Source organism: Periophthalmus magnuspinnatus, chromosome 14 (genome assembly GCF_009829125.3).
Source record: "Periophthalmus magnuspinnatus isolate fPerMag1 chromosome 14, fPerMag1.2.pri, whole genome shotgun sequence".
Classification (NCBI taxonomy): Eukaryota; Metazoa; Chordata; class Actinopteri; order Gobiiformes; family Gobiidae; genus Periophthalmus; species Periophthalmus magnuspinnatus.
Genome location: NC_047139.1, coordinates 11,745,775 through 12,859,135, shown reverse-complemented (window position 1 = coordinate 12,859,135; position 1,113,361 = coordinate 11,745,775). Strand labels below are relative to the sequence as shown.

General features: G+C 38.6%; 8 protein-coding genes across 13 annotated transcripts; 2 read left to right on the top strand and 6 right to left on the bottom strand.

Annotated features, from left to right (window-relative positions):
• Positions 1-2,552: 2,552 nt before the first annotated feature.
• zgc:171929 (uncharacterized protein LOC100124596 homolog) lies at positions 2,553-6,296 on the top strand. Its single transcript, XM_033977738.2, has 4 exons — positions 2,553-2,675; positions 4,262-4,476; positions 5,193-5,382; positions 5,963-6,296. The coding sequence occupies exons 1-4, from the start codon at positions 2,576-2,578 to the stop codon at positions 6,280-6,282; spliced, it is 825 nt and encodes a 274-aa protein (XP_033833629.1). The 5' UTR covers positions 2,553-2,575; the 3' UTR covers positions 6,283-6,296.
• A 5,892-nt stretch (positions 6,297-12,188) lies between these two features.
• On the bottom strand, positions 12,189-43,785 carry LOC117381936 (myotonin-protein kinase). Of its 3 annotated transcripts, none has more exons than XM_033978992.2 (16): positions 43,566-43,785; positions 42,517-43,119; positions 29,714-29,805; positions 28,670-28,753; positions 27,931-28,026; positions 27,360-27,508; positions 26,978-27,071; positions 26,012-26,209; positions 24,721-24,969; positions 24,190-24,269; positions 23,987-24,083; positions 22,978-23,210; positions 21,951-22,075; positions 14,002-14,036; positions 13,799-13,873; positions 12,189-13,483 (listed from the first exon to the last, which is right to left on the bottom strand). In XM_033978992.2, exons 2-16 carry the CDS (start codon positions 42,674-42,676, stop codon positions 13,376-13,378), a joined length of 1,875 nt encoding a protein of 624 aa, XP_033834883.1. In that variant the 5' UTR covers positions 42,677-43,119; positions 43,566-43,785; the 3' UTR covers positions 12,189-13,375. The 3 variants fall into 3 exon arrangements, with proteins under 3 accessions (XP_033834883.1, XP_055082737.1, XP_055082738.1); XM_055226762.1 differs by having other exon boundaries at positions 42,517-42,794; XM_055226763.1 differs by lacking the exon at positions 14,002-14,036 and having other exon boundaries at positions 13,361-13,483.
• A 5,488-nt stretch (positions 43,786-49,273) lies between these two features.
• LOC129456782 (protein LBH-like) lies at positions 49,274-59,020 on the top strand. Its single transcript, XM_055226553.1, has 4 exons — positions 49,274-49,315; positions 53,548-53,623; positions 55,114-55,337; positions 57,062-59,020. The coding sequence occupies exons 1-4, from the start codon at positions 49,290-49,292 to the stop codon at positions 57,177-57,179; spliced, it is 444 nt and encodes a 147-aa protein (XP_055082528.1). The 5' UTR covers positions 49,274-49,289; the 3' UTR covers positions 57,180-59,020.
• Positions 59,021-78,771: 19,751 nt separating this feature from the next.
• On the bottom strand, positions 78,772-126,962 carry LOC117382023 (dapper 1-like). Its single transcript, XM_033979099.2, has 3 exons — positions 126,526-126,962; positions 82,890-83,019; positions 78,772-80,864 (listed from the first exon to the last, which is right to left on the bottom strand). Exons 1-3 carry the CDS (start codon positions 126,775-126,777, stop codon positions 79,183-79,185), a joined length of 2,064 nt encoding a protein of 687 aa, XP_033834990.1. The 5' UTR covers positions 126,778-126,962; the 3' UTR covers positions 78,772-79,182.
• A 1,197-nt stretch (positions 126,963-128,159) lies between these two features.
• On the bottom strand, positions 128,160-174,355 carry LOC117381874 (protein Aster-B-like). 3 transcript variants are annotated; one of them, XM_033978915.2, is made up of 19 exons: positions 174,302-174,355; positions 164,899-165,172; positions 161,278-161,298; positions 152,891-152,975; positions 148,725-148,828; positions 148,549-148,644; positions 147,563-147,643; positions 147,355-147,470; positions 143,117-143,312; positions 142,399-142,594; positions 141,383-141,526; positions 140,729-140,847; positions 139,738-139,880; positions 137,908-138,011; positions 137,084-137,284; positions 136,150-136,237; positions 135,106-135,213; positions 134,092-134,212; positions 128,160-131,738 (listed from the first exon to the last, which is right to left on the bottom strand). In XM_033978915.2, the coding sequence occupies exons 1-19, from the start codon at positions 174,322-174,324 to the stop codon at positions 131,646-131,648; spliced, it is 2,313 nt and encodes a 770-aa protein (XP_033834806.1). In that variant the 5' UTR covers positions 174,325-174,355; the 3' UTR covers positions 128,160-131,645. The 3 variants fall into 3 exon arrangements, with proteins under 3 accessions (XP_033834806.1, XP_055082681.1, XP_055082680.1); XM_055226706.1 differs by lacking the exons at positions 161,278-161,298; positions 164,899-165,172; positions 174,302-174,355 and adding an exon at positions 154,255-154,901; XM_055226705.1 differs by lacking the exons at positions 161,278-161,298; positions 164,899-165,172; positions 174,302-174,355 and adding an exon at positions 154,255-154,895 and having other exon boundaries at positions 128,168-131,738; positions 143,117-143,336.
• Positions 174,356-201,569: 27,214 nt separating this feature from the next.
• On the bottom strand, positions 201,570-351,410 carry LOC117380907 (CXADR-like membrane protein). Its single transcript, XM_055226765.1, has 7 exons — positions 351,075-351,410; positions 221,071-221,228; positions 219,217-219,409; positions 209,717-209,884; positions 206,544-206,666; positions 204,157-204,298; positions 201,570-202,203 (listed from the first exon to the last, which is right to left on the bottom strand). The coding sequence occupies exons 1-7, from the start codon at positions 351,118-351,120 to the stop codon at positions 201,801-201,803; spliced, it is 1,233 nt and encodes a 410-aa protein (XP_055082740.1). The 5' UTR covers positions 351,121-351,410; the 3' UTR covers positions 201,570-201,800.
• A 115,735-nt stretch (positions 351,411-467,145) lies between these two features.
• Positions 467,146-475,173, bottom strand: smfn (small fragment nuclease). 2 transcript variants are annotated; one of them, XM_033978356.2, is made up of 7 exons: positions 474,880-475,173; positions 473,749-473,832; positions 472,831-472,908; positions 469,561-469,672; positions 469,368-469,476; positions 468,579-468,632; positions 467,146-467,414 (listed from the first exon to the last, which is right to left on the bottom strand). In XM_033978356.2, the coding sequence occupies exons 1-7, from the start codon at positions 475,153-475,155 to the stop codon at positions 467,285-467,287; spliced, it is 843 nt and encodes a 280-aa protein (XP_033834247.1). In that variant the 5' UTR covers positions 475,156-475,173; the 3' UTR covers positions 467,146-467,284. The 2 variants fall into 2 exon arrangements, with proteins under 2 accessions (XP_033834247.1, XP_055082489.1); XM_055226514.1 differs by having other exon boundaries at positions 468,579-468,638; positions 469,374-469,476.
• A 36,996-nt stretch (positions 475,174-512,169) lies between these two features.
• LOC117380906 (kin of IRRE-like protein 3) lies at positions 512,170-1,041,641 on the bottom strand. The gene is made up of 16 exons (XM_055226425.1): positions 1,041,312-1,041,641; positions 716,144-716,293; positions 693,689-693,838; positions 658,960-659,117; positions 627,112-627,262; positions 605,028-605,133; positions 561,602-561,750; positions 558,944-559,071; positions 550,615-550,741; positions 544,071-544,171; positions 539,079-539,277; positions 532,959-533,066; positions 530,551-530,619; positions 522,247-522,356; positions 521,628-521,714; positions 512,170-514,320 (listed from the first exon to the last, which is right to left on the bottom strand). The coding sequence occupies exons 1-16, from the start codon at positions 1,041,379-1,041,381 to the stop codon at positions 513,844-513,846; spliced, it is 2,340 nt and encodes a 779-aa protein (XP_055082400.1). The 5' UTR covers positions 1,041,382-1,041,641; the 3' UTR covers positions 512,170-513,843.
• Positions 1,041,642-1,113,361: the final 71,720 nt, after the last annotated feature.

The window sequence follows — 1,113,361 nt, the reverse complement described above, 5'->3', positions numbered from 1 at the left end:
AAATCTCCCGTAGAGTTATAAAGGCTGCTGCTGTCCATTTGAAATGATAACACAATCAAATTCTACAACGTGAACGCAAACTATTCTGTCTGCTTGATCTGGCTGTTGCCTGTTGTATCCTTGTTTAAGTCAGGCATTATCCTTCTAGGAAGCAGCAGCTCTCGTCCTGTGATTTCCATGCTGCAGGACACACAGACCAGTGTTTTGCATACAGTTAGAGCGCAGCTCCGGCCAGCACAGCACACAGTACAGCCAACAGTCCTGGAGACGCTAACAATACAACAGCAGAGGAGAGAAGAGAAGTTATGAAGGGTAGTGGAGAAAGTGAAATGAACCAGTAATATTAAAGACTGTCAGTCATCCAGTCAAATGGTTAAACGAGACCTGTTATACAAAAAATAGACCTTTCAGAGCTTTTAACCATGTTATAATCATTTTCCTTCTCATTTACCCTCTCAAAGTTGTATTTGGAGGGATTCATGCATGTTGGAGTAATCTTTATTCTCCTGCATTCAAGATGTTGTTGCCTCAATCCTCCCACGTTACATGGCCACTACTCTGTTCTTACTTTGTAATCAAATTTTCTTAATCAGTGATACCCATAGGATTTAACAGCATCACAGAGCCATTTTGCGGCAGTGGTGACAAGGCCCAACAATTTAAATATCAGTGATATAAAACTGATAAAACACAATGACACACAATTGACACACATTTGTCGTAATAAAATATGCACAATGTCGACCAAATAAAGACGTAACATTTAACACTTTAATTAGCTACTCTGCAAAGCAATGCTAACGTCCATTTCCTTTGCAATGGTGTAACCTGACACAGAAAAAGGCGTGTCTGATTGTGTTCTTAGCTGGCTACGGTACAGTTTGCAGCACGCCATCCGCCTGGCGTTCTTGGAGTGACCTCTATCACTATTTGCATTGATGATGCTTAGCCTCTGCCTGCGCTGCCATTTGCCTTGCAGAGTGAAATCAGGTGTGCGCAGTTTATTTTCCTCTTGCACTTTCCACATAAAAAGGACTCAATATTGTGTAGTGCTGTTCCATTAAAATAGTATTTTAGCAATGAAAAGTTAGAATTCACCATTTGTAGTAGTACTTTCAGGTGTGCAGAGCCTGTATGTTGTATGGGTAATTTGGCATGTTCACTGCATATTTAGGCTAGAAAAAATGTTAGTCCTAAAACAAATTTATTGAAGTGAGTCTGACTAATGTAGATTTGCTTACAACTGACTTATCTTTTGACTTATGGGATCTTCGGATGGGTTTGGTTTGGTCTCTGACTGTCTTTTGTTGAGTCCTGGTTGGCGTCTTGGATTAGTTCTGGGTATAGAGTGCCAATTAAAGGTCCTATATTACACAAAACTTACTCTTGTAAAATTTAAGCCATGGTATAATGTTGTTACCTCCTCAAAAACAGACCTGGAGTTGTGTTTTGTTTCATTCACACATGTTTGAGTAATCCTTTAATATCAGTCTGATTGTATCTCCTAAGCTCAAAACCTCAATCTTGTTATGTCATGAAGTGGTAGTTTTACCAGTTACCTTTTACTTTCAGTTCAGTAAAGATTGGCAATTCCAGAGCTGAAATGATCCAAATGATTCTAGTGAAGGTGTGTGGAGTTTAAAAAACACAGTGGAGCACTTCCTGTATTACTACATACATTCTGCTTGAGAGAAGAACTCAGCTTGTGTGAAATGAAACAAAACACAACTCCAGGTGTTTGTGATGAGGAAACAATATTATAACACAGATCAGAAAACAGTGTAATATGAACCTTTAAACATTTGTCAATTTAGATAAAAGAGAGTCTGCAAAGGACAAAATATCCTGTCTTGTTATAGAAAGAAATAAGTTTCATACCTGTAATTTAGACCTCTGCAAACATGCTCTGAAAATCATGGGATGCGTCTAGTGTTTTTAAAACGTACTCTACTTGCAAAAATAGTCCCCTTACCTAGGTATGGGTCACAGGGTTAGTATCTTATCCAAACATGCATGTGAGGGGGAGGTTCAGGACAGCCCAAAGTGCCATCACATATTGTTTGAGGGATTTATCAACGGTTCACAAATACTACCATCTTTTTATTAACTTTGAATACGTTTTAGAAAGTGGCTAATCCCAGAGGACAACTGCAATAGAACAGAGCCCATTAAAGTAGAATAGGCTAATTTACCTAGCAGTTAAGGCTGTGGCTCTCCAGCGCTGCTCCTGTTACTCAAACGTGCCTTTTGTCTGGGGCCGAGGGCTTGGTCCGGGGCCTATATTTGCATGCTAAGGGCCACTTGAATGCGAAGCTCTCTGGATTTTCACTGCCTGACATGCAAAACCAGCGGGGGACCAGTTAAAGTGGCGCACGCGTATACTAACTCAGGACAGGTGGATTTACAGTAAAAAAAAAAAACTGCCTCCGCCTCTCTCAGTTTTCTTCCCAGAGAGTGTTATGAAAATGAGCAGTGATTTTTGCCCAGGAGATAGCTTAGGCAGGTCACTTTAGGTAGACAGCAGCTTAAGACGAGGTGGTTGGAGTAAAATTGGAATTGGGTGAAGATTTGGAAGATGCCGAGAGCGTTTTTGGTGAAGAAGAAGCGGGGAGCGTGTGGTGCCTGGCAGTGGAAGGAACCGGAAAATGTTGAGTTTAAAGATGATGATTTATCTGGTAAGAATTTATTTATTACAAAAATGTCAAGTTTATGATATATTTTAATAAAAGTACTATGTAATTTCTGGTGGGGGGTCAGCTACCTGCTTTCATTCATGGAGAGGTTATTGCTTTGCCTGAAATGTTCCACTGTGTTGCATGAAACTTTTATTTTATTTATTTGATTACAGGTGTTTTTATTGTTTAAAAAAAAAAGCATTCTTACTGTGAGCAGAATCAGATTTGGCCTGCAGGCTCACTCGGCTTGGTGTTGCCGAGTTAGCAACACCAACGTCAGTTTACCACAGCACCTAAGTGATAGTCATGTAGTGTGCAAGGCTGGTTGAAACTAAATTGGCAGCAAAAAAAACAATCCCCCTGCATCACAATGGGTCAACTGTCACTCACTCAGAGCCTTATAGAGGTTGACCAGTTAGAGAAGACAGCTGTATTAAATAGAGCAGTTGTTTCTGGGGACCCCTGGGAGGCCTCAGAAACATTATGGGAGGGCTCAAACAGCTGCACAACAAGCAAGTGAGAAAATTTAACAATTAAATCTAAAGAAAAAACATTACATATTAATGTTTTTACATGTGTAAAATATTATTATAGGGGCCCTGTATGATCCTCGTATCGATAGGGGGGCTGTGGCACAGCAGACTTTGGGAATTGCTGCAATAGAGAAATACAAAAATTAAATACCAAAGAAATAGAGAATCACAATGTGACAATATCACAAAATGGTAAATTGTCAGAGGGATCAGATTACGATTAGATTTTTATCACCATATCGCCAAGCCCTAATTAAAATAACATAACATATTTAATTATGCCTTGTATGTGAAAACAGCACCTTCATTTTTTTGTCTAAATAATTGAATTTTATTAGATAAGCAACAAAACATGTACAATACTGCATAACAACAACACTTGATAGACATCTAAAAAGATTTAATGCTTTATAAGATTATTGGATTTCACATTACACGACGTGAGGAATTGAAATGGTGAAACAGCTCACATTGTCCAATGATCAATTGTGGCTACGGCAAAAGTCTGTCAGAGCGAATATCAGTCTCTGTGTGTTTAACAGCTAGTGCAACATGCTAAATGTAAATGAAAGGGAATCAAGGAGAGATGGTCCCGTTCACTCCAGGGCTCTTCTATTGTTTGTGTTTCTATCGATTGTGTTTACTGTTGGCCACAACTTGATCATAGACACAGTAAGAGGAGGACGCACTCTGAGACCAAGACTCCAAAATATCAGACAGACTTGATATCAGTCTCAGCTCGTCTTTGGTCGAATGGTGATTCTGAGTTTGATCGTTATCCTACTCTCACTGTGAGACCTACAGCTCATGATTTTTAGCTGTGGCTGAAGGTTTTCCCCACAATCAGAAATATTTTATTGCAGATGAGCAAAACTGTGTTGTGGACACCCAGCTTAGAAAAAAACTAGAAGACTAGTCAGAATTCTGCCATAGGATTTGTTTGTTAATTGCATCAAAATCATATCAAACAATTCTAGCGGGACATCTTTGCATTTGAGGGCAGATGCATCAAATTCTCGAATTCCTATTAAACTAACTATATTGTTATTTCAGGTCCGGACTCTTCAACAGATCAGTCATCAGGAGCAGACGGCCAGCAGTCAGCCCCTCCCCCAGCTCCTCCTCCAGGCTGTGGAGCAGCAGCTGACATCCGAGTCCCTGTCCCTGTGGTGTGTTCAGGGTCTGATTCAGCTCAGGACTGGCCAACTCTCATGCTGCGGAACACGTACTACCACCCCACTGCTATGGCCCTTATCAGCAGAGCCAAGGTGAACAGACTTATTATCATTGTCATTTCCTATTATTATTTATACATATGAGTACTGTTAGACTACTCATTTTACATTGTTAAGATGATTACACTTACGATTTTACAAAAAATAATGTTTTCAAGTTTTTTTTTTATTTTGGTGAAGTTTATAGTTGTACCTCCCAGTTGGACATGGGCAGCAGATTTGACATAGAAGTAATTTCATTTAACTGTTCAACTCTTACCTGACAACCATAATGTAAACAAGGACCAAAACCTGTCTAAATTGCACAGTGGTTATGATTATACTAACAAATACCTTTATTCTGTTAAATAAAAGTTTAAACTAACAGAAAAATGCCTTTCTTGTATAAAGTTTCCCTACATTTCAGATGGATTTTTGATGACATAGGTAGAGGTATTCTGCTATATAAATCTGCTACTTCCTGTATTTTTGTACTTTTCCCCCAAAAAAATTTAAACATGAAATTTTCCCATGTGTGCACATTTAAATACACACTCTAAAACATAGGTGTTAACTTGAAAACTACCACATTCATAGACAGAATTACCCAAACATGTGTGAATGAAACAAAACATGACGAGGTTACAACTTTCTAATATGACTTAAAGCTTGCAAGAGTGTATTTGTGTAACAGAGCACCTGTAAACATTAGTGTGTAATGCAGTGTATTTTGTATTATTATTTGTTTCTTTTTTATTTGCTTGTTGCAGTCGCGTCCTCGCAGCTCCCCCAGCTCTGGAGACTTTGTGTGCCAAGTGTGCCACAAAGTGTTCCCTCTGCAGCGTATGTTGACCCGCCATCTTAAGTGCCACAGCCTGGTGAAGAGGCATCCCTGTCGCTACTGTGGAAAGGGCTTTAATGACACCTTCGACCTCAAGAGACACATGCGGACTCACACAGGTACAGCACTGGAAATTCCACTACCACATTTTAATCATTTTACTAGCAAACAGGAAAGATCTTGGAATTCCTACTTGGAAACTAACATTTCAGAGCCCCAAGTTTGATCCGAGGTCAAAAGTCTAACATGGCTGAATATTGACACAACTTTAACTGCTGGTTATTTAACCTATAACACGGACTTGGGTTGAATGAGTAGCTGTTAAATATGATGTAAATGCAATGATTCCGATAACTTTGTTTGTAAAGAAAACAGAACAATCATATAAGCTATTGTTTTTCATAAAGCATTGAATTTATACAGTCTTTTATGACACTCAAAGGCCTTTACGGTGTTTTATTCATTCACTCCACACTTGGTGGTAGTAAGTCACAGCTGCCCTAAGGTAGACTAATGTAAACGAGGCTGCCTCTCTGCTTCATTGGCCTCTCTGACCACCACCAATTGCTCACACACTAGATTCATATTAGACAAAGCGACTGAAGTGTCTTGCCTAAGGATACAACAACTGCAAGAAAGTGACATGCATTGCCACATCCTCTTTAGTTAAGAAACAAACTCCCTTTTCTCATTCTGCAGGCATCCGACCGTACAAGTGCGAGCTGTGTGACAAGGCCTTCACTCAGCGCTGCTCCCTGGAGTCTCACATGAGGAAGATCCACGGGGTGCACCAGCAGTACGCCTACCGCCAGCGCCGCTCCAAGATCTTTGTGTGCGAGGACTGTGGCTACACGTCCAGCAGACCCGACGAGTACTTCCTTCACGTCAGACAGTGTCACCCTGGAAGCCCCGCCCTGAGACGCTACTACCGCCGCCACGCACAGGACAACAGCAGCTTCAACCCTCAGGAACGCAAGATCAACCCCTACTTACTCTACTCCAATCCCTACTACATGTAACAATATAATATTCAACCAGGACAGACTTAAAGGTGCACTGTGTAACGTTTCTGATGGGCACTTGTCTTCATAGAGATGTTAAAACTGTTACAGCTCGATCACTTGGCAAGGCCGTAGCAACATGTGATGTGTGTTCCATTACGTACAAATGAAAGGTGAAGCCAATTCCCATATTAAGGTACATACCACGTTTATGTTATGACATTTGTCTGGTGTCCTTTAGTGGTCCCTAGATGCACACCATAGGCAGTTTGGAAATCTCAGCTGACAGTTGGTTAGCCTTTAGCTCAGATGGCACTTTTACATGCTAATTATGATCTAAAATAAAACACCAAAAGCTTTACACACTCATCAATGACTTCTAACAAGGCTTTGATGTCACTCAAATGTGATCAATGTGTTGGTACCATCTGACACCCTCTGGATTATTAATAATTTGTGAGTTTTGAGGGCTAATGCTAACGAGTATAGGAAAAGCTACAGGTGACTGGCTCCAGACTAGCTGAGTAGCTAAGTAGCTGATAGCAAGAGCATCGAACACCATGTCTACTAATTATATGTGTATGATTAGACATATATATTTTGGATTATTATATCTTGGATTACATTATTCAGATAAAGGTGTTTTTATAGCTATATAAATAGCTTGAAAAACATGCATACTCCATTGATCTCACCTGTAAATTGGCCTGGTGGCATAATTTGCTTGTCTCCATGGAGATAGAAAAGGAAAAAATCTCCAAGGAGACAAGCAGATGGCAGACTCTCTACCAGATAAGTGACATAAACTTTAAACTTGAACTTTACTTTGAGTGAATTTGTAGACTCGCGCTTAGACCCAAGAGCAATGTGATGAAGGGTATGAATAATATATTTATATAGGACAAAAGAAGAGGACAAGGTTGAGAAGCTGAGGAGGCTGGTGGTTCTGCTGCTGCGGTGAGATGACTGTAGGTGTTAGTTAAGAGGCAAAAAGCAAAAAGCTGTGGTTGTATGTATGTATTTTTTTGTTTTGTTTTTTAAGACTGTTATGTAAATTGTTTCTTATTTTCTTATCTAAATGTTTGAAAGTGTTTATAAATCAGCGTGTTACATAAATTATTTTAAGTTGTTCCAATAAAAAATAAAGAACTAATAAAAGGTTCCTACAAAATTGTGCAACATTGTCTTGACCCTTCTACAATTTATTGGGCTTATGGGCTGCACTCATCCTTATGCAGCTCAACAGTCCCCTCCACTTTGAAGTCCGCTCTGGTAAATTTTTGGAAATTTCAAATAGCCTATTAAAAGTTCAAAGGCATTTCTGAGGCTAACCAGCTATGTGCTGACTCTTTCTCACTGACGAGGTTCAGGGCAGGGAGTTTAACAACTGACTTTGTGCAAATGGGAGCAAATTTTGTGAATTGGAAATTTCATTATTTTGCATCTGTGCCACGCAAAGACCGTGAGACATGTACAAACATTTTTTATGAGTTTTGATGCCCCACTCCTGCCCCATTTAAAAAAATAAATAAATAAAAGTTTAAAAAGACTGTTAATTAATCAAAGTATCATGCATCAAAAAGGTGGCAATTTGTGAGATTTGGCGATTTTACTATAAGAATAACATGGAGAGTTTCTGTCATTGCTGCAGCTACAACATAAAAACAATATGTGATAGGTGTCATTGACTTTTTTGATCAGGATCAAAATTTTGAGCAAAATTTCAGAAATCTTCAGAATGTGTTTGGAAAGTGAGGAATAACTTTGAAAACAGTTTAAAATGAACTAGTTCTGTGTCTCATTTTTAAAAGTAAAAATCATATAACTTCATTTTGTTACTGCTTTCAACAGGTCGTCAGTCAGAAGTAATGTTGAGTGATTTTTTTAAAGAAAAAATGGTTTCATATTTTTACTGCACAAATAAGTGCTGTTCATAGACTTAATTATCTACAGGTTAATTTAAATGTCATTTTGTTGATAAACTTCCTTAAAGAGAATGATTTAAAATCAGAGTTGACTTGTTGGGTAGTTTCCTTGTCACTAGGAGACCTTTGGTGGTTTCCAACGGTAGATTTGCGTCCTTATTTGCATATGGGTGCATCCGATTCCTGGGCAATTTGCTTAGAATCAGACGCTGATTTTTCCACCTGCTATTGAGCCATCAGTATCACTGCAAAACTAGTGTTTAAAATGTGAACTTTGAACAGAATCCTATTACAACATAAATTGCAAATCTAATCAAAATCACAAGGCTTGTCAGAAAAATGTCAATTTGATATTTTCCCCAAACTGTTCTGCCCTGATATAGTTATGCAGTTCCATGGATATTATGAATGGAGTTTCAAATTGGATATTATTATTGTTTTTGTTTTTGTTGTTGTTTTTAACTACAGAACAAACCCAGGAGTCAGTCACAAGTATCACAGAACTATTTTGCACATTGCTTTTTATTAAAGCTCAGCAAATAGTATAAATTAATTAAGACACAGTATTTCAAATTTTGTTGTACACACTATTAAAATATTACTGAATACAAATTTGAGCACACGCTTATTCAAAATCCACACGGCTTATCACTTCATATTTATATGTTCATACATAATATTCATGTACAGCATGTATATCAGGTACACTACCAGTCAAAGGTTTGGACACACCATCTCATTCAGTGTTTGTTTCTTCATGTTTACCACTTTCTACATTCTATACACAAAGAAGACATCAAATATATGATGTAAGACATATGGAATTATGTAGTAAAGAAAGTTAAATAACTCAACTAAATATATCGATCCATCCATTTTCTTCCATTTATCTGGGGCCTGGTAGCAGGGCAGCAGTCTGAGCAGGGATATATTTTTAAATTTTTATTTTATTTTTTTCATATTTTATATTTAATCCTCAAAATGCTCACCCTTTACTTTGTTGAGAATGCTCCAAAACCTTGGCCTTCTCTCGGTGAGCTTTTCACTTTGCTGAGTTTTTCAGGGTCAAGAAATGATGAAAGAGCAAACCAGGGTTTAATGCAAAGGGTGGCTATTTATTTATATTAATGACAAAAAAATAAAAAATGTCAACTATTTTACTTACTTAGGTGTTACTCTCGATCCAAACTTAAACTTTAAGAATCATGTAAAAAAACTGTGTAACTCCTTAAAATTTAATCTGGCAAATTTTAGATACATACGAGGGTCTCTTACAACTGAGGCATCAAATATGTATTTAAATTCTATGATCTTGTCACGTTTTCTGTACTGCATAACAAGCTGGTCGCAGGCTTGCAAAACAGCTCTAAAGCCTCTTGAATCAATGTATAAATGTTCGCTAAAGATTCATGACAAAAAATCCAGACAGTATCACCACTGTCAGATCCTCTCCAAATATGGTTTTCTAAACTTTAATAATCTGTTAATATATGCGAACATCTGTCTACTATTTAAAATTATTCATGGTATTGCTTGTCCTCCTCTAAGAAGGTTTGTCTCACTGAGCTCAGAAAAAACAACTCGAGTCACTAGGGCGACCTCTAGAGGAGAGTGCAGCGTTCCAAAACGTAGGACTTCTTTTGCTAAATCGGCTTTCTCGATCGTTGCTGTGAGTCAGTGGAATAGTTTGCCAAATGAGATTATAACATGCACAAGTTTTCAAAAGTTTGCACAGGTGACAAAGGAATGGCTAATATCAAAGCAAATTTGCACTCATTAGTGAATGTGTGTGAAAGAAAGAGTATTTGCACATTTGAAATTGAATGTTTGTGTGTGAATAATTTGGTATGGAAGTGTGTGTGTGAGCTGAATGTTTTTAGAAATGTCGTATTTGAATGTGAGATGTGCTGTATTTGATGTATGTATCATAGATGTACAGGTTTCTCATCCATCTACACCAAACTTATTTACTAAACATCAGCCTGTCCAGGGACTACAGGTGGAAATTAGCATCTATGCTATAACCTGGCACCAAACATCTCTCCTTTTTTTTTTAAGGTCAATGTAATGTTGTGCACTGTCCCTGTTTCAAATAAAAGCATACCATACCATACCATACCATTTTATTTATTTTTATCTAAAGCAAGTTTTGAGTTATTTTGAGTTTATTTCCATATATGTTTTCATATTTCCAAATGTGTCCATTCAACGTTCTGATGCTTTCAGTGAGAATCTACAATGTAAATAATCATGGAAATAAAGAAGAACCGTAAATGAAATGAATGAATGAAGTGTATCCAAATCTTTTTCCTGGCAGTGTACTGTATGTATGTATGTATGTATGTATGTATGTATGTATGTATGTATGTATCAGTAAAACCAGTGACAGCCTTAATGTTCAGTACATCTCATACCAGACTCTAGAGTGCAAATGTCAATATGACGTGAGCTAAGTATAAAAATATAACAGCATATTGTTTATACATTGATCAAAGTGCAACATGTTTCACGAAAGTGCCTCATTGTTTCATTAAAGGTGCACTGTGTCATTTTTCTAGCGGAGGGTCCACCACCCACTTTTGTAGCTTTTCCTGAAATATCCTGAAAGGCAGCATGAAACACCACTCGGCCACATTTCTCTTTAGCAATACACACCTCTGTATTAAAATAAATGCCATACTGTGGAACATCCAGGTAAAGCAATAACATCTCTATCAAAAGATATAGATGTTATTGACCCTCTCCTCCTCCACCCGCCTCCCTCTCCTCCTTGCCTGGCTCTCATCCTCCTCGCCCGGCTCTCCTCCTCCTCACCTGGCCCTCCTCCGCCCCCCTCCCTCCTCCTCATCTGGCCGATTTTTGTTTTCTCTGATTTTTCCTGTTGTTTGATTTTCCTGTTTTGTTTTTGTGTGTAGGCAGCACGGTGGCTGAGTGGCAACACTCATGCCTCATAGCAAGAAGGTTTGGTTCGATCCCCGGGTCGCCCAGGCCTTTCTGTGTGGAGTTTTGCATGTTTCTCCCCGTGTCTGGATGGGTTTCCTCTGGGTACTCCGGTTTCCCCCATCAACCAAAACATGAACGCCCTTCAAGACAACCGTTGTTGTGATTTTGGGCGTTACAAAAATAAAATGAATTGAATTGAAAAGAAGTAGGTGGGGACTCCCCCTCCCCACCCGAAAAGTAGCATAGTGCACCTTTAAATCCTGACACATCCCCCCAGTAGTGTCATTTACAACAAATATTAAAGATCCAATATTATGCATTATGTAGGCTATTATTGTGATATTTTTCCAAAAGCTATAGCATTGTCATCTTATTTGAGTACTTAAAATAATGTATAGTATGATCATAAAGTCAAAGAATTTAGTCCACCTTAGTCCTCAGTGCATATAAAGGAGGTAGTGAGCTGGATATGGTTCATGGTGAAGGCCACAGGAGCTCAGAAATGATCTGAACGAGTCAGATGTACAGGTAAGGGTGTTCATAAAAAGGAAGGGAAACCACATCTTATGTAGAAAGGTAAGTTTCAGCCCTTGAGAAGGAGACGTCTGCAGGATGAATAAAGAACAGCATCCACATGTGTTTCATTTTGGAATAACAAAATATATGTAAAACAGTGTATTTGCATAATATAGGATCTTTAAACCACATGCATTTTTACAAGTGCCTTCTTTCGACACACAAAAACATACTTTTTACACAGTACAAACCAGTCTAAGGTGCAGATTCAGTCAAAACACCCAACTCCATGCACTGTTGTGGTTAGAGCACTCATAATACGCCTTTACCTCAGACATTATTCAAGTAAGTTTATAGCCACTGCTGGACTGCACTGCAAAACGGAGTTGTCACGACTTGAGTTGAAAATATTCATTTTGAGAGTGTGTGTATGTATGTGTGTGTATGTATGTATGTATATATATATATATATATATATATATATATATATATATATATATATATATATATACATATGTATAGATTTATATTTTTCGAAGACCATCATGCTTACAGCTTACTTTGCTTACAGTTTTACAGTTTTTTTTCAACTGCTGTAACAGTAAAGGCAAAATTTTGGCACAAATTTCAAAACTTTTCTCTCAGGCAGCAAATACTCATCATGCTCGCACAACCTTATCCATTTCCAAGCCTTTTCTCAAAATTACAAAAACCTTTTTGCAGAACCTGATTTGACACATATTTACAGCATATGCTCTGCAGAAACAGTACAGTACTGGTCCTACTCCATCACACTACACGTCTAAAAGTGTTGTAGCATTCTCCGGCCAGCGTCTGGATGATGGTTAGATAAGTTTATAAATCTGATGACTGTGTTTATATTTGAACCACAAAGTGTCCTTTTTACAAGAGCGTTATATGTTTTGTTCACAAAGTTTACTTGCTCTAACATTTTGAATTGTTTTGTGTCTTGTGTGAATAGTTTTGCAAAGTGTGCTAAAGATTTGCCAGATTTATGAAAAGTTTCAGAAAACGTGCCAAAGTGACTGAAAAAAACTGTACTGAAGCATTATATTTTATACTACCTTTAATTAAATATACCTATACCTCACAGTCAGAAATATACTGTAATGATCTGATATTTTGTGTTTAGTTCAGAGTTGATACCTATTGTCACTTTTGTAACTCTTTATGTGTTGCTGTTAATGTAACTGCTCTTGTGTGCGACACTTGGTTGCTATGTTGACAAGCCGATGTGAAGATTCTATTCATCATTTCCTGGTCTGTTTAGGAAACTGGCTTTAGTGAGTTGAGACGGCTGTTGTTTTGCTCTTGTTTTGGCGTGGGTTACAGCCTACAGTAGCCCTTGTGCTCAGAAAATAAACAATCAGAAGAAATTTGGCGTGATTCCTTACACCAGAACGCTACAGTATTTAAACAAAGTAACTCATTTGGCCTATAAATTAGATAAATCAAAACTAGTTAAACTACTCAAATCAAGACAAACATTCTGAGTTCAAGTCATGTCACTTTTTTGCAGTGTAGAAGTTGAGATAAGGCAGTTCAGTCTGTATAAGTTGACATAAGGCAGTTCAGAGCTCTTCTCTTCATGTCCTCCTTATTGCCTGGGTTAAATTATCTTTGGATGTGAGCTTGTCCACACACACATGACATCTGAAGCTCTGACAGTCTTTGCCTGCCATGTTATCCACTGTGGTCAGTCTCAGCTACACACTGCAGACGATCTCAGTGTCACAGCGCCCTCTTTTGGTCAGCATCTTCCCTCTGCAACACACCAACAGGTAGCACTCACTCCTCACCTGTGGCCGGCGTACCTAAAAGCACATGGTTGCGGATTATCATACAAGTAAATATTTTAAAATCAATATACATTTACACATATCAATTTTATTTGCCAGTTGCCAGTGCCTTAACCTGTAGATAGAAAGCCACAAATTTACCTAGTTTTTTATTGAAATGATCAAAAGATGACTAGGGACAGTTAACAATTCTATTCAAACACCATATACACAGTTTAGTTGCAAAAAAGGGAGGATTTATTGTTTAGTTCCACTTTCAATGTCCATTAATTAACCATATTTATCCAACTAAATACTTGACAAAAGAAGATCCAGTTCCTGGTAACTTACCCTGTGAAAGAGAAGCATGTGCCTGTGGAGAGGGATCACCAGCGGGTAGTGGCAGACAGGGGGCGATCTCTCCCTCTGAAACACATGATAGATCAGTCAACAGGATGCAGTTGGCCCTCTACTGATATGCTTGCTATTTTTGTAATATAAATTATTATAATAACGAATAGTAAAACATGTAAAGGTGTAAATAATGCGCTTACATCTGCAGGTGCGTCCATACAATGTGCAGGCAGCTCTGTGTTTGGACGAGAGAAAGCATTGTCAGACGCCATTGTGATAAAGCATATGTTTGGAGTGTTAGCATGTTAGCAGTAGCATCATGAGCACATGCATAATATGAAGAAAAGTGACAAAAGTTGGCAAAGAAATGTACATGCTTTTACAACTGAAAATACACAGGTGTATCTGTGATATTATGTGATAGTACAAACTATAAATAGTGAAATAAGAAATAAGATTAGTGTCACTTCAAAACAATATTAATCAAGAAGAAGCAGAGGTGGGTAGCCAAAAATTGTATTCAAGAGTAACATTACTTCAAAATAATAATAATAATAATAATAATAATAATAATAATAATAATAATAATAATCAATGAGAAGTACAAAGTAGTGGTCCATGAAGTTATTCAAGTAAGAGTAAAAAAGTACTGTGGGAAATTACTAAGCCTACTCAAGTAATTTTTTAATTTAAAGTGAATGTAATTGGAAGGATAAATCATTAAATAATTATCTTTAGCTTTCATAGATCATTAGTATTTTTCAAAGGTTAGGCGACTTGTAGACTTTCTCACTGTGTGGAGAGTAACCAAACTTTTACTCAAGTAAGATACTGTTACTGTAAACAAAGTATTCCTCAAGTAGGAGTAAAAGTATGGTGTTTGAAAACTACTCTCAAGCAGGGCTAGCCCAGCCTATAAGCAGAGTAAGCAGCTGCTTAGGGCCCCATTTATATTGGCCCCATACATTTATATTGAAAATAATGTTTGGAAAGTTTTTTTTCTGAGAACTAAATGGCGCTCGGTTGTTTATACTAGTGTACATATCCCTCTAACTATTAGATGTGTTTTATTTCCAGTAGATAGATCAGTGGTTCTTAACCTTGTTGGAGGTACTGAACCACACCGGTTCCATATGCACATTCACTGAACCCTTCTTTATTGAAAAATAAAATGTAATTTTTTTCAAATTCAAGACATATGTATGTTTTACTGGTGCACAAAATAAACCGTGCATTAACATCACTGTGTTCAAAGAATAAAACCAATACAATGCATAAACTCACAACAAATTACATACATACCTTTTAACAAAGACATGACCTTTTTTAATACTACCACACTGAAATTATTTTAATTTTGTATTGTATTATGTATTCCAATAATGAACTTATTGCATTTATGCTTTTTATTCTTTTTAACATTTTAACACACACCCATCATCTAATTTCCTTTAGGCTACAATAATAATGAATATTTACTGCAAATCAGTGTGACTTCTGTTGTTGCCTTTGAGAGACCAGGTCAGAAATGCACGGCTTCACCTTGGCCACTCTCATGTCATTTTCACAGCAAAGTCTGTTTCTTTTCTTCGTTTTTATGTCGTTTTATGTTTTTATGCCGTTCAAAGTGACAGTATTCAATGACCAATACACACTAAGAGGAATCTGTATCTGCACACCCAGCTGCTCTTTTACTGTACATTTACATAACATATCAAAACACAATATATAAAAAATGTATTTGTAAATAAAATATATTCAAAACAAGTGGTATGGGTCAAAATAAATATATATTTACAAACCACACACTGCAAACAGTGAACAAACACACACACTTCAAAATGTAAACAAATACACACTGGAAACTAAAAATACACTGTACATGTGACAGTCATTCTGTGACAGGGGTTGGAGGATCGAGTCCCGCTCGGACCAACGTCTGTCATTGTGTCCTTAGTTTTGTCATTGTGTCCTTAGTATTTCATTTGATTTTTTAAGCATATCTTTTTAACTTTGTGCATGCCCTTATTTGTATTTGTATTTATTCAGTGTGTTTATGTTGCACTTTTTCACCGAAGCAAGTTCCTAGTTTGTGAACTGTGTTCACAGACTATGGCAATAAAAGTCTTCTGATTCTGATTCTGATTCTTAGGCAAGACACTTCACCCAAGTGGTGTGTGTGTGATGATTGGTGGTGGTTGGAGGGGGGCGCAGATTGGCATTAGCTAATGCTAATGATTACACATAATACACATTTGATCCACAATTAAGTCAATGGCAGAATAAACCACGCTTACCGATCAGGAACAGCATCCAGTCCATCAAATCATAAGGTCCTCTGTTCCTCAGTCCACCGTGAGATCTTCACTCGGTTCCACGAACCGCTCCAGGTCCGAGATGCCTCTAGTTTAACTTGTACAAACATCCACAGTGTCCTCGGTCGCCTTTGTTTTGTCCGTTTCGTCATGTTTAAAACGCAAAACTGCTGCAAAACAGTGCGTAAAACGCAATTACGCGCGCGTAATTTTACGCGCGGATCTTTGCCGGAGAGCGGGCCGTCGGAACATTAAGGGGTTAAACACTTAGAATCTTCAGCGAGTTTTCATTCCACGTCGGCCACATCGGCTAAAACTCTGGTAGCGGCGCATGAGGACGCCTGACGTTGATAAAATTCGCAAATACGTATGTGAATCACATAATTGTCTGGAGCAGCTCGTCCCCGGTCACACTCACTGACTCACATTGAAAAATAGCGCAGAATGAATTGTTGTGTGTTTATTTTCAACTCCGGTTCGATTTTTTTGTGCGCAGCACAGATTTTCCCCTCAAGGTGTGCTCTGGGTGTGTTGAGGCAGCAGAGAGACATTTGAATGGCTGTTTTACACATAAAAAAACCCCTGAAAGTTAGTGAAGTTCAGTTTATTTAAAGTTCGGGACAATGCATGAAGAGCCAAGAGGAAGATCGTTTTGGGGAAAGGGGGACTTTACAGAGAGGAGCCGAAATATGTCCAACTTTACGCCATTGGACCTGCAGATAAAAAAGTGAAGTTGGACGTGTATATTTCTGCAAGACAGGACACACCTCAGAGGACAGAGGACAGACAGGACACACCTCAGAGGACAGACAGGACAGATCTCAGAGGACAGAGGACAGCAGGTGAGTCCGTTTATTACATTGGCTGTTTGTGGTTGTGGCTTGTCTTGTTGTGGTAATTTATTTAGATAAGCACCTGGTTTAAATATTTACCACTTCCCTTTGCAGACTGCGCTCCGAGCTAACGAGCTAACTGCTAACATGCTAACTGCTAACATGCTAACTGCTAACACGCCACTGTTAGCATAACAATGACTGTTGTGTTACTTTTACCGCGTCACACTTTCACCATCATGGACAGGCTGTGCGTCTTTTAAAAGCTCTGTCTCGTCTTTAGAAGCCGCTCTGTTCAGTCGTTCGTCAATTATAATAAGTTACACTGCAGCACAAGCAAATAATCACCAGCCACTTAGCAGCATTAGCATGCTACTATTGTAAACACAAGAACTGCGCTGATATCCTCTGTGAACTATAAAGACATTTAGAGTGCTAAATATTTGTATATGTCATGTGACAGTCACATATGATGACAGCTGCGCTTAATGTTCAGCTCTTCCAAATTATCTGATGATTATAAATCTGATGTTGTGTCCAGATTGTTTCTCTTACGCAACTCTTACATTGGATCACTTCTTTGTACTTCTTGAGTGATATGATTGTGAAGTAAGTGTACTCTTGCTTAAGTAGAGCCTCTAGGGTCTTTTTTTTTTTTTTTTAAATAAATGGTTGTGATGATGTCTTAATCTTGTCAAATATGAATATGTAGCACTGCAGTGGCAGGGCACCCGAGGGCAAATTCAGCTTAGGGCCCCCTGAAGGCTAGGGCCCTGATCTCAAGTATTTTATTTTTTTAAAAGAAATTACTCAAGTCAGAGTAAAAAGTATTTGGGAACATTATTCGGGTAACAACGATTTTAAAAGTCAGGACACAACATCTGATTTAGCTAAAGGAACAGTCCAAGAAACTGCTCAAATAAAAAATGTTCAAATAATTTCATATTGCAAAGATAAAGCTTTTGTCACTTGTCACTTACTCACAGAGGGAAGAGTAACCAAAACATTTACTCAAGTATAAGTACTGTTACACTTGATATCTTGTATTTTGATAGAGATGTATGTAGGGATGGGACGATATTAAATTTTAGACTCACGATTATTGTGGCCAAAATAATTGCGATTAATGATATTATCGTGATGATTATTAACCTGTTAACGTTCCAACGGCCCGGGCCTACTTTACAACTTTATAGCAATGTACATACACTTCTGCATCACCCGCACAAACAATCTACACATCAAATTAAAGCTGCGTGCTTATCTTTCTGGATATGCAAACCATTTTCACCTGCAATCACCACAGTGCTGACAGGAAAGACCTTTTTTCAGAAAAGTCACGAAGTGTGAATCTGGACTTCACTTACCATTGAGCGCTCTGGTTCTGTCAAACATCAACATATTCACACAAAGTTGGTCTCATTTGTTCCATAAAGGTCCAGAGAATATAATCCAGTAAAGAAATTATGTCCACATGTCCTGCTGCAGGAATGTACTCCAAATATGAAATCTGCTCCGTCACTTCTTTATATTTCTTTTGTCGATTTCAGTCATAATAAACTTCTGACAGCGCCAACTTTGTTCGGTGCTAAACACACGTGTTAGCTTGTGATTGACACCAGTGTTGGCCAATAAGGTGGGGGTTGTGGGTTACTGAGGCCGCAGACAGCGAATCAGTACTACAGATGACTGAAAGTTTACGCCCCACTCTTCCCCTTGTAGAATCAACCAATTACATTACACACATTTAGTGACGTTTTCCCCTTACAGCCACTGAGCAGTGGAACAGGATGATGTATCACATGCCATGGTTTTTCATAAACAGACGTACCCGGAAGAAAATGTGTACTCCTCAATGCCATGCTGTCAAAATGGACCAGTCCTTGTCGCATCGGAAGTGACGCAAGTGCCCGTCGACGAACACTTACAACGATGCAATTAAGGCACTTTGGTGAATTGGGAAATGGCCGAAGCCGAGTGGATGCAGAAATGTGTGCATAATGGCACATTTTACGCACTTTGATCGTACGTGATCGAGGACACTGTGAATGTTTGTACAAGTTAAACTAGCGGCATCTCTGACCCGGAGCGGTTCATGGCAAAGAGTAAAGATCCCACAGTGGACTCAGGAGTAAAGGACCTTATTTTTTGATGGATTGGATGCTGTTCTCGATCGGTAAGCATGGTTTATTCTGCTATTGACTTAATTGTAGGTAAAATATACCGTGTATAATCGTCAGCATTGCTTCTGTGCATATAGTGCGCATTCAGACCATGCACTCTGGCACATTTGTATTCAGCTGTATGAATTAGACTTAATTTGTCTATTGTTTAAAAGGTGTTTTATTCTGCAGTTTGCATTATTGTAGGTAAAAATATAAGATGTGCACACATTAGCATCTCATCTGTGCGCACGGGTGAGGCGCGCACTGGCACGTTCCTGTGGAGAGTTACGGATCAGACTTTGTTATTGTTGATATCTGACAGAATATAGTTCAGATAGAGATAAGCACAGAAGCTACAAGTGTCAGTGCTATGACAGAGTGGGCAAACACCAGAACTAACATCTAAATATTGTTATTGGAACTGGAAACATGAGCCAGTGTGGTGCCGTACAGGCGATTATAATCGTGCGTGATGATCACGATTATTAAAAAATGCCACAAACGATTCATTGCGGACCTTTTTTAATGCGACTAGCGATATTATCGTATATCGTCCCATCCCTAGATGTATGTAAGCCTTGTTCCCATCGCCTTCGTCATGTCTCAAGCCAGAATAAAAATGATCATCCAATTAGATCTGTTATTTTTTTCAGTGATTCATGTGAAACAAAGGAGCTCGCTGGTCACCATTGGTCATCATTTTGAATAAAATCAAACTTGTCTCATCTCAGATTAGTTTAGTGAATGAGTGCTTTGCTCGTTCATTTTGCAAATATAAACAAAGTTTTTGAGTCCCATGTGCTATTTCTTTCTGTATTTTTTTCCTCATGAGCAGCCATATTAGTTTTGATGCGTATGGATCGTGCTTTCCCTGATTGGCTAATCCATCAGTTAATCATGTCCATCTGGACTCGAGGAGATTCACCGGTGACCAGGCTCCCGATTTTGTAAAGTAAAGTAATCCCACAATATCCCCCAATATTTTGCAAATATACCCAATTAGTGTTGTCACAATATTAAAATTTCAAACTTAATTTTGATACAAGGAATAGACTCGATACCAATTCCGATATTACAATGATACCACTATGGTCTCATATCTATGTAATCCCAGCACCAGGTAGGTTCCATAGTGGTCCATGTGCATATACTATACTCTGAGATTTGATACAGGTTCATTTCTGTCCTGTTGATGTGACTTTTTAGGATCAATACTTGTTCAAATGAGTATCTAGTTTTGATACTAGTTTTAGGATCGATGGGTAGCTGGTTTTCGATACTTTTGACAACAATATTTGCAAATACTAACAGCTCCATGCACCAATTTGTCCAGCAGGAAGCGCCTTACCTCCGCACAGATTTACAGCCCACGTCCCTCCGTGCTCCATCAGATGGGGGCTATTCTGGGACTATTTACTCTGACTTGGGCTCAGTGTAAGCACACGCTGTGAGCCGGAGCACTCTGTTTACTCAGAGCGTCTCATATTGTCTGGAACCCATTCCAAACTGCTGAAGAAGGACTGACCGTAAAGTGCCTGCTGTGCGGTGGTCTACTTCAGATATCTGCTCAACTGAAAACAGGGCCAGGTCAAAGGGACTATATTGCTCTGATAAGAGAGCATTTTCTGAGATAAAAGATAGAGGGCAAGACAGGGATGCTTTTTAATATGGATTTTTTTATGTGAATTGGACATCATCAAAACATCCCAAAAGTCATTCATACCTTAGCTTAACACCTTAAAAAGAAATCTTACTAAAACGACCCAAACTGAATCTGTTTCTCCATTTGGAGTACCTGTACAGAAAAATGGCTGGGTTGTTTATAAAGGCTTCTGCTGTCTGATTGACTATAAAAAGCTATGCACAGAGGGAATTCTAATTTTGAATACTGTCTAAATGTTTTGGGGGTAAATATACAGTAAGAAGTACAGCTAATGTCTGAAGGGTTGGTCTGATAGACTAACCTGGCTCATACCAGACTGATATGTGTAGAACTCAAAATTGAGTTCTACACATTATCAGTCTGGGATGGCTCTCACTGAAAGCATTTGGAAAACGCAGTACGCCATTACAATTATTTGAATCTGATTGGTTGAAGCATTACAACAGCAGAGAAACAAACTTTTGTTAAGTGCAGCTGAGAGAAAAGCTCAAACATCTTTTCCTTCACAAATGCACAAAGCGCTTACCTCTGAATGTTTTCCAAAAACAAAATAGTCTGTATTTAAAGTAGGCTAAAGTACGTCCATTGGCATCATTCGTGTTTGTTTTGGTTTGTTTAAGTGCTTCACCTTTGGCTTCCTCCCAAACCATAATGCTGCCCTGAGCCGGACCAGATGGTTTCTCGGGAATTTGTGAACCAAATTTATCACGAATACTGTGAGAGTTCATCTTGCTGCGCAGGTCACTGATAGGTGGTAGATTGAGAATTTTTGGGGGTTTTGACAATTTTCTTTTTTGAATACACAGTAACATGTCTTGTCTTGAAAGTAATGATCTGCTAGATATTGGATTTTAGATTTGCTTTTCCTACTGTCTGTCAGCATCACCTTGACAAAAGCAATGCTGCAAATTTAGCTTAATGTTGTTTAATCGCTTGTTTGGACAAAGCATCCCTGATTCAACACATGGAAATGATTTGAATAATCTCTTTGCCCTCAACAATGCTTGCAACAAGGCCAAGTGAAGTGGTATCATCAAAATTAGCTGAAAATCAAATGCACAATGAAGACAAAGAAAATTGCAGCTATATTTTTGATGAGGAAAAGCTAAAAAAAAACTACCCCAAAAACTACCCAACCACGTGTGAAATTAAACAAACTGAAGCTAGTGCTACCTTCTTGTAGGTTTATCGGACTCTCGTTTAAGGCCTTGGTGGCTCTGCAGTCGTTCAGTTCTCCTCTGAGCTTGTCCATCTCTTGCTCCAGCTCACCACACCTCCTCTCCGCCTCCTGCAGACGTCTGGAGAGAAAATAAAAACACATTTATATGGGCAGTGCACTTGCAATTTTGTGCCATGACTTCAGGACTAACTTAGGCCAACCATAATGATGTAGTTTGTCAGCAATGGGTGTTCAGAATAGGAAGGAGACTATGGCAATGAGCTCAGGTTTTGGTAATTAATAGATCTGATATGAGGATAAAAACAATGTTTATTTAAAAACAATAAAACAAACTGCATTTGTTTTAAAAACTTGAAAAATTATTTTTTTTTTTGGGTAAATCCTTACTTTCCTAATGCATTCCTAGCGCTGCCCTTTTCTACCCCAGTTGTATCACTTTTATTTTTTTGACTGTCACACTAAAATCAATAAATAGTCTCAGATATAACCTCAGGAAGAGTAGCTGACTCACTACACTGCAGATAATGATGATTTAAATGTCTTTCTTATTTTGTACAGCACTTTGAATTGCTTTGTGTAAGAATTGTGTAAATACAAATAAACCTGCCTTGCCAGATGCTAATGGGGATCAGAGTAAACGATAAACAATCAGGCGGTGGACAGGAAGCTGTGAGTGGATGTCACTGACTAAATGCCCAGTTGTTTTGACATGTGGATTATTTCTGTTTGGTCAGTTTAGCATTATGTTTGTGTAATATTTATTAGCATTGAAACTTCATTAGCATTATGACCACTGAACATAATTACTGTTCTAGTGAGCGGAATAACCAGGTGCACTGTTCACAGCAATGAGTTTATAAGCGCTTTTCACAAGACCAGAGCAAAGTTTGGCCATCAATGCTAACAACAACTAGCAGGCTAATAGCGCACACAAGAGTAACTACAAAGCAATGTTTCCGTGGTTTATTCATATATTAAGGTCATTTGTAGTCCTCGAGTCAGGTGCATTGGTGCAGATACCTGTGCAGGTCTTCTTGAACAGTAGATATGTGGGTATCCTCCTCGTCCTCTGTGGTTTGAGTGGACATATTGGACACAGATGGGACAGTGGACACAGTTGTGGACATAGTGGAAATTGTGGACACAGTAGTGGACATAGAGGAGACAGTTGGCCCATGTCCCAGAGATACAGGCAGCTGCAGCAGGACGTTCAGGTTATCAGGCAGAGAACCCCGGAGCTGCCAAAGCTGCCTCTGAGCACAACAGAGACTTAGTAAGTGCTTTTTCATACTTCATTTGGACTCTTTTGTTTTTCATAAACAGTCGTTTTTCAGAAAGGACTTCTTTTATATAGACCTGTTTTCTCATACCTGACATGCTGCTCATGCTTTCTGCAAACTTTCTCAGAAGTCATGTGATATTACTGTTATCATAACGTGTCACGCCAGCTAATTTGACTAGTCTGTGTGAATAAACCATCGACACATCCCGGTAATATCACATGACTTGCGAATATATGGTTTGTTTAAAAAAAAAACGTTTTTTACTTTGATACATTTTAGAAACATGATACAATGACTTTATATATATACCATTTCTAAAAACTTCAAGAATATTACAGAGCATTATTCATTCAATCAACACTTGAGATGTCAAGCTACTGCTACTGCCACAACTGCCGTGGGGCAGACTAACACAGATGTGATTTCTTGACCATTGCAAGTGAAGCCTCTTGCCCAAAGGCAAATGTCTGTACTAAGCTACTGCTACTCGGAGAGCAGATTGTGCACAACTAATGCCTGTCCCACTTTACAAAGGCAGTTATGATGTGAGCGAGATAAAGTAGGGCACTTCTGCTCAGTGTCTGGATCCAGACCAACAGTAAAAAGAATAGGTGCTCTGGACTGTGCAGCACAGCTAAACACAGCTCACGAAATAGTGTGAAGATCAAAGAGACACAATTTTTATTAAACAAAATTGACACTCTCTGTTACTGCCTATCAAACGTGTCAAAGGCTTGTCTCCTCACCAGTTTGTCCGGGGTATACAGCCTCTCACACTCCCTGAGCCGTGTGTGGTCAATCTGCAGCATGATGTCCTCGCTGCGGTCCAAGGCCCCCGTCTGGCTGTAAAACAAGTCTCAGTTAAACAAATATAAACACATGTAAAGCAGAGCAGAGGGGCTGTGGTGGGGCTGAAGTGTGGAGGTGAGGATGAGCCCAGTAAACTCACCTGGTGGCAGTGTAGGAGTATCCAACAAAAGCCAGGTGCACCCCCACAGGAGCTGGCTCCATCAAGTCTGAAAGAGTCTCCTGAAACAAACGGATGTGAAAAAGAGGAGGTCCAATGAATTAATGTTTGTAATGTACTCTTAGCATAGCTCTTTTTTTAGTGCATAAAAGTCTGTTTCCCTTAGTCAAAGCTACTCACTGATGTTACCTGAAATAATAACACAAACACACAGCTTATCTAATTTGGCAAATTAACTTTGGGACTGATGTGTAAACTGTCAGAGACCAGTGTGGAGTTTTGCTGTGCTTTTGCTAACAATAACTAGCATGCAAATGCACCCTTCCTTATTGTCATTAACATGTAGACAATACACAGCTGACTTATTTTGACCTCAAGAGCTGCTTATACAATATATCTGTACTGGAGCAAGACACGTTTTGCATTTTGGGGAAAAATTGTGTACAGGACCTTTAAAAACTATTGCATGATTAAAACTCATTTAGCAAAATATATTTGTATACATTTCAGTACCATTTCACTCAGGCAGTCGTCCACTACATCAAAGTTGGACGTATCTGTCGGGTTGGTCACTTCTGGTTCGTAAGGCGCTGGGGCTTTGTGCAAGGAGCTCCAGTCCACTCCACTGAAAAAGGGGTGTGTCCTAAAGTCGCTTAGGCCCCTCCCACCCAGCCTGACGTCCCGTTCGCAGATTAGACCCGTGATGAACAAGTGTGCCCTGTCCGAAAGCTCCGGGCCAGATGGGGGGAACTCAAAGTACTCCTGTGAATTAAAACAACAGCACAGCTCTTGTAATCTCCTCTTTAAATGTGTTCAGTGATCCCAACTTCAAGCATGTGCCACCCACTGTTTGTTTTATAACAGAAATGCCACAAGATAAACTGTTAGTGGCATTCGGTTACCACTGGCGACAAGCAATGTTTTGTAGCTTTTGTGATGTTACGTAATGTAGTGGTACGTATGTCCTTGGTTTAGATTTAGGATGGAAATGATAACAGTTTCAGGTCATTATGGTGGGTAATGCTCAGTTACATTTATCCAGTTAGATTTAAGAAATTGTACTTTTCAGAGTACTTCTCTTGCAGCATACTTTTATTTATTACTTGAGTAATGTTTTTATTGAAACAACAGTATTCTTACTTGAGTCAAATTTTTGGTTACCTTTCCCATCGTGTGTAAGTCCACAAGTGATAAAAACTTTATGTTGACAATATAAGATGATTTTTTTGTGTCGTTGCACAACTCCTTCTGACATTGTGTTTTTTCAATCAATCTTTTGAAAATACCAGGTTTTGTGTATTATTTAATGTCAAATTACATTAATTTCAAATTATAACTCATATGTTATGTCCAGACAGTTACTGTTAAGTAAGTAGTAGTTTTCCCAAATACTTTTAAACTTTTACTTGAGTGATTTCTAAGTAATGTGTCCAATATACAGATAGATGTTGAAACATCAGGTGTCTTATTCTATACTTACTATATTTTTTTAATTAAAAACATTTTGAGAACCTTTGCATTATTTCACATACAACATGGATTAAAATTGTTCATCAGCTCTTGCTTTGCCATATTTTTTATCTTAAAATTTTGAAAAACAGGACTAGTTAATCTTAAACAATTTGCATTGGTCCAAAGTTATTTCAGCATGCTAACTTCCTGATTATCAACCAATATACATTTTGCTAACTTATTTTGACCTCAAGAGCTGCTTATACAATATACTGTTTCAACACAAATTTAGCTCAAATACTTAGAAAAATTGGGTACAGGCCCTTTAAATATACACATCTGTGGTCCTGACCTGAAAGTGTATGATCTTGGCATAGGTCTCTGTGATAGACTCGGCGTAGAACGGAGTGCACCCGAGCAGCATCTCGTAGGCACAGATGCCCAGGGCCCACCAGTCACACTCAAAGCCGTAGCCCCCTCCTCCATCTATGGCCCTCAGGATCTCAGGGGACAGGTAGTCTGGGGTCCCTACTGCCACCGTCGAATGGACCTGAGGAGAGCAAGCACTCATCTATGTAAATAATACAGTTAAGGAGCTAGCAGGGTATTACAAGACCATAAAGGCAATGTACATGATTTTTACTGTCTAAAAAATGTGAAAAACAGAACTGGTTCATTTTAAATGATTTGCAATGGTCCAAAATTATTCCTGACTTACCTTATGCATCCTAATTATTTGTTGCAATAATTTAAGTGTTTTTCACAAAACTTTTGCCATCACAGTAAAGCTAACACTAACTAGCATGATAACTGCACACCTCCTGATAAATAAAACAATAAAATGCTTTACAGAGAGTACACAGCGGATTTATTTTGACATCAAAAGCTGCTTATATAATTTATTTGTTCAAGGGTAAGACAAATTTTGCTCAAATACATGGACAAAAGATTGAATAATACAATTCTGTTCAAAGTTCACAGCTCTGGTTAATCTGGGTTTTGTTCTGGTTTAGTCCTGGATTTATTTATCATTATATTACACACAATTGCTACAATCCTGCTAAGCTGAAAGCATTAGCATTGTAATATCATTATTATGAAAATAATAATGTAATAAAACAAAATCACAAAAAGAAGAATATTTATTTTTCCTATCTTAACCAAAATCATGATTTTGAAAACCAAAATCATGGTATGAGCCATCTTGTAGGGCAAATAGCAAACAGTTGTAAACTAGCTCGTATATACCATTATATTTCTTATAATGCAGTATTACAATTATGACCAAGATTGTGATTATGACTACATGTACACTCACCAAGCCATCCTCAGAAAGCCGCAGACATGAACCAAAGTCCCCCAGTCTGATGTGTCCGTCTGCAGTCAGGAGGATGTTGTCTGGCTTGATGTCCCTGTGGTCAAATTGAGATAGATAAGACAAGATAAAAATGTGACTCTTTTTGAAGTTTGGGCTGGTCTTTTAACATATTAGAGTTGTGTTTACATGCACAAGGCCATAAACTGGTTTCCCGATAAGTCCAGAAAGTTATCTCTCTTAATTTGTAAACAAAGGGATATCAGTCTGGTCACCTCCATTGTGTTTCGAGCTAGGCTCAAACACAGCCGTCCAATCAGATTTGTTTATTTCAGTGATGCATGTGAAAGGAGGGAGCTCATTGGTCTTACATAATTTTACTCACCTGTGCACATATCCCAGTCTGTGAACAGAGTCAATGGCCAGTACCATCTCAGCCAAGTAAAACTGAGCCATGTCCTCAGGCAGACGGTCTCCAAACTTACTGAGCAGCGTCAGGAGGTCCCCGCCCACATAGTAATCCATCACCAGGTACTGCAGACACACACTCACAAATGTCACAGCAATCCAAACCAGTAACCAGGATTAAAAATAATTGAGAATAAAAATGTATTTTGCGGATGTGTGGATAATATATGTGTGACTCTTGATGATGAAGTTTTGGCTCTGACCCCCACTAATGTTTGTATGTATGTATGTTTGTTTGTTTATTTGTATGAGTTTATTGCTGTGACAAAAACAAAGCATAAAATTAGGCCTTCCTTACATTAAGCCTTCCATACTCGATTGCTTACATAACCATAGGTGAGCAGAATCCTATTTATCACTGATTTATTAGTATGTAAAACCTTTTTAAAATAAGAAAAACTATGATTTCTATATTTAATGAAAATATTTGGCTATCACAATCAAATGTTGAAATGGTTGCACAGTACTATACTAAAGGAGGTCCATACCAGATAGTTGTCGTCCTGAAAGGCATAGTGCAGTTCTGTGATCCAGCGGCGGTCTCCCTTAAGCAGCACTTCTCTCTCCTCCTGGTAACACGCGGTCTGCAAATTAAAGACATTAGCAAAAGGTTTTAATGGTGGTTTGAGGGGCAGTCAATACCTTCTCGAGGTCGCTGTGGCTAAAGAAGTAGTTCACTATGAAGTATAGCGAATAAACGGGTAATGCACAAAATTGGAACACGAATTTGAGTGTTTGGGGAAACGCCATATCAGACAAATAATATTAAAGGATGTATGTAGTATGTCTTCACCTGCACATAGAGGACACACATTTTTTTTTCTCATTCTCAGTATATAGACAGGCCGTGCCTCACATGAAAGCTCAGAACCTCCAGAATTCACTCACTGAGCTGCAGAGGCTGCACTAGCTCTGATTAATGTTTGGCCGAAGGTGCTGGGGTTTAGGTAGTGCCGATTCAGATCAGAGAAGGTTTTTTTAGGTTTAAACCTGGATTTTGGCATTGAAGCTGGCTACGTAATTGAAAGAATCATGTGAGGCTGATTCTGCTGTCTGATTGAATAATTGTCTTGAGAACCAAAATCATAACATAGACATGTTCAATGTGATAACAACTATAATGCTTATTTATTTTTTTATCAGTATAAGCTCTATTTCATTTAAACATGATCAAAATCTTACATACAGTTCCTTTAATATTTCAATTTCAACTCTATTTGTGTTTACCTCTCCCCTCTGAAGCATGTCCCACTTGTTCATGATCTTCAGAGCGTAGACCTGCTGAGTGCTGCGCATCCGAGCCACAGCAACCTAAAGGGAGGAGGAAAACGTATTTACTACTGTTCAGCAGCAATGTCAATATATCATGTCTTGAATACAATTGTACTGGGTAATGAGACTGATATTGTATAGAATTAATTATATTATTAGGTCATATTTTGGATCATCTGAAATACACTGCAGGTAGTGTTATAAACTGTATAATTTGTTAAGAACGGCTATGTTTACATGAACACGAAAACCTTGTTATTACCTGATTTCTGGACCTGTAAGGTTATTTAAATGACTACAATGTGAGTAATCAGAGAGTCTCATCAGAAAGAAAACTGATGATTTTGCTGTTTACGTGTAATTTTAATAATATAAGGAAATCTGATCATAATTGGATTTTGAGTGCACATGTAACCACAGCCAGAGGTCAGTTCTAATCTAATGGATCAAGTGCATATGAAAGGTTTTTTTTTTCTTTTTAATCTTTGTTATACTTCAGTTAAGTGGCAATTTGTGGGAAAGGGCATTTTGGTTGAGTGCTCATACAAAATAGCTCTTATCTCATCAGCATTGAAAACTCCATCCAAAATGCAGGGAATACACACAAGGAAGGCATTTCTCTGGCTGTTTAAACTTTCATTTAACAAAACTGAAAAAACTAGGCCACATTTGTTTTAATATCATTATATTATATATATATATATATATATATATATATATAAAATTTTAACTGTGTTTTTTTTTAAATAAATAGTTATATGCACTTTAATATCAAAGGCCCTATACCAGATTTTTACTGTCTTTTACCTTCTTCACCATCATTTGCAGCAGTCTGAATTCATTTCTCAACACATTCCTTGCTTCCTAATTATTCACCGCAATGAGTTTGTGAGCGCATTTTTCACAACTTTCTGTAGCCAGAGTTTTACATTCATGGTAACACTTACAACAACTAGCATGCTAACAGAAAAAAATGGGTACAGGTCCTTTAAGTCTCACCTCACTGAAGGTCCCTCGTCCAATCACCTTGAGAATGTGGAAGTCCTCCCTCTTGATCCTGGTCCTCTTCACTTGTCGGACCAGAGGCTCAGCTGTGGGAGATTACAAAAACATTAATAGTTATATTTTACAACCCCGTTTTTAGCCTTGACATTCAGAAGAGAGACTTTCCACAAACACCACATAAACAAACTTCATATTGCAGCTGGATTCTTCACATATGCCACTGTGTTCTATTTTCGGCTGTTGTTGTCAACCTATTTTTGGATGGAAAACTCAATTTTGTCAACGTCGTTTTTTTGCTGAAAGCAGTCCATACAAGCACATGGCTCCATAACTCTCCAGGGGGCCCAGTGCTGATTGCACAGTCGTTTTTATGACAAGATTGTGCTCCACTTTACTCAATGTTAAAGATTTTTTCCCCATGTATTAAAGCAAAATGTGTCTTGCCTCAGTGCAGACACATTGTATAAGCAGCTGTTGAGGTCAAATGATGTCTGATGTGTAGCGTACTGTCAGCATGTAATTATAAAGCCTTTTATTGTCCGAGAATCAGGAAGTGCACTGTTAACTTGGTAGTTAACATTACGTGTTGGCAAACTCTGTTCTGGCTTCTGCAATTTGTGAAAAGTGATTATAAACTCATCGTGGAGAATAATTAGGATGCTTGAAATGTACAGGGTAAATGAGGAATAACTTTGGACTACTGCACTAGTTTTGGTTTTTGATGTTTTCAAGACAGTAATAATCAGGTAAGCCTCTAAAATGGTAGTACTTTAGTGTCAGTTTTTGTCAGTTGTTATAATGTTATTTAATCTGTAAAACTTGGCACTTATCCAGACTTAATTTAGTAAGAAACAACTCTAAACACATACTGTCGGAAAGCAGTCCCTCTCTTCCCGTTTACACTGGTGCACCTCTGACACACTTTCGTCTCACGGAGCAGAGGCAGCGGAATGATAATAAAAATATAGGTCTGGAAAATATGCCAGGATTCGTGAATAATGGCTGCTATTTTTAGGCGCCCCCGCAGACACAGACAGTTATTGTCCAAGAGGAACTCCCTTTATGGCAAGCAAGTCATCTTCACTGGAAAATACTAGAACAAGGAGGAGATTTGTGTGGGCTGTACACATGCCACCGGACTGTACAGCAGCCAAAGCTCTAATTAAACATCGTGAGAAAGTCATGCTCATCTTTTGATAAAAGCAATTGATTAGTTAAAGGGCCTGTCTTACACTGTTTTCCGATCAATGTTATAATGTTTTTTCCTCATCCAAAACATAAGTTGTGTTTTGTTTCATCCAACTTAATTCTATAAACTTGACCTTTCTTTGTGCCGAGATACGAGGTAAACATGTTCAAACAAATATTACTGATAATATTATTATCAGTTTTACTGATAACGGCTGTAATGTTGATTTAGTGTTAACTACAAAAACAGTAGACATAATGTCTACGCATGATGTTTTTGGTGTTCAGTGTTTTGATTTTCAAGATGATTATCCAATCAGAAAGCAGAATAAACCTCACATGAGACTCTTATTTGGGTTGCTACCTCTAGGCAGACATTAACATCTGTCAAGGGACTTCAGATGAAAACAGTCCGTCTTGACTAATTCTGGCATATTTACAGAAATGTTAATTAATATGTTCCTGAAATAAATAAATAATGGAATCTATGCACCTGCAGCCAATTATTTGTCAGTGCTAGTAAAGCCTCTGCTGTGGTAATATATGCTGTCCATACACTAAAAATGAGAAAAGCTGCTGTGACTGTATTATCATTTTTCAAGCTGTGAGAGTGCAGGTGACGTTCAGGTCCTTAAATGACTCGCCCTGATCATTAGAGATCATAGAGTATTTTTTACAGATTTAGCCATACTTTGTCTCCCCTACATAGATGACTCAAATTTATTTTGCACAATAAACTCCCACTATATTTCAAATGGCAATGAAACACACCAACAAAAGAACAATATGCTAGGCTACTAAAAAAACAGTTTCATTGTTGACATTCTGATAGGGGGCAAGTTGGCATATGACTTGAATAGAGCTGTGCAGATAAACAAGCTAAGTCGTGTTAGCGCTAGCAGACAGTCTGACAATGACAAGCGCATAGGACATGTCAGGACAGGTCTATGTGATGCCAGTGATGATACACACCACCATGAGACAGTCAACAAGCACAATATGAACCGTAAAAAAATTATTGTACAGGGTAAAACAATGCCCTCAACTGCAAAAAAAATAAAATAAAAAAAATATATATATATATGTAAACAAAAGACAAGAGGACATCTAGACCTTCAGCATAAATGAGATATAACCAAGAATATGTTAGAGTTCCCATATTACGCAATTTTATGTTTGCCATAATGTTGTTTCCTCCTCACAAACACACCTGGAGTTGTGTGTTTTTCATTCACATGTTTAACACACAAACCCTGCATATTTAGGCTGAGTTCTTCTCTCAAACAGAAAACACACTGTTCCACCTTGTGATGTCATGTGGTGATACAGGAAGTGCTCCACTATGTTTTTAAACTGCATACATCTTCACTACAATCATTTGGACAATTTCAGCCCTGGAAGTGAACGAAAGGTAAAACTGAACTAAAAGTGTTAACTTGAAAACTACCACTTCATGACATCACAAGGTGAAACAGAGCTTTTTGAGTTTTGCGGAAAGGATTACACAGACATTTGCGAATGAAACAAAACACAACTCCAGTCATGTTTTTGAGGAGAAAACAACATTATAACATGGCTTTAAGCTCACAAGGATAAAATGTGCACAATATAGGACTTTTTAAAAGAACTGAATCTTTTTGTTTCAAATTTGTATGCATTTTTTATGCTGATTAACGCTGAACCAACATAACAATTATCACAGCAGCAGAGCAGGCAATACAAGTGAGAATCTTTTACACAGAAAAATGTGTTTGACATTATAATAGTTTGTTTTTTCATTATTATTATTATTGTAATTAAATATTTGATGTAGATTCTGCATAATTTCACAGGGTATAACAGTCCCACTTTCAGTTTCAACCATTTTAAACACATTTGAGCGTTAGTCGTTTCGCTTGTATTAGTTTGTTGTAAAGTTGAGTTCTCATATTTGTTTTTCTCAAAAAAAAATATAAAAAGAGCCAGTCATTGTTATTATTTTTTTATGAAAGGATCCAAAACATTCCAATCCTGTAAGAGCCAAAAGTCCCACCACTATCCCAGACACTTGACTCATTGTCATAGTGCATGTTCAAGGGCAAATGTTGGAAAGCTATGTAAAACAACTGCCTGACACTATCACACGTAGTTGTTTCTGTGTCATGGTGCAATATCACAGCAACAGAAAGGACTAAGTGGGCGGAGCTAGTGGTTCAAACTATAACAGGCCCTTTAACCAAGATTAACAACTTGAACAAATTTCAACAGCAAAAGCAGTTACCTGCCTAGGGACAACAAATGGAAATTTGCTTCTTTGCTATAATCGGGCATACTGTATATTAGTTACAATGAACTTGTTAGAGATGTTTTTGATATACTCTGTCAAATAAATAAATAATTAAATAAATAATACATTTGGCCACTGGTTCTATCTACACATAACAGAACTAAACTGAATGATCCCACAGTTCTTAAAAAAATAATAATCAAAAATTTAAAAAAAGCCACTATAAAGATGTCAACTTGGTAGTTATGAAGATGATGAAGTGTCTCACAAAATAACTTGAAAGCTCAGTGACATATTTTACTTTCAAAACAGTTCATTTTTGGGATATCAAATTTCCATAGAGATTTGTACATAACATTTATTTGGCAGACATGGCACATATTTTGGTTAAAGTCAACATGGGATCTTATTCTGCAGGAAACATATCGTTGCTGTTCTGTTTTAGTAAGCGACATTACTGCTGTATCCACATGATGAAGCTGGGCCATTTTGGCATAATATCAAATTGGGATTTTTCTGACAAATAATTGCGATTAGGTTTGCAATTTTTGTTTAAGTATTTGGTTCTATTCAAAGTGCACATATTAAACTCATGCAGAAATATTATTAAAGACAGGACAAGAAATAGGAAATGCTGAACTAATCCAAGAATCGCATGCATTTTGGGGAAAAAAACAACATAATAACAAACACTACAGAGTTATCCGGGGTTTTTTGACAATAAATGGGATATTTTGTTGTCTGCAAAAGATTTACACAAAACATGCGAATGAAACAAAACACAAGTCCAGGTATGTTTTTGATGGGGAAACATGGAAAATAGTCTAATTACAGTCTTTGCAATTGCTAATTGTGACCATTTAAATTTCGTTTCTATTGCAATTATCTTGCAGCCTACAAGTGAAACTCTCAAACACTTTTTATATGTATTTTTTATTATTACTTATTTTTATACAATTTTATACACAAATGCACAGCCTCGTACAAAGTATTCATGACCAAATGTGGCTCAAGATTTGAAGATGCATCCCTAGGCACTGCAATATGGTGAGGCACTGGTTTAAAAAATGGGTCAAATGCAGAGGGCAATTTTTCTATCTGTAAAAAAAAACAAAAATATAAAACAGAATGACAATTCACTTGTATTTATTGGGTAAATCTGTGTTGCAGGATATATTTCATTTAGAATTACAAAGCTGACAATGTGACTGTGTATTACTTAAAGAGGAGGCAAAAATCTATTTGTTTGAGGTTTCTTTGAGGTTTCCATGCTGTAACGTTGCTTCCTCATCAAAAACATGCCCGAAAAGATTTTAGATGTCATCCTTACATGTTTGAATATTTTATTTTAATTACTTTTTTAATGAAACTTGATTTTGTTGGAAGGCTGAAGATGAATAACAACACTGTCTTACAATAACATCTTATGACATGTGCATGCTGCTGACTCTATACTTGATTTTTTTCCATGTAATTGAGTAAAATTTGTCTTTCCCCAGTACAGATATATTGTATAGGCAGTTCTTAAGGTCAAAAATATGTTCTGCTGTCTGGATGTAACTATAAAGCATTATATTGTCCAAGAATCAGGAAGTGTGTGCTTAACATGTCAGTTGTTGTCAGAATTACCGTGACAGCAATCTTTGAAAGTTGCGAACAATGCTTACAAACTTGTTGCGGTGAATGATTAGGATCCTCGGAATGAATATGTAAGTGAGGAATAACTTTAGTTCATTTTTCACGGTCTGCAGGGATCTAGAGTTAGACCAATATTCTATTCACATATCTTGCTGCGTATCTGAAGTGAAGCAGGAGGGACAGGCTGTGTTTGTGGCAGCCTAATGGTGCAGTGAGCCTACAGTGAAAACAGTGGGGCTGGCAGGGCTGGTTCCTCTGTGTGTTGACTCTGGCTCCGATGCCCTGCCCTGATAGGACGCCCATGTAGGGAGTCAACAGGCCATGCAGCTGTACAGAACACAAACACAGCTATATACAGACTGTGTACAAAGATGGGTACCACACACAAAATATAGGGGTATCTGAGGTAGGATATTTATTTATTTATGTTTATAAGTACTTTTCACAACTGTTAGAGACCAGAGTGGAGTTTGGAAGGGGTGCACTTCCTGATTATCTGGCAATAAAATGCTTTGTAAAGAGGTGCTTAGTCAATAAATCTGTACTGGTGCAAGACAAATTTTGCTCAAATATATAAGAAGAAACAGGTTCTTTAAGTTCAGAAAAATCAACTGAATGAGATTTGTGTAGGACATTGTAATTAAACCTTGTCCTTAATTGCTAACACATATTTAGATCGCCATCTTACCTTTTGTTTTGAAAATGCTATATGCCAAAAACAATGTACTAAAATGTTTAATAAGTTTCACTTTTGTTTTTACTGCTCTGAGTCCCCGCTCCCTTTGCTGTCTGTGCTATGTCAGTCCCCCTTCAGAGCGTTATCACAACACAATCACTATGCATTTCACTAATTAAACTAATGCTCATCACATCAGGTTTGTGAAGTTGTAGTGTATTGTTTTGCATCCTGCTTTTCTATATCTATGGAAAATTGTCATGTGGGAGGATGGCTGACGTAGGCTTGTGGGTTGAGCATTGTACAGGGTCATACTGGCATGTTTTGGGTCATTAGAATCTGCATTGTAATTTGTCATAGTGGCCCCCCAACAGTATCTTACCTAGGGCCCACTAAAGGCTGAAAACGGCCCTACATGGGAACAATAGAATACTATGAAGACTGATTGGACTGACTTCGGGTTTACAGAGGTTAATATGGAACCCAATTCGAGTCATTGCTCTCTCCGGTGCGGTGTAATCCTTTCGGTACAACTCATCAATCAATGTTCGGTGAAATTACATAGAGAGATTTGGCATGTCAGATTGTAATATTTGTAATGTAAAATGTGTAAGTGTCGCATGTACCGCATTTTATTTTCACATATACATAAAAAACAACTAAAATGGGGAACCAGTGGAGCTATGTTTGTGAATCCAAAAAAATGCCTTGGCACACACTATTGTTGTGTCCTTTAGCAAGACACTTCTCCCAAATTCTGTCTGAAAGGGTCTCTAATGCAAGAAAAAAAAAAAAAAAACCTTGCAAATCCCCCTTCAACGGTTCAGTCATTATCATTGTGCTAAGCAGTAGTCCAAAAAAAACTTGGTGACAGGTTTTTGGAGAGGGTATTAAAGAATTTAAAGCCACAGTATGTACTAAAATAAAAACTTTTTTTAAATATGGGTTGTGTTTATTGCCCTGAAAAATGTAGAAAAACATGCATCCTTACTATGAGCGGGCTTGCATTTCCACAAACCTGACTTATTTAACCTGGAGGAGGGCTTCTTTCTGCTTGTTTCCATGGAAATGTTCCTTCAGCTGTGATCGTTTTTCAGTATGGCATAAAATGTATCTATGTCCATGAAGAATGTTCCAAAATATGGTTTTAACTTTCTATTTCTATGGATTCATGCAGATGACACCTTCAGAAAGATACATACTGTACCTTTAATGCAATTCAGTGATATGATTTGCCTGTTTATTTTAGGCTTTAATCATAATTGAACTATGTGAACTTCATATATCATCACTTTATTTTAGACAATTTTGATTTCCTGTCTGCTCTTAAGGAAATATTAAAAACACAAACAATAAATCTGTGTTGTAACAGTAATAAATTAACTATTTTGGTTGTTGAAAGACCTGATTTTTACTGTCTTAAAAATATGAAAAACAGAACTGGTTCACTTTAAACGGTTTGGAGTGGTCCGAAATTATTCCTCACTTATCTTAATCATTCTGAGCATCCTAATTATTCACTACCATGAGTGTATGATGAGTTTTTGCTGTGATGGTAAGGGCAATAACAACTAGCATCCAAGTAGCATCGTAAGTATTCACCTTGATTAGTTTAAGAGTCTAAGATCTTTTCACAGACTGTTTTCCCATGATGGTAAAGCTAACAACAAACACTAGCATGCTAATTGTCCTGATTATCAGACTAAAAATGCTTTACAATTAACTGCAGACTTCTTTTGACCTCAAGAGCTGCTTATGCAATATATCTGTACTGGGTAAGGGTAAAAAAAAAAAACACATAGATGCCATTTAAACAGTATATTTACATTTGTATTGTTAATTTAACAGTATATACATTCCCAAAAATGTTCTTGAACTTTTTGATTGCTCCCAAAAGTGCACTATAATGGGTCACCTTGCTCTTAAAATAACATTCTTGTAAGTCAAAGTCAGCATGTAATAATTAGTCCAATGCACTCTATTTATTCAAGTCATATCTCATCCCAGTGCGATGCAACAGCAGGGGCAGGTGTCATGGAGCAGAGCCAGAATCTGTGCACACCAGAACAAATGCAGACGGTATATTTAGGCCACACGAAGACAGCATACGAGCTAAAACTAGCTACTCAGCAATGTTTAGGATTAGTCAGTTTGACAGGTTAGACTACTCATTTCATTAAAACGCACGTAATATAATTGAGCCCAAGCCAAGGGATGAGAATTGTACTGGTAAGGGACTAGGTAAAACTGCGTCCAGCCCCCAAAAATCTAAAAAATCTAAAGTTGTAAACAAGAATGGACATGCCAGAGACCAGAATTTGATGAGCTCTAATTTTGAGTGAAGACCAAGAAAAATCAACATAGAAAGTTGGCCATATTGGTTCAAAACCCAAGTTGACAAAAGCACATACCATCTACTTTTTTTCTACTACAATTTTCATCAAAAACACTTGAATTTTGGCCAAAAGACACTAAACCCATGTGTGATTAAGTATTATCAACAAAACAAGACCCAAATAAATAAATGAATGACATGCAAATCAAAATGCTAGGCTATCTAAAAAAAAAAAAAAATGGCTCTCTTGCGCCCTCTTAGTTTTATTTTGTTTATTATTTCTGATGTGTAACTATCAATGTCAGTCTAGTTTTAGTTGTTGTATGAGAAAAATAATGGTCAAAAAATGTTCTTACTCAGCCTGACAAGTATAGTATATACTGCAAGACTGGGGAGAGTAGTGATTTAGGCGGAGTCTTCACGGTAGCATTTTACATTGTTTTGTTTTATTTAAAGTTTTACTTGTTGGTTTGGACATGGGCAGCAGATATGACATTTGTAGAGATAATTCCCCATACTAGAATTACACTGAGGTTGTTTAAAACCAGACTTATAGTGAGTAAGTGCTGACAATGCACAATGTAGAGTGTAAACATTGCACTGACACTCATGGTGGTGGCTCGCCCTGTGCGGTCAGCAGTGCAGTGTTAGCTTACATGTCCTTGCTGCTGTTCAGAGTCATTGGGGTCACAGAACACAGGGACCTTGCTGGTGATCAGTCTGAATGCTATTTCACACTGACAGCATAGAAATCCATTTAAAGCAGTGTTAAAAAGCCCAGTAATCCCACCACTGTCACCTGTCCTGTGGCTGTAAATGTACCCCTACTGCATCTTACTGCTAAGACCAATGGCCCGTATCTGTAAAGCTTACAGTCAACTGTGAGCAAGATATATGACCATAAAAACATTTGCGGTTACTCTTTTTGTCATGTTTGTTAATGCAATTTGAAGTATTCTGGATGAGCTCAAGAAGACATATTATGCTTTTGTCTGCTTTATAGTTATAATCCATGACAATCGTGGGTCATTATGTTGTATTTTGGACATTTTAAATCGCAATATTCATCTAAAATGACTTAAGAGAAATAAGTCAGCTGATTTCTGAATTGATTTCCATTGAGGTACTAGGATCTGATTACTGCCTTCCCTTTTGCAATACATTGTCTTAAAAGTCATTCCAGCAAAGCACTGCATGGCTAGCTGCACATCACACTAGCAAGCAACGGATTTCTAAAATTTGTGGTGAAATGGTTATGCGACGCTGGTGAATTTTATGTGTATCACCATTTAAGAAAGTAAGTACAGAGTAGTGGGCGCGTACCGGTGGCATGAAAAGGGGGGTAGATCGAGCCAATTGAATAGAGCAAAATTACAAACATGCACAAATTACTCTAATTATGTCTCCTTTAAAGGTTGTTGTTCCATAGCATAGCGTTAAACTTGTCAATCTATATTCAGGTGTTTTTCTTTTTAAGGTCCAAGGACCCACCTCCAGATCTTGAGCTAGTTTTGGTTGGGACTATCTGGTGGATTGTCCCTATTGTGCATATTTTGGGTTGATGAGGTGATCAGGAGTACACAGAGGAACCTCCCCAGCCCCACCCCCCCAGACACAGGCAGAACATGCAACCTCCACACAGAAAAGCCTGGGAAATTGGGGGATCAAACTCGGGACCTTCTTCCACTCAGCCACTGTGCCACTGTTAGGAAAATGCATTGAAAAACATGCATTCTGTCACAATAGAGATGTTATTGCTTTGGCTGAATGTTTTACAGCGAGTCTTTATCCAATGATAGATGTTTTTATAGCTCAAAAACACAATGAAAAACATCCCCCTTGTAAGTGCTCACATACTCCCAGGGGTCCCTGTTCTCCTGGTTGGGAAACAGCGCTCTAATGTAAGACACTCAAATGGACATGTTTGGCCTATGACACATTGTTTTAACCTCACTGTGCTCCGTTAATACCTCCAGCCTCATCTTTAATACAAACACAGCCCGCGTCAGAGCTCATTTAAACATGCATATGCAGTAAGGAATGGAACGCTTGACTGGCCCAAAATAGAAGCATTCCAAAAGTGCACTGCGAATATTTATAACTACGCTGATTCAAAATAAAGATATGCACTTGCTCTGTTCAGTTCATGCGCAATACTAAATTATATTCAGTTAGTTAATAGATGTGATTAGTGCTTACTTAAAGGTGCATTATGTGACTTTTCTGATGTCTGCTTGTCTCCATAGAGAAGTTATTGCTTTACCTGGATGTTCCACCGTTTGGCATTAAACATATCAGCCTCTCTGAAGACAAGCAGCTGAGGAGACTAGGCTATGTTACAAGCCAGATCTGTGGAGAGGGGCTTGTCTTGAATGCATGTTTTCTTGGGACTTTTTTGCAATGAAATATGCAAGATATATACTTTTAATGCCATAGAGTGGAGCATCCAGGCAAAGCAATAACATCTCCATGGAGACGAGCAGATTGTGGACCTCACCAATTATACTCTAAATACGAGTTAAAAGTGCATCATATAACGGTAATACATTATATACTGGCTTCCAATCTTATTCCAAATTTCTAGAGTTTGTAATTTACTACAGTGGAAATGTAGGCCAGATGCCCTCCCTACTGCAAACTATAGTAAGCCATATTGTTGAAGTGTTACACAACAGCAGTATGTAGTCGTGAGAGTGTGATCAAACCACCAACCCATACTGAGCTATGCAGTCAACTTAATGTTCACCACTGTTGTCCTTTATCATAACATTGCTAAAAAAACTGTTGCTATTTGAAATTATGTTGACATGATTTCTGTTGAAAATTACAGACTGGGAGTTGAAACTGCGACTGTGAGGTGAGAGGGCTAACCACTGTCACTGCATTTAGGTTGATGCTGTTTCTCACTGCAGCTGTTGTACATCACCCCAATGCGTTTAACACTTCCACAGCACACATTAGCGTCATAGGTCAAAAATGGCTCATGTGGTTGACCTGAATGATGAATGTCATATGAGACATGGTTTGAACGAAGTCACTACTGTATTTAAAGGTGCAATATGTAACTTTTCTAACTTGCTAGGCTATACGCTATGAACTTAAAGGTCCTATATTGCACAAAGTGACTCTTGTTGTGTTTTATTTCATTCAGACATGTTTGAGTAATTCTGGATTATTAGCTTGTCTACATTTCCAAAACTCAAAAGGCTCTGTTCCACCTTGTGATGACATAACATGGTAGTTTTAAAATGAACAGCTATTAGTAGAGGCAATTCAAAGGCTGAAAGTATGCAAATGATCCTAGTGAAGGTGTAAGGAGTTTAAAAACAGTGGAGTACTTCTTGTATTACCATATGACATCACAAGGTGTAACAGAATGTTGTCTGTTTGAGAGAAGAACTCATCTTAAATATCCAGGATGTGTGTGTTAAACATGTGTAAAGAGAAGACAAAACTCCAGGTATATTTGTGATGAGGAAACAACATTATAACATAGAGCAGAAAATAGTGTGTAGTGGGCCCTTTAATGAACTGTAACTGTATTGATCATATAAAGTTAACGTTCCACTTTATAGGGTCATCTTTAACTGGGCACATGACGGTCGGGTTAATGAATATCAAATCAAGTAAAGCGTCAAGTCTAAAACACCGAGGTTGCTTAGTAACCTGTGTTATCAAAAACACTGCTGCATATCAGGAACAATGAGTTGACAGAATGATTAGAAGGAGGACTGAGTAACACTTTATAACAGCCTTAACACAAAATCACATTGAGCAAATAGTTTATAATGAATGATTTAAGCTTAGTAACTACTTAACTAATACCGTAATTAGCACTTAACTTGCAATGAATTGCCCTGTGCTGGATAAAGTTACTCATAATTATTTCATACGTAGTTACTCATGACCTAACTTTTTGTTTGAGTATTTGTACATGTCCATTTAAGTATATGTAATTTGTTATTTTAAAGCACTATTCAAACATTAAGTATATGCAACCGGTATAGGTCTGAAGAAGGACAAAAAATTTACAGAAAGAGGTGGGAGAACATGTTTGAAATAAGTGTATATCTTTTGTAGAGAAGATTTTAAACTTTGTGCCAGGTTTTGTTTCATGTGGACAGGCCCAGTATAGAGATATGAAGGATAAAACAGGTCAAAACAGAAACAAAATAACAATTAAAAGGTACTACTATATAATTCTGACCTGTAGTTTAAACTAAGCAGGAGGATAGCTCAGAATTCTATGGTAGTATTTGCTCTTGATCAGATTGTAGATGTGTTGACCTGGTTTATGGTGAATATCTCAGTAATTACTGGGCCTGTCCACATGAAGTAAAAGCTGGCTCAAAGTTCAACATGTTCTCTGTCAGCCCAAATGAACAAAAGTGAAAATATTTATAGAAAGTGGTCCCAAAAATGTGCTTGTTGTCAGCTGAAAGGACTTCAAGCCATAGGATTAATATGGCAAGTCTCAACAATAATGACAAGGTTCTACATTTGTGGACCATAAGTTTGGATATTTCTATCAAAAACAGTGCATCTCCCATAGAGTTATATCGTCCCTTGCCCTCCATTTTAAATTATGACATTATCAATTCCTATAACATGAATGCAACTTATAAAACATCATGATTTTAAAGTTGTGAACATGTGTTACTATGCAACATTTAGCTAAATCCAATGACACTCACCCCATTGCAGAAACCTGCACACGTACTTCTCCCTGGCGAACGGCGACGTGCAGAACTCTTGGTAGACCCCCACGAGCAGATCCAGCAGCGTCTGCAGTCCCACCGGCCCCGTGTTCTGGGCCCCTTCCACCGACTCCAGCTGTCCTTGGCCCTTAGACATCCTTTAATGCCTTTAAAGCGTTCACCTTCTTCATCAGCACCATCCCAGCTCTTTCTCTCTCTTTGCCTGTTTTCGAACCCCACCCCTGACAAGCTGTATGTCCCGACTTCCCTCACTACTTCAACAGACACATCCTGTTTTACTCTTCCTATGTGATCACTTTCTTCCTCTTGCTAATTCCACCAAAACGTTTATGCTAGTTATTCTTCGGTCAAGTCTTCTGTAATAGCATGCGGCAAGGGTGTCCATTGTCTCCAATTTTGTTTGTCTCACTGGCTTTCTGTAACTTCTGAACTACTCAAAAAAAAATTTTAAAGTACGATTCAAAACATCAAAAATAGTTTACACCATCCACGTTTTTGTCAACACCATCCCAGATCTCTCTCTCTGCCTCTTTTCGGACCCCACCCCTGGCAAGCTGTACATCCCGACTTCCCTCACTCCTTCAACAGACACATCCTCTTTTACTCTTCTTACCTTTCCTTTCTTTCTCTTGCTAATTCCACCAAAACACTTATACCAACAAGTCCTTCTGTCTTCACTCTTCTCACAACTCTTCTCCAAACTTTTAATTCCTAGGCCTGTCACGAAAACAAATTTTAAAGGAAATATCGACAATAAAATATAATATTGAAACTAATTCAACTCCCTGTCAAATGAGTAAACTCTGACTTAAGATTATCCCCAAAAAATATACTAAATGTACAAAATAGTTTAAGAAAAATGTAACTGCAATAAATACACAGCACAATGTAATTATGTATTTAGTGTGTAGCTATAGTGAGTCAGTTATTCAAAGTCAATATAGTATTTACAGTGACGGACCAATTGAACTATTAACAAACAGTCAAAATAATTCTGTTTTACAAATGCCACAAAGTCTCTGTACCTGTTGCTAACTGTTTAAATAACTTCTCTTCCTCTTCAGAACAGGAACCAATGACCTGTACAGCTGAAAGTACTTCCAAGGGGACCAAATCTCTTGTTTTGTCAACCTGCTCTTCCCCGTGTCATGTTTTCCGCCGGTGGTGTCTCCTCGCTGCTAGTCCATTCGTGTGTTCAGTTCAGTTGGCTGGTTCCTCTGTCTGTACGCCTGCAGGGTCAGCTGGTGTGTGTCTACTGCTGTTTCTGCCTCTTCTCTTTCACTCCTCCCCAAAGTTTTTTTTTCTTTTTTTTTTTTTCATGTGAACTGGTGTTGTTATAAATAAAGCAGATTTGATACACCACTGGTCTGTAACTGTTTGTACTCCCTTTGTAACTTTTGAATTTATTATTTAAAACCACAGTATGTAACATTTTAGACAAATATAACTGTTTTTCACTTTGGTTGGGTTTATTGCTCTGGACAAATTTTGCATACTGTGAATGGACTTGTGTCTCCACAAAACTGACTCTTATATGTTTCATGCTGCAAAATCTCAGGCATAAATATTTGCAAAGTTGTAAGTTAACAATGGCATACTGCTAAATCACTTACCTCAAAATAACAGAGCTTAGGAATAGTGTTGTTAACTACCGTAAATTAATTCTATTTCTACTTTGGGTTGTATTGTAAATCAGACACTTATCAATGCTTAAATGAGTATCTAGTTTCAATACTAGTTTTAGCAAGTATCAAAACTAAAAAAGTCACAGAGATGAACTTTCCTGAATATTTTTAGAATGATCTTGAGCTGTATCAGAACAAGTATAAGACACATACTTTAGTACACAGATATAAGGCCACATGGTAATAGAAATGAAAGTACTATGATTTAATGTTTAAAATGACATTCTATTGTCTAAATATCATCGCGGTATTGGAATCGGTATTGAGCATCGAGTCTATGTTTTAGTATGAAAATTGAATTTTAGTTTCATGACTGTCAACATCTACTGTAGCAGCACTCTTACAGATACACATTTGCCATTTGCCTTGTATCAATACCACTCAGTTTTACAATTTCCCAGGTATTATTAAAATAGAATCCCAAAATTACAGCTGATTTGAATTATTTACTAATAACCTCATAACCCATAAAAATGAAGTTATCAGAAGCCACTGAGTATCAAACAGTATAAAGTAGTGACCTTGAGTTACAAATGTTACAAAAACATTGTTTCATTTACATATTATCAAGAATAATATTATGTATTATTTACTCCTACATCTTTTTTCCAGTTAACAGATTTTACTTTTGGCTTTTACTATATTATCAAGAAAAAAACTTGTATGTATTTTAGATTTAAATTTTTTGTAAACTGTCTTTCCATAATACTGCAGCTTAACATAACATAATACATGATACAAGCTGTAACACTGGATATGTGCATTTTGTGTGGTCCACTGTGCTCAGGGCGGGAGTGTGCAGGAAATGCAGGTTGCCAAAATAAATCCTGTTTATGAAGGCTGCCTCAGTGTACACGGCTCATGTGTGGTAAATAGGCACTGGGCACATACACAGAAAGGTTCATTTCACAAGTTAAAAAAGTTCTGTCAACACCATGGTTTATCTGGCAGAACAAATCTAGTTAGCCACGCAAGAACTCTCCACTCACAGCAAGAAGGTTCTGGGTTTGATTCCCGGGTCGTCGGGGCCGTTTTGTGCTGAATTGACATGTTTCTCTCTGTGTCTGGGTGGTTTATCTCCAGGCACTCTCCAACCCAAAACATGAGCAACAGGTAAAAATCCCAAGCTGTAGTACCACACTGCTCCTGACAAGTTGTCCCAGTGTTAAAGTAATTGCATTTCTCTGCTATACCAAGGGCCCTCGCTGCCAGTTTAGTGCTTGTTATGTTCGCTTACGTCAGCAGAGGTATAATACTCCCTACAACGTAAACAGCCACATTAGACTGTACTAGACTGAAATGGACAACACTATCACAATGTCTTAAGGATTCATGTCTCCTGGTTTTGGGTCCTGCACTGATGGTAAATGAACTGCGTTAGCCTCATGTCTCTTAAAACTCTCAGGCTACTTCAGTTTATTCTACAACAGACACTAGTTGAAGGATGGGTCAAATGCAGAGAATTTCCATCACAAGGGATCAATAAAGTGTACCTTACCTTAATTTTAAAGCATTTCATTGTCCGATAGTTAGGAAATGCGCAGTTAACATACTAGTTGTTGCTATCTTTCTTTAAAAAAAACCTTCACGGTGAAAAATTAAGATGCTCAGAATACATAGTAAGTGAGGAATAACTGGACCACTGCAATCCATTTAAAATGAACTAGTTATTTTATTCACATGTTAAGGCAGTAAAAATCAGCTGTAGTACTGTTAATGTTACTCTCTTCTTTCTAGTACTGCTCTTGTTTTATGATCACATGGCATCTACACCACCCAGAACATGTGATATCATTTGACTCTGCAGGCCGTTGCTTCCTAAACCGTTTTTCCTGTTACCCGAAAAGTGCCAAATGTGGTATGACCTAATTATCCATCAGACTTTGTATAGAGCACATCTGTTCCACACTTGACTGCTCCTGACCACTTATGCAAGGTCCACGTCACACTATGCACACTGCACTTCAAACATACATACTTCAGGCCAAAATCTAGCCGTGTAGTATTCCACAATGACTTGACCTCCATCTTTTGTTCAAAGCATTTGTAACATCAGAAAGAGTGTTTGTGACCAAAATTAGGCAAGGCACGTTTATTTGTACAGCACAATTTGTACCCAAAGTAATTCAAAGTGCTTTACAGAATAAGAAGGACATTAAAATCACAATACAAACAAATCAAAACATTAAAAAATCATCATAAAATTAACATCTAAAGCGTAGAGTGGAGAAAAAAAACCTTTCAGGCTCAGGTCAGAAGACTTTTATTGCCATCATCAGTGAACACAACTCACAAACTAGGAACTTTCTTCGGTGATAAAATGCAACATAAAACACCGAATAAATACAAATAAGGGCATGCATAAAGTTTAAAAAGATATGCTTAAAAATAAAATAGTCTGAGAGGTAGATATATACAACCTCTTTCTCTCTTATGCACTAAATGCAGCTAAATAGAAGCGTTTTGAGCCTTTCTTGTCCTCCACCTGCGTTTCCGTGTTACTGAAGACACCTTATGCTTTTGTCTTCTGTAATTTATGACATCGCATTACTATTATATATATTGACACTGTAAATACAATATTGACCAAAGACAACCAGAGGGGGCATTACTCTGTTACATTTACTCAGTTACTTGTACTGATTCATTTAAAAGAAATTGTAGTTTTCAGAGTACTTTCCTAGCAGCATACTTTTTACTCCTAGTTCAGTGATAATTTTATTGATTTAACAGAACTCTTACTTGAGTTTTGGTGACTTTTGGTGAGTAAGTTTACAAGTGACAAAAAGTGCTTTATGTTGACAATAAATACTTTGAAGATTTAACGTTTCATGCACCGTTCCGTCAGAAATAAGGTTGTTTTTTTTTCCAATTTTTGCGACTAGCGTTTGAAAAAAAAAAAACAACCAAAAAAACATATGTTTTGTTCTTCCAACTGCATTTTAAATCAGATGTTATGTCCTGACAGTTCCTCTTGAAGTTACTCTTACATGAGCAATAGTTTTTGCAAATTCTTTTCTACTCTTACTTGAGTAATTTCTCGGATTACTTTGTACTTTTACTTGAGTGCTATTATTTTGAAGTAATAGTACTTTTACTTGAGTACAATACCTGGATACTTTACCCACTTCTGACAATGCCCTAATGAAAGAAACAAGTCAGCTGATTTAACAAAATAAAACAACACACTGGTTTCCAGCTTCACAGTACGTCACCATAAATGACATAACGACAAAGTGACGTTCTGCTGTAGTGCCACCTATGGATACAGATCATGTAAAAGAGCACAAATTGGAGCTGGAATGACAAAACACAAGGCGTCTATGGGGGGTTGGTGAAAATTGGAATTTTCTGAGAAGTGGCATTGCTTGCAGGAGAATGAAGATTGCACAAACATGTATGAATGAGTAACTTTGAGTGGGTAAAACATTTACAACAATAGTAAAAAGCTGGTGGATTTTGCATAACATGTCACTTTTAAACTGATCTATCTTGCTTCTTTTTTCAGTTATTGAATTTTTTTTTTTAAATTTATTTTAGCAGCTCTATTTGAAATGTTTTTAAGGTTAGGTGCTTAGTGACACTTTACCAGACTAGTACCATATTAGAAAAAAGTTTGTTTTATTCCATTGTCCACGCTAGATGTTGACAACAGTATGTGAGGATCAAGGCAGGGTTTAGGGCATGGGTGGGCAAAGATGGGACACAACACAATATCTAAAATTTGACTCAAGCGCCGGGCCAGGATATATATATATATATATCCTTTTGGTCACACTAAGAACACCCACATACGTATTTATTTTAAAGTGGGACCCCTTCAGTTACTTGAAATCGGAGCGGCCACTGAAAGCAGCACAAACTTAAATTTGACCAGAAAGTGGCAAATTTACCTACTTTGCACTAAAGTTGCCAAAAATAACTAGGAATAGTAGAGTATCCAATTAAAACATCATATTATTATTAGTATGGGCCTTTATTTAACCAGGATAGTCCCGCTGAGATTTGGAATACTGTATACACAGTTTAGTAGAAAAGTGGATTTAGTGTTTGGTTCCACTTAAAAAAAAAACAGTTGTATTGCAGCTACAACCCAGCCAAACACAAAATAATCTGGTTCAGATTATTACTGTCAAATCTTGTTGATTAGAGTCCCTCGGCCGTCCAATCGGCTTTGGAGCTGCAGCTGCTGTTTCGTAATCTACCGTGGCATGGGCAAAGCCAATGTCCAATAGAAAACAGTGCAGCACTATTTAAAGGGGAAACCTGTACGCGCTGAAGTAATCTGCCCAAATGTGATGAAAATATGCAATTGGCAAGGTGTGAAGCAACCTCGCCTTTTAACCTCAGCTACACTGCAAAAAGGAAAGAGAAAAAATAAACTGTAGTATAATTTATTGAGAAAAAATGCTGTGTCTAAATAAATTGCATTAACCTTAAATATTTAGGTGGAAAAATATTAAACATTTATGTGCACTTTTCTGGTAGTGCTTGTCTCCGTGGAGATGTTATTGCTTTGCATAGAAGGCTGGGCTTAGACTAATCTGTCTACTAAACCAAATTATAGGTCAGATGATACTGAGGAACAGTCCAATCAAGCAGGTGGCGGGCCCTCCATCAACAAAAAGGTTCCATAGTGCCCCCTTTAAAGCCAATATTTAATTCAGAAATTTAAATAATCTCATAACACAGTCAACCCTAAATCATTAACTTTCTGAATTGAACAAAAAGTCAAGAAAATGTTTTGTTTTTGTTTGTTTGTTTAATGCAGTACGTCTCTCTCTCTCTGTCTAACCCTCCTCTGTCTCTCACATGTTACGTCAGGGCCCGGGATGGTTAATTCAATGTGACGCTAAGCCCGTCCAGCTCAGAGCTAGGAAATCGGACTGACATTTGTGTGTATGTGTGTGCGTGACCGTGTGTGTGCGTGACCGTGTGTGTGCGTGCGTTACTGTGGGAAAATGAAAGGGAGGGGGGGCGAGGGGGGAGGAGCCTGGCAATAGCAGAAGTTGCATTGTCAGAGACGAGACAGTTGGATTTAACAAGTGGATATTCAGTGTGGAGATGAGCTGTATTCCGGCATCGCACAGGTAAATATTTTGTTGTTTTGTTAATTTTATTTGCAATGATTTATTTATTTTATGTATTTTTTGTGAGTTTTGGAATGTATGATATTGTGTAGTTAAGGATTAGGGCAGAGTTTAACCGAATGTGATTTAGCAAGTTAATTTGTAAACTTTTTTACCTCAACTTGGAGAGGATTGCTACTTCAATATAACTCATGTGTTAGTCCTTTGGGATTTGGTAAAATGCGTCTATATTTTTTACTTACTCTTCTGTTGTATTACATCTTTGTAATTTTGCATAAAGTGAGTATTTTTTGTCATATTCACATTTTTTTCAAACAGATTTTCCAATACACTGCTGTGGTCACCTATTTACATTTACCGTTCATATTACGAATATATTCCATATAATAATACGCTGACTAAATTATTGGAAAAACTGTAGCATTTTCAGAAACACAATCTTTTAGTTTTTAATTTACTACTACACAAGAGTTTTCAGTTGCCTCTTTAATGTAGGTCTAGTAGGATATTATTTTACACTATTTCTATAAATTCAAATGTAATTTAAGCCACAGTATGTCACTTTTTAGCCAAAAAAACCTCAACATGTTCTTCATCTTGGTTGTTTTTCTTGTGTTGGAAAAAACTTACATAAACATGCGTCCTTTCTGTGCGCGGGCTTGCATCTCCACGGACCTGTTTCCTACGTAGCTGGGAGAAAGCACTCCTTGTTTCCATGGAAATGTTTTTCTTTTGGCTATAATATTCCACACTATGGCATAAAACTACTCCTAATCTACTTCTTTAGAGAATGTCCCAAAGTATGGTTTAATTTACTATTCACATGGAATCGTGCAGGTGAAGAAGAAAGATACTTTCTTTAAACTCAGGAAAGGGAACACATCTGATATCACTTTGAGCAAACAAAACAGTTGTTGTTTTTTTTGTTTTTTTAAATAAAATATCTAATCTATTTTGTTAAGTTAAAATGGCTTAGGCTACTATTATCATTTAAAAAGAACTATTCTGCACTCTTACATTTATAAAATAACCCATTACAATCACAAATGAGTTACCAGTGCTTTAACCTGCAGATAGAGGAAACATACAAGTTTCATGTAAAGCTCAGAACCTCCAGAATTCACTCACTGAGCTGCAGAAGCTGCACTAGCACTGATTCATGATTGGCTGCACGTGCTGGGGTTTAGATAATGAGGATTCAAATCAGAGAGAGTCCTTTTAGGTTTAAACTAACTGGATTTTAGTGTTGAAACTGGCAACCCAAACTGGATAATCAAGTTTATGAGCTTCAAAATCAAATTTTACATGTAGTTTCTCTCAGTTCATCAAGCCACAGTCATGCATTCTGTACCTACCACTGATGAGAATATACCAAAAATGTGGTAATTAATTTACATTCATTTTTTCAAACATTAATTGTGGCAAATGCTTTAAAATAAATAATATATGAAGCATATTATAGTGAATAAGGGCTAAACTGGATTGTTCAAGAGCTTTCCAAATCCTGAGAGTAATTTTATCCAACCTGGAATTGTAAATGAGATTACACTTCGCTTCCTTAGAACAACCTTATTGTGTACCAGCCTGCCTAGTTGGTACACAAGGCGGGCTTTTTTTTTTTTTTTTTTTTTCCAAGTATTTGAGCTTTTTTTTCTTGCTGCAGTACACACACACACACACACACACACACACACACACACACACACACACACACACACACACACACACACACAGATATACTGTATAAGCAGTTCTTGAGGTCAAAATAAATCGGCTGTGTACTGTCTAGAGGTAAGTATAAAGTGTACTGTCTGATAATCAGGAAGTGCTCTGTTAGCATGCTCATTGTTTTGCATTACTGTGATGGCAAAACTCTGTCTGGAGAGCTGTGAAAAGTCATTAGGGAGATTAAACTATTTATTTAAATGGTAATGGGTTGTTTTCTGCAAATGTAGAATTTTCAAAACAGCAAAAGGGAACATGGTGATCTAAATATAGAAGTGTAATACCCCCTCTTTAAAAGTCTACATTTTACTCTCCATTGGCTGTGTTTATATGCCCATAGTAGACTTATGGTAAGGGAACACTTAAAACATTGTGAAAAGCTTGTAAAAGTCTATTTTACGTAATATGTCCCCTTTAAGTGATGAATGTAAACGTCCACATTAATCCCTGACATATTGAAATAGGATTTTTAAGCACATCATGAAACTGCTGCACACATCTTATTTATAGCTTTCAATTAAAAAAAGTTACTGAGAGGAGAGGGAGCACTTTGTAGCTTAAAGTTTGTCATTAGTGAGTCTTTAATGAAGGGCTGAACTCTTTGGCACAGCATTGGTCTAATCGGTTTGGCCTGTTTTCCTCTGCCCTCTCCTTGTCTCATGTAAGTCCTCTGCACGCGCTCACTTGCTCCTCTGCAGCTCCTTAAATCGTTACATGCTTACCTGCAGATTAGCATATTAGCACACACAGGTAAACATTCAAGTGTTCAGTCCGTGTACACATGTTCAAAGATTTAAAGAGGGGGTATTATGCAAAATTGACTTTTTAGAGATTTCTACGTTAAAATGTTGTTCCTTTATTAAATGTTGCTCCTGATCACTCCCGGGCACTATTCAAACCCTCCTTACAGTTAGCAGTACGAGCACATGCCTCTTGTACAAGGCTCAGCCCACAAGTCTACATCACCCTTGCTCCTGTACGGCCTTTTTTCATCAGTATACAAAGGCAGGATACAAAAACTTCACAAACCCGATGCGATGTGCAGTGGTTTTATTAGGGGGATGCACACTGATTGCATTGTAATGGCACTCTGAAGGGGGAGTGACTTAGTGCAAGGAGCAAAGGGAGAGACTCAGAGTGTCAGAAATGAAACTTATAATGAAACTTATAAAACATTTTAATAGTTGTTTTTCGGGAATATAGCATTATCAAAAGTAACATGGTGAACTGAATCTTTTAATAACATGTGACAAAAGCATTTTTAAGACCCAGAGTTTATTTTTAATCAACTGGACAACTACAAGTCTTCCAAGTCTGCAAGTTATTTGAACAAACTGAAATGCAAAAATACTGATTACATACACGGAAGAAAAGTAGAACTTGATTACTTCCCACAAAACCATTGTCAAAACCATAGTGTTTACTGGATAAAATTCATACATTGGATTTATATATAGCTTTTTTTCAAGACACCCAAAGCACTGTAAAATGAATTAGACATTCCCTCCATATTCAAGGTGGTAACAATACTGTAGCCACAGCTGCCCTGGGATAGACTGATGGAGTCGACGCTGCCAAGGCTGCTGCTCCATCCAACACCAATTTACACTTAAAGTAATCCGGATGTACAGAAATAAACCATCATAGAGATTCTTTGGTGGCCATTATTTCTTGGCAAGTTTCTGCCCTGTTCTAATTAGTACTCACAGTATTTCAGTTTATCAAAGTAACTAGGGCAAAGGAAGCCTTGCAGATGTCCAGATGTTAGCAGGCAAGACAAGACAGACAATTTTTCTGGTGTAGGGTCTGCCACCTGATGGTCTCCATGGAGATGTCGAGTGTTTCACAATATGGCTTTTGACTTATCAGATTGTATTGCTCTGAAACAATGACTCTGAATCTTTTTCTCCCAGCAACTTCTTTTGGACCAGTGGATACGCAGGCAACATTCACATCTTCCCCTTCTCTTACCTGAGAAGATACAGTTATAAGAAAAATATATAATTTCCTAACAAAGATGTTATTGAGTAATCATTTTTGAAATACATAAGTAAATAACATGCCATACCTCCCAACCTACTTCAGACCTCTTTTTTAAGAACCTCTGGGGACGGCCTGAGAATCTTTATGGACCAAAATCTGGGTCTTAACAGACAGGTTTGGAATGATCGCTCTAAAACACCTTGAAAAATAGTGTTTATACAGTGAAGCGGCTTGCCTCTTCACTCATCTGATCTGTGGAGAGGCAAGGTGTGACTTGGCCTAGCACAATCATTTGCTTTTCTCCATGGAAATAGAGAAGTTTAATGACGGATGGGGAACATTCCAGATAAACAGGTAGCGGACTTTGTAACAAAAAAGTTTCATAGAACATCTTTAAATATTCTTTAAAGTAATTATAATGGACACTACAAAAGGAAGTTGTTTCTGCTCACCGCTGTCTGGTTGTTTTATTTAACCTTTATTTAGTATAACTTTGTTTACATGTGTTTCTATGTGTTTTTCAGTATGACCCTTATGGGGCAGGTGGAGCCGCCGCTGGAGGAAGCAGGTGGGCAGAGGAGAGGGAGCAGAGCCTATCAGGTGTGTGGTCATTCTGTCAACTTCAATCATACAGACAACCATATAATCATCTCTGAACATAGACTGTATTAAGAAGTGGACTAAGGGAGTGTGACATCACCCATAGTGTTCGGTTCCAGTCAAATGAAGCTCATCGAGGCTCCCAGTTATAGTAGCAAATTTGGAGCCAAGTTCCATATTTGGAAATCCAACCATGAATATCATAGCAACCAAAGAACCAATCCAGAGCGAGGCTGTTATAATAACGCCCCTCACCACTGGTTCGGTTGGGGGCGGGCGATTAGAAACGTTGTCAGTCAAACCTGTTGCTAAGGAGGACACAATAGTGAAATAAAAAAATCGGTGTCATGTGGAGCGGGTTAATATGAACATTGACAAGTCTGACAGCAAAATTTTTTGAAAGTTCTAAAAAGTGCTTATAATTAGAATGCTCAGAGTGCATAAGGTAAGTGAGGAATAACTTAAGACCACTGCAAAAAGTTTTTCATGTTTTAAGACGGTAAAAATCAGGTGCTCTGTAATAAAAGTATATTCGAGAAAGTTAAAAATTTAAAAAAAGAATTAAAAAATGCCCTTCAGAGGTCTATCTTGTAGCACACCAATGAGAATGTAAATTCTTTTTAAAAAGACTGGATTAAAATTGTGTTGTTGTTTTTTTTTTGGTATTATATTTTCCAAGTTGAGAAAATAAAGAGGCTATGGCTAGGTCTTGAACTTTTTAGCCAGCCCAGATTTGAGAGCATTGTGTTTATACTCTAAAAGAACAGTTTAATGCTGCGTGGGGAGCTTTGTTCTGCATTAGTTGGAGTTTATCAAGATCTTTCTTTTTAGCATTTGCCCATAAACTCTGACAATAGTCCAGTTGAGATTAGTCGTTTTTTTTATTTTACATTTTATATAGTTTAGAGGTGTTTCCCACCTTGACCTTGGGGTCTCCAGTTCGTACTCTTCACATATGCCCACCTCTTAGTTGTGCCGCTCCATGTGTGCTTTCCCTGCCAGCATCTTACACCCTGCAGTTATCCTGGATTGTCTCAGGGGCCTCTTTGACAGCCTACACCTTGGGTCTTGTCTGGTGTGGTAGATCTGGGCCTCTATCGCTCTGTTGCTCAAGGCCTGCTCCTGTGCAGCCAGGATGAGTGACTCTATGTTGTCCATCAGACCAGCTCTCTCAAGCCATTGGTAGGATTTCTTGATATCAGCCACTTCAGTTATGTTCCGGTGGTACATTCTATGCAGGGGCTTGTCCTCCCATGATGGTTCCTCCAGCACCTCTTCCCCTGTGCTCCACTGTCTGAGACATTCACTGAGCACATCATCAGTTGGGGCCTTGTCCTTGATGCACTTATGGATCTTAGATGTTTCATCCTGTGTGTGTGTGTGTGTGTGTGTATATATGTATATATATGTATGTATATGTATATGAGTATACATTCAAAACAACATTGCTTCAGAGTAAATTTTAAGGCACTTTCAAACATCTTTCCCAGATTTTTCCGGAGACCAATGACTCGGACTCAGACACATACCCGGAGGACTTCCTGTATCGTAGGGAGCGTCTACCCTCAATCGTCGTGGAACCCACAGAGCAGAGCGAGGCGGAGAGCGGGGAGCTGCGCTGGCCCCCACGCACCAGCAGCACAGAGGGGGAGGAAGAAGACAGCCAGGTGTCCCAGGGCACTGTGGAGGGGGACACAGAGGACATGGACCAGGGGTAGGAACAGTCATACAATAATATAGCTTTAAACACAATAATAATACAGCTATAATACAGGGGTACACACAGTCATGAGCTACCAGCACAGGCAATTCTAATAAGGCTATCACACACAAAGACATAGGTCCATATGTCCATATATTATGTAACCAATGACAACACATCCTTGGTCAGATTATGTTGTAAGTATATGTGTATTTACATATGTATTTCCTGCACAATAATCCCTTAGTCACTTCCTGTGCATTGTACATCTGCCACTCCTCCGACAAACGACATGTCCTCCCTCTATCTCACAGGACGCTATAGTGATCTTACCACAGGATGTGAGACCACTGACCAAACTGGACAGCTTTAAAGGGGCCTATATTACGCCCTGTTGTGTCCTCATTAAAAATAGACCAATATACCAGGAGTTGTCTTCTATTTAAAACACAAATCCTCCATATTTAGGCTGTGTTCTTCTCTCAAACTGAAAACACTCTATTCCTACTCTGTACACCTTCATTTGAATAATATGAATTATTTGGATAATCTGGAATTGTCAAACTTTTAAGCCACATCTATTGTTTTAGCCATCTTTACTCCTCAGTACACCAGACGATATTGTCTCAATCTCAACAGAACAAGTCCAATGAGGTCTTCTGGTCTTCTGATAATTTATTTTAATAGATTATTTTTTTATACCAAGGTTTAGTTTGTTTTCATACCTGTGGGTTTCGACAGCTCAATAGCAGTCTCACAACAGAACAAAAGGTAAAACAATCACTTTTTAAAGGCAATTTATGGTTATTTTTATGTATTGTAGAGTAAATCATTTCATTGTGGCACATAGGAATTAACTTTAAAACTACCACATCATGACATCACAAGGTGGTACAGAGCATTTTGAGCTTTAGAAATTACGCAAACGTGTGAATGGAACAAAAAACAGCTTTAGGTTTTTAATGAGATAACAGCATTCTAACATGGCTAAAAGTTCAAGGGAGTAAGTTGTGCATAATACAGGCACTTTAAACACTTTGGCTACACCAACTCCACCAGTTGCACGCACAAACAAATAAACATAGGTGACATGGTGCTGAGTGGCTAGACTTCTGCGTAGCGTGGGTTTGTTTCCTTCTGGCACTCTGGTTTTCCTCATGAATGAGGTATTCCTTACCAAGCCAAGCTGAAGCTCGTACTAAGCCTGACACGATAAACGATATATTGACTTATTGTTTAATATATAGCAGATGGAACAATCATTTTTTTAGGTCAATATTTATCGTGGTGACTTTTTCTTTGTACCAGTGGAACATTTTTGGTTATTCATTTGCCAATATGATAAGACTTGAGCCATAGAAAGTTTAATTGAATAAACTAAAATGACAAACTAAACTTAAGCTTTGCATTCTGCTATTTATTTATTGGATTTTTTTTTAATAAAAGTGTGAATTGTAGACTACCTTTTTGGGGATAATTCTGTTTTATGGTTTGCTTTCAATATTATCGTTTATTGTCTATATTTACTTCATCAGTCTATGGCTGAAGGTGCAGGCCTAGCTTATACCTTTGAAGGATGGGTCACATGCAGAGGATGTTTCTCCACGGGGATTAATCCAGTACACATGACCTTACAGTAAGTCTCACAGGTTAGGGTGGGGACGTTTCCTCTGAGCCAGTGCCACCTCAGCACTGTGTGGAACATGTGTCCAACATTCCTGACTTTCTCATTGCAGCTCCGGCTCCAGGAAGTCGTCCATTGGGCCGTCCCAGAGTCAGATGTCCCTGTCCAGGCTCACTCCTCCGGCCTCCCCCACACCCCCAGAGTCGGCCCCACCCTGTCTGCGGAGCTGAGTCACCATAGCAACGGCATCAGTTAACCCTTTGCCGCACGGAGCTTCTTTGTTACTCGGGAGTTTGGGTTCACATGTCTGTAGTGATGTTCTCCTGTCGCTGCTGTGGCCACTGACACTGTCAATGGAGCATTAGCATTTACACTGCTAATTATGCTAACCTCCTCCACTGCCTGTACTACAATACAGGGGGCGCTCACACCCTCAAACCCTGGCATGACAATACTGCTGTTTAGACAATCTCCTTCAGTAGTTAGTATTTGAAGCATTAAAGGTAGTACAAAAGCCCATACACGACACAGTTTTAATCTTTTAACCATATTTTGATGCTATTTCCTCATACATAGTGATGGTTTCAGTAATTCTGCATATTTTGTATGTCTATCTGTCTTTCTCCTCACTGCTTTGCATTAGTTTTTTAAGTCCATGTTGCCAGATTAGTTATAGCACCCTCTGCTGGCATCTTTCATACACCTATTTCATATCTATTAAGGCCTGAAGGTATTTTATCTGTCGTTTTCAGACTCTAGAATGTTATTACATCATACTTTGCCATAAAATATCCAAATGGTAAATGCACAAATGTTGAACTCTGTATTAAATATGATTGGCCTATTCAGTGTTGTGATATCATGCGAATACCAGCAGTTGACAGATTTATTATTATTTTTATTATTATTATTATTATACAGCTATATTATGGAAGGTTACAGTGTCAAAACTAATTAAAAAGTCCTATATAACGCACAATGCAGGACCTTTAGAGTCATGGCGCATGTTGAGAGACTGTCCTAACCCCGTTAGTTAGTTCTGCTTCGTACTTCCTCTGCACTTTACACAACCACAGCAGTTACAATCGGTGTAAAAAAAACTGTTGTATGTTTTAACTGGTTTAGACACTTCCTTTTGGATTGCCCAATGTTTTCATGCACTTTTCTTGTCCAAAGTGAGTTTTTTTTAAGACATAATAAAGGCTAATCTTGTAAAACCTGCAATATGACAAACAACTGCTCAATGTGATGTTGCAGGTTGGCATCAGTGACATTTCTGTGATTAAGACTCCAAAATGTTATTTGATTAAAGCAACAATATGTGCATTTTATGGTGAGGGTCTGCCACTTGCTCATTTCCATGGAGATGTTATTGCTCTAATGTTCCACAACATGGTTTTAAACTGTCATATCATGCATTTATTCTATTGCTTGTCTCAATGGAAATAGATGAGTTTAATGATATGATGTTAAACATTCCACACAAAGACATAACAAGTCCAGGAAGAATGACCCAAGGCCCTGACAGAAAACCTTTTTGCACCTTTAAGCAGAGGTGGGTAGTACTCAGTTACATTTACTTACTACATTTACTTGAGTGACTTTACTTTTCAGAGTACTTTTACTCCTACTTATGTAATATTTTTTTATTGAAGTAACAGTACTGTTACTTGAGTTAAAGTTTTGGTTCCAACTGGATGTAAGTGACAAAAGCTTTATGTCGACAATATGAAATGATTTGCACATTTGTGTTTCTGGCTCGGCTCTTTCAGATATAAAGTATTTTTTCTCATTTTTGTTTCAATCCTTTGAAAATACCAGTTTTTGAGCATTTAATGTTTTATTGTTCCACTTCATTAACTTCAGATAAATTCAGATATTATGTCCCAACTTGAGTACAAGTTTAGGCTACTCTACCCACCTCTGCCTTTAAGGAAATGTAATAATTAGAACATAACCATTTAACCATACATGATTTGCATTTTTTTGTGTGAATTTGTAAATTGTAATATATTATCTGTCTTCGTCTTATTGTTATTTTTATTCAAATTATTAATAAAGAAATAACAGTACTAATGCTCTTGAAACATGTTTTTTCCATAACAATTTCCATACCCATTGGTACAAAATGTTGTCATTGTTATTTTTTTTAATGTTCCATTACACTATACCTCTAAAAGAAATCAAATTTATGATTGATATTATGATATTTTATTTATTTATTTATTTTTGCTGTGAATAGCGCCACTTTTGATTTACAGCACTCCATACCAAACAGCTAAACTAAATATTTTACATAGCCTCTGGCATTGGGTACCTACTACACCTAATACAATTACTATAACATACAACACACACCATTCACACTTAAATATAAATGCATTATGTTGTATGTTCTCTATAGCATTTCAACAAAGTCGGGGTACCACAAGGATCAGCTCTGTCCCCGCTGCTTTTTGATCTATGTCACTCACTACGTTTACATTTACAGCAAGAAAAACAAATAACTGGCCTAAATGTATGTAAACCCAGAGACTTCAACATCTGGAGAAGCAGGTAAGTACTTATTTGAATACCTGCTGCATGTATCCACGCAGTCGTATCTACATTAGGGGCAGAGGAGAGGCATTCAACTGCGTGGGGTAAAAAAACAGCCAGGTGTGACAAGCTACAGTCCCTCCACCACGTATGAGCCCTTTCTCCCAATCATATATGTATGATAGATGTTTTTATTAGTAGCTTGATTATAGCTGCAAAGAGTTAGTGCTAATGCTAAATTACTAGAAGCCTGAACACCTACTTGGTTCTTTGTTCTACCTGTATGTAGACTCTCTGTGAATGTAAGCGTAGTGAATGCCTCCCACGTGGGCAGACCTTATCGTGGTGATGCTTATCAAGTGCCTCCTCTACTGCTACTGCCCCGGGTTAGTGGTGTGATGAGAGCTACACACCACCAGAGGGCAGCAGAGCAACACTGTGCACATTATAGGTTAGAATACTCATTTCATTAACACATATTAACATATATATGAGATTGTACTGAAAATCTTGCCTAGTTTTTCTCCAGTTTTTCAATTTTGGTTTGGTGAAGTTTATGATTTTACTTCCTGGTTGGATACGGGTAGGAGAGGTAATTCCATAACTGCAATAATTATGTTAACAACAAAACTCAACTAAATTGCACAATAGTTATGATTAGAAAATAATACAAATAAATGTTGACACCTTTATTTTAGGTGAATGTTTAAACTGCCTCAAAAATGTCTTCTTTTCCATAAATTGGCCATGTTTTTGGATGGAGTTTTCAGTACTGATGACATAGATGTATTCTGTTTAAGAACTCACTGCTACTTCCTGTATTTTTTCACTCTTTTCCCACAAACTGCCACTTTACTGATATAAAACTATGATACATACTTACCACAGGAGCTTCCCATGAAATTTGCACTTTAAAATGCTCCTTTAATCTACTAGGCATATATTTAAACATAGTAACATAGTTAATAGTAAAATATGTATTTTAACCCTTTTTTTTTTTTTAATAGTAATTTTATAGCAGCTAATTCATTTTGGTTTTGAGGTTTACATTGCCAACTGTCTAAGAAGGTTTAGTAGTAGTAGTAGTGGTGGTAGTAGTGGTAGTCGTAGTAGTAGTAGTACTAATAGTAGTCTTAGTTTTATTGGTAGGATTTGTGAGGGCTGTATCCTTCAAAGTTACAGTGCACAATGTGGCTTATAAAAAAACACAATGAACTTTTATGAGGTGTCAAGTGTAATTAAGCCTGTCAATTAAATCGGTTTAATTAGTCAACATTTCTTGGTAAAACAGAGACATTACATTTTATAAGAAGGGCATGTGTGAATAACTGAGCTGTCAACAAAGCTCAAAACATGTAAAATGGGTTTTGTGGGTTGAAATCTTGTCCTGAATCATTTAATGTATGCAGATGTTGGTCTACTGCAGCTACTCCACATCTGCTCAGCTTATGGTGTGGAGCATGATATATAATACAACTAAGAGTATGATCATGATCTGTACGACCAAAGACGACAAATACATGAGAGATCCTGATTTTTTCCTGTCAAATGTTGTGTAGAGTGTTACAACAGAAATGAAATATCTTGGGCATGTCATCACTGCGGACATGGCAGATGATGATGATATTCACAGCAGTGCAGGAAGTCGCTCAGGAAAATATTCTTATGCACAAGTTTGATTCTTGCTCTGATGGTGTAAAGTGTTCTTGTTCTAATGATGTAAAGTTTAGTTCTTGTACAGATGGTGTAAAGTTTGGTTCTTGCCCTGATGGTTTAAAGTTTGGTTCTTGCTCTGATGATGTAAAGCTGATGTAAATCAGTAAATCATCTTATATCATCTCATATTGTACACAGTTGTACACTGCCCACCTCTGGACTCATTACAAAAAAAAAAGTCAGTGTGGCTTTTTAATGACGCTTTACGGGTGGTCTTGAGGAGGCTGCGGTGGACTATTGTGACCGAAATGTTTGTCACTGAACGAGTGAACATTTTGCAAGCTGTACTAACAACTTTAATGTACAGTTTTATTTGCAGGCTTGAGTCGGAAAATGAAGTAATAATGCCACAAATATTAGATTCAGTGAAATATACTTCAGTCCAAGATGCGGAGACACTGGTATGGGTAGCTTTTTAAAACATACATGTTTATTGTTTGTATTGTCACTGTCCTTGACTTTTTTTAAAAATGGACCATGAGTCCAGAATAAAGATTAGTTGATTTGAATAAACTAATTAAAGGTACCGTACCTGATTTTTTTTTTTCCATGAATTTGAGCAAAATTACAGTATAGATCTATTATAGAAGCAGTTTTCCAGGTCAAAATAAGTCTGCTGTGTACTATCTGCATCTAATTAAAAAGCGTTTTATTGTTAGATAATCAGAATCAGGAATTGTATTTGCATGCTAGCTGCTGTTAGCTTTAGTGTCACAGCAAAACTCTGCACTGGTTTCTGAGAATTGTGACAAGCGCTTATAAACTCATCATGGTGGATAATTAAGATGCTCAGAATGCATAAGGTAAGTGAGGAATAACCTTGAACCACTGCAAACTGTTTAAAATGAACTAGTGCTGTTTTTTCACCTTTATAACATGGTAAAAATCAGATACAGTGCCTTTAAAACCAAGTTAGTGAATGTGAACTAGGGATTGGTAAAAACGGGGGTTGATCAGAGCAATGATGTCTGGAATGAGAAATATAAAGATTACTCAAACGTGCATGAATCACTCTAAATACAACATTGAGAGGGTAAATGAGACGGGAAATGATTATAATGTGGTTTAAATCTACTTTTTAAAAAGTTAACTTTTAAAAATGTCTCCTTCAATTTGTAGTTTTATTTGTCAATACTCACTTTTTATTTCATTTTTGCAAAAGCAGAAAAATTACCTTGACAAAACTAATGACAAAATGTATTCCACATCAAAATAAACTCAGCTAACACTGTTTAAGTCCTTTGAAATCCCCCATACCCACAATGCACTCCTCCATCATGCTGACTGCGTACATTTGTGTTGACACTGCATCAGAGAAAACATCCCGGCCCTGTATGTGCACCCCACACTGTATCAACATGCACTCTGCAGCCCCAAGGCATCCTGGGAAAATCTGAAACACATCTGAAATATATGTAGTTTTATCAAGGAGTCATCAACTTTTGGTTTATAATCATTCTGATTCAGATTAGTGTAAGTATCAAAATCTAATTTGAAATAAAGAAATGGACTCGATACTGAATATTGATACCATGATGATAATTAAAAAAAAACTCACACTCTTTCTTTAGACAATAGAATGTGACTTTTAACATTTAATCATAATACTTTCTTTTATATTGCCATGTGTCTTTATATCCGTATAATCCCTCAGTTGTCCAGGTAGGTTCCATGGTGGTCAATGGATGTATACTAGTCTACGTGGTCTTAAATTTGTTCTGATACAGCTCAACATCATTCTAAAGCTATTCAGCAAAGGTTCATTTCTGTCCCGTGAATGTGCCTTTTTTAGTATCAATACCTCCTGAAATAAGCATCTAGTTTCAATACTAGTTTTAGTATTGATTAATGTCAGCTTTTTTATTTTTTATTTTGACAGCCCTAATTCGGATGACAGGAGCATGTCAGCATTCCCAGACTCTAATGTAGGATTGATAAAGTTGTATGCTGCTTTATTAGTTGTAAGCAACATTAGATTTGCAGCTACACATATATAACAGTGTTTACAATATCATGTTGATGGGCAAAAATTGCATATGCAAAAGTCTCAATGTATAACAGTTTGAAATATATTGAACAAGTCAACTTAAAGGTCCTGTACCCAATTTTTTCCCCATATATTTGAGCAAAATGTGTCTCGCCCCAGCACAGATATATTGTATAAGCAGCATTTGAGGTCAAAATAAGTCTGCTGTTCACTGTATGCATCTAATTACAAAGATTTATTTTCAGATAATCAGGAAGTTCTCAATAGTATGCAAGTTGTTGTCAAAAGCTCTTATAAACTCCTCACAGTGAATAATTAGGATGCTCTGAATGTATAAGTTAAGGTTGTTTCTATGGAGATGTTATTGCTTTCCCTGAAATCTTCCAGGGTATAGTATTACTTACTTATCTATCTTGTATTTATTATTGCAGTTATTTTTTGTAGCTAAAAACCCCTGCAACACTTACATTCTTACTGTGAACGAGATCGAACCCGTAACTTGGCCTGTAGACCTCACCTTTGTTGTGCAGGAGTTCATGATTTCTTTGATACATGGAGGCAGAAATATGAAGGTAAATGAAAGGATGAATGAAAGTGTGATTCTTGAAAACAGTTAAAATTGAACCATGAGATAGGAACATGCCCCGCCCACTTAGTCCTTTCTGCCACTGTGATATTGCACCATGACACAGAGACAATTGTCCCGTGCCTCTGGGTTAGTTGTTTTCCTCATTCTTAGTGAACAATGTGCCTGATTTGATTGAAAAATGGTGGCTACCCAACAAAAATGCTTTAAATAATGGCCATGGTTAGGGCTACAGTTTAGGTGAAGTTTCTATCATAAAGGTTTTACAATCACAACTGAACCTGCGTTGCCAAAGCCGAAATCTGCAGATAGAGACACATACAAGTTTTATTCATTCTCAGTATTTGGACAGGCCTCGTGTGAAAGCTCAGAACCTCCAGAATTCACTCACTGAGCTGCTGAGGTTGCACTAGTTTTGTTTAATGATTGGCTGTACGTGCTGGGGTTTAGGTAGTGACCATTGAGATCAGAGAGACAGTTATTTTAGATTTAATCCAACTGGATTTTAGCAATATTTGATTTGAACATGTTTACCTCGTATCACAGATAGATCAAGTTTATGCAATTTAAAATGAAAATCTTATAGTTCCTTTACTTATTTTTCTGCATTTCTGATACACTACAAAACACATACATTTATCTAAACTTGGAGAAAACACTTCATACTTCGTGACCTATAACTCTGTAACTCCTATACACCGGGTCATCACTGTGTTAATCCCCGTCTAAACCAAACCAGGCTCCTGCACCCCACCCGACCCCACCTGACCCCACCTGACCCCACCCGACCCCACCTGACCCCACCTGACCCCACCCGACCCCACGCTCCCACGCTCATTTATGCTGGATGAGTCGTAGTTTTCTGAGGTTTAACCCATGTTTCAACCTAAACCAAGGAGAGAGGGAGGGAACGAGGGAGGGAGGGAGGGAGAGAGTGTGAGTCAGAGAAAGAGAGAGATTTAGGAGGAAGAAATACACAGAGAGGGGGACAGAAAGAGGAAGAAAGAGACAGAGAAACTGAGACAGAGAGAGAGAGCAACAGAAACAGAGAGAGAAGAGAGGCGAGAGAGGGAATAAGGGAGGGAATGAAAAATGGAGAGAACGATCTTTTTAAATTATGTATATATGCTTACAATGGGTAGACGTTGTTTATAGTGAATTTTATTTGCCGTCACTTAAAATTCTCTATAAACGATGGATGGAGAGAAAGAGAGCGTTAGATAGGGAGGGAGAGAGTGACTGAGAGAGAGAGAGCAACAGAAACAGAGAAAGCGAGAGAAGCGAGAGAGGGAAAAAGAGAGAGAGCGGGAATGAGAAAAGCAGAGTGAGAGCCACAGAGAAAGCGCAATAGAGAGACAGAGAGGGGGAGAGAGAGAGGAGACAGAGACAGCGAAACAGAGAGTGAGAAAGCAACAGAGAAACAGAGAGGGGATGAGAAAGAGGGAGCAACAGAGAGAAAGCGAGCGAGATAACGCAAAAGATAGGAAGTATGAGAAATAGAGGAGTGAAGCGTAGGAAGGGGGTACTTGACTGTTTTCAGATTAGGTCCAGACTAAACATGAATAAGACCAAACAATGACAACTAAATATTTCAAAAGTCCAAACCATATGGGAAATCACTTACAGACACAAAGATACACATTCTGTACAGACTGAGTATGAGCAGAAGGGGTTGAGTAGCCAAAAATTGTACTCAAGTAAGAGTAACTTCAAAATAATATTACTCAGATGCAAGTAAAATGAGGAACAATGCGGAAACTAGAGTGTATCTTAAGGAGCGGTGCAACAAACACAAATGTTCAAATCATTTCATACGATCAACATAAAACTTTTGTCACTCTCTCACACCCCCCATCCTCTCTCTCTTATCCTCTCTCTCCCTAAACCGCCCTCTCTCTTATCCTCCCTCCTACTCTTGCCTCCCTCTCTTTTTCTCCCTCACTCCACCTCTCGTTCTTCCTCTCTGTTATCCTTTATTTCTCCCTCCTACCTTTCCCTCTATCTCCCCTCACCCCCGTCTCTCTTATCCTTTCTCTCTCTTATCCTCACCTTCCCTCCTCTCTCTCCCTTCCACTCTTCCCTCCCTCTCTCTTTCAACCCCTTCTCTCCTTTCCTCTCTCTTTCTCTTAGTCCTCCTCTCTCTTATCCACTCTCTCTCTCTCCGTCCCTCCTACCCTTCTCTCTCTCTTACCCTTCCCTCCCTCCTTTTATCTCTCCCTCAACCCCCCTCTCTTTCCCTCCCTCCTACCCCACCCTACATCTCCCTCTGTCTCTTTTCCTCTCTTTTAATCTCTCTTCCTCCTAACCTCCCCCTGTCTTATCCTCTCTGTCTCTCTCGCCCTTCTACCTTTCCCTCCTTCACTCTCTCCCTCATACCGCCTCTCTCTTATCCTCTCGCACTCCCCCCATCTTGCCCCATCTTTTCTTCCAACCCTTCCCTCCTCTCTCTTTCTACCGAATATCCCCTCCTCTCTCAACTTCCCTCTCTTCCCTCCCTCTTTCTCTCCCTCTCACCTTATCCTCTCACTCTCTTATGCTCTCTTTGTCCCGAATACCCCCTCTCCCTCCTTCCCTCCCTCCCTCGCTCATAGACTGAATATGCAGGGCCTTAAGTGAACCAAAAGTGAGTAGAATTTGGCAGTTCAGAACACAGAGGAGTTGATTTAAGGAAATGTTGGCCTAACGGTCCAATTTCTCAATCCAAACAAACATTATTGCATCCCAGTTAAAACGGATTACCCAATAAAGTAATACAGAGCACATGCCAGGTGCTATGTGTTTCATTTAGCTACTTTTATAACAATGAGATCATATAGTGAGGTCATAGGATGGGATTAGAACCATTTTGTTCATTGTAGTAGCGGATCAAGGTGGTTACGGTTATTTTTAGAATCATAAAATTAAAGGGCCTCTACCTTGTTTTGTTTGTTTTTTTTCATAAGCACAAGTAGCCTCTGCCCAATTTAAATCCCCATCGGAGACGCACGGCCGCTTCAGTTTGCGCCTTGCCCCACCTCCTCCCCAGCAGATCCCCTCGGCTTTCCATCATCTCATCGTCCCCTTCACTCGCCTCAGCCTCACCTCCACCGCATCCAGTGTCCGGGCCTTGGGGGAAAGACATCTCCTAAACGTCATCTAACCGGCCGCGCACTTCATCACCGTCTTCTGCCAAAGATAACTCATTCAATAAAGCTGACTAATAATGTTCTTTTGTGTCTGTCTTCGAGTCTTTCCAGGTTGAAATATCGTATAAGCAGCTCTTGAGGTCAAAAAATGTCCACTGTGTGTTCTCTGTATCTGATTATAAAGCGTTTCATCATATCAGAATTAGAAAGTGTGTGTTAGCATGCTAGTTGTTGTTAGTGTCACTGTCTTGGCAATACTCTGCTCTGGCCTGTGAAATGTAAGCACTTATAAACTTATCTCTGTGATTAATTAGGATGCATAAGGTAAGTGAGAAATAACTTTAGATCACTGCAAACAGTTTCAAATTAACTACAGTTGTCCCTTAATGTTTCGCTTTTTACATGCTTTTTCACAGTGTGTGAGCGTGCATTGTGTTGTGCGTCCTGATTAGCTAATGGACTTTAGACCATTGTCCATCAGTCTACTCCATGCCGTGTCGAAGGTACGAATAATGCATATATCTAAGAAGGATATGTGAGGAAACTAAGACTACAGTGGACAGTTTTAGAAAAATCCATTTTACGTTTTGCTGGTTGAAAACAGCAATAATGATCTAAAACAGGTTAATAATAGAAACAAGTTCCGCACTACACCCATCCAATTAAAACTGTAACAAACTTGATGAAGCCTAAGAAGAAGAGGCTCAAAAAAAGAAATATGATGCGTTTAATTTAGAGGCCTTATAGAGTGAGTGTTGGTGGTCAGATGGGCAACTGTGGCTACAATAGAGAATGGATAATGCACGAAGTAGTAAACCAACTTTTAGCATCTGGAAAAGCGCTATAAAAGACTATTATTGTTATTTGAAGCAGATTAGCTGTTGCAACATAACGTATCTATTATGGCAGTGGGTTCATAAACGATTACAACCCAATAGCAGCATTTTCTGTTAATGTAATTCATCCTGATGAAATACAAACATTATTCTATTATCAGAATGGTCTTTTGGAATGAAGAGCGTCTGCCGAGGTCATTCACTGGGTATTTTTAAACCCTGGGCTCTTGTAGAATAATGAACAACTATTATTTGATTAGATACAAACTGATTGGTTAATGAGATGTGGTTGCCGAGTTACAGTCTAAACATGTCCAGAGCCAGACGACATGAAGGTGAGGATTCAGCTGTCTTCTATTATGTCTATATTGCTGTGTTATTTTTAGGAACATATTTTCAAAACTTTTCAACTGTGGGCAGAACCAGGACTAAGAAACACTCAACACTTTGGGTTATCTCTGCTTAATGGGTTGTATGCCATGTTTACTTATAATACTGACTTTCATATGGCAGGTTTAATAAATATTTATCATAGTTTTACAGTATTAGCCTTTTTTCCATTGGCAGGGGTCACTTGGGGTCGGGTTGGAGCAGGTCCTTTTGGTGTGACTCCCTTTTGCCAAGTTGAATTTTCATGCTCCTGGTACGGCTCTGGGTCCAGGGGCAAATCTCTGCTACGTGAACAAATATAACTTGTGTTTTCTTATTAAATCAAATTTAAATTGTATCTGAATAATATGTAATTCTAAGGTAGATCTCAGTGAAAAATCAAATGCAAATTCGAAATAGAAAAATGTTTATAGTTAGCTTTTTCTGCATTTATTTCACCTTTCTTTTCTTCTACACCATGTTTTAGCATGTCTTTATGTAATGCAGAGGGTTTGGCTCTTGTTAGATGCATTACACACTGGAAATATTATATTTTACATTTATACACTAGTGCCATGCATCAATAAACAGGAAACAGCTGCTGCTAACATTTCTCTCTCTCTGATATATATATCAGATATATATATATATATATATATATATATACACACACACATACATATATATACATACATATATATATATATACATATATATATACCTGCTTATATAATATATCTGTACTTGCTCAAAAACATAAAAAAAAAAAACTGGGTACAGTCCCTTTAAAGTAACTCCTCTCCTCTTGACTGAATAAAGACAGCAGGAGAAATTGGAGGAGGAAGGAGAAATCAGATCTGACTGGAGCTGGGGAGATATTTCAAAAAGTCTGCAGAGATTTTTACACAAAGTCGGCAAAGTTTGAGTAAAATCAAGCACAAAATAAAATAGGTCAATCACTCTGGGCATGTCCCCGAACGTGCCAGAAATAAAGGTTCTGTGTCTCCTCTTCCTCCTCCTCTTCCTCTTCTCTGTCTCTTGTCTACGCTAATCAAAACCAGATGGACTCTCCGATGCACGGGGGGCTCACTGGCTCTCTGTTCTCCCCCCGCCCTCGAACGCAACGCGGCCGGAAATAGTCCAGGTTCCAGGCCCTGAAGGCAGCATGTCTGGACTAACCGCTTACAGATGAGGGGATGAGGGAGAGAGGAGAGAGGAGAGGGAGAGATAAGGATGGAGGGTAAGTTGCTTAAAGTATGACAGATTAGGCAACATAATTCACTAAATGTAGTTATTGTATTTAGGGTATTAAAGTGCATATGGCAGGTTTTCATGTTTTTCTTATTATGACCTGGTTTGGTGGGATAAAGCCTGTGGTAAATATTTATCATAGTTTTACATCAGTGTCAGTTTGTGGAAAAGTTTAAACTATTTATTTCACTAAAGGATGGTTAACATTATGGTTAAGGGGTTAAAAATCTTGTTTTCTCAATTTTTAATTTTTTAATTTTGGCAAAGTTTATCATTTTAGTTCCTGATTGGACATGGGCAGCAAATATGATATACATAGAGTTCATCCCATAACTCTTACCTAACAACCTTAATGTTAATTTGTCCTTGGATTATGGATAGACTTTTGTTGATGACATAGGCTGTGTCTGAATGCCCTCCCTAGTCGCTAACCCTCATTCACTATATTCATGAGTTTTAAGCAATGGTAACAGTCCTCCATGGTCATAGCAACTGAGCAATTCAAATCAAATTATTATATAATTTGAATGGGGAAAGGTCCTCACCGGATTCCTACAAAGTCCTTCAAATCAGGAAGGAATTATTTGCCTGAAACCCATGACTAGCTCTGTACTGTATAGCGCCCTTATTCACAGAGCTATTCACATACTCAGCTCAGTACTAGTCAAACAAGTCTGCTGAACTCTGATAAAAGTAGATTTCTGCATAAGGTTTTTGTCAAGATGGAGCTCACGTAAACGGCCTGGATTAATCAGATTTTTGTCTGAGGTGTGGAAATTATGGCTTTAACACCTCAATTGAAGGTAAACGGCTAATATTAGCAACTTTACCCAGCAACGGTTTATTTAATCCTCTGGTCACCTTCAAAATTAGGTCATGTTTGTCACTGTATTTTTAAATGGTCATAAAATACACATAGATAAATATTTTTTTCTACTTTCAAAACTCAGATCTCTTCATTTACTTCTGGTCAAGTCTCAACAGAACCTGAGTTACCAGTGATTTAACCTGCAAATTAAAGGACAGGTTTTTTCTCAGTATATGGACAAGACCTCCAGAATTCACTCACTGAGCTGTAGAGGCTGCACTAACACTAATTCATGATTGTCTGCAGGTGCTGGGGTTTAGGTAGTGACCATTCAGATCAGAGAGAGTTATTTTAGGTTTAAACCAAATGGATTTCAGCCAAAAAAAACTGGCAATCTAAATGAGAGACTCATGTGAAGCTTTTTTGGAGAACCAAAACACCAAATTACAACATAAATTAATTGTATTTATGAATAAATCAAGGTAATGAAATCTAAAACTAAAAACGTACACACAGTTGCTTTTAAGCCCTAGTATCAATGAACTATAACTTTACACAGCCAGCTCTGATGCCACGGTCTACTTGAGTTTTTTTCCATAGATTGTATATTATTAGAAGCATTTAAACACAAACTATAGGATTTATGCTTGAGGCGGTATACTGTTTTCTCACAAAAGCCTGCTGATCACCCGCTTCCTCTAGTGCAAAGCATGATGGGAGACTGCCCACAGAGTGACTCTATTGAATAAAATCACACACACTTGAATTGTACGCATGAGGTATTTTGAAAAGTGTAGTGATATAACGAATCATAACGTATTGTGAGCCCTTGGGTGTGGAAATATGCAAGAGAGACTGCATAGACCATAATCCTTTGCTCTATTTCTGTCTATTGTGAACGAGTTGATGGTATGAGACAACTTTAGTCTTGATTCTTTAAAATGCATTGGGTAAAGTGCAGTTTAGGTGAGTAGGGATCGCATTGCTCACGCGACAAGCTTATTAAAGGTCACATTTTTCCATGTATTTGAGCGAAAGATGTCGTGACCCAGTACAGATTTATTGCAAGCAGGTGTAGTTGTTGTTAGCATTACCATGACGGCAAAACTCTGGTCTCTGAGAGGTATGGAAAACTGTTTAAAATGAACTAGTTCTGTTTTTCAGGCTTTTAAGACAGTAAAAAACAATAATAGCGTCTTTAAGCAACAAGGCCGCTATGGTAATGTGTCCTTTAAAAATGCACAATGTAACTTTTCTGGTCGAAGTCTGCCCCTCACTCATCTCCAGGGAAATGTCATTGTTTTGCCTGCAATGTTTCACAGTATGGCATTAAAAGTTGTTGTTTTTATTGCCTTGAGAGAAAAAAATCCTGTTTTAAAACCGGGAGCACTGGGAGCAAAGTGCATTTCCACAGATCTGACCTGTATCTTGACCTTATGTTGTCACCTGCTTAATGTAAATAATACCATACTGTGGAAGATTATACCCAAAGCCATAAGATCGCCATGGAGACAACCAGGTAAAAGCCTCATACGAAAGGTTACATAGTCCATCTTTAACACTAAATCAACTTTTTGCTACTAAACTTTGTATATAGAGTTTTAATAGTATTGTCTACTGTTTTTAGTGTTGTTGTTTTGTTTTTTTTTGGCAATTTGAGAGCAAACAATGAATATTTGCAGCTTTGTGTTCAAAAACTGCTGTCTCCAGTGGCCAGTGCAATTTCAAGTACTATGCGACATCACACAAAACTGCCCTAATTACAGCCAGGTGTTTCTGATTGCAAACAGCTGGGGACAGAGATTGAAGGGAAAGAAATTGAAGTGTGGATCCCTGTTAGACCAGCCACACTGTTCACACCCCTCCTCCCCCCTCCCTCTCTTCTTCAGTCCCTCAGGTACTGCCCAGTTTAGCAGCACAATTTGACATGTGGGTGTGGACAGACTTTAGTCCCACTTTAAAGGTCTGTAATGCTTTGTTATTTTTACACCACTGGCATCTAATCACTCACATTAGTGTTATGTCACCTGGCCACACACTCACAGTCACAGTCCAGGGCAGATTTGCAGCGTGGCAGTCCAAAGCAGTGAGTGAAACTGGCTCTGCACTGGTCTTTCACTGATCCCTCTCTGTTCCAGTCCCATTTCCCTCATGATGAAGTCACACTGTAGGAACTGGTACTTCTGTCATAAAAACAGCCAAGCCCTCAGAAATCCCCTCCAAGTCTCATGTTCCTGCTTTGTGCACAGTTCAGTAGCAAGATTTAGAGCCATAGTGATGAATTGGACATTACCAAAATACATTTCCTTTTTTATTTAAAGGAACTGTATGTAAGAGTCAGATTTTTCCATAAACATGACCTAACTGTTATAAGGTAAACATGTTTAGACTAAATATAGCTTCTACTGATAACAATTGTAATGCTGATTTACTCTTAAAGATGGGGTATTAAGTTGAGTTGAGTTTCTACCATGTTATAACGTTGTTCCCTCTTCAAAAGCATGTCTGAAGAGGTTTTAGATGTCACCCATGCATGTTTGAGTAATCTAGCAATCTCCCCTGGGCACTATTTAAACTCTCTTTACAGACACGTGTGCGATTTTGTGCAATGCTCCGACCACAACCCTACGTCACCCATGCTACTACACGAAATATACAAAAACATGATATAAAACTGTACTTTGCAACCTGACAAACCTGATGCGATGTGCAATAGTTTCATTAGAGGGATGCACGCGAATTATGTTGTGATAAAGCTCTGCAGGGGGAGTGACTTAATTCAAGAAATGCTAAATCGCAACAACAAAAGTGCTTAAAAAACTTAATTAAACATGTAGTATGTTGTTGTCAATGAATTTTGCTTTTTCAAAACAATAAAAGGTAACATGGTGATCTAAATATGTTATGTGCTGGCTTATACCATAAAGAAGTGTGGTATTCCCTCTTTAATTACAAAAACATTGGACATGATGACCAAGTTGTTTATGTTATAATCTGGTGTTATGGTCGTCAAGGCGATTATCCAATCAGAAAACAAAACAAACCTCAAATGAGTCTCTCATTTGGGTTACTGGTTCTAATGCTAAATACAGATGGTTTAAACATAAAAGGACTCTCTGATCTGAATCATCACCACCTAAACCCCAGGACTTACAGCCAATCATGAATCAGTGCTAGTGCAGCCTCTGTAGCTCAGTGAGTGAATTCTGGAGCATCTGAGCTTTCACATGAGGCCTGTCCATATACTGAGGATGAGAAAAACTTGTGTATGTGTCCTATATCTGCAGGTTTAGGCACTGGCAACCCACATTCATTTGTGGCTGTAGCACCTGTAAGTGTGAGTGCAAACTACATACAGTTCCATTAATACAATTGCACTTAACTGAGTAGTTTTTAAACCTTAGACCTACTTGAGTAATATATTTGAGGTGTAACGGCTGTCTTATTTGAGTAAAAGTTTGGATTACTCCTCCTGCATGAGCTCTACAAATGACAAATGACAATATGAAATTATTTTAAACATTTGTGTTTCTTGCTCTGCTCCTTCAGATATGATTTTGTTTTTCTAATTTTGTGATCTATCATTTAAAAAAATACTGTTTTTGATCTTCCAGTTACATTAACTTCAAATGACCAAACGAATGTTATGTCCAGACTTTGAATTAAGTAGTTTCCACAAACACTTCAGGAGTTATTTGTTGGACCACTACTTCACTAATATTTGTTTTGAAGTAACACTACTCTTAGTTGAATACAATTTCTGGCTACTCTACCAACCTCTGTGGACTTCAAACGCTGACTAAGGATTATATATAAGAAGAAAATGAACTAATATGAATGCTGCTGCTGCAAGCGCCAAACCAAAAAGCCACATGAATGCTAATAGCTGATGGGGTGATTTTGGAGTTAACGTGGTAAGTAATGTAATAGCGCTGTGTGTCAAAATGGAAGCGCGTGTAGTTTTTGGTTAATATGAAGAATGACAGCTGCGTACAAGTGGTGATAAAACATGGCGCCATAGCTGCTACTTCTGTGTGGAGTGTTACTGACGACCAAAAGCCAGGTCTGGACAGCTGAAAGGTTCCAAGGAAAGTAGTTGGATATTAACGTTGTTTTCCTTTTCTGTATACAGTATGGAATATAAAAAACGTTCAGGCTTGTAATAAGATAGAAAAACATACAATTATAAAAGTTAATGGCGCTGTAGCAGATTTTGAACAAAAGAATTGGTTCATTTTAAATGGTTTGCAGTGGTTATTCCTCACTTACCTTATGTGTTCTAAGCATCTTAATTATATCACTGTGATGAGTTTGTAAGCACTTTTCACAGCTCTCAGAAGCCAAAGCCGAGTCAAAGTAATGCTAACAGCTAACATGCTAACAGTGCACTTCCTGATGATCGAACAATAAAACGTTTTATAATTGCATTGACAGGGCATGGCAGACAGAGCTGCTTATACTATATATCTTTACTGGGGCAAGACACATTTTGCTCAAATACTCAGAAAATTTACATTTTTTTATCTGACAATAAAATGGAAAAAAATATTGTTACCCTTATGTATTAAGATTGAAATTATAGTTTACATTTTATGGTGTGTTGTGAATACTGAGCCTTGACTGACTGAATTGGTCAAGTTCATATTATTCATTGATACATGAATATTATCAATGCCCTGCTCCTCAGAAATAATAAAATACAAATTTGCAAACAAAATATCAGAGTTTTAATGGAATCCCAGTCAGTAACTAGGTCATTTTACACGTAGTACACTTTTTGAGGATAATACTTTGCCTACCTACCATTTACAGAGCTTTTATTTGTATCGGGATAATATTTGACCAGAAGCATCAGCAATTTTACTCACAAAATGAAATGAAGTACTTTGATCACTTCAGAGAATACAATACTTTCACTGTATTGTTTTATTTTGACAGTTTGTGGTGTGTCAATAAGCAACTACTTCATACATGCAGCTGTTCAGTATTGTAATTAACTATTTTATTATTCTCTTTTACACAACACAACTTTTGGGTCACTTTTTTCAAACCAATTTTGAAATCACTTGTGGATATTGTGTGTGGGCTGAGGCTTACCAAACAACACCTAAATGTGTAAGAAAACATGTCACCATGTTGTAGTATTTGCAGTCAAATCTATAAATGTACCTATATATATCTATAAAGCCACAGTGTGTAGCTTTTTGCCAATGTTTTTAGAGGTTTTTAGGCTTGCATCTCCACAAACCTGACCCTTGAGAGGCCTGGAAGAGGGCGTCCTTCTGCTTGTGTCTATGGAAATTGTGTTTATGTTTCTCAGTATGGGATAAAACAAATTTATCTCCATGAAATATGTCCCGAAGTGTGGTTTTAATTTTCAATTTCACCTCCAGAAAGTCACATACTGTACCTTTAAACGTCTCTCCACTTACTTACATCCCAATCTATTCTCCGTCTGTCCAATTTGACCAATGAAATTTTTACAGTGGAATACTGGCCACAAAACACCAGTGCCATCATTAACCCTTAAACCAGGCAACATTCCCACTGTGCCCATAATTTACCACTTAGCCCCTCCCCCTCCTCGCCCCTGCCCCTCCCTGCAGCCGGTCATTCGCTCAGCGACTCCACCGACTACCACATGTGTGTAGTACCTGGGTGACAGTACTTGGGTGGTCCGACCTTCCATTGGGTGACATGCAATGCAGTAAATCAGATGCCATACAAAGCCTTAGCCATACAATTGTATTTTTAAAACAAGAAAAGAAATACTTTATCTTTTATGTTTTTTTTAATACATTTTAATAAAAACACTGCACAAATTTTATACAAAAAAAAGTTACATCATAATAGTTTGGCTAGTGCACTCTTTGATAATACTGATGATATTCAAAGTGACGACATAAAACATTCTTTGGTTGGTAAAGTTCTGAACAGTTGAGGGTTAATTCAAATTGGGTGAGACGTTCAAAGGTCATTTAGAGTTCACACTTGTACATGCAACATCAAAAATGGGACTAAATCCAGAATTAATCCTGGACTAAACCAGTACTAAAACAGGACCAAACCAAGTCTACATCAGGACTAAACTGGACTGACACCAGGACAAGTGTGAATACACCCTTTATGGGAGCTTAAAGGAGACATATTATGCTTTTGTCTGTAATATAGTTAGTCTATGATACATGTGGATTATTATTTCACATTTTAATTATAGCAAACTGCATTATTGATCTAAACAACTTAAAGCCACACCATGCAACTTTTCAGCCAAAATAATGACTACAGTAAAGCATGTTTTTTTTCATTTTTATGTTGTTTTTATTGCACAGAAAAACATGCCCGCGGGCCTGCATTAACTCCACAAATCTGACTCGTACTCGGCCTGGAGTAGGGCCTTTTACTTCTTGTTTTGATGGAAATTTTTGTTTTTGTTGACTATAATGTTGCCATACTTCCATGTAGAATGTTCCAAAGTATGGTTTTAACTTTCTATTTCCACGGAATCATGCAGGTAATGTCCCACATCCAAACATTTCCATACTGTACCTTTAATTATTTCCAACTTCCAAATGAAAAATACGGTGTCAGTTTTTATGTGTCCCTTTACGGAAGGTCACTCTAACAATTCTGTGCATCACCAAAAATATATGTTGTAGAAGTAAGTATAGAGCAGGGGGCGTGTATGGGGGGTAGGGGAACAGCACAATTTTCTTGATTGCAGGAAAATAAAGATAAACATGCATGAATCAGTTTACACAACTTTGAGTGGGTAAAGAAAAAACGCTAAAAGTCTATTTTGCATAATATGTCTCCTTTAAAAGTCATGTGAAACATTCTGTGAAGCTGTACGTTTACAGGTTAAGAGAGATATTACAGGAATTACATTTTGGCACACTTTACTTTCTGTAAATTAGCACATGTAAAAGCTTGAACAGCTGAAGGTTCATTTAAGATTTAGTACTACAATATCTGTAGTCCTACCGCAAATTACGTTTAGAAACTTGAGTAATTGAATCTCGTTGCCAAAACCTTCTATTATGTCAGAAGAACCGACCACAGGAAGACTGTTTTAACAATCAGCTCATTCAATAGCTAGTCATTTAATGCACTGCCGCCATATTCCCCCTGTATGGGACATAAATTACAATACACTTAAAGGCGCTGTACCTGATTTTTACCATCTGAAAAATGTGCAAAACAAAACTAGTTCATTCAGAGTTATTCATCATTTACCTGATGCATTTTGAACATCCTAATTATTCATCATGATGAATTTATAAGCTCTTCAAAATTGGTTTCTATTGTAAAGAATAGGCTCGATGCTCAACTAATAAAAAACTCTCCTTACTTAGGCAATAGAATGTGATTTTCAACATTAAATCATAGTACATTCTTTTGTATTTCCATGTTATATCATATCTGTGTAGTACCTCAGTTGTCCAGGTAGGTTTTCCCTGGGCAAACACTACTTTATGTTGTCTAATGTTTGTTCTAATACAGTTCAAGATCATTCTAAAGCCATTCAGGAAAGATTCATTTCTGTTATGTGAATGTGTCTTTTGTAGTATCGATACCTGGTCAAATTAGTATCTAGTTTCAATAGTAGTTTTAGCATCAATTAGTATCTGGTTTTCGATATTTTTGACAACCCTAGAGATGTGTCACAGTAAAGCTAACAACTACCACGGTAATTGATTATCAGACAATAAAATGCTTTCTAATCAGATGCAGACAACAGGCAGCAGACATATTTGTACATCAAGTGCTGCTTATACAATATGTCTGTACTGGAACAAGACACATTTTGCTCAAATACATTGAAAAAAAATCTGGTACAGGGCCTTACCAACATGTAAAAAGTATTAACTAGACTATCCATGTTAAGTTAGTATTTGTTACATTACAACAGGAATTTCATCATAACAGGTAGACATCATGTGAAGGAAATACAAGGCCAGCACAGCACTCATATAGTTCCATTATACACAGTTAAGGAATCTCTCAATGCAACCCTGTAATGGAAGTATTTACTACAGGTAGTTCCATAAGTCGTCTCTTATTAGTGGGAATAGGTTTTCATCATGGTGCTATTCAGTGACCAATGTGGCCAATAAAAGTACCATTTTATATTTAGGATAACCTTAATAATACCTTTTATTTACATATATTCATTTGTAAAGTTTAAAGGGTGATGAGTTTTTCACATTGTGGTCTATGTGTACCTGTGGGTATTGAATGAAATACTAGTAGAAGTGGAGTGAGGGAGCGTGACGTCACCCATAGCGTTCGACTTCAGTCAAATGAAACCAAATGAGCTCAGCAATATGGTCAGTCAAACCTGTTGCTAACTCTGTTCATATCTTGATCTACAGATAAAATGGCAAAATAAAAACACCAGGACATGTAGAGTGGATATGAACATTTTAAGGTGTGAATGACAAGCCTGAAAGCAGCAGTTACAAAGAGAGGAGCGACCATTTTTCACTAGAATTTGCCGATGGAGCCGAATCGTGCCCAGACTCACTTCCTGTTTGAAACACGACCGCTAGCAGGCAAGCTATGTCCATTTATATATAAAGTCTGTGGTTACCTGTAAACAACAAACTGAAACCCACGAATAAGCCAAAAGAAATGAGCTTAAATTCCATATAAATCATAGTTACTGTTTTGTGAATGAATTAGCTGCTGGTATGATGATTTCTATTACTGAAAACCATAATATTAATTGCCGTCTTCCTCAAAATCTTTATACATACACAGCTAAGAAAATGAAAACAAAAAGCACACCGGCAAAAGCAAATTCCTTCATTTGTAACATCTTAAAGACCATATTAATTTATTCATCTTCTAGTACCTTTATAAACATTTTGTACAACATACTGTAAATCCCACTTTACATATCCCAACATCTCTGGTTAAAGGTCCTTTGGTGAGTCTTTTGCCATAACCAGTTCACTAACTCCTTTTAACCACCTTGTTCAAACATTCAACATAGCCCTGTCCGCTCTTCCTCCTTACACAGTAGTCATCACTTTGAGCGAACCAGTGCGGAAGCGTAAAATCTTCTTCTTGAGCGCGTGTGAGGCCTTAATCTTGACGAATGCCTTCTGCTGCATAGGTCCCCCGGGTGCTGCTGCTGCTGCTGCCGATGGGGGTGGATGGGCCAGCTGGGGTGGTAGCTGTTGCGGCCATACAAGCCCCCCGCTCTCATCCGAATCACTGGACAGAGAGCTGGAATCCGGAGACTCCGCTTCACTTGTACTGGACTCGGACTCGCCTTGCGCCCCGTGGTGGTAGTCCTCAACCGGCCGACTGTCTAGCTGGTACTCCATATGCTGGTGATGGGAATGGTGGTGGGAATGGTTATGGTGGGGATGGTTGTGGTGGTTGTGGTGGTTGGGTGCGGGGTAGGCGTAGGAGGGGTGCGCCGGACGGGATTTGCGGGTGCGCTTCGAACAGTGGTCTCTCTGGTTGGGAGTTGGGTGGACCTGCACGTGCGTCGGACCATGTGGTTGTTCAGCCTCGTCCTGGCTGAGCTCCAAGGATGACTGCCAACGTCGGTAGTTTCCATTGCCGTGGTGATGCTGCTTCTTACTTTTGGACTGGCTACCCCGACTACCCCTGCTTCCGCTCCCACTACCCGCTCCGTCACGCTCTACCGTGTTGTACTTTCGTTCAGGTGCTCTCTGCAAACTATTTTCCGATTGCGACCTGCTTGCCTTTTTGCCTTGCTTCCGAGCTGCGCCGTTTTTGTCGCACTTCTTGGCGCTGCTTCGAGATCTTGATGGTTGGCTTTGGGGCGGTTGTGGTTCTTGATGATGGTGGGTTCTTTCTGGCGAATACGTGCTCCGGTTAAGTTTGGAAGCTCCGGACGTTTTATGGTGATGGTGGTGATGGTGTGCATATGCCCTGGTTGACGCTCGACAAGGCTGGGCAGGGATGTACTCCGCGTTGACTAGATGTTCTTCGGGCGGGGGAAGTTGCTGAGGTTTGGGTACCGCCGGTGAGTAGCCTCCTTGGAAGTTCTGGGGTGAATCGGGTTCGCTATTGCTTGAGTCCACTTGGGTCGGAATCACCCTGCAAGACGGATATTCTAACGATATTGACCGATTGGGGACTATCTGAACTTGCTTGGGTTTCTGGTATGGACCAGGTTGATGTTGGTTTTGCGGAAGGTGGTGATACGGAGGTGGTGGTTCGTCAATATAAGTAGTTCCTTGAAACCGTTCATGGTCCAAGTTATGGGCAGCCAGTTGTGGCATTCTTTCTGGAACTTGCGATTGAATGAGAACTGGAGAAGGAGTCTCAGGAATCACTTGCACAGGCACTTGCTTTGGGGAATGCTGGTCTTCTTTGCGACATAAACTACTCTGCCTCACCACGCCAGTCGCACGGGCATCTGGTGCTAAGCTAGTACGAGGTTTTGTAGGCCTTGGTGGTAGGGCTTTGCGATGGATCAGTCCAAAAATATAGGTCTCTGCCTTTTGAGCTTGCTGGTTACCCTCTTGACCCTGTTCGAGGCTCTTGAGCTCAGCCAAAGCATCTGCAAACAATGTACTTCTGGCTAAGTCGGAGAGCCAGGTGTCCCGGGGCTCAGTGTCCACGGTCCCATTTGGGGCTGATAAGGAGCGGGGAAACCTCTGATGGAACATGAATGGTTCAACAGGTAAGCCATCCTCTTTAGGTGGAGAGACTTCTGCAAAACACAAAAAATACAGTATTAGTGCAAAAATAAAGATAAAAAAAATGCTACATTTTTTAGTAATAGAATATAATTTTCAGATACAACATAATTTTACTTTCTTTATCTTAGCATGAGGTTTAATATTCGTTCTGACAAAGCTCAAAATCATTAAAAAACTCTTCAGGGAATCTGAAATTTTATCCTGTTAATGTGACTTTTGTGGTATCGATATTTGCTCGAGTGCTCGAGTATCTAATTTCGATTAGTTTTAGTATGATTAGTATCAGATTTTTGATACTTTTGACAACTCAAGAGTTTGTTTTTTTTGTTTTTTTATTATAATAAAAAACATAATTTTATTATAAATTGAAGCCGGCAAGATTATCTGGTAGAAGTTTTTGACTTGACTTTGTGTTTCACTTAAAAAGAAACAAATACGTACATTAAAGTTGTGCTCCATAATTTGGGGAAAATATCAAATTATGTTTTTTCTGACAAGCATTGCAATTGCAATTTGTGTTCACATTTTAAATGCATTCAAAGTCCACATTTTAAATGCAGCCAGAAAAATTGTCAAAACGACTGACATATGAATAAAAAAAAAAAAATCACATTTAAGAACATGGTTTTACAGATCTAAACAAACTGAACTACAGGGTTAGTCGTTTTTATCCAGAATAAGACAGAAGATTTTATTGTTTGTGGAGGAAATTATGGTATTTCAAAAACTGTAGCCTTTGCTAATTGAGTCTATTCAAATTGTGATTTGATAAAATTAATCTTGCAGCCTTAACAAAAACAAAGAATATTTTGATTAGATAGAAACCTTTGTAGGGGGTGACAGTGGCACAATGGGTTAAGTGTCACCCTCAAATAAGAGATTGCAGGTTAAAATCATTCATTTTAGCAGCCCCCCAACTTTATTAAACATTATCGACCAATAGAATGCTGATGTCATCTGAAACCTAGCAATTAATAACAGTTTAATGGGTTATTTCTGGGCAATCTATCAGACACGACAGCAGCTGCTAAATTTTTAAACAATCGAATATCCATTTGTGCTTTTGCCAGACCCAGGTGTATAATAGAACCATTAGAAATAGACAACAGCCTTTGAATGCTTTAAACAATCCTTTAGCTGTGTCAGTGAGACACAGAATGCATCATAGATTGGCCTGTCCCTTATTTGTGCATTTGCCAGACACTAAAATGCCTCCGTAATTACCCCAGGGCATGCAGTAGGACCAGGATCAATGTTGTAATACAGAAATAGAGTCAGATAGTGTTCGTCTGTGGCACTTATAGAGAAGTAAATCAATGTTTAATGAGCTCTGGAGCTTATTTAAGCCTGTTAAGCAATATAGATCAAAATGTATAATATACTCTATTTACAGTACACTATGTAACTTTCTGGAGGTGGCACATCATGATGCCATAGAAATAGAAAGTTAAAACCATACTTTCTCCATGGAAATAGATACGTTTTGTGCCATACTGTGGAAGATCATAGCCGAAGGAACAACCTTTCCATGGATACAAGCAAGAGGAGGCCATCCAAAATTTTTCTAAGCAATATATACAAAACAAAACAAAAAGAAAACCAAAAAGACAGCCTTTATTTTAATCTAATTTTGTTGCTACATACAATGGCTTTAATTTTAATGAGTCAGCAAAATAGGAAGTAATACGAGTAATTTCAATTTCTGTAGACCACAGGTTATCAGAAAGTGCATGGTTAGCATGCTAGTTGTTGTTAGCATTACCATGTCTTTGAAAGTTGTGAAAAATGTTCATAAACTCATCTCATGGATAACTAGGATGCTCTGAATGCATATGGCAAGTGTGGAACAAGTTTGGACCTCTACAAACAATTTAAAACAAACTTGTTCTATTTTTCACTTTTTCAGACAAACCAACAAGTCAGGTACCGCCCCTTTAACATGATTTTCAGCAGCTATCTAATTTGGACAATTGGGCCAAAATGAGTTACATAATTGTCCTGATTTGGGTTTTTGGAGCCAGGCTTGACATTTTTACCTGCGGGGGGTTGGCTGTCATCCAGGACGGTGGGCAAATCTGCTAATTTCACCTCAGCGTTCACCTTCAGCTGGGCCACATGCTGTTCCAAAGACGCCATGATACCCCATGGTGTGCACTGCAAGCTGCTCTGAAAAAAAAGAACACAGAAAAGGCTAAAGTTAGACATTGGCGAAGGAATGTAGTTTCCAATACCCTACCATTATCCCAAACATGACAGGAAAGCTTTTATTTTAAAGGTCCAAGCTGTCTTTTCATCTGTCAGAGAGTGGAGGTGATCCAAAATACACTACGGTCTAAAATCTCTTTGACATTTTCGCTCTCCATGTGGGTTATTTGGTTGCTGTAGTGATAGCCACACTCCATTGGCCCGAACTTTGCAAAAACTCAAGTGAAGTATGATGTGGAATGTGAGATGTTCTAGATGTTCTAGAGGTCTTTTAATCAATAGCCCCAAAATAAAATGGTTTATGGTTCATGAAGAGCTGATAATATTATACAAGAACTGCAACTAGGTCTAAGAGGATGAAAAGGTTCGGTATGAGGATTAGCTATTATTCATGTGGAAATTATTTTATTTATGAAAAAGAACTTGAGTTTCATTCATTTGCCTTTGATTGTCTATCATTTTACTGCAGGAGCATTCCCCAATGGAAAAAGTAATATAGCCAAAGGAACAACATTTTCTATGTTTTTCATTGTAATAAAAACACCCACAATGATTTTCTCTGACTAAAAAGTTTTAACAGTGGAGCTTTTTTGTGACATATATAAGGCTACTAAAATTTGTATTAGTTTTTTCTTGAATCGTGATGACGTACAATGTATTTATCAGTCATATTGCCTCTACCTAAAGGCCAATTCACACTTCATAAAGTGCTGGAAGTTTGTCCTTATGCCTTTAGCTGTAAGAATAGTCATTTTGTTCTTGCAGCTTGTTCTCGACACATCAGCTTTCTACAAGCCAACAAAGTCAGTGCACATTCACTCTCCATAGGATTTTACAGTGATCTAAGATACTGACATTTAGAGACACGCAAGTCTCATATTGTCACCTGCGCTGTATGATTAAAATCCGATGTATAATAATAATAGAAAACTCAGTAGGAAATGCAATACTTTGTTTAGTGAAAAGAGCGTAATTGGAACACAGTGTTTGGGGTTGTTTGCATGTCTGAGCTTTGGCCTGGATCCTGTCTGTTTCCACTGCAGCTGCTGTGAGTGCGACCAGACGACTGCTTTCAACACTCCCTCTCATACATAGGCATGTATCACAGTGTACAGCCCCACGGTATCCGCGGCACCAGGGACTATGCATGGTCTAACCGACTACACTTAGTCTGTCTACATCTCCACAGCTCAAAAAGCTCTGTTCCACCTTGTGATGTCACGGAGCAGTAGTTTTTGAGTTAAAAGCTACCATTCACCTTTTGTTCAGTAGAGATTGGCAATTCCAGGCCTAAAATCATCCAAATGATTCTAGTGAAGGTGTATGGAGTTTAAAAACACAATAGTGCACTTCTTGGACATCCACATGACATCGCAAGGTAGAACAGAGTGTTTTCTGTTTGAGAGAAGAATAATACGGGCTCTTTAAGTTGTTCAAACCAAATATAGCTTTTCTTTATAACAATTTTATTCATCATTACAAAAACATTGGGCATGATGTTCCATTTATTTATAATTTGGTGTTTTGGTTCTGTTTTGGATTATCCTATCAGAAAGCAGAAAGAGCCTCACAAGAGTCTCTCATTTGGGTCGCCAGTTTAATGCTAAAATCCAGTTAGTTTAAAACTAAAATGACCTGATCTCTGATGTGAATCCTCACTACCTTAGTATGAAATCACAAAAAAATTATATGGAAACATTAATTTGAAGCAAGTACATCTAGCCAAAACCAAAACAAGTAATTCATGATGTTACAGTTTTCTGTAATGTAATACTGTACATAGCCAGCAAATGCCATTCAAGACACCCACAGTATTTTACAGTGCATTATTCATTCACTCCACACTCGGTGGTAGTAAGCTACTATTGCAGCCACAGTTGCTCTATGGCAGACTGACAGGCTGCCAATCTGCGCCATCCACTCCTCGGATCACCACCAACACTCACACACACCACATTCATACTCTTGACATTATCTTTGGTGTGGAACATAACTCTAGTAGTTACCCAGGCTGTATTTGGCATTCTCTCCTATTGTGAATTTTAAACATGTAGTGGTCACTTTAATCTCCATAAACTTCAATGGATTTTCTCTGACAAACATTGCAACTATTGGTTCACATAAACAACAACATGGGGAAATCTGCTCATTGAAAGTCCTATCCAGAGGGCTTACACATCTGTATCCTCTCATCTCAAGAACACAATTAAACACATTTATTGGCAGTGCGGATACAAATAAATTGTGATAAGAGGTAGGAAAGCACGCACAATACAAAAACATATCCCATTCCCTGACTATGGGTAAGACCACATGCTCTGCTATCAAAACAATGGAACAAAAACAGTCCTCTTTCTCCCTCTCACACACAACCACTTATATGTGAGCCAAAGGATGGGACGTGCCTGAAAGTTAGCCAAAAGCTGTCCAAACAACCTAGCAAGACATAGAAGGCGATAGAGGCACAGCAAGACAACGGGGGAACTCAAAACATCAGCTGTATTTGAAAATGACTTAAAATAATAAAATAGTTAAACGCCCTGTATCCAGTTTTTTCCCCATGTATTTGCGCAAAATTTGTCTTGCCCCAGTACAAGAATATAAGGAGATCTTGAGGTTAAAATATGTCTGCTGTGTCCTGTCTGCATTCAGCGTTTTATTGTCACAGAATCCGGGAAGTGTGTGTTAGCATGCTAGTTGTTGTTGTTGCACAGAAAAACTCCACTCTGGTCTCTAGAGTTGTGAAAAACTCTTATAAACTCATCACGGTGAATAATGAGAATGTTTTAAAAGCATGAGATAAGTGAGGAATAACTTTGGACCACTGCAAACTGTTTAAATTGAACTACTCTAGTTTTTCATGTCTTAAGACAAGAAAAATCTGATACAGCGCCATTAAAAGCAAACAAAACAAAACAAACAATAAAAAAGTCAGTTCACTTTTTGTATTGTATTGTAATGTTCTACAATGTGGCATTACACTTCAATCAATCAATATGTATTTATTCAACTTCAGGTGTTTTGAATGCTAAACATACATTGAAAAACATGCATTCTTACATTGAGTGGGGTCGCCTCTCCACAGATGAGACCTATAACTTGTCATCTGCTTGCCTCTATGAAGATAGACCATACACTTCTCAATGGAGATGGCATGTCCGTTATTTAATTTGTGAAATTGTTACTTAAAAGACCCATATTGCACTATTTTTTGATCTATGTTATAATGTTTACTCATCAAAAACATACCTGGAGTTGTGTTTTATTTCATTCACACATGTTTAACGCACTCTGTATATTTAGGCTTCTTCTCTCAAACAGAAAACACACTGTTCAGCATTGTGATGTCCACTGTGTTTTTAATAGGGATACACCAAACCAGCTTTTTCTGTTCCGATACTGATGTTGATATTGCTGATACCTGATATCAACTGATACTAGGACAGAGACTGAAAAATTGTCAGGATCCCAGTCTGTTCCTGTGTTTTCTGTGCAGTCTTTCCCCCTCCCTTCTGTGTCTGTGCCTGAGATTCTGGCACCACCCACTACACACCTGCAGCTGATCAGCAATCAAGCCTCCACCTCTGGAGTATAAAGGGACTGAGGATTTCTGCACATGCTGCCAGATTGTCAGTGTATCTTCAGTGTATCCTCTGTGGTACAGTTCAGCTTGGCTCAGTCTGGTTTTTGGTTATGTTCCAAGTATTCAGTTGTGTTTTCTAGTTTTTTGCCAGATCCCATTTCTTGGACCTACCTTGCACCTCCGCCTCTGACCCAGCTTCTTCCAACCAGCATTCACATTTTCTTGTTTGTAATAATGTCCTCCAGACGCTAAGACAGAATGTTCAACATGGATCAAACAGACTCTGGGCCGGACCAAACGCTACGCTGAGCATTTTCGCAACACGAAATTATGATCGGATAATACGAACAGAGTATCTGGGCTGTGCTGGAATGCAATCAAGCTCTGACACAACAAGTCACTCAGCTAACAACCAGGTTTCTGCCTTGCTCACTCTCCAGTCTTCGCCCCTGGAACATCCGCTTCTGCGTGTCCCCCGGAGTCGAGATGCATGGATCCTAATCCGTACTCAGGTCAGCCAAGCCACTGCCGTGGTTTTCTTTTTCAATGCTCCTCTATGTTCCAACAACAGCTTTACATCAGACTCTGCTAAGCTCCGTAAAAAAAAAAAAAAAAATTATTTCCTTTTAAACATCATAATAACATAATAATGTATAATCTCTTTCCAAATGTGTTTTGTAAAAATACAAGTTTAATATTATGAGATGTTTTTGGCCAACACTGGTCAGTACATTTTCTTATTACACAAATTTTATAAAAATTTTACGAAAGGTAACTGTTAACATGAAAACTACCCCTTCATGACATCACAAGGTGGAACAGAGCATTTTGAGCTTTGGAGATGTAGACAGACCAATAATAAAAGATCACTCAAATGTGTGAATGAAACAAAACAAGTTCAGGTATGAGCAGGTAACAGCGTTATAACGTGGCTTAAAGCTCACAGTTTTATGTATTATAGGACCTTTTTAGTGGAATATTTGTCACACATTTTAAAACTCCAGTCTAAAATGTCATCAAGTCCTTTTTTAGGTAACTGATGAGAAACTGACTATACTTTATTTATTCATGTTCTTATTTTAGAATTTCTTGTATTTTCTAGTACTGCAGCTTATTATTGGCTCACTTAGTCCATACTTTACTTGGCTGTCTGGCTGCTTCTCCAGACAGTGTATCATTTTACTAACCACTGTAGGACTCCTCATGTAATCTTTTAAGCACGTATTCTCAAGTCACTATTAAATAAAACAACAATCGTAAAGCAAGATACAAACTGACACCTGAATGTTGTGGGAATAATTCTGGCTGTCTTTCGTTCTTTATATTGAGTGATCTTGCCCAAGGACACAAACATGTTCTGACCCAGTGTTTCATAAGGGTCACTGTCCTGGTTTGGTTTGAATTTGATCCTGGGTCAGCCCTGATGTAGACTTGGTTTAGTCCTGCTCCAGTTTTGATTTATTTTTGAAGAGTGCACATTGGCAGAAATACCCACTAAAAGTAGGGATGGTTTAATATAGATCGATGTTTACTTTTTTGTTTTTTTACCATGTGTTGTACAGTCTGCAATAATGAATAGACCAATTGTTAAGTATAAACTTGTGATTGTTATCTGGACTATACAAAGAGTGGGACCAGCTTTGAAAAATATTGGTACTGCATTGCATGGGAATTACTTTGATAATGCTACCCAAAATCGTACAAATTGGCCAAAATTGATATTAGCACCAATATACTGCCAGTGTCTATGGAAAACGCACCATATTTCTGACATGATAAATACAGGTGCTTAATATTTGCAAAAATATCAATATTGCAGTATTGGCTGATGCAATAATCAATATTGAAAAGAGGTTAAGTGTTTTTGGAAAGTAAAATAGACTAAAAGGCAGATTTTATTCATGATTTCCCTTAGCGTCTTGGGTTGGCATTGGTTAATCTCTTAAGTTCTTATTTTGACCTAGTTTGACTATTAAATCAAGGTGCATGTAACCAGTTCACATATCTGTATAATTACACAAAATTATGCTTTGTTTTATTACGGTTTTGTCCATACCTGGCGTTTGATTTATTCTCCAGCTGCTTCTTCTGTATTTTTGTTTCTTTTTCGTGTGACCTTCACCTTGCCCCTCGTATAAATTTGGGATTTGACCACTGCCTCTTCCCTTTGGGAAGAGGTCAGCCATCTGTTGTAATGATTTAAATGTCCTTTTGTTATTATTTTTGTCTTTATTTACATCTGTAACAATATCTGACTTGTATTTAAGTTGATATGAAGTTCTGTTTTTAATTTATTCATGTGAAGATGTGCGGGAAGATGCTAACTCCGTCCATTATCTTCTCCCTGTAGTTTGGGCTGGACCGATTAATAGCGGCACATGTTGATCCTATTTTCTACTATTTAACCAGATTAAACGGAGAGTGCTTTCCAAAAGTTCCCGTGGCTACTTTATGCTCCACAAACAACACCGGTCACACGTGTGCCTCGTTTGCTTTAATATAACTGAACTTACTGTGCCGGAATATCACAATAATATCATTACCGTGATAAAAAACAAAATTATTGAATATCGCATCTTTTTCTCATTGTACAGCCCTAATGACAATCTCTTTTGCCCTCAGCCTGACTAACCACCGTGCTTTGTGGTGTGTGACCTGTGAACTTGGGTCTGTTTGCTTTGGTTGACGGCCCCCTAGAGTGGAGCAGAGCCAGACAGAGGAGCTGTGGTCAAACCCGCAGCAGTGGAACAGGCTGCCTCTTCAGCTAAGTACTCCTCCATCTCCGGGGAACCCTAAAACTTTACTGAGAGCCCATTCTTTTTCACTGCTCTCTCTACGGGTCAACAAAAGAGCTTGTGTTGTGAGGTTTACACTGTTTTTTTTGGGTCTAACATCTGTTTACCTTTGATTTCTGGCATACAAATGACATGAGATTATTATATTATCCTTTCATTTGGCTACTTGGTTATGACACACATGAGAATGGGATTTGAAGGGGTTATATTACGCTACTTTCTGATGCATGTTGTAATGTTGCTTCCTCGTACGTAAATAAGTGGAGTTGTTTTGTTTCATTCTCACATGTTTAACACAAACCATAAAGCATTACTCAAACATGTGTGAATGAAACAAAACACAACTCCAGGTATATTTTTGTGGACGTAACAATTCTAACATGACATAAAGCTCACAAGAGTCAATTTCTGTAACATGGGACCTTTTTAAATGTCGCAGAATCAACACAAAGACAAGGGGGGCATGTTTATAAAGCTGGATAATTTGTGAAAAAGCGTTAATTTTTTTTTTTTTTAACCAAATTTTCTTTAAAAAAAGAACATTCATCTGCAGTTCTGAACAGGAAGTGATTGGATCAGTTTCTGTTAAAGACATTTTAGCTCAATATTGTGTTTTACAGTAAATAAAATGTAAAATTATTATCTCTGTATGTTATAGTTTCAAAAAGGACAAAATGTCTTCTTTAAAGTCGCTGTACCTGATTTTTTACTGTTTAAAATGAACTAGTTCAGTTTTTCCACGTTTTTTAAAACTATTTGCAAAGGTCCAAAGTTATTCCTCACTTCATCCTAATTATTCACCTTGATGAGCTTAGAAGCGCTTTTCATAAATCTAAGACCAACGTTGAGTTATGCCGTGAGGGTAAGGCTAAGAACAGCTAACATGCCAACGCACATTTCTTGATACTCCACCAATAAACTGCTTTATGAGATGCGGACAGAGAACTCAAGAACAGCTTATACAATATACCTGCACTGAGCCAAGAGTCAAATACATGGAAAAAACCTGGTACAGAACTAAAGCAACATTCTTTTGTCTACAATGCACAGTGTTATTTGCCTCTTCAGTCATACTCCTCCCTGCATGGATTCCATAAAGCTTTATAATGCATTTAATGAAAACAGCTTGTGTCAGCACCAGAGACATAGAGATCTCGGTGTGGTGAGGTTGGCCCCAAAATCACTCCAGGAACCACTTCCCAATCCACATGTTTCTACTTTGGCATAAAACGTACCAAATGCTCTATCTGAAACTTTAATACCACCTTATTTATGGTTTTGTTACCAGATAACAGACTAAAATGAATCAAAAATGACACGGTAAAGGTTTTGAAGTGCTACTATTTGTCAAAAGTAATATCCCGAGTTGGAAAGTACACAATGGACATAAAACAGTTGTAAGTGGTCTAATAGAGTTGGAGAGGAAACATTGGCGCTACAGGAGAGCTATAAAGAGAGAGAGGAGGTGACCAAACATGGAGACAAAGAGTGTAGTGAGGAGTGGGTTGGAGAGCGATGGGAGATTGGAAACAGAGAGAGGAAGTGAAAAGGTCTATGGAGGTTTTGTAGTGAGGTAAACGTGATCTTCAGAAAGTCTATGCACCTAAATGGTCACATTTACAAAGCACAGTCAAAAGTTTGGATACATGCTTTTCACATTTCATACTTTAAATGAACACATGGCAGTAGTAAACAAAAATAAACTTGTTTTACTTTTGTTTTTTTTAAATGGCCACCCTTTGCTGTGGTCACCAGTTTGCACTTTTTGCATTTCTTAACTTCTTAACCCTGATGTAGGACACCTGTAAAGTGAAAACCATTTCAGGTAACTATCAAGAAGCTCACTGAGAACATCAATGGTTTGCATAGCTGTCGACAAAGCTACTTTGAAGAAACTGAATAAAAAAAATATATATATAAAATGTATTGAGTTATTTAACTATGTTTTAATTACTACATAATTCCTTACATCTTGTACCATATATTTGTGTATATAAAATGCAGAAAGTAGGAAACATAAAGGGGAAAAAAATAAAATGAAATGAATGAGGTGTGTCCAAACTTTTGACTGTCACTGTACCTTTAAGGCACCGTCAAAGGAGTTTACATCATTCAACAAACACACTCAATCTGATAAGGTCAAGCAAGTGTGTGAAGTGTCTTGCCAAAAGAAGCAATGTCATTATGCCGTACCAGAAGTGGAAATCAAACCTAATAAAAACACCAACCTAATGGCAAACAAATACCATCTGCCACGCTCGGCAGGCAAAACTGGAAATGGGAATTGAACTACCAATCCTTTTGATCACCACTTAATACATGCTGACAATCATTCATACAATGCCACAGTGGGTGAAGTGTCTTGCCCAAAGACATAAGGTTGAGAGAATCAAACCACCATGCTTTTTGATCATCACCTAATGCACACATCCTTTTAATTTATGCATCACGATTGTAAATTAAGTGACTTGTCCAAGAACACAAGATTAGTATTAATATATTGCACACCTAAAATCATTCCTTCAACAGAAAGGTATTAAAGATCTTGCTCAAAGACACAATGTCCACATTTGAATACTGTTATAGGTATAAGAATCGACTTCTCATAATCACCCAACAAACATAATCAAGGCGGATAAATCATGTGTTTGTTGAAATGTCTTGCCCATGGACACAAAGACAGTCAGTATGGTTCTGGTTTGCCCGTATCCACTCTAGTTTCACTCTGCATTTTGTCTCAGCTCTGTGGCCTTCTCTGCACCACAACAAAAGCGAACCCAAACATCTAACAGCTGTGGTAGAACATCTTACGCAATATTTGGCCCTACACTAAAGAACGCACCATTCAAAACGCTTTATTTTAAGAACATTAAAAACTTCAAATATCCCAACATTAAAAGGTGTCGTAATGATTTTCGTGAGCCAACTGCACACTTGTACAGCAGCAGTGCTCTGGTAGTGATTAACTGTTATACAACCCTGGCATAAATAGTTTAGTGTAGGAGCAGAGAGTGACTGGATACTGTAACCTGCTCCGTTTGAGGGTTAATCACCTCAAAGTTGACACGTTTCTGAAACTGCACAGCTGTCTTATTCTAATGCATGCATATACCCATATCCAACATGATTAATTACTTAAAGGAGCTGTATTTGATTTCCTCTAGTTTGTTTTAAATGGTTTGCAGTAAAAGGTCACATTTTTATTTAGAGCGCTTTTCCTCTTTCAAGGCACTCAAAGCTCTTTACATCAAGCAGCTACCCATTCACACACACTGGGGGCGAGGTGGGCTAAGCCTCTTGACCCAAGGACACAACAACAGCATTCACCGCCAACCTGTGATTTTTATGTCAGGAGTGGGATTCGAACTGCCAGCCTTTTGGATCAGAGGACAAACACTCCACCAACTGAGCTACCGTCGCCCCACAGTGGTTCTGAGCATCCAAATAATTTATATAATTTATGTGATGAAGTGGTTTTCACAGTTTCAGAGGCCAGAGTGAAGTTTTACCATCACGTGGATCATAACCGCGCACTTCCTGATTATGAAGAGAAAACGAGTTATAATTAGATGCAAATTTATATAATATTATCTGTACTGGGGCAAGACACTTATTTTTATTTATCAGAATGAGTTTATTGGCACTTTTCAGAACTTTCAGAGGCCAGAGCGTTCTGTTGTCACGGTCATACTATTGCTAACAACCGCCATGCTAACAGTGCACTTCCTGATTATCTGATCAGTTCTGATTTTGACCTCAGTTGCTTATACAATATCTATACTGGAGCAAGACACATTCTGCTGAAATACATGGAAAGAAAATGGATACAGGCTCTTTAATGAATTTTAAAAATACACTATTATTTAGGCTACCTTTACATAGTCATAGCAAATGCTCATTGTTTTCTTTGTCCCTGGCTAAGTGTGAGAACCAGACAGCTTGTGTTTACCCACTGTTAGGTCACTGGAAAGGATTTCAGACAACTGGAGAAGCACGAGCCTGCCATTTGTTTTTATAAGCTTGCTTTTTTGCACTGTAATGAAACGCAAAACTTCATATAATACCCCCACCGAGTAAAACACACCACGACCCAAGACTGGTACAAACCGCACACATTAGCGACCCGACACGCATAATGCTCGTCAAACTTACCCCATTTTACAAGTCCTCCTCCTCCACAGCTGTTCAGACCCAACCATGCAGGTATTCAGTCCGTCATGTCATTTAAAGGGCCCGTATTGTGCTATTCTCCGATCTATGTTAAGATGTTTCCTCATCAGTAACATTTTATTTCATTCACACATGTTTAACACCCAAATCCTGCAAATTTAGGCTGAGTTATATAAACGGAGATCACTCTGTTCCACCTTATGATAGATGGTAATACAGGAAGTGCTCCACTGTGTTTTAAACTCCATACACCTTCCTTAGAATCATTTGGATGATTTCAGCTCTGGAATTACCTCCCTCTACTGAACAAAAGGTAAAAGGTAGCTGTTAACTTGAAAACTACCACTTCATGACATGACCAGGTGGATCAGAGCAATCTTTGGAGATGTAGACAGACTAAATCTGCTGGATTACTCAAACATGTGTGAATGAAACAAAATACAACAACTGGCATTTTTGACGAGGCAATGAGGTTATAACATGGTTTAAAGCTCGCAAGAATCCATTTTGTGTAATATAGGCCTTTTAACCATCGGACGGCATGTAACGAGAGATTATAGTTATAAAAGAGGATAAGTGCGTGAAATTCCGTGTTTTTTCCCAAACATAATCAGGCCTGCGCTGGCCCTGGAGAATGGAAAGCTGTCGCCGTTGGAAGACCATTGTAAACAGTGGTGAGTCGAAAGCCGCGCTAAACTTAAACACTGGTTCCAAACTTTCCTCATAAGAGAGACCGCAGCCACAAGCGGCGCTGCTCTGGTTTGGGCAGGTTGCTATGGGAATGTTTAAAGAGCCTGTAAAAGATTTTTTTTCTTCCCATGTATTTGAGCAAAATGTGTCTTGTCCCAATACACATATGCTGTATAAGCAGCTCTTGAGGTCAAAATAAGTCAGCTGTGTAATGTCTGCATGTAATTATAATATATTTAACTATCTGGGAATCAGGAAGTGCACTGTTATCATGCTACATGTTAGTATAACCGTGACCGCACAACTCCGTGCTGGCCTAGGGAAAAGCGCTTGTAAACTTCAATAAATAAAATGCTCGGCATGCATAAAGTAAGTGAGAAATAACAATACGAACTGTTTGAGATTCAGTTATTCACATTTTCAAGATAAAAAAAAAAAAAACTGGTACGGTGCCTTTAACACAGTGTGAGTACAATATGTTGAAAGATTTCACTTTTGAGTTGATTGAGTTGGCTAAAGTAGTGTATTCATATAAACAGTACGATAAGCAGAGCAGCCAAATGCTAGCTGATTTATTTTGACTTGGAATAGGCCTACTTTGGGTAACTGGATGTGATTTCACTTTAAAAGCTAACATGTTGCATTGCTTCACTGTACATCAAGTGTATTAATAGCCTAGTCATCACCATTACGGCATTTAGATTAAAACAAATGTAGTGAAGCTCTTTTCAGAATATTTCTTTCAAAGATTTTGCATCTTTAATAAAGAATTGCAGAAAAAACTGCAAAATATAGGGTACATTTTTAACAAATTAGTGTGAGAAACGGTGTATATGCTAGCTGCTGTGGCGTCTTGCACATTGCCACCAGCTGCTACATGCCAGCGCCTGAAATGAATGACACAGATTTGATAGTTATGCTGTAGCAATTAGCAACACACAAGCTGAAGACCGCATGCTAGTCCATTAAGAACAGTTTGTGCTAGCAACACTCGCATCTAAAGAGTCCTGTTTTATACAAATTTGCATGGTGATGTATATAGGGTAATGACTCAGGATTTTGTAATTATTTATTGGGGGGTGTTGTTGAAGTATTTAAAGAAATCAGGACCGTTCTGAAAAAATAAACACTAGTACCCCCATAAATATCGCTTCCGAAAACTGATAACAAAGTATAATTCTTTTGATAACAAGTTTTTCTGCCTGGTGTTTGGAAGAGCGCTTTACAAAGTTACTCAATTAGTGTGACCACAACATTGAAAAAAAATGTAGTTCTCCTCAAATAACAGCTTTTCAATATGATTTATGAACATTATAATTCTGATTTAAGATAGAAAATCATGAAAGCAGAAAAAAAAACCTCCAAAAAATTAAAATAAAAAGGTTCTCTCAAGTATTGTCCAAATTCGTAGTACCTGCACACCCTAGCTACATACATATTCCTTTATTTGACAAAACAACTAGGCCAACATGACCAAAGAAGAATCCGTAGTCCAATTAAATATAAACAGTATGCAGCTGTAGCTTGTTCTCGTAGCATTAATCAACTTTGGCAGGCTAATTACATCACCCAAAATGTAGGTAAGTTCGCGCACAACGTGTAGCATCATCGTTAGCTAAAAACAATGTTAGCCTACTTTGTCTTGACTTGTCTAAAACTAACTGAAAGAAACAAGACCTGCACATTTGTGATGACAGAAATCGATGATAGATTGCCTTTTAAACAGCCTGCAATCAGTTTGACTCAGGATAAAGTAAACATTAAAATTACAGGACGAGGTTGTTGTTTGAATCCTTGCGTTGTGTCTAAATTGTGACTAAATGGGAAAGCATTACCATCTGTCAGTAATGTGACTATGGGAGACACCTAAGGCATCAGCAGACATTACAGACACATGTGATTCACCTCGTCATGGATGTCTTCAGGCAGCGGCTGCTATAACACCACCATTGTCCGTTAGAAGTTTTGTTTTTTTGCATTCAGTTGCTCTGGTTTTTTCTGTCAAGGGGTTGCTGTATTGAAAGTCTTGTGGTTGTAGTTTGGTCATTTTTTATGCCAGTACCAACTTCAACTTCAGGTAAGACATGAAGTAGAAACCCTTTGGTTAGAGGATGAGTCCCCTATAATCAGGTACTGCACGTTACACTGGTAACTGCGAAAAACTCTTATAAACTCATTTTGTTGAATAATTTGGATGCTCAGTTTGCATAATATAGTACTTTAAAATGAACGTGTTTCTTTTTTCCGCGTTTTAAGGCAGTACAAATCAAATGCAGCACCTATAACACAAAATAAAGTAAAATATGATAAGAATAACAATTTACAGTACACTTGCTTACACTGTAACTTTCGAAAGCACATCAACACATTTGTAATGAGCAAATTGGTTCAAGTGTCTTGCACAAGGATACAATGGCCAAATACATCACTAATACTAACATAGGAGAATATAAAGAACACATATTATCCATTCTTGTGACTTTAATTCCCTTTCAAACATGATTTTGGTCACCTTGGGGTAAGTATTTCACATTCTAACTCCCTCTGCTGTGAGCAATGGGAACACAATTTGTCCATCGAATGTGTCCAGTGATGGTTTATGGGCTTAAAAACGGCGCAAGAGACAACTTTGGAGTAATGGATTAACGAAACAGGTGTGAACAAAGCAAAAATACATCTCCAGGTATGTTTTTCATGAGTCTACAACAGTAGACTATATAAAAAAAAAAGTTCTTTTAATAGATGACTGCTGACTGATGGATGAGCTGCTGGCCTTTCTAAAACAAGCATAAATCATGTTGACATTCAGACAGTGGCATCGCGTTTTTTGGTTACTTTTGCAATATTGTCAAAACGCAAAGACTTCTGCTGACCCTATCCCGTGATGTCCATAAAGCATGTCATACATATGTTTACACCGTCATGATAATGTCTTTACAGAGTTCATTAGACAGTGGTGGAGAGTCATTTGTCAGCACTGTTCCTATGGGCTTTCCTCAGTACTCATGCACACTGGAATGTAGCACGCTGCAGCTGTTATGTAAAACAATCAGCAGGAGACGCCTAATTGAGAGCATATGATTGTAGCGGTTAGCCTAGCGTCACCCTCTCACAACAATACAGCTCTAGGACAGCAGCACAAGTAAGAATACAAACTGTTTCATGTCAAAATTAGTAGTATTTCTTAATATACTAAACATAGCGCTCATTCAAAAGTATTCTGACCATAGACTGTGTATAGAAGTGGCCTGATGAAGTATGTCATCACAAAGGACTGAAAAACATCATGGATTTCTGCAGTGAATGAGTGAAGCACTAAACTGTCGATCTGAGGTGAGGGAAATGTGATTTGCTTGTAAATAAAGGTGACCAGTGAGCTCCATGTTTGGTTCTGGCTTGAGATGCGAAGGAGGGAGTGGTGACCAGAACTGAATTACAAGCCTGACAGCAGCAGTTACAGTAAGAGACCATGATTTTTCAATAGAAAGTGAATCACGCCAATGCTCACTTCCTATTTTCAACGTGGCGGCTAAGAGGCTAGCTATGTCAATCTATATATTAGCTATATATATATATTATAGTTTTTACATTGTTTTTGCTAATGTATCTCTATGTATCTCTATGGTTTTTACATCTGGCCACAAACATAAAGATTTTGACTTTCAATTCCAAGCTTTTTAATAAATCCTATGTTATTCTGCACTAAAATTCACAATTCAAAAATATATGTGCATTCTTTAGTATAATATGTGATGGTATTGTATAATGTGATTTGCCAACACAAACACACCATAAAAAATAGATTTTTTTTTTAATTCACACAATTAAATAGACTTCCTGATTGGTGAAGTTGTCTCCTTCTGACCTAAACAAATAGCCATGCTGCTAATTGGCCATTTAAACATGCACCACTCCCCACTATTTCCAGCAGAGGGCATGAGACACTCCAAAACAACTACTTCTAAACAAACATATCTACACTCATATTTAAAGGCTCTGTATCTGTTTTTTACTGTCCTAAAAACATGAAACTAAAATGTAATGGTTCATCTTAAACGGTTTGCAGTGGTCCAAAGTTATTACTCACTTACCTTATGCATTCTGAGCACCTTAATTATTCACCATGATGGGTTTGTAGGAACTTTTCACAAATTTCAGAGCAGAGTTTTGCCATCAAAGTAATGCTAACAACAACCGGTATGATACCGTGCACTTCCTGATTAGTGGTCAATACAGCAGACCTATTTTGACCTTGTGTTTATGCAGTATATTTGTACTGGGGCAGGACAAATTTTGCTTAAATACATGAAACAAATGGGGTACAGGCCCTTTTTAGACCCTTTCATACGTTATTTAAACATCTGATAACATCCACCTCCACCAATCATAAAGACAAGATGATGTATGAAGTGGGTAGACCATGATCAAACCTCCCCATAGCTAGCTCAACCTACAGAGAAAGAAACTCAGTCGGCTGCCATTTTTGCCCAGACCCTCATGTTTATACATAGCCTAATTAGCTATTTCTGGTGGCTAACTTCCCCGTTGCCCATTAAACCCATTTTTTGCGGTCTGCTCCATTTCCTCTGCCAGAACTTGCTCATGTTGTGTACAAACATCACGGCTGTCGGACACGCTGTTTCAATCCGGGCCACACACAATCACTGCCGTTGGAATCATTTCAGGAATAATTTATCTCCTAGATGAAAACTTGAGATTACAAACAAAATCAAATTGAAGTGCTCATAGTCTTTCCCATCTGTAAACCATTGTAATCATTGATCTAGGCTTATTAAAATGCTATTAATCATTTAAAGCTGTTCTTTCTGGAAGCAAGGCAAAGCTAAATGTCGCGTCAGCTAATGGGATGTCGCGTTTCATTAAATCTATAATAAATTACAAATAGAGATGCCACAAGATGATGACTGAGGATTTGGGAAGCAGCAATAACCATTTTAAAGGTCCTGCCTTACACAAAATGGATTCTTGTGAGCTTACAGCCATGTTATGTTGTTACCTCCTCAAAGAGTTGTGTTTTTGTTTCATTCATGTTTGAGTAACCCTGCAATATTAGTAATCTCTGGCCGAGAGACATAGTCCCTGCAGCGAGTGCTGGGTCTTTCTCGTGGTCTCCTCTCGATGGGACATGCCTAGAATACCTCCCTAGGGAGGCATCCTCAGCTGACTCTTCTCGTCGTGGAGAAGCAATGGCTCTTGACCATAGGTGAGAGTAGGAATGTAGACTGACTGGTAAATCAAGAGCTTTGCCTTTTGACTCTGCACCGGACTGTTGCAGTGAAAAAGGAGCTGTGTCTGTTGTGATGCTGTCGCTGCACCAGATCCGCCTGTCAATCTCACGTTCCATCCTTCCCTCTCATGAACAAGACTCCAAGATACTTAAACTTCTCCATTTGAGGCAAGGACTCCCCACCCAAAGAGGCCAAGACACCTTTTCCAGTCTAGAACAATGGCCTCAGATTTGGAGGAGCTGATTCTCATCCCAGCTGCTTCACACCCAGCTGCAAACTGCCCCAGTGCCTCCTGCAGGTCCTGGTGCGATGAAGCCATCAGAACAACATCATCTGCAAACAGCAGAGATAAGATCCTGTGGTTCCCAAACTGGACCCCCTCTGGTCTCTGGCTGCGCCTAGAAATTCTGTCCATAAATGTAATGAACAGAACCGGTGACAAAGGGCAGCCCTGGTGGAGTCCAACATGCACCGGGAACAGGTCTGACTTACTGTCGGCAATGCGAACACAGCTCCTGCTCCGGTCATACAGGGACTGGACAGCCCTTAGCAAAGAGCCCCGGACCCCATACTCCCAGAGCACCTCCCAAAGGACGTCATCTGGAGAATGCATTCCCCACATTCACAAAGCATATGTGGACTGGTTGGGCAAATGGCCTTTAGCCCTAGACTGATGGAGAGTATAGAGCTGGTCCAGTGTTCCACAACCAGGGCTAAAATCACACTGCTCCTCCTGAATCTACGTTTTGCCTATGGGTTGGATTCTCCTCTCCAGTATCCTTAGACCTTACTGAAGGTGAGGTGAAAAAAACATAAAATGAAGAAAATGAACTAATTCTGTTTTTAAATGCTTTTCACCGCATCAGAGAGCAGAGCAAGATTTTGGCAACACAGTGATGCTAACAACAACTAGCATGCTAATCATACACATTCTGATTATTGGATGATAAATAAAACGCTTTATAATTTGATGCAGACACTTTACGTATTTTGACCTCAAGAGCTGCTACTGCAATATATCTGTACTGGGGTAAGACATATTTTTGCTTGAACATATGGAAATAAATCAGCTACAGACCCTTTAATACTGCAGTAAAACGTCGGTTATACACATCAGAAATGTATAGCAAGTGGCTTACTGGTTTGTGTGTGTGCATATGCAAAACTTAAGCTAGTTTTATGTCTACCACAGCTCACATAAAGAAACCCAGTGTGCAACTTTGGGCAACTACTTCCAAGGACCACACTGCTTCAATAGTTGCTTGTTCCCCCTCCCAAACGCGCACATATTTTTCATATTCATACACACATACACACACTCACTAGGCCTGTAGTGATAGGCCAAAGAGTGGCATTTGAAGCAGGGGTCAAAACTGCCAGGCATTCCCCTCGCCACACAATTAACAGTGTGTGCTTGGAGTTTAACAAGGCTGCATTGGACCGGGATAGGGAGCGAGGATGGGTCATAAGTCTGGTGTTTAAAATTAATATGTAAAAGCATGTGAAATATGCGACAGCTGTGCGATGGGTGGGACAGTACAGGCAGCTGATGTGCCCACTGTCCCTACATAAATAGGACAAGTGAGGTTAAGGGATTATACGACAGGAACTACTTTGGCTGTGTACGATATTGTTAGTAAGGATGGATAATGTGGTCTACGTTGTCAAGTTCAAATGAGAAGCAATTGCGCAATGGAGCTAACTTATCTGAAAAGAAGATATATTATGCTTTTAAGGGGATTAAGCAGCCAGAACCACACTCTTTGACAAAGCTTTACTAAGACGAGTGGGTCTAGAACTGTATCCTGCCTCCCTGATTTCAGAGGGTATGATTGACAGGTGAATTAATCAGTGAGACGCAAGATCCATTCATGTCATAATAAACGTGGTGGTTCAGGATTAAAAAACTACACAGAAGACTAAGAAACAGTGAATGTTTCTGTAGAATCAACGATCAAAGTACCAAGCTCTTATTTATCTCTGGTTTAAAAAAAAAAAAGTATATCTTGTTCTGAAGGAGAATATTACGCATTTGAAAAACATGTGATACAAATAGAGGCTGTGGTTGGTTTGTCACGCTCTACGCTCCGATTCCAGACTCTTCTGGATTTGAACAGAATGTACAAGAGACTGGTGGGACAGGCAATCTATCCATGGAGCCAAGCTAAGTTACAAGCTAGGTCTGTGGAGAGGCAACCTCGCTCACAGTAAGAATGCATGGTTTAAGTATTTTGGTGAAATAAAAGCACCCGTAAAAATGAATGCTAGATGTTGTTTAATCCAATACCATTGCTATGTAAAACCATCATAAAATGGTAAAAGGCTTGGTTTCACATATGTTACCACTATGAATTCTACAATCTATATTATATTCCTGATAAATACTGTCCCCATTGCAGCACACCAGCCATGTAATGATTTGGCTGCTTTGATGCCAGATGTCGCTCTTATAGGTTACAACGAGCCAGTAGGCCATGTGTGTGAATGGTCTTGCTCAAGGACACTACTGTTATCACTACTGCTAATGCTGCTACTTTAACAACTACTATGGAAGAAGTAGCACTGGTCTAAACGGCATGGTATGACATGAGGATTGGCTATAGCACTCTTGATTAAAAAGATCCAAGATCAATCCATCTTGATTAAAATTCCCTTTAAAGCATAACCCTATGCAGAAGTAATCCTGCAATGTTACCACTACTAATGCTACTAATACTCCCACTCCTTTTACCTCTTTATTATGGAAAACCAAGTCTGCATTAGAGTTATCAAAAGTATTGAAAATCAGATACTAATCAATACTAAAACTAGTACTGAAACTAAATACTAATTTGAGCAGTTATCAATACTAAAAGTCATGTTCATAGGGCAGAAATGACTCCTGGTGAATATCTTAAGAATGATCTTGAGATGTATCAGAACATGAATAAGACCACGTAGAGTAGTATACACCCATGGACCACTAGGGAACATACTTGGATGACTGAGGGACTACATAGATATAAGGCCATGTGGTAATATAAAAAAGTACTAGATAAATAGTGTTTTTTTTATTATCATCATGATTATAATTTGTACTAATTGTTGAGTGATTAGTGCTGTCACAATACAATAGACTCAACAGTCTGCATCAGGATTAACTAGGACAAAACCAGGACTAAACCTTGTATGAACGCAACTATTATTACTACCAATACTACTTAACCTATTAGTACCTATTACTTGTACAGTATTTTCACTACTGTATACCCAGTCTAGACTTAATTAAAAAGTCTAGAAGCATTCCTTTAAATGTTATATGCATTTGTGAATATAGGGCAAAGTGGTTAGGGGTTAGCCACAAACAGATTGATACACTGTAGGGCACGGGCCTTAATATTTCTTCTGGACTCTAGACAAGCCACCTATTGTCAGCACTCAGCACCCAGCGGTAATTCCACCACACTATGTTTACTATGTATGCTTTTTATGGAGATTTTATATAGAGCAGAGCAGGAAAGACCCATTAGACCGGCTGTCCATAGGGTTTGTGTGGGCCACCGGCAAAATTTATAGCCTCTCCCCAGACTTACAGCCTACAAAAATAGGCCAGACATTTTTGTGAATAGGTTTTTTTTTAGCTTGCTCTCACCAGGATCTGTTGAAGCAGAGTAGATATTGTAACACTGTAGATGTGTTTAAAGCTCTTACAGTTTTAAGAAAGGCATTACAATCATAACTGAACCTGGCTTGACAGTGCCTTAACCTGCAGATAGAGGACCTCATTCCCAGTATATGTCTTACTTCATGTGAAAGCTCCAACCTCCAGAATTCACTCACTGAGCTGCAGAGGCTGCACTAGCACTGATTAATGATTGGCTGTTGGTGCTGGGGTTTAGGCAGTGACAATTCAGATCAGATTAAACCTTTTAGGTTTAAACCTACTGGATTTCAGCATTGAAACTGGCAACCCAAATAAGACTCATGTGAGGCACATTCTTCTGATTGGCTAATCGTGTTGAGAACCAAAGCACCAAAGCTATATTTGATTTGAACATGTTTAACCTCGTATCTGGGGACATGGTTAGGTCATGTTTATGGAATTTAAAATCTAAATCTCACATACAGTCCTTTTAAAGAAAACATGTGGACAAAGCACTCTATAAAGCTCCACCCAGTCCACCCTAGACAAGAGTTTTGACAAAATTAGCAGGAAAAGAAATTTCAATGGAAGATTTGAGTCATCGGTAAAGCAGTGCAATTAATCGCTTAGTTGAAACAATGTGTATGAACTGTGATAAAGACATGAAAGTGCACATTGCAGTGATCAGTTTGGGAGTTTTTCAGTCAATCCTGTGCAGTGTTTCAAACTGTATTATCTATGCTCATCAGTGCGGATGAACTACCCAATTTTGTCAAGTAAAAGTACAGATACAGAGGCAAAAAGTATCATGTGAAAAAATCTTAAGTCAGAGTATTTAAGTATCTGTTTAAAAATATACTTTAAGAGTAAAAAGTAAAAGTATTTAACACAAGTGTTGTTAAATGTAGAGATACTGATTTTTAAAAAATCTATATTTTGGTCAACGGTAGCAATACGAATCAGTATCTTAGTTTTTCTTATGAATTTTGTTTATGTATTTTTGTTTGCTCAAAGCTTGAACTCGAAAACAAGTCAGGATGTTTCCACAAACATGGTAAAAATAACCCCTCAAATCATATGAAAAGTACGTTTTACTTTTCAGTCCAGTTAAAAAATGTAGTGGAGTAGAAAGTACAGATACCTGCTCTTAAATGTAGTGAAGTAAAAGTAAAAAGTATCTACTGTAATATGTACTTGAGTAGAATTTTTAGATATCTGTACTTAAGTGCAGTACTTTACTTTTTGTGCTTTATCGTCCACCACTGATGCTCATGAACCCTAATAACAAATGGCCATGTGTTTTTAGTAAGAAAAACGGTTATTGCCCAACCCTAGTCATATTTTCATTTCAACAGTGATGGAAGATTTTAATTCTGCAGAAAGGAGAATTTAGGGAGTGAGTGAGTCAGCTGAAGATTTGGCATTATTTGATATTTATATGCAAGAAGGCAGATTAAACTCATGATTCACAAGTTTAATCTGTCTAATATGTCACTGTTTCCTAGTAATTTATTTCTATATATTATAATTATAATAATATATGTTTTTGCCTGAACTCCTGTGCAGTATTCTTTCAAGTGCAGTTTGGGTTAGATACGTAAAGATACGTAAATAGTTTTGAGAGCTTTTGCCGCGCCCCCTTTTTTAGTCAACTAATCAATCAGCAGAACATGTCTTTAGTCGACCAAGAATTTCTTATTTAGCAGTAAAGCAAAATTCTTCAGCTACATATAAAAAATTTCAAATGGCATCTGATTTGAAAATGTCCTTTATCACATAATTGTTTGAACTATAGCAGCTTTATGATGGCCAAATGCAAACATACCATACCATTCTGGCATGTTTGATTAACACCACTATGAAAAGCTCAAGTGTTCAGATCCATCTTGTGACATCATGAGGTGATAATCCAGAAAGTGCCCTTTTGTGTTTTAAACTTCACACATTCAAATATCTCAACTTTAAAGGTGCTCTACCTGATTTTTACTGTCTGAAAAAATGTGAAAAACAGAACTAGTCATTTTAAATGGTTTGCAGGGGTCCAGTTATTCCTCACTTACTTTATGCATTACAAACATCCTATTTATTCTCCATAATTATTTTTCACAACTTTCAGAAACCAAACTAGAGTTTTGCTGCCACATTTATGGTTACAACAACTAGCATGCTAACCAGATTCTCAGACAATAAAGCACTTTATAATTACATGCAAACGGCACATAGTGGACATATTTTGACTTCAAGAGCTGTTTATATAATATCTGTACGAGGCAAGATAAATTTTGCTCAAATGTATGAAAAGAAAACTTGGGTACAGGTCCTTTTAATGCAGCAATGACTCATTTACATTACTTCATTCCTCACTGCACTAGCCGAAGACGTAATTGAATCATATTTCTTGTACTTGTTTTCCATTCACTCAATATCCAATGGAAAACAACATCATTGTGCTACAGTCACAGTTACAGTTTACCCTATTGACCTAAAATAGCCCCATGTCTAAAGCACAGGTCCAGGCAAACATGTCTGGTATGTTTTCATATAAAGAAGACCATAATCCATATGTGTAAAGTACATGTGTTGTGCAGCTTGTAACACTAATGACTTAACACTGTGGACAAATGAATTCAGCAGTGGTAGCCAGAAATAGTTTGCAAGTATGTTGCTCAGTACTAGTGTTTTTCACGATACTAAAATTTCAAACACTATTTCAATACTAAGGAATAGACTTGAAACTCAAAACCGATTCCAATATCATCATGAAACACTTTCTTTAGGCAATAGAATATGAGTTTCAACCTTAAGTCATAGTAAATTCTGTTATATTGTAGTCTTATATCTGTGTAATCCCTTAGTCATACAGGTAGGTTCCATAGTGGTCCATGGGAGTATACTAGTCTATGTGTCTTATACTTGTTCTGATACGGCTCAAAATCATTCTAAAGTTATTCAGGAAATGTTAATATCCGTCCTGTGAACATGACCTTTTTAGATAAAATACCTGCTCAAATAAGTATCTAGTTTTGACAACCCTAGTCCAAAGAAGTCATTCAAGAAATAACTTGAGCAAGACTGAAAATGCATTTAGGGAAACTACTACTCGAGTAAGAGTTACTAGAAAAACAACGGTCTGGTTGTCTGGAGAGCTGATCTATAATTTGAAGTTAAAGAGGTCAAAATGAGGCCGCTGTGTACTGACTGCATTTAATTATAAAGCCTTTTTATTATCTGACAATCAGGACGTGTGTGGCTAGCGTACTAGTTGTTGTCAGCATAACTGCGACAGCAAAACTCTGGCCTCTGAAGGTCGTGAAAAGCACTTATAAACTCAGTGTGGTGAATAATTAGAACCACTGTAGACTGCCTTTTTTCTACTTTGTTGTACTTTTTTATGAACTAGCTCTGTTGTATGCTGTATGTTGTTGTATGTATATCTGAGACAGTAAAAATCAGGTACAGCCCCTTTAAACACCCAAACAACAGGCTCCTCTCCACTCTGGAATGCTGTGTTGATTTGTTTTGGCCTCAAATTAGATTTACGCTTTAACATGATTACACGCAAGCGGACATGCAGGCACTGTGGCCAAGAGTCTGGAGGTGAAGTTTGGATAATACCAGACCAGTTTCGATCTTTCATAAAGCCAGGGTGAAGGGCCAGTGACCTTTGAACCTCAAATCAGGAAGTTGGAAAAAAAAGTTTGTTATTCTTCATTTGCCCCCATCTAATCTGCCCTGTTCTCACACAACAATAACCTCATGTTCTCGACATTTTCAACCAACCATATCTGTTGTAATATTGATATTGGCTACTTTCTATAGGTAAGCTTATGTAATAAGACCATAACTAGATACTCTTTTAAAGTGTTAAGTATAAATCTTAAATGTAAGACAAAGTTGGACATTTCCTGAGTATTTTAGGATGGTATATATCTACACATCTACGCAGATATAGATGGATATCAGTCTGGTCATCAGTCCCTCCACTGCGCCTAAAGCCTGCCTCAAACATGACTGTCCCATCAGATTCGATTATTTAAGTGCACATTGGTTCTGCAGCGAACTGCCATAATTGTTTTGATATGGACAGATGTCTCTGATAGGCTAATTCACCTGTCAATCAAACACCTCTGAAATCTGAAATTCACCTGTGACCAGACACATCTTCATAAACTACTGAATGAGTGAGTATTCTGGATACCAGGTAAACACGTTTTCACATCTAGGTATTTATACTTTTGACACCCCTAAATGTAATTGTATCTCAGACTTTTTGTACAAAAGTTATGTTTTCAATGAACACTTCACCATATCTCTCATTTAAACTAATTGGGTTGTCAAAAGTATTAAAAATCAGATACTGATCAAAACTAAAACTAGTACTGAAATTACTAATTTGCACAGGTATCAATACTAAAAAGCCACATTCAGAAGACAGAAAAGAACCTTTCATTAATATCTTTAGAATGATCTTGAGCTATATCAGAACAAGTACCACATAGACCAGAATACACTCGGGCGTACAGCACAGACAGGGCTGCCCTGAGGACAAGTATCAGTGCTGCCAAAAAACAACACAAGAGGTGTATTGAGGCGAGGTTTGACACTGCCACAAACCCAAGGCAGGTCTGGAAGGGCATCAGGGCCATCACGGACATGGAAATCACCACCTCCCTCAACACCTCTTTTATGCCTGCTTTGACACCGACTCTACCCTGCCCGCCTGCCCTCCCTCCCCCCTACTGATTCTGCCCCAGTCCTGAGCACGAGGTGAGATGTCCCCTCTACAGCGTCAACATAAGGAAAGCAGCCGGACCAAAGTAAGTGGTGGGTGGGGTGCTCAACTACTGTGCAGTGGAGCTGGTGGACGTCCCATCCAGCTTCAAAACAGCCACAATAGTCCCAGTCTCTAAACAATCTAATGCCGCATGTCTAAACGACAGACTACAGACCTGTGGCATACACCTCTATCTCTGCCAAATGCTGTGGACTAGTCATAAAACACATCAATACCACCGCAATACCACCATCACTCGACCCATACCAATTTGCATACAAGATGAACAGGTCAACAGGAAATGACATCACCATTGTACTTCACACACTACAGGAGCACTTGGAGTATAAGAACATATATGTGCGGCTCCACTTTCTAAACTTTCAACACTATCTAGCCGTAGAAACATCAGTCAAAACTAATGTTGAAATTCTGAGTGCTTTTTACTGTCATTGTGGTATGAGAATCAGTATTGAGTATTAAGCGTATTCTTTAGTATCACTTAATATCAAACTTGATTTTGATACTAAGTGCCAACACTAGTGCCAGCCCCACACGGCCAGCTCAGTCCTTGTCATCTTGACTTACATCATCAGGGGTATAATACTCCCTACAACTGAAGCATAGGGTGACTGAACTGCACCAGACCTGAATGGACAACACTATCACAATGTGTTGAGGGTTCAATTGTCTAGGTGCAGGTTCCTGTACTGATGTGTATAAACCTGCGTTAGAACTCCAACTCTGGGGTCAGAGCTGGGTACTTTTAAGAGTACTTTTCTGGTAGCATACTTTTACTCCTACTTGAGTAATATTTGTATTGAAGTAACAGTAAAAATTCTGGTTACTCCACTGTCAGTAAGTCTACAAGTAACAAAAGCTTTATGTTGACAATAGTAAATTATTTGAACATTTGCGTTTCTTGCACTGCTCCTTCAGATATAATGTAGTTTTTTTTTCTCATTTTGTGCCTATTTATTCAAAATACCAGAGTTTGTGCATCATTTAATATTTTGTCCTTAATTTTACATTAACTTCACATTATAAAATCGATGTTACGTTACTGCTAAAGTTACTCTTACTTGAGTAGTAGCAAATACTTTTTTGTTTTCACTTGAGCAATTTCTTGGACAGCAACTTTGTACTTCTACTTGAGTAATATTATTTGGAAGAAACGTTACTTGAGAACTTGAGAATTTTTAGCTATTCTACACACATCTGCTGCAATACAAGTTTGCGTCTGTAATGTTGTAATCAAATATATTCACGACCTTTCTGCTGTCCAGATGAACTGATACAGTCATTCTATGGTGGGCGTTTGGGCGGAGGTCGGAATGCACAGTGAAAAGTCTACTTCTCATCCACCGCACAGAGATGTGTTTGTGCTGATAAGAACATGTAAGTCCAGAAATAATAATAATTGTGAGAAAGCGGTTACCATGATGACAAAAGGTAATTGGTTCAAAGATGTTGGTCACACAAGTTGTTCATTATGTGGAAAGTTTGGAGAAGTAGTTAGACTGTGTTAGTTTAAAGGTGCAGTAAATTTTTGGGTGTAGGATCTATCATATGCTTGTTTCCGTGGAGATATTACTTTGCCTGGAATGTTCCTTGGCATTTAACTGATTTATCTCCATGGAGACAATTCGGTAACATCACCAGGCCAAGTTAAAGGTCAGAGTTAAAGCCCAGAATGCTTGGCATGGCATTAAACTTATCTAGCAGTTTTTACAGCTCATAAATACTGAAAAACATGAATTCTTACTATGAGCAGGGTCACTTCTTCAAAGATCTGACCTGTAACTTGTGGAATGGACACATCAATGGACACGCTACGTCACTTGTCTCTGTGGATGCACTGCAGTTTAATGCCATATGTTGGAAATTCCAGCCAAAGGAATAACATCTCTAGGGAGAAAAGCAGGCGGTGTGCTCCCCACTACAAAAGTTAGTGCACTTTTAAGCCACAAAACACCAGTAGATAAATAATACAGAAACATTTAATGCCATACTGGGGAGCATTCCAGGCAAATCAATAGCATCTGAATGAAGACAAGCAAGTAGCGCAACTCCAACAGGAAAAGTTACGTAGTGCGCCTTTAAAGTTCAAACTGGAGTTGGCATACTGTTTGGTAATTTTCTCCATTGCATGCTGTGAGACATTAGCTGCCATTATAAGACAGGAAATCTACTTGAGAAGTGTTAACCAACTGGGTCATTTGCCGGTCCAAAATTGCACAGATTTTCCAGACTGCATTTTCCACGGTCGTCAATGGATTCTACAGATTATATTTCACTTTTGAGTATTTTGACAGACGCAGGGACAGAGCATTTTGGGCTATGTAAACAAGATGAGCCGAAGATGGAAAGTAAGTAATTTCAGAATGCTTAAAGGCTGTGTTTTACTGTCAAAGCAGAACTAGTCCATTTTAAACGGTTTGCAGCGGTCCAAAGTTATTAGTATCACTTATCTTATGCGTTCCGAGCATCACAATTATTCACCGCAGTACATTTATAAGTGTTTTTTTTACAACTTTCATAGGCCATTGTGGAGTTTAGTTGTTGTTAGCTTTACCACATCTGACTTTTGACCTCAAGAGCTGCTTATAGAATATTTCTGCATTGGGGCAAGATATGTTTTGCGCAAATACATGGAAAAAATGGGTGATGCAATTGGTTTAACGCAGTATAAATGGAGAGGACAGCAGGGCATCTGGTGTAAACATACCAATGATTTACTGCACGGATTGCTGCCACTAAATGTATTTGAGCGAAACTGTCTTGCCCCAGGACAGACATATTTTATAAGCAGCTGTTGAGGTCAAAATATGTCTGCTCCTAATTAATTACAAGGAGTTTTATTGTTCAATAATCAGGAAGTGCGTTAGCATGCTAGCTGCTGTTAGCTTTACCATCATGGCAAAACGCTTTACTGGTGTCTGAGAGTTGTGAAAATCAGTCCATCACTGCGAATTACTAGGATGCTCGAAATGCATAAAGGTAAGTGAGGAATAACTTTGGACTGACCGTTTTTCATGTTTTTTTAGCACCTTTAATGTAACTCCAAGTTTCTCTACTCTCCCTTCTACACACATTTACATCTGAGAGTGATTACAAACTGCATACTTATCCACACTTTAATCCTGGCTAGTGTTATTTCTCCAAACACCTTCCACATGACCCAGGCTAATCCGTAGCTGCTGCTGTTCGTGTTGTTATGGTTACGTTGTGACTCCGGGTCGGTGAAGCCCACCCCTTCCCTCACCCGCACGGCCCCTCGTGTTAGCCTGACCCCTGGGTGAGCTGATGACCATAATAACTTAAAGACTCCTTAAACACGGCAGTAGTTATAAACCAGGTTGTAACACGGTTTAGCATCTGGAAGTCTGTGTGTAGTTGTAAAGGTTGGGCTTGGTGTTGAACGTTAGCGTGGGGGCTGTTAGCAGGAGAGGCATGTTAATGGAGAAAGTGTCTGGTCCAGAAAGAGAGTAGACTTTCAAAATGGTAATGCATGTTTGAGGTGACTTACTGTGGCAACAGGGATTCAATACAAAACAAAATATAAGTAAAAAGTCATGTTTGGATCACCAATAAGACCTCCGTTGAGGCCCTAAATTGAAATGTTAAAGACACAGTGCCCAGACCTTAAACTAAAACACGAGCAAATGTTTAGAGGAAGGGTAAATTCTGTCTCTATTCTATTCCCACAGTGCCATACAGCAAAAGGCTAACAAAAGTCATATTGTTATTACGTTCTTATATAACAAAAATAAAATATTCAAAACATATTCAAACTGCCCACTTGCTTTTATATTTCAGTCAATGTTATGAGGCTGAACTAACATTAGATGTGTAAAAAAGCTGCTGTATCTGGTGATTCACCTGCTGCCCACTCATACTGTTGTTTTACCCCAAAGGCAATTTGGTTATTCAGCTATACAACTACTCAAAACAAGTGGCACAAAAACATATCCAGGCTTATGTTGGAAAAATATCAGCCAACTATTTAAAAAATATAATTATACTGAATTGTATTACATTTTACTTTGATTTTGATCTCATGAGTAGATATAAAAGCTGACTTTCTGTTGAAAAGATGATAACATGCATAAATCACTCTAAATACAACTTTGAGAGGGTAAATGAGAAGGGAATAACTTTTAACTGCTACTTTAATCACACACAAGCATTTTTATAAACAAACCATGTATTCCAACACGAACATTTATGACAGTATTTTAATTATAATCCAATAATCAACTATCACAACGCTTTTTTTGTTGAAACTGTCAATCGTTCAATGCTATGAGCTTGTTCTTGTTGACACATTAACCATGACCCGCTGCACTCCCCCCTTTGTGTAAACCAGATGTGTTGCCAGTCCAAATATGGTCGTCTCATCACAGGACGGAGGTTCATGTTGACTGTGGGTGACCAACAGGCAGAAAATCAGTGGTCACCAGGGCACGCTTTAGTCTGAGAGCGGGGTGAAAGAGGCCATGTGCAGCTGTTGTTCTCTGCATGAGACATAGCACTGTGAAATGGAATGTAATGGTTATCACTATTTGAACTATGGACTTATATGTAAGCAGCTTAAGGAATACTTTTAGTTTAGTGGTGACCAAAAGAATTCACACATTTCTTGTCTTGCCCCGGATATATTGTAAAAGTAGCGTCAAAATGTGTTCTGTAATGTAATTATGAAGCATTTTTATATTGCCAGTGAATCAGGAAGTAAGACTGGGGTGTTGTAAGCATGATAGTTGTTGTTAGTGTTACTATGACAACAAAAACAGTGAAATAATTGCATTTCTAGGAGTGCGATGTCACCCACAGTGTTAGGAATTCAAACTACGAGTATCATAGCAACCAAAAAGCTAATCTGGAGCGAGTCTGTTGAAGGTAACGCTGGTTTAGCAAGTTGTTCATTTTAAAGACAAAAAAATCAAGTTTGACAGCTTTACAAAATCTGACTTAGTTAATTTTGATGTCCAGTTATATTTTCCCCAACATCTGGAATCTCAAAATACAAAAAAAATTCCGAAATCCAGCAATCTGTCTCTGTCTTAGTTCAGTACAGGTTCAAAAAGTACAACTATTACTTTGTACAAGGCATTTCTACAGTTTAAAAATACAACAGAAGCAATAATATAAAGCAATTATGACTTAATAAACCATTTTAAGACGCCTTGGACTGACAAGTTCTTAGCAGAGTAATGCAGCTACCCATACAACCCCACTAAAACAAAAAGTAAAATGTGCCCACTTATAGCATCAGCATAATCTTAGTGGACCTCACAAACGTCCATACCCTCGTAAGCTCACCGCATACGCTAATACGATTGGACAATGTTTACCCCTTACTTTAACCCGATTGGACAATACTCTACACAAAACGAACTTGCTGATGCCTTCTCTTTCCTTAACCACACTTGATCCTTCCTGGAAACCCATTGATTGTAAGCGGAAATCTCCTCTCTGCTTCCTAACTCGTTTTTCCCTGATTGAAAACAGACAGTAAACGAATCCTAGGGGCCCGTACCGTTGGATCCTGTGACTTGCATGTGCATCGGGGGCCCCTAGAACGTATATTTCATTTGAACAGAGGGCCTTTGAAGCACTCGTGTTGCCTTTGTTGTCAGCAGACTCAAGCGACCAGCGGTGAATTATGTTTGGCTGCGCTGGGCTTCGTTGGTTTAAAGTGTGGTCGGAAAAATGGGTCTCGCCAGTAACATTAGATTTGCTTTAGCTCTGGTTGAGAAATCTTTGAGTTTCATTTGGATGTTATGACGAACCAAATCTTGTTACTGTTAAAAATATTTTACTTTGACGCTGTTGACACGGCTCATTTTAAGTGCATATGACAGGTTTACATATCTTTCTGATTATTACTTGGTTTGATAGATTAGAACATTTTTTATCTTAGTTTTACATCAGTTAAGTAACAGTTTGTGGAACATAGTTGAGAGGAAAAGTACAAAAATACAAAAAGTACAGCATACCTCGACCTGTCATCAACTTCTCACAGATTAAAAATGAATTTAACAAAATAAAAGTTGTTTTTATTAGTCTAATCATAACTATTGTGCAATTTAGAAGTTTTGGCCCTTCTTATTGCGGTTGATATAAGTAAAAATGATATATTACGTCTACGCTAGTCCTCTCGATAATTACTATATTGACTTATTGTTCAATATATAAAACATGGAACAATTATTTTTTGTGGTCAGTATTTATTGTGGTAGTTTTTCTTTAAACTAGTGGGGAACTTGTTGGTATTTTTTTCTGTTCTACGATGAGATTTAACATATAAAGTAGAATAAATTACTTCCATTACTCACTATGTCGATGCAAACTAATGCAAATGTATCGCAGGTCATGTTTTTTAACTTAATATTGTTCACTTCGAGTAGTTTTTGGGGAGAATCCTGTTTAAGATTTTTTGTGTCAGTGGTATAATTTTGTTTCTATATTATCGTTTATCGTCTATATTTTCATGAGCAATGTATCGCTCTTCAAAATGTCTTATTGTGACAGAGATACTCTATGCATGTCATATCTGTGAACTGTGTCCAACCATAAAGTAGAAATATAAACCTAACCAAAATAAAATAAAAACTAGGCAAGATTTTTTGGTAAAATCTTTAATCTAATAATGAGTAGTCTAACCTGTCATATGCATTTTTGTCAGTGTCACATTTTTTGCTGACCATTCATTTTTGCTGGAATACACAAACCACCGTCCTAACTTGAAACGGTCCAACTACAGCCGCTAATTTGTATCACATGTCTCTCAAATGTGGAAGACATCTCCTCTCAAAAATTCTCGTAACATTCAGAGTAACTATAACTTCTTTCCTGAGATGAATAGGAGTTTATTGCTTGGCTTGTTGATTCTGCTGAAACCTGCGCTGTTTATTAGTCATCTGCGTAATTCCTTTTTTATGTATAAGCCTTAGACTGTATATATAAATGGACATGACTAATCTGCCGCGTTCCAAATAGTGAGTGATCATAGGCGAGGTTCCGACTCCATCGACTCCGCTGGCTCCAATTCACTTTACATTGAAAAACTGTCGCCTCTTTCTGTAATTGCTGCAGTGACCCTTGTCATTTTGGTCTTAAAATGTTCATATTAACCGCTCTACATGATCCTGGTGTTTTTATTAAGCTATTTTGTCCATGATTCAAAATATGAAGGTTAATATCAGACAAATCAGGCGCCTTCTTTCCGCTGGTGTTGGCAAGGCTGTCAATCAAACCTGTTGCTAAGTGCCCACTTCGTGCTAAACCAGAGGTGCAGATGGGAACAGCCTCGCTCCGGATTTGCTCTTGGGTCGGTTTGATACTCACGGTCAGAACTCACCCCCAAATTCACATTCCCTATACCTGCTAGCCTCGATGAGCTTCATTTGACTGGAAATAAGAGTGACATCGGCCGCAGGTTTCAGCTCCACTTATTTATCATACAGTCTATGTTGTAAGCCGCCATGTTTGTTTTGACACAGATGGACCATGCATCTCTGATTGGTTAACCCGCCTGTCAATCACTCCAAATTCAAACTGGGGGTTCTGTGCGGTTCTGGCTGGCAAGGTAAATGGAGTATTTTCTATCTTGCAGTCAAAAGTATTAGTAGCTACAGTTTGGACATCTCTGCAGTAAATCATTAAGATGTCAACCAAGACCCATCCTAATGAACCACTAAGGTATAATTACCCAGTCGTCGTAAAACTGTTATCTTTTGACACCCTCACCTTAAGCTCACACATTTGTCACCTCTTAGTACAACAGCTGTGACAGAAAGTAGCCAAGTGTTGTTTTTCTTTGCTAAGACCCCACAAGACAAGACCCCTCCCCCATTGCATACACGTTTAATCAGCGCGCTAGCTAACACGTAAACGCTTTCAAAACAGATGCGTTAGCGCCTGGATGTTTCTGCAGGGCGGTAAAGACAAGATGGAGTTTTTAGTTATAGTGACGGGAGACATTTCATACACTTGCAATCGGTGCGCTGGCTAACACGTTAATGCTTTTAAGATGGCAGAGACAGTGACGGGGGAACATTTCACACTCGTTCACACACAGTTTGCTAGCTAACATGTTAACGCTTTCAAAACAGTTGCGTTAGCGCCTGGATGTTTTGGCAAGATGGTAGGCCCAAAATGGCAGAGTTTGTGGTTACAGTGACAGGGAAAACACACACTGTAAATAAAAGTGTATACAAACGGACTGCAGGCTGCTAAGGAGACACAACAGTTGCCGGAGAAGTGCTGAAGTCTTGATAACGGACAGCTGCTACACAGGTTGTTTAAAAGAACCTGATTTGGCATATTTATCTTGCATAAGGAGCTCTTGAGGTCAAAATAAGTCTGCTGTGCACTGTCAGTATCATAAAGTTTTAGTTGTTTTTTTTTGGTCAGAGAATCAGGAAGTGTGCTGTTAGCATGATTGCAGTTATTAGCATTACCATGATGACGCTCTGGCCCACCTCATACAACCCCTATAGCCCAAATACCACCCATATCCAAATTTAACCCTTGCCCTATGCGCCTCTGCTTGCTTTACTGTTGCTCCTGTTGTACAATGGACCAGCTGCCTTGTGATAATTACCCAGACCCTTTTCCATTCTAACCTATCTGTTATGATGTTTCTAAGCAGGGATCACACACCGCAGTGCTCTTTACTGTCCCAGGACGTCTGCATGGGGAGAGGGGTGTGGAAAGGGGTGAGAGGAGGGGAAGGGGGGGCTCCAGCTGCTTCCTCGTGTCACATGGCTGTCAGCTCAGAGCCCAGAGTCTGGTAATAAAGGAATGCGCGCACACACACATACACATGTTGGGTTTCCATGCTTTCTGGGAACATTACCTTGACTTACATTCATTTCCTTTAGAATAATCTTGACTTTTAAACCTTTACCATAGTTACTACAAGTCCAAATATAACCTTAACCCCTAACCTTATCATATTATAGCCCACACCAAAGACAAATATCACAAGATGCCTGCCAAAGCAAAGCGAGATGTTTTGGCAATTTTATGAAGAAAGTCTTAGCATGCATAATTTAAACGCTTGGCAAAATCCTCATTCTCTCTTCACACTCTGTAGCCACAGCAGCCCTGGGGTAAACAGTAAAGCTAAGAACAACTAGCATGCTAACACACACTTCCTGAAACTTAGACAATAAAAAGCTAAGCCGATAATTCAACGCAATTCAAAGTTAACATTTAGTCTCTCCAGATACAAATGTATTGTATAAGCAGCTCTGAAAGTTGTGAAAAGCACTTATAAATCAGTTGGCTAAAAGTGAAATACACATTTTTTAATCATTTGTGACACATTTCAGGCATTGGGGGCCCTCTGACAGCTTGGGGCCCTACGCAGCTGCTTAGTCCATTTATTGACCCTAAAGGTAAATTAACTAATTCTGTTTTTCATGTTTTTAAGACAGTGACAATCAGGCTGTTAATATAATCCAAATCATGTGTAAACCAAAGACTAAACTACAATTCTAATGTTTCCAAAGTACTTTCTCGATTAGCGCATCTCAAGCTAACTCTTAAATGTAAAATTAGGCAGATGGCTGCGGGTGAGGTGTTGTCTGGCAGTCACATGACACATCAGTCTGTGCCATTGGAAACACGTGTGGTGCGTTAGTATTAATCAGAACAGTATTACGGTAAAGATGTGCAGTGCCTGGTGAGCGCCAAAACAGTATTGTAGAAGAATGTGTTTACCCTGAAGTGTAATCCTGTGCTGATGGAGAGAATCTACAGGGTGCACATTCCTACGCAACACCGGCACACGAGAGGAGACTTTGCCTTATGGAAGCTGTAGAATATAGTGAGGTAAATTTTGGTTCAACGCCTTTGCACTGGAACACAGCTGAAAGCCGTGGGGAGTGAAACAGGTTGGGAAATTATAATTAATAAAAAGTTAATAAAAAGTTAATAAAATTAATAAAAAGTTAACTTTTTTAGATGGCGCAGATGCTTTATAGATTGGATGTCAATACTTTTGATAAAAAACTTGAAACTAGATACTCATTTGAACAAATATTGATACTGGGGGAAAAAAAATACATGAACAGGACCAAACTTGACCTGTTCTGGAAACTTTGTTTGCTGGTCGTTTTCAGTGTAAAAGACACTTGGTTTGAATTTTTCCAGGACTGTGATGCCACAGGTAGTAACCCTGGCCATAAATCATCGCTAGACTTGTTCTAAGCATTTCTGCCATGAAATAACGTTCATTAGTGCTTTGTGCTTATATTACCCTGTCAGGGCATGTCAGTTATCAGCTGGTTTAATTGTTTTTCCATAGGAATTCTCTCTGCTGCCAGGAGATGGACCTCTACACCAGATTCGATTATGGTGAGAGCCCAAACTGAAATATAATGTCTGATGTTATACACGGTCATTATTTTAAGTTCTAAAACATGAGATGCCAAAGCATATGTACTCAAGAACATGTTTAAAGGCCATTGAGCCTCACTCATGAAGTGTTCTTACAAACACACACTTAATGTACAATTGTGAACATTTTTGCCATTCACAAAATGTTTTCTTAACTGAAAATGTTCTTCTGGAAGAACAAATCAGTCAGGAGCACTTCTACTACACAAAAATTATACTGTTTTAGAATATTATTACTTTGATAATGCAACACAAAGTTCTAATTCCTACATGATTGTATGTTACTTATATTTAAAAAAAATCTTATGCACAGTGCAATACAACAACAATTATGAGGAGTTTTCTAGAGCATGTAGTCTATTTATTTTATCAGACTTTACAGGCTGCAAGGCCTGTCCCAACCCCAGTGTCCCCATATGGGCCACTGTCACAGGCCTATGCCTGATCACTGTGCTGGACTCAACACTTCCACACCTCTATCACTCCCCATGACCAGAGCGCACTCACATGAGCCCCCCTCCCCTGCCCCCCTCCCTCATTATTTATCGCACGTTTGCTACTTGCAGAAAGCTTGATAAATAGCCCTCATTTATTTCAGTAAGTTGATGACTTAAATATACCCCCATTGAGTGTGCTCATGTGTGCTTGGACATTTTTAATCACCAGTGAACCTGTAAAACAGCGGTAGTTGGTAGAAGCGCTCCACCTGACTTCCTCATTCATTCTCTCCCTCGTGCTTTCACATGCAATAATGCCAAGCCCATATTGGCCATATATAAAAGTTTAGAAGACACTGTATATGAAGTTTAAATGAGTGTTGGATGTTGGTGAATTAGGCGCAACTGTCATTTAAGAGGAAATTTGGCAATAGCATCTTCTTATTTTTTTAGGAAAACATTCATGAATGAGGCCCAATAACATTACAACTAACCTAACATTTTTATTACTTGTTAGTAATGCTAAATAATAGAAATAAGTCTTTTGAACATTATAAACTAACAATAGGGTGACTTTTGTAGCCTGAATTAGTCCATTAGTTTAAAATCTCTGATGGCTCAGTTAGACTGAATGTATGGCTCTGTATGGACACTATATCATTAACTGAGTCATCTGTGGTGGTTGGACTTGCCATTGGTGCAGAATGACAGCCAGTCTGCCCCAGGGCGACTGTGACAAGTTAAGCCACCATTATCAGTGTAAATAAACATAAGTTTGTAATGTAACAGGTCTTCCATTTTCCACTTATTCACATTGGGGATCATGAGGCTCTGAAGGGGCCTTAAACAGCCCACACTCTCTTCATATACACAGTGTAGTCCATATCTAGTGATTAGCACAGATTAGAAGAATTATGATTTGATTCGAGTTATGAGTCCAGGGCAGTGAGTGGAGCTATGATAAATATACACATGAACAACTGAGAATTCAAGCCTGACCTTGGGGTGGGGGGACAAAGAGCGCTCTGAGCAGAGGGGGCGACAGAGGACAGTCCAGCTGGAATGTGCACCATTGGAATCTACTGAATAGAATGAGCTACAACATGGAATAAACTTAACATGCACAGAGATGAGAAGAATATATTAGTTACGGACACTGTTACATATTTATTTACAGAACACCAACATAAAAATGTATTCTGGCACATTAAGTGTGCTAAACAAGCAGGTTCAAATCATCTTTACCCCAAAACCTGTCAGACCACTCTTGTCCTTGTCTACATGCAGGTCAAAGAACTGAATAGATGGAAAAGGGTGACGACGTTCAAGTGCGTCTAGTAATTTAGCACTAGCACCAAAACATTGCAGATAATTGCTAGTGTAATGATATATTAAGTACCGGTACACAAGTACACAAAATTAAGACATGCTAGGAACTGCGTTACTCACAAGTAATTTCCTTTCTTTGGTGTTTATGAAATTCTGTTGGATTACGGAATCATTCTAGTTGTTGATTATTATTCAGACTCAGTTACAGGTACAAGTCCTGCTGCCAAATGTGTACACTTGACACTAGTTAGTTAGCAGAGGAGCAGCTCATTGGGATGATTCGGGTTTGTGCTCTAACTATGTACTATGATTTTAGATGTAAATTGTATGTACAATTACATACCTAGAATTATACTCTGTTAAAGTACAGGTTCAAAGATCTAAAATCCACTTAATTACAATAACGTGAGTATTTGTAATTAATAACTTTCCACCCCTGGGTACAATACAATTTAAGTGTAATTCTGCATTTAGATTACCCCATATCTACTATATTTACCTCCTCCTTGTTAACAGGAAATCCCATAAACTTTTAACACGTCTAAACCAGAGCACGGCTCAGCACACTCCACGCTCCACTGGCTTCTGCTGCTGATAACTTTCTCTGCCTTATCTTTACAATGCCCCCTCCCTATGTCTGCTCCTGTCTGCCCACATGCCACTGTTACACAACCAGAGATCACACTTCAAATGTACGGGAGGACAAGCAGTCATCAGTGGCAGGAGTGTGTGAAAGTGAGAGGAATATAGTAGTGTACTGAAAATGAGCCAAATGTTCTAGACTGAAAAAGACACATTGTGCTTTTGTCTGCTATATAGTTGTAATCTGATACCTGCGGATCATTATGTTATATTTTGGACATTTTAAATCGCAATATTGATCGACCGACTTAATAAAAGAAGCAAATCCGCAGATGTCCAGATTGGAAAATTGTGGTGCCCAATGAAGTATTAGGAGCCAATCCCTGCCTGCCATAAAGAGGCAGACGGGAATTGGCTCCGGGAATTGGTGTCCCTCCTATGGATAGCAACATTTGTGCCAAAATGACTACACGATGCTGCAGAATCCAATGTACATCACTGATTAAGAAAATAAAAAAACTTTGAGAGGGTAAATAAAAAAGGGAAAGTATTATACCATGGTTAAATGCTCTAAAAAGTTGTCTGCTTAAAGAATTTAGTATTTAGCAATATTATTTAATTTGGTTTAGTTGTTTTGTCTTGTTTATCAGAAAACATTTGATTTAGAAATATTTCAAAATATATTTCTGATTTTAGATTTTGGGGGTAAGAAATTTAATATTCAACATTTTCTGAAATTTAGAGTAATTTTCTTTCTTCTCTTTCAGAGGTCTTTTTATAGAATAAAGTATTTATAATGCAGCTTTATAAAGTAGGATTATACAATTTAAGGAAGTGTATGTAGTCTGCTCTCTTACTCTTGTAAAAAAGGTATTACAATCACAACTGAACCTGGGTTTCCAGACCCTAAACCTGCAGATAGATACATACAAGTTTTTCTCATTCTCAGTATATGGGCAGGTCATGCCTAATGTGAAAGCTCAGAACCTCCAGAATTCACTCACTGAGCTCCAGAGGCTGCACTAGCACTGATTAATGATTGGCTGCAGGTGCTGGAGTTTATGTAGTAAGGATTCAGATTAGAAAGAGTCTTTTTATGTTTAAACCAACTGGATTTCAGCAGTGAAACTGGCAACACAAATGAGAAACTCGAATGAGGCTCATTCTACTTTCTGATTGAATAATTATCTTGAACCAAAACACCAAATTATAACATAAACAACTTGACCTTCATGTCTAGGGTTTTTGTAAATAAGAATAAATCAGCATTAGAGTTGTTATCAGTAAAATTAATTTGATTTGAACATAATATCATACATAAGAATAAATACAAAAAATCTTTAATTTAATTAATTAATTTTTTTGCAGTGTCACATTATATTTCCTGCCAATTCCTCCCTTATTGTGAAAACCTTTCATCTCTCGCCAACAAGGACATCCAAATAATAGTAAAAGACATTATTTAAGACTTGTGAGACGTTTTAGGGGGACAGTTCTGGACAGTGTCTACAGAGCGGGGGTGGTCCATAGGTTAGGGGGACATAAATCGTCATAATGCGCCTGTCAAACGTTGTGTCTTCAGTAATGTTTATATTAAAGTGTGAACACTCAAAGCCCCGGAAGAACCCAGAGGGACAGGATGTACTGTGGGATCTGTCTCTGTAAACCAAATGTCCTTCAGGAGAGAGCTAATGGTGACAGCAGCTTTGGAGATAAGACATAGGATACAGCAGATGTTTAGCATGCTCTTCTATAAAGGCCCCATACCCAATTTTTTTTACATGTATTTGAGCAAAATCATCTTGCCCCAGTACAGATAGAGTATAAAAAGCAATAATCAGGAAGTATGAGTTACCTTGATGGCAAAACTCTGCTCTGGTCTCTGAGAATTGTGAAAATTGGATGCTCTGAATTCATACGGTAAGTGAGGAATAACACTGGACCACTGCAAACCCTTTAAAGTTTCACGTTTTTAAGACAATAAAAATCAAGTACAGTGTCTATAAAGCAGAGGTAGAATTGCTATTCCTATTTAAAAATGTTTTACTGGATGAATCAGAATCTCAGTATCTCAATGGTTGCTGCTTCCATCCTTGCTCCATCCAGTGCATACTTTTGTTCTGTCCTTGGGCAAGACTCTTAACCAACTTATCTCACTGGTGCAGCTGTGTGAATGTTCACTTGAAATGCCCAAAAGTACAGAGTTTCTATAATTTAAATACCTGTACCCGATTTGCATTTGAACAAGTTTGTCATTACCGATATATTGTATAAGCAACTCCTGAGATTGTGGCCTGTCTGCATCTAATTATAAAGCATTTTCTAAGAATCACAAAGTGCGTGTTAGCATGCTAGTTGTTGTTAGCATTATCATGGTGGCAAAACTTCTCTCTGCTTTGTAAAAGTTGTGAAAAGCGCTTACAGACTCATCAGCGTGAATAATCAGAATGGCCAGAATGCATAAGGTAAGAGAGGAATAACTTTGGACCTCTGCAAACTGTTTAAAATGAACTTGTTCTGTTTTTCACGTTTTTAAGACACTAAAAATCCAGTACAGGGCCTGAAGAAACCATTGCACAACTGACAGTACAGCAGATAGCAGAAGATGTATGTCTCTTACAATGATCATACCCAGCTAATGGAACCATAAAGTGCATTAATACTAACATATCTGCTGAAAAATGTCCTCGTGGATATCGTATAGTTTATATCTCAGCATCTCTGGATAAATATTTGCCTAATTGATGCCACAGCGCTAGTCTTTCACTTTCTCATATATCATAAATACTTGTGCTATCATCTGCAGACTGCATTAGCCCCTATAGCTCCCCCTTCTCAAAAAAACATGAAGCGGCTGCGTCCAGTTTCACTCATGTTGCTTTTGGACGCTACTTCAAAGTCTCATGGCCTGCTTGCTTCCTTGGCTCCTCGGATACAATCTGAACTCCAAAACTCTGGAAAGCTTTCTAAAAAACAAGGACTTTTAACACGAATGTTTATAAGGTTTATGTGGAACGCGAAGGACGCACATGTCTGGGTAGTTCATTAGGACAAATGTAGAGGAGAAACTAACGAAGCTAGCAAGTGTCCTTAAATGGTAATGACTCTGTGGGTTCATAGCGAAGTGCTGAGGTCAATGGTAGGATTAGACGGGATTCAGGAAGACAATTAGTGTGGAAAGAGAATAGTTCAATTTCCCAACTGCTGACAATAGTGGGTAGAGGTAGTACATTTAAGTAAGAATACTGTCTGCTACTTAAAAAATATTATTACTCAAGTAGAAGTGCAAAGTGGTAGTCAAAAACGACGCAAGGAAGAGTAAAAAAGTACTACTTAAGAGTAACTTTCTAGTCTTGACATCAGATTTGTAGTTTAACGTGAATGGAAGTGGATTAACAAAACTTTAGAGAGCATTCGTTTGGTATTTTCTAACAACAGACCAAAAATATTTGTAGGAGCGATGCAAATATTGTCTTTTATCACTTGTAGATTTACTCACAATGAGAATAGTCACCGACACTTTTAGTACTCTTATACTGTCAATTACCCAAGTAGGGGTAAAAGCATGATATATGAAAATAAAAAAGCTGCTTAAATAAAACTACTTGAAAAAATGCAATTATGTACTAGTCGCCACATCTGACCACTGATTCAAAATTTCGTGGATGGTTTTATTCAAGTGTTGAGATACTGTATTTCCTTTTCTAATATGCAACATCCGTTGTTGAGAGAATAAGAATGTTGTTGAGACTTCCATGGCTGAGTGGTCTTAGCAGGGTCAGAACATGGAGCTTAGTTGATACACACTTGCACCCAATAAAAAAGTTGATGGAAAGAAGAGCTAAAGACTAATATATGATTTGCTGCGTCATGGTTGGAGTTGGCCTCAGTTCACTTTCCATGTATCTCATAGTTTTGACTTGGTTTTCAGCTACAGAACCTTCCTGTATCTTCTCTGTAGTAGAAATGCAGCTTATGTCAGTTTTGGTACAACTTAAACCAGGATTAAATCTTGAGTAAACCAGGTCTGATGTTAGAATACAAAAGGACCAAACAAGGACAAAAAAGAGGAGATAATCTAAACTTGTGAGCAAGATCTAAGTGCACCAACATAAAATACCACCAGAAAGAGCTTGGATTTCCTAGCTCTAGTCTAAACTACAACAAACATATTTTTCTTATCTTATATATGAAATTATTGTGAGTAAAATATGTCTCCACACACACAAAACCCACTTTGTCTGGACTTGAAGGTTGAACATGCTTCTTGCTAGTTTCCAAGATGTGCACAACCAAGTGCCACACTATCTCATTATCTTGTTTCATAGATTTGTAAAGATTTAGAAAGCATATCAAAGACTTAGCTAGTTATTAAGCTAATTTACATCTAACAAAATCAAATCAGGGCTGTGAAAAACTGAATCTGTCTTTTATAATGTGTATTCTGTTTACACTGAGGATATAACTCAAAAACTCTGGATACAGTTAAAATTTTTTGTGTAGCCTATTTTGTGCCAGAGGTGGAAGAAGTACTCAACGTTGTTACTTAAGTAAAAGTACACAGGAGCCAAAAATACTTAAGTAAAAGTTATAAATACCACTTTATGTAAAAAGAAAAAGTACTTCACATAGATTTTGTTAAATGGATAATATTAGTATGAAATGTTGAGATTTCAGTCCAGTTCAAAAATAAGAGTAGACTGGAAAGTACAGATACTCAGATACATGCTCTCAGATATAGTGAAGTATAAGAAAAAGAATCCATTGTACAATGTAACCTACTAAATACCTAATGATCAGTGGCAGAAGACATACATGTTTAAGTTAAAGTACAGATACAGGAGCAAAAAGTATTGAAGTACATGTTTAAAATGTACTTTTTAGAGTAAACGGTATTCCACAAAGATTTTAGATAACTATTAAAGTATCAACCCTGGTGATCCTGATGAAGAATTGTACAGATTTTTTAGTCAACAAAGGTGAATAAACTGATTCCTTGTACATTTTTATAGCCTGAATGTTTGTTTGCTCAAAGTCAGGAAGAAGTAAAGTACTTTTACTCTTGTACTTAGTTACTTTCCACTGCTGACTTGATCTAATTTGCCACAAACCTGCTCCTCCACTCCAGAGGTGGGTAGTACTTAGTTAGAATTACTTGAGTCATATAATCATATAGTCATATTTTCTAGCAGCATACTTTTACTCCTACATTAATTTATTTTACAGTGTAACAGTACTCTTACACACAGTCAGAACCAAAACCTTTACTCAAGTAAGTCTGGAAGTAACAAAAGCTTTATGTTGACAATGTGAAATGATTTGAACATTTGTGTTTCTTGCACTGCTCCTTCATATAAGACTTGGTTCTCATTTTTGTGTCTGTCATTTGAAAATAACAGATTTTGTGCTTTAGTTAACGTTTTACTAATTGTAAATCAGATTACGACAGTTGCTCTTTAAGTTACTCTCAATTGAGTAATATTTTTCCCAAATACTTTTGTACTCTTACTTGAGTCATTTCTTGGACTACTTTTACTTCTACTTGAGTAATATTATTTTAAAGTAAATTTACTCTTACTTGACTACAAGTTTGGCTACTCTGCGCACCTCTGCTCCACTCTCACGCGCAGTTAACGCACTATCTCCTCTTTGGCACGTTATTTCTAAAAGCCCCTTATCAGCTTAAACGGTGCAGTTCTTTGTAACCTTTTCCCACTCAACCCACGTCAAAACTTCTGCCTGCTATCTCCACTCCTGCCTTTCAGTCCACCGAGCCCCTCTTGATACCCCCACACCACGGAAACCCCCGCCACCACAACTCACGGTCTGCAGCCTCACGCCGAAATCGGGTGCGTCTTGCTCCGTTGCCCGTAGCGCAGTCCAAGCCGTGCGCCCCGGAGCTTCGTCCCCGAGGCACAGCGCACTGAGGACCCGGCTCTCCTGCCTCTGTTTCAGCAGCTCCAGCTCGCACAGCGCCGCCAGGCTGGCCTCCAGGCGCTCCTTATTCCGGCTTCGCTCCTCTTTGAACGGGAACATGAGTCCGAATGACGCCGGCGGTTCCAGACTGGCAGACATCCCCGAGTACGCGTCCTCCTCACTGGTTTGGGTTAGATCCGTGACCGTGGTGCTCCGACCCCATTACCCCTCCTCCTTTACGCGTGTACTCCGTGGTTTTCTCAGCTCTCCCGGGTCAGACTGAAGCACTGAAGGCTCGTCTCCAGTTGAGAGTGCGCCGGGACAGCTGCGCGCTTTGCTGTTGGAGGAGGGCTGTGCGTTATGGTATGGAGCAGGCGCTGCGCTCTTGTTGGCTCACTCACTTATGTCACCTTGGGAGGGAAAAATATAACTGAAAACCACATCAATTCTGAAAGCATGTGATCGTGTTGTCAACATAATTAGGAAAACTGAGGAAAAAGAAAGTTAACGGACTGGAACAATATGGCACGTCAAGATCAAGAAATGGTGAATTAACCAATTATGGATTTGCCCGCTGCTTATAAACGTAATATCTGTCTTTATCACACTGGTCCACGCTGGCTAGCTTACACGGACTGCTAAATATGACTTTGAGTGGTAAGAGAGCAGACACATAGCTTAAACATTAAAAAGTTTAATTCTACAGAACAAATTCGGTCGTTTCAGCTTTTAGGCAGTTATAATCAAAGTTGGATCAATGAAAACTTACCAAAAAGCTGCCAATGTGATATGAGACTAAATCTTAGGGTTGGCAAATAAGTGTAGATATATAAAAGTTACCAAAGTGAAGCTATTCTTTCGTCTGCCAGCGTCAAAGTGCGACAGAAAGCCGAGTGCGTCATCTGGAGGTTGGATCGAGCATTACGCACAGTTGGGTTTGGATTTTAGATGAAATTTCAGGGTCACAAATAATTTCTAACTATGAAAAAAAAAGAAATACATGTTCTAATTAGTCTCCATTGTACTTAGATTATTGTTACAATGTAGTTGATAAGTGATACAAAAACTAGGTGTATGTGTATGTAAGTATTTCCTCACGTAGTGTTCTCCCATGTTAAGATAGGGTTCACAGTAAGTAATTCAGTTTATTTGAAGTTTTCCAGTGAAATAAACAGAAACCAACATGAAAAATATGCTTTTATTTTATTATTGTGCTTTTAAATACAGTTTAATTCGTATTGTTGCCTTTCTTCATGTATATGTATGCCCTTAGTTAGAACTAGACTTCAGTCATGGTTTAGTCCTATTTTAGACCTGATTTAATCTACAGAGCTAGTTTATATATGGTGAGCCTAATTGCAGTTGTGTCAAGTAAAAGTACAGTTACATGGCCAAAAATGTGCTTAATTACAAGTAGAAGTACTTTTGGGGAAATCTCCAAATTGTTTTACTCTTTGTGTAAAATGATTGATGACCTCTGTTCTAAATTATCCCAAAACTATTGTGACAAATACTAAAATCACACAATACCACACCAATATTTCATTCATCCCCTCCTTTTATTCATTCTGCATCACAGGCCTCTTTGAGCGATACTTTCGGTTGAGTGCGTTTGGCCTGGGGTCTGCTGCCAGCGCGTCCCCAGGAACCAACTATATCTATACACATCAATCAATATGCTGTACAATATGATCATATAAATAACCAGGAGTCATTTATGCAGTCAAAATAAGTCATTTCCAAATATAGGTATATGCACATACAAGGCTACACAACAGGTGAGCTGGATGAAGGCAAGACACAGGAAGTACACTTTGGATTGTCATGGAAACGAGGGACATATTATGTGATACATCTTTAATAATTCCGATATTGTATCATCTATGCTGGCATTAAAATCCACAGTTAGAGACATTTACCACTTGGTCTAGTTAATTAAGGGTCTACTTTCTTAAAATACCCATGCGTTATATCGGTCCTCTAATAGTACGTGATAGCATTCATATGACAGCCATGCATTTCATATACAGCAGAGTGATTTGGTAAGATGCATAAGGAAAAAGATGGAAGTAACAAAATGCAATGTTTAAATGGCTTTTGGGTTTGACGTTCCATTTAAAATAATAGCATAGATTGTATGAAAATAAAGTTTTATATTTTATAATGGAAACAGATTGGTTAAAGAGAGGGTATTGCTCTTCTGTGAGGTATGGTGATCTAAATTTGTCATGTGTTAGCAGTTAATGTTACCTTTTATTTTTTTGAAAATACTATATTTGCTTCAAACAATGTATTAACATGTTTAATATGTTTCACTGTGGGCTGAGCATTGAACAGAATTGTACTGCTAACATAGTATCAAATATCATATCAAACAGTGCCCGGGATTGCTTGCTATGTTACTCAAATGCATGGATAACATCTTCAGGCATGTTTTTGACAAGGGAACAACGTTACAACAAGACAAACCTCCAAAAAGTTGACTTGCATAATACCCCCTCTTTAAATATTTTCACTCTGAATCAAAAGCCAACACATTTAAATAAAATATGTGCGGAAATGCAGAAACACAAAATTGTAGTTTAATATTTATTTTATATTCTTTTTAGAAATGTATAAAATATTTGGATTGTTCAAATGTTCGCATTTAATGTCAACATGAAATTGTTTGACGCTTTTATTTGTGTGCATTAAATTATTGCATTGGCCTATCTCTAGACGTAAAAGCTAGATGTCTATCCAGCTAAATTCACTTGGTCAGTTGTGACCTGTGCAAAGTCAGCCTTCATTCAAGCTAAGTCACATTTGGGCTTAAAGGGCCTGTACCCCATTTTTTCCATGTATTTGAGCAAAATTTGTCTTGTCCCAGTACATAAATATATATATTGTATAAGCAGCTCTTGAGCTCAGAATAACTCCACTGAATGCTGTCTGCATCTAATTAGAAAGCATTTTGTCTGATAATCAGAAAGTGCGTGTTCGCATGCCAGTTGATGCTCTTCTGCAAAACTCCACTCTGACGCTTATAACTCATTACGACCAATAATTACGATGCTTGGAATGTATAAGGTAAGTGAGGAAGAACTTTGGACCACTGCAAATTGTTTAAAATGAACTAGTTCTGCTTCTTCACATTTAAGACAGTAGATGTACAAGGTACAGGGCCTTTAAAAAAAAATCTAAAAATGGAAAGAACATGTGCATTTCTACATTTCAAATATAGTCTCTGTAATTTTTAACATTTTTACTTTTTGGTTCATCTTTTTTCATATGCCATTTATCCACCCCACTGTGTCATAATAATAGTGTTGAAATTACATTACAAGTGATCAACATTTCACATACATGATCATACACTGTATTCATGTTGCCAGGTTGAGTGGAACATGTGGGGTGGGTGACACTTTTGTAAGCACGTAATTCAAATATGTAAAAATGATGAACAATCTCGAACAGTGTCACAGCTATACTTCACATGGCTGTCAAAAAGAGTTGGAAACATGCCAGCTGTTAGTCAACTATTAAATAATCAGATACAATTTTGATTTTATACAAGTTCATTTGATATTGCATGGAGTTATAGCTCATACTGTTAGTGAGACTGCCATGTTAGTGAGTTGAATGGAATGAGGCAAAGTTGAAACATGTATACAGGTAGGAAAACAATAGAACCAAGGAATTTAGTTTAAAGGAGACATATTATGCATTTTTCTCTTTGAAGGGCCCATATTACGCTATTTTCTGATCTATATTATGTTGTTTCTTCACCAAAAACATACATGGAGCTGTGTTTTGTTTCATTCACATGTGTTTAACTCACAAACCCTGCATATTTAGGCTGAGTTCTTCTCTCAGACAGAAAACACACTCATGTGGAAATACAGGAAGCACACCTTACACCTTGACTAAAATCATTTGGATAATTTCAGCCCTAGAATTTCCAATCTCTACTAAATAAAAAGAAAAGGTAGCTGTTAAACTACCACATTATGACATCACAAGGTGGAATGGAGAATTTTGAGCTTTTGGAGATGTAAACAGACTAATAACAATAAAGGATTACTCAAACATGTGTGAATGAAACAAAACACAACTTTAGATATGTTTTTGAATAGGTAACATTACGGTATAATATGGCTTAAAGCTCACAAGAGTCAATTTTGTGTAGATAAGACCTTTTAAAATATTTCCTATATTGGAATTTCACATTTAATTTGTATATAAAAAAACAAACACAAAAATCAGCACATAGCTTTTCACAGAGAACACTTAGATTAAAGGTCTGATGCTCTGTGCTAGCAACATTAGTGAGTGTTGAGTAGATCAACAGCTAATTAGCAACGTGATGCTAACATTAAGATAACATTAACATTATGATTATCAATTTAGTAGTGAAATGGTATTGGCTTTAAAACACAGAGGAGCATTTTCCTGGGTTCAGTCATTTACATAAACACTCACATAAATTGCTGCTTTTAGTCTGTTAAAAAAAAAAAAAAGCAAAAGGAGTCAACGAAACAAAAAAAACAACTTATGTTTTGATGAGAACAATTTATAAAAACTTATGTCAAGTTAAAAGTCAACTCTGCATAATATATCTCCTTTAAGAAATGCTTTCCAGCTGTCAAAAACATGAAACACACAAAAATGTATAGCACAGCGTATGTTTTCAGGGACCCGCCCTGATTCACTGCATATGTCCTGTTAGGAGTTAGCCCTGATGCTAAGTGTATTTTATTTTACAAATACTGCTAGCCTGTTAGTTACCGTGGTTTCCAGTTTAACGGATTCCCAAAAGAGGGGAAAATGCGTTGTTTTTGCAGCACTAAAATAGATTCTTACGGCTCGAATATTAGCTAACGCAGCATGCTAATATCGGACGAAAAAAAAAAAAGCAAAGAGTTTTTTGCCGTGGATGTCCAGACTGTTGGAGGTCACTTGAGTTGTTGTTTGAAAAACCTGGACTGGATCAGCGGAGGAGGCGGAGTATCATAGTATATTGCACATGTAGTCTGTCCGCCTATGGGTCAATGGGGGTACTGCACTTTCTTCTGGGATTGGGAAGAGGAGGAGTCCCTGAAGCCGATGTTTTTGTGGAGGTTCACCAGGGAATCTCTGAGCTGCAGGAGAGATAAAGAAAGGAAAATCATGATACACTGAAGAGTTGAACTTAAAGAGCCTATACCCGATTTTTTGCCATTTACTTCAGCAAAATGTGTCTCAGTACAGACATATTGTACAAGCAGCTCGAGGTCAAAATTAAGTCCGGTGTGTACTGTCTGCATATAACTATAAAGCATTTCATTGTCTAATAATCAGGAAGTGAGCGGTTAGCATGCTACTTGTTAGCTTTACTGTGACGGCACAACTCCACTCTGGTCTCTGAAAGTTCTGAAAAACAAGTATAAACTCCTCACAGTGAATAATTAGGACGCTCAGAATGTGTAAGGCACGTGAGGAATATATTTGAACATGAACTAGTTCTGTTGCTCATGTTTTAAGACAGTAAAAATCAGATAAATCAGGAAATGTCAGTCAATGTAATGTCCCCAAAAAGCGTGGAAACATTTTTAAAAGTTTGCAGTCAATTAATAATAATTAGATATAGATACACGCAGCGGACTTGGGCAATATATATGTTTGGGGCAAGACACATTTTCTACAAATATGTGGAAAATGGGGTACAGGCCCCCAACATGAGCTGCAAGATTAATTGCAATCAAATCAAAATCATAATTTGCAATGTGCTCACTGTGTCCATTCAAAGGCTGCACTTTTAAAAATACCATAATTTCCTCCACAAACAAAAAAAAATCCTATTCTGCGTAAAAACAGCTAATCATGTATTTAAGATCTGCACATGTTCTGAAATGTGATTCTTTATATTAGTTTGTCAGTTCATATTCCAATCTTTTTGTCAATTCTTCTGGATGTGTTTAAAATGTGAACTTTGAACAGAATGTTGTTATTAAAACAAATCACAAATCTAATCGCTATGTTTGCCAGAAAGATCTTTTCTCAAACTGTTCAGCTCTAATCCTAAGTGTTATGCTTGTTGTATCCTGGTGTGACCCCGGGGCTGTGACAGTTCCACAGTGAAGGATAAAGCCACCATCCACTCATGTTTGTTTAAGCAGGCAGAGCAGACAGCTACCATAAAAGTACAACTCGGGTTCCTCTGTTTACCCCAGTGCAGGCCAGTGGGGATATAGTGTACAAAAGAAGGACTATGGGCTATAAACTGATTTGGATACTGCCTCTCTTCCCAAAGCAGATATTTATTGCAAGGTTACCAAATCTAAGTACAAGTGTTTGAATTATAACGTTAACTTATTATTGTTGGCCGTACTGAAACAGCTCAAAGGATCATGGACACTGCTGTTTTCCATTCCACTGTGACAAAGCAATGTACTTCAGTTCTCGAAGTTTGATAGTGTTACAGAGCAAACTAATATTAATATGGAATTTTCATATTAAAGATGGTAATGATTAAATTTGCAATATTTGAGTTCATAAACTCAAGAAAATCCATCTTGGCCTGTGTTTTTTTCCAGCTGGATTAAACAAATCTATGCACTGTCTTTGTTTTAAATAAACAAAATAAATAGACATATCCCAATCGAGAGTGTCATCCCAGATTGATAATGTGCCAACTCAATTAAAAGAGTGATGTAGATTCGATGTCAATAAACAATACCTGATTGATTCATCAATCATCTGTGTGCTTTAAATGTACAGATTAAATGCATTTATTAATTGATTGATTATATAGTGCAATGAGTTTGCAGTGTTCTTTAATGACAAGGTTCGGAGCATTAAAAATGCCATCTGGTGCTGGGTTAGACACTTAGAGCTGACTCACTTTGCACCTGTAACTGACAAAACTGTCCAAGAGATTGTCACCAGTCTGAGTTCATCTACATGCTGCCTCGATGTGTTACCCACTAAATTTCTAAAGTCTGTGCTCAACAGTTTGCTATCACCACTCACTCACATAGTTAATATGTCACTTCAATCTGGAACATTCCCAAGCGCTTTGAAAACTGCGGTTATCAAGCCTCTCCTAAAAAAGAGCAGTCTTGATGCCACAATATTGAACAATTATCGACCGATCTCAAATCTGCCGATTTTAGGCAAAGTCCTCAAAAAAGTTGTTTACCAACAACTTAACTTCCTCGAAATGAACAACTCCTTTGATGTCTTCTAATCAGGTTTTAGATCCCACCACAGCACTGAGACTGCTCTTATCAAGGTGACAAATGACATCCGCCTGAATGCTGATGCAGGCAAAGTCTCAGTCTTGATCCTGTTAGATCTGAGTGCTGCCTTTGACACTGTGGATCATGGGATCCTCTTACAGAGACTAGAGGACTGGGTGGGCATCTCTGGTACTGCACTAAACTGAACAGTTACATAGTGCACGTGTAAATCTGAGATAAATATCTGCCCCTGGTCCAGTGCTGTGAGTGTCACCTGATCCAGCAGTAACACAGAGGACTTGATGATCTCCTTCCACTTATGCAGCTCGTTGTCATGGAAATGCTGTTGAGAGTCCAGGAGCTGCACCCACTCCATCTGAGTCTGAGGGGCTTTGCTGAGGGGACACAACATGTGACATGCAATGACAATGTAATCAGTCATTCTACAACTCTAGACTCTATGCTTTTGTCTGCTATATAGTTATAATCTATAACACCTGTGGATCATTATGTTGTATTTTGGGCGTTTTAAATCACCAAAAAGAAACAAGACTGCTGATTTCTAGGTTGGAAAATTGTAAAAAATGTGCTACATGCTGTCGGCTCCTCCTATGGATAGCTGCAAATCACACTAGCGAGCAGACTTTTTTTTTTCTTCATTTGAAGCATATGTGTGTCACTAATTAAGAAAATAGACTTGGCATCTTGAATCCAGGAGAATAAAGATTACGCAAACATGCATGCACCACTCTATACACAACGTCAAGAGGAGAAATGAAAAGAGGACACAAATATAACATGGTTAAAAGCTCTAAAATGTCAATTTTGCATAATTCCTTTCGTTCTCTTTTAAGAATGTTTCATGTGTGTTACATCTTTACTTGTTTGCTTTACAAAGGAGAGTATCGGCTCTACACATGAAAGGCAGTGTAAAAATGTGGTGCTGTCTGTATTTTCCTCTGAGCTCACCTAATATTCTATTACACAGGTGTCTATAGACTTCTAATGGTGCTGCTTTTTCTTACCTATGTTCCACCTTATGGCATTAAACCCACTAATTACCAGGCCAAAGTCAGATCTGTGGAGAGGTGACCCCACTCATAATATGAATGGGTGTGTTTTTCAAGGCCTTTAGGCATTCTTTAACAATAAGACACTTATAATAGAATATATGTGGCATAGATATGTTTAATACCTACTGTGGAACATTTCAGGTAAAACAGAAAGCATTGTGGTTTCCTTTTAATTGTGACCAGTGACCACAAAATGAAAATGTTGCCATGGTTACCTCTCCTGTGGCCTCAGCCCGTGAGATGCCGTTAGACTCGAGGTGGTGTATTCCAGCATCCACAGTTTATAGAACAGCATCAAGTTGAGAAATACCAGCAAAATTAAACTGCAACACAAAAAAACACACATTTACTTCAATATAGGCCCACAGAAGTACAGTATATAGTAACCACAGAATCAGCCAGGTTTTAGCAAAGTACCTTATACAGATCCTATTGGATGCATAAAAAATAAGGACAGGCAAAATTAGAAAGAAATCATACAAATAATATAAAGTCTAATGAAACAATTAAAATCATACTTAAAGCTGCGGTACCCACATTTTGTGTATAGGGTAGAGTATAGGGTAAAAGCTACACTTTGAGACAAAATGAGACCACTGTGCACAGTCTGTAGCTAATGATAAGATTTTGTATTTCAGAAGTGTCCAAAGCAGTGTTCCGATCGTCTGTGCTTGAGTGGTCGACCTCAGTTTAAAGTGGGACGAAACACCTAAACTCTGCCCACGGCCACATCTCTAAACTGGGCTAAACTGGGCAGCACTGAAGGATTAAAGAGAAGAGTGAGGTACAAAGTGAATGGTCTAACAGTTATCCATGCTTCAAACTCTGCCCATGTAGCCAGGTGTAAACAGAAACACCTGGCTGTATTCAGGGCAGTTGAGCATGATGTCACATAGTACTTGAAACTGCAGTAATCACTGGCGGCAGCACACTCCTTTTTATACATTTTTGACCACAAAGCTGCAAATTTACCAGGTTTGTACTAAATTTGAACTAAAATTGCGAAAAAGACCAGGACAACAGAAGACAAAATAGTAGTGAAAAAAGTGTATTTAGTGTTTAGTACCTACTTCCTCATTCTGCGGAGTGAAAATTAGGTAACCCAGCTTTAAATTAAAACTAAAATTAGACAAAAGGTCTACGTGACTTGCCATGTTCAAAATACTAATTACAATTTCACATAAATACAGATAGGTCAACGGTCTAGGATTTAACAGTCACCCTTCAGATAAGTGAGTTAACACAGAACTCTTACTTACACAAGGCTTATAAAAAGTAATATTTTGGAGAAGCTGTAAAGTGCCAGGCCTCCTGTAGAGTCCGAGAGGTGTCTAGTCTGTGTGGAACCTGAAAAAAAAACTTTATTTGTTAAACACAGGACCTCAACTAATAATTTGTAACAATATAACAACCCTGCAAACACTAAGGTCACATAAGAATATTAAAAGTTAACTTTCACAATAACATTACATCACTTGACGCCATGGATCTAGTAAAAAATCTGGAGACGGTACTGCTAACTTAAACCTGTCCTTAGTCCTGAGTTGGACTAGTAGTCAGTCCATTGGCATTGCAGCAAAAACATGCTCTCATGCCCAGAAAATATTTTTCCCACAGAGCGCAATGTAAAAACAAGCTGCTTTTGTTTGGCTGACAGGGGCCTAAAGCTTTCAAAAAGGTTGGATTTTGTGGCAGTTATTTTCAGATCTTACATTTTTTTCTCAGTACAAAACTGCTTTTTAACAGTCAGCTTGAGCTCGCTATGATTGGCCAGAGTGGTCATGTGGTACTTGAGACTGCACTCCTTGCACATGCTTGCATGGGAGAAAAGCACTAACGCGCATGGTCAGGATGTGCAGTATCTAGCCGCCAAAAAGCTAAGACACTGAGCTCGGCCTGTTAATTCAAACTGGCGACCATGTTCAAGCCCTGAGGGCTTACTTGAGGCATGTTGATAAATTGATGTACCGATTTTGACACTACACTGTGCCAGCTAAGTCAGTTCTTGGTCAAACTGGGTTAAGACAAAACTCGGATTAAAGTCTAACTTGAGTAAAAGAGATTCTGACAGAGCAGTGCCTTTGCTTCACCCTCCAGTGAATGTTGATGACAGCTGCAAACTATTAATTTTAAACTACAGTGATTGTAGAATGTTTTGATGTCCCACAAACTCAACCCATAACGTGCTCGTACCTGCCACGTGCTTTATGAGGTGCATGTCTTCATCCTCCTCCTCCTCTGGTGTGGTGACAGCTCCTTTGGCTCGGTCCACACTGCTGGAGGGCCTCAGGTGATGGGAGAAGGTATGCCTCCTTCTGCGCCCACTCCTCATGCCTTTGCCCTGGGGCGAGTGCGCATCCAGCAGGAGCAGCTCCAGCTTGTTCAGCTCCAGCTCTGTGCACAGCGGGAGGCAGGGGTCAGTGCATTGTTCTCGGAGAGCAAAGGGCTGGTTATGTAATGTTTAAAGGAGACGAAATGTGGGTTACATAGTACTTTTGGTTTCCTTTTCTTGGTATTCCATGTTTTATACTTGAAGCTATGTATGGTAGGGATAGTCAATTTTTTTTTTCCCCAATAGACACATACTCCCTTTACACACTTTGGCAACACAGACATATTTTAAAATCTATGTTAAGACCTGCAGAAGTGAAGTTGCAGTAATATTCACAAATTTACTTTTGTTTGATTGGAGTATTTTAATCATCTTAGAAATGTTGTGTAACATTTCTAAATTGATTAAAAGTCCCCCAAAAAAGTTAACAACTACTTCATCCTTTCCTGTTTCAGCGGCAATAATGCCATCTGCTGGAGTTTTTTCATAACAAACATTATGACATTTAACTCTAGAGGTTATGTCCTAACACATAAATTACACAAAAGGAAATACCTAGAACATGGTGCCCAAATAGCCCCATAAGTGCATATTTAAGGACATTTAATATGCAAACAAAACTACAGTTGTGGGTTTAAGATTCAGTATTATTTATTTCCTTATTTATTTAAATAAGTCAGCTGACCCAAGTGTCTAAAGTACTCGTCCAGACCGCTCCAGAAGCTTCTCTCGATGAAGGTTTTGACCAGGCCCCATGGTTGTTTCCTGTAGCGCAACTCTGTGGACACCCTGGGACACACAAGCGCACTGGGTGTTAGTATACTTCACCAGGAGGCATCTTAAATATGAGGGGCTGCTCAATAAAATACTAACCACATGTTCCAATCATACTGAATTACTTTTTCTCTGTGCTATATCTTCCATTATTTGTTTTAACTCAATGTGGAATCTATTTCTGAAGATTATTTGGAGATGACTGGGCTGGGTTTGTTCAGAATAATATAATAATAAAGCACCTATATTATTCACAAGAGTTTTCTCAACTACACAGTTTTTGTAATTGAAGAGCTCTCATTCACAGCACATATAAACCAAGCCTGTAAAACTGCATTTTTCAACCATAGTAATATCGCTAAAATCAGAAATATCTTACCTTAAAGTGACACCGAAAATGTATCCATGCATTCAGGCTAGATTACTGTAATTCCCTACAAGCCATGTGCCCTAAAAGCTTTTTAAAAGCTTTCAAATGGTTCAAAATGCAGCATCCAGACTCTTAAAAGGAACTAAAAGAACACATCACCCCAGTGCTGGAGTCTCTTCACTGGCTTCCTGTGTAGTTTAAAATTTAATTTAAACTTCTCTTCCTGACATAAAAAGCCATAAAGCTATCTGCAAAATGCTATAGTATTATAACATCCAAACAGAGCACACCGCTCTCAAAATGCTGGACTACTGATTCCTAGAGTCTAAAATCACAGTAGGGAGAGCATTCAGCTGTTGTTATGGAATCTGCTCCCTGCCCATGTTAAAGAGGCCCCAGGTCTCTACATTTAAGACCAGACTTAAGATGTTCCTCTTTGAATTAGCTTATTCCCGGGCCAGTTAGGAGCAGAAATAAAACCCACAGTTTTAGTTAAGCTGCCTTGGAAGCATATACGCTGGAGAAAGTATGGTAACCTGAGTACTCCTCTATTTCCTCCAGCGTTAACTGTCAACAACATTCACTATTCAGTTCATTCGGGTCTGTTCATTGCTATTTACAAGTTGTTTCCTGTCCCACTCCTCTCTGTGGAGTGCAACTGTTTCAGATGCCTTGCCGCTAACCACCCGGTGATGTCTGGACCCTAGATACCCCTCCTATGTCCTGACCCTGTGCAATGGATCCAGATCCTCTCTTTCCCTCACCTGGCTGGATGACTCCTACCCTATCCTGGAAGAGCCCCCTAGGTCCCGGGTTCAGGCTGCATGAAATTCATATAATAAAAAAATACGAGAAGAGCTCAGACAGCACACCATGCAGTCCAGTGGTGCTGACAGAGGTTCTACGATGCTCTGGATGAAATTTGTTCTATTCTATTTTTACCAGATGCTGAAGCTGACCGAAAGCCTTTTCCCTTAATGAATAAAATAGTTATTGCGTGAACTCGTGGTCTCGCATGCGCAGCTTCAAAGGAGATGACTGCAACAGTACAGCAGAGCCTCTGGTTCTTATGCGAGTATCATTCTGGAAAAAACAAAGTGGTCCAACACAAGAGTCACAGCTGGACTGGGTGCTGTCTGAGTGAGGCATTAGTCCTCCTTTACACTCTGTTCTCGCAGTGACACAAATCAACACATACTCCTATACAGGCACATGGCATCGAACCACCAACCAGTGCGCCAGTGGGTCTGACCACTCTACCAAAAATGTTTATGCTGGATGCAAGATTTGAACCAGCAACCTTTAGATCAAAGTACAGACAAAGCCCTATCATCTGGCTGTAGCAGTCCATAGAGTCTTATAAGCACAGACCTGAGGCGACACTTGTTCTTGGCCACTCGCGTGAGGACGTAGCGGTTGACTGTGTAAAAGTAATCGTGGTATGGGACGTCGTGAGCGTTCACCTCTGCGTCAATCACGTAGCACTCGTTCTCCTGACTGGCTTTGTACAGAGTCTGGACATGCATAAGAACAGAGAGAAGTCAGTTACATCCAGACTTAGAGAGACACACTCACACACACACACACACACACACACACACATACACACACATTCTGACTAAGATGACTTTCTAAACATGCCCTTGGTCATGGAATAAGTATTTCATATGTTCTAGCTTGAAATGTCTGCATTTGGAAAATGTACTTTATAAATTACGCCTCTGTTTCAAGTGAGACATTTAGCTGAGCTCCCTCTGCTGTCTGCAAAGGTAATAAGCAATGGCAATGTAAACAAATGAAGTTCTTATCCTCTGTGAAAGCTATGCAAATAGAGCCATGCATTTGACCACAGAATGAGTCCACTGATGGGTTATGGTTAAAAGCTGGACAGGAGAAGTTTGGATTTTATCTGTAACACAATTAACTGGCCAAATACGAACAAACCATTTTGCGTGCTACTCAGAGAAGACAAATTTGGATTAATGGATTAGTTAAACAAGCGTGAAAAATGAAGCAATAATACAACACCAGGTATGATGTCTGGCTAATCCAGGTATGATCCATAGTAAAAGAAAATTTCAAATCTGTCAACTGGACAAAAAGTTGAATGAGTGAAGATGTTTTGATGCTCATCCAAACTGCTTCTTCAGTTCTGCTAGAACTCCAGAACTGAAGGAAGGGCTTCAATGAGCAGCGAAAGATCTTCACTTCTACAATTTATTGTCCAGTTGACAGATTAAAATGTTTATTTTACTAACTCCAGGTTATTTTTTGACATATAACATAAAATCTCAAAAAGGTACATTTAAACAATTGGACCAAAGAATTCCCACTTCTGCTGACTAGTAAAGCTGCGTCCCACCTGTGTCTCAGTGACTGTGGCTGCCTTGGGGGCCAGAGGGTTGTTGAGGGCGATGCTGTACATGAGTTCTCTTGTCTGGTTTCCATCTGGGTCTTTCCTCCACGGTCGGTGCACAACATCTGGGATATAAAATAATTTACATATGGAAGTCAAATCCACAATTTCTACTAAACAATGATTTGACTAAATAAAAATACAAGTGTGTTGGTTGTGCAGTAAGACGAGCTACATTTGAAAATCATTGTTTATTTGTACAGCACTGCATGATACTGTCCTTGTTGTAAAATAAAAGAACTGAAACGCTGTGTCTGAGAAATGACCTGTCCAGCGGTGGTTTGTTCTAGAGGAGTTTACTCATATAACTTCTTGGAGTAGTTTTTTTGACTCGTACTTTTACTCCAAGTTATATTTTATTTGAAGTGACTGTACTCTTACTTTAGTAAAAATGTGTGTTACTTTTTACTGTAAGTCTACAAGTGACTAAAGCCTGATGTTGACAATATGAAATTATTTGAACATTTGTGTTTCTTGCACCGCTCTTTCAGATATGATTTACCGTAGTATGTCTTTACTTCCATTCCTGTGATTGATCCTTTTAAATCCTAAAATACAAAACTGAAGACTAGTGGCAATTATCAGATCACAGATTAATACCTGAGAACCTCCTGCGCTCCAGAAAGTCCCTCATGAAATCAGACTCGGAGAAGAGCAGGTCGTACATCTTGTCTACCCCCAGTCTGTACACGGAGTTTAGGTACTGGCGCCCGTTCAGGTCCTCATGGAACGGCTGCACCTCCCCTGCACGTGGGAATGAAGCAGTGGTAAGATACACATGTTTAAACTGATTCCAGATAACAAACTTCTAATCTGTTTACTTTGGAAGACTTGCTTCGACTGTGGGACAACAATCTGCTGAGATTAGGCAAGATAAATATGGATTTTTTGAGCCAATATGATATCTAATATTTGGCCTGCTGCTGTGTGCGATAACGATATTTAGCTTTCAAAATCCACAGCGAGGCCTGCAAATTCATCACAAAATAACTTCACTTTGTAAAATAATAACAAACTGTATTTATCTGGAATACATAATAATTTCTTACATGTTTTTGTAAACATACAGCCGTATAACACTCTTCTGTTTCCATTTTAATCTTAATTCAGTTAAAAAAGCCAATATTGAAGCATCGTACCTAATATGGATACTGACACTGGTACCGATATATCGCCCATCCCTAGCTGAGATCTTTTTTTTCCATATGGGCCTGCAATTTAGTCAAACTAGGCCTGAATATTTTTTTCTTTTCCCTATGTATTTCATAAAACGTCCATATTTCATCTGGGAATTTAGGCTTCATGTGAGCTTTAAAAATATAGTTTAATCCCCTTGGACCCACAGTTTGAGAAGCACTGCTCTAAACCACTTTTAACTTGCTCATAACACATAATAGGATTTGAAAGATTTTAGTGCCAATATGCTAATATAATTCATGGTGGTCCACAAAAGGCCTGGGATGAGAGGGGAAAGGTGCTTGAGTAATATATTGGACATTTTCAACTCAGTAATGCATTGCATAGCATATTGAAAAATGCAATACGGTACTATAATTTGATACTTTTGTGGTGCGTTACTCCCAACACTGACTAAGCTTGTAGTGTTGTTCTGCCACCTTCGTCGTGCGTCTCGGAGGAGTCGCTGAGCTCGGTGGGCAGGTCCTCATTGTCGTTGAGGTCCAGAGAGGAAGGGGGGATGTGTGGGGTGAGCGGGCTCCGCTGGTTAGTGCGGTTATCGGGCACAGACAGAGTCATGGGGTCAACCTCCGGAACAGTACTGCAGACATCGTCCACTGGAGGAGCCTCGTACTGCTGTAACAGAAAAAAATGCAGGTAAAAAAATGACGATATTTAGCCATTTAGTTTGGTGATTCATAGATTTGTCGTCCTGCCATTTAATAATAAAAAAAAAACATATATTTTTTTAACCAATGATCCCATGAAAACTCATGTCAAAATAAATTAAAGATGAAAACCTTAATACCCCCTGTATTATGCAAAATAAAGCTTTTTCTAACATTATTCCCTCATCAAAAACATGTCTGAAGAGGTTTTAGATGGAACCTACGCATGTTTGAGTGTTTTAACAATCTCTCCTGGGCCCAATTCAACTCTTTAAGGTTAGCAGTATGTCCTTCTCCAAAGCTCAACCCACAAGCCTATGGCAATTTTCCATAAATATACAAATGCATGATACAAAACAATACACTACAACTTCACAAACCAAATGCGATATGCAGTAGTTTTGTTGGCAAAATGCACGGCATTGTAATGTGATTCACTGATGTTCAATCTATTTCTCAAGACACAAGCAGTTGGTGGTATGTTGCTTACAGGCAGTGGGGACTCGTTGCTGGGCAGGTCTGGTGGCATGGTGCTGCTGCTGCAGAAGCCTGTGTGCTGCGCGGTGGGGCTCACGTCGGCCTTGTTCTCTGTGCTCTTGTGGTTGTCTGTTGGGTTTTTGGCCGGAGTCTGGCTGCTCTCTTGGTTCTGCTCTGGGCTCTCCTCCACAGGGAGCTCCTCACAGTACCTGCACCAGGGAGACGGACAACAGCTGTAGGTCAAGGTTACACGTCTGTGGCACGCTGCCGGCACTGGGCTACTCTCATGTGGGGGGTGAGGTGAGGAAGGAGATGGCATGGAGGACCATACAGATATATTGTATAAGCATCTTTTGAGGTCAAAATAAGTCAGCTGTGTGCTATCTTCAGGTAATCAGAAAGAACTTTATTGCCTGGTAATCAGGAAGTGCACATTAGCATGCTAGTTGTTGTTAACTTTACCATTGCAGAAAAACTCCGCACTGGTCTGTGAGAGTTGTAAAAAGTGCTTATAAGTTCATCACGGTGAATAATAAGAATGCTCAGAATGCATCATTTAAGTGAGGAATAACTTAAGAACACAATGAGTTTAGCTCTTAATGTCAAAATGCTCTGGCCTTTCAATGTCGTGAAACGCACATCTTATAATCATCACTAGTACAATACACAGATATTACTTTATCTCTTGTTCCTGAACTTTGCGTTGCAACATTTAATTTCTCCATTGCGGGAAAAAAATTGTTCTCTTATCCTGTCTTATCTTCAAGTCATTGCAGAGATTCATTGCTTTGATGCTGGGAATGCATTAGGAAAGTAAATTCTGACTTTGGAACAGGGTTGATACCATAAGACGGTAAGAAATAAGTGTTTATTTACAATTGAGACAATATAATATTTGATGCAATTTGCTGTTAGAATAACAAATATAGTATAAATATGTAGTAAATATTACCCATTCACTACAAATGAGTGCAAAAGTAATTGTAATCATTTAATGGCTAAACTAAAAAGTGGTTTGATAGTTATTTCTTCACATTTGCAGCAAATTATAACATGTAGTTTATTTTGGTGAAGTGAAAGGATACAAAAACATTAATGTCAAAAATAAAGTTTGTATGGTCGTTGAGACTTGATTTTTGCAAGATCACAAAATTGTGTAATCCAGGAGATAAGCTATTGACGTTTTTGTGGTTCTGTGCTTCCCTTTTTAACCTTAAGTTGTGTCAAATGTGTGAGAAAATGTTATCTCAGTGTATCAATGTGTAAATATTTCTTACTCTAACCAAAACAAATATATATTGTATAAGCAGTTCTCGAGGTAAAAATAAGTCTGCTCATGAAGCGCACTGGAATGCTAGTTGTTACCTAGCATTGCTGTGCCGGCAAATCTCTGTTCTCTGAAAGTTGTAAAACGTGCTTATAATCTCATTGTGGTGAATAATTAAGATGCATAAGAATGCATAACTGAGGAATAGCTTTGAACTACTGCAAACCTTTAAAATGAACTAGTTCTGTTTTTCTGTTGTACCTGTTTACAAAACAGGTACAGCACCTTCGACATAGCTTTAATAATTCAGTGCAGTGCATGGCCCCTCCCCGAACCGCCACCTTAACGTGGTGGAGGGGTTTGAGCACCCCAATGATCCTGGGAGCTATGTTGTCGGGGGCTTCATGCCCCTGGTAGGGTCACCCATGGCAAACAGGTCCTGGGAGATGGGTCTGACTAAGAGCGGTTCAGAAGCCCTACATGAGGAGAGAGACAGCAAGGCCAGTTACGTCGCCCGGACTGGCGTTACCGGGGCCTCACCCTGGAGCCAGGCCTGGGGTGGGTGCTCGGCAGCAAGCGCCTGGTGGCCGAGCCTTTCCCCACGGGGCCCGGTCGGGCCCAGCCCGAAGGAACGACGTGGGGCCGTCCTCCCGTGGACCCACCACCTGCGGGAGGAGCCATGAGGGGTGGGTGCAGAAAGATCTGGGTGGCAGTCGAAGGCGGGGACCTCGACGACCGGATCTCCGGACATGGAGACTAGCTCTGGGGACATGGAAAGTCACCTCGCTGGGGAGGAAGGAGCCTGAGCTTGTGCGGGAAGTTGAGCGTTACCGGCTAGATATAGTCGGCCTCACCTCCACGCACAGCTTGGGCTCTGGAACCCAACTCCTTGAGAGGGGTTGGACTCTCCATTTCTCTGGCGTTGCCCGTGGGGAGCGGCAGCGAGCTGGTGTGGGCTTGCTCATTTGACCCACAGCTCAGCTGCCACGTGTTGGAGTTCACCCCGATGAACGAGAGGGTCGCGTCCCTGCGCCTTCGGGTTGGGGACAGGTCTCTCACTGTTGTGTCGGCCTACAAGTCAGACAGCAGTGCAGAGTACCCCACCTTCTTGGAGTCCCTGGGAGGGGTACTAGACAGTGCACCAACCGGGGACTCCGTTGTTCTCCTGGGGGACTTCAATGTCCATGTGGGAAATGACAGTGACACTTGGAGGGGCGTGATTGGGAGGAATGGCCTCCCCGATCTGAATCCGAGTGGTGTTTTGTTATTGGACTTCTGTGCTAGCCACAGTTTGTCCATAACGAACACCATGTTCGAGCACAAGGGTGTCCATCGGTGCACGTGGTACCAGGACACTCTAGGTTGGAGGTCGATGATCGACTTTGTTGTCGTGTCATCTGATCTCCGGCCGCGTGTCTTGGACACTCGGGTGAAGAGAGGGGCTGAGCTGTCAACTGATCACCACCTGGTGGTGAGTTAGATCCGCTGGCGGAGGAGGAAGCCGGACAGACCTGGCAGGCCCAAGCGCATCGTGAGGGTCTGCTGGGAACGTCTGGCGGAGCCCTCTGTCAGAGGGGTCTTCAACTCACACCTCCGGGAGAGCTTCTCCCTGATCCTGGGGGAGGCTGGGGACATGGACTCTGAGTGGGCCATGTTCTCCACCTCTACTGTCGATGCGGCTGATCGTAGTTGAGGTCGTAAGGTCTGCGGTGCTTGTCGCAGCGGCAATCCCCGAACCCGGTGGTGAACACCGGAAGTAAGGGATGCCGTCAGGCTGAAGAAGGAGTCCTATCGGGCCTTGTTGGCTCGTGGGACTCCTGAGGCAGCTGATGAGTACCGGCAGGCCAAGTGTGCTGCGGCTCAGGCAGTCACAGAGGCAAAAACTCGGGGTTGGGAGGAGTTCGGGGAAGCCATGGAGGAGGACTATCGGACGGCCTCAAAGAAATTCTGGCAAACCGTCCGACGCCTCAGGAGGGGGAAGCAGTGCTTCACCAACACTGTTTACAGTGCGGGTGGAGAGCTGCTGACCTCGATTGGGGATGTTGTCGGGCGGTGGAAGGAATACTTTAAGGATCTCCTCAATCCCACTGTCATGTCTTCCAAGGAGGAAGCAGAAACTCGGGACCCGGAGGCGGACTCGTCCATCACCCTGGCTGAAGTCACCGAGGTGGTTGGCAAGCTCCTTGGTGGCAAGGCTCCGGGGGTGGACGAGATCCGTCCTGAGTACCTCAAGTCTCTGGATGTTGTTGGGCTGTCCTCTCCGGGTGGGTGGTGAGTCTCTGCCCCAAGTGGAGGAGTTCAAGTATCTCGGGGTCTTGTTCACGAGTGAGGGAAGGATGGAGCGTGAGATTGACAGGCGGATCGGTGCAGCGTCTGCAGTGATGTGGTGGCTGTATCGGTCCATTGTGGTGAAGAAGGAGCTGAGCCGGAAGGCAAAGCTCTCGATTTACTGGTCAATTTACGTTCCTACCCTCACCTATGGTCATGAGCTCTGGGTAATGACCGAAAGGACAAGGTCGCGGATACAAGCGGCTGAAATGGGTTTCCTCCGTAGGGTGGCCGGGCACACTCTTAGGGACAGGGTGAGGAGCTCGGTCACACAGGAGGAGCTCAGAGTAGAGCCGCTGCTCCTACACGTCGAGAGGAACCAGTTGAGGTGGCTCGGGCATCTGCTCAGGATGCCTCCTGGGCGCCTCCCTAGGGAGGTGTTCTGGGCATGTCCCACTGGGAGGAGGCCCCGGGGAAGACCAAGGACACGCTGGAGGGACTATGTCTCTCGGCAGGCCTGGGAACGCCTTGGAGGAGCTGGTGGACGTGTCCGGGGTGAGGGAAGTCTGGGAGTCCCTGCTTAGACTGCTGCCCCCACGACCCGGCCCCGGATAAGTGGAAGAAAATGGATGGATGGATGGATGGATGCAGGGAGACTCATGGCCAAATGTTGGACAATGACATCATGACAAATTCTGCTCGTATTTAGCACTCACCCCATAGTGTTGAAGTCTTCATCAGGGGGAACGTAGTCTTCATCATCACTGGTGAGGCCCAGCTCGTTCCCGTAACACTGGTGGACAAAGTGCCAAAGCTCCTTTGGACATAAAGGCTGAAGGGAAAATAGTCAAGAGAAGGTGAGTAACTACTTCCAACGCCTGACGTTTTAGAGTTTTCTTACCTTACCTTTTAGAGTTTTCTTACCTTTTCCATAAGAGCATTTTGCCACAGTCTGAACATCATCATGTACGTTCGGTCCCGAGCCCCGAATGAGGTGAAAAAGTGCTGCGCAGAAGATAAAGAACATATGATCAATTTGAAAATATCTTTAGGGACTTGACGGTAGTGTTTAGTTTGTATTTTTGTAGATGGGGTGTTACACTTCTGTGGGATATCAACACACATAAGATTTGGATAATTTTATTGTTTTGAAAATGCTATATTAATCAAAAACAACATATTAACATGTTTAAAAACATTTCAATTTAGTTTTTGACAGTCTGAGCCCCTAACCCTATTTTTTTATGTGTGCATTTTAGTCAAAGATGCAGACTGTCTCTACCAGGGGAGTCTTGATCAGTTGTAGAGGTGAAATGAACATTGCTGTGAGGCTAGCATGCTACCCAAAGTGCACAAATTCAAAAGTCCGTAACCAAACCATTCAGGTGTAGGTACTGTGAGCAATGCTTTGACAGCGTCAGGCTCAAACACTCCTTCATACATCAGTCTATCCTAAAACAGAAAGAGGAACTTAATCCATAAAATGATAATGGTGTTATATTAAAAGTGGAAGATGTTTTGTGTTAAATTCCTGTCCTGTTTGTTCATCTCTGTGTGTGATGTTCTGGTATTGACATTGTCATTGCTGTTTCACTGTGAAAGTAATTTTGGACCTACAATCTGACAATAAACTATCATCTCATCTAATAATCTAACCAAACAGGCACTAAACCTGGAACAAAATCCTGACCAGACCACTACTTAACCTGTACTAGAACAGAACACCAAACCAAGTCCACATTTGGACTCAAACTGTGCTAAAACTAGGTTAATAAAATGAGGATAGTAAAAAGTGTGAATGCACCCTTAAAATAAACAGACAGCAAAAATCTTCTAGCACAAATGCATAGGAAAGGACAAAATGAATATATCCAACATTAGAGTTTATATTTCTTTAAAAGTGAACAAACCTTCTCATTGTTGGTGCACAGCTGGATGGCATTTGGAATGAGGCGGGCTGTCTTCTCCTTAGTCATGGTGCAGATGTCCTTCAACTGGACCATGAGCTGCAGTCAAATGCACATGTTACGTTTAGTTCTTACTCTTAGAAAACTGTAAACATTGGTGGCTTTTCCAGAGCCCTTACCAATGTTTCCCATCGGAAAATGTTGCTATAAAAACAAATCCAGTTTTCTGAGAGGTAGAGGCGTCCTTGTAGGAGAATGTCCCGCTGAAGGGCACAGGAGTAGTCTGAGGGCAAAACAACAATAAACATTTATTATTCTAACTGTGCCTGTTATTAAATTGTCAGAATATGAGAAAATATTAGTTAAACACCACATATTATGCATTCTTGTGGCTTTAATTTTCTTTTAAGCATGCCTTTGGTCACCTTGGGATAAATGTACGTCACATTTAAAATAATGTTGGAAAATATACTTAATAAACTTCACCTGTTTCCAATGAGACATTTAGGCACTGGTGCTCTTTGCTGTCAGTAAAAGGAATGAACATTTAGAAAGTAAACAGCTGAAGACCTTTTCCTCCATGAATGCTATGCTTGCGTTTATTGTAAACACAATTTGACCGCAGAATGAGTCTGGTGATGATTTATGGGCTTAAAACCTGGACAAGAGAAGTCTGGAGTTTTATCTGTGACACAACTAAACAGTTAAATGCAAACAAAGCATTTTTTTAGTGCTCAGAGAAGATGACTTTGAATTAATAGATTAATAAAACAAGCCTGAATAGAACTCAATAAACTCCAGATATGTTTTTCATGACTGAACTGTATAACATGGTTAAAACATGATCAATTTTGCATAATATGTGTTCTTTAACTGTATTAGTACACCATAGCATAACTAAGTAGTTTTGTTTTTTGTTTTTTGCCAAATTAAGTTTTAGTCTCCAGACCATACTGTATCTGTAGGCGTCATTGGGTCTGTCCTCAGCTAAGAAATATTTTACAGCAAAAAACCAAACTGCCCTAGCCACCCTACTGACATAGACACATAATTTATTTAGTTTCTCAAAAACATAAAAAAAAATACTTATGGTACTACTAATTATGGCAATTATGGCATAAAGCTAACAATGTAATACTGTTGTTATATCCTTGGGCAAGACACCTGCCTTACCCCTGGTGTCTATGTATGTTATGGTATGAGTAAGTATGTGTTTATGAGTGCAAATACAGGACAGTGGATGTCCCAAGGCTACACTCTGTTTACATGCATGTGATAACATGCACTGTTTCAACCAAATAAAACCATCTGAAACAATTATTTTGGCATAATTGATTCTTCCCCCTTTCTCATCAGAACACAAAGACCTTACACAATGTTATCCCATTTAAAGCCACAGTTTTAACTTTTTCAACCAAAAAAATTGACATATTTATATATATATATATATATATATATATATATATATACCGTAAATTTCGGATTATAAGCCGCTACTTTTTTTCCACGCTTTGAACCCTGCGGCTTGTACAGCAGTGCGGCTTATTTATGGATTTTTTACTGGATAACGGCCCCTGGGTTTTATTTTCACGGACAAGCCTTCTACACGTGGCAGATAAATATGGCAAAAACAACTTAAGTGCATTAAAAAAATACAACTCACCAAACCGCTGCATCAGAGGGAGCCCTGCGCTGATTATGTGATTATGTCTACTCTGCTCCGCAGTTTCTTTCAAAAACTCTAAAGGCGTATTGTTTAATCCCAGGTGCTTATTCTCCATGTGCCAAAGCAGTTTTGAAGGTTTCATTGCCTTATTTGCTTTTCCCGTATGTTACGTAGAGCGGACTGTGCGCGTGAGTCACCTGCAGCGACAAACCCAGATTTTAAGTGGGCATTGTCTGTTAAATTTATCTTTCTTTTTCTTGGAGGTGTAGTCTCCTCTTCTGGCTCCTCAGTTGTCCTTTTCCCCTTTGTTAAAAGCTCTCCAAAGACTTTTGTTTTGGCTCATTTTCACTCGCTTGTGGCTCTACTTTTGTGCGTCGTGTCTGATGTGTTATACGTGATACGTCACCGCGGAGACAAGAGCAGATAATATACTTGCTACTACATCAAATAGATTTCTGTGGCGATTTCCAGCAGGATTTTCATGATACATCTACGGACGAGCTTATTAGTGTGTCATTAGGGACGGGCCAAAGTTGCTCCTGACCCCTGTGCGCACAACGTCTGAAAATCAGGGCTCTTTACGCAGGACTGTGAGCTGTGTCTGTGTCTGTGTCTGTGTCTGTGAGACGTGAGCGGTGTTTGTTTTGAACATTGTTCCGCGAGTGTGACGCTTATTTTGAGCAACGAAAAATAAGAAAATATAATTTTATTGTAAGATCATAATAATCTTCCAATTTAAACTACAACAAAAAAGAGCTAACACAAATAAAATACACTTCAGCCACGCAGAGCCGCAGTATAAGGCTGAAAGAGGCGCATACGGCTCCGGAGCCGCGGGTTGCCGACTCCTGAAATAGAGCCACTGCACGTAAGCTCGACATCAATGAATCCAACTTGGTCAATGTAAAAGACGACAAAAGTTTTCAGAGGAAATAAAAGCAGATTTTCCGTTTTGGTGCAGTTTTATTTTCTAAACCTGCAGATGTGTTCATCCCGTGTTGATGTCGTGTTGGTTCCAATTTTCAGGCAAAGTTAAAAAAAAGCGTGTCAGTGCACCGTCTTTCTGTGTAAATATCTCATGTTACAATATGAAAACCTGCGGCTTTTATTCAGGTGCGGCTTATATATGTACAAAATTGATTTTCTCTTCAAATTTAGCTGGTGCGGCTTTTAATCAGGTGCGCTCTGTAGTCCGAAATTTACGGTATATATATATATATATATATATATATATATATACACACACACACATATATACATATATATATATACACACACATATATATATATATATACACACACACACATATATATATATATATATATATATATATATATATATATATATATATATATATATAATTATATATACCGTATTTTCCGCACTATAAGGCGCATCGGAATATAAGGCGCACCTTCAATGAATGGCCTATTTTAAAACAAATTTCATATATAGGGCGCACCGCATTATAAGGCGCATAGAATATAAACTACTGTAGTATCTGGGGTTGTGTTACGCATCCACGAGATGGAGCTGCGCTAAAGGGAATGTCAACAAAACAGTCAGATAAGTCAGTCAGTCAAACTTTATTAATAGAATAAAAAAAAACGTTCTGAAAACTTTGTTCACTCACAAAACAAGTTAATGCATCACAATATAGTAACTCTCGAAATAGTGCAACGCAATAACAATAACTCAACGTTGTTCAAACGTTAATGTCCATATTCACAATATCTCCCAGCCTTGTTTAGTTGTAAACACGTGAAAGAAACACGTAAAGCTCACTTTTTCAGTTCATTCCTCATTCACGAATCCGTCGAGTTCTTCCTCTTCAGTGTCTTTAGTTGAACAGTTGGGCGAGCTCATTCAAAGTGCCCGATTCCGTCTCGTCAAAATCGCCATTATCCGTGTCGCTGCTGTTGTCTAACAGTTCAGTGACAATTCCTGCCTTCGTGAAGCTCGGACCACAGTTGAGACTGATATATCAGCCCAGGCATCCGCGATCCATTGGCAGATTGTGGCGTATGTCGCCCGGCGCTGTCTCCCCGTCTCCCCGTTATCCCTATAGCGTCGGATCCTATCGTCGCCGTTAGACTCGCGGTTACGGACTTTCCAGCAGCGTAACTCCGCGCCCGGTCGTGCTCTCATGTAAATTCAAACGGCGTCTCAAAGCGGAGACATGGGGCTATTAAATATTTTACCGTCATTACGGTAATCTGCCTCTGTTGTCCTGAAGGTGACGAATGAGAGCGTGGGGCTGCGGGGATTTTCCCAGTCATTTATTCGATGCGTAAAAGAAAAAAAATACGGATGGATGTGTAAAATAGAAGTAGTTGTGTGAAAAAATGCAGTAAATTCTGATACTTCGTTTAACATGATTTTTATGGCTAAAAAATAATAAAAGTGTAGGTCTAGGTGAGCTATACTGGCCCATAGTGTGCTCAGTCCTTAAAGGGATATTACCGCTATTACTTCGGAGACGCCTCCTGACTACGGGTGTCATAATTGACCAATATTGATCCATATATAAGGCGCATCGGATTATAAGGCGCACTGTGGGTTTTTGAGAAAATTAAAGGCTTTTAGGTGCGCCTTATAGTGCGGAAAATACGGTACATATATAATTTATATTTAATCTCTTGTGTATTTCAAGTTAGCAATGCATTATTCTTGCTCACCCACGATGAGGCGTTCAGTGTCGGGCAGCTGTTTGAAAAGCTTCCGGAAGTCTTCATTCCGCTGTTTGTAAGTTGGGCTCAGGACCTGCCAAAGACATAGACAACAAAACTTGTTCAAATACAGACTCAGTGTAGAATAGCATCATTTACATAGGCAGTGTAACATGTTTGAACAGTAAAACACATTAAAGATGAAAACAGAATTAGACCAGTATCTTGATGTCTATAATTTTATATCACTTAAAAGAACGGTACGTAGCGTGCACTCTTACAGTTTTTTTTTAATGTACTCTATTCACAAATGAACCTGATAAAAAATGTCACTTTTGCACTGAAAAAATCTCTTAAAAACTGAGAATTCCACTAAATGATATAAATATCTGGTTAACTTATATTACACTTAACTACTACAATTGAATGATGCGTGACAAGTTTCCAACCAGTAATGCAAAAATGAATCAATATATTCAAGATTTTTCTATTATTTTAGAAGGGATAATTTGGACAAAAACATATTTTTAGCTTGTCCGTACAAATCCATAATCAAGTATTTCTTGCACTCAGAAATGTAATGCATGTCTGTTAATCTTATCTTTCCTCATGAAAGATTAGGCTGTGCCACCAGGCCAAGGCACAGGTCAGATCTGTGAAAAGGTGACCTTGCTGACAGTAAGAATGCAGGTTCTTCAGTGTATTTTCAAGGCAATAAAAACAACTCTGATTAAATAAATTCCAGGCAATCCAGGATATGGAGCATAGTCTTTACCAAAAAAAGTTACATAATGCACTTTAATAGCCTATACTTGATCAAATTTTGCACAATTTATTACCACAACAGTTTTAAATTCTATAGCCATCTAATGGCAGGCCTGACAACTGGTGTATCTTTAATTGATACTTGTTTTTAAAGGTGCACTTTGTAACTTTTCTGGTAGAGGATTTGCCATCTGCTTGACTTCATGGTGATAATGCTTTGCCTAGAATGTTCCACAGTATGGCATTAGATTTATCTACCTTGCATTCATTCAGTTATAGATGTTTTTATGGTCAAAAATACCTGCCTGCTTCCATGGAGATAGGTAAGTATAATGTTATACTTTGCGACATTCTAGGCAAAGCAACAGCATCTCCATAGCGACAAGTAGGTGACACACCTTACACCTGCAAAGTTACACAGTGTACCTTTAATAACCTGTTCAAGTAACCAGAGGCTGTGACAGTTTAACAGTCCTTTAAATGTCAGGACATGCCGCAGGGCCTTTAACAACTACTATTAGCTTTAGCTTTGACAAGATATAAGCTAGGTTAGGTTTAGCTTTCTCCGCCCAAATGTTAGCGTAAACCATATCCGTTTAGCCACTTACAGCTGGGACCTGCTCGGATCTCCATTCCTTCCTCTGTTTCCCACCGCGTTCCAAATCCCAGAGCAGTTCACTATCAGAATCCATAGAACTATCTGGTCCCATGATGGTCTGGTTATCAAGAATTGTATTTCCAGAAAGCCAATGTGTCATAATTGGGAAAGAGCTGGATCACATGTTGTACAAACTTGCATATTCAAATACTGTCTTAGTCATTGAGATAATAATTTGAAGGGAAAAAAATGGAAAAAGTCAAAAATTCAAAAACTACACATCATATTCAACTTCATTGATCACACATAGAGGCAAAACAAGAATCAAAAGCGCAAGAAATTCACTGTTGCATGGGAAAAAAATCTCTTCAAAAATTGCAAAATTCTCAAAATTTATATTCATATTTTTTTAGCTTCTTCAAATACTTATCCTGCGTCGGGAGTAACCATTCCTCTCTGATCCCACATGGAAGAAAAACCAATGCATAAATCCACAAGAACTTTCTGCATATACTTTCTTGCTTGTTCACAACCGCAACAGGGCTCAAAGAGAGGTCTAGTCAAATATGTCCGTGCCCAACATTTTCCAAGAAGTTGTATTCCAGGTATCCGTGAGGACTTTTGGCTGCACAATTCAGAAGATTCCTCCTCCTTCGCTGACATTGTTTGGAGTCAGTTGTGGAGGAGAGGAGTGGGCGGGGCCTCTGTGTGTTTTTGACTGAGAGGGAGGTCCTAGGAGAGCATGGGTTCACTAGAGTTCATTTGGGAAAATTGCACTGAGAATGTTTTTCAATGTTTGCTTAAAGTTGAGCTTGTGCACGTTTTATGGAACTCTTAACCTCATCTAATTGATTTTATGTTTTCCGAAGAGAAGTTTTAGCTGGGTTTTCGAATGTAAAACTTAAGTTGTTAAAATGTACAGTTTGACCAGGAGTAACCCCGCATAACAGGAAGTAGGGGGAAACCACCAGCTTCCAGGAGTTTCTGTCTGATTATTAGACTGGTGTTGGGAATGTGCTTATTTGGAAATGTTACTCTTGTTATTTCAGATAATGGACTAGGGTTGTCAAAACTATAAAAAAACCCGATAGTAACTGATACCAAAACTAGTATTGAAACTTCATACTCATTTGGGTGGGTAGTACTGATACAAAAAAAAAACATTCACAGGACAGAAATGAACCTTTCTTGAATAGCTTTAGAATGATCTTGAGCAGAACAAGTACCGCTTAGACTAATATACACCCATGGACCACTATTGAACCTACCTGGACAACTGAGGGATTACATAGATAAGGCCACATGGTAATATAAAAAATATATACTACGATTTAATGTTGACATTCTATTGTCTAAATAAAGAGTGGTTTTTTTGGGTTTTTTAAAATTATTATTAACGTGAAATTGGAATAATTGAAATGGAGTTTGAAATTTTAGTATCATGATAACACTATGAACAACTCTCTACTAGAGCTGTAGTCATTTGGTCCATCATTTCTAAATTAATTGACAAGCGGTTATTTTAGTCTACTCTGGCCTTTCACTTATGAAGATACTGTTTACTAGTACTTTGCTTTGGGCTTTTACATTATAGTTTTTGTGTGAGTTCATAATCATTTTAATAACCTTGTTTTAGTCAATTAATCATCGCAAAGGGCATGTCTTTAGTCAACTACACACCTACTTTCTACAACTACTACAACTTACTACCTACTACTACCACCATAACTGCCACTACCCTTACTACTAGACTGCAACAACTACTACTAATAAAATGCGTATTAATAACAATCTACTCTATGTTTTTTCTTTTTATTTCTTTTTATTTTCTTTGCTTAATTTTGTTAAAATTATTACATTTATATAACACTGGACCTCAATCAACGGAGCCACTTCCACAGAATAGTAATAGCATAGTAAAAATGCAATGTATAAAGTGTTAATTGTGAAGCTTAGCAGTTTTTGGAAAATCTTAGCAGTGCAGCTACTACACTTGTTCTAATCAAATTAAATTTATGACATTAGCGTCATATTTTTTTTTAAATCTGTTCATAATGTTTTAATGTAAAGGTGAACAATTTCATTTTTTTTACTATGGCATTTGTAGATAGAATAATACATCTCTTTGCTATAGATTTGAGTGCTGGGTTTCTCTTGTAACCATAGACTGTATATATAAATGGACATAGCTAACCTGCTAGCTGCCAGGCTCCATCAGCTCTGGCTCCAATTCAGTTTACATTGAAAAACCATCGCCCCTCTCTCTGTAACTGCTGCTTGTCAAACTTGTCATTTTGGTCTTTAAATGTTCATACATGATTCCGGTATTTGGATTTATTGGTATTTGGATATTTTGTCCGTAAATCAAGATATGAACAATGAACAAATCAGGTGCCTTCTTTTCCTGAGGTCGCACCCGCTAGCTTTTGTAACAGGTTTGATAGACAGCACTGCTAATGGGCATTTTAGTATCGTGACAAGACTAGATGAAACACTGAGATTTATGTTGGTCTGAATTGACTCTCTAGGAACAGCCTTCACTTCATCATATCAGTGGCTTTTCCAAGAAGCCTATGTGGCCACATTGGATCTGTTCTGACATACACAGAGCCTTACATGAGTGCGTATTGTGTATGGGTGTAAACAAGCACTCAGTGCCAAACTCTACTCCTACGTCTGCTCCCCCTTCTGATCCCTCTCTTCTCGGGCCTTACTATGTCTTTTCAGTTAGTCTTCTGTTCCCACACACTGTTTCAGACCCCAGATTAACAGGGAGGGGGTCGAGACAGATTCGTACAAAGAGTTGAAATAAGAACAGGGTACACAGGGGGGTTACTATCAGATGTCTTAACTCTTAATTTAAATACAACATTACAGGTTCTCCAGAATTACTACAAGAAAAATTACATGTGGTATAAAGGGTGGATGATTTTGACAAAAATTATATATATATATATATATATATATATATATATATATATATATATATATATATAAAACATTCGTTTTGTATGCTATCTACTATAAATATGCTTTTCACGCAATTCAGACATGTGGCAATTGTGCAAATTAATCTTGGATCAAAAAAAGCTTTTGCTTCAGATCCCATCTCTTGGTCATTAACACATGAACAAACCAGATATCTGGTAGTAAAACAACATCCAGTTCCATTTAACCCAAATTATCCGAGAAATGCACCAAATAATTTGTCAAGCTTTTCAGGAACAAACAGTTTTTGTGATTTGCTAATTGTGCCTAGTCAAATTGCAATTTCGATTTGATTACGATTAATCTTGTAACCCTAGTTTTAATGAATGATTTTGTGTAACAGCTCCATGAGTTAATTCCAGCTACTGAACATTGAGTGATTCAACTGCCACTGATGCCACCTATTGTTTCTGACTCTGCCCTGGAGCAATGCACTGCACACTGCACTACAGATCAGAGTAAATAACAGCATTATTTACAGCACAAATGAATGCGAATTTCAGTACATGATAGGGGTTGGATTGTTGTGGATTGTTCATTTATATCTGGTATTTCTGCTTCTTCAAAAAGCAGTTATTGTTTTAAAGATTTTTTCCATGTATTCCAGGAGCAAAATATGTCTTGCTCCAGTACAGATATGTTGTATAAGCAGCTCTTGAGGTCAAAATAAATCTGCTGCGCGTTGTCTGTATCTAATTAAATAAAGTGTTATTGTGCCATAAATACAAAGTGCTAGTTGTTAGCTTTACTGGGACAGCAAAACTCCACTCTGGTCTCTTTAAGTTGTAAAAATCACATATGAACTTATTGTGGTGAATGATTTGCATGCTTTAAATGCATAAGGTAAGTACCGGTAAGAAATAACTCTGGACCACTTAAAATGAACTAGTTCTGCTTTTCACATATTTAAGACTGTAAAAATCAAATACAGTGCCTTTAAATCCTTTACAGATTTATTGTGTAATCAAAAAGTCCATATAGATTATATTGTTTGCAACATGTCAGACCCCTGGACAGTGTCAGCTCTGCCTCCTGAACATAAACACATGATGTTGAGCGGTGAGGGGCAGACCAAGGAGAGCGCCAATAGGGCAATCGAAATGAAATTGCAAAGGCTGCAGTTTTTGAAGTACCATAATTTCCTCCACAAACAACAAAATATCCTTTCTTATTCTGCATAAATAACTGCAAACTCTGTAGTTGTACATGTTCTGAAATGTGATTCTTGTATTAGTTTGTCAGTTCATATTTCACACTAGAGATCAACTGATATGTGTTTTTTCGGCCAATTGTCAATTCTTCTGAATGTTTTTAAAATGTGAACTTTTAACAGAATCCTTTTATTGAAACATAAATCACAAGTCTAATGACTATCACAGTGCTTGTCAGATTGGATTTCGATGTTTTCCCCAAATCAAATTCTGAGAATTCAGCCCTAAGCTCTGCCATACGTGCTTCTATGGCAGCGCTTAGGGCTGAATTATCCCAGCGTCAGACAGTCTGAGTCTGCCTCTGTCTGGAGATAACAGTTTCCTGGAATTCTTCTTTTTAGTGAGACAAATGTGACAGACAGAAAAACAAATATTATGTTTATGCAGAGACAATGAAACAAATGAGGTCACGCATAAATGTGTTTTGTGCCTCCAAAACCAACAAAAAAATACAAGTTCAGGGTTAATGCAAATTTGTATGAATTATAGGTCATGCATTATGTGGGAGCTCAAGTTATTAATATTATATTATCTAATATGAATCTGTGTTATTTTTGACATGAACTGTTAATAAGGTTCAGTCTCATTCTTTTGATGATAAAAATCATTATAGTGGTTTTAGTCTAGGTTTAGTCAATGGAAAATTTCTGCTAATTTAGTCGACTAAATCCACAACATGTGATATTCTATAATTATGTTTTCTATTGTAATAATTATCTTATTGCGATATTTTAATATTTTTTGGCACAATAAGTTCAGTTAATTTAAAACAAAAAATGTACATGCCTTAATCTACTTATCGAACTGTGTCAAAATAAAAACTTAACAGACTAAACCAAGACCAACTCCAGTCTAATGTAGGACTTAAAGTGGGGCAAAACACCTAAACCCCGCCCACAGCCACATTTCAAATAGAGGTGCTAAACTGGGCAGTACCTGGAGGACTAAAGAAGAGAGTGAGGGGGAGGAGGGTTGGGGTCTGTAGGGATGCACTGATCCATCTTTTTCAGTTCCAATATTGATACTTTGACTTTAAGTATCTGCCGATACCTGATATTAATTGATACCAGCGTAGGGAAAATTGCACTTATTTCCAACTTATTTTAAAAACACTTATTACAGAAGAGATCCAAGTGTGTTATGCAACAGCTTAATTTATCCTACAGAAAAACTACAGAACAGTTTACTATGGCTAAAGTTGTCAAAAAAGACTGTAGATGCTATTAATACACAGTTTAGTAGTGAAAAAAGTGGATTTAGTGTTTAGTTGCACTTCATTAAGACAAGTCATGAATAAAATCTGCCTCGTCTTCATTTTACTTTCCAAAAACAGTGCACTTCTGTTAAATGGAGAACTTTGAGTTATTGCAATATTGATTGTTGTGTCAGCTAATATTGCGATATCAATATTTTCACGATATATTGTGCAGCCCAACAAGCCCCAAACACCAAATTGGATAATTTGGCGTTTGGGGCTTGTTTGGCTACACACTGACTTCTTTCTGTTGACAATGTCATTTTAGAGTCCAGAGCAGCAGATGGCTGTTAAGCTCTGCCTATTATTTTGGGGCAGATTTAGATATTTTTACCGAAATCATGTCTAATTACTACACACTCAGTTACAATCTGTTGTTTTGTTGTTTTAATGATAAAATAATATACTAAATAAGATTTTACACATTTTTCATCCTGAAATCGTTACAGGCATCAATTTTATTTTGCAGTGGGGGTCCCAGCCAGGTCAGTTGCGCAGCTATTTTGGGGGTCCTGACCATTTTCAGAACCCCTGTAATTGACCTTATTCTACCCCACCCACTTTTGCCTCTAAATGCTAATAAACTGCACTTTCTTTGTGGTTAAGCAGGAATCCCATTCATTTCAATGGAGAAAAGTTCACATTTTTAATGTGCCCAGGAGAACTGACAAAAAGACTGAAATACAAACAGTCTTTACAGAGTATGTATTTCAGAACATGTTTGCACAGATCTAAACTACAGCATCAGTAGTTTTTAAGCAAAGTAAGACAGGACATTTTGTTGTGGATGAAATTATGGTACTTCAAAAATGTCAGACTTTGTGATTTGCTATTTGCATCCACTCAAATTGTGATTTTGACTAGACTGTGATTCAGCTCCAACCAACAAACAAAAATCCAAATGACTACAGAAAAACAACAAGATAAAATATTACTGCTGCATGGTACCAGTTTTAATGAAGTTGCACAGTAGCAAAAGCCTTTACTGACTTCCAAAGTGAAACAGTGCCCTCTTCTTGTAGCTCACAGTACTACATTTTACATACTGTATTATAAAACAACTTATCTCAGAAGACAAACAGAAGAAAGGTGGGTAGAGTAGCCCATAATTGTACTCAAGTAAGAGGAATATTACTTCAAAATAATATTACTCAATTAGAAGTGGGGTACAAGTATTTGAGACAACTACTACTCAAGTAAAAACAACTTAAAGAGTAAATGTCTGGACGTAACATCTCATTTATGGTATTTTCAAAAGATAGACTCAAAAATGAGAAAAAGTAAATCATATCTGAAGTAGTAGTGCAAGAAACACAAGTATTCAAATCATTTCATTTTGTCAACACAAAGCTTGTAGACTTACTCACAGTGAGAAGATTAACCAACATTTCTACTCAAATAAGAGTACTGTACTTCCACTAAAAATGTTACTCAAGTAGGAGTAAAAAAGTATGCTGCTAGAAAAGTACTTTAAAAAGTTACTCCAGTACCCAACACTGACAACCAGATACAGCAGCACATTGCTTTTCTTAGTAAAAATGACTTAATTGTATTATTATTAAAATGAAAGGAAACTTACATTGTACCAGCTCTGGCTCTTCTGTTGTCAGGTGAAGTGGACCATAGCAGAGGTGAGGCAAAAAAATCACAGGGAAAAAAGAAAAATAATTATTAGCAACCACACTGCAGCAAAAACAATAGATTATTACAGCTAAAGTACAACTAAAATGGTTTAAATGTTTTACACCAAGGTTAGCTTTATGTCACCAAATCGGAAAATATGTAATGGAAGTCAAATGGGAGCACTGATACATCCTTCTTTTTCCTTTGAGATAATTTATTATATTTTTTGTACCGGTATTTATTTGCTGTGGCTGTGAATAGTGAATTAGCCAAAGCAATATTTTGAAAAGAGGTGGAAAGTAACTAATCACAAATACTCTCGTTACTGTAGTTGAGTAGATGGGGTAATTGTACTTTTTTGAGTAGATTTTTAAACTTGTACTTGTAATCCATCCATGTAATAGTAATTAGTTACATTTTAAATCATATAAGTTTGTGAGTGCTGTATTTAGTATAGTTACTGAGTTACTTTCCACACCGACAAACACACAAAACATCACTCCATCACCTGCTCTGATTGGCCAAAGCTCAGTTAAAGTTACTTGTAGATTGTTTTCAAGTTCCAAGTTTTATATAAAAGTCTGATTTGTAATACTTCTGCGTATGCATACTTTTAACTTTTACTTTAGTACAATTTAGGTAGCAGTACCTGTACTTGTAAATGAGAACATTATTAGTTCATTAAATACACATTTTCAGCACTTTTCCACCCCTAATATTGAATGATCAATTACGATTTTCATAATTGATCATTAGTGTTGCTAGAGCTTGCTGCTCCCAATTAACTCTCATTTATTTCTACTTTGGGACACAAGGGACATAGAATATATTGTTCTTAAAGCTGGCAATATGGTTGGCAAGATTGATTAAACTCTTGACTGTAACAGCAAATCAATAACAGCAGTAATAAAATGAGATTAAATGCAGTCAGTGCTTACTTTAACTAGGTTTAACTTGTCAGACTGAAGGGAGCATGCATGAACAGAGACACATGGGCCATGCGTATGTGAATGTGAGATCAACACAGTTAGATGCAATTATGGAAGTTAAGCAGTGGTGCAGTGAATATACTAGGGTATGGGAGTTTGAAAAAAATATATATACTGAAAGTAAAAATAAATAATAAATTACATTACATTCAGTAAAAATAATAATAATAATAATAAAAAAAACAAAACAAACATAGGCAAAATCTTAAATAATAGCCCATTTTCAACTAAGTAAACTAAAAATTATTTCAGTCAACCGGTGTATGATCATTGAAATGTAAATTATAATTAAATATCAATTGTACCATGTTAATTGTATTTAGGCCTATCATGATTTTAAGTGTGGTATATTACTACAGAAAATATTTGATTAACAGTGACACTTGCACCATTAGTTAGTATGATTTATAATGAGTCGCAGATGTTAGTCTAATATGATAATACGAGAATTTGATGTTGTCATAATTACAGATGAAGGGCATGGGTCTATATAATGCTATGGAAGATTCACTGTTTTTGTAAGCAATATCTTAAAATGACAATCCACAAATATTGAACATTATCATTATTTGTTTGGATCCTCAAACTGGCCATATTAAAGGGTCCATATTGTGCTATTTTCTGATCTATGTTATAATGGGGGTATTCCATCTAAGTGGCTTAACAAGTCCAGGCTATTCTGAAATCTTGAGCACCCCATCTCCAAGCCTCAACTCATTCATGAAAGACATAAACCTGGGTCTAACCAAAGCTAATTCAGGCCTAAAGTTTAAACTGCACTCCTGGTGACTCTGGGAAGGCCAGATCAATGGAGTGAAAATGGGATCAAAAGGTGCATCAGTTGTTGTGTTTTTTATGATCTGACGAGAGAGAAGCCAGAGTGCGCATGGACAATAGTTTGTTATAGAACACAGAACTTTACTGTTCATTCTGATCCGATAAATGGTACAAATTATATCATTCATCTGTCACTGTACTGAAGCATAACTCAAGAGTAATAGCTAGTAATTATCATAACAGGCCAAGCTGTACTGTAAATTGAATGTTGTGTAGGGTTAGGGAGGGGGCTGTTCCCAGGCAAAAGCAAAGATCCAGAGAAGAATGGTGCTTACTTTAGTGTGCCGCCTGTGAGACTATAGCATGCATGAGAAAGAAAAACAAAAACAACAGATTGAAAAGAACCAACAAACACTACACAGAAGGATGAAATGAATGTCGGTGATTCACATGGTTCAGTGTAAACAATAGAAAGCAATTACATTCATGTTAAATGGTTAATAAATAATGGTTGATTCATAATTTTGGTTGCATATGAATGTAAAAACCATGGCAAAATGACAAAGACTAGTAGCCTACTTTATTATACGATCTTGTGTGTATATTTTCTTTGCTCTACTGGGAAACTTTTGGCTATTTTAGGCTATATTATAAGATTTAAGGTGTAGAAATTGGAATAATAAACTTCTATGACTCACTACAGATGCAAACTACGTACTAAAGTGTTTCAATTTGCTATTTATTTATTGCAGCTCATGTTTTTTTGTTTTTTTTGAAATTTGAATAGTTTTGTGGTTTAAATCTGCTCTTGGGTTGTTGTGTCAGCGGCATACATTTATTTCAAAGTTATAGTTTATAGTCTATAATTTCTTCAGGAATATATCAAACTTCAGAATGTTATGTGACAAGCCTAAGTGTCCCTATTTTTGACCAGTACACGTTAACAAGGAGGGAAATATATTGCCATTAAGGAGGGAAATATATTGCCATTTGTTTAGCCAAAATACAGAAAAGTGCTTGAAAATGACCAGAAGATGGAAAAAAAAAATGTTTCATAGTCTCTGGATTTACATAGGCCTACAGTCTCAAAAGTAAGTCGTGAAAGAGGTTTTTAGGAGCCATGAATGGACGAGTGCATAATCATTTTTGAAAATCTAGTCACCGTAAGTTAAGACAATGATTTGATCCCTGCTATTGGAGAGGATGGTCACAAAATAGGTAACTTACATTATTCTATATTTTCACTTTTTACATTAGAACGTTTGAAATAGTTTCCAGCTGGATATAAATGCAGCAAGTAATATGAATTGACGGTAAATATCACAAACATATAATTGTTAATAGTAATTACTAGGTTACGTTAGCATAAACGGCTAAGCTAAAGGTCGGTGGCTATTTATTTACAGCTAATAGTTAGCATTAGATGTTGCTAATTGCTATGTTATATTTTCACTTATTACTTATATTTTCTTATTTTTGCTCTATTATTCTTTGTCACAATCTATGACTTCAAACTGAAATACGCATGTATCAAGTAAGTGAATTAATTTCTTTTTGGCTAATGCTAAATTGTACCGTTAACTAGTCTACAGGGCATGTGTAAAGGGCTAATTTTGTTCTAGTTGTATTCGGTGAAATTGTTGAAATAAATGTTGCTTTCTCGTGTTCACTTTCTTGTATTACTATGCCATGTCGGTTATTACATGATGCAAAGCCATTTCTGTTACTACATGCTAATTAAAGCAAGCTAATTACACCGTTAGCATCTCTCTCCACTGCAGCCGTGCTAGTCAGCCGTTACCCCACCTCACCTTGGAGTTCTTGCCCCCGGTGCGGCCGCTGCTGTTGGTGTGCGTGTGGTTGGGCTGGACGGGCTGGGAGTAGGAGCGTTGGTGGTGAGGCTGCGGGCCCTGGTGCTGCTCGGGGGACGTGGGTGATCGGTCCGAGGCAGGCTGCTCCGAGCCCTTCTCCACCATGGTGCTGCTGCGGTCGGCCGTGGGGATGTGCAGAGGCGTGGAGGAGCGGGAGCGCTTTCGGAGGACAGGTGAGCAGACAGGGGTGCTCCGGTGGGAGTTAGTGGCAGTACTGAAAGCAAACAGTAAACCACATACAGTTACAGAACATCGCAGCAGGTGCTGTAAGTGATTCCTATGCCAGTTTGTTTACTGTGAATTAGCCTAGCTGCATCCTTAAGAGCCAAATTGTTCTGTCCCTAGCATCTTGACCAAGATCAGAAAGAAACCAATCCAAGACAGACTGGCACAAGCAGATTTGATATACTATAATACACTGGAATAGGCTGTAATCTTTTTTGTCATTGATCATAAATGTTGTGTACACTACTCTACTATCAGCTGTACTTAAATTACATTATTGCAGTGTGCAGAGGCATCCCATATCAAATACCCATCACATCTGAAAAACAAACCCTTTTGTAGTGTTTATTAGTCTTGTCATAAAGCTAAAATTTCAAACTCAATTTCAATACTGCAAGGAATCGGCTTGTACCGCACTTCCGATACCAGAATGATAATAGAAAACACTCTTTATTTAGACTAGAATGTAATTTTCAGCATTCAATCGTAGTACTTTCTTTTATATTGCCATGTGACCTTCTGTGTAATCCCTCAGTTGTCCAGGGAGGTTCCATAGTGGTTCATGGGCATATACTACTCTTTGTGGTTTCATACTTGTTCTTATACAGCTCAGGATTATTCTGTCTGATAATCTGTCCTTTGAATGTCACTTTTTTTTAGTATTGATACTCAAATCACTAACTCATTTTGATACAAATTTTTACTATCGATTAGTGTACTTTTGACAACTCTAGTGTTTATACAATTTACCTTAAAATACCCCATGCTTATAGTTCTATTTTTGATGTTTATAGGAAGACAAATTCCCTGTACTGATTATTATAAACAAACAAGTAGCTACTATAGAATTAATCTGCATAGGATTGGAGCTGAAAGCTCTTTATGTGGACAGAGGTTCCTATGGAACAAGTGTGTCGTATATTATGAGATCAGTTTCCTAATATAAACTCTAGTTAGGAGTTTACGTAACTCTATGTCCAGAAGAGCCATTTAATCTACCTTTAGACTACACAGTAATTGTTTTTACACAACAGCTGTGCCTATTTATGCCCAAAGTAGTGTGTGCTGTTCTATTATATAGATATATTATTTATAGATATGTAAATAAATCTAACAAACATAGCAAGCGTAATTAGGTGTTTTCACACAAGGCTCCACCCTGTGTTTGGCTTTGCCAGACAAAAGCTGCCTCTAATGTCAGTTTAAATAAAAGCCAGAATAGCACATCATACGTCACATTGATTGGTAGACCAGAGCACTGCTGACAGTCAGAGTGACCTGGTCCTGTCCAGCCTTCTTACTTAACTATACTTTTAGTAGCAATTAACCTTCCATTTGGTATCACGAGTTCTCTGTAATGTTTAATAACTGCCCTTGCTTAGTGTCAAAGGTCACACTAACAAAGCTGGCTGCAGAGGTCAACCTAGGTCCTCGCAGAGCCACCATCATCACTACATCAATAGTGAGTACAGTTAGCGTCAATAGCTTTGCATGGTCCTGATATATTGTGGTGCCAGTATTGACGGATGACAGCAGCTTGCTCTTATTTAACGCTTAGCTCTTCTCTGAAAGGCGTGATCAATTTCCACTAACCACATTACCCTGTGACTGTAACAGGAGATACCCCATTCTGTGCAAAAAAAACAAAAAACAAAACACCATGATATGTAAATGTTTGTTTTGTTTCTATGTATTTGACCATGCTAGATTTGGACCTGCAAACTATCAGATGCAGTGATCTAAAATGGTGCAAGGTGACACATCCAATCCTAGTTTCTACAATCAAAACAGCACCCAGCAAGACCATGGCGACTAAAAAGAATTGTACTGTAGGCTATGGAACAAGACATCTATTATTATTATTAAAAGAGACACTAACCAACCTGGCAGCCATAGACAACCTCAGCCCATCGCATCAACCCGTTTCATTCAGCCATTCATTCAAGAGCATGAAGAGGAGGAGACAAGCAAGCTGGAGAGGAGGAAGATGGAACAGCGATCCTAGCTAGCAAAAGCACCTATCTTAAAAAAGAACATTGTTGCTTTGCTAATCCACGGTACGCAGTTATTTTTCCTCTCTTTTGCAGGATCATTCAAAGGCCATCGGCGCTGCTACAACTGCATAGCCCCCTCTATTCTCAGCATCCACCCCCCGCGTGAAGCCCGGCCGTGCCTGATTGGATGAGAGCGGAGAGTGCCAGTGACTACTCCAGGCATTGTTAGCATTAAGCCCCTCCCTGCTTGGGCTAATTCACGAGCGGCATGAATGAAACGGGCTGACGCGCTTTAACCCTCGCTGTCACACCATGAGTAAGACCCCTCCCCGTTAAAAAGACCGCACACACAGAGTGTGTTCTCTAGGCTTATATGGGGAAATCAGCCAGGGTAATGTGTCTGCTAGCCGTAATGGGGGTCTAATGTGGAGAAAATGGGACTAAGTGAATTGAATCTGATTTTCCATCTCAACATCACCCGGGATGCAAGGAAATTTGCTGACATATTTAGATGCCTAATGTGCATACCAGCAGTCAGTGAGGCTGGTCAATATATGGGCAAACAAGAGGCATAAGAAAAACAGGAACTTAATGCTGAACTGGCCAACAACATTTACACTAAAACGCTATATTAAATGCACTTATACCAGGGCCTACCAACCTTTTTATACCCGAAGTTGTTCAGGGGCTACCAAATATATAAAAAAAAAATTCAAATTATACTAACCTCTATCATGCCACAAAGTTATGCTTTTAAACGAATTTTGAGTTCCTCAAATGTTTATGATATGTACAATATATACTACAGTTGTATTTTGAAAGGGAGTGTATACAGATGTGTGCACCACATATTTGCACTCTGTGCGATACTGCTGATGTTCTGCTTCTGACCTTTGACTTCAAATGAATATGTGCAGTAACTCTGGATTACTATGCTGACCCATGAGCAAACAGACCTGATTCATCACCACACACAAAACATAGAATTAGTTTTACATTTTGACTGATCATAACAGAACAATTTGATATTTCAATACCAGCAAAGAACATATCACAACATAAGTCACAGTGCATTTGTTCAAGTCTGTTAAGTCTTAAAGGTGCACTATATAACTTCACCAATGGCGGGTCAGAAACCTCCTTTTCACCGTCATGCTCAGAACAATAACATCTCCATGAAGACAAGTAGCTGGCGCCACCACAAAAGTTACATAGTGCACCTTTAGGTCTCTAAATCACTGAAAAACCATAAAAACCCAAGCGTTCATAAAATATATTAATGTTGGCATGTCCTTGTCGATACCACACCATTCCTCTTTATATTTATGTATAGATTTAGACAGCCATAAAGCATTCCCCCTGCCTTGTCCCATCTTAACAATTTTCACATTTTGTCTACTGTACTCTGCCCCGTCCCGTGTCCACCGCTGATCCCATTCTGTCGACTAACCCAGATTTCCCCTCTCTCCCCCGGGACAGATCTCTCTACAATATGGCCTGAGATCACAGCAGCCAATTGAGATGCTCCACCCGACCCCCCAGACTGCGCGTCGGCCAATCGCAGCCAGAGTGGAGGATGAAGTGCCAGGGATGCAGCCAATGATTATGCAGCGAGTGGAAGTGATGAAACCGCGAGGTAGTGTTATTGGACAGAAGCAGGAGCTAAAAATGCACACAGAGACACACATGCATTAATTATTAGGGGTGCTGTAAATACAGTCAGGCATGTAGAGTGTGGAATATGGAAAATCAATTGGAACCTATATATGCGTGGTTTCATAATATGGAAACAGTCATTTTTTACAGTGGCTTATGTTGTTTCCAAACCCAAGACTATCATATACTTTAACACATTCTTAACAGTATTTTGAAGATCCTGTACCTAATTTTTCTGTCTTAAAAATGTGAAAAGCTGAACCATTTTAATTTGCTTTTAACTTATGCATTACGGAACATCCTAATTATTTACCACCATGAGCTTATAAAAAAACAAAAAAACAAAACATTAAAAAACAAAACAAAAAATGTTTCCATTTTTATTGAGAATTCTTGATTAACAAGTTAGTATTGACATCTCTACAAAAAAAGCAAAATTATAACCCCTAGAGCATGTATGTGATAGCAACTTTGAATCAAGACAATTGTATATCATTGCAAAGCTTATTTTTATAAGTTGTTGAGTACAGTTTGCAGTATAGAACAGTTTTTTTCCCCATGTAGTTGAGCAAAATTTGTCTTCCTCCAGTACAATAGCAGCTCATGAGGTCAAAATAAGTCAGCTGTGTACTGTACTGTCTGGATCTAATTTTTAAGCATTTTATGGTCCAGTAATTAGGAAGTGCACGGTTCACATGCTAGTTGTTGTTAGTATACTGTGATGGCAATGCAGAAGATTTGCATCTGGACAACTCCAAACAATTTAAAATGAAACCACTTTTAAGGTACTACAACAGGCTACTTGTAACATTATCAATTATTAACATGTACAAAGCTTGCACACTGCTTGGTGTGTTTTATCTTTTTTAATCTAGTCAGTGCACTGAAACAAATAAGGCAGCAGTGGGATCCAAACAAGCCATTCTAGTTGTACTGTAACTTGTTCCTTCTTAAAGTGCATGTGACAAGTTAGACTCATTTCGCTTTGTAATTTTGGTTGTTTATCATTTTACTTTCTGGTTGGAACCAGACAGCAGATGTGACATAAATAGAGGTATTTCATTTTAGAAATACACTACTTTCTGTATTTTTCTACTTTTCTTCTCAACTACTGACAGCCACTTAACTGATGTAAAATGATGATAAATATTTATCACAGGCACTATTCCACCACACAAAGTCATAATTAGAAAAACCTCAACCTCATATGCACTTTAAATTTGTCCATGTCTTGTCTCTAGATCAAACGTCCTATCCCCAGTGGACACGGCTCCTAATTCGCTCGTATTCTTAGGTAAGTCAGCCCCACTTTGGTGCAGTGTTAATAAGTGGCAGAGGTACAATGATTATGACAGCTGTCCCTAAAGGCAGTCCTAATTAGATAGGACAGGAATGCACCTATTATAATTCACACACATACACACACGTACGCACAAACTGGGTAGAGTTTCGTGTACTACTGCAGCTGCTGGCACTGCTTTAAATATGGTCATCATAATATAAATGTAGAAAAAGGTAACATTGCCAAACTAGCTGCAGAATAGGCTGGGTTCACGTGACATCACAACATTGTAGACTCCCTATAGTTTAACACTGGGCTGGGGGACAGGTCAGAATTCTGTCATTGGATTTGCTGTTTATCTATCAGCTTGCAGATTTTTTGACTTAGTTTATAGTTAATATATATTTTGGATTTTTTTTCTCTAAAACATTAAATCTCCTCTAGAGGTACATAGGCTCTCAAATTATGACAGAATCAAAATCAAATACTATTGGGGTTGTCAGAAGTGTAGAATATCAGATACAAATCGATACTAAAACTGGTACTGAAAATAGATACTCAATTTAACAAGTATTCATACAAAAAAATAAATAAATCACATAAACATGACTTTTTTTTTCTTCGTCATGGCGGCATCAAAATTGGTATTGAGTATCAAGCCTTTTCCATAGTAGCGAAATGGAGTTAGAAATTTTAGTATCGTGACAACTCCAAAACCTATTGATGTACTGCTCTCCAATAGAACAGGCCATGTTAGAATGATGATGTTATAATCTCTGATATAGGGCAGGGGCCTATGTAACTTGTGAAAGAAATATTCAAATTTATGAACCATTAAACTTTTGGCTTGTCTTTGCAACTGACAAGAATAAAGTTTTTGAGGTTAAATAATAGCACCACTTTCTGAAGTTATGTGTGAGAATATTTTCTTTTTTGTTTATTTATACTGACAGAGAAGCCATTTAACTTCGTGCCACTTTTTGTTTAATAGCGGATAGGCCCAGTAATTACAGAGATGTTAACCAGGTCAACAAATCTGCAATCTGACTCTTAAGCAGCAAATTCCAGCACATAATTCCAACCCGTTCTCCACCTCAATTTTAAACTATGGTGATTCTAAAATGTTATGATGCCACATGAACAAAACCTAAACAAAAAAGTCAAATTAATTCAAAAACTATGTATTTTGTAGCCACTTGTGAAAGGAAAATGTAATTATTTATTTTAAAATGTAAACATATGTAACAAGCATTGTGTTGTGGGTAATAGAGTACTTACTGTTACAATTTCACTTTGAGAGACATTCTACTGCTACAAACAGAAGCATTGCTACATCCACTTGAAGATAGCTTCCCAAAAACAGGTCCATAAAGGCGCTGTACATGATTTTTTCCGGGTTTTAAAAATGTGAAAAACAGAACTAGTTAATTTTAAACGGTTTGCAGTAGTCCAAAGTTATTCCTCACTTATCTCATGCATTCTGAACATTCTTAGCCACCGTGATGAGTTTCTAAGCACTTTTCAGAACTCTCAATATTTCCTGATTATTGGACAATAAAAACTTTCTTATTAGATGCAGACAGTACACAGCTGACATATTTTGACTGAAGAGCTGCTAAATACAGTATATCTGTTTTTGGACAACGCAAAATTTGCTCAAATATATGAAGAATAATTTTATAATGGTGAAAGGTAATCAAAAACTTACAACCAAAACATCTTCAGCCTACCTGCAAAAAAATCGTCTGCTGTGTAAAAACATACCGATATTTTTATATTTCAGGTTCCTACAATCTTAGAAAATTGTAGGAAGGTAAATCTATCAAAAATGACCTACTATTTTTAGCCCAGAGCACTGAATTCTTTCACAAAGTTGAACAAAAGGGCTTCTATGATAATTCTCTAACAACATTTGTAACAACTTAAACTTAAATATTATAATATTATAATATTTTGATAATTAATGAATAATAATTTATTGTCCGATAATTTGAAAGTGTGCATTTTATGACTGAAAATCAGATACATCATTTTTAAACACTTCTTCATACTGGGATTTCACTGTAGCAAGCAGCAGTTTTTTGTTTATGGATTTTTTATTAGGAATGGCTACTAAACATTTTTAACCCTATGAAGGCGTAATACTCTGAGTCTTCATTTTTTGCTACTATAAGTACAAAGAAGTGGGCGGAAATAGGGGGTACATGAAAACTGAAATTTCTGAGCACACAAACCTCAAATGCAAGGACAGTGCAGAAAAATACTAAAATATGTTTGAATGAATCAAAATGCAACTGCGACTTCGCTAATGATGAAGGAGCACTGTTGCATACTAAAAAGCTCAAGCAAGTAAATTTTAAATAATACCACTTTAAAGGGCCTACATTACACTCATTTTTAAATCTTTGTTATAATGTTGTATAAAAATATGACAAAGAATAAGGGTCACATAAAAAAATATATATATATAAACATGTGGGCGCTTTGAGAATAAAGTTGTAACATTTCAACATTAAGTCAGAAGTGAATGAAAATAAAGTCACAATTTTACGAGAATAAAGTTGTAATATAGATATCATAGTCATAGCCAAAAGTCGACATTTAGTGATTTAGGATTTGACGCCGAATCAAAGCGAATGCAGACTGCTAAGACTGGTGCTTGGATGAGTTAAAAGTTTACATAAATGCCCATAAAGGAGGTCAAACTTTGATATGCTGACATTATACACATCCCATATGTTTGTAAGTTATTAGACAGATCGCCACTGCAGTTTAGATGCCATCTCTCTGCTCTTACGCATCAATCACAAACTGTTGAATGAAGTAGGGTACATTTTCTTCCTGTAGAGTGACCAAACTCCTCCTTGGAAAAAGACTGCAGAATTTGTCACTCCCTGGGGCTCATTAGGCCTGACACAGGCTGTACTCCGAACTGCAAACAGGTGGTCTCAGTGTGATCTTTAACCGTACTCCACTCCGCTTAGCTTCACTTCTCTACTATTCTAAATGTGGGAACTTTCCACATAAGATATGCTCATTGTGGATAATTTCCCTATAACTTATGGAGCCATGCGCACTGGGCTGCCCCGGTTTTACGCACCTAATCTCTATTGTCACTGCACTGTCCTGTTTCTGTCTCCAAATGTGCACAGTTTAGTCCAAGACACAGAGCTCAAACTGGTTTCAGTCCCTGACCCCAAATTCTTTATGCAGAATCGACCACAGTGTATTGTAGGTCTGGAGCACTGCATATACCCTGTATCCATGGATGTTCCAGGTTCTGTGTAAACATGAGCTGCCGCTGTCTGATTGTGCACAGCTCCACAATCCCGTAAACAAGTGTAAACAAGCATAGAAAGCGCAAAGCCAATGGAACAGATTTGGTGAATACATTTGTTGCCCTGCCCTGTTCAGCTACGTGCAGAGGTGCATGAGGGTCATACCCTCATGCACCATTAAATTACAACTTTAATGTCATAATGTCATAATGTGATATTAGAACTTTATTCTTGTAGCGGCTGCATTTTTTTTTTTTTTTTTTATGTGACCCTTATACTTGGTCATATAAAAACAGGCTAGGAGTTCTGTTTTGTTTCATTCACACATGTTTAACACATAAACCCTGCATATTTTGTCTGTGAAAAACACTGTTCCACCTTGTGATGTCATCAAGTCGTAATACAGGAAGCACTCCACTGTGCTTTTTAAACTCCATGCACCTTCACTTGAATCAATTGGATAATCTGCAGCCCTGGAATAAACACATTTTTTAAGTCATAGCTATTGTTTTAGCCTTGTTGAAACGTCTTCGCTTCTTGGTGCACCAGAAGATGATGTGGAGTTTCTGTGGCATGCTCAGCTGAATAAAAGGTCAAATAAAAACCTTTTTAAATACAACAATTTTAGGGTAGGGTTTAGAGTAATCTACTGTATTGGAGATTAACCAGTTCAATTCAGCCTAAAAATAGGTAACTTTCAAAACTACCACTTAATGACATCACAAGATAGAAGAGACCATTTTGAACACTGGAGTTGCAAACAGCACAATAATGCCAAATTACTCAAGCACGTGTGGACAAAAAATAACTCAGAATTTGCTTTTGATGAGGTAACAAGATTCTAACATGGCTAAAATCTCACAAGAGTAAACTGTGTGTAACATGGGACCTTTAAAATCGCCCCTTACCAGCTAATCTTGAATCCCCTCATCAAGACGAACTGCGCTGTCCGGTAGCCATTGTCGGGTCTGCCCTTCCAGCCTGCCTCTCACTCATGCGCTGCCATGTCTCGCTCTTCTCGCTGCAGGTGGCTAGTGATGGCGGAGAGGGAGTGATGCAAAGTGGAACTGGGGCTGGTGAGCTAGCAGAAAGCTCCATTTATAACGGGCCGCCACGCAGGCAGGACATGTGGAGCCGAGTGGGGGACAACCTGCCTCCTGCCTCTGCCTCTGCCTGTGCTGCTGCTGTTCCCAGAGCCAGCTGAGAGGGAGGGGAGGGGGGTGTGTGTGCGCATGTGTGAGAGGAGAGGTAGGTGAGCAGTGAGGCTATGACAGACTGTTAAATGTGTTTTCCTCATACATGCAAATACAAAGCATTAAAAGTCACATGTTTTGCATTGTTTAGACTGTTTAAAGGAGATCTGATCTAGTCTTTTAAAGGAGACTTATTATGTACAATTTTCCCTTCTCATTTACCCACTCAAAGTTGTATTTTGAGTGATTTATGCATGTCTGAGTGATCTTTATTCTCCTGCATTCAAGACAATCTGCCTCCATTTTTGTCACCACAAAACCCGCTTTCTAAGATGAATTCTCATAAATTTTCTCTCAACTGGATATAACAAACTTAGTAACGAAAAGTGACAACATTTTTTGGGTTTATTCCTCGCTGCGACGCTTCGATCAATCAGATTAAAATATTTGCTAATTGCTTTCTGCGAGAGTTGTTCCAGACTTATAAATGTGTAGAACTCAATTCAGAGTGCTACACATATTAATCTGGTGTGAGCCAGGTTACATGCCCATGCTCTGCACTTCATTCTCCAATTTTATTACTTTATTGGTGATATGAGTAGGTTTTAGCAGCATCATGTAGCCATTTTGGCGTAAATGTGGAAAAAAATCTGCTACTCGCTTGCGTGATCTGCAGCTATCCATAGAAAAGCAAGACAGTATGTAGCACTTCGTTGTGATGACATTTATGGCGACGTACCCTAAAGGAGCTGGCAGGAATCAGCTCCCACTGGGCTCTGAAAATTTCCTAGGCTGAAGTCAGTGGACTCTTTTAAAATTTGTACTCAACTAAGAGTTAAGAGTAATTAACATTATAAATTGTGCTTGAAATGTATTTAAAATATGATGTGTGATTTTACAATTAGAGATTTGAATCAGTGGCATATACTCTGCACATTGGCTGTTGTTGGGTTAGACGAGTTGGTGCAGTGCAGTGTTTGTCTGTCTGAGGGCATTCCCTGGCTCTGGAGGATTACTGTGTGCTGTACCAGAGCAGCTGGGCTCTAATCTCCTCATACATGTGTGTGCAGTGTGGTAAACAGTGTGGGGCGGACACAGCCAAAGTGCATGTGACACTCGGAGCCGTCTGCACACGCCTTCTGTCTGTCCTCCCAAAACCTCACGAGTCACACTACCCACAGTGCACTGCTACAAGGGATGCCCACTCATCCGCTACCATGGAGACGTAGTAAAAGCTATGCACATGGGGAGGGTAGTCTTACAATTTTTTCTTTCCTGGAGTGTGATAGAGATGTACAACTAATCACAATTCTAAACATGTCAACAACATTTCTAGTAATGCTCTATTCATTTACATAAAAAGTTGTACTTGAAAATACAATTATCTGTTCAGAATGTGTGCTTATTCTATCATGTAAAATCTGAATGAAAGCCACTCTAATCTACAGTAGCTTTGAAAACAATATTACTAATACAAAATATTTTACATTACATACATACATTTTACATACATTTTGACAGTATAAAAGAAATTGTTTGAAATAATTGTGATTTCAGTTATGATCCAAATACTTGGTTATGATTTTTGCTGCTCTAACATTTGATGTTATATCCAGACAGTTTCTCTTGCAATTACTCTTACTTGAGTAGTAGATCCCCAAATGCTTTTTAAACTCTTACATAAGTTACCGGTATTTACTGGAACACTACTTTGTACTGCTACAGTTTTTTTCCCTTGGGGAAGGGGAATAGTGTCGATATACGTGAAGTGAAATATACAGATAAAGTTACCCATGAGTGTGAAAAATCCTGCACACATATATAATTCTAAAAGTGTATATGGCCATGTCTCCCTTGTGATTCTAACCCCAGCTCTGCAATCAATATAGGCGTTTCTATTTCCTCAGAGATATTGAGCAGATGAACCACAACCTGCCCCATCTTTGAAAAGAGAACCCGCCTCGTGTAGCATCATGGCGGGCCTCATCGATCCCACGCATTAGACATATGACCACATGGCTGTATTGCAGTAGCACTCAGAGTTTGACTAGAGACTATGCTAACAAGTGTATCCTGCTGCGGAGCCCTGGGAAATAACGTCATTAAAAGGTCCTATTTACAGCAGCCAGAATCCATTACAGCAAGAGTGTATGTCTGACTTTACTAGACTTAGTGACGAGTGGGGAGAGACATTCACCAAACAGTGAGGGCAGGGAATTAAACACAAATCAGCCAATTCAATTCAGCCAAATTTGCAGCCACAAACCAGCTATACAATTATTATGCCAGATGCCCTGTTCCAACCATCTTAATAATCTTGACTATATTATATGGGACCAAAATAAAATTTCAAGTATGAGTAAACATGTTATAAAGACACAAAAAATCACCCTCAATGTATTATGTAGATTAAGCAGGTATAAAATCCTATCCTACAAGGCCTCCTCCTTCAGAGCATAAAATCTGCATCAAATGTGGATCTCACATGAGCATCACCACGACTACAAAATAAACATAGGACAAAACCAAAGAGAAATAATATGAGACAGACAAAAGCTATACAATGATGCAATAACTACATGAAAGAATATGAAATAAGTATTTTGAGGCATAAAATATATTTAAATCTGATGTATGATTTTAGAGTTAATTAAATTCAACTAAATTTTACTCAACTACAAGTACATGACACCAACTACTAAAGTATGGTGTCAAAAAACTACTCAGCGACAAGAGCAAATTCTTGAAAAGGTTAGACAAGTAAGTGGAAGTTGAGTAAATGTGAGTACTGCCCACCTCTGGACACAACATATGAATTTGAATCTGAGTCTGAACCAGTTAATCTATTTAGTATGTGAACACTCAACCCACTGTGCCACAGTTTATTGTTTATTGAGAATTAGATTTTTACTTTATGTTGTAAAAAGTGGATCATTATTACTTAAACTTTTTGAATAATTATGACTCAAAAAAGTTGCCAAATCTAAGCAGGTAAGATGACTTTGTGACTTCTCCTGCTTGTCTAATGCCATACTGTGGAACATTTCAGGAAAAACAATAAAATTACCATGGAGAACATCAGAAAAGTTAAAAAAGTAGGGCACTCCCAAATAATCACGAATAATTTTTTTCACTATGGATCATACCTGGACGATTGCACAGACATAGTTAGGGATGGGATGCAATTAATCATCCGTGGCATTTTTTAGTAATCGTGATCACACGATTATTATCGCCTTTATTGTACCAGACTGCCTCATGTTTCCAGGTTCAATACAATGTTTAGATGTTAGTTCTGGTGTTTGCCCACAAGGGGGCCCTCTTTCATAGTAATTAAACGTGCTTCTGTGCCAATGGCTCATGGCTCCTGAGCAGGTAGTGGATCTCATTTATATCCTCCACTCAAGAAGGTGAAGTCTGATGTGTGGAATTATTATGGCTTTAAAAAGCAAGACCAAAAAGGCCATGAGCCACAGATCTGCAGAGTCTGCGGAAAAAGTTGCGGCTCCAGGGCAAACACCAGCAACTTAGATCATGCACATTTATGAGACAACCATCCTGCGTTGTTTGACAAACTTGAGCCGATAATGTCCATCGTAAGTAACATGCTATGTAAAATAATTATTAAATGTAGTTTGTATAAGTTTAGATTTGTATGAAAAGTGACACGTGTTTGTGTCTCTTTGCTATCGCTAGGTTAGCGCTAGCTGAATAGCATTTTGCGCAGCTGATTGCACAGATTGCCATCAGCGCATAGGGTTTTACAACAACCGTGAATAAATCTCAATACCTATAATTTAATATTAAATTATCCAATTTTAAATGGTCTGTATTCATAGTGAACTGACCTGCTGCGAGCCCAGTTATAACAAGCTGCTGTTTTGTGGCTAAAAAGAGAAAAATGGTCAATTTGATTTACATTTACTGAAGTATAGTTTGTCGTTGTTGTAATAAATTTGGAAAATAACAGCCAAGGTAAAGTATATTAACCCTCTTATATGTTTTTCTTTCAATTATTTTTTTTAAATACATAGACACTACTAAAATAAATGTTTTCAATGTTACTTTAAAATGGGGGTTATATCAGCGTGTAACACTCTTTTAATGTATTTGTGTTTTATGTTCTCCATTCACTGTTAATTGGACTTCAGCAAAAAAAAAAAAAAACAGTAAAGGAGATTGCTCAGACACTTGCAAATTGCATGATATTTACTGGCTAACGGCCACCCGGGGGCGCTCTCTAGCAGTAAATGCAAAAGTGAGACAGACATGGGGGAAAGAGTATGCACTGAAGAAAACACTAGTTTTGATTTTGAATTGTCATTTTGCGCATCATGCACACACCCTCAACATGGAAAACACACGAAGAAATGCAAATGATGCGAGAAATTGATCTGGATTCAAAGAAGGAAATAGAGCCACTGCACGTAAGCTTGGTATTAAGGAATCAATGGTGCGACGTTGGAGGCGGCAGTGGGAAGAACTTATTCGATGTAAAAAGATGACAAAAGCTTTCAAAGGAAATACATGCAGAAGGCCCGTGTTGGTGCAGTTTTATTTTCTAAACCTGCACGTATGTTCATCCTGTGTTGATGGCGTGTTGGTGCAGATTTTCAGGCACAGTTTGAAAAAGAAAAAAAAAAGCATGTCTTAAATTAAAACTCAAGAAACCTCAATGTATCGTCTTTCTGTGTAAATATCTCATGTTACAACATGACAAGTGCGGCTATGTACAAAATGTATTTTCTTTTCAAATTTAGCTGGTGCGGCCTATATTCAGGTGCGCTCAAGTCCGAAATTTATGGTACATGATGTTTTAGTAACTTAAAAAAAAAAAAAAAAAAGCACTCCTTTTAATAATAATCTTGATATCATTTATCAAGATTATTTATTTTCATTATTTTGACCAAAATAATTCCAAGTCTAAATTTTAATATCATCCCATCCCTAGACATAGTAGATATTCACAATAACGCAGTGTTCTATCGTCTCTTAACATATACACTGAATGTCAGATGTCCACCTGCGACCAAACTGCAACATTGAACTACAAAGTGTGGCCAGTGTTGCAGATTGTGTTCCTCCAAGCAAAACTAGGGTTAAAGTCAAAATCATCTGCCCCATTTACTTTAATCCTCCATTTCCTTTACTACTGTACATCTACAGTGAATAGAAATACTACTTATTAGGGTCGTTAAAGTATTGAAAATCAGATGTTAATGGACACTAAGATGAGTATTGAAACTAGAGCAAGTATCAATACTAAAAAAGTCACATTCACAGGACAGAAACAAACCTTTCCTGAATAGCTTTATAATGATGTTCAGCTGTATCAGAACAAGTATAAGACTAGTATACCCCCATGGACCACTATGGAACTTCACTGGATGACTGAGGGATTATACAGATATAAGGCCACATGCTAACATAAAAGAAAGTACTAAGATTTAATGTTGAAAATGGCATTCTGTTGTCTAAAATGAATAGTCGTTCTAATCAGTTCATGGAATCGGTATTGAGTATCGAGTCTATTCATTAGTATTGAAATTGAGTTTTTAGTATCTTGACAACAGTACTACTTATATCGTACAAATGTGTACTTTAATTAGGGATGATTTAGTGAATTTTTAAGCCAATATGATATACAATATTTGTCTTGCCGCTGTGACCAATATTCAATGTTTTTTGGTACAAATGCTAAGATTAAGAAGTCCAAAGCATAGCATTTATCTTAAGTTATAGTACAGTAAAAAATTTACAGTGGCTTTTGCAGCGTAACTTGTTGACTAACTGATATAAAGAACATGCCCCCACCCCTCACCTGGCCTTTGTTAAGGCTCACCTGAGCTCTCTACTATTTTGTTTTTTACTATTTTATCACACACCAGTAGTGGTGATACATGAGAATATGGTGGGGTCGGCCAATCTAAATACAGATGGTAACTTTAATGTGAATTCTGCACACAACCGAATTACAGTTAGAGCTGCTAAACTGAGCTGTACCTGGAGTATTAAAGGAAAGAGTCAGGGGAGGATGGGTGGGGCTGGAGGTGTAAGAATAGTGTGATTGGTCTAATAAGTATCCACACTTCAAGCTCTGCACCCAGGTGTTTACACCTGGCTGTAATCAGGGCAATCGTGTTGTGTTATATAGTACTTACACTTATATTTCTAACACAAAGCTTCAAATTTACGTATTTGCACTAAAGTTGCCAAAAGGGACTAGGGACAGTAGATAATGCTATTAAAACAATGCAGATTTTAATATAGTTTATATAGTCTATAGTCGACTCTACAACCTCATTTGTGACACATTGACAGTCCATACATATATTTACACTTCACCTCCATCTGTATCAGGTCTCACAGGAGCAGCTGAGGAGAACCTGCAGATTCACAGCTGAGAGAGGAGCCCAGCGCGCAGAGGGATGCAGTGCCAGGGAAAGTGTGTCGGAGCATTTGTCACGTGCGGTAAGCTTGGGATCAGTGCAACCGGCGGACAGCCAAACACTGACTAAAGGGGAGCGCAGGACTCCAGTGGAGCTTACTTTGCGATTTTGCTCACCAATAAATTAAACAAGAAAAGCCCAGCATCACTAGGCCAAGTAAACAATGGAGCAGAGTGTGCCAAAACTCAGGTAGCGACTTTATTATGTGTGACAGCGCCTGGTTAGTTTTAAGTCAATACTATAGTGGTTTATTAAAGGAAACAGTATTGAATTAAATGAGCTTTTACACACGTTATAATGGTTCCCTCTCATCGTTAGCTTAGTTTGATTGATTCATATATATTTGTGTAATCCTTTATTGCCCTCCCAGATAAAAAATATGTTGTTGGCAATAGGTCTACAGATGCGTTAACTTTCATTAAAGGAACTGTATGTAGCCTGCGCTCTTACAGTTTTAAAAAGATGATACAATCACATCTGAACCTGGTTTGCCAGTGCCTTGCCAAAATTGCCGATAGAGTCCACATTATAAAGTTTTCTCATTCTCAGTATATGGACAGGTCATGCTTCATGTGAAATCTTAGAACCTCCAGAATTCACTCACTGAGCTGCAGAGGCTGCATCAGCACTGACTAATTATTGGCTGCTCGGGTTTAGGTGATGAGAATTCAGATCATTTTAGGTTTAAAGCAACTGGATTTTAGCATCGAAACAGGCAACCCAAATGAGAGACTTGTGTGAGGTTCATGCTTCTTTCTTATTGGATAATTGTCTTGAGAACCAAAACACCAAATTATAACCTAAATAAACGAGACGACATGCCTAATCTTTTTGTAACAGAGTAAATCAACATTAGAATTGTTATAAGTAAAAGCTATATTTGACTGAACTTGTTTACCTTGTATTTGTGATAGCTCAGGTTGAAGATGAAATTTGTAATCAAAATCTTACATACATTTCCTTTAAACATCGTAGGCATTCAAATATGTAGCATTGTTGTGTAAAATTCTACCCCCTCTTGTTAAACTTGAACATTTTATTATTTTAGAATGCACAGTGACAATTTCTATATTGTGTATTTCTTTTAAACGTCTCGTACATTTACAGGATTGGTGCTGTGAATTTGAAGACTGCCATCTCAGAGTACTCATAAGCTGTAAGTATGTGCATTATCTCATATAAAGTTCATAGTTTTGGTGTGAGGTAAACTCAACTTGAAGAATGTAGATAAGAATACCACTCTAATATATGAAACTTAATGTGTGAGCTAGACAAGAAAAAAATGTAAGGAAAATGTTTCTACTTATCAAGACCGTATCAGAACAAATGCAGCAGCAGATGCCATAGACCAGATTTTGTTTATATAAAAGTTATATTTAGACCCACCAGCAGAGGGCAGTAAAGGATTTTTACAGTTCAAACTCAGGTCAATCATTGCCCCATTTTTTGTTTTATTTCTAGCAGAAAATTAAACAGTAGGCTTGTTTTTTATTTTGTTTATTTGGTTAAACACTAAATACACCAAAATTAGTAAATGTTCATAAATATTTTCATATTTTAGTCCAACAACCTTGGAAAATTGACAACAGCTGACTGCTCCTTGTATCTAAATCTAAAATGGCACTTGTCTGATTTTCCTACACACACACACACACACACACACACACACACACACGACATCAACTCAGGAAAGGTTCAGTTTTGTCCTATTCCTGTGTTTTGTTTTTTTCAGTGTTGGTACTTGATCAAATAAGTATCTAGTTTTGATACTAGTTGTATTATTGATTCATATCAGTATTGATTGAACTATCCTACTCTATTCACAAACCCTGGCTGCTTCATTCTTCAGTGCACAAGCAGTTTATTTAATTCAAGCCTGTTTCCAGACACATACACACAAAAGATGAAGTATTCACTAGTAGTAAAAAAAAAAAAAGAAACTTTAAAGGACACATATGCAAAATTGATTTTTAAGCATTTTATAACAAAGTCCCCTCATCAAAAACTCACTCTGGAGTTGGATTTTGCTTCTTTCTTGTTTTGTTAATTCTATTTACGAGGTTGTTTTCTAAGTGCTCACAAATCTCTTTCAAATTTTCCCAGATAGGTACGTCACAGATCACAAACCTGAAACTCTCCTGCACAGTCACTGGACTTGTTCTGAGCATTTCACATGGCACTATTAAAATCTCGTATTCTTTTATTCATTTATTTATTTTTGCATTGTACACCTAAACACCATGCCGGAAATGGAGTGTAGTTTTTTTCCTAATGTTATACTAAGTTAAATGGCCCATATTATGCTATTTTCTGATTTATGGTATAATGTTGTTTCCTCATCAAAAACATACCCGGAGTTTTGTTTTAGTCATACATGTTTAACACACCAACCCTACAAACAGAAAACACTCCCACCTTGTGATGTCATGTAGTAATACAGGAACAGTTTGGGGTTTTTTTTGTTTTGTTTTTTTTAACTCTGTGGACCTTCACTAGAATCTCTTGGATAATTGCATTCCTGGAATTGCTTGTCTCTACTGAATAAAAGCTAAAAAGTAGCGGTTAACTTGAAAACTACTGTTTCATGAAATCACAAGGTAGAACAGAGCATTTTTGTGGTTTGGAGACGTAAACAGACTAATAATAAAGGGTTATTCATGTGTAAATGAAACAAAACACAACTCCAGATATGTTTTTGATGAGGTAACCACATTCAAGTCTCGGCTCAAAGCAGAAATAAGTAACTTTAGGGGTAGCGCCTCCCCTACAGGTTGCTTGTGAAAATTCACTGTCGTAAACATTCTCTGCACTCTCCACCTTCCCCATCACTCAGATGAGCGCTTCTATTTGTTTTCACAAAGCTGGTGAACACTGTACTCAACAAATTGTCTCAGATGGTTAATTTGACTTTTATCTTATGCATAAGCCTCTTGTAAATATATATTGTGTATGTGCTCTATGAGGCTCGACACAGGTCATGATGGTGGTATAGATGTGGTTTGGGTTTGCCAACATTCGTAACTATAACCAGAACACAAAGTTGTTGAAAGTTAATACAGCCTTACACACTTTACATCGGGGCTATAGACACTGACTGTAAATGCTGCTTGGCAACAAAGAACACATGTAGCTGCGTGCACGTGCACAAATCCTGCAGATGTAACTGGACGCTAAAGCAAACCATTATTCCAATTACATAACTAGAACAATGATACCACAAGTAATGCATATAACACTTATATGATCAATAACAGCATGGCTAGATCCGCATCGCTCTTGCACCCTTCTTTCCTTGAGCTCTCTCCATTCCTCAAACGCCTTCCCCATATTGACTTTTGTGTGAGTTCTGGCCCTGTCCCATTCACGTTTTCTTTTTCCTTGGGTCCTTGGACACAGGCTTCCTCTGTCTTTTAGGTGGTTGTGCCATGGCTGACACCGCACAATGAATACTGGACATTTATTCTTGTAGTGAACTGTGGACAGTAAAGGGTGTATCACTAGCTCGTTTACCTGTATGTATGCTAAAGTGCTGCAACGCAATTTGTCTATCATGAGAACAGACTCCAAAAGTTAACTGTTGGCTGGTGGCAACTAAGTTGCATGTCTGGTTTTTCTGCTCAGAGACAGCTGGGGGAGCCAGAACCACCTTTTTAACCACCAGAGAGACTTTGAAAGACATTAAATGTGTTAAAAATGTTACTTAGTTCTGCTTTAAAGCTCACAGGAGTCAATTTTGCATAATGTAGGACCTTTAAAACATTAAATGCTAATGCCAAGGTGAGCAAAAGCATGTTTAAAAGCCACAATAATGATAATTGATATATTCACTTAAAGAGAAATAATCCTCTCGACTACTAGACCCACAGTCTCAGTAGTGTTATTGCTGAGAGTCAGGTTCCAGAGGTGAAGCTGCACCTGGCCAGAACAAAACACCCCAAACACTCAGTCCATAAAAGCACATCATGACCGCGTTCAAGTCAACAAGGTGAAAAGAGCTGAACACAGCCGCATCCAATTCTACAACATTAAAAGAGCTGATTCTGAACCTTCATAAACAAAAAGAGCTTTATTTAGAAATGTCATGTCAGCAAAGCACTTACCTCAGCCTAGTCCCACTATCAGACCTGGAACACATAAGGACGTTAAGCATAAGTATATTGTAAAGTAGGACTTAGGGTTGTCAAAAGTATAAACTTTTCAGCTACTAATCAAAATTAAAACTAATATGGAAAATCGGTCTCATTTGACCAAATATTAATATGAAAAAAGTCACATTCACATGACAGAAATGAACTTTCTTGAATAGCTTTAGAATGATCTTGAGCTGTACACATAACACATAGACTGGGATACACCATTAGAGCACTATGGAACCTGCCTGCAGGGATTATACAGATATCAAAAACATAAAAGAAAGTACTATTATTTAATTTTGAAAATTACATTCTATTGTCTAAATAAAGTGTGTTTTTATTATCATTGTGGTATCGGAATTGGTATTGAATTTCAAATCAGTTCATTAATTTCTAAATCGAGTTTGAAATTTTAGTATCGTGACAACACTAGCAGGGCTGCAACGACTAGTGACTAGTCGACTAATGAAATTTATCTTATTTTGGTAACCATAATTGTTATCTGAACTCTACAGACTATATAACGCAGACAGTGGGATTATTATATCAGAATGTCAAAAAAGTTAGTTTTGGATTTTTATCAAATATAAACTTTATTTGTATTTTTTTCTTTCTCGAAGCCTTTATATCAACTTTACCAGGTTAAAAGTGTACTTAAAATTTCAATGTACAGCAGAAATAATCATTAGTTGCAGCCCTAAAGCTTAGGGATATTGTACAAATTCATCTCTAATTAATGTATAACATTTGGTTAAAAAAAATGTATTAGTAAATAAATAGTTAAATGGCATATACAAAGCTACAACTGTAGCAAATAGCACCAACCACCTTTAAAAGCTGTCAATGCAGAAGACCCAAACTTGATAACAAATGTAAACTAGTTCAACATCTCATTCTGAACAAATAATATAATTAGTCAATTCAGTTTCTAAGCAATTACTTGTAAGATTTATACTAAGACTTCATTCATGAACTGGCATACCTGGACCACTATGTTAACACCGCTCTAACCAAACACCAATTAAGACCAGAATGATGCTGCTCTTCCAGTGAGGTGTTACTGAAGCAGACCTAACAGAGCGGACACTCACTTGACCCGGTGAAAGGGCAGCCTCTTGCGGAGAGAAGACACCCGCAGGTGACAGCTCTGGCCCTGCATCACCATGGCGACGACCCCTCCGCTCACTGCAGCGTGGCGTACTCACTCCCATACGACTCCCTCCGAACTGACCCAAAAGCCAAGTCCATACCTCTTCATCCTCTCCGCTTCAGTGCACTTCCAGACCTACGCTCCTCCACGGTCATTTGTCTGTTTGTTTCGGCTCCCCCTGGCTCCTCCTCCTCTCCCTCCTCCTTCTCCTCCTCTCACCATCACTGACCCATTTCTTTAGCACACCTGCGCGCCAGTTGCTGCAGGTATATACGTGGGTTTGTGGCGTCACGGAGCGGCCCATGGGACGCAGCATGTTCCCGCATTGCATTAGTCACAAGCTGTCTTCTTTCTCCAGTAAACTCTCCGCTCTTCTTTCCTCTGCTCCATACCGGCAGAGAAGTGCGCACTCACATCTCTATGCAAATGAGTAAAGTATGTTGTTGACCACAGCGCACCGATCACGGCCCGGTGACAGCGGCGATGAAGGAGTGGTGCAATGCAGCAGCGAGAGTGCGACATCATCACTATTGGATGAAATATTGGGTCCATCAGGGTTCATAGGATTAATTAAACATGTCACATGTTTGAGAAACCTATCTGGACTCGACAAATGTACCATCACCACATCAAATTGTACTCGTAATCTTACTAAATCTTACTGACAGCATTTACAGCCCATACTCTATCTAGGAATTCATATTAAGTGGCTGGGTAGTCTTAAAGGTAAGCTACTAAGTGATACTATGAAACCTTTTAAAATTGCATCACCATTACGTTTAAAGTGAAAGGACATATTAGTTATAATGTTTGATGCCATAATATATCTTTTACAAATGGAAATTGTTAACTGTTGAATCATATTGAAAGATGCTGTACCTGTCTTGAAAAGGTTAAAAAACAAAAGTAGTTCATAAACGGTTTGGAGTGGTCGAGTTATTCCTCACTTACCTTATGTATTCTGTGCATCATTTTTCACTTCAGTTTATAGGCGTTCTTCACGACTTTCAGAGAACGGTACGGTACGCTTGCTAATCACACACTTTCTACTACTCTGAAATGATTGATAATTGGATGCAGTCATCACACATTGAACTTATTTTGACCTCAATAGCTGCTTATACATTATATTTGTTCTGGGGCAAGACAGATTTTGTTCAAATACATGGACAAAAATCAGGTATAGCCCCTTTAAAATAAAATGCTAAGACCTGAGACCCATTGACCTCCACTTCTAGAGTCAGTCATCGACTTAAAAATCTCAAGTGTACATTTTACACTTGGCATTCCACATTAACTGTACGTGTTGCAGTGTGGAAAAATGTACTTAAGAATATACACAGCCACTTTCAACTTTCTTTACTAGTCCTTAAACAACAAACAGTAACCAGTAATACATTATGCCCTATTACACTTGAACCTAGGACTGATATTGCTTTCAAATGCACAAGTAGGGATGTACATCACTTACTCCTAATTTGGGCTCAGAATATTGAGAGGCACACACTCGCAGACGTAAACACATTTGCATAGTCATAAATCATTTAGACCTCCACCGGAGCACAGCGCCGGGCTGCTCTCATAAAGAATAAATGCAACGGGGAGCGGGTGACTGAGGCCTGGATAACACCATTACAAGCGCTGTAGTTTTGGCATGATACTAAAATTCCAGTTGAATTTTGATACTAAGGAATGGACTCAATACTGATACCACAATGATAATTAAAAAAAAACTTATTTAAACAATAGAATGTCATTTTCAACATTTAAATAGTAGTACCGGCTTTACTTTTATATTACCATGTGGCCTTATATCTGTGTAATCCCTCAGTGGTCCAGGTAGGTTCCATAGTGGTCCATGGGCGTATACTAGTGACTAGATGACTGTTTGTCTTATACTTGTTCTGATACAGCTAAAGATCAGCAAATTAGGAAGGATTCATTTCTGTCCCGTGAATGTGACTATTTAGTATTGTTCAAATAAGTATCTAGTTTTAATATTAGTTTTATTATCAATTAGTATCTGATTTTCAATACTTTTGACAACATTTTAAAGCATCATACTGGAGAGAAAAAAAGCATGTTTAGAACTTGTCAGGATGTCGGAGAGCACTGTAGTTGATCTTATGGTATAGTTAGTTTCACAGAATGGGATACACTTGTTGTCTACTTTAGTGAAGCCTAGTCAAATCCAGGTCTTGTATCTAGTAATGGTGGTCACTACTTTCAACAGTTTAAAGAAGACAAACTGTGCAATTTCAATTGTTTAGAGCTTTTAACCACGTTATAATTGTCTCATGTCTTTACAAGCTTGAATCATCTTTATTCTCCAGTATTGTAAGATGTCATTGCTCCAATCAACCCCCATTTTCACCATCACTGGTACACACTCATTGCTCTGTACTTACTTCTTTCTTCAATTTTATTTTCTTAAACGTTAATACATGTAGGATTCAACTGTGTTGCGTAGCCATTTATTGTGATGGTTACTGTGACAAACCATAAAGGGGCATAAAGGGGAGAGGAATCGGCTCCAAATACCTCATTGGACACCACAGTTCTCCAACCTGGAAATCAGCAGACTTGGTTGTTTTATTAAGTTGTTTTAGCTCAATATTCTGAACTAAAATGTTCAAAATACATCATAATGAGCCATGTCATAGATTATAACTACACTCACCTGAAGGATTATTAGGAACACCATACTAATATAGTGTTTGACCCCCTTTCGCCTTCAGAACTGCCTTAATTCTAAGTGGCATTGATTCTACAAGGTGCTGAAAGCATTCTTTAGAAATGATGGCCCATATTGATAGGAGCATCTTGCAGTTGATGGAGATTTGTGGGATGCACATCCAGGGCACGAAGCTCCCGTTCCACCTCATCCCAAAGATGCTCTATCGGGTTGAGATCTGGTGACTGTGGGGGCCATTGTAGTACAGTGAACTCATTGTCATGTTCAAGAAACCAATTTGAAATGATTCGAGCTTTATGACATGGTGCATTATCCTGCTGGAAGTAGCCATCAGCGGATGGGTACATGGTGGTCATGAAGGGATGGACATGGTCAGAAATAATGTTCAGGTAGCCCTTGGCATTTAAGCGATGCCCAATTGGCACTAAAGGACCTAAAGTGTGCCAAGAAAACATCCCCCACACCATTACACCACCACCACCAGCCTGCACAGTGGTAACAAGGCATGATGGATCCATGTTCTCATTCTGTTTACGCCAAATTCTGACTCTACCATTTGAATGTCTCAGCAGAAATCGAGACTCATCAGACCAGGCAACATTTTTCCAGTCTTCAATTGTCCAATTTTGGTGAGCTCGTGCAAATTGTAGCCTCTTTTTCCCATTTGTAGTGGAGATGAGTGGTATCCGGTGGGGTCTTCTGCTGTTGTAGCCCATCCGCCTCAAGGTTGTGCGTGTTGTGGCTTCACAAATGCTTTGCTGCATTCTTTGGTTGTAACGAGTGGTTATTTCTGTCAACGTTGCTCTTCTATCAGCTTGAATCACTCGGCCCATTCTCCTCTGACCTCTAGCATCAACAAGGCATTTTCGCCCACAGGACTGCCGCAGACTGGATGTTTTTCCCTTTTCACACCATTCTTTGTAAACCCTAGAAATGGTTGTGCGTGAAAATCCCAGTAACTGAGCAGATTGTGAAATACTCAGACCGGCCCGTCTGGCACCAACAACCATGCCACGCTCAAAATTGCTTAAATCACCTTTCTTTCCCATTCTGACATTCAGTTTGGGGTTCAGGAGATTGTCTTGACCAGGACCACACCCCTAAATGCATTGAAGCAACTGCCATGTGATTGGTTGATTAGGTAATTGCATTAAGGAGAAATTGAACAGGTGTTCCTAATAATCCTTTAGGTGAGTGTATATAGCAGACACAAACGCAGTAAGTCATCTTTAAGAGTTAATTTGTAACATATTTACCATGCATTTTTAATGAATGGAGTATACATGCTGTTTGCCCTTCTTTTCTTAGTCCCCCCACAACTGTAGGAAGAAAATGTAAATCACGAGACTGACATGTTTTGTTTGAAAAGATAGATGCTGTAACTTTGCGCAGGGAAGTCTGGAGTAGACTTGTAAATGGACTTTAAAGAGATGGAAACATATTCAAATGTAAACAAAAGCTGATGTATGTTTTTAAATGAGAGCTTAAGGTACACTTAATATGGTGACATATGTTAAGACCTTGTAGCTCACTGTATGTTAAGATAAAAAATGAACTTTCCTGAAATAAAATGACTCTTAGGAGTGATGGGGGACTCGCACTTAAAGGCTGTGTACCCAACTTTTTCCATATATTTGAACAAAATGTCTCTTGCCCCTGTGCAGATATATTGTGTAAGAAGCTCTTGAGGTAAAAATAAATCCATTGTGTGCTGTCTGCATCTAATTAGAAAGCATTTTATTTGTCGATAATTGGGAAGCACAACCTGTTAGTTGTTGTTAACTTCACCGTCGTGGCAAACTTTGCTCTGGTGACACTAAAACTCCACTCTGGACTACTGCAATTTGTTTAAAATGAACTAGTTGTGTTTCCCACATTTTTAAGACTGTAAAAATCTGGTACAGAGCCTTTTATCATGTATTTTAAACACATTTTTGAAGTTACTATGTGGAGCCTATGAGTTTTTTTTAATGAATGAGAACATGACTTCTAGTATTCAAGCCATTTGTTATCTACAATGCTAATATTTGTATCCACTGTTAGCATAAATGTGGTTCAAGAGTCTGTTGTCACAACTGTCAAAGAATGTCAAACATTTTCTAACCTACATTTTTAGAATGCTTTTTTTCCTTTTTCAATATTGTGTCAAAGCCAGTTCAAATAAAAAAGTCACAGTCGATAGGGTTTAGCTAAGGACACCAACCACTAACTGGAAATTGTCCTCCGTTACCAAAGCAATTGAGAAATTCTAATAAAAATATTGAAACTATTGAATGTGAAAATGTCCTCAGAATATTCTTCAAATCAGATGCTTAGGCAGTCCATTAAAATTAAATACAGGGGAAAGGTTCAGACAGAGCAGTGCCTTTAGTTATCATCACACCCCCAGGGATTGTTGATGACATCAGTATAAAGTATCAATAGACTCTGACTCTTTGGTCACTGTAAATCTGCAGTTTAATGAATCTCATGACCTTGTCCTGGTTTGGTCCAGAGCAGAGCCGGACACACACACACAAACGCACACACTCTTTATGAGGATGAAGCCTTGGACTGCCACCTGGGACTAAATTGTGCTTTTCTGAAATATAACGTCGGAAACCAGCACTGGAGTCATGCAGGGTCATAGAAAGCTGACGGGAAGAGTTAGACCTTCTCTGTTGTAGATCTAAAATTGTAGTTTTTGTATCCTACTACTTTCTTATGCTCCTACTACTACTGCCTGATACAAATCATATTTTCTTTTGTAAGATTAATGAATTTGTACATTATCCCTGACAAATAAAGAAGAAAGAAATTCCTGTTATTTGATGATTGGGAGACATAACGTAGGAAACATTTTAGGATATTCTGAAAGGCTTCATTGAATACAAGCCTGTGTCGCGGCGTCACATGTAAGGCAGAGGTGTGTAGTGTAGTCAAAAATTGTATCTAATAGAGATGAAACATGCAAACTCAACACAGAGGCTCGAGTGGCACAAGAGTTGAACCCGGAATCTTTTTGTTTCGAGCCGTGCTAGTCACTCAGTCACCATTCCACCTGTGTTGCTGGGTTTCAGATATCACCACAACATTCTATAGGTCAATACTATTTAAAACAGATGGAGGCAGCTAAAATGAACATTGTTAAAAGCAGATATGGTAATACAGTGTGTTCTAGGTCACTAATCGAAATGATCAGGCTTAACATTTGGGAATAGACCTTTTGGATATTTGATGGCAAAGTACAATCAGTGTAATCAATAGGGAAATCTGGCTCTGGAAGTATGACATCATCACAATCAAGAAGGTGACAACCATAAATGCCAAGCTAAACTCCAGTTTTAATTCAGAATAAATACCCCATATTACACTATTTTCTGATGTATGTTATAATGCTCTCATCAAAAAAAACATACTGGGAGTTGTGTTTTGTTTCATTCACTCATGTTTAACACACAAAACTTTGCAAATTTAGCCTGTGTTCTCTCAAATGGAAAGCATTTCCACCCTGTGATGTCATGCGGTAATACAGCTGTGTTTTTAAACTCCATCCACCTTCACAAGAATCATTTGGATGATTGCAGCTCTGGAATTGCCAGTCTACTGAACAAAAGGTAAAAGGAGCTGTTAACTAGAAAACTACAACTTCATAACATCACAGGGTGGAACAGAGCACTTGGAGCTTTGAAGATGTAGACAGACTAATAATAAAGGGTTACTAAAATATACACAAATTGAAACAAAGCACAACTCCAGGTATGTTTCAATAAGGTAACAGCTTTTTAACATGTTTAAAAGCTCACAAAAGTACATTTTTTATAATATAAGACATTTAACACAAAACTCATTGGTATTGGTACTGGATTGCGACACTTGCCATAGTATTACTTGATGTTGGATCGTAACAGAAATCATAGCTATTGCCCAAAGTATGTATAGTTAGAAATGGTTATACACTACAATGATTACATGTGCACTTGACACAAAATTGACCTTTAATATTGTCAATAAAACAACACCGTAGCCAACACGGACTGGTTTTAAGAGATTGTATCTGTGTTACCTTCACTTGCCCTCCATAAACCTACCCATTAAAAGCTATTAAAACTATAAAACACTCATCCTCATTCCTGTCCTGTGTCACAGCACAGCACAGTTCAAACCTAATGTCCTTAATGATCACCTATAACTACAAGCCCCCTCTCAAACATGCTTTTATCAGCGCATCACCTTCCCCATGTCCCATCCTCAGGGCTCACGGGCTGTAGAATATGATTATGTTTAAAGTTTTGATGGAGGATGAGGACATAATGTGACTCGGGGTATTCTTTTATTAGGAATACCCCTCCAAAAAACGACCAAAACATTTTAAACCTGGTATAAATTTTTTGTTAGGGACCACAAACTCATAATAGATGGGTGGTGGTTATAAAGACGTTTCAACCAAGCTGTTTATTTGCACAGAGAAAACAAGATTTCTTTACTGTCTGAAAACAGTTTACAGTTAGTTATTAAGTAAGTTATTCCTCACTTGCGTCCTAAGCAATTTTCAGAACACAACACAGCGACAACTAGCATGCGAATCTGCGTCTCCTAATTTTTGGACAATAAGTTGCTTTATAGTTAGATGTAGACGGTACACAACAGACTTATTTTGATCTAAAAAGCTGCTTATGCAATATATCTGTACTAGGGCAAGACTTTTCATCTCTCAAAATGTCCATGTTTTTGAGCAAAAAGAGTGCATTTCTGCCAGAGATTTGTGCACTGCCCCATACCTCAATCATAAACTGTTGGCTTTTTATATTTTTATGATGCTCTGTAGCCACTGCCCAAACCCATTCGTCCAAACCAACCCATCACCATAAAAACAGAGCCACGTGACTGTCCCTGGTGAAGTCAGTTGCAAATGTCAAAACAGTGACTGGAATCTCAACACAGCACGGACACACTGACCTTTGAGTAATTAACCTTTATGAGCATTTTTTGTTCCTCCAACACAGCAACACTTCAAGGCCAGGCTTGCTCCTTCCTGCGTCTGAGGTGTTGGAGAAACCAGTTATTTAACCAGCATTAGAAAAGGTCGGCAGTTGAATTCCGATAACCAGCATTGCATAGTGTGACAAGAGACACTTTATCACACTGGGGTATAGGGATACAAGATTCATCAAGATCGAAAGTAGCTTGGACAACTGGTAAAACCACTACAATTTTTGCAGGGCCATAATTTCTTCTGGACGCTTTTAAAATGGGAAGTTTTATCTGCTTTTATTAAAACCGCAATGCTTGTCAAAAAAATGCATACAATATGTCAGCAATATTATTATAGCACACATTTCTTTTCTTGTTAATGCCTTTATATTCTACATTTAAACTTTTTTGGTATAATACTCCCTACATTGCCAGACTGGACTTGACTAGACTGGAATGGACAATACTGACACAATCTGTGCTATCAAGACCACCTAGTGAGCTCATTTTACTTATTAAGGGTGGTACAAAAAATCATAAGTTCGATTCAGTTTACCCAGGCTGTTCTGTGTGGTCTTTGCATGTATCTCCCCATGTCTCGGTGGGTTTCCTCTAAAAACTCAGGTGTCTCCCATCAACCCGAAAGATGCACAATCGGTGAATGTCCTGTCAAACCGAGCTGGAGATGGGTCCCACACCCACTGCTCCTGACAGGTTTGTACATTTCTCTATGAACACATTTAAGTATTTATTAATCTTAAACTTATTTTCTCCTTTACATTTCCTTTGCATACTATGTTAACTTTGTATTCTCTATGTGCTCAATCAGTTGAAATATTCTATCTCACATACTGCAGTTACCATCCTGCTCCACAAGAGAGAGGTGTTGGCTTCACAATAGACGCCCCCATGTATCCATTGAGGATATTACAACAGTGAGGCCAACACATAATAATTGTGTGGATCTCAAATACAAGCCCCAATTTGAATTTTATGTAACTTTTTAATGCAATAATATAATATAATTTTGAACGTCAGTTTTTCACAGATTTTTTTCCCAGCCTGTTTATAGGATAGTTCCAGTAGTCAAAGCGTCTTCTGAAATCACTGCTCTAAAACTACTATATTATACATTTCATTAGCAGGCCAGTATTTCTGGAAATATTATATTATATAAATGCATTAGAATTAAGTCCTGGACATTCTAATCGGTCTGTCCCTGTGTCACAGCTCACACTTCCATCGTTAAATAGAGCTGACCTTTGACCCTCGATCTCCACTGGGGTTTTTCTGGCTTTCACTCTCAAAGTAAGTTACCACCTGTATTCCCTTGGTGCATGTTAATTTGTTTTGTTTTGTTTTTTTAATCAAACTAAAGTCAGGAAAAAGTAAGTGTAGTAACCTTGAAGGCTTCTTCTTATCTGAGCAGGGTAATACTCACATTTACGTGCATGACTTTTTAAAAGAAAATGTAAGAATGAATAGTTGATGTCTTGGAGTAGATTTTCAGCTAGTACTGAATGATTTTGGTAAAATATCATTGTGATTTTTCCTGACAAGCTTTGTGATTGCAATTAGATCTGCAATTTCTGTTTATAGGATTATATTCAAAGTTTGCATCTCAGAACCAATCAATGTCATTGCTCCATCTCATTATGACATGAAGTGAAAAACTAATACAAGAAGAAATAGCACTTACGTACACCAAATGGTTCAGTCTTTTAATTCACAAGATTTGAACAGACAGCACAAAAGATTTATTGACATCTATTTGTAAATCTGATTTATTTTAAATTTTAACTCAAAAAATTGGTTGAAATTAGAATTTTTGAAACATCTAGTTTACACAAGTACTAAATATGATATAAAAATATGGCTCTAACCATTTTTCAGATTCATGTCCAAAATATGTGGAATTTTGGCCATTGTTACGTTTAAGATGCCTTATTTATATATGAGAACATTGAATAAGTAATTCGTTTAACATTGACAACTCTATAATATTTTTCTAGTGAGGATTAGTAGTCTGATTCGTTCCACCTTGAACATGAATAAAAACAGGAGTTCTCTGTGCATCCCAGTTCAAAGTTTTATTGAAAAACCCAAAGAGGAAACAGTACTGTACAACTGTACATCTGTCACAAGCAGAGGACTTTGTACAGGGGCTTTTTGGTTGAGACTCTTCCAACACGTGAGAAGACACAAGTCCCTTTGGCACTGTGCTGCTGCCATACGCCACAGTTCCTATTTACACCAATCACATTTCACTGTGAGCAACGCATACAGCAAACAAAGCAAAAATAGATATTTATGAATTTACACAGTGACTTATATGACCATTACATTTCATCTATAGGAGTAGTATTTTTATAGTGTATAAGCTTTGAAAAAGAAATATGTATCTCTATATAATATACGCTTCGACAAAGAAAAGTCTCTTCCTTTAGTTTAGTATCTGTAACATGCATATAACCACCATTCCATTTGTCTTTTTGTCAGTACTTTACCAGTCGATTTCTGGAGACACTTAACACTGTATGCATTGAACAAACTTCGCAATTCAGACTTGAGATGAATGACTACACTTTCTGTCATAACACAAAAATAATTACATCCTCTTAAACATACCCTTTAAAGAACACACATTATGGAAAATGTACTTTTTTGAACTTTTGACCCTGTTATATTGTTAACCCTTTGTCATAAACACACCTGGAGTTGTATTTTTTTTTTGTAATTAACATCCATTAATCCAAAGTTGTCTTCTGAGCTCTCAAAAATACTCAGTCTGCATTTTGCCTGTTTAGTTGCATCACAGATAAAACTTCAGACTTCTCCTACATAATATATAATTATAAAATGATAAAGTATATTTTTCAGATGTATACATTACTTAAAGTTAGAAAATGCGTAATATTTAAACCAGGGTGACCAAAAGCATGTTTAAAAGAAAGTTAAAGCCAGAAGATTACAAAATATGTGTTCTTTAAGTTCATACCTGCAGCAATTGCCATGTATTTCCCAATTTTGAATAAATATAAGGATACATAACTTAAATAAATCACTTAGTATGTTTTTCGCACATCAAGCCACTGTAAAAGACCCTGCATCATCCACCTGGCCTCGCTCGGGTGGCTTTTAGGGGCATTATGGGAGATAGCGGCGGTTGTTTTTGGTAATCAGGAAGTCTCCCGTGGGTGCTGTCATCCTATCCGTCTCGTCTCCACACTCGAACGCAAACCCAAAAAATCCCATAGACGACTTCCACCGCACAAATTGGCTGCTTTATCAGACAAGGAAAGCTAACGGCCCATGACGCTATAGCAATAAGTCAGTATTTCACATAGCTATGTAATCCAAGAAGAATCTGCAGTGGAAACCTCATTTTGAACAACTTCTTGCCGATGTGATAACGGGGGATATTCTGTCAGGCCGCCATGACACATCTAATCCATTTTCGGCGTGTGGTTTGATCCAATTTGGAAGCCCCGAGCTAAAGAACAAGCTACGTGTGCGGTGTTGGGGCAGCCTAACTCGGGATCTACAAGGAGAGTTCTAGTAGTACAAACGAAGGAGGGAAAAGTTTAATCGAAGAGAAAAACGTAAACAAACAGCTACACAAGTTTTAATTTAAAGCTTAATACCTGAAAAAATACGTCTTTTGAAAATCAACTTAACTAACGAATAGTAAACATCAGGTTCCAATATTGCACAGTTTCAGACCAATCTTGCCTGTTGATTTAAACTTTAAAATACATGATACTTTTGCATATGTGCTTTCATTTCATAATTAAAACTATTGATTATTTTTCTCTTTACAATAGTTGCTCACCGGCCCTAATTTCTTGTTTCCATTTCATTGTACAAAACATCCAGCAATGAACCCAAATGCTTCGTGCTACGTTGCTAAATGCTGCAATGCTAAAGCTAAGTGACATCTCTAGTGGCTACTTCACAAATCTTAACTCACTAGAACTTCCTCTCATATTGTAGTTATGGGTTGTTTGAGGATAAGGGCACCTTGTTTGCACATGTTTGCTTATGTTTATTCAAGCCATGCCATCACTATATCAATTTACTGCCTATGGACCCGCTCCAGGCTGCTTTTATAGGCTGGGGGCTTGTCCATGCTCCTCCATATTGATTGCACTGCCCTCAACCAAATGAGTATGTAAAGTGGAGTGAATACAAGATCTGAACTGCTGTGCTAGTTGTAGCCTTATCTTTTGGCCATAAGAGTGTTTTAAGTCTCGTCTTAAGACCCACTTTTATGCTCTGGCTTTTAACACCGTGTGAGTTGTGTGGTCCTCTGTGTTTTTCTTTTCTTTTATTTCTTTTATTTATTTTTATGTGTTTTATTGATTTTATTGATTTTATTTTTTTTATGTCACTTTGTCTCTGTGCAGCACTTTGGAAACAATTTGTTTATGAAATGTGCTATATAAATAAAGTGGATTGGATTGGATAAGACAAAATATATAGAAATAATGGCACTGACATTTGACCCAATGTAGTTATGGGGTAGAGTTGTCAACCTCATTTTACCCAAAGAAGATCTGTTATTTTCCCAGCAATTATTTTGATTATAAATGCCATCACAGACTTGTAGCACAGACTTATTACTAAATCGAGATATTATAATTTGTAGAAAAAATTTTGAGAAATAAGAACATTCAAATTTTTTCAATAAATTAAACTTGAATTAAAGTTAACGAATATTTGTCATTGCTAGTCTAGATGTAAAATTGTCATTTCCTCACAATAACTGACAGGAAACATGAAAATAATTAAAGCAATATGAAAACTTGCTAGGCTGCACAAAAATACAAAATCAAATAAAAGAAATATATAAAAATAAAACTTGGTGAATCAAAGTGAACCAAAACTCGACAGTTGCTGTTAGCGTAGATGGAAAATTGTAATTTCCTCACAATCGAACGCTTTTGACAGGAAGCAAGAAGATAATGAAAGCAATTTGAAAACACTTTAGGCTACAAAATAAAAAATACATACAAATAAAATTTGGTGAATCAGTGTGAACAATGTGTCAGTTGTTGTTTGCCTAGATGAAAAAAATGTATTTTCCTCACAATAATTTCGACACTTTTGACAAGAAATATGAAAACATTGAAAGCAAGAATTGGTTTATCATTGTCGCTGTCCAATGGGACTCGCTAACCTTGTCACCAACTCTGTTCCCAAACCCACTTTTCCCTCACACTTGTCTATTCTGCAAGATTGAATCCTCACTCCTCTCTCTATCCTATCTCTGTTGGCAGGGAACCACAGTTACATGAAAGTAACTTCGGCATTAACCGGGACAATGAAAAAAACCCTCCTGCCCTTGGACGAAGGTTGTGTGAGCACTCGCACCCCCCCATCCCACACCCAACCCCCCCGGACAGGCAGAACAATGCTCCTTGCCAGATCCAAGTGCCCTGGGACCGAGCGAGGTGAGTTGAAAGAGGGAAGGGATAAGAGGCAGATTACGTTTGGAAGCGCAGTGGAATGTGATTGAAGATTGGGGACCGCGGTAGGCCCTATGGAGGAAGACGAAGAGGAGAGGGTCTGTCCATGTGTCCGTTATGGCTGGTATGCGGCAGGTCAGTTATAAATGGCGCCCGGCCCGTGAACCTACATTACGCCTGATTAGTGTCATGTTCCTTATGAGGGAACATAAATATACTATTGTTCATATATGAGTGTCAACGTGGGCATGTTCTGTACAACCAAAGGCACTCCGGACAATTTGTTAGCTATCGTGAGCCTCATAGCAGAATTTAATGCCAGATTTTATTATTTTGTGGGGGAAAGTTTTATTTATATATATATATATATATATATATATATATATATATATATATATATATATATATTTTTTTTTTTTTACTTTTTTTAAAATTTATTTTTGTTTGTGGTACTGGCAATTTCAAAACACAAAATAAAATGAATGATAAAATTACCAAATGTGCAGTGGCCTAGGCTTATTGAATGAGATCATTTTGTGTACAGCCAAATAATTTAACTACTCCAATTTACTTTTCTATGTATAATATTCATTTCTATGTGAGTTATCTTAGTAGTTGTATACCAGCGCTTTAACACTGTATCATTAAATGTAATAGGTGTGCGCTAACATTAATTTACCATATTTGTATCAAAAATTGTCATATGGTTAAAGTCAAAATTTGTATCCATGGCTTTCATCTTCCTGTTATATTATTTTGAGGTTTATCTCTAGTTTATAGTTTATCTCTATATTAACAGTGCTAATTTTTCTAAAACCCATGGATAAAAGGCTGATAGTACATTTGAAAGTTATGTATTAAAAAAACATTACGTAGCGTAACAAGCTTTCTGATTGGCTCTGGGTATAACCAATAATACACAAAGGTGTGACAGCGTGACAATTATGCTGTGAGGCTGACAATATGTTAAAGTGTCCTGCATTTGAGCGATTTATCCTTAAATCTAATTTTTGCTACAAAATAAAATTCTGTTATATATATATATCGCTTCACATTCATACAGTCTGTTCTCTAATGAAGGGACAATGACGTTTATACCTTCATAAAGTGGCACTTTCTAAAGCAGACTTATGCTATAGTCCAACAATCCTCAAAAACACCCAGGATCTGGTTAGATATTGTAAAACAAATCAATACAATGCAGTAAATACAGAAGCTAAGTCATGAACTTTTCCCTTATTTCTAATTGTGTAATGTGCTATCATGTATCACTTTACTAGAAATCAGAGAAACATATTCATTTCACCTTTAACATAATGGCAAGTCTTCTTGGGATGTGTCTCAAAATCAGATATTACTAAATCATACTTATAGACCCTGTATTTTGCGCTAATGTTGTCTTGCCCAATACAGATAAATTGTATATTGTATAAGCAAATTTGAGGTCATGCTATTTGTTATTGGGTTCATTGTGATGGTCTATGAAAGTTGTGAAAAGTCCTTATAAACACATTGGTGTAAATAATTAGGAATTGTTGCAATGCATTGAGTGGTCAATAATTTTGGACCTCTACAAACTGTTTAAAATTAACTAGTTCTGTTTTTCATGCTTTTAAGACGGTATAAAACGGGTGCAGTGCGTTTTAAGGACTTATTAGCAAAATTTAGCTAATTTTGTTATATTGTTGCTCCCTCATACCTAGAGTTGTATTTTTTGTGTTTTCTTGAATATATCACTGATCAGAAGCCAAATTTGGTTAAAATTCTCGACATCTACTTCTTGGCAGCCTGAAATATTTTTTTGAATTTTTTTACTTTTTCTCTCAGTTTTGAAGTTTTTTGGAGTTAGATCCATGACTTAGCTTCTTTTATACTTCTAAACCTACTAAAAACAGTTTCATCTTGCTGAGCACAAAACAGATTCTATGTTGAGTGTCCAGTGGAATGGCTATGACTAGAATGACTTTGGCAAACTGTACACATGGAAATATGACAGAAACGTGGAGACAGCAGAGATGATAGAACTCATTAAAGTGGATATAATACGCAGTTTGTACAATCAACACCACTCATCCCAATGCAATATCAATGTCGTGTCATTTGAAATTAGCTTGAGGCTGTAACTGGAGTTTTGAAGAGTTTCACACACCTCCGTAGTCCTTATATCACAGTACGTATTTTGCTTTCGTAGCAATACATCCTTCAATCGGCCATCTTGACAACAGTTCGTCAATTTGTGGAGGGTAAAAAATAATAATAGATTAATGGTGAAGAAGATTGTCCCAAAGTTTATAATGAATAGAGCTGGTTGCCATGTCCTGAGACTTGAGCAAAGGGGGGAGAGGGTCCATAGTATGCGCACCGGTCTACACAGTCTGGAAGGCCTTGCTCTGGGCTGGGATCATGACCGGAGTGGCCCCCATGCGAGACAGGTTGGCGGGGCTGAGTTTGGGCGGTGGGCTGGGCTTGGAGGTGGTGGTGGTGGAGGAGGAAGAGGGGGTGGGGCGTGGCTCGGGGGTCTTGGGGAGGGTCTGGGAGTACCCGGCCTGCTGGGAGTACCCGGGGGGAGACTGGGAGAAGCTGCCGGGGGTTTGGTGGCAGTTCTCTTTGAGGGCGGCCACGGCGGGCACGCAGGCTCGTTGGGGACGCGGGGGCATGTTGTGGACCATGGACTGGGTGGAGGAGGTGCCCGAGCGAGAGCTGCCGGAGCGGGACGACGATAGAGAGTTGGGCTTCACCAGTTTGGCCTTGGGAGCCTCCGCGTCCTCCCTGGAACACACACACATTGGATGAGTTTAAACATAAAATCGAAGTTTTTATTTATACAATAGAAAGTCATTTTCATCATTAAATCATTCTTTTATTTTATCCTCTGGTCTTATATTTGTGCCCTCAGCCGTCTAGGTAGGTTCCTTAGTGGTCCATCATGGTCTTATACTTGTTCTGATACAGCTCAAAATCATTCTAAAGATATTCAGGGTTCACTTCTGTCCTGTGAATGTGACTTTTTTTTTTAATTGTTCAAATGAGTATCAAGTTTTTATACTAGTTTATATATCGATTAGTGTCTGATTTTCTATACTTTTGACAACCCTAATTATTGGGCTTATTACGCCTATTATATTTAAGTAACTTATTTTATTTGCATTTATTTTAATGCTTGATTTTAGGAGGAAAAAAACATCCTTGTAATTTAGACCTGTTAAAATTAGGCCACAGCGCTATGGCTTAAAATTTGTATTCACAAAAAAAGAGAACATTTGTGATAACAATAACTTTGACTATTTCCGCTATAGCTAAGATCTTCCTCCACTCCTCACTTATCTCTTTCCTTATTAGTGTTTTTAGCTTAGCTTTCTGTAGAGCCTCCACAGTCAGTGTTTAAGTCGCTCTTGACTTTAGCGATACCAATTAGCCACAATTCTGTCTACCTCACATTTGACAAAAAACTGAGTACACATGCAATTATCTCACGATATTCCAAATTGCATCCATGTACAGTATATATGACCAGATATGATATGGCCCAGCCCTAATCACTGTAATAAGAGTATAGTTTTATATACAATTTCTAATTCTGAATCTTTTATGCACTTTTATATACCGCTTCAGTTTTCTTCATCTGAGAACTTTTTGATAGACTACCCCCGCTGTTCCAACTTCTGACTCTTAGACGCTGCACTGAGCCACTGCAGCTGTGCCAGTGAGGGGCAAGGTCTGTGGATGAGGCCTGAGCCGTGCCTGTGTCTACTATAGACAGAGCATAGGAGTTTGTACTAAAGTAATTTAGCAAAAATGAAGTGAGAAATTAATATTTTAGTTTGACTGCAGTTAAAACAGTTCATGAGTTAAAACTAGTTAATTAAATTGAGAAGAGCAACCTTGATGAGAATAATTTAAAGCTGCCATCTGTAACCTTAACAACAAGGTCAGGTCTGCCAATTTAATCACAAATGATGGCTTTAATGACTTATTTTACCTGGATAGATTATGTGATTTAACGGCTTTGTTTTGTATCGTCAATGGAGTTGGAGTTTTTCTTATATATAGGCTATACTTCAAGTGCCACTTTTTACTCCGCTGGCAGATAATTAAATTTCTGAACTTTTATGGAAAAAACAAAACTGGAAACAGATAAAATGATCTTGATCTTTGTCCTAGTCTTCATTGTGTTCAATCTAAGGCTGTAGTCAACAACAAAAAAATCTTGTTTAACTAAAGACATGCTCTTCAGATCGATGTTGCAGAAGCTTTTAAAAGTATCACATATCTCTGCATCTGACCCAAACTGCACTCACAAGACAACACCTGCACACAAGTTCATGCAAAAACAACTATTCATGCAGAAAAAAGTGCTAAGAACAGATGGAGCAGATGAGTTTAATCTGCCTTTTTACAAATAAATACAAAAAATAAAAAATAAATCTTCAGCTCACTCTCTGTTATCAACTTCTCCTAAATCCTTACAATCTAAATAAAATGATGATAATAATAATAAAAATTCTGGTCGACTAAGACACCATTGACAGATTTATTGACTATACATCTTGAGTACTACAGCCTCAGTTAGATCAAGGAGATCTCTCTGCACTGGCTCGTTTGGCTTCGATAAATTAAATAGTGCGTTAACCTCAGGATTTGTTGTTGTGACGTTCCAGGAGTTCATGTGTGCAGTGCACTTTGTGTGCAGATGATGTAGGAAGTGGACATTGTCGTCCGTACCTGATTTCATTGGGTGTCTCCTCCTCCTCGTACTTCTTCATCTCCTTCTTGCGGAACACCAGCCAGATGATGAGGATAATGAGGAGCACACCGAAGGACACGCCTACAACAGCACCGGCTACCACGCCCATTCCCCTCACATCTGTGACAGTACAAAACACAGTCGTCAAAAGTCAATACTATCGTTTGAATTACAAGTCCACTTTGTTGCTATTTGAACTTCATAAAACCATAAACTCAGAAAACACTGTCCTTATCTCACCTTCGTCCATAACCTAGCTTCAGGCAACTTTCCCACCTCCTCCTCTGTACTATCTCCGTGTAAGTCATTCAGTGCCTGTAGGAAGCTCCCGATTGATCGTGCAGCGTTCGATAAAGAGAACATCAGATTGAGTTGTGTGGCTCTTGTTAGCTCCTCTGACCACAATGCCATTAATAACACAGCCCTTATCCAATCACATGTGAGGACTGTCCACAGGTGAAATCCCATGTTATCAGCCAACGAGCAGCATAGAGGTCATTCAAACATTACCGCTAATAATTGGCTATGGATGTAAATTGATAGACGTTTAATTGGTGGCAAGGGCTAATGAAGACTAATGGATTTGAGCTTTTTTGCATTTTTTTGTATAGAGTGAATAAAGTAGCTCCATTTAACCCTATCCTCTGCATCCTCTTCTCATGATTCAAATGTCAAGTCTTCTTTCACTACGTTCATAAATCTCTTCTTCGGTTGTCTTCCAGGCTTCTCAATGGGGAAAAATGTGACAGATACTGCTTTAGTCCTGCTTTAGTCCTGCTTTAGTCCTGCTTTAGTCCTGCTTTAGTCCTGCTTTAGTCCTGCTTTAGTCCTGCTTTAGTCCTGGTTCAGTCGTGCTTTTGTCCTGGTTTAGACCTGGTTTAGTTCCTGGTTTAGTCCTAGTTTAGACCTGGTTTAGTCCTGGTTTAGTCCCCAGTTTAGGCCTTGTTTAGTCCTGCTTTAGTCCTGGTTAGTCCCCAGTTTACTCCCCAGTTTGGTCCTAGTTTAGTCCTAGTTTAGTCCTAGTTTAGTCCTGGTTTAGTCTTGGTTTAATCTTGGTTTAATCTTGGTTTAGTCTTGGTTTAGTCCTGCTTTAGTCTTAGTTTTGACCTGGTTTAGATTGGGTTTTTTCCTGATTTATACCTGGGTTTAATCCAAGTTTAATCCTGGTTTAGACCTGGTTTAATCCTGATTTAGATATGAATTGGACCTGGTTTAATCTCAATTTAGCCCTAATTTAGACCTGGTTTAGTCCTGGTTTAGTTATGGTTTAGTCGCTTTCCACAATTTTCAGGTACCAGAGCAGAGTTTGCTGTCATGGTAATGCTAACAACTAGCATGTGACCAGCGCACTTTCTGATTCGTGGACATGAAAACTCTTTATAATCAGATGCAGAGAGCACATAGTGGACATATTTTGACCTCAAGAGCTGCTTATACAATACACATGTACTGGGGCAAACGTTGCTCAAATACATTGGACAAAAATGGTTTCAGGTTCTTTAAGTAGACACTGCGTTTGAGGAGGCTACTTGAAATCAATTGCATTTATTTCCTCTGCTAAATATAAAATTGCAAAAATACAGATAAACTTGAATCTTTTTGTGACTGGAGAGAAGAGTTGCAACACCTAAGACGATTTTGTATTGTATTACTTCGTCAAGGTTTTATTTTATTTTGTTCTAGTTTGTAAAAGTTTGATTTGAATGAAAAAACTAATTTTGTTCCTTTCCTTTGTCAATATTTAGTTTTATATAAGACAATAGACAATAAGACAATTTTAGGACAAGATGAACCTTTTTGTACAGGGACAGTGCACAGCAGGACATTAACCAAGACAAGTCATAGGAGAGATGATGGTGCGAAGTTATAGTATAAATGCTAATTTACTCCAGAGTCCCTGAACAGGTTGTAGGAAATACTGAAAACATAGATTCAATGTTTATAGATAAATAGACCTCAAATAAACTAAACAGATATTACCTACGGTCACATTGTTCAAATACTACGCTAAAAACAACAGACAGCCAAACACATAAGCCCATGTACTTTGATCCGCTCCCCATAGCCCTTTACACCTTCTATAAAGGCTCTACATACGCACACACGCACAAACACACACACTCACAAACATTTTACTGATCATTCAAGTCACATTCACCCATAATGTGTGCAAACTAGTTTAAACATAACTCAAGAGTAATTAAAACCCCAGCCCAAATAAGAGCTTAAAAGTTAAAAGAAAGAGAAAAAAATCATCACAGTATACTGGAATTCACTCGTACAACCCTGCACGATGGATTGAGTCTTGTTTGTCCAGTATGTTTGATTGTGGAAAAGTAGAGGTCAAAGGTGAAAGGTCACTCACAGTGCATCTTGACCTCCACAGTGCAGCTCTCCTCTCCCACGTCGTTACTGGCCGTGCACTTGTACACTCCAGCACTCTCCTTTGTTAAGTTTCTCAGTGTCACGATCTCTGGGTTCTTCAAATCTGGAAAGAAAAAAAACAATGTGAGCTAAAATACAAAAATTACTTGAATCTCTAATTATTATTTTGATGTATGTCATTATTTCAAACACTGTTGAGATGTTTTAGTACAATTACAATATCAACTTATCGTTCAGTATGTGACAGCTGGAACAACATATTTTGGGGCTCAGTATTTATCATCAGTACTTTATGTTGGCAATAGTGGGGAGATTTGTGCCATTTTTATGTAATAACGTGAGATTTGAGCTGTAGAGAGTTGAATAAATAACTGCTATACCTAATTATCGGTTTATTCTGCCATTTTTAATGATAGTCTATTTAAAACTGGTTTACTGGGATTATCCTGCTTTATGAGTGTTATAGAGCATTTTCATTTATCACAATATATCTCTGTAGCCATATATCGTGCTTCAAAATGTGTTATCTATTCTAAATCAATATACCAAATTCAAATCCAGTATTTTATTCATCCTGGGTGTAGTGAATACTAAAATATACAATCCTCTGTCAAATAATGTGCTTAAGTATATTAACTCAAATTGTGAATGTAATATGTAGTCAAGCTCTTTCAACTGACAACAATCATGTCTTTGGGGTATGAAAAATGTCTCCACTTTCTTAAGGTATTGTGAAATAATTTTTTTACTGACAAGATTGAACTTTGTGGTCAGAATTCTCAGGTGAAGTTTGCTGTTTAACTGTCAGATTGCAGATTTGTTGACCTGGTTTAAGGTTAATATCTCTGTAATTATTTGTCTTAGCTACATGAAATGAAAACTGGCACAAAATCAACAACAAAAGGGAAGGGAAGCCTCAGAAAGTGGTGCTATTATTAAACTTCAAAGGCATAACTGTTGTTAAAGGGATTTTAAGAAACACGATTAATATTTCCAGAGCTGTAGTCCTGTACTCGCTTAGTCAATTGGCTGATGGTGTCTAATTTTTATTAGTCAACACATTTTTTGTTGGGATTGTGCAGATTTTTGTACTATACCAGAAAATAGAATTAATTGTTTGAAATCTTTCAAGATTTTTGAGTGATTCATAAGTTTAATCTGCCTTTTCACACATAAATACACCCAATCCCTAACAAATAATGATAAGGGAGACTGTATAAAGAAGTGGACTAAGTGAGTTTGTGTCAACCACAGATTTTGGCTCCAGTGAAATGAAGCGCGACGAGAGTAGAATTTAGAGCCAGGTTTCATATTAGGAATTCCAACCATGAGTATCCTAGCAACCGAAGAGCCAATCTGGAGCGAGGTCAGTAGGAACATTTTAAGACCAAAATGACGAGACACAGTTACAGAGAGAGGCCCAGCAATTTTCAGTAAATTGAAGCCAGAGTCGATTAAAATTGAAAGTGCACCCATGCTCACCTCCTATTTGAAACACGGAGGCTAGCAGGTTAACTATGTCCATTTATGTATACAGTCTATGGGTTCAACTATTCTATTTTGGCTATTTCTGTCAAAAACGGTGAATCTCCCATAGAATTATATTGGCCCATCTGAGATTATGACATCATCAAATTCTACAACATAAGCACAACCTTTTATGTCCCATTGTGTGAGATTGTTTAGACATTCTTTCCATTTCAAGTGCACTTTGCTTGGGAAATAAAATATATTGAACTAATATTGAATCAAGTCCCAGCTCAGTCAATAAATTTAAGCCAAATCATAGAATTTCAAGTAATTTTAACCGACGTAGATATCCTTCTTTTGTACAAGAAAGCACTTTTCTAAGTTAGATTTAAGGCAAGCAGGGCAGATGGAGAAAGTGGGTGATGAATTTGAGCAGACAGGGGACTTTCTTGTGTGGGACGAGACAACGCAGTCAGCACAAAAAGCCATAAAAGTCCTGAAAGAGCTGAACGTGACAAGTGGCAGTATTCATTTTTCCCGACTGTACTTGAACTCGCTGTGCCATCTCCACCTGATCAGGACAGGACCGGGCCCCACGGCGATAGCACAGGAGCATCGGTCTCACGGTGAAGACATTAGAGCAGGATTCATTAGATCAGTGCGGAATAATGTCAGCAAATACACTGTAGGTTCTCTTTTAGCTTCTCAAAGTTTAGCATTTTTCTCCTGCGTCAAATTAGATTGCTTTCCTTATGGGAGATTCGCCACCTGTTTGTCTGCATGGAGGAATTATTGCTTTGCCTGAAATGTTCAGAGACAACGTATTAAACATATTTATATATATTTAATCTAAAAATTAGGGCTGCAGTCCCTTAGTTATTTAGTCAGTTGATGGTTGATTGGGATCTAAAAGACGCACACTTCCCTGATACTTTACAAAGATGTGAGTGCTGGTTGCCAAGTTCAGTTAGGCCTGATTGACAGGTGGATTAGCCAATCAGGGACACACACGGTCCGCCCAGATCAAAATAATTGTCTGCTTGTGGGGAAAAACTAAAGGAAAAAAAAAAAATCATAGGGTGCTGAAAAAACATTGCATATTTGTGCAGAACCAATGAGCAAAGCACTGAACTCTGTGAACAGGAGGTGAGAGAAATGTCATTTTGCTCAAACTGTTAAATGTTGATGACTAATGAGCTCCTTTGTTTCATGTCTGTCACTGAAATAAGCAAATTTATTGCACTGCCATGTTTGAGCCCAGCTCGAGGTGCAACAGAGGGAGTGATGACAAAACTGATGTCCTTCTGTATAAAAAAAAACAAAAACACAAAGAGATATCATTCTGGATTTGTCAGAGAATGTTGAAGGTTTCTTATCCAACCAAAATTTATATTAGTCCCTTTCAGTCGATTTAATTAATACACAGTGCCTATCTTTAGTCAACAAAGAAGTTCTTTGGTCGATTACTAGCCCTAGTACAAACGTTGGCTTGTCCTTGTTGAGAACATGTTTCATCACATATACATTTGATAATCAATTTAAAATTAGACATTCAAAACAAAGAGATCTCCCCCAGAAAATTGGAGGCTATAGAAAAATACAGTTTGTGTTTTAAACCACAAATCACATCAATGAACTCCTCATTAAAGAACAGCCAAACATAATAATACATTAAGATCTTACCTATGAGAGCCATGGGGGGTAGCTTGCCAACGTACTTGCCCTTGTCCAGGACCCTCTCCCATTTGTAGTGAATGGGGTCTGAGCCGTCAGACGACTTACAGCTCATCTTCACATCTCCCCCCTCCAACAGCTTTCCCTCCATCCAGCAGCGCGGCTTTGACGGCTTCACTGCACACAAACAATCAAACAGTTGTACAGTTACAACTACAAATTATATTACAAATTACAGTTGTAATTTTGACCAGTAATACACTTTGGTATTTTATTTGGTTAAGAATCGTATCTATAAAGATCTCAATGTACAATATAAACCATCATTTGACTATATGACTGATTGAAAAAAATAATATATAGCAGACCTATTATACAAAATCTACACTTGTCGAGCTTTTAATCATGTTATAGTTGTTTCCATTCACTATTTACCCTCTTGAAGTTGTATTTGGGGTGATTTGTGCTTTTGAGCAGTTTTTGATTGCTTATTTTCAAGACGTCATATTCATATTGCTGATCAACTCCTGTTTTCACTGCCATCGCTACACGCCCAATGCGCTCAACCTACTTCATTCTCCATTCTCCTTCATTTTCTTAATCGGTGATACGCATAAGATACGGCAGCATCACATAGTCATTTTGGTACAAATACTGACTAAATGAATCTATTACTTGCTAGTGTGAGCAGCTTTCCATCGGAGGTGCCAACAACTTCACAGCTCTTTGTTGTGATGACATTTGTGGCGACGTTAGCTCCCACTGGACACCACAATTTTCTAACAGTGAAATTTTATCAAGTCATTTTAGGTGAATAAACTGATTTAAAATGTGCAAATTAGGATCCATGGGTCTCATAGATTATAACTACAACAGTATGTCTTCTTTAACCCTCCAGTCACCTTCAAAATTAGGTCACATTAATCATAATTTTTAAAAGGCCATAAAATCCACATCGATTGTTTCTACTTTCAAAACTCACATCTCTTCATCTATTTCTACGTTACTCATACATCTGCATGCCTTTTATATCTGACGGATTTTGTTTTTACATTATAAGGCTATTTTGCTGTAAAAGTACACCCAGAAAACCATGAAAAATAAAAAATTCAAAATTAAAAGAGTGAAGTGGAAAACTTGAGCAAAATTTATTTGAGCTTAGTGTATGTTAATAATTCATGGTAGAAAAAAATGTGGTGCATCACTGTGTTTCGGGAGAGGATTATGCAGAAAACGCTCTTCATCTACTTCTACTACTACTCATACATATGCAAACTTTACATATATGTTATATTTTTACACATTATAAGGTGATTTTGCAATAGAACTACACCCAAAGTAAACAAAAAGTGGAAAATTGCAGGCACATTTCATGATGAAGAAATATTTGGTGCGTTACTATGTTTTTTGAATGGGAGAGGATTATACACAATTCCCCATTGACTTCTATTATAAACACGTCATGACTAAAACAATTTTAAGATGGATTATAATATAAATCAGGACAAAACTGGTTGTTTTGAAGGTAACGATGCTCTGTGGGTCCAGCACTGTGACCACCTGTGACACCTGTATGAACATCAAAACAACCATCTCCCCTCTGACCCACACAAGTCTGGCAAATATATTTTTTAAATATTTTTTTGATGTGTCAAAAAGTGTAAATAAAGACAGAGTGTTAATAAAGTCATTTCACAGTGGCCAATTTGAGTCAGAAAATGAGTAGAGGCTGTAGTAAAGAGGAGGCTCTTGATGATGTTGTACAGTTGATTGAAGAAGAGAATCTCTGCAGCCAAGATGAGTCAGAAGAAGAGTGCTCAGCTTATAGAGTAACCAAAGAAGATCTCAGCACAAGTGTGAAGAAGGTGTCGGTAGAGTAAATAGAAAAGTTGGAGGCTGAGGAGGAGGAGAGGGGATAGAAAAGTAAAGAGGAGGAATAGAACAAGAAGGGGGAGGATGACAAAGAGAGGAAGAGTGATGATGAGGAGGGCCAAGAGGACAAAGAGGAGAGTAAAGAGAGGAGTATGGGGAGAAGGAGAGTGAAGAATAGGAGGATGGAGTGAAAGGGGAAAACTCATCAGAACCCCCAACCATTTTTGCCCCGTCTGGTCTAATTCTTGGTCAAAGTTGATATGATTTGACCAGAGTTGTTTCACCCAGGTGGATGATATTTGATGATATAGTGTAGTTCAATAGATCTAGTGAATAAACAGAAACTGTAAACAAACAGATGTGTTAGTTTCATTGTACTTAGCCTCTCCCTTCAGGTAGATAAATAAGGCAGTGTCCACCAGCAATTTGACCAGAACTGAAGAAGCCGCTTGAAAAATCTTCACTCTAAAAATCTTTTTCTTTTTCTATGGATCATGCCTGGAGGATACCTGAGGGATTTCACAGACTCCCATTTCGTTTAGATTAAGGTAAGTCTGCAGTTGGTCATATGCAACCTTCTCTAAAAATTTACACAAAAAGGGCGACTTTGAGATGGGTCTGAAGTTAGAAACATTATTTGGGTCAATATTAGACTTTTTGATGAGTGGCTGGACCACAGCATGTTTCAGGGCAGTAGGAAAACAACCAGACATCAGAGACAAGATCACAGCATTAACAATATAAAATCCAATAGAATCAAAAATGTTTATTTGGTTTATGTGTTTACATAATCCTCTAATGCACCAAATATTTTTTCACCATGAATTATTGACATATAGTAGGTTCTAATAAATGTGGCTCAAGTTTTCATTTCACTCTTTTAATTTTGAAAATGTGTGTTTTTTCTACCTTTTGTTGTTTACTTTGGATTTACTTTTATTGCAAAATTGCCTTATAATGTGGAAATATAGAATGTGTATATATAAAGTCTGTACAAGTATGAGTAGAGTAGAAATAGATAGAGATCTGAGTTTTGAAAGAAAAAAAATATGAATATGTGAATTAGCTGGTCCTCAAGGGTCCCCAAGGTGACGAATGTATCCTTTTGCTCTGGCCTTTGAACTTAATATGCAAGGTCAAAATTCATGGTGGCATTTAAACATTTTACTTGTTCCATGATAGTGTAAGAAATTTCACATGACAGACCTCAATACAGCCAGAAATATTGATGTTTGAAAGAAAAACAGTTTCTCAAAAGGACCTCAAGGGCCCCCAGGTGGTCAGAAGGTTAAGTTACAGCCCCAAACACACTTTTAATTTCCACATGTAATGATCATTCGCATCATCCAATGTTCTTCAAATAAGACATATTGGATGGCAGGACTTGGTTTGCTGGTGCAGGAGTTTGCTTTCTGCCTATAGTTGTTCTGATGCAGTCCTCTATAGTCTGTCTCATCTCACTCAGCTGTCATTCTCTGAGACGTCTCCCGCCCACAAGTCTTCATCTGGTCTCAGGCCTTTTGAACTCTTTGGACTGACAGAATACAAGATGCCCTCACGCTCTCTCTCTCTCTCTTTACTTTCTCTCCTTCTCTTCCTCCTCCTCCCTCTCTCTCCCTTTCTCTCTCTCTCACTCCCCTGTCTATATATATATATATATATATATATATATATATATATATATATATACACACACACGTATATCTCCCCCTGTATCTTTCATTCTATCTGTGTCTTTCTCCAGCTCTCTCACCCCGCTCTATCCCTCCTCCCACTCTCTCTGCCTGTACCCCCCCTCTTAATTTCTCCCCTTCCTTTTTAGCTTTCCCCCTCTATCTCTTTTTCTCTCTCCCTCTTACCTCCCTTTTCTCTCCCTCTCTCTTCCTTCCTCTCTCTGTCCCTCTCTCTCTCCCTCTCTCTCTCTCCCTCTCTCCCTCTACACCCCGTTAGCCAGTGGCGGAGGCTAGCGGCCAGGCGAGCTGAGTGAGCTTGTGCAGTCAGCTGTCTGTAAGTCTTTGAGGCCACAGAGCACATAGGGTCCTGACAGATGAGCCTGGCCTTTGCACCATTCTGATGTGGAGTTGAGATCAGTGATGGGAAGAATACTTTGGTAATATATTTAGTTACAGAATGCTGAATACCTGCATTAAAATGAATAGTGAAACATTCTGATATATTGCCCAATCAGAGTACTGTATTCTGAATAGTTTTACCTCGAGTGGCATTTATATTAGAATAAAACACAGGATTAAAAACAGCTTCATGTTTGTTTCACTGTTTGTTCCTCTCTTGAACTGGAGCAGAAAAAATGCACTCACCACAAGAGCTGTGTTTTCCATTTTTCTCCCTAATATTGAAGCCTACATTGTGCAATCAAGTACAACAATTTATTCCTCTGAATTTAGAAAAGTAGATGTATTCTGAATGCCACTAAATGAAAGCGTAACTGTAATAGAATACAGCTACTCAAAAGTATTCTGAATATATATTCTCGGTACATGTATTCAGATACTATCCAACACAGGCTGAGATGCACTGACAGCTTCCAGACAAGATGGAGAGATGAGGGTTATGTGGGGGCAGATTATATTATAATATGATTAGGGATGTCATAACATGTCATAATATCACATTTTTGTCAAGAAACATCACAAACAGCAATGAAATGCATTCACTTTCATTCATATTGCCTAAAGCTGTGATTCTGCATGACTTTGGCTGTCTGCGACGAAAAGTTTTTGATCATGGGGAAAATCTTGAGTTGTAGCAAAAAATTGTGAGTCATAGGTCTCAGAGTGAGACCAGGACAAAGATGAAAACTTAGAACCGTCATACAACCAAAGACTAACTGCAACAGATACCAAGCGTGTCTGATGTAACGCCAGAATAACAGCAGAAGAGCTCAGCCGCAAACAGGACCATGTCTCCCCGATTCTCTTTCATTTACTAACTTTTACAAGCGCCAAATCACTAGCATGTGCAAGCCTCAGCTAACCTGTACAATTACTGAGCGGTTACCTTATAGAGCCTGATATTCACTCCAACATACTTCGGTCGTAGCCATGACTGATTGTGTGCATGCGTGCTGTTGCATAATTTAAATTCCTCATGTTGTGTAGTGTGATCTTTAACAATCTTATTAGACAAAAAAAATCATGCAGTGGACATCACAGTGGCTTAAGAATTGCTATTCCTTGAGTCTAGTATGTGACCAGCTTTATGAATGTTGAACGTCCACTATGTAACTTTTCTGACATGTGGAGTCGCACCAGTATTTTGAGATGCAATAAACTGAAACATCATGGGAATGTCATAAAGAGCCAGATAAAAAGCATCTTAGATTTGGGTTTACTTTTTTGGTGTAGGCTGTAGTTGTTCTTTTTTAAGTCTAGATCTACAAATAGTTCAAAGAGGTTAAAAATAAAAGCTTGATTTTGAATGGTCTGCTGATTTGGGCTTGTCTCATAATTTATATCCTTTGAATCATTAAAATGAGCTTTAATCATGTACAAGGGCAACATTGAATGGGCACTGATTACACTTCACACATCTATGACTGAACTCCCCAAATATTTTAAATCCAGGGCAAATTTTGCAATTTCATTGAATCATTCCATTCACAAGCTGTTCATAGTCCTAGCTCTATCCACACTAACCATGCCATGTTGGGCATCCTGGAGTAAATGTCTCGATGGCGTCTCATAAACAGGAAGCCGCTCTAATGTAAAGGACTGCAGACTGCACTGGTCCCAATCGATAACCTGCTCCCCACCTGCGTGCCATACACTCAATTCCAGGAAATAGTCTGCTCCCTATTCTACAAGTGTTATCTGCAGTCCACAGGGAGCGGGAGGAGGAGGAGAGAGGGGGATTAGCACGCAGCCAGCACGTTTGACATCTGAGCAGAGAAACCTGGGCGGAGGACTGCTAATGTAGTCCCACTTCCAATTTGCTGGTTCTTCCCCACATGCATCATTAAAGACCCTGTACCCGATTTTCTTCCCATGTATTTGAGCAAATATATAGATATATTGTATAAGCAGCTCTTGAGGTCAAAATAAGTCTGCTGCACACTGCCTGTGTCTAATTAGAAAGATAATCAGGAAGTGTGTGTTAGCATTCTAGCACGTGTACTATCATGGCAAAACTCTGCTCCGGTGAAAATTATGAAAAGCACTTATAAACTCATCACAGTGAATAAATTGGATGCTTGGAATGCATAAGGCAAGTGAGGAATGTGAACTAGCTCAGTTTTTCCACATTTTTTTAGACACAGCGACCGAAACGTAAGAATAAAATTGATTCAAGAGTGAGACGGGAGTTTCCTTAACCTTTCAGACCACATTTTTTGGACAGTAAAAAGCAGGTACAGTACCTTTGATGGTCTGTATGTTGAATATTATTATTGTGTCATTGGGCAAGACACTTTACTGCTTTTGCTTGGCAGTTGTACTTCTGTTGCTGAGTGTCAGGAAAGAATGATGTGTAGCAACTTTGGGTGTGTATATTTATATTATGTGGCTTTGACATCCTGTTGCGTTGATCTAAAACAAACTATGGTTACAAACATGAAAGGGTAAATCAATCAATGAAAAATCGCTAGCTTCACAAATTGTTAAATCTAATAAAATAAAAACAAAACAAAAAAACACAATATGGGTAATACATTAACAGTCAAAACTCAGATTTACAAGCACACGATTGGTTATGTTTACATGCAAAGTGTGGCAAAGACAGAAATTCATTGTACTTTCTCTTCCAAAAACAACAAATAACTTAAAAATCCATTGATTAGCTGACTTATATAAACACACACCAAAACCAGATGTAATTATTAGTTTATCTGATTTCTCTAGTTATCTGATTTTAACTGACCATGTAAAAACATACCCAGCAACAACATTACCACATTTTACACCTCATGCCCTCCCATATCCAACTCATCCAGGCGTGCCACGTGACCCACAAAATGACCACTTGCTTTGGCTAATCCTCTCGGACACCTTTACGACCTCAAGCTCTCTCCTATAAACACCCTCCGCATCCCTCCACACCGCTCGGTTTGCGCGCTTATATACGACCCGGGATCAGACCAGAGAACCCTACGGCCGCGGGGAGTGCAGCCCGGTTAGCCTGCGGGAGCTAGGCCTCTCCAGCAGAGCGCAAGAGGAAACCATAAATAATGAAAACTGGGTACTAAAATCCGCTCGGGATTGTTTACGCGCGCTGTAGTGGATTGTAAAGAGGTGTTTGCTCTGCTTATGGAGGCCCCATGCATTATAGATGACCTGCAAGACTTGTACACTTTTAATACCGGCGAGCGCAGGGGGGGCTTGCTAACAGTAGCAGTTTAATATTCCGCTCAAAAATCATTAGAATTGAGGAAGCAGATGTAGCCACGGTGGTGGTGCTGGTGGAACGCGAAACGATTAAATTTTGATAAAGACAAACTGTAACAAATGATGGTGTTTTTGCCGCCATCTGTCAAGAAAAATATGGCTTGAGAAAACTATATTAAATGCGGGAGTGGGAATAATCGTTATGACAACTGTAAACAAGCTTAATAATGGCTAAATTGCTACAAAAACAGCCTTTTAATTAAATGGGAAAAAATCAATTAAGACTTAAGTGTTTAATTGCCATTCTGAAAGAAAAATAGGTGGAAATGGCTAATACAACTGAATTGAAATGATTATACAGCCATTAGATTTTTGGCAGATTCTTCAAAATTGCCTATAACATGCTTATATTTATGTTGGAAGGAAGCATAAACTTAAATGTATTAAATGAACAAGACACAACCGTTCTGCTCTGTTTTCTAACATTTATTAACAGTTTAAATACATCATTTTTATGGACTTTGAGCAAGTATTTGTAAATAAAGCCATTTATATTCAAAGAGTAAATAAATTTGACTGGAGAGTTGTTCTAAGTATGTTTACTATAGCATGATGCTAGATACTAGATACTCCTATACCCTGACCCTGTTTTGTGGACACAGATCCTCCCTTTCCCTCACCTTGCTGGATGACCCAATACCTGGCTGTGACCTCTACCCTCCCGTGGATAAGCCTCCCTATGTCCCTTAGTTGAGTGGGCTCTGTCCCTACAGATTTGAACTCTATCTGCAAATGGATACGCATTAGTCCTGGACACATCTGCAGCCTGCCCGTCCATGGAAATGGATCTCTCCTTCACTATGGTTCTCCTCGAGGTTTCTCCCATGTTTTTTCTTGCCGAGGAGGGTCTAAGGACAGGGGATGCTCTGGGACACTTATCCATTTGCTTGTTTTCTTCTTATTGACCAATATCTGTTTCATTGTTGATTATCTAACTTTCTGCAGCTGCTGCTGTGATTTTGGGCTTTACAAAAATAAACTGAAAGTGAATTGAACTTCCACACTTATGCCAAAGTATCTGGGCATGTGCAGTTTGAAAAATTGTCCTAAATTTGGTAGGGTTCCAACTTGGGCAATGACAATGGGCATACCTAAAAATAAGTTGGTTATCCAGCAACCATGTCATCTCATCTAATTCACACTGTAGTTATTTTTTGACAAAGGTATTGTCAACCTTTATTTTGTTGAATAGAATATTTAAACTGTCAGATAAACTGCAACTATATTTTTCAAAAAACTTAGTTTTTCTCAACTTTTCATCCCTTACTGATGTAGATCTATTATGCATATGTGCCTTTTCCGCCAAAGTAATAAGAAAAACATGAAAATCTGTATCTCCTGGTTGAACAGGCCCTGTGCACAATGCTCACTGTTATTGTCACTGCTTCCTGTCCATTTATATCTCTGAGGTTTTTGCAAAGCCTTTTGCAGTGCTAAAGTGAACAAATACGTAAAGATCAGGAAGTGGGCAGGTATGACAACTGTGGATCATTCTGTTTTGATTTGGCCATTATAAATCGCAATATTGATTTAGAACGACTTAATAAAATAAATATACGTCAGCTTACTTCCACATTAAAAAATACAGTGCCCAGTGGGAGCTGATGTCATCATTAGCAGCATCACAGCAAAGACCCGCAAACTTGTCGGAACTTTCAATGGATCAATTTTTTTTTTTCATTTGTGCAAAAATGGCTACTCAACGCTGAAGAATCCTATGCATATCCCCAGTAAAGAAATAAAGTTAGAGAATGAAGTACAGAGCAGTGGGCAGTGTTTGCTGTGGAAATGGGGGTAGATCGGAGCAATGACCTCTTGAATATAAGAGAGTAAAGATTACTCAAACACGCATGAATCACTTTAAATACAACTTCGGGTGAGTAAATGTTGAGGGGAAACAACTATAACATGGTTAAAAGCTCTAAAAAGTCGATTTTGCAGAATAGCTGTGCTTTAAAGTCCTTTCACAGGTTGTGAAGACTCCACTGATTTCTGAGTTTATAAAAAGCTTAGTCTCAATGCTAAGACTAATGCTAGCTATAATGTTAAAATAAACTGAAGTACTACATATAATAGTACTACTAATAAGAATCTATCGATATTGGGTAGTCTTTCTTTTTCATTTTAATTGGTTGGTTATTTTATATTTTACGTTTCAATAAAACTTTACATTAGCTTTGAGACAGTGAACTAGCCAGAGCTGATTGCAATTGAAGTAGTATTTGTAGCAGTACATACCCAGTACTATGAGGCTAATGGTGCTCCAGTGGTACTGTGCGCCGGTCTTGACTTTACAGCTGTACTCCCCAGAGTCGCTGAGGGATAAGTCGCTGATGAGCAGGGAGGCGTCGCCCTTTAGGTACTCCCCTGCAAATGCCACACGGTTGTCATCGTTGTGGTCGTACACCCGGCCCGCAAAGTACGTGATGATCTGCAAGGAGTAATTTAATTCGGTTTAGATTTTAGAACTTTAGAAAAACACAATTATTTCTGATTTGAGAATATGATGATGGTCATAATCCAGTTTACACTATTGGTTACACTACTTTTCCATGAAATATATGTTTCTATTTGTGATTAGTTTCTGTGTTTGTTTTGTTCACTGTATTTGTAATTAGACCAAAGAACGCACTGTATTATAACAAAATTTCCAGTTTTAACACAATTCATTTAAGCTGCCGGCCATCTGTGTTAAATATTATTGCCCTGTAGAATTTTGTGATGTCATCAGAAAACCAGCAATATACCTTTCTAATCTTATCTTGTTCTTTTGATGCTTTTCTCCTACAACAATGTAATTTCCGAGCTGTAACAACACTAATACAGGCTTTTCTTATGTTATCAATGGAACATCTACTAACTTAGGCAAGTGAAATATGCAGGGCTCCAGACAGACTTTTCCAGAAGCACTGTAGCCCCTGACTGAACTCTTTTAAGAGCACAACCAGAAAATTTAGAGGCACATGCTAGAAATTGATATGCTTGTATAATTATTTTTTCCTGGTTAATATTATAGACCTAATTTATATGGTTTATTAATGTTTGATTGTAATGTAATCAGCTAATAGATGTTTAATGCAGATTTATTCATGAGCTGGAAGCAAGAAGCAGGTCACTCTTAAAACAGACCTGGTTTTAAAATGAATCATATATTAAGTAAATGTAAGTTCACAATAGAAATGAATAAGAATTGTCTAAATTTCTCAGTTACTATTCCTCTGTAGTTTCACATATAGTCTGAGTAATAGTGTATTATCTGCTCTTCTTTCATACGAGGATCATCTTAAAGCAGAGACTGCAGATTATAGTGAACAGCAGTGCAGCTGTCAAACATTGACTGTTTATATATAGTCAGTGCTTGATGTTAAACCATTTAGCTCCTTAACTTCACTTTTATCACTGAAACTACAGTCCCTGCCCCTGTCCTCTGCAGAGACACAGAGTGGAGTGAGTTTACAAAGGTTACTGTGTGCGTTCGTTTTACTGAAGCTCCTCTTTGAGCACGTTATAAACCTTTAGTAATTAAAAATGTCACAGAGGAAGCGAGCGAAATAGCTCTGTGTCGCGGCATCTGTGTGAGCATCTTTTTATTAGAACAAAAAGGTGGATGAATTTAACCCTCAGATAAGTCCTGGACATATACTAGAGATGTTGGCACTTACCAGTGCTGTAGACTTACAGACCAGCCTGAGCGGCCTGAGCTCTCCCACCGCTCTGCTGTGTCTGTGCTGCTGTGGCAGCAGAGGGAGGGCAGAGTCGAGGAGAGGGAGAGGGGAGAGAGCCGTACGGATAGGATGATTTGTCTTATTTCTCAAATTAATACATGTAATACAAATACTAAGCAGTTCTGACTGAAATAATTTAACTTCTGTGAATTTGTATGTATCTCACATAAATAAATAAATAAATAAAAATATAAATAAAATTTTAAAAAGTCTGATTGCACTTGTGCGAGTGGTTGAAAGAAAAAGAAAAAAATAGGGACATTTGATCACAGTCTGGAGCCCTGCAAAGACTTATTTTCTGAATTGTTCAGAACTATACCAAACTATCAATCCTTTCCCTCCCGGATACCACAGCGAGCTAACTCACCACTCTGTGCTTGTTGTTGGGCTTGAGCAGTAGCCACTCGATGTCCAGTGTGGGGTCGTCTCCCACCCAGAACTGATGGTGACAAGGCAGGGTGGCATTGTCCCCCACCACCCTCTTCATCTCCGTCTGCGCTCCGGCCACCAGCACCCCGAGGAGCACTGCACACACAAAACAAAAGCACCAGGTGATCAATATGTACTCTTCTGAATGCTTTATTTCAAGCTGAGATGTCCAGAACAAGTTAATTTTAAACAGTTTGCAGTGGTCCAAAGTTATTCCTCACATATCTTATGCATTCTGAACATTCTAACTATTCACTTTGATGAAGTTATAAGCGGTTTTCACAACTCTCAGACACCAAAGCGGAGTTTTGCAGTAACGATAACGCTAACAAATGTATCTTAAAACTCCGCTCTGGCCTCTGAAATCGCTTATAAACTCATTGCGGTGAATAATTATGATGCTCCGAATGCATAACTGAGGGATAATGTCGGAATCAGGAACAGCGTCGTTAGGATGAACAAATATAAGGTTCATAGGCGTACACTGTTGAAGGAGCGTGGTGAAAAAAGTACAAGAAACTACGTAAACCAAAACCCTTTGTTGTCTCTGCTCAACTAAAATGAGGAGATTACTGTTATTAAACTATTACATATAATTAAATGTCATTATGAGTCTTTTGAAATGTGACGCTGATTGCACTTAAGGCACAACAGGACACTTGAGATCAGGCAATCAGTAATAATAATGCACCAGTCTTACATAGTGGTTTTCAAAACATATTCAAGCTCAATCATACCCAGGAAATGTGGCTTGCCAAGTGATACAAGAGCAACAAATGACACAACAGCGACAATAATATGCACAGTCAATAGTGGAGACTGAACAGACCAACTATGGATCAATCAGAAAGGAAAAAATATAATCAAAATACCAGTACTGGGGCTGAAAAATATATCATAACTGAATCAAAATCACAATTTGAATGGGCACAATTAGCAAATCACAAAGGCTGCAGTTTCTAAAGTCTCATAATTTCCTGCACAAACAACAAAATACGCTGTTTTGTTGCGCATAGAAACTGCTAACCCTGTAGTTTAGATCTGTACGAACACGCTCTGAAATGTGATCCTTGTATTATTTTGTCGGTTCATATTTCAGTATTTTTGTACATTTTTCTGGACGCGTCAGCTCTATTTGACACTGTTGTCGTATTTGTACAATACAACACCTTTGCTCAATATTACAATACGAATAATAGCATAATAATAGGCATAATATTACAGGGGCACTACGTAACTTTTCAAGGTGGCAACAACAGGCAAATTTACAGGTCAAATCTGTGTAGTGGTGACCTAGCTAACAGTAAGAATGCATGTTATTTTTGAGCAAAACACATAAATAAATGCATGATAGAGATAGTCATACCAGACAAAACAATAACATTTCTACAGAGACAAGCAGGTAGAGCAGAAAAGTTACGCAGTACACCATTAAAAAACATTACAATTTACTTTGAGTTCAATTTGACAAATGGAGTAGAACTGCGTGAAGTAGAATTGTTTCTTGTTTTAGGCAGTTTTGCGTCTGCGTATTTTATGTGAACGACTTGACAGGAGGGTCACTGGGGGGTCCCGTGGCTGTCACCATGAATGAAAGCCCCCATATGTTTAGCCCTCCCCCAAGATACGGACAAAACCAGCACTCAGAGCAAAAGTGTTACCGACACACTGTCAAAATCTAAGCATAATTCATACCAGAAACATATTATGCAAAATTTACTTCTTTGAGCTTTTAATAATTAGTACTACCATAATGTGTCCTCATCAAAAACAAATCTGGAGTTGTATTTTTGCTTCAATTCACATTTGTTTCATTAAACCATTTATCAAAGGCGTCTTCTCTGGGCACTCAAAAATACTGTAATCGAATTTTGCCAATTTTGTTGCATCATAGATAAAACTGCAGGCTGTTTTTAAGCACCTCAACCATCACCAGACTCATTCTACAGTCAAATTGTTCACAACTAAATGATGGTTCTGTTAGTCTAGCATTCAGGGGGGTTAAGGATGTCATTAGTTTACTGTCACATTGTTCTTTCACATTGCTGACAGCAGAGGGAGCTCCAACGCGTAAATACCTAATTGAAAGTGGAAGTGTAGTTTATAAAGTACATTGTCCATTATGCAGGTATTATTTTAAGTTAGAAAATGACCAAAAGCGGGTTCAAACGGGAACTGAAACCACAAGAATGCATATCTGTTCTTTATAAAAATGTCCATGGTATATTTGCATAGTGCTGGGAAGGTGGGACATGGTGAATGTATAGAGACGTGTAGTGCCTTGAATGTTTATTATGACTAGCACCTTGGAATGTATCAACTAAGGAATGAGTTACTAGAAAAATAAATGAAGTATGGTGGAGAGCAGTTTGAAATTGTTGTGTTGTAGGTAAAATAATAAAACATAATTTTGACCGTTTATGAATAACACATACCACACAGGCAAAACAACACTGTGAGAAAGGACTCATTGTGTTCCAGTGGTAAATCTCTAGATAGAACCTGGCTTAAACCTAACTGCATTTTTTGTCAACTACGACTATTCTGGTTTATAAATACACTGATTGGTTAATACACATGGGCGTGAGAGTGAATGTATCGTTTCCATCCTTGTTTTTGACCCATGAGCTCATCAAAAACCCACATTGTACTGTGTTTCATCCATGCGTGTTTGAGTAATTTTGCTGAAAATTTTACTTTGTACCTTGTTTATAAAATCCATGTACCTACTTGTACTGTAACCAAGTATAACTAGCAGCTGTTGTTTTTAAACAGTAGAACTTTTAAGTGCATCAACGCTTTTTGCATTGGCAGAAATCCAAACTGAATTAATGACTTACTTTTTCTTTTTTTTTTTATGAATTAGTAGAGGTTTTAATTAAAGTTAACTTTTTGGAGGTGGCAACAAGAAGGAGGAGGCCCTTTTCCAGGCCTACTATGAGTCCAGTTTGTTGAGACGTGAGACAAACATGCTTTCATACATTTTTTGGTGAAAATCTTACATACTGTGGCTTTACCAATGTAGAATCTGTCCATGAGTGTATTGAAAAGTCTGAATTCCATCACATTACATTACATTAAAGTTTACTTTGCTATTTTATTAATTTACACATTTTATAACTTAAAAAAATTAACTGAAAATACATACTATCAAAAGAATTTAAGCTAAAATTCAGCTAGCTATAAAGAAGTATGAGCAAATGTATTACTATTTGCTACATATCTTTTAAGTCAGGCATGCCCAAACTGTGGCCCGGGAGCCAAATGCGGCCCTCAGACCAAATTTTCTTGGCCCTCAAGCTTCCAGGTGAATCGGCCCATATTACCTTGAACAGCACTTTTTACTGCACATTTCTGAAAATCTACTTTAACAAGACCATATCAAATATTTAGTGTGGTCCATTGAGGACATAAGCATGAATAAAGGTCTAGTGGTTCATGTCTAACTTGTAATAATAATGCAGATTTGAAGTACTCACTATATTGGCAACTAACCCCCAAAAGTTTGGACACCCCTGTTTTAATCTAACTGAATTTTCAAGTTTAAAACATCGCCAAAGAACATCAGAGATCACTGCGGAGAAATCAAACGCGATGAGACCACTCCAAGGACAAATTTCCACACACCCATGAACCACCATCCCAGGTTAGACTAACAATATCCCTTAAAACAAAGAGGATACACGCTACAATGGTCCTGTTCCAGTGGGGAGATCGCCTTACCAACCTCACACACGCACACACACACACAATCCCGTATGCTGGCACTGCTGACTGGGCTAGAATTCCCAAGAGGCCCCCGGGATGAAAGCTAACAGAGCGCGATTGTTTCCTCTTTTTATTTATTTATCCTTCCTCTGGACACTGGTCAGCTGCGGTTGAAAATAGAAGCGACAAATGTGTGCGGATTTGCTTGGGACTGGCAGAGGATGTGAGGCTGCGCTGGCAGATAATATGGCTCGGGTTAAGTACATGCTTGGAGTGGCGTTGCGGATTGAGAATACTTGGACACATGCTTTTGTTAATGTGTTATGGCAAAGTGAAAAAAAAAAAGATTGGTGTGTTCAGTTTCTATCCAAGCAGTTATGGGCGTTTGGAAGAGATCACCACGCAATGATGATTAAAAAAAAACACACAGACATTCTTTAGACAACAGAATGTGATTTCCAACATTAAATCGAAGTACTTTTTTTATATTACCATGTGGCCTTACATCCGTGTAATCCCGCAGTCATCCCAGTAGGTTCCATAGTGGTCCTTGGCCGTGTACTAGTCTATGTGGTCTTATACTTGTTAGATCATTGTAAAGGTTCGTTTCTGTCCTGTGAATGAGACCTTTTTAGTATCAATACTTGCTCAAATAAGTTTCTAGTTTAGATACTAGATTTTTGTCAACTGGTCACACCTTGCCTTGTCACCCTGCCTCCATCCTACCCCAGGGCAGCTGTGACTGTAGAAGTAGCTGATTAGCTTATTGGACGAAATTCATTATTGTTACTATTATTATTAGTCTTTTATATGGTCCTTTCTGACACTGTGATATTGCACCATGACACAGAAACTACAGTCTGGGATAGAGTCATGTGGTTGTTTCCTTATAGTTCTTCAATCTCTGCGACTGTTTGCTTTTTTGTTGCTCTTGAAAATGCACCGTGACAGAGAATCAAGTGTCTGGGATAGTGTCAGGCAGTTGGTTTCCCATGATTCTTAGTAGCAATGTGCCTGATTGGATTATAAAAGGTGAAGCTGTCTGTAGTTTCTGTATTAGTTATTATTCGAGAAAATGCTAAAAATGAATTGTATTTTACAGTCTCATTTATTTCTAATTTAGCAGCTTTTACCATATGCATACATGCAAAGAGCATCTATTTTGACAAGAATACATTCAAATTAGACACAGGCTCTTTAATAATTCACTTGCACATTCACACAATGGCAAGTTGGTTGAAGTGTCCTGCCCACACCAACGACATAATGATGGTATTGACTGGCTAGAGTGGGATTCGACTCGCAAATCCTCTAGTTACAGGGTGATCAAATATCAATAGATGTTGAGCATGAACAGCTGTGGTTTGAGCAGTGTTTGAGACAAAGTTTGGAGCTTCCCGTGTGTCTCTTAAGGTCACTTTGTAGCTTCTTTTTGCATTTCTTTGTTCTTCAGAGTTCCTTTGATGCCAATCCAAAGACTGTACCAGTGTGTAAGGACGCAGTCACCTTACAAAAACAAAGGCATGCCAGGAACTGCACTCTTACAGCTTGCCGTCTTGGTTTCTGCTTTTGTGTTAGAAAAATGTATTATCTATATATTTCTATTGCTCTAAAATACCTCGAAAAGCATGTATTCATACGATGTCAAACTGTGACACTGACATTTCACCAATTACATAATCTCCATTTAAAGTGATAATATGTAATTTTCTTGAGGTGAAAAGTCACCTGAATGATTCCATGAAAAAAAGAAATGTTAAAACTGTACTTCGGAACATTCTTTATGGAGATGGATATGTTTGATGCCCTAATGTGGAATATTATAGACAAAGCAACATTTGGAAACAAGAAAGAGGCCCTGTGCCAGGCCAAGTAAGTTAGTTTTGTGGATTAGTTTTTCAGTGCAATAAAAACACCCATAACAACAAAACAAAAACAAAACATGTTTATATTTTAGTCAAAAAATAAATAAAAATGGGGGCAACAGTAGCTCAGTTGGTAGAGCATTTGTCCACTGATCTGAATTTTGGCAGTTTGAATCACTCTTTCGACATAAACATTTTTGGGGGAGCAGTCAGTTCCACTTACTCACAGGTTGTTGGTGCAACTCAAGCTCCCACACGTGAAAGCTGTTATTGTCTCCTTGGATAAGATACTTAACCCACCACGCCCCCAGTGTCTGCACCTGTTTACCATTTATCAAAACATACTGTGACTTTAAGGGAAAGGATTATTCTGCATCATAATATATTGTTCTAAACTCGTTTTAGCTGGTGTGAACAGCATTTGTGATCACTAATTATTTGTGATTGGATTATTCTGATGTTTCTTGGTTTGAGTAACAATGTCATTTCAACAGTTCTTTCACTGGTTGGATCTTGGCAAAGCAGTGACCATATAAAAGCTCATCCAATCACACACACATTAGGCACACTCGATATCCTGATATGGAGTGAGCATACGACCTGAGCCACCTAGCATCACTCTCTGCCCATATCTGTGCCAGTGTTTGTGCCCAGGCTGGGGGCGGCACATGTCTATGTTTGCTCCAGACTTCCTCTCGGATTACCACCCCGGGGGAAGAGCTTTGGCCACCACTGCTCCGGCCTGGTGCAAACTGGGTCCAACTGCTGAGCCCAAACACCCATGGGCTCTAGTGCTCCAGTAAACTCCCCTTCACCATTCCCGACCACTGCGCGCCTCAACGGGCCAATTATAGCGGCACTGTTAGCCCGGTTAGCCTTCAAACTGTCCGCAGTCCCACGCAGCTTTGGCTTTTACAGTCCATCCGCCCGTCAGCATTAAAGGGCCTGTACCAGATTTTACCATGTATTTGAGCAAAATGTGTCTTGTCCCAGTCCAGGCATATTGTAGCTTTTGAGGTCAAAATAAGTTGGCTGCATGCTTGTATCTAATTATTAGGGTTGTTAAAAGAATCGAAAATCAGATACTAATCGATATTAAAACTAGTATCAAAACTAGACAGTCATTTCTTCTTTCTTTTTAATCAGGTCTCTATGATCTTGAGCAATAGTTCACAATAATTACTATATCGATTTATCGTTCAACTATGTTATATGGAACGATAGTTTTTGGGGGAGTCAGTATTTATGTGTGTGGGTCTTTTTTCACTCGGGAATTTTGTATTACTTTCCTGTTCTACAATAGATTTGAGCTGTGCAGGGTTGAATTAATTACTTCTATGACTCATTATGAATACAAACTACCTACTAAAGTGTCTGTGTAGACCCTCAGTCGTCCAGGTCTGATCCATAGCAAACAACGAAGTTAAAACTGCCAACTGGACAAATCTAAGATTTGTCCAGTTGACAGATTTAACTTCGTTGTTTACCTACTAAAGTGTTTCATTCTTCTATTTATTTATTGCAGTTCGTGATTTAAACCATATTGTGCATTTAGAATACTTTTTGTCGATAATTCTTCTATTTTAGTTTCAGTATTATAATTTATCGTCTATTTTTTCTTCAATATATCGTACTTTAAAATAAGTTATCGTAACACGCCTTGTTGAAAATGCATATGGTAAGTGAGAAGTATGTTTGGACCAATGCAAACCGTTTAAAATGAACTAGTTCTGAGCTCAACATCCTGTAATTGTAGACTTCATTTGGTCGTGATGCACATGGCTATAAAACAAATTGCTTTACTGCAGTGATCTGCAACATCTTGTATTATGTCTGCAAAATTCACCCTCTCAGCCCGACACCATTCACCAGTTCAGAATCAGATGGTACAAAGATGCATTCAGACTACAAATTTAAAATAACAAAATCCTCAACTTAATTGTTAGTGTTTTTTATATTGTCATTGGTTTATGGGGCACTCTGCTTTAGACTGAATTGTTCTGCTGTGGCCATAAGCAGCCATGTTTAAAGAGGAGGTATTATGCTAAATCAATGAGCTTTCTACCAAGTTATAATGTTGTTCCCTCATAAAAACATTCCTGAAGAGGTTTTTAGATGTCGTCCATGCATGTTTTGCTCCTCAGGCCTTATTTTCACCCTCCGTGCATTAGCTGTAAGATTCTGTGTAATGCTCACCCCACAAGTCCACGTCATCTATTCTCCCGCATGATAACTCTCCATAAATATACAAAAACATAATGCAAAATAGTACTTGACAAATCTGATGCGATGTGCTGTAGTTTCATTAGAGAGATGCATGCTGATTGTGTTGTGAAAGTGCTCTGAAGGGGGAGTGACTTAACACGTGGAGTAAAGGGAAAATAATGAATAGGTTGTTTTTGGCGAATATACTATTTTTTAAAACAAAGGTTAATATGGCGATGGTAATGTGTTAGCGGATCATGCCACATAGAAGGAAAATACTTGTTTAATGTATTCTTGAAAGGAAGTGACAAGGGATCTAATAATTATACAACAAAATAGAAAGCAAGTTTAAGTAAACATCGACTCCTGAATGATGTAACTGTCTCTGAACTGTCTCTATTACTGCACTCTATCCAGATTTAGATGACATACATACACCAACGAATGTAGAAATAGGATACTTTGGAAGTGAGGATCAGGCTTCCATTCTTCAGTTTTTGGACAAATATCTCTTTACATTGTTCCTAGCAATTTTCCCCTTAAAAGTAAATGTAGCAATACGGACAAGCTTGCTATCTGCAGGAATTACAGCTGGCCTTCACAGCAGGTAACTATTAAACTATAAACAATTACCTACAATATAAGTTTTGATTATTTTCCCTAAATTTTGTAATTAAACTTTACTACAAACTCGCCCAAGCCCTTTTTACCACAAACCTTTAAGAGAACTGTGTAGTCATGTTTTGGGCAGCTATATATTCGTATTAAAGAGTTTAATAAAGGTCTGTGTGTACTTTTTAGGCAGCAGATTCACTAAAACCAAATATTGCTGGAGATTGAAGGCCGATTGCTGATACACGACAGAGACCAAATACCGGCCCAATATGTCGGTCTATTTTTAACTAAGCAGTACTACCTTTTCCAGGTTTTTTGAAGCAAAGAAAAACAAAACATAAAAACAACCCTAATGTAACCAATATTTAGTGGAATCTACCATTACGTTATATTAAAGGAACTGTATGTAGCCTGTGCTTTTACCCATCACAACTGAATCTGGGTTGCCACTGTCTTAACCTGCATATAGAGGACAATATATATGTTTTTTCTGAGTATATGGACAGACCATATCTCATGTGAAAGCTCAGAACCTCCAGAATTCACTCTCTGAGCTGCATTAGCACTGATTAATCATTAGCTGCAGGTGCTGGGGTTTACGCAGTGACCATTCCGATCAGAGGGAGTCCATTTAGGTTTAAACCAACTGGATTTCAACATTGAAAGTGATCAAAACAGAGGATTCCTTTAACATTATAGGTAAAATAACAATAACATTTCTATAACAAACAGGAGATAGAAAAGTTGCATAATGCTCCTTTAACCCAACTATATTGAAACATTTGTAGTGTAGTGAAATAGTGGCGTGCATTATATATCCCCTCCAACACATAGCACCTGTGCTCCTTAATTATCACCCATTTTCCCTAGATCTCCCATATCCTTCAAGTCACAACCTTGAAACGTGCTGAACACGACTGAAATTTAACTCACAACCCACAAAATCGCAATTCGCCACAGCTTTTAACCTCAAGGAGAGCTCTGGGTCTTAGATGTCTACAGCCACCCTCCCGCTGCAGATAAAAGCAATAGCCAATGAATTTTCATGCTTAAAGGCTATGGGGTTACAAGGCATTCCAGATCCTAGCCCCTTTCTCTGCAAACATGATTGTTCTTTGAGTTTAACCCTGTTCACACTCTCGCTTGGAGGATCAGCAGGCGGCTTTACCGGGCGCTAAACCAGGATAAAAGATTGCTGATGTAGCCAGAAGGAGCCCTGAGCTTGACTACAATGCAAGTACATAGCATATGATGACTTAAACAAAAATGCTAATGATTGGATACTATAAAATGCAAGCAGTTCCTTGCATTGATTGGTGCTAGCAGTAAGTCTTGCGTGACGCTTGTTGTGAAAAGAGCAAAGCAGTTAAAGAACACATATAATATAATGGATTCTTGTGGTTTTAAATCTCTTATCCCGGTACAGATATTTTATAATGTATCTGTAACAAAATACTATATATAGTATTAAGTATAACCAGCTCTTTAGCTTAAATTATGTCTGCCGTGTACTGTCTGCATCGAAAATCAGGCAATGGGCGTTAGCATGCTAGTTGTTATTAACTTTACCGTGATGACAAAACTCCGCTCTGGTTTCTGAGACTTGTGAAAACTGGTTATAAACTCATCACCGTGAATATTTATGGTGTAGGAATGCATACAGTAAGGGAGGACCAACTTTGCAAACCGTTTAAAATGACGGTAAAAATCAGGTACAGCACGTTTTAAAATCATGTCTGCATTTGTAAAACATTTTTTTAAACTATACCTCCTTTTCCAATGAGGCATTTAGGTGCTAGAGCTCCCTCTGCTGTCAGCAAGGGGAATGAACATTTCAGAAAGTAATCAAATAAAGTCCTTATCCTCTGAATGCTATGCTAATAGAGGCATGCGTTTGTTGTGGACACAGTTTGTCAGAACACCGAATGAGACTGAGGATGGCTTATGGGATGAAAAAACGTGTAGAAGAAGTTAAGAGTTTTATCTGCAACGCAATTAAACTGGCAAAATGCAAATAGACCTCTTTTGTGTGCTCAGAGAAGACGACTTTGGATTAATGAAACAAGTGTGTATTAGAGATCGACCGATGTGTTTTTTTTCCTGGCCGAGCCCTATTGTTTAGAATACAAGAGCAACTGATGGTGGACAAGCTCTGCTGATACTTTTGGGCCAATATGTAGGGCCAATTTAGATTTTTTCCCCCCAAATAATGTAATTAAAATGTACTACAAATTCTCACAAGCTTTTCTAGGTAGCAGATTGGCCAAAACAAAATATCGGAATACGTTGTAGATTTAAGGCCGATAGCCGATACGGTAAAAAGTCCAAATATCGATCAACCGATATATCAGTTTATCTCCAGTGTGAATGAAACAAAAATACAACTCCAATTATTTTTTGTTGGAGGTTATTACATCGGTAAAAGCGCAAGTAAAATTTGGATAATCTGTATTCTTTAAGACAAATAGTGTACTGGGGGGAAAAACAAGGAAGACTCAGAAGGTTTTTTTGGTTGTGATTCGAAATTGTTCTCTCCGTTGTTGATTGCTCCCACCCACAGCTCAGAGAAAGAATCCATTCTTTTGACGGCGCCTTGTGAAGATTTATGGGAAATGGAGGGAAGATAAAAGTAGTGGACTGGATGTTGTTCTAAAAAGGCGGTTTCCTGTTGGGATCATTTATCGTCTCCAGTGGAAAGTTTGTGGAGCAGAGCTGATGTGCTTAGGTCAGGTATTAATGATACCATAACTAAGTGTTTCAGTGAGGCAGAGAAAATTAGAGCAACTTGTAGAGAAAACAAATGGTGAACATATAACACGTTTAGTTCCACAATTACAAATAAAAGATTGAGCAAAATGGTTAAAGGCCTTGTACCTGAAATTTTCCCACGTATTTGAGCAAAATTTGTCTTGGCCCACTGTAGATATATTATATAAGCAGGTCTTGAGGTCAAAACATGTCCTATGTTCTCTCTGCGTCTGTTAATAAAGCGTTTTACTGTCCAATAATAATGAACGGAAAAACTCCATCTCTGAAAGTTATGAAAAGCTCTTAAAACTCACCACTGTAAACAGTTTAAACTTAACTACCTCTGTTTCTCATGTTTCCAAGACAGTACAAACCTGATACAGCACTTTTTAAGGCTTCATAATTTTGAGGTTTTAGGGTCACTATGTACAGGTCAGATCTATGGAGAGCCCAGATCTATGGAGAGCCCCAGTAAGAATAACAGAATAACAGTTAACATCTGTAATTAAATGAATAGAGCAATGAATAGAGCACATTTAATTATATTCTAATTTTGTCTTCTTAAGAAAAAGAATACTTGAAGTTCTATTTTTTTTTTAATTTATGAATGTTTGACTAATCTGGCATAATTAGTTCATTAACCTTCACTGGACTCGATACCATTTCAGGGCTCAAAGTGGCGTCACTTCAAAGCGTATAAGCAGACCAATTGCTGTTACTGTTTTAGCCTTAAACTGCTTATGTCCATGTGCTTTCTATTGACCGTGACTTATTTTATTTGGCTCTTTCATATTTTGTAAAGGCAAGTAAACTGGTTAACCTGGTAACTGGTTAAAAATGCTAAATTTCTTGTATGAAAGTGGGACAAAAAACTGGGATTGTCCTGGGTAAATAGGGACATCTGGTCACTCTATGCTGTCGGCCCACGTATATCATTGACACTTTTAGCAGAGAACCCGGTCCCTGGGTCAATCATTCAGTTAGCTCAGCTCTAATCGAACACTGAGAGAGTTTGTGGCACTTCTCGCTTCCACATCTGTCCACGCTACATTTAGAAACCATTTGTTTTCCCAGAGACAGGCAGAGCTTGTTTGTCAGCCAGCCTAGCGTAGACGGTACGATTTACAGCGCGTTACCGTCATTTGAGCTTAACTTCTCTGATGACTCTCTCCGCTTTTAATGCCAAACTTTATGAAGCGATGTCTCATTAGGAACGCCCAGAATGTAAATCGCACAAATCCTGATATAGTCCCGCTAAATAAAAACACCGGATTTGCGTCGGTGATAATGGGCTCCCGGAAGCATGCAGCCATGACAGTTGCGACGCAGTAGTTGAAATTTCAATTAGTTTTGTTTTTAGAGGAGCGGCAAAAATAATGAGGGTCTTTGTGAAGAGGCATAAATGATGAAGCGAATCGGAACTGTAAAATGTAATTACAGCAGTTTGAAGACAAGGCGGCTAGCGGCAACAGGCAAATTAGGAAATGTTTGTATGCAAAAAGATTGTGAAAGATTTTTGGACTCTGGATTTTTGGAGTTTTTAAAAATCCAATTGTTGAACTTGACAGTATTTTTTTGTCTATTTGTCATGTTTGTTTGTTTTTTGTAGGGTACTATCCAAATGAATCTATATACATAAAATAATGCATGCCCATATCCAATGAAGGCGTTGACTACATTAGCAAATACTCAAGTTAAAGGGGCTCCATGTAGCTTTTTTAGTGGAGGGCCTGCTTAATTCAATGGAAATGTTTCTTTAGCTAGAATGTTTCACAATATAGCATTACTTGTCTGCATGGAGATGGCACGTAACGCCATCAGGTGAAGTTACAGGTGAGATCTGTGTGGAAGTGAGATTAGTTTTTTTAACAATAAAAAAACGTAGTTGAATAAAAATTAGATAGTTTAACGCCCGTGGAGCATTAACACATCTCCATAGAGACAAGCAGGTAGTGTTCCACCCACCAGAAAAGTTTCACCTTTAAGGTTCAGAGGGTTATAGGACTTAAAGACTTAGAGGTTCTGAGCAAATTTATTCGAGCAAAATTTGTCTTGCCCCAGTACAGTTATACTGTATAAGCTCTTGTGGTCAAAATAAGTCTGCTGTGTACTGTCTGCATCTAATTATAAAGTTTTATAGTCTGATAATCAGGAAGAGCAGTGTAATTATGCTAGTTGCTGTTAGCTTTACCGCAACGGCAAACCTCCACTCTTGTCTCTGAAAGTTGTGAAAATCACTTATAAACTCATCATGGTGAATAATTAGGATCCTTGGAATGCATAAGTGAGGAATAACTTTGGATCACTGCAAACTATTTAAAATGAACTAGTTACGTTTTCATGTTTTTAAGATGGTAAAAATCACATGCAGCACCTGCATTGTATAGGCATACAACTCTTTATTATCATATTAAGTCTTTGAAACACATCTACTACCAATCATGTAGTCTTTTTAGTGTCAGTTTAAACATGAGGCACTCAGATGGGCCTGCCTTTTCTCTTGTCTGTGACGTCACTGGTTGGCCCCGAGCTTACGACCTTATAGAAGTCTGTCAGCTGCTGCCCTGTTATCTGTCACTCTCCACACGCCACAATCTAATAAAGTGAGAATACAATACGAGCGCGACACCGGCACGCGGCAAAAGCGTCCTTGATAGCTGGCAACCTTGAAATATATGTAGGAGATGGGATTCCACCAGCAGAACTGTATTCAAATGAGTCCAGTTATGAGCCGTGCATAACACAGGGCCATTCACGGTGCACTAACTCTTGGTATGTACTATATAATGCATAGATATAAAAAGATGTGTGTTACTCCTAGTGTTTTAACATTTAAAGGTCCTATATTATACAAAACTGACTCCTGTGAGCTTAAACCATGTTATAATAGTGTTACCTCCTCAGAAACACACCCATAGTTGTGTTTTGTTTCATTCACACATGTTTGTCGTAATAGTTTTCAAGTTAACAGCTACCCTTTACCTTAAGATCAGTGGAGATTGGCAATTTTGTGGCTGAAATTATCCGAATGATTCTAGTGAAGGTGTATGGAGTTTAAAAACACAGTGGAGCACTTCCTGTATTGCCACATGACATCACAAGGTGGAACAAAATGTTTTCTGTTTGAGAGAAGAACACAGACTGAATATGCAGGTTTGTGTGTTAAACATGTGTGAATGAAACAAAACACAACTCGTATATAATGTAATGGTTCTGGAATAACAGAGAGTAATGGGTTAAGTGTTAAGCGATCTAACTGGAGGGTAGCTAGTTCAAACATTGTGCTGTTGGGCAAGACACTTCACCTACTTTGCACCTATATGCATTCAAGCATAGATGGTCCTTTAATGTATGCTTTCCTTTAAAATACAAACAACGTGGCATAGTAGTTACGTAGAGCTTCTGCCTTTTAGTCTTGGATTCGAGACTGTAATTATAGGGCCTTTCTATGTTCTGGAAAAGGAGGGTCTGGCTCCACTATCTCCATTTCTAGTGTATTTTAATACTTGATTATTGACTCCTAACATTAAAGGTGCTGTATCTTATTTTTACTGTCTTAAAAATGGGAAAAACACAAAACTAGATCATTTCAAACTGTTTGCAGTGATCGCAAAGATATTCCGACCATCCTAATTATTCACCGTTCACTGAGTTTATAAGCGCATTTCACAATGTTCAGAGGCCAGACAGGATATATATAAATTCTCTATCACTTTCCATCCATAGTTTAGCCCTTGTTACATTTTGTATCTCACCATAGCCTTTTGATGAACCCTGCTTTATGTCTTCCCTGTCCTTACAACAGCCCGCCAGACACACCACGTTATTGCTTTCATTTTGTCTTTTCATTATGAGACACTGAGGAATCACGTCACATACTGTACAATATACGAGGCAAACATCGCCAGCTCACCTCTGCTCTCGTATGGGCCATAGGGCTATAGCTTGGAGCAATATTATTATTTTTCTAGTATGTAAACTAGCATGTCTAAAAATGGACCAAACAAATAAAATTAAAACCAAGGCTAAGACTATAGAAGGGGCTATAGAAGTAATGATTTAGGCATGAACTAGGTCTAAATCAAGCCCAAACCAGGATAAGACTAAACCAGGATAAAACTTGCACTGAACCACAAATAAAATTAATAAAATAAAAAAATAAATAAAAAACTACATCACAACCAGGATTAGACAACTACTTATACAGAACCTGGGCACTGAAGAATTTTAATTTTGCCAGTCTGACGCAGTTCTTAAGCTCATAAACCATCACCGGACTTATTCTACGGTCAAATTGTGTTCACAACTAATGTATGATTCTATTAGTATAGCATTCATGGGGGATACAGACTTAGTTTACTCTTATTGTTCATTCCTACTGCTGAGAGTAGACGTGCAGAGCTCCACCTAAATGCCTCATTGGAAACAGAGGTGCAGTTTATAAAGTATATTTACCAAACGCAAAAAAATTTTTAAGTTGGAAAATGTGAAATATCTATCCCCAGGTGACCAAAAGCATGCCAAAAGATTGCATAATATGTGTTCTTTCATCAGGACTAAACCAGGAGCAAGTAAACCAGAGCTAAAACCATGATCGCTTTTATGGACCTCTACTTTAAAAACCCTCTGAGCAGCACTCTCACTACAACCTGCTGAATGAAATGAGTGCGGATGTTTTCGTTAGACGTTGCCAACTTTGTCACCCAATAAACCGGACTGCACCAAGGGGCCCTGCAGCATCTGAACCACGCGCTGATCTTTGTCGGCTCAGATCTGGCAACCTGCCCCGAGAAACTCCGAGAACAGGCGGAGGGGGGGAAGAAGAGGAGCACTGCACCATCACTGCACTGTGACCAGAGGGACGCACAGCCAGCGCTTTATGAGGCACGACGCACTCCACAAAACAGTAGCAGAGTGAACAGGCAAGCAACTCGGGTGGAAAGGGAGGGGAGAGGGAGAGAGGGGTAGGAGAAGTCATGGGGGCAAATAAGGCTATGTGGGGTGAAAAGTGTAAGAAAAAAGTGATTAACTATCAAGAAAAGATTGCTGAAAGATTAAACAGCTTACACACTGAAAAAAATGCAACTTTATAAATAGCCAGGGTGTGTAGAATCGTCCAACGGCTACTAACTCTTTTCGCTATTTTCTTGTCCCCAAAAAATATGTAACAGTTGCAAACTTTTGTTGCTACGAAGCAGACCCAACCCGTTCTTTTTACTCCTGTTCTTGAAAAATAGGTTTGCATTTTCTTCACAACTCAGACCAGAGGGGAGCTTCACTGTGATGGCAAAGCTAGCAGCAACTAGCACATTAACCCGCACTTCCTGACAATAAAATACTTCAAGTGAGGACATATTTTGACAGATTTCGCTCAGTCACATGGGTAAAAAGATAGAAGCAACTATGAAACTGCTTTACCACAGATAATCCAACTTTTCTGTTATCATATAATTTCTGAAAATGTAGTCAGGCCACGCAGAAGTTTTCTGAAGTTCAACTAAATCCATTTGGAGCTCCCAGTCGCAAAATCTTACTAAGACACAAGCAAACTGACAGAAACGGAGCAAAATCACGAACATTTTTAGCGTGGGAACAAGACAAAAAGCAATAGAGATAAACCTTATGACCTAATATCTGTATGACTGTTTCCTATAGCACACAAAACACAGCACGATATCCGCATCTGAAGCTGATGTATGTTTCTCGGCTTAGCGATTTGACACATTTCGGGTTTATCTACGGTCCCGCTGCGTGTTTGGCATAATTTCTCCGCCCCTCTGCTGTACCTGTTCCCGCGCGCATTAGCTGCCCCGTGAAGCGATTTGACAGCAGCCTTGAAACAGTCGAGGAGGCGCTGGGAGGATAGCAGTGTTTTGAATGAATCATCTTTTATGTGGCTTGTATGTGTCTACCGCTACTACTACATGGGTTGGATCTGGATGCTCTTCAAAGCTTCAGTGTGTTATCAAAGCAACAATAGGAGTGTGCGATAATCCTCTTGTAATGTAGGGATTGTAAGACGCTAAAGACTTGGATAAAATGGATGTTGTTGAATGAAGTCACTGTTAAGGGAATGAGTTGGGGTTTTGGTTGCTCAGATGTGGTGTTTGGTCTATTCAAAAATCTGATGGGACTTTTTTATTTACTTGTTCCTTCAAACTAATCTAAGAAATCTTGACATAAGGAAAATTTTTAATACGTCACAGGTTTAAAAAAAAAAAAACACAGTTTGGTGCAAAATAGTAGCTGAATGTTAGCTTTTATTGTTTTGAAAATGCTATATTCGCCAAAAACAGCGCTTTATAATGTTTAATGAGTTTCCCCTTGCTCTTCCTGCTAAGTGACAACCCTTCAGAGCATGTTGTACACAATCAGCATGTATCCCGCTAAATAAACTATTGCACATTGCGCCAGGTTTGTGAAGTTGTAGTGTATTGTTTTGCATCATACTTGTGTATATTTATGACTAATGGCCGTTGGGAGCAGGGGTGACGTAGGCTTGTGGGCTCACTCTCATGCAGGCTTGCACTGCTAATTGTAAGGAGGGTTCGAATAGTCTGTGGGAGAGACTGTAAGATTTCTCAGACATGCATGGATGACATATAAAACCTCTTCAGGCAGGTTTTTGCGGAAGGAACAATGGTATATCATGGTAGAAAGCTCCAAAAAGTCAATTTTGCACAATATCTACTTTAATTATGAAGAAACATCTTTTGCCTCTGTGAATCCCTCATTAAAATCCAAAGTATAGCATTGTAACTACAACTCGTGATCTGGCATTTCGCTGATGTATCATGTCGAAACTTGAGATAAAGCTCTTCAGAAAAAAAAGTGCTAGATTGTCGTTCAGCTAACTGTGATTAAAAGTGTGTTTTGTCAGTGAGACATATTTTATTTTTTATTTTGGTCAAACTTTTTCTGGTGCACAAGATATCTTTCTCCATGGTGATCTTATCTACGCCTGAAATGTTTTTTCCTGTATCTTTCAAGGAATAAAACAACTAATTGAATAAATGCCAAATAGATAACTTCAGTGCCATAGAGTGTAACATTCCAAGCAAAGCAATAACACCTCTATGAGATTAGAAAGTTACATAGTACACCGTTAAAGTAAAGCTCTTATTGATAATAGCAAGATATTTCACCATTCAGCTGTCCAGTTTGTTAGCCACCCATCGGCCAAATGTTTTACCCTATATTTTTGTGTGTAAACTTTGCACTTTCCTCTGTAAGTCACCAAATCCTTCAAAAAACACACACACACACATTCATAACAGCGGTAGCATCCAACGTGTATAGCTCAAATACCTCCCCACCTTATCTGCTGATGGAAAGCAGATCCACTCTCCCTGACTCATCACTTAAAAAAACACACTATAGTCTGCTAATAAAGCCCTCCTTCTTACCACTCCAAATTCTACCCAAAAACGACTTTCGGATAACCTCGGGGGGTACGGGCCGATGGTATCCGAAACATCTTAAAAGTAGGAGTTAAAAGGGAGAAGGCGCAGTAGTGGGTTTGTAGAGTAGGTGCCAGAGTAATTGGACAGTGTAGAGCAAGACGGAGTGATTTTTGCAGTGAAATGGCCTATGAAGGTCCCGGGGGTGTACGGATTTTTATGTCTGCTGCCTGGTGGAGTTTTCACCGTGATTAAAGGATGTTATTGTTAAGAGGTGTCGACGAAGAAAATGGAATGCCCTGGTTTTCACACTGGATCGCGCTTATGTAAAACCCGTAACAGTTGGAAGATAACGTTGCCAGATTTGAATAGTGCTGTAGTGTTTACTTTTTGTTGTGGAGTTGTGGATATATTGCAGAATCGTAACAGTGGACGATTGGACCGTGATCTTTAAAACCAAAACACCAAATTATGATGTAAACAGTTTGACAATTCTGGTAATTGTTTTGTAACTGAGACTAAATCAGCATTATAATTGTTACCAGTAAAAGCTATATTTGATCTGAACATGTTTACCACATTTCTGGGCACACAGATAGGGCAAGTTTATGAAATTTTAAATCAAAATCTTATGTAGAGTGTTTTCATTACTGCCATAGTCCAACAACTTCAGATCCAAATGGTGATTGTCATTTCTCGAAGGAGTATCTTGCCCAAACTGCATTTACAAGACCACGCAAGTTCATGAAATAGATAAAGATTTGATTCAGTATGGCAGGGGTCCCAAACCACCGGATGGGAAGCAAAACCGGCTGCGGGCCATCTGATACCGGGCCCCAGAGGAAAATAGATATCTTTAAAAGGACCTTTACGTATTTTTTTAGTCTACCATCATATGTATGTGTTTTACTCAAAAAATATAGTGCAAATTGATCTAGTAAACAAACATGAGAATTAAGACCATTTTTCAAACTATGGTTAGGAGTTTTGTGCATTGTGTGCTGTTATTCCACCACTGGTCCCTGAAAAAACTTGTTTATTAATGTTCCTTCCGAGAAAAATGCTTGGAGACCTCTGCAGTAAGGCACACATATTGTGGGAAATTTGTTTTCTGCATTTGACCCACATCCTTCAGTGCTGCTGAGGAAACCGGTCACTGTAAGGCAAGAGCGCTAGCCACTGTGCCACCACAACATTTGAGGATTTCATTTCACACAATTAAAACATTATCAACATAGGAGTACTGGCTTTTTAATTTACCCAAGTATGCTTTCTTAAGTTTGTCCTAATTGGCAATTTTTTTTTTTTAAATGTGTAAACGCTCTATAAATCTAGTCCAAATCATCAGTGGTGTTTTCCAGTTAACAGCCTCCACCTAAACACAGCTGTGCACATTTAACCGGATGGATCATTACATTTTACACAGAGTTTTTTATGTCTTTCATTTTTCCATGTCTCCAATAGAAGTTCATATGCCCTTGTCAGCAGTAATACGCCACACAAAGTTTGATGTCTGTTTTGCTGACTGGGCACTCTGCTCCGGCCAACAATGACTAAGAGATCTCGCGAGTATGATCAATATGAGCTTCTTAGTGGAAGAGTTATACCATTTGGCAACCATGACGATGTGATTCATGATTTCTGCAAAAGACTGGTCCAAATTTGGAGCACGAAATTAAAACAAAAATCGGCTTCTATTGTAGCATTAAAACTGGAGTGTTCCCGCTAGACGTTTGATCTATGTCCTGTACGTTTGGGTTGCACGCGCTTGTCTGCATGGAGCCGTTATTGCTATACCTGTAATGTTTTGTAGCATTAAAGAACAAATGTTACTCATTATTTGTTGTGTTTTTGGACTTTAAACATTTTAAGTACCTTTGCTTTGGAATGTCATGATTTAGAACTTAAAATAATGCCTAATTAAAAAAATGCTATACCCTGATCTGGTACAGCTCACCATCTACTGACAGCAGAGGGAATTAACATGAGGAAAACAATTAAACTAGGGAATGAGGAACATGTCTGTGCATAATATAATTTGAGCATGCAGTAGTAAAGAGCACGATATGATGGCAGAAATGCTTGGAACTTGTACTTGGAATAAGTCTGGCAATGATCTGTGAACTGGACAAGGTCTGTGACACCACAATCCTACGAATTTCAAACCGATTATTTGGGGAGGTTCAGAGGTATCATAGAACTTTTTACATTGGATTACTGAAACCAGTGTGAATGAACTGAAATGCAACTCCAGACATGTTTTTAATGAGGAAACAATATGGTTAAAATGTTGTATAATAGGTGTTTTCTATTTTGCTGTTATTTTATCAGGAATATATTTATTACTCAAAAATACCTGTACTCTTACTGTGAGCGGGGTCGCCTCTCCACAGATCTGACTTGAAACTCCTGGTGTCAAGTGCTCGTTTCCATAGATTAACTCAATGCTATACAAATCAATGCCATCTCCAGACAAGCGTGTGGCCAACCTTTGATCAGAAAAGTTACACAATACACCTTTAAGTGAAAAAACAGAAGCTCTGACCTTATCCGATCAATATGTAATATACTTCTGAACTGCCAAGTGGCTTTTTTGCTGCTATTTGCAACTTTGCTGCCCATTAAGAGGGAAATGGTGCTGACTGTGTCCCAGCACAAACTACAACATAAATTGTCAATGAACATTCTCTGAGGTCATAAGAAGAGAACCGGCTGGATGAGGAGGTATACAAGCTTGAATCCTTTTTTTTATGTGCAGAGTTTGCAGGTTCTCCCTTATGTCAGATCAGTTTCCTCTGGGTGCTCTGATTTCTTCCATTAATCTGGAACACTCTGTCAGATACTCCTCAAGCTAGGTACTCAAGATGCTAGTAAAGAATGTATTTGAGTAAAACTTGCCCCAGTACAGATATATTGTGTAAGCGGTTACTGAGGTCAAAATAAGTTATCTACATGCTGTTTGTATTTAACTAGAAGACATTTTATTGTTGGATAATTAGGAAGTGCACATTAGCATGCTAGTTATTGTTAGCTTTACCACGGTGAAAAATTGGGATGATCAGAATCACACGGTAATTTCGAAATTACCAATTTTAAGACAGTAAAAATCAGGTACACCGCCTTTTAATTTGAATGAAACTTTTTGGTTATTCTATATTGCCTCACTAACAGACGCAAATGAATATGTAAAACTATATATGACACGAGGACATTCAAAGCAGTGGGCGACAACACCATCAACTCCAACTTAATGGGGAATAACAATGGGATAGAGCCATCGGAGATCTGTACAGGCACCATCATCCAAAAACTACAGTGAGCAGATGGCACATTAAGCCCCGAATATATCTATTAAAAGACTATTCTGTTTAAAAATGCATTCTAAGTCCAAGGCAGCCAGTGAAGGTAGGCTCCAGGATAGGCAGCGGAGGAGGAGAGGAAGCCCGCGCCCACATGCTCCTGCTGGGACTGCCGATCGGCCCACGTCCCTCTATGGAGCAGAGGCTGTGGGAGGATCCAGATGAGGGGACTGGCAAAGCTGTCAATTCACAACGCAAAAGAAGCCGATCAAATCATCACTAACAGAAGATGGCAGTTCAAATGGAAGAAGTTGAGGAAAGTTTTTGTTGCAGTTATTTTTGTGACCAGCCATGAATTGTGGTGTTTGGTAGAGCTAACATTGGCATTAGTGTTGTCACGATACTAAAGTTCAATCTGAATTTAGATAGTAAGGAATAGACTACCATGATGATAATAAAAACCTGTTTATTAAGACTACAGAATGTGATTTTCAACATTAAATTGTACGACTTTCTTTTATATTACCATGTGGCCTTATATCTGTGTAAACCCTCTGTCGTCCAGGCAGGTTCCATAATAGTCCGTGGGTGTGTACTAATCTATGTGTCTTATACTTGTTCTGATACAGCTCAAGATCATTCTACAGCTTTTCAGGAAAGGTTCATTTCTCTTGTGCTGATGTGACATTTTTAGTATCAATACTTGTTCAAATGATTATCCAGTTTGATATTACTTTTAGTATCAATTATCATCTGATTCTCGATGCTTTTGACAACTCTTAATTGTGGTTAGCCTCGCAGCCAAGAGGTAACAAGTTCAAATCCCAGACCTTGTGGGAACCTTTTGTGAAAAATTAGCTGGCCAAGCGGTTCTACAATGTGTAAGGATTCCCCCAATGTATGTGTGTTATTTTCATTTTAATGTTCAATGCCTATTTCATTACACTTTAGATAAATTTAAATTCTGGAGTTTTGTTTAGTTTCATTCGCCCTGGTTTGATTAATCTTGCGTGTTCGGGTTAAGTTCCCCTTGAGGCCTTTGTCCAATAGCCTTCATATTCATTAACAACCACAAAGCTAGCAGCTATTGACTTAGCTTGGCATACACTGTTTCATCACCAACTTAAATACTGACTCCAACCACAAGGGATCAGTAAAGAAATCGCTGAACCCATTTTCAAATCTTAAAGTAGTGTTTTGCTCAACTACACATATATTGTAGAAGCTGTTCTTATGGTAGAAATGAGACTGCAGTGCGTGGTTTGCATCTAATTATAAAAAAAAATTATCATCCAAGGACCGTTAAGAATACATTGTGCACTGTTAGCATGCTAGTTTTTGTTAACTTCACTATGATAGGCACGCTGCTCTGGCCTCTGAAAGTTAAACTGATTGCAATGAATAATTAGGATGCTCTAAATGCATAAGGTAAGTGAGGAATAACTTAACCACTGCAAAATGTTTAAAATGAAATAGTTCTGTTTTTCACATTTTCATCACAGTAAAACTCAGGTACATCACCTCTAATCTTAGCTATACATTATATTTTCCTTCTTTTTCAAATATTTAGGCTCACACACAACAGTTTGAACCCTTTGCGCTTTGTGTTTTGCAAGTATATGACACCTCCACTACCATAGCTTCAGTCTTCAGTGCATCAGACGTCAGTTCAGTCTGCGATATGCAAACGAAAGGAGGTCAGCCAGTCGGACTCCCTTATGGGCTTTAAATAAAACAGGCTCGTCATGTGGAGTGACACAATCTGAGTTATTAACAGCTCACGTCAGGCTGCGCTGAGCTCCTGAGGCAAAGAAAAGACTAAGGGAGGAACAAAAGTAAAAGCAATGAATGGAAATATTTAGTTTAGATAAAAAATAATCATTCATTAATCATGTTTCATCTGACATTTCTGGTACATAAGCACGAGTAAAAAAAAAAAAATTGGAAGTTTTCATTCTTGACAGAACATCTATAAATTATTGATGGTTTGATATGGATTTTTTTTTCAGTCGATAACTATTTGCCAATAGGCTACTAATATTTACCTGTAAAATCTACAGCAAGGGCGACAAATTTATCTTAAACAACCTTTTTTTTCAGCTTTCTGCCATGTTGTAATGTTGTTCCCTCATTAAAAACATGCCTGAAGAGGTTTTAGATATCATCCATACATGGTTCAGTAACTTGGCGATCTCTCTCAGGCAATATTCAAACCCTCCTTACAGTCAGCTGTAAGATTCTGTCCAATGCTCAGCCCCTCACGTTATCCATGCTCCCACGTGGCAATTCTCCATTAATATACAAAAGCATGATACAAAACTGTACACAACTTGACAAAACGTGATGCAATTTGCAGTAGTTCCATTTGCAGGATGCACGCTGATTGTGTTGTGATAACTCTAGCACTGAGACTCAGAGCGCCAAAAATGACAGTGAAACTTAATTAAACATGTTAATGTGTTATTTTTGGGCATTTTCAAAACAATAAAAATTAACTCTCTTCTGTTTCCATTTTCACTCATGAGTCTGTTCAAAAAGACAAAGCTGATGCACTGAGGACAAACTGGGAATGGGGCACACAGAGACTGGAGATAAGATGGACAAAATATCAGTATTGAATATCAGTAGACTTTTTTCAATATGTTGGCCGATATCGATGCATTATTTATTTATTTGTTTTATTCATATTTTTATTAATGTGTGAACAAATATTACAATATACTGTCATTTAAAACAACAAATGCATTCACACCTTTTTAATTTTTATATATAACAAAACTAAAACTTAAAAAGTAAATAAATAATATAAATTAATAATAATAATACAAAAAAATAAATAAAATAATCACACAAATCCTGACTGTAAATAAATAAGAAGAGCATCACATAGTAAATAATAATAATAAAAAACAAAACATATAAATCATAAAAAAATAAAATTATTATTATTATTATTATTAATAATAATAATAATAATAATAATAATAATAATAATAATAATAATAACCACACATACAATTAGATTATTCTTAGAATATCTAATCTTCTCCACTTTCAAAAAGGACATAACCTCATTAATCCATTGAGCGCTGGATGGGGAATTTCTTGATTTCCAATGTAAGAGGAGATGGCATCTTGCAACAAGACAGGTAAATGCTAAAACCTGTAGCTGTAATGTCGAATATTGATGGAAATCTTCTGGAAGACCAAAGATGGCCACATACAAAGAAACATCAACCGTTCTTGAGCACTCTGGACATGACGTCAAAATAAACACGCCAGAAGGTTGTAAGGTCTGGGCAGGAAAACAACATATGTGTGAGGTTACAAGGTGATCCACCACACCTATCACAAATATCCACCACAGAGGGAAAAATCTGTGCAAGCCTTGTTTCTGACACCTAAACAGAACTTTAAACTGTATCAATGTCAAACGAGCACAAATGGTACTCTTCTGAATAGATTGCAATGCAGAGTCCCACCAGTGTTTGTCAAGGACTAGTCCCGACTCATGCTCCCAGGCCTCTTTTGTTTTAGTGGGCCAGGATATCGATGCATTATTAACTATATATTGCCCATCCCTACTAGTTGTAGATTTGGCCAGCATATGCCATTACCACTGAACCATGTGTCAACACAATCCAGGACAAAAACTATTTCCATGTACTGTTAAATCCTATGTCTTTAATGAAGCATTTACCCCTGAATTCATTTGAGTTTCTTTTTACTTTTGATAGTTTCTGTCAGTATTGAAAACGTATGTCACATTTGGTTTGGATTAGTCCTTGGGTAAGCTCCGTACAGCATAAGAGACATTCTTTGAGCACTTGCGGTTTTTGTCTTATAAAAACAGAGCGTAACCGTGCCGACAGCCTGCTGCTAAAATGTGGTTAATTGGGAAGTTTTGCGGATGGCTCCTCGAAAGACCACAGAGCAATCATGCCAACACAGAAGTGAACCTAAGCAAAACCCACAAGAGAGCTTTAGTTCAACTCTGTAAGCTTAGTATGCATAAGGAAATATTATTTTAACTGATTAGAGTATTTGGCCAACAGATAAAAGTGTGGTAAGTAAAGGATTGTCCCAGGTTTATTATATCGGCTTGTGCTACTAGAAGGAGTCAAGAGCTATTAGCATTACTTAATTAAAGGCACTGTACAGTTTTTTTTTACATAAATGTCTTAAAATGTGAAAAACTGAACTAGTTTTGCCACAACTATCAGGCTAACACAGATTTTTCCAATTACAACATAATTGAAAAAGATAGATACATTATAGCAGGGGTGTCAAACTCAATTTCACCGAGGGCCACATCAGCAAAATGGTTCATCTCAAATTTGCAAAGTTATAAAAAAAAAAAATGTCCGTGTAACTGCATAACTCCTGATAAACTGACATTTTAAGACAGTCATCCATTTAAATTTACCTTGTCGCAGGCCTCATAAAATGACATGGCAGGCCGCATTTGGCCCCCGGGCCTTTAGTTTGACACATGTGCGTTAACTGTGAAACATTCCAAAGAAATAACATCTCTGGAGAAAAGCATATGGCAAACTCTTCAAACAAAAAGGTTACACTTTTAATAAGTAGAAATGTGTGTATGTATTAGTTGTCAAAAGTATCAAAAATCAGATACTAATCGATATAAACTACATATTCATTTTAGCAAGTATCAATATTAAAACTGTCACATTCAAAGGGCAGAAATGTTTGAATGTTTGAAATCAAGTTTGAAATCAAGTCTGTTCGTGCACAACTCAACTCCCATCCATTTAAAACCAGCACCTAATCAAAACTCATAACAGATGTACAGTGCTTTTCAATCACTATTTAATATCACAACTTGTGTCACTAAAAAATGAATAAACCCCTGCGCAGACATATGCAGGCTTCTCTGCACCAGCGCTCCCCTTCGGCAGCCCATAGCTCGGAGCAGATGGCTGGGGCTCCCGTGGTTTGGCCCCTGTCCTCGGTACATGGAGCAGACAGCAGGACCGGATCTGTGCTCAGCGGGGGCCCCCGAAGGTCTACAGCCCCTTCCTTACCCCTCCCTAGTCTTATAGCCCCTGCTCTACCCGTTGAGCAATATACCATGATACATAGTTGAAAGAAAAAAGATACTATATGTTGCTAATATTAGAGCAGTAGCTGTTAGCAGGGTTTAGCTAATGTGTTGATGTACGGTGATTTACATTGGCTGTAGTCCAAAGGTCGCACAGACTGGTTAAAGGTATGCGAGGAAAATGTGTCTTTAGTACAGAGATATTATATAAGCAGCTCTTGAGGTCATAATATGTCCTAATTATGAAGCGTTTTACTGTCTGATAATCTGGAAGTGCGTGTTGGCATGCTAGTTGTTGTTAGCTTTACATTGAGGTGTGGAAAGTGCTTATAAACTCGCTATAATAAATGAATAATTAGGATCCTCGGAATGCATAAGGTAAGTGAGGAATAACTTTGAACCACTAGCCTTAAAATTAGCATGTTAAGTACTATCAATAATAAACAGTGTAGATGTCCACATCTGCACTGAGTCAGTATCAGTATACCAATATTTTGATACCAATACGCCCATCCCTAACGCTTTGTGTACTTCTAATGCTGAATACTGACACTTGCCCGCTCCTGTTGGTCTGTTTTTAATGCTCTATTATGTAATTTAATTAAGTAAACAGATTTTCTTTTTGTATCAGTACAGCTTACAACAGCGGCTATCTTTATTTTGTCTACCAACAGATTTCAATTAATGGAATTTAAGATCATTACCATAGCAATTAACATTTCATAATAAAGTGTTTTGAATTGTGACTAGTCTAATCCATAAACAGGAAAATGTCCAAAGTTTCAAAACTAAAACAAGTATTTAAACTAGATACTCATTTGAGCAGATATTGATACTACAAAATCACATTCACAAGACAGAAATGAACCTTTCCTGAATAGCTTTAGACTGATCTTGAGCTGTATCGTAACAAATATAAGACCAGATAGACTAGTATACGCCCACAGACCACTATGGAACCTACCTGGACGACTGAGGCATTACACAGATATGAGGCCACGTGGTAATATAAAAAAGTACTATTATTTAATGTTGAAAATCACATTCTATTATCATTGTGGTATCAGAATCTGTATTGAATCTGTTCCGTAGAATAGAAATCAAGTTTGAAATTTTAGTATCATAACAGCACTACACCTAAAAACATTTGGCTTTCCGAGTACCATGAGATCTAAACAGGTTAAAGACATAACAAGTGAGCAGACATGATGGGCAAACGCCAGGTGAAAGGTGCAGTGAACTATGGTCTGTATTAAAGAGCTGCACCGTACCCAGATTAAAGGGGGGCTCTTGGGTCACACTAAACGAGCCAAGAGGCAGGAGGAGGCACCGGGGACTGGATTCTGTTTCATACATTCATCTGATTAGACACTTGAAACTAGGGTACACCATTTTGATAGCAATGGCTTTGTTTACATGCACACCAAACCAAAATCCGATCATTACCGTTAAGATCTCTTCAGCTTGTATTGTCTGCATCTAATTATAAAGTGTTTTATTTTCTGACGATCTTTCGAAGTGCATGTTAGCATTCTAGTTGTTTGCATTACTGTGACGGCAAAACTCTGCTCCCGTCTCTGAAAGTTGTGAAAAATGCTTATAAACTCATTGTGGTGAATGATTAGGATGGTTGTAATTCATATGAAAAAATAAGAAGACACTATAGAAAGTAAGTATTGTAAAGCAGGTTCAACTACTACTACCTAAAACGCTAAACAGTTTAAAAGGTTTGCTGTAGATATTACAGTGACTGGCAGCTGTGTATTTTACAGTAGTTTACTGTACCAACTAATTATTTCCCAGAATCCTTTGCCAATTACAATAACCTACTGTAAAAGCAACATACAACATGATACTATTCATATTACAGTAAAGTACTGTGAAAATAGCAGCATCCTTTACAGTGTGGTTTCTGGCATGTCTTGTCCAACTGACAGAGGAATAAATGTTTTTACGACAGTCGATAATAACAAAATGACAGCCATGTGGTAGCAAGCAGGCTGTTTTATAATATGCAGTTAAAATGCAGTAGTACTCCACCCAGATAACTGTACTGTAAGAATAGATGGGGTGCACGTTGGTAAATGCTACTTCTGGTTGTAAAACTGTTCTTGGGTCAACTTGTGTCCGGTTAACATTGAGCTGTGGTTTAAAAGCTGGAGGTGTCTTCTCTTTCAATCATTTTTCAAATTTGTCTAATTAATCCGCATAGAAGCAACAAAAGCATCATAATAAACAAGTAACAGCACCGGTCCTGTTTTTCATATATATAATGTATACATTTTAAAGAGTTATGAGCCCCTCCTTGCACTAGTCCAGTGTCATACACTGACCTTAGGCTTATTATAGCGTTTAACTGTTTTCAGATGCACTATTGTTTCCATTGTGACATTGAATGACTTTTTATTTAACCAGTTAATATGGAATTATAGCAATATTAACCACCACAGGACTTTTTACTATTCTAGTTATATTTAACAGTGATTCTGGTACAAAAATGCATGTTCTAAAATCTCATTTGACTAAAATGTAATGAAATAAAGGATTCAGTGCAAGTAAACATGAGTTCATTCACTGGGTGCTGTAGGCTGCTCATTCATCCCCTTTTACTTTGTTGCTGGTGCCGTCCCTTCACTCGAGCTGTCAGTGTGCTCTTCACCTGCTGTAACAGACCAGTTCAGAGCAATGGTGAGTCACAAGAATACAATTTCTAAAATGGCCTTTCTGGATATAATTAAAATAATGTCCTTGTCTTTATCACTTTATCTATTACTAAACAAGACTGCAGGGCAACAAGGGGAGTGAGGTCATTGCTTATTACTGATACTATCAATGCTTCATGCTGTTGAATATTTTTGAAACATTTATGAGCTTATAGGAACACGCTGCAAAGCCCACTGAAGGCACTGCTCTGATCTGTCTGTCAAGAAGAAGAATCTGTCCCAAGTGAAGTGTCCCTGCAGCTGTGATCTGAGCACAAGGAGCACCATTCAGCGTGTTTCTACTGACATTATGGCAATGCAGTACTATCAGTGGAGTAAAAGTGACACTTATTGCCTCCACTCATCACAGTTGGACAGAGATGAAAAGATTACATTTAGTTACTTCTATGTGTTTTTTTGTTTTGTTTTGTTTTTTGTTAATTTAATCGGGTTTATATTACAGAGCACAACTATTGAAACAGGTGTTGACACTGAGTCACAAAATATGACACAAGTATAACATTCTCTTAAAGTGCCTTATTTCAGATTGTGCAGATCAAGTTTCTTTGGTATAGAGCTGGCTGGGCAAAAAAATAAAATAAATTTTTTTTTGCATACATGGGTGAAATCGAGAAGTCCTTTCACACAGTCATTTCCTCTTTTAAAATATACCTGGTGAATGGTTTTATTATTAAACTATTAGTCACCTGCCGTGTTAAAAACAGAGTGCAAAGTCACATGGATAAACTCGCAGCACCGCGCCAAAAATCATCTCCATATGAATCTATAACTTAACTTAAAAAGATTGTTGGTTCACGCTTCTATCTAAAATAGCCACACAAAATAGTAACCAGATGCTAATAACGTAAGTTCTGGTTCAAAATCAACAAGTTAGCATTTTCTATATAACAATAACTCGTGCAAATGAACGCACTATTAGCCAAAAATAATAACTAATTGCTAATCTAATGAAGCAAAACGTTTGGGTATGTTTTAAGAAGGGAACATTATAGCATCAAAAGCTCAAATAAGTCCTAAGCATAATACGGTGCTCGGAAAAGTTTATTTTTTTCCCACATCTCTATACTTGTGATTATTCCAAATGCCACATGTTCTGACATTTTGAACATGTCATAAATTAATGTTCCTATTATTAGATTGTTTTAGATCAGTTTTGCTGTTTGTAGTGAACAAAATGTAAAATCATTAAGTACTTAGAGTTTAAGGCCCTGTATCCAATTTCTTTTCATGTATTTCAGCTAAATATGTCTTTTCCCAGTACACCTTTATTTTGCATAAGCAGCTCTTGACGCCAAAATAAATCTACTGTCTGCGTCTAATTATAAAGCATCAGATAACAGGAAGCGCGTGTTAGCATGCTAGTCGTTGTTAGCTTTACTGTCATGACAAATATCCGCTCTGGAGTTGTACAGAAAAGCGCTTATAAAATCGCGATGTTTGGAACACAAAGGGTAAGTGAGGAACAACTTTGGACCACTGCAAACTGTTTTAAATGAGCTTTTCTGTATGGCAGTTTTTTACTATTAAGTTAAAAAGCATTATATGTCTAACCTTCTCAAAAACAACAATCTCTCACCAGGTACCTCTTCTTGCTCAAACCCACACATATCCTGGCAACTATGTCCACTCCCAATTTCTTTGTACACACGACAACTGGCAACAGAAAGCAGCTAGCTCCGAGTTGGGTGGAGTGATTGGAAACAGATGAACACTACTCCTAAATCTTCCCAGCTCTGATGCACCTTGCCTGGCTTTGACATCTCACCATCTCACGTCTCCATTTTCCCCCTAACTGCAGATGTATATGAGCTAAATTTGTCCAGTACAGATATATCGTATACGCAGCTTATAAGTCTGCTGTGTACTATCTGTATCTAAGCATAACACGTTTTAGATAATCAGGAAGTGCACGGTTAGCACGGTTGTTTGTGTTAGCATTACCATGATGGCAAAAGTTAACTCTGGCCTCTGAAAGTTCTGAAACATGCTTATAAACTCATCGGCGTGAATAATTAGGATGTTCGTAATGCATAAAGTAAGTGAGGAGTAACTTTGGACCGCTGCAAACTGTTTAAAATTAACTAGTTCTGTTTTTCTAGTTTTCAAGACAGTCAAAGTCTGGTTCAATGCCTAAAAAAATGTGGGAGATCGCAGGCCAAGACCCTATCATCAAAGAAGAAGGGAGAGGGAGAAATGGGGAAAGACAGAGAGAGAAAGAAGGAGATGGATGACACGGCCTGTCCAATGTGTCAGCGATAAAATACAATAAGTAAACATTGTGCCGGCACAGCTTTCCGGATTCATTTGCAGTGGCATCACACAGACCGAAGTGCTTATCAATGGATTTGTGAGAGTATCAGTTAAGAACTGAACAGCTGAATGGTCTGTCTGTCCAAAAGAATATTCAAGTAAAGTGAGAATAAGCAAGAGGAGGCAAAATGGAGAAAAGAGTAACAAGAAAAAACGTAGTAAACCCAATGATTGAACAACTTCTTGACCACAGCTGCCCTGGGGTTAAATGGTAAGACGGGGAGCTGCCATTATGTGCTGATCACCTGTCCACTACTAATCAGACAATTTCACTTTCTTGCAATAAAGATGTTTTTTCCCAATTACACCCATCAACGTTTGCAAAGACAGCAATGGGGATCAAACCACAAAACTTTGGGTTGGTGGGTGAATGCCTCGATCAGCTGTCATTGTTAGTTGCACACCTATCGACAGCTAAGGGCACTGTACCTGATTTTTATTTAAAACCGTTTACAGTACAAAGTTATTCCTCACTTACCTTATGCATTCCGAGTTTATGAGCCCTTTTCGCAACTTACTGAGACCAGAGCGAAGTAAAGCTAACAACTAGCATGCTAATCAAGTTTTTGGCACTATCCTCCCACCGGTGGAGGCAAGACGACATCGCCATCTACAGTCTGACTTCTTCAGTACAGTCTCCCAGGTGTGTGAGAGTAAAAAAGCCCTCTCGTCCTGGTTTATGGTCTCGTGGGCACATTCTCATATTTCGATTGCCTCCTTAATCCAGCAGCGATGTTTGTTGTCCTCTGTTACACTGATGTTTGCGCCGTCCTAGTCCATAATGTGGTTCTTTCTTTTGCAATGGTCAGACAGATTTGAGTTGCTCCTGTTCTGCTTTGGTTTTGTTGCTCGTGTGCATGCCTTCGCTGTTCCCGTGTCACATTCTGTCCTATGTTGCTTTTTCCGTGTGCTGAAAGTCCTCCCTGTTTCCCTGATGTATGTCTTATTACAAGACATGCAGGGTATTTCATTTATGATGATACGTTTTTGGTCCGTTACATTATCTTTTGGGTGGACGGTTTTATTGGTGTGTTTATATTGTGTTTTTTCATTGCCCTCTGCACTTTCTCTGTCATACCCTTAATGTACGATAATGTTACTATGGCTACACTCTTTTTTTCAGTTTTGTGAGCAGTCCAAACTGGTATGAAAACAAACTAAACCTTGGTATGGAAAAAGAATCTATTAAAATAAATATATTATAAACCAACTTACTTGCTGCAATGTTCTTATTTCCAAATGGATGGAAATGGATTTATTTTTTTTATTCTTTACCTCAACTTTTCTTAAACCTATTAGTCGCCTGCCAATTTGGAACTAAAACAGTACGAGCGTACAATCTGAAACCGCGCCATCAAAGTCCACTCGGATGGATCTGTCGACAGTGAAAAATGTCTCCTCTGCACACGGTACTTTTCTATCAAACTCTGTATTTATGGTGCAAGTCCTAATCTCTAAATTAGTTTCAACAATTTATTTTCTGCTTAAACTCCATATGACAGGTTAAAATAGGTGGAAGGTGGAAATAGAAAGTTCAAATCATACTTCGGAACATTCACCATGGAGACAGATAAGTTTTATGCCATACTGTGGAATATTATAGCCAAAGGAACAATATTTCCATGAAAACAACCAGGAGAAGCCCTCATCCAGGCTAGAGAGTCAGGTTTGTGGAGATGCAAGCCTGCTCAGAGTAGGGATTATGGATGCATTAATTGTTTTAAGTGCAATTAATGCAACAATAGTGACAAAAACATGCTTTTATTTTAGTCTTTTTTTATAGATATAGTTACAGACTGGGGATGGAAGGAGTTTATGAGATTATTAGAACTATAAGATTTTTAGTAAAGTTTTTTTTTTTCTTTTTTTTTTTGTTGTGATGTTTAAAATTTTACTTCCTGGTTCGGCGAGGGCAGCAGATATAAATTAGACAATACAGTTAGACTCAAATACAATTAGACTCAAATTGGCTGGAATTTTCTCTTTTGTTGACAAAGGTAGAGGTATTGTGTTTTAGAACTCACTGCTACTTGTTGTATTTTTGTATTTTATTCTCAACTTTTTTCCCAAAAAGTTAACATGTAAAACTACGATAAATATTGACCACAGATACTATCCCACCAAACCAAGTCATACTTAGAAAAATACCCGTCATATGCAGTGGTAGAAGTTGAATTTTCTGTTATCTGTACTTTACTTTTGACAGTGGATACTTGTTACTTTTACTTCACTATCTGTACTTTCTACTCCACTACATTTTGAACAGGACTGAAAAGTATAAAGTTCATTTCATGTGATTTGAGGGGTTATTTTGATCATGTCTGTGGAAACATCCTGACTAAAGTTTTTGAGATCAAAATTAAGAAGTTGATTCACATTGCTTCTTTTGACCAAAATATGTATAGTTATATATTTTAATCAATATCACTACATTTACACTTGTGTGAAATACTTACTCTTAAAGTGCATTTTTAAACCGGTACTTTTACTTAGATTTTTTCATGCGATACTTTTACTGGAGTAACTTTTTACCTCTTTATCCGTACTTAAGTAACAAAATTGAGCACTTCCTCCACCATTGCATATGCACTTTAATCTCCTCATCCTTGTTGGCTCTCTCTCTCTCTCTCTCTCTCTCCTTGTTGGCGATTAAAATGCATACCTGATCTACTTTCATTAAAGAAAAGAGGGAGGGAGGGCCGGAGGGGGGTCTGCCATAGCTGTCCAAGCACTTAGGGCATTATGGCACTTGGAATGTAATCAATGCATCGGGCCTTTTAGCTGGAGACAACACCACGCCGTCCAAAATAAATGGATTTTCCTTCAGCACCAGGAAGTCAAATCTCATCGCTTGGCTTTATGGTGACTATCTTTCAGTAGCACTTAGGGGGAGAGGCGTGGGGCCCAGGCCAAGGTACAGAGAGATGAAAATGCATAGGCCGTTTAAGGTGAGCTCAGAGTGGATAGATACAAGGGATGTCCATATGGGCATTTTTTTGGAGAAGAATAGCATTAACTGTGGAATGGAATGGTTAAAGGGGCCATATTACGCTATTTTCTGATCAGCTTTACTGTTGTTTCCTCATCACAAACATACCTGGAGTTGTGTTTCGTTTCATACACGTACGTTTAACACACAAACCCTGCATATTTAGTTTTTAAGTATTTTAATCTCCATAAACCTTCATTAGAATCATTTGGAATTGCCAATCTCTGTTAAACAAAAGGTAAAAAAGTGGCTGTTAAGTTGAAAACTACCACGTCATGACATCACAAGGTGGAACAGAGCATTTGAGCTTTGGAGATGTAGACAGACTAATAATAAAGGGTCACTCAAACGCCTCATAAGAGTAAATTTTACATAACATAAGCCTTCAAAGTAGATGCAGGGCTGGAAAGTAGAGGTGTAACATTTTCAGTACAGCATGTTTGGTTCGGTCTGTGTGTGTACTGTTTCAATAGTATTTTTCATAATAAAGTATCTAGAAAGAAAAAGAATGAATCTACTGGGGCACCAAATAACGCCCCAGTTGTGTCTTTATCGTCACACATTTCCACAGGGACACTACTACTCGACGCACCGGATTTTGTATTTTGGAGTTATAGCAACTTAGCAGAACTTCTTTATTGGCCTTTCCGTTCGCACACTTTTCTGAGTATGGCAGTAATTGTTCTGAGCAGAGGTGGGTGGTACGCACTTTTATTTTTACTTGAAGAAAAGAAGAAATTGTACTTTCAGATTACTTTTTTAGAAGCAAACTTTACTGAGTATACTGTATATCATTTGAAAATACCAGATTTTGTGCATAATTTAATGTTTTGACTTTCTAATTATATTCACTTTAAACTACGTCCCGACATTACTCTTCAAGTTGCTTTTACTTGAGTAATACTTTTCCCAGTTACTTTTTTTACTCTTGATATCTGTGTAATCCCTCCGTCATGCAGGTATGTATGAGCACGTCTTCACTCAACAACTTTTTGTCCAGTTGACAGAATTAATTATTTTTTTTACTTCTCTTACTTGAGTAATTTCTTTGACCACTACTTTGTCCTTCTACTTAAATAATACATGGATGTTTTGAAGTACCATTACTCTTACTTTACAGTTTTTGGCTACTCTCACTGCCTCTGGTTCTGACCAATTAGCATGATCCAACATTCTTCCAACACTTCAAAATAGGAGCACAAAATAGACGGAGATTTGGGTTTACAGCTACAACACACACACACGTCTCTTGGAGTAAACAATTCTGCTTTTCAACAACTGTTTATATAAGACTTTATACCAAATAGATCTAAAATTCTAATGGTGAGTAGTATTTTTCATGTGTACTTTATACTTGGTTGGGTGCGGGGCTTTAACACACAGGGACTAATGAGCTTACCCTTTTGTTTTTGATTACTTTTTTGCTACTTCATTGAAAAAATCATTGCGTTTGAGAGACGAGGCTCCAGCTCTGACAGAAGTTGTGAAAGTTTGTGCGTCTGTGCAAAGTTTGCTCAGTGTGCTGGAGATATTTATTGTGTTGGGAGCTGTGTGGGCTCGCTTTCTCACCAAATGTAATTTTACTCTTGTCTGATGTTTTATATTTTCTCTGGCTGGATATTTTCTTCATAAAATGGAATGAGTCACATTGTATTAAAAATGCAAACCTATTCTACGACTATACGCCTGGCTCTATACGCTGCATCACTGCAAGAAAGAAATAATGTTTTTAAATGAGCTGAAAAGTGAAATCAGCGTAAAGGGTTTGGACCTCACAGCTGCTATTTAAGTAATTGAAAAAGTATTTCGGAAAAACTTGTGAGGTAAGGTCCATAAGTCGAACAAGACTGCATTGTTACTTTTAACTACTTTATTCTTCCAACTTATAGAACTTACTCAGTACTTAAGCTCATAGTAAGCTGTGAGTTTCAGTCATACATGAGTACACTGTCTCCATGTATATGATTATTTTTAAAGGGGATACTATGTAAAATCGACTGTTTATATTGTTCTCTCATCAAAAACATGCCTGAAGAGGTTTAGATGCCATCCGTGCATGTTTGAGTAATCTTGCTATCTCTCCCAGACAATATTTGAACTTGCCTTATGGTTAGCAGTACGGGCCTGTCCAAGACTCAGCCCGCAAGAGGGGCAGCGTCAGGGGGATGGGGCCCATTTGCATAGGACATGCGGACTTGAATAAAAATGTTCAAATGGCAGCCAGAGTGTTCAAAATGAGTCATCACACAGCGCTCATTACATTTAAACTTCTTTAAAACAGCAAAGCAAACATGGCAGGGGGTTGGGGTACAGTCCATTTTTAAAAGGCTCTATATTTACATAAGTAAGCACCCACATTCAAGACTTTAGCACCCCCTTAGCTCCTCCAACCAAAAATGTCTGGCATCACCCCTGACCGACAAGCCCACGTCATCCAAACTCCCACGTGACAATTCTCTGTAAATATACAAAAGTCCAATTCCAAAGTCATACTAGCCAGTGAGGGCCAAGGTCAGTTTTTGCCACTGTCGCCCCACTTTGGCACCTGATAGTCCATTCAAACACTAACCAGACCTGGCCTCGCTTAGCTCCTGAGATTTGAAGAGATCAGGCTTTGACAAGTTGGTATGGCCACTATGATAGCACTGTCAAGGGGAGGTCAGGAGATGGGGGACTCAAAGCAAAAACAAAATTAACAAACTTTTAATACATTGTTTTTGGCGAATATAGTATTTTCAAAACAATAAAAGGTAACATGGTGAGCTAAATATGTTAGCAATTAGTAGCCCGTAAAAGTGTAATAGCCCTTCTTTAACAGTGTGCGATTGTACACACTCACCCTTGAACTGGCTGTAACTTACTGACTGTGATAGACATCTCTCCAAATACGATTTCAATTGATCCACAAAATCATTATCTCAGAACAGTGTAGAATCTCACAATTTCACAAATCACTACATTTTAATGATAACACTGTAGACCTACCGGTACTTTAATTTTAACTTACAATGGATCTGTGTAGCTTTTAAAATGTAATATAGGTGAAAATCATTTACCATTACCATAGCAAAAATGTTTTCCTGTTGCCCATTTTTGTTTTCCAAATCCTACTGCAGTGACAAAGTGACCAAAGACAAAAGCCCAGTCTAATCAGTAAGTGCAGTGCTTATGAGCGATGTGCTCTGACTGAAGACTTGGCACCGATACAAAATGAATTAGGAGATTGGCCCAGTGTAAGCAGTCCGATAGAGAGGATCTGGAAGCACTAGACAAATGACAAACAAAAAGAGCATTTTAATGAATCTGATGGAAAATTTCAATCAGGAAGACTGTATTTAAAGGTACACTAAGGTAACCCCCGCCTGGAACGTTACACAATATGACATCAAATTAAGACAAGCCGGTGACGCTACTAGACCACGTTACAGGTCAGATCTGTGGTGAGGACAGATTTGAATTTTCGAGAAAGTTTGACAATTTTCAAAGCCATCATGATGGGGGACTGTATGTATGTCTACAGTGGAATGTTTAGCTGCCACCATCACATCGTTTGGTATGATCAACAATATTCATGGTCCTGTTTCACCCGTGATAGTTCCAGCTAAGTCAGTTCTTTGTGGTCAGACTGTGTTAAAACAAAGCTCAGATTAAAGTCTAAATTCAAAAGAGAGCTTCAGACAGAGCAGTGCCTCTAGCTTGAACACTTCACCCAAGGGAATGTTGACGACATCAGCTGCAAAGTATCAATGGGAAAACGCAATAAGAAAAAAATAAAATAAAATTGGGTTCCCTAACGGTGGTGGGCTTTAAAATAAGGGGCACTGTTCCATTCTTAGAAATTACATATGAATTCTCTCAATTTCAGCTGTACTCTGTCCAAATAAGTTGGGGTCAACAAATCCAGGCTGAGTAAAGCTGACGCCATGACGGGGCAGGGGTTACCATTAGTCAGAGTGATAAGGGAAATTAACAGGCCGCAGGGTCATAGGTTACAGCTGTGATGGTAACCACACATTAGGGAGAGGTGGGAGTATAGAGAGAAATTTAGCCTGGAGTTAAATTGTGTTTGAAAATACTTATGCAGTGGATATTTTGTGGCACATTAAAGGCACAGTATCCTTTTTCCCCGTGTATTTGAGCAAAATGTGTCTTGCCCCAGTACAGATATACTGTATAAGCAACTCTTGAGGTTTAAATATTTCCGCTTTGTACTATCTGTTTACTGTCTGAAAGTAAGGAGGTGCACGTTAGCATACTAGTAGTTGTTAGCTTTACCATGACAGTAAAACTTTTGATTGGGTCTCCGAAAATTGTGAAAAGCACTTGAAAACTCAAAGCGGTCAATAATTTGGGTTATTGAAATGCATAAAATAAGAGAGGGATGACTGATGTAAATTTGGTTTAGTCCTGGTTTAGTCCAGGCTTAGACATACTTGGAAATGACTTGGGACCCTAAACTGTGAACACTGCCAAAATGGTCAGAAATGGTCTTCTCAGTTGAAACCTAACATTATCCAATCAATAATTCCTCTCAACAATTCACATTTTCATATTTTGAGTAATTTTATTTTCCTCAACAACTGTCAGATTTTTATATTTTAAATCATGTATTAATTTTCTCTACAATTTCATATTTTCACATTTTTAAATTTTGAATTGTTTTATTTTATTTATTTATTTTTCAAAATTTAGCTTTTTTCACATTTTCCGATTCAGAATCTTTGGTAACACTTTAAAATACGGTCCGGGACTTACCAGTACTTACGGTGGTAGTTAGTAGATACTTGACTGGTAGTTACGGTGGTACTTACAGTGGTAGTTTGTGGTACTTACAGTGGTACCTATAGTGGTACTTACAGTGGTACTTACAGTGGTACTTACAGTGGTACTTACAGTGGTAGTTTGTGGTACTTACAGCGGTACTTATAGTGGTACTTACAGTGGTACTTACAGTGGTACTTACAGTGGTACTTACAGTGGTAGTTTGTGGTACTTACAGCGGTACTTATAGTGGTACTTACAGTGGTACTTACAGTGGTACTTATAGTGGTACCAGAAGTGATACTTAGACTAATAACTACTGGTACTAGTACTGGTACTTACTGCAAAATCATATGAAGTGAATGGTATTAAAGAATATGGTGTTATTAGGCATATGAATCTTTGATTTCATTATACGTTCATAGAAAATACACAAGACAAAACACTGTGAAAACACAAACACTTTATTATGACAAATTTCACATTAATACGACAATCAGATTTAAAAGAAATTTCCAATAATGACAATAACAAATAAATGACACGTTTTAAATGAACATGACAGTGATACATACTGTAAAATATCAATACTTTAACTGCTATTTTAAAGCGAGACATTATGGTACTTGCACTATTAATTACTGGTACTTACTGTAGTTTATACTGGTAATTACTAGTACTTTCCGTGGTACTTACTGCTGTATGTACTGGTAATTACCATAATAGTTACTATGGTAATTACCAGTACATACAGCAGTAAGTACCACGGAAAGTACTAGTAATTACCAGTATAAATAGTATTACTAGTACTTTCCGTGGTACTTACTGCTGTATGTACTGGTAATTACCATAGTAACTATTATGGTAATTACCAGTACATACAGCAGTAAGTACCACGGAAAGTACTAGTAATTACCAGTATAAACTACAGTAAGTACCAGTAATTAATAGTGCAAGTACCATAATGTCTCGCTTTAAAATAGCAGTTAAAGTATTGATATTTTACAGTATGTATCACTGTCATGTTCATTTAAAATGTGTCATTTATTTGTTATTGTCATTATTGGAAATTTCTTTTAAATCTGATTGTCGTATTAATGTGAAATTTGTCATAATAAAGTGTTTGTGTTTTCACAGTGTTTTGTCTTGTGTATTTTCTATGAACGTATAATGAAATCAAAGATTCATATGCCTAATAACACCATATTCTTTAATACCATTCACTTCATATGATTTTGCAGTAAGTACCAGTACTAGTACCAGTAGTTATTAGTCTAAGTATCACTTCTGGTACCACTATAAGTACCACTATAAGTACCGCTGTAAGTACCACAAACTACCACTGTAAGTACCACAAACTACCACTGTAAGTACCACCGTAACTACCAGTCAAGTATCTACTAACTACCACCGTAAGTCCCGGACCGTATTTTAAAGTGTTACCGAATCTTTTTATTAATAACTTTATATTTATCTTTTTTCAGTTGATTAAATCTTGAATCACCTTTTTATCATTCATTTTCATATTCATATTTCAACCATCATCAGAGAATCATATTTTATCTCTCAACAATTCCACTTTTTTTGTTTTTGTCTCGACTCCACCCTCCCAGGTTGCCATGTTTGCTCCTTTCCCTCCTTTATCCCTTTATCTGTGCTCCTCCGCTGATTAGCGTGGGGGGCTTGGGGGTCAAACGCCCTGAAAGACCCGGACCTGCGTCACAACGGAGGCTAATGAGCTAGCAGTGGACAGCCTGACAGTACGAGCAGCCTGGTACCGCCGTGCTAGCTAGTACACCACTAGCTTAAACAAACGTGCGAGTCTCCATATGGAACTGTGGAGAGGCTGTCACACACTGCATTCTGTTCTCTGGTATAGTTGGATGATGTTTGTTTTGACAGAGCTGCAGACACGGCAAAGTTAACTAAACGGTTGGAAAATGTACTAGGCTATATAAACCGGCAATTCAACATTTTATTCATTTTAACTCTGCTGCTATGTGTATATGTTTTATTTTTATTATTTACTATTTCTAGTCAGTTTTGGCAACCTTACTGCAAACTGGATACATTTGCAGCTTTCTAGTCAAAAAATTCCTAAATCTAAGCTTCTGCTGCCTTCAGTGGCCTCTGGAATTTCAAGTAGTTGGTGACATCACAGAAGACTGTCCTGATTACAGCCAGACCCTTAGTCTCTTCTTTAGTCCTCCAGGTAGTTCCCAGTTTAGCAGCTCTATTTGAAATGTGGTTGTGTGAGGAGTTAAGGTGTTTGGTATCACGTTAAATTGTCCGAGCTTGGTGTACTGTTGCATTTAGTACCTTTTTTAAAACTGTAAAAATGCAGGCTACATACAGTTCCTTTAACTACACTGTTTATTTTCCTGCACATGTCTGATTTACAGTACTTCATTCTATACCCCACAGAGCCCAGCGTGTATGGAGGAGATGTCTCGCTGTGCTTTTTCCAAATCTTGGCTGACCTCTGCTCTGACCTATATATCCACTTTAAACGGGCCTTATCAGTGAGAGCCCCACATCGCCCCCTGCCTCTCCGTCTGTAATTCCCCTGCTTCCTGCTCCATTTTCCCCTCTCTCCTTGTCCACTCCCCTGTAATCAACTGTCCTTTGTAACTCTCTCCTCTCTCTACAAATGGAAGGGGACTATTTTCTTGGGCGAAGGCTGATTGCTGGCCATCTACAGCAGGGGGTGATCAGATAAAATTGTCTGTCGGCGGGCTCTGGAACATCAGGATTCAATAGGCATGTCTCACTTTGTTGTGGTTGGGGTTTCGCCCAGAGGAAGACTGGAAACTGAACTGCAAATTCACAGGTTAAAGGAAGCGCGCGTTAGCATGGTAGTTGTTGTTAGCTTTACCGCCATAGCGAAAGTCCGTACTGAGAGTTATGAAAAGCGGCTGTGAACTCACGGCGGAGAATAATTAGGATGCATAAGGCAAGTGCGGAATAACTATGGACCATTGCAGTTCATTAAAAAAAACAAATACATAAATAAATTCCATTTTTATGACAGTAAAAATCAGGTACTGTGCCTTTTAAAGGGGCTGTACACATTATTAACATATCTGTTTTGCACAAATACAGACATATAACGTAAAAGCAGCTGTCAGGGCCAAAGTGAGACCACTGTGTGTTGTCTGGTATCTCTGTAAACCAGGAAGTGCGCTGTTGTTGCATGCTAGTTGTTGTTATTACATTTTGACCTGTAAAAGTTGTTAAAAGTGATGAATATTTAATGCTAGGAATGTGTTAGGAAAGTGAGGAGTAAGTTTGTACTTCTGCTATGAACTAGTGCTTTAAGTGCTTTAAAATCAGGTACCGCACTTTAAAAGGTAATTTATCATGCAAAATTTCCTTTTTAGAGCATTTTACGACTTTCTTTTGAAAAAATACATGCAGTTGAGCTTTCTTTCATCTACGCATGTTTGATAATAGAACATATTTGTTCTGTCTCTCCCTACAGAGCTCCAAATGCTTAGTTCAACCTTGTGATGTCATTAGGTGATCATTTGAGCACTACACTATGCATCTCAACAACTAGCTGTTTTTTTATTTTTATTTTTTGATCACAATTACACTTTTTACTCCTACAAACAGAAAAGTGACTGCACCTTTAACTGTAAGAAATGTAAAACTAGGATGTTTTTTTCTCAACCTGTTTGTTTCCCTAGAGATAGTAATACTTCATCTGGAATGTTCCACAGTATTAAACTCAACACAAGGAGATGACACCACTCGGTCAAGTTACAGGTCACATCTGTGGAGAGGACAACCCGCTCACAGTATGAATGCAAGCTTTTCAAGTCATGATAGACAAATAGTAATAGTAATGCCATACTGTGAAACATCTCCATGAAGACAAGCAGGTGGCAGACCCAGCACTAGAAAGTTACATAATTCCCCTTTACCCAACCAAAAGAATAACCATTACCTATAGTGCGAGCTCTAAATAGCAGTAGGCAGTGTCTTTGATTCAAGTACACGGGTTCAGCACCTCTCATTATAATTGAAGTGGAGCGGTGTTACGCACAAACCTGTCCCCTCGATCACGTGTAGAAGATGATTTGTGGTCCTAGCCCCTCTGTAACAGCGCCATACTTCATCTGTAATGGGATGTCCTGACAAGTTTACCTTTATCACAAAATTGCACCAACCTGGACCATGCTATTTTAATTAACACCACACCGGAGCGAAGGAATGAGCTTTGGGTTTCAACAGTTTCCAACAAGACAGGCCCATGTTTATGATCTGTTCTGTGTACCATTTGTGTAAAACAAGACAATAATTGCTTATATACAGACATGGAAATTCTACTATGATGTTAAGGGTCCTATATTACACAAAACTGACTGTTTAAACTTTAAGCCGTGTTATAATGTTGTGTGAATTAAACAACTCCAGGTATGTATTTGATGAGGGAACGTGTTTAAGTAACCCTGTATTAGTCTGTCTACATCTCCAAAGCTCAAAATGCTCTGTTCCACCTTGTGATGTCATGAAGTGGTAGTTTACAAGTTAACAACAACTTTTACCATTGGCTCAGGAGAGATGCAAATGATTCTAGTGAAGATGGTTGGAGTTTAAAAACACAGTGGGGCACTTCCTGTATTACCACATGACATCACAAGGTGGAGTGTTTATGTTTGAGAGAAGAACACAGCTTAAATATGCAGTTTATATGATACATTTGTGCGTTAAAACGTGTGAATGAAACAAAACACAACTCCAAGTATGTTTGCGATGAGGAAACATTATAACATAGATCAGAAAATAGTGTAATATCTGACCTTTAAGCTATTGATTCCATGTGTTGAATGTGTCAAATCACTGCCAGCCTCCAACGCTTCTCAGCTAATCACGTCTCTGTATCGCAGCGAAACAATTAGCCATCTCATCCTCTTCATCACCTCCTCTTCACCACCACCGATGTGTCAGCCTCCAAGTTCATTTTGACAATTTCAATTTAGTTTTAATCTTTATACGTTCCCATTAAAGCTATTTAGTTCAAGGTTTAGCTGTGTTATAGTAGTAATAAAAATAATGCCTTGTACTTGTACCCTGTGGTCATTACTCGCTGCACTCCAAAGTCGGTGGAGGTACGCTGCTATTGTGGCCACAGCTGCCCTGGGACAGACTGACGGAAGTGATATTTTGTTTTTAGTTTTGTTTGTGTAAATTACTTTCTATTTAGGTGTAAGTGAATAAATGAGTCAGCACATTTTGTTCAAATTCCCCCTAACCAATCTGTCCTGTCAAAATAAATGATCCATTAAAGAGCCTGTACGATACATTTTCTTCGATGTATTTGAGTAAAATGTGTCTTTACCCAGCCCCAGTAAGTATAAGCATCTCTTAAGGTCAAAATAAGATAGCGGTGTACTGTCTGCATCTAAATATATCTAAATATAAAGTGTTTTTGTCAGAGAATCAGGAAGTGCCGTGTTAGCATGGTAGTTAAGGTTAGTGTTACCGTGCTTATAAACTAATGTTATGAGTAATTATAATGTAACAGGACGCTCTGAATGCATAAGGTAGGTGAGAAATAACTTCTGGACCACTGCAAACCATTTAAAATAAACTAGTTTAGTTTTTCACATTTTTTAAGATAGTAAAAATCAGGCACAGCGCCGTTAAGATAAATGTAACAAATTTATTATAGAGAGTTGGTGTTTGATATGGTATGGGTACAGTACATTTGCAAGGAGAATTTTAATGCACTATTCAGTAATTTTTCACTCCTTAAACAAACATCTAGGACTGGCACTTCAAACCTGGAAAACCACTCTCCTCCATCCGACCATCCGGTGACAGGTGCGAGTGGCTGTCCAGCGCAGTGGAGGCAGTGAGGGAACACAGCACAAGATTAGACTGCGCTGATAGGCTGGAAAAGGCCTTTGATCGAGATTGATCCACACCGCTCTAAGCTCTCCGACCCAGCACTCAGTCTTGAGCCGGGAGATACGCACAAAAGGACTGAGGTATAAATCACATGTGAGGGAAGAAAGACGGGAAAATGGGAAAGGATTCATTTGCATATGAAGCTGCTCATATTATGGGACATCAGGTTTTACAATGGGAATGATGAGTTTGTCCGGGAAATGGGTTGTAGTGATGTGAGGACTATGGAGGCAAGTTCATGCAAACTTCTGGAGGGTTTTTGTCCGTGTGTGTAGGTCTGTCACAATAACACATTTTTGTCAAAAAAAATCGACAATAAACGATATTACCATTATTACCATGCCATTATACCACTGACACGATAAGTCTAAAGCAAGATTTCCCCCCAAAAAAATTATATTTGCAGTATTTTAACATGATCTGCAATATAAACATTTAATGAGTTATAGAAGTTATTTAATCAACCATTTACTGCTCAAATCTTTTGAAAAGTACAAAAAATTTAATGTTCTCCACAATGAAAAAGTACCCATGATAAATACTGACCCCAAAAATAATTGTTCCACCTGACATATAGAACAATAAGTCGATATTGTAATTATCGTGACAGGCGTACTGTATGTGTGAGTGATTTTTTTTTTTTTTTTATTCATGTGACATGACCATTACCATTCTATTTTTATTCATGTGACATTACTACTACATTTGCTGTTTTTATATATAGAAATATATATTTTCTAAGACACTTCAAATTATTTAGTTTGGGTCAACATGAATTAATGAAAGAAATAGACACAAAATATTTACGTAAAAGCCCTGTACCTGATTTTTTTTTCCATGTATTTGAGCAAAATTTGTCTTTTCCCAGTACAGATATAGCTATTGAGGTCAAAATAAGTCAGCTGTGTACTGTCTACATCAAATTAAAACATTGAAAACAGAAATGATTCATTTTAAATGGTTTGCAGTGGTCCAAAATGATTCCTTACTTATCGTATGTATTCAGAGCAACCTAATTTTTCATCATGATGAGTTTGTAAGTGCTTTCCAAAACTTTCAGAGGCACGATCAGAGTTTTATCTTCACAATTTTAGCATAGAACGAATCTGGTGATGGTTTATGGATCTAAAAACAGCATAGGAGAAGTCCACTGTTTTACTTGTGACGCAACTAAACGGGCAAAATGCAAACAGCATTTTTGAGAGCTCAGCGATGCTGAACTGGATTAATGGATTCATGAAACAAAGGTGACTGAAGTGGAAAACAACTTCAGGTATGCTAACTCAAAAAAGACAGATTTGCATCATGTGTTCTTTAAATCTGACTTTGTATGGTAAATATTTTATTATATAATTTATTGCCATATGAATCAAACATTGGCCTAAGATTAAACAGAGATTGATGTGTGTGCCAATCACAACAGAGCAGAGGAGTGAGTGTAGAGTGAGTAATCAGCCCATGAACTGTGACTGTCTGCCTTCAGGTGGTAGAAGTCCTGCCAGTGCCATGCATGCACAAGTATGTAATAAACCACTGGAGCCCGCAGCAGTGACACAGTGCATGGATGAACTAAAGATCAACTCCTTTTCACTTTCCACTGGCATTACAGCAACCAATGCCATCTGAAAAACTCAAGAATGGAGATGAAAAGGACAAACTTAATTGTGCTTTATGCCATATTAAAATCTACTTTTTGGACAGTGACGGGCCAAAATGGCATTTTTATTTCAAATTTCACAAACCTGACCTATCTGTGTCTCCAGATATGGAGTAAACATGTTCAAATCAAATATTGCCCTTAATATAACAATCAGCACACATTGCTTTGAATGGGATGTCTGTGTAATCCCTCAGTCGTCCAGGTTTGATTCACAGTAAAATAAAAATTGTAATCTGTCAACTGGACAAAAAGTTTTACTTTGAATGGGATGGATTTATTCTATTACTGATATTTTTACCACTGTGAACGAGCTCACCTCTCCACAGATGTGATTCTCTTTTGGATTATTTCTTGTTTAGAACTACAATGGAAATGTAGTCCATGTGTAGACCTGATTTAGCCCTAGATTATTTTAGATCTACAATAATCCTGTTATAGATCTGAGGTAGATCTAGTAGTACTTGGAAAGCCAAATCTTTTCTTAGGTGGTACTTGATGTGAAAAGTTTGACCCACTGACGTAATACATTATTATCATGTTATTTCATTCTTGCTTATTACATTAGTGGTTGCTATTACGTTATCGGTTAAACTCAAAACATGTAATATTAATGAAATGTTTAATTAAAATGAATAGCAAATATTCCCTTTTAATCCATATTAAACATCTTTTATCACTTCATTTATATGCATATCCCAGGTTTCATGCTAGCCATGCAAACTCTCTCCAGTGGGAACTTTATGGAGGAATGATTACAGCCTTATAAAACCAAACCGACCGCCCCAGTACTGGTATGGCCCTGAGAACAAGAATGAGGTTTCATCTGGAAAACCACCACCAGGCATACTAATGATTCTGACTTTACTAGCACTGTGATATGCGTCATTTGCATGTGCTGTTAAAATCACTTCAGTACAAATGGGTGAAATGGAAAAGGGAAAATGGGGGAACTCACACTTTATAAACTACATCTCCGTTTCTAATGAGGCATTTAGGCATCGGAGCTCCCTCTGCTGTCAGCAACGGAAATGACCAATGACATAGTAAACTAGTGTCCTAGTCCTATCCGCCGTGACTGTTATGCTAATACAGCCATATGTTCATTGTGAACAGTTTTACCACAGAACAAGTCCAGGGATGCTTTATGGGCTTAAAGGGCTTATATTAAAATAAATGTGACCTATGTTAAAATGTTTCCTTATCAAAAACGTCTGGAGTTGTGATTTGTTTCATTCACACATGTTTATATTCTTCTCTCAAACAGAAAAACTCAGTGTGATGTCAGTGTGATGTCATGTGGCAAAACAGGAAGTTCTCCACTTTGTTTTTAAACTCGATACACCTTCACTAAAATCATTTTGATAATTTCAGTCCTAGAATTAACAATCTCTACTGAACAAAAGGTAACTGTTAATTTGGAAACTACTGCTTCATGCCATCACAAAGTGGAACAGACTATTTTGAGCTTTGGAGATGTAGATAGACTAATAATAAAGGATTATTCAAACATGTGGCATGTAACAAAACACAGTTTCAAGTATGTTTTTGATGAGGTAACAACATTCTAACATGGCTTAAAGCTCACAAGAATCAATTTAGGATATAGGATCTTTAAAACCTGCAGAAGAAGTTAGGAGTTTTATCTGTGATGCAACAATCTGGGTAAAATGTGAATAAAGCTTTTCTGAGTGCTCAGAGAAGATGATTTTGGATTGATGAATTAATGAAATAAGCGTTAATGAAACACAAATACAACTCCAGGTGTGTTTTTGATGAGGGGGAACAGTGTAACATGATTAAAAGCTTAAAAGGTCAGTTTAGCATAATTTGTGTTTTTTATGCTGTTTTTTTTTTCTTTTTTTAATTCCTTTATTCATATTTTTGCCCTTTTCTATAAAATGGCCAATCTTTTTTCCACCATGTTTTTAAGTGTTTTTGAGCAGCCTGGTGAGAAAGTACTTCTCTGGAGCTGAAAACACTTGGGTTAAGATGAGAAGTTCAAGAACACGAACTAGGCTATAAGGGTCTGTGTCGACTCAACGGCTATGAAGCTAACAACCTATTTTGAAGCTAGCAGTTATTGTTTTAGCCTAATTTATAGTACTTCAAAAGTATGTATTTATGTTGAAGAAATTAATACTGAAAGCCATTTTGATTTGTTTTCAATAAGACGAAATTAAACCTAAATTCATGATGAAGTAATATGATTTTTAAAATGTGACTTTTTTCCACAGTTCTCAGAGAACAGATCCGAGTTTTGCCATCATGGTAAAGCTAACAACTACCATGCTAACCGCATACAGACAAAACAGTTTATAATTAGAATGCAGACAGTATAAACGACTGATTTATTTTGACCTCCAGAGCTGTTTATACAATGCGTCTGAACTGGGGCAAGACAAATTTGGCTCAAATACACAAAATCAAATTGGGTACAGGCCCTTTAAGGCAACCTTCAGTGCTCAATAATGCTAACGAAGATGCCAATTTTTACACATTCAACCTCACACCGATCTTTATGGACTGTAAAAACTCTAAAATAATGTCAGAACAGAACTGGACTTGTGAACAAAATAGATCTGTTTCTTGGCGCGTGGCTGCAGCCTGCTCCTCCCCAGTGTTCCAGATTAAGGTCAGGACATTGACGTGAATCCAAAACTCCAGCTTTGGGAATCCATCTCTGTACTAAATGTGAAGTGATAATTCAGTCGTCACGGTAATGATGATGAGATGACCTATTTCAGAGGAGCACAAAGAGACAATTGACAAACTTTGAAGCACCGCCGCGTTGTTCCGATGAAAGAGAGCGCACTGCAAATGTTGATGATGATGAATGGGGTAATTATCTAATTAGCGGGAACGATGATTTATGCTGATGACTTAATAAAGACGAGAGCTGTCAGTCATAACAGCCCAGGAGAGGTTCTGACACAACTGACTTCACTTTAGCGTTTGTCTGATTAGCTAAGCGGCTAATAGGTGTTGTTTCAATCAAGGTAGATAGTGAGAGAAATCAGATTATTGCCAAAGTAAAATTGTATAATATTCGGTCTTATTGCGTTCCATATTAGGAATTCTCACCACGTGTATCATAGCAACCAAAGAGCCAACCCGGAGCCAGGCTGTTGAAGGTAATGCCCCTTCCTGCCCACACAGAGCAGGCACCAACGTTGTCATTCAAACCTGTTGCTAGCGCTAGTGGGAGCAACCTCAGAGAAAGAAGGCGCCTGATTTCTCCGTTATTAATGTTCATGTCTTTATTTAATATGAACAATTTAGCACCAAAATGACGAGGCTCAATGTAGCAGTTACAGAGAGAGACTTGACAATTTTACAACGTCAAGTGAATTGGAGTCGATGGAGCCGGAACGCGCGCCCATAATCACTTCCCATTTGGAACGCGATGGCTAGCACGTTAGCTATGTCCATTTAAAGATTCAGTCTATGAGTCAAACATTGGAAAAATCACCCATGTTGCTGTGAAATGTCCAAAAAGAGACGCATGGATGAACTAAAGATATTTTGAACAGTAAACAAAAATGTCGTGAAACAAACTGATAATCTACTGAGGCACTACTCGTAAATACATTTATCACACTACGTTTTTCTTGGCCCACAGGCTTCCTAATGAATTGGCCCTAATTACCAAAAGCAGTACTTTTTTACTGCAAGTTTCAAAAATCAAAAATCTGTCAAAAAATGTGTGACGTCTCGGCCTATTTTAAGGTTTGTTGGCTCAGTCTAACCTGTTGTAAATGCACCGATTTGAATAATTCCCTGTATTGACCACCACTGTATGACTTTTGATTGGCCCTGCATTTTGTCTGTTTTAATATGCAATCCTTAATGACAAAAGTTTGGTCACTCCTGTAATAGTGTCCAATTACTTTTCATGAACGCTAGGAAATGAGATTTAGATAATCTCTACAGGTTTATCATTGGGCTGAGCTGGAAATTTTATGTAGTAAAACATGATTTCAATCACTATTGCCGATCTCTGTTGCCTCAGTAGTGCCTGTGTTAAGTTTTACATGGTCCCTGTGAGTTGTGAAAAGTGTTATAAACTGGCAGTGAATATTCTTTCTGAATAATTAAGATGCTTGGAATGCATAAAGCAAGTGAGGAATAACTTTGGATCACTGTAAACCGTGTAAAATGAGCTATGAACTGTTTATCACAAGACTAAAATCAGCTACAGTGCTTTCAACTTGTACCCATTGAGTTAACCTGACAGAATATCGAAAAGATGCTATTCCTAAGTTGCTAAGGGCTAACCATGCAAACAGACACCAGATTTAGCTACACAGTCCTGCAAATTTAAGACAACTAGGAAAAACAGATTGCGACTGTTACAGGACATGACGTGTGTGTGTGTGTGTGAGCGTGGTCATTGCTGGCCACATGTCAGATCGAGTTTCCGACCTGTCCGTCCACCTCCGCCACTTTCACACTTTATTTTGGAACGGACTAAATAAAGGAAAACTGCCTCCGGAACAACAATGACATCTGGACAGCTGTGCTAGAGAGACCAACAGATGAATGCAAGGTCAAACAGGAAGTAAAACCGCGCTGTCAATAAAGGCAATGTACCGTATTTTAGCTGCCTTAAAACGTGAAAAACAGAAGTACTTCATTTTAAACGGTTTGCCGTAGTCCAAAGTTATTCCTCACTTACCTTATGCATTCCAAGCATCCTAATTATTCACCATGATGAGTTTATAAGCACTTTTCACAACCTCTTCTCTTTTTTTTTTTAACTTTACCTGTATAACCCGCAAAAAAAAGGTGTGTTCTCGTATACGCAACCAAAAGGAGGGTTCAAATACAGCCTGGGAGACATTGTAAGATAACAAAACACGCATGAATGATTCAGAAAACCACATCAGGCATGTTTTGATGAGGGAACAACTTTATAACGTGGTAGAAATATCCAAAAAGTAGAGCGTAATGCTGCCTCTTTAAAAGCTTCATAATGTACAGTTACTTTTTTAAAATTTGCATGTACACAGTGCCTAGGTTAGCATGCTGTAGCTAACTAGCGTTGATTAAATACATGCTGAGTCAACATGGATTAAATATAGACCAGAGTGCTATAGTCATGTTACTGTCCACCCAAGCTGGAGTGAGAGGGGAGGATGGGTGCTCTTCTCTCCAAGGAGCCAAGCCTGCGTGTCAGCATGAATAATGTTAATGCGGGTTGAACTGGCGGGTGCTCCGGGAGTCATTTGACATTGGCGCGGTGGGTGGTGTGTTCACGAGGCACCCTGACACGAGGAGGAACAAACGTGAAGCGACTCCCCCGTCATTCCCAGCCCACTTAATGAAGACGCTCCGTTGAGGTAGTCCAGCCCTGCCTTCTGCATCGTCGGAATATCTCGAGAATATCTTGGGATATGTGGTTTATGCTGTTCTGAGCAAATCGAGTTGAATATGTTGTCATTTGAATGCCCCAGTTTTAAATGAAACGTCAACGTCTTGACCATATCTGGAAACCTTCCTTAACACAGCGGAAGAATAAGGAAAAACGGGATAACTTCCAAATGTGATTTTTGTACTATATTTTTTTTTATGTTTTATTTATAATATGAGCTATAATACAAAATCCATGTTTTAGCTTTTAACCATGTTGTAATTTCACTCCCTTTTCATTTACCCACTCAAAGTTGTATTAATGAGTGATTCATGCATGTTTGAGTAATCTTTATAATCCTGGATTCAAGACGCCATTGCTTTGATCTACCCCCATTTTCACCGCTACTGGTATAGCCCACAGCTCTGTACGTACTTTGTTCTCCAGTTTTATTTTGTTAATCTGTGACACACGTAGGATTCGGCAGCATCACATAAGCATTTTGGCACAAATATTTAAAAATCTGTTGCTTGCAGGCTGCAATTTTCCAACCTGGAAGACAGCGGACTTGTTTCTTTTATGAAGTAGTTTTAGTTTAATTTTAAATGCCGAAAATGGAGCATAATGGGTTTTATAGATTATAACTACATAGCAAACAAAAGCACAATCTGTCTTCTTTAAAGGAGCTTCACTATAGAACTTTTCTAGTGGAGGATCCGCAATCCTGTTTGTATCAATAAAGATATTGTTGCTTTGTCTGAAATGTTCCACGGTATGGCTTTAAACATAGAGGACGCTACCATGATGACGTTGCAGGTCAGGTCTGTGGAGAAGTGACCCCAATCACAAAAATGCATGTTCCTCCAGATATTTTTTTTCCAATAAAAAGCATCTATTATTGTATAAATGCAAGGTCGACTTAGTGTCACAGTGTGGTACATTCCAGGAAAAGCAAGCTACATTCTCCATATCTCCTTGAAGGCAAGAAAGCACCATAAAAGTGACACAGTGCAGCTTTAAGAGTTTGTTTGTTTTTTTGCTCAGCTCTTTGATGCCATTGAAAGCGTTCAATTTGGCATAATCCATTCCATTTCAATGCTTTTAAATACCCTTTGGAAAACCAAGAATATCTCGGAAAACACAATACCCTCTCCCGCATTTGTCATGATGAGCTATGGTCTGCATTATGGCTACTGAGCACAGATAAAGATTTAACACAACAAGGCCCGGCCACTGAAGCGGCTGTTTTTCACCATTTGCACTTAAATTGACAGTAATGGCTCTGTATTAGATAAGAGCCTCTCCACTGAAGGACTTTGTGCATCAGATAGGTGACAGTTACACAGTGACTAGCACCAGAAATGCTTTTAACAGACCCATGACAGACTGAATTGACATTGGGACAGTAGCACAAAGGAGCAGACAGGGGGCAGTATAATGCGTATTTGTCTGTCCCATGGGTTTCCTTGGACTGTAGCTGAATGATTTGGGGGGGGGGGGGGGAATCAAATTTTTCTGTATAGCAATTTATGTTAGGAATATGTAACATTAGGATTGTGTTCAAAGTTCACATTTTAAATGACTCTCGAAGAATTTACATGAAGGTGAAAAAATCTGAATCTGACAAACTAATACAAGAATCATATATTCAAACATGTTTGTACAGATCTAAACTATAGGGTCAGCAGTTTTTACGCAGATTAAGACAGGATATTTTGATGAAATATATATTTTGTTGAAATTATGGTACTTGAAAATTGCAACCTTTATGAATTGCTACTTCAAGTTGCAATTTCAAATTGCGATTGGCCTTGTGGCCATGTTGGACAGGACAGATATAAAAGTAAAATGGGGTTGAGTAGGGAGAGACATTCAGATAGTTCTAAAGACCAATAACTATAGACAACGAAAAATAAAAGTCAGGACAATTGAACATAGTGTTGCATGTTTATAAAATTGGCTAATGGCAAACAACTTTTCTAAGAGCATGAAAGTATTGTAATAATCTTGTAATCACAGACTGTAAGCAGCGCTAGCTAACCTGCTAGTCGCTGTGTTTCAAATAGGAAGCATGATTCGGCTCCATTGACTGAAAAATCATCGCCCTTTCTCTGTAACAGCTGTTGTTAGGCTCGTCATTCTGACCTTACTATGTTTGTATTAACTCACTCTCCATGACCCTGGTGTTTTATTTCACTATTTTGTCCCTAATTCAAGGTAACAGTCCAATCAGGTGCCTTCTTTTCTTGAGATTGACTCCCACTAGCGTTAACAACAGGTTTGATTGATAGATGTCACTCCTCATTGTTAATCACCAGCCCACTGCCAAACCAGCAATGTGGAAAAGGTGTGTACCTTCTACAACTTTGCTGCTGATTGACTGTGTGGTTACTATGAAATGCACATTCAGAATTTCAAACAGACTTAACCCTAACCCTCCAAATTAGCTGCTATAACTGCTAGGCTCGATTGGCTTCAATTGGCCACAGCCGAACAGTACTTACTCTACTTCTACATACAGTCTATGCTTGTAATGCTTTACAATAAGAGGTATTTTGAGTGTTGTAAACTCAAGTAGTATGAGGATGCATTGTCAGATGGTGAGATTGTTTGCCTAGCTGGCCTAATTAGTGTCATTTAGCGGTCACAGCCCCAATCAATATGCATCAGATGTGCTTACGACGACAAGTGTGGCATCAACTCTACTGTAATGCTCTACAGTATAGAACCATTGCACTCATGACTGTATTAGATTTGAACAATTTTATATTTTTCACCAATGAGAAAAAAAAAACAACCTCACAAATCAAATATATTGTTTCTAAGTTGCAAGTCCATTATTGCATTTGTTGATTTGTTGAGTATATAGTCCATTGGTGAAAATCAATTGGTTGAAAATCAGATACTAATCGGTACTAAAACCAGTATTGAAACTAGATACTCATTTGAGCTGGTATCAATACTAAAAAAAAGCCACATTCACAGGACAGGACTGAACCTTTTCTGAATAGCTTTAGGATGATCTTGAGCTGTATATAGACAAGTATATAAGGCAGACTGTTGTAAATCATCATTGCGGTATCATAATCTGTATTTAGTATCGAGTCTATTATTTAGTATCAAAATCGAGTTTGAAATTTTAGTAATGTGTCAACACTATTGGTGACATTTCTACTGTACAGCTTACTACAGCATATTACCATAAAAGCACAAGTATGGGTTGGGTTGTTTAACTGTGAGATTACAGATTTGTTGACCTGGTTTATGGTCAATATCTCTGCAATTACAGGGCCTATCCACATGAAACAAACAAACATCTTTACTGGCATTATCAATATACAAAAAGGATGGTTTTTTTTTACAATATCGTCAGAAAGCGGAGCCATTATTCAAGTCCAAAGGTGTGATTGTTGTCAAGTGAACAGACATGAGATTGATATTTTAGGTTTGTGGACTCAACCACTAACAAATAATATGATTCAACTTTAGATTTCTGCTTTGGATATTTGGATATGCTAACTAGAGGCACTGATCTGTTTGAAGCTCTGTTACCCACGTTGGACTTCAATCTGAGCTTTATTCAAACACAATGTGACCATAAAGAACTGACTTCCTACAGGTGAGCTGATTTGTACGGTTAAAGAACTCACTCTGAAATAACGTAACAGTCACAAGCTAGCTAGAATTAACTTTAGTTGAACTTCAAACATAAATGCTCGGCTTGATCACAGGCTCCTGAAAATGTGTTGTTTAATCTTGGTTGTTGTTTGCTGTGTCAATGTGTGCATTGTGTCACCACGATAACTGCTGAACATTCCACCACAAACATACAGGAAGAACCCCCCAGTGTGAGATGTCACTGCAAAGTACCACCCAAACATATTATAGAAATCAAGGTTTTATTTTGGTTTTTTTTAACCTTTTGGTGGAAAGCAATACTGCAAAGCGTAAATTAATCCCAGTTAATGACCATGAAAGCTTCTATTATAATAACCGCTGAACCTACTTCAGAATGATACAACATTCTGCCAGTTTCCCGTGCAGGCGTCTGACCTTTTCTCATTTATTGTTTTGAGCTCAGCGGGACACCTAGTGCTAGCTCCGGGCACTGATTTTTATTATTTATTTTATTTATTTTTTATTACTAGACCTATTTTTTCCTCCACGACCTACTACATAATGGAACCTCACCTATCTCTCCTCCTCCTCCCCCAATTTATTTTCCACCTCTCTAGACTGACCCTGTCGCTTCACCCCCCTCCCCCCAGCACCCTAAACTCTCTCTGTCTCTCTCTTTCTCGCTCTCTGTTGCAATCCTTCACACACCCCACCCCCTTCCCCCTCCCCGCTCTGGCACAGGGGTGAGAGGTGGTGGGGGGGTTGAGTTATAGGCCCATGAATCGCTGGGTTTCTAAGTCTCAGCATTTCTGGCCTGGCCCGCTGACCCTTCTTTATTACCGCTGGTCCCCCCGTCAGTAAATTTGATCAGTCACATCCCGACCGGCGTATGATTAATCCCGCACGTCGAGCAAAAGATCAATCTAACCGCTCTCGATAATTCAATAAAAAGAAGCTTTAGTTGGGACTATTGAGGTTAATGAAAAGGTAAAAATATAATGTAATGGGTTAAATGTGGGGAGGTTTTCGTTGCAATGATTTTTATGTGGCGTCACAAACAGGACTGCAAAATTTGAATAAACGTGAGCAAGTCACAGTCACAGTTAGTTTTGTAAGTTCATATATTTTTGTCAATGCTCCTGATCATGTTTATAATGTTGTTAAAATGGTTAAACCTTTGCTTGTAAAGTGGCCTATTATTGTAGCCACAGCTGCCCTGGGGTAGACTGACAGAACCAAGACCGCCAATCTGCGCCATCTGCTCCTTTGACCACTACTACCACACACACACATTCATACTAGGCAAGGGCTTTGGTGTCTTGCCTTAGGACACAATGGTTGCGGTTACATGCATACTGATCTGATACTGATTATCAGATTTTTGGAGCTATAAGATGATTAAAATGACTCAACGCAAACTCATCTGGTCATGGTCTCTCAGATTACTCACATCTGATTTTGCAATTAGCATGTCATTTAAGCAAGGTCCGGAAATCAGATAATAATCAGATTTTGGTGTGCATTTAAAGAGTCAATTACAGAATTTGGTCTGAGCTGGAATGGAACAATCGACCTGGTGTTGGTGGATGAGTAAACAAATAAGACCTGTAGGTGAGTCCATTAAATACATACATATAAAAATAGAAATGAAATAGTTTAAACTTATGATACATCTTTCTTAGGTTATGTGCAATACAGTGGTCCCTCTTTATTACGAGGTTTATTACGGGTTACGTTCTAAAAATAACCCACAATAGGTGAAATCCACAAAGTAGTCAGCTTTATTTTTTACAATTATTATATATGATTTAAGGCTGTAAAACCCCCTCACCACACACTTTATACACTTTCCTCAGACAGGCATGAACATTTTCTCACATTTCTCTCTTGTTTAAACACTCTCAAAGTTCAAACCTTCGTAGATAAAAAAAAAAAAAAAAAAGGTACATTATTACAAAACGAAACCAAAGATCAAGACCTGTTTTCAGGCCAAAACATTTGTTTGAGAAATAAAAATATAAACACTTTCCTTTACTGTAAATAAAAATTATAGCGTTTAGAAATGTTGTTGCAGAATGTTTCATCGACATTGTGGGTTTTGTCGGGGAGAAAACTTGCACACATACAGCACTTCAGAGTCACACTGCGATCCAACATTTATGTAAATACAGAGGAGACTGATGGACAATGGTCTACAGCTCCTTAGCCAATCAGGACGCAGAACACAATGCACGTTCATACGCTGTAAAAAAGCATACAGTACTGATAATTGAAAGTCGTTATACAGCAGGCAATGCACAGTTGTAGGTAAAATCCTTGTTTTGTTTATTGACATATCACTTTCTATTTAAAGTCCTGATGGTGGATGACGACGGGTAGTTTGAGCTTGGCAGCATGTGTTTGTGTGTGTCAGGATGTAAGGGACCCCCTGGTGCAGCCCTTCCTGACAGACCACTCCACTGGACACTAGAAATGATGTGACGCTTTGCCAGATCAGCTCTGCGCTCCTGTCCGCTCGCCTCGCCTGATAAGACAGCACGCCGCGGGAGCACAGGGTATCGCCGGTGATATTCCCTTTTTGAGATGAGATAAGAGATTGTGCTGTGAATGCTGCGCGATAAGCAGGAGCAGAAAGATGTGTGGGCGGGCGTGCAGGACTCAATGTATTTGCTGTGACGTTAGCATCTGGGTTAGCATCTGGGTTAGCATTGTTTTGTGTGTTTCAACAGTAAATGTTTTGGCGCAGCTAGTTGACAATACCAAATATGCAGTAAAGTATCTTATGTATAATGAATGAAAAGTTTGTTACAATTAGAAACTACTTAATTAAGTGGTCAGGGCTAGGAGTTAGGATTAGGGTATTAATTAAGAAAATAAGTCTAAATCATTCTTAAAGTTTTGCTAAAATGATAATTAACAACTATAGCGATGGGACAAGATCTAATGCCGTAAGATCTTTTTTACATTTGGATTGGACAAATACAAGTTGAGTGCTGGTGAATAAAATTTCTTGAGAAGCTTTAGATAAAAAAAAATTTAAAAAAAAGTGGTAGTCGTACAAATATTAAATAAAGTAAATCAAAAATAGTGAAGCCATTGAACTGCACAGTTTATTTACACTTTATAATAATGTCAAAATCTCATCTTGGCTCGTTTTCGTGGACCCAATCTCACGTCTCGCCTTGTGAAAATTGTGTCTCGTCCCACTCCTACTAACAACAACTAGCATGCTAATCGTGCACTCTCTGAAAACACTTTATAATAATGTCTTAATCTCATCTTGTATCATTCTCGTGGACCCAATCTCGTGTTTCGTCTCATCTTGTCAAAACTGTATCTCGTCTCATTCCTACTAACAACAACTAGCATGCTAATTGTGCACTTCCCGAAAACACTTTATAATCGTGTCAAAATCTAATCTTGTCTTGTTCTCGTGGACCCAGTATCATGTCTCGTCTTCTGAAAATTATGTCACGTCCTACTCCTACTAACAACAACTAGCATGCTAATTGTGCACTTCCTGAAAACACTTTATAATCAAGTGCAGACAGCACACAGCAGACTTATTTTGACCTCCAGAACTGCTTGTACAACATATCTGTACAGGGCCAAAATAAATTTTGCTCAAAGCTTTACAAGTTGTGAAAAATGCTTATAAACTCAGAATACATAAGGTAAGTGAGAAATAAGTTTGGACCACTGCAACCTGGTTAAAATTCCTTCTTTTTTTTTTTTTTAAAACAGTAAAAATAATGTACAGCGCTTGTAACTACAGAATTATTTTTAAAAAAGCTTAGGTCAGCATGCATGTTGGTGAATCGGTTTGGACAGATGGAGCGTACCACCCCGCTGTGAATCCAAAACGCTCCAAGCTGGATTTGTGTCATATTACTAAATATTGATCGGCTGCTCATAAATGGTGGGATGAGCTCTTGTGTTCTGTGCTTAGGTCCTGCTGCGTCACTGCTATCACCGGAGATACAATTCAGAAGACGCTTGCATCGGCAAAATCTGAAAGACAAAGGGATGGGAGACGAAACTAAAACGGCCTATAGTAGAAGTGTTGTCACGATACTAAAACTTCAAACTCGATTTTGATACTAAGGGATGGACTCGATACGACTCTGATACCACAATGATAATTAAAAACACTCTTTCTTTAGACAATAGAACAACATTTAGCATTAAACTGTAGTATTTTCTTTATTACCACGTGGTCTTATATCTGTGTAATCCCTCAGTCGTCCATGTAGGTTCCACAGTGGTTCATGGGCGTATACTAGTCTGTGTCTTATACTTTTTCTGTAGCAGTAGTACTGATATTTGATCAAATGAGTATCTAGTTTCAAGCCTAGATTTAGTATTGATTAGTAGCTGTTTTTCGATACAACTCTGTATAGTAGTGCTACACAATATATCACAATTGAATTGAATCGCAATTTGAGTTGGTGCAATTATTAAATCACAAAGACATACTAGAGGTTGACTGATATGTGTTTTTTCATTGCCGATGCAGACACCGATTGTTTAGAATACAGAACAAACAATGGCCGTTAAGCTCTGTCGATATATATAGGTTCGATTTTGGTTGTTTTCCTTAAATTATTTCATTAAAATTTACTTCAAAGTGACTCACAGCTCTTTTTTTTTTTTTTACAACAAACCTATAAGAGAGCATTAGTGCAGTTGTCTCTTAATATGAAAATGTTAATATCAAGCTTTGTGTGTATGTTCAAGGCAGCAAATTGACCAAAACTAAATATCGGCCTGTGTTAGAGATTTAAGGCCGATACGCTGAAGTCAGCCTCTAAAACATGATGTCTGTGTATCAGTGGGGGAAGATAAAGTAGTAAAGTACTGTACTTAAGTATAATCTTTAAGTATCTTCAGTACATTTTACAGTCGATATTTTTTACTTCACTATATTTGAGAGCAGATATCTGTACTTTCTACTCCACTACATTTTTTAACTGGACTGAAAAGTAAAAAGTGCTTTTCATATGATTTGAAGGGTTATTTTTACCGTGTGCGTGGTAACATCCTGCAAAAGTTTTTGAGTTCAATCTTGGGCTTTGAGCAAACAAATATAAATACACAAAATTCATAAGAAATGGTTTTGTATTGCTCCTGTTGACCAATATATATATATATATATATATATATATATATATATATATATATATATATATATATATATATATATATATATATATATTTTTTTTTTTTTGAATTTTTAAATCAAAATCGCTACATTTACACTTTAACAAATTAGCAACAATTGTGTGAAATACTTCTACTTTTTACCCTTAAAGTACATTTCTAAACAGGTACTTGAATACTTTTACTTTTAATTGAGTAACTTTTTACCTCTATATTTTTACTTTTTGGTTACAAAATTGAGTACTTCATCCACCCCTGCTTTTTATAGATAATCTTGTTCCTGTCGCTGTAGTTTAGACTTCTACAAACATGGAAATGTATGGGATTCTAGTATTAGAATATTAATCCATAATTTGGTTTTCTCTCAAATGTTAAAGACGCAGTAACTTATTTTTATCATCATAAAAACATGAAAAACAGAACTAGTTCATTTCAGCGGTTTGCAGTGGTCTTAAGTTATTCATCACTTACTTTACGCATTCAGAGCATCCTAATTATTCACAGTGATGAATTTATAAGCGCTTTCCACAACTTTCAGAGACCAGAGCGTACTTTGCCGTTACGGAAAAGCTAACAGCAACTAGCATGCTAACCATGCACTTCTTGCTTGTCAGACAATAAAACTATTTGTAATTAGATGCAGACAGTACACAGCAGACATATTTTGACCTCAAGAGCTGCTTATACAATATATACAGATGTACTGGGACAAGACTATTTTCCCTCAAAAAAAATTGTGTATGGGCCCTTTAAGTGTCCAAAAACAAGTTTTATGAACATCAAATCCATCATGATACATTTTGGTTTGGGGAATTTCAAATTTCTTTCTCCATCCATTGAGTGAAACGGCCCCTTGCCCTCCATCTGATTTTTCGCCCAATTCTCGATCCCCACCGTTCCACAGCCTCTTCTATACTGCAGCCATTCCTCAATAAGGTGACATTGAATTTCCATTACAGGTGAGTCTGCTATCCCCAACATACGAGCGTGAAGGATCGGACCAAATGTGAAATATGACCCCAGTGTCCCCTAATGTCCTGAGTTATGGTGTGGAATAACAGGCAGGGAGGTGATTCTGTGGGACATTATCATTTCACCGAGAGCCTCAACTTTGACCCCTGAGATATAAAGCGCCATGACTTCATCTGTTCTCCTGGACGTGTGTGTGAGATGTGGGCATAGTAGTGGGTAGGTACACGTGGCGTGGGTTAGTCCGACTTTAGTCTTGGTTTAGGCTTGGGTTACTTCTAGATTAGAGTTGGGTTGGTATGAGTTTAGAACAGGTTTAGTCCTGGTTTAGTCCTGGTTTAGTTGGTGGAGTTTTAGTTTGCAAATGTTTAGCCCTGGTTAAGACCTGCTTTAATCCTGGTTTTAGTTCCAGTTTAGACTTGGTTTAGGCCTGGTTTTAGACCTGGGCCTGGACCTAGGCCTGTTTTTAATCAATCCTCATTTAGACCTGGTTTAGTCCTGTTTTTTGTTCTAATTTAGACTTAGTTTAAACCTGCTTAAGTCCTGGTTTAGAACCATTTTATTCTTGGTTAAGACGTGATTTAGTCCTGGTTTAACTTCTGATATAGTCCTGGTTTTAGTTCTGGTTCTCTTTAGTCCTCGTTTTAGTCCTAGTTTAGACTTATGTTAGACCTGCTTTTAGTCCTGGTTTAGACCTGCTTTAATCTTGGTTAAGACCTGCTATAGTTCTGGTTTTAGTCCTGATTTCCTGATTTAGCCCTGGTTTAGTCCTGGTCTTAGTCCTGATTTAGCCCTGGTTTAGTCCTGATTTCCTGGTTTTAGTCCTGATTTCCCTATTTAGCCCTGGTTTAGTCCTGGTTTTAGTCCTGATTTTAGACCTGGTGTAGTCCTGGTTTTAGTCCTGATTTTAGACCTGGTGTAGTCCTGGTTTTAGTCCTGATTTAGCCCTAGTGTACTACTGGTTTTAGTCCTGATTTAGCCCTGGTTTAGCTCTGGTTTAGAAGCTCTTTAGTCCTGGTTTTAGTCCTGGTTTTAGTCCTAGTTTAGATCTATGTTAGACCTGGTTTTAGTCGTGGTTTATACCTGCTTGTGTCCTGGTTTAAACTATCTAGCGCTTGAAGAGTTTGTTCAGCAGTAATTTGGGAGCTACTTTAGTCCACCATAAAGAGCACAGTCAGATAAGCACACATGGAGGAAAGCTCGCCTCCTGTGTGGCCCACCGGTCCCTTGGGTGCAGCCTGTTTTCCTTGTAACGCGGGGGGCACCCATGGGAGCACTTTCGCAAATCAATCAGTTAGTTTAGCATTTGCCGCACTGCATCAAAGTCAACTTGTGAATACATCCAAATATTATGTAAATACTTTTACATCATTGCATACATTACCGTCATGCTTGTCGGAAAAAAAAATCCTTTTTTTTTTCAAATGTATATTTGTATTTAGTTTAGTTGAATGCCATACTGTGGAGCATTCCAGGCAAAGAAATCACTTCTTCATGGAGACAAAAAGGTGACACACCTCCGTCTGTTACATAGTGGACCTTTAATATTAGAATAAAATCATGATCTGGTTTAGTCCTGGTTTTAGACCTCGCTCAGTCCTGGGTTTACTCCTGGTTTAGTCCAGGTTTAGCACGACTTAGTCTTGATTTTAGTCCAGGTTAAGACTTGCTTTAGTACTGGTTAAGATCTACTTTGGTCCTGGCTCTAGAACAGGTTTAATCTTAGTTTAGTTGGTGGCGTTTTATTTTGCTAAATGTTTACCCTGGTTAAGACCTGCTTGAATCCTGGTTTTAGTCCTGGTTAGGCCTGGTTTAGTCCTGGTTTTACTCCTAGTTTAGACCTGAGTTGGACCTGCTTTAGTCCTGGTTTAGAACTGCTTAAGACCAGGTTTTAATCCCGGTTAAGAAATGCTTTAGTACTGGTTAAGATCTACTTTGGTCCTGGTTTTACAAAAATTTCAAACTCAATTTTAAACATAAAACATCGACTAGTATATGATTTTCAATACTTTTGACAAACCTAATCACAATACATCTTTAAGGTCTAAAAACCCCTCTCTTCTCCCTCGTGTTTGCTTTAAAGTGGGCCTTCTCGGAGGTCACGCGCCACCTCCACGCCTAAGTACCACCCATCACTGTGTATTTTAATCAGGCCGGTGGAGATTGATGCGTGCAGCTCGTCATGTGAACAGCGGGCATCCATCAAACGGGCCACAACATTTTGCTCCTGTCAGCAATGGGGGACCACATAGCTTCTACATGCCCAGTCAGGATCACACGTACTGGGTTAAAGAATGGATCAGAACCACCAGCCCTTTTGTAGTATTAGAGGTAGGTCCCAAGTAAAAAAACACAATACAATTTTGTTATCTTGGCCCACGTTATCAAAGTTATAATACTCCCTACAACGAAAGCATGGCCAGACTGGACTAGACTGGAACAGACGAGGCTACCATAATGTCTTGAGTAGGGCTGTAACCGACTAAAGATATTCTTAGTTGACTAAAGACGTGCCGTGACAATTGATTAGTTGAATTAAAAGGCAAAACAACTGTGATCTGACCATATACCTCACTACAACTATGTGTACAGAAAAGTAATAGGAAAAAAGGCAGATTAAACTGACAAATCTTCAGCTAATCTACGCCATACGTTCTTTTCTGTTCTTCCCAACTAACATGCTAACAACAACTAGCTTGCTAACGGTGCACTTCCTGATCATCAGACAATAAACCACTTTATAATTAGATGCAGAGAGTACACTGCTAATTTATTTTGACCTCAAGAGCTGCTTATGCAATACATCTGCACTGGGTTTAGACAACTTTCCCTAAAATACATGGAAAAAATCTGGCACAGGGGCTGAAATATCTGAAATACCCTAACTGAAAATCCACTAGATTGTTTGACAGTATGGCATTACACTTGTCTGTCTCCATGGGAACAAGAAGGTGATGCTGCACGCCCAAGTCCCATGCCAGATCTCTAACATAAGAATGTGCGTTTCTCAAAGTATTTTTCAACAATTAAACAAATGCAAGATAGAACGTTTTAATGTCATACTGTGAAGATTCCGAGTCTCAGCAAAAACATCTCCACGGAAATGAAAAGTTACACAGTTCCTGTTTAAATTCCTTGCCACAGACAGCAATTGTGCCTTTTTGTTTGTTAAATGCCAGCACTTATTGGAGCTATAGTGATTAAAGGGCAAACAATGGAAAGAAAAAAAAAAGTAAACAGCACAGATGAATGCTGTCATTGCGTCCTTGGGCAAGACACTTAATCCACCTCAGTGTCTGCGTACACCGGTGTATGAATGTGTGTGTGAATGGGCGAGTGGTTCCTTGATGTAAAGTGATTTGAGAGCCTTGAAGGTGGAAAAGCGCTATATAAAAATGTGACCGTGACCATTTACCACATTCCACCATAGAATTCTGCGTCTCAGTTTTACAGTATGGGTAGTTTAAAATGTTGTGATGTCACGTGAACCCGTCCTATTAGAGGCGACCCCCCCAGAGGAGAACAGCTAACGGATATGGAGATTGATCAGCGTTGACACTGTCCCGAGACACCTGCAGTTTTTCCGGAAATATCCAACCAACTGCTGCTATGCATAATAATGAAGATATGAAAAGGAGGCTATTTGGAGTGCGTTTGAAGCCTGTGAAATAGTTATAGAGATTGATTAAGGGCTGAGAGCGGAGCAGCGGGTTAAGCGTTTGCATACCGACTGCAGGGTAAGCGGTTTGATTCTTGTGGTTACTCTTCTTTAGTCTGCAAGATACTACACCAGTATTGTGTGTGCCTACTCTTATCATATGTGTTGGTTGTGTAAGGTAGGGCATCTAAATGTAAGTGACAGCTTCTTTGAGGAAACCAAAGATAGAAAATAAATGTCCAGTTGAATGTCTTCTTTCATCTTGTTAGATTAGATTCCACAAGATTTTTCAAAAGAGGTGTTATCATATTATTATATTTTGCTGGAGTGATCTGTCATATATGCGTTTTAACAAAAAAAAAATTGTCAACATTTATTCTAAGAGTAAATATACATTTATACTATCCTCAGTGAATGTTCAACTAGTCTAAAGGAACTGGTTTCAACAAAGTATTTCAAGACATCTTAAAGTGTCTCAGTCTTCAGAAGTCCTCAGTCTTCTTTTTAGTCAACCATAGGCCTCCTCGATTAATGAGCTAAAAGAGAGTGTGGTGTGGGCAAAAGCAGCTATCATCAACAACTATCGTTATAGAGAAGTACTAGTAACAAGTGATACAGATTAATGGTCCAGTCACTCCAAAACCTCCAAAACTCGAGTATCTCCAGACTCAGTGTGGTAAAGTCATCCAAGTTGAACCAGTTAGCTAAGGCTAGCGTTCGTGGTGCTTTTACTTTGAAAAGTTAATGACTAAAAAAGAAGTGGGGGAATTAAAGTCCCGTTCATGGCAGAGCTCTCTTGCTGTTACTGACTCTTAGATGTCATTCCCCAATATAAATCATTTGCCAAATTTGCATCAATCATGCTAGTTGTTAGCTTGACTATATTTTCATTATCTTATTCACCAGAAAATGTTAAAAATGGTATTTGTCAGTTGAAATCTTATTTCACCATTTATTTAAGCTAAACAGAGTTTGCAACAAAAAAAAGTTTATTTTTAGAAAAACATTAGTAAACTGTATACTGTATTGCCGTAATCACAAAACACATTCAATATTACACTCAAATCAGCCTTGATGCTTCTCTGCACTGATCTGCTTGCTCAAGCTTTTTAGCAGTTAAATGTGATTTTTTTTTAGACAAACATGCGCACATCGAATTTTGGTGCACTGGGGGAATCACGAAGAGCTTGTGTTTACTGTTGGTCACAAAGTGTCTTACAAAGATTGATCGCAGACGCCGCAAGAGGATGTCTCACTCTCTGACCAGGACTTCAAAATATCATGACACTGCAGATTTCAAACGCAGCTCGTCTTTGGTCGTGTGACGGTTCTAAGTTTAACTGTTATTAATGTCTCACTGTGAGACCTAGACCCAGCTTAAAGGGTCTATATTACGCTATTTTCTGATACATGTTATTATATTTTTCCTCATCGCAAACATACCCAGAGTTGTATTTTGTTTCATTCACACATTTAACACACAAATCCTACATATTTAGACTGAGTTCTTCTCTCAAATGTAAAACACTCAGGATTTTAGCCCTGGAATTGCCAATCTCTGCCAAACTCAAGGTAAAAGTAGCTGTTAACTTAAACTAATGCTTCATGACATCATAAGGTGGAACAGAGCATTTTGAGCTTCGGAGATGTAGACAGACTGATAATAAAGGCTTACTCAAACTTGTGTGAATGAAACAAAACGCTACTCCGGGTATGTTTTTTAATGAGATAACAACATTATAATATGACTAAAAGCTCACAGGAGTCAATTTTGTGTAGTATAGGACCTTTAAGACACCATTTGCTAAGCGACTAAAGATTTACAGCAAAAGTCTTCACCAAACTTGGCAGATAACTTGGTAGTAAATTTGGTTTGAAAATTTAAATATATGCTAATAATTATGTTAACAATTCACTGTTGACAACATCCCCAGGAACAACTGAAAACAACACATCTGAGTTGAATCCAGATATACTTGTGTTTATTTTTACTCTCTTTGATCACCATTCGTCACCGATTATATTAATAGCATTTCTCATCGGGCTTTGGTGCTATCCCCAAACACTGAAAAAACATGCATTATTCACTAAACACAGCTGGGATCGGTTTTCATTTCCTCTTTGGGCCTGCCCCGGGTATAAATCAAAATTTAGATTTATGATTATAGCGCGTGATCCCGAGAGAGTGTTCATTACAGTGAAATATGAGCGCAAACCTACTTGTAACTACCTCACCTGTTAGCTCTCCCTCCTCTCCATTAGGGCTCTCTGAACACGGGCTTGGTTAAAAACAGCCATCACCGTAACAGATGGTGTAAAATAATAATCAGTGGTGGACCGCTAATGCTCCCAAATATGTGTGAGGTGATTAATGTGAATAATGCAACAGGAGCAGAGGATGTGGGATTCAGCCAGAACCCATTTCAACTCCAACCACAAGATCTACATCAGCTCTGTGCTCGACTAACAATGAGAAACTAACAAATCTCTTTGAATGGACTTTTTGAGTTTAGAACCATGTTGTAATGTTGTTCCTTCAAAAACAGACCTGGAGTTGTATTTTACATTATTCAGGGTTGTTTCATTAATCCAAAGTCGTCTTCTGTGCGCACTCAAAAATGTTTGAATTTTGCATGGATTGTTGCGTCATAGGTAAAACTCCAGACCAATTCTGGGCAGTTTTTCAACCCATAAACTATCACCAGACTCATTCTATGGTCAAATTGTGTTCACAGCGAATGCCTGGCTCTTTTAGTACAGCGTTTTGTTTTGTTTTTTTAGTTCATTTAGTACATTTATATTGTGACTTTGCTACCACACAATAATATATACGTATTAAAAAATAAAATCAACTCTTTGCCAAAAAAAAATAAAAAATCATCCTTAAAATTCATAGCCCTTTCCTTCAATGCCCTTTAAAAGACACAGTCCAGATTCACCACACTCTTAACCTCTTAATGTAGGCTAGAACTTGCATCAATAAAATATCTCAATACCAAATAAATAAATGTAATGAATAACAGATTTATTCGATACAACATGACAGGGCTCCAATAGCTTTCTTCCATCAAAAAGAGTTAATTAAATGAAATGCTGCTATAAAGACTCACCTTTGACCCCCACAGCCAAATTAATTTGTATGAGGCATTGATCTGCAACAGGGGATGGGGCCAGAGGAGCACTGACCGATGGATTTATTGATTTATGGATTACATATTGTTAGCATAATGAGATAAGCATTCTGTAGCCACTGATGCCCTTTGGTGACATTCCCCTACTCCCAACCTGATGTTTTCCTAACGGTACAGTGGCAGAGTGGTTAGGTTATACCTCACAACCAGAGGATCACAGGTTTGATTTCCTGACCATTGTGGGGGCAGTTCTGTGTGGAGTTTTGGGCAGTTCAATCAATCGCTAAATACATCCAAGTATTAGAAAAAAATACATCATCTCAGAATGGTATCTGCTGGTCAGCCGTACATTTTCGCTGTAAAGCCTAACAACAACTAGCATGCTAACACACACTTATTGATTATTGCTTTATAATTAGATCTAGACAGTATGCAGCGGACATATTTTGACTTCAAGAGCTGCTTATACAATATATCTGTACTGGGGTAAGACCAGTTTTACACTTGGCTACAGAGGTTTGAAATTTTAAGCGAACTGATGCATCACACTCTCGCTCTGAAAATAAACATTTGAATAATTTTGATTTCGATTCCGATTGGGAAAATAATTGTGATTTACTTACTTTTGGCCATAATTGAGCAGTTGGTAGAGTTTCATAAATGTGGGAAGGTTTTGTATTGGTATCCATGGGTTTCAGAATGATGAAACGTTAGGACTGTTGCCATGGCAATTAACAATTCAAAATAAAATATTATCTCTTTTGAATGGTCAAACGTCCTCAAAATGGCACCATATAAAAATGAAACTACAAATGAACTAAATGAATACAGTTTTTGCCAATCTACCCAGAAGAAAGCCTTATACTCCAGCTAGGTACTCCTGAATTTGAAGCTGGATAAAAATCTCAAGAAGGTTCCCTAAGAAAAATGGGTCAAATGCAGAGGGCAAACTTACTTTTTGGGGGGAAATAAAGCCAGGGTACACAGGTTTTTGTTTGTAATTGAGAAAATTTTGTGATAGCTAATAACAAAGAGTATAACCAGAAGTACGCACCAAAAGCAGCTCTCTGATTGGTTACTCTTGGTGCGGTTGAATGTACCAAAGGGTTTGTAAGAGCTACAGGCAAATCGGGCAGATTTAAATACCAACTTCCTCTTTCCACAGTGTGAAAATCAGGTACCTCAGCTCTAAAGCCTCTACGTTATCTGAACTTCTTATAGTTTGAAGTAGCTGTGTTTATATACCCCCAAAACTCTAAACACACAGCAAAGTCAGGTCACGAGCTTGGCCTGAAATGACAGAAAATCTTAGCTTGCACACTTCCAGCAATAACTAACAGTGAAAGGCACGTAAAGTTATAGGCAGAGATGCTAAAACCTGCTATCTCTTTTACAGCCAAGTGAACAAATGAGACGGAGGATGACACCGAGAATTTGTACATGTGAAAAATATATAAATATACGGGGAAATTACTGTTTTTACGACTGCGCTGCCACTGGAGTGAGGGATGGCGGTATGTCCGGATACTACTAATACGGCACCATTAGGGGTTTATGTTAGTAATGGCTGCTATAAAGTCCAGCAAATTCACAGTGATTTTAATAATTTAGTAATAAGATGCAATTAAGTGCTGCAGCGGAGTGGACGCTTTTTATACGATGCGGAATAACTTTAAGGTTTTTTGTTGTTTTTTTTTATGACTAGTTTTGCTGAGGGGGCTCTATAAAACAAAATATATTATCTGTTATTACAACTAAAAGCGCCGTTAAAAAGTATATAGTAAAAAATGTGTAGGATTGGCTTGAAAATGTGATGACATCAGATGAATTGTGGAAGTTGGTAATTGTAAACTGACATTAAAAAGGCGCTGTACCTGATTTTTACTGTCTTAAAAACGTTAAAAAGCGGAGCTAGTTCATTTTAAACGGTGTGCAGTGGTCCGAAGTTCTTCATCACTTAACTTATGCATTCTGAACATCTTAATTATTCACCATGATGGGTTTTAAAGAGCTTTTCACAACCCTCAAAGACCAAACAGATGTTCTGCTGTGACGGTAAAGCTAACAACAACTACCAGGCTAATTATCGGACAGTAAAATTATTTGCAATTAGATGCAGACAGCAGCCAGCCGACTTATTTTAACCCAAAGAGCGGCTTATACAATATATTTGTACTGGGGAAAGACACAGTTTGCTCAAATACATAGGGAAAAAAATGGGTACAGAACCATTAAAATACTGTGAATTGTACATGATACTAATTAAGCCTGTTTAAAATGCTTTATATCGTCATCAAGGTTTAGGCAAATTGGCCAGATGTGTTGTAGTCCAGACCAGGGCTTTCAACACAGTGGATCCTAAAAGGGACCCAAGGGAGCAGCTGTAAAATGCAAATCCTGTTCAGCTTTAAAACAATGACAACATGTGTGGGAGTGGCTAATACTGTTTGCTAGGTATAGCCAAATTTACCACAAAACCACCTTTATTTTACGCCACTACTAATTTGTGAATATCAGAAAATAATATAACTTTCAGAGAATAGTCCTGTAAAAGAATCCATTACATTTGTATATATAAAATAAAGTATAGGCCTACAACACATTTTAGAATTTCTTTGAAGATTGAATTATTTTTTCACTGATTAGTTTGTATATATTCAGTAGAAATTCTATGATATTTCTTGCACCAAAATACTGAACAAAATCTTAAATAAATCACCAGAAAGTACTGCAAAACCTGTCAATGCAAACTATATACTGTGTCTTTCAGGGCTGCAAGATGTATATATATATTTTTTTTTATTTCTTTTTTTCTTGTGAACTTTGAACAGAATCCTTTTATTAAAACATAAATCTAAAATTGAATCACAATTATAGGCCTAATGCTTGTCAGAAAAAGTACAATTACATTTTTTTCCCAAATTGCTCAGCCCTAGTGTGTTTTAATTCTTGCTTTGACCTGTTAAGGGTTAACACATATGTTTGCCTTGAGTGTAGCTTGTAAAGTAACAACTATTCTTGTAAAGCTAAATGGCTAATTGCTAACATTTGATCCATTGCGGTACTGTTTAGCCCACGTTAGCATAACTGTGTAAAAGTGTGACTATAGCTGTGCACTTTTGCTATTTCTCTAAACCTCCTCCATTAGCTTGTGCCCCCTCGTGTGTTGAATCTTGTCTTGTATGATAAATCAGGATAACCACATCCCACAGCGGCACTTGACTCCGACATTTGTTAGCACAGATGACATTTCCATTGATATTGATCCCACTATTTCCGTCCACACCATTTTTAATAACCCAACACTGGTGATTTACCTCCTTAAAGTTCATCTTTAGGGCATTCTTCTTGCAGATACCGCAGGATACAGCTGTTAAACAATGTATAAAAACAGCATTTATTTGAATTTATTAAAGGTGCATTATCTAACTTTTCTGTTACGGGGTTTTCCACCTGCTGGTTGCCGTTATTGCTTTGTCTGGAAGTTTCCCCAGTATGGCATTAAGGGTGCATTCACACATTCACAATCAACATTAAGACTAAACCTGTGCTGGATCAGGACTAAAAAGGACAAAAACAGGATCAAACCAAATCCACCTTGACTACACACCAAGTGTGAGTGTACCCAAAATGTATCTGGTTTTTTTTTTACTTTTATTCAATTATACCTTATTTTATTGCTTAAAAATATATTTTAAAACATGTATTCTTACAGTGACAGAGGTCATATCCCCACAGATCTAACCTGTATTTTGCCTGGTGGTGCTACTTGCTTGTCTACATGAAGTTTAATACCGTTCTTGTAATTTTGTGAATAAAATGCGATGTTTTTACTTGCTTCGTATACATGATTTTGTTTGGATGGCTTTGGCAGTGGCGTCCTTATTGTTCTCATCCAACGAAATGCCTTTTAAACTTTTGTTGTGTCTTTAGACAAGACACTTCTCTCACATTGCATTGTATGAATGTGGTGTGTGTGAGTGACTGCTTGATTGGCAGTCATGCTTCTAGCAGTCTACCCCAGGGCAGCTGTGGCTATGAAAGTAGCTTTCCACCGGAGTGTGCAGTGAATGAATAATGACAGCAGTGTCGCACTTTGAGAGGCTTCAACCTCATTACATTACAACAGTGAGGCATTATCATTATCATTCAGTGTTTTTTGTTTGTTTTGGATTGTTAAGTGTAATGTCACTTCCGAGTCTAAGGTGCATCTGCTGATTGAAAATAATGGACATAATGAGCACAGTTTACTTTTTTTGTTAGCAATAACACAACTCACTTTACTTGAGATTGCAGTCATTTAGTGCTAACAAGTTGTGACAGATAAGATGTTGTTCATGAGCCTTAAGACAGGTGCAGTACATCCAGAACGCAGATGCTCGTGTCCTGACTAGAACCAGGAAGTACGAGCACATGCGTCCTGTGCTCAGGTCTCTGCACTGGCTCCTGTGACTCAGAGAATAGACTTTAAAGCACCTCTGCTTGTGAACAAGTCTCTTCATGGCCCAGCACCAAAGTACATCCCCGACATGTTAGTGCCACATGAACCATCTCACACTCCGAGGACTAAAGAGACTGGCCTTAATGTCTTTCTTATTCTGTAAAGTATTTTGAATTACTTTGTGTAGGAATTGTGCTTTGCCTTGCCTTAATGGTGGCAGTTAATCATTTGTTATGCTAGATTATTACTACATTATTTACATATTTCTGGAATGTCCCCACTGTGGGACTAATAAAGGCATGTCTTATCTTATATTTGGTACAGTTTGTGTTTTTGATTGCAAAACAAAGTTAGAAATCAGCTGTGAAGTTGCCAATTGGACCCAGAAATGACATCATCACTTCCCAATCCCATATGAAGAAGAATAGATTTTCCTGAACACTAGAAAATTAAAGTCGGGATTCATGCCCTTTAAACTGAGAACAAGGCAGATCTAAAGCGAAAGACATGGCAAGCAAAGCAGTCGATTAAGTGGGGATGTCTGCAGTGGTCCTTTAATGCAATCAATGCCCACTCGACCCTGCCTTGTTTTCTAGCTACGTCCAAACGCGCAAGCACTTTATACCACAATCTCATTACACCAAATGAGACATGCATGAATTGATTAAAGAAGCCAGCCACGCCACCGCTATGATATGTCTCAGTCAAAAATAATAGGCATTTTCTATGGGAGGTCAGCTGAAGGTTGACAACTCTCATTTGCGGCATAGAGCGCACACTATATAACAAGAACAGAGCCACCACATTAAGCGCTGTCGAAATTCATTAGGCACGCGAAAGGCAATATTAAGGTCAGAAGAATGTCCTTAAGTGGCTTCCATAACAGTCCCCAATGCACACATGTCAATAGCGCTCACCACAGTTTGATACTATGGAGCACTGGTGACTGTTCGGGATCATTAGGGAAGTATCTAGGGATTTTGGTGAGGGGGTGAAAGAGGAAGCGCAGACCAAAATGCATAACCGGACTAAATAGGGTGTGGGTGGAAGGTTGGACAAATATGTGTAGAACTAGGGCTCTGTTCATTGTTAACACTATGGAGATATCATGGGTCAGACTTTAAAGGAAATGCATTAGGTTGTGCGATAGTGAGCTTTTCAAAGCTTTTAAACATGTTTTAATTGTTTTCCCTTCTCATTTACCCTCTCAAAGTTGTTTTTAGAGTGATTCACACATGTTTGAGTTATCTTTATACTGCTCTATTCAAGATGTCATTGCTCCAGTTTCCCCCCGTTTTCACTGCCGCCCACTGTGCCCGCCGCTCTGTACTACTTTACTTGCTTTTATGTTCTGTGTGCTATTATTTTATTTATATATTGCAATTTAAAATGTCCAAAATATAACACAGTAATCCAAGGGTGCCATATTATAATATAAAGCAAACAAAAGCACATCTTCTTTAACGATACAGTATGTAACTTTCTGGAGGTGGCACGACCTGTGCATGATTTCATGGAAATAGAAAGTTAAAAACATACAATAGAACATTCTCTATGGAGATAGATTTTTATGTTTTATGCCAAATTATAACGAAAGGAACAACATTTCCATGGAAACAAGTGGGAGGAGCCAAATAAGAGTCAGGTTTGTGTAACGTTCTTTCACTCGCAGAAAGGATGCTATGTTTTTCTGTGAAACAAATGAAAAATCATTCAAAATAAAAACATACTTTTAGTACTTTTTAGTCAATTTTTTGGCCAAAAAGTTACATAGTGGGGCTTTAAGTACAGTTGATAAAAATAATATATAGATGTACAATCCTCAATGTAACATTTCACCTTTTAAAGATGTTTTACAGTATTGTTCAACCTGAAAAAGTCCATATCATAACCATGACACCGTACAGCCTTAAGGACATTTCTTGCTATTAGATCTCAATACTTACTAAGCTAATATAGGAAACTGAAATCAAGTCAAGTTTTTACACCTGTGCTGGACATAAAGGAAGCCTGGAGAGCGTGTAAAACGATTGAAAAGCAGAACACCTAAAAGCCTCCAGCTCACACATCACAAGTGGGTGCATTGTGCATAAACTCACGGTACAGACTTCCACACTTCATTCCTCTTCACGCCTGCAGCACTGTGTCTCTCAACCTACTTCCAGGTGTAATCCATAGCGCTCTCCAGGACCCAATTATCCACAGAAGTCAGTCCGAAGAGCGAGGAAAGACGGTCGGTTCGCGCCCCAGGCCAAAAACTGGAGCAGTCCTGATTCAACAGCCTGAGAGAAGAGGCAGACGCTGTAGGGTTGCGGGGCTGTCTGAATCATCAGAGCCAGGGCTCAAAGTATGGGTGATTTTTGTGGCGGCTAAAGACAGGAAAAGCCGGACAAAAAATTGTTCATCTTTTGTGTCGGATAACACCAGATATCTTCCTCACTATAGCACAAATTGCATTAGTGTAAAATCAGATTTACTATTTGAATTATAGCAAGTAATGTTCAAGCAAGAGTGTGAAAATGTAACTTATTTCAGAGGGCTCTATGTGTTCATAGTTTTGGTTTTACATCAAATATTTCTTTATTTTGAATTTAAAAGGCTTGTATCAGATTTTTACAATGTATTTCAGTAAAATTTGTCTTGCCCCAGTACAGATGTATTGATTAAGCAGCTCAGGTCAAAATTAGTCTGCTGTGTACAGTCTGCATCTAATTATAAAGCTCTGCTCTGGTCTCGGAAAGTTTTGAAAAGCACTTATAAACTCATCATGGTGAGTAATTAGGATGCTCAGCATGCATAGGGAAAGTGAGGAATCAAATTTGGACTACTGCAGTCAGTTCTCTAGTTGAAAACACTGTTCTAAAGCAGAACACACATTTCTTCTCGTTTTCAGATGGGTGTGATTGACAGGTGGATTAACCAATCAGGGACACACATGGGCCGTTCGTATCAGAAAAAATAAAGGAAAAAAAATATTACATGGGTTAAAAAGCATCAAAGATTTCTGCAGAATCAATGAATCTGAGGTGAGATATATTTTATTTTGTTTGGAAATCATGGGTGACTAAGGAGTTTGTTCGTTTCACATTCCCATGGCCTCCATCACAGACATGAGGGTTTGAGGACCAGACTGTTATCGCTCTGTATAAAAAATCCAGAGAGATATCACTCTAGATTTGTCAGGCAATGCCAAAAAAGATCTGTAAGAGGTAGGAATAGTTGGACAGATGATCCTCTTTCCTCCTAGATGCTCTTCTGAACATTTCATTACAACTAACTTAAAGTGAAATCAACTGTAAAGGGACAATCTGATTGGTCAGTTTTAACGCTTGAGCCAGCAGCTTGTAGACAGAAGGTCTAAGGAGAGAGAGGACATTTCTAGGTATAACCCCTAAAAATGACACCAAATCTGAGAGGATACTCATATTCAGGTTATGTCTGAGAGAATTTTAGATTTGAAAAATACAAAATTATGATTTAATTGAACCATTAGTTTTATATTTGTTTGCTAAAATGTCAGAGCAGAAAAGGCCCTGCTGGTCCAAGACATTGATAACAGGACACATTCAGAGTGATGATAGACTGCGTGGTATTACACCTGATGATACTTTTTCAGAGAACGAGGAAGCTGCCATCCCACCTGTCAGAACGTAAGACACGCTGCATGCATTCCTCGCAAAACTTGACAACCAGTGAACAAGTCTCCACTATATATCAGATTGTCTTGCACTTTTGCTGTAAATTCAGGGAGAAGCAAGGAAACCAATATTGGAAAAATGTGCAACTAGCAAGCAACACACAACACACAGTGACATCATGCTGGGGGTGCTGCATGTATGTCTATGAAGGAATGTCCAGCTGTTACACAATGCTCACATTAGCAGGGTACGTTTTTAGAATCAATAAAAACACATTTTCAGGAGCCTGCGATTCATACAACCGATCATGGTCCTGTTGAGAAAGTGAGTCCAAACTTTTGACTGATAGTGTAGGTTTAGACACCAGCCAAAAGTTGTGTTTGTCCTTTATGTTTACTACTTTCTACATTTTATACATATGAAAGACATCAAATATATGAAGCAAGATATATGGGATTACGTAGTAAAGAAAAAAAAAATGTAATTAACTCCTCTAACTATTTTTCAACAAAGCAAACGGTGGCTACTTTGAGGAAATGAACATAGAATATTTAAAAATAGTAGGTATTTAATGTTTTTTCTTAGCTGCACAATTCCATATCTTACTTCATATATTTGATATCTTCTGCATGTATATAAAATGTAGAAAGTAGTAAAAGGCACAGCAAGTTTATTTGTACAGCTCAATTCGTACACAAAGCAATTCAGTGTTTTACAGAATAAGAAAGACTTTAAAATCACAATGCAAACACATTTTATCAAACATAAAAAAATCATAAAATTTACTTTCAAAGACAAGAGTGCAGACTAAAAAGAATGATAAGAAAAAGAAAAGAAAAAATCGAACAAGAGTCCAAATGTTGCCTGGTCGTGTATATCCCCATAGGCTAGCTTAGCGCAAAAATATATTCAATGTAATGAGACTGGAGCCCGAGCAGCTATAAAAGCTAATCGACAGTCATGATCAAATTGAAATTATTGTGCAATGCTACAGCTATTTGGCAAATGACAGATAAGTGTTGGTAATCAAGCGCGGATTGAAAAGATTCTATTCACTGCGCAGCTCTCAAATGGAACTTCTTTCAAGCGTCCACTTCCAATGCCAATGTAGCTTTTCATTAAGAACATGCTGCATACAAATTTAAATAGGGCCCTTATAAAAAATGGAGCGCTTCCCCTACCCTACCTCATCAGAACAAGAAAGCACGCACAAGTCAACTGCTAGCCCAAAGGCGTACATTAATAAAGATGCTAGCCATACTCCGCTCTGCAAACAATGCTCTGCTAATTAAAATATAAGGCCATGTGTCCTCAGTTGCAACGCATGTTTACCAATGGGATATTCTTTGGCCTACAAGAACCTGTATCCATTTTTCCCACGTGTATTTAAGATAAATGTGTCTTGCCAAAGTATAACTACCTTATAAGGACAAAATAAGTCTGTGTGCTGTTTGATTATGAAGAGTTTTACAGTCCGATAATCAGGAAGGATAATCAGGAATGTGTAAGTATGCTAATTTAGCCTTTGTGCAATGGCAAAATTCTGCTCTGCCCCCTGTAAGTTTTGTGCTTATAAAGTCATTGTGGTGAATACAGTGTTCCCTCGTTTATCGTGGGGGTTACGTTCTAAAAATAACCTGCAATAAGCGAAATCCACGAAGTAGTCAGCTTTATGTTTTACAATTATTCTATATGTTTTCAAGCTGTAAAACCCTCACCACACACTTTATACACTTTTCTCAGACAGCCATTCACATTTTCTCATATTTCTCTCTTGTTTAATTAATAGTGACGTGTATTTCACAGTTCCTCTGACTGTGTCTCTTCGTCCTGGCGTCGCTTCGCTGTAATGTCAATCGAACATTTATGTACATTTGGCTGAACACATTCTGTACTGTACAGGAGACACGGCACGGAGGAGATTGATTAATAATGGTCTACAGTCCCTTAGCCAATCAGGACGCAGAACACAAAGTGCGTTCATACTCTGTGGAAAAGCATGTAAAATTGCACTCAAAAAATCTGCGAAACAGCGAGGCCATGAAAGGTGAACTGCGTTATAGTGAGGAATAACTGGAATTAGGATACGTTGGAAACATTTTAAACTGTAAAACTGTTTAAAATGAACTTGATCTGTTTTTCACATTTTAAGATAGTAAAAAATAAGTACAATGCCTTTAAGAGTCCCTTGCCATAAGAAGATCATCCCTAATGTTTTGAGTTAACTTGGTCAAAGATAGAAGTTGGCCAAACCAGCGCAGAGGAATCTCATTTTGACCCCTTGTATCTGCGATCTTGTCCTTTTTGGTCATTACCCAAAACTCATGACCATAGGTGAGAGTTGGAACATAGATTGACTGTTAAAATTGAAAGCTCTGCCTTTTGATTCTCGAGGTCTTGTTCTCGAGTGAGGGAAGGATCTTTTCAATCGAACGTGAATTACTGTTATATACGAGAAGAGACAGATTCACGTCAGTCTATAAAACAGCAGAGATAGTTGGTGTGAAAAGTTTGAGCGCCAAAGTAAAGATTTGGCTTTCCGAGTACTACCAGATCTAAATCAGATACATCACAGGACTATTTCAGGACTATTCCAGGTCTAATTAAGTCTAAACAAGTCTAAAAGTGGACTACATCATTACTACTGTAGTTCTAAACAAGAAAAAAGACAAGACAAAAAAGTCCCCTGTTACACCATCTGTAATATCAGAATTAATCACTATACAGGTTAGTTACTTTAAATGTATTTATTCCTAGCTATAATTAACTGTGTATTTAAATATAACAAAGGAACAGCCTCTTCAAACAAAGCATAAACAGCTCTGCATCTTAATACAACTCCATCAAGTCATTAGAGGCGCGGTGCTAAATCAACAGGGCTATTTCTAGACAAACATTGGCGCGTGCAACGGCAAACACAGAGATCTTCAAAGCAATACTGCCACGATCCATAGAGAGTCATCCTAACCGCGTCTCCTCGGAGCTCGCACTGTGGCATAACTTACTACACCCAGATATACTTGTCAAAATGGGCTTGAATTATTTGTAAGTTTCACTGTTGTTTTACATTGTAGAGGCTAGATACGCTGTTTTTCACCGCAGCATCGCAGTTAAAGGGTCTGTACCAGCTTTTTTCTGTGTATTTGAGTAAACTTTGTCTCGCCCCAGTACAGATGTATAGGATACGAAGCCTTTGAGGTCAGAATAAGTCCACTGCGCGCTGTCTGAATCTAATCAGGAAGTGTTTTATTGTCCGTTTATCAGCACGTTAGCATGCTAGTTGTTGTTCATACACCAGGGTTAGGGGAGGTTAAGAGTCTTGTACAACAGTTTCAGATTCTTTTGTGCTGAAATCTCACCGTCAAGCTGTGGGTCAGTGGATCTGGTCGCTCTACCGTTGATGTTTATGTCAAGAGTGGGATTTGAAAAGCTGACCCTCCCCCCAAAAAACTGCTTTTAAATGTATACAATCGCGGTGAATAATTAGGATGTTGAAAAAGGTAAGCGTAAACGGAGTAAAACGAGCTAGTTCTGTTTTTCACATTTTTAATAGATCACCTTTACTGCATACATTTTTTTGTTACTATTTATGGGCTAAAATCTTCATAATCTAGTTTGTAATTTCAGTTCTTCTGTTAGATTTTTAGTTTGAAGTGCATAAAACTGAGACGTAGTACTTAAGAGGGTACACAATCTGCTTGTTTCTATGGGCATCTTAATGCTTTTGCCTAGAATGACCCACATTATAAAACTTAGGCATGTTTTTCAAGGTATTATAACAATGGCATAATCAAAAAACAAAATTTTTAACAACAGTATTATCTATATTTTTGTAATAGACAAATGACTATAATTTTCTCTTCTACTGACACTGCTAACATAATATTTAAGCATTTTATGACCTGGGCTTTTAAATGAACTGAAAAATAGCGCAGGGACCCAAAGTTAATGTTCCTTGTAGCGCGCACTTATGCTGCTGTGAAGATAAAGCTGTCCGTACTATATATAACAAATGAGCAGTGAGTCCGTCTGGAATTATCAAGGAGAATTATGAAAAGTAAAGTTTAGCAAGGTTTTTCACAGACTCAACTTGTGGCCACTGTAACCCGTAATTAGCCTGACGAAGCGGGAAATGTGAAAGTAAATGCAGGTAATCTTCTATGGCACAGACAGTGGGTTTTGTCCATAGAAGAGACATATACTTACTAATTGTAAATGTAATTAAAGACGCTGTACCTGATTTTTACTTCCTGTGTCAGTTTTGGTGCGGCTTGTCCTCATGTGATCTGGTATTAAATGTTCTCGTATCAATGATTAACAAACAGGTGAGGTATTCTGGCAGTTTTTAAAGTAGTCCCTTATAAATAAATTTCATATAGTGCTGCTCTCTTTTAATAGACAGTGATGGCCAACCCAGTTTTCCATAGAGAATACAGTGATGGGTTTCAGATCCATCACCTTTAATGAAACGAAGGGCCGAAAGAAAGAGTGGATCCAACTTACCTCATGCATCTTAATTATTCACCACAGACGGGTTTATAAGCAACTTTCAGAAACTTGGTAAGGCTGAAGCTGAAGGTACGTAAAGCTAACAACAACTAGCATGCTAACCACGCACTTCCTGATTATCTTTAAAGTTAGATGGAGATAGTACACAGCTTATTTTGACCTCAAGATCTACTTGTGCAATATATGTGTACTGGGGCATGATTATATCTCTGTAATTTTTATATGGATTGATATCAGTCTGGTCTCCAAACCCTTCGTTGTGTCTCAAATAGGCCTGGGACAGTACTCAAATTTGGTGTCATGATTACCACGGCCAAAAACAAGAATGATCCAGAAGAGATCATCAGGGAGAAGTAGTTTTTTCCCTACACATTCTCGTGATCCAATGACGATTGATCCTGCAGAAATCCGCTATGTTTTTCAACCTCCTGCAATATTTTTTCCTTTATTTTTTCCAATACAGTGGACCATGCATGTCCCTGATTGGCTAATCCACCTGTCAATCACATCCCATTTGAAAACGGGGTGACTAGATTCACATCTTTGTCAGTCTGGTCATCGTGTGTATGCAGGATTCCAGGTAGGAGAAAGACAAATTTTGCTCAAATGCATGAAAAAAAATAAAATCCTGTACAGGCCCTTTTATATGGTTCAGATTTATTTATTTTTTACTAACATTTTGAGAAAACATATAAGATATTTTTGTTCTGGGACACTTTCTGTACATTAGTATGTCACCCCTTTTTTTTGAGCATTTTAATCATGTACAAAACATTTCCCCATTACATTTTTGCCATTTCAGTGGCCAAAACTTCAGGCCTAAACATAGACTATTCACAAGGTAAATGAACGCAATGCAAACGTTTTACAATGAAAGTTAGCTAGCTACCATAGCCATTCGAGCCTGCACATCCCAAAACCACAAGATACAGGTGTGCAACATGAATGAATCTTTCTTGATCCGAAACAAATGGTGTAGTTATTTATAGTAGCCTGACAGACAGACAGCGCTTCAAAACAACATGGACGTACCAGCAGGACTTAGCTTCTCCGCCTTCGCCTGCTAGCTCGCATCTGTCACTCACTCTTTGCTGGCTTTAATTTAAACACTCACAAGAAGGAAGAAAGTAATGATTAAGTCTGTGACAACATAGAGCTACGGTAATGGACAGCCACCATTCGTTTGGGTACGTCACACTGGGCCTTCAGCTCAAGGCTACCAGGAATGCAATGCTGGGTTTTTCCCTCGACTATAAATTAAGATTGAAGGGCCCGTAAAGTGGATACAGTAAACAAGCGGTCGGGAAGGCTTTGTTTCAGGAGGAAAGCTGCTACAGAACCGGATTTGAAAAACCTGAAAAACAAAACGGGTTAATTTGAAATGGTTTACAGGAGTCCAAAGTTATTTTTCACTTATCTTATGTAATCCAACAGTGGTGGTAATGGAAGGTATTGAAGTACAAGTAGTAGAGTACTGTGCTTAACTAGATGTTTTAGGTATCTGTACTTTACTTAAGGCAATTTGACAGTGGATACGTTTTACTTTACTACATTTGAGAGCAGGTATCTGTACTTTCTACTCCACTAAATTTAAGAACTGAACTCAAAAGTAAAAAGTACTTTTCATATGATTTGAGGGTTTATTTTTACATCCTGACTAACGTTTGCGAGTTCAAGCTTTGGTTTTGAGCAACAAAAATACACAAAATTCCTAAGAAAAATGAAGAAATTGTTTTGCATTGACCTGTCAACCAAAATATGCATCTTTTTTTAATCAGTATCAGATTATTTACCGCTTCAACAAATCAACAACAATTGTGTGAAAAACTCTTTTTACTCTAATACAGGTAGTTAAATACTTTCATGTGGTATTTTACTTTAACTTGAGTAACTTTTTGCTTTGGTATCTATACTTTTACTTAAGTAACAAAATTGAGTACTTCATCCATTAGTGCATTCCGAGCATGTTAATTATTACTGCGATTCACAACTTTTAGAGGCTGGAGTAGAATTTTGCCGTTACGATAATGCTAACAATGACTAGCAAGCTAACAGCATACTTACCCCATACATACCCCATGTATGGAGAAGAAAAAAACCTGATCGTTATTTTGACGCTAAGAGCTGCTTTTACAACGCATCTGTACTTTAGTATATGAAAAAATATATATGTACAGCTCACAACACACATAAAATCCTTTTTTCTCTGCTACTAAACGGTGTATATGATGTTTTAAAAGCATTATCTACTGTCCCTAGTCATTTTTTGAAAACTTTAGAGCAAACTGTGGAGATTTCTGGTCAAAAAGGCCTAAGTTTGTGCTGTCTTCAGAGGCCTCTCCAATTTCTAGTAGCTGGTGACATCACACAAGACTGCCCTGCTCACAGCTAGGTTTTTCTGATTACAAACATCTGGCTGCAGGGGCGGAGTTTGAAGTGTGGATACCTGTTAGACCAAGCACACTGTTTCTTATACCTCTAGACCCCGCCCTTTCTCCTCTCTCATTCTCCCCTTTAGTCCTCCAGGTACTGCCCAGTTTAGCAGCTCTATTTGAAATGTAGTTGTAGGTGGAGTTTAGGTCTTTAGTCCTACTTTAAACTTTGACTGGGGATTAACAAAACTGTCCAATCTAAATAGGTAGATTATTTCATTGGATTCACTTCAGAAAGGTTCAGTAGATATTGATAAGTAAAAATTATGTTTTCCAACTTTTGGTTTCTTGACTTTAAATATTCTGCATCAGTGAATTAAAAATTGCACAGCACAGACTCCACAGATCGGACCTGTAAGTAGGCCAGGAGTGCCACACGCTTGTCTCCAGTTTAATGCCTTACTGTGGAACATTCCAGAAAAAAAACTATAATATCTCCATTATTACAAACTGTTGGAGGATAGAAAATTTACATTGTCCATTAGAAAACAGCCCGTGCTAAGCTAAAGCTAATGAGGACAATATATTGATTAAAAACTACTTGATAAAAATACATATTGGGTAAGTACTCACAGTCTGAATGTTTATGGCACAATCATAATCAATGATGCCTGAAATAACATTTGTGAGTTGGGAGTATTTTTGTGCTTCTTGGAAATGAGCACTTGCAGAAAGTAGCCTTTTATTAATGGAAAATAGATCTACTCACTCAATACAGCTCCTCTGATAATGGTGTATTGCTTTTCTTATGTAGAATGAATCAATATTTGTTGTTGGGAAGTTCACAAACCTATCTTGCCGGTTATTTTTTCCTATACCCGACCTGTGAGTAACAATGAGAACTTTGGCCGTTTAAGGGAAGTGTATGTAGAGAGCGCTCTTACAGTTTTAAAAGAAGTTACCACAATCACAAGTGAACCTGGGTTGCCAGTCTCTAAACCTGCAGATGGCAAGTTTTTCTCATTCTTAGTACATGGACAGGCCACGTGTGAAAGCTCAGAATCTCCTGAATTCACTCACTGAGCTGCAGAGGCCACACTAGCACTCATTCTGGTTTCTGATTGCAAACTAAACACCAAATTATAACTTAAACAACTTGGTCATCATGTTTTTGTCATTAAAAATAAATCAGCTTTGCAATTATCAGAAAAAAGATGTGTTTGATTTGAACATGTTTAGCTAATATCTGGGGACACAGCTCAAGTTTCTTAAATAAAAAATCTAAATCTTACATGCAGTTCCTTTAAGTACATGGAGCAGTTGCATTCTGTCGACACAACAGATGCTAGCGGACAATGTAGGGCCCCGCTGGTTTACACATTGATTCCGCTTCCGATACTCAAAGACTCAATTACCTTGGGACGGAAGAAACCCCAAGCGCTTGAGCAGAGGAATAAATTTGAGCACGGCAACCTCGTATGAAGACGGTTGACAGATACTTCTTTCCCAAATCGTTTCTTTTAGCGAGAAATATTAGCATACGTAATACGTCTTAAACAGAACTTGTTCATTGTAATTGTTTGCAGTATATATAGGCGCTTTTCACAACTTTCAGAAGTCAGAGGCAAGTTTTGTCATCACGGTAAAGCTAAAAACAACTAGCATGCTAACCGTGGATGTCCTGATTATCGGACGAATTAGATATAGACATTACACAGCTCAGGGTTGTCAAAAGTAGTGAAAATCAGATACTAATCAATAGTAAAACTAGTATCGAAACTAGAGCCTCATTTGAGCAAGTATTAATACAAAAAGAAGTCACAATCACAAGACAGAAATGAGCCTTTTCTGAATACCTTTAGAATGATCTTGTGCTGTATCAGAGCAACTATAGGCCCATATAGACTAGTGTACACCCATGGACCACTGTGGATCATACGTGGATGATATAAGACCACATTGTATTATAAAAGAAAGTACTATGATTTAATGTTGAAAATCATGTTCTATTGTCTAAAGAAAAAGGGTTTTTAATTATCATTGTGGTGTCAGAATTGGTATTGAGTATCAAGTCTTACTATCAAAATCGGGTTTGAAATTTTAGTATCGTGAAAACACTACAGCAGCTTTACTTTAACCTCAAGAGCAACACTATATCTGCCCTGGGACAAGACAAATTTGACTCAAACACATGGTAAAAAATCTGGTACAGGGCCTTTAAAGACCCCAAACCCCAAGCGCTTGTACGGCGGAATAAATTTAAGCATGACTAACCTCCTAGGAAGATGGTTGACAGGTGCGTCTTACCCAAGTTGTTCCTATTAGCGAGCAAAATGAGCGTACTACGAGGCGAGGAGGAGTTGGACCAACGCCAGTACCCACCCATTCGAGCAACGTTTAGCATTTTCATTACACTGCGCGGAGGAGTGGGACCCAAATACGCGAGGCCACCCTGATTCTCTCCCCTTATGATGCATTAAACATTTAATAATGCTGATTAATAATACATAGTCAGAATGTGCTAAGGTTTGAAAACAGGTAGTCAGTGTCCGAATTGCTGCCAAGGCGTTTTTCCACTGACTATGCGTCTAAATGCTTTCAATACACATTCATTGGTACACTGCATGATAAATGAGCCTCACTTTTGCTCAAATTCCCCAAAGATAAGCTAGCACATGCTACGTAATACAGTCAAACTTAGATAAAAAAAAAAAAAAACAACTAAAAACTAAACACCCTCTTGAGACAATACATAACACGTACCATATATATGGATCACCATGTTATATTTTATTGTTTTGAAAATGCTATATTTGGTAAAAGAAATGTATTAAAATGTTTTAGAAGTTTCAGTCTACCCTTCCTTTGCTTGTCGTGCTAAGTCACTCCCCCTTCAGAGCGCCATCACAACATAATCAGTATGTAATGTATCCAGCTAATGAAACTACTGCACATCGCATCAGGTTTGTGAAGTTGTAGCGCAGATTGTTAATTTCGCATAATACCTCCTTTTTAAATAATAGTACTTTCTTTTATACAACCATGTGGCCTTATATCTGTGTAATCCCTCAGTCGTCCGAGTAGGTTCCATAGTGGTCCATGGGTGTATACTAGTCTATGTGGTCTTGAATGAACTTGTCCTGATAAAGCTTAAATTTATTAAACTAAACTATTCAGAAAAGGTTCATTTCTGTCCTGTGAATGTGACTTTTGTAGTATTGATGCCTGCTCTACTGAGTATCTAAATTTGACACTAGTTTTAGTATCTGATTTTCGATACTTTTGACAACCATATTGAGAACACATTTTTAGAGATTTGGACTAGCATAATCTCACATAAGAAGATTTATGTTATCAGAGTGATATTGATATTATTGGGATGGTATTGTTAGGGAATTAAGATGTAAAAAAGACAAATTGAGGGATTAAAAGACAAATTGAGGGATTAAAAGTCTCTTCTGGGAAATGGGCTAGTTTTTAATCATGATGAAAGAGTACATTCTGGTGCTCGTGTTGTTCAAGTTGCCTTTTGCCAGCAGGTCAGACATGTCCATATGGCGACCAGACGTACTTCCCTACAAAGGTGAATTCATATAATCCAGCTTGGCAACCTTCCAAATGTTTTATGAAAAAAAAAAAAAAGGTTTTTGGACACGACTGTTAATAATTAAGAGATTAGGATTTACAATTTTGTTACATGGTTTACGGGTTAAGTCACAGCACACATGCTAGCGGGCTCAGCAGTTTGCCCAGTGTAGTACGCGATTTAACGGCGGAAATGCTCAGGTTATGATTTATGGACTTAAAACCTCAGGACTTTAACCTGTGATGTCACAACACTAGATAATTCAAAATTGTGTATTTTTATGGGGCATAGAGGGAGAGAATTTACCAAAAAAAGTTCATCTAACAAGCGTGAATACAGTAAGCAAAATACAACTCCAGGTATGTTTGTGATGACCTTTAAGATTTTTCCCTTTATAAAGAAATAAATATGGATTTTTATGACTTGAGTGTGTGTTATATACTATGTTTCCCTCTCTAGTATGTATCTGCCAAAAACTGACAGATATAGTAATTTGTAAATCCACTTCATCTACAATCAAAACAACTAGACCAGTGTCTCTCAAACTTTTCACATCACATAAGTATCACTTAAGAAAAAATATGGCTTTCCAAGTACCACCAGATCTAAATCAAGTATATAACAATACTATTCCAGGTCTAGTCTAGGCCTAAACCAGGTCTAAACGATCAAAATGTGACAAAAAAGTGGATAAAATGAACTTTAAATTAGGTAAACCCACACACTGAAGAGCTGTCCAAGCACCACCTGAAGGAGCTTGTGTACCAGCAGTAGCACATATACCACAGTTTGAGAAACACTGGCCTAGGTTAGCCTGAAAACTTCTGCTACTGTACACTATATTGCCTTCTTACCTGCAGAGCCCAAGACTGCAGGTATACAGAGGTTTGTGTGTGTGCGTGAGTAAGCTGGGCCCTCCTCCTGACAGTGCAGAACAGGTGGGTCCCGCAGTGCTCCGTGCCAGCACTGCAGAGGTAGTACAGGCAGAGGGAAGGAGAGCGAGGAGAGACGGAGAGAGGGGTTATGGGATCCGGGGTTTAGCCACGGAGCATGACACCTCTCTCTCCTCTCATCTCCGCGATAAGCCTCATCCTCTCTTCCTTTTATGTCTTTTATCAGTGGCTCGTGGTGCTGTCTCTTCTCTGTGCGCAACCCACTGACAAGCAGCCCGATAAAGCAAGAGTGTTCATTGGCTGTGATGGTCGCTTGAGGCCTGAGTTGAAACACTGCATTGGAGTAAAAGGGAAAGTATCAAGGGGGAAAACAATATTAATGTGATATCAAAAGTCCTTGCTGATTCGGTGAAAGGGCCTATATCTGATTTTTTTCCCATGCGTTTGAGCAAAATGTCTTGCCCCAGTACAGGTGTATTTATATAAGCAGCTCTTGAGGTGAAATAAGTCTGCTGCGTGCTGTCTGCATCTGATTATAAACTGTTTTATTGTCCGATAATCAGAAAGTGCACAGTTGGCATGCTCGTTGTTAGCTTTACCATGGCGGCAAACTCTGCTCTAGTCTCTGAAAGTTGTGAAAATTGCTTATAAACTCATCGTGGTGAGTAATTAGGATACTCAGAATGCATAAGGTAAGTGAGGAATAACTTTGGACCACTGTAACCTGTTTCAAATGAACTAGTTATGCTTTTTTCATGTTTTTAAGACATTGAAAATAAGTGTTCAAATTGGTATTCATCACTTAAAGTATCATGTAACTTTCTGGAGGTGGCAGGTCACACCATTCCATACAAAAAGAAACCATACCTAGGAACATTCTCCCGCCTCCCGTCTAGACCAAGTAAAAGTCAAGGTTTGTGGAGATGCGAGCCCGCTCACAGTAAGTTTTTCAGTGCAATATAAACAACCAAAATGAGAAAATAAAATGTACTGGAGCTTTAAAGTGGCACTATGTACGTATTCTGATGGAGGGTCTGAAATCTTCAAATCTCGATTTGATTGTTATTGTTTCGCCTGAGACCACCAGGCCGAGTGTATTTTTAGCAATAAAAAAACAACTGTAACTGAATAAATGCAAGATTGAAGTTTATATCATACTCCTGGCAAAGTAATACCACATCGATGTGACAATGGACCCTCCACCAGAAAACTTACATAGTGCACCTTTAAAGTCTTAGTCCTTTTAAATGCAACATGATTGATAGATGAAAAATGTTTATAACAATAACTTTTTTTTTTTGTAACTATTGTCTTTCTATCTACATTTGATGGTGTATTTTTGTCATGGCAGATCTATCAAATAATTCAAGAGTCAACTAATCTCAGAGACAAAATCAACAATAAAAATAAACAACCTCCTGTGCTCAGTAAAAATCAACTTTACATCAGATGCCCTGCCCTTATATGTATATGCTTGGGAGTGGCAATGGCTAGATTACAAAGCTTCTGCAAGTGTTTAAGTGTTGTGTCTAAAAGTGAAGTCAAAACAACAGATTACAACAAACAGGGCTGGCAGTGCATTGGCTCATTCTTTAACTATTCTTGTATTTTCCATCAAAGTAACACACTCACTAATTGGCCCATAATCTGCATCTTAAGTGTTTGTGAAACTGCATTTGGCTACGGAGCTCACGTCCCATGTTTTATAGTGATGTAAAAGTGATTAATTGTAAACAGGTGCCGCAGCTTTTTCTGATCAGAATATTCAGGTCTAACCTGGCTCATGCCAGATTGTTATGTGTAGCAGTCTGCATTGAGTTCTACACATTATGAAACTGGAATGGTTCTCGCTGAAAGCAATCAGAAAACAGGGAACGTCATGGCGATTATTTGAATCTGATTGGTTTAAACATCACAGCAGCAAAACAAGCTTAAAAATCAAGCCTTTGTTACATTCAGTTGAGCAAAGAGATCGTCCCTGTCCACAAATGCACAAAGCACTTACCTTCTGTATTGTGTTTGTCAAAAAATAAATAGTCTGTATTGACGCTAAAATAGGCTGAAGTACGTCTGTCGGCGTCACCATGTTTGTTTTGGTTCACTTGGGCACTTTGCCTTTGGCTTCTACTCAAACCTCAATGCTGCTCTGTGATTGGTCGGCCCACCCAATTAACCTTACAACAAGTCCAAGCCAAGATGGAGTCTCGTGAATTTGTGAGCTCACAAATATTGCGAGAATCCATCTTGTTGTACAAGGTTAATTCAGGTCTTGCTTTAAATGAAATAAAAAATATGCACTCCTAAAGTAGGGCAGGCTAATCATCACATCCAATTTTGACAAGTTAGATTTGATCAAAAGGAGGCTGCACATGTGCTTGGTTAAACATATGACATAATGTTTCAGATTGCATCACACCCTCTAAGGATGAGGTTGTTTTTTTTCCTTTTTTATATTAAAAAGAGGGAGTGTTGACTGCTATCATATAACATATTTAGCCATTATTGTTTTGAAAATCCTAGTTTCGCCAAAGGCAACATATTAATATGTGTATTTAGTTTAGGTTTTGTTTTGGGCGCTCTCCCCTCACCTTGCTCCCCACACTAAGTCGCTCCCCCTTCATCAGACTGCCATCACAGTTGGCTTGGCAGTGGCATGTGTTACATAGGCTTGTGGGGTGAGCCTTGTACAAGAGGCGTGGACTCGTACTGCTAACCGTAAGGTGGGAGAGATCGCAAGATTATTCAAACATGCATGGATGAAATAAAACCACTCCAGGCATGTTTTTGATGAAAGAAAAGTTGTAACTTTTTGGTTGTACAGATTCTACAGTTTAAAAAAAAAAACGTTATAATTCACAATAATAAACTATTCAAGAAATTGGGGCAAGTTTGGTCAAATATGTTCAAATTCCTACAACATTCATGGATTCTGAAACTTGAAATTGCCACCTGAGATATAAAATCAATGTCCCTTGAGCAAATTTTTCACCGTACTTTACCGTATAATCATAATAAACGTACTGTGTAATTTTAGATATTTACTTACATTTTTGAACATGTATTGACAGTAAACCAAAACACATGTTGTTTCTGATGAAAAAATACCACAAAGCTGTCGGTCCCTAGGCATTCCCACGCCTCCATTCCCAGTCCTTTGCGAGAACCGTTTGAACATCTGCAATCTACAGGGAGGCTGACGAAAGTTCGCTCAGCAGACTTCCAAGAGGCAAGCTGACTGACTACACGTATCCAATTAATTGAGAATATGTGTGTGCGTGGGGTAGCAGTGGGCACCGATGAATATGCATGTGAATGAAATCATATGTTAGCGAGCATATGGCTGAATGAATGCATGTGAGGAGAAACATACCTGCAGCACTTTTAACTATCTTGGGACGACGGTGCATTGGTGCGTTTCCGGGCCTGGTGTTCATATGCTCACTATGCAAAACAGGTGGAGAGCCCATACCACTCCAATGAGGGGAAATTGACTAGGCGGAGCTGAACATTGAAATCCAATCAGGCAAGAATGGCAATCTTGCATTTCAGAACATTGAATTGGACAAATTGAGCAAAAGGGGAGAATGTGGTCCAGTAATGGAGTCGTGGGCACACTTTAACTTGCTCTATGAACTGGATTCTTGTGATATTTCGTTGAATTTTCAAAGAATATGATACATGTATAGTTGCTTTGGGGTTTTTTGGGGGTTTTTTGGCTGATTTTCTATGGATTTTTTGTTAAAATAAATCCATTTTGTAAGACTCCCACTGATTTGTGTGGCCTACCTAGGACTGGGTGCTAATTTTATATCGATATCTACCTTAAGAACACCTGCTTTTCGATATCACTACCTGAACAGTTCTTTTTTCAGTGCAAACATTATGCAAAAAATGTAAAAGCTATTCAAAATGTATGCGCAAACAAATATCGAGTGATTCTCATATGGAGTTATACGTGCTTAAATATCACTTTTTTGTTTTCTCCATATACACACTTTATATACAGCTTCAATTTTAGGCTTTGTGACTGGATGTGGATTTATTAAAGTATTATATTACTTTGACTTGGAGACACTGCAAAGGCCCTGTACTGATGTGTTTTTGGACGGGTTAAGTTGAAACTCTGCATGCTGTTTTCTTCAGCTCTTCTGTTTCACCAAAAGGATGATACAGTGCTTGGGTTGGGCAAAATGTAGTAGGACTATGTTAAAATGTGCTGTTTGTGCCATTCGTTTGTGCACCACCGATGCTGCTGTTAAATCAGTGCTGCGTATTGACTTATCTACCCAATATGCAAACTCCACACAGACAAGCACGACCCAGACTGAGAATGAATCTGAAACCAACATACGGAGCAACATAGAATCTTGCAATTTAATCATCTAAATTTCACCCTTTTTGCTACGCTAATCCATAGACTGTATATATAAATGGACATAGCTAACCTGCTAGCTGCCGTGTTCCAAATAGGAAGTGGCACACCTCTCTCATATTAACCCGCTGTACATGATCCTGGTGTTTATTTCGCTATTGTGTCTGTAACTAAAGATATGAACATTAATAACAGACAAATCAGGCGCCTTTGTTCCCTTCCCACTAGCGTTAGCAATAGGTTTGATTGACAACGTTGCTAACTGCCCGTTCCTTTCTAAACCAGCGGTACCTTCAATGATCTCACTCCGGATTGGTTCTTTGGCTGCTACGATACTCGCAGTCAAAATTCCTAATATGCAACTCGGCTCCAAGTACACTCCTGTAACTGTGAGCCTTACATCACCCATAGCCAAACACTATGGGTGATGTCACACTCCCTTAGTCCACTTCTTTATACAGTCTATACGCTAATCCAAATCTCCTTCTGCTAAATCAAGGCAATCTTAAAAGTCTGGCTTAGTTCTCTGGCTCTACAAGGAATGTACACGTCCTCTGGCCAAGTCCCGAACTGCTTACTCACTGTCTTCCTGTATGACAAACTAGCATGTTTGAGAAGCGGCGCGCTGATTGTGAATAACGACCATGATCGGCCCTGTCCCGGAGACTGCAGCCTTGGTGTGTCAGACAGAGACGTCACGGTAGCAAAAATAATCTGGTCCATGTATAATTTAGCGCTGGGCTTTAATTGGACTGATAGGAGGCATGGCGGTGAAGTCGTGAGCGGAGAGTTTGCTGGCTCGCACTAGCATGAGTTATAACTTTAATGCGCGAGTCTGAAAGCTACAGAGAGCGAGGGAGAAGAGAGAGGGTTAGGGCCAAGTGAATGAGTAAGCAGGCGGAGATGTTGAGAGATTGGCAGGCACTTTGAGTAAATTGGACTAGAGGGCTATTGTCGCAGCTAGAATGGAGTGGCGATATTTTTCTATACAAAAATCTGCGTCTTTTTCACACATTTGAACTTCTGAACATTCAAACTTGTCAAAGAGGAAAAAATCTTCTCAAATCCACCCAGCTGTTAATATTGGATGAAGCTGGAGATTAAAGGCCTTCTCCTTCTCAAAAACAAAAAACTTAGCTCACCACTTTTCCGAGCCATCTCCAAAAAGTGCTCCTCTGTGTTTTAAAGTCAAAACACTTTCAGTGGACAAGTTCTGATAATCTCAGCATTTACTAGTGGCTCCCAAAATGAGGGTTAGAAAGCATGAAATGGGGTCGCGAGATGATTTTTAATTTTGCAGTCAAGTCCAAGAAAGGTGCTTCCTTAATTTGTGTTGGACGTCACAGTATAAAAGTTTGTTTCTGGTAGAGTCATAAAGTGTCAGGTGTCCGTTCTGATGTGCAAGGGGAGGCTGTTCCAGAGTTTGCGAGTGGTGGTCTGGACTGTAAAGGTAAAGAAAGGTGTTGGGGCTGTTTTATGCATGAAATCAAGATGAAATTACATTCAATTTTAAGTAATTATTCCTTTTACAGATTGGCCTAAAACTCTAATCAAGAAACACAAGACACTCAAAGCACTTTACATCAAGGAACCACTCACCCATTCACACACCAGTATACGCAGACACTGAGAGCAAAGTAGGTTAAGTGTCTTGCCAAAGGACACAACGACAGCATTCATGTGTGGGAGCTAGAATCGCACCACCAGACTGTGGCTGAGTGGATGTGACCGCTCTAACCTTTGGATCAGTGGCCAAACACTCTCCCAAATGAACTACTGAAAGAAGACGTTATTTGTTCAGTAGGAAATAAATGCTATAAAAAGAGAATAAAATACGTAATCTAAAATCTTAAATTGAACATACTGGATCATTGGAGTTCTTCATGTCTGTTCTGCTTCAGTAGCCTGCGAATATTTTTGACCGACTGAACTGCAGTGTGCATTTTACAGTCCATAAAGGCCGAGCTTATCAGCCTCGACCAGTTAATAAACGGAATATCATGGCATTTGATGAGCACGGTAAATGCTCGCAGGTTTGACTATGCAATCTTCAAAGGAACTCATTCACCTAAAATGATGGTGTATTCGTAGTACAAACTTTTCTTGAATTTGTTAGGCTGTAACTTGAGCCAGAACTTTGACTTGATTTGAAGCTTGGCGACTGGCTGTATAATTGTAATTGGATTTTATAAACGTAATTGTTATCTGAACTTTACACACCCTGAAACACTTATGCAAAGACCTTTTTATAGCAAAGTCAATGGTATTAATGTCAAAAAATAAACTTTATTTGTAAGTTTTCCTATTCCTGTCACTAATAATGTATTTAAAAAGTACAATATCATTTGACTAATCGAAAAATAAATCACTGACGCTGACTAATCAATTACTAAAATAATTATTGTTACAGCCCTTGTGAATTCCTAGCTTATGTTTTCACTATGTACTTTACACATCAGGTGAACTTTGCATAATCTAGGGTTGGGAAAGGTAACAAGAATCAGATACTAGTTGATACTAAAACTAGTATCGAAACTAGATTCTCATTTGAGCAAGTATCGATGCTAAAAAAGTTGCATTTTTAGGACAAAAATTAACCTTTCCTGAGTAACTTTAGAACGATCTTGAGTATAACACCCATGGGACACTATGAAAACTACCTGGACAACTGAGAAATCACACAGATATAAGGCCGAATGGCAATATAAAAGAAAGTACTGTGTTTAATGTTGAAAATGTCATTCTAAATAAAGTGTTTTTTGTTATCAGAATCGGTATTGAGTATCGAGTCTATTCCTTAGTACCGAAATCGAGTTTGAAATTTTAATATCATGACAACACTATCATAATCTACTTCTAATCTAATGACCTCCCTAACATCATAACACGCCCTCCAAACTTAACTATACAGCTGTGTTGCCATATGTGTCATTGGATGATGTACCGTACGCTGCAGCGCTCTCCTCCCATCTTAAGTAAAGCTCAATACAATGTCACGCTGACAGCTCCATGTTACTCAGAGGGACTCAACCGGCCAGCAGCACGCCAAGGACACCCACCCTCTCCCTCGCTCTTTCTCTCAATCCCTCCCTCTCTCTTTTCTCCTTTCTTTTTTATTGATACTTTGCTGCTAATGCCATCAACGTTCCCTGGAGGGGTGAAGCAAACTGGAGGTACTGCTCTGTCTGAAAGTCTGTTACTCAAGTTAGACTTTAACCTGAGCTTTGTTTTAACACAATCTGACCATAAAGAATTGGAACTACAACCGGTGAGCTGATTTTGTGCTGTTAAACGGGTCCCTCTCAAATAACATTACAATCACAAGCTAGCTAGCATTAGCCAACAGTTTTTGTGTTAGTCACTCACCTTTTTTTGTTAAAATCAAACATCTAAAAAGACCATGAACACTACGATTGATTGCAGGCTCCTGAAAATTAGTTGTTCAAATCCATTTTATCTTTTTGTTTCCTTCTTATAACTCATCTGGCGTTTGCTGTGTGTTTGCTAATAGTGCATTGTGTCACCATGCTGAACATTCCTCCATAGATGTACATGCAGAAACCCGCAAACTTGATCTCACTGCGAAATATCAGTTATTTCTCTCACTCTCTCGTTCTAACTCCCTATACACCCCCTACCCCCCTCTCTTCTCCACAGATCTGTAGTGGGACACGCACTCCACCCTCCTGCCCTCCCAACAACTGACAGTCGATGTTAGCCTGTGTTATGCAAGCCTAAACAGTTCCATTGATTAGAAAGCAGCCATTTGCATAATTTATAGATGCTTGTGTGTGCATTTCGAGACGCCATGGCCGATACACTAAATTTCCTTCTCCCCTTTACCGCGCCCTCCTATAGAATGTTGGAGATGCACTGCGTGTGTCCTGCAACGCACTCTGGGTGGTCAACAGTCACTTTCTGTTCGTTAGAAGATCTCTGCTTGTTTGTGTTGTTTGTGTGTGAGCTGCATGTTGTTACTTATCTTGTTTCTTTCAAACTACAGTGAGAATACCTAAATGATGAGAATTAGAGTCACAAAAAAGTTGTGTTACAAAGTCTGTACAAGCCAAAACATTTGCTGTTTTAAAAGTGGGAAAAACAGAACTAGTTCATTTTAAACGATTCATTTTCCTCACTTACCTAATTCATTCCGGGCATTTTAATTCACCACGATGGTTTTCACAACTTTCAGAGCGCTTTTCACTTTTTTGCTAATTTGCAGTTTTGCTAATAACTAGCATGGTAACACACACTTCCTGATTAAAACGCTTTTGAATTTGATGCAGACAGCGGACTTATTTTGACCAAGAGCTGCTTATACAATACATCAGTACTGGGTCAAGACAAATTTTACTCAAATACCAACATGGGGGAAAAGTAGGGAACACAACATTTTAACAATTATTAAAAAGTTAAGTAAGTTTAGACAGATTTAAATAAACCATACATAGTCAGCTTTAGCCTTTATCTTTTGTTCAATTGTTTTTAAAATACAACTGAACAAAAGATAAAGCCTAAAGCTGATCACTTCAGAGCTGTTAAAAGCCATCCTGCCAGTTTCCAGGACTGTTTTAAAATGAGGTAATGGACAAAATGTTTAAATATATATTTTCACCTTCCCTTCAACTATCATATCTATCAAGTAAACAGAGGTGGGTAGTAGAGGTGGGTTACACTTGCTCAAGTAGTGTAACTGAATAACTTTTAAAAGATATTTAATTTTTAGACTCCTACTTGAGTAATATTTTTATTGAAGAAACGGTATTCCTACTTGAGTAAAAGTGTTACTCTTCCCACTGTGAGTAAGTCTACAAGTGACAAGAGCTTTATGTTGACAATTTTAAATGATTTGAACATTTGTATCTCTTGCACCTCTCCTTCAGATATGTTGTTTTTCTGATTTTTGAGTTTAATTATAAATCAGATGTTACTTCCTGACAGTTACTCTTACTTGAGTAGTTGTTGTCTCAAGTACTTTTTTTTAACTCTAACTCAAGTAACCTCTTAGACCTATTTTGGGCTTCTTTACTCACCTCTGTCTTTAATGCACCATAAGCTCACAACCTTCACTTTACCTCAGAGAAATCCGACCTTACTCTAAAACATCTGATTCATTCGAGATGCGGTGGTGATAATTCCCATACCGCCACAGCGTCTTTGCTCAGAGTTGGGGTGGATCTAGTGCTGGGGGAGTTTTCTAGCCATCTGTCTTGTTTACTCCCAATTCCATTCTGCTGGGCGCGCTCGGCTTTGACAAAACCGGTTTGGACAGCGGCGTACACTGTTAGCTGTCGTATGGAGGCACAAAGAACTCACAGAAAGGTCTTTGTTGGGATAATGGGGGGTAAGCATAGCGCCGCACGGCCAATTTAAGCCCGGAGGTTTACTTAATAGTACGGGAAAGAGATACAAATAGGTGATGAGCTAAAGTGTATGAGGCAATGCTTGGAGAATAGAGACAGTAAGTAAAAATTTAAAAAATGCAATTCTAATACCGCAAGTCTAGGAACACTACTTATTAAAAGAGTAGCAACTTGCATGGTTTTGGACAATACAACGCAGACAATAGATCATGATCATTTCGCCAATTTCAATTTAACCAACTATAGGAAATAAAATGTTACTTATCACTTTTTGCGATAATATTTTGAATTGTGGGACTGATGATTAGTTGGCTTAAGGTTTTTTAGCTCCAATTTTATACCAAATGATTCAATCCAATGCCATTTGAGTTGATACCTAATACCTTCTAATAACATGCCCAAGATTACTCAGTTTTACATCAGCATTTAGTGTGTATGTGTTTTATATATATTTTGGACCAATTACACGTTGCGGCTGGTTCTTGGCTAATTGAATATCTGCGTGCACAACAGTCACTTCCTCGTTCTCAAACATATTTTAACAGAAGATAACAATCATTTCTAAACCATACCTTAAACTTAATAGTGCAATAAAATCCAAACTTCTACTATATCACCAAAAGTAGTTTTAACCATAATGTTCTGATAACAAATTCTACTTTTAGTTTTCGAGCTAGCATAGCAAAAATATTGTGAGAAAATACTGCGAGTCCTCTTCTTGACCTTTTTTTGAATGGCAGATGTAGAACTATCTTAGTCAGGAGTACATAGCTGGGGGATTAGCCAATAGTGAATATTTCAGATTTATAAGAAAAGTTCTATAAAGTTCTCCCACAAAACCTTTTCATCAGTTAATAAAGCTTGGGAAACAGCTAAACCTGCAAACTTTTGGAACAATAGTAGACTGGAAATGAAACAATTGGCCAATTTAAAGTGCTTTGGGATAGATAATGAAGCGAACGTTCAAACTTATACACTTTACACCTTTGTAATGTCTGATGCAAGTTGCTACAAATTGGCTCGGGGTGGAAACACATCTCAAGTAATAGCTATAAGAAGTCCGAGCTGCAGCAAAGACAATTGAGTTCAGCGATGGGGTTGAAGTCGCTTATTGCTAACTGTTAACGCTCAGATAATAGCAATCACAACTACGCAATTAATAAACATTCTAATTAGGCGTCGTAATGGTCTAATTAGCGTGTTAGCGTGTTAGCATCAGACCAATGCACAGCCGAAGTTACGCATCATTAGCCTTGGAAATCTTTCAATAAAAACATGTCATATTTAATTGTTAATACGCCTGCCTGTGTACTCCATTAGACAGTCTTATTAATATAGTAATGATATTTGTATAACTTATTGACTCGTGTGTGTGTGATTTGTAAGTACACCCTCATATCGTGGCTATTGAAAATGGTAACGTGGTCCTCGTGTACATGTTAAAGGGCCCATATTCCACCATTTGATCTATGATGTAATGTTTCCTCATCAAAATATACCTGGAGTTGTGTTTTGTTTCATTCACATAAGTTTAGCACCATAAACACTGTATGTTTAAGCAGATACATAAAACTGCTAATTAAAAAAACTGCAAAACTGCATACTGAGGCAATGTGTTGAAAAACTGGCAACAGTAGCTCAGGTGATATAGTGCTTCTTTTCTGATCTGAAGGTTGGCAGTTCGAATCCTGTTCTTGATGTAAAAACCCATAGGTTGTGATTCTAGCTCCCAAAGATGAATGTTGTCATTGTGTCCTTGGGCAAGACACTTAACCCACCTCGTCCTCGATGTCTGCGTACACCGGCGTATGAACGTGTGAGGGAAGGGGTGAGTGATTCCTTGATGTAAAGTGCTTTGAGTGCCTTGAAGATGGAAAAGCGCAATATAAAAATGTGACCATTTATCATTTAAAATGTGATTCAAAAATGAGATTTTTGGGATGGAAATGTCACTTTTCACATTGTTTCAAATCAGTCATCTGAACATTGCTTTTGAATTCAAGACATTTCGGGCTACCATACCAGCCAGAAGCCATTGTCAATTCTTGTCACATCAAATTAAAGGAGACCTATTCTGCAAAATCGACTTTTCAGAGCTTTTAACCATGTTATAATTGTTTTCTCTTCTCATTTACCCACTCAAAGTTGGAATTTTGGGTGATTCATGCATATTTTAGTCATTTTTATTCTCCTGCATTCAAGACGTCGTCCTCTGATCTACTTGTTTTAACCGCCACCGTACGGTACACACCTTCTGCTCTGTACTTACTTTGTTCTCCAGGTTTATTTTCTTAATTGGTGATACACATAAGGTTCAGCTATGTTGTGTAGTCATTTTGTCACGAAAAAAAAAATTCAGCTGCTCGCTAGTGTAAGCTACAGCTATCTATAGAAGGGGCCGACAGCATGCGGTACTTAGTCGTAATGATATTTACGGCGACGAGGGCTCCCATTGTGCTACGCAATTTTCAAAAAAATCAGCTGATTCGTTTCTTTGAATAAGTCCCTTTAGATCAATAATGTGATATAAAATGTCTAACGCATAACATAATGATCCAAAGGGGTCATAGACTACACTATATAGCAGACAAAAGCAGAATATGTCTTCTTTAAAAGTTTGCAGAGGATGCTTTGTTTAGGTCTACACAAAAATACCCTGATTCAACTCAACAGCAGACCCTTTTTCCCTGTATAACATGTTACGAGTACAGGAAGCGACGCAGCCATGTTTGAGAGCCTAAAGACACGTGTTTAGGCAGTAGATTAAAAATACAGCCACTGCCTGTAAATAAAGCACTGAAGCTCTCCGTGTACCTCCGGAGCAGCCATGCGGAGCCCAATTAGCAAAGAGCACTGATAGAAGTAGTAAAACAAGCTAGATCAAAACCAGACAACGCATTATTACCGACATGGCTAAAGGCGCTAGCTTTCACAGTAATCTTTTGAAGTTTTGTTTTGAACGATCTTGTACGGTGGTCTTATCCTATAATTTTTCTCTCGAGTAAACATCACTTTTCCGCGTTGCATTGACATTTCAAAGCTGTCAGATCTCACGGAGCATGCAAACATTTAAATAGCACGAAACTTCTTCGCAATTTTTTCTCATCTTCAAAGCGATAATCCCATTGAAGAGGAAAATTACTGACAGCGTTCTTGCAAACCTTGACCAGTGATGGTTTTTTATTTATTTTTTGCTTTCTGATAGCTTAAGCGCTAAAGGCGACAAATATGCTTTCCAATGGATTACTTCTTTGGCCCTTCCCGAATGCACACATGGGGCTATCCGTCAACGTTTTCCAGAATGAGGCGCGCTATACGTCCCACAAGCGCCCTCCACTCTCCCTCCAACATGTCAACAGTAATGCCGACTACCCGCGATGGAACTGACATACCAGGAGCGGGAAATTAATTGGCTAGCTGTCCCGCAAATTTCACAGCACACTGGAGTGAAAAGAGATTTGGATAGTACAGAGGAAGTAGAAAGGAATTTTAGATCAAAAATAGTATTTGTTTATGGTGGTTTTCAGTGGGTTGGAGACTGCCGATAGGAAAAAGCTTAAGGTCACAGATTGTGTCGGCAGTCAGGAACAAAACGGTATTCCCGAGGGTGTGACTGACCTTTTCCATTAAAATTAACAAGAGGTAAGAGAGCGGAGGGTTGGCGCAGCACGGGAGGGCCATCAAAGCGTCGATGAAGCCGACAATAGTGTCAGGTGTTAAGGCTTAAACACCGGACCAGACAGCTGCTATTAGCTCAAGTTAGCTATGGTGTGTAGGTGACAGCTAGCGCAAACAACACCTGTATAAACAAGACCAATACATTTATCAGAAGTAAATTAAAAATGATATAGTGATGTTTTCTAAATTACATACTGAACGATTTGTTGCAGGTTACTTATTACGTATTTAAGGTTAAGCGACTGTGTGCTAATTAAAATATTTGCTTTGGGTCATTACAAAATAATTAGATAAAGGTGACATGATATATTTATTTACTGTCAATATTTCTTTGTTATGAATATGCATATGAGATCTGCTTATGCAACTTTAAGGCGCTGTACGTGATTTTTACCTTCTTAAAAACGTGAAAAACAGCACTAGTTCATTTGAGACGGTTTGCAGTGGTCCAAAGTTGTTCTTCACTTACCAAATGCATTCCAAGTGCGCTAATCATTTACCACAATGAGTTTATAAGTGTTTTTTTGTTTTTTTTTAATCGTTTACAACAACTAGCATGCTACCCACACACTTCCTGATTCCCAGACCTGTATACTGTATGTACAGGGGAAAGACAAACGGGGCCTTTGTGTTGTGTTTGAGACAATGTACAATGTATAATGTAATGAATTGCAGTTTTTATGCAGAATAAAACAGGATACTTTGTGAATGAAATTATGGTGCTTAAAAAATTGCAGCTTTTGTGATTTGCTAACTGTGTCCATTCAATTTTAAATATTTGCAGTAAGAAAACAGCATTTTCCATGTTCAAATTGCTTGAAGTCAACATTATAACGCCTTAGTTCATCCAAATAACTTGTTTGTATTTCCTAGTTTATTATCTTTTTACCCTAGCATCCAGATATCTATTGTATAATATATATTTTTATTTTATTTTTTTATGTTGTTTTCAAATTTCTACTGAACTATCCCATGCACTTTCCTGAATTTTTACTTCGCCTCTTTCTTGGATGTTTTTTTATCCTTTCTGCTGGCAGGCCTTCTAGAGTGTCGTGCCTTTGTATAACATTGCAAATTAAACTTTGGCCAGAAATGAACCAAACTGGAAAGAGCTGAAGAAATAGTGGTTCATTAAAAAGGAGTTTTGTAAAGCAGCGCACAGAGGAAGCATGTCTAGACACTAATTGGCTACGGCTAATGCTAACAGTAGCTTGTGCGGCGTCAGGAGTGCAGCCATGTGGAAAGTGTTCATGAGAGGATCTGTCAGACAGGGTTCACAGACTGATGTTTAGCCTGGTAACAACATAAGTGACAAAGTATTTCATTATTTCATGTCATTTTACACAATGCCAACATCAAAGAAATTCAGATTGGGAAGTGGTCTGATTTTAAAAGGCCTGTACCAGATTCTTTCCCATGTATTTGAACAAAATTCGTCTTTGTCTTTCTACAGATATATATTGTATAAGCAGCTCTTGAATAAATCCACTGTGTACTGTCTGTATCTTATTACGAAGTTTTTTATTGTACAATAATCAGGAAGTTAGCATATAGTCCGCAGTTAGCATGTCAGTTGTTAGCTTTTCTGTGTCTCTGGAATTGTGAAAAGTGATTATAAACTCATTGCGGTGAATATTTAGGATGCTCAGAGTGCATAAGATGAGTGAGGAATAACTTTGGACCACTGCAAACCGTTTAACAAGAGACAGTTTTTTCACGGTAGAAATCAGGTACAGTAAATAAATAAAATAAATAAATAGTTATCACTTTTGGGTATTGTTTCACTTCTGTATGTGCTTATGTCATTTTTCATTACATTAAGGTCACGTCACTGCATATTTTCAGTTCAGTCTTTTTTTTTTCATTATTTTTATTGAACATGTTTTGCTTTATACAAATGCACCAAAAAAAACTAAACTAAAAAAACAAAGAACAATAGCATAACATAGCATGTTACATCAGCAAATTAATAGCATAATAATTCTAACTCAAATGCAGCTGTTCCAACAAGCTGGAAACAACAATCAGAACTACACCACTACCCTTTTCGGAGCATTTTCCCATTTTTGTAAGAGATTGGATTTACCACTGAGACAATATCTTAACTGTTTTAAAGTGACCATCTCCAAATGCTTCCACATTTGGACAAAACTGGCATCATTACCAACCCATTTTGACAGTATAGGTTTTCTACCCAGCATCAGGAAAGTTCTTTGTTTCAGTAAAAAGTTCTTATTTTTTTCGCATATTTTCATACATCCCATGTTGCAGATTACTTATTACGTATTTAGGGTTAAGTGACCATGTGCTAATTAAAATATTTGCTTTGGATCATCATAAAATAATTACATAGATAAAGGTGACGTGATGTATTTATTTACAGTCAGTACTTCTTTTTTCTTTCTTTTTTATGAATACAGTATGTAAGATCTGCTTATGCAACTTTAAGGCACCGTCTCTGATTTTTTACCATCTTTAAAAACATGAAAAACAGAACTAGTTCATTTGAAACAGTTTACAGTGATCCAAATTTATTTCTCACTTCCTCATCCTAATCATTCACCACAATGAGTTTATGAGTGTTTTTTTTTAACACTAGCATGCTAACCGCAGACTTCCTGATTCTCACACAATAAAACACTTTATAATTAGATGCAGGCAGTACACAGCAGACTTTTTTTGACCTCAAGAGCTGTTCTGGGGGTTCGAGACAACTGTATAATGTACTGAACTGGACTTACCAATACTGTAAAATAGATTTGAAAAACGACACCTCCGTGTACTACATAGTTCAAAATGTAATACAGTAAAAATCAGTACAACAATCATCGTAGCGAAAAAGTACAAAATTACAGTAAAATCAATGTCAGTCGCCGTAGTCATGGGGATTAAACGAGAACGCATTATTGTTCACGCATTACATTATAGTGGATTTCTTGTATTGTTCCTCCTCACAATAGACAGATATTGATTCGAAATCCTAAGCCTGCAGTTTTTATATCACATTGTCACATTTTTACCACAGGCGGGCTTTGTACAAACAACAATATGTCTCTTTTTTACAAGCTGCCACCTCTGTTCCTAAACGCCACATTTCCCAGCAGCCACAGCAGCTATATAGCAACCTTTTGTTTTTCATCCCTTTTTATTTCAAGCCTAGCACACTGCTGTTAGCCTGTCAGCCCGTGCGAGGAGTTAGGTACAGGGGCCAGGAATAGACAATGGTGAGACAACTGATGACAAAAACAAAAGAGAACAAGGGAATAACAGCACCTGCATTAGCCGCTAACATCAGGAAGTCATTTAGTTTGAGCTAAAGTGAGGCTAGCACGAAGCTCAGGGGGACCGCTAATGACTCGGTGATAGTGGGTGTAATTAACATTAGTTACACTTTGTTTTTAACATCATGGGAGGAACATAAGGGCACTGACAAAGCGGAATAGCACTTAAAAATTACAATCTACGGTATTCTAATGAAAGACCCCCCGTTTATTTAAGCAAGGCCAAGTGAAAGAATACATCATGTTGTAATGAAGGAAAAGAAAAGAAAGGCATAGATGGAATGGGAGGGTATTTGGTTTGGTTTTTGGCCTGTCAAGATAACAAATTTTGAAGTACGATATATTGTTGAAGAAAATATAGACGATAAATGATAATGTTGGAACAAATTTATGCCACTGACACAATTACCCCAGAGTAGAATTATCGCCAAAAAATATTCTAAATATATAATATGGTTAAAACAAAACATAACTGTGATTAATAAATACCACAATTAAATACTTAAGTACATTTAGTTTGTATCTATGAGTCATAAATGTTATGTATTTAACCCTCTGCAGCTCAAATCTTTTTTGTTGTACAGAAAAATTACAATAAAGCTCCCTACTAGTAATAAGAAATGATAAATATTGAACCCCAAAAATGATGTTCCAGACATCATATATTGAATGATAAGTCGATAGTAATTATCTTGACAGGCCTAGAATTTGGATGATCTTGTTTTGAATATTGAAGTGTGTTTGTGTGTGTTTGTGGTATAGATGTGTGTGTGTGTTGTGGTATTCAATGAGAGGATGAAGAGGGAAAAAACTTGAGACTAAACCTTGAGTTAAGTGGCGCTGATATACCCAGACACTCTGCACATGCGCTAATCCACAAACCGCGGATGCCGTTTGTTATTAGGTTGGTGCTAGCTAAATAGTGTCCAGAGGGATTGTCTGCTCTAATTGGTCATTAAAGGGGATGAAGTTTAGGAACAGGGACATAAATAAACCAGACAGAATACTGGAACTAAACCAGGTCTAGACCAAGACTAAATCTGGATTTGAATAGAAATATACCAAACAGGGTTGCCAGACTTCAGCAGCTAAACCCACACAAAAACGTCTGAAAAAATGGCCAAAAACCCTTGGACAATACACATGGTTGTATTTACTACAGTATTTATGAAAGTAGCGCTCCTCCGGTGACACAAACCCACCCCCTCCCCTCTCTCGCACAAACAGAAGATCCACAGAGCACTGAAGGCTTTGGATATGAAGACTTTTCACGCTCGTCCGCTGACACACCCGCAGCAGCTCTGAAAAAACTTGTTGCCAGGTCTATACCAAGTCTAAATCTTGATTAAACCGGAGTATAACTGGGACCAAAGGCTAGTAGAAATGCAAAATACCCAACATAATCTGTTTTCTGTGGTCTCAATACATTCTGAGGGCCCATATTACGCTATTTTCTGATCTATGTTATAATATGTGGAGTTGTGTTTTGTTTCATTCACACGTTTAACACACAATCCCTGCATATTTAGGCTGTGTTTTTCTCTCAAACAGAAAACACTCGGAAAACACTGGAAGACAGAAAGTTCTCCACTGTGTTTTTAAACTCCATACACCCTCAGTATAATCATTTAGATGATTTCAGCCCTGGGATTGCCAGTCTCTGTTGAACACAAGGTAAAAAGTAGCTGCTAACCTGAAAACTACCACTTCATGACATCACAAGGTGGAAGAGAGCGTTTTCAGCTTTTGAGATGTAGATAAATTAATAATAAAGGGTTACTTAAACCTGAACTGAATGAAACAAAACACGATCTGTTTTTGAGGAGGTCTTAAAGCTCACAAGAGTCAATTTCCTGTAATATTGAACCTTTAAACAAAGAAGATTCTGTAATTACTTCTATCATCTTATTTGATCTAAATGTCTTTTGGAGTCTTTTGTTTGCTAACAATGGACCCTCATTTGTCCTGCTATGGTGGGATGATTCCTCATGTCTCCAGCACAGTGCCCGCATGACCGCATCATTAACCCATTGAGCGGCACATAATGCGTTATGGACGACTCTGGACTCGGACGATTGGCAGGTTATATTTTTCACTGTTGGACCAAAGAAGATGGATTTCGCTGGGGTATTAGCATGGGACCGGCACGTTCACCAGCGTTGACGCGTACAACCACGGAGAGCAGACTTCAAAGGATCAGACCAGGCAGGAGGGCCATATGTTAGTGGTTAACCTATGTTCCTCCAGATCTGTTCTCAATAAAAGGCAGAGATACAACAGATGAGCAGAGGACAAAATGCAATAATATGAGGAAAAAACACTGTGGAATGTTGGAATCTGCCAATTAAGAATTCACCTGTAACCTGGTGACAGCATATTTACAACAGTATAGGCTTGGCAAAAGTATGAGATACGAAGTGATACTAAAAAAGTCACATTCACAGGACAGAAATGAACCTTTCCTGAATATCTTTAGAAGGATCTTGAGTTGTATCAGAACAAGTAAAAGACACATAAACTCGTATACACCCATGGACCACTATGGAACCTTCCTGGACGACTGAGGAATTACACATGGTAATATAAATCAATGTATAAAGTACTTTGATTTAATGTTGAAACTCACATTCTTTCAAATATAGACTAAAATAAAAGGATGTTGTTTTTTCGTTTTTTTTTGGTTGGTGATTATTGCACTAAGAATTCTGCTGGCTTGCATCACTACAACCTCTACTGACTCTTGAGGTGGAGCAGGAACCTCCACCCGTTTGTTTCCATGGAAATGTTGTTCCTTTGGCTATAATACTCCACAGTATGACATAAAACTTGTCCATCTCCATAAAGAATGAGTAGTATGGTATAGTTGTAGTTTTAGCTTTAACCTTACCTTACCTTTTAAAACATTTTTCTATTTGCAAAGAAGAAACTGTACATTTTGTGCGTATAGAAATCCCATTGGACGAGACCTGGAAAGAGTTCAAACTACACAAACATAGTATCACTAGCTAAACATCTTCATACACATTGTTGTTCCCTAACCCTGGTTTAATGTGTGACTCGATTTCCTTTGCTCAACACAAAAGAATCGATTCATTCTATAAGCATTTTCTTTAGGAAAAGCATAGGCGCAGTGCTGCTGAGTCTCTGGCCAGTTGGAGGTTGTTAATAGCACCGTCCAGTCCCTCCCGAGTACCCACAAATCATTCAGTTCCTCCGCAGTTCATGCACACAAGACTAAGCCTATTAATTATATCTACAACACCAAGCAATTTACGTGCACGCATCAATACAGAATTCATTTGCTTTTATAAGGGTTAGCTTGTCGGGCTAAAATACTCACTGTTCCGTGGAGTGTGAAGTAATGACTTTTGATTTGACGGCTTTGTAAGTGGTTTCGAGTCTTAAAAGATTCTTATGAACCTATTATCTTCATGGCTCACACATATCGAAGTTAACATTTTCAAGTGGAGTTAGAAATGAGCAAAAGAGACAATCAATTTATAAGGAATGAGGTAAAGAAAAAAAACTAATTTGTTGAGCAAGAATAGGATATTGATTAATTGTTGAATTGATTTAAATCTGTGTGTAATGATGTAAATCCTGGATTTACCTTTCTTTTTTTTTTAATCCCTATACTGAACATGAAATATATAATCAAAATGAACATATAATGAAAAATAATGTAGAAAAGTTTGGTTTTAAAAGTTGCCCAGGATAAATTCAAAAAGACAATAGCTTAAAGGGCCAGTACCCAATTTTTTTCCCATATATTTGAGCAGAACATGCCCCAAAACAGATATATCATATAAGCAGGTCTTGAGGTCTATAAAACATTATACTGGCCAATAACCAGAAAGTGCAAGGTTAGCATGCTAGTTGGAGTGTCTGAAAGCTGCAAAAACTGCTTATAAACTCAACACTGTGAATAATTAGGATGCTCAGAATGCATGAGGTAAGTGAGGACCAATATAAACCATTAAAAATGAACTAATTCTGTTTTTCACATTTCTTAAACCGTAAACATCACGTACAGTACCTTTAACTTATTGCCTTTAAAAAGAACCAACATTTGTAAATGATAATAAGACAATTCAAAATATCGATATCACTGAAATTAATTAGAGTATTCATTTAGTTTTAAAATTTCAGATATAAAAAAAAAAATCCCAATGAGGCAAATAGAAATTATGACACTACATCTCATCTTCCGTGCGTCTCCAACAAATTATACCCCCCTTGGCTGTTTATAATGAACTACGTGGCGTAACTGTATTCACGTGTTAGATCTGCGATAACTTCCCATTTAATTACCTATCGCCACTTTGAAGCGTACTTTTGCGACAGCCCGCAGCGGCGTTGTCAGATCGATCAGATATCGTTGATTTTCCAGTGTCAGGTTGGAGAGCTCGGCATCAGTCAGTCCACAGCCCAAAGCGGGAATAAATCGCATTCCGCTGGCTGGGTTTTTCGAAGATGGAGACTGTCTGGGACTGTTGGTACTGACAATAATGCAGCATCTCGTCTGCTGATACAGAGCTGTCAAAACTGATCCCTCATGCTCGCCGATCAAGAGGAGTGTTAATGAGAAGGAGCGCACCAGCGGCCTAACGGGTGTGAATGCTGTCTCTGTGCACTGATAAGCAAGTCAATATTTAATGGACCTATAACCTCAATAAATAGATTTGTTTTTTAATAAGTAAGTTTCTTCAACAAAAATCTATGAGTTTCTGTTTTGTTCCATTCACGTTCAAGCAGGACTGAGCGCCATTTAAACATAAAAGTGCAGTGCGTAAAATGCGAAAGGGGCTGTACCTGATCTTTTGTAAACATTAAAAAAAAACAGTGCATTTTCAACACTTTGCACAACGTTCAGAAGCTAGATCGAGTGTTGGCGTCACGGTAAAACAACAGCTAGCATGCTAACCACGTATTTCTCGATTCTTGGACAATAATAGGCTTTATAAATAGATGAGGCAAAACAAATTTCGCTTACCCCAGTGTTTTATTGCCTGATAATCAGAGGAAGTGCATGTTAGTCGGCTAGTGGTTGTTAGCTTTACCATGACTGCTCTAATTTCTAGTTTCTATTCTCTAGTCTTTACTTAAATTTGAGGTACTTGCTATGGATTTTAAAAGCTAAATATCAGTATCGGCAAATATCAGTCCACCCCTAGTGAAAAATGCTTATAAACTCATCACGGTGAGTAATTAGGATGCTCGGAATAACTAGAGAGGTCAACTTTGGACCGCTGCAAACAGTTTAAAATGCACTAGTTCAGTTTTTTTTCTCAAAGTTATATCCTTTGTCATCTTCACCATAACAAAGAGCGTGTTTAGAACCTTGTGTAGAAAACAGAATGACATTCGTTGGGAAATCTCACCATTACCGACCAACACCGTGCTGTACTACTGCAGTGGAAACAAGCCTCCAAAATCAATGCACCCTGATGCCTGAACGAACAGCCCATAAATCTGCAGGACTGGAATTAATACCGCAAGACAAATATTTTGCAAATGAACACGAAGCTTACATTTCGCAGTAAAAACACTGGGAACATATGGTCCTCATTACTGCAAAGCGGAACAGCGGGGCCAATTCTCAAGCGCAAACCAAGGTGTAAACTCTTGCTTTTGTTCTATGACAGCATGAGAAACATCTTTTTGGAATATATTCTACTTACACAAACAAAAATACCAGAAAAACTAAATAATTAGATCTGTTCTGAATAGTGTTGTCACGATACTAAAACTTCAAACTTATAGACTTAATACTCATTACAGATTCCGATACCCCAATGAAAAACACTCTTTCTTTAAAGAATAGAATGTGATGTCCAACATTAAATCGTAGTACTTTTTATATTGTCATCTGTGTAATCCCTTGGTCGTCCAGGTAGGTTCTATGGAGGTCCATGGGCATATACTAGTCTATGTGTCTTATACTTGTTCTGATACAGCTCAAGATCATTCTAAAGTTATTCAGGAAAGATTAATTTGTGTTCTGTGAATGTGACTTTTTTTAGTATCGATACTTGTTCAAATGAGTATCTACTTTCGATATTAGATTTAGTATCGATTAGTATCTGATTTTCCATTCTTGGTCGACTAAAAAGGGTGCAGGACAAAAGCTCTTAAAAAACTATTACACATCGCTCTGTATCTAACTGCACACACAAGACTACACCTGCACAGGAGTTCATGCAGAAACACAAAAACACACAAACTATTTATGCTGATAAAAAAGCACTAGGAAATATTTTAAGACAGATTAAACCTGTGAATGATTACATATAAATATACCAAATATCAAATCTTCAGCTGACTCACTCACTAACTTCTCCTTTCTGCTGTTGTCCCTTATAAATCCTTATAATCTAAATAAAATGATTCGCCGACTATGGGTTTGTCAAAAGTATTGAAAATCAGATACTAAAGCTATGATCAAAACTTGATACTCATTTAAGCAAGTATCAATGTTGGAAAAAAAATAAAACAAAAAACATAACTGGATCAAATTTGGCCTTTCCTGAACAGCTTCATCGTGAGTTTAATCAGAATTAATGTAACAGGGTATATATATAAATAGTCTATAGTAATAGTAACTTTGTGTTGAATAGTACAATATTATCTAAAAAAGAGCTTTTAAAATGATAATTTGTGTATCTACATCAGTATAGAGTCTATTCTTTAGTATCAATATATTACTGTGACAACACTAGTCGACTAATACAAATTTTGGTCGATTAAAACATCAAGACGCTAAGAGACTGACCGATTAATCGACTAAAAGCCTCCAGTCCTAGATTTCAGCTGATCAAACTTTCTGGCTGGGAGAGAAAACAGGCGCTTCCGAGCTGTGGGTGATATGTGACACCATGAATAAGCATTACACTGGCAGACGTCCACAGAGTGTCTGAGAACAAGAGCCGCACCTGAATGCAAGTAAGAGGAGAGAAGCAAAATCACATTATACAATTCAGCCGGCTAAATCAATGTGTGTGTTTCCAGTAATGTGAATGGGTGAAACATACACTTTGAAATACAACGCTGACAGATATTACATTTGGTGTGTACTTTTAAAAGGAACTGTATGTAAGATTTTCATTTGAATATTTGAGTCTTTTTATTTGGGTTGCCAGTTCCAATGCTTGAAATCCATTTTGTTTAAACCTAAAAAGACTCTGAATTGAATCGTCACTACCTAAACCCCAGGAGTCAATCATTAATCAGCGCTAGTGCAGCTCAGTGAGTAAATTCTGGAGGTTCTGAACTTTCACATGAAGCATGATCTGTCCATATATACTGAGAATGAGGAAAAACTTATACGAGACCTCTATCTGTAGGCTAAGGCACTGGCAACACAGGTTTAGTCAATACTTTTCTCGAGTACTGCTACATATTCTCTGACTGGTTACTGTAACTCCATGCCTATTTTATTTCAACCCTGGCAAATCCTATTGAAAAGACAACTAATTCTTGGTGTATAATGGAAAAAATATACAGCTCCGCACTGATTTTTGTCTCTAAATGATATCATCCCGAAAATAGCGGGTGACAAAATTGCCTCATTTTCACAGAATAGCTTGGGCACGGTCCCCTTCTCTGTCACTGCTAATACGTCTACGGCTTTTCCACACAGATCCACGCGCTACAGGGAGTCTCTTTTGCAATCCGTACAGGCCAGCGGCTGTTTACGAAATCATCTATGCCGACGCCAAAAGGCTCCGGGGCGTTTACCGCGTGCAGATTAAACACAGCAACCGTATGCTTACTTACATGACAGCTCCTCCAGGATGCGCTGCTAATTGCTCATTTTAATGAAAAGATTTTGTTTGGGAGCGCTTATCATATCCCAACCAGTCTTCAGGGACACCTTGAGAAGAGCATGAAGCGAGAACATATCAGCAAAGTGTCCAAGAAGTGAGTTTTAAATTTTTTCGAGCTGCATAATTTTCCGAGATTCCAATTATCATATGTAAATTTGAATAGTGACAAGTGACAGACCAACAATTTCGATTGTCACAAAGCCTTATCATTTGGATATTTTATGGCTGTTCTATTTACATGCAGGGAGATAGTTGTATACAGCTATGCACCTACTACAGCTGCAAGATTAATCGCAATTTTAATGAATGCAATTAGCAAATCGCCAATGTTGCAAGTTTTGAAGGACCATAATTTTCCTCCACAAACAACAAACGAGCCTGTCTTATCCTGCAGAAAAACTGCTAACCTTGTACCCTGCCCTATTTCTTGTATTAGTTTGTCAGTTCATATTTCAGTCTTTTTTGTCAATTCTTCTACACGTATTTAAAATGAGAACTTTGAACAGAATCCTATTATTATATATATATAATTGTTTAGTCTTACCACCTACGAGAATGTTAATCAAAGTTACTCGTTTGGAATTTTGGAAGAGTTACACAGTTTTAAAACCAGAAGTATTGCTAAAAAGATGATATTCAAATAAAAATGTATTCTGACAACAGATTTTGAATTGAAATCTATATTGGTGTTGACTGAAATTAGACTTGCTGGACTGGAGAAGTCTGTGATAAACTGCTAACTATTTGGGGAATGGACCAGAATGTAGTTTGGTGGTACATTTACTAAAAGTAGCCTACGCAGCTCAGTAGGCTTTACATATATAGACCCAATTGTAGTTATGAGATACAGAAACTAATTTCTAAGAATGGCTAATATTGTCAAGTCAATGGATGTTAATGAGGGGGTATTTTACATCTGACACAACATATATAGATCACCATGTTACCTTTTATTGTTTTGAAAATGCTCGATTCACCAAGAAACATTTTGTTTTATAAGCTTCACTTTAATTTTTGACGCTCCCCCCCTCCCCTCTGCGCTAAGTCACTTCCCCTTCAGAGCAATATCACACCACAGACAGCATGCATCCCGCTAATGAAACTACTGCACATCACATCAGGTTTGTCAAGTTGTTGTGTACAGTTTTGTAACATGTTTTTGTATATTTATGGAGGATTGTCATGTGGGAGCGTGGATGTCATAGGATTGTGGGTTGAACATTGCACAGAATCTTACAGCTAACCATAAGGAGGGTTCGAATAGGGCCCAGGAGAGATCAAAGTTACTGAAACATGCATGGATGATATATAAAACCTCTTTAGGCATGTTTCTGAAGAGCTAACAATGTTTGCATAATACCCCCTCTTTAAACTCATTAAAGTTGTGAATAAGTCTGGCTCATCATATTGTATTGTTCAATAAAACACATTGTACATTACTTGATATGCTAAATCAATATTGTTGTAATATTACCGTATTAATCATGAATCTACATCCACTTTTACTGTGACCAAAATCTATAAATTGACCGTATAGCAAAACAAACATGTATGCAAAGAAAAACAGCCATTTTTCATCGTAAATGTTTACTTGCACACAGTTACATATTACTTTCTATATCAAGACACAACATACATTGCTTGCATTGTGATACTTGTACTGACACGTGCATCCTGCCTTCAAGCTGTGCATTGCAAAATAATTGGCTAATCAACACATATGGATCAACCATTCACTCTATGAGGTCTTCTTCAGCAGCAAACTGGCACTGACAAAATGACACATTATTTGCACTTGATGTAAAAAAAAAAAAAAAAAAGTATATACAAAGATAATTATAGCGTATATGTAGATTAAGATCAAATATTCCGAAATACTGCAGCATGGGCAAATGGAAAATGTGAAGCCCTGTTATTGACATTGACAATATGGTATAAACCTTGAACTGCAAATGAGTCGCTCTACAAATATGTTACTTTATAAACTAAAGTAACATTTGTTTTTCCCCAGCAGATATCCTGTAAAAGTAACTCTTAGGGTCAAATTAAGACCTTTAGATCTAATTGTAAAGCATTTTATCTGTGATCGATGAAGTTAGCGTTAGCATGCTAGTTGTTAGCATTACAATGACAACAAAACTCGGCTCTGGCCTCTGATGCTTGTGAAACGTGCTTTATAAACTAATTGTGGTGAATAACTTGGATGCTAGGATTTTTTTTAGAGTGAAGTGAGGAATAACTTTGGACCATAAAAATTGTTAAAAATGAGCTAGCCAGTTTGTTTGTTTTTTTTCTCACATTTTTAAGACCTAAAATTCAAGTACAGTGCTTTTAAGCCAAATATTTACAACCAAACTTGCCATACAAATAAGTCCCTCAGTTTGTTTTGCCTTATGTCAATTAAAACCTGCATTCCCACATTCATTTACATCATATATTAGTCTACAACATGCGTAGCTTCTAGTTTTTACCATTCATTCCTCATTGACTAAAACCTCATCTGGTTTTTGCAGTGGACCATCTGCCTGGCACCAGCGCAGAGTTAGAATGATGGGCCGGACAGACTGTGATGAACGGTAAGGGGGGAGGAGGAGGAGGAGGAAGAGGAGAGGACGGGGGGTATATGGGGGAGGGTCCGAGGCAGTGTCACACTCATTTTTGTCAGCCGGTTAAAGTCGCCCCCCTCTCCGTCGAGCTACGATGCACTAATTAAAACAACCCTCGTTCACTCGCCGAGCCACACACACGGTGAACAGAACCACATGTCATATGCTAGCTGTCACACAAAAACGTACAGCTAATTCTGCTACAGCGCCCAGACAATACAGTGACAAGCTCTTCGGCGAATTGGTGTAGCGGATAACGTACCTTGTTTTGAGATTTTGGCAGCTAGCAGAAATCCGCGCCGTGCTGGGTTGACAGCCAGATGGAACAAAAACAATAGTTGCACTGGAAGGAGCAAATTATGTGCACTTGTATTTAGCTTTGAGTCAAATTTGAGGCAATTGCATGCTAGTGATGTGACGAGAAATTTGGCTGCTGACAGCTTTTTGCACAATAAAACATATTTGGTGTCATAATATTTTGATTTTAGTTTTATTAGATTGAGCATAATTTCAAAAGATAGACACCCACACTTTCAGTTTGAACCATTTTAATCAAACTTGGCCTTGGTCAATTCTCTTGATGAATTCTAGGACAAGTTATCACATTGACTTCTGTAATATAAATAAATATAACTAGAAACTTTTTTCAGCCTATGAGAATTTCTCCCCAAATTTACAACAGTCTCAACGGTCTCCAGTGTGATGCGGACTAACGTTATCTGATAGCTCCAAAGTTCCAAAAGTGTGTCTCATCTTCTTCCAAATCTTCAAGAAATTTACAGCAAGGGAAGCTGAGCCAAGTAAGAGGTGACATACAATTTCAATTACAATGGTAGTAACATTGTATAGTTATCTAGCAGCAGTGGAGGATGAAGTACTCAATTCTGTTACTTAAGTGCAAGTACAAATACTGAGGTAAAAAATTACTCAAGTAAAAGTATCAAATAAAAAGATCTCCTTAAGTAAAAGTATTTAAGTGCCTGTTTAAAAATGTACTTTAAGAGTAAAACATGTTTCACGCAAGTGTTGTTAAGTGTTAAATGTAGAGATACTGATTCAAAAATGATACATATTTGGTCAATAGGAGGCATGCGAGTCAATGTCTTAATTTTTCTTATGAAGTGTGTGTATTTATTTCTGTTTGCTCAAAGCTGAAGCTTGAACTCGAAAACTTCTTGGAAGAGAAAGTACACTTGCTCTCAAATGTAGTGAAGTAAAAGTAAAAACTATTCATTGTAAAATGTGCTCAAAATTCTACTTAAGTACAGTACTTTTCTACTTTCACTTTGTTACCTTCGACCACTGGATAGCAGTTTATTGTGCAGCCAGTCAACACCAGATTTTTTAAAACTTGCTTTCAGAATAAATTTTTAAGGTCAAGAAAAAAAATAATCTGAGGCGCTCCGATTAGTATGCAGGAATATTATTAAAACGTCAGCGCATTCTGACTCAAGGACACTGAATCCATTTTTATCAGAATATTACATTTTGGCCATACTTCTGGGTTTGAAATCAGTAACTTTATTTAACATTCTCGTAGGTTCTAGAGTTGAACAATTTAGGAAAAAATATCTAGCTGGAATGTTTCTGACAAGCATTCTCAGAAGTGATGGTGATTAGATTTGCGATTCACATTTTAGTAACACGATTCTGTTTATAGTTCACATTCTAAACACGTCCAGTAGAATTGACTGGAATATAAATTGACAAACAAATGTAAGAATCACATTTCAGAACTTGTCACAAAATTGTGGTTCATCTTCTTACAAATATTGAATGAAATAGTTTCTGAAACTCCATTGGCACAGTTTGCATGTTCTCGTTGTATTTGTATCGCAGTATTCTCTATCTAGATATACTGTCATGACCTTGCTCAAGCTCAGGAGATTGGTACCTGGCCATACTTGGTACCACCCACTGGTTTCCCAGTGGATTGGAGGACGGGCCAAATGCAGACGACATAGTAAATGGTCACATTTTTATATAGCGCTTTTCCACCTCCAAGGCACTCAGAGTGATTTACATCAAGGAACTTCTCACCCACTCACACATCCATACACCAGTGTATGCAGATACGGTGGCGAGGTGGGTTAAGTGTCTTGCCCAAGGACACAACAATAGAATTCATCTGCGGGAGCTGGAATCACACTGCTCATCTAGTAGATCTGATCTAACAAAACAATAAAGTATACTTTGCATGATATTGATGATATTGCATCTTGGCACCAATTGATAACAATGCTGATTCTTAATTACAAAAACATTGGATGTTACGTGCTGTTTATTGATGTTATAATCTGATATTTTGTTTCTCAAGACAATTGTCCGATCAGAAAGCAGAATGAACCTCACACGAGTGTCACATTTGGGTTGCCAGTTTCAATGCAGAAATCAAGTTTGATTAAATGTAAAAAGACTCTCTCTGATCTGAATCCTCACCACGTAAACCCCAGCACCTACAGCCAATCATGAATCAGTGCTAGTGCAGCCTCTGCAGCTCAGAGTGAATTCTGAGGGTTCTGAGCTTTAACATGAGGCATGGCCTGTCCACATATTGAGAATGAGAAAACCTGTATGTGTTCTCTATCTGCAGGTTAAAACACTGGCAACTCAGGTTAAGTAAGTGATTTTAGTAATTTTAAAAAATCTAACTCTAAGAATGCTGGCTCTGTATAGTTTATTTAAATGTGGGACCAACAACATTCACTGTTTTGTAATGTAGGTAACATTGTTTTCCTCCTCACCCATTCTGCGCCGTCTTGCTCCTGTCACGTCTCCCTTGGTTGCATACGGTGGCATGAATTCACATACAGTCCCTTTAAGCTGCGACAACAGCAGAAACATCCCACAACAAAACTCCTCTCTACTGGTCTTAGTGTATTATACATCAGCTCCAATACAGCCCTCAGCGTTCCCTTCTCCCTCCTGTCCCGATGTAGTGACAGTGAGGAGAGTGTGACGTGATGGGTACCTGCGCGGGGGGCTGCCAACGTGCGCCATGGCCCAATGTGAACCTCTGCTGAGTCAAAGAAGAGCTGGCATGTGGATCGTGAAGACACAACACTTTTCCAGCTAGCTCGTTCAAACAATCTGCTGTGATCTACCTATTGGGGCTAGGCCTGTCACGACAACTAGGCCTACTATATCAACTTATATATCTGATATATGATGGAAAAAACTATATTTTACCTATTCTTTGCACTAGTAGAAATTTTCATCATACTTTTAGTAGTATTACAGGTGCTGTATGTGATTTTTACTACCTTCAAGATATCCACAATAAATAAGTAAAACCAACACATATTTTTTGCAGGTACAAAGTAAACTTAACTTTCAGCTGATGCATCAGATTTTAATATAATGCATTTGTCTTAGAGCTTTTCCAGGCTCTCAATATAGCTTTACAGTTTCCTGCATTATTCCATACTTGGTGGGGTAGCCACAGCTGCCCTAGGGTAGACTGACAGAAGCCAAGGCAAGGACACAGTGACAGTTTAAACTAGAGCTACTGCTGACCCTTTGTGGCATCTGGTATTCCCAGTGCCCTTTTGGGGTTTTTTCCCCATGTGTTTGAGCAAAACTGGCCTTGGCCTAGTACAGATATATTGTATAAGCAGCTTTTGAGGTCAAAAGAAGTCTGCTGTGTGCTTTCTGCATCCAATTAAAAACATGTTTTACAGTCTCATCAGGGTGAGTAATTACAATGCTCTAAATGCATAAGGTAAGTGAAGAATAACTTACACTGCAAAACTGTACAGAGCCTTTATGCTTGATAGATAACGGTATTTGGGATTTGGGTTCAGTCATCGAACCCTCAACCTCTCATACTAAAGTTAAACTCTGACTGTAAACACAGTGACTTCTGCTCATTGTAGTGTGTGTGATCAATTCAATGAAGCTTCACACTAGGATACAATACGAGACCATATCAGGTGACACAGAGGTACACACTCCCCCTGATCTTTGAGGATAGTTCTCTGCGGTGAACGGGACAGGAGGCAATGAAAAAATGAGCAGCCGAAAGGTCACAACAAAAGTAGGCTAAAAATAGATTGAGATAGAAACGGGTTGAAGGATAGATTTGGAAGGAGTGTGCGAAGGACGATAAAGCCTCATTTCGTTTTCATCCCACTGGGCACCATTCTTATGTTCGTCGTTCAGGCCGTCGCTGATAATTAGGAGATCTATTCATTTTCATCAAAGCCTTGTTTTCAGAAATGAGAAAACTCTGAGTAAAAAATCTTTTGGTGGTGGAAGAACAATCCATTTCTAGAGAGGAAAGAAGTTGTATTTTACTGTAATTTCAGAACAAACCTCCAACTATAAGGCCTACAATTCCTTAATGAGCATGTAACCAATTTCTTCCATGTATTTAAGCAAAATTAGTCTTGCCCCAGTACAGATATATTGTATGAACGACTCTTGAGGTAAAAATAAGAACGCTGTGTATCGTTTGCAGCCAATTATAAAGCATTTTATTGTCCAATAACCAAGTGCACAGTTGGCATGCTAGCTATTATTAGCTTCACTGTTGCGGTAAACTCCACACTAGCATCTGAGAGTTATGAAAAGCGTTCATGAACTCATCGTGGTGAATAATTAGCATGGATGGATAGCATAAGGTAAGTGAGGAATAACTTTGGGTAGCTGCTTTTTGCGTTTTTAAGACCGTAAGAATCAAGTACAGTGCCTTTAATAAGCCCTTAATATCAAAATGATTTCAGTGAATGAGACAAAAACCTGCAATAACGAATGTTCAGTGTCTGCGCTGGCTGTCAAGGCTCTTTTTTAGCTTCAATTATCAGTTAAACATTTAGCACATCTACCTCTTATCGCCTTTAGATAGTGATCACACAATCCTCGTTATGATCTTCTGAACTAGTCCTGACTTTTCTTTGAAGGTTTAGCAATTTAAATACATCATGCTAGTTAAGCTGCTTAATTCATAAGGTAAGTGAGGAATAACGTTTGACCACTGCAAACCGTAAAATGAGCTAGTTGTGTTTTTCACATTAAGAAATCGGTAAAAATCAGCACCTTTCATGGGAGACAATAAATATACCTTGTCATATTTTAAATTATTTATATGGACAGCGGCAGAAAAGAAGAAGGTATGGAATGAGTTATCTGGAGATTTTGGAGAGATTTGGGAATTAATTGTGAATTCACTCTGCTTTTACACACAAAAATATGAACTTTACTAGCACTTTTCTTGACTTGTCAGTGCACTTTGGATCAAATATATGGCTGGATCATGAAGATAAATATATGGGTGGATCATACAGCCATATTGATAATGTCATAACCAAGAATTTCTATAGTCAATATCAACCCTACATGTTATTCTTGTGTTGTATTATTGTAATGTCCAGCAGTCATTTCAATCCAACATCTCTCAAACGTGAAGGATCCTGGAGTTTCAAAGATGCATTGAAAACTGAATCCCATTTACAATATTTATAATTATCCAAAATCAAATACATTTCAGAATATGAATTAGATTATTCTTCAACCACTAAATGCTTGAAGGGCATTAGTGGCATTTCTGCATGACCCACTGGACACAAAGCCTCTTTCGCTTTTCATCCCACTGGGCACGATTCCTATGTTAGTCATTCAAGCCGTCTCTGACAATTAGGAAATCCATTCATTTTCATTATATTTTCAGAATGAACCAAGTCCGTGCGTAAGAAGCATTTTTAACTGTATGAAATCTTTCTCGAGAGCAGAAAAAATTACCTTTGTTTTCAAGGTCAGGAGAGCAGGCAGTTTGTAGGGGAGATAATCGCATTCCGCACAGCATGTCTTGGAAGTCTTTATACCTAGGTGGTGAGGTGAATTGGACCGAGTCAGCACAACGCAGACTGCAGACCACCCAAAATATGTTGTTGCTTCATTAGTTTCAAAGCTTTCTGGGCCAGCGCTCTCAGAGAACGAACTGTTTGCATTAAGAAGAAAAAATAATTGTGGCCCAGTGCGTTTTATTCAGCTGGGTTTAATTTGCGGACGAAGTTTACGGTGGTGGAATGGATGGAGCGGGCAGTGCCATGAGGAAGGACATGCATTTTCTTTTTTTCTTTTTTGTGATGGGTTCTTGAACTTACTCTAATATTGCATCTGATTAAAGAGGCTGTGACTTTATGGACAAGTGTGATGCCCATGGTTAGGCATCTCTAGTTGTAGCGCAACAATTAGATCTGCAAGCAGCATCACACAGAACTCACAGTTCATGATTTACACATAAACTTTGTGTGTCAATACACCATTTGGACATAAGTACTGACAATTATTATGCTTATTTCACACCTATTACTATAAAATATTGTATTATCTAAAAGGAAATTATTTAAATATAATATTAATATCTAATATATATTTTTTCTTTTTTTTTTCAAAACATGGCTGCTGAATAACTGTATATTGGTTAATATAGGTTACCATGGCACTGTGATGACAAATGGGCTGCTACATATTTGACAGAATTGCCACACAACAGTGACCCCGGGAAGACGTACAGAGGCGACAAGCTGTATTCAATGGACACAGCCTCGCAACATGGTGCCTTAAGTCCAGAATGAGATCGATTTAGAGGGCAAAGGTCATGGACAAAACCTTTAAACTGAACACAGGTGCAATGAAAATTTTGAGATTTTTTTCATGTTTTTTCATGGTCGATACCATTTGGTTAGAATCCAAACAAACCAATGGCCGATAAGCTTTGCCAGTATTTCTGGGACGATTTTGTTCATTTCCCTCAAATGATCTAATTTGAATTAAGTACAAACTCATCCACAATCCAAAGAGCAGTGTAGTCACATTTTTGCAGTACCCTCTTTGGACTTAAGCGTTCACATAAGGCTTTATGCAAATATTCTTTATGCATACTTAGTCAGCTGGTCAGCCCAAACAAAATATCTGCTTCTGTTCAAGATTTGAGCCCGATAGCCTATATGGTCATGGTCACATGGTCACAGTTTTATATAGAGCTTTTCCAGCTTTAAGGCACTCAAAGCGCTTTACATCAAGGAACCACTCACCCATTCACACACGCATTCATACACCAGTGTACGCAGACACTGGGGGCAAGGTGGGTTAAGTGTCTTGCCCAAGGACATAACAACAGCATTCATCTTTGGAAGTTGGAATCGCACCTGACCTGTGGGTCACTGGATCTGACACTCACCCAGTGATGTTTACGTCAAGAGCGCGATTCAAACCATCAACCTTCAGACCAGAGGACAACCACCGACTAAGCTACTGTCGCTATACAATAAAAAGTACAAACCAATCCATCAGTTTATCTCATTTTTTTTCCTTCTGCAGTAGTGTGATACTGATACTGTATGGCCACAGTTTCAGTGTTAATAGTCTACAGAACACAACAGTAATAACTCACAACCAGCTCACAAATAACTTACACTGAAAGTAGCATCAAACAGAATTTTAAAACTTGTCTATTAAACATCATCATTCTTTTCAAAGCGAGCTCCTTGGGCTTCACTGAAAGGACTAGAAACATCAGGCGAAACCATTGGGCAGCTCCACTTTCATCCTTGCCCATGTTGTGTGTACAGTATCATTACATCGTGCATTACCAGAGCCCCAGAGGAGCTCAGGGGGGAGAGCAAGACTGTGGGCTGTTTCCTCACACTGGCTTTGGTGAGCTTTGCAGGTCAATAACAAGCATGAGCGAAAGGCATGACCAAATAACACCACAAACCTGAACAAAGGGAAAGTGTTTGATTTTCCAGAGCCAAAGCCCATCAGTCTTCATACAACGCAAGGTAGATAAATAGAATTTTATGGAGGCCAAGGCAAAAAATGCAACAGTGTTTGGTTAATAATTATACTATATCAGCTTATGGTTCAATAAATGATAGCTAGAATGATCATTTTGGGGGATTCAAGATTTGTCATGGGTACTTTTAGTTATTTTTCTGTATTACGATCAAATTTGAACTGAGAGGATTGAATAAATAGCTTTCATGACTCTATATAGATGCAAAACTATTTATTCTAATATTTATTGCAGCTCATGTTTCTAAATAATATCGTAATTTAGGCGGAAATTCTGCTGTGGGATTGTTGCGTCATAAGCAATATTTTGGACTTCAAAATGTATTATCTTGACGTAAATTAATGATTTCAACAATCCCCAATAATCCTTGATCTCTTGAGTCACATAAACTAAAATTGTACTTGATTACGTATTATAAAATGGCATATTGTCATATTTATATAGTGCGTTTCTACCGTCAAGACACTCAAAGTGCTTTATGTCGAGGAACCACTGGATGGAATTCGAACTGCCAACTTTCGTATTAGACAACGAGCTTCTACTACCATTTTATGTAAAGAATAAAACACATTCAAATTAAATATGCATTATGTAACTTTTCTGGTGGAGATGTTAAAGCTTTTCTAGAATGTTCCACAAATCCATAGTATGACATTAAACATTTAGCAGGGGATGTTTTTCTCGTTATGTGCAATCCAACAATTTTGTGTAGGAAGATTAACATATATATATAAATGGACATAGATAACCCGCAAGGTGCCGCATTCCAAAGAGGAAGTGATCATGGGCGCGCTTCTGGCTCCATCAACTTTGACTCGAATTCACTTTACATTGAAAAACTGTCGCCCCTCTCTACGTAACTGCTGCTGTCAGGTTTGTCACTTTGGTATTAAATGTTCATAGTGACCTGCTCTACATGACCCTGGTATTTTATTTCACCAATTTGTTCATAAATCAAAATATGAACAATAATAACAGATCAGATGCCTTCGAACCCACAGGTCACTCCTGCTAGTGTTAGCAACAGGTTTGATTGACAGCGTTGCTAAGTGCCCGCACCGCTTGCTTAGCAGGGAGCATGCACTTAACTACAGGCGCATTACCTTCAACAGCCTGTCTCCAGATTGGCTCTTTCTGTGCTGTGATACTCGTGGTCAGAATTCCAAATATAGAACTCAGCTCTAAATTCACACCATAACTGCGAGCCTTGACGAGCTTCATTTGATTGGAGCTACTGAACGCTATGGGTGATGTAGCACCACTTAGTCCACTTCTTTATACAGTCTATGCTCAAGATTCAAATTGAAAACATGAGAACATAGAGGATCTAAGTCAGATAGCATTCATAATTGATGTAGGGAAATTCATCCAAAATTTCTTTCTTTTTTTTTTTTTTTTCAAAATTTGTTTATTTGGCTTATACAGAAATTGTACAATGTACATTCACATATCACAAATAGTGAGAAAGTAAAAAGATATTCTGCACAATCTCCTTTTATAACACAATGATACACACACAAAAACAAAAACACCACACTAACATTCTCCATCCAAATGACAAAGAAAAAATGCAGTTACCCTGATACCCTGAATGTCAGTTGTCCTGACCATGCATATACATACATACATACACACATAGATACACGTACATATGCATATACATAAATATACATACTGAAGTGAGAACCCATGAACCTAGATGACATATGAGATGAGCAATTATATAAATAGCTAGATAAATTTGGGGAAAGAAAGAAAGGACCTCCAGAAAAAAAGGGTTAATCAGGAATAGAAGGGAAGTTAATTTGTTGTACTATTTGGAACAGTGGATGCCATATTTGTGCAAACCTATCAGAGGAGCCGTGAAGTGTCAATCTTATCTTCTCAAGTTTAAGAAAATAGAGTATATCCCTGAGCCACTGTATAAATGATGGAGGTTGTGGGGACTTCTATTTCAATAAAATTACCCTCCTTGCAAGAAGGGTCATATAAGCAAGGGAGTTCCTCTGGGAGTTGGAAAGAGAAGGTGGCCCTACAAAAATCCCAAATAAGGCACTCAAAGGATTTGGGTGAATTTTCTTGTCAATAACACTTGAGATTATTGAAAAAATGTCGGTACAATAACCATAGAGTCGTGGACATAGCCAAAATGTATGAATAAGGTTTCCCGTTGATTGGTGGCACCGGTCACATGTTGGGGAAATATTGGGGTATATTTTGGATAAGCGTGATTTTGTATAATAAACTCGGTGAACAAGTTTGCACTGTATAAGACTGTGCCTAGCACATATGGAAGACTTATGTACACGTGTTAAAATTCATGACCACGTCTCACCAAGATCTCCCTCCCAAAGGGCCTTCACTGAGTCAAGAGAATTTGAGCGAATAACCGATATCTGATTATAGACTAACAAAATAGACCCTTTCAAGGGAGAAGTGGGTAAAAGCAAAGAATCAATAGCAGAATCTTCGGGTAAGTTGGGAAATGAAGGGAAATTGCTATTAACAAAACTGCGAACCTGCAGGTATCTGAAAAACTGTTGTTTTGGGAGAGAGAATTTTACAGATAGCTGCTGAAAAGACACAAATACCTTATCAACAAACAAGTCCGTTTTCCAAGACTTGACCAATTCAAAAAGGATTTATCAACAAGAGAAGGAGGGAATAAATGATTAGCTGCTAAAGGGGCATCGTGTGAATAAATTTGCAAACCAAAGTAACGTCTGAATTGAATCCAAATCTTAAAGAGATATTTTAACAATATGGTTCCTTGAGTACTTTTTAGCAGGGGATTGTATGGGTGAATATAACAATGCAGCAAGGGACACTGGTTTTACAGAGTTCTTTTCCATAACTAACCAATCCAATAGGGGAGCTGTTTTGGATTGAAGCCAATATTTAATTGGAGGCCCAATAATAATACCTAAAATTTGGTAAGGCCATCCCACCCGATATTTTAGGCCTTTGTAATTCATCCGAAATTTCTAACTCCCTGTTGAAAATGCAAGGTCACAAAGTTTCATTGATTCTGTATTTGGAGCCGAAAACGAGTACCTGCTAGACATCACAGGGGCTGGAGAGTGGGAAATGGGATAGGCGCTAATGCAGGATATATTTTGCCCCAACGCTGTGTCCTAGATGAGACACGGAAGAAAGTAGCAGCAGAAAAAAACACCGGAATGATAGTTCGTTTAAACACGTGCTAAGGCTGAAAAAAAGCCATATCAGATGAAGGTCCGGGGAGAGGCAACTGTTAAATTTAGAAAAAGGTGCCTTTGACGGAGCACAGTGTAGAGTCACTTGGAAGTGGGAGTGCATTTTCTGGTTCAGAGTTAACTTGTTTCCTTGTAAGACTAACATGAAATAAGCTCAAGCTAACATGCATGGATCCAACGTTGCTAAAGAGCAATGTGCGGTAACATGCGAAACATGCAGAAGGTCAGTTCAAATGCCTATTTACTATTCACATATCAGTACTAACCACTATGACTAGTATTTGTCTGTCTTAATATGCACATTTAAACAAGCCAGAAGATAAGGCCTTGAATAAATAATTTGTAAGTAGGCTAATTCACTGAAGATAAGGCTGCATTCACACTTGAATTTAAGAGGCTAATCTCCTATTGCTGGGTTTCAGATATCACAACATTCAATGGGCCAATCACATTTAATGCAAATGGAAGCTGCTAGAATTATTATTGTTAAAAACACAGATTTTGTAATAATTGTGTGTTCTTGGGTCTAGTCACTAATAGAAATGATCAGGTTCAGCATTTGTGAATCTATCTTTTGAATATTGCATTTAGAAAACACATTATTTCTCATTAGTTTCACATCCCTTACTTAGATTTGGGGTTAGCACGTCACCTACTGGCTGCAGTGGGAATGAAACATGGAAAAAAATAAAACATGAATGGCATGCTGAGATAAGCAGCAGTTTTAATTAGCGCAATTTGTTTCAGAAATGCTTTGAACGGGTCATTTGTGGACTTAAAGCTGTGCAGAAGACCTTCAGTTTTACCTCTGATTTAACAATCCAGTGAAAATTTAACCGCAGTAATTTCTGAGGATAAAAACAAGACAGCCTTGTAAACAGGATTAATGAAACAAATGAATGAAGCAAAATGCAACTCCTTTTTGATGACGGAACAACATTATAACATGGTTAAACCCTAAAATACGTGTTCTTGCTGTGGTCAAAAGAGGCTACTTGTAAGAAGTTCAGGCTAGCACAAACATCCAACATTGCTGACGATGCACCTCTGGGTTATGCGTCAATGCCACAGGCCGGACAAGGGGGGCGAGTTGGGCGCTCTCAAGCTGAAAGACACTGTCCATTAATTCCGTAAGGGACACATAAGCTTAGGATACCGCGAGTGGCTTTGAACGTACTGCTTAAATGAAGTGTTATTACGGAGGTATAAACAACATCTGGGCGTTTTTCCGACCAGTAAACTGGAATGAAAGACATGTCCTTGGAATAGAATAATGTCTTTGAGTGAATGAACTGCTTTGCTTAGAGTTTTTCTTTGATATGTCACACAAATCGATGTCATTGTTGGCTTGCTGCAGAATAATTTGAGCAAGGATGATGAAAATTAAAGAGGCAGTATTACACTTCTATGGGGTATTAACTGCTAACCCATAACATATTTAGATCACCATGTTAAGTCACTCTTCCTTCAGAGTGCAATCAACTTACAATCAGCTTTTTTTTTTTACTAATGAAACTACTGCACATTGCATCAGGTATGTGAAGTTGTAGTGTATTGTTTTGTACCCCGCTCTTGTATATTTATGGAAAATCATTGTGCTTGAGCATGGATGACGTAAGCTTGTGGGGTGAGCGTTGGATAAAATCGTACGTCTAACTGTAAGGAGGGTTTGAATAGGGCCTGGAAGAGATCGCAAGATTACTCAACCACGCATGGGTGACATATAGAACTACTTCAGGCATGTTTTTGATGAAGGAACAATGTTATAACATGGTGGAAAGCTCCATTACGTTGATTTTGCCTAACACCCACTCTTTAAATACAAGGCTACAAACAAACATAAGCTACTACATTCATCCAGCTACTTAAACAGAGCCTCGCAGTAATTTTCAAACAATGCCAATACAATTTGATAAGTTACCAGCAAGATCTATGACAGTTCCTACGGTGGGAACAAAATGCAATTTGCAGCGCTGTCATATTTCTTCAAACTAATTAAAAACTCAACAGCTGCTTCCCATAACTCGAAAATTCAACCACAAATGCTCAACTTGTTTGGCATGCACTTCAGAAAAGACATATGGCATTGATGATAAGTTAAAAAACGCACCGAATCAGGAAATGCCTAATTTTTAATCACAATTTAGATTTTTCAATAGCTAACAAGAAATATGCTAATGTAATCTCACAAATAGCCTTAGCGCTAACAATTGAACATATCTTGGCTAACCTTTCCAACTGTCCAACAACTTTGACGTATAGCATGACAGCACGTGTAGGTTACCAAATATGAAAATGGAGCTAATGAAGGATTACAATTGCGCGATTAGTGCAGAAGTAGTTTAATAAATGCCACTGTTAAAGCTGTGACACGCTAGTAGGCTATAACTTCAAATTCGTAGCATTTTCACAGATTTATTTTCATATAGATGTTCTTCCGCAGTTAGCCTGTTTGTTAAAGTTAGCACTAAGTTATGCTCATAAAGCTAATTCAGTTAACAAAGCTAACTCAAACATGTAGCACATTCTTTCAAAAGCCCCAAAAATATATATTATTAAAGTCTTTTTCATTCTTTTTATTTTATTTTTTCTTGACAGCCACAAATTAGCCTAAAGTAGAAGGTAAATTAGCCTAATAAGATTACAATACATGTTTTGCTAACAATGTAACAGTGTAAATTGATAGCATATAACTTCTTGGAGCTAACTTTTTCTATTAGCAATTAAACATGAAGCTACTGTTTTCCAAGCAAAACCTTTTAGTAAATCCCTATTTTATTTTATTTTATTTCCAAATCTGTTTAGCTGTTTGTAAGTTTATTTTCCCCTTTTTTCTTTCACTCAACATAAGGAAAAGACCTGAGAAGCATGCAAAGTGATGCTAATGACTTCAGAATTTGCTCAATCAGCTAAACCGGGGCTCGCTGTAGATACTGTTTATTGGTCCAGAAAGGTAGCCTCAAGGTAACAACAGCCTGTGCAACGATTTCTCCCAAGTTTTCCCTCATAACGCAAGCTTTACTCAACTTTACGAGTCTCGACAACGCAGAAAAACAAGCTAAAGTGTAGTTATTTACGCTGTTTAAACGCCAACATGTTAGCTACAACTTCCCTGCCCCGTGCGTCAAAACCAAACCGCTTTTCTTCCATTCATCTCCAGTCAAACGCGCACGGTTTATCCCACAAAAACCGGCTTCATCAGCAGAAAACAACTTACCCAAGTAGAGAGGGATGAGCGTAGAGACTTGAGAGCGAGACATCATCCCGGGATCCAACGAGAAGGCTTGCAAATCCCAGCAAAAGTCTGTTGATCTCAGAAAGAACAAGAAGAAGAAGCGTGCGTAATGGACACTTTTACGGTGTAACTACAGCGTGCCACGGAGAATGAGCGTGGAAGAGGAACACGGCATAGGTCTCCCCCGCGTCAGCATCTCCCATTCAAGCGCAGCGCAGGGCAGGAGTATCGCAGCGTGGATGGAGCCAAAGGATAGAGGAGGTGGTGGTGGTGGTAGTAGCGGCGGCAGCAGGCGGCAGCGTCTCTCCTTGAGCTCACCCTCGCTCACTCACGCAGAGCTTGGAGAAGCCGGGGGTGGTTCCCTCGTGATGTGTCCCGTTAACTGTCCTGTCCTGTCCTGGTCCAGCCCACTCTTTAGGCTATAGGCTACTACTACCGACGGCACCAGCACACCACTGCCCCGTGCGCGCTGCATGCGTGAGGGGTGAGAGAGGAGGGGAGAGGAGGGGAGAGGAGGTGCGACAAAAGGTGCGCGGACCGGACAGGGAAGGAGGAGAGAGGGATCGCTACTGTGGTGTTGTGCGCGGGTTGGGCGTTCACTGGCCCAACGAGGGATACTGGATTCATTACATACTTCTACGGGATATGCGTGTAATCTTGCTCTGTACTGTTCTCCTCTGGACTTGTAAACAGAGCAGCGTGTTGTTAAAAACGTTACAGTGAAACATTGAATTTGCACTTCCACGCGCCATAGCCTCTGACATTTATGTCACTCTTGAGAAGACGAACCTTCTTCTGAGAGGACAAAAAAAACAAACAACAAAAACATATGTAGGACACTTTTCTAGTGGAGATTCCGCCATCTGCTCTTCTCCATGGAGATATTATTACTTTCCTTGGAATGTTCCACAGCATGGCATTAAACATACTCCATCTGGGACAAGCTGGTGACACCACCAGGCTCATTTACAGGTCAGATCTGTGAAAAGGAAGTGCCAATGCAATGCTTACCAATGCATGGTAATTAAAGAGTAAAAAAAAAGTTTACAAATTAATTTAATGCCATTTTGTGAAACATACTAAGCAAAGCTATAAAATCTCTATGGACACAATCAAGTGATTGATTCCACACCAGAATAGTTTGCTAAGGTGTTGTACTTAATTTTTACTGTGATGTGAAAGACAGAACATTCTAAACAATTTGCAGTGGTCCAGTTTTGCAGTTTGCAGTTATTCCTCTTACCTTATGCATTCTGAGTATCCTTATTATTCACCACAATGAATTTATAAGCACGTTTCACAATTCTCAGGGACCAATGCGCAGTTTTACCTTGAGGGTAATGCTACCAATAATTAGCATGCTAACATGCCCTTCTTGATTATGTTACAATAAAACGCTTTATAATTGGATGCAGACAGCAGGCAATGGACTTATTTTGACCTCGAGCTGCTTATACAATATAATTGTACTGCGGCAAATTTAGCCCAAATACATGGGGAAAAAATTGAGTACATGACCTTTAATGCACCTTTAATTAAGGGAAAGGTGAAAACAATGACCAAAATGATGGTGGAGTGGTGTTAGCCACTTATGTTACTTGAAGACAAATTTGCAAAAGATGCAATCCTAATCCAATTACACTTTGAACTTTTACAAAACAAACCAGCTCCAACTTCTGTAATTTGCCCCCACACTGTATGTAATATATCATAAACATCACTATGGATATTCTATTAGACGTACCAACCTCCCTATACCTCTAACATGTTGTACTGCACACCTCGCTTTGGCTATAATGGGAGTATTAGCATGCAAATAACATAATGCACAGACGAGAACTGCCAGGAATAATAACAGCTCATATCTTTTAGAGTGGTGTTGCAAAGGTATAGTCATATCCCGGGAATGCTCTTTACAGAGGGGAGGGGCACCTTCATGTCCATTAAAAAGAATATGGAAATGGCCTGTCTGTTTCTTCTCTCCAGTAGAATGTATAGCCCATAGTATGTCTTTATAACCTGCACATGGACTGGCTGTATTACACCATTCTTTTAAAGAGCCTGTACCTGATTTTTTTCATGCATTTGAACAAAATTTGACTTGCCTTATTACAGATTATAGTACACACAGCTCTTTTAACACTGTAAAAATCCAGGACACCACTTTTAAATATACCATTTAATTAAAAAAATGTTAACGTCTTCCTGCAAAAATATTTCTCTGGTTTTTCATAATTTAAAAAAGAGAGAAGTGTACATAATTTTACTTCCTGGTTGGACATGGGCAGCAAATGTGATATGTTATTTTATAATTGTTACCTAGCAACTATAAACTTAACAAGGCTCTAACTGTACAAAAGTTATGAGTAGATTAATACAAGTAAATTACAACTCTAGACTGTCAGAAAAATGTGTTCCTTGTGCCTAAATTGTCCTTGTATTTTGGATAGAATTTTTTCTAGTTACAGTAATTCCATTTTAGATTTCAGTGCAGCTTCCTGTATTTTTTTTTTCTATGTAATTCTTTAGTCATCCGGGTATGATCCATAACAAAAGAAAATCTATCAACTGTAAACAATAAATATGTTAGTTTCAGGGTAATTAGCTGCTCTCTTCAGATAGATATAAGGCAGTGTCTACCAGTAATCTGACCAAAACTGAAGAAGATTGGATGAGCAGCCAAACGTCTTCACTCCAAAGATTTGAATTTTCCTGTTTTTTCTGTGCTTTTCTTAAATTTTCCCCCTCACAAACACTTAAAGCTACTATTATAATAAGACGGGGCAACCACACTAGTCCTGTCAAAAAATATTTAGTAAAAGATACCAAAAAACACTTACAGTAGTCAATGATACCAATACAGCATCGCTACATAGAGTATCACGATATATCAATATGTCGATATGTTAGCACCCCCTAGTGTCAACTCACCAGACTGAACTGAACAGCCCTGCTATTTTTCACCCGTCCGTCCCTATTAGCTGTACATGACACCGTGGCATCCAAACCCTTAATGACACCTAAAGAATCTCTAAGAATGGTTTGAAATGAAATCAATGGAAAAAATAATGAATTCTTCAATGGGGACTCACGTATGGATTGCCCAGCACCATCTCCTACGAATTAATTACATATGACAGGTACGACAATTGCGGAATATTAACGGGAACAACGGGACATTTTCCAGAAGCGTGCACAAAACTGAATTTGTCTCAATTATGTCAAAAAAATAAACAGTTTTACAGCGTGCTTGATTGGATACAAAGACCCCAAGGCAAAAATATGATCTGACGCCCCAATTAACCTCGTTTATGGCGACAGGTTGTCAAGGCGGGATAATAAAGTGGAAGCTGCCTTAAGGGCCATGTAAAAGTCAATACAGTGCTTGTATAGGTAGCCGTGGTTATTCCCAAACACACTTAGAATTGATTGATTTGCCATAAAAAACAATAGCCATACAGTGAACATGGGGCTTTTTTTTTCTTCGTAGAGTCCCATGGCAGTTGTTGTTTTTCCATGTTTTTAGCCTTGGGGGGTACAACACCAAATGTAGCTAGTTATAGTAGAAGTCGTGACATTGTGTGTGTGTGTGTGTACATATATAAGCTTGTAATTGATTTTAATCAGACTAATGAACTCACATAATGGAAAGTATTTACAATGATGTTTTCCATGTATTTGAGCAAAATGTATCTTGTCCCAGTACAGATATTGTAAAAGCAGCTCTTGAGGTCAAAATTGGTCTTCTCTGTACTGTCTGCATCTAATTACGAAGTGTTTTATTTTCAGGGAAGCAGGAAGTGTGTGGTTAGCATGCTAGTAGTTGTTAGCTTTACCGTGACTGTAAGCTCCGCTCTCGTCTCTGAATTTGTGCTTATAAGATTCTGTGCAATGCTCAGCCCACAAGCTTACGTCTACAAGTCTAGGATACAAAATTGATTCGCGCTGATTGTGTTGTGTGATAGCGCTCTGAAGAGGGAGTGACTTAGCATGGAGAGCAAAGGGAGGGGAGACTCAGCATTGTGCTTATAAACTCATCATGGCGAATAATTAGAATGGTCAGAATGCATAAGGTAAGTGAGGTATAGCTTTAGACCACTGCAAATAGTTTAAAATGAGCTAGTTCACAAAAATCATGTACAGTAGCTCCATTTTGTGTACGAATTGTGTTATACGAATAAATTAACCTTGCCTAATTGTAGAGCACTGTATTCGCATGCTAATATTTGCTATCATTACTCTGATGGAAACACTCTGGCCTCAGGAAGCTGTGAAAAACACTTATAAACTCATCATGGTGAATAATTAAAATGTATTAAACATTAGCAAAGTGAGGAATACCTTTGTACCACTGAAAAACTTTAAAATTAACTAGTGTACTGTTTCACCCAACGTGACCTCGTGCCCTAATTGAGTGTTACAGCCAGTTAAACTCTCCCTTGCATTTGTTTCCTCCAAGGAACAGGCAGGTGTCGTATTTTGGCAGGCTTTAATGCAAAAAAGTGTGAAACTGCAACACAAAACACAGTACTCAGTAAACACAGGGCAAACAGTGTCTATACTATACAAATATAAAAGGCTAATGCTAACAAGAACTTAAACTGACTTTATTATCCTATCTGAACCTAGCGTTTATAAGATGCAACAAATTTGCACAAATTGCTGTAAGTATAGCTCCAAACATTGATATCAAACACAAAAACGTACTCATATTGTTGCTCAAAGGATCAGAAATGAGTAGATGGCATCAGATAGAAAAGAAACAACACATGATGAACTGATTGTCACTTCTGCAGCTAGTGGTTTGCTTCTGGCCTCCTACTGGCTGAATCTATTGCTACATTTGCGACTAGCGCCCTCTAGCGATCTGGCTGAACAAGATATAAAACAGTTCCAATACACTCCCCGCCTGGCATTATTTTAAGAATGCCACTATAAACTAAACAGTGGGAGATAACAGTAAAATACAGTCTGAGATAGGTCTGGAGAATGTCTTTGTAGTCTTGTCACGTGCCACTTTAACCTCGATCTTCCTCACAACTCCATCCTTGCTTGGAAGAGTCTTCACGATGATTCCCATGGGCCATTCATTCCGTTTTAGTTGTTTGTCCTTCAGAAGAACGATGTCCTTTTCTTTCAGGTTCGGCTTGTTGCATTGCCACTTCTGACGACTCTGAAGCATGCTGAGGTACTCTCTTTGCCACCTGGTCCAGAAGGTGTCGGCAAGAACTTGTACTCTTTTCCACTGGTGTTTGAGCATGTCTGCATTGGTGAAATCTCCTGGTGGAATTGGGATTGCCTTTGTCTTTTGAGTTAGCAACGTCATAGGAGTCAAGATCAAAGGTGCGTCCGGATCTGAGGAGACGGGCACCAAGGGCCTTGCGTTGATAATAGCTGTGACTTCAGCCAGCAGTGTTGTCAGGACCTCGTGTGTAAGTAATGGATTACCTGCTTGCAAGAGCATAGAGTCAAGGATGCGCCGTGCGATTCCTATCATACGCTCCCATGTGCCTCCCATGTGGGATGAGTGAGGAGGATTGAACACCCAGGAACATCTTTGTTCACGTAGATAGTCGTCCACACTTGTGCTACCAGTCTTTTCAGGACCCAAATTCAACTCCTTGGATGCGCCAATGAAGTTGGTACCGCAGTCGGACCGTAACTGTTTAGCAGGCCCTCTGATGGCAAAAAACCTACGAAGAGCGTTGATGAAGCTTGATGAGCTTAGTGTCTCAATAACTTCAATATGAATGGCTCTTGTAGACATACAAGTAAACAGGACTGCCCATCGTTTGCTGTTAGCGTGACCACCTTTAGTACGGCGTGCTGTGACCTCCCATGGTCCAAATACATCCAGGCCAACATACGAAAATGGGGGATCAGTTTGTAAACGTTCCGCAGGCAGATCTGCCATGATTTGCTGCTCTGTTTTTCCTCGAAGCTTTCTGCAAGTTACGCATTTATGGATGAAACTGCTGATGGATCTCTTGGCACCAACCAGCCACAAACCACTTGCTCTCACTGCTCCCTCAGTGAAGTGTCTTCCTTGATGCTTGACAGCTTCGTGATGATGTCGAATGAGCAGGGTAGCAATGTGATGTTTTCTTGGGATCAGAAGAGGATTGGCTTCCTGACTTGTGAACCTTGACTGTGACAAGCGTCCTCCTACATGGAGTAGATCTTTGTCATCAATGATCGGCTTAAGCTTGTACAGAGGACTGTTGCGTGGCAGATCTTGTTTGGCCTTAATGCATTTGATTTCTTCAGCATACACTTCATGTTGGACACATCTGATGATAGTGTACTCAGCTTGAGTTAAGGCTTCTTCTGTGAGACTTGTTTTGCAGAGGTGCCAGCCTTTACAATCTTTGGACTTGAAACTGTGAGCTACGTGCTGGAGGTATGCTACTGCTTTGACAAGAGAGATCCACTTTGAGAATCGTTCAAAGCGCGTGGAACCTAAACTGCTTGATGTGGTTCTAGTCACCAGCACAGTAGCGTTCTGTCGAATTTCCACATCTGAATCTGGGTCAACGAGTTCAAATGGGCCTTTTTTAGGAGCGACACTCTTGGGGTTGAGAAGAAATGCTGGACCAGACCACCATGTTGTGCTTTCTATTTTCTCTGCAGCCACGGAGCGAGAACCATGATCAGCTGGATTGTGCTCAGTTGGGACATACTTCCACTGCTCAGGAAGAGAAGATTGCTTGATTCTCTGGACGCGGTTGTTCACATAGACGTGGAATCTTCTGTTTTTGTTGTGGATGTATCCCAACACTACTTTGCTGTCAGTGAAAAATGTGATTTTGTCAATCTTGATCTTCAGCTCATCTCTGAGAAGCTCTGACATTTCTACCGCAAGCACTGCAGCACATAGTTCTAATCTGGGAATGGTGAGCTCTGGCGTTGGAGCGAGTCTGGCTTTGCCCATGACGAAACCAACTTCGTTGTGGCCATCTTCATGTGTAGCTTTCAGGTAGGCCACAGCTGCTATAGCTTTTACTGAAGCATCTGAGAACACACAGAGTTCTAGATAGGTGACTTGCGAAATGGAGAAGGAAAGGTAGGTACGAGGAATGTGTAGGGTTGTAAGGTGCTGCAATGAATCTTGCCATCTTCTCCATTCATCGTACATGTCTTGTGGTAGTGGGTTGTCCCACTCAATATTGCGACTGGTGAGCTCCCTGAGAAGTAGTCTGCCTTTGATAGTTACAGGTGCAAGGAGCCCGAGTGGATCAAACAAACTATTTACAGTTGAGAGTACGCCACGACGAGTGAAGGGCTTCTGCTCTCGTGGAACATCGAACGTGAATGTGTCTGATGTGGTGTTCCAAATAACACCTAAACTGCGTTGGACTGGAAGCTTGTCTGTTGTCAGATCGAGGTCTTTGATCTCTTTTGCTCTATCTTTAGGAGGGAAGGCACTCACAACTTTGACTTTGTTGGATGCTATCTTGTGGAGGCGTAGATTAGAGAGAGCAAGCATTTTCTGGGCCCTCTGTAGGACATCAATTGCCTCAGCTTCTGTTGAGAAAGACTTAAGCGCATCGTCGACATAAAAGTCTTGTTCGATGAAGTAGCGAGCATCAGTTCCATATTCGTCTTCAGCTTCTTTTGCTGCCATCCTCAATCCGTAGATTGCCACTGCAGGGGAGGGGCTGTTACCAAAGACGTGCACCCTCATGCGATAGTCCACAACATCCTTGGTCGGGTCATTGTCTTTGTACCACAGGAACCGAAGGTAATCTCTGTGATCCTCCTGGACAACAAAGCAGTAAAACATCTGCTCGATGTCAGCTGTGATAGCAACAGGTTCCTTTCTGAACCGGAGGAGCACGCCCACGAGTGTGTTATTAAGATCGGGGCCGGACAGCAGGACATCATTGAGAGACACTCCATCAAACTGAGCACTGGAGTCAAACACCACACGGATTTTCCCAGGCTTCTGTGGGTGGTAGACGCCGAAAATGGGTAGATACCATGTCTCTTTGTCTCTGGGGCGAGGTGGTGCGAGCTCAGCATGTTTGTTGTCAAGCATCTTCTGCATGAACTCAATGAAGTGTGCCTTCATATCTGGCTTCTTGTCAAGCGTGCGTCGGAGAGACCCAAGTCGCTTTAGGGCATAGCACCTGTTGTTTGGGAGAAGGCGCCTTGGGCTTCGAAATGGGAGTGGTGCGACCCAACTGTTAGTGTCATCTTTGAAGATCTGCTCCATCTTTTTCAGAAAGATGAGGTCTTCAGCTGAGTGTGCAAGGCGGTTGTCTTCACTGGTTTGGCAGAACACAGTCTCTCCTAAGCTTTCAACTGTGGTCTTTACTTGTAGGCTTGGAGGTGGCGGTGGATTGGAAATGGCTTTGGAGTTGCTCAGTGTGAAGCTGTCTTTTATGTTGAAGCGACTGTTGCAGGGAGTGAGATAGCTTGGGCGACCATTGTCCAGCACATGTGTCTTTAGAGCATTTACTTGGCTTGGCTTGTGAGCGCTACCCAGACATACATCTCCGATGATGACCCAGCCTAGGTCAAGCTTCTGTGCAAATGGCTCGTTATGCTTGCCGCATATTTGTTTTCTGACCTTGTGGATTCTCAGAAGATTCCGTCCAATCAGCAGCAGGATGCCAGCGTGTGGGTCAAGGGGCGGTATCTCACTAGCTATAGCTCTCAAATGAGGGTGATGCAAAGCAGCTTCTGCGGTGGGTATCTCGTCCCTATTGTTGGGGATATCGTTGCACTCTATAAGCGTGGGGAGAGGAAAGCTAATTTTTCCATTAAATGACTGAACAAGGTAGTTGCAGGCTCTTCTGCCACTTACTTGTGTCACACCGGAGCAGGTTTTTAGTGTGTAGGGCGTGGTTGTGCCTTGTATTGCAAACATGTCAAAAAACTCGGTCTTTGCTAATGACTGATTACTTTGATCATCTATTATTGCATACATCTTTTTCGTGTTGTGTGGCTCACCTTTGGGGTGGACTTGCACCAAGCAGATCTTGGAGCAGGACTTTCCAGTAATCTCGTTTCCACATACCTCTGTACATGTGGCTGTAATGTCGGTGCTCTGTGTGACTTCTTGCTCCCCGCCATGCTCTTTGGGGGATGGAGGAGGCTTCGATGTTGGTGGTGCAGGACCTGGGTGAAGAGCTGCTAGATGCCTCTCGCTGTCACACTCTTCACATTTTATTGTAGCCTTACAGTCTTTCGCTTGATGAGTGGTAGAAGCAAGGCAACGATAACAGATGTTATTGTCTTTGAGGAGCATTTTTCTATCTTCCAACAGCATTGTTCTGAAACCTCTGCATCTTTTCAGTGGGTGTGGTTTGTGATGTATGGGGCATTCCTTTTGAATGTCTTTGCATGTGTCTGACACTTCTATCTTGTGCACTGTAACAGATGGTCTTTGGCCATAATTACTAGTTGGCTTTCCTTTTTTGTAACTGACTGTTGGCTGAACAGGAGGGTTGTAAGCTGTGATGAAGCTAGGGTCATTTCTTGCTTTGGCTTGGCCTTTCACAAAGTCCACAAAGACTGAGAAGGGAGGAAAGCTTACGTTATGGTCTTCTTTATAGCGTGACCCTACCATTGTCCATCTCTCTTGAAGGTGAAAAGGCAGCTTTTCCACAATTGGACTCACTCCTCTAGCTGTATCAAGGTAACTCAAACCTGTTAGATAGCCATCTAGTTTTGCCGCTTCTAGTTCACACAGTAGGTCTGACAGGTCGCGGAGCTTGTGAGGCTCTTTGCTTGAAAGCTTTGGAAAGTTCTGTAATCTTGTAAACAGAGAGTTTTCTATTGCTTCTGGTGAGCCATAACATTCTTCCAGTCTCGCCCAGATCATGTTCAGACCAGCATCTGGGAATCTGATGTTCACTGCCTTTAATCTTTTTGCATGTTCACAAGACTCAGGGCCGAGCCACTTGATGAGTAGGTTAATTTCTTCGTTAGCTGTAAGACCCAAATTTCTGATGGTGCTCTGGAAAGTGGCTTTCCAGCTGAGGTAACTCTCCGGTTTGTCATCGAATTTAGTTAGCCCTCCGGTTACTAGTTGACTTTTGGCTAGGAACCTGGCAAGGTCACTGGTAGTGTTATCTGCACTGTTTGGACTTGAAAATTGCTTTGGCTGTTGACCTATGTCTCTTAGTGGTGGTCGCGTGGCTCCATCTGGTGGCTGAATGGAGTATTCGTTTATTTTTTGTTTGGCATGGAAAGGCGTGTAAACATTTGGTTGGTATGGTTCTTGAAATGTATAGTTATGTTGAAAAGTCTCTATATTTTGAGAAGGCTCATTGTTGTGACTGTGCTTAATTATATACTCACTCACTTTTTGCTCTGTAGTTGGTTGTAAGGGCAAGAAACTGAACTTGTTACTTTTCTCTGCTTCCTCGTACTGAGCTGCGGCTGTCTCCATCACCTCAGCTTTGGCCATGGCCGCGTCCGCTTCCTTCTGGAGGCTGAGCACATCAAGAGTTGCTTCTAACCTTGCTTTTTCCACTTTGATGCTCAGTTCTTTCTCTGCATAGGCTAGCCTGGCTCTGGCAGCTTGAGCTTCTGCTTGTGCGTGTGCTGCAGCCATACTGACTCGGCTTGACACTGACGACCTCAAAGATGCACCAGCTGATGAGCGAACAGTCAATTTTCCTGAATGTGTTGAGGATGATGATGAGTGTTCTTTTGGTGAGTGAGAGGAGAGGGACTTTTGGCTTTTAACTTCTTCTTTCTCCATAGTAGTGTTTCAATACAATTGCAGATGTCGAATGTGTTTTCTTCCACCAACCGTTCACCGTGGTCCCTCGCAGAGCGATATGATTTCACTGTACTGTTTCACCCAACGTGACCTCGTGCCCTAATTGAGTGTTACAGCCAGTTAAACTCTCCCTTGCATTTGTTTCCTCCAAGGAACAGGCAGGTGTCGTATTTTGGCAGGCTTTAATGCAAAAAAGTGTGAAACTGCAACACAAAACACAGTACTCAGTAAACACAGGGCAAACAGTGTCTATACTATACAAATATAAAAGGCTAATGCTAACAAGAACTTAAACTGACTTTATTATCCTATCTGAACCTAGCGTTTATAAGATGCAACAAATTTGCACAAATTGCTGTAAGTATAGCTCCAAACATTGATATCAAACACAAAAACGTACTCATATTGTTGCTCAAAGGATCAGAAATGAGTAGATGGCATCAGATAGAAAAGAAACAACACATGATGAACTGATTGTCACTTCTGCAGCTAGTGGTTTGCTTCTGGCCTCCTACTGGCTGAATCTATTGCTACATTTGCGACTAGCGCCCTCTAGCGATCTGGCTGAACAAGATATAAAACAGTTCCAATACAACTAGTTTCTTTTTTTTTAAGACAGTAGAAATCAGGTTCAGCGCATTTAACTAATAGCTGATAAATAATTTGGCCGGTGATGTTCGGTAGATTTTGTTTTGTAAGAAAAATCTGCAATATCCTCTAAAATATTTCCTTGTCTTTAGCATAGAGAGCTGTGGAGGGAATATAGTAGAGTGTTTTATATTCAAACTTGCAAATTAGCCTTGTAATTCTAGGATCAAGCTGTCGGCGTATCAGTGCATATCCTCTTATCTCCAATCTTATCTGATTCTTTACATCCATAAATCTCCTTTGGCTTTCTTCTATTGGTTGGCAGTTGTAATCTATATCATTCTATCCACACGTTCCCTATCCACCCCCATCAAAATGACTTTACAAAAGCGGCTCATGAGCAGAGGTGGGTAGAAGAGCCAAAAATTGTATTAGAGTAGGAGTAATGTTACTTCAAAATAATATTATACAGGTAGGTGCAATGTATAAGTCCACGAAATGAAAGAGTACGAAATTTTTAGAGAAAACTCCAACCCAAGTGACTGTTGGCACGCAGCATCTGACTTATAGTTTGAGGTAAAACAAAAGGAAGGATAAAAAACATGAATAATGCGCAAATATTTTCAAAGGACAGACACAAAAATGAGACAAACTAAGTCATATCTGAAGGAGTGGTGCAAGAAACACACATGTTCAAACCGTTTCATATTGTTAACATAAAGCTTGGTCACTTGTAGGACCCTCAACAACTTTTACTCAACTAAGAGTACTGTTACGTCAATAAAACTTTTATTAAGTAAGTGAGTGCTAACAATTTCAAATCCGCTACTTGCTTTTGACCAGGAAGTCGATGGAACAATTTTATATGATTAAGTCATTTCAGGAAGTTAATAATGGGATTTATCAAAGTATCTTATAAAAAATATCTAAAGTTTATCACCAATTACCAGAAAAAAAAGTCTTCTGTAAAGTTTTTTTCTATCTCCATGGAGACAAGCAGGTGATGCTAGCAGGCTAAGTTGCAGGTCAGATCTATGGAGACACTACCCTGCTCATAATAAGAGTGTGTATGTTTTTTAAGGTGTTGAAAAGCAATGTATACCGTATTTTCCGGACTATAAGTTGCACTTTTTTTCATAGTTTGGCCGGGGATGCGACTTACACTCAGATGCAATTTATACGTGAAATATGTTTTTTTCTTCATTATTTCGGGTGGTGCGACTTATACTCCGGTGTGATTTATACTCCTGAAATCCCTGAAATGTTATCTATTCAAGATACGTTTAATGCCATACTGTGGAACATTCTAGGAAAAGATATAACATGGAAACTAGCAGGTTGAATTTTTCTCCACCTGAAATGTTACATAGTGCATTACATAGAGGGGATATTGTGCAAAATCGATTCGTTTGAGCTCTCTACCATGTTATAATGTTGTTCCCTCATCAAAAACATGCCTCAAGACTTTGGAGATGTCATCCATGCATGTTTTGATGATTTAGCGATCTCTCCCGGGCCCTATTCAAACCCTCTTTACATTTCGCTGTAAGATTCAGTGCAGTTCTTCACCCACAAACCTACCCCTGCTCCCACATGTCAGTTTCCCATAAACATACAAAAACATGATACAAAACTACACAGCAACTTGACAAACCTGACGTGATCTGCAGTTTTCAGCTTTTTGGTTTACACAAAATATCAATAATAATATCAAAGTGCTGGTATTGACCGAAGTTGTGTTACTCACCACATGACCAACTACAGAAGGAGTGCGTCATGGATGTAAAGCATGTCCAGAGCTGTGTAAGTTATCACTGTGTAGGATGGAGATCAATGGGTGGACTGGAGACTGTGGGAAGGAGACAGCATCTTTAACACTAGTCAATAGCACAGCCTGGTCTGGGCATGACATTAAACAGAAAATGGATTCTTGTGAGCTTGAAGCCAAGTTAGAATGATGTAACTTCATCAAAAACTTACCTGGAGTTGTGTTTGGTTTCATTCACATGTTTGAGTAATCCTTTATTATTCGTCTGTCTACATCTCCAAAGCTCAACATGCTCTTGTTCCACCTTGTGATGCGATGTAATGGTAGTTTTCAATTTAATAGCTACGTTTTACCTTTTGTTCAGTAGAGATGGGCAATTCTAGGGCTGAAATGTTCCATATGATTCTATTGAAGGTGTATGGAGTTTAAAAACCCAGGGGAGCACTTCCTGTATTACCACATGACATCACAAAGTGGAACAGAGTGTTTTCTGTTTGAGAGAAGAACTCAGCCTAAATATACATTGTTTGTGTGTTAAACATGAATGAAAGAAAACACAACTACAGGTCTGTTTTTGATGAGGAAACTACATTTTGAATCTACAACATGGATAAGAAAATTGTCTAAAATGGGCCTTTTAACAAGCTCTGTCAATTATTTCTTGGCAGTTTGTGGATACATAGTTTAAATTCTACTTTCGCATACGCAATTCAAGTTAACATAGGAAATAAGCCATTTATTTATTATGTTAACAGGACTGCCCAGTGGTTCTGCAGAGGGCCCAAAAAGCAAAAAAAAAAATCTCTTAGTATTAATTTCCTGAACATAAACAATCTAGTCTTTTAATCTGTGACATTTAACACATAAAATAAGCACATTTCTTCCACCAAAGTCTAAACTCCAAACCACATTCTTTTACTGACGCAGGATTGGCTATAAACCTCTCCATTCAAAAACCCCAACCATATAATTAATAGTTACATGACAGTGTTACTATGAATTGCCCAGCACTAACCTGTACCTGTGTCAAACTAAATAAATCATACACTTGGCCAAAATGACGTGTCAGCAGTTGAGGTCTAGGTTTGAGCCAGTGTCACCTGAGCCTCTTATCGGAACTGAAAATCGGGAATTGCTTAGAGTCTGTAAGTAAAACACTCTAAGTCATTCATTTTTCCCATAGACTTTTCCAAAAGTTCAAATATTAGGAGCTCAAAGGCATCGCAGAGGCTAACCAGCTATATGCCAACCAATCCATAACTTGATTACAAAGCAGTGGTCAAGTAAGAGTACTGTTACTACAATAAAAATAATATTCAAGTAGGTGTACAAGTACGCTGTTAGAAAGGTACTCTGAACAGCACAATTTCTACCCACCTACTACCTCCCATTGGCTCAAAGTAAAGGAGGAAGAAGAAATTGCACCTTTTAGCCCCTGTGATTCTAAAACATCCATCTTGGGAAACAAAGTCAAAGTGAGACGCACATACAGAGACACAAAGGCAACCGAGATACACTCCTGACCGACAAGTGGACAGATCTCGACCTTTGGAGCTGATGGTGTGATACAGACGTCTAGTGAACAGTGCGTAATGCTGAAAACTCACTCGTTTTTTGAGAGAACGCGTCATTCACTTTATCTGTTTATTTATTAGTAAACCGGTGCATTTGCATACATTTAGCCTGTTTAATAGGCTATTAAAAGTTGTGACCACTGTCCTAATTTATTTTTCGTTGCAGCGCCATGACAGATAAAACATTATATTTCGATAATTTCAATTTTATTTCATTTTACCGTGAAACCAGCTGTAATTCCCCCAAATTAATAACTGAACTGAACTTTTTTTTTTTATCATCCACTTCACACAGTGCTGATTGTGAATGTGCAGACCCTAGATATAGCCTATATCTAATAAACCGCACGCACAAGCTCTACAGGCCCCACACACTCGGCGTCATCCAGTGCCATCCTGCGTCAGTGAAAGTGCATTAACGGCCCGGGAGACGTGTGCGGAAACTCAGGCTAAACTTTCAACAGTAGCAAGTGCTGCACATGGAGCCCTCAGACTCTGCAGTCATGTTTTTATAAGGACGTGAGATTGGTGCGTGGAAGCCCAGTTTGATGGACACCTGGAGCTGTGAAACGCTCCAGTTCCATGGAATATGAGTCAGGGGTCGCGGTAAAGTGTTTATTTTTTTACTACCAGTGATCATAATCAAACACTAAAAAAAACAGCAGTCCGTTCAGCGCCAAGAGTTAACAGCTGTATCTCCAACGTGGACCTACTCATTTAATAATTTAAACATTTGCAGGCCTCCTCTTTGTTATGGTAAATACGAGTGTCAGCAAAAGGAATTCATTTACATTTCCTCTGCCTCATATTTGTGCATTATGGTGAAAATGCGACCAAATCATGCTGCGTCAGTGAATTTTCCACATGGACCTCTCCAGCCCACGAAACAAAAGGCTACCTTGCCTGTACTAAGTGTGACGAGGTTGTATTCAGTCCTGCTGTCGTCATTGATTTGTTTTTTACAGTTCAGTTTGTGCAGTGAATGGTGTATCACAAGCTTCAGCACAAAAACAAACTCATACATCCCACACCTGCGTCTATTTTGTAACTGTGGGGCCAAAATGTGTTAGCACAAATTATCAAACAGTTGTATTACATTCCATCTCACAAAGCATTAAACTTATGGCATTAAACCTATCTTGCTTAATCAATTAGAGGTGAAACATGCATTATTACTGTGAGCGGTGTTGCGTCTTCATAGATCTGATCTGGAACCTGCTTGTCTAATAAAGATAGATAAGTTTAACCCTCTGATGCATGAATTATGAAAGCCTTGGTCAAGATTTTTTTCTGAAGTGTTTTTATTCTTCTCAGGACATGAAACAACATTGTGAACTGCCTGTAAAAATGAGTAAACTTGGTGCAATGTTTAGGCCTGCATACGAAAACCAATTCTGAAATTTACTTGCAGTTACATCGACTGACCACTGAACTGACCTCAATGGAGTGTGGCAGCAGAGAGCACTCTAGAGGCTGATATGTAGCTCCACCATTTAAACCAATGCATTAAAGAGAAAGTTATGTTTTAGTAACTGTCCACTGCAGTGACCGCTATGCACCAGAGGGTCAATGCTATACTGTGTAACATTCCAGGCAAAGCAATAACATCTCTATGAAGTCAAATAAGTACTTTTGAGCATGTTAAGTTTAAAATATTTCATGTTTTACACCTTTGACTAATTAATTATAATGAATTTGAGGAGGCATTGTTAAAAGCTTAGGTTTAGAGTAACATGGATGACACCTTGAATGTTTCTGCCTTTGCATAAGCATTACAAAATCTTAAACTCCCTGTACCCCATTTTTCCCCATGTTTTTGAGCAAAATTTGTCTTGCCCCATGCAGTATAGATACATTATAAAGCAGCGCTCAAGGTCAAAACAAGACCACTGTGTACCATCAGCATCTAGTTTTAAAGCACTGTCTCCAATCAGGAAGTGCGCAGTCAGCATGCTAATCGTCGTTAGCTTTACCGTGCCGGCAAACTTCGCTGTGACCTCAAAAAGTTGTGAAAAGCACTTATAAACTCATCATTGAGAATAATCAGGAGGCTCGAAATGCATAAGGTAAGTGAGAAATAACTTTGGACCACCGCTTTTAAAGTGAGCCATTTCTGTTTTTCATGTCTCCGCTCCTTTAAATAACGCCTTCATTTGGCACATTTCCATATTCCATTGCAGTAAACCTACATTTGTCCCCCACGTATCCGCCGTACATCTCCGGTGCTTTAATAACACGAGACTATGTTCTACACAAGGACATATGAATGATTAGCCCCAATGCCGTCTGTACGCTGTGTATATATAATGTCTGTCAGTTATGGAGCCAAGTGAAGTAATGCAAAGAAAGCTAATCAATCAACTCCTTTCCCCCCTCAGAACGGCCCCGCGTGATCAAGGGCGTCATTAGAGATTGCATTCCAGAATGGATTTTACTGCTCTGTTTAGAGAAGCAAATAAAAATGCTTTATGCTTTCGGACTGGTGCACCTAGACCCTCTGCAGCGAGAAATAGCGTCTATAGATTGCTAGTATAAGCCTATAGCCGCGTTAGCTCGTTCTTCATTACAGTCGACGCCCATCGGTTTTGAGAAGTTTGGTCTACTAGTTTGCGTAGAAAATAAGTTGGAACAGTAGCGCATTGGTCATATAGACTATAGCATCGTCATAGTGTGTTCACCTTATTCCAGAAGTTGCCGTGGGTGCCGCCGTTGTCGTTCGGGTTGTATTATTTTGCATGGGGTTGCCCATCTTGACGGTAAATAAGTTCTAGGGACTACAGAGCCGTTTTAAAGCCACCTAGAGAATCCGTGCAGTGTTGACCTAAACATAGAATGCAAATCAACCCACTTTATATTACATTTTAGCAGCGAAACCTTTCCCAATTTCTCGTGGGATTCCCAGAAGTGCCACCACAAAGAAAAAGCCGTTTAGTCGCATTTACGGCAAAAGTGGATGAGGCGAAAAATGGTCAATATAGAAATGGAGAGAGTGTGACGTCACCCATTCAGCTCCAGCCAAATGAAGCCAGTGGAAGCTAGCAGTTATAGCAGCTATTTTGGTGCCAAGATCCATATTTGGAAATCCAAGAATGTGTATCATAGCAATCAAAGACCTAATTAGGAGCGAGGTAGTTGAAGTTATATACCCTTTCCCTGTCCACACAACTGGTTTGGCAAGTGGCGGGCACTTAGCTGTCAATCAAACCTGTTGCTACTGCAAGCAGGAGTGACCTCAGGGAAAGAGGGGACCTGACTTATCTGTTATTATTGTTCATATTTTGATTTACAGATGAAATTGTGAAATAAAACCACCAGGAATCTGAACTTTGAAGACCAAAATGGCAGCAGCAGTTACAGAGAGAGGGGTGAGGGGGAGCCAGAGTTGATGGAATCGAATCGTGCCCATGTTCACGTCCTATTTGGAACAGGGCAGATAGCAGCCTAACTATGTCCATCTAAATCAGGGGTGTCCAAACTTTTTTCACTGAGGGCCGCATACTGAAACATATTTGAAGCCGAGGGCCACAGACCAGTGCCGATACAGGGAGTCAAATGGTGGATATAACACAGGTTACACAGAGTTGTGCCTTTAATAAGACTTGGAAGATTATTTTCATGTCTGTGTCACAATGCAAGGTGATGTTATTCAGGTTATAAGGGTAGAATCTCTTCAATTTGTAGTAAAAATACTTCCTGATCAATTGGGACAGTTTAGGAGGAGGCATGAAGACAAACAAAAATTGGTCTGAGGGCCACATTTGGCCCCTGGGCCGTAGTTTGGACAACCCTGATCTAAATATACAGTCTATAGTTTAGATGTGCAAATTCACTTTACAATTTTGTGTATTCTGTGTGCTCCATTTAGGCTTTTATATACAGTCTATGGATAAAACTCTTAAGTTGATGCAGACAGTACATAGAGGACTTATTTTCACCTGTTTGTACAAATTTGGCAAACACAACACAACATTTATTTCTCATTTTGATTTTCTCTTTCTTTCTCATTCCCAGCTCTGTTCTGTATGAAACGCAGTGCTGCCTGAGTGTATCGTTAAAGGTTAAATCAACAATGAATCTGGTGCTGGTTCCAATCAGAGACACAGCTGGAGTTTTGGGCTTGGACAGCTCTATTGACGACACACTGCGATACCACTCATATAGAACACCCCTGTAAAAGTCTGTGCTGCCGATTTAACGCGCAAGCAGCTCTCCCCACAGGACTCATGAAATATAGATACAGATGAAGAGCTAGTAATCGCTCCAAATCTTTCATTAAATACCCAAGGTGGCATATTTAAGCATTCATCATTGATCTGTAGCATATGTAACTGTGGTGCTGAGGGAGAGATACTAAAAAAACCCTGCTAGTTCATACAGTTGTTGTGCCTTTGAGCAAGATGTCCTGTGTGCGTGTGTGAGTCGCCCGTATTACGCAATATTCTGATCTATATTATAATGTTGTTTCCTCATCAAAAAACATACCTGGAACTCAGGCTCAGGAGTTCTTCTCTCAAACAGAAAACACTGTTCCACTTTGTGATGTCATGTGGTAGTACAGGAAGTGCTCCACTGTGTTTTTAAACTCCATACACCTTCACTAGAATCATTTGGATGATTTAAGCCCTGAATTCGACAGTCTTTGCTAAACTAAAGGTAAAAGGTGGCTGATGACATGACAACTACTGCTTCATGACATCACAAGGTGGAACAGAACATTTTGAGCTCACACGAGTGAATTTTGTGCAATATAGGACCTTTAACTGCAGAGCAAATGAGGTTTTTGACCACTACCAAAAGTGAAGATGGACTATTCTAATTTACAGTATACTTTCAGTTTTTAAATCTTGGCTATATATTCATTGTGTGTTTACACTTGCGGCCTTAACAAAGGTTAACAAAATAAATCTAAGTTAAAAAGATATATTTTTACTAATTTAGAATTTTTCATTGTTGATTTGTTGTTTCATTGTTGTTTTTTCCTTATGATGGATACTGTTGTGAAACATTTATGCAGCTTGTCTGTGTAATCCTTCAGTCGTCCTTCAGTGATCCATAGCAAAGGAACAATTCAATTCTGTCAACTGGACAAAAGTTTTAGAGTGAAGACGTTTCGCTGCTCACCCACGTAACATGTGTGCACCAGCAATCTGACCAGAACTGAAGAAGCCGCTTGGATGAGTGACAATCATAATAATAATCCCTTACTCTTTTATATCACTATTCCAAATGCTCAAAGTCACTTTACAGTTTCATGCATTATTTATTCACTCCTCACTTTGTGATGCTAAGTGACTATGGTAGCCACAGCTGCCCTGGGACAGACCGGTGGAAGTGAGGCAGCTGTTCAGCACCATCGTTGCACCAACACTCGTGCGCACACACAACTTTCATAATAGGCAATGTGGGTGAAGTGTCTTGCCTAAGGACACAAGAACAGTTTTTGCCACTGGTGCCCCACTGTGACACCTGATATTCCCAACAGTCGACCATCCAAGTTCTAACCAGGCCCACCCTGCTTAGTTTCTGAGATCTGACAAGATCAGGGTTTGACATGGAGATTTGGGCAGTAGTGATACATCTTCACTCTAAAACCTTTGTCTGAGTGACAGAATTGCATGTTTCTTTAGCTATTTATGCAGCATCATATTATTAGTACCACTTTATTAAAACTAGACTGTTACAGCCCCAGGCCTTATGTGTGTTCCCTTTTTAGTATCTGTCCTGTGTTTTGTGTGTGTGTGATTGAATCTGTTCCTTTCCCCATGGACTCTTGGCTGTGTGAGCCCTGGCTGGTGATTGGAGGACTGTTTTCCTGCCTGTCCTATCCTGTGTCTCACCTGCAGCCACCTCCTCTATTTCAAGAGATTGTTCAGACCGGCTCGGGGCTGCTGGCCTCTGTGGCCCGTGTGCCCTGAGCAGATCTGTGTCTCATTTATTTTGTTACTCACTCATTTATCTGTACGTCTAACTTTGTGTGTTTGAAACTCTAGTTTAGTTCTGTTTTTGTCTCTTGTTATTTTGTCACTTGGTTCTGTGTGTAAGTTTATGTGACTCGTGTTTATTTTGAGACACTCGTAGTTTGGTTTTGTTATATGTCCCTTATTTTGTCACTCATTTTTAATAGACTTATGTGACTAGTCTTTGAGACACTATTTTATCTGTTAAACCTGTTATTTTACTTTATTTTTTGTTTAAGTTCTTTTGTTTATGCATTTGTGCAAATATTTTTGACTGCTTTTGTTACTTTAAATTACAATTTTATTTATACCATTCTAACATCTTAGTTTTTGTTTCTTCCCTAACCCTGACAGAACTGGGTCTTTTAATGGAAATTCTAAGTTAATTAGGGGCTTAGGAGTTAGGTTCAGAGTATTTTTTAAGTACTTCATTAAGTAGGCATTAAATAGTTACTAAATGAATCATGCTTAATAAACAATTCTTTGTTCATGCTTAGTAATGCTATTAAGAGTGTAAATATGACTAATATAGATCTTAAAAGGAGTAAAAAATGATATGCCTGTCTGTGTTATTTTATAGATGTCTTCACAAAAACATACCACGCATTATTAAAACCAGCGTTGAACCCGCTCTGAGCAGATGGCCCAATGAGAGCATATATGCAATAATAAGATAATCGGTCACAGACATTTGCTTCAAAGAAATACAAGACCAAAAGATTTCTTATTCTTTAACAGAGAATACACCAGCTAAATGTAGAAAGGAGAAGGAAAATGGATCATAGAAACTGTGTTAAGGTTAAGCGGTAGAGCTTGAGAAACATATCTAATTCTAACAAGCATTTTGTTCTGTTTTAATAAGAGGATTTTGTTCAATATTCATATTTTAAAGCTCCTCTCTTCTGAGCTTTAAGTCATGTTATAATGTTGCTACTTTCTCAAAAACACCCAGAGTTGTGTTTTGTTTCGTTCATACGTGTTTAAGTAACCCTTTATTATTAGTCTGTCTACATCTCCAAAGCTCAAAATGCTCTGTTCCACCTTGTGATGTCATGAATGTAGAGTTAACAGCTCCATTTTAGCTTTAGTTCAGTAGAGATGGGCAATTCCAGAGCTGAAATCATCTGAACGATTCTAGTGAAGGCGTATGGAGTTTAAAAACACAGTAGAGCACTTCCTGTATTACCACATGACATCACAAGGTGGAACAGAGTGTTGTCTGTTTGAGAGAAGAACTCAGAAACATGCAGGGTTTGTGTAAACGAAACAAAACACAACTCCGGGTGTGTTTACGATGAGGAAACAGCATTATAACATAGATCAGAAAATAGCGTAATACAAACCTTTTAAATACATCCAGAAGAATTGACAGAAACACTGAAATATGAAGCGATCAGATCCAAACTACAGATCTTAACAGTTTTTATGCAGAGTAAGACTGGATATGTTGTTGTTGTTGCACAAATCACTCAAAACCCAACTCTGAGTAAGCTAATGATGAGAGAAAAACATCATAGCACATTTACAGCCTTTGAAAAGTCAACTTCTCCTTTAAAGTTACACCGTTGCCAATGGGATGTTAAAAGCGATTTCAACTACAAGCGTACATCTCCTAGTCTCTGATCTAACAATAATCTCGCAATGACATTTATTACTATGGAGGGTCAGAGGAAAAAAACAATCCTTCCTCAGAGCTAAACAACAAAGGCTGCTGTGTTGACTGTGAAAACCCTCCTGAAATAGCCGGACCGCGCAACAAAGACGGCCTCATTAAAAATGTATCAAGGGTATAGCGGCCAGTGTTTCTCCTTGCTCAGGGATTCTGCACAGCTCAATAAAAGCTAGGACATTATCATCACGCCCAACAATGCCTCTCATTTGGGCTTCTTACACTGGTGTTTTTACAAAGCTAAAAGGACAAATGGCTCTATTTAGTTTCTTTGAGGAGAGCTACAAAAGTCCACCTGTGGGCCGCATTGCTGCATAGAGTCAGTTTGAACTTTTACTTTGTTCTGGCACACTCAGTAGGAGAAAAAGCAACTCTGTCGACTGGTTTTGCTGTAAGACATTTAATCTATTATAAGAGCACAATTTGTATGATATTAACTATTGATCTAAGGGTGTTTTCATACTGGTCTAGTGTAGTACGTTATGGTGTAGACTTGTTTTGTCCTGCACCAACATCAATCCAGGTTTAGTTTCAGTTTAGTCCTAATTTCGATGTTGAGATTAAAGCCACAGGATGTAACTTCATAGCGAAAAAATAAACTAAAGTAAAAGCATGTTTTGTTCAATTTGGTTGTTGACGTTTATTGCAGTGAAAAACCTTTCTCTGAGCGGGCTTGCATCTCCACAAACCTGACTCATCTTTGGCCTGGAGGAGGGCGTCCACCTGCTTGTTTGGCTATAATGTTCCATAGCATAAAATATACCTATCTCCATGGAAAATGTAGAGTTTTAACTTTATTTTCATCGAATCATGCAGGTGATGTGCGACCTCCAAAAAGTTACATACTCTACCTTTTGAGGTGCAGTTTGTTATCTGCATTTGACACATTCCTCATATTTCCAGGGTAACATGTCACAGATTTAAACTTCGTCGTTTGGATCAGACTTGGACGACTGAGGGTCTACACAGATATGTCACAGTTCTGCCTGTTTTGGTTATCCCCAGTCCAGTTTCCTGTTCCAGTCCTTTGTTTTCCCCGCACCTGAAGTTCGTTGTTAATCAGGGGTGTGGCCTTTATGTTCTCCCTGTGCTCATTTCGAGTTGCGGGATTGTCTGTTCATTTGGTTGTTTGTTCATTTAGAAGACATGCAGGCTCTTTAATTTTCAAATAAACTTTATGTATTCACCGGGAAAAGGAGTTTGGCGGTTTTCTTGTGTTGCGCTTGAGTCCAGTTTTCCCCAGCGTGACATAACAGGTCTGAAGCAGTTGGGTGCACCTTAGCTAGAGATTTTACCTGTTGATCTTGTTATGGTTTGAAAAGGGAAACTGGAGTACACCCATCTAGGTAGTTGAACCCACACCCTTCTTGCTGGTTTTATGGACGTGACATCCTTTTAGAGTAAATGACCTGAACCTGCGAGAGAATGCTGCCACTCAGCCAACGAGCATTGAAGTTAAATGCTCCTTTTCACACTCTTAGAAACTATAGGCCTAAGTTAAGATCTGGAGATGCCCACTTCTATACTTGACAACATATTATCCTATGAAATGAAATCAATAAAACAATAAGCAGATTCATACTTGTAGAAATGTATAAGACTGTATATTTGATTGTATGGCCTAAGAACATGTAGTGAACACATTGATTGTTGTAGTGTAAGGCTCAGACGATGACGACCTGTATGTCAGAGTGCATTAAACCACGGCTCTGTCCAAGGCTCAAAGAAGGTCAAGAACAATGAGTCAGTGGCTGCAGTTTAGCCACTGGCCTGTGTTCTCATTGTGTGACATTTGACTTTCAGAGACAAGGTGGCAACAGCACCCAGCACAAATGTACAATACAAGATTCAATATGTTTCTTCGTTAATTGAAATTAGCCTAAACTACATTGACCCTCCCACCACACGAGCAGAACTAATGAAATACTTATAGGGTAAAATAGACTTTTCAGCAAAACAAATCCAGTTAAATTTGAAAGCTTAAAGGCTAGTCTACTGTGTACATGGCAATTAATGACCCATAAGACACATTATTTAAAGCCACAGTATGTAACTTTTTAGCCAACATAAAATAAACTAATATAAAATAAACACTAAAATAAAAGCAAATTTTTTCTTTCTTTTTTTTTTTTTTTTTTTTTTTTTTTTTGGTTTATTGCACTTAAAAACTTAGACAAACATTGTTTTACTGATTTGAGACTAGTACAATAAAATATGAGCATTTATTTCATTCTTATATATGTATTATTATTATTATTGTTGTTGTTGTTGTTGTTGATATTGTTATATAAATGAAATATATAATTTATTATAGCATAAAAGAAACAGAGACAAAACTTCACTAACAGTACGGTGGGCGAAGTGTCTTGCTCAAGTGCATAGAGAGACTATTGTGTAATTTCATGGTAAAATATTTTTAAGGATTTCATCTTCCTGTTTATTGGTGACATTTTCAGGATGTTTGCCAATACAAAACAAAGAATATTTTGTGTTGAATTGTTAATTGCTACTGCAACGGTGCTAACTTTCCATCTCCGAAACCCATGCACAAAGATCTAATACCCAAGTAAAGTGGCAGCGATCCAGAGTCTGTAAAATTGCATTCTTATAGAACTGTTCCAAATAAATCTGCATCCATATTGTGATCAATGAATAGGCAACACTAATTTCATTTCTACTTCCGATTTCATATATATATTTATGAGCTTGCCTCGCTTTGGCTGTATAAACCTGATTACTGTAGAAGTTGTTTGTGACTCCAGTGAAGTGTAAAGCTAGCATGGCCACATCCCGTTAGTCATGCATCAGTGGTGGACAGTGACAGAGTTAGCTTTTAGCAGTCTGTTCAGTGATAGACACATCTTGCTACTGGTGTTCTCTAGGGCACGCTGTGAATATATTCTCACTCTCATTCTTTGAACAAAACTTGACTTGAGTGAACTCTACAATATAGCCGATAAAAGCCAAATACTTAAGGTCCTCTGTTGGAATGAACATTAGGGCAGTGTTCCTCAAACTTTTGTATATGTACCATTGGTGTTCTGCGGGCTTCCTCTGGTGGTGCACAGACCTTCTGCAGTTTGAGTTTTTGTTTTATTTAAAGAACATGTATTATGCATTCATGTGGCTTTAATTCTTTTTTAAGCATCCTTTTGGTCACATAAAAATGAGTAGAGCACATTTTCTAATTTACAATGTCTGCATTTGGAAAATATACTTTATGAACTTTAGTTCTTGCCTCTAAGGAGGTTTTTATTTTCCAATGAACTCTCTTTGCTGTCAGCAACAGGAGTGAACATTTACAGTCGTATCTTGCCCCCCGGTCTTGATGGAGCAGTAGTGTTAACGAAAGGGCGTGTCCAAGTTGGACTCCCGCTACTTACATGATGTTAACGCTGGTGTAAAGAGGCTGTACTTGGCCACTGGTGGCTGCAGTGGGACGGTACAACTATGTATATGGTGATGACATCTGTACGATACATTTGACCCATCCTTCACTGCCGCTGGAGCATCTCCTCAGTAGCAGTGAGCACCATCCCCATCATATTGTTGCTAGGCTTGGTCAGGACTACCTTAGCTGGAGGATTTTAATGATGCATGTTTTGGAGTTTGGTTGATAGTGAAACCTGGAGTGTCCAGAGGAAACCCACTCAGGATAAACATGCAAACCCCACATAGAAAGGCCTGGGCGACCCGAGGACCAAACCTTTTTTGCTGTGAAGCCCAAACACTAGCCACTCACTCACCGTGCCAGCCACAGTGTCACCAGAATGTTTCCCCACATATTGGTATTAGTCTGACATATTTGGCACCAATGTTTTTCCAAGCTGCCTCAGTCTCTCTGTGCCCATATGTCAGATTTGTCATTTGAACAGACTAATGGGCAATTAGACAGAAAACATATAATAAAATATAGCTGCATGTTTACAAAATCATGCAACCAATTATTTTATATTCAAAATAAATACATTTTGTCATAATTTCAACAAAATTGATGAAAATTGTAAACTACTATAACTTCACATAAATGCAGGCTATGGGCTATGGATTGCACATTTCAGATACTGAAAAAAATAAGTAGAAATAAAAAATACTAATTTGAAAGAGTTCTGGTTTGTGGTTTACTGTAATTCATTGATAATATATACTGTCTAATATAATTTGTATGGTGCTTCATACAGCTTTTTATAGTGATGTAACATTCGTGAACAAGTCGGTTCTTCTGATCAATTCCTTAATGTGAACGGTTGAATCCAGATCTCATTCTTTTTCTTTCTAATTTGTATGCATTTTTCTACTGATTAACACTGAACTGACACAAGAATCAGCACAAAAGCAGAGCAGGAGACACGAGTGAGAGCTTTGTGCACAAAAACATATCTGGATCATAATAACAGTTAGTAAAAAAAAATATTATTATTGTAGTCCAACGTTTTATTTAGATCATAAAGGGTAAACACACTCCCACTCTCAGTTTGAACCATTTTAAACACATCTGAGCCTTGGTCGTTTCTCTCTGTGATGAGTTTGTTGTTAAAATGAGTTCTCACATCGGCTTCTGTCACATAAATAAAGAGCAAAAGAGCCAGTTTTTTGAACAGCTCTTTGAAATGAATAGATCCAAAAGATTTGTATCTCATAAAAGAGCTGAAAATCCCATCACTACTTTTTTCTCACTTGAAATCTTTGCAAATAATATCTTTATTATTATTATTATTATTATTATTATTATTATTATTATTATTATTATTATTATTATTATTATTATTATTATTAAAAGAGCAGTAGCATGTGTCTCCCCTTCAGTCAGAATATTCTCAAATCAAGATAACCACTACTTGATTCAAACTCTTTATGTATTATCATATTGTTTCTTTTTCCAGTGCTCCTTTGTCTACTTTTTTTTTTTTTTTGATTGCAGATTTGTTTTTGACATAGCCAAGCTGTTATAAATGACATGCTACGCTAACTGTGATGTTGTGAAGTCTGTCAAAAGATGCAGATGGATGTATTTGCACCTTTCGAGTTGGATTAATTCTTACTTACTGCGTGCAACACTTATGTCTTTTAGTCACTGTGTTTACCACCCAGAGCACTTCACACATCTCCACACGCTGTACTCTTTGTATAGATACCCAACCTTTGTATATGTGCAAGTAACACAGTTAAAGGTCTCCAGTACAAAAGTCAAAGTCTGTTGTCAGGAAGTGCACATTTGTGATGTTTCTAACCTCCACAAACCATTTGAAGAGTTTGCTCTAGTTTCTGAATTAAATAAAGTATGACAAAATTTGTGCTGTATATTTTGCGGTAATATTAATTTTCAAAGATAAACTTGGCCAATTATTTCTCAGCTTGGACGCTCTCCATAAATCTGGTGATTCAATATAGTGGCAGTGTTGGATGTAATTTAGTTACTATTACTTTAAAAACACTTGTAATTAAGTTACAGTTACTAAAAAAATGGATATATGAAATACTTATTTAGTTAGTAAATTGCCCACAGACATGACTGCAGCCACGTACCACTTCAAATGCAGAGAGAGTAGCAGCATTGTGCAAATGTTACTTATTTTTATTGTTGGTGTGAGGTCATCTGAGACTGTTTTAATTTGATTGTATAAACTGATTCATTTATACAATATTAAATATTGTATAAATGAATAATTATATATATATATATATATATATATATATATATATATATATATATATATATATATATATATATATATATATATATATATATATATATATATATATATATATACACACATTGGTAGCAGAGGAAATTACCATGAGGAAAAAACTAATCTAATAACAAACATGTCCTGACAACACACATTTCGATGGACAAAGTGCTTTGAACAACCCTGGTGATAATTAAAAGCTGCACAGGATTTCTACCTGTGATGTAACAATCCTGAGAAAATTCAAATTGTGTATTTTCTGAGGCTCAGCGACAAAAGACTTTACTTTACAGAGAATTACTGAAAGCAGAGTGAATTACGCTAAATATAACTCAGGGATGTTTTTAATGAGGGAACATTGTTGTAATATGGTCAAAATGTATTTCTCTCATAACGTGTCTTTTAAGAGCATGTATGCAAATTGTTATCTAAATGTGTTGAACAAATATACTTCACAGTCAGTGAACTCTTACCTTAGTAACTGTTGTTCATCAGTAAGGTTCTGAGAAGAATAGGTAGCTCTAGGTCTTAAGAAATGCAGCTCTCTAAGTAAGTAGAATAAATCAACTTTTAGTGTTTGAACTGACCCTTAGTTTAAATGAAGTCCTGGACGAGAATGCTGCATCAGTGAACCCCTTCCTATAGGACAAAAGGCAAAACTGCTTAGAGTGTCCTTACACCGCTGTCCTAGTTTCATTGCACCACTTAAAAAGAGTTCATCTCAGGTCTGTGGCTGTCCCAACCTCCATCTGACAAAAGAACTCATGCAGCAAGGGACTAAAATGTAAAAACATGAAGGTTAACTATTTAAATGTTTATTGTCTGAATCAAGACGTGCACTGTTAACATGCTAGTTGCCGTTATCATTACTGTGACACAAAACTCCGCTGTGGCCTCTGAAAGTGGTGAAAAGTGCTTGTAAACTCATTGTGGTGAATAATTAGAATGCTCTGAATGCATACGGTAAGTGAGGAATAACTTTGGACAACTGCAAAACGTTTAAGATTAACTAGTTCTTTCACATTTTTAGGACAGTACACATCAGATACAGCTATTTTAAGTCATGGGTCACCGCCAGCACATCCACTATTAAAAAAAACCCAAAAAAAACATTGACTTAAGACTATTTGATTCACAGTTTTGTTCATATCATTGGTTTGTGTATACGTCACCATTACAAAAAAATGAAAAAGTTAATTGAACTCACTGATCTATTTCCAGTCTTCTGAGATGACTCACTGTTGCTAATTGCAGCCTGCACAGTACTGTATAAGAGTAGATAATGAGTTTTTTTTTCATTGGCCCATTCTAATCTGACCCTGGCTCTGCTTTTCTCCCGAGCTTTGTTGTTCAAGATTATACCACCACATATTAGCAGAATGGGGGGCTCAATGTCGCGGAATCTATACGCAAGACAGCTAGCTACCTTAATTAATCACGCGCGCACGGCTAGTTATGCCCAGTCCGCACTTCTAAGGGTGATTTTTTTTTTTTTTTTTTGCATAAGTCCATTGTTTGCCGATACACCACACTTGCTCTTTTAGCATACGAATGTTGGTAGCGAAGTGCTGAGTGCGGCGTTCAAACCAAGAAGGGTCAGCTGTCCCATTAGCCTATGAGATTTATGATAAGCTAAGGCGCGTGAAATGTGAGGAGCAGTAAGGAAGAGGCTACATACGTGCAGTGCGCAAATGTAGCTATCAGTTCTAAAAGAGGGGGCGCAATGGATGAGCAGCATTAGAGGGATAATGGTAGCACATACCTGGACCACCAACGCGTGCGAGAGGACGAGGAGGAGCACTCCAATCCACTTACGGAGCGTTTTAGAACATCATGGGGGGTGTGTGCAGCGAGAGGAATATGTATAGGGCTACCTAAGCTTTATTCGATGATGGGTTGGAGATGCAGGGGGGAACCAACACAACTGCGTTTAGTCGGGACTAAGGAAATTATACTACAATTCGGGACATGCAATACTGACAAATAATAAATAAATATCTCCTTAAGTGTATCTTAACCTTTTAAAAAATATCTCTTTTTATTTTACTTTTTTTCTTTTTGCGTAACCCAACACAATAAGCAGAAGATATTTTAGCAACACGACAGATGCCTATCTGTTGTATATATAAAAATACAACATTTTATAAACATACTGGTAATTTTAAAATGTGCGGCAACTATAATGTTAAATTCACAGACTGTGTAAAGAAGTGGACTAAGTGAGTGTGATATCACCCACAGCGTTCGGTTCCAGTCAAATTAAACTCATCAAAACTTGCAGTTATGGGGCGATTTGATGCCGAGTTCTGACCGCCAGTATCATAGCGACCAAAGAGCCAATCTGGAGTGACGCTGTTGAAGGTAACGCCCCTTCCCGCCTGCACCACTGGTTTAGCAAGAAGTGGGTGCTTAGCTACGCTGTCAATCAAACTTGTTGCTAACACTAGCCAGAGCGACCTCTTAGAAAGAAGGCACCTTATTGATCTGTTATTAATGTTTATTTAATTTTATTAGTCCAACCCCTCTCAAGAAGGAGGAGTTCAAGTATCTCGGGGTCTTGTTCACGAGTGAGGGAAGGATGGAGCGTGAGATTGACAGGCGGATCGGTGCAGCGTCTGCAGTGATGCGGTCGCTGTATCGGTCCGTTGTGGTAAAGAAGGAGCTGAGCCGGAAGGCGAAGCTCTCGATTTACCGGTCAATCTACGTTCCTACCCTCACCTATGGTCATGAGCTTTGGGTAATGACCGAAAGGACAAGATCGCGGATACAAGCGGCTGAAATGGGCTTCCTCCGCAGAGTGGCCGGGCGCACCCTTAGGGATAGGGTGAGGAGCTCGGTCACACGGGAGGAGCTCGGAGTAGAGCCGCTGCTCCTACACGTTGAGAGGAACCAGCTGAGGTGGCTCGGGCATCTGCTCAGGATGCCTCCTGGGCGCCTCCCTAGGGAGGTGTTCTGGGCATGTCCCACCGGGAGGAGGCCCCGGGGAAGACCCAGGACACGCTGGAGGGACTATGTCTCTCGGCTGGCCTGGGAACGCCTTGGGGTCCCACCGGAGGAGCTGGAGGACGTGTCCGGGGTGAGGGAAGTCTGGGAGTCCCTGCTTAGACTGCTGCCCCCGCGACCCGGCCCCGGATAAGCGGAAGAAAATGGATGGATGGATGGATGGATAATTTTATTAGTACATATACTTTCTTTTTGTCTGTTTATTTATTTATTTATTTATTTCTCTCTTACAAACTCTCTTCTTTCATAAAATAACATGTCAAACTTAAATTAAAAAAGAAAGAAAGGAGATAAAGTAAAACATACCTAAAACTACCAGCCAAGTCATCAAATAGTTTGTCTTACACAGCGTCTTTGGGTGTCCATGTTTTTCACTGTGTCATTTATATATGGGCATACATATGTAAACAGAAATGTATGTGTACAATATTCACTTGTGTATGTAGTATGGAAGAAGCTTGAGTGTGTAAATGTGCATGTGTATATACTACATGTGTGTATGTGCCTTATATAATGTTAACCACTGTGAAAAATACATTTAATTAGCTAAATTTTTGAATCTTCATATCTTGATTTACGGATAAAATAGCCCATTGAAACGCACTGCAGCAATTACAGAGAGAGAGGTGACAATTTTTCAAGGTAAAGTGAATTGGAACCAGAGTCGATGGAGCCAGAAGCGAGCCCATACCACACTCACTTCCTGTTTGGAACGTGGTGGCTAGCACATTAGCTGTCTTCATTTATATATACAGTCTGTGGTTAAGTTGCATAATAGTTATGATTAGACAAATACAAATAAATGATAGCACCATTATTTAGTTGAATGAATGGTTGAACAGTCAGGAAAAAAATCGTTCTTTTGCGTGTACGTGAATCTTTGCCATTTGAATTTCTTATGATAAATTTGGATTGAAGTTTCATTTGTAAACCAGTAGGGACTCATACTATAATATCCTTTACATTCAAAAAACACATTAAACATCTGATCGTGTCGCAAGTTCCACAAGTAAGCAGAATTTGAGACAATATTGAGTTATGCCAACAGTGATGAGTATCCACATGCAGAATTACATGTTTTCCTGTAGCAGGCTACATGAGTGTGTCCGATCATAGTGTTATTTCTGTCATCATGTCTCCATGTGTTCAAACTGACACGCATTTGTTCAGTCAGCATTCTGTCATTTTATTCCAACCTGCTCCTGGGTGGTGGTTTTCCTTGTTTTTTTGTTGAGACAGCAAAATAAATAATAATTAAACCTGCAAGCGGTGATAAAGGGCCCTTGTAACCCTTGCAGCCACGTAAGAGCACACTGAAGAGGGCTGCCTTTCAACCCTGGCTTGACATTTGAATCAAAATGGTCACTGCCACAGTGAAAATAAATGTTTCTATCCCATTTTAACTTTGCAGGGGGTGCTGGAGAGGCATTTTCCCACAAGAATCATATCACAATTAAAACTGCAAGCAGTGATAAAGGTCCCCAACCCTTGTAACCACAGAAGGGCGTGCTTCAATGGGGGAACTTTCTATCAACCCTGGCTTGATACTTGGTAAGAAATTGCCTGTGGTGCATTGAGTTAAATGTTTCAGTCCCATTTTCATATGGATTTTTATACTTTCAAAGTAGCTCATTATAACCACACCCTGAGACTTATGTCAAGTCTTTTAACAACTTTTGACCCCAGATATGTCTCGACGATGCTGCCTCAGTTTGGAGTGCATTGGCTCAAAACCCTGGGATAAGTTTAAGTATGAGGTCTACATGTAGTTTGAAGTATTTTTGATGAAAATTGTTGGAGGAGATGTCAAAAGATTATGAGGATTTTGTCAATCCCAGGTTTGATCCAATATGGCTGACTTCCAGTCGGATTTAAGGCAGGGCCATAATATCATTTTCTACATGTCCTGACTGGACCTATTTTTGATGGTAACTTTCATTTGTCTACAATGACATTTTTCTGGGCTGGGCTCCCATTGGTTCTATGCAAATCAATTTTTGAGGTGCCGTTATTGGTGCTATTTCATAATTTTCTCTGCATCTTAAAATTAGAGCTCACTGAACTCTAATTTTCAATACCACTTACTTGTCTATACATTATTGTTTACGCCTTGATTTTTGCCATTTTCCTCAAAACTGCACAAATACAATATGGCTTTTGCACATTCATGCTTGAGCCCTAACAGTAAGCTCAGAGGTAATGTACCTGATTTTTCCCTGTTTATCTGAGCAAAACCTGTCTAGCCCCAGTACAGATACACTGTATAAGCAGTTCTTGAAGTCAAAATATGTCTGCATCTATCTATTAAGAGTTTTATTATCCAATAATCAGGAAGTGCATGTTAGCATGCTAGTTGTTGTGAGCTTTACTGCCACGGCAAAACTCTGGTCTGATGTGGAGAGAGCAGTTTTTAAAGGTTTATAAACTCTGAATGCTAGTTGAATAATGCATAAGGTAAGTGAAGAATAACTTTGGACCACTGCAAACCGTTTAAAATGAACTAGTTCTGTTTGTCATGTTTTTAAGAGAGTCAAAATCTGGTACAGTGCCTTTCGGGTGCACTTTTTGTCCCCAGAAAAAAAATTTCCTTCTGTATTTGACCCATCCCTCGGTGCCGCTGGAGCTACCTGTCAAAAACAGTTGGTGCCGCAGGACTACCCATGTTTTGGGTTGATGTGAAAAACCAGAGTGCCTGGAGGAAACCCACTCAGACATAAGGAGAACATGCAAACCCCGCACAGAAAGAAAGAAACCCAAAAACTTGTTGTGGTGAGGTGAGAGTGCTTATCAAACAATCTTTTTTTTTTCATCACTTGCTGTATGCAGTGTTGGCCAATCTTTCAGCTAGGTACACCTGACCCAAATCCTGGCAAAAAAATAGCAAAAATGACAAGTCGCCCATAACCTGCACTGTGGTCTCCCATTGTCCCTAACGTAACTTGACTGGGACCTGGAACTCTGACAGACACTCCTTTGTCTGTCATGGTACAACAGTCGTCAAACTGAACCATGTTTGTCTCTCATGGTTCAAAATCCGGTACAGGGCCTTTAAGTTCAATATAATTAAATCAATGGAAGATTTAAAAAAATCAAGATTTAGGAAAAAAAGAATGGATCTTCAATGCATTATAATAGCTGCTGTTTAGTTAGCCTCGATAAAGTATAAACAAATAGTTTATTGATCTTCTTCGTCCTCGCCAACATTTGCCTCTAAACGCTTCAAACTGTGCTTTCTTTGTGGTGGCTCTTCCAGTTAAGAGGGAATCCCAGTCTTTTCAATATCGAATTCGGGAAAAGTTTTGCCATAAAAATATGATATAAAGTGCTGTTGATTTGTGTAAAATGTTTGTGCACCAACATATCAATGCATCACCGATTCTCTGGGATGCTTTAAAGAGGCTCTGTAGTACAAATACACAGCCCCATACCAAATAATACAACCCAAATGACGATGCTGGGGCCTGCGGCAACATCTGGGATAAGGTGAATTAGTTTTTGTTTTTTTTAATAGATAATCCAGGCAACGCTGTTATATTGAAGTGGTACCAATCCATCTAGTCAACACAATCAAAATAATGATAAACAACATGCTTTTATTTTAGCCTTTTTTTAACTAAAAAGTTTCATAGTGTGGCTTTAAACTATATTCAGTTTTTTGCTGTGTTTGTACAGTATAATTCTGCGTGTTCTTAAAATGAACAACATCCGACTACCTCCTCCAACAACCCCTCTCCGCCCCTCCTCCGGTCCAATTATTCATGAAGGTCTTGGGCAGAAAAAAGAGCGCACAGAGGGAGTTTGCTACTTATTATGGTGACCTGATTAGAGCTAAGTGGAGAGTGGCAGCCCAGCCGAGCCCTGTCCGCACTCCACAAATGGAGAGGACTTTGATAAGAAGCATCCTTGTACTACAGTGGTTCAATGAACGCAATATGATAAAAAATATCTTTATTATGGGGTATTAACATTTTCAGTTATTGCTGAATACAAGCGTTGCAAAAAAGATGGTGGTTACTCTTTTTTGTTAATGCAATAAACAGTACCTACCTAAATATCTACAAAAAATTTAATTAAAAAGTCTTAAAGGCTCTGTACCTGATTTTAAATATTTTAAGCGGTTTGCAGTAGTCCAAAGTTATTTCTCACTTACCTTATGCATTCCAAGCATCTTAATTATTCACTGCAATGACTTTATAAGCGCTTTTTTTTTTTTACAGCTTTTAGAGGCTAGGCGTACAACAACTAGAATGCTAACTGGCGCACTTCCTGGTTCACTTATACAGTGTATCTGAACTGGGGCAGGATGCATTTTACTCAAGTACAGGCCCTTTAACTAGGGTTATGCTATTTTTGTATTTAAAGAGGAGGCATTACACTTATGTGGGAATTATTTTCCAACACGTAACATATTTAGATCACCGTGTTACATATTTAGATCACCGTGTTACCTTTTAGTTTTATCACCGTGTTACCTTTTAGTTTTAAAAATGCTATATTTGCCGAAACCAGCATATTGTCATGCTTAATACGTTTCAAGCCACTCCCCCTTCAGAGCATTATCACAATACAATCAGTGTGCATCCTGCTAATGAAACTACTGCACATTACATCAGGTTTATGAAGTTGTAGTGTATTGTTTTGTATCATGCTTTTGTATATTTACCAAAAATAGCTGTAAGCATCGGTGACGTAGGCTTGTGGCAGAATCGTACTGCTAACCATAAGCAGGGTTCGAAAAGGGCCTGGGAGAGATCACTAGATTACTCAAACATGCATGGATGACATATAAAAAACACTTTGGGCATGTTTTTGATGAGTGAACAACGTAATAACATGGTAGAAAACTCAAAAAATTCCCCCTCGTTAAAGAAACATGTCAGCTTTTGAGGATTTCTAAAATACGAAAACGCCTAAAACCCAGCAACTGCCCTGTGTTGATCAGACCGCTTTTGTAACCCCAATAAAATCCAAAACTCTACTAAATGGAAAGATCCGCTCTGAGTCGAGAATAACGTTGGCAAACTTATTCAAAGGGTGGTTTTAAAATAATTGGAGATGCTCGTTAATAAGGCATTCATTTGCATGTCATTAAGAAGCAGCAGTGCGTCTCTGTAATTCTAAAATAACACAGGCCCGCTCAGACTGCTAATGCGCACGGAGGATTAACGCCATTCATTCCTTTGGAGAATCATTAGGGAATGCAAAACTCAATGTTATACAACCTAACAGTCAAACAGCCCACGGAATTTCATTTAGACTATATCTACGGACTGTAAATGTACGTTATGATTTGTTATGTAACCCAAAATTTCTAACGGTTTATGCAATGTCACTAAGAAGGTTATGGAGAGTGTGTGTAGCTTTCTGTTTCCATCCATTTTCAGGGGTAGGGTAGGGCAGGGTCGCGGGGGCAGCAGTCTAAGCAGGGAATCCCAGAATTCCCTCAACCCAGACACGTCCTCTGGCTCCTCCTTGGGACTCCAAGGTGTTCCCAGGCCAGCCGAGACACATAGTCCCTCCAGTGTGTCCTGGGTCTTCCCCAGGGCGTCCAGGAGAGATCCTGAACAGATACCCAAGTAGTGCCTGTAGAAGCGCCCTTAGAAACGCCCATAGAAGCGCCCTTAGAAACGCCCATAGAAGCACCCTTAGAAACGCCCATAGAAGCGCCCTTAGAAACGCCTGTAGAAGCGCCTTTAGAATTTAATTTTTACTGTCTTAGAAACATGGAAAACAGAACTAGTTAATTTTAAATGTTTTGTAGTTTCTGGTATTCCTCACTTACCTTATGCATTCTGAGTATCCTAATATGAGTATTTTTAATACGATTGACTGAGATTCAGAAGCAGGACCACACTGCAACCTTCTTCTGCTTCTCTCCGGCGAACCACAGCTCACCTCAACCACACCTTTAATTACCCAGAAGCCCTATTTATACAAGCCGGCAACACTATCTCGCTCTCTCTCTGAATAAATATCCTTATTGTATGCCATGGTTGTGGTGTGGTCCTTGCTAGAGAAATGTATATAGTACCAGAAGGCTTATTTTGACCTGAAGAGCTGTTTATACAGTATATCTGTACTGGGGCAAGACACATTTTACTGAAAAACATGAGGAGAAATTGGGTAGAGGGCCTTAACACCTTCATTTTTTATAGAGTTTTCCCATATGTAAACATTAGCGAAAATGATTCAGTGAGGATGTGAGCAGCATTTCTGAAGAGCAGTTGAAAGTACAGCTTCAAAGCACAGGTGACATAACACTCCAAGCTAATGTCATTCCTCCATAATCATATCCATGCTGCAGGTGCACTTCGGATTCTTCCTGATTCTTCCTGATTAGACCAATCAGAGCAGAATGCACCTGTCTGTCACATAGGCTCAAGTAGATATACACAGCACATAGATTCAAGAGGTTTACTGTGAAGTATAGACTTTTTCCAGGTTGTTGAGCACCCAGTGTGATCACTTTAGAATCACTTAATAGTAGGTGATGGTCTTTAATATAATGACTGCACACACTGATGCTACACACTGATGACCCCGTTTGTCCTTGTGGGTCATTGATTGTAAGGGTAAACCTGGTCTGTAGTCCATAGTTAAAAAAGAACAGGGTATAAAAACATCTATACAAGGCAACCAAATTAGTCTACATAGTTCATTAAAGAGTGTGGAGTTTTGTCAGAGCAGAGGGTTGGTCAGAGTCATTATGGTGGCATTTTCCAACACCTCCATGCACAGCATAAATGTGTATGTTAAACACATGTATGTTCATTGTGTATGTTGTGTCGGATATGCGCTAAATGTAGTTTTTCTCAAATATACCCATTTCTACTTTATTGATATTTTAAAAGTACATATATAAGGTTTACAGTATTAACAGGATTCTACTTCACCCTCTAATTCTGGAGATGGCCACTAGCAGAACCGGCTCTAACTTTCATGGGGCCCTAAGCTAAATTTGTCTCTGGGGCCCCCGACAGTGGATCCCTCCTGGCTCAGCTATTGGTGATTCACATTTGACACATTATGACTCTGCTCTCATCACCTTGACCAGTTGTATTTGTGTTTATATGACCAACATCAGACTGAAAACATCCAGAATGTCACAACTACCACAGTCACAAGAACAGTACACAAACAAATAAGGGGGGCTCAAGATTTTTAAAATTCTAGATATTTTTTCTTTGTCTCTGGTGGATTTGAATGTGTTCCAGTGGGCGACAGTGGGTTTAAAATTACTTTATAAAAGGTCCTTGCACTGGTGTAAACACAGAGCTGCCCTCACCTCTGCACAGTCCAAAAACAAATGTAGCAGCAGCAGATGTTTTGCTACTACAGGTATAAAACAAATGTAATTGTTTTAGAAGGATATTTAGGCTGCTGTAAACACACAAGCCCTGTACCCAATAAAACTTGATATATTATATTATTTTCAATATAAATGTATGGGCTTTTGGGGGCCCTCTCATGGCCTCGGGGCCCTAAACAGCTGCTTAGCCTGTTTATAGGCTGGATCGGCCCTGGCCACTAGCAACCTATATTAACATGTTTTGCAACAGGCAAGACTCTTCACCTGCTTTACCTAGTGTCAGCACACAATGGTTTATGATGGTGAGAATGCCTCTTTGTGTAAACTGTTCCTTTCATGCATCAGTGTATTTGTATTGCACATCACAAAAGACAAGTGGTGCACAAGGTAAAGTAAACAGAACTAAATCTACAGAGTGCGGAAACGACCTAAGCCGCCATGTTTGTTATGACACCAACAGACCATGCTCTCTGATTGGTTAATCCTCCTGTCAGTCACACCCAACTGAAATCAGGGAGACAGGATACAGTTCTATGACTTTGTAACGTTTTGTCAAAGTGTGTGGTTTTGAATGACCAAACAAGTTGATTCACAGAGGACAAATAAAAAAAGATTAAAAAAGTGGAACGTTGTGTTATTTTGGTCTTTTTAAATACTTTTGGACACCTTCCGCTTGGTATTTCATGGTACATATATAGTGAAATAAAAAAGCAATGCAAAAGTAAGTAAAAACTACAAGAAGAGATGAGCAGGTGAGTTGTAATTTTAAATGTTTTGTGCGAGAGGTTGGCAGGGCTCTCCTGAATGTTTCATATCAGGTGGTGAGTTCTTTTTCACAGAGCGTGTGCTGTGTGCTGCTTCCTCCATCACAAATAAAGGAGCTTAATAAAGAACAGGATGAATAAAAGATCACAACACAAGCCAAGTCCTAAAGAGATGCTGGAGCTTTGACTTCTCTCCATTCAAAGTGCTCTGACAGGAGGACAAACACGGTTTAAAATAGTGAGGTTATGGACAAGGCTTTTTAGTAAGTCTAGCACAGTTCTGTTTGTTAGCTAAAATGTCAAAATTGTACTTTCTCTCACTGGTTGTATGACAACCCTTTGTCCCATTAAACTCACATTCATTTTATTGCATTTCCCCTAAGTTTTCCATAACCATATAAACTGCTAGACACTACGATCCCGGGTTTGTTTTGTTTAGTCTTTGTTTAGTCATTATTCACATTTAAGTTAAATGTCACATATGCAGTATGTGTGTCTTCCATAACAATTTGCCAAACAATGTCAACACAATAAGAGCAAAACTAATGACCAATTATTAAGAGCAGTGGCTGAATGTGGTCTTGGGATCTAAACCCAAGTTGCAAACAGATATTCAATTAAAAGATACGTTTAAGACTGAATTTTATGTCAGAGCAAATTTGAGCAGGATGGCACAGCAGCAAACAGGAACTCTTCCTCGGGCCTTAGAAACGGGGAGGTTTTCTCAAGCCCCTGAAGAAGAAAGACTCTGTGGTTTGTGTGAGCTGGGAGAAGTGGAAAGTGAAGCTCATTTTTTGTTGTATTGTCCATTTTCTGATGAATTTAGAAATGCTTTATTTGATGAAATGTTCACCCTATGCCCTGATATGTTCTGGTGTAATGACAACAACAAGATGAAATGGTTGTTTAATTCTAATGTTTATAAGTTGGCATAATTTCTCTGTAAAGCCTGGAAGAAGCGGCACATGAGTTTCTTTAAATGAGTCCATTGATGTTTGTAACACACGTCTGGCAACTGGCCTATTGTATTTGATTGTATTTTGTTAATGATGTTTTATCAGCCCATTAAAGGACTCATTCATTCATATACACAAGTTATTTTAAAGATATTTTATATGGTTAGACCTATTCATTTCAGTTATACAATTCAGTTACATATCCACATTCTCTACTTACCTGAGTCTCCACGTGGTCCCGACAAAAAAGGGCGTGTCTTTCAATGTGTTTCAGTGTTTATGGCTTTATTTTAAACACTTTTGCTAAAGGGACTTATAAATTAAGGAGGTACTGCAAAAGTTAAAACCTAAATGGCACCTGTGAAATCATTTGTACTTACCTGGGGGAGGTCCTTACTGCTGGGGGAGTATAAAAGGAGACAGGTGAGTCCATCGGGGGACTCGGTGTAGTTGTGTGCACGAGATTGTGAAGCAGATCTTATGTAAATTGCTTATTTTTTTTGGGTTGTGTGAACAGCTTGGATGGGAGACCACTGGGAATATCAGTTGCCACAGTGGAGCAGCACTGGCAAAACTGTTGTTGTGTCCTTAGGCAAGACACTTCACACACATTGCCTAGTATGACAGTGATGTGTGTGTTGGTCGGTGGGGTTGATTAGAACAGATCGGCAGCCTCACTTCTGTTACTCTACACCAGGGCAACTGTGGCTACAATAGTATCTTAAATGAATTAGTTATTTTTCAGGTGAACATCAGGTGAACATCAGATGCTACAACTTTACTGGTCTTTTATAATTTCAGGTGGTATAACGTCATTCCGAAATGATTTTATAATGAACGTCGGACTGGGGGGGTGAAGAGTACTGTTTAACCAACTGTACCAAGAGCGCATTCAATTTCAGTTTTGATTCAGACTCTTCAGAATAACTTTGGAAAGCACTTGAAATCAGGATCCCTTCTTCTAACCCCAAAAACCACCTCCTGCATCAGCCCATGATGTGTGCGTGCTCCCAGGGCGACCGGCCAGCGTTAACGTTATTCATTTATTCATGTCTTGTTTTTGACTGTAAACACCCAGGAATTAGATATGGGTCAGTCTTAAAAATAGATGCAAACAGACAGTCCGACAGGAGAATACAAAGGAGGAGGGTGTACAGCGAGTGGATTAAACGAGAGGAGGATGTCGGATTTGAAGAAGACAAATACAGACAGATTTTGGTGTCTTAAAAATGTGAAAAACAAAACTAGTTCATGTTAAACAGTTTTCAGTGGTCCGAAGTTATTCCTCACTTACCTTATGCATTCACAGCATCGTAATTATTCACCAGGATGAGTTTATAAGTGCTTTTCACAACTCTCAGAGACCAGAGTGGAGTTTTGCCATCACAGCAAAGCTAACAATAACTAGCATGCTATCCACACACTTATCGGACAATGAAACGCAATTAGATGTAAGACTTATTTTGAAGCGCTACGTCTGCAATATATTTGTACTGGGGCAAGAATATTTTTGTTCAAATACTTGGTGAAACAATCAGATACAAGGCCTTTAACTTTTTTCATAATTCCTGAACCAGTATACTTCAGTAAATTGTTTGAGATCTGAGAAAATTATGAAAAGTAAGAAAAAACATTTCAAACATATGTCCTTTTATTTTGTGTCAATAGTTTGAACTAGTCAGTGACTTAACTATTCTACAAATTAATTTCATTTAGGCATAAGAGCTCCCTCTGCTGTCAAAAACGGGAATGGACAATGGCAAAGTAAACAGTTTAAGTCCTTCTTTCACCCAGAATGCTATGCTAATAAGCCATGCGTAGAATGTGTCCGGTGATGGTTTATGGGCTTAAAACCTGTGTGTGAGAAATCCAGAGTTTTACCTGTGACACAACAAAACAGGCAAAGTGCAAACTGAATCAAACAAGTGTGAATGAAGCAAAAACACAACTACAACATGTATGTTTTTGATGAGGGGTCAGAAGCATAACATGGTTTAAAAAATGAAAAAGGCAATTTTGCATAATACGTGTTCCTTAAAACTCCAACTCAAATCCCAACCCCTTAAGTAGTTTCTAAGACTGAATCGTTTTTAATAAACAATTTGTTCTTCATGAGTGAATCTTTGTTCAACTGTCAAAAACAAGGGAGTGCTCAGCCATCTACAAATTAATTTCATTTAGGTAAAGTAAAAAAATGTAAGTCCTTCTTCTGCCGGAATGCTATGCTAATGAGCAATGCATAGAATGTGTCTGGTGATGGTTTATGGGCTTAAAAGCCGTGTAGAAGCCCAGAGTTTTACCTATGATGCAACAGGCCAAATGCAAACTGAATGAAACAACTGTGAATTAAGCAAAAATACAACTACAACAGGTATGTTTTTGACGAGGGGACAACAGTATAATGTGGTTACAATCTCAAAAAAGTCAATTTTGCTTAATGTGTTCTTTAAAACTCCAACTCAAAACCCCAACCCCTTAAGTAGTTTCTAAGACTGAATCATTCTTGATAAACTATTTGCTCTTCATGAAGGAATCTTTGTTCATGCTTTAGTAAGACTATGTAGGATGTAGTTATTTTAATACCCTCTCAGCCTACCGTATTTGTGTCCCCTTGCTAATATGGCTAATATGATGAGCAGAATATTTAATACCATGAAAAAAATTAACATACAACATTTCAAGAACCAAATTAAAGGCCTACTATTTTGCAGCAGTAACAACAGTATATTGAAGTATTAGTAATTTGCTGGTATAATTTGGAATAAAACTAAAGATGATTTTAACTTTTGAATGACATCAACGTCACCACCAAAAACTTGGCGTAAACAATTCAATAATGTGGGTTTCTTGTTGTCGTACACTCATAGGCTATTTTGCGTTCAGAGCTATGGTTTCACTGCATAATTATACGTTATGGGTACAATTAAGCAGAAGGTTCTAATTAATATGAAGAGTTATGGATCTGAGAACTTTCTGATCTATAGCAGCATGGACATATAAGCCTTTCTCTCCATGGTGCCCTCATTATGGGATGTATACTTTCAAATCCTATAGTTTTAACATCAAACTGTACATGCATTAATCCAGATCTTTTCATTGCGATCTTTTGATTAGAAGTTCTTGTACTTGTGAAGAAACAGCGAGGGGTTGGCCTTATGTTGAACTTGCCAGCAAACGCTTTAGGCTAGTGTTGTATACTCTGGGCTTATACTAGTCTTTGTGGTCTTGTACTTGTTCTGATACAGCTCAAGATCGGACAGTTTCATTTCTGTCCTGTAAATGTGACTTTTTTACTATCGACACTCGCTCACATGAGTATCCACTTTTGATACCAATTATTTGAACATTTGTGTTTTTTGCGCCACTCAGACCACTTCAGATATGATTTATGTTTTCTCATTTTGCGTCTGTCCTTTGAAAATACCAGTTTTTGTGCATCATTTCATTTGTCCTTCCAATTACATTAACTTTAAATTATATTGTGTCCTGAGTCAGAAGTGCCCAAACTTTTTTCACTGAGGGCCATATCTTGAAAAATATTCTACACAGTGGTCAGTACAGTGGATAATTCAGATGGTACATTTAACATAGTTTTGACTTCTTACTTTAAATAAGGCTTGAAATATTAACATATGGTCTGTTCGACAATGCAATGTGATGTTATTTATGTTATATTGGTAGGATTACTCAAATTTGCCGTAAAAAGTACTGATTATGATCATTTGGGCCAGTTCAACTGAAGGTTTGAGGGCCAATAGAAATTGGTCCGAGGGCCACATTTGGCACCCAGGCCATAGTTTGGACACCCCTGCTTTAAGCTATAATTACTTAGCTTATGCATTCCAAGTTTTCCCAGATACTTTTTTATTCTTGAGTCAATTTCTTGGAACACTACTTTGTACTTCCACTTGAGTAATTTTAAAGTAACATGAATCTTATTTGAGTACAATTTTTGTCTGTTCTACCCACTTCTGACAGTTGACTTGCTGACTGCCTATGGTGGTGTATGGATTATTCTGTAAATGTGACTTTTTAGTATTGATACCTGCTCAAATATCTAGTTTCGATTCTAGTTTTAGTATTGATTAGTATCTGATTTTCGATACTTTTGACAACCCTACTTTAGGCACAATATTGCATTCTGTTCCATAACCATTTGTGGCTTGTTATCCCATTTTCTCTCCTTCTCCCCTGTCTAAAGTAATGGTCAAACTCAAGGATAGGCTTCTACTGTATACGGACAAAAATACATTTTAAATTGTTACCACATTTTGGGAAAGTTTCTGTAAAAGATCTACAAAGTAATTTTTGAAAGTGTCATCTTATATTTTTTTGCAGAGCTGATAGCATGACAGATCTGGCTGGCTTCACCTGCAGCTGCATATAACAATCTGTCTAAATACCAGCTCATTCACAACTAATGGTCTCACTATGTAGGAACATGTCACACCATTTGGGAAAAACTACAAAAATAATACCTGTACCTGACTTTTTACCGTCTTAAAAGTGAAAAACAGAAATAGTTTAAATGGTTTGCAGTGGTTCAAAGTTATTCCTCACTTACCTTATGCATTCAGAGCGTCCTAATGATTCACTGTGATGGGTTTATAAGGTTTAACGGGACAGAGAAGAATTTTTTGGGAAATGCTTACAACTTGCATGCTACCCACGCACTTCCTGATTCAGACAGTACACAGGGGGCTTATTTTGACCTCAAGAGCTGCCCATACAATGTATCTGTAATGGGCAAGAATGTGGATATTAACTATGTACCTATGTTTGTGAGAGCAAAAGACGATTCAGGTACATTTAAATACCTACTTTCTCCTTCTTTGATGGAAAATCAGATAAATCAGCGTTACACTAAATCAACTTTTGCTACCCAACTCTATATATGGTGTTTTAATAACATTCTCTACTCTTCCTTTAGTGCAAACTAGGTAAAATTGCACCTTTGTGTAAAAAACGCTGTGTGATCGGCCACTGCAAATTCAGGTACTATGTGTGTACCATTCGAAGTGCTGTTCAAAGTACCTGCCCGATGAAGGGTACTCCTCCTTGTGCGCGCCTTTGTGCCAAAATGGGACACGGAGCATATTTCACTGTCTGTCTGTGCACTTGTGGAGAATGTATTTTTGGCCATATTCATCGAGTGCATAAAATGGGAACAGCACTTGTCGCGCTAGAAGTTACATAAGCCCTTAAATGCACCGTCGTCATTTAAGGGCACTATGGCAAATTGGGACCTGGCCATAATGTAGGATTGCCCTGATTAGAACCAGGTGTTTCTGATGAGGAACACTTGGCTGCAGGGGCAGGGTTGGAGTTTGGATACCTGTTTGAATTACACTCATTGACTTAACTAATTTACAAATTCATTTCATTTAGGCATAGGAGCTCTCTATGCTGTCAGAAATGGGAATGAACAACGGTAAATTATTTAAATCCTTCTCCCTCTGAATGGTATGCTAATGAGCCATGCATAGAATGGTTTATGCATGTATGTGCAGAAGTCCAGAGTTTTACCTGTGACGCAACAAAACTGGCAAAATGCAAACTGAATAAAACTGAATAAACACTAAATCAACTTTTGCTACCCAACTCTATATATGGAGTTTTAGTACCACTTTAAAGATGCATGACATGAGAACAAAGACTGAAAACTTCAAAGGCCTCTTGGTGAACTCCTAATATTTGTGGATTAGATCAGCAGTGTTGAACAGCATGGGCAAATTAGTCTAATACTGAAGCCAAACTGGACTTAGAGTGACGGGCCTCAGAGGCAGACCAGCCCAAGACTCTGGTACTTCAGAAAGAGCAAAAATCACTAACATCCAGTGAAGGGAACACAAAAAACACAAAATCATTATCACAAGGGTACAAAGACCCAATCCCCGGCCTGGGCGGAGAGGATGGTACAGGACACTCTGGTTTATGCCCAGGGGCAACTCTGCTGTTTGTTATAACTTTTCTGGTGGATCTGCTTGTTTCCATGGAGATGTTACTGCTTTGCCTGGAATGTACCATAGTATTAAAGGTCCCATATTATTCTATTTTATGACCTATGCCAGGGGGGTGGCAAACTTTTTGACACACAGGCCACAAGGAGGAGGTATAAGCAACAGTGTGATTGGTCTGACACACTGTCCACACTTCAAACTCCGCCCCTGCAGCCAGATGTTTGTAATTCGAAACACCTGACTGTAATCCGGGCAATCCTGCGTGATGTCACATAGTACTTGAAATTCCACTGGCAAATTGAGCCAGCGCACATTTTTTATGTTTTTTACAGTTTCTGACCTGAAAGCTGTAGATTTGCGCTAAAATTTCCAAAAAACAGGACTAGGAACAGTAGACAACGCTATTCAAAGACTATATACACACTTTAGTAGAAAAAAATAACGTTGATTTGGTGTTTAGTTCCACTTCAAGTAATCATGGGATAATTTAGCTTTAGAAATTACAATTGTCATGTAGGCCAACTTTGTGCTTACCATTGCAGTCAGCATTCATAAGCACCTGTCTTCTCTCAGCCCTTGGAGCTTAGACCCCCTGTGTTGTCTTAAATCAGAGCTATTTCTGTCCTGTCTCCACCTGGACACTTCTCTGTGCGTACACTTAATTATAGTTTAAGTCCGCCACTGAAGCATTACGCGCTAAATACCCAGGAGCTGCCGCTTTGTTGCACTTCAATTAGCCGAGCTCGTGATGAGGACGAGAAGTGGCACCGCGCTCAAATTTAGATACGTCCTGGTACTCGGGGAATAGACGCAAAATTAACGTTTTCTTTCATCCGTAAAAGTATATATGCAGCGGGACATCTTAGTACTACTGTAAAGCTTACACTAAATGAATGGCACAATTGTATGCATTATCCGGGCTTCTTGCTGCTTTGGAACACTTTTGTATAAATATTTCACACTTTTGTTTTGCTTTATAAAGGGATATTACAGTACACTTCTTTGGGGTATTAATTGCTAACACATAACGTATTTAGATCGCTTACTTAGACCTTTTATTGTTTAAAAAATGATATATTTGCCGAAAACAATGGTAAATGGTAAATGGTAAATGGTCATGTTTTTATATAACACTTTTTCATCGTCAAGGCACTGAAAGCGCTTTACATCAAGGAACCATGCACCCATTCACACACCACGCAAACACTGGGGCAAGGTAGGTAAAGTGTCTTGCCCAAGCACACAACAACAGCATTCATCTGTGGGAGCTGGAATTGCACCACCAACCTGTGGGTCAGTGGATCTGATCGCTCTACCAATGATGTTTATGTTGAGAGCAGGATTCGAAACACCAACCTTCAGTGGACACACCAACTGAGCTACTGTCAGTCCCCACTCTATTTGCTCCCCATGCTAAGTCACTCCCCCTTCAGAGCGCTATCACAATGTGACCAGTGTGCATAATGAAACTGCTGCACATGGCCTCAGATTTGTGAAGTTGTAGTGTATTGTTTTGTGTCATGCTTTTAGATAGTTATGGAAAAAGGCCGTGCAGGAGCATGGATGACGCAGGCTTGTGGGGAGAGGATTGAACAGAATCGTTCTGCAAACAATAAGGAGGGTTCGAGTAGGGCCCGGAAGAGATCACTATATCACTCAAACCGGCATGGATGGATACATTAAACCTCTTTAAATGAAAGAAAGAACAACAGTGGAAGAAAGCTCCAAAAAGTCAATTTAGCATAATGTCCCCTCTGTAAAGGTCCCATATTACACATATTTGACTCTTGTGAGCTTTAAGACATATTATAATGTTGTTACCTCCTCAGAAGCACACCTGAGGTTGTGTATTGTTTCTTTCACACATATTTAGGTAACCCTTTATTATTAGTTTTTCTACATCTCCAAAACTCAAAATGCTCTGTTCCACCGTGTGATGTCATGAAGATGTGGCTTGCACGTTAACATCTCCTTTTACCTTTAATTTAAGAGAGACTGGCAATTCCAGGGCTGAAATTATCCAAATGATTCTAGTGAAGATGTATGATGTTTAAAAACACAGTTGAGCACTTCCTGTAGTGCCACATGACGTCACAAGGTGAAACTGAGTATTTTCTGTTTGAGAGAGAAAAAACTCAGTCTAAATATGCAGGGTTTGTGCATTAAACGTGTGAATGAAACAAAACATCCAGCTCTGTTTGTGATGAGGAAACAATATTATAACATAGAGCAGAAAATAGCATAATATGGGACCTTCAAAATGTATATGGGAAAAATAATTCAACTGATTTCTGAGCAGACAATGTCACAGCAGTAGGCCTCCTGTATTCTCTTTAAAAAAACTTATAACATTTATACAAATGAATTCCATAAATAAATAATTTAAATAGTGTTCCTAGATTAATAAAACCTCAAATCTTAGAATAAAAGAATTGATAACAAGATTAACAAGATTAAATACTGTCCGATGTGCCACGTTTATTAGTCACATACAATACATCTGTGTAATCCTTCAGTCGTCCAGGGCAGATCTATAGTAAAAGAAAAATTCAAATCATTCAAGTCGCTTCTTCAGTTCTGGTCAGATTACTGGTGGACACTGCTTATATCTGTCTGAAAGGAGGAGCTAACTACACTGAAACTAGAACTAAAGAAGCAACTTGGATGAGCAATGAAACGTCTTCGTTGACAGATTTGAATTTTTTTTTCACATTTCACATACAATTCCTTTCACCTTTAATTACTTCAAAGACACTTAATCACCAATTGATTTAATTTCTAGTTTGAAATGAATAAGCTTTGTGTTGTCTCTGCTCTACTGTGCTTGCATAGGTTAATTAGCAGTTTAAAACAAGCTGTGTTTAACAAAAAAATATATATGTATCTGTCAACATGGGTATACACATATACAAGGGCGTAAATAGCATAGATATTTTGGATAGTTTGTCTAGAAATGACTTAACTAATAGACTTCACTTACAAAAGGTACTGTGAAATAGGTGTGTTAGTTTCCGTGAAGGTGGCTTTTGCTGTCAGACAGATACAAAGCAGTAATCCATCCATCTTCAATTTTGGCGCAGACTTTTAGAGTCTTGCATGATCAGGCTCCTTCCTACATCAGCGATCTGATCCAACTGTATGCCCCCTCTCGCTCTTTGAGGTCTCTCGAGCTGGTTCCTCGCTCTCGTTTTTGGACCAGAAGAAACCGCTCCTTCCAGACTGTTGCTCCCAAACTCTGGAACAATCGCCCACTCTCCTTGTGTGCATTGAATTCTGTTGATGCCTTCAATACCCATCTCAAAACGCTCTTATTTGGTCAACCGTTTTAAGGTGCAGTTGTTTTTTAGAGGCTGGTATGACCACAATATTGTTGTATTGACTTTATTGTAACCGTGTGTTATTTTTTTGAGTTTTAACTTCTTGTTGTAAAGCACTTTGTGGCCTCCTTGTCTGTGAAAGGTCCTATTTAGATACATTTTGCTTGCTTGCTACCAGTTTCCAGTCAGAACTCCAAAAACCTCTTGGATCGATGGCGAAACATCTTCACTCTACACCTTTTACGCCGTTGACAGAATAAAATGTTCTATTGCTACCAATGCTAATGTAACATGCTGTAGAATTCCTTTATTAAAGTGTCTGTACCTGATTTTTTTCCATGTATTTGAGCAAAATGTGTCTTGTCTCAGTACAGATATATTGTATAAGCAGCTCTTGAGGTCAAAATAAATCATCTGTGTCATGTCTGCATCTAATTATGAAGTGTTTTATTGTCAGTCTAAATAATCAAGAAGTTCACCGTTAGCATGCTAGTTGACATTAGTGAAAATAGCTGATAAAGTCATCACTGTTAATAATTAGTCTTGTTTTGTCATGCTTTTAACACAGTAAAATCTGGTATAGCTTCTTTAATTAATCTTTTTTTTTCAAGTGTCATGCCGTGTCACATCTGGCTCGGGGTGGCCTCCTCTCTGATAACGCCACACATCTGTTTGCTTTACGCTGAAATTAATCAATAAATCACTTTTATTGGGCTGTAAATATGTGAGAGAGTGTCAGCTCTGGACGTGAGATGCAGGACAATATGGCTGCCACTGTATCCACTTCATATCCTCGCTCTGACAGTGAATGAGAACACTACGGTTTACAGTCTGCCTTGATCAGACTACAGAAGTGTGTAGGGAATATGGATTATGGTTGACTGAAGGCTTTCATAATTTGTGTAACTAGAAAAGTTTGACTAGGTCTATTGGGAGTAGGTAACATTTGTTGTATATTTTATAGGGCTGGGCAATTAATCAAAACATAGAGAGCTGGAGATTCAGTCATGTCTAATTGTCAATTTTTAAGAGTATTTTTAATGAGAAGGTCAGTAAAACATGTGGTTTGGAGCAGACTTCAGACTTGGGAGGAAGACATTTTATTATTTTTTTGGTAAATTGCACAGATTAAAGGTCCTATATTACATAAAATTAATTCTTGTGAGGTTTAATCCATGTTATAATGTTGTTGCCTCATCAAAAGCATACCTGAAGTTGTGTTTTGTTTCATTCACACTTGTTTGAGTAACCCAGGTTTATTAGTCTGTCTACACCTCCATAGCTCATAATGCTCTGTTCCACCTTGTGATGTCATGTAGTGGTAGTTTTCAAGTTGACAGCTACCTTTTACTTTTTGTTTAGTTGAGAGAGCCAATTCTAGTGCTGAAATCATCCAGATGATTCTAATTAAAGTGTATGGAGTTTAAAATCACGGTGGAGCACTTTCTGTATCACCACATGACATCACAAAGTGGAACAGAGTGTTTTCACTTTGATAGAAGTGAAAACATAGATCAGAAAATAGCACAATAAAGGCCCGTTAAAAATCTGTAGTGTTTATGTTCATGAAATCAATACTAAGAGGCGTAGTTATTTTCTTTTTGAAAAGACTAAATAAAAACAAATTGAAAATCAAGATTAATAAAAAATGATGAGAAATACTAGGATTATTTTTCCCATGTGGCTCAGCCCCATGAGCCTCGCAGCTAGGTCTACACTTGTATTGTGGCTTTCCACAATCCACTGTTAAATACCAAAAATAAGGTGATTAGAATAGTTTTAAATCATTAAAAGTTCAATAATTTATTATAGTGTAACATTCATTCGTTGTCATGTTGTTTTTATCCTGTATTTGAAGTAACATAATTTAGCCTAAGTAGTTACAGTCCCATGATACTTTCCCATAGTATAACCTAGAAGATGTAAATACTTTGTCACTTGTCTAGAGTATATTGGGTCTGTCAGCAGACTATTTGGAGTAACATTAAGGCAGAAACCATGTTTCAAAGCCACACAAAATCCCATCAAAAGTCAATTTCATTCTGTACCATACTACATGTTTAACCTCTAAGGTTTTTCATGCGGGCTTACCTTGGAAGGATCTTCTAAATGCAGTGGCATTTCACTAAAGCCGTAAGCACACCTTCAGATGTAGTTGAAGGTCATACTGATGTATTTCTGCACTCTCAAGTGAAACCAATTTGATGAAAAAACTTGGATTTCTTTTTACTTCTCAGGCCAGTTATGTTTCAGGAATCTATAGTGTTTTGTGTTTTTTGTGTTTGCGGTCAGTTTGTAATAAAATGTTAAAATGAAAAGTACTTGAACGTAGTACTCACTTCCTGGGGCTTTCAGTGCGGGGTCTTAAATGTGGGTTTGGTGTGGATGCTCAGGTTTCCCTCATGAAAAATACCCAAAAGTATAACCTCCAGGACGACACTCACAACAAAGACTCTCCTTTACAATCTCAAGAATGACAAATGTCTCTGAAGCCTGCATTGTCCTGTGGTTATTTATTTATTTGAGTATAGTCTTTTGCCATTCAGCTCACCTCATGGAAAGTCATAGTTTTGGTAGTCACATGTTAGAAGCTGCATGTTTAATTTTAATCCAGTTCTGAAGTGGCGCTTAAAGCAGTGTTTGGAATAAACCAGAGAGACAGCCTGGTCCAAGGTCCCGAGCAGCAGCGTGTGCCGGATTAGCCAGTCCAGCCGTCTGCGCGGGTCCCATGTTTTCTGGCTCTTATCTGCACAGCTTCACTCAGACTCTGGATCTGCTGAGGAAGTCCATCATGGAAGAGGCACGTGTAATATTCAAATACTTCACATCTGCATTCAGAGGCTGTTTACTCACACTGTGCATTCTGAATAGCAATGTTCAACCAATTTTTGCATTTGCTTACGGTATGTCAGACTGAAAATGGAGTTTAATTTCGTTCCTGTTTGTTTCCCCCCCCTAAACACACACAAATAGCCTACTGTTCAGTGCCCTCCATGAACATTAGCACCACTGACTAAATCTGACACTGCATCATTAGCTTTTTTTGTGCATTTGATTACTCCATTGCAAAGGCCTATATTGCTCTATTTTCTGGTCTATGCTATAATGTTATTTCCCTGTCAAAAACAGACCTGGAGTTGTGTGTTTTGTTTCATTCACACATGTTTAACACACAGATCCTGCATATTTAGGCTGTGTTCTTCTCTCAAACAGAAAACCCTTTGTTCTACCTTGTGATGTCATGGGCTAATAAAGTGTTTTTTAACTCCATACACCTCTGCTAGAATCATTTGGATGATTTGAGTCCTGGAATTGCCCAGCGTTACTGAACTAAAGGTAAACGGTAGCTGTTAACTAACTAAAACTACCACTTTATGACATTATAAGGCAGAACAGAGCATTTTGAGCTTTACTTAAACATGTGTGAATGAAACAAAACACAACTCCAGGTATGTTTCGGACGAGGTAACAACTTTATAACATGGTTTAAAGCTCACAAGAGTCATCTTTTTGTTTTACAGAAAGACCGTTGCACCACCCTGTAAGCACTGATGTACAAAAAAGCTAAACTATAACTCTAACTTAGCTACGCTTTCTCTAGAAAACTCAAAGATATGATGTGGTATAAGGCTGAACGTTAACACTACTTCTTAAAGGTCCACCACCAAGTTGTCTCCATGGAGATGTCATTGCTTTGCCTGGAATGTTCCATAGTATGGCAGTAAATGTATCTATTTCCGTGGAGATAAGCAGGTGACGCAACCAGTACAGTTTACACTTTATCAGATTTGTACATGTTTTTCGGGGTATTCTTTTAGCACTAAACACTCCCATATACTGTCATGATAGTAAATTTTGAAGTTTGATATATTGCTGAAGTAAGTAAAGACGATAAATGATAATATTGCAACTAATTTATGCCACCGACACAAATTTAATGATTAAATTCAACCTTTCATGACTTAAATCTTATCATATAGCCAAAAAATAACACAAATTTCTGATTCTGAAAATTTCCCAGTAGCGCAAGGAAAATGTACACACGACAAATACTGACCCCCAAAAATATTGTTCCAGTTTTGATATATAACGATAAGCCAATATATTAATTATCGTGACAGACCTACTGCCATAATTGACTTTAACATCAGACAGTTGTGCTTAATGCCATACAGTGGAACATCCAGGCAACGCAATGACACCTTGAAGAAAAGTTACACAATGCACATTTAGCTGAACTCCAAACCATCCCTCCCCAATTTGAACTTCATAACAAGATTAAAACCGGGCAAAAGTAGCCAATTCTTTTCACGCTAATGACTTCCACAATGCCTCACGCTCGCTACAGCTTCATCCGTTGCCTTAAAGGGATCAAACCAACTGAATAAAGCTGTTGAGGATTATTGGCCTAATGACCTAAGGCGGAAGACTTTGAATTATTAATGTCCAGTGATTCGGAGGAAAAAAGTGTTTGCAGCATAAATCATATTCTTGGGCACAATCGTCATGCGGGTCATGTACCAACCACTCCTCTGTCTGGGAGAATAGCCAAAGGTCAGTTCAATAGAAATTCATAATGCGTGATGCTATTTGTGGCCGTGCGCACGTGATTGGCTCGAAACACTGTGTATGCTAGCCTGTTGTAGCTGTAGCATCGGTCAAGGCCATAGTCATAATATACAGTAAGTACCTGCCCTCTCATTGTAACCCATATGTCAACGTTTACCACACATGGGACAAAATGGCAAATGGTGACAGGATTGACAAGCGCTCAGTACATAAACCCTTGTAGTGTTACGGTCACTGTTTTCGTTATTTATAGGCTGAGGTAAAGGTCACATATTATGGTATTTCACTTTTTGTAAATTGTTTTAGAGAAGTTGCAGGTTTGTTGCGAAAGATCAGTTCATTGCATCTGTGAACAAAATATTTTTTTAAATGCCTTGTACCTGATTTTTTCCTCCATGTATTGTTTTGTTCCAGAGCAGATATATTGTATAAGCAGCTCATGAGGTCAAAATAGGTCGCAATGAACTGTCTACATCTAATTACAAAGCGTTTTCTTATCAAATAATTAGGTACTGCACGGTAGCATGGTAGTTGTTGTTAGCTTTAACGTGACAGCAAAAACTCCGCTCTGAAAGTTGTGAAAAGTCATTGCTGTGCATAATTGGGGTAAATGGTTATATAGCACTTTTCCACCTTGAACTGCCAAACTAGATCAGTGGACAAACGCTCTACCAACTGAGCTACTGTCGCCCCAAGATAAGTGAGGAATAACTGCAAATTGTTTCAAATGAATAAGTTATAGTTGTCCGTTTTAAAACAGTAAAACTCAGACACATTGCCTTTAACTATAACTTTCAACCCGCTACACTAAAGTAGTAATACAAGGCAAAAACTGCAGCGATTCTACTCAGAGCTCCTCTCAATAGATGCAACTAACGTCTAAGAGGTGATTTTATCCCTCAACCGAATTGAATACATGTCGAAAGAGGATCTGAAGTAACATTTTTGGATGTGATACTGACCTCGACTGAGGATGTTGCCAGATGATGGAAGGAGTACTATGAGGATCTTCTCAATCTCACCATCACGTCTTCTGAGGAGGAAGCAGAGACTAAGGATTTGGAGGTGGACTCATCCATCACTGTGGATAAAGTCACTGAGGTGGTTGGCAAGCTCCTTGATGGCAAGGCTCCAGGGGTGAATGAAGTCCATCCTGAGTATTTTAAATCTCTGGATGTTGTGGGACTGTCTTGGCTGGCACATCTCAGCTACATTGTGTGGCAGTCGGGGACAGTGTCTGTGGAATGGCAGACCGGGGTGGTGGTCCCTCTGTTTAAGAAGGAGGACTGGAAGTTGTGTTCCAACTACAGGGGAATCCACTCCTTAACCTCACCAGTAAGGTCTATTCCAGGGTACTGGAGAGTAGAATCCAACCAATAGTTGAACCTTGGATTCAAGAGGAGCAGTGTGGTTTTTGTCCCCGGTTGTGGAAGACAGGACCAGCTCTATACGTCATTGGGTGTTCGAGAGCTCATGGGAGTTTGCCCAACCAGCCGACATGTGGTGGATCTGGAGAAAGCATTCAACCGTGTACCTTCTGGTGCCTTTTGGGGGGTGCTCTGGGAGTATAGGGTCCGGGGCCTTTTGATAAGGGCTGTCCGTTCCCTGTATGACTGGAGCAGGAGCTGTGTTCGCATTGCCGGCAGTAAGTCAGATGTGTTCCCAGTGCATGTTGGACTCTGCCAGGGCTGCCCTTTGTCACCGGCTCTGTTCATTGTATTTATGGACATAATTTTTAGGAGGGGGTCCGGTTTAGGGACCACAGGATCTCATCTCTGCTGTTTCCTGAAGGCTTCACCGAACCTGTAACTTCGCTGAACCTGTAACATGCGCTGGGCTTTGCAGTCAAGTGTGAAGCAGCTGGGATGAAAATCAGCTCCTCCAAATCCGAGGCCATGATTCTTGGCTGGAAAAAGGTGGCTTCCTCTCCAGATGGGTGGAGAGAGCTGAGGTGGCTCAAGCATCTGTTTCAGATGCTTCCTGGATGCCTCCTTGGAGAGGTGTTCAGGGCACATCCCACAGGGAGGAGACCCCAGAGAAGACCCAGGATGCACTGGAGGTATTATGTCTCTTGGCTGGCCTGGGAATGCTTCGGGATCCTCCTGGAAAAGCTGGACGAAGTATGTGTGGAGAGAGGAGTCTGAGCTTCCTTGCTGCCTTTGCAACCCTGCCCTGGGTAAAGTGGAAGAAAATGGATGGAGAGGTGTGATACTGGATGAGAAATTTATTTGGAAGTTTTATATTGACAATATAAAAAAGAGAACATGCAGAAATATTTAGGTGATTTTGCCTTATTTTATTTACTGCCTAGAAGTCTGGAGGAACGCATACATAAACACCATTAAACCACTGATTACACTACAAAAAAAGCATTAAGAATTATTCATAAAGTGTATTCATGAGAGCCCACAACCAAACTATTTGTTAAATAAAAATGATCTCACTTGCCAAACTTGAGAATCTCTTTCTTGCAGCACCAGTGACTTATTTACAAACTTGCAACATTTCGGCCCTTGGCCTTCATCAGGCAAATAGCCACTTCTTCTCTCTTAATTCAAAAGTATTAAAACTGCAAGATCTCATTAAATTACAAACACTCACTGTGATGTATAAAGCAAGGACATCACTGTTGCCTTCAGCTGCACGTACAAACCTTGTTTTCTCTTCAATCTGATCACGACAGAAGCTCCACTTCTCTCACCTTTGTCATAACCACACAGAAACAAATGGGAGTTTTTGTGACTGGTGTAAAACTGTGAAACTCACAGGACTGTAGTTTAAAGACTTTCTCTAGCATTAATATGTTCAACAACTTGAAGCAATAGCAATCAAATAATACGAAGTGAACAATTTAAAAAAATAATTATAATTGTATGTGGCATGTTATTGTAAAAAATAGTGTCTAAAAAGTTTATGTGTCATGTGTATTATTGAAAGAAGCAAATATTATCAATAAATAAATATATCCTCCTTTTCATTTGTTATTGTATTTGTGTGTGTGCGTGTCTGTGTATACGTGTGTGGATATATTTAAAGTACCATCACAACAGTGCACAATTGAAACAAATAATACAAATGAAAATAATAATATTAATAATGGATTTGCCAAGCAACAAACCAGAGGTTATAATGCAGGTTCAGTATCTTTTGAGTTTTAAGCCACATTCACAGATGAAACAGTTGGCCGTTTGAGTCAGCCTTGCACTTCATCTGACTTACCTCAACAACCTTAATCTTTTACGAAGATGACTGCGCTGCTTGATTAACTTCAAGGCTATGCATATTTTAACATTTTTATACCTCAAAGGTCATCATCAGAACCCCATTTTACTAACATCAAACATTTATAAATGGCACAAAGTTTGGACGTTATTTCCCAGCCGAGCTGAACTCTCTCCTCGCCCCTGGGTCTCAGCCCTGTAGCCTTTTCTGAGCAAACCCCTTCTCTTTGTTTCTATAGGGGACTACACACACTTTTTAATGCCTACAGCTTATTCAAAAGTAATTAACTTCGCTTTGGAATATGGGCCAGTGTGGATCAGACAGCATTATGAACATATGGCGTCACGATGAAGAAATCCTAAAATAGTAAGTGAGAGAAAGTCTGGCCAGGTGTCTATGTGTCTCTGAAAACAAGAAAATCAGCACCATATGCTGCCAGGAGCCACCTGTCGCCTCGTGCACTCACATTTGTGTTGTTTTAAGGCGACACGCTGCAGGTGAACAGGAAAATATCTAAAATTTTGAGATATTAATTTGAAACATCTGATGTATGACAAGTTTGGGACATATAGATCTGAAAAATGCATAGACGGGTTTAAATGTTTCATGCTTCATTTGTCATAATAGATACAAAAAATATATACGTTTTTGATATCTCACATAATATTTGAGTAAACTAGATTTTTTAGAGATGAAAGTAGATGGAGATTGTTTTCTCCCAACCCTTTGCTCTCCACGTTAAGCCACTCCCCATTCAGAGCACTATCACAACACAATCAGCTGCATCCCACCAATGAATCTACTGCACATCAGGTTTGTCAAGTTGTGTGCAGTTTTGTATCATGTTTTTGTACATTTATGGAGCATGGATGATGTAGGATTGTGGGAATTGAACAGAATCTTACAGTTAACTGTAAATAGGGTTTGAATAGGGCCTGGGAGAGATCGCTAATGTCATAACGGGTGAGTGTAGCGGACCAAAGGATGCAGACTCGGGGAATATTTACAGGATTTATTGTAGAAAAGGGACAAGTACAAACAGCGGGTGATCCGGAGGTGAGCAGGTGAGCAGGAACACAGGAAACACAGGGACCGGGGACATGAAGGGACCACAGGACGACAGGCAGACCAGACGGGCGTAGGGCAGAGCGGGCAGGAGACATCCAGGGCCGGAGCACGACTGGAACACAGGGATGACAGGAACAAGTGAGGACGACAAACACAGCACAGCCAGGGTGAGTCCAAACAGACGATCTCGCCCTGAGTGTCTTCCCCCATCTCCTCTTATCCATGGCAGGTGTGGTGATTAGCCAGATGGAGAGCAGGTGCGCGCGGGAGGAGCCGAGAGCTCCGCCCAGCTCCAGGTGAGGGAAGGGGGAAGAGCACACAGGGAGGAAAACCAGGAGCGGACAGTGCGGATCATGACAGCTAAACATGCATGGATGACATCTAAAACCCTACAGGCATGTTTTTGATGAGGAAACAGTGTTATAACACGGTAGAAAGCAAAAAAAAACAAAAAAAAACAAAACAAAACCTTGACCAATGACCTTGGCATTTTAAAATTTGTGATACAGTCCAAAAGAAGCCATCAGACAATAGGGGATGTAAGTAGGACTGTGTAATTTATATAATTTTACTGAGATCCAATTGTTTCAAATTGTTGATGATCACCTTGGGGCTTTTTCATCAACAGCCAATTAGTTGTCAACAGAAAACAGAAAAGTTTTATTTTTATTGATTTTCTATTAAAAGTTTATTAAGCAAAATAGATTTCTTTTTTTACTTGTACCATGTTATAACATTGTTCCATCACTGAAAGCCTGCAGAGGTTTTATGTTATCCATGTTCATTTGAGTATTTTAGCGGTCTTTCCTGGGCACTATTTGAACCTTCTTTATGGTTAGCTGTAAGATTCTGTGCAATGTTCCGCCCACAAGCCAGCGTCACCCACGCTCCCACATAACAATTCTCCATAAATATGCAAAAACATGATACAAAACTGTACAACACAACTTGACAAACCTGATGTGATGTGCAGTAGGGGGTGGTGACTTAATGCAGGGAACAAAGGGAGGGGAGACTGAGAGCGACAAAAACGAAAGTGAAACATATAAAACATGTTATTACACTTTTCTCAGCAAATATCGCATTTTCAAAACAATAACAAATGATGATCTAAATATTTTATGCTTTAGCAGTTAACACCCCACAGAAGTAACATACCTTCCAAGTTTAATTAAAAAGTTTGCTTTCCTCATCACTTCAAAGGCTCTAGTCAGTTGTAGAATGTTTATTCAAGGTTAAGCTTTGTGATTACAAAGAAAAGCTTGTACATGCACCGTGGTAGTAAGTACTTCTTGCTTTTATTGGAGTCAAGGTGAACAAAATGGGAAAAAAAAACCCTTATTTGTAAAATCTTTTGCTTTCTCTAGAGGTTCTGTATTGACGGTTTGAAATGTTATTCAGTGCTTGGGTGGCTGTGACCTTTCCCTCGTGTGTGGGATGTGTCTAGATTTCTTTTTTACAAAGAACTTAGACTATAAGGATTAAAGTGTGCCCAGCGGAGTGAGGAATGGACCCAACCAAAGGACTATAGCAGCTTTTTAATAGCCCGAATACAATGGTTTATATATTGATGCAATGTTTTGTTTTTTGTTTTTTAGCTTCTAACAATATCATAATGTCCCCTCATCAAAAAAATGCCTGGAGTTGTATTTTTGCTTCATTCTCGCTTGTTTCATGAATCCATATATCCAAAGTTGTCTCTGAGCGCTCAAAAATGCTCTGTTCTAAATTTGCCTGTATAGTTGTGTCACAGGTAAAACTCCAAACTTCTGATGTTCAGTTTTTAAGTCTGTAAACCATCACTGGACTCATTCTGCGATCAAAATGTGTTCACAACAAATACATGGCTTGATTAGTATAGCATTCACAGGTGATAAGGACTTCATGAGTTTACTGTCCCATTGTTTATGCCCATTGATGACAGCAGAGGGAGCTCCAACACCAAAAAAAACATTGGAAACGGAGGTGAAGTAGTATATTTTACAAATGCAGACATTATTTTAACTAAAAAAACAGGAAATATTTATCCAAGGAGACCAAAAGCATGTTAAAAATGAAAAAGTATAAAGAAAGTGTAATCTATCTTCCTTAAAAAGGCGGTATTATGCAAAATCAAGCTTTCTACTATGTTATAATATTGGTTCCTTGATACCCTGTTCCTAGGTCCTGTTCAAACCCTCCTTAAGTTTTGCAGTATGATCCTATCCAAAACTCAGCCCACAAGCCCATGTCACCGATGCTTCCGTACAACAATTTGCAATAAATATACAGAAGCATGACACAGAACAATATACTACAACTTCACAAACCTGACGCGATGTGCAGTAGTGTTGTGATTGCGCTGTGAATTGGGAGGGGGAAGCAGGAAGCAAAGGGAGGAGGGGACTTAGAGCGTCAAATGTGAAACTTATTAAACATGTTAATACGTTGTTTTCAGCAAAAACAGCATTTTCAAAACAACAAAAAGTAACATGGTGATATAAATATTTAATGTGTTAGCAGTTAATACCTCATAGAAGTGTAATATTCCCTGTTTAAATCAGTTTAGCCTAATGCTGAATGAGCGCTTCGCCATTATCTGAGGAGTTACCTGTTACACTGAGTGCGGGTTACGGAGTTTGGCCTCGCTGACTTCTTGCCCTTGGGGGAGTCTTGTGAGATGATGTGCTCCATACAGACCACAGCACTGCGCTCTTATAGATTTTAGTCACAGGCCTACAGCTACTGCAAGATTTAAAGGAACAAAATCCAACATGGATGGAGGTCATCAGAAAGGTCCCTGAACAAGCTCCTGGAATGCAAACACTTTTTTCGATGTGGTAGTTTTTTTTTTTTAACTGTTGTGAGTAGCTGTGAAAGGTAAATGTGTTTTGCAGACCACTAAATGCATAAAAATGTATGGCAGCAAAATTAGGTATATCTATAATGAATTAATTCCAACTCACTGCCAGCTCAGTCCTTGGTATCTTGGCCTACGTCACTAGAAGTATAATCCTAAAAAAGAAGCATAGCCAGACTGGAGTGCACTTGACTGGAGTGGACAGCACTATTACAATGTCTTGATAGTTCATGTCTCCATGTGCTACGTCCTGTACTGATGGTAAATACACTTCTCCTGCGTCACAACTCCACCGTCATGCCTCTTCTCTTCAACTCTCGGGCTACTTCAATTTATTCTACACAAGATACTTCCTGTAATAACTATGCACCACTACGAACTTTAAAAAAAAAATTAAGTTTAAAATTTAGTTCTGTTTTTCACATGTACAAAACCACCAAATGAGGTAGTCATACGCAGTTTAAAGTAAGATATTGGAACTTCACACAACTATCCAGACATTTAACTGATTTATGTAAAACATTTAATAAAGCCTTGATAACTAATAAAATAAAAATCAAAACTTCTGTAGCCTGCAGTAGTAGCAGGGTGACATTTCCCTTTCCCCGTTGTTTCTTTCTAACTTCAGAAAAGTTCCTCCAGCGCACACTGTTATGTCAATGCACTGCAAACTTCAACTAAACACCTCCCAAGGCTCTTTCAATATAAAAACATCTGCAATGATGAAGTGCAGAATGGGCCTTATTGTGAAAAGGCTTTAAAACGACAACACACTAAACACAAAAGCTGACCTCTGCAGAGCACCAGTAACTTCAGCAGATTTTTTTAAATGTAAATTCAAATATTTTACTTGAAATAAAAGATTGAACATAAATGAAAGAGTACAGGCCTATTACCTGATGCATAGTTTTCAGCAGAGATGAGATCTTGTAATATTGTAATAAGCCCATTATTATTGGAAAAAATAATAACTAAAATGCAGCAGAATACAGGAATTTATGTGATTTTTTTGCTAAACTTTTCTTGGGGGGAGCAACCCCCAAAGCCCCCTACACATTTGAGTGATTTGTGTAGGCTATTATATGTTTTTGTTTAGTTTTTTAAAAGAACCACGCTGAAAAAGAGAGCTGGCAGATTACTGATGAGCCGTTGCATTGTAAACGCTCCCGGTAGATTTCAGAGCCCCACTCCGCCCCTGAAAGAGGAGGAGGAGGAATGCCTTTCACATGACTTAAATAGACATTCTGCTGTAAATTTGGCAAATGGAGTGTGAACATGTCTAAAATAAATGTAATTGAGACATAAATATTCCCGACTCTGCATGTGGATCCACTATTAAGACAAATTCACAACTGCAGCAGAACTGAGCTAATGGTAAAACATAATCATTCATGTCTGAATTTGAGTCATTTTCTGCAATGCTACTTTCTAGTACACTAATTATAAAACATGTACATGTATTTCAGTGCTTAAGATTACATGATTCCCATTACAACAAGGCGAGCAACACCCCTCTGGACAAAAGTGTCTCTGTTCTGTGTCCGCTGTGTCCTGTAGCCTGGGCATCAGCAGTGTCCAGGGGAGAACAAGATGAACTGTGCAGAGACTACACCAAAACTCTTTGGTCTGCGTTAAATTCTCGTTTGGGCTACAAGAGGTCACAGGTTCAGATCTGAGGCAAGTCCCTACTGTCACTTTCTTCCCCTGCCCTGTAACAGTATAGAGGCTGAACAAGCATTTCACTTTTTTGATTTTCAACACAAAACTCTTGCTCGGGGCTACCCACAATGCCCGTCTCTTAAAGGGGCTACCAGAGCTGGCAACATACGCCTCACGATTACTCCGCTTATTTTCCTTTTCCTTGTTTTCATTTTGGTGTTGAGATGAGAGAGGTATTTCCACCTGAGGATCCTAGGACAAAGAATTTTTTGCTATACCTCTGATTACACCTCGCTAATTTGTACTGGTTTGAGTCAGTTTGTGTCTCTGAAATGGTGTCAAAGACGTCCGAGCCAACTATAATCTGACTGAATATGTTTCTGTGGCTCTTTAATCTAAGAAGCCTGTGTTAGCAGATTTTAGCGCTGTGATGTCTCCTCTGCATCACCAGTCACATCCATTTAAAAGTACGACGGGAAAAAGGCCAGGCACTTAATTAACTCGGCTCACACGGTACAGGAGTGGCACGGGGCTAAAAATAGCACAAATTCACTCGGCTAAATTATAGATACCTGAAATGTCCCCTCTCCTCAAGCCCTCTCTCTCCTCTGTCCTCACCTCCTGCTGCAGTATAACCAGCGCTACTACAAGCACCACATTCAAAATATATCTCACAGAGCTTTCAAGGTCTGGAGAAAATAAGGATTCATGCCAGTTTTTCTATCAGAGCAAACAAGGAAACTAAACTGTTTTACATATTCACATTGAAGCTGTGTCCTTGTAATTGAGACATTTTATTAAATATTATATATATTATATAGTTATAACTATATGTATCATGCAAAAATCTTTCAAATATTGTAGATCTCTTTTTCTTTTAGTATTCCATGTGTTTGGTATGTGTAACAGATTATAACTAAAGGCAATTCCAAGTTCAAGTCAAGTTATATAATGTCAACTTTATGTATAAAATTTAAAACGTCATTTGGCCAAAGTGCAGCACAGGCTGTAAAGGTTTAGTCCCATGTTTTTAAGCCAGTATCCACTGCACAATTTTGTCCGTCTGTGACTGCAAAATCTTGAGTTGTAGCTAAAAATTATGGGTCATGGGTCTCAGAGTGAGACTGGGACAAAGATCAAACTTAGAACCATTGTACGATCAAAGACGAGCTGCGACTGATACCAAATGTGTCTGATATTTTGGAGTCTTGTCTCAGAGTGGGTCCTCCTCCCACTGTGTCTGTGATCAATCTTTGTAGCCATCAGTAAACACAAGCATTCCTCAGTAACAGCAGAAGAGCAGAAGAGCACTGCCATGAACGGGACCATCTCTCCCCTTTACACTTTGATTTACTAACTTTTACAAGCACCAAAAGAACATGTAGTGCTAGCCATAGCTAACCATTGTAAATTACACAGACATTATCATGCGGCGCCTGCAGAAACTCTCACTCCAACAAACTTTGGTCATAGCCACGACTGATCATGTCACACAGTGTGCATGTGTGCTGTTGTATCATTTTAATTCCTCATGTCATGTAGTGTGATCTCCCTCAACTTTTAAGACAAAAAAAAGTTGTCACTGGGCTTTAATTTCCCCCAACTTTGCTCTTTTTGGTACAAAGGAGCAGCAACTCTAGTCTAAGTGACACTTTCTCACAAGGAGTACTACTAATGCATAGTACTTCAACAGCATAGAAGAAATGTTTATGTTATTTGTAATTTTGCTGGAAAAAATTTTAAAAATATAAATATAATGTATTTATAATGTAATGTAAAAATAAATTAATTAAGGAAAGTAAATTAATTACCTTTTTTTCTTTTTTTGTCATTTTTTATTTATTTATTTTTATTTAAATTGGGTTTTTGATCTTGGAAAATAGGCCTATTGATTTTTTCACCTAATCTCTAAATCAGGGGTGTCCAAACTATGGCCCGGGGGCCAAATGCGGCCCTCAGACCAATTTTTTTTGGCCCTCAAACCTACAGGTAAAGTGGCCCAATTGATCATATTCAGTACTTTTTACGGCAAATTTGAATAATCCTACCAGTATAAACTAAATAACATCACACTGCATTGTCAAACAGACCAAATGTTAATATTTCAAACCTTATTTAAAGTATAAAGTCAAAACTGTTAAAAGAACCATCTGAATTATCCACTGTATTCACCACTGTGGCCCTCCGTGTCAAATATTTCTCAAGATATGGCCCTCGATGAAAAAAGTTTGGACACCCCTGCTCTAAATGATCAGAAATACACAAGTATCACAAGCTTTTCTGCCACCATATACTGTAGGTCCTATGGAAAAAATATAAACTCCAAAGGAAATAATGCCGTACCTTAACTGGCCAAATTCTTAGTATTAAATCATTTTATAAGTGAATTTGAGCTTTCAGTTTTTAGATGAATAACCGTCTCCGTTAGTTACCAGTTTGTGGAAAAAAAAGTCAGAGTATGGCGCTGTTAAAAAATTTAAAAAACAACAACAAAAAAGACTGGATTATACAAGATTTTTTTTCCTACCGAAACAAACAAGAACCGATTATTTTTTAGTTTTTTTTTCCAGCAAAGATTGAATTTGTCACAAGACGATTTGCACTCATTAACCTTGGGACAGTTTCAATTATCCCACAGCCTTGTTTGCAGGTAGCACCAGTCTGAGACATTGCTTTGTGTAATAAACTATGGGTAATATTGCCGAGCTCCCAAGGCTTTCCGGAGTGATGAAGCAGCTGATGATCGTGCATCAATCACTGTCTGTGCACGTGTCATAATTTTAAGTGGGTTATTTAAATTCATTAAAGACTGTGCGGTGCATTTTAGCGGCGCTAGCCTTAGCATTAGACTTGCAAATGATGCGGACTCAGTGGCTCGATGACTCCACGTACTAATCCGTATTTATTCGGAATATCTGACCTTACGTTTGGCCTGCGTTAGAGCTGCCAAAAGGAAAAAAAGATTGAATCCAACATGAGCGATGATGTTGTCCGCTTGGTTGATGGCAGCAACCGGCAAAGAACACTAAATGGGAGTATGCAGAATGAAAAGAGACAGATATTACTCACATTTTTTCAGTTTTTTGATTTTGGTGAGTTATACTTCCTGCGTGGACACAGGCAGCAGAAAGAACATATGTAGAGCTTTTTTAATTATAAGGTAAATGTGAAGATTGATGTAAAATTAGAGTTATACAGCAAAACTAAATAACAACAAAAGGAGGTTCAACAAGTTTAAACTGTTACAAAATAAATTACAAAAGCCAATCAAGGCCCTGAGTCACAATGAAAAACAAAATGTAGGTTTTAGCGACCTTTAGCTTTCTTGGAATTTCGCAGCACACACAGTTTAACAGAAAATGCATCTATCTGAGGCAGTTCACAGTGATCCAGCCGCTGAGTTGGGCAGGAGTTTTATTAGATTGGTAGCGCAGGGGAACAAAGCGCCAACCACAGGACGGGGGTTCCAGAGCCAACCCAGGAAAAGCGTCAAAGCCGCTCCACCACTCAGCAGGCAGGATCGACAGCGGCATTTTTACATATGGAATGAAAACACATGGCTAAACAAACAGGGGAGTGTTGGGCGTGGCGGGCCCAGGCCACGTGCCGTAACGTAGCGACCATAGTGTAATCAAGGACCAAAACATGTCTAAATTACACAGTAGTTGACGACACCTTTGTGTGTGATGGTCATAAATTGTCCCTGCATTTTGGATGAACTTTTCTGTGTTGATGACAGAGGCAGGGCCAAACACAGGTCCATGAGGTATGAACCCAGGAGTTTATTAGGCCTATTATGTTTGTTTTGGTTTCAAGTGGATTATTTTTATGTGTATGTGATTCGTGAGCGTTTCTAGACTCTGTGTGTGTGGCTGGGGGAGAGCGTCAGTGTGTGTGTGTGTGTGTGTGGGCAAGAGGACGCACCGCACGCACACAGCATCAGCAGATAGAACAGGCCACAAAAGATTAACAGCATGTACTGAGAAATCAAAGAGTCCACGAACAGTTAGGAATCCATAAAGACGCCACACAAGCTTTTAGTCACTTTTTTATTTTTTGACAATCGGCCCCTTACACTTAGACTTATGAGCTTTGAAACAGCGGTGAAAATGCGAGTAGTACGAGTTTCACACACTTTCTATTTTATTTCTGTTTTTACTTTTTTTCCACAACTTTTTTTTCCCACAAACTGCAACTTGGCCGGTGTAAACCTATGATAAATATTTACCACATCTTCTGTCAGGCAGTTGGTTCCCCATGATTCTTAGTAACAATGTGTCTTGATTGATTAAAAAAGTGACCCTGTCTGTAGCTTCTGTTATAGTTATTACCTTTTTTCTCTTATTTAGCAGCTTTTACCGTACAATGCATGATGTAAAGAGCATTTATCTCAACAAGAATAATTAAAATCAAGTACTGGCCCTTTAATGCCCATCAGAAAAGCCCCAAAACTCCAATGGATTCCTATACTTCAATACGCAGTAGTTTTGTCATTACATATTAAAATTACACTTTAAATCCATTTTTGACTGTGCACCCACATTTGACCTTACAAAATAAGCCTATGACAAACTCCATGGAAACCAGTCGCATCACCACATGGGAGCCTCATTAGGAAGTATTTTTAGAGAAGGCATAAAATATGTCTTGGTAACATGACACTTTTTCATGTTCACATAGTTATCTGAAATGCAAATAGTCCTACTGCAGTTTATTATGATGAATATTTCCCTAAAGTATTAATGTGCATGGACACTTCAAATCATTGTCAAAAAATGAATACAATATATATATTTTTTATTTTTAAGATTTTTTGGGGGGATTTTTGGGATAATTACAGCTATGGTCAAAGCGTTTGCATCAAGGAACCATTCACCGATTCACAAACACATTCATACACCAGTGTACTCAGACGCTGCAGGGGACTGGGGTTAAGTGTCTTGTCCAAGGACACAACAACAGCATTCATTTGTGGGAGCTGGCATGATGTTAATGTAGAGAGCGGGATTTGAACCACCAATCTTTGAAATTTTGAAATTTTAATCCATGCTTTTATCTCGACACGGTTAGATTATTATTATTATTTATACTCAGGTCTCAACAAAACCCTGCTTTCCCGTCTTCAGCTAGTCCAGAACGCTGCTGCTCGTCTTTTAACTGGTTCTCGGAAATTTGACCACATAACTCCCATTCTGAAATCTCTCCATTGGCTACCTGTTCAGTTTCACATTGATTTTAAGATTCTTTTATTTGTTTTTAATTGTCTGCATGACCTGGCCCCACAGTATGTGTCTGACCTGCTGGTGCCTCACACGCCCTCCTGCTCTCTCAGGTCTGCAGGTCAGGTTCTCCTTGTGGTCCCTAAGCCAAAAAGGAAACTTAGGGGTGATCGGGCTTTTTCAGTGGCTGTTCCTAAACTCTGGAATGCACTTCCACTGAATGTTAGAATGGCCGACTTAAATCTCTTCTTAAAATTCATTTTTTCAGCTTGGCTTTTAACTCAGTGTAAAGAGTTGACATTTATCATGTTCTGTTTTTAATGTTATTGCGTCTCATGTTTTTTGTGTTTTAACCTGTGTACAGCACTTTGGTCGACTGTGTTGTTTTTAAAGTGCTTTATAAATAAAGTTGGATTGGATTGGATTGGAATCTTCCAATCAGTGAGCTACTGAGCTAATATTAATTATTCACAATTACAATATAAACAGTTCTCCTGGGGCAGTCTGACGGAAGCGAGGCGGCCAATCCTTCGACCACCACCAATCCCGAACTCACACACCACATTTATAGCAGGCAATTTAGGTGAAGTGTCTTGCCCAAGGACACAACAAAATAACTTGGTCCGAGCGGGAGTGATCAACCCTGTGATCTTCAGGTTGGGGGACAACTGCTCTAACCGCTGTGCCACTGTTGTAAAGCTTTGAACGGGAAATCAAAGGACCTTTTCTATTAATGAACCTTTTTAGATCAATATTGTGGTTTGTAATGAACAAAAGGTATAATAATAATTTACATGTGTTTTTGTGAAGTAACAAAATCAATACTCCTTTATCTTTTTACATAATATCCTGAGGCAGAGCTACATGAGTTGGGGTTTTATGATCCGATCTATGTCACACTGTGTGATGGGAGGGGCCTGTGAGGGATATAGATCAGCTGAGCTCAGTGATTTTCAATGTCGGCCCCACTCAGCACCGTGTCCTTGGAAAAAAGGGACAGAACATAGACAATTAAAGCACAAGACTGTAATTAGTAAACAATCCAAGCTATTCATGCTTTTAAAGGTCCTGTACGCAGTTTTTTTCAACATGCATTTGAGCAAAATGTATAAACTGCTCTTGAGATTAAAATAAATCTGCTGCATGTCCCCTGCATCTAATTAGAAAGAATTTTATTGTCCGATAATCAGGAAATGTGGGTTAGCATGCTAGTTGTTGTTAGCAACAATAAAACTCCACACTGGTCTCTGACAGTCATGGAAAGTGTTTACAAACTCACTGCAGTGAATAATTGGATGCTCTGAATGTAAATGAGGAATAAGTGCAAAGCAAAACTAGTATTACTACTATTTTTTATATTTTTGAAACATCAAACATACTGAGCTTTCAAATTAAATATACGGGTTACTTTCCCTGTGTTATTAGCTGACAGAACAGAACAGTGCCTCTAGTTAGCTCCACTAAAGGGAATGTTTATGACATTAGACCAGGGTCTAGTCTTGGACTGACCTTTGATCAGAATCAGTCACTACATGAACAATCTGGAAATATGAGTTCTGTGTAATATTCCACAGTAAAACAATCCTGTAGGGACAATATAGTCGCATTAAAGTGGATATGACAGGCTGACTACTCATTTCACTGAAACATAGTTAACATCATTATATTTAAGAGTTTTATCTTTTTTTTAATCTTTCATTGTTATCAATGGTTTGACTAGTTTTATTATGTTATAATTTCATTTTTTGGTTGACATGGGCAGCAGATATGACATATGTAGAGATATTTCTTTAACTGTTACCATGATGTTAACACGAGCCAAAACATGTCTAAACAGTATAATATTTATAATTAGACTTATTAAAATTCATGACAGCACCTTTAAGGGGCGACAGTGGCTCAGTGTTTAGCAGTGGTTCCTTAACTCGAAAGTTGGAGGATCGATTCCCAAGTTCTGTCGTTCACCAGCATTACCTTGTATGAAAGTGTGTGTCTGCATGAGTGACTGGTGGTGGTCAGAGGGCCGATGGCACAGATTGGCAGCCTCACTTCTGTCAGTCTGCTCCAGGACATTTGTAGCTACAATAGTAGAACTGATGACAAACATAGAGTGATTCTGTTTTAGGACTCAGTGTTACTTCCTGTATTTTTGTACTTTTATTTTAAACATTTTTCTTCCACAAACTGCCACTTGATTGATGTAAAACTTTGACAAATATTATCCCACTCAAGCAAGTAATAAATAGAAAAACATGAAAACCTGTCATATCCACTGTAACATAAAAATAGTTGTAGTATTATACATTTAAAAGTCCTTTTAAGTCTTGTAACACACAAGAGGCCTATATCTCCCTGAAATGCACAGACAGGTCTATTCTTATCTGTTATCTGCATCAACAATAAATGGGACATAATGTACTGGTTTACCTCGGAGGAGATGGCACTTTGGACATTATTGGGTAAGCGCAATGGCTATTTAGGATACTGCCATGTTAAGGGATTTGCTGATCTAAGAAGTTGGCCTTATATGTCTATGCAGTGATTTTTGTTTCAGAAAATTAAACACATTGTGGCTGTATGCAGTAGGCGATTATAATGGTTTTATTTATTCAATATTGTACCAAGTTCATTACGTTAATTTACAATGACGACCTTGACAAAACATAAAACAGCACAAGCAGAAGACAAACTCTCAACATTATAATTTTGTAATGATCTGATATTTTGTGTTTAGTTCAGAGTTCACACCTTCTGTTTTTCTTGTAACTGCTTTTGTATGTGACACTTGGTTGCAATGCTGACAAGTAGTTGTGATGGTTTGATTTGTCAGTGTCAGGATTCAGTTTTTCTGTGTTTTCTGTGCTGTCTTTCCCCCTCCCTTCTGTGTCTGTGCCTGGAGCTGGGCGGAGACTCTGGCACCACCCACTACACACCTGCAGCTGATCAGCAATCAAGCCTCCACCTCTGGAGTATAAAGGGACTGAGGATTTCTGCACATGCTGCCAGGTTGTCTGTGTATCTTCAGTGTATCCTCTGTGGTACAGTTCAGCTTGGCTCAGGCTGCTTCTTGGTTCTGTTCATAGTACTTAGTTGTTTTTCTAGTTTTTTCATCAGATCCTGTTTTTGGACCCACCTTACACCTCTGCCTTCGACCCAGCTTCCTACTACCAGCTCCTCCAACCAGCACTTTTTTTCACTTGTTTTTTTGTTTGCAATAAACTCTATTAAACCTTTTGCTCCAAGTCTGTATCTTTGATCCGCCAGACGTTATGACAGAATGATCAGGCCAACATGGATCAAGCAGACTCTGGGCTGGACCAAACGCTACGCTGAGCATTTTCGCAACACAGAATTATGATCGGATAATACGAACAGAGTCTCTGCTACAACAGTGTTTGCTCCTGGAACAACCTCTTCTACGTGCCTGCTGGAGTCGAGATGAGCAGATCCTGATCCATACTCAGGTCAGTCAAGCCACTGCTGTGGTTTTCTTTTCTATGCTCCTCTATGTTTCAACAACATCCAGCCTGTTACAATTTGAAACAGTGAATCAAAGTGACACATTTGCCGATTAAAGATACTCTGATCTGTAAGAATGAACTGAGGTTTAGGGAATTGTTCAAAATTATAATTGGATTAATTGAAAGATATAGCAAACAAACAGAAATGTTGTGTATTTGGACTAAGAAACTTTGGCCTGGTACTACTAACCCTACATCTTAAAGATGTTGTGCCAAATTTTGACTGATTTATGAATGTAAAAAACAGAACTAGTTCATTTTAAATGTCTTATAAAGAGAAGATGGTAGAGGTGACAGTAGCTCAGTTGGTCATCATTGGTTGAGTGGTCAGATCCACTGACCCACAGGTTGGCGGTGTGATTCGAGTTGCCATAGATAGATGAATGTTGTGTTCTTGGGCAAGACACTTAATCCGGATCCCCCCAGTGTGTGTGAAAAGATGAGTGGTTTCTTCCACCATAATGGTGTGTGAACCTTTTTATTAGTCCCACAATTTGGATATTCCAGTGTTGCAATGCAGTTTAAAAACGGCAAGAGAATAGAAGTAGGCACTCAAAAATGAAGATGAATAAATATTAGAAAATAAACTTAAGACTTTGCAAGTAAAATAAAAGTAAGAGCTACTGCACTATAATGTAGAATAAGTGTGTCTGACAATTATTATGAACAATAAGTCATATAAACACGATCAATATAAGGCAAAGTGACTTTATTATACAAGTGATGATTCATTTGCAGTGGTCCAAAGTTATTCCTCTCTTACCTTATGCATTCTGAGCGTCCCAATTATTCACATTGATGAGTTTATAGGTGCTTTTTCAAAATTTTCAGAGGCAAGAGTGGAATTTAGTGTGACGATAAAGTTTGCAACATTTAGTATATGAACACCACACTTTCAGCTTTTTGGAAAATAGTACGCTTTGTAATAAGATGCAGGCAGTACACAGCAGATTTATTTTGACCTCAAGACCTGTTTTTACAATATATTTGTACTGGGCCAAGACAGAGTTTAGAAACATGAAGTACAATTGTGTGTGAACTCTTTAAAAAAAAAATGCAACCAAGGACAAAATTCAACTCTGCAACACATTAAGGAGGTGCTCTTTAACCATTGGTTTTCATGCCTCTTAGACTGGATTTTTGTTTTTTTTTTGTTTCTTACAATGATCAACATATCTATCATCAGTCATCCTCAAGAATTGCCAAAAGGTCAAAGGGCACCTGCATAGCCTTTGCACAGTTGTGAAGTCAGAGAAGTTTGATTGTGTGCCTCTGTCTGAATTTGGTCTGAGATTTGGTGCACAGTGTTTCCATACGTCCTGGAAATCCTGGAAAATAAAACGGGCCAATTGTCCTGGAAAATGTGTCCTTGAAAGTTTCTCCCCCTTTTACTCTGCTGTACTATTGCATAAGTAATGGACTGTTTCTTCCTTCACAGTAGAAAGAAAGGAAATTACACCTCCTTTGTGCAAGAAATCCGAGGAACCATGATCAGAAAGAAATTGGGTGATTTAAGAGTCTTTTAAAATCTTAAATTGAATAATCTTATAACTCAAAATCTGACAATAATCTGAATTTGAGCGCGAATGCAACTACAGCCATAAGACACACAGCATGTGATATGAAATCAAAACATTTTTATATATCACTGGACTACATCACCAGATCCAAAATGTCTCAAGTCATCAATCTTTCAACTTCTCACTGTCCATAATTTGGGGCATGAGTTCCAGCTCACGCCTCACCTCGCTACTGTAGCCAGCAGCGGAGATGTGGTGATTGGCTCTCAAAGATGGCCGCTCTGAAGCTGTCATCACTGGGTCGTGTTTGTGAAACTCTGTCCAAAAGGATTTCAAGGTCATTTAACACGAATGGGGAAGGTTTTGGCAGCAGTCAGAATCCATCCAGAAACTGAGTGCAAGTTTCCATTTCACAAAATCTATATTCGGCAACTGTTCACCAGTTTTGTTCTATTTAACTGGAAAAAAAAACAAGAATAGCCAGTAATTTTGGAATTTCTCTACTCTATATTTAATCTAATGTTACTTTTTTATAGATGAATATAGATATACTGTAAAAGCAGATCTTGGGGTAAAAATGAGACAACTTTGGGCTGTCTGCATCTAATTCTAGACAATTTTTATTGTCTTTAAACCTGGAAGTAAGGCTGGTGCGCTGTTAGCTTGCTAGTTGTTTTCAGCATTGCTGTAATGGCAAAACTCCACTCTGGTCTCTGAAAGTTGGGAATAACGTCTATAAACTCATTGCAGTTAGTAATTAGGATACCGTGACACCATAACATTTTTCCCTTGTCAAAAACATAGCTGGAGTTATGATAATGCTTTACTCACTGGACCTTGAACTGACTGGATCCTTCTTTAGTAAATCTGCTCCCTCTAAACCTCTTAAAAACATGCAAGTTTAAATTTCCAAGTTTTGTGACATCACAGGTAGAAGTCTGTTTAAATAAATAAAAAAAAAGTGTTCATTGCAACTGCCTGCTTCTGTTAGCATGTTGGAAATGGCTGCTGTGGTTAGATTATTTAGTAGCAGTTCCCACGGCTGCTGGTAGATGGCGTGCTAACCCCAGTTCCCAGTATTAGGAATACTTCTGTAGAAATAAGGCATCTATTTTCTGACAGTAGCCCTTTTTTTTTCTTTTTAAAGCAGACCTATTATAGTTGTTTAGCCTCTTCATTTACTCATCAGATGTCATTTTTGAGTTCTTCGTGCATGTTTGAGAATTTTTTAATCGCTTAGTTTCAAGACGCCATATTGCCGATCAGTCCCCGTTTTCACCCCCACCGGCACACAGCCGCTCCTCCATACTTACTTCGTTCTCCAAATTTATTGTCTTAATCAGTGATATGTGCAGGAATCAGCAGTGAGGGTTAGTTATTTTGGTTCAAATGAAAAAAAAAATCCTCTGCTCGCTGGTGTGATCTGGAGCTATCCATCGTTCAGCGACGTCAGCTCCCACTGGACACCACAATTATCTAACGTTGAAGTCAGCAAACTTGTTTCTTTTAAGTCGTTGTAGATGAATATTGCGATTTAAAATGTTCAAATTATAACGTAACGATCCACAGGTGCCATAGATCATAATTATATAGCGGACACAAGCACAATGTCTTCTTTAAGTTCTAAAACATGAAGATACTCGAGCATGTTTAAAGGCCAATAGCAATGAATATCCAGCTTATTGACTTCGACACAACTGCTATTTTCCCACTGGCAACATATATTTTCTCAATATATACACCTTAACGTGATTGCAATCTTCTGACATTTTCAAAAAGACCAAATCGACTATTCAAATCCATTGCCCACCATTTTATCTACATTTTGACCATCTACATCAACTGTACTTAGCATTTTACAATCTGATATATACTGTAGACACTCGTTCAATTCCACATACCGGTGTATATAGATTTTCTTTACTCAATCCACAGTCGTATATCTTGTTGTCACGGAGCCTCCCCAAGGCTGGCTCCGCTTTGCCCCATCTTTGCTCACCATCCCCGCCGTTCCCTTTCCGCGTTCCAATGCACCGCAACGAATCCGTGCCCCCTTCCCCAAACGGCTTTCATGGATAACCGCATTACGCCCCTATCACCAATGTCATTAACATTTATCATCATGCAAAATGCCGCCAAACAGCTATTCCCGGGCACGCATGGCTACGTCTCTCCATATTGCTCCGTATGTGCCGTTGCCGCTACCACCGCTTTGCTGGGATCCTACTCTTCCAGGGACCAAAAGCAAACATGATAAAGTAGGGTCACCTTGGGATGGGCCAGCGTGGAAGCCCCCCAGGAGGGTCACACATCCTCCAACAGCGCTGCAGTATCAGAACACGTGCACGTTCTACTTCCACGCACACATCTCACGGACTTCCTATTGAAAAGTCCAGGCTTGTGAGCAGAGAATAGGAGAGAGGAGGGAGGGGAGGGGGCACGCGAGGGAGCCTTCACTGTCGAGAGCTTATTATTTCAAATCCTGCAGCGCTTTCTCTGCGTCGGCCGTCCATTTGTGTGAAAAAAAGTGGAACGCGTAAATAGCTGGCACATTTTAACCACAACAGCCTCAGAGGGAGCGAGATGGGGACAGAGGACAAAAACGGTCTCGATGTTTGTGGGGGGAAAAAAAGCAAAAAACGTGACAATTGTTTTTCCAGAAAAGATGAATGCAGGGAGAATGTGGAGAGTCATGTAAGTGCACAACACACACGCTCAGATAGTTTGGAGGAATTGTAAATTGTTTGACTGGCCCTGTACCCGTTTTTTTGTGTGTTTTTTTTTCCCCCCCATGTATTGAGCAAAATTTGTCTTGTCCCTGTGTTGTCAGATAATCAGGAAGTGCACTGTTGGCATGCTAGGTGTTAGGATTACCAAAAAGTCTGCTCTGGCCTCTGAAAGCAGCGATTTATCAGGATAATTGGAATGCAGAATGAGAACCATATTCCTGATTATTTTTTTGTAATTTATTTTGTCTAAAACGATGTATCATGAAATTTCATGTAAGTATGGATAAAAGCATAATTGATTAAAAGTACAATTGATAATGAATTAAAAACAGGTCAAATGTTGTGTTAAAGAAAAGAGATGTGACGTTAGCAAACGAGTCGGCTCTTTTGAACAGTTCCTTGACGCGAACGGTTGGATCCGGATCTCAATTTTTAGTGCTGAATCTTTTTCTTTCCAATTTTTATGCATTTTATACTGTTTAACACTGAACCAACACAAGAATCAGTACAGAAGTAGAGCTTTATGCAAAAAAACAAAACATATTTGGCATCTTAAGTTTTCAATGATAGTGCAACATTTTATTTAGAATTTCATGGTTCCAAAGGGTAAACCCACTCCCACTCATTTTATCTACAAACTAATGACAGAGAGAGTTTAAAATGGTTCAAACTAACTTTTCACATTAGCTTCTGTCATATAAGTAAATATGAAAAGAGCCAGACTTTTGAACTGCTCTTTGACATGTACAGATCCAAAAGATTCGGATCCCACAAAGGAGCCGAAAGTCACATCAACTATTAAAGAGTATGTATCTGTATCTGGTTCGACCGCTCCCTTTATAAATGCAGTATGATGTCATTATGTTCTTGAGTTGAGCTGTGTCAGATGTGGAGCACACAGATTTTTTACTTGTTCACGTTGGAGATTGTTTTTGTTTTATTAAATGCACTCAAAATGTATCATATCTCCTCATTCTTCAGCGTTAGAAAATGTGACAAGAAAACTGAACTCAACTCAGACTCAATACTTTAACTTGTATCGTGGAAGTTGGCCAAAAATAAACGAGAAGTGCCTCAGATGTAATAAACTTCCAGCCAGAACAACATGGAAAGTTGAAAACCGTTTGAACAAATGCATCCAACCAACTTCCCCCAAAGCCCCTTCACAACACAAGTACATTTTGTGTGTGAGACAGAAACGCTTTATCAGGGATCAGGGACCGGCCTCCTGCTGGTGCCCAGAGTCAGGACTAAACATGAGGAATCAGCGTTTCAGTTTTGTGCAGCTAAAACCTGGAAGAGTCTTCATGAAGATGTGAGACAGGCCTCTACTTTGACAATGTTTAAATCCAGGCTCAAAATGGTTCTGTTTAGCTGTGCATATGACTGAAAGGTTTTTATTCTGCACTTTTCTCCTTTTTAATGTTAATTTTACAATGATTATTTATGTTTTGATTTGTTTTTATTTGGTAAAGCACTTTGAATTACTTTGTATGAATTGTGCTAGATGGAACCGTTGCTAACAGTTTATTGGTACCAAAAAGTTACCATTTATGGCGAATACTCAAGTCAATGTGATTTTCTTCTACCTGCCGAGTGCATTTTGGAAGAAGACACAAATTGCTCAGGGTAGAGCTGCTGCACCGCCACATTTAGAGGAGCTAGCTAAAACGCCTTGAGCATTGAAGTATAAGAAAAACATCAATGGCACCAAAATAGAATTGTTATTGTGACTTTTTTAGCAAATAAAAGGGAAAAGCGCACATCAAAAGAGTGGGAGGTCTTATAGTCAGCTACTTCACAATTCACGCTCAGATACTGTAAGTCCCGTATCGGAAAAAGTTAAGGTTCGACTGCTACCGAGAAACAAGTTGCATGTACGCTTTGATGCCTGGTGGGTCCTGGGAGTGCACAAGGCAAGGTTAGAAGAGAGTTTCACCACACAGGAATTATAAACATTACAGTTCTTCAAAGAGACCATATTTAATTGGATTTTTGCACAGCTCAGATCTGTCGTTCTATATAATGATACAATAAGCACCACTACAGTTCAGGTACAGGCACCAAAAACGAGTATGGTTCAAGTATAACCAATAATTGAAAGATGCCGAACCACAAACATTGTCAAAGTCTTGAGAATTTTGTGAGATTAATAATAATAATAATAATAAATAGATTAACTTATCACCTCCCATCTAAAAGTTTTAAATCAATCCAGTTTAGGGCTGGTCAATACAGTGATCAAATTCGAATTGGAATCTCATCTCTGAACATTTATTTTGTTAATCAGCATCAAGAATCAGCTATTATGCAATTTTTAAAAAAGAGAAAAATAATACAAATTTCAAAAAATGAAAAATAAAAATGCAACAAAAGTCAACTCTGCAACACAAAGAGGTGCTCTTTCACAATTGGTTTTCATTAAAAAAAAAAAAAAAAAAAAAAGGATTTTCAGTATTTTCCAAACCATTATCAGTCATCCTTAATTGCCAAAAGGTCAAAGGTCATCTGGATGACATTTGCACAGTTGTCAGGTCAGCGAAGTTTGACAACTGACAACTTGATTATGGGCCCCTGTGCTCTGCATCTCAGATCAAATTCAGACACCCACATGCCCTGGGAATCCTGAAAAACCTGTAAACTTATTGGCCAATTATCTAGAAATGAAAATGTACAGAAAATAAAATGGGCCAATTGTCCTAGAAAATATGTGTCCTTGAAAGTTTCTCTTCCCCTTCCTCTGCTGTATTATTGGATACATGCATCATGATTGACTATTTTTCTCCTTAAAAGCAGAGCTATTATCAAAATCAACTTTTAACCAGTTGTTTCCCCTTTTCACTTACTCCCCTGAAGTTTTATTTGGAGTGATTTGTGCATGTTTGAGCCATCTTTTTTAAAGACTCCATATTGCCATATTTTCAACTCCCTTTTTCACCACCACCTTACGTCATTCTATAATTTTATTTTCTTAATCAGTGGTAATGCATAGGATTTGGCAGCATCACATAGTCTTTTTGGTACAAATGATAAAAAATTAAGTTGTTTTAGATCGTTTTAGACGTTTAAAACGTGCAAATTATAACTTAATGATCCACGAGTGTCATAGATTATAATTATAAAACGGATACAAGCAGAATATGTCGTCTTTAATGCAGCTCTATGCTCAAATACAGCCATTTTCCCCACTGTAATTGTGAAGGAAGAGATTTCAGACCAGGCAGAGAGTTGAAAGATGTATCATGTAACCGAAGTAGCAGGTTCCAGTTTGTCCCATTCTTACTGAGAAACAAAATCACCTCAATGTTTAAGACACACAAGGTTTAAGAGTAAAGTAATAAAACACAAATCATGCTTTCACCCACCCACTTCTTATTCATTAACCTCTGATCGGTGTCCAGTTTAAGTCCAGTTGTCACTCATTACAAAGTATAAACTTCCCGAAGGAGCAGATGACTGTACATGCCATTTAAAGTCAATAGAAAAACATATTGTACATGAATCACGATGAAATCAAAATGGTGATCTGGCTCCAAGAATATACTTTTACTTTATACTTTACTTTTTTTTACCATTTTGTCCATCCCTCACCCTGTTCAATAAATCCGAAAGCTTGTGGCTGTAAATTGCAAAAAGTCCACCACGAGACAACTGAGGTCAAGTCTGCTGAAAAACCGACTATAAACAGCCACTATAATTCTGATCCATTTCGGTGGTTTCTTGAGTTGCCAGATTGGGAGCAGTCCTGGAGGCCAGACTGTTGCGAGAGCAGAAATAGCCGCTCGGGTCAGACGGTGTGAGAGATTTGTCCACAGCCCGCGTCATGTTTCTGTTTATAAAGTGAGTGATGGTCCGAAAGACTCGTTTTCTCAATTTGACAAGTGCCCATCAAAGTCACCTTGGATTACACTCATTAGTCGTGACGTGACGGGGAGAAGTAGATCGCACAAGGACTGTTCTAGTGATGACTGGACAGACCCACAAACTGAATCACTGTTACAGGACGACGCACTACAGGCAACTTTAGTTCGTAAGTTGGACTGAGTTCTGAGATTTATTTTGGTTGGATAAATGTTTGAAGGGAGTGGGTTAAGGGTACGTCCATCAGAGGCTCATACTGTTGCGTACTTTTGGATGTTTACCTGACATAAAGATAAAATTGAAATGAGTGTGGTTGTTCTACTGCAGCGACTCCTCAAAGAAAGAAACCAAAGAGTTGAATGCAAGATAGTTCAAAAAGTCACATATTGTGCTTGTGTCTGCTATATCATGGTTCACCTTTCACTGCATCGCTGTTTTGCATCTTTTTTAGTGCAATTTTGCATGCTTTATACACAAAAAATAAAGGTGTATTGTGTTCTGCGTCCTGATTGACAATGATCTACAGTCCCTTAGCCAATCTGTTTCCTCTGTGCCGTGTCTCCTGTACAGTACAGAATGTGTTCAGCCAAATTTACATAAATGTTGGATCGCAGTGTGACTCTGAAGTGCTGTATGTTTGTGGGTTTTGTCGGAGAGAAAACTTGCAATGTTGATGAAACGTTTGACCTCTGAGTGTGCTTAAAGAGAGAAATGTGAGAAAAGTGTACAAAGTGTGTGGTGAGGGGTTTTACAGCTTAAAAAAATATATATATATAAAAATTGTAAAAAATAAAGCTGACTACTTTGTGGATTTTGCCTATTGTGGGTTATTTTTAAAATGTAACCCCCGCGATAAACGGGGGACCACTGCATAATAAAAAATCTACACCCATTGTTATAATTTGCATATTTTGAATTGCAACATTCATCTAAAACCACTTAATAAAAGAAACAAGTTCACTTATTTCCAATGGATAGCTGCACTTTGCACTAGTGAGTAGCGGTTTTGTTTTCATTTATACCAAAATAACTATGCGACGCTGCTGAATCCTGCACAAATCAGTGATTAAAAGCATTTCATTTAAGAACAAAGTAACTGCGTCACAGTGGGCGTATGCTGGCAGTGGTGAGAACAGGGATTGATTAGCAACATGGCGTCTTAAATAAGTGATTAAAAATTGCTCCAACATGCACAAATCACACAAAATAAAACTCAACAGGGTAAATGGGAAGGTGAAACTACAACATGGTTTAAAAGCTCTGAAAAGTCAATTTTGCATAATGGGTCCGCTTTAAGTTTGACTTTCGATGTTACTTGTATTGATTGAACAATTTCAAATAAGGTGTAACACAGGGCTGTTGTGTGCGTTGCCTCAACGTAACAATTCCTTTATAGTTAGCTGATATCCCACCCTCTACTCTTGACTTTCCAAATAAAGTCCTGCCTGCTCCACTATAAATCACGCCGGGACTCTCTCTCTTCCTCCTCTCTCTCGTGTGTCCTGAGGGGCACAGGCCAGTGGTTGATCACACAGTCCCTTTAGGTCAATCTAGATTAATACCAAGGGCCTAAAGCTGTCTCCTTCCTGTGTCCGCAACGGCACATTCCCCATTACACCTGCACAATCTATTTAAAGATTGCGGAAAACAAAACGCTGAATAATTAGCCTTTTTAATTGAAGCCGTGGACGTCTCACTTATACATGAGCTCTAGAGTTTGCGGCAGGATTTAAAGGCGCTGTACTTATGTTTTTTACGTCTGTAGGACAGTAAAACTCAACTAGTTCATTTTAAACAGTTTGCAGTGGTCTGAAATGATTCCTCACTTACCTTATGCATTCTTAGCGTCCTAATTATTCACCGCAATAAGTTTATAACAGGGGTGGCGCCAGGGGGGAGGCTTGAGGGGGCCCTAACCTCCCCTAGAATGGATATGCTTTGAAAGTGGGGCAAAAATCTGACCAATCTTGACTAAAAATGTACAAAATGAGACTACAAAAAAACAAAATCCATAGTAGTGTTACAAGCCCACTCAGCTAGGGACAGGGGACGGAACAAGATGGAAAATTGTTTAGCACCTCTTTTTGCTAGTTTTTTTTTTTTTTTTAAACATTCCTTTTAAATAATAACTTTAGCTTTACAGAGTAATTCAATGTACAGCTCAAAGGAATACAGTTGACAAAACCAAAAGTATATAAACTCCAGAAACAAAAACAAACCAATCTCCGAACAAGTCAAAGGACGATGACTGTCTCAATTTTACAAAGTCACAACAGTCACACAGATGCACAGGACAAAGTGGCAAGAGAGGTCTGTCAGTTCAAAGCTGGGAAACTGGGATCAGCTGCAGGGACTTGACGTACACGGCTGTAGGAGGAGCTGGAGACCTGGGGCCGTAACAGTTTGGGTTTATAAATCACTACAGGGGCTACCTACATTTAAACGGTAAAACAACATAGTAGGGGTGGGGGGTGCGCTCTAAATGAATATGTTAAGAGGATCCTCATTGAAGACCTTAGCACTCCCTTTGCTCCTCCAACCAAAAATGTCTGGTGCTGCCCTTGGTTTATAAGCGATTTTCTTAACTCTTGGAGACCAGTGCAGAGTTTTGGTGGTAAAGCTAATAATAACTAGCAGGCTAACATGCAATTCCTGAGATACTGCATTTCAGTGCATATGACAGGTTTTCATGTTTGTTTTTTATTTGTTTGGTGGGATAGTACCTGTGGTAAATGTGGCAGTTTGTGGGGAACAAAAAAAAACAAGATTACAAAAATACAGGAAGTAGTGGTGAATTCTAAAGCAGAATACCTTTTTCTGGCAGTTTTAACATTCATTTAACAGAATAAAGGTGTGATTATACTAAAATCTTGGAAGTTTTGCAGTTTAGACATGACCTTTTGTTAACATTATGGTTGCTATGTTACAGTTGGGGAATTATCTCTACTAGAAGTTAAAAATTGTCACATTTTTTTATAGCGCTTTTCCACCTTCAAGTCACTCAAAGCACTTTACATCAAGGATCCACTCACCCATTCACACACACATTCATACACTGGTGTACGATAACGATTATATTTAAGATTTTACTAAAGGGTTTAACTGTTTGTGAAATGAGTAGCCTAACTTCTATGCACTTTTATCTCCCTCTCAACACGTGTGGACTGCTCCCTAAGTAGCAGGAATGGGACGTTTTGTAGCATATTAATAATTTATGCCGCAGTAAGACAAGATAACACCAGTGGAGGAGATCAAAAACTCAATACTCCTTATGGACCTTCTAAAAGCCATGGAGCTTCAGTGGGTGTTTCTGACTGACCACAACATACCAAAACATCTATATTTCATGTACCGCCAATGCACTATTTTCAAAGAGAATTCAAGAAGGAGGACTGAGTTACCTTGGGGTCAGTAATTATCATGTGTGCTTTTTCTTTGCACTACTGGGAAGTTTTGGTTATTTTTTGGCTATACGGTAAGATTTAAGCCCTAAAGGGTTGAATTAATACATTATTATTAAACTTTTTTTTTTTTAACAATGTTGTAGATTTAGAATAGTTTTTTGTGGTTTAAATCTTATGTTTTTGTTTCAGTGGCATAAATTACTTACAATATTATCGTTTATCATCTATATTTACTTCAGCAATACATCAAACTTAAAAATTCGTTATCGTGGGAGGCCTAGACAAAGCCTGTTAGTTACATATCAACAAATTATTTCACACTTTTGCTATGAATGCACTTTCTCTCCCTTCCTTGCTGCAGTTTTAACTATTTGCAGCAACTTCCCTCCACCGTAGCAGCAGCACCAGCAGCCTCCTAGTTACTCTTACTCTTGATCACCACTAATGTGTAGGTCTACTGATAGGTATTTTTCGCGAACAGTTAGTGAAGTTATCATATCTGGCATTGCAAAACAACTCTATACAATAATTATGGCCAGGAACAGAGAGAGACAATAGAGACAATTGATAAGAGATCTTAATCAGATTTGTTCTATTACTCAGTGGTTTTCCAAAGTTTTTTTTTTTTAGTTTTTTTTTTTTTACCTCATTTAATATACCTCTACATGGACCGCCATTAGTCCCACGAAACGCATCAAAATGGTGCTCGATTTCTTGCCATGTTCGCTGTAACATAGCCTCATCAGTGGTTGCAATCACATCTGTTATCTTTCGCTTTAGTTCAGTGATGTCCCGTATGTTTGTTCGATACACGATATTTTTAGCACAGCCCCACAGAAAGAAATCCAGAGGTGTGATATCTGGTGAACGTGGCCATGAAATTGATCCATCCCTTCCAATCCAACGGTCTGGAAATGTTTGACTGAGTAACTTGAATGCAACATGATTAAAAACTTTCATAACCCACTGAGTACAATAGAACACATCCAATTAATACATCTGATCAAGCCTTTGTAATTACATTTTTAAATTGCAAAGAGACATTACAGATGCCCTGTACTATTGTAGCCACAGCTGCCCTGGGGTAGAATGATGGAAATGAGGCTGCCCATCATGAGTATCGTGTATTTGTTACATTATAGTTGCTCGGTTATGGAACTACATCTATGTTTGTCATATGTGCTGTCCAATCAGGAAGTTAAATTATAAGTTTAAAAAAAAGGCAAGGTGGGAGAAATGACTTAAGGACATAACAGAACTTTGCAGAGCCACAGTTGCTCCATCTATCTTTAATTCGGGATTTCAATAGTATCACTGTTCAATACAGTGTGACTTTTTCTCTGTATTCCTTTCAGGAGATCAAATTGCCCATTTTTGTATCCTATATTTTTCTAGCACAAGATCTCCTTATGTAATTGAAGCCTCCTGACCTGCTTTTCTTTTGTTTTGACTGGAGTCTTGCTATTATAAAACCTGCAGAATAAATAAAACATCTCACTTTCTTGAGAGAGGCGCCCAAAGTCCCTGCTCTAATTGGCTAATGGCTACATTATTCAAAAGACCTTTGTCTGTTTCCCACAGGAGCTGCCCCCCTAAGACGTAATAGTGTGCACAGCCAGAGCAGGGTCATACACAGAATTTTGAGTTGCATCATGTTCTGTATCTAATTCTGTCTGTTTTGTCCTGGTTTAGTTTGATATGGCCATGGTTTGATCCTGGGTTAGATCTGATTTATTGTCCTGGACGAGGTGATGATGTCATAATCCCAGATTGGGGACAGGAGCCAGTTTTTCCTATAGATTTCATTGGACTTTACCATGAAATATCCCAAAGGTAAATTCACAAATGTTGAACCTGATCATTTCTATTACGCCTGTAAATACTTTGCAGCTGATGTCATCAGCATTCCCTGAGGGGTGATGCCAACTGGAGGCACTGCTCTATCTGAAGCTCTGTCACTCAAGTTAAACTTTAATCGAAACGTTGTCTAAGACAGACATGTCAGGCTCAGGCCCGTGGGCCAAATTTGGTGAGATCATATCAAATATAAATTCGAGCTGGCCCGCTGGCCGCCGTGCCAGTATAGAGCATGCACCTCTAATACTATGAATCCCAGAATTCTGTGCAAATGTGTTGGTGCCAACCCTCACCATTTCTGTTGACACTGCTACCTGTCGCCTCACTCAAATTTAATCCACCCCCTCCCAAAAACATGAAGATGTTGTTAAATAAATATTGAGTTTGGCCCGTGACTTAGTCAGTTTTTAATTTTGGCCATCTGTGAATTTGAGTTTGACACCTCTGGTCTAAGAATTGATTCAACATAATCTGACAACAATGAACTGACTTGCAATAGGTGAGCTGATTTTGTACAGTTAAACAAGCCCCTCTCATTATGTTTTTTGTGCTTTTATAAAACATGCGTTCTTACTGTGAGCATCTCCAGACTGGACACTTATTTGTCCAGGATGTAAAATGTTTGTATCTTCATAAATGTTCTGAAGTATGGTTTAACTTTTTACTTTCACTGAATCATGCAGGCGACTTTACAGCTCCAGAAAGTTAGTGTCTCTTTAAATCTTAGCTGTTTCCAATTAAATCCCGATTTAGTCCGTGTTTATATTCAAAATATCCCTGGTTTATAATAATATATAATCACTTTAACTGTGTTTTTAATGGAAAGTGTGGTCTAACCTGTCATATGCACTTTAATCCATATGACGTGTACAGCTCCAGTGTCAGCGCTCTTCTCTTTGGGACACTAAATTCAATTTGTATAACAAATATGTACCCGGACAGTAGTGCGGCGGAGCTAGCAACAGAGCACGCACGGTGAGCCAGGCAGGTGCACGTCAATATCCAATCCATAACGTCACTTGATGAGATGAGACAATCCCATATAGCGGGGCGGTAGCATCAGCAGTTTTGTGCCAGGTCGTCCCTCATTGGCCCGGTTGGATACACTCGTGCACCCACACACACGCACACGCACATTTGTCAGCCTGAACTTTACTCCCCTGCAAAATCAATGGGCTGTAATTTTTCTGATGCATTGGAAGGCTTCTGAGTGGGAGGGAGGAGAGCGCATGTACGTATCGGCGGCTGTTTTGGTCAAGCAACAAGGTGAGTCAGCTGATGGACATGGGCGTTGTGGTTAATTTGATTGTGTGTATGGATTTGGTATGTGTTGGCATGTACAACGTCATGAGCAGTGAGGGTTAGAGGGGGTTTACTTTTGGGATGAATGCAGTTTAAAGGAACTGTTCGGTTCACCTTTTGTGTACGACCGTGCATTGTGTTCTGCATCCTGATTGGCTAAGGGACTGTAGACCATTGTCAATCAGTCTCCTCCATCCCATGTCTCCTGGACAGTACAGAATGTGTTCAGACAAATTTACATAAATGTTGAATTGCAGTGTGACTCTGTGGGTTTTGTCGGGGAGAAAACTTGCAAACATACAGCACTTCAATGTCGATGAAACGTTCTGCACTGACTAAGGCAAACGTAACCCCTGCAATAAACGAGGGGCCACTATAAAAAAAAAAAAAACAAGGTACCCCCCCCCCCCCCTCAGTATATGAACAGGCCATGCCTCATGTGAAAGCTCAGAACTTCCAGAATTCACTCACTGAGATGCAGAGGCTGCACTAGCACCAATTCATGATTGGCTGTGGGTGCTGAAGTTTATGTAGTGATGGTTTGAACCTACAAGCTCTCTCTCTCTCTCTCTCTCTCTCTCTCTCTCTCTCTCTGAATAAAAAAAATATTTTTGCAATAAAAACACCTGCACTTAAATAAATGCAAGATATAGGTATATTTAATGCCGTACCGTGGAACACTCCAGATAAGGCAATAACCTCTCCATGGAGACAAGCAGGTAGCAAATGGACTTTCAATAACACATAGTACCTCTTTAAACATGTATGTTTTCAAGTACAACTCGCTGTAAGTGTCTTGACATGTTACATTGCCTGACTCCATTCATAAAGACAGTGTCCTTTGTCGTGCTGCGTTAGTCATATACACTTTTGACCTTGTGAGTTTGTGTAGAGCTGGGAGGCTTTGTGTCACACTCTTAGCTAACTTCTCCAGAGCGGCGACAGCCCGGGAATGAAGAGACGCGGGCCGCTCCGTACGCACTGCTGCTGAATGATTCATGGCATATCCCGGGAATCAGCTCCGCGTCACAGGAGAGGGGAGGGGAGACGAGACAGCTCTCCTCTCTCTAGAGTTCCACCTCAACTTCATCATTCAGGAAACTATTAATGTCTCACATCCGCCGGGCATGAGTAAACAGGGCTGTAAGACACGGTGAGTAGCTAAAACAACAACGCAAAGGAAAACGATAAGGAAGGGCTAATGAACAGGGCAGGATTAAATAACCTTCAGTAAGTCTGACAGGAACTGTACCTGATTTTTACTCTTAAAAACGCCAAAAACAAGAGCTCATTTTAAACGGTTTAAAGTGGTATCCCGTGATATGTTTCCAAGCGTTTTTCACACTCATGAGAGTGGAGTTTTGCTGTGACAGTAAAGTTTAATAGTAACTAGCATACTAACATGCACGTCCTGATCATTGGACAGTAAAAAGCTTTTGAACATGACAATAAATTTCATGAGGAAGCTATTGGTAACTATAAACTCACGTTGAAGATGATTTTAAATTTCAGGAACTTGATCTCTTCACCAGATATTAAAGGTTATTTGAACATGTTTCCCACATAAGTCTGAGGGTGTTCAGACTGTCACACTTAGACATGTTGTAATAACCTCACGTTCAAGATGTTGATTTTATATTTCATAAACTTGCAGTCGACATGTTCAAATAACCTTTAGTAAGTCTGAAAGGTGCTGTACTGGATTTTTAAAAACGTCAAAAACAAGTTGTTCATTTTAAACGGTTTGCAGTGGTATCCCTGTCACGGTGATGAGTTTCTAAGCACTTTTCACTCAGATGAACGGAGTTTTGCTGTGGCAGTAAAGCTAAGAGCAACTAGCATGCTAACGCAGACTTCCTGACTGTTGGACAATAAAAAGCTTTATAGTCCAATGAGGTTAATTTGGTCTTCCATTCATTTATTTTAATTATTTCTTCAGCTCAAAGTTTAGTTTGATTTCATACCTGAACGTCTCGACTGGTCACTAGTGGTCATCCTCAGAGTGGTCACATGTGTCTGGTCAGCTGATTTAAACAGGTTTTGGCATTGTCTTCCTGCCAGTGTACTTCAAGACTATATCCCAGGTGTGTGAGAACATAATTTGACAGAACCAACATTATAATAGATGAACAAGACAAGCAAGAGGAAGACACATCCACACTTTAAAGCAGTGCCAATACTAAAAATAGGCTAGAAATGAGGGAAAAGCCATAATCCAACAGAAATATCCCCTCTCCCTCTGGTTCTAGCAGGCTCTCGCTGTGGTCCGTGCCATGATGGATCGTTTGATAGTTGCCAGTCACAGGTCCAGTGCTCTCTCCACACACAAACACACACATATCCCTGCTTCCTCAATTTTTTTTCCCATGTGTTTGAGCAAAATTAGTATTGTCCCAGCACAGATATATTGTATAAGCAGCTCTTTAGGTCAAAATAAGTCTGCCGTGTACTGTCTGCATCCAATTAGAAAGCAGTTTATTGTCTAAGAACCAGGAAGTGCACTACTGGTATGCTAGTTGTTAGGGTTAGTTGTAAAAATGAACTAGCTCCATTTTTCACATTTTAAGACGGTAGAAATTAGTACAGCCCCTGTTAAAAGTTGGACATAATGATCTTTTCTAAATATACTGAACTTCCATAAACAGCCAAACTATTTTTAGAGCCACTGCATCAAATAATTACCCCTAAAAACATAACAATACAATTTTAATCCACTAAACTTCGAAACCCGCCCTCGAGCTACTTCATTAGCGTATGTGCATTTAGCATTTTTATCTGATCAGAATGCTCCATCCCTGCGAAACCAAGTCAACAGGCCTCTTCGTTATTGATCGGTTCCCCAAGCACAACGTGATGAACACAAGCTTTGTTAACAAAATCTCAGGCAAAGTAGATTAATCTTACAAGACATCACTCCAAGATAAAGCACCCAATTACATTCTCATTTTCAAAGGGAGATTGAAAGTGCTCCCGAGATTAACAAGCTGTGACAATATAAGATTACTCATACATGCGCGTCCATATTAAGACTTATTAGTTGATGGTAGAAAATGTTCCAAAAACTGCTATTCTCAATCTTCGCTGTATAACCAATTGGAGCAGCAGCCAGTCATGTAGAAGCCAATGTGCCATAAGGGGTTGGCTGGAATTGCAGTGAAAAATTATAGTTAGCAGAAAAAGATCAGACTGGGTTTTTAATGGAGAAGTTTGAATACAGTTAATCTTCCATAGCAAATGTTGTTTTTGATATGAATCATGAATTAGCTATAATTGTATTGTTATTGTCATATTTTAGTGCTCTGGAAGGCAGCTACTATGAAAGGCAATGTTCAATAGACAAACAAAGACGAATTAAGAACGAAAAGACGATTTTACGCTCTATTTGGGCTGCGATTCAAAATGACTTGGACATTGCATGTAGATTAAATTAATATTGTTGTAAATGCTGATTTTTTTTGTAAATGGCAAACTCTTTGGTCGAAAAGTCATTAAAGAGGAGGTATTATGCAACTACCATGATATAACGTCCATTCATTAAACATGCCTGAAGTGGTTGTATACGTCATCCATACATGTTTGAGTAATGGCAAAAGATGAAGTTTAAATCTGTCAACTGGATAAAGACTTTTAGCCGTTTCTTCAGTGTTGGTCAGATTGCTGTGAACACTGCTTTGGTTCTGAGGATGGAATCAGATCTGTGAGAGATTATGCCCCCTCAGATAGATATAAGGCAAACAAAATGAAAGAAAAGAGAACAATTGGAGGGTTGTTAAAGTTTAGTGCCATTACCTCCTCCTTTCAGATAGATATAAAAGTGTCCAACAGCAATCTGACCAGAACTGAAGAAGCAGTCGTCTAGGTCTGATTCATCAGACCTAGACGACTGAGGGATTACACAAACATGTTTGAGTAATCTTGATCTCACCTGAGAGGCCTTATTGGAAGCCTTATGGTTAGCAGTACGAGTGTCGCTAATGCTCAGCCCCCAAGCCTACATAACACATGCTCCCACACGGCCATTTTTCATAAATACACATGAGCGGGATATAAAACAATACACTACAACTCCACAAACCAGATGCAATGTGCAGTAGTTTCATTATCAGGATGCATGAGTGACTTAGCGCAGGGGAACTAAACACATTTTAAGACGTTGTTTCAGCAAATATAGCATTTACAAAACAATAAAATCTAAAATGGTGATCTAAATCTGTTATGAGTTAACATTTAATATCCGATAGAAGTTTAATAAGACCCTTTTTAATAGAAATGACCAGGCTCAGTATGATTTTACCTACTGAATATGTCATGACATTGTAATTATAACGAAAAAATGTCTCCCCCTATCTGGAAGTGTGCGTTATCACACTCTAGAAACTGAAAACCACCAATTTGTTATTCCTTGGTACTCCTCATGAATTAAGTTTAAAGTCTGCACTGCCGTTGGACACTTCTCCTGACAGGTTACTCTTGTGTCTTTGCATTTTATCCATCTTTCAGAGGAGAAACTTTCATACAAACCTACCTGCCTCTCTTCCATTGCTAAATCTTTTCTGAATGACAGTCTTGACTGGCAGACAAACATGATTGTACCAGATCACCTCCGCAGTCATCAGTTGTGTTGGACAAAGAAACCCAATCCAGTCACTGACCCATCATTGTCTCCGTCTCCACAGCGGAACAGTGTCCATCACCTGTCCATCACAAGTCACACCTGGGACGTCAGCAAAAGTACAGTTGTCCACTCAGCTCTTTGTGAGATCTGGCCTGTTATGTGCTCTTGTGTGGAAAAGGTCAAGGTGATGTCACAACCTCTGCCCGGGAGACTAGTAAATCCACTGGAGCACTGCTGAGAACACCATTTTAGAGATGACACTTCAGGTTGTGCATTGGGTGTATGAATGAATCAGATATTAGATAATCAGATATTAAATGCTGATATTTTCAAATCAGTAGAATAACATGGCAAAAGACGAAGGTTAAATCTGTCAACTGAACAAATCGTTGTAGGACTGAAGACGTTTCTCTGCTCATCCATTCTTCAGTTCTGGTCAGATCACTGGTGGACACTGGTTTATATCTATCTGAAGGGATACACTGAAACTGTAAAGAACTATTGTCTCCAATTTCAGCCTTAATGACTCCATTCAACTGTTAATGGTACTCTTATTGTGTTTGTTTGCTTTGGGTCTGAGGATGGAATCATAGATCTGTGAGCGATGTCTAAGGCCCCCAATCCTTTTTAAAGAACAAAACTCAAGCACAACAAAACACAAAGCACAACAAGCAACACAACAAAACTCACAAAGCACAACAAAACTCTTTAACTCAAGCCATTTCTTTCCTCTGGCTAAGATCTGAACCTCGCTATCTTCAAAGGAGTGGTTAGTGACTTTGAGATGAAAATGTGCAGCAGACTGGGGTCCTGAGGAGCTCTCACACCGGTGTTGGTACATCCTCTTATGGAGCAGCTGTTTAGTTTCTCCAATGTAACACTCACTGTACTCTTCACTACACTGAATGGAGTACACTACATTACTTTATTTGTTTATGGCTTGGGGTTTGTCCTTTGGGTGAACCAGTTTCAGTAGAATAACAGAAATTAAACATTCATTGGTTCATTTTATTTTCAATTCCAATAGTCTTTTAAACGCTCATACTTCAGTTTACCAATCAGGTGCTCTTCAAAGATCCCTAGTGGTCAAAAATGCTTTTAGCAATCCAAAACCTTTAGACTGAAGTCATTAAAGAGAAAGCATTATGCAAAATCAACAATGAGCAGGGTACAAAATAATACACTACAACTTCACAAACCTGGTGCAATGTGCGGTAGTTTCATTATCAGGATACATCATCCAGCGTCCAAAACTAAACATTTTAATTGTTTTCAGGGAACATAGCATTTACAAAACAATAAAGGTAAAAAATATGGTGATCTAAAACTGAAATCCAATCTGTTCCAAAAATCAGGTGCTTTTCAAAGATCCCAGTTGGACAAAAACATGAATTTAGTAATTCAAGACCGTGGGATTAAGCTGCTTGAGTCTTCATTTCATTCAACAAGAAATGCTCCTCCTTTGAAACCTCATTTGATTTCTTTACATTGCGTTTTTCAAAGTAGTAATTTTAAAAGCACATCAGCACAATCAGGGCTCTCATTCATGAAGCATACATCCAAAAAGATCACATACGTCACTTTCCATGTCAAATTTGTGATCTATAAAAAGACATCTTTCTGTGGAAATGTTTGGTCCAGTCCAAAAACTCAGAACTTTTTCTATTTTGGGGTTTTCAGAGATGAAGCAGAAAGCTATATTTGCTCAGAGATCCAAAATGTGAGCAAGTTTGTGGAGGTTTGCCCATTTTATAAATGAGACTCCGGGTCTGGTCATTACCCCTTTCACATCATGTAAGATTTTCACTTTTGAATATGAACATTTTTATAGAAACTCATCTGCAGTTCAATTGACTGGAATAAACGATGTAGGAACAAAGGGGGAAGGATGCGAGGAAGGATGGATGCTCCAAGGAATAAAGGTTGGGAACCCTTGAGCTAAAATGCTGAAGGTATTGAAACCTTTATACAAGAATGACTTTAATAGGGGCTATTATGCTTTAAAATACTTATTGGACCATTCTACTACGCTCCATCAAAAACATGCCTACATTGGTTTTATGTGTCATCCATGCATGTTTGAGTAATCTAGCAATCTCTCCCGGATACTATTAATACCACCAGAAGTCAAAAATCACTTCATTCATTTCATATAAAGTTCCATGAGTCTGGTCTCCTCTAGATAAACATCTTTGCAGAAGGTGAGGATAAAACTCTCCAAATGCAGTAATTAGGCTGAAGAGCGAGCAGCAGCAGTGTCCTCTGACCAGGGACTTTGAAGGGTACACTCCAAAGTGTGAAATGAGTCGTTGGGAGTCCATTTATCATATTTGGCCTGTTTCACACAACATTGGCCACTGTACTTAGGACTTTCCGTACTTCTCTGAACCAAAACATAGAAACAACTACACAAAATGTCATGGACTAGTTAAGTAACACAAAGGACACACTAATGAAAGCCAGTGGTGGATGAAGTACTCAGTTTTGTTACTTAAGTAAAAGTACAGATACTGAGGTAAAAATGACTTAAATAAAAGTATCACAAAAACAAAAAAGTCTAAAGTAAAAGTATTTAAGTACCCAAGTTAAAAGTAAAAGTATTTCACACAAGTGTTGCTCATTTGGTAAAGTATTGACTGTAGTGATATTAAAAATTGTACATATTTTGGTCAACGGTAACAATACGAATCTTAATTTTACTTGAAATTTGTGCATTATTTTTGTTTGCTCAAAGTCGAAGCTTGAACTTGAAAACTTTAGTCACGATGTTACCAGGAACATGATAAAAATAACCAGCAAATCATGTAAAAAGTACTTTTTACTTTTCAGTCCTGTTCTAAAATATATTGGAGTAGAAAGTTCAGATACTGCTATCAAATGTAGTGAAGTAAAAGTAAAAAGTATCCACTGTAAAATGTACTTAAGTAGAGTCCGGATATCTAAAAATTCTACTTAAATATGTTACTTTACTACTTTGTTACCTTCCACTACTAGTGAAAACAAGGACAACCATTTTTTGGTAAAACAATTGTATTTAAGTGTAAAGTTCTACAAACTCACTTGAGAACTTTAAAGTAACAAACAAAAGAGTGACCTTTGAGACTTATTGGGTAGCTCTGAAACACATTCTTCCCTCATGATCCAATATTTGGTGGGTTACTTGGTTACCTGGTTTGTGGACGGTAAAAACTCTTTATAATTAGGTGCACATTACACACAGCACACAGCGATTTGCTGCTTTTCCAATATGAGGCAATCCAAATGTCACTTTATTACATTATTTAGTATGTGAGAGAAATTTTGTCTTTCCCTAGTGTAGATATTGGTGGGTTTTAGATGACATCACAACGTTCTACTGGCAAATAATATGTAATACAGATGAAAGGCAGCTTAAATAAAATGCTAAAAGGCTGATTTTTGTTGTAATACAGCAAGTTCTTGGGTTAATTCAAAAACAGAAATAATCAGACTCAACCTTTGTGAATTTAGCTTTATGATATTTCATGACAAAATACAATGTAATCAATAAAAGAAAACCTGGCTCTTGACCCTCATCAGCAGCTCTTAAGGTTACCCGCTAATACGTCCACTGCGTGCCATCTTCATCGAATTATAACATGTTTTATTGTGCAGTTATCAGGAAGTGCGTATTAACATGCCAGTTGTCTTTTTGCTTTTGACAAATCTCAGACAGTAAAGCTAAACAAACTCATTGCGTTGAATAATTAGGCTGCTCAGAATGCATAAGCTAACTGAGGAACAGCTTTGCAAACCGTTTAAAGCTGCACAATTTTGGCCATCTGCGACAAAAGATTTATGATCATAAATGGAAAATATTGAGTCGTTCCACCTGGTTATGAGGTTAAACTATATCCACTGTAGTAGGACACCATTCTGTCTCCAATAGATGTTCTTTAAAATCACCCAACACTTAGTATTTCAGCAAAATACTAACCTATAATGTCACAAAAATGGTGCAGTGATGCTAATGTTGACCTTTGAGGCTGCTGAACCCGCTGGAGGAGTTAATCTTTGGCATACAGTAGGTTAACGGTTAAAAGTGCATCTCTACTCTGGGAATGCAGGGACAGACTTTTTATGCAACGCAAACGCACACATCGATGTATTGATCAGTCCCGGCCCGAAGAGGAAGGAGAGCCACAAAGAGAAGACTTATGGCTGAAGAACGGCGCACGAAATGGCTCCAAATGAAGACGGAGTGGGAATAATAGTAGAGTCCTCTGTGGAATGAACATAATCATAATAGACTTTGAGAGGATACACCCACATGGTAGGCTTTGTCCGCTGTGGTCGATATGGCAGTAGTACATGACATAAGAAGTACTCAGGGGAATGCAGAAAGTATATTGGCTTTCAAATGTAGTTTATTTAGACTTATACATTTTATACATTGGTCAAAAAAATAAATATCTAAAAAAAATCTTATAGCGCTTTTTCATATGCCAAAGTCAATTCACAGCTTCTATTTTTCTATGAGCTAAATTTGTCTTACCCCAGTACAGTTTTATCGTATAAAGAGCTCATTATCTTGGGGCGTTTTATCAACAAACATGAGGTACGGAGAGGAGTTCATATTTTGCTTAGATAAAAAGTATTTCTACGTTAATTTTGCTCATGTTCCTCCATTAGCAAATTAACAAAGGCCTGTTCTTACATTTTTTCCCTATGTATTTGAGTGAAATTTGTCTTGCCCTAGTACAGATGTAATGTAAAAGCAGCTCTTGAAGTCAAAATAACTCCACTGTGTGCTGTCTGCATCTAGTCAGAAAGTCTGCAGTTAGCATGCTAGTTGTTTTTAGCATTACCGTGACAGCAAAACTACCCTCTGAAAGTGGTGAAAACCGCTTATAAATGCATCACTGCGAATATTTACGATGCTCAGAAGGCATTTGATGAGTTCATTTTCAGTGGTCCAAAGTTATCCCAACACTTGTGTTTATCAGGCAGTATTTTTCAGACAGGAAAAAGTCAGGTACAGAGTGTTAACATCCTGCCAATGTTGTCTTGCCCTATTTAAGATGGCCGAATACATGCTGGAAATATCTTAATTGGCAGAGAAGGCACCTGGTCAGACTTTAAAGTATGGCTCCTACGCCTTCCTTCTCGTCGCAGGCGTTTCCCCTCCCACACCTCCCCCTGAGAGCGCATATGCATCCATACTCCACTTATGCACACATGGATTGGCAGCGTGCCGGAGACCTTGGCCACGCGCTGTCACTTGTGATACAGGGGTCATTTATCTCAATGCTTTTTTCATCCCGGTTTTTATTTTGAAAAGGTTATGAAAGCCGCTGCATCTCCCTGCCTCCCGTGACGTCCACTATCGCGGCCTCAGAATAACTCGTATGTTTATCTCGCTCCAGTCATTTGCTCATCGTTTAATTATCCTACATTGTCTTGATAGATTAGTGTCATGCGGGGAGGTCTTTGGTTACACATACAGGCCAGGCATAGATGATAGGCCTGACAGTGTCGCAGACTGTGGTGGGAAGTAACAGACTAATTAAAGGCCCAGTAGGCTCAAAACATGTCCACTGTGTGCTGGAGCTGAACAGTGAAGAGTTCAGGAAGTGTACATTAGCATGCTAGTTGTTGTTAGCATTACTGTGATGGTAAAACTCCGCTTTTGTCTTTTGAAAGTTGTGAAAAGCACTTATAAACTCATCACAGTGAATAATTAGGATGCTCTGAATACATAAGGTAAGTGAGGAATAACTTTGAACCACTGCAGACTGTTTAATAATGAACTAGTTCTGTTTTTCATGCTGAAGACGGTGTCAAACTAAAAATACATAGTAAACGTAAACTATCCGTACTGCTCCACTATCTTTTTATCTATCTTGTAAAGTATTTTGTTCTTTGGTTTAAAATAAAATCTGTTCCCTCATTGTCGACATAGTAGCCTGCCTGAAACGGCTTCAGTGAGTTCTTTATTGGAAACGTTGGAGTATTAAAATAAAAACTAATATAGCCTGGTTTGGTTTAAAGTAATTTAGTCTTTTGCATTAAAGTTACTGTACCAGATTTCACTGTCTTAGTTAAAACTGTGAAAAACAGAACTAGTTCATTTTAAACAGTTTGCAGTGGTCCCAAACCTTACCGCGATGAGTTTATAATAAGCGCTTTTCACAACTCCAGAGTCCAGAGTGGAGTTTCCCTGCGACGGTAAAGCTAATAACAACTAGCATGCTAACATACCTGATTATCGGACAATGAAATGCTTTTTAATTAGATGCAGACAGCACACAGCGGGCTTGTTTTAACCTCAACAGCTGCTTATTTGTACTTGCTCAAATACATGGCAAACAAAATCTGACAGTGGGCCTTTAATCTCAGTCTCAATTATAATTCAGTTCAATGCACAGTAGAGATGGGACAATAAGCAATAATATCGTTTATCGTGATAAAAAGGGTTGACAATAATGACTTTTTATATAATCGTGATAATCGCCGGCAAAGATAAACACCTTTTTATATCACCAGAATGTGCAAAAAAACAACTTATCCACAGGGGAGTTGACAGAAGGGGGACAAAAGGGCCCCGAATTGGAGCCTCTTATTAATTTGTATTAGAGGGAGGCCCATGTGAGGTTTATTGCCCCAAATTTCAGTCGACTGCCCTGCTTATCCATAATATTCTCTGCTAAATCGTAGTTTTCACTGAGTACGATACTATAACAGCTGTTTAATATTATGAATAAGTTCCATGTTTAAAGTTAAATATGGTAATGATCAGTAACATTTTTTAAACTGTCAGCAGCTTTAATAATTATCATGATTTAACCGCAATTTTTTTCACTTATCGTCACACACAATTTCAATCTCGTCCCATGCCTATTGCACAGTCTTACATCATCACATTCAAGAATCTTACATCTACCTAGAAACTACCACCTCCACCACCAATCCAAAGTACCCCAGCCTGGCTTTAGTATTCTGTTTCGCCCCCTTCTTCTTGATCAATGCTCATTTACAGCAAACGGCGCGGTTGGGGGCGGTGATCTCTCCGTGCCCGTGCTAGCCGCCGTATTGATTGACTTGGCCTGATAAATCTCATTTCATGTCAGGCGCTCTGATTTAAAAAGCTGCTGTGCATGTTGTAAATAATCGCCACAGTTCGGGTCTAAGCCTTGTGACTGATACGTTCTGACGCGGGCAACGATTTTTTTTTCTCTCCTCCGCCAGACCCTTTTAAAATTCAGCAGTAAATTCTGATTGGGTACTGGGCGGTGGTGTTGCCTTGGATGGTTGGATTGCAATAATAGAGATAAAACGCAGTGGTTACGAGGTAGGATAGTGACTATAAAGTGAAGTTAATTTGATAATAGTTGAATTTGTTGCTGTTGCTTCATGTTACAATTACTCAAATAACTTCACCTTTGAATATAAGAAAACAAATTTCCAAACTTTAAGCTTTATGTGCCTTATTTTCTTACCTATCAACTGTGTGCAATAGTTCTACTTACTTTAAACTTGTACTGTGTAACTTTTATTGTCTCCATGGAGATATTATTCGTTTGCTTCCAATGTACGGTATGGAGACAAGCCCGTGACACCACCAGGCTAAGTTACATGTCAGATCTGTGGAGTGGCGACTCATCTTACAGAAAGAATACACGTTTTTCACTGTATTTTTGAGCATCGAGGCAAGATATAAGTTTATGCCGTCCTGTGGAACATTGCAAGCAAAGCAATCCCATCTCCATAGAAACAGGCCATTGGCGGACCCCCCACTATTAATGTTAAATCTTTAATCGTGATTATTGGTGCGTGCATTCATACCTCCACAAAGAAAGAAGCCATGAATGTAAATGTTTTGGACGTGATCCAGAAAGTCCACAAAGATCCAGTGGGCATTAATAAGTCTGTCTGTCCTCTGGCAACCTCACCTCACTAAAGGACGAGGCAAATAGCCCAGATCCATAACTTTACTTATGCACTGTTTTTTCAGAGTCTCTAAACAAAGCTGGACCTGATTTTTACTGTCTTACTTACTTAAAATGTAAAAAAAACCCAAATGGTTCAGTTTAAAATGTTCAGTTTAATCACTTTCTAAACACAGCATCCTAATTATTCACAGCAGTGAGTTTATACACATATATCACAACTTACAGAGGCCAGAGTGGAATTTTGATGACACAGTAATGCTAACAACAACAACTAGTATGCTAACAGCTCATGAGGACTACTTCCTGGTTTTCAGAAGTTAAAAAACTTCTATATTTAGATGAAGTGGTCTCATTTTGATCCTAAGACCTGTGTTTACAATATGTATCTGCACTGGAGCAAAACAAAATTTACTTTGCCACAAAACCCAGCACTGGATTCTTCTGCATAGGTTTAGCAACAAAAGTCCACTCCTGAACCCTCACGCCCAGCTTTGGCATTGATAAAGCCAGTATCAGTTATGTAAAAGTTACACACAGCCTAATGCACTGCTCTACATGAGGAAAACATAATGAGCAAAAAATAGGAATACTTTTTGGATGAATGTGCAGTGCCCTCCTGGAATTTTACATTAAAGTGCAGAGTTTCATGTATTTCCCTAAGTCAGCTTGTCATGAACACACATATTGGCCAAGCAATTTCATGGTCATTAGTCCTGGTATTTTCCCAGAAAGGTGAAGACTTGGAGAAAAGTAGAATAGGGCACGTTAGGCTTTATTATAGGTAGAATCATTGTTTGAGCGCTGTCGAATTTATTTAAAGTATTCTCAGTGGTGGAAGGTAACAAAGTAAAAGTAAGAAAGAACTGTACTGTAATTTTTTTTTTTTTTAATGTGTACTTTACTTGAGTACAATTTACAGTGGTTACTTTTAAACATGTGTTATGTCTGATACATGTTATATAACAGAATATCATTGGATTTATCCATAGACTGTACATATAAATGGACATGGCTGTGCTGGCCGCCTCGTTCCAAATAGGAAGTGATCAAGGGCGCTCTTCCGGCTCCATCGACTCTGGCTCCAATTCACTTTACATAGAAAATTTGTCACCCCTTTCTCTGTAACTGCTGCTGTCAGGCTCATCGTCTTAGTCTTAAATTGTTCATATTAACCCGCTCTACATGATCTTGGTATTATTTCACTATTGTGTCTGTAAATAAAAATATGAACATTAAAACAGACAAATCAGGTGCCTTCTTTCCCTGAGGTCACTCCCGCTAACATTAGCAAAAGGTTTGCTAAGCGCCCGCTCCCTGCTAAACCATCGGTGTGGGAGGAAAGAGGCGTTACCTTCAACACCTTTGCTGCAGATTTACTCTTTGGCTGCTATGACACTTGTGGTAGGAACTCCAAATATGTAACTCTGCTCCAAATTCGCCGCTATAACTGCTTGCATCTATAGATTTAATCCATATCAAATGTTTACATCGTTTATGTAACAATTAACCACTCAGACTCAGTTTTTTGTGATAAGTATTGTTGTAATACTATTTATCGTGTATGTGAAGTGGGTGACTCTCGTTCATCTCCCAGTTTGCAAGTAGGAATTACCAGTTGGAGCGACATTCCAGGGCATTTTTCATGTCGGAGGTGGGGAATGTCTGGAATGCACCATCAGAAACTTCAAAACATAGCGTTTGAAGGTGAATTTGTGGATCTTTTATCTTGCATTCATGAAATTAAATAAATCCTGGTCGTGTCAAATGCTTGTCTCCATGTCAAGAGTATAATGCCATACTTTGTAACATTCCAGGCAGTAGCATTTCCAAAAACGTTTAGTTTAGTATTCAAATTCAGTCTTGAAAATTACATATGCTAAACTAAAGACAGTGTATGAGTAATTTGAGCCAGCTTTAAATGTTAGTTAAAAGTTTTTATCTAAATCTGCTGTAGCCTATTTGTTGTATGTGCCAAATTTCCATAGAAACACATTAGCCAAAACAACACAAACGAGAGCTATGAAACAACCCAATAAACTGCTGGGTCATTACTGGTAAATACATTTATCAAAGCATAGTGTCAGAATACTTTTGAATGAACGCTAGTATTAGCCTGATGTTAAACCAATGGAGATTGTAAAGATGCTAACAAAAAATAATAATAATAATTCAGTGATGTGCAGGATATGCAGCTGACAATGGATATTATGCACTTCCAAACATCCCCACACCATTAGCATGTTAACTTTGGTTTACGTCTGCTCATCTCCCACGAAGAGCAAGTGCAGGTTTTGATGTTGCACGTTTGATCAAGGGGAAGTGTCTCACATCTGAAGCTGTGGACCAAAGGGAAAAATATCTTCAAAATGGGGACAATTTAAAGCAAACAGGGCTCAGACAAGTCGACGTGTCAGACTGGAGACAAAAAAGAGTCCTGGTTTATTATTCACAGCGGTAATTTACTTTTCTTGAGGCATTCTGTTACTCCTATTTGAGTAACAGTGGGAAAAGTAACCAAAAGTAAGTAAGAGTACTGTGTGTAAGTCTCCTTTTATGTTTTTGTAATTCAGACTAAATCAGCCTTACACTATTATCAATAAAAGCTATATTTGGTTTGAACTTTTTAATCTCATATCTGGGGACACAGATGGGTCATGTTTATGAAATTTAAAATCTAAATCTTAGTTCTTTTAAAATAATACTATAGAATAAAAAATAAAATAAAAATAGGCATCCATAGCAAAATTATCACAAATAATGAAACTAGACTATATCTAAATACAAAGTAAATAAGAACTGCAAATGACAGTGGCGCTTTTGTTTTGGCTAATGCGTCTCTATCTGCATTTTGCACATGTCAGACTTTGCTAATACCTTTTTCGTTTATTTGAATTAGACATTCAGTTAAGACAATACAGAGCAAAATATATAGTTTACGGATTACTTACAAATCTCAGTGGGAGAAAATGTTTTATATTTGTGTCTCCATATGAGAGGACATCCAGCCCAAAGACAAACACAGACTGTGCAGAAGTCAGACCAGGGATAAATTTGTAGTTGGCAGTGCCGAGGTACATCGTATAATGTAGCCAATGTAGTGAGGATGACCTGCATGGTTAGCTTATGATGCTAATGACCCGGTTGTGCATCACAGATGGGGGGCCCATCCCACACCACAGGATGTTTTTGCTACGTTTGCTTTGTCCTGTTGTGTACAGTAAAGTGACTCATTTGTCCATATGCCAACATAATGGCAAATTTTGCATGTTATTCCCGTCTTTGCGAGTTTATCCTGAGAGAACCCATAGTAATATCTACAGTGGTGTGCAAACTATTTTCACAGAAAGATATATGGAGCAAAGGGCCACAGATACAGGACAATGAAGTGAATCATTCAAAGTGTTGCATTTAACGTAGTTTGACTGAGCTACTTCACCATTAATAAAGCCTGGAACATTTATATCACATCAAAAATTTGATTTTTTTGCAGTAAAACCTATTTTACAATTACATTTGGGCCAATTTAGCAGGAGGACTGAGGGCCAGTAAAAATTGGCTTTAGGGCCGCATTTGGCCCACGGGCCGTAGTTTGAACACCCCTGATCCACACAAAACCTGACCAATGGTAGAAATGTAACAATAATATAATAGAATGACTGTGATATTTTGGAGGTTGGTGTGAATTATCATACTGTCATAATCAAAAGAATTCAGATATAAAACTGGAGCAAAGCATCATGGTCTATGTAGTTCCCTATGTGTTTAAGCTATTGCTGCAATAAAACAATGCATTTAAAACTATATAACTTTCTGAAAGAGGCACATGATCTGTGTGATAAGTTAAAACAATACTTTGGAACATTCTCAATGGAGATAGGTTTTATATCATACTGTGGAAAATTAGCCAAAGGAACAACATTTCCATGTAAACAAGTAAGAGGAGGCTTCCCTTCAGGTCAAGTAAGAGTCAGGTTTGTGGAGATACAAGCCCATTCAAAGTTAGAATGCATGTTTTTCAGTGCAATAAACACAACCAAAATGAAAAACAAAAAAAAACAAGACTTTATTTTAGTCAGTTTTTAGCTAAAAAGGTACATATTGTAGCTTTAAGCAAAGGAGCTAATTAATAATAGATATATTGTGACAGCTCACAATACTATTGTAACAATAACCTAAATAGTGCAATTTTGTGTTGTCAAAAGTTTTACATCTCTCCCCGATGGGCTAATCCTTCTGATGAACCTTGCACAACATCTAGGAAAACATTTCAGGACAATGCAGGCACTTCTCCCACAGCCTTGTATCTTTCACATTCAATTTAAATGCTTGGATTAATTGTCACTTAGTGGGAATAGCAGCATTTTGAAATGTCAAATTATCAGCGTGGCTTAGTCGATTTGCAACATCTGTTCAGAGAAATGACCTCACCAAAGCCCATTCCAATTGTTTTCTCTAGAATTGTAATTTGCACCTCTATTTCTCTATATCAACTTTACTAAACTGCCAATTGTTTTCTTTATCTAAGATTAACCACTAGAATGCTCAAAAGCTCTACCATACCTTCCTCATCTCCTCCAAACCCACTTACCAACTCCTTTTCTGAACGAGTTTAACCACCAGAACCTTTGGAGTGGCTGGAATAATCACATCTACTCCACTGTGATCCTGACTCAAAACAAGCACTCACCTCCGCGCTGCAGTTCAGGTACGTCATTAGCATTAGCAAGCCAACATACACCCCCCCCCCCCCCCACCCCCACACATATACACACACACACACACACACACAGTCGGTCGCACACATCAAAGTCTTGCTGAGAGGGTGAAAAGATGCTGATGGTGAGGATGGTTACCGTGCGGAGGGGACATATGGCGGCCTGTCTCCTGATTCCCTCCATTAGAGCCGCTTTCGCCTCGTCCCGGGCCCGTAATCAACGCTCTTAATCGGAGTAATCAAATACAGCAGAGGGCCATGCTCCGTCAAGTGCACCTCGGGGACGGGACAGGAGTGGACTAGCGCAGTGAGGTTGTAGAGCCCCAGGAAGTGAAGTGTGAACTGGAGCGATGGTTCGTCAATAACTCAGTGGGAGGTAGAGGGGACAGAGGACAAAATGGTGGGAACTGTTCTGTATCATTTTACATTATAAGAACAGTATAGAAAAGTGATGTACCTGAAATGTTTAAAAATAGAAGCCATATTGTTATATTTATAATGTATGATACCCGTGCAATATTGATCAAAAACAACTTAAAGCAGAACTAAGTAACTTTCAGTGATAAAGCTCAGCCCCATTATGACAATACACTGACAAGGAACAGGATCAAAATGGCTTTTAATTTATTTTTTTTGTGAAATAAGGTGATATAATTACATACAAAGACTTGTTACATTATCAAAATAATAATGATAATAATAACAATAATTTAAGCCAGAGTTTCTCAGTAAAATTCTGGGGGAAAAAAGGGTCGTCGGCCATGTTGCATGTCTGGCTTTCCGCCCAGGGGCAGTAGTTGGAGCCAATAGATGCTTCAAAGGTCCTGAAAACAGACATGTAACCATCACCAGCATGTACAAAGATAAGGTAAGGAAAAGTAAATGTGCTACTTAGTTCTGCTTTATTCAACTAAACAAGTTCACTGACTTCCACTGACTCACTTTTCACCTGTAACTGACAAAACTGTCCAAGAGATTGTCACCAGTCTGAGTTCATCTACATGCTGCCTCGATGTGTTACCCACTAAATTTCTAAAGTCTGTGCTCAACAGTTTGCTATCACCACTCACTCACATAGTTAATATGTCACTTCAATCTGGAACATTCCCAAGTGCTTTGAAAACTGCGGTTATCAAGCCTCTCCTAAAAAAGAGCAGTCTTGATGCCACAATATTGAACAATTATCGACCGATCTCAAATCTGCCGTTTTTAGGCAAAGCCCTCGAAATAGTTGTTTACCAACAACTTATTAACTTCCTTGAAATGAACAACTCCTTTGATGTCTTCTAATCAGGTTTTAGATCCCACCACAGCACTGAGACTGCTCTTATCAAGGTGACAAATGACATCCGCCTGAACACTGATGCAGGTAAAGTCTCAGTCTTGATCCTGTTAGATCTGAGTGCTGCCTTTGACACTGTGGATCATGGGATCCTCTTACAGAGACTAGGGGACTGGGTGGGCATCTCAGGTACTGCACTAAACTGGTTCAAGTCCTATTTAGAAAACAGGGAATACTTTGTTGAAATTGGAAAATGTATATCAGATAAAATGTCCCTGACCTGTGGGGTGCCCCAGGGGTCAATCCTGGGACCCCTGCTGTTCAATCTCTACATGCTGCCGTTAGGCCAGTTAATACACAGCAATAATGTGTCTTACCACAACTATGCAGATGACACTCAGATCTATGTCTCACTGGCAGCAGGTGAATATGAACCAGTGGATTCACTCTGCCACTGCATCCAACAGATCAGTGTGTGGATGTAAAACAACTTTCTTCTGCTAAACTCAGACAAGACTGAAGTCATCATCTTTGGCCCACAGAAACATAGAGAAAGTGTCAGCAGTCACCTCCAGTCTCTCTCTAAAACCTTCAAATCAGGCTAGAAATCTAGGGGTAACAATGGACTCAGACTTGGACTTTAACAGCCACATCAAATCAATAACATCTGCAGCATTTTACCACCTAAAAAACATTGCAAAAATCAAAGGTATACTGTCAAAGCCAGACTTAGAGAGACTTATCCATGCATTTGTCTCCAGTAGGTTAGACTACTGTAACGTCCTGCTCACTGGCCTCTCCAAACGAGCCTTAACACAGCTGCAGTACATCCAGAACGCTGCTGCTCGGGTCCTGACTAGAACCAGGAAGTACGAGCACATAAGTCCTGTGCTCAGGTCTCTGCACTGGCTCCTGTGGCTCAGAGAATAGACTTTAAAGCAGCTCTGCTTGTGTATAAGTCTCTCCATGGCCTAGGTCCAACGTATATCTCCGACATGTTAGTGCCATATGAACCATCTCGCAATTTGAGGACTTCAGGGACCGGCCTCCTGCTGGTGCCCGGTCAGGACTAAACATGGGGAATCAGCGTTTCAGTTTTATGCAGCTAAAACCTGGAACAGCCTTCCTGAAGATGTGAGACAGGCCTCCACTTTGACAACTGTTTTGAGTCTGGATTTAAACATTCTGTTTAGCTGTGCATATGACTGAAAGGTTTTTATTCTGCACTCTTCTCTTTTAATGTTAATTTTATGATGATTATTTATGTTTTGATTTGTGTGATTTTAATGTCTTATTCTGTAAAGCACTTTGAATTACCTTGTGTACGAATTGTGCTATACAAATAAACTTGCCTTGCCTTCCAGGTTGGAAAAATGCAGAACCCAGTGGGATCTGAGTCGTGCCTGCCCCTTTATAGTACATCACTGTAAACGTCATCAGAACAAAGTTCCACACTGGTGGACAATGCTGTCTGTGGATAGCTGCAGATCATGTTAAAAGCAGCAAAATAATTTGTCCTACATGTGTGGCTGATTAAGAAAATAAAATTATAGAATTCCAGAGCAGTGGATGTGCAGTAATAGCAGTGAAGACAGAGGTAGGTTGGAGCAATGACACCTTGAATGCAGGAGATTAAAAATGAATCACTAAATACAACTGAGTAGGTAAATTTGTTTTAAATTCAAAAATTGATCTGCAGGTTTGCTCTGTAGTTTTTAAGATCATGGCATGGTATTTAATCAAAGGACCACAGATACAAAACACTGAAGAGAATCATTCAAAATGTTGTATTTAAGGTTTGACTGAGCCTCCACACCTTAAATAAGACTAGGAACATTTATGTTAAGTCTGTATCACATAAAATACTTGTTATTTAAGTTCTATTAGCAGAAATTTTCAAAAAAAATGCTGCAAAGAGTACCACTTTTGGTTATTTGAGCCAATTCAGCAGGAAGCCTGAGGGCCAACACAAAATCATCTCACAAAACTGAGCTAATAGCTTTGCGACCCCAACGGTGTCCCAACCAACTTTTTGAGAACCACAAGTCCCACTTTGTAGTTCTCCTTTCCTCCCTCCTCACTCAGACCCTATAGCTCTAACAGTCATCTTCTCCATGTTGTGTAAAAAAGCACACTTTGCTTTGTGCAGCACTCCACAGAGCTAATGACACATGGGCAGCTGGGGATTCACTTCTCAATAAGTTTAATTAATGAGCCCCTTTTTACTGCAAAACCGTTAATGAATGTGTTATGTAATGGTCATAAACAAGGCCCGGCGCTTAATTTCGCCAACATTTAGACTAGGATCAATATCTGATTCATCAAGATAGTTGGGATTAAGTGGCACTTTGTGAGGAGTGTGTAGGGATAAGTAGGCGTATAGATGAGATGTTCGAATAGGAATACAGTATATAAGATTGATTGGAAATAAATGAGTGATTGTCATAAATATGTTTGAATTAACTTATCACATGTTATACAACTTTCACATATGTATTAGTGAATAGTAATGTAAGTGAACAGTAAGGGATCTTAGTCCATTGATAGCTTGTTGTTTGGCTAATCGCAATGTTACACTTCCATATTTGTAAGTGCAGGAGTATCTATTAAGAGCAATTAATGTAATTCCAAAAAGGATTAGATTAAATGATTTTGTGCTTTGATTAAAATGGGATCTGCATTTTCTTAAAGAGCTCATATTACGCTATTTTTTTCAACTATGCAAAAATGTTGCTTCCTCAGAAACATTCCTGGCATTGTTTTGTTTCATTCACACATGTTTAACGCACAAACCCTGCATATTTAGGCTGAGTTCTTCTCTCAAACAGAAAACACACTGTTCCACCTTGTGATGTCATGTGGTAATACAGGAAGTGCACCATTGTGTTTTTTTTAACTTCATAAACCTTCACTGGAAAAATTTGGATAATTTCAGCCCTGGAATTGGCAATCTGTACGAAATAAAAGGTAAAATGTAGCTATTAACCTGAAAAATATCTCCATGACATCACAAAGTGGAACAGAGCATTTTGAGGTTTGGAGATGTAGACAGACTAATAATAAAGGGTTACAAAAACATGTGTGAATGAAGCAAAACTCCTGGTATGTTATTGAGGAGGTAACAACGTTCTAATATGGCTTAAAGCTCACAACGGTCTTTAATAATAAAAAAATAAATAAATCACAGGCAACTTATATACTATTAAGGCAAGATAGTATACTCAAATACGCCTGGATTACATCTAAAGCCTCTTCAGGGGAAACAACATTATAATATGGTACAAAGCTTAAAAAAAATCAATTTTGGATAATACCCCTTCTTTAAGTTTAATACAGTACGGTTCAAACTCAGGTCAATGTGGTAAAGCGCTACCTTAGACTATCTTACCATTGGTCACGCTTTCTTCCCTCCCGTGTCATGACCCTAGGTGGACCCCGCACGTCCAAGAATGTTTAAAATCAACATTCACGCTCTGACTCATACGGGAGGAGCCACAATCCATTACAGCAGATAAGAGTGTTTTGGGGGTGCGCTGAACGGTAAATTTAGGTCATACGGCTCCAGCCAAGTTACCAAGTTTTTGCGGTGGCACCTCATTATCGTCGAGGTTTTTGTTGTGGCTGCGTTGCAATTTATAGTCACCGTTTGTTTATACTTTTACATGAATCGCATTGTAATTTAAATGTAAGACCGTGTTTTACGTAGGTCTGATAAATGTGTTCTTATCTGGGCAACTTTTTTCATGAAATGCAGTGAATTCTGGCACACAGTGTAACAGTAGGTCTATTTGGAGTTTGTGTTTAAACTTTATATTTAGACTGATACATAAACACTTTTAACAGCCCAATTTTTGTTTGCCATTCTCACTACCATAGTTTTCATTCTTCATTCAGTCTACATTACTTAAAAGTGATTGTAAAAGGTGGATGATGCATGATATAAGACCGGTAAAATAAATATAATACATGTTCATTAGCTGCTGTTCATTGAAAGCTCAGATTAGGCTTGTGTTGGTTGCTCTGTTGGTTCCTTTCTTAGTCGAGGTAGGAAATTAATATATACAGCACAAATGAGCCATTCAGCTAATAAATTAAGGCGAATTTTACCATACCTAACAGTTTAAAGGTGTAGTATGTAACTTTCTGCATGATCCATGGAAAAAAAACAACAACTTTAAACTAGTTCAGAACTTTCTCCATCAATATATATTAGATATTTGATGCCATACTGTGGAATAGTATAGCCAAAAGAACATTTCCATGGAAACAAAAAGGCTAAATAAATGTCAGGTTTGGGGAGAAGCAAGGCCGCTCGGAGTCGGGTTTGTGGAGACGCAAGGCCGCTCGGAGTCGGGTTTGTGGAGACGCAAGCCCGCTCAGAATCAGGACGCACATCGGCTTTAAGTGTTGAAGTGAACAAAACAAATCTTTGGGTGAAATATGTTTTTAAAAATACTTTCCTTTCTCTATCCAAAACGCACACTAGCACATTGTCCTATCGTAGCTGCTTCTAATCAACTCCAATCCTTTTAGCATCCAAGCTAACAGCACCGTCTCAACTTAACTTACCTCAGCAGAGTGACTGACAGCTTGGCACCGTGTTAGGGTCATTCAGCGGCCACTCCGACTCCTCACACCGGCACGGCCCGGGACAGAACAGTGCTGTCTCTCCGCCTCGCGTCGACTTTGAAGTTTCCGCTCCTCCCTTTCCGTGACCTGCCTCGTCAGATTAAGTCAAAAGCAGAGGGTTCAAGGTCTGTCAAATGTAGCCTGCGCGATGTGTGAGAAACGCCATTGATTTACAGAGGTGGATGGAAGCCTGGTTACATTTACTCAGTTATATTTACGGGAGTAACTTTTTTTTTCAAATTTTTGTGTCTGTGCTTTGAAAAAATCAGGTTATGTGCTTTAATGTTTTGTCTATTAAGTTACATTTGCTTCAACTTGTCTGTGTAATCCCTCAGTCGTCCAGGTATGATCCATAGTAAAAGACAAATTCTAAACTGTCAACTGGACAAAAAGTTGAATGAAGTTGAGTGAAGATATTTTGCTGCTCATCCAAGCTGTTTCTTCAGTTCTGGTCAGATTAATTGTGCACACTGCCTTATATCTGTCTGAAGTGAGGAGATAACTACACTGAAACTAACCTATTGATAGTTTGTATTTGTAGGCCATTTCTGTTAAGGCAAGGCAAGTTTATTTGAATTTCTCTGTGTACAAATTGTGCTATACAAAGTGCTTTACAGAAAAAGAAAGACATTAAACTAATAATACAACAAATCAAAACATAAATCATAAATAATCATCTTAAAATCAACATGAAAAGAAGAGTGCAGAATAAAAACCTTTCAGTCATATGCACAGCTAAACAGAACCATTTTGAGCCTGGATTTAAACATTGTCAAAGTAGAGGCCTGTCTCACATCTTCAGGAAGACTGAAAACTGGCACACTGATTCCCCATGTTTAGTCTTGACTGTGAGCACCAGCAGGCCGCCGGTCCCTGAAGTCCAGCCCTGAGTGCTGCTTTAAAGTCTATTCTCTGAGCCACAGGAAGCCAGTGCAGAGACCTGAGCACAGGTTATGTGCTCATACTTCCTGGTTTTAGTCAGTTCTACAGTACAGTTTGTAAGTGTGAACTGTACCTGGGTCATACTTAGCATAATTATCCAGGCTATTCGCATAGTGGCTAACCCTATTGTTTTTTTTTAGATATAGGTCTGAGGATGGAGTTATAAATGGGGGATAAATGATGTCTAAGGTTCCAATTCCTGTTTGAAAAAGCATTGCCTTTCTTAACAAAAATGCCTCTTTAACTCCCCTCTCAAACCATTTCTTTTCTCTGGCTAAGATCTGTACCTCACTATCTTCAAAGGAGTGGGTAGTGACTGTGAGATGGAGATGTTCAGCAGACTGGGATCCCGAGGAGCTCCCACGACAGTGTTGGTACATCCTCTTATGGAGTGGCTGTTTAGTTTCTCCAATGTAACTCACTGCACTCTTCACTATACAATGAATGAAGCAGATTTGAAATGGAACCAGAATTTCATGCTGGTCAGAACTGAAGAAGCAGCTCAGATGAGCACTGAGTCTGAGAAATGTATTCACTCCTACAACTTTTTGTCCAGTTGACAGATTTGAATTTATTTCAACCTATTATAAATATGATGTTACACCCTGACAGTTACTCTTTAAGTTACTCTCACTTGAGTAGTAGTTTAATTTTACTTGAGAAATTTCTTGGACTACTACTTTGTACTCAAGTAAGAGTAACGTCACTTAAAAGTAATATTACTCAAGTAGAATTACAATTTTTGGCTACTCTACAGCACTGATTTACAGCAGAACGGAGAGATGGCTGCGTGCATTTGGGATGAGTCAACAAGAAAAGTGCAGCAACGAAAAAGCCCGCTAATTAAAAGCAAGTTAGGCAGCCGCAATTTGGCGCTATGGGGGTTAAAGGGAGAAAGGATTCCAACTAATTATCCAGTCTTTCGAAATGACTCCAAGAACCATCCTGTTCTTATTAGCATTAGCTTTGTTTTATGGGAATTAGCATTTCAATGTTTGAGATCTAAGGGAGGCTTTGATGTCGGCCATGTTGGATTGTTTATCGCTAAATATGCTTTGTTTGTCCAATGTTCCATATTCTAATGATGGTGTTTTGCACTGTTAGAAGTTTAGAAAATATGCGGTGGAAAAGATTTGTTGTCCCGTTTTTTACACCCACGATGAAGGAACGGGCAAATTGCATCACTGTTTTGGATTTTGTCAAACTTCACATGCATTTAGTTTGGGTGTGAATGGCAATACACTATGAAAACAGAGTATGATCATGGCTGACCCCCAAAAGGAGATGATGGGGAATATGTAGCCAATCACAATTAGTTTTGTTGCGATATTAACATTTCAAACTCTATTTTCTCTTATTTTGACAGTAGAATGTGATTTTCAACATAAAAATCATAGTACTTTCTCTTATATTCCCATGTGGCCTTAAATCTGTTCAATCCCTCAGTCGTCCAGGTCCATGTTCGTATACTAGTCTATGTGGTCTTATACTATTTCTGATACAGCTCAAGATCATTCTAAAGTTGTTCAGGAAAGGTTCATTTCTGTCCTGTGAATGTGACTCTTTTAGTATTAATACTTGCTCATGATTCAGGCTTATACACACAGTACAAACTCCACTTTAACCACGCTATAATCATTTTCTTCTCATTGACCCTCTGAAGTTGTATTTGGTGTGATTCCCACATTTGTATAATCTAAAACTAAAAAAATAAAATCTAAAATCTGTAAGTCCTGGCTCTCAGGTCCTGCAAATCTGCCCACACAACTGGAGTCACTGGGATGGCGCTCCAGGTTTGAGAAGCTCACCTCTGGAGCTTACTCTTGTTTATCTGTTTTGATTTTTTTTTAAACAAATTCCTGTAGTGGGACAGAAGACAGAAATTTTGTACACGAATAGTTTGAAAGTTTCCTCATGTTGCCCCATCTTAATACATTGTGTTTTTTTCAAAATAATACAGTGATGGGGGGGTCTTTGGTTTTAAGAGCTTGTTTATTAATGTTTCAATTTGTTTCAGAGTGGTCTTGCACACTGAAGCACTTACTTTTCCAATTTTATTTTATTAATCTGTGATACTTGTAGGATTCTGCAGCGTTTAGCACAAATAAATAAATAAAATCTTCTGCTTTCTAGTGTGACGTGCATCTATCCATACGAGGGGCTGACAGCATGCGGCGCTTTGTTGTGATGACATTTACGATGACCCTCAGCTCCCAATAAGTTAGTGATTAGTATCCGATTCTCGATACTCTTGACAACGCTAATTGCAATATAAAGATCTCTTTTTTTTACCACTGACTCTGCGGTTGTTGGTAATTGCTCAACGTACTGTGCCACTCGTTCCTTCTCTGTCCAGTCCGCTTTTCCATCGCATCCTCCTGGACTTTCAGAACTCCAACCATTGATCCCGTGTGCGTTTGTTGTCTTAAAGAGGCCGATGTATTTAAATTTGTGCTCTGGGTGACACTTTGACGAGGTCCAGTAATGTACCAGGAGCACTCCCATCAGGAAGCTCGTAAATAAGTCTACCTCTTATCCCTCTCTCCTTCTCTCTCCCTCTTTCACACACTACGTTTATATGCACGTCAGGAAAACCGGATAACTGGCCCAGTCCGATACAAACTGATTTTGAGCTGTCGGAAATCCCAATAACACATCTGAAGCCAATATGTACTTGGATACCTGCTACATGTAAATGTGTAGTCTGATTTACATAGATGCAGGCTAGGAGAGGCGTTCAAGTGCACAGGGTAAGAAACGGCAAGGAAAATATGTTTGTCATCACTGCTGATCCAAATCAAGCAAGTACACGTCCAAACTATGGCTTCTTGGTTTGTTTTGGTCCACAAGATTAAAGTGAAAGTAAATGGTCACATTTTTATAAAGAGCTTTACATCAAGGAAACACTCACAAATTCACACACACACATTCATACACCAGTGCACACAGACACTGGGGGCGAGGTGAGTTAAGTGTCATCTGTGGGAGCTGGATTCGAGCCACCGACCTTTGGCTCAACGGACGACCTCTGTACCAAATGAGCCCAAAAGTGAACTAATGGAGCTTTATTGGAGTCTTTATTTGTGCTGTGGAGAGCAAAATATCTGGAAATCAAATGCTCAACATAAATGAGATCCTTATGTATTTCTGCCAAAAGTGTGCACATACTCATGATCGTCATTTTTATTAGCAATTAGCGCAAAATATTTGTGCTAATGCTAACTTATTAGAAGCCCTAGAGCAGAGGTGTCAAACTCATTTTCACCGAGGGCCACATCAGTAAAATGGCCGCCGTCAAGGGCCAGATGTAACTGTGCGGCAGGATAAATATCACTAAATGTAAACAAATGCCATGTAAAATAAATGTAACTACTTTTAAACTTGTTAAATAACTGTTTCTGTATTTATTACTTATTCAAGTTGCAAATATTACGTGTCTGTGTAACTCCGTGTAACTGTATTTCCTGATAAACTGACATTAAAAGTTTATCTGGTCAGAGCACAACTTCAGCACTGCTTCAAAAACAGCCTTTTTTAGCCTTTTAATTATTGGACTATTTGTTGTTTTTCTTGAAGGTTAACTTTTGCATACTTAGCTCGGTGTTTGGTGTCAAAATGTCAACGTAGATTGTACCGACCCCGCCTCATAACACAAAAAAACCTACAGATTTTCTCCTTAAAGCACAAACTTGTATTCACCTTTAGCACCTTTCTTGAAACTACCTTCCACGCCGACAATTTTCCTCTTCCTGAACAATTTGGGATGATTATTTGCAAATATTTCTCAGTGTCACTTGTTGGGGAAATCTCATTAATTTATTGTCAATACACACATTAAAGCAGTATATACTTATAGTGACTAAGTACATGCAGTTGAGGATTCACCAGAGTAGCTGCAAGGTCACAGGTCTGTAAGTAAGACAATATGGCGGTTTAGACAGGACTTAAAAACCTGGCTATTTGAAGCTTACTTGTCACATCTTGTTACATTAAGCAAGGTTAGACACCCAATAATGACAAGAGTAGTTAAATATTAACAAGGCGGAAGGGTGGATTTCCAAAAAGGTCTAAGTTTAAAATTCCAATCTATCCAGTGTAAAAAAGTACATACAACTTTTTTTATGTATTTGAGCAAAACAGATATACTCTATAAGCAGCTCTTGAGGTCAGAATATGTCATCTGCGTGCTGTCCGTCTAATTATGAAGCCTTCTTGTCCGATAATCAGGAAGTGCACGTTAGCATGGTAATTGTCGTTCGCGTTACTGTCACGGCAAAACTTCACGCTGGTCTGAAAGTTGTGCAAAGCGTTTAGAAACTCATCGTGGTGAATAATTAGGATGCTCTGAATGCATACTAGTTCTGTTTTTCATGTTTTTAAGAGTAAAAATCAGAAACGGCATCTTTAATGGTGCACTATAACTTTTTTTGGAGGAAGCTCTGTTAACAACTTGTCTCCAGGTGAAAAAGGCAAGTGCTTTATATACAAAATGTGTAGACATGGAGTAGCCTTTTTGGATACGCTGGTAACTTAACTACATTTTTTGGCTTATTTGTTGTATTTGATCTGTTGTCTAGATGTTGTGTGTAATATGACTTCAGTTTGTATCTTATTACTACATATCATGCCACAACGCAACATTAGGAACTTGTTTTTTGCTCTGTGTGTCCAAAGTGCTAAAGGGACTATAGTTGCCGGATTATTTAAAAGCACGTGGCATCTTTTTTATCCATGTATGCCCTGAAAAAAGCTCCACACAGTCCAAACGCACAGGCAAGTTTGTTTTTTATAATAAGTCTTTAATATAGACTGAACGCCTTGGATATTTTTTCTTTTTTTCTCACCTGGAAGTGATCTTTCCACCTGAGCTGATTCTTGATCGACCCACTGAAGGATTCATCTTTCCATCTAATTTTTTTTCTCTTCCAATGAGTGATGAAGTGCACAAACCCAAATTTAACCCACTCAGAAACCCCACGCAGACGACGGCAACCACCGCTGTCCCAAACAGTGACAGTTTAACTACAACTTGTACTTGCCATTCAATTAAAGTAAAATCTATTTTATGAAACAAAAGTTATACTCCAGCTGCTTTCATTTAAAACTCTAGCGCTTATATTGCCCAGGGAGTGGACACTTGTTTGGTCCACTCCTCTCTTTAGCATATCCGCTGACGCATACTTGTGCATTGGATAAATTATTCATGAAGTCTTTCCCAACACATTTGTACTAATCTGTCATCATCCCAGGCCTTTTAACCTTTTGCCAACAAAGTGCTCCCATCCTACCTGGCTGCTGTGGTGAAACCATGCAGGGACGTGTTAGGGGCACACTGCCATCTAGTGGTCTGTATAAGCAAAAGGCTGTACTGAAATGAACTTAGCTATGTAAAATTATAGAAAAGCAGTTTGTTATTTTGGCATTTTGTGTATTATAACGTAAAATAATTACTAAATGTAAGTTTGGCACAAGCTCCTTCAGGTGGTACTTGGGCAGCAGTTTGTGGATTAATTTGATCTACTTTTTAGTCATATTTTGGATAATTTCTTGGATAATTCGCTGGTTTAGATCTAAAGTGGGAATGATTAGGCCCGAATAATCCTGTTTTATACTTGATTTAGATGTGGTGGTACTGGGAAAGCCAAATCCTTTTTTGGTAGTGCTTGGTGTAAAAAGTTTGAGAGATTTAAACAATTAAAGATTAGTTACCTTCTTTTTGCATATCATAAAGAAACCAAGGACTTTTAAAATGTGTATTTGAAAAGACAATACTGAACTGTAAAATTTTAACATGGGAGTTGAAAGTTTATTTTTAAAAACAAGGTGAAAATCAAGCAAAATTCAGTAAATGGAATGGAAATAAATACAAAACTGTCAAAATTAGTATTATTTTTAATTCGAAAAATATATAATTTTTTGTACTTTTTTCTTGCTCCCATTAAAGAAATATAGACCTAAAACCTCTGAACAGTATCAAAGCACAGGGCTTTATGATGTGAACACAAGCTAAAAGCTCTCTAGGTCAGACTTATGTTGGCTGTTAGGAGGAGGTTTTGCAGTTGCCTCCGTTCTCGATGATCTTGCGTTTCTTCTCCTCTGCACTGGACTTGAAGACATTGGCTCTGTAGAACTGAAGCTCCTTGATGCTCTCACGAATGTCACCCAGGGCTCTAAAATACACACACAATATAGAAAACCTGCTTATATGGCACATTCATGTATCTTAAAAAAAGAGATTATGTATTTTCTGGGAAATTTAGTATTAAACTAATATACATAATGACAGTTTGGCTTCTATTTCATTGCTTTAGATCAATATTGCAGTTTACAGTGAACAGTCTGTTGAGTTCCTATTTAAAACTTTTTGAGGTTTTGAACAATCCGCCTCCTAGTAAAGAATGCACATTTTTAGGCAATAGGTTTAAAAAAAAACAAAAAAAACAACATCTGCCTCATGACGGTTAAACAGTAAAAACCCGATACATTTTACATTGTATTTTGGTTTAAACCTCAACCAACATGAATGACAAAAGACAAGTGTTAACATTTCAGTGGTAAATCTAATGCTAATGTTGAAATTAAAATTGAACACAAATTGATCAAAAAAGAAATATTCCAGTTAGACATTTTCACATAATTTATTTCACTCCATTAGGTCTAGGTAATCATTTACATTTTGATCAAATAGAGATTCAAGTGTTTTTAAATTCTTAATTACAAAGCTTTAAGATGATAGTTGACAGGTTTACAGCTAATCTGAGGTTTGATTTTATTTTATCTGCACTCTGCTCCAAACTGTGAATGATAGATGTAAAAAGTTAAATATTGTTTTCCTTCATAACTTTACTAATCCCTTTTGCATATACCGGTAATATAAATATTGTCTTTTGTGCTGGCAGTTCACTCCCTGCCTGGGGACTACAGTTGGTATAGCCAATACTGTTGTATTTACGGAAATGCTTATTTGAGTGGAGACAATGCACATTAATAAACTAATTTAAAAAAAACATTGCCCAGCTCTAAGCTCTTTCAGCCTCACAATAGCAATGCTATATTGAATAGAAAGAATAGGCAATATGCAAAAAACAAAACAGATCAGATTATAATTAAGCTTTCATCACAGTTAAAAGTACTCCGTCTTTGAAAGATAATTATATTCATATTCTTCAGAGAGTTCACACTTCACTGTGTTTGTGTGACAGACGCTGACCAGTAGGAGTGGGTGAGGAAAAGTGTCTGAGAATCGAGGTGATACTAGATTTCTATCATCCTAATGCCCATATAACACTGTACTCGTTGATTTAGATTGTTGCATGCTCCCTGCTTTGTCTTACCTGTGTGATGCTCTCTTCTGCGGCGTCTTCTTGTACTCGTCTGGAAACCAACGCCTGGGAGTCAACACAACAGCACAACCACATTAATCCCACCGTTTGGTTTCAGTGACTGCGGAGGCTCTAATCAACAGCGTATTAAAGCAAGCCCCTCCACTGATGAACGCAGAGGAGATCGTTAGCCGGGTCTGAGTAAATAAGGTAGTAATCATGAGACGAGCAAGGAAAATACCCATTAGGCAAGCTAAATAGACTAGAAAAAATCTCATTACAAGAGGTTGTGATCGCTCCAGTTTACCGAGGTGCACTCTGTCACAGGGAAAGGTCAACCAAATATGAACAAATGTATAATCATCAGCAGCCAGTGTAACAAGGACAGCTAGTGCTAATGGGCTCATATCTAATAACATGTACACGCTGCATTTAGTATAACGGATACTTGAAATTAAAAGGGCCTGATTTCAGACCATGAGTGACAAAACATGTTTTTATTTGAACCTTGGCCCCACTCATTTAGTCATTTCTGCCACTGTGATATTGCACCATGATACAGAATTAAATGTCTGGGATAGTATCAGGCAGCTGATTTCTTATGATTCTTACTAACAATGAGCTAACAATGGACGAAAAAGGTCACTCTGTGTTAGTTACTGTTATTATATTTTACGGTGTCAACTGTTTTTCTCATTTAACAGATGATACCATAAAATGCACAATCTTGCCCATAAAATGATCAGAAATTGTAAACGTAACGTGGGTTTCTCAAATGAAACAGTGTTGGGTGGCACTTGCCTACAGAGCTCCTTGATGGTGCTGACGTCGATGATCCTGTAGTGAAGGTGGTACATGAACTGTGGCATGAACTTGTCCAGGAAACGCTTGTCTGCATGAACAGAGTTACCTGCACACACATCACACACTGTAGTTAAACACTGCATCGTCACATGAGCACATTCATCAATCTGAAAACATAACACAAACTGACCAGCCAGAGGGCACTGTCCAGGGGGCGTGTGCTGTCGGACGAAAGACAAGAACTCGTACTCGGCCTGCTCCAGAGAGATGTTACTGCTCCGGACGGCCGCGGTCAGCCCTGACTGAGACACAAAAGATAATGTTTTTTGTTATAGTTTATTATATACAACAGTTGAGAAAAAGTAAACTGCATTATTTACATATTTATGAACAACACACAACAGTTAGGAATATTTTAGTGGAAATGACTTGAATACAGTATGAATCTCTATTTGAATAGTTTTTAGTTTACATTGGATTGACTTGTTAATTACTTAAAAGGCCGAGTTTTATTACTCCACTGGTCATAACGTGAAGCCTGAACAACTGAACCATTATCAATACTTAACAATATGAAACAAACACAGCTACTAAATAAGGACTTAATGGAAAGATTGTGAATAACTGTATTCAAAAACACTTTGCTTTGAAAGCATGATTTTTACTTTACTGTTAAATCTTGAGTTGATTACTTTGTGCCTTAAGCATTGAGGTGAACTTGTTTCTCCGTAAGAATGTGACACAAACTTATTTTAAGATGTCTTCACTAGAACCAGCCACTTCGGTCACATGATACTGGTATTCCTCTTCAGGTTGACAAGAGGTCTAGTAATCCATCTTTTAGTCACTTCTACCTCTCTGTAAACAGCTAACTATACATCCCTTTGTGACCTTGTACGGACAGTATGTAAAATGAGTTAAGTCCTTATAAGGCCTATCTTCTATAGATAGTACCTCAAAGGGGCTTAAGTACTGGAAAACTCCTCTGAAATGTAACGCATGTGCCTGCTGTCTGTAATTCCATTCATGTCATGAAATAAACTTCTTTCAACTCTCTACCTGCTCTGTAATCTTTTCCTTCGTGATTACAGCCTTATTAAGTTCTGTTTTGTATTCCTGTCAGACATAAAACAAACAGTGTAATAGATATAAAACAGGGGGTATTATCCACTTTTAGGAGCCTTCTACCATGTTATAAATGTTATAAAACTGTTTCCTCATCAAGAGATGTCATCCATGCATGTTTGAATAATAATGCGATCTCTCCTGGGCAATATTTGAACCCTTATGGTTAGCAGTACGAGCCTGTGTAAGACTCAGCCTACGTCACCCATGCTCCTGCACCGTCATTTTTCATAAATATATAAAAGCAGGATACAAAACAATCCACTACAACGGCACAAACCTAATGTGATAGTTTCATTAGAGGGACAGACGCTGATTGTGTTGTGATGGCGCTCTGAAGAGGGAGTGATAGGCCTGTCACAATGACAAAGCTTGAAGTGTGACATACTGAAGAAAATATAGACCACAAATGATAATTAATATTGAAATTTCTGCCACTGACACAAGCACCCTCACAGTATAATGAAACACATAATAGTTAGTCTGCACCTCCAATTAATCATTTATTCAACCTTCTACAGCTCAACCCTTATCCTAGTGCAGAAAACAAAACTAAAACTTTCTCATTAGTACAAAGAAAAAAGTACCCATGATAAATATTGACCTACAAAATATATTGTTCCATCTATTATGTATTGAACTATCAATCAAGTCCATATAGTAATTATCTTGACAGGACTAGGGAGTAACTTCGCGCTGAGAGGGATGGAGGATTTAATATACTATTTAATATACTACAATAAAAGGTAACATGGTGACCTAAATATGTTAATACCTCATAAGTGCAATAACCCCTCTTTAATTTTTGTTTTTTAATCCTTGTGTTAAAAGGGTATTGATTTTTGTTACATATTGTGCTGCCTCGACAGTTAAACCCGAGTGTGAGGGAGCGGTTTGTGGCTGGTCTGCACAGATGGGCTTTACGCTCGGGTGGCCAGTGCACACAGATGTGGTCCTAAACTCAATCCACCAGCAGCTGTCCTCCAAATATCATGCACTTTTATGCTCCGGCCAGTGCCTTTTGGGTATGCAAGCACAATTAGTTTAGAAGCACTTTGTCAACATAAGCAGGCCGCTCCTACTGTGAAAAAACGATAATAAAAAGCATATGATTAATTAGGCACAGTGTTCTCGCAGTGGACTGTAGAATAGAGGACGTTTGTGGATTTTAAGTGATGAGTCAATCATCTTATTTCTAAAAGACAAATGTGTACTATGTAACTTTTCTGGTGAAGGATGTGACTATTGAAGAGGTAAAACAATAACATCTCCATGGTAAGTGGCACCCTCCTCTAGAAAAGTTACATAGAGCACTTTTAGTTCACAAATTACAATAATTTCTGATCTATGTTACAATGATGTTTTGAGTTGTGTTTTGTTTCATTCACACGTTTAACACACAAACCCTGCATATTTGGACAGTTTTCTGATGGTTAAATATTACATTAAAATATAATCATATTGAAGCTCTGTGATGTGACTGTGATATTGTGTTGTGATATTTGGGCTGTACAAAACTGAATTTAATCTGGATACAGTTCAATTAAATTTAAACTAAAATAGCAACTAGACAAAATCAAAACTTAACCAAGATTAAACGAAGGCTGTTTTAAAATAAATTATGGCTAAATTGAGAAAATTAGAACTAAAATTGAAACTCCTATTGTCTGCAATATAGTTCTAATCTATGACACCAGCGAAGCATGTATTACAATTTGCACATTTTAAATTGCAATATTCATCGAAAGTGACTTAATTAAAGAAACAAGTCAAGTGACTTCCAAGTTAGAAAACTGTGGTATCCAATGGGACGACGTTGCCGTAAATGTCATCACAACAAAGAGCTGTGTGGTTGTTGACACTCCTGATGTATAGCTGCGGATTTTTTTTCATTTGTGTCAGTATGACTATGCAATACTGCCAAATCCTACACATGTCACAGATAAAGAAAACAAAATTGGAGAATGAAGTAATTAAAAAGCCATAGGTGTGTACTGGTAGCAGGGAAAACAGGAGCTGATTGGCAAAATGGTGTCTTGAAAATAAATGAATAAAGATTGCTCTAACATGCATGTATCACTCCAAATAAAACTCTGAGTGTGTAAATCGTGAGGGGAACGAACTATAACATGGTTATAAAGCTCTGAAAAGTCCATTTTGCATAATAGCTCTGCTTTAAATCATTACATATTTACATTTTAGAAAAAAAAAAATGTAATGCCTTCGCGCTTCCTGTGATAATTGTACAGGAGTAACTGTATATCGAAATGTTATGATACATTTTGCAGTCCTAAACAGAATCTTAAAAGTCCACTATGTAACGCAAACGGCTTACCTTGCTGTGGTGTTCTTTGCACCAGTCTGACATACCATCCAACAGCTCATCTGGCTGCTTTATGATCAGGTTGGGGCCCTGACAAGTAAAAGGAACATTTATTTTGTAGGAACTATTGGTGTTTTTTGGATTATAGAAGGTTATAATGTCATAATCCCAGAAGGATGACAACAGCCATATTTTCCTATAGATTACACTGTAATTTCATAAATAATATTCAGAAAGTAAATTCACAAATGTTGAACTCATCATTTAAGTTAGTGAGAAGACTCAAGAACTCACTATATTGCAAAAGAAATCTACATTTTAACATTCATTTCAGCTGCTCCCCATCTTGTTTGTTTGTAAGGAGACATATTGTATGTGCTATATACTGTAGTTATAATCTATGACACCCATTACTGTGTTAAATTTGCTACATTTTAAATGTCAAAAATAAATCTGACTTCCGGGTTGGAAAATGGCAGAGTCCAATGAGGTATTAGGACCCAATTCCCGCCTGGCCCTCACAACAAAGAGCCACATGCTGTCAGCCCTCCTATGCATAGCTGCAGTTAGCAAGCAGCGGATTTGTTTTCATTTGTGCCAAAATGGCCATGTGACACTGCTCAATCTTGCCGGTATTACAAATTGCTCAGTTTAGAGCAGTGGGCGTGTACTGTGGCAGTGAAAACAAGTGTAGTTTGGAGCAATGTTTTGGATGCAGGAGAATAAAGATTACTGAAACATGCAGGAATCATTCTAAATACAACTTTGAGTGGGTAAATGAGAAGGAAAGACAATTACAACATGGTTAAAGACTCTGAAAAGTCGATTTTGCACAATATGTCTCCTTGAAATAGTATTGGCTGTTGTTGTGATGTCATCTAAAACCCTGCAATACAGAGAGTCAATAGTTGTTTAGTGCAGTGCAGTTACCTCAGCAATAACGTTCAGGTCGGAGTCTGTAATGATACAGGCCATTTCAATTATTTGGTCCTTCTCAATGTCCAGGCCAGTCATCTGGAAAAAAACAGGCACAAAATAAGTAGGACACACCGACAATAAGGCTGCAAGATTAATCACAATTTGAATGGGCACACTTATCAAATCACAAAGCCTGCAATAGTCTGCATAAAAATTGCAATCCCTGTGCTTTGATCTGTACAAACATGTTCTGAAATAGGAAACTAATACAAGAATCATATTTCGGTCCTTTTGTCAATTGTTCTGGACACGTTTAAATGTGAACTTTGAACATAATCCTTTTACTAAAACTGAAACTGCAAATCTGATCAGTCTGCAATTTTTCTGACAAGCATTGCAATCAGATATTTTTCTTAGATAATTCAGGCCTAACTGACAATACAATATCAGGCACTGAGCTGAGGTTCTCAAAAACACTGAAATATGAACTGACAAACTAATACAATAATCATATTTCAGGATTGATGGAAGGATGACATTTCAGAAGTATTTGTAGAGATCCAGTTTAGCAGTTTTCATGCAGAAAAAGACAGGAGATTTTGTTATTTGTGGAGGAAATTATGACACTTGAAAAACTGCACATTTGCCAATTGCATCCATTCAAATTAGAAACCATTTTGTTTTAGCCACTCTGGCAAACAGCTGGCAACGTTATCAGGGTAAAGATAAGACTGGATTCCAATGGCTTAATCTCATACAAAAGTTCACACTGTACAAGCCAAAAAAAGACATTTCCTAATTAAAGTATAAAGGCTTTTAGGATAACTGCTGTATTTGCTGAGGTGACTCAATTTGGCTAGCAAACAAACCACGTGACAGTTTGTTTTTAGCATAACTTGCGCTTACACGTCAAACTTCCGCCGTAGTTAGCATGTTAGCACTATACTTAGGAATATTAGCCCTGCTCACATGATCAAACTATCAACTATCAAATCACGAGACGCTGCACAAACCCCACGTTTTAGCTATTTTTTTTTTGAATTAGCACTACTTTTAGACACGTGTTTTCCATTAAAAAACCCACGCTGCTAAAAAGCTAACAAGCTACATGCTAACTGCTAACGGTTCCAGCGCTGCACTTGCCTCCAGGTCCACCCACACCATCCTCTGGGACATCGCCGCGGAGGAGGGGGACGTTCTAGTCTCCGTGGACATTTTTGAGAAGCTAAAGCTGCTCCAAAGATGTAAAGAATGGGCGGGTTTCAGTAATAGTGGCCGTTTTAGAGGCTGGATGGTCCGCAGAGAGCTCCAGCAGCAGTGCCGGGGCTGTGATGGTGCAGCGCGGGAGATGCGCAGTGATCTCCGGGACAACAACTTAAGTGTGGCCCATGCCGGGGTCCGAGAGCAGTACAGAGGCATCCTGGGTCAGCTTCCGACTGGAACTGTCGTAAAAAAAAAGAGCCGAGATTTGCTGTTTTGCTGTTCTCCCACAAGATGGCGGCATTGTCATTGCTTTATCATTATTATCGCCTAAAGTCATGTCTGGGAATTCAGGAAAACATGGAAAATAATGGCCTGATTTCCAGACCTGAAAACACATGGAAAATGAGAATGCAAAATTTCTCCACATTTTGCTTTGCTGTATTAATAGATATCAAATTAACAACTTCCATTAGAAATATACTGCCTGGCCAAAAAATAAAAAATAAAAATAAAGTCGCCACCCGGTTTTAACTAAGCAAATATGTTGGGGTTGCTGCAGTTGGTCAGGTCTAGGTTCAGCAACAGTCTGTGCTCAAAGAATGACATCAGCTGACACCTGAATATACTGAATGACCAGGTTATTCCATCAATGGATTTTTTTCTACCATCATCAATGCAACATCTTGGTGAAAAATGCATGCAACACTGGATGGAAATAAATCTTGTGATACTGCAGAAGCGAAATCGAAACAATGATACAGTGAATGTGTGATGTAATCAAAGCTAGAAGCGGCTCAACGAAATATTGGAGTGTGTGACCTTTTTTTTATGATAGCGACTTTCTTTTTGGCCAGGTAGTGCATAAAATCCACTAAAATGCAGAAAATTACACCTCTTTTGTACAACATTTAGTGAAACACTTACTTGCTTATTTATTGTAAGTTGATATAGGTGGTTTCACATCTGTTGTCCATCCATCTGCATTTTTCCACCACAAAATATTTTTGGTCATGTACGTAGCAAATATAATGTATAATTATTTTGCAATAATTGTGGACTTTGGGTTCAGGTTCTACTATTTTATTATAAATACTATATAACAAAAGAGGTTAATCTGTTTGTAAAGGCTGTGCTTGTGTAACTAAAACTGCTCTGGAAAAGTCCTGGAAAATGATTTTAAACCAATTGTGGGAACCCTCCCTGTGTTTTAGCTTCACCAAAAGATAATCGTGTCATATTTACATTTTAAATAGATTTGCCGCTGGAAAAAAATACAACTGAAAACACTTCAAATTCAGATTAAAAATATTTTAGATGTGCACTGTTATTTAGGAACATGTTCAATAATAAGATAATTTATAAAGTTTTGTACAGAGTCTATTAATTTTATTTTTTTTATTCGTTTAGGCCTATTTGTTTATTTATTTGCACTTTTATAAATCAAACTTGAGTCATTCAAAATCTTGGTAGATAGTATTCACAGTTGCCATTTGTCCAGATGGCGGCTTTGTTATTGCTTCATCAGGACTAGGACACTTGACGTCGCCCACAGTCATGTGTTTTATTTACAGTAATCAGTGCTTTAAATGGGCCAGATGCACCTGTGCTCAGTACATTACTTCTAAAACGCCCCTTTTGAGTACCACCACTTGTTGAAGCAGTCGGTACATTCTCCCTGTGGCTTTAACAGTACTGATACTCAGCATGGAGCTGACCCATGCTCTCAGTGCATCTGTATCTCTCCTTTTACAAACGCACTGCGCTCTCTCTGTGATCTGAGCGTAGTCTCCTGTTATGGACATACTTCTCTGTCTCTGATCCTGTTTCACAAGTGCCACTTTACAAGAGCTGTCAGGGGTCACTTTTTCTTCTGCTTGTGTTTGATTAGACCAGACATGGTCAAATGCTGCCCAAGAACCAGGTGAATTAGCGTAAGCAGTACTTTTTATTGCAAGTTTTTGAAAAATCTATGTTGATAAAGCCAATATGAAATATTTTGTGTGCCCTATTGAGGATGTAAGCAGGACTAAAGGTCTGGTGACAGAGTCTGGTCTGTTATAACTGCACATATTTGAATTATTCTTTGTACTGGTCATCATTCAATGGCCCTCGATTGGCCCTCTACTTCACCTGTATTTTGATATATATGATATATATACAGTTTGGACAGCCCTGAATTAGATCATGGACTGTATAAAGAAGTGGACTAAGGCAGTTTGATGTCACTGATAACCTATTTGAAACATGGCGTCTAGCAGGTTTGCTTTGTCCATTTATACAGTAAATTTATCTTTCAAATTCTTTTATCCTTTGAAAATACCAGATTTTGAGCAAAAAACATGTGTTTCATTCAAGTATTTGTCTTGAATATGTTTTGATATATTTAATATAATAAAATATAATAAAACCTTTTTTTTTTTTCTTATTTCAAGTGCAAAAGCATTTGTCTCATTTCCAGTGAAAAGATTCTTGTTGTTATGAGTAAAACAAGTAATTTTGTCTAAAAACAAGATTTGCCAATGGAACAAGCACAAAGTCAAAATGTTCTCAAGTCAAGACAAATACTTAAATTAAGCATTTGTTAATTTATATTATTCAAGATTGTATTTTTTTCCAGTTACATTAATATCTGATATTCCAAAGCCAAATTGAGTCATTTCAGCAAGTACTTTTTTATTCTTACTGAGTAATTTCTTAGACCACATCTTTGAACTTTTACTTGAGTACTTTGAAGTAATGTTACTCTTACTTGAGTCCTTGTCTACTTTACTCCTCTGTGAGCAGCAGGTGTTGTAGTGACACATGCACAAAGCTCTGTACATGATCCACGCTTCACTTCCCTCTGTCAGAGCACACCGGACAATTAGACACAGCTCAGTCCATGTGTGTGGAGCACAGATGTTCAGATACACTGGATAATGAGCCGATGTGGCAGTTTTCAAACATGTCCAGGCTGTTGTAGGCAGGAAAGCATCGTTTAAAGAGGGGGCCTTTTACGTCTATGGGGCATTAACTGCTAACACATAATAAAGCCAATTTAGATCACCCTCTTACCTTTTATTGTTTTGAAAATGCTACATTTGCCAAAAACAACATATTAACATGTTTAATAAGTTTCACTTTTCTTTTTGGTGCTCTGAGTCCCCCCTGCCATTTCCTCCCTGCTCTAAGTCACTCCCACTTCACAGCACTGTCACAACACAATGGGTGCTAATCAAAGTACTGCACATCACATCAGGTTTGTCAACTTGTTGTGTACAGTTTTGTATCATGCTTTTGTATATTTATGGAGGATTATTGTGTGGGAGCGTGAGTGATGTAGGCTTGTGGGCTGAGTATTGGACAGAATCTTACAGTTAACCGTAAGGAGCGTTGGTTGTAAGATTGACAAGTTTGCATACATAAATTTGCAACATTAAGTGTTTGTATACACTTGGTGTAAATTAACTGGTTTATGTCTGTTTTGGACACTGGTTTAGTCCCAATGCAAGTTTATCCGAGTGCTGTCCCAATTGTGATGTGGTGCAAATATGAACACACCCTAACTGATTTGTTTCTTTCATCTTATACTCATATGGTATATTTTTAGAATTAGTTAAAATTTATGTCCATACTCATTCTGTGGTTGCCCTGGTTGTGGTTGGCTGCTCTTGCAGCTGGCTAGATGGCACACAAAGCAGTTTAAAATGTTTTTTAATGTTTGTGTTACAATTTTGACTTGGATTTTGACTGACTGTGGTGTGGCTTGTGCAGTTCGGGGGACAAAAGTTTGGGAGGTTTGTTTCTTTGGAGATAGCTATGGCCTTTCTCCACCAAATATGGCAGCAGATGTTCCAGAGGAAACATACTCCCGTCTCATCACTGTCTGAAACTACAGAGCAGAGTGACAGTGAGGCTGAGAAGACGCTTTCTCATGGTCTCTTTAGATTTCACCTGGCTCCTCCTGAAAACTGCTGTGATGCTGCAGGACACAGAGGAGGGACTTTTTTGTCCTGACAGGTGATACTCTTCTCAAATTACCCTGACACTGGATCTGATGACTGCACTGAGACTTTTTTTCTTTTTTTATTATTATCATTATTGTATTTTATGGCTTAATGTGCTTAAATTGCCACTTGATTTGATACTTTAACCAAATACTTTTTACTCTATTTATGTCACTACTTCTTACTTGAGCAAATGATCATAAGTACTATAAGCTATGGTAATAAAAGTGGTACTCTTACTCCACAATTACTTACAGTAAATTGTTGTGTTCTTTTCAAGAGCAAAAATAATAATCTTCTGCTGCATTTCATGTACTGTTGACTGAAACCCATTAGTGACGGTTTTAGCAGTTCAAACTGAATTATCACATTGTCGTCAGGAGTGTATCTTTGAACATGTGAAACAGATTTTCAACTCTCCTTCTGCAAGTTCATCCACAAACCCTGTACCTTTTTAGCTAACAAGTGTAAGCAAAGTTAGGTACATTTATTCAGTTACACTTGCATGAGTAACTTTTTTAATTTTTTTAACTAGTGAGATGTTTAAAGTCACCACTTTTACTCTTAATTGAGTAACGTTCTGTTTAAAGTAACAGTGAGAAAATCTTTATATGGAAAATATGATCTGTGTGTTTTTTGCACTGCTCCTTCAGATGTGACTTTATTTTGTGGAATATTCTCTGAAAATAACAGATTTTTATAGTTTTGTCCTCCCAGTTACATTAACATCAGATATTACTGCCTGACAGTTACTCTTACAATTCCTCTTACTTGAGTAGAGTTTCTCCAAATACTTTTTACTCTTACTTGACTAATTTCTTGGACCTCTACTATGCACTTTTACCAGTGGTGGAAAGAGTACTAAACATTGTAAAGTAAAGTTACATATCAAAATGTACTCAAATTTCTCAAGTATTGCTGCCAAAATTGTACTTAAGTAAAAGTAAAAAGTACACATCACACACTAGTTACTTTTTAACTACATTTTAGAAGCATTTTAGCTCACACTTAAATAAAAAAAAAAAATCAATCAAAGCTAATTACAATTACATGACTAGAATTACACTAAATTACAATAAAGAGGTTTAAACTCTACTTACAAATTCCCCAAACGATCTCCTCAACTACAGTAACATGAGTATTTGCAATGAGTTAATTTCCACCGATGACTTTTACTTGAATAATTTGAAGTAACATTGCTCTTATTTGAGTACAATGTTTGGCTACTGTACCACTTCTGCCCATAAGCCACTTCTCAAGGCTGACACGGGGACAGAAAGGCAAACAAAGAGTCCTGTCTTCTCTGGTTTGGCGCTGTGCTGTGAATATGTGCATGTGTCAAAGAGCTGGGTCCAGATCAATGGTCTTTATGGACACTGTTCCCTATGGGCTTTTCCTCAGGCCGCAGACAGGCTTCTCCACTCAGCACTAACCCGAGCTTAGTCAGCTCTTCTGCTCCTCTCCCTTTGTCACACGAGCAGACTCATGCAGAGCTGAAGTACGGTGCTACGTTTTACATATCAAGAGAAATCAAAAAGGTGCAGGACACATTCTGGCAAGTGTTTATTATACGAAACTGACTTTTTGGAGCTTTCTACTCTGGTATAATGTGACCTCATCAAAGACATGCCGGAATTGGTTTTATATGTCATCCATGCGAATTCAAACCCTCATTAGAGCTAGCAGTACAAGCCCACACCTCTCGTACAAGGCTCCGCCCACAAACCTACATAACTCATGCTCCTGCACAGCCATTTTTCATAAATTTACAAGAGCAGGACACAAAATGATACACTACAAGGACTCCGAGTGTCTGAAATAAACAGGAGACACAGGAGTCACAGCTGGACCAGATACAGTACGAGTAAGACCTCCTCTTTAAACTTCGATTTAAAGGTTTTTACCAAAGAAAACACATTAATTGCTATGAAAAGTGAATCTAAGTTCTTTCTGGATAAGTTATTAAAAGTGCACTGCGTAACTTTTCTAATAATAGCACGGCACCCGCTTTTTATATGAAGTTATTGAAGCTATTGCATTGACTGGACTTTAAAATTGATGTGTGACGTTGTAAAGTGCATTATATCTATCCCCCACAGCAATAAACCTTTCATGAGTCACTCCCCGAGCTCCTGAACGCAACACACATTGTTTATGCTACTGTAGCGGTTTTAAAGAACTTATTTTGAAAGGGCATTGGAAGTTTATGCTGACCCTACTTGCTTTATTGCTGTTTTTTCCCCTGCAAAAAGTCTGGAGATGCTCTGTTGACACTGACACTTTTCAAGATTGTATGTGATTACTTATGTATACTGTCTGACCGGTTAATATTAAAAGTGATTCCTAAGCGTTAAACTCTACCAACTGAGCGGCCGCACTACACTTTATCAACAATATGGTCAAACCTCACTGCTGTGTATTGTTTTAAATGTGTGTATTTATAGCCAATCTTAAAAATTGCTACAGTTGTTATGCCATTTGTTTCATTGTATTACTCTTGCATACACAGCACTTTCTCAAGTTCAAGTAAGGTGGAGTTGCAGCTCTGCCAAGAAGAAATATATGTTCTATCAAGATGAAAAATAAAGAAGCAAAAACCTGCAATTCAAAATTCAGTAGAGGTAAAAGTATCAAAATGGCTTCTATCCAATCGGCTTTAACAATCGTTGATGTTTGCAGAGATTCTACACGGCGGAGTTGTAAGGTCAAATGCAGTAATGCTATATACATTTGAAGGATACCTGGTTTTTAACTATTTAACAAACCAATTGACTTATTGGAAGTGTTCAGTGGAGTCATTATTCCAATAGTGTGACTGGAATAGACAATGGGGTTAAGTGTCTTGCCCAGAGACTTAAAAAACAAGTACCTTTAGCGAATATTCAATCTGCAAACACATTAACTTATACATGTATGATGACAAACTATGACCCAGGGAAAAAAATGCAGCCCTCAGACCAATTTTCTTTGGCTTTCAGGTCTCTTCTTGCATTGCCCCAAATTATCACAGGCCCTACCTTTTGCCGTAAATGTGTTTCTACGATTATAGCCTTTCCATTTGTGGCCCATGTGGAAAAAAAAAAACAAAAACTGAACTTTGGACACACCTGCGCTTATGACATTTCTTTTTTGTATGTTTATATGCATTTGTTTTTATCTATATACACTGTCTGGCCAAAAAAAAAGTCGCCACCTTGATTTAACTAAGCAAATAAGTTGGGGTTGCTGCAGTTGGTCAGGTCTAGGTTCAGCAACAGTCTGTGCTCAAAGAATGAGGTCAGCTGACACCTGAATATACTGAATGACCAGGTTATTCCATCAATGGATTTTTTCTTCCCTGATGGCACGGGCATATTCCAAGATGACAATGCCAGGATTCATTGGGCTCAAATTGTGAAAGAGTGTGGTGGACAATGCATATGTGAAAATGATGTCTCATGCTCCTGAACCAGAGTCCAGACCTTAACCCCATTGAGAATCTTTGGGATGTGCTGGAGAAGCTTTGTGCAGCGTCAGACTCGACCATCATCAATGCAACATCTTGGTGAAAAATTCATGCAACACTGGATGGAAAGCAACTTTTTTTTGGCCAGTGTATATTTAGAAATCAGAAAAGCATTCCAGACCAGTCACATCTGCATGGAGTCAAGTCTATGACGGACTTACCTCCAGAAAAGTTACATAATATACCTTTAAAGGCGCTGGACCTGATTTTTACTATTTTAACCCTTGAAAACACAGAGGTCCAAACTTATTCCTCACTTACCTTATGCATTCTGAGTGTCCTAATTGTCCACTATGATGAGTTTAGAGATGATTTTCAAAACTTTCAGAGGCCTGAGCAGAGTTTTGCCATCACGGTAAATAACAACAAATAGCATGCTAACGTGGACTTCCTGATTCTCTTTACAATTGGATGCAAACAACACACAGCTGACATATTTTAACCTCAAGATCTGCTTATATAATATATCTGTACTGGAGTAAGAAAAATTTTGCTCAGATATATAGAAAAAAATCATGTACTGGCCCTTTAAATCGATGGTGGACAAATAATACTAAACTATGGAACATTCTAGGACAGGGGTGTCAAACTAATTTTCTCTGAGGGCCACATCAACAAAACGGTTGCTCTCAACGGGCCAGTTATAACTGTAAAATAAATGTAACTACGTTTTAATCTTGTTAATTAACCGTTTCTATATTTATTGCTTATTCAAGTTACAAATATTCCATATGGATTTGCATAGATATGAAAAAAATGGCTATTTAACTGTGTATCTAATGATCAACTGACATTTTAAGACAGTCATACCTTTTAATTTACTTTGTCGCTGGCCACATAAAATGACATGGCGGGTTGCATTTGGCCCATGGGCCTTGAGTTTGACATAAGGCCAAGAGACAAAACATTAACAACCCACTACCCCATCCATGTCATGATTTTGGATATGATATGGATGAATTCATCATTTAATGCAGTTACAGAAATCAATTGTAAATTTTGACAAGTAGCTACGCCAAAACCCTAATCAAAACAGGTCAGAATGAAAATACCATTGTATTCTCATCTTGCAAAAAAAGTCAAATTTGCTGCGTAAATGCCACTTTTAATGAATTTATAATACAGTCTAGACAAAACATAATTTCACAGTTTATGCATCTCTACTCTGCTTTGCCAACTTCTGCCTTATATCACCCCCGGTCCCCCACTCCGATAACTCATGTCCTCAGATCTATTGCAACCTTGGCTTACGACGCAAAACTTTTAAACGAAGGGTATATCTGAGTGACAAACTTGCCAGGAGCAGTTTGTCTTGTTTTTTTCCATGCACCATTCTGGCCCAGTGACTTTGGAGGAGATCTGCTAATGCATCCTCACATTGGAACAGATGTTACGCTCTGAGTTTTCCCGTGAAGCGTGACAGGACGAGTGACAGACGCCTTTTTAAATGACAGACCAAACTAGAGTCTTATGGCGTCTCCGGCTCATTTTCCCAAAGATATGTTTTCGGAAATGAGCAGGCCAGGAACCTTGAGTTGACATTTGGTGTATAGCTATCGCGGCTGAAATTCACACGTCATTTGCCATCCAAGAGCATGGGAGATGTTTCTGCTCACCTCACCAGATAGATATGTTATAAATAGTAGTGGAGGCAGGCGTAGTTGCGTTTTCAACCACTGGATGGCGCTAAAGGTCTATAATGTTTTGGGATGTGTTGGAAGTGAGAGGGATTTCATCATATTGTAATGATCTGATCTGATATTTTGTGTTTAGTTCAGGCTTAACACCTTTTGTTTGTGTAACTTTTAATGTGTTGTTGTTAATGTAAGTGTGTTTTGTAAACCATGCGACACTTGGTTGTTATGCCGACAAGTTGTTGTGATGGTGCTGTTGTCAGTTTCTGGTCAAGCGAGTGGCTCTGCTGTTGTTTTGCTGTTGTTTTGACATTTATGGTTTATGACCTACAGTAGCCATTGTGTTCAGAAAATAAACAACCAGCAGAACTTCACACACTCACACCGTGATGCTACAATATAAAATTAAATCAATTACTAAATTAATAAAAAATATAATAATAATAGTAATAATAGCAATAATAATAATAATAATAGTAATAGCAATTAATAATAATAATAATAATAATAATAATAATAATAATAATAATAATAATAATAATAATAATAATTAATAATAATAATTAATGATGATAATTAATGATAATAATAATAATAATAATTAATGATAATAATAGCAATAATAATAATACATTTTATTTAAAGGTGCACTGTACAATTTTTTTCAGTTACAGGGAGGGAGAATCTGGTACATTCCAGGCCAAGCAATAACGTCTCCATGGAAACAAGCGGGTGGCTGACCCTCGCCTAGAAGAGTTATGTAGTGCACCTTTAAATAAGTTAAGTGACTGAAGTTGATTTTGTATTTCTTCCACTGAGAGCAGCACTGAAAAGAAAATGAAATAAGTCCCCATCCTAGATAAGAAAACTAAAATTACATATAATAGGTATCAGGAAGCCAGTACTCTAACAGAGTGGATGCTGTTATTGTGTCCTTGGGCAAGATACTACACCCACCTTATTAGTATGAATGTGGTGTGTGTGTGTGTGTGTGTGTGTGTTAGTGGTGGTTGGAGAGGGCGATAGTGCAGATGGGCAGCCTTGCTTCCATCGGTCTGCCTCAGGGCAGCTGTGGCCAGGTCACTACTCACAGCTAATCACCAGCTGTGGAATGAATAAATTCATGTTCAGGATATTTCAGCGTCCAAAAAAACCACAGAATAAAATGTGTTATTTTTCTAGTAAGGCTTACAATTACATATAGACTAAATGAATGTGTAAACAAATAAGTAAATATCACGTGCATGAAAAAACAAAAAACAGAACTTAATCTCAGTTAATTCTAGACTGGTCGCAGTGGTCAAAAGGTATCCCTCACTTTTATATTCTGAACATCCTAATTATTCACCGCAATGAGTTTATAAGCAATTTTGCCTTTTTTTTTTGCCATCACAGTAAAGAGAACTACAAGTAGCTTTTCCTCATTATCAGACGAGATTGATTTTGCTCAAATACATTGAAAAATCATATACAGGGACTTTTAATGAAACATTGCAACATCGAATAAAACAGCAAACATATATTACAAACAACTAGTCCTACGCTTTTCCATACTACAAACATAATGCATCTTTACCTTGAAGAATAAGCTTACACTTAGCTTTCCTCAAAGCAACATTCTTTGTCTTCAGGTCAAAGCAGGCTGTGTAAAGAAACAGACAGTGTCCTTGGCTGTTCCATTGAGCGCTTCATACCTAAAAGCAAATGCCCATCTCCTCTGTGTTAAATGTGTGGTCTGTGGAAGGCTGTCACACCGTTAGCGCTGAAGCTAATGTAGCGTCCAAGCTCAGGCTGCCGCTAATGCATCACTCATGTTCGACCCTGTATGTATATGGAGTCTACAGAGCCACGTTTGGGACCCGCGGCAGGTAATAGGCCCATCTGAGCAAGAGGCAGCCAGGGATGAAATTGTCAACTCCTGTTTCCACTCCACCGCTCCACACCTCTCTGAAAGTGGATGGATTAAGACCCGGAACGGCGGTCATATTTTAGAATATTTTTCAGTCGAATTCAAAGGAACAGACAGGTTTGTTTAAGACCAGAAACATTTTGCTTCCCATAGTAATATTCAAATGCTTTTGTAAAGGCTGCACCTCCAGCCACGACTCCGTCAAACTGGTTAAGTTTGCGGATGACACCACCCTCATCGGACTCATCTCGGACAGCGATGAGTCTGCCTACAGGAGGGAGGTGGACCGGCTGGTGTCCTGGTGCAGCAGCAACAACCTGGAGCTCAACGCCCAGAAGACGGTGGAGATGATCGTGGACTTCAGGAAAGTCACAGCCCCCCTGCCTCCCCTCACCCTGACGGACTCCCCCATCACCACTGTGGACTCTTTCCGCTTCCTGGGCACCTGCATCACCCAGGATCTCAAGTGGGAGCCGACCATCAGCTCCCTTATCAAGAAAGCCCAGCAGAGGATGTTCCACCTGCGGCAGCTGAGGAAACGCAAGCTGCCAGTCCAGATGATGGTGCAGTTTTACACGGCCATCATTGAGTCCATCCTCACCTCCTCCATCACTGTGTGGTTCGCTGGGGCCACTGCCAGGGACAGACAGAGACTGCAGCGCATTGTGCGCTCTGCTGAGAAGGTGATTGGCTGCAGCCTTCCATCTATACAGGACCTGTACGTCTCCAGGACTCGGGGGCGAGCAGGCCGTATAGCAGCTGACACCTCTCACCCTGGACATGGACTATTTGAGCCACTTCCCTCTGGCAGGAGGCTACGGTCCATTGGGACCAGAACCTCTCGCCATAAGAACAGTTTCTTCCCCTCTGCTGTTTGTCTCATGAACACTCTATAATATCGGCACTAAACTGGACACTTTATAACACCGGTCACTTTAATAAGCCACTTTGCACTGTTGTTCTGATGCTGCTATTGTACATATTTTTTCCCTTTAAGTATTTCATTTGATTTTTTTAAGCATATCTTTTTAACTTTGTGCATGCTCTTATTTGTATTTGTATTTATTCAGTGTGTTTATGTTGCACTTTTTCACCGTATCAAGTTCCTAGTTTGTGAACTGTGTTCACAGACTATGGCAATAAAAGTCTTCTGATTCTGATTCTGATTCTGAAAACCACTTAAGGCCCGCATAATATAAAAGTATAGCCTACTTCAATATTTGTTTAAGAATATTACACTTATATTATATTAACACATCTACTCCCATTGCAACAGAGTGGTTAGCTGCTCTTAAACGTTTTTTGGTTTTGAGCGCAGTTTTTAAGATAGAAAAACTCCCGCACTCTGTCTATCGAAAGACAGTGAGCTTTATTTACAGTGGAGCAGCATCGTTTCAGCAACTAGGCCTTCATCAGACAAAACAAAATCAAGCATTTTACTCAGAATCTGTGCATAGAGTGTATAGAACAAATAAAAGGAGCGACAAAACACAACCCTGCGGTGTCCCAGTTGAGGAGAAAAAAACATTTGATAAAAAATGCCATTCATGCTGACCCAGTAGGACCGTCCTGTTAAAAAGTCCATTAGCCAGTGAATCACGCTTGGTTCAAAATTAAAAGAGTTCTGAAGTTTATCTGCCAACACACATAAGCAATTAAAAGCAGAGGAGAAATCTACATAAAGCAAACGAACCACAGCTTTAACTCCCTCTAGGTGTTTGGAAACCGCATTATCTACACCTGGTCTGTAAACAAACTGTAGAGGGCCCAGTCTGTCCTGTACCGAGCAGCGCATCCTTCACCACTTTCTCAAAAGATTTCATTACTAGTGAAGTGAGACCCACAGGTCGAAAATCAGTCAATGCCTTTGGAGTTTTTGTTTTTAGGACAGGAACTATAATCGACTCTTTCCAGTGAGCACAATTCCAATGCCATCAGGACAAGGACTTCTGCTTTTTTTAATTGAGCGGACGGCTTTTGTCACCGCACTTATGTCAATGGGTACACTGGGAGGGTCAAAAGCACACCTCCTCGCTGAAGTGAAGTCGTTCATTGTTTGAGAGACCCACGTCGTTTTTCCCATTAACTGAGACAATATCCTTTGCTGGCATCATATTTTTCACACACTCCCATGCACAACAAACATTTCATTCCCTCAATAAGCTTTCAACTTTTGTTTTTATAGGAGTATTTTGCAAGTTTAATCTTTTTTACTTGCTTACAAAGCTCTGTGTGTTGTGCATCTCCCTGGTTTTAATATTCCTGTGGCTAATAGATGTCACAGATTTTGAAACCCATGATTTATTATTAGCATAAATTACAATAGATTTTTAGGGATGATCTTCACAAAATGAAATACTGTAACAAGAAATTATTAGTCAAATTAGTCAAAGTATTGTGTAAATTAGTTAACATTATGGATGCTAGGTAACAGTTAAGGAATTACATTTTACGATGTCCATAGACTGTGTAAATAGGCAATAGCTACCGTGCTAGCTGCTGCCATTCCAAATATGAACTGAGCATGAGCAGCAGTTTCTTCGAGCTCGAATTGCAATTGATTTCTATTGACTAACTGTCGCCTCTGTCTCTGTAACTGCTGCTGTCAGGTTCGTCATTTTGATCGTAAAATGTTCGGATTAACCCGCTCTACATGATCCTGGTGTTTTTGTTTTACTATTTTGTCCCTAAATTACGATATAAACATGAAAAAACGATAAATCCAGTGCCTATTTTCCTCTAGGTCGCTCCCGCTAGCGTTTGTTGAGTGACAGTCTCGTTGTTAAGTGCCAAACCAGTGGTGAGGGCGGAAGGGGGGTGTGTATCTTCAACAGCCTCGCTCCTGATTGGCTTTTTGGTTTCGTACTCAGATTTCCAAATATAGTCCCTGGTTGCAGATTAGCCGCTATAACTTCAAGCCTCGATGAGCTTCACACTCCTTTAGTCCACTTCTGTTACACCGTCTATGTCAGGGGTGTCAAACTCAATTTCACCGAGTGCCACATCAGCAAAATGGGCCAGATGTAACTGAATATAATGTTAAATAAACGTAACTGTTTTTGTTAACTTATTACTTGACTACAAACATTGCATAGATGTAAAAAAAATATGACTAACTGCATATCTCCTGATAAACTGACATTTTAAGACATTCATACGTTTTAATTTACCTTGTCACGGCCCACATAAAATGATGTGGCGGGCCGCATTTGGCCCCCGGGCCTTGAGTTTGACACATGTGGTCTATGTGTATGTCATATCTGTGCCTGTGTCCAACTAGGAAGTACAGTCATAAACTTCACCAAAATTTAAAAACTAGGTCAAAAAATCCTAAATATAAAGGTATTCACTATACGAAATGAGTAATCTACCCCATTGCACATTAAATCTGCTTGTTTAACAGTTTGACTATAGGCCTACATACTGCCTTTCCTCCCACTTCTCATGCTCTCTAGTCTTAAACATTCCCACGAGTTCATAACCACACTGACTCACCACTCACTTTTACTGGTAATTAACAAAGAATTTAGTGAGAAATATGAACAACTTCACTTAAACACATCAATCTCCCTGTGTATTTTTAGCCGAGTTCATACATTCTCTTTTTAATTGGATTTTAATGATACAAACCTCGGGACATAGTTAGCGTCATTGGCTCAGATCTTATAAAATGTTGTTTGCATCCAGTTGTAACAGTGTTTAGTGTTGACTTAGTGTTTGGAAAATGTGACCTGTTTTGTGTAGTATCCGTAGTGCATCTTTAAAGTACATATGACGGGTTTTCATGTTTTTCTAAATACTTCGGATAGTACCTGTGGTCAATATTTATCATAGTTTTACATTAGTTAAGCGGCAGTTTGTGGGGGAAAGTACAAAAATACAGGAAGTAGCAGTGACTTTTAAAACAGAATACCTCTACCTAAGTCATCAACACTGAAAACTCCAACCAAAAATAACAAAAAAAGTCAAAATCACATATAAAGGACTGTATAAGTGTTATCAGGTCTGTATCGAGTTATAACTTAGTGGTTTGTAAATGTGAACTATTTCCTTTAGGGCAAATGAGCTAATGCTAATTTGAGTGGACTTAATTGTTAAGTGTACACCTTAATTACAGACTCATTAAATGAACGAGGTCCCGACTGGATTACGGGTTGCAAAATGAAGTGTGATTATTTCAAAGTAAATAAGACATGCAGTGTTCTTGGATTAACAAAACAACCAGTGAAGCAGGTTAAAAGGGTTTCTTTGCAGCAAACTAGCTCTTTGGCTGTTATTCTAACCAAGGTTTTTAAAGGATATTTTAAAGGGTTTGCATGTGTTTTTGTAATTAGCCTGTTACATGATTTGGTGGGATAGTTTGGTTGGATTTATTATAGTTTTAAAACAGAGGCTTTTTTTTTTTTTTTTTTTTAAAGAAAGAACAAAAACATTGATAATTCCACCCAAAATGCAGGACTAATCTAGGCACAAGGGACAAATTTTTCTCACAGGTTAAACATAAATTTAACAATTTAAAGATATTGTCATTTATTTGTATTAATCTAATTATAACTATGGTGTAATTTATACAAGTTTTGGCCCTTGTTAATATCATGGTTGCTAGGTAACAGTTATAGAATTAGTCCTACCTCTGCTCATGGGCCGTGTCCCAATTCAACAAATGCACACTTCGTTGGGTGCATTGAAGGGCACTTATGTAACGTCTGGCGCAATGAGGCTTGTCCCATTTCATGCACCCGACAAATGCGGCAGACAAAATGTGTTCTGCGTTTCCATGGAGATCAGCCGTGAACAAAGCATGTTTTATCCCATCATGCACCGTGCGCGACTTCTTACGGGGGAAGCAAGGTACATTTTCTTAAAGCTATGTAATACTAGCTAAATAAACAACTGCAACGACAACACCTTGACTCTTCTTCTATGAAATAATAAAGAAGTAAAAATTAAATTGTAATTATTTCAGTGTCCAGTTTACACCTTTAGGTCATGAGTCTACAGCTGCTCATTACTCATCAGCTGTCACGGTTGCTAGGCGACATAACGTAAGCTATGTAACATAAGTGCACAGACAGAGGTTGAAGTACGCTCCGTGGCATAGGCCTGTGCCATTTCGGCACGGCCTTTGTAGCTGACAGGGGCTACATGGACGAGTACCTTTCGATGCCTGGGTACTTCAAATGGTACTTTGAACGGTACTTTGAAGTGTGCAGCTGTTGAACTGGGACATGGCTGTGGTGTCGACTGCATGATCGTGGAGAAAATCTTGAGTTGTAGCTAAAAATCATAAGCTGTAGGTCTCAGATTGATCATATAATGGTTCTAAGTTTGATTTTTGTCCCAGTCTCGAAGACGAGCTGCGACTCATATCACGTCTGTCTGACATTTTGGAGTCATCTCAGAGTGAGCCCTCCTCTCACTGCGTCTACGATCAATCTTTGTGGCCCACAGTAAACACAAACGCTTCTCAGAATAACAACAGAAGAGCTCAGCTGTGATCAGGGACCATCTTTCCTTTTTTCTTTTAATTTCTAAAGACTTTTACAACACAAAAGCACCGGCAGCGCCTTAGCTAACCTGTTACCATACTGTCGAACAATTGAAACTCCTCACATCAATTTTCATTCTTTTTATTCATTTATAGAGTCCTTCACCTCGCTCAGGGCTCGTCGTGCAGCGGACACCAGGCTTTACATCTGACACATTTCTTGGAAGTATAACTATACACTTCCAAAAATCGTGAATGAGTTTTCTTACCTGTCTTTTGAGCTTTATTTTTAACAAAAGACACAAGTCACAAGACACAAGTTAGTTTATTTTCCTCTTCAAAGTCGTGGATCATCAGTGAAGTGTCTTGCCCAAGGACACAAAAACATTACACTATACAGACAGCAGAAATAGAACCACTGCTAAGCCAAAAGAGCTGAAGCTATAACACACTGTGCTACTTGAAACTCAGCAGTGCGTCGACTTCCAGTGAATCATTCATTGTGTAATCTCTCTCACATCTTCTCCAGCTGTTCCCCGGTCAGGCCTCTAGTGGGCAGCGTCACCTCAGCGTTGGATTTCTGGAGAAGACAGGCTCTGAGCTGATCTGATGAAACCTGGGGTAAGCAGTCTCTCATATGGAGATGAAACCTGACAGCGGTGTACACGCTCACTTAAGCTCTCTTTAATATGAAGACAGTCTAAAGCGGACACATCCTATTCAACTCTAGCTCGGATTTTGTTATGTGCAAAAGCAGGGACAGTATATTTTTTTAAATTTATTTCTTTATTTTCCATTTATTTCTTTGATCAAACAGGACTTGGAAAATTTTTTTTATTTAAATTATATGATATTTGGAGTTACATTTTTTCATGCCGAAATCATTATATCTTTATTTTTTATTTATTTCTTTGCCCAAACAAGACTTGGAAAAATTATATGATATTTGGAGCTAAATAAACCAAAAATTAATACATATCCTCTTTTTTTCTCTTTTCATTTTCGTTATATTAATTGCAAACTGAAAAACATGCATCCTTACTGTGAGCTGGCTTGAATTTCCACAAACCTGACTCTTACTTGGCCTGGAGGAGGGCCTTCTCTTGCTTGTTTCCATGGAAATGTTGTTTATTGGCTGTAATCTCCTACAGTAGAGCATAAGACATACCATCTCCATAGAGAATGTATGGTTTTATCGGTTTCTTTCCACAGAATCATGCAGGCGACGTGCAATCTCTAAAAAGTTACATACTGTGCCTTTAAGGATTATTACTTGTTTATCTTAGTATTATAATTCTGATGCTCAAAGGACCTTTACCAGTTGTTTTACTACCTTAGAAACATGAACAATTGGACAACTGCAACCCGTTTAAAATGAAGTAGTTCTAAGTTATTCCTCACTTACCTTATTCATTCTAATCCGAATTATCCTCATTATTCACCACAATTTTAGATCTTTTCTTTTCAGTTTATTAGATCTTTTCACAGCTCACAAAGGCCCGAGTGGAGTTTTGCCATCACGGTAAACCTTACAAGAACATGCTAATCATGCACTTCCTGATTCTCTGTCCCTGTAATTTTACACACCACATTTTCACTTATTTACATCCTTCCTTCGTTTAGCGGCGGCATTATGTATTCATCGATTCCTTTAGTTTGTTTACTTTATTGATTCAAAAGACAAAGTGGCAAAGTGCAATTTCTTTCTTTGCAAACACACTTTGTTGAGCCTCGCCTTTTTCTCCACCCCACCCAGAGGACTGTAGCGCTTTTAATTAACAACTTGCTAGCAAAACTTAGCACCTGACCCCACCGGAGAGAGGACACACGCGCGCTTGCCTTTTTGGAGTCTTAATTGCCATCCCTCCTGTAATTATCAAGTGAAGATTGTCGTACATGAATAAAAGGTAATTATTGTTCCTGTCTAGTGCCAAAGTGCGGCTGTTCAAATGAAAATCGCCCTGGAAAAAGTCGTCCTCTGGGAGGTGTTAAAACTGGCACAAAGGCATAAAGACGCAATTTAGTGCCAAAGTCAAAATAATTTCCAGAGGATTTTTAGTAGTGGAGCTTTTGATGAGAGAATGGAATGAAAGTAGCAGTGATATCAGTGTTTTAAGTGCTTTGAAGCATATAAGTAATATTGTTTTCAGAAACTTTTTTATATGAGGCAGACACCAAAAGCAGCTGTGGTTTGAATGTCATCCAGGGCCACTTTAACCTTTAATGCATTTGCGGAGAATATAGCATTTTCGAAACAATAAAAGGTAACGTGGTGATTTAAATATATTATGACCATAGACTGTATATATAAAAGGACATGGATAACCTGCTAGCTGCTGCGTACCAAACAGGAAGTGTGATTCCAGCTCCATCGACTTCAAACCTGCTGCTGTCAGGCTCGTCATTTTGGTCTTAAAATGTTCATATTAACCCGCTCTACATGATCCTGGGGTTTTATTTTGCTATTGTTTCCATAACTCCAGGTATGAGCATTAATAAGACAAATCAGTTACCTTCTTTCCCCGAGGTCACTCCTGCTAGTGTTAGCGACGGGTTTAATTGACAGCGTTGCTAAGCGCCCGTCAAATGCCAAACCAGCAGAGCGTGTAGGAAGGGGCGTTACCTGCAACAGCTTCCCTCCAGATTGGCTCTTTGGTTATTATGATACTTGTGTTTGGAATTCCTAATATGGAACTTGGCTTCAAATTCGCCCGTATAACCGCTAGTCTGAGCTTCATTTGACTGGAGCTGAACGTTATCGGTGACGTCACACTCACTTAGTCCACTTCTTTATACAGTCTGTGGATATGACTTAGCAATTTATACTAAAACCTGTTATTTAACCTCCTGGAACCTGGCGTCTACACATGAGGACAACACATTTTGGGTTTTCTAGGCCACAATACAACTTTTTTTCGGTACAAGGTCCTGGTGTCCACATATGAGGACATTAAACTGAAGAGTAAAACACATTATAGTTTAGATTGTAGAATGTTAAAGGCTCATGTCTCAGGCTCAGGTCTCAGGAGGTAAAGCCAATAAGCAAAATGTAAACTCATGATCTATATGTGTGATAGTTAAATACTGAATAAATACACGAAAAAGAATACGTCTTCAGAGGTATTAACTTCAGGCTTATATGAACCTTTAATGTATTTTTCCTATCATACAAAATTGAGACTCACTATTATAGGCTCTGATTGAACAGCACATTGCATAATACACCTAATTGAAATAAGTTGCAGTTAATCTGAAATTTGATTCCACAGCATTGAAAACAACATCAGAGCTTTTAAGACAAGAACATTTGGAAAGCCATATTACTGCCGCTAAAATATGTGATATGCTAATGAACCATATGCTTATTTTAATTATACTTTTCACTTTTCTGCATCACGTCTACCTTTTGTAACACAGTGATTTTAGACTGAGGTTCAAAAATGACTGTTTAGAAACACCATGTCATTGTGGATGATTACCAAATTCCAGAAGTTTAAAGCTCTGTACCCATTTTTTTCCCACGTATTTGAGCGAAAAAGATACATTATATAAGCAGCTATTGAGGTCAAAATGTCTGCTGCGTGTTGTGTGCGTTTGATTATAAAGTGTTTCATTATCCAGTAAAAAAGCGTGTGTGTGTGTTAGCTTTGCTGTAGCAGTAAAACTCTGCTCTGGTCTCTGAAAGTTGTGAAAAGCACTTATAAACTTTTGTGGTGAATAATGAGGACGGTTTTTCACATTTTCAGTAAAAATCTGGTACAGCAACTTTAATTGAGGATACTGCAGAGTACTGTATGTCTTGAACATGCAAATATGACAAGTTAGATGACTAATTTAAGGGCTGCAGGTCTTGATAGAGTCTTAGTCAACCAAAACTTGTATTAAGTGATATTATTTAAGTATTTATATGGCACAGCACACAGAAAGGAGAAGTTAATGAGAGATTTAGCTGAAGATTTGGTATTGTTTAGTATTTATATGTAAAAAGGCAATTAATAACAGCATTATTTTTTACCAGTAATGAGTAGTCTAACTAATGACTCTTTCCTCTGCTGTAATACTGTGATAGTTACTGCCAGTGTAAAAGGGCTCATTATTGTACTGAATCTCAACAGTAAAATAACGACAGGTGACAGGTCAGACTCAGCTGTCTTCTCTCATTCAGAAAAGTTTTCCCTTTGTTTGTCCCTTTGGTTTTGTTTAATTCCCAAAACAAAAAACTGAGACTGACTGTAAACGTGACCAATCAGAAGTAGTATTAGTCGGCCGTAAAGACTTATCTGATATTTCATTGCTTTAATGCTGACGGTTGAATACGTTCCTCGTGTATTGAAAACACGTGAGAAACTATGCAGGTACTTGTGGATTTTATGGATACAGATCTCTATTTGGCGACTCTTTTAACAGGAGTAGAAACAGCAAACAGACAATGACACATGCATTTGAAATTTACAGATTGCTAAAAAGACGTCAGAGTGGTGGACACAGACCTCTGGGGGGGAGGGGGGAGTTACTTTATATAGTAATTAGTCCCATGCAGGTGTAGACTTATGAGTACAGCTTGGGTCAGATACACAGAGATATATGCAATCGTATCGTCGCCTCCTTTTTTAGTGAACATATCAATCTGCAGGACATGTCTTTAGTTGAAGAATTTCTTAAGTTAACTACAGCCCTATTAATTTCACTAAAACAGTGACAGCCTTGTCATATTTAATATTTTACTAAAAATCTTTTACTTCCTGGTTGGACATGGGCAGCAGAAATGACACAGGCTAATTCCAATATCGTATTTTGGGATTTTGACCAACTAAGAGATGGAGATTGTGCAGTTCAAAGGATGTTTTATTTTTCCTGTATCCACGGCAACCCTGCATAAAGCTAGCCAGCTAGTTCTGAAATGCTACAGACCTTTTACACCAATCCAACAGGCAGAGGACACACTTCGAACCAAAAGTGTAGAAAGAGTGAGGAAATCTTAGAGGCTTCTCTGTTGTGTCTCCAGAGTTCACCTGGTTCCCTCCTGGACGCAAACGGTGATGCTAAAGTCAAGTGCTGAAAACCTCTACAGAAATAGTTGACAAAAAAAAAATAAAACTCCACACTGGCCTAAACGCTGGCATATTCATGTTCACCATATTGCAGTCACATTGATCGTCTTCCAGCAGCAAGACGTTACGTTGTGAGTGGAGCTGAAAATGTATTAGGCATTGTCTCTTGTAAAATTACTTCTTCTTTTTTGGGGAAACCAGCACTGTGTATTTTGTTTCACTTTTCCAATCAATACCTCACAATTTTGCAAGAATAAAAGGTTGTATCGACAAATACTACAAGAGTCAAGTGTTTTGACTCTTGTACACTTTTGGATTTCTGAGAAAAAATGCCAAAGTAGATCCAGTTAAGGTGTCAAGAAAAGCAGGATTTATTTTATTTTGCCTTTGTGGGCTGTATGCATGAATGATGGCTGAAAGTGAAGCTACTGAGTAAACTGGCATCCCAGACAGGCAGAAATTCAATTTAGTTGGCTAGGATTTCAAATGAACAATACATGCACTTTTAGCTTAGAAACTGAATAATTGATTTGTGATCATCTGTGAGAGATGAGATCTATGTCTCACTGCAGCAGGTGAATATGAACCAGTGGATTCACTCACTGCACTGCATCCAATAAACCAGTATGTGGATGCAAGGCAAGTTTCTCCAGCTGAACACAGAAGTCATTTGGCCCACAGAAACATCTCCAGTGCCACATCAAATCAATAATGTGCTGCTTTTTACCATCTAAAAACACTGGTTTTGACAATAAATCTTTGATTTTTGCAGACTTGGAGAGACTTATCCATGCATTTGTCTCCAGTAGGTTAGACTACTGCAATGGCCTGCTGGCTTCTCCAAAGGAGCGTTAAGACAGCTGCAGTACATCCAGAACGCTGCTGCTCAGGTCTTGACTAGATCCAGGAAGTACAAGCACATGTGTCCTGTGCTCAGGTCTCTGCACTGGCTCCTGTGGCTCAGAGAATAGACTTTAAAGCAGGTCTGCTTGCACTAGTAAATCTCCTACATGATAATGCGATATGAACCATCTTGCAGTTTGACCGGCCTCCTGCTGGTGTCCAGAGTCAGGACTAAACATGTGGAATCAGTTTCAGTTTTATGCAGCTAAAACATGGAACAGTCTTCCTGCAGATGAAGAGAGGCCTCTACTTTGACAATGTTTAAACCGTTTTTAATCCAGGTTAAAAACAGTTCAGTTTAGCTGTGCAGATTTTTATTCTGCACTCTTCTATTTTAATGCAAATTTTATAATGATTATTTCTGTTTTGATTTGTTGTATTGTGATTTTAATGTATTTCTTATTCTATAAAGCACTTATTACTTTGTGTACAAACTGTGCTACACAAATAAACTTGCCTTGCCTTAATTAATTTTAACTTTGCACACAAAATAATCAGCAATTTTCTATATTTATGAATGATAACAGAATTGTTAGGGTGAGAATAGAGAAATGAAACACTGAGTAAGAGAAAAAGTGACAGTATTAAGAGGGGCCTTTTGCACTCAACTACCTGTATGCTTAAAGTGCCCTATGCCACTTCCACCTGTGTGTCTCCATAGAGATGTTAGCGCTTTGTCTGAAATCTTCCATATTATGACATTCGTTGTATACATGGAGACAAGCAGGTGACACACCAGGGTACATGTTTTTGAGCAAAAACAATAATCTGTAATAGAATACATGCAAGATGAGTACGAACCATAGACTATAAATAAAAAGGACATAGTTAGCCTGCTAGCCGCCACATTCAAAATAGGAAGTGAGCGTGTAGCTAATTCAGCTCCATCGACTCTGACTCCAATTCACTTTGTACTGAAAAAGTTGCCCCCTCTGCTGCTGTCAGACACATCCTTCTGGTCTTAAAATGTTCATTTTCACCCGCTCTACATGATCGTGGTGTTTTTATTTCACTGTTTTGTCCAAAAATAAAGATATAAACATTAATAACAGACCAATCAGGTGTAGTTTACGCTCATGGACCACTATGGAACCTGCCTGGACGACTGAGGGATTACACAGATATAACGTCCCATGGTAATATAAAAAAGTACTGCATGTATGATGAAAAGACCAGTGTGACTGTTACCAATATTTTAATTACAACTTTAAAAAACCCTAACAGAGACACACCAAAAACTGCAGTACATTCAAAATATCTTAAACTGAACCACGTGTAACTGGCCCTCCGCGGTGAAGTTGCCCAGTCAGCGTGGTGTGACTGTTACATCATGGCTGGCTGCAGTTTGGACAGCGTTCTGTTCAGTGGAGATACAGTGGGTCCGCTTCACTAGATTTGGGTACACGCCATATGTACCTCTCTCTGCTGCAAAAACACAGTTCAATTTATTCAAAACTTTTGGAGAGACTTTGCTTAAGTTATTTGTGTTTTTCTTTTTTCTGAACTTCAAAACAAAAACTCGGGTGAAACCGTTAAACGTGTTAAAAACCAGTATGCATTCTGAGAGGAGTTCTGCCATGACGGTAAAGCCAATAATATCCAGCATGTAACGCAAACGTCCTGGGCCTATTTTGACCTCAAGAGCTGCTTATACTGTATATAAATAATGAGGCATTTTTGCTCATAAGAAAAAAAAAAATCAGCTACAGCCTTTTAATCAGGAACAGGTCTTTTAATGAATATATACATTTGAAAGCAGAAGTTTACATACACTATATAAAAAGACTCATGTGCTTTTTTTCTCACTGTCTGACATGAGATCACAATAAACTTTGCCTGTTTTAGAAATAATTTTGGTAATCGTAATTGTCCTATTTGCTAAATGCCAGAAAAATGAGAGAAGGATTTTTTTAGACAATTGTTTATTAATTTCTGCAAAGTCAGAACATTTACATTTACATACAGTAAGATGCCTTCAAACTATTTGTGGAAGCTTCTGATTGGTTTATTGACAACATCTGAGTTAGAGACAAACCTGTGGATGTATTCGAAGGCACACTGGGTATAACATCATGGGGAAGTCAAAAGAAATCACCCAAGATATCAGGAAGAGAATTGTGGACTGGCACAAGTCTGGTTCATCCTTGGGTGCAATTTCCAGACGCCTGAAGGTGCTATGTTCATCTGTTTAAACAATTAAATGCCAGGGCAAAAGACGAAGTTCAAATCTGTCAACTGGACAAATCGTAGAAGTGAAGACAGATTTGAACTTCGTCTTTTGCTGTGGATCAGACCTGGACGACTAAGAGTCTACACAGACAATTAAATCTCAGTGTAAACACAAGGAAATGTATGTAAACTTCTGACTTTGAAGAAAGTATCGAAACATCTAAACATCTAAAAAAAAAAAAAAAAAAAAAAAAAAAAAAATCCTTCTCTCATTATTCTGGCATTTAGCAAATAGAAATATCATAATCCTAATTGACCTAAAACAGGGAAAGTGTAGTCTGATTTCATGTTAGACAGTGAGAAAAAAAAAATGTATGTGACAGAGTCAGGGTTTGTTTTTTGTTTTTTTTCTTAACACAAGCATAACTTTGTTTCAATCTTCATCTGTGTTCCTCAAAATTTTATATATGGAATCCATGAAGCTCCTTCATGTTTATGAAGTTCCTACATATTCAGTCAACTTGTTTTAAATCTAATTTAAATTGTGATACAGAGCAAACTTCTACCTTCTTTATTATACATAAGGATAATGGCACAGATCATTTCTCTCATTCTCATAAAACTATAGCAAAAGTGTCCATATTATCACTGTCAAGCAGATCGTAATACAGTGTTTCTCAAAGTGTGGTACGTTTACTACTTGTGGTACACGAGCTGCTTCAGGTGGTACATGGACAGCTCTTCAGTTTGTGGGTTTGTCTAATTTAGAGTTAATTTGATCCTTTATTGCCCTCCTTTGATTAGTTTCTTATTTAAAAGTACAGTGGAAATGATGTAGTCCACCTTTAGAGCTGGTTTAGCCCTAGATTAGACCTGGAATAGTACAGCTATGTACCTGATTTAAATTTGGTGGTCCTTGGAAAGCCAGATCTTTTCTTGGGTGGTACTTGGTGTGAAAAGTTTAAGAGGCACTAGGGTAGAATGTCCCAAATGAGGCTAGCATAAATACAGGCAGAGCAGTTTCAGGTTAAAACTCCTGCGTTCTGTCTTGAGTATTACATCTGTTACATCAAATCATAGTAATTATTCAGAAAAATTGCTTTCTACTTCACTCACCTCACTCCAGTTGTTCGATCGCATATCATAATTCATTTGATTTGAGTATAAATTGTTCCTTGTTAAATGAAAGCTCATCAGTGAAGCTCTATCTTGAACCCTGTCTGCTCTAAATGAGTTCACTGTAAGCTTTGCATAAATGACTTCCTCAATGGTTGGGAATCCACAAGGCAGTTCTGCCATCCAAGCTCAGTAGATGACCATGGCAACTGTTCCACATTAATTTCCCCACAGAGCCATCCCTGATACTGCCAGTTTGATGAGACTTTAAAACGCTGGAGAGCCGCGCTAATAATGACTATGGAGTTTCATTTTGGAAGTAATACACAAGGATATCACCGACTTCTAGAGGTGGGTGGTATGTTTAAAATTTCAAGTAATACAAGATAAAAAGAATATATTTCCTTTTTTTCGGTGGTTGTTCATGAAAAAAATGATTAATTAATTAAAAAAGAAAAAAAAATCTGATTTCAACGAGCTCCAGGACATAGATTATGTATAGAAGGCGATCGAAGGAGTTTGACATCACACATAGCATTCGGTTTAAATTAAGTCACTTGAGGGTAGCAATTAAAGCGGCTAATCTTCAGCTAAATTCCATACTTGGAAATACGGGTGTGTAACCAAAGAGCCAGTCAGGAGTGAGGCTGTTGAAGATACTCGCCCCTTCCAATAGGCACCGCTGGTTTGGCAGGGGGTGGGCGCTTATTGGAACTGATCTCGGGAAAAGACGGCACTTGATTGGTCTTTTATTAATGTTCATATCTTGATTAACAGATAAAATAGGAAACTAAAAACACCATGATCATGTAGAGCGGGTTAAAACTAACATTTTAAAACCGGCAGTGCAAAGCATTTTCCACATTTCGGACGGATTGAGCAGCGTGAATGAGTTGAATGGGCGTTCAAGTGCGAACAATGAGTGAGCGTTTGCACTGGTTGCTCTGTGCTTCAATCGCACTAAACAGTGAAGGCAGTGTCCAACATGCTCTAAATCTAGAAGCAGTAATATTATGGGCCTAATTGAAACATATCAATCATGTATCCAAACTGCTACACGTCAAATAGAAAATACCATGTAAATGTCTCTTTTTTCATCATGTAAACTTCGTGTTTGTCGATGAAACTCTGAGCTGTAACATATCAATATGCAATGAGAAAAAGTCTCCATATGAAAGTTTAATAACCTGTGTGTGTGTGGCCTCTTTAGTCTTATCACAACAGTCTTTTTATTTTACTAAATCTTATTTTTAATTCACCATTTTAGAAAGCCCAGGCCTACTATTTCTGTATGTGTTTTATAAGTTCCTTTGAATATCAAGTATAGTTTAGGCGCGTCTGTCCCAGAGGGTAGTGAGTCTAAATATATCCCTATAGAACGCATCATTTTAAAGACTTCAAACGTCAAAAACTCAAGCAGCTACAAAGATGAAATGAGGATTGAAGTGTAGTAAAAGATATATTTATTCACCTTGTGAATGCTCGGATTTGTAAGTCAAACGGTTTTGTTCCACATGTGAACATGTTTATAGGTAAAATCAAAATCATAATAAAAGAACAAAACATTCATGACTTACTGTTTACTTACTCTTGACGTGTGAATGCCAGTGAATTTTCAAGAGTCCATCGTGAGGCGTATGTGAACACGGCATTGGGAATAAATAGTAGTCTAATTTTTGTGAATCTGAACGTAGCCTTAGCCTTACCAAAAAGAAGTATATTCAAGTATACTTGTATTAAACTGATGATTGCAGAGTATACTTTTAGTTTTAATGTACATATCAGATATATACTTGATAAGGTTCATGCTCAACATATACTGAAAATATACTCAACTGTACTTAAGAATACAAAATAGTTTTAGCTGTGTTTATCCTATATCCCTGTAAGTCATTCATGCATTTTGATACATTCTGGTGTCCTGTTTTTTTCAGTTCTGTAGGTTCTGTCATTTGATGTGAGCAGTAATTCTCATCTGTCACGTACACAGTGTTAATAAACCAGACCATACACAATAATTTTCTTGGGGTATATGGACAACAAATTTTTATGCATTTTATTAATTAATTAAACAGGTTTTATACATGCTGTTATTTCATTAAGGACTGGACCATTAAAGGAACTGCATGTAAGATTTTGATTTTAAATGTCATGATCTTCATAAAGACCTATCTGTCCCCAGGTATGAGGTAGATAATAATGTCTGAAATAATAATGTCCAATAAGAAAAAGGCAAAGAAAGTTTATTTGTATAATGCAATTTGCACACAAGTAATTCAAAGTGATTTACAAAATAAGAAAGGTATTAAAATCAAAATGCAACAACCCAAAGCATAAATAATCACAAATAATCATCATAAAATGAACATTACAAGAGAAGAGTGCAGAATAAAAACCTTTCAGTCATATATGCACAGCTGAACAGAGTGGTTTTCATTTTCAAAGTAGAGGCCTGTCTCACATTTTCAGGAAGACTGTTCCAGGTTTAAGCTGCATAAAACTCAAACACTGATTCCCTATAGTTGTGTAATCCCTGTCATCCAGGTCTGATCCATAGTAAAAGAAAAAAAAATATATATATATATGTAAATCTGTCAACTGGACAAAAAGTTGTAGGAGTGAAGACATTTCGCTGCTCATCCAATCATTCTTTAGTTCTGGTCAGATTACTGTTGGACACTGCCTTATATCTGTCTGAAGGGAGGAGCTAACTGCACTGAAACTAAAACCACCTTTTGTTTACAGTTTGTTTGTAGGCTTGGTCTATTGAGCTACACTCGCTTCATTCGGGACCAGGTAATAGCCTGAGCAGAGAGGCCCAGACTTCCCTCTCCACACACTAGAGCTTTTCCGTAGGGATTCTAATACATTCCCAGGCCAGCGTAGTCCCTCCAGCGTGTCCTGGGTCTTCCCTGGGGGTCTCCCCCGGGTGGGATGTGTCCCTAGAACACCTCTCCAGGGATGTGTCCAGGAGGCATCTGGAACAAATACACAAGCCACCTCAGCTCTCGACATGGAGGAGCAGCACCTCTACTCTGAACTCCTCCCATGTGACTGAGCTCCTCACGGGAACGGACAGCCCTTAGCAAAGGGCCCCGGACCCCATATTCCCGAAGCACCCCCCCACAGGACACCACAAGGCACACGGTCAAATGTCTACTCCAGATTCACAAAGCACATGTGGACTGGTTGGAGAAACACCCATGAACCCTCAAGAATTTGAGGCAGACCTATAGTCCTCCTCCATGGTCCCCCAAAGTCCTTCCAACCCCAAGTTTGCTCTGATTCTGATCCAGGCCTTCTTCCTGATGTTCTCATGATTTATTACTGCGATGTTGACCACAATGGCTTTGTTCTGTTGTTTATCCACCACCACAATGTCCGGTTGGTCCATCACCATTCTGTCAGTCTGTATCCCACAGGATATATGTCCAGTTTAAAGGAACTGTGTCTAACATTTTAAATTTTAAAAACATTACCTAACTGTGTCAAATGTCAGATACGAGATATACACAAATCAAATATAACTTTTACTGGTAACAATTCTAATCCTGATTTATTCTTAATTACAAAAATATTGAACATGGTATCCAATTTATTTGATGTTTTGGTTCTCAAGACATTTGTCCAATCAGAATGAACCTCACACGAGTCTCATTTGAGTTGCCAATTTCAATGCTGAAATCCATTTGGCTTAAATCTAAACGGGCTGTCTCTGATCTGCAATCACAACTTGATCTGGGTTGCCAGTGTAGTGACAATTCAGAACGTTTTTTAAAACAGTGTGTGGAGGCTTTATACAGGTCCTTTTAAATGTTACTTCAGTTGAGTTTGCTCACCACACAGTGCCCATATTGCCATTAATATAAAACACTGGATTAAGATATCAAGTACATTACAATAATATATGAACTTACAATTCTGTAGAAAAATTGCTGAGACTTTTGGTACTCCAGTCTCTCCCATCGTCCAAAGACCAGCATGCATGCATTGCTTCATTGCTCCCAGAAAAAGGACATATCTGTCATTGTCCTTACATGACTGATCCTAACCTAGCATAAATGCATCTTATTTTTCTGTTGCACAAAAACACAGTATTTGTTGTGAAACGAAGAACAGCGAACACTCTTAACTTTCTTTTTACCGCATGTTTACACTATTTCTACCTGTGCCCTGCTGTTAGCCACTTTGCACTGCATGTTGAAGAGCCTCAATTACGACCATTAATAGGTGTGGGATTAAAAGGAAAAAAATTTAAAAAAGAAAGCCGCATAGGGGTGTGCATAATTTTGGGCAAAGGCGGGCATGAATAAATTAACTTTGAAGAGCAAAGGGCAGAGCAAGCGGGAGATTGGACGCAGACCGCATGCTGTGTCTGCCTTACAGCGCGGAACCAGCAAATGTCATCTGCTGATTTCCCCCTTGGTCCGAAGCCCGTCCGACTCCAACCTTTCATTAATTAAAAGAACTGTAAATATCATAGGCCATTAAATTCTGCGGCGCTGGCCTCCCCTGAGTCAGCTGATCAAATGGAATCGATTAGCGTTCTTCAAAAATACGTCGTTCCGCCGATGTCAGGATGAACTCAATAGAGGTGGGTCGTGGGGCCAACGGAACAAGAGGCAATTCATTTTGGAAATTGATTAGAAACTCTGGCTGTTGTGAGTGAGGCATCAGTTTCGATATTAAACTAATTATGGGGTACAAGAACATTTTGTGTTCAGGATTTTAAACTGGACCTGCTTTTTACTTAATAGCTTTGTTTTTTTGTTGAGTAAAAAGCCAGAATTTAACTGCAACTTATGAGAAACACTATACTAAAGCATATTTGCAAGTATTTTTCTCATACATGTTTCTCATTCTTTGGCCCATGCTCCTTCAGATCATGTACTGTTGGACAGTGATGCTAATGCCCCTAGCTTAACCCCACCACCAAATCTGCTGTCAGTTCTACCCCTGACTACCCCTGTCTGGACCCCCCTTGCAACGCTATGGCTAATGTGCAGTGGCAGCAAATACCGCGGCCCTAACAAGCTAAATCTCTTAAATAGCTGTGTTTGCAAAATTGACATGATGACCTTGTTTCAAATGCTCAGGGGCAGCGCTAAATCAATCTTACAGGTAAACAAAAGCACTATCTGCCTGGTTTGGCGTAGCCACAGCTAGCATCAAGGTTCTAAGCTAATATAGTTTGACTCGTAGTACTGACTGATATGGGTAAATCTAAAGTGATGACATGGCAAAGATAGAATGAGACAGAGTGTACGGAGCTAACAAGATCGGCTCTGAGCTAGCCACAGTTCATTTGAATGTATGGAGATGACTCTAGGGCTCAATGCTAACGGAAACACATGTACAGTTGACTATATGGTACAGTGCCATATTTGCTGTGCTGGTCTTACATGAAAATACACTGCTGTAAGAGTTGAACTGACACATTTATCAGAGGAAAAAAGCAAACTCCCAGACTGTAAAATTGGTTACAAATTAATACCTTTTTGTTAGTGTGTATATATAGTCTATTAGTGCAGTAATTATAGGATGGAAACAGCGTGGTAATTAAAAGTGTAATTACGTTAATTATAGTAATTGCTCCCAGAAAAAGGACATATCTGTCATTGTCCTTACATGACTGATCCTAACCTAGCATAAAGACTGAATGGCCAGATGTGTCTATGCGATACAGCTTTTTTCTGTCATTGCAATGACAGAAAGGGAAGGGAGAGAAGGGACTAAGGGATATTTAAAAAAAATATATATATAAAAAAATAAAATAAAAATATCAATTTTGTACTTTAGACAGGGGTAATTGGGTAAAAGGGTAATTGCAATCAAATCAGAACTGCAGTTTGAACGGTCAAAATTAGCAAATTATAAAGCCTTAAAAGCCTGTACTGTACTGTACTGTTTTTACTGTCTTAAAAACATGAAAAACAGAAAATCTCAAATGCTTTACAGTGGGCAAAAAGCATCTACATTGAGTGGCCCTGTACTACACTTTTTCTGTATTTGAGCAAAATCTGTCTTGCCCCAGTACAGATATATTGTATAAGAAGCACTTGAGAGAAGTCCACAATGTAGTTACATAAGTATTTTATGACCCGATAATCAGAAATTGCGTGTTAGCATGCTAGATTACATGACAGCAAAACTTTGATCTGGTCTCTGAAGGTTGTGAAAAACTCTTTACATTGCTCCATTGCATTACCTGTTATATTAATCCATTGCATTATCCGTTACGTTGACGTGTTGCACCCCTTACATTGCTCTGTTGCGTTGTTCCATTGCATTGTTCCGTTGTATTACCCATTACATTACTCAATTCATTTGTTGCATTACCCGTTTTATTTCTGTGATATTATCCATTATGTAAATTGGTTTAATTACCTATTACACTGCTCCATTGCATTTCCCCTTACATTGCTTCATTGCATTACCCATTACATTGTTCTGTTACATTACCCATTACATTGCTTAGTTGCATTTAAATGTGACGTTACAATGTTGCATTACCCATAAATTACCCCTACATTGCTTGGTTTCATAACCCGTTGCATTGCTCTGTTACATTACCCATTACATTTCTTTTTTGCTTTACCTGTTTCACGGCTTCATTACGGTGCTCCACTGTATTTCCCTTTACATTGCTTCATTCTACTTCTACTCTATGATCATCTCCCACATAGACTATTGTTTAACTACTTGGTCTCTTGCCTGTCCCACAACACTTAAAACCATTGAAAACCTCTATAAAAGAGGTCTAAAAATACCTGATAAAAAACCCAATTCCCACCATCACTGTCACATTCTGAAAAAGCATAGACTATTGGACTTTAACAACATGGGCAACCTCAAAAGAGCTTGTCTAATTTACAAGGTCCTACACTCCCTCGCACCACCACCTTTAAAGCAGTACATTAAATATAAAGACAATCTAGCAAGGACCACACGAGCCACCCCCAGAGCCCCCCTGCTGATCCCCCACAGACGGACCGCCTTTGGTCAGAATGTATTATCTGTACAAGGTGGGAACCTGTGGAATAGTCTCCTGGTTACCCTGAGACAATGTCCCACATACAGTTCTTTTAAAGCTCAGATGAAAAACTGGTTATGGTCAAACAAAACATGCACTCACCTATAGTAGCAATGTGGTTTTAATTGTTCCATAGAGACATATTTGCATGTGTGGGCAAAATATGAAGGGGGTGGGTGCAGAGTATAATTGTCCTGAATGAGTGGCCAAACTGACTGAAATAATGGGGTGTGTGTAATGAGTGGAATATGCAATATTTTGTATGGTGCAATAATGGGAACTGTGTAATGAGTGTAATGTGCAATGAATAGAATGTGCAATTGTGTGGAATGTGCAACCATGGGAACTGTGCAATGAATGTAATGTAGTGTGCAATTTTTTACTTTTGTGACCCCAGCCCCTGGGACAACAGATGGAAATTAGCCTTTGGCTATAATCTGGCGTATTTACATTCATGTTGAATCCTGTCGGTTCATCAAAATGCATTGTCCCAGTCAAATAAATAAATAAATTAATTAATTAATTAAATTACACATCACATAGCTTTATTGCATTATCTGTTACGTTGTTTCATTACTTGTTACATTGCTTTGTTGCATTACCTGTTAGATTGCTCTGTTACATTACCAATATATTACCCATTACATAGCTTAGTTTCATACACCATTACATTACCAATTACACAGCTTTATTGCATTATCTGTTACATTGTTTCTTTTCATTACCTGTTGCATTGCTTTGTTGCATTACCTGTTACATTATCCATTACGTTGCTCCATTGCATTACCTGCATATTATCCATTACATTAGCTTAGTTTCATAACCCGTTACATTACCCATTACACTGCTCTACTTCATCACCTGCTACACTTACATTTTATAACCCATTACATTACCTGTTGTATTGCTTTGTTGCATTACCCATTACATAGCTTTGTTGCATTATCTGTTACATTGTTCTGTTTCATTACTTCGTTGCATTACACATATATTACACCATTACATAGCTTACTTTCATAACCCGTTACATTACCCCATTACATAGCTTTGCTGCATTACCTGTTTCACGGCTTTGTTACATTACCCATTATATTGCATCACCTGTTACACTGTCACGTTTTATTACTCATTACGTTACCCGATGCATTGCTTGGCTGCATTACTCATTACATTGCTCCGTTGCATTACCCGTTGCTCGCTCTCACAGGGGGAGTTGACACAGAGCTGCTTGATGATTCAGATGGATGTACACACAGCCAGTACATCAGCGGCAAGGCGCTCTGATAAATGTACGCTGGCTCCTGGCCCGTATCATTGTGGGAGTGCTGGAAACACTCCCGGCAGACCCCAGCTGACTCCCCGAATTCATCCTGGACAAGTGCGATGGTGAACGGAGCAATCCACTCACAACTTTAGATTTATGTCCAGATGTCAGCTCCCCGAACAACACGCTACTCTGGGGGGCACGCCAGTCTTATCCATCCTCATCGCGTACATTCTCACTTCCCGTAGCATTTTCCGCTCCATAAAATGAGCAGTGGTATCAGGTGGATTGATGTGCAATGTTGATACTCAAGACGGCTTTTGTGTGTTAAGATTGGGTGAAGAATTCAGAATCTGTAAGGCAAACTCAATGGACCTGTAGTGTGTTAAAGGTGCACTGTTTAACTTTTCATATGGGGGAAGGGGTCCGCTCCTTGTCTCCATGGAGATGATATTGCTTTGCGTGGAATATTCAAATTTAGTCACCCACAGAATGTACATTTTTCAAGGTAATTTGAGCAATAAAATACCTGCAATTTAATAAATGTAATGCCATATTATGGAACAATCCAGCCAAAACAATATATCTCTACATTGACCAGGAACCCCCAGAAATCTACATTGTGCGCCTTTAAATTTACTTTTTAAAAATCTTTCTTTGAATTTCAGTTCTGCTATAATGTTTCTTTATCAAAACCTGGAGTTATATATATTTTTTTCCCACAAATGTCAGAGTAGTCCTGTATTTTTGGGCTGTCTCTTCTCAAAACCTCAAAATGTTTGGTTCCACAAGCTGCTGTCAAGTAGTGCCCTCCTTTATATCTTTTTTTCATATGTTTTTGAAGTCCATATTTGTTCACTTGATCATATGAGCACTCAAAATGCCATTACAACAACGCAATTCTTGTTAATAGCACACAGAGCTATTGTTTTTAGCCTTATTTGAACTGCTTCACTCAAGTCCAACTGCCCTTTTCTGGCTTTAGTGACACACCAACCTGCAATTCTCAAACTATAGTTCTCCCAACTTTGATCCAATGTGCTGCTCTGTGATCAACAGTGAAGGACAGGTCAATATAACTGTGCCTCATTGTGTACTTTTTTTCTTTTCAATATGCAATACCACATTTGTCCAGCAGATGTCCTTGAAGCCTGTCCTCACTTCTTGTCAGAGTTTTGAGCTATGGCCACGTCCCTGCTTGTGTCCTGCCCCACTTCGTTCCTCCTGAGAGCCCCTCCGGAGTGGCCCCTCGGAGCAGTGTGTCCCTTTATCTCCCTCTGCGCTTCTCTGGGACTATTCCTGTCTATGGAGCCCTGTTTCACTCCAGTCTGGCCCTGACAGGACAGCTTGGCCTCATTCCTTTTACTTATTATACATAATAGTTTTATTCTTCTTTTTACGGTTTTGTTCTACTTGGATTTTATTTATTTTCCCTTGTACAGTAGAAAGTATCTAATAATAAGTTTATATAAGAGCGTTTTATTACTTTCAGAAGCAAGATTTTACCCTCACTGTAATATTAACAACAACTAGCATGCTAATATGCACGTCCTGATTATCAGACAGGAAAACACATTATAATTAAATGCAGACACCATACAGTAGACATATTTTGAGTTGCTTATTTAATATACTGAGGTAAAAAAAACGCTAAAATACATGGGAAAAACTGGGTACAGGGCTTTTAATGCCTATTTTTGTATATATATTAACTCATTTTGTATACATTTAACTCAGGATCTGTGTTTCCCTCACTGACACGATACCAAACTCCTCTGTCTCTTGAAAGTAAAAGATTAGGATTCTCTCTGCTTGTGATGTGAACAATATCCTGAGTTGGAGAAGTGTCTCAGTGAATCCTTAAGCATGCAGTGCGAGTCTTTGTCAGGCAGTGCTTTGGCTCTAGCGCTCTCTAAAGTTCAGATGGCTTTGCTAAATGCATGTTTGCGTTGTGCATGATTCCACCTGCTGATCCTTACATAGACAACTGGCTCGAGCGCCTGGTAAACAAGATAACAGCAGCTAAAGGTTGAGTGCTAGACTTTGGGAGGTTAGAGAACAAAGATTGGATTTTAACATTTATTCCGTGCTGTTGTTGAAAAGTGTATAAAGAGATTTTGTGTGAAAAGAATTGTAGATAGAAGTGAGTGGAATGTGTTTTTACATTTGAGACGTGCAGGATTCCAGTAGGTAATTTAAATTCTAGGCAGTTTTGTCACTTTGTTGAGTTGTCCTTGTCTTCACAATGGAAACAGTTTCAAACTTCAGTTAAAACCCTCTTTGTACCAAGTTATAAAAGGTTTCCATTTCCCTCTTGACCTCTTGTCATTGCAAAGTGGTATTGAGTGGTGACCATCTGAAAAATGTGCATCTAAACTTTACTTAATCTGGTTTATTGGTTTATATAGAAAAAAATATTTAAAAATCCTCTCAATATTGTCTTAATTAGGCCACACCAAGTTTTATCTCAAAAATGTCCCTAATGAATTTGGTTAGAGATGCAACTTTTCCGGTTGGGGGTGCCATCTGTTTGACACTCTCAGTGGAACCTCTCCACAGATCTGACCTGTATCTTGGTCTGGTGCCATCACCTGCTTGTCTCCATGGAGATTGAGAATGAACATACGACAGTCAAAATGGATAGATTTTTAAGACATACTGTAGAACATATATCTCCATGGAGGCAAGCAGATCACCATCTCCGTCAAAAAAGTTACAAAGTGTAGAAAACCCCCCACACAAACAAGCGTGTACATTATTATCATCATACTAGATAAAAGTATGGGATTTACAAATCTATGTATAACTACTTTAATCCTTTCAGCAATAATTTTACCCTTTGTTATTACATTTTTTTGTTCCTGTAGATCTTGAACCAGGATCATGGTCAGGAGTACCTCGCTGGAGGATAAGCCTACACTGAATTTGACCATTTCCAAATCCTTAACATGTTTTGACCCCATTTTCTTTGTTGGGAAAGTGAAATATGAACACATACTGCTTAATTCCCCCATTTAGCGTTTGCCCATGATTTTTATACCAACTCATTTGTATCATATCAGACCAGATCAGACATTGAGAAAAAGCATCTGGAGACGGTTCACTCTGAGGTAAATTGGAGTTTTCTTTATTCAAAACACAATGTTGGCACAAAACCGTTTTCCTTTTTACAGTAATGCATGAATGTCCACGACGCAACAGCCCCGATGGAGGGTGACAGTGACGATCATTTATTACACAGTAGAAGTGAGCCTAATACATCTCGTAAGTGCTTAGTAATGACAGTACATCAACCCATGCTATTCAGTCAGAGTCATTTGGAGAACGTGAGTAGCTAAGCAATGTACCACTTTTGTGCTTGATTCACAATCGGGGATCCGCGTCACTTTGGAGTCGTCTGTTGTTTGTGTCGGCCGAATGCCCTTTGGATGTCCCGCGCTTGTTCGAGGACAGTTTTATGCGGCGCCTGCGTTGACGGATGGTCCATTATGCCACCCCAGACACTCATAACCATCCAGCTAATCTTAATTCGCTCCGAAATTGAGATAGGACGCGAGTTTGCTTGTCTTTGCTTGTTTCTCGAGAGGCTAATTGTCAAGGCCTTCGAAAGTACAGCAACTCGAGGCTCACTTAAAACAGTGGGCTGCAACTATAAAAGAGAAAAAAATCAAGACAAAGAATGTTATTTTCTTTCAGTAGTCAAAAGTCGCAGAACACGAAATGCTGGGTTGTACAGAGCGCTAGTGTAAACAACGACGATATTAGCCGGAAATGTACGGAAATGAGAACTTCTCCCGCAGCTTCCAAGAGTCCACGGGAGCTGCGAGTGTCACACTGAACGGGAAAAACAGCTCTCCACATCCTTGTAAACATCAGAAGGTCAGTCAAAACAAGGTCCCCCACAAAGCAGAAGCCACAAGCTTTCAATGGCAATGCGCAAGATGGCACGTCCACATCTCCATGCATTCTGAGCTGAAAAGTCATCCCACATGAAGCGTAAGAATCTCACAAAAAGAGTAGCCAAAAATAATGTACAGCACATAATACAAAAATGAATCCCATTCTGTTCCAGATGGGAAGTTCGTCAAGGAACATATGTTGGAATCATGAGTGACCATTGCCAGCTCACATTGTCTTCTCTCTCATGGTGCTTACATGTTTATCAAAAGGTTCCTATGCTTGCACAAATGGCTGTTGATTCCCACAGCACCCAGAGCTCATCCGAAATACAAAATGTCTCCTGTTCCATCAATTGCCATCCTCTTGGTGGAACATGACGTTAAGTTGGACCAAAAGGTGCCAAAGGCAGTCTGTAAAGTACAAAACAGTTACTGCAGCTGCTGATTGTGTGGGGTACAACAGGAGCCAGCTGATCGAAGAGTGGGTCTATACCAGGCTGGGACTGGACTGAATAAAGGGGCAGTATCACTGCTGAAATGAATGGCTTTGTTTATCAGCACATGTGTTGTTGGTGATCAATAATAGTGGTTTAGCTTTATGGCTTCAGGATCTTGGACAACTGTCTGCGAGACAATGCCTTTAGTACTACCCTACAGGTGTGCTCAGCCCTGGGGTTGGGTTCTGCATTGACAACCCCCACATCCAGTCCAGCCCAAACTACTATATGTCCATCTACAGCACAGCATAGACCTAAACTTTGTCAGATGTTGTAAGTTTTAAGCAAAAAGCAGACAAATGATTGTCATGAGTAGTATTGACATTGGCTCATGGTGAGTATTCCAAGCTGTTCCATTCATGAGTTCAGGTTCAAAGGTTGGCATTTCCAAAAGTCCCTGTCTTAGAGTATCTCGGTGTGAAGGTAGATGGCTGTGGAGGCTCCCCGCTGTTAGACGTGGGTCTGCATGCGTTTCTGCAGGGGCCTGGTCAGGTCTGAGTTCTGGGAGGAGGACTGGGAGTAGTGGGAGGAGGAGCTGGCTGAGGTCTTGCTGTCCTTGTCAAACTGCACGTATCCGTCCTGTTTGCTGTAGCTGCTCACGCTGCTGTCGCACTGAGTGTCGATGAAGGAGCTGGAGTCGCTGAGGGAGCTGCGCTGGAACTCACGCTCACACAGCTCGATGGAGCTGCTGCCCATGCCCAGCACGAAACGCTGACCGTAATCGTACAGACGGTTAGGCCCCGCCCCCAGAGTGTTGTAGATGTTGGTGAAGGACATGCCGGTGGGCACTCTCTGTTTGCCGATGGTCATGGATCCAGACGGAGGGCTGCGCACCACATCGGGCGTCTGGCTCGTGGTCAGGGACATGGTCGGGGTGGCGTGGTGCTCGTTGAAAGTGTTGACACTGTAGTAGCCATTAGTGGGGTCCTGTGGGCAGACACATGATTATTTCAACAATGACATTGTCGCTGTACATGTCAAACAGACATTTGGACATTTTAAACTCCTGGAACTGTGCAAGTTTTGTGAAAAAAAAGTTGCATTGTGAGCACAATGGGAATTTGTTGAGACATTAATATTTCACACACAAATTAAAGTCGGTAGGCTGTATTAATGACAGTTCTTTCTTACAGAAAACCAGACTAACAATCTACAATAATTATGTAAATTAACTCAAAGCCATACTTCCCTCTTGGGATTGAAAAAACAATGAAAACCATTTGTGAGCAGAGTTAAACTGGACCTTCCTCCTCACTAGCTTCTTTAATGCTCCTGTAATCACACTCTGTACCTGACCCTCAGGTACGACATTAACGACAGAAGAACATGAAGATGATGAATACAAACAGTGTATAACTAGCCTCATTTGTGCTCCATGAGACAACGGGCTTAAATGGTGTGAGTCATCAGCACTCCCGAACCACCTACGGCTAATGAATGCTGCGTGTTGCACTATATTATGTCTGGTATCACATATATAGGCTTTTCTGTCACTGCATATTGCATTATAGCTACCCTGCAAAATGTGAGAAAAGCTGCACATAAATCAATTTGTAACCTTATATCAGCAATATGATATGACCGCCGCTTTAAAGCGTGACACCCAAACCTCACAATGAAAGTAATGTAAAAATGCAATTACTACAGAAAAAAACTCTGTAATGACCAAAGTTTTACTGCATTGAAAATACTTTTGAACCTAAACTTTCGATTAAAATGGCCTATTCACACAACCCACAACTCATAAAATCTAATTGTCTGTATTTACTCAAAGCACAAAACTTTCAACTTGACTTTTTCAAAACTTTAGTAACTGTAGCTTGTTAAAAGTCTTTGGGAATTTCATGGGATGTTTACCTGTGCTTAAAACAAAAGCTGAGTAAGTAGCATTGAGTCTCATTCCTTAAGTGCTCTCTCGGTAAATGTACTCGGAGGCCAGTTAATTAGGAACAAGGCCGGATTGAACAGAATGGATGAGAGAGACAGTGACTTGGCCGTGGCGGTGTATAATAAGAAGGCATGGCGGGGGCGCACATTGATTGGTGAATAATAAAATGGGGGAAAATGGCAACCTCAGTGAATGCACGGCCAAAACATAATGCAGCGTCTTGGCAATAAGTGATGTGATTTATCATCGTAGGGCAAAGATTTGTCTTGTCATGTTTGCTGTGGTTTTCTGAGAGACAAATAAAACGGCTGAAATTCCAGAAGTGAAATGAGATGCTAGCAGTGACATCAAATTGTATGCAGTACAGCTAGTTCAAGGGAATGTATCTCATTTCTACAGACTTAAAAGTGTGAAAAATAAAACTAGTTCCTTTTAAACTGCAATGGTCCAAACTCGTTCCTCATTGCAGAGCTGGACTGAGACAAGATTGTAATGATTCAGAGAAAAATAAAACAAAAAAGACATGTTTTAATGTCATTTGATATTGTTTGTGTATAATTAGTTTATAACTGGCGTGATTTGATTTTTAGATTGTTGCTGGCCTGTTTTTATTGACCTGTGTTTGTTACACAGACCCTCATGCTTTTGGTATTTTCAATTAGCCAGTGTTATTAATTGTAACTAAATGTTTTTGTGATAATTGATAGAAGTTAAATCAATAACTATATACAATTAATACGTTTAGCAGGTCCCCCTATATGTCCCAGTGTGTGTTTGCTGTGCCCTGGATCCTCCTCTCTGAGGATCCAGGGACGAGCAGTGTCCTCTAAACACTACAGGCTTGTGTCAGGACATCTTATCTCATCTTTATGTCTCTTTAAAAATAACAGCTTTTGCTCCTTTGCTGAAATCAGTTAAGAAAGAGCTAAATGCTTTTTTTTTTTCAATGAGCTAGAAATAACTAGAACCAGAAGACTGAAGAATGTAGAATGCCTTTATGGGCTTGGAAACATTCCTAGTGTTCACAAAATGCCTTGATTTCATCGTGATTTCAATGACCAGGCTCACTGCCAGCAGTCGCTCTGAACACGCTGCCGCTCAGGACGGGCTGGCACTCCCATGTCAGCCTCACCCTGTGAGCTTTGGGCTGGCCTGGGGGACAAAGGGTGGTGCTGGGGCCACATGTGTGTGGGGCTGTGGTGAGCTCAGTGTAGAGCGTATAGAGCCAGAGGAAGCTGAATATGAATGAAACATTATATCAGGACTGTGGCTGGTGTTAGGCACAGGTCTGAGTGACCAGCCAAAAAAGTGCCTCAGCCCACCAGGAAAACTCCAGATGGCCAGTTCAGCCCTGCCCTGCTTTTCACAACTTTCAGAGGCCAATCCACACCACTGCCAACAACAACTAGCATGCTAATAGCACAACAGCATTACTTCCTGTTCACGGCCTATGGAGCTCAACAATTCCACTCAACCAGGGTCAGTGCTGTACAGTCGGGTCCAGAGGGACAGACGTGATCATGTAGATCTGGTTCCATGGTAATTTGTTTGCTTCTGTTGCTATGAACAGGCCTAACATGTAATATTTTTGACAGTTTTATGTTTTATTTTATAGCGCAAGTTGAGATAACACTAGTAGGTGACAATTGTTTTTAAAAAAAGTTACTTCTGCAAACATGTTACCTTACCCAAAACTTTTCCCTAACCTTAACCACAACCTGTTTCCTAATTTTAAAAAAACTAACCATGTTCCTAAACTTCACAGCAGACCTTCCCTCTGGACCTCACACTTCACCATTACCTTCCACCATTCATTTTTCCCTAACACTTTTCAAAAAATGTAAATATTAACAGTTTACACAGGCGAATCAGCAATGTGGTAAATAATATCCATGACACATTGTTTTCAGACTAACATTAAAGCACAAACTTTGACAAATATTATTAGAACCTTGATGTTTTAAACTTTCAAAAATAGCTAAATGAAATTTTAAGTCTTGTGGTTATTACTTACCACACAACTGAACAGCCCCAAGCAAGTTCTGAAACTTTTAATGTGATTTTTTTTTTTTTTTTTTTTTTTTCCCCCCCAGTAAGTCTATGGGAAAAAATGAATGGGGAATTTTCTTTTGGAACTGCAGCAGGTTTCAAAGTCACAGGAGTTGCAGGACTCTTAAAGTCCATAGGCCATGAACCAGGAAGTAACACTGGTCCACCATTAACCATTATCAGGAATGTGATTAGCTCAGCTCTAGTCTCTGTTGTGAAGCGTGTTTATAAAGACATTGTTTATTACAATTATAAAGCTAGTTGAGCCCTATAAAGCTCTTTATAATTAGATGCAGACAGTACACAGGGGCCTCATTTTGACCCTAAGAGCTGCAGGCCAAATTTTACTTTAATATATGAAAAAACATGTACAGCCACTTTAAGGATAGCTAATATAAAATGTTGATGCTATAAACAGTATAAGCAAATTAGTAAATTAAACAATGTTTTATATAAGTGAATGGTGCACAGATAAAAAGACATTGAAGTGAATGGTGCACCAAATTGTCCAGTAGAGCTGAACAATTTGGAGAAACATCAAATTGTGATTTTTCTGATTGCAATTAGATTTGTAATTTCTGTTTTAATAATGGGATTCTGTTCAAAGTTCACATTTTGAACACATTTACAGTAACTAACAGAGACATGATATGATATATGAACTGACAGATAATACTAGAATCACATTTCAGAACTTGTTTGCAAAGGATTAAATTATGGTACTTAAAAAATTAGATCCTTTGCGATTAGCTAATTGTGTCCATTCAAACTGTGATTTCTATTAGTGATTAATTTTGCAGCCCAATTTTACAGACTAACCTTTTGACTATACCCCTCAATTTACATTTACAACGCATTTACCATCTAACACAAGTGAAAGGCAAGGCGTATTGTTCGGTGTGACTTTCCTGACCAGGAGGCAGTGCTCGGCTTAGACTAATAACAGTGTCTAAATCATCCCATTGAAGCTGCTATTGAGCTAATGTAGAATTACATTTAAAAAATCACTCACTTAGTTTCTCCCGCTCATTTTCCCACCGGGTTCAATGGGAAAATGACCAGGGACGCGACCATTTATCTCCCTCTTTGTCTGTCCCCAGAGCCCCCACAACTCATGCAATGAGGGTAATTTGATTATGCAAGAGGTAAAGCTTCATTAAGCACAATTTACCTGTGTATACGATGTAATTATGGTATTAAAAAGCTGTTATTCTACTGCATATACAGAAGATATGATAGAGGCAGTAGTGTGGTGGGTTATGTTGAGTAACCAGATGGTGCGCAGTTCAAACCTGATCTGATATTGTCCTTGGGTAAGATCTACTCGTAATAGTGATGTAACTGGTAGGGATGGGCAAATATGGATTTTTTTTGAGCCAGTAACCATATTTGGCCTAATGCTGTGACCGATAACTGATATTTACCATTTGCTACAGTTTTGTGCAGACATACAGACATATAATGCTCTTTTATTTTCATTTTGACCCATTAGTCTGTTCATAAAGAGCATAGAGAGAATGAGGCTCCATTAAAAATATTGGTACTGAATATCAACATTGATACTGATACTGAAACCGTATCCTAGTAACTGTTTTTGAACGGAAAGGAATATGATGAAAAAGACACAAAAAAGAAAAAAAGATCTTATATAAATTGCATATTTTTAATGTTTATAGTATTTAAGCCATAATTTTCTTTCAAATGTTCAAGTATTTCCTGGCCCCTTTCAAGATAAAATGTATTTATAAGTTGTCTGTGTAAACCCTCAGTCGTCCAGGTCTGATCCATAGCAAAAGACCAAGTATAAATCTGTCAATTGGACAAATCGCTGCTCACAAATTGCTATGTATTTTTATAAGTTATTATTCCTAACCAGTTAAACTAGTTATTGTTTCATGAAAATACTTTAAAATGTTTGTGTTTTAATAAGATTTACTGTTTTCAGTGTAGCACATGTGCCAGCAATGTTATACACATGTCCTTATGCTACAAGTCACTGAAATTAGATAAGAGTTCTAGTTTTTCAGTGTCTCCAGGCTTTTTTATTAAGACAGAGAGGAAATAAGCACATTGTGTCAAAATAAACTTCTCATGCCCTTTCAAAATAAGTTCTTTTACACCACTACAGTAGCGTGAACAACATGGATCGCATCCAGGAACTCGGGAGTGACTCGGGAGTGACTTGTCTGTTTTACAAGGACAACTTAAAAAAAGGAAAAGGCATGTGCCACTGAAACTTAGATGCTAAGTAGCCTAATTACCATCGCTAAGTAGCCTAATTAGCACCGCAGCCATGGCCTGTTATTGCTATGTAAAGCATCGTTCGTCTTGTCTATAAATCTAATTAATAATGAATATGTAGCAATACAAAACAGTTATTTATTTAACAGTGTTTAAACGTGAGAATATGGTGTAAATTGATGCTTTTAAATACATATGTGTCTACAGCTTTTCCTATATTACGTGTCACTGCAGCTCCAGGTGTAAATTCTGAGTATAGGCAGCATAATGGAGCAAAATGTCAGAGCCAAGAATCGATCGAAAATGTATCAAATTACGATATTCTCTGTTGTTGATAAAAGTTAGAAATGATTCCAAATTCTTTCCAAGCTAAAGCAGAACGTCAGCAGGTATTTCACAGTAGCCTAGTTGTGCCAGTAGAACAGGTGTAACTAATAAAGTAGCCATTGTGTGGATAATGAGCTAACATACGGCTGCTGTCAAACTATTTTGTGTAATTAATACATTGGCAAAAGAGGTTTTTTTTGTCTAATTTTCTCACAGCTGATTTTCATTTATTTCCATCAAATAACATTCCACTCTCTGAATAACTTGGATCTCATTTTGATTAGGTTCGATTTTATAAGGGTAAGGTTGTTTTGTTTAGTTTTTTTTGCATTTTACACACAAAATAATCTCTGCAATAAAACAAGATCCACCAGAACAGCAGAACCATCAGCCTCCTCAGCCTCTCCATTCATGACATAATCAAACTGCTAAAAGTGCATAGGGCAGGTCAGAATACTAATTTCACAACACAATCAACATAATGTAATAAAAAAATTGCCTAGTTCCTTCGAGTATTTAAATTTTGGTGGTTTATAATTTTACTTCCTGGTTGGACATGAGCAGTAGACATGACATATTGTAAATTTCGAACTATAAGCCGATACTTTCAATCCTGCGGCCTACACAACAGTGCTGCTAATTTATAGATTACAGGCTAATGGCCACCGGGGGGCGCACTCCAATAGTAAACACAAAAGTGAGACAGACATGGGGAAAGATTATGCGCTGAAGAAAATACTAGTTTTGATTTTGAACTGTCATTTTGTCATGCACACATCCTCAACATGGAAAACACACAAAGTAAAATGATGCAGCTTTTTAAGTTAAAGGCAATGGATCTGGCATCAAAGAAGGAAATAGAGCCACTGCACGTAAGCTCGGGTTTAATGAACTGATGGTGCAACATTGGAGGCGGCAACGAGAAGAACTTAATCACTATAAAAAGCTTTCAGAGGAAATACATGCAGATGGGCCGTGTTGGTGCAGTTTTATTTTATAAACCTGCAGCTATGTTCATTCTGTGTTGATGCCGATTTTCAGACACAGTTAGAAAAAAAAGTGTCTTAAATTAAAACAAGAAAACCTCAGTGTACCGTCTTTTTGTGTAAATATCTTTTGTTACAACATGAAAACCTGCAGCTTATATCCAAGTGCGGCTTATATATGTACACAATTTATTCTCTTTTACATTTTATCTGGTGCGGCCTATATTCAGGTACAGTCAATAGTCGAAAGTATCGTAGAAATTTACGATGCTTAGAGGTAATTGCTGTTACCTAACACGCATAATGTTAACAAGGGGTAAAAGTTATCCAAATTCCACAAAAGTGAGATCTGATTAATAGCAATACATGACAATGCCTTTATTTTGTTAAATTTGAAGAAAATGTGTTGAGCGTAAATGTTCCTTGTAGATGACTATAGGTAAAAATATTCACTTGTATAAATTGACCCTACTTCCTGTATTTTTATACTTTTCTTCTCAACTTTTTTCTCCCAAAAACTGCCACTTAACTGATGTAAAACTGTGATACATATTTAACACAGGTACTATCTCACTGAACTAAATAATAATTACAAAAATAATAAAACCTGCACTTAAAGTTTATCTAATCAAGGAACTACTCATCCACATAAAACACTCACTTCTACTGAAACAATCGCCTTCATGATTCAAAACTTCTAAACTCGTCTTTAGTCCACTGTCACCATATGTTTCCATAGTTACCTTGATGTGTTGAAACTCCTTCTCCTCCTCCGGGAGCACCTCCAGCTGCTTCAGGACAGGCTCCTGTTGGAATTCCCCTCGGTCGATCTGTAGATTCACATACAGTTTGTCACTCACAGAAATGCACTAGTCCACAGTCAAAGGACCATTAGGGCCGTGTTAGAGTGTTACAGGGGTATTGAATAACTTTAAAAACTCAAGTTACTCAATAATGGGTAACTGGAGTATAGATTGACATTTACAACCAACTAATTGGGAATTACAGCTTTCTCTAGAATGACAGCAGACTCTGAACATATGGCCTTAAACAAGAATTTTTTTTTTTTTTTTTGCAAAAAAAAAAAATTCAGAGATCAGGCATCAGATTCATGTTACGTCCTCAGGCAGACTATTTTTTCTTTTTATACAAAATACTTCGTAAACATGTTGTTTACTGTCAGACTGGAAGTAGAATTTGTATTCTTTGTGATGAGCACTACAGTAAAACAGCAGAATTTCAATACATAAGTGCTGCCCTCTCTGTTTTTGACATGTTTTTCAGATTTTCAGACACTTCTGAAGAAGCCTTAAGTACCGTGTTGTTTGTAAGAACACTTCGTCCTGAGACTCTAGAGCTTACCATCATCTGCTTCATATTGGCGTGCTCCTCGTTCTCTCGTGCTGCGTTGTGATCCTTGTGAACAATCTCCACACGGATGTCGTTTTTTGCCGTGACTGATCCTTTAAGATCTAGAGAGAAGACATGCACAAGTGACATGGCTGCACAGGAGTGAGACGTGCAGTGAAGGCAATTTAAGAGTTAAATGATGTGGTTAAAAGTATATGAACTTTAAAAACAACAGTTATTACTTTTTATAACTTTAACAGCATTTATTACTGAATACGTGAAATAACATGTTACAAGTATTAACGGGTTTCAGCTTCCAGATATATGTGACATTCTGAAGACTTTTTCCCATTCAAAAGATACAATATTTAGTTTTAATGGGCCTGTTCCTGATTTTAATTAATTCTTGTCAAGATAAATGCTCTTTTCATTATGTTAAAAGCTGCTAAATAAGAAAAACATCAAGACTGTAAAATATAATCTATTCATTTTACAGAGCATGGCATTAATACAGAAGCTACTGAGAGTTTCATCCAATCAGACACACTGTTACTAAGAATCATGGGAAACCAACTGCCTGATACTTGATTGTCTGTTATGGGGCATTTTCAAGAATACAGCACCTTTAAGTTGTTAGTCACTATGGCAACAGTCCTTTACCATGGATATTTATGACATTATAAGATGGGAATATTATAGCTTTTTTATTATAACTATTTTTGGTTTGCCGTTACCCATTAAAAACAAAACATTAACTTCTTACTGACTCAGAGGCTGCACATTTGGTTATTATGCTCACATTTTGAACTGAATTTATGAGACACGAGCAGCTGAAATAGACTGGCGGGTGTCGTTTTGGGTATTGCTTTGTACAATATTCAAAATTCTGAAGGAGTGAACTTGAAAAGTCTGATCCAGCAGCTTTGTCCCTATGTAAAAACAGTAAAAATAGTACCAAGCTCTGACATTAAAGTCCTGCCTGGAGATTTTGAGTACCATCTACAGAACCATCTTTTCATCTCACCTTCCTCATTGTTCTTACAAAAATATTCCCTCGCACGGCTTTAACAGCTCCTCGCCTCAGCTCTGTAACAAGGAACTGCTGTTTGATTATAACATACTGCACAGCCAGCACTTGTAAGTTAAGTCCGCCGCTACAGCTGGTGCTTTCAAAATGTCAAAGGAGAGCTGTCGGTGGTTCTCAAATTGTAGTGTGAGAATCATTGGAGTTGTGTTGCCATAGTTACCTTGATTTGTATTTTATTTCACATAGATTCAAGAGTATTACTAAAAGTTTGAATTTAGACAGTTTAGATTTGTTGGTTGATTCAAAATTCACCTAATTTAAGTGTACATATGTCAAAGTCAAGGCCCGCGAGCCAAATGTGGCCCTCTACATCATTTTATGTGGCCCTCGACAGGGTAAATTAAAAGGTATGATGGTCTTAAAATCTCAATTTATCAGGAGATACACAGTTACACAGCCATATTTTTACATCTAGGCAAATGAATATGCAATAAAAACTTGAATAAGTAATAAATATAGAAACAGTTAATTAACAAGTTTTAAAATGAGTTTGTTTTATTTTACATTTGGCCTTTTGAGAGCAGCCATTTTGCTGATGTGGCCCTCGGTGAAAATGTGTTTGACACCCCTGGTTTAAAATGTTATGTTTTGTGTTTTACTATTACTAAAATCTCATTATCTTGTTATTTTTAATAATCTAAGCACAGTCTATATTCATATTAAGATGAATATTTTACATGAATGAACAAATGAACAAAAACAGGTTTGGGCAGGAAACTGAAAACTCCGCTCTACAATACAAGACTTGCATCATTCTAAACTACACATTTCCAAAAAAACTAAACAAAAAAACCTGAAGAAGTGAAAAAGTACAGCGCTTAAGTTACATAAGTCAAACAGAATCAATGCAACTTTAACTTAAGGGGACCCTATGCGAGATCATCTTAAACAGTTTGCAATGGTCCAGAGTCATGGCCAACGCACCAGTGTCTCGATCAGAGTTTGTTGAATGAAAACACACACGCTTTGCTTTTCTCTGGTGAGTACAGACACGTCTCTGCTCTATGACCGACAGAAACACTGCTGTAAACTTTGAGAGGAGGCACGACAGCGGCAGCGAAGGCAGAGAAAGGATCGGTGTTCAGCTCTGCAGAACACCGGCTTCTCTCCAGCTTCTCTCCGTGCAGGAAACTCTCGTCTCCCACTCAGCTCACTATAACCTGCTCAAACCAGTGCCTTTCCGCTCGTCTCACAGCCTTGTGCTATGTCTCTCATTTTATAAGTAATTTGCAGATAAAACTCCAATTTAAAAGATGGCAAGAGTTGTGTAATGCCTGTTTAAGAGCCTGTCACGAGGCCCAAAATCCAAAACTGCTTAATAATAACAATTCAATCAACAAAATAGCACTGGAGAAGATAAAACTGAAAATTCCAAAATAGTCCAAGATCAAGGAATCACAGACAATGAACAAACAGCAGGACAAGGAGAAACATGAAGCTAAAATACACCAGGAAACAAGACAAAAGAAACACATGAGGGTCAGGCAGGCAATCAGCAGACAGGAAGTAAAACTCAAAAACACAAGTACACAGGACACATGCCAAATTAAAACACATGAACTACAAAAAATAACATGGAAAACAGTGAAACTAAACATGATCCAAGACAGAGCCGTAACATTCAGTCTGAAGTACGTTGGCCTTTGCTCCTCACTTACCTCATGCATTCAGAGTATCCCATTTATTCACCACTATAAGCACTTTTCCCTACTGTCTGATTTGCTGTCGGGGTAAAGCTAACGACAACTAGCATGCTATTGTGCACTTCACAATTATCAGACACTACACCACTTTATAATTAAATGCAGACAGAATGCAGTGGACATATTTTGGCCTGTACTGGAACGAGACAAATTGTACTCAAATACATTGTTACAGGATTTTAAGGATGGGATATTCAGCATTTAGGGGCCGTACAAGTCTCTATGCCTCTGGACGACCTGCTTATGTCAGAAAACTGTACTGTATAGAACTAGTTTAGAAATGATTTAGTCCTAGTTCAGACCTTACATTGGCCTGGTCCAGTGTAGACCTGTTTTACACCATTTTTTGTTCTGGGCTTGTCTTTTGTGTACCTGGTTTAGTCCTGGCTTCCATTTGGCTCTTGTATTTTCCAAGATAATACTTAGTTGAAAATGTACACTACCAGTTCAAAGTTTAAACACATTTTCTCAATTTTTGTTTCATGACTATTCAAACTGTAGATTCTCACTGAAGGCATCAAAAATATGAAAAAAAAAACCCCTCAAAATAATAACTCAAAAAATGTTTTATATTTTGAAAAATAGCCTCACTTTTGGCATTTCTTGATCGTGACAAGGCACCAATGTGACGTGAAAACCTTCATGGTAAAGTCACCTGAAATGCTCATTGAGAGAACGCCAATATGGTGTCATTTGTAGTACTACCATTTCTGTATACACGCTTCAACTTAAAGACAGCCAAATGACACCATACACCAAGTGTTTGCATCGTCAACAAAGTAAAGGGTGGCCACTTTGAAGAATCAGAAAAAACAATATGCAATTGAGGTATTTAACTATTTGTTCACTACATACATTCACATATCTTGCTGATTCTGGAAGTCTAACGTATTAAACATAAAGTGTGCAAACTTTTGATCGGTAGCGTATGTTAACCTCTTGGTCGAAAAGTAGCAAACGAGGCAAGTTGCTGTGTTAGGGATCATTTTCTTGTTGTTGAACCGGAGAACACAGTAAACTAATCATGGTGACAGGCAGAGCGTTTTATATGCATGCTCTCAGAAGGCCTACACACAGCCACGTTAATATTAGATTGCAGCTATTGATCAGGATCAGAGGCAGCAGCAGCGACCCGGGGGAGTTCAGGCGAGTGCGGACGAAGTGAGATAAGGTCAAGCTGCGGAGGGAGGGTTAAAAGGTAGTGTTCATTGGACGATGTCATAATTTCAGATGGGGGGGAAGGGGCTTATATATAACTCTACGGGAGACTCACAGAAATATCCAAAAACAAAATCCAAAAAGTTGAGCCTTATAATTACTTGTTAGCCGTTAGGTCCCAAAACTCGCTATATTAATCTCACAGCTTAAAGTCCTTTAAACAACTTTCTGAAGCTATTGTGAAAATCACCTTTGTGTATTTATACTGACAGACTTTGAAAATGCCAGTTTATGTTTCATGTGGATAGGCCCAGTAATTGCAGAGATAATAACCATAAGACAGGTCAACAAATAATGTAATCTGACAGTTAAAACAGCCCCAGCAAAAGTTGGTGCACTAAGAAAAAGTGAAGCAATTTAAATTAGACTAGAACATAAATAACAGTGGGGTTACCGCCTAATGGTGTAACCGAGTGTTCTGAGCTCTGGAGACGGAGATGACTAGCTACAATTATGTGCTATTAATTCAACAATACCAATGTGTCTTAATGTGTTATGAACGTCGACTGTAAAAAGAAATGGACAAAGCTTAACCCGCTATCCGCCGTGCTCCAAATAGGAGTATGGACGTGCTTCTAGCTCCATCAGCTCTGACTCCAATTCACTTTATATTGAAAAACAGTCACCCCCCTGTGTGTAACTGCTGCTTTCAGACTCATCATTTTGTATCACGCTGGTAAACTGGACTCAAATGCAACACAAAGAGAACAGTCAAATGTCTTAGAAACTACAACAGAAAGTGTCCTTTAAGCAGGTGATTCAGAATATATCAGGGACTAAACAACTGAGGAATAATGTCTCATAATATCAACAAAAATCTCTTCCACACTGGGGATTCAATAAGGGAAACAGGCTGGGCAAATAAACTCAGGAACAGGTAACTCAAACAGAGACAATTGCAGGTTCAGAATTTCAGATATGCAAACACGGTATTTCAGATATAGGGCTTTAGTGTTGCTTTTGACTGGTCAAAAATCTAGCAAGAACTCACAGAACAGAAACAGTTTACACAGACGACCCTGGGCTGATTAACAAAATGAGAGGCAGTTGCAGGGAAAGCAGGGAGGTAACAAAAGAAGGGCCGGAACAGGCTGAAAAACGGAGTCGGACTGGGGATAAATCATGCAAACAGGCAGAACTGTGACATTTTGGGCTTCAAATATTCTTATTAACCCCCTCTACATGATCCTGGTGTTTTTACTTCCCTATTTTGTCTGTAACTCAACATATGAACATTAATAACAGACAAATTTGGTGCCTTCTTTCCCTGAGGTTGCTCCCGCTAGCCTTGGCAACAGGTTTGATTGACAGCGTTGCTAAGCACTACCTCCTTGCCAAACCAATGGTGGGGACGGGAAGGTGCGTTACCTTCAACAGCCTCACTCCGGATTGGCTCTTTGGTTGCTATGATAATCCAAATTTGCCGCTATATTTGCTAGCCTCGATGAGCTACTGGTGACGTCACACTCCCTTAGTCCACTTCTTTACACGGTCTATGGTCGTGAACTATGACAACAGCCAATAACAATATTTAATTTCCTTTCTGGTAGTTTGCAATGAGATTTATTTCAGCAGTATTCAATAGTAGAGGAAATACAACTAATTACTACCCATTTCTGGACAGCGCTAATTAGGAAATTAGTCAATGATGCTAGCAGGACACATAGATCTTCTTCTTCTAATGATGCCCATGTCATAGCTGGAGGGACACTCTTCCACCTGTCTATTGCTTCTCCGTTCAAGTGCAAAATGGCCACATGTCACATCGACAACATGCCAACATCAATGTCAACCTCACACCTACCAACAAACCAATCAATGCTAAAGTATCGGCAGGTGCCTTCACTACAGAACAACATCCACCCGCGTCATTCCCATTCTTTGAACATACTAGCGTAAAATCTATTAAAATGCTAAGTAGATGTATGCCTCCTATTCCTATTTGGGTCACTGTGGGTTCAAAGCCTGTGGATGAAAAACACTATTATTAACAATGTAATTCACGATAATTATTTTTTTCATGTTTTCAAAGCTTTTTCTGCATTGAGTCATGTCTGTTATTAGCGCAAAGTGGCTATCGAGTGCTACGCTAATGGCGACAACAATAGCAGACAGCGCACTGCCCACACTTTGTTTAACACTGACGGGGGTCGAGGGTGCTCTACTGTTAAAAAGTTACTGCGCCTAAATCTGGTTTGTTGAGGATTTTTGAACTTAGTATTGGCATTTCATGTTTTATAACTTGAATTAATGTAACTTTTCCAGTGAAGCCACCTGCTTGTCTCCATGGTGATGTTACTGCCTTGTCTAGAATAGCATTAAACATGTCTAGCTTGCATTTATTCAATTATACAAGTGTTTTATTGCTCAAAAATACCTTGATAAACATGCATTCTTCCTGTGAGCTAGCTTGACTCTCCACAAATCTGACCTGTAACTTGCTTGTTTCCATGGAAATAGACATATACATAGACAATTATTAGATGCCACGTTCAATATTCATGCAATCAACCACTTAGCAACTTGGCTACTAGTACAGGAAGATTTTAGATTCAAACACCGGAGCCAGTCATTATGTATTTTTCCCAATAACCGTTAGCATTAGCTCGCAAAAATCACAAATTATGAATAATGAAGAGGTTGTCAGCTGTTACCAACCCATCCACCACATTTACATGAGGTCAAAACCTTGTTAAAAGTCACTGTCGAGTGTGTAACCCTTTTGGTGTTTTATTTTAGATGATAATTAGTGTGAAACTGGCATCTGAGCTAAAAGCTAACCAACTTTTCTTTGCGATTTACAAATATGTGCATCTGGTGAGCATCTAGTGACCACAAGACATCGTTTTTTTACATGTTACTGGTGAGAAGACAAGATTTAAATAGCAAAAACATGACGTTACGCAGAGTAGCATCGGCTAGCCACGTGATTGAGCTGTAGCAGTGTGGCTCACCTTCCACCAAAAAGTTACGTAGTGCAGCTTTAGCTTTCAAACATCAACTTATAAACCCTGAAATACCAATAACAAAGTGTCTGAGTTTATTATAAAGCATATTTTTCTATTTCTCTTTTAGCCCATGCAGCTAATACATAACAAGGTGCACTTCTTTGCATATTTCCCCTGTTGCTGCCAACTTTCATAGAGAGAATATCTTGTGGTTTGGCCTGTATCCAGAAAATGCCATGGTTCTCTGGTCTGACTTAGAATACAGCTTTTCTTGTAGGAGCTGTTCCGCCTCTGCTCTGTCAGATTCCTTGTTCGGATCCAGCAAGCAGAATCACAAGTCTCTGGTGTGCGTTAAGAACTAACTTTACTATTTTTTATTTATTTGAACTGAGAAAGAAAATAAAGTTGCAATAGGTCCTTGTCCCCTAGAAATTATGTGTAGATGGCATTTAAACTTTTGGGTATTAATTAGGAGATTCCTTCATTTTAGATGAGTTAAGATGAGGGCGGAGGAGGCAGAACATGGTAAGTTTAAAAGGTCATTGTTGAGTTTTAATTAGTTTGCGGTAAACAAAACTGAACACATTTGCCTTATTTGTACCTTTTTCTGGTGCATTTTTAAAATATTGGCTATTGAAGGCTTTATAGGACTGAATAGAATGGAGAAAAGAGCGACAGTGGCTGCTCAAAATCAGATAAAAGTCTATTAAAATGACACGTAAACAGTAAAATAATCACATTTCTTTCTGAATACGGTCCCTCTGATTGCTCACATCAGATTTTGCGATTTGCATGTCATTTAAATAATATTAAAGCTCCAGAAATAAGATTATTCAGATGTCAGTGTGTGTGTAAACATAGCCCGGGTGCAGGGGATTTGATTTCATTGTATATGCTGCAGTATGTAACTTTAATTTTCTTAAGGACCGCTATTTTCTTAAAGCAAACCTATGGTGCAAAGTCCACTTTTTAGAGCTTTTAACCATGTGATAGTTGTTTCCCCTCGTAATTTTCTCACCCAAAGTTGCATTTGAAGTGATTTGTGCATGTTTGAGCAATCTTTAACCAGCTATTTTCAAGACGTACTTTGCCGATCAATCCCCGTTTTCATCGTCATACGCCCACTGCTCTGTACTAACTTCTTTCTCCAATTTTATTTTCTTAATCGGTGATGCGTGTAGGATTCGGCAGCGTTCTGTGTAGTCCTTCAGCTGCTCGCTAGCGTGATCTGCAGCTATCCATCCGCGGTGTAGACTCTTTGTTGTGTTGATGATGAGATATTGTCCCATCTCTACATTTTTTACATATTTTTTTTCCAATTTTAAGACTTTTATAGAACAAAACCAACTCAACAACTCACTCTCAGTCTTCCCATCTCTCGGGCGGGACAGGGACACAGGCAGGGAGGACATCACCAGGTGGACGTCTTCTGTAAAGCAGCAAACATTCTAGTTAGACAGTGTAGGCTAGAGAAATACTTAAAGTGTATATGATATAGACAAAAAATATAGACTAAGTTACAACATACATGTAAAATATTCTTTAAGAACATAAAGATAGGGGGAAAATACACAATAGCCTTCCTATGTTTGTGTTTTGTATAATTTTCCCTTTAATCTAATCTTAACTATTTATACATGTTTTTGATACATACGACAGGTTTTCATGTTTTTGTCATAGTTTGTCAGGAAAAAGTTCAGAAATAGAAGGGACAGGGACGATTTATACACAAAGACGGTATTTTTTTGACAGATTAAACCTTCATTTAGTAAAATAAAGGCATTGTTATTATTTGTATTAGTCTAATCATAACTATTGTGTAATTTAGTTATGATTGGACCGTAGATTGTGTAAAGAAGTGAACTAAGGGAGTGTGACGTCGGCTCCAGTCAAATGAAGCTCATTGAGGCTAATTACAAGTTACAAGGGCTAATTTGGAATCGAGGTCCATATTTTTAACTCTGACGAGTATCATAGCAACCAAAAAATATAAATACCAGGATAATGTAGAGCAATGTAAAGTAAATTGGAGTCAGAGTTAATGATCACTTTCTATTTGTAACGCGGCAACTAGCGGGTTAGCTATGTCCATTTATATATAGAGTCTATGGATTAGACTCATAATCATGGTAATTTAATTTACTGTGTACGTTTTGACCAATGTTTACAGTGTGGTTGCTAAGTAACAGTTAAGGCATTACCTCTATGTGTCATGCGTCATATTTCCTGCCCGTGTCCAACCAGGAAGTGAAATTGCAAGTTCGAAACTGCACAAAACTTTAAAAACTAGGCACGTTTTTTTTTTTTAGTTTTTTTTTTTAGTAACCTTTGAAATATACTTCATGTTAACTGTGTTTTAGTGAAATGAGTCGTGTAACGTGTCATATGCACTTTAACCAAGGCAAAATGAAACCACAAGAGACTTGTACAGAGCCAGGAACCAAGGCCAAGGCTCTGCTCAAAAGAAACTCAAATAACACTACGGCTAGCACTACTCATGAATAGCACTCGGCACAGCGTTTGGGATCAATAATATGGATTTTTCCTTCAGTGCTAGTGCTGTAACCTTTGATTCTGCAAAATTGACCATGCAAATACATAGATTTTCATAACCGCACGCAGTTCAGTTTTTGGTAATTCGAGCTGGAAGGCTGGAGAGGTTAAATGTTTTAGTAATAGCGAGATGGCAATGAAACTTTTGACATAAAAAAAGTTCTGGTAGAAAATGGTAAACATGTGAAAAATGTTAAGGCAAAAACTATGGAATTACAAGTGAGTTTTAGAATATTTTGTCATGCGTTAATGCTTGTTCAGGGTTAACGTGTTAAATTTATTTTTGTCAGCGGTGTCAGCAAGAGTGTGAAAGGGCATGAAGTGGAGGTTTCTGAATTTGATTATAAATTAGATTTTTTATTTATAAAATTTTTTTTACCCATGTAACTCAAAATAACAAGTTTGGTGCATAATTGGCTCATTTCACAACAGTGGTGGGTAGTTACTGTATTTAATGCGAAAATGAACTGGAAAGCGGTGGCCAATAAGCGTGACTATAAAACAATCTGAGTCAAAGTGCATTTAGTATTTACTGGAATTTGGTCTCATGCATAGACTGTATAAATAAGTGGACTAAGTGAGTGTGAAGTCACATCGCGCTCGGCTCCAGTCAAATGAAGCTCATCGAAGCTAGCAGTAATAGGGGCGAATCTGGAGCCAAGTTGCGAGTATCATAGCAACCAAAGAGCCAATCCAGAGCCAGGCTGTTGAAGGTAACGCCCCTTCCCGCCCGCACCACTGGTTAAGAAGGGACAAGGCGCTTAGCAACGCTGCCACCAAACCTATTGCCTAAGCTAGCAAGAGCGACCTCGAGGAAAGAAGGCGTCTGATTTGTCTGTTATTAATGTTCACATGTTGAGTTACAAACACAATAGCAAAATATCAGGAATTGGTATAGCGAGTCAATACGAACATTTTAAGACGTGTACAAGTACCAAGGCTTCATGGTGAAAGTCGTGGAGCGATTGTTTTCTCTGTGTGCATCCATCAGTGTCTGAGAAGTTATGAGCTAAATCTGTGAGTGACTTGTAGAAAGCAGTGATCAAAACAAATGATTTTTAAAACCTAAAATAAGATTAATGTCATTTTGAGTTAATATTTTGTTTACTACATCCTGTATGTGTTCATTCATAAATCCAGGGAGAAGAAAAGTGTGTCCAAACTTTTGACTGGTGGAGTATATTTTTTTAAAAGTCACATTAGTTCTTCTCTTACTTCTCTGAAAGCGGGTGCAGCAGAAGGCCCCTAGTGTCCCCAGCAGAATGGACAGAGCCAGAAAAGCCCCCACAGCCACTCCGATGATCACAGCCAGCCTCAGCGTCTCTGTAACACAACAACATAGACACAAGACGTCAACACAGTGCAGATTTTGATATTTCGATAAAGACAAAAACATCATGGGGTAGAAACACTTGGCCTAGTACAGATATTTTGTATAACCAGCTCTTTAGTTCAAAATATGTCTGCGTCAATTAGAAAGTATTTTATTGTTCATTAATCAGGAAGTTCACGCCAGCATTCAAGTTGTTCCTAGCTTTCCGTGATGAGAAAACTTCGCTTTGGTCTCAGACTTGTGACAGCATATTATTTAGAAGAATAAAATGATGAATTGATTTGATTTGTTGTATAATCATTCCAAAATACAGACTCAAAATAACCACAAAACAACTTTCTATAGTAGTTATCCTGTTGAAATTAGCCATTATACTACAACATTGCCCAAAGATTAAAGAGCCTGTATCTGATTTTAAATTATGAGCCAGGAGCATGTTTTAGTTTGAACATTTAGCTCTCTCCCACTGTGATACTGCACTACGACCATGGAGGTATAATAAAATGTGGAAGGTGAACCCAAAATGGCGTCGTATTGTTTTCATGGCCCCAAAAATAATTCCCTCTTCCGCATCGCTTCCTCAATATGGGCTAGCGCTTCCCACCATGTGACGTTAGAAACAGATCGATAGCTGCTAGAGCGGAGCTAGCGCGGGCTCAGAGCGGGGCTAGGCTAAATCTTACAAAGCTAACGTTTAGGGGCTTGTTGTGAAAATAGAGAAGAATCCCTACAAAATCCGACCTTTGTGGAAGCTGCGGATGCCGTGTTAGCCGATTAGGGGCAGCTTGAAGTCCCAAAAAATGCATTGTGGTCTATGGGAGAATTCTTTTTGGGCCGAAGCGCCTGGGTGCAGCAGTACCTAGAGCGGCCACTAATCGATCTCGCCCCGAGCCAGAGGTAGAATGTGTTATGATCCATGACCAGGACACAGAAACAACTGTCTGGGATAGTGTCAGGCAGTTGTTTCCCATGATTCTTAGTAACAATGCACGTGATTGGATGAAAAAGGTGACCCTGTATTAGTTATCATCTGAGAAAACACTACGCAAAGTGAATAGATTATATTTTATGATTGTTTTTTTGTTTTTTTGGCAGCTTTTACCGCATAATACACGATGTACATGATGTAAAGAGTACTTATCTTGACAAGAAGGAATTAAAATCAGGTACAAGCCTTTTAAGTGGGCAACATAAATTACTACAGTTTTGCACTTAATCATTCGACTGTCTTTGCAACACTGACCCTACACGGTGGTCTGCTATAGTCAATCTCACATTTTACACTCCCCACCCACTCTCTCTGTCTCTCTCTCGCTCTCGTCATTTGTTTTATTATTTATGGACCCCGCTGTTTACTCTTTACAGGCTCCCAACAATTACCATCAACACGGCGGCCACTGCCAAGCCGAGCCGGGCCTTTCTTCCATATAACTCCTCCGTTATCATGATAGGAGCTCTGGACGCCTGCCAGCTGAAAACGGCGCGGCCCTAAGTGTTTCAGACAACGCGGTCAGGAGACATAATTCAACGGCGCTGCTTTAAAGAGCCGCAGTTCCTTTGACCTTCTTTAGAGATTGGGAAGCAATAAAGAAAGAGAGGGAGAGACGTGGAGGAGGAGGAGGAGGAGGAGAAGAAGAAATTTGAGTCTACGGTGAGCGTCTTGCAGAAATATCTAACGAAATAAGAATCCTTGGGGAGGATAAATAGATAAACACGCCGAGCTTCGATCATGAGATGGTTTCTGATCACTGCGCTGAAATCAAATGCCCTTCAATCTACACCTCGGTCTGGAGAAAGAAATAACTCCGGGGGAACTAACACAGAAATATTCTTTGGTTTGTACAGTATAAGTATGAGCGAGAGGGCTTTTCGACAACTTAAAGAGGTTGTTGTACAAAGTTGTAAAGTCCTCAAGGTGCGAGCTGAAAGTTGTTCTATATAGGCTTTTTCAGCAGAACTAAAATATTTAAGTTAAAGAGAATGTATTACACGTCTTCTGTACTCTATAATGTCTGGAGTACACAAGTTTCATAAGGAGTCAGAGTTCAGTGTAGTCTAAGTTTTGGCATGGAATATGGTTGTCAAAGTATCAAAAATCAAATACTACTCATTACTACAACTAGTATCAAAACTAGATACTCATTTGAGCAGATAGATACTGTTCATTTGATCATAGTTTATATTATTATTATTCTGATCCTGACTCTAAAAAAGTGTCATTCCTGAATAGTTTTATAATGATCTTGAGCTCTTTCAGAACAAGAATAAGACACATAGACTAGTATATGCCAATGGAACACTATGGGCATACCTGGATTTTATTTTTTTCATTTTTATTTATCTTTATTTAAACAGAGAGAGACCATTGACACCACTCAGACTCTCCTTTTAAAATACAGAAAAATACAAATATATTAGTCGTGTATAGTATATAACCCCATTTAAAACACTGAAAGCAGGAGCAGGTGTGATTATAAATGTTTATCAGCAGATTATAAAATTGCATTTGTGGCACCAACCTATCCAATTTTGCATGTCCTTGAAATGCATTCAATTTTTTCGGGAGCAAGATAACTAAAAGCTTTTTTTCCCATTTCAGTTCTAGTGAAGCCAGTTTTTAGACTTTATTAATGGCTCACTCAAAAATGGCTATATGTATTAAAAGTTTCCGTATCAAAGTTCAACAAGTAAGTGAGATATTCAGGCAGTGTGTCAAGTAGGGATTGGACGATAGTAAAATTTAGACTCATGATTGTTTTGATCAAAATTATCACGATAATTATTAAACCAAGATTTACAGTTTTTTTTTAAAAAGTCACTAAAACATCAATTACCATACAGTAGAGGTGATCTGAGCTTTTCCAGGTTCAAGGCACTTCAAGGAGCCACTCACCCACCAGTGTACGCAGACGCTGGGGGCGAGGGGGTTAAGTGTCTCCTTCATCTGTGGAATTGATGGAATCGCATCACCAAACTGTGGGTCAGTGGATCTGACCGCTCGATCAATGATGTTTACTTCGAGAGCGGGACTCTAACCACAAAACTTTGAATCAGACGACAAACACTCTAACAACTGAGCTAATGTGAATGGTTCCACCATCACAAATTTTCTCTGAGTTGTGTTTTGAGTGATTCATCCATGTTATAGTTGGGTCGGGTATATTCAGGTCGTCACCTCTGACCTCTTTCTCTGGGCACATAATGACCCTAATGGCCATTCTATAACCATCCTATTGAATTTGACAGAGTTAGGTAGGTAACATAACTCCAACTAAAAACAACTCATTGCTTTACCGCTCTAATACTGTCATGGTCATGTACGGTTAATGTTGATTACTCTCATTTCTTATCTTTAAAAGTCTACAGTTTTAACACCTCTGACAGTTTCTTGTTAACATTCAGACGGGGATACACAGAGCTAGCAGGAGTCATAGTGCACAAATGGCTTATTAAAACTGCAAAGTGATCATTTTACTGCACCGCTAAGCCCGAGGTATGTTCAAAACAGCTTATTATCTGGCCTATTAGCCGTTACACGCTATAGAATGTCAAACGAGGGAGAGATGTCTTTGTATGCCATGTCTGATGTCACAGTGGAGCAGAGGGCTAGTAAAACACATGTTTGATCTGCTTTAGTCCTTAAAGGTTTATTACATCACTTTGTCTGACTGCCACCTGCTTGTCTCTATGGAGATGTTATTGCTTTTTAAACGTTCCACAGTTTGGCATTAACATATCTCTCTCTGTGGAGACAAGCAGATGACGCTCCTGAGTGAAGTTACTGGTCAGATCTCTGGATCATAATGAGAATGTTTTTTTTCCCTAAAGCTTTCTTTTGGTATTATAAACTATAACCAGTGATCTTTGTTTTAGTCATAGGTCTATCTGGTTTAGACCCAGGTTTTGTCCTATATTGCTGTGTTTAGTCCTTATAAGCTTTATGGCTAAAACCTTGGTTTTGTCCTGGTTTTCAGTGTAGGCTTAGTCCTGTTTGAATGCTTTACTTTTGTGTGCCGTTTTGTGTAGTCCTGCTTCATGGCTTTTGTTGGCAAAGTTCAGTCTACAATCTTTTGATGCAGAATTTGAGTTCCAGAAATATTATCAACAAATGAAACAAATATGCAGCCTTCATACGGTGGAAGGCTGATTTGCTCACAGATATTACATTGCTCCTAAGTCCTGTTTTTTTTTTTTTTTTTAAATTTGTTTAACTCTACTTTCATCCTAGTTTAGTCCTTGCAGAATAATTCCACATTGTAAAATTTATTCCACAACCGAACAGAGTATCTGAGAGACAATTACTTGAAAATGGGTCAAATCTGTGAAGAAGGGACCCCGCTCACTGTAAGAATACATGTTTTTGAGGTATTTTTTAGCAATAAAAATACATATAATGGAATTTGTGCAGGACAAATATGGTCATTGTACTATGGAACATTCCGGGCAGAGCAATAACATTTCTATGCAGACTTCCACGTGGCAGACCCTCCCCAAAAAAGTTCCATAGTGCACCTTTAACACCTTTAATTTGAACGTTTTGCTGTAACACTAGAAAGTATTTCACAACTTGTGCACAGCTGGTCTATTTTCATGTTGAACATAGACTAAACCCTATTCTATATGTTCCAATAATGCTAAGTGAAATAACTCTATAAGAACCACCGAACATCCAACAGCTCCAGTCAATTGCTTTTAGACTCTGAACATTTCTGTTAACATTTGCCTGACAAGCGACCTTTGGAGATGTGAAGAGTAATGGGGCGCGCTCGCTAAAGGAATGACACTTGTGATCATTTATTAGAAATGTGCTCCACCCATCCCACCACTGAAGGTCAGCTTACACAGTCTGTAAAAGCAACGCGCATAAATGTCCACTTCACTCCAAACTGACCCCAGAGGTTTAAAGACATGGTTGCTATGTGAATAGAGCAAATTTCAACAAAATGTTAACCTTTAAAACAGTACACAACTTCATTTTCTTTGTCCTGTAATCTGTCAGCCAATCAAAGCTTGTTACCGAATCAGTTCTCAGCTCATTCACTGGTACTTCATCTCCTGTTCTTATTTACTCTTTAATATTAATTGCAGGCTTGTCAAAAGTATCGAAAGTCAGATACAAAATGATACTAAAACTTGTATCGAAGCGAGATACTCATTTGACCAGGTATTGATACTCAAAACGTCACATTCAGAGGACGGAAATGAACCTTTTCTGAATGGGTTGAGCTGTATCAGAACAAGTATAAGACACATAAACTCGTGTACGCTCATGGACCACTATGGAACCTACCTGGACGACTGAGAGATTACACAGATATAAGGTCATATCTAAGAAAGTACTACATTTTAATGAGAAATTAAGGATTACATCGTCTAGGATTCACTAGACGTCTAAGCATCACTAGGATTTAATTTATTTTAATAGATCCCTTTTCCAGACCAAGGTTTAGTTTGTTTTCATACCTGACAGTTTCGATTGCTCACTAGCGTTCTTCCTCAGAGTGTTCACCTGAGGCAGGATGACTGCGCCATCTGCAGTCCAACTTCTTCAGGACAGTATCCCTGGTGTGTGAGAGTAAAAAAGCCCCTTAAACCGGGACGAGGGGGCTTTTTTACTCTCACACACCTGGGATACTGTTCTGAAGATGTTGGACTGCAAACTGAACCTTTGTCTGGAAAAAGTTGCGGGAAAAAATTGAGTTTTATTGTCAAAAGAGTGTTTTTTTATTATCATAGTAGTGCTGGATTCTTTATTGAGTATCGGTTCTATTCCTTAGTATCGAAATCAAGAACCAAGACCCAAGAATCTACTCAAAACAAGACCGACCCAGTAAAAAGGAAACTAAAACCCAGCACAGAGACACGAAAAACTTGCACTAGTACTTTTCAACTTTTCTTTTTTCACAAGATGTACTTTGCATTTTTGATTTATTGAAATAATTCATTAAAACATATTAATCAGTGAAAAATAAATCACAATGTGGGTGTCATCTCTATGTTACCTTGCTCTTTGAGGCGTATGATTTCCGTGTCTGATCCAAAGCTGTTCCAGGCGGTGCAGTTGTAGATGGTCTGGAAGTCTGCAGGGACGATGTTACTCATGGTTAAAGTGGAGATGACCCCGTCGTCCGTGCTCACCGTCTCCACTGTGTACCGGCCCGACGTGCCCGACTCCAGAACGGTCTCCTTCCATGACCAGGCCTGGACAAACAAACATAAACAATTAGTGGGAAAAAATATGTAAATGAGAGTTGGATGGTACTCAGTTACATTTACTGGAGTAACTTTTTGAAGAAATTTTACTTTCTAGATGCCATACTTTTACTTCTACTTGAGTATTGTTACGGTTTAAATTATGATCCTTTAACTTTTGGTTAGTCTTTTCACTGTAAGTAATTTCACAGTGGCTAAAGTGTCATATGAACATTAGCTCATTTGAACATTTGCACTTACACTTTACCTACAGATATGATTTGTGTTTGTAATTTTTGTATTTTATTTAACTAATTTTTAAGTTTTTTTTTATTTTTTGGGGGAAATACCAGACTATGTGGTTTATTGTAAATGTAAGTATACATCTGTCAGTTTAACTCATAAATCAGATTTTTTATTTCACTTACTATTCAAAGAAAAAATGAAAACATGCTAAATAGACATAGCCAACAAATAGAAACTGGAAACAAATAAGTGTGTTAGTGTCAGTGTAGTTAGCTCCTCCCTTCAGACAGATATAAGGCAGTGTCCAGCAGCAATCTGACCAGAACTGAAGAAGGGGCTTGGATGAGCAGTGAAACGTCATCACTCCTACAACTTTTGACAGATTTGAGTTTTTCTTTTGCTATGGTTAATACAGATGACTGTCCAAACTACGGCCCAAGGGCCAAATGCGGCCCTCAGATCAATTTTTTTGGCCCTCACGCCTCCTCCTAAACTGCCCCAATTGATCAGGAAATATTTTTTTTACTACAAACCTAAGAGATTCTACCTCTATAACCTGAATAATATCACACTGCATTATGACACAGACCTAAACATAATAATCTAAGCCTTATTAAAGGTAAAATGGTTCTTTCAAAACTATGTTAAATGCACCATTTGATACTGTTTTGTGGCCCACCGCTTCAAATATGTTTCAGTATGCGGCCCTCGGTGAAAAAAATTTGGACACCCCTGGATTATACAGTTGAAGTTCTAGTTTCTCCAAATACTTTTTAGCTTGTACTTTATACTTTTACTTGAAGTATATTTATATTAAGTAACATTACTCTTACTTTAGTCCACATTTTAATACTTTAGTCATTAATCTCAATACCATAGGTATTGAGATTAATGATCCTCTACTTTGCCCTATTTTCTCATCAGCAATGCTATTCACATGTTGTCCCCTGTCCCACTCCCCCTGTGGAGTGTATCTCTTTCAGATGCCCCGATGACAGTTGGACCTCCTCCTTGCCTGGCTCTCCTCCTCCTCGCCCGGCTCTCCTCCTCCTCGTCTGGTCTCCTGGCCGATTTCTTATGTTGTCTGATTTTTCCTGTTGTGTCTGATTTTTCCTGTTGTGTCTGATTTTTCTTGTTGTGTCTGATTCTTCCTGTTGTTTTGTTTTTTGTGTCTTGGCGGCACGGTGACTGAGTGCCATCACTCATGTCTCACAGCAAGAAGGTTGGTTCGATCCCCGGGTCACCAGGCCTTTCTGTGTGGAGTTTTTCATGTTTCTCCCCGTGTCTGGATGGGTTTCCTCCGGGTACTCCGGTTTCCCCCATCAACCAAAACATGAACGCCCTTCGAGACAACTGTTGTTGTGATTTTGGGCGTTACAAAAATAAATGAATTGAATTGAATTGAATTTTGGCTGAATTTTATGCTCTGGCAAGCCAAAGTGATATGAGTACTTATATTAATGTCCAGTTGACAGATTTAACTTCGGCCTTTACTATGGATCAGACCTGGGCGACTGAGGAATTCCACAGACGCCTATATTAATATTATTTGCTTGTATTTGAGCTAAATTTACCCAAGTACAAAGATAACGGCTCTTGAAGTAAAAATATGTCTGCAGTGTGCCGTCTACTTTTAATTATACATCCTTTTATTGTCCGATAACTAAGAAGTTGTCATTGTCTTTACTAACATACTTATTTTTCTTTTACTCACTTCTTCTCAATTAATATGTATTGTAGTTTTTTATAGTTTGCTGCTTGAATCATCAAAACTTATTCAAACAAAAACAAGAGTGTCCTGCCTAAGGAAACAACAACAGTCCACAACACCTCTAGTTTTTATTTGGCTATAACTGCACCCTTACCTCAAACGAACTGAGCGGCTCCATAAAGACTTGAGGGACGTTCCTACACACATTTAGGCTATAACTCACTCATGGCGGCCCACTTTGAATCATCCTTTAATGTTCCCTAATTATCTCCTAATGTGGGCAAATCAAACGTTCTCATTTCACCAGGAGAACGAGACGGATTGGCCCACACTAATTATTGATGCTTATATAGTCTCGCCGGTCCGGGCTCCCTTCTGTTTTCATTAGACTAAAGTTTAACTATTATGAAACTCAAAAATGGCTAAAACTTCAGAATCAGAGCTAATTTGAAGTTCATTTGAGCTGGCGCCTGGCTGTGTGGACTCTAATGGTGAAGACTAGAGGGAAAGTGGATCAATGTAGTACGTGGACAAAATCTTGTATAATTTTTTTTTTTCATTACAAAGTATTAAATTGGAGTGTATTTTTTCTTCACTACTGCTGTTTGTATGTTTTTTAACACACTGCCAGCAATAACGTCGTTCTGATGATGATGCTGACATGTTTTATTGTATCAGTGAGTACTTAAAGGTGCATTGTGTACGTTTTTGAGTGGAGGAACTGCAGGATTTTATTAATTTACTAGGTATGTTTTAGCAATAACAGCACCTGTAATTGAATAAATGTGACATGGATACCTTTTTTTAGCTGAATTCCATGCAAAGGAATAACATCTACATGGAGACTCGATCAACTCAATCCGATACAACCTCTGTCCCATAAGATAAACAAGGAACACCGTCACAGTCGAGGCCACTTTCACATATGTCAATGCCATGATTATTCCACACATGTCCTACTGTTTGTCCTGCTAGTCTCAAATCCATGTATAATTTGTTCTGTATTCATTGTACAAACTTGCACATAATGATTTTTAATATTTGTGTGAACTGTAGGAGACATGCTGTGCTGGCATTTTACTGCTGATGTTAATGAAGAACTTCTTATAATGTCATTGTAATGAAATGTGTATTTTTAATGTGTGTTCACCTGCTCAGGAACTGCAGGTAGCTAAAACTGGTACAAATAATCTTTTCTTTTGTAAGTTTCATGAATTTGAAAGACAAGTAGGTGGTGCCACAAAAAAGTTATATAATGCAGCTTTAAAAATAAATCACCAGTCCAATAGCTCACTGTATTTTTCGTAAGGAGGATCTGTATTTGGGTAACCACATAAAATTTTACTGACTGTAGAAGTAGACATTTAGCCATATCTGTGTAATCCCTCAGTCCGCAGCAAAAGAGAAATAAAATCTGTCAACTGGACAAAACGTTGTAGGAGTTTTGCTGCTCATTCAAGCTAATAGGTGTGAAACCACTCATTAGGGGTTTGAATGACTATGCTAAGTAGGATTCAGGCACAGTGCGCACTTAGGTTGGCACAACAGACCTAGCCTACCAACAGAAACTGTAAACAACAGAGTTTTGAGTTTTGAGTGTAGCTAGCTTCAGATAGATATAAGGCAGTCTGCATCAGTAATCTGAGCAGAACTGAAGAAGCGACTTGGATGAGCAGCAAAACATCTTCCTACAACATTTTGCCCCCTTTATGTTTTACTAAACTTACTCAACAAAGATGAGCATCTGGACACATCAGCTTTTATTCAATTTGATGGTACTGGCTTGAGACATTAGGGTTGATCCTATTCTGAGATAACTCCAGTGCCCAGGGAAGAGTTTTAGAGTGAAACTGCCCTGCCCTTGTTTACTTGCTAACATCATTATGGGTCGTTATGCCCCTATTGTACATCGGCTGCCTCACCTTCTGCATAGTTAAGTAACTGATTAGCTAATCAGGTTTCACTCTAAAACTCCTCTCTTTGCAGTGCTGGAGCGTAACAAAGTAAAAGTAGAAAAGTATGAGAATACATTTTAGGTATCTGTATGTTACTTAAGCACATTTTACACTGGGTATTTTTTACTTTTACTTCACTACTTTTGAGAGCAGGTATCTGTACTTTCTACTCGACTACATACAGTGAATGTGTACCATAATCAAAGCTAAAGGCGGTCCAACAAAATATTAGAGTGAAAAGTAAAAGTATTTTTTATTATTATTTGAGACCTGATGAAAAGGCTGAGGGTTTATTTTTAACACTTTTATAGTTTGAGGGAAAAAAAATAAAAAAATAAAAACAGCTAAAAAACACAACTAAATTGTTTCTACTGAACAAAATTCAGCATAAATCTTTATCAAAATCAATAAATTTGAAGCCATATAAGACCTCAAAATCTGTTTTACTTAAATAGATTTTTTCATCTGATACTTTTACTTTTATTTGAGTTTTTTTTTTTTTTTTGCTCCTGTATTTGTACTTTTACTTAACAGAATTGAGTACTTCTTCCATCACTGTCACTTTGGGGCTAGACATAGTTAAGTCAAGGTAGTATTAACCCTAGTGTCTCAGGTCAGTAGTGTCAACAGTATCAAACTGAAATTGACGTCTGAATGGGAGTCTAAATGTCTTGCAAAAACAGTGTCCAGATGACCACGACTGAAACCTTCTCTACAACGATCAGATAGTGTGTGTTTGAAATACTAATCAAATCATGATACAATTTCAGAATTTCATTTGTTTGTTGTTTCCTCTATGAACCAATTCCCAGCCCCATCCCCCATAATACACCCTGGATCCTTCAGGTGCTAAGACATGGATGTGTTGGGCGTCTTATCCCATGACTCACGATGCGGTCCGGCGGAGGGGTGCTGCGAATGAAGCATTTGATCTGGCCCTTCTCTCCGTAGAGTGCCTGCTGGGTCTGCGTGCTGGAGATAGTGGGAGGACCTGCGGACAGCACAGCCAAGGCAAAGACACTCAATCATCAACCATAAAAAGTATATATATAAATATATAAATAAAAAATACAAAAAAACTTGGCTATATGTCTACTTGGCAATCGCTCCTCATATATTAACCAAGAGAGGAGAGGCCGGGCTCCAAGGGCAAAACCATGCACTGTAAAGGAAAAAAAAAAAAAAAAGAAAAATCCCTGGCATTATTTATTTGCTGCTTTTAATTGGCTTTGAGCGTAAAATAAACCGTGCCTTAATCCAATCTACCTCTCAGATAGACTTTGGGGGATCTTTATAGCTGCTTCTTGGGATGTAAATCAGAACTGTAGATCGCGTTAAGGGACTGGCTGTTATAAAGCCCGGCGATTTATGGTAGAAGGCGTGCGCATAGACGGTTTAAATATTATAATCACTCAAAGAGGGCTTGTAATGTGAAATAAGGCGTAGCTAGGATCAGGCGTGGTTACCATGCCGACGGATTTCAATGCAAACAACTTGGACAGGATGAGGTTGTCAGATTCAATCATGTGTTGATGTCGTAGTGCGAGATGGGGAGCAAGAGAGAGTTTTAGACTATAGATTATACTTGTACTTCACTATGAAACATCCAAAAGGTAAATACACAAATGTTGAACCTGATAATACACTGCTCGGCCAAAAAAAAAAGTCGCCACCTGGTTTTAACTAAGCAAATATGTTGGGGTTGCTGCAGTTGGTCAGGTCTAGGTTTAGCAACAGTCTGTGCTCAAAGAATGAGGTCAGCTGACACCTGAATATACTGAATGACCAGGTTATTCCATCAATGGATGTTTTCTTCCCTGATGACACGGGCATATTCCAAGATGACAATGCCATGATTCATCGGGCTCAAATTGTGAAAGAGTGGTTCAGGAGCATGAGACATCATTTTCACACATGGATTGTCCACCACAGAGTCCAGACCTTAACCCCATTGAGAATCTTTGGGATGTGCTGGAGAAGGCTTTGTGCAGCGTCAGACTCGACCATCATCAATGCAACATCTGGGTGAAAAATTAATGCAACACTGGATGGAAATAAATCTTGTGACATTGGAGGAACTAATCAAAACAATGCCACAGTGAATGTGTGACGTAATCAAAGCTAAAGGTGGAACAATGAAATATTAGCGTGTGTGACCTTTTTTTTCGGCCAGGCAGTGTATAATATGTGGCCTACAGAGTGTTGTGATGTCATCTTAAACCCACCAATAGGAGGTGGTTTTCATAATTATGAGATTAGAGATGACTTACTATAGATTACATTGTACTTTGCCATGATATAGCCACATAATAAATTGCCAAATGTTGAACCTGGTTTGAGTTTAAGGGCCTACCCTTAAACTCATACTACTACAACATTCTGGAAAATCTGCATATAATTGATCCATAGAATGTCGTTGTGTCAATAAAGGGTAATAAGTGAGTATGAATGTGGGGCGATACAAGAAGACAGATTACATGGGGCCCATTTGCACGTTCTTCTTGTGTCACGGAAAACGGTGCTCAAGTTTCCATCTTCAACCATTCACGATATTGGCTGATTCTCAAGCTAGGTACTCCTGACCAAGATACTAGTACTGCTGGTTTGAAGGAGAACACATTTTCTATGGGGATAATAAAGTCCATCTTAACACAAATTAGATGTTTAGTTAAGTGGCGCATATGGGTGAAATCATCCAAATGATTCTAGTGAAAGAGAGCACTTCCTGTATTACCACATGACATCACAAGGTGGAACTGAGTGTTTTTTTCTGTTTGAGAGAACTTTTTCGCCTAAATATGCAGGGTTTGTGTGTTCAACATGCGTGAGTGAAACAAAACACAACTCCAGGTATGTTTGCCATTGTAACATAGATTAAAAATTGTGTAATATGGGCCCTTTAAGTCACTTTTTCATTCTATATGTTTCAATTTCTATTCATAATGTTTGCCACTGCAACTCTATAAAACACACTATAAGAACCACCTTTCTGACCAAAGTAGTAGTATAAATTCTAATTATTTCTCTACCTTTCTCTTAAAAGGGCTGTACTCGATCTTTTTCCATGTATTTGGGAAAAATTAGTCCAGCCCCAGTTCAGATATATTGTAGAATAAGCCTTTGAGGTCAAAATATGTCCGCTGTACTTGCATCTCATTAAAAAGTGATATTAAATGAGGATCAGGAAAAACATAAATAAAAAATAAAAGTAATGTAACTGTAAAACTATGTGACATTTGTGATCAATATGTAAGAGACAGCAGCTAGCAGCGGTTGTCATTGACTGTCCTGCAAATTTGAATAATTAAACTCACCAATAAATATGAATGAAATGCAATGTTAAGGCACACGATGATTGACAATTTAGTGCCCAAGGCTAGAAACAGTTTGATGAATCTAGTTAACAAATTAAAGGTGTTATTTTTATGCATACAGTTATTTTATTGTCAAACAAAACCTACATGATCCAGGTATTTTTATTTCACTATTTGTCCGTAAATGAATACATGAACATTAATAACAGACAAATCGGACGTCTTCTTTCCCAGAGGTCACTATCGCTAGTGTTAGCAACAGATTTGATTGACAGCTTTGCTAAGTGCCCACTCCGAGCTAAACCAGCGATAGGAGCGGGAAGGGGCGTTACCTTCAACAGCCTTGCTCCAGATTGGCTCTTTGGTTGCTATGATACTCACGTTCGAAGTCCAAATATGAAACTGTGCTCCAAATGGGCTTCATTTGAATGGAACTGAACGCTATGGGTGACGTCACATTTACTTAGTCAACTTCTTTATACAATCTATGCGCTAACAATAAGGAGGGGGTCGAAAAGGGCTCAGGAGAGATCACTAGATTACTCAAACAAGCATGCTTTTGATTAGGAAACAAAGTTATAAGATGGTAGAGGGCTCCAAAAAGTTGATTTTGCATTTAAGTTATTGGTTTATGCTTTCCTCAGAACAGTTTATGATACATCTTGAAATGTATGGCACATTTTACTAAATTAAAATGAATTAAAAGTGTATTCGGGTTTCTTTACATAGCCTTCTATTTTAAGTGGCTTTAACTCACCATAGGGCATCCTAAAGTATTATTTTTACCCCGGCAAATCTGAACAGCTCAATTTCACTGAAACATAACCTATGTGCTGAGAAAAGGCCCATTTTTTATAGCCATTTCGCTGCATATGACAGGTCAGACTGGGTGCTGCATACAAAGTAGATGGAAGTACTGGTGGATGGCGGGTCAAAAAGACTTTGAGCTACAGAGGGGTCAGTGTTTTTCATAAATCCAGGGCCCGTGTTGTTTGGGTAAGACGCAGGACGGGGCCGAGTGACAGGGCTGACACTGGAGAGGCCCGCTGCAGATTGAGAAAGTGCTGACCGGGAGAAATCAAATATTTCCTATTCCCCGCTCAAATGCGCACCATTTTTCCTTTTTTCCCAGTGGCCCCGAGGGAGAGAGGCCAGCCAGCACTCACACAGTAAACCCATCAGTCGAATAGAGAAACAGTGCAAGAGGCATCACAGCAGATAAAAGGGTGAATACAATTTAAAGTTGCTATAGGACAGAGAAGCCACAATATAAGCAAAGAGAATTTTAGATTTGCTTTTTTGGCATTCTTTTCACTTTGTCAATAACTGTTAAAGGAACTGGATGCAAGATTTTAATTTTAAACTTTGTAAACATGACCTAAAGAAGAAAAATTCAAATCAAATATAGCTTTTTACTGATAACAATTGTAATGCTGATTTATTCTTAGTTACAAAAAACATTGGATATGATAACCAAGTTGTTTTAATTTGGTGTTTTGGCTCATCAGAAACCAGAATGAGCCTCACATAAGTCTCTCATTTGGGTTGTCAGTTTCAACGCTGAAATCCAGTTGGTTTAAACCTAAAAGATCTAAATCTGATCTGAATGGTCACTACCTAAACCCCAGCACCGACAGCCGATCATTTATCAGTGCTTTTGCTGCTGGAGTGTACACTGTCCAACACTGATCTTAACCTGCCCCGCCCACTTTTGCCGTAAACGCTCCAAACCAGGTTTTCTTTGCCTGTTAAGTGGGAATCCCATTCATTTCAATGGAGAATTTGGGAAAAGTTTCACCTCTAAAATCTTATATAAAGGAGTCTGATTTGTGTTCGTTCTATGTCCACGTGACCAACAAGTCAACACAGCACCGATTCTCTGGGAGGCTTTAAAATGGCTCCGTCGTCTATATAGAACTAATTTGCTGTCAAGACCGGCAGCCCCATGCAAAATAATACAACCCGAATGACAATGTCGGCGCCCACGGCAACTGAGAATGGGAAAAACTTGTACTTGTCCTCCAACCCAGGTTCAGTTTTTTTTGTTTTTTTTTTCAAACTAGTGCAGGCTACATAGCTCCTTTAATAACTCAATCAATAGCAGTATACAGAATGTTGATGGTTATCAGAAAGATTAAACATATGGCTGCCATAACCTTGAAGCTCGCGGCCGTAGCGTGCACTTCCATCCTCACCTAATCCATCCCAAATGTTATTGAGCCAAAGCCTCCCTTCAAAAATGTGTCATCTCGCAGCCACATTTCAGCATGACCTTAAAACGTCTTTCCAATAAACAGCTGTCCATTTATTTCCCTCTCGCTGATTAATTCAGAAGGGCCGTGGATCATTTTTCATTGAACTACGCCTATCATCCACGGCACGAATAAAGGCGTGCCGCCGGCCATTAGGAATCGATGATATGCTCCTTATTAACTTCCACTGACAGTCGCGGGGAGGGTTTAAAGTCGGCGCGGGCTTTAATGTCGCCTTTCATCTGACACTGTTGGACGATGAAGGGAATAAAGCGAGGCTGTGTGATTTGGCGTGAAGTCAAGACACCGTTGCATTTGTACGTGTAAAGCAGTTAAACGCATTAAAGGTCATTACGCAAAATAGACTCTTGTGAGCTTTTGTTACCTCATCAAAACATGACTGGAGTTGTGTTTTGTTTTATTCGCACGTCTTTATTATTAGTCTGTCTACATTTCCACAGCTCAAAATGCTCTGTTCCACTTTGTGATGTCATGAGGTGGTACTTTTCAAGTTAGCAGCTACTGTTTACCTTTTGTTCATACAGACTGGAAATTCCATATCTGAAATTATCCAAATGATTCTCGTGAAGGTGTATGGAGATTAAAACACAGCGGGGTACTTCCTGTATCACCACATGATGTCACAAGGTGGAACTGAGCCTAAATATGCAGGATTTGTTCATTAAACTTGTATGAATGAAACAAAACACAACTCCAGGTCTGTTTGTGATGAGGAAACATTATAACATAGACCAAAAATACTGTAATATGGGCTCTTTAAGTGACTTTTTCATAATGTCTTCCACTGTGGTTCTATAACACACACTATAAGAACAACCTTGTTGACCAAAATAGTATTATAAATTATAATGATTTCTATACCTCTCTCTTAAAAGGGCTGCACCCGATCTTTTTCCACATATTTGAGCAAAATTAGTCCAGCCCCAGCTCAGATATATTGTATAAGCAGCTCTTGAGGTCATTGTGCCTGCATCTAATTAAAAAAGTTATATTGTCTGAGAAGCAAAAAGTGTGAGATTAGGCCAGTTGTTAGCATTACTATGATGACAAAAGTGCGGTTTGGCCTCTGAAAGTTATGAACGCTTATAAACTCATCACAGTGAATAATTAGGATGCTCGGAATGCATAAAGTAAATGAGGAATTTTTTTTAAACGTTTTTAAGACAGTAGAAATCAAGTACAGCGCCTTTGACTTGCTGAAGTCAGTGCTGCAGGGCCTACGGGGTTTTTATTTACACATTTAAAAGTTTGATGAGAATGTGAAAACGCAGCCATCTTTGTACTAATTTTATATTTTTGTTTATTTTTCTGTATTATGATAGTCGAAGTTTGCATTATGAACTTGAATGACTCATTACAGACACAAACTAACTATGTAAATGTTATATTCTGGCATTTATTTATTGCAGCTCATATTGTACATTTAGAATACTTTGTGGGAGATAATTCTGGTTCATAGTTTGATTTCAGTATTATCATTTATGTGTTATGACAGGTCTACTCTATAGACTTTTTTACGAATATTCGAATATACCAATATCTAAGAATATTGGTGCGAGTTGCAATTATGTCCTTTTCGCTCTTTCAAAGCCGCTAACAAAGAAACTACTTTTACATAATTAAATATAGCTATTGACACTATATATGTAAACTTTTGAAATCTGGTACCAATGACTGCAAGAGGCATAGTTTTTTAAGTACTACATCACAATAAATAAACATCACACCATGAGATTTGAACACTGTTATCTCCCTACGGTACTTCTTTGACCTCCACAGTTTTCCAAACACTAGCCCTGACCAGATCACAGTCCCTCATTCCCCCTCTGACTGTACAGGATACTGACCATTGACGGTGAGGGACACTTCCTTCTCCGCTGCTCCCACTCTGGGGACCACCGCCCGGCACAAGTACTTCCCGGCGTCCTCTTGCTTCACCGCTTTCAGGGTCAGTGTGTTCTTGTTGCTAAGCACCTGTCCAGGACCACAAAAGAGAAAATATCTCAGAATCATCATTTTTCTAAATAGTTCAGAAGCAATTAGAGGTGCACAAAGGCTCGGCGTTATTACCAAACACTGCAGAGTTTCTTGCATGAGAGCACAATTTCTTTTTTTTTTTGTCCATTTGTGTCTTTAAAAAGCCTTTGCTTCATTTTTTTCATGTTTTTGAGGAAAATTTGTCTTGCCTCAGTACAGATGTATTGTACAAAAAATTTCATCCAGGGAGATGCTCTTAGGGTCAAAATTAGATCCCTGTGTATCTGCAGCTTTTATCTGCGAGAACCAGGAAGTGCGCTGTTAGCATTAGTACAAAAACATCTTTTTCATGTAAGAAAGTACAATTTGTTTTCCCCCGTACAGACATAATGTAAAAGCAGCTCTTAGGGTGAAAACCGTGTACCGTCTGCAGCTTTTATCTCTCAGAACCAGGAAGTGCGCTGTTAGCATGACTACAAAAACATCTTTTTCATGTAAGAAAGTACAATTTGTCTTCTCTCCGTATAGACATAATGTAAAGCATTAGCATTACTATGACAGAAAAACTCCACTGTAGCCTCTGAAAGTTGTGAAAAGTGCTTATAAACTCTTCACAGTGCATAATTATGATCCTAGGAATGCGCTGAGAAAGGGAGGAATAAAATGAACTACTTCTGATTTTCACGTTTTGAAGATAGTTAAATCTGTTACAGCATTTTTAACATAACTAGCCTGTAGAAAAGTAAAACAAAAGATATAAAGTGCGTTCTTGTTGCTAAGCACCTGTCCAGGACCACAAAAGAAATCATAATTTTTCTAACTAATTCAAAAGCAGTCAGAGGCACACAAAGGCTGTACGTCACTGCCGAACGCTGCAGACTTTGTAGCATAGCTGAGAGTGGAGTGAATAGGCGGATCCATGTCTACAAAGGCGGCTTTAATTCTGTTCTCTTTGAGGGACAATAGCAGGGCGTTTAGTTGTTCAGGTATGTGTCCCTGGTGCAGTGCGTTCCACGGTGAGGTGACGTAGCAAAGGGGCATTGCTAAGGAGAGAGAGCTGCTGTTTGCACTGATGGGAAAAACCTGAGATTCACATTTTGAAAGTAGCATTATTTCAACACAGTACATTCTCAGTGCATTTCAGTCTAAAGGAAACACACATTTTTATTGTATTGTTGCGCGGATAGCCTTGAAACTGTAAAACTGAATTAAAAATGTAATATATTGTGAGTGTAAAATCTACAAAGCATTGCAAACTGGTGGACTGATTCTCAGAACTGGCATGACATACTGCCTTTGTTTCCTTAAGCAAGACACTTCAGACTATTTGCACGCATGTATTTTCAGTTTAGTTCAATTCAATTTGAGATTATTTATATAGCACATTTAAAACAACTTCAGCTGTCCGAAATGCTTCACATAAAAGTCAACAAAAAACAAATATACAGATAACACAATACACAGGCAAAGAGCAATAACACACCAGGACATCTTGGTGTGTCTGGATAGTATTAAATGCCAGGGAGAAGAGGGGGGTTTTCAGTCTAGTCTTAAACTGTATTAAAGACTGAGAGGATCTGACAGGCAGGGGGCGCTGTTCCATACGCTGCCACAGAAAAGGCTGTGTCACCTCTGGTCTTGAGCCTGACTTTGGGCACAGCTGACCTCAGTGCTCTGGGTGGAGTATAGAGCTGCAGTAACTCCCTCAAATAAAGAGGACCCATAGAGTGCAGACACATAAACACAATCAATATAATTTTGAATTGCACTTGATATGAAATAGGGGCCAGTGCAGGTTGCCAATTGCAGGTTCTCTCTTAGTTTTTGCATTCTGGACATTCTGTAAGAGCTGCAGGGCGGCCTGGTTCAGCTCTACACACAAACTATTACAATAATCCAGACACAACGTTACAAATGTGGATTGTTTTTTCAAAATCTGCCTGTGGAACGTAGGGCAAAGAGCCTCAACTGAAAGAAGCTGGACTTTATGACAGAGCTAATGTGCGTGTCCAGTTTGAACACAGAGTCCACAATCACCCCAAGATTCCTCACTGCAGGACGACAATAATAGGACACAGGACCAATCACACTGTCATGCTCAAGCAGTGGGCATGACAGTGTGATAGGCACCACAATCTCAATTTTATTTTGATTTAAGTTCATGAAGTTCGTGCTCAGCCAAGTTTGCACATCCCTGAGACAATCGTGCAGAGCTTTGACTGAGGTCTGGCTGTCGTTGACGGTCACTGGCAGATATTTGAATGAAATGTGACATAGTGCTTTCTACAAAAACATCACCCAGGGGAAACATGTACAGAGCGAAGAGGGCTGGAGCTAATGTAGAACCCTGGGGCACACAGTACTCTTGGGGACACACAGAGGAGGAGTACTGTCCCAGGTTCAGAGAAATACTCCTGTCTGACAGATAAGATCGAAACCAAGAGTGGTGTACACTTAATGCCACGTGTGTCTCCGGGCGGGACAGAAGGATGCTGTGATGCACCGTGTCGAAGGCAGAAGTATAAAAACAAAAGAACTGCAGATTTACCGAGGTCAACAGTTAAAAGCAGGTCATTCAAAACTATTAAAAGAGCTGTTTCGGTACTTTGCTGGGATTTAAAACCAGATCTTATTAAGATTAAGGTAAGCCTGCAGTTGGTTATATGCAACCTTTTCTAAAACAAAAAGTTAGAAAGAATATTTGGGTCAATATTTGGCTATTTCATGACAGGACAGTAGGAAAAAAGTTCACAACATTAGAAATATAAAGTCCAATAGAATCAAAAACGTCCTTGGAATTATATCCAGTGGACACAAGGGAGGCTTTCACTGCTGAACAATTTTTCAGTTGTTGAGAGAGACACTGGCTCGAAACACTCAAAGACTAAATTACAGACTGTTGGAGCTACAAGGTCCACGACGGAGGGCAGTGTCAGTCTAAAAGCGGAGACAGAGAGAGCGGAGTATTTAACAGTAATCATGTAATCAACAATAGTGTAATGTAATTAGATTCTATCATAATGAAGTTAGTAAAAGGGAAATGCCATTAGAGATGTCCACCGCTGAAATACAAGCCAAAAGATATTAGATCAAACACGAAGGGAATCATGTATAATGAAATGACACTGGCTACATGTCATTTGCAATGTTTTCCTGCATCCCCAAAAATCAGCTCAACGATTTCTGATCAGATTATTGAAATATCATGTACACAGTTATATTTAACGTGACTAATCTTTTTTTTTCCACACCAGTGCAGGTTTTGACAAGAAAAATTATGCAAAAAGGGCAAACTCATGGCATTGTTTAGACTTTAATCCCTGCTATTGCCAGTATATTTCCAACAATTTTCTATATATTTTGCGTAGTAATTTCAAGCAAAACTGTATACACACCTCAGGTATATGCAGTTCTATTTGATGAAAGTATGCTCAATTTCCTCTTTTTTAGTCCTTAAATCTCATTTTTAGTGATATATGCTTCAGCTTTGACGCTGTCAGAACCCAACAAATGTTCAATCTGCTGTCTATCAGACGATCCCCCCAGACACAGCTATACGTACTCCTATATTTATCCAAAAATCTGTGCAGAGAGTAAAATCAGACAAATCAGCCAAAACTACAAACTCTGAGTTTCACAAAGAGCCCAGTCATTTGTCTGGACTCCAGAGGCTTCAGACATAGATTCAGTTTGAATTGGGCCTTATTTTATTCAGGTGTTTTATAAATAATTGTATAAATTGCTGTGGAGAGAAAATGTTTGGACCAAAGTCTTAAGAATCACTGACATTCAATTCAATAACTTTTTTCCCCAAACTTTTTTCTTTAAACTTTTGGAAGAGTTGGGGCCTTACAGTGGACACTACAGGACTGTATAACGCAGCTGACAGTGTGGACATTCAACAAGTGATCAACGGTGAAGTCTTTGTGAAATATTCTTTACCAGCGATGCTCAGAAAGTTTGGAGATTTTCAAACTGACAGTGGTTATATCTGTATGTGGCAGAAAAGACATCGTTGTATGCTATGAGTCATGTCTGAAAGCTGCTGGAGATGTATGGACCCCTGCAGAGATACTTGACTTTTGTTCCAGAAGATATTGGCTATGGAAGACAATATTGTTTCCAGATTTGATGGATGGATTTGAAGTGTGTATCAGTGTATTGAGAAAATGTTGGGACTTTTTGGATGATGGGTTGTACTTCATAATAAAATAATACACTTCTAATAGCCTTAATAAACCGAGACTTACTTTATAATGAACAAATGGTTTATTAAGAATGAATTAGTCTTAGTCACCACTTAATGAATACTACTTAATACCCTAATTCCTAACTTCTTAATTACGTTAGGAATTCTCAATAAACGACATCTCTGACATGTTAGTGCCATATAAACCATCTCACACTCTGGGCACCAGCAGGAGGCCGGTCCCTGAAGTCCTCAGAGTCAGGACTAAACATGGAGAATCAGTGTTTCAGTTTTTATGCAGCTAAAACTTGGAACAATCTTCCTGAAGATGTGAGACAGGCCTCTACTTTTACAATGTTTAAATCCAGGCTCAAAACTGTTCTGTTTAGCTGTGCATGTGACTGAAAAGTTTTTATTCTGCACTCTTCTCTGGATGGATGGATGGTCTTCTCTTTCAATGTTAATTTTATGATCATTATTTATGTTTTGATGTACAAAATGTGCTATACAAATAAACTTCCCTTGGCTAAACTAGTTCTTCAAGTCTTATTAGGGCTAAGTACGATGTAGCAGTACTGGCTAATGAAATAGATACTATATAAAAGGGACAAACATCGTAATACAATAATATAACTATGATGATGTCTGTCCTTTATCTAAATTAAATAAAAACTGTAGCCGATTTTTTGTTTACAAAGTCAAATTTGTTATGATGTAGCCCAGATATATTGGAAATGCAGCTCTTAAGGTACAAAAGAACTTGCTGTGTGATCGATCTAATCATAAAACGTACTTTTCCTCAACAACCCAGGAAGTAACAATGGTGCGCTGTTAGCATGTTAGTTGTTGTTAGCTTTACCGTGATGGCAAAACTCTGCTCTGAGCTCTGAAAGTTGTGAAAAGTGCTTATAGACTCACTGTGCTGAATAATTAGGATGCTGGGAATGTGTTAGGAAAGTTAGGAATATGTTTGGACAGCTGCAAACTATTTAAAATGAACTAGTTTTGTTTTTCTGGTTTTAATACCGAAATATATATAGATATAGACCCATATAGACCTATTGTTGTGATGCTATTTGAGACCCAGAAGACGTAAAAAACAAACAACTAAATAATTGCATACTCTGTGAAGTCTATTGCATTGGTCCTCAAACTTGGGGTCACAACACAAAAGTGCGTCATGAGACATTTTTGTTGGATCACGTTGAAGCGAATGAAAGTCTGGACAGTCGCCTGATGCTAAAAAACTGTCCTGTCCTTCTGCATCATAGACTGTATATGTAAATGGACATAGCTAACATGCTATCTGGCACGTTCCAAATGGGAAGTGCATCGTGGGAGCGCGTCTGGCTTCATTGACTCTGGCTCCAATTCACTTTACATTGAAAAGCTGTAACCCCTCTCTCTGTAACCGCTGCAGTGAGTCTCGTCATTCTGGTCTTAAAATGTTCGTATTAACCCGCCCTACACTCACTCAGTCCACTTCTTTATACAGTCTCTCTTGTGCATCCAGATACAACGCCTCCTCTCAAAACTCTTAATGCAGAAAGTCTTTTTTGAGTAATAAAACTGCTGCAGCTCAGTACACACGCTCCCTGTTACCTCCTCTCTCTTGCCCACCCCTCACATTCACGACTTAAAATTCGTGGGCGCTTTGTGGTCATGGTTTTGATTTAGTCTGAAAAGTTTCTGAAAGTAGGCCTGCTAAACTGGTGCTTTTTAACAAATGAATTCACCTAAGAGACTAATACGTAATCATTTAAAATCAGCTGGGAGTTTGAGTCTTTTCCTGCAGATCTTATCCTCCTTGATCGATCTTGCCGGTGTAACACAGAGGAAAAGGTCCAGGAGCACATCAGGGACAGAAGGGACAGTGATGATTGGGGAGACACTTGTGAAGCTGTAAAATGATGTGTGTTTATATCTAGAGAATGAGCCTAATGAGGAAATGAATTTTGAAGCGCCTAAATGCAAAGATTCATGTTCGTGATTCGTGTTTCATGTTCTCAGGAGATAGGAGACGACGGTCAGTATTTCACAACACTCCCCTGACCCGTCCCAGAGTGGTGGAACATAAAAAAGTAAAAGTAGTGAAGTACTGTTCTTAAGTATACATTTTAGGTATACTTTACTTAACTACATTTTAAAGAGGATACTTTTTACTTTTACGTAACTACATTTGAGAGCAGGTATCTGTACTTTCTACTCTACACTGCATTTTGAACTGGACTGAAAAGTAAAAGTATTTCTTATTATTGTCTGAGATCTGCTGAAAAGTCTGGGGGGCAAACAAATATAGCAACAAATAAACAATTAAAACAGCTGGAAAAAAATAACTGATTCATTTTTTTTCTGTTGAACAAAATTCAGCACAAATCTGTTTCAAAATTTTATTTTTATTTTATTCAACCTTTATTTTACCAGGAAGGTCCCATTGAGATTAAAAACCTCTTTTTCAAGGGAGTCCTGGCCAAGCGGCAGCAGAAAATAAAAAAATACAGTTGCATCACTACATTTGAAGCTTTATCAAATCTCAAAATCTGCAAGAAATACTTTTACTTTTTACTCTTTAAGCACATTTTTAAACAGGTACTTTAATACTTTTACTTAGAGTTTTTCATGTAATACTTTCACTTTTACTTACTATTTACTACTTTTGCTCTGGTGTCTGTACTTTTAATTAACAATAACAAATGATAATAATAATTAATAACAAAACTGTGTACTTCTTCCACCACTGCCGCCCCGCCACGTAGGCCACTGATCATTTCTTGGCCAAACCCGACCTGCGTAGGCCTGTCACGATTATACATTTTGAAGTGTGAGATAAACGATAATACTGAAACTAATTTATGCCACTGACACGATGACCCAAGAGCAGATTTAAACCACAAAAAATATTCTAAATGTGTAATATTGTAAGAAAATCATCAGCTGCAATATGTAAATAGCAGAATGAAACACTTTAGTACTTAGTTTGTATCTGTCATGAGCCACAGAAGTTATTAATTCAACCTTCTACGGCTTAAATATTGTCATATAGTCAAAAAAAACAAAACTAAAATCATCCCGTAATACAAAGAAAATGTACCTATCATAAATATTGACCCCTAAAAATATATTGTTCCAGCTTTCAGGTATTGAACGATAAGTCGATATAATAATTCTTGTGACAGGCCTCGACCCGCGGGTAACTCATGAGACCGACACCAAGTCAAACACTTGTCTACCACTAACAGCATGAGAGTCACTTAAATGTGCAAATAAAATTAAAATAAAAAATCGTAATATTTAATTATTTATACATGTCTATTTTTAGTAGCTCATCTATATCTATCTATCTATCTATCTATCTATCTATATATATATCTATATATATCTATATATCTATATATCTATATATCTATCTATCTATATATATATATATATATATATATATATATATAAGTACTGGGTCGCGAGAGGTGACCAGTTAGAGAAAGTGGGTTTCCAAAAAAAAGTTTGAGAAGTGCTCTACAGGGTTTGAATGTTGATGCATAAAAAATGGAAGGACATTAAGTTGAGTTTGCTGACTTGGTGAGGTTATGGGATCATTTATTGACAAATTTTCTTACTCCTGACTTTAAATATGAGAAAAGAAATGCAGTGCAATGAGGAATTTATGTCTCCATTTAACTGACGTCACATCAGCAAAGTAAGGCTGCAAGACTCATCAGAATCTAATCAAAATTACGATTTGAATGGACGTAATTAAGAAATCGTAAAAGCTCCGATTTTTAATGCTCCAAATTTTCCTCCACAAACAAAATATCCAGTTTTTCTACATAAAAACTGCTAGTCCTGTAGTTTAGATCTGTACAAACATGTTTTGAAATGTGATCCTTGAGTTAGTTTGTCAATTTCCTTATCATTGAAACATAAATCACAATTACATATTTTTCCCAAATAATTCAGCCCTAAAACAAATGCTGCTGTGCCCGTTGCATTGTGGGTAAGAGCGATAAACTTACCACTCCTGAGCCCTTCTTCATCCACACTATAGTGAGCGAGGGGTTCCCGGACCAGGCGCAGCTGAAGACTGCGTCAGAGCCCAGATCCACCTGCAGAGACTGGGGTTCGGCCGCCATCCTGGGACCAACTGGACGAGTAAAAAAGAAATAAACATGTTTTTAATTAAACATACAAGTTAAAGACTCTGTACATAAGTTCTTCCCATATATTTGAGCTAAATTTGTCTTGCGGCAGAACAGATATATTGTATAAGCAGCTCTTGAGGCCAACATATGTCTGTCTAAGCATTTTATTGTCCGATAATCAGGATGTGCTCATTAGCATGCTAGTTGTTGTTAGCTTTACCTCTGCTCTGGTCTCTGAGAGTTGTGAAAAGTGCTTGGAAATGCATCGCAGTGAATAATTAAGATGCTCAGAACGCATGAGGTAAGTGAAGGATATCTTTGGATCACTGCAAGTCTTTTAAAATGTTGTTTTTCATGTTTTTAAGACAAAGTTTAATGTCACTCTGTGGAACATTCCAAGCAGAGAAGTTATATAGTACACATTAATATGGTTAGATTAAAAAAATAATAATAATAAATCAAAAATACATTGTTTTTTTTAATCTTATATTAGCCTACTTTTAGCCAAGATAAGGTTATGCTTCTATATAACGTAACTGTGCGGCAATAGCGCTGTCGGTAAAGTGCGTACGATTCCAGCTCTCACAAGTGTATACTGCTGTTGTGTCCTTGCGCAAAACACTTCACGTCCTCACTCACAGCGTCTACATATACTGGTGTGTGAATGTGTGTGTGAATGGGTCAGTAGTTCGTTGATGTAAAGTCCTTTGAGTGCCGTGAAGATGGAAAAGCGCTGTATAATATGTGATATATAGTCAAAGAAGCCATGTGTAATAAGATAACGCATCCTCTTAGGTATCTTTTAGAACCTTAACTATCATCACTGTAACTGAAACAGATCCACACGTAAATAAACACATTCTCATTTTTACGACTCATTGATTTGGAACATTTCTTTATCTTTAGATGCTGACAGGTGCAAGTCCCATGTGCAGAGCTGACAGGGGCAGCTTTAGCTCTGCGGTTGTGGCGGGAGGAAGTGTCTCATTTGTCAAACGCACAAATGCACAAGCGTATGACACAGTTCATTTGAGGTTGATTTGGATTGTGAAGAGAAATAATTACAACCTGACACAGCATGTCTTCATTTGGGTTTAAGATGCCATGCTGCTGTTCGAAGTTATCCATTTGGTGTAAAATTCAAAATGGCACGAGACTGGAATCCTTTGAGAATTTTGTTATGTTATAAATTTTATTCTACGCAGTTTGGTATTGGGTATTTAGCCAGCGACTTTCTGACAGTATCATATGACGTTTACCATTGCAGATAATATTTATAGTTCTTAAAATAGTTTACATTTTTTCAGAACATTAGTGAATTTGGAAAATGTATTTATAAATGTCTCCATTACTTACATATTATTTAATATCTTTACACAAAACATTTTTCTAATTTAAAAAAAACAGGTTGTTTTTCCACTTGTCATGTTTTACAGGTGCACTATTTAGTTTTTTTTGGTGGAGCTACTTGGAAACGTAGGCTACATAAAGAAGTGGAGTGAGTGTGACAGAAGTTATAGGTTCGAATCTGGAGCCAAGTTCCATATTTGCAATTCTGCGAGTGTCATAGCAACCAAAGAGCCAATCCGGAGCGAAGCTGTTGAAGGTAACGCCCCTTCCTGCCCACACTGCTTAGCCACGTTGTCAATCAAACCAGTTGCTAGCTGAAGAAGGCGCCTGATTTGCCAGTTATTAATGTTCATGTCTTGATTCATGGACAAAATAGTGAAATAATAAAACCAGGATCATGTAGAGTGGGTCAATATGAACATTTTAAGACCAAAATGATGAGTATGGCATAAAACTTGCATTTTTATTTCAAGTATTATGGTAAATGGTCAGATTTTTATACAGCACTTTTCCACCTTCATGGCACTCGAAGCGCTTTACATCCAGGAACCACTCACCCATTCACACACACATTCATAAACCAGTGTGTGCAGACACTGGAGGGAAGATGGGTTAAGTGTCTTGCCCAAGGACATAACAACAGCATTCATCTGTGTGGGCTGGAATCACACCGCCAACCTGTGGGTCAATGGATCTGACCGCTTAACCAGTGACGATGATGTCGAGAGCGGGTTTCGAACCTTTGGATCAGTGGACACTCTACAACTGGGCTTTTGTTGCTCATTATCTGTACTACAATATCACAACTTCCTATAGAAATAAATCCCTATGTGTAATAATATTCGCTCAGTTTTGGTTTTTTTTTTTTGTTTTTTTTCTTTTGGCTTATGCAGGTGATACTGGGATGGCCAGTCTTGTGTTCTGCGATCATTACTGCACTTATACAGCAATGGGGAACAATTCTAAAATATTTTATAAGCAAAATGCTGAGAAGAGGGAAACAGAAAAAGGAGGGGTTCTTCCACATGCTTGATGACATAAAAAGCAGATTGGCATAGCACCACCCCACCATCCTGGCTTATTCTATGATAAAGTAGCATATTCTTGGCAGTAATAATAATAATCAGTCACTAATAACACCAATTACAAAACCATGGAATATGTGAGTTATGTAGTACTCACAGTAGACGTCCACATTGCGGCTGATGTTGGTGTGGCCTAGAGCGTTGGTGACCTCACAGGAAACAGGCTCCGTGAAGAAAGAGTGATCCACCACCGCCTCATAAGTTTCTCCAGTCACATCCGGGATCACACTGCCCCCTTTGGCCCATCTGAGTAAAACACGCAAAACAAAAAAGGTTAAAGAAGACATAGTTTGCATGAGCCTGCTGTATAGTTAGGATCAATGACACACGGGAATCAGTATGTTAGAATTTGCACATTTTAGATCGCAATATTCATCTAAAACAACTTAAGTTTGCTGACTTCTGCGTTAGAAACCTTCGGTGCCCAATGGGATCACACGTCACTGTAAACGTCACCACAACAAAGAGACGTGAAGTTTTTTACCAAAATGACTACACATTGCGAGTCCTACATATATCACCAATTAAGAAAATAAAATAGAAGAACTAAGTAAGCACAGAGCAGTGGGAGTATGCTGGTGGTGATGAAAATGGGGGTTGATTAAAAAACAAAAGCTAATTTAAACCACAAAAACTAAATCTACAATACTGTTAAAAAAAATCATGAGCTTCAATAAATAAATGTCAGAATGTAACACTTTCGTACTTAGTTTGTATCTATAGTGAGTCACAGAATTATTAATTCAATGGCTTCTACAGCTCAAACCTTCTCATTTAGCCAGTGTCCCAGTAGTGCATAGAAAATGTACACACGATAAAGACTGACCCTAAACATATATTGATCCAGCTTTCATATATTGAATGATAAGTCAGTGTAGTAATTATCGTGACAGGTCTACCTACGTGTACAGAAGATACCGTGTTGTGTTTGGCCCACCACCTCCAACTGAGCCAAAGTCCAAAATGTGCCGTTCTGGAGCATGGAACGTTTGCACTCACACTGGACAAATGGACTGCACTTTAGGGGCTTTCTGAACTTGGCCTTAGTTCGATATTTTGATTGAAATTTAAAAAAGACCCAGGGTTTCGGGTCAGTCTCGGCCATGTTACAAGGCTGGTTTTCTGCCGAGAGACGGTAGAGAGAGACGATGAGCTCTTCTAACACGCCGAAAAAACATATGTAACTATCACAGGGACGTTTAGTGAGGTAAAATGTTATTTCTGCTTCAAAGGTGACAAAATTCTGAAACTAAAATATAAACAATCGCATCATCAAATCATTATTTTAGCAGAAGTGATCCTCAGCTGCCACTTCCACCTCGTCATAGCATCATTTCACAGAGTCCAAAGGCCCCAAGAAATGAACCCTGACCACAGCTCACTTTTAACGCCAAAAAACGTGGACTTTGTATAGCTCTTTTTTCAAATTTGCTATAAATTTACATCATATTTGCTCGTCTAAGAGGACTATTACTAAAAAGAAAAGTGTCCCATCTGTTCTAATGGAATAAAAAAAAAGCTCATCCTTGTCTAATTCTCTTGTCATTTTGATAAAATGTCTCTTTTGATTCACCCTCCTCTTTTTCACCCAACAACACAGTCAAGAGTCACGAGCGGAAACAGTTCTGTGAAAAGGATGGAATGTAAATGGATAATTCCACAGCCTCTCAAGACCGACTCTGAATAAAACACAACAACCGCGAGAGCTTTAATCGATTCAAACATTCTCAGACTGAAATGGTATATTCAGAAGATATGTGTAATATCCACAGTGATGTTCAAAAAGGTCCACTTTTGGGAGACTGATTGTTGTTGAGAAAATAGCTTTCTTTTATTCTTTTACTTCTAGCTTTGCTCTAACCCTCTCTAAACCACAGCACTGCCTCAAAGTCCAGTATACCATCACTTTAATGAATTGGTTAAGCAAAGATGAGCGCAGAAGTGCAGTGGAGCACGTCCCCGAGCCCGTACGAACACTGACAAACACGCAGAAGAAAAGTTAATTGAAAGTTGGTACAAGCGCAAATATGTACATTTCGCTGGCCCGCTTCAGCTGACGGGAAATCAGTTGGGTAGGTCAATAACAACATAACACAAAGATAGATATTTCACTATCATTACGGTAATCTGCCTCCATTGTCCCTCAAAGATGACCAATCAGAGCGCAAGGGCCGCAGGGACTTTCCCAGTCACTTATTCGATATGTCAAAGAAATGGATGGATATATAAAATAGAGGAAGTTGTGTGACAAAATGCAGTACACGATGATACTTCCTTTAACTTCCCTAAACTTCCTTTATTTTTATGGCTAAAAAATTAATAAACGTCTAGGAGAGCAATGATGGTCTGTAGTGTGCTCAGTCCTTAAAGGGTTAATGTTCATATCTTGAGTTACAGACATAATAGCGAAAAAAAAACAAAAAAAACAGGATCATGTAGAGCGGGCTAATACCAACATTTCAAGACCAAAAATGATAAGCCTGACAGCATTAGCAACGGAGAGAGTGGTAATTCCAATGTAAAGTCAATTGGAGCCAGAGTCGATTGAGCACTTCCTATTTGGAGCAGGTTAGCTATGTTCATTTATATATCAAGTCTGTGGCTACAACCTATTAATGCCTACCCTTTTCCCAAGAAACATCTTCGCTTATGTTCAGCATTAGAAAATGTATCTGAATTATTTATTTATTTTATTTAAAGGTACAGTATGTAACTTTCTGGAGATGGCACATCACTTACACGATTCCACGGAAATACAAAGTTAAAACGACACCTCGTAACAATCTCCTTGGAAATTTATGTCATAAATGTTAGCCAAAAGAACAACATTTCTACGGAAACAAGCTCAGCCAAATAAGAGTCAGGTTTGTGAAGAAGCACAAACCCGACACAACCTATTTACGGCAAACATTACACACCGTAGCTTTAAATTTTAAACTGAGCTCACAGTACAAAGCTCCCCTGTGTACAGATCTGGCGAGTGCACTGACCTCCTCGCTGTCAATCTATCAGCCCCGTGCGTCTCAATGGCACTTGTGCTGACTCCCATCACTCGCCTGTCACTCCTCCTCCTCCTCCTCCTCCTCCCTAAAAACCTGACCAGACAGCGAGCTCTCCGCGGATCCCTCTTGATGTTCTCCCTGTCTCTGTCACTCTGCTGTCTGCCTTCCCTCTCCCCTGACACCTCCTCCCACAAAAATACAGGGCGATCACCTTGTCAGATTTCTTCAATGGCATCACAAAAGTATCGCGTGTGAGCTTAATGGTGACACAGTGTACCGCGTCAGAAAGGATATGTCGACCCGCTCTGGGGAAAAGTACAGTATGTAGAGTTGACTGTAGATGTGCTGAATTACTCTAAAGGTGTTTTTTTTTTTTCCTGACATGTATCATTATGCAGTGTTGGGAAGTAACTACATGCATGAGCCCAAAGGAGGTATTCAGAACATTTTGAGTAGCTGTATTTCGGTGCTGTTACTGTTTCATTTGGTGGTATTCAGAACAAACATTGCAACAAACATAATGCTGCTTTAATCCTATGTTGTGTGTTTTTTTTACACTATAAGATAATGCAACTCAGTGTGAATGTATTCAGAAAACAGTACTCTGATAAGACCATGGAACAGAATGTTATAAAACACATTTTAAAGCAAGTTTTCAGGATTCTGTAACTATATACTAACCAGAGATTGATGACAAATATGTGAATTTGATCTGTCAAAGCATCACAAGCCGAGAAATCAAACTTTTTAAAATACATGTATTAATCGTATGTTGCGTGCGAAGGTCAAAAAACAATATAATTAGTTTTTCGGTTCCTAAATGGCTCTTTATTGTATTTTTTTTGTATTTATTGAATACAAAACATACATACATAGTGACCATACATATACAATAGTGACAAGTGGTGATACGACATACAAGACATAGCAAGACATAGCAAGACATAACATGGTTTGTGAATGTAACAGCTATTTACACTTGTATGTGACAAGTCTGTGTTGTGTGTGTGTGTGTGTTGTGTTGTGTGTGTGTGTGTGTGTGTGGGGGGGGGGGGGGGGGGGGTACCTGTGTGTGTGACATTTCTGTGATTTTGGACGGGGGTAAGGTGAAGATGGGAGAGAAGAGTGCTAGTACTAATCATTTGTAAGTGAGGAAGGAAGGTTTAAAGAATATAGATGGGAAGAAAGAAGAAAAAACAAATAAATTAATTAATTAATAATAATAATAATAATAACAATAATGTAGGCCTAAATATACTGTAGTATTCACCCAGTGTTGTGCTATTTTGACTTTAATATTTTTTTTCAGTGTATCTGGGACCAAGTTGCTTTTTCTAATATCTACATTCAAATAAACATTTCTCCATGATCACTGACTCTCTTTGAATAGTTTAAAAACTCAGACGGAGCCTGGACTTGCCTCGAGCGCGCTCTCTGCGATAAAATGCGTTAATGTGTCCAGTCCTGCTTTTTACATTGACGCGAAATATAAATAAATATGCAAATTGACAAAATGAACACTTCTACAAGATGACAAGCAAAACTTCACACAAAATGGGATGAGAAATGTAAAAGAAATGTATCCAGGGACTTTATATGATCTGAAAGCTCAAGAGTTTTGGATCAAGCTCACAGATTCTGGAGATGATCTATGAGCCTGGTTGAAAGTCTTCTTGTTTTTAACATCTCTTTTTGCTTTGGTTTTCTGACAGTAGCTGACAAAAACAAGCTCAACAGAATAATATAGAATAAAGGGAAGGACAATGTCAAAGAGCAGAAGCAATGGGAGCTTTACCAATCAGCTGTGTCGAGATGTTGACACCATCAGGAAGTTGACACCTTCAGGACATCGGTACAAAATGACTTCAGCAACAGAGAAGGTGTTCAAAGCATCAGTTGTGCTAAATCAGGGGTCTCAAACTCAAAAATATCTGGGGGCCGCAAGAGGCAGAGTCTGGGTGAAGCTGGGGAACATCAGGTATTCGACAAAAAAAATCTTTGTTAAAATCTTCTCAAACGTCATCGCTGTTTTCATCATACATGAGGAAATGTGTCAATTCTTGTGGATTTTATGGATATACCGTAAATTTCGGATTATAAGCCGCTACTTTTTTTCCACGCTTTGAACCCTGCGGCTTTTACAGCAGTGCGGCTTATATATGGAATTTTACTGGATAACGGACCCTGGGGGGCGCTCTCTAGCTGTAAACGTAAAAGTGAGACAGACGTGGGGAAAGATTCTGCTCTGAAGAATTCACTAGTTTTGATTTTGAACGATCATTTTGCGCATCATGAAATGGATATGATGCAGTTTTTAAGATAAAGAAACAGAAAGGAAACAGAGCAGGGGTCGGCCTTTAACACGCAAAGAGCCATTTGGACCCACTTTCCACATAAAATAAAACACTGGGAGCCGCAAATACTTTTTGACATCTAAAATGAAGATAACACTGTGTATAATAACAATAACGTAACGGAATAATGTAGGTTTTACTTTCACGGACAAGCCTTCTACACGTGGCAGATAAATATGGCAAAAATAACTTAAGTGCATTAAAAAAATACAACTCACCAAACCGCTGCATCATGCATCGCGCTGATTATGTGATTATGTCTACTCTGCTCCGCAGTTTCTTTAAAAAAACAACAACAAAAAAACTCGTAGCGTATCGTTTAATCCCAGGTGCTTATTCTCCATGTGCCAAAGCAGTTTTGAAGGTTTCATTGCCTTATTTGCTTTTCCCGTATGTTACGCAGAGCGGACTGTGCGTGAGTCACCTGTAGCGACAAACCCAAATTTTAAGTAGGCATTGTCTGTTAAATTTATCTTTCTTTTTCTTGGAGGTCGTAGTCTCTTCTTCTGGCTCCTCAGTTGTCCTTTTCCCCTTTGTTAAAAAGATCTCCAAAGACTTTTGTTTTGGCTCATTTTCACGCGCTTGTGGCTCTACTTTTGTGCGTCGTGTCTGATGTGTTATACGTGATACGTCACCGCGGAGACAAGAGCAGATAATATACTTGCTACTACATCAAATAGATTTCTGTGGCGATTTCCAGCAGGATTTTCATGATACATCTACGGACGAGCTTATTAGTGCGTCATTAGGGACGGGCCAAAGTTGCTCCTGACCCCTGTGCGCACAGCGTCTGAAAATCAGGGCTCTTTACGCAGGACTGTGAGCTGTGTCTGTGTCAGTTCCCAAGCCACGCAGAGCCGCAGTATGAGGCGGAAAGAGGCGCATGCGGCTCCGGAGCCGCGAGTTGCCGACCCCTGAAATAGAGCCACTGCACGTAAGCTCGACATCAATGAATCCAACTTGGTCAATGTAAAAAGACGACAAAAGTTTTCAGAGGAAATAAAAGCAGATTTTCCGTGTTGGTGCAGCTTTATTTTCTAAACCTGCAGATGTGTTCATCCCGTGTTGTTGTCGTGTTGGTGCCAATTTTCAGGCACAGTTTAAAAAAAAGCGTGTCGGTGCACCGTCTTTCTGTGTAAATATCTCATGTTACAATATGAAAACCTGCGGCTTTTATTCAGGTGCGGCTTATATATGTACAAAATTGATTTTCTCTTCAAATTTAGCTGGTGCGGCTTATATCAAGGTGTGCTCTGTAGTCCGAAATTTACGGTACATCGTTATTTGTTGAATCTTTTCAGCGTGGGTGACACGTGGAGTTTACAGATTTGGAAGAAGCTTTATTAAACTTAAACTTTCATATTGTCCTGCCACAAAATATCATCTCCACGAGTTTGAGAGTCCTGTGCTAAATGCTGTCGGATTGTGTGTGTGTCTCTTTTAAATGGAGCGAACATTTGATCTATTTATTGATTATTGACTTTTAAACTGTGATAGAATGATGGTTCATGTGCTCATTTGATAGTGAACCAAAGGCAAATTTCTAGCATGTTGGACAATAAAGTCAAAGTTAAAGTTGCCATGCGGAATCTATAGCTCCCTAAAAACATTCTTTAGGTGTTTGCCCCATAAGGTCATCCCAAAGTCACATTTATTTATATAACATATTTCCAACCACCAAAACTGCCTTCAAATCTTGTTTTGATAGTGCCAAAGCGTTTTCTTGGAACAACAGCTCAAAATGCATCTAAGAATACATCTGTGACACAATCTGATCCATCTATTTCCTCTACAGCCTTTATATTTCCGTCATGCTCTTTTCCAGAAATACATCAATACATTGGATTTCTGTAACCGCGCTCGGATATAGCACAACTGAGCCCTACACCCTATTCTCCGCACATCAAACACCCGAGGTTTCTTCTGACAAAAGCCCCTCAAGTGTTTCTCTTTCCTCTGCAGATCCCGCAGACAATAATAAACATACGGTGCCCTGAAAAAGATTTGGAGACCTGATACGATGGGCTTTCATGGCAGGAAAGAAGAATGGAATCCATGTTTTTGACAAGCTGCGATGAATCAATACGGAACGTTGATAAGAGCGCAGACGGGAAGCGGCCGGTGTCACCAGGTGGAGCGCGCCCAGTGAACATAATCAGATGTTTTTTGAGATTCTGACGTCTGGTCCACATAAAATGAGCGCATATGTGATACCTGCCTGGTGTTTGTGGAGAAACTCATTTGACAAGGTGGCCATCTGATAAACTGCTGTGCTGCTGGTAACTGCATGGTCGAGATACTGAGTGCATTTGAGCGTTTAAAAGCCCTGTACCTTCTTTTTTCCCATATATCTGAGCAAAATCTGTCCTGCCTCCGCACAGATTGATTGTATAAGCAGCTCTTGAGGTCAAAATATGTCCACTGTGTGCTGTCCGTATCCAATTATAAAGTGTTTTGTTGTGAGCATGCTAGTTGTTGATGGCAAAACTCCGCTCAGGTCTCTGAAATCTGTGAAAAGCTCTTATAAACTCATCATGGTGAATAAGTAGGATGTTCGGAATCCAGGTGCAACTTTAGACCACTGTAAACCGTTTAAAATAACTAGCTCCATTTAAATTTTTAAGAAAAAAATTTAAACGGATCATGTACATGGCCTTTAATTTATAGTATTAACATAGTAGTAACGTAAAGGTAGTGGCAGTTTATGTTCATTTCATTGACTAGTTCAGATTTGGTTATAGTCGAGGTGTTTGGATTAAAGTGATGATCGGATTTTCCAGATAAAATAAAGGTAAAATAAAATGGCAAACAGGAGTAGAGCTCTTTTCACTCAATAAAATGCTAATTTTGTTGACAACATCTGCAACACTTTTTATCCTCCAAATCAAATCCATATACCAAAATATAGCTGTATTTCATGGACTTTCTACCACATGTACAAAGCAGTAGATTTAAAGGAGCTGTACCTGGTTTTTACTTTCTTAAAAACATGTTAAACAGAAGTAGTTAATTTTAAACAGTTTGAAGTGGTCCAACATTATTCCTTACTTATGCATTCCAAGTGTCTTAATTATTCAGTTTTGCTATGAAGCCAAGAGCAAATATCATGCTAATTCGCACTTCCAGATTATCAGACAACAAAATGCTTCATACTTATTGTTTCAGATGACAGACCTGGGTTTCAGATGACATCACAACATTGTATAGGTCAATAATATTTAATACAGATGGGGGACGGCTAAAATTAATATTGCTCAAATGAAGTTCCTTGTTGTTAAATAGCGAGTTCTACTTAAAGGCGGACCTCCCCACCCTGGGCGATCGGCACAACCTGGTATACTCAGTCTTTGTCATGGAACGGATTACCATGTACAACAGACTCCAAAAGGACAAATTTGACAAGATATGGGAGAAATGGAAATCTTATATTCTGCTTAGAAGACCAGAATTCGTCTGATCCTGTGACTGCTTATGTGAGATTGTAACTGTACACCCACTTTTTGTTTCTTTTGTTTACTGTTTGAAGTTGTTTTTTTATGTTTCGAAAGTAAAACTCTAGAAAAAAAGTAGTGAGTTCTAGAGTATACTCACTAATAGAAATGATCTGGTTCAATATGTGTGAAGGTATAGACGGGATATTTCATGGGAAAGTACAATGTAATCGATAGAGAAATCTGGCTCTTGCTCCTCATCTGAGAGTTTAACATCATCACATCCACAATCTGAAAACCTCCTATACAATATATCTGGACTGGAGTAAGACAAATTGTTTAACTATATCGATCAGTTACTCTTAAGTCTAAAAATAGCTCCGCCCTCATTAACACATACTGAAGATTTACAACATACTGTGAGCTAATCCAGACACAGCCAATGGTTTAAAGAGCCTATATTACGCTAGACTGACCACCTCTTTTAACATTGTTTCTTCATCAAAATGTTATGGATAATTTTGGTTCTGTTTTTAAAATGTGCACACGTTTCAGTAATCCTGCATATTCCTGTGCTCAAAACTGTTACACCAACGTCTACCACAGGTGCACCCGGAGTCCTATTACCCATCAGTTACTATTTTTTTGGACATAGTTTACTTAAATAATCGATTCGTTATTTAGGCTTGTCTATTTCTAGTTTGGTCCTCGGTTCAGTGCTGATAGACTTATGTGAGGCTGCAAGTTTTTCATATAATTTAAATAACAAAAGGAGCTCAGATCTGATGCCCCGCAGTGTGGTCTGGTCTGACACTGGAGTCGCAGCTGGATCAGTACGGTGTTAAATTATATGTTACACAAAAGCACGTTTTATTTTATTTTTATTGATCTTATTTTTATATAAATCCTGCTTACAATAGCTTTAAATCAATTCACAGTTTTTTGTTTTTTTTTTAATAATTTGCTATAATTGTAATTGCGTCACTATTTCACAAACTGCAGGATTTTCCCAGCGACTAAATATACCATAAATATATCTCTAATAAAAATCGGTACGACTGCGACTTTGTATGTATGTATTTGTATGTATGTTGTATATTTGTATTTGTATGTATGTATTTATATGTATGTTGTATATTTGTATTTGTATGTATGTTGCATATTTGTATTTGTATGTATGTATTTGAATGTATGTTATATATTTGTATGTATATGTATGCTGTATATTTGTATGTATATGTATGCTGTATACTTGTATGTATATGTATTTGTATGTATGTTATATATTTGTATTTGTATGTATGTTGTATATTTGTATTTATATGTATTTGTATGTATGTTAAATATTTGTATGTATGCTGTATATTTGCATTTGTATGTATGTTATATATTTGTATTTATATGTATTTGTATGTATGTTATATATTTGTATGTATGTTATATATTTATATTTGTATGTATGTTGTATATTTGTATTTGTGATTCAAAAATTCACAAATACAAAGCACAATCTGACACACTTTGCACTTGTCTTGTCTTATTCACCCTTCATTTCCGCTGCTTTGCCAGAGCACTCGTGTAGTCGATACCTATTGGTCCACTCTTTATCTATCGCTCCTGCTGGACATATTCTTATTGTTTCCTGGTATCATTCATGCCGTATCCCCATAATAATTAAACATCGATCGCGTCCTAATAACACTGAGCAAACACGTATTGGCATATTCCAGATGGTTACAACTGCAGTGTATTGTCCACTGACTCCGATGACCCATACATGTTTGGACTAATTATCCATATATGTCAGATTAATAATACCGACCCTGAAACATATTGACTTGAGGCTAATGGTGCTGTCATATTTATCGACACATTCCGGATATGGAAACAGCGACAATACTGATCGTGCAATAGATTGGATGTAACAGCTTTGTGTAAAAACAGAAGTCATCATAATAAGTTAGAGTGAAATGATAATGGGAGAGTGTAAGCCCACAAACCCAAAGATTGCTGGTTCCATCTTGACTCTTACCACTGTGGTTTTGTTTTAAGGGAACACACGTCATGGTAAACTGTCACATTTTTATATAACGCTCAATTAAAAGCGCTTTACATCAAGGAAACACTCACCCAGTCACACTCATATTCATACACCAGTGTGCGCAGACAGTGAGGGTGAGGGGGATTAAGTGTCTTGCCCAAGGACTCAATGACAGTGTTCATCTGTGGGAGCTGGAATCGCACCGTAAGTCAGTGGATCTGATCACTCTACTATTGATGTTTATGTCGAAAGTGGGAATCGAACCGCCAACTTTTGGATCAGGGGACAGACACATAATAAAATAACATACTAAATATTTACATTTTTTATATATATATTCTTTTTTTACTTTAAGGGTAAATGATTTCTAGAAATTACACTATACTATTCACTACACTATACATTTCCAAATCAATACAAATGAATTACTTTGTCTAAACAACCAACCAACTAGCAAACAACTGATCTCCGAAAGAAACCACGAGGTATAGTTTGTTGCAGTATAATATGATCATGACTGTCAAGATTTGTGAAGAATTTTCGCTTTGTATTCCAGTGGATGCACACGTAGTACAAGGGTTTCAGCTAAGGTTAAGATTGAAGTACACCCATAGACTGTATAAAGAAGTCGACTAAGTGAGTGTGACGTCTTCCATAGCGTTCGGATCCAGTCAAATGAAGCGTGTCATTGGTAAGCTTAGAGCTGAGTTCCATGTTTGGAATTCCGACTGCGAGTATCATAGCAACCAAAGAGCCAATCCAGAGTGAGGCTGTTGAAGTTAATGCCTCTTCCTGCCCACAACACTGGTTTAGCAGGGAGTGAGAGCTTAGTAACGCTGTCAATCAAACCAGTTGCTAACGTCAGCGGGGGCAAACTTGGGGAAAGAAAAAGAGTGATTTATCTGTTATTAATGTTCATATCTTGATTTACAGACACAATAGCGAAATAAAAATACCAGTATTGTGTAGAGAAGGTTAATACGAATATTTTTAAGACCAAAATGACAAGTCTGACAGCAGCAGTTACAGAAAGAGGGGTGACAGTTTATCAATAGAAAACGAATTGGAGCCAGAGTCGATGGTGCTAGAAGTTAGCTATGTCCATGTTTTTAATTGAAATAACAATAGTCTCAATTTCCTTTATTTTTTGTATCTTTTCCTGACAGATAATATTGTTTTGATTCAATTTGAAAAAAAAAAAAAGTTTTCATGTCACAGGGAATTAAGATATGACTTAAAACTGAAATATTCAACATGCGACAAAACAACATACCGCTAATCCTGGAGTCTGAATCCTAATCCAGTCCTATACGCCATTTAACACACTAAAATAACAAGAACAACAACCATTCTGATAATACTCACAGGAGCATTGTCAACACTACGTCAACCGCTCATTTTCTGCCGACAACGAAGCCCCGCCCACTTCCTTTCACCTGCCACAATTACTCCTTCCACAAAGCACCAATCTGCTCCTTGCGTTGAATGATGCACGACCTAGACCAGCTTTGCATCGATTGCGCCGGATAGTGACTGGAATCCAAGTGGCCTATTAGCGCATTCCCATTCACACATCCCCCCCCTCCCCACTGCCCCTCCCCGCCGCCACAAAGGTCGTCACGGTAATGGTGCTAAAGTTAGCTAACCGCCGCTGATCTCCTGGGTTGTAAATTGGTGTGATAACAGTTCGCCAGGTGTCAAGTCGAGCCTTCTCCCTAATGGATGTGTTTATTGCAGCTGTAATTGGCGAATACTCGGGCATTCACTTGATTAAGTCGCAGGCAGGCCTTCGTTATATAAATCGTCGGCCCTGACACCTCACGCGGATTGGTGAGGTTTGGGCGCAGGTAGAAAATGCTAAATAGAAATTGTTATCCTGAGAGCATTTTTATAGAGAGTTCAACTTACTGTATATATTGCCAAGTATTGAGTAAACAATGCATGGTGGTTTTAATGGTGGATTTGTGAATGGTGTAAATAATATAGTTACTGCAGAATCCGTCACTTTAATCCCAAATGGACGTGTTTTTTGGCGATGCGCTTGGTGGAAGGATGGAATTATTCAGTATGGATTTGGTTTGCTAACCCAAGATGTCAGGTCGTGTAGGTGGGTCTCAGCGCTTCCTGTTACATGCAACATTTAAAGGACTTTTTCCCATTCAATAGATGTTCTATTTTAAATTTTGTATTACTATGGCAATGGTGCAACTTTTTCATCATTCTGAAATGTTGGATTATATAAGAGACAAATGGGAGATCTTCTTAGCAATTTCTTTAGCAATCTTTTCTTTTTTACCTTTTTCTTACCCTGACAATTGGTGAGGTTTGGGTACATATACAATTGAAATCTGTATTTTTTTAAGGTGAACTGTGTAATTTTTCTGCTCAGTATGACATTAAACTTATCAACATCCACGGAGACAAGAACATCCACGGTGACTGCACCAGACCAGGTTTTGGAGAAAATTTATGGCGAAACAACACTATTCACGATTAGAAAGCACGTTTTTCAATGCATTTTTGAGCAATAAAAACATGTAAAAGTTCCATATTGCGCTTTTAAGATAGTAATTCTGACCATTATTGATTCACTTTTCATTTAATAACTTCGCTAGCTTCAGGGACACCCATCCAAACATAAACCTAAACCAGCTTTTTGTCTTGCCACTTCATGGGATTTGAATTTCTAACCTTCTCAGACCAGGTCAACGATCCAACTACTATTGCCCCCCTATAAGCTTCTGTATTTTACTACATCCCAGCACTACTTCACAATACTATGGCATACTTATTGGACTGTTTCCTAGCTAAATGTGCCATCTTGGTTGTTTAAACGCTGGCGCTACATCACATAAATGAATTGGCCTGTCGTGCGTTTTGGAAATGATTCGCGAACAGGTTTTGGCCATTTTCTGCCAAGTCTATGAAGAAGCTATATCGCCCCAAAAACTTCTAAATCAATCATGTGTTTCCAATTTAGCTTTTACCAAAAAATCCAATATGTTACAAAATGGCTCAAACTATTCTGTGTTTTTCCGTAGGGTTGGCCAGGCTTGTTTGGCAATTTGCTGTGAGGTTTTTCGTTGTTGATGGATGGAGGTCATTTACTGGTTTGGTCAGCAGCATCTTGGGCAGTAGATCATCGCTGTGTTGGCCACTGTCTCCATATCTGACCTCCTGTTCAATCAAAGCCTTCCCTTTTCCCCCTCCTTCTCCTCCACCACTCCTCCCACCGCTACCCCCACAGCAGCACTGTACTGGGGCAAGGACAATCGGCGCCTGGCAGATTGCGTCAATGTTCGTCTGATAGCTCAAAGGTGCTGAAACTTGAAAAACAAAACAAGTTCATTTTAAACTGTTTGCAGCGGTCCAAAGTATTCCTCACTTTCCTGATGCATTTCTTTGCAAATTATTCACACTGCGATGAGTTTATAAGCGCTTTTCACAACTTTCAGAGGACAGATCTGAGTTTCGTCGTCACAGTAAAGGTAACAACAACCAGCATGCTAACACAGCGCACTTCCTGGTTCTCGAATGATAAATCGCCCTGTAATTAGATGCAGATAGCACACAGCAATCTTATTTTTTTATTTTTAATCTCCAACTGTTATAACGTATCTTTAATTTGATGATACAGTATGAACATGGTGGCAAAGCTTGTTTAAGAAATATATCTGATATATTCACTTTTCTGACGTATTTCATATAAACTTTGCACAGGTAGAGGTTTAACAAAGCCTTTAAAGCAGATAAACTGTGTATGTCCCTTTGTGCAGGTAAATGTTGAGCTTGTATAAGACAGGAATGTATATGCAACGACCTTTGCAACAGTTGTATTCTTCAAGTTAGTAACACGCTGTAAAGAAAATGTACTTATATGTTCATTTATCTTTATTAAATGGAAGATAAAAGCACCAGTAATTAATTTTTTGTGTGAAAATGGTGTTGATCATTAAGTAAAGGACAGACGGTCTTTATTTTTTACTGAACCGTATTGAATGGATTTGAAATATAATGCATAAAATCAAAAGTGCACTCTATCAAGATATCATGACCTGTGTATAGAGGTACTGTATGTATCATAACGGCTACTTCTTAATGAGCCCTAATGATTGGACAAAAACCTTAAGACCACACTTTCTGCTCTATATTTAACGCACCTCCTGTTTTCTATTGATACTGACCAATTAGAAACTTACTGGGATTATCTGGCTTTAGAGTCATTGCGTCAGTGGCATAAATTAGTTTCAATATTATAGTTTATGGTGATATTCTGTAACTTTGCCTCGCAAGTTTTGTGAGTTCACCAACTCTTGAGAATCCATCTTGTTACACTCTGGCGGAAGAGTTCGCGTGTGACTGGTCCCGCACGACTGACCAATCACAGGGCAGTATTGTGATTTGGTAGAAACCAGCACTGGACCAAAATAAACATGGCGATAACGATAAAAATGTACTTTGGTCTATTTGAGCAGAAATAAGGACTATTTTAGATTTGAAAAACATGCAGAGGGACGCGACTGGTAAGACATATACTTCTCTATCAACTGGATTTAACTAAAGTTTGATTTGTTTGAATGTTTCGCTCAGTGGCTGTGATTCAGTGAGAGTTGTTCCAGATTGATGTGTAAAACTCAATTTATAGGGCTACGCATATCAATCTGCAGAGACCTAGGTTAGATATTCTGTGGCAATATACTGCACTTCAAAATGTATTATTATGACAAACCTAGAGGCAGCCGGAATATATGCGATACTACTCAAACAGAACACACCGGCAAACGTAACACAACTGCAGGTATGTTATCAATGAGAACTCCAAATGAGCATAGATAAAAATAAAAAAAAAATCAGTTTAGAAGAATCTATTATAAAACCTTTAAGTTACAAAACATAAAATACTGACGCAGTGGCCCGAAGTGTTTCAGAAAGCAACACAAACCATAATATGCCTCTTTCAACTGCACGGACAAGATTATTGGAAAGAAGATTAAGTTGCTGTCTGCAATCTGTAATGCTCTTTGATTTTCTATGTTAGGTTATAGAGTCCAAAAAGAAAACTTTTTCAAGGCGAAACATGTTAAGAGAACCACTCAGTTTGCGTTCAAAGACTCCAAGGGGAAAAAAAAACAAACAAAAAACTACTAGATAAATCGAACTGCGACTGTGCGATAGTGGTCTTGTTTAGTGCAAAATGAAACAAACTAAATGGGGGAAAATGTGAAAAGATTACCACCATAGTTATAACTGAAGGTCACCCGATTCACGACTAAATACACAAGAATGTTAGCAATAGTTTAACAAAATAAAGACTGGAAAATAGAAATACCTCGAGTGAGAGGTGCTTGATGGAAAAATGCGAACGGCTTTGTCAACTCGAACATTTGCGTACAAGCATAATTTTCGACGGCACTACTATTATATCTCAAGTACAAAAACAAGTGTGTATTCTATGAGGTTTTCGTGCATCAAAAATGATTTACAACAACTGCTGGCAAATATTAGTTTTCTATTTTGTGCAAAGTTTTTGTGGTTTTTTTTTTAAATTATGACTCGGTTTGATGGGATTGTATCTATGTTAGTGTCAAGAAAACGCTGTTCTCGACACACTGTTTACCAAAAAGACTCAAGACAAGCGTTAGACTTTTCTTCTACTATGATCAGAGGGGAGAGAGCACAGGCAAAGAGCGGCGCAGTCTTTGCTTCTGCGATGCCTTCTCTGTACCTTCTCCACTCTCCCTTAATCACAGCAGCCTTTTAATTAAACACACCGACACAAATCATCATTATTTTATCATGCTTATCAGAACTAAACTTGTTATATGACCTGTCACCCCGGGCCTCCCATTTCCCATTTTTCAATTCAATTCCACAGGTTTCTGGTCTTTCCACTCGCATCCTCGTTTCCCGTTTTTTAGTTCCTCAGGCTTCAAGCATACAGATGACAAAGATGATTATTAGATGATAAAATAGAAGCATAATTTTATTCACAGGTTGCTAGATGACAGCTATGAATTTACTTCTAGGTGTGTCACATCTGCTGGCCTTGTCCAACCAGAAAATCAGAAAAAAACTGAAAAAATAGCTAAGATATAGTCACCTCAATACACTATATTCACACAAAAAAGGTAGCGAAGCGTCTTGCCTAAGGACTTGGGAAATTGCTTGACCATTTTATCCTATGTATTGTTCGATATATTGCTTTTATTGCATGGTTTTATCCCACTTTCCAGCTTGTTTCGCTGCCAACGAGCCACAAGACTTTCCCCTCTGAAGGCCCGGCAATTAGTACACCGGGATGTTGGGGGACGGAAACGGGGTTGGCGGCGGTGATGGAGGCAGGGCGGCTGGCAAGTGGATCTGCAGACGGTGCGATTGTGGATGAAGAGACTGAAAGGTCCCAGATGAAATAAAAGCCGACCAACACGAAAGGAGCGCCCACGCATGACTCGGGTGGAGAGGGCACCGTGACGCGGAGAACACCAGAAGATGTGTTAGTGTGCAGTGCTTGAAGTGGCGCCCTAGTTAAAAGTCGTATGGTCCAAGATTCGTGCCGGTTTGGGGATGTGCTGGCTTTGTTTATGTAGTGCATGCGGAGTGGAGGATTCAGATGGCACATGGAACCTCACCTGGGAGCGGTATCGGAGGAGTTGGAATAGCCAAGCCTTGTCACCCGAGACTGGAGGAACATTGGAACACTGGTAAACTGACTGCCGCTTTTAGATTTTTTAGCATTTTTAATCTTTTATTCATTCATATTATCCTAGAACTTAATAAATCGCGTAACCGTTCAATTGTTTTTTTCCTTGGATTTATTGTCCACACCTGCTTTTATTGCGTGATCATTTTAATTGGCCACAACAACTAGATGCAATAATCCTGCTTTTTAATAACACTCCATCCTGTGACACTAGCCATGGGGCAACCTTGATATTGTCTTTTCAATATTTCCTTTTAATTCTGTTACATCATTTTAAAATAAATTTGGGATTTTTTCAAATACTTTCATTCCCACTGCAATTGAAATCTCATTTAATGCGACCCTTTTATCCTTTTATTATTAAAATTAGCAGTAAGTGAGACCAGAGCAACCAGAAAAGTGCAGACACAGAGAGAGCGTGCAAACTCCAAACAGAAGAACTGCACTGATCTGGGGAATCAAACCCTGAACCTTCTTGCTATGTTGTCGTGTTGACCATTACATACAGAAGTAATACCATCTTCCTTTATGTTGATTAATAAGCTTGTCTGTTTCTGTTTCATTGTTGACTTTCTAACTTTCTGTTGGTTAAATAAATTCTCATGTTCAGCACTAAAAGGCGCTGAACATGCTTTACAAAAATAAATTGAATTAAATTATCCTAATAAATGTAATAAACTTAAATCTATGGCCTTCAGACTAAATGTCACTTTTAATGAATATTTATTTAAATTCTTGCTCTTAGTCCTCGTCTTGATGACTATGGGGAGTATTAAAGGACACATATTATGCATTCTTGTGGCTTTCATCTCTTCCACTCATTTCTGTGTAGACACTGCACTGACTGAGCGACAGGTTCGTTGGAGGAGAGGCACTTGACTGAAAGGTTTTAAGACTCCCGCTCAATGTCACACTCTTGGTTCACTTTTTAAATTCTCATTTAAACATTCCACCCATGCCACCGTTTGGCCACCTTGGGCGAAGTATTACACAGTTTCTAACTTATAATGCTGTCTGCATTTGGAAAATGTATTTTATAACCTGTTTCCAATGTAGCATTTAGACAGTGGAGCGCCCTCTACTGTCAACAACTTGAATGAACATGTAGAAAATAAACAAATTAAGTCCTTATCCACTTGCCATTAGAGTCATACGTTCATTGTAAACACAATTTGACCATGGCATGTGTCCGGTGATGGTTTATGGGCTTAAAAACTGTGTAAGAGAAGTCCAGAGATTTATCTATGACGCAACTAAACAGGCAAATGCAAGTGTTCAGAGAAGACAACTTTGGATTAATGGATTAATGAAACAAGCATGAATGAAACTAGATTCAACTCACATTTTTGATGAAGGACAACAGTATAACATGGTTAAAAGCTCAAAAAAGGTCATTTTAGCATAATAATAATAATAATAATAATAATAATAATAATAATAATAATAATAATAATAATAATAATAATAATAATAATAATAATAATATGTGCAGAATACACTGTGTAGGAAGTTGAACCAAAACCCATTAATTCACTTTAGAATATCAGAGCTCTACAACTGCTCATTTCTTTTTGTCCCTGGCATGTTGGACAAATATTTTAGCATATTGCTGAAAATGACTTATTTTTATTCCTATTGCAACTGCGTTTCCCAGATTGCTTGATGTCTCATTACCTGCGTTGCCAGATGTTTGAATTCTCTGGGCTCACTTTTCTCCATTAGGATATTACTTCCACGTCTCATAGTAAACATTTCTAAATCTACCTTTTGTGAAAAGACCGAAATGAAAATGACAAGACTAAAATGATATTATTTATAAATGTAAAAGTCTTAAATACTGACATATTTATTTATTTATAAACAATACAGCCATAATTAACTCAGCTTTCTCCAATATGCACCCAGATGATGTTTTTCCATTTCTAATTACAATAAATGAGCAAGAAAACTAAAAACTAGATGCTGTATGTTTATATAATCCTCACAAAAAGGTACTACAAATTAAATTATACGGAAAAATACATTTAAAAAGATTTTAACAAAGACAAAAAGTGAATTAATAACTATGGGAACTTCACCACTTGCTTCAGATGGTGTATCAATTGCTTGGCAAATCCAGAATGTCTCTGTATATATAGGCCCATCACAAGTTTTTTTTTTTTCAGTGACACGTGTTCAACAAAAGAGCTCACTGATTGGTGCTCAGACCCCGGAAGAAAACATTGAGAAGAAGTGGCCGTGCGTCTGCAATGGGGATTTAAATAGTTCAGACAGGGCACTGGTTTGATGAAGAGGAGATGCAGCAAACAGTGTGGAGGAGCATTAGGAGGAGGGGATGAAGTAAATTGCTCCTTAACCATTTCTTTGACCTCAGATTAACAGAGTTTAGTGCTTCACTGCACAAATCAGTGATGTTTTTCAGTCCCCTGTGATATACTTCCCCTTTCTTTTATCCTCATAAGCGGCCATATTTGTTTTGATACGAACGGACCATCCGTGTCGCTGATTGGTTGATCAACCTGTCAATCATGCCCATCTGAACTTGGGGAGACTTAACGCTGACCAGACTCACATCTTTGTAAAGTATTGGAGAAAAGTGTATTCTGGATGTCAGACAATTGTACCAAACTAAAAAAACTACCAAAAAACTAAAAATAAGTTATATCAGCAGATATGGGTTATCAGCCGCAACAGCAGATAAAAAAACAAAACAACATTAAACCATCTCTAGATAAAATACACTCAAAGTCATTACAGTCTTAGGGCTTGAGTCAGTTTTCACTCTTGATTACTTTGTATACTTGTATAAAGTCAGGAAGGAAAAAAAGGGGAAAAAAAACAAAAACACAAATCACTGTGTTTAAAGCTAGAGAATAGAAGTGGGTCTTAAGACTGGACTTAAAACACTCCACTGTGGGGGGTGCTCAGACATGACGCGGGGGGAGGGGTTAGTGCAGCTAGTGTTGCGCGGCCCTGTGCTCGGCCCTGTGTGTGTCCTGTGCCTAACTTTGGTCCCTGTGACTGCAGTGAGCAGCCTTTCTTGCATTTTTAATGCAATTCAATGAAAGAAAGTGGGGAAAATAACAAACAACAAATTGATTTTAACTTCAAATTTGATTCATTAATTTAATGGATTTTTTGTCTAGCCATTCATTTAATAAAAAAATATTTAAAAATGCTTTCATTTATGAGTCAAACTGGGTTAAAATAAAAAAAATAACAAAGATAAAACCAAGACCAACCCAAGTCTTAATAAGGAAAATCATGAATAAAATCTGCCCTACTTTCCAAAAACAGGTTGTTCCGATATATTTATTTTCTTGGAATATCGATTGCGCTGAGATCAATATTTTTGCAATATATTGTGCAGCTGGAATACCAAAATATTTTATCAAACAATAATTCTGACAGCACGATGAAATGACCAAATCCACTTACCACTAAAAAGACAACGGTGGCTCATTTTGACCTGAGACAAAGCCTCGTGTGCTGTGCGCTGTATAACTCACCTCCATCACAGCACACACTTGAACAGCTAACAGTATGTCATCTCTTACCCCCTGTAGAGCTAACCATCACACGCCCCACGTATCGCGCTCCTATCATGTCTTCTCTAACCCGTGGGAGGTCTACCGGGGTCAGCCATTTTGTTTGTTGTTCGCTCGGGAACCCGCGGAGAGCTTACCTAACCGTCCTCTATCCCGACACGCGACAGGGAAACCGCTGTGAGAAAGTTTGAAGTTGACATGTGCGTTCAGCCGTGTTTTGATGTTAAATGGCCCGTACCTGATTTCAAACCAAGAGTCAGGAACATGTTTTAGTTTGAACTTTTAGCCCCTCCCATGCACTGGAGTCTGGGGTAAAGTTTAGCCGTCGGTTTCCCATGTAACAAGTAATGATTCTTGTAAAATGATCATATTCAGTGATGGAAGGTCAAAGTTTTAGGTATCTGTACTTTACACTTAAGTACATTTTATAGTGGCTACTTTTTACTTTTACTTCACTACATTTGAGAGCAGGTATCTACTTTCTACTCCACTACATTTTTTAACTAGAGTGAAAAGTAAAAAGTACATTTCATGTGATTTGAGCTTGAGTTATTTTTACCATGTTCGTGGAAACATTCTGACTAAGGTTTTCGAGTTCAAACTTCGGCTTTGATCAAACAAAAATAAATACACAAAATTCATGAGAAAAATTAGGAAATGGATTCGTATTGCTCGTGTTGACCAAAATATGTATTTTTTTTTTATCTATATAACTACAAATTAACACTTGTGTGAAATACTTTTACATTTTTAAACAGGTACTTAAATACTATTACTTAAGCTGATTTTTTTCATGTGATACTTTTACTTACTTGAGTAACCTTTTGCCTCTGTATCTGTACTTTTACTAGTAACAAAACTGAGTACTTCAACCACGACTGATTATATTTCACCATCTTAATTATTTCTTATTTAGCAGCTTTTACCATACGATGCATGATGTAAAGAATATTTATCTCAACAGAAATGCGGATTTCCATCATCTGACTCACAAATTGAATGCCATACTGTGGAAGATTTCAGACACACACACACAAAACATCTCCATGGAGACAAGCAGGTAACAACAGACCAGAGGCTCGGAGGTCCTCTCTCTCTGTCTGCTTCCCGTCTCTGGCTCATTCGTTCACATGAGACGCTGTGATGACAAAAGCAGACTGACCATTCTCACATAGGGGACAATGAGGCTGGATATTGGCTGGCAGCTTGTGTCTGTGCCGTGAAAGTGAAAGTAAAAGGGACAGAGGCAGAGGGCCGAGCGGGTCGAGACTAGACTGGAAAGTTTGAAGGAGACAGTGACAGAAGCGGCTCCTCTCCCACGGTGCTGCAGCCTATGTGTCTTATTAACATGTGTCCTGTCTACGTCATTGCGTTGTTTCTGAAGCAAATCCAGTGGAGTTCAACAGTGACAGCTTGCTCAGGTTCTAGAAGTCAATTTTCCATTCATTTTTCCCATAAGCTTTTTGGAAATTTAAAATAATATGAGTTCAAAGGCATCGCATCTGTGTAATCCCTCAGTTATCCAGGTATGACTGGTAGAAAAAGAAACATTCAAATCTGTGAACTGGACAGAAAGTTGTAGGAGTGAATAGCAAACAACGAAGTTAAATGTGTCGTTTTGCTGGGGGGGAGGAGTTAACTGTGCTGAAACTCCTCCCTCCAGATAGATATAAGGCAGTGTTCTTTTGCTATCCACAAATACAAGGTTTAAAATGCAAGATTCTGTGAAATGTCTTAGTAACTTAATGTTTAAATAAGTTTCAGAAACAGAATTTAAATTAAATTATTAGGTAGCGGATTATCGCAGAAGAAGCTTTTGAACTTTTAATATACAACTTTTTTTTAGCTCTATAATGACAACAAAAGCTACAAAAACACACCATATTGTTTTGAAATCTGATTCCAGTGTTGAGCTGAATGCATATCCGACATATTAAACATGATTGACAATAACAGCACTGCGGTAGGGTCAATTTCTTTTCATTTAAAACTTCATTAGATTGTAAAAACCCATCTCATTTATGTATTTTAGCTTTCTGAAGCGTTAGCCGAGTGGGCGTCTGACAGCTGTGACTGACAGCTCATGTGCGCCGCGCGCCGTAACCTCGTTTGTGCTAATTGAGTATTATTACATATAGAGCTGTTTTTCGCCTTGGCCCACAGCTGTTCTGTGGTTACACTGGCATTAGCAGACTGTTGTGCTGGAATGTTGCCTCTGAGCAAACACAGCGGAATGCATTACCAATATTATGTGACCTGACAGCACTGCTAAAGCATTGTGGGTAGAGGAACACCTGTCAGATGTTTGAACAGAATGACACAAGTCTTTGTTTTTTTTTTTCCTTTTGACATAATATGGAGGAGGTGTATGTTATTTGTAAATAAGTAAAATGCTTAATTGCAATGGTTTATCAAATGCCATATAGGGTCTACATGTAAACAATAAGACGTTGTACCTGTAGTGCACAGGTTTGTACAGCAAGGGCCGATCTTGAGCTTTAATGGATGCTATGCTAAATTTTACACTGAAATTTAGTAAAAAATGCTCAGGGGGTGCCCAGGGAAACTTAGAAAAGAGGTCAGACTTGAAATTTTCTTATATATATGGATCAGACCTGGATGACTGATTACACAGACTTCTTAATGATCTATAACACAATCGGTTAAATAATTATACTTTGGCTGTAAGACAATAACTTCTCTGGTAGTAGAAGGATGTTTGCATCACCAAAATATGCACTGGGTCGCTGAGAGAAAAAGGTTGCGAACCACTGATATAAAGTATTCTTGAAGATTTTCTCCTGACTTCCTTATCGTGGATTTGAGGCAGGCCCTGATGAGTGCCATGAATCCATTTGCTTCTTAGTCTTTTTTGCTTTAGAATGAGTGTGCAGCATATGACAAAGGAGATGTTCATAAGATGTAAGCTCCTTTCTGAGTGGCTTAGAGTTAGAAAAGACCTTGGTTTTTGGAACAAACATGGAAAAGTCTCAGCTTGGAAACGTCCTACTCCGACATCTTGGCACAGCACAGCAACCTTTTCTGATTGGATTTAGGACATAGCAGTTCCTAAATAATGCACAAGCACACTAGCCTTACATATTTAACCTAGGCTTGGAAAAAATTACAATAAGAACTGCTAAGACCTGCAAAATCGAGATTATTGTGATATTTTAATATATAGACAATAATAAGAATTAAGTTTATTTGTGCGTGCCTGATTTTGCAAGTCACACATAAATCTTAACAGACACACACAAAGATTAAATTAATTTTAATTTAGGATTTATTCGGAAAAAACAATTGTCTTTTTCATTTCAAAACACAGTTTCATTAAAGAAAGACAGCATGTTTTTGTTAGATGGAGAACCTTGGTGTTATTGTGACATATTTACACTGGCCAAAAAAAAAGGTTGCCATCTGGATTTAACTAAGCAAATAGTTTGGTGTTGCTGCAGTTGTTCAGGTCTAGGTTCAGTAACAATCTGTGCTCAAAGAGTGAGGTCAGCTGACACCTGAATATACTGAATGACCAGGTTATTCCATCAATGGATTTTTTCTTCCCTGATGGCACGGGCATATTCCAAGATGACAATGCCAGGATTCATCAGGCTCAAATTGTGAAAGAGTGATTCAGGACATCAGACATCATTTTCACACATGGATTGTCCACCACAGAGTCCAGACCTTAACCCCATTGAGAATCTTTAGGATGTGCTGGAGAAGCTTTGTGCAGCGGTCAGACTCTACCATCATCAATGCAACATCTTGGTGAAAAATTAATGCAACACTGGATGGAAATAAATCTTGTGACATTGCAGAAGTGAAATCGAAACAATGCCACAGCGAATGCGAGCCGTAATCAAAGCTAAAGGCGGAACAATGAAATATTAGAGTGTGTGAGCTTTTTTTTGGTGGCGATTTTTTTTTGGCCAGGCAGTATTCCATATTCTATTATTGTGCCAGCCTTAATTTAAACAATGTACAATATACAAGCAGACTTCAGCCTCTACTCTGAAACCTTTGGATACACTCTTTCTCTCAGCCCTTTGTTTCATAACAGAGGATGAACTTAAAACCTATCACTGTACATTCTATGAAAAAGTAGGTTGGCCATCGCTATCTGTCAGAAGAGAACAACACAGTATGAAATGTATTTATAAGAGACTACGTCATAGACTGCCTGAATTTCTCACTTGCTTGTTAATCATTGATACAAGATCTCATGACTGTGATCTGGCCACACCAGAACTGAGACGAGAAAAAAGGGCTTTTGGCTGTTTTGCTTCCTGAAAATGGAATATATTTCAAGGACAAGAAAAATTGGATACTTTGGTGCCACAAAAGCAATTTAATAATCTAGTGATGGACATTTATACTCCCACCTGCTCCAGTTTTAATGTTTTAAATGGACTTATGCATTACTATTTGTTTTTGTGTTTGTATTTAGTATTTGCACTGGGCGCCCATGAAAAGGAGAGTCTGAGGGTGCTTTCTCTGTATAAGTAAAAATAAATATATATAAACATGAAATAACACGTACTATTTTACACATAGGGCACATTTGTACATTGGCTCCAGATGGGGGGACGACACTGAGATGCATTTCAACCAGTCATAGCCAATTAGTATGGAGAGCTCATTCCCTTAGTGCAATGTCCAAATTGTCTACCCCTGTACCCATCGCATTTTATTAATATGAATGAGAAGGATGGAAGACTATCTTATTAACTTAAAACACAAGCGCAGTCCCGGACAACATTACCCTTTGTGGATCCTCATCAATCTAGCTCTGAGTTGTTGGCCAAAAAGTTCGCGAGAGATGATTTATCTTATAGCGTTCGGGCTCTATCTGTTCTTGTGTTGAGAAAGCTGTAGGCTCCGTAGTGGTTGCAATAATTAATCTGCCGGCAATGTGGCCAAAGACTGTGCCACGGAGAGGGGCATGGGCCAGCAAGATGTCATTAATCCAAAAAGTCTAAAAGTCTGCCCAGAATAACAGAAGAGTCACTGGAGGTCTAGACGGAAAGGGTTGGCATCGAGGTATGGTTCCCAAGCAGAGGTTTAGATTGCAATATGTTGTTTTTGCAATATAAGACATAAAGGATTCATAAGTAAGATTGTGATTTTAAATTCCATAAACGTGACTTAACTCTGTCCCCATTTTTATGAGGTAGACGTGCTGCCAAGTAGATTTATTCTTAATTACAAAAGCATTGGAGGTGTCCCATTTTTTATCGTATAGGTGTTCTTTTATTATCCAATCAGAAAGTGTATCTGAATCGTCACCACCTGAACCCCAGCACCTGCAGTGAGTGAATTGTGGAGGTTTCTGGAGGTATTCTGAGCGTTTAGAGTCAAGAGCAACCGATGGAAGATATGCTCTGCTGATATTTCAAGGCCGATATATAGGGCCAATTTTGATTATTTTTCTCAAATTGCATCATTTAAATTTACTACAAACTCGCTCACGTCCTTTTTTTTAACACAAACCTATAAGAGAGCAGTGTCACATTTAGTGCAGTTGTTCTTTGTATTAAAGTGTTAATAAAAAGCTTTGTGTGTATGTTTAAGGCGGCAAATCGACCAAAACTTAATATCGGTTTGTGCAGGAGATTTAAGGCCGATAGCTGATACCCTAAAAAAATCGAAATATTGGCTTGATATATCGATATATCAGTCTATCTCTACCCAAGACCTTCTTACTGTGAGCCACCTGCTACTAAGCCAGATTGCCCTTAATAGATTTTTCCATGGAGCAAAATATTAGTTGATATTTAAAAAAAAATTGTAACTGCTCAATTAAATTAAATTTATTTTTCTAAATTATTTTATTGTACACATACATTTTTCATTTACATATGTGTGCCGATATATAAGTGATGCTGTGAAATGGGCGCCCTAGGGAGCCATGTAAGCTTATATTAGAATGGGATTCATCACAACCACTATATTGCAAGTGTTCATATTTTTAAAACTTGCTTAATTGGATTAAACTTTTGCCTCTTAACTAGAATGTACCTGTTTCAAATCTTTCCAATCTATGAGTTGACTCTACAGTTGTGTCCATTGTAAAGACACTTCATCCACTTTGCCTCTAACACTATGCGGCTCGATGCAATAGAAAGTATGATAACTGCTTTTGTGCATTTAAGTTATAGAACAAAGGGGTTGTTCACCACTGGGGCATGGAAATAGGATCAGTAATAGAGTTGTCAACACAGCGAACATTCTAATGAACATATTGTTTACTTTGGGACTTCGGGGGATAAGAAAACGTCTTGACGCTAACCAAATCCTCTTCTAGTGATCTCTGAATAATTCAAAATGGGACACTGGAGTCTCACAAGGATTATTTCTGCTTTATGGTCAAATATTGTATGGATTTGAATGCTGTCTGTTAAATTGAAAAGTCTGCATGACAGGAGAGATGGAGGAGTGGAACAAAGATCAAAACTAGAGTAAAGTGTGGTGTTAAAGAAGACATATTGTGCTTGTGTCTGCTGTATACTTAAAATCTATGATACCCGTGGATCATTATGATATAATTTGCACATTTTAAATAATAATATTCATCTTTAACGACTTAATAAAAGAAACAAGTCCGCTCACTTCCACCTTACAAAACTGCGGTGCCAAATGGGAGCTGACGTCGCCGCAAACGTCATCACACAAGAGGTATCTCCAGTGGATACCTGCAGATCAGGCTAGCGAACAACAGATTTTTTTGGTCATTTGTACCAAAATGACTGTGCGATGCTGCCGAATCCTGCACATATCACCGATTAAGAAAATAAATTTGAAGAACGAAGTAAAGCGGTGGGCGTGTCCTGGTGGTGGTGAAAACGGGGACTGATCGCAATATGGCATCTGGAAAATACGCGATTAAAGATTGCTCAAACATGAACGAATCACTCCAAATACAACTTCAGGTGAGTAAATGGCGAGGGAAGATAACTATAATGGTTTAAAGCTCTGAAAAGTTTATTTTGCTGCTTTAAGAATGTGTTATAAGATAAAGGCAACAAAGGAATACATGTTATATTTTACTAAGCATCACTGTTTAACTATGAGGAGTGTAAATACATACTAGCACTGAAGTGTAATTTCAGTGAAGATTTCCTACCACCTTCATCTGTCAGATTGTCTACCGATCTCAACGTTGGTGGTTTGAATCCACTGACCCCCCGGCTGGCAGTTCAGTTCTAGCTCCCACTTCCAGGCACAATAATAACATCCCCATGGGCTCAAGATAGTGCTGGACTCCCTACCAAAAAAGTTGCACCTTTAAATATGAATTTAAGATGGGCTACAGTTCTTCCACTATTGTCTTTACTTCCATAAAAAGCTGTCTTATTTGTACCAACGCAGTAATTTTAAATTCTCTGGTGCCATGTAATGTTAAGAATAAGTGAATAGCTAATGTGCGCCTGCCACCATCTTGGGTTTTAATTATGCATAACATCTGCCTAAAAGGTGTAGCTTTGGTTGAGAGCATCTGTCTGACATGCCCTCAGAAATGAATGCAATGTTAACCTATACATTTGGGATATTATACATGCACAAAATCTATCTGCAGCAGAGCACTCAAGTGGGCTGTTTTTGGTAGCGTTGGTTTCTTATTTTAGCTGAGAGCTTAAAAAGTTGGTTATCTGTTTTAAGCGCTAGAATAAAAGTAAGGTGTGGGATTGGATTAGCCTGGGATCCAGACTGGTTTTCTTTCTGTATATTCTCGACAAAAGATCTCTCAGTCTGATCACCACATCCCCCGCTGTGTCTCAGATCAACACGGACAAATCCGAGCAAAATAAAAATCGAATTTCTCTCAACTTTGCTCATTTATTCTGCAGAACTCGTGATGTTTTTTCCCCGTAAGCAGCCATATTTGTTTTCATATGGATGGACCATGCTTGTCCCTGATTGGCTAATCTACCTGTCAATCACGCCCATCTGAATTCAAGGAGATAAAAATGTTGTCCACAGATTACACATCTTCATAAGTATTGGAGTATTATTGGCTGGTTACGCAAGAGCGACAATAAAAAAAAGGTTTATTAAAGCAAACCAAACAGTTATTAAAAATCAAAGTCGTTTATCTTACAAATGCAGTATTTGTTTGAGTGTTGGCTCTTGGTAAAATCATGTAAAGATTATTAAAGCAGTCTGTTTGGGACCAGTAACCTTGACAACATCTTGCAAGCTAGTAACACATTTTCACTTAACTCATCAAATTGGATGCAGTACTGATAGTGTAAGCAGACATAAAGGAACCTATACTTCCCATGTGGAATGCTTCCTTCATTTGGACCATAACAATCTAATATCTTGCCATCCCGCACTCTGAGGACTTCAGGGACCGGCCCCCTGCTGGTGCATAGAGTCAGGACTAAACATGGGGAATCAGCGTTTTAGTTTTATGCAGCTAAACGTGGAGCAGTCTTCATGAAGATGTGAGACAGGCCTCTACGCTGACAATGTTTAAATCCAAGCTCGAAATGGTTCTGTTTAGGTGTGCATATGACATTCTTCTCTTTTAACATTCAATTTAAGATGATTATTTATGTTTTGATTTGTTTGTATTGTGATTTTCATCCATCCATCCATCCATCTTCTTCCGCTTTATCCGGAGCCGGGTCACGGGGGCAGCAGTCTAAGCAGGGACTCCCAGACTTCCCTCACCCCGGACACGTCCTCCAGCTCCTCCGGTGGGACCCCAAGGCGTTCCCAGGCCAGCCGAGAGACATAGTCCCTCCAGCGTGTCCTGGGTCTTCCCCGGGGCCTCCTCCCGGTGGGACATGCCCAGAACACCTCCCTAGGGAGGCGTCCAGGAGGCATCCTGAGCAGATGCCCGAGCCACCTCAGCTGGTTCCTCTCAACGTGTAGGAGCAGCGGCTCTACTCCGAGCTCCTCCCGTGTGACCGAGCTCCTCACCCTATCCCTAAGGGTGCGCCCGGCCACTCTGCGGAGGAAACCCATTTCAGCCGCTTGTATCCGCGATCTTGTCCTTTCGGTCATTACCCAGAGCTCATGACCATAGGTGAGGGTAGGAACGTAGATTGACCGGTAAATCGAGAGCTTCGCCTTCCGGCTCAGCTCCTTCTTTACCACAACGGACCGATACAGCGACCGCATCACTGCAGACGCTGCACCGATCCGCCTGTCAATCTCCCGCTCCATCCTTCCCTCACTCGTGAACAAGACCCCGAGATACTTGAACTCCTCCACTTGGGGCAGAGACTCACCACCCACCCGGAGAGAGCAAACCACCTTTTTCCGGTCGAGAACCATGGCCTCGGATTTGGAGGAGCTGATTCTCATCCCAGCCGCTTCACACTCGGCTGCAAACCGCCCCAGTGCCTGCTGCAGGTCCTGGCTCGAAGAAGCCATCAGGACAACATCATCTGCAAACAGCAGAGATGAAATCCTGTGGTTCCCAAACCCGGCCCCCTCCGGCCCCTGGCTGTGCCTAGAAATTCTGTCCATAAATATAATGAACAGAACCGGTGACAAAGGGCAGCCCTGGTGGAGTCCAACATGCACCTGGAACAGGTCTGACTTACTGCCGGCAATGCGAACACAGCTCCTGCTCCGGTCATACAGGGACCGGACAGCCCTTAGCAAAGAGCCCCGGACCCCATACTCCCAGAGCACCCCCCAAAGGACACCACGAGGGACACGGTCAAATGCCTTCTCCAGATCCACAAAACACATGTGGACTGGTTGGGCATGCTCCCATGAGCCCTCGAGGACCTGATGGAGAGTATAGAGCTGGTCCAGTGTTCCACGACCAGGACGAAAACCACACTGCTCCTCCTGAATCCGAGGTTCGACTATCGGTCGGATTCTCCTCTCCAGCACCCTGGAATAGACCTTACCGGGAAGGCTGAGGAGTGTGATTCCCCTGTAATTGGAACACACCCTCCGGTCCCCCTTCTTATACAGAGGGACCACCACCCCGGTCTGCCGTTGTTTTTTTTAAGTCGAGGTTAGAAGCTCGAAACCCTGTCACCATTAACATTTTTGTGTTTGTTGGACAGAAGTGAGTCTAATCCATTACATGCAATATTTACACTGCCAGCAATTATTTCCAAAAAGCAAAAGAAAAAAGCAGTCGTTCAGATAATTATAATTTCACTTTAGTCGACACTACTCCAAACAACATGCATTTGGATTGTGTTTCCTCACCGGAGAGAGCATATTTGTAAAACCTTAAATGCACAATTGCCGATGAGTGACTCTTTGCCCGAGGCGCACTGTTTTCGACATGAATCCCACTCTTTACCTTTAATCACAATGGGGAATACCGTCCCTCCCGTGGTTGCCAGTACACTCCTCTTTTTCTACCCTCCGACAGCAGCAGCACCAGAAGCATAAATGTTTGGGTACATCTAACGGGCCTCGCAATCCCCACACAGACTGTTTGATGTGGAAATGACGACCTTCTCGACAAACACGCGGCGCAAGCTCCCAAGAGACCGCTTGCGTGCCAAAACAGTCAAACAGCTTTTTGTCCGCAAATTCAGACAGCAAGATCGGGCGCCCTTGTGTTCTAATCAAACGCATGACGGGCCTAGCTTAACCGGCACGACTCGCTATCTCATTAGGCGCCGCTAAAGTGACGAGTGAAGAGGAGCCGGGATGACAGCTGCGTTTCGGAACCAAGCGGAACGGGCCGGGCGGGGACGGAGGCTCAGGCAGTCTACAAAGAAAGAGAAGCCTCCTCCCTAAAGGAAAACGGTACTGGAGCAGGAGGAGCACTTGATTTGTGTACAACGACAACTCATTTACTGGTGCTTCTACTGTGATGTTCATCGTGTTTCAACTTGCAGTTTATCTTTCGTGAAACAAGAGAAGCCTTGTTCCACTGCTTGTTTTATGAGGCTGTGAGTACATGCTGAAAGTTCTGAATATGATCGTTCCAAGTTGCATACATGTACTTTTCTACACACATCACAATGGAAAAAAGCTTTATTTTGTCCCGTAGAGTAAATGTGGGTTACACTTAACATTAACATTAGCCTTAATAAAGCATGACAGTCTTAATTAATAATAAAATAGATTATTAAAATTGATTAAAGCGTGGCAACTACTAAGCAAGAGTTTGGAGGTAGGATATTAATTAATTACTAAGCCTGAGTTATTCTTAATAAACTATTTGTTAATTATGAATTAAGTATTTCTTTAAGTTTATTAAGGTCCTAGATTAATGGGAAAAAAAATACTTTTGTGAGTTTTTAGCCATGTTAGAATGTTATCTCATCAAAAACATACCTGGAGTTGTTTTTTATTTCATTCCCTCATGTTTGAATAACCCTTTATTATTAGTCTGTCTGTATCTCCAAATCTCAAAATGCTCTGTTCCACCTTGTGATGTCATGTAGTGGTAGTTTTCAAATTAACAGCTACCTTTTACCTTTAGTTCAGTACAGATTGTCAATTCCAGGGCTGAAATTATCCAAATGATTCCACTGAAGATGTGTGGAGATTAAAACCACAGTGGAGCACTTCCTGTATTAGCACATGACATCACAAAGTGGAACAGAGTGTTTTCAGTTTGAGAGAGGAACTGCGCAACTATGCATATGTGCGTTAAACATGTGTGAATGAAACAAAACACAACTCCAGGTATGTTTTTGATGAGGAAAAAAACTTTATAACATGGATCAGAACCTAGCGTAATATCGGTGCTTTAAAGTGTCACTGAGATGTGTTCTCTAGGGCAGGTGGATTATCGATACTGTACTTGCATTGTGTTGATGTAAATTGTAGTGCCCAGACACAAGAAGAATATGCAAATCTCTTAAAAAAAGGCCTAACAAGGGTATGTGAACCAAACCATGTGACCGTTGTTCGTAAAGAAGAGCACGTAATGATTTTTAAAAGAAGTTTTTTAAAGTTATTCTTGGAACAACCCATTACAAGCAACAATTAATCGTTCCTTAGATGTATTCACTCATACTTTAACCTAGCTTTTTGATAAATTATCCCCAATTATTGTTCCATACTATCATTCCATTTCTACGCAACCTTTTGTGTGTAACTCCAGTTCTTTGAGTCTGGTTTACCGCATCCATCCACTCTCTCTCTCTCTCTCTCTCTCTCTCTGTCTGTCTCTCTCTTACTTTACAATTCAATTCATCTGCTTTCCCTCCCTCTCGCATCATCCTTTACATTCTTCCTCTCTTCTCCTCTATCCATCAAACGCCTCTCTGCTTTCTCTTCCAAAGCAATGCGGCAATAACAACTCGTCTTGCACATGGGGGCCCACCGTACAGCTGTATAGGGGTAGACTTGTGGATGTGTGCGTGTGTGTCGTTGCACAGATAAATCGTCACTCCGTATCCCCCCTCGCCGACCCCCCTCTCTGCATTAATCTGCCGGTGCCATGCCTTCATCCACAACATCTACAGGGCGAGCCAAATGCATGTGGAGAGATATGGGAGGGATATGGAGGCGCGGTGCGAGCCAAGGTGAATGTAAGAATGCGTCTGTGACTATCTGAATAAGAAATCAGATACAGTATTACGCAGGAAAGTTGTGTAGTAGTAGGAGCAATGAAAGAAAGACATAAACAATAGAAAATGTAACTTTTTTGTGTTAAAGATGGGAATATATTGAATCGTTATTATTATTAGTTCAGTTCTAATGATTAAAAATTAAAGTGCATTTGACAGCTTTTTTAAAAAATGTTTTATTACTTGTTTTGGTGGGATACTATCTGTGCTAATATTATTATTATTTGTATTTATTTATTTTTATTTGTTTTGGTGGGATAGTACCTGTGTTAATATTTATAATTTCTTTTTTTTACTTGTTTTGGTGGGATAGTATCTATGTTAATATTTATTTTTTATTTTATTATTTTTTTTAACTTGTTTTGGTGGGATAGTATCTATGTTAATATTTATAATTTTTCTTTTTTTCTCACATTAGTTAAGTGGCAGTTTGTTGAAAAATAGTTGAGAAGGAAAGTAGCAGTGGGTTCTAAGATGTAATATCTCTACTTATGTTATCAACACCACAATATATGTACAGGCCAATACTAATGTGAAAGCGCAGAACCTCACTCAGAATTCACTCCCTGAGCTGCAAAGGCTGCACTAGCACTGATTCATGCTTGGCTGTAGGTGCTGGTGTAGTGACAGTTTAGACCAGAGAAAGGCTTTTTTGGTTTACTTTCTGATGTTGAGAAGCAAAACCCCAAATCAGCACCACAGTCATCAGTAAAGGCTGTATTTGATTTGAACGCCTTGTATCACGGTACTCGGACAGACCATGTTTGTGAAATTTAAAGTCAAAATCTTACATACGGTTCCTTTAGAGGCACACTTAAAATTATTCTAAGTTACCGATGCAGAAGCGTCTTAACCCACAATAAATATACATTAATAACCCTTCTTACCAGTCTTCCATCCTCACTACAGACTAATCCCTCAGAGACCCCCTGGTGCCCTCTCAGCTCAGATCCCAGTGATCACCTGACTCCTCTAGCTGTGGAATGAGGAAATGTTAAGGCAAACTGTCAGTGCTTAGCCGTGGTGATAGTAGGTGAAATTCCCTCTGAAGTCACCCCTCCTTATCGCTTAGGCTCCAGATGTTTCCTTTTCCCCCCCCTTCCCCCTCACTCTCTCCGATGATCGACGAGGAAGGGGAAGCGTCTGGGGAGGGTGGCTAGAAAAGTGTTTTTATGCATGGATAGTCTGCATATAATTGTTTCTTATTATTTCATGGTAACTAATGGTGGGAGTTGGTTCTTATGCTGCATAATCAGTACAATACGCTCGGAAAGATTATTAAAAATATTCATGGACCTTGTATTGACTTAATTGGTCTATTTGCTGCTTACAATTCAATACTTTGTACTTTAACGTGCAAGATTTATATTATTACATAAAATTGCATAATTCATTTCATCATTACTGAAAGTTCGCCTCTTGTAAGGTCTGCGGTGCTTGTCGCGGCGGCAAACCCTGAAATAAGAAATAAGGGACACCGTCGAGCTGAAGAAAGAGTTCTATGGAGTTTGTGGGACTCCTGAGGAAGCTGACGGATGACAGAGGGAAAAGCTGGTGTTGGGAGGAGTTTGGGGACAACATGGCATGGAGAAAAGAACAAAAAAACAAAAACCAAAGCACCTCTATGGAGACAAGCTGATAGTAAACCCAACCAGAAAAGTAACTAAATATTTCACATATTAGACACTTGGCTATCATGACGTAGTAAAATTACAGTTGTACCTCATTTATTGCGGGAGTTACGTTCTAAAAATAAGCCGCGAAGTAGAAAGCTTTATTTTATTTACAGTTATTCTATATGTTTTTTGCTGTAAAACCCCTCACCACACACTTTATACACTTTTCTCAGACAGGCATTAACATTTTCTTACATTTCTTTCTTGTTTAATTACTTAATAATGAATTACACGTATTTCACAGTTCCTCTGACCATGTTTTTTCATTCCGGCACCGCTCCACTTTATGTTAAATTTGGCTGAACGCATTCTGTACTGTACAGGAGACACGGCACGGAGGAGACTGATTGACAACGGTCTACAGTCCCTTAGCCAATCAGGACGCAGAACACAATGCACGTTTACTGAATACACGGTAAAAAAGCATGCAAAAGTGCACAAAAAAAAAATTTAAAAATCTGCGAAACAGCGACACCGCAAAAGGTGAACCACGATATAGCGAGGGACTACTATATACTGATTTTCATTCAACGTGACAAATGTACAGTTGAATATATACTTAAAAGTCCAATTACAGACACACTCCAGCTTTGTTTTTTTCCTTTTTGTATATAAATGAACTCGTCTATTTCTGGAGCCACCTCTCACTCGTCCCTTTTCCCATGCCGTTGCTACTGTTTCTCTCCACGTTTGTCACATTATCATATTTGAGATCAAAGGCTTGTTTGTAACAGGGCTAATTCAAATTTGCCTGGATGTATGCATTTCAGTCATTTTCCAACCGCTAATGATGCCATGCCATGCTACTCATCTGTGTCATTTGCAATTCAGTGTTCTGACAACTTTTCTCATGTCCATAAATTAAAAGCCTATTTCGGTTGTATCACGCTGCAAGCAAACTGACTAAAGCACTTAGCTAGTCTCGACGTGGCAATAAACATAGAAATGCATGCAAATAGCAGCACTGTAACTAAAAGGCTAATGCTCCAGCTAGGTACTCCTGATCGAGAACAGTAAGTAATGCATTTGATATCCGCAATTAAACATAAATGTATCCATAGAAAGGCCCTCAGACTTCTGTAAAGTTACAATAAAGTTCATAAATTAAAGGCGCTGTACCTGATTTTTACCGTCTTAAATCAAATATGAAGTCTGCTGATTAGCAAACAGGCATTATAAACATCCAGCCGTCATACGAAGCTGTCAAAGGTTTTACTGCCACAGGTCGGCCTTTCGCGATAATCATTATATCGATTTTCCATGTATGAAAGCTGGAACAATATATTTTGGGGCTAAATATTTGCCGCGAGTACTTTTTCTTTGCAAAAGTGGGGGTATTTTTTGTTGTAATTAAGTTTGCAGCTATGTGGGAAACGCATGTATAGCAGCAGTTCAATTTTAAAGGTCATACAGTATATTACACAGAATTGACTCTTGTGAGATTTAAGCCATGTTAAAATGTCAGTGCCTCAAAATCAAACCTGGAGTTGTGTTTTACTTCATTCACACATGTTTGAATAATCCTGGTTTATTAGTCTTTCTACATCTCCAAAGCTCAAAATGCTCTGTTTCACCTTGTGATGTCATGAAGTGGTAGTGTAGTGGTTTACAAGTTAACGGTTACCTTTTATTCAGTAGATATTGGCAACTGAGCTGTAGAAGGATGAATAAGCCCCTTTTATGGCTAATTATTGGTTCATTCTGCTGTTTATTTGTTGCAGCTCAAGTTTGTTTTTTGTTTTTTTTTTGTTTTTTTAATGGAACAGTTTATTTAAAAATGGTTTCCTGGGATTATCTTATAAAGTAGTTTCAATATTATCGTTTATCGCAATATTTTGAAAGAATATGGCAAACAAAACAGTGTGACGTGGTCCAAAGTTACTCCTCACTTATCGTCTGTATTACGAGCATGCTAATTATTCACCTTGATGAGTTTATAAGCACTTTTTATAACTTTCAGAGACCAGAGCGGAGTTTAGCTGTGACGATAAAGCTAACAACAACTATTCAATTACATTTTTATTTATATAGCACATTTAAAAACAACTACAGCTGCTCAAAGTGCGTCACATAAAAAGTTAATAAAATATAGAAATAATAGAATACATAGGCAAAGAACAATAACACACCAAGATGTACTGTCTAGATAGTATTAAATGCCAGGGAGAAGAGGTGGGTTTTCAGTATAGTCTTAAACTGCGTTAAAAACTGAGAGGATCTGACAGGCAGGGGGCACTGTTCCATAGTCTGCATAGTCTGAGCTGCAGTAACTCCGTCACCTAAAGAGGACCCATAGAGTGCAGACAAATTAACACAATCAATAACATTTATGAACATGCTCTCGGTGTCAACAGTGTTAATCACTTTGCTGCCGTACATCCTGGATTTCCACTCACACACAGGCTTAAAATGGCACGCTACAATCTATATTTATGCAAAAACATTACCGTTTGTTATATCTAAGCTGCTAAGTGTGTGGTTTGAATATTTCACCAAGGACATAGCCTTTAGCTTCAAGTGCTGGCGATGAATATAATATAACACTGTGTCACCTCAGCTCTAGTTTCACCTCAGTTGCAATGTTGCAAGAAAAAAAAAAAAAAAAGAATCTGATGCATAAAATAAACTTGATAATAAAATTAATCTAAACAGGAAAGTGTAGCTAACACTTAGCTTGCACTTAACTTCTAAAGATGTACTACAGAACTTTTCTGGTAAAGGGTCCAGCTACCTGCTTCTTTCACTCACGAGTTTATTGCTTTGCCTGAAACGTTCCACAGTAAAGCATTACATGTGTCCATCTTGCATTTAATCAATTTCAAGTGTTGTTGTTGCTTAAAACTCGCTTATAAACTCATCACCGTGAATAATTCGGATGCGAGGATAGCAGAAAATTAGATAGAGCGCCTTTTAATCCTGTAAAATGACTTAATACATGTTTAAACTCGATAAAAAAGTTTGTCCCATCACATAGCGGCTGTTGGTACAGACTGTAGATGTATTAAGTGGAGCGAGCGGGTCAGTTGGGCAGATGGTGCATGTGGGCTCTATCGATATCTCTTTACTTTTAATATTTTAGTTTTTGGAGTTTTACTTTGGTAATGGAGGCGAAACAAAGACATACAACACACAGAATCCATCCACGGCAAATTGTGATGCTGTGTCTGGAAATGCGTTCTATACATTTCATACTAAAGATATGACATAAAATTGTGGAGATCATTGTACGAGATATAGCTCTAAAACAGTTTAATAATAGAAATGGGTTTACTGACTCACTGTTTAAAACTGCAGAACCGGCCTGCCGCAAATGTCAGATTTTAGTGTATACAGTTTTGTTGAAAAATTGTTATGTCATATTTATAGACCTGTATTATGTTATGTTTTAAATCAATGTTAAAATGATGTGTTGTTTCATTCACACATGTTTAACACACAAACCCTGCATATTTAGGCAAAGTTCGTCTCTCAAGCCAAAAAACACTCTGCTGCACCTTGTGACGCCACGTTCTCCACTGTGTTTTTAAACTCCATACACCTTCACTAGAATCATTTGGCTGATATCAGATATGAAATGGGAAAAGGCAGCTGTTAACTTCTAAATTACCACTTCATGACATCAAGAGGTGGAACACAGCATTTTGAGCTTTGGAGATGTAATTAGAAAAACAGCCACTTCATAAGATAATGTACCAACACCGGCGTGAGAGCTCCTCTGGACCCCCAGTCCGCCGTACACCTCCATGTCAAAGCCACTAACCTTTGAAGATAGTGAGGTTCAGATCTTAGCCAGAGAAAAGAAATGGTTTGAGAGGGGAGTTAAAGAAGTATTTTTTGTCAGGAAAGACAAGCTATAAAGTAAATATACTGGGTTCTTGAATTGTTTTTAATTATATAGCTCTACAGTATATGGGGGTTCACACAGTTCTTATTAATATGAATCCACTTGTATTTATGTAACACATTCTTTGATCTCCACATCAGTCAGTACAATAACTTTTTTCATAATTATTCCTACATTCTTCCGTTTGTTTGCAAAGCGTCGACGCAAAGATGTGTTTACACTGCGACCTCTCTTTGGGGACAATGACTAACAGACAGTGTAATTTTCACTTCCTCGTCAACTTGTCAAATATAAAGTCTGCTGATTAGAAACCGGCATTATAAACATCCAGCCGTCATATACAAGGAGCGTTTCATTTGGAGGTGCATAATTTCACATCACGGTGCTGTCAAAATCGCCAAACCAAATGAGCTGAACCAGACTGCTGCGGAATAAATGTGTGGGGTTATATTGAAGAATGACTTGTAACTAATAATAGATTATATTTATGATTGTTTGCCATTAGTCTGTTATTCATTCAGTTACGAAGCTGTCACAAGTTTTACTGCCACAGATAGGCCTTTCACGATGATCATTATATCGATTTTGAATATATGAAAGCTGGAAAAATATATTTTGTGGCTTAAGATTTATCGCGAGTACTTTTTCTTTGCAAAAACAGGGGGATTTGGGAGATTTTTTATTGTATTTTCATTTGTAACTATGTGGGGAAACATATGTATAATATAAGCAAAAGAAGAAATCAAATCTGTCAACTGGACAAAACGTTGTAGGAGTGAAGACATTTCGCTGCTCATCCAAGCCACTTCTTCAGTTCTGGTCAGATTACTGGTGGACACTGCCTTATATCTATCTGAAGGGAGGAGCTGAACACTGAAACCGTAAACAGCTATTGTCTCCAGTTTCAGCCTGTAATGGCCACCTATTGTTCTCTTTGTTTCTGTTTCTTTTGGGTGTAAGGATAGAGTTGTAGATCGATGCGAGATTATGTCTCAGACCTCCATTCCTGTTTAAGGAAGGACTGTCTTTCCTAACAAAAATAGCTTCTTTAACTCCCCTCTCAAACCATTTCTTTTCTCTGGCCAAGATCTGAACTTCACTATCTTCAAAGGAGTGGGTAGTGACTTTGAGATAGAGATGTACGGCAGACTGGGGTCCAGAGGAGCTCTCTCAGTGGCTGTTTAGTTTCTCCAGTGTAACGCTCACTGCACTCTTCACTACACTGAATTTCTTCTTTTGCTATGGATCAGACCTGGACGACTGAGAGATTACACATGTATAGTACAACTTCAATTTTAAAGGTCCTATATTACACAAAATTGACTCTTTAAGCCATATTAAAATATCATTACCTCATCAAAAATCATGTGTGGAGTTGTGTTTTGCTTCATTCACACATGTTTGAATAATGATAATCCTGGTTTATTACTCTGTCTACATCTTCAAAGCTCAAAATGCTCTGTTCCACCTTGTGATGTTTAGAGCTTCACTCATTGATTCTGCCGAAATCGTCGATGTTCTTCAATCCCCTGTGATATTTTGCTTTCTTGCTTTTCTTCCTTATGAGCAGCCATATTTGTTTTGACACGAACAGAACCATGGTTGTCCCTGATTGACTAATTCACCTGTCAATCACATCCATCTGAATTCGGGGAGATTCAACAGAGATCCAGACTCACATTTTCATAAAGTATGTAGAAGAAACATAATACAGAAACATATTATAAAGGGTCTGTGTTCTGAGACCTCTGAAGCGCCAGAGAGATGGTTTGTGGGGATGGTGGGCGAGGGTGGTTGCGTGGGGCCACTTGTCCTTCTGTTCCATACCAGGTGCCAGCTGCCGAGCTCTGTTAACAGCCCAAGGTTAGGCTCATTTACAGCGTTTGAGACAGGAGCAGAGGAGGCGGAGAGCGTGAGCGGCTGTCCTCTTAACCGCGGTGTAAAGGACATTTGTCATAGAGGCGGACAGGGCTGCGGTAGTAGTGATGTGCAATACAAGCTTTGTCACTTTTGTCACTTTCCATCTGGTACCTGCAGCGATTGGGTTTGCTTTTCCGTTCTACAGAGAGGTTAGTTTTGTACCCTGTTATTTCAGATGATTGACAGATGTGGAAGCCAATCACAAAGGCTGTTTCTCAAGCGGTGAAGCAGTGTTTACAGTTGCAGTTGTTTACAAAAAAAACGTCTCCAGTAGGTATGGGATGACAGTGAAATTTTGTGTTACGATACTATTATAAAGCCCAATTTGTACATAAAATAATTCAAAATTGTTTACAGAATAAGAAAGACATTGAAATCACAAGACAAACAAATCAACACATAAATAATCTCACATCTTCAGGAAGACTGTTCCAGATTTTAGCTGCATAAAACTGAAACGTAACTGCGATTAACGATTATATCACGATAATTATTAAAGTTGCTTCCAAAAATGTTATGGATATGAATAATTATAATTAGAATATTATGAACAAGCTCCATATTTAAACCACTGTTATAGTATTGTACTTTGTTATAAGAGGAAGCAACAATGATCCAAAAGAGATCATCATGGAGAAGTAGTTTTTTTCTGCACATTCTCATGATCTAATGGCGATTATCTTTTTAGCGATTATCACGATTTGTCTACCCTTTTTATCACAATATACAATATTACTGTTTATTATCCCATCCCTAGTTTCCAGGTCAGAGAGTTCAACAATCTCATATCTATCTTTTCATGTCTTTTCATTTACTTGTTTCAATCATAAAACACGTAAATGAAAAGCTACAATGCCGCAGTGAAATGCCACTTTGACTTCATCACTTCAGGTACATCACATCTTCAACTCAGAATCTACCCAAAATAAAATGAGAACAAATATAAGATTTCAAGTTTCAACCAAAATGACATTCTCTGCCGCTACTGACCTTGACCTTGACAATTTGGAAAAGGTTTTGCCGCTAAAATATGATATAAAGTAGATTCCTTTGTGTAAAATGTTCAGTGTTCATGTGCACCAACAAGTCAACGCTGCACCGATTCTCTGGGAGGCTTTAAAACGACTGTGGAGTCCCTGTAGAACTAATTTGCTGTCAAGATCAGCAGCTCCATGTAAAATAATACAACCCAAATGACGATGGCGGCCCCCACGGCAATTTACAGAATATCAGTAAACAGAGAGATTATTTTTTCAGGCCAAAATTTTGTTTGTTTTCCTGCCTGACAGTTTGGACTCCTCACTAGCGTCTTCCTCAGAGCGGTCATGTGATGTTACTGTGACGTGTCCGGTCCGCTGATTTAAACAGGCTTTGGCACTGTTTTCCTACCCGTGGAGCATCACAGCGCCATCTGCAGTCCAACTACTTCAGGACAGTATCCCAGGTGTGAAAGAGTAAGAAAGCCCCCTCGTCCCGCTTTACAGTCCCATGGGCACATTTTCATATCTCAATTACCTTTTTTAATCCAGCACGATGAACCGGTGTAAATCAGCTGGACAGAGACATCACAGCAACATCATGTGCGAGTGTCAGGTATGAAGACAAACTAAACTTTGAACTTAAACTTTGAAAAAAAAGATGTACAGTGATCCCTCGTTCATCGCGGGGGTTACGTTCCAAAAATAACCCACAATAGGCGAAATCCGCAAAGTAGAAAGCCTTATTTTTTACAATTATTATAAATATTTTAAGGCTGTAAAACCCCTCACCACAGACTTTATACACTTTTCTCACACAGGCATTAACATTTTCTCACATTTCTCTCTTGCTTAAACTCTCTCAAAGTTCAAACCTTCGTAGATTTAAAAAAATAAGCACAGTATTATAAAACGAAACCAATACTGTACTGTAAATAAAAATGACAGCTTTTAGAAATACTGTAAGAAACTTAACATTAATGATCAACCCACGAGGTCCAACTTTTTCTACAATGGTTAGTATCTTCCTCGGCCTTTTGGGCAGGTGCCTTTGTCATTGCAGAACGTTTCATCGACATTGTGGGTTTTGTCGGGGAGAAAACTTGCAAACATCCAGCACTTCAGAGTCACACTGAGATGGAACATTTATGTAAATTTGGCTGAACACATTCTGTACTGTACAGGAGACACGGCACATCCCTTGGCCAATCAGGACGCAGAACACAATGCACATTCACATACTGTAAAAAAAAGCATGCGAAATTGCCCCCCCCCCCCCCAAATTTTTTTTTTTTTTAAAAATCCACAAAACAGATAAACCACAAAAGGTGAACCGCGATATAGCGAGGGAACACTGTACTTCATTGGACTATCCAGGTGAATTGATTGTGACAAAACACATAAATTTTACTTTAGGTCAAATAACGTTATGCATTCTGAGACTATTGGCATTGACTTGTTTGCACAGATCCCATTCAAACACCACAGACAGTGTAAAAGCTGATGGGGACTTACCTGTAGTAGATGACTGGAGGGTTGGCCTTGGCTCCGCAGTGAAATCTCACCAGGTTTCCCTCCAGGACAGGCTGAGGCTCCACTGTCAGGTTCACAATGGGCAGATCTGAGTAAAACACAGTTGAAAGAGTCAAAATTTGAGAGGACAATGGATACAAACTGAAAAATCAATGCTACAAAAAATAAAAAAGTTAGATGAAAGATGGAATGAGATTTCAACAGCAAAGATCTCATATTGTAAGGTTCACCGTAGTTCAAGTCAATTCAAGCTTGGATCAGCGGTGCCAAGACATTATGGATTTTTTCTTTTTGATAGATACTAGATACTATCTTTTATACATATTATTAATTACAGTATAGTTAAAAGCATTTGTGCGAGACGGGATGGAATAATAGTTTTATTGGACTAAAATAAGCTGAATATTTGAAAATACTGCTAGACACAGAAAAGTACTATTTGAATGACTTTTTTATGGAAATTGTACATCGGAAAACTCAACTGCACAAATGTGGTGAGGTGAAATTGAATAAAATAAATTGAATAAAAATATAAATCTGCTATTGTGATACATCCCAAATGAATAAATATATGATAGAAATTGATTTTATTGGTGCTCATTTTTATTATCGCTTTATTTTAGATTAGTTTGGTTGCACAATAGGAACGCATAACTTGAGTATTACACAGTATTTTTCTAGAAATTGAACCTCAAACCTTATAGGGCTGAGGCAAGGATCCTACAAACTTACCATGTGTACTGTGTATTTAATGATCAAACTCTTTTGAAGCAAGTAATGTATCTATTTTAAAAAGTTTACTAAAAGTTTGTCCTCTCAGGGTTTGCACAAAGACAAATCTATTTTTATTAATTTTTATTTTTTTTTATACGGAGCAGATAAGAGTGTGTTTTTCTTGATGGATGGATAGGTCTGGAGCAGGTCCACAGCTCGAGTGGGACCCGGGAGAAAACGGATGTCGTTACGTGGGAGGTGTGGAAGCGCTAACGCTGAGTATATGGCACTTCAAATCAAATTAGACGAAGATATGACCCGTGTAACAAATGCTTAAAGTCGCTTAGGGCCAAATACTGAAGATAGACAACTTTGGATATGAGAACTTGTTGTAAACTGGGATTTAATCAAGAAAAAAACAAGTTTGGAATAAAGGCGTTGGCGAGAGTGAAAATATTTTAGTACAAATAGCTTGAACAACAACAACAACGGGCAGTTTGTGGTTGGCTAAAATTAGACGGGCCAAGTTTCAAATCAGTCAGTAATTTAAAGATTAGATTAGGAACATTAGTTAGTTATGGGGAAAACATAGTCATAGGTCTGAGGGTACTGGTCTGAGGGTACTGGTCTGAGGAACTGGTCTGGGGGTACTGGTCTGGGGGTACTGGTCTGGGGCTACTGGTCTGAGGATACTGGTTTGAGGGTGCTGGTCTAAGGGCAGTGGGCTGAGGTACTGGTCTGAGGGTACTAGTCTGAGGGTACTGGTTTGAGGTACTGGTCTGATATTACTCGTGACCAAGCCTTTGAAAAAAAAAAAGCCCGAAACAAGTGATCCGAGCTTCACTCACATAAGTGCAAAATAAAAGCTGGCTAAAAGTTGAACGCTGTGTGTCGCCACTGAACAAGCGCAAATGAAATGTGCATATTTTAATAGCACGTTTAACATCAAAAACTGCTTAACGGCCTGTATTTTAGTCTTTACCTGGTCTACTGTCATGAAACAGGCCTGAAAAAGACTGGAAAGCATGTATTTTATGACGTGAAAGTGGCGCTCAAGAGCAAACATAAAAAATGCCACTATAAAGAAGTGAACTTGGCAACTCTGGTCTGATTTTAACCTGAAACTGCTCTGTTTAAATGCTGGCCTTGTTATGGGTTGTTCTCTGTTGGTTTTTCCCGCACAGCTAGTCGAGTATTGGATAACTGTAAACTCTAATACTTGCAGGTGACCAATGTGGGCAGTACAAATTCTAATTTACTCAGGTAAGTACCTTCAGATTGAGTAAAGCTTCCACATGGCAGTCTGGTCCAGTCCGTGGAGGGATCACATGAATCATTTTAAAATAGTGTTTTTGTTGGGAAACAACATATAAGGTGGTTAAAATCTCAAAAAAAGCTGAGTTGTATCATTCAAACTGCGTTCACTACAAATGCATTAGCAGCACACTGAAAATGTAGGTATTTTTTAGAGATTGCTTTCCAAATGAAGACATGTAACGTGAAATACTGATGCCAAGGTAAGCGTAAGTTTAAAAAAAGTAAAGGCACAATAATGCACAATATGACCACCATGTATTTGAACAAAATGTGTCAAAATCAGCTGTGTACTATCTGCAGCTAATTATAAAGCGTTTTCTAGTTCAATAACCAGGAAGTGTCTATTAGCCTGCTAGTTGTCGTTAGCTTAACTGTCTGAAAAGCGCATGTAAACTCAGAGCGATGAATATTTAGGGTGCTCTGAATGCATAAGTGAAGAAAAGATTTGGACTCCTGTAAACCATTTAAAATTAACTAGTTCTGTTTTTCACATTTGTAAAATCAGGTACAGTGCCTTTAAGTAAAATAAAATACTGTCTTGTGTGCAGTATAGTTCAAATCATGTCACTCTTTAATGTTCTAATCCATAAAAATGAACATAAACCATTATTAGCAGTTCATTCTAGCTTTCACCGCTCAGCTCTTAATTCTTTGGCTTTTGGAGACAGTTCAGTGGAGCCTTTTCATTACGGAGGGACCATCCAAGGACACTTGAGTGGACTCCTTTGTACTTGTTCTTTTTACAAACAATACACACCTTTGAGATGTTAATTCCGCCTCATCAGTGCCAGGAGCTCTTGTATCAATTAGCTCTCTTTTGTTACGTTCAAGGCCGACTCACAAGTAAAAAGGTAAATGTACCATGTCTTAAGCCAACACTTAACACTCAAGGGTCCTTTCAAAAGATTTCTTGTGTGTATGGCAAATTTGAACTTTAAAACACCATGTCTTGAAAATATGTTCCCCCTGGCAACTGGGACAATTGGTATTTTTTGTAATGACGACAGAACGAGTCAAATCAAATCAACTCCCATATGGAATTATGACGCACAAATGCCAGCAGAGGGCGTAAGAACTATGTCTGCTGATGCACAGTGAAGTGAAGGAATCTAAACTGAGCTACAAACGATGTTTAAGTCATCGACATAGTGAGGGCGAATTAAATTATGTCTGAGGTCCCCATTCCTGTTCAAGGTTAGACATAATTGATCTCCTATTTATAAGTCCATCCTCAGGCCTAAATCAAAACAAGAAAAACAATAGTGCTAGCCAGAATGCTAATAGGTGTGAGAACATCCATTAGGAGCCCGATTGATTATGCTAAATATGACTCAGGCATAGTTCACAGTTAGTGTAGTTGGATAGCTATCCAACAAACAAACAGTTTACAAATAGATGTGTTAGTTTCAGTGTAGTTAGCTCCTCCCTTCAGACAGATATAAGGCAGTGTCCAGCAGTAATCTGACCAGAACTGAAGAAACGGCTTGGATGAGCACACCTGGGGGCGAATGAGGGGGTACACAGACGCCCCTTTACCTTTTGTACAGTAATATCTGATGGTGGAATGAGGAGAGAAGCAGTTTCAGTGAGGCTAAAACAATAACTTAAACCTTAAAGTTAGGCAAATCCAAGGCTGAAATTATCAAAATGATTCTATTGAAGGCGTATGGAACATTTGAGACATCCTGTATTACCACTTGCAGGATTTGTGTTTAATGGGATGAGTGCAAACTAGATCCAAGTTCCACTCTTCAGCTTTAGAGCCCCAGACCAAACCAAACTCAAAGTCCCGTGATGCAATGCAAAACAGTTTATCATAGTTTAAAAATAAATTCTGGTTGACTGGAACTATTTATTTACTTGGGTAATAATTGCCATGAGATTTTGTTGACTGAAACTACACTAAAACAAAGCTCACCACACACAACTAGACAACACTGTCGCCATTTGCATCTGCCTGACTTTGGGTCTTTGTGTGTGTGATTTTTAATTCACTGAGCTCCTCGTGTGTGGTGTCAGCGTGATTCTGAGCTGCTCTGTTGTATCGTGACCACAAACACTCACCACCACTGAGCCAGCCAATAAAACAGAGCATCAGGGGCAGATAGACTGATGGAAGTGCAAAATACAAACTCAAGAAAATAATTTAAAGACGACTTTTATTCAACTCTCGTAAAGTTGTTAGTTAAACTGCAGTGTTCTCATCCATATTATCCCATTAGAATTTGTCCTCCTCATATAATGACATCTAGTCCATAAAAAAGCACTATTAATCCAGTTTGGAGAGCTCTTTAAAAAGTAAAAAGGTGAGAGATTAGTGATAGCGCCTTCCTGTGTAATTTATTGTCAGCCTGCTGTCCATGACAAAATTATTGCACCACATTACACAATTAATAATATCACAGTTTTGACTTGCAAATAAACTAGAAGTGCGATGGTCTGATCTTTTAATCAGCGAGTTGTTTTACTGTAGACAGGAACAGCTGACATGAGGTGTGCCCCCAACTTTTAGCTTGTGGTGTGCAAACTCTTCCACCCTTTGCATTTGGAGATTTAAAATCTCATTTGTTTCTCTCGTGCCTGGAATCTGCACTTTTTGTTGCACGTTTTAAAATCTTTTAAGACTCAAAAATGCTGTAGTGTGGTCGGTTTAAGAACAGTACTAGATTTAAATGTCTTGTCAAACTTAACACTGTGGTAAAGATGCATGGAGTTTAAAAACATTATCTCCAGAGAATGTCGACCTGAGGCGAGTGAGCAGCTAGTGTTTCGAGAACTGAATGAAGCCAAACACTACGCAGGTATATATTCTGATAAGAAAACACGGTGTAACATTGCTGAAAGCTACATGGTTAGTTTGCACATTCTTTTGAGGGTCCAATAATATGTTCATTTACAGAATGGGAACATTAAATGTGTTCCACTCAAGATGTCATTAATAAAATATACAGGCAAAAAACAGACAGAGCAGTAGACATTATCAGACCCTTTAACTCCACCTCTCTATAAGTGCATAAGTACTTATAAATTGTAAACTGTGCAGTGAGTCCAGATTATAGAACATTTTGGCTCAGAAAGAGGCCGGTCTGAGCCACTACACCCCTAGAGACTGTACTTGCCTCTGTTGTGTCAAATGTGGAGGGCTGATAACTTCCTCAACGATACACTTTATTCAGAACCACTTGGGGCTAAGTGACAATTTGTAACTGCAGCATGGCCTTGTTTATTCAAAAATGCCTATTATAAAAGTGCACTATGTAACTTTTCTGGTGAAGAGTTTGCAAATGTTCCTCAGTATGGTATTAACTGTTATATATATAACTTCTCTCCATGTAAACAACAGGAAGGTGACTCCACCATGCCAAGCCTGAACTCCTCTCGTTACTTTTAATTATGTGGTATTCCTGTGGCCACTGCACCGCTTGCAGTCTGAGCACGGGGTAAGGCCGTGTCCTTCATTTCAAACGACTTTATAACAAAATATCACTAGCCAAAAACTGAAATTATGCTAGCAACTATTGTTAGTAAGGGTGTGATGATATGATGCACACTGATATATGGGCAAATGGAACGAGGCAATTTGATACAGCTCCTTTAAAACAATATTTTGATTCAGTACAATGATTTTTTTGTGTCGAGGCCCTGGATGAGATTAAGAATCAGAAAGTGATTACACATGAGCACAACAGAATACTTTTGCTTTGACTTTTATTTTAAAGCTTCACTTGTTGCTTGCACCAAAACTACAACTACCATTCAGTTTACTTAAAGTGACTGACTTATAGCGGATCATGAGGGAAATATATCGATTAGTCTCATCACCTGGCTTTTCAAAAAGTAAAAGAATATAGTTTTCCAATATACTGTGCAGCCTATACAGCCTTTATTTCTGTAAAGGCACATCTCCTTCAATTTGAAGTTTAAATACTGAAATACAGAATAAACCTTCTCCTGTCCTATATCTCATAGAAGCTCTGTCTCTCTTCTGACATGTATCCACCCCTCATGCCCCATGGCCAAACTTTGCACAAACTTCAGTGTCCATCAATCATAATGTGGAGAGGTGTTCAGCACAGACACAGACAGCACACAGTAAGGCTTAAAGCACAGGCCCGTCAGAGCTGTCAGACAGTATACAGACCCTCAAATAATCATTACTGGTCTTTATCAGCTATTAGAACACTTGACTTCACCTTTAAAGATGCTGTGCCTGATTTTGACTGTCTTAATAAAGTGAAAAACAGAACTAGTTCATTTTAAACGGATCGCAGTGGTCCAAACTTAGTCCTCATTTACCTTTACAAATTCAGAATATCATAATTAGAGTTTATAAGTGCTTTTCACAGACCTCCGACGCCAGAGAGGAGCGTTGCCATCATAGTAAAGCAAATAATAACTAACATGCTAATTGCACACTTCCTGTATAGTCTAGCGTTAAAATTCTTTATAATTAGATTCAGACAGTACACAGCAGTCTTATTTTTTACTGCTAAAGCTGCTCATACAATATATCTGTACTGGAGGAGACACATTTTGCTCAGATTGGGTACATGCCCTTTCAGATACAACTTTTTTTTTTCTTTTTTTTTTTTTGGAGCTCACAAATGAGTCTGTTTTTTGTAAAATGCATATGGTAAATAGCCAAACTTTTATATAGCGCTTTTCTACCTTCAAGGCACTTTACATTAAGGAACCACTCACCACTCACCCATTTACACACACACTCATACACCAGTGCATGCAGACACTGGGGGTTAAGTGTCTTGCCCAAGGATGCAACAACAGTATTCATCTGTGGGAGCTGGAATCGCACCTCCAACCTGTGGGCCAGTGGATCTGACCGACAGTGGGATTCGAACCACCAACCTTTGGATTAGTGGACAAACACTCTACCAACTGACCTAGTGTCGCCTATAGTTTATAAATTATCAAAGCAAATGTGATAGATTTACACACTTGCATTATTTTCACTATGCAATAACATTTTGCAGTTTCAAAATAGTTTAAATTAGAAGTATCATAGCAACCAAAGAGCCATTCTGGAGTGAAACTGTTGAAGGTAACGCCTTTTCCCACCCACAGCACTGGTTTGGCTGGGGCAGACGCTTAGCAACACTGTCAATCAAACCTGTTGTTAACGCTAGCAACTTTGGGGAAAGAAGGCAAATGATTTGTCTGTTATTAATGTTCATATCCTGAGTTACAGACACAATAGTGAAATAAAAATACCAGGATCGTGTAGAGCAGGTAAATACAAACATTTTAAGACTAAAATGACGAGTCTGACACCAGCAGTCGGAGAGAGAGGCGACAGTTTTTTAATGTAAAGTGAATTGGAGCCAGAGTCGATCCGTGCCAGTGTTCACTTCCTATTTGGAATGTGTGGCTAGCAGGTTAGGTTAGTACATTTTAGTTTTAAATTAAAGGTTATAACTCATTCTACTTGCTATTACTTGTTCTCTTTTCCTTCCTCACACTCTTCTTTTACAATAGCACCCAATACTACCACCATTACAAGACTTACCGTTTTAATCTGTTCTTTTTCAAAAACTTCATACCATTCTTGCTACTCTCCCACCTCTTCCAACTTCTCCCTAACTTTCCCTGACCAATATCCACCTTAACTTTCCCGAGCATAGACACATTAGCCCGTATGCTAAAAGCCAATAGAGTCCGTATAGCAGGTGCGCGTACAGCTGGTGCGCTATTAGCCGAGTACAACACTACATCTGAATGCATGCCGTACGCTGCAGCTAAAGGGCTACGAAAAGGCCCAGAAGATTTACTAGAGAATTAATTAAACAGCCCGGTGGTTAGGTTATGTGCGGTGAGTTCAGGTACGCACTAGGGAGGAATTAAAAGCTCTACATTATGTTAAAATATTATGGGCTAGGCTATATTTACTATGCAGAAGGCGCTAGGATTAATGTGAGATCTTGTGCGACTATGTAATTTGTGGTGTTGAGCCAAATGCATAGGGTTAGTCACAAATAAGATGCCTTGGTTCATGTGCATAGAAATGTTGTTTTCCCCAAAAAATATTTAGAATGTTAATTGAAAAAGACATTTCAAGAAGATATGTAAAAATATAAATGTTTGGAATTAACATAAAAATGAAAAAGTGCCATACAGATAAGCTTAAAGAACGTTTTTCTCCTTGTCTCCAATCACGTCCATGTTATTACTTTGCCTAGAATGTCCCACTCAATGACATTAAACCAGGTACCTGCATGATTCCATACAAATCGGAAAGTTCCATTCTTTGGAACATTCTCCATTTTTCCATGCCGTACTGTGGAATATTGTAACCAAAGGAACAAAATTTCCATGGAAACAAGCAGGAGGAGGCCCTTCCTTATGCCAAACAAGAGTTAGCTTTGAGGAGATGTAAGCCCACTCAAAATAAGGATGCATGTTTTTGATGATGATTTTTTGTCTTTGTATATGTTCCATAGTTGGAACTGCGACCTCAAGTATCATAGCAACCAGAGCCAATCGCTGTCAATCAAACCTGTTGCTAACGTTAACGGGAGCGAAATTTGGGAAAGAAGCCAGCTGATTTGTCTTTTATAATTTTACATTTTTTCACTAAAAGTAGATACAGTGGGTTTAAGTGTTTCTTCCTGCCCAATAATATCTTGATAAACATATATTCTTACTGTGCGCGGGTCACCTATCCACAGATCTGACCTATAAAATGGCCTGCTTGCAGAATTTGCTTGATATGAGTTTTCCATATTGTAGATCATGATCAGGGAAAGCTGCTGTGACATATTGTATTCAGTTATTATTTTGTAGCCATTAATCTATACCATGATCTATCTATATCTGTTTATATTGTAATTATTTGAGTTATGCAGCAATTGGCTACAGTCCAGGATTAGACTCAAACTTCCCACAATGCACCTCTCCTGCTGAATAAATTGAGGGTGCTGGATGATCAATATGGAATGACTAGAAGAAATGGTGTGACTAAACCCATAACTTCAGCTCCATAGCATTTATAATAGCTGTGTAGAGTAATGGATTAACAATTAGGCCAACTCTGGAATAACTTTAAAATGAAGGCCTGACTGATTGTGAAACTTAATTTGCCCGTAGCTTCTGGGCCCTGCTATAATGGCATATGATTAAATGAATAAGACACTTCTTTAAAAGTTTAAGAAACAAACTTCAAATTATCCTTTTGTTTGTTGGTTTGTTTGCATGGTGTTTTTTTTTTTTTTAAAGCAATACTCCAAATGTTCAGAATTGGTCCAAGGAATTCACAGATGTTTCTATTTCTCAAAAAGTGCTTTGAAAAACACATGGGTTCGCCCCTCCACAGATCTGACCTGTAACTTGGCTTTCACAGACTGGCTTAAAACTCACCCATCTTTAAAGAAACATGCAGATGAGGTTTGTATGTTTAATTACTGGTCAGATCTATGTAAAAGCAACACCGCTCACAGTAAGATTACATGTTTTTCAAGGTAATTTTTAAGGAGTTTAATGCCGCACTGTGAAACATTCCTGCCAAGGCAACAACATCTCCATGAGACAAGCAGGTGGTGGAAAACTTGCACCGTGCATTTCATCTTTAAACCTTTTTTCATCTTTAAACTGCGCCGTATTCACAGAGCAACATCATGACTTAAATGAGATTAGATGCTAGCGATAAATAGTGATATTAGCAACGCAAGTGGAGTCCGGAGTGAGAAATATATTTAATTATACGTTTAATTACCATCTGTTAAATCTGGTGGTCAGGCGGAATTTGTAAACATTATGATTAGCAGTAATGGTGCAATGCAAATCCTCACTAGCGATAACGTACAGTACTGAAAGTCATGTTGACATTGTGCTTTTATACAATGATCTCTACATTTCTATCCGTTTCCTCAAAGTGGTCACGTGATGTTGCTGCGACTTGTCCGGTCAGCTGGTTTAAACAGGTTTTTGGTGCTGTGGTCCTACCGGTGGAGGAAGGATGACAGCGCCACCTGCAGTCCGACTTCTTCAGGACAGAATCTTAGGTGTGTGAGAGTAAAAAAGCCCCCTCGTCTCAGTTGCGCTAGTGAGCAATCGAAACTGTCAGGTATGAAAACAAACTAAACTTTGGTCTGGAAAAATAATCTATGAAAATAAATTAACGGACTAATATTTGCCGTGGTGTTTTGTTTGTGGGGGCTGTTATTGGGAATCACTGTATAAACTGTTGTACATTTGGAGTGGGCGGGGCCATAACGGTACAGTAAGACCACTTCAAGTAAAACAAAATATTGAATTTACTAGTGATATGATGTTTGTGGATCTAATTTATTTAAAAGAACAAAATCTTTTTCTTTCTCATTTTTATGCATTTTTAACCTGATTAAAGTTGAACCAACACAAGAATCAGCACAGAAGCAGAGCAGGCGACACGAGTGAGAGTTTTGTGCACAAAAAAACATATTTATCATCTTAATAACAGTCATTTTTTTATTATTATAATTGTTGCATTTCAAACACATTTTATTTTAGGCTGTACAAGGTGTGAAAAAGTGGATTTCTGTTAAATAACCTCACTTTTAACCTTACTGTGATATTTACTTATTGCTATATGCACTATAAATGTAAAATTAATGAGCCAATTCTGAGCAGATTTTAAGTTGATAAGCAAGAATAATACGTTTGCGACATTTTGTGATTTTGTTCTATATCACAATGAAAAGTTTACAAATGAAAAAAATGTTCCACTGCCATAGAGGACGACCCCTTTTACCTATTCTCCTCTCTGTATATTTGCAAAACTGGAGGTGTTTGGAGGGGTGAAGCGAGGAGACATTAGCACTAGCATGTGGTTTGCTCGTCTGACCCTGGGGCTATGAGCCGTGTACGCCCCAAGCTAACTGGGGTCTTAGCCCAGGGCGGAGCAAACGAGTACAGCTGCGGGGGCTTCACATGCTCACCCACTCCAGGAGCCGGCGCGGTGGGAATGAGGAGTAGAGCGCTGGTGGTTGTTCCCGAGTGCCTCCACCTGCTCTCTCTCCCCATTTCATGCTACAACTGTTCTGTCCAATAACGGCAAAAGACAGTGTGAAATCATCATTAAGATGCTATGCCTGATTTTTACTTTTAAACGGTTTGCACTGGTCCAAAATTATTCCTCTTACCTTATACTTTCACTATATACTGTTTACTCTCCCATGACACTAAGCTAACAACGAGCATGCTAACACACACTTCCTGATTATCAGACAATACAATGCTTTCTTATTAGATGCAGACAGCACACAGCCTACTTATTTTGACCTCAAGAGCTGCGTATACAATATATTTGTACTGGAACACGACACATTTTGGTAGTTGAAGGATGGGTCAAATGCAGAGGACAAATTTCCAAGTGGTGACAATAAAGTGCATTCTCTCTCAAAGCTTGAACGCATTGTGGTAACCAAGGAAATCAAGCTCGTAACCAAGTGGCGGTACTGGAAAGTTACTGGCTTTACTCACACACACACACACACACACACACATATTCCCTGCATATTCCTGGTCATTTAAATCCTCAGATCAAAAATACAGGTAGCTTTGTGCACACATGACTGTGTCTGGCCAAATCCTGGTAAATTCCCAAGTGTGGCTGCACATGTGAATGGGGCTTGAGTGTGGAGTTTGAATAGCCTTATGCAAGTGCCCTGTGCAATTAGCTGGAGCTGGGCACAACCTGCGAGCCCTTACATCGGCTCACACAGACACAACAAAGAAAGCAGCGAAAAAATAGGTCCCTGTCACCGGCCCCTGGGAGCCCTCCACTGCACCGGAGCTATGAGCATTAGCATATTCACTGTTAGCGCCCGCGGGGACCTTTCTTTACGGACTCTCTGCATCTATTTGGCTATTAATTACGATGGAAAAATGCATTATTTAGATCACACTATGGCTTTTTTGCGCAATTACTTCCTAAGATTCTTTCCTCTCCTTTGTACTAATACCAAGGGACGGAGGCACCAGGAGGAGACCTGAGCTAAACAACAAACTTTTTTTAATTACGGAGACCTGGATCAGTGTATAGTTAATTGCGATGTGTTGTCATTTTTCTTTCAAATAACACAGGTGTGAATATGTATGAGGCATGCCATCACACCTTTGGTTTACTTTAGTGATGACAAAGTTTCATATTAGCCGGCTTGTAATTGCGTGTGCACGGCCCCCCCTTGAATCATTAGCAAAAGCAGTATTTTAAAAGAGTCACAGCTGTTTTATAAATATTTACATAAGGGCAAGAGCAGCTCAGTTGGTAGAGTGTTTGTCCACTGATACGGAAGTTGGAGGTTCAAATCCCCATGACATCGACATCATTGTTAGAGCACTCAGATCCACTAACCCATAGGTTGGTGGTGCGATTCCAGCTCTCACAGATGAATGCTTTCACTGTGTCCTTGGGCAAGACACTTAACCCACCTCACCCACCAGTGTCTGCGTACACTGGTGTGTGAGTGAAAACTTCAGAGAATTTTCAGACAGTATGAGATGTCTATTGTCTATCTTTGACTATTTCAAACCTACAAACACTTTAAGACAGAAACCCTTACTCACCCAAAGGACAAAACCTCAATCCATAAACAAAGTAATGTGATCTACTCCATTCAGTGTAGTGAAGAGTGCAGTGAGTGGAGAAACTAAACAGCCACTCCCATGTACCAACACCAGCGCAAGAGCTCCTCGGGACTCCAGTCCGCCGTGCATCTCCATCTCAAAGCCATTAACCACTCCTTTGAAGATAGTGAGGTTCAGATCTTAGCCAGAGAAAAGAAATTGTTTGAGAGGGGAGTTAAAGAAGATTTTTATTTTTTTTTATTTTTTATTTTTTAGGAAAGACAGTCCCTCCTTAACCAGGAATGAGACATAATCTTGCACCGATCTATAACTCCATCCACAGACCCACAGCAAACAGGAATAAAAAAGAACAATAGGGGGCTGAAACTGGAGACAATAGCTGTTCACGGTTTCAGTGCAGTTAGCCCCTCCCTTCAGATAGATTGATGTGACCAGAACTGAAGAAGTGGCTTGGGTGAGCAGAGAAACATCTTCACTCCTGCAACGATTTGTCCAGTTGACAGATTTAAATTTCGCCTTTTGCTATGGATCAGACCTGAATGACTGAGGGATTACATAGACAAGATGAACAAGCGTTATATAAAAGTATGACCTTTTACTATTTAAATATCTTGGGGTCACCATAGACTCAAACCTAAATTTGAAAAAACATATAAAGAGCATGACAAACACTCAAATCAAAATTATACAGCATGACTGACTTCAAACATATTAGACTTTGGAAGCAAAAAGGACATTTATGCACTCCCTTATTTTTTCCCACTTGCCCTATTGAATCACTCGCTGGGGACAGGCTCGAGAAATTGCTATTAGACCTTTAAAATCAGTGTATAAACAAGTCTTAATGATGTTTGATTAAAAAAAAAAGCCTCTAATGCACCATCACTGTAACATCTTGGCAAAATCTAATCTTTGTAGTCTTGAAACTTGCAAACTCTTTTCAAGTCTGTGTCCGGCTTTCGAGATTCTAAATGGCCCGGCTCTTGACTGTTTGAAGGACAAGAATAGCCTCTCTGCATGACTGTATAATACCTCTCCGTCACTCCACCTTTGGACAATGGGCTTTTTCAGTGACAGTGACACAGTGCTGCCTGACTCGAGAAAGTCATGTGTCACAATCAAAGGTGTTAAGATTGAACTAAAAAAGAACTGAAAGAGCACCAAAACTGTAACTATTCATCTCTCCAATGGTTTCTGTGTGTGGAACGGTGTGGTAGTTTTAATGCCTGTATACTTTTTGTGTTTCAACCCACTTTAACTTGCCTGTGTTTTGTAATAATAATATTAACACTGGCCGGATTATGATTTTTGAGCAATGAAAAAGTATAAGCACAGTATGAGAGGGAGTAAAGTTATAAAGCGCATTTAAAAACAACCACCGCTGACCAAAGTGATGTACAATATAAAGTGCAATCTTATAAAACAAAACAAGAATACAATAGAACACAACAAATACAATACAACACAAGAGTCCCGCTCAGCTTGTGTTAAAAGCCAGTGCAAACAAATGAGTTTTCAGTAAAGATTTTGAAATATTTAACGATTGAGAGGTTCTAATACCCAGAGGAAAACTGTTTAAGAGTCTGGGACCAGCTACAGCAAACGACCAGTCCCTTTGAAATTTTAGCCGGGTCCTTGGAACATTCAAAATCATCTGTTCAGCTGATCTCAACAATCTACTGGGAACATGGGCAGACAGAAGCTCAGAGAGAGAGAGAGAGAGAGAGAGAAAGGCCAACCCATGGACACATTTCAAATCCAAAATCAAACTCTTAATGTCAATGTTGAGAGAGAGATCTTTACATCTTTTAAACATAATTTCATACATATTGCAGCAACCGTGAGCCTTTGTCGCTTAGAGAGGAGATCAGGTCTAGTACTTCTGTCTGACGCGCTGTCGTTTGTAAGAGGTAGACTTAGTCGCATAATGTATTTTCTGGTGGTTTAATGAAACGGCGGCTTAAGCAGGTGACACTCACAGATGGTAAAACGTAGGTCTACAAAAAATAGTTCGGTAACAAGCAAAACAAAGCGGTCAACGAAAAATGCAGCTTTCCGGCATCTCCCCTACTCACCTCCGGACAGCAGTGCCTTTTAAACTACCGGCACGTCACCTTTGCCCACGTAAACCGCCCCTTATGCATAACCATAGCAACCAGTCACCCATATGGCTCCTACACATATGTTTTGATAGTGATGATTATTAAGGAAGCTCATTGGTCACCTATCATTTACAAACAAAATCTAATTCATCTCACCTCAGTTTAGTGCTTTGCTCATTGATTCTGCAGAAATCGGCAGTGTGTTTCAGCCACAGTGATATTTATTTTTTCTTGTATTATTTCAGATAAGGATGGACCATACCTGCCCCTGACTGGCTAATCCACATGTCAATAACTCCCATTTGAAAACGAGGAGATTCACCGGTGCCCAGATTCACATCTCTGTAAAGTATTGAAGAAGTATGTGTTCTTGATCCCAGGCAAATTGTAATTAAGTACTGTTGCCAAAATTGTAAGTAAAAGTATGAAAAATACTACTCAAAGTACTCAAAGAGCGAGATGGTTAGATAGGAGAGAACACAGACTCAAAAACTAGACTAGAAAATAATCAATTCTCTCCTCGGTCTCCAATGTATGTACAGTGATGGTGTTGAGCCAACATACTTCACAAAACAAAGCTATTCCACGATAGCAACAGCTGTTTCCTTTCTTAGCTCTGTCTCATAAACTGGTGAAAGTGTTTTAGAAAAAAGAACTGCAAGACGTTATATTCCACAACATATCATTGTGGGGGACAAGCTCACGATTAGATTTTTTTTACCCAGCCCTCTCCAACAGTGAGTCAAACATCAACTGCAGCTATCCGAGTTATGATACATGAGGCGCGCACACAGACGCAGAAGAGACAACTCAGCACATTTAGGTAAGCAGCTATGAGCTCATGAGGCCGGGCTTTGGCAGACAGGAGACTCGGTGGAGGGTCTGGGGCTGGGGGGGTGGGAGTGTTTGGGGGTAAGGGGGAATGACAGGTGTTGAATGAATAAGTGATGATGGCACTGTCAAGGTGGAGCCAGAGCGCACTCTCCCTGAGGTGCCTATACCAGCCCCCGCGCCTCAATGCTGGGGTTGGCCATGTTAAGCACTGCCTCTTAATATTGATGGCAGGCAGCTGTCGGAGGCGCACAACAGCACTCTCGATCTGGAGTGCGGCGAGCTCAAGGCATGCTGGGAAATTTCAGGGGCTGGGTTGGGATCTAGGGGGTGCGCTGGTAGAATCAGCATTTTCGAAAAGAAGGCAAAACAAGTTCAGGGCTTTATGAGAGTTTACGCTGCCCCATGGTTAATGTTTATAATGTTTAATCATATCAGTATTATGCAGCTTCTTAAAATGCGTGTCTTCGTGTCTTTAATTAGAGGTGTAACGTACATTGGACAGAAAACAAAGGCAATAACTTGATTTCGGACTCTTTAAGAACAGTGATGCCCAGTACAGTAGAAAACGACCGTTAAGGGCGTTTTTTATGGTCGATGCCGATACAATTGTTAAGAATACAGAGAAACTGATGCTCGACAAGCTCTGCCGATATTCTTTGGGCCAATATGTAGGCCGATTTTGATTATTTTCCCCAAATTATGTCACCACAGTCCCTTTTTCTGTTACAAACCTATAAGGGAGCTGTAGTCACACTTAGTGCACTTATCTCTTTGCACAAGTGTTCAAATAAAGCTTAATGTGTTGTCAGGATTTGGGTTTTTTTGTGTGTTCTGTGCTGTTTCCCACCTCCCTTCTGGAGCTGGGCGGAGACTCTTGGCACCACTTCCGCACACCTGCTTCTGATCAAGCAATCAAGCTGCACATATGAGGATAAAAGGACTGAGGACCCGACACCTGGGGCCAGATCGTCTTGTCGCCTTACAGCATTTTCTTGTCATCTTCTGGTTTTTCTTCATGTCATGCTCCGGTTTATTTGTTTGTGTATCCACCATGATCCCGCTCCCTGGAACCACTCTGCACCTCCGTCTTCGACCCAGCTTTCCACGACCGGTACGATCACCTCAGCCTCAGATCCAGCTCACCGCAACCGGTACGAACACCCCAGCCTCTGACCCTGCGACCCACGACCTGCTCCAACGATACTTCATACGACACCGCTCCCAACTGTCTGCTCTGTCTACTTTCATTCACATTCCTGTATCTGCAAATAAACTCTGTTGAACTGTTTCCCGAGTCTGTATCTTTGGTCCCTCAGTCTTTACGATGTGTATTCTTTAGGCAGCAGGTCAGCCACAAGTAAATACGGGCCTGTGTTGGAGATTTAACGCAGATAGCCGATGCGGTAAAATGTATAAATATCGTCCCAATATAGCAGGCCAACCGATATATCTAAAGGGTGTGAGTTTTGAGGAAGATCTGCTCCTGTGGCCGTGGTGTTGCTTGGCCTTGGAGACCGAACAGAATCATTTTGCCTTTGAAAAGCAAATACTTTGAAAGCAAATCAGCAGGTTTAGTCCTGGACATGGTTTAGTTCGGGTAAACTGGGACAAATTCCCGGGGATCCGAGATACACTCCACTTCCCAGACTGGGGATAAAGTCAAGCTCACAGCAGTACCACTTTCATGAACACGATGCAGCACAGTCGCACACTTCACTCAGGCTCAGATTATAACTAATTATCAGTCTTCTTCAGAAAGATATTGTTTTTTGGGTATTCGGTAATAAACTGTAACATATATCAATCATTATTTTAACATTTTCTTCATTGTAAACGACAATATCGACATGCAACAGCTTAGTAATAGCAACAACTCTATTGATTTTCTGTTTAAAGCTGCAGAAATTATAGGTCCCGTCTCTTCATAGTTGCATTACCAATGAGCTATAACAAGGGATTAGAACGATGGTTAACTATAGTGTTCAGTTCCAGCAGACGTGTTGTGTGTGTAGGATTCTACTCCAAAACTCATGCAAACGACTAAGGAGCTGGACTTTTTATTTTAATTTCCCCTTTAATATTTTGATAATTGGACTTGGACTTTATCTAATGAACCACTGACTTAAAACATCATTATAACATAAAAACAGTGTAAACCCTCAGTCATTCAGGTTCCATTTCAGAAGGAAATTTTATTCTGTCAACTGGACAAAACTTCAAACTCACTTATTTCCCTTCTCACCATTGCCGGGCTCTACAATTACAGCTCTATTCAATTGGATGCTGTGAACCAAGTGCAAAAGATCATGTTTTTGTGCCTGCTTCATTTGTTTTAATCTGTTATTTTCATCTAAGAGATTATTCATTTATTCTGGAATTCGTCCCATCTCGTTGGATGAAGTTCTTGTACTTGGAACACTGAATTTTCCTCATTATGGGACAAAGAAAGACTTTCTTATCTTAACTCATAAATCAATAACAAAGTAATTAATCTGGCCTGAGATTATACAATTGATTCAATCTTTTATGTTCTTAATTATTGGGGTTGCCTTGATAAAGATTAACACACAACCAGCCAGTGAGTGTTAGAGTTTTACATCTGTATTTTATGAGTCTAGAAAACTATTGAAATGAGCAATCTAACCTGTCATATGCTTTAACCGACGCAGCTGCCCTTATATCTCTAAAATGTTAAATTCCTTTTTAAAATATAACAATTACAGGATCAATTTTAAATAGAAAAATTCAATATCTCAGTTGTTTGCAAATGAACAACTAGTTCTGTTGTTGTGTCCTTAAGCAAGAAACTTGAAAATGTATAAGTATTTAACATAAAATTTGATCTAACTGAGGTAAGGTACACTCAATTGTCCCCATAAGGAAATGTATCCTCTGCATTTGACCCATCCTGCAATGCCACTGGGGCAACTTAAGGATTGTTAGGAGCAGTGGGTGCCACAGTGTAGCACCTGGGGACTTATACTGAGAGACTGAACTACTCTTACTCAGAGCTGGAGCTGGGGCATTTTACCTGTTGTGCATGCTTTTGTTGATGGGGGAAACCAGAGTGCCCAGAGGAAACTCAGCCAGACACAGGGAGAAACATACAAACCTTCTTGCTGTGAGTGCGAGCCACTCAGCCCCTGTGCTCAGGGCTGCAGAGTGGGCAATAGTGGAAAAGGTGACAGTCTAAAGTGCCATGTGCGGCACATAATCAAACGTCCGCTCTGCTCAAAATTCTGTGGCTATTATTTGAATTGCACGTTACTGCTGTTAGATTTTTGGCCACAGAAGTGTGAATTTCATAAAACCGCTCACTTGAGAATGTCTCTGCAATTTACATTATAGTTGATATTAACACAAGTGGGACAAAAATGGTGTCTGGGGGAATATTATCCTAGGAAATTTTGAACAAAATCAATGCAATTCACTTGCATTAGTTTAGGAATAAACTGGGAGTTTTATTTTAGCAGGACTATAAAAAAGACAATACAGTAGCCATTTACTATTAACCTACTTTACTACAGTTTCGACTCTCACAGTAGTAGTATCCTCCTTAAGAGTAATAAGACTCTGAACAAAGTCTAACCCTTTACTTTTTGGTCAATGTTTGAATCTTTTTTATTCTACTTAAGTAGGATATTCACTGCTTATAAGTTTTACGATACTGCACTGCAGCGTGTACAGCGGCCTCTGAAAAATATTCTACATGGAGATCTGAACTAATGTTTTTGTTGCTTTTGTAAGAGCTGGGCTGTTCAAGCTACGCCTCATTAGTTTGGCACATACATGCTCCTCACATCACAAGCATGTAAATCCAACTATGAATTTAAATTTATTGGCAAACATGTAAACAATCGTTAAAAAACACTGCAAAAGTACTTCAAAATCTGAACAACAGCCAAACAGAGTGAACATATTCACTGCTCAAACTTTCACCTGACCAGTCCGTCCATCTCAGCGGTGTTGTCTCCTCTTGGCCCACGTCCAGCCTGTAGCTGATCAGTTCTCACAGACACACAGATGTAATAAAGGTAAATGTGCATGGTCCTTGTTTTTAGTCTGAATGTCTTTTAGAAGAGAAAAAACTTTCACTTTTGCTTTCCGTCTTGCACCTTTGCTACCAAGTTTTAATGGACAGAAGATCGACAAGTGGTAAAACCAATCAGGGAGTGTGGCCTGGGAAATAGTGTCCTTAAAATTCACTAAATTCACAATGTGTAAAATCCAGTTATAAAAATAAATGCTGAACAAAACTCTCCTTTTAGTCCAAGGCTCAGGTCTGCTGCAGGCATACCAGCTGTCTATGTCACAGGCCAAAATACAGAAGAAATAGCGCACCGTACTGAGTCACAATTTTGCAGATGGGAAAGGTCCGTATTTCAAGGTATGAACAGGAACTCTAAGTGTATATGTATATATGTGTTGGGTTGTCACAATACAAAAACGGTTTGATACTCAACACTTATTTTGATACCATTTTGATAATAATAGCACTATTTTTTGACAGTAGAAATACACAACACTATACTTCCATTAATATTACCATACACACTAGTTCTGATATGAAGACCATTCTATAACATACAGGAAAGGTGCAGTTTTATCAGTTTATGTGATTTTTTTGTTTTAGTATTCATAACAATAGTGATTATTTCGATACTAGTTTTAGTATCGATTAGTATCTAGAAATAAATACTTTTGAGAACACTAATAGTATCCCATGTATATGTGTACGATCTAGTGCAGGGCTCCAGACTTTTTTTTTCCAGGAGTACTAGTAGTAGCCCCTCACTGAAGTCCTTTAGGAGCACAAACAGAACATTTAACGAGTATACATTGATATAAATAACAATTTTTTCGGGTTAAAATTATCTACCTGTGTGGATGTGCTTTATTAGCATTAAAATGTAATGTAGACTTAAGGATAAATCATATTCTGAATTGGATAAGATTTTCTCAATTTCTCCCAATGCCAAAGCCCCTATTATGATTCATATGTCGATTCACTTTATATAGTCTGAGTTGAGTGTATTGTCTACTCTTCTTTCATTTGAAGACCAGATGAAAGTAACACAGAAGCTGCAGATTGTACTGAATAGCAGCACAGCAGTCATTATACAGGCAGTGCTTGATGCAAACACACCTAGCTCCTTATCTTAATTTTTATCATTGACACTACAGTCCCTGCCCTGTCCTCTGCAGAGACACAGCGTGGAGTGAGTTTACAAAGGCTACTGTGCCTGTTCCTTTTACAGAAGCTCCTCTTTGAGTACGTTATAAAACTTCAGTGATTGAAAAAGTCACGGAGAAAGTGAGTGGAACAGTTCTGTGTCGTGGCGTCTGTGTGAGCGTCTTTTTATTAGAACAAAATGTGGTTGAATTTAAGCCTCAGACGAGTTCTGAACAGATACTAGAGATGTCCCGGGTCACACTTGGCTCTGAGCGCTGCTGTAGGCATACAGACCCAGCCTGAGCAGCCTGACCTCAGTCTCAGCTCAGTCTGCTCGCACTGTCAGCAAACTGGAGGTACTGCTCTGTCTGAAGCTCTGTTACTCAAGGTAGACTTTAATCTGGTCTTTATTTTAACACAATCTGACCATAAAGAAGTGATTCAGCTGGAACTACAACAGACTGGTGGGCTGATTTTGTGCGTTTTTGTGCGTTCGTGATTTTTCTTTTTACTTATGTGTCGATATCATCTGCTTTTATACAAGTTACAATTTGATTACTTCTTTTTTGAACCCCACACCCCCCACCTGTTTTCCCCCAACATCCCCCTTTCATGGGCATATATAAAATATAATAATAATAATAATAATAATAATAATAATAATAATAATAATAATAATAATAATAATAATAAATATACTAAATCGTGCCCAACAGACAAAAGCAATTAATATATTTAAAAAAGAAAAAAAAGAAAAAAAATTGTTATTATAAATCTGATCTGATTTTGTGCTGTTTTTTGTGATAATTTTTTCTTTATTTTTTATCAAGTGTTGATATCATCTGCTGTTATACAAGTTACAATTAGATTACTTTTTTTTTTAAACCCCACAACTACCACCTGTTTTCCCCAAGATCCCCCTTTGATGGGTATACATAAAATGTAATAATAATAATAATAATAATAATAATAATAATAATAATAAATATACAAAATCATGCCCAACAGCCAAAAGCATTATATATATCCAAAAAGAAGAAAAAAACAAAACAATTATAAAACAATTATTATTTGTGCTGTTAAAGGAGTCCCTCTCAATGAACATTTTAGTCTAAAGCCAGCGAGGAGCAATATTTTGTCACTCTCACCTTTTTTGTTGAAAGTCAAACACCTAATGGGACCATGATTGCTCCTATTGATCACTGGCTCCTGAAAATGGGGCTGTGTGCATTGTGTCACCATGGTAACTGGTTAATATTCCATCACAGACACACATGTAGAACCCCCCCCTCCCACGATGTCACTGCAAAGTATCAATAGTGGTCAGTGTTTGGGCGGGACTTACGTTGGATGTCTATGGTGACGGTGGCGTCCTTGCCGTTGGGCGCTGCCTTGTTGGAGGCCCTGCAGGTGATGTGCTGACCCGACTCGATGTTGGAGGGCGACAGGTACAGGGTGCTCACGGTGCTCTCCCTCTTCCCGTCCCGTAGCAGTGTCTATGGGACAGAACACGCCATGTTTTATCCATACTTATTTAAAAACAGAGCAGTAATGGGAACTTCGACCTTGAGGTAAGTAGGGAGTAGTTTTGATAGATAGAGCTATGAATTTTTTACCATAACTTTTCCATTTGGGAGAACCGTGCATAAACAGTGGCCCACATCCAAGTAATAAAAATCTTAAGTAAAGAAAGGATGGAGGAGTTGAGATTGAAAGCATGCCACTTGGGGAACATGAATGTATGATTTCTATAGATAATAGTAAGTGAAAGTAAGTGAAAATAACAACCAGGTGTCAATAAAGGACGAGAAAAAGTCGTATTCTTGATTCTTTACTATCACCAGGTTTTGTAGACAGAAAATTACTATATTAAAACTGAATTGGTTAAGATTAAGTCTGGTAGAAATTTAAATTTGTCCTCTGGATTTACATTTGACCGAGCCTTCAATGCACTATGGAAAGCTCAGTGGCTGCGGGTGGTCAGGAGTACCTAGCTGGATTATCTTTAGAGGATTATTTTACTGTGATGGTTTTAGGTTCATGGGGGAGACAATGTGTGCAGGGACTTTTTGCATACGTGTGCATTTGTGTGTGCATTTGTGTATGAGGGACTTTTTGACTCTGCACACATAGTTCAGGAATCTAACCTACAAGCTTCTTACTGATAGTGCCACCAACTGTGCCACTACTCTGCATGTGGCAAAATCATTTTACAATACTTTTATCAACAATGCATAAATAAAGCTTGAGGAATTTTCTACATCTCCATCCATCTTCTTCCGCTTATCAGCAGTCTTCCTCCAGCTCCTCCGGGGGGAACTCCAAGGCATTGCCAGGACAGCTGAGAGACACTACTACTCTACTCTGAACTCCTCCCATGTGACTGAGCTCCTCATTTTATCCTATCCCAGCGACCCTGCGGAGGAAGCTCACTCAAACCCGCTTGTTTCCAAAACTCCCGACCATAGATGAGGGTAGGAACATAGAAAACCCACACATCCACATTCATTTTATCTTTTCAAAATTCAGTGACAGAGTTCACTGCTTGATTAAGTCTTCAAACTACCATTATAACTATTGACATTTCAGACCTTATTTTTACAATATTTTCTATTAGAATGATGTGCCTCCTACACTCTATTATAAACACTATTCCATTATCATTATTGTTCATCTTTAAATTTAAACTGATAACAATTGAATTTACCCTTTTCGTCCTTTCTATTTGGAACATGATGTAATTTAACTTATATTTTCCACAGCTTCCTTGACGTCCAGTGTAAATCCTGTATTCTACTCCTCTCATGTGTTCAAGGAGAAATCATTGGACTTCAATATTTCAAGTGGAACACACAGCATCATCGCAACAAGGTTCAATCTTATAGAAAATGCCCAGGTCTTAACACGTCTCGTTTTTACATTGGTCTATACATTTTGTCAACATACACTTAGAAAATGTTCCTGCATAACTCTCATAGTCTTGGATTTATTTGAGTGGTCAGGCAAATGTGAACTTGAAACAAAATATGCAATCTGTATTTAATTTTACAATCCATTCACTTTTTGTAAAATTCAAGAACCTCAAAACTGAAAAGTCAGTAATAGAGATTGACCGATATGGAGTTTTTCATGGCCGATGCCGACATCGATTGTTTAGAATATGGAGAAACCGATAGACGATGAGCTCTGCTGATATTTTTGGACCAATATTTAGGGCTGATTTTGATTATTTTCGCCAAATTATGTACTTTTAATCTATGACAAACTCACAGATAGTCCCTTTTATACCAAAAGCCTCCAAATGAGCAGTGTAGTTTAGTGTTGAGCAGTTATCTTGTAGTGTTCAAATAAAGCTTTGTATTCTTTAGGCAGCAGAATGGCCAAAACAAAATATCGACCTGGGCTGAAGAGTTAATCTCTAGTCAATAACACCAAAACCTATCCCTCTAAGTTAAAATGGCTTTAATTAGAATCACGATTTTTCACGATTTTCAATTTTATCTGCTTGCATCTTACTGAAAACATAGACAGATGGACTTCAAGTGTAGTTTTTGTTTTTTATTTCATGTTGATAGGACCTATAATTCCACAGAAATCCACATTTAAAATTTTAAAAAAAGCATGTGCCTAAAGCCTAAAAGCATATATGCTACTGCTAGCGACAGAAACTCGATGTCCATGTGCTAAATGAGGTCTTAAGCTTCACTTATAAATGGTGAGAAAAGAGTTGTTTACTTTCCATAAATTGGATTATAAGAAGAAGAACCAGAGGACAGAAACAGAGGAGAAAAAGCTGGACTTCTGGTCAAATTGTGCAAATTTAAGTAAAACGTGAAACGCGAGGGCATGTGAGAGACATGATGTGGCCCTGACTCAGAGCTTTAAACAAGTAAACAGCAAAGCTCCGAGTCAGGGCCACAGCTCCAAAAACTGTCGGGCAACAGTTTTTCAAAAGAATGTGAATTGGGGTCAGAGTCGATGGAGCCTAAAGTGCACTCATGCTCACTTCCTGCGACTGTGACTTGCAGATTAGCTATGTCCATTTATATATACAGTCTATGATATTAACCTGTTCTGTCTTTACTCAAATGTGTTAGCAATGCCATCAGAGTTCAGAATTCTGCTAGTATAGTAGTATAGTGTTTGTTTATACTGATAATTTGTTACATTACAATACTGTAGTTTGTAAAGCTAACACTGACATAATATTAGCTGCAAGTTTTACTCACCAAGTAATTTCTTAACAAGCAGCATTTGTATGGCACGTGTCAGGGTCATTGGCCTCTTTACAATAAATGATTCATTTATTCATACAAAATTCTCAATGGTATTATTTCACACAGTCAAGGCTCAATAAAATTGGTATTGACAGAATATCACAGGTACTTTGATAAATGCTCTATGGGAATGCCTTTGGTCTCTCCGATATGAATCAAAGTATTATATGTACTACATGTAGAGAGGATTGACATGTGGCCCAAGTCTCTCAGGCTGTTGAGGTTTGTGTTTAAGTCTTTTGAAGCTTTGGAGTTATTTATATATAGAACACTCAGAATATTTTTTGTTTTAATTTGTATTGTAAAAACATAAATTATAAAAACTGCAGAATAGCTGAAATAATTCCCCTCTTAGGGCAGATTAGACAGTTCTAGGTCAGCCTGTCACGATAACAAATTTTGAAGAATGATAAATCAATATTGCGATAAATGATAATATTGAAGCTACTTTATGCCACTGACTAAGATTAAAATAAATAATTAAAATAAATAGACAGCATCATTAAAAGGCCTGAGCTGCAACAAATAAATAGTGGAATGAGCCAATAATCAGCCAAAAGAGTGACTTATCCAACCCGCTGAAGCTCAAAAATAAAAATCTCTCCTCTTTTGCAAAATAAAGTACCTCTCATAAATATTAAGCCCCAAAATATATTGTCTGAGCTTTCATACACTGAATGATAAATCAATATAGTAATAATTGTGACAGGCCTAGTTCTAGATATGTATAGGAGCCCGAGGTAGAGGACATGACAACACTTTTTGAAAAATAAGTATTGAATTATTGTATTGAAGTAAAAATGAAATATACCCAGATATAGTCCTTTTAGTCCTTTCCTATGTTTGTTATTGTCTGTTCAATGTTCAATCAATGTTCAATGCATTTGTAACATAGACTGTATATATATATATATATATATATATATATATATATATATATATATATATATATAAATACTTTGTTAACTTGCTAGCCGCCGCGTTCCATCAACTCTGGCTCCAATTCACTTTACATTGTGCAACTGTCGACCCTCTGTCCGTATAACTGCTGCTGTCAGGGTTAGTTTTATAATGTTCGTATAAATCCACTTTAGATGATCCTGGTGATTTTGGCATTGTGTCCTTAACTGAAGATATGAACATTAATAACAGACGACTCAGGCGCCTTCTTTCTATGAGGTTGCACCCGCTAGCGTTAGCAACAGGTTTGATTGACAGCGTTGCTAAGCGTCCGCTCCCTTCTAAACCATCGGTGCAGGTGGAAAGCTGCGTTACCTTCAACCACCTCACCCTGGATTTGGTTCTTTGGTTGCTTTGAGACTCGTGGTCGGAATTTCTAATATGCAATTCGGCTCTAAATTCGCTCTGTAACTGTTAGCCTCGATGAGCTTCATTTGACTGGAGCCAAACGCTGTGGGTGACATCACACTTCCTTAGTCTTGTTCTTTATACGGTCTATGGTTTGTAATCAGTCAGGCTACAGCTGCCAGTACTCGTCATCCAGTATCGATCCTTTAAGAAACCAGCTGTACTCAAGTCGGTTTATCGTTGATTTCACTTCTCGTTGCAATGTACTTTTGATAGTTTGCTTGAGTCTGTTTGCTCAGCACATCTCTATACTGTACAACTCTATACAATGTCCAAAACTCACTTATTAATTCACATATATCCCGTACTAAGCACGGGTCAATGTCAGCTTGAGGCACTTTGGATACGATTCTCCCCTGTACTCTTTATCTAATATCAATACTGCCCAAACCATTTCCATCGCAGAGGCACACTTCACAGCCTTAAGACATGAAAACTAGTTTGTCAGGCAGCACAAAAAAGAATATTTTAAAGCGCCCTCGTGATAATAGCGTATTGACAAGTGCAATCAGTTGTGTTAAGATTTTTATTCGATTAGCGGAAAAGTGTTTGCTATTGTTGAGGGCGTAAAAAGCACAACAGGCTCCCTGCTATAATGATTCTTTGGAGTTGTTTTGTTTTGATACGCTTCACCTTTTCATCAGCCAATCATTCAATTTCCACATCGTATTCGCCTGACATTTCAAACCGTACTTAGAGGGAAATGGTAACAGACCTGGGAACTCCAACAGCCAGATGACCTTATCTAAGAATTAAGCTGGAAGTGATAGTTAAAAAGAGGTGGTAGATTGTGCGATTTGGAGACAGAAAATCTACCGTCATTTTGGGTTAAGGTTGAGAATAACAACTTTATTACGAGAAAGCAACATAAATTCGTTTGAATGTAATGATATCCAAATCTCACGGTATTATATAATGTCAGTATGAACCTCACTTTTGCCGTAAAAGCGATTAAACGCCATGTTCTTTGTGGTGGCACCTCTGTAGGAATCCTATTTATTTCAACTGAAAATTTGGGAAAAATTTAGCCCCTAAAATCTGATATAAAGTAGGTTGATTTGCGTCAAATGTTTATGTCGTTTAAGTGCAACAACAAGTAAATACTGCATTAATTCTCTGATAGGCTTTAAAACGGCTCTATAGTCTGTATAGAACTTATTTCCTGTCAAGATCAGCAGCCCCACGCCAAATAATACCACCCGAATAACAATGGAGGCGCCCACGACAACTTCCTGAATAAGGTGGATGGAAGAGCTCGTGATATTGGGCTTAATTTTACAATAATAAACGTAAAGTCATATTAGTGTAATTTGTCTAATAGTGACTACAATGTGAAGAGCCTGGTGGAGTAGCAAAAAATAATGTCCAAACAAAACTAAACAGTTTTATTACGTTGCAAATCTATAGTTTTAACACTTTCTTGTTCTGTAAATCACTTTGAATAAGGTCTAACTTTGTGTTGCTAACTGTAGGCATGCTCTGTCTGAGGCTTTATCAGACTTAAATCTGACTTAGCTGGAACTACAAGTGAGCTGATTTGTGCTGTTAAACAAGTCCATTTCGAATAACATGACAGTCAACAGTTTTTCAGTTAGTCACTCTTGTGTTTGTTGAAAATCAAACACATTAATAGGACCATTAATCCTCGTATTGATCATAGGCTCCTGAAAATGTGCTGTTTAAATCCATTTTGTATTTTTTCTTACATTTTCAGGCCGTCTTAAAGGTTTTACGTTAACAACAGCACATAACAGAGCAAGAAATGATGTCAAACATTGAAGTCAACACAAAATATCTGTAAAGTTTATGTTCTAGTTTCTTTTTGTCAACATTAAATAACACATCTGAATCACTGGCTGTGCGTTTTGCTGCGTACTTTGCGTTGTTGCTCTGAAATCTTTTAGACTGGACTATTTTTGATGAATTTGGAGGTCTTTTCCGAGTATCATTTTGCCAAGCGAGTCCTCATGACGCTTGTATTTGCAGAGGATACATACACTGTGTCTCAGCAGAGGTAATGCTACTACAATGTTCGTCTGTCTTCTTTTACGCTTGTGGTCTCGGTGATACCAAAATGCATCTGGGACTTAAAAGGAGCGAGGGCATGCAGCGTCTCTGCTCAGTTTTCCTTTATTTATTCTCCTTCTTTGCAAACTTCACCATCCACATGTCTCTGTGTTGTTGTTGTTAACGTGAGTGCACTTCCACACACTGCACAAACAGTGGATCTGACGGGTGACGTGGCACAAAGGATCATGGTATATGTAGTCATTTTAGTTTTTTCTACTGACACAAATTTAACACTATTCTTTTGCACACAACTTTTAATACGGAAAAGAGACCACAACATGTATCAATCCAGTTTTGGTACCGTGATATTGTGACATATCGCCAATACCGTTACATCCCCAATAAATAAAGGATCCATCTATTTAAACTCATCACCATGGATAATTAGGATACTCAGAATACATAAGGTAAGTGAAGACCACTACAAACTATTTAAAATCAGCTAGTTCTGTTTTCACATTTTTAAGAAGAGAACGTTTTCATACAATTGTACCTCTGTGAGTAATTTTCACCAGACTTTTACTCCTACTTAAGTAATATACAGTGTAACAGTACTCTTAACTGAGTAAACGTTTTGGTTACTTTTCCAATTGTGAGTGAGTCTATAAGCGACACAAGCTTTATGTTGACAGTACTTAATGATTTGAGCATTTGTATACCTTGCACCGCTCCTTTAGATATGATTTATTTTTTCTAATAATTCAATTCTGTCAATGACGTCTAAGGCCTCCATTCCTGTTCAAAGATGGATTGTCCAACTTGCTTCTTTAACTCCCCTCTCAAATCATTTCTTTTTTCTGGCTAAGATCTGAACCTCACTATCTGAAAACATGATTTTTGTTTTATTACTTTACTCTTAAACCTTGCGTTGAATACTGCGTGTCTTAAACACTAAACTTGTTTCTCAGTAAGAACGGGACACGTGCTTATTTTAAGATGTCTACACTGGAACCTGCTACTTCAGTTACATGATACGTATATTCATCTTTCGGGTGACATGAGGTCTTGTAATACATCTTTTCAGTGATGACGAGCATCTTTTTAGTGACACATTCTACCTTCCTGTAAACAGCTAACAGTATATCCATTTATGACCTTGTACAGACAGTATGTGAATAGGATCAGTCTTCTATAGATAGTACCTTTCTTGGGGTATAAATACTGGATGGCTTCTTTGTAATGTAATTCACTCACACATGTGCCTGCTGTTTGTACCTACACTTCTCTGATAACAAATAAAGTTCTTTCAACTTGATACCTGGTCTGGAATCGCTTCCTTCACCATTACTCTATCTTCAAGAGAATGGTTAGCGGCTTTGAGATGGACATGGACAGCAGACTGGGGTCCTGAGCAGCTCTTGTGACGGTGTTGGTACATTCTCTTGTGGAGTAGCCGTTTAGTTTCTCCAATGAAACGCTCACTGCACTCTTCACTACACAATGAATGTTTGTGGTTCAGGGTTTTGTCCTTTGGATGACCCAGTTTCTGGTTTGAAATAGACCATTTTGTGCCTGTCTTAAAACATTTGTAGGTTTGAAATAGACTGGCAAAACGTCTTTACTCTAAAATTGTTGTCCAGTTGACAGAATCGAATTTTGTTTTGCTATGGATCATATCTGGACGATTGAGGGATTACACAGACAAAAATGCCAAATGTTTTGCATAATTCAGTGTATTGTTCTTCCAATTTCACTAACTTCAAATTATAAATCAAATATTATATCTAGACAGCTACTCTTACAATGAGGAGTAGCTTCCACAAATACAGAAGTACAAAGTCAATTTTCAATAAAGTAAGAGCAAAATTGTAGCTTTGATTTTGTTTTCCATTCAAATGTAATAACAATAGATATGATTTTACATAAAGGTTGAAAAATAGATTTGTTTGCAGGTTGGTAGACTGGGCTGAAAACAATTCAAAATAACTACAATTTTCACACAAAAGAAAGAATAAGTTTAGGCCAACAGGTCAGAAAATAAATGAAATTCAGGTAACGTTTTGCTTTTGACAAATTTAATTATACTTTTTGGGCAGAAAACATGGGTCAACTAATTATTTTCTTTCTTTATATATATATTTATATTTTATTATGCCAACAATAACTGTGTGTCCATGGAGGAATATTTTCATATCTCAATTAAAACAAGTCAAACAATCTGAATTGTATAGTACGTACAATCAATTCAACTCTAAAATGGAAATGATGAAAGAATTAAGATTTTTTTTCACTATATATATTAATTTTTTGGAACCGAGAATTATTCAGCAGTAGAATAAAAGTACAAAAATACAATTCTGAGCAATGCAAAACCTCAATGACAACCCATGACATTTCTACTACATCCACTGACTTGACGTGACTTGACAACCTCTCACTTTGATCTCTGCTCTGTTTGGACAATACAACTTTACCATGAGAAAAGTTCCTCCAACAAGCTTCAAAAGATCCTAACAAGCAAAAGCTGTTTTCATCCAAGCTGTGATTTATCGTATTTTTTCTCTTGCAAGGACGGACTAAACGTAGTGAGATAAGTGATCCATCATCGAAAACAGCTTTGTCTTAGTCTGTTAGTCCAAATTATCTTATCATGCCGGTAATGCAATTGGGAGTAGTTTTTGAGAGCTGAGATGAAAAAGAAATTTGAAACTCAAGTTCAAAAAAGTGTGTGTACAAGACTAGAGAGAGATACTGAGAAGTTCTTATCTGACAGGAATGCTTTGAATCTTTAGGGATTGACAACAAATTGCTGTTTTATGTAGTATCTGTTTCAGGCTAGAAAGTTATTCCTGAGATAGACTCATAGACTGTACATAGACGTGGACTGACGGAGACATCATCCATAATCTTTAGTTGCAGCTAAATGAAGCCCATCAAGGCTAGCAGTTATAGCGGCTAATCTGCAGCTAAGTCCCATATTTGGAAATCAAGGTGAGAACTAAAGAGCCAATCAGAAGCAATGTTGTTGAAGCCCTTTTCTGCCGCACTGCTGGTGACATAAGAGCTGTCAGTCAAACCTGTTTCTATGCTAACACTAGTGAGAGCAGACCTGGGGGAAACGGGGCGTCTGATTGGTCTGTTATTATAAATGTTCACATCTTCATTTCATAATCGTAATCATTTGAGTATGCCGGCTTGAGTTTAGTCTACAATACATTTTACAGACTTATTAAACTGTATTTTGAACACTTTTGCATAGGTATTAATCTTAAATTAACACCCAGATACAAATCAATAGAAAAACTAGTATCAAAACTAGTGATACTCATTTGAACTATCGACAAAATAAGACAGATGTGGGCCTTTCATAATAGTTTTAGAACGATCTGTATCAGAACTGCTATAAGACCATGTGATAATACTAAACAAACTACTAATATTTTATGTTGAAAATGACATTGTATTGTCTAAAAAAATTGATATTTTTTTTCATTGTACAACTAGTAGTTAATATTTCAAAATAATAAAAAATTATGGAGGACTATTTAATGGATACCTTAAGGTAATAAACATGGAAAGTGCACAAGGAAAATGCATAAATGCCCTGTGCCTCATTTTATTTCCACTTGTTCAAAAAAACAGATATCACTTCAAGATATTTACTACTCGTACTATTATTACTTTGGTAATAGTGTTCCTAAATACTGCTCTTAAGCAACACCCATAGACTGTATAAAGAAGTGGACTAAGTGAGTGTGACATCATCCATAGCACTCAACTCCATTTAAATGAAACTAATCAAGGCCATAGCAGTTATAGGAACAAATTTGGGGCCGAGTTCCATATCTGAAATTCCAACCGCAAGTATCATAGCAACCAAAGAGCCAATCTGGAGCGAGGCTGTTGAAGGTAACACCTCTGACTGTCTGAAGGCAGTTGCTTTGTCTATTATTAACATTCATATCTCACAATAGCGAAATAAAAATAGCAGTATCATGCAGAGCGGATCAATATGAACTTTTTAAGACCAAAATAACAAGAGAGACAGAGAGAGGAGCAGTTTTCTAATGTAAAGTCAACTGGAGCCTGAGTCGCCAAAAGCACACCCATGAACACCTCTTATTTGGAATCCAGCTGCTAGCACGTTAGCTATGTCCATTTATATATACACAGTTTATGGTAATACCTGTGGATCCCTACTTTCAACTCGAATTATGTTGTACTCTTTAAAAATATTGCACTGGTATATGTTATGTAGAAATAATGTCAATGTCAATACAATATAATATAGACCCGATCATGGATAATAATTCATTATTTCACACCATTTACTATAATTAATTATTATCATTCTTTTTTTTCTGATGTTTTAGTAGGTTTAGTAGGCGGTAGATAAAACACAAGAAAAAAATGTTTCACATGGATGTTGGTTGTTACAGGTTAACATGGCAATGATTTTTCTATTTTTTTTTATAGCACTTTGACTTTACCCACCTCTGTACATTACCCACAAAAAAACAAAAAAAAAACCCAAAACCCATAAAAACAGGCCATTCCTTGCTGCCAGCGTCGTCATAGTCGTACCACAGGGACTGTACTGCATGTGATCATGGTACCTTTCCCCCACAGTGACTGAACCAGCTCCTCCGAGACCCCCCACACCCCCGGACCCCCCAAACACCCCCACCCTTTTAATGCCTTACAGACAGGGATAGACCCCGGCACCCACTCCCTTTGGTGCACCCCATCCCAGTCGTGTTTGATGGCCAACGTTTGTTCTGGCTTTTACCCCTCTGCACGCTGCATCTACCTCAGCCTCTTGGGACTGGCCCGCTCGCATGTGGTATTCATCACAAAAGCGGCGCGCGTGTGTTGCGGCGAGCCACCAGGGATACAAAGCGCAAAGGGTGAGCGCCTTTCTTTCCGCTAAGTTAATTCCCGCATTCAGTACAATATTATAATGAATTTGTGGAATCCCTTAAGTGTAGGAGTGTAAGTCACAAAAAGCTATACAGTGAGTCGAGTGAAATCAATTTCAGATACAGAGAAAAGGAGCGGGTTTTCACAAATATTAACATATATTTTTATGCATGCTGGAGTTTAAATATCTGAGGGCTAATAACGTAGCACTGTAAAATAGGAAAAAGACAGAACAGTTTTTATAGTGTCTAAACAACACAATTGTGGATCTATGGATTTACTTCAGTGTATTCTACAGCAATTATGTGTGAGTGTCATGAAAGTAAATGTGAGTGACACTAAAAATATTTCTGAGCATCTGATGATATATGATGTCAATTATAAAATTTTTGGTCAGTAGAAAATATGAAAATATAATTTGACTCTAGGGCTCCACTCAAAATATTGATACGGCAATATATATCGACAAACGTCTTGGCAGTACACATATCGATACACAGATGTGTTTTGTGATACAGTTGTCCCTCGCTATAACGTGGTTTACCTTTCCCTGTTTGCCAAATTTACATAAATGTTCAATCGATGGAAAAAGACACTACAGCAGAGCAGCATTAATAATTTGTTATGTGTTCAACCTCGTAAGGCTGATAATTAAAATTTAATTTGTTACAATATTTCTAAAAGCTATAATTTTTATTGTCAGTATAGGAAAACGTTTATATTTTTATTTCTCAAACAAATGTTTGGCCCTGAAAACAGGTCTTGATCTTTGGTTTCATTCTATAATACTGTACTTATTTATTTTTTTTTATCTATGAAGGTTTGAACTTTGAGAGTGTTTAAACAAGAGAGAAATGTGAGAAACGCCTGTCTGAGAAAAGTGTATAAAGTGTGTGGTGAGGGGTTTTACAGCCTTAAAACATACATAATAACTGTAAAAAATAATGCTACTTTTCAGATTTCACCTATTGTGGCTTATTTTTAGAACGTAACCCGCGATAAACAATGGACCACTGTACTTTAAAGCTCTTATATTACACAAAGTTGACTCTTTTGAGCTTTGAGCCATGTTATAATGTTGTTACCTCACCAAAACATACCTGGAGTTATGTTTTGTTTCATTAACACATGTTTGAGTAACATTTATAATTAGTAATGAACATACTGCGTTTTTTAAATCCTATGTTGCTTTGTTTACACTATAATATAATACAACTCAATACATGGCGCAATCAGTGTACACTATAAAAATACTGTACTCTAATTGGATCATGTGCCAGAATACGCTGCCAAATAATTGAAATTGAACATTTTAAATCAGGTATTCAGTATTTTCTGAGTATTCCCAACACTGCAATAGTCACCACTGTAATAATATAACCATTCCTTCTTAGCATTGGCCTGTCCATATACTGCAAGCACATAATATCTCTATGCATTACTTCACAATGCTTTCAACCTTGTACTTTATGTAGCCTTATTTACATCTTTATCCTGATATAGTAAAGGACAGTACAGTATGAATGAATAGCCGGCACACAGAGCACATGTATTATCATTAACAGCACTTTCTGTAGCTAAAAGCCCTCTTCTCCTCTATAACACTGACTGCATCTTTTCATCAAGCGCTACGAGTTTAGTGCCATGATTTGAAAATATAGGGTGCGGACCAGACTCTGCGAGGTAAAAGGGGGGACGCTTTCGATCTATAGTGTCCTCATGTGTCGCCTATATAAGATTAATCGCTATCTGATACTTATTTGAGCTTAGATCTCTCCAAATATTTCTGAACCGCACGGGATTCTTGTGTTAGTTTAGCAGTTCATATTTCATATTTCAGTTTCAAATGTCAAACTCAATTTCACTGAGGGCCACATCAGCAAATTGGGCCAGATATAACTGTAAAACCATATAAATGTAACTGAATGTAATGCAAAATAAACGTAACAGTTTTTTTTTTTACTTATTACTTGACTACAAACATTGCATATGCGTTTAGATGTAAAAAAATATGACTGTAACTGCGTATCTCCTGATAAACTGACATTTTAAGACAGTCATACGTTTTAATTTACCTTGCCGCGGGCCACATAAAATGAAGTGGCGGATCGCATTTGGCCCCCGGGCCTTGAGTTTGACACATGTGTGTTAAAGGTACACTAGGTAACTATTCTGGTGTTAGGACCTCCCCCTACTCGTTTCTTTGCCTGAAATGTTTCACTATATGACATTAAACTTGTCTCATCCTCGTGAAGACAAGCCAAACGATGTGACCAGGCCAAGTTACAGGTCACAGGGGTCTCATGTATAAAGCGTGTGTACGTATAAAATGGGATCGAAATGTTACCTATGTGGTTTGGGATCTATAAAAAGACAACTTGACGTGGGATTGTCTGCTCCTGCCCGTAAACACAAGCCTTTTTAGAGACGAAGCAGAGGAGCCAGACTGAAGAAATGTGTATTTAATGTATGATGAGATAGGGATGGAGATATGAAATAGGCCTATATATCATTTACTGTATATTTCCATTTTTAATAATATTATTCACTGAATCACAACGGGCACATGCACAGAACGCACTAAATGTCAGCTTACTTTGTTTTAGACCTATACAAGAACAAGCTCACGTCATAATCGCTGGACAGAAAGTTGATAAAGGGTCATGGCGATGTCCGTCTCCACTGTCCCCCTCGTCACACAGGCCCTAGTGTCTCTAAACCCGCTATGAGAGGTCCAGCATTCAACAAACTCTGACCTCTACCCAGACCTCCACCAGGTTATACCTCCATCAACATGTCCCTACTTTTTCATTAGTTTACTCTAATTGATTTAATGACAGTTTTTATCAGTCGTCGCCTTATTTCGCTCTTAAATATTATTAAACACGATAAAGCTCATTCCTATTTTGTGCACGTATCAGCACTTCAAAGATTAAATCCCCAATACATGTCTAAAAGTTTCCTCATTTGAAATTAACTTTGAGCACAAGACTTTGCTGTAAATTCACGACCAAAGTCTAACTGTACTATATTGTAAATCGCAATGCATTCTGGGTCAGCTGCAATGGGAAATGAGCAATATTTCCCATTTCCCAACTGTTTTTAGCTTAGATTAGTGCACCATTCAGACACATTCAGGAGCATCATGTCCTGACACACTCAAACTACGTGCACAATCCTCTAACATTTGGCAGGTTTAAACAACTCCCCCAAGATATTTCTCATTTAGAGTATTAAACTTATGCATTTAAACATAAGATGAACCTACATAACGATTTATGAGCATGTCTTATTGACCTCAAACTCAACCCCAGAAATCAAAGTAATAATAAAGTAAAAAATGTTGAAGATTATAAAAGTTATTAGTGTAATAAAAGTTATAACAGAGACATAATACTATATAAACTAGAGCATTAATAATAGTAAATTATAATGAAAACTAATATAACAGAAGTTTATAATGGAAGTAGAGAGCATAAATAATGTGTGATCTGAAAAAGTATCAGTGATGATTGGGGTGAGGGGGCTGTACTATGTTGAAATGCAATAAAAAATAAAACAAACATGTGCACTACAACCTGCACAACACGAATGTGAAATGAAAAATATCCCATGGTTTCGAGTGTATAAAGCCAGATAGATACGCTAAAACCCATAGTCTAGCCACGACGGTTGTGTTCAAACATTTATTGACTTTAATGACAAAAGTTGCGTTCAAGTTCCTGTGCTCGCTCCCTCTTTGCCCGTGTGTCCATCAAAGCGACCCCACTTATGGTAAGAATGTCGACGTACTATTTCTAGCAGTGACAACACCTGTAATGGAATAAACGCAAGATAAATTTGACGCCATACTGTGGAACGATCCAGGCAAAACCTTAACCTCTCTGTGTAGCTGTGTCACGGTAATCACTATATTGACTTATCGTTCAGTATGTGAAAACTCGAACTATACATTTTTAGGCTCAGTAGTTATTGTAGATACATTTTCTTTGCAAAAGTGGGGAGATTTCTGTTATTTTAGTTGTAATATTATATATTATAATTATTGGTTCAGTCTGCTATTAATTTGTTGCCTTTTAATGATTATGTATATTTTAACATGGTTTACTGGGATTATTTTGCATCATTTTAATCTCAGTCAGTGGCATCAAGTAGTTTCAATATTATCGTTTATCGCAATATTTGTCAAGTTTCAAAATGTGTTATTGTGACAGGAATTTTCATGGAGGGACCCAACATCAGAAAAGTTACATAGTGATGCTTTAATGATACTGGACATGTTTAAAATCGAAGAATCCTAATAAAATGTGAATAAAAATGAAAAAAGTTAAATTATTGAAGATACATTGAATTAGATTAATGAGTATATGAGTAAATTGAAATCGTTAAATAAGTTTACACTTCTTCCCACATCCCTTTTGAGAATGTTCAATGTTTTTTGTGGAAGATAATTTATTTTATTTTATGGACCGTAATGACATGTACTACATGATTTATGAACATACTCAAATAAAATTCAATTCAATTCAATTCAGTTCAGACAATAAATAAATAAAGGTGCTATGTCAAGAAAGGAAGAATTTTTAATGCCCTGTCTTTTCAGTGTAGTGAGTAGGAAAATTTTGTGTGTTAAGACAAAAAGAATGTTTAACACACAACATTTTGCAGCAGATTATATCCAAAAGACAGAGCTGTTTTCCCTTGCAAACACCCAGCTCTATCTCCAATTGAAATAAACTTGAAAATCTTGGTAAATGGTCACACTTTTATACAGCGTTTTTCCACCTTCACGCCCCTCAAAGCGCTTCACATCAAGGAACCACTCGCCCATTCACACACACGAAGACACTGCGTATAATACAATACTTCACTTTATAAACTACGTCAAATGTCAACTATATAAAAAAAAGAACAACCTGTAAATAACCATTTTTAAAAGCACTATACGCTCACCACAGTTTGAGAACCGCATAGCCATCTGAACACGTTGTGATCTACGAGGCGTGCCAAATAACGGTCCGAATGAGGCTGTTGTTTTGTCTGTTAAGTCCTTATGCAAATAAATCCGCCTCACTATTGGCAGAAAGACTGAGACACATATTTCAATTGCATTATCCCAGATTGCTACAAATAATTAGCCTTATAAATGTTTGGTTTCTGCAATTCCACCAACATCTGTTTGGTGATAATGGGATTTTCACATCAGAACGGGCCCCTTTGGGTTGAATTACATTGTGTAGTCTGCCACTGCTTCTTTATTGTCGACAATGGATGCTTTCAGAGCCGATGCCATCGACAATGAATGGGAATGCTATTGGTTGTCTTGTGTTGTTGAGGTCTTTATTTATCTGCTATTGGCTTAGTGCGTAAGTGGGAGATTAGCATACATTACAAAAAAAAAAAAAAAAAAAAAAAGTAGCATTATGCATTCACTCCATGCTCGGTGAGGATAAGCTACTAATGCCACAGATTGACGGAAGTGAGGCTGCCAATCTCCACCGTCGACCCCTCCGACCATCACTCACTCACACACCGTATAAATAAATGGTAAACGTCACATTTTTATATAGCGCTTTCCCCACCTTAAAGGCGTTTTACACCAAGGAACCACTCACCCACTCACATGCACATCCATACACCAGTGTACACAGGCACTGGGAGCGTGGTCGTTTAGGTGTGTTGCCCAAGGACACAATGGCAGCACTCATCTGTGGGAGCTGGAATCGCCCCGGCAAACTGTGGGTCAGTGGATCTACCAATGATGTTTATGTCGAGAGCAGGATTCGAACCTGCAACCTTCGAATCAGTGGACAAACACTCTACCGTTTCTCATTGCCACCGTTGCCATGCCACTTTGAGCAGGACATTCTCAAGGTGGTATGGCCAAAGATGAGTTTAGAGTAAGAGGGAAGACAAGATGGAGCACGCTGTTTTAGGAAAAGGTTGGATAAGCAGGTAGCGACGGGCTGACAGTTATAGAAGGTTATATGTTTAGGGAAGTACACTGCCTGGCCAAAAAAAAAGTCACCACCAAAAAAAAGGTCACACGCTCTAATATTTGGTTGTTCCGCCTTCAGCTTTGATTACAGCTCGCATTCGCTGTGGCATTGTTTCGATTTTGCTTCTCCAATGTCACAAGATTTATTTCCATCCATTAATTTTTCACCAAGATGTTGCATTGATGATGGTAGAGTCTGACGCTGCACAAAGCTTCTCCAGCACATCCCAAAGATTCTCAATGGGGTTAAGGTCTGGACTCTGTGGTGGACAATCCATGTGTGAAAATGATGTCTCATGCTCCTGAACCACTCTGTCACAATTTGAGCCTGATGGATCCTGGCATTGTCATTTTGGAATATGCCCGTGCCATCAGGGAAGAAAAAATCCATTGATGGAAAAACCTGGTCATTCAGTATATTCATGTGTCAGCTGACCTCATTCTTTGAGCACAAACTGTTGCTGAACCTAGACCTGACCAACTGCATCAACCCCAACGTATTTGCTTAGTTAAATCCAGGTGGCGACTTTTTTTTTGGCCAGTGTAAGTAAAGCATGAAATGTGACAAAGCGCAGAAGTCCTATGAGTGCAAACTATACTAATTTAATCCTGAAAATTATCAAATTATCTGTAGGATATCATTTGTTTCATTAGATTTTTTGTTTAAAATGATGGTGAATTTCTCAGATTTTAAAATATTTTGTGGTTGTTACTAAGTTCGATTCACTCACTAACGGTCGATGCCTTGGCAATTTGAATCTTTGCTGCGTATTTTTTGACTGCAAATTTGACATTTTGAATTTAGACTCTTGAATTTGAGGGCCTGAGAATATATCTGCTGAATATTGAAAAGGTTTACTGCCCAAATTAGCAACTGAAATTCAGAAAAAAAAATGAATTCAAACATGTTTTTTTCATGGTTAAAAAATGTGAGAAATTCACCACCATTTGGAATTCAAAATCAGATAGAGCCTCAGGATTAATTGCAATCAAATCAAAATAGCAATTTGAACAGTCACAATTAGCAAATCACTGCAAGACTGAAATTATTTAATTCGTTTGAGAACATAGACTGTATATATAAGTGGGCATAGCTACATTCCAAATAGGAAGTGATCATGGACACACATACGGCTCCATCGATTCGAAAACTATCACCCCTCTCTCTGTAACTGCTGCTGTCAGACTCGTCATTTTGGTCTTAAAATGTTCATATTGACCCACTCTACATGATCCTGGTATTTTTATTTCTCTATTGTGTCAGTAAATCAAAATATGAACATTAATAACAGACAAATCAGCAGCCTTCTTTCCCTGAGGTTCAAGGTTTCAAGTACTGCACAAAACATTTACCACAAAAGTGAAGAAACAACATTTATAAAGATTACCCTGCAAGTTTATCTTATCTCAACTCTTTTTGCAGACAATTTTCTTTTTTCAACATACAAACTATCTTTTTCCATCTTAGCTCAAATACATTTCTCAACAAGCCCAGTGAATTAAGGTCTGTACAAATACGTCACTCAATTTCCAACCTTCATTTGTAAATTATTTCAGTTACTTGTGACTCACTCTTCGATTTCATTTCGGGTTGCCAGGTCAAAACGGTTGATGATTTGGCGTCACGTTTGTGTCCTGTCCTAAGTGGGTGTCTTGCCCATGTAGGGACATTAGTAGAGATCGACTGATGAGGGGTTTTTCAAGGCCGATGCTGATACCGATTATTTACAAACCAGTGCAACCGATGGGCAATAAGCTCTGCCGATAATTTGGGCCAATATTCCGGGCTGATTTTGATTATTTTCCTTAAACTATGTCAGTTAAATTGACTCTAAACTCCCCCAAGCCCATTTTTTTTTACCACAAACCTATAAAAAGCTGTGCAGTCAATATACAATAAAAGACAATATACAAACTAACGGACAAACGATACCTCAATCCTTTTCCACCATAGATCAAATACATTTCCCCAACAAGCCCAGTGAATTATGGTCTGTACAAACTCGTCTCTCAATTTCCAACCATCAAACATAAATTCTTTCAGTTACTCGTGACTCACCGTATCGTTTTCATATATCTCGGCTTGGTTTCCACTGACCTGAAGCTAAAAATGATACGGCGGTTTGACGTACCAATCAGTCAACATTATCTTCGCTCGCTCACTCGATATGTTTAATAATTCAATGCCCGGCCAAAGAGCACTGATAGCCCATCTGCTGAACAAGTCACGGGGAGGTGAGATAGTCGGAATAGCCGCAGGGTCTGGACAATGTGATGTGGACGTAAAATGCAGTAAAAGCAAAAACAGGGTAATGGATAAGGTGATGTATCTCACGTAGGGCAAATTCATATGTATCTAGTTGGGCCAGTTGTCAATATTGTATTTATATATAGCTTGTCTCAGTCTATATTGTGTTAGTTGAATGCCACAAGGGTATTTGGATAGATGGACTTGGGCTTAGTGTAGAATGCACTAAGATAACAGGTGTATTGAGAGGCTAAAAGGCTTTTCTGGATAAAAAAAACAGATAAGGCACTGATTTTTCCCATGCATGTGCGTAAAAGTTGACTTGCCCCATGTATGAGCAGCTTTCGAGAAGACGATCAAACTTGACTATCTACAGGAAGTAAAAGTCGTAACAAGGTTTCCGTAGGTGAACCTGTGGAAGGATCATTACCGGTTTGGTCTCGGCCTCCGGGTTATCTTGACCTATCGACGCCTCAGACCCAATATATTTTTATTTCTGCTTCAAAAACTGCCAGAATACCTCACCTGCTTGGTAATCATTGATACCGGAACATTTAATACCAGATCACATGACTGCATAAGGCTAAAGACGAGCCGCACCAGAACTGAGACGGGAATGAGGGCCTTTAGCTGTTTTGCTTCACAAAAATGGAATACACTCCAAGGAAAAGCAAAACTGGACACGTTGGTGACACAATCGCAATGTAATAATCTGATAACAAACTTTTATACATGCACCTACAGCTGTTTTTGATTGTTTTGTCGGTTCGTGTTGTATTTTAAACAGAACGCCCATGAAAAAGAGAACCCAAGTGCTCTCATTGGGTCGCCCTGTATAAATAAAGACAAATAGATAAATAAATCAAATTAAATAAGTCCGCTGTGTGCTGTCTGCATCTAATTAGAAAGCATTTTATTATCCGAAAATCTCAAAAACTGCACTCTGGTTTCTCAAAGTTGCGAAAAGCACTTGTAAACTCATTGTGGTGAGTCATCAGGATGCTCGGAACGCGTACGGTAAGTGAGGAATAACTTTTTAGACCGCTGCAAACCGTTTAAAATGAAATAGCTCTGTTTTTCACGTTCATCATCCGGTCCGGTCAGGGAATTGAACCCAGGACCTTGTTGCTGAGGTAAGCGCACATACAAACCCTCCTCTCTCTCATTCATTCCGTCACCTCCATACGTCTACCCTTTTTTTTTCCCATGCACTCCACTTCACAATAACCCCAAGTAGGTTAACACTCCACTCACAAACGCCATACATCACCGTGGACACTAAAGACCTCTCCGACTGCCACTTGCGAGCATACTTCTTCTTGAGTGTAAAACCATGATGACGAATGAACGGACGTTTTGCTAGCGAGCTTTTTTTTTACGCTGTCACTTCTTCAATTATTCATTCGCCGTCAATGTAATCCACGCTAGCTAGCAAACACACACACACATATATATAACGAACGTACATTATTCCATGGTAACATCTCCGAGGAACCGACAAATTACGGCCAACTTTTCCCCCCCTAAGTGCATATCTTAATGGTATGTTCAAGGTAATATGGTACTCACAATGCAATATTTATACCTGAGGCCATGTCACTCGTTAATAAACATGCTTAAGAGACTACTCCGCTGTCTAATTTATGAGCGTGCATAATGAATCAAGGGCTATTTGGCTTGCCGTAGTTTCGTTTCGTTTCTCTCATGTCGCAGGGAGCGTTTCTAGATTAGTTGGACCGGGTCTCCGAGTCCGGTTTTGAACAAAGTGAACAAACTGCCAAAGACGACATCAATGATTCATCAAATTGGGGATTTTATGTGATTTTTTTTTTTTTTTATTCGTCATGTAAAATGCATGAGGTTCCATGTTGGAGCGCCGCTTGTCAAATTGAAAATCTCAGTCGGGGTTGCGAGGGAGACACGCGGGATAAAGCAGGTGTTTGAAGGCAGGCTAAACGAGAGGAGCATGAGAGGGGATGGTACAGCCTGGGTGAGTTATGTCGTAATTAAAATTTGCTTCGTTAAAAGTTAATTAGAGGATGGGATGCATTTGGGTTCGTCAATCAAAAGTGTGTGTGTTAGGATGCTCTGTTGAAGAGTTCCTAGGTTATGTCTTTTGTATTAAATTAAGAGATACATGCACAAACGAACACACAGTTGGGTTTATCTGCTTTTTAGGGACATTGCATTGACTTACATTCATTTCCTGGAGAATGATCCTTAATTTAAAAGGTCCAATGTTATTTTTTTATGTATTTGATCAAAATTTGTCTTGTCCCGGTACAGTTATATTGTGGAAGCAGTATATTGTATAAACTGAATAAAAGGAATTTTACTGCCCCATAATCAAGAAGTGTGCGTTAGTTTGTTGGGTTTTTTTTTTTTAGCTTTACAGTCATAGAAAAACTCCACTCTGGTCCCTGAGAGTTGTGAAAAGTTCTTATAAACTCATTCCTGTAAGGATCTCAGAATGCATAAGGTAAGTCAGGAATAACTGTTCTGTTTTTCACGTTTTTAGACAGTAAAACTCTGATACAACACCGTTAACCACATATATTATTACTTTTCTAACCTTAACCTAAACAGGGGTAGATTAAGGCCCTTTTGTGTCATACATGATTCTATGTAATGCCGTATGTATGTAATATAAGCAAATATATATATCAAAAAAGCCCAAATAACCTCAACTTAACTAAACCTTTCACCAAACCCTACACATAACCTATTTTAATCCATATCTGAACATTATATCATGTTGTTGATGTAAAAATAAAGGATTTACGTAATGGGGACCCGATTCTTGTCCCCATATAATAGGCAGCTTCACATAAATTGAGTCTGTATACTGATTTTAGTATCCAAAATGCCACAAATACCCACCCACACAGACATTTTTTGTACTATTATTTTACTTTTTACAATTAGAGCTAGGTGTGGGCGGTAAAACATTTTTAGATTCTGTCATCATTTGAGCCTTTGATGATCCGCTAATTTTTAACGTGGTTACCATAGTTACTCGCAGGCTATTTGATTTGTGAACTAACAACAGAAGAGCTGGATAACTTTTGCTATGCTGTGTCTTAAAATTGCACTGTGTAACTCGTCTGGCAGATGATGGGTACATGAATATTCCACAGTATGGCATTGAACTTACTACCTCCATGGAGACAGTTGTTGTTTTTTTGGGGTTTTTTTGCAATAAAAACACCTGTAATTGAATAAATTAAAAACAGGATCATTTAATTTCATACTGTGGAAAAATCATTCAAGAAGGCAATAAAACAGATGTACATTGTGAATTTGGGTTTATAAAAATCTTCTGAAATTCTATGGCGACTTTCAGATTAACCCTCGAGTTCATTCAGGGTTGTCAGATCAAATGTGGGAATGTGTCTCGCCCATGCAGGGACATTAGAACACAAAGCACTTGGACAGAGTTTCAACCGGCTAACCTATAGTTGGTGGTTGTATGCTTAGCCCATTGCTCCACCACAACCTTAATAATAATAGTAATACCCTATATTTATTTGGGGTTTGGAGTCACTATAAACATAATTGTAGTTTTTATTTTTTTATTTTTCAAACCTGTTGCTAACACTAGCGGGAGCAACCTTGGAGTAAGAAGGCACCTGATTAGTCTCTTATTAATGCTCATATCTTGATTTATGGACACATTAGCGAAATGAAAATACCACGATCACATAGAGCAGGTTAATATGAACATTTTAATATATACAGTCTATGATTCCTACATGAGAGCAGGAATCAAACCATCAACCTTGGACAAATTACCATAACTTACACACTAATCATACAAATAAACCATCTAGTTTTCTTTCATTTTTTTCATAACGCCCATGTCGAATCACTAGTTTCTCAAGCCCTAATTGTTCTCACCCTACACTAAAACACCAAAGACAGGCCTCTACACCATTTTTAATGAGACTGCGAGACCATCTCAAGTTGGATTCTCTAAGAATCTTTTATAATTACGCGCTAAAATAACCCGCCTTGTTCTCCTTTAACACAACACATGGAAAAGTACTCCAGACACCTCATGTAGTAGTTGCACTGCTCTAATGGGGTCGGACAAAAGCACAAAACCTTGCAGTCCATTAACAAGACACACGCCATGAGATGGAAAATGATTTTACACTAAATGCACATGCAGTATAATTGTGGCTCCAGTTGTACTTTCCTTTTAGATATAAAGTGAATTCAGTTTATGCTGGACCCAAAGTATATAAAAGTCTTTTTTAGGGATTATTATTGCCAAAACTCCATGGAAGTTTGGGTGCAACCAATTATCTTTTTTTTTTTTTTTCCTGAGGTTAGACTTTACATGAATACCCCCGATTACCAGCTCTAAAGAGAATGACTATGTTAAAGGTCCAATGCGTAACTTTTCTGGTGAAGGGTCTGTCTCTGTCACTTGCCAGATTATAGGTCAGATCTGTGGAGAGGTGACCCTATGCACAATAAAAATGAATGTTTATTTAAGTTAATTTCTTTAATAATAAAAAACAAACAAACAACTGTAATGGAATAAGATAGGCCTTTAACGCCATACTGTGGAACATTCCAGGCGAAGCAATAACATCTCAATGGAAGCAAGCGTAGAGCATCGTTAAAGGAGAGATAAAACGTTTGAGAGAGTCAGCTATTGGTATTGGACGTGTATCATTTAGTTCTTCGTAGCGTTGTCAGGATACTAAAATTTCAAACTCGATCTCAATATTAAGAAACAGACTCGATACTCAATGCTAATACCGATACTATGATGATAATTGAAAACTCTTTTTATATAGTCGTCCATGTAGGTTCAATAGTTGTCCATGGGCGTATACTAGTCTATGTTTCTTATAATTGTTCTGATACAGCTTAAAATCATTCTAAAGCTATTCAGGAAAGGTTAATTTGTCTCCTCTGAATGGACTTTTTTAGCATTGATACTTGTTCAAATGAGTATCTAATTTCGATTCTAGTTTTAATATTAATTAGTACCTGATTTTCAATACCTTTGACAGCTCCAGTCCTTCTTCCACACACCTGTTTTCTGCTGGCACATCCACTGCCACAGCTGCAGTACTAAACATAGCTCATTGTTAGTCAGATTCTGCATTTGCACCTAATCAGAACTCGTATACAGATCCTGAAAATATGTCTCTGGTTTCTGGTGGATAGAATGTACAGAAACGTTATAGATATGCACTGAGAAATTGCATAGTGGATGATTCATTTGCGACTGAAATAATAAGGGCCAACGCCAGAAGCTATGAATCTTCGGTGTGTTAGAGGCTGGGCAATGTGCAATAGTTACAGACTGATAAATGGAGCTGGACTGGGGATATGTAACCCGCGTCCTAAGCCCTATTATATGGATGCTACTTCCTGTTGACATAATCCCATCTGCCATTAAATTGTGGGGTCACCGAGATCACTTCCTGGTCTTTTCCTCCACTCTTCACTGTAGGTGTGGCTGTGGCATGCTCAGGTCGGCGTCCAGGACAAACTTGTGGATTTCCGGACTAAAACGTACCTTTTCTCATTCCAAACCCTCCAACTCACCTCTTGATGGCGAGGTGACAAATATTGACTTCCATGTGCACTTATCCAACTTCTGATTCTGATTTTTGGAACCTATTTATATCGTTTTGGATTAAAACTCGGACGATTGCCTCCACAACTTTTCGCGTCAACTAATAATACAAATACTAAGATATATACAGATACATACGAAAACAATAGGCAGAACTATGACAAAATTAGTCTTCAGCTCTTTAGGTCAAAATAACTCAGCTGTGTACTGTCAGGATCATAATCAGGAAGTGCCTGTTAGCATGTAAGTTGTTGTTTGCTTTACTTTTGCAGCAAAATTCCACTCTGGTCTCTAAGAGTTGTGAAAAGTGCTTATGAACTCATTGCAGTGGATAATTAGGATGGTCAGAATGCTAATAAAACTTAAAACTTTGGACCACTGCAAACCGTTTAACACAAACTAGTTCTGTTTGTTAGCAGGTTAGTTGTTGTTAGCAGAGCTGTGAGACTGAAAATTTGCCTTGTTCCTGAGATTGGGAATGTATTTTTATATGTCAAATAATAACTATTGTGTAATTTAGGCTTTTAAATTACAGGCAAATGCATGCATGTAGTGGCCTAATTACTTTGAATCACCTCAGCGCCGAGTTGTGCGCCGCGCTGCAGTTGGAATCATTTAAAGCCCAATTAGAGGAGAGCTGACGAGGATCTAATGAGTCTGAGATCAGGGTCAGGTGAATACGCTTTCATTTTAACCATAATTAAGGCTACATTCTAAAATAGTGGTGGTACAACTCCAATTTTTACTACAACAACGAGTGGAAATAGACCAATATATCAGGCCAATATTAGCACGTTTTAGCGACTCGACTATCGGTCTTAAATCTCCAGCACAGGCCGTTATTTCGTTTTGTCCGACCTGCTGCCTAAAGAATACACACAAAGCTTTATTTGAACACTAATATGCAAAAAGATAACTGCTCAAAATATGACTACACTGCTCTGTTGAAGGTTTGTGGTAAAAAGCAACTGTCGGTGAGTTTATCGTGAATTAAAAGTATACGATTTGGTGAAAATAATCAAAATCAAACCTACATCTTGGCCCAAAATTATCGCCAGAGCTTGTTGTCCATCGGTTTGTCCATATTCTAAACAATCAGTATCGACATCGGCCATGAAAAAAAAAAAAAATCCATATCGGGTGATCTCTAACAACAAGACTTTCATACTTTTGCTAGCTATTTCCTTCCTCATTCTGACACGTGCCAGTCACTGTTAGCCAATCACACCCTGCTAGCTTAGCCCGTTAACCAATTACATCTCAAGCGACTTAAAAAATTGACAGATTTCATGTTTTTCTAATTATGACTTGGTTTGACACAGTTTGAACAGACAAAATTAGTGTATCACAGAGGCTGCAATTTTTGAAGTACCATCATTTCCACTCGTGATGAAACAATACCGATACTTGATACTCTTGGCTGCAGATACCAAGAGCCGATACCATTATAACTGCGCTGCATCTTATTTGACGCTCACAGCTCACCTCTCAGCTGAGCAGTGAGCAGAGGTGACCATAAAGAAGCACATTAACCGCACATTCTGCTCAGATTTAGGACTCTTAAAGGTTTTTATAGTCCACAGAGGATATCAGCGCAGTGGTTGTGTTTATGATAGTAGCATGCTAACGTTGCTAAGTGGCGCTGGTGATTCGTTACTTGTGCACGCATTGTAATTTATGGTAATTGCCAAACAATTTCTTGGCAGTTAGTGCGGAGTGCAGTTGGCAAAGACGAAGTGGTAAATATTAAAGCCAGGTGCTTATAAATAAATTATTATTACACCTAACTATAGTTATTTCACTAGAAATGTAAAACAGCCTCTCAAATAAGTATTCTGAGGTGAAAAAGTAGGTTGTACTGTAAAAATCCTATGAAATGAATTTGATTTACCGCTATGATCAAACCTCTGTTATTGGTACTCAGTATCAGCGGGTACTCAAGATGAAGTACTCGTTTTGGTAAAGTGGTATTGGTTCATTCCTAATTTCCTCTTCCTTTTTGTCAATTCTTCTGGACCTGTTTAAAACGTAAATGTTGAGCAGAATGCTATAATTAAAACATAAATTAAATGCTATGTTTAATGTCATACTGTGAAATATTCCAGGTAAAGCAATGACATTTCCATGGAGACAAACAGGTTGTGTACCCTCTACCATAAAAGTTATAAAAGGATCAATACTCAATAACGATTTCGATTCCACTATGATAAAAAAAAGACTTTATTTAGACAATAGAATGTGATTTTTAACAATAAATTGTACTTCTTTTTCACCATTTGATCTTATATCTGTGTAATCCCTCAGTCGTCCATGTAGGTTCCATACTGGTCTATGTGTTTTATACTTGTTCTGATGCAGCTCTATTCAGGAAAAGTACATTTCTGTCCTGTGAATGTGACTTTTTTACTATTATACTTGTTCAAATCTAGTTTCAATACCGTTTTTAGTATCAATTAGTATCTGATTTTCAATACTGAACATCCTAATCCAACCCTAATCCCACTACTACTACTTCACAACTCCTTGACAATCAGATCATAGCACTATTTTTCCTCCAACACAAAGCATACTTTCTTGTACCTTGTCTAGTCATCTAAGTACTTATGGATGGACTGTAGCGCCGACTGCTTGTTAACAACAGCGTATCGATCTGATGTCTTGACGAGACCTTTTCGGAGGTAAACACAGACAGATGCTGCGCAGGGAGTCAAGGGCCCCGCTGGAAAGCTGGGTAATTTCTCTGCATGACTGCTGTCCACGCCAGCGCAGATACACCACTCACTCCTGTCTGTGTCCAATTCATTCGACATGACAACGCAAGCTACTCAACACATTTTTCAGGCTGGTTAGGCACTGCGTTGGAGGTGGAAGGAGAAAGATGGCTGTGTTATGTCAGTGTGGATGTCTTTTATAACTCTCTTTTTTAGTATTTTTTTTTACTTTTTATGCCATGTCAGTCAATCAGTCTCAACAACCCGAAACCTTATTATAACTTTACAGATGCGCTCTCTCAATCCTCTTTATCCTACTAGCTACAGGCTGCACAAACGCCACCACGGCAGCAGAAACACTGGCCTATTCAGCCTCTCGACTTCATCTTTATCCTCACCAACAGTGTCAAGCCTCTTTCGTCTTTCAATCTTTCATGTTCTCCCTTTCAATCAACTATTAAGTCCATCGGTTGAAATTCTATAGCATAGTTGTCTTAGCAATTATTTTTATTTATTCATTTTATTTTATGTATTTATTTATTTTAATTAGGACAGTGCATATTAATCAACATGTCAACAAAGAGCATCAATGTAAATATGCCGGAATTAGCACAATAGCTAGTTTACATCCGTTCTCCTAAGGCAGATCAGAAACAGAACATTTAAAGAAACACACACACGAGACAAAAGTGCACATAGACATGACAACAAGGTAACCACAATAGACCATTCTCTGAGTTTAAGAGGCCCCAAGAAGAATTATTATGATTATTTTTCAATTAATGTTTCGGAGTGAAGAGTGAGAATTAGCAATTTAAAACAAAATATTATTACTTTTGAATGGGGAAAAGTCAAATTTTATGCATAAATTGGAGAAAAAAACGCATCTCTCAACATTATTTTAAAGTGGAAAGGAACATATTTTAAGAAACATTCATGAATACAGCCCAGTACTCTTAACCTCAGTCACTGTTATTCTTACCGCTGTGTGTGTAAGTGGCAAAACCTTTGGCTCAAGATATGAATGAACCATGTACAATTTTACAGTATATTCCATACAGTACATAGCTCATGATCCTAGACTGTATAAAAAAGTGGACTAAGTGAGTGTGACGTCACCCATAGCTTGTGGCTCCAATCAAATGAAGCTCAGCAGTTATAGGGACGAATTTGAAGCCATGTTCAATATTTGAAATTCCAACTGCAAGTATCATAGCAACCAAAGAGCCAATGCAGAGCCAGGTTGTTGAAGGTAACATCCCTTCTTACAGCGCTGTTAATCTAACCTGTCGCTAACACTAGTGGGAGTGACCTCGGGGAAAGAAGGCGCCTGATTTGTCTATTAATGTTCATATCTTGATTAACAGACACAATAGCGAAATAAAAACACCAGGATCATGTAGAGCGGGTTAATATGAACATTTTAAGACAATGACAAGGCTCACTGCAGCAGTTACAGTGAGAAGAGTGACAACTTTTCAATGTAAGGTGAATTGGAGCCGGAAGCACGCTAAGTCCATGCTCACAATACAATAATGGTGATACGTGTGATATAGAATACTGCACATGATATTCTACAACTCAGTTTTGTGAAATGTACTAAAAATGTTCATGGTGATACAACGATACAGCAGCTCATGAGATCAGTCCTGTATCAACAAAGTAAAGACCCTGTACCTCGTTTTTCCTACGTCTTTGAGAAAAAATTGTCCTGCGTGATTACAGATATATCGTATAAGCAGCTCTACATGTCTGCTGCGTGTTCTCTGCATCTTTGGTCCAAGCATCAGAAAGCGCGTGTTAGCATGCTAGTTGCTGTTAGCTTGACCGTGACGGCAAAACTCCACTCTAGCGTCTGTGAAAAACAGCGACAGTAGCTCAGTTGGTAGATTGTTTGTCCATTGATCCGAAGGTTGTCAGTTTGAATCCTGCTTTCGACATAAACATCACTGGTTGTCACTGACACACAAGTTGGCGGTGGTGCGATTCCAGCTCCCACAGATGACTGCTTTTGTTGTGTCCTTGGGCAAGACACTTTCCTCCCAGTGTGAATGGGTGAGTGGTTCCTTGATGGTGGCAAAGCGCTATATAAAAATCTGACCATTTGTCTCTTACCTAAAGCTCATAAACTCATCCCTGTGAGTAATTAGGATGCTCTGTATAAGGTAAGTGATGACTTTGGACAACTGCAAACCGTGTAAATTGTACTAGTTCGGTTTTTCACATAAGAGCGTTTTTTTTTTTTTGCTCTCCACTTTGTCTGTGCAGAATGGCAGCTGTCCTTGTAGCAGCCGTTGATGTCACTGAAGCACATAAAGACGCATTAACAAACTATTCTGTTTTATATCGCCACAAACACTGGTGACCTCAAAGCCTTCTGACAAGCCTTTACGATTCCATTCGATTTGCGATTTATGTTTTAATAACAGGATTTTGTTCAAAGTTCATATTTTGAACGTGTCTAGACGAACTGACAAAAAACTCAAATATGAACTGACAAACCAGTACAGAAAATTACAGGGTTAGCAGTTTTCATGCAGAATAAGACAGGATATTTTGTTGTTTGTGGAGGAAATGATGGTACTTCAATAACTGCAGCTTTTGTAATGCGCTAATTGTGCACATTCAAATTGGTATTTTTTTAAATAAATGGGTGTGAATGAATGTTGGACTATCAGGGTGACAAATGTAGTCTTTTGCATAGCCTGATACAGCTTAAATGGAAAAATTTACAAAAGACTGTCACCTCAAAAAGCATCAAACCTGCTACAAGTGTTGGAAAAAAAAAATATCTGTTTTGTTGAACTGGATAGACCTTTTTATCAATAGTGCTCTGAATTAGTATGGTTCATTCAGGATGAATAAAAAAAATGTGTAGCTCAAAGTTCATGAAAAATAACGGCCTATACCAGATTTGTTTTCTATGTATATGATCAAAATTTACCTTGCCCCAGTACAGCTATTACTTCATTTATTTTTTTTTTTTATTAATAATACATCAGATTTATATAGTGCTTTTTTGGACACTCAAAGACACTTTACAAACAGTAAGTAGTACAGACGACGGTGTAAAACATGGGGGGAATGCCGGATTGAACAGGTGAGTTTTTAGTAATAGTAGTAGTAGTTTGAAGTGCTGCAGTGAATCCGAGTTCCTGATGGATTGTGGGAGTGAGTTGCACAGGACGGGGGGCGGGTGCGGTGGCAGCGAGGGCTCGGTCCCCCAAGGTTCAGCGCTTTGTCCCAATGAGGTGAGTGAAGAGGCTCATCTAAGGTATAAGCAGCTCAAAATAAGTCTGTGTACTAACTATAAAACTATCAAATGATAAGGACGTGTGCATTTTCCTGGAGTTATTGAAAAAACAGGGGCCAGATTTCTTTTGGCAGAACATAACACCGTATATAGTTGTAATGATCATGATTTCACGTATGTTCCAAGTATCTGTGACGTTTAGATTTTTCAATAACTATGAAACCCCAATATAATCTGACTATTAGCTTCCTACACATTGAACTTAAACTCTACAAATACTTCACATTAATGGCTTTTCCACCACTCGTATTATCAAACCGTCGAGCAGCCGTCAGAGGTGGATAGTACTCAGTTACATTTCCTATTTGAGTAACATATATATATACTTTTACGTTTTGTTTTTTGTTTTTTAATTGAAGTAATAGAACTCTTAGTTGAGTAAAAGTTTTGTTTACTCTTCCAAAAGGGACAAAATTTATGTTCATTTATGTAAAGTTTTTCTCATTTTTGTGTCTATCCTTTTGAACAAAACACATTTCGTGCATTCTTTAATGTTTTGTCATTTAAATTACATTAACATCAAATTATAAACCAGACATTCTAACAGTTACTTTTTACGTTACTCTTACTAAAGTAGTAGTTTTCCCAGATGTTTTTACTGTTTCGGACCTCTACCTTTTACTGTTACTGTTTCGGGCCACTACTTTATACTTGAGTAACATCATTTTGAAGTAACATGACTCGTACTTGTTCCAGTTTTACTACTCTACCCACCTCCGGCAGCCATCCACAGGGAGCCCAGGCCTTACCTTGGAGTACATGGCTCCGCTCAGCACAAGCCCGTTCCGTATCCAGATGATGGAGGCGGCCGGTTTGGCGTTGTCGGCGTGACACGTGAGGTTCAGGTGATCTCCGGCTCTCAGGCTCACCACGGGAGCTCCAACTATCACCGGATCATCGGGCGGCACTGTGCAAATCACAAACAAAAACGATCAAATTTGTATAGTAGGAATGGATATTTGGATATTTCTTAGCTTACAGTCATTTGTTTAGGTCAGAATAAGTCAACTGTGTACTTCTTCATCTAATTATGACGCGTTTCACTGTCTGATAATCAGGAAGTGTGTGGTTAGCATGCTGTTAGTGATTACTGTGATGCCCGAACACCCCTCTGGCCTTGAAACTTGTGAAAAGTACTTTTAAACTCTTTGCCGTGTTAAATTAGGATGCTCGGAATGTGCACGGTAAGTGAGGAATAACTTTGGACCACTGCAAACGGTTTAAAGTGAACTAGTTCTGTTTTTCATCTTTATAAGACAGTAAAAATCACGTACAATTGCTTTAAATGTTTCAAACCCAATCAAGAGCAACTGCAGCAACTTGTGTAGTAAAGTAAAGGCTGGTTTTCCGCTGTACAAATATATCGTATAAGCAGCCCTTAGAGTCAAAATGTGACTACTGTGTTTCCTGCATCTAATTATAAAGAGTTTTATCATTTGAGAATCAGGAATCAGTGCACTGTTAGCATGCTAGTTGGTGTTAGCTTTACCGTGACATAGAGGTGGGAGATGTATAAAAAAAATGGATAATACTGCAATTTTTGTTTTGGATATGCAAAATCTGAATATCCAGTATAGGCTAGAATAGAATAGAACAATAAAAAATGACCTCAAAAAGATAAAAATGTCTGGAGAATGAAGTGATATTTCTGCAGTGTTGTGGTTAATTGTACGTTCCATTTATGTTATGTGTTAGACTCAAACCATAGACTGTATATATAAATGGACATAGCTAACATGCTAGCTGCCCCGTTCCAAACAGGAAGTGATCATGGGTGTGCTTCTGACTTCATCGACTCTGGCTCCAATTCACTTTACATTGAAAAGTTGTCGCCCATCTCTCTGTAACCGCTGCAGTGAGAGTCGTCCTTTTGATCTTAAAATGTTCGTATCAACCCGCTCTGCATGTCTGTAAATCAAGATATGAACATTAACAACAGACGAATCCGGCGCCTTCTTTCCCTGAGGTCACTCTTGTTAGCGTTAGCAAGAGGTTTGATTGACAGCATTGCTAAGCGCCCGCTCCCTACTAAACCAGCGGTGCAGGCGGTAAGGGGCGTTACCTTCAACAGCCTGGCTCTGGATTGGCTCTTTGGTTGCTATGATACTCGCGGTCAGAATTCCAAATATGAAACTCGTCACACTCACTTAGTCTACTTCTTTACACATTCTGTAGTATCAAGATATTTTTTCAATATCGCCCATTCACTCCAACCACTGAAAGCTGTGAAACACTTATAAACTCATCATGGTGAATAATGAGGATGCTAGGAATGTGTTGTGCTAGTGAGAAATAACTTCGGACCGCTGCAAATAATAATAAATTAAGCACGTCTGTTTGGGTTTTTTTCATATTTTTAAGACAGTAGCTGAGTTGGTAGAGCGTTTGTCCACTGATACGAAGGTTGGCGGTTTGAATCCCGCTTTTGACATAAACATCATTGGTTGAGCGGTCAGATCCACTGAACCACAGTTTGCCGGTGCGATTCCAGCTCCCACAGATGAATGCTGTCGTTGTGTCCTTGGGCAAGACACTTAACCCGGCCTTTCTCACCGTGTCTGTGCGCACTCGTGTATGAAAGCGTGTGAATAAGTGACTGGTGAGTGCCTTGAAGGTGGAAAAGCGCTGTATAAAACTGTGACCATTTAAAAACATATCTCACTACTAATGTGTTTTAGTTTGTCGTAGATTGGTATTAGTAAAAGTTACAGATTTCTAGTTTGGACATTTCTGAGCCTACATCAATCGACTTAAATGTTTCAAACCCAATCAAGAGGAACTATAACAACTTGGAGGAGGGAAAGTTTGGTCCACTGAAATATTCATAGAAGTATTTCCATATCTCATCTGACTCTTGCGGGCCCAGATGATTACATGGGCTGGGCAGAGCTGAGCGACAGACAGTCCATATCTAAAGCGGGAATGTTTCACTCTGCTTAATCAGTTTCTTCACAATTCTTTCTCAGACATAAAATATTAAAAGTCTTTAGGTCTCAAATGTGGAGGTATAGATCAGCTAAAAACTGAACTGAAGTAAGAGTACAGTTAGTTCAAAATCAGTGAAGAAGTACTCAATTCTGTTCCTTACAAAACCAGAGCAAAAATCTATTTAAGTATTAAAGTGTAATATTCTTTAAACTTTAAAAATGTACTTAAAGTGTAAAAAGTAAAGGTATTTTTCACAGATTTTGAGATTTCATGATAAAACTTCAAATGTAGTGATTCTGATAAAGATTTGTGCTGATTTGTGCTCAACAGTAACAATATAATCAATCAATTTTCCCTAAATGAGTTTCAATATTATCATTTATCTCTGTGTCTATATTTACTTCAGCAAATTATCAAACTTCAAAATGTGCTATCGTGCCATGTGACATTTTTATCGATGCTTGCTCAAATAATTATCTAGCTTCGATAATAGTTTGAGTATCGATTAGTGTCTTATTTTCGGTACTTTTGACAACCCCAGTGGACATAACCTCTGATTTTTAATTAGATGTTACCATGATTTGAAGGACTAACTAAATAAAATCACAAAGGCATTTTCTAATAATACACCATAAAAATGAGGAAAGACTTTAAAGCCTCTCTGCTGCTGGTGCCTAGAGTCAGGACTAAACGTGGAGAATCAGCGTTTCAGTTTTATGCAGCTAAAACTTGGAACAGTCTTGTTGAAGATGTGAGACAGACCTCTACTTTGACTTACTTTGGCTACGAATTGGGCGATACAATTAAACTCGCCTTGTCTTACCTCAATCATATTTGAAGGAGTGGTGAAAGAAAATTGTTTATTTACTGTCACTGTTTTTGTCACTTGTAGAATTACTCAGGTGAATATCGGCTAATTTCATTTATATCAGTGTCAAACATAACACTGATATGTTTACATGTATAAGTGACAATGGACACATAACAATTCACTTCACTTGATTTACTGTGTGAGTGACCTCTACTGAGCACTTCTGACAGAATAAAATACTATGAAATTAAATCATAACAAAGTCAAAAGGAGAAAAGTGTCTCTTACAAGATAATAAAACCCTCAACGTGTCGTGTATCCAGTTAAGATGCATGACAAGACTTGGAACAGGACATTTCTGCTGTATTTTCAAATCTTTGACTAACCACTATTAAAGTAGTTGTATTATTTATTATTATGTTACAAACAGAAAACTAATTTCTAGAGGTGCTCTGAAAAATAAATGGTTTGTTGATCTGCAGAGTGCGAAGATCAGACGTACCAGTCACACTCTACTAGTTTAGATAACAGTGTTTTCAGGAGCGTCGCTAAAGCCTCTTATTAAACTCTACTGGTTAAACAGTTAAACATCCTTTTCATGTTCTGTTCTGTTTAAATAAACACATGTGGTTCATTCATGGGCAGATGCACCTTATTGGCTAAAAATGCCAACAAAATCCTACATATTATATAAACTAGGCTACTGAGATTTGGTCTAACTTATCCTATTACTTTTAAAAAAATGTTTGCATCACTATATCAAAGCCAATGTGATCCGTACCAGTCGATCAGAAATTCAGATGTTGTATCTGTGATTATGTCATACCGGCATCAAAGCCTGGTCGTGTCAGATCTCAGCAGACGGAGGCCTGGCTTGTACTTGGATGAGAGACTGCTGGGCATAAGAGGGGCCACAGTGGGGCCCCAGTGGCAAAAACTATTATTCTGTCCTTAAGCAAGACACTCCTACCTTACCTAGTATGAAAGTGGTGTGTGCATGAGTGTTAGTCGAGGACAGAGGGGCCGATGGTGCAGATTGGCAGCCTCGCTTTCGTCAGACTGTCCCACAGCTGCTGTGGCTACTTATTGTTTGGTCAGTGTATAACTCATTACAGTCAACACATATTAGACTCACTATGATGCTCATGAAATAAAATATATTCAGTATGTAGAATGTCAAAATCAAGCAGTAAAGTAAATGAGTGATGATTGTGTCTTCTCTTAACGCTTAATCCCTTATCCTTACAATATTAGAATAATGTGCAGTAGTGTTAATGTTTCTGAATGTGTCATTTAAAAAATCCTACATATTCTCCGTCTGTATAAACTATGTCGAAATTGATTTTTTAAATGTTTTATTGTACCATCAAAAATGAGCATTCATGGTTGTAGACAGTGCACAATTCGACCTACTATAACCAGCAGCCTCCATTCAAATCCTTGGCCGACTTTTCAGTTCTCCTTCATCTGAGAGCATTTTAAATGGGCTGTGCTTATTTCCCATTCGGGGTTCACACTCCCTGCAGCTGCACTCGGGATGGTTTGAGGGTTTTTCTGTAATAAGCTCCTAATGCGCCGCGTCTACCGAGCCTCAAGCGCACTTTTCTTTGTGTAATCTCATTAGCACTTGAGCTAACAGTAAGCTACAGCACAGAGTCGTTATTAAGCACCTCTTTATATCAGCAAATACCCAAAGTCAAGCAGAAAAGAGCTGGACAATATTTGAACTACATATGGTGGATTTTCATGATTTTTAAATTGTTAGCTTAGTTTGGTGGGATAATTACTGTGCGAAATTTGATCGTTCGAGTGGCAGCTTGTGAAGTAGAAAATGGCAGAAGTTTCATCCATATCCATGGGTTTCAGAATGATAAAAAAGCAGGATGATTGCCATGGCGACGAACAATTAAAAGCTAAATATTATATCTTTTGAATGGGAAAATGTTGCAGAAAACAGGCGTAGACATATAATTAGTCAATGCAGAAGATCTTGTCATTCACTTAACAACTTTTAAAGGGTTTTTTAAAGATTGGAAAGAAACAAACAATACTGCATCCTAGGGCTTTGTAAATGTAAGCATAGTGTAGCCTCTTTAAACCAGTTCACATTATCAAAAGTGAATTGGTTTAAAGAGGTTTTATCAAAAGCTCCATTCTCGCTTTAGAGATACGAGCTGCGCATTTAAACCTTCTGAATCCATCACCAACTTATCAAGACCTCAAAACGACCTTCCGCTCTTGAAAAGGATTTAAAACCTCATTCCATTGCAAAAGTTGCCTGAAAAAAGTCTTCAAATTAAAAAAAAAATAATAATTTCGACGGAGACGTTGATGGAATCCGCTTTGAAAACCACACAATAACTAAAGGAAACAGAAATGAGATGCGTCAGAAATGAATATTAGAAGCAGAAGCTATGAGACCTTCATTAAAACGAAGTCCCACTTTTCCAAATAGATTTAAAACGAAGGAATTGCAACCTTTTGCTTTTGAATTTTTGCTTTCTGAATACGGTTTTGAATTGCAAGTACGTAAGTAACATTAATCCATAAATGAGAGAATAACATCGGAATTCCAAAGAGTTGACCAAAAGAAGAAAAATCTATAATAAAATAATCCGAAGGAACAGTGTCTGGACGCCTGAAAGGTCTTGATTATGAAAGTGACTCTGATGAGGCTGGATGGGATTCAAACTCTGGTGAATTATTGATTTGTAGCACTCAGCTCATTAGACAGCAGATCTGGGGCAGGGCTGAATCAGAGGCGACATGCAGATGGCACTTCCCGAGCGGCGAGGGGCGGAAGACGAGGGTGTCGGTTCAACGCCCGTGCGCAAAAAGATGTCACGCATTACAGCCAGGGCTATATTTGCACGGTTAGGGTTATGTTAGTGTGGTGCGTTTTACCATCTGTAGGTTTTGAATACTAGTTGCTATGGTAACTAGGATTGTTGCCATAGCTTTAGCAATTTAGCAAAGACTGCCGTGAAATATCCAAAATGTAAATATTCACAAATGTTGAACCTGATCATTTTGATCAGTGACTAGACTCAAGAACTCACTGTATTACAACAAAATCTACATTTGAACAGTATTTATTTGAGCTGCCCCCATCTGTATTAAATATTATTGGCCTATAGAATGTTATGGGGCCATCTGAAACCCAGTATTATCTTTTTCTTCCCCAATTCAGGCATTTGTAGTTCTGCCAAATAAAATCTTGTAAATTCTTGGATATAATGCTATCAGTCACTCTCAGTCAAGCTCGTCCGTGAACTTCTCAGAATTCACTCAATATCGAAATTATTGTTTTGGACCTCTTATTTCGAAAAGCCGTTGAAAAGACTTGGCTCTTTTACTATTTATTTATATGACAGAAGCCGATGTTAAAACTCATTTTAACAACAAACTTATCACGTACAACAGGGGTGTCCAAACTTTTCTCATTAAGAGCCACATATAAAAACACAGACAAAGCTGAGGGTCGACTGAGGGCCATAGACTGAATACAGTGAATATTTCAAATCTGCATTATTATTACAGGTTAGACTGAACCACTAGACCTTTATTCATGCTTACATCCTCAATTATTAAATATTTGATACAGGCTTGAGAAGTAGATTTTCAGAAATGTACAGTAAAAAGTACTGTTTAAAGTAATGGGCCAATTCCCCTGTAAGCTTGAGGGTCAAGAAAAATTGGCCGCATTTGGCTCCCAGGCCACAGTTCGGGCATGTCTGGTGTAGAGAAACGTTCAAGGCTCAGATGCATTTAAAATGGTTCAAACTGACAGTGGGAGTGTTTACCTTTTCAAATTATGCATGATCAAAATAAAATGTTGCACTACAATAATAATTATTTTAAAACTAACTGTTATTAAGAGGCCAAATATGTTTTTTGTGCACAAAGCTCTCACTCGTGTCGCCTGCTCTGCTTTTGTGCTGATTCTTGCGTTGGTTCATTGTTAATCAGTGTAAAGATGCAGACAAATTACAAAGAAAAAGACTTGGATCCGCGTTGGATCCAGGTCCGTCCATTCATGTTAAGGAACCATTTAAAAAGAATCGCTTTGTTGACTAGTGTATATTGTCAATTATTAAAATAAATGAATAAATAAATAATAATAATAATGTGCAGAAATATATGCATGCATTTTAGTGGTTAATCTAAATTTCATGTTTGAAAATATACACATATTTCTAATGAACTGCCAAAATATTGTTGCTGCCACACCCTTACCCTAAAGTGCATGTTTTTAGTGGTTGAAGCAAGAAATATCAATACAATACAACAACAACAATACACCTAACCATTTGTATACACCACTTTCTGTCCCAATTCCCCTAAATTTCAAATTACACAACTTTAAAATGTGCTTTAAGGTCTAAAAGCAAACCAATCACACAGGGCCAACACACATCCACAAGGCCAAATATTTCTGCAGAACTATCAATAAAAGTTTTCACAGCGTATTTGAATGCTATTTCAATTCCATTAAACTTTTCGAGTCCCACAGGCTAAATTCAGAGAGCTCACTTCTTTTACGTGATTGGCTATACATGGACAGGACGGCTCGTTTACAGAGGAACTTGGACGGCAATTCTAATTATATTGCCAGCGAACTTATAATTATTAACAATGTTCAAACATAAAAAAATTGGAGCAGTATTTCAAATCAAACTGTGATGTGATCCCTGTGAAGCAATGCTAATTAAGTGATCATATTGATTCAGTGCTTCATGTTTAGCGCGTTCAAACGTAGACACACACCTACTCGGCTAGATACCTCCTCAGGGTCAGGCAACAGCTGAGCCTTTAAGTCCTTAGAAGGGCTACCCCAAAGAAGGAGATGGAGGAAGAAGGAAAAAATAACAGAAAAAAAGCAAAAAACAACTGGGCTTCACCAATCATAACACCAAAATTTGTATGTATTTTTTTCCAGAAGTTGCTGTGGGCGCCGCCATCGTCCTTCAGGTTGTTTTATTTTGCGTGGGACTGCTGATCTTGACAGTAAATAAGTTCTACAGGGACTACAGAGCCAGATTTTAGCAGCAAAACTTTTCTCAAATTCTCTATTGAAATGAACAGAGCAGGAGCCTCAAACTCGCGGCACAGGGGCCAATTGCGGCCCGCGAGACGATATTTTGTGGCCCGCAGGACGATATGAATGTTAGTGTGGTGTTACCATGTTGTGTGTAGAAGGTTCTGCCAAATCGGTAAAATCCAAACATGCCTGTCACTCGCACTGTGTACTCCCGTCACAAAAGATTCAACAAATAACAATATATATCCATAAAATCCACAAAATTTGGCATATTTCCTCTTGTATGTTGAAAACAGCGATGACTTTTGAGATTTTAACAAAGCTTTTTTTGTGGAATACCGGTACTTGATCCAGCCCAGCTTTACCCAGACTCTGCCTCCTGCGGCCCGCAGATAATTTGAGTTTGAGACCCCCGGTTTAGAGGCAAAAGTCGGTGGGGCCAAATATGGTCAATATCTTCTTGTTACAACCGTACATGACTGGTCACTATGTTTGTCTGTCTTGCATTAAATAAATAAATAAAAAACATACCCACCCACTTCTTCTGTTGGTCAACCTCTGCCTGCTTTGAGTGAGTGACAGGTGGATCTAACCAATTACTGTGAAATGCAAACTCTCAGAAGAAGAAAATTGCTATAATTACTTCAGAAAAATGGCAGATTTTGTGGCCCCATAGGGAAATACCTCCCATTAGACCCTTCCCCAATGCTACTGGGACAGCCTCTCAAGACATACTGGGACATTCCCATCTCCAGATTTTGGCTACGTCAGGACGACATGCAGAGAAACTTGTCCACGCCTTTACCTCCTCAAGTTTGGATTATTGCAATGGACTTTCTGTTGGGATTCCTACCGAGGACATTCAAAAACTACAATACGTTCAAAACAGCGCCACCAAAATCCTAATGAAAGTCAGAAAATTTGCACATGGAAACAAAGGCCAAGTTATAGGTCAGATCTGTGAAGAGACAACACCGCTCACAGTAAAATAAAAACACCTTTGTCGTAAACTGAATATATGCAAGGTATTCTTTGGATCTTTCTAAATGAAGTATATCTATATCGTCCAGTGTCATTTCCATGGAAACAAGCAGGTGGCGTACACAAAATCAGAAATGTTACACAGTAAATCTTTAATGTAGCACGCAAATGTACGTTATCTTAGATTTCTGCCAATACTGTGTCTTTTTAGATGCCATAAAAGAACAGCAGTTTTTGTTTTGTTTTTTGTTAGTTTTTTTTTTCTTATGTCTATTTGGAAGATGATGAACATCTATTTGTCTCTAAAATAGAACATTAACTATGCACACAGCTGGAATGTTGGTTTAAAACGTATGCGTGAGCTCCAACAAGACAAGAGAAATTGATTTGGAAGACTGCTTTGCCTCGAATCCTCCCGTAAACAAATAAATAAATAACGCTCTGGTGTGATTAATGACTACGACTCGCAAACATCTCAAGTCAGAGTCTGTTCCTCCAAATGAGTTTACAGCAAAGAAACCACGGCGGCATGTTTTCCGACGCACTTTGCTTTGGTACAGTTGCAGATGATGCTTTAATGCCTGTGGATTTTTCATATTCCGCTCCATCTGCTCCATAAAACTCATTTACAGCTGTGGCAGTAGTCGTTGGAACAGTGTGGGGCGGAGTTGGGTCCTTGTCAGATCTGCCATTCAAAGTTTTGTCTGTATTATTAATGGACAACTGGGCTAATTTCACGGTGGTAGTAAATCTATCTAATCTAATGTTTACAATTTTCTCATCCGTCACAATCGATTTTAGATAGTTTGTTGCAGGCACAAATGTTCCTTTGATTTCTTACAAGGGTTATGAATTATTATTAGTTTATGAATACACACACAAGAGTTCGGGTCCTTGGACGATATCTGAACTCAGCCCACACAAACTAGTCGGCCTGGGCCCACACAACCCCCCTGTTGTGAGGTATGACTTGTACTCACCCCCCCCAACAGGATCACCTTTCATTTATCCCTTGCACATAGACTCTACAAAGTCTAAATGTGGGGGAAAATTTGGGGTCAAGTTACATATTAGGAATTATCGTAGCAACCAAAAAGCCAATCCGGATTCTTCCCCTTCTTAATGCATTTCTACAGAACAGTCCCCAATTCAGCCAAATATGTTTCTAAAGAATCTCCTAATTCTCTCAATTAGCGATTTCTTCTTCTTCATACCTGTTACGTTGCTTGGGTCCACATGTGTACCTGTTGTTTTTTGGCCCCATGCATTTTGTTCAACAGGTTTAACATGGTCTGTCTGGCATGCTCTGCTTTCTTTGCCCCCTGTTTTTGTTGGCCCTTTAGTTTGGCTTTTGTCGCTCTCTTTGTTTGCCTTTACTACATGGGACACTCCCTTTTGAGTCATTTGACTTTTGACCAAGCCAGTGCTTGCCGGAGCTTTGGGCCTTACATGATTTTTCCAAAATGTCTTTGTTTTGTTGTTGCTGGTCCCAGCAGTGCATATTTTTTTCTCAGATTCCGATGATGTGTCTCCATCTTCCTTTGGAGTAGCCCACCAGTTTATGGATCGGAGGTATCTTTTAAGAGATATGTTGCAAGCCGCCTTCTGAGTATGGGCCTCCTGTGTGATAAAGGAGTGTGTCAGAGCTTTTTCTGGGGTGATTCTTTTTGCTGGATTTACCTCCAGAAGTTTGTTCAAAAACTCAAAAAACTGCCTGGTCTTTTCCTTTTCTGTTTCGAGGACTGGCTTGGGGTGGAATGACATCATGTCCTCCAAACAGGTGAAGTCTTTGGTCAAGTTTTGGCAGGGTCTGACCCATTTGCCTGTTTTGGCGCTGTACTCCTGTGGACAGCACAGCTCAAAGTGGTCGTTACTTCTCTTAAAGAACAAGAGCCCGAACTCGCCTTCAAGGAGTTGCTGGATATCAGGCATGCCTCGGGTCTGTGTAATAATCCTCATCATTTCATACTCGCAATGAACAGGAAAGAAATTCTGACCTAGGTATAAAAAGGCCAGCACACAGCCGAGGCCCCACATATCAATTGCCTCATTAATTTTTGTTCCTAAAGACACCTCTGGAGCCCGGTATCCAATAGACTGGAATATATAACCAGGAACCAGGCTCCTCACAGGCATAGAAAGCCCAAAATCAATGAGCTTGATTTTGAATGGTTGAAGCCTGTGGTTGACGAGCATGATATTGTCTGGTTTGAGATCTCCATGAATAAATCCGCGTTTGGCTAGTTCTTTAAACGTTACCAGGAGCTGCTCGGTAATGTAGCGGATGTCTGAAACGTGAAAAGGCTTGAAATCTTCACTTTCCATCAGATCAAACAGGGATTGATCTAAATGTTCCAGGACCAGACAGTAATGGTCCTGGTATTCGAAAGCTGTATGAAACCTCACCAGGTTTTTTTCACTGCTCATATATCGAAGTTTCCGGAGAACATTGGCCTCGTGTCTGTTTGTTCCAGATTTCTGCCGTTGACATATTTTCATAGCCACGTCTTGGTTTGTCGACATGTCTGTACACAGGGCAACGCAGCCATAGGAGCCTTCTCCTTTAATCTCCTTAATCTGGTACGAGCCAAAACTGCCAGAAACTATGCTGTTCATCGCCAAATTCATTTTTTTCTCTATGCTTGCCATCTTGTTATATATAGGTTTTGTATTTTTTAAATAATCAAGAGAATATTTAAAGAAATGCAACTGTCTCTACTGAAGTATGAAGAAAACTGACTGTGAGGCAAAATTCTGAATGGAAAGTTAAAGTTTTGAACTTTGTGACATCACAAAGCCTTTGTTAACTGGAGCGACTGTTGCCATGACAACATTAGAATACATATAGAATCTACAATGTCAACAATAAACAAATAAATAAAATCTTATAATTGGCTAATCGTGACTTGCTGACTATAAAAAATAATCATATTCATATTTTAATATCGTAATTGCCATATGGACTTTTCCTGGGTTTTCTCTATGCAATGTTCTATGCAACATTTTGAGGAATTAATCTCATTCAAAAGATTTACATCTTTTGAATATTTAGTTTTAAATTGTTCATCGTTATAGCAACAGCTCTAATTACTCATCATTCTAAGGTCAAACTCACACTATGCCTTTTGAACTGTGCCGTGCTCAAAAACTAAGAGTAGGGCTCTATGGCCCCACACTCACACCTGCACAACTGAACCGAGCCACGGCCCGGTGACGTCATCACTCAGCGCTGTTTGTTTATATGTCGCACAGCTATTCTATCATTTTAGTGGAGAAAATAAGACCAGCGGCATGAAATATCTGTCAAATAGTGAGGGATATATTATGAGACCTATGATACACGCTCCTCTGTGAGTTTATGGATTAAACAGTGTGGAGGAGGGAGGACAACAGGAGACGAGGCTTCAAAACTTCTGTGTCTGCCCACAGTCCTTATTGAAGGTAAGAGGGGATTCGCCGTGAGTTTCATGTGAGTTTGCAGCAGAGTTCTTTCACTTTTTCCTCTTATCCTTCATCCTCTCCGCACACGTCAGGGTTTGCAAGCATAAATCGTGGGTGTGCGTGCAAGTGCCGTGCCCCCCCTTCCAACCGTGCCGTGCCTGGGCACAGTTTATTTGCACACACTGGACAAATGTAAGAGAATACATTTAAATAATACATTTTCAGTTGGTAACGTATTTAAAAGTGAATAATAGTAATAATAATATGACTAGTGGACTAATCGAAAAAATTATCGTAGATTAGTCAAATCCTAAAATAATCGTTAGTTAAAGCCCTGTAATTAATACTAGTAAAATAAATCCCAACTAGAAATAAATACATTTTTTCATTTTTGGTAATTCTTCCATTTTTGTTAACCCCTTAGCATTCTGGGTCATTTTGGTGAAATTGCCTTTGTTCTGACCTCTCCAAATTAAAATGATCACCATTATTGAACCCTTAGTAGTAAATGTACAAGTTTGGGGTCTTTGTAAAGGTAACACCCTATAGTTTTACCCACCGGTGTCAGAATCACTGTAAGTTTGCCTGCTGAGCATTTATACACTTTGGAACACACATAAACATATTTTTTTAGTCTGATTTCGTGACACGGACACTTCCTCACGAAGCACATTTATAGACAGACAATGTGGGCAATGTATTATCCCAAACACTGAACTACTGCTGCCTCAAAAACATTTATCTTTTAGAACAGAAAAGCCGTACTGAACTTGTCGGATCCAGATTCATAATTGTGAAAGTGTTAGCATAAATTAAATTGCAAGTGCAGAGATTTAGCTCATATCCTTTCATGTACATGTTTAAACAGTCTATATTATATCATCTTCATCACCATTTCATAAATCCAAAAATACTTGGATTTTCTCTTCAGAGTTTATTCAAAACAAAAGCCTGTCTGTACATGTTTTTATGGCTTTCCCACACATGACTCTGAACAAAAAGCAGCATGTTACAAAAATATCACATTCTACATTTACAACTTGAAGCATCACTTGAATAAAAAATTAAAAAAAAACCTGACTCGTTGCACGGTGCTGTTTTTATTTGATTTCATTTTTTTGCCTTGGCCTTCCAGCGCATACACGACTTTGAACGTGACAAAAAAGCTGCTTGCTTGTTACAAAAATACAACATTTTACATTTAGAAGTTCAAGTATTCACTGTTGAAAAAGCCCTTGGGGTAGAACAAAAGTGATACTTAACAACAAAACAAGGACGAAAGGTATGACTTATAGCACTGTCTATTTTTGGCTAGCTTTGTTATGCTAGCTTAAAATGTGTTTAATTGTCTCCACTTACATCTATATTGTGCCGTGCTTTGCTGACCTGTTTTTCCTCACGGGGAGGGTAAGATAACATCTCATCTAAATTAAGCTAATGCAAACGCTAATTTAGGCCATGGGGTGTGTGATGCATTGAGCTAGCAGCAGCGCGCAGATATGCTAGCAGGAGCGTCTTTAGCTGATCTCACAGAAAGGCTTTGAAAGTGCTTTTGCTTTTTTTCTCTGACAATGTTTTCTTTATTTTGTATTTGTGTGATGTCTTCATATTGTTGCAGCGAACCACCGTTTTTGAAAGGAGCGAAACTTATCTTGTTTTGTTCCGACAATGATAGAAATCTTTACCGAGGGTCAGCAAGGTTTAATATTTTTTGCTTTTAGGGACATCTTTGCTTCAAAATGTGTTAACTGAACGAAACAGATTCACTAATGCTAAGTGGAGTTCAAGGACAAAGTAGGAAAATTTACTGACAAGTATAAATTGTGGATTAATGAATTGTTAAGGCTAGTTTGAATGCAGTGGCTTAGCTATTAAAAAATATCCAAAAACTATGTTGAAAAGGAGTTCTTATTTACAGTGCGGCCATCTTGAATGTGGATGCTGGGTTCAGACCTCATATCTCCTGCTTTAGCCTGAGGAGGTAATAGACTTCCATCTGCTCTGGGATCCACATATGCTCCATCTGTCACTATAGTACACAGTGGCACACTTTGACATCAATGCTTTATTTAAAGGGTCTATATTATGCAAAACTGTCTTTTTGAAGTAGTTAACCATGCCACAATGTTATTTCCTCATATAAAAACACATGAGTTGTGTTTTGTCTCTTGAGTAATCCTGCGCATTTACTCAGTTTTGCCGATTTTTTTCATTTCAAACCTCAAATATTCTTCACTGCTATTTAATTTCCATTCATCAGTTCCCATTGAAAGTTTTGGGTTTTTTGTATGCTCTCTAATTAGATTTGAACGTTTGTTTTTCTACACATTATAAAAGAATGTCACTGGTCAGGACTGTGGAGAGGCGAGTGTGCTCCATGTAAGAAACCATGTTTTTCAAGAAGTAATGAAACAACTGAATAATGCAAGACAGATAGACAGTCCAGGCGAAGCAATAACATCTAATAATAATAGTACATTATTAAGTTCATAATGTGCTTTTTTGGAACCTTGAGGCATTTTAAATTGTATTATTCATTAGTTTTGGCTAAGGCATCTCGATGGACATTTTGCACACTTGCTACAAAGATGGCGGATTTCTGTGGTAACTCATTCTCACACACACACCCCACATTGTGTCTTGCCCAAGAACACAACAAGAGCATCCACAAGACAACACTGGTACACCACTATGGCATCAACTAAGCTCAACCCTGCTTAACTTCAAGCCAATCAGGGCATTTTCAAGGTGGTGTGGCAGTGAACATGTCCAGGGAGATAAGCAGGTGGCGAACTCCCCACTAGTAAAAGTTGTAGAAAATCTGAGGACATTTAAGTGATTAAGTTATGTATAAGTTATAAATGTATACTTTTACTTCGTGTTTGGACATGGGCAGCAGATATGACATGTAAATTTTCCCTGCATTTTTGGAGTTTTTTATTTTGCATTCCATCTAAACTTTTTTCCACAAACTGCCTTTTAACTGATGTAAAACTATGATAAATAATGACCGCAGGTTTTATCTACTTTCGCAGGACTGTCATAATTTAAAAAAACATGAACACCTGTGCACCATATGTACTTTAAGGAAATGTGTAGCAATGAAATCGTTATAAACATTTACAGTACTGACAGTAGCTCAATTGGTAGAGTGTTTGTCCACTGATCTGAAGGTTTGTGGTTCAAATCCTGCTCTTGATATAAACATCATTGGTAAAGAGGTCAGATCCATTGACCCACACGTTGGCGGTGCGATTCCAGCTCCCACAGATGTACACAGTGTCCTTGGGCAAAATATTTAACCCAACCTTGCCCCCAATCTCTGTGTGCACTGGTGTGTGAATGGGCGATGATGTAAAGCGCTTTGAGTGCCTTGAAATTGGAATATAAAAATGAGACCAGAGAGAGCGAGCGAGAAAAACAACAACACTGGCCTTTAAAATGACCACTTCTATAATTGTTCTTAATCACTCAGTTACTGTCTTCTATATTATTTATACCGCTAAACCTTGAACATAATGCCTTCCTGAGTCTTGAATGCCGCCAATATGATATCATCTTTCACAACCCATGGCTAACCGCAGATAGCATTGCGTTGTATCACTTATCTAGTCTGCACTTGTCTTTAAGTTGCACGCCCGCGGTTGTTTCTACACTTGGTAGACAGTTTGACTGAGTCTGGACCAAGCCAAGGCCAAGCACGTCCTGGAGACAAGATACTATGCATAATATGGTCAGTGTTTGAAAATGCAAGAAATACAAGTTTGCAGCTAAAGGTCTGATATTATGAAAGAACAAATATACCTGGAGTTTAGTTTCATTTATGGATGTTTGAGTAGTCCTTTATAGTTAAGTTTGCATTGGGGATAATATTTGGTCTATATAATAAAACAAGTGTATATTGTGTAACTTTTTGGTGGGGGACATGCCACTTATTTGTCCACATGGTTATATCATTGTTTTTGTTGTTTTTATTGCTAATCTGAGATGCACGAGTTCGTCCTTTAAGTGGAGTCACCTCTGCACAGATCTGACATGTAACGTGGACTGGTGAAGTTATTAACTTGTTTCCATGGAGATAAACAGACTCAATCGTTCTATGGAAGATTCCAGGTAAAGAAATAACATATGTGGGACAAGCAGGTGGTGCACAGCTACTCTTATCCAATTTTTACTCTCACTTAAATCATTTCTTTCACCATTACTTTCTACTTCTACTTGGTTACTAATATTTTGAAGTAATGATACTCTTGGGCCTCGTTACCACATGGAGCTTGATCATGTGTGAACAAAGCCAAAACAGATTTCTTTGCAATTTTGATCTGGCAATTTCCTTGATAAAATACTGGTAATATGCTGGTAAAGCTTATGTGTGAATGAAGCCAGAAAATTGCCAGTACCACCACTTGGTTTCCTTGGTTACTGGCATGGTTTCCTGGTTGTACTCATAGACACTAAAGAAGTGGACTTAGGGAGTGTGACGTCACCTATAGCGTTCGGCTCCTGTCAAATGAAGCTCATCGAAGCTAATGGTTATAGGAGCAAATTTGGAGAAAACGTCCACATACGGAATTCCAACCTGACCAAAGAGCCAATCTGGAGCGAGGCTGTTGAAGGTAATGTATGTTTTTTTCTACAGCGTATGAACGTGCATTGTGTTCTGCGTCCTGATTGGCTAAGAGACTGTAGACTATTGTCAATTAATCTCCTCCGCGCCTCTCTTGTAAAGTACAGAATGTGTTCAGTCAAATTTACATAAACGTTCAATCGCAGTGTGACTCTGAAGTGCTGTGTGTTTGCAAGTTTTCTCCCCGACAAAACCTACAATGACGATGAAACGCTCTGGGACCTATGAAGGTTTGAACTTTGAGGGAGTTTAAACAAGAGAGAACTGTGAGAAGATGTAAATGCCTGTCTGAGAAAAGTGTTTAAAGTGTGTGGTGAGGTGTTTTACAGCGTTAAACCATATGTAATAATTCAAAAAAATTAATCTGGCTACTACACCGATTTTGCCTATTGCTGGGGTTATTTTTAGAACTTAACCCGATAAACGAGGAACCACTGTATTGGAGGCAAAGTCCATGCTCACTTCCTATCTGATACGCGGCTAGCAGGTTAGCTCTGTCCATTTATATTTACAGTCTATGGTCATACTACATGGTTATGTTCCATTGTCTTTCAATTTAAACGATGTGAGAGAGCGCAGAGAGCAGACCCAGCAATGTTCTGGGACTGGTGTGTGTGTGAATGGGACTTTACTACCACCCACCTCTGGCCATGTGCCTATACTTGTGTGCATGCTGCTTTTACCCTGCATTGATTCAGCATCAAAGATCTAGTGATATTAAAAATTGTCACTCTCTCGGACGCCCGGGAAGCTTCATTATTTATTCAACACAAAAAGGAAAGAGGAGAAATTGAAGCAAATGTGTCTTGCCACACTGACATTATTGCTTTCTTACTGTTCTCATTATTTTCGGAGTTATTGTTTATGGCGAGAAAGGGTTGCAAAGGTGGAGATCGGATGAAATAGGGGTCAAAGGGCGCTCAAAATTCTTCAGCACCATGGACCGCGACCTTAGTGGGAGATGATGCGAAACTGAATGGTACGAGAGAGGGAGGAGTGTGGGAGATTGGCCTGAGGTAGCAGGATTTTTGGGTGATTTATGCCAACACCAGTGTACAAAAGGCAGAGAGCTGAAGAGCAGTGCTAGTGAAAAAAAATGGTTCTTTATTCAATTCAGAATTTATTGTTTGATTGGGATTTTTAATGTTTCTGTTTTATATTTAGAGTTTTAGATTGGGACACATGTTTCTTATTATATTTATTTATTCATTTATGTATTTATGTGTATTTATTTATTTATTTATTCATTTGTTTGTGTATTTATTATTTATTTTATATTTATTTATTATGTCTTTATTTTTTTTACCATTCTGTGATTTTAACAGACTGTAATTTGATTTTCAATACAGGCTGGGATACCTAAAGGAGGAAGTTACTTGGATATAAACAGGAACTAGAAATACAAAAATTCCATTATAATTTGCTTTAACGGGAAATTTTTATTTGAATTTTTCTGGTGTAATTTATGGAGCCGGTCGTATTAAAATTGTAGAAACAAAAATAATAAAATCTAAGTACCCCTATGAAACTTGTGTACATATTTTCATTTAAACTTACAAGGATGCTCCTGTGGTTGAGCAGCTGTTTGAGTATTGAATTGGGCACATTTGGCACAGCACTGGCCATGAGATTTGAAAAAAAAAAAAAAGTATTTAAATGGCAAAAAGAACATGCTGCACTTTGTCCGACATTACACGAATTTAGTTTGATTAAATTACCGCCGCGCCGTGGCCCTCAGCTCAAGCATCTCTCTCTGCAGAATACTTTTGTCACTGGTGATGGAGAGGTCTTGTTAAGAGGAGTGGATTTCCCTGGGAAGGAAGAGCTGTGCGTGCGCCGCCGCTACAAATCCAAATGTATTGACCCACGGTGGGGGGAGTCCAGGCACGCACGCATATTTTTCTCCTGTCTGGATGAGCGGGCGTGTGCGGAGATCAGGTCATGCATGATGAATGAGTAAGAGAAAAGAAGGGGAGGGGACAGGACCTGGAGTAGTCTCAATGGAGTCAAAGTAGTAAACTCAAGACCAATACAAATGTGTAGGTGAGAGGGAGGGGTGTGGGATTGTGGGATAGGTGGCTGGGAGGTAGCTAGATTTTTTTAAATTTTTTTTTTGTTTTGTTTTGTTTGCTAACACTGATGAAGGGTGAAGGGAGGACATGGATTAGTCAGTCCTAGATTTTATTCATAACAGATTTTTTAAAAGACAGAAATTGATTTAGTTGGATTGTGGCTTTACAAAATTTGCCAAATATTTGTACCAATATCTATTCAACCTTGAAATGAATTCTGGCATTACAAACCCATTCAACAATATTACTCACACTAATAAGAATTGTATCATTATTAATACTGACTAGTTGTAGCCTAGTTGTTGTAGAAAAAGTAGTCCAAAGTAGTAGAAGTGGCAGTGAGGGAAGGATTGGGAGTAGTAGCAGTAATAGTACTATTCTTTTATGTAGTAGTAGTAGCCGTGCAGCAGTAAAAAAGAGCTTTATGGATACAGCTGCGTTTACAAAGTACTACCTCAAATGTTCTGTAGAAAATAGTGGGTGGAAAAACACTGCTTTCTTCGCTGACAAGAAATATTTAATATATAAGCAAAAGTCATATACAGTATTTTCAACTACACATATCCTTGGGCGAACCTCCATACCGTTAGTGCCTTGATTGCTCACATCCATCAGCCTTCTCTCTTCTCGCAATAACCCACGTCTTCCATCGGCGCCCTGACCTTCCATCCAGACATGTTCTTTAAATAAAGTTATTCCGCCTCAGTAAAAGTCACCTCTGTCACTGCTCCCTGCTCACCGAAGCCAGCCCTTGTATTTAACCTGTGCGACAGAGAGGGAGCAAATAAGCACCCTAAGGCGTCAGCGAGGGAGGGTGCCACATTAGCTTGTGCATATTCAGCAACTTCTCTCTTTCGCTCTCTGTGTTTTTTGTTTTTTTTACTTTCTCACTTCTGGCAAAACCGATAATTGGCCTGAGCATGGGTTAGGTTTGCATTGAAGCACCAAAGTTCAGAAGCTAAATATTTTAACTACTATCATAGACTGTATAAAGAAGTGGACTACATTGCCGTGTTCCACATTTGGAATTCTGACCACGAGTATCATAGCAACCAAAGAGCCAATCAGGAGTGAGGCTGTTGAAGGTAACGCCTTTTCCCACCACTGGTTTAGTAGGGAGCGGGCGCTTAGCAACACTGTCAATCATATCTGCTACTAACGCAAGTGGGAGCAACCTCTGGGAGAGAAGACACCTGATTTGTCCCTTATTAATGAGATTTGACCCATTGACAGTTGAATAAATAACATCTCTGACTCATTACAGATGCGAGCCCTGTACTAAAGTGTTTTATTCTGCTGTTTATTTATTGCAGCTTATGACTTTTTAACAATATTGTACATTCAGAATAGGTTTTGTGGTTTAAATCTGCTCTTGGGTTATTGCAATATTATCGTTTATCGTGTATCGACTACCTACCTGTTTTGGATTCATGGGGGAAACCAGAGTGCCCAGAGGAAACTGACTTAGACATGAAGAGAACATGCAACTTCCACACAGAAAGGTCCAGGCTGCCACAGTGATAGATTTAATACCTCCATTTCCAGTTTGAAAATCAGGTATCCCAGCTAAGAAAGATCTATACGAGGACTAAAAATGACTTTAGACAAGAGTTTTTGAATGTCGATGAAAAGAGTCTCGCTACAACAACATTAGCAATTAGTTTTTTAGTGAGTATCTCTGCTTCCTCTTCAGAGGGGAGATACTGTGGACTTAATTAAAGTACCATGGAGGTTTTGGATACAGAGGAGAGGAGCTCAGGAGACAACCCAGATTTAGCTCACTGCAGTGGGTACGCCACCTCTGCAACTGCCTTTGTCAGGGATATGGATTAGACCATGTGCTGCTACGCCTGTGGGTCTGTTCAAAATCACCACTTTATTGCAACTTTTAATGGCTACAGTTTAACATGGGACTTGCTAATTTGTTTATAACTGCAATATAAATCTGGCTTAAAAGGTATTGTCCTTGTAAGGGTGTTTGTCCTCAGGATGTGACCACAGACTGTATGAAAAAGTAGACTAAAGGAGTGTGACGTCACCTTAGCATTCGGATAAAGCCAAATGAAGATCATCAAGGCTAATAGTTCCATATTTGGCAAAAGACGAAGTTAAAATCTCTCAACTGGAAAAATCGTTGCAAGACTGAAGATGTTTCGCTGATCATCCAAGCCGCTTCTTCAGTTGCGATCACTGCCTTATATCTATCTGAAGGGAGGGGTTAACTACACTGAAACTGTAAACATCTATTGGCTCCATATTTGGAATTTCCGGCAGTATGATAGGAACCAAAGAGCCAATTCGGAGCGAGGCTGTTGAAGGTAACACGCCTTCCCATCCACATCGCTGGTTTAGCAGGGAGCGGACAATTAGCAACGCTGTCAATCAAACCTGTTGCTAATGCTCGCAGGAGACCTCAGGGAAAGAAGCGCCTGATTTGTCTGTTATTAATGTTTATATTTTGATTTACAGACATAATGGCAAAATAAAAACACCAGCATCATGTAGAGCGGGTTAATACGAACATTTTAAAACCAAAATGACAAGTTTGACAGCAGCAGTTACAGAGAGAGAGGCGACAGTTTTTCAGGAGACAGTGAATCCGAGCTAGAGTCGACGGAGCTGGAACAAAGGAAACCCCCATGTGCACCAGGCGACACTGATGATGGACTAAACTATCTTTATACTCTCCCAGCAGGAAGAACCTCCCCCAGGAAAGGAAAAATGATTCCATAGGTGCCGATTAGGTTTTAACTTAAGCAGTTAATCACTCTAACTGCTTAATTATGAGGGCCCCTATAGCAAAAATGTTTAAAATAAAACTATTAACAAATACTGAAACCAAAATACACAAAGACATAGAAATAAAAAGGGATCTCCACATGGTCCGGCCCACGATCTCACCCCAAGGCTTTAAAAATGGCCGACATTGGGCATGACCCTTTTTGTCTGGACCACGTGGAGACTCAGGTAAGTAGCCAATGTGGATATGTAACTGTAATTGTATAACTGAAATTAATAGGTTTAACCAAATAAAATATCTTCAGAGTAACTTGCGTATATGTGGTATTTAGTCGTAGTTCACCTTAACTTAAAGATGCGCTATAACTAAACAAAGGCTAAACAAAACAAACCTCGGTGTACCTGCCCCGAGCTGTTTAGTGGGATACGGAAAAATTATGGGAAATGAAATGAACAAATGCGTGACTTTTCGTAGATCTGCTGTAGGCCAACACTCACACACCGCATTCATTCTTGGTGAGAAAAATGTCTTGCTCAAGGACACACTTCAGCCCTTCACATTAGTGCCTTTTACCCCACTAACATAAAATGCACTGACCCAACTGAATACATTTGCATTTCTTCTGGCCTTATACAGAAGCTTAATCAACCACTAAAAGACAAAATCTATTTAGAAAAAAACGTGTTACTACGACAAAACGTCTACCTAAAATTGACCTTGCTAAAACCAGCGTAGACGCATAAATACGCAGCGCTATCAGGACACAAATGTTCACTATAGTTCTATCCTTTAGCTCAAACTCCCTGTCCTCTTCTGTTAGCCCTTGGTTTAATACTAGCTCCGAAAATTGCCTTCAGTGAAAGAATCTCGGCTTGTGGAGGCTCAGAGTTAAATAACTGCCTATGAGAAGTTTAATCTCTGTGTCAGGGAGAGCCAGATGGTAGAACGCGCTCATTGCTAGTCCCTTCATAAACTCTTCAACTCTTTCGCCTTACAAACTTTATTTCTTTTTTTTTCTTCAAAACTCAACTCTCTTCTCTTGTTGCTTTCTCTCCTTTCTCCAAACACATCTTCCACGTCAACGAGACATTAAAAAGGCAGAACCGAAATCAAACGGCTACGGAGGACTTGCGACGCCGTTTGTGCGTGATGTGAACAAAAGCGTTACAATAAAACACAAGCGTACGAAAACATAAATATTTCTGAAAAGATTGGATGGTAAGAGTTTTAGAACGCGAGATTTGATCCCTCCGCGACTCTGAAAAGACAACGCGCAATCCGTCAACCGTTTGAGTACACAAGTGCAATGGAAATACCAACCCCGAGCAACTTATTCATAGCACAAATAACACATCCAGAAAACGTATATAAAAGATCAAATAGAGAGGAAGAAAGTGGATTTGGAGAAGAAAACATTGATCCAAACATTGTGATTTTAAAGGGTCTATTTCTATTACTCGTTTTTGGTTGCTGGGCGACGATGTCCCTCCTAGTTTGTGTTTAAATGGAGCTTAACCCTTTAAGGACTGAGCACATGATAGACCAGTATCGCTCGCCTAGACTAGACTATTCTTTTTAGCCATAGAAATCATGTTAAAGGAAGTATCAGCATATACAGCATTTTTTCACACAACTACGTCTATTTTGCATATCCATCCGTATTTTTTTCCTTTGACGCATCGAATAACTGACTGGGAAAATCTACGCGGCACCTGATTGGTCATCTTCGAGGGACAACGTAAGCAGATTACCGTAATGACAGTAAAATATTTAAAGAGCCCCATGCTTCTGTTGTGAGACACCATTTGAATTTACATGATGGAACAATTGGTTGCGGAGTTACGGTAATGGAAAGTCCGCAACCGCGAGTTTATCGGCGGCGATAGTATCCAACGCTATAGGGTTAAGCAAATCTAAGAACGATACTTTAATTTAATCAAATGGAGCATAAATACACATCTTAATTAAAAGGGCTGTACCTGATTTTTACGATATTAAAACACGAAAAACAGAACTAGTTCATTTTAAACGGTTTGCAGTGGTCCAAAGTTATTCACTTATTCTCACGAAAAGACAATTTAAAGTGATATATCGAAGTAAGTCTAGACGATAAACGATAATATTGAAACCAAACCACAAAGCAGAATTCATCCGCAAAAAGCATTCTAAATATACAATATCGTAAAAAAATATGAACTGCAAGAAGTAAATGACCGAATGCAACACTTAGGTAGGTAGTTAACGTCCGAGTATCCTAATTATTCACAGCGATGACTTTATAAGTGCTTTTCACAACAGACAAGAGCTGAGTTTGCGTCACGATAATGCTAAAATCAACTCGCATGCTAACTGCGAACCTCCTGATTCTGAGACAATAAAACGCTTTATAATTAGATGCAAAGATTAAACAGCGGACTTATTTTGACTTCAAGAGCCACTTAAATACTCTGTACTACATGAGACAAGGCAAATTTTTGCAAAAATATATACCAAAAAAAAACCAAAACAGGTACAGGCCTTAAAGTTTTGTTCATGTTTTATTAAGGCTATTAAAAGTGAAGTTATTATAAAGTATTACCATTTTAAAAAGAAAATAATAGGTGGCCATAATGTACAGCCAATGAAAGGGAAAAACACACATAATTCAGTTGATAATGATTCGTGATTACTATGACCTTTTTGCCAGCGTCCGAAACAAAAAGAAAAAAATTTAGCAAATGCAACTGTGAGGGGGATGTTTTGTGGAGTTTTATCGCCCCAAAAGCTTAGCGCCCATTAGTTCGCCCAGTACATTATTGCGTTCATTGTGTTGTCCATTTAAAAGTTATGTAAGGTTGTTTTTTTAATGTATGCACAAAGCTAATGCAGATTCATTTGCTCTTAAAAACAGACAGAAAAAATGAACTGAATAAATGTTTTGTGATGCCTTCAACGCACCAAATTCATACAGAGGTGAATTCTATGGGACATGTTTTTAATGGATAAATATTAACGTGCAATATAATGAGCTTTTTGAGGTGTTTTTCATTACATTTAATATGAAATCCAAAAGCGTATTCTTCTGCATACACCGTTGGGAAGTTTTGTGAACCTTGGCGAGGGCAGACGTGCATTTTGATCATTTAAACAGCTGCAATGGTTATAAGAATACAAAATGAGGAAACATGCAACTTAAAAGTTTAGCATGGTGCGGCAGTGGTTAGCCTCCTCGTCTTACAGTCTGAGTACGGCGTTTCGGTGCGGACCATAGTCTGTATACAGAAACGGACATAGCTAACCTGCTGAACTGAACCTCCTGAACTGAACCTGATGAACGCGCTTCTGGCTCCATCGACTCGGCTCCAGTTAATTTTACACTGAAAATTTTCACACCTCTCTCTGTAACTGCTGCAGTGAGCCTCGTCATTTTGGTCTTAAAATGTTCGTGTAAACCCGCTCTACATGATCCTGGTGTTTTTATTTCGCTGTTTTGTCCATAAATCAAGAAGCCAAACGCTGTGGGTGACTTCACACTCACTTAGTCCATTACTATATACTGTCTATGGTGTGGACTTTGCATGTTCTTCTCGTGGCTGTGTAGGTTTAGGCTTTTTCACTTTTTTAAAATAATATAAAAAAATAACAAATCTGTAGCTGCTTTAGAGACAATGCTAACATATAAACTAAAACAAGTGTGTTGTGGTAAACGGTCTATAAAGTGATGCAATTTGACACTATTAAAAGGATTCATCCAAGAAACACATGTTCATGAAAACAATCAACATCGGCCAAGTTACAGTTCAGGTCTGTGGAGAGTCGGCTGCCCACACAGTAAGAATACATGTATTTCAAACCGTTTCTGAGCAATAAAAACAACCAGATGGCGGGCCCCTGACCAGAAGTTGTTACAGAGTACACCTTTAAAAGTCTATGTTGATTTTATCCTATGTCCGTCATATTTTGAACCGAATTTCTGATTGAACAGCCTCGGATGACTTTTGCATACATTTCCACTTCAATTCCACACACATTAGCTCAGAATAATGTTTGACAATTTAACCACGCAATACTTCCATAGCCTTGTACATGTTTTAAAGAGGCAAATGCAGTTTAAATTGGGACTCTAAATGTGCTCGCTCTCTAGCCTTGGTGCAGCTGCCCAGAGAGTGGAAAAAAGCCCAATGCATTTAAAGGGATCCTGTTTGACTTCACGCTATAATATGCACATAAGCTAAACGCGCACACCATTTGCTATTTCTAAAGAGGACTTTGAAAGAAAAGTTAAGTTGGCGTAGAACTTTTATGAGTTTGAATAAAGGATTGTATAGACGGAATGAAAGGGCTCTATCTCTGCCATGCACAGGATATTACAAAGATGCTAAGAATTGATTTGAAAAGTAACATCATCAATGTAGTCAAGGTCCATTATAAAGACGTACTATTTATGATGTTTAAGGCCCTATATTACGCAAAATTAACTTGTGTGAACTTATAGCCAGGTTAAAATGTTAGTTAAGAGTTACCTTTTACCTTTAATTACCCTTCTGTAATCATCCAAATGATTCTAATGAAGGTGTGTGGAGTTTAAAAACACAGTGGAGCACTTCCTGTATTACCACATGATGACATCACGAGGTGAAACAGTGTGTTTTCTGTTTAAGAGAAGAACTCAGCCTAAATATGCAGGATTTGTGTATTAAACATGTGTGAATGTAACAAAACACAACTCCGGGTCTGTTTATGATGAGGACACAACATTATAACATAGATAAAAAAGTAGTGTAATATCGGCCGTTTAATTTTGCATTCATTGTACTATTTTAACTTTTATATACTCTTTTGTACAATATTGTTGCGAGTCGAGCTTGAGTGTCATGAAAGGCGTGTAATAAGTAAAATGTATTAAAAAATATACGATTAAATTAAAGGTGAACTTTGTAACTTTTCTGCTTTGCTTATCTCCATCAAGATGTTTTGCCTGGAATGTTCCACAGTATTTCATTAAACCTATTTATCCACAGATCTGACCCTAGTGTTACTACAACTAGGGATGTTGTGATGTCATATGAACACGGCCTATCTTGACGACATACCAAGTACAGGAAAACAATTACACATTTTGTAGTAAAATAAAAAGTCGACAGGTTTGTGTTTTCTGGACAGGTTAGCCCTATATAGTCTATATACATATTATTAGTGTAATCATCCATCCATTCATTTTTTCCCGCTTATCCTGGGCTGTGTCGCGGGGGCAGCAGTCTAAGCAGAGACTCCCAGACTTCCCCCACCCCAGACACATCCTCCAGCTCCTCCAGTGGGACCCCAAGGCGTTCCCAGGCCAGCCAAGAGACATTGTCCCTCCACTATTTATATATATGTTCATAAATTTAAAAGAAAAAAAAAGAAAAACAAAACTTTTTATGTAGTAAAATGCAACTTTTGTCACTAACCAACAGAGGCTTTGTATAATAGAAAGATTATCTACAGATGTACTTAAAGCCCTATGGCCCTTAAAGCCTTCAAATATTCCGCAGTACGGCATTAACCTTATGTCTATAGTATATTCCAAAGTATGGCTTCAACTCCTTATCACCATGGATTGCAGGTGCCACGTCCACCACCAGAAATGTTACACAGTGAGACATTAGGAGTTCTGTTTCCCCCAAATATTGTCATTCAAGTACACATACAGTTGGATGCACAAAAACTATTCTTAAACTAGATTTGTTTCCCCCCCAAATTAACTCCAATTAACATTCCTGAGCAAAAGTAACGCTGTACAACACAATACTCATATACTGTCCTGCCTTCCGAGGGTCTCATTAACTTTCGCCTTCCCCCCAGCGCCTGGACATACCTGCTGTAGCTAGCTCATGTCTTATTCAGCAGGTCTCTTGGTCTCCACAGGCCACCATAGATTAGCCTGCCACAGTACAACAGAGGTCAAGGGTCACGAGCCATTCCCATCGTAGCAGTGAGGCTACATGCTAATGCTTCACTGGTGAGCTGTGGATATGACTTGGTGACACGGGGGGATTGGAGTCTATGAATATTGATCTGTTTGACAAAAAAAAAAAAAAAAACAACCAACAGAAAATGTCATTTTCTCCTATTTCTACAATATGACAAATATAATCTGCTATAAGACTGTGTTGTAATAGTGATTTTGAAAAATGGCGGTCATAATATCCAAACATAATAACAACAACTTTATCAATAATAAATGAGCAAAACACATGGGAAACAATTTCAGTATGATACATTTTTTTGTGATCCAATAGTGATACCAAAAAAAAAAAAAAAAAAACTAATTACAGGCTATCTCTGAAATCTACAAGAATAAAAGTACAGCAGATTTTGAGGACGGTGCGGTGGCTGAGTGGACTTCTGGCTTTGAGTCCCAGGTTGTCCAGGCTGTTCCGTTTCTGCATGTTCTCTGGGCACCCTGGTTTACCCCATCAACCCAAACATTCACCGATGGGTCAAATCCTCCAGCTATTCCTGACTAAGCCTAGCAACAAGATCTCAGAGACTGTGTGCCCACTGCTCCTGACATTTTGGGGCAAATGCAGAGGACAAATTTCCTTACAGGGACAATGAAGTGTGGCCTAACCTAATCTATTATGGGTCAAATTTGATGGTCTTCATGAGGAATTGTGCTGATTTAAGTACTTTTTTTTCTGTTTTGGATCCCATTTAGAGACATTGTACAAAAAAAAAATCATAATTTTCTTAAAGCCTGATCACAATTTTATCACAATCCATGCAGACTTCGTAGTATGCTGTATGTATGTATTGCCTTTAAGAGCTAACTTGGGTAATCCTGTTCTTGTGTGAAAGTTCACTCTTCACTATAATTCATTTATTCCACTCACTCAGAGTATGACCAACGGGAAAAGTGGGTAGTAAAAAGTGTCCCTTTTTGAGCCTAGATCCACAATAAATAGAGAATTACACATCTGACAATATCACTAAAATAGCATACCGCCAAAAGGACGAGATTAAATTTTTATCACCATATGGTCCGGTCCTACATTTTGCCATCTACCAGTGCCATGTCAACAGATTTTGAAACCCATGAAGCAGTTTTAAGAAATTAGTAGCATTAGTAGGACAAAATAGAACATCATCCTTGTTATTATAGCCAACTTTAACAATATTTAAGGCAACTGCATAGACGAGTGGATTTTTAAACTTTTCACACCAAGTACCACCGAAGCTTTTCGAGTATCATCAGGTATGACATGACTATTCCAGGTCTAATCTAGGCCTAAACCAGGTCTAAACGGACTTTCACTTCACGACTGTTGTTCTAAAGAAGAATTATCTAAAGGAGGACAAAAAAAACAGATAAAATCAACTCTAAATTAGGCAAACATACATACTGAAGAGCTGTCCAAGTACCACCAGTAGTACACGTTACACAGTTTGGGAAACACTCACGTTTATCTTTTGCTCCATTTAATTGCACTGACAAAAGTTATTGGTATGAAATGTAATGTTCTAAGGTTTTAAAATTATGATTCAATTTCAGGGACTATTTAGAGAATGAGATTGTAGAAAGGCTTCCCAATCACTTTTATATTTGGGATTTAAGGGCCTCAACATTCATTAAAAACTCATAGCACCACCATTCTTAAGTCTTTTAAATTGCCTCTTCCATCACTCCAAATCTTTCGTCCAAGAATAATTTCATGTTGTCTCTTCACTAAGCTAACGCCAGGAAAATAAATCCGTATTTAGCGTAGCACGTGGCTAGTATCGACCTCTTTATCACCGCTTTCTTGCTAATACTATGACAACCACTGGCTCCTGATTGCATCAAATTGTGCCGTATTCTTCTCCCAATTACACATTCCCAGCTTCTTCCTCATCGATTCCCCCGTTTTCTCATCTTCTGACTGTGACGCATTTAACTCAATTTATTAACTTGCCGCGCTGTTGGGGAAATGCCAAACAGCTTCATGTTGGCCATTTTTATTTATTTATTTCCACTCCCGGCTAAAACGATCGTCAACGGAAGTAGGTTTAAATGTCAAGCTAACGTCGGCACGATTTGTCGACCGTCACATCCGACTTGGAGGGGGTGCGAAGCTAAACAAATGCGGCGGATGCTATCTATAATGAATCATTTTAATAGCAGCCGATTGGCAAAGGCTTGACTCCGTCCTTCTCTCTATTCTTCAAAGCAAGATTAGCAAAAAAAGGTTGATTCACTTTCTGAGCTAATAAACTGATCGCATTGGAATATATCATGCTTTAAATAAGGCTGCAGTCGATCAATAATGCTAATTTGCTTGTGCAAAGCCGGCAGCAGTAGAAAGGGAGGTGCTTTTTTGAGAATTGTGGATCGATTAGAGGCAAATGACAAGCTGATGGAAAACAGATCCATGGGGATTGGGACATTATAAGATTAGCTTTTGATTGGAGAGCCCTATCTGTTTTGTGTGATATGAGGAGCACTGAATAGGCTACAGTTTATATGCAAGTGTAGAATGAATGAAGTATTAACATATTGCAAAATTATTCTTATTGTTATGTCAAATAATATTTAGGACAACATGCAACTGGATGACATTCTGGATTGAGGCCAACTCTTCTGAAGATCCAGGGTTACTCAAACAAGCGCGCATTGAACAAAACACAGGTCCAAGCATGTTTTTGATGATGGAACATTAAAGAAGACATATTGTGCTCGTGTCTGCTATATAGTTATAATCTATGACAGGCGTGGATCATTATGTTACAATTTGGGCATGTAAAAACACAATATTATTCTAAAACGACTTAATAAAGAAAGTTGTCCGCTGACTTCCGTGTTAGGGGTGCCCAATGGGAGCTGGTATCGGCGTAAACATCATCACAACAAACAGCCATGTAGCCGTCGTTCCCTCCTACGGCATGAACAGATGCAGATCACACTAGTGAGTATTGAATTTCATTTGTTCCAAAATTGCTTCTAAATGACTTCAAAATAATCCTATGCGTATCATTCATTAAGAAAATAAAATTAATGAATGAACTAAGTCGAGAGCAGTGGGCGTATACCAGTGGAGGTGAAAACGGGGACTGGTTTAATATGGCGTCTTAAAATATGCAATTAATGATTACTCAAATATGCATGAATCATTCCAAAAAATACTTTGAGAGAAGGGGGAATATCAATAACACGCTTAAAAGCTCTGAAAAATGTGATATTCCAGAATAGGCCTGCTTTAAAATAAAGTTGAAATTGCCAAGTCAATTTAAAATACTACTGTGCATTTAGGTTGTCACTGTAAGACGAGTCAACTATAATGACTAGAAGGTTATGCCCATAGACATTAAAAAGGAGATATAGAATTTCATACTAATGCTATTAATTGGTCACCATTAAACTTGTTTGGGATTTTTAGAATTCTACAGCTTGCCCCCTGTATTTTTTTCCTACAGCGTTAGCATTAACCTACAAAAACTGTTAATTATCAACAATCAAGCGGGCTTTGGCTGGTATTAACCACATGTTGTCAAAGCCTGAAGTTGCAGATTTATTTTAGCAATAATTATTAGCTTGTAGTACTGAATAAAAGCTAACAATTTTGACTGACCCATATTGCTCTATTTTCTGATATATGTTATGATGTTTCCTCATCACACACATACCTAGAGTTGTGTTTTGCTTCGTTCACACGTTTAACACACAAATCCTACATATTTAGGCTGAGTTCTTCTCTCAAACAGAAAACACTGTTCAACCTTGTGATGTCATGTGGTGATATGTGCTCCACTGTGTTTTTAAATTCCAGTTGAGAGTCAGTTTTGTGTAATATTGGGGTAATATACAAGTTCAACTTGCTGATGTGTTTTTCATGGTTCATATGATGGGATACGGTGGCCACAGTGGCATGGGCGTGCATCCGGCTCCATCGACTCCAAGTCACTATCTATTGAAAAACTGTCGCCCCTCTCTCTGGAAATGATCCTGGTATTTTTATTTTGCTATTTATTTTTATTTTTTTAATCAAGATATGAACATTAATAACAGATAAATCAGGCACCTTCTTTCCCCAAGGTTGCTCATGCTAGTGTTAGCAACAGGTTTGACTGACGGTGTCGCCTGCTCCCTGCTAAACAAGCGGTGTGGATGGGAAGGGGCATTACCTTCAACAATATGGCTCCGTATTGGCTCTTTGGTTGCTATGATACTTGCAATCAGAATTCCAAATATGAAACTTTGCTCCAAATTCACCCCTATAACTGTTAGCCTCGATAAGTTTCATCTGACTGAAGCTGAACGCTATGGGTGAAGTCACACTCACTTAGTACAGAGGTGAACATCAGCGCTGTTTTGAATCACTTTAGCTGGTTTGCTTTACCGTGTTGTTGTTGGCGATGAAGAAAAGCTAATGCGCTAACTACAGCTACAGCAGGTATGGATGTTTACCTAAGATTATTACAACAGGGAACTAAAAATGTGTAAAATTCATGTTTTTTTGTTTTTGAATGAAAAATTGCTTAAGAATCATTTTAGAATCAAGAATCTTTTTTTTTTTTTTATCTAATCGGGGCCCCCATCATTGAAATCAAATTGAATCACCAGGGACTTGAAGATTAACACTCCTATAAGAAAGTACTGCAATTTAATGTTAAAAATCACAACTATTGTCTAAATAAAGAGTGTTTTGTTTTGTCCTTTTCATCAAAAAATATACAGAACTTCACATCTATAGTTATGATACAATTGTCCAAAATCCAATCCAAGCACTCCAATCCTCACAAAATTTTACTTAATAAAATATTAAGTAAAATATGAGAATGTTAACCCAATGTTACATTCATCAACAAATATTGACAGGCATGTTGTGATGCCATGGGGAGACAGAAAAACATTGGTTGCACATTTTGCACTGCACAAAGACACTGCTGCAGCCTCAGCTCTCTCTGCTAATTTGTGGAGGGAACAAAATGACACCACAGGGGGCACACTCTCTCAAACACTTTGTACATGCGAGGGCTGCTTGACATGAAACATATTTTTAATTATCAAAGCTCATTTGTGAAAGTGAAAGCACAATTTAAAACAAGGAGAAAAAAGTTTTTTTTTCTATTTTGGCTGTCATTCATGTTCCCTGGAGGTCTCAGGTGAGGGAAGACTTTTGATGGATGTAAAGTACCCCCACAATTTTTAAAAATCAAAAACAATTATAAAAGACTATTCCACTGGTTCTGAAAAATAAGCAAATATCCAGCTTTTCAAAGTAGCACAACCAGGTCGAAGCACTATTTTGTTTCGTTTTTTTTACTTAAAAGCCATTAGTTAGTAGTCAGGGCTTGTGATTTTAAAATGATGATTTACAGTTGAAACCAGGAGTTTACATACACCATGCAACATGACATAAAATCACACTAAACTTTTCCTGTTTTAGGTCAATTAGGATTACCAGAATTCTTTCTAGTTTCTAAATGCCAGAATAATGAGAGGAAGGATTTTTCTTAGACAACTTTTCATTGCTCTCTTTAAAGTCAGTGGTTTACATACATTTCATAAGCCTTTAAACTATGTCTTGGGTCACACATTTTGAATATCCTTCCACAAGCTTCTCATAATAGTTAGCAGGAATTCTGGCTCATTCCACCGACAGGATTGGTGTAACTAAGCCAATTTTGTAGGCCGCCTTGTTCACACATGCATTTTCAACTCTGACCATAAATTTTCACTAGGATTGAGTTTAGGGCTTTGTGATTGTCACTGCAAAGCATTGACTTTGTTATCCTTAAGCCACTTTGTAACCAGTCTGGCAGTATGGTTTAGGTCATTGTCCATTTGGAAGACCCATTTGTGCCCAAGCTTTAACTTCTTGGCTGCACTAGTCCCTCCTGCAGCAAAACTACCCCACAACACGATGCTGCCACCCCCGTATTTCACAGTTGGGATGGTGTTCTCCCTCCTTTTTCCTCCAAAGGTAATGACAATCATTATGTCCAAACAGTTTTTTGTTTTTTTTTGTCAGACGATAGGACATGTCTCTAAAAATGATGGTCTTTCTCCCTGTGTTTATTTGGAAACTGTAATCTGTCTTTTATGTTTCTTTTAGAGTAATGGCTTCTTCCTGGGAAAGTACCGTAGATTATGTAAATTTCTGGTTTCAGCTGTATACAACTGTAATGTCACACTTCACACATTGTCCTCCAAGAGTTTACAAATTCCCACACTTTAAATCTGTAAATGACTCTCGCGCTGTAATTAAAATTTTAACTGGTTGTTTTATGTATTGTTAGTTTGTAAAAGTTCTTGACGTGTGTTGCTCACCTCTTCGCCAGGTCCCTCTTGAAACAGATTTCCATCTCAACGGGTGCTTTCCCGGATAAATAAAAGTTAAATAAAAAAAATAATAATAACCCGTTCCTGATTTTTACTGTCTTAAACATGAAAAACAGAACTATTTTAAACTGTACAAAACACTTCTGTAACACGTTCCTAGCACCATAATAATTCTTTGTGCTAAGTTGATAAGAGCTTTTCACAATTTTCAGACACAGCAGAGTTTTGTTGTCGCCGTAATGCTAACAACTACGATGCTAACAGCTCATCAGACTTACTTTAACGCTTTATAATTAGAAGCAGACAGCACACAGTAGTCTCATTTTCACCAAAAAATGTACTAAATATCTGCACTGGGACAAAACAAATTTTACGTAAACACATAAAATCAAGATGAGGCCAGGACTAAATAAAACTGGACTAAAACTGCAAAAGGCACAGAGCACAGACTATCAAAAGAGGCTCATATACCACCACTAGTGTCATTTCATAGCACAGTGTTTCAACAAGTCTAATGCTAAAGCTGTTTAAAATAATACACAATGAAGTTCTCTTACCCAGTACAGTGAGCCGGGCTGGTCGGGACCTAATGGCCGCCTGGATGGCCTGACACTCAAAGAAGGCGTCGTCCTGTATGTCTGTCCTCTGGATCAGCAGGTGGTACTCTCCTTTACTGTGGTCTCCTACAATGTCATACCTGGGGTAGCCTGCAACATACAACACCACATCACATTATGTTAGCTGTTTGATTAAGAATTATTATGAACGCCTACAACCTAATACCAACAGCTATTAACTTGAAAACTACTGCTTCATGACATCACAAGGTGGAACAGAGCAATTTGAGCTTTGGAGATGTAGAAAGACTAATAATAAAGGGTTACTCAAAAGCAACTTCAGGTATGTTTTTGAGGGGGTAACAGCATTATAACACTGCTTAAAGCTCACATAGGTAAGTTTTGCGTAATGTAGGACCTTTATATTGGACAAAAATGATTCATAGCTTTAGTCAAGATATTTTTGCTTTGTTTTGTTCGTGTCATGTTACATGGTATTCCATTGGTTCATGGGACATACTGACATGATCTTGGACGTTGGCTTTGTTCATGGTCTTGTTTAAGGCTCTGGGACTGAAAAAGTGGCTTGGTTTTAGTCTCCATTGGTTCTTTTTTATGTATTATTATTAAACAGAATTATGAGTACTTTAAGTCGATGAAAACAGCTCACGAAAACATTTACTTGGAAAACGTGGAAAACGTGTCCTCAATCCTTTCAGATGCTTAATTATCCTTTAGAACTCGCCCGCACAGTGATGAGTTAGCAGCCGTGTTTTTCCGTGTCTTGTGTAGCCATCTTCCCTCATCAGCACAAGCGCATGTGTGTAGAGTTTCTCGCTCCTGTCATTTTGTGCTTGGCTCAGGCCCCACTCAGAGCCTTCACCTCCCGTGCGCCTCACGAGTAGACATATTGGATTTCAGACCCCCTCCTCTCTCTCTACCCCCTTACACCATATGTATGAAGTCAGCACTGTCTGTATCCTCTCCATGCAGCGGCACAGATGCACACGTAATGGGCCATCAAAGCTAATGTCACCTCTTGTGGATTGTCTTCCCCTCGGCTACAGATTTTTGTACAGCGCATTATATTGGACTGAAATTGACATCACAATTTAGATTTTTGTATGAGTCCCAATAAGATCTAGTTTTGCGGTTATTATCGGAGTCTACTGTCAAATGTTAATGCTAATCCACCTGTCAATCACGCCCATTTGAAAACGAGGAGATACAATAGTGACCAGACTCACATCTTCATTAAATATTGAAGAAGTGTGTATTCTGGATCCCAGGCAAGCATAGTAATGAACATTTCTGAAAATCTGCCAGAATTGGGCAAGACGGCTATTTTTATTCCGTAGTCCCATGACATATGTTAATGTCGGCCGAAAAACCAAAAAAATCATATGTAATGGTATAGTAGGCAAAAAGGCTGTATGACATTAAACTTGTGTATCTCCATGGAGACAAGCTGAGAGATCATATATGTGGAGAGGAGACTCGGCTAAAGTTAGCAAGGTATTTTTGAGCAATAAAAACACCAGTAATGAATATTCAAGATAGATATTGAAAGAAGCAAATGGCAGCTCTTACCATCATAAATGTTTTATAGAGCGTATTTAAATGGTGGACTGTGAACTGAATCAATCGAATCACACATCAAATAGTTTGTTAGAAAAATCTAAATTCACAAAAACAAAACAAGAAAATGCCTAGATTTCCTATAATAGCCCTAAATTGTGTGTAAAACCAAAAATGTTATGGGTTTGAACAGCAGAATCACCAATATATAAATCGACGTAGCTAACCTGCTAGATTAATGATTCACACTTCTATAAGAAACAGGAAATGAGCATAGGGGCAGTTCCAGCTCCATTGGCTCCAATTCACTTGAGTTTGGAAAACGTTGACCACACTCTCTGAAACTGCTCCTGTGAGGCTCGTCATTTTGATCTTAAAATGGCAAAAGATAAAATTTAAATCTGTCAATTGGACAAATTGTTGTAGGAAAGAAGACATTTCGCCGCTCATCCAAGCCTTTTCTTTAGTTCTGAATTTTCTTGATGTTAAAATGTTCGTATTAACCCGCTCTACATTATCCTGGTATTTTTATTTCACTATTGTGTTCGTAAGTCAAAATATGAACACTAATAACAGACAAATCAGACGCGTTCTTTCCCCGAGTGTTAGCAACAGGTTTGATTGACATCGTTGTTAAGCGCCCGCTCCCTGCTAAACCAGCGGTGTGGGTGGGAAGGGTCATTACCCTTTACAGTATTCACTGTAAATCTTGTTGAGAGTTGTAGTCTGGGGTGTTTTAATGTTTTAATGTTTTAATGCTTTAATGTTTTAATTGTTCCATGTCTGTTTGTATTGAAGGGTGAGTTGTTTTTAATCTCTCTGTGCATGTGTATGGTGTTGTACATAGGTATGGTGTTGTACATATGTATAGTGACAATAAATGCATTCTATTCTATTCTATTACCTTCAACAGGCTCACTTTGGATCGGCTCCTTTGTTGCTATGATACTTGCCATCGGATTTCCTAATAAGCAACTTAACTCCAAATTCGCCCCTATAACTGCTAGCCTTGACGAGCTTCATTTGACTGAAGCTGAACACTATGGGTGACGTCACACTCACTTAGTACAGAGATGGACGGGACATCAGCGCTGCTTTGAATCACTTTAGCTGGTTTGCTTTGCCGTGTTGTAGCTAATGCGCTAACTACAGCTAAAGCAGCTATGGATGCACTGTTTGCCTAAGATTATTACAACAGGGAACTTAAAATGTGTAAAATTAATGTTCTTTGTTTTTGAGTGAAAAATTGCTTCAGAATTGAATTTAGAATCATTTTTTTATCGAATCGGGACCCCAAAGAATCAAATTGAATCACCAGGGATTTGAAGATTAACACTCCTTTAAGAAAGTACTACAATTTAATGTTAAAAATCACAACTATTTTCTAAGTAAAGAGCGTTTTTTATTATCATCGTGCTATCGGAATTGATATCGAGTGTGGAGTCTCTTCCTTAATTTCTAAATCAAGTTTAAAATTTTAGTATCGTGACAGCACTGATCTCTCTAACAATTTTTACATTAATAATGTACTTTTTCTGAGCTAAATCAGATTAGAACAGAACCAGTTTCACTTCATTTAACACCACCTGCATTTTAGCGCAGCGGCCCTGTGTGAATCTATTTCTAGACTCCATGGTTTTTTTCCTGTTCGATGAGATGCCAAATACATGGTGGTATATAGGCTAAGCGCCACACACATAAAGCCTCTGGAATCCTCTTTCTTTTCCCCATCACACATTCAGGTGGGCTGTTTTGTCCTATACAGATCCAGCCACTCCTGGACAAAACATCGCCGTTGAAAAGTGGATTATCTCTTATCCTTTCTACCCCCAAGTCCAGTCAATGAAAGCCGTATGGATGGAAAGCAAGGCTGCTAAGAAATAAAAAAAGTGGAGGTAGACATTTAAAGGGCGTAAGTCTTGTTGTATCGTATTTAAATACATGAACAAAAAAAATAAAAATCTTTTTCAGAGGTAAAATGTTTCAAAAGCAATACTGATTTTGATGCCACAATGATAATAAAGACTTCTTCTCTTCTGCAAGATTACCATGTGGTCTTATAGTTCTCATATAAAAGACCAATGTACGCCTAAGAGTTTTTTATAAATTAATTGAGTCATGACATAATCGATGAAGCTCATTCACCGCTGGCAGTCATTGTGGGCTGGGCTCAACATCACATTTTCAAATCAGTCTACACAAAGGGTGCAGAAAGTCAAGATTCTGTGTCAGTTCTTAGCATTAAGATTATCTAAAGAGAATTAGAATTTACTATTCAAATATTGATAACAATAATATATCAAATTAAAGGATCTTACATTTGCGCACTCATGTATTTTAGTTTATTTTATGAAGATATGATGAATTACCAAGTTCTTTTTAGCAATAATACACAGTACGGCATCAAAAAGGTAATGAAATACTTTTTTTTAAAATACTTTTTAATACTTTTGGTAAATTGCAATTGTAAAATAACCATAATTCCTAAATCAGTATGAATTATGTACTATTTTATTTTTAGTTTCATGTTTAGCTTTGTTGGCTTTTAAATATAGGCCTAGCTATTGAAAATTAACAATGAAAAGATATTTTAACAATAATTACACAGTATTACACAACACCTTCTCAAAAGTAATATTAAACCAGGCCTAGATTAGGGCAATGACCATATTATCAATTAGCATAGCAGCTAGTGCTAGCATTAGGACACTACATTTTCAAATCATGAAACAAAACATGATACAAAACGCACCAAAGCAGGCAAAACATTAACACAAAATCATATCTCTTGAATGGTTTTATGAATCATATGTGGGATTATAATCATGTAATATCCCGCCCAAACCACATTAATATCTTCAAGCTCACAGTGAACATGTTGCAGACTCACCAGGATTTCTTGAGGATGTGAAATGACGGAGCTTATTGGTCATGTTTCTTTTAGAACACAATAATATTTCTTTCATTTTATTTGATACGGACTGACCATGCATGTTCTTGACTGGTTAATCCACTTGTCAATCACGCTTACCTAAACTTGTGGGGGTAGAACTCGTGATCACACTCATATCTTCATAAAATATTGGAGAATTGTGCATCCGGGATCCCAAGTGAAACGCTGCTATGACGCCAATGGACGGGTTACTATTGAGCTGTTTCCATTCAATACTGCATTTTAGTTTTACAATGAACACACCATAAAATAACAATCTACTTATGTTATAGCTTGATTCAAAATACCCAAAACAAAGCTGTCTTCTTTAACAAACTTGAACATTGCACATAATATACCTATAGCCCATGCATTGTATTCATGCATGTCAGTTTGTTGGCACAGAGACAGAAGAGACATAGAGCGAATAGTCTGGAGACGGGAGAGGAGGAGAGATGGCGGTCCATTACAGCCAAATGGGGAAAGTAAATAACATTAATGCTTATTGATTCCACCTAAAATACAGCTATTTATTCTACTGACCCACAATCAATGGGCCGGGCCACTTTGGGAAGTCCCTGGCTAACATCACGCTTATGAAAAATGCCCTCTCATTACACCCAAATACGTCGCTAATACATCGCCGTGGCCCCATTTTTAAAGAACAATTTATCACGGCTAGCATCAAGGCTAATTTGTGCTGTTATTAGCCTGGAGATGTAGCATTAGCAGCTACAAATTCCAGCTGAGGTGACTTAAAAATCGAATAATTGCACGGAGCTGGGGGTAAACAAGGCAAGAAAAGTTAAGGGCCCAAAGAACAAAAGTTTGGCCGGGTAAATTGGTGTTTACCGGATCTGAGCGGTTCATTAGCGCGGTGACGAGAGAGCCATTTGTGCAAGGGCAAGAGCACCTCCCGCTGGGCTGGATGATTACATGTACACACGAGAGCAAGGCCAGCGGAGGAACAATGGAAAACAAAAGATTAGCAAGAAAAATGTTTGCTATTGTCCTTAGCAGCTGTGAGGTTAGATGGACTGTTGGATTAATGTGTGTCATGGATGTGTATTATAGGGCTGCAATTATTAAACAGCATGCATCCAGTTTTTTTCCCCATATATTTGAGCTAAATTTGCCCCAGTAGAGATATATTGTATAAACAGCTCTTAAGGTTAGCATGTGAAAACTCCACTCTGGACTATGTTGATGTGAAAAGATCTTATTTAGTTCTGTTTTTCACATTTTTGAGACAGTAAAAATGAGGTACAGCTCCTTTAATCAACTAATTACAAGTATGGGGGCTGCTAATGCCATGTGTGCTGCATGCATAATTTGCATATCGGGATCATGCTAAATTCTTCTTAAAAATTTATGAAATAACTTGACTGTTGAAAGAGCATGTCATGGATATAAACTAAAACATAACGCCACCACCATCAGCTTTGCTTAATCTGAATACTTCCAAATTTATTTTTTGAGAACATAAAAAATCAACTTTTCTGAGCTTTAACCCATGATAGAATATTGTTCCCTCATTAAAAAGATACCTGGAGTTGTGTTTTGTGCCATTCATGCTAGTTTCATTAATCTTCTGTAAAAAAGTCACCAAACACACAGTTTGAAATTTCCCAGGATCGTGATGTCACAGATCGAGACCCTGCAAACTTCATAACTCATCGGCACACTTTTAAGCCATTCTGCCTTTAAATAGCGTTCATTACTGCTACATGCTTACTTTAACATGTCCATGCATGCTCCAAGTTTAATTAGGCCACAGTGCCAGCAGCTGGTGAATGTCCTATTAGTATAGTAAGGCTGTGCAAAGAACATGTAAGTGAAGTGCCCATCAGTGACCAGAGACGCCATGATGTATGACTGCACTAGTGTTTTCTGATAATGTATAGTTTATTATAGGGAAAATAGGGAACATTGTTGATGGAATATTATTAGGCCCAAGCAGAGAACAATGTCCCAGAAAATGGCAAAAATTAAGTAGCAAACGTGAATGGACGTGCCAGTTGATGAGCTCTAATTTTGAGTCCCCAAGCAAAAATTATGAAAGACGACCCAGTAGAACCACTTCAGACCTTGATTTTTATGGGGGCCAATGGGAGTCCGGCCCGAAAAGAAAATCAACAAAAAAATCTGAAACTTGGCATGAAAAATAGAAGATAGATATCAGGACCAGAAGTCAACATCATCTTGCAGAGTTTTCATCGCAAAAAGTTAAAATTTGGCCAAAAGGCACTAAATCCATGTAAAATTAAAGATTATCAGTTACATTTAGAAGGTGACTTTGGGTGTGGTCTTACAGCACTTCAGAGTCACTCTGCGATTGAACATTTATGTAAATGTGGCTGAATGCATTCTGTACTGTACAGGGGACACTGCGCAGAGGAGATTATTCTACAAAGATGTAGAGCTGCTTATACAATATATCAATACTGGGGCAAGACAAATTTTGGTCAAATACATGGCCAGAATTGGGAACAGGCCATTTTAATATGTATTTGCCAAGCCACTGTATCAACACAGATGATCCAATTTGCCCCCGCGGCATTTCTCCATGCTACATTACACGCTGCGATTGGGAATACGCTCCAATACCATGCAACAAAACACCAAAAGTGGGTCATTTATGAGCGTAACATGCGACATCCATCTGGAAATGATCCAATATTTCTTCTCCTAAAATTCATTTGCCGATTTATTTTTCACTTACTGTACCCACAATTCTATTAATCACTCGTAGTTTTGCCTGTGGCGCTTCCGGGTGGTATTTCGCAGCACCAATTACATGCAAAGTACTAAGGAATAAAAAATCCTTGCAAAACTGCCTTGAGGGGTTGTATGGTTTTTATTTACTCAGATGCAAACACATGTGGTCCATAGGGATAGGCCCAGTACAAAGGATGTGAGGAAGAGAAAGTAGTCCCTCTGGTGTGGTAGGGCTAGCCTTGCCAATGGATTCTCATGGTTGTCAGGGCCTTATAGGATTTGAAGTTATGCACTGGACACATCTGAACACACACGCAAAACTGGCTGAGAATCCTTTGTGTAAAAATCTTATTGTAGTCTTGGATAGCATTGTCAGAACAGATTATAGCAGGTTTTGGAGCTAACAAAGACATTTTGTACTCGTGTCTGCTATATAGTTGGAGTCTCGACACCCGTGGATCATTATGTTGTATTCTGGACATCTGAAATAGCAATATTGATCTAAAACAACTTGGTAAAAGAAACGAGTCTGCTGGCTTCTGGGTTGGAAAATTGCCTCCCTGCCCCTTTACGGTATACCGCCGTCGTCAACAACAAAGTGCCGTATGCTGTCTGCCCCTCCTACGGATAGCACCAGATTTTTTTCATTTGTGCCAAAACGGCTACACGTCGCTGCCAAATCCTACGTGTATCATTGATTTTAAAAAATACAATTGGAGAATGAAGTACAGTAGGCGTATACTGGTGGCGCTGAAAACGGGGGTTGATCAGAGCAATGACTCAGACATATATGAATCACTCTAAATACAACTTCGAGACGGTAAATGAGAACGAGTAACAAGTACAACAGGGTTAAAAGTTCTGAAAAGTAGATACAGTGGTCTCTCGTTTATCGCACGAAGTAGTCAGCTTTATTTTTTGCAATTATTCTATATGTTTTAAGGCGGTAAAACTCCTCACCACACACTTTACACACAGACAGGCATTCACATTTTCTCACATTTCTCTCTTGTTTAAACACTCCCAAAGTTCAAACCTTCATAGGTGCAGAACATTTCATCGACACTTTGGGTTTTGTCGGGGAGAAAACTTGCAAACACACAGACACGGCACGGAGGAGACTGATGGACAATGGCCCACAGTGTCTTAGCCAATCAGGATGCAGAACACAATGCACGTGCATACACTGTAAAAAAAAAAAAAAAAAAAAGGCATGCAAAATGACACTAAAAAAATCTGCAAAACAGCGAGACCACGAAAGGTGAACCGCAATATAGTAGATAGAATTTTATAGGTCTGATTAAGGTGCACTCTGCTTTTCTGGTGTAGGGTGTGTCACAAGCTCGTCTCCATGGTGATGTTCCACACTATGGTATTGATTAAATTATCAAAATGACTAAGAGTTGTTGTTTTTATTACATGTTTTTGATAGTTAACTACTTTAAAGGTCCTGTATTATGCCAAATTTACCCTTATGAGCTTCATGCCATGTTATTATGTCGTTATTCCCTCAAAAATATACTTATTCTGTCTACTTTTGATAATCTTATTTATTTTGCATTTATTCAGCTGTTTCTATAGATGTTTGTGCCATACTGCGGACATTCCAGGTCAAACCAAAACATCTGCATGGATACAAGAAGGTGGCGAACCCTCCACGACAAAAAAGTTACGTAGTGCACATAGCATGCTAGTTGCTGTTAGCATTACAGTGACAGCCACTCTGGATCCTGAAAAGCGCTAATAAACTCATCATGGTAAATAATTACAATACATAAAGTAACTAACAATTTAAAATAAGCTGGTTCTACTTTTCCCGTTTCCCGTGCTTTTCCAGCGCCTTTAAAATGACTTATGGGAAATAAAAACAAGATGTTGGTATATATGGGGTGCGGCTAATTATGCAAGACAAAATATTTGAAAATTAAAGAGCGCGGATTGAAGGAAAACAACATTATAATATTTTGCCGAACTCTAAATGTCATCTTGTCATAACATATGCATAGGAACTTTCAAAATAAATTGTCAAAACTGAAAGCTGGGCAAGTAAACGATGGTAAGTAAAGTAAAAATCAGTGCCTTATAGTTTAGCTTGTGCTGCCATTTTTCAACACAACGCCGCAATTTGCATATGGCAATTGAAGACATCTGTTAAATAACATTGCTTCTGATGGTAGCAATTTTATGTTATAAATGTGTTTACGAGTTTTCTGCATACAAGAAAGTTGGCTAGGACATAAGGACTCCTTGATGATACACTTGAGAGGTAATTTCTCTCTCTGGGTGGAATGAGTTACCCCCCTCCCCTTTGCAGACAACACAAAACAACATACATCTTTGTAATGGGTGTTAATGCCACATTCTATAACCATAATGTTAATGGTATTCTAAATATCCGAGAGATGATTTATTTATTTATTTATTTAGCTTTACAATCTCTCATCCACCAGCATCAACTTTCTGACACTATTGTATGCAAATGCTACAGTTTCAAAGTATAATGCTAGTTTCAAAAAGTGCTGTACCTGATTTTTACCGTCTTAAAAACATAAAAGTTCATTAAAGGAGGTTTGCAGTGATCTAAAGTTGCACATCCATTCCGCGCATCCTAATTATTTACATGGATGAGTTTATAAGTGAGTTTCACGACTTTCGGAGACGAGAGAGGAGTTTATTGTCACGATAAGCTAACGACGACTAGCATGCTAACACGCACTTCCTGATTGCACTTAATCTTTAGATGCAGAGAGTCCACAGCAAACATATTTTTACCTCAAGAGCTGCTTCTACTGTACTGGGGCAAGACACATTCTGCCCAAATATAAGCATTCTTTCTTAAGCTAACAACGACTAGCATGCTAACACGCACTTCCTGATTACACTTTATTTTTAGATGCAAACTGTTCACAGCAAAACCTAAAGAGCTGCTTATACAATCTGTACTGGGGCAAGACAAATTCTGCCCAAATATAAGCATTCTTTCTCTGAGCGGGGGGTAGCCTCTCCACAGATATGAACTTTAACTGGGCTTGGTGATGTCATCTGCTTGTCTCCATGGAGATACATAGGTTTTATGCCGTACTGTGAAACATTCCAGGCAGAGCAGTAACATCTCCATGAGATGTTATATAATACAGCTTTAAGTAGTTACTAAGCCTAATCATGCTTAATTAACTATTTGTTCATTATGAATTAAGTCTTTGTTAAAAAACACAGTATTTTCACTTTCTTTATGATTCCACAGAACTTTCTTCATGGAGATAGATGCGTTTTACAACAATTTTATGGAAACAAGCAAGAGGAATTGGTTTTATTTTAGCAGTTATTTTAAAAGAATAAGAAAATGTAATTTACATGAACTTTACTTTTTAAATAACTTACAATTCCATTTTAACAAAAAGCCTGCCTAAATTCACTCTCCACTCATTTGTTTTATTCTACTTGCTAAACTTTATACGTTTCTTTTTCTAACGCCACGCTAAACCTCTGATAAAGAAAATGTATTATCCACTGGAACATAATATTTAACGTATCTCCGGAAACGTATACATCACATACATCAGCAAAGCGAACAGAAATAGAATCCATTTACATTATAACAGGACGCAATTTAACGAAGAAAAATAGTCCTCAGCTTCCTGTTTCACTATGATCTATGTGTTATGTCTTCCCAGCGTGCAGCCGCCGAGCCTCTTACCCCGCGCATTAATTACAACCATAAGCAAAGGTGATTTTTATTAATTATTAGACATTACATTGTCACTTGATGCCGCGAGCTATAAAACATGCGAGCGTGCGTAGGCTGCCGGGAATTAGCTAGCCTGTTAATTTAACGTTTTGCATTGATTTGTTATTCAGACATTTATGCGAGCATGGCAGGTTTGCTGATAACGCCCCACAAGGAATTAATTCAGGTGCAGGTCGCATAATAATGATTTGAGAGGAAGTGAAAGGAATTCGAATGGGTTAGCACTAACGGGAGATAGCGGCGGTAGCTATTAATATGGATTATAGCAAAAGCATGTTAGTTCAGAGGATTAATGCGTGAGAGTTTGGTCACTGGGCCAATGCATCTTATATGGACTACTTTTGTTGTCTGCAGTGTCCCATGTTGATGGATGGAGTTTTGTCTGGACCAATGCGCCGTAGCCAAATTGGGTCAAATAAGAGCTTAATATATATTAATAAGCCTGTATTATTCCATGTATTTGTGCAAAATTTGACTTGCCACAGTACAGATATATTGTATAAACAGCTCTTGAGGTCAAAATAATTCTGCTGTGTGCTGTCTGCATCTGATTACAAAGAAATTTACTGTCGGAAGTTCATTAGCATGCTAGTTGTTGTTTGGAAGTTGTGAAAAGCTCTTATAAAAACCATCGCATTGAATAATTAGCATGCTCATAACACATAATTTGAGTGAAGAATAACTCTGCAAACTGTTTCAAATGAATTAGTTCTAGCAAAACAAAAATTGAAGCAATTAGGAAAATTTTGAATTAAAAAAAGGCCTTACTGGAGCAGAACTCTCATTCAACATTTTATTTCAATAATAATAATACTTTGCACTTCTATTGCACGTTAACCAACCTTAATATCCTTTCGAATCACTACATTCTCATCATTACCCACTCCATGCTCCATGCACAACAATACATTGACCTTAAAAAAACAGGAGAGTTGTACAGTATGGTGCCAGGTTATAACAAAAGTACTCATTTCAAACCTGTAGTCCCTGGACAGGCTGGTGTTAAGTAAGAAGAACAGTTTGGTGTAGGTGGATGAAAGACGTGTAAACATATGGTATATACATCTAGTACAACAGATCTCGCCCCTGAAATACGCCATTTCTAAACAAAAACATTTATTCACACGCAGAATCACTCAGTTTCAGATATATAAATACTGTTTCTTTCGTACACATTCACTAATGGGTGCAAACTTGCTTTAGTGATTTCTTTATTGCAAACTGCCATTATATTCAAGTTCAATTACTTTTTCTTGTTTAATCCATATTTTAAACTTTTTCTATATAGACGTTGTGTTAGATTGAAGATTGGAGTTCCATGGACACACACAGCAGAAAGAGGCTTTGTCTGAAACTTCTAATGAACTAACGCTAAATAATATCCGTGTGTGCATCTATTTTTACCACAAAAGCGTTTCAGACCTACCTGATTTCATATTTAAAATAACTCTATAAGTTCTGACAAAAAAAAAAAAAAGAAGAGTACATCCATTGTGTAGTATTGTACCAAATCCTGGAGCAGTTTAAAATCTTTCACAATGCCATTCTCTGGAAGTCTCTCGGAAGTCCACCTGTGCAATTTTCATGAAATGGAAAACCCTCCATCTTTTCACCAACCTGTGGTCCGCACTGACCCAAAAAACGCTCCTGAATGTGGCCCGTGGGAGGATCTGGTCAGCCGGGAACAACCCAGATAGAAATAGTTCCGAGAGGCGACCATTTTAAATCTATTCAAAATTCAAATCGTACCTACGGCTTACTATTTCACATTAGACTGATGTTGTTAGAATATTTCCAAAATGATAAGTTGCTCTGGGAGTGTGGCAATTTGAAGATGGGTAGATGGGTTAGTCCAATTTAAAGTATGCTATTGCTGAGGGTTGATCGGAGCTCTATATGGTACAAGACAAGACAGGCCTAATGAAAAATGGGATATTTATGGAATCTGATTTTATTTCTTACTCCAACTCAATCTCAAAATATGGGCTATTACAAAGTTTTTACCTCTAAACTCTTCTATCTGTGTGATCAGGTTTTAAGAGCAAAATTAAAAGTGCTATATTCCATTAAAGGTGCTGTACCCAATCCCTTTAAAACGGTTTGCAGTGGTCCGAAGTTATTCCTCACTTACCTTATGCATTCCGAATACCCGGATTATTCACTTTGATGAGTCTGTACGCTCTTTTTACAACTCTAAGTGACAAAAGAGTTTTTTCAAGGTAAAGCTAACAACAACTAGCATGCTAATACATATTTCCTGGTTACTGGACAGTGAAACTCTGTATAATTAGATGCAGACAGGACGCAGCAAACATGTTTTGACGTCAAGATAGTGATGGATGATACCAGTGTGTGACAAATATAACTGTGACAAGAGTCCTGATATCGATCCGATACCGATACCAACGCATTTTGTATTAAAATGCAGTGAAACTCCTCTACTGCAAACACATTTACCATGTATTTTTTAAAATGACTAGGTTAAATTTTATAAGAAAACTGCATTTTTTGGAGAAAGTTTTTCATTTGTTTGTTTTTTTTTGCAACAGAATTGATACTTTTATTTCTGGTTTTGGGTCGCTCATCACAAATCAAATTTAAGCCACATTTAAGTTGCAATATTGTTACTGCATTATTAGTCTGTCTATATCTCCAAAGCTCAAAATGCTGTTCCACCTTGTGATGTCATGAAGCTGTAGTTTTCATGTTAACAGCTCCTTTTACCTAGGCCTTATTGTTCAGTAAATGATAGCTGGATCAATATGTATGTTGGGGCTTAATATGTACCTTGTGTATGGTTTGTGGGGCGACATGTTAATATGAACCATCTCGGACTCTGAGGACTTCAGGGACCGGCCTGCTGCTGGTGCCCAGAGTCAGGACTAAACATGGAGAATCAGTGTTTCAGTTTTATGCAGCTAAAATGTGAAACAGTCTTCCTGAAGATGTGAGACAGGCCTCTACTTTGACAATGTTTAAATCCAGGCTCAAAACGGTTCTGTTTAGCTGTGCATACGACTGAAAGGTTTTTATTCTGCACTTTTTCTGTTTTAATGCTATTTTTATAATGATTATTTGTGATTTTTTATGTTTTGATTTGTGTGATTTTAATGTCTTTCTTATTCTCTAAAGCACTTTGAATTACTTTGTGTACGAATTGTGCTATACAAATAAACTAGTCTTGCCTTGGAATACGAAAGAACCTTAGTTGTAGAAGGTTGATGGTTAATTACTGGTTCATTCTGCTATTTATTTGTTGCAACTCAAACTTTTTACTCATTCTGTATATTTAAATAGTCGTTTACTGGCATAATCTTGCTTTATTGTTATTGCATCAGTGGCATAAAGTCATATCAATATTATCGTTTATCGCAGTAGATCTGTGTGGCACTATATCGCCCTTCAAAATGTGTTATCCTGACACATTTTGAAGTACAGATTGGCAATTCCAGGGCTGAAATTATCCAAGTGATTTTAATGAAAGTTTCTGGGATTAAAAACACAGTGCAGCACTTCCTGTTTTACCACGTGAAGTGTTTTCTGTTCGTCTTAGTAAAGTATTTTAAAAGCGTGTGATCTTAGTTGTCCAGGCAAAACAATACCAGCACTAAACACTGTATATTTCTCCCCATTCTACTCTCTATATTCGCATCCCGTTGAAATCCACCTGGCACCTGCATACCCGCTCCTTCTTCATTAACCTCAACAACCTGTTTAAACATCAGCGCCGTGTCAGATCTGAGGGCTCTCTTGCTTTGTGCCGACGCGAAAGGCCAATTACCTTGTCACCTCTCCAATAAACACTCACAATCGAAGTGCCGACGATAAATACGACTGCCATTGATGTGCAAATGCGAATGAAGAGCTGTTTACGCCTTGACAGATACACCAAACGCATCTACGGAGCGGCCACACATCGAGAAAAAAAACCTCCCGCTGAGTCCCTAGCGAAGTTTTTTTTCTTTTTGGGGCTCCCCGGGATCCCCTGGAGAGCCCGGTCATTATAGTTCTCAGTGACACCGATGGAAGGGCCCCTGGGTGAAATAGAAAAGATGTAATGGCGGCGAATTGTCCTCCGAGGCCCAATTAGAGGTGCAGTGGAGATGACAAAATGGGAGCGCGGAAAAGGAGGCCAATGTAGATGCGGTCTTCGGGGGAATGCATGTATCGCGTTAGCATGCTAGGCTATGACGCGGTGACGGCGCATGCGAGCGATGGGACTTCACTGCACTCATTGGGAGGTAGGATGGAGTCTGATGCACGCCGGGGTCAAATGAAGGGCGTTGTCATGGCGTTGCGCGCGGCTGTTAACATAGTGGGACACATGTACTGATGCGTTTAAGTGCTGTTTGGCAAGAATGTTAATTTGTTGACACGTTGCTTACATTAAAGGCCATGTGTGCACTTTTTTCGTGTATTTGAGCAAATTTGTTTTGCCTCAGTACAGATATATTGCAGAAGCAGCTCTTGGGGTCAAAATAAGTTTATAGCGCAGTGTCTGCATCTAATTAGAAAGCATTTTACTGTCAAACAATCAGGAAGAGTGTGGTTAGCATGCTAGTTGGATGCTGGGAATTAATAAAGCCAACCAACAGAAACCATTTGAAATGAACTAGTTAAGTTTAGTTTTTTGATTTTTTGGTCAGGTACAGCACCTTTAATGATATTTTTAGGCAATAGAATGCTCAAAAAAACAATTAAAACTTAGACTAACAAACTAATAATCCATAACCAGGCTGTGAACATACTTCTGCCATAACTGTTATTACTATTTACTATTCAAAATGTGTTTTGCTAGGTTGCTATTGCAAACTTTCTCATTAAAATGTAATAAGCGCAACATTGTTCACATTATATTAGCAGATAAGGGATACTACAGACATGTGACTATAAAGCTCTTGCTATGCCAACTCTAATAAACAACATTTTGACCCTAGCTTTTCCTTTGGCATCCACATCACCCAAAAAAACAGCCTTAGGAAAGACTGTGGGAACTCAGGGTTAAATCAAATCACATATGCGCCGCGAAAGAGCAAATATATTTAACCATCTGGCCAGAGAGCAGATGCCGAATCACAACTTCTCCAGCGATGACTTTTTGGTAACATCTGGACAATCTGACATTTCTATAATTTTTGGGAAAAAGCAGGAACGAGAGCGTCAGTTTCAACAGTTGGCGCAGCATTTGGAAAAGTAAATAAATAAAAGGTGACAAGGTGGCGTTCGGAGCGGCGGAGTGAACAGGAAAATAAGCACGTGGCCAGTGGACGCGGTAATTGAGACGGACTGGACTGAACACCTGCAGGAGCTGTCAGGGAGTAAATGAAAGAAGAGCGGTGATGGACACACTGAAGACACATCATTTGAAAGGTGTCATTGAAGAATACAGTGTAGACGTATGGCAATTGTAAACGTAACCATTTTATTGTCCGATAATCAGGAAGTGCGTGTTAGTATGCTGGTTGTTGTTAGCGGCAAAATTCTGCGCTGGTCTCTGAGAGTTACATTTTTGTACTAAAGACTATTCTAATGTAACCTATATTATGCATCATTATAAAAGAGTTAACTTCAGGCACTGCACATAATTTTACAATCTTAAAAATGTTTACAGTCTTAAAAACTTCCATAACTTATTTATTTTAAACGGTTTGCAGATATCCAAACTTATCTTATGCACTCTAAGCATCCTAGTTATTCACAATAATGCATTTTTAAGCTTGTTTCACAACTTTCAGAGGCTAAAATGAAGCTTTGCGTGTCATGTTAGAGCTAACTAGCATGCAAACTGCACACTTCCCGCTTCTCGGACAGTAAAATGCTTTATAATTAGATGCAGGCAGTACAAAGCAGACTTATAAGAGATGCGTATACAATATATCCGTACTAAGGCAAGACAAATTTTGCTCAAATACATGGAAAAAATCAGATACAGGGCCATAAAGCAATTGAGTTAAAGGTGCACTTTGTAACTTTTCTGGTGGACAGTTTGCCACTTTCTTGTCTCTTTGTAGATCTATCTCCATAGAAACCAAAAGGAGACACCGCCAGGCCAATTTACAGGTCATATCTGTGGAGAATGTATGAATTTCCAATGATTTAAAACGGTTTGCTTTTGAAATAGAATAAATGCATGTCAAATAAGTCATCTCCACAGTTGGAAAAAGTTACATAGTGAGCTTTTAAATAATGTTGGACCCACTAAACCATGATATATGTTGAAAATGTCTGACATGTTATTCCTCACTGACAGCGCCACGGTAACACGCACACACGGGACAGAGGGTTACATATGGGTCAGTACAGGACAAGCTCGGGCATTAGCGGCTAATGCACGGACTCCTGCCGGCCTGAAAACATCAACCTCCACTTGAGCGACCATCCCAAGTGGACCATCTACTCCACACTGACCGCAGCCTGACCGCTGTAACCATCAGCGGAGTGGACACGCATCTGACGCTGCTTTGTGCCCTGGTCAACGTCATCCAGGTTGGAACAGTCGCTGAAGATCGTACACAAGTAAAAGTATCGTTAAGGCAAAATATTGTAGAAAGTTCAAGATATTAGTCAAGTGAGAATAAACAAGTATTGGAAGAAACTACTCAAGTAAAAGTAATTGTGTGGACACATCTGATTTATAATGTGAAGGACAAAACATTAAAGCCATAGTATGTAACTTTTTAACCACGTAACTGTTTTGTTTTGGGGTTTTTTCAGTTTGGTTGTGTCTTACCCCAGTACAGATATAGGTCAAAAGGTCAAAATATGTCCACTGTGTGCTGTCTGCATCTAATAAAAAAGTGTTTTTATTGTCAGATTATCAGAAAGTGCGTGATGGCATGCTAGTCTTTCTTAGCTTTACTGTGACATCTCTGGACTTTAGAGTTGCGAGAAGTACTTATAGCATATACCTATTACATAAAATCGACTTTTCAGAGCTTTTAACCATACAGTAGTTGTTTCCCCTTCTCATTGACCGTCTCAGAGTTGCATTTAGAGAGATTTGTCCATGTTTGAGCAAATCTTTAATCACTTATTTTCAAGACACCATATTGCGCCATATCAATTTCACTGCCACCAGCATACGACCACTGCTCTGTACTTTAAAAAAATCTGCTAAAAATCGAATGTGATCTGCAGTTATCCGTAGGAGGCGCCGACAGCTACATGTCTCTTTGTTGTGACGTTTACGGTGACTTCAGCTCCCATTGGACACCACAGTTTTCTAACATGGAAGTCAGCATATTTGTTTCTTTCATTAAGTCATTTTAGATGAATATTGTGATTTAAAATGTGCAAATTATAACACAATGATCCACGGTTGTTGTAGAATATAACTCAAGAGCAGACACAATGCTTAGAGTAGCAGTTTAAAATTAACTAGTTCTGTTTTTCTGTTTTTTTTAGACAGTAAAAATCAGCTACAGTGCCGTTAAATGAAAAAATATAACACAATTTAGACTGACCATTTCATGGTTTTACTGTCACTACCTGGTTGAGAGCCAGTTGTGTAGAAGACTTGCCTGATACTGGCTGTTTGGTGGTGTGGCCTCCTCCTGGGTGAATGAGAGGGTTGTAGTTCCAAAGGCCACCAGCCGGGTTAAGTATGATCTGTCCTCACTGCTGTGTACACTGCTTTTAGTGCCACACTATTAAACAGCAGGGCACTGTGTCAGGGGGAACTACTGTACTGTAAGGGCCAAATAAGAAGAGTTTAAAACGGTGGCAATTATGTGTGAATTTACGGACTGGGTAACTACTTTTTAAGCCTTTTGGAAAACAGGCAGAACAAGAATGCGTTTAATGGGAGCTGTACTTGACTTCTACTTGTTCTATTTCGGGCCTATCACTTTTAGCTGTGTAATTTAAAACCATCGCTCGAGATCAGATGAGATCACAGCATTCTATAGTCCATTCATCCATCGATTTTCTTCTGGGGCCGGCAGTCTCAGCAGGGACTCCCAGACTTCCCCCACCTCAGACACTTCCTCCAGCTCCTCTGATGGGACGCCAAGGAGGAGCTGAGAGATATAGCCCCTCCAGCATGTCCTGGGTCTCCTCTGGGGCCTCCTCCCTTCTCCACTCGATACTCCAATAATATTTAATACAGATGGAGTCAGCTAAAATGTATATTGTTAAAAGACACATTTCTGTTTTAATCCAATGAGTTCCTGAGTATTAAACTGATATTTTGCAGTGACATCACACTAGGGGGTGCTCTTACTGTGTGCCTATGGTGGAATGTTCAGCAGTTACCATGGCGACACAATGCACTAACTACAAAAAAAGCTTTAAGATTGTCTGAAAACTCAAGAAAAAGCACAGAATTGATTTAAACAAGACATTTCCAGCAGCTTGTGATCAATGCAAGTGTTCACAGTCCTGTTTAGAGGTTTGATTTTCAACCAAAAAAAAAAAGTGAGGTGAGAGTGACAAACTAATGCTAGCTAGCTTATGACTGTAATATTATTTGAGAGGGACAAATCAGCTCACTTGTTCCAGCTAAGCCAGTTCTTTATCATCAGATTGTGTTGAAATGAATATCAGATTAAAGTCTAACGTGAATAACAGAGCGTCAGACAAAGCAGTGCCTACAGTAGCATTACACCCCTAGGAAATGTTGATGACATGAGCTGCAAAGTATCAGTAATAGAAATTATCGGATTCAACATTTTCAAATTTACGTTTTGGATATTTCACAGCAGAGTGCAATGTAATCTATAGAAAATACTGGTTCTTGCCCCCATCTGGGATTATTCCATCATCACATTATAGTATCTGAAAAACAACAATACTCAGTGGTGGCAAACGATTGTCGCAGCGTCTGCCCTGGGGTAGACGGACAGAAGCGAGGCTGCCAATCTACCCCAACAGCCCCTCTGATCACCACCAACACACACTACATTCATACTAGTCAAAGCGGGTAACGTTTTTTGCCTAAGGACACTACAATTTGCACTAAAGCCACTGCTGTCCCATTATAAGACCTGGTATTCTTAGCATTCTCCCATCCAAGTATTAAACCAGACCCGGCCTGGCTAAGGTTACGTGCACTTTAAATGATGTGCACCGACCCCCCCTTTGATTATCCTGCATTGACTGTTGGTATGGATGAAACAGAACAGCATGCCAGAGGGGTGGGTCTGTCTAAGGGATATATGTCTTCTTTCATCAGTGCTGGGGCCTAGCCAATAACTCTGAATTGCATTACAGGAGCGAGAGCAGGGGGCAGGAGGGGTCTACCTGGGGCCTGGCTGGTTTATGGTCCACTTTAAAGGGATTAGAAGTCAGGATGTCCATACTGTGGTCACCGGGGTATTAACCCTGCTGTGGGGTTAAACATGGAAATGTAGTTAGGGAGAAGGGGATATGATATTGTATTGTAAAGAGCGGAAGAAGCAGTACTGTGCAGCATTTCGGCTTTCTTTAGTTAGTTATTTTGATTTGTTGTTTGTTAACTTAAGTATACCATCATATTTTTTTTCATATTTTTTATTTTACTAGGGAGAATACATTTAAATTTTACATCTGTCAGCATTCATTCATAAAGGTGGGTGGAGAATCTTGCCCAAAGATACAAAAACATGATATGTTCAAATATGGATTGTCTTTCCTAACATAAATTGCCTCTTTAACTCTCCTCTCAAACATTCTTTTTTTTTTCCTTTGGCTAAGATCTGACTATCTTCAAAGGAGTGGTTCATAGCGTTGAGATGGAGATGCACAGCAGATTGGGGTCCCGAGCTGCTCTCACGACGGCGTTACATTCTCTAATGGAGTGGCTGTTTAGTTGTCCAATATAAGACCAACTTTTTAGAGCAATTGTCCATGTTATAGTTATTTCTCCTTCTCATTTACCCTCTCAAAGTTGAGTTCATGCACGTTTAAGTAATCTTTAGTCTCCTGCATTCAAGACGTTTTGCTCCAGTCTATCTATATATCTATTTTACTTCATTCTCTAATTTTATTTTCTTAATTGGTGATATGCATTGGATTTGACAGCATCTCATAGCCAAATGAAAACAAAAAACAAAAAAAACAAACACTATTCGCTAGCAAAAGGGCAGGTTGGAATTGGGTCCTAATTCTTCATTGGGCCCACAATTTTCTATCCTGGAGGTCAGCGGGCTAGTTTCTTTTATGAAGTTGTTTTAGATCAATATGTGATTTAAAAATGTCCAAAATATAACATATTGATCCAGGGCTGTCACAGATAATAAATATATAGCACAAGCACAATATTTCTACTTTAAAAGCGAATGAACAGGCAACTTCTCCTTCCATAAATGCGTCTCGGAAGTGGTCTAAAATTCCATTGAGCCTGGATTCAAAAACTTAAAGTGAAAAGAAATCAAGCTTTCAAATAACTCCACAAATCTATCCGGACCGTGCAGCTATTCACTACTGATTGTCTCTACTAGTGAGAGAAGGAGAGAGACGGAGGGAGGGAGAATTGACCTTAAAGTCCATTGACTCCTACCACCCACGGGTCATGTCCGGCCTATGTAATAAGTGGAGTCAATTAGCAAGTCATTAGAGTCATTAAGCTGTTAGTAAACTGTGCTCTGTGCAGTGTGAGGGGGGGCGAGCTACATGCTAATCGCACATCTGAAAATACTTTGGAAATGAACTAATGAAACACAGAGAGGAGTGGTAGGCTGTTAGCTCACAAACTACTGGTTCTTATCACCTTAGCATCTCAGCTTTTACGAATGTCACTACACTCTCTCTCCCCATTTCATGCTACAGCTGTCCTGTAAATATAAACTAAAGAAGCTAAAAATAATAATAATAACTGATTGTAGGTTACCATATCGCTGAGTAGCTAACCTCCATCGTTCCATGAAACATATCACAAGACACTAAGCTGAGGATTGTGAGATTACATATTCAGTTTGGGTCATTATTTAAAGGAACTGTATGTAGCCTCTTACCGTTTTAAAAAAGGTACTAAAATCACAAACTTAACTGAGTTGCCAGTGTTTTAACCTGTAGACAGAGGACACATACAACGTTTTCTCATTCTCAGTATATGGACAGGCCCCATGTTAAAGCTCAGAACCTCCAGAATTCACTCTTTGAGCTCCAGAGGCTGCACTAGCACTGATTCATGATTGGGTGCAGGTGCTGGGGTTTACGTGGTGAGGATTCAGATCAGACTCTTCTCTCAGATCAGACCACAATCCTTTTAGATTTAAAGCAACTGGATTTCAGCATTGAAACTGATGAGGCTCATCATCTTGAGAACACCACATTATAAACGTGACCAACTTGGCCATCATGTCTAATGTTTTTATAATTAAGTATAAATCAGCATAACAATTCTTATCAGTGAGAGCTATATTTGATTTGAACATGGTTACCTCATATCTAGGGACACAGATATGTCATGTTTATGGAATTTAAAATATAAATTTTACATACAGTTCCTTCATCTTTATTTATGGATTGTCATATCATCTCTTAGACAGTACAGTCCTACCTGACAGATCACGGTTGACTCCCAGGGCCATCCCGTCTCTGAGCCAGAGGACCATGCCTTGGAACCCAGGGATGGAGCAGGGCAGGGTCACAGGCTGCCCCGCTACTACCACCAGGTCTGTGGGCTGCTGTGTGAAGACCGCCGCTCGGCCTGGAACACACAAGACAAGAAATCATGTTAAGAATATGACGAAGATCGACACAATGCTCAGCGAAAACATTTTGGTCAATATGACGATTAAAACTGAAATTGACTTCAAAATGCCAAATAATTTTAAAGGCTTGTCAACGGCTCTTATCTTATCTTATCTTAATACTAACTTAAAGTGGGACCTAAACTCCTTCCACAACCACATTTCAAAAAGAGCTGCTAACTTGGCCAGTATCTGGAGGACTAAAAGGAAGAGTAAAGGGGGAGGGCGGAGTCTGTGGGTATAAGGAACAGTGTGATGGGCCTAAGATGCATCCACATTTCAAGCCACGTCCCTGCAGCCAAGTATCTGTATTCAGAAACACCTGGCTGCAATCTGGGAAACCCTGTGTGATGTCACATAATACTTGAAATTGCAGAGGCCACTGGAGGCAGCGCACAGTCAGCTTTTCATTCAGTTTTGGAGCTGTAGATTTACTTTTATTGTGCTAAAATTGCCAAAATAGGACTAGAAACAGTAGACAGTGCTATTAAAACACAATGTATACAGGTTAGTAGCAAAAATTTGATTTAGTGTTTAGTTACAGTTAATGTTTTTTGTCTTTATTTTCATGACTATTTAAATAAGACTCTCACTGAAGGCATCAAAACTATGAATGAGCACACACAGAAGGTTTGATTCTTAAAAATACCCTTCGCTTTGGTAACTACTTTGCACAAATGAACCCTGACAAGACACATATGAAGTAAAAAAAAAAAACATTTCCGGGGGACTACATCATGAAGCTCAGTGAGAGAAAGCCAAAGGTTAGAGGTATTTAATATTTTAACATAACTCCAGGATTCTTGCATAATATATTTGATGTGATTGGCTGAGAAGCAAATATACCTGGCTGTGATTGGCTGACACTAACAGACAGACACCGAGCTGTGAGACTGTCTTCCTGGTTGATTTTAAACCACAACTACTGTATATCACTTTGAGTTGAATTTATGCCGCTGTCTGTCGGAACGCGGCACTGAGCGATGACATTCCCTGAAGGAGAGTGCGCTTGTGGAGATGAGTTTGCAGTGTAGCACAAGTGTATCTGGGGTGATATTGACAGCCCATGACCCCATTTGGGAGGCATATGCATGAAGCATGTTTGGAGTCCATCTGGTCCGGCGTGCACACTGTCCCCTGCAGGCTCCACATATCAGCCTCATTATGTGGACATGAGGGAGATGTCTGCCACCCAGGCCTGTGCTGTAGCTTTTAGATGGAAGTTTTACACTCCTGATATTTTCCAGCTGAGGTCATTAACATTGAGTGTGGAAGCTAACTGGATGCACTGCTCTGTCTGAAGCTTTGTTACTCAGGTTAGACTTTAATCTGACCATAAAGAACTGACTTAGCTGGAATTAGATCAGGTAAAAATGGGTAGTTTAAATCCATTTTGTATTTTTTATTAAGTTTTCAGGCACGTAATAATGTCACCAGGCTATGTTTGCTAGTGTGTGCATTGGGTCGCCTTGGTAACTGCTGAACATTACCTACCTAGACATAATATATACCGTATTTTCCATAGCATAAGCCGCCCCAGCCAAAAAAAAAAGCATAATAATGAAGAAAAAAACATTTATTTCACATATAAATCACATCTGAGTATAAGTCGAACTCCTGGCGAAACTATGAAAAAATTAGTGACTTATTACCTATTACCAATAATAATACAGAAATCTAAAATATTTGTCTGAAATGTTGGCAGAATTGTTTGAAAGGTACAGTATGTAACTTTCTAGAGGAGGCAGAGTCCATGGAAAATAGAAGGTTAAAACCATACTTCAGAACATTCTCCACTGAGATAGATCACTTTTATGCCATACTGTAGAAGATTATAGTCAAAGGAACATAATTTCCACAAAAACACGCAGGAGCAAGCCCTCCGCCAGGCCTAAAGAGTCAGGTTTGTGGAGATGCAAGCCTGCTCATAGTAAGGACGCATGTTTTTCAGTGCAATAATTTTATATTCTTGTTTAAAAAGTTATATATTATGGCTTTAAAATGTCCAATATAATAAAATGGCTTGGCTTGACTCAGATTTAATGACATTTGCTCTTAGTATTGGACAAAAAAACTCTTTTTCATACACATTTTCACACTATAGAAATGAACATTTAAATTTTCCACAATACTGTTAACAGAACAAAACGATCTATAGTACATTATATGGAAGAATGTGCCTTTTAACTGTTAAAATGCAAACTAATTTTAAGTCAAATGTCTTTTCAGTATAAATAAATCAAATTTAACTTCAGAAAGTGGTGACCTTATTGAACACCAGAGACGATGATTGTTGTCTGTTAAAAGAGCATTGTGTCACAAGATTAATATGGCAAATTTGTGGAGCCAATCCCAAACAAATAATAAGGTTCAACATTTGTAGACCATAAGCTTGGATATTTCTTTCAAAAACAGTAAATCTCCCATCAAGTTACATAGGCCCTCGATCTGATCTCGATAACATCAAATTCTAAACGTGAACACAACTTGCATTATTTATTGATTTTTTTTATCTCAGTTCGTTCAAATCTCATCTGACGTAATTATCCAGACAGTTGTTTATCTTCAGAGCCGTACCGTATCTCGCGTGCGCTGTCCGCTCACTTTCACGCCCTTTAATGATGGGTTTGGTGATAGCACATCTGCCTTGCTCTCCGTGAGGTCACTATTGCAGCCAAGTCGCTCCATCAGGCTCCAAATGTGTTTATCAGCACATCATTCTGGTCTAATCCCCCACTAAAAACTCCATGTGCTCTCGAGTTAAGTCTATGTGATGCAACTCTGGCCATAACGCAGATGTCTAATTGCATCCCACAAGATCCAACCTGCTATCTCCGCAATATGGGCGTGTGAGGAAAGCTACGCCGAGAAACAAGTAGTATCCAAGCGAGGAAAAGTTCAAGGCTTTAAAGAACACATGCAAAATTTACTTGTTTGAGCTTTTAACCATGTTTTGCCTTTTTTTGCTTCGTTCACACTAGTTTCATTAGGCCATTAATACAAAGTCGCCTTGTCCTTTAATGTTTTGCCTGGATTGTTGTGCCATAGGTAAAAATATAGACTTATCCTACACATTTTGTAAGTCTACATTTGGATGAATGGGCACTGCAGAGCTGCGGTTTGACATGTTCGCCAGATGAGTTTGGATCAACGTAATACCAGCGACATGTCTCCTCCTGCCTCTGTCTGCGCAGCCCGGGTCTGTCTGTGTGTCGTTTTCTCTGTTGTCACCAGCGCACATAGCCCTCACTGTATATTTAGCCACAGGTGAAAGAAAAGACCACCACGTATAGCACCAATGAAGCGAGCGTGCACATGTGTATCCACAGGGCTCTGTCAGCTTGCATAGAAATAAGTTCTACGATTAGTTGATGGACTCTCACGTGGCTCCTGGTGTGTGTTTGGGGTGAATGAGGTGTGGTGTGTGTGAACAAGACCAACCTAAAAGTAAAGTAAACAGAACTAAATCTAGTGCGCACTGGGGTCGCTTCAGAGTGCACCAACGTGTGAAAACGACCTTATATAGCACTTTTCCAGATGCTCAAAGTGTCTTTACAATTTCATGCATTATTCATTCACTCTACACATCCACTCGGTGGTGATGAAGTTATTCTAACCACAGCTGTCCTGGGGCAGATTGACGGAAGTGAGGCTGCTGATCTGCGCCATCAACCCCTCCGATCACCACCAATATATACACCATATTAGAATATGTATAAAGTGTCTTGCCTAAGGACACAGTGACAGTTTTTGCCACTGGTGCCCCACTGTGGCACCTGGTATTCCCTGTGCTCTCCCATCCAAAGACTAACCAGGCCCGGTCTGGCTCAGCTTCTGAGACCTGGCAAGATCAGGCTTTGACATGGAGGTTTGCTCACACAAACACTTGTTTATTTTCTGATAGTTCATTCCTGTTGCTGACAGCAGAGGGAGCTTCAGTGTCTAAATGCCTCATTGGAAAAGGTCTGCTCCATGTCAATGTTATTGCTTTGGCTAGAAAGACCAAAATATGAAATTAAACCAATTTATCTGGAGGCAAGTAGAGGTCAGATCTGCCCACAGTATGAATGCATGTTTTTTCAAGCAGTAAAAACACCTTTAACAAATAAATGCTACAATGATCAGTTTAATGCCATACTGTGGAACATCCCAGGGAAAGAAATTACATCTTCATGGAGACGAGTACGTGACCAGGAAAGTTACACAGTGCATCTTTAAACTACATTAGAACAGCATTAATGAACTGAAAATGAAATGAGAGTAAATTGTCTCGACATTTGTGTATAAAAATACAGCTGCCAGCAGAGTGTGCAAACAAAGAAACAGTGTTAATAAGGCTAAGATGTTGTCACCATAGTTTCGAAGCTGGCTAAGCTATTTGAACTCAAAATTAATTAGATTAAGAAAATGAGCCATTCCTTGCCAATGCTTCGGTACTTTTGTTGAATTATTGAAGCAAATTATTAAATGAAGTCTCAATGGGACATTAAACATTAGATTATAAATCAAACCCTGCAAATGATATTAGATATAAATGTAACTGCCTTCACCAAAATTAAATTTGCATAAATGTTGAAACTTAGAACCTTTTTTAATTTACTATTTTTAACTCCAGTGTCATTGGGCAAGACACTGCACCAACCCTGCCCACGAGTGTGATTTGTAGTGAGTGTTTTTTGTTTTTTTCCACAAACTTGGTGATATCTTATGATAGTTTCAACTATCAATCATGCTCAAAAATGTACATTTAAAACAAATATTCGTATTGTGAGTGCAGTCACCTGTCCGTAGACCTGATCTGTACTTTGACATGGTGGTGGTGTCACTTGCTTGTCATCATGGAGGTAGACAAGTTTAATGCCATACAGTGGAACATAAATAGCAAAACAGTAACATCTCCATGGAGACAGAAAAGATAGTGCACCTTAAATTTAAGATTAGTATTTAGCCACATTACCCCAACCTACAGTAATCCAAGAGCCGTCCTAAGCAACAGCAACGCACAACCAAGCTAGTTTATCCATGCAGCAGATGGAAGGGGCGTGAAGCGGAGCGTGAAACTAGCGCAGCGTTCTCTTTTCATTGTGCGTCGAGTCCGCTGAGGGGAACAGGCAGGTCTCAGGGCGGCCATTTTGAAACGGTGAACAGAGGAGTGGTTGCCTGTACCAATAATAGATGTGTTTGTAACATCTTAAGATAACAAATGGTGTATGCAGGGCTGCCTGTGCGTGGGGCTGTGACAGATGCAACGCCTCAGTGGGGACAAGTGCATTCTGGGATACACGCCACCCAGCGAGGAAGTAGTTTTAATGAGGTTTTAACGTGATAAGAAATGCTGTCTTCAGTTGTAAAGTTGTGCAAGTGGGTCAAGGTTGCTGCAAATACATTGAAATTGGGTAAAGGATATTAAACGTGCATGATGTAAATATTCTGGAGGAGGGTACGCCACCTGCCTTTCTTAACTTATCTTGCTTCATGGAGAAAGATAAGTTTAATGCTATATTGTAGAACATTCCAGGGAGCGCAATAAGATCTGCATGGAAACAAGCAGGTGATATACACTCCACCAGTAAAGTTACAGAGTGTACCTTTAATATCCTTTATCCAATTTCAAATCTACGTGCAGCAAACTTGAAAAAAAAAAAAAAAAAAGTGAAAAACAGATCAAAACAGAACTAGTCCATTTTAAACTGTTTACAGTGATCAAAGGAATGCCAGTTATAGTAATACTAACATCAACTATCATGCTAACGGTGCACTTCCTGATTGAAAAAAGTAAAATCCCAGATTAGATGCAGGCAGACTTATTTTGACTTCAAGAGCTGCTTGTATCTGTACTGGGGCATGACAAATTTTGATCAAATACATGGAAAAAATCAGCTACAGCTCCTCTGACATAAGCGATCAATTTTGTAATACTATTTTTCACTTTACAGCAAATACTGTTCGAGTAATAATCATTCAGCTCAAGCATCTTCAAACCACAGATCATACCACGGCCCCCGTTGTCTTCTTCTGCTATAAAAGCTTGACAAAATAAATTCGCCTAAGTGAACAGAGAGTTCCGGAGGTTCACGGTGCGCTGGAGAGTGCGCGAAGAGGCGCGGCGGCGGCTGGGGAACGCAGACAATAGGCACAAAGGCACAATGGCAGAGGTGGAGAGGGAACGCCGCTCCTATTTACCGCCATCACTTTAGGCCTGGTTATTACCGCCGACAGAACACTGTGTCCACGGGTCTGAACTTTTGGACACAATGCAGCTTCCTTTCAGATTCACCACAAAGCCAATTAGAGGAGAGATTGTAGATATCATTTTGAAGTTTTTTGGGTACGCTGCATAAAAGTTAGATGCGAGTATATAAATGTTAAAATTATAATGAATTGGAAGACGATTTATACGACTATCACTCCAGTTACAAGTGCAACGCGCAACTTTTTCTTAACATTAAAGGCGCTATACCTGATCTACTTTTAATGTCTTAAAAATGTGAAACAGTTCGCAACTTTATTCCTCACATCCTAACTAGTCATCGTAGTGACTTAATAAGAGCTTTTCTTTCTTTCAACTTTTACTTAAAGAGGAGGTATTATACTTCTATAGGGCATTAACTGTTATATATATAATATATTTATATTTTTATTATATTTAGAATTTTTCATTGTATTTTTATTATGTTTGTATTTATGATTTATGTATATTATATTTACTTATTATTTTATTTATTTATTTTATTGTATTTATTTGTTGTTTTTATATTTATTAGTTTATTTATTTATATTTATAGATATTTTTATATTTATATTTTACCTTTTATTGTTTTGAAAATAGTGTAATGAATGCCACTCCTCCAAGCACAATCAACCTGCATCTTGCTAATGAAACTACTGAACATTATACCAGATTTGTGAAGTTGTAGTGTATTGTTTTGCATCATACTTTTGTGTATTTACAGAAAATTGCATGGGTGACATAGCGTTGTGGGTTGAGTCTTGGACAGGACTGTACTGCTAACCGTAAAGAGGGTTCAAATAGGGCCGGGGAGAGGTCGCTAGATTACTCAAACACGCATGGATGACATCTAAAAGCTCTTCCTCGTTATAACATTGTAGAAAATCTATTTTGAATCATACTTCCTTTTTAACTCGCAACTGCAAAACTTTTGTACTGAACAAACTTGCGCTTCAAACTAATAGCAAGAATCCGCATTAGACACAATAGCTAACCACAATCAAAGACCACTCAATGTACAACACCACGACGGCGTCTCTCAGAAAAGCAGAAAAACATCTCCATACTCCACGCGTTTCAAATACTTTAGAATTTCAATGCCAAACCAGCCGAGGCCTACAGACTGTTGGAGAGCGTTCGGCACAATGCGCTCTACAGCTAAGCTAAAGAGATCCATGGAGTTTTTATTCTCAGGAGAAATTAATGTCACGCTACACAACAATTTGCTGATGTATGAACCACTTTTGTGTTTGTTTACCGGAGTGTTGAGTCGACTTGATTAATATATGCGCCTTTGTCCTACATGCAAAAACACTTTTCCTTTTCCCATTTGGATTGGAGGGGAAAAAGCAACAATAAGCTCCATTAGCTCCAATCAAGCTCCCCCACAACAGTCGACCCCGGGAATATAAAAATGAAATTGAATTGGAAGACAATTTATAGAACTATCTCACCAGCTAAAGCCGCACTGTGTGACTTTTCTGGTGGGGGAGATGCTTGTTCCCATGGAGATGTGATGTCGTTGTGGTCTTATAAACATGAAAAACAGAAGTAGTTCATTTTAAACGGTTTGCGGTGGTCCAAAGTTATTCCTCACTTACCTTATGCATTCCGAGCATCCTAATTATTCACCATGATGAGCTTATAAGCACTTTTCACAATTTTCAGACTCCAATAGCTTTGATTAAAACAAAATTACATTACAAATTACATAATCCAATAATAGGTTGGGTTCACAAAACATCACAACGTTTTAACTGCCCATAGTTTAAACTGGAGTTGGACTGCAGGTCATAGAGATATGTGGAGTTATTGTTTTGCCTGCAATGTTCCACAATATGGCATTAAACATATCTAGCTTGCGTTAATTTGATTGCAGGGATTTTTATTGCTAAAATACATTGAAAAACGTGCATTTTTATTGTGAACGGGGGCACCTCTCCACAGATATGAGCTGTAATTTGGCCGGGTGTTGTTCGGTTTTCTGGAACATTACAGGCAAAACAATAGCATCTCCATGGTGACAAGCATGTGGCCCCTTTACACTGTCAAAATACAAATGTATTTTTACTTTTTTTTCTGGGTTTACTACATTTAATACTATGTTTAATACAAATTGATAGCTGTCACTTGATGGTATTTAAAAGTACTATATTACATTATTGCATTATTTTGAGGTTTAATGAATGTTAGAATGCTGTAACTTTAGCAAAAACATACCCAGAATTGTGTTTTGTTTCATTCACAAAAGTTTGAGTAATCCTTAGATTGTCTTAATCTCCTGAACTCAAAATGCTCTGTTCCACCTTGTGATGTCATGAAGCAATAGTCAAATTAGCAGCTACCTCTTACCGTTTGTTCAATAAAGATTCCTGATTTGGCAATTCCAGGGCTGAAAAGATCCAAATGATTCTAGTGAAGGTGTATGGAGTTTAAAAACACAGTGGAGCACTTCCTGTATTACCACATGATGACATCACAAGGTGGAACAGAGTGTTTTCAGTTTGAGAGAAGAACAGCCTAAACAGGCAGGGTTTGTGTGTTAAACATGTGTGAATGAAACAAAACACAACTCCGGGTCTGTTTATGATGAGGAAACATTATAACATAGATAAGAAAACAGCGTGATATGAGCCCTTTAAACCTTGGAATTATGGGAAGTCTCATTCGTTGATCATATGTTTGTTGATTTCATTCCAAAACAGAGCATCTCCTCGACATTTCATCGCCCCTTTCCCACCATCTGAAACGATACCATCCCAACCTATTCAACCGAAGGGAAAAAAAAACCCACAATACCCACCATTAGCACCAATCAAACTCGCTCCTGAGCACGCCTCGCTAACAGAACAGCGCTGACATCAAGCCCGTGATGAGGGAGGCAAACTTCGACAAGGGGGGCTGACTATATATACGTACATCTCTTTGTCTGTTTGTCACTCTCTATGGGGAGCTATGTTATGCGAGAGTCGAACCCAGCCTTGGATCTCTGCAGTGTGCCGGCGCAGCGGGGTAAGCCACTAATGGGGGGATGAATAGAACAAATGAATGCCATCATTACAAACTTCCAGCATCGCGGCAGGAGACAACAGCCGCCGATGGAAATCAAAATAAACATCTTTTTCTTGTTGTAACTTTCACTTTGCTTCGAGGTTCCCGAGATTAAAAGGCAAAGGTGGTGTAGACTTAAAAGCGCCAATGCATATCGACGAGGCTCGGTTGTTGCACAAATGGCGGTAAAGTGGATGAAGGGTAAGAGAGTCACTTAAGGGTGCTGAGAGCGAGAGAAAGAGGAGTGGAAAAGGCGATGAAGAGGAGAGAGTGGAAGAGAAAGAGTAGAATGGAAGACAATGGTAAAAGACAAGGTATTACACTTCTATTAGCATTATTAACAGCTAACACATAACAGATTTAGATCAGCGTGTTAGCGTTTATTGTTTTCAAAGTGCTATATTCCCGTCCCTTTGCTCCTCGTGTTAAGTCACTCCCCCTTCAGAGCGCATGCATCCCGCTAATGAAACTACCGCACATCACATCAGGTTTATCAAGTCGCTGTGTAGAGTTGTGTGTCAGGTTTTTGCATATTTATAAAGAGTTGTTGTCGCATGGGAGCGTGGGTGACGTATTGCACAGAATCTTAGTGCTAACTGTAAGAACAGTTTGAATACGGCCGGGGAGAAATGGTTAAAATAGTCACAAATGCATGGATAAAAAGCGAAGTAAAGTAAAGTTTATTTATGTAGCACCTTTCACAGACAGGGAAGTGACAAAGTGCTTCAAAACAAGCAGTTAAAACACGAAAAATTAAGAGATGATTACAACAAAGTCCATAAAACAACATGGCGGTCATAGCAACACCCCAAAAAACGAGTGCACTTTAAAACGCTTGACTAAATAAGTGTGGAACATCTAAACCTGACATCTAAAACCTCTTCAGTCATGTTTTTTGATGAGGGAACAACATTATAACAGTAAAAAGCTAAAAAGAACGAACGGTTTTGCATAATACCCACTCTTTTAGTAACCCAATGACCTCTAGATTTATTAAGTAAGTAAATAAGAACTTACTTGATTTCTTTCTTTCTAAAAAATATATTAAATCAAATCAAATAATCAAAATAAATTGGCTAGGGTTAAGGTTATTATAACATAATCAAAGTACATTATTTAGATATTCATTTTACTGTATTAATAAGAGACAAAAAAATACTCTTTGCCGTGGTCCAAATGAGTTAGTTTATAAGCTCTTTTCACAACTTCGAGAAGCCAATGCGGAGTTTAGCGTTACTCTGTGCTGTCACGGTAATGCTAACAACAACTAGCATGCTAACAGCTCTCTTCCTAGTTCGTGGAGGATACATTGTTTATAATTAGATGCAGGTGGTGTAGACTTAAAAGCGTCATTGCATACCGGAGAAGCTCAGATGTGCGTAAATGAAGGTAAAGTGGTTGAAGGCGCACGGAGAGTCACTTAAGGGAGGAAGAGAGAGGTGGAATGGACAGATAAGAAGGAGAGAGACTTGAGAAGAGTGGGATGGAATGCAATGGTTAAGTGATATGATGATCTGTAGACTTATCAAGTATCAAGTAAGTAAGTACATACTCTGGTAGCCTTCAGAGCAGCCCAAGTGCAAGATTTCCGAGTCAAATAAATAGACAAATAGAAAGTAAAAAAGGTCGATAGTTGTTAGCACTCGCCTCACAGTGAGAAAATCCCAGCTTTGATTCCAAACTTTTTGTGTGCTAAGGTATTATAAAGTACTTATAGCTGTATTCGGTACTGTATTGATTTAATCTTAAAAAGTGACTTAAAAACGAGTCAATTTTAAACAATTTGCAGTCGTCCAAGCATAACTACCCATTCAAAGTGTCATCATTATTCACCATTACAGAGACCAGCGCAGAGTTTAGCTGTCACGGTAATGCTAACAACAACTAGCATGCTAACAGCGCACTGGTTTGTGGAGAATAAATAGAAAGATATTATATGCAGACAGTGAACAGAGGTCTCACTTTGACCGTAAGAGCTGCTTAATGCAATATGTTTATATACAATTTCAAATATTTATTTATCATATTTTTTTACTTGGGCAAAACAATTCATTTTATTATATGAAAAACTCAAGTAGAGCCTCTTTAAAAAGGTCCTGCACCTGAATCGGAACCAACAGTGAGTTTAGTCATGTCTTTCACTCTGGTTTGGAATTGTGTTAGAGAAACCACTGTCTGGGATGGTCACAGAGAGTTGTTTCTACGTAGTTCTCATCCAACATGGACAAAGTGGACAAAATCCATGGACGTTCCTTCATTACCTTTCTCCTCCAATAAAATGACTTTCAATACACAGAGACGATATCCTTGAGTTTCAGTATCCGTCATATACAGTATTTTAAAAACTCCATCGATGCTTCTCAACCTGCAAAAACCTTGTGAACTCTTGAACGTTTTAGCACTTTCATTTGGAACTGGTGTTTGCACAGTACGCTCCCGGAACAATTAGCAGAAAAGCGCTTTTACAAACCTACCTCATAACGTGCTATTACCATCTTTTGGAGTTAATATGCTCCCAAAATAAACATATCAGACTATTTGTGAGAAAGGTTATTTGTGGGTATGCTAAGAAACGAGTACCCATTGGGAAAATCCTAATTCACTTTATATACATCTCACTCCTCAAGACGCTGCTTTCAATTTGCCAACCATCGATGGGACAATCGATCCTTCCATTGGCTCGTGGATTTACTGAAACACAATTACGCTTATTCCCTCACCTGCCAGGAACACTGAGACAAAGGTTTGTGTTTATAACAAAGAAGAAGCGTAAGCAGTAGGTTCGTAGTAGAAGCAGTTGTGGAAGTAAGTATTAAAAGTGTACTATGTAACTTGTACCCAACTATGTGACTGGTGGAGAGTCCATTATACTTGTCTTATATAATGTATGAGGTATTTTCATTTATTCAATTATAGATTTTGATATTTCTCAAAAAATACCTTGAATAAATGTGTTCTTACAGTGTGAGCAGGATCACCTTTCCACAGATCTGGCTTATAACTTGGTCTGGTGGCATTACCTGCTTGTGTCCATGGAGATATGTTTCCGTACAGTGGAATAATCTGGGCACACCGAAAACATTTCCAGGGAGAATAGGCGGCAGAAAAGTTATATAGTGCACCTTTAAAAAACAAATTATTACTTCATCCCTGAGGAAATATGCTATATTTTGGTGAAATTATCAATGTTCTTGCAAAAAAAACAAACAAAAAAAAAACAAAAGAAAAACAGGAGTAATTACACTTCTGTCTGATTTTAATAGTTAACCCATAGCTATTTAGATTGTTATGCTACTTTTTATTGTTTTATAATAATGCATTATCTGAAAATAACATTTAAGTAATTACTTCCTATTTTTGTTGTTGTTTATTGATGCTCTGAGTTCTCGATCCCTTTGCTCCCTGCGCTAAATCACTCCCCCTTCAGAGCGCTATCACAACTTAATCAGCGTGCATCCCGTCAACGAAACTACTGCACATTTCATCAGGTTTGTCAAGTTGTAGTGTGTTGTTTTTTTTGTATCCCGAGCATTGCACAGAATTTTGTTTGATTTTTACTGGTTTTACTGTTGTAGAACGAGTGAGATTAAACATTTGAGCGTTTATTCATATATATATTTTTGTTTCTTATTAGTATAGTTGTTAACTGTCTCTGGTGAACACTTTTGAAACTGTTAATAAAATGAGCTTTACAAATTAACCTCCTGAGACCCGAGCTCTTGCATGACCTGCTTTATTAATTTCTCTTTGTTATTTGGGCTGAATGGGACCTGATGAAAAATGTCCACATATGAGGGTATCCGTTCTACTTTTTAATGATTTTGATAGAGCAAAATAAAGTCACATCTGAATAATGATTTGCAAAAACTGAACACAGCAACTTTTTTCCTGAGTGTAAAAACAAAATAAGAAACAACAATTGTGCCTCTTGGAACAATGTGGCTCATGTGAAGAGCTGCTGACAGGAGCAGGAAGACACATGCCTTTAACAAAGTCCATCCTGAATCTAAACTCGCCTTTCAGTGACAGTTTAATGACCTCACATGTGGAGACCAGGACCTTGTAGAGAAAAAAAATTGTATTGTGGCCTAGAAAAACCAAAATGTGTTGTCCAAATATGTCGACGTCAGGACCGAGGAGGTTAAGTAGGTTGGATTGGATAGAGACATATAAATCCACTTTAATGAGAGAACAACACTATCACACGGTAGAAAGGTCCAAAAAAGCTAATACTACATATTTCCCCCTCTTTAAAATATCCAGATCAATCAAATTCTTGTATGGTAATGTATCTGTTTGTATCATCTTCACATTTACATGAATTACAAAGCACACTTTTCCTTAAACATTATTGTGAGCTATAAACTGTACAATTCCAAAGCAACACAACTGTATCCTGGTCTATATTTGAGAAGCCAGAAAAAAATGTCTTCTTTACACATCTATTTAGCAATGCAGGGCTTGAACCACTTTAGCTGTGTGGGCCATCTTTTCACAAGGGCCCTATGGAGAACGGGCTGTGCTTTGCTATAAGTTATACACTACCACACCAACGGGAATATTTAGACTTACAAGACTACGGAGAGGAACAATTAGTCCGCTTAAGTAGTCCGTCTAGAACTCCAATGCTGCAGCGGGCTCTTTAAATTAAAAGCATTTGTTTGTCAAGCCATAAGAGGTCCCTTAGTGAAGAAAAAAATGTTCCGCAGTGCGCGTTTAATCGTATGCATCGACTCCAACGTAACGTACAGGTGGAAGACGTGAAAACAGAGACATTAACTAGCGAGATTGGATCAATGCAGGAGGATATTAGAGGCACTGGTGAGTGTAAAGTGGAAGAGGAGGTGGGGAAGGTGGAAAGTAACTAGTTACAAATACCCATGTCATGTAATTACTGTATTTTCCAGAGTATAAGTCACACTTTTGTTCATAGTTTGGGGGTGTGACTTAAACTCAGATGTGATTTATATGTGAAATATATGTTTTTTTTCTTCATTATTATGCATTTTTTGGCTGGTGCGACTTATACTCAAGTGCGACTTATACTCAAGCGCGACTTATACTCAAGTGCGACTTATACTCCAGTGTAACCAATAGTCCTGTGCGGCTTATAGACCAGTGCAACCTATACATTTATTTTCCATCACAATATCTAAATTGTGTTAAAAAATAACTAGTACCCACTCTTAGTAGTATTTATCACGCATACGTTTTACTTTTACTTCACAATTTTGGAAGCAGTACTTGTAATTGAGTGGTTTTAGCCATATAACTGTACTTTTACTTGAGTACAAATTGTCCAGAACTGAATATTAACAGAGGCACAACTTCTAATCAGTTACATTATGTGCTGTCTAATTAGCTGCCACGGCTAGCAATTCACGCCTAATGAAGAAAGGGAATGTAAACGTCAGTTGTCAACAGAACACTATGATAAATGAACAGAGGTGAAAAGTGAAGTTTCATACAAGTAGCTGTGTTAATTGGTGTGACATAAATAACACAAGTACACATCGAAGACAGACAGGAGCGTTTGTGTTGAACAGAAATAACGTGTGTCCTTTTAACTAGTACACTTAATAACACAATAAACTTTGTAGTCGTCATACTAATGGTGGTACTTCTATTTTTTTCTTATTCCTTATAGATAATGTAACCAGTTAGAGCTAGGCAGTTTTATCAGTAGAAGTGTGGTAGTAGTAGAGATAGTGTGCGTTTAATCTTTCGTATACAATGATCAACTGGACATGGGCATTGACAAGCAGGTATGGCCACACTAAATAAGTATACAAGCCACGTAGCCTATGAATCTACATAAAATGCAACATATTTGCGCAACTTTCAGGGGGCCCTAAGCTGAATTTGTCTCTGGGGCCCCTGACAGTGGATCCCTCCTGGCTCAGCTATTGGTGATTCACATTTGACACATTCTGACTCTGCTCTCATCACCTTGACCAGTTGTATTTGTGTTTATATGACCAACATCAGACTGAAAACATCCAGAATGTCACAACTACCACAGTCACAAGAACAGTACACCAATATATAAGGGGAGTAAGATTTTTTTTTAATTGTAGATTTTTTTTAATTCATTTCTGGTGGATTTTAATGTGTTCCAGTTTGCGGCAGTGGGCTTAAATTTACATTATAAAAGGTCCTTGCACCGGTGTAAACACAGAGCTGCCCTCACCTCTGCCCGACTCAAAAACAAATGTAGCAGCAGCAGATATTTTACTACTATCGGTATAAAACAAATGTAATTGTTTTAGAAGGATATTTAGGCTGCTGTAAACACACAAGCCCTGTGCCCAGTAAAACATGATATATTATACTATTTTTAATATAAATGTATGGGCTCTTGGGGGCCCTCTGGTGGCCTCGGGGCCCTAAACAGCTGCTTATTCTGCTTATAAGCTGGACCGGCCCTGCATTTACCACGTGAAAAACATTGTACGTTTTGGTTTTCACATGACATAGGGCCAATAACATTTGATCAGGTTCAAGATTTGTGCATTTACCTTTTGGATATTTCACGTCAAAGTAAAACTGTAATCACTAGAACATTTTGCCTGCTTTCTGGGAGTATGACATAATGACATCATATAATCTGAAAACGACCAATATATGTACCAACCCAGAAATAAAGGGAGCGTATGTAAGATTTTGATTTAAAATTTCATAAACTTGACCTATTTGTGTCCCCAGATCTGAGTATTTATGTTATAATCAGGTGTTTTGGTTCTCAAGAGGATAAACCAATCAGAAAGCAGAATGAGCCTCACAGGAGTCTCTCAATTGGGTTGCCAGTTTCATTGCCCGTTTCCTTACACTTAGAATGAGAAAAAACTTGTGTGTGTCCTCTATATGCAGGTTTAAGCACTTGTAACCCAGGTTCAGTTGTGATGATAGTATCTTTTTTACATACAGTTCCTATAACTAAACCCTACCATGAAATAAAACAAAACGCAAGGTAATCATAACTAGTTTTTGCTTGCATGGTGTATTCATACGCAAACTGCTAGGATTTTATTTCATTTTATTTCGCTTGTTAAGAACACAGCACCATGAAAAAGCCACTTTGAAAGAAACGCCATTATAAAAGCTGTTTTCATAAGCATTCATAAAGTGCATTACCCGCCATAAATCCGCATGGAGTGATCCCGCATTGCTTCCCTAAGAGCCTGCTAAGAGCATTCCGTATTGGGTTAAAACCGGGACGCGTGCTAGCTTCGTTCTCTTGCTAACTCGGAAAATCTGCTGCGACAAAAGCCAGTGGAAAGTCAACATCCAAGTACAAAAACAAACTGCTTTTTTGGAATAATCTAGTGTGCCTAAAGGGATTATAACATTGGAAGCTATTGGTATGCATATGCGGTGAGCTGTGGAGTGCCGCTTCCGTGGATTTTGACCTAAGTCGGAGGAAAGCGGAAAACAGCCAGGTCGCCCCTAATCTCACATAAAAAATGATAAGGAAAAAAAGGAAAAGCATAGTAGGTAATAAACACAAACTGCTCTGGACTCAACTCCCCAGGGTCCCAGTGAGAAATGGAATTGTTTGCTACTGTACAAGGCGGGATAGATAACAGTAAGAGTGGGGGAAAAAGACATATTGTAGAAAATGGTCCTTTCTTTCAGGTCTCTGGAGTACGCCGCTGTTGGAAAGTCTCAAGCTTTAAAGCGAGTCGTGTTGCTAAAAGTTGTTGTGGCTTAAATAAAGCTTACGACTGAAGTTAATTTTGTAAATGTATACAGTTAACAAGATGACTTAAATGTAAGGATTGTGTATCGTCTACAACTTCTACTGCTACTTCTACCACTACGTAAAAACGCATACAGTTGCTGCTTTTAATAAATCATAAAATAAATAGTTTAAAAGATGTGAGATATTGTACTGTTTTAGTTTCCCAATTATTTCTTACATTATTTTAAAATTCTACTCACAAGGTCAATTAATAGTTTTAAAAGTGAAAACACAATGTTCACGTTAAACCGTTTGCTGCAGTCCACATTTTCCTCCGCTTAGTGCTTGCTTTTGTAATGCATCCTAACTTCTTAATTATTTACAGCGACGAGTTCTTTTCACATCTTTAGAGCAAACGAGCAGAATTTGTGCTACTAGCCCACGGAAGTATAATAAGATCTGGAAGATGAACCAAACGTGGCATTGTTTTGTTTTCATTGGGCTGTGCTTATTAGAGCATAATGACAAAAAAGAAATTACTTCCTCAGCAGGGACTAGCACGTGAGAAACACTGTATGATCAGCTCTGACCAATCATTTTACAAAGCTAACTTTTAGGCACTTTGAGGATTTAAATACTGTAAAAAGTTCATGTTGTGAAATACAGAAGAATCCCTACAACATTTACTCTTTGTGTCAGCTGAACATAGGCAGATTGAACACCCCAAAAAATCTTCTTTATGAGAGAATTCACTAAACCATCTTGCACCACACGGAGGGAAGTGTCTTATCCAGTTATTATTATAGATCCATGTACTAGCCTGCTAACTGTGCACAAGCATTACTCTCATTTTAACACTACAAGAGCTGCTTCAAGATTATACCTGCAAATAGCCATGGGAACACATTTTGGTGAGGGGGCGCTGAGGTGAAGATGCACAACGATGGTGCCAAACATTTACAATACATAGAGCCTGCATTTTAAGCACATATTTCATGATTCAGTATCATTTCATGTCCATTAACCACAAACAGCAGTTGCATCAAAACTAAACAAATAAAACACAAAAAAACGATGCACACAGGGCGCACATCCAGATCTGCATGGCCATGTCTTCTTGCGCTCAGGATTCACACTGACAAAAGTTTTAATCATGGCCTATAAATCCAGTTGTTCAGTGATGTCTGTGTGCACGTGCATTACTGCCAGATCTCTAAGCCTCTTCTGAGATGTGCTCCTCAGCCAGGTTTTGAGTCATCTGAGAGTGGAAACGCTTCTCTCAGAGCTTGTCACTGATATGAGCAGGAACAAACAGTTTGATTTGTTTTTTTCCACTTCTCCAATAAAAGCTCTGGGCAGAGAGTCCTACTTTTACTTTTGCTCGAGTCTCAATGTGTAAACTCCTTTCATATTTCAGCTGTTCCAAAGTGGCCAATAACACAGGATATGCAGAGGAACAGCGCTGGATTGCTTTTGTGTTCACCAAATGTTCACAGTCACATCCTCACAGTTAAATAGTGACTCATAAAACTGCTTTCGTTTGGCTGATTCTTTTATAAGCACAGTGACACTCTGCACAAACTTTATTCTGTATGGTATTACTCATCCAGTTGCCCCATTTTGTCCTCCACCTTTTTGTCCTCCACCTCCTCCTTTTCAAATAGCAAACTGTATGTTCTCTCTAACATTAACTCACGCAGAACCCCGCACGCATCATGTCTTTTAAAAGGTAATAAGTATCATACGTCTAAGAAAGGAAATGGAGCAAAAGAATAACTCCGAAACATGCCTCACTGTTGGTTGAACTCTTGCTGCTATATCTGAATTACAGACATTCACTTTAGCCCAGACAGTGTCCTTGTAGCATCACGGTGTACTGGCGAGTTCTCGTGTGAGTTAAACTTTGCTGTGGTCTTACGCCAGTTAGAAAATTCTTTACCAATGGGGAGAGTTTCTGTTCTTCCATACCTATCTAAACTCACTCACTTTTTCCTCAAAGCCTGCAGACACGTAAAACAAAATACACAGTCCAGTTCAGAGTCACAGTGCAGCCATCTCCACTTATCAAGCCACCGAGGTCGAAAACAGCGTGAATATTTTCATTTCTAAAACATTTGCGCTGGCATGGATGTGTCAGATGCAGCGCCGGTGGGCCCATTGCTCCCTTTGGGTCGTCCTACCTGGATTAGCCGTTCCTGCACATCCCTTCCACGTCTCTGAGTGAGTCCTAGCTCCGAGTCCCAGCTAACTCCTCCTCTGTCTCACTCTCCCGTTGTCCCGCTGCCGTGCTACTGCTTTCTCCTTCTACATGAACTTGACTATTTGGCCTTAGAACTGTAGGTGGCATAAAAAAGTCTGAGATTTGTCCCAACATTAATTTGGGAATTTAGTTCATGTCACACTCGAATGTCACAGAACAATAAACACCGTAACTCTAAAGGGACAAACGGCGCAGCAATTTCCAAACAGACATCGCTCAAATTAAATAAATAGTCGTAAACTTAAGCAATCTGACCAGAACTGAAGAAGCGGCTTGGACGAGCAGAGAAAAGTCTTCACTCCTACAACAATTTGTCCAGTTGACAGATTTACATTTCGTTTTTTGCTATGTAAACTTCAGAGATTCACGGTCCTCTTCCCACGGCCTTGTATCTGTACTGCTGCAACAAATTTTACATAACAACATGAACAAAATCCGGGTACAGCTGCTAATCTAAATTTTACATGAAAAACAGAACTAGTTCATTTTACAGTTTGCTGTTTGTAGTGCAAAGTTATTCCTCACGTACCGTATGTATTTAGAGCATCCTATTATTCGCTGCGATAAGTTTATAAGCACTTTTCACAATTCTTAGAGACCAGAGCGGAGGTTTGCCGTCGCTGTAAAGCCAATAACAGCTACCATGCTAACCCGCACTTCTTATACAAAACAATGCTTTATAATAGATGTAGACAGTACAAAACCAACTTATTTGAGCTGGTTATAGATGAACGAATGAATGAATGAATGACAATACAATAGTCCACTTGCCAGATGTGTCTTACAAACATCAATAGACTCATTTAAATAAACTCGCATGTCAATTCTTCCAGGTTTTACAGAGAAATGATGCTAACGTTCAGCCATTTCATCTTGTCATCAATACACCAGAACTTATCAGGGCACTGGGTGAAGATTTCATCAAATAAAGCATTTCTAAATTCATCATAAAATGGACAATCAGAATCAGACTTTTATTGCCATTGTCAGTGAAAACAGCTCATAAATCAGGAACTTACTTTGGTGATAAAGTGCAACATAAAAACGCTGAATAAATACAAATAAGTTAAAAAGATATGCTTTAAAATAAAATAAAATAAAATAAAATACTTAGAGGTAGAAAAACAAAAAATACATACACATACAATATGCACTGGGGCGGGACAAATTTTGTTTAAAAAAAGTCTGGTACAGGCCCTTTAATATTTGACAGTTTAACATCATTTACATTTTGCATCTTGAGCTTTTCACACCATTTTCCCTTTCCCATTATCTGAGATGGTCAGGATAAATGGGAGAGCATCTGGCCTTAAACTGTCAAATGAATAATACAGTTTTTTTTTTTCTTTTTCAATCTTTACGCAATGATAAAAAAGAATATGAGAACAGCAGAATACAAATGGCTGTGGAATCAACTCCCCAGGCCTCCGTGTGAAAAATGAAATTGTTTGCTACTGTACAATCCTTGATAGATAACACCGAGTCCGGGATTGGGAATAAAACTGACACAATGTGGAAAATTGTCCTTGGTGCGTCTCCGGAGCTTTCTGCTATTGGAAAAATAAATTCCCTCTCACAAAGGAGCTGAGGAGGAGTGCGCAAAAAAAAGAAAAAAACAAAAACGGAGCTCGAAAAAGTTGGATTACCGCATTGATCTCCTCGTGAACAAAAGCCCGAGGTGTGAGACGCTTGTATGTTTTTGCAGTATGGGGGGAAAGGCAAATAGCTGCGATCGGAAAATGAATTTGATTTCCGAACTCGTGCGCTTGTGAATGGTAGGAAGCCTCGTGTTGGAACGCAAACTTTGTGTGTAGAAGTCGTCAAACCGGCAGTTATTGCTGTAAAGCGTCAGGTTTTACGCTGCTTATATAGAGAGAGCTGACAGATGGAGAGCAGATATTGAATCCTCCAAACTCCCTGTTTCATTATTTTTTTCACACCGCAGAGCTATTAAAACGGTACTGTGGTATATGCAGTACACGTAAAAAAAAAATTATGTGAAGTACTTTTGAAATATCATTTAAAATACAGTGAATTTTCTTTGATTTTTAAGGCCCATACTTATTTTTTTTCATGTATTTGACCAAAATTAGTTTTGTACTGATATAAGCAAGTGTTTTTTGAGAATCAGGAAGTGCACAGTTAGCATGCTAATGGTTGCTAGCGTTGCAGTGACGGCTAAATTCTGCTCTGGAGTCTGAAAGTGGTGAAAAAGTGCTTATAAACTCATCATGGTGAATAATTAGGATGTTCAGAATACATAAAGTGTTTGAAGAATAACTTTTTTAAATGAACTAATTCTGTTTTTCACATTTTTAGGACTAAAACTCAAGTATAATGGCTTTAACAGTACCAGTGCTGTACTCTGAGTATTCTCTTAAAACTGCAGTAATCTAAACTCCTAACTTTTCTTGTACAAAGATTAAAACCATCCATCTACAATGCAATGCGACAGTTTGTTATGATCATCTTTAAGTGCATACGACAGGTTTTTATGTTTTTTTCTAATTATTCCTTGTCTGCTGGGATCATATCTGGTGGTAAATATTTATCATAGTTTTACTTAAGTGACAGTTTGTTGGAAAAAAGTTGATAAGAAAAGTACAAAAATGCAGGAAGTGTTCTAAAAATGGATCACCTGTACTTATATCATCCACACTGGGAACAATCATTAAATGAAAATGAATATGTTTTTCTAAGTCTAATCATAACTATTGTGTATGGATGAGCTCTAGCCATTACTAACATTATGGTTGCTAGGTAACAGTTATAGATTTACCCCTACGCCATGTCATATCTATTGACCATGTCCAACCAGGAAGCAAAAGGTTAAAAGAATAAACAAGCAAAATGTTATGTTAAATCTTAAAGGTCCCATATTACACAAAATTGACTTATGTGAGCCTTTAGCCATGTTATAAAAGTCGTACTTGGAGTCGTGTTCAGTTTCATTCACACATGTTTGAGTAATCCAGGTTTATAAATCTGGCTATACCTCAAAAATTCAACCGCTCTGTTCCTCTTTGTGATGTCACGTGGTGATAGTTTTCAAGCTAATAGCTGCATTTTACCTTTATTTCAGTCGCGATTGGCAATTCCAGGGCTGAAATCATCCAAATGATTCTAGTGAAGGTGTATGGAGTTTAAAAACACAGCAGAGCACTTCCTGTATTACAATATGATATCACAAGGTGGCACAGAGTGTTTCCTGTTTGAGAGAAGAACTCAGCTTAAATATGCAGGATTTGCGCAAATGAAACAAAACACAAAGTATCCAGGTATGTTTTTGATGAGGAAACAACATTATAACATAGATCAGACAATAGTGTAGCATAGGACCTTTAAATATAATCATGTTTTAGTGAAATTAGTCGTCTAACGTGTCATCTCGACTTTAAACAACGGGAAAAGACCAGCCACTGTACTCACCGCCCCGAGCCGCTCGCGTTTGCTGTCGCGTTCCGCTAACATACAACTTTTACCCAGCGCACCACAACACATATAATGGAACAATGTGGCTGAGATTGAACGCCAAAGGAGATGGTCGACAAAAACTAATCTCGCACGTGAAGCATCGTGAAGGAGCTCGCTAGGACCCTATCGAGTGTCAGTAGCTTCCTTAAACGCTCCCTATTTCCTCTCGTGTATGTACCTATGGCCTGCACGTGCGCGGTATTTCACAGCAATTACCTGCATCAAGACTATGGGGGATTTGTAGTAGTTGATGCTGTAGAAATATACATGCATTTCTCAAAGGATCTGTACCCGATTTTTTATTTTTCATCTTTTTTCTATACGTTGGAGCAAAATTAGTCTTGCCCCAGAACAGATATATTGTAGAAGCAGCAGTTGAGGTCAAAATAAGTGAATTGTTTACTGTATGCATCTAATTATAGTGTTTTATTCAATTCAATGCAATTTTACTATAACTTCAGTGTATTAAATGCCAGGCAGAAGAGGTGTGTTTTCAGTCTAGAGAGGTTTTTCCATAGTCTGGGCACTCCCATAGAAAAGGCTCTGTCACCTCTGGTCTTGAGCATGGCTATTACTGTGTCACACTCAGGAAGTACGCGGTTAGCATGCTCGTTGTTAGTGCTACAGTGACGGTAAAACTCCGCTCCGTTAACATAATTACTCTGGGACTTGTAGACATGCTACATATTCGGTATCATTTCCCCCAGTTGTAGCCTTTTTGATTCTTGCGAAGTCATAAATATTCACCTAAGCTCTTTGATTATGTTACATTTTGGAAAGACAGGGCCACATGCCAGCTGTGTCCCATTTGGGATGACAGTCCATCAAAACACTAATCTCACATAATTACATGCTAGCAATTTCCAATGTGCACTTTTGGGTTGTAGCGAGGTGGGAAGTCAAAAATAGTATACCTTAAATTAGCTTTGGGGAGTTTTACATGAGAGAAACCGTCATATTTCACCTTATATTCTTGGTAGCAGCATTTGAATAAACAATGTTATTTTAGGATAAGATATTTTTCATTCAAGTTGACTCAAAACTAGCTCAAAACAGAATACTTTTAACATCAAATCGCCAACCTCCTGTTTTGCTACTAAAAACAGTCCATTTTGTGATAAATTTACATTAACTTAATCCCTTATTGTTCCAAATTGACAGCAGCCAGAGTTTTGTAGTGCTCAGTTACTAGGGATGTGTAAAAATATCTAAATATGGATATATCGTATTGTTTAATTTAATGATACTGTATCGATATTGTGGGCTGCTGTATCAATATATTTTTTGTATATTTTACCATGTTATTCTGTCACAGCACTGCTACGTGTGGCTTGTTTAGAGAAAAGAAACTTGTTTATGCAGAATATTTGACATTTGATTCACTGTTTTTATTTTTAAAACAGCTGCATTTCATATTAGCTTTGCACAGACAGAGGTTTAACAAAAACTTTTAGTAGCACAGTTGTGATTTAGTAGATATGTTGTGATCCTTTAGAGCATTTTAGACCTGTGGAGTTTGTTTAAGCTGTGGATAAATAATATTGACCAATGAAACAGTCTATTGTGTCCTTCTAGTTAATCACATGAAGTAAACAAAGTGCAGTAAAAGGAAGATAAATGCTCCATTAATGTTTATTTTTTGTGGAAATGGGACTGATCATTAAGCCTCACGAAAGCCTTAACGTATTGAATCCTTTTGAAATATATCGTATTGTATCAAATCGAAAAAACTACTGTATCGAAATATATATTGTATCATGGTCTATGTATCGAGGTGTGTATTGTAACAGCAAAATCTTAATGATACCCAGCCTTATCAGTTACATTTACTTGGTTATATTTAATTGTGTCATTTTTTTAAAATAAATTTTACTTTTTAGAGCACTTTTCTAGAAGCATACTTTTAATCCAACTTGAGTAATATTTTTATAAAAGTAACAGTACTCTTAATTGAGAAAAATTTTGGTTGCTCTTCCCACAAGTGGAAAAGCTTTAAGTTGATACTAAAAGATTTGAATATTTGTGTTTTTTGTTTCTTGCACCGCTCCTTTAGTTATGATTTAGTTTCTCAAATTCTTATGGTTTATTCTTTGAAAATACCAGGTTTTAAGTTTTAAGTTACTCTTACTTGAGCAGTACTTTTCCCAAATACGATTTACTCTTACTCCAGTAACTTTTTGGACCACTTCTTCAAACTTCTACTGGAGTAACATCGTTTTGAAGTAAAATGACTCTTATTTGAGAAAATGTTTTAGCTACTCTCTCCACTTCTGACAATCTTAAAATTATCATGTCAAAAATCTCAACACATTTATATTAACTATTCTCTTTTGCAAATTGAACAGATGTTAAAATATTGAACTTTAATACATGTGATTCTCTCTGGACTTTTGAACACTTACAGTAGTACTTTGAATGTAAAGTTGTAAGAGGAAGTTTGGGAGAGTTGGCTTGCCGTAGATAAAAGTAATGTATAGAGGCGAGTGTTAGTCAAAACAAATATTTCAGCAGCTGTTGTGAATGCTTCATAATTGAAAGGTTTTGCCAGCCTCTTTTTAAGACCTCAATTATTATGCGTGACAATGCTTTTTCATTCATTCCCCTCCCCGTGGATCCAGATTGGGAGTGGTGCCGTCAGTTAAGAGAGCAGATGATAGAGTTTACACACAAGCAAAGATGCCATGAAGTTTTGATTCTAGACATCGACCGATAAGGGTTTTTCCATGGCTGATACTGATTGTTAACCATCCAGACAAACCGATATTTTTGGGCTGATAGGTAGGGCCGATTTTGGTCAATTATCCTACTTGAATTTAGTACAAATCCACCCACGTTTGGTTTTGCTACAAAGTGGATAAGAGAGCAGGGTAGTCACATTTTTACAGCTCCCTCTCTGGACCGAAGAGTTTAAATAAAGTTTTATGCACATACTCTTTATGCAGATGGAGGCAGTGGGTTGGCCAAAGTCAGTATTGGCCTCTGCTGGAGATTTAAGGTCAATAGCCGATACGCTACAAAATGTACATATATTGGCTTTTTTTGCTCAAATACACAGGAAAAAATGGGTACAGGAGCTTTAATTGTTCAAATGTGCATTGCTATGGCGAAAACTCAAAGCTGCTTATACACAATATTTACATGGAGGTGAGGAGAGTGAAGTGTCATGCCCAAGGACACAACAGCAACATGCACTGGTTGGAGCTGGCACTGAAATTTAGTTGGCCACTTATACTTGATGAGAGATTTGATGGTTCGCATGGTCTGCATAAACAGATTAATCTGAGTCGAAGTAGCTTGTAAAGAATATTTGTTTTGGCAACAAAGGAAAATAGGCCAGTCCATTCTGTAAAGTGTCATTAACATCTAGACATTTTGCTGGAATGTTTGGGAAAATCCTCTACCATTTTCAACAGAATTTTGTTGATTCTATATGCACTAAAATTATAGTTAAAATATTATTAGAGAGAAATAGAGAAAAAAGGAAAAAGAACTGTATGTAACTTTCTGACACTGTATGATTCTATAGAAATAGAAAGTTAAAACCATACTTCGGAAGTACACAGAGATACTTAGGCTTTATGTCAAACTGTGTAAGATTATAATAGAGGGAACAATATTTCCATTGAAACAAGCAGAAGTACGGCCTCCTTCAGGCCAAATAAAAGGTTTATGGAGATGCGAGCCTGCTCAGAGAAAGGACACATGCTTTTCAAAGTTTCTCAGTGCAATAAACTTAACCAAAAAGAGCATGTTTTTATTTAAAGCAGAACTAAGTAACCTTAGCGGTAGCACTCCCCTTATAGGTCATTTCTGAAAATGTTGTAAACACTTTCCACAGACATTTATCCTTGTAGTGAACTGTGGGCAAAGCCTGTAAGGGGTGTGTCGCTACCTCACTTACCTTTGTGTATGACGTGCATATTGAAGTGCTGTAAAGCACTTTACATGTCAGTTTTTTCCCCTCAGAGACAGCTGAGGGAGCCAACGGACCCTTCAAACACCCCAAAATCTCCTTTGTAACCACTAGAGAAACTTTGAAAGACATTAAATAAGTTACTTAGTTCTGCTTTCAGCCTATTTTTGACTAAAAAGTTGCATACTGTGAAATATTAAGCAAAAGGATGAAAAAGATCTGAAGCAAAGTAGAAGAACACCCGGTGCGTGACACAATTGTGAAATGCTATTTTTATATACCACCACTGAACAACTTTTTGATGTAAGTGTTAATATTAAGTGTAGTGCAATGCAGTACTGTGAAAGCACTCATTAGGGGCTTGAATGACTATGCTAAGTAGGACTCGGAGACAGTGCACAGTAGACCTAGCCTACAAACAGAAACTATAAACAATATGGTTTTGAGTTTCAGTGTAGTTAGCTCCTCCTTTCAGACAGATATAAAGCAGTGTCCATGAGTGATCTGACCAGAACTGAAGAAGCGGCTTGGATGAGCAGCGAAACGTCTTCACTCCTACAACGTTTTGTCCAGTTGATAGATTTTATTTCTCTTTTTCTATGGATCAGACCTGGACGACTGAGGGATTACACAGATAATACAGTACAGTATAGGCAGAGAGTGTTAGTTTCAGGTCTACACAGTGTTTGAGTGGCTTGAGAGGCCTGAGCATGATTTCTGACATCGCCCAAGTATTAATAAACACACCGGCTACAAGGACAAGCGCCATTCGAAACTCCGTGTTATATCAACTACACGATTCTCCCGCTGCTCCTCTGAAACGCTAGCTCTTCCAGTTACAACCGTGCGCAGTCCCGGTCCCTGTCTGTCAGCTGATATCGCCTCATTCCTGCCAACAACGCCAAGTGTAGGCTGAGCCCCTCCACATCCCGGGACAAACTAACACTCGGAGATGCAACGCGATAGCTTCTTCTCCTCTCCCACCGCAAATAGTCCATCCTTCATCCGCTGTCATGAATCCAAGCGGCGGCGGCCATTCCGGGGCGGACATATTTCAATCACAACACTTGACGTTTGAGGGCACGTGGAGCTGCCTGGTCGTTAGCGGTGCTTGATAGCTGGGTTTTAGCGGTGTGTTTTCAGCGTATGTGCTAATGGAAGGATTGGAGACTGACATTGGATAGGGATGGAAAAATATGAATCTATTATATACTGTTTCGTATGCCTCATGGGTGTTAGGTAACAGTTCTGACAAATTAACAAAAAAGGCATATTTTTTTAAACATTTTTAGGTCACAATTTACTTGTAATAGCATGGTAAAAAGATAATGCGCTATGCAGAAAGAAAAAGTTAACCATATTTCTGGCTAATTTCTGGTCATACTTAGCAATTTGATTACCACAAAAAACTGTAGAACAGATGTGTCGTGTTCTTTTAAAGGCAGATTATGTAACCTTCTGCATTGGTTAAAACTTAAACCATAATTCGGAACATTCTCCATGGATATACGTAGATTAGCTTTATGAAAAAATGACGAATATTATAGCCAATGGAACAACATATCTATGGAAGTGGAGGCCCTCTTCTAGGTCAATTATGAGTCAGGTTTGTGGAGATGTGACTTTAAAAAAAAATTGTGACTTGGATAGAACCCGCAACCCTCTGGCAATGAGGCAAATGCTAAATGGTCGCACATTTCTATAGCACTTTTCCACTTTCAAGACTCTCAAATCGTTTTACATGAAGGAACCACTCACGCATTTTAGATTATGTAGATTTAGATTTTTTTAATATTTTTTTTAGATTATGTAGATTTATTCGGTCATTACATTCAAATTAAACATTATTCAACTTGTATAAGGTTGTACATAACATCTCTATCATGACGAAAAGCAGGGGTGTCAAACGCAATTTCACCGAGGGCCATATCAGCAAAATGGTTCATCTCAAATTTGCAAAGATATAAAAAAAAACATGTCTATGTAACTGCGTAACTTCTGATAAACTGACATTTTAAGACAGTCATACATTAAAATTTACGCGCGGGCCAAATAAAATGACATGGCGGGCCGCATTTGGCCCCCGGGCCTTGAGTTTGACACATGTGACCAAAAGGGTTAAGGCTGAAGTAAAGAAAAAAATACTTGCCTAACCCATATTAATAATAACACACAAGAATTCAAAGAAAAGCAGCATCAGTTCCAAAACATATGACTAAATTCCTGAGTCTTGTAATTTTCACAAAGTAATGTTTTATACCTCTTTTTAAATGCTTCTATTGTGTAGGAGCTTTTTAATTTATCATCAAGGTTGTTCCACACACTAACCCTTTGAACAGAAACACAACGACGTTTTTTATTGGCTCTAGTCTTAATTTTTTTAAAATATACCTGTTTACCATTCACACACACATTCATACACCGGTGTACAGAGACACGGGGGGCTAAGGTGGGTTAAGTGTCTTGCCCAAGGACACAACGACAGCATTCATCTGTGGAAGCTGGGATCGCGCAGTCAACCTGTGGGTCAGTGGATCTGCCCGCTCAACCAGTGATGTTTATGTCGAGAGTGGGATTCGAACCGCCAACCTTTGATCAACCTTTACCAACTGAGATACTGTCGCTCACATCAGGCCATTTTCCACTGTCGCTTAAATCATTAATAACACTGCGTACTTCCAGTTGCGTGTTACTTAATGGTCCAAGGAGTAACGGGGTTGTACGCGTCTTGGGCTCCCTGCTTTGTCGATAACGCTCTATTTCCATACAAAAGCATATGCTATGGTATATGTAAGCATATGGTTCAGTCATACAAGAATCGTCCTCAAGCTGTCATCGCGCGCCAACATCTGGACAAGCCACTGAAGGATAAGTTGACGTAGATAGGCCAGACAGAGAGGCAGTCGCTTTAACATCATAAAATTGTGGTAACTAAACAATTAACACATGGCCGTTCCCTTGTCTTAACGCCGACGATGTGGGTTCAATTAGGTCTCTCAGTTCAACTCTAGCTTTACAGATCCTGAGATTTAAAAATAGCTACAATTAGTGTGGAGTTGTAAGTCTTTGCGAGGTTAAGCTAGTGGTTCTGTGAGATTTTTTCAAATAAAATTGCCTATATTTTGTTGGAGGAGAACCATAAGGAAGACAGACAATTATATATAATCTTTTGTTTCTTTATCACGGTATAACTTTATAATGAGTGAGGCTAACAGTCCATTCTGAGTCATGTTTACACTCATGGTTCAAAATTGAGTACAAGCCCTTTACCTCATTTGTGACAATAGGCTCGATGCTAATGCTAACTTTCATTAAAACGTAAACATAAAGTGACCAGGGTAACAGACCCCTTTGTTCCCCCTGTCGACTCCCCTGTGGATAACTTTTTGTTTTGTTTTTCTGCACATTCTGGTGCTACAATGACGATTATGTTTGTTGGCGATTATCATGATTACACGAACAATTATTGTCAAGCCTTTTTATCACAATAAATAATATTATTGTTTATTGTCCCAGCCCTAGAAGTAAGTACAGAGCAGTGAAAACGGGGTTGATTGGGGAAATTATGAATTGAATACAGGAAAAACAACTTCGAGAAGGTAAATGAGAAAGAGAAACAACTATAACGTGCTTAAAAGCTCTATTTTGCTGCATTATTTTGTACTTATTATGCCTCAAACATAGCATTAGCATTAACATTGAGACACAACCCTTTCACAAAATCCCTACTGCATTCCAAAGTTGTTGTTTTTTTTCATTTTATTTGTATTGCCTTTACCAAAACACCTTCACTTTCCGAGTTAAAAAGGCTTTTATTTCGTATATTCTTTTAATATTTTCCACCATTCAATTATCAGTCTGTGAGAGCCAGAATGCAAAAGAATTGCCAATTCAAATTCAAGGTAACTGCTACTGTGTGACTGCTGCCACTAACTCTATTTACTTGTTCACCCAGCTGTGAAAAGAAGTCATACACAAACACATTTTCATTACAAAAAATAAAAAATAAAAAAATAAAAAAATCAAAATTCTGAAATATAAAAAGAAGAAAAAAGTAATAGCCAGAATGCATTGGCGTCTTCCCAGAAACTCATTTAGGGACATTGCGCTTTCATCAAACTCACCCGCTCAGTCCCCATATGGCGGCTAATGGAGTCAGCCATTACCAAAACAGTTCGCGACTCTTGGGTGCGCTTGTTTTGTCTTCCTTCATCTCCCTTCTGTCTGTGTATAAAAAAAAAACAGTGCTATTTCTCCATTCGGGGCTTATTCGAGGTTGGCTAGTGTTTTCATTTCATGCACTTTTTGACAGGAGCTATGCAGATGCCACGAGACTGCACCTGTTGTGTACCCAGTGTTTGTGTACTACTGGCCGGCTGCTGTTTTTGGGGGTTTTTTTGGTTAAGGGAAAGACGGAATTGAAAAGTTAACTGTTACTGACTTGAAATGAAATTCTTCACATTTTTATTTGCTAGGACTGTTGTTTGTTTAATGTTTTTTGGTTTTTTTTACTTTGCAAAACTTGTTACAGCTGCTTCCAGTAGACCCTGCCTCTATGTAAAGTGTTTTTTTCATGAACATTTTTTATTTTATTTATGTATTTTTTCCCATGTTTATGTCTATATATCACTAATAAACCGATATCGTCAGAATCATTTGTAATTATGCTCTCATATTTGTGTTGTTAGAGTTACAAATACTTAGCTACTGTCATTGGATTACAATTTTAAGTAACTTCACATAACTGATTACTGTGAAAATACTTCAAATTAAAATACATTTATTAACAAAATACGTAGTTCCTTAGTTAGGTGTGACTTTTACTGTCAGACACCAGCGCAAAGAGAAGCAAATGTCTTCAATATGAAATAAAAGCATAAATTTGATTCGTTTTAAACACTATCGCAAAACATATAATCTCAAAGTAATGTAGCTAAGTTGCTTTCTTGACACAGTAACTAAGTAGTGTAATATATTTTTAAGTAACGTAGTAATGGGTAATAAAGAACTGAAGAAGCAGCTTGGATGAACAGTGAATTGACGTCACTCGAAAACTTCTTACCAGTTGAAGAATAGAATGTTTCTTTTGCTATGGATCAGACCTGGACGACTGAGGGATTACACAGACACAGTAATGGGCGACTCATTAATAATTACTAATTTAAAAGTAACTTCCCCAGCATTACTTACACGTATCTGAGTGGTTTTCATTTGCCAGAACTGTCTTGATGTGAAATATTTTGTGTGTCCTAGTTCTTCTATTTAAATCACTTTATGTTCCTTTATTTACCTTTAGAAAGTTTTTGTTTACAGTTTTTTAAAGGGTCTAATTCAGTCACTTTAGATGACAATTCTTAGGTAAACAAATTATGCACACGTTACATGAGTGTTGTTACAGTACTAAAGCAGGGGTGTCCAAACTTTTTTCACTGAGGGCCGCATACTGAACCATTTGAAGCCGAGGGCCACAGACCAGTGCCGATACAGGGAGTCAAATGGTGGATTTAACACAGGTTTGACAGAGTTGTACCTTTAATAAGACTTGGATTATTATTTTTAGGTCTGTGTCACAATGTAATGTGATGTTATTCAGGTTATAGACGTAGAATCTCCATTTGTAGAAAAAAATACTTCCTGATCAATTGGGCCAGTTTAGGAGGAGGGATGAGGGCCAGCAAAAATTGATCTGAGGGCCGCATTTGGCCCCTGGGCCGTAGTTTGGACAGCCCTGTACTAAAGCATAAAACTCAACTGATGAATATCAATTGATGAATAAAATAGTTAGCAACAAAATGCGAGGGAAAAAATGTCATAAGGTGGAGTCCTACGTTTGTATCCTCTGTGTTTTTAAAGTTCATGTTCTTTCATCTGACTCAAGCACATCCTCGAAGCTCTTTTTCATTGTTAACAGCTATGGACCTGATTTTTACTGTCTTAAAACGTGAAAAACATTTCATTTGAAACGGTTTGCAGTGATCCAAAGCTATTCGTCACTTACTTTATGCATTCTGAGCATTCTAATTATATTTGTTTATAAGCATTTTCACAACTTTTCAGAGACCAGAGCAGCATTTTACTGTCAAGCTAACAACAAATAGCATGCTAACATGCACTTCCTGCTCATTGCTTGGAAAATATGGGCAAAATTAACAAATCTCCCTTGCATATTAGCTTAAAAACTTCAGGAAATCTCATCAGCCATGGGTTTCTCTGGATCCTAAACAATCAGTATCAGCATCTGCCATCGAAGAACCCATACAGGTCGATCTCTAATCTGCACTGGAGCAGACATTCTCAAATTTTATGGACATTTTTAAGTTCTACACCATGACAAACAAACGCTACAAGTGTCTAGAAGTACTTTTTTAAGACCTCAACAAAATACAGGACCTTTAAGATGCTCTTCTGCCTCACTCATTCCCACATCTCCCTCTCTCCCATATTTACCTCTCAAGCCTTGACTTATTTGCACTCTCCTCTCTTTTTTCATTCATGTTTTTGTTTATTCTGCCATTTTTTTTTTCCTTTGACGAACAGCGCGCGTTGGGAGGAAGCCGGAGGGCTTTAGTGCCGGGTCTTTTGTCCGACCTTAGCTGTCAACTTGGGAGCAGAGGCACTTTGAGAAGCCAGGTAGTATAGTATAGAGTCTGGGCGCCCCTCCTTCCACCTTTCCACCCTTCCCCACCTCCCCACCTTCTTCCCCCCACTCCCCAGGCGCTTCCTTATCTACCCGGGCCCACTTCTCTGCCCTCAAGGGGGGAAGATTGCCGGTGGCATCGCTGAAGGCCACTCCATAGATTGGCTGGGATCTGGGCGGAAGCATTGTCCGTTGCAGCGGGGCGGTGTGCGATCGTGGCTCATCCGAAGTGACGTGTGCACAATTAGCTAAGAAAGGCGGGGGCCGGAGTGCATCCTGGGATGTCTCCGGAGAGTTTGTACCTTTTGTTTGTCCTCTAGTCGAAGCCGTCGCCGAGGATTACCCAGCATACTCATTCGTGCATTGTGTTTTTAGTTACTTTGCCAAAGAGATAGCGTTGCATTTGGCTATTGTTTGCGGTTTTGATCATTTGTATTCTTACACTGTGCAAGACTGAGCTTTTAAATTTGCGATACAGTTCAAACAAAATTATGCTTTGGTCTTGTGAAAGCTTAAAGCCCCTGTACCCAATGTGTTTGAGCTAAATTTGTCTGGCCCCAGTACAGATATATTGCATAAGCAGCTCTCGAGGTCAAAATAAGTCCACTGCGTACTGTCTGCATCTAATTATAAAGTGTTTTTTAACTTGTTACCCAAGAATCAGGAAGTGTGTGCTTGGCATGTTAGTTGGTGTTAGCATTATGGTGATGACAATCTCCGCTCTGGCCTCAAAGAGCAACAAAAAGTGTTTATAAATTAAAAATGCATAAGGAAAGTGACCGTTTAAAATGAACTGGTTCTGTTTTTCATGTTTTTAAGTCAAAAATACTAATGCAAATCTGTATAAAGTAGTCGTCCATGTTTTTGAAGTGCAAATACCTTCGTCAGACACAGTTGGGGACAGGTAATTTCCGTGTTTTAACTACCATTACGACAATGTATCTGCTAAGAAAATGTAATTTTTTAGTTTTTAAGTCGTATTTATACTGGTCTTCACTGTTCTTTTCTTGGTAATATGTAATTTTACCAAAGGAGGATACACCGTTTGCTTGGGTTCATGTTATTATTAGGGCTGCTACTTAGGCCTTTGATATTTATATGTTAAAAAGGAGATTAAACTCATTATCTTTGTTTCCTAATACTGCATAGTTGTTTTGTTTTTTTATTTTTGCATGAACTCCTGAGCAGCAGTTTTGGTCAGATACATTGAGATATGTAAAAGTTTTGAGAGCTTTTGCCGTGCCCACTTTTGAATAAACTAATCACTTGGAGGGACATGTTTTTAGTAGACAAAGAATTACTTTACTCTAGTTATAACTGTTTTGCCCGGGATGTTCCACAGTATGGCATTAAGCAGCTCAAACAGGTGAATGTAATGAAATATTAAAACTGAAATTGTGTAAATCTGAGCTACACCTGTAAGATTCTATTAGCTTGTAAAAACTTTCTCACTCGGTAATTGCAAATTGTCAACCTTTTTCTCTTTGATTCAAAACGTGATCGCTTCGAAATAAAAGTTTTCTGAATTGGTAATGAACTGACAAATTGATTTTTACAAACTTACTTAATTGCTTCTTTCACTTTTGCTGGCGTAAAGAATACAAATGATAGCAATTTGACACAATGCACATATGATTAAAAGTACAGCTGGGAACTCAGAACTCAAAAATACATCATTGTGATTCATTATTTTATTGAATGTTCACACAGGTCACGTGTAACAGTCAATAAACCTGGATCACAGAGACCTGCTCCTCTCTTTCTCAGCGCTTAGCATATACACACACACACACATACAGTATACACACATACATATACACACACACATACATATACACACACCCACACATACAGTATACACACATACATATATACACACACACACACACAGAGGGGGCAGGTCCAGTGTGTCTGCCTCTGGACACGAGGAAGAGACCCCTGCTGTACAGAGAACATGGCAGAGACTAGTTTTTAAACAATCCAAAAAGAGTGAGTGATCACGGAGAAACGGCCACTAAAGTCTGAAAACCGAGAGTAACAATAAACACATGATTCAATATGTGCACGTGGAGGATTAGCGCTCGACCAGCGCTTACCACATGTGTCAATCATATTTACTCTGAAAACTATGGAGATATTAAAATCCCACATGTTTAGTAACAAGTGACCTGGTTTGAACCAGGACTGTACCAGAACTGAACCAGGAGTAAACATGGACTAAAAAGGAGGACTGACCTTTACCAGACCTGAATCAGGACTAAAGCCAGACTAAGCCACGGCTGCACAGCCTCTATAGACTCAGAGTGAACAGAAAGAAGCAGCAGAAAGAAGCAGCAGAAAGAAGCAGCAGAAAGAAGCAGCAGAAAGAAGCAGCAGAAAGAAGCAGCAGAAAGAAGCAGCAGAAAGAAGCAGCAGAAGCACAGAGCAGCCACAGGATTAGAGACTTTAGATTTGAAAAAGTTTCAGTGTCAACGTAACATTCATTCCAATCCTATATTTGCATGTAGACATTAAAAAATAATCAAACAGACTAATACTCAGCCTTTTGATATTATTTGACTTCATTTATAAATAACTTGCTCAAATACATTGAAAAATCATATTCAAGTCAAAACACTGGGTGACTGCCATAAATGATATGTTTAGACTTAAATGGTAAAATAAAGAGTCATGGTCATTGTATTTTGTCAGTTATAGTGAGTTTTTCTACATAATGAGGGCGTCTATAATGCAATTTCTTATTACTTTGCTCCTACTCAATGCAATTATAATTCAATATGGAGAAGAAAGCAGTGGAGACCATGTAGAGCCATTTGGACGTCTATTTCTGCTTTACCAACATAAGATTCTAAATTAATGACATTTGTTTAATATATGTTGTACATTAAAGTCACAGTATGTCCAGAAAGTTACATACTGTACCTTTAAAGAGGGGGTATTTTACTTCTATGGGGTATTAATTGCTAACACACATACAAGATATTTAGTTTTGAAAATGCTGTATTCACTAAATAATAAAACATAATGTATTACAAGTGGACTCATACTTATAACAGTAAGAAGGGTTGGAATAGGGCCAGGGAGAGACATATAAAACCACTTCAGGCATGTTTTTGATGAGGGAACAACATTATAACATGGTAGAAAGTAGATTTTGCTTAATACCCCTTCTTTAAAACCATATTATGAAACATTGCAGGTAAAGCAATTGGCAGACTCTACAAAGATACGTAGCACATTTATAATTAACAAAATATTATCTGAATACTCAAAATAGTTACCAAAAACAAAAATGTTTTTTTTCTCAAATTGCGTGGCTCTATATTTTACTCTAGACTGTACCACAGGTTTATCTCCTGTGCCAGAGCCTCCTCACTGCCCCGTGTCCCTCCGCCGTGATTCACTGAGCTGTCCGTGGTGCTGAAATCCTCCTGTGTGCAGAAGAGCGGCCTGGGCTAAACTCATTTCAACCAAACTCCATTTTCCATTTCCCCTGGCTACGGCCGCCCATTATCCCTAAAGCTGCGGAAATGGCCCTGCTCTGAAACAACAGCGAGCAGAGACACGTTGGAACACGCAGGACTAGACCGTGCTGCTAGGAGCTGGTCAGAAGTAAAAAAAAGAAAGAAAAAAAACAAAACAACATCTTTTAAACTGTAGCACACAAGTAGAAGTATATGTTAGACAAAGCATAGACTGTACATATAAGTGGGCAGCGCTAACCTGCTAGCCGTCGAGTTCCAAGTAACAAGTGAGAGTGAGCGTGAATCGGCTCTGGCTCCAATTCACTTTTCATTGAAAAACCTTCACCTCTCTCTGCATAACTGCTGCTGTTAAGCTCATCATTCTGACCTTAAACTGTTTGTATTGACCCACTCTATATGATCCTTGTGATTATATTTTGCTAGTTTGTTTGAGAATCAAGATTTGAGACTTTCCCTGCAAAATCATCCACCAGAAAAGCTACACAGTGCGACTTTACGGCCTTAAAACACATGAAAAATAGAACCATTTTTTTGTTTGTTTGCAGTGGTCCAAAATTATTCCTCACTTACCTGACACGTTCCTAGCATCGTAATCACCCAGATGAGTTTATAAGCACTTTTTATCACCAATGTTTTGTCGCTATGGTAATACTAACAGCAACTAGCATGCTAATAGCGTTCTTCCTGATTCTTGCAACACAGCAGCAGGTCTCATTTTGACCCTAAGAGCTGCGTTTATAATATATCTGCACTAGGGAAAAACTAATTTTGCTCAACTACATGGTAAAGAATGAAACACACTTATAAACTCATCTCTGTGAATAATTAGGATGCTCTGAATGCATAAGGTAAATGAGGAATAACCCTGGACCACTGCAAACCATTAAAAAGCAACTTGTTCTGTTTTTCACATTTTTCAGGTGCAGCGTCTAAGTAATATGATTTGAAAGTAAAAGTACTTCATCACATTTCTGTGCACTCCACCACCTCTGCTCAGCTCTAAGACTGAGACTACACCATCCTCCACCCGCACCGCCACCAAAGAGGCCCTCACTCGCAGCCCATACGCCCAACACCATCACCTCAAACCCACACCGCCGCTCCTCACTGTGAATGACATGTAAACAAGAGCGGAGGAGAGAAGAGAGGAAGACAGGAGAGGGGGCGGTGGGGAGGTGGAGGAGGAGGAGAGGAGAGAAGAAGGGGAGAGGGGTGGAGGGAGAGGGTAGGAGAAGAGAGAAGAAGAGAGAGGAAGAGGAGGGAGGGTAGTATTGGAGAGTAGAGGCGAGCGGACAAAGGAGGGGTGGAGACAGGAGAAGGGAGAGGGGAGCAAAATAGAAGAGAAGGGAGGAGAGAAGTGAGAAGGTGGAGGGGGAGGACAGAAGAAGGGGGAGTGGGGTGGAGGGAGAGGGGAGGAAAAGAAGAGGGGAGCAGAGAAACAAGAGGGAAAAGGAGAAGTGGTGAGGGGAGGAGAAGCGAGCAGAAGAGAGGAGAAAAGATGGGAGGAGGAGAGAAGACGGGAGGAAGAGAGGGGGTGGGGAGGGGGAGGGAGTATAGTAGAGGAGAGTAGAGGCAAGGGGAGAAGGGACGGGAGGAGAGGAAAGGAGAGAAAAGGAGGGGGAAGAGAGAAAAAGGGAGGAGAGGGGAGGGTAGCAGAGGAGACTAGAGGCGAGGGGAGAAGGGAAGGAGGAGAAGGGAGGAGAGAAGAGGAGGGAAGTCGGGAGAAGAGGGTGGAGAAAAGAAAGAAGGAGAGAGGAAGTCATGAAAAAGTAAAAGAGAAGAGCAGAGGCGAGGGTACAAGGGAGGGGAAGAGCGGGGAGGAGAGGATAGTAGTGGAGATGAGACGCAAGGAGAGGGGCGGAGAGACAAAGAAAGGAGAAAAAAGGGGGAGAGGGGAGGAGAAGAGGCGTCGGAGGGGAGGGTATCCACGGAGACTGCCAGCTGTCTTGGCAGGAGCGTGGCAGGTGGTAATTGCCGTTATGACACCAGGGTCGAGCTGAGACCTCTGTACGCAGAGCAGCGAGCTAGTGGCGTCTCGTTAGCAAGCGGCAGCGTTGTTCGAGGTCTATGACGACAAGCGACCATGAAGGCAATTAGCGCGGGGGGGATGCCACGGAGGATAGAACGCGACCCTGTGACGCAAGCTGCCGGTACAAGTGTGGGTATGAGACCAGAGCAGTGGGCATCCGGTGTGTCTTTGAGTGATCCAGGACACGTCTATTATAGTCCCAGAGTTTACACGTGTCTTGAAAAATCTGTTTAAATAGGAGTAGGACAGTTATCCGGTTTTCCCGACGTGCAGTTGAGTGTAGTGTCTGGGCCTCATTCATGGATGTTTTCTAAAAAATGTTTATAACTTCCACTTTAAGAAGATGCTGAGAGAACTCTGCGCCAGATTCACAATACGTTCTTCAAATTCCTCCTTAATTGAGAGCTGCGTCTAATTCACCAACATCCAGCTACAAACACCACAACACTCATTTGCATTTAATTTACAGAAAAATGTATATGCATTTAGTAAGAAACTCCCCTGAACCTCCACATATGGCCAATACGGGCTTGGCATATTACATGAGAAAGAGGGACAGACAGAGTGAACGAGGGAGTCAGGAGGATTGTTTACAGACTGCCACTGTTTTACAGCTTCAGTGATGATTTAACATGTCCAAACACATGAGCACACTCAGTGAAGACATATTTAAGTCACCAACTTACTGAAATAAGTGAAGGCTTCCATCATATTTACAGCGTTTTCCACAAGCAGTGATAAATAGTGAGTGAGTGGGGCATGTGAGTGTGCGCTGGTCGTGGGGGGTGATGGGGGTCATGGGGGTGGTGGGGGTGTTGAGTCCAGAGCAGTGACCAGATGCAGGGCTGTAACAGTGGCCCATATGAAGATCACTGAGGCTGCAGCCTGTATAAGGTCTGACCAAGACCAAATAGAGCACATGCTTCACAAAACACCTCATGAATATTATTGAATCACATAATCATATTTTTATAGGAAATAATTTAAGAAAATATATCATTTACAATCATGGAGGAATTAGAATGTCGTGTTGCATTATCAGAGTAATAATATTCTAAAACAGCAGAAATCAGAAATTACTCGTAATTACTTAGGAGTGCTCCTGACTGTTTGTAGAATTTGTTCTTCCAAAAGAACACTTTCAGTTAAGAAAACACTGAATCCTAAAAATGTTCTTAATAAGGCCTTGAGTACAAATTTGTTTGTGAGAACGCTTCATGAATGAGGCCCATTGTTTGGTGATTGGCACTGTGGCCCAGAAACAGTTTTTTCCCATAATTAGTATTGGAGACAGAAAGGTAAATAATTATATTGTCATCGGTATCCACACCTACCCATTTTCACCTCAAAAAACGTGACTATTTTATCAGTCAAAACATTCTAAAACTCTGAGACAAAATAAACAACAGTTAGGATAGGTTGCATGAACTGTTGATCCATCTAGCATCGTTTGCAGCTTTAAAAAGGACCAAGGATTCAACACAGATCTGAAAAAAAAGCCAAAAAAAGAAAAATACACATTTTTTCAGGCAACAAATCCCAATTCTTTCCACATGACTCTGACTGGCAGAGCGCATTTGTATGACGGCTCTGACCTTTTTTTTGTTTTTTTTTTTAAATCACAATTCGAAGTAGCAAAGGGAGTCTCGGCGGTGGTAGGGGGAATGTGGGATTGCTTTGTCACAGCGGCACGAGCAGGAAGAGAAGGCAGAGCAGGAGAGACGGATCAGAGAGAGACTTTCCATTCCAAGACTCACCGGGAAAGCGGAACAATATGACCTCCTACGGTGATGTCAATAAATAAATAAATACATTTTCAGATAATAGCAACAATAAATAAATACTAACAAAACTAAAAAAGACAAGATACAGATACTTGGTAATGTTTCCTAATGCTGACATGGACACAGCTCACACACTGCAATGAAAAAACAACAAAAAGATATTTACTATGTTCTTGTAACCTGGCCCACACCCGATTGATATGTGTAGCATTCTGTTTACACACTACACCAGGCCTGCCCAAACTGTGGCCCGGGAGCCAAGTGCAGCCCTCAGACCAATTTTTCTTGGCCCTCAAGCTTCCAGGTGAATTGGCCCTTATTACCTTAAACAGTACTTTTTACTGTACATTTCTGAAAATGTACTTACTGCCCATCTCAAATATTTAATGTGTCCCATTGAGGATGTAAGCATGAATAAAAGTTTAGTGGTTCTATGTAACTTGTAATAAACACACAGATTTGAAGTATTCACTGTATTTGTGACCAGTCTATGGCCCTCAATCTGCCCTCAGCTCTGCCTGTGTTTTTATATGTGGCCCTTAATGTGAAAAGTTTGGACACCCCTGCACTACACATTATCAATCTGGGATGACTCTCGCTGAAACGTCTTGAGGATTATTTGAATCTGAACAGTCACAACAACGGAGCAAGCTGAAAAATTAGACCTTTGTTACGTCCAGCTGAGAAAAAAGCACCAACATCTTCCATATTGAAGCTAAAATTGTCTGAAGTACTCACTGTCTGTCGGCGTCGCCATGTTTGTTGTGATTCACTTGAGTATAATTTTACTGTTCCTAATCATTTTTTGGCTACTTTAATGCAAACTAGGTCAATTAGCCTTTGCCTTTTCGAATAGTTGTTGATATCACAAAAGACCGCCCTGATTACAGTCAGGTGTTTCTGATTACAAACACCTGGCTGCAGGGGCGGGGCTTGTGGATACCTGTCGGACCAATGACACTGTTTCTTATCCCCTTAGTCCCTGCCCCTCTTTTCCCTTAAGCAGCTCCTTGTACAATGTGGTTGTGGGCGAAGTTTAGGCGTTAATTCAAGTGCGTGGCTAGCGTTCAAGCTGCTATTAGCATTACCGTGACCGCAACTCCGCTCTGGCGTCTGAAAGTTGTGAAAAGGGCTTATAAGCTCATCATGGTGCATAATTAGATTGCTCAGAATTTTTAAGGTAAGCAAGGAATAACTTTGGACCGCTGCGAACCTTTTAAAATGAACTAGTTCCGTTGGATAAAAATCTGGTACGGCACCTGTAGTACAAATCCACTTGCACATTCTTTATTTTTTTTTCCCCAAGGCTTTCCACTTGTTTCTCGGGACGCAGGTGCACGAACGCCCGCTCCGAAATCAAGTGGGAGCGCGTCTCGTGCTGATGCAGTGGAAATGGCGTGGAGCTTTTGTCACACGTGAATCACATCAGGTGTATAGGGAGAGGAGGGGAAGGGGTACGGGGAGAGGGAGGGCGAGGTGAGGTGGAGGGGGGGGCAGACCATTCTACGATTGGTGCGACTTCATTATTTGCGCCTGTGAACGCTCAGGGAGTTTTTCATTGCCCCGGAATCATCTCATATAGTCACATATTTCAGTTCCTAAGCCATTCTGTTTTCCATTTTAAAGCTGGGACCTGGTACTTGAAATTGATGAAATTGGAAAATGAAGTGTGGCCAGGTTACAAATGGGGTACAAGGGAGGGATGGGATGGTGGATAGATTGTAGCTGTAATCTTTTTAAGAGGCGGGTATTATGCAAAATTGACTTTTTGGAGCTTTCTTTGTCATCCATGCCTGTTTGAGTAATCTTGTGATCTCTCCCGGGAACTATACAAACTCTTTTAGTAGTAGTAGTACGAGCCCACGCCTCTTGTACAAGGCTCTGTTCACAAGCCTACGTCGCCAGGAAGCTCTCTGTGTTACGCTCTCACATGCCAGTTTTTCATAAATATTCAAAAGCAGGAAAGAATACACTACAACTTCACAAATCAGATGCGATGTGCAGTACTTTCTTTAGCGGAATACACGCTGATTGTGTTGTGATAGCGCTCCGAAGGGGGAACGATTTTAATATGTTGTTTTTGGCAAATATAGCATTTTCAAAACAATAAAATGTAACATGGTGATCCAAATATGTTGTGTTAGCAGTTAATACCCAACAGAAGTAAATATCCCTCTTTAAAATCTAGGTGTTAAGCGTTTGTGTTGCGGAAAAACGTACAATTCTGGATAAAAAGTAATCCATTTGTGAACCCCAGTGAGTTCTGAATCACAGAAAAGGTTTATTCTTTGTTACAGTAGATACAGACACTACTCTGTTCCTTTACTTCCCCGAACATTTGAGCTCTGGGTATTTACACCAGAGTGACAATGTGACATACATAGTGAGAGTGACTTTTGTTTCACACCCATATGATAATGAACGTTTACACTTAGACAGGTAGAACAACGAGTTTCCTGTGCGATGGAGACAGAGCCTTCACACATGTTAATATCTGGTGTGGGTCTGACAGACTGACACGGATCAAACGCTTTTAAAGACATACGATAAGAAAACTTTCGTCACAACACGAATATACTTAAATTTCCATCACAGTTTGTCTCTGAACTTAACTGTGTTCCTGACTAAGAACTGAGAACCCACCCATTGGAAATGCAGCGACACAGAAAGTGCGGTTTTGAAGCATTTAAAGGCAAAAGTGGGCGGGGCAAAGTAAGGCCGAGAGGTTATCACTGTATTGTGTTTGCCTCCATAGTGATTACGTTGTCAGTCTTCCACAGTAACAGCTCAGATACGTTTATTGTTGCATATTTCACCTTTATCACCTTGACACTGTTAAAAAAAACCATGAAAATTCCCAGTTTTGTCAGTTCTTTTTACACTTACACACATTCCATCACAGGACATCCAGCTTACACCTGTATCCCACCTGCGTTACCCTGTTCCCATATCACCATATACCCTTTACTAATGACTTCCAGCGCAGCCATCTTGTCCTGTAATAACACATGCCCCGTGATACGCGCCGTGTCACCACTGTGTACAAATGTTGCTAGGATCTTTTTGACCTCCGGGCCTCATTTCGCGCACGCCCACGTCAGCGCCAAGTCCCTAGATGTGTCCGGTGACAACGCAGATCTCGCATGACCATTAGCGGGGATAAGGTCAGGCTTTGAGCACACTAGACTAGGCCATAATCTTCCCCGACTCGACCTTTCCAACATAGATTAAGTCCATTAGGCATGCAGCGGAGGCGGAGCGGACGTGCTAGCTAGCTGTCAGCGGAGTGAAGGGAAGGGGGGAGGGAGCGGGGCGGCAGTGATGGTGGGGTAGGAGTGGTACTTGGATGAAAGGAGGAATTAGCGGTAAGTACGTGCATTTATCTGTCAATCGTTTTGAGGAAGAAAATTATTGTTTCGATCGGGTTGTATTTTCAGTGTCACTTTATAATAACTACATCTTAAAAGCATCTTTAAAATGTAAAAAAAAAAACAGAACTAGTTAATTTTATACAATTTGCAGTGGTCCAAAGTTATTCCTCTCTTATCTTATGCATTGAGAGCATACTAATGACTCACCACAATGAGTTTATAAGCACATTTCAGCAACTTTCAGAGTCCAGAGCGGAGTTTTCTCGGACAATAAAACGCCTGAAAAGAAACTGACCTGAAGACATGCTTATACAATACATCTGTACCGGGAAGGGTCACCTCTCCGCAGCTCTGACATATAAGAAAAGCAGGTTGCAGATACCCTCCAACAGAAAAGTTACGTAGTACACCTTTCGATTTGGTAATTTTACTAATGCAGTTGTACAATTACTGCTACCGGCTAATAGTTCCTTTGTAGGGAGTATTATACCTCTGATGAAGTATGCCAAGATAACAGGTACTAAATCCGGCGTGTCACAGAAATGATATTTAAAAATGTACTAGTTTGAAAACATGAGATTACTCAACACATTGATATAATCTACTTGGCAATTAAACGGTTTACTCAGATCCAAACCTCTTTGTAGTAATAGCTTTTGCAGATGCTGTCCAACACTTGCTCTGCTTGGCAAACCGTGAAATTGCAATCACAAATTCCAAATTCAGGTAGCAAATTGAGCTAAAAGGTTTATACAAAATGCACCTCACATATTTAACATGAGTGACACATATTAATATTTCATTAGGAGGATGCTCATATGGCTGACCGGATGGAGGTTAGATCAGTAGAATTGGCTGTCAGGGTGCCCGCAGGCTAGCCTATGGTGTATTAGCATTCTAGTTCACTCGAGTGTGTGCGCGTGTGTGTGTGTGTGTGTGTGCGCATGCTACTGCCTTGGGGACCTACGTATGTGACCTTTGAAGGTATCACCAGCCCAGACTGTCAAGTGAGCTCTGTAATCTTAGATATAGAACCTTACAAGTCATATGATAATACTGTAGATCTGTGGTGACATAAGAGGCTCCATTTCATAGGATTATAGGGCAGTATGTCACAAACAGCTTAAAACCGAACTAAAAGTGATAATGTTGAACAGTTAAAAGGCCTGTATCAAAGTTTTCTCCATGTATTTGAGCAAAAGTCGTCCTCCCCAGTACAGGTACATCGTATATGCAGCTCTTAAGGTCAAAATAAGTCTGCTGTGAGCTGTTTGCAACCAATTACAAAGCGTCTTATTGTTCAATAACCAGAAAGTGCATTGTTAACATGCTAATTGGAGTTAACTAAAACTTTACAACAGCCGTATCCGTGATTGACAGGCGGATTGACCAATCAGAGAAACGGTTTGTCCATCTGGATCTAAACAAACATGGCGGCTTACGAGTAAAAATGAAAAAAACAAAACAAAAACGCAGAGGACTGAGAAGCAGTGGAGATTTCTGCAGAATCAACAACTGAAGCACTAAACCTTGAGAGATACGTGATAAAAATTTGCTGTGGTTGGACTGTCCCAAGTAGTGTACTAAAGGAGAGTGACGTCAGCCATAACGTTCACTTCCAGTCAAACGAAGCTCATCAGGTTGGAGTCAAGTTCCATAGTAGGAAGTCCAACCGCAAGTATCACAGCAACCAAAGACTCAATCCGGAGCGAGGCCGTTGACGATAACCTCCCTTCACTCCCGCGCTGCTGGTTTAGCAACGCTGTCCATCGCTGTCAATCAAAGTAAGTGACCTTGGGGAAAGAAGAGCCTGACTTATCTCTTATTAATGTTCATATCTTGAATTACAAACACAATAGCGAATCATGTAGAGCTGGTCAATACAAACGTTTTAAGACCAAAATGACAATCGTTGACAGCAGCAGTTACAGAGAGGAGGGTGACAGTTTTCCAATGCAAAGTGAAATGGAGCCAGAGTCGATGGAGCCGGAATCACGTCCATGCCCACTTCTTATTTGGAACGTGGCGGTTAGCAGGTTAGCTATGTGTATTTACATATAGATTCTTTGGTTAGGACAGGGTTTTCATGTTCTCTGGTCCGATTTCACACACTTCTGGATTCAAACACAATGCAGAAGGGACTAGCTGGTCATGCAAACTTCCTATGAATCACTGCTAGATGACTGCAAAAGTTTGTGGGAAGCTGAACTAAAACAATATCAATATCAAGGAAAAAACATCGTTATTCACCCAATACCAAAATGCTGACAAACAGTTCCAATACCTAACGCTTCTGTAGCTAACTGCAAACCCACTCATGTTATTTGCCCTAAAAGCTTCTTGGAGCACATATAACAACCTTCTTAGCACTTTCCATGTCTGGTTATGTGGACAAACTCACAGAAACGCATTAGGCTGTCCCCACTGCAATCAAAATGGATGTTCCGGGATCAACATTTGAACCTCTCCAAATGGCTGCGACAATATTGCACCAGTTTATCGTCGTGAAAGTAGTCTGTGTCGGTGATTTCCTCTGTGATTTCTGCATCAACACTTCAAAATGTACTTCTGCTTGGCTTTTTGTTTTAGTGTAATAAATGTACATGGGAGGTGTTAGTCTATGGTGTTTTCAGGTGCAGCACCGGGATGGGGCTCGCCTAGAATGATCAGTGCACACCCATAGCTCCCTTAAAGATTTTTGCCCCATTTTCAGAACATATCCAATCTTGACTAAAAATGTTGTTCAAAATGAGACTCTACTAAAAAACCAAAAAAAAAGAATTCCATATTAGCTTTAATAAATCACTATAGGGGCTAGCTACATTAAAACTTGTTTAAAACAGCCAAGCAAACATGGTAGGGGGTGTGGAGGTATGTTCCATTGTTAAAAGGGTCTACATTAACATGTTAAGTGAACATCCACATTGAAGACCCTCTTTGTTCCTCCAACCAAAAATTTCTGGCACCATGCATCGGTATTTTGCAGAAAATTCACAGTAAAAGTGTGGAGGAAAATAATTTAAAGACCCTATATCCAATTGAAACTAATTTATGCCACAGACACAATGACCCTAAAGAAAAATTATCAAAAAAAAAAAACAACAACAACAAAGAAATCTAAATGTAGAATATTGTAAAAATAAATAAATAAATACAGGAGGTGCAATAAATAAACAGCAGACTGCAACACTTGTTTGTAGTAGTAGTTTGTTTCTATCTATAATAAGTCATAGAAGGAATTTATTCGATCTTCTACAGCTCAAATCTTATCATAATGCCAGAAATGACCAAAAATTCCCCACTAATGCAAACAAAAAGTCCCCATGACAAATACTGACTCCAAAAAATGAGTGTTACATCTATAATTTACAGAACTAGAGTCAATACAGTAATTTTTGTGACAGGCCTAGTCATACTATGGAGCAAGAGCGAGTTATCCCTATAGTGTACTTGGCCACGAAATATCCAAAAGGGAAATTCATATATTGAACCTGATAATTTTTATTAGTGACTAAACCAAATAACTTACGATATTACAACAACAGAAAAAAAGCCATTTTAACAAGATTAATTATAGCTGCTTTATATAGTATCTGAATTAAATATTATTGACCTATAAAATGCTGTGATGTTAGCTGAAACCCAGAAATAAGCAGCTGTAGAGTTCAAAAGATTACACAGTGTACCGTCTACATCTAATTATAAAGTGTTGATAATCAAGAGGTGCACGGTTAGCATGCTACTTGGTGTTAGCATTACCGTGACTGCAAACTCCGCTCTGGCCTCTGAAAGTTATGCAAAACACTTAGAAACTCATCATTTAATTAGGATGTTAGTAAGGTAAGTGAGGAAGAACTTTGGACCACTGCAAACAAAATGAACTAGTTATGTTTTTCACGTTTTTAAGACGGTAAAAATCAGGTACACCGCCCTTTGCATCTCCACTTTTAATAGTCAAACCCCATCAAAGCACTTGCAGCTCCTATACTATGTACTGAGACAAGCGTTCCAGTGTTCTTTTGGCTGCTCCGGAGTCCGCGGGGGCGCTCAGGAAGGTTAAATAACACACACCCCCTTCCCCACTCCCACATCACCCACACCCCCCCAACCCCACCACTCACCTGCTCTCACCCTGACATGGCCGACCAGTTATTATCAACCTTTCGTGGATAGAAATGTCAACTCGCGTAAGCACTCTTTCCATCCCTCCTCCTCCTCCCTCACCTCCCCCTTCTTTTCTCTCCTCTCCTTGTCATCCCCGTGCGCACACCAGAAGATGCGGCGGTAGGTAGGTAGGTAGAAAGGAGCCAGTTTGCCTCGGCCTCCCGCGAGCAGGATAAGACAAGGCACGTCATAGCGCTGCTCGTCAGTTAGCGGCTAACCGCGCTTGTCGGCGAGCCTGCCCCGTGCTTCATTAAACAGCCCTCCGAGGTGCAGGAGCCGGGGTTATTGCGCAACAAAACATTTCAGGAGGAGCAAAGGGATGGCTCTTTGTGTTTGCCTTCACGCTGCTTCTATAACTATTAAAGGAAATGTATGTAGGATTCTGATGGAAATTTCACAAATGTCCCGAGATATGAGGGAAACGTGTTCAAATCAAATATTGCTTTTGTAGATAACAAATGTAATGCTGATTTAGTCTTACTTACAAAAAATATCCCATGTATTTAAGTATACTTTGGTGTTTTTGTTCTCCAGACAATTATTTAATCAGAAAGTAGAATGGGCATCACTTGAGTCGCTCATTTAATGTTGAAATCCAGTTGGTTTAAACCTGAAAAGATTCTCTCTGATCTGAATGGTCACTACCTAAACCCCAGCACCTACAGCCAATCATTAAACAGTGCTAGTGCAGCCTCTTCAGCTTAGTGAGTGAACTCTTTTACTAAGAATGAGAAAAACTTGTTGTCTCCAGGTTAAGGCTCTGGCAAAACAGGTTTAATTGTGACAGTAATAACTTTTTTAAACCCGTCAGAGCGCAGTGCAAATACTGTTGCTGTGCCTGGAATGTTCCACAGTACATATCTCTATCTTACATTTATTGAATTACAGCTGTTTACTGATAAAATGAATCCTTGAAAAACATGCCTCTCCATAGATCTGACCTGTAACTTGGCCTGGCGGCATCTCTTGCATGTCTCTATGGAGAGTGATTTTTACCGTCTAGCTCATTTTAAACATTCCGAGCATTGTAATTATTCACCGCAATGAGTTTTCCCACAATTTTCAACATCACTGTAAAGCTAACAACAACTAGCATGCTAACACACGCTTCCTAACTATCGTAAAGCTTTCTAATCAGATGCAGGCAGTACACAGCTGACTTATTTAAACCTCTAGACCTGCTTGTGTAATATATCTGAACTGAGGCAAGGCGTATTTTGCTCAAAAACGTGGAAAAATTGATTACAGGGTGTTTAATCATTAGTTTCATGTGTGTAATGTGTGAGGTAAAACTCCCTCCCACAGACACACAGTCCCTGGGTGATAGACCGCAGCTTCAGACCGCCCGCTCCTCACAACTACAAGCAGGAGGAGGATCTCGGCAAAAGTAATTTCCCAAAACGTTAAATGAGTTTAGAGTTTTTGGATTTCAATTTTGGATTCCTGCGCTTCGGCAATTTATCGGCATGTTTTGCATCTCTTAACAATTGCCCTCCTCCACATCTTAACAGTGGAAGTAGACGTGGCAAGAACAGTGGATTGGAACAGGTTTATTATAGTGAAGTGGTTGGTGTTTTTCCCATGTGTTTGAAGCAAAATGTGTCTGTGTCCATGTATATATAAGTGGACATAGCCAAACTGCTAGCTGCCGTGTTCTGAATAGGAAGTGACCATGGACGCGCTTCCGGCTCCATCAACTCTGGCTCCAATTCACTTTCTATTGAAAAGTTGTCAACCCTCTCTATGTAACTGCTTATACCAGCCTCGTCATTTTGGTCTCAAAATGTTTGTATTAACCCGCTCTACATGATCCTGGTGTTTTCATTCCGCCATCTTGTCCGGAATTCGAAAATATGGAGCTTCAAATTCGCTCGTATAACCGCTAGTCTCGATGAGCTTCACTTGACTGAAGCCGAACGCTATGGGTGACGTCGAACTCACTTAGTCCAATTCTTTATACAGTCTATGGTCTTGTACCAGTCCAGATATATTATATAAGTAGCTCTTGAGGTTTTATTGTCCACTAATCAGGAAGCGCACATTATCATGCTAGTTGTTGTTAGCGTTACAGTGACAGAGTTTTTTAAAAAGTGTTGTAAAGTCATTGCAGTGGATATTTTGAATGCAGACGGTAAGCGAAGGATAACTTTAGACCATTGCAAACCGTTTAAAATGAACTAGTTCTGTTTGCCGTGTTTTAAGACACTAAAACTCAGGTACGGCGCCTTTAAATTGTCTCCATTACTGCAAGGCCAAATGCAATTGTCAAATCTCTAAACATTACTACAAATTGCAGCCACTTCGTTTTCACATTTTTGATATTTGATATTTTAGTAATTGTCTTCTTGGTCTTGTGTGCCTCTGTGTTTTCCCTTGGAGAGTTTTATAATCTGCTGCTTTGGAGTAAATATTGCATTCTCCAACAAATAACAAATGATAATCTTCCATCCCAAAATATTCGCATCCGTCATGAATTCACTCAATTTCATTATAACCATGGTAACATTGTAATGCTTTGATTGCCTTGCGCCTCCTCTGAGTAAAATTGGTTTCTCAATGAGTTCAAACGTACGTACGGAATCGCTTTGTAGAGTCTGAGCTATTGTGTGTTGACCCCAAAGTATTTACCTCCCAAATTATACTTTCATTATAATATCTCTGTAATATATTTGTGATTCGTTAATTGTTTTCTCTCAGCATGTTTGGGTGCTTCGGAGCGTTTGGTCTCTGCACGTTTCTTGTTGCTAAAAGACCGGATTTAAAGGGCCTGTACATGATTTTTGTGTATGTCCTCCAGCTTCTCCGTATTTGAGCAAAATGTGTCTTGCCACAGTACAGATATATCAGCAGCTTTTGAGGTCCTCTGTGTACTGTCAGAATCTAATTACACAGAGGATTAATGTCCAAGAACATAGTGCGTAGTGAGTTTAGCATGCTAGTTCAGAAGTCGGCAACCTTTAACACCCAAAGAGCCATTTGGACCCGATTCCACGGTAAAAAATAAAAACACTGGGAGAGGCAAATACTTTTTGACATCTAAAATCAAGATAACACTGTATATATTGCTTTTTATACATTTACGCTTTGTATAAACAACTATAGTGTGTTGCTTATGAAATCCATGAAGTGCTACAAAGGCTTCTGCTCCTGAACCTCTGCACGGCATCTGCAAATCAGGACTGTATCTTTACGTAGGACTGTAGCTGTCGTCTGTGAGGCGTGAGCGGTGTTTTTTTTTTACATAGTTCCACAAATGTGACGCTTATTTTGAGTGATGAAAAATAAGATCACAATAATCTTCCAGTTTAGAACTACAACTTAAAATAAGAACTAACAAAAAATAAAATACACTTCAATTAAATACGTATAATTTCTTTTCCCAAGCCACGCAGAGCCGCAGTATAAGGATGAAAGAGCCGCGTGCAGCTCCGGAGCCGCGGGTTGCCGATCACCATGCTAGTTGTTGTTAGCATTACCACGACGCCTTGCTTACGTGTAAATGTTGTTCCTTTCTTCTCTTCCACGGTACGGCGTAAGATAGTATTAATTAAAACGTAACGTCACATTCCACCTCCAGAATGTTACATGTTTAAGACAAATCAGCTACAGCATCGTTAAATGTAAAAAAATAAAATAGTTAAATTAAATAAATGTGACCATAGAAAAATCTCCTATTATTAAAGTGGGCAAGTTGGCGTGTATTCATCGCATTTGTTCACGCCAAATTTGCACCGCCAATTTACCCCTCCGTCAAATTACGGGAAAGAATGGATGAAAGAAAGAGTGAAAGAGTGATCGCTAACAGGGGATGAGAAAACGAATGAAAGGAGGAATTAGTGACTAGGGGGGTGAACCCTTAATTTGGACGCGAGGGCTGCTATGCTAATGGATGCAGCAAATGAGCAAATTAGCTTCACAATTTTGGTGATTAACAACTCAACAGGCAGAAGGAGCTAGGCACAATGGTCCCATACAGCTAGCTAACATCTTAGGAGATAATGCTTTGGGTAAATCAAAGCTAATTGACATCCAGTGGAATTAGCGATCAGGTCTGAATTTGTGAGTAAGTCTGGGGATAAACAATTGCAGATGTGAACAGTTTTTAGTTGGTACAAAAGAACTGTGTTGGAATTAAATGGGATAATAAAGGATAACAAGTACAAAGCTTGCTGCCGTGAGATGTGAAAATTTCCATCCATTCATCTTCTTCCACTTATCCGGGGCTGGGTTGCGGGGGGAGCAGTCTAAGCAGGGACTCCAAGACTTCCCCCACCCCAGACACTTCCTCTAGCTCCTCTGTAGGGGCCTCAAGGTGTTCCCAGACCAGCCGAGAGACATCGTTCCTCCAGAATGTCTTGGGTCTTTCCCAAGGTGTCCAGGAGGCATCTACTCATGACCATAGGTGCGGGTAGGAACGTAGCTTGACTGGTAAATTGAGAGCTTTGCCTTTTGACTCAGCTCCACAGCTTCCACAAAAGTCCGATACAACGGCCGTATCACTGCAGACGCTGCACTGATCCGCCTGTCAATCTCACGCTCCATTCTTCTCTCATTCTTGAACAAGATCCAGTGATTCCTGACATTGCTCCTTTGGACTGTGACCGGCTGGGCCCCGTGGGGAAGGTCTAACCGCTCACCCATCCCAGGCCAGGCTCCAGGGTGCGGTCCCAATGACGCCAATCCATGTGACGTAACTGATCTTGTTGTAGAACTCATCATAAAGGGCTTCTGAAATTTTAGGTTTAATAATAACTTGAGAATCTGGTTGCCGTCTTTGGTAATTCCCGGAACATAATGAGCTTTCTTTCAAATAAACTCTTGTAACATCTTGTACGTCTAGTGTTTTAGTCTAAATTAATTTATAAGTTGGAATGTAAAAGGCGCTGTTCCCAGATTTTACTGCCGAAAATATTAAAAACAGAACTACAGTTTGCAGTGGTCCAAAATTATTCTTCACTTACCTCATGCATTCCCAGCATTCAAATACATTGCTTTTCAGAGGCAGCGTATTAAAATAAAGCTAACAACAACTAGCATGCTAAGCGTACACTTTCTGAATATCAGACAATACACATATGATTCGATGTAAACAGTACACAGCAGACTTATTTTGACCGTCAGAGCTACTTATACAATATATCTGTTCTAGTCTTGCAGAAATACTTTTATTCACTTATTTAATGTGGACATAACAATAACATTGGATTAGACCAAATGTATTGTTTAAGTGTTTACAGCTTAAGTGCTAATTTTCAACACCTGTCCATATACGGGGACAAAAAAAATCTGCTACAGGGCCTTAAAGCACCATTTTGAACCCTGAGTGAAGTACATGTTTCTGAACGAACTCTTAGCCCCACCCACTTAGTCTCTTGTCTCACTCTGATGTTGAACCGTGACAGAGAAACAACTGTCTGATAAAGTGGCAAACAGCTGTTTCCACATAGTTCTCAACAAGCTATTTCCCTAATCGGAAAAAATTAATGGAAATGGCTTCAATGTGGTCCTTATAGATTAATTATTGGTTTAATATGTCCAGTCAAAGAAAGCACAAATGTATACAGACAGTGTTGATTTTATTGGGCCCAGTTTGGCTGTTTAAACAGAGTGCCACCGTCTTTGGACAACTTACATTATTATTTGTGCTTGGCGGCAACAAAGTGACGAGAAAACCACTTAACCCAATCAAAAAACGTCAAAATTTTCCAAAAAGCATGGATCCGTATAATATACAACTAACCAAAGACTATGCTAGCCACTTTAGCCGCACCGCTTCATTACCTCCAGCATCCAGTCACTTACTAAACTTCCACGTGTCAGAAAACCCCACCCGCCTTCCATCTCCTCTCTCATCTGTAAGCCAGTTTAAGTGACCACTAAAGGCCACCACACCGCAGCAGTAGCCTGTGTAGAGTAAGACTTCACTGCATAATATCTTCCCAGGGAGTCCCGACATTTCCACCCCGGCTCCAGGATTCGCTGATCCCAAACAAGCCTTCTCCGTGCTGTGCCACAAAGCGAGTGCGCAGGTCAGCTGTACGAGCAGGTAGGTGTGTTCCACTGGGAAGCTACACTGTCAGTGGAAGAAACAGCCTTGGAGTAGACTGCGTTTGTACTAGGTTTGAAAGTGATGAAAAATGAGCGCAGTTGCCATGGCAGTTAGCGATTAAAGGCACCTCCCATGTATTTCAGCAAAATTTGTTATTCTTATTTCAGTACGGATACATTGTTTTAGCAGCTCTTGAGGTCAAAATAATAAGCTATGTGCTACCTGCATCTAATTATAAAGTGTTTTATTGTTCGGTAATCAGGAAGTGCGCTGATTAAGCTAGTTGTTAGCTTTAAAATGACAGCAAAACTCCTCTTTGGCCTCTGGAAGTTGTGATAAGTGCTTATAAACTCATTGCAGTAAATAATAGGATTATCTGAACGCATAAGGTAAGTGAGGAATAATTTTGGACCACTGCAAACAGTTTAAACTGAACGAGACAGTAAAAATGACGTAAAGCACCTTTAAATGCAAAATCTTAGATCTTTGGAATAATGAGAAGTTAGAGCAGCGGTGTCCAAACTTTTCTCATTAAGGGTCACAAAGCTAGACAAAGCTGAGCGCCGATTGAGGACCATAGACTGGTCACCAATACAGTGAATACTTCAAATCTGTGTTATTATTACAAGTTAGACTGGACCACTAGATCTTTATTCATGCTTACATCCTCAACGGGACACATTAAATATTTGATATGGGCTTGTTAAAGTAGATTTTCAGAAATGTACCGTAAAAAGTACTGTTTAAGATAATATGGGATGATTCACCTGGAAGCTTGAAGGCCAAGAAAAATATGTCTGAGGGCCGCATTTTGCCCCCGGGCCACAGTTTGGGCATGCCTGAGTTAGAGCTTATAAACAAGAAGCAGAAAGTCATGAACATATGTGTTACATTTAACTTTTGTCCCAACATTCAAAACAACCCATATGTTAAAGCTGCTGTACCATTTTTTTACTGTAAAAAAGTGAAAAACAGAACTAGTTTGTTTTAAACAGTTTGCAGTGGTCCAAAGTTATTCCTCACTTACCTTATGCATTCCAAGTGTCCTAATTATTCACTGTAATGAGTCTATAAGCACTTTTCACAGCTTTTAGAGACCAAAGAGAAGTTTTGATGTCACAGCTGGCATGCTAACCGCGCACTTCCTAACTATCAGACAATAAAACACTGTGATTAAGCTGAGGCTTGATTTTCCTGTGATTTTGAGTCGTGTTTCGTCACTCCCAGGCGTCACTATAGTTGAAGGCAGTCGCAGTAGTGTGGATCAGAGTCTGTACTGCAAATACGTGACTACACCCCATTCACAGTCATTCAAATACGTTGGAATTTTAAAGCCGATTTCTGACGCACTCCGGTAGAGCGAGCCCAGCAGTCAATGAAAAGAAGCGGAGGAGACGCCGGGGAAAGCATCTGGGCTAAAAATTTACCATTTTGCCTTTTCAGCAGAGATGCACAAACATTGTCAACAGAGAGGCGTTTGCTTATTGCTCCTGCCTAAACACCAGATTAATAACACGGAAAGTGCACACGCATTTTTACACTCACAACCGGAGCTGAAGCGATAACAAAAACCACTGCACTCGTTCACTGTGATATTCCCCCTCCTCCTTTCCTCTCCTCTTTTCCTCTCCTCTTTTCCTCTCCTCTTTTCCTCTCCTCGTCTCGTGACATTTGCTTCATCTGTTTGGAGAGCTCTAAATGACAAAGGGATGCTTCTAATAAAATCCACACAGGGACGTGTCCAACTTCACCTGTCACCACTTTTAATGTCCATTTGAGAAAATCCCGAGTGAGTCAGCGTCACATGTGTTTGCTCATAACAGCGTAACCACAAAAAATTTAACTAAATTATTTATCACGTGGTTTATTCTTGGTTTAGACTTAGCAAAGATATCAGCAAAGACAACATCTTAAATGAGGCATTCAAGTGCACGCCCAATTATCATAGACTATAACGTTGTTTTTGTGGATTTTCTGGATATTCTGTATATGGTAAAATTATCTTTAGTTGTTAGTGTGTCCCCAGCTTTATGCATTCTGAGCATCCTAACTATTCATCGCAAGTTTATAAGTGCTTTTCACTACTTTCAGAGGCCAGAGAAGAGTTTTGCTGGAAACGCGAACAACTAGCATGGAAACGCACACTTCCTGATTCTCAGACACAATGCTTTATAACATAGCCGACTTATTTTAACCTCACGAGCTGCTTATACAACATGTCTGTAGTGGAGCAAGATAAACTTGGATCAAATATCCATCCATCCATTTTCTTCCACTTTATCCAGGGATATAAAGAAATGGCTGCAGAAGTTTGCATTTTAAATATCAAAATGCAGATGTTTTGCCAGTTTATTGCTAATATTGCTATTATTACAAACCATATTCACATCAAAACAAGAACTAGCACAAAGTTGAATGTCTTCTCTGTATGGACAAATGAACTAAGGTGACATTTTTTATTCATAATATAACATACAAAGTGTTTATAAGTTGACAGTAAAACTCACTATGTAAAGCACATATGTCAAACTCAGGCCCGGGGGCCAAATCTGTCCCGTGGTGTAATTATATTTGGCCCGTGAGACTATATCAAATGTGCATTAGAGCTGGCCCACTGGCATATAGTGCATGCACCACTAATACTACAAATCCCAGAGTGCTTTACTAGTGCACTGGTGCGTAGTCGAGATCAGCAAGCGCCCTCCTTTTCTGTTGACACTCATTAGCAACCAAGCTACTGGTCACCTCGGACATATTAATTGCTACAGAGAGAGACATAATTCATTTTATTTATTTAAATAAGAAATTAATACTACTGATGTGTCTTTGTTTATTTCAAATTTAATTTTCTCATATGTTTGTCATATCAAGCTTGAGTTGTTTCAGATTTTATTTTTAAGCAAAACTAAAGTTTGTTTCCATATGAAAATGTTAAACATTACATGTCAGGTGCAGTACATTTTTCAATAAATGTTGAGCTGGCCGTGAATTTGTCGTAGGTTTTAATTTTGATCCACTGTGAATTTGAGTTAAACACCCCTGATGTAGAGGGTCTGCCACCTGCTTGTCTCCATGATAAATTCTTGCTTGGCCTGGAATGTTCCACAGTATGGTATTAAAGGTCTATCTATCCTCATGGTAAGAAGCAGGGGATGCCACCAAGCCAAGTCTGCGGAAAGGCAACGCAGCTCACAACAATTTTCCAATTTTACCAATAAAAATACCATATATAAAAATAACTATAACACATGCAAGTTCCACAGTTTAATGCCATAGTGTGGAACATTCTGGGTGGAGTAATAACATCTTGGGCTTCATCAAACCGGGTGCGTACTCTGTCTTAAAATATGGCATCGAATTGTAAAGCGTTAGATTTCAGGCATCAATACAAACAGCTCTGGATATTTACACAAATGGGTGATATCTACGGCGGATAATCGGTAACTGTCACATTTCGGTCAGATGTATTATTTGTGACGCTCGACAGCTACTAATACGCCACTTTTGTCAATGTCATTCAGGCAAAAATAACAAAATAGTTACAGCTTTTCCTTGTTTTTAGAAGGCATCATGACATTCTGCAGAAACCACCATTAGGCTGCTCCTCAGATTTTTGTGGCATATTTCCAAAATTTCTGAATATTAAAGTCAGTCTATACTTGTTTTTTACGGTCTTAAATATGTGCAAATAGAAGTAGTTCATTTTAAACAGTTTGCAGTGGTTATTCAAAGTTACTTACCACTTACCTTATGCATTCTGAGCATCATAATTATTCACCACGATGAGTTTATAAGAGCGTTTTACAACTTTCAGAGAATAGCAACCCTGCTCATAGTAAGAATGCATCTTTTTATACGTTTTTTTTTTTTTTTTAAGCAACAGAAGCGTCTGTAACTGAACAAATACTTTACAAATACATGTTCTGCCATACTGTGGAACACTGCAGGCAAAGCAATAACATCTCCATGCTAAAGTAAAGCTGAAAAAAAAAGACTTTGTACACAAACATACATATCAAATTTGAACAATGAATTTGAAGAATTAAAGTATTACCGTATTTTCTGGACTATAACTCGTACTTTTTTCAGTTTGACCGGACGTAGGATTTATACTCAGATGCAATTTATATGTGAAATATATGTTTTTTTTCTTTATTATTATGCATTTTTGGCTGGTGCAACTTATACTCCAGTGCAAATTTTTACTCCGGTGTGACTTATACTCCAGAAAATACAGTAACTGTCTCTTGGATGCTTTTGTTTTTTTTGTTTTTTTTTCTCTATATTGTTACTTCAAACCACATTACAAGGAGTGTTTAACTTCTCTGTATAATCCCTCAGTTGTCCAAGTCTGAAAGCCAAAAGCAAAATCTGTCAACAACAAGTAATCTGACCAGAAGTGAAGAAGTGGCTTGGACGAGCAGCAAAACGTCTTCACTCCAACAACTTTTTGTCCAGTTGACAGATTTTACATTTGGATTTTACTAAGAAGTGTTTTAAGTAAAGTTTTTTGTGTATTCGTCAACTTCTTGCAACAGTTCCCACATCTTTAAAGGAACTAATTGTGATTTCCATAAATATGACCTGACTGTGTCCCCAGATGTCCGACATGTTTAAATCAAATATAGCTTTTACTAATAGCAACTGTAACGTTAATCCATTTTTAGTTATTATCCAATCAGAAAGCAGAATGAGCCTCACCACCATCCAGACAGAAAACAACATATTAATCTTATCCTTTCTTCTGTGTTTGAAACATTGATTTGTATCATAATAAAGACCTAACGAAACCCTCCAATTTTCCCATCATGCATCTCTTCTGGCAAAGTCCATTTTTGCACAGATCAATATTTCGGAGCTGTTTTGCGCGGTTGCGTCATGGTTTTGGTTCTGTGGATAAGCCTGAGGATAGAATGGCGATTAATAGTCCCACTTTGGAGATGAATTTCGAAAAGGATTCCCGCTGTGGGCGCTTCCTTGATCTCGGAATGAATTTACTTTACATAATCGAGTGAGAGGATTGTTCTGAAGGCTAATTCTGGAAGGTGATATTTGGGTATAGACACCAAATGATCTCCCTGTTGACTTGACTTAAAAATGTACTAAAAATGTGTCTATAAAAGAAACTGTGATTTTGACTGGTCCTTATAATGATTTTTTTGGTCAGCATATTTCTTAGTTGTTATTAAAGCTATGTAATAAAAACAATCGCACACAAGCAAACATGTTTACAAAAGTTAATATTTAAAGCCACTGTACCTGATTTATTTTGTTTTAAAACCACAAAAAACAGAACTAGTTAATTTTAATCGATTTACAGAGGTCCAGAATTATTCCTCACTTACCTTATGCATTCCAAGTGGCCTAATTACTCACCACAATGAGTTTATAAGCAGTTTTCACAACTTTCAGAGACCAAAGAAGGATTTTGATGTCACGGAAAAGCTAACCACAGCTAGCATGCTAATCACGCACTTCCTGATTACCATACAATAAAACACTGTGTGGTTAAACACAATCTGTACTGGGGCAAAGACAAATTTTGCTCAAATACATGGGAAAAATAGGGTACAGAAAAATATTTGGACACATATAAATAAAAAAAAAATGGATAAAAAATAAACACATACAAATAAAATATAAATAAATAAAATATATATATAAATAATAATAATAATAATAATAATAACAACAATATAAGTGAAATTTATGTATCAATATTATCAGCATGAGAATAAATATTTTTAAGCAGCCTATGGTAATGAGAAACAGTAGCTCAGTTGGTAGAGTGTTTGTCCATTCATCCAAAGGTTGGTGGTTCAAATAGTTTGATTCCAACTCCCACAGATGAATACTGTCGTTGGGCAAGACACTTAACCCCCCTCACCCCCAGTGTCTGCATGCCCTGGTGTATGAATGTGTGTGTGAATGAGTGAGTGGTTCCTTGATGTACATCGCTTTGACAGCCTTGAATTTGTAGAAGCGGTATTTAAAAATGTGACCTCTTACCATGGCAAATCCCTTACAAGCTATATCATTTAAGTCATTAATAAAGTCGCTCTTTTTTGTACCTAAAAGAAACCATAGCCCGTATCTTTAATAACTCAACTTTTTTCTCCCATTGACTTCTGAGACAATACTGCGCCACAACAGATTAGCATGCAGCTGCGTCGAGCCTCATTTCCATTTGTTTTCGAGCCGGCGTCGCTACCTCCTGCCACTTTCAAAGCATTCAGCTAGCGTAGCGTTCGGAGGGTACCTGGTGACTGGAGGCAAGGGCTCGAACGGCGCGCTCTCCAAACCTCCCCTCCCGCTGTTTCTGACGCGTTCCAAGCTGTCAGCACACCAACGCCACACCGCCTTCCCATGCTCCTGCATATTTTATTACGGAATTTGAGTAACGGATGTACGCAAAACAAGGAAGAGGAAGGCGAAAGTATATAGAGACTTCATTTCATGTGGTGATGTTGACGATGTAATTGTGATTTGGGAGGATTTTTGTTTTTTGTTGGTTTGAATTTTGGTCATTAAAGGCCCTAAAGCTGTGTACTGTCTGCAGCTAATTAGAAAGCGTTTTATTATACGATTATCAGGAAGTACATGGTTAGCATTAAAATTGTTGTTAGCATTACTGTGACGGCAAAACTCTGCTCCAGGTTCTAGTTGTCGAAAGTGCGGTGAATAATTTGGATGCTCAAAATGCATAAGGTAAGTGAGGCATAAGTTTGGACTACTGCAAATAAGTTAAAAATGGTAAATCCAATCTAACAACTAGCATGCTAACCTGCCTTTCCTGATTATCGGACAACAAAATGCTTTCTAACTACCTGCAGACATATTTTGACCTCAAGAGCTGGTTATACAATATATCTCTACTGGGGCAAGATGCATTTTGCTGAAATACAGGACATTTAAGTCATTTTTAAATTATTTTTTATTATTATTTTCATTAAAAAGCAAGTGTGTGCATATATAATTCCTTTTTACTCTCAGTAACTCGAGTCATATACACCTCAAACTCCCATGTATTTTAATAAACGCAATATCACTCAACAAACAGGGTGAAAAACGAGACTCCCTTTGACAGCGGAAACCATTACTCTGTTGACAAGCCTCGCTAACTTGTTGATTTGTCATGTTCTTTTCCCCTCCAATCTGTAAAAACAACAAGCTAGCTGTACCCATGCTAATTTTCACTCCCTCTGCGCGATGATAATTAGCGTTGCATTCTTGAGTATGTGAGAAAGCCAAACACAATTGCAACATTGATGTTCCTGCGGAGGGACTAAAGCTCGGCGAAATTATAACGCAGTCGATATCCTAACAAAAGATTGGGAAAGTCATGGGAAATAGCTACATCGACTGGCTCCCGGGGGCTACGCTGTGCTCAAACTTTGATTCTCTCGCAGATGAAGCTTTCTGAATCAACACATTAGCTTTGTTTTTTTCACTGGATTTGCATTTTTTAAACCAAATTACCATGTTCTGCTCATAAAAGTACAGCACCTCTGCTAAAGTTAGCTGAAGTGGAGTTTTAGTATTTAAATGCTCGCACATATTGTTACAAAATTTGGCAGTTTCAGTTTATTTTTTGCCAGAGCCCAAAACCACAACAGCAGTCGCTAGCAGGACTGAACAAAATAGTTGATTTATTCTACAGAAAGTTAGAAAATCAAACTTTGAAACCTCATTGGTTAATAAGAAACAAACCGATGAACCAAGATTCACTAGAAACGAGCGAATGCAGAACTGTCCCGGAGCATTCCATGTCCTTAGACCCTACTTCTTGGCAAGAAAAACCCCCACAAAAAAACAGTTCTTGTTGCAATCTTTTGTAAAACGCTATATCTATCTCTCTATATCTATAATTAAAGTCAAACTACTCAACGACACATTTTTTCTGCAAGTTTTTCCCCTCAGATCTGCGTTGGGGTAAAAAAAAAGGACACCATACTCGCCACTTGTAATTGTGAAGGAAGCGACTCCAGACCAGGTAGAGAGTTGAAAGAAGTTTATGTGATGTCAGAGGAGTGTAGGTACAAACAGTAGAGTGCAGTACTTATACCCCAAGAAAGGTACTATCTATAGAAGACTGGCCCTGTTTACATACTGTCTGTACAAGGTCATAAATGGACATACCTTTCGCTGTTTACGTGAAAGTAGAATACGCCACTAAAAAGATGCTCGTCGTCACTGAAAAGATGTATTACAAGACCTCGTGTCTCCCGAAAGATGAATATACGTATCATGTAACGGAAGTAGCAGGTTCCAGAGTAGACATCTTAAAATAAGCACGTGTCGTACTGAGAAACAAGTACAATGTTTAAGACACACAGTATTCAACACAAGGTTTAAGAGTAAAGCAATGAAACAATAATATCAAAATAGTAGTTCTGAAGGCATAGAAATTCACAGTATAAAATATATAATGAGACAACATTATTTTACCGCCATAATATTTTTTTAAAGTCAATATTGCCCGCAGCATGCCGTCCCATTCTCTTCATGCAATTAAGTAAAACCCTTTTAGCCCCTGTACACACTGTATATATTGTATGAGCAGCTCTTGGGGTGAAAATAAGACAGATGCCTGCGTCTAATCATTAAGCATTTTACTGGAAGTTCGTTGTAAGCATGCTGATGGTTGTTAGCTTCACTGCGACGGTAAACTCAGCTCTGGCCTCTGAAAGTTGTAAAAATGCTTATAAAGTCATCGCAGTGAATAATTAGGCAAGACAAGGCAAGGTTATTTGTATAGTACGATCGAACACAAAGTAATTCAAAGTGCTTTACAGAATGAGAAAAACATTAAAATCACAACACAACAAATCAAAACATGAATAGAATAAAAATCTTTCAGTCATATGCACAGCTAAACAGGACCGTTTTGAGCCTGGAAGTGAGGAATAACTTGCAAATATTTTAAAATAAACTAGTTTTGTTTTCACGTTTTAAGACAGGAACTACAACTACATAATAAAGACTAATTTGTGATCCTGTACTGCACAAGTTTTGACACGTGTGCTGATTTCCTGTGATTTTTTTTATTTTTTATTCAACCCTCAGCACTTTCTCTGTGTCACATGTGTAATTCTGCCGTGCCCGAGCGGCTCTGGCTCACGGGTGACACATTTCACCCATGGGTGCTTGTTGATTTGCAGCTTTTGGCCACTCTCGCCCTGATCCGGGTGACGTCAGCACTGGAAATATGATTAAAACGCAAAATAAACCCGAAATAAGTCATCTCCTTCTGCACATGTGACCAATTCTTGCACCGTTTGTCAGGATTACTAAATGTTGTGCTCAGCGAGTTGGACTGACAGTAGAGGTAATTGATAATATTACTCATAGCTGCATTGCTGATTGCTTTAGTAAAATTGTCTTTGGTTGGGCTGTTCAAAACTGCCACAGCGCACCAGTTGTACAATGATAAAGAGGACTTTTTTTTAATTTTTTATTTTTTTACACCAGATGCCCTTCCAGTTGCTCCTAGTGTCAATACTATGTGAGTGCAGGTTTTCTGAGCTATGTTGTAAAGTTGTTTCCTCATCACAAACACACCTGGAGTTGTGTTTTGCATCATTCACACGTTTACCACACAAATACTGCATATTTAGGCTGAGTTCTTCTCTCAAACTGAAAACACTCAGTTCCACTTTGTGATGTCATGTGGTAATACAGGAGGTGCTCCACTGTGTTTTTAAACTCCATACATATTCACTAGAATAATTTTGGACAATTTCAACCCTTGAATTGCCAATCTCTACTAAACCAAAAGGTAAAAAGTAGCTGTTAACTTGAAAACTACAGCTTCATGACATCACAAGGTGGAACAGAGCATTTTGAGTTTTGGAGATGCAGACAGACTAATAATAAAGTGTTACTCAAACATATGAAAATGAAACAAAGCACAACTCCAGGTCTGTTTTTGAGGAGGTAACAGCATTATAACATGGGTAAAAGCTCAGCCAATTTTGTATAATATATAATCTTTAAGTGAAATGAAACTAATTTGCTGTTTTATGAAAAATCTAAACGGTCCTATTTGTATTGACTCCCTATGTTAAAATGTATTCAGTACTTGTTGCATTTGACCCATCTTGTGTGTGGGTGGGGGTGTGTGGGTGTGTGTGTATATATATATATATATATATATATATATATATATATATATATATATATATATATATATATATATATGTACGAACTACTATGCCACCAATAATATCCAAACCTGGACAAAACCATAAATATAACACCAATACAACTGAACAGTGGGTGGACGCTTTAGTTTTCCCAAAGAAGTAGTTCAAAAAGAGTTCTCCTGCTTAACTTTTTAGCCAGAAAATAGACTAAAGTCTATTTGTTTTTTTCATTTTGGATGTTTTTATTGAACTGAAGAATGTACCAAAACACGTTCTTACTCTAAGCGGGCTTGCATCTCCACAAACCTCACTCTTACTTTCTGTTCTTTGGCTGTAATATTCCGGAGTATAGCGTGAAATGTATCTATCTCAATGGTGAATGTTCCAAAGTATTGTTTTGGCTTTCTATTTCCATGGCAACATGCAGGTGACTTGCTACCTCCAGAAAGTTATGCAAATTCCAGTAGTTGGTGACATCACAAAAGACTACCCTGATTACAGCCAGGTGTTTCTGATAATAAACACTTGGCGGCAGGGGCGGAGTCTGAAGTGTGGATACCTGTTAGACCAATCACAGTGTTCCTTATACCTCCAGACTCCGCCCCCATCCCTCCTTACTGTCTTCTTTAGATCTCCAGGCACGGCCCAGTTCAGCAGCTCTATCTGAAATATGGTTATGGGCGGAGTTTAAACGTTTAGTCCCACTTTGACGACACATTGCTGATTAGCCACTCTACACATATAAAATCCCACCTCACTTCAAAGTACCACCACTGATGAGCTCTTTAACGGCCCTTAACGTGATGAAAGCGCTAACCAGTCAAAAAGTGCCTTTCCTGATTTAGACTTTGCTAAACAGCGCCTGTACGCTCTAAGAGGCCGATGACAAACGATGCAGGCACCGCGGCAGAGTGGAAGGTCAGGCAGCCGCCATTGTTGATTGTGTTGTGTTTTCATTACCAGCGCTGTCTCATCAATCTCCGGCCACTTCCCCAACTCTGGTAGCGCCATTCATCCATTAGCATTCCGCACTGATTTACCGGGAACATCTCTCAGTGCTCGCCGTTTTGACAAAAGAGGTCATTTTTCATCAGCTATGTTTGCACTAGTGCCTCATCAACGTCATGGCAACGGAGAAGGTGTTTAATTAGCTAGCTCAACAGGCTAGGGTTACGTTTGTCATATGCTAGATGCTAATACGAGCCGGTTCGTGATTCTGTCAAAACATGGGGCTAATGTATTCACGTTTGGATACTGTACATTAACGTAAACGGATAAGGAAGCTAATTGTGGTGCTTTGATAGGCAGGTGATGTTAAGGTGACACTAATTAAAAAGGTTTAGCGACCCAGAGTTGCACTGTTTCAGTCCAGTCACACAAAGTGTATTTAATTTACACTTAAGATGGGTGCTAATTAAAGGTTTTTGTTTTTTTTGTAGGGGTGAAGAAAACAATGGCCTTAACGGTCTCCACCCAATTACAAGTACAGATGTATTGTTTATACGCAGCTCTTGAGGTCAAAATAAGTAGAAAGCAGTTTACTGTGTTAGCATGCTAGCTGCTGTTAGCTTTACCGTCATGGGAAAACTGCATAAGGTAAGTGAGGAATACATTTTGAACCGGCGCTTTCACTTTTCAAGACAGTATAAATAAGGTACGGGAGTTATTGGAGGGAAAGTAGACAACAAAACAAAAAAAACTTGAATATCATGCATTCTTACTATGAGAGGTGTCGTGTCTCCACAGATCTGACCCGTAACTTGGCCTGGTATAGACACCTGCTTGTCTCTATGAATATATGCATGGCTTATATTTTACAGTTATCATTCATAGTTTTAATTCCTGGTTCAGTGACAACGCCATACTGTACGACTTTTTGGGCTAAGCAACAATATCTCCATAAAATTCCCGCAGTGAACCTTTAAATCAACCACATACATGTTCTCTCTATAAAATACTTGCATTCACACCCATTTCAGTATATATTCCCAACACTTTCGCCACATACTTCTAAGTAACACTTTTAGATGTATTTTTCTCATCTTCTAACTGCCTTCGGAGTGAGAGACAGTTGTCCAGATGTCAGCGGTACATTCAGGGTACATTCGCAATCCATAACTCCCACATCCAATGAATATATACAAATGCGTGTGTGTGTGCGTGTGTGTGCTGATGGATGCCCGCGGACAGTGAGGTACCAGCTCTGCCATGCGTAGTTAGGCTCACGAGGCTTGCGTGGTGCACAGGGGGCCGCTGATCACAGACATGATACGGGCTGTCACTGCCGCGTTAGGCTAACTGCTGGCCAGTGCGCAGCTACATGGCTAAAGGGCAGGGAAAATCGGCACGAGCTTTAGCGACAGTGTAAGAAAAGACGGCTTGGAGTTGGTAATTGCATGGCGTGATAGTGTATATGACGCAATTAAAGGAGCATTGCAAAACTCTGATGGTACTGTCTTGTCCCCATGGAGATGTTATTGTTTTTCCTGGAATGTTCCACAGCATGGCACCGAAATTTGTTATCTATTGATTTACAGTAATTACCACTGATTTTATTGCTCAAATATGGCTGATAAAACATGGATACTTACTGTTCATACGTGGGTTAGGGACTGACTGAGGACTGTTGCCATAGTGATTAATATTTAAAAACAAAATATTCTGAAATAAACTAATTATATGGTAAAAAGTCCTCAAAACGTTGCACATAACAGAAAGCGGAAAATCACGAATAAGCAGGGTTGCCTCTTCACAGAGCTGAAAGAGCTACAAAGAAATTGTCCTTGTTCTTCTTGTTGTTGTTGTTGTTCCTCTTCTTCTTCGTCGTCTTCTTGTTCTTGTTCTTCTTCTTCTTGGTCTTCTTGTTCTTCTTCTTCTTGTTCTTCTTCTTGTTCTTCTTGGTCTTCTTCTTGGTCTTCTTTTTGGTCTTCTTTTTGGTCGTCTTCTTCTTGGTCTTCTTCTTGGTCTTCTTCTTGGTCTTCTTCTTGGTCTTCTTCTTGGTCTTCTTGTTCTTCTGAATTGAGCTGATTAATTTTCTGTAAATATAAATTATTTCAAAATCTCATCTTGTCTCGTTCTCGTGGACCCTATATCGAGAAAATTATGTCTCACTCCTAACTAGCATGCAAACCAAACACTTCCTGAACACTAAAATGCTGTATAATTAGACGCAGACGGCACACAGCGGACATATTTTCTCCTCAAGAGCTGCTAATACCATATATCTGTACTGAGGCAAGACAAATTTTGCATACACACACAAAAAAAATCAGGCTCTTTAAGTAACTTTCTTGTTCCAACTTTGCAATTATCAAGAAGTATGTACGTTAGTGATAATGAGAAACACAATTATATATCTGTAGCTAGCGTGACACGTACCCAGCTCTTATGTAGCAGCATGCTAGCAGTCTGATTAACCTCTCTGTTTAAAATGCATACGGACTCTGTGTGGAGGCAATTATGCAAACAACAAACAAGTCTACATGTGTTGTTCCTACATTTTAATACTGCCATAATCGAGTTTAAAGCCGCTCCAGGCCTTATTATTATGTTAACTAAGCTCACGTTATCATTCGACATCACAATTTAGGGGCTTCAAGATGGCCTACTTCTTACACCGTCAGATGGAATACATTTGCCCAACCTAATTTACACCGTGTGCATCATCAGTGGCCCAAATGTATGAATGTTCATGTGGGGAAAGTAAGCAAAGGTAGTAGTAGTAGTAGTAGTAGTAGTAGTAGTAGTATTAGTAGTAGAAGCAGTAGGAGTATTAGTAGTAATAGTGGTCAAGACTAGAAGGGAAAGTGGCAGGGAGAGAGGCAGAAATAGTGACGGTAGTAGACTGGAAGTAATAGTAGTAGTTGGAGTAGTTGGAGTAGTTGGAGTAGTAGTAGCAGCAGTAGTAGTAGTACTAGTAGTAGTCTAGACAAGAAGGGGGAGAAGCAGAAGTAGTAGTAAAAATCAAGACTAGAAGTAACAATAGTAGTAATAGCAGTAGTAGTAGTAGTGGTCAAGACTAGAAGGGGAAGAGGCAGGAAAGAGGCGAAAGTACTGACAGTAGTAGACTAGAAGTAACAGTAGTATTACTAGTAGTACTAGAAGTAGCAGCAGTGATGACTAGAGGGAGTAGTAATAGTAGTAGTTGAAGTCAAGATTAGTAGGTAGCTGCAGCCACTGTTAGTAGTAGTAGTAGTAGTAGTAGTAGTAGTAGTAGTAGTAGTAGTAGCAGCAGCAGTAGCAGTAGTAGCAGTAGCAGTATTAGCAATAGTAGCAGTAGTACTAACAGTGGTCAAGACTTGAAGGTGAAGAGACGGGGAGAGAGGCAGAAGTACTGACAGTAGTAGACTAGAAGTAAAAGTAGTATTACTAGTAGTGCTAGAAGTAGCAGCAGTGAAGACTAGATGGAGTAGTAATAGTAGTAGTAGAAGTCAAGATTAGTAGTAAAGTTGTTATAGTAGCAGTTAGTAGCAGTAGTAGTAGTAGTAGTAGCAGTAGTAGTAGTAGTAATAATAGCAGTCAAGACTAGAAGGGGGAGAGCTATAAGTAGTAGTAACAATCAAGACTAGAAGTATCAGTAGTAGTACTAGAAGTAACAGGGAGTTGTAGTAGCAGTAGCAGGCACGATTGTAGTTGTAGTAGCAGCTAGCAGGAGTGGCAGTAATAGCAGTCAAGACTAGAAGGAGGAGAGGCAGAAGTAGTAGTTACAGTCAAGACTATAAATAACAATAGTATTTCTAGTAGTACTAAAAGTAGCAGCAGTCAAGACAAGAGGGAGTAGTAATAGTTTTAGTAGCAGCCAAAATTAGTAGTAGCAGCAGCAGCAGTATAGTTGTGGTAGTAGCAGGTGGATATAGTCGTAGTAGTATCTAAGCTCACATTTTAATTGTAAATAACAGTCTGGGGCTTCACAGTGGCCCAGTTGTTGCCAAATGAGACGGAATATATTTGCCCAACCTAATTTCCACCGTGTGCATCATCAGCGCCCTCAGACTTATGCATGTTTACGTGGAGAACCTAAGTGAAGACAGAAGGGCTTCTTAAACAGCATGGGTTTGATGTGAAAGTGCACTCTGACGCCCCAGGGTGCAACTTATGGGTGCTACTTTTAAATAGTTCTTTAAAGTTCTGCAGCAGCTCGACACAAATGACATTATTGTATGTATTTTTTTTTTTAAAGGTCCCATATTACGCTATTTTTAAAATCTATGTTATAATGTTGTTTCCTTATTAAAACACACCTGGAGTTGAGTTTTGTTTCATTTCACATGTTTAACACACAAACCCTGCATATTTCGGCTGAGTTTTTCTCTCAAACTGAAAACGCTCTGTTCCACCTTGTGATGTCATCAGGTAGTAATACAGGAAGTGCTCCACTGTGTTTTTAAACTCCATACACCTTCGCTAGAATCATTTGGATAATTTCAGCGTTGGAATGTCCAATCTCTACTGAACAAAAGGTAAAAAGTAGGTGCTAACTTGAAAACTACCACTTCATGACATCACAAGGTGGAACAGAGCATTTTGAGAGTTGGAGAAGTAGACAGACTGATAATAAACGGTTGCTAAATCATACACGAATGAAACAAAACGCAACTCCAGGTGTGTTTTTGAGGAGGTAACGGCATTATAACATGGCTTAAAACTCACAAGTAAATTTTGTGTAATATAGGAGCTTGAAACTTAACTTGAAAACTACCACTTCATGACATCACAAGGTGGAACAGAGCATTTTGAGCTTTGGAGAAGTAGACAGGCTCATACAGGACCTTTAAATCGCACCTTTAAGCTCCTTTTGCCCTCGGTAGCCGTTACACATAACTACAAAGTCACTCCTTACCTGCATAATGCGCTTGACAGTCCTCCAGTCTTAAACATCATCTTTTATAATTCCACTTTTCTCTTCCCAGCCCCTCTGCCCTGACCCTCTAATACGAACTTCGGACGCGGGCTTGTAAAACTAGCGTATTAGCCTGGAGGAGCTATTTAAAAATTAAGCGAACCTAACGAATAATGAAATGCCTTAATATCACCGCTGGGTACTGCCTCTCCGCAGCGGTCACGTATTGATTTGGCTTTAACCCCATTTTGTGAGCGATGACTTTCAGAATATTCGCGGTGTACAGGAGGAGCCGGGTTGCCAGGTTTTGGGGCCGGGTTGCCAGGTTTTGGATGTAATCTTCGGCTTTCATCTCCGCGGGTGGTAAAGCTTTGACTGGAGTGTACTTGTGGGTTTTGGCAGGAGGTGTATGCCAGGTACTAGTAGTTATGGGGGTGGTGGTATTGAATACTAATGTAAAGATGTAGTAGTAGTAGTAGTTGCTGTTGTAGTAGGAGTAAAATATATAGTGGTAGTATTCATAGCAAAAAGAGAAGGAGTAGTTGTCATATAGTAGCAGTTGTTGTAATCATGGTTGTAGTAGTCGTATATAGAGTAGTAGTTGTAGTAATGGCGGTAGTAGTCAAGAAGAGAAGGGTCAAAATATTAGCAGAAGTAGTAGTAGAAGTAGTAGTACCAGTCGAATATATATATAGTGTAGTAGTAGTATTGTCAAGATTAGAAGGGGGAAGGTAGAAGTAGTGACCGTTAACACAAGAAGTAGTAGTAGTAGTAGTAGTAGTAGTAGTAGTAGTAGTAGTAGTAGTAGTAGTAGTAGTAGTAGTAGTAGTAGTAGTAGTAGTAGTAGTAGTAGTAGTAGTAGTACCAGTTGAATATATATATATATAGTGTAGTAGTATTATTGTCAAGACAAGAAGGGGAGAGGTAGAAGTAGTGCCAGTGACAGTAGTAGTAGTAGTAGTAGTAGTAGTAGTAGTAGTAGTAGTAGTAGTAGTAGTAGTAGTAGTAGCAATAGTATTGTCAAGACAGAAGGGGGAAGGTAGAAGTAGTGCCAGTTAACACAAGTAGTAGTAGTAGTAGTAGTAGTAGTAGTAGTAGTAGTAGTAGTAGTAGTAGTAGTAGTAGTAGTAGTAGTAGTAGTAGTAGTAGTAGTAGTAGTAGTAGTAGTAGTAGTAGCAGTCAAAATTCGAAGGAGTATATATATTCATAATCTCTCATTACTGCACTTTATGATAGTATCAGTAACCAAAAGACACTTAGTAGTAATGTGTTGCAGTACTTGCATTTGTATTTGCCAACCACTTGTAGTAGTAAGAAGAGCTTTTCAAAACAAGTAGTAGTACATTTCCTTTTTGTATTTCCCTTCCTCAGATCCGTGTTGCATTAACCCCACTTTGTAAATGTGGGTTGCCAGGTTTTTGATGCAATCTTCAGCGTGGGCTTTCATCTCGGTGGGCAGCCCGGCTCTGACCCGAGTTCCCGGAGGACAGGATCTAGTTGTGAATATGAGATTTGAGCCGAAACCCATTTTAGCCAGAAGCGCACCTAATCTCCAGCTCATCGGTCACCTCTTAGGAACACCCGAGGACATTTGATTCAGACTTTTTTATTTCGAGAAAAAGAAGAAATGGGGTTTTGGAAAGGAGGAAAGTGGCTATATCTGATTTGATTGCCCATATAAGGATTGGAATAGTGATAGGATGCAGTTAAGGAAGCACCGAAGGGGTTGGATTGTTCAAATAAGGGCAATTTCACACCTGCTACTGTCTACTGTTTTAGAGAGGTTAGACTTTTACCCATGTTTTTGAGCAAAATTTGTCTTGCCCCAGTACAGATATGTTTCATAAGCAGCTCTTGAGGTCAAAATACGTCTGCTGTGTACTGTCTGCAGCTGATTACGAAGCGTTTTATTGTCCGATAATCAGGAAACGCACGTTGTTGTAAGCATAACCGAGACGCTGTAACGTGAAAAAACAGGACTAGTTTATGCATTCTGACCATCCTCAGTATTCACGGTGATGAACTTATAAGCACAGCATTCAGAAACCAGAGCGGAGTTTTGCGGTCATGGTAAAACTAACACAACTAGCATGCTAACGCCCTGATTATCACACAATAAAACTCTTTAGAATAATATCCAGACTTTTTGACCTTGAGAGCTGCTTATACAATATATCTGTATCGGGGCAAGAGAAATTTCACAAAAGAAATTTAGTATAAAGCCCAAAAAACAATGCACAAACTTCAACAGCAGGTGTTTATCAGAGTATAGAATCTTTAAGTTCCACTGATATTTTTTTTGCAATCTACTAATTAAAAAAGACAATCAAAGTAGTATTTTTCAAGCTGTTGATTGCTGTACATTTGCATAACAATAACCTTCAGCTGATGTTTTTTTTATATACTGAGCCAGACATCTATATATTTCTCACTTAATCTTTTTGCATTTCCCCCTGCTTTTGCTAAAGAAACGGTAAGCAGACTCGTCTCTCCACAGAGCTGACCTGTGCCTTGGCCAATTTGTCTCCAAGCAGAATGGAGACTGTATAAAGAAGTGGAATAAGTGAGTGTGACGTTACCCACAGCGTTTGGCTCCAGTCAAATGAAGCTCATCCAGGCTAGCGGCTATTGGGGGCGAAGTTGGAGCCAAATTGCATATTAGGAATACGATCGTGAGTATCATAGCAACCAAAGAGCCAATCTGGAGCGAGGCTGTTGATGGTTCCCGCCCACACCGCTGGTTTAGGAGGGAGTAGGCCCTTAGCAACGCTGTCAATCAAACCTGTTGTTAACGCTAACGGGAGTGACCTCGGGGAAAGAAGGCGGCTGATTTGTCTGTTATTAATGTTCACGATTTAACGATTTATGGACAGAATAGTGAAATAAAAACAGCATCAAGTAGAGCGGGTTAATACGAACATTTTAATACCAAAATGACACACCAAGAGGGATTTTTTTTATATAAAGTGAAGCCAGAACTGGAAGTGTGCCCGTGCTCGTTTCCTATTTGAAACACGGCAGCTAGCACGTTAGCTATGTCCATTTAAATATACAGTCTACAGCACCACTTTAAAATAACTACACTTTAATTGGACTTAATAAAGCATGAACAAAGACATAATTCATAAAGAACAAATTATTTTTAGGGTGTTTTTTTTTGCTTGTTTTTCAGGCTTCGCGTACCAAAAATGTAAAAAAAAAATATATAGAAAAAGTGCACCTTTAACTGTGTGAAAAAACATGAAATAGCAGCGTCCAAACCCCAGCATAATAACTTAACCACTAACTGCCCATCTCCCAATCTAACATACGCTAATCCACTTGTACCATCGCATTAACACGAGCAGGGCCATTCTCTTTGTAATAATGGTAGTCATATAGCGCGCTCACTGCAGTCTGTCTGTGTACATGTCCGGGTGCGAAGCGGTCCAGCGGAGGATTATGTCATGTGGAGGACTATTTGTCGACACATTGATCCCATAATGTGCGGTGTTTGTCATGTGTAATGTAGCTGATAGCAGAGGCACGGGGAGAATGAACCGGAACTTTATTGTGCTGCCGCTGGATGAGTGTGAAGAGATATGTGGGCCTGGTAAAAGTATCAATAATAAGAAAAAAAAGTATGGTTAAATATGTGTACCTTCAGTCGATAGCTGTAAGTCTATAGTACAAGATGTGTGTACATTTTTAAAAGTGCACTATGTAGTTTTTCATTTGGATGATACGACTTGCTTGTTTCCAGAGATGTTGCTGCTTTGTAATACCTACACCAAGCAACGATAATAACTTTAGTACTAATATTTGTAGTAATTGTTTTGGTTATAACATGAACATCTTAAAAACGTGAAAAACAGAACTAGATCATTTTAAACAAGACCTATTGTGCTTGTGTCTGCTATATAGCTATAATCTACGACACTCGGGGAAAATTATGTTAATAATAATTTGCACATTTTAAATCGTAATATTCAACTAAAACAATTTAAGAAAAGAAATAAATCTGTTAACTTCTGCACTAGAAAACTGTGGTGCCCAATGGGAGCTGGCGTCGGCGTAAACGTCATCACAACATCATTACAACGTCATCACAATGCCATTACGTCACCACATCATCTCATCGCCATCAGAATGTCATCACAACGTCGCCACAACATCACCACAACATGATTACGTCACCACAACGCCATCACAACATCACCACAACCTCATCACAACGTCACCACGTCATCACCACGTCATCACCACGTCATCACCACGTCATCACCACGTCATCACCACGTCATCACAACGTCATCGCAACACACAAAAGATGGCACCTCCGACGGACACGCGCAGATCACACTCCTACACGTATCATCGATTAACAAAATAAAATTTAGTACGTCACAGTGGGCGTAGGCCGGTACCGGTGAAAACAGGGCTCGATTGGCAAATATGGCGTCTTGAAAATATGCGATTATTTTGCACGAATCACTCCAAATACAACTTATGGTCAGTATAATGTTGAGAGGAAACAACTATAAAATGGATAACAACTCTATTTTGCATAATAGGTCTGCTTTAAATTATAAATAATATTGGTAGTTGATGGTAGTTACAGTAGGACTAAGGCTAGTAATGCTATGGTAAAGTGTGTAGTTTCAGTAATAGTAGTTTTTGCAGTAAGCCTGCTTTTTTGTACCTCATACATAAATAACTAAATATCTATCCATCCAAGCGCTCAGTGAGTATTATGATGTTGTTTATCTCGCAGTGAATTGTAGCAGAAGAGAAGGGGATTGTTGTAGTAGACGCATGCTAGCCTGCGGGCAACACGGAGTTACACTAAACCGGAGTGTCCGCAAATTAGCTGTAACGCTCCCACTTAGGTCACAATATGTTTCCTATGCGCGGGTTAGCATGTAGCTTCCGGTCACAAAGCTGGTAGAGACTGCAGTGGAGAGTTAGCACGTAAACAAAGCTTCACTCTCACTGCGAGCTAGCAAGAGGCTAAATGTATTAATGCTACTTAAAATAATAAAGACAAATATAATGTGTTATTTTCAGGTTTTTTATTTTGTTGTTTACCAGACACGTAACCTAGCAACATATTGACTGTAGTGGTAGGTGAAAGAAAGAAAGATAGATAGAAAAAAGATAGATGGAAAGAAAGAAAAAATGATAGAAAGAAACAAAAATAGAAATGAAGAAATAAAGAGATGGAAAGAAAGATAGCATGATCGAACGAAAGATAGATGGAAATAAAGAAAGAACGATAGATATAAAGAAAGAAAGAAAGAGATAGGTGGAATAAAATAAACAAAAATAGAAAGAAAAAAGATAGAAAAAGAAAAGATAGAAAAAAGAAAGATAAAAAAAGAAAGATAGAAAAAAGAAAGATAGATGGAAAGAAAATAAAAAGATAGAAAGAAAAAAGATAGATGGAAAGAATGACAGAAAGAAACAAAGAAAGACAAAGAAAGAACGATAGAAAGAAACAAACAGAAAAAGAAAGAGATGAAAGAATGAAAGCTAGAAAGAAAGATAGATGGAAAGAAAGATAAAAAGATAGATGGATGATAGATAGAAAGATAGATGGAAAGATAGAAAGAAAGATAGATGGAAAGAAAGAAAGAAAAAAGATGGAAAGATAGATAGATATAATCTCCTTAGGAAATAACACATTACCTGTCCGTGGGCTTTAAAGACGGTTATTACACTCAGGGGTATCAACTGTTAACAACATATTGAGTTTCTGTCCCTTCACAGCGGCGTCACAAGTCAATAAACGTGCATTCAGCTAATGAAACTACGGCACATCGCGTCGGGTTTGTGAAGTTGTAGTGTATTGTATCCTGCTTTTGTATATCTGTGGAAAATTGCCGTACGTGAGCCTTATGTGGGCGTGTACTGCTGGTATAAGGAGGATTTAAATAGTGTCTGACAAAAATCTGAAAGGTTAGATCTGTTTTTCACTGTTTGAAAAAGTAAAATTTGTGTACATCCCCTTTAATAATTGAAATTACCAGCTTAAGAGTCCTACTTATTCTGACGCATTATAAATGATATAAAGCCAAACTCCAAAAATGTGTTTTAGTATAACATGGGCTTTTAAGATGTCATTCTCACAAAACTTGAAAATGAAATATTGTTTTATTGTTGGATGTTGTTTCCTCTGTGTACAATTATCACTCCTGCGTACACTATGGCAGTTGGATCTCTCTGAATCAATTGACACTTCCTGTATTTCACAGACAGCGTGTGTTACTTATGAAAAGATGTGATTCCTTTGTAGAAATTAGCGATGTAATCAAATATGTACATGCTGCGAATGGGAATGGTGCACGGATAGTATGTTGTCATCCGGTCTTACCAAAATGTAGCAATATCTTTCCTTAACCTTGGAATTGACGGAAGGAATTTTAAAGTTTATAGCAGATTATCCATAGTCACTTGATTTAAGTCTAAATAATTTACAAACAATATGTTATGTTTTAAATAGTTTAGTGCAAATACGTTACCTGAATTGTTCATTCAACTCCATGTAAAGTATGAGTAGGTCTATGTCTTCCTGGACCTGATGTATTTAAAAATCGACACCACATGAGATAAGACACAACTCAACAACTTGAAATGTGTCAATCCAAATCAAAATACTAATTATTTTCTTTATTTATCTTTTATTTTGTATGTACGGTTTATGTTTCTGTCCTTCTTTACGTACTTAATGAGCCTGTACAGAACTGTTGTCCGATAGAAAGAAAAAAAGGGCATAACCTTCAACAGCCTCGCTCTGGATTGGCTGTTTGGTTGCTATGATACTGGCAGCCGGAATTCCAAATATGAAATTCGGCTCCAAAGTCACCCCTATAACCTCGATGAATTTTATTTGACTGGAGCAAACGCTATGGGTGACGCCACTTTCCCTTTGGTTAAAAAATAACTAGTTCTGCTTTTCATGTTTTTAAGACAGTAAAAAAATGAATTATAGATAGACTGATATCTAGATAAATAAACAACTTTACAGCCTCCAAAATGTAGATGGAACGAGATGTGCGGTTTGTGTTTACAGTACCAATATGTCGCTGCAGTATTCGGGCCTATGTATTCTCACAGTATTGTCAGCTCGACGGGGGTGTGACTACGCACAGTGTGGAGTAAGGAGCCACAGGGGCCCCTGAGACTACACAACAGAATGGAGAGGAGAGAAAGATAAGAGGAAAAAATGAGCAACAAAAACAACAAAAATGAACAAAACAAGCCCTCGGTCCTGATACACAAAACTTTTCTTGTAAACAATTCTCCAGTGTAATATTTGAATGTGTTAGTTTTTCTGCACATTGGCAAAATATTAGTTTGTAAAGAGATACGGCTTAATAATATAAACATGACAAGATTTTGTTTTGTTCATGAAATAGTAAAGACAGTAATATTGTTATCGATTGCTGACATAATGTACAATAGGAGATACGTGCAGAAAGGTAAGGGAAGGTACACTTTATTGTTTGTCCTCTGTATTTGACCCGTCCTTCAATTCCACTGGGGCATCTTCAGATTTTGAGCTAGTCTTGGTCAGGACTGCCTTAGCTGGGGGATATTTACCTCTTGTGCATGTTTTGGGTTGATGTTGGATATTGGAGTGCCTGGAGAAAACCCAGCCAGACACAGGGAGAAACATGCAAACTCCACACAGGCAACTGAACCCAGAACCTTCTCGTTGTGAAGTGTGAGTGCTAACAACTCCAGATAGCTATGCCTTATTCACTCTGCCCCAAGCAACTATGGCAAAAGGATAGAGACAGGCGGAGCGCTAAGAAAAGTAGAATATATCAGTACTGGGATTAAAAGTACAACTACAAATCTCAGATAAAAATTATGCTTTAGATACTGCATTTTGCGTAAAAGAAGACATTACACTTTCATTTGCTATACAAGTATAATCTAAGACATCTGAGGATCATTATACTATGCCTGGCCAAAAAAAAAAAGTCACCATCACATTGGACCTCCTTTAGCTTTAATTACGGTATGCATTCACTGTGGCATTGTTTTGATAAGCTTCTGCAATGTCACAAGATTTATTTCCATCCAGTGTTGCATTGATTTTTCACCAAGATGTCGCATTGATGATGGTCGAGTCTGACCGCTGCACAAAGCTTCTCCAGCACATCCCAAAGATTCTCAATGGGGTTAAGGTCTGGACTCTGTGGTGGACAATCCATGTGTGAAAATGATGTCTCATGCTCCTGAACCACTCTTTCACAATTTGAGCCCGATGAATCCTGGCATTGTCATTTTGGAATATGCCCGTGCCATCAAGGAAGAAAAAAATCCATTGATGGAATAACCTGGTCATTCAGTATATTCAGGTGTCAGCTGACCTCATTCTTTGAGCACAGACTGTTGCTGAACCTAGACCTGATCAACTGCTGGAGGCTCGTACCTTTGCCTACATTTGCTTAGTTGAATCCAGGTGGTGACTTTTTTTTTGGGCCGTGCAATGTCTTATAATTTGTATTTTAAATTACAGTCATTATTCACTCCTATTGTAGCCACAGTTGCCCTGAGGTAGGCTGAAGAAAAGCTGCCAATCTGCACCATCAAACCCTCAGACCACCACTCTACCCCACTGTGACACCTGGTACTCCCAGTGGTCTCCCATATGAACAGTGTGGATGTTTAGCTTCTGAGATTTAACGAGAGCTTTGAGAAGGAAGTTTGACCACAGCCAAAGCCCCAAAGTAACAACTCAGCCATATTTCCACATCAGTCCTGCTTGAATTCAAACTGATCATAAATGTACAACTATCCTCCATTGTCCTCTCTGCAGTCTTCATTAATAACCTTACTCCTCTGCACTGCCCCTGTCATCAACTACTGCACCTTTTTATGCAAAACCAACCTGTTAACTTTTCATACCATTGTCGCATGAGTGCTATTGATACTCACCATCTGGTCTCTCTTTGTAGACACATCAGAAAGACATATCCATACAACGCACACACACTTTTCTAATTAAATTGTCCATCGCCGCTCTTGGTCCAAGGATTTTTGACCACAGGCAGGTTTTCTGTTCCATTTGATTAACGTTTTAATAGGAGAGCGAACAGAGGGCTAGCAGCGCGGCCCGGCTAATTGCTAGCGACATCCCCTCCTCTTTTCCCCTCGATTTTAGCTTTCCCCACCTTGCCCCTGGTCTAACTGTCTTGTGCCAAGGACCGCTATCCCCAACTGAACCAAGAAACTATGTCCATTTCCATTAGCCTACAGGTGTCACGCCTCGTAAGCTCGGTGCAATTGGGATTCCCTTAGCTCTAATTGGCAGTCATTGGGCTGATTCGGCGGCGTTGGAGTATTGGGCGAGACTGAAACTAATGATTAAAGGCTCTGTACCAAATTTGAACCACGACTGAAGAACATGTTTCGGAGTGAGTGGTCAGGCATGTCCTTTTGGTCCTTTCTGTCGCTCTGATTAGAGACGAGAGATTAGAGGTTGGCACTTTGGCTTTAAGTGTCCGCTGGTACCTGATTTCAACTGATACTAGGGCAGAGACTGAAAATGTGATGTATTTTCATATACCACAAACACAAAGTAATTCAAAGACATTAAAATCACACAAATCAAAACATAAATAATCACAAATAATAAGTCTTAAGTCAGTCATATGCACAACTGAACAGAACTGTTTTGAGCCTGGATTTAAACATTGTCAAAGTAGAGGCCTGTCTCACATCTTCAGGAAGACTGTTTCAGGTTTTAGCTGCATAAAACTGAAACTCTGATTCCCCGTGTTTAGTCCTGACTCTGGGCACCAGCAGGAGGCCGGTCCCTGAAGTCCTCAGAGCCCGAGATGGTTCATATGGTACAAACATTTCGGAGATGAATAGTTTGTAACTGTTATTTATCATTTAAAGTAAATACAGAACAACTTTGAAGAAATATTACGAGGTGTTTTGGGTGATATCCGATCCACCAAAATTTTCAATATTGTCGCCGATATCCGATAATAGTATTGTATCGGGGCATCCCTAACTCTGATGTTGAACCATGATAGAGAAACAACTGTCTGGGAGTATGGCTGATACTTTTCCTGACTTGTTTTTTTGTCTGTCATGCATAAAAACACAAAGTTTGACTGCTCATTTAGTTTGTCTTTTTTATAGATTCCAAACTGTGGCGCCCAATCCAACCCATCTCCAGTTCTTGAGCTTGTCTTGGTCAGGACTTTTTGGAAGAATCAAACCTCAAACCTTCTTACGGTGAGGCATGAGTAATAACAACTCAACCTGGATGCTTGAGACTTTAAACCGTGCCTCTAGTGATATAAAATAGGGAAGATTACTGCTTATTCATCAGTATTATATTCTCTAAATGTTACCTCATCAACGGCTTTTTGTGCAGACATTTTCATTGTAGCATATTCCACTCTAGCGCCCAGTTCCTTGTTTTCTATCTCTTTCTCCAGGTGGTATTTGAAACACTATCCTCAAAATAACATAAGCTGACATGCTAGCCCTGTTTTAGCTCTCGTTTTGTCGCGCCGCGCGGATAACGCACACTGCTTATCTGTTATTTGGCCGATTCAGCTCCCCGCGTGTTTTTATTGCCTTTACACATACCTCGCATTTCGCACCATTACATCTGCTATTTGTCACTGGCCATTTTTAGGGACAGTAATAAAGAAACCAATGGATCATACCGCTCCCGAGAAATAGTCCGCTTTTCCTCCGAGACACTTGGGGACATGCCTCCTATTGTACTGTAACAATAATGTAAAATGAACAAAGAAGCTAGGAAACGAAAGTGTGTGGACATATATCTTATCGCAAGTCCAATTTAAACGATCACACATAGAGACACTGCGTCCCTAGAACTGGGATGTGTTTATTTAGTCACTGTCTTGTCTGTGGGTAAGGAAGGGCATCTGGGTTAAAGGATCCGTATTATGCAACAATAACTTTATAATTTGCACTTGTTTATCAATCAAGTTTAGTAATGATAACCCTAATTCCCAGTATAAGAAGCACACTTGTTTTAAAACCATTATTTCAAAAAATGTGATGCCAAAGTAAAGTTTTTTTTAAGTTTTTTTTTTACCAGTAGATGGCAGATGTGAAACCTAATCCCACTATATAAATCTCATTTGGAAATAAGAATTACGAAGAATTACAGAGTTACTTTACAATCCAGTTTAGACCGCAACATAAGCAAACATTTAATTTTAAAAACTAGTCATGCTCGGATTTGGCTTTGAAGACTATTGTACCATAACAATGTAAAACGGTCGGACAAATAAACTAGCAAACGCAGGTGTGTAAATCATATTTTACTGCAACTCCAGAGCCGGGAATCTAATGAAATACGCACTGAAGTATTTGACGTTTTCCTTAGAAGTAAATTGTACTGAAATGGGAGAAGATTGCGTCTCTAAATAGTTGTATGAAAGAAAAGAAGGTGCGATTATGACAAAAAGCGCGGGGTGTGTGCCAAGTCCGCGTAACAAACAGTTATGCCAATGCGAGGTGCTTGTCCGGATGTTGTATGGAGAATGATCACAGTAATCAGGAGATGATTACAGTGCAGAACGGTGCAATTGTCCTGGTTGAAAATAACACATTTTAAGGCGTGAATGTAATGTTTTTTTTAATGTTTTTTTATAGTTACAACTGTGACTAGCTTTCGTAGATAGGTAGGGGTTCAGGGAATGATAACCGTTTGCTAAATTTGCTTCTCAGTCAGTCATTTCTCAAGGAACTATATCTCCAATCTATTAAAGGTGCTGTACCCAATTTTGTCCCCCGTGTATATGAGCAAATTCATCATGCCTGTGTACAGATAGAGTGTATAAGCAGCTCTTGAAGTAAAATAAGGCTGCTGTGTGCTGTGTGCATCTAATTACAAAACATTTTATTGTCTGATGATGAGGAAGTTTTTATATAAACACATGGTCTGGTCTGCATACAGAGGGAGGCCAGTTTAAATATAAAGTCATACTGTACTTTGTCTGTATCAGTGTTGTACTTTATGATTATTGTTTCCTTTCCATTGCTGTATTATTCTTCTTATTGTTGAAATGCCCCATAGTACTCACAGTAACACTGCACATCTAAATTATTGTCAGTGCCTTTTGCTGCATTTGAATTTAATTGAATGAGTCTACGTGTATGTATATGTATGCTTATATGTGTATGTATATGTGTATATGAAATATATATGTATGTATGTGTATATATGTGTGTATATGTATATGTGTATTCTTTTCTTTTTTTTAACTGAATAGGAAGCTTAAACAAAGCATTTAATTTATGTCTTAAATAAAGACAGGGGTGGGATTTAATAAGTTTTCTTCTTCCCACTCCTTTTAGAGCTTATATAAGGACTAATTTGTGAAACATGCTTTATGTGAACCTGATACATGTGCTCGAAATAAATAAATAAATGAACGAATGAATGAAATGAGTGAAAGTGTGCATTAGCGTGGTAGTTCTTAGCTTTACCACCACAGCGAAACACTACATTGGTCTCTGAATGTTGCGTAAAGTGCTTATAAACTCATCACTGTGAATAATTAAGATGCTCAGAATGCATAAGGTAAGTGGGGAATAACTTTGGATCACTGCCAACTGTTTAAAATGAACTTAAAGGTAAATAGGGCTGTCAAAAGTATTGAAAATCAAATTCTACTCAATAAAACTAAAACTAGTATTGAAAGTAGATACGCATTTGAGCAAGTAAAACTAAAGAAGCCACATTCACAGGACAGAAATTAACCTTTGCTGAATAACTTTAGAATTATCTTGGATCACTGGACCACTATGGAACCTACCTGGACGACTGAGGGATTACACAAATATAAGGTCACATGGTAATATGAAAGAAAATACTACTATTTAATAGTGAAAATTACATTATATTATTGTTGTTTTTTTTTTTTTTATTATTATCACTTTGGTATTGGAATCAGCATGGAGTATCAACCCTATTCTTTAGCATCGAAATCGAATTTGAACTACGAAATACTCCAGACAAAGTAATAACATATCAGTGAAGAAAAGCAAGCGACATACACAGACGTAACACAGTCTACCTTCCTCTGAAAACCCCAAATTCTCATCAACTTTTTCAACGATCGCTGCTTTCTAATTACTTTTTGTTAACATAATGGCAAAGCAAATCGATTTGACATTCAGCCCGAAAAAAAGATGGACTCAACCAAATTAGATGAACAAGTGTGCACAAGATTCCCCGTAGAGAGAGCGCGGTTGCGATTGGAATAAGTTCACACCACAAAGGAAGGCGGCTCTGCTTTAATAAGACTGGCAGGAGCAGAGGGGAGGTGTCAGTCAATAATGAGCAGATTCAATGTCTTTTAACAACCCCTAGCTCCGTGCACTCCAACATCACTAGGTAAATGAAGACAGGTCCTGCTCCTCGCTATCTAATAAGCTCTGCACAATCCTAGCAAAATCGTAGCCGCTCCAAAAGACAATATCTACCAATCCTGGGATCAAGGGTGTTTAATATGAGAGTGTAAGATCGTTCCAGCTATTAGAGGAAGTTGGCACTAAGGAGAGAAGTTGTAATAGGGTTTGAAGTAGTTTAAAGGTGCACTGTGTAACTTTTTCTGGTAGATGGTCTGTCGCTTGCTCGTCTGCTGGGTTGGGTTCACGTGTCACATCGCATCATTCTAGAGTATATTTCAAAATTGAGCAGGAGGAAAAGCTCAGAATCATACTGTTTATATAAATGGACATGGCTAAGCTGTTGGCTGCCATGTTCCAAATAGGAAGTGAGCTTGGGCGCAATTCCAGCTCCATTGACTCTGGCTCTTGCAACTCTTTACCTAACTGCTGCTGTCAGGCTCGTCATTTTGGTCTTAAAATGTTGGTTTTAACCCGCACTACAAGATTCTGGGGGTTTTATTTTGCCTATTTTGTTCGTACATCAAGATATGAACATTAATAACAGACCAATCAGGCGCCTTCTATCCCAGAGGTTGCTCCCACTAGCGTTAGCAACAGGTTTGATTGACAGAACGTGCTCCCTGCTAAACCAGTGGTGCGGGTGGGAAGGGGCGTTGCCTTCAACAGAATTCGGAATCTCAAATACAAAACTTGACTCCAAATTAGCTGCTATAACTGCTAGCCTTGATGAGCTTCATTTGTCGTCACACTGCCATGCTGTCAATCAAACCTGTTGCTAATGCTAGCCGGAGCAACCTCAGGGGAAAGAAAGTGCTTCATTGGCCTGTTGTTAATGTTCATACCTTCTTTTACGCACCAAATAGCCAAATAAAAACACTAGGATCATATAGTAAGCATTAATACAAACATTTTAAGACCAAAATGACAAGCCTGACAGCAGCGGTTATAAATAGAAGTGCAACAGTTTTTCAATAGAAAGTGAATTTGAACCAGAGTTGATAGAGCCATAAGTGTGCCTGTGCCGTCTGCATTCCTATTTGGACGGCAGCAGCTAGCAGGTTAGCCATATTCATTTATATATAGAGTCTATGAATCCAACAGTGGTGTGTTTGGGCCAGTGTAAACCCAAAGGCCGAACTCCGATTTGCAGTAAATGGTCACTCCGAGGACGCTTGAAACAGGTGGTCTCGGAGTGGCTCCTCTCACTATAAATATATCCAAATATCAATAATTTTCCATGTCCCGACTGCTCAGACTGCCTCTTTCCTTCCTAACCATCCTTACATAGGTTGTTCTTCCAGTCTATAACTCTTTGACATTGCACTCTCTGCTCGTCTGTTTGCTCACATGTCTCTCACACTCAATGATACGTCGGGTCATGTATTACATTAACTCTCCCTGACAGTCCGTACTATGCAAGATGGATGGTCCCATGGATTTTTTGACGGTGTAAAAACCAATAGCAAGCGCACACCTGCTGCGGGCTCCGGATCCCTGGTAATGGAATATAAACATGCACATGTGCTTAAGTGCCGGTGCCTTCTGGAACGCATTAACGGCCAGAAATACATGTGTCTGCAGTGGTTTCAATGTCTGTGCAATGTGGAAGTGCAGGATTTATAATGTAAGACGAGGGAGGTGCCGGTTTATATGAAGGATTCCTATGTTAAAGGCAAGTATTTTTTATGAAATTGTAAGATGAAATATTATGTACTGCTGTAGTCGACTTAAGAAATTCCTGACATGTCGGTTACTCAACTGAAAAGGCGTGGCAAAAGGTCGCAAAACGATTATGTATCTCTATGTATCTGACCCAAACTGCACTCACAAGACTACACATGCAAAAACAACTACTCACGCTAACTAATAACTCTTTAACTAACCCATATAAATCCTTATAATCTAAATAAAATGGTTTTGGTCAACTAAGACACTAAGACTGATTAATTGTCTAAGTCACACGTGTCAAACTCAAGGCCCACGGGTCAAAAGTGGCCCTCTATATCATTTTATGTGGCCCTCGACAGGGTAAATTAAAAGGTATGATGGTCTTAAAATGTCATTTCACCATGAGATACGCAGTTATACAGCCACATTTTTACATCTAGGCAAATGAATGTGCAATATTTGTAACTTGAATAAGCAATAAATGCAGAAACAGTTAATTAACAAGTTTTAAAAGTAGTTATTTATTTTACATCTGGCCCTTTGATACCAGCCATTTTGGTGACGTGGCCCTCGCTGAAGACTACAGACCCACACTCAATATAATTTCCTCTGCAAAAAAAACTACATATCTCCATGGTGTCTTATCAGGTATTTAACATTTTAACCATTTACAAAGTGTCTTTAAATTCATTTCTTTACAAAATGGATTAAAAAGTATGTTTTGCTTAGAAATGACTTTCTCTGAATAAATTTGTCCTAAAAGCTACTTTTCACAGTCAAAGATGACAAATTACAATTGCTTAAAACCACAAATGTTTTCCAGCAATTCTCCACACCTACGTCCTTACAACACTAACAATTACTTTAGTTTTCTGTCAGATTCGATGACTGAATAGACCTAAGCCTAGATTTCTTTCTCAGACACAGGGAGAACATGCAAACCGCACAAAAAGACCCCACACCACCTGGGAGTGAGTGCAAACCGCTGTATTATAGTTGCTATACTTTTGACAACATTTTGCCCAAAAAGACCCCTCCACGTGCATGCAATTTGAATGTCTGGTCCTCAACTTTCTCCTGACTGAGCTAAAAAGTTCTATTCAAAGTAACTCCAACTCTGCAGTAACACTTCACGCATAACTACTTCATTTGCAGTAACTTCTATTTCCCAAACTAAACCCTGAATACCACTCATAATTTGCAATAACCTTACAAATTGTACCAATAGTTCAATCTGCCCAACTTCATCATCGCGCCTGTCAAAGCCAAGTACTACTACTACTTCAGTATTCACTCATATGAATATTGCTACTGGCTTTAAGAAGAATTGTGTGAAGTTCTGGGATAGGCATGAACTGTCAGTCCCTTAAGATAGACTGGTAAAATGTTAATGCACTCTGCCGCTCTCTGAGAAATGAAAAAGAGCCCGAGAACATGTCAGAACCCGAAAATGAACTCCAAATGTGACGATTTCTTGACAAAACATGGCACTACAATCCTGCATCCCGTTCCAAAATCATGTCGTTTTAACAACTGGTCACACTGAAACATAATAAATAACATCGGTGTACATAAATTAGCTATACGTCCAAGTTTGAGCGTTTTAGCCGAGAAATAGCCTAAGAACTCACTTTTTTTCCCCATGTAGTCTGCATAAGGGTTTTACTATCTCAGAATCAGCAATTGTGTGGTTAGCATGCTAGTTGTTGTTAGTTTGGACAGAGAAACTCCCAATTCGTCTCTGAACGTTGTTAAAAGCACTTATTAAGGAGGGACATTAGGTTGGTCGGATCGGAATCAGGTTTTCACGTTTTTAAGACAGTAAAAATCAAATACTGTGACTTTAAATGTTGTCTCCTCATCATAGGACAGAATTTTACAGCTAAAAAAAATAAGGAGCGTTGAAATATGGCCCGAGACAGATCGCTAAATTACTTAAACATGCATTGATGACATCTAAAAAACCTCTTCAGGCGTGTTTTTGATGAGGGAACAAAGTTATAACATGGTAGAAAGCTCAAAAACACCTTGAAAAACATTCTTACACTATGAACAGGGTCGCCTCTTCTCAGATCTGACCAGTAACTTTGCCTTGCGTAGTGCCACCTACAAGCTAGATGAGTTTAATGCCATACTGTGGAACATTCTGGACAAAGCAAGAACATATTTACTCTCCTAGTAACCATGATTTGATAGATTGCATTGAAGTTAACAGTCAAACATTACCTTAATACTAGTCTCACACACGTTTATCTATCTCCATGGAGACAAGAAGCTAACTCCTCCAGGCTAGGTTACAGGTCAGCTCTGTGGAGAGGCAACCCTGCTCACGCTAAGGAAGCCTGCTTTTCTAGGTACTTTTGAGAAGAAAACTAAAATAATTGAAGAAATGCACGGTTACCTACTGCACCTTTAACATGTTATTTTGTAATATATATAATTCACGTGACAATTGCGTTGCTAGTGAGATATTCAAAGCGGTTTATTCCTGTTTACCCGTTCCTTTGTTTTCATTATTCCTGAATTAGCATGCTAGATTAATTTTACATGGTCTGCGCAATTATCAGAAGCGATTATTGTTCCTCTCTCTTTTCATTTGGTTTTAATAATCTCCACAATTAGAACGGCATAGGTGTTCGGCCAACAAAGCCAAGTAATTATATGCATTCAAAGCTTGTCATTGCATTTCGATTCCTTAGCATGATTAGTGTTTAGCGTTGCGTTACGGTTTGCAAAGATTTCACACCTTTCTGAGCCGCGGTATAATTTCATCAGAAGTGTAGCCAAAAAGTTGTACGAAAATAATAGTACAGTTACTTTAAAATAACAAATGAGTAGTCTGAGAAATTAGACATTTTTACAGTGAACAGAGTTGCCTCTTCACAGATCTGACCTGTAGTTTTACCTAGTGGCTTCACCTCGTTTCCATGGAGGTTACTGTAATGCCATACTATGCAACATTACAGCACTACCCACTTATGAATTTAGTTGAACATGTACTAGATTATGTTACAGGTGAGACAGAAGTTACAGCTTTCTTGAATACAAATACTTAAATAAATAAAAAAAATAAATAGAGAGTTACAAATAATATGTAATAAATTCTCCATGGATATGAGCAGACCAAAAAGTTCCATATTGTACCTTTAAATGTGAGTACTTCCTACCACAGAATTTTGTTTGATATATTTTGTAGCATGTACTATATCATGTACCAGAAGTTGAGGTGTTCTTCAAAAAACATGACCAAAAAAAATTATATTAATAAAAATATAGCAACAAGAAGCCAAGAGTTGCGTCATTCATGCTTAAACAAACAGCCCCGAGGAGCAGACGCTCGCCACTGAAGCGAACACGCCATGACACAGGAAGTAGGCTGACGCTCAGCTAGACACAGAATTCACTCATTTGTTCTGAAGAATCTGAAGTGACTGATCTAAGGGCAGAAGAAATGAGCAGGGTAACATTTAAAAGATTATTATTACAAGAAGTAGAACAGATATTTACAGGTTTTCATTTATATCAGTGTTGTTTATGTGGACAAAAATATAATGCCATAAGGGTATTTGAGATAATAAGATGAAAGCAGTTGTGCATATTGAATACTGCTGCTGATAGAAAAGGAAAAAAAAAAAAAATATATATATATATATACACACACACACACACACCCACACATATATACACACAAACACACACTGAGGGCTCAAAGAGGAGCTGGCTGGAAGGTGAAGGCATCAGTGGTGCCCGTGGTCATCGGAGCACTCGGGGCAGTGACCCCCAAACTGAAGGAGTGGCTACAGCAGATCCCAGGAAAAACATCAGACATCTCAGTCCAGAAAAGTGCAGTACTAGGAACAGCAAAGATACTGCGCAGAACCCTCAAGCTCCCAGGACCTGAGCTTGTGATTTTTTAAAATATATAAATATATATATATATATATATATATATATATATATATATATATATATATATATATATATATGATGTTTTGGGGATCTGCTGTAGCCACTCATCCAATTTGGAGGAGACAATATTATTGTCCCACAAATAGCCCCATATGAAGTAAAATGAGTTCTCCTGATTTCTCAATCACCGCGCTCACGCTCATGAGTCCATATTAACTAAAGCATTGGAGAGACGCCCAGAAAATAGTGACTAAAGAATACATTTAAATCAAGGCAAGAAAAAGTGCAAATGAAACGTGTTGTGTCCCAGTCTGTCGCACAATTTGTTATCAAAAAGCCATCTGCAGCCAGACTTTTGCCAGCTACTCCCTTTCACACATCTGCTTGTGTGCTTTTAAACATAGTTTTGCTAAGCCTTTTTAAAGCAGCGACAGAGAATGACAAGCCAGGTGCTAAAATAAGCGTACGTGCACCAAAAGCACTTTACTCAGTTGCAAAAGAACAGTGACTAACTTTTGGAACAGTAACAAGGATGTTCAAAAAAAATAAATAAATCTACTTTATTTTTAAAATAGATTATTAAGGCCCTTCCGCTTGCAGCTCACTTTATGACTTAAAAGGTACAGTATGTAACTTTCTGGATGTAGCTCATCACCTGCATGATTCTATGAAAATAGAAAGTTAAGAGATGCAGCCCTGCTCACAGTAAGAACACACGTCATGTTCAGTACAATAAACAGAATAAAACATGTTTTTTATTTACTACATTTTTTGACAAAGAGTTACACACTATAGCTTTAAGTGGTCAATGTTGGTGGAGTGTGTTGTCCAAAGTCACAAGGACAATAAGCATCCCTCAGGGTTAGCTGATTTTTTTTTTCCACATCAATTAACAATTTAAAAAGAGCAAACAAATATGATCACGAGCAGGTCAGAACTGATGATGCTCTTGTTAGAGGGCACTATACCCACTGTGCCACTGACTCCCAGCAATAAGAACATTCATCAAAATAGGTTTGCAACTAACGATTATTTAGTAGTCAAGTCAAACAATTATTTCTATTCTAAATTTAGATTTTTAACCAAGTAAAGGTGAAAATAAAGAGACTGAAGAGAACATAAACTAATAAAGTGCATCATTGATAAAAATCTGAAATTATGTATTATTTTTTGACAATTTGATTTAATAATACCTGTCATTATAGTAAGAAGCTCTTTTGATACATGTTTTAGTTCTGTATAGTCCTGATAACGATTACGATTATAACAATATGACTATAAGTATTTTTTAATCAGCTTGTCGCGGTCTGTTGATTAATCGTTACAGCCTTGCATCAAAACGTGTAAAAATAGCTGAAAACCATCACTTTCAAAAGATTATTTATATTTTTTTTTATCCAATTGCGTACAAATGGGCAGTGTGTACATATGCAACACCACCTGTAAGTGATTCTGCTAAAGCCATGTGATGCAGCTGGCTCCGTCCCCACACATGCTCAGCTCTGGTCCATGGGAATACGAATGGCAGCGGAGGGCACACAAACAAGTCTGCTGGCGAATCTGGCAATCTGTTCAAAGTTTTAGAGGAAATCTGGGAAAAAAGCATGTCTACACAAAGATGATGCAAAAATGCTCATAGTATTAAAATATTAAAGATGTAAATGTAAGCTTAAAGGCGCTGTACCTGATTTTTACCATCTTTAAAAAAAAAAAAAAACGACTAGTTGATTTTAAAGGGTTTGCAGTAGTTCAAAGTTATTCCTCACTTACTTTATGCGTTCGGAGCATCCTAATTATTCACTGCGATGAGTTTATAAGGACTTTTCACTCACAAGAGCAACAATGAGCATGCTAACGAGCGCTTCCTGATTATCAGACAATAAAATCCTTTCTAATTAGATGCATACAGCACACAGCGGACTCATGTATTATCCTCAAGAGCTGCGTATATAATATATCTGTACATGGGATATATAGGGAAAAAAACTGAGTACAGGCCTTTTAATGTCATTCTCTATTTTGATCAATAGGGGGCGCAGGTGGCTAGAGCACCCACTTCGCTGGTTATCGCAGTTTCTAATGAGTAAAGCGTTTTATCGTGCGAAAATCAGGAAGTGCATGTTAGCAAGCTAGCTGTTAACTGTACAGTGAGAGCAGAACTTTGCTTTAGTCTCTGAAAGTTGTGAAAAGTGCTTATAAACTCATTGCGGTGAGTAATTAGAATGCTCTGAAGGTATGTGAGGATTAACTTTGGACCACTACAAACTGTAAAACTCAAACTTTTTCTGTTTTCACATTTTTTGAGACAGTAAAAATGAGGTACATCGCGTTTAAGTACAATTTAATTACTCATTTTGTGCATAATTTACTTAAAAATATTATTCTTAATACATGGGATGGTGCAGGACTTGCTGGATTTTGTCAGCTCTCCCCCAGTTTCAACAGAGCAAGCTCAGGGTAGATTTGTCAAGAGTATGCCTTCCTCCCACACCTCCTCTTCCTCAGTGCGAGATAGGTGAGACCCATGTGCATATATTGGAATGAAGACAGAAGTGGAGTTGTACATAACCTACTACTTTTGGTGCTGCACAAAGACGAGGTGGTGGGTCTAAGTTAATTAGAGCTGCCAACACTGTAAAGGGCATTTCTTGTGCCTGTTCCAAATGATTTTGCCATGAAGCCAACTAAGTCCGGACTAACTTTGGTCTGCAGTGAACTCTGGTAAGTATTTTATCTCTCATAAAAACCTGGAAGTAAGAATGATGGACTGAGCTTTGGTCGTCCATCTAAAAATGAAAGACGGCTTTAAGACAAGACACTGCAGGAGAAAGAAAATAGTTAAGACCTATTGTGCTTGTGTCTGCTATAGTTATAATCTATGACACCCATGGATCATTATGTTAGAATATAAACATTTAGACAAAACAACCAAATAAAAGAAAAGTCCGCTAACTTCCACGTCCGAAAATTGCGGTGCCTAATGGGAGCTGATGTCGCCATAAACATCGTCACAACAAAGAGTCTGTACCTTTTTATTTGTACCAAAATGTCTACGACGCTGCTGTATCACTGATTGAAAAAAGAAAATTGGAGAGTGAAGTAAGTACAGAGCAGAGGACTTATACCGCGAACAGGGAAACCGGGACTTGATCGGCAATATGGCATCTTGAAAATAAGTGATTAAGATTGCTCGAGCGTGCTCAAATCACTCCAAATACAACTTCGAGAGGGTAACGATAACACAGTTAAAAGCTCTGAAAACTCGAGTTTGCATGATAGGTCTGGAGAAGTTTCATGTCATACTGTTTTATATATAATGTTATAGCCGAAGAAACAACATCTCCATGGGGACAAGCAGCAGGAGGTCCTTCTTCAGGCCGAGTAAGAGTCAGTTTTGTAGAGATGTAACCGGACTCAGAGTAAGGACATACGTTTTTATCACTTTTTTAGGACAATAAAGACAACCAACATGAAAGACATGCTTATATTTGAGTGTATTTTTGGCAAAAAGTTGATACTGTGACTTTAAAAGGAACAAAAATGCATAGTAATGACGCAAAAAAAAAAAAAGAAGAAATTTCACATATAAATCGCATCTGAGTATAAGTCGCACCCCAGGAAACTATGAAAAAAGTGTGACTTGTAGTCCAGAAAATACTGTAAATGTAATTTTTCATCATATAGTTTTCAATATTAAAAAAAAAAAAAAGCATTTTATGTATAAGAAAGGCCAACATAGTAAAATACAGCTAACTTAAATTTGGTTGCCAGGGATGCAAAATGAAATAATAAAACATCTACAGCAGATTGAACAATGTTGTTTCTAAATCGAATCTTACATTTTGTCTGTAGTGTCTCGTACCTCGAATACCAGTTACATAAAGTCACAAAACAAAAAGAAAAGAGAAAGGGACGGTTTACAGCGCCACGGCCAGGTCAACCCACACGCTACGTTCAATTCACTGTCCCGATGTACCAACCACAATCAACCGAACATAAAGACATCTGACGGATCACGTGTTTGCTCCGTTAGCGCACCAGCCGTTGTTTTTCGATGCAACACAGCGGAAAGGAATTAGCACAACAATAGTACTCACCTGATCCAGAGGCAGCACCGACGGAGCATGGAAGAAAAGAGAGAGAGAGAAAAAACATTATAATTATGAATGTTCAGTTATTATAAAATGACAAAAAAACATAAACAACCGTGATACTCTTAGGGTAGTTCACACAGACTCAGGGAAAAAGGCTTATTTCATGTCTGACTTTGCACCTCCAAATACAGTTCTAAGCCCCAAAGCGATGTTATTCTCTCTCACACATTAATGCAGTTATCTCCATTATCTCCTTTTAAGTCTGTCCAGATTGAAATGGATTTAAATACTAGCAGTTCTATGCATACAACGGGATCAACGTACGACGGCAAACTGCCAGATGAGCGTTAGCATCACTACTTCCTGTCCAGTTATGTCTCTATGGGTTTCTTACCGAGTCCTGCAAAAAAAAAAGTTTTCTACATGCGGATATATGTTTGTTTAAGTCACCCACAGCGTTCGGTTCCAACCCAATGAGGCCAATCGATGCTAGCGATTATAGCGGCTAATCTGCAACCAAGATCGATATATGGAAATCCGCGCGTGTAACCAAACATCCAATCAGGAGTGGGGTAATTCAAGGTACATGCCCCTTCCTAGCATCCTAGCAACGAGCCAAATTGCTGTCAATCAAGCCTGTTGCTAACATTAGCGGGACCGACCTCAGGGAAAGGCGCCTGGTTGGTCTGTTATCGATGTTGATATCTTGATTTACGGACGATAGTGAAATAAAGTTGCACAGAGAACGACGGCCATTTTTCAATACAAAGTGAATTGGATCCAGAGTTTGAAGGAACCATTCCGCGCCGATGCTCACTTCCGATTTGGAAGGCAGCGGCTAAAAGGCTAGCTATGTCCATTTGTCTAAGATTTAAACTCATATTGTGACACATTCTGGGCAAAGCAATAACATGTCCATGGAGAAAAGAAGTCGCAGACCATCCACCAAAAAAGTTACACATTGCATCTTTGGTCCATTTAGCATCACGAGGCTTTAAATTGATTCTACTGGCACAGCAGCGTATATTTAAAACACAATATAGCTCTAGTATTTGATGTATTTGCAATACTTTGATTAGCTTCCAACAAACTGAAGTGTCGCAGTGACATTCAATCTTTGCCGGACTTGTAATTGAGTTATAAAACAGCAGAAATCATTTGCAGACTTTAAAGAGGGCCATTAATTAAAACTCACACGTCTTTTTTCCCTCTCCAAAGCATCTTATTAAAAGTATTTCCCCGGAGTTTTCCTTTCAAAGACAGCCTTAAATGAAGCTTAAACTTGTGTAACCCGTAGCGCAGCGGCCTGAAACGAGCCCCCGATTAACTTTGCTGTCCGGAACTTTGCTCATTCCATGCTTAGGAGGGAATTCTATGTGGACATGGAATAATTACGGCTAAGTACAGAATTAAGCTTGCTGTCTGCGGTTGGGTTTGATGCAACGCTGATAGCAAAAGTGAACTCTAATTAAACTTGATGGCTTGATGAATGTGATAATTGCAGTATTTTTTTGATATGGGGTTGTATATAAGCGTATCTCCGGTATCTTTGCATAATTGCACACGCGGTTATCAGATTAATAGACATTGAAAGCTTGCAAACTAACAATAGGCCCGACAGAGCAATTCATTTTGACAAGACGAGAAATTTAAAAGATTATGACAGCAAGATTATTTTGTGATAAGCTAACGGGCCTGTACCCCATTTTTCCCCATGTTTTTGAGCATAATCTGTCTTGCCCATAGACTGTATAAAGACGTTTGGCTCCAGTATAATGAAGCTCATCGACGCCAGCAGTTATGGGGCAAATTTGGAGCATACTTGGAATTCTGACCACGAAGTATCATAGCAACCAAAGAGCCAATCCAGAGCCGCTGCACTGCTGGTTTAACAGAAAGCGGGGGATTAGCAAGTCTGTCAATCAAACCTGTTGCTAACGCTAACAAGTGCGACCTCAGGAAAGAACCCCCTGATTGGTTTGTTATTAATGTTCATATCTTGATTTATGGACAAAATAGTTAAATACAAACACCAGGATCATGTAGAGCGGGTTAATACGAACATTTTAAGACTAAAATGACAAGCCTGACAGCAGCAGTTACAGAGAGAGGGCCGACAATTTTTCAATGTGAAATGAATTGAAACCAGAGCGGAATAGAGCCGGAATCGCACTCATGATCCCTTCGACTAGCAGGTTAGCTATGTCCATTCATATATACAGTTTATGATCTTATCCCAGTACAGCACATGTGACAAACTCAAGGCCCGGGGGCCAAATACGGCCCGCCATGTCATTTTATGTGGCCCGCGACAAAGTAAATTAAAAGATATGACTGTTTTAAAATGTCAGTTTATCAGGAGATGCAAATCCATATGCAATATTTGTAACTTGAATAAGTAATAAATATAGAAACGGTTAATTAACAAAATTAAAACGTAGTGACATTTATCTTACAGTTACATCTGGCCCTTTGAGAGCAGCCATTTTGTTGATGTGGCCCTCAGTGAAAATGAGTTTGACACCCTTGTATTACAGGTATATTGTATAAGCAGCTGTTAAGGTCAAAGTATCTAATTACAAAGCGTTTTATTGTCTGATAACCAGGAAGTGTGCGTTGGCATGCTAGTTGTTGCAAAACTCTGCTCTGGTCTCTGAAAGTTATGAAAAGCGCTTATAAACTCACTGCAGTGAATAATTAGGACGCTCGGAATGGTCTTGGGTGTAAAATTGTAAAAACACGGGCGACATACTGTACAGTTCCTTTAATCTGAGGTCATTTTGTGAATCTTGAAAGGCTCCTAAAAGTAAAATGCATTGTTATTATGGAAGGTATTCAGGAGCAAAAAATATATAAATAACTCAATTCTGACAAAAATACCAGATAGAGCCCTGCAATTTTAAGGAAACAATCTTGTCAGTAACTGCTTTTGACTCTTCTCCCTCTTCTCTTTGTTTCGCTATAATTGGTGGCTTCCATGCTCTTGCCTCATCTTCCTCAACGCCGCAGACACACAACAACTACCAGACTACCACTGAACCAAACCAGCCAGACTTCACAAACAGACACGGACTAATTATCGGACAACTCAATGTGAAGAGGTCCTCCACTATGGAGTTCAACAGTCCCGCCCACTTCGAAGACCGCTCTGTTTCTGAAGTCAATTTGCCATTTATTTTTCCCATACACTGTCTGAAAAATTCAAATATGGAGCTATGTGGTAACTAATATCCATAATGGGTTGTTTTAAGTCCAAAAAGAACATGTATAATGCAAGATTTAGTGAAATGTTTAACTAACTAACTAAAGTTTCAGAAACAGACTTTAAATAAAACTATAGTAGTAATAGTATTGTTGTGGCGCATTTACAGAAATTTTGATTAATGTGCATTGTCCCCATAAAAAAAAGAAAAAAAAAGAAACTAAATAAATAAATAAAAAATACATAGTAAATAATAACAATAATAATAACAATAATAATAATAATAATAATAATAATAACAATAATAATAATAATAAATTAAAAAATAAAATAAAGAGGTCAAGTTACACATAGCTAATTTTGTCTGCACCTTCTAGATACTTTTCGAATTGAGAAAGGGTCTTAACTTAAGGGTCCTTAACTGTCCTAACTCAGGATGGTCCAATCACAGCCACTAATTTGTATCATGTGACTCTCAAATGCAGAAGACATCTCCTCTTGAAAATTCTCATAACATTCACAACAAAATCTATAACTTCTTTTACCTGAGACGAATCACATACTTTGGCACTTCGATTGTTGATTCTGTAGAAATCTGTGCTCTTTCTCAAGCCTCTGTCTTTTTTTAATAGTAAGCCGTCATGTTTGTTTGCACACCAACGGGACACGTGTTTCTCTGATTGGCTGATTTGCCTGTCCATCCCTCCTATATGATATCGGGGAGACGGGAAACTATTCCAGACCCACACGCCTCTGTAAAGTTTTGTCAAAGCGAGTGGTTATGGCTGGCCAGGCAATAGCTAATTAGCCCTGAGCAAGCTTCCAAAACCTTTAATATGAATTTCCTTTCGGCGAGTCTATGGGAAAAATGAATGGGAAGTGTAGAACCAGGGTGCGGGCGAACACCGTTAACTCCGCCATTAGCTTCGAACGGGGACCGCATCACCCAAACCTTCTTCTGTCAACTGCACCCTCTCCTCTCATTTATCTAAGCTAGATAAGATAAGGCATAGTTCAAGTGCGTGGAGCAAATTTGGATGAAGTTAAGGATTTTTGTTGCACATGGGCTGCAGAAACGGCAGAAACAGAGGTAATTTCATAGCTGTCACCTAGCAACCGTAACGTAGGCCTAAACAAGGGTCAAACAAAGGTCTAAACAACACAATAGTTAAGGTTTAAACTGTTACAAAAGACGCCTTCCTTCTGCATAAATTATCTCGACATTGTCCGAGCTCTGCGGAAGTTGGTCACTGATCGTTTTCGCACATCAAGCTGGTCATTGTTAAGGCGGAGAGAGAGGGAAGAGAGAGAGATAAGGCGTAGTTAAACAAAACAGCCCGGCGAGTCCGTTAGAAGAATCGAAACAGAGCCATTCACGAAGAAGAGGAAGGGAGTAAGAGGGTATTGGGAGCAGTGACACATCTTGAGGAATTTCGCGAGAGATAAGCCCGGGGATGGTTCATGGAAGTTTGGTGATTAGGAGAGCAAAATGGGTTCAATGGATTCATTCAAAACCAATTCATAACTTTGTACATTTAGCAGGCTATAGTCGGCCAGATGAACTTTCAATACAAAGACGTGAATGGGGTAACACTTGAATAGTTTTGAAGTGAATTTTAAGAATGGAGAATTTACATATCAACGAAAAACTGTTGACTATTTTTCAAACTTAGGCAGAAGAATCTAACGAACTTTAACTAAATTGAAAATAATAAAAAGGTTTTACTATTTTGCTTGGAATGTCCCACAATATGGTCTGACTCCATGTAGACAAGCGGAAGACAGCACCAGGCAAATTACAAGTCAGGTCTGTGGAGAGTTGACCCCACTCACAGCAAGAATGTATGTCCTTAAAGGTATTTTTGAGCAATAAAAACACTTGTAATTGAATAAATGTGCATTAAAGAGGTTTAATGGCATACTGTGGGACGCTCCACTGCAGAGCTCGGCAACCTTTAACACTCAAAGAGCCATTTGGACCTGGTTTCCACGGAGAAAAAACCCCAAAACAAAACACTGGGAGCAGCCGCAAATACCTTTTGACATCTAAAATGAAGATAACACTGTATATATTGTTAGTTTTTTTTCCTTTATGCTTTGTATAAACAACTACAGTGTGCTGCTTATGAAATCCATGAAGTGCTACAGAGACTTCTGCTCCTGAACCTGTATCTTCTGTATCTTTACACAGGACTGTGAGCTGTCGTCTGTGCGGCGTGAGTTTGTTTTTAACATAGTTCCGTGAGTGTGATTCTTATTTTGAGTGAGAAAAATAATAATATATAATTGTATTTTAATATTTCAAGATCACTATAATCTTCCAATTTAAACTACAATTTAAAAAAAGAACACAAATAAAATACACTTCAATTAAATATGTATAATTTATTTTCCCAAGCCACGCAGAGCTGCAGTTGGAGGATGAAAGAGACACATGTGGCTCCGGAGCCGCGGGTTGCCGACTCCTACTCCACTAGAAACATTACATAGTGAACCTTTAATGAATAAACAAATAATGTGTTTTGCTTTGTGCTATACAGGCGCACTATGTAACCTCTCTAGTGAAGTGTCTGCCACCTGCTCGTCTCCATGGAGATGATATTGCTTTGCCTGAAATGTTTCACAGCAGAGGTATAAACTTCTCTATTTTGTATTTATTCATTTACAGGTGTTTTATTGCTGTACAAATACATTGAGAAAAATACATTCTGACTGTGAGTGGGGTCGCCCCTCCAGGGATCTGATCTGTGACTTGGTCTGGTGGGTCTCCATGTAGGTATACTATACTGTGGAACATTTCCATTCCACATCAGACCTTTAACAACACAACGCACAGGGGCGACAGTAGCTCTGTTGGTTTGAGTGTTTGTCCACTGATCTGAAGGTCTAGACATCCAGCTCCCACACACGACCCTGGTTGTTGTGTCCTTAACCATGAGCCACCTTAACCTTCCTCATCTGCGTACACTGGTGTGTGAAAGAGTAAGTGGTTTCTTGATATAAAGCACTTTGAGCGGCTTGAAGGTAGAAAAGCGCTATATAAAAATGTGACCATTTACCAAGACATACATGATCGAGAAACATTCAAACACATTTTCAAAACTAAAAGCACTAGAACACTATGATTAAACCGTACAGTGAACAAAACTGATTTATTTATTTTTTTCAAATTACATTCTGAAATTGCACTCTTCTTTAGAATCTATTCGCTTTTTCTATTTAAAAAGAGATAATTAAAAATAAAATCATTATACCGGCAGGAGTGCAGAGAAAAGGTTTTCCAGTCAGTGTGGGCAGCAGTGCCTCAAGGCAAATCCAAGTGCAAAAATTACTGATCTAAATTTGCATTGAAATAGGAAATAAAAAAAATCTTGTGAAACTGGTGCCATGACATTCAACCATTTGTAAAATTAAAATAAATGTAATAATAATAGTATTTATTGAAATGTTTCAGATTTTTTTGTGTGTGCGTGTTTTAAAAATGTGAAAAACAGAACAGTTAAGTTTAAATGGTTTGTGCTGGTTCAAAATTGTTCCTCACTTTTTTTTTTTTGTCACGGTGAAGCTATCAACAACTAGTATGCTAACCATGCACTTCATGATTATTATAAGACATTACACAGCTGACTTATTTTGACCTCGGGGGCTGTTTATACAATATATCTGTACTAGGGCAAGACACTTTCTGCTCAAATACATTTAAAACAAACAGTCAAATGCAATCAGATTAATTTCTTTTCAATAACACATAACACAGTGAGCTCATTGATCACCTCTGATTTACAAATCTAATTATCTCACCTCAGATTAACAGAGTCTAGTGCTTCGCCCATTGATTCTGTACAACTCCACAATGTTTTTCAGCCCCCGTGATATATTTTTTCTTTATTTTTTTCCAATATGGACGGACCAATATGCGTGTCCCTGATTGGCTAATCCACCTGTCAATCACGCCCATCTGAAAACAAGGAGATTCACCGGTGACCAGACTCACATCTTCATAAAGTATTGAAGACGTGTGTAGAATAAATCAGCATTACAATAGTTACCAGTAAAAGCTATATTTAATTTGAACACGCATCTTGCATCTGGGGACACCTTTTAATCCTCCATTCTCAGCTATAAAATCAACTACACCAATACTACGCCGCACACAAGTATTCAAAAATGCCCCATAAACCATATCACCCCCCTTAACATATCCTTGCGCCGCGTCCTCTCCGCTCATCCTTAAAAACACTACCAGTCTCTATAACCATATGTAGTTTTGAACAATAATCGTCTCACGCGGCTCATTTACTCCCATCCGGCTGCTCCACTCTGGCATTAAACTTGTACTTTTATGATGTTTACACGGAGGGAGCGCTGATTTATCGGGCGTTTCATCTCTCCTCACATTCCTTTGAAACAATACGCAAGCAACACGCCGTCCGCTTTGTTTGATTGCCGTAGCACATTCATTATTCAGTCAGCAAACCTTATTTAAGTGCACTGCTAGGAGGAGATGTTTTGAAGTTGCAAATGGTATATACAAGGTTGGATATCTAAAGGCTTGGGTATTGTTTTAAAAAAGCGATGGTATGATGTTTGTAGGATTCCTGGATAATTTGAGCCCTGGATTGACACGAAGAAAAACTGAATATGGATTTAAGCTTTCAAGCTACGTGCGATAACAATGTCTTGCCCCAGTACAGATATAACGTATAAGCAGCTAATCAGGTCAAAATAAGTCCGTTGCGTTGTGTTTGCATCTGATTAGAAACCGTTTTGTGGTGCAATAAGCAGGAAGTGCACGTTTGCATGTTAGTTGTTGTTAGCTTTACCATCATGGCAAAACTCAACTCTGGTTTTTGAGAGTTCACGCTTGATCACGGTGCTCGGAATAACTTTGGATGACTGCAAACCTTTTAAAAATAGTAGCGCTAGTTCTATTTTTTTTTTTTAATCAAATACAGAGCCATTACAGAAAAAAAAAATCAAAAAGACATCAAGTATTTCAAGCACTTTCAATCAAATGACTCGCGTAATCTGAACTCGTACGTTTTGTGGCATAATTAACTTCAAAACGACACCCTAACATCACACAAAAATGCATAAAATACCGTCCACATTCCTTTGAAATCCGTCAGACTTCCGATATAATTTGAGAGCAGGTCCCCGGAACGACACATGCTTTCATTCCAGCCTCCTCTGTGCCAAAACATAGATTAGCCAAGCCAGCTGGACCGCGCTTTTGGACGAGCTAGCGACCGTGCCATTGTGCGGAGGACCGTACGCTAGCCATGCCAAACGGCTATTCCGCCTTATAGCCCCGGTTTGTTGTGGCACCTGTTTACGCATTGTACACAGACTCGAGGCTAGCTGCCAGAGGAGCTAGCCCGCGCCGGACAAGCTAGCAATGCGTCAGTTGTTCAAAAGGTAAGGTTCTTTGTTGCTTTGTTGCTAGCTTATCACTAACACGCAGGTGGTGTAGCGGGTGCAGTGTCCTCTCATCGCATGCGGGAAGCTAAAAACGGGGATGCACAAAACAGGCTAACGCGATGGGAGCGATTACACAAATTAACACGGCTAATTAATAGATTACTGTCAGATGCGCAGCAAATGGGGGTTTTGTTTAATTGCGTGTGCTAATTATGCCTTGAGTGCTTTTTTAAATATCGGAAAGCAAGTCACAGTGACATATTTTCGGCCCCAGATTTTAGCCCGCACTTTTTAGATAAATACTACAAGCACATACAGTTGTAAAACATTAAAAACCACGTGTTCTAACTCTGGGCGGGCTTGCATCTCCACAAACCTGACTCTTATTTGGTCTGCAGGAAGGATTAACCCTGCTTGTTTTGTTCCGTTAGCTATAATATTCCACAGTATAACATATAACGTATCTATCTCCATGCCCTTCATACATAGAAAACCACACCATCACACGAACTGACCTAAACAAAGTAAATCAAATAAAAGTACCACATTTGTTAAAAGAAATTGCAGTTTTGCATTTAGGGAATGCACAGAGAGCGAGAGGAATTTGAAGTGAAAGTGTTTTTGGCAGCAGGACTAAACCAATGAGCCAAACATTGTCCAAGCTTAAAGTAGCCATCCTGATGTGTCCTCACGCTGAGGGTCTTAAACAGAGCCCCCTGGACCATGCCCGGCTTTGGACTTCCAACTACGCAGAAGAGCCAATGGATGTTTCCTGCTAGTGCTGCTGAGGAGTCACCCTGAGTACACACTGAGCAAATACAATAGGTCCGTGCATACTTTTACTCGCTTTTATTACAGTAAACATTTGTACCAATATGTAATTCTTGCTTTTTCCCTTTTACAATTTGCAAAAAACACACATGCTCCATAGTGAAGATAATAAATAGTAAGAATACTGTAAATACTTTGACAGTGAGTATTAAAATATACTTAAAGGCCCTATACTTTTCCCATGTATTTTAGCAAAACTGATCTCGCCCCAGTACAGATATATCATACAAGCAGCTGTGGACGTCACAATAACTCCACTGTGTACTGTCTGCTTTTAATTCTACAGCGTTTTATTGTCCAAAAATCTGGTACTGAAGGTTAGCATGCTAGTTGTTATCTTTGGACCACTGTGAAGCGTTTAAAATGAACAAGTTCTGCTTTTCATGTTTTTAAAGGTCCTATATTAAACAAAATTGACTCTTTTGAGGTTTAAGTCACGTTACCTCATTAAAAACCTACCAGGAGTTGTGTTTTGTTTCATTCACACATGTTTGAGTAATCTCTGTCTACATCTCACAAAGCTCAAAATGCTCTGTTCCACCTTGTGATGTCACGAAGTGGTAGTTTTAAGTTAACGGCTACCTTTTAAGTTTTGTTCAGCAGATTTGGGCAATTCTAGATCTGAAATAATCCAAATGATTCTAGTGAAGATTTATGCAGTTTGAAAACACAGTGGAGCACTTCCTGTATTATCACATGATGACATCACAAGGTGGAACAGAGTGTTTTCCATTTGAGAAAATAACTCAAAATATGCAGGGTTTCTGTGTTAAACATGTGAATGAAACAAAACACAACTGCAGGTCTGTTTGTGATGAGGAAACAACATCATAACGGATCAGAAAATACCGTAATATGGCCCTTTAAGACAGAAAAAAGCCGGTACAGCACCTGAACACAGAACAATAGTGTCCCATGCCCCCTAAACGCACCGCAATAGACAGAGTGGAGACGTGGGCTGACACTTCCAGCTGTCTCCCCTCTGTCCCCACAGTGAACGCTGCTAATTGTGTGATTACAGGAGGGCTAGCAGGGCCTGTCGGGTCTGTGGAGGTGTCATGCTCGCCGTGGAAAAATATAGTCTACTTCAGGAAGACATAATACGGTATGTTTTTTCTCTGGCCTATAGTATTAAAGCTATACAATTTTGTTTTTTGTAAATAACAATAGTGATATAAACTGGCTTAAAGAGGAAGTATTTTACATCTAACGCACAACTACTAACTGTTAATACACATGCACATATTTTGATTACCCTGTTACCTTTTATTGTTTTAAAAAATAATAGCTATAATCATTACAAACATATAAATGTGTTTTGTAAGTTTAATTTTCGCTTTTGACGATGCGAGTCTCCCCTCTAAGTTACTCCCCCTTCAGTGTGACGCATCCCGCTAATGAAACTGCACATCGCGCCAGGTCTGTGAAGTCATAGTGTATAGTTTTGTATTGTGTTTATGTATATTTATGGAGCATTGTAGCGTAGGAACATGGATGACGTTGGCTTGTGGGTGGAGCATTGGGCAAAATCTTTACAGCTAACCATAAGGAGGGTTCAAATAGGGCCCGGGAGAGATTGCTAAATTATTTAAAAAGGCATGGATGATATGTAAAACCTCTTCAGATAGAACGTTGTAGCTAAAAAAAAATCCATTTTGCATAAAAGAAACAGCACGACTGACTACGTTTTCAAAGCTGTGTACCTTTTCTCCATAGTAAGCAACTTTTCTTTAATTTACATGTTTCAGAAGAACATTTAACTCAGCCAACTGGACAAATGTTTTGGATGAATATATTTCGCCTCTGTTTTGAAGGTGAGATCTTGTACTGCTAACTGTAAATAGGATTCAAATACTGCCTTGGAGACATGCATAGATGACATATAAAACCACTTCAGGGACGCTTTTGATGAGAGAACACCGTTATAACATGATAAAAGTTGATTTTGCACAATACTCCCTCTTTAAATCTATGCACATATGTATTTCTATAACAGGTTCAAACACATCACATACTGCCATCCATACTCTCATTATACCTTTTATGTGCAATATGCCTTGATGTTTAAATACCTCCAGGTCATATTGTTGTTTTGTTCTATGTTTACAGTGTTTAAAAATGGGGTCGCTGTGAGGAGGGCATCTTTAGCCTTCGGCCTGTGTAGGTGGAGGAGGAGGATGAGAGTAGAGACGATGTGACTGACAGCTGGAATAATACAAGCATGACAGTATCAAGAGAGAACGGCTTTAAAGTGCACACGACAGGTTTGGATGTTTTCCTAATTATTAGTTGGTTTGGTGGGATAGTATCTGTCGTAAATATTTAGCATAGGTCTGCGTCAGTTAAGTTCCAGTGGATAAGAAAAGTACAAAAAATACAGGAAGTAGCAGTGAGTTCTAAAACATAATACCTCTATTTATGTCATCAAACACTGAAATACCATCAAAATGCAGGGACAATTTACGCCCAACAAAGGCATTTTTCAACAACAAAGGCAGTTTAAACCTTCATGTGTAAAAAAAAAGATTAATTGCATTAGTCTAATAATACCATTTGTGCAATTTCGTTAAGTTTTGCCCATTGTTAACTAGGTAACAATTATGGAATTACTTGTACATATGTCTTTTCACAGACTGTATAAAGAAGTGGACTAAGTGAGTGTGACGTCACCCACAGCGTCCGACTCCAGTCCAGTGAAGCTCATCGAGGTTAACAGTATCATAGCAACCAAAGAGCCAATCCAGAGCAAGCAGTTGGAGGTAACACCCCTTCCCGCCCACACCGCTGTTTTGGCAGGGAGTGGGCATTTAGCAACGGTGTCAATCAAAACCGTTGCTAACGCTAGTGGGAGCAACCTCAGGGATAGAAGACGTCTGACTGATCTGTTATTAATGTTCATATCTTGATTTACGAATGCAATAGCAAAATAAAAATACCAGAATCATGTAGAGCAGGTAAAAACGAACATTTTAAGACCAAAATGACAAGACTCACCGCAGCAGTTACAGAGAGAAGGGGGGGACAATTTTGCTATAGAAAATGAGTCGATGGAGTCAGAAGCGCGCCCAAGCTGACTTCCCATTTGGAACATGGGGGCTAGCAAGTTAGCTATGTCCATTTATATATACAGTCTATGGTCGTATCTGTCTGCTGGTAAGATATCGAATAAACAAATAAATAAATACATATAATTATTTATTTCTTTAAGTGTCTGCTGCCCTCTGCTGGTAAAAGTGGAGAGTGAAGCATTTTGAAATGACACATAGCAGCATGGTTATTCTCAGACAGATACTAAAACATGAGGGTGACATTACTGTTACCTTTTTGGAGTTACTTACAGGCTCATTATGTAAGTTTTGGGGGCCTTTTCTCTATTGCAACCTGATAGTTAAAAAGTTGACTATCTATTTTATGTGGCCATTTTAAAAATCCTATATATTGAACAAGTCTTAGAGTAAGAAGGATTTTTATTCAAATCAACACATGAAATTCATTTTGATTATAAATAAATCCTCGTCTTACTTTCGGTTTAGTTTTTATGTGCCGCAATATATGAATTATGCAGGTATAATTACATCTGGGAAAAGTGAGTCTATTTCAACAAAATTAAAGAGAAATCACTCCAATTTTGCCAAACGTTTTTAACAATTAAGAAACATTTTTGGGGATAATTAGCTTTCTATCTTGCGCTTGTAGATCAGTTTCTCTCAGATGATTTGTGGGTTTGTTGCAGATTATTTTCTTGGTATCTAAAACGTTCTCCTCACTAGCATAAATTGAGAGCAAACTTCAGGGAATGAAATGGAATTGTAAATAACATTTTGAAAGCAGTGAGAGATTGAAAAATGTATGCGATTGCTTTGAGAAAGTTGTAAATGAAAAAGTCATTCTAACACTTAAACAGCCTGTACCAAAAATGTGTCTCGCCTCAGCTCAGATGTATTGTATAAGCAGGTTCAAAATAAGTCCACTGTGCACTGAGGCTGTCTGCATCTAATAATAAACTATTTTACTGTCCAAAAATCAGGAATTGTGCGGTTAGCGTGCTTGTTATTGTTAGCATAACTGTGACTGGGCTCTGAAAGTTCGGAAAAGTGATTATAAACAGAATACAGAAGCTAAATGGGGAATAACTTTGGACTATACTGCAAACCATTTAAACTAGTTCTGTTTTTTTTGTGTTTTTTTTGCATTCGTAAGACGGTAAAAATCATCATTTAAAAAATAAATAAATAAAAAAAGTTAAAAAAAATAAAAAAGATACATTTTCAAAGTTGCAGATGAAAATAATTGCTGATGAGAAAGTGTTTCAATCTTACATTTTTTCCCCACCCGTTTTAGTCTGAGTTATTGTGAGTTTTCTTTGTTTGTGAGTGTGTTTTTCTGTCAAAAAATAGCACTTATTTTTTTAATTGGGCTCAAAGTAAAAGTGGTTTGTTATGTGTTTTGTTAGACTTGTGATGTTGCAATTAAGAATTTGACATAATAATAAAAATACATTTTATCAGCTGAAAAATGTAAAGACGATAATTACACTGAGATCTTATTTTATTTTTTCTATTGTTATTAATTTGTTTGGCAGATCTTGACTTTTCGGGGAGGACCTTGAACATGTTGAAGGGACTATGGCTATGGAGGAGCAGGAGGAAGTGTCTGGGGTGAGAGAAGACTGCTTAGACTGCTGCCCCCACAACTCGGCCCCGGATATGCAGAAGAAAATGGATGGATGGACTTACAATTAGCAAAATAAATAAACAAAACTAAATATTTAAAATTATTATAAAATCATTTCCACTCATTTTTACTTATCACTCCATGTCCAAAGAGAGTCTTATTGTATAAAACTTAAAAGCTGGCTATTTTCGGATACCCGCAATGCATCTGCGTCTCAGAGTTTTCCTAGTCCCACGGATCAAACAGCCTACTTCCCAATTATGCCCACTCACCAAGTCTCCGAAGAACTTTCAACATTTCACTTCACAGTATTCAGGCACAGACAAATCATTTCTAAAAATAAATAAATAAAGCAAATCAAGTCAATACTGCTTCTTTTCTCGACCCGAGCTAGCCGTTAGCTAAGTTGGCACGCAGCGGCACATGTGTGGGAGCTGACCGCTGCTAACTCCATGCCTGCGAGGTTGGTAGATGGAGAGCCCTACTGGACACTTGGCTCGAGGGCACAACGGCAGTGCTCGGATAATGAAAAGGAAGGGAGAGAAAAGCATGCGGCGTGCACAAGTGTGGATCTGGCAACCTGTTGTGTGTCCAGGCTAACAGCTGCTAGCTTACACTCAATGGTTTTCAAACGGAGAGGCTAGTAGAGCGCGCGGGAGTGGACAAGGCCCTGGAGAGAGGTGGTTAATGTGAAAATAATGAATACTCTGTTGAGATGTGTGGTATTATGAAATCCCATAATGGAAAATACAAACTAGATGTATTTATTATCACTTTGTCTATAACAAGAATAAGAAAAATAATTGCATATTAAAAAAAAAATAATAGAGTTCTTAATATATTGCTGGTTTGAGATGACATCACATCCTATAGACCAGGCATGGCCAAACTGTGGCACTGGGGCCAAATGCAGGTCTCAGGCCAAGTTTTTTTGGCCCTCAAGCTTCCCGGTGAATCGGCCCATATTACTTTAAACAGTGCTTTTTAATGTATATTTCTGAAAATCTACTTTAACAAGTCCATATCAAATATTTAATGTGTCCCGCTGAGGATGTAAGCATGAATAAAGGTCTAGTGGTTCAGTCTAACTTGTAATAATAACGCAGATTTGAAGTATTCACTGTATTGGCTCAATCGGCCCTCATCTTTGTCTGTGTTTTTATATTGGGCCCTTAATGAGAAAAGTTTGGACACCCCTGCTATAGACCAATAATATTTCATACAGACAGGAAGTGCATGGTTAGCCTGCTAATTGTTGTTAGCATGAAAATGGTTAATGGTCACATTTTTTATAGCGATTTTACATCAAGGAACCACTCACACATTCACACATTCATACACAAATGTACGCAGACACTGGGAGTGATGTGGGTTTAGTGTCTTGCCCAAGGACACAACGTCAGCATTCATCTGTTGGACCTGGAATCACACCACCAACCTGCGGATCAGTGGATGCAACTGCTCTACCGAAGATGTTTACGTCGAGAGTGGGATTCTTACTGCCAACCTTCGGATCACTGAACAAACTCTACATGAATAATCAGGACGCTCTGAATGCATAAGGTAAATGAGGAATAACTTTGAACCACTGCAAACCGTTTAAAATGAACTAGTACTTCTTAGTTTTTTTCACGTTTTGTTTTTGTAGAGCCTGTTGTAAATCTGTGTGCACGATTTGATGAAGTGTACCGTAAATTGTCACTTCAACACAACCCATGCCCTTTATTGATTTATAATATTTCCCTCTACTTCTCATGTTCAAGGATCCCATCTCTTTCAATATGGCCGCCTCCGTGTTTTATCAGCCTCATCAGTCCTGTAATAAAGTGGATTAGCAGGGAGCATTTATCTCGGAGGCTCTTGATGTCGCCGGAAACATGGCTCCTGTCTTGTTCACGCTTTAAGGACGGCTTTGTTTTTGCGTACATTTTCACTCGAAGCGCAAACACCTTCAAGTGGAGATGAAAGCCAACGCGTTTGACTTTGAGAAGCTCCGAGAATGGATTTAAATGGGGATTAAAGCACCAGAAGAAGAAGGGTGCATTGTGGGTAAATGCATGGTTTTAGTGTTGTCGAAAATGCCATTGGTCTCCTAAAACCTTTGAGTAGTGATGTGGCATTCATGATCAAGTCGGTTCTTTTAAACAGTTCTTTAATGTGAACAGTTGGATCTCATTTTTTAAAAGAGACAAATCTTTTTCTTTTTAATTTGTGTGCAATTTTATACTGATTAACACTGATTAACACCAACACAAGAATCAGCAGAGAAGCAGAGCACACATTTACGCCTTGGTCGTTTCTCTCTGTGATGAGTTTGTTGTTAAAATTAGTTCTCACATTGGATTCTGTCATGTAAATAAATAGTAAAAGAGCCAGCTCTTTGAAATGAACGGATCCAAAAGATTCGGATCCCATAAAAGAGCCGAACATTCCATCACTAATTTTGAGTTAGTCAGACTATTTTAAAATATCTTAGCAAGTACGGCTGAACGATTCGTGAAAAATATCGATTTGCGATTTTAATAACAGGAAGTTCTGTAAGTTCACATTTTAAACTCGTCCAGAAGAACTGACAAAAATATAAACTAACACAAGAATCACATTTCAGAACATGTTTGTACAGATCTAAACTATGTCGTTAGCAGTTTTTATGCAGAGTAAGACCGTTTGTTTGCATTTGATTTTGAGAAACTCTGAGAATGAATTTAAATGGGAAATTAAAGCACCAGAAGAAGAGTGGTGCATTGTGGGTAATTGCATGATTTTAGTACTGTGGAAAATGCCATTGGTGTCCTAAAACCTTACACGCATTTTGAGTTTTCCAGGCTATTTGGAAATACCTTAGCAAGTAGGGCTGAACTGGACAAAAAGTTGTGAGCCAGAATTCAGTTTTTCTTTTACTATAGTTGAAAAAGTGCAGTCTTTGTGATTTGCTAATTGTGTCCATTCAAATTACGATTTATCTTGCAGCCCTATTAGCAAGTGTATATATATTGATTGATAACCTACAATAACGTCTTTGTACGGGAAGAAATATGTGGTCTCTGCAATTTGTATTTCTTCTTCTACTTGTCAGTGCAGGTATTAGTGGGATAAAAGAAATTTGAATAGATTTTAACAGATATAAGAGGCGTGACAACATTGTTATTCATAATTAGAGGCTTACACAATATACATACACGCTTGCCTTATGCATAATGAGTATCCTAATTATTCACCATGATGAGTTTATAAGCATTTTTCACAATTCTCCAAAGCAATGTTTTGGTGTCACGGTAATGCTAACTACAACTAGCATGCTAACTGTGCACTTCTTGATTCACGGCCAGTAAAACGACTTATTTTGACCTCAAGAGCTGCTTATACTGTGTATGTGTACTGGGGCGAGACTAATTTTGCTCAAATACATCGAAACAAATTGGGTACAGGAAAAAATCTGGATAGCATATTGCTAGCTTAAACCTGTTATGAGTTGGACTACTGGCCAGTCTATTGGTACTGCGACTGTGCCAAATGAAAGATAACCAAGCATTATATGAGAAAAAGTATAAGAAGTATTCACATTTTATATTTTACGATGTTGAAATGTTTTGGGATTTCAGTAAGGGGCATATAATTCATGAAAATGCCGATTAGTACTATTTTCTACTTTTAAAACATTACACAAACTGGCGAAAAGGTGCTTAAACGAGTTGATTTGTAAGCACGCTGGCATTTGCAAAACGAGTATGCACATCTTCTATACGTAATGCATGAGATGACATTTCAATGGTCTTGCACATGGCTGTAAAACTTAGATAAGAGGTCATTATTTCTCTTATTATGCCTTACAGTGTTGAATTTCAAAGCTCTGAATAGTATAACGCATTCTGGCAACTCTTATTCCAAATATACTTTCTACTGTATTGCAGTCTTAAGGTATAGCACATGTTGAATTGTGAATCAGTGTTTAAAAGCACATCATGAAACCAGGTAGAGAGTCAGACGTGGAGATATCATTGATTTGTCTGGAATATTCCATAGTATGTCACAAAATCCATGGAGAAAGATGTTAGAGCTGTGGAGAGGCGAGCCCACTTACAAAATGCATGTATTTAAAATGGGTTTTTTAGTGTTTTTCAGACTTCTTGAAGATGTGAGACAGGCCTCTACTTTGACAATGTTTAAATCCAGGCTCAGAATGGTTCTGTTTAGCTGTGCATTCGATTTAAAGGGTTTTATTCAGCACTCTTGTCTTTTCATGTAAATTTTATGACAATTATTTATATTTTCATTTGTTTGTATTGTGATTTTAATGTCTTTGTTTTTCTGTAATGCACTTTGAATTACTTTGTGTATGAATTGTGCTGTACAAATAAACCTTGCCTATAGAAACTCCCTTAATTGAATGAACACTACATTGATACATCATATATGCAAAGTGGCAGAATATTCCATTCTAAACAATGCAATCTCCATGGAGACAAGGAGATGGAACACACCCACTGAAAAAGTTACACGGTGCACTTTTAATGAACTATTGCAGCCCTCTATACAACGCACATAGATTCATGAAATAATCTGACGGTTCAAAACAGTTCAATATCAGACAGTGTAATCTGATAGAGCATAGAATAAAAATGGCCTCTTATACAAAATTCTCAATAAGAAAGCTCTATATGCGCATATGCAATGTAATCATCTTTGTAAATATACAATCTAATATGAAAACAATTATAAACAGAAACCCTGAGCTCATTTGTTAGTTTTCCTTTATGGAGATTGGAATTAATGCAAAAACTTCCTTCCAACTTTTTTATGAGGGAATCAAATTTCTCGCCGACTTTTCACAACTTTGAACAATCTAATAATCTTACCAACCTCAGCCCAACAAAGGGTACAGCGTGTGCATTCAGGATGTAGAGCCATGTCTGATTCAATTATGTGAAAAAATCAACTGTAATGGTCAACAGAATTTTAGACAAATTCATTAAAATATGCAAAAATAAATAAATAAAAATAAATACAAAAATAAATAAATAATGAATTAATAAAAAATAAAATCAAAATCCACTTTGACATTTGTATTTTTTTTTTTACTGTCTTAAAAATGTGCAAAACAGAATCTTTAAACATTTTAAACAGTTTGTAGTGGTCCTGAGTTATTCATCATTTACATTATGTATTCGGAATATCCTAATTATTCACCATGATGTGTTTATAAGCACTTTTCACAGGGACCAGAATGAAGTTTTGCTGTCACGGTAATGTTAACAACAACTAGCATGCTAACTGTGCACTTCTTGATTCTCAGCCAATAAAACATTTTATAATTAGTTACAAACAGCACAGAGCAGACTTATTTTGACCTCAAGAGCTGCTTATACGATATATCTGTACTGGAGCAAGACACTTTTTGCTCAAATACGTGGGTACATAAGGTAGTGATCAACTGGACATGGCAACCTCAAATGTGTGTCTTATTCATCTTAATAATCTGATAGTCCACAATGCAAATGCTTTAGGGCCAAAAAAAGAGTAAACGTAGTAAAAGAAGAAGGTAGGGAGTGGATTATCTGACAATTTTGGGAGTGAATACAAATACCCATTTTCTTAGTACTTTTCCTGCATAAATAGTTGCATGAACTCACATGCAGTTGTAGTATTTTGAGTACAGTTACACAAAAGGTCATAGAGATATTGAATTGTCTGAAAGCTTTTGCCACGTCTCCTTTAAGTCGATTGGCAGGACACGTCAACCAAGAATAACTTCAGTGGAAGACAACCCTAGAAACTACATAGAGTATCTTTAGCAGCGCTCTGAGTACTCTTTGCCTATCCTCCATTCGAAATTAAGTTCCACAATAGAACCAATCTCCACAGCCCTCCCCTCGTAGCTAAACATGCCTCCAATATACAGTGACAGCAGCCCGCAGGAGGGGCGGGGCTAGCTGCCTCTGCCCATTACATGTATTGATATTGGAATGGAAGGCTCCCACTGTTCTCTAATGGACTGCATCTGAATGGCTTCGCTAATGTACCAACTTCTTATTGGTTGATGAGTTGGAGCGCCGTGTCTTCTGCAATATGGTCTATAATGGGCTGATGGCTTTCTTGCTCAAGACACAAGGCATTATTTTTATATTTATTCATTTCTTTTACTTTGTGTTTGCGTGCCTAGTGGATTAGATTATGCAGACAGAAAGATGGCGGCATTAGCGAGACGATCAGCGACATACTGTGCATTAGCATCTTTTATATAGCGTTTTTTTGTGTAATGGATTGGTTAAAGAATACACACTGCCCACTTCTTCTCCCTGGTATTTGGTTCTAGCTACGCAGGATAACTTAGTGTTTTATTGTTTTACTGTTCTTTGCCTATGTGTCGTATTTTATGTATATCTGTTGTTTGTTTATTGCTGTTTAGGTGAAGCACTTTGGGCAGCTGAAGTTGTATTTTAAATGCGCTAGATGAATAAAATTGAATTGAAAAAATACATATTATGCAAATTTTCCGAGATTTTACCCATGTTAGAATATTGTCCCATCATTAAAAACATACCTGGAGTTGTATTTCGCATAATTCACACCGCTCTCATTAATCACCTGAGCTGTGAAAAAACATGCGGGTTTAAATTTCCCAGGATTGTGAAGTCACTGGTAAAGACTTAAGCATTTTGTCCGTAAAATCTCAAATGTGTGCTTACATCAACATCCAGACATGTTCCTTATTAAATAGTTTAATTGTTTGGTCTGTGGTAATTCTCTCTGCTGCCAGTAGATCAATAAGGTCAATTTGTTTTTCTTTTTATTAGTCATAATTTTAAGTTATAAATCATGAAATGCCAAAGCAAAGGTACCAAAGAGCCTCACGATACAAGATATTTTTTTCCCTATTTTCTGAGCTTTAAGTTTGTATGAGCATCTTTTGAACATTTGTTTCGGTTGTATTTTTAAGTCGACTCAACAATATCCGTAAACTGGTAGCAATTTCAACTAAGTAAAACATAACAATGATAAAATATTGAAATACAAACAAACTGTATTTTCATTTCTACCTCGTGGTACTTGTTTCTCAGCCGTTTGTAATCAACTCTGTTCTTCTCACTTAATCACTTCTCAAGCTATTTGTATTAATACACACATTCACAACCAAAGACAAATGAAAGTAATGTACCAGGATTACTACCAAATGTACAGATACTTTTGCCAACTAATGAAAAACAAACAAACAGAACAGAAGGAGAGTGGGGACAAGATGCAAGTTCTTGAATGAATGATACAAATTTGATTAATTCTGTACTTTTTCCCTCCCATACACAGACTCAGTAATCATATTCTTTTGTGGTAGAATATCTATGAAACTGTGCAGTAGGATTAAATTCATTTTGGTTATAAATTAAACCAGAAAGGAAAATTTTTATTGCAGAAACAGATTTGTCTCTCGTCTCCTGCCAGGGTCTAAACGGCGGCTTATGTCTTTCTTAGCTTCTCGTTTCAGTTAAAATTTGACGCTACCGCTGTGAAACTGAAAATATCGAATGACTTCAACTACATATAAAAAGCAGTTTGCGCCTCTCTCTACCTGCCAGGGTTTAAGTGCCAAAGTCCATGCATTACTTGTTTGTACTTGTACTTGTTTGTCTGTCCTTCTAAGCCTCTTCTGGTAGGATGAATATTTGCACATACAAGTGTACAAAAATACATTTTAATAATGGATGACAAATGTCTCTACCAGCCAGGGTCTAAAAGTGCCAAAGTCCAACCGTTCTATAACCCAAGGAGGTCTATGGGGTAATAATTGCTAACACATAATATATTTAGATCACCATGCAATGCTCCAGACTGTGACCAAATGCCGGATTTTAAAAATATTTTTTATTGAACTGCATACAAATTCACAAAAGTTAAATAATTTTGTCAGTCAGAATTGCTTACTATTTAAGACAAGTTACAGCCATTTGTACAGCTCTCTCCCTCAGCAGTGCACAGCAGAGCAATGGGTGAGCTCAGGCTGCTCAGGCTGGGTCTGTGCCGACCGAATGTGACCCGGGACATCTATAGTATCTGTCCAGGACTCATCTGAGGCTTAAATTCAACCTAATTTTTGTTCTACTAAAAAGACGCTCACACAGACGCTGCCACACAGAGCTGTTCCACTCACTTCCTCCATGACTTTTTCAATCACTGAAGTTTTATAACGTGCTCAAAGAGGAGCGTCTGTAAAAGGAACAGGCACAGTAACCTTTGTAAACTCACTCCATAGTGTGTCCCCACAGAGGACAGGGGCAGGGACTGTAGTTTCAGTGATAAAAGTGAAGTTAAGGAGCTAAATGGTTTAACATCAAGCACTGACTATATATAAACATTCAATGTTTGACAGCTGCACTGCTGTTCACTATAATCTGCAGTCTCTGCTTTAAGATGATCCTCGTATGAAAGAAGAGCAGATAATACACTATTACTCAGACTATATGTGAAACTACAGAGGAATAATGAGAGGGGCCACTGAGAGAAAAACTTACATTCACACAATATATGATGTGAAGCCAGATCTGTTGTAGTGTGTTGTTGTGCATCCAGTTTTTGTATATTTTGTAAAAATGGACATGTGGGAGCATGGGTGACGTAGGCTTGTGCGTAGGGCCCGGGAGAGATCGCAATATTACTCAAACATGGGTGACATAAAACCACATCAGGCATGTTTTTTGATGATTATATTATGATGATTAGAACAAGGCCGAAAGCTCAAAAAGTCGAATTAGCATAACACCCCCTCACACTTGTTACTTTTGTGCAAATATTAAAAATAATTATACACAAAATATTGCCAGAACAAAAAAACAAAAATGACTTAAAACAAGATGGCATAAGCTACATACAGGATGTTAAAAAAAGGTCTAACCAACAAAATCCAATCAGATCCAATCATACCATTTCCCTCATTTATCTCCCCTCTCCTGATCCAATTCATATTTGCTCCTACCATTGTGTTTACTCCGGTTGGGAACACACACACATACACAAAATTATCTCCCCTTCCGACATCGCTCATGTGGCCAGCCAAGGATGAAACGTCTCTCCAATCTCGCCTGGAACTGTCCCACCTGATGAACAATGAACATATTACACTGGAGGTCTCCTAGCCTGCCTGCTCAAATTGAACCGTGTGGGCAGCATACAAACAATTACATCAAGAGCTCGTCGGTAATTAACTGGTGGAGACAAAGAGAACGAGGAGGGGGTTGTTTTGATTCGGTTGTGTCCTGACAAATGCTGGCTGGGTTGGTCGGGTGCGGCGGGTCACGGGCTGATTGGAGGAAGGGTCAGGGGAGAGATGGGGAAAGCGTGGGAGTTCGGCTACGGCACCGCGGGGGGCGCCACTGAGGGTCGACGCTAATCAGGTTAGGAGTGGTGAGTCTCAGAACAGTCGAACAGAGATCGTGGAAATACACACGCAGCTGGGATGGAGAGATGACAGGAAAGATGGGAAAAATTACGTTGGGTATTATAAAAGCTGCGATTAGTCAGCCATTAAAATGAGTGTGTTTTGAGTCGTGATCCTTAACTGGACTATACGGACTCTCAAACACAAGCCAAAAGAAAGACAGCTGCATTATTAAAGAGATACCATGTCACTTTCTGGATGTGGCATGTCATCTGCATGTTTTCATGGAAATAGAAAGTTAAAACCATACGTGGGGCCATTTTCTGTGGAGATAGATATGTTTTATTTTGCTCTTTTAATGGTTAAAGCCAAAGGAGCAACATTTCTATGGAAACGAGCAGGAGAATGTCGTCTCCAGGCCAAATAAGAGTCAGGTTTGTGGAGATGCAAGCCTGTTCAGACTCAGGTACAGTGCACATTTAGGGTAGCACAATAGACCTGCAAACAGAAACTGCAAACAATAGGTGTTTTGAGTTTCAGTTAGTTTTACTGTATGTGTTGGCAAAAGAAAATTACACAGTGGGGCTTTAAATCGGAATGTATAAAAGATATCTGATCACTTTCTTCGTAAATATTCTCTACGTAGATGCCTTCAGTTAGTACAAGGTTGAAAAATACTGAGGTACTCAAAACGTACAAAATAATTAAAAGCCTTTATTACCACATGGCAGATAAAGTAAAAGTCACATGGGGCGTGATTGTGAGAAAGATGTACGTTAACTTCATGGAGCGTGATTTTAACTTTATCTGCCATGTGGTAATAAAGGCTTTTAATTATTTTGTACTTGTTGAGTGCCTCAGTTTTTGTCACCTTTGTAATAACTGAAGGCTTGGTCCCCACACTGAAGAGCACTGATTTTGCACAGTCTCTATACATCCAAGTAGCACTCCTGCCTCTAACTTTGTGTCTTCGGTTATTAATTAATGTACTGCAGCGCTGTCTCAAAATAGTTTTATGAAATATACCAACAAAAAAAATACTCATGGTATATCGATACAGCTGCTCACAATATAAATACTGTACCACCACATTTAGTATCACATTACACACCACCAGTCAAAAGTTTAGACCTAGTTTTCATTTAATGTTTTTTTTTTTATTTTATTTTCATGGCTTAACATATATGGAATCTAATAAACAAAATATGTGAAATAACTTTCAGATTCTTCAAAAAATCACCACCCTTTTCCTTTGATCACTACTTTGCATACTCTTGGCATTCCACCAGGGCCGGCCCAGCCTATAAGCAGATTAAGCAGCTGCTGAGGGCCCCGAGGCCACCAGAGGGCCCCCAAGAGCCCATTTATATTGAAAATAATATGATATATCAAGTTTTACTGGGCACAGGGCTTGTGTGTTTACAGCAGCCTAAATATTCCTCTAAAACAATTACATTAGTTTTATATCTGTAGTAGTAGTACAATATCTGCTGCTGCTACATTTGTTTTTCAGTCGGGCAGAGGTGAGGGCAGCTCTGTGTTTACACCAGTGCAAGGACCTTTTATAATGTAAATGTCGCCAATTGCAACGCATTAAAATCCACCAGAAACTAAGAAAAAATATCTACAATTTCAAAAATCTTGTCCCCTCTTATATGTTTGTGTTCTTGTGACTGTGGTAGATGTTTTCAGTCTGATGTTGGTCATATAAACACAAAAACAACTGGTCAAGGTGATGAGAGCAGAGTCATAATGTGTCAAATGTGAATCATCAATAGCTGAGCCAGGAGGGATCCGCTGTCGGGGGCCCCAGAGACAAATTCAGCTTAGGGCCCCATGAAAGCTAGAGCCGGACCTGCATTCCACTAATGAACACCGAAGAGACTCACCTGTGAAGTGAAAACCATTTCAGGTGACTACATCATGACGCGGATTAAAATGATCCTGCATGGCTAAGGCTGACACATTTACACGCTGTACTAACACATGTTGATTAATGTGCACTGTCCCATATGTAATAAATAAACATAAGGATAAACAAGCTCATTGAGAGAAGGCCAAGGATTCACAGTGCAGTCAACAAACCAGGAATCTAATATTAAAAAAAAAAACGTATTTAGGGTTATAACTTTTCTTTGCTACATAATTCAGTATGTATTTATGATGTACAGAGTAGTAAACATCAAGAAAAAGCATTGATTGAGAAGCTGTGTCCATACTTTTGCCTGGTAGTGAATCCATACCGCGTTATTTTAGCACACCCCAAATTCCAATATGAACATTTTGTCATTCTACAGACTAACTGTCGAAATAGCTGCAGACTTGCTTTAGTAAAAGGTGGTAAAAGTTTCACTCAGACTTGTGAAGTGGAGAATCAAAGTGCAGACGCAGACATGATCCATACTAATGCGATTTCAAACCTCAGTATAGGTCCGCAGCGCATTAGGGAGCTACAAATCCACTGTTTGAGAGGGACTGAAATGATGGAGCACCATTTGGAAATATGTGGTTTTCAAATAGTTCTATAAAAATGTTCAAAGTTGCTACGTTTGCATGCACATCGAGTTTCTAGTCATGATCAGATTTCGGGAGTTGTCTGATTATTGAAATACAATGTGTTAACTCGCAAAGATAAAGACAAAATTAAAGCCAATGTACGTCATTTTTACAGTCTTAAAAGCATGAAGTACAGAAATAGTTCATTGGAGCGGTGTGAAGTTATTCCTCACTCGTTCTGAGCAACAACTAGCATGCTAACTGCACTTCCGGATACTCAAACAATAATTAGATGTAGACAACACGCAGCAGACTTATTTTGACCTCAAGAGCTGCTTAAGCAATATATTTGTACTAGGGCAAGACACATTTTGCTCAAATACATGGAAAAAAAATTGTTACAGGCTCTTAAACTTTCTCTTAAAATTAATAACAGACTAAATTTTATGTTGTTTTTTTTAAATACAATGTTATATGAGTTTATGTGCACTTACATTGAAATCTTCCATCAATTTAAGCATGCTAGTTGTTGTATTCTGAGCAACAACTAGCATGCTAATTGCAATTCCTGATACTCAAACAGTAATTAGATGCAGACAACACGCAGCAGACTTATTTTGACCTCAAGAGCTGCTTATACAATATATCTATACAAGGGCAGGACACATTTTGCTCAAATACATGGAAAAAATGGTGTACAGGCTCTTTAAAAATGATCTTCAAATTAATAAAAGACAAAATTTAGTGTTTTTTTTAAAAAATACAATATTCTATGAGTTTATGTGCACTTATATTGAATTCTTCGATCAATCTGAGCAACAACTAGCATGCTAACTGCAAAATAATTAGATGCAGAGCTGCTTATACAAAATATCTGTACTAGAGCAAGACACATTTTGCTCAAATACATGGAAAAAATTGTGCATGCGCTCTTTGAAATGTCTCATAAAATTAATAAAAGAAAAAAAAAGTAAAAAATACAATATTATGAGTTTATCTGTTTTTATATTGAATTCCTGGATCAATTTAAGGTTAACGTTTAAGCAGGAGTAGAAGTTGAAGTTTCAATGTTGTATCTATGTGTCAAATCAAATGCTTCGTGTATTATATTACTGCATAGTGTGTGTTTAGTCCTGGTGTTACTCTTTACTTGGTCCTGCTCTGGTGCTGTTTAGCTCTAACCCTGGTTTAATTCTGCAATTCTTAAGCCAGTAACAGCCTCAAACACATTACTATTCTATCCTTGACCCTGCTATAAAACAACACTACTTATGCTAACTCACCATGCATTGCCCTCATTAATTTCCACCTCCTCTGTCCAGTTACTCTTCGGGCACTGCTAGCCCCTGTTACGGCATACTGATTTAGAATTGTTGTGGCTGCCGCTAACAACATGCCTGATTGGTATTGAACAAAGCTTGGAGGCACAATTGCATGCTGGGTAAAAACCAACACGCGGTGAGAGGGCCCATTCACTGTCGGGTACAGAATATTCCATTTGAACGCAGTTGGTCAAGCAGCACAAGTTCTAATATTAACCAGGAGGCAGGCAAACACACAAAATAGGTTAGTTTAGACTCAACAGAAGAAGAAATCGTGTAGCAGGGAATGGTGTAAAATTATTGTGCACAAAGCAATACAAATGATATTTATTTTCTACCCTGTGTCCAGGTCTGAAATGATTTGTACAATTTGTCCTTAGTGTAATTTGTTTTTCTGCAGGAAATTGGTGAGTATTAGCAAACTCAAGACAGCAGAAAAACAATAAAAGGACAGTGAGTGAGTTATTCTCAGTTACATGCAGTCTGAACATCCTAATTATTCACAGCGATGAGTTTATAAGCGCTTTTTACAACACTCCAGGACAGACTAATGCGGAGTTTTGCAGTGACAGTACTGGCGAGCAACAATATCTAGCACACAAACACACAGTTCCTGATTATCAGACAGTAAAATGCTTTAGAATGAGATAACGACAGTATGCGACGGGCTCATTTTGACCTCAAGAGCGGAAATCTGGCTCTAATTCAATTTACATTTGAAAACTATCACCCCTCTCCCTGTAACTGCTGCTGTCAGACTCGTCATTTTGGTCTTAAAATGTTCGTATTAACCCGCTCTACACAACACTAAAATCTATTGTGTTCACAAATCAAGATATGAACATTAATAACAGACAAATCAGACGCCTTCTTTCCCTGAGGTCACTCCCACTAGCATTAGCAACAGGTTTGATTGACAGCGTTGCTAAGCACATGGTCCATGCTAAACCAGCGGTGCGGGAGGGAAGAGGCGTTACCTTCATCAGCCTCGTTCTGGATTGTCTCTTTGGTGGGTATGATACTCGGGGTCGGAATTCAATCCAAATTCACCGCTATTACTGATTTTTTACTATTTTAAAACAATGAAAAACAGAATTAGTTCATTCTAAACATCTTGCAGTGGTCGAAACGTATTCCTCCCTTTCCTAACTCATTCCCTGCACCCCGAAGACTCACCACAATGAGTTTATAAGCTCTTTTCACAAATTTCAGTTCACAATTAGCATGCTAACAGTGCACTTCCTGCTTCTCAGACAATAAAATGCTTGATATTCAGATGCAGACGGCACACAGCAGTCTTATTTTGGCCCGGAAGAGCTGCTTTTACGATGTATGTGTACACTTTTTACACAACTACGCAAAATTATGGGAAATGATAGGAAATTCATCAAAAGTCATCTCAATATCTTACTTTGTTGTGGGAATGACGTTTAGTTCAATAGAATCTGAAGCAGTAGTTGTTCGGTGTTTGTTTACTCTGTGTCGCTTCAAAACAACTTCTATAGCCGCACATCTAGCTAACCGTGTTGTTGACGCTAGCAATTACGCCTTCATGTACGCCGTCCACCGCGTACGGATCCACTTATGTATGTTTTCTTTTACTTAATGGGCGAACTAGCTAGCTGCATATGTTTTTCCCCACAACAGACAAACTAGCGTAGCGTCGCAAACAACCATTAAAAACCTCCACCACCAAAGGAACCTATGTATATATGAATAATACAAATATCCATAACTTTATTTATAAAATGAACAAATAAAAAAAAACACTGGTGGCGTGTTTTGATTATGAGGAAGGAGCTGAAATGTCACCTGCTCCGTTACGTGTATGTACGGGGAAGTAAAAGGGCTTCTCATCAATGGTAACGCACGAGAACTTTTATGTGGTCGTCATAGCAACACACCGGGGCTAACAAATGAGTACTTGGAGAGAGCATAACAGTGATGGGGCTGATAGCTGTATGCAGGGTAAACATGAGGATACATGCGTTATGAGATGGGCCCGGACAGGATATGAATGGAGAGAATGGATCTACGTGTTAGTGCTTCGGTGGATATGGGCTCCTGGCTGTTTATGAAGTAGCGAAGTAGTTGCCTGGGATCTAAAATACACGCTTCTTCAGTACTTTATGAAGATGTGAGTCTGGTCACTGTTTCAAATGCGCATTAGCCAATCAGAGACATGCTGAAAAACATCATCATTTCTGCAGAACCAATGAGCAAACCAGTAAACTCTGTTAATCTGAGGTGAGATAAGTCTGATTTTATTTGTAAATCATAGGTGGCCAATGAGCTCCTTCGTTTGGATCGTTGGATCTGATTGCATGATCACGTTTGACTAAGACGACTGGGCTTGAGACGCAATAGAGGACGTGGGGACCAGACTCATATCAATCTGCATACAAAATAAAAAAATAAATACATAGAGGTATTCTGGATTTGTGAGGTGAGCGTGGTAGTAGTAGAGAATAAATTAGATATGCAAAGTATTGGTAAGATTAAAGGGGATCTGTTATGCTTTATACCAGTGTTTTAGTATAGTACTATTTAGTATCGCAATGGTATTCATGTCAGAAAAAAAAATAAAAAAAAATACATATGTCTGTATATATGTAAAATATGTTGTCATGTCGTGTTGTTTCATTGTTAAAATAGCACAAAAAACACAAAAAAGGCCCTAAACCTGATTTTTTCCCACATATTAAAAGTAAACTTTGTCTTGACACCGTGCAGATATATTCTATTAACAGCTCTTGAGGTCAAAATATGGCTGCTGCGTGACGTCTGCATCCAAGTATAGTATTTATAGAGCAATAATCAGGAAGTGCACATTAGCATGGTATTTGTTGTTAGTATTACCGTCATGGCAAACCACTTAAAAATGTGATAAAGATTAGGATGGCCGACATGCATAGTATCTGTATTTTTTCCTCCAGTTCATGTTTGAACTGGAATGTAAATTAAAAAGTGCTTTTCATATGATTTGTTATTTTTATCATGTTCGTGCTAACATCCTGACTAAAGTTTTTGAGCTCAAGTTTCGGTTTTGAGCAAAGAAAAATAAATACACAAAATTCATAAAAAGATACTCATTCATATTGCAGCTGGTGACCAAAATATGTATAATTTTTCATCCATATCACTACATTTAACACTAACAAATTAACAACACCTGCGTGAAATACTTTTACTTTTTACAATTTAAGTACATTTTTAAAAGGGTACTTAAATACTTTTACTTACATAGATTTTTCCATGTGATACTTTTACTTGAATAACTTTTTACCTCTGTATATGTACTATTACTTAATTAACAAAATTGAGTACTTCCTCCACCACTGAAAGTAAGTGAGGATTAACTCTGGACGGCTGATTATCGTCGGGTAAATTGAACCTAGACTTGACCAGGAGCTTCTAGATTAAAAAAAGAGAAATGAGGAGCATGAGAGAAGCAATTTGAACGGAGTCAGTTTATTGTTCGTCTAAATTAAACCAAAACAGTCTTCTCTGAGTCTGAATGTTTCCTTTTTTTCCTGCAAAATTTGGATATTTCTTTGCTCTGAAGAATTTGATTTGGTGCATATTCCAATTCACCATATGTGCTTGTATGGCTGTAATTTTTCCTTGTCTATTCTTTAAATGCACTGAATCTGTTTTTTACTTTTAAAACTTAAAAAACTCAAAACAAAACAAAAAACATAAGTAGTTCATTTTAAATAGTTTTGCAGTAGTCAAAAGTTATTCCTCACTTTCACCATCATGTGTTTATAAGAGCTTTCCACAACTTTTAGAGATAGAGGGGTTTTGTTGGGACAGTAAACCTAACAGCAACAACTAGCATGCTAAGGCGCACTTTCTGATTATCGAACAATAAAATGCTTTCTGATTCCATGCGGACGGCAGGCAGCGGACACATTTTGACCTCAAGAGCTGTACCGGGGTGAAACAAATTCTGCTCAAACACAGAGGAAAAAAAAAAAATCAAGTTCATCCAAGTGCAACCATGACAACCAGAATACTAGTTAGAAAACAGACCTAAATGATGGGATTCAGAGATGTATAGAACGATATGTATTCAGACTGCAGCACTTTTCCATATTTATCACTGGGTTAATGAGCTGTATGTGTCACCAGGCCAAGAGTGCAGCGCATTGATGAGATGCAGAGGAATATGGACGACTACAACGAGCAGCAAACATAACAAACACGTTAAAATAAAGAAACAAAGGATATGTGCTGGTTACAGGGGCTAGTTATACTTAAAATAACAAGGTTTGAAGAATAATGTTTAGTAATTTTAACATTAGCATTTGGCATGTCTATAGGTGTCGACTTAAAATTAAGCTTTCATGACATCCAAAACGATTTACATTGCATTATTCGTTCACTCCACAATCGGTGGTGGTAAGCTATTATTGTAGCCGCAGCCGCCTTGGGGCAGACTGACGGAAGTGAGGCTGCCAATCTGCACCATTGACCCCTCCGATCATGACCAACATGCATTTTTATACTAAGCAATGTGGATGAAATGCCTTGCCTAAGGACACAACGACAGTTTTTACCACTGGTGCCCCACTGTGCCCCTTCAATGCAAAAAGTGAAAGAATAAATACAGGATTTAATATTATAATTTTTACTAAATCCCATGTTTTCTTCCTATATTTATTTTATTTTTATTTTAAAAAATATTGTATTTTTTTAATTTATTTTTATTTTTATTTTGAGTTTTTAAGCAATAATATGTAAGTTTTTGGACTTTGGAACATTCTCATTGGAAATAGATACAGTTTAAGCCATACTGTGGAATATTACAGCCAAAGGAACATCATTACTATGGAAACTGAAGTTCTTCAGTGCAATAAAAAACATAATAGAGAAACATGCTTTTTGTATATTTTTTGTCATAAAAGTTGATTACTATTGCTTCAAAAAAAATACATAAAATTAAGCAGTCTGAAATGAACAGTTTTACCTAGATTTCTTTTTTGTAGAGCGGTGCGTCATTACTTGATTGGAAGCAGCAGTCCCATTAGGCTGGTCCAACTTCACACAAACAACCATCTCTGACAGTAGTTAATGATCCCAGCAAAATTGTCAATTCCCATTTGCTCCTAACCCTTCCGTGAACCCAAACACCTCTTTTGATAAAACGCCAGCCCGTGCTCAATGGGAACAATGGATGCTCCGATCCGCTGACCAACCGTGGCTCAGCTGGCTCGTCACGCTAATGTATTCTGCCCGGAAAACTGAGAGCACAACCACTCTGGCAACCCCGATAGACAAAATAACAACAAGAGGAGAGTGAGAAAGAACCGCTATCACTGTGCTACTGGAACAGGTATTGAGTATCAAGGTTTTTTTCCACTTGAGGTTTAGTATCGTGACAACACTACTCTGGAGACTGCCGAAAAAAGAAAAAAAAAAAATCCATACCATTAAACCAAGCGAAGCGAAGCCCTTAAGGACCCTTACAGCAACATGCATGGTTGAGCTAATAGCATATCTGCATTAGCAAGACAACATCTGGCAACATTAGCATTCCCATCATGTTGCATTCCATATGGGAGTAGAATGTGCATGGAAGAGAACGTTGGAAGTCTTCTCTCAACGAATGCCAAAGGAGCTGGAGTGCAGGGATCGTGTAGTGGTCAGGGTGGTCCTCTCTGGGATCAACAAACAGCATTTCATTTTACACAGCATACAAATTACAATAATACATTACAAGAAACAAGGCCAGTTTATAGAGTAAATCCTTAAAATATAGTATTCGTTCACAAGAAATGTTTGGAGGCACCTTTGGAGTCTCTTAGATCCCTAATAATGTCTTAAATATTACGGTCTATGCAAGCCTCTCAAAATAAAGCTGCCATTTTTCTTTGGCCACACATTCCTTGGTGGTAAGACATTATTGTAGCCACAGCTGCCCTGGGGTAGACTGACGAAAGCAAGGCTGCCAATCTGCGCCAATCGCTCACTAACGCATGAAAATTATAGTAGGGAACCATATGGAGCGGGTATTACACTATATACGTAAATATATATATAGTCGTTCCCCCTTCAGAGTGATTTCACCGCACAATCAGTGTGGGTTTGCGTCAGGTTTGTGAAGTTGTAGTGAATAGTTTTGTATCCTGTATCCTATCTTGTGGGTTTATGAAAAATGACCAGGGTGGGGTTATCAAACATGCACGGATGACGTATACAAATATTTCTTTAATTAATTAATGGCATCTCATTTAGGAAATTTTACATGGAATTCTTAATAAAACTTGAGGAAAAGTCACGCAGATAACATGTTTGTACTGACGCACTACAATAAAATATTGGATTTACTTTACTAGGCCTACTGTACTTCCTATGCCTTACTTTTATATACTTCATGCTTCCTACTATCCATCCATTTTCTTCTGTTTATCCGGTGCTGCTTCCTACTACAAGAGTCTTATTAGTAACTCATTGCTAGTTTTATTTTTCCAACAGTTTTTATACATAAACCTGCCTCATATTCTTCAATGTAATCACCAATGTTGGAAAGTAACAAAGTAAACGTAGTAAAGTACTGTACTTAAGTAAATTTAGTGGATACGTTTTACTTTTACTTACTACAGTACATTTGAGAGTAAGTACTTCACTACATTCTCCACACAACAGGACTGAAAAGTATGTTTTTTTTATTGTTTGAGACCTGCTGACAAGTCCATGTGTATATTTTTGTGCGCTCGCAGTTTGAGCATATAAAAATATACAAATAAAAATAGCAAGGAAAAAAAACATTGATTTGTTTCTGCTGAGCAAAATACAGCACAAATCTTTATCAAAATGAATACATTTGAGGCTTTATTAAATCTGGAAACTGGCTTGAAATACTTACTACTCTTTAAGCACTTTTTTAAACAAACAGATTTTTCCATGTGACACATTTAGTTTTACATGAGTATTTTTTATTTTTTTATTCTGGCATCTATACTTTTTCTTCAGTAACAAAATGGAGTACTTCCTCGAGCACTGATAATCTCTTTCCTCTGTCTTAACCAAACCAATGACACCGCAGTCCCTGAACCTTCCCTTCTCCGCCAGGTGCGTCGCTCTAGACCTTCACACACGTACAAAAGAGCGTACTACAAACTCCAGCAACAATAATAAAACAAATACCAAATCCTTCACAGCACCGTACCTCGCCCTGATGCCGGCTCAACCTGTTTAGGGCGAAAAGGCTCGAAATCCCTGCGTTAACTTTGTCTGGTGCTTCTTGACAGCCCGCCGTCCAATTTGAATAAGCTAAATTAGCCTCCCGGGCGGCGTCTGATGAAGTGATGGCAGATCCGGATCATACAGTGCTGTCTGCTGGGATGGAACTCATGCTCCTATATATAGTTAAGTGACAATTGTGGTTTAACACTACATGACAGATGTGCAAAGAAATTCTATGTTTTGTATCTTTTTAATTAGTTTTAAGGTGTTTTGGGGGAAATGTACGTTATGTTATATTTACCATGGTAGAGATACAACAAAAAATGAATGGAGGACGTCTTTTTCTCCCTTTGCGATTTGATATTATGTTGTAAAAATAAAAAATGAAAAAAACAAAAATTCTCCATTAGAAAAACCTAAGTTCATCATTAACAATTAGGAAAGTAAAGTGCGTGCTAGCCTTTTGAAACCTATCCATCTGGGTAACGGGCAGCACGGACTCCCAGACTTTCCCCCACCCCAGACACTTCTCCAGCTCCTCCGGTGGGATCCCAAGGCGTTCCCAGGTCATTCGAGAGACATAGTCCCTCCAGAGTGTTCTGGGTCTCCCTCAGGGCCTCCTGCCTTTTGGAACTTTTTGAGGTATAATTATTTCAAAGTGTTAATAAGAAGGTAGAGAAGTGTTTTAATTACGAGGAGTACAAGCAATTACAGATTAAATGCAGGGGGAATATATTAGAATCCACTCAGAAGAAGTACATGTAGCAATAGTACTAGTTATAATCATAATGGTATTGGCGGTAACATTTGTAGTAACAGATTAAAGTCATGGTACTTTGCCTTAAAAACGTGAATAAAGCAGAAGTAGTGCATTTTAAAGGTTTACAGTGGTTCAAACCTATTCCTCGCTTACCTTATACATTCTGAGGAATCTAAATGTTCACTGCAATGAGTTTCTAAGTGTTTTTCACAACTTTCAGAGGTCAGAGCAGAGCTTTGGCATCGCTGTAATGTTGAAGCAGACCTATTACGCAAAATCAAATTTTCAGAGCTTTTAACCATGTTATAGTTGTTTCCCTTTCTCATTTACCCTTTCAGAGTTGGAGTGATTCGTGCATGTCTGAGCAATCTTTAATCGCTTATTTTCTAGGCTTTTCTGTAATTATTTTCTTCTCCAATTTTATTTTATTATTATCTTGTTTTCTATTATCAATGATAGTCATTTTGGTACAAATGAAAAAAAATCCGCTACTCGTTCACAAGATCTGCAGCTTTCCATATGAGGAGCGGATAGTTACACGGCTCTTTGTTGCGACGACTTTAACGGCGACGTCAGCTCCCGTTGGGCACCGCACTCTACCGCAAAAGTCAACTTATTTCTTTTATTAAGTTGTTTCAGATGAACATTGTGATTTAAAATGTGACAATTTTAACATAATGCTCCACGGGTGTCAGAGATTAAAACTATACATCAGACGCAAGCGCAATCGGCCTTCTGTCACAATTAGCATGCTAACAATGCGCTTCCTGATTCGCGGATCATAAAACACTTTACAGTCAGCTGCAGACATTACACAGCGGATTTATTTTGACCTTAACAGAGCTACTTGTACAATATATCTGTACTGGGGCAAGAAAAACAATTACAGTAGAGCTTTTGACCCTTTCCCCATTAGTACCAAAAGGCCTATATCCACATCTTACTTAACGCCAACAGATTCTTTGTGCTATGAAACTTTACCTCCCCATAAAAAAGCATATCTTCTTGCCTGGGCTGCATCAGATTTAATTGGAGGTGAGCCGCGCTGGAGCCCTGCAGGCTAGGTGTCGCTTGTAAACAACCTGATATATGAGCAACAACCGAGCCGCCGCCATCAACGCACCAATCTCTCCTCTCCCTCTCCCGTCTTTGTTCCTACTTCTCAATTACTCCATTTTATATCACCGTAGTAGCGAGAATTATTACCAACAAAACAATCAACAATACCGTTTCGCGTTTGGTGTGGAAGGGCTAGCGCGGTTGGTAATAGTCTACCCTTGACAAGTGATCCTACTGGGTTGCCTTCCCCTGCTGAACTTCGCCTGTTGCTTTTCTCATTAAAATAGGAACAAGTGGGAGAAATCATTGTCACTCAAATGGCATCGCTATATATCTTGTTCCAGGACTCTCGCGAATCGCTCGCCATCACTCCCACTCCTCGTATAGCGACGCGAGCTTGTTGGCGCGAGTTGACATTGACAGAGCGAATCGGTTGATGGGGGGACCTATAAGTAACAGAGGCTCTGCCCATTTGAACTGTCGCCGTCTTTTGGCGTCAATTCCGAACCGTGCTATGCTAGTTGAGCGCGATATATATGGTTCGTGTCATTAAATGGAAGTCGGAAGAAGTCTGGCCAAACAAACAAGCGCGTTCGAATGCGCTTGTTAAAATGAAAGATTCTGACCTGTCTGACCATGCCGTGGGATTGTGTTGTGTGCAAAAGTTTGGAGACGGTAGAAACAAGGAAAGAATGAATGTAAGAACATACAAAGAAAACTTGATATAAATTGTGTAAAAGTCATATTTTAAAAAGGTGTATTGCGCAACTTTCCCATTAGACGGTCCAACAGATACACAGCAATGACTTCGAAAACCCCGAATGTCAGAAGTGAAGAAGCGTCACGGATGAGCGACAAAACCTATTCACTCCAATAACTTTTGCCCTGTTGACAGAATTAAACTTTCTTTTGCAATCCACCTTGACATTTGTCTCATTACTTGTTGGGACTTTCTGTAGCAAGATAACTCGATACGCCCTGCCAAATGGAACGCCAAGTCAGAGAGGTAATTCTGTGCTTTCTTCCACCTCATTGTTATGTACGTCTGCATCTACACCTGGGCTCTCCGGACGCCGCGGTTCTGTCAGATAATTAAACGCAATCAAAAGAGTCTGTGCATGTTGTTTTCTCTCACACGCTGCGACAATGCCTAAGCTGCAAGTGTACGCAGGCCTTCTGTCGAGTGGGTTTGGGGGCTGGCGCTATACAGTAGTCAACTCTGGGAAGCGTGTGAGAGAACGGGGAGGGAAAGCAATGCCACGATGCCAAGTCAGATTAAAAGTTTGGATTTTTTTGTTTTTGTTTTTAGGTTTCGTACAGTAAATGGTTGTAAAGCTCTCGCTGTGTCTGGAGGCTGGTGATGTAAAGACTGGGGGAGGTGATAAATAAGGATCGTAAGAGACATTTTTCAGGCATTTTTTTGTTATTAGATTAAAAATATTGGTACAAAATAACAAGAAACGCTCACCGATGTGCGAAGGCCGACAATGTTTGCCACAAATTCTGCTATATATGGTGTCGAAGTTCATTTTCAGAACAGGGAATAGGCTATTTTTATTATGTTTGGGACATACTTTTATATATGGGTCTGTTTTGGGCCAGACCAAATGTAAAGCGTGCGTGTTTTCGGTTTATTTACTTTGGGATTAAATGGAGAACCGCATTTGAATAATATAAACACAGCATTTGTTCTGTAGAAAAATAACACTTTCAAACAACGTATAGCACAGCTGTATTTACCTATAAACAGCGTGGTAACTTACATATTTGCTTATTTACTTTCTGGATTGTTCATCTGGCGTTTTAGAGGTGTTGCTCTGAATGAAGTCCCTGCAGTGTTAGCTTTTCATGCTGATGTCCAAACGTATCCGTGTTCGAGTAATCCCTTTTTCTGCTGTCGTAAGTTTCATGTCCTAGTTCATCTTAAAGCCAGCGCAGACTCTCATGCCGTTTTTTATAAGCAGGGACTCAGATAAACTTGCAAACGATGCTACAACAGCACTAGCCTCCTACAGTAAAAGTTCATCAAACGTCTTCTTGTGCAGACAGACTTTCACCTGTGGAGTCTTTCTTCATCGTGTGACTCTGGAGCGCGGGGGTTTTGGACACGCTCTGCAGGTGTTTACAGTGGGAGCTGGTCCAGTGGCTGCGCTGCAATAATATGTTCACTATGGGCTGTCAACTTGACCGCCCAACACTAAACGTGAGCACACTGCAGAAATGTATTGGATCCAAAGACGTGAGGATCTGATTGGTCAGATTTCTCCCTTTACTGTTTTCAAATCGTCACAAGCACCTCGGTCACATACTTTGACACGCAGAAAATAAAGGAAATAACGCATTAGGCTGTATTTTCTTGTGATTTATGCTGTTTATAGTCCGCATTTATGTATTATTTAAACCGTACTATCTCAAATTGAATAGTAACTCTGTTCTCTGAGTGTAAAAAGTGAAAAGCGCTGATAAACTCATTGTGGTTTGATTGGAGTACTTAGGATGATTGGAATTCATAAGGTAAATAAGGAATAACTTTGGACAAACAGTACACAGCAGACTTATTTTGAGCTCAAGAGCTGCTTTTACAATATATATTTTACTGGGCAAGACAAATTTTGCTCAAATACATGAAAAAATCAGGTGCAGGGCCTTTAAAACACAGTAACTCAAATTACAGTCTTAAAGTTAATACAGTACGTATACATAATGGCGTTCTATATGCTCACCGGTTTTATTGCAGATGGGATGACTGACTTTTTGTGAACTTTTATGCGTCACTCAAAATCCAATCCTTATAACTGTCCCTATAAATGCATTGGACCTTTTGAGTATCATTCCTAGAACTTGACAAAGTATTTTTTCTTCCACCTCTCGCGCAATACCCAGACGTTATTTGCGAACCGAAGTTGCCGTAGACATTGGAAAAACAAAACCACGTAAACTTGGGACCCGCGCGAAATATCTAACTCGGAAAAGGGGAGACTGGGGTAACAGTGACGACTCGCCCGGCCTGGCAAACAGTTCTTGTGTCTCCTTTGTCTTGGCACTAATCTGCATTCCGGAAAGACGCTCCAGTGAAGTGCAACCCATGCAAATGAGAGAGCGGAGAAAGACACAAGGGCCCAGCGTGGCGCGTAGTTTTGTTTTTTTTTCCTGAAACGCAATCAAAAGTAGCCTTGGTTTGTGTGTCTATTCATTTAGCCTGCTTGACTGCTTTTTTTCATTAACGGCATCTGCTTGTGTTGCCTCCGTTCCCTGGTCCTTGTTGGCTTGTTGTGGTGCAGGGCGCGCTTGAGTGCTCAGACGGAGCCACACGGGCGGTAACATGAAGAAAAAAAAAAAAACAAGCGCTCCCATCTCCGCTTGTTCAAATGTGGGAGAGAAAGAAAGGCTTATGAGAATGTGGACCAATTGTCCAAACAGGGTTAAGGTGAGACACTGAAGGCAAAACTCTTCTGACAGATTGTACAGAAAGATTTGTTGATATCTAATTTGTAGCTGGAAGTTTTAAGTTTTAATGAGAAAAAATTTGAACTTTTAGTAAAATATACGGTACTCAAGTATTGAATATGATATCCAAAATCCCCTTTGTGAAGTATCTAGTAAATGGACTGTATTTTTAAATGGACATAGTGGCGGCACTTTGGTCTTTTTAAATCAAGGCTTAAAACATATTTATTCAGACTGGTTTTCAACACTTAGTAATGTTGTGACACATTATCATTATTTATATTTTGTTGTATTAATGTATTTTATTGTATTTTATTCTCCTATTTTACTGTTTTAGTATGATTTTAACTTACTGGAAAGCACTTTGGTCACCTTAAGTGTTGTAAAGCGCTCTATAAATAAACGTTGATTGACTGATTGATTGATTGAACATGGACGCACTTCAGACAACAAACAGAATAACAGACAAATCCAGAGCCTTCTTACTCCGAGGTCGCTCCTGCTAGTGTTAGCTACAGGTATGATTGACAGCATTGCTAAGCTCCCTGCTAGACCAATGGTGCAGGCCAGAAGGGGCGTTACCTTCAACAGCCTGGCTCCAAATTGGCTCTTTGGTTGCTAAGATACTTGGGGTCAGAATTCCAAATATGGAATTCGGCACCAAATTTGCCTCTGTAACTGCTAGCCTTGCTGAGCTTCATTTGATGGGAGCTGAATGCTATGGGTGATGTCAGACTCATTTAGTCCACTTCTTTATACAGTCTGTGGTCTAATGTAAAAAAAAAAAAAGGATATGTCCCAAATATGTGCAATTTAAATCTGAAAACATTTCAGGACAAAATACATTTCAAGTAAACTACAAAATGATATCTCTAGATGTTTTCCTAATCACCTTCAGTGTCTTGCCTTAACCTTCTGAGACCCGAGCTCTTGCATGAGATGCTTTATTAATTTTTCTTTCTTATTTGGGTTGGCTGGGAGCTGATGAGTTTAAATACAAAGAATTATCTTTTTACATTATGTACTTTCTGAGAAAAAAATATGTAAATCAAATGTCCTCATATGTGGACATTATACTCATTTTGATAAAACATTTAAATAATGATTTGCAAAAACTATTAAGACCCTGAACACAGCAACATTTGTCCTGAATGTAAAAACAAAATGAGAAACAACAATTGTGCCTCTTGGAACAATGTGTCTTGTGTGAAGAGCTGCTGACAGGAACAGGAAGAAAAATTAAAAAAATTAAAATAAAATATTCTAAACATTCGAAACTGTTAAAAAATGAATATATATATAATATATTTACATTGTTGCTGTTCTTGTTGCTGTTATTCTTCATCTAATAATTTGCACTGTGGCCTAGACAAGTCAAAATGTGTTGTCCACATATGAGGACACCAGGTCTCAGGAGGTTAAGAACACATGCTAAAATGGTCAATGAATAAACATCCACTGGGGAATAGTTAAGCAGTTGCCTGGGATCCAGAATACACACTTAATACCCATCCAATACTTAACGAAGATGTGAGTCTGGTCACTGTTGAGTCTCCCAAGTTTGAGTGTGATTGACAGGTGGATTAACCAATCAGGGACACACATGGTCCATCCATATCAAAACAAACATGTCTGCTTAGAAGGAAGAAAGAAAGGAAAAATATCACAGGGGACTGAAAAACACCATGGATTTGCACGGAATCAATGAGCGAATCTGAGGTGCAGGAAGTTTGATTTTGTTTAAAATGATGGGTGACCGATGAGCTCCTTCGTTTCACATGCATCAGTGAAATAAACAAATATGATTGCACAATACAGTCTGCATCTGGCTTGAGACAAAGGGAGTGACTGATGACATCCCTCTGTATAAAAAATATAATAATAATAGATATATCATCGTGAACTTAACAGGCAACTGAACACCACAGACATAGGTGTATACGCTATTTTGCTATAAGGTACCATAGACAAACATGAAAAAATTGAAAAAAATTCTGGAACATATTTGTAAGCATATTAAGATTAATATGGCACAACAGCAACAGCTACTTAAATATGCATGCAGTGTGTGAGCTGTGCAGACAAAATATGCACAAATTAAAATATTCAGTCGCTGTTCCACAACAGTCTTTGTAGTTAATGATTTTGTCAACAAACAGTCAATAGTGGTACACAGGTGTCTAAGAATAGTTCATATTTGTGCAGTTATTCATGTTTTGTGGATACTATTAAACTGGCAGCTACTAAGTTGAGCTGTTTTTGTTTTATTTAACCAGGAAATTCCCACTTGGGAGGGGAACCTACACAGATATTCCCGGAATCAATTCAAGAACCTTCTGGCAATGAGGTAGAGGTGCTAAACCACTGTATCATACAGCCATTAGAGTCATAGGAGTAAGGATAAGTGCTTAGTCTTTCGCAAAACAATACAAATTATACAGTTATGTCAATATGTACTATGTTTAATAACTCATTTAACCTGCTCGTGTTGAAATTACATCTCAGACATATTCAGTTAAAGTCCTTGTATTAGATTTGCTCACGTGTATTTGAGAAAAGTACAGATATATCATATAAACAGCTCTTGCGGTCAAAATAAAACAGCGGTGTACTGTTTTGCCTCTAACAATTAAGTGTTTTATTGTCCATAAACAGGAAGTGCACAGCTAGCGTGTTCGTAGTTATCATTAGTGTGATGCCAAAACTTCACACTGGTCTCTGAAAGTTGTGAAAAGCACTTATAAATTCATCACTGTGAATAATGAGGATGCTCTGAATGTGTAAAGTAAGTGCGGAATAACTTTGGACCACTGCAAACTATTTAAACTATAAAACCCGTTCTGTTTTATAGGTTTTTAAGACAATAAACCCAGGTACAGCAGCGTTTAAAACAACTTTGTGTTTACTATACCATTTGTTAGGTATGTATTATTAGGTATTTCCGAATTTTCTCTCACTAATAACTTGCATAGATTAAGTAAAGTGATTATGAACTACTAGCATTGTTAATTTGTATATTTAGATACTTCCCAACACTGCTCTCCTGGTTAAATTCTATTGCCATGTTGCTTTGTTCATTCTATAGCTCAAAGATATAAAGCAAATCCACTGCCACCATCTTCACATCAAAATTCCAAGGTTCACCTGTCAGTCCCGGCTATAAATCCATCCGGGTTTACACACCGCCTATTTTTCCAAGAATCGCCAACGGACTCCTTTACCGGAAAGGCGCAAGCGGCTATACTTAACACCTCCGCACCTCCCGCTGTCAGTCCCCGGGAAAGAAATAAATAAAACGTCAAATGTTTTAACCATAACCGGAGATGTGCCCTCACCTGCCAGGAGTTTAAGGGGACTCTGGTCTGCCGGTGGTCGCTTCAAGGATCTCATCTAAATCCATCAGCGGACCGGGCAGGGAACGCGACCTGTGGCTTAGCGTGTAGGCGTGATTTATGCCACGGTCCTGCCAAGTGTCAAGGCGGCTACCGGACACGGGGAGATTTAGAGAGACAATGGGGGGGGAGGGGGGATGGGGGTGATAGGCCGGCCACGGAGGTAGAGCGGGAGGAAGGCCACGGGGAATTACGGTGATGAAAAAGGTTGGTTTAAAAACGGCGTTGGACGATTGAGAGCCGTGACATTGGCCTGAAGGCTGCGCGGATGTTTAGGTTGTGTCTGCGATGGATGCTGCGGCTTAAAGGAACTGTATATAGGATTTTGTTTTTAAATTTCATAAACTTGACCTATCTGTGTCACCAGATTACGGATGCACCGACCCAGCTTTTTCAGTTCCGATATGATACTTTGACTTTAGGTATTTGCTGGTATCTGAATATATTAACCAATACCAGTGTAGGGAGAGAAAATGGCACTTATTTCTTTAAAACACAGTTAACACAGATCCAAATAATTCCTGAACAGCTTTGTATGAATAAAAGCATTATGAGACGTTCTAAGCTAAAATCAGACAGTAAATAGTCTTATTATATCCAATTAAGGACCAGGTGAACCAATATCATGAAACTGATACCTGATCCAGCTCATTTTTCAGTATCGTGCTGATTTTCTATACCAGTATCGGTACTGATTCATCCCTACACATGTTCAATCAATTATAGCTTTTACTGATAATGTTTCTAATGCTGTTTTATTCTCAGTCACAAAAACAATGGACATAATGGCAATGTTGTTTATGGTATAATTGGTGGTTATGGCATTTTGGTTCTCTAGACAATCGTCCAATCAGAAAGCAGAATGAGCCTCACATGACTTTCTCACTTGGGTTGCCATTTTCAATGCTGAAATCCAGTTGTTTTAAAGCTAAAAGGACTCTCAGCCCCTGGCAGCTCAGTGACTGAATTCTGGAGGTTCTGAGCGTTCACGTGAAGCATAGTCTGTCCATATACTGAGAATGAGAAAAACTTGTATGTGTCCTCTATCTGTAGGTTAAGGCACTGGCAACGCAGGTTCAGTTGTGAGTGTAATACTTTTGTTAAAACTGTAAAAACAAAGGCTACATACTGCTCCTTTAAAGGCCCTGCCCCCCTGTCTTACCCCAGTACAGATATATTGTATAAGCAGCTCTTGAGGACAAAATAAGTCTGGTGTTTACTGCCTTTATGTAATTAAAAGGCAATTTTTTTTATTTATTTATTTTTTTGTCAGAGGATCAGGAAATGCGTGGTTAGCATGCTAGTTGATATTAGCATTATCATGACTGCAAAACTCTGGTCTCTGAAAGCTGTGAAAAGTGCTCTTAAACTCATCGCTTTGAATAATTAGGATGCTCTGAATGCATAAGGTAAGTGAGGAATAACTATGGACCACTGCAAACCGTTTAAAATGAACTAGTTCTAGCACTGACAGTAAAAATCAGGTACAGCGCCTTTAACATAGTAGATACAAAAAGAAGAGGGAGTTTTGGATTCTTCATTTAGTATAGAGCAAAAGCCATGTGTTTGATGATGTCTCAAATATTTGTACTTCAGTGATATACACAGCTAATCCAGTCTGTTTCATTAGATCACCTGTCATCCCATGGAAAATAACCAAAAGGAATACAAATGCTATTTCCGGCGAACACTGGTCTCATCTGCAAAGCCCTGCCGTCCGAAATCGAAAAAGGCGCTAAATTACAGCCATCCATTCATGTGAAATAATAGGAATGTGAAAGAACATAATTAAAACATAATTATCAGGCTGGAAATGAAAGCCATGCCTTAAAGCAGAAATCCACCTTGAATTAACTAGCATATGAACCGCTAACCAGACGAGGCTGAGCACTTTCAAAGACGTTTTCTTGAGAAGATAGCCGAGGCGCGATGATTGAAAACATCTCATTTTCAAAGCGTGAAATAATAACGTTTGGTCGTCTTGTTTTGTTCCTGGATTGCGTAGTAGGCCCACAGGGATAGCTTTATGCGCCTTTATTCTTTTAGCCTGTTGTTTCTAATGTTAATAAACCAATTAGAGAATTAAAGGGAAAAAATAATAATGATTTTGCCATCAAGGTACAGTGTAATTGAACAGATAATAATCTATTTTTATAAGCCAAAGGGGGAAAGGCATATCATTTTTACCATAGGCATGTCGGGAAAAAAATGTGTAATACTTTATAATAACTACACTATTAAATACCGTATTAAACATCGTTGTAAGTCCCTGTGATGGTTAAATACGTATTTTGGGGTGTTTGAAGCATTTGTTATGTCGCCCTGCTGTCTCAGTGAGGAGTTTTCCAAGGAAACCCTCACTCTGGCCTTTTTGTAGCAAAGTTATATGTTTTTATATGTGATTAAGCCGCCATCTCAATAAAGTTCACTTAATTCATAATGAACAAGTAGTTAATTAAGTCTTTCTTCATGCTTTATTACAGAATTACTAAGGCATAGATATATACGTACAAACTGTTACCCATCCATCCATTTTCTTCCACTTATCCGGGGCCAGCTGTCTAAGCAGGGACTCCCAGACTTCCCTCACCCCAGACATGTCCTCTGGCTCCTCCGTTGGGACCCCAAGGTGTTAACAGTTCAGCACTGAGACAAAATGTTGCCAAAATGGTGCCAAAAAATAAAAATCTGATCCACATTAAAGCTGCTATTTCCTAGGTTAGATTCCCAGATGGTGTATTGTTTCCATGTTCCGTTTCTATGTCTGAGAGTAAAGTCTGGATTTTCCGGTTTGCCCATTACGCTAAAACAATCCCCAAACTTTTCCAGGTAAGGATTCTAAGGCACTATTGCACTATGATGTCTACTTTTGCCCAAACTTCTTGAAAGATGGGTTAGTTCCAAATGACAAACGTTGCGATGCCTTGACTGAGAGAAAAACATACAGTTTACTTGTGTATACATATCTGTATATTTGTGCCGTATTTGTCATGTCTTTTATCATCTTTACTATTCCAGTTAGTTTGAATTGTATTACCATTTTATGTGTGAGCTACTGTGTACAAATACTCAGTAAAGCTGGTCTAAATCTAAACATTTAAATAACATACTAGACTGAAAAAACCTTTTAGTGTAGTATGTGGTTATCGATCACATTTTTATACAGCACTTTTCCACCTTCAAGGCGCTCAAAACTCTTTACATCAAGGAACAACTCATCCATTCATCTGTGAGAGCTGGAATTGCACCGCCAACCTGTGGGTCAGTGGATCTGACCGCTCAGGCGATGGCGTTTATGTCGAGAGTGGGATTCAAACCGCCAACCTTTCGGATCAGTGGACAAACACTCTACCAACTGAGCTACTGCTGCCCCTGTATATCGTACACAATGGAATTTGAATTGGAGTTTTTAAAAATCTATTAACATTCAGTGAGCATTAGTGTGAGCTCACAGCTGTATTACGAACGGGAAACGTGGTAACTTTGTCAACTCAACTCTGTCCGCTGTGCTACGCTAAAGCAAAGTTAAGAAGGTGGGATCGCACAAAATATTTAGATCGCCATGTTACCTTTTATTGTTTTGAAAATGTGCAGTGATGAAATACATTAAAGGTCCAATGTAAAATGGATTCTTCTGAGCTTTAAACATTGTTAGAATGTTGTTACCTCATCAAAAATATACCTGGAGTTGTGTTTTGTTTCATTCACACATGTTTGAGTGACCCTTTATTATTAGTCTGTCTACATCTCCAAAGCCCAAAATGTTTGGTTCTACCTTGTGATGTCATGAAGTGGTAGTTTTCAAGTCAACAGCTAACTTTTTACCTTTAATTCAGTAGAGATGGGCAATTCCAGGGCTGAAATGATCCAAATGATTCTAATAAAGGTGTATGGAGTTTAAAAACACACCACTTCCTGTATTACCACATGACATCACAAGGTGGAACAGAGTGCTTTCCGTTTAAGAGGAAAAACTCATCTTAAATATGCAGGGTTTGTGCGTTAAACATGTGTGAATGAAACAAAACACAACTCCAGATATGTTTTTGATGAGGAAACGTTATAACATAGATCAGGAAATAGCGTAATATGGGACCTTTAAACGCCAAACCTTTTTTATAGAATTGTAAAAGCGGTCTGACAAGCTAAGCTAATTACAAAACTCAAAAAACTAGGTTACATAAATGGCCAATACTCCAACTACAGTTTGATTTCAAAACATCAAATGAGGAACATGAAAAGTCTGATCTGATACTGATGCAATCTCACATTCCCAATAAATAAAATCACGGACTTTTTATTCCAGAGATGACATATCTTGTAAGACGCAATCTATCTCCCCTTATCTGATAACCCCTTCACACCAAAACGAACACTCTAACACTATCATCTTTGGATCATTTTATCAAGAAACTCTTTTATTAACAGTTGAAAAGCGGGTCAGACGCAATTGTGCAAAATCGTTGCTGGTGTGTAAATATTTCTCTGAGTTTTTGAAAGAACCAAACACTTTTCATTCCATTATTTTCTACTTACGGCCCAGATTCACAGGGAAAAAATGCAAATCGGGCTACGCTAACGTAATCTCTAGCGTTGTTGGGATAAAATAATATGCCATCCCCGCGGGTGTCGGAACAAGCAGCTGACTTAAACAAGCGTTGAGAATTTTATGATTTGTTTGTTTATTTTGCCTTCCGTTCACCCGGCAGAATTTATAAGCGAGCCGGAGAAATATCTTCTCTGTGTTGTAAATTTAAAACGTCGTGCATTCTAGCTAGCATTGTTTTTGATCGTGCGAGCGTGTATGATCCATTGAGCGAGGTTTAAGAACTCACAAAGACTTCTTCACTAAAAGGAGTGAGAAGTTTGAAATTGTGTTAAATTGGTAGAAACTGAGCATTTAAAGAAACCGTATTGTGCTATTGTGCTAGTTATAATTGAAGATACCCGTGGATCTTTATGTTATAATTTGTACTTTTTAAAACGCAATATTCATCTAAAACGCGACTTAATACAAGAGAAAAATCCCCTGACTTCCACGTTACAAACCTGTGGTGCCCAATGGGACCAAACGTTGCCGATCCACTGGATAGCTGCAGATCTCGCTAACGAACTGCTGACTTTTTTATTATTATTTTTTTAATTTGTGGCAAAATGACTGCGATGCGGCATAGTCCTACGCACATCACAGATTAAGAAAATTAAATTGGAGAATGAAGTAAGTACAGAGCAGTGGATGTATGCCAGTGGTGGTGAAAACGGTGATTTAACGGTAAAATGGCGTCTTGAAAATAAGCAAATTAAGATTGCTCAGACATCCACGAATCCCTCCAAATACAACTTCGGGTCAGTAAATGATGAAGGGAAACAACTATAACTTGATTTAAAGCTCTGAAGAGTTGATTTTGCAGAATAGGTCTGCTTTAAACATGCTCATTATGCTAATGCTCCAGCTGGATGCGCCAAAACGCAATTTAGCTAAACTGCTTCAAGGTGCACTATGTAACGTCTCTGGTGGAGGGTCCATCACCTGCTTGTTTCCATGGAGATGTCATTGCTTGAGCTATGTTCCACAGTATGGCAGTAAATGTATCTAGCTCCATTAAGACAAACAGTTGACTCCATCAGGCCTAGTTACAAGAATGCAGGAAATTTCTGACTGTAAAAACATACAATATATATATATTCTGTGTAGGTTTAATGCAAAAATAAATACATAGAGACAAGCAGAAAAGTTACACAGCACACCTTTAAGTAAACAAAAAAATACGCTAAGATACATTTAATCTGTCCTAGAACTACAAGATATATTGCAATTTGAACAGTGACAGTTAGTAAAACCTGCTAATGCTGTACTTTATCCCTGTACATGTTCTGGAGTACATACGATTCTTGTAAAGGTTTAGCTACTACTGCAAACACACATATTGCATTTTGGCTAATAATGGCAATGCCCGTTTAAGGGTTTGCGATAAACATTTTTCAAAAGTAGTTCAATCGTATTTAATGAACTTTTCTTGAACAACATCTCTGAGCACGACTGGATCATTTCAGATCTTTTGCAGCTCTGGCATTGGCATGGACAGAACATCAAACACAAAATATCACGATGACACTTGACCTGTAGACTTGACCCTGACTTGACCCTTGCCTGGCCTTACACTGATCATAGTCTTTCTGCAGCAGTGTGAGCCACTTCATGGATAATACATGATAATCTGGTTTATTTTTAAAGCACCCACAGGATCTTTTGTGCTTATAACTTCAATCGCTCAAATCTAAATCTGAAAAAGGTAACATGCAATTAGCAAGCCCATACCTGCAAATACAGCATGCAGTTAAAGGCACAGTACGTGTTTTTTCGCATGTATTTGAACAAAATGTGCCTTGTCCCAGTACAGCTGTAATCATAAGCAGCTCTTGAGGTTAAAATATGTCTGCTGCGTGCTGTCTGTATCGAATTATTTACTGTCATATGATCAGGAACTGTGTGATAGCATGCTAGTTGGTTTAAACTTGACCGTCAAGGCAAAACTCCACTCTAGTCACTGAAAGTTGGGAAAAGATAACCACTCTGCCATTCACACACACCAACTGCCCATTTCACATAGTAAACTATAGTATGTTTTTCATTGATTGATCAATGGTGATTTGACCTCACTGTCTATGGTACTACTATTACTGCTACTACAACAATAACAACAACAACGACTACTACTGCAAATACTACTAATGCAACAACTACTACTACTGCAACCACTATTACTAGAAATAATATTACCACTACTAATACTAATACTAATACTACAAATACTACTGCTAGAACTACTACTACTGTTATTATTACTATTACTGCAACTGGTACTACAAATATTACTACTACTACTACTACAAACGCTATTATTACTACTACTATGACTACCACTACATAGCTAATACAACTACTACTGCTATTACTACTTTACTGCAAGTGCTCCAACAAATACTACTAATACTTTTACTACAACTACTGTTACTACAACTGCTACTACAAATAATATTGCTACTACTATTACTACTACTGCAACTGGTACTAAAAATAATATTACTAGTACTACTACTGCTGCTATTACTACTACTACTACTAGTGCTGCTGCTATTACTACTACTGCTATTACAACTACTACCCCTACAAATACTCTTACTTATTCTTACTACTACTACTGCTATTACTCTACTGCTACTACTACTTCGTGTGTCTACAGTACAGTCCAAAAACCGTTTGCCTGTTACCATACTCTAGTATCGTGTACTACTTATCCCGTCGTCAGTACCCTGTGAAATACCCGAGTGCATTCTTGAGTTTTCAGTGACCTTTAGTGACAGGAGGTAACATCCTGCTGCTGCGTCGTCCATATCGTTATCATCTGTGCTTTCAGGCTGATGTCTTTGCATTGATTGAGAGGTGAGCCGCTCCTTCCCAGCACTATACCTCTTATCTGTACTCAAAAGGATGGTATCTAATTATACGTGTCTTTATTGCCGCTATAATAACTTTTTTGAATGGCTTCTTGGGGATTTTTTATAGGCTTACAGTTTGATGACCCTGTCCATTGAGTTGATTAAGAAGCTGGTATATTCTTTCGCCCCTATCCTTGGAGCTGAATTTAATAGCGGATCAGTGCAGGTCGTTGCTTTGTTTTGCAGAGTTCTTTGCTCATTGGAAGCTTTCAGATGTGGTTGATTTGATAAGAAAAAAAAAAAAAAAAAAAAAAAAAAAAATGATAACCCTTACTTTAAATACCCGGTACCATTTTAATTTTATTTATTTATTTTTACATATTTATTTATTTATTTATGTATTTTTTTTATTTATTTATGTTTTATTTATTTATTTTTTATTTATTTATTTTCATTTCATCAACATTTGTCGAGACCTCAGAGATAATAAAAACAATATTTGAGGTAAAAAGTATGAAGCGTTACATTATCCCAGAATCAGGAAGAGTGTGGTTAGCATGCTAGTTGTTGTTAGTATTACTGTGACGGCAAAAGTACAGTCTGGCCTCTGCGATTTTTTTTTTTTCTGCGATGTGATAATAAGTAGCTATTTAAAGGGGGGTATTACACTTCTATGGGATAGTCATTGTTAACACATAACACGCACAATGTTCTATCCAGCAAAAACAATGTATTGCAATTTATGATTAGTTTATTAGTTAGCTTTAATTAGCTTATTTTCGCTAAGTCGCCCCCTTCAGAGAGCTGTCACAACACAATCAGCATGTATTCCGCTAATGAAACTTCTGCATAGCCTCAGGTTTGTGAAATTGCAGTGTATTGTTTTGAATCCTGCTCTTGTAAATTTGTGGACAATTGCCGTGAGGGAGTAATGGCTGATACTTGTGGGATGAGACTTATACAAGAGGCTGGGCTGGTACCATAGACTGAATAAAGGAGTGGACTAAGTGAGTGTGACGTCACCCGTAGCGTTCGGCTCCGGTCAAATGAAGCTCATCAAGGCTAGCAGTTACAAGAGTGAATTTGGAGTCAATGTTCGTATCTTGATTTACTGACAAAAATAAAACCATGAAATAAAACCACCAGGACCATGTAGAGTAGGGGTGTCTAAACTACGACCCGGGGGCCAAATGTGGCCCTCAGACTAGTTTTTATTGGCCCTCAGGCTTCCTGCTGAACCAGCCCAATTGATCCTATGCAATACTTTTAACAGCAACTTAAACTATTTCTACCACTAAACCCTCAAACATCACATTGCATTGTGTTAAAATTAATGTGTTTCAAGCCTTATTAATTCACAGCGGCTCTGTCAAAGCTGTGTATAAAGCACTGAACTGCATTGATCACCGGTCTGTGGCCCTCTGCTTTGAATATGTTTTGAGATGTGGCCCTCGATAAAAAAAGTTTGGACAACTCTGATGTAGAGCAGGTTAATACAAACATTTAAACACCAAAATGACGAGCCTGACAGCAGCAGTTACAGAGAGAGGGGTGACAGCTTCTCAATGTAAAGTGAACTGGAGCTGGAAGCGCGCCCATGCTCACTTCCTATTTGCAAAGCGACAGCTAGCAGGTTAGCTATGTCCATTTATATAAACACGGTCTATAGTTCGTATTGTTAGATCTCAAGATTACGCCAACACGCATGAATCACATATAAAACCACTTCAGGCCTCTTTTGTTGAGGGAACAATGCTATAACACGGTTAAGGCTTTCTGCATAATACCCCCTTTTTAAACAATAATGGTAAAAAAAATAATTATAAAGTCTAAATAGAACAAAAGACATCTTGACATTTTGAAAAAGGGCCAGCGCTCACTACTGGCCTTTTTGGCGGACTCACTCATTAAAGCATTTCTAGCCGTCTGGTGAAATATGCTTTTAACACCTGAACTCTAAAAGCAGACTTGTATAGTGCGGGTCAGTCTATCAAAAGAACGACAACAAACAGCACAATTCAATCCATTGCAATGAAAAGAATCGCCCCTTCAGACCCATTCAACAGTTGTTTGCTGCGAGGTCAAAGACTATTTTCACTGTAACATTCTCAGCAGTTGATCAGACTCATTTTAAGAATATTTTAACCATAACCAAGTTCTTTCTTTCAGTCATGCAATGAGAAAAAAAACAGTTACGCAATCAGCTAAAGCTAAAGTGAGACTAAACACCGAAACACACAGCCAAATTTCAAATAGAGCTGCTAAACTGGGCAGTACCTGGAGGACTAAAGAAAAGAGTGAAGGGAAAAGAGGGGCGGGGTCTGGAGGTATAAGGAACACTGTGATTGGTCTATCAACATTTCAAACTCTGCCCCTGCAGCCAAGTGTTTGTGATCAAAAACGCAAGTTGCATATTGGGATGTCCAACTGCCAATAAGGAGCGAGGGTTTGAAGATAACACCCCTTCCCCTTCATATGTTGAGTTATGGACACAATAGAGAAATAAAAACACCAGGATCATGTAAAGTGGGATAATACGAACATTTTAAGACCAAAATGACGAGTTTGACAGCAGCAGTTACAGAGAGAGAAGCAACAATTTTTCAATGTAAAGTGAATTGGAACCAGAGTGAATGGAGCTGGAAGTGCGCACATACCGTATTTTCTGCAGTTTAAGTTAGACCAGCCAAAAAATGCATAATAATGAAGAAAAAATATATATATTTCACGTATAAATCATATCTGAGTATAAGTCACACCCTCAGCCAAACTATGAAAAAAGCGTGACTTATAGTGCGTAAAATACGGTAATCACTTCCTATTTGGGATGCAGTGGCTAGCAGTTTAGCTATGTACATTTAGATATACAGCCTATCGTATTAGCACAGCACTAGGTCCCAGTTTGAAAAAAAAAAATTGCTCAAAAGCCGCTCAAATTACAATTTTACAAAGGAATTCTACTTGGATTTCTCTCCGCAACAGTTACTTATTATCAGTTTTTCTACCCACCTTGTCACAACCACTGGAAAAAAAAACCCTTCATACTACTGTGGCTTAATGGGAAAGACAAAAATAGCGATAATAACATAGAAGTACATAATGCACTGTCATTACCATCATTTAGCACATGAAATACATTCTCAGGCTCGCTATTAAGGCAGGAGCGATGTACATGTTAATGAGATAACTTAATTAACCCTTTTCAGAGGTGAACAATGGGCTCAGATAGGCCCACTGGAGGTGAGCTATCCGGTAATGGGGGGTAGTGGGTGGATGTTGCGCAAAATGGGGCTTGCATTGTGGTGCTGACTAAGTTTTATTGTTGAAAGTAGAACTGCAGTGTAGGCTACAGTGAACAAAAATACTGTCACATTATTTATTACATATTTTACATTGGGAAGTACGACTTAAAATCATGTATTAAAACAAAAATACCCAAAATCGCTCCAGTTTTGCAAAAAAAAAAATGTGCACATGATAACGAAGCATGAGTTAAAACAAAATCTTTAAATGGAAAATGTGGTATATTTAATTAATTTAAATTCTGAGTGTGTATTTAGCAAAGTGATACGTGATGATGGTAGGCCTGTCATGGTGATTATTATATCGGCTTATCGTTCAATACATGACAGATGGGACAGTACTTTTTGGAGATCAGTATTTGTCGTTTTTATACTAGTGGGAAACTTTGTATTTTTCTGTTCTACAATAACTTTTCAGCTGAAGAGGGTTAAATAAATAACTTCTAAGACTCGTTAAAAGTTTCATGTTCATCAAAAATATTGTAATACGGAACTACGTGGGATCCAGAACACACTTTTCCTCAATACTTTACGAAAATGTGAGTCTGGTCATAACATATAGAGTAGTTTTTTGGAGGGAAATCCTGCTTTAGACCATTTGGTGTCAGTGGTACAATGACGTTAAATATTATCGCGTATCGTCCATTTTTTTCAGCAATATATCGCCGTTCAAAATGTGTTACCGTGACAGGCCAAGATAATAGTATAGGCTGTGTCGGTGCTACTGGAACCTGTATTTACTTCAAAATGTTGTGACTTAGAGATGTTAATTATTGATACTGGGACATTTAATATCAGATCACATGACCACATAAGGCCAACGACAAGCTGCACCAAAACTGGGACGGGAAGGAGATTTTTAGCTCTTTTCCTTCACAAAAACGGAATAAACTACAAGCAGAAGCCAAACTGGAACACTTTGGTGACACAATCGCAATTTAATAATCTGGTAACAAACTTTTATACACACACCTGCACCTGTTTTTAATGTTTTATATGAACTTACGTAGGTTTTTTTGGTTTATTTTTCAGCTTTTTATGTATTTTAAAAAGGGCACCCATGAAAAAGAGACCAAGCACTCTCATTGGTTTCCCTGTATAAATGAACATAAATAAACGAAATGCATTTTACCAATCTAGAAAATTTTTATATATTTTTTGGCCTGTCACCTCTCTAGATCTCATCCTGAGTACCTAACTGGAGTTTAGAAGTAACTAGCTGGAGGATTATGATTATCTAATTGTGAAAAGTATAGACTTGCGATGCAGATATCATGTTAGCCGTCAACACTGTGATATTGTGCAGATGCTACATGTATCACCAGCCTATTTGTCACAGAAAAACAGCAAACTTTGCAAAATAACTTCAGCAAATCATGTCAGCAAAAGAAAACGCACCCAGGAGGATTAACATTTGAGAAAAGACTGAAATATGAACTGCTACATTTTAAGATTTAGCAGGTTTTATGATCCCGCTCTCAATATAAACATCATTGGTTGAGCGGTCAAATCTGCTGACCCACAGATGAATGCTGTTGTTATGTCCTTGGGCAAGACACTTAACCCCCTCGCCCCCAGTGTCTGTGTACGCTGGTGTATTAATGTGGGTGTGAATGGATGAGTGGTTCCTTGATGTAAAATGCTTTGAGTGCCTTCAAGGTGGAAAAGTGCTGTATAAAAATGCAAACACTTACTATTTACCAGCAGATATACAGTTCTCTGAAGAGGGACATTCAGTTTGTCTGCAGCCTATGCACTTTGCTAATGATCACCCTTCAAATTCTTTTTCAGTTTCAGTTAGGGACACAATAGCGAAATATAAATACCAGGATCATGTAGAGCGGGTCAGTATGAACATTTTAAGACCAAAATGATGAGCCTGACAGCAGCAGTAACGGAGAGAGGGACAGTTTTTCAGTGTAAAGTGGAGTCGGACGTGCGCTAATAATCACTTCCAATTTGAAACGCGGTGGCTAGCAGGTTAGCAATGACCAGTTCTCCGAAGAGGAACATTCAATTCACTCACAGCCTCTGCGCTTTGCTAATTATCACCCTTCAAATTCGTTCTTTTCAGTTTCTATCCATCTTTCAGCCTTCGCCCCTTGACTCTGCAAAACCCGTGTGGCGCTTGGGTGATAACAAATGACAGATCAGCCGCGAAACCACCTGCAAGGGCCCAGCCGGGGAACCGATGTCCCCCCGTATTGTGCTCCCCTCTCTCCCTTACCTCCCATCAATAGCCCCTTCAACCATCCATCTCCCCAAATCTGCCGTGAAGCGCCTGACTTGTCCCGCTATCAACACAAAGAATTGACTAATACGAGCTGACACACGGAGAGCTGCGATCGCTCTGTCTGCTCTCCGCGGCGCTATCTCTCTAGATTTAGACGTGTCTGTGTCACGTTCTCCCAAACCGTGGTTAAAGGGCATCAACTCTGCTCTTTTCAGGTTACTGATATGGATTTCTATATCTGTTATATATATCTGGAAATATATACACATGGGGTTTCTATTTTGGGGAACAGAAAATATAATATACAAGTTATTTTTTAGTGTTGTAATGTAATATGGGCCAATATTACGCTATTTTCAGATCTTTCTTATAATGTTTCCTCATCGCAAACATACCTGGAGTTGCATTTTGTTTCATTCACAAACGCTGCATCTTTAGGCTGAGATATTAGTTAACAGAAAACACTCCACCTTGTGATGTCATGTGGTAATACAGGAAGTGCTCCACTGTGTTTTGAAACACCACACATCTTCACTAGAATCATTTAGATAATTTTAACTCTGGAATTGCCAATCTCAATTAAACAAAAGGTAAAAAGTAGCTGTTAACTTGAAACTACCACTTCATGACATCACATAGTGGTACACAGCATTTTGAGCTTGGATGTAGTTCTGGCATTACTCCAAAACCCAAATATTATCTTGCTTGTATGTATTTGTCGTGAAAAGTTTAAGAAACACTGTTCTACCATATGACATTGAACTTATCTGACATATACTTAATTGTGTTTATACTAGTGTTATCACGATACAAAAGGATACTAAAGATACTCGATACCCAGAACTAATTCCGATACCATGATGATACTAAAAAACACTATTTAGACAACAGAATGTGATTTTCATGTACTTTTTTATATTCCCATGTGGCCTTTTATCTGTGTATTCCCTCAGTGGTCCATAGTGGTCCATGGGCGCATATATAAATAAAGTATAATGTAAACGTATTTCCTTTTTCTGTATCTTCAGTATCTCAGATTTCTCACACAGGCATCCTCCCTCACACATGCTTCAACGCTTTCACAAAAACTTGACAAATCTTACCTGACAATATCAAGCATTCGACCATTCTGTCTGGCTCACGCGGAGAGCTCCAATATTTATCCCACTGATCTCCTGGAATCCAACCCCCAACCTCTTTGCCTCCGGCCTGAGCCTTTTGGGGCCTACTTTCTGGCGCGGAGGTGCAGTGAGTAACATCCAAATCTATATTGATGACTGCAATCTCTCTCAACCATTGCCCTCGATAAAGCCTGGAAGCCTTGACAACCCTACGGTTCAGCAGTTATAATGGGGCCATAAAAGAGTGCGATTTTCAAAGGGGGGACTGGAGGGGGAGGGAACATGTGCTTTCTCCCCATTTTTTCGTGCCAAAGAGGACACTTTTAATGTACTGCATCAGGCGGTAACAATAAAATGGCGGTATTATTGGAGGGCCCGGCGGAGGAAATTAAAGACCAAGCTTACGGCGCTCCGAGGATTTGTCTCGCTGATGCCGTGATAGCGTGTTGGAACAATCATAGACTTTGGTTAATAGAGGTGCTTAAATTTGGATGAATGGATTATGGAATGAGTCATTTGAGATTCAAAGGGAATAAAATGTTTAGCAATAGTTTGAAAAGTGCGGTCTGCAACGTTTGTGGTGAATTGGGTCTGGTGATTTTGTCATGCCTGGAACGTTCCACAGAATTGCATTAAATATATCGATCTTGCTTTTTTCCCAATAAGCTTGTGTTTTATAGTGCAAAAAGCTAACAAATGAACATGCATTACAGTGCGCTTGCCTCTTCACGGTGCTGACTTGTAGCTTGTCCCGGTGACCGTCGCCTGCTTGTGTCCATGGGGATAGAAAAATTAAATGCTACACTGTGAAATATTCCAGACAAAGCAATGACCTCTCCATGGAAACAAGCAGGTGGTGGACCCTCTACTAGAAAAGTTGTACACATACCGCATCAAAATTGCGACAAAATCTAGAAAATCGTGAGGACTTAAAGCCACAGTATGTAACTTTTTTGCCAGAAGTACACTACAATAAACTCATGCTTTTGGTGTGTGTTTATTGCACTGAAAACCGGGCTTGCATGTCCACAAACCTGACTCGTAATCGCGCTGGAAGAGGGCTTCATCCTGCTTGTTTCCATGGAAATGCTGTTCCTTTGACTATAGTCTTCCACAGTATGGCAAAAAACAAAACAAAAACCAAACATCTTCCTCCATGGAGATCGTACGGTTTTAACGTTCTATTCGGTTTTAACGGAGTCGTGCAGGTGACGCGCCACCTGTGAGTTTGTGACTAGCACGTTTTGATTAGCTGTTTGCGCTCGCAGCCAAGTGTAGCGTGACTGTGAGTAGCAATACGTTACAAAGCACGCAGTTAGTCTCTTAAATATCAACATCGCTTATTCGAGATGAAGGCAATTTGCGACGCAATTATTTCAGCTCTTTCCACCACTTGTCATTCTGAATACACTGAATAGAGATTGGTATATGTCTACTTTCTATAAGCTTTACTGGTTCTGATTACTGCCACTTTATTTATTTATTTAGTCCATAGACATCTCTTGAAATCCCAAGGCCAATTCGCTGGGTATTATGGCTTAGCAACGCAACAAAATGTAACCCATTGCGCCGCTATACTTCTCAAGGTGTACAATGAAAAGTAATAGTAGTAGGAAGCAGAAATATACTGTGCTATAAAAATCCAGAATGAATAATAAATCTTCCTCCGACTTTTTATATGGCCGGGATCTAATTTGCCGTAGTTTGGCACAAAAAGCCTGATAGCCGCGCCAAGGTCAAGGAAATGGGGTCCGCTCCTGGTTATGTCAAAGCGTTTCGGAATATGGCACCTCTTTAGGGCCCCTTCCCGATGATGGATTGCGGGCCGTCGTGAAATCAAAAAAGGTCAATAAAACCATACTTACATCCAATTCCTGTTCACGACTCCGGCATAACTTTTTATAATGGCTTCTCTGTTCACCTCTTTAGACGGTAAGGAGCCCAAGGTAATAAGTGACACGTTTGAGGAGCTCCGCCGGTGCCCTATTAAGTATCGGATCTGTAGCGTCAGCAGCCCACGGACCATGATGGCTAATGCTATGTCACACTGCCTGTTATACAATGAGCTCCGAATAATTGGCCAGCCTATTTTCGCAGTCATCGGGACGAGAAGCACCCTCCGTCAAGCTGCAGATGTGCTCCGGTGAGTTCCATTTTTTGGGGGCTTTCAATCTGGTTTTGTAGCTCCTTTATGGCGTATTTTACATACCTTGTAACACACGGCTCCACTCGGAAGTATGATCTACGAGCGCTAAGCAGAGAATCCACGCAGCACTTTGGAGTCCACTAAAACTTTTGTCAGCGTTTGAGTTTTGCCGTTGCAGCTCTCCATCGCAGCGGCGGTAATTGAAGAATTTACACGCGTTGTGAAAGAGGGCTGGATTCACGGGGACGGGAGGACAGATTTTGGCTCTTAGAAGAATGCATGGTCGAGAGCCTTTTTACAAATTAGTGTTTAAAACTGCAGCTGTTAGCGGTAAAACACTTTTGCAAATACCTAATTGAATCCTTTTAAAATAAATGAGCTCTCATATATTTTGTCTCCATCTGCTAACTAACTTGTTTAAAAAGTATGATGCAATCATGTAACTTTTCTGATGGAGGTCCATCGCCTCTGTTGAGATGTCTTTTTTTGTTTAGTTTGTTTGTTCTTTGTTTTTTTTTTTCGGGGTATGTTCCAAAGTATGATATTTAACCTGTCTATTTCCATGGAGACAAGCAGGTGATGCCATCTTACCTCACAGGTCCAATCTGTGTAGAGGCGACCACCCCACTCACAGTAAGAGGCAATAAAATGCCTATAATTGAATAAATGCAAAATGGAATATTCCACAATATGGTATTTAACATTGTTCTCTCCATGGAGAGAAGCAGGTGGCTGACTCCCCAGGAGAAAAGTTACACTGTGTGCATTTAAGATAAAAAGTAGAATATAATCTTGATTACAACACAATAGAGAAAATTAGAAAGGCTTGTTCTAGAGGAGCAGTGGATGTGCAGCTCACCACTGTGTTACGAGTCCAAACCATGACAATTACCTGACTCGTCAATCAAGTCTAATGTGCTTTAAATAAATAAACAAAAACAAAACTTAAAACACAAAAAAAACAAAAACATCTCAATTCTACAATGTGAATAAATTGAAGTAGTCCAAAAGTTGAGGTGTGAGGCTTTTTTACCATCAGAATGGGACATGGGACCCTCATTGTGATTGGACTAGACTTGACAATCCAGTTATAGATCTGCTGTAGGGAGTATTCAAAATTACTTAGACCAAGATAACAAGGTCTGAGCTGGCAGTGTAGGGTTTGCACAGCACAGAAGTGCAGTTTCTCTATCAATGATCAATTGCTGACAATATTCTCAACAAACTTTAACACTAAGGTCGCTTTCACACAACACATTGATTCATACACTTCGAGGGCAGTGCGTTTGGGCCAGTGTGAACTCAGCAGTCACATTTTAGACCACAGTAAACTCCAGTTGCACTCTGGAGCAGGCTGAGTGTGGTCTGCAAGTGGCCGACCGTGGGTATGACCTACACAGTCTGTGGTGAAAGTAGAAGTGCTTGGATGCTGTATATTTGTATGAATGTGAACTGCAGAGTTGCTGTTTCACATATTCTTCTAACAAGGCATTCTGGATCAACTTAAAACCAGTGACATCTCCTCCTGCCTCTGCCTGCGCAGCTAAGCCTTGGTCTGTCTGCGCAGGTGAGCCTGGGTCTGTATGTCATTCATGTATGTCTAAGTGTTTTCTCTGCTTTCATCAGCACTTATAGTCCTCACGGTGTATTAAGCCACAGACGAATGAAAAGACAGCCACATATAGCACCAGTGAAGTGAGGCCGTGTGTGCGTATTCCCCTGGAAGTGGAAATAAGTGTGGCAGCTGATGGCCTCTCAAGTGACTCATGGTTTGTGTTTGGGGTGAATGATGCGTGATGTATGTGGACAAGGCCGACCCAAAAGTAAATGAAACAAAACAAAACCTAGTGTGAATTAACATGTGCAAAAACAACTTAAAAGGACTGATTATCAGAGACTCACAATCAAGGTGTAGAGTAAGGGCAAGATGTGAGTGATCAGGTGCATTTTCTGCATTATGTGGAAAACATTTTGTTTATGTAAACTGCAAAAGTGCTTGATTGTTGAGCTTTTTGAAGCAAGTCTGTTTTTCAAACCACTTCAACCTTTTCCCAAGGTTCCAAAACATCACCAATCTTTGTTTAAATTCAACATTTGAATGAGCCTCGTGATGTTGAGTTTTCACTAATGGAAATAAAACAAAACCAAATTCAAGTGCACACCTGACATAAGCAACCTTGTCAACTTTACAAGTACTATTAGAATGATTACATATCAAAAGAATAAAAGTACTAGTAAGAGGGAGAAGTGCTTTACAACAATGTGGTGGTATTTTGTGGCCTTATTTTGAGTGTTTAGCACAGAATTGGTGTGGGATGGTCTCTGTGTATATTTTGGGCATAGGAGCTGAACATTTTTAGTGAGGATGGAGAGTTGCTCTGACACTAGTGGCTAAGTATAATGTGGCCTAATAGCCTTAGCCTGCCAAACACCAACCAGGAAGCAACACATGCACAAACAAACTGAAACGTCCAGTATTTAGCGACATCCAGGCTTTTTCAGTCACTTTTGCATTGGTTTATCATGTTTCACAGCATAATATCCTTAAACCGAGATTTCTCTGATTTTATTTTTGCATTTGACCCATGGTTCAGTGCATTTTTTGGGTTGCGGGGGGGCTGTTGGGTAACCTAGCTCATGCCATATTGATATGTGTAGCCCTCTGAAATGAGTTCTACGACAGAACCCATAGGACATTCAGTAAATACTCCGAGCTGATTTGACGAAGCTTCACAATAATGAAAAAAGCCAAAAAACTTTTTTTAAGTTGATAAAAGCACAGGCATCTTTCCCTCTACATAGCTCCCCTCTGCAGGTCTTTCAAATAGTCAGTATTTTCACTAAAATTGGCTAAAGTCTGACCACCCACTAGCGCCCGGGCCTTATTGCACAAGCAGGAGCATGCCAAGATGCATTCTCGTCAGTTCGCAAATATCAAGAGAAAAATATTCAGTCCAAGAACTAAATTGTTCAAAAAAGTGCAAGGGTAAGCCATTTCTTTCCATAAACAGACAATACTTTAGTTGTTTTCAGGAGGACATTTTATTACTTCAGTAATTGCAGGTTTTGTGAGCTGACTATTCAAATTTCAATTTGCTACACCTCTTTTGTCCAATATGGCACAGGGGACAGTACGGTTAAACTGAACTGTGGTGGATTTTGTATGAGTGGCCATGAATTGCATTATAATCTCAGTTACAAAAATCAGAGCGGCCACTTCCCTGTTTCTATAACTCTGCAGTAGCCGTAGTAAATGTTAAAGTGTCTGTGTAATGGGGCCAGAGAAGGACGTTTATGAATGGACTCGAGCCACTCTCACCTCGGCCATGGTTAAGCAGGCCGCATTAGAATTCAGCACCATGCAGGACTTTTTTCTTTTTTCTGAGGGTGGTAAATCAAATGGTAAATCAAATCCAGGTGCCAACATTTTGATAAAGACAATCTGTGGTCCAGGGCCGCACTAAAGGCCTGAACACGGATCACACTTTAGATTTAGATAAGAATTATACATCTTGCCTAATTTTGCTGTTAATGTTTCGTGATCCTTTTTTTTTTTTTTTTAAATAAAATTTAATCTAAAAAAACTCCTGTCATTTTACCATATACGGAAATATATGAAAACGTGTTCACGAGTCTATAAATCGGGACAAGGGGGCTTTTTTACTCTCACACACTTGGGATACCGAAGAAGTCGGACTACAGATGGCGCTGTTGTCCTGCTTCCAATGGTAGAAAGACAGCAACAAAACCTGTTTAAATCAGCTGACTGGACACGTCACAGCAACATCATGTGACCACTATGAGGAAGACGCTAGTGAGCAGCCCAAACTGTCAGCTATGAAAACAAACTATCCCTTGATGTGGAAAAACAATCTATTAAAATAAATATCTCCACTATATGGTTATGTATATAAATATGTATTACAAACACAATGTTAGATGTTACTTTTAACGGTGTAGATCTGTTCAATGATGTTTCAGCTCGCCACTGATCCGAGGGTTGGCGGTTCAAATCCCGCTGTCAACATCATTGGTAGAGACATCAGATTCACTGACCTTGAAGGTGGAAATGCTCTGCATAAAAAAGGTGACCATTTACCATACCCGGCGTTGTGTGTTGTTTCATTCGTACATGTTTAAGTAACCCTTTATTTTTAGTCTGTCAGTCTGAAATGATAACTATGTCTTAGTGAAATCCGCGGTGTAACCTTTCATATGCACTTTAAACCAATGCATTTTCTCATGTGGCTTAGCTTAACCTAGAGATAAAGAAAAAAAAAAATCTTCCATCTCTACCAGCACCTTTTAGATTGGAATCAGGGGCATTGACAGATGTGTCGAGGCAGCTTACCGAGCCAGTGAACACCTCAGCTCCTTGAAAACAACCCGCGCGATGGCGTTAGATCAATGCCAAGAAAAATGAAACACATTCCACACGGATTTTTGGGGCTTTTCCTCACTTAACAATGAGAAAAAGACGCTGCGAAAAAGTCGGGTAAACAAAAACATGCATGTGTGTCGATAGCATGAGAAACGGCGCTGTAAAAACTCAAGAGAATGCTGTGAGTCTGGGGAGGCTAAAACTGCAGTACTCCATACATTGTGACAAGGCAGGAGCTGTAGACAAGATGGTTAGACGGCGAGCATTGTGAGTGGTTGTAAAATTGAGTCTAACCTGAAAAAACAAAACAAGGTTATTTAAAGCTCTACTGGAGAGTCGATAATCAATTTCAATATAGAGGTGATAAATTTAAAACCCATCACTGTACACTCTATGAAAAAGTAGGTTGGCCATCGTTATCTGTCAGAAGAGAACAACACAGTATGAAATGTATTTGTAAGACACTACTACTTGATACACTGCCTGAATATCTCGCTTGTTAAACTTTGATACGGGAACTTTTAATATAAGATCACATGATTTTAAAAGTCTAAGCACTAGCCGCACCAGAACTGAGATGACAAAAAGGGCTTTTGGCTGTTTTGCTTCCCAAAAAATGAATATATTTCAAGGACAAGCAAAATTGGATACTTTGGTGCCACAAATGGACTTTAATAATCTGGTAACAAACTTTTATACTCAGACCTGCTCCTGTTTTTAATGTTTTAAATTTACTTATGTACTTAATTGTTTTGTTTGTTTATGTTTGTATTTTTGAAAAGGAGAGTCTGAGTGCTCTCATTGTCTCTCTCTGTATAAATGAAGATATAAATAAATACATATTTGGTGTAACCTCATAATAACTTCACCTTAACTTGCCTTTATAAAAACTGAACAAATATGTACTTCATACTGAACCAATAGCTTGCTAACCCTTTAAGGCCCTAGCACATTATAGACCATTATAGCTCGTCTAGACTTTTATTCTTTTTTTAAGCCAGAAAAATCATGTTAAAGGAAGTATCAGCGTGTACTGCCTTTTTTCACACAGTTACCTCTATTTTACATATCCATCCTGCGCTCTGATTGGTCATCTTCGAGGAACAACATAAGCACATTACCGTAATGACAGTAACATATTTAAAGAGCCTCATGCCTCTGCTTTGAGACGTCGTTTGAAAACACGATGGAACAGTTGGTTGCGGACTTACGGTAGTGGAAAGTCCGCAACCACTAGTGTATCGGCGACAGTAGCATCCGCCGCAATAGGGTTAAGAATGATTCGGGGGTTGAGGGTTATGGAGGTTAAGATAAGTCCTTAAAGGTGCATGTAAGTTTCTGGATGCGGCCTGCGTGAGTCCGTGGAAAGTTAAAACCATACATTGGTATATTGTCCATAGAGATAGATACATTTTTTGCTGTACTGTGGAATATTAAAGCCAAAGGAACAACATTTCAAGCCCTCTCAGAGTAAGGAAGTATGTCTTTCTATGATAATATAATTAAATACACATATAAATGAGGAATGGTCATATTTATATAGGGTTTTTTCTACATTCGAGGGACTCAAAGTAGTCAAGCAACCACTTTCAATACAAGTTACAAGATACAAGATACAAGTTTACGCAGGCATTGGAGCCGAGCCGAATTAAGCGTATTGCCCAAAGGTAGTATTCATCTGTGTGAGAGCTGGAAGTGCACGGCCAATCTATGAGCCAGTGAGTTTTGACAGCTCTAGCAAAGATGTTTCATGTCAGGAGCAGGATTCGAACCGCTAACTTTCGGATCAGAGTGCGTGAACTCCTTTTTATAGCGTTTCCTAATGACGAACGAATTCAAACCCAATCAGCAAGAACAGCAGAGCCACTTGACCCAAACGGTGCGCTTACAAAACTATGACGAAACATGTGCAAGTGTAATTACCACTGGGTCATACTGCCTCACTGTTAGCTCATTCTTTTCCGTCTATTTCTAACTTAATCAACTAGAGAAAATATATGAGCATCTTGACTCAGCAAAAAAAGTACATGTTTATAAAGTCATAAATTCCCTTCATTGTACTCATCACTCACGACTCCCCGTCCTTTTGGATCTGTAGCTCGCCCAATACAGTTGTTCAATTGCATCAAAACATTAATTAACAGTTTGAAAAATGACTCACCTTGCAATTTCTCACCGATTTCCAAAACCCATACATCACCAGTCACCGCGCTTGTGTACAATTACTCAAACTGTAGCCTCCAATTAACAACGCCACTGCCAGATTGCTTCATTGTAATTTTAAAAATGACCTGTCGCGTTGCCACCAGATTGCGGCGTACATAAGAAAACAGATGATTTTTACAATGCACATTAATGGAAAACTGGTCCCTTCTACGTTCTGATATATACTGAGGGCAAATGTTGTGCGTTCGTCCCAGAAACAATTAAAAGGCCCTGTATTTGATTGTTTCCACATGTATTTGAGCCACATTGGTTTTGCCTCAGTGTATATTGTTTAAGCTGCTCTTGAGGTCAGAATAAATCTGCTGCATGCTGCCAGGATGGAATAACAAAGCTGTTTTTTGTCCGATAAGGATAAGAAGGGAAGTCTGTGTTTGCATGCTAGCTGTTAGCTTTACTATGATAGCAAAAGTCATCACAGTTTCTAATTAGGATGCTCAGAATTGATAAGATAAGTGAGAAATAACACTGGATCACTGCAAACCGTTTAAAATTAAGTACTTTTGCTTTTTTAGACAGTAAAAATCAGGTACAATATAGAAATACAGTATATCTGTACAGAGCCTTTAACCATTTTCAGAAATGTAGTATGTTTAAACAACTACCTAACAATTATTCTACACATAAAACTGAATATCAAGTTGCACGCTAATGTAAATGTTGGTACAAATGCCATTAGCTCAGTGCAGGAGTGCCTGGCTGGGTCATTGTCCTCTTTTAGTAGTCTGTCTTTGGTCATGAGATCACATTGGCCAACCTTTAAAGGGGAAATATTATGCACAATCGACCTTTCAGAGCTTTTAACCATGTTATAATTGTTTCCTCTTCTCATTTACCCTTTTGAAGTTGTATTTAGAGTGATTTATGCATGTTTGAGTAATCTTTATACTCCAGTGTTCAAGACATCATTAGTTCTTTGTCTTATTTCGTTTTCCAATTTTATTTTTAACAAATTATAACAGAACAGACAGAATGATGCATGGGTGTCATAGATTATAACTATACAATGGTCCCTCATTATATTGCGGTTCACCTTTCGTGGCCTCACAGATTTTTTTTGGTGTTTTTTTTACAGTGTATAAATGCGCACGTTCCGCGTCCTGATTGGCTGAGGGACTGTGGACCATTGTCCATCAGTCTCCTCTGTGCCGTGTCTCCTGTACAGTACAGAATGCGTTCAGCTTGTCAAATTTACATAAATGTTCGATCGCAGTGTGATTCTGAAGTGCTGTATTTTTGCAAGTTTTCTCTCAGACAAAACCCACAATGTCAATAAAACGTTCTGCACCAACAAATCTCAGAGACACTTTGGACTTAAAAAGTATTTCTCTGCACGGAGAGACGCCTCTGTGGATACCGCTGGAGCAGAGGCACGTGAACAACATCATCATCATCGAGGAAGAGTGATATAATATAAGAAAGTTTGAACTTTGAGTTTAAACAAGAGAGAAATGTGAGAAAATGTTAATGTCTGTGTGAGAAAAGTGTATAAAGTGTGTGGAGAGGGATTTTATTATTGTATATGTTTTAAGGAGTTTTCGCCTTAAACATATATAATTGCAAAAAATAAAGCTGACTACTTTGCGGATTTCGCCTTTTGCGGGTTATTTTTAGAACGTACCCCCACGATAAACGAGGGAACACTGTATAGCAGACACAAGCACAAAATGTCTTCTTTAACAGTCATATCGACATCACAGCAAGTACGTCCATGGTTCAGTTCCCAAACCATTTCAACCTACAACATGCACAATAAGCTAACCCTCCAGCTAGATACGTGCGACAGAGACGTACAACAAATAGTTTTTAAGGTGGACTATATAACCTTTCTGGTGGGGAGGGGGTCTGTCACCAGCTTGTCTCCAAGGCGATGTCATTTCTTCGCTTGGAATATTCAACAATATGACATTAAACATATTGAGTGCATTTATTCAGTTACAGGTGTTTACATTACATGCATCCGCCTCGAGATCTGACCTGTAACTTGACCTGGTTGTCGCCACGGATACTGCGGAATGTCTTATGCTGGCGACAGAAGCCCAACTTTTGTTTGCCCAGTGCTTTTCACAAGGTGACTTTTCCCTCTCACATTCTATTAATATAAAATGCCAGGCTAAATTGACAAGTTAAAAAATCATTTCTTCTTTATGATTCCTCTTTTTTTCCTCGCTGGTGTGTATTTCCCTCTGTCGCAGTTTCGTTGAAGGTTAATTGACGTCTTGCTGCGAAAGAGAATGCCTAAAAAGGTCAGTCTTGCTTTTGGGCTTGATGGTCCTTCTAGATGTTAGCCAAAAGGTTAGGTTTTTAAAAAAAGACAGGAACTAAGTGGTCAAGATAAAGGCTTTGAAATGAAGGCGCGCAGCTTGAGATATTTTGGGATAATACAAGCCAGCAAGAAACTCTGAGGTGTTTGGGAATAAAACGTCGTGCATTGTTAAATCGGAACACACGCGGAGTTCGCTAGCTACAAAAGCGCCTTTCCGTGTAACAATCCGATTATTGATATGTTCCTTGTGGATAAAAGGTGACGGAAAATCTCCCAGGGTTGGCTTCTTGTTAGTAGAAGACAAAAGGTTTAACTAAAGATTGAGATGTCTGGAAATAGCGCATGCATTTCGAACTCTGAGCAAAAGGTTTTGATATGAAAAGGACTTCTTAGTAGGTCAGAAGATGTCACTCAAATATTGCCGTGTTGATAGGAGATAAACGGTTTGCAGCGGACTAAAAGTTATTCCTCGCTTACCTTATGCATTCTAAGCATCGGAATTATTCACCTCAATGGGTCTATAAGTCGAAAAAACATTCTCATAACAAAAATGAACTTTTCCTGAATAGCTTTGGAATGATCTTGAGAAAGTATAAGACCACGTAGACAAGTATTCGCCCATGGACCACTATGGAAACTACCTGTACGACTGAGGGATTACATGGAATAACGCTACATAAAAGGAAGTACTATGATTTAATGTTGAAAATGGTGTTTTTAATAACAACTGTGGTATCAGATTTGGTATCGAGACTATTCCTTCGTATCAAAATCAGGTTTGAAAGTAGGTTTTAGTATCGTGACAACACTACTACCTACCAAATATATTTACCGCCATGCCAAAAATGTATCCATACATCCATAACGAGCCATTCTGCAAACGTGACACTACTTTTTCTCCCACCTAGTCACACATTTTTTAAAGTTTTTGTTTCGTTGCTGTGGTACTTTTCTGCCTTCATACTAGTGTTAGCCTTCTATTGTCTAAAGAAAGAGAAAAAAATTGGATACAGGGCTTTTAACTTTCTTTTTTTTTTTTTTTTTTTGAGGAGTTGAAGAATAATTTGTGTGATTTTTATGTTCTTCTGCGCTGGAACTTTTTGCCTCCAATTGTTAGCAGTTAAGCTTCTCACCTGTGTCGAGCAAGCTGCGCGCATTGTGGTGCCAAAGCTACCCAAATTAACTGTGTTCTCAGCAAGAATGGGACAAAATTAAAATGGGTGGTTTGGTTCAATTATGATTAAAATGAATTTGGATACAAGACGACTAACTGTAAAATTATACAACAAATTTCCCCACAATTTCATCAAAATTAAAATGAATTTTGCTCAATTTTTTCCTTGCAGTTTTTGTATCAAATGAGCTACAGCAGTTTTGGTTTTTTTTGCAAATTATTTAATCAAATTTAACCTGATTTCCTTTTCAAAATCAAAAAGGTTCCAGGAATGATATGCAAGTTGTGTTAGGCAGTTTCTTTTCGATAGTAAAGGGCCTGTACCTGATTTTAATTTGTTCTCGTCAAGATAAACATTCCTTACTTCACTATGATGTGTATATTAAGCTAATAGGAAAATAAATGAAGCTATGAAATATAATCTATACATTTTACATAGCATTTTCTCAGGTAATAACTAACACAGAAGCTACTGCCAGTATCATAGCAACAAAGATCCAATCAACGCTGAAGATAACTGGTTTAGCAGGGAATGGACACTTAGCAACGCTGTCAATCAAACCTGTTGCTAAGTCCAGCGGAGCAGCTTCAATGAAATCTATCTGGACGATTCAAGGATTACACAAAAATATGGTAATATAAAAGAAAGTTCTATGATTTAATGTTGAAAATGACATTCTACGATCTACATAAAGAGCGTTTTTAATCATCATTGCGGTATCAGAATCGATATCAGGCCTATTCCTTAGTATCGAAGTCGAGTTTGAAATGTTAGAAATCCATGCATCCAAAACAAGCCATTACTTTTTCTCCCACCCAGTCTCACTTTTTTTTCTCATTTCTTTTGTTTTGTTGCCGGGGTACTTTTCTGCCTGCATGCTAGCGTTAGCCCTTAAGCCTCTCACCTGCGTCGAGCAAGCTGTGCGCGCTGTGCTGCCAAAGCCGTCCCAGGGATCTGTGTTCTCAGCAAGAATGGGACTTCTCCACAGATTCAGGCTGTTCGGCTGGATCCCGCCTCTACAAGTGGAGCCTCATCCCTCTTTGTTATACATTCACTCCACGCTCCCATTGTTCTCCTCGCCTCAGCCCCAGTCCCAGGGCCACTTCTGCAGGGCCTTCAAAATACTATGTGATGCTTAAGTTTGCTCTCAGACTGAAGTTGGCTGAAAGAATACATTTTGTGATTTGGAAAACGACGCGGTGGCATACATTAGACAGAATGTTATACAAAAGAGGAGTCTTTTGTTGGGTATTAAAATGCGATGTGGGTGTGAGAGAACGGAAAGAACGCAACTTCAAAACCCACTGAACCAGAACTGACTAGATATGAAATGCTATTGAGGTAACAGCGGCGCAGCAGGTTAAGTATTTGCCCACAGACAAGATGGTTGGTGGTTAAAGGTCCTATATTGTGCAAAATTGTGAGTTCTTAACGATGTTGGAATGTTGTTACCTCATCAAAAACCGCTCTGTCTACATCTCCAAAGCTCAAAATGCTCAGTTCCACCTTGTGATGTCATGAGGTGATATTTTTCAAGTTAGCAGCTACCTTTTTAGCTTTAGTACAGTACATACAGGCAACTCTAGTGAAGGTGTACGGAGTTAAAAAACAGAGTAGCACTTCCTGTATTACCGCATGACATCACAAGGTGGAACAGTGTAAACCTATAGCGTCGGATGCTATCGCCGCTGATAGATTTGCGACTGCGGACTTTCCATTACCAATTACTATGCAACCAATTGTGCTATTATGTAAATTCAAACGGTATCTGTGCTTACGTTGTCCTTCAAAAACGACCAATCAGAGCCCAGGTGCCGTCGGGAGTCTCCCAGTTAGTTATTTGATGCATAAAATGAAAAATAAGGATGGAGATGAAAAATAGAGGTAGATATGTGAAAAAAGGCAAAAGTACATGCTGATACTACCTTTAACATGATTTTGTTAGCTAAAAAAAACGTCTAGGCGAGTAATAATGGTCTAATGTGCTCAGTCCTTAAAGGGTTAAGAGAAGAAGTGCAAAGTTTGTGAGTTAAACATGTGTGATTGAAACAAAACACAACTCCAGGTGTGTTTTTGATGAGAAAACAACATTATAACATAGATCAGAAAACTGTAATATGGGCCCTTTAAGTGTTCCATGTTACAGCCCAGTTATTAAAGCCAAACTATAATAAATACTCATGTCGCTTGCTCATTATTTACTTTATATTAGGCCATTACCAAGCGTTTGCAAGTTTTGAATTCAACAAATTGTTCATCTTTGGAGGATTCAGATTATTATTATTATTATTAGTAGTAGTAGTATTATTAGTATTATTAGTATTATTAGTATTGTTAGTATTATTATTATTAGTAGTATTATTATTATTATTATATATTTTAATACGTACCAGTAGTGATAGTAGTGATAGTAGTGATAGTAGTGATAGTAGTAATGGGTTGAGCATTTGCCCTTCAACTAGATGTCGCCTTTTTAAATCCTGCCTTAGTAAAGACTGTCCATGTACATGTTTCACTTACATTGCCCTTAAAACAGCACTGGCACAGTTAGCTGAGCATATGCCCACAAACTAGATGATCACTGGTTCAAATCTCGCCTTAATCCGCATGTACAAGTGGAGCCTCGTCCCGCTTTGTTATACATTCACGGCGCGCTCCCATTGTTCTCAGACTAAAGTTGGCTCTCAGACTGAAGGTGGCTGAAAGAATACATTTTGTGATTTGGAAAAAGACACAGCGGCATACGTAAGCCTGAATGTTGTACAAAGAAGGCGTCTTTTTTGGGTATTAAACTGCAGCGTGTGTGTGTGTGTGAATGGCAACAACGCAGACGCAACTTCAACACCACTGAGCCGGTTGACTACATATGAGATGGTTTGTAATGCTATTGAGGTAACAGTGGCACAGTAGGTTAAGGACTTTCCCACCAACAAGCTCGTTGCTGGTTCAGTGAAGTGTTTCATGCTTATTTATTAAGGCCACTCATTATAAACACTGAAATTGAGTTTTGAATTCCACAAATTGCTAAGATTCAGTTTACTATGTTGTTTCTGAGCAAGACACTTCAGCCCTGTTATTTGTATCAGTAGTGGCACAGTAGGTTAACCATTCAACCAGATGGTCAGAGGTTTAAGTCTCACCTGAGTTTATAACGTCCATGTGCAGCAGGACATGATATTTCACTTACATTAGCTTCATACTAGTAATGGAACAGCAGGTTAAGCATCTACCCACCAGCTAGATGGTCACAAGTTCAAGTCTTGTCTGACTGAATACAGTTTTTCTTGGTGAATTTTCAGGAAAATCTTCTCAAAATTACTACTTATGTAACGTTTTGGAACTTTCAAACCAATTAGCTATCTGAGCAATTTGAACTTTTTGTACAAAATATTTAAGGATGCATTGTAAAAAAAAAAACATTACCACTCAACCTGAAAAAAACACAGAACTATTTAATTTTAAACAATTTGCAAACGATTTACAACTCTCAGATCAGGTCAGAGCGGAGTTTTGCCCTCACAGTAAAGCTAAAGACAACCAGCATGCTAACGCGCACTTCCTAATTATCGAACAGTAAAACTCTTCAGAACTAGATGTGGACAACAAGCAGCAGACCTATTTTGGCTCAAGAGATGCTTATATAATACATCTGTAGGGGGAAAAAACAAACTACTTTAACAAACTATTCATTTCACAGCATTTTTACACTTCAGTCAGAACTTTCCGTAATTATATCTAAGACCTCTTGTACAAACCATCTTTATGTCTAGCACACTGAGACTTGCACAAACATACTAGCTTGTATTTTTATCCTGACCATCTCGACCCTCACGGCAGCATAAACCCGTGGAAGACAGCTGCAGCAAAGCCTCGTATACAGCCCAGACCGTGTAGCGCGAGCGGCTCACTTCTGCCTCCTCAAATGGGCCCTGCGTGGTGTGTCCTGAGAGGCACCGCAAATGAATACAGATGGGGTTTGCCAAAGCTAACCCTGGTCGTAGAAAGGAGGGCACGGGAGGAGGGAGTGAAGCAAATTGGCATGAGGCTGGATGGAGGAAAACTCGACAAATATGGCCAGATAATGGATTGTTTCAGGTGACTTTGCGATGTTGTAGTGCGGCGCTGCGGTTGTGACGGGAGACAGGATACAAAATAAATAGATGGATAGTTTGCAGTGGTCCAAAGTTAAGTCTGGCTTACGGTGAGACTATAAGCGCTTTTCACAACCTTCAGAAACCGGAGCGAGGTCTGCCGTCAAGGTAATGCTAAACTAAACTAGCACTTCCTGATTTTCTCGCACAATAAACCCCTTAATAATTAGACGCAGACGGACACAGCTGACATTTTATTACCAGGCCAAGACAAATTCCTGGATCTATAATATATATACATAAGGTTGTATACAGTATATGGTTGTATTTATATGCGGTATTGCAAAATCCACAAATGTTTAACCTGATGATAAATTACTTACTATGTCCACGGTCCCTCTCTGTATATACATTATATATTACATCTAACCACACAAAAATATCAGCTTGTAGACATTTTGGCTAGAAGCTATATCAATAATTTAGAACAATACAATGGTGAGATGTAATCTGAAACCTAGTGATTTTCTTTTGTACTGAATTGAGAATCTTTTTAAGTACATGTCGAACAAACAAAGTCAAGAATATGTCATGATGATAACTAGATTTATGACAACAAAAGAAATGTTTTGTTTGTGGTGTAGAATAAACTGAAGTATCCCGAAAGTTGTAAGAAAAAAGGCTGGAGACATGAATCCTCAAGGTATTTATGATAGTATTGTCCATTCCACTGTAGTTCAGTCCGGTCTGGCTATGCTTCTGTTGTAGGGAGTATTATACCTCTGATCACGTAGGCCAAGATAACGAGGGCTGAGCTGGTAGTGTGGGCACGACATCGTACAGCAGTGCAATTTCTCCATCAGTCTGGGATACCATAAAGTTAAAGGTCCAACATTACATGTGACAAAATGGGCCTTTGTCCTGTTAATCTCACCCTAATTTTGTTTATATTCACACATTTGTTCATTTCCTATAATTTTTCAATATTCAATTAAACACTAAACATAACTATCTCGGGTTTCTTTTGTTTAGTCTTTTAGTTATGGTCGATCTTTAATTTAAACACCACCCTTACACCGGTTACATGCATCCTTTCTTACTTGAATCTCCACATGGTTCAGACAAAGCCTTGGGTGTGGTCGTGGGTTTGGACCATGTGGAAGGGGGAACTGGTTTACGTTTTGTTTTGTTTTTGTTTCAATGTCTTTATGTATTTTGTTTCCATGTTTAAGTGTTTATAGCTTATTTTTAAACACTATTAGGTTAAATGGACTTAGGCCCTCATAAGTACACAGTGGATTATGAGGTCATACTTAAGTTAAATATGTGAAATATATGGTATATACCTGGGGGAGGTGCTTCCTGTTTAGGAGGGTATTTAAGCGGTACAAGTCAGTCTTTCAGGGAGAACATCAGTGTAGCCTGGTACATGTGGGTTTTTCCACAGTTTAATTTCTGTTGCTTCTTCTTAAGTTGAGCACAGTTAATTGTTGGAAATATGTTGTTTTTTTTTTTTTTTTCCCCACGTCCTACCACGGTGATTGCAATCAGTTTTGTTAACTGGGAATTTTCTGAGTCTGCGTCCTGCTTTTGACCACATCAAACCAACTTCCCCACATTACACAAAACCAACTCTTGTGAGATTTAAGTCATGTTATAATGCTGTTACCTCATCAAAAACACACCTGGAGTTATGTTCTGTTTCATTCACACATGTTTGACTACCCCTTTATAATTAGTCCGTCTACATTTTCAAAGCTCAACATGCTCTGATCCACCTTGTGATGTCATGAAGAGGTAGTTTTCAAGTTAACAGCTGCCTTTTAGTTTAGTAAAGATTGGCAATTCCAGAGCTGAAATTATCCAAATGATTCTAGCGAAGGTGTATGGAGTTTAAAACACAATGGAGCACTTCCTGTATTACCACATGACATCACAAGGTGGAACAGAGTGTTTTCAGTTTGAGAGAAGAACTCAGCTAAATATACAGGGTTTGTCTGTTAAACGTGTGAATGAAACAAAAAACACACCTCCAGGTATGTTTGTGCTGAGGAAACATTATAACATAGATCAGAAAATAGAAGAATATGGGCCGTTTAAACATGAAAGCACGGGGACGATAAAAAAGTAATGTTATTCAAGTCTTCAGTTTCATAACCTCATTGATACAAACCTTTTACCAGTGACAGAAAGTCTTCAAACTTTTCTACTTCTTACAATTTGTACAAATCAAAACTATAAAACCCAAACTCCAACCAAGTCCACCTCACTTTAGTCCATCCCTTACCTTTCATTTTATGTTTTCCAAAGCTAAAAACATTTTGTTGACTGTTGGGTTGAAAAAATAGGCTTAAAAAAGAAAAGAAAAATACGCTTGTACTCTGACCAAAAAAATTGTCAAACTAATGATCGCCCGGCTGCACCAAATTCAGGGGAGGAAATATAGGACAAAGCCCGAGGAAGTGAACGCTCCAAAGATTCCCGGTGGGATTCGGGGCTGCAAAGATGTGTGTACTTTTAACTAGGGCTGAGTGATAAATGGAATTGTAATTTGAATGGTCGCAGTTAGGAAAGGACTGCAGTTCTTTGGTTAATACTGCAGAGAACGAAATATTCCGTCGCCATGGTGTCTTATTGTGTGTAAAACCTGCTAACAATATAGTTTAGACATCTACAAAATGGTTCTGAAATGCACTGAATTCTTGTAATGAACAACGCAACAATCCCCCTCCAGAAAAGTCACAAGATGCTCCTTTAAAGACGCTGTACCAGATTTTTTTACGGGCTTAAAAACGTGAAAAACAGAACTAGTTAATTTTAAACAGTTTGCAGTGGTTCAAAGTTATTTCTTACTTACCTTATGCATTTAGAACATCCTAATTATTCACAGTGATACCTTTATAAGCACTTTTCACAAGTTTCAGAGACCAGAGCGGAGTTTTGCTGTCAAAGCTAACTAGCATGTTAACAGCGCAATTCCTGATTACGGGACAATAAAACGCTGTATATAGTACGCATGAGACTTATTTTTTTACCTTGAGAGACGCTTATACACTATATCTGTATTGGGGCAAGACCAATTTTGCTCAAATACATGGGGAAAAATGTGTATAACGCTTTTAACATCTACACAAATTAAATTGCAATCTCAGAAATAAAATTAAATATTTTCCAAAATGATTTAATTCTTCAAAAAAACAGGGCATGCATAGTGAATTTGGTGTATTTTTGATTCAAGAAAAACAGAAAACAAAAAAAAGTTTTCGTTTTAATCTCACCACTTCCAACAAAATGGCTTTGAGAATTCCTGCTAACCTCATTACCTCCGATCATCAGCATCCAATTCCCCCTCCTCCTGGGACTGAACAAATCCCCACGGCTTCCCAAGAGAGCCCCACTTCTTACCGGCGCTCTTTCATGCCTGGCCCCGCGTATGCACATGGCACGGCACGTATCCTTCCGCCAATAAGTCTTTTGATTGTCTTACCGAGCGGATTTGCATGTGCAGATTATGTCCTCCATACCAGTTCTGTCCCAGATCTACGGCTCATTTTTATACCAGCTCGATGCGGACGATCGTCTCCGGAGTTTGAGGAATGTGATGACAGAACACGAGCCGCTAAATGTTTCATGAAAGAAGATGGGGATTCCGTGTCCAAAAGTAGCACTGATGGGGTTTGCGTTGTATAAATCAGGCAAATGTAAGCTACGGCAAGTTTATAACCTAGAAATGGTATTATACAGTGCTGAAAGTGTATAAATAAGTTCTTTTTTTGTGTTGTTTTTGCAATTGGGACACAAAAATCTTTAATTCAGCGAACTCTGAAGCATCAACATGAATTTTGATTTGAAGGGCTTGATTGTGGGATAAGGGGGCTGGGGGTGGGTGGATAGTACGGCTGCACGGGACTGTCACATAAAATAATAAATAATAAAGTATGCAATTTGACTGTTATGTTCTGCAATATTTAGATTATTTTTTGATATATTTCAATATGCTTTTGATTTTAATATGCTTTTTAACTCAATAATTTCAGCTATAATAAAAAAAAAAAAATGAAAAAAATACATGCTTAGTTTTAGTTACGAGTTGTGTCTATGTACATGGACAAAACCAAGACTAATACAAGGCTAATTAAAGAACTGTAAGCATGATTTTGATTTTAAACTCTATAAACTGACTTATCTGCGCCCCCTGATACGAGGTAAACAAGTTCAAATAGAGTGAGTCTCACATGAGTCCCACGTTTGGGTTGCCAGTTTCAATGCTAAAATTCAGTTGTTGTAAAGGTCCCATATTACGCTGTTTCTGATCTACGTTATAATGTTGTTTCCTCATCAAAAACAGACCTGGAGTTGTGTTTTGTTTCATTCACACATGTTTAACACACATACCCGGCATATTCAGGCTGAGTTCTTCTCTCAAACTGAAAACACTTTGTTCCACCTTGTGATGTCATGTGGTAATACAGGAAGTGCTCCACTGTGTTTTTAAACTCCATACATCTTCACTAGAATCATTTGGATGATTTCAGCCCTCGAATTGCCAAGCTTTACTGAACTAAAAGGTAAAAGGTAGTCGTTAACTTGAAAACTACCACTCGGTGACATCACAAGGTAGAATGGAGCATTGGGTGTTTAGCAGATGTACACAGATTAATAATAAAAGGTTAGTCAAACATGTGTGAATGAAACAAAACACAACTCCAGGTCTGTTTTTGAGGAGGTACCAACATTATAACATGACTTAAAGCTGATTATAGAGTCAGTTTTGTGCCTTTAAACCTAAAAGGACTCCCTCTGATCGTCTGAATCGTCACTACCTAAACCCCAGCACTTGGCTACACACAGTTCCTTTAAATACTCATAATCATTTTGACCGTTTTAGTTCTTACATGTATATTGCGACCTGAATAAACTACCACAAAAAGCCCACTTCTTCCCACACGCCTACTTTGTATATATTCAAACTGTATTCAAGCGCACCATCACCGCCTTGTCAGCCTTCCAACTCCGCATTGACGTTCCCTTTACGTGTGGCCGTAATTCTGACAGATGCACGACACAGCTGTTGCCTTCTAAATCTTATCACGTCTTTCTTTGTGCCGCGGTGGAGGGTATTATCAACGGGAGTAAAAAAGCCAATGCCAAGATAAAGATTTACCCGTAGCAACGATGTGGGCGCCCTGACACGGGATTAGCATTCAAAAGTCTTTATCACTCGCAACTATAATCTCTGGCACTGCTCATTTGTAGAAGCCGGAGCGACACGTTTCCATGATAATGCGAGCGTGAAAGTGCGCGTCACTCAAAATCCCGAGCATATGTAAGTCCACAGATTAGTAATAGGGAGCAGAGGGTTTTATCGGTTCAAAAGAGACAGGCTGCAGTCTCTTGTGTGAATATGGTAATGTCAGACAGGAGTTATGGAAGGAATTTTTCAGCAGTTACATAGAAGTTTCTGAGTGGTGGAAATTTGAAAGGATTGCTTTGAAAAAGAGTCAGTAGTCTTGTAGACCTGTTTATGTATTTTTTTTTCTTTTCATATCTAAACATCTAAGTTATGGGTTTTATTTGAAGGGCTTTTGCACCATTGAGCAACTTAAGGCTTGATTTAATAAGATGAAAAACGAAGAAAATAGGCACCCGACAGACGTACTTCAGCCTATTTTAACTGACTTTTTTGTTCTGGAAAAACATGCAGAGGGAAGTGCTTTGTGGATTTGTGTAACTGGATTAAACTAAAGATAGATTTTTTGCCTTGTTCTGCTGTTGTGACGCTTCCACCGATCAGATTAGTTAGTTCCTGTTGATCGAGCGTTATCAAGACAGTAGTTTGTTCAGGTAACAGAAATACCACCAGTGTAAAACAAAAACAAAATATTGGTACTCACCTAATGAAGAGATGCCACCAGACAGGAGCATGGAAAAAAGAAAGAGAAAGAGAAAAAGTCGGGTCAAATACAGAGGAACATAACATTAAACATTACACAAAATCCACTTTTTGGAGCTACCATGTCATAACATCCATCAAAAACATGCCTTAAGTGGTTTTAGATGTCATCCATGCATGTTTGAGTAACAGTGCGATCTCTCCTGGGCACTATTTGAATCCTACTTATGGTTATAAGTACTCCCGCACGGCCATTTTTATAAATATACAAGAACAGGATGCAAAACGCTACAACTTCACAAACTTCATACTTGGAGGAGGAGGGATTTAGCGCAGGATGAAAGGGGAGGGGTGACTCACAGGATCAAAAACAAAACTGAAAGTGTTTTAACAGATAGCATTGTCAAAACAATACAAGTGATGATTGAAATAACGTTATGCATTAACAATTAATAACCCATAGAAGTGTACTCACTATTCAATTCAATGTATTTTTGTAAATCCCAAAATCACAACAGCAGTCGCCTCTTAGGGCTGAACATGAGGAAGTAAAGTAAATGCATATCTGTCCCAGAACATCCCCTGTCCTTAGACCCTCCTTCTTGGCAAGGAAAAACTCAAAAAAAAACAAAAAAAACAGTAGGGAAAAAGAGAAACCTCAAGGAGAACCACACTGAAGGAGAGATCCACTCCCATGAACTAAGGCGTATCCATTTGCAGATAAAGTTCAAGTCTGTAGGGCCAGATCCCACTCAACTAAGGAACGGAGCGAGGCCAACCCAGGGCAAGATGAGAGCCACACCAGCCAGGCACCGGGCCATTCAGCCAGGTGAGGGAAGGGGGGGGGGGGGGTTCCACAGATATTGTAAGTACGGGCAATTATAATCATGATAAAAAAAAGTTTGATTTAAAGTCATGTCAAAATTCCATGGATTACTCGGTCGCTCCTCATTCACACCGATGTGGCAAGCTAATTCTACAACCACGGTTAGCATTTTACTCCTCCAGACTGGATGCTAACAGTGCACTTCCTGGTTATGCAGACGCAGACTGTACACATTTTGAACTGCTTATACAACATGTCTGAACTGAGGTAATTTTGCTCAAATACATGAGAAAAAGTCAAGTACAGAGCCCTCAATCTATTTTTTCTATCTGTCTTGTCTTGCAACACAGACAGAACACCGCACCAATTACCGACGATTTAACCATTCCATAAAACTTATCTTATCTTAGCCTCTTCGCAGCGAGCACTTTGTATCCATTACCCCATCGGCCGGGCGCTCTGGAGGCCCGGCAGACAAGAGACGTGCTGAAACGGATGACTGCGTAAACTCAATGTGTTGGTTAATTACCCCATCTGGATCCGAGTGCCCTCCATACCTCAACTGTTAGTGCCAATTAGAGCCGTGATTGTTTGGCAAGGCTGCGACAGGTGATTAGGGGCCTGCGTTTGTGTGCGGGTGTCTGCGGGGGACGCTGTGGGAGGAGGAGGAGGAGGGAGGAGAGGGGGGTTGAAAACTGGAGCCAATGTGTACCAATGTCATCGTGCGGCGGTATGGATGTCGGCGCTTTTCGGTGTCGCGTTTTCAATTCAAGACAATCTGTTCTCCTCTGTTCGAAATGTGGGAAATCGATAAGGGTTTTAGACGTAGTTATGAACGATGTCATGAGGAGTTAGTATGTGGCTGGGAATGAAAGTTATGATTGATACTTGCCCCGCCCAGCCAAAACCACACGCTTTGATCAAACATTACAAGGACATGTGGGTCTGGAACGTACACTGTATATATAGATTGACATAGCTAGGCCGCTAGCCGACGCAATACAGATAGAAAGTGAGTCTGGGCGTAACTCAGCTCCATCGAAAAAAATGATTGTTCCTCTTTCTGTACCTGCTGCTCTCATCGGCTTCTCGTTCTGGTCTTAAAATGTCAATTTTAACTCATATCCTGGTGTTTTTATTTTTGCTATTTTGTCTCGTCGAGGCTAGCGGTTATAGGGGCGAATTTGGAGCGGAGTTTCATATTTGGATTTCTGACCACGAGTATCATAGCAACCAAAGAGCCAATCCAGAACGAGGCTGTTGACGGTAGTCGCTTCCCGCCCACTGTCAATCAAACCTGTTGCTAATGCCAACAGGAGCGACCTTGGGGAAAGATGGTGCCTGATTTGTCTGTTATTAATGTTCATATCTTGAATCACGGACACAAATAACAAAATAAAAACATCAGGATCATGTAGAGCAGTTAAAAAGAGAGAGGTGACAATTTTTCAATGTAAAGTGAATTGGAGCCAAAGTTGATGGAGCCGGAAGCGCGACCATGATCACTTCCTATTTGGAAAACGGTGGGTAGCGTGTTAGCTATGTCCATTTATATATACAGTCTATGAGCGGGAAGGGACAAGTAGCTTCCACAGTTTCCCTCCTGATTGGTTCTTTGGTTGCTATGATACACGCGCTCGGATTTCCCAGAGGTGGCAATAAATTTGACAGATCACCGCATCCCTTTTCATGTGTCCTCTTTCATCATTATAGACCCAGGTTAAATAATATGGGACACAGTTAAATGATTGAAAAGAAAAAAAAAAAATCCTATGAATTCCCTCTGTACAAACCGCTAAAGCCAGAGTAAGACGCCAAGGCCAATGTGCTCAGGTCACACACCGGTGCATAAATCTTAAAATGCACCACAGCTTTTTGTGAATGAGACAGTGCATTCACCTTTAAAGAGACGCATCAAACCTGCAGATCCTCCACACTCTGTTTAGTTACTGAAATGAGTCTGCCGATGTGAGAGATGAAAAAGAGAATAAATCTAGACCGCAAAAGACGTCAAAGATCATCTATTGAAATTGAAAGTAAGAGGTCTCACTCTGCACTTACTATAGTGAACTGTAAAAGCACAGACCTCTCACCCTGACTAGTTTTGGAAGCCAATATTTATTTAGTAGCTTTTTTTTATTAATTTAAACATATAGGCTAACACATTCTAGTCTCGCCACATAGCAAGAAGGTTTCAGGTTAGATTCCCGGGTTAGATGGGGATTTGTGCATGGTGTTTGCATGTTCTCCTCGTGTTTGAGTGGTCCAACTTCCCGTGCATTAGCTGAACAATTTTGGTGAAAAAATTGAGTTGCCGTGCTAGTTTTATTAGCTATTTATACTTAAAACATTGATTTTGTTCATTAACATTTTAGAGAACGCTGATAAGAACCATTCGTTGTTTACAGAGGACATTGTATTACCTAAATAATTGCAGTCTTTGAGATTTCTATATATTTTGCAGCCCTAATATGCAGTCAATAATAATAATAGTGCCTTGTAGCCACAGTTGCCCTGGGGTAGACTGACAGAAACAACGCTGCCAATCAGCCCCTCAGACCACCACCAATCACCCACTCACACACCACATTCACACCACACCACATCTGAGGTAAGATGGATGAAATATCTTGCCTAAGGACACAACAGCAGAAATTGGTCCCAGCAGGAATCAACTCTGCGACCTCAAGACCTCTGACAAGTCCTGAGTAAAATACAGACATATACGCAAGGACCTATATTACGCAAAACTGTCTCTTGTGAGCTTTAAGCCATGTTAGAATGGTGTTATCTCATGAAAACATATCTGGAGTTGTGTTTTGTTTCATTCACACATGTTTGAGTAACACTGCAAAGCTCAAAATGCTCTGTTCCACTTTGTGATGTCATGTAGTGGTAGTTTTATAGTTAACATCTCCTTTTACCTTTATTTCAGTAGACATTGGCAATTCCAGGGCTGAAATCATCCAAATTATTCTAGTGAAGGTGTATGGAGTTTAAAAACACAGCGGAGCACTTCCTGTATTACAATATGACATCACAAGGTGGAACAGAATGTTTTCTGTTAGAGGGAAGAATTATCGGAGGGTATACTGGTGATGAACATAGACCAGGCACCTTTTACAAGAACTGCAAGGCTTAATTAGCACTGGAATACTCTTCTAAGTTGGTTCAGTCTTTACAGTTAGCACCTTGATAGAAAAATACAAAATAATTTCTCTCAAATGCGTACAATTATCAATGATGATTTTTATTTGCATAGTTATAACTATCAGTAAGTAATTGAAGTAATTTACTTGCAGAATTACATACAGCAGAATATATTTTCTTTCCAATTTTCCTTCAACAGTAATTACTCAAAGTAAACAATTAGCTAACAACTGAGTCACATTTAGCATGTTTCAGAGCTTTTCATAAGATTTAAAGACTTGTAATTGTAAGGTACCTGATTTTTACTGTCTTAAAAACATGAAAAACAGACATTTTAAACCATTCAAATGAGTTAATAAGTATAGGTAGTTATAGTTTTGCCATCACAGTATAGCAAACAACAACTAGCATGCTAAAGTGCTAACAATGCTAACAGTAAACAGCGGACATATTTTGACCTCATGAACTGATTTTGTACTATATCTGTACTGGGGAAAGACACATTTTGCTCAAATACTTAGCAAGGAAAAAAATCGTGTAAAGTTGTAAGCTAACACAAGCTAGCTCAAATTGTTTTCAAGAATACCACTGCCAACCCAGCATGGAAACCAGGAGAGGTACAAATTGAAATAGAGTGAAAAGTCAAGCTATAAGGTGTCAAGCTAATAGCATAAAAGGTTAGCAAATAAAAGACTAAATGTAGCGCACAGGAAGAAAAAAGATTCAATCATGGAGGAGGTGGAGGGAAGGCATTAGGCTAAGGTTTCCGCGCCAAAGAAAAGCCACTTCTTTTGAGTCCATCGGCAGCGTTAACTCCGGGCTGATTCAATAAGGCTTCCGTAGAAGTCCAGTTTGATGGGACTGGGAGAGGAGGGAGAACGCAACTGGAAGAGGATGGAGTTACTTCCAAAGAGAGAAATAAAAGTTGTGCGAATTTGCAATTTAGTCAAGGTATATATCTAAACGCACAATCGGGGATGGTCTGGTATGAACGTTTTTAGTCGATATCCAATATTTTATCTTTATTCATACAAGGGAACCCAGTGAGAGCAATTGGGGTCTCTTTTGACGGGGGCCCTGTTTAAAGTGAAATACAAGCAGAAAAACAAGCAAAACAAGTAAACAAGTCCATATAAAACATTAAAAACAGAGCCAGGTGTGTGTATAAAAGTTTGTTACCAGATTATTAAATTTGTCTTGCAGCTGTGGCCGATAACTGCCATGTGCCGATATTGAAATTCAAAATGTTAAGTAAATTTCACAAATTAGTGTTTTTATATTTAGGATATAATTATTTGTTGCTCTGTTTTCATTCTTATTCTTGTTTTAGTTTAGCAGTTCATATTTCAGTTCTCAGATGGTACCAAGATCAGGGGAAACTAAGAACTCAGAGGGAAAAAGGTAGCAAATCTAATAGAAAATCTTATCTGACAGGTCATGTTCACATTTTTTTTCTCTCCAAAATGTTTCAACCTCTAAGAAAGTGCTTGGAATCATCTGTCTGGGATCCATAATACACACTTCTTCGATATTTTACAAAGATGTGAGTCTGGTCGCTGATGAATCTCCCTGTTTTCAAATGGGCGTGACTGACAGATGGATTAGCAAATTGGGAACACACGTGGTCCATCTGTATCGGAAAAAAACAAAGGAAAAAAAATCACAGGGAGCTGAAAAACATCGTGGAGTTCTACAGGATCAATGGGCAAAGCACTGAACTCTGTTAAACTGAGGTGAGATGAATTTGATTTTATTTGTAAATCAGAGTCGACCATTGTCAAACATGACCATGATCATGGAGTGGATCACTAAAAAAAAAAAGAAAATCACGTTAGGTTCAACTTGAGATGCAACAGAGGGCTTGAGGACCAGACTACTACACCTAATTAACCTTAATAAAGCATGAATAAAGACTTGCGCAAATAGTTTAAGAATGATCCATTGGCTTAGAAACTGCTTAATTAATATCCTAGCCCTTAATGAAGTAGTTACCAAGCCTGAATCTTAATAAACTATTTATTCATTTTTTCCATGTATTTGAGCAAGATTTGTCTTGTTCCAGTACACATATACAGTATAAGCAGCTCTTGAGGCCAAAATATGTCCGTTGTGTTCTGTCTGCATCTAATTATGACGCATTTCATTGCCCATAATAAAGTAAGTGTGTGGATAACATGCTAGTTGTTGCATTAGCGTGATGGCAAAGCTCCACTCTGGCTTCTGAAAATAGTCAAAAGTGCTTATAAGCGCATTGCAGTGAGTAATTAGGATGCTCAGAATGCACAAAGTAAGGAATAACTTTGGACAAACCGTTTAAAAAAGAACTAGCTCTATTTTTTTGTGTGTGTGTGTTTTAAGACAGTAAAAATCAGTTACTGTGCTTTTAAGTCTTTCTTCATGCTTTATTTAGTCTAATTAATGTGTCGTTACGATAAGTGTTGCGTCACAATATAAAAGAGAGTACTGTTTTGGTCCTCTTCTCCTTTTCCTCTGCCTAACTTCAATCACACACTACCCACTACCCTGCAGAGTTTTATCGGCCACAGGTGGTTCAGTGGCCATTTGAACTGAAGTGCAGACGACTAGCTCTTCTACCGTCTTTGAACACCTCATCGCTGCAGAGAACAAAGAGGAAAAACCATAAAAAGGAAGCAATAGTCTGGCCAAGTATGTCCCTCATTCACCATGGTTCAGGTGGAGCAGAACACACTTAGAGCTAAAGTGAGCTAGCGGTGCATGCATTAGCCCTAAGGGTGTCGTACCCTGTATTGTGCTTTCGCGCCATGTATCGTGTTAATTTAGCTAGCTCACGTCTCAGGAGTTTGCGTTATGACAAGTGCTCTGCCACCTGCTCAGAATGATGTGTTACACCGTGTTAGCTTGTGTTCATTTTCACCTCAATTAGCCTAAAAACGTAGCAGTTATTTTTATAAATGTTTTTTTTTTTTTTTTACTTGAAGTGCAAAAAGACAAAGTGGAAAAACTATGTAGATTTAGACAAAAATACTGCATGGCGCCTGACTTAAAGTACAACATATTTTAAATCGCAATGTTCATCTAAAACAACGTAATAAAAGAAACAAGTCCGCTCGCTTGCCGTAAACACAACATCACGACAAAGAGCTGTCGGCGCCACCTACAGATAGCTGCTGAGCGCGCTAGCAAGCAGCGGATTTTTTTCAATTGTACCAAAATGGCTACGCAACGCTCTTGAATCCAACGTGTACCACCGATCATGAAAATAAAATTGGAGAACGAAGTAAGTACAGAGCGGAGACAGTAAACCACTCTAAATGTAAGTTTGATTTTGAGTTGATTTCGCGTAACAGGTCCGCTTTAAAATAAACTGAAAATATGCGTAAATGAAAGACATCCACGTCACTCGCATGGCTAACAATGCAAATGGGTATGACTGGCTAACCACTTCACATGTATTAGCTTTGTGAGAACTTATCTATATATTTGAGACGGAACTTTTTTGTGGCTAATCCCATCATTTTCACAGCAGATTAAAAATTAAGTAGTCGGCCGCTCTGTGGAGAATGTCTTTAATTATGCTAACTGCCGTCTGCTGTCTGGATATATCCTCTGCTTTTTTTTCAGCCAGGCCAATATAACAAAATAGAGCTCATTATATTTAATACAATAAAGGGTATAAGCTATCTTTAAATGTAACTTTAAGAGTTTTATTGTCCAGTAATCAGTAAGTGCGTGTTAGCATGGTAAGTGTTCAGATGATCGTTTACACATAGACAGATGGAGTGTCTTGCCCAAGGACACAAATGTATTTTTTATTTATGTCGTTGTGGTAATATTGTGGTTGTAATACTAATAGTAATGGCCTATTTTTGTCCTGTACATACTGACAAGCTTCTCAAAAATCTTATATCACCCTAACCTCCATCAGGAAAGTTACGCAGTGTGACTTTAAATCTGTAAGTTAGCCACTCAACAGTTTTTCCTTCTTACTTTTGTCAGATAAACTGTATTAATCACATCAACTTTTTATTTTATTTATTTATTTACGTACTTAAGCTTATTAACCCAGGCTTTCCTCAAATAAATTACAATCATAGAGCATTTATTGGACTGATAGCATGCTAGTTGTTGTTTGCTTTACCTTACCTGGAAACTCTACAGCTGGTTTGTTGTTAAAGTTGCGGAAAGCACTTATAAACTCATCACCGTGCATACTTTGGATACTCAGAAAGCATAAAGTAAGTGTGGAATACCTACGGACTGCTGCAAACTGTTTAAAATGCATTAGTTCAGTTTTAAAGATTGTCAAAATCAGGTAGGGCGCCTTGACTATAAAGCTGAGATCTTCAAAAACAGAAGCTAGCATGTTCCGACTAGCGCGGTTAACACTTGGTCTGACCGCTGCTAAAGCTAACCACTTATTAAACGAGGCAATTGTCCATCCCCGGTGAAATCCAATGGGTCATTAGACACATTATCAAGACTTCCGTGTGGTCCCAACCCGATGTTTAGACGGGGAAATGCGATAAATGCATGCGTGTACTTGCTTGTTTTGTTGTTTTAGAGTATGTAGCTAGGTCTGTTTGAATTATACTAAGTGTGAAATGTGCCTGAGTCATATTTAACATAATCATTCAGGCTTTTAATGGGTCTTCTCGCACTTATTAGCATTATGGCTAGCACTATTGTTTTCCTTGTTTTGATGTAGGTCCGAGTTGACAGAATTGCGTTCTTCCTGTGAATGGACTCGCCTCTCCAAAGATCTGACCTGCAACTTTGCCTAGTGCCATCATCTGCCTGTCTCCATGGGGTCAGATAACTTTATTGCCATATTGTGTTACATTACAGGCAAATCAATAACATCTCCATGGAGACAAGCCAGTTACACAGTACGCATTTAGCTCCAGTGCCAGTTCTTTGTTTCATTATAAGCGTGCCGTTGTGGAATTTCGCTAACAGCTTAGTCATTTCCACATATGATTAATTAATACTGGCCATATGCTGTGTTTTGCAGATTTAAACAGCCGATTATTTATTGAAACTATTTAGCGCTGCCAACAAATGAGAGATCTTGCTGTGTGGTAGAGATGTGACTCTGGGAATGTTTGGACAGTTTTAGGAGCTTGTTAGAGTAAATACATCATTCAGACGTGCAAATGTGTACATGGACTAATACGGGCCTTTTTCCAAATTACTGCTTTTATTCTGAGGACTTGCGGCTCAGCGGTAAAGCCACAGTGCATGTGTAGGGTTAATATACCAGCCTGATGTTGTGGGTTCCGACCGTAGACTGTATAAAGAAGTGGACTAAGCGAGTGCGACGTCATCCGTAGCGTTCGGGCTCCAGTTAAATGAAGCTAATCGACGCTAGCGAATTTGGAGGCGAGTTTAATATTTGGAGTTCAGACCGCGAGTATCATAGTAACCAAAGAGCCAATCGGGATCGAGGCTGTAACGCCCCATCATGCCGGTTTAGCAGGGACGCTAAACAGGTACTTAGCAACACTGTCAATCAAACCTGTTGCTAACGCTAACGGGAACAACCTTGGAGAAAGAAGGTAATCGATTTGCCTGTTATTAATATTCATCTCTTGATTTACGGACACAATAGCAAAATAAAAGTTCCAGAATCAAGCAAAGATGAACATTTTAAGACCAAAATGATGAGCCTGACAACAGCAGTTACAGTAACAGTTCCTAAATCTAACCCAAATGCTAACCCTAATCTTAAACTGATTTTGAAAAATAAAAAATGTCAAAAAATCAACATTAGCGAGTATAACCTCTAACGTAAAATGGCTCTTGTTTAGCATAACTGTGTTTGGGGGAAATGGTGCCACACAGACGCATCAACAGAAGGTAAAAGAAAAACTAAATGTGTTTTTGGTACAATTTTAGGTCTAAATTTGCTTTGTCTTGTCAAAAATCTGTGTTTTTTTTTAGACTGCGCAGCTCAAGTGATTAGGAAAACACTATTTAAAAGTGAGCTGTCTTGGTTGCACTAGAACGTTGAGTCCCACGACCGGACGAAACGCCGAGCTTTTAGGGAGTTCCCACGGACAACAGAAATTACATATGTAGTGGTCGAGGTAATACCAGCTCTGTTACCTATAGCAACCATAAAGTTAATACCAAAACGTGTCTAAATTACACAATAATTATGATTAGATAAATAAAAGCAGACATTAACACCTTGGATAGAACTCTCCTCTTTCTACCTCCATTTCCGCAATTTTCTTCATAACTTTTTCCCACAAAGTGCTGCTTGACTGATGTAAAACTATAATGAATATTTACCACAGGTACCATCACAAACCAAGTAATAATTAGAAAAACATGAAAACCTGTCATATGCACTTTAACTCTCCATTTTGCTCCTTTTTAAAGCTATGATATTTGGAACACCGCCATCTGTTTTTCAGACGCATAAATCTCCATATCTTACAGCGAAAAATACACGCTTTTCTCCCATTTTTTCCGACCCGACTGCGACATTCCGACATTATCCGTCAAATTGGAAGCCATCATATTTTCAAATTCAGCAAAGTGGCGAGAGGCGTCTTAATGACATGCCAGCTATTGATGCAGTGAACGATGAAGGCCTATAATCTTAATGGAATCTGAATAGTAATTTCTCTAAATATCGCACATCAGCACTGGGTTTTTTAAACGATGTCCTTGTATATGGCGGCGAATGCATTAACCTCCCCGCATTAGGGCTTTAAGTGATGGGTCTACAATTGGTTTTATGAAGTCGTCAGTCTCCGCGGCGATATAATTCTCCTCTGGGTGATTTATGCGTCAGGGATGTAACGTGACGGGGGGTTTTAGTGCAAATGTGCAGAGGGAGAAGTGCATTGTGGGTAATGTCTATAGACTTGAAAAAAAGTTTTCTGAAAATAGAGAAAAAGCACTCAAGTATGTTCAAATGTTCAATAGAAATGATCTTTGCAGACAATTATAAGCCCCAAGAGAAATAATATTATAACTAACTCATTGTGATGTTTACTGCACAACAAAAGTACTTCAAATCTGGAGCTGATACCAGTTTATAAGTATTAGCAATGCTTGATACTCTTGTTTAAAGGTGCACTGTGTAACATTTCTGGTAAAGGGTCTGCCACCAGCTTGTTTCCATGGAGATATAACAGTTTTGATCGTAATGTTCCAAAGTTTTATGCACTTTAAGCCTTGAGATTGAGGTCTGTTGTTGACCAAATCCCTGATAAATAAAGTTATAAAGTAATAATAAGTAATAAAGTAAAGTTGACTGCCATCTGTTTCTAGATTATGAACACAACTTATTACCTCTGTGTATCTGCATCTGCTGCCCATGTCCAACCAGGAAGTACAATAATAAACTTAATTTGCAAAACTATAGCACAATTTTTTAATCAAATTCCTAAATATAATTATGTTAGAGTTCCGATATTACACAAAATTGAGTCGTGTGAGCTTTAAGTCACGTTGTAATCTGCAAAAACATCCCAGGAATTGTGTTTAGTTTTATTCACAAATGTTTGAGTAACCCTTTATTATGAGATTATTATTATACATCTCCAAAGCTCAAAATGCTCTGTTCCACCTAGTGATGTCACGTAGTGGTCGTTTTCAAGTTAGCAGTTAGCAAGTTATTCACTGTTTGTTCTGAAGAGATTTGCAATTCCAGAGCTGAAATGATCCAAATCGTTCTAGTGAAGGTGTATGGAGCTTTAAAAAACACAGTGGAGCACTTCCTGTAGTACCCAGTGACATCACAAGGTGGAACAGAGTTTTATTTTTGAGGAGAACTCAGCCTAAATACTCCAGGTATGTTTGATGAGGAAACGTTATAACATAGATGAGAAAATAGTGTAATACGAGCTCTTTAACTATACGTTTTAGAAAGATTAGTCGTCTAACCCAAAATATGCACTTTAAATACTTTTCAGTCCACGGTATGGTCCTCTAGTAGCTTCGTAGTTAGCACCACCTCCAGTTCTGCGCAGTTGGGTCTAAGTGCACTGCAGAGGAGTGGAGTGCCTACTTACTCCGCGTACCCTCGTGCCAGAGACGCAAGCCAACACAACAGAATGCAAAATCCCGTAGACTTCTGCTGAGAAAATCAAGCAGCAAGAGCAGGAGAAGAAAACAGTTCATTTTTATAACAGTGTGAATCAGGCATAGTCATTACAGATTTGAATAGAGCTAATTCAGGGGTAATAGTGGGTGATTTTAGGTGAGGTGCATTAAAGTTAAGTGGTAGAGTTGAAACATAGGGGTGTAATTGTGTTTTTCGCCTAAGGAGCGGTAGGGTTGCTAGCTAATTTCCCGCTATTAGTGTTTTTTTCAGATTCTAAAATGTGGTGATGATCATGATCGCAGATGGGGGCCACAGACAGTTTTTCCTATTGATTACATTGCACTCACTGACTATACTAAAAGAAAAATTCAAATCTGTCAACAGGATAAAAAGTTGTAGGAGTGAAGGGAGGAGCGAAGTGCACTGAAACTAATACTTCAGATAGATATACGGCAGTGTCCATCAGTGAACTGACCAGAACTGAAGAAGCGGCTTGAGTGAGCAGCGAAACGTCTTCACTCCTACAACTTTTTGTCGAGTTGACGGATTTGAATTTGTCTTTTACTATGGATCGACTGGATGACTGAGGGATTACACAGACACAGCGCTTCTGGCTCAATCAGCTTCATCAAATTCACTCTAACTCCTGCTGACAGGCTCTTCATTTTAGTCTTAAAATGTTCAGATTAACCCCGCTCTGCATGATCTTGGTATTCTTATTTCGCTATTGTGCCTTTAAAACAAGATATGAACATTGAAAACAGACAAATCAAGCATGTTCTTTCCCCGAGGTCACTCCCGCTAGCGTTAGCAACAGGTTTGACTGCTGGCTAAACCGGGTGTTGGCAGGAAGGGGCTATACCTTGAACGGCTTCGCTCCGGATTGGCTCTTTGGTTGTTATGATACTCACGGTCGGAATTCCAAATATACGCAACTTGTCGCTAAATTCGAACGCTATGGGCGACGTCACAGTCTCTTAGTCCACTTCTTCTTTTAGTTTATGACTACGCTTCACCATGAAATATTCAAAAGGTGAATTCATAATGATTTTTTTTTTCTATAGTGACCAGACCCTCTCTACATTTTAGCTTACCCCCATCTATTAGATATGCACCAGCTACCAGAGTTTGGTTATTTTCAACAACTTTACAATCCAAGAAAAATGTGTACTCCAAAGCAAAGGACATCTACTGCATGTTTAGATATTTTACATATTACACTTTTGCGTATAGAAAAAGTATTTTTCATGACACCCCCAATTAAGTTAATGCCCCTTATTAACACCCCTCGAAACAAAAATTAATGATATCATAACAGCCAATAATGCAGCAAATTATTACAAGATGTTAGTTCATTAAAGGCCCTGTACTTGATTTTTTTTTCCATGCATTTGAGCAAAGTTTGTCCTGCCCCAGTACAGATATATTGTGTAAACAGAGGTAAAAATAAGTCCACTGTTCTTGTCTGCTCAAAATTATAAAGCGTTTTATTGTCCGAGAATCAAGAAGTGCGTGTTAGCATGCTAGTTGTACTGTATAAGCAGTTCATGAGGTCAAAATACATCCACTGTGCACTGTCTGCATCTAAGCATACAGCATTTTCTTGTCCAATAATGGGGAAGTGCACCGTTAGCAAGCTACTTCTTACTATTAGCTTTACTGTGACAACAAAATATGCAAAAAAAATAACTCTTGAGGTCAGTTTACGTCTGCTGTGTGCTGTCTGCATCTAATTAAAAAGCTATTTATAGTCCGGTAATCAGGAGGTTCACATGAGCATGCTAGTTGTTCTAGCTTTACCAAAAATTCTGCTCGGGTCTTGCTACAAAACGAATAAATAAATGCAAACAACATTTAAAATAATTGTAATAAAATAAAATACCAAAAATAAAATAAAATACACACATTTGTGCTATGAAAAAAATGCATCTTTGATAAGTATTTTGTTGTTTTGAGTTGAAATACCACATGGGTAACTGATCTACCCACTATTTATGGAGCATTATAGAGGTGCGTATAGCTTCACCTTCACAAGCGATAGACTGCAGAGGTGTAACTGCAGAGCGTTATAAGTTCAGGTGTTAGCTAACATCTCCAGTGGTGCAGTCAATATAAAGCTCTGTGCGAAACTTTTAGTCCTGAGATGTGAAGGAAAAGATGGAGTTTCTCACCTGTGAATAATCCCAGGTGAGAAACTCAGTATAACAGAAAGAGAAAAAAGCCATTAGGAACAAAGTCTATAGAATAAAAGGAAAGTTGCTGAAGAAATAAATAAAACAACTGGAATGACTGTGGATCATTTTTAATTTTCTTGTTTTTGAGCTCACTCCTTTTACGCACGCTTTCTCTCTTCTCACACACACACACACCCCTACGCGCACACACACACACCCACACACCCCCCCACGCGCGCACACACACACACGCACACACACACTTGTTTTTGTCTTGTCTACAAACTGTACGGTTATGTCTTCTGTCATAACATATTAAACTATGTCTTGGACCTACAATCTTCTATTTAAAAATGCTTAACTTGTACATCTGTCTGGCTTTAAATAATTAAATGCAAAAAAGGGTACAAAGTATATAGAGGTGGCATAGAGGGTTCAGCAAATGCCCATTAACCAAAGGCTCAGTGGTTTTAATGCATACTGTCCTTGTGTCCCTCAGCAAGACAACTTACCCAAACGGCCTCAATTGCTGCAAAGGTAAAACTTGGTCAAAGAAAGAAGAAATAAAAAGTAAAAAATAAAAATAATAAGTGTGAAGAAAAAACACAAAATAACATTTACTTGAATAAATTAGAGCAGACTGAACGTGATGGGTTTCCTGCTTAGTCTTTGCTTCCTGTAGGAGGAGGGGATAAGAACAGGAGGCGGAGCTAAGAACATCAAAGCCTTTTCAGCAGGAGAAATTTAAAAACTTATATATTATAAAATGTTACCAAAGAGATTTTTTTTTACATCCAAAACACAACTCAAGGTATGTTTTATTATGAAGTGACCAAACATTTAACATAAAACTTGACATAGTTCCTTCCTTTTAATAAAAGTTTTAGCGTTCTATTTGACTTTTCCACAGCATGGAAGCTTTTTGTCCAACTAGAGATCGATTGATATGTTTGTTTTTTTCATAGCCGATGTAGATTGTTTAGAGCGACCAGTAGCTGATAAGCTCTGCCGATACTTTTGGTGCAGATATTGATAATTTCCCCAAATTATGTAAGTCAAATTTACTACAAACTCACCCCAAGCAACTTTTTATACCACAAATCTATAAGAGAAAACTGTAGTTGAGTTTTGTTCAGCCATTTGTTTGAATTAAACTGTTAATATAAAGCTTTACGTGTATTTTCTAGGCAGCAGATCGACCAAAATAAAATATCGGCCATCTATCTCTAATATGAACCATCGTGCTACTAATTACCGGCCCTAAAGCTACCGTTTCGATTTTCTACCACCTCTCTACCTTTGTTTTTACGAAATCACCAATGCTACACCATAACACAATTTGGCACAGTACCTCTCCTTTAATATAATTCAATCTGACTTTAACCTGCTGACACCAGTCACCTTTTGTCTGTATGTCGACCATGTTTCTTCAACCTGCCCTAAAGACAGCCCTTTCATTTCTACGGCCTCTCAACCTTTGTTTTTTTGTTTCCCGAAATGGCCAACGATACAACATAACATTCCACATAGCACCTCTCCTTTAATATAATTCAATTGGACTTTTACAGCACGGTCTAGCTAGCACGGTCACCTTTCGTCTACACATCTCCCATGCTTCTTCCACCTGCCCTAAAGATAGCGTTTTCATTTTGGACCACCTCTCTGCGTTTGTTTTTCCAAAATCCTTACCATCTCCATTCCTCACTGTCAAAAACAAGCCAAGCCAACCCGTCGTGGAGTGCAGGTACAGTGCCAGAGAATAAAACACAATGTCACCTACTAAGAATATGCCAATAGGTGATACATAATGAACGTTTTCACAGCTGAAATGTCAACCCAATTTTGTGCCGAGATCTTAGGATGGGGCCTTCATTACAGAGGACAGGCGGTGTCATAAAATAAACATGATCCTTGGCATTTATGTCGAGCTTTTGGTGCAGCGCGAGTGTAGAAGGCAGCAGTGCTTTACATAAGGGCTTTATTTTCACGCTGAGAGCCAGAGATAGGTAGAATAAAGACTATGGATAAATTAAAGCCCCCTGTACATGATTTTTTTCCACATATTTGCTAAATTAGTCAGATATATAGAATAAACAGAGGTCAGAATACGTCTGCTGTTCTTGTTTGCTTAAAATTACAAAGCGTTTTATTGTCCGAGACGTTTTATTGTCCGAGTGCTAGTTGATGTTGGAAAACTCTGGTCCTGCCACTGAAAATTGTGAAAAATGCTTAGAAACTCATTGCGGTGAATATGTAAGGCTGCTCAAAATGCATAAGCTAAGTGAGGAATAACTTTGAAGCACAGTAAACTGTTTTGCTTTTCACACTTAAGCAAAAACGTTGTTACAGAGCTTTTTTTTAAAAGTTTTTTTTTATGTGTAAACCCAGGTGGTTGTTCGATTCACCCAAATCTCAATAACACATCCGGGGAGGCTGATACGTACTTGGATTAGCACTGCATGAAACAGCACAGTCCGATTTACAGCACATACAAGGAGAGGCGTTCAATTGCATGGGGTAAGATTTTTTTATTTATTTTTTTATTAAAATAAGTCATCATAGTTTTTGTCAATGTAATACTGTATTTCTGATTAATTATTTATTTTTTTTATTTTATAATTATTATTATTTTTTTTTACCAGAATAAGGTGCAAGTAGGGGTTCTTGTCCGATACAGCAGCCTATAATAATTATGCAATTTCAATGAAAAAATATATTTCAGCGACAGTAACTACACTAAAACTACTGCCGTTGATTGTTTAGTGTCATGCTGCAATTTAGCTGCTATTTGCCTTTCTATACTTAAACGCCCAGGTACATCATCCAAGTTCTAACGTGCAAACTAAAACCTCTGAAATAAGTTTTACCATAAACATAATTTACAACTTTAAAGGTGAAACACCAGTGCCACGGTGTTAAATCCCATTAAATATGACTTTCGTGTGTAGTATTTTTAAATAAAGGTTAGGAGGCGGGAGGTCAGCAGCAGAGAGGTGTTAGAGGTTTTTGCTCTATGCACTAATGACATTGCAAAGAGCTGAGAGCTGATTTTCAGTCTTTTAAACTTCCTCCCACACTTTCTCCTACTCCTACTTTTGAATATTTTTATCATGTAAGGTGAGAGCCTTCTTACTCTTTTGACATGTCTAAAATATTACATTTTTAAACTGTTTTGTGTTAACATCTGCCCAATTTTATTCCGAATAGATTGTCATTCTGCGGTGCCACTGTGACTGAACCTGGAACCTTTACGCCTCACAGCAAGAAGGTTCCAGGTTCGATTCCCAGAGTTTGCATGTTTCTCACTGTGTCTGGGTGGGTTTCCTTGGGGCATTCCGGTTTCTTTTCAACCCAAATCACGCACAAAAGGTTAAATCGTCCAGTTAAGAAAATCCTCAAAAAAGACTACCTCAAGATCTACAAATGAGTCCCAGGTGTCACGCTGTGGCACCCATTCCTCGTGACAGGTTCCCTCAGCCTACACGAACAAAATTGTGGGCAATTTTGGCATTTAGGCAGAATCCAAAGTTGAACCACCCACGTGAACCAAAACAAACCTGACGACACCAACTCTTTCATTACGGATCAGCTTTACGCATCTGTCTAATCGCTGTCAGCAAAGCCATTTTTCTCAGATTGATGGAGAAACTAGAGTACCTAGAGAAAACCCACAGATAAATGAGGGTCAGTTACAAACTCCACACATAAAAAACCCAGAACTTGCTTGCTGTGAGGTGAAAACGCCAGCCACCATGCCACCTACTTCAAAACTTTATTACAGTGTGAACAACCCATTCAACCACATTATTATTCACACCTTCCATTGCACATCACATCATCCACCCAACATCACACCTCTCCTCTGTTCTTTTGTTCTTCTCTCTCTCTATTGCTCTCTTTCTCTTCGTTCTTACCGGTTTGCCATCTGCCGCCTTTTACCGCTTGAGTTGTCTTAGCCTTGCTTTTTGGACAGGCGCCATGTGGTCAGCCTTGTTCAAATCCACTTTCTCTTTTTTTTTTTTTTTTTTTTTTTTTAGCAATTCCTAGCATCTTAATATCCCAGCTGCTGCCTCCTTTTCCAATCCACTAGAGCTAGCTGCAAATCATCAGCAATTTGCCCACACGGTAAAAACTACGCAGGTTTTCCGACTTTCTTCCACAATTCCATTCGACGCCGGATGTGTCAATTTTTCCAAAGCTTGCAAGCAAATTGTATTTTGATAAACAGGTAGCCGAGTTTTCTCATATTTGAGCACCTTAGGATGTGCTGAAAAAATGTATTCTGCGAAGCTTGGTAATGGAGGGATTATGCGGTTATTGCATATTCCAAGGTATTACCGAGCTAAATGGATTTCAACATATTTACGCTGTTATGTTGGAGATGCTCGGATAATGACATAAATTCTGCAACGTTATAATGTTGGAGTTTAAAGATAGCCTCGGTGTTTCATAGGATACTGCATAATATTACATTCTATAGGAGGTCTGCAACCTTTAACAGCAAAAGAGCCACATCGGCCCATTTTAAAATAATAAAAGCCAGAATGGGCCATAGGTTATTATTTTTTTTTTTTTTTTTACAAGTAACGAGACGCCGTGAGAATTCATTTAAAAGAAGTCACTTGACCTTTGCAAAGAATACATAACATTTGGTATTTATGTGAACTTTGTGGACTTATATGAAGTTTGTAGTGAGTCCATTGGTTCTGAGCAAGTTATATGTAATTTCCTGCATTTTTTCCAATGTCAAATACAAACTTAGGAAATAAAGTATGCTCCAATTTATTTATTTTTTTCTCAATCACAGTGGCTCTTTAGTGGTTAGTCCTCTGCTGTAGGTCTGTGTAGAATGGTAGAATAACTGTTGTTCATCTTTAAAGGCTCTGTATCCTGTTGTTTTTTTGGGTTTTTTCCCATGTATTTGGACAAAATGTGTCTTGCCACAGTACAGGTATATTGTATAAGCTGATCTTGAGGTCAAAATTAGTCCGCTGGATACTGTCTGCAGCTAATTATAAATCGTTTTATTGTCTGATAATCTGAAAGTTGTGAAAAGCGCTTATGTATTCCGAGCATCCTAATTATAATTGAGTTATAAGGTAAGTGAGGATTAACTTTGGATCACTGCGAACTGTTTAAAATGAAATAGTCCTATTTTTCTCGTTTTTAAGACTGTAAAACTCAAGTACAGCGCCTTTAACTTTGTCATTCTTAGACGTCATTGCCGTAACTAGAATGTTCCACACTATAGCATTGAACTCGACAAATCTGACCTGTAATTCTGTCTGATGGCGTGACCTGCTCGTCTCCGCAGTGACAGCTAAGTTTAAGAAACATTCCGATAACAAAGACGAGCACGTACCCTCCGCCAGAGATGTTACATAGTGCATCTTTAACCTTGAGAACTGACAAAATCTCTTGGATGAGAGACAGGATGACAAGCTTTGACACCTTTTATCAAACTAGCCTGGATGATTGACACACTGTACAAATCCATCACTTCAATGTAGATGTTGTTGCGTGTCAAAAGTGCATGCATTTAGACCTGGAAGTATTTTAATTAACACTGTCCTACTTGGTTCTATTCGGTAAACAAAACTGTTCTAAACTTCTGCTTTTACGTGCTAAACTGGCTGCTAAATCCCCATATGAAACACAGTATACTTTGTCCCCAAATATTCATTGTGGATGTTCGATTTTCATGCTGATATAGTATTTGTTTACTTAGTTATTTGATCAGGAAGTACGCATTAGCATTAGTGCGTGTTATGACATTCTTTACCCTAAATCTTTACTTGTATTGTTATGTTTTGTTATGGATTGACCTAACCTTCATGATTCTACCTGTTCTTACGCACGAGTGTATGTGTCACAGGACCTTGAGCCACTTGGGCTAGACTAAACAGGTACGATTGTTTTGATCGCATAAATACATTCTTTGTATGTTCGTTTGTCAGCTGAGGGCGAGACGACACAATTAGGGACAAAACAACTGATTCAATAAATCAGACTTTTTGATTCAAGACAACTTCTCTGTTGATTTTACATCTTTTTAAGGTTTTTAATATTAGAAATTCCACAACATGTACGTTAGCTTTCGCAGTAAATATGATTAACTGAGATTCAGGGGCAGGACCACGCCTCAATGTCCGTTTTCTCCTCTCCAGCGAACCACAGCTCAACCTCAACCACACCTCTAATTACCCAGAAGCCTATTTGCATTATAAAAGACGCTGTTAAATTGTGAAGTTGCTGATTTTTTGTGTCCTGGTTTAAGTCATTTCTAGGCCTTTCTGACCTGGCTAACAGCAGAAGGATAAATGTAACACCCTGAGTTCTACATATTTATTAATTTGGATCAGCTCCCACTGAAAGCACTCAGGAAATGTGGAAAGTCTAGAAAAATATTTGAATCTGATTGGTTGAAGCTTCACAATAGTGGAACAATCCAAAAAAATTGAACTTTTGTTAAATCCAGTTGAGAGAAAAGCACTGGCATCTTTCCCTCCACAAACAACATAAAGCACTTCCCTCTGCACATAAAAAGAAAGAAATCCATATTTCTTGGCAAAAGAAACATTAAAATCTGTCAACTGGACAAAAAGTTTTAGAGTGAAGACGTTTCGCTGCTCATCCAAGACCCGCTTCTTCAGTTCTGATGAGATTGCTGGTGGACTCTGCCTTATATCTATCAAGTGAGGAGCTAACTACACAGAAACTAACACACTTATTGTTTAGACTTTCTGTTTGTAAGCTAAGTCTAATTAGCTATATTAAGTGTGAACTGAGTCTGAGACATGTTTATCATAATCATTCAGGCCCCTAATGGCTGCTCTCACACCTATTAGCAGACTGGCTAGCCCTATTGATTTCTTTTTTTTAAATATAGGTCTAAGAATGGAGTTATAGATGGGAGATAGATGATGTCTAAGGCCCCCATTTCTGCTCAAAGATAGATTGTCTTTCCTAACAAAAATTGCCTCTTTAACTCCCCTCTCAAACGATTTATTTTATTTGGCTAAGCTCTGTACGTCACTATCTTCAAAGGAGTGGTTAGTGGTTTTGAGATAGAGATATACAGCAGACTGGGGTCCCGAGCTGCTCTTGTGACGGCGTTGGTACATACTCACTGAAGTCTTCACTACACTGAATGGAGTGAAGCAGCTTGAATGAGCAGCAAAATGTCAATTCACTCCAACAACTTTGATTAGAATGTTTCTTTTGCTAAGGATCAGACCTGGATGAGTGAGGGATTACACAGATGTCCATATTTCTACAAAAACAGGTCAAAGTCTATTTGTCGGTGTTGCCATGTTTGTTTTAGGATTGGTCCAAACCGACCAATCGCAACTGTTTGTAAACTCAGATCCATATGAAACCAAAGTTGGCACAGGGTCAAACATCTTCTGTCAGCACAAATGGACACTAGAGTTAGTTGGAGCTAATTTTTCACAACCATAACTCAAAAGAAGTGACTGCTGCCAGATGAAAGGACTTTAAGCCAAGAAGGAATCAATTGTAGTATTTAAGTAAAAGTAGAGACAAGAGCAAAAAAATACTCAAGTAAAAGTATCACATGAAAAAATCTACTTAAGAAAAAGTATTAACCTGTTTAAAGAACCTGTTTAAACCTGTTCAAAAATGCACTTAAAGAGTAAAAAGTACAAGTGTTTTGTGCTGATTTTGAGAGCTCACCAAGCTTCAAATGTAGTGATTTTAATAAAGATTTGGCCTGAATTTTGTTCAACAGAACCAACTCAATCGATCTTTTTATTCTAGCTGTTTTTTTTTGTTTATTTGTTGTTAAACCTTTAGCATTTTCAGCATGTCTCAAAGAATAATAATAATTTTACTTTTCAGTCCAGTTCAAAAATGTAGTGGAGTAGAAAGTACAGATGCTCTTAAATGTACTGAAGTAAAAGCAAAAAAGTACCTACTTAAAACTGACTGAAGTACAGATACCTATTTTTTATTTTTTTTACTTAAGTACAATACTTCTACAACTACTGCTCAACCACTGAAGTCATGAGATCAATATAGCAGGCAGGCAAGTATATTTGTAGCACAATTCAAAGTGTTTTGCAGAATAAGGCATTAAAATCACAATACAATCAAATCAAAACATGAATAATCACAAATAATCATCATAAAATGAGCATTAAAAGAGAAGAGTGCAGAATAAAAATATTTCACTCATATGCACAGCTAAACAGAACCGTTTTGAGCCTGGATTTAAACATTGTCAAAGTAAAGGCCTGTCGCACATCTTCAGAAAGACTAGGTTTCTGTTCTAGGTTTTAGCTGCATAAAACAGAAACTGTGAAACTGTGATTCCCCATGTTTAGTCCTGACTCTGGGCACCAGCAGGAGACCGGTCTCTGAAGTCCTCAGAGTGCGAGATGGTTCATGTGGCACTAACATGTCGGAGATGTACTTTGGTGTTAGACCACGGAGAGACTTGTTCACAAACAGAGCTGCTTTAAAGTCTATTCTCTGAGTCACAGGAGCCACTGCAGAGACCTGAGGACAGCACTTATGCTCTATAGTCAGGACCGAGCAGCAGCGTTCTGGAAGTACTGCAGCTGTCTTAATGCCCATTTGGAGAGGAGCTCATGCCAAACTCATGCAAAGTCGTGCATTTGTAAGTTAAATCATAAATGCATCAAATTCTAGGAAGTGAATGCAACCCATTTCTCATAAATTCTTGGCACTTGTGTTTTATGTTACCATTTCTCAAGCAACCATAGAATCGTACTTATTATGAATCACTCGTACTTGTATACATTTAGTTGTACCTTCTATATTGTAAACACGGCCTTCAGTGCGACCCTATCCTGGCTGTGGCTTATTTTTCTCGATAGTATTATTTACCCCTTAGGCCATGCGCAAACCTCTCCGAGCTTCTTACCTGCACCTTCTAACTCAGAGCCACAAGTCTTCGCTGTTTCGCTCAACTTTAACCCCAATAATGTCATTCTCTGAGGGCTCCCGGTCCACCTCTATCCTAAAATAACACTACTCCGACCCCAAGCGCTTTGTTGCCATGGCATTTTATTCTGAAGAAATGTTTGAACCGTTGAATTTGTAATCTGTTAAATAGTGCAACCTTATTGTTTTGATGTTTTTATATATTCATTAAAATAGCTACTTCTTTCTTGGTTGTTATGTCTTCCTTTATCTCGCTTTTGTTGGACTATATCAATTTAACATTTTTTTCTTCCACTTTTTCCCTAGACAAGAGTCAAATTGGTAAAAATTTAAGTTTAAAAACACAGCATTCTTGTGGCCTTAATTCTCATTTTAAACATGCTTTTGGTCACCTTTGGATCGGTATTCCACATGTTCTAACTTAAAATGATGTCTACACAATCAGAAAGTAAACAACTGAAGTCATTGTCCCCCGTGAATGCTATGCTAATAAAACAAATTAGCCATACAATGAATCTGGTGACGGTTTACGGACTTGAAAACTGCAGAGGAGAAGTCTTGAGTTTTACCTGTGACGCAACAAAACTGGCCAAATGCAAACATAGCATTTTTGACGAAACTACAACTCCAGGAAGTCATGTTTTTGATGAGGACAACAGTGTAAAGCGGCTTTAACTAGCAGCTTATTCCACAATACCTCCCCTGACTCATCGCAGCATCTTATTAGGGAAGGCAAAGCGAGTTTATTTGTAAAGCACAATTCATACACAAAGTAATTCAATAATACTTTGGTGCTAGGACACGGAGAGACTTGTACACAAACAGAGCTGCTTTAAAGTCTATTCTCTGAGCCACAGGAGCCAGTGCAGAGACCTGAGCACAGGACTTATGTGCTCGTACTTCCTGGTTCTAGTCAGGACCCGAGCAGCAGCGTTCTGGATGTACTGCAGCTGTTTAAATGCTCGTTTGGAGACGCCAGAGAGCAGGTCTTTACAGTAGTCTAACCTACTGGAGACAAATGCATGGATAAGTCTCTCTAAGTCTGGTTTTGACAGTAAACCTTTGATTTTTGCAATGCTTTTAGATGGTACAAAGCTGCAGATGTAACTGATTTGATGTGGCTGTTAAAAGTTCACATTATTATTACCATTATCATTATTACCCCTAGATTTATAGCCTGATTTGAAGGTTTTAGAGAGAGAGACTGGAGGTGACTGCTAACACTTTCTCTATGTTTCTGTGGGCCAAAGATGATGGCTTCAGTGTGTGGATGCAAAAGAACTTTCTCCAGCTAAACTCAGACAAGACTGATCCTGTTGGATGCAGTGGCAGAGTGAATCCACTGGTCCATTTTCACATTAACATTATTCATTACTGGAGTTTGTGCTAGAAGTTGATATTGTATAGTCTAGCCACGGCACCATGTACCGATTTGAAGAAGAGTGCACCAAATCCGAACCAAAGGCAAGAACAAAATATACGGTTGTCAAATACAGCACTAGCATCACAAAATAACAGCACCGAACTACAGTGAGATGACAAATTCGTGGTACAAGTCCAAATCTTGAATAGATGTTTTGTTTGCACTTTTCACTGTTTGTACAAAACCAAGGAGTGTATTTTGTTGACAAGCCTCCCCGATGTGACAACGAGTGGGCAGAGCTGTAGAGATATGCCTTCAGGTGGGAGCAAGACAGAAAATATTCACAATTTTGAGTTATTAATTTTGAAATGGCCTAAAATGTTACTATATACTTTTATAAGATGCATTGTGTTTTTAGAATGGTGAAATTTTTTAATGGTTTCTATAGAGGTAAAAAATGTAAAACCAAATATTATATCTTAAAAAATGGGAAAAGTCCTCAAACTGTTGCATATTACAGAAAAGTGAAACCCATCAATATAGATGTTATTGCATTGTCTGGAATTTTCCACAGTATAGTATTAAAAACATCTTGGATTTATTCAGTTACAGGTGCTTTGAAAATATTATTGAGAAAAAAATAAAATAAAAAATTAAATTAAATTAATAAAAAAATTAAAATAAAACAACTATTATAAATAAAAATGAATAACAAGCATTCTTACTCTGAGCGGGGATGCCTCTCCACAGATCTGACCTGTAACCTGGCTTGTTGACGTCACCTTTTTGTGTCCATGGGGATAGATAAGTTTAATGTCATATTGTGGAAAATTCCATGCAATCTTTTTTTTTTTTTTTTCATCGGCCATTTTTAAATTTTTCACTTACTTTATGCATTCTGAGCACTGTAATTATTCACCATGATGAGTTTATAAGCATTGTGAGCACTGTAATGATTCAAAGTGATGAGTTTATAAACGCTTTTCACAAGCCTTCACACTAAAGCTAACAACAACTAGCGTGCTAGCAGTGCATTTCCTGCTGCTCGGACAGTAAAACGCCGTAGAATTAGACGCAGGCGGCACGCTGCGTACATATTTTAGTGCTGCTTACACAATATATCTGAACAATTAGATTTCTGTTGTTGTTGTTTTCTTCTAAATTGTGCAGCCCTACGCCCAAACAAAACACAATCCCAGCCTCTAACACAAATGCCATTTTGTTTGCACTTTCCACCGCCTGTTGAAAACCAAAGAGTATATTTTGTTGACAAGCCGGCCTGATGTGACAGTGAGTGGGCAGAGCTGTTGTAATATGCCTTCAGGTGGGAGCAGGATACGTGTGACGCAACTGAATAGCATGTCCTATTAGCAACCAACAAACTGATAATTGTATTAATCCTACCACAACAGAAATGGACAGGATTAGTTGGCGAGATGTTTAGGTATGGCAGTCCAAGTATGTGTCCTTAATCCAGTATAATCCAGGATTCAAAACATGTTGGGTGACAAAAAATATATTAAGGATTAAAATTAGAATTATACTTAGCAACAAGCAAAGGGAGGCATTGATAACTGCAGTGTACACGGTAACTGGAAAGTAGAAGGTGTGATACCAGCTCTGACCTTGTGCGTACTGTTGTTGTGTCAGTGGGCAAGACACTTCACATTCCACCCATTGCCTACTTCAATGAATGATATCTAACATTAGTGCTTTAAAGGACCTGTACCTGATTTATATGTCCTAAAACCAGTACAGATATAGTGTATAAGCAGCTCTTTAAGTCAAAATAATCAAGCCGGGTGCTGTGAAAAGTGCTTATAAACTCATCATGGTGAATAATTAGGGCGTTCTGAATGCATAAAGTAAGGTATTTGCAGAGGACAATCTATTTATGTATAAATTATTAACTCAAACTGCGATTTCAATTACAAAGTACATGTTAAAATGACCAAATACACACCACTGAATCTACTTTTGACCTTCACGCCAACACACAAGACATAATCCATTTTACAGTATGTAATGTTAGTCATGACTTCCTATCTTTTGCGTTCTTAGGACCACTGGAAGCCTTGCCTCTCCTCTCCGTAGCGCGCAAATATTCTTATCACAATCTGAGCCTCCCCATCTCCGAACAGCTGGTCGTGGTGTACGCTGAGTGATAGCGGTGAGAGCTTAAAACGCCAAATCCCGAGTTCACAACCTCATCTTAACCATTCACATCCAGGAGATCTGCTCTTTAGTCAGTATTCAGTTCCAGCGCTCAACAATTCAAGATGCCCTCTGCTGTCTCTAAGCACTGGTTTACTACAGATAGAGAGGATTACATATGACGGCCTATGCCAAACACGCTTTTTTTAACCTTATCATAAACATACATGGTTGTGCAGCTCATCACATCGGTACTGACTCGATATTAAGAATAGTTTTAAATCATCAATGACCAGCAATTGAAACTTTTTAATGGAGAGATACACAGCCAATCCTCTGTCAGTAAAAGTATCTCATTTTGAGCAGAGTTCAGACATTACTTGTTTATGATCTTGAAATGAAAGGCCAAAGACAAGATTTTTTTCCCCATGTATTTGGGCAAAATTAGTCTTATTAGTCTAACCTTATATGAGGTTAAAAACAAAACACAAAACATCTAATTAAAGCGTTTTGTTGTCTAATGATAATGAGGAACTACACGTTAGCATGCTAGTTGTTATTTTCGATCTTTGACAGTTGTGAAAAGTGCTTATACGCTTAATGTCAGTTCTTAATTGGCCTCCACAGTGCATTTAAGTATGATCGGTTTTAGCTTGATACAACCTACTTCACTTTTCAATGCGTCAGAAAACATAGTCCTTGTGCCAAATTTTCAACTTCCATGGCAAGTCAAAAGACGAAGCTAAATCTGTCAACGGGACAAATTGTTGTAGTAGGAGTGAAGACGTTTCGCTGCTCATCCAAGCCGCTTCTTCAGTTCTGGACAGATTGCTGGTGGGCACTTTCTTATATCTATTTGAGGGGAGGAGCAAACTACACTGAAACTCAAAACCGTATTGTTTACCTTTTCTGTTTGTCCAGTTGACAGTTTTTAGGTTGGGCTTTTACTTTGGATCAGACCTGGACGACTGGTGGATTACACAGACAAACTTAGCAACTAAAATGTAAGAAAATGCCAAAGAAAAGCTACCCAATTCTGATAAATGTAACTACACAAAGTACAGTCACTTTCTTGTCTCTTCAGTTCGCTTCAATTAAGATCTGGAGTACCTGACGTTTTGAACATTATCGGCACATCAGAGCAGTACCTTTTTGGCCTCCTTGTGGGTGTCTGTGAACGCCGAACATGCCGCCAGACAAAAGCGGCCCTATCCCGAGATGTCTCTGCTCTCCGCCCACACCATTTGTCTAGCAGGCTGTGTATTGTTTTCGGGGAGGGGAGAGCACGACATGGCACGGGTCCAGGACATGTTTCTATTCACCGATGGGAGGGGTATACTGTCGCACAAAAGCCCTGCGTTTTTTTTAGCTCAAAAAGGTTCCGGCGTGGAACCTCCACCTCCGAAACACAATGAAACGTGAATGAGGACAGGATTGTTCATGGCCAATTTGCACAAAGCCCACACAGAGCCCAGCGAGTTGTAATTGTTGGTGTTGTTGGAGGTGGCTTTAAATGCCTCTTGACGCCGGCAGCTGTGTGGAAATAAATAATTATCTCATACTCAAAAAAGACTGTAAAGTACTCAAATGTATATTATTAGCAACAACACATCTTGTTTTAAAAAGGAATTGTAGTTGTTGGCTATAAAAGTGACAGAACGTGTATAAATTTGGGATAAGAGCGTAGGCTGTATATATAAATGAACATAGCTAACCTGCTAGCCGCAACGTTCCAAATGGGAATTGAGTATCGGTGCGCTTCCGGCTCCATCAACTCCAACTCACTTTACATTAAGAAACTGTCGCCCCCTCTCTCTGTAACTGCTGCTGTCAGGCTCATCATTTTGGTCTTAAAATGTTTGTATTAACCCGCTCTACATGATCCTGGTATTTTTATTTCATTATTATGTCCGTAAATCAAGATATGAACATTAATAATAGACAAATCAGGTGCCTTCTTTCTTTCACTGTCACTAATATTGGCAACTGGTTTGATTGACAGCGTTGCTAAATCGGTGGTGTAGGTGGAACAACAGCCTCGCTCCAGATTGGCTCTTTGGTTGCTATGATACTTGCAGTCGAAATTCCAAATGTGGAACTTCCAAATTCCATAAGTACTACTGCTGCGACTGCTACTGCTACTTTCCACTGACGCTAATTGAGCTAAGCCAAAAGCAATGCCTGCTAGCAATATGCAATTTGAGCACTGAAATTAACCAAATCAATTGGGCGAAAGAGTATGGACCATAGACTGTATATAGACTAAGCAATAGCAAAATAAAAACACCAAAATCATATAGAGCAGACATCTTAAGACCAAAATGATGAGCCTGAGCCAGCAGTTACGGAAAGAGGGGCAACAGTTTTTCAATATAAAGTGAATTGGAGCCAGAGTCGATGGAGCTGGAAGCACACCTATGCTCATTTCCTATTCGGAACGCGGCGGCTAGCAGGTTAGCTATGTCCATTTATATCTACAGTATATGGTATGGACTGTTACTTTAATCAACTTTGACACAAATTTGCACTAGACTAGTTGGAGAAAGAAACCAAAACTGCCTATAAACAGCTCAATATTGAAATGTAAAGATGAACTCTTTATATACATATCATGATTATGTTTGTTCCTTGGCCTGCTATTAAGTAATAATTTTGTCCCACCAATTGGAAAAAAAACAAAACGGTTCGACACCCCTGCACTGAAGTCTTCCATCACAGTCTCCCCGTCTCTCATCATCAAACTTGCAAATTCTGTTAGCAAAACCGAAGAATTACAGCTATCATCAACACAGAATTTGATAAGGCAAATTGCACCCGGGGCTGTAAAACATGTTCACTTTGCTTACAACTATTAAACAGTGACAGAATACAGCATGGTTCGTAAATCTTGCCTTGGTCTTTTCTGATTGACTTTGAAGGAGTTTAAACTGTTTGGCTTTGAAGCAGGATTCCCTCAGTACTGATTTACCGCTGGTCCGGACAGCGTGGAGCTTCTAAGGCTGCTGTTGTGTTTGGAATGGATTTTACAAGTGACATTACATCTGCGAATGTGAGACGATGTGCTCAGAGAAAGTGAGTGGAACTAGATTTACACAAGACGTCATTTCTGATCAATTTTTACAACCGAAAACAAGCTTAAAGGGCCTATATTATGTTATTTTCTGATCTGCGTTATGATGCTGAGATCTTCTCTCAAACAGAAAACACTCTGTTCCACCTTGTGATGTCATGTGGTAATACAGGAAGTGCTCCAGTTGATGTTTTTAAACTCCATACACCTTCACTAGAATTGTTTGGATCATTTCAGCTCTGGAATTTCAGATTTCTACTAAACAAAAAGTAGCCGTTGACTTGAAAACTACCAGTTTGTGACATCATAAGGTGGAACAGAACATTTTGAGCTTTGGAGATATAGACAGACTAATAATACAGGGTTACTCAAACATGTGTGAACGAAACAAAACACAACTTTGGGTGTGTTTTTGAGGAGGTAACAACATTCTAATATGACTTAAAGCTCACAAGAATCAATTTGACGTAATAGAGCACCTTTAAAATAGTAAATTATGTTGTAATATGTTAATAATGTTGTTCTCTCATCATTATCTTACTCAAAGTTGTATTTAAATGGCATTAAAGTTTTAAAATAAGGCTTTGTGTGTATTTTTAGACAGCTAGTCAGCCAAAAACAAACAATTGACCGGCGCTGGATATTTAAGACCGATATTTTAAGCTTGATATTTGTGCTTTTTAGTGTATCGGCTTTTCTCAAATTCCTATTTTCACCTACCCCCTATCCCTGCCTAATTCCTTGTCATGTATGAAGGGTTCAAAAATGTCACGCTGCCATTTTTCAACCATAAAAAGATCGATGAAAATCCGCTGCTTTTCTGTACATATATATATTATATATATATATATATATATATATATATTTATATATATATATATATTAATATATATTTATATATATATATATATATATATATATATTAATATATATTTATATATATATATATATATATATTAATATATATTTATATATATATATATATTTATATATATATATATATATATATATATATTAATATATATATATATATATATATATATATATATATATATATATATATATCTAATCTTAATGACAATTTTAAAAATGCTTAAAAATGCAAAGTAATTTTTTTAATTACTATTTTTTCTGTCTATTCTCACTGGAGCATAAAATGGGGTGAAGAGTAGCGAATGACATTTGGTAAATTTTCAGTCATGGGTAGACGACATGGCTTTTTCAGGAGATCCGAATCTTTTGAGATTCTTGGCTCGTTAATTATTTGTTTATATGACAGAAACTGATGTGAGAACTCATTTTAACAACAAACTAATCACAGAGAGAAATAAAAGAAGGTTCAGATTTGTTTAAAAATTATTCAAACTGAGAGTGGGAGTGTGTTTACTCTTTGGAATTTTGCAGAATCTATATAAAATGCTGCACTACGATAATAATTCAAAAACTGTTATTATAATGTCAAATATGTTTTTGTGCACAAATCTCTCACTCGTGTCGCCTGCTCTGCTTCTGTGCTGATTCTTGCGTTGGTTCAGCGTTAATCTTTGTAAAAATGCATACAAATTAGAAAGTTATTTTTAAAAATCCGTTCACGTTAAGGAACCGTTCAAAAGAGCCGACTCGTTCACGAACATCACATCGCTAGTGCTGGGACTCAAACCCATAAACCGACTGAACTCTGCATGATTTATTTACAGGATTGTAGTCCAATATTTTAAACGCAACAGCTAAAACAAAAGTACCTAATAAACCGTCAAGTGCGGATGAAGATTGACCAGCCCACTTGTTTAATACAACTCTCTTCAGGGAGCTTTAACTCAAGTACATTTCCATAGGTTGCCTGGCTGCGGGCTCTGCGTAAAACTGAAAATTTACAAGTTAAACATCATTTTCATAAACAAATGTGTACGCCCGCCCAAGGTGAGTTCAGCTTGACCTTGTCTGGAAGCCAATTTTTTTTTTTTTTTATTAGGAAGAGTGAATCCTTGGTGCCAGTAAAGGAACCAACATGCGCAGAGTGGGAGGTGAGCTCATAGACACCATACCATCTGTAAATGCAAGTTAAATTTATCGCAATGAAAAATCTATTTGCGCTTTGGCTTTGATTTCAAACCTTCTGGGGCCAGACGTCTTCTAATAACATGAGGAATATAGAGACTGGATCATATTGTGAGTCATAGGCGGTTGATGATTGCAGAAAATTATTAGAAATGTATTAGAGAGCTCTGGTGTAAGGAAACACGCCAAATTTCTTCTGGTTGTTTGTTTTCTGAACTCAAGGGTTACCGTAGGCCGTAACCCATGCCAAAAACAAGAGCAAAACAACAGCAGTCTTGACTCCTTGAGCCGTCTCTAAAAACAGACCAGTAACTCACAAAAAGAACCTTCAAATCAACTTGTCGGCATAGCAACCAAGTGAACAACAACGAATAAACAGTTACAAAAACAACAAAAGGTGTCAACTCTGAACTAAACCCAAAATATCAGATCGTTACATACGTATTATTCTGTTTTCCAGGCCATATTTGGTTGTTTATCGCACAAAAAAAACATACTCTGAGAGGGTTTGCATCTCCACAAACCTGACTCTTAAATGGCATGGATAAGGACTTCTACTTGATCATGTTCCTTTGGCCATAATTGTCCACAGTATGGCATTAAAGTGGTCTAGCTGATCTGGCAATTTGAACACAGAAATGATCAGAATGTGCGTGAGTTTAGTGAAGGTGACGGACTTTAAAAACACAGAAAAGCACTTGTTTGATCACTTAATGACATCACAAGTTGTAACAGAGTTTTTGTGTTTTTATAGTTAGTTGACCTAATTAAACACTCCAGCAAATCACAAACGCAAATGATATTTTTGATAAGGAAAAAGTGCTGCAGCATGTTGATTATTTGGCATGATAGTGGAGGGTCTGCCGCTGATTTGTCTCCACGGAGATGTTATTGCTTTGTCTGCATTGTTCCACAGTATGGGATTAATCATGTCTATGACGCCATTTAGCAGAGTTACAACATAGATCTGTAGAGAGGCGATCCACTTTACAGTATAAATACATGTTTTTCAAGGTATTTTTGAGCTATAAAACATGTGTAATGGAACACATACAAGATAGATACATTTAGTGCCATAGTGTGGAACAACATCAGAGCAATGGTAAATGGTCACTTTTATATAGTGCTTTTCTACTTTCAAGGCTCTCAAAGCACTTTACATCCAGGAGACACTCATACAGTCGCACGCACGTTCATACACCAGTGTACGCAGACACACTGGAGGTTAAGTGTCTTGCTCAAGGGCACAACGACAGCATTCATCTGTGGGAGCTGGAATCGCAGTTCAGTGATTCGGATCGCTTAACCAATGACGTTTATGTTAAGATTCGACCTTGGGATCAATGGACAAACATTCCACTGTCAATTGAGCTACTGTCACCCTATAGCACAGGCATGTCCAAACTGTGGCCCAGGGGCTAAATACGGCCCTCAGACCAATTTTTCTTGGCCCTAAAGCTTCCAGGTGAATCGTCCCATATTATCTTAAACAGTACTTTTTACTGTACATTGCTGAAAATCTACTTAAACAAGCCCATATCAAATATTTAATGTGTCCCATTGAGGTTGTAAGCATGAATAAAGGTCTAGTAGTTCAGTCTAACCTGTAATAATAATGTAAAATTGAAGTATTCACTGTATTGGTTCAATCAGCCCTAAGCTTTGTCTGTGTTTTTATATGTGGCCCTTAATGAGAAAAGTTTGGACACCTCTGCTATAGCATCTCCATGGAAACAAGCAAGTAGTTGGCCTTCTACCTGAAAAGTTACATAGCGCTAGCAGATGTAATGGGAAATCTTATGGGGAGAAGTTGTTTTTTTGGGGTCATCTATCCAGCCCGTAGCACTGCAATCAGTAATCTGGTATATTTACAAAACTTGCCATTGCTCCTTTCTCATTCTCCAAACTGATTGTGTGCTGACAAGTGCGAAATAGCTATTCAAATGCTATTGTAGCTTAAGAGACCCCAAAACATTATCCATGCACAAAGATGTATGGGATTATTATTCTGAGAGCTAATGGAATGTGGCTGTATTATTTGTTTAAAGGCGCGTCTTAAGAACGTGAAAAACAGAAGTAGTGGCAGCAGTGGTGGATGAACAACTCCATTTTGTTATTTAAGTAAAAGTATTAAAGTACCTGTTTAAAAATGTACTTAAAGAATAAAAAGTAAAAGTATTTGACACAAGTGTTAAATTTTTTTAATTGTTAAATGAAGTGAATTTGATTAAAAATGATACCTTTTATGGTCCACAATAGCAATATGAATCAATTTCTTAGTTTTCGTTATAAATTTTGTGTATTTATTTTTGTTTGCTCAAAGGCAAAGCTTGAACTCGAATATAATTCACGATGTTACCACGAACGTGATAAAAATAACCCTGCAAATCATACGAAAAGTACTTTTTACTTTTTACTCCACTACATTTTTGAACAGGACTGAAAAGTACAGATACTGCTCTCAAATGTAGTGGAATAAAAGTAAAAAGTACCCACTGTAAAATGTACTTAAGTAAAGTACAGATACCAAAAAATTCTACTTAAATACAGTACTTTACTACTTTTATTTTAACTAACTAACAACTGTCTTGCAAATTACTTCAAATTAACTTCAAATCATAAATCAGATATTATGCTCTTACTTAAGTAGTGGTTTCCCAAACACTCAAGAAAGCATCATTTTCTGGACCACTACTTTGTACTTCTACTTGACTAATATCATTTTGAAGTTAACATTACAAAAAATATTTGGCTACTCTACCTACCTCTGGGTACTGTCCCTTTAAATAAATAAATATATATAAATAAATAAAATAAAAACACATCTAACTCGGCTTAACCTTGGCCTTTGTCTTTCAAATTTTCCTCGCTCAATTCTCACTTCATAACGCCATTATCCCAGACCTGAATCCTTGAAATCCATTTATTCACCCTACACATTAATCAATCGCCACCTTCAGCAGCGTGACTCTCCCTCTCACAAGATGCAGAAATCCCCCTCCTCTCATCTCTTCCAAACTTTTTTCCTCATTTTTCCTCCTTTTTTACAAGTCCTCTGAGGTATTCCATCATTTATTTCACACCTTATATAACGCGCAAATAACATGGGAGGCACCTAGCGAAAACATCAAGAGAGGTTGGCTATAAATCACTATAACTCCAGACACACTGGGGTGGGAATGCCCAGACTGTTAATTAGAATTGATCCAAAATTTACCGTAGCGCTGATTGCCGTGACAGGACCAGATTACGAGTCGCGGCTATGATTTGTGCCACCGCCGAAAGCCAATGAAATTATTATGCTAATTAGCTCTTCGCATTTTAGCATATTTCACACATACTAGCAGAGGTTGCGCGCTGGGTATAGGTGCGATAGCCAGGAGGTGCGACGGGGAGAGTGGTGCTAGCGGCTAAAAAGTAGCAAGTCTAAGTACGCAGGATAAACGCCGATAAAGAATTTGAGTGCACTTAAAGCAGGTGATTTTATCTGACGTGTTAATCTGAAATCGAAAAGGTCAATGCGAGTCAAGCATCGCAAGGACCAATGTGCGTACTACCACCATTCTTGGTATTAAAAGAACTTAAAGGGCATGTACCTGATTTTTTTCTGTTAAAAAGGTCAAAATATGTCCACTGCTGTCTGCATCGAATTAGAATGCACTTTATTATCCAGAAAATCAGGAAGAGCACTGTTGGCATGGTAGCTGTTGTTAGCTTTTCCGTGATGGCAAAACCTTTACCTCTGAAAGCTTTGAAAAGTGCTGTAAACTCCTCGTGGTGAATAATTAGGATGCTCAGAATGCATAAGGGAAGTGAGGAATAACTGCAAACCCTTTAAAACCAACTAGTATCTGTAAAAATCAGATACAGTGCCTTTAAAGATGTACTGCGTAACTTTTCTGGTGGAGGCTACACCAACTGATTGTCACCATGGACTTGTTATTGCTTAAAATGATCTATCAGTAGTTTTTTATTCCTCAAAATGCCTTGAAAAACATGCATTTTTACTGTGCGCAGGCTCGCCACTCCACAGATCTGACCTGTAACTTGTCTTGGTGGCATCAGCTGCTTGTTTTTATGGAGATGGATGAATTTAACGTCATACTGTAGAACATTTTACCCAAATAACATCTCCTTGAGTAAGTATAACATGATTGGCAGAGTGGTTAGCGTTCCAATAGGGAAAAACAAATGTAGACATTGATCCAGCATCTACACTACACCTTCAGGCTTAGTAACTACTTAATGTTCTGGGAATCAAACCCAGAACCTTCTTGCTGTGAGGTGAGAGCGCTTACGAAGTCCAACACCACGCCTGCTGAAAATAACATTACAACATTGTGCAGCAGAAGATGTTTTTGTTAATGAATGAAAACTAAACTCAAAACAACTTTATTTATCCGTTAGGAACTTGAACTGCAGACGGAGTGCCAGTGTAAGTGCCAGTGCGAGTAGAGAAACAACACTGACATCCATAAAATATAATAAAACGCACATTCATCAACACATCAATAATAAACAGAACAATAAAAAACCCACAAATCAAGCACTGCCTCGGCGCAAAGCAAACTCCAGTCACATCAGCCGTTTAGAAGTCCGATGGAGGAGGGCAGGGAGCGGGATGTGGGCTTCTTAGTCTTGAGAGGGAGACACCTGAACCTGCGCCCTGATGGTAAGAGGCTGTAGCGTGGGCGTAGAGTGTGTGAGCTGTCTGAGGAGAGTCGTGTGCCTTTTCTCCGGACTCTCGCTGCTGATTTTGATGATGTTATTTGAGAGTGGTGCGATGGGCAGATGGTACGCAAACTGCAGCGGCGGAGAATGCGCACGGACATCGACCTGCAGCTGATGTCAGAGCTACAGGGCGGTAGTCGTCGTTGGTGGTGGGGTCAATTTTCTTCGCCGCACGGCAGGATTTCCAGAGGGAGGGAATGAAGCCAGGGAGCGATTAAAGAGCGAGGAGAGGACACCGGCCAGCTTGACCAATGCAAGTGCCCACAGATCTGATCCGGTCCAGGGGCCTTGTTGGGTTTGATCTGCTTCAAAGTGCGCTCCACGTCTCCAGGCGGCAGTGGTCTGGGCCATGAAGGAGAGCTCCTGATTGTAATCAAACCTGCAATAATCTATATGCACACTGTCTCCAGTCACAAAGGACTTCTCTTGAGTTTTAATTACACAGAGTGAAACATAACATCCACTAACAATGATTCATAAATGTGCTTAGAACTTCATATTATTGATTTGGAATGAGCCATATTTGCAGCTTTACGTATATTCAGTCATTGAGGTGTTTACATCTGGGCAACCACGGACTTTGCACCTACCTCCTCCTGCTGGTGCATTTCAATTTTATGCAACTAAAACCTGAAACAGTCTTCCAGAAGATTTACTTTGACAACATTTAAATCCAGGTGCAAAACGGTTCTGTTTAGCTGTGCATATGAAAGGTTTTTATTGTGCACTTTTCTCTTTTAATGTTCATGTTTATGATGATTATTTATGTTCTGGTTTCTTTGCATTTTGATTTTACCGTCTTTCTTATTCTGTAAAGCACTTTGAATTACTTTATGTACAAATTGTACTCTACAAATAAACTTGTCTTTCCTTGTTTATCCCACACCTGCAGAACTCAAAGTGTGATTTTATGTGTGACTGAAGCGACCATATGTTATGTCACACCTTGGCCAATGTTACCTAATTTCCAAAAAAATACATTTATAGGCATGTAAGATAAATCGCAATAAAGACAAACTGCAAGAGCGTTTAAAATTGTAATGTTATAACGCAATTCCCTCATCAAAATCACATCTGGAGTTGTATGCAGTTTCAGATTGTTTTATTAATCCTTACATGGTCGACTTGCTCAGGGCTTCAGAAATCACTTTGCTTAAAATTTCTCAGCATTGTGACGTCAAAGGTAGAAATCGAGCTCAGTTTTAGGTCCATAAATCACCAGATTCGGTCTGACTGTTTCTCCTAACAATGTTACAACTGGGTGCTTATATTATGTTGGTTGTGTTGCTTAACTTGCGTCTTTTACATGTTTTTTTTTTCTTTTTCTGAGGCCAAAGTCGATTTTGTGGTAATGCTAACAACGTCTAGCATGCTAACCGCACACTTCCTAATTCTCAAACATTAAAATCCTTTATAATTAGATGCAGACAGTGCACAGCAGACTTATTTTGACCTCAAGAGCTGCTTGTACAATATATCTGTTTTGGAGCAAGACAAACTTTTCTCAAATACTGGTCAAAAATGAGCGGCCATTTTGGAGAGGTCAGTACTTTTTTTACTCAAAATGTCATCCCAAGTCCTGCTACATCTGCTACTCTTGCAAAATGACACTTCGCAACAGCTTAAATGCTGCGCCAAGATAAGTCCATGTGAAGCGGATTTACAGAGCCAAAACAGCATGTAGCTTTTTAGACCCTATTAAACTTGTCCAGGGTCTTAAATGTAGTTTACGGATGGAATTTGAAGGCATCATGAGAGAGTCCCCAAAGAAGCATAGTGTGTGTAGGTGTAAGCACGAAGGCTGAACAATTTGGAAAAAAATATGTAACTGTGATTCTCTGACAAACATTGCCACAATGGTTAGATTTGTTATCTGTTTTAATAATAGGATCCTGTTCAAAGTTCACTTTTTAAATGCATCCAGAAGAATTGACAAAAAGACTGAAATATGAACTGACAAATTAATACAAGAATCACGCTTCATGTCGCTGAATACATAAAATGTGTTACATTAGTGTGCTGTGCTGCTATTCAGCCGGTTGTTCTCTATTTTATTGTTATTATTATAACTTACCTTTAAAGATAAAATGTCTGTTCTTGGTCTCAAATTTTTTTGCTGGTGCGACTTCTCCTCCAGAGTCACGTATAGTATATAGAAATTACGGTAATTACTTTTTGAAACGGTAAAACATATTATGTCTCTTCATCAAAACCTTATTCCTCATTTACCTTATGCATTTGATGATGTGTTTATAAGCACTTTTCACAGCTCTCCAAGATAAGTGCGGAGTTTTACTCTGCCGGTAAAGCTAATAACAACTAGTATGCTAACCTAACCTGAACTTCCTGACTATCGGACAATAAAGCACCTTATGATTAGACGCAGCCATGACACAGCAGACTTATTTTGACCTCAATAGCTGCTTATATAATATATTTTTACTGGGCCGACACACATTTTGCTCAAATACATGGCAAAGTCTTGATACATTCAGTTCCAACTTGACAACATTGTTGCCAGATCCACCCCGATGCATTCAATTACACACTAATTATTTTGATTTACTTCCTCTATTCTGAAAAAAAAACGTTGGTTCCTCTGGAGGTGAAAGTCATTTTGTAATAACTGCATTCAAGTCTGAACTGTCATCTTTGGCCGGGATCCCAAGGCAAAGCTGGTGCACCATGCCAACAAGACGTCTCATTTTATTTTATAGTCAGGGCCTTGCTATGTGCTACAGAGGGCTTCCAGAAAGCTCGCCACCCTTTGACTCACACAATTAGTGGATGTAGTGTAAAACGGTTAGTCATTTTCCTTCTAGCAGCCTGGCGAGCGAGCAGAGTGTCAGAGTGTAAAAAACATACCCCCTATAAGACTGGTTAGATGATGTGGAAGCGTATTCAAGCTAAAATGTTTTGATTTTGGACAAGACGCAAGAAATAGTACAGCTACAGTGTTGAAGTAAACAACTGATAGAGGATAACAGTAAGTGTTTTTGGAATTTATTATAACTTTAAATGTAAGCCACGTTTCAACTGGTTCACATTGGAGTAGATCAGTATGGTCTGAAACAGTCTCCACCGTCTTAACCAAACAGAAAGTAATCATTTCTCACCAAACACTGACAGTCTTGTGATAAACTACCGTATTTCCAGTGACGGCGAAATACGTTGAGCTGACACGTTTCGCAAAACAAAGCTAGCGCACGTTAGCAACAGGAGGTCCAGAGAAGTGAAATAAATGCAGAAAAATCTGGCGAAAAACTGGAAATACTTTTGGCCTTTACTCTAGCTGTAGCCTCGTCTCACCGGGCCGTAAACTTGGAATTACTTCTTTTTTGTGAGATGTGAGACGTACAATTTGTATTTTATTAATTAAGAAATGTATGTGTGAAATTATGTAGGAGGAGGCCCCGGGGAAGACCAAGGATGCACTGGAGCGATTATGTTTCTCCGCTGGTCTGAGAATGCCTTGAGGTTCCACCGGAGGAGCTGGAAGAAGCGTCACGGGTGAGGGAAGTCGGGGAATCTCTGCTTAGACTGCTGCCCCAGCGACCCAGCTCTGGATAAGTGGAAGAAACTGGATAGATTGTTCCGTTTTGGTGATGTCAGTCGCTCTTGTAAGTACATAACAGGTACCACAGGTGGGCGCTAGTGGTAAAACGGATGTTGTGTTGCTTTGTATGAACGCGGTGTGTGTGCGGATGTTGGTGGTGGTGGTGGGAGAGGCATCGTTTACGACAATCTGCCGGCTGTGGCTGCAATAGTAGCTTAACACCACCGAGTGCAGAGTGAATGAACAACGCTCTGAAAACCATCTTTGAGTGTTAAAAAAAAAGCGCTATATAAATCCAATGCATTATTCATTTATTATAATCAGCCTATGCTACTGCAGCTACTCTTATAAGCCTCATTTAAACAGCAGCGAACACGGGAACTATTAAAGCTTTTTCAACCACAGTAGAGTAAGTGTTTTTGTTAAATTATTATTATACAGGGAAATGATCGAGACAGTTATCAATCAATGACCATGAATGAGCTGACAGCTGGAGAGAAAGAAAGAAAGAAAGAAAGGAGGGAGAGGAGAGAGCAAAAGATGAAAGATGAGAAAGAGTGTTGGCTGTCTGCTCATGATAGGCCCTGAGCAGCTGACAGAATCGCGTAGGAAGCTATTTAAGGCCTTTTCTTACATTTAGTGTGTCACTGTTTTGACATGCATAAGGAACATGTTGGTATGGTTTGTAAAATGTGCCCCCGTAACATTTTCAAAGCTCCTGCCGTATAAAAATGAATAATGTAAGCCGAATTGACGTTATGGATAATTTAGGGCTGTTAGTTGATCAGTCAGGAGATATTTGACAGATTTGTCCAGTAATATTCAAATAGATTGGCCTGTATAGTTTTGATCTTGCAAAGTTTTTATGGCAAATTAAAGGCCCTGTATCTGATTTATCCATTTTGTGCAATATAGGACCTTTAAATCAGGAAAGGTTCATGTCTGTCAGGTGAACGTGACTTCTTTAATATCAATATTTGTTCAAGTGAGTACCTAGTTTCGATTACTATCTGATTTTGTATCCTTTTGACAACCCTTGTACAGATATATTGTATAAGCAACTCTTGAGGTCAAAATAAGTCCACTATGTGCTACTAAAGCATTTTAATGCCCAATAACGAGAAAGAGTGTGTTACTACGCTAGTTTTCGTTAGTCCACTTTCTCAAATCAACACCGCACATTTTATTTTCAATCTAAATCAACTTTCAAACTTTATTACTCCAACAACACCAACAGATGGACAAGAAAGTCAAATTTCTTCGAGTCGATGTGAAGCAAGAGTGTAAAACTTCCAATTTTGTGTGAGAAAACACGCCTATTGTTGGCACTGGTTAAATATGGCAGCGTGATTCTTCTTCTGGCCCAGGGCACAGATCATGATGCGGCATAATGTGAACTTTGGCCGTGTCCGTGAAGGATCGCAGCTGTGGAGGCATGCTGGCCCGAGAGCTAGAGAGGGAAACAGGCTACTTGAAATGTACTGTGGGGTTTCAGATGACATCACAATATGCTATAGGCCGGTAATATTTAATATAGATTGAGGGCATTTAAGACTAATATAGTTAAAATGCACATTTCTGTTGCATTGGAGTTCAGGAGCGAACATCCAAGAATGACTGTTACCATGGAAATCTGCCACGTTTCATGTTCCTCGCAGAGATATATGAGCCAAAACAATGTTAACCTCCTGAGACCTGGCGCCCACATATTTGGACAGCACATTTTGGGTTGTCTAGGCCACAATACGAATGTTTTTCTCTACAAGGTCCTGGTATCCACATGTGAGGTCATAAAACTGTCACTGAAAAGTGACAGAAGAGTTTAACACATTATAGTTTAGATTCAAGATGGACTTGTATGTGTCTTCCTGCACCTGTCAGCAGCACTTTAAAGGAGCCATATCGTTCGAAGAGACACAATTGTTGTTCCACATTTTGTTTTTACACTCAGGAAAAATGTTACTGTATTCAGGAACTTAATAGTTTTTGCAAATCATTATTCAGATGTGATTTTATTTTGTTCTATCAAAATCATGAAATAGTAGAACGAATGTCCTCAGATGTGGACATCATTTTTATCATAATGTAAAAAGTAAACAAAAGAGTCATGGAACAACCCGATTAAAGCATCTTAAAATCTTCATTGGTATAACATTAGCTTCACTAAAAATTCTATGTTGTGTGACCTCACAGTCCCGAGGTCTATACAGTCATTTCTTGGGTCTAGTCACTTATAGAAAAAATCAGACCCAACATTTGTGCATCATGAGAAAGTACAATATAATCAACAGGAAAAACTGGCTCTTGCCTTCCATCTATCCATCCAACACAACTGAGGAGTAGTTAACAGCAAATCTCACAGCAAGAAGGTTTTGGGTTCACATGGGTTTGCATCAAATATTACACAGTATGGAATTAACCTTCAGATTCCTCACAGTAGCGACCCTTTGCTTTGTCGACAGTGCTGCAAACCCTTGGTCTTCTCTCAGTGAGCTGAAGTCACCTGAGATGGTTTTGGGGTTGTTTTAAAGAAAGTGATCAAAGCAGCAAAGGGTAATTATTTGGAAGAATGTAAAAGAAAAAATATGTTTCAAGTTATATAGTTTAGTTAGTTTAGTTTTGATACCTTCAGTGAGAATCCACAATGACAAAAAAATAAATAAAAATTGACAAAATGTGTCCAAACTTTTGACAGGTAGCATAGTCAGAATACTTTTGACTTCAAATTGCATTATTATCACGTACAAGTATATTCAGTACATGTATCTAGTTACAGCCCAGCACTGCCCTTTAGTCAATATCTGAGATTTTGGACACAATCAACACGCTCCCATTGCTAACGCTAATCACCCAAACATCTAATGCTAAGTGGGCTAAGTGTATGGGGCACTGAGTTACACTGATTATACCCCACACCTCTATTTGACTTTTCCACTGCCCGAGATTGGCCGAGTCATCCAGCCGTGATTTAAAGTAACTTTCCAGAGTCCACTGACCTGTCCTGATTGGTTGGCGGTAATAAAACTACTCCCCCATCCAATTGGTCCGAAGCCAGTTTTTTTTAGCACCTGACCAAATGACCAACTCTGTTATTGATCTGCGTTGGTATCGGTCAGCGCAGATGTATGGTAAGGTCATTGGAGCGGCGAGGCGGTAAAAGCTAAGTTATGACTGCGTTAATTAACAGCACAGTAGCACACCGCCAGCTCGTAATGTACAGTATGCTCCAGAGAAGAATAATTTATGATTTGTCTATTATTCAGGTCAAACGCAGAGCCAGAGGTCGGAGGTTAAATAGTCACAGTGGAGTCTTAGTTAAAGGTCCTGTAGTCATTTTTTTTTCCATGTGTTTGAGCAAAATTTGTCTTTTGTGCCCGAGTACAGATAAATTGTATGAGTCACTCTCAAAGTCAAAATAATCCACTACATGCCGTTTATGTCTAACTATATTCTGAGTAGTAGTAGTAGTCTGAGTAGTTAGTTTGCTACTTTACAACTCCGTTCTCCGCAATTTTGAAACATGAAACAAATGCCATATTGTGGAGTATTCCAGGTAAAGCAATAAAATCTCCACGAAGATCCTCATGAGAAAAATGACACTACACCTTTAAAAGCATCATGATACATTTTCAACTTCTAATTTCTATCTTGCTTTGCTTTTAGGGTATTGTTTTTCCCTAACGATGCCCTTCAGCTGATGACATCAACATTTCCTTGTGGGTGAAGCTAACCGGAGGCACTGCTCTGTCTGAAGCTCTGTTACATCGGTTAGACTTTAATCTGAGCTTTGTTTTAACACAATCTGGACATTAACAACCTACTTAGTTGGATCTACAGCAGGTGAGATGGTTTGTGCTATTAAACAAATAACAACACAGTCTCAAGCTAGCTAGCATTAGCCAACAGTTTTTCAGTTAGTCAGTCTCACCTTTTTTTTGTTGAAAACCAAACACCAAAATGGGACTGTACTTGTTATCACAGGCTCCGGAAGATGTGCCGTTTAAATTCATTTTGTATTTTTTTCTAGAGTTTTCATACAATTTAAAAACGAATGCCTGCACTGTGCTACCATGGTAACCGTTGAACTTACCTCCATAGACAGACATGCAATCCCCCCCAGCATCTTGTCAGTGCAAAGTATCTACTGAATGTTGACAAATACCCCTTAGCCCTCTGCTCCTAGCCCCCTTCTAACCCTTAGTCCACTGGCTCATTCCCTTCGGCTCCTTCAGGGAAAACATAGATAATTTTGGCAGTCTGCAAGCGCTGATTTATTTGTTTGGCTTTAGCGTTTTATCTCCCTTCGCCGTATAGGGCACTTTTAGCCACCAAGTTTACAAGCGGACCGCGACCCAGTGTCCGCTCTGTACTTTAGTTATTCTTCAAACAGGGAGAAACATAGCACGGCTTCATTACTTTTATGATAAGGATAATGGCTTGTGATAAATGTCTATAAACACAGCCAGAAAATGCACAGGATAAAAGGGGCAAGGGAGAGATTTCCTTGTTGTCTTTAGTCTTACGGAAGAATAAATAAGTTTCCTATGGGTTTAGAGGTGCTGTACCGTGAATAACTTTAAAATGTGAAAAGCAGAACTAGTTCATTTTCAATAGTTTGCTGTGGTCCAAAGTTATTCCCAGGATGAACCAGGTCACGCTGGACGAACTATGTTTCTCGGCTGGCCTGGGAACGCCTTGGGGTCCCATCGGAGGAGCTGGAGGACGTGTCTGGGGTGAGGGAAGTCTGGGAAACCCTGCTTAAACTGCTGCCTCCGCGACCCGGCCTGGGATAAGCGGAAGAAAATGGATGGATGGAGTTTATGAGTCTCACAACTTTCAGAGTTTTGCCGTCATGGTAATGCTAACAACAACTAGCATGTCGAAGGATGGGACGAGATTGAAATGTTGCGAGACTGCGAGATTATGTTATTTCTGTTGTGCAACTTCATACAATCCTGAAGAGAAGTGCAATAACCTGCCACCACCAACGAGGGGCAGCAGCACGTAAAACTTTTGTCTGCACCAGAGTAAGGGTGTGAATGGAACTGACAAAAACAAGCGCAGAGTTTACAGGAAAGATGAAGAATGTTCCCCCTTTTAAACCAGTGGTCGGGTAACATTTTGCCTTCACCACTGAAGACAAAGACGGCGTAAGGGCGACGGACAAGACACGAACTGTCTGCAAACAGGATGATAGCACCGTACACCACGGAGAACACAACGATACAGAAACACTTCACCCAAACACGATCACGCCTACCGAGATAACACCTAAAGGGCAAACAACCTTAAACACTACTTTTGCAGCCCCACTACCAGCGTCCACAGCAAGAGTAAAAGCAATTACTGCTGACATTGGTGTTTACATTGCACTCGATATGAAGCCGTTTCTACAGTGGAAGGAGTTGGATTTAAGTGCCTTCTCCAACCACTAGAACCGAGGTATGCCATCCCATTATGAGGACATTTCAGTTGAACCACGGCCATGAGATGCAGAAAAAATGAGACCAGAAAAAAGTTGTATAGACCATGAAAGAAAACAAAAACATTGCGATAACTACTTACATCAAGGTGCACTCAGAGCTATATCACTACTACATACTACCATACAATCAGCCGTGAAAAAGCCGTAAAACTTTGTACCGCAAACTAGACCACTTTTCAAGTCCCACACAGGGCTTAATATAGCAGAGGTTCTAAAAGCCGCTGTCACCGAATGGGAGCTTGTTGAACCAAACCACGGTATCGCTGTTGACTGACAATACGGACGTGGCTGAGTCGGAACCACGCGTTAAATGTTTCTACCATTAATCTTGCTACTCAAGCTGACCTCAATATTAACCGTGTTTCATGTTTGCTTGGAACAGTAAGAGCTCAACAGCTGCTGCGCTTTTGACATCCAAGCAAAAACTTCTACAGTTCCCCGGGCACAAACCGATTATGGACGTCGTTACGCGCTGGGACAGCTCGTTGGACATGTTGACACACTACCTGAAGCAACAGGCTGCTGTATCCACACCTCTGATGAGTCCTGAAATAAGACAAAACGCCAGAAATCCTGACACTTTGGACAGCTGTGACATCGCTATTGCAGAAGACACGGTGAAGCTACTGAACCCACTTAAGACTGCTACAACAGTTTTGTGCCCCTTAAAGGCATGATAGAGAAAACCATGCAACGAAATGATGAGGGTTCTACAACTGTGGCACAAATGAAAAAGGCGATACTTGAAAATATATCAGAAGGATACAGTGGGGAAGTAATGAACCATCTGTTGGAAACTGCCCTGGATCCTCTGCCCCGTCTTAGGAAAATCAGAGAAAGGCCATAATACACAGGCTTCAGAGGATTTACTAACACGTGTATGAAGATGTTTTAAATACATTTTTGCTGGTTTTCTAATGAAATGTAATAATTCTTTTCTTTTCTTCATATGTTTCGCTCGTGTATGCATGTATGTGTCTCTGCTGTAGACAAATGACTGTTGTGCCTTGTTGCTTAACTTGTGTGTCTTTGAAAACCTGCTGAGGCGGAGCGCGTGGAGGAGACAGAAGGGCTGATATAGAAATAGAACTAAACAGAGAAGAGGCAACAGTTCCTCTAAGTAACTTCCCCCTGAAGTGGCAGAGGGAAAATCACCACAAATACCCCTCCCTTGCAGCAGTTCCCAAAGTCTACTTATCGATACCAAAGGTGAACGAGTATTCTCAACTGCAAAAGATTTAGTGCACAAAGGTCACAGCTGCATCCAGAGAAAGTGGAGTTATTCATATTTCTGAAGAACATGACCTTACTTTAAACTGTGCATTTGTGTTTCTTACATAGTTTTGTTTGCATTGGACTTTATCATTTTGGTTTGCACACAGTAGCTTTAAAGTGAAACTGGTTACAGAATTACTGCACTTTATAAGAGAGGATTCAGTTTGTTAAGCTTGTTAAAAAGACTATGTTTATGTTCTTTGTTAATGGATAACTGCACTTTAAAAAGAAAAGACGTTTGGCTTGTGATCAACTTTTTATTTTGCAAATAAGTTAGAATTTAAGTTGATGTTCTATAAAGGTTCAATTAAAATATGTGTGCACTGCTTATTCTTTCAAATTTGGCTGAAATCTCATCTTGTCTCTCGTTCTCTTGAATCAATTTTGTGTCTCGTTCAAAAATATTGTCTCATCCCACCCCTAATGTTAATGCTAACCGCGCACTTCCTTATAATTGAGCTATAAAGCATTTCATAATCAGATGCAGATCACCTGACTAAGTTTGACCTCTAGATATAATATAAAAAGATATAATATACCTGTACTGGGGCAAGACAAATACTGTATATGAGAAAATAATCTGATTGCTTATGTCCATGTTAATGTCATTGCTTTGAATGTTCCACAGTAAGGCATTATCAATGTTGCATTTATCCAATTACAGGCGTTTTATTGCTTTAAAAAAAAACACATGGTAATACAAGCTGTGAGCAGGATCGCCTCTCCATAGATCTGACCTGCACCTTGGCCTAGACAAAGGAATAGGACCTTCACTGAGACAACCAGGTGGTGGACTTTCGACTAGCAAAGTTACATTATGCAGCTTTAAATTTAAGGTAGCCTACCTGAGAAAATTGTCCTCTGCATTTGACCCATCCTAACTAACAAAGATCTTTATACAAATACTGCGTGAAGTGTCTTGCTCCGATGCACAATGGCAGTAGAAACTTACAGCATGCTATGTGAAACGGCAAACACTCCGTGCAGTATTAACTATTGTTTTGAAAGTCTATACCTCACACAATTAATTTGCGATACTGCATTACAAAGACATTACCATAGAATATACTTCAGTTCTTTTTATAGTGGACAGAGGAGACAATAGTAGAAGTAGTACACATGGCATGGGATTCAGTTATTTTAAACACACCCTTAGCCAAACCTACTTCTACAGCTGCACTTCATATTTTAGAGGTCGCTCTGTGGAATGGGTTGTGTATATGTATGTATTTTGCATTGCTGATTTTGCTGTTTTTGTATGAAAGATGCCTACTTGCCCATTCAGCACATCAAAACCCCTTTTAATTGCTTTACTTTATGTCGACGGGTGGCGCAATCAAGCCAAGTTGCAGGTCAGATCTGTGGAGAGGTGAGAATGTATGTTTTTCAAGGTGTTTTTTACAGCAATGTAAAAATGCAACTGAATAAATGTCATAATGATAAGTTTAATGCCATACTTTCCAGGCAAAACAATAACATCCCCATGGAGACAAGCAGAGACTCACAAAAAGTGGCAAAGTTCACCTTTAAAAGCGACATGGAATAAAGTGGTCCCTCGCTATATCGTGGTTCACCTTTCGCAGACTCGCTGTTTCACGGGGATTTTTGTGCACTTTTACATCCTTTTTTTTAACAGTGTACAAACGTGCATTTTGTTCTGCGTCCTGATTGGTTAAGGGACTGTAGACCATTGTCCATCAGTCTCCTCCGTGCCGTGTCTCCTGTACAGTACAGAATGTGTTCAGTCAAATTGACATAAATGTTGGATCGCAGTGTGACTCTGAAGTGCTGTATGTTCGCAATTTGTTTTCTCCCCAACAAAACCCACAATGCCGATGAAACGTTCTGCACCGACAAATTTCAGAAACTCTTTGGACTTAGGTGTTTCTGTGCCACTGGAGCAGAGGCACGTGAACAACACATTTAAAGTGATCATCGAGGAAGTGGGATATAATCTACAAAGGTTTGAACTTTGAGAGTGTTTAAACGAGAGAAATGTGAGAAAATGTTAATGCCTGTGTGAGGAAAGTGTATAAAGTGCGTGGTGAGGTGTTTTACAGCATTAAAACATATAGAATAATTGTAAAAAATAAAACTGATACTTCGCGGATTTCGCCTATTGCGGGTTATTTTTAGAACATAATCCCTGCGACAAATGAGGGATCACTGTATTTTCAACTGCTACTTTTACACTTGCTTTGTTTTTGAGGCAGTGCTTGTCCTAATTGATATTTTGCAGCAGATGGGGCTTTGAAGTTAACTAGAGGCACTGCTCTGTCTGAGCTTTGTTTGTTAGAGGTCGTGCTGTGGAATGGGTTATATATGTATGGGGTTGATTTTGCACATTTGTTTTATACACTGCATGACGACTTGCACATTGCACAAATTGGGCCTAAACAAAAACTACGTCAGGACTAAACATGACTGAACTAAACCAAATCCGAAGTAAAAAAGGCTCAGATGAGGACCAAATAATAATAAAAACTGTTGAATTAATCAAATTTGTATTGCTCGAAAATACCTTGAAAAATTCGTACTGTGAGCGGGATCTCCTCTCCACAGATATGACCTGTAACTTGGGTAGCACCACTTGTTTCTTTGGAGAGAGGCAAGTTAATGTCATAGTATGGAACAGTCCAGGCTGAGCAATAATAAGTTAGACAGTCCACCTTTAAATAACTGGAAGATAGAGTTTAGCGACATACGGCAGAACATTTCAGGCAAAGCAACTACATCTCCATGGAGACAAGGAAGCATCAACCTCTCACTAGAAAAGTTACATTATGCACCATTAAGAAACTGATCAGAAGTAGCGTCACACCCATAATACATCATAAACTATAAAAAGATGATTTACGCAGTAGGGGACAATGCCGTACACAGCAGAACAGATCAAGGTGACATAGTATAGGCACAAAACACATGACTCATTTTCATACACTGCTTGACCCCTGTGACTAAATCCATTTGTGGAGAAAAGATAGGGCCAGATTTAAATCCCCATGCTGACGACGCACTTTCAAGGACATGGAGGAACCTCGCTGTGTCTTCCCAGTATCATCTCTTAAACACGAAGGACTACAGCATGTTACATCGTATATTCATTCACTACGAGGAACTTTTGGACCAGGCGAGGAAGCAGAGTAACCACAGAAGGAAACCCGTAACAGCATTAATACGATCTCAGGGAAATTTAAACTTAAAGCTAGAGTTGGAAAACGATGTGCCAAAAGTTTTGTTTCCATTGGTTCGCTCTGGATCCATTTCGTACAATCAAAAAGTACCTCCACTGTCTTGAGAGCGTAGACTTAGCCGAAAACAAGAACGACAAAAAGCACTCACCAAACACTGTCCTGATCTATAATTTCTAAAATAAATTCAGTATTTCTAGTGATGCAGTATTTCCCGTCTTTGGACCCGGATCTGTACCCGGAGCATGGACTGAACACAACTCGACTGGACGTGGCCCCACCAAACTGACCCATGCCAAGGTGGCCCCGAGCGAACTGTGCCAATGGATAAGAGGCTCAAGTGTTAGCGAGAACATTTAATACCAGATTACACGGCTGTATAAGGCTAAGGACTAGCTGCACCAAAACTGAGACGGGAAAGAGGAATTTTAGCTGCTTTGCTTCACAAAAATGGAATACACTTCAAGGAAAAGCTAAATTGTATTCGTCGATGCCACAGTCGCACTTTAATAATCTGGTAACAAACTTTTATGCAAACACCGGCGTCTGTTTTTAATGTTTTATATGAATGTTTTATGTAGTTATTTGATTTATTTGTACTGTATTTTGAATAGGGAACGCATGACAGAGAGTAGAAGTGCTCTCACTGGATTCCCCTGTATAAATAAACATGTACACGTGTAATAATACATGCAGGATAGGTACAATAATGAAAACTGTGCAATAAGTAATGTGCAACGTGTGGAATGTGCAATGTGTGGGATGTGCAATTTTTATGTTGACCCTTTCTTGACCTCAGCCCTTGGGACAGCGGATGGAAATGAACCTTTGGCTATAATCCGGCGTGTTTATGTTCATATTGAATCATGTTTGTTCATTAACATGCATTTTCCCAATCAAATAAATAAATAAATACAAATAAATAGCTTCTTAAATGCCATACTATATAATATTCCAGACAAAGCCATAAAACAACCATGGAGACAAGCTGGTCCCCCCCTACAGAAAAGTTACATAGTGCACCTTTTACCATTTTAATTCTATACTTTCATACAAGCCAAGAATACTGAACCGCTTTAACCAAGGACACATGAAGGAATCAATCTACCAACCACACACTATACCCTATGCTTATTTTTAAAACTTATGAACAACTTTTGCATCTTTAATAACCCTGTTGGGTGATAGCATTGGATTTGAATAGCATTAGCGTCCTGTTCTTTATCTGACTTGGCTCGCTCCTAAATCAAACGCGTTCAGACAGAATTAGTTCAGGCCTGACTTTTCCTCAAATGGCACGGGCACAGCGGGTCAATAAATCCTTATCATTCATCACTGGCCCCTAGCGTCGCTCAAAATATGAAAATAGATGTTCTAATAATTGCTTCCAAGTGGTTTGTCCTCATTCCTGGTGAATATATAAGTTCACTTAAATGACAAGGCAGACACTATTAAAAAAAAAAAAAAAAAAAAAAAAAAAAGGCAAGGCTGTTTGAAGTCGTTAGCAGAAGTGTCGGGATTTAAATGTTATCAGCGTGAAAGAGGATCGGCTTTGGAGCTTTTGTTCTGCGCAATTCAAGCGGTTAAGTGAGAAAAAAATAGACATTAATAAGGCAGTTTAATAATTAGTGTGGTCCAGTGGAGATGTAAGCTGCTGTACCTGGGTATGTCTTGACAGTTTGGAGAAAAAAATTAAAAACATAAGCTCTTATGGATGTCAAGGTGAAGACGTACAGCACTTACGTTCCACAGCTAGAAGGTTCCGGGTTCGATTCCCCTTTCTGAGCAGAGTTTGCATGTTTCTCTCTGTGTCTGGGTCATGGATCTATGAAAATAACTGGAATGGGTATTGCTAGTTTAGACCAGTCTTGAGTTGGACTAATGGCCACTCCACTGGTACTGCAGCGAAAAAAATCCCTCCTGCCCAGAAAGCTTTTTACCCATAGAAAGCAACGTAAACACAGTGGTCATGTTCAGCTGAGAGGGACCTACACCTTTTCAAAAAGATGGATTTTGTGTCCATTTTACCTATTTTCAGATTATAAACTTTTGCACAGCTCAAAATCCTTCAGTTGTCTTTTTAATTGTTAGCTTCAGCTGTAATACTCTTGGTCTGATTGGTCAGAGCGGTCATGTGGCCCTTGCACGCTCTCATGTGCGTTTACGTGGGCTCGCGTGGGAGAAGAGGGCAAAGGTCTAAACTCGAGACATACGATACTGAGCTAAGCCTAATGACTTGGATGGGTGGCCATGTTTAGGCCGTGGGGCTTAGTCTGGGTGTGTTTCCCCCATCAAGCCAAAACATGCACAATAGGTCAAATCCTCCAGCTAAGGTCGTCCTGATCAAGCAGACTTCAGTGCATCCTTTGTGTGCTTACAACATGGAATTTTATCCAATTTAAATATCCATGTTAATGTACCATTTATCACCCACTGTCAGAACATTAGGATTAGCCAGTATGCTAACAGTTGTTACAACACCCATTAGGGTCTTGAATGATAATGCAAAACAGGACACAAGTGACAGTTCACACCTTGGGTAGTTGAATTGACTAATAACAGATACTCCTTGTAAGCAACTATGGGTGTGTTAGATTCAGTGTAGTTAGCTTCTCCCTTCAGACAGATATAACACGCTGACTTACCACAATCCAGTCAGACCTGAAGAAGCTTCTTGAATTCAATTCAATTCATTTTATTTTTGTAACGCTCAAAATCACAACAGTTGTCTCGAAAGGCGTTGAATGAGTAGTAACATGTATTCACTCAAAAACCTTTGTCCAGTTGACAGAGATACATTTACTTTTGCAGTCAGTGTTTTGTCATTTTTCCTCTTTGAAAGTTCTATAGATGCAGTAATATGTGTTTTGCTGTCCTTTTTCCTTCCAAGGTGAGAGTGGCAAAGTGGGTTAAATGATTGGCCAGTAACAGGAAGGCTACACAACTAGTCAAAGGTTTGGACACACCCCTCTCATTTTTATTGTTATGTTTACTACTTACTACATTTTATATGGAAGACATCAAATATATTAAACAAGATTATGTAGTAAAGAAAAAACGTTAAATGTTAAGTTTTTTTTTTGTGTTTTTTTTTATTATACTCGAATCCTCAAAATACTCACCCTTTGCTTTGTCGAGAGTGGTGCAAACCCACGGTCTTCTCTCAGTGAGCTTCACAAAGTCCCTGAACTGGTTTTCACTTCACAGCTGTGCCTTGTCAAGTGCAAACCAGGGTTCAAAGCAAAGGGTGGTTATTTTTCATTATTATAAAAAAGAAAAAATTGTCAATAAAATTCTATAAACATTAAAAAAGAATATAATTTCCCACAGTACTGACATTTGATTTGCTTCAATTTTGCATTGTAAGTTCATTTTTTCCTTGTAATCTTTCCAGGATTCCAATAAATTCACATATCACGTCTCATCATTGCTGCTCGCTCACTAGCTTTTCATAGATCATTTTTTAACGCATTTTTTGTTTGGTTGGATCAGACAAAAGCTGAGCAGTGAGTAGTGCTGATCTGCATTATTTGTCAAACACTTATCCGTCGCATCATTTACACCCAAGATGCATTGCTTCTAAAACAGGCAACAGAGATACAGTGTGTGGAGTCATCATTTGTAAAGTTGTCACTAAGACGTTTGTGGTATTTTAATATAGGAGTCCAAAGAGGAGCCGTGTAAGAGTTTGTAATCATGAAATACCATGCTAGCAATAATACACTTTTTAGATATTTAAAGGTGCACTGTGTAACTTTCTGCGTGTTGGGTATAGCGCCTTCTTGTTTACACAGATATTGCTTTGTTTAAGTATGTGGCTTTTCCAGATGTTCAAAGTTGCGTTATTCATTCAACCCTTATTCTGTGGTGGTAAGCTACTGTTTTTAACACAGTTGCCCTGGGACAAAGTGCTAGAAGCAAGGGCCCCAATCTGCGCCAGCGTCACCCCTGACCACCACCAACATTCATACTAAGCGAAGTGTCTTGCCTAAGGACACAACAAATGGCGCCCCACGGCTTCACCTGGTATTCCCAGCCGTCTCCGTTCCAAGAACTGACCAGGCCCAGCCCCGCTTAGCTTCTGAAACCAGACGAGATCAGGCTTTGACAAAGGAGGTTTGGCCTTACAGAATGTTCCACAGTAAGGCATTAATCTTATCAACCTGCATGAAAAAAGCAGGTCAAGTTACAGGTCAAATCTCTGGAGCAGCAACCCTGCTCATACAGTAAGAATGCATTTTATGAAGGTATTTTTGAGCAATATAAAAATGTGTAATTAAATGAAGGCAAAATACATCAGTATAAAGCCATACTGTGAAATATTCCAAGCAATAGTGCATATTTGAGTACATTTAGTTTTTTTTAATACCAAAATATATTGTTTTAGTCAACAAAATTAACACATGGCACGAATCAACGACAATCAAATCCGCTGCTTCCTGCACGCTCCCACTTTGACACGAATCACCTTCTTTTTTTAGTCTCCGGCTGATTTCACAAAACATCTCCAAATTCTCTCCGCTCGGCAGCTGCATTCACTCCACTCCTCTCCTCTGCACTCCACCCAGACAGACAGACAGAGCAAGGCCGCAATCAGGGGGCCAATCACAACGCGGCGCAAACAACGGGGACGCGGTTGGAGTGAGATCAATAAATCATCTCGTCGAAATCCCCGCGCCGGAGAGGAGAAGAATGTGCCAAATGAATCAGGACGTGTCTCCTCTGAGTGTTGCTCATTGGAGACGGATGCATAATTAACGTGCTTTGGCTTTCATCTGCTCCATCACAGGCAAGTGCCACTTCCATCGGCAGAGAGAGGGTTGTCTCTGCTCCCCTCCGAGTCCGATTATAGCCGTCCGTACCTTCTATACAGTGTGGATCACTCAATGCGTGGAAATCTAAGGTAGATGCATCAAGAGTTGGTAGAAATAGACTATACGTAATGCTGCTAACACAACACATTTAGATCACTATATCACCCTTTATTGTTTGGTATGGTAAAACGCCGAAAACAATGTACTGACATGTTTTATAAGTTTCAGTTTCATTTTTTGATGCTCTGAGTCCCCTCTCACTTTACTCTCCACGCTGTCACTCAGCTTTCAGAGGGCTATAACAACACAATTGGGTATGCATTTCGCTAATGAAACTACTCCACATTGCATCAGGTTTGTGAAGTTGTAGTGTTTTGTTTTGTATCTTGCTTTTGTATGTTTATAAAAATGTTCGTGTGGGAGCATGGATGACCGAGGCTTGTTGGCTTGGGGACGCTCACACCTTCACAAATTCTTCCATTTTAAGCCGATTCAAGTTCAGAACACCTACGAGTTTAGTTTGTTTGGGCTGTTGTGAACACGGGCCAGTTTGATTTGAGGCAGAAGTGTACCGTGACCTCAAGAAAGTTCCACTTCGCTTATGATCTGATCGCTAAGCAGCCGCGGTTCGGTGCTGAGCATGAACAAAACAAACCCTTGAATGACAGTGACAAAACGTATATTGTGAGGAGGAAATGAATGATCACTTATTTCACATAATCAGACACAAATATCAGTTTCTGGAACCACAATAGTGTCGCTAACAGGCATCATAATCATTTACATGGGCTCGTAAAGTAAAGAGCTGCAGCTAATCCTCACAACATTTACATTTATTTTCATGTAATACTCTAGTGGCCTGTACAGTCATGTCTTACCTTGATCCGCGTATTTATATCCTGGACAGTGGTTAAAAAGCTGTCATAAGTCCGCGGTTTGTTCGCCCGCTCATATCACACAGCTGTCATGTCTCCTGTTTTGACAACTGCACCCGATGGCCCAGCGTGGGGCGTAAATGTCCCACAAATTTGTAAAATTCAAAATCCAAATATCGCTAAAATCTGAAAGTTTTGTTGACAAGTAACAGATCGGGTAGTGACTTCCCACCAGCCAATGAGTGCATATGGTTTCTTCTTTGCTGGTTCCTGCACTAGTTGCGATACAGCGCCACCTCAGGCTTGGAGTATGTTCTGTTTTCTTTTGGTTTGGTTCGTTTGAGCTGAAGTGTGGTGAGAATATGATTGGCACCAAATGAAAACTGGAAAAATGTTTCAACTTTAGCTGTTAATCGAACCACTTAAGAGGTGTGAAAGCGCCCTGGGACAGGATCAAACTGCTAACTGTAAGGATCAAATCGTGTCTGGGAGAGATCGCTAGATTATTCAAACATGCATGGATGACATCTAAAACCACTTCAGACATGTTTTAGATGAGGGAACAACAATATAACATTGTCGAAAGCTCCAAAATGCTGTTATAATTTAATTTGTGCCACTTCTTTTGTAGCCGTTGCACTAGATTCCTTCCCAACTCAAACTGGCATTGGCACAGCAAATGACAAATTTTCAAAAAGCTTTGGCTGACTTCAACATCCTAATCAGATAGACGGAGCATTGACATTACTGACAGGAACCTCTCACAGCGTCGACATTAAGGCATCAGCGTGTGGGATTTTGGTATCCTTAAAAGTCATTGTCAGTTCCAGTCCTGGCACGTTACACAGTGGAGTAGAGGAGACATGACTACAAGGAATGGGAAAAACTACATGTGTGATTTTGCAAATAAAATACAGTTGAAACCAGAAGTTTACACTATAAAAAAGACACATGCGCACACATAAGTCAGATGTCGTCAATAAACCAATCAGAAGCTTCCAAAGACATGACATCATTATCTGGGTTTTCCCATTGTTTAAAGGCATAGTAATCTTACTGTACTGTAATGTAAACTTCTGACTTTGCAGCAAATAATTAAAAAAAAAAGTTAAAAAAAATTAATTCTCTCATTATCGTGGCTTTTAGTAAATAGAAATAATTTTGGTAGTCCTAAATGACCTAAAGAATGAAACGTTTAGTCTGATTTCATGTCAGGCAGTGAGGAAAAAAAGCGTATGTCTTTTTATACAGTACATGTAAATGTCTAGTTTCAACTGTACATTGTAAGAAGTGTGACAGGTTAGAGTTAACATAATTACATTCAAGGCTTTAGTAAGAATTTTACTTAGTTTTGTCTAGTTTGAAGTTTATTATTTTACTTTCTACTTCCTGGACATGGACAGCAGATATGAGCTCATACATAGAGGTCATTTACATAACTGTTACCTAGCAACCATATTGTAAGGGTCAGAACCTGTGAAATTTACAAATAGTTAAGATTAGACTAATAAAAATATATCACAGCATCTTTATTCTGGTAAATCAATGTTTAAACTTCCAGAAAAATGCCTTCCTCATGTGTAAATTAACTTCGCATTTTAGATAGAACTTTTGGTGTTTCTTGAATTCACCGAAAAGTTGTGATTTTTTCCCATAAACTGCCACTTAACTGATGTAAAACTATGAAATATTTACAACAGGTGCAATCCCAGCAAACCAAGTCATAATTAGAAAAACATGAAAACCTGTTGTATGCACTTTAAGGCATCGGCGTGTAGCATTTTGGTGTGGAATTTGGTTTGGCATTTTGGTTTTTAGACTTTAGAATGTTGTTACCTCCTCAAAAACAGATCTGGAAGTGCGTTTTGTTTCATTTACACATGTTTGAGTAACCCTTTTAGATTTTTTTTCAGTCTGTCTACATCTCCAAAGCTCAAAATGCTCTGTTCCACCTTGTGATGTCATGAAGTGGTAGTCTTCAAATTAAGAGCTGCCTTTTACCATCAGTTCAGTGGAGATCGACAATTCCGGGGCTGAAATCATCCAAATGATTCTAGTGAAGGTGTAAGGAGTTTAAAAACACAGTGGAGCACTTCCTGTATTGCCACATGACATCACAAGGTGGAACAGAGTGTTTTGTGTTTAAGAAGAACACAGCCTAAATATGCAGGGTTTGTGTGTTAAACATGTGTGAATAAAACAAAACACAACTCGAGGTCTGTTTATGATGAGGAAACAACATTATAACAGAGATCAGAAAATAGAGTAATATCGGCCTTTTAAAATTCATTGACAATTCCGGTCTCGGCTCGTTACCAACTGAGGGAGAGGAGCCAACAAAACTGGGGCTGTCTGCAGAGCTGGTGTAAGTTGTAACTTTAATGCATTCGGAGACTTTCTGAGTGTTATTGTGATTGTTAAAAGGTAAATAGAAGAGATGCAACTGTAGTAAAAACTAAAGTGAGCAGATTCCAGTATGGCATTTAAAAAAGGATGAGATCAGGTTACTAAAGAATCAACAAAAAATACATTTGTGATTTTACATAGAAAATACATAATAATAATAATAATACATTTTATTTGTTAGGCGCCTTTCAAGGCTCTCAAGGTCGCCGTACATACATACATACACAATACAAATAGAACAATGTAAAATGATTAAAAATACAAGACCTCAAGAAAAGTCCCTGGAATTGATGCCATCTCCTTGTCTCCATGAAGATAGTATTGGTTTGCCTGGAATGTTCAATCAAAACTGCAAACCTAGTTGTTATGAAGTTTTGTTGGAAAGAAAAGTGTAAAACTTGTCATTGCAAACATTAACGGCTTCAAATTCTTCCAATAAATCCATGCCACAAAGGACATACAGTTGATTGGATTCTTTAGAAGTACAAGGAATCTCAGGATTGCAATGTTCCTTGTCCTTACAAAATAAAAAAATAAAAAATTTATATATATAACAATAATAATAATAAAGAATATTGTTTTTAAATCTTTAAGTCCTTGGTTTCTCCTTCCAACAAATTCCAACATTTTTTTTTTTTATCAGTTCTATTCATGTAACATTCTTTCTATCGTTTAAAGGTCCTACATTACACTAAACTGACTCTTGTGAGGTTTAAGCCATGTTATAATGCTGTTAACTTCTCATACCTGGAGTTGTGCTTTGTTTCATTCACACACGTTTTACTAATCCTGGTTTGTTAGTCTGTCTACATCTCCAAAGCTCCACCTTGTGATGTCATGAAGTGGTAGTTTTCAAGTTAACAGCTACCTTTTACCTAGAGATTGAATATCCAGGGCTGAAATCATTCAAATTATTCTAGTGAAGGTGTGAGGAGTTTAAAAACACAGTGGAGTACTTCCTGTATAACCACATGACATCACAAGGTGGAACAGAGTGTTTTCTGTTTGAGAGAAGAACTGTGTGTTAAACATGTGTGAATGAAACAAAACACAACCCCAGGTATATTTGTGATGAGGAAACAACATAACAGATCAGAACATAGCATAATATGGGCCCTTAAACTATTCAAACCAGTTTAATGCCACACTGTGCAACATTCCAGGTGAAGAAATGACATCTCCATGGAGACAGATGGCAGGCTCTCGACTAGAAAAAGTTAGATATTGCACCTTTAATATATTTCAGTAAGAATCGGGCCAATCCTCACGGTGAGACAAACTGGCCCAAAATGTAATGTCTTCTATGTCTTGGATATTTCATCATCTTTCTTCTTCAAAATAAACAAATAATTACGGAAAATAAATTGAGATTGAGTACACCTTTCTTCGGATGACACCTTGATGCAATTCCCGCCTAATTCCCCGTGTTTGGAAATAAACAAGCTAGCTGTTTGAGTGACAAGTGGAGAGGTGGAGGTGCAGCTGTGGCTAACAAGCTGCTACCTGTAAAAGCAGTGCCCAGAAACATGTGGCGATTAGCGCTATTCAACACTGCTAGCTTGATTAGAAAAAGGTACCAAAAAACAGATTCATTCATTTTTATAGCAAAAATAAAACGTGCACTTAAAATAAACGACATTACATATTCTTAAGCTTGTGTTTAAAGTGGAAATAAACACCAAAATCAACTGTTTTTTGCTAAACTGTGAACATAGCCACTGCAATTTCAAGTACTATGTGACATCAAGCAAGACTTCCCCTATTTAAGCCAGGTGTTTCTGATTACAAAAACCTGGTTGCAAGGGCGGAGTTTGAAGTGTGGATACCTGTTAAGCTAATCTTTATCTTTATATCGCCAGACCCCACCCCTTTTCCCCCTCGCGCTTTACTTTAGTCCTTTAGGTACTGCCCAGTTCAGCAGCTCTATTTGAAATGTGGTTGAGGGCGGAGTTTAGGCGGAGTTTAGGTCGCCATTACTGCAATGCCCAAATGCAATTGTCAAATCTCTAAACATTAATGCAAATTGCAGACACTTCGTTTTCACATTTTCGATATTTGATATTTTAGTAATTGTCTTTTTGGTCTTTTGTGCCTCTGTGTTTTCCCATGGTCTGGATTTAGCTCTCCACAGATCTGACCCGTAACCTGGCTTTCTTGTGCACCCTGATTTTCTCCATGGAGATATATAGCTTTAATGCCAAACTCTGAAACACTCAAACCAAAGAAATAACATCTCCAAGTGGACAAGAATGTTACTAGAAAGTTACTTAGTTCATTTTTAAAACTGCAATTCAATTAGGTTTTATTCCACCTTAATACCTCCCCCTACTTCATCTCCTTCCCTCTCTTGTCTTTCTCACACCCAGCTGTCATGATTGCTAGCTAGCACGTTGCCAAAACCTTAACGGTAACAGTTCAATACGCCATTTGAAGTGGAAAAAATAGAAATAAACACAACAAAATGGCGCAAAAGAGGCATCGCATGAAGACAGCCAAGCAAAGGTGTGAAACCGTGTGCTAAAGGTGATGTAATCGTGTAGAGAATTGCTTGGTTTTTTGTTGTTCTTTTTTTTCTCTTTCCTTTAAAAAAAAAAAAAAAAAGGCTCAGAATTGATTTGAACGAGACTAGACAACCCGAATGAGCAGATTAAGACTTGCCAAGGCTCTGAAATGGAAGTTGAGGTTCTTGAGGAGCAGAATTTTTGCCATTTTTAGTGTCAAATGTAACACTTCTGTACCTGAGAAAAAAGCCGCTAAGAGGGGGGAAAAGGAGCTTGAATCTTTGCACCAGACTATTTCAACTGGCACGGGCTAAGACTCAGGAAAATGAGTAATGCGCTGTACATAAACTTAGACCCCAGCAGGTAGAGCGATATGGATGGGTGACATTATCTTCAACGTAACATTAAAGCCATAGTAGACACAAATATACTTAAATAAAAGCGTGGAAAACTTACATCCTTACTCTGACTAGGCTTGCATCCCCACAAACCTGACTCTACTCTCTAATGAACTCACTGGTGGAGACTGCCTTATATCTGTGTGAAGGCAGGAGCTAACCACACTGAAACTAACACACCTATTTGTTTACAGTTTCAGTTTGTTAGATAGGTCTATTGAACTACACTTAATGTGAACATTGCCCGAGTCATATTTTGCATAATCATTCAGGCCCTTAATTGGCGCTCTCACACCTATTAGCATACTGGCTAGCGCTGTTGTTTTCCTTGCTTTGATTTAAGTCTAAGGATGGAGTTATAAATAGGAGATAAATGATGTTCAAAAATGGATTTTCCTAACAAAAATTTCCTCTCTTAAACCGTTTCTTTTCTTTGGCTAAGATCTGTACCTCACTATCTTCAACGGAGAGATAGAGGCTTTGAGATGGAGATGGACAGCAGATTGTGGTCCCGAGCTGCTCTTATGATGGCGTTGGTACATGGCTGTTTAGTTTCTCCAATAAAATGCTCACTGCAATCTTCACTACACTGAAAGGAGTAGAACACATCGCTTTGTTTGCAGCTTGGGATTTTGTCCTTTGGATGTCCTCTGCAGTGGTTTTGTATGGCATCCATGTATGTTTGAATAATCTTGCGATCTTTCCCGGGCACTATTCAAACCCTCCTATGCAGCCCATAAGCTCTCTGCAGTGCTTCAACCCATGCTCCTGCAGCCAGAGAAAACATTCTAGCATATTGTGTCCTTAAGTTAAAGCTAACCACACATGCACAAACCAATGGTGGTAAACAGCACCACCACTAGGTCAAGACTCATGCAGGTCCTATCATCACTTCGCCATATGTCAATCAACCATGACCACTCTTAAATAACAGATTACACCAGAACTTAAGATGTGAGTGTACTAAACTTAAGTAGTTTTGTTTAAGGTTTCAGTTCAATGATTGTTCTCAAAGCAGCGGAGTTTTTGTGACAGAACAAGACAGAAAAAACACTGGTACTCACCTAATGAAGAGATGCCACCAGACAGGAGCATGGAAGAAAAAAGAGAGGAAAAAGTCAGTTATACAGGTAATTGTTTAAAATACAGAGGAGCGTAACATTGAACATTATGCAAAGTTGACTATACCCAAAGCGCTTTACACATTGCATTATTCATTCACTCCACACTCAGCGGTGGTAAGCTACACTACAACTTCACAAACTTTATGCGATGTGCAGTAGTTTCATTAGCGGGATGCACACTGATTGTGTTTGTGATAGCGCTCTGAAGGGGGTGTGACTTAGCGCGGCGAACAAGTGGAAGGGAATTCAGAGCATCAGAAATAAAACTGAAACTAATTTTACTTTTTGGCATGTCATTTTCGGCGAATATAGCATTTTCAAATCAAAAAAAGGTAACATGGATAATTTTTTAAAGTGTTATCAAACTAAATACTCCATAGAAGTGTAGTCTCTCCCGTTTGAGCATGCTTTTGTCAGTTTGGGATTAGTATTTCAAATGCAGTGAGGAATTCTATGTATTTAAAATGGCAGGATGGCAGGGGAGAGAGAGTGCATTCATATAAACAGCTCGGGCGGTGATTGGTTGAGCGGCAGAAGCTGTGATTGGCTGACGCTGATAGTAACTGAGAGCAATATAGTTAATACAGTGACGCAATGCCATACATACGCCAGCTAGCTATCTCCAAATCGTAATTGTATCTCTAAGTATTCTTGGTGCTCCTGGTCCTATTGTACCTCTCAGTCACTACACTGATATTAGATTGTTTCTTGCGATAAAAGAAGCAATTCATTTGGCGATAGAGTGCAGTTTAGCATAAATGGGCAACTAAAGATAATGGGATTATTGCACTGCTCATAGCTGTCTATCATTTATTCTGGAAGTATTTTAGACAGGGATATAATAGTTCCAATACTTCCAGAATAAACTCAATTTTAAAAGGGGCACTATGCAACTTTTTGGTGAGGATTCTGCCACCTGCTTAATAATGAATAAAAACACATTAGTCTTATGTAGTGCTTTTCCAGGCGCTCAAAGTTGTTCTGCAATTTTGCTCATTTTTCATTCAGTCCATACCTAGTGGTGATAAAATAGGATTGTAGCCACAGCTGCCCTGGGACAGACTGATGGAAGAGCGGTTGCCAATCTGCACCATCAGCCCCTCCCACCACCACCAACACTCACGTACGCTCCCCATTTGTACTCGGCAAGGTGGGGGAAGTGTCTTTCCTAAGAACACAGTGCCAGTTTTTGCCTGTGGCGCCCCCCTGTGGCACCTCGTATTCCCAGCAGTCTCTCATCCAAGTGCTGATCAGGCCCAGTTCTGCTTAGCTCCTGAGAACTGACAAGGTCTGATCAGGCTTTGACAAGGAGGTTTGGCTTGTCTTCATGGAAATGTTTACTGCAGTATGGCATTAAACTTGTCTTGCATTTATTTTTATATGACAAATTTATCCATAGATTATTTTTCTTTCTTTTTTTATTTTTCAGGAACCATGAAAAAATGTATTAATCTACCAAAAGAAAAGATTATTTGTACCAGATTTAGCTACTGCTACTTTCCATCTGCTGTCACTAAAAATACACATTTCAATACAGTTACATAATAAGACTCAGTTCACTAATATTAGAAAAATAATAAACTAAAATGTCCCCCCCATGTCCAAACAAATATAAAAAGTAAATAAATAAAAAAATAAATAAAAATCGCACGTTTATATAGTGGACAGAGAACAGTACAAATAACCTAGACTGATGTGGACATATTTGATTATTTAAAATGTACTTTTTCAAATTTCTAGAAAAATTATTCAAATCTACAGACAATTTCCATTTTCTATTTTTTCCATTTCTTTTCCTCGCATCTTGGGTTAATTCCCCAGTTGGTAGTTCACAATAGAATGCATGCATTAATAAACTATAGAGCTCTACTGACTAACTAGAAACGATCCCATTAATAACACTTTCAGTTAACAGTTGACAGACTTGCAGAGTAAACAGATGCTGATATTTGGTTGAACCAGTGCCCCATATTTCCCTAAGACCCGTAGCTCCTCTTGGGCATGATTTCACGCCACAAAGAAAAGCTGATTATGATGGAGGATAGGGCCAATTTTGTACTTTTGATTCAACTTGTGCACTGCAAAATATTCATGTTTCGAGTATTAAATTTACATATTAATTGGGTCAAGGTCATCTGACTTTCTATATATATGTATGTAACCTTATAGTCAGGAAATACTAAAAATAAAAGCATGTTTGTTTTTCACTTTGGTTGTGTTTATTGCGCTGAATAACCCGGACCATCATTATCTCCATGGAGAATGTTCCAAAATAGTCAGTCTTTGAAGGGCTTGACAGTCTGATGAGTTTAGATTGTGTGAAAACTCTCGAAAAAAAAAATATATATATATTTAAACGACACAATGTTGGGGACCTATAAGTGCACAATTCTCAGAGACTAGTGCGGAGATTTAATATCACAGTAAAGTTAACAGCAACTAGGGTAATAACACGCACTTCCTGATTATCAAACAATATAATCCTTTATAATTAGATGCAGACAGCAGAACAATGGACGTATTTTGACCTCAAGAGCTGCATATACACAGAATATATCTGGGGAAAGACAAGTTTTGCTCAAAAACATGAAAAAAAAAACTAAGCAAACAGGTACAGGGGCTTAAATAAAGTGTAATTTGATTAACAGAGCTTCAGACAGAGCAGTGCCTCTAGTTAGCCCACCCCCACACCTCACAAAAAGAAAAACGGTAAAGCTAACAACAACTAGCATAGTAACACACACTTCCTGATAATCAAACAATTAAACCATTTATAATTAGATGCAGACGGCAGACAATGGACGAATGACAAATACATGAAAAAAGACAAATATATGAAAAAAACAAAAGCAAAACAAAACAGATATGGCTTAAATAAAGTCTAATTTGATAAACAGAGCTTCAGACCCCACCATCCTCCACCCCCCAGCAGGGAATGTTGATAACATCAGCTGCAAATGATCTATGTATAAAAAAAAAAATGGGGGGGGGGGGGGGGGGGGAACTAAGTAACACAACATTTCTTTTCAAAACCTCCACAAACACGTCAGATTAGTTCATCCCAAAGTCTCATCATGGCGTCCGATCTCTCCGCTCTCGTGTGCCTGGACTCCCGTTGTGTTTCTCTTGTCTCCAGGGCCCGATGCCGATTGGCTCAGGGACCGTCTGACCTCGCCAACTTCCAAGTCCAAAAATCCTCGGATCGTCGCCGCCAAAATCGGCACAAGTCTCATGGAGGTTCCGGAATGACGTCCATCTCCATCCGGCCACAACAAACAAAGGACCAGGCGGTTACACATCCCCGGCCAAAAGCGCTCAGAGTCTGTGCGTTAAATGTAAGAGGCTTCAGAGGCTATGGTCGCCGTGTAAACAAGAATTCTGTTTGATCCTGGTTTGAATAGGACCTGTTTTCGCCAGTTTGTCAGACCATATTTGGCAGACTTTGTATTGTGACATAGGCACAGCTACATTTAAAGGTGCAGTGTGTAACTTTCTGCAGCTGGCATGTCACCTGCGTGATTCCAGGTCAAATAAGAGTCAAGTTTGTGGAGAGGCAAGCCTGCTCAGAGTAAGGACGCATGTTTTTCAGTGCAATAAACACAACTACAATGAAGAAACGTGCTTTAGTAGTTGAGTTTTGGGTAAAAAAGTTAAGTATTATAGCTTTAACCAATTACATAATGTCTTACAGCTTAATTAATCTTAATAAAGCATGAAGGGAAACTTTGTAATAAACAAGTTTAAGAGGTTAGAGAATCGGTTGTTGACCTAGTTACTAAGTTTGAGCCATTCTCGACATTATGAGTTGTTATGTTTGGGCACGTTTTCCTTATATTTTTGTATCAGTATTTTTTCCTTTGTTTAGTATATTTCGCCTTTTGTAATCTATGAAACCTGGTATATATATTTTTGTCTCTACACCTGACTCTTAAAACAGTTACATTTTTATTTTGGCATAATCAACGGGGGATCCCTTTTAACAGTCAAATTCAATTCACTAACACACTACTGCAAAGGAGTGATTCATTCTTCAACCATGTACAAGTCAGATGTAAAACTATATACATGAAAATACATAAAAGTAAAACAAAAAAACACAAAAAAAACCATAAAAAGCAAATAATCAAGTAACTAAAAACTAAATAAATATATAATAGTAACACTTCATTACAACTACACTTTAATAAGTCTTATAAAAATCAAGGCTTATTACAATAAACAGTTTAAAGATGACTCGGGCTCAGTTAGTATCATAAACTGTATATATAAATGGACAAAGCTAACGTGCTAGCCACCACATTGCAGATAGGAAGTGATCATGACCATGAATCATGATCCATCGACTCTGGCTCCAATTCACTTTACATTGGAAAACTGTGGCCCATCTCTCTGTGACTGCTGCAGTGAGCCTCGTCAATTTGGTCTTAAAATGTTCGTATTAACCCGCTCTACATGATCACGGTCTTTGTATTTCACTATTGTGTCCGTAAATCAAGATATGAACAACAATAGCAGACAAACTAGGCGCCTTCTTTCCCTGAGGTTGCTCCTATTAGTTTTAGCAACAAGTTTGATTGACAGCGTTGCTAAGCGTTCCCTTCCCTTCAACACCCTGCTCTAGATTGGGTCTTTGGTTGCTATGATACTCGTGGTAGGAATTCCTAATATAGAACTTGGCTTCAAATTGGCCCCTTTAACCATTAGCCTCGATGAACTTCATTTGACTAGAGCCGAACGCTATGGGTGACGTCACACTCACTTAGTCCACTTCTTTATACCATTTACAGTTACTACCAAATAGCCTAACTCCTAATCCCATTATAACTTAAAAGAATAAATCATTCTTAATAAACTAGTAGTTCATTATGACTTAAGTCTTTTTTCACAGTCATTTAAGGCTAATTATGCTGTAATATTAATAAATCAAATAAATATATAAGTCCAAATCTCATCTTTACCAAACAAACTTGCAAAGATTTGGCATTTTCTACCTTGGTCTCAAAATCCCCATCCTCCTCCCTCTTTCGTGTATTACATGTACCACTACTTCAAAACCCAGCCTCTGTAGTGTAAACAAGTATTCGTTTTGTTCCACACACTCCGTCCCTGGCCCGAATTCCCTTTTCCGAAGAGATGATTTCGTAAGCCACAGGATTCAAAGCGATAACTTGCTTTAACATGGGAAACGTCCACATGATGCAACTGCGCGGCTCCGCTACATAATCTATCATTTTCAATTCGGGCTTAGTATACTGGCCTACTTATCACAACTCTCCTCCACCACGTTCTGTCTGTGTTCTGTAGATTTTCGACATTATTTTTCCAAGGCTTGTTCCCATGAAAGAATGATCGGAATGACAAAAAAATACGGGCGGGGGAAAGGGAAGGAGGGCAAGGGGGATTAAGGGCACAGCGAGAGAAGGGAGAGGGAGGTAGATGGAGGATTGAAAGGAGAGGGTTCAAAAGTGGATGTGGTTTTTTTGGTGGCATGATTCTGTTCTTGTTATTTGTGTGCTTACCCGTGTTGATTTATATGGCTGTGCTATTAACAATTTGGAATAAATAAATACGAATCTGTTCAGGAGGGAAAAATTATAATTGTGAGGCCTTTTATTGTCATGGATGGAAGCGAGCGATTCAGAGAGGAACTTTGGAATGGAAATTTTGTCGTCTCAAAGGGGGAAAAAAAGTTAAACAAGATAAAAAAACAACAAATGTATAAAGAAATTTGGTAGAAAAAATGGCAGAATGTAATGAAGAAAAAGTAGTAGTAGTAGATTTTAATGTAGATACTTTTTACTTTTACTTAACTACAGTCAAGAGCAGTTATCTGTACTTTCTACTCCACTACATTTTGAACAGGACTGGAAAGTAAAAGTATTTTTTATAATTGTCTGAGACCCGCTGAAAAGGCTGAGGGGTTTATTTTTTACATGTTCGTAGTTTGAACGAACAAAAATATGCAAATAAAAACAGGTAGGAAAAAACTATGGATTCAGTTGTTTCTTTTGAACAAAATTCAGCACAAATCTACAAGCTTCAAAAGACCTCAAAATCTGCGTGAAGTACTTTTATTTTTTGCTCTTTAAGTATATTTTTAAACAGGTACTTTAATACTTTGACTTAAGTAGATTTTCTCATGCGATACTTTTACTCTTGCTCGATTTTCTCATGCGATACTTTTACTCTTGCTCGATTTTCTCATGCGATACTTTTACTCTTGCTCGATTTTCTCATGCGATACTTTTACTTGATTTTCTCATGCGATACTTTTACTTGATTTTCTCATGCGATACTTTTACTTGATTTTCTCATGCGATACTTTTACTTGATTTTCTCATGCGATACTTTTACTTGATTTTCTCATGCGATACTTTTACTTGATTTTCTCATGCGATACTTTTACTTGATTTTCTCATGCGATACTTTTACTTGATTTTCTCATGCGATACTTGTACTTTTACTTGATTTTCTCATGCGATACTTGTACTTTTACTTGATTTTCTCATGCGATACTTGTACTTTTACTTGATTTTCTCATGCGATACTTGTACTTTTACTTGATTTTCTCATGCGATACTTGTACTTTTACTTGATTTTCTCATGCGATACTTGTACTTTTACTTGATTTTCTCATGCAATACTTGTACTTTTACTTGATTTTCTCATGCGATACTTGTACTTTTACTTGATTTTCTCATGCGATACTTGTACTTTTACTTGATTTTCTCATGTGATACTTTTATTTGATTTTCTCATGTGATACTTTTACTTTATTTTCTAATGTGATGCTTTTACTTCTAGTTGATTTTCTCATGTGATACTTTTACTTTATTTTCTCATGTGATACTTTTAGTTGATTTTCTCATGTGATACTTTTACTCTTAGTACAAGTATCAGGTGAGAAAACCAACTTTTACTTGATTTTCTCATGATACTTTTACTTTATTTTCTAATGCGATGCTTTTACTTTTACTTGATTTTCTCATGTGATACTTTTACTCTTAGTTGATTTTCTCATGTGATACTTTTACTCTTAGTTGGTTTTCTCACGTGATACTTGTACTTTTACTTGATTTTACCACAGATCTGACCTGTAACTTGGCGTTGTGGCGTCACCTCCTTGATTCACGGAGATATAGAAGTTTAATGTCATAGTGTGTGACATTCCCGACAAAGAACAAAGCAGATAGTGCACCGTTATCTGAAACACTGCTCAGTTTGCCTATGCGCTCCTCGTTCTTGGTAATTAGTCAAAAGAAATAGCGCTGGTGAATATACCGAGGGGCAGCATGACAGAACGTTTTTTAGAAAGTGGGTTTAAAACAGCTTGTCCAAAGTGTTGAGTGAACGCAGACGGCAGTGATTTTGGCAAAGAGATCCTCCCTTACATTGTCATTGATCTGATTTGTCTGTTTTAATGCCTCATCCCTATACTCGGGGAAGTCTTTTGAAAGGAGTTCTAGACGAATGAGGTCAGCCGCAGACGGGGAGATGAAAAGCCTTTTAGCATAACTTCACTGCGCTGTCTTCAATCTTGTTTGGAATGGAAGGTAGGTACAGAATAAAGGGATGCAAATTTGAATGTCATATTTTCTTTAATACCTAGACAAACTTAAAAAAATGTATACACAATTCTTGGAAAACTAACGTGGCCAACGAGAACAGCTCATTCGGAACAGACCAGTTGTGACGTGAAGGTTGTAAACGAGTCACCTTAACGTGAACGGTTGGAATCGGATATCATTTTTCCAAAGAGCCGGATCTTTTAGCAAGAATCAGCACAGAAGCAGAGTATGTAACTCGAGTGAGAACTTTGTGCACAAAAAATGTATTTATCATCATAATAACAGTTAATTCTGTCATTTAAATAAAAAAAGAGCCTGTCTTTTGAACGGCTGGCAGATTCGGATCCCATAAAAGAGCCAAAAGTCCCGTCACTAGTTCAGATGAATCACAGAGCAGCATTATGGTTTGGGCGGAAGCCAAAAGTGAAGCGCCCAAACAAACTAAAACAAACATGGCATACTTAGCGGAAATGCAGACTTCATAGGGTTGAAGAGACGTTACCTTCAACAGCTTCACTCCAAATTGGCTCTTTGGTTGCTATGATACTCGCAGTCAGAATTCCAAATATGGAACTTGACTCCAAATTCGCCCCCGTCAGACTCCCATACTCCAATCTGATTTTTGTAAATATTTGTAATGACATTCTGCCTTTTCCAGAGCACTTAGATTGATATGTGTAGTACTTGGAATTGAGTTCTACACAATTATCAATCTATCATATCTTTAGAATGATCTTGAGCTGTATCAGAACAAGTATAAGACACAGAGTAGTATACACCCATGGACCACTGTGGAACCTATATGGACGACTGAGGTATTAAACAAGACCATATGGGAATAAAAAAAAAAAAAAAAAAAAAAAAAAAAAAATTGATACTATGATTTAACATTGTATTGTCCAAAGTGTTTTTAGTACTGTGGCAACACTAGCTCCAAGTATGCTTTTGAGGGAACAATGGTATAACATGGTAGGACGCTCCATTTTGCATTATATCCATTTAAATCTGTCCTATTACGCAAAATTGACTTTTCAGACCTTTTAACCATGTTATAATTGTTTCTTTTTCATTTACCCTCTCGTAGCTGTATTTGGAGTGATTCACGCATGTTTGAGCAACCATTAATTCTTTATTTTCACGACACCATATTGCCGATAATCTGCATTTTCACCGCCATTGGCCTACCCCCACTGCTCTGTACTTACTTCGTTCTCCAATTTTATTTTCTTAATCAAAGATACGCGTAGGATTCGGCAGCGTCACGTAGTCATTTTGGTACAAATGGAAAAAAATCTTTAGCGTGATGTGCAGCTATCCATCAGAGGTGCTGACAGGTCCATGGCTCTTTGTTGTGATGACGTTCACGGCGATGTCAGTTCCCATTGGGCACGGCAGTTTTCTAATACGGATGTCAGCGGATTTGTTTCTTTTATCAAGTTGGTTACGATCAATATTGTGATTTAAATATGCAAATTATAACATAATGATCCACGGATGTCATAGATTATAACTATATAGCAGAGACAAGCACAGTAACATCAAAACACTACCATTTTACAGTTTGCTTCCTGACTAACACTGGCCTCAATCAGTTGCAGTTATATGAAATACCATTAGGGAGTAGCTCAGTGTTTCTGTTGTACTCTCTTGGCTTGGATCGCTGCGAGAGCTCGAGATCTAGGCCTGGTTTAGAGCCAGCTGGTGCATTGTAATTATTCATGGCCACACTATCAGTAGGAAGTTGGGTTGGTAATTAGCGATTATAGTCCCATTATATCCGTATACTCTGCACACTTGGTTTCCACTTATATAGTGTTGACACAGCGAGTGGGAGAACGGGTCTTTCCTGTTTAAACAAGTGACTTTCAAAGGGTTCTTGACTGAAAATATAATTAAAATGACAAGAACAAGCAGTGGTATGAGTGAGCGAAGAACGTTAACGAATTTGGATACTGATTTACATAAAACAATTTAACAGGTTTGCATGTTTTTCTAATCATTATTTGGTTTGATGGAAAAGTATCTGTGGTAAATATTTATCAGAGATGTACATCTGTTAAATGGCAGTTTGTAGGGAGAAAAAAAATGAGAAGAAAAATACAAAAATACAGGAAGTCGAGCTGAGTTCTGAAATCTAAAATCCTCCACCGATGTCATCAAAATGGAAAAGTCCAAAATGCAGGGAACCATGATGAGCTTGTGAGCACTTTTCACAACTTTCAAATTCCAGAGTGGAGTTTTGCCATAATGGAAATGTCAACAATAGCTAGCATGCTAACTGCTAACTTCCTGGTTCTCGGATAAGACGTTTTATGATTAAGTAGAGTTAAACAACACAGTCAATCTTATTTTCAAAAGCTGCTTTCACAATATATCTAACGGAGCAAGATTTTTTTTTAAATTTTGCTCACCTACATGAAAAAAAACAAGTACAGCCACTTAAAGAAAGTTGTGCGAGGCTGGATGAGAACTACAAGGACGCAACTACCAGCAACTGATAGTTTAACTGTTAAATTATGACTTTCTTTTCCTTGGCATCAACTAAAACAATTGATATAATTTGATATGAATACCCCAACAACCTTGTACTTGTCCCAAACTTGATACGCCTTAATCAACTTGCCACCCCAACACAACAATTTGTGAATGCACCAACCGTGTTCACATTTGGCATTTTGGCTGCCCACGTGAGATGTATCAGCTCCAGTTGCATTGTAATGTTATGGTTGAAGCGCCTCAGATTCCATCTAATTCCATCTGGCCCCACATAGTCCATCCTGGGCCCTAAATCTGGGAAGAAATATCCTCCTTAAGCTCTTGGGAAGCATGCGTCTCCTGCTAACTTAGTGCGATTGGCTTCCTCGCGATGTAAATTCAAGTGATTTAACTTTTATTGCAGCGGACTGAAGAGCGAGGCCGTAAAGTAGCTGTCCGTGGACTTATTTCAACTGTACTTAAGTGGAAAATGTGGGATTGTTAACTACAGTATCACAGGCCTCAAATGGTTTGGTAGACAGATACTTATTTCAATTAGTAGAGATTTAAAGGCACTGTACCTAGTTCATTTTCAAAAATCCTGCTCTGACCATCACTTTATACAACTGAAATTGAATTGTGAAATCACAATTACAGAAATGTACCCACATTGTTAAAGACCTTCACATTTTTATTCTATGTATCAGACCAAAACGTGTATCACTTCAGTACAGACATAATGGGCCTCATTCATGAAGTGTTCGTGAGAAGGCCTTAAGTACACATTTTCTCATAAGAACATTTTTGACATTCACAAAATGTTTTAACTGAAAATGTTCATCTGGAAGAACAAATCCTACAAACAGGAGTACTCGTAAGAACAACTACTACTGTTTTAGAATATTATTACTCTGATAATGCAACACAAAATTGTAATTTCTCCATGATTGTCAATTATATATTTTCTTAAATTATTCACTATAAAAATATGATTATGTGATTCAATAATATTCATGAGGTGTTTTGTGAAGCATGTGCGCTATTTGGTCTTGGTCAGACTTTATACAGGCTGCAGCCTCAGTGATCTTCATATGGGCCACTGTTACAGCCCTGCACCTGGTCACTGCTCTGGACTCAACACCCCCACCACCCCCATGACCCCCATCACCCCCATGACCCCCATCGTGTCATGGTGTTTGTAGCTGTTGGTGAATTAAACACAGCTCTCATTTAAGAAGGAATTTGGCTGCTAAAGAACACAATGTGAATCTGGCTCAAAGTTCTCGCAGCGTCTTCTTAAAGTGGAAGTTACAAACATTTTTTTTTTTTATCTTCCATGAGTGAAGCCCATCATATAAGCAGCCCTTGAGGTAAAAATAAGTCCATTAGGCCTATGTACTGTCATCATCTTATTATAAATTGTTTTATTATCCAGGAATCAGGAAGTGCGCATTAGCGTGCCAGTTGTCGTTAACTTAACCATGGCGGCAAAACTCTGTTCTGACTTCTGAAAGTTGTGAAAAATGGTTATAAACTCATCGCAGTGAATAATTAGGATGCTCAGAATGCATAAGGTAAGTGAAAAATAACTCTGGACCAGTGCAGACTGTTTAAAATGAACTAGTTCTGCTTTTCACATTTAAAATCAGGTAAAAATCAGGTACAGCGCCTTTAAGTTAGCCAAAATATACTTTGAATTTTCATGAATAAAGCATAACAGTGAATCACCAAAATATTCTGAAAATTAACTATCTTTTTCCAATTGTTTTTTTTTTTTTTTGCTTAAACAGTGGAAAGTTATAAGAGTGTCATATTGTAAATAAAATAAAAAAAATTCAAAGTTTTCCAAAAAGAAAAAAAAAAAGAAAAGAATACTACGTCCAAATCTTGCTTCATTCTTCACTGGCATTGAAAACCCACTTGGCAAAAGTAGGCTAGCACAGTTTGATGTGGTCTTTGAATGGAAATGATTAGTTCCATGCAATACTGGGGAGGCATTCATCTGTTCTCCCAGCTCAACACAATACAATAACTTTATATCCTTGGTTTTTACTTCCATAATTAATGCTCGGGACTTTGAATATCGTATGCGCTCAATTGCGACGTGATTTCAAAATTTATATAACAAAGCTACGAAAGATTAGCGCTGGGTAAGTATTCTTGGGGTTGATTTGCACCGCTATTTTCTGGGCTGGTCTATTGTTGCTACCGGCATCTCCTTGTTTAGCTTATGAATACAAAATCATGTTAATGTGCCAGTAGTGAACAATGGCAATGATTAAATAGGGGTCCGTGTGTGCGTGCGTTGGAATGGGAAAAGGGGAGGGCTCATTGGCATGCTAAAGGAGCGCTTACCTTATCTGACACAGATTGCATTCCGCCACTCGTAATTACTCTGCTAAGTCTGACATTTTGTTGACAGTGACAAAGGGATGTTAAATTGGGCCGATTTCTGGGTGGTTTGAACGCACGCATAAATAATAGTGTCTGGGAGGCCACAGTGTCACTCATGCAGTATCACAAGAAATACCAAGTACTGTCGCTTCTAAGCAATGAAAGTACTACGTATTCTATATTTATCATGCTGTCACTATAGCATCAATTTACTGTGATTATGACTAAAATTGGTCTTGTCCCAGTACCAGTGGTAGATGGTAATCAAGTAAAAGTACTGTATGCAAGTAAAATTTTTAGGTATCTGTACTTTACTTCAGTACATTTTACAGTGGATACTTTTTGCTTTTACTTCACTACAATGAGAGCAGGTATCTGTACTTTCTCTGATACATTTCTGAACTGGACTGAAAAGTAAAAAGTACTATTCGTATGATTTGAGCGGTTATTTTTACCATGTTCGTGGTAACATCCTGACCAAAATTTTCGAGTTCAAGTTTCAGCTTTGAGCGAACAAAAATACACGCACAAAATTCATGAAAAAAACTACAATACTGATTCGTATTGCAACTGTTGACCAAAAAATGTATCTTTTTTTAAAATCAATATCACTACATTTGACACGAACAAGTTAACAACACTTGTGTGAAAAAGATTTTTACTTTTTACTCTTAAAGTATATTTTAAAATAGGTACTTACAAACTTTTACTTAAGTAGATTTGTTTTGTGTTATCATTTTACTTGAGAAACATTTTACTTACTTGAGTACTTCTCTGCCCAGTATAGATATATTGTATAAGCTGGTCTTGAGGTAAAAAACAAACAAACATTTAATCAAATTTATCAAGTCTAATTATGAATGATTTTATTGTTAGCTTTACCGTCATGGCAAAACTCCCCTCTGGTCTCTGAAAGTTGTGAAAAGTGCTTATAAACTCATCATGGTGAATAACTGAGATACTCTGAATGCATAAGGCAAGTGAAAAATAACTTTAGACCACTGCAAACACTTAAAATAAACTAGTTCTGTTTTTCACACTTTTAACACCGAAAAATCCAACCCAAACAGACACACACCGAATGAGTCATCTCTTTCTCGAACCTAATCACTGTACGCTCTCCTGCAGACGATCCCATCAACCTCTCCGCCGCCTGAACCGCGCACCCGTCCGTTACACGCCGCCGCCCACAGCTAGACCCGACCGAGTAAGACGCCGCCGAATAGAGAAACGAAGGAGTTACGATGACACGCGGAAATATTCACAGAGACAATGATAGCTCGCTCTAAAACGCTTCGTCCGTCTTTTTCGCCTTTCAAATATGACGTGTGGTAAGATAAAAATTGCAATAATACCGTAAGTAGTAGCAATCACCACTATGTCTGCAAAAAACCCATATAGGATCACACAAAGCAGGGCAATTTCACCAAATTTGACTCCGACTATGAAATCACTTTTTTTTCCAGGCTAAGTGGCTTTTAGTATGGGCAAGAAAGGAGCATAGGGGAGCCGCACACAGCCACCTGTCAGAAATAGCTTTTTACAAGTGTTACGCGAACAAAATATCTGAATCCATTATACAAACAACACAAAATGTCTAGACCGGCTTGTTCCAAGAATTCAAGTTGTCAAAGGTTGAAAATAAGTTGAAAGTGTGAAATGTAGAATTAAAAGTTGTGATGGGCAACGGGGATTTATGACTATTAGCTCTTTCCTTCCTTCTTTTCTTTCTTCCTTCCTTCTTTCCATCCTTCCATAATTCCTTCCTTCTCTCCATCCTTCCATTGTTCCTTCCTTCCTTCGTTCCTCTTTCCTTCTTCCCTTTCTTCCTTCTTTCCTTACTCCTTTCCTTCCTTCCTTCATCCTTCCAGTGTTCCTTCCTTCTTTCCTTCCTTATTTCCTTACTCCTTCTTTCCATCCTTTCTTCCTTCATCCTTCCACCGTTCCTTCCTTCTTTCCTCCTTCTTTCCTTCCTTCCTTCTTTCTTTCCTTATTTCCTTCCTCCTTTCCTTCCTTCGATCGTTCCTTCCTTTCCTTCCTTCCTTCTTTCCCCCTTCCTTCCTTCTTTCCTTCCATCATTCGTTCCTTCCATCCGTCCATCCATCAATCATATGTCTTCAGTGATGAAATATGTAATGTTCTGGTTCTCTGCACAATTCCATGGAAATAGAAAGTTAAATCCATACACTGGAACATTCTCCATGGAGACAGATGAGTTTTTGCCATACTGTGGAATATTCTAGCTGAAGGAACACCATATCCATGGAAACAAATGGGAGGAGAGTCAGGTTTGTGGAGATGCAAGCCCGTTCACAGTAAGGACCCACATTTTCCGTGCAATAACCATTACCAAACAAAAAAACGTGCTTTATGTTTGTCTATTTCTTGGCTATACAGTTCCATAGTGTGGCTTTAAAGTTATGTAAGCATAATGTTTGTGTGTTGTGTGTAGGTTACATAAAAAGGTACAATCCATTTTCAAAGCCACGTGTCTGCCATAAACTAATATCTTATTAATAATGCATGCCCATCAATCAGTGGATATCAAATACTACTAGACTAAGTTTAATCTTTAATAGAAAACCTACTTTACAATGTGCTTTATTGCTCTTCCTATATTTATATACAACATAATATGCACTCATCAGTGCGTCTCAAAGGCTCCTTTAGCTGGATGATAGTCTCTAGCCCCGCCCGCTCTGCTCTGTGCCTTTTATAATTCTGTTCCATGTGAAGTGATTGTCATAAAGTGGCCTATAATCCTAACCCCAGAGGGACGGCAGCTCCCCCCCTTCTCCAGAGGACTACACACACTGGATATTAAACATACACCAGCAACAGAACCACATCGTCCTCATGTGAAGGCAAGACACACACTTTATGAATTTTACACAATTTTGACCTTTTTCTTGATAAGCAGCATGACCTGAAAATGAAATGTTGACAGTTTGGGCTATTTTTACAGTTTTAAAGTGACAGTATGTAACTTTCTCAGGGTGGAAACTCAACTATTCCATGGAAATAAAATGTTTAAACCATATTTCAGAACATTCTCCTTGTCATATGTCATACGGTGGAATATTCTAGCCAAAGGAACAATATTTCCATGGAAACAAGCAAGAGAAGGTCCTCCTTCAGACCAAGTATGAATCAGGTTTACAGAGATGCAAGACTGTTCAGAGAAAATACATGTTTTTTATGTTTTTCAATGCAATAAAAACATCAGTAATGAAAACATATGTTACATACTGGGGCATTAAAAACATGACAAACCAAACTAGTTTTCAGAGCAAGAATTCAGAGCAACCTTTTCCAATCTATTCAGATAAGATCAGAGTGGATTTTTGCCATCATAGTAATGCTAACAGCAACTAGCATGCTAACTGTGCAGTGTACGACAGTAGCCCAGTTAAATGTTTACCCACTGATCCGAAGGTTTCCCGGTTTGAATCCCACTCTCAGTATAAACATCACTGGTTGAGCGGATCCATTGACCCATAGGTTGGCGGTGCGATTCTAGCTCCCACGGATGAATACTGTCATTGTGTCGTTGAGCAAAACACACGCCCACCTCGCTCTCAGTGTCTGCGTACACCGGTGTATGAATGTGTGCGCGAATGGGTGAGTGGTGCCTTAATGTAGCCTTGAGAGCCTTGAAGGTTGAAAAAAATGTGACCATTAACCATTCCTGATAATCGGACAATAAAATAATCAGATGCAGAGAGTTAAACAACCGACATATTTTGACCTCAAGAGCGGCTTATACCGGATCTATAAAAAGACCAGCTCCAGCGCCTTTAAAACATTTGAAACACATTTGAAGCACCGTTGCCTGTAGCGTACAGTACAAACACTGTTGCACCTACAATAATTATTTGCATTTACTTTTAGTCACGGCGGCAGGACGGGGGCCAACGTGGGTCCAAGTGTAAAATTGGCACATAAATCGCCTCTCCTTTGGCAGTCTGTGGGAACGGAGTCAACTACGTGTCGGGGGCTCGCGCGTTCCCAGGGAGTCGCTAAGCTTAATGAAGTAGTTAATTATGCTGCAATGTATTGGGGATTGGTCAGCCGCCATCCAATTATTGCTAGCGCGGCGGAAATGTTAGCAGATTTCTCCACGTTCGATAGCAAACGGACGGCTAATGATACGCTCGCTGCAAATAGTAGAGATGTATTGTTGTGACATTCTTAGAAAGCTTGATGGGTGTCTTAGCCTCCTGTTAACCTCCGGTCTGTGCGCTAGGTCAACGTGGCAAGCTAACACAAGGAAAGACCATAGAAATAATGATGCGCAATACAATGGGAGGTTGTGGACAATAGGAAAAGAAAACTACTAGTGCAACAAGAGGAGTAAACTGGCCTATTCACTGTCAACGGTTAGATATGTGTTGCCAGTTAAGGTGGTAATGGTGACTTCTCGTAGAAATGGGAACACGCTGGCAATTTATTCAGGAATTATGACAGTAGGACAGTTTGATACGTTCGTTTAGTCAAATATAATTCTCAAATTGTCTAAATATATGTGGATGTATTGCCTGATCTGTGCTGATGTCTCGGCCAGGACTACCTTAAAAAAGATATTAGTAATCTCAACGGGACTTTCCAGGTTAAATAAAGGTTGAAAAATTGTCAAAAGCATCAAAAATCCGACACTAATGCTAATATTGAAATGAGAAACTTATTTGAGCTGGTATCTATAAGAATAAGCTGAAGAAAATACTATTTCGTCAATGAAAGTTGCATTCTATTACAAAAAGAAGTATTGTTATCTTCATGGTGACATCGTAATTGGTATCGAGTATTGAGCGAATTCAAAGAAATCAAGACAACACCATTGAATAATGTTACGGCAATACTAGAATCTGTGTAAAACGAGACTGAATACGACCAAAGCAGAGTAAGCCAAGAGAGCTACAACCACATATATATTACTGATCAAATTTGTCTGCAAGAATAACCTAATTTGAGGAGGAGATGATGAAATTATCGATTTTGAACAGCTCTAGCTAAGGTAACTGGAGGGCTGTATTTTGTTTGGCCCAAGCTTTGCAAGAATATATGCATAAAGCTTTATTTAAACACTTTAGTTCAAAGATGGTGCTGCAAAAATGTGACTCCATTGTCCTATTTTAGTAAAACAAGGTCATGTATGAGTTTGTACTGAATTAAAATCTGATAATTTGGGGTCCAAATGTCCAAAATCTGCCCAAAATCAGCCCAAAAATATGGGTAGAGCTTATTAGGCATCGGTTTCTCTGGATTCCAAACAATCGATATCGGTATTGGCCATGAAAACAAACATATCGATCTCGAGTCGTGTTGTGTCCATTAAAGACCTGACGCTGTCTGCTGTTGTTTTTCTGACTTTCCCAATGCATTGTGGTCTATATTGCCCGCCAAGGGACCATCACAGGACACTACTTTTCAAGGTGTTTTGTGGGAACTTTGGAGAGCACTTTTGCGCTACCTTTTTTCCCCCCTGGATGTTCAAACTCTACTAAAAATGGCGTGACCACTATCACTATATGCCTCATATAAAGGAATATAAGGACATTCAAATACAACTTTAGCACACTACCAGACAGATGTTTAGGCTTTTTCTTTATTTGCATGATTGTTTACATAGTAAATATTCACTGAAAGCATCAAAACTGTGAGTGGAAATATATGGACTGGAGCAAGGATAAAATAAATTAAAAATAAATGAAATATGTGTGAAGTGAAAACCATTTCAGAAGACTTTACCATGAAGCTCATTGAGAAAACGCTCAGTGTTTGGAGCATTATCAACAAAGCAAAGGGTGGACACTTTGAGGGTGTGTGTTCAAGGTGCGTCCATACTTTTGACTGGTAGTGTATGTCCCTGTAGGGCTGCCATAGCTACACAAAGTTATATGAGGTACGACATTGCAATATTTACCTTTGCTAGACGTGATAAGTGTGTTCTGATTGGTAAAAAACTAAGCTTAAATAAAGTTCTCATTAGTATATTAACCAAACTTCATATTTCCTTCCTCTGGGACAGTAAACCTGCTGAAGCATTGTTGGTATCTGGCCTACCATCTGTTACCAGGTCCATGTGTTCCTTCCTGTCTGTTTTTTAAGGGTTAAGACACAGAGGGGACAAAGGTCATAGACTCACACTAGGAGGTATGGGTGCAAGATACGGGAATTGCTAAGTTTTGGGACCTAACGCCTGAAAAAACAACATATGTTAAGGGGCTGTCCTACAGTTTTATAGTTCTGTAGACTATAAATATAGGTGAGTTTCTTTGTTCGTGGTCTTTCTCACATTGGCTCAGAGAATACCCAGACTCTGTAATTGGCATATACTCTGTGTTTGTAATAAATATCATTACACTATCAGAGCTCGTCTTTTGGGTCATTTCCTGAATACATCCCACTCCGGACCACTGGGCTACTATTACAGGTTAGCTGCTCTGTGTGTAAATTAAACTACAGCATTTTCATCGTCTCTACATTAGTTCCTCGGATATTTCTTAATAAATCGCCTTTAACGCAGTAAGGGTATTTTTAAACAATACGTTAAAAATGTCACTCAGAGGTTACCGTGGAGACAGGCCTCAAGATAAGATGAGGACGTGACAGTTCACAAAATGGCAACCTGTCACATCTCCATAGCAGGAAAGCAGGTGGCAGTCATTCACCAGAAAAGTTACATAGTGCTCCTTTAATTAATCCACCCTTGCTTGTTTGCTAGCAGCCAGGATGGCAAATGACGCAGAACTTTCAAAGCAAATCAAAGTAAATGGTATCTGAAACAGAGGAGACGAGAATGAACAGAGCTCGAAGGAATGCCCTGTGTTTTTCTAAAGCCACGAAGGGACAACACACGCCGCAAGCTAGCGAGGGTTTGACGCTGATGTGGTCTGTGACACAAAAGGTCGATATCCACACACAAAGTCAGGGTCATTGATTTTTCTCGAGCTTGCAAATTAAAATGAACAAATGTAATATTAACAGAAAAACTTAAAAATGTGATCAAATAAAAGATGGCGTCTTGCTTCAAAGGAAAAATTTGATTGTTTTGTTGTAGCAGAATGGTGAAAAGGAATAAACTGCGCTGACCATGATGCATTGCTCCATTTTTGCAAATATTCGATAAAAAGATAAAGAATATAAGATGCAACAGTGGCTCAGTTGGTAGAGCGTTTGTCCACTGATCCCAAGGTTGACGGTTTGAATCCGTTAATTAGTTGAGCGGTCTGATCCACGCACCCACAGGTTGGTGTTGCAATTCCAGCTCCCACAAATGAATGCTGTCGTTGCGCCCTTGAGCAAGACACTTAACCCACCTCGCCCCCCATTGTCTGCGCACACCGCTGTATGAATGCCTGAGCGAATGGGTGAGTGTTTCCTTGATATAAAGCGCTTTGAGTGTCATGAAGGTGGGAAAGTGCCATGTAAAAACAAGACTGTTCATCAAGATAAATCAAATTACAAAACAAAAATGAAGGAAAACAAAAAAAATGTAAAAATCCACAAAGTTACTAGCCTGCATGCCACTTGAAAGCCTGTCTTGAATCTCCACACCATCTCCAGCGGTCCCTCTATCACCGTGTGTCATCATGCCCCGTGGCACTGACATATCCCGTGATCAAAGAGCCTGGGTGAGGAGGGAGAGCCGGCTGACACCTCTCCTCCCTCCCCAGACAAGGTGCTCTGATCGGGGGCTACAGCAGAGCGGTGGCAGGGTCCTCTCCGCGCCTGCTCCTCCGTCATTCGTCACCCTTCCCGAGAGCCAAGTCTGACACAGGCAGTTTGGCAGTGCCTCTGTGTGCGTGTGCGTTTGTGTGTGTGTGTGTGTGCGTGTGCGTTTGTGGTAGTAGTGATCGGCACGGGAGAGTAAGATAGAGAGTGTTGTGGGAAGATTGGTGGAGACTTCTTTTGTCTTCTTTAGAGAGCGATATTTCACTTCTATGGGGTATTGACTGCTAACACATAACATATTTAGATCGCCATGTTATGTTTTATTGTTTTGAAAATGCTATATTCTCCAAAAACAATATTACAATCATATTAACATAACTCTGAATACCCCCTCTCTTTGCTCTCCATGCTAAGTCAGTCCCCTTCAGAGCATTATCACAACACAAACAGCGCTAATGAAACTACTGCACATCGCATCAGGTTTGTGAAGTTGTAGTGTATTGTTTTGTATCATGCTTTTGTATATTTATGGAGAATTGCTGTGGATGACGTAGGCTTCAGGGCGGAGCATTGGACAGAATCGTACTGCTAACGGTAAGGAGGGTTAGAATAGGACCCAGGAGAGATCACTAAATTACTGAAACATGCACGGAAGAAATGTAAAACCTCTTCAGGCCTGTTTTTGATAAAGGAATACTGTTATAACATCACAGAAAGTTCTGATCCAGTTTTTAATACCCACTCTTTACTGTTCACTATTATGTGCTTTATTTATTTACTTATATTCAAACTTATAAAATACAATTGATGGCTTTAATTATGTTGTAAATATTAGCTTTGCCTGCTAGCAACATTTTCAAGACAGCCATGCTATTGCTGTTGTGTTACAATATAATCACAAACAACTCAATATACATTACATTGTGGTGTTCCAGCATTATTAAAATAAATGTGATGAAACAATAGTGATTGTAAATGTATATTGTTTGTTCCAAATGAGGTTGGATTATAGAAATTCATCACACTGAAATCAAATTTATGTCACACTTTCAGTTAGAGCAAATTGCAAATGCTAGAAGATAAAAGAATGTTCTCGGCAAAGAACAAAAAATCCTGTATTTTTGCAGAAGGCAAGGCTTGTAAGTATTTGTATAGCGCAGCCCGTACAAAAAGTAATTCAAAGTGCTTTACAGAACAAGAAAGACATTAAAATCACAATGCAACAAATCAAAACATAAATATTCATCATAAAATTAACATTAAAAGAGGAGAGTGCAGAATAAAAACCTTTCAGTCATACACACAGCTAAACAGAACTTTTGAGCCTAGATTTAAATATTGTCAAAGTAGAAAACAACATTTTTTTAGCCCTGTTCAGTTCATATTTCAGTCTTCTCTCAAATGTTAATGTTCTTGGTAGGCATGGGACGATACTGAAATTTGGTGTCACGATTGTCATAGCCAAAATAAATGCGATTAACGATTATATCACAATAATTATGCATTATTATTATTATTATTATGCACAATTATTAAGCTGCTGACAGTTTAAAAAGGTTATGGATATGAATAATTATAATTTGAATATTTTGAATAGGTTCATTATCTGTGTAATCCCTCAGCCGTCCAGGTCTGATCCAAGGTAAAAGCCAAAAATAAAGTCTGTCAACCGGATAAAAAATTGTAGGAGTGAAGACGGTTTGTTCCTCATCCAAGCCGCTTCTTCAGTTCTGGTCAGATTGCTGGTGGACACTGCCTTAAATCTATCTGAAGGGAGGAGCTAACTACACTTTCTAACAAAGCCTTTAATTCCCCTCTTGAGACAGGAGTTAAAGACAAACAAAGAAAACAAAGAGAACAATAGAGCTAGCCAGGATGTCAATAGGTGTAAAGCAGAAGCTCCTATTAAGAGTTGAATGACTGTGCTAAGTATGACTCAGGCACAGTGCACACTTAGTGCAGCTCAATAGACCCAGCCTACGAACAGAAAATATAAACAATAGCTGGTAGTTAGCTCCTCCTTTCAGATAGATATAAGACAGTGTCCACCATTAATCTGACCAGAACTGAAGAAGTGGCTTGGATGAGCAGCGAAATGTCTTCACTCCTACAACATTTTGTCCATTTGACAGATTTTACTTTTGGCTTTTACAGTAGATTCCATATTTACATAACTGTTATGGTATTGCTCTTTGTTGTAATTGAAAACTACATTGATTTAGAAAAGAACATTATGGATAAGTAGCTTTTTTCTGCACATTCTGGTGATGTAATGTGATAATCGCCGACCAAGATAATGGCCATTACGATTATATTAAATGTCCCACAAACGATTATTGTCAATCCTTGTTATCATTTCAAACGATATTATTGTTTTTTGTCCCATCCCTGAAGGTTGGCGGTTCGAATCACCCTCTCGACATAAAAATATCATTGGTTGAGCAGTCAGATCCACTGATTCACAGGTTGGCGGCGCGATTCCAGCTCCCACAGATGAATACTGTCATTGTGTCCTTGAGGTCTGCGAAAACTGATGTACGAATGTGTGTGTGTGAATGGGTTCCTTGATGTAAAGCGCTTTGAGTATCTTGAAAGTTAAGTTACCAATACGACCAATTTACCAAAACTTGTCAGAAAAATCCCAGTAAAGCTAAGACTGTCTACACTGTCAAAGTTGTCATTGCAGTATTTGTAACTACCCTTTAAGTTCTATCTCAAATACTGCCATATTAAACGCTAATTCCTCTACTCAATTCAAACTAAAACTTTGTACAACCTCTGCAGTAGCATTCATTGTATATTCACAATTTTTAAGAGCCTGGCTGGATAAAGTTCACTATAGCACGAGAAAATGAGCAGAAATGTGAAGTTAATAAGACAGAAAGCAACACAGCGCGGTCAACAAGAGCACGTCCCAAACAGCATCTTAACCTCTCCACACCTCCACATCAGGCCTGCAGATGACACCCTGACATCCACAATAATGAACTAACGCTCACCAAGACTAACACAACAAGCTAACACCACGTAGCAACACATTATAGTTTGACTTCTATACTCTTCCCTTAGCAAAGTACAAACTAGAAAAAGTCGATGTTTTGGTGACCTAAAGAGGTTCCGACCAAAACCGTGAAAAACGAAACTAGTTTATTTTATTCTTGACTTACCTTATGCACTCTGAGCATCTTAATTATTCAACGTGAAGAGTTTCCAAGCACTTTTTACAACTTTTAGAGACCAGAGCAGAGTTTTGCCACAACAACGCTAACGGCAACTACCATGTTAACGCACACTTCCTGATTATCCGACATAAAACTGCTTTATACAATATATCTGCAAAAATGTAGGTACTTTTAAGTAATGAATTGAAAATGACATTCAGGACCCAAATAAATTCAACTATTTCGATTGCACAAAACTAACTTCAAAATCATGTGTTTTTATCGTGAGATCTGACTGGAGACAAGCAAGTGGATAACCCTGGAAAACTGGAAAAGTTACACAGTACACTTTTAATTTGGGTTATTTTAGATACGAGTCAAAATTGTGGACTACAAGTTTACGGTAAATGTATAAAATGAGAAGCTACTAAGCAATTCAGTGGCGTTATCTACCCAGTAACACATCCATTAGGAAAAAAGCATTAGCATTACCAAGATTTTTGAAGGAAAGTGACAAACATGTATGTAGCAAAGATCAAACTGTCAGTCTTCTGGTTTGTGGGCGTGTATCTCTACAAACTGCTGCACAGCTTTGGAAACATCTGTTATAACTTCTTACGATCAAAATGTTACTATTCTTCCAGGGCATCCTTACTTTAGATCGACTCCATATACAAATTGTGCATTCTGAAAAAAAAAAAAACATTAAAAAACCTACATCTGTCAGTTTGAAGCACAACCTCGCCAACTTTGATTTTACACAACTCATACCCAGCCCCGGCCAATCGATACTGCTAAACCTTCAGCTTTAAAAAAAACTGCAAACAATCAAATCCTTGGGCTACTCTTTGGAGAAATGCATTTATAAGCAAACATGAAAAGCACTTGATGGACCGTGAAACGCAAGAGTGTCCAATATTCCCTAGCCGGTAAGGATTCATGATCGATGTTTTAACTTTTAACCATCGTCAATAAATGCATTGCGATCCGAATCCCAAGGACAGGAATTCCGCTAGCATGCCAGAATAGAGATGTAGTCAGTTTAAGAGGTCCTATATTACACAAAATTGACTCTTGTGAACTTGTTGAACTTGTGAACCCATGTTGTAATGTCGTTATCTCATCAAAAACATACCTGGACTTGAGTTTTGTTTCATTCACACATGTTTGAGTAACCCTTTATTATTAACCTACTTGCATGTGAAAAGCTCAAAATGCTCTGTTCCACCTTGTGATGTCATCTAGTGGTAGTTTACTGAACTAAAGGTAGAAGGTAACTGGTAAATTGTAGAGACTGGCGATTCCAGGGCTGAGATTATCCAAATGATTCAAGTGAAGGTGTATGGAGGTTAAAAACACAATGAGACACTTCCTGTATTACCATATGACATCACAAAGTGGAACAGAGCTTAAATATGCAGGATTTGTGTGTTAACATGTGTGAATGAAACAAAACACAACTCCAGGTATGTTTTTGATGTGGACACTGCATTATAATAGATCAGAAAAACTGCGTAATATGGGCTCTTTAAGTAATTCTTGGTCAATTAAAGACATGTCCTGCCGATCAATTGGTCGTCTATAAAGGGGATGGGGCAAAAGCTCTTAAAACTATTATGTATCTCCATATTAACTGACCTTAACTGCACTCAGAAGACACAGCTGCATGGGAGTTCAAGCAAGAACAACTACTACAACTAGAAAAAGTACTAGGAAACTATGTACTTATATAAAGAGTTTATACATCTTCCTTTTTACATATAAATACCAAGAAATCTTCAGTTAACTCATTCACTGACGCCTTAAATAAAATGATTAATACAACTAACACAAATGTTGGTCAACTAAGACACCATCAACCGATTAATCGACTAAGTAAGTGGACTACTGCCCTACCAATTAGTCGATTAAAAAGGGGGAGGAGTAAAAACTTTCAAAACTATTAAGTATCTTTATGTATCTGACCCAAACTGCACTCACAAAACTCAAGCATACAACTCGTGATTCACTCTTCAAATCTTCAACTGACTCACTCAATATATACTGTCTCCTTCTTATTCTGTTCAAAATAGGGTTGTGAAAAGTGTTGAAAATCAGATAATAATCCATACTCCTAAAATTTGTATCGAAACGCGATTCCCATTGTGGAAAGTGTCGATATTAAAACATTCAGGAAAGGTTCATTTCTGTCCTGTGAATGTGACTTAACTTTAGAATGATCTTGAGCTTTATCAGAACAATCTAAGACCACGTAGACTAGTACACGCCCATGGACCACTATGGAACCTACCTGGACGACTGAGAAATTAAACAGATATAAGACCACATGGTAATATGAAAGTCCTGTTATTTATTGTTAAATATCACATTCTATTGTCTACATAAAGACAGTAAACAGTTGGTATGTTGGAGTGTTTGTCCAGTTCTCGACATAAACGTCATCGGTTGAGCGGTCAGATCCATTGACGCACAGGTTGGCGGTACGATTCGAGCTTCCACAGATGAATACTTTTGTTCTGTCCTTGGGTAAGACACTTAACTCGCCTCGTCCACCAGTGTCTGCGTACACTTGTAAACGAGTGTATGTGCGAATGGGTGAGTTTTTCCTTGATGTAAAGCGCTTTGAGTGTCATAAAGGTGGAAAAGCGCTGTATAAAAACTGTGACCATTTACCATTTATCATCATGGAATCAGAATCGTTATCGAGTCTATTGCTTTGTATCGAAATCGAGTTTGAAATTTTGGTATCGTGACAAAATTAGTTTTCAATCTCAATCTCTAAATGATGGACTATTTTCATCAACGAAACGGCTGCAGGACTCCAACCCTATGCCAGGCGTCACCCGGTCATGTACTGTAGCGCAGATATTACTGGCTTTGCAATGATAGGGCATAAAGCAGATCTAATAGGCTATGATGAATCGGCTTGGCTAGCGTGGTGAAACGGGAGACGGAATTCATGGAAGCGCTGAGGCAGAGAGGTTAGCTGGCTATTTGAGAGTTGTTAATATGGTGCATTTCCTGTGTCTCCGGGGCATTGAAAGTAGTTTACAGGGTATAAATATGTATGCACGCAATCGGAAGCATATGGTGTTTTCAATTTGCTTGGTCAGATTTGCAGTTGGAGGCAGCTATAGGTTGACGTGAGAAATGGGGAGAAACCTGTACATGTACTTGGCAGAGGAAAAGTTTGAAACGGTTTACTTTTTGGTGTGGAGTAATCTAGACAAGCAAATCAGGTTCATTACTATAACTATGTATCTACAATCTACTCTATAATTAAAAGTGCTGTACCCGTTTTTTTGTGGTCTTGAAAACGTGAAAAACAGAGCTAGTTCATTTTAAACATTTTGCAGTGGTCCAAAAAGGGCTGTGCCAAAAATCGAAAGATCAAAACTTTGGTTGATCTCGATGATAAGGCATGCGTATTTTAATCAACAAGTCTACACTCAATTGTGCGACCGAAGACGAGGATTTACCGTTTACTAGTTTAAAGCTCCGAGTTTGGGTTACAGAGCATCTTTATGTCTCCTCAAGTGCCCTCGCGTTTCACAGCTTTTGACTTAAATCTGCGCAATTTGACCAAAAGTCCAGTGTCTCCTCCCTTTGCTTCTGTGTGTTCAGAGCCGTCTGCCCTCGCTCCCACCTCCCTCTCTCAGATCCAGCGGCAGCTCCTCACCTTTTCTCCTCTGTTGCTTCTTATCATTATAATCCAATTTACGGAAAATAAACAACTATTTCCTCACCATTTATGAGTGAAACTTAAGACCTCATTTAGCACACGGACATTGCGTGAGTTTGTGTCGCTAGTAGCTTTAAGGCTTAGTATATTACTCTTCTTTAAATGTAGATTTCTGTGGAATTATAGGTCCCATCAGGTCCGGACATCCTGCTCTTTATACCTGAAGTCTACCCGTTTATGTTTTCAATAAGATGCAAGCAGATCAAATCAAAAATGGCGATCGATCAATATGGGGAAAGAAACTTTAACCTTTTTTCCTATCGCAGAGCCTTAGGTCCAAAATGATTCCTCACTTACCTGACGCATTTTGAACATCCTAATTATTCCCCGTGATGAGTTTATAAGCTCTTTTCCCAATTTTCAGAGGCTAGAGTTTTGCCGCCATGGTGATGCTAACAAAAGCTGATACTCAGATAGTAAAACACTTAATAATTAGATGCAGACAGTTGATTTATTCTGACCTAAAGAGCTGATTATACAATATATCTGTTTAGAGGCACGACAAATTTTGCTCAAACACATGGAAAAAATTGCGTACAGGCCCTTTAACACCTCCAAAATATACTAAAATACTGCAAATACAACCCAAAAAAGCATTAATACCGATGTCTTTTTGCTGTGATTCACCGTAACCATAACCACTAACTTGTATCATATCCAAAATCCTACATATTTGAGGTAATAAAGAACAAGAAGAACTAAAACTACAATCCTCAGTATCTCTTTGACCCATGCTGCATCCTTCTATTATTCTCGAGGTACGCTACGGAAGAAACATTGGCTGCCGGCTACATTTCTGCACTCTCCGCTTCAATTCATCCGACTAAATGACTTTTAATCCGGAGTGACCTTTTTTTTCTGCTGCGGTGGCATTTCGTGCGCAGTGAGAGAAAGCCAAGGCGAGAAGGGGAACCGCGAGGCTACGCTAAAGCTACGACTCCCAACGCATCGACCAATTATGATACATTTGTGCATATGCATCGGGCACGTAGCAGCCCTTTTAACGGTGCACTCGGATCCACGGAGGAGGTGCGAGCGGGGGGAGGGAGGGGAGGGAGGGGAGGGGAGTCAATAGAAAAAAATCTAAGCTTCGCGCAAGTATTGGGAAAAAGTGCTGTGAAGTATTTACTGGGCCCGATAAATGCGCCAGGGTCATTCGAGGCGCGGGCAAAGTCAGACCAGATCTGCGAAAATCACCGCTATGGCTTTTCGATATGGTCTGAAATGGACTTAGGGTGGTGGAGATTAATATGCAGTTGGAGTAGTCAGAGGAAGGTGATGCCATCTTCAATATATAAGAACAAGTAAAGGATTTTGGTGAAAGTTATGTGAAAGTTGAATTTTCTCTAATGGTAAATTGTTTATAGACAGTTAAACTTACGGTGAAGGTTAAGGTACACGTTATTGTTCCTGTAGAGAAACTGTCCTCTGCATTTTACTCAGAAGGATATGCAACTCAAACCTGAACAAATGTGATCGTGCAATTAGATTTGTTTTTTTTCAGTGATGCATGTGAACAAAGGAGCTCAATGGCAGCGGTGGAAGGTAACGAAGTAAAAGTAATTACGTATTGTATTTAAGTAGAATTTTTCGGTATCTGTACTTTTACTTGACTACATTTGAGGCAGGTATCTGTACTTTCTACTCCTCTACTTTTTTTTTTACTGGACTGAAAAGTAAAAAGTACTTTCATATGATTTGAGCGGTTATTTTTTTTTACCATGTTCGTTGTAACATCCTGACTAAAGTTTTCGAGTTCAAGCTTCGGCTTTGAGCAAACAAAAATAAATGTTAAAAATTCATAAGAAAAATTAAGACATTGATTCATACTACTACTGTCAAAATATGCATCATTTTTAATCAATTTCACTACATTTAACACTTTAACAAATGAACAACACTTGTGTGAAATACTTTTACTTTTTACTCTTAACCTCCTGAGACCTGGTGTCCTCATATGTTTGACTCACATTTTGACTTGTCTAGGCCACAGTGCAAATTATTAGATGAAGAATAACAGCAACAAGAACAGCAACAATGTAAATATATTATATATATTCATTTTTTAACAGTTTCGAATGTTTAGAATATTTTATTTTAATTATTTTTATTTTTATTCCTGGTCCTGTCAGCAGCTCTTCACACGAGACACATTGTTCCAAGAGGCACAATTGTTGTTTCTCATTTTGTTTTCAGGACAAATGTTGCTGTGTTCAGGGTCTTAATAAATAGTTTTTGCAAATCATTATTCAAATGTTTTATCAAAATGAGTATAATGTCCACATATGAGGACATTTGATTTACATATTTTTTTCTCAGAAACTACATAACGTAAAAACATAATTCTTTGTATTTAGACTCATCAGGTCCCGGCCAACAAAATAAAGAAAAATTAATAAAGCATCTCATGCAAGAGCTCGGGTCTCAGGAGGTTAAAGTGCATTTTTAAACGGATACTTAAATACTTTACTTAAGTAGACATTTTACTTGAGTAACGTTTTACCCTCTGTATCGGTACTTTTACTTAACAAAACTGAGTCCTTCAGCACACAACACTGCTCATTGGTCATTCATCACCTAATTTCCCTCACCTCAGACAAATAGAGTTCAGTGCTTTGCTCATTGATTCTGCAGAAATCCACAATATTTTTCAGTCTCTTGCCATATTTCTTTTGATAGAGATGGACCATGCATGTCCCTGACTGGCTAATCCACCTGTCAATCATACCCAATCGAGTGTAAAGTATTGAAGAAGTGTGCATTCTGAATCCCAGGCAAAGTAAATCATGGTTTATTTAACTAAAACCTGCCATAAAGGGTTGGAGGGGCTTCGTGTTTAAGTTGCAAAACACATGTTATAGACAAGACTATGCTGGTTTAAAGTGGCTTGGATCTATTCCTTATAGGGCTGCATGATTTGGGAAAAATACTGAAATGAGATTTGAGAATTATGTTTTAATAATAGGATTCTGTTCGAAGTTTATTTGAAGTTGAAAACACTGAAATATGAACCTATGAACTGACAAACTAATACAAGAATGACATGTATTTCAGAACAACAGGGTCAGCAGGTTAATACAGAATAAGACATTTGGATATTTGCTGCTTACGTAAGAAATTGAGGTACTTCAAAATATTGCAGCCTTTGTGATTTGCTAATCGAATCCATTCACGGAACATTTTTTATATCATTCAATGTTGGAATTATTCAGCCTTCTCTGGAGTATTTAAAACATTTCAATAACACATCAGTAAAAAAACTATATTAATGGGGTTTAAGTAAAGTTTCTTGTTAGGAGCCCATCAACATGTACTCGTCTCCGTGGAGATGTTGTTACTTTCCATGGAATATTCTGCAGTATGGCATTGAACGTATCTATTTCCATGGAGACAAGCAGGTATACAGGTCATATCTGTGGAGAGGTGACCCCACTCATAGTAAGAACGCATACATGGAGGATATAGTCTTTGCAATAAAAACATCTGAAATTTAATAAATGCAAGATTGATTGGTTTAAAGTCATACTCTGGAACATTCCCAACAAAGTAAAAACATTTTAACTGAGACGACCAGATGGCGGAACTCTCACCCAAAAGGTTTCATAGTGCGGCTTTAAAAGAATAAAATAAAACCATTGTATTTTCTGCTCAACTAGCTAGGATGTAAATCTTTTCCTGTGAGATTATACTTCATTTCATCATCTTTTTTCAATACCTCAGTTTTAGTTCAGTTTTAGCTGTAACTTAATTCCTTGCTCAAATGTAAAAAAAATTCTGAAAAACCTCTTGAGAAATTAAGGAGGTTGGAAATGTTGATTAGATATTAATCACAGATAATCAAAGGCAATCAAAACAGCTTTAAAGGGTAGGCAAGCAGAACCGTAGTACATGCGTCGGGAGTTGGATTCAAATTCAAATCAGAATAATTTAAATACTCATAATCTTATATTTTATACTATACATACTTAAAAATGGCACTGCCTTTTATGGAAAATAGTTGTTTTATGTAGCCATTAGTTGCGTTAAAAAGCTAAAGACGGTTTGATACCAGTCTAAACAAGTGGATGCTTTTGTTGTGTCATTGGGCAAGACACGTCACCTACCTATATGTGAATTTGGTAGTGGTTCTTGTGGATTTTATGGATATAAATCGTTATTTGTTGAGTCTTTTGTGACGGGAGTACACAGCGTGTGTGTTTGGGGTTTACCGATTGGTGGAACCTTCTACACGCAACATGGTAACGTCACACTAACATTAAACTTTATATTGTCCTGTGGGCCACAAAATATCGTCTCACAGACCACAATTGGTCCCTGGGTCGTGAGTTTGAGACTCCTGGTTTAAATCCAGACTCAGAACGGTTCTGTGTAGCTGTGCATATGACTAAAAGGTTTTTATTCTGCACTCTCTTTTAAGGTTCATTTTATGATGATTATTTCAGATTATTTATGTTTTGATTTGTTGTATTGTGACTTTAATGTCTTTCTCATTCTGTAAAGCACTTTTAATTACTTTGTGTACGAATTGTGCTATATAAATAAACTTCCCTTGCCTTGCCAAACACATTATTATAATCAAAACAACAGGGCTGATCAGAAGATGCTTATAGGAGTTGAATAACCCATTAGGAAGATGAATGATTATGCAAAATAAGGTGTGACAGTTCACACCTTAGGGCAGTTCAGTGGACTAAACTAATAATAGATACTTCTTACTCTAATCAACTAGGGTGTGCTGGTTTCAGTGTAGTTAGCGCCTCCCTTCAGACAGATATAAGGCAGTGACAGAAGAAGCTAATTGGATGAACTTTTGTCCATTTTATAGAATTCAATTTTCTGTTGCAATTATTATTTTTGGACTACAGGCTATTAGATTAATCGCAATCCAATTGAAATTACAATTTGAGAGGATGCAAAAGACTGCAATTTCTTCCCCAAGCTACAAAATTCTGCATAAAAATACTGCTAACACTGTAGTTTATCTCTGTACGAACATGAGATTCTTGTATTAGTTTGTCAGTTAATTTTTCAGCCTTTTGTCTTTTTGTCTTGCCTTTTTGCGTTTAAAATGTGAACTTTGAACAAAACCCTTTTATTAAAACATAAATTGCAAATCTAATCACAATGCTTGTCAGAAAAACTGTGATTTCCTCCAAATCGTTCAGCCCTACTATGGAAGCATTTATTTATTTTTTCGAGTACCAAAGTAATATTTTCTGATTGAGTAGTGGCAGATTCTCTTATCTGACTGACACTGATTCAATTTGTATGTTTTCCACTGCGCAGATCTGTATTTCACTATTGGTTTAGTGAATCGTGAACTCTCTCGGGGGGAGGGGGATGTTTTTGAACGGCGTCCTCCTCTCGCTGCCATTGTCTCTTAATGATTTCAAAGACCCCGTGAGTTTGCGGCGGATCTGTCACGTCGAGAAGCTTGAGTTTTACCCACGGTGACAAGTGTCGTACTCCCAGGGGGCCCGAGCGGAGCGGGGGGAGGGGGGGCGGAGGGGTACTGAAGGATTCAAATGAGCTCCGGTTTGAAGTGGTATCAGCGAGGCGGTATTGGAGATGTGCAGATATTTTGACTCTTAAACTGCATCTGAAGTATGCCACTCACTCCAAGCCAAGTGTTCTCTCGTTTTTGTAGTTACACTTGAGTAACGCCATGTATGCCGCGTTCAGATGGTCCTCGGGTGCTCAAGTTCCATTTGCTTGTAACTCGGAACGTCGGGATTTTGCAGTCGCCGATAATAAATGATTAGTCAGCGTATTGAAGACCACCTACCAGATTATTTTCTCCACGTAAAATTCTTCTTTCGCATTACCGATATGTTGTATGAGCAGCTGTGTGCCAGGTTACGAAGTGCGTATTAGCATGCTAGTTGGTGTTCCGCACTTAAAGTCATTGTGGTGAATAATAACAATGCTCAAAATGCATAAGGTAACTGAGGAATAACTTTGGACCACTCCCTCTCCAGCAGATGATGTCATTCGTGGTAGCTGGGCAGCAGTTTTTAAACCCCGAGTTCTGCTAGCTGAGTGTTGCTAGCATCCATGTCAGCTCACTTCCCCATGGCACACTGAAGTGCTCCTCTCTGGTTTCTATGCACTTTTGACCCCCTTCACATGTATGTACTCCATGGGGCAGGAGCTGAGCCACGGGCTGCCTCGGGAGATGATCCGGGCCTGCTGTAAATGGCTTGAGTGTTGGTAGTTTTTTCTGCAGTATGTGAAATACCAAATCATATCAGTTAGAAGTAAAGAGTAGGGCAGAATCGAGGCTGAAGCTAATTAGAGGCACTGCTCTGTCTGAAGCTGTTACTCAAGTTCGACTTTAATCAGGGTTTAGTTTTAAAGCTACCATCAGTATTGCAGAAGTAAAATAAAACCTGTCAACTGGATAAATCGTTGTAGGAGTGAAGACATTTCGCTGCTTCTTCAGTTCTGGTCAGATTACTCATGGACACTGCCTTATATCGTCTGAAGGAAGGCGTTAACTACACTGAAACTCAAAACAACTATTGTTTACAGTTTCTGTTTGTAGGCTAAATCTACTGTGTGCTACTTAGCTTAGTCATTCAAGCCCCTAATGAGTGATTTCACACCTATTAGCATCCTGCCTAGCCCTATTGTTCTGAAGGGCAGCTTGGATGAACAGCAAAACGTCTTCACTCCTACAACGTTTTGTTCAGTTGACAGATTTTATTTTTCTTTTGCAATGGATCAGACCCAGACGACTGAGTGATTACACAGCTACCATCTGTATGTTTATTTGATTTTTTTTTTTTACCTGTAGATGTCTGATGTGAAATCTGTGCCCCCTTCGCTCACCAACACCCTTGTTTAGGTTCACCCGTGCTCTCTGGACTTATTCTGGCAGGCCAAAACTGTCAGCAACAGCAACTAACATAGAAAGCATCAGCAGGAGCGGGTCACCCAATCTAATTACAGATGGTATCTTTAACCCAGTATGAGCATCAAGAACGTAGCTGGAACTACAACAGGTGAACTTTTCTCATTTAAAGTGAACAATTTCCAATTTGTAGGACCATGGTATAAGAGGTTTAAACAACTCAGAGTAGTGCGTTAAATTGTTGAGTCTCGTAGTTTAATCCTTACTTTTACCTATTTGGTCTTGAATTCTCAGACAATCTAAAAAAATGTCAGACTGCGCTTGCTAAAGTACGCAGTGTCACCAGTGTAACTGCTGCACATTCCTCCATAGACATACATACGCATGATGTCAACGCAAAGTATCAATAGGTTAAACTCCAGCTTTTCACCACCAAAATTTGATAAGTCACCCCAGAAGCGATCTGAGAAATTTATACGAGCACACCACGCAAACATGCTAACTGAATTATGGGTAAAAAGCTCTTCTCGTACCGCCTCAATAACATGGCACTAGCTCATCCGTCACTCCCACATTCGAAGACAACAGCGGCTCCTCGGCTCCTCTCCTGAGCTCTCCTGTTTTTACATGTTGAGTTGATCAGACTGACAGAGTTCCCGCTCCCCCGGAGATGCCAGCCTTTGCCAGCGCTCCTTGGCCCGCCCCCCAGCTCCCCTCCCTCCCATCTCCCTTGTTCCCCGGGAATACCACTTGACAAACGCGATGTGGCACCTTGGCAGAGCCGTACTTTTATTGTTGCTTTGGACTATCTCTGTCTTTGCTCGCACACAACCTGACTGGCAAAGGTGGGTAGGACTCAAGTTACATTTACTTGAGTAAGTTTTTGAAGAAATTGTACTTTTTAGAGTACTTTTCTAGCAGCTGTTTATGCTTATTTGAAACAGTTTTGGAATTTCCCGCTGTGAGTACGTCTACAAGTGACAAAAGCTTCAAGTAGACAATATGAAATGATCTGAACATTTACATTTCTTAACTTGCTGCTTCAGATATGATTCAGTTTGTCTAAATTTGGAGTCCATCTTTGAAAATAGCAGATTTTATAGATTATTTAACGCATTGTCCTTCAAATTGCATTAGCTTCAAATTATAAATCGATGTTTCATCCCTGCAGTTATTTGTTAAGTTACTCTTACTTAAGTAGCAATTTCTTGGACCACTACTTTGTACTTCAGCTTGAGCAATATTATTTTGAAGTAACATTACCCTTACCCACCTCTACGGATAAATTCATGCTGTGATTTCCAAGATCATCAAATGTTTTGGGAAAATTGAAACAGGAATATTGAATGTTGTTGGGCAAAGTTAAGTGCTTAAAGTCAAGTACTCTTGTTTCATGCGTCAAACTTTTGAAAATAGCTATTATGCAAATTTGGGGAAAGAAAGAGGTTCATTATTCAGTTTTGGGTTTAACCTTTTCTAATTCAAATCAATTAGTGAATCATAGTTACGCAGGATCAAGTCAAGTGTTGATGGTATTACAAATAAAAGAGGTTACAGTTAATATTATGAGTATTATTCCTGGGGCCAAATGGAAGTCGTGTTTTCAGATTTCTACGATGAAATAAATATTCAGTTTTGCATTGATTTTGGATTGTCTTTAGTTCCGCTTCGACCGGTTCCTTGAGGCAAAACTGATTGATGATGAGTTTCCTTGAAGAGCAAAGTGAATACAACGGATTATTCTATTTCTGAACATATGTGTGTAGGCCTATGTATTTATGAAGTATCTGCGAATGAAGTGACAGCCTAGGATTACTACTACTACTACTATTACTACGGCTGGGCAAAATATTAAACTTCTGTAGATTTGTTGTACCATTTTGTTCTTTGTTTTCTTTTTGGACACCTTTTTCTTTTTTTTTTTTATAAATTATTGTTTTTTTAAGAACTGGAAATGCTGCGTAAAAGAGGCAAATGTCACAAAACAGTACATTACATTTAATTTTTATTTTTGTATTTAGTTATTTTCTTGCTTATGGGCGATAGTAGCTCAGTTGGTGTGTGAGATTCAAAAAGGTTGGAGGTTCGAATCCCACTCTTGACATAAACATCATTGGTTAAACGATTTGACCCACTAACCCACGGATTGGCGGTGCGATTTCAGGTCCCAGAGATGGATGCAGTGGTTGCTCTCTTGGCCAAGACACTTAACACTTAACAATAAACACTGACTAGAATTAGCAAGCCAGGTCTGTTTAGGGCTAAACGATTTTGGGGAAAAAAAATCGAATTATGATTTTTCTGATTGATTGTGATTTGTGTTTGATAATAGGAAGTTCACATTTTAAACATGTCCATTAGAATTAACAAAAAAACATATGAAATAGTAAATTTAACTACAGGGTGAGCAGTTTTTATGTAGAACGAGATAGGATATTTTTGTTGTTTATGGAGGAAACTATGGGTCACTTCAAACATTTCAGCCTTTGCCATTTGCTAATTGTGTCTACTCAAATCGCATTTTTGAAGCTTTAGTGATTAACCTCGCAGCCCTAGCTCCGTCCTTCTTGTCCACGCGTATTCTCTGCCATCTGGCCTTGAGGAAGTCCATCTCTGACAGACTGGAGGTTGGCACTGACCTCAAACAACTGCCCAGCCTGCAGACTCTCTCAGCATTAAAGACTAAAGAGTACTTAGGCAGTCCTCCGTAGCCCAAGCGCACAAGAAGACAAGCTACAGGAGAATAATCAAGGGGACAGCGGGCAACCTTGCCGTGAGCCGTAAACAACCTCAATAATCTGGACCTGCTACTCCAAAAGTCACTCCCAAAAGTAACTACGATCATGTATGCTAGCTTCTTCTGAAAGGGCGAACAAAGACGCTCGAAAGCATGCTGGCTGCTGTTTTGTTCTAAAGAATGATGTCAGTAAAAGGGCAGAGAGTCATAGCCATCCTCCCGAATTTGTCAGTGGCTGTAACAGTTCTTGGTAATGCTGTTTGCTCAAATTGAGTTAACATGAAATCTTAAATGTCAAGCTGTCAGGGTTAGGTATCTGTTCTTGGTGCAATGGCTGGTTTCTTAATGTGGGTAATTTTGTTAACAATTTTCAGTTATTTTGACTGTTTCCCTCAGGAGTAAAAGCAAAATTTATATAGTGTTTTTTTTTTTTTTTCTTTGAGTATTCCAAAAGTTAGTCCATGCAAGATATATTTCCAATCACTTTCAACTGTAGTCTAAATAGTAACTCCTAAAGGCGACATGTCATCGATTATAGTTTGAAATTAATAATAAAACATTGATTACAAATGCCAAGGAGAAACATGTTTGGGAGTCAATAAATGCTAAAATGTACAAAAATTTAGTAGAGCATTCCTACACATGTTCGTCGACCAGTCAAATCATTATTTCTATTGTACATTTGAGACTTTTAATACAGTTATAACCAAATAAAGGCTGAACTATGAAGTCTGAAGGCTCGTAAATAGATAATACTTACACATAAAATGTAAAAAATTAATAAACTATTTCTCATTTGATTTAATGTCAATGTCTTTATTGTCTGTGCAATCCCTCAGTCGTCAAGGTATAATTCATAACAAACTAAAATTTAAATTCTGTCAACAGGACAAAAGTTGTAGAGTGTAGTTCAGTAGATCTAGTTAACAAACAGAAACTGTAAACAAATACGTGTTAGTTTCAGTGTAGTTAGCTCCTCCCTTCATAGATACAAGTGTCCACGAGCAATCTGACCAGAAGTGAAGATGGATGAGCAGCAAAACGTCTTCACTTTAAAACAAGTTAACAACTACGATGATCAAAATGCAGTTACACTTTTTTAAATAGTTGACTAGCCACGATTAATTGTTACAACTCTAATACATACCCATAACCGTTTGAAAAAATAACATTTCTTCATATAAACTCCACCATTTATGTTGCTTTTTAAATGTCACACCTAAATGTCAGGACATTGATGCATCACTAATGGCTTTTAGATTCACATCTTTCTTACTCGCATTCATCAATATTAATGCAGTGTTAACCATAGGCAGATTTTTTTTTTGTCCATAGGTAAAAAATTATTTATTTTTCAAGAGTGGCAGCTCAAACAATTGCTTATTATTGTAGATGAGAAAGTAGGGCTGGGCAAAAAATCCATTAATCGAATTCCAAGTTCAAACCGATTTATTTGGAAGAAAATCGATTTTTATTTCCAAATTTTCTTGCATTGGAAATAGCACTAAAAATGCAAGAAAGGCTGCTCACCGCAATCACAGGGAGCAGAGTTTAGCACAGTCTCACGCACAGAGCCATACACAGCGCAGACTGCTTTAAAATCAGTGATGTCAAATTAAATATTGGGGCTGTATGTTTAATGGAATCGTTTGTTTTATCTCATTCATTCAGCCCTATGAGAAAGTATATCATATTCTTATACACACAGAAAAAATCCATATTATATTGACTTATACACACATATATATTGAAATAGTGTTGCTGAAACACTCTAGAATCTCGGGCTATTCTCCCCTTTATGTACTTCTACTGTTAAACACTAGAACTACAAATACTTCTACAACTAGAATCAATAACAATGCATGTCCGAACTCCTCATTGCTAGGATTGAACCAACAATCTCCTGGTTATAAGACGCTCTACCACCTAATCCACAGTCGCCAAAACGAATACACCTACGACTGCAAACACTACTTATAACTACATAATTTAGGCCAACAAAATAACCCAATTTACCACTAAAAAAGATCTTCTAAATGTAAAAAACATCCCTATAACATACTGTTCTCTTCACTCAAATGTCACTCATCAGTACCCATACTTCCCATTGGGCTCCAAACAGTAGCTTATATTGTTTTGCCATTTTTCTATCACATTCCATATAGTCATTTGGAAAGTCCCTGTCTGGTAAATGCCAAGATACAATTAACCACTTCAGTAGATCATTTTGTACCAGAGAAGCTTTCCCCAGTGAAAATATTCTACATCACAGCTTCCTCTCTATCTATCAAGCTATAATTATGCTCAGACAAAACAATACAAGCTAACATTACAACAAAGTGAAACTGCGATTGCCGCTACATGACAAATTAACAGGAATCCAGTGATGGTTCATATCTTTCCAAATGATTTCTGAGTTTGCCACGAGCTAGCATTAAAGCAGAGTGATTTTGGCTCGCTTTTGAACTGTCAGGCGTTCTCACCATTGTGTTCTGTTCCCTCTCCTTTTTTTTTTTCTTTTTTACAATCTGACAACAGTTATTAGCTTCTGAAATGAAAAGCTTCAAGTGAAAATGTCTGTGGATGTCTGCCGGCGACCGAAGTCATCTGCGCACATCAAATCAACTCAGTGCAAATGCCAAAAAGATGAGCGCGGTGATAAACTAATCCAATTCGCAATTTGGAGAGTTTAGTTTTACACAGAAACAACCTGTCAGTTTACGTTGGGTTTTACTATGGTTGAGTTTGGCTCTGATGACATTAGAACGGTGCCCTCTGCGTAATGATTTTTCTCTTGATTTACATTAAGGCTTTTTGTGGTCAATGGGGAGTGTTTAATATCCTCTCCGCAGAGAATCGGGCCGTCTAGTCTCGGAGAAGTGCCGTCTGGGGAAGGTCGGAGAAGATTTAAAAATACTTTTATTGCGAAACCCAGACATATTACATAGTAGTGAGGCTCTTCAAAGTTTTGTTATAATGTGTCACCCAATGGATCGAGATTAGCTTTGATTTTGACCAAACCACAACTGGATCAAGATTAAACAAATTAACTAGACAAAACTGGCAATAACAGCATGCCAACTACGCACTTCCTGATGATGAAATATTATATAACTAAATGCAGAAAATGCGCAGCGGAATATTCTGGCCTCAAGAGCGTAGCGATGTGATGTTTGTGAACGATTCAGCTCTTTTGAACGGTTCCTTAACGTGAACAGTTGAAATCGGATCTCATTTTTTAAAAGAGCGGAATCTTTTTATTTAAATTTTTTATCCTGATTAACACTGAACCAACACAAAGAACAGCACAGAAGCAGAGCAAATAACACGAGTGAGAACTTTGTGCACAAAAAACATATTTGGCATCTTAACAGTTATTTTAAATTATTATTATTGTAATACAGAATTTTGATTACGCATAATTTGAAAAGGTTAACACTCTCCCACTCTCAATTTGAACCATTTTAAGCACATCTGAGCCTTGGTCCTTTCTCTTTGTGATTAGTTTATAGATAAAATGAGCTCTCACATTGGCTTCTGTCATATAAATAAATAAAAGAGCCAGTCTTTTGAACGGCTCTTTGAAATGAATAGATTCAAAAGATTCGGATCCGATAAAAGAGTCAAAAGTCCCATCACTACAAGAGCTGTTATATAATATATCTCAATTGCGCAAATATATGGAAAAAATTGGGTACAGGGCCTTTAAAAATTCTCTAAAAATTCTGTTAAAATTCTCTTCCGATGGAGACCACAAAGTTCCTCAATCTCCAAGCTTTTTCAGTCCAAATACTGATACGAATGCGTTGGTTTTAAAGGCCCTTTAACTGAATTTAAACTACGGGTGAGAAACATGATTCAGTTTGAACTGTTACACCAATCCACTTAGTCTCTTCTCTCACCCTAATGTTGCCCCAAGACACAAAAACATCAGTTTGAGATTGTCCCAGGGCCTTTAAAGTGGACATATAATGTAAAATCCACTTTTATGAGCTTTTAACCATGCTAAAAAAGGTTTTCCATTACATTACTCAAAGTTATACTTAGACTGAGTAATCTTCCATTGTTCCGCATTCAAAAATGTCATGCAGCAATTTTATAAAACAAAAACACATAAATGAATATCTACTGCTAGGCCTGTCACAATAACCACTATACAAACTTGTTCAATATGACAGATGGAGCAATTATTTTAGGGGTTCAATATTTATCGTAGGGACTTTTTCTTTACACTAGTGGGGAACTTTTTGTTGTTTTTCCTGTTCTATTATTAGATTTGAGCTGTAGGGGGTTTAATAAACAACTTTTATGACTCATTCTAGATACACACTAAGCACTAAAGTGTTTCATTCTGCTGGTTATTTAGTGCAATTTGTGTTTTTAATAGTTTTTTCATTCTACTTTGTGATAACCTGTCAGTGGCGTAAATTTGTTTCAGTATCATCGTTTATCGTCGATATTTTTTCTGCAATATACCGCACGTCGAAAAGTGTTATCGTGACAGGGCTATGCTAATGCGTATGTTCAAATGTGTTGAAAATACAATACATCAATACATAACCTTATAGTACACTCACCCTGCGCTGTGAGACCACTTTCTGACTCTTTCTTACAAAGCAGCCTTCAACAGCTAATCTAAATGTACAACTAATGAACAGCGTGTGGTGACAGCCAAAATAACATTGTGTCAAAAGCTGAGAATGTATTTTGCACAAATTTATGTCAATCTGAAACATTTTTTTTTTCCAATTTCTGCAATCTAAAACGACTTAATGAAGGAAACAAGTCGCGTTGTCAAACTTGTGCTGTCGGACCATACTATTAGAACCTCCTACGTGTCGCTACTACTTGATACATATATTTTTTTAAATGTGATAAAATGTCAGTTTATCATAGCAAGACCAGTTTAAAGGCGCACTACGTAACTTTTCTCATGGGCTGTACGCCATGTGCATTGGGATTGCTTTGCGTAGAATGTTCCACAGATTGGGATTCAACTTATCTGCTTATTATCTTGCATTTATCTACAGTTGTTTTCATTGCAAAAAACAAAAACAATAGCTTCAGAAACATGCACGCTTAATATGGGTGGGGTCGCCTCTCCGCCAGATCTGACCTGTAATTTGACATAAACCATAAACATCATCGGTCAAGAGGTTTAAGGTGGGAAAGCGCTGTATAAAAATGTTAACAATATGACCATAAACCTGGACATTTTAGACAATATAATCTCCAGAGAGACAAGCAGAGAATTAGACCCTCCCCCAGAAAACTTACATACTGCACCTTTCAATAAAAACTGAAAATTCTCTTCAAAATCGTTCTCAAAAAACCCAATAACGTTTTTTCTTATTTCTGCTTTTCCCTCTCCATCACCGCCGCTGCCATTTCTCACAAAGACCTTCAGAGCTGTTCCGTTTACAACCGGCCCGTGTCACTCCATCAAAGCCAGACCCAATCTCCTCTTGGGGGTGGGCGGGGTGTGGCGGGGAGGGCACCCTTGGGTTACTCGCCCGTGACCTTTAAATGAATTTCAATGAGGAACGTGCAGGCAGGGGTCGACGGCACAGACGGGCGCCGATATATACGGCCTGGCGTCTTTATAAAAGGAGAGAGCGGAAAAGAAAGAAAGAAAGACAACGGATGTATTTATATGAATGCAAAAGTTATCGAAACAGCAGGGAGTTAACGGAGCTGGGAGAAGAAATAGACTTAAACCGCGGTAGGCGATCATACATATGGAGGCGGAGATGAAGAGTTATATACTAAATCGTTTATCTTTTAACCGTGTTGTCGTCCTCATCACTAGCTTAGGTTCAAACGCTCGCTCGACAATGCACGAGTAGATGTCCTTGTCATTCCTCATTATTTAAAGAAGACATATCGTGATTGTGTTTACTATATAGTTATAATCTGAGACACCCGTGAATCATTGTGTTATGATTTGCACATTTTAAATCGCAATATTCATCTAAAACACTCGCGTTAGAAAAACTGGTGTCCATTGGGAGCTGACATCGCCGTAAATGTCACCACAACAAAGAGCCGTGTAGCTGACGGTTTCTCCTATGGATAGCTGCAGAACATATTAGCGAGGAGCAGATTTCTTTGTTTATTTGTATCAAAATGACTGAATTGTATGTGTATCATCGATGAAGAAAAACTAATTAGAGAAAGCAGTAAGTCCAGAGCCAGTGGTGGCGAAAACAAGGACTGATCGGCAATATGGCGTCTTGAAAATAAGCAATTAAAGATTACTTAAACATGCTCGAATCACTCCAAAAACAAGAGAAGCTCAATGAGAATGGGAAACAACTACTGTATAACATGATTCAAAACTCTGAAAAGTTGATTTTGCTTAATAGATCTCAACTATAATTACAATCTTGATAAAAGTCTTGATAAAAGAAACAAGTTAGATCCTCCTATGCATACGTCGCACATCACGTTAGCAAGCAGCTGATTTTTTTTTTCCATTTGTGCCAAAATTTCTACACAACACTGTCGAATCCTACGCGTATCACTGATTAAGAAAATAAAATTTGAGAACAAAGCAGTGGGAGTGTAGTGGTGGCGGTGAAAACGGGGGTAGATCAAAGCAATGACGTCTTGTGTGCAGGAGAATAAAGATTACTCAAACATGCATGAATCACTCTAAATGCAACTTCGGGAGGTTATGAGAAGGGGAAACAAGTGTAACGTGGTCAGAATCTCTGGAGGTCGGCGTTGATAATGGATTTATGACACGTTTGCCGCGATTATTCCATAGAAGGAGGGCAGATTTCTATTTCAGATTGGGATGATAAAAGGCTGCGGTGAGAATATATAAAGATGTTCAGATGAGGCTGTGCGGAGTTAAGTTAAAACAGCACAAGAGCCAGCCGTAGTCGTGCACATGGATCGGCCTTGTCCACGGAAGAAATACTGATCTTTTTATTCATCTGATATCATATTCTGAATGGCACTGTGACCCGACTGGAATTTGAAACTATGTACGTGGAGAGAGCGATAGAAAGAGAGTTCTGATATGGTTATAAATGTGGCAATGTGGCGAGGAATTGAAACTGCAGAATGAACTGTTAAAATGTGAAAATGCCTGAAGGAACTGATCTTGTAAAATAAATAACACTTATGACAAAAAAAAAGAGAAAAAACTCAATGGATATTCAGCTTCTCCATGGAGGTGTTAATGCTTTACCTAGAATGTCCCGCAGTATGACATTAAGCCTATCTACATCTATGCAGGCAAACAGGGGAGGTCACGGGGTCAAATATAGTGGAGAGACAATCCCGCTCATTTTATTTTATTGCATTTTATTTTTATTGCATTTTATTGTATTTATTTTTATTGCATTTTATTGTATTTAATTTTATTGCATTTTATTGTATTTAATTTTATTGGCCTTTATTGTATTTAATTTTATTGCATTTTATTAATTTTTTTTAGCAGCAACAAAACACTTGCAAGTGGATAAAATAAAGATCAATTAAACGCCATATTGTGGAACATTCAAAACAAAGTGATAAGATCTCCATGGAGACACGATCCACAATGCAGCTTTAAAATGAGTAAATAGTATAATGTATATGAATAATGTTTGTAATAAAGTAACTGAATGCTATCTGTCTAGATCTTGGGAGTCTATTAGTACTTAAAAAATAAGAAATTAAATAAAAACACAGGAATTTTGATATTTGTTTAAAAAGGCATTTTAATTTAATTTTAATTATGTATCTTTTTAGCGTATGTGATTTATATATTGAACACTGACTGCTTTTTGTCACTTTCTACCATGAATACACACAGGCCAGTTGAGCATAAGGGACGACAGCATTCTCTATAATGCATCATAATAACATCTTTATTACAATGGGAAATCATGATCCCACTAGATGATTTACCACCAGCGCCTTGTTGTTGTTTTTTGGTATTTTTTTTTTATTACCGACTGGATTTACCTCTGGACTTCAGTGTCTGGAGTTGTATATTGTTCCAGTAATCTTTTATAGTGAGCTTTGTTAACCTCCGCAACTCTTAATATACAATTTGTTGGCACTGAGGAAGTGTGTGTTAGCATGCTACTTGTTGTTAGGAAGTAGCTAGCTTAGGATCTATGACTCTATCCTCAGACCCAAAGCAAACAAGAGAATCAAAGAGAACAATAGTGCGAGCCAGTAGGGCCATTAAAGGTTGAATAGGGTTGTTTCAGCTGAAACTGAAGACAATAGCTGTTTACAGTTTCGGTGTAGTTAGCTCCTCCCTTCAGACAGATATAAGGCAATGTTCACCAGTAATCTGACCAGAACCAAAGTAGCGGCTTGGACGAGCAGCAAAACGTCTTCACTCCTATGACGTTTTGTCCAGTTGACAGATTTAACATCGGCTTTTTTCTATTTGTTGTTAACTTTACAGTGACGGCAAAACTGAGCTCTAATTTCTGAAAGTTGTGAGAAGCGCTTATAAACTCATCGCGGTGAATAATTAGCACGCTCAGAATGCATAAGGTAAGTGAGGAATAACTTAATAACAAACTGTTTAAAATGAACTAGTTCTAATGTTCACAATTTTAAGACAGTAAAAACCTGGTACAACACCTTTAAGTGCTCAAAATGTTTCCATATACAGCTTATAAACTTTAGCACTAGCTTAGCTCCTGTTGCTTCACTCACCAGTAGATGGAGCCCTTACACTCTGTTAGCATTGTATTTCAGTTTACAAGTTATATATACGCCATTTTAAGGACTTTTGACTACTTAAAAGATTTCATTTCTGAATTGTTTGAGTAACACTATGTAACTTTTCCATGAGTATTCCATGGATGTTATAGCCTGGTCTGAATGTTCCACAGTACGGCATTAAAGGACCCTGTTTTACGCTATTTTCTGATCTATGTTATAATATTGTTTCCTCATCAAAAACATACCTGGAGCTTTGTTTTGTATCATTCACACGTATGTAACACACAAACAGAAAACACCCTGTTCCACCTTGTGATGTCATGTGGTAATACAGGAAGTGCTCCACTGTGTTTTTAAAGTCCATACAACTTCATTTAAATCATTTGGATGATTTCTGCCTTAGAATTGTCTATTTCTACTGAACTAAAGGTAAAAAGGTAACTACTAACTTGAAAACTGCCACTACATGACATCACAAGGATCATTTTAAGCTTTGACAATGTAGACAAACTAATAATGCAGGGTTACTCAAACATGTGTAAATGAACCAAAACACAACTCCAGGTATGCTTTTGAGGATGTAACAATATTCTAACATGGCTTAAATCTCACAAGAATCAATGTTGAGTAATATAGAACCTTTAAAGTGTATATTTTACTGGATACAAGTAGATGACACAGACAGGCCAGCTTACTTGTCACATAACCACATAAGCCCAGTTTAAGTCTGAGCTAGCCGCTATTGTAAATTTTATTATCTTTTTATTATTTTTTCGCCGAAGACTTTTATTTGCCTTCTGGGTTTACCTCCTGACTCCGGTATCGATCTCCAAAGCGCGTGGGGCTAAAGGTTTTCTGAGCTGTTTTATAGTCCCGAGTCTGTGCTTGCAAGACTTTCAAATGGCTGAGAATACTTTGCCCGAGGACGCCAGCTAGACTCTTTTCACATAGGCGTTTGGATCAATGTAGTCCGAAGATATGTAGGCTGGCCATGGCCATACATCTGACCTGCTTCGACAGAGGGAGAGAAAAAGTTTATATGGACAGACCTGAGAACAAGTAAAGGAAAGTTCATTTAAGAACGTAGGACTGGTCTTTAAAGGGACACTGTGTAAGTTTTGTTCTGGAGGACAGGGCTGGACGAGTTGGGGAAAAATATCGAATTGCGATTTTTCTGACAAGCCTTGCGATCCTGTTCATGGTTTATAATTTAAAAGATGTTCAAAAGAATTGACAAAACAACTAAAACAAGAAATGCATTTATATCCTATGTTTGTACAGATCTAAATTAAAGGTTAGCAGATATTTTGGAGGAATGTTTGACAGTACGCCGTTAAACTTATCCCTCCCACATTTTTTCAGTAGCAGGTGTTTTAATTGGTAGAAAAACAGACTTTGAAAAACATACATGCCAAGCCTCAGATCTGACCTGTAACTAAGCCAGACTGAGTAACTGCTCGTCTCCATTGAAGTATCCAGGTATCGAGATATGATTTATACTTAAAAAAAATTCAAATCTGTCAACTGGACCAAAAGTTGTAGGAGTGAAGACGTCTGTGTAATCTCTGTCGTCCAGGTTTGATCCATAGTAAAAGACAAAAGGAGTGAAGACATTTCTCTGCTCGTCCAAGCCTCAGTTCTGTTCTTGTCAAATCACTGCTGGACACTGTTTTACATCTGTCTGAAAGGAGGAGCTAACTACACTGAAACTAACGCACCTATTGTTTACGGTTTCTGTTTGTAGGGGAGGTCTAATGAGCTGTGAACTGTGATACTTAGTCATATTTAGCATAACCACTCAGGCCCCTAATGGATGCTCTCAAGACTATTAGCATACTGGCTTTTGTGTTTAGATATAGGTCTGAGGATGGAGTTATAAATAGGAGATAGATGATGTCTAAGGTCCCCTACTCCACTGAGGTAGACGGGCTTAATTTCATACAATGGAACTTTCAAGATATCTCCATGGAGTCAAGCAGGTGGCAGACCCCACTAGACGAGTTATATACTGCACCTTTAAAGTTATACGTTTGAATTTTGAACAACACATCTTTGAATCTACCAGATCTCACTGTAAGCTGGAAGATGTCCGATTGGACTAAGAATGCATGCTTTTAATAATAATAATAACAACAACTGAATACATACAAGATTGGAACGTTCCAGGAAAAGCAAAAACATCTCAATAAAAATGACATTGACCACTTAGAATACAGTTCATTGCATTCACTATAGAACCAATGGAACACATCAGACGATTTTGTAGTGATTATTTTACTTACAAATTGTGACATTGAAGTAGTCTCTATGTCTACATCATTTCCATAGACTGTACACAGAAGTGGACTGACCTCACCCATAGAGTTAAGCTCCAGTCAAATGAAATAAATCAAGGCTAGCAGTTATAGCGTCTAATTCAGAGCCATATTTGGACGTCTGAGCACGCAAACAAAGAGCCAATAAGGGGCGAGGTTGTTGAAAGTACACACGAGGCATGATAGCCTTCAATTAAACCTCGTGTTAACGTTAGTGAGAGCAAACTTTGGGGAGAAAAGGCACTTGATTAGTCTGTTATTAATGTTCATATCTTGATTATATTATAACTAAAATCTGCATTTCAACAATATCGACTTATCGTTCAATAAATGAAACTTTTGACAGTATATTTTGGGCTCAATATTTATCATGTGTACATTTTCTTTGTAATAATGGGGAGATGTTTGTTATGTTTGTTTTAATGTGACAAGATTTGAGCTGTTGAGCGTTGAATAAGTAACTTTTTGGCTTTATTCTTCTATTTATTTACTGCAGCTCAGGACTTTTAATGATTATGTCTACATAAAATGCTTCACTGGCATTATCCTACTTTATTGTTATGGTGTCTGTGACTTAGAGTAATTTCAATATTACCATTTATCATTCCCCCTATCTGTATTAAATATTAACCAATAGAATGTAAGGATGTCATCAGAAACCATAGACCGTGTAAAGAAGTGAACTACGGGCGTGTGACGTCACCCATTGTGTTTGGCTCCAGTCAAATGAAGCTCATCAAGGCTAGCAGTTATAGCGGCGAATATGGAGCCACGTTTGGAATTCTGACCACGAGTATCATAGCAACCAAAGAGTCAATTCGGAGCGAGACTGTTGAAGGTAATGCTGCTTCTGCTTAGGAACGCTGTCAATCAGACCTGTGGCTAACGCTAGAGGGAGCAAAATCGGGCAAAGTCTCTTATTAATGTTCATATCTTGATTTACGACACAAAGTAAAATACCAGGATCATGTAGAGCGTATTAATACTAACATTTTAAGACCAAATTGACGGCATTTTAATGAAGAGCCGGATCACTTCCTATTTGGAACGTGGCGGCTAGAAGGTTAGTTACGTCTATTTCTATCTACAGTCTATGTCTGAAACCCAGCAATTTGAAACGCGGAGGCCAGCGGGTTAGCCACGTCCATTTAAATATACAGTCTATCATCATATCTATGCCTTTTCACAATATTACAGTCTACCAACGGCGAGCTCACTTGAGAATGGCATTGACAATGTGGATATGAGCTGATTGGGAGCAGTCTTTCAGAAAGCTCCAGCACATGAAACACTCCACGCTTCTCTGCACGCTCGCTAGCTTGCCGCTTTTTGATGACAACAAATGAATAATGCATCCATTCATTTTATCTGGATTGTAGACTGCCTCCGCTAATGACTCCCGCGTTTCTCAAGTGCGAGATTTAATATGTGCTATTATTTCAAGAAGGTGTCTTAGTTATTCCTGCTTCTAATCCTGAAGCGGCGAGCGAGGACAACCAAAGGCCTAAAGATGCGTGATCTCTGGAGAAACACGGAAATATAGAAAAACTCTCATTAGTTCAAAGTTAGAGGAATTTGATTTGCCTTTTCTACCTTATTACTTTACAATATTGGAGTGTTTTATGATTAATTTCTACGGGTATTCCAGCAGGTCAAACTTAATCAAAACACCAACTAAAACTGTTATTTGCAAGTGAAGATAGGGATGGTTTATCTAAGAGATCTTGTGTCCATGGATGGAATAGATATGGGATACAGGAGTTTGCATGTTCTTCCTGTCTGGGTGGGGACTCCTGATCTGGAGAAAGGTCCCAAGAAGCTGCAAAATGTTGGTCCCTATTCTCACTTCAGTAAACAAAACACAAACAATTTTGGTATAATTTCAATAATCCTTCATAACATTCATAATTCTTTTTTTCTGGGTTTGTTTTTTTCAGTTGTATATCTTTTTGAAGATAAGGGGAATTGGTGCACCCAAACAAAACGACTCAGAAAGGCACAGAAAGGTCCCGCGCCTCTTGGGAGTCGAACCGAGAGCCTACTTGATGTAAGACTGAAACACTAACTAATCTAATCTATTTCACCGGGGCTGCAAAATTAAAGGTCTTATCTTACACAAAATTGACTCTTGCGAGCTTTAAGCCATGTTATAGTGTTATTACCTCATCAAAAACATACCTGGAGTTGTGTTTTGTTTCATTTGCACATGTTTGGATAACCCTTTATTAGTCTGTCTACATTTCCAAAGCTCAAAACGCACTGTTCCACCTTGTGATGTCACGTATTGGTAGTTTTAGTATTGGTAGTTTAAGTTAACAGCTACTTTTTACCTTTTGTTTCAGTAGAGATTGGCCATTCCAGGGCAGAAATCATCCAAATAATTCTAGTAAAGGTGTATGGAGTATAAAAACACAGTGGAGCTTCCTGTATTACCACATGACATCAGGAGGTGGAACAGAGTGTTTTCCATTTGAGAGAAGAACAAAGCCTAAATATGCAGGGTTTATGTGTAAAGCGTGTGAATGAAACAAAACACAACTTCAGGTCTGTTTGTGATGAGGAAACAACATTATAACATAGATCAGAAAATAGTGTAATATGGGCCTTTTAATAGCAATCGAATCAAAATCACAATTTGATGGGGCATAATTAGCAACAATTTTGAACTACCACAATTTCCTTGACAAGCAACAAAATATCTTGTCCTGTTCTGCATAAAAAACTGCTAACCCTGTAGTCGAGTACAAAATATCCTCTGAAATGTGATTCGTGTATTGATTTCTATCAGTTCCCCTGGACGCGTTTAAAATGTGAACTTTGGACAAAATGCTGTTGTTAAAACATAATTCCAAATCAAATCGCAAATGAAATGCCTCCAAAATTGTTCCGCCCAAATATTCACATTTTAAATATAGAAATAAATATATGGTTAGGAGGATACTTTGCAATTTCTATACAAAAGCATCAATATAGATCTGATCTGAAAGCAAGCAAACAGCACTCCACTGCAGCTGCGTTCATTACCCGATATCACTGATGTGTCTCCACTACAACAGACACCATTCTCTTATTGGCTTTGCTGCGGGCCTTTCACTAGTGATTAGCCGCTCTCTGTGTGTTTCTCATAGGGGTGCAGAGGGGGCGTTAGGAGGTGTAGAGGCTGCTGAAAAGTCTTGAAACGAAGATAAAACAAAGCTGAGCCGCAGGGCTAGCTACAAGGATACTCTATCTCCGCTACATCTGCGAGTGGGGCTTCCTTCTGGTGCCATCCAGCGTCTCTCCAGCTGCTTCACAATAGCACTCTGTCTGGGATCCAGAATACACACTTAACCGCTGAATCTCCACGTTTTCAAATGTGCGTGATTGACAAGGTGGATTAGTCAGTCGGGGACATGCGTGGTTAGCTGTATTGGAAAAAATAAAGGAGAAAAAAAATTCACAGGAGGCTGAGAAAGATTGTGGATTTCGGCAGAATCAAGAGTGAAGAGCTAAACTCTAAAGCAATAATCTGATCTATTGAGCTCTATTGAGATTCAGATTAGATTTGTGATTTATGTTTTAATAAAAGGATTGTTAAGTGTGATGTCACTTCCGGGTCCAAGGCTGATTGAATGTTTACAATAGATTAGCTAGCTCACTGTGTCTCAAAGCTAACAGTTACTTTTATCCAAATCAGGAAACATAAAATAAACAAACTATTAAATTCCAAACAAATAAAAATAAAGGCTACGCAGTTATTTTTCTATGTAGAATAATAAAGTTTTGGTGCTGTTTTAATATTTATTATGCCTCAGAATTAGCATTAGCATTGAGACAAACAAAGAAATATAGAAGTGTTTAACATGTGACATTCATCTGCAACTCCCCATCCTCTGCCTGATCTTTAAATATTTATTGATTTTAGTGCGTCTAGGCAAAAACCTCTTAGAGATAAAATTGGACAGGAAGTAATGATGCTAACAGTCAGGTTGCCTGGTGCTGTCGTGCACAGATCTAGGCTAATTGATTTTTTATTTATTTTTTTTTTAAAGCAATGGCATATCCTGTGTTAGTGAAATATACATACTTGTAATCCTATGTTATGCTAGATTTTATAGTTAAAATTAAATTTTTGAAAGGCACTTGTCTTTTGTTTGATGAAAAACAGCTAGAAATCAGCTGAGAAGTTGCCGATTGGACTCGGAAGTGACATTACCATTTAACAAACTGCTAAAAGAACAACTGACAGAAAGAATGAAATAGGAACTGACAAATACAAGAATCACATTTCAGAACAAGCCAAACTACAGTGTTAGCAGTTTTTATGCAGAATAACCACAAAACATTTTCTTGTTTATGGATGAAATTATGATACTTCAAACACTGCAGCCTTTGCGATATGATAATTGCATCAATTCAAGTTGTGATTTCGATTCAATTACGATTAATCTTACAGCCCTAGACAAACACAGAAAATTTGAGAGCAGAGCCAAAAATGAGAGGGGGAAGACGCCAAGATCTTTTACTGTTTACTCTCCGATGAAGATGTGTGAATCGCAGAGATAGACAGGCAGTTGAGATAGCATCGTTTCCACAGGCCACCCACAAAAAAGGACAAAGAATAGATCATATCAGGCAATCCTATTTTACACCAACAATATGTGTTTCGTAGAACACAGCCAGAGCCCTGAGACGGCCCAGTTTTGTAAGTTTTTTTTTACTACACAACCAAACCAAATGGTATTTTCAGATTCCAATAAAACAAAAATTTAAACACTCATTAAAAAGATTTTCACTGTCTTAAAACCTGAAAAACAGCACCAGTTCATTTTAAATGCTTTGCAGTGGTCCAAAGATATTCCTCACTTACTTTACGCATTCTGAGCGTCCTAATTATTCACCAAGATGAGTTTATAAACGCTTGCCACAATATTTTAGAGAACAGAGCCGAGTTTTGCATCACGGTAAAGCTAATCACAAGTAGCATGCTAACCGCGCATCCCCGTATCATCAGACAGCAAAACGTTTTATAATTCTTATATATATAATTCTTTTCCTTCAGTATTCTGCTCCAGATCCATTCAGAATATGAGAACCTACAGCTTTTTTCACATTTCAATTAATTTTTAAGTGTTAATATCTTCTAGTCAATAATTTGTTTGTAATTTTAAATCTCTGAAACATAGTTTGGGAAAACTATCTATTAGCGATTTCCTTAAACCACAGGGTTAGCTTATTTTATTTTTTTTAATCCAGACTAAGACAGGATATTTTGTTTGTGGAGGAAACGGCGCTAAAAGTACGAGTTTTAGCAGTGAACGTAATCTATAGCAAAACATCAACCTCAGTTCTGATTCTTTCCCACAGTCACACACCAGCGCATCACTTCCCCTCGCCCACCCACCTCCAAAGCCCATGTATCCCTCGCCTAAATCCACTCAGCTCCTGTCTCCCGATCCGGGGCCTGCCGCAGAGAGAAATATTGAGCCTGCCTGGCCCCTACCTCTCCTCGAAGCAGCTATCTGATCTGACATTAAGGCCTCTTATAAGGTTACCTCCCACTCATCCCTCATTACCAGACCCTCAGCGGTGCCATTATCGCTTTAGATAAGGCTACAATAAACTACGTTCGCGGGTTCCGAGGGCTCCGCTGTTTATCAAGCTCCAGCCTTGCTAACCTAACGTGCTTGGGGGATTTCGAGCGGCTCCCGTCTGCGCTTATCATGGTGTGACAAGGAGGTCGGACCTAGCCTTCAATCTTCAGTCTTGCTGGTCTGAGGTGTGAGGGGGTTCTTGATTGTTTTAAATCTCTGGATGGTGTAATAAAGAAATAGCCGAGATGTGCTCAGTTCTGGCTGGCTATTGACCTTATTTGGCCCCGCCCACTTTTGGCTCTAAATGCTACTAAACCGCACTTTCTTCTTGGTGGCAAGCAGGAATCCTATTCATTTCAATGGAGAATTTGTCAACGGTTTTGCCACCAAAATATGAGGTATAAAGGAGGTTCATTTCTGTGTTCGTTTCTATGTTCATGTGCACCAACAACTGCACCAACTCTGAGGTTTTAAAACGGCTCTGTAGTTCATAGAGAACTTATTAGCTGTCAAGATCGGTAGCCCCATGCAAAATAATATACCCTAAATAACAATGGCGTAGCCCATGTCAACTTCCGTAATAAGGTGAATAAGTAGGATGATAGTCCTGGTTTGGTTGTGGCTATGAGCGATGCCTGTGAGTTTTGCTTCAATCCAATACCAAGTAACATTGACGCGCTCATGTTTATTTCCTTTGTGCCACTTTGCTCAACCTGCCCCTCCCAGGGATTTTTTTTTTCTTGTTTAATAGTTGCTCTTATTTTTAATACTGGAGTTGTAATATTAGCGAGACAGCAGCGTGGTGACCAAACGTCTTCATTTGGTTTTGAGTTTGAGTGGCGTAGCCTGTGGAATTGTTTTTTCTTTGAAGTAGGCTTACTTATAAAAGACCTAATCTGGACTTTGAGGAGTCGCTCTCCCATGTCAAATCAACTCATCGTGTGACAGTAGCTCAGTTGGTAGAGTGTCAGATCCACTGACCCACTGGTTGGTGGTGTGATTCCGACACAGATCACTGCTGTGGTTGTGTCCTTGGACAAAACCATAGACTGTAAATATAAATGCACATGGTTAATGTGCTGGCTTCCAAATAGGAAGTAAACATGGGTGCACTTCCGGCTCCACTAACTCTGGCTCCAGTTCAGCTTACATCGGAATACTGTCACCCCTCTCTCTGTAACTGCTGCAGTGAGCCTTAAAATGTTTGCTATTATGTTTCCTGAACCCCCCCCCCCTGAATGGCCCGGTGCCTGGCTGGGGGGGGCTCCTCTCTGTCCCCTAGTTGAGTGGGATCTGGCCCTACAAACTTGAACTTTATCTGCAAATGCACGTGCATTAGTCCTGGACACATCTGCAGCCCGTCTGTCCATGAGAGTGGCTCTCTCCTTCACTGTGGTTCTCCTCGAGGTTTCTCTTTTTCTCACATTGTTGAGGAGAGTCTAAGGACAGGGGATGTTCTGGGACTGTTATCCATTTACTTATTTTCTGTTGATTAATTTGTTTTTGTTTCATTGTTGATTTTCTAACTTTGTTGGTTAAATAAATTCTCATATTCTCATGTTTAGAAAATTGAATTGAATTTTTCTATACAGTATATGGGCAAGACATTGAACCAACCTTGACCCTAGTGTTTGTGCACACTTGTGTATGAATGTGTGTGAATGGGTGAGTGATTCCTTGAATGCAGAGTGCTTTCACTGCCTTGGAAAGCACTACCAAAATGTGACCATTTCCTATCTGAAAGGGAATTTAAGTGAGGCATCGACTTTTCCAATGAGTTTTATTATGCGAAATAGCAATGTGCATTTTTAATAAGGTGTTAAGTGTCTAATAAAGTCCTATCACTGAAGAAAACTCAGCTCAAGTTCAACACTTCTGCGATGTCAAAGTTTTGTCATAAAAAACTAAACACTTTCTGTGGTGCTTTGGAAAATAAATTGACTAAATGAAGTCTAGACTAGGACGAAACCAGCTCCCAAACTTTGAAAACCTTTAAATGGTCAACAGCCGATGGTCATATGAAGATAGAAACATCCATAATATCGAGGATCATATAATTAAATGTTATCGATTTAACCTCCACAGGCAGAAAACCCTCCAACTGACAAAGATGAAGATATAGCAGCTAACGGATTCTATTGATTGTGGGGTCAAATTGAGAGCTAAATTAGCTTTTTGAAATCATACATCAATACACAGTGCTTAAAATGCATTATGGAAATTACTTCTTGTCAATAACTGCCACGCATTTAAAACTAATTACGAATATTACGAAATATTTAAAGGAGACAGATAGTATGTACCATGATATTCAGGGATGTAGTTCAATGGGCAGTTAGCTTCCAGCACTGACAACTGTCCATGTAGGTATTTGAAATGATAACTTAAAGGGCCCATATTGCATTATTTTCTGATATGTTATAATGGCTGTTTCCTTACTGACTGAATTCTTTTCTCAATTGGAAAACACCCTGCTCCCCCTTGTGATGTCATGAAGTGCTTCAATGTGTTTTTAAACTCCGTACACCTTCACGAGAAACATTTAGATGATTTCAGCCCTGGAATTGCCAATCTCTACTGAATTAAAGGTAACATATAGGTGTTAACGTGAAAACTAGCACTATATGACATCACAAGGTGGAACAGAGCATTTTGAGCTTTGGAGGTATTCAAACCATGTAGTCTAACACGGCTTCATGCTCACAAGAATCCATTCTGTGCACTGTGTAATTTTTGTGGTGGGTATATCCTTGTTTCCATGAAGATGTTATTGCTTTGCTTGGAATGTTCCATGATAAACATATTTACCTGGCATTTATTCAACTACAGTTTTTGTTCTTTTTTAAATTCCAAATTGAAACATGAATTCAGCGAGCTCAGCTCTCCACAGCTCCTGACCAGTAATTTGTCCTGGTTGCATCATCTGCTCGTGTCCATGGAAACAGATTACTTGGCCAACCAGAACCACAAGCTTTGACATAACTTTCCAAAGATGGTGGGTCTGAAACTTTACACTGTATCCCCAATTTCAGAGGGCGTGACTGACAGGCGGATTGACCAATTAGAGAGAAGCATGGGCTGTTCGTGTCAAAACAAAGATGGCGGCTTTCACATAAAAAAAGGGAGAAAAAACACAAAAGACTGAGAAACAGCATGGACTTTCACAGGATCTTATTTCTTATTTATCTCAGGTAAAAGAGGTTATATATTTTATTCTGAATGATACAAGAAGTTTTGACAGGTGATGTTTTACGCCTTTGAGAAACATGTGATACATTTTAGCTGCTGTGATTGGACCGTCCCATGTTAGGACACAGGTTTGTCCTGCTGTGTGGTCCGACTCCAGACACTTATAGATTTTAACAGAATGTAGATGGTACTGGCTGGTCAGGCAAGGAGATCGATAAGGTTATAATGGTTATAATGCCATACTGTGGAACTTATCTGGCAAAACTATACCCTTTGTTTAGAGACAATCACGTGGCAGACCCTCTAGCAGGAAAGTTACATAATGCAATTTCAAGAACACCTTGGGAAAAAACAAAAAACAGATGTGATTGGCATATATGATTACGGTAGCTTCCAGAAATCAGTGATTACAGTAAAAATGAACCATGGAAATTACAATCAAATGCAGATACAGGAATATACCATGATTGGCTTCTTATGACATTTAATCAGGACTGGAAATTGCTGAATCTTGCGGGGACTGGCAGGTGTCAGGATATAAAGGACTTGTGAATGTCAGTTAATCAATCAATCTTACTTAGCCGTTACAGGAAGTACATTTTTGATGAAAAATACAGAAAGTTCACAAGCTAGCACGATCAGAAGAGAGGTTATATATGAAAGTGCCTTTGCTATAGCTGTAGGAGGGCACAAAAATAAAACTAAAGTAATGAAAAAAGTTCATTTCAAAAGAGATATTATATTGTAAAATGCCTTAGCTACAGTCAGATGCGGGTAAAAAAGGAATAATTGTCACTCTTCACATTAACAATGGCTTTCGGATGGTAGCTGAAACGTCTTGGTTTCAAAAACATGTCCAAATGACTGTCTTTGAAAACCTTTCTAGCAAAAGTGAAAATTATTTTTAAAAATAATATTAAAAAATACAACTTTTTTCTCCTTATTCAGATTGGAATAAAAGAAAAATCTATCAACATTATTATTAGTTTCTAGACATTTAAAGGGCCCAATTTTTCCCATGTATTTGATGAAAATTTGTCTTGCTCCAGTACAGATATTATATAGGCAGCTCTTGAGATCAAAATAAGTCTGTGTTTTGTCTGTTTGTGATTATAAAGCATTTTCTTATCCAACAATCAGGATGTGCACACTTGTATGTTAGCTCTTGTTTGCATTACTATGACAGCAAAATCTACTGTTGCCTCTTATGAACTCATCGAGGTGAATAATTAAGAAGCATAAGGTAAGTGAGAAATACATATGGAACATTTCAAAAGAACTTTTTAAGGTTTTTCAGTAAAAATAAGGTATAGGTCCTTTAACAACTGCCCTTTTGATCAAAGTAAAATGTCTGATGTGGTAAAAGTACTCAAGATTTTACTCAAATACATGTAACTATATATATTCAAGTATAGCTGAGTGCAAGAAAATGTATTGTGTGTTTCTGGAAGCCATTAAAACAAGATGGCGCTGGTATCACAGACCCTCGCTACACCTCCAGTTTATCGTATGGAAAAATAATGAGGGAGGATTAAATGGAGCGCGCTCAGACGGGGACAGCCTATAGTGGGAGAGGGATCATGAGAGCAGTGTGAAGTGATGGCAGGAGCATTTCTAGACTGTTCCAAGTGCTTTTTTGAGGCAATGGTCAGGTGAGGACTGGAGTGACTGCTCAGCCTCAACACTGTCTGCTGTATTTGTGTGGGCAGACAGAAAAGCTTTACCTTTTACGATCTTAAAGAACAAATATGTGTTATTTGTACAGTTATTGGCCTTGAAACAAGCTCCTGAGTACCTTTGCTTTGGCATTTTGTGTTTTAGAACTTAAAATAATGTCTATTTTCAGACAATAAGCATATCAATTCAGTATTTCTACAATACTGGGAACTGGGGAGAACTAAGACGGCATTTACAAATCTCACAACAACTCGAGTTAGAAATGTTTTCGGACGTGAAACAGAGGCATGAAGTCGCAGTGAATGTGATGTGGTGGCAGAAATGATCATGTTTTGTTTTATGGACTTTAAAACAGCACAAGGACACCTCTGGTTTTTTACCTATGACATCACAAAACTGGGAAATTCAAAATCATGTGTTTTTATGGGGCTTAGCGAGAGTGGACTAAACAGGGATTCATCAAACAAGTGTGAATAAAGCAAAATACAACTCCAGCTATGTTTAATCTGTTTAATCATGTTATAATTTCCTCATCAAAAATAGCTGTATTTTGTTACGTGGAAATAGATTTAGCCTGTTTTTGTCAAGAGCTCAAGATGTTTGCGCTCACCTCTTCAGTTTCCAATCAACTTTGATGCTAGGAGCTATTGTTTTAGCGTAATTTAAATAGCTCCACTTGTTTCAAATCATCAAAGATCTGCTTAGGGCTGATTAGCTATGGACTTTATTTAGACTAATCTTGTGGCAGTAAAGACATGCAGAACGGAGACTCGGGTTAGACAAATGTGATAGTCAATACAATTTTATAACTACGCTTTAATCAAATATGAACAAAGACTAAGGGGTTAGAGTCAGGATGTGATATTAAGTAGTTACTAAGCCTGAATCATTGTTATTTAAGTTGTTGTTCATGATGAAATAAGTCTTTGTTCATGCTTTATTAAGACTATTCAAAGTGTCTTTATTTAGGTTAACATACATATGGCTATATCTATGTTTATTTTTTTATAATAAAAATAAACACATTTGAAAAAATTCTCTCTGGACATGCCAGGTCCTATCCTATAATCTAAAACGAACTCTTAAAAGGCACTGTACATGATTTTTACTGTCTAAAACGGGCATCAAACACATTTTCACAAAGGGCCACATCAGCAAAATGGTCACTCTCAAAGGGCCAAATGTAATACAAATAAACTACTTTTTTTTAACTTGTTCATTAACTGTCTCTGTATTTAATTCTTATTCAAGTTACAAATATTACATATACATTTCCATAGATATAAAAATATGGCTGTATAACTGTATCTCCTGATAAACTGCCATTTTAAGACAGTCAGACCTTTTAATTTATCTTGTTGTGGGCCACATAAAATTATGTGGGGGGCCACATTTAGCCCGGGGGCCTTGAGTTTGACACATGTGGTCTAAAACGTGAAAAACGGAACCAGTTCATTTTAAACAGTTTGCAGTGGTCCAAAGTTATTCCTCACTGACCTTAACCTTTTCGAGCATTAACTATTCACCTTCAATGAGTTTATAAGCGGCTTTCACAACTCTCACCTTTACCGAAAGACAAAATCCCTCTTTGGTCTCTAACAACTAGCATGCTAACTGCACACTTACTGATTCTCGGATAAGAAAATGCTTTATAATTCCATGCAGTCAGTACACAGCTGACTTATTCTGACCAAGAGCTGCTTGTACAATATATCTGTACAGGTGCACGGGGGAAAAAAATGGCGTACAAGCCCTTCAGCTGTATTACCTTCTTGCCTATCTTCCCAGTTGACTCCACACCTGGCAACCATTCCGCGGAGCTGCTCATTCCAGCCCAGGTATACACGCTCTCGGATAGCAAACACGGACAAAAGCCCCCTAAACAAGTGTCCAACGGGAACTGCACCGCTCTATTCACTACAACAGCCTTTGTGATGAGAAGGGGGCACATGGCAATGGCATGGAAGCCCATCATTATCTGGAGGTGACTCGGAATGTGAGCGTCCCCCCCCCCCCTCCCGCCACCCAAACCCTCGAACCACCCCGGTGCGCCCAGGAGTTCTTGTGTACAAGTTAAAAGGCTGATTTACATTTATATTAGGCGAGCCAGGCACCGCGCTTGTAATTGGCGTTGTGGCGGCAGGATGTGCACGCAGACAACATGCTGCCGGAGTGGGCCTATGAATACTAAAGCCGGGCTGGGGTAAACAGAAGTACTTTTTGTATGCCGGGTTGTTTATTTGCTTATTTGTGAGGATTGGTTGGTGTTGGGGGTATTGTAGTAGTAGTAGTAGTGGTCGTATTGGTAGTAGTGGTAGTAATAGTTGAGGTAGAGTTAGTGGTAGTGATAGTAGTGGTAGAGGTAGTAATAATGGTAGTAGTAGTAGTAGTTGTAGTTGTGGTGGTAGTAGTAGTAGTAGTAGTTGTGGTAGTTGTGCTAGAGGTAGTGGTAGTAGTAGTGGTAGTAGTTGTGGTAGTGGTCGTAGTAGTAGTGGTAGTAGTTGTGCTAGAGGTAGTGGTAGAGGTCGTAGTACAGACAACATGTGTAGTAGCAATAGCGGTAGTAGTGGCAGTGGTAGTAGAAGTAGTCGTAGTAGTAGCAGTAGTCTTTTTTTATTTTTAATTGATGTTTCATGCAAACCATCGATCCATGGAGTAGAGTATACCGTAAATTTCGGACTACAGAGCGCACCTTGATATAAGCCGCACCAGCTAAATTTGAAGAGAAAATCAATTTTGTACATATATAAGCCGCACCTGAATAAAAGCCGCAGGTTTTCATATTGTAACATGAGATATTTACACAGAAAGACGCTGCACCGACACGCTTTTTTTTAAACTGTGCCTGAAAATTGGCACCAACACGACAACAACACGGGATGAACACATCTGCAGGTTTAGAAAATAAAGCTGCACCAACACGGAAAATCTGCTTTTATTTCCTCTGAAAACTTTTGTCGTCTTTTTACATTGACCAAGTTGGATTCATTGATGTCGAGCTTACGTGCAGTGGCTCTATTTCAGGGGTCGGCAACTCGCGGCTCCGGAGCCGCATGCGCCTCTTTCCGCCTCATACTGCGGCTCTGCGTGGCTTGGGAACTAACACAGACACAGCTCAGTCCTGCGTAAAGAGCCCTGATTTTCAGACGTTGTGCGCACAGGGGTCAGGAGCAACTTTCGCCCGTCCCTAATGACACACTAATAAGCTCGTCCGTAGATGTATCATGAAAATCCTGCTGGAAATCGCCACAGAAATCTATTTGATGTAGTAGCAAGTTTATTATCTGCTCTTGTCTCCGCGGTGACGTATCACGTATAACACATCAGACACGACGCACAAAAGTAGAGCCACAAGCGAGTGAAAATGAGCCAAAACAAAAGTCTTTGGAGATCTTTTTAACAAAGGGGAAAAGGACAACTGAGGAGCCAGAAGAAGAGACTACGACCTCCAAGAAAAAGAAAGATAAATTTAACAGACAATGCCTACTTAAAATCTGGGTTTGTCGCTACAGGTGACTCACGCACAGAGTCCGCTCTGCGTAACATACGGGAAAAGCAAATAAGGCAATGAAACCTTCAAAACTGCTTTGGCACATGGAGAATAAGCACCTGGGATTAAACGATACGCTACGAGTTTTTTTGTTGTTGTTTTTTTAAAGAAACTGCGGAGTAGAGTAGACATAATCACATAATCAGCGCGATGCATGATGCAGCGGTTTGGTGAGTTGTATTTTTTTAATGCACTTAAGTTGTTTTTGCCATATTTATCTGCCACGTGTAGAAGGCTTGTCCGTGAAAGTAAAACCTACATTATTCCGTTACATTATTGTTATTATACAGTGTTATCTTCATTTTAGATGTCAAAAAGTATTTGCGGCTCCCAGTGTTTTATTTTACGTAGAAAGTGGGTCCAAATGGCTCTTTGCGTGTTAAAGGCCGACCCCTGCTCTGTTTCCTTTCTGTTTCTTTATCTTAAAAACTGCATCATATCCATTTCATGATGCGCAAAATGATCGTTCAAAATCAAAACTAGTGAATTCTTCAGAGCAGAATCTTTCCCCACGTCTGTCTCACTTTTACGTTTACAGCTAGAGAGCGCCCCCCAGGGGCCGTTATCCAGTAAAATTCCATATATAAGCCGCACTGCTGTAAAAGCCGCAGGGTTCAAAGCGTGGAAAAAAAGTAGCGGCTTATAATCCGAAATTTACGGTAAATATTTATATTTTAAATAGCAAAACAAGACTGGCATAAGTTTAGGACAGCATTTGTGACCTGCCATGGAAGAGCCTAGCTTACTTACTTTTATTTTGTCCTAAAAGTATTAAATATAATCTTAATCCTCAAGTGTATCTTTGCACTTTAAATACTGAAAATGTTTCACTGATAAAAGGTTTTCTTAAAAGTTTCATATAACGCTATTTTCTGATCTATGTTGTAATGTTTCCTCATCACAAACAGACCTAAAAACTATCACCTTATGACATCACAAGGTGGAACAGAGCATTTTGAGCTTTGGAGATGTAGACAGACTAATAAAGTGTTACTCAAACATGTGTGAATGAAATAGAACACAACTTAGAATGTTGAATGTTGTTACCTCCTCAAAAACATCCAAACATGGCTAAAAACTCACAAGAGTCAATTTTGTATAATTTAGGAGTTTTAAGTGCTAGTTCACTTTGCTTAGTTTCTTAATAAATTAAAAGTGGCCCTATCCCACAATTATAATATCTGTCATCTTTTACTCCAGTGCTGCTCCTGCTCTACCAAGTCTCATTGACAGATTCACCATTCTGTAATGACATGCCAGGGTCTTATGAGAATACATGCTACACACTTTTTTAATCCTCCTGGAGTACACTATATGACACAATATTCATATATGTAACATCATTATATTCTACTGTCCCATGAGTATTTAAAATGCAGTTGGAGACATAGTCCTTCGCTGGATGCAAATTAATTTCCATATGGGTTTTATATAAACAGTATTTATTATTTATTATTTCTGTTGGATTTGGAGGTTGTGGTTTGACCAATGGGATATGAGCACATTCATATAGGAAAAGACCTGGAGAACTAACTGGCAGCACTGGGAATTGCACCAGGAACTTTGCAGAGTGGAAGAGTCGATAAACAACCTGTTCATCTACTACTACTACTACTACTACTACTACTACTACTACTACCACCACCACCACACCTGCTACCACTACTAGCACTACTACTATTACCACTACCACTATTATTACTAATATTAATACAACTGCTACCACTACTACCTCTATCACTACTAATCCTACTCCTACCACTACTACTATTACTACTAATAATGCTACTACCACTTCTACCACTACCGCTACTAATATTATGACTACAACGACTACCACAACATCTACTATTACTATTAATAATGCTACTACCACTTCTGCCACTGCTGCTACTAATATTACTACTACTACCACTACGACAACTACTATTGCTACTACCACAACTACTACTATTACTACTACTAATATTACTATCCCTACCACTACTACCACCACCACTAGTTGTTGATCGCTCTACCTTGACCACAAAATTTCACTTATAAACTGAATAATTAGAAGCGAGGAATAACTTTGGACCACTGCAAACTGTTCAAAATAAACTAGTTCTGGTCTTCATGTTTTTTAAGGATAGTTTAACATGTTTTTTAACAGCCTGAATATTGCTTTTTATAGACATTTTATGAGCAAGCACAATCCCGTATCCAAAATAAAAAGTAAGATGTGAAAGACCACACATGTTACCATTTCGTAACATCAAATAGTTTGTTGTTGTGTCCATAGAGCCAGCGCTGGGGTGAGTACAGGCAGAGGCAGGAGGAGATGAAAGCCACAGAGACATGTGAATGGACAATGCTCTGTTCAGTCTGATAGCACACAACAAAACCACCACCCAGACACTGCCTCGACACATCAAATCACGCCTTCGCCAAAAAAAGACTCTACCTCTACTCCTCTCATACGCACAACAAGCTACGAGGGTGGCACAGTATCGTGTTATCTCATTGGGCTTTCTATTAGACTTGTGATTCATAATATCAAATCAAGATTAAGTACTTTTTGTATAATGGTTTGTTTGGTTTGCGTATTTCTGTGCGTTGGTTGTTGTATTGGAGGAGGAGGTGGTGGTAGTAGTGGTAGTAGTAGTGGTAGTGGAAAAGGTAGTAGTAGCAGCAGTAGTAGTGGTAATAGTACAGGGAGTGGTAATAGTAGTAGTAATAATAGTAGTAGTAAAGGTAGTGATAGAAGTAGTAGTAGTGGTAGTAGTAACAGTAGTAGTGGTGGTAGTAGAGGTAGTGGTAGTAGCAGTAGTAGTGGTAGTGGTAGTAGCACTAGTAGTAGTGGTCGTAGCGGTGGTAGTAGTAGTAGTAGTGGTAGTAGCAGTAGTAGTAGTGGTAGTAGCAGTAGTAGTAGTGGTAGTAGCGGTGGTAGTAGTAGTGGTAGTAGCGGTAGTGGTAGTAGCAGTAGTGATAGAGGTAGTGGTAGTAGCAGTAGTAGTAGTGGTAGTGGTGGTAGTAGCAGTAGTGGTAGTGGTGGTAGTAGCAGTAGTGGTAGTGGTGGTAGTAGCAGTAGTGGTAGTGGTGGTAGAGGTAGTAGCAGTAGTAGTAGCAGTAGTAGCAGTGGTAGAGGTAGTAGCAGTCAGTGGTAGTAGTGATAGAGGTAGTGGTAGTAGCAGTAGCAGTAGTGGTAGCAGTAGTAGTGGTAGAGGTAGTAGCAGTCAGTGGTAGTAGTGATAGAGGTAGTGGTAGTAGCAGTAGTGGTAGTGGTGGTAGTAGCAGTAGTGGTAGCAGTAGTAGTGGTAGTAGCAGTAGTAGTAGTAGTAGTGGTAGTAGTAGTAGACGTCTCATACGCACAACAAGCTTGGAGGTTTGCCCAATTTCGTTTCATCTCTTTGGACTTTCTATTAGATTTGTGATTCATAATATCAAATCAAGATTAAGTACTTTTTGTATACTGGGTTGTTGTTTTTTTTTGTGCATATTTCTGTGCGTTGGTTGTTGTATTGGAGGAGGAGGTGGTGGTAGTAATGGTAGTGGAAAAGGTAGTAGTAGCAGCAGTAGTAGTGGTAATGGTACAGGGAGTGGTAATAGTAGTAGTAATAATAGTAGTAGTAAAGGTAGTGATATAAGTAGTAGTAGTGGTAGTAGTAACAGTAGTAGTGGTGGTAGTAGAGGTAGTGGTAGTAGCAGTAGTAGTAGTGGTAGTAGTGGTAGTGGTAGTAGCACTAGTAGTAGTGGTCGTAGCGGTGGTAGTAGTAGTAGTGGTAGTAGCAGTAGTAGTAGTGGTAGTAGCGGTGGTAGTAGTAGTGGTAGTAGCGGTGGTAGTAGCGGTAGTGGTAGTAGCAGTAGTGGTAGAGGTAGTAGTGATAGAGGTAGTGGTAGTAGCAGTAGTAGTAGTGGTAGTGGTGGTAGTAGCAGTAGTGGTGGTAGTAGCAGTAGTGGTAGTAGTAGCAGTAGTGGTAGTGGTAGTGGTGGTAGAGGTGGTAGAGGTAGTAGCAGTAGTAGTAGCAGTAGTAGCAGTGGTAGAGGTAGTAGCAGTCAGTGGTAGTAGTGATAGAGGTAGTGGTAGTAGCAGTAGCAGTAGCAGACGTCTCATACACACAACAAGCTTGGAGGTTTGCCCAATTTCGTTTCATCTCTTTGGACTTTATTAGATTTGTGATTTATAATTTCAAATCAAGATTCAGCTCACAGATTTCAAGGCTCTGTGCTGGAGTTTTAGTGTCTTAAAAACCTGAAAACAGAACTACTTCATTTCAAACAGTCTGAAGTGGTCCAACGATTATCATTCCTCACTTACCTCACGATTCAATTCAGAGCTAATTATTATGAGTTTATGAGCACTTTTCATAACATTCATGGGCCACAACTATGAAACTAGCATGCTACAGCGGACTACCTGATTCTCGGGCAATAAAACACTTAATTAGATAAAGACAATACCCAGTTGACTTATTTTAACCTCAAAGGACACTTATATAATGTGTTTGTACTGAGGAAAGACAAAGTTTGCTCAAATACATGGGAAAAAATCTGGCACAGGCCGTTTAATATTTTTAAGCTACATTTGAAAATCTATATATATATATTTATTTTTTTTGCCTAAATTCAAATTTCTGTTTCCATTGTGTAGTGTAATTATGATTCCTTACAAGCATATATCTTTACGAATAGCTGCACTTTTTGTCTCGAGATTACAAAAGAATGTCACTTTTATTAATATCAAAAACATAAAATAAAAAAACCTATTATAAAACTGAAATCCATTAAAATAAAGACTACCCCGTTATTTTTATATGTAGAATACATCAGTTTGTGGCTTTGTTTTAATATTTATCATGCCTCAAAGTTAGCATTAGTGTTAGCATGAAGACACAAACATCTCTCTTTCTGTCCTGCGGTGAAGTATTCATTTTATCTGTGTAGTATTTAATATTTTGTAAGTGACATCCACCCGCATCTCCCTGTCCGCAGGAAGTAGTGACGCTAACAGTGAGGCTGCCAGGCGATGTTGTGCACGGAGCCAATTGAAGCATGTTTTTTCTGTTTTTAAATAATTTATTTTTGAGCCCGATCAAATGAGCGACAGCACGTACTCTATAGCGACGCAAGCTAGTACTCCGATGCTTACAGATGTCCTGAGTTTGGCTTGCTTCCATCCAAGACAGCTACTCTAAAATGTAACTCCCCCCCGCTCAAGAAGTCAGATGTGATCTCCAATTCCACTGAGCTGTGCATGCATCAATCACGCGGGGTTGCTCATTAGAAGCAGTGGAATACGATTTTGTTTACGGCAAATACTTTGGGGGAGTAATTAAAATGTAGGCACAATGTCGTTTTTTTGGAGTTGCGGTGTAGGTAGACGAGCCGGGATTTTCTTGAAGTGTTTCCTAATTGGTCAAGAGAAGTTATGGTTGCTACAGAAGATGTAAGGAGCAGGAACTGGGGGGAAATGGGGCAAAGAAAGTTTGTTGTGTAATTTGGTTTGCATTTCTTTAGATCTTGGGCCAAATTTTAAAGTTGGACTGTGTAACTTTTCTGGTTGGAGGGTACGACACCTGACACATGTTCTAGAGCAGGGACGTCAAACTCATTTTCATAGAGGGCCACATCGACAAAATGGTTGGGCCAGATGTAACTAAGATAAATGTCACACAATTTAAACAAATGCAATGTAAAACAAACACAACTACTTTTTAATTAACCTTTAATTAATCTTGTTAACCATTTCTATATTTATTACTTATTCAAGTTACAAATATTGCATATGGATTTGCATAAATAGGAAAAAATGGCTGTGTAACTGTATCTCCTGACAAACTGATATTTTAAAACAATCATACTTTGTCGCGGGCCACATAAAATGACGTGACAGACCACATTTGGCCCACGGGCCTTGAGTTTGACACATGTGTTCTAGACTATGGCATAGTGACCGTCCATGCATTCATTTTCTCTTGCTCATCCAGAGCCGGGTCGCAAGGACAGCAGTAAAAGCAAGGACTACCAGACTTCCCACACCCCAGACATGTCCTCCAGCTCCTCCAGGTGCTCCCACATTCTATTGTCTAAAGAAGTGTTGTTGTTGTTTTTTTAATTATAATAGTGGTAATCCATATTGAGTTTCGAGTCTATTCCTTAGTATCAAAATCGAGTTTGAAGTTTTTGTATCGTGACATTATCTTTTTTCAGACAACAACGTAACCATGATCTTGGTCAGGAATAGCTAACTGCAGGACTAGCCGACTATGCAAGTTTTAGGTTGATAGCACAGCAGAGTGACCACTGAAACTTTGGAAATCAAACTTGCAACCTTTTTGAGCTGTTGTTTTTGGTATTAGCATAAGGTACCCGTACTATTGCTCCATAAGAAAACCAAAAACGCAATTCCGAATGCCATAAGTTCGCTCCCAATTTTCGAACGCTCAGCGAACCATTCCCCAACAACTCTTCCCCTGCTTCTCCATCCCATTTGTGGTTAGCGCCTCGGCTAGCATCAATCACTTACCCCTTCTCATTAGCCACAGTCGGGGAAAGCTAAACACGGCTACATAGTTACTGTAACCTTCCCTTCCGGTCAATCTGCCCGACCACCACCGCCCCTAATGGCAATCAATGAATTTCGATTTCCAGTTGATTGGGGTGATTTGAGGTAACAACCTGCCCTCCGTCTTCTCGTTATGGACTCCCGGAGTGGCGTGACGGGGTGGGGGTGGGGTTAATGGTCGGGTTGCGGTCGGGAGGCGTTAACTCTTTCTGGGGAACGTTAATCCATCAAAAGAGAGTGGCAGCTAATGACACAGGAGCTGACTTAGGGATGCACTTAGTTAGGGTTAACAAGATTTCCTTAGGAAAGATAAGGTACAAGGACTGTTATACAAATAGAGACTGGTAAGGTAAGGTAAGGGGTTGTAGCAGATTTTTTCATGCAATAAAGTCAATTTTTGTTTTGTCTCAGTGCATGTATATTGTAAAAGCATCTCTTAAAGCAGACATATGATGCAAAATTGACTTTTTAGAGCTTTTAACCATTATAGTCGTTTCCCCTTCCCGTACTTTGAGTGATTCGTGCACGCTTGAGCAGTTTTTAATCATTTATTTTCAAGACGCCATATTGCCGATCAATCTTCATTTTCACCGACACTGGTATACGCCCACTGCTCTTTACTTAATTCGCTCTCCAACTTTATTTTCTTGTTCAGTGATATATGTTCTCAGATTTGGCAGAGTCATGTAGTCCTTTTGGTTCAAATGGAAAAAAGCGTTAACGTGATCTGCAGCTATCCATCGGGGGTGCCGTCTTTTTGTTTTGATGACGTTTACGGAGACGTCAGCTCCCATTGGGCACCGCAGTTTTCTAACAGGGAAGTCAGTGGACCTGTTTCTTTTATTATGTTTAGTTACTTTAAAATGGATATTGTGATTTAAATTGTCCAAATTAAAACAGCTATAATTCAGACAAGTAAAAAAGAGGCCGCTGTGTGTTGTCTAATTATAAGGAGCTTTATTCTGCGTGAACCAGGAAGTAGTACTGGTGCACTGTTAGCATGCTAATTGTCGTTAGCATTCTAAAAGAAGAAAAAAAGCCTCATTCCGTTAAATACTTAAGATGCTAGCAATGTGTTGGAGAAGTGAGGAATAACTACGCTGCTCCAAACAGTTTAAAATGAATTTTTCACTGTAAAAACAGCATGCTAACACACACTTTCTGATTGTCTGACAATAAAACACTTTCTGATTAGTTACAGATGGCACGCAGCGCACATATTTTTACCTCCAAAGGTGTTTACACAATGTATACTGAGGCGAGAAAACACTTGCTCAGATACATGGGAAAAAATCAGATACAGAGTATTTTTAAATACATTCATACATGGTCAAATTTCCAAGCACATCACCCAAAATATCCTCGTAACCACAGCACAATTTTATCCACATAAAACACGACTTCTTCCTTGCTTTTAAATAATGCAGTTTTCCAGGAAGTACCATTGGGAATTTCAGCATAAAACACTGCCGCCAATATCACTTTTTCCCATGATTTTTATGTACTAGGCTTTAAACTGTATGCACATAATTCCTGCTAGGGGAAAATAATGGATAGCATCGGACTGCGAAGCGTCTAGGAGGTTGAAAAATCCGTCTTCGGTCTGACAATACGGCTATATCTTCTTACTTTGTCATTTTTAAGGCTTAGCGAAAGGGCTAATGAATCTCTCGCCGACGTACCTCCTAGCACTGATTTCCAATAATATCTCGATGGAGGCGCAGGTTCCGCTGGAGGGCCAGGCCGATACATCACCCATATAGTGGATTTTATTAAAAAAACAGGCTGTCACAGTTTCGACAAAGCTCATGATTTTTGGATTAGCTTGGAATGGCCAGGGTCTTTAAAGTGCTACTACAAAACTAAAAAGTGCGCTTTGTCTGGTTGGCAGAGGTGGTACAAAGTGGTAATAAAGTACAAACGTGAAAGTACTATGTGTAAGTACAATTTTTAGTTGACTGTACTAGAAGAAGTGTGTATTCTGGACCCAAGGCAAACGACTCGCTATACATACAACGTACTACTACTACTAAAATGCTAACAATTTTGTACATTTATCATTTTTGGGATCCTCTTTAGGATTATAGAGTCCGTCACATTAATTAGTTTCAATATTATCGTTTACATCGTTTATATTTTCTTAAGCAATATGTCACGCTTTTAAGTTTGTCGAATGCACTTTAAGTAACAAAATTGTAACACGGAGACAACTTTGGAACTTCACAAATAGCCACACAATTTGACAGTTCTTTGTGAATTGAAATGAAATTACATAATTAATCTGTTGTGGATTGGAATGAGTCACTTTGATTCGCATTCATTAGTGATGATGAAACTGACAAGTATTAAAATGGCCCGAGGCAAGAAATAATTGACAAAAAGTAGACTACGCCGCGATTCAATGGCAAACTATTAGGAACATGGATGGAAAATAGCTGAATATTAAAACATACCCCAAGGAAATATGTCAGCGTTTAAAGTGAGATGTGATTAGATGATGATTTATAGTGAGTTTTATAAGTTGAATTTATAGATGCCCAGAGGTGGGGAGCAAAAGTTATATTTACTCAATAACCTTTTCATAAGATCATATGGTGATGAACTTAAAACCTATTACTGTACATTCTATGAAAAAGTAGACTGGTCATTGCCGTCTGTTAGAAGAGAACAACACTGTATGAGATGTATTCATAAGGGGTTACTTGATACACTATCTCACTTGTTTGTGCAACTTTGACGGGAACTTTTAATCAGTTGGCCGATATTTGGACTTTTTAGCGTATCATCCTTAAATCTCCAGCACAGGACAATATTTTGTTTTGGTTGATTTGCCTCGAACATACACACAGTTTATATTATTATTATTATTATTATTATTATTATTATTATTAAGACTTTAATACAAAGTGATAACTGCACTAAATGTGATACAGTGCTTTCTAGAGGTTTGTGGTTAAAAAAAAGCACTGTGGGTGAGTAAATTACATAATTTGAGGCCCGGTATACTGGCCCAAAAATATCATCAGAGCTTATCGGCCATCGGTTGCTCTGTATTCTAAACAATTGGTATCGGCATCGGCCATGAAAAAGAAAAAAAAAACCTATCAGTCAATCTCTAATCACATGATTCACACCAGAACTGTGATGACAAAAACAGCTTTTGGCTGTTTAACTTCACAAAAATTGAATATATTTCAAGGACAAGCAAAATTGAATACTTTGGTGTAACAAAAGCAAACTTTTACTTTTACTTGAGTCAAACTTTGGTTAGTCTTCCCACTGTGAGTAAGTCTAGAGGTAACAAAAGCTTTATTTTGACAATATTAAATCAACATGTAACTTTCTGGAGGTGGCACATCACCTGCATGATTCCATGGAAATAGAAAGTTAAAACCATATTTCGGAACATTCTCATTCTAGATATGCCGTATTGCGGAAGATTAAAGCCAAAAATACAACGTTACCATAGAAACAAGCAGTCCAAGTAAGAGTCAGGTTTGTGGAGATGTAAGCTCACCCACAGTAAAAATGCATGTTTTTCTGTGCAATAAAAACAACCAAAATAAAAATAAAAATCATGCTTTTATTTGAGTCTATTTTGGGCCAAAAAGTTACATACTGGGGCTTTAAATTAACTTAAGTCACTGATTAATTAATTAGTCAAATTACATTGACTTCAATTTGAATTTTGAATCTGATATTACATCCAGTTACTCTTCCTCTTCTAATAGTTATCACCCCAAGTATTTTTTTTTTACTCTTACTTCTTCTTGGACCACTGCTATATACTTCTACTTGAGTAATACTTTTAAGTTACATCCTACTCGAGTACAATTTCTGGCTTTTGCACCCACCTCTGTAGATGCCTGACAGATATATATTTCAATAACAATATTATCTACAAGTTTTCAGTTACATAATACAACATTTTCTTACGACATATCATCTTACGTAAGGATAAGTTAAAATGAAGCGAAGTGTATTTCACAAGTCTCTATTCTGAATGTAATTTTAATGCACCAGTTGTTAAAAATACGTTCTTTGACCTTTGTGCTGGAAGAACGCTTCAGACTGACCAATCTTTGGAAACTTGCAGACTTAAACAACTTATTCTCACATTATATAGTCTTTTGGTAAAGTGTTTAAAAGCAAATACACTATTAATACTTCTACTATTACTCCAACTACAGCATCCCAACAGGCTGCACCCCCAACGCATTTGCTGTCCCATGATGCTAATGGAAGAAATGCATTAATTAATTAAACTTATTTATTGGCCAGATTTTCTTGTCAAAGCCTGATCTCAGAAGCTAAGCAGGGCTGGGTCTGGTTAATACTTGGATGGGAAACCGCAGGGAATACCAGGTGCCATAGTGAGGAGATAGTTGCAAAATTGTTGATGTGTCCTTTAAAAAGACACTTTACCCAAATTGCCTAGTATGAATGTTGGTGGTGGTCAGGGGGGCCATAAAGAAAGTTTGAGCGCCTGGAAAAGTGCTATACAAGACTAGGAAAGAAAAAGAAAAAGGGAAAAAAAAAGAAAACAATAGGGCTAGCCAGGATGGTAATATGTGTGAAACCACTCGCTAGGGGCTTGAATGACTATGCTAAGTAGGACACAGGCACAGTGCACACTTGCGCTAGCACAATAACCTACAAACAGATACCGTAAATAATACAGTTTTGAGTTTCAGTGTAGTTATCTCCTCACTTCAGATATAAGGCAGTGTCCATGAGTGATCTGACCAGAACTAAAGAAGCGGCTTGGATGAGCAGCGAAACGTCTTCACTCCTACAACATTTTGTCCAGTTGACAGATGTTATTTCTCTTTTACTATATAAGACTAATGCATTATTTATTAGTCTGTGATAATAGCCAGAAATATTAACGTCTAATATTGGCTGTCTCTAAGGTAAACTTGGAAGAAAAATCTATCTTCACTCCTTGTCGCTAATGCATAAGCTGTTGTATGCTCACTTCACCGAGGTAAATAAAGGCATTTGGCAAGCTTGAGAAGCTCCAACTGTTCACAGACAAAGAAAGGTTTGGCTGTTTTGCATATTAAAACTCTTACCTATTTCCAGCCCGTTTTAACCTTTGAGCTTCGAGAGTTGCAATGGACTCACTTGGTGAATCTGGAACGAATTTCGGTCAGAAAAAGACAGGTTTTCATGAAGTGTTAATGTTGGTGATGTTGACTGCAGTTATAGGTGCACACGAAATCAGATTGAGATGATATATTTGGAGTTATAAAATTATTTAAATGACATGTACAAGCCAAATCATCGTCCCTTTGATTACTTTATTTAGCAGTTCACATGTTATTTAAACAACCCATATGACGCTGTTGTTTCATTCACACACAAGTTCTTCTCTCAAACTAAAAACACTCCGTTCCACCTTGTGATGTCTTTTGATAATACAGGAAGGAGATAGAGAGGTTTTATGTCTACCGTGGAACATTTCATCTTCATGGAGACAGGTGGCAGACCCTCCACATACTTAAATAGCACACCTTTAAGTCCTATATCACACAAAATGGATTCTTGTGAGCTTTAAGTCATGTTATAATGTTGTTACCTCCTCAAAAACATATCCGGAGATGTGTTTTGTGTGTGTTAAACATGTGCGAATGAAACAAAACACAACTCCATGTGTGTTTGTAATGAGGAAACATAACACAGATCAGAAAATAGCATAACATGAGCCCTTTAAGCAAGGAAAAACACTCAAGTTTTGCCCCACAGTTTTCAGTACACCTTTATCCTCCAGTGAGAGAATATGTCTCTTAACTGGTGCCACTAAAAAAACCCAAAAACAAAACAAAAACCCCACTCCAAGGTTAACCACAACTTAGTGAAAGATGGCCAAAGACGGATGAGGCATAAACAAGCACAATCACGCTCCACTGGGAAAGTCAATACGGCCTGGGTGTGTACGAGAGTTGGGGTTAGGTTTGGGTCAGGCCTGGTGGTGGTACGCCCCTTCTCCTCCAAACCTGCAGCCTGGGAAAGGAGCTCGGAAGGGGGCGCTCAACTGACGGGAGCGAGGGTCGTCTTCGGGGTCAATCTCGCTCCGATATGGTCAATGAACGTTAGCATCAATTCACAAAGAGGAGGGAGAAGCGGCGAGCGACTGTAGCTGGACATTTTAGTTGTGGGAAGAAGAATGTTGTTAAAAGAACATAAGGGGGAGAGGGGGAAGAGGAGGAGGAGAGGAGGAAGAGGATGGACAGGGGAAAGAAGGAGCAGAAAGGAGGCGAGAAAGAAGGGGAGAAGAGAGAGAGGAGAGAGAGAAGAAAGGTGGAGAAGGTGGAGAAAAGGTAAGAGAGAATGGGAGAGGTGGGAGAAAGAGAGGGGGGGAGAAGGGAGGGGTGGAGAAGGAGGAGGAGACGATGGGGAGAGGAGAAAAGGAGGAGGGGGAAGAAGAGGAAAGGGGGGGCGAGGGAGAGAAGAGAGGGGAAGGAGAGAGGGAGGAGGGAGAGAAGAGGGAGAAGGAAGAGAAGAAGGAGGAGAGAGAGAAGAGGGAGGAGGGGGAGGAAAAGGAGGGAGGGAGATGGGGAGAAAAGGAAGAGGAGAAGATGGGGGAGAGACAGAGAGGAGAGAGATACGGAGAGGGAGTAGAGGAGGAGGAAAGGGGGGCAAGGGAGAGAAGAGAGGGGAAGAAGAGATGGAGGAGGGAGGGAAGGAGTGGGGGAGAGAAGAGAGGGGAGGAGACAGGGAGAAGGAGAGGGGGCAGAAAAGAAAGGGGGAGAAGTAGAGGGAGGAGGAGAGGAGACAAGGGGTTTTTGTACCCAAGGAGGGAGAGAGGGAGGAGGGGGGGAGAAGTGAGGAGGAGGAGAGGGGGCAGAAAAGAAAGGAGGAGAAGGAGAAGAAGAAGAGGAGAAAAAGGGTCTGTTCCCTATTTTTTCCCATATATTTGAGCAAAATCTGCGGTGCCCCTGTGCAGATATATTGTATAGATTCATTGACACTTGTGAGGCGTACTAGCTAACTTTTGTTCGTCAGGTGGTTAGCACATTTTCCCAGAAACCCAAAACAAAACCTAACCTAAGACCTAATTTAAAAACTCATGAAATAGCTCTTAATAAAGGGCCACGCCTACTACCTAACTGTTTCTATGGAGATAGCGTTTCTATTCGTTTAAGCCACTGAACTGATCAATCTTACATTAAAATTCAATTAGAGGTGTTTTATTGCTAAACCTGCTTGTTTCCATGGAGACTGATAAGTTTGTAATGCCATTTTATGGAACATTCACCTATACTATATCCACATTTAACCAACCTGACCTCTGCCCTATTTTCTTCTTGATAAATGCTGTTTTTCTTGCTACTGTCATTTTACCCATAATGCCTCGAGACAACTTTTCCGACTTGCCACTTTATAAACTGATTTGATTTTGTCATCTTTGACCTTTGCTTAGAAAGTCGTTTTACTGGCACTTTGGAAGAAGAAATTACGACTTAACAATCAAAAAGGAGAGAGAAGTGAAGACAAGGTGATCAATTTGTTAGGGAACATGTCTCGCCTGGGGTTTGTATACTGCCGGTGGGAAAGAGGAGGAGGCCGAGAGGGTGGGGGAGGCTGATGGTTCTACGGCCGCTGTAGAGACAGGACAGAGAAAGGCTACTGTGCTTAGCTCAAATGACAGAAAGGAGTGGAGATAGTGCATTTATAGGAATAGTTTAGTTGATGGATTTTTGCCAAAGGTAGTCAACCAAATCGTGTGGCAGGTTTTCACATTATTCTGACAGTTAAAACACTGATTTAAGAAGGTAAAAGTGTTTTCATATTAATTTATTCATTAAATAATTAAGAACTGGGTAGATTAGACAAACTCTGGTCCTTGTTTAGGGTATGGTTGCTAGATAACAGTAATGGAATAATCTCTAGAATCCAACCCGGAAGTAAAATTACTAAATTTCACAAAAAATGTTAAACTAGGGATTATTGGATGAGATTTTTAGCTAAATCTTAGATACACTTTTGTTAAAGAAGACCTATTGTGCTTGTGTCTGCTCTATAGCTATAATGTATGACACCTGTGGATCATTTTGTTATAATTTGCACATTTTAAATCTAAAATGACAGAAAACTGCGGTGCCAAGTAGATGAATACGTCGCTGTAAACATCATCACACCAAAGAGCTGTCGGTCCCTCCTATGGACAGCTGCAGATCATGTTAGCGAGTAATGGATTTGTTTTTTATTTTATTTGAACCAAAATGGGCACGTGACGCTGTTGAATGCTACACGTATCATTGATTAAGAAAACAAAATTGGAGAAAACTAAGTAAGTACAGAACAGGATGTGAAAACAGGACTTGAAAATAAGCAAAAATAAGTGACTAAAGTTGCTCAAACATGAACGAATCACTCCAAAAAACAACTTTGGGTGAGTCAACGGAGAGGGAAGACAACTATAACATGGGTAAAAGCTCTGAAACATTAATTTTGCTTTTATTTCATGGATATCAAGTGACTGATCTAACTATGCTAAGTGTTTTAGTAGCACATATTCTGTCTGTCTTTTGTTCTTGTTTTGTTTCTTTTTTCTCACTCATCTGTTCTCTTTTTTTTTTTTTTTGGGGGGGGGGGTGTATATGTTTAAGTAAATCATACATAAAAAAGTTGATTTTGCATAATAAGTCTTCTTTAAACTAGGAATACTACATATAATGGGTCATATTTTTTAGTTCTAGCTAAATCTTAGATACAATTTATAACATAATTTTAGTGAAATATGCAGTGTGACCTGGCCCCAAACATATCTGGAGTTGTGTTTTATTTCATTCACACATGTTTAACACACAAACTCTGCATATTTAGGCTGAGACACTGTTCAACCTCATGATGTCATGTGGTAAAACAGGAAGTGCTCCACTGTATTTTTAAACTTCATACACTTTCACGAGAATCACTTGGATCAGTTCAACCTCGGAAATTGCCAATTTCGACTGAACTAAAGGTAAAAGGAAGCTTGAAAACTACCACTACTAAAAATGAAGGGTTACTCAAACTGGTGTGAATGAAACAAAACCCAACTTCCAATACATTTTTGAGGAGGTAACATAAACAAAATGGACTCCTGTGAGCTTTAAGGCATTTTTTTAATATAGAACCTTTAAGAACCGGTATCAAATCCTCTCCAATGGAAAACGGCCAAAGCATCCAATCAATCCCATCACAAAGTCTGGGGCTAGCGAACAACAACAACAAAAGCTTGGCTAAACTTGTGAAGAGAAAGTTCCTGTCTCCTGATAGCCAGCTCAGCACTGATTGCACATCATGTAATCAACTATAAGAGGCTGACGAGTGTTTTATAGCGCATGGAAAACCGAACGAGTGGCGTTTATAATAGCGGCACTGCAAATCCAAACACGTTAATCTTTAATGAGGGATTACTCTGATGGACGAGATTTTAGGAGTCCTTGAAAGCGCACGGGATAATAGCAACGGGCAAGTTTGATGTAAATAGCTGATACGGATTCAAATCATAAAGCGACTGATAATGTTTGAGAACGCCGTGCGGCTCCTGAAGGGCTTTGTCAATCAAAATGTATACAGCCTTTTAGAGTTTCGATCAAGCGTTTTGCAGAGGGGTGAAAGCGCAGTTGCAGAGTGGTTATCGCCGTCATGGAAAGAATAAGGTGGAATAACATTAGGATTGGTTTTGGTGGAAAAAAAACAACTGGACTATTGTTTCCTCTTCTTATTTACCCTCTCAAAGTTGTTTTTGGAGTGGTTCATGCATGTTTGAGCAATCTTTAATCGCTTATTTTCAAGACGCCATGTTGCCGATCAATCCATTTTCACCGGCATACGACCACTGCCCTCTACTTACTTCGTTCTCCTATTTTTTTTTTTTTCTTAAATCAGTGATACACGTAAAATTCAAAGTCGTGGCTCTTTGTTGTGATGACGTTTACGTCGGTTCCCATTGGGCACTGCAGTTTTTTAAACACAGAAGTGAGCAAACTTGTTTCTTTTATTACGCTATTTTAGATGAATATTGTGATATAAAATGTGCAAATTATAACATAATGATCCACAGGTGTCATAGATTATAACTATAGAGCAGACACAAGCACAATGTCTTCTTTAATGATTTAGTTTTATTATTAGTTTAATTTTTATTATATCTTCCATTAAATATGTACATTGAAAAAAAATAAATGTTTTTTTGTTGTATGTTCATTGTGTTGTACGGAAAGAAATGCAATTTTCAGTCTCTGCTCTGATGTTGAAAGATTCTTACTTAAAGCAACAGAATGTACTTCAGAACATTCTCCATGAAGATAGTTTTGTGCTTGGATTATAGCCAAGAGAACATTTTCCATGGAAACAAGCAGGAGGATGCCCTCCTCCAGGCCAAATAAGTCAGGTTTGTGGAGATGCAAGCCTGTTAACAGCCAAGACAAAAGTTTTTCAATGCAACAAACACAACCAAAATGAAAAAAAAAAAAAAAAAATGTAGATATCAGGTGTTGTATCAGTAACTCAAAAAAGGTCTAGTATGTAAAGTTGATGGTATCAGAGCACCAGTACAAACTCCAATCACACACAGAGGCGCCAAGGCTGCCTACACACTGAGCAGTGAGGCAGATTAAATGAGGCTAAAATCCAGAGCTGCTAGCAAGTGCTTTTCTGCATCGTGAAGGCAATTTGATCAGAATGAGTCTGGTAAAGGTGAATGAGGCGCACATCCTGGATTACCACTGGGTGACATAACGCTGTGTGACCAAGCATGTGTAAATGTCTACCATTACTTTAAAGTCACAGTCTGTAATATTAAAAAAAAAAAAAAGACAAGAAAAAAAAACAACTTTCTTTTCATTTTGGTTATGTTTAGTGCACTTAAAAACATGCATCCTTACTCTGAGTGCTCTTGCATTTCCACAAACCTGACTTTGACTATAATATTCCATAGTATGACATAAAACATATCTATCTCCATGGAGAATGTTCCCAAGTATGGCTTTCTATTCCCCTGCAGTTATGCAGGAGACATGCCACCTCCAGAAAGTTACAAACTTGGACATTTAACACAACTGCAGAATTGAAACAGTGATAATAAAGAATTAGTTAAAATTGCAACTTTTAAAAAACTTTTTCTTTTTGTTTGTGCTAATAGGCAAGGCTGAATCCACAAAAAGACAAATTAACAAAAACATATAATAAAAAGGAACCAGCAGGCGTGGTGGAGTCTGAAAAACCACTGTCGCAAAACCAAGACCTTGGCACTGCAGACCAAAATTTCAAGAAATCCTCAAATGGTCCGGATTCAGACTCATTCAACGGGCCTTGTGTGAGAGAGGAGATAAGTTCTAGTCAGAATACCAGCATCTTTTCCAAGTCAAGGTGGCTGTCATTTAAAGAAACAGCTTGGAGAGAGTCTTCCTGCACAGAATGTAATTAAAACTGAACTCGGAGCCGCCGTTCCATCTGTACATAGCGAGTAGCCAAAAAAATGTGAACTGAAAAAAGATGGAGGTTGGATCTCAGCCCTTAAATTAGAAGAACGCACCTGAATTCAAATTAGGGGAAGGTTATTTCATTTTTTATTCATTTTTTTCCCCACAGTATTTCGCCATTTTAATTAGCATTGCTCGTTCAAAAAACTGGGACTTATGACTTAGTCCAATTTTTGGCCAGACAACCAGCTGTGGTCAAAGTGAAGTCATAGTTTTACTGAAGGAACTAAGAACTTTTTGGCCAAAAAATAGACTAAAATTATTTTTCACATTTTGTATGTTATTATGAGAAAAACATAGAAAAAACATGCGTCCTTACTATGAGCGGGCTTGCATCTCCACATACCCGACTCTAAGTTGGCCTGAAGAAGGGTCTCCAGCTGTTTGTTTCCATGGAAATCTTGTTCTTTTGTCTATAATTTTCCACAGTACAGCATAAACCGTATTTATATTCATGGAGATGTCAGTGTCAATGTAAATGTTACTGAATGTTTGCCAAAAATGTTGTATTCGTTGCTGTTTTAATGGCACCGATTAACCACACCAGTAGTTGAGAATTGTTAATGTTGGTAATAGAAGTAAAAGAAGTATAATAGTAGTGGTAGTAGCAGTAGTAGAAGCAGAAGTTTTTTGTTTTTTTTTTAGAACAAAGTAAAGATTTATACAATATTATCACGTTATCTTTTGCAGTTGCACAGTACATGTTTTACTATAAGAATCCAATCATTTCATACTATTTTGAATAATTTTTCACTTTCACTTTCGCTTTCACAACAACAACATTTTCCATCTTTCCATCTTTTACCCTCCCCTTCGCCTTCTCCAAAAGTCCACGATGAATATTCCTTTTGCGAAAGTCAGCCAATAAGCCAGTCAGTGTCTGTCCCACACTCTTCCAATCTCCCACTTGGCGTGCCGATCCGTGCCGCGACGGTGCCAAGTCCGAAGCCGAGGATGGCACAATGAGACGCCCGGAGGGAGGGTTAGTGAGGGGAGGGGGGGGTTTGGTGGGGGTTAGTCTCTACCTCCAGAAGGGGAGTCAGATGGCAGTGGGGATTCTTTGTATTCTGTACTTTCTCTCATCTCCTCCTGCTTTGGTCATGTCCTCTCTCTCGCTCTATCTCTCTCTTCCTCTCTCGCTCTCTCATTCCACATGCGACAAATGCAAATCGCAAAGAGACATGTCTACCACCCGGGGAAGCGGCTAGGGGAGGGGTGGAGCGGGTTGCGTGCTCGGGAATGGTGCTGCAAGATTACAGGCGTGTCAAAAGTATAGTAAAATCAGATACTAATCAAAACTAAAACTAGTATCGAAACTAGATACTCATTTGAGCAAATACCGATACTAAAAAAAGTCACATTTACAGGACAGAAATGAACCTTTCCTGAATAACTTTAGAATGATCTTGAGCTGTATCGGAACAAGTATAAGACCACCTAGACTAGTATATAGGCCTCGTGGTAAGAAAGTTTTATTATTCAATGTTGAAAATCACATTCCATGGTCTAAAGAAAGAGTGCTTTTTACTATCACAGTGGTATCGGCATCAAGTATCAAGTCTATTCCTTAGTGTCAAAATCGAGTTTTTATTCCGTTAGCAAATTTTTAAGTACAATGATTTCTTCTAAAACAACAAAACCTTCTGTCTTATTCTGCATAAAAACTGCTAACCTTGTAGTTTAGATCTGTACAAACAACTTCTGAAAAGTGATTCTTGTGTTAGTTTGTTAGTTTGTCAGTTCATAAATCAGTATTTTTGTCAATTCTAATTTCTCTTGCAGCTCTAGAGGTCAAAACAGCAGAATGAGCTTCTTACTTTGGGTTGCCATATTCTACCAAAACCAGCAATAAACCTAAAAGAGCTCTCTATAATATGAAGTGTCCTCGGTATATGTTTATTGTTTTGCCATTGTCAAACCAGTATCCGCTCATGGTACTGTTACTACTTACAAAGAGTAGGTACTTTTTGGTGCTTTCTACCAGCTTATAACGTTGTTCCCTCATCAAAAACATGCCTGAAGAGGTTTTATATGCAAGTCATATATGTTTGAGTAATTTAGGGATCTCTTGTGGGCCCTATTCAAACCCTTCTTACAAAAGCATGATAGAAAACAATACACTACAACTTCACAAACCTGATGCGATGTGTGGTAGTTTCATTAGCGGGATGCTCGTTGATTGTCTTATGATAGGCGGATCGACTTAGCGTGAAGAACCAGGAGGACTTAGAGCCTCAGAAATGAAAATGAAACTTATTAAACATGTTAATACGATGTTTTCGGCGAATATAGCATTTTCAAAAACAATAAAAAGAAAAAGGCTGATCTAAATATAGTATGTGTTAGCCATTCATACCCCACTGAAGAGTAATATTGCCTCTTCAATTTGTCAGCTGCTCACAAATACTCTTAAGTTGAGCGTAGACACATGGATATATACCTGCTCTGTAAAAGTATATAAATGTGTAGAAGCTTCCATATGAACTGTCAGTCACGCTTGTCAATCAAAAGTCAACCATCAAGAGATTTTGCCATGGGCCCGTTTCGATTGTCACTTGCAGCATTTCAGATTTCTCCCATAATCTTTCTCTCTCCTCCCTTCCATCCTTTCTTTCTCTTTTTCGTATCGCACCAGTAATTCTCCAAGCCCTCCATCCTTCATCCCGGCGATCATAACCCCTCTTCTGTGTTCACGGGGGACTTGGCACGAGCGCGCGGGGGGTTAGCGGCAAAGCTAGGAGGTTGTCCAAGTCCTGACAGCTGCACATCTAAACATGCTACTCTACTCTGACCCTAGCCTAATTCCCCCATGGCTCTTGGCTAGCCTTGGAGATGTGCCCGTACGCAACACGCTAGCGCTAATTAGAGATGCTACCGATGCAACAAGGCGGCTAGCGCTCACCTGGCTAGTCCCAAGGGTGGCTAAAGTATTGGGCGAGACACTTGACTCCTTATAAGCTTTCGACGGGATGTTTTTGTGGGTTGGTCGCCATGGGGATTGCTCTGCTGACTGGAAATGAAGCGATGATTTCAAAAGTGTAGAGAAAGTTGACTCCTGTACTTGGAAGGAGAATGATTAAAAGTGCCGCTCCTGATTTTTACTGTCTTAAAAACAATGAACAGAACTAGTATTTTTTTAAACAGTTTGCATTGGTCCAAAGTCATGCCTCACTTTTCTTCCTAATTTTTTCCGAGAATCTGAATAATTCACCGCAATGAGTTTATTTCACAACTCATCATAGTAATGCTAATAATAACTAGCATGCAAATCATCCACTTCCTGATTGCTTTGGGGTCATCCTGTGTTTGCTACACTATCAGAAAGTACCTGTACGAAACACGCTAGCACTAATTAGAAATCCAACCGATGCAACAAGTCGGGTAGCGTTCACCTGGCTAGTCCCAAGAATAGCTAAAGTACTGGGGGCGATGCTTGACTTCTAAGATTTGTACAGGATGTTTTTGCGGGTTGGTTGCTGGAGGACCGCTCTGCTGGCTGGAAACCGTGCACTTCCTGATTCTTGGACAATAAAACGCTTTGGAATTAGACGCAGGCAGCATGTTGTGGACATAAATTGGCCTCAAGAGCTGCTCATACATGTAACAGGAATGTGCTAAATGTTCAAATGCTTTGTTTCAGATTCAAGTAAAGCATAAAATGGGAAAAAAATTAACTACCAAAATACAAAGTTTTATTTCTAATGTTTTTTCCATAATTTCTTAAATTTTATGTAATATTCTTATTTTCCAGAACATCAATTGCTATATTGTCCATTTTTTACTACAAGTAATGAAGAATATGTTTGTTAAATGCATCAAAAATCTCATACTTATCGATACTAAAACTAGCAGCGAAACAGTATACTCATTTGAGCAGGTATCGATACTAAAAAAGTCACATTCACAGGACAGAAATTAATCTTTCCTGAATAGCTTTAGAGTGAACTTGAACTGTATCAGAACAAGTATAAGACACATAGACTAGTATCCGCCCATGGACCGCTATGGAACTTACTGGGACGACTGAGGGATTCCACAGATATAAGACCGCAATATAAACTGCAGAATGTGATTTTCAACATTAAATCGTAGTAATTGTGTTTAAAGAAAGAAATAACAATCATAGCGGCAAGTCTATTCCTTAGCATCGCAATCGAGTTTGAAATTTCTGCATCGTGACAACACTAACTCTAGTATATAATGGAGTAATTAGGATGAAGATGTCTATGCCACAACCGGGAGATCCGTGCGTAGTGGTAGTCCTGTGAACACTGTGGCTAAAATGCCCCCCTCCTCGCTGCTCATAAAAGCAGGCAATAAAGCGCGGTGCCCCTCGGAGAGTTGATATAGTAGTGCAACTGAGAGCCATATTAAAGCCTTTATTACCAGTGTCAGATTCAAATTAGTGATGAATATGCTGTAGCTTATAATCTGTTCTGTGCTCAACTCCACTAGGCAGCTTTTCCATTGAGTTACTTAAAGGCGCTGTACCTGATTTTTACTGTCTTTTTTTACTGTCTTTTTACTGTCACCGTTTGCAGTGGTCCAAAGTTATTCCTCACTTACCTTATGCATTCTGAAAGTTATGAGAAGTGCGGTGAATAATTAGGATGCTCAGAGACCAGAGCCGTCACAGTAAAGCTAAAAACAACTAGCATGCTAATGTGCACTTACCATAAAACTCTTCACAGATGCAGACGGCACGCAGTGGACAGGTTTTGACTTCAAGAACTCGTTAAATAATATATCTGATGACAAAGTTTGCTCAAATACATGGGGGAAAATCTGTTACAGCGCCTTTAAGAATGCATTAAAGGTGCACTATGTAACCTTTCTGGCATCTACTTGGCTTCATGGAGATGTTATTCACACCTCAGGCCCAAACTACAGGTCAGATCTGCGGTAATACAACCCTGCTCTAGCTTTAGCAGTAAAAACACCTTTAATTTAATAAATACAAGGTCAATGCCGTACGGAGCAAAGCAGTAATATCTTCATAGGGAGATTCAGGCGTGGTCCCCTCAACACAAAAGTTACATAATGCTCCTTTAAAAATGTCCATATTGTCACCTACTTGGAGATAGATATGTTTTTAGATACTGTAGATTCAAAATAATAACATTTCCATGGAGAAAAGCAGGTGACAGACCCTTCACCTGAAAAGTTACTTGGTTTAGCTTTAAAATTCCATGGTTCATGGTAGTTCTGACATTGAAGTTTAAAGTTTTACACCAGACGCTCTTCTGGTCATGCCTGGATAACCGAATTCAGAAAGGCTGCAGTTTTTTTTAAGCACCATAATTTCCTCCACAAACAAAAAAAGCACATGTCTTTTTCTGCATAAATATTGCTAACCCTGTCCTGAAATATGATTTGTGTATTAGTTTGTCAGTTCATATTTCAGTCTTTTTGTCAATCCGTTTGGACGTGTTTTTCAAGATGTGATCTTTGAGCAGGATCCTATCATTAAAACAGACACTGCAAATCTAATGACAATGCTTGCCAGAAAAATCTCAGCTGGATATTTTTTTTACCCAGATCCTTCAGCCTTATTTATACACTGATATGTCATCTTAAACCTAGCTATTTAGACGTATAAAATATCCCTTTGCATATCCTAAATTCTACAGACATTTTGCTTAAGAGAAACTTAAATCTCCAACTTTTTCAGCTCCAAAACAACTATTCTTCTTCTTAATCTCCCTCCTACTCATAAGAACTGCACACAATAGGAGACAGGAACATGGCGTAACTGGAGATCGGGCTGTTTAGACACCTTTAAAAGTACCTGCGCTTTTCGACACATCTGCACTTACAATGGAGTTTGGATGCCGGTTTTACCAAATTAGCACATCGGATCAGCAATTACGTCAATGCCCTTTCTTTTGTCAACGTGTAGGTTGTTGAGGTTAGCCTTGGTTTTAACGCTTAAATCGTCAAATTGCTTTAAGTCAAGTCAGTTTTGCACTTTCTATCTTTCTATACTCATACATGTATTATTTAAAACTGTGCTAGGTAACTTTTCTGGTCGAGAATACACCTAATACTTGTCTCCATGGAGATGTTAATGCTATCCACTGTAGGCGTTCGACTTATCAGTGTTATTTATTGAACTACAGGTGTTTTTAGTACTGAAAATAACACGTTATACTGTGGAAAAGTTCAAAGCAAAGCAATAACATCTCCATGGAGACAAGCAAGCGGGCGAGGCTCCATCAGAAAAGTTACGCAGCGCACCTTTAGCTGTAGATAAGAGCATGGTTTCAGTTTTGTAAGATGTAAAATGAATCTCTCACAAATCCATCAAACATTAAACGCCAACACTGGAGGAAAAGCGAGCGTCTTGCTTAATGACACAACAGCAGTTTACGCATTGCCAGTCGCGGGGAATCACACTACCAACCCTCGGCCTAAACATTCCTTAAATCTAGTCTGTATACACGTGTCTCTCCTTGCTTTTTCCTTGAACTTTCGTATTAAAATCCGTGTTGTTCCACACAGGAGGTGGTTTGTAACGGGTGGTTGATATTCAAATTCTGGACTTTGCCACTTGGAGTTCATATCCTGCGTCGTGTTTGTTTTGCAGCTTTTCACAATGAGCTGCTGTGGAGAGTTAGGCAAATGACTCGGCATGGTTCAGACAGGCTTTTAAAAATACAGCAGTGTTTCATTCAACAGTGAGATTAGCAATGGGCGATAATGGTTTTACGCTATTTTATTACGGGTATCCTTAACTGGTAATTATTCTATCATGTTTTTACTAGAGCTGAGTGGATCCAGGCCAAATTCTCAGTATATCAACCACGACACTGTACGTACATAGATTTTTATTTAATTTTTTTTTTATTCCACAACTAACTTTGGCTTAAAACACTCTTTATCCAGTTCTCACAACCCTCAATCGCTAAGACGTCAACCTCAGAACAAAGTACCAACCCTTAAAACAAATATAAAGGCATTATTCTAAAAATTTGCTCTATGTTTTAATCTAAATACGCTTAAGATTTTATAAGTACACAACTTCATATGGTGTAGACATGGTTTTAAAAATGCGTGGTAAAAATCTAGCTCTCACAACCCACATTCGCCAACCGTGGAAGAAACTACTAACCTTAGAAAATGTACTAAATACTTAAAATTGTAAGCAAAAATATGTGTTTTAATTCCACAGCTTGGCACGGTTTAAACACTTTTCTGCTTAATATTTGTGTTAAAATCGAGTTCTCATAACCCACAATCTTTAAGAAACCAACCATGGAACAAACTACAAACCCTTGGCTGAGGAAAAGACTGGCCAAGTTAATATATTTTCATTATTCCACATTTTGCCATGATTTAAAGCAGAGGTATTCTGCAAAATCGACTTTTCAGAGTTTTGAACCATGTCATAGTGGTTTCCCTTTCTCGTTTACCCTCTTGAAGTTGTATTTGGAGTGATTCGTGCATGTTTGAGCAATCTTTAATCGCTTATTTTCAAGGCGCCGTCCTTACTTCGTTCTTCAATTTTATTTTCTTAATCGATGACACGTGTAGGATTCGGCAGCATTGCATTGTCATGTTGGTACGAATTTTTTTTTTAAACTGCTAGTGTGATGTGCAGCTGGCCATAGGAGGCTCTTTGTTGCGATGACATTTACAGTGACGTCAGTTCCAATTGGGCACCATAGTTTTCCAAGTCGTTTTAGATGAATATTCCGATTTAAAATGTGCTAAATGTAAAATAATGATCCACGGGTGTCATGGATTATAACTATATTGGAGACACAAGCGCAATAGGTCTTCTTTAAACTTTAGACACTCTAAAAACAGAGCAAACAACCTCCAAATTACCCGTACTCGTGCGGTTTTTTGGTACCATTGTTTTCTCCACAAACAAAGTATTATTTTTATGATCATACTCTGCATAAAAGCTGCCAACCCTGTAGTTTAGATCTGCACAAACATGTTCTGAAATATGATTCTTGCATCAGTTTGTATTTCAGTCTTTTGTCAATTCCTCTGAAGAAGTTAAAAATGTGAACTTAATGCCATACTGCAGAACATTCCAGGCAAATTAGTAACATTTCCAAAACAATTTACTTTTATTCATTATCCCGCAACTTGGCACGGCTTCAAATTGGTTTCAAATCTAGATCATACAACTCACAATCGCTAAGTAACTAACCACAAAACAATTAGCCAAAACAGTGCCGAGGTACCCAAATTACCCATAGTGCTTGATAGGGCTCAAAGATTAATAGCAATCAAATCAAAAGTGCAATTTGAATGGACGCAATTAGCAAATCACAAAATATCCGGTCATATTTTGCATAAAAAGTGTTAACCCTGAAGTTTAGTTCAGGCTTTTTGTCAATTTTTCTGAATTTGTTTAAAGGTCCCATATTATGCTATTTTCTGATCTATGTTATAATGTTGTTTTCTCATCAAAAAACATATCTGAAGTTGCTTTTTTGTTTCATTCTCACATGTTCAACACACATCCTGTTCTTTTCGCAAACTTTACTCCACCTTGTGATGTCATGTGGTAATACAGGAAGTGCTCCACTGTGTTTTTAAACCTCATACACCTTCACTAGAATCATTAATCTCATCTCAATCTCTACAGAACAGTTAAAAGGTAGATGTTAACTTGAAAACTACCACTTCATGACATCACAAGGTGGAACAGAGACAGACTAATAACAAAAGGTTACTCAAACACGTGTGACTGAAACAAAACACAACTCCAGGTATGTTTTTAAGGAGGTAACAACATTTTAACCCGATTTAAAGCTCACAAGAGTCAACTTTGCGTAGGATATGACCTTTGAACTTTAAACAGAATCCTATTATTAAAGCAAATTGCTAATCTAACCATGCTTGGCTTGTCCCAAAAAAAACTGTACATCACATAGCATATATTTTCCCCAGATAGTGCAGCTGTATTATTTAGTTCTACTTCACAATCCTTAAACACTAAGAAACCAACCACGAATCCCCCTGAGCATACTCTTTCGCGGCACACACGCGTATCCTCAGACAAACCGGGCAGTCGCCAACCTGCAGCGTCTCATTTCAAATTCATGGAGCGGACTTGAGGCTTGAATGTGAAGTCATCACTAGCCTCGGGACGGGGGCAACCGAAATCAATACGCCCAGTCGGAGCTTTTAAAACCCCTCCAATCAGCAGTTTGTAACTCATTTAATTTACTCCCCTCTTTGTTCCACGCTGCCCGTTGCATCAGCAGCCACGGCACATGCCCAGAGCTCATGTATACAGAAGGCATAATAGGATAAATATTGTGCATGGGGTGATTTAAATAGATACAGGAGCGTGGTGGTGTCCGGTGAACGACTGTGCATGTTAAACAGCTCGTTATTCATGGAAATTACTTTGGTCTTTCTGCGAAGATGTATTGTGAATCAACAAATCCTGAAAATTTGGAAAAATTAGCGGATTCTCGTGATTAAAAGAAAATGGGTTCAGGATTAATCGCGATATAATTAAAATCTGAATTTGAATGGACGCAGTTAGTAAATCGTTTTTGAAGTATCATAATTTCCTTCACAAACAACAAAACGTCCGTCTTCTGTATAAAAACTGCTAGCCCTGTAGTTTATGAAATGAAATGTGATTCTTGTGTTAGTTGGTCAGTTCAGATCTCAGATTTTTAGACAGTTTTTTCTGGACGTGTTTGAAATCTGAAGTTTGAACAAAATCCTATCATTCAAACATAAATCGGCACTTTGTTCGCAATTGCTACGCTTGTCAGAAAAGTCTAAATTACATATTTTTCCCCGAATCGTTTAGACCTTTTAGCAACCAAAAATGTGTAACTTTTTATCTCTTAAAAACGTCACTTCATGAAAATAGAGCAAATACAAACCACGTGAAGTGCGCTGAGTTTAGGAAGGCACTGAGAGAGGGTTGCCAAAAAATTAAAAAAGTACAAACTCAAAGCTCAATTTTGCAGATTTGGAGATGACGACGACTCACAAAAGTGTAGTTCGCAAAGAAATCTTTCTATCTGGCAACTTCAAAAATGTCCAAAATAGATGCAAGGTTTTTATATATAAAAATAATTAGTAATCTTGAAATTTTGTGACTCGAAAGTCTGGATTTAGTCGAAACAAATACATAACTTCGCTGTCAATATCGCAAAAGGACTTTATAGACACTGATCAGGTATTAGAAGTATTGAATTTTGATACAATCCCTCAATAATATCAGATCATTTAAGTTCAAATTTATTCTCATTCAGACTTGTTTGCTGGTAACAAAAGCGAGTTGCCATAAACATATTTCTTTGCACAGTTGTAGTTTGCAGTCTATAAAAGCTTTTAGACAACCAGATCGACTACCAACAAAATCTAGTGCTAAAACTTCCAACGCTGTTAGTTTTCTGATCAACAAATACGACAGACATCCAAATTCTTCAGTTCTACCTCTTCGTAACGACTGATTGCAACTGCCCCTTGTCTTTTGGCGTCACAAACAGTTCAACCATGTGTCAAAACCTTCCATTCATACCGGCAAAACTCGATTCAACACGCGAATCCCCAGGTCCAAGACTCTCAAGACGCGAAACATCTACGAATTAGTCCAACGGGAGTCAAACAGCCAAAAATCCACGACTTTCACCACTTACCATTGTTGACAAAACAGCATAGAACCATCATCATCAGCAGCAGCAGGAGCAGCAGCATCCGGAGAGCCATTCTCGCGAAGAGGCTGCGGTGTTGGGATGCCAAGTAGAGTGAAAGAAGAAGAAGAAGAAGAAGAGTGGACAGGAGACAGTTTAGTAGTTGGGTAGGTTTCCTCAGGAGTCCTTTGGAGAATCGCTCTTCGGTCCCGGGTTTTGGTTCGTTGTGCGGTGTGCGTGGTGGTTGCGTCTCTCCCGATCGCTGGAGTGTTCAGTGAGCGCGCGTAAGGATGCCGCTACTACGCTGGCTGCCCATGCCTGCTCCGGGCTCGCTCTGAATCGCTGCCTGTGTGTGCCGATAGCTTCTCTCGTCCTCCCTCCCTCCCTTTCTCTCTCTTACTCTCTCTCTCTCTTCCTCTCGTAGAGCGCTTAAGAGGGCTGGCTCCACCTCCCCATCCCCACCCCCTCCCCTCCTCCGCCTGCTCATCTGTTTTACGCGGTCTAGACTGGACTGGAGAGAAGAGGAGGAGGAGGGGGGAAAGAAAAGATTAGTGAATGATCCTAGCGCGCAGCGGAGCGAGGTAATTCTAATTAGGCGTAGTGCAAAGTATGAAGTGTGTAGAGTGGTTTTATTAATGCGCGCAGGTGTTTTTCATCTTCCCTAAAGCGCAAATAAATACATAAATACTTGTTTATGTGGTTTTTTCTAGCCACTTTTTGTTGTTGTAGCAAAATAATGACTGTTTAACTCTTCCTGTCACATTGTATAGAAAAGAACAATTCATTTGATTTAGTCGTTAAAGCACAAAATGGATTCTTGTGAACTTTAAGCCGTGTTATAATGTTGTCATCTCCTCAAAAACAAACCTGGAGTTGTGTTTTGTTTCATTCACACATGTTTGACTAATCCTGCTGTCTGTCTACATCGCCAAAGCTCAAAATGCCCCGTTCCACCTTGTGATGTCACGTAGTTGTAACTTTTATGCAGTAGAGATTCCAGGAAATTCCAGGGCAGGGATTATCCGAATGATTTTAGTGAAGGTGTATGGAGTTTAAAAACAGAGTGGAGCATTTCCTGTTGTACCACGTGACATCACAAGGTTGCAGTGTTTGTTTTTTTTGTTTGAGAGAAGAACTCAGCCTCAATATGCAGGGTTTGTGTGTTTAACATGTGTGAATGAAACAAAACACAACTCCAGGTCTGTTTGTGATGAGGAAACAACATTATAAAGGCAGAAAATAGTGTAATATGGGCCTTTAAATTTTCAGTTACGGTTTTATAATTGTAGTTACATTAATGTGAATTTTTGGCGCTTTTTTTTTTAAACCATTTTTATTTTAGATGTAGGTTATTCCATGTAAAAGATGTTACATGCAATTTACTTAATATGACCTTTTAATCACATAATATTACCATCTTTTTTACTTCCATGGGATCCAGAATACACACTTCTCCAATACTTTACAAAGATGTGAGTCTGGTCACCGGTGAATCTCCCTACGTTCAGATGGGCGTGATTGACAGGTGGATTAGCCAATCAGGGACAAGCAGGGTTGGTCCACATCAAAACAAAAACGATGAAAAAAGAAAGGGGAAAATATCAGAAGGGACTGCAAAAACATCGTGAATGAGCGAGGCACTAAACTTTTAATACGAGATGAGAGAAATTTGATTATATTTCTAAATGAGGTGACCAATGAGCTTCTTCGTTTCACACGTGTCACTGAAATAAGCAGATCTGATTGCATGATCACATTTGAGTCTGGCAGAGGGAGGGAGCGGTGGCTAGACTGCTGATATCCCTCTGTATTTAAAAAAAAAAAAAAAAAAAAGCACCTTTTTTTATATGAATCTTATTTTTCTTCTTACAATTGTGCAGTTGTTCCTTTGGATCCAGAACACACACTTTTTCAATAGTGAGTCTGGTCACCGGTGAATCTCCCTGTTTTCCGTGATTGACAGGTGGAAAAAAAAATTTCACAGGGGACCGAAAAACATCACGGATTTCTGCAGAATAATAAAATAAATTAGATTTGATTTGCTTGAGATGCAACAGAGGATGTGGGGACCAGGCTGACATCAATGTGTAAAAAAAAATACACAAAGATATCATTCTGGATTTACTCGGCAAGTGTAGTTGACTCAATCTTGTTGAAGACTTGTCGCCCAAACTATACTAAAATAATGAGTTGTTTTTTTTTGTTTGTGTTTTATTGTTGATGAAGTGATAGCAGTTCAGTCCACTCTTGTCCAAGCGTTCTAATGCGATTCGTGCTATTCCTGTGTGTTCTTCTGCGCAGAGCCTATAGTTAGCCCTTTGCTGCTCGTGCATTATCTTTTAATAGGACAGTATCATCATGTTGAGCACTTTGTACAAATGGACTATAAAATATTTACTATGTTTGTTGACATTGAGATTCGAGTGGAAGGTGAGGTCTAATATCAGCGTATGAAATAAAAATTATACAAGCCCTTTAAAGCATCAAGTATGAATAGCAAATTGTGTTGGTTTTTAGGGGGGCTAAAACAAATTACCTCATGCAAACATTAAACATTTATTGGTTGAGACGGTGCGTGATATGTACGCACGAATACCTACGTCCATTTTACGCATGTTAGTCCCGTTTAGACCCGGTTTCATCCCATATTTCCACTGTGTCATTGGGCAAGACACTTCACAATTCACACAAACAAAGGTAAGATGAGCGAAGTAAAAGTGTAGTACTGGTTTAGTCATACTTCTTAGAGACTTGATTTAGCCACATTGAAAAGGTGTACTATGTAACTGTTCTCGTCTGCTGCTTGTCTCCATGGAGCTGTCATTGCTTTGCCAAAAATGTTCCACAGTATTTCATTAAACGTATATATTTTGTATTTATTAAATTACAGGGGCTGAAGTTTCTGTGTGCAGACTCACCTCTCCAATAATTTGACCTTTAACTCAAAACGCGGAACATTCCAGCCAGAGCAAAAGCATCGCCATGGAGACAAGGCAGTGACTTACACTCTAGAAGAAAGGTTACATAATACACCTTTAAGCAAAAATTCCAGAAAATAAAGTAACTACACTTAAAGGAACTGTTATTGTTTTTGTTTTTTTTCATAAACTTGTTCTATTTATGTCCTCAGATATGAGGAAAACATGTCAAATGTGTAGCTTTTTTTTCCAATACTGATTTATTCTTCATTACAAAAACATTGGACATAATGGCCAAGTTGTTACTATATAATTTGGTGTTTTATTATCCAATCAGAAAGAGCCTCACACAGGATCCTCATTTGGGTTGCCAGTTTCAATGCTGAAATCCAATTGGTTTAAAGTTTAAATGCCTCTCTCTGATCTGAATCGTCACTACCTAAACCCCAGCACCTACAGCCAATTATTAATCAGTGCTAGTGCAGCCTCTGAGCTAGAGTTGTAAAAATACTGAAATGGAAAACTTGATTCTGATACTGTGTGTGTACGGAATAGAGTCAATACTTAATACTGATTCTGTCTTTCTTTAGACAATAGTATGTGATTTTCAACATTAAATAATAGTACTTTCTTTTATATCACCATGTGGCCTTGTATCTGTATAATCCCTCAGTCGTCCATGTAGGTTCCATAGTGGTTCATGGTGTTTATACTAGTCTGTGTCTTATACTTGTTCTGATACAGCTCAAGATCATTCTAAAGCTTTTCAGGAAAGATTCATTTCTGTCCTGTGAATGTGACTGTTCCAGTATCAATACCTGCTCAAATGAGTATCTAGTTCCAATATTAGTTTTAGTATCTGATTTTTGATACTTTTGAAAACCCTACTCTGCAGTACCTTTTATAAAACTGTAAAGGCACGGGATGCATACAGTCCCTTTACAGAGGGCGTATTATGCAAAGTTGATTTTTTGGAGCTTTCTACGATGTTATAAAGTTGTCCCCTCATGCCTGAAGAGGTTTTAGATGTCGTCCGTGCATGTTTGAGTATTTTAGCGACCTCTCCTAGTCCCTATTCAAACCCTCCTCACAGTTAGCAGTAAAAGTCTGTGCAAAGCTACATCACCCACATTCCCACATGACAATTCTCCATAAACATACAAAAACAAGATACAAAACAACAACTTCACAAACCTTATGCAATGTGCAGTAGTTTCATGCACGCTGTGTTGTGATCGCGCTCTGAAGGGGGAGTGACTTAGCGTGAAGAGCAAACGGAGGACACGCAGTCAAAAAGGAAAGTGAAACTACTAAATCATGTTACTACGGCGTTTCAGCTAATAAAGCATTTTGAAAACGATAAAAGGTACCGTGGTGATGTAAATATGTTATGTGTTAGCAGTTAGCCTCCCGTACCGCCTCTTAAAGCCTTTTCCGTGGTTTAGACTTTGTTTATGCTTTGGTTGTGGGGTTTACTTCGGGTTTAGTTGGGGTTTAGTCCTGGTTTAATCCTCATAAACATACCGCAGAACACTCTCTCTCGCTCTCCTTTGGCTCGGAGGTGATCAGGGAAGTCTCCAAATAGATTGTGACACGCTTTATGAGCTGTGTCAGAGTCAATGTGCCCGATGGATCTGTGAGCGGAGGAGAGCGACGGGCCGACACGCGACGATATGTGTGTGTGTGTGTGTGTAAAAGAGAGAGAGGGGGGTAAAAAAGAGAGGGAGAGAGAGAAGGAGAGGGGATACAGAGACAGTTAGAGGGAGAGAGACAGAGAGTAAGAGAGAGAATGAGAGGGGATTCCAGGGGGACAGTGAGAGATGGAAAGAGAGAGAGAAGAGAAGAGAGACAGACAGAGAGTGAGACAGACAGAGGGCGGGAGTGAGAGACAGAGACAGACAGAAAGAGGGACACAGAAAGAGAGAGACAGAAAAGACAGAAAGAGAGAGAGAAAAAGGGGCAAAAACAGAGCAGGAGAGAGAGAAGTAGGGGCATACAGAGGGAGAGAGAGAGAAGGAGAGGGGGATACAGAGACAGTTAGAGGGAGTGAGACAGAGTAAAAGCGACAGACAGAATGAGAGGGGATCCTGAGGGGACAGTGAGGGATTGAAGGAGAGAGAGAGTGGGAGAGACAGAGAGGGCGAGAGAGAGAGAGAGACAGACAGACAAAGAGAGGGAAAAAGGCAAAAACAGAGAGGGGGAGGGAGAGAAGTAGGGGCACACAGAGACAGATAGAGGGAGAGAGAGAAGGACAGGGGGATACAGAGAGAGTTAAAGGGAGGAGACAGAGAGTAAGAGCGAGAGACAGAATGAGAGGGGATTCCGGGGGGCAGTGAGAGATGGAAGAGGATGAGAGGGTGGAAGATGGAGAGGGAAGGGGCAAAAACAGAGGGACAGAGAGAAGTAGGGACATACAGACAGTTAGAGGGAGTGAGACAGAGAGTAAGAGCGAGAGAGAGAATGAGAGCGGGGGGGCAAAGAGAGATCAAAGGAGAGAGAGAGAGAGAAAAGAGAAGAGACAGAGAGGGAGAGAGAGAGACAGAAGAGAGAAAAAGGGGCAAAAATTGAGAGGGAGAGAGAGAAGTAGGGGTATACAGAGACAGATAGAGGGAGAGAGAAAGAGAGGGGCATGCAGAGAAAGATAGAGGGAGAGAGAGAAGGAGAGGGGGATACAGAGACAGGTAGAGGGAGTGAGACAGTAAGAGCGAGAGAGAATGAGAGAGACAGACAGAAAAGAGAGAGAGACAGAGGGAGAGGGAGAGAGAGAAAGAGAAAAGAGAGGTGAGAGTGAGAGTGAGGGATAGAATGAGAGGGGATGCAGAAGGAGGGAGAGAGGGGGGGCGAGAAAGAGGGACAAAAAGCAAGAGGGGAAGAGAGAAGGAGGGGCATACAGGGGAGCAGTGAGAGATGGAAGGAGAGAGAAAGGGGGGAGAGAGAAGGAGGTGGGAGGAACAAAAAGAGAGGCAGAGAGAGGAGAGGGGACACAGAGAAAGACAGAAGAGAGAGCGCGAAAAAGTGGGAGGGGGAGAGAGGAGGAGTGGGGGATACAGAGAAAGATCGAGGGAGAGAGGAGAGAGACAGAGATTAAGAGTGAGAGAATGAGAGGAAGAAACAGGGGCAGTGAGATGGAAGGACAGAGAGAGAAGAGAGGGACAAAAACAGAGGGAGAGAGAAAGACACAGAAAGACAGAGGGAGAGAGACAGAGTGGGAGAGAGAGAGAGAAGGGAATGAGGGGAGGATACGGGGGCAGACAGAGCACAGAAAGAGAGAGGGACAGAAGGAGAAGAAAGGAGGAGAGAAAAGTAGAGGGAGTAAAAGAGAGAGAGTGGGGGGGCAGAGAAAGAGGAGAGAGAGGAGGACAGAGGGAGAGAGGAAGAAAGACGCAGAGACAGTAGAGGAAGGAGAGAGAGAGATGAGACAAGAGGGGGAACGAAAGAGAAAGCGACAAAGACAAGAGATAAGGGAGAGACAGAGAAGCTGGATGAAAAGAGGAACAGAAAGAAGAGAGGGGAGAGTGAGAATGAGAGTGGGAGAGAGAAGAAGAGAGAGATAGGAGAAAGAGAGGAGAGACAGAGAGAGGAGAGAGAGGGGATTGATGGACAGAGAGAAGAGAAAGAGGGAATGGACAAATGCAGCTCTCCTGACAAGTGATGTGAAATGAATAGGATTTATGTAACATGCATTTGCAGGGATCAGATCAGGCCACTATAGCTCGTTGGTTAGTATCTGAGTATGACTGGAGAAGTACTGCGCAGTAATTGAGCACATTAAAGGCGCCGTACCCGATTTCTACTGTCCTATAAACATGAAAACAAAACTAACGCATTTTAAACGGTTTGCAGTGGTACAAAATTATTCCTCACTAATGCATTCTGAATATCCTAATTAGTCACAGTGATGAGTTTATAAGCACTTTTCACAACTTTCAGAGGCCAGAGCAGAGTTCTGTTGTTCTGAGTTCAGTGTAAAGGGTTTGAACTGGTCCAAAGTTATTCCTCACTTAACTCATGATTCACCATGATGAGCTCATAAGCACTTTTCACAAATTTCAGAGCGGATATTTGCGGCCACGGTAAAGCTAACAAGAATTGGAATGCTACCGTGCACTTCCTGATTATCTATGACATATTTTCCTGATATCATGACAATAAAAAGCTTGATAATTACACAGCTGACTTATTTTGACCTGAAGAGCTGTACTGGGGCATGTTTTTCAGCTACTTAATTAAATACAAAAAATAAAAGATAACAGAAACGACAGTAAATCATTTTTGTGTAGTTTAAATGTGTGTTTTTTTTCTTTTCTTTTTTTTTTTTTTAAATTGAACCAAAAAAATTAAAAATAAAACAAAAACAATGAGTGTATTATTGACTGATTGATTTTTATTTTAAGGTCAGAATGTCGAGTCTGACGGCAGCAGTTACAGAGCGATGGGCACATTTTTTTCAATAAAAGTCAATTGCAACCAAATATTTTCATGCTCATTTCCTATTTCGAACTCAACAGCTAGCAGGTTAGCTAATTATTCACAGTTTGTGTATATTAGGGAACACTGATTGATTGATATTCAAGTGTTACTATAGCGACCTAAGTGCTCTAAGTATCTAAAGTGGTTTAAAAGCACCATAACAAGCCAGTATTTACAAGCAAACTGTCGCTGATTGGCCTATAGGGCACCATGACAGCCTTGTAGTGCCTTGTAATCAGCAAATGGACTTTAGGAGGAAGAAAAATAAGAGTATTTTGAATTTGATTACATGTATATATCTACACTATACGATGTAAAATGAATGGTTCAAGAGCCATGCTACAGTAATTTCTTTACCATAATGTAATGATTGTTATTGAGGTTAGAGTGGTAGAACTACTTCAGGGTCAAAATACTTTGCCTGAATCATTGTTAAAGGTCCCATAATATACAAAATGGACGCTTGTGAGCTTTGAGCCATGTTAGAATGTTGTTACCTCCTCAGAAACATACCTGCAGTTGTGTTTTGTTTCATTCACATGTTTGAGTGACCCTTTATTATTAGTCTGTGTACATCTCTAAAGCTCAAAATGCTCTGTTCTACCTTGTGATGTCATAAAGTGGTAGTTTTCAAGTTAAGAGCTACCCTTTACATTTGGTTTGGTAGAGATTGGCAATTTCAGGGCTGAAATCATCTAAATGATACTAGTGAAGGTGTATGGAGCTTTAAAACACAGTGGAGCACTTCCTGTATTACCACATGACATCACAAGGTGGAACAGTGTTTCTTCTGTTTGAGAGAAGAACTTGTAAGCAGCCATATTTGTTTTAATACAAATGGGCCATGCATGATCCTGATTGGCTAATCCACCTGTCAATCATGCCTATCTGAACTCACATCTTCAAAAAATATTGGGCAAGTGTGTATTCTGGGTCCCAGACAAATCAAATGGTAAGATAATTACATTGCATGAATTAGTCAACGGGAGGGAGAACTCATGGTTACAAGCTCTACTAATTTGATTCTGGATAATATTATGTCTCCCTTAAAGGTTCTGTATTACATAAAATTGACTCTTGTGAGCTTTAAGCCTTGTTATAATGCTATTACCTCCTCAAAAACATGCTTGCGTAACCCTTCACTTTTAGTCTGTGTACATCTCCAAAGCTCAAAATGCTCCGTTCCATCTTGTGATATCATAAACTGGTAGTTTTCAAGTTAACAGCTACTTTTTACTTTTAGTTCAGTAGAGGTTGGAAAATCTGGGCTGAAATTAGCTAAATATTGTAATGAAGGTGTATGGAGTTTAAAAACACAATGGAGCACTTCTTGTATTACCACTTAATGACATCACAAGCTGGAACAGAGTGTTTTCAGGCTGAGAAAATATGCAGGATTTGCGTTAAACATGGTTGAATGAAACAAAACGCAACTCCAGGTATGTTTGCGATGACGAAACAACTTCATCAGAAAATAGCGTAATATGAGCCCTTTAAGCTCGCCGATGACAAATTGTTTTCATTAGACAAAATAGGTAAGCAGCTAATCAACGCATTTTATTCATTGTAGGGAACCTTTTATTTTGTTGGCTGGTCACGACAAAAAAGCACTTTAATTTCAGTTTGAATTTAAATGTCATGAAATTACTTATGAAAAACAAAGATAAAAATGTCACTTTAAAAAAACAAAACCTTTCATGTAGAATTTACATAAGCAGCAAAAATGTCACAGAATCTATTGTTTTGTCTCAGTATTCTGGCCTAAATGAAAGAACACTATTGTACTGAGAAAACGACATGTTTCGTAACAGGCACCAAATATATGTGGTTGGAGCGTGATTCTTTACAAAACTGTCAACTGGGGATAACTAAAAGCGCAGGACAATTATAAATGAGCGATATTCACAAATGGATGTGGGAGGTAAGCAAGCATACACACATCATCAAATATGTATGTCGCTCAGGAGGTCGGGTCTGCGAAAGAGTCTTGTGACTAATGTGAATGTAGTAAATGAAGGAGAGCGTGTGAGGTCGGACCACAGCAATTATAAAATAAACAAGCAAATAAACTAACAAAATTAATTTTAACGGGGTATGATGCAAGATCAATATTTTGGAGCTTTCTGCCATGTTATAATGTTCCCCGCATGTATGAAAATGTTATCTAAGGCAAGGTAAGGCATATAGCACAATTCACACACAAAGTTTTTCCATGTGCTTTACAGAATAAGGCATTAATATTGCAACAAACAAACAAATCAGAATGTAAATAATTATAAAATGAACAGAGTGCAGAATAACAACCTTTCAGTCACATGCACAGCTAAACAGAACCGTTTTGAGCGTGGATTTAAACATTGTCAAAGTAGAGGCCTGTCTCACATCTTCAGGAAGACTGTTCCAGGTTTTAGCTGCAGAAAACTGAAACGCTGATTCTCCATGTTTATTCCTGACTCTGGGCACCAGCAGGGGGCCGGTCCCTGAAGTTCACAGAGTGTGAGATGGTTCATATGGCACTAACATGTTTGAGATGTACTTTGGTGCTAGGCCATCCAGACTTGTGCAGAGGCAGAGCTGCTTTAAAGTCTACTGTCTGAGTTTGAGTAACCTTACAATCTCTCCTGGGCATTGTTTGAACCCTCCTTATGGCTAGCAGTATGAAAATGTACAACGTACAAGTATAAAAAAAACATGGTACAAAGCAATACACTACAACTTCAAACCCGATGTGATGTGCTATAGTTTCAGTACAAACTGAAATGAACTAAACATTTTCGGTGAATATAGTATTTTCTGTTATGTGTTAGATTTTAAAGGGGTATTAAATTTTTTGCTGTTATGTAGCCTCAATGCTTCAAATTTCACCTGAAAAAGTCTACTCATTATTTTTCTAATCATCTAAACTAAACTCAATTCATCATCTATCATCTATGAATTGATAGAACTAACATCTCACAAGAAGGCCAACAGTGTCATAACAGGCTAAGTCTTTGTCTACATTTTAATAGAAAGGGCATCCGGGATTAAAAGAACACAAATCATTTCTAAAATAATTGCACTGCACATATTTTTAACCACACTTCATCAGTGCCTTTCATTCAGTAATCCATTAGCAGCTTTTCAAAGATGTTATGCTGAATCAGCCGCTACTACCAAAAATACAGAAAAAAGAAAAAATTACAAAACCCGATTTCTTTAACCCTTTAAGGACTGAGCACATTATAGATCATTATTAGCTAAACTTTTTTTCAGCCATAAAAATCATGTTAAAGGAAGTATCAGCATGTACTTTTTTCACACAACTACCTCTATTTTACACATCCATTCTTATGTTTCCTTTGAAGCATCAAATAGCTGACTGGGAGACTCCCAACGGCACCTGCGCTCTGATTGGTCATCTTTGTGGGACAACGAAAGCAGATTACCATAATGACAGCAACATATTTAAAGAGCCCCATGCCTCTGCTTTGAGATGCCGTTTGAATTTACACGATGGAACAATTGGTTGCGGAGTTACGGTAATGGAAAATCCACAACCGTGCTCTATCGGCGACAGTAGCATCCGACGCTATAGGGTTAACACTTTTTGAAATTTTGTTGTTCACGAGTGAGGGAAGAATGGAGCGTGAGATTGCTAGGCAGATTGGTGCAGCGTAAAGAAGGAGCTGAGTGGAAAGGCAAAACTCTGGATTTACTGGTCAATCTACGTTCCTCCCCTAACCCTATGGTCATGAGCTTTGGGTAATGACTGAAAGAACAAGATACAAGCAGTCAAAATGAGTTTCTTCTCAGCTGACCTGGGAACACCTTGAGGTTCCGCTGGAGAAGCTGAAGAAAGTGTTTGGTATGAGGGAAGTCTGGAAGTCCCCGCTTAGACTGCTGCCCCCGAGACCAGGCCCCGGATAAGCGTAAAAACGGATGGATGTTTATTTTGTGCGGTAGCTACACCATCCTTGTTTAAGCCCAGCTCGTGTCTGCCGTTGTCATCCCCACACGCCTGGTACATGCCCTGACAGCGCGTTTCAAAACTACTGTTCTGCCCAATTTCATGCGATCTAAAGAGCCATTAAACCCAGCGGTCGGCTCGCATGAATAAAACAACATCTCCAACAAATATTTTATGCGCCAACTCACCCCATCTTGCACAGTAGACTTGAAATCGCCGCGGCAACCGACTGTCAAAATGTGTCGCACTCGGGCCTCACCTGCAGAATCCATTTCGGAAGTCTAGTGTAATTGACTGTCATGTTTTATGTGTGTTTTTACATGTGAACAACCTTGGATGCCCTCTCCGGTCTCAAGGCGCACGTTAACACATAGTCAAGAGTAAGTTTTGTTAAAGTGGAAGTAAACACTAAATCAACTTTTTTGCTACTAAACTGGGTAGGTCTATATGATGTTTTGATAGAATTGTTTACTGTTCCTAGTTCTTTTCGGACGTTTTAATGCAAGCTAGGTAAATTAGCACCGTTTTGTTCAAAAATAATCAAAAACTGAGTGTGTGCTGCCTCTAGTGGCCACTGCAACCGGTTAGCGTTGTCGCCTCACAGCAAGAAGGTCCTGGGTTCAATTCTGAGGCGGCACAGGACCTTTCTTTGTGGAGTTTGTATGTTTTCCCCGTGCCTGCGCTTTGACCTACCACTGAAAACATGTACAAGTTCAGAACTCCCCTGAAAAAGAGACTCTCAGCGGGACTATCCTGGTGAAACAAAGTACAATAAATTTAAAAAGTACTACATGATATCACACATGACTTCCATGATTACAGCGACAAGTTTCTGATTACAAGCACTTGGATGTCGGGGCAGGGTTTGAAGTGTGGATACCTGTTAGACCAATCACACTGTTTTCATACCCCCAGACCGCGCCCCTCCTCTACCTCAGTCCTTAAGGCACTGCCCAGTTTATCAGTTCTATTTGAAATGTTGTTATGGGCGGCGTTTAGGTCTTTTGTACCATTTTAGGGTGTAAACTTTTCTCCACCTGTCACTCCACCAGAACATATTTCCATGTGATGTGGACTGAATAGGTTGCGTTCACATTCTTGAATTTTATTATGTCATAATTTCCTATGGGGGCAGGTGCCTGTATAACTGTTTGTAATTACTGGGCCTATCTCCATGAAATTTCAGAGATATTGACCATAAACCAGCGCAACAAATCTGCCATCTAATTTTGTGTTGTTTTTTCTTAAAGAGAAAAAAGTTTGTATTTTATCTTCCAAACAAACACACAAACGTTTTTATATTTAAATCTATATCACCTATATTACACAAAACTGGCTCTTGTGAGATTTTAGCCATGTTATAGTGTTGTGCTCAGCAAAAACAGACCTGGCGTTGTGTTTTGTTTCATTCACACATGTTTGAGTAACACTTTATTATTAGTTTGTCTACAACTCCAAAGCTCAAAATGCTCTGTTCCACCGTGTGATGTCATACAGTGGTAGTTTTCAAGTTAACAGCTTCTTTTACCTTTAGTTCAGAAGAGATTGTCAATTCTAGGGCTGGAATTACACAAATGATTCTAGTGAAGGTGTATGAAGTTTTAAAAATCCAGATATGTTTTAAAACGAGGAAACATTTTGATATAGATCCGAAAATAGCGTAATATGGGCCTTGTTTAACCCATAAACTGTATGTAAATTGACATAGCTAACCTGCTAGCCACTGTGTTCCAAATAAGAAATGAGAAATGAGAATGGGTGCGCTTCTGGCTCCATCAACTTTGGCTCCAATTCACTTTGCTTTGGAAAAACTGTCGTCCCTCTCTCTGTAACTGCTGCTGTCAGACTCACCATTTTGGTTTTAAAAAATTAATATTAATGCGCTCTACATGATCCTAGTATTTTCATTTCGCTACTGTGTCCTTAAATCAAGATTTTAACATTAATAACAGACAAACCAGGCACTTTCTTTCCCCGACGTCACGCTGGCTAGTGTTAGCAACAGGTTTGATTGACAGCGTTGTCGCAGCCGGAATTCCAATTATGGAACTTGACTCCAAATTCGCCCCTGTAACCGCTAGCATCGATGAGCTTTATTTGACTGGAGCCGAACTCTGTGGGTGACGTCACACTCACTTAGTCCACTTCCTTATACAGTTTATGCTTTAACCATAAACCAGGTCAAACTGTTGCAATCTGACAGTTAAACAGCAAATTCCACCACAGAATCCTGTACTCCAGCTCAGTTTTAATCAACAGGGATTCCCGATGACGTGATGTCGTTCAAACACAACCTATTGACAACTGTGGTAAGTTTTTTGCGTTTTGAATACATGTGAACAACCTTGGATGTCCTCTCCAATCTCAAGGTAATAGTTCACGCGCCATTTCGGTGAACTGCCTGGTTCTTAACGCCAGTGCAAATAAGATGTTGACATATGCCAGTGCTGACAGTCAGGACAAGTTTGGTTAAGGCGTACCACTTTTCTCCGCCTGTCACAGTCTGGAATATATTAGCATGCAAAGTGGACCGGGGGAATTAGCTCAACATGCTAATGGCTCATTCACTAAGAGATGTATAATGTTAATGTGGCATTAAACAAAAGATTTAAAGCCCCTATGTTGTGCTGAACTGACTTTTCACCATTAGTGTTGATGCATCGCAGGGAAAGAAATAATGTCCCCATGGAGACAAGCAGGTGGCTGACCCTCCACTAGAACAATTTTGGAATCTTTGCTTTCTGCAAAAATAGGCTGAAGTAGGTCCATCTGTGTTACTACGTTTTGTTTTTGAATCGTTTGGGCGCTTCACCTTTGGCTTCTGCCCAAACCACAATGCTGCCCACAAATTACGAAAGTCCATCTGGCAGGCTAGGTAGGATAAAAAAACTGAGAAAAAAAAGAAAAACAAAACAAAAAACTAATCATACATACAAATTCAAGATTGTCAGTTCAACTCTTACACCATTTTTTTTACTCTTTCACAGTGTCATGTCGCCAAAGTGTTAAGCCTTAACACTGGAGTGATGAAACATCGCTCTCCATAGTTGAATTTGACATTCATTAACAGTTGATTTGTTTACATTAGTGCACAGTGTAAAACTAATTAGACTATAATGAAATGTTTTCACACTTTATGAAGTAAAAATAATGCAGAATGTTCTTTATTTCACATTATTCAAAATTACCTCTACTGAGGTAATTTCACAACAATTCCTTTCACAAATGTAAAATATTAATAAAAACACCGGAAAATTTATTTTCAGCTTAACTTGGGATTCAGGGTAGTGATGGGACTTTCGGCTCCTTTGTGGGATCAGAATCTTTTGGATCCGTTCTCTTCCAAGAGCTGTTCAAAAGACTGGTTCTTTTACTATTTTTATGACAGAAGCCAGTGTGAGCTCATTTTAACTACAAACTACAGAAAGAAATGATCAAGATTAGTTTAGAATGGTTTGAACTACACACATATATATATACTCACACACATATATATATATATATTTAAAACTAACATATGTTGTCTTTTTTTTCGCACAAACCTCTCACTCATATTTCCTCCTCTGCTTTCGTGCTGATTCTTGTATTGGTTCAGTGTTAGTCAGTGTAAAGATTGTAAAGAAAAAGATTTGATCCGTTTCCAACCGTTCACGTTAAGGAACCGTTCAAAAGAGTCGACTTGTTTTTAATTTCATTCAGGCACATTCAGACAACTCTCATTTTTAGTGAAGTGACGGTCGTGAACATCACTAAAAATGAGGAGTTGTCTTAATGTGTCTGAATGAAATTAAAAACAAGATTTTCACTCGATTGTATAAACATAACAATGCTCGCAATCAATAACATTAGAGGCAGTCCTGCTGAAACATTAACACTGTAGAAACTTTACCTCAAGATTCACTTTTGAATTTGCTGTGTATCTGAAAGAGGCGCAGGAAATACAAATGTTCAGATTATTTACTATTGTAACGAAGCTTTAACCACTCATAGAAGTACTCACAGAAAGAAGAATGGTTAAGTTTCGCTCAGACATCACCTGTCACCTATCAACCCCATCCTCAGACCAAAAGCAAACAAAGGAACAAAGGAAACAAAGAACAATAGAACCAGCCAAGGCCATTAATTTTGAATGGAGGCTCGTTCAGGCTGAAACTGTAAACAATAACTGTTTACAGTTTCAGTGTAGTGAGCTCCTCTCTTCAGATAGATATAAGGCAATGTCCACCAGTAATACGACCAGAGCTGAAGAAGCGTCTTGGATGAGCAGTAAAATGTCTTCACTCCTACAACTTTTTGCCCAGTTGACACATTTAACTTTGGCTTTTAAGTTTTACTCAAGTAAGACTACTGTTACACTCTGTTATCTTACTCAAGTGAGAGTAAAATTGTGGTGTTAAATAAAAAAATTACTCTACAATTTTATTAAAAAGTTAAACATACTTGAGTAACGGAGTACTACCAAGCCACGGGACCTAAACCTGGCACTCAAGAGAATGGGCCAAGTTCAATGGTGCATGCCTCTAGATTAGCCTTTAGCAGCTAAGTATGTCCGGTGGCTGTTTGGCCCACCAACCACGCACAGTTGCACCCTTCTCCCACGCAGGCACATGCGAGCAGTGACCAGGTGAGAGTAGCTACAGCAGAGCTAGACAGAAGGAGTTTTTAACACAATTTAAGGATTGTGAGCTGAGAAAAAGGTTATGATGTGAAAATAGGTCACTGAATCAAAATCTGACCTTTGTGAAAGCTATAGGGCCCCGTCAGCTAAACATGAGCAGTTTGTGATTATGCTGCTTTCTGGGCAAGAGGGAATTTTTTCACTGCAGTACCCAAGAGTGGCCACTAGTCCAACTCAAAACAGTCAAAGCCAGTGATACCCAGTTATTGTAATAGCTTCGTGAGTAGTACCCACCTTTCTTTAAGTCATATAGCTCAAAATCCCAAGAATGATATCCAAAAGCCTGACAAAAGCTTGAAAGCAAACATTTGTATTCAGGGAAATCAAAACTGAGGAAACAGTTAGCGCCAACTTCTAATTACCGACACTTCCTGTTCTGCGAGGCTGCAATGATTACTGCTGCACAACTTGGTGGCACGTTTCCTTCTATGTCTATTAAACTGAAGTCTCTCAAGTTCATTCTCTTTGGGCAACTTAAATTGGGCAGTATAACACGGCCAATATGCTAATGTCATTGGACAGTGAGGAAGTTGGAAGAGCACCCTTAGGAGCGCGGGAAGGACACCCGGACTCTACACAGAATGACTATTGGCAGCACGAGCGGGCTTCAATCCCTCAACCGCCTGCCAAACGCGCTCTCCTTCTCCTTTGCTATGAAGTACTACTATGTATTTCGACACTACTTTGGCAACAAACTTATTTACTTCCATCTTTCTATTTTTCTTTTGGCCTTTCTGACCTTCGTGCTTGGCTATGTGGAGGTTCAACCGATGCCAACGCCAATCACAGCATGTTCTATGGCCCAGAGCGCAGTGGACATGTCTGATGAGTTGATGGTTTGCAGTGGAAACAAGAGGAAAGTTGAATTCAAATTTTTTTGTTTTTTAGTCTTGGGAATTTTAGCTTTGGCCAAGAGTTAGTCAAATACATTTTTAGTTAATGAAATGCTATGCTAATGTAGTCGACTAAATCTATGTATGTATTTTGTTGACTATAAAGTTTATTGTTAAAGGCGATGTACCTGATTTTTACTGTCATAAAATGTGGAAGAGCAGAAACGGTTCATTTTAAACAATTTGCAGTAGTCCAAAGCTTATCTTTACTTAGCCTTTGCATGTACAAGCATCCCAATTCACCGCGATGAGTTTATCAGAGCTTTTCTAGCGCAGCAATGCTAACCCCTACTAGTATGCTAAGTGCGCGCTTTGATAACATTGAACACAGCTTGAAACGTACACTATGTAACTTTATCAGTCTGGAACGGCTCTGGTTGAAAGCGATTGGAACGTCATGGGGTATATTTCAATCAGATTGGTCAAAACGGAACCCAAAAAAATGCACTTTTGTTACATTCAGTTGATACAAAAAGCACAGACATCTTCCCTGTCCACAAATGCATTTTTCACAAACAAAATAGTCAATATTTTTGCTAAACAAGGCTTAAGTACGTTAGTCGGTATCATCATGTGTGTTATTGTTCGTTGGAACGTTTCACCTTTGACCTCCTCCCAAAACTCAATGCTGCTCTGTGATTGGTCCGACAACCGCTGGCCAGGCCCACCCCACTGACAGCGTACCAGAATTAATCCTTGTGAGTCCGTGAACTCGCAAATATTAGAAGAGTCGATTTTGCTGCGGAAATTCTCACTCAACCAGTTTACACATACACTAAAACATTTTTAAAAACATATTCAAATTTTTACTTCCAACAGCGTTAAATCTGTTGCGGAGCCTCTGGTGGAGATTTGGCCACCTAACAGCAAAAACACCAGAAAACTTGACTTGATTCCAGGCTTATACGCCGAGCGGTGATTGACAGGCGGCTGACCATAGGCTTTTCCAACCCAGACAGCTGGCAAAGGAAGGAGCCACCACACACCATAATTATTTACTCCCTATTCAGTCTAATTTTAGCACCATCGCTTAGCTTCACACGTACAATGATGGATAGGCTACACTGGCATAGATGTGACGGTTGGACACTCGCCATAAAGTTGTTAATACTTTTGGAAACGTATGCCAACTGCTCTTAAGTGCCGTTAATGAACTTTCCACCGCAGTTGATCAAACCGGACAGAATGGAGCGAGTTAGAATTTTAAATAGCGTGTCCTTATTATCATAGCTGTGAAGTTTGCTTCTGACATAAATCCACATATGTAAGAGAACTTTTCCATAAAAAAGTAATGGTCCTGTAATTAGTTAAAGGCGCTCTACCTGAATTTTTTACAGTAACTTGTCCAACTAGTTCATTTTAAACTGTTTGCAGTGGTCCAAAATTATTCCTCGTTTAACTTATGCATTCAGAGCATTGTAATTATTATTAGTTAGTTATATTATGCAGTTTATATAGCGTAGAGCAGAGTTTTGCTGTCACGTTAAAGTATGCTACCACACACTTGATGATAATCAAAAAATGTTTTAAAAGTCAAAACTGACAGTACACAGACTTATTTTTACCTCAAGAGCTGCTTGTGAAATATATACAGGTCCTTTAACCTTTTCAAACTCTCATTACATACATGTTTTGGCATTACATGACACTGTCTATTTTAAAGGTCAACTATGTAACTTTACCTGCTGTTGTTGACTTTGCTAAGTATATTTCACAATACAACGAATATGACGTTAATTATCTCCAGTTGGTAGACGCATCTCCAGATCTTGAGCTAGACTTGGATCAGATGGAGGATTTTACCTATTGTACTTTACTTTTAAAAACAGCACCACCTCATGACATCATCTAGTGCAACAGTGTTTTTAGCTCTTGAGAAGGCGCTCCATTAGTTTTTTTTTTTTTTACAGGAGCTGTGTTTACCATTATAATTGCATTATTATTAGATTATTAGGGTACCCGGGTGTTGATATTGCTGACTCCAAACCCTTACGTTTCCCATTCTGTTCTTTGAGGAATGCAATCCACAAAGGAGAGCACGCCTGATATGAACTGGCAGGTAATTAAAATGTCAAAACTGTTATTTTTCATTTCTATTTTCATCGAATTCCTGGTTTAAAATGTCTACGGCAACACGTTCCATCTTTGCACAGATAATGCAAGGAAAGACTGACTTTTGTGCTAATTCTTTTAGCCTTTAGCAAAGAAAAGGAGTTTGCTGCTAGGTTAATTCTGTACGACAACTAGACATCATTTTATCATATTATAAATCCTGTTGCTGAAGTGGATTGACTCTTTCAATCAATTTATTTCATGTAGACAAGCAAGTAATGCAACCAGGCCATATTACAGGTCAGATCTGTGGAGAGGCGGCAGCGCTCACAGTTAGAACACATTTTTCAAGGTATTTTTGAGCAATTATAACACTTAGACAGTTTAATGCCATACTGTGGAGATTTCTGTGCAAAGCAAAAACCTCTCCATGGATACAAGCGGGTGGCAGAGCCTGTACCAGAAATGTTACATGGTGCATCTTGCTTACCCAAATGTCCTTTCTTTAACACTGTATGTTGTATGTTGCTGTTTGTATGTAATCCAAGCCTGGTCATGCAGACTAATGCTTCTGAATATGATTGGATGCGATTCAGGAAGCAGCACTGTATGTATGCACTAACCCCTCCCTCTAAACCTCTACCCAACTGCAAGATGATGTAATCAATCAGAAAAACATGCATAGAATAATAACAAAAACGTATTGGTACATGCTGCAATTCGCCAACCATAGACTGTGTAAAGAAAAACACATCACCCATAGCGTTTTGCTCCAATCAAACGAAGCTCATCGAGGCTAGCAGTTATAGGGGCAAATCGGAGCAAGATTGTTGAAGGCACAGTCTATGTCACCAACACAAGCTTGTATCTACACTTACAGTTTCTAAAACATGGAGCTAGGATTTCACTCGTCCTATTACAATTCCCAACCTGATCAACATTTATTTCTTTGCTTGTCTTTTATATGTTTTTATTCTGTTACATTAAAATGCTGCTCAAGAACCGAGACTATAAGTTTGAATGCCTATAAGTGAAAGGGTGTTACTTGGCACATATTTCTCTGGAGGCAAATGTGTAAGAGAAGGTGCGAATACTGCTGGCCTTTGCTTCATGCCCAAATGTCACCCTTGTGTTTAGTAACTGGTGTACAGAAGCAGGTGTAAAGTCAGAGTGTCCAAAAGCTAAACTTATACCTTCTTTTACCTCTGCTTTAATGCTTTGCTTGTTGAATCTGCACACACAAATGGACATATGAATGTGTTACCCTGCTTGGTTAATCTGGCAATAAATCACACCTATATAAAATAGAGAAACATGTCAAAGCTGGCCCCACGGAACAATGGACCGCACAGTGGATTCTTCAGATGGATGCATTTGACTGAGCCTCCACATCTTTAATAAGGTTTGGAACATTTATTTAAGTCTGTATTACAAAGATTATAGTGGTAGAATGACTTAAAGTACACATGTTTTGCTCGTGTCTCCTATATAGTTATATTCTATGACACCTGTGGATCATTATGTTATAATTTACACATTTTAAATCTCAATATTCACCTAAAGCGACTTAGTAAAAGAAACAAACCCGCTGACTTCCACGTTAGAAAACTGCAGTGCCCAATGGGAGCTGACATCGCCATAAAAGTCATCACAACAAAGAGCTGTGAAGTTGTCTGCACCTCCTATAGATAGCTGCAGATCACAGTAGCAAGTAGCGGATTTTTTTTCTTTTGTGTCAAAATCAAGGCAATCAAAGCAACGCGGCCGAATCACATCTCTGTCACCAATTAAGAAAATAAAATTGGAGAGAATAAGAACAGATTAGTGGTCAGATACTGGTGCCAGTGAAAACGGGGGTTGATTCGCAATTTGGCATCTTGAAAATAAGTAATTAAAGTATAATCTTTAATTTCAATGTATTTGAAGTATTAACTATACTCCTGGAGTATTAATCATGTTCCAAGTACAACTTGAAGAGGCTAAATGAGAAGAGGAAACAACTATAACATTAAAAGCTCAGAGAAGTCGATTTTGCATAATAGGTCTGCTTTAAATTTACAATAAAAGGTACTATTAGAATTTGTTTTACCTTAATTTAACTAGGAAGGCCCACTGAGATTCAGAGTCACTTTTACCAGAGACCTGGCCAAGGCAGCAGCAAACACAACACAAGCAATACAATACAGTACAATACAGAACAATACAGTAAAATAGCAAATTATTACATTATAAATACATTTGCATCTCAGACAAAACACATTTCTCAGTCATTCGTTCACGTGGGAGAACTCAGCTCGAGCCTGAGGGACGCATTTACCATAGTTTGTACAAAGCAGGTATACGCTGTTCATTTGATCAAGCAGAGGCATTTAATTGCTCTTAAATACCTTTTATATCCCCCATAGATCTGAGCTGTAACTTGGCTTGGTGGCATCATCTGCTTGTTGTCATGGTGATGGATAAGTTTATAGCATCGACTGTATAAAGAAGTGGACTAAGGGAGTGTGACGTCATCCATTTGGCCCCAGTCAAACCTGTTGCTAATGCTAATGGGAGCGACCTCGGGGAAGAAGGCGCCTGATTTGTCCCTTATTAATGTTCATATATTGATTTACAGACACAATAGCGAAGTAAAAATATGAATATGAACATTTTAATACCAAAATGACGAGGCTCACTGCAGCGGTTACAGAGGGAGGGGTGACAATTTTTAAAGTAAAGTGAATTGGAGCTACAGTTGATGGCGCCGGCAGCTAGTGTGTTAGCTATGACCATTTATAAATACAGTCTATGGTTTAAGGCCACTCTGTGTAACATTCAAGGCAAAGCTATAGCCTCCATGGAGACAAGCATGTGCCAGACTCTCCACTAGAAAAGTTCAATCAACGCCAGATCGATCAAATTTGTGTCAATGTCACATGTTGTATAACAGCAGTTCATGAAGGGTACACTGTTTTCTAATTCTTCCAAAGCATTTTATCCGTATTTCATTAAAAAAGGAACAAAACACAATTTTCCGAGCAGCACAGAAGCTTGTCACTCAGTCTGGCTGTGATGAGATGATTAACTAATTGCCAGCCATCTGCCCTTTACTGCGAAGTAGGAGCGTTCTAATGTGTTTGTTGTTATACTTGAGCGCTTCTCAAGCAGGGGGACGCGGCGCTCCCGGTGGGCCCAGATATGATTTATGGCACTGTTATGATTTATGATGATCCCCCTGTTTTCCCCTCAGTGTGCTCTGTTCTCCTTGTGCTGAGGAGAATTGGCTTTGCTGATTATTCATTGGCTCACACAGGCGTGGAAGCATGGCCATGTGCACCAAAGAGGTCTTTAAGGTCCGGAATGGATTTTTTGAACATGTTTGCTGAATGTGAAGGCTAAACTGGGATTAAGTCAAGATAAGACCTAGACTAGCCACTTGGGCTGGAAAGACGCTGTACTTCATTTTTACTGTCTTAAAAACGTTTAAGATTAGGGTTGGGTGATGTGCTGTAGTGATGGGATTTTCGGGTTTTTTATAGAATATGAATCTTTCGGATCTGTTCACTTCAAAGAGTCGTTCAAAAGACTGGCTCTTTTACAATTTTTTATATGAATGAAGCAAATGTGAGAACTTATTTTATCAACAAACTAATCACAGAGAGACTCGATCAAGGCTAAGATTTGTTTAAAATGGTTCAAACTGAAAGTGGGAGAGTGTTTACCCATTGAAATGATGCATAATCTAAATCATATCAAAGCAAAAGAGCAAATCTAGAGGAGAGACTGTTGAAGGTAACGCCCCTTCCTGGCCGCACCGCTAGCAAGGGGTGGGTGCTTAGCAGAGCTGTCAATCAGACCTGTTGAGTGACCTCGGGGAAAGAAGGCAGCTGATTTGTCTCTTATTAATGGTTATAGCTTGAGTTACAGACACAATAACATAATCAAAATACCAGGATCACGTACAGCGGGTTAATAGAGCATTTACGGAGAGAGGGGCGATAGTTTTCTAATGTGAAGTGAGTTGGAACGAGAGTCAATGGAGCCGGAAGCGCATCCCATAATCACTTCCTATTTGTAACGTGGCAGCTAGCAGGTTAGCTATGTCCATTTATATATACAGTCTGTGGTTGCACTTCAACAATGATGATGATGATGATAATAATTCAGTTGGTTCAGCGTCTTTTATTCATCAGTATAACAATGCATACAAATTAGAAAGAAAAAAGTTCAGTTCTTTCAAAATTTGAGATCTGTTCTAACCGTTCACTTTAAGGAACTGTTCAAAAGAGCTGACTCGTTCACTAATCAACACTACTGCATGGTTTCCATTATCGGTATTAATCAATATCACAGGGTTTCTGCAGATATCAGTTGATAATTGGCACTGATATTTTTATGGTGCTGTTTGTACTGTATTCCTGGTTTGTCACTCGCAAATAAAAAGAGAAATAGAAGAGCATTATGGCTGTTTATGTTGCTTGGATTTTAAAAGCTAAATATTGGTATTCACAAATATTCGTTATCGACCACAGCAGCAGGTCAGATATCGGTATCGTCCCCCAAAAATCCATGTCACGCCATTCTTATTTGAGATTATTATGTTACAAAGTGTTATTTCCTCATCGCAAACATACTTGCAGCTGTGTTTTGTTTCATTCACATATTTTCAGGTTCTTCTCTCAAACAGAAAACACTCTGTTCCACCTTGTGATGTCATGTGGTAATACAAGAAGTGCTCCACTGTGTTCTTAAACTCCACACACCTTCACTAGAACCTTTTGGATCATTTCAACCCTGGAATTGCGACTCTCTACACTGAACAAAAGATAAAAGGTAGCTGTTAACTTTAAAACTACCACTACATGACATCACAAGGTGGAACAGAGCATTTTGAGTTTAGGATGTGCAGATAAACCGCTGATAAAGTGTTACTCAAACATGTGTGAATGAAACAAAAGCTCCAGGTCCGTTTTTGTTCAGTATTGGATCTTTAAGGTTAGGGCCAGGGTAAGAGTGAGGAGTTATGGGTTTATTTTCAAAAATGTCTTTTTAATTTGAAAAAACAGGGGAACCTAGTGGGAGCATAGGTAGACTCCCGTTTTGCCAAGATACAAAAACAACACAATTCAATATAACTTCAATGCTGTACTGTGGAACATTCCAGGCAAAGCAAATACATCCCCATGGAGACAAGCAAGTGACAAATCCCCCGCCAAAAAAGTGATATAGAACACCTTTATGTTGCCCAAAGTACTTTATTCCATTCTCACAGCGATACTAGAGGCAGGTATTGCTTATTTCTGTACTTTCACTACAGCCCATTGAACCAAATGCCACTCCTAATCTCTCCATTCCTGGAACAGTGTGCGCTCTACGGCTGGAGTCCTTTGCACCATTCCCTTTATATTCATACAGCCATATCTGCCTGGCATTTCTCCCAAGTGCCGTCTCGGGGCCGGTGCTTAAGCTACCGCTGCTCTCCTCGGGGGGGGGGTCTTAAGATGAAACCCAGAAAACCTGACCGCGAATGCGCCCACTAACCTTTTACACGCGCCTGCAGCTAGCGCCATATACTGTTAGCGCGTACTGAGAGGTGCAGTGAATCAGAGTGGGTTGAACAGCGGATAAGATGCAGGGGGACAGGTTAATGGAGCCGATAAACTGGCGGGAGGGAGGTGTAATTGGGTATTGTCAAGAAAAACAAAACAAAAAAACTCAGTTGGGTGCAGAATGATGCTAGCGAATTGGTGAATTATTTGCGGTGTGTTACTGTATTTGGTAGAGGCAGGCAAAGTAACTCAATTCTCATTTCACTTTTGGTCCGCGGTTTGCTTGAGAGCTGGCATTATAGTGTTTTAATTTTAAAAATCCACGGTACTGTACCCAATTTTTTACCATGTATTTGAGCAAAATTTGTCTCTCCCCAAAGCAGATATATTGTATAAGCAGCTTTCGGTAAAAAATAAGTCAACTGTGTACTGTCTGCATCTAATTTTACACCATTTTCTTTCCAGCACATTCAGGAATTGCGTAGTTAGCATGCTAGTTGATGTTAGCATTACCGCAACTCTGAAAGCTGAATGAAAACTCATTGCGGCGAATGATTAGAATGTTCAGAATGCATAAGGTAAATGAGGAATAACTTTAGACTGCTACAAACCGTTTAAAATGAACTAGTTTTCACGTTTTGCCGGTAATGCTAACGGCAACTAGCATGCTAATCGTGCACTTCCAGATGACCAGACAATAAAACGCTTTCTAATTAGATGCGGACAGTATGCAGCTGATTTTAATTCAAGAAAATCCACTGGGGAAAACATCCATGATGAAAGGAGTTGTTACAGTAATTACCAGCGTGTGGCGTGGCATCAGTGTAAAGTTTTATAAGTCACTAAATATATCACCGATCTTTTTTCCATTAAGCACCACTTCTTTTTACCGGCTTACTTCCTGTCACAGTATGACATTACCGTAAATCGTCAGTTGAACATGTACAATTCTTTTTTGTTTTACTTTAACGATAAAAGCGGCAATTCTCCAAACAGCTTGAGGTGAGTGATGAGAGGAAGACGGGAAGAGAGGAAGACGGGAAGAGAGGAAGAGAGGAAGAGAGGAAGTCGTCGCTGATTGCGCTATGGAGGATGAACAATGGGACGCTCAAGTGAGTTGTTTGTCAGGAACTAGAGGTGACTGCAGATTGTTGCTGTGACGGGAAAAATCAAATCACGACATTCATGTAAAAAAACAAAAAAAGCCCTCAAAGATCCGAACAGGCATCTGGGCTAGATTTGATAAAGATGCTGTATCAAGCTAGCACAATACAGCTTCTAATACACTGGGAGGTACACTTAAATAAAAGCTGCAGTCAATAAACTTGTGCTAACGGGCTTCGGGGGGGAAAGTCAGTGAGGCTGCTGGAATACAGAAGTAGGCCGTAAAGATTTTGTCCATGCGATGAAAGCGAAAAAACAAAACACAGCTAAATTACTGTGAGAGGTACTGTATATACTTTAAATGGCCCATACTACGCTATTTTCTGATCTGTTATAATGTTGTTTTGTCATCAAAAATGGACCCGGAGTTGTGTTTTGTTTCACTCACAACTCGCAAACCCTGCATCTATAGGCTATAGTTCTTCTTGCGATGTCATGTGGTAGTACAGGAAATGCTCCACAGTGTTTTTAAAATCCATACACCTTCACTAGAATCATTTGGATGATTTAAGACCTGCAATAGCCAATCTCTACTGAAGTAAAGGTAAAGGGTTGACGCATTAATAAGCGCTTTTCAGAAATTTCAGAGGAGTAGAGGTTTGCTATGATAGTAAGCTTGCAACAATTAACATACTAAAGTGCACTTCCTGTTTTCAGACAATACTTTTTTATCATTAGCACGATAGCACAAGAGCACAAAGCAGACAGATTTTGACTTGGAGAGTTGCAGGTACAGGACCTTTAATGATAATGCTTTTAGCTGTCAACACTTTTCCAAACGTTCAGAGTGGCTGTAGCCCTTAGTATCTTGTCCTATGTCATTAGCGGTATAATACTGCCTACAATGGAAGTATAGAATGGATAGTCAAGTGTCCTGGGTCCTGTACTGATGGTAAATAAACTTTGCTGCATTAGTAACTCTCAGGATACTTCACCATTTGTCCCTTTAATGGGTGAAGGGTGGAGAGTGTATGCTGCACCACTGTTTGCCACATTTGGTACATTTACATGGCCAGTAACTAGAATAATCAGAAGTATTTCAGTTGAGATTTACAATGTATGTTTAAAGAAAGGTCAAATGTTACACAAAAAGGATTCTTGTGAGATTTAACCTGTTATAGATCCGACAGCCCCTCTACTTTACAATTCTACAGCAAGGTACATCGACTCGTGCATCACTCACACAAACAATCTACACATCAAATGAAATCTACAGTGCTCATATTTTCGAATATGTAAACCATTTTCACCTGAAGTCACCACAGAGCTGACAGAAAAGCCATTTTTTACAGAAAAGTCAAACATTTGGATTTGGACTTCACTTCCCTTTGTGTGCTCTGGTTCTGTCAAATATTCACATATTCCCAGAAAGTTAGTCTCAATTGTTCCATACAGGTCCAGAGAATATAATCCAGTGAAGAAATTATATCCACAAAATAAATTAGATCCTCCATGTACAGTCTGCTGTAGGAAAGTATTCCAAACGTGAACTCTGCTCCATCACTTTTTTGCATCTTTTTGTCGATTTCAGGCATAATAAACTTCTCACAGCACCAACTTTGTTCCTCAGTGCTAAACACACATGTCAGCTTGTGATTGACACCGAGGTTGGCCCCAATAAGGTGAGGGTTGTGTGTTACTGGAGCCCCAGACAGCGAATCAGTGCTACAGATGACTGAAAGTTTACGCCCCACTCTCCTCCTTGTACAATCAACCAATTACATCCCCTTACAGCCATTGAGCAGGGGAACACAACAATGTATGTCATGCCATGCTTTTCTCTGAACAGACGGAGCATGACGTGTGCGCAAAGAAAGTGACTGAAAACCAGGGACTAAGTGCGTAATTCATGCGCATTTTACGCACTGTTGTTTTGCAACTTTTTTCTGTTCTAAACATGATAAAACGGACAAAACAAAGGAAGTACGGAGCAGTTCGTGGCAAAGAGTGAAAATTCCACTGTGGGCTCAGGAGTAGAGGACCTCATTTTTTGATGAACTGGATGCTGTTCTCAATCAGTAAACGTGGTTTATTCTGCTATTCACATAATTGTAGGTAAAATATATCATATGTAATCGTTCTGTTTACATAGTGCACATTGAGCCAAGCGCCCTTAGCTGTATGAATTAAACTTCATTTGTCTATCGTTTGAAAGGTGTTTTTTTCTGCAGTTTGCATTATTGAAGGTTAAAATATAAGATGTACACATTAGCGTCTCATCTGTGCGCACGAGTGAGGCATGCTCTGGCATGTCCCTTTGGAGAGTTATGGTTCAGACTTTGTTTATTGTTGATATCTGGCAGAATACATCTCATTTTTATAGATATTGTCCTCAAATTTGAAATGTGAGAGGTCAACTATATTTTCAGTTGATATATATTTTTAGTCCCCAGCTCCCTAATGCAGCTTTCTGCACTTTCATTTTAACAAAACATGTAGGCAAGGATGGGATTTTTTTATGTGTGTTCCAAAGTGTATAAATGCTTACCAGACCTAATTACAGTGATTCTGACACCTGTAGGTAAAACTATAGGATGTTACTGTGAGATTATTATTCCATGTAATATGGTAAATCATACTTTGTACTCCTGTTTACGTGTGCGCCAACGTGGCATGAGATTGTATATGTACCCTGAACCTCCATATATGATGATACTTTGAAAGATCAGCTAAAAATGCTTGTTTTTGTGCACTTTGTCTTCATTGAACCCAGATAACAATCTGCGTGCTGTACATTTCTAGCTAATTATTGAGGAATTATGACGTGTGTTAACTAGTATATAAGGAGCCACAGTAGAGATGTAAAACAGGAGACAGTTGGTGTTTCATTCGATTGATGCCTGCATCTGCTGAATAAAGAGACTGATTTGAAACTGCCCGGCCTTCTCGACTCCTGCTTCTAGTTCGCCGTCCAGGAAAACTGACAGTTTTGGTGACCCCTGACGTGATGCTAAGTCCTGGTCGCAAGGGCGAACCTTCTCCTCCACAGAACGCCTGAGAAAGACATCGCAAAAACGAGCGCTCCAAAAGACGGTACGACAGAGGCCTTTTTCATAGAATTTCTGTCAATTGGTTTAATGCTAAATTAATGTGATGTGCTCTTGGGACATTCTGTGCAATTAATTGTTATAACTTTAAATTAGTAAGTATTTCCGTGTTTATGGCTTAGCACGAAGAGAGAAAAAAAGCACTAGGAATTAATAATAAATAGCAAGTTTACACTTAGATCAGGTAAAGTGTAATTAGAAACAAATTTAATCATTTCCGTGTTTATGGCTTAGCACGAAGAGAGAAAAAAAGCACTAGGAATTAACAATAAGTAGCAAGTTTAGACTTTGATCAGGTAAAGTGTGATTAGAAACAAAGTTAATCATTTCCGTGTTTATGGCTTAGCACGAAGAGAGAAAAAAAGCAAGTTTTATAAAAAATATTTAGTGGTTAAAACTTTACACTAAAAAAGAAAACAAAACTGTTTAATCAAGTTTATATAAAAATGTGGTACCCAAAAAAACTATATGTAATGCTGGCAACAATATTTATTAGCATAATAAGAGCTCAAGCAAACGAACCTGTTCAAATGAATTTTACTCAGAATGAACATGAAATTACTTGTTACTGCAAAGTTGATAAAGGGGCAATAATTCAGATTGGCATCATTTATATTCCCTGTGAAACAGAAGCATTAATAGATGGAATTAACTTGGTAGACTTAACTAGGAAAGAGCAAGAAATAGCAACTTATTCGCCGGAACACGGTGTCCACTCGAAAGTTTGTGATTTCATTAGCAATATCCCCAAGCAAAAAGATAATGTAACCCAGACCAAAATACAGTGTACATGGTACAATCAGCCCATTCGTTCTAATATTGGCTGTGTTTGCATCTCATATCCTTTTGGTAGTAAGGAACTACGTAATATTGACAATATTTGTGAAAATAATACAATAAGAAATGTAAATACAACGGTCAAAAATAGCAAGCATCTTAATGTGACATACCAAAATGCTAGTGAAAATAGTCTGTTTGATGTCCAAATGATAAAAAGTCAAATTGGCACTCTTATGAAAAAGGTTACGCTTACAATTGGAGCAGTTTCTGAATCAAAATCCACACAAGAAACAAAAATAGAGACTATGATTAAGAAATTAAAGAATGAAATGGTAAAAGAGATTATAGACGAAGCTAGAATTATAACCAAAAACTTGTGTCCGTCAAACTCAGCAAATGTCGCTAAAATGCTAAAAGATCTAAAAGAAGAGTATGATGCCTTAAAAAATATCTTGAAAGGAAATGTTATTTATATTGTGGCTGCATTTGTTGCTGTTTTTCTAACTCTGGCTATTGTGTTGATTATGGCTTTATTGTTATGCTTGTGTTCGCCACGGACCACTAAAATTATGGCATTAAATCTCCCTGATTCAGCTTCCATCTTAAGTTGGGATGATTGTGATACAAAATAGACAGTTTAAATGGTTAACTGATATATTATTGGATGATATTTGTTAGTGGCTGTATCTTGTAGTGGCCAGATGGGTTATGGTTCTTTTAAAATGATATTCACATAAATAAATTGACTAATCGGGAGAATTAAAAAACTGTTGCTATGATTGGAAGTTAATAGAAGGTATAGATAATTGTTTAATTAATGTGGTAAAGGATTGATTTTGCATTTATTGGGCAATTGTATGGATAATTGTTTAATTGATGTCAGGTGATGCTAATGTTTTGCATTTATTGAATTATTTGTGAATAATTGTTTGATCTAAGTAGGATAAAGCTATTGATTTGTACTTACTAGTTATTTGTGGATAATTGATTTATGTGAAATGATGCTAATGTTTTGCATTTATTGAATTATTCATGAATAATTGTTTGATTTAAGTAGAATAAAGCTATTGTTTTGTATTTACTAGTTATTTTTGGATAATTGATTTATGTGGAATAATGTTAATGTTCTGCCTTTATTGGATTAGTGGTGGATAATTGTTTGACTTAAATGGAAGAAAGCCAATATTTTGCAATTACTAGTTGTGTGAATCATTGTTTTATTTAAGTGAAATGGAGCTAATGTTTTGCATTTACTAGATATTGGTGGATAATTGTTTGATTTATGTGAACAGAGCTATTATTTTGCGTTTATTGGGTTATTTGTGGATAATTGTTTAATGCATGTGGAATGAAGCTATGGTTTTACACTTGTTAGTTGTTTATGGATAATTGCTCAATGTATTTGAAATAAGGATATTGCTTTGCATTTATTGGATGCTTGATGGTTGTGGGATGACGGTTTTGCTTCTCATTGTGAAAGGTTGAGCCTTGTGTTGTCCTGGGATAATTTATGACTACAAAAACAACTTTGTTACAGCAGAACTCATTTCTTCATCAAAACTGAGGCACTTATTCATTTTGACAAATTTCATAAAATAAATAAATAAATTAAGAAATAAAAATTAAAAAAAAATAAATAATTAAATTAAATTAAATTAAATTAAATTAAATTAAATTAAATTAAATTAAATTAAATTAAATTAAATTAAATTAAATTAAATTAAAATTAAATTTAGATTAGATTTGGATTGAATTTGGGTTGAATTTAGATTGAATTTGGGTTGAATTTGAATTGAATTTGGATTGAACTTGAATTGAATTGGAATTGGATTTGAATTGAATTGAATTGAATTGAAATTGAATTTAAATTAAATTGAAATTAAATTAAATTAAATTAAATTAAATTAAATTAAATTAAATTAAATTAAATTAAATTAAATTAAATTAAATTAAATTAAATTAAATTAAATTAAATTAAATATTTTGAAGTTCAAGTTGTCTCCAGGTTTCTCCTATAACGTGGCTCAACTTAATTTGTATCACTGTACAACCAACGAACACAATGCAGTGGTGGAAATTAAGAGTTGCAGGAGGTTTTGAGTTCCAAAATTGTACATTATCCATTAAAGTAGGGTCTACTAACCAAAACAAAAATGTATTATTTAATTACTTAACTAATCTGGTAATTAACTCATTAGTGTGAAGACAGATTGAAGATAGACCCCAAATTAAAAAAAAAAAAAAAAAAAAAAAAAAAATTGTTACTTTAAGATTTTATTTTGAGAGCTGGGAAATGCAAATTGGGGAAAAGTTTAAAGTATTTGTAATGTAACTCTATTGGAAGGAAAACGCAGGGCTTAATGGATATGAAGTGAAGCTGTTGTTGTACAATTGTTGGGCATTTTGTAGTTTACATTTTTGCATTATTAGGTGGATGTGAAGTAAAACTGGGTGGCACTTTGTAATGGCTGCACCCTATTTGGCCTTAGTGAAGTGCAGGTACTTAATTGGTGGTGATTCGGGCTTAGGGACTGTTTGGTTGTGGCCTTAAGTGAGCACTTGATTTGGAATTTATTGGCTTGTGTTGTGTGTAGTTGTTCATGCTAGTTTTGTGCTTGGTTGGTCCTTGGCTAGCCATTTGTGTGTGTATTTGTGGACGCATGTTTGAGTGTCAATTTGGGTTGATACTTGGGTGTGCGTTTGCAGGTGCATGCGCTGGTGGTTGGTTGATCATTGACTAGGTGTGGGTAGCTGCACGTGGCGCAGGTCAGTTAGTTGTTGGTTGGATGTTTATTTAGGATGGAGATTGAGTGATTGTTGGGCCTAGGTCGCTATTGGTCAGGTCTAGTCATTATTGATTGAATCTTTGTTCGTGCTCTGTTGGGGCTGAGTGAAGTGTAGTTGTTGAAAGGTGTTATCTAAAACTGTTTTTTAAATAATACTAATAGAAATAAACAGAATTAAATTATAATAATAATTAGCAGGATTGTTAAATTTAAATAATAATAATAATAAAGAATATATTTATAATAAAGAATAATTTTAAAACTTAAAAAAAAATAAAATAAAATAATACTTCTTTAATTTAAAAATAAATAAATAAATAACTAATACAAATTAAAATAAAAAATTGAATTTAAATTGGAAAAAAAAAAAAAAAAAAAAAAAGATTAAAAAATAAAATAAATAATTAAATAAATAATACAAATTAAAATTGAAAATTGAAAAAAAAAAAAAAAAAAAAAAAAAAAAATTGAATTGAAATTGGAATCGGAAAAAATTAAATTGAATTGAAAATAAAACTTAAAAAAAAAAAAAAAAAAAAAAAAAAAAAAAAAAAAAAAAAAGGAAGCGATAAATAAAATAAAGAATAAATAAAATAAATGATCTTAATCAAGTACTAAAATAGGATAATGCTGGCTTTTGGGTGAATTTCGAGCTCTTTCTAAGTCTTCTAAGTTAAGTTTTTTCTCTCTTTTAGAAACCAAATTAAAGGCAGGAAGTGAGAACGAAGACGCCCCCCTCCGAGATCAAAAACCCCCTTAGAGTCCACAGGTAGATAGTTAAAGACAAATTGTTCATTAAATAGTAACTCATTCTAAGTTAAGTTTTTTCTTTTTTTTTAGAAACTAAATTAAAGACAGGAAGAGGGAACGAAGACGCCCCCTTCGAGATCAAAACCCCTTTAGAGTCCACAGGTAGATAGTGAAAGACAAACTGTTCATTAAATAGTGACTCATTCTGCCAAAATCATAGACTTGACAACAAATTTAAAACAATATCCAAATTGTTATACAGTAGCCGAGAGGGTAATTTAACAAAATACTATAATACAATATATATCACAATGTCCCAGTTCATCACGCTAGACCAATTGGTAGAATTCTGGAAAAATAAAGCCCTGCAGGAGGAGGCAGATCCAAAAAAGGCCCAAGAAACCCAGTCCATCATTCAAGTCATTATTAAAAAATATGTCAAAAAAGGAATGATCCATGGTGGAAAAGATGCCATTGCCCCCACAGAAGAACAATGGAAGAACATCAAAAACTACTACAAGGAGAAGATCAAACAGTGCCAATTGGACCCAACCCGAAGTGCTTTAGTAAGAAAGGTGAACCAATTGAAGATACAAAAGCACAAAAATGAGATGAAGAGCCAAATAAAAATACAGAAGTACGAGAATGAGATGAGAATGGCGAAGAAGATGCATAAATGGGCAAAGGAGATGACGGTGATAAAAGAAACGAAAGAATTGTCTTCTATCCTGGTTCTTAAGCCGAAGGAGAAGGAAGTGTCCCTGAAGGAAGAACTGCTGAGAGAGAAACCGAACGAACCTGCAGCAGGCGTATATCCAACCCTTGAAGAAAATAAAACATCACACAAATATGCCACACGCTCTAAGCACAGAAAGTCCTGGGAAGAACCTGAAAATTCTGATGAAGAAGAAGAAGTGACTGGCAGTAAAGTACTAAAGAAAAATCAAAGATCACAAAGATGGGATGAAGACAACACAGATGATGATGTTCCACGTCTCGACAGTACTTTACGGTATGCAACCAGTCCATCCCCACCTGATGAAGAATGCTGGTATGAGATGTCCAGAAAAGCTGCTCTGCCCCCACCATATTCAGGTACCACCAGCAAAAACCCAGTGCTGAGGAAATCTTCTGCTTCCATGATGACATCAGACCTGGCTGCATGCTTGACCCCGAAGATAACTCACAAGGTAGTTGGAGGAGAGTTGGCATTAACATCTGTTGGAGCATGCTCAAGAGAAATAGAAGAAAAAATTGACTCTGTCCAAAACCAAGTAGCTGCACTGGCTCATATTATTGAAACTGAGAAAAAGCTGAAGCGAAGTGATGACGAGAGACGCATGCAAAGACAAGAAATGATGCCTGACCAAGAGATGACAACGAAGACAAGCGGAAGTTTGCTCTCAAGGACTGAAGAAGATGAAACTAGAGGTGCTATGGCTGAAGTCTCAATGAAACAAAATGATGAACCCTTTTCAGTTGATGGATCGTTCAGCGGAACTGTTGAAGAGACTCGATACGAAGAGGCATACATCAACGGTACCATCAATCCCATCCAACAAAGAGAACCTGCAACTGTCTTTCCAATAAGGACGGATGGCCGACAAGTGGTCTACCAGCCATTCACATTAAAGGACTGGAGTGCCCTGATGCTCACCCTACCAAAGCTGACCAAAGGAGGCGTGCCATGGATGAGAGCTCTCCTGAAGCAGACGGCTGGAGATAAACTATGTTGGGGAGACATGCAAGCTGCCCTAATCAAAGCTGCCGATGAAACAGTCGCTGATAACATCAGAAAAGCCATAGAAAGAAGATTGAGAATGCGGCTACAGAATAACAATGCCATTCACATCTTCCGAGACATCCTGGAAGAAGAACTCAGGACACGATATCCATGCATTGTGACAGAAGAGTTGTTATCCATGCAGATGAGAGATACTGAAGATTATTACAGCTTCAAGCAACGTGCCACAAGCCTATATCATGATGTCACTGGAGAACCAATTGAGCCAGGAACTGGTATGTCAGTCATGTTCAGGTCTGTTCTGGTCAAGGGGATGCCTAACCAGGTTCAAGAGGCTTTGCAAAATGTGATGGGGCTGTACCGTAAGACTGAAGACGACTTTGATGCACATTGCAATCATGAAATAAACAAGTGGCAGAGAAACAGGAAGGCGTTTGAGGACCAGAAGAAGGAGTTGGAACTGGCTACTGTGAAGTTGCAATTGCAGAAATACCAAACTGAAGTTAAAGAGAAGAAGAAAGATAAGAACACAAATGTGATGAGTATACAGTCAGACCCTGCTGAAGAAGACATGTTATCTGTCACAAAACAACTAACAACTGCAATCAAGATGGTGATGAACACACAGCAACCACAAGCAACAGCAGTGACACCCAACTCCCAAACAGGTCAGCCTATGTCAATACCAAATGTGCCAGTGATGATTTACAACGGTCCTCAATCAAGGAACCAAGGAGGTTTTGGAGACCCCAGAAGAAACAAAGGTACTGGCTACATGAACAATCCAAGACGTGATCAGTGCCACCTATGTCATGGAATAGGACACTGGAGAAGAAGTTGTCCCTTAGCATCTCAAGGACAAAGGCAAGAGCCACACAATTTTCAACAATACAGGCAACCAATGCAGAGATACAACCGACAACAGCAGCCACCAATGATGCCACAGCAGACAGCCGGTCCAATGCCCCCACCTCCAAATGGAAGACTCATGAACGTCGGAGCTTACTATCAAGGAGGAAGAGATGTTCATGGATCCTTGGATGAACACTATGACTACTGAAGGGGCCTACAGCCAGACCATTCGCTAAAACCATGGAAGAGCGAACCAATGGTGGTCTTGAAGGTAAATGGACAAAAGATTAAATTTTTGGTGGATTCAGGAGCCACAGTATCCTGCATTCGACAGAAATTTCCACTCTCATCGAAGACTATGTCCATAACCGGCTGTGTGGGAGAACCAGAAGTAAGAACTTTTACTGAACCATTGGCAGTAACAATGAATGAACAGACAGTGAAACAAGAATTCTTATACTTGCCTGACTGCAGTATCTCCATATGTGGAAGAGACTTGATGTGCAAATTATCATTGTCAGTGGTGTTTTGCCCCGAAGGTCACAAAATACTGGACCGATGTGAAACCCTCAAGATACTGAGAGATGCAACTATGTGTAAAACCACTGAGATCTTGTACCTTTCTCCAGATACTGCTCAAGACTCAAAGTCACAAGTCACAATCTATTGGACAGAAATACTCACAGATCCAGAAAAAGGTAACACTGCATCAGCATTATGGCAAAACTACAAAACATGGGCAAGATCACTATATCCACTCAGTGAACCTTTTGACCCCTTGCATGTCACTCTATACTACTCCACACTTGATGATGAGACCTATGACGAATTATGGCAAAAGGTGGATGGACAGACTTTTCGAGTGAACTACTCATATCTCTACTTGGGCCCTCAAGGTATGGCACTCGCAGTCTCCCTCCCAGAAGAACTGAAACCGTATTCCAGGGGGAGTGAAGAAAGCACACCACACGTATCGCTGGCCATATCCAAACATCATTCACCAAGACAACTTGGTCCAATGGTCAAGCTGGCTTCAAGTCTTCAGTATGAAGCCACCGAAATCGGAGGTGTGTTCTACAACTCACAACACAAAATATTCAGAATTGTGCTACCTCAGGGCTCTGAAGATAACACAAGAGCATCCAAGCAATCCAGACAACGAATTTTCGAGAATCATCCGGATACAGAGAGGTATCTTGCCCAAGTACCATCACACATATGGATGATGCACCCGAATGATGTGGGTCAGACGAAACATGCTGTTAAAGTGCAACTCACCACAAGCAAGCCGATATACCATCCCCAATATCCACTCAAAGAAGACCAAGTAATGGGGATTCAAGAAACTATTAATGGATTGCTGGAGTCTGGAGTGATATATGAAACTGAATCAGAATACAACACACCTCTCTTTCCAGTGAAGAAATCGGACTTGCAGAACTGGAGGATGGTTCAAGACTTCCGTCCAATCAATGAAGTTACAGCTGGAGAATCATATCCAGTGCCAGACCCCTACATCGCCTTGAATAATCTGTCACCAGAGCATAAGTATTACACTGTCTTAGACTTGGCAAATGCATTCTTCACAATCAACTTGGAGGCCTCCTCCCAGAGGTACTTTGCTTTCAGACACGGAGACAAAGTCTATTCCTACCGAAGAATGCCCATGGGATGGAAACACAGTCCCGGTTATTTCAGCCACTTCCTAAGACAAGACCTGGCAGATTTGAAGTTTCCAGAGACATGCACTCTGATCACTTATGTGGATGACATCCTCATCGCTGGAAAAACGGCAAAAGAGGTCCTAGAAGCAACAGTACAACTGCTCACACATCTGTCGAAAAAGGGGTACAAGGTAAAAAAGCAAAAGATACAAGTTGCAAGACAAACTGTGCATTTTCTCGGACGAGAGGTGTCGAACGGTGCGCAAGGAGTGTCTGCCAACAACAAAGATGCTATCCTGAGTACTCCAAAACCAACTACGGTACGGCAAATGCTCAGTTTCCTGGGACTCTGCAATTACTCTAGGGAGTACGTCCCTGGCTATACCGAACTCACAACGCCCCTCCGAGAACTCATTAAGCCCCATGGTATGCATAACCTCTCAGCCAATTTACAGTGGACGACGGAGTCTGAAGAAGCATTTATCAAGACAAAACAAGCTATTTGTGCAGCATGCAGCCTATGTGCTCCAAATTATGACATTCCCTTCCATCTAGATGTGACAGAGAAACAATCATTTGTCCAAGCTGTTCTCTATCAAAAGCATCATCAGAGCCGAAGAGTGCTGAAACACTACTCTTGTAAGTTGGATCCCCATGAACAAACTCAACCTGGTTGTGCTCGTTATCTGGCTGCTCTGGCAAAGACAATTGAGAAGACTTCACATATTGTACAAAATCATCCACTGGTGGTGCACACTCAACATGGGATACTTGCTTATCTCAACTCTCGTTTGTTCATAACTACTGCACGAAGATCCAATCATATTTCAAAGACTTTGAAACAGTCCCATATTACTTTTGAAGGAGGAAATACCAATATGGCAGTAAATATGGAGACTGAAGGACTTTCACATGTGTGTGAAGAAAAAGTCAGAACTGAACTGTATGTGAGAGCAGATTTGCATACTACACCTCTTTCAGACCCAGAGATGACCATTTTCTGTGACGGATGTGCATACAGAGCAAAAGAAGGTCATATTGTGTCCTCGTATGCAGTGGTGGAACAACTGCCCTCTAACCAATATCGTCTGATGGAAGCCCAGCAGATAGCAAAAGGTTCTGCACAAGTAGCTGAAATAACAGCAATGTTACGAGCACTACAACTTTCAGAAGGCAAAGCAGTAAACATCTATACAGACTCAATTTATGCTTACAAGACTGTCACATTGTCTTTAGCTGGCTGGATCAGAAATGGTTTCAAACTTGGGACCGGCCTTCCAATTAAGCATGAACAACTGATCAAACAACTGATAGATGCTGTCCAATTGCCATCAAGACTTGCTATCATGAAATGCAAAGCTCACACCAAGGGAACAGACTCCATTTCCCTGGGCAATCAAGCCGCAGATCAAGCTGCAAAGAAAGCTGCAAATTATAATCCAAGAAACATGCTTGTTTGCACTGAAGAAAAGATTGAGAAGTTACCTGATGCAAACCTGATCGATGCAACATACATAAGAGAAATTCAAGAAGCAGCTGGAGCATACGAACATGGTGCTTGGAAACAACGTGGGGCCATTAAAGATCCTTCAGGAATCTGGAGAAATCATGAAGGAAGAATTGTGGCTCCTATCTCACTGCTGCAGATGCTCTACGACGAATACCACACCCCTACTCATCGTAGCTACGAAGCCATCCTCAAACATATCGATTTGTGGTGGCACCCAAACATGAAGTCTATCATGCAATATTGGATAGATGATTGTCGCATTTGTCAAACCATGAATCCAAAGAAAGCTTGTAAACCACCGCCAGGAACTTATACTCTTCCCAATAAGCCTTTTGAAAGAATTGTCATGGACTTTACAGACATGGGTCCAGAAATGAGAGTTCGAGGATATCGCTATCTACTGGTCATAGTCTGTGAGTATACAAGATGGGTTGAAGCGTTCCCCTGCAAGACGGAAACTGCCAAGGAAGTAGTTAAGCACCTAACTACTGATGTCTTCCCACGATTTGGCATTCCACACGTCATAAGGTCAGATAACGGGACACATTTTACTGCTAAAATAGTCCGTGATGTGCTAAAGGCTCTTAATATCACCCAACGTTTTGGTACTGTCTATCATGCGGCCAGTCAAGGGGTATGTGAAAGGATGAATGCCACTGTCAAAAGAAAACTTGCAAAGGTTTGGAAAACCACCAAACTTGATTGGGTCACTGCCTTACCTTTTGTTTTGATGGACATCAGAAATAGCGTGAACAAAACCACGTCATATTCTCCTCATCTCCTATTAACAGGCAGAGAAATGCATAAACCAGAAGGCTCATTCACTGAAGATACACCATTTATAGAATGGGACAAACAACATCACTCATATGTTCAGCAGCTCCAAGAAATAGTGATGCAACTACATAAATGTAGACAAAGAACACATGATCTTGAAGATGTAATTGATCCAGAGATGAACATAACCCCGGGATCTTTTGTGTATGTGAAGGTACACAAACGACACAACTGGACTCAACCATATCAAACTGGTCCATATCAAGTTCTACAGTCCACTGGAAGATCAGTACAAGTTCAAAAAGAAACATCTAAAGTGTGGTACCATTTATCACACTGCTTTAAGTCACCAGTAGACCCAAGTGAACGAAGTCTAACCCAAATCCAAACTGACATTGCCACCACATCTACCATGCAGAATGAAGAAAGCCGACCAAATCCAGACATCGCTGGAAACAGCGACCCTGATGAACAACCCCGACCACCTTCTGACACTGGGGCTCCAGAAGAGGAGGAAGAAAGGGGGAGAAGAAGAAGCGGGAGAAGGAGAGTATAGGCCATTTTTTAAGCCATATTTTTTGAAAAAACTTTTGGAAAATTTTCATTGTCTATTCTGGATCACACTAATTATGCTAATTTCTATTGTTCTAGTGTGTTGGTACGTTCCCCTTATTCATGGAAGTGTTGAGAATGGCCTCGGACAGCCAACAATCAAAACAACAACCGAGCTGACAACAAACAATACAGGTAAGAGACAATGGGCACTGAAAAGAGTAAAGAGAGGGACACCAAAACTTCTAAAATATTGTTATGAAGGACAAACGTGCAACGTACTTTTTGATGTGTGCGAAGTACTAGACTGTATGCAAGACGCACCTGCTATAGACCATGCCTTAAATGTACAAATTGTCTGCAAAGATACATGTCTGACCAAGGTAAATGCTCAAAATGATAAGGTTATAGAGATCGCCAGAGTTATAACAAGTACCAGTGGACAATATAATAAAGAAAAAGATACTTTTGAAATTGGCTTACAACAGAGAATTACTTTAACAAAAGTTAGGAAAAATCATGCTTCTTATCAAGAGGACCTAAAACATTGTAGAGGGCGCAAATCAATTACTCAAAGATGCAATCCTTTAGTATTATCTATTAAAAATCCAACACTTAATGACTCTGGAATCTATTCTATAGGATTCCAGTGTTCAAAAATTGATACTGTACCCTGCAATAGAAAACTAAAGTTAAATTTTGAAGGCTACATCCAAACAACAATTTTGAAACCTAATAAACCTGCTCCAGAAAATGATTTAATTTCCCTAACCGAAGCAATTAAAATTGAAACAGGGCACGAAATGAATGAAAATACTTGGCTAAAATGGGTACAGTATACCGCCCATACTTTAACTACAGAAGATTGCATTGCATGTTCTGCAGCTAGACCACGATTAACAACTACATCAATACCATATTCTAACGAAAAAGACCTAACTTGCATACTTAAACTCTTCACTAAAAATTCATTTGATAAAACTGATGAATGCTATCAACTTCATAATAAACTACCAGTAGTAGCCTCCAAGGATGTGCCGACATCCTGGACTCTGGGAATAGCTAAATATACGTGTTTCCTTAAAGATACCATTATGCGTACAGACGCAGGGAAAAATGATAAAAATGAAATAGAGAGTTTCACTAAACATTTTTGTAATCAGACTTTATCTTCTGATAATTATAGAGAATTTGCTTTTCTGAACGGCCATAATACTGCTCGTGCAGATATTTGGTGGTTATGTGCAAATTTACGTTTGTATGCCATTCTATCAAAAACATGGTCAGGTGTTTGTGCACCAATTATGTTAATTATTCCATTTACCATAGGTCCAGCAAATTCACTAAATTTAAAACAAACTCAATTGTCATACAGAGTTAACTCAGGAAATAATCATGTATTCAAAAGGTCGTTGTCTCCTCAATCTAAACCCAAACTCCAAGGATCATTTAATGAAGATATCTACCTCAGTTCTATCGGTATACCCATGGGGGTTCCAAATGAGTTCAAAGCACAAGATGTAGTTGCGGCTGGATTTACTTCAGTTTTATTTGCTGGAGTAACTGCTACTAAAAATACGGCTTGGATAAATTATCTCTACTATAATCAACAAAGATTTATAAATTACACAATTGAGGCAATAGAAGGCATCGTAGAGCAATTGGGCCCTACGTCACTTATGGCCTGGCAAAATCGGATTGCTCTAGATATGTTACTTGCCAAAGAATCATCAGTATGCAGCATGTTTGGAGCAGAATGCTGTACTTATATACCAAATAATACCTCACCCGATGGAAGTATTGCAAAAGCTTTGAACAAACTTAAGTCCTTGTCCATGGAATTTGCTAAGAATTCTGGCGTATCTGAAAACACTTGGTCAAATTGGTTATATGGGATGTTTGGTCCTTGGACTAGTACAATAATATCTGTCATTACTACAATATTGACTGTAATTGCTATCTTGATCATAATTGGATGCTGTGTTATCCCATGTCTCCGATCTCTAGTAGAACGATTGATTGCAACTGCCCTAACGAAAAAGACCCCTCGTCACAAATTCTATTACTCTCTGTAGGGTCCCAACTCTCAGGTCCCGAATCAATTGACTAAGTTTGGTCAAAATTATGTAGATTGCTAAAAAAGTATACAAGAAAACAAATTCTGAATCCTAGTAAGTGCTCCTTGTTTCTTATTTGCTGTCCGAGAGTCATGTAATGATTTATGTGCTATGTTAGCCTAAGGGCTGGGTTGTGTTATAATCAGGGTGGTTAAAGCTAAAGCTAAAATTTTACTCACATATGGGAACTTTAAGTTGAATGTATTATTATGTGAAAGTAGCTTTTTGTTTTTTTTGTTTTTTGATTTTGTTTTGATGATCACATGTGTGTAAATGTGATCAAAAGGGGAAATTGTGAGATTATTATTCCATGTAATATGGTAAATCATACTTTGTACTCCTGTTTACGTGTGCGCCAACGTGGCATGAGATTGTATATGTACCCTGAACCTCCATATATGATGATACTTTGAAAGATCAGCTAAAAATGCTTGTTTTTGTGCACTTTGTCTTCATTGAACCCAGATAACAATCTGCGTGCTGTACATTTCTAGCTAATTATTGAGGAATTATGACGTGTGTTAACTAGTATATAAGGAGCCACAGTAGAGATGTAAAACAGGAGACAGTTGGTGTTTCATTCGATTGATGCCTGCATCTGCTGAATAAAGAGACTGATTTGAAACTGCCCGGCCTTCTCGACTCCTGCTTCTAGTTCGCCGTCCAGGAAAACTGACATTACCTTTACAAAGACTCCAAACTTGTGTCTATACTACTGAGGGTTCAATAGTAGTTATCATTTTAATTCGGAGTGGTCAGAACAAAGGCAATTTCACCAAAATGACCTGGAATTGTAAGGGGTTAAGCTATATTATAATGTTGTTGCCTGTTGTAGCTGAGGAACATAAACGGAGTTGTTTTTGTTTTGTTTCATTCACACATGTTTGAGTAATCCTGCATTATTAGTCCATCTACATGTCCAAAGCTCAAAATGCTCTGTTCTACCTTGTGATGTCATATAGTGCTAGTTTTCAAGATAACAGCTACTTTTTACCTTTAGTTCAGTAAAGAGAAGCAATTCCAGGTCTGAAATCATCCAAATGATTCTAGTGAAGGTGTATAGAGTTTCACAGTGAAGCACTTCCTGTATTACCACATGACATCACAAGGTGGAACAGAACGTTTTCTGTCTGAGAGAACAATTCAGCTTAAACGTGTAGGGTTTGTGTGTTAAACATGTGTGAACGAAATAGAACACAACTCCAGGTCTGTTTGTGATGAGGAAACAACATTATAATGACATAGAAAAAACAGCATAATACGGGCCCTTTAAAAAGTAGGATTCAATTCACATTACTTTTTCTAAACAACTTCAGCTCAATCTGATAACTACAGAAATAAGATAATGATCAGAAATTTGGTGCGTACACAACCACAACTGCTCTTTTACTCCTAATATCTAATGATTGACAAAAACTAACCCTATCTGATCAGCAACGCTTCATGGCACGCCTCTTTATGTATTTACATCTCACCACTTCAGTGCAGCTAACATCTCTTTCAAATGAGCATCTGTTAAAACATACATTTTAACACCCAACACACACACAACTCTAATTTCTTTTTCAAATGTATTTACAAGCATATGAATAAAGATGGGCCTGAGTGTTCGACATGAACGCGCTCTCTCTTGAACAGCTCCAATGTACCAGCATGAGCCCGCTTCATTATGGAAATACACTGTGGCGTTGAATACAGCCTGTAAAGATCCTCCACCCACGACATGCTATTGATTTAAACAGAAAAAAGTCTACAGAGAGGAGAAAAACTTTAATCTGGTTGTGTCAGGGTGGTTTTGAAAAATGCTTTTACAATGAAATATATGTTGTTACTACCACTATTACTACTTAGGGTTGTCAGAAGTATTCAAAATCAGATACCAATTGATGCAAAAGCCAGTAACAAAACTAGATGCTCACTGAGCAGATACTGATACTAAAAAAGTCACATTCATACGACAGAAATGAACCCTTCCTGGATAGCTTTGGAATGATCTTGAGCTGTATCAGAAAAAGTATAAGGCAACATAGACCAGTATACGCCCATGGACCACTGTGGAACCTACCTGGACAACTGAGGGATTACACAGATATAAGACCATATGGTAATATGAAAGAAAGTACTAAGATTTAAAAGGTCCTATATTACACAAAATGGACTCTTATGAGCAGGGCAGGCCCTAGCTTTTAGGGGGCCCTCTCCACTGCAGTGCCACATTCATATTAGACAACATTAAGATATCATCACAACCAGTGATAAAAGGCTCTAGAGGCTCACAAGAGCAGAACAGTATAAAAACATGTAAGAATGGATTTTTTTTCTTGGTTTCTGGTGCATTTTAATGTGTTCCAGTTGACTAAAGTGGACTTACATTTATCAGTTCTTTATGTCATAAAATGCAGAATTGGATAGAGTAGCCAAATGATGCACTTACTGTAAGCAAGGGTACACTTACTTCAAAGTCATATCACTCAAGTAGTACAAAGTAGTGATCCAATTTAAGAGCTGCATAAGAGAAACAGCCTGGACATAACATCAGATTTATAATCATCAGATCATTTGGACTGAACATTAAATAAGAGAGGATTTTAAAGATCACATTATTTGTATGTTTACTGTCAGGCTTTGGATGCTGTGATTTCACATAAATGAGAATATTAATGAGTACGGATGCACAGATAGTGATACCAGTTTCAGCTAGTACTCGTACTCGTCAATAGACTGTCGATACCAAGAACCGATACCACTGTATCCGTGCTGCCTCTTGTTTGACTCACAGCTCATCTCTCCACAGAGCAGTGAGCTCTGCACATTCACTGTTCTGCACATTAAGCACAGCTGTAATCACACGTGACTGTCACATGAAATGTACAAATATTTAGGACTCGAAAAGGTGTTTATAGTTCACAGAGGATCAGCGCAGTGCTTGTGTTTACAATAGTAGCATGCTAATGCTGCGAAGTGGCGCTGGTGATTATTTGCTTGTGACGCGTTGTATCTTATTATAATTGACAAACGCATTTAGCGACTGAACAGAGCGGGTTCAGAGCTTTAAAAAGACGTACAGCATGAGCATATTGGTGAAAGTGTGGCCCTGCTAAAAGTAACACAACAGTCACTGTTATGCTAACAGTGGCTCGTTAGCATGTTAGCGGTTAGCATGTTAGCAGTTAGCTCGTTAACACTTAGCATGTTAGCAGTTAGCGCGTTAGCAGTTAGCTCGTAGCGCAGTCTGTAACGAGGAAGTGGTGAATAATAAAGCCATCTACATAAATTACAAAAAATTATCAGACACAACCACAAACAGCCAGTGTAATAAACGGACTCACCTGCTGTCCTCTGTCCCTCTGAGGTGTGTCCTCTCTGTCCTCTGTGCTCTGAGGTGTGTCCTCTCTGTCCTCTGTGCTCTGAGGTGTGTCCTCTCTGTCCTCTGTGCTCTGAGGTGTGTCCTCTCTGTCCTCTGTGCTCTGAGGTGTGTCCTCGTGTCCCTCTGAGGTGTGTCCTGTCTGCAGAATTTCACTTCAGCTTCACTGTTTTATCTGCAGGTCCACTGGTGTAAAATGGTGGCATATTTCGAGTCTTCTTTCGTCTATCTTTCTCCAAAACAATCTTCCTCTGGAGCTCTTCATACATTGTCCTGTACTTTAGATAAACTGAACTTTAGTCTTTTAATTTGTAAAACACGCCCCGAGTGCACCTGGAGGGGAGGGGTCCTTCACCGGCGTAAAGACGTAGCTGTCCACGCCACTGCCTGACTCAAAAACGTAGGCAGCACTGACGTAGCTACCGGAAATAAAACACATCTAATTGTTTAAGAAGGATATGTAGTCTAATATAAACACCTGAGCGCCATTTAATTCTCAGAAAAAAACAACCATTATTTTCAATATAAATGTATGGGCTCTTGGAGGGGCCCTAGTGGCCATTCATTCACACAGGTTAGAGTAACCCTTCATTATTAGTTTGTCTACATCTCCAAAGCTCAAAATGCTCTGTTCCACTTTGTGATGTCATGAAGTGGTAGTTTTCAAGTTATCAGCTGCCTTTTACCTATTGTTCAGTAAATATGGGAAATTCCAGGCTGAAATGATTCAAATGATTCAAGTGAAGATGTGTGGACTTTAAAAACACAGTGGAGCACTTCCTGTATTACCACATGACATCACAAGGTGGGACAGGGTGTTTTGAGTTTGAGAGAAAAACTCAGCCTAAATATGCAGGATTTGTGTTAAATATGTGTGAATGAAACAAAACACAACACCTAATATGTTTTTGATGTGCAAACCACATTATAACATAGATCAGAAAATAGCATAAAATGGCCCTTTAATGTTGAAAATCACTTTCTGTTGTCTAAAGAAAGAAATCATGATATCCAAATCAGTACCAAGTATTGAGTCTTTTCCTTAGTATCAAAATCGAGTAAAAAATGTAGTATTGTGACAACACTACAACTACTACAACTGCCACTACTACTACAACTACCATTACAAATAACTCACGTTTGACTCCAGCTTGCTGCTGTTTGCCAGAGAATCCCGTGTCATTTACCTGTGCCAGGTGGACAGGTGCAAGTCTCTGGGCAGGTGCCCAGAAGGAGAGGAGCGACTCGGTGGAGGAGCAGACCTATTGCTTTTGTTGCCCAGCATTCTGTTTCTTCCCTTTTGGTTTCCAGTCAAGTACGACTTTTGAGAATCCAGCAAAATCTACCAAATTTATTATTTCATGCTAATACTGAATCCTTCTTTTTGTGAAGGAATTCTAGGGCACTTGCATCTTATTCTTAATTCTTCTGATATTACCTACTCCAGTGTATTTCAACCTTTTTTGAGCCAAGGCACATTTTTTTCATTGAAAAAATCACGAGGCACACTATAAGCAGAAAATGTTAAAACAATGAAACTCTGCATCCTATATTTACAATATAAAGTAATTCTCATCAGATTATTTTGAACAGGAATCAAATAAACACACAAAAAAAGCATTTTATAATAAAATAAAATATTTCTACTCACTCAGTGTGAAACCTGACATTTTTTAGACCAGTTAGGTGTAATTGGATAATTTCCTACGGCACACTAGTGTGCCACGGCACAGTGGTTGAAAAACACTGACCTACTCTACTCTTACTACTTCTACTTCTACTACTACTACTATTGCCAATATATTCTTGAGATAGCCAGACCCAAGGTAACCCCACGACATTTCTGCTGACCACTCCGACATTGTACTTGCTATTACATTACATAGGATTTTCACTACAAACTTTTCTGGGAACCTGCTTGTCTCAGTTGAGATGTTATTGTTCTGCCTAGAATGTTTCACAGTATGGCATTACTATTTATTTAATGATGTGTTTTTATTGCTCAAAAATACCTTGAAAACAAGATTACATACCATGACAATGCTCACCTCTCCACACATCTGACTAGTAGCTTGTCCTGGTGGCGTCACCTGTTTGTCTCCATTTAAAGGTGTTGTACCTCATATTTACTGTCTTAAAAAAGTAGCTACCGGTAATTTTAAACATTTTGCAGTGGCCCAAAGTTTGTCCTCACTTACCTTATGCATTTCAAAACGCCTAATTATTCACTGCAATAAGTTTATAGATACTTTTCACACCTCTCAGAGATCAGAGAGAAGTTTTGCCTTAAAGAGCGAATATTATGCTGTTCTCTGATCTCTCAAACAGAAAACTATTCCACCTTGATGTCAAACTATTCCACCGTGATGTCATGTGGTAATACAGGAAGTGCTCCATTGTGTTTTTAAACTACACACACCTTTACTAAAATCGTTTGAATAATTTCAGCCCTGGAATTGCCAATCTCAACTGAACAAAAGGTAAAAAGTAGCTGCCAACTTGAAAACTAGCACTTTGTGACATCACAAGGTGGAACAGAGCATTTTGAGCTTTGTAGATGTGCACAGACAAATAATAAAGTGTTACTCAAACATGTGAATGAAAGAAAACACAAGTCTAGGTATGTTTTTAATGAGGTAACAGCATTATAACATGGCTTAAAGTTCAATTTTCAAGAGTCAATTTTGTGTAATATAGGAGCTTTAACAGTAAAGCTAACAACAACTAGCATCCTAATGTGCACTTTCTGATTATTGAACAATAAGCTGACTTATTTTGACCTCAAGAGCTGCTTATACAATAAATCTCTATTGGGGAAAGACATATTTTTCTGAAACGGGAAAAATCTTGTACAAGGCACTTAATGCAAGCTCTGTATAAATAGTATACGAAGGAAACACATTAACAATTCCGGTTTGGTTTCTCCATGACTATAATGGATAACAAATGGAAAGCATTATGTATATAGTGTTGGTATATTACCCATAATGCCTGGACAATCCATTACACTATTCAGATGTCTCATAAACAAGAGATTAGTACAGATAGCTTACATTAGTTTAAACAGCAGATGGTTTCAGATGTGGCCATTGATCAGTGTGTGTATTATGAACTTTTAAAACTTTCAAAAGAGTGTAAAGCCGGGTGTCTTGAGCCCTGGGTCAAAAAACATGGGTCATCTCACAGTGAGGGCGGGTTCGAAAATGAAAATGAACTGCTGTACGACCATAAACGAGATGCAATTGATATAAACTCTGATATTAGAATATTTTGGAGTCTCGGTCGCAGAGTGATCCATCCTCTTGCTGCGTCTGCGAACAATCTTTGTCGAACATGTGACCAGCAATATTCAATTCAATTTTATTTATATAGCACATAAATACAACTTGTGCTGCCCAAAGTGTTTCACATAAAAGTATATACAGATAGTAGACACAAGCGCTTCTCAGAGTAACAACAAAGTTCCGCTGTGAAGTCTCTCTCCTTTTCCTTTCATTTACTCTTTTTTACATGTTTGAAAACACCTCTAGCATGTAGCGCTAACCTCAGCGAACAGATATTATTATTTCATCTTTTACAACATATACATGACTCCACTGGCAGATTTGGCATTTTTTTTTTTTTCATTTTAATAACATGTAACACACTGAAGGGACTATGTCTCTCGACTGGCCTGGGAATGCCTTAGGGAGGAGCTGGAGGAAGTGTCCAGAGTGAGGGAAGTCTGGGAATACCTGCTCAGACTGCTCCCCCCGCCCTGGACAAGTGGAAGAAGATGAATGGATAAATGGTAATATAATTAATCCTTAGACTAAACTGGTCCTTGTGCCTGGTTCAGTCTTGGTTGAGTCCTGGTTTAGTCCTAGTTTAGTCCAGGTTCAGTCCTGTTTAAGTCCTAGTTTAATCCTCGTTTAGTCCTGGTGTTTTTTGGCTCACAACATATTCTGAAGTCAGTTTACTTATTTTCTTTTACCAATGTATGATGTGATCTGTGCAATTTATTAAAGAGCCACTCGAGTTACTGTAAAATGTCAAAAATATATGATGAGTTCATTTGCAAAAACAAATCAATGCCATTTGAAAAAGTCATTGGAGTCATCATTTACTCTTTGTAGAGTCATATTTTCAAAAGTCAAATCTATTTTACTGCTATCAAGATATAATTCCATCACTTCTTGATAAAATCCACTGTGCATTAATGTCACTGCTAATATCTGTAGAAGATGGAAACAAAAGAAACAACACTTTTTTTTGACAATTTTTCAAAACGGAGATGCTTGTTTTGCTATTTAACTCTTCATATATAATTCATCATTACCATAGACTGTATATATAAATGGATATAACTAACGTGCTAGCCGTGTTCCAAACTTACAAAGTGCTCATGGACACACTTCTGACTCCATCGACTCTTGCTCCCTGTAAAATGTTCATATTAACCCGCTCAACACGATCCTGGTATTTTTATTTTGCTATTGTGTCTTTAAATCAAGATATGAACATTAATCCATCCATAGGTGTCAAACCAGTGGAGCGGGCGGGGAAGGGGCGTTACCTTCAACAGCCTCACTCCGCATTGGCTCTTTGGTTGCTATGATACTCATGGTCGGAATTCCAAATATGGAACTCGGCTCGACTCACCCACACCTCAGTCTCGTTTCTCTTTGGGCGGGGAACAGGTTTGTTTGTCCCATCGGGGGCTCAAGATGGTGGGCACCTTTGGCCAAGCCCTGCACCAGAAGCTCCAGTGTCCCGGCGTGGAGGGGCAGGTGGAGGAGCAGGTGGATGTTTTTTTTATCATCAGAGAAAAGAGAACAAGGTTTGACACCAAATCTGCTCTCAACAGATATTTTGTTCCATTGTGTGGTTTTGTTAGAAGGAATACTGTTTTGGAAAGAATTTAAATGAATTGAAAAGTGGCTTCTTATTTCGAGATTTTAAAACACTATTTAAGCCAATTTGATTTTTGAATATCGCAAATGAATGACTGTTTTGGTTTTAGTGGTGGTTCATTCATGTTCATATTCATTTTCTGGGTTTACTTCTGTTTTAGTCCTAGTTCAAACCTGGTTCAGTCCTCATTTAATCCTCGTTTAGTCCTGGTTCAGTCCAGGTTCAGATCTAGTTTAGTCCTAGTTTAATCCTCGCTTAGTCCTGGTGTTTTTTGGCTCACAACATATTCTGAAGTCAGTTTACTTATTTTCTTTTACCAATGTATGATGTGATCTGTGCAATTTATTCAAAGAGCCACTCGAGTTACTGTAAAATGTCGAAAATATATGATGAGTTCATTTGCAAAAACAAATCAATGCCATTTGAAAAAGTCATTGAAGTCATCATTTACTCTTTGTAGAGTCATATTTTCAAAAGTCAAATCTATTTTACTGCTATCAAGATATAATTCCATCACTTCTTGATAAAATCCACTGTGCATTAATGTCATTGCTAATATCTGTAGAAGATGGAAACAAAAGAAACAACACTTTTTTTGGAAAATTTTTCAAAATGGAGATGTTTGTTTTTGCTATTGAACTCTTCATATATAATTCATCATTACTATAGACTGTATACAGTGTTCCCTCGTTTATTGTGGGGGTTGGGTTTATTTATGTAAATTTGGCTGAACCCATTCTGTTCTGTACAGGAGACACGGCACAGAGGAGAGTGATGGACAATGGTCTACAGTCCCTTAGTGTCCTAGTTTAGTCCTGGTTCAGTCCTGGTTTAGTGCTGGTTTAGTCCTGGTTCAGTCCTGGTTCAGTCCTGGTTCAGTCCTGGTTGTGTCCTGGTTTAGTCCTGGTTTAGTCCTGGTTCAGTCCTGGTTTCCTTGCATCAGATCTAAGGACAGGGACAGTTCTCTCTTCACTTGTTTCCAGTGAATGTTGATTTATCTGCTTGTCTGATACTGACCAGCGTCTGCTTCACTGTTTGATTTTTTTACTTTCTGTTGGTTAAATCTACAATTTTGCTAAGCCCTGTGTGGAGAGGCTCTTGTGATTTTGGGGGTTTGCAAAATGAAATTGAATTGCATTTGTACTGTTTTTAATCAAGTTGACAAATCCATCTTTATTTTACTTATTTATTTTTGAAGAGAGTGGAGTGAAGACTTTAGCTGAGGTTAAATCTAGATGTTTTAAAACCTGGTTTGAACTTTGACATTAAAATTAGCTCAATTTCCGATCAACAAAAAGGTAAAAGACAGAATGCCAAGCTTATAAGCACGTTTCACAACTCAACCTTTAGAGGCCAGGGCGAGTTTTGCCGTCACAGAAATGCAACGACAACCACAACTAGCATGCTAACCACACACTTCCTGATTGTCTGAGAAGAAAAAGCTTTGTAATTAGATGCAAACAGTACACAATGGACCTATTTTGAAACTAAGATCTGCTTATATGATCTTTATTGGGACACATTTTGCTTAAATACATGGAAAAAAAAAATTGGGAAGGACATTTGGCAAAAAAATAAATAAAAAAAATAATTAATAAAAAAAATAATTATAATTAAAAAAATAAATTAAAATGTTTATATTTATTCAGTGGATGCTTTTACAATTTTACAAGCAGCAAAGGCAACACAAAATGCATTATTATAAGATTATTGGATCAGCTCTACCGAGAACCCCCTGCTACGAACCAACACAACCCAGTTTAAATTCCTACCTTACTAAATTAACATTATTCATTACCTGCAAATCAACAATCCCATCGTTTGTATTATTACTCCCCGCATGAAGTCTCTCTTTTTAAAATGATTCCCTCCTCTACCAATTACACACCTGGAGAGCAGTGTCCACGAGGCAAAAACAACAACCGCGCTACCTTACTTACTAAAAACATTAGCAGCATCTACTCCCATGCTGTTCGGAAGCGCTCAAATAATGACCTTGTTTCCCATAATGCCACACTGCCCCGCTACACTTGTGCGCGAGCTGTTAATTCCTCCCCCGGGAACGCTTAATTACGAACAGGTGTACTGGGGACCCTGATTTTTTATTTTTTTTTGGAGATCGGCCGCAATTTGGGTTACAGTACCGCTAGTTTTTTGGGCTGCCACTGTGCTAGCCGCTAGTGTGCAGTCTGTGTTTGGAATAATTTATTGAATTTATTACCTGTCATCACGGTTTCATCCGCGCTGACCTCGGGGAGTGGTGGGAAAAAAAAGTAGGTGTCCGGCAAATTGGTCAGGACTTGGACAGCCGAAGCCGACAGTTCTCCCGGCTTATAAAATTTCCAAGTGCTCCCTTTGCAAATGAGCCATATCTGTCACTCCGGTGCAGTCGTGGGGAGAGTAGAAGTATTTTTTGGACATAGTATCGATCATTGAGGTGTTAATAAGGGCTGGAGAGGTCATTGCCATGGCAACCTATGGTAACCCAGCATCCAGTTCTGGCAGCCTATTCAGGAAGTCATTCAAACTAATAGAGAGCTGGACTGTTATATTATATCTGTTATTTCAGCTCAGAAAGGTTTAAGTGATGTTTAAAGGGCTAATATTACACTATTTCCTGGTCTATGTTATAATGTTTCCTCATCAAAAACATGCCTGGAGTTGTGTTTTGTTTCATTCACACATGTTTAACTCACAAACCCTGCATATTTAGGCTGAGTTCTTCTCTCAAACTGAAAACACTCTGTTCCACCTTATGATGTCATGTGGTCAAACAGGAAGTGGTGTGTTTTGAAAATCCACACACCTTCACTAGAGTCATTTGGATGATTTCAGACCTGAAATTGTCAATCTCTACTAAACTAAAGGTGAAAGGTAGCTGTTAATTTGAAAACTACCACTACATGACATCACAAGGTGGAGCAGAGCATTTTGCGGTTTGGAGATGTAGACAGAATAATAATAAAGGGTTATTCAAACGTGTGAATGAAACAAAATGAGGTAACATTATAACATAACTTAAAGCTCACAAGAATCTATTTTGTGTCATATTGGATCTTTAAACATCTTTTCTTTTCTCATTTATAGGGCTGTAGTATCACCATGTGCAACGGTACAAAATTTATTGCAAGATTTTGGAGATTTTGGAGAAATGCTAGTATTCCTTTTAAAAGGCCTTCAAAAAGCTTTGATGTGAATCATTACTGTCATAATCCAAATAACAGAGCAAAGGATCATGGTCTATGTCCTCTGTTTTTTTTAGCCGCTGAACAAACATTTAAGCACATGGGCGTGTGGTTACATATACTGTGACCGCCCCCAATATTATTATGTGACTTTTAATGATGTTTAGGTTATTGTTGTAGTCCGACTGATTTACCCGCTCAAAGTCCACAATGATATCTCTGTATTATTATTTTTTTGTATATACAGATTGATATCAGTCTGGCCTCCCCGCCCTCCGTCACTTCTCGAGCCAGAATCAAACATGATCGTGTAATCAGATTTGTTTATTTCAGTGACGCATGTGAAACAACAGAATCTAATTTCTCTCGCCTCTGATTAAAAGAGTTCAGTGGTTCGTTCACTGCAGAAATCCGCAATGTTTTTCAGCCTCCTGTGATATTAATTTCATTGTTTTTTTCCCCGTAAGCCAGTGTTTTGATACAAATGGACCATGTGTGTCTCTGATTGGCTAATCCACCTGTCAATCACACGCATCTGAACTCAGGGAGATTCACTGGTGAACAGACTCATATCTTTGTAAAGTATTGGAGAAGTTTGTATTGTGGATCCAAGGCAAACTGTGAGTAAGTCTAAATGTGACTAAAGCTGACAATATGAAATGATTTGAACACTTTTGAACATGTTTCTTGCCGCACTCCTCCAGAAATGATTCAGTTTTTCTTATTTTTGTGTCCATCTTTTGAATATACTAGATTTTGTGCATTATTTAATAGTTTGTCCTTCCAATTACTTTAACTTTGAATTATAAATCAGTTACTCCTACTTACTTTTTTACTCTTATTTGAGTCATTTCTTGGACGGAGATACAGCAAAAGAGGAGGAGCGACAGAGAGGGAGGGAGAGAGAGGGAGGGAGGGAGGCGGGTGTAGAGGGAGTGAGAGATATGGGAAGGAGAGAGGGAGGTAAAAGGAGGGAGGAAGGGGAAGAGAGAGTGTGGAAGAGAGAGTGGGTAAGGGAGGGAAAGAGAGAGAGGAGGAGGAAGAGAGTGGGAGAAAGATGGGGGAATGGAGATAGAGGGAAGGGGAAAGGAAGAGAGAGAGAAGAAGAAGAGGAAGAGAGGGGAAGAGAGAAAGAGGGAGGGAGAGAGAAGAAGAGAGAGAGAGAGAGAAGGAGGGAGAGAGAGAGGAGAAAAAGGGGGAGAGAGACAGAGGGAGGGCAGGTGAGAGACAGACAGAAGGAAAGAGAGACAGAGGGAGGGTGAGAGATAGAAAGAGAGGAAAAAGAGGGAGGGAGAGAGATAGCGGGAGGGAGACAGAGAGAGAGAAAAAGGAAAGAGACAGAGGGGGGTACAGGGAGGGAGGGGGAGAAGAGAAAGGGAGAGAAGAGAAAGGGAGAGACACAGGGAAGGAGGGAGTGACAGGAAGGGAGAGAGAGAAAGAGAAGGGGGCAGGGAGGAAGGGAGAAGAAGAGAGAGCGAGAGAGAGGAAGACAGAGGGGGGGGAGAGACAGAGAGAGAAAGAGGGTAAAGTCTTTCTTAATCCCGACGTGCGCCTTGTTCCATGCTGTCTGCTGCTTTAAGAGCTTCACTCAAATTAATGACTCGTCTAATTGATCTGCTAAATGTCTTCATCAACTTTACTCATTTGCACAGAAAGTCAGCGGCCTCGTTAGGGGTTGTTAACTGTAAGATATAAAACTAATTAAATTCAGGGACATTTCTCGCTTTGTTATTGAACCACTTTTTTAAACATATATAAACAGGTTTTTGTATTCTTTTACTGCAAGGTTAAACAATCCAAACTTTTCTCAAGGCTTGTTGTTGCTGTGTCCTTGGGCAAGACACTGTATTGTCCACTCCATTTACAGTGTACGTGCGTTGAAGGCTGCGAGTTACAACTTTTCCATTGAAATATAAATTGCATTTTAAAGGGCCGGTACTTGATTTTTTTCCCCACGTATTTTTTCTATGTATTTGTATGTGTCCCAGTACAGATATATTGCATAAGCGGCTCCTGAGGTCAAAGAGCCACGCTTTCTTGTCGGAGAATAATGAAGCATGTGGTTAGCATGCTAGTTGTTGCTGTGAAAAGCGCTTATAAACTCATCCCGCTGAATAATTAGGACGCTCGGAGTGCATAAGGTAAGTGAGGACTAAGTTTGGACTAACTTTACATCAGCCGGTTGCTTTTCTCTGTTAGTAGCTTCTGTATTAATCAACACAAAATGCATAGATTATGAATGACTATTAATTTATATCTTTATATCATTTTTACTATATGATGTGTGATGTAAAGAGCGTTTATTTTAACTAGAATACATAAAAATCAGGTACTGGCCCTTTAAAAATGCTATATTACGCAAATTTTGTTGAGCTTTGAGCCATGTTATAATGCTGTTACTTCATCAAAAACATACCTCGAGTTGTGTTTTGTTTCATTCACACATGTTTGAGTAATCCTGAGTAATCTGGATACATCTCTAAAGCTCAAAATGCTCCGTTCCACCTTGTGATGTCATGAAGTGGTAGTTTTCAAGTTAACAGCTACCATTTACCTTTCGTTCAGTAGGGATTGGCAATTCCAAGTTTGAAATTATCCAAATGATTCCAGTGAAGGTGTTTTTGTGTTTTTGATGAGGAAACTTATAACATAGATCAGAAAATAGCCTAATATGGGCCCTTTAAAGTAAATATGACAGGTTTTAATGTTTTTCTAATTATGATTTGACTTGGTGGGACAGTACCTGTGCTAAATATTTATCAAAAAATTTAATCAGTTAAATGTCAGTATGTTGGAAAGAAAATTGAGAAGAAAAGCACAAAAATACAGGAAGTAGTGCTGAGTTCTCAAATGGAATATCTTTATCTGTGTCATCAACAAACAAAATTTCATCCAAAATGCTGAAAAAATGTACATTTTTCTGACAGTTTAAACCTTCATATAATAAAACACGGGTTTTGCCATGTATTTTTATTAGTCTGATCATAACTATTGTGCAATTTAGACAGGTTTTGACCATAGACTGCATAAAGAAGTTGACTATGTGAGCGTGACTTCACCCATAGCGCTCGGCTCCAGTGAAGCTCATCGACGCTGCAGTTATAGGGGTGAATTTGGAGCTGAGTTCCATATTGAGAATTTTGATTGCAAGTATCATAGCAACAAATGAGCCAATCTGGAGCGAATCTGTTGAAGGTAACGCCCCTTCCCACCCGCACTGCCCGTACCCTGCCAAACCGGTACTCTTAGCAACGCTGTTAATTAAACCTGTTGCTAATGCTACCTGGAGCGACCTCGGGGAAAGAAGGCAGCTGATTTGTCTTTTATTAATGTTCATATCTTGATTTATGGGCACATTATCAAAATAAAAACACCAGGATCATGTAGAGCAGGTTAATACGAACATTTTAAGACCAAAATGATGAGCCTGACAGCAGGAGTTACGGAGGTAGGGGCCACGGTTTTCGAATGTAAAGTGAATTGAAGCCATAACCAATGGAGCCAGCAGCATTCCCCTGATCACTTCCTGTTTAGAACGCGGCAGCTAGCAGGTTAGCTATGCACATTTATGTATACAGTCTATGGTTTTGACCCTTGTTTACATTGTGGTTGCTTGGTAACAGTCATATCTGTTGCCTTTGTCCAGTCAGGAAGTAAAAATCCAACTACGCAATCCATCACTATTATTGTGCTGTATTCTTCATTCGATTCCACGGCTCTCCGATGTGCCGTTGCGTTTGTGTGTATGTGTGTGTGTGTGTGTGTGTGTAACAATGTAGCACTCACACTTGCGGAGACAATGCTAGCTGTGTAGCCATCTTGAGCTGGGCAGTGGGCTCTCGGCGGGGGCCTGAAATCGCTCTGACAGCACTCGCAGTGGAGAGGAGCCACTGGGCAACGCCTGCTGGAAATCACACCCGCAACCAGCCCCTGCCATATTGGATCAGGAGACAAGACACTTCATCATCACCATACAACCATACAGTATGTGAAAACAATGGTGTTATACTTCAATAAAAAAAAAATCCTCTCTAGAATATGCAAAGTTTATATTTAACACTGCAACCAATAATGTGTATGTATGCATTAAATATGTATTCTCACCCCACAGATATTAAATCTCCATTTTGCTGTTAAAATAGCAATCTTTTAATTTGAATAAATGAGGCAAGGCAAGTTTATTGGTATAGCACAATTCGTACAAAAAGTAATTCAAAGTGCTTCACAGAATAAGACAAGACATTAAAATTGCAATACAAACAAATCTAAACAGAAATAATCATTGTAAAATTAATATTAAAATAGAAGAGTGCAGAATAAAAACCTTTCAGTCATATGCACAGTTAACAGAGCCGTTTTGAACCTGGATTTAAACATTGTCAAAGTAAAGGCCTGTCTCACATCTTCAGGAAAACTGTTTGAGGTTTTAGCTGCGCAAACCTGAAACGCTGATTCCTCATGTTTAGTCCTGACTCTGGGCACCAGCAGGAGGCCGGTCCCTGAAGTCCTCAGAGTGTGAGATGGTTCATATGGCACTAACATGTCAGAGATGTAAATAATAATTAACGTAAATAACTAATCCACAAAAGCAGAAAACATATAAATAGCAGCGTACCTGAACTCCACATCATGGCACGCTGATTTGTGTGTTTTTAATGTCTTTCTTATTCAGTAAAGCACTTTGAATTACTTTGTGTATGAATTGTGCTATACAAATAAACTTGCCTTGCCTGTTCCTTTTGCCTGTCAAAACAACTGCTGGGGCTCAAACAGCACTGACTTAAGGAAAGAATAGAACATCTCTTTCTAACACATTGACTTGGAGCAATGTGCAGGACGTATGGAGCTATGTGGGCCACGTGGAGCTCAGGATGTATGTAGCAATGTGGGTCGCATGGAGCTCAGGACGTGTGGATCAATGTGGACCGCGTGTAGTGATCTGACGTTCTTGAACAAGTCGGCTCTTTTGAAAGGTTCCTTAACGTGAATGGTTAGAACCGAATCTCGTATTTGAAAAGAACCAAAAAATCTCTTTCTTTCTGTCTTTCTTGCCCTTAACGCTCTTATTAACGCTAAACCAACACAGGAATCGGCACAGAGGCAGAGCAGGCAACACGACAGAGCTGTGTGCACAAGAAACATATTTGACTATTATTCTAGTGCAACATTTTCTTTAGATTTTCATCATTCCGAAGGGTGAAAACAAGCCTACTTTCAGTTTTGAACCATTTAAACAAATCTTAGCCTTGGTCATTTCTCTCTGTAATTAAATTGTAGATAAAATAAGTTCTCAGATTGGCTTCAGTCATAAAAATAAATAATAAAGGAGAGATAAAAGTCTTGTGAACGGCTCTTTTAAATGAACGGATCTCCCAAAAGAGCCAAAAGTCCCTTAACCAAATGCGAGCAATGTGGGCCACATGGAGCTGGACTCAGGACGTGGACATACTGTGACTTTATCACCTGGTGCATCATACATATGTACGGTTTGGACGACAGGTAAGTGAGACATTCATAAACTGCCCAAATATGCAGCGAAGTTATGTTTTTCTTCACATTAGCTTCATTTGTCTGTTATAACATGATCGCGCAGTCAGAGCTCTGCCACATTATATTTGATTTAATGAGTACGTGCGCCAAAGTACGTCAAAGTATCAATTAGACACTCAAAACAAAACATTATAGAATCCTTATAGTCAAGCCAGAATTTATTTTTTAACTGTCAGATTGCAGATGTGTCAACCTGGTTTATGGTTAATATTTCTGTTGCTTGGCCTATCCACATGAAAACTGGCACAAAGGTCAGCAGCGTCTTCTTATATATCCTATAATTCCTATAATTTTTTCACAATACAACTTCAGAAAATGGTGCCATTACTCAAGTCCAAAGGCGTTTGCGGACTCAATCTCCAACAAATAATGATAAGGTTGAGCGTTTGTGGATTTCCATGTTGGACTGGTAATTTCTTTTCCTTGGGACTGAAAAAGGAGCATCTGGCACAAAATGCAGTAGGGCTTCCATATTATCGGATACAGTGGTCCCTCGCTATATCGCGGTTCACCTTTCGCGGCCTCGCTGTTTCAGATTTTTTTGGGGTAATTTTGCATGCTTTTATTTACAGTGTGTGAATGTGCATTGTGCTCTGCGTCCTGATTGGATAAGGGACTGTAGACCATTGTCAATGAACCGCCTCCATGCCGTGTCTCTTGTAAAGTAGAGAGAGAAATGTGAGAAAATGTTAATGCCTGTCTGAGAAAAGTGTATAAAGTGTGTGGTGAGGGGTTTTGCAGCCTTAAAACATATAGAATAACTAAAATATAAAGCTGACTACTACGAACATATCGCCTGTGATAAATGAGGGACCACTGTAGTGTATTTCATGTCTTAAATGTGAAGCCAAACAGCCTGTTAACATCAGTCATTTTTTGTCTTTTTGTTTGTAAAAAAAGGAAAGAAATAGTCACCTCCTCTATGCGTAATTGTGTGTTACATCTCAGTCAAACTTCCAGCGTTATGTACTGTCACAATTTCACACACTTACTTGTGATTTGGAGTTTAAAATTGTAAAAAAAAAAAATAACCCAAAAGCAGCACACATCTGGTAAATAGTTCATTCAACTGTTTATCGTCCAGGCTGGTAATCAGGTAAGTGTGGGTTGGTATTGGGCTGGCGAGCAAGCAGGCGGCAGGCAGCTTAAAAAAATAATGACAGAGGCACCTGGACACAAAACAAAGCAATTGTAGTACAAACCCCCCCCCCCCAAAAAAAAAACGCTGGTTAACTTGCGTTGTGGAGCCAAACGCTTCTATTAACTGGACAAGTATCAATAACGAACAGGCGAGGAGAGGATGAAAAACCAGGCTTCTTTTACTGCAGGTGATGAGGGAAATGCGATCCAGGTGCGCCAGCTGCCAGATCAGGTAAGCCGACGCCCAAGTGGGAGGAGACACAGACAACGCAGAGGGAGGGGGAGACAACAGAAGGGAGGATCCTAACGTTTTCAGTCGTCGAGCAGAGAGAGAAGCAAGTCTTTTTGGTCAGTCAATGATGTGCTTTTATTTTGCATTGAAATCAGCAAAATTCACATCCTCTTTTAATGAATGAGTGCTATTTTATATAATTTTACACATTTTTAAACTCCGTATGTCTGTGTAATCCCTTAGTCATCCTGGTCTGAGCCATAGTAAAAGCCAAAAGTAAAATCTGTCAACTGGACAAAAAGTTGTAGGAGTGAAGACGTTTCGCTTGCTCATCCACTTCTGACAGACAACACAGAAGGGAGCGGGAGACAACAGGGAAAACAGACTTTACTTTTGGCTTTTACTATATACAACGTGTTAAAAAAAGTTAATAAAGCTTAATATGGGCGCTTTAAACCATTTGAACCTGGACCACAGCGGAGTCGTACACATAGGCCCAACAGAACTGGGAGTTATCTATGTAACACAGCTGCAGTGTTGTGGCCTATCGGGGTCAACACGCTGCACTGTGAATGAGTAAACAGCGCTGTGATCACACTCTGTGGTCATCTGATACGGCTCGCCCACCGGGAGAGCCGCAGTACTCCCTCGCTCTCACCTGACAGCCAAGCGGGCGAGCGACCAACCAGAAACGGAGATTTGTGCTGCGAGGAGATGGGACAAAATATCGGGCTGTGTAACGATGGAATGATGTCCAAATAATCTCCTGGTATGTAGGTCTTCTATTACACAAAGGGATTCCTGTGAGCTTTAAGTCTTGTTATGTTGTTACCTTATCAAAAACATACCTCAAGTTGTGTTTTGTTTCATTCACACATGTTTGAATAACCCTTCACCCTACACTGTCTATCTCCAAAGCTCAAAATGCGCTGTTCCACCTCGCGATGTCATGAAGAAGTAGTTTTCAAGTTAACAGCTACGTTTTACCTTTTATTCTGTGGAGACTGGCAATTCTAGGGGTGAAATGATTCTAATGAAGGTGTATGGCTTGCTCTTTTTCTTGGTGAATTTAATTGTATTTGCAAATCTATACCATAACATCATCTCTGAAGTATACTGCATCAGCCTAAACAACAGACTGTGTAGACTGACAGTTTGGAGTGTTTTTGTGGAACTGAGCAAATTGTGAATGCAACTTTTTAAAAATCGCAGCTCATTTCTGTCTTACTATAGCAGATATGTACTCTTTGCCTTCCTCTAGCTGTCATCTTGCCTGCTGCAATTCCCCAAACTGAAAATCTCTAGTATTTCAACTCATTCTGAAAACTGTGTGGAAGTACTGTAGAGTCTCAACTAAGAAAATATCCTCACATCCTTTAAAACCATGTTGACTTTAGACTCTTCCGGTACATATGTCAAATACAATATTGTTCAGAAGTGTCTTAGTAATAGAAATGGGTCAATTGGTGTTTAACTGATTTTTATTTATGTGCTTTTATGGTCAACGGTCACATTTATATACAGCACTTTTCCACCTTCAAGGCACTTTACATCAAGCGGTTTACATCAAGGAACTGCTCACCCATTCACACACACATTCACCGGTGTACGCAGACACTGGGGGCGACGAGGGTTAAGTGTCTCGTCTAAGGGCATAACAACAGCATTCATCTGTGGGGGCTGGAATCACACCTTCAACCTGTGGGTCAGTGGATCGTACTGATGGAGAGGAGAGGCACTTGACTGCAAAGTTTTAAGAAGACTCTCGCACACTGTCTCATTCTTATTGTTTAACCCTATATGCATCACCTAGAGCACATGTGTCAAACTCAGGCCTGGGGGAAAAATTTGGCCCACGGTGTAATTGTATTTGGCCCCTAAGGTCGTGTCAAATGCGCATTAGAGCAAAACCGGCAAGCGCCCCTCCTTTTCTGAAACCAAAATACTAGTCAACTCAGCCAAATTAATTCCAATCCTCCAGAAAAATGGCCAAATGAAATGAATGCAATCACTTTTTTGTCTCAGTTTTTAATTTTGGCCGACTGTGAATTTGAGTTTGAGATCCCTGGCCTAGAGTCTGTGTGGGTGGGGTCAAGGGGGTACATAAAAACTGACATTTTCTGAGCACTCAAGCCTGTCATAGCATGGTTAAATGCTCATAAAAGGTCTTTTTGCTCAATACATCCCCTTTAAAAAGACAGATGATCATGCACTTAAAGTTCAATACTGGGTTTCAGATATCATCACAACATTCTATAGACCTGTAATATGTAATACAGATGAAGGCAGCTAAGCGCGTTGAAATGCACAACAGTTAGTTCTTTGGTCTAGTCACTAATAGAAATGATCAGGTTCAATATTTGTGGATTTACAATTTGGATACTTCATGGTAAAGTACAATTTAATCAATATAGAAAACTGACTCTAGAGTACTAGAATATGAAAACCAAGAATATATGGAAAATTTAATTGACATTACCAATAGAACACCAATCACAATGAATAAATTCCCAGTATTAAAGAGGAAACATTACGCTAAATCAACTTTTTGGAGTTTTCTACCATGTTATAACATTATTCCCTCCTCAAAAACATGCCTGATTCATGTTTGAGTATTCGTGCAATCTTTCGTGGGCAGTATTCAGTCCCTCGTTACGGTTATGCCCACAAGCCTATGTAACCAGGAAGCTCTCCACAGTGCTCCCCCCTGCTCCCACCCATGGATCTATAATAAGACCTGGATAAGACAGTCGCTCTCTGTCCCGGGGTGAGATCGACTAGTGGATACTCCAGGTACTGCAACTCCCGGGAGCTTGGTCCCAGAGCACAATAGTCAAGACCCCAGTCTGTCTGTGTGTTCTGTGCTGTCTTCCCCACTCCCTTCTGTGCCTGGAGCTGGGAGGAGACTCTGGCACCACCCACTAAACCCCTGCAGCCAATCAACAATCGAGCATCAGTGTATTCTCCGTGGTACAGTTTCTGCTTGGCTCAGTCTGTTTTTTGTGGTTATGGTTGTAGTATTCAGTTGGTGTTTCTCGTTTTTTGTTTTTTTTGCCAGATCTCGTTTCTTGGACCCACCTTGCACCTCAGCCTCCGACCCAGCTTCCTACTACCTGCTCCTCCAACCAGTGTTCAACTCCTCTTGTTTGTAATAAACTCTATTAAACCTTTACTCCAAGTTTGTATCTTTGATCCCCCCAGAAGTTACGACAACAATGCATTTTTTGTGAATTCAAACTGTCCGTGTTCAGCTGACAGGGCATCCAGCTTTCACAAAGAACGGATTTTGCAAGGATTCTTATTCATTTATTATTTCGCATTATTTTACATTCACATTATTTTATTATTTTCACAACATGAACATTTAAAAACTTTAAATCCTCAAATTGCCTAAAAGTTAGCTATGTATGATTCAGCCTAGCCCCGCTCTGAGCCCGCGCTAGCTCCGCTCTAGCAGCTATCAGTCCGATTGGTCAGAACTGGTCTCTTGGTGCACGTTTCTGGTGTCACATGGTGGGAGGCACTAGCCCGCACTGAGGAAGTAATACGGAAAAGAAAATTATTGTATTTTTGGGCACATGCACCAATGAGCACAGGACATGGAAAACAATACGGCGCCATCTTGGGTTCATCTTCCACATTTGATTATACTTCCATGCTCCCATCGCACTGCTCCTCCTGCTGAGCCCCGCCCCTCACAGAGCAGCGAGCGCCAGAGAGAAAATGAATTCAGCATTATTACTATCACTGGTGGATGAAGTACTCAATTTTGTTACTTAAGTAAAAGTACAGATACAGAGGTAAAAAAGTTACTCAAGTAAAAGTATCACATGGAAAATCGCCTTAAGAAAAAGTATTTAAGTACACGTTTAAAAATGTACTTTAATAGTAAAAAGTAAAAGTATTTCACACAAGTATCGGTAAATATATTGATACTGATACAAAAAATGATACATATCTCAGGCAACAGTAGCAATATGAATCAATTTCTTATGAATTTTGTGTATTTATTTTTGTTTGCTCAAAGCCGAACCCTTAACTTGAAAACTTTCGTCAGGATGTTATTACGAACATGGTGAAAATAACCCCTCAAATCATAAGAAAAGTACTTTTTACTTTCTACTCCACTATAAAAATGTAGTGAAGTAAAAAGTATCCACTGTAAAATGGGCTTAGAAAGTACAGATACCTAAAAATTCTACTTAAGTACAGTACTTTACTACTTTTACTCCATTACCTTCCACTTTTACTTGATTACGATACACTGACGTCGTACAAATAGCTCTTAAAACTGCTTATAGCTTCCTCTCTCCTCTCTGTGCATGAAGGAGACTGGCTAAAATTGAAGTGACTGTGAATTGTGTTTTCTTTTGCGTAAACTTTTGCAGCCGCCAGCCTTCCCCCGGAGACTCTTAATGCCCCATTTACCCACAACGTGTTAAATAGATTTTGGCCTGCGTTCGTAACGACATTAGGCTCTATATTAGCGCATTGTTTTGCCCCTTATTCAGTCGCTGGCTTTTTCCTGTGGTGGTGAAAAATACTCAGGAGCCTGCACCGTGTCAGAATAGGTGCTGAGCTTTGCAAACTGGAGCGTGAGCAGAGAGGAGGAGGAGGAGGAGGAGGAGTGGAGGTATATATTTCAATAACAGGGCTTTTTAAAGGGATAGAAATGTACTTAAAGGTCTCATATTATGAAAAATTGACTCGTGAATGTTGTTACCTCATCAAAAACATACCCAGAGTGGTTTTTTGTTTACAGTGCTGGAAGAAGTACTCAGCTATGTTACTTAAGTAAAAGTACAGATACTGGAGTAAAAAAATACTCAAGTTAAAGTAAAAGTATCCCGTGAAAAAATCTGCTTAAGTAAAATATTAAAGTGCCAGTTTAAAAATATACTTAAAGAGTGAAAAGTAAAGTATTTAGCATACATTTTGAGATCTAATAAAGCTGTATATTTTTGTTTGTTTAAATTATGAACATGTAAAAAAATAAACATCTCAGCTTTTTCTGCAGATTTCACACAGTAATAAAAAAAATACTTCTACTTTTCAGTCCAATTAGAAAATGTAGAGGAGTAGAAAGTACAGATACCTGCTCTCAAATGTAGTGGTATAAAAGTAAAAATTTTCCACTTTAAAATACTATAATTACTTAAGAAATGTTTTAATATAATTATTTACATAAATTACCAAACATTTGTACAGCACATTACTACTTTTACTTTGTTAAGCAACACCACTGTTTGTTTCATTCACACGTTTGATTAATCCTTAGTCGGTCTACATCTCCAAAGCTCAAAATGCTCTGTTCCACCTTATGATGTCATCAAGTAGTAGTTTTAAAGTTAACAGCTATTTTTTTTTTTTTGCCTCAATTGAACAGATTTGCTTTACAATTCTCCAGAATAAACCTTACATTGTTGTCTTTAAAAATATTTTAGTTTTACCTTTTGTTCCCTTGCCACAGAAAGTCTACAGTACATCCTGGTACAAAATAAACTTTTATGATTTTAACCATGTTCTAATGACATTTCCTCTTCATTCATTCACTTACTGTACTTACCATTAAAGACAAACATAAGGTTCAAAATGTTCAGTGGCCATTCTTCAAAAATAAAAGACATTGCTACTATGAGATGCAGGCCTCTTTGCAGTTTTGAACAGGAAGTATTGACCTCGTTCTGACCAGCCCACTTTTGCCGTAAATTCTTCTGAACTGCACTTTCTTTAGGGTGGCACTTCCGTTCATTTCAACTGAGAATTTGGGAAAAGTTTCGCTGCTAAAATCTGATATAAAGCAGGTTGATTTGTGTCAAATGCTCAGTGTTTATGTGCAACGACAAGTCAACACTGCACCGATTCTCTGGGAGGCTTTAAAACAGCAGTCCGTGTAGAACTTACCTGCTGTCAAGATCAGCAGCCCCATGCAAAATAATACAACCCAAATGACGATGGCGGCGCCCATGGCAACTTCTGGAATAAGGTGATGTCAGGATTTGGGTTTTTTTTGAGTGTCCTGTGCTGTTTCTCGCCTTCCTTTCTGTGTTTGAGCCTGGAGCTGGGTGGAGACTCTGGCACCACATCCATACACCATACTCAAGCAATCAAGCCTTCACCTGTGAGTACAAAAGGACTGAGGAGCCGACACTCTGAACCAGATCGTCTCGTCAACTTCCAGTATTTTCTTGTCATCTCCCCGTATTTCCTTCATGTCACGTTCCAGTTTATTCGACCACATATCCACCATGATCCCACTCCTTGGAGCCACTCTGCACCTCCGTCTCCGACCCAGCTCTCCACGTCCGGCACGAACACCCCAGCCTCTGACCCTGTGACCCAAGACCTGCTCCAAAACTACTGCCTACGACACCGCTCCCAACTGTCTGCTCTGTCTACCTTCATCCACATTCATGTATCTACAAATAAACTGTTGAACTGTTTCCCGAGTCTGTATCTCTGTTCCCTCTGTCAGTCTTTACAAGTTCCCATTTCGGTTTTTAAGCCATTTTACGTCAGTATTGCATTTTACAGTGAACAAAATGTAATGTAATGGTGAATGTTGGAAACAAGCATAATATGTTTTCTTTAAAAAATCCAAATTGTTGTGGCAAAATGTGTCTAATGATTGAAAAAAAAAAAATTGAAAATAGGTTTGATAATGACATCTTAGAATTTATTATGAGTCAGATGGAGAACAGACTTTGATATACTGTAATTAATGGGAGATGCAATAAATAAATAAAAAATACACAAATGTTGAAATACTTACTTTACCATGTTTGAACTATGACAGAGAAACATATGTCTGGGATGTTTCCATACAATCCAGCGTCTTTGATTTGATTCAGTTTTGCCACTTATGACAGTTAAAAAGAAAAAAAAATGGCTACCACTTCGAACATCACCTTACAAGATATTTTTTTCCCAGATGGTCGAAATATATTTGGGAGCCTATAGAGCCGAGCTGTGCAAACTGCAACACAAGCAGCAAGGAGAGAAGCGAAGGCACGCATTTCAATAGGAGAGCTTTTAGGGCTGATAAAAATCTTCAGAGCAAAATAAACGTTTTTCTTTCTTAGTTTTATTTTGCAGGGCGATTTGTGGGCCCTAAGCTTCTGCTGTTTACATAAATGGCCTCACCTAACAGGGACCAATTTCAGGGCGACTGTATTTCCTTTAGACAGGCGGAATAGTTGTCTTTTAACACGTATGAATTGGTCTGGCTCAGGTCTCTAGGTAGTTTTGCAACAGAGGGAGAGAAAATTCATTCATCCAAAAAATACAAAGTCGATTGAATTAAAGACGCCGTACCTGACTTTTACCAGAGTACTTACGTTTTTAATGAGTTCATAAGCACCTTTCACAACTCTCAGACATCAGAACAGAGGTTTTTTGTGACGGTAACTAGCATACTAACTGATATTAACTGACTTTGTGATTCCTCTGATTTACTTCCTTCAAGAATCACAAAAAGCACATCTAATCTGTTGGAGTCAGAACTACTCAGAGGCCTTGGTGTAGCAATCAAACAGCAGCACTCCAGACATTTACCCGCAGTTAAGATGCACATGGCAGCTTGTACGCTTCACTGAAACATAGTTAACACCATGATATTGAAGTTTTTACTAAAAGTCTTGCCTGCTTTTCTCCCACTCTCTCTTTCTCTTCTCTTCTCTCGTGCCTAGAGGTAATCCCATAACTGTAACTATACTGTAAATAAGGCCTAAAACGCGCCTAATTACCACAATAGTTATGATTAAAGTTATACAAATAAATGACAACACCTTTATCGTGTTAACTGAATATTTAAACTATCAGAAATGTGTTATTTGTGCGTAAACTGTCCCTGCATCTTTGCACAGTGTGGCATTTTCTAACCCTAACCATATTGTACTAATGTTACCAAAACTTTAAAACATCAGTAAATCCTTAATAAATGACGATTTCAAAAACATATGCGTGCACTCTTGTACTCATTTCTAACATTATCAAGTGATATTCCTCAAAGAAGTGTATGTTTTGCCTCATTTGAACTTTTTTTTTTAACTTTACAATACCCCAGAATAACCTTATATTGTTGCCTTTAAAAAATATTTTAATTTGACCTTTTGTTGAGTTGAGATTGCAACAGAAAGTCTGCAGTATGTGCTGGTGCAAAGAGACGTGAAGAAGTTTCAATGAGGCTAAGATAATAGCTGTGGCTTCAACTTTTAGCTATTTCAAGGCTGAAAATGATTCACATGATTGTAGTGAAGGCATATCGAGTTTACAAACACAGGGGAGAGCTTCCTGTATTACCACTTAATGACATAGACCAGTGTTTTCAGTTTAGGAGAAAAACTCAGCCTAAATATGCAGGGTTTGTGTTAAACATGTGTGAATGAAACAAAACCATAATGTGCTACATCTTATTTTGACTTTTTTAACCATGTTCTAATGGTGTATCCTCTTCATTTGTTTACCTAAATTTGTATTTTGGTTAATTGTCGGTGTAAACCCTCAGTTGTCCAGGTCTGATCCATAGTAAAAGATGAAGTTTAAATCTGTCAACTGGACAAATTGTTGTAGGCATAGACATTTCGCTGCTCATCCAAGCCTCTTCTTCAGTTCTGGTCAGATTGCTGGTGGACACTGCCTTATATTTATCTGAAGGAAGGGGCTAACTACACTGAAACTGTAAAATCTATTGTCTACAGTTTCTGCTGAAACTACCCAATTCAACCTTTAACAACCCTGCTATTGTTCTTTTTGTTTGTTCTGGGTCTGAGGATGGGGTTATAGATGGAGGAGAGATTATGTCTAAGACCCCCATTCCTGTTTAAGGAAGGATTCTCTTTCCTAACAAAAATAGCTTCTTTAACTCCTCTCTCAAACAATTTCTTTTCTCTGGCTAAGATCTGTACCTCACTATCTTCAAAGGAGTGGTTAGTGGCTTTGAGATGAAGATGTACAGCAGACTGGGGTCCTGAGGAGCTCTCACGCCGGTGTAGGTACATCCTTTTATGGAGTGGCTGTTTAGTTTCTCCAATGTACCACTCACTGCACTCTTCACTGCACTGAATGGAGTACACTACATTACTTTGTTTATGGCTCGGGGTTTTGTCCTTTGGGTGAACCAGTTTTTGTCCTAAAGTGTTTGTGGGTCTGAAAAAGACAGGAATCTCAGACTGTTGGTTGATTGAGTATTCTGGTTTTGCATTTGAGGCTTGACTGTTCAGCAAAATTTTGTTTCCACTGACCCCCTATCTCCGCCCACTACTCTGTATTTACTTGCGATTGAAGGCTCAGACGCATACACATAAAGTTCAAAATGTTCAGTAGCCATTATTCAAAAATAAAATACATTATGCCACTATGAGAGGCAGGTCTCCTCATCTCTGCAGTTTTGAACAGGAAGTATAGATCCCATTTCAATTATTAAACGCTATTTCTCAAATAACTATAACTTTACTTTCATTTGAATAAACCACTAAAGACTATTTGGTACAATCGCCCATTAAAATGAATTTACACATACTGGGCTATTACGCAATCCGCATTCGGACTAACTTTCCAAAACTCAATACTAGCTCCAGTCAATAATAAACAAACCAGCCTTCACCAGACTCAATGCACTGATTTTTCGAAATGGATTATGACATATCTGCAATGGTAGTTATTGGCAGCACAAATAGATCAAAAATATTGCACATTTTTATTCGCAAACTGCAACATATTATGCAAAATCGACTTTCTAAAGCAATTATAATCGTTTCCCCTTCTCATTTACTGCCTCAAAGTTGTATCTGGAGTGATTCATGCATGTTTGTGTAGTATTTATACTCCTAAAATCACGACGTCATTGCTCAGATCTACCCCCGTTTTCAGCAACAACGGTACACGCCCACAGCTCTGTACTTCAGTCTCCGATTTTATTTTCTTAATCGGTGATACGTGTAGGATTCGGCAGTGTCGCGTAGCCATTTTAGGACAAACAAAGCGTGATCCGTGGCTTGCCGTAGGAGAGGCCGATAGCATGCCGCACTTTGTTGTGATGACATTTACGCCGACGTACCGCATAAAGTCGCAGGTGGGAATCGGCTCCCGTTGGGTTCTACATATTTCTTCGATTAAGCCTTTAGTTTAAAAGGTCAATATTGCAATTCAAGATGCGCCCAAAATACCAAAATATAACGATGATCCACGGGTGTAACTATACAGCAGACACAAGCACAATACGTCTACTTTATAGGTGGCGGGGATAAGCATTTGCCCACCAACCAGAAGGTAACTGATTCAGACTTTACCACACCGTTTTTGCATCTGTGGTCAAAACACGTCACTTGCGCTGCCAACTACAGACAGAATAATTGTTCTAAAGCACCATTATGTGAAAAATTACCACATTTATCTCAATAGCCACGTAACAAAAGCATACAACTCTCCATTGGTTTCATTCTGTCCATTCTACAAACACCAACAAAATGATCTTGATGTCCCTGTCAGAGAGCTTGTCATTAACTGGCATTGAAATTAATTGGCTGACAGTGTTTAGAGCCGGGTATTTTTTTGAATAGGCTAATGAGGAGAGCGCTTCAGCCAATATGAAAGCTAACAAAGAGGGAGGAAGAGATAGAGAGATATGGATGTGAAGAGCAGCCATCACTGGTCCTGTGAAGTGTTCCGAGAGGCTGGCTGAGTGCGCTGACAAGCCCAGATACTCACATGGGGCATTAGGGAGCGTCCCTGAGGGAGTATGGTAGTGGAGTAACTCGGGAGGAGTGTACTATAGTCCAGTGATGGGTCTGGGGTTTGCTGTGTAGGAAATACAAAGGTGTGTTCAAGGCAAAGGAGATAAAAGCAGAGCGTAAGCAAAGATGGTGTTTTTAATGTGAACTGACCCAAAATGTTGGAATAATGAGTGAATTTGAAACTTCTTACCTCTGATTGGCTGTAAAATTCATCGTTTTTCATTTTAAAATCAAGACTTAGTTTGAATTTTACGTAACAGTTGATTTTGAGATAAACTTTTACATTTTTAAAAACCCTATACTCAATTTTTTCCATGTATTTGAACAAAATTTGGCATATTTTAAGCAGCTCAGACAGAAGGCAGCGAACATATTTTGACCTCAAGAGCCTCTTTTACAGCTGTCGGTTTTCAACATTCTATTGGCCTTATTCAGCCCCGCCCATTTTTAGCTAACTGCACTTTCTTTGTGGTGGTACTTCTAGGTTAAGGCGAACTTCCATTCTTTTCAACGGCGAATTTGGGAAAAGTTTCACCTCAAAAATATGATATAAAGTTAAAAAAAAGTGTTGATTTGTGTAAAAGTGTCCCATGTTCATGTAGCCAACAAATCAACACTGCACCAATTCTCTGGGAGGCTTTGAAACAGCTCCGTAACCTGTATAGAACTTATTTGCTGTCAACATCGCTAAAATAATACCACGCAAATGATGGCGGCGCCCACGGCAA

Coding starts and splice junctions, on each gene's coding strand:
- smfn (XM_033978356.2), bottom strand. CDS start 475,155: ATGCCTCTGTACTGCTCTCGGACCCCGGCATGGGCCACACTTAAGTTG. Junction 473,833..474,879: donor TGGTGTGGGTGGACCTGGAG/GCAAGTGCAGCG, acceptor GTTTTTTTCCAG/ATGACTGGCCTGGACATTGA. Junction 469,673..472,830: donor GCAAAGAACACCACAGCAAG/GTAAGCCGTTTG, acceptor TTTGTGTCTCAG/TCAGGGCTGACCGCGGCCGT.
- LOC117380907 (XM_055226765.1), bottom strand. CDS start 351,120: ATGATGTCTCGCTCTCAAGTCTCTACGCTCATCCCTCTCTACTTGG. Junction 221,229..351,074: donor GCTCATCCCTCTCTACTTGG/GTAAGTTGTTTT, acceptor TTGTGTGTGCAG/TGCTCCTCGGGGTGCTGGTG. Junction 206,667..209,716: donor ACCCCCCATGGCTCTCATAG/GTAAGATCTTAA, acceptor TTTTCTTTCCAG/ATTTGAAGAACCCAGAGATC.
- LOC117381874 (XM_033978915.2), bottom strand. CDS start 174,324: ATGAGGGGATTCAAGATTAGCTG. Junction 147,471..147,562: donor AAAATGCTCTTATGGAAAAG/GTAAGAAAACTC, acceptor TTTTCCCTTCAG/CCTTTATGTCCAAAGGAGCT. Junction 142,595..143,116: donor GCAACGAGTCCCCACTGCCT/GTAAGCAACATA, acceptor TTTCTGTTACAG/CAGTACGAGGCTCCTCCAGT.
- zgc:171929 (XM_033977738.2), top strand. CDS start 2,576: ATGCCGAGAGCGTTTTTGGTGAAGAAGAAGCGGGGAGCGTGTGGTGCC. Junction 4,477..5,192: donor CCCTTATCAGCAGAGCCAAG/GTGAACAGACTT, acceptor TGCTTGTTGCAG/TCGCGTCCTCGCAGCTCCCC. Junction 5,383..5,962: donor ACACATGCGGACTCACACAG/GTACAGCACTGG, acceptor CTCATTCTGCAG/GCATCCGACCGTACAAGTGC.
- LOC129456782 (XM_055226553.1), top strand. CDS start 49,290: ATGAGCTGTATTCCGGCATCGCACAG. Junction 49,316..53,547: donor TGTATTCCGGCATCGCACAG/GTAAATATTTTG, acceptor TGTGTTTTTCAG/TATGACCCTTATGGGGCAGG. Junction 53,624..55,113: donor GAGGGAGCAGAGCCTATCAG/GTGTGTGGTCAT, acceptor CATCTTTCCCAG/ATTTTTCCGGAGACCAATGA.
- LOC117380906 (XM_055226425.1), bottom strand. CDS start 1,041,381: ATGGCTCTCCGGATGCTGCTGCTCCTGCTGCTGCTGATGATGATGGTT. Junction 627,263..658,959: donor GCGGAGCCATGTACTCCAAG/GTAAGGCCTGGG, acceptor TCTGTCCCATAG/ACACTGCTACGGGACGGGAA. Junction 521,715..522,246: donor CCAATATGAAGCAGATGATG/GTAAGCTCTAGA, acceptor GTGAATCTACAG/ATCGACCGAGGGGAATTCCA.
- LOC117381936 (XM_033978992.2), bottom strand. CDS start 42,676: ATGTCTAAGGGCCAAGGACAGCTGGAGTCGGTGGAAGGGGCCCAGAAC. Junction 24,084..24,189: donor TACTCCTACACTGCCACCAG/GTGAGTTTACTG, acceptor CTTGTTTTACAG/CCAGACGGGGGCCTTGGACC. Junction 13,874..14,001: donor GTATGGACGCACCTGCAGAT/GTAAGCGCATTA, acceptor CATGTGTTTCAG/AGGGAGAGATCGCCCCCTGT.
- LOC117382023 (XM_033979099.2), bottom strand. CDS start 126,777: ATGTCTGCCAGTCTGGAACCGCCGGCGTCATTCGGACTCATGTTCCCG. Junction 83,020..126,525: donor TCGGCGTGAGGCTGCAGACC/GTGAGTTGTGGT, acceptor CTTTTTTTTCAG/AGCAGCTTGCAGTGCACACC. Junction 80,865..82,889: donor TGACAGCCAACCCCCCGCAG/GTAAAAATGTCA, acceptor TGTGTTTTGCAG/AAGTCTCTCCACCTAAAGAG.